The sequence below is a fragment of the Drosophila subobscura genome, chromosome O (assembly GCF_008121235.1).
Source record: "Drosophila subobscura isolate 14011-0131.10 chromosome O, UCBerk_Dsub_1.0, whole genome shotgun sequence".
NCBI lineage: Eukaryota > Metazoa > Arthropoda > Insecta > Diptera > Drosophilidae > Drosophila > Drosophila subobscura.
The window spans coordinates 17,176,328-18,261,998 of NC_048533.1; the positions used below are offsets into that span (position 1 = coordinate 17,176,328).

General features: G+C 45.9%; 165 protein-coding genes, 4 long non-coding RNA genes, 2 other non-coding genes and 1 pseudogene across 285 annotated transcripts in view; 82 read left to right on the top strand and 90 right to left on the bottom strand.

Moving 5' to 3' along the window:
• Positions 1 to 10,700: 10,700 nt before the first annotated feature.
• LOC117896670 (kunitz-type serine protease inhibitor Hg1) lies at positions 10,701 to 11,923 on the bottom strand. The gene is made up of 2 exons (XM_034805117.1): positions 11,537 to 11,923; positions 10,701 to 10,989 (listed from the first exon to the last, which is right to left on the bottom strand). Exons 1-2 carry the CDS (start codon positions 11,664 to 11,666, stop codon positions 10,802 to 10,804), a joined length of 318 nt encoding a protein of 105 aa, XP_034661008.1. The 5' UTR covers positions 11,667 to 11,923; the 3' UTR covers positions 10,701 to 10,801.
• Positions 11,924 to 36,533: 24,610 nt separating this feature from the next.
• Positions 36,534 to 79,557, top strand: LOC117899532 (alpha-2 adrenergic receptor). Of its 2 annotated transcripts, XM_034809602.1 has the most exons (4): positions 36,534 to 37,406; positions 72,757 to 72,915; positions 76,125 to 76,727; positions 76,815 to 77,261. In XM_034809602.1, the coding sequence occupies exons 1-4, from the start codon at positions 36,534 to 36,536 to the stop codon at positions 77,259 to 77,261; spliced, it is 2,082 nt and encodes a 693-aa protein (XP_034665493.1). The 2 variants fall into 2 exon arrangements, with proteins under 2 accessions (XP_034665493.1, XP_034665492.1); XM_034809601.1 differs by having other exon boundaries at positions 76,125 to 79,557.
• Positions 79,558 to 87,663: 8,106 nt separating this feature from the next.
• Positions 87,664 to 121,562, top strand: LOC117899534 (sodium-coupled monocarboxylate transporter 1). 5 transcript variants are annotated; one of them, XM_034809603.1, is made up of 11 exons: positions 87,664 to 87,825; positions 90,010 to 90,080; positions 112,751 to 112,998; positions 113,062 to 113,209; positions 118,852 to 119,026; positions 119,101 to 119,236; positions 119,696 to 119,855; positions 119,920 to 120,138; positions 120,197 to 120,575; positions 120,640 to 120,785; positions 120,851 to 121,562. In XM_034809603.1, the coding sequence occupies exons 3-11, from the start codon at positions 112,788 to 112,790 to the stop codon at positions 121,341 to 121,343; spliced, it is 2,067 nt and encodes a 688-aa protein (XP_034665494.1). In that variant the 5' UTR covers positions 87,664 to 87,825; positions 90,010 to 90,080; positions 112,751 to 112,787; the 3' UTR covers positions 121,344 to 121,562. The 5 variants fall into 5 exon arrangements, with proteins under 5 accessions (XP_034665494.1, XP_034665495.1, XP_034665497.1 ...); XM_034809604.1 differs by having other exon boundaries at positions 112,754 to 112,998; XM_034809606.1 differs by having other exon boundaries at positions 112,757 to 112,998.
• Positions 121,563 to 122,624: 1,062 nt separating this feature from the next.
• Positions 122,625 to 123,439, top strand: LOC117899537. Of its 3 annotated transcripts, none has more exons than XR_004649186.1 (3): positions 122,625 to 122,836; positions 122,958 to 123,290; positions 123,346 to 123,439. It is a non-coding gene; the product is annotated as an uncharacterized LOC117899537 (long non-coding RNA). The 3 variants fall into 3 exon arrangements; XR_004649184.1 differs by having other exon boundaries at positions 122,964 to 123,290; XR_004649185.1 differs by having other exon boundaries at positions 122,625 to 122,831; positions 122,926 to 123,290.
• A 948-nt stretch (positions 123,440 to 124,387) lies between these two features.
• Positions 124,388 to 127,056, bottom strand: LOC117899535 (sodium-coupled monocarboxylate transporter 2). Its single transcript, XM_034809609.1, has 8 exons — positions 126,738 to 127,056; positions 126,273 to 126,432; positions 126,088 to 126,205; positions 125,801 to 126,020; positions 125,597 to 125,737; positions 125,429 to 125,537; positions 124,835 to 125,367; positions 124,388 to 124,776 (listed from the first exon to the last, which is right to left on the bottom strand). Exons 1-8 carry the CDS (start codon positions 126,971 to 126,973, stop codon positions 124,440 to 124,442), a joined length of 1,854 nt encoding a protein of 617 aa, XP_034665500.1. The 5' UTR covers positions 126,974 to 127,056; the 3' UTR covers positions 124,388 to 124,439.
• A 950-nt stretch (positions 127,057 to 128,006) lies between these two features.
• Positions 128,007 to 130,664, bottom strand: LOC117899536 (sodium-coupled monocarboxylate transporter 2-like). 2 transcript variants are annotated; one of them, XM_034809610.1, is made up of 8 exons: positions 130,225 to 130,664; positions 129,888 to 130,047; positions 129,705 to 129,822; positions 129,429 to 129,648; positions 129,233 to 129,373; positions 129,069 to 129,177; positions 128,480 to 129,012; positions 128,010 to 128,415 (listed from the first exon to the last, which is right to left on the bottom strand). In XM_034809610.1, the coding sequence occupies exons 1-8, from the start codon at positions 130,413 to 130,415 to the stop codon at positions 128,055 to 128,057; spliced, it is 1,833 nt and encodes a 610-aa protein (XP_034665501.1). In that variant the 5' UTR covers positions 130,416 to 130,664; the 3' UTR covers positions 128,010 to 128,054. The 2 variants fall into 2 exon arrangements, with proteins under 2 accessions (XP_034665502.1, XP_034665501.1); XM_034809611.1 differs by lacking the exons at positions 129,705 to 129,822; positions 129,888 to 130,047; positions 130,225 to 130,664 and having other exon boundaries at positions 128,007 to 128,415; positions 129,424 to 129,548.
• Positions 130,665 to 131,930: 1,266 nt separating this feature from the next.
• On the bottom strand, positions 131,931 to 134,278 carry LOC117897782 (sodium-coupled monocarboxylate transporter 2). The gene is made up of 6 exons (XM_034806831.1): positions 133,807 to 134,278; positions 133,635 to 133,752; positions 133,505 to 133,572; positions 133,292 to 133,443; positions 132,606 to 133,230; positions 131,931 to 132,547 (listed from the first exon to the last, which is right to left on the bottom strand). The coding sequence occupies exons 1-6, from the start codon at positions 134,194 to 134,196 to the stop codon at positions 132,131 to 132,133; spliced, it is 1,770 nt and encodes a 589-aa protein (XP_034662722.1). The 5' UTR covers positions 134,197 to 134,278; the 3' UTR covers positions 131,931 to 132,130.
• A 2,118-nt stretch (positions 134,279 to 136,396) lies between these two features.
• LOC117897783 (putative glycine-rich cell wall structural protein 1) lies at positions 136,397 to 137,552 on the bottom strand. The gene is made up of 2 exons (XM_034806832.1): positions 137,424 to 137,552; positions 136,397 to 137,330 (listed from the first exon to the last, which is right to left on the bottom strand). The coding sequence occupies exons 1-2, from the start codon at positions 137,439 to 137,441 to the stop codon at positions 136,761 to 136,763; spliced, it is 588 nt and encodes a 195-aa protein (XP_034662723.1). The 5' UTR covers positions 137,442 to 137,552; the 3' UTR covers positions 136,397 to 136,760.
• Positions 137,553 to 141,674: 4,122 nt separating this feature from the next.
• LOC117897121 (cytochrome c oxidase subunit 7A, mitochondrial) lies at positions 141,675 to 142,302 on the bottom strand. Its single transcript, XM_034805774.1, has 2 exons — positions 142,159 to 142,302; positions 141,675 to 142,102 (listed from the first exon to the last, which is right to left on the bottom strand). The coding sequence occupies exons 1-2, from the start codon at positions 142,186 to 142,188 to the stop codon at positions 141,830 to 141,832; spliced, it is 303 nt and encodes a 100-aa protein (XP_034661665.1). The 5' UTR covers positions 142,189 to 142,302; the 3' UTR covers positions 141,675 to 141,829.
• A 111-nt stretch (positions 142,303 to 142,413) lies between these two features.
• LOC117897120 (ADP-ribosylation factor-like protein 2) lies at positions 142,414 to 143,219 on the top strand. Its single transcript, XM_034805773.1, has 3 exons — positions 142,414 to 142,570; positions 142,638 to 142,992; positions 143,052 to 143,219. The coding sequence occupies exons 1-3, from the start codon at positions 142,506 to 142,508 to the stop codon at positions 143,184 to 143,186; spliced, it is 555 nt and encodes a 184-aa protein (XP_034661664.1). The 5' UTR covers positions 142,414 to 142,505; the 3' UTR covers positions 143,187 to 143,219.
• On the bottom strand, positions 143,001 to 144,868 carry LOC117897119 (uncharacterized protein F21D5.5). The gene has a single exon (XM_034805772.1). It carries the CDS (start codon positions 144,777 to 144,779, stop codon positions 143,199 to 143,201), a length of 1,581 nt encoding a protein of 526 aa, XP_034661663.1. The 5' UTR covers positions 144,780 to 144,868; the 3' UTR covers positions 143,001 to 143,198.
• A 619-nt stretch (positions 144,869 to 145,487) lies between these two features.
• On the top strand, positions 145,488 to 146,281 carry LOC117897122 (cytochrome c oxidase subunit 7A, mitochondrial). The gene is made up of 3 exons (XM_034805775.1): positions 145,488 to 145,563; positions 145,713 to 146,082; positions 146,142 to 146,281. Exons 1-2 carry the CDS (start codon positions 145,546 to 145,548, stop codon positions 145,965 to 145,967), a joined length of 273 nt encoding a protein of 90 aa, XP_034661666.1. The 5' UTR covers positions 145,488 to 145,545; the 3' UTR covers positions 145,968 to 146,082; positions 146,142 to 146,281.
• Positions 146,282 to 152,789: 6,508 nt separating this feature from the next.
• On the top strand, positions 152,790 to 165,518 carry LOC117899204 (paired box pox-meso protein). Its single transcript, XM_034809076.1, has 2 exons — positions 152,790 to 153,537; positions 164,008 to 165,518. Exons 1-2 carry the CDS (start codon positions 153,528 to 153,530, stop codon positions 165,111 to 165,113), a joined length of 1,116 nt encoding a protein of 371 aa, XP_034664967.1. The 5' UTR covers positions 152,790 to 153,527; the 3' UTR covers positions 165,114 to 165,518.
• LOC117899213 (oleosin-B6) lies at positions 161,751 to 162,491 on the bottom strand. The gene is made up of 3 exons (XM_034809086.1): positions 162,342 to 162,491; positions 162,207 to 162,285; positions 161,751 to 162,146 (listed from the first exon to the last, which is right to left on the bottom strand). The coding sequence occupies exons 1-3, from the start codon at positions 162,444 to 162,446 to the stop codon at positions 161,860 to 161,862; spliced, it is 471 nt and encodes a 156-aa protein (XP_034664977.1). The 5' UTR covers positions 162,447 to 162,491; the 3' UTR covers positions 161,751 to 161,859.
• A 155-nt stretch (positions 165,519 to 165,673) lies between the features above and the next one.
• LOC117899212 (high affinity copper uptake protein 1) lies at positions 165,674 to 167,021 on the bottom strand. The gene is made up of 2 exons (XM_034809085.1): positions 166,813 to 167,021; positions 165,674 to 166,300 (listed from the first exon to the last, which is right to left on the bottom strand). Exons 1-2 carry the CDS (start codon positions 166,888 to 166,890, stop codon positions 165,848 to 165,850), a joined length of 531 nt encoding a protein of 176 aa, XP_034664976.1. The 5' UTR covers positions 166,891 to 167,021; the 3' UTR covers positions 165,674 to 165,847.
• A 1,703-nt stretch (positions 167,022 to 168,724) lies between these two features.
• On the top strand, positions 168,725 to 170,333 carry LOC117899203 (4-hydroxybenzoate polyprenyltransferase, mitochondrial). The gene is made up of 2 exons (XM_034809075.1): positions 168,725 to 169,752; positions 169,810 to 170,333. The coding sequence occupies exons 1-2, from the start codon at positions 168,772 to 168,774 to the stop codon at positions 170,014 to 170,016; spliced, it is 1,188 nt and encodes a 395-aa protein (XP_034664966.1). The 5' UTR covers positions 168,725 to 168,771; the 3' UTR covers positions 170,017 to 170,333.
• Positions 170,298 to 171,887, bottom strand: LOC117899202 (eukaryotic initiation factor 4A-III). The gene is made up of 3 exons (XM_034809074.1): positions 171,660 to 171,887; positions 171,030 to 171,588; positions 170,298 to 170,967 (listed from the first exon to the last, which is right to left on the bottom strand). The coding sequence occupies exons 1-3, from the start codon at positions 171,790 to 171,792 to the stop codon at positions 170,460 to 170,462; spliced, it is 1,200 nt and encodes a 399-aa protein (XP_034664965.1). The 5' UTR covers positions 171,793 to 171,887; the 3' UTR covers positions 170,298 to 170,459.
• Positions 171,888 to 173,367: 1,480 nt separating this feature from the next.
• LOC117899210 lies at positions 173,368 to 174,285 on the top strand. The gene is made up of 2 exons (XM_034809082.1): positions 173,368 to 173,512; positions 173,576 to 174,285. The coding sequence occupies exons 1-2, from the start codon at positions 173,429 to 173,431 to the stop codon at positions 174,263 to 174,265; spliced, it is 774 nt and encodes a 257-aa protein (XP_034664973.1). The 5' UTR covers positions 173,368 to 173,428; the 3' UTR covers positions 174,266 to 174,285.
• Positions 174,286 to 175,331: 1,046 nt separating this feature from the next.
• Positions 175,332 to 176,366, top strand: LOC117899208. The gene has a single exon (XM_034809080.1). The coding sequence runs from the start codon at positions 175,370 to 175,372 to the stop codon at positions 176,360 to 176,362; it is 993 nt and encodes a 330-aa protein (XP_034664971.1). The 5' UTR covers positions 175,332 to 175,369; the 3' UTR covers positions 176,363 to 176,366.
• Positions 176,367 to 176,844: 478 nt separating this feature from the next.
• On the top strand, positions 176,845 to 178,006 carry LOC117899209 (THO complex subunit 3). The gene is made up of 3 exons (XM_034809081.1): positions 176,845 to 177,006; positions 177,066 to 177,600; positions 177,653 to 178,006. Exons 1-3 carry the CDS (start codon positions 176,917 to 176,919, stop codon positions 178,003 to 178,005), a joined length of 978 nt encoding a protein of 325 aa, XP_034664972.1. The 5' UTR covers positions 176,845 to 176,916; the 3' UTR covers position 178,006.
• A 2,553-nt stretch (positions 178,007 to 180,559) lies between these two features.
• On the top strand, positions 180,560 to 181,174 carry LOC117899211 (protein SGT1 homolog). The gene has a single exon (XM_034809083.1). The coding sequence runs from the start codon at positions 180,626 to 180,628 to the stop codon at positions 181,169 to 181,171; it is 546 nt and encodes a 181-aa protein (XP_034664974.1). The 5' UTR covers positions 180,560 to 180,625; the 3' UTR covers positions 181,172 to 181,174.
• Positions 181,175 to 181,491: 317 nt separating this feature from the next.
• LOC117899207 (GDP-fucose transporter 1) lies at positions 181,492 to 182,820 on the top strand. The gene is made up of 3 exons (XM_034809079.1): positions 181,492 to 181,652; positions 181,722 to 182,445; positions 182,505 to 182,820. Exons 1-3 carry the CDS (start codon positions 181,576 to 181,578, stop codon positions 182,715 to 182,717), a joined length of 1,014 nt encoding a protein of 337 aa, XP_034664970.1. The 5' UTR covers positions 181,492 to 181,575; the 3' UTR covers positions 182,718 to 182,820.
• LOC117899206 (39S ribosomal protein L1, mitochondrial) lies at positions 182,763 to 184,155 on the bottom strand. The gene is made up of 3 exons (XM_034809078.1): positions 183,838 to 184,155; positions 183,471 to 183,780; positions 182,763 to 183,414 (listed from the first exon to the last, which is right to left on the bottom strand). Exons 1-3 carry the CDS (start codon positions 184,026 to 184,028, stop codon positions 182,851 to 182,853), a joined length of 1,065 nt encoding a protein of 354 aa, XP_034664969.1. The 5' UTR covers positions 184,029 to 184,155; the 3' UTR covers positions 182,763 to 182,850.
• Positions 184,156 to 184,426: 271 nt separating this feature from the next.
• LOC117896312 lies at positions 184,427 to 194,793 on the top strand. 4 transcript variants are annotated; one of them, XM_034804541.1, is made up of 15 exons: positions 184,430 to 184,577; positions 185,599 to 186,301; positions 186,360 to 186,620; positions 186,678 to 186,841; positions 186,902 to 187,324; positions 187,386 to 187,562; positions 187,629 to 187,994; positions 188,051 to 188,198; positions 188,265 to 188,497; positions 188,551 to 188,872; positions 188,935 to 189,196; positions 189,251 to 189,371; positions 189,428 to 189,657; positions 194,437 to 194,594; positions 194,652 to 194,793. In XM_034804541.1, exons 2-14 carry the CDS (start codon positions 185,682 to 185,684, stop codon positions 194,551 to 194,553), a joined length of 3,444 nt encoding a protein of 1,147 aa, XP_034660432.1. In that variant the 5' UTR covers positions 184,430 to 184,577; positions 185,599 to 185,681; the 3' UTR covers positions 194,554 to 194,594; positions 194,652 to 194,793. The 4 variants fall into 4 exon arrangements, with proteins under 4 accessions (XP_034660429.1, XP_034660428.1, XP_034660430.1 ...); XM_034804538.1 differs by lacking the exons at positions 194,437 to 194,594; positions 194,652 to 194,793 and having other exon boundaries at positions 184,427 to 184,577; positions 187,386 to 187,436; positions 187,506 to 187,562; positions 189,428 to 191,429; XM_034804537.1 differs by lacking the exons at positions 194,437 to 194,594; positions 194,652 to 194,793 and having other exon boundaries at positions 184,427 to 184,577; positions 189,428 to 191,429.
• On the bottom strand, positions 191,515 to 192,827 carry LOC117896313. Its single transcript, XM_034804542.1, has one exon. It carries the CDS (start codon positions 192,786 to 192,788, stop codon positions 191,622 to 191,624), a length of 1,167 nt encoding a protein of 388 aa, XP_034660433.1. The 5' UTR covers positions 192,789 to 192,827; the 3' UTR covers positions 191,515 to 191,621.
• LOC117896314 lies at positions 193,031 to 193,927 on the bottom strand. The gene is made up of 2 exons (XM_034804543.1): positions 193,776 to 193,927; positions 193,031 to 193,722 (listed from the first exon to the last, which is right to left on the bottom strand). The coding sequence occupies exons 1-2, from the start codon at positions 193,818 to 193,820 to the stop codon at positions 193,060 to 193,062; spliced, it is 708 nt and encodes a 235-aa protein (XP_034660434.1). The 5' UTR covers positions 193,821 to 193,927; the 3' UTR covers positions 193,031 to 193,059.
• LOC117899070 lies at positions 194,553 to 195,457 on the top strand. The gene is made up of 2 exons (XM_034808836.1): positions 194,553 to 194,594; positions 194,652 to 195,457. Exons 1-2 carry the CDS (start codon positions 194,553 to 194,555, stop codon positions 195,336 to 195,338), a joined length of 729 nt encoding a protein of 242 aa, XP_034664727.1. The 3' UTR covers positions 195,339 to 195,457.
• Positions 195,458 to 196,453: 996 nt separating this feature from the next.
• Positions 196,454 to 197,049, bottom strand: LOC117896315 (protein C19orf12 homolog). Its single transcript, XM_034804544.1, has 2 exons — positions 196,800 to 197,049; positions 196,454 to 196,738 (listed from the first exon to the last, which is right to left on the bottom strand). The coding sequence occupies exons 1-2, from the start codon at positions 196,999 to 197,001 to the stop codon at positions 196,518 to 196,520; spliced, it is 423 nt and encodes a 140-aa protein (XP_034660435.1). The 5' UTR covers positions 197,002 to 197,049; the 3' UTR covers positions 196,454 to 196,517.
• Positions 197,050 to 205,099: 8,050 nt separating this feature from the next.
• Positions 205,100 to 206,326, bottom strand: LOC117899569 (protein atonal). Its single transcript, XM_034809682.1, has one exon. The coding sequence runs from the start codon at positions 206,263 to 206,265 to the stop codon at positions 205,276 to 205,278; it is 990 nt and encodes a 329-aa protein (XP_034665573.1). The 5' UTR covers positions 206,266 to 206,326; the 3' UTR covers positions 205,100 to 205,275.
• Positions 206,327 to 216,037: 9,711 nt separating this feature from the next.
• Positions 216,038 to 218,257, top strand: LOC117899567 (phenylalanine--tRNA ligase beta subunit). The gene is made up of 5 exons (XM_034809677.1): positions 216,038 to 216,190; positions 216,261 to 216,316; positions 216,375 to 216,532; positions 216,587 to 217,932; positions 218,007 to 218,257. Exons 1-5 carry the CDS (start codon positions 216,133 to 216,135, stop codon positions 218,156 to 218,158), a joined length of 1,770 nt encoding a protein of 589 aa, XP_034665568.1. The 5' UTR covers positions 216,038 to 216,132; the 3' UTR covers positions 218,159 to 218,257.
• Positions 218,258 to 220,346: 2,089 nt separating this feature from the next.
• On the bottom strand, positions 220,347 to 239,631 carry LOC117899561 (ankyrin repeat and KH domain-containing protein mask). Of its 11 annotated transcripts, none has more exons than XM_034809661.1 (19): positions 239,507 to 239,631; positions 236,953 to 238,430; positions 234,304 to 234,342; positions 233,689 to 233,824; positions 233,377 to 233,620; positions 233,116 to 233,287; positions 232,360 to 232,659; positions 230,140 to 232,147; positions 229,966 to 230,078; positions 229,685 to 229,903; positions 228,209 to 229,619; positions 228,059 to 228,144; positions 227,718 to 227,981; positions 227,058 to 227,654; positions 226,700 to 226,991; positions 222,962 to 226,637; positions 221,353 to 222,883; positions 221,107 to 221,286; positions 220,347 to 221,045 (listed from the first exon to the last, which is right to left on the bottom strand). In XM_034809661.1, the coding sequence occupies exons 2-19, from the start codon at positions 238,369 to 238,371 to the stop codon at positions 221,007 to 221,009; spliced, it is 12,726 nt and encodes a 4,241-aa protein (XP_034665552.1). In that variant the 5' UTR covers positions 238,372 to 238,430; positions 239,507 to 239,631; the 3' UTR covers positions 220,347 to 221,006. The 11 variants fall into 11 exon arrangements, with proteins under 11 accessions (XP_034665552.1, XP_034665554.1, XP_034665551.1 ...); XM_034809663.1 differs by having other exon boundaries at positions 221,353 to 222,084; positions 222,961 to 226,637; XM_034809660.1 differs by having other exon boundaries at positions 221,353 to 221,436; positions 221,482 to 226,637.
• Positions 239,632 to 240,487: 856 nt separating this feature from the next.
• LOC117899570 (signal peptidase complex subunit 3) lies at positions 240,488 to 241,143 on the top strand. Its single transcript, XM_034809683.1, has one exon. The coding sequence runs from the start codon at positions 240,565 to 240,567 to the stop codon at positions 241,102 to 241,104; it is 540 nt and encodes a 179-aa protein (XP_034665574.1). The 5' UTR covers positions 240,488 to 240,564; the 3' UTR covers positions 241,105 to 241,143.
• Positions 241,144 to 241,180: 37 nt separating this feature from the next.
• On the bottom strand, positions 241,181 to 244,095 carry LOC117899565 (mediator of RNA polymerase II transcription subunit 25). Of its 4 annotated transcripts, none has more exons than XM_034809673.1 (2): positions 242,528 to 244,095; positions 241,181 to 242,458 (listed from the first exon to the last, which is right to left on the bottom strand). In XM_034809673.1, exons 1-2 carry the CDS (start codon positions 243,989 to 243,991, stop codon positions 241,337 to 241,339), a joined length of 2,586 nt encoding a protein of 861 aa, XP_034665564.1. In that variant the 5' UTR covers positions 243,992 to 244,095; the 3' UTR covers positions 241,181 to 241,336. The 4 variants fall into 4 exon arrangements, with proteins under 4 accessions (XP_034665564.1, XP_034665563.1, XP_034665562.1 ...); XM_034809672.1 differs by having other exon boundaries at positions 241,182 to 242,434; positions 242,492 to 244,095; XM_034809674.1 differs by having other exon boundaries at positions 241,184 to 242,669; positions 242,820 to 244,095.
• Positions 244,096 to 244,508: 413 nt separating this feature from the next.
• On the top strand, positions 244,509 to 248,300 carry LOC117899563 (transcription factor Sp4). The gene has a single exon (XM_034809668.1). The coding sequence runs from the start codon at positions 244,803 to 244,805 to the stop codon at positions 247,851 to 247,853; it is 3,051 nt and encodes a 1,016-aa protein (XP_034665559.1). The 5' UTR covers positions 244,509 to 244,802; the 3' UTR covers positions 247,854 to 248,300.
• A 3,824-nt stretch (positions 248,301 to 252,124) lies between these two features.
• LOC117899568 (CCR4-NOT transcription complex subunit 6-like) lies at positions 252,125 to 271,163 on the top strand. Of its 4 annotated transcripts, none has more exons than XM_034809678.1 (8): positions 252,125 to 252,272; positions 253,282 to 253,313; positions 253,532 to 253,660; positions 253,745 to 253,931; positions 254,021 to 254,196; positions 269,118 to 269,186; positions 269,400 to 269,712; positions 269,780 to 271,163. In XM_034809678.1, exons 2-8 carry the CDS (start codon positions 253,307 to 253,309, stop codon positions 270,552 to 270,554), a joined length of 1,656 nt encoding a protein of 551 aa, XP_034665569.1. In that variant the 5' UTR covers positions 252,125 to 252,272; positions 253,282 to 253,306; the 3' UTR covers positions 270,555 to 271,163. The 4 variants fall into 4 exon arrangements, with proteins under 4 accessions (XP_034665569.1, XP_034665570.1, XP_034665572.1 ...); XM_034809681.1 differs by lacking the exon at positions 252,125 to 252,272 and adding an exon at positions 252,816 to 252,926; XM_034809679.1 differs by lacking the exon at positions 253,282 to 253,313 and having other exon boundaries at positions 252,156 to 252,272.
• LOC117899566 lies at positions 254,203 to 268,432 on the top strand. Its single transcript, XM_034809675.1, has 2 exons — positions 254,203 to 257,237; positions 268,162 to 268,432. Exons 1-2 carry the CDS (start codon positions 255,424 to 255,426, stop codon positions 268,172 to 268,174), a joined length of 1,827 nt encoding a protein of 608 aa, XP_034665566.1. The 5' UTR covers positions 254,203 to 255,423; the 3' UTR covers positions 268,175 to 268,432.
• Positions 271,164 to 272,147: 984 nt separating the features above from the next.
• On the bottom strand, positions 272,148 to 275,242 carry LOC117899564 (NFX1-type zinc finger-containing protein 1). Of its 2 annotated transcripts, none has more exons than XM_034809670.1 (5): positions 275,042 to 275,242; positions 273,986 to 274,977; positions 273,760 to 273,927; positions 272,542 to 273,705; positions 272,148 to 272,482 (listed from the first exon to the last, which is right to left on the bottom strand). In XM_034809670.1, exons 1-5 carry the CDS (start codon positions 275,172 to 275,174, stop codon positions 272,183 to 272,185), a joined length of 2,757 nt encoding a protein of 918 aa, XP_034665561.1. In that variant the 5' UTR covers positions 275,175 to 275,242; the 3' UTR covers positions 272,148 to 272,182. The 2 variants fall into 2 exon arrangements, with proteins under 2 accessions (XP_034665561.1, XP_034665560.1); XM_034809669.1 differs by having other exon boundaries at positions 273,986 to 274,983.
• A 315-nt stretch (positions 275,243 to 275,557) lies between these two features.
• LOC117896774 (structural maintenance of chromosomes protein 6) lies at positions 275,558 to 279,932 on the top strand. Its single transcript, XM_034805251.1, has 14 exons — positions 275,558 to 275,702; positions 275,773 to 276,002; positions 276,064 to 276,283; positions 276,339 to 276,612; positions 276,666 to 276,792; positions 276,857 to 276,934; positions 277,002 to 277,174; positions 277,236 to 277,633; positions 277,707 to 278,103; positions 278,176 to 278,638; positions 278,697 to 279,308; positions 279,376 to 279,594; positions 279,655 to 279,785; positions 279,844 to 279,932. The coding sequence occupies exons 2-14, from the start codon at positions 275,796 to 275,798 to the stop codon at positions 279,890 to 279,892; spliced, it is 3,348 nt and encodes a 1,115-aa protein (XP_034661142.1). The 5' UTR covers positions 275,558 to 275,702; positions 275,773 to 275,795; the 3' UTR covers positions 279,893 to 279,932.
• A 220-nt stretch (positions 279,933 to 280,152) lies between these two features.
• LOC117896777 (RWD domain-containing protein 1) lies at positions 280,153 to 281,116 on the top strand. The gene is made up of 2 exons (XM_034805253.1): positions 280,153 to 280,310; positions 280,375 to 281,116. The coding sequence occupies exons 1-2, from the start codon at positions 280,235 to 280,237 to the stop codon at positions 281,031 to 281,033; spliced, it is 735 nt and encodes a 244-aa protein (XP_034661144.1). The 5' UTR covers positions 280,153 to 280,234; the 3' UTR covers positions 281,034 to 281,116.
• On the bottom strand, positions 281,052 to 282,472 carry LOC117896775 (cysteine and histidine-rich domain-containing protein). Its single transcript, XM_034805252.1, has 4 exons — positions 282,333 to 282,472; positions 281,688 to 282,265; positions 281,435 to 281,629; positions 281,052 to 281,371 (listed from the first exon to the last, which is right to left on the bottom strand). Exons 1-4 carry the CDS (start codon positions 282,391 to 282,393, stop codon positions 281,108 to 281,110), a joined length of 1,098 nt encoding a protein of 365 aa, XP_034661143.1. The 5' UTR covers positions 282,394 to 282,472; the 3' UTR covers positions 281,052 to 281,107.
• Positions 282,473 to 284,273: 1,801 nt separating this feature from the next.
• Positions 284,274 to 294,684, bottom strand: LOC117897813. Of its 3 annotated transcripts, none has more exons than XM_034806863.1 (5): positions 294,571 to 294,684; positions 294,113 to 294,170; positions 287,497 to 287,662; positions 287,271 to 287,369; positions 284,274 to 284,471 (listed from the first exon to the last, which is right to left on the bottom strand). In XM_034806863.1, the coding sequence occupies exons 2-5, from the start codon at positions 294,119 to 294,121 to the stop codon at positions 284,335 to 284,337; spliced, it is 411 nt and encodes a 136-aa protein (XP_034662754.1). In that variant the 5' UTR covers positions 294,122 to 294,170; positions 294,571 to 294,684; the 3' UTR covers positions 284,274 to 284,334. The 3 variants fall into 3 exon arrangements, with proteins under 3 accessions (XP_034662754.1, XP_034662756.1, XP_034662755.1); XM_034806865.1 differs by lacking the exon at positions 284,274 to 284,471 and adding an exon at positions 286,527 to 286,988 and having other exon boundaries at positions 294,571 to 294,683; XM_034806864.1 differs by lacking the exon at positions 284,274 to 284,471 and adding an exon at positions 286,964 to 287,192 and having other exon boundaries at positions 287,240 to 287,369; positions 294,571 to 294,683.
• Positions 294,685 to 298,233: 3,549 nt separating this feature from the next.
• On the top strand, positions 298,234 to 299,681 carry LOC117896641 (vesicular integral-membrane protein VIP36). The gene is made up of 5 exons (XM_034805087.1): positions 298,234 to 298,437; positions 298,526 to 298,641; positions 298,715 to 298,912; positions 298,982 to 299,311; positions 299,383 to 299,681. Exons 1-5 carry the CDS (start codon positions 298,314 to 298,316, stop codon positions 299,587 to 299,589), a joined length of 975 nt encoding a protein of 324 aa, XP_034660978.1. The 5' UTR covers positions 298,234 to 298,313; the 3' UTR covers positions 299,590 to 299,681.
• A 143-nt stretch (positions 299,682 to 299,824) lies between these two features.
• LOC117896640 (adenomatous polyposis coli protein) lies at positions 299,825 to 303,503 on the bottom strand. The gene is made up of 3 exons (XM_034805086.1): positions 302,673 to 303,503; positions 300,408 to 302,621; positions 299,825 to 300,346 (listed from the first exon to the last, which is right to left on the bottom strand). The coding sequence occupies exons 1-3, from the start codon at positions 303,306 to 303,308 to the stop codon at positions 299,945 to 299,947; spliced, it is 3,252 nt and encodes a 1,083-aa protein (XP_034660977.1). The 5' UTR covers positions 303,309 to 303,503; the 3' UTR covers positions 299,825 to 299,944.
• Positions 303,504 to 303,683: 180 nt separating this feature from the next.
• LOC117897043 (28S ribosomal protein S24, mitochondrial) lies at positions 303,684 to 304,440 on the top strand. The gene is made up of 3 exons (XM_034805626.1): positions 303,684 to 303,782; positions 303,843 to 304,035; positions 304,098 to 304,440. Exons 1-3 carry the CDS (start codon positions 303,765 to 303,767, stop codon positions 304,385 to 304,387), a joined length of 501 nt encoding a protein of 166 aa, XP_034661517.1. The 5' UTR covers positions 303,684 to 303,764; the 3' UTR covers positions 304,388 to 304,440.
• Positions 304,248 to 305,499, bottom strand: LOC117897038 (TBC1 domain family member 7). Of its 2 annotated transcripts, XM_034805620.1 has the most exons (4): positions 304,865 to 305,499; positions 304,580 to 304,811; positions 304,437 to 304,520; positions 304,248 to 304,371 (listed from the first exon to the last, which is right to left on the bottom strand). In XM_034805620.1, exons 1-3 carry the CDS (start codon positions 305,452 to 305,454, stop codon positions 304,437 to 304,439), a joined length of 906 nt encoding a protein of 301 aa, XP_034661511.1. In that variant the 5' UTR covers positions 305,455 to 305,499; the 3' UTR covers positions 304,248 to 304,371. The 2 variants fall into 2 exon arrangements, with proteins under 2 accessions (XP_034661511.1, XP_034661510.1); XM_034805619.1 differs by lacking the exon at positions 304,248 to 304,371 and having other exon boundaries at positions 304,379 to 304,520.
• Positions 305,500 to 305,550: 51 nt separating this feature from the next.
• LOC117897020 (unconventional myosin-Ia) lies at positions 305,551 to 311,806 on the top strand. Of its 5 annotated transcripts, none has more exons than XM_034805593.1 (18): positions 305,554 to 305,628; positions 305,949 to 306,175; positions 306,237 to 306,352; positions 306,406 to 307,531; positions 307,593 to 307,656; positions 307,742 to 307,755; positions 307,838 to 307,922; positions 307,988 to 308,082; positions 308,145 to 308,292; positions 308,359 to 308,681; positions 308,738 to 308,985; positions 309,037 to 309,733; positions 309,816 to 309,875; positions 309,957 to 310,288; positions 310,353 to 310,488; positions 310,551 to 310,703; positions 310,760 to 310,887; positions 310,939 to 311,806. In XM_034805593.1, exons 2-18 carry the CDS (start codon positions 306,071 to 306,073, stop codon positions 311,060 to 311,062), a joined length of 3,954 nt encoding a protein of 1,317 aa, XP_034661484.1. In that variant the 5' UTR covers positions 305,554 to 305,628; positions 305,949 to 306,070; the 3' UTR covers positions 311,063 to 311,806. The 5 variants fall into 5 exon arrangements, 4 of the variants coding, with proteins under 4 accessions (XP_034661484.1, XP_034661486.1, XP_034661485.1 ...); XM_034805594.1 differs by lacking the exon at positions 305,554 to 305,628 and adding an exon at positions 305,636 to 305,754; XM_034805595.1 differs by lacking the exon at positions 309,816 to 309,875.
• Positions 310,580 to 326,326, bottom strand: LOC117897046. Its single transcript, XR_004649064.1, has 3 exons — positions 326,110 to 326,326; positions 314,854 to 314,858; positions 310,580 to 310,592 (listed from the first exon to the last, which is right to left on the bottom strand). It is a non-coding gene; the product is annotated as an uncharacterized LOC117897046 (long non-coding RNA).
• On the bottom strand, positions 312,215 to 314,785 carry LOC117897028 (4-coumarate--CoA ligase 1). 2 transcript variants are annotated; one of them, XM_034805606.1, is made up of 3 exons: positions 314,554 to 314,785; positions 313,428 to 314,103; positions 312,215 to 313,364 (listed from the first exon to the last, which is right to left on the bottom strand). In XM_034805606.1, exons 2-3 carry the CDS (start codon positions 314,096 to 314,098, stop codon positions 312,401 to 312,403), a joined length of 1,635 nt encoding a protein of 544 aa, XP_034661497.1. In that variant the 5' UTR covers positions 314,099 to 314,103; positions 314,554 to 314,785; the 3' UTR covers positions 312,215 to 312,400. The 2 variants fall into 2 exon arrangements, with proteins under 2 accessions (XP_034661497.1, XP_034661496.1); XM_034805605.1 differs by having other exon boundaries at positions 313,428 to 314,099; positions 314,541 to 314,785.
• LOC117897036 (mitogen-activated protein kinase p38a) lies at positions 315,086 to 331,196 on the top strand. Of its 2 annotated transcripts, XM_034805617.1 has the most exons (4): positions 315,086 to 315,242; positions 315,299 to 316,448; positions 330,452 to 330,455; positions 331,185 to 331,196. In XM_034805617.1, the coding sequence occupies exon 2, from the start codon at positions 315,336 to 315,338 to the stop codon at positions 316,434 to 316,436; it is 1,101 nt and encodes a 366-aa protein (XP_034661508.1). In that variant the 5' UTR covers positions 315,086 to 315,242; positions 315,299 to 315,335; the 3' UTR covers positions 316,437 to 316,448; positions 330,452 to 330,455; positions 331,185 to 331,196. The 2 variants fall into 2 exon arrangements, with proteins under 2 accessions (XP_034661508.1, XP_034661507.1); XM_034805616.1 differs by lacking the exons at positions 330,452 to 330,455; positions 331,185 to 331,196 and having other exon boundaries at positions 315,299 to 316,635.
• On the top strand, positions 316,988 to 318,251 carry LOC117897035 (putative mitogen-activated protein kinase 14C). Its single transcript, XM_034805614.1, has one exon. It carries the CDS (start codon positions 317,062 to 317,064, stop codon positions 318,187 to 318,189), a length of 1,128 nt encoding a protein of 375 aa, XP_034661505.1. The 5' UTR covers positions 316,988 to 317,061; the 3' UTR covers positions 318,190 to 318,251.
• LOC117897032 (serine--tRNA synthetase-like protein Slimp) lies at positions 318,540 to 320,091 on the top strand. The gene has a single exon (XM_034805611.1). It carries the CDS (start codon positions 318,583 to 318,585, stop codon positions 319,975 to 319,977), a length of 1,395 nt encoding a protein of 464 aa, XP_034661502.1. The 5' UTR covers positions 318,540 to 318,582; the 3' UTR covers positions 319,978 to 320,091.
• Positions 320,039 to 326,113, bottom strand: LOC117897029 (anosmin-1). Its single transcript, XM_034805608.1, has 7 exons — positions 325,944 to 326,113; positions 321,777 to 322,417; positions 321,593 to 321,711; positions 321,343 to 321,536; positions 320,887 to 321,287; positions 320,678 to 320,744; positions 320,039 to 320,312 (listed from the first exon to the last, which is right to left on the bottom strand). Exons 2-7 carry the CDS (start codon positions 322,394 to 322,396, stop codon positions 320,133 to 320,135), a joined length of 1,581 nt encoding a protein of 526 aa, XP_034661499.1. The 5' UTR covers positions 322,397 to 322,417; positions 325,944 to 326,113; the 3' UTR covers positions 320,039 to 320,132.
• On the bottom strand, positions 327,277 to 329,465 carry LOC117897042 (NPC intracellular cholesterol transporter 2). Its single transcript, XM_034805625.1, has 4 exons — positions 329,321 to 329,465; positions 328,325 to 328,432; positions 327,523 to 327,692; positions 327,277 to 327,456 (listed from the first exon to the last, which is right to left on the bottom strand). The coding sequence occupies exons 1-4, from the start codon at positions 329,463 to 329,465 to the stop codon at positions 327,370 to 327,372; spliced, it is 510 nt and encodes a 169-aa protein (XP_034661516.1). The 3' UTR covers positions 327,277 to 327,369.
• On the bottom strand, positions 329,999 to 332,733 carry LOC117897023 (exocyst complex component 5). The gene is made up of 6 exons (XM_034805600.1): positions 332,632 to 332,733; positions 331,664 to 332,568; positions 331,015 to 331,602; positions 330,758 to 330,947; positions 330,385 to 330,702; positions 329,999 to 330,326 (listed from the first exon to the last, which is right to left on the bottom strand). The coding sequence occupies exons 1-6, from the start codon at positions 332,662 to 332,664 to the stop codon at positions 330,228 to 330,230; spliced, it is 2,133 nt and encodes a 710-aa protein (XP_034661491.1). The 5' UTR covers positions 332,665 to 332,733; the 3' UTR covers positions 329,999 to 330,227.
• Positions 332,734 to 333,043: 310 nt separating this feature from the next.
• Positions 333,044 to 337,203, bottom strand: LOC117897022 (hamartin). Its single transcript, XM_034805598.1, has 7 exons — positions 337,063 to 337,203; positions 336,593 to 336,972; positions 336,282 to 336,538; positions 333,909 to 336,225; positions 333,690 to 333,847; positions 333,502 to 333,631; positions 333,044 to 333,447 (listed from the first exon to the last, which is right to left on the bottom strand). Exons 2-7 carry the CDS (start codon positions 336,684 to 336,686, stop codon positions 333,077 to 333,079), a joined length of 3,327 nt encoding a protein of 1,108 aa, XP_034661489.1. The 5' UTR covers positions 336,687 to 336,972; positions 337,063 to 337,203; the 3' UTR covers positions 333,044 to 333,076.
• Positions 337,204 to 337,471: 268 nt separating this feature from the next.
• LOC117897030 (glutamyl-tRNA(Gln) amidotransferase subunit B, mitochondrial) lies at positions 337,472 to 339,599 on the top strand. The gene is made up of 8 exons (XM_034805609.1): positions 337,472 to 337,569; positions 337,623 to 337,767; positions 337,826 to 337,939; positions 338,002 to 338,317; positions 338,383 to 338,807; positions 338,872 to 339,008; positions 339,066 to 339,189; positions 339,251 to 339,599. Exons 1-8 carry the CDS (start codon positions 337,508 to 337,510, stop codon positions 339,476 to 339,478), a joined length of 1,551 nt encoding a protein of 516 aa, XP_034661500.1. The 5' UTR covers positions 337,472 to 337,507; the 3' UTR covers positions 339,479 to 339,599.
• LOC117897019 (rootletin) lies at positions 339,589 to 355,883 on the bottom strand. The gene is made up of 10 exons (XM_034805592.1): positions 355,522 to 355,883; positions 347,259 to 347,759; positions 345,932 to 347,200; positions 345,084 to 345,235; positions 343,649 to 345,025; positions 342,918 to 343,093; positions 340,860 to 342,850; positions 340,370 to 340,795; positions 340,134 to 340,309; positions 339,589 to 340,060 (listed from the first exon to the last, which is right to left on the bottom strand). Exons 2-10 carry the CDS (start codon positions 347,757 to 347,759, stop codon positions 339,997 to 339,999), a joined length of 6,132 nt encoding a protein of 2,043 aa, XP_034661483.1. The 5' UTR covers positions 355,522 to 355,883; the 3' UTR covers positions 339,589 to 339,996.
• On the top strand, positions 353,161 to 355,105 carry LOC117897027. The gene is given in 2 exon segments (XM_034805604.1): positions 353,161 to 354,984; positions 354,987 to 355,105. Coding segments are annotated over 2 exon segments (1,659 nt in total). The 5' UTR covers positions 353,161 to 353,396; the 3' UTR covers positions 355,058 to 355,105.
• Positions 355,884 to 356,324: 441 nt separating the features above from the next.
• LOC117897024 (E3 ubiquitin-protein ligase RNFT1) lies at positions 356,325 to 358,676 on the top strand. Its single transcript, XM_034805601.1, has 3 exons — positions 356,325 to 357,979; positions 358,039 to 358,254; positions 358,319 to 358,676. Exons 1-3 carry the CDS (start codon positions 356,360 to 356,362, stop codon positions 358,550 to 358,552), a joined length of 2,070 nt encoding a protein of 689 aa, XP_034661492.1. The 5' UTR covers positions 356,325 to 356,359; the 3' UTR covers positions 358,553 to 358,676.
• Positions 358,605 to 359,303, bottom strand: LOC117897045 (ADP-ribosylation factor-like protein 6-interacting protein 4). The gene is made up of 2 exons (XM_034805628.1): positions 359,043 to 359,303; positions 358,605 to 358,959 (listed from the first exon to the last, which is right to left on the bottom strand). The coding sequence occupies exons 1-2, from the start codon at positions 359,239 to 359,241 to the stop codon at positions 358,718 to 358,720; spliced, it is 441 nt and encodes a 146-aa protein (XP_034661519.1). The 5' UTR covers positions 359,242 to 359,303; the 3' UTR covers positions 358,605 to 358,717.
• A 1,058-nt stretch (positions 359,304 to 360,361) lies between these two features.
• LOC117897037 (UV excision repair protein RAD23 homolog A) lies at positions 360,362 to 361,677 on the bottom strand. The gene is made up of 2 exons (XM_034805618.1): positions 360,648 to 361,677; positions 360,362 to 360,384 (listed from the first exon to the last, which is right to left on the bottom strand). The coding sequence occupies exon 1, from the start codon at positions 361,608 to 361,610 to the stop codon at positions 360,657 to 360,659; it is 954 nt and encodes a 317-aa protein (XP_034661509.1). The 5' UTR covers positions 361,611 to 361,677; the 3' UTR covers positions 360,362 to 360,384; positions 360,648 to 360,656.
• LOC117897041 (eukaryotic translation initiation factor 4E type 2) lies at positions 360,364 to 407,447 on the top strand. 2 transcript variants are annotated; one of them, XR_004649063.1, is made up of 4 exons: positions 360,364 to 360,491; positions 361,822 to 362,281; positions 367,282 to 368,025; positions 401,789 to 404,652. XR_004649063.1 is itself a non-coding variant. In XM_034805624.1 (4 exons), the coding sequence occupies exons 1-4, from the start codon at positions 360,454 to 360,456 to the stop codon at positions 406,755 to 406,757; spliced, it is 672 nt and encodes a 223-aa protein (XP_034661515.1). In that variant the 5' UTR covers positions 360,364 to 360,453; the 3' UTR covers positions 406,758 to 407,447. The 2 variants fall into 2 exon arrangements, 1 of the variants encoding a protein (XP_034661515.1); XM_034805624.1 differs by lacking the exons at positions 367,282 to 368,025; positions 401,789 to 404,652 and adding exons at positions 406,315 to 406,463; positions 406,733 to 407,447.
• On the top strand, positions 362,773 to 367,514 carry LOC117897039 (syntaxin-1A). The gene is made up of 2 exons (XM_034805621.1): positions 362,773 to 365,606; positions 367,282 to 367,514. Exons 1-2 carry the CDS (start codon positions 364,735 to 364,737, stop codon positions 367,298 to 367,300), a joined length of 891 nt encoding a protein of 296 aa, XP_034661512.1. The 5' UTR covers positions 362,773 to 364,734; the 3' UTR covers positions 367,301 to 367,514.
• Positions 407,448 to 407,821: 374 nt separating the features above from the next.
• LOC117897021 (structural maintenance of chromosomes protein 1A) lies at positions 407,822 to 412,359 on the bottom strand. Its single transcript, XM_034805597.1, has 11 exons — positions 411,873 to 412,359; positions 411,657 to 411,805; positions 411,425 to 411,593; positions 410,331 to 411,353; positions 409,697 to 410,266; positions 409,378 to 409,633; positions 409,015 to 409,319; positions 408,856 to 408,956; positions 408,283 to 408,786; positions 408,050 to 408,227; positions 407,822 to 407,986 (listed from the first exon to the last, which is right to left on the bottom strand). Exons 1-11 carry the CDS (start codon positions 412,269 to 412,271, stop codon positions 407,924 to 407,926), a joined length of 3,717 nt encoding a protein of 1,238 aa, XP_034661488.1. The 5' UTR covers positions 412,272 to 412,359; the 3' UTR covers positions 407,822 to 407,923.
• An 811-nt stretch (positions 412,360 to 413,170) lies between these two features.
• LOC117897026 (heat shock protein 68) lies at positions 413,171 to 415,428 on the bottom strand. Its single transcript, XM_034805603.1, has one exon. It carries the CDS (start codon positions 415,195 to 415,197, stop codon positions 413,269 to 413,271), a length of 1,929 nt encoding a protein of 642 aa, XP_034661494.1. The 5' UTR covers positions 415,198 to 415,428; the 3' UTR covers positions 413,171 to 413,268.
• Positions 415,429 to 416,752: 1,324 nt separating this feature from the next.
• LOC117897025 (heat shock protein 68-like) lies at positions 416,753 to 419,031 on the top strand. The gene is given in 2 exon segments (XM_034805602.1): positions 416,753 to 417,882; positions 417,885 to 419,031. Coding segments are annotated over 2 exon segments (1,929 nt in total). The 5' UTR covers positions 416,753 to 416,979; the 3' UTR covers positions 418,911 to 419,031.
• LOC117897044 (rhodanese domain-containing protein CG4456) lies at positions 419,017 to 419,586 on the bottom strand. Its single transcript, XM_034805627.1, has one exon. It carries the CDS (start codon positions 419,532 to 419,534, stop codon positions 419,058 to 419,060), a length of 477 nt encoding a protein of 158 aa, XP_034661518.1. The 5' UTR covers positions 419,535 to 419,586; the 3' UTR covers positions 419,017 to 419,057.
• Positions 419,587 to 420,325: 739 nt separating this feature from the next.
• On the bottom strand, positions 420,326 to 422,678 carry LOC117897033 (phosphatidylserine decarboxylase proenzyme, mitochondrial). The gene is made up of 2 exons (XM_034805612.1): positions 422,444 to 422,678; positions 420,326 to 422,363 (listed from the first exon to the last, which is right to left on the bottom strand). Exon 2 carries the CDS (start codon positions 421,950 to 421,952, stop codon positions 420,606 to 420,608), a length of 1,347 nt encoding a protein of 448 aa, XP_034661503.1. The 5' UTR covers positions 421,953 to 422,363; positions 422,444 to 422,678; the 3' UTR covers positions 420,326 to 420,605.
• Positions 422,679 to 422,737: 59 nt separating this feature from the next.
• Positions 422,738 to 424,329, top strand: LOC117897034 (beclin-1-like protein). Its single transcript, XM_034805613.1, has 3 exons — positions 422,738 to 422,963; positions 423,023 to 424,070; positions 424,134 to 424,329. Exons 1-3 carry the CDS (start codon positions 422,849 to 422,851, stop codon positions 424,237 to 424,239), a joined length of 1,269 nt encoding a protein of 422 aa, XP_034661504.1. The 5' UTR covers positions 422,738 to 422,848; the 3' UTR covers positions 424,240 to 424,329.
• Positions 424,249 to 425,233, bottom strand: LOC117897040 (replication stress response regulator SDE2). The gene is made up of 2 exons (XM_034805622.1): positions 425,029 to 425,233; positions 424,249 to 424,951 (listed from the first exon to the last, which is right to left on the bottom strand). Exons 1-2 carry the CDS (start codon positions 425,122 to 425,124, stop codon positions 424,319 to 424,321), a joined length of 729 nt encoding a protein of 242 aa, XP_034661513.1. The 5' UTR covers positions 425,125 to 425,233; the 3' UTR covers positions 424,249 to 424,318.
• Positions 425,234 to 425,402: 169 nt separating this feature from the next.
• On the top strand, positions 425,403 to 430,508 carry LOC117897031 (nucleolysin TIAR). Its single transcript, XM_034805610.1, has 5 exons — positions 425,403 to 425,491; positions 427,008 to 428,156; positions 428,217 to 429,128; positions 429,193 to 429,289; positions 429,360 to 430,508. The coding sequence occupies exons 2-5, from the start codon at positions 427,929 to 427,931 to the stop codon at positions 429,518 to 429,520; spliced, it is 1,398 nt and encodes a 465-aa protein (XP_034661501.1). The 5' UTR covers positions 425,403 to 425,491; positions 427,008 to 427,928; the 3' UTR covers positions 429,521 to 430,508.
• A 1,273-nt stretch (positions 430,509 to 431,781) lies between these two features.
• Positions 431,782 to 436,103, bottom strand: LOC117898469 (spastin). 2 transcript variants are annotated; one of them, XM_034807898.1, is made up of 6 exons: positions 434,957 to 436,102; positions 434,588 to 434,758; positions 434,167 to 434,436; positions 433,772 to 433,938; positions 433,436 to 433,694; positions 431,782 to 433,365 (listed from the first exon to the last, which is right to left on the bottom strand). In XM_034807898.1, the coding sequence occupies exons 1-6, from the start codon at positions 435,741 to 435,743 to the stop codon at positions 432,620 to 432,622; spliced, it is 2,400 nt and encodes a 799-aa protein (XP_034663789.1). In that variant the 5' UTR covers positions 435,744 to 436,102; the 3' UTR covers positions 431,782 to 432,619. The 2 variants fall into 2 exon arrangements, with proteins under 2 accessions (XP_034663789.1, XP_034663790.1); XM_034807899.1 differs by lacking the exon at positions 434,167 to 434,436 and having other exon boundaries at positions 434,957 to 436,103.
• Positions 436,104 to 436,274: 171 nt separating this feature from the next.
• LOC117898470 (mitochondrial Rho GTPase) lies at positions 436,275 to 457,455 on the top strand. 4 transcript variants are annotated; one of them, XR_004649151.1, is made up of 5 exons: positions 436,275 to 437,149; positions 437,207 to 438,408; positions 438,805 to 438,867; positions 439,104 to 439,370; positions 457,445 to 457,455. XR_004649151.1 is itself a non-coding variant. In XM_034807900.1 (4 exons), exons 1-4 carry the CDS (start codon positions 436,538 to 436,540, stop codon positions 439,237 to 439,239), a joined length of 2,013 nt encoding a protein of 670 aa, XP_034663791.1. In that variant the 5' UTR covers positions 436,275 to 436,537; the 3' UTR covers positions 439,240 to 439,387. The 4 variants fall into 4 exon arrangements, 3 of the variants coding, with proteins under 3 accessions (XP_034663791.1, XP_034663792.1, XP_034663793.1); XM_034807900.1 differs by lacking the exon at positions 457,445 to 457,455 and having other exon boundaries at positions 439,104 to 439,387; XM_034807901.1 differs by lacking the exon at positions 457,445 to 457,455 and having other exon boundaries at positions 438,805 to 438,843; positions 439,104 to 439,387.
• LOC117898472 (N6-adenosine-methyltransferase MT-A70-like protein) lies at positions 439,315 to 442,044 on the bottom strand. Its single transcript, XM_034807903.1, has 3 exons — positions 441,837 to 442,044; positions 441,477 to 441,776; positions 439,315 to 441,416 (listed from the first exon to the last, which is right to left on the bottom strand). The coding sequence occupies exons 1-3, from the start codon at positions 441,973 to 441,975 to the stop codon at positions 440,005 to 440,007; spliced, it is 1,851 nt and encodes a 616-aa protein (XP_034663794.1). The 5' UTR covers positions 441,976 to 442,044; the 3' UTR covers positions 439,315 to 440,004.
• On the top strand, positions 444,399 to 476,903 carry LOC117898468 (phosphofurin acidic cluster sorting protein 2). Of its 3 annotated transcripts, XM_034807895.1 has the most exons (12): positions 444,399 to 444,503; positions 444,570 to 444,851; positions 461,676 to 462,005; positions 462,070 to 462,317; positions 468,716 to 469,014; positions 471,208 to 471,550; positions 472,694 to 472,822; positions 474,305 to 474,899; positions 474,965 to 475,448; positions 475,518 to 476,076; positions 476,141 to 476,257; positions 476,324 to 476,903. In XM_034807895.1, the coding sequence occupies exons 2-12, from the start codon at positions 444,574 to 444,576 to the stop codon at positions 476,452 to 476,454; spliced, it is 3,513 nt and encodes a 1,170-aa protein (XP_034663786.1). In that variant the 5' UTR covers positions 444,399 to 444,503; positions 444,570 to 444,573; the 3' UTR covers positions 476,455 to 476,903. The 3 variants fall into 3 exon arrangements, with proteins under 3 accessions (XP_034663786.1, XP_034663787.1, XP_034663788.1); XM_034807896.1 differs by lacking the exon at positions 472,694 to 472,822 and having other exon boundaries at positions 444,400 to 444,503; XM_034807897.1 differs by lacking the exons at positions 444,399 to 444,503; positions 444,570 to 444,851; positions 461,676 to 462,005; positions 462,070 to 462,317 and adding an exon at positions 468,350 to 468,433.
• A 754-nt stretch (positions 476,904 to 477,657) lies between these two features.
• LOC117898473 (UPF0692 protein CG33108) lies at positions 477,658 to 479,690 on the bottom strand. The gene is made up of 5 exons (XM_034807904.1): positions 479,375 to 479,690; positions 479,053 to 479,306; positions 478,138 to 478,234; positions 477,980 to 478,078; positions 477,658 to 477,908 (listed from the first exon to the last, which is right to left on the bottom strand). Exons 1-5 carry the CDS (start codon positions 479,603 to 479,605, stop codon positions 477,786 to 477,788), a joined length of 804 nt encoding a protein of 267 aa, XP_034663795.1. The 5' UTR covers positions 479,606 to 479,690; the 3' UTR covers positions 477,658 to 477,785.
• LOC117898474 (U6 snRNA-associated Sm-like protein LSm3) lies at positions 478,305 to 478,949 on the bottom strand. Its single transcript, XM_034807905.1, has 3 exons — positions 478,794 to 478,949; positions 478,627 to 478,740; positions 478,305 to 478,566 (listed from the first exon to the last, which is right to left on the bottom strand). The coding sequence occupies exons 1-3, from the start codon at positions 478,812 to 478,814 to the stop codon at positions 478,390 to 478,392; spliced, it is 312 nt and encodes a 103-aa protein (XP_034663796.1). The 5' UTR covers positions 478,815 to 478,949; the 3' UTR covers positions 478,305 to 478,389.
• Positions 479,691 to 479,993: 303 nt separating the features above from the next.
• Positions 479,994 to 482,656, bottom strand: LOC117897542 (ras-related protein Rab-7a). The gene is made up of 4 exons (XM_034806468.1): positions 482,504 to 482,656; positions 481,459 to 481,697; positions 481,036 to 481,392; positions 479,994 to 480,976 (listed from the first exon to the last, which is right to left on the bottom strand). The coding sequence occupies exons 2-4, from the start codon at positions 481,636 to 481,638 to the stop codon at positions 480,890 to 480,892; spliced, it is 624 nt and encodes a 207-aa protein (XP_034662359.1). The 5' UTR covers positions 481,639 to 481,697; positions 482,504 to 482,656; the 3' UTR covers positions 479,994 to 480,889.
• A 633-nt stretch (positions 482,657 to 483,289) lies between these two features.
• On the top strand, positions 483,290 to 487,448 carry LOC117898422 (protein UBASH3A homolog). 4 transcript variants are annotated; one of them, XM_034807803.1, is made up of 8 exons: positions 483,290 to 483,516; positions 483,661 to 483,901; positions 483,967 to 484,162; positions 484,348 to 484,449; positions 484,768 to 484,937; positions 485,000 to 485,321; positions 485,445 to 486,323; positions 486,390 to 487,448. In XM_034807803.1, exons 1-8 carry the CDS (start codon positions 483,404 to 483,406, stop codon positions 486,626 to 486,628), a joined length of 2,262 nt encoding a protein of 753 aa, XP_034663694.1. In that variant the 5' UTR covers positions 483,290 to 483,403; the 3' UTR covers positions 486,629 to 487,448. The 4 variants fall into 4 exon arrangements, with proteins under 4 accessions (XP_034663694.1, XP_034663695.1, XP_034663696.1 ...); XM_034807804.1 differs by having other exon boundaries at positions 485,000 to 485,318; positions 485,442 to 486,323; XM_034807805.1 differs by lacking the exon at positions 484,348 to 484,449 and having other exon boundaries at positions 483,291 to 483,516.
• Positions 487,318 to 489,841, bottom strand: LOC117898424 (uncharacterized protein CG5902). 3 transcript variants are annotated; one of them, XM_034807813.1, is made up of 3 exons: positions 489,708 to 489,841; positions 489,069 to 489,343; positions 487,318 to 488,997 (listed from the first exon to the last, which is right to left on the bottom strand). In XM_034807813.1, the coding sequence occupies exon 3, from the start codon at positions 488,784 to 488,786 to the stop codon at positions 488,037 to 488,039; it is 750 nt and encodes a 249-aa protein (XP_034663704.1). In that variant the 5' UTR covers positions 488,787 to 488,997; positions 489,069 to 489,343; positions 489,708 to 489,841; the 3' UTR covers positions 487,318 to 488,036. The 3 variants fall into 3 exon arrangements, with proteins under 3 accessions (XP_034663704.1, XP_034663703.1, XP_034663705.1); XM_034807812.1 differs by lacking the exon at positions 489,708 to 489,841 and adding an exon at positions 489,417 to 489,695; XM_034807814.1 differs by lacking the exon at positions 489,708 to 489,841 and adding an exon at positions 489,417 to 489,695 and having other exon boundaries at positions 487,318 to 489,011.
• A 203-nt stretch (positions 489,842 to 490,044) lies between these two features.
• LOC117898425 (transmembrane protein 179) lies at positions 490,045 to 491,327 on the top strand. The gene is made up of 4 exons (XM_034807815.1): positions 490,045 to 490,243; positions 490,306 to 490,449; positions 490,536 to 490,779; positions 490,843 to 491,327. Exons 1-4 carry the CDS (start codon positions 490,134 to 490,136, stop codon positions 491,044 to 491,046), a joined length of 702 nt encoding a protein of 233 aa, XP_034663706.1. The 5' UTR covers positions 490,045 to 490,133; the 3' UTR covers positions 491,047 to 491,327.
• A 121-nt stretch (positions 491,328 to 491,448) lies between these two features.
• LOC117898423 (predicted GPI-anchored protein 23) lies at positions 491,449 to 493,145 on the bottom strand. Of its 4 annotated transcripts, XM_034807811.1 has the most exons (6): positions 493,028 to 493,145; positions 492,827 to 492,958; positions 492,711 to 492,764; positions 492,594 to 492,641; positions 492,125 to 492,529; positions 491,449 to 492,004 (listed from the first exon to the last, which is right to left on the bottom strand). In XM_034807811.1, exons 1-6 carry the CDS (start codon positions 493,109 to 493,111, stop codon positions 491,555 to 491,557), a joined length of 1,173 nt encoding a protein of 390 aa, XP_034663702.1. In that variant the 5' UTR covers positions 493,112 to 493,145; the 3' UTR covers positions 491,449 to 491,554. The 4 variants fall into 4 exon arrangements, with proteins under 4 accessions (XP_034663702.1, XP_034663700.1, XP_034663701.1 ...); XM_034807809.1 differs by having other exon boundaries at positions 491,449 to 492,529; positions 492,827 to 492,952; XM_034807810.1 differs by having other exon boundaries at positions 491,449 to 492,529; positions 492,603 to 492,641.
• A 4,209-nt stretch (positions 493,146 to 497,354) lies between these two features.
• LOC117898420 (diacylglycerol kinase theta-like) lies at positions 497,355 to 514,164 on the bottom strand. Of its 5 annotated transcripts, none has more exons than XM_034807800.1 (17): positions 513,939 to 514,164; positions 507,290 to 507,369; positions 507,110 to 507,212; positions 506,767 to 506,873; positions 506,619 to 506,703; positions 506,346 to 506,546; positions 504,170 to 505,549; positions 503,329 to 503,676; positions 502,848 to 503,274; positions 502,461 to 502,782; positions 502,159 to 502,388; positions 501,945 to 502,093; positions 501,605 to 501,886; positions 500,704 to 500,989; positions 500,481 to 500,637; positions 500,309 to 500,416; positions 497,355 to 499,119 (listed from the first exon to the last, which is right to left on the bottom strand). In XM_034807800.1, the coding sequence occupies exons 1-17, from the start codon at positions 514,048 to 514,050 to the stop codon at positions 498,844 to 498,846; spliced, it is 4,653 nt and encodes a 1,550-aa protein (XP_034663691.1). In that variant the 5' UTR covers positions 514,051 to 514,164; the 3' UTR covers positions 497,355 to 498,843. The 5 variants fall into 5 exon arrangements, with proteins under 5 accessions (XP_034663691.1, XP_034663690.1, XP_034663689.1 ...); XM_034807799.1 differs by having other exon boundaries at positions 501,707 to 501,886; positions 504,170 to 505,744; XM_034807798.1 differs by having other exon boundaries at positions 504,170 to 505,744.
• LOC117898427 lies at positions 510,630 to 510,921 on the bottom strand. The gene is made up of 2 exons (XR_004649140.1): positions 510,835 to 510,921; positions 510,630 to 510,769 (listed from the first exon to the last, which is right to left on the bottom strand). It is a non-coding gene; the product is annotated as an uncharacterized LOC117898427 (long non-coding RNA).
• Positions 514,165 to 518,264: 4,100 nt separating the features above from the next.
• On the bottom strand, positions 518,265 to 522,417 carry LOC117897340 (AP-1 complex subunit sigma-2). Of its 5 annotated transcripts, XR_004649087.1 has the most exons (6): positions 522,283 to 522,417; positions 521,890 to 522,068; positions 521,723 to 521,831; positions 521,518 to 521,655; positions 520,879 to 521,085; positions 518,265 to 518,661 (listed from the first exon to the last, which is right to left on the bottom strand). XR_004649087.1 is itself a non-coding variant. In XM_034806112.1 (5 exons), the coding sequence occupies exons 1-5, from the start codon at positions 522,283 to 522,285 to the stop codon at positions 518,617 to 518,619; spliced, it is 474 nt and encodes a 157-aa protein (XP_034662003.1). In that variant the 5' UTR covers positions 522,286 to 522,417; the 3' UTR covers positions 518,265 to 518,616. The 5 variants fall into 5 exon arrangements, 4 of the variants coding, with proteins under 4 accessions (XP_034662003.1, XP_034662004.1, XP_034662001.1 ...); XM_034806112.1 differs by lacking the exon at positions 520,879 to 521,085; XM_034806113.1 differs by lacking the exons at positions 518,265 to 518,661; positions 520,879 to 521,085 and adding an exon at positions 519,279 to 519,986.
• Positions 522,418 to 522,696: 279 nt separating this feature from the next.
• Positions 522,697 to 529,114, top strand: LOC117895992 (bifunctional glutamate/proline--tRNA ligase). Its single transcript, XM_034803978.1, is given in 7 exon segments — positions 522,697 to 522,852; positions 523,022 to 523,389; positions 523,392 to 523,956; positions 524,020 to 524,191; positions 524,256 to 525,318; positions 525,974 to 527,815; positions 527,874 to 529,114. Coding segments are annotated over 7 exon segments (5,142 nt in total). The 5' UTR covers positions 522,697 to 522,809; the 3' UTR covers positions 528,963 to 529,114.
• Positions 529,115 to 533,345: 4,231 nt separating this feature from the next.
• LOC117895964 (putative fatty acyl-CoA reductase CG5065) lies at positions 533,346 to 538,427 on the top strand. The gene is made up of 6 exons (XM_034803919.1): positions 533,346 to 533,475; positions 535,237 to 535,493; positions 536,791 to 537,185; positions 537,247 to 537,356; positions 537,422 to 537,881; positions 537,945 to 538,427. The coding sequence occupies exons 2-6, from the start codon at positions 535,272 to 535,274 to the stop codon at positions 538,360 to 538,362; spliced, it is 1,605 nt and encodes a 534-aa protein (XP_034659810.1). The 5' UTR covers positions 533,346 to 533,475; positions 535,237 to 535,271; the 3' UTR covers positions 538,363 to 538,427.
• An 818-nt stretch (positions 538,428 to 539,245) lies between these two features.
• LOC117895963 (glutamate dehydrogenase, mitochondrial) lies at positions 539,246 to 547,016 on the top strand. 2 transcript variants are annotated; one of them, XM_034803917.1, is made up of 6 exons: positions 539,246 to 539,800; positions 544,757 to 545,191; positions 545,260 to 545,579; positions 545,642 to 545,846; positions 546,186 to 546,224; positions 546,608 to 547,016. In XM_034803917.1, exons 1-6 carry the CDS (start codon positions 539,386 to 539,388, stop codon positions 546,877 to 546,879), a joined length of 1,686 nt encoding a protein of 561 aa, XP_034659808.1. In that variant the 5' UTR covers positions 539,246 to 539,385; the 3' UTR covers positions 546,880 to 547,016. The 2 variants fall into 2 exon arrangements, with proteins under 2 accessions (XP_034659808.1, XP_034659809.1); XM_034803918.1 differs by lacking the exon at positions 546,186 to 546,224.
• A 502-nt stretch (positions 547,017 to 547,518) lies between these two features.
• Positions 547,519 to 549,378, bottom strand: LOC117895965. Its single transcript, XM_034803920.1, has 5 exons — positions 549,225 to 549,378; positions 548,951 to 549,124; positions 548,419 to 548,787; positions 548,036 to 548,304; positions 547,519 to 547,979 (listed from the first exon to the last, which is right to left on the bottom strand). Exons 1-5 carry the CDS (start codon positions 549,256 to 549,258, stop codon positions 547,710 to 547,712), a joined length of 1,116 nt encoding a protein of 371 aa, XP_034659811.1. The 5' UTR covers positions 549,259 to 549,378; the 3' UTR covers positions 547,519 to 547,709.
• A 609-nt stretch (positions 549,379 to 549,987) lies between these two features.
• LOC117898033 (40S ribosomal protein S19b) lies at positions 549,988 to 550,583 on the top strand. The gene is given in 3 exon segments (XM_034807172.1): positions 549,988 to 550,062; positions 550,064 to 550,303; positions 550,365 to 550,583. Coding segments are annotated over 3 exon segments (474 nt in total). The 5' UTR covers positions 549,988 to 549,996; the 3' UTR covers positions 550,533 to 550,583.
• Positions 550,566 to 551,619, bottom strand: LOC117898032. Its single transcript, XM_034807171.1, has 2 exons — positions 551,271 to 551,619; positions 550,566 to 551,214 (listed from the first exon to the last, which is right to left on the bottom strand). Exons 1-2 carry the CDS (start codon positions 551,541 to 551,543, stop codon positions 550,633 to 550,635), a joined length of 855 nt encoding a protein of 284 aa, XP_034663062.1. The 5' UTR covers positions 551,544 to 551,619; the 3' UTR covers positions 550,566 to 550,632.
• A 454-nt stretch (positions 551,620 to 552,073) lies between these two features.
• On the top strand, positions 552,074 to 553,723 carry LOC117899030 (26S proteasome regulatory subunit 4). Its single transcript, XM_034808789.1, has 2 exons — positions 552,074 to 552,192; positions 552,255 to 553,723. The coding sequence occupies exons 1-2, from the start codon at positions 552,190 to 552,192 to the stop codon at positions 553,569 to 553,571; spliced, it is 1,320 nt and encodes a 439-aa protein (XP_034664680.1). The 5' UTR covers positions 552,074 to 552,189; the 3' UTR covers positions 553,572 to 553,723.
• Positions 553,597 to 554,305, bottom strand: LOC117899039 (protein YAE1). The gene is made up of 2 exons (XM_034808800.1): positions 554,126 to 554,305; positions 553,597 to 554,014 (listed from the first exon to the last, which is right to left on the bottom strand). Exons 1-2 carry the CDS (start codon positions 554,213 to 554,215, stop codon positions 553,655 to 553,657), a joined length of 450 nt encoding a protein of 149 aa, XP_034664691.1. The 5' UTR covers positions 554,216 to 554,305; the 3' UTR covers positions 553,597 to 553,654.
• LOC117899036 (probable DNA-directed RNA polymerase III subunit RPC6) lies at positions 554,091 to 555,355 on the top strand. Of its 2 annotated transcripts, none has more exons than XM_034808795.1 (3): positions 554,091 to 554,232; positions 554,384 to 554,789; positions 554,852 to 555,355. In XM_034808795.1, the coding sequence occupies exons 2-3, from the start codon at positions 554,397 to 554,399 to the stop codon at positions 555,338 to 555,340; spliced, it is 882 nt and encodes a 293-aa protein (XP_034664686.1). In that variant the 5' UTR covers positions 554,091 to 554,232; positions 554,384 to 554,396; the 3' UTR covers positions 555,341 to 555,355. The 2 variants fall into 2 exon arrangements, with proteins under 2 accessions (XP_034664686.1, XP_034664687.1); XM_034808796.1 differs by having other exon boundaries at positions 554,106 to 554,152.
• Positions 555,356 to 555,384: 29 nt separating this feature from the next.
• Positions 555,385 to 556,677, bottom strand: LOC117899033 (selenide, water dikinase 2). The gene has a single exon (XM_034808791.1). The coding sequence runs from the start codon at positions 556,646 to 556,648 to the stop codon at positions 555,527 to 555,529; it is 1,122 nt and encodes a 373-aa protein (XP_034664682.1). The 5' UTR covers positions 556,649 to 556,677; the 3' UTR covers positions 555,385 to 555,526.
• A 68-nt stretch (positions 556,678 to 556,745) lies between these two features.
• Positions 556,746 to 558,285, top strand: LOC117899035 (zinc finger protein-like 1 homolog). Its single transcript, XM_034808793.1, has 5 exons — positions 556,746 to 557,041; positions 557,114 to 557,225; positions 557,284 to 557,477; positions 557,546 to 557,753; positions 557,824 to 558,285. Exons 1-5 carry the CDS (start codon positions 556,940 to 556,942, stop codon positions 558,114 to 558,116), a joined length of 909 nt encoding a protein of 302 aa, XP_034664684.1. The 5' UTR covers positions 556,746 to 556,939; the 3' UTR covers positions 558,117 to 558,285.
• Positions 558,216 to 559,321, bottom strand: LOC117899034 (transmembrane protein 199). The gene is made up of 2 exons (XM_034808792.1): positions 558,666 to 559,321; positions 558,216 to 558,606 (listed from the first exon to the last, which is right to left on the bottom strand). The coding sequence occupies exons 1-2, from the start codon at positions 559,288 to 559,290 to the stop codon at positions 558,305 to 558,307; spliced, it is 927 nt and encodes a 308-aa protein (XP_034664683.1). The 5' UTR covers positions 559,291 to 559,321; the 3' UTR covers positions 558,216 to 558,304.
• LOC117899038 (biogenesis of lysosome-related organelles complex 1 subunit 5) lies at positions 559,273 to 559,966 on the bottom strand. Its single transcript, XM_034808799.1, has 3 exons — positions 559,876 to 559,966; positions 559,543 to 559,814; positions 559,273 to 559,477 (listed from the first exon to the last, which is right to left on the bottom strand). Exons 1-3 carry the CDS (start codon positions 559,895 to 559,897, stop codon positions 559,307 to 559,309), a joined length of 465 nt encoding a protein of 154 aa, XP_034664690.1. The 5' UTR covers positions 559,898 to 559,966; the 3' UTR covers positions 559,273 to 559,306.
• A 44-nt stretch (positions 559,967 to 560,010) lies between these two features.
• On the top strand, positions 560,011 to 561,667 carry LOC117899031 (bifunctional arginine demethylase and lysyl-hydroxylase PSR). The gene has a single exon (XM_034808790.1). It carries the CDS (start codon positions 560,110 to 560,112, stop codon positions 561,316 to 561,318), a length of 1,209 nt encoding a protein of 402 aa, XP_034664681.1. The 5' UTR covers positions 560,011 to 560,109; the 3' UTR covers positions 561,319 to 561,667.
• A 523-nt stretch (positions 561,668 to 562,190) lies between these two features.
• On the bottom strand, positions 562,191 to 565,495 carry LOC117899037 (GTP-binding protein SAR1b). 2 transcript variants are annotated; one of them, XM_034808798.1, is made up of 6 exons: positions 565,435 to 565,495; positions 564,464 to 564,607; positions 564,041 to 564,160; positions 563,905 to 563,970; positions 562,670 to 562,905; positions 562,191 to 562,608 (listed from the first exon to the last, which is right to left on the bottom strand). In XM_034808798.1, exons 2-6 carry the CDS (start codon positions 564,504 to 564,506, stop codon positions 562,492 to 562,494), a joined length of 582 nt encoding a protein of 193 aa, XP_034664689.1. In that variant the 5' UTR covers positions 564,507 to 564,607; positions 565,435 to 565,495; the 3' UTR covers positions 562,191 to 562,491. The 2 variants fall into 2 exon arrangements, with proteins under 2 accessions (XP_034664689.1, XP_034664688.1); XM_034808797.1 differs by lacking the exon at positions 565,435 to 565,495 and adding an exon at positions 565,368 to 565,391.
• Positions 565,496 to 566,473: 978 nt separating this feature from the next.
• LOC117896821 (phosphoinositide 3-kinase adapter protein 1) lies at positions 566,474 to 597,197 on the bottom strand. Of its 5 annotated transcripts, XM_034805326.1 has the most exons (7): positions 596,842 to 597,197; positions 590,818 to 591,024; positions 581,629 to 581,870; positions 581,306 to 581,487; positions 580,923 to 581,149; positions 569,525 to 569,702; positions 566,474 to 569,455 (listed from the first exon to the last, which is right to left on the bottom strand). In XM_034805326.1, the coding sequence occupies exons 2-7, from the start codon at positions 590,825 to 590,827 to the stop codon at positions 566,548 to 566,550; spliced, it is 3,747 nt and encodes a 1,248-aa protein (XP_034661217.1). In that variant the 5' UTR covers positions 590,828 to 591,024; positions 596,842 to 597,197; the 3' UTR covers positions 566,474 to 566,547. The 5 variants fall into 5 exon arrangements, with proteins under 5 accessions (XP_034661217.1, XP_034661216.1, XP_034661215.1 ...); XM_034805325.1 differs by lacking the exons at positions 590,818 to 591,024; positions 596,842 to 597,197 and adding an exon at positions 581,993 to 582,253 and having other exon boundaries at positions 580,923 to 581,146; XM_034805324.1 differs by lacking the exons at positions 590,818 to 591,024; positions 596,842 to 597,197 and adding an exon at positions 581,993 to 582,253.
• A 582-nt stretch (positions 597,198 to 597,779) lies between these two features.
• Positions 597,780 to 598,131, top strand: LOC117897110. Its single transcript, XM_034805754.1, has one exon. It carries the CDS (start codon positions 597,828 to 597,830, stop codon positions 598,119 to 598,121), a length of 294 nt encoding a protein of 97 aa, XP_034661645.1. The 5' UTR covers positions 597,780 to 597,827; the 3' UTR covers positions 598,122 to 598,131.
• Positions 598,132 to 599,447: 1,316 nt separating this feature from the next.
• LOC117897218 (threonine-rich protein-like) lies at positions 599,448 to 599,975 on the bottom strand. Its single transcript, XM_034805934.1, has one exon. The coding sequence runs from the start codon at positions 599,801 to 599,803 to the stop codon at positions 599,486 to 599,488; it is 318 nt and encodes a 105-aa protein (XP_034661825.1). The 5' UTR covers positions 599,804 to 599,975; the 3' UTR covers positions 599,448 to 599,485.
• Positions 599,976 to 600,837: 862 nt separating this feature from the next.
• On the top strand, positions 600,838 to 606,555 carry LOC117896616. The gene is made up of 6 exons (XM_034805050.1): positions 600,838 to 600,967; positions 601,960 to 602,318; positions 602,373 to 603,108; positions 603,197 to 603,642; positions 603,707 to 604,421; positions 604,493 to 606,555. Exons 2-6 carry the CDS (start codon positions 601,972 to 601,974, stop codon positions 606,107 to 606,109), a joined length of 3,861 nt encoding a protein of 1,286 aa, XP_034660941.1. The 5' UTR covers positions 600,838 to 600,967; positions 601,960 to 601,971; the 3' UTR covers positions 606,110 to 606,555.
• Positions 606,556 to 607,066: 511 nt separating this feature from the next.
• Positions 607,067 to 607,489, top strand: LOC117899071 (cystatin-like protein). Its single transcript, XM_034808837.1, has 2 exons — positions 607,067 to 607,246; positions 607,312 to 607,489. Exons 1-2 carry the CDS (start codon positions 607,077 to 607,079, stop codon positions 607,487 to 607,489), a joined length of 348 nt encoding a protein of 115 aa, XP_034664728.1. The 5' UTR covers positions 607,067 to 607,076.
• A 762-nt stretch (positions 607,490 to 608,251) lies between these two features.
• On the top strand, positions 608,252 to 608,835 carry LOC117897203 (cystatin-like protein). The gene is made up of 2 exons (XM_034805906.1): positions 608,252 to 608,493; positions 608,550 to 608,835. Exons 1-2 carry the CDS (start codon positions 608,306 to 608,308, stop codon positions 608,743 to 608,745), a joined length of 384 nt encoding a protein of 127 aa, XP_034661797.1. The 5' UTR covers positions 608,252 to 608,305; the 3' UTR covers positions 608,746 to 608,835.
• Positions 608,836 to 610,167: 1,332 nt separating this feature from the next.
• LOC117897204 (cystatin-like protein) lies at positions 610,168 to 610,849 on the top strand. Its single transcript, XM_034805907.1, has 3 exons — positions 610,168 to 610,323; positions 610,386 to 610,492; positions 610,550 to 610,849. The coding sequence occupies exons 1-3, from the start codon at positions 610,264 to 610,266 to the stop codon at positions 610,749 to 610,751; spliced, it is 369 nt and encodes a 122-aa protein (XP_034661798.1). The 5' UTR covers positions 610,168 to 610,263; the 3' UTR covers positions 610,752 to 610,849.
• A 618-nt stretch (positions 610,850 to 611,467) lies between these two features.
• Positions 611,468 to 614,462, top strand: LOC117897200. The gene is made up of 2 exons (XM_034805902.1): positions 611,468 to 612,136; positions 612,329 to 614,462. Exons 1-2 carry the CDS (start codon positions 611,590 to 611,592, stop codon positions 614,011 to 614,013), a joined length of 2,232 nt encoding a protein of 743 aa, XP_034661793.1. The 5' UTR covers positions 611,468 to 611,589; the 3' UTR covers positions 614,014 to 614,462.
• Positions 614,463 to 614,999: 537 nt separating this feature from the next.
• LOC117897201 (protein new-glue 3-like) lies at positions 615,000 to 615,578 on the bottom strand. The gene has a single exon (XM_034805903.1). The coding sequence runs from the start codon at positions 615,534 to 615,536 to the stop codon at positions 615,075 to 615,077; it is 462 nt and encodes a 153-aa protein (XP_034661794.1). The 5' UTR covers positions 615,537 to 615,578; the 3' UTR covers positions 615,000 to 615,074.
• A 2,009-nt stretch (positions 615,579 to 617,587) lies between these two features.
• LOC117897202 (repressed By RIM101 protein 1-like) lies at positions 617,588 to 618,171 on the bottom strand. Its single transcript, XM_034805905.1, has one exon. It carries the CDS (start codon positions 618,122 to 618,124, stop codon positions 617,669 to 617,671), a length of 456 nt encoding a protein of 151 aa, XP_034661796.1. The 5' UTR covers positions 618,125 to 618,171; the 3' UTR covers positions 617,588 to 617,668.
• Positions 618,172 to 618,711: 540 nt separating this feature from the next.
• On the bottom strand, positions 618,712 to 619,161 carry LOC117899076 (cystatin-like protein). Its single transcript, XM_034808846.1, has 2 exons — positions 618,974 to 619,161; positions 618,712 to 618,904 (listed from the first exon to the last, which is right to left on the bottom strand). Exons 1-2 carry the CDS (start codon positions 619,159 to 619,161, stop codon positions 618,712 to 618,714), a joined length of 381 nt encoding a protein of 126 aa, XP_034664737.1.
• A 687-nt stretch (positions 619,162 to 619,848) lies between these two features.
• On the top strand, positions 619,849 to 620,327 carry LOC117899077 (cystatin-like protein). The gene is made up of 2 exons (XM_034808847.1): positions 619,849 to 620,067; positions 620,135 to 620,327. Exons 1-2 carry the CDS (start codon positions 619,898 to 619,900, stop codon positions 620,325 to 620,327), a joined length of 363 nt encoding a protein of 120 aa, XP_034664738.1. The 5' UTR covers positions 619,849 to 619,897.
• Positions 620,328 to 622,152: 1,825 nt separating this feature from the next.
• LOC117896715 lies at positions 622,153 to 623,237 on the top strand. Its single transcript, XM_034805175.1, has 4 exons — positions 622,153 to 622,242; positions 622,309 to 622,350; positions 622,412 to 622,500; positions 622,568 to 623,237. The coding sequence occupies exons 1-4, from the start codon at positions 622,183 to 622,185 to the stop codon at positions 622,920 to 622,922; spliced, it is 546 nt and encodes a 181-aa protein (XP_034661066.1). The 5' UTR covers positions 622,153 to 622,182; the 3' UTR covers positions 622,923 to 623,237.
• Positions 623,238 to 623,688: 451 nt separating this feature from the next.
• On the top strand, positions 623,689 to 665,267 carry LOC117896925 (cGMP-specific 3',5'-cyclic phosphodiesterase). Its single transcript, XM_034805465.1, has 14 exons — positions 623,689 to 624,509; positions 626,958 to 626,995; positions 651,589 to 652,834; positions 656,721 to 656,988; positions 658,200 to 658,445; positions 658,512 to 658,777; positions 660,486 to 660,575; positions 660,662 to 660,952; positions 661,016 to 661,259; positions 661,319 to 661,410; positions 661,463 to 661,786; positions 662,541 to 662,694; positions 662,747 to 662,906; positions 662,965 to 665,267. The coding sequence occupies exons 3-14, from the start codon at positions 652,088 to 652,090 to the stop codon at positions 663,596 to 663,598; spliced, it is 3,516 nt and encodes a 1,171-aa protein (XP_034661356.1). The 5' UTR covers positions 623,689 to 624,509; positions 626,958 to 626,995; positions 651,589 to 652,087; the 3' UTR covers positions 663,599 to 665,267.
• On the bottom strand, positions 661,808 to 662,254 carry LOC117896926 (protein new-glue 1). Its single transcript, XM_034805466.1, has one exon. It carries the CDS (start codon positions 662,242 to 662,244, stop codon positions 661,831 to 661,833), a length of 414 nt encoding a protein of 137 aa, XP_034661357.1. The 5' UTR covers positions 662,245 to 662,254; the 3' UTR covers positions 661,808 to 661,830.
• A 247-nt stretch (positions 665,268 to 665,514) lies between the features above and the next one.
• On the bottom strand, positions 665,515 to 665,985 carry LOC117897589 (protein new-glue 1). The gene has a single exon (XM_034806542.1). It carries the CDS (start codon positions 665,968 to 665,970, stop codon positions 665,584 to 665,586), a length of 387 nt encoding a protein of 128 aa, XP_034662433.1. The 5' UTR covers positions 665,971 to 665,985; the 3' UTR covers positions 665,515 to 665,583.
• Positions 665,986 to 667,713: 1,728 nt separating this feature from the next.
• LOC117896750 (protein PDF) lies at positions 667,714 to 668,294 on the top strand. The gene has a single exon (XM_034805215.1). It carries the CDS (start codon positions 667,771 to 667,773, stop codon positions 668,062 to 668,064), a length of 294 nt encoding a protein of 97 aa, XP_034661106.1. The 5' UTR covers positions 667,714 to 667,770; the 3' UTR covers positions 668,065 to 668,294.
• A 564-nt stretch (positions 668,295 to 668,858) lies between these two features.
• On the bottom strand, positions 668,859 to 670,567 carry LOC117898058 (golgin subfamily A member 7). Its single transcript, XM_034807225.1, has 5 exons — positions 670,421 to 670,567; positions 670,065 to 670,230; positions 669,851 to 670,003; positions 669,451 to 669,796; positions 668,859 to 669,388 (listed from the first exon to the last, which is right to left on the bottom strand). Exons 2-4 carry the CDS (start codon positions 670,221 to 670,223, stop codon positions 669,656 to 669,658), a joined length of 453 nt encoding a protein of 150 aa, XP_034663116.1. The 5' UTR covers positions 670,224 to 670,230; positions 670,421 to 670,567; the 3' UTR covers positions 668,859 to 669,388; positions 669,451 to 669,655.
• A 650-nt stretch (positions 670,568 to 671,217) lies between these two features.
• Positions 671,218 to 672,482, top strand: LOC117897584 (chymotrypsin-like elastase family member 2A). Its single transcript, XM_034806538.1, has 6 exons — positions 671,218 to 671,351; positions 671,422 to 671,569; positions 671,634 to 671,738; positions 671,818 to 671,936; positions 671,989 to 672,187; positions 672,239 to 672,482. The coding sequence occupies exons 1-6, from the start codon at positions 671,219 to 671,221 to the stop codon at positions 672,387 to 672,389; spliced, it is 855 nt and encodes a 284-aa protein (XP_034662429.1). The 5' UTR covers position 671,218; the 3' UTR covers positions 672,390 to 672,482.
• On the bottom strand, positions 672,401 to 676,680 carry LOC117897583 (organic cation transporter protein). The gene is made up of 7 exons (XM_034806537.1): positions 675,833 to 676,680; positions 674,088 to 674,534; positions 673,866 to 674,020; positions 673,633 to 673,801; positions 673,428 to 673,572; positions 673,184 to 673,343; positions 672,401 to 673,124 (listed from the first exon to the last, which is right to left on the bottom strand). The coding sequence occupies exons 1-7, from the start codon at positions 675,952 to 675,954 to the stop codon at positions 672,574 to 672,576; spliced, it is 1,749 nt and encodes a 582-aa protein (XP_034662428.1). The 5' UTR covers positions 675,955 to 676,680; the 3' UTR covers positions 672,401 to 672,573.
• Positions 676,681 to 679,230: 2,550 nt separating this feature from the next.
• On the bottom strand, positions 679,231 to 680,919 carry LOC117898946 (putative flavin-containing monoamine oxidase AofH). 2 transcript variants are annotated; one of them, XM_034808668.1, is made up of 3 exons: positions 680,474 to 680,919; positions 680,233 to 680,415; positions 679,231 to 680,161 (listed from the first exon to the last, which is right to left on the bottom strand). In XM_034808668.1, exons 1-3 carry the CDS (start codon positions 680,863 to 680,865, stop codon positions 679,276 to 679,278), a joined length of 1,461 nt encoding a protein of 486 aa, XP_034664559.1. In that variant the 5' UTR covers positions 680,866 to 680,919; the 3' UTR covers positions 679,231 to 679,275. The 2 variants fall into 2 exon arrangements, with proteins under 2 accessions (XP_034664559.1, XP_034664560.1); XM_034808669.1 differs by having other exon boundaries at positions 680,470 to 680,562.
• A 1,219-nt stretch (positions 680,920 to 682,138) lies between these two features.
• LOC117898942 (organic cation transporter protein) lies at positions 682,139 to 684,168 on the bottom strand. The gene has a single exon (XM_034808662.1). It carries the CDS (start codon positions 683,823 to 683,825, stop codon positions 682,155 to 682,157), a length of 1,671 nt encoding a protein of 556 aa, XP_034664553.1. The 5' UTR covers positions 683,826 to 684,168; the 3' UTR covers positions 682,139 to 682,154.
• Positions 684,169 to 685,147: 979 nt separating this feature from the next.
• Positions 685,148 to 687,209, bottom strand: LOC117899079 (organic cation transporter-like protein). The gene has a single exon (XM_034808848.1). The coding sequence runs from the start codon at positions 687,207 to 687,209 to the stop codon at positions 685,500 to 685,502; it is 1,710 nt and encodes a 569-aa protein (XP_034664739.1). The 3' UTR covers positions 685,148 to 685,499.
• A 1,471-nt stretch (positions 687,210 to 688,680) lies between these two features.
• On the bottom strand, positions 688,681 to 690,809 carry LOC117898943 (prolyl 4-hydroxylase subunit alpha-1-like). Its single transcript, XM_034808663.1, has 8 exons — positions 690,601 to 690,809; positions 690,393 to 690,544; positions 690,178 to 690,328; positions 689,900 to 690,102; positions 689,274 to 689,848; positions 689,159 to 689,209; positions 688,932 to 689,097; positions 688,681 to 688,876 (listed from the first exon to the last, which is right to left on the bottom strand). Exons 1-8 carry the CDS (start codon positions 690,783 to 690,785, stop codon positions 688,812 to 688,814), a joined length of 1,548 nt encoding a protein of 515 aa, XP_034664554.1. The 5' UTR covers positions 690,786 to 690,809; the 3' UTR covers positions 688,681 to 688,811.
• A 1,515-nt stretch (positions 690,810 to 692,324) lies between these two features.
• LOC117898935 (myosin heavy chain 95F) lies at positions 692,325 to 711,235 on the top strand. Of its 4 annotated transcripts, none has more exons than XM_034808650.1 (18): positions 692,325 to 692,550; positions 705,054 to 705,248; positions 705,765 to 705,838; positions 705,905 to 706,034; positions 706,106 to 706,267; positions 706,332 to 706,594; positions 706,664 to 707,070; positions 707,128 to 707,872; positions 707,934 to 708,366; positions 708,431 to 708,672; positions 708,738 to 708,958; positions 709,015 to 709,245; positions 709,612 to 709,656; positions 709,831 to 709,875; positions 710,157 to 710,277; positions 710,338 to 710,455; positions 710,515 to 710,616; positions 710,679 to 711,235. In XM_034808650.1, the coding sequence occupies exons 2-18, from the start codon at positions 705,062 to 705,064 to the stop codon at positions 710,963 to 710,965; spliced, it is 3,813 nt and encodes a 1,270-aa protein (XP_034664541.1). In that variant the 5' UTR covers positions 692,325 to 692,550; positions 705,054 to 705,061; the 3' UTR covers positions 710,966 to 711,235. The 4 variants fall into 4 exon arrangements, with proteins under 4 accessions (XP_034664541.1, XP_034664539.1, XP_034664540.1 ...); XM_034808648.1 differs by lacking the exon at positions 692,325 to 692,550 and adding an exon at positions 699,761 to 700,215; XM_034808651.1 differs by lacking the exon at positions 692,325 to 692,550 and adding an exon at positions 704,801 to 704,937.
• On the bottom strand, positions 697,937 to 698,020 carry Trnal-uaa. The gene has a single exon. It is a non-coding gene; the product is annotated as a tRNA-Leu (tRNA).
• Trnal-uaa lies at positions 700,592 to 700,675 on the bottom strand. Its single transcript has one exon. It is a non-coding gene; the product is annotated as a tRNA-Leu (tRNA).
• Positions 711,236 to 711,523: 288 nt separating the features above from the next.
• LOC117898939 (probable ATP-dependent RNA helicase DDX55 homolog) lies at positions 711,524 to 713,446 on the top strand. The gene has a single exon (XM_034808657.1). The coding sequence runs from the start codon at positions 711,545 to 711,547 to the stop codon at positions 713,372 to 713,374; it is 1,830 nt and encodes a 609-aa protein (XP_034664548.1). The 5' UTR covers positions 711,524 to 711,544; the 3' UTR covers positions 713,375 to 713,446.
• LOC117898936 (DNA replication licensing factor Mcm2) lies at positions 713,413 to 716,339 on the bottom strand. Its single transcript, XM_034808652.1, has 2 exons — positions 714,087 to 716,339; positions 713,413 to 714,023 (listed from the first exon to the last, which is right to left on the bottom strand). Exons 1-2 carry the CDS (start codon positions 716,220 to 716,222, stop codon positions 713,499 to 713,501), a joined length of 2,661 nt encoding a protein of 886 aa, XP_034664543.1. The 5' UTR covers positions 716,223 to 716,339; the 3' UTR covers positions 713,413 to 713,498.
• Positions 716,340 to 716,615: 276 nt separating this feature from the next.
• Positions 716,616 to 718,897, top strand: LOC117898940 (replication protein A 70 kDa DNA-binding subunit). Its single transcript, XM_034808658.1, has 4 exons — positions 716,616 to 716,757; positions 716,826 to 717,070; positions 717,129 to 718,353; positions 718,418 to 718,897. The coding sequence occupies exons 1-4, from the start codon at positions 716,722 to 716,724 to the stop codon at positions 718,730 to 718,732; spliced, it is 1,821 nt and encodes a 606-aa protein (XP_034664549.1). The 5' UTR covers positions 716,616 to 716,721; the 3' UTR covers positions 718,733 to 718,897.
• LOC117898941 (putative uncharacterized protein DDB_G0291608) lies at positions 718,863 to 729,165 on the bottom strand. 3 transcript variants are annotated; one of them, XM_034808659.1, is made up of 8 exons: positions 728,931 to 729,165; positions 727,483 to 727,691; positions 721,768 to 721,890; positions 720,815 to 720,948; positions 720,330 to 720,746; positions 719,834 to 720,262; positions 719,618 to 719,773; positions 718,863 to 719,559 (listed from the first exon to the last, which is right to left on the bottom strand). In XM_034808659.1, exons 2-8 carry the CDS (start codon positions 727,523 to 727,525, stop codon positions 719,146 to 719,148), a joined length of 1,716 nt encoding a protein of 571 aa, XP_034664550.1. In that variant the 5' UTR covers positions 727,526 to 727,691; positions 728,931 to 729,165; the 3' UTR covers positions 718,863 to 719,145. The 3 variants fall into 3 exon arrangements, with proteins under 3 accessions (XP_034664550.1, XP_034664551.1, XP_034664552.1); XM_034808660.1 differs by having other exon boundaries at positions 729,085 to 729,144; XM_034808661.1 differs by lacking the exon at positions 721,768 to 721,890.
• Positions 722,263 to 733,090, top strand: LOC117898945 (prolyl 4-hydroxylase subunit alpha-2-like). Of its 2 annotated transcripts, XM_034808667.1 has the most exons (7): positions 722,263 to 722,268; positions 727,219 to 727,222; positions 731,331 to 731,516; positions 731,573 to 731,730; positions 731,782 to 732,683; positions 732,737 to 732,902; positions 732,957 to 733,090. In XM_034808667.1, the coding sequence occupies exons 3-7, from the start codon at positions 731,377 to 731,379 to the stop codon at positions 733,040 to 733,042; spliced, it is 1,452 nt and encodes a 483-aa protein (XP_034664558.1). In that variant the 5' UTR covers positions 722,263 to 722,268; positions 727,219 to 727,222; positions 731,331 to 731,376; the 3' UTR covers positions 733,043 to 733,090. The 2 variants fall into 2 exon arrangements, with proteins under 2 accessions (XP_034664558.1, XP_034664557.1); XM_034808666.1 differs by lacking the exons at positions 722,263 to 722,268; positions 727,219 to 727,222 and having other exon boundaries at positions 731,317 to 731,516.
• On the top strand, positions 729,312 to 731,274 carry LOC117898944 (prolyl 4-hydroxylase subunit alpha-3-like). Its single transcript, XM_034808665.1, has 7 exons — positions 729,312 to 729,538; positions 729,595 to 729,749; positions 729,805 to 729,928; positions 729,985 to 730,732; positions 730,790 to 730,849; positions 730,907 to 731,072; positions 731,124 to 731,274. The coding sequence occupies exons 1-7, from the start codon at positions 729,375 to 729,377 to the stop codon at positions 731,222 to 731,224; spliced, it is 1,518 nt and encodes a 505-aa protein (XP_034664556.1). The 5' UTR covers positions 729,312 to 729,374; the 3' UTR covers positions 731,225 to 731,274.
• LOC117898947 (tether containing UBX domain for GLUT4) lies at positions 733,036 to 734,705 on the bottom strand. The gene is made up of 2 exons (XM_034808670.1): positions 734,604 to 734,705; positions 733,036 to 734,545 (listed from the first exon to the last, which is right to left on the bottom strand). Exon 2 carries the CDS (start codon positions 734,539 to 734,541, stop codon positions 733,120 to 733,122), a length of 1,422 nt encoding a protein of 473 aa, XP_034664561.1. The 5' UTR covers positions 734,542 to 734,545; positions 734,604 to 734,705; the 3' UTR covers positions 733,036 to 733,119.
• A 249-nt stretch (positions 734,706 to 734,954) lies between these two features.
• On the top strand, positions 734,955 to 737,792 carry LOC117898937 (methylcrotonoyl-CoA carboxylase subunit alpha, mitochondrial). The gene is made up of 7 exons (XM_034808653.1): positions 734,955 to 735,110; positions 735,228 to 736,002; positions 736,062 to 736,568; positions 736,634 to 736,925; positions 736,987 to 737,174; positions 737,234 to 737,405; positions 737,469 to 737,792. The coding sequence occupies exons 1-7, from the start codon at positions 735,070 to 735,072 to the stop codon at positions 737,600 to 737,602; spliced, it is 2,109 nt and encodes a 702-aa protein (XP_034664544.1). The 5' UTR covers positions 734,955 to 735,069; the 3' UTR covers positions 737,603 to 737,792.
• Positions 737,793 to 738,473: 681 nt separating this feature from the next.
• LOC117898934 (probable ubiquitin carboxyl-terminal hydrolase FAF) lies at positions 738,474 to 753,068 on the bottom strand. Of its 4 annotated transcripts, none has more exons than XM_034808644.1 (19): positions 752,682 to 753,068; positions 750,734 to 751,623; positions 749,815 to 749,963; positions 748,535 to 749,751; positions 746,564 to 748,465; positions 745,122 to 746,493; positions 744,633 to 745,053; positions 744,261 to 744,576; positions 744,013 to 744,166; positions 743,801 to 743,951; positions 743,432 to 743,740; positions 743,257 to 743,368; positions 743,080 to 743,189; positions 742,662 to 743,013; positions 742,334 to 742,605; positions 741,671 to 742,262; positions 741,118 to 741,597; positions 740,426 to 740,730; positions 739,630 to 739,758 (listed from the first exon to the last, which is right to left on the bottom strand). In XM_034808644.1, the coding sequence occupies exons 2-18, from the start codon at positions 751,141 to 751,143 to the stop codon at positions 740,437 to 740,439; spliced, it is 8,613 nt and encodes a 2,870-aa protein (XP_034664535.1). In that variant the 5' UTR covers positions 751,144 to 751,623; positions 752,682 to 753,068; the 3' UTR covers positions 739,630 to 739,758; positions 740,426 to 740,436. The 4 variants fall into 4 exon arrangements, with proteins under 4 accessions (XP_034664537.1, XP_034664535.1, XP_034664536.1 ...); XM_034808645.1 differs by having other exon boundaries at positions 741,118 to 741,591; positions 745,122 to 746,496; XM_034808643.1 differs by having other exon boundaries at positions 745,122 to 746,496; positions 752,682 to 753,067.
• LOC117898938 (E3 ubiquitin-protein ligase HRD1) lies at positions 740,165 to 758,057 on the bottom strand. 2 transcript variants are annotated; one of them, XM_034808655.1, is made up of 7 exons: positions 757,540 to 758,057; positions 757,417 to 757,473; positions 757,166 to 757,354; positions 756,201 to 757,104; positions 755,919 to 756,136; positions 755,695 to 755,858; positions 740,165 to 740,336 (listed from the first exon to the last, which is right to left on the bottom strand). In XM_034808655.1, the coding sequence occupies exons 1-7, from the start codon at positions 757,663 to 757,665 to the stop codon at positions 740,180 to 740,182; spliced, it is 1,815 nt and encodes a 604-aa protein (XP_034664546.1). In that variant the 5' UTR covers positions 757,666 to 758,057; the 3' UTR covers positions 740,165 to 740,179. The 2 variants fall into 2 exon arrangements, with proteins under 2 accessions (XP_034664546.1, XP_034664545.1); XM_034808654.1 differs by lacking the exon at positions 740,165 to 740,336 and having other exon boundaries at positions 754,939 to 755,858; positions 757,540 to 758,055.
• Positions 753,273 to 754,786, top strand: LOC117898948 (JNK1/MAPK8-associated membrane protein). The gene is made up of 6 exons (XM_034808671.1): positions 753,273 to 753,448; positions 753,516 to 753,649; positions 753,724 to 753,936; positions 754,006 to 754,178; positions 754,236 to 754,370; positions 754,434 to 754,786. The coding sequence occupies exons 1-6, from the start codon at positions 753,347 to 753,349 to the stop codon at positions 754,583 to 754,585; spliced, it is 909 nt and encodes a 302-aa protein (XP_034664562.1). The 5' UTR covers positions 753,273 to 753,346; the 3' UTR covers positions 754,586 to 754,786.
• A 508-nt stretch (positions 758,058 to 758,565) lies between the features above and the next one.
• On the top strand, positions 758,566 to 761,787 carry LOC117896682 (dipeptidyl peptidase 3). 2 transcript variants are annotated; one of them, XM_034805133.1, is made up of 4 exons: positions 758,566 to 758,651; positions 759,380 to 759,686; positions 759,745 to 760,636; positions 760,699 to 761,787. In XM_034805133.1, the coding sequence occupies exons 2-4, from the start codon at positions 759,411 to 759,413 to the stop codon at positions 761,697 to 761,699; spliced, it is 2,169 nt and encodes a 722-aa protein (XP_034661024.1). In that variant the 5' UTR covers positions 758,566 to 758,651; positions 759,380 to 759,410; the 3' UTR covers positions 761,700 to 761,787. The 2 variants fall into 2 exon arrangements, with proteins under 2 accessions (XP_034661024.1, XP_034661023.1); XM_034805132.1 differs by lacking the exon at positions 758,566 to 758,651 and adding an exon at positions 759,070 to 759,305.
• A 276-nt stretch (positions 761,788 to 762,063) lies between these two features.
• LOC117896683 (trichohyalin) lies at positions 762,064 to 763,742 on the top strand. The gene is made up of 2 exons (XM_034805134.1): positions 762,064 to 763,013; positions 763,077 to 763,742. Exons 1-2 carry the CDS (start codon positions 762,126 to 762,128, stop codon positions 763,626 to 763,628), a joined length of 1,440 nt encoding a protein of 479 aa, XP_034661025.1. The 5' UTR covers positions 762,064 to 762,125; the 3' UTR covers positions 763,629 to 763,742.
• Positions 763,743 to 764,039: 297 nt separating this feature from the next.
• On the top strand, positions 764,040 to 765,637 carry LOC117897984 (alpha-2-macroglobulin receptor-associated protein). Its single transcript, XM_034807096.1, has 5 exons — positions 764,040 to 764,329; positions 764,385 to 764,600; positions 764,654 to 764,864; positions 764,924 to 765,288; positions 765,355 to 765,637. Exons 1-5 carry the CDS (start codon positions 764,108 to 764,110, stop codon positions 765,481 to 765,483), a joined length of 1,143 nt encoding a protein of 380 aa, XP_034662987.1. The 5' UTR covers positions 764,040 to 764,107; the 3' UTR covers positions 765,484 to 765,637.
• Positions 765,638 to 766,041: 404 nt separating this feature from the next.
• LOC117896144 (mucin-5AC) lies at positions 766,042 to 770,570 on the top strand. Of its 2 annotated transcripts, XR_004649000.1 has the most exons (9): positions 766,042 to 766,314; positions 766,521 to 766,661; positions 766,721 to 766,851; positions 766,911 to 767,333; positions 767,399 to 767,539; positions 767,601 to 768,211; positions 768,281 to 768,566; positions 768,704 to 768,787; positions 768,900 to 768,984. XR_004649000.1 is itself a non-coding variant. In XM_034804217.1 (8 exons), the coding sequence occupies exons 1-8, from the start codon at positions 766,172 to 766,174 to the stop codon at positions 769,682 to 769,684; spliced, it is 2,661 nt and encodes an 886-aa protein (XP_034660108.1). In that variant the 3' UTR covers positions 769,685 to 770,570. The 2 variants fall into 2 exon arrangements, 1 of the variants encoding a protein (XP_034660108.1); XM_034804217.1 differs by lacking the exon at positions 768,704 to 768,787 and having other exon boundaries at positions 766,172 to 766,314; positions 768,900 to 770,570.
• A 574-nt stretch (positions 770,571 to 771,144) lies between these two features.
• On the bottom strand, positions 771,145 to 773,921 carry LOC117896145 (BTB/POZ domain-containing protein KCTD3). The gene is made up of 2 exons (XM_034804218.1): positions 773,648 to 773,921; positions 771,145 to 773,545 (listed from the first exon to the last, which is right to left on the bottom strand). Exons 1-2 carry the CDS (start codon positions 773,710 to 773,712, stop codon positions 771,343 to 771,345), a joined length of 2,268 nt encoding a protein of 755 aa, XP_034660109.1. The 5' UTR covers positions 773,713 to 773,921; the 3' UTR covers positions 771,145 to 771,342.
• Positions 773,922 to 774,447: 526 nt separating this feature from the next.
• On the top strand, positions 774,448 to 776,477 carry LOC117896128 (L-asparaginase). The gene is made up of 3 exons (XM_034804185.1): positions 774,448 to 774,608; positions 774,666 to 774,892; positions 774,954 to 776,477. The coding sequence occupies exons 1-3, from the start codon at positions 774,509 to 774,511 to the stop codon at positions 776,445 to 776,447; spliced, it is 1,821 nt and encodes a 606-aa protein (XP_034660076.1). The 5' UTR covers positions 774,448 to 774,508; the 3' UTR covers positions 776,448 to 776,477.
• A 1,011-nt stretch (positions 776,478 to 777,488) lies between these two features.
• On the bottom strand, positions 777,489 to 782,448 carry LOC117896127 (F-box only protein 11). Its single transcript, XM_034804184.1, has 4 exons — positions 779,603 to 782,448; positions 779,367 to 779,547; positions 778,225 to 779,299; positions 777,489 to 778,162 (listed from the first exon to the last, which is right to left on the bottom strand). Exons 1-4 carry the CDS (start codon positions 781,748 to 781,750, stop codon positions 778,033 to 778,035), a joined length of 3,534 nt encoding a protein of 1,177 aa, XP_034660075.1. The 5' UTR covers positions 781,751 to 782,448; the 3' UTR covers positions 777,489 to 778,032.
• A 5,842-nt stretch (positions 782,449 to 788,290) lies between these two features.
• LOC117898169 (elongation of very long chain fatty acids protein F-like) lies at positions 788,291 to 789,364 on the bottom strand. Its single transcript, XM_034807377.1, has 2 exons — positions 788,997 to 789,364; positions 788,291 to 788,934 (listed from the first exon to the last, which is right to left on the bottom strand). Exons 1-2 carry the CDS (start codon positions 789,210 to 789,212, stop codon positions 788,362 to 788,364), a joined length of 789 nt encoding a protein of 262 aa, XP_034663268.1. The 5' UTR covers positions 789,213 to 789,364; the 3' UTR covers positions 788,291 to 788,361.
• Positions 789,365 to 789,774: 410 nt separating this feature from the next.
• On the bottom strand, positions 789,775 to 790,729 carry LOC117898249 (elongation of very long chain fatty acids protein F). The gene is made up of 2 exons (XM_034807496.1): positions 790,466 to 790,729; positions 789,775 to 790,395 (listed from the first exon to the last, which is right to left on the bottom strand). Exons 1-2 carry the CDS (start codon positions 790,679 to 790,681, stop codon positions 789,829 to 789,831), a joined length of 783 nt encoding a protein of 260 aa, XP_034663387.1. The 5' UTR covers positions 790,682 to 790,729; the 3' UTR covers positions 789,775 to 789,828.
• Positions 790,730 to 792,206: 1,477 nt separating this feature from the next.
• Positions 792,207 to 793,329, bottom strand: LOC117897298. Its single transcript, XR_004649082.1, has 2 exons — positions 792,891 to 793,329; positions 792,207 to 792,769 (listed from the first exon to the last, which is right to left on the bottom strand). It is a non-coding gene; the product is annotated as an uncharacterized LOC117897298 (long non-coding RNA).
• A 1,540-nt stretch (positions 793,330 to 794,869) lies between these two features.
• LOC117897266 lies at positions 794,870 to 795,439 on the bottom strand. Its single transcript, XM_034805991.1, has one exon. The coding sequence runs from the start codon at positions 795,405 to 795,407 to the stop codon at positions 794,877 to 794,879; it is 531 nt and encodes a 176-aa protein (XP_034661882.1). The 5' UTR covers positions 795,408 to 795,439; the 3' UTR covers positions 794,870 to 794,876.
• Positions 795,440 to 795,659: 220 nt separating this feature from the next.
• LOC117896816 (COP9 signalosome complex subunit 1b-like) lies at positions 795,660 to 797,222 on the top strand. The gene is made up of 2 exons (XM_034805321.1): positions 795,660 to 795,728; positions 795,802 to 797,222. The coding sequence occupies exons 1-2, from the start codon at positions 795,699 to 795,701 to the stop codon at positions 797,176 to 797,178; spliced, it is 1,407 nt and encodes a 468-aa protein (XP_034661212.1). The 5' UTR covers positions 795,660 to 795,698; the 3' UTR covers positions 797,179 to 797,222.
• Positions 797,223 to 800,289: 3,067 nt separating this feature from the next.
• LOC117897175 (protein tipE) lies at positions 800,290 to 829,927 on the bottom strand. The gene is made up of 2 exons (XM_034805874.1): positions 828,610 to 829,927; positions 800,290 to 802,042 (listed from the first exon to the last, which is right to left on the bottom strand). Exons 1-2 carry the CDS (start codon positions 829,377 to 829,379, stop codon positions 801,973 to 801,975), a joined length of 840 nt encoding a protein of 279 aa, XP_034661765.1. The 5' UTR covers positions 829,380 to 829,927; the 3' UTR covers positions 800,290 to 801,972.
• LOC117897177 (E3 ubiquitin-protein ligase RNF4-like) lies at positions 809,691 to 810,616 on the top strand. Its single transcript, XM_034805876.1, has 3 exons — positions 809,691 to 809,843; positions 809,897 to 810,098; positions 810,153 to 810,616. Exons 1-3 carry the CDS (start codon positions 809,829 to 809,831, stop codon positions 810,587 to 810,589), a joined length of 654 nt encoding a protein of 217 aa, XP_034661767.1. The 5' UTR covers positions 809,691 to 809,828; the 3' UTR covers positions 810,590 to 810,616.
• Positions 829,928 to 831,863: 1,936 nt separating the features above from the next.
• Positions 831,864 to 832,493, bottom strand: LOC117897180. The gene has a single exon (XM_034805879.1). The coding sequence runs from the start codon at positions 832,394 to 832,396 to the stop codon at positions 831,929 to 831,931; it is 468 nt and encodes a 155-aa protein (XP_034661770.1). The 5' UTR covers positions 832,397 to 832,493; the 3' UTR covers positions 831,864 to 831,928.
• Positions 832,494 to 833,710: 1,217 nt separating this feature from the next.
• On the top strand, positions 833,711 to 837,566 carry LOC117897167 (prominin-like protein). Of its 2 annotated transcripts, XM_034805838.1 has the most exons (11): positions 833,711 to 833,768; positions 834,006 to 834,349; positions 834,425 to 834,572; positions 834,664 to 834,789; positions 834,858 to 835,045; positions 835,105 to 835,272; positions 835,380 to 835,510; positions 835,603 to 835,932; positions 836,035 to 836,144; positions 836,203 to 837,148; positions 837,209 to 837,566. In XM_034805838.1, the coding sequence occupies exons 2-11, from the start codon at positions 834,025 to 834,027 to the stop codon at positions 837,527 to 837,529; spliced, it is 2,793 nt and encodes a 930-aa protein (XP_034661729.1). In that variant the 5' UTR covers positions 833,711 to 833,768; positions 834,006 to 834,024; the 3' UTR covers positions 837,530 to 837,566. The 2 variants fall into 2 exon arrangements, with proteins under 2 accessions (XP_034661729.1, XP_034661728.1); XM_034805837.1 differs by lacking the exon at positions 833,711 to 833,768 and having other exon boundaries at positions 833,905 to 834,349.
• Positions 834,494 to 852,775, top strand: LOC117897169 (fasciclin-1). 18 transcript variants are annotated; one of them, XM_034805861.1, is made up of 19 exons: positions 838,188 to 838,302; positions 839,264 to 839,571; positions 842,118 to 842,156; positions 844,403 to 844,532; positions 844,597 to 844,766; positions 844,835 to 845,065; positions 845,131 to 845,299; positions 845,373 to 845,533; positions 846,211 to 846,228; positions 847,178 to 847,186; positions 847,963 to 847,971; positions 848,473 to 848,627; positions 848,701 to 848,791; positions 848,857 to 849,077; positions 849,144 to 849,306; positions 849,375 to 849,522; positions 849,723 to 849,758; positions 849,928 to 850,053; positions 851,801 to 852,775. In XM_034805861.1, exons 2-19 carry the CDS (start codon positions 839,458 to 839,460, stop codon positions 851,803 to 851,805), a joined length of 1,995 nt encoding a protein of 664 aa, XP_034661752.1. In that variant the 5' UTR covers positions 838,188 to 838,302; positions 839,264 to 839,457; the 3' UTR covers positions 851,806 to 852,775. The 18 variants fall into 18 exon arrangements, with proteins under 18 accessions (XP_034661739.1, XP_034661752.1, XP_034661756.1 ...); XM_034805848.1 differs by lacking the exons at positions 838,188 to 838,302; positions 851,801 to 852,775 and adding an exon at positions 834,494 to 834,497 and having other exon boundaries at positions 849,928 to 851,367; XM_034805865.1 differs by lacking the exon at positions 849,723 to 849,758.
• Positions 852,776 to 853,747: 972 nt separating this feature from the next.
• LOC117897166 (zinc finger protein 800) lies at positions 853,748 to 857,447 on the top strand. Its single transcript, XM_034805836.1, has 5 exons — positions 853,748 to 854,073; positions 854,207 to 854,353; positions 854,434 to 854,890; positions 854,968 to 855,115; positions 855,232 to 857,447. The coding sequence occupies exons 1-5, from the start codon at positions 853,924 to 853,926 to the stop codon at positions 857,213 to 857,215; spliced, it is 2,886 nt and encodes a 961-aa protein (XP_034661727.1). The 5' UTR covers positions 853,748 to 853,923; the 3' UTR covers positions 857,216 to 857,447.
• A 4,961-nt stretch (positions 857,448 to 862,408) lies between these two features.
• LOC117897173 lies at positions 862,409 to 866,460 on the top strand. The gene is made up of 4 exons (XM_034805870.1): positions 862,409 to 862,545; positions 864,883 to 864,930; positions 865,471 to 865,860; positions 865,951 to 866,460. The coding sequence occupies exons 1-4, from the start codon at positions 862,443 to 862,445 to the stop codon at positions 866,403 to 866,405; spliced, it is 996 nt and encodes a 331-aa protein (XP_034661761.1). The 5' UTR covers positions 862,409 to 862,442; the 3' UTR covers positions 866,406 to 866,460.
• Positions 866,461 to 872,024: 5,564 nt separating this feature from the next.
• LOC117897171 lies at positions 872,025 to 876,241 on the top strand. 4 transcript variants are annotated; one of them, XM_034805868.1, is made up of 5 exons: positions 872,025 to 872,371; positions 873,087 to 873,311; positions 874,925 to 875,482; positions 875,571 to 875,606; positions 875,666 to 876,241. In XM_034805868.1, exons 2-5 carry the CDS (start codon positions 873,258 to 873,260, stop codon positions 876,179 to 876,181), a joined length of 1,164 nt encoding a protein of 387 aa, XP_034661759.1. In that variant the 5' UTR covers positions 872,025 to 872,371; positions 873,087 to 873,257; the 3' UTR covers positions 876,182 to 876,241. The 4 variants fall into 4 exon arrangements, with proteins under 4 accessions (XP_034661759.1, XP_034661758.1, XP_034661757.1 ...); XM_034805867.1 differs by having other exon boundaries at positions 872,025 to 872,368; XM_034805866.1 differs by lacking the exon at positions 872,025 to 872,371 and adding an exon at positions 872,767 to 872,921.
• On the bottom strand, positions 876,187 to 891,624 carry LOC117897168 (calnexin-like). Of its 6 annotated transcripts, XM_034805841.1 has the most exons (12): positions 891,517 to 891,624; positions 891,152 to 891,448; positions 890,498 to 890,830; positions 890,262 to 890,333; positions 890,052 to 890,185; positions 889,264 to 889,852; positions 889,054 to 889,194; positions 888,564 to 888,695; positions 888,289 to 888,492; positions 880,988 to 880,990; positions 877,143 to 877,264; positions 876,187 to 877,083 (listed from the first exon to the last, which is right to left on the bottom strand). In XM_034805841.1, exons 2-12 carry the CDS (start codon positions 891,287 to 891,289, stop codon positions 876,279 to 876,281), a joined length of 2,673 nt encoding a protein of 890 aa, XP_034661732.1. In that variant the 5' UTR covers positions 891,290 to 891,448; positions 891,517 to 891,624; the 3' UTR covers positions 876,187 to 876,278. The 6 variants fall into 6 exon arrangements, with proteins under 6 accessions (XP_034661732.1, XP_034661733.1, XP_034661730.1 ...); XM_034805842.1 differs by lacking the exons at positions 888,564 to 888,695; positions 891,517 to 891,624 and adding an exon at positions 888,821 to 888,946 and having other exon boundaries at positions 891,152 to 891,504; XM_034805839.1 differs by lacking the exon at positions 891,517 to 891,624 and having other exon boundaries at positions 891,152 to 891,502.
• LOC117897181 lies at positions 879,253 to 879,779 on the top strand. Its single transcript, XM_034805880.1, has one exon. It carries the CDS (start codon positions 879,413 to 879,415, stop codon positions 879,680 to 879,682), a length of 270 nt encoding a protein of 89 aa, XP_034661771.1. The 5' UTR covers positions 879,253 to 879,412; the 3' UTR covers positions 879,683 to 879,779.
• Positions 879,695 to 880,717, bottom strand: LOC117897176 (vesicle transport protein SEC20). Its single transcript, XM_034805875.1, has 2 exons — positions 880,566 to 880,717; positions 879,695 to 880,494 (listed from the first exon to the last, which is right to left on the bottom strand). Exons 1-2 carry the CDS (start codon positions 880,644 to 880,646, stop codon positions 879,892 to 879,894), a joined length of 684 nt encoding a protein of 227 aa, XP_034661766.1. The 5' UTR covers positions 880,647 to 880,717; the 3' UTR covers positions 879,695 to 879,891.
• Positions 880,841 to 882,372, top strand: LOC117897174 (E3 ubiquitin-protein ligase RNF4). 2 transcript variants are annotated; one of them, XM_034805872.1, is made up of 4 exons: positions 880,841 to 880,998; positions 881,063 to 881,465; positions 881,520 to 881,621; positions 881,695 to 882,372. In XM_034805872.1, exons 1-4 carry the CDS (start codon positions 880,975 to 880,977, stop codon positions 882,159 to 882,161), a joined length of 996 nt encoding a protein of 331 aa, XP_034661763.1. In that variant the 5' UTR covers positions 880,841 to 880,974; the 3' UTR covers positions 882,162 to 882,372. The 2 variants fall into 2 exon arrangements, with proteins under 2 accessions (XP_034661763.1, XP_034661764.1); XM_034805873.1 differs by having other exon boundaries at positions 880,860 to 880,998; positions 881,060 to 881,465.
• Positions 883,873 to 884,647, bottom strand: LOC117897178 (annotated as a pseudogene).
• LOC117897179 lies at positions 885,178 to 885,957 on the bottom strand. The gene is made up of 3 exons (XM_034805877.1): positions 885,848 to 885,957; positions 885,465 to 885,782; positions 885,178 to 885,397 (listed from the first exon to the last, which is right to left on the bottom strand). Exons 1-3 carry the CDS (start codon positions 885,911 to 885,913, stop codon positions 885,236 to 885,238), a joined length of 546 nt encoding a protein of 181 aa, XP_034661768.1. The 5' UTR covers positions 885,914 to 885,957; the 3' UTR covers positions 885,178 to 885,235.
• Positions 891,625 to 892,125: 501 nt separating the features above from the next.
• On the bottom strand, positions 892,126 to 893,898 carry LOC117896642 (4-coumarate--CoA ligase 1-like). Its single transcript, XM_034805088.1, has 3 exons — positions 893,731 to 893,898; positions 893,165 to 893,679; positions 892,126 to 893,104 (listed from the first exon to the last, which is right to left on the bottom strand). The coding sequence occupies exons 1-3, from the start codon at positions 893,884 to 893,886 to the stop codon at positions 892,144 to 892,146; spliced, it is 1,632 nt and encodes a 543-aa protein (XP_034660979.1). The 5' UTR covers positions 893,887 to 893,898; the 3' UTR covers positions 892,126 to 892,143.
• Positions 893,899 to 958,774: 64,876 nt separating this feature from the next.
• LOC117898154 (tyrosine-protein phosphatase 99A) lies at positions 958,775 to 1,071,614 on the top strand. 7 transcript variants are annotated; one of them, XM_034807357.1, is made up of 19 exons: positions 958,775 to 959,151; positions 965,234 to 965,641; positions 998,495 to 998,664; positions 1,000,926 to 1,001,052; positions 1,001,464 to 1,001,587; positions 1,005,564 to 1,005,745; positions 1,007,942 to 1,008,129; positions 1,011,855 to 1,011,969; positions 1,056,763 to 1,056,966; positions 1,058,500 to 1,058,780; positions 1,060,587 to 1,060,703; positions 1,062,039 to 1,062,178; positions 1,067,681 to 1,067,970; positions 1,068,036 to 1,068,376; positions 1,068,440 to 1,068,606; positions 1,068,675 to 1,069,230; positions 1,069,292 to 1,069,560; positions 1,069,623 to 1,069,897; positions 1,070,630 to 1,071,614. In XM_034807357.1, the coding sequence occupies exons 2-19, from the start codon at positions 965,545 to 965,547 to the stop codon at positions 1,070,665 to 1,070,667; spliced, it is 3,681 nt and encodes a 1,226-aa protein (XP_034663248.1). In that variant the 5' UTR covers positions 958,775 to 959,151; positions 965,234 to 965,544; the 3' UTR covers positions 1,070,668 to 1,071,614. The 7 variants fall into 7 exon arrangements, with proteins under 7 accessions (XP_034663248.1, XP_034663244.1, XP_034663245.1 ...); XM_034807353.1 differs by having other exon boundaries at positions 1,069,623 to 1,070,684; XM_034807354.1 differs by lacking the exon at positions 958,775 to 959,151 and having other exon boundaries at positions 965,235 to 965,641; positions 1,070,156 to 1,070,684.
• Positions 1,071,615 to 1,072,618: 1,004 nt separating this feature from the next.
• On the bottom strand, positions 1,072,619 to 1,075,708 carry LOC117898157. Of its 2 annotated transcripts, XM_034807362.1 has the most exons (5): positions 1,074,762 to 1,075,708; positions 1,074,085 to 1,074,708; positions 1,073,861 to 1,074,022; positions 1,073,542 to 1,073,797; positions 1,072,619 to 1,072,632 (listed from the first exon to the last, which is right to left on the bottom strand). In XM_034807362.1, the coding sequence occupies exons 1-4, from the start codon at positions 1,075,641 to 1,075,643 to the stop codon at positions 1,073,543 to 1,073,545; spliced, it is 1,923 nt and encodes a 640-aa protein (XP_034663253.1). In that variant the 5' UTR covers positions 1,075,644 to 1,075,708; the 3' UTR covers positions 1,072,619 to 1,072,632; position 1,073,542. The 2 variants fall into 2 exon arrangements, with proteins under 2 accessions (XP_034663253.1, XP_034663254.1); XM_034807363.1 differs by lacking the exon at positions 1,072,619 to 1,072,632 and having other exon boundaries at positions 1,073,656 to 1,073,797; positions 1,073,857 to 1,074,022.
• Positions 1,075,709 to 1,075,870: 162 nt separating this feature from the next.
• Positions 1,075,871 to 1,076,941, top strand: LOC117898159 (DTW domain-containing protein 1). Its single transcript, XM_034807367.1, has one exon. It carries the CDS (start codon positions 1,075,909 to 1,075,911, stop codon positions 1,076,878 to 1,076,880), a length of 972 nt encoding a protein of 323 aa, XP_034663258.1. The 5' UTR covers positions 1,075,871 to 1,075,908; the 3' UTR covers positions 1,076,881 to 1,076,941.
• LOC117898161 (signal peptidase complex subunit 1) lies at positions 1,076,876 to 1,077,478 on the bottom strand. Its single transcript, XM_034807369.1, has 3 exons — positions 1,077,340 to 1,077,478; positions 1,077,130 to 1,077,276; positions 1,076,876 to 1,077,067 (listed from the first exon to the last, which is right to left on the bottom strand). Exons 1-3 carry the CDS (start codon positions 1,077,361 to 1,077,363, stop codon positions 1,076,945 to 1,076,947), a joined length of 294 nt encoding a protein of 97 aa, XP_034663260.1. The 5' UTR covers positions 1,077,364 to 1,077,478; the 3' UTR covers positions 1,076,876 to 1,076,944.
• A 549-nt stretch (positions 1,077,479 to 1,078,027) lies between these two features.
• Positions 1,078,028 to 1,079,473, bottom strand: LOC117898160. The gene is made up of 3 exons (XM_034807368.1): positions 1,078,784 to 1,079,473; positions 1,078,513 to 1,078,580; positions 1,078,028 to 1,078,447 (listed from the first exon to the last, which is right to left on the bottom strand). The coding sequence occupies exons 1-3, from the start codon at positions 1,079,107 to 1,079,109 to the stop codon at positions 1,078,086 to 1,078,088; spliced, it is 756 nt and encodes a 251-aa protein (XP_034663259.1). The 5' UTR covers positions 1,079,110 to 1,079,473; the 3' UTR covers positions 1,078,028 to 1,078,085.
• Positions 1,079,474 to 1,079,749: 276 nt separating this feature from the next.
• Positions 1,079,750 to 1,083,591, bottom strand: LOC117899080 (prominin-like protein). The gene is made up of 10 exons (XM_034808849.1): positions 1,083,112 to 1,083,591; positions 1,082,889 to 1,083,036; positions 1,082,691 to 1,082,816; positions 1,082,431 to 1,082,618; positions 1,082,192 to 1,082,371; positions 1,081,829 to 1,081,959; positions 1,081,358 to 1,081,687; positions 1,081,135 to 1,081,244; positions 1,080,131 to 1,081,076; positions 1,079,750 to 1,080,070 (listed from the first exon to the last, which is right to left on the bottom strand). The coding sequence occupies exons 1-10, from the start codon at positions 1,083,500 to 1,083,502 to the stop codon at positions 1,079,750 to 1,079,752; spliced, it is 2,871 nt and encodes a 956-aa protein (XP_034664740.1). The 5' UTR covers positions 1,083,503 to 1,083,591.
• A 763-nt stretch (positions 1,083,592 to 1,084,354) lies between these two features.
• The window catches only part of LOC117898158 (F-box/LRR-repeat protein fbxl-1), a 3,763-nt gene continuing 2,446 nt past the window's right edge, over positions 1,084,355 to 1,085,671 (top strand). Inside the window, exons 1-2 of the mRNA XM_034807365.1 lie at positions 1,084,355 to 1,084,577; positions 1,084,996 to 1,085,238. Of these exons, the coding sequence (XP_034663256.1) occupies positions 1,085,158 to 1,085,238 (81 nt within the window). The 5' untranslated portion in view covers positions 1,084,355 to 1,084,577; positions 1,084,996 to 1,085,157. The remainder of the gene's footprint in view (positions 1,084,578 to 1,084,995; positions 1,085,239 to 1,085,671) is intronic.

Consider the following 1,085,671-nt stretch of genomic DNA (forward strand, 5'->3'; position numbering starts at 1 on the left):
AATGCAACTATCGAAGCCAAATGCCATTTCCCATTTCCCATTGCCCATTCCCCACTTTGCACCCACAAGATTGCGGTTTCTTGGCCTTCATTGTCTTCATTGTCGGGGGGCCATCAAAGAGACTTGCAAATGGCATTTCCAATGACATTTGAGCTCTGACTGTGCCACACATGTTATGCGGCGAGTGCAGAGTGCGGAGGGGATAAAGGATAACGCGCTGGGAGTGTGACTAATGCTGACTTGATGATGATTAAGTTGTTGTCCCCAGACCCATTGCGTGCGTGTTGATTGAGGGCAGATGTGGGCGTGCCTGCGTCATGGCACAACTATTGAGCAAAGAGATGATGGCAATTGAAGTCTCAAGGCGCTCCCAGTCCCCGACGAACGTGATTCAATTAGATGGTAAAAATACTCTGACTCGTAACACACAAAATAAAATGCAATATACTTAAATACTTTCTGCCAATAATCAGTCAGGGGACTGTCACGGCACAGGCACAGGAGCAGTCACGGCACCTTTTAATTATGTTGATAATTAGTTGGCGACGTGACGGCTTTGAACTCGGAGCCCCAAAAACTCTCTCCAGTTCGCAGAGCAGGAGCAGAACGACATCCCAGCTGGCAGCAGCAAGCAGAGAAATTGTCAAGATACGAAACAAGGTTGCATTTTGGACATTCGTTACTGGGATAAGCCCCCCAACCTGAACTGCCAATCATGCTGGAACTGCGACTGCGACTGGTACTGGTACTGGTACTGGGATTCCACTGAAGATAACAAGATGTGCCTGCAGCAGGAAGGAAGGAGCACAGCTGTGGCGCTCCTGCTCGAATGGAGTGACAAACACAAACTGCTGTCAACTGTGGGGATAAATTTAGCTGGGCAACGTTCTCATTCCCATGTCTGACAGCAGCAATTTCAGTTTTGGATTCGTGTTGGCCATGGGATTGCATTGGTAGGACCCAGCTACTCGTTCTCCAGATGCACATCCTGCACCTGCCTGCACCGCATTCTCTGTCTCGTGTGTCAATGCGTCTTCGAATGCTCAATTAAATTTCGGACTGATTCGGTTTAGCCCGTTATCCCATCCAGGCACACAGAAACACAGACACTCCCAGTGGCCGGCCGCACAGACATATTGGATTGTAATTGGGATTTTTGCATTCGCTTTTCGCCACTCGACGAGCAGCAATTCGCGACCCAGTGGCGCCAGAGCAGCGCTCATGAATTATTCACACCGTGCTCCTTCCTGCTCCCATTACGTTTGCTGTTGCAATTTGATTGTTGGCCAGGAGCAGGGACGGACAGTAAATTGATATGTTGAGCACTTGGAGCACTGCATTCAAGCGAAATTATTGCCAAGCCATTTCTATAAGTCATGTTTACAAAACACTTACAGCTCGGGAATGACGAATGAAGTTAATGAAAGTTTATTGGGCGTACTCGTATGTAGCCACTGACGGACTGATGGAGTGTGTGATGGAGTGCCGCGCCTAATGAGTTTTTCCCAGTTGAGCGGAAACGGAAATACACTGTGATTGTGATTGTGTGGGTGTGTTTTCAGCTAAGCAAAGAATGGTGTGGAAGTGGAAGTGAAGGGTTTTCCACGTGCCAATTGGCAGGGTTTCCAATTGGTAATGAAACTCTTTGGCTGCGCTTTACCCTTTTATCGTTTTTTCTTCATCTCCTCTTTTATCTTTGACTCCCATCTGCTGCCGCTCCAACTTTCGTACTCCCCCAACTTAATCATTTGACTTTTGTCTAAAGTTTTCCTTTCTCTTTGTGTGTTTTTTGCTGCTATTTGTATTACATTTGTGATCTTAACAACAAATTTACATGCAAATAACTTTTTCAACTTTGCCACTTCACACACACCAACACATTTAAACGCGCACACACACACACACACACACACACGCGTGTCATCTCAATTGCCACTTATCAGCTCATCGATGAGGTTGGCCAAAGTTTTGTGTATTTTTTTTGTGTCCCGTACTCCGCCCTAAAGGCAAAACTTTTTGCAGTTGTTATTCCATCTGTGTTTGTGTTTCGCTGTTCGGATGATGATTCGTGTTCGCATTCGTTCTCGTATTTTATTGAAATCGTTAAGGATCCGTGAAACAAATCGCACGAATCGACTGGCTGGCTGTCTCCGGGCTGGCATTAATCTGTGATTTTAATGCGGCCACATTAATTCCAGCCTAAGCCGAGTCCTTTAATAGCCGTAAAGTGTTGACGACCCCCAACAAATGTGTCCTCCCAGAGCAATGACGACACCAAACAGTGGAGTGGGGGACTGGGGACTGGGCTCTGGAGGTGCTTATAATCATAAATTACGACCGAGACCACATGCGGTCGCCCTTTTGGAGTCGTAAACGATATTGTGGGTGGGGAGAGCACGAATGAGCGGATGAATGGGGGATCCTTTGATGCACTGCACGGGCTTAACGTGAATTATTTGCATTGCGGTCGGCTGACCAGCCTCAGCGGCAGTATCGCGGCAGCCTCTCCAGTTGCGGAGGAAGCCATGCATTGACCTTTGGCCCGCTGGCACTTGCATCTGCACCTGCACCTGCACCTGCACCTGCATCTGCATCCACAGCTACACCTGCCACGCCACACCTGCCATGCCACACACCCTTCTGCATACAGTTTATAATTGAATTGCTCGGCCGGTCAAATGTACGCACAGCTGCATCTGGCTGTGGCGGTGGGTAATTAAAATGCATTTTGCTGCAGGATTTAATTGTGCATTTTGTCCGGCCCCACGACCCCCATTAGGCGAGGGGCGGTGGTGCATGTGGAGGCAAGCCTGACCGCTCCTTGTGCCATTTAAAATGCATGACATGCTTCAAAATTGCCACTCGCCATTCAAGAGGCGGCTTGCCCGCGGATCGAGGTTGACTAAACAGTCGGGGGTCCGTCAGCCCACACTCCGAATGACACGCTGCGTGGCACAGACGCTCCCTGCGGCGTTGCAGCTGCACTGCCAGGCCATATCCTGATTAAGCGCCAGAGTTAAATTTTCATTTTCGCCGTGGCTTTAAACCGAGGCTTAAGCAATCAACTAACGGACCTCCCCGCATGAGGCCATCCAGCTGGAGCCATTCCACAATTTATTGCCATTCTCCCACGAGTACGAGTTCGAGCACGAGCACGAGTATGCGGTTCAGTTTGTTATTTCTAAGGTTTATTCCACATTTATTTCTATTTCTGTGGCTCATACTTGATCCTGTGGTATTTCCTGCAGTTGTTTCTGAAGAGATGTTCACATATTTGCATCTGTTGTTATTCCCAAAGTTGTTTCTGTTTTGGCTTCTGCAGAGGTCTTTCCATTTGTTGTTCAAGTTATTCCCGTAGTTAGTTAATTTTCGTAATATTTTATGCACTGCATTCTGTGAGTATATATTTTGTACACAAGCTAAATCGGTATGGGACCCCGCCCTCCCTCCGCTTGGATCGAAATTGAATTCGCCAAATGTTGCTCCCTCGCCCCGCCCTCTGTTTGCCAACCAATTTCGCTTTCCCTCTCTCTCTCTCCCATTTTTTTTGCCAAGTAAATATGCGTTTAAGCAAATATTTTAGCTTGTTGAGAGTTTGGCTTGTTGTTGTCTTTACTCCCTCTTTTCCACTTTTGGTTGTTGTCTGTTATGTTTCGTTTTGCAGCTTGGTGTTTGGTTTTTTTTATATTTTCGTGGGTGGCAAAATATTTGCTTTTAATTCCGGTTACTTTCAATCGGCCATTATAAGAGCGATAACAAAATGGCGGAGGGGCCATACCATACTGTTGAAAAAGAAGTGATCGAAGGTGACTCATACAGTCGGAGGAAATCTTCTTTGGCCATCATAAAATATGCATTCGACTATGCTTAGTGGCAAGAGCTCACCATAAGCAAGGAATCTTTAATTAATTATGGAATTTTGTCACTTAAAATATCATTTTTAAAGCGGCTTTAAGCAAAATATTAATTGTAAATAATTGAGCAGATTGTGAGCAGAAATCTGCGGACTGGGCCTCGCCGCATTAATGTGTTGTGACAATTTGACAATGGAATTCTCATTTAAATGTTACTCTCCGTTTCTACCAACATATTCGTAATTGTTGCTTTAATTATTAATGCGATAATATTACAAAACTGCTTCCCAGTGTGTGTATGCAAATGCGGTTCAGTCTGTCTGTCCGTCAGGCAGAGTGCGTGAAAAGCGGAAGTAGCAAACCGGATGCCGCAATGACAGGCAACCTCATGAATTAATGCGGCGTGTCCTGTCGTGTTCGGTCGTGTCTGTCCTGTTGGTTTCTGTTCTGTGTGGATTGGTGATACATTTATTAATATTCAATTTGCGTATTGTTGAAAAGCATCCCTGTATTCCGCTGTATTGGTTTCCGCCTTTTGTAATCCTCTCATGCAATGGATCTACTCCATGATAGTCCTCCTACCTGCCGTCAAGGTAGCAATCATTGACAATTAATAAATAATACAATCGTCAGTGTAATTCTTGTTTTCCCGCTTAACTGATTGGAAAAAGAGCAAACGAATTGTTTAATGCCAGTTTTCGGTTGATTTAAAATTAAAGCAGAGATAATCAGGCAGCGGAATGATGTTCTTCCCACCAGCGTTGTGCTTTACGTGGCTTGTTTTTAAGATTTCACTCTCGGGGTGTCGCTCCACTGTACACAGCCTGCCTGTTGGTTGTTAAATTTCATTAAAATTTGCGCCCATTTGCCATAATTTGTATTATTCAATTCCACCCATCCACATGCCAGCAAAGACCCTGGAGTGCTGCTCCTGTGCCTGGGGCCGCAGATGAGTTTGACAAGCAAATAAGATACGATGGAAGGGGACTGGGAGTGGTAGCAGACATAAATGAACACAAAGGAGATATCTGGCTGAATGGAATACACATGGAGTAACGCGAGAGAGAGGGAGAGCTCCCTGTAGCACCATTTGTTGCAATCAAATGAAATGCCAGGCAGCGTTCGAATTGACAGGCAGCCATACCCGTGCCCCACATCATATCACAAGTTTCATTTGCCATTTTTGGGGGCAGCCGTTTCCAGACTGCCGCTTTTATGAAAAAGCATTTTTAATTTCCATTTCGGTCGTTGATGACTTTGGTCTATTAAGCGGGGATTTGCCTTTACAGGTAAATGCATTTACATGTATTTTTCATCGAGTGAACAACAGCCACGAGCCAGAGCACCGCTGACGTTTGATTTGCTTTGCATGACAAATAAGGAGAACAAAAGCCAATCGTTCAGCGGCAAACAGCAAGGAGACAGAATGGCCCATCATTTATTAATGCTAATGCATTTCGCATTAATCCTCGAGCATGGCAGCCCAAAGAGCCAGCTTAATGGCCGAATGCAAACCAAGGAATGAATATAAATTGCTGAAAATTAGTTAAAACGCATTTGATGCTTTCTAAGTTTTGCTTTTCTCTGCGTGTGCCAGTGCCCACGTGCCAGAAGGGGTTGGGGAACGGGTACTGGCAACATTAATAGTTATACAACAGCTGACATATTGATAAATGAGCGCTGGAGCAGCAGCAGTGGAGGCAGCGGCAGGAGAACTGGAACTATTTCCCTGGCAAATGGCTCAAGGCGAAGTTTTCGGTGAAAAACGGCGAAAAATGGCTACAGCGTGAGAATTTTCCGAGCTTCAACACACACACACACACCCACACGCATTCCCCACACACACACACACGGACAGCAACACCCCCGTCAGGGGTGCAAAACAAATGCTTGAACATATTTCTGCAGCTGTGATTCCTTTTCCAGGAAGCAGCGAGGGGTGATGGAGGGAGCGGAAGGGGGTGGGGAAAGCACAACCATTCGACTTCGAATGCTTTGCAATGAGTCAATTTTTTAACATTTATTTGACAGAATATTTTCATTTATTTTCCGGCTTTTGCCGACTTGCCGGCTGACTGACTGGATGACTCGCTGGCTGCGGAGTAGAAAAATTTAATTAAATTGAAATTAATTTGACAGGATATTGCAGGCGCCACCATAACTATTAATAATGCCCCATGTGGTAAGGGGTAATGGAAACAGCGGTGGGAGTGGGAGTGCATGTGAGTGAGCGTTTCGGGACAAGACAAATGTGAGCCAAATAAATTCTCATGTTGCGCTTTTCCCCCGTCAAAGTTGCACAAAGAGAAGCAAAACGAGCGTAACACAACACACAACACAGAACAGAACAGACAAAATAGCAAAAACCTTCAGCCTCCCCTCCCCGCATTCCAGCACTCACGTCCCTAGGCTCGGGTGGGGCTCAATAAATCATTGCATACAGTGTCGAAGCGATGCCTGAGCAAAATACGCAATTTTCCAGCCAGCGGCACATAATTAATTAAATTTAACTTTTAAGCACTCGCAGCCATGCCCACAAATATCACTCATACGCTGTGTTTGGCGGAATGTCCTTGGCAAGGCGCCACCGACACTCGGCATTGACAGACGCACAAATAAATAGACGCTATAAATTTAATTCCCATTCTCGTGGTCGAACTTGTACGGATTCCCAATCCCATTTCCCCATTGAGCAAACGTGCCCGCCCGAAATATTTTCCCCTTGCAATGCAAAACTTTCGCTTAGAGGTGTGCTGTGAAGGATAATAAATCGCGTGCTCTTTCGGTTTTGGTGCCGCTCGAATGCTGACAGCTCTACCGCTGTAAAGCTGAGCCTTCTCCGTTGTGGGCGTGGCAGTTCACTTTAAGGCTCGCTCAGCGGCAGAAAGAGACGAAGGAGCAGAAAGTGCCACGCAGGAAAACGTGAGAAAGTCAAATAAATAACAAAACATTGGCGGACAGCGAACGAATTTATGGCCGAGACAGAAAAAGTGAAAAATTTTACAAGCAATTGGATTAGGAAAAGGCGAAAGTGTTTGATAGAGTGGAAACAGAGGTCGGTCTTTGGATGTCTCATTCCCATTCCCAGACTGGGTCCAGCAATGAGATTAATGATTTTTTAAATGTCTTGCAAAGCAGCAGCAGCAGCAGCAGCAGCAGTGGAACAATCCGCCCAAACCCTAGTGAGTGGATGAACTGGGGAATCCACTCGAAGTGACTGACAACTGGCAGCGGCAATGCTGGAGCAGACCCAGCAGCAGAGTCGAGTGCCGAGTCCCGTGTGCACATCATTGGGCATTAGGTATGCATGCCGTAGCATGCCTGGGCCTCGCACTCTCGAAGATGTTGAGCAATGCGAGCAGAGACAATGACAACGAATGACGGGAGCAGCAGCAGCAGGAGCAGGAGCTGGGTTCGATAATGAAGTTAAAAATTCCATACATACAAATACAAACAGAGAGAGAGAGAGAGAGAGAGAGGACGCAGGACGAGTGTCTGAAGGCAAAGAGGAAGATAGTGTCAGAGACAAGGATGCAGTTGTTGTTGCTGTTGCTGCTGCTGTGCGGCATTCGGCTTTGGTATTTATGAGTACGTTGTCCTTGATATGCCTGCGGAATTACTAAATGTCCCCACACTTGACACTAAAGCCACACACACACAGGCAGGCAGATCACACACACGCCTCATCAGCCATTCACTCATTCATTCAATCTCTCAGAGCCTGACTCTGACTCTGACTAGGCTCGTTCTGTGGATGCGTATTCGTAGCTGTTGCCTAACACTGTCAGCAATATGTTTGTTGCCACGCCACGCCCCAAAAGTTGCACACGTACGTCGTACACCTTCTCCCTCTCCCTCTCCCCCTCTCTCCCTTGCTCTCACTACTTTTACATATTTTTATCTTTTACGTGCAGCAATGTGCTCCAAGGCGAAATTTAAATAGAAATGGCATGTTGATGTTATTTGGAGTAGGTTCATATTTAATTTAATATGCGACACGCTGCTCTCCTCTTTCATCTCTCTCGCTCGCTCGCTCTCTATGTGTCTGTTATAAATATTTTAATTTATTTTGTCGAGAGCTGCTTGCAAGGATGGATGGCTGTGCACTGCTCTCTTTAATCCAGCGACTGCAGCGAATGCCTCGATTCTGTCTGTGAGCTCTGCCAAGACGAGTGACAATCCCAATGCATTTGGGTTGGGCATGGCCACAGACACAGCCCTTAAGAAAGCTGCAGTTACGCTTCCCGACTGTTTGTTTGCCCTTGTCACACCCACACACAGGGACACATTGATGGTGTGTGAAAACAGAAACTTCACGATTCCGGCTAGATAAATAAAAGTGCGCCTTTGGGGGAGGATGCATGGATGGATGGATGGATGGATGGATGGGGCCACGCCCTTAAGCAGAATCAGAATCAGAAACTCAAGTGGCAACAAGTGTAAGTGGGCTGATCGGCCAAGTGCAGATAACCAGTCAAGTGGCCTGAGAGACCTAGCAGGTGCCACAACGCCCTCGCACGAGTACGAGTATGAGTGTGTGTTTGTGGCACCTGAAGGAACTCGTCTCCAGATTGTGCATGAAATCAAGCAGAATGAGAAACCAATTTGTGTGGAAAATACAAAGGCAACAACAACAACAACAACAGCCACAACAACAATGAAATTAAATTGGCCAAAGGGTTTAAGTTTTTCCGTTTTCCTCCCCTTTGGCAAGTCTCTGAACCGCTTCGCGAATTTTGAAGGTAAAGTCAGTGGAAAACATTTGCTGAAAGCAAAACTTTCCGCAAGTCGCTGCTAAAGTCGATGGCAATAAATATCTTTGGTAACTTTTTCGCTACTCATTCGAGCAGAGAAGGAATTTTAATTCAATGCGAGTCAGAAAAAAAAGCGCCACAAGAAGAGGGTCAGAGAGCCGGAAACATAACCAAGACTTGCCCACAAAGAAGTAAACTCAAAGTCTGAATTACTTGAACAGAAAAATAGTTAAAGCTTAAAGCAGCAGAAAGTCCTCTGTCCTGTGTGTGTATTGGCTGCGAGAGTGTGTGTGTGCCTGGTTAACCGGGTCGTGGTCCAACATTATGGGATCATTTCCCACTACTCTCGCTCTCCCTCCACCATCCAGTACATAAATGAAGCCCCAAAGCTAAAGGGGGAGCCAGTCCTGCTGCGAGTGTTTGTGTGCGCGCGTTGCATGGCCACTGCACGTGGGCCCAGTGTGCGACGCAGTGGAAATGCACTCGAATAAACACGCAAAATTTATATGAACACAGAAAAGACAGATTAGGGCGCGGCGATAGGGGAGGAGAGGGCTGCCTGCTTTGTGTACTTTTTGTGGGAGCAAACAAAAGCAATTTTTGCGTTTTATAAATTCCTTTGGTTCACGGCTTTGGCCTGCTTCCATTTGTGGCACTAGCCGGAGAGAGCTAGAGAGAAAGCAAAACATTTGGCATAGCATACTTTTGAGAGCATTGTCAAAGTTCTCGTCCTGGCCAAAAAGTTTTTTGATCGACCTCGAAGTACGGCGTGTCAGTTTTATGGAGTTGCAGCAGCAAATGCTTTCCGGTCTGTGGCCATAATGGAACACCAACACAGACAGCAGACAGCAGAGACATCAGGCCCATCCTCGTGCCTCCCTTTTGGTCACATAAAACTCAATTGAGTCGTTAAATGTACAAAAATGTGATAAATAATCAAATTACATGCACTTGATGCTGGCCCACAGATTCAGGGCTTCAATATTTTTATGACGTTGACATTTTCGTACATTTTGCCTTATCTACGGCATTTATGGCCAAAAATCGTTGATGATTTGGCTCTGAGCTAATGCCATTTTTCAATTTTAGCTACAAATTGGCCTGGCCCGATCGGATACGGCCCGTCCCGGACATGCCTTTGTCGTGCGTTTTAAATTTCCAATTAGATCCGAAAAGCAAACTAATTTCATGCAAATTGCTAGCGCAAAAACGAAGCAAAAAATGTGCGCCTGCCGGTGGCTCGTTTTGCGAAATTTTCCATTGAGCGGCAAATGCTGTCAAAATTGTGCGTTGATCAGTTGAGTTTTTTGTTGTTGCCTTTCGTTTCACGTTTTCCACTCACTTTTCGCTTGTTTTATTTGACGGCCGTGCCAAAATTGCCCGCATTGAAACCGAAGTTTCAGCACATGGCTCGGATGGGTTTCCGTTGGAGCGCGTTCTTCATGCCCCTCCTGAGTGCTGTCATTTAAGCAGAACAGATTAATGTGCTGCCATCAATGGCACGTCATGTTATGCATTTGATTGGCATTTGTTTTGTGCAGAGCAATCAGGCTCCACTCTCTACTCTCCACTATCCTGGCCACAACACGAGCCTGTCAAAAGCGACATATGCCGGCGAGGGACTGCCATTAATGCCCAGACTGAATCATTCAACAGGTAGATGGCAAAAGGCAAATGTAATTTTCGTGCAGACCATTTTAATTAGCCGTAAGTCGATAGTTGCCGAAAAGAAGGGCAAATGCTGACAGCGCTTTGATGTGCCCGACACTCTCCGGCTGCTCCCTGACACTGTCCAGCAGCATCGGACACGGGAGTACCCGAGTACGTCAGCACCATCACGGACATTAATGGGTGGAATTCAAAGTCTTGGCGACACTGTCAGTGCCATGTCAGGGGGCCATTTGATATGCCTCTGACAGGTAGCACATTTTTGGCTCACCTTCCCTGCTCTTCCCCTGCTCTTTTTATACAGCCCTGACAGTGACCAAAGTGCTGATCCGACGCTGACAGCTTACAACATTTGACTGTCTATTTTTGGGAGCGGCATTTACCCGCGCGTCCGTTTGATCAAAGGTAAAAACACTTAAGCGCATTGCCTGCGATCCGATCTCTATTTGCTCTGAATGCTTAGCCTAAAACATACAAACTTATCAGCTAAGGTGATGTGGGTACTTCGATGGTCAATGTTCCTGATCAATCTTCTCCGCAACGCACGTCGCAGCTCTCCTGGGTGCAGAATCGATTCCGATTGCCGTTGCAGCCTTTGTAGGTGAAGGATCGGCAGATGCCCTTGTCGTAGTACCATCGGGTGACCGACTTAGTTTGATCCTTGCTGTTGCAAAAGTTGCCCTCGTTGCGGCCCACATAGCAGTTGACATTGTCTGAAAGTCGAAGAATGAAATTGTTAATTGATTCCGGGAAATGGTTGCCCATCAAAGTCTCTCGATGCGCTCCAGTGGCACTCGTTCGGCGCCATTAAGTGTCTTTTGTTTATGTGCACAAGGCACAATTTAAATGACGGAATATTTCATAATTCACTGGCTGCAGTCATATGCGAGAAAATAGAACATCTTCATAGACAGAATTGACTGACGTGCAGCGGACAGAACTTGGCAAGAGCCAGCCAGCAGACTGCAACTACTTATTCAGGTGGAAATTATGTACCTATATGTACAAATGTATGAATTTATGTATATATGTACATATGTACATAATCAAGTAACACAATTACGACATCAGTCTTTACTTTATAGAGTTTTTATGCGATGCCTCTACAGATCTTTCGCCGCTGCCACCCGCTGCGCTCTGTCCCCTACGATACCATGTGGCGGCTGACGGCTGACTCATTCGAGCTATTTCGAATTCTTTGTCCAGTGCTCTAATTAAGCAGTTTCACGAGACAGTTTTGTGGCTTGTCCGGGTACTTACTCAGCTCCTTGCATGTCGCATCAGCGCCAGCGCTCGATGCCTCAATTTGCGCGGTCTGTGTCAGTAGAATGATGGACAGGAGGCCGACGAGTGTCGCCCAGAGGAACGTCAAATTGATTTTCAATTTCATGTTTTTCACGCGGCGAACAACAGAAGCGGAATGAAGCGGCAGCAGCTGAGGGACCAGCTATAGAGGTGTTCCCGAGTGTGGATCGACTGAAACTGCCAGAGCAGAGCAGAGCAGGCCAGGCCAGCGGCTGTTCCAATATTTTCGTTTCTGGTATTTTTAAGTAATTTGCGCTACTTTCGAGTGGTCAAAAACCACGAACTGCCGGCTAACGAAGCGAACCAAAGCAAGTCGATACAATACGATCCGATCCGATACGAACCGAAGCAGCCTGCGGGGACTGTCGGGGGCACTCTCCACCTATATACGAAATGCCGGAAATTGTTCGTGCTGTTCGTTCTCGTGCCCAGTCGCCAGACACTTGGGCAGGTTATGCGTCGGCTGGTGCTTCGGGAAATTCGAAAATATTTCGAGCATTGAGCGCTTGACAGTCTGGGCTGTACGCAAAACATTCCAACAATCCCACAATCCATGCATCTGGCCAGCTGGCCATTCGTCCAACGCATGTCCATCAGTGCTAAGTAGGAGAAGATATTTTCGGTCAACGAAATACCCGCGGGCCCATCGTTCTGGTCGCAGGGCCAAATTGCACTTAGTTTTATCTTCGGGCGTTTACTTTTCTCGCTGTGTGCTTTGCTTTGCTTTGCTCGTTTGCATAATTTCCAACTTATTGAATATTTTCCACATAATTAATTTTAATTATTTGTGTTTCTTTCGGGGCGTTTGAATTAATTTAGATAAGAGGCGGGCGGCGGCAGCGCACGGGTTGGGGGCTCGCGAAAAAGGGCCAAAAGGGTCGCCGCACTGCAGTCACAAGGGATCGCCTCCATTGTCTCTAATTACAATGGGCAGGCAGCATTTGTTTTGGGGCATGGCTTTCTTTTTTTGTTGGTCTGTTTTTCTGCTTTATTTCTTTTTTGGTTTCTTGGCAAGTGGCTCTGGCGTCGGCCTCATCTTCCCCCTTTGGCAGCAGTTTTCCCATTTTCCCATTTTATATTTCGCTCACTGTTGTTGCTCCTATTTCAGCGGGAGCAAAGCAAAATCAATCTTCATTTAAAATTCAATTTAATGCGCCGCGTGCATAAAAGAAGTTCCACAGCGTCTTGGAACGTTTTTTGCCCCTTCGCCGGTCATCAAGCGTATTGGGTTCGGCGGGAGAAAATTAGAAAAAAATACACTTTGGACTGGCTGACGCATCAAAGAGAATAATGCTGTCGATGGTGTCGCATGTCCCACAATCAGCCTTAAGCAGCCTCCCTTTGCCATCGCCCAGAGGGAAAGGGGAACGCTGAAGAATTCCCAATTGACAAATGCCAAAAGTCCACGCGGGCGGAGGGACTAATGAATATTTGAGCTACAATTTGAAAGGAACATGTAAATAGTGTGGGAAAACGGCGAACAGTTTTACATATTACACGTGTCTTATGGGTAATGCACAAGGAAACGCATCAATTTGTGCCAAAAAGGAACTCTTCCTTCAGCGAAATTACAGCAAACGGAAGACTAAAAACACAAAGAGGATATTCTGTGAACACAAAACGGAAGTCTTAGTCTCTGAAATCGGTTTCAGGTATACAAAACGCAGCCAAGTGGAAGAGCTGATGGCGGAGAGTGGAGGAGCAGCAGCAGCCACTGGCACTGAATCAGAAGATATGTCGAGGGGCAATCGGGCGTGTACGTGATGTATCTGTGCCACTCAATCAATATCGCAAATCGGGAGCAGCAGCGTCTAATCAATCGGGAACACACACACGCACAATACTCAAATAAAAATGGAACGCCCATCGAGTTCCGCCTCTTGGCCACGTTTTCGGGTGCCTTTGCCCACTTGGGTTGACCAATTTGGCGATTTGGTGATTTGTCGCCTTTAATTCCCGCAACATTTTTGGACGCACTCAGGCAAAAGTTATTTAATGGCTGCACTTGAACGTGCCAAGGAACGGGAGCCGAGCTGAAAGAAATGGAGAGATTACAGAGCGAGATAGCGAGGAGGAGTGAGAGCGAGGGAGTGAGAACGATTTAGTAGTTGAAAATTGAGTGAAAGGCATTGCGGGGGCGCGGTCTCTCGTCCGTCTCGCTTTTTGTGGATATTCTTTGCATATATTTCACCTTTTTGCAGCTGCACCTTCCCCATTCCCACTTCCATTTCCATTTCTTTGCACTGCTGAGGAATGGAATTATTTGTTGAATCCTTTTGCATACGCTTTGAGATTTTTCACCCTCAGTTTCCCTCCTTAAATTGAGGAAATGAAAAATTTCAATGATTTGCTTCCGGTGCTTTTTCTCTCTGTCCAGCAGAGCGTTTCATAAACAGAGAGAGAGAGGAGAGAAAAGAGTTTTGTTTATTACCTTTAAGGCGCTTTTCGCCGCAAGACCCCGATAAATTATTCAAATTGCAGCTTTGATCTGTCCAGCACGGAGCCTCGGACCGGGCATTGCTGAGTCTCCCTCCAGCCATCCATCCATCCATCCATGGGGTAAGTGGCAGATATTATTGATTACAATGGCACGAGAAGCAATTTCTTACACAACATTGCCACAGTGCCACACTGCCACACAGTGACACTGAAAATGTTTTGCTGCCATTTGGCCCCACACAATGAAGAGAAGCGACGACCAGGGCCGAGCGCTGTGTTTTTTAGTTAAAATTTCGCAATTTGCAATAAAAATTCCATTTTTTGGAATTCAGTTTGTGCGCAAGCCCCACACAGCTCCAGTCCCCAGTCCCAGTCCCAGTCCCAGCTCCAGCTTCGTCTTTAGAAGAGCTTCGTCTTGTGGCCTTGCGGATAGGCAAGGCGACGGAGAGCGTCAGCGGAAAGGATACGCAGAGCAACCCACCCAGCAGGGAGGGAAGTCCGGGGCTATCAACCGGCAATTATTATGCGTCCCGAACTGCACGTGCCCCATATAATGTCTGTGTCTGTGTGTGTGGCAGAGTGTGAGTGTGTGTGTGTGTGGTGGCAGCTGGGGCGTGCCGACAATAATTTAATATCAAAACATATTTTACTTGCATGCCGAAGAAGCTGAGGAATGCGCTCAAAAGCTTAAGGGAGTAGAAGCCAGCGGAGCAAGTCGCATAAGAAGGCGATGAAGCGTTCATCGTGTCCTTGCTCCCTCTCCTTCTCCCTCTCCCTTTGTGTATCGTAATTATTTTAAAGCCCCTGGAGGCGCCTCCAAAAAATCCACAGCCTTGGCCACAAAAATGCGTCGCCTTATGTGAAGTTATGGCTGCAGCTCGCAGCTGGGTGGAGGAGCCACGAATGAGGTGCCTGCCAGGCACCAACTTCAACTCCAACTCCATTGTGTATTTTGCTCATTTCCGACTCAAATGGATTTTGATTGTCTGCCTTGGCCTCCGCTACGTGTCTGCCATTTGTCTGCGCTCGTTTTGGGGCAGCTTCTTCTTCGAGGAAGCCAGCTCCGGAGGCAGCCAAATGACTTTCTTTTCTTGGCCATTGCCTCGTTTGGCTGTTGCTTCGGGCCCATTTGGTTTTATTGTAATGATTTCTATTACCACACTGACTGCGTCTTAGACTGGGAGTCTCAGTCCCCACATAGTTTGCTGCAGCTTGCAGTTGACCAGCTCCAAGCTCCCAATGGACTGTTGGCAGTTTACGTGGCCATCGCGCTTAATGAGTAGTTATTTCCGCTTCTATTTCTTGATCAAGTCGTGCAGGGTGCGACGACATTTGTGGTAGTTAAGGCTAATGCCAGCACACGTCCCTCCATTAATTGCCGACTATTTCAGCCGCCATTTCGCTGCCCGGCTGATGGCTTAACTTCATGAACCTGACATCCCGGATGCCGCTTCCCCCTCGGCTCTAATTGAATTTATTTCACACGCTCTGAGCACAGCTTTGATATTTATGAATTTCATTTGCTGCCTGTCACAACAATAGATAAAAAGCGAGTGCAAAAAATACTCTTTTGAAAGAGATGAGCACAAAATGTTAATATTCGCGGCCAGCTCGCTTTTTCGCTGCTGTTGGTGTTGCTGTTGCTGTTGCAATGAATGCGGGAAAAGCATAATTAATTTTAATGCGCTTTTCCGCTGCTTTGTTTCGCCAAAGAGCTATCGCTTCCATCACGGAATAGCTTTAATTATTCAGCTCCAGCCAAGGCGGGCAGCCTTCCCGTGGCACACTCAATTTGTCAGTCAGGAAGAGTCCTGCTCAAAGGAAGCGCTTTCGCATGAATTTGATCCGCTTTTTCGCCATCCCAGCACTCCATTGACATGGACGAACCGAAACCAATCCACATGCTGATGATTATCAATTTGCGAGATTCGTTTTGGTGCTGGAAATTGTTTACCCGGCAGGGCAGGCAGCCCCGAACCACTCAGCCACGCCCCGTGCGGTGTGGGTGGAAATTGAAAATGCAAACAAACAAACAAATTCACATGGAAATTGAAGTCGTTTGTGTGGTGTGGAATCGCTGGCTTCCGTCACGTTTCTCGACTCTCGACTGCCAGGACTTCGACTTCCTTGCAGGATTAATGGCGGTGTAATTTATTGAAGTTTGCCAATAAAAACGGGTGCCACAATTCGAATTAAACTCGCACCCCCCCCTGGCCTTGCTTAATGGCAAGTGCATTTCCCCAGATTTCCCCTAGATTTCCACAGATTTCCGCAAACATTTGTTGCTTGTCAGCCGCAAAGGGATTCATGCTCCCTCCTGCCAGGGGAAATCCTGCACACTCTCTGCTGGCGCTGTCTTGCCTTTCCATAAAGTTGGCAAATGCTATAAAAGTTGCTCAAGTTTTAAATGCAAAACTGTGCGAGTGCCGCAGCAACAGTGGAAAGTTATGCAAATTTGATGCAACAAAGAAGCGTTTTTGCTTTTTGTTGTGGGCTCGTTGTTCCTCGCTCTGCCTGCAAGTGATTTATGTGGCCGAGACCGTGACCGCGCCCATTCACTGAGCATAATGCGCTACTTAATGTCGCTGCACAGTAACAAGCAAATGAATGAATGCAACACAGTGGCAGGCCGCCACAGAAGCGAGTGAAAGTACAAAAATGTGGTGCAGTTTTTATTGTTCTTTGATCATCAGAGGGAGTGTCGTGAATACCCAACAAATTTCAAGTATATTCAGCAGTTGCTAGCACTCGAAACTCCGCGTAGTTCAAGTGCCGTTCGATTAGTATCAGCAGATTCCACCTCTTCCGCTTGCCAAGCGCCACCTTTGCTGGAGCAGCTGGCAGTGAAAGTTTAAATCGAATTGGGCGCCAGAGTGGTGTTAAAGTGCTCTAACAAATGGCCATAAAATGGCCGAGCTTATGCGCATGTCTTGTGCCTTGTTGTGTGTGATGGCGGGACTGCGAGCAGGCCGGAAGCAGCCGCCTCCCCTCCGCTCCTGTTGTTCGATGTGAGATATGCAAATATCCAAAACTTGTTAATATTTGATAGGACACAAGTTTGCCAAACTGCAATAAAAGCAAACACACACAACAGCAGCAGCAGCGAGGGGCGATACAATGGAGCCCCAACAGGAGTGGGGAGTGGAGATGGGGACCCCCTGGAGTGTGAAATATTTGACTAGCTGCTCCGAAATTGAGCTGCTTACGAGAGAGAGTTTCCCCTTTGGGGGCTTCCGCTTGCATATTTTATGATGCAGCAGGGTTGATGCCTGACCGCAGGTTGATTGCCTTGCGGTGGCCCAAAATTAATTAAAATAACTTGAAACATCGATGCAGCAGTGCGTGGTGTGTGCACCCCAAAGAGCGGGTTTGCTGCCTCTCCCCTAAGGATGGATGGATGCGTTAATGTGTTGTCTGGTAATATTGTTTGCATATAATTCGGTTAATGCGGCACAGCGGGAGGGAAACTCACTCACTCACAGAAAATCAATTTCCACAGCAATCCTTGACAGACGCTCGTTCGTTCCTTCGCTCCTTCGCTTCTTCGCTGCTGCATGTCTATGGGTGCAGTCCGGCAGCAACAACAACATTAACACAACACCTCAGTACGAGTGTGTGAGAGCCAAATGAGTGTGCGGGTGCATGGGTGTGAGTGCATGAAAACGATGTTTTTCGCTTAAAAGGGAAAATTCTCATTTTACATGCGCTGCAATTTCTCGCTCACTTCAATTATGCAAATTGTGTGTATGTCGAAACCAATTCGCAATGCCAGCCGACCGTCGACTGCCGACTGCTGACTGCGAGTGTGTGTACGTGTGTGTGCGGGTGTCGACAGTGGGTGCAAAAGAAAAGCGCATCAGCTCGAGCTCCAGCCGAGCTCGGGCATCAGGGTTGTACATGCAATTAACATCATGGCGACAGCTCAACAGACAGATATCCTGATAGACCGACCATCTACGGGCTACGGTAGTGGCATTGGCATTGGGAACGGCACGAAGACCCGTCCGAAAACTTGATGCATGCCAGCCAGCGAGAACTCATTATAATTTTCTTCATTTCAATTTTCCACTCGCCGTTCAATCCAACGGAGCGTAGCGGATGTCCTTCCTGCATCTCTTGTAATTTCATTTACATGCGCTGAGCTACATCAAAATTATCTGACGCAAAAAGTTTTCGGCCATCCCCTCACCACTCCGAGTTTTATTAATTACTAATGTGAAAGTTTCTGGTGTCCCTTTTCAGCGCTCCATCTTCATCTTTAACCCCAGTCCCAGGCCCATCCACAGCCCCACTGGTCGAGCAGTTATGAGTTTACTTTGTAGCTGTCCGATTTCTTGGCTTATGTCCAGACCATTCACGGGACGGAAAGCCCATGGCCACTCTCCCATCCCGAGCAGCGTCCAAGTTGGCAAGCAAAGTACGAGCCAATTTTGCAACTTGGCCAAGAAGTGTTAACTCAATCAATGTGTGCAAATATTGAGGGGCAGGACGGGCTCTGCCATTACAAACTGTGGGCCAAATTAATTTAAGTTTAATTGGACCCTGAACCAAGCCCAAACCAAGGCATGGCATATTTGCTTAGCATTTTGCCAGTCCAGTCAGTCGGCTCGCTCTAATTGGTTTATCCCAGTGTCAGTGCCTGGCCCTGTCTAGTCTTAATCAGGACACACTGTCTGGCAGATGTAGCTGTAGCTTAGCTTTGGTTTAATCAGCTCATTTTTAATGCCAGAGCCAGCCGGAGGAGGAACAGGATTGGCGCAGGAAGCGGATATCTTTGACCGGCCAATTTGGCTGCCACTAAGTGGGTCAGACATGTGATCCGCTCGAGTGCATACAAACTGCACGGCTCGGCTGGCACTAGCCCAGAGCAAACACTCGGTGAGTGGGTGAGGCGGGAGCCGGACCGAGCGTTAAATCTAAACGTGCTCCACATTTTTCGGCTTCAATGGAGCGCACGTACGACTAAACTTAAATGTTGCATTAAAAACTTTTGCAGCGCAGCAGCAGAAAGCCATTCAATTTAATTAGAGTACATTTGGCTGGCCCAAAGTAGCGACAGCGAACGCAAAGCTCCCGAAACTAAGACCCCGTTTTATGTGCCAATTTTATGGACATTCTCTGGCCTTATCCCTATTCGTTGCCCAGTCCATTGGGAATCCACATAGCAGCCGCAGCATATGGCCAACTCATGGCATCTTTGGTTAAAAGAAAATGCGCATCAATGGAAAACTTGCGGCCGAGCCAGGAGCTACTTGAATGGAAATCAGGTTTGGGGCCAGACCAAAAATTGATGGATCACCGCCACTGCCCCTCCCTTCACACACTCACAGCTCTCAGAGCTTTCCATTTCGCAGAATGGAAGAAACCTTTGCCTTGGGGTAATATTTCATATTTCTTATTTCTAAACTGCCAGCTTACATTTCCTTTACGCCCATCCTCCCCCAGCATCGATTTGATGATGGACTCGGCCATGATGATTTTTGTTTTGCCAGCTCATTATTTGTATTTCAATTTGGTGCGTTGCCTTTTCCATATCCCACGCCCACACCCCGTCAAACCTCGAACCTCTCACCTGATATGCCTTTTACTTTGCGTGGATTTTGTGGTTGGGCTGCCACTTTGAATAACAATTCTGTGGAAAACTTTTCTGCGCTGTGGCGTTTCATATATATGTAGATATATGAAGACGCAATAAAAAAGTTACTTTATTCCACGTCTACGTGTGCTCCGCTCTGCTCCGCTCTCTCTGTGTGTTTGTGTGCATCTCTCTTTGCTTTTGGAGAGGGTGAGTGTGGGTTAAGTGCGGCTTGTTGCGGTTGGGAAAATGTAGATTTAGCAGCACTCCACTCCTGCCATTGGCATCGCATCGCATCGAATCTGCCTGTCTCTGCATTGTATGTTGGCCTGACATTGGCAGCAGGTCTACTCGTAAAAGCCACTCACAGGCACAGACACAGACACATCGACCTGCGAATGCAAATAGAAAGCCCCATAGACCCACAATCGTTTATCAGCATCGAGGCCGGGATGCTTGCCCTAAAAGACTGCCAGCGAGCAAAGTGACCAAAAGGAGAGCAGCTTAAAGCCCGGACTAAGCCTGAATGTATCTTTAAGATGCGTCCAAGGAAGAAAAGGGAAAGAAAAGACAAGAGAATGGTACGCCCAGGTGTAATTTTTGCATTTAGCCAACAATTTGCTGCTGTCTTCCAACTGGCATGCTGTATCTGCCAGGACCTGTTGTCCAGCTCCAGCGCCAGCTCCGGGCAGGCCTTGGCATATCCTGGCCGGTTAGCATCTTAAATTTTTATTGCAAGGGAAGCGGAATCTTTAGTAATTGCTCTCTGGGCGCACATAAAAAAATGTGTAGCCAGGTAAGCAGAAGAAGTTGCTCCAGCCGACAGCCGACAGCTCCGCAGCACGCTAAACTATTACAAGCCTGTCTAATGCCTCCTTCCTCTCACACACACAGGGAAACACTGCCTTGCATAGGCAAATAACACGGCTACGTATGCCTTAGTGGGTGTATCTATGCGAGAGCTCTCGTGTGTGTGTGTTGAAGAGGCCCTCGAGAGTTTGTTGCGCACTTGGCTGCTGGCAGGCATTGAGGCAGAGACAGAGCTGGAGCCAGAGCTGAAGCCGGGAAATCTGTTCCATCTCCTTCACTGCCTCCGGTGGCACAGCACGGACATGGGCTCACTCCTTCACACACTGCCGGACGGACACTGCAGGTGTTAACTAGCGGCCAGTGCACGGCAACACGGAGTAGCAGGAGGAGAGAGTAATCTGGCTACAGTTGGTGGAAAAGTTTTGCGCCTAATTGCCAAATGTCTTTGGGTGTGGCAGAAACGAAAACAGCTCTGGGCCCTGGGGGCGGGCAGTTCATAATTCAAGCGCCAACTGTTGGCAACAATTGCAAATTGACAAGCTTATTAATCGCCTAATCGGCCTGCAAAGTTAATGTAAGTCTTTCGCATTAGGCTGCGCTTTGTTTTCAGTCTCGAATGGAGCAGATGGAACCATGGAGCCAGAGCTGAGAGTTGGGCTACAAAAACTTTCTGGGTGTGGGGGTAAAAGTTTGTGATAATTGCGCTCGAATGGTCTCGCTCTGAAAGGGTTGCTGGCTGCCGGGCCGGGCCCATGATTGAACCGCCAGCGACTTGAAAGCAACTCGAAACTTTTTGCCCTCGCTGGCTCGCTGGCAACTGTGCGTATGATTAATATGTACGCAGCGAAATATAGAGAAGTCGCCGCCGCTCTTTGTTTCGACGTGCTCGGTTGTGTTTAGCTTTGGGCTTAGCTTTAATGAGCACTGAGCCCGGCACTGGAGCTCGGCACAAACGCTTAATGACTCGAACATATCACTCTGTCTGTGGGTCTGGCTTATCTGCCCCGGAGGGCCACGCACTAAGCCCAGCCTCAACCCCTGTCGAGCTGCTTCAGTCTCCTCAAAACTTGCCACTCCGCTTTGCATTTCACAATCACATAAATAGGAATAAAACCAACGCTAAATGGCACATTGAATGGGATTGTTCGGGGTCTCTCTGGGCATCCCCATTCCCCAATATCAGTCAGCAGCTTGCATGCTGCAGCCACCCCAGCAAGGCAGAGCATTTTCCATTTTCCTCTTTGTTCTGTGTCCGCGCTGGACCAACTTCTGGCTGTGTAGGTGTGGCCGGAGTCGTTACTGGTTTAGTTTTCACTTAAACTCTCCTTCTTATGGCCACTGTAAACCATAAAACCATAAGAACAAAGAGACTTTCTTAAGAAACTGAAGCAGGAAATACTCTTACGGGGCTGTACCTTCAGTCGATTTATTACAAATATTTCTAAGCACTTTTTGCCATCAAAATGGAGTCCCCGCGCAGTGCAAACTACTCGCAAAAATGTAAACACTTTCTGTCAGTGTACAACCCCTCACAAAACACGAAAAGAATAACAAAACTCAGGTCCAGTTGTTGTTGGGGCGGCATTAAGAATTTATAAGACTGCCGCCGCCCAAGTTGACATTCGTTAGGATGGATTTTTTGGCCAGCTTACGGCGCCTGTACAGGCTGGCCCCGATCGATTCAATTGGAGCACTTGTTGCCAGCCATTCCGAGTACTTTGAGTTATGTAAATCCTTTCGCTGGCACTGTCCCCCAGCCAGCCTGCGACGGCTTACGATTTTCTAATCAAAACTCAATCAAAACTTGGCCCGCCATTCCAAACACGTTTTTCATTTTATTGGTCCTTTGTTCTCTGCCATCGATGGCCATTCTCAACTCGAAGTTCCAGGTCCCCGAGCGTATTTATTAAATTTTGTTTTGTTGTTTTAACATTTTTCTCTAAGCCCCGCTGCTCTGAAAACAATCAAATACGAGGAGCGAGCGTATGCAAGTTACCCGTTTTGTGGGCAACTTTGAAGTTTGCTGCTGCTGTCCACCGCTCGACACACCTAAAATAATTTCGGGGCAAAACTTTTGCCACACACACTCTGTTATGCATTCCATTCGGCACTGGTGTCCAGTCCAGTCCAGTCCAACACCGCTGGAGCGGAGGTAGGGCCTCAGCTGCCGGTTGGCCATTTTTTGTTGTCGAGGTTGGTCCTTGGTCCCTGGCACCGACTTCTGGTGCCACATGCCGGGGGCTGACGAGGTGTCGCTTAGTTTTTAATATTGTTTGCGGAACAACATCCGCTTCCAGCACCCAACCATTCTTGCTGTAAACGTATTTCGCATTTCATTTCGTTGCTGCCAGGAGAGGTTATTGATTTTCTATAGAATTTACAAGTATTTAAATATTTGCAGACTGCTTTAAGTAGCCAAAATGTGTCGCCAGTTAATGCTCTTTTAATACTGTAACCTTTCAGCATAATTCTGTATATATCCGATGAAAGATCTGAAGTTATGTAGATTAGTTTAGATGTAACTGAACAGACCTTAGAAAGTAATCGAGTAATACCTGTAGCTGCTGTTCGTTTCATACCTTTCCTTGGCAAAGCAAACCCCGTTTATTTAATGGACTTCCACGTGGAGCATTTTTTGCTAATCAACTCGATTATCTGGACTGAATGGCTCTGCGTTTTCGATTAGGGGAAATTCGTGCGTGAATATGCTAATAGCCGGGCCAGAAGTGTTCTAAAAGCATATGCACATTCCCGCATACCCTTCACACCCAGGAGCAGGAGCAGGAGCAGGAGCCACAGCCATTGCCGGATGTGTGAACAAATATTTGCTCGGCCACAAAATTATTGTGCAAATATGGAAACTATGGATAAACGGACAGAGGCCTGGGCAAAGAGGGGTCCAGTGCAAATCGAAATTATTCCAGGGTGTACTTCCATTGTACAATTTTGAATGAAAAGTTTGAATTGTAAAAAATGGAAATAATTCCCCCATCCCCTTTGGATAAGCGCCCCACCGTTGAGCCTTTGAGAACCTTTTTGCATAAGCTGTGGAAAACAATATATACAAATGGAAAAATACATAAAAGCGCCACGGAAACAGATGATGAAGGGGCAAGGGCGGGAGTCGGGAAATACCAACAATTACGATTTGCATTTAGACCAGAGCCGACCCCCCACTAACCCACCTGCCACCTGCCAGCCAGCAAAGTGTTCATATTTATATTTACTTTACATATTTGGATTGTTTATTTGTATTGTGTTTTTAAGCCCCAAAACAGAAACAGGGAATTTAGAGTTTAAAATTTCATTTGTTTTCAACCAAACAGCTACTCGTAAGAGGATCATCAGCATTCGATTTATCCATTTTTGGTGGGTTAAATGAGTTCGGAAATGAACAAAAATTATGCTACAGTTCTTGGAAGTGACCCTGGGCCTAAAACATATTCAAATAAGCTGATTTGTATGCGTGGGACTTTAATTAAAAGCCTGTCAACTTCCATTTCCTTGTGGCACAAACCTCAGCCGTTAGTGAGAAATTTGCCTCATTACGCGGGGACACCTTGCTTAAGTGTGATTAATGTGGGACATGCTGTAGGGATTGATACCTGCCACACGTCAGGCGAACTGATTTCCCATCAACCTCTTGGCGGGGGGCTGTATGCCTTAATAGTTTTGTGCACCACCGCAGACCGAAGCAATCAAAAGTCTCAAGTCCTTTTTGGGGACCGAAAAAGGGTTTCAATTTGATTTAATGATGATGCCAGGACAAATTCAACGCCACGCAATCGCGACTCGAGGCGACGCCTCAACCCGACTCCTCTCCACTCCTCGCAGGGACACAAAAGTCAATTCCATCAAGTTCCGGATGCTGCATTGAATATCAACTAGTTTGGCCCAGAATCAGAATCTGAATCCGCTTTGGGTACCAACCGGAGCCTGGGAGCCGGAGTGCCAGAGCCAGAGTGCCGTAGCCAGAGCCGCAGCCCACTTAAACTTCTGAGGTGAACGACTGGAACTGGAACTGGAGATGGGTGTGGGGCGTGGGACGGATGAGTGCGGGGACGGATGTTGCGTTACAGAGGGAACGCCAGTGGCGAGGTTTTCATGTCAGCGTAAATTTCCGTTTCACTGCCACAAGGACAGGCGCGTGTACATATGTACGAGTATGTGTGTGTATCTATGAGTGTGGTGTGTGTCCTGCAGGTGCTAGCCTGTCTATGACTTCATGCATAATAATGAGGCTCTTGTCCTGCTCAATACCCACTCAACCGCCAGCCCAAAAAACCCGAAGCCACACTCCGCACTCTGACGATATCCTGCCCTAAGGCGAGACGATGTTTGATTTTTGCACGAGACAGCCATGGCTCGACTTGAATGGGGCTCTTGGTGTGTATTTTAGTTCTGGATTTATTGTACGATATTGCTTGTTGAACAGAAGGACACTGGGACACTGGGACACAAAGACAAGACTCAAATATTGGCCCAGGCAATTGTCGGAGATGTTCGTGCTGTTTGTTTTGCATTTTGTGGTTCTATTTTTTATATTTTTTTGACATTTTCTTCTGCCACTCTCCACCCGCTCGCAACCCATTCGAGAGTATTTGCTTTAGTTGCAATATTTTGTTTGGACTGTGTGGAAGTTCTGCAAGGTCTGCCATAAACACAATTTATCAAAATAAATGTCACATATTTCACTCGGCTGCTACTATCTATTTCAATTAAAAGTTCCCCCTGTGTGTGTGCGTGTGTCTGTGTGTGTGGCAATCAGATATATATCCAAATAGAATTCCATTATGCATTGTCAATTTCCCAAATAAAATTGTGTATGCCTGGCGGCTAGGCAGGCCCAAGCCACAACTTTTCATACATGAGAACTTGGCTTATTCAATTGAATGCCAACAAAGTCTTTGCTTATGAATGCCCAATTAATACTTGACTTCAATAAATACTCGACGACTTTCGACAGGCACTACCATGGGCTCTGGGCCACGGCAAATTGCCGGACAATTGGAATTAATGAGGACTTTAATCAAATTTTCCACGCAAAAGCACGTTCATTAATTTCGTACGCAATTATTACTGGTCAAAGCCATCCGCCATCCGCCATCGTGCCCATTCCAACCGAATTACTTCCACAAACAAAATACGCACAATCAAGCGAATATAGCGCAAATTACTTTTCATTACAAGTGTAGAGGCAGCAGCAGCAGCAGCAGCACGGCCGGGCTGACCGGCATGGCAAGTGCCAAGAGTCCCCATTCCCCATTCCCCATTGCCCGTGTACCCAAAATCCCAATTCCAAGTGCCAAATGCCACCGCAGCATCCGGATTTGGCTGGCTGGGCATTTAAGGACAACTTCATCATCATTAGTACTACAATGGCATGGCGGGAAAACAACTAAGAAGATTTTGGAGCGGAGAGATCTAGCGACTATTGGGTACCTCCTGTTGGTGACATTTCAACATGCGCAACCGATCACAGAAGGAGAAAACTGATGACAGGAGATTGGAGGTGCTTCCTGAGAGAGGGAAAAAGAGAGAATTTCTTTACACGAGTATACCCCTGGTCATTCAAGAGCAAAGGGTATGTCCACAAGAGTAAAACATGACGGGCGTATAATGCTGATTATGGCATATAAACGCAGACGCACACACACACACGCTACTAATGCACACATATACAATATGCTGGCATTAGTGAGCTACGCTGGAGTCTTCCTGCTGTGCCGTGAAATCATATTGAGTGTGGATTAAATGGCGGCACGTCGACCTCTCCTCTCCTCTCCTGCATAAGAGTCCATTAGAACGAGAAAGAAAGGGATTCGAGCGCCGAAGGAGTTCCCTAACCAACCCCCAATGCTGTGGCTCGACTTGGTTTAGTAATTATCACAGTTGCAAATGCTTCGATAGTCCTGCCCCACCCCCACCCACCAACACCAACTGTGTCAGGAGTGTGTGTGCCTTGTTTGTCTGGAGAGCACTTGGCAAAAACGTTCACGTTTAATTTAGCCTTGACTCCAATACAAACGCCCCGTCGTCCTCACTCCATTCTAGGCGCTATCATGTATGTGTTTAACCCAATTTTTGTTAATTTCCCCCACTAACACACTAACGCAGTGTGAAGATTGTAAGCGGCACTCGGTTATCGCCACTCAGCCAGTTGGGCAAACACACACAGTCGGATTCGACATACTTCAGACTCGTAATTAGAATCTTTTGCAGCGTTACTTGCTGCTCGTACTCGTATTTGGCCTGACAAGTGCTTGAACCGATTTCTTTGGAACACTCGTCTACTATCTTTGTGCGTCTCAAGCGGGCGGGTTTGTGTCTGATTTTGACATTCATTTCTTGGGCAAACAGACAAGAAGGCAACTTCAGGCCATCAAAGGGTTGAGCTCCTCCAGCATGCGCTTCGAGCGATAAGGCTCACACATGTGCATCCCGGGCTGCTCGGGCGGAGGCTCCGTCACAAGTGAAACTTTTGTACAAACTGCAGCCAGCTCGGCCTCGAGCACGGGCCCATGGTGAAGGGTGCAAAGTTCCAACGAGAGAGCACACAATTCGCACTGACGACAAATAACTTTGATAACATTTGTATGAGCTTGCAATAGGGCTTGTCAATTATGTTCTTTTCGCTGTCCCGGCTGTCGCAGACTCTCCGACAGACTGACAAACTGACAGACTGCACTTTTCCCCGGGTCGAGTGTTTTTTTCGTTGTCACAAACTTTTGCCTAGCAAAATCACGAGTCACCTTTGGGAGTGTCGGCAAAAAGTTGCACGACTGACGGCTCCTCGAAGTGCACTTGAATATTTAAGGGATTGAGGGTGGGGACACGCCCCAGCTTGAATGCCACTGTGGACTGGGGATTAGGTTAATGGAGCCCCATTGGCTGATGTGTGCCGTGCTGGGCAGCAATAACTCAAAATCTTAGACTCGTAAGCCAATTTTCGTTGATTTGGTTTATCTCCAGTGCCGCAGCATCATCAATACAAATGCCTCTGCGTCACTGATTCCCATTTGACTACACGCCCAACATTGATTTCATTTGTTGGAGCGACTCCAGAGACTCCAGAGAGCAGTTCCCCAGTGTGGGGCTCCTGCTTGGGCCTTGGCTTTGGTTTCGCTTGCTTCGGTTGGCAGACAATTTGATTTATTGGCACAAATTGCGTTACATTACGTTATCGCTTTGAGTCGGACTATTTGCGTGGATCTGTGGCACTCGTATTGTGTGTGTGTTTTTTGCGAGAGTGTTTGTCCTGGCAGTGGAGTGGTGTTCAGTGCCTCCCTCCTCACTTTCACTTTGTTGGTGCACTTTTCAATTACCTGATGGTCAGATGGTCGCCCCTTTACTTGCAGTCAATCCCATCTAATGGATTTGGCAATTCCATTTCCACTCGCGACCCGAATGGCCCCTGGCGGGCCCTGGCCTGGCTTCAAATTCGAGATGAAAAACTGATAAATGGCAATAAATAAAGTCCAAAAGGTTGGAATAATTGCTGGGATATGTAAAACAGATTTCGGTGTAGTATATCAGGGGAATCGACCTCTGACCCTTGCCCAATCTGATGGCAGAAATTGCGACAGGTGTCAGATTGGCGCTAGATGCGCTTGAGTTGGGTTTCTGCCTCCCCCCCAAAAACGATTCCCCACAGCACTTTATTTTCTATTTTTCCTGTGGAGCGAATTCGTGCGCATTTCTGACCAGATTTAATTGAAATTCAAACTCGGATTCCAAATCGGATTCGCAGTTCAGTTCGAGTGCCGCTAATTAAGTTGTCTATGCATTAATTCGACTGTTTCGCCATGCAATCGCAATGAATTTAATTAAATCTGCAATTTAAATCAAATAAAGGCTGGCTGCTGCAGGTGTCCTCGGGCAGAGAGTGCTGGAAAATATTTGCCCGTGGCCCCAGCAGCAGCAGCACGTGCAACATGCCACAGAGCGGCGGGAGAACATTGCCAGAGAAAGAGAAAATTGGGAAACAGAGAGCCAGGGAATACTTCGTGCGTTTTGGGCACAAAGTGAATTTGTAAGCAATTTGGCGCACTTAAACTGGCAAGAGAGTGAAACTGGCTTTTTGTGGTTGCCACCTGCCACCTGCCACCTGCCACGGCACAGCATAGCCTTTGGGGCAGGCAGGCATGCATTTACCATTCCATTTTCGGTGCCAGAAAATGGCTAAACTTTTGCAGTGCCACACACTTTTGCATAATGGTCTGTTGCGGCAGGGAACCCCCCGTCGACTGTGGCTGCGACTTGTTTACGGCAGACTCCATTGAGCTGGAAAGAAGTCGCTCTGCTCGCTCCCTCCTTCTGTCTCCATTAATTAAATGCGGCTTGCGGCCTGCAGCTGCAGCAGCGTCTGTGGCTTTCAGCGCTGCCATAATGAAGACCAATAAACAGCAAATTCTGTTGCTCCATCGACAACTCCAGGCGGCAGCTCATGAAAGCCCGCCCACCTGACGACCCGTGTCCCAATTAAGTTTCAGCACGTTTCTCCCTGTATGCCAAGGAAAACTTTTTCCGCCGCCAAACGAAGCGAAAGTCAAACTGGGCTCTGGCCAAATCAAACGTCACAACCGATGGGTTTTTCTTCTTCCCTTCAAGAAGGAAAGGTTAAACGACAGCAGGAAGTTCATTAGATCGGGTCTCGTACTGGCACTCTTGCTGCCATTGATAACGATGTGTGGCGGAAATTGTTATTGGATTTGGCCACAAAGTTGCACAAAGATTGATCTCGCTTCGGCGCTGATTGTTGCCCAAAAATGCATTCAAACTGAAACCGAAACTGATACAAACGGCTGCATAGTTGGCCAAAGTTGAGAGCAAATGCAATTAATTTCCACTTTGATTGCATTTTTGTTTGGATTGGATTTGGATTTGGGTCTGGATTTGCCTCTCGTCAAACATTGCAGTTATTTAGAAAATTCAATTTGCGTTGCAGCCACAAAAGGGTTACGAAAGGGGGAGGGGCATGCGCACACATCCGTATACAGCCCACAGCCCACAACAAATAATTTGCAATGTCCGTAATGTGGCGAGGCATTTGTTCAAGTGCAACTGGAAGGCGAAGCAAAAGCAATACCCAGCCAAACTCTAACTGAGAGACAGAGAGAGAGCTGCCGCCTAAAAGCCTTTCCAGCTGATTAAAGTGACCTGAGCCAAATGAGGCTTGAGTGCCCTGAGTGACGAGCCGGAGCCGCCATCAAGGTCAGCGCTGATTGAAAATCAATTGCCAGCAATGACGATGCATCCATCCACTAATCTTCGAGTCAGGCCAGCAATGATGGCCAGCTTTACGAGCGTGTCTAATGGTCATGCCACGCCACAACCATACATTTGCCCCACACCCACTCCACAGAGCGAGAGTGACATCTGAACATGTTGCATTTAATGTTGCCTCGTGTAATTCCACATGTTTTACACTGCGCTCGCACACACACACACGCAGTCACCCAGGGAGCAATGAATTTGGACATTTGTTATGGGGGAAGAGCAAAAAACGAAATGCAAATATTTGGTGGCGGGCGTCCTCGTTTCAGGGCAGCGGCTGGCTGGTCATGCCCAAAAACTCTCACAGATGTCAGTTTATGTAAATGGATTCGAAATTAGTTTCAGTTTGGTTGTTTCAACCGTTGACGATTAAAAAAAGAGAAAGCCAAGTGTCCAGTGTGGCAGCACATGCGGACGCAGAAATTCCCTGAAAGCTGTTGGCGATTTACCTCAGCGTTAAGCGTAGAATTAAAGTCTTCGCAGATTGTAGTCTATGAAATTCTGGACAAGAAGGATACAGCCAGCTGAATGGGAGCTCTCTGTATATGTTGGCTGGGTTTTGTCGATGGCGATCCCTGGATTCGAATGCAATCAATGCACGAAAGCAGAACGCAAAGCAAGAACGACGGAGAGCGAATTCAGGCGCGAGCGAATACAGACGAGAGCGAATTCAGACGCGAGCGAATTCAGACGAGAGCGAAGAGCAGATCGGCGAGAGAGATCCAAAGCGAGTTTCAATCCACCCTCCGGCGTAAAAGCTTGTGTGAGAGAGCAGACGACGAATTCAATTAAATTGCTTGTAGCACTTACTTTATATTTCATCACTTAGCAAACCTTAAACCCCCCACATGCATCCCACTTGCCTGTGGGTTTGAGCCTAATCTTACCTTCCAGATCTTACCTAAGTACAATTATTCTAGGTTGCTTTTCTATGTTGTAGCATAATTATCCGATTCATTTTGTGTAATTTCAGCGATAAGTTGCTACAGCTCAAATGCATTTCGTGTGTCAGCGCTGCGTCAACATTAGTGGCAACACAACATTCTAATTAAGTCATGGGGTTTTGTGTTTCCTACAGCGCCGCGGGCGCTTTGTGTAGCAAATTTTTGTGCAAGCTTCCAAAAATGTGTACATAAAACAAGAGCAAAAATGCCAGAGAGAGGAAGAACTATAAAATGGGCCAAAGGGAAGCGCAGCGCCGCACGGCACAGCAAAACTGTTCATGACTGAGTTGGCTGAGGGCCGAGGGCTGAGGGCTGAGGGGTAGGGGCTGTCAGGCGGCCGAGCCTCGAGGCAAAAGGCATAACTGTAGCAGGAGTCTCTCTCAACCAGTCCTTCATCGTTGCGTCTCCTTTCGTTTCCCGTTTCAACGTTGGCATTATTTGCAAGTCCAAGCGTGTTCATGGCTCGCGGTGCGTTTTCCCCAAACAAAAAGGAAGGCCACCAACCATCAGCCGTCCCCTCGTCAACCCAACACCCACCAGCAGCCGCGCCCCGACTGACTATCGCACCACAACTTTGTTTTTTGTTTCTCGCTTTGCTTTGCACCATTCTGCCGATCTGCTTTTGTTGGCAACTTTTTGTTTTGTTGCTGGCGCAGGAGCTAATTAAAGGAATGTTGAAAAAGTGTAATGTGTAGGCAAATTTCAGTCGAGCCACATAAATAGTCCCGATTATTCTACCTGGGCAAGGCCCCCGCACAAGTTCCATTTGCTACAAAGTTCTAGATGAATATTCAAGCCCTTAAGGTTGCAGGTCTTTCGAATGCCCAGGAATGGGTCATTGGCCGAGGGAAAATATGAAGAGAGTTTTGGGAATGGCAGCCAAATGACCCTGAGTGAAGGCTAGACGTATGAAAATGGCGCAATTAGCTGCACAACTTTGCTGGAAAAAGATTAATGACAGCTTTCCCTTTTTGGCAGGTCCTTTGAGTTGTCGCTGCCTTATTGACTCGAGCTCGAGCGCTCAAACTGAAACTGAATTTCAGGGCCAGACGCGAAGCCAATCGACTGTCGGCAGTCGACTCTCGGCTCTCGTGTCAATAAAACGTTCTCTGTATACATAAAAACAATAAATGATGCCAAGAGTTGGCCAAATGAGCGCACACAAAAAGTGCAAGTAATTAGACACATAAATTTCATGACAACTTGCCTTTAATAAACAGAGAAATTTTGGCCTTGTCGTGCGCCTTCAAACGTGAAAGATCTCAGCTCGTACCGAGTGAATACAATCTCAACCAGCTCTGCACTTCCTGCGCTAATGTTGGCTACAGATTCCCACTATGTTGAACTAACTGAGGCGCATTTAACAAGGTCTGCCATGTCGGAATAGGAACAGGGCTACACTCTTCGTTTGGTAGTCATTGTCGGCACATGTTGGCCGGCTCTTGTTGGCTAATTGCTGGACCCAGCGATGTAATGAAAACTTTAAATTGTTTGGCAATAAATGCGATGGGGGTCGCACGGATGGAATGCCATGTAATAAATTTAATTTTGTAGCCTATTTAACGCGAGCCGATTGCCATTTAATTTAATGCCAAATGCGGATTGATCAAACGCACTTATTTCCGCACTTTTGTAAGTTGTTTGTTGTCCGCTATTGTTGGTAATATTTATGTAATATTCACTGCTCGTGTTGCCAGCTCCGAGTTGGATATAAATAATTGACGCTGACAGCTTGATAAATGTGCTCTCAGCCGGGCTAATGAAACTAAAACACGGCCATCGAGCTGTCTGCCTTCCTGAATGCCGCCTGAATGCCGCCTGACTGCCTCACTGCCTGCCTGTACAATGTTTGATGCCAGCGAGTTTTTAAATTAAGGTAATGCAGCAGACGATTCCACGGTGCGTATGAGTGGCACAATTTCCTGCCTCGCTGCTAGATGCTGCTGCTTCTGCTGCCATTTACCATTCCACCGTCTAAAATCTTTTAGCAACAATTTTGCCAGCTAATGCGAATGATAAGCGCACATAATATATTTGCTGCCATTAGCGAGTTGCATTTGGGAACGTTCCTGAATTACGGGGGCATTATCCGTCCTGCTGCAGGAAGCGCAAACATTTTTTGGGACCGCCCCCTACAGTTGTGGCCATGGCCCATTTCGGTGGAGAGTGCTGAGTGCTCGATTTATGGGTCCTGGATATGCAGCGGCGTGCTTTGCTCTATTTTCCCGCTCACAAACAGCCGCAGCACCCCATTCAGCACTTCCAATTCTCGTGCGCCCCACAAATCCGATTTCATTATGGACAACGTGCGGCGAATTAAAAGTAGATTTAGCATGGCTTGCAACAAAAGAAGGAATGCAGTTCCATGCCATGCCATTCAGAGCTGCCACACCCATTAGCAACGCTGGCTGGAGTGCGTGCTTGGTGCTGCTGCCACCAGCTAGATGCATGCAACAGTCCCTCCCCTTCACTCCACTCTATTCGTGATGCATGTGCATATAATTTAATGTATGCGCATTCGAGATTTGCGTCTTATCTTCGACACCCGGGGCAACCGAGCTGGAGAGCAACGGAAACTATAAGCTGAGTCAGGACTTGTCGCAGATGCTTGGCGACGTCACTTGTGATGGCCGTGATTTGATCACCCCGGGAAAGTTTTTACTTGCTGCATTTTATATTCAATATACGAGTAGTTTTTTATTGGCAAATGAAAACAGGAAAACAATTAAATGTCAGCCATCAAAGCGGATCGTAAAGCCGAGGCAAAGAGCCAGGCGACTCTCATGGAAGAGTGCCACTGTCCGGGTCTATCCATCCCGTTCTCGGAAACTCTCAAAGCTCTTCTCATCTCTGGCAGACCGTGCATACTGCTAGCTGGTCGCAATCTGTCGCACACCTTCGTAGGCAGTTAATATAATCAGAGCCTGACAAGCAATCTTCTCCCATGCATTGACGATGAGTGCCCCGCTGTTTTGTTGCTGCTGTTGCTGCTGCTGTTGCCTGTCGCTGCTGCTGTTCCTGCTACTGCTGTCGCTTGTTGTTTCCGGCATTTGTCACTCCACTGTGCAAGCACATGTGTGTATGTCCGTGTGTGTGCGCGTATCTATATGTCGGGGTCGGTCTTAGCTTGTTTGTCAGGCGACGGCCCTTTCGGATTTATTATGTTGATGCTCTCGCGCGAAGGCTGAACTGATGTGTGCTGCGTGTAATTTGAAATTATGCGAGGCAGCGCCAAGACGTATGCTTAACATAATCAAATAACTCAAGCGCCCATACAACATGTCGGTCCATAAAACAAAAAGGGAGACTGTCATTCCTTTTGCTCTTCTCCTTGTGCTTGGCTTTTTCATTATCATAATTTCTAGCTGATTTCATTGCTCCATCGGCAGAAAGAGCAACAACGGAAGCAACAACCTGTACGATTGATACGCTCAAGTCCGCTTTTCAATTATGTGCCCAACAGACGTGACTATCGCGCATAATATGCCCGATATGTTGGCTGCTGTGTTGGCTCCTTGCCGAGGATGCCGAAGATGCCTGCCCTTTCGTATTCGTGTTCAATGCGCCCGCACACCTTTCGCGGATGGATAGCTTCATTACGCTTTTATTGAGACGGGCCGGGGGGCGGGCACGGGCACGGGCACGGGCCGGGACTTTAACAGGCGTGAGAAGTATTTAAAGGCGAGCATGACCAACATTTACCGTGGAAACAAAGGCCCAGCCCGTATGTGGGTTAAAACGAAAATGTACACAAAAGGTAGCATCGCACCGCACACATGGTCGCAGCAGTCCTCAACAAACATATGAAACGGGCATCAGATGGAGGAAGAGGAGGAGGGCCCTGTACCTCGCCTCCCCTTCCTATTTCACGCAAAGAAACGAAATGAAAAACGTGAAAAGTGCTGCCACAAAAATAAGTTTTGGTTTTTGGTTTAGGGCACTGGGACAGAGGGACAAACAAAGCACAACAGAGCGCAACACTGTGACGGCGGGCGGGCGGAACGAGTGGGAAACGAAACAGAGAGAGAATATTTCCCCGCTGCGAGAGAGAGGGGCGAAAATGTCCCACTTGCCGTGCACTTGTGGAACCTGTCGGCGTAGTGGCAACAAACGAACAGCGGCAGAGCCAATGTGCACTTCGATTTACAAATTGAATCGTCTAATTGAAAGTTAAGAGGAGTCGAATAATGGGATTAGGGAAACGGTGGGTAATAATATTCCAGAAATTAGATAAATGTTAGTCCATTTTAAATAAATTTGCATCTCTCTTTAGCTATCATTAATCAAATCGAATAATAAAACTTTCACCTAATAGTATTTAGTACCAAAAGCTAGAAAAGAAAACTATAGGAGTACATATGGTCGAAAAATAATCTCAATTGGTATTCAATTGCGTTGAAAATTTATAATCCAGAGGAGATTATTATGATTACCTTGGGATATGAGGAATTTGCCAATTTGTAAAGCAAATATTGGTGCACCTTTTGTTGATTAAAGGTCTACTTCGAGAATTTACCCCACACAAGCGATCGGGGGACAACAACTATTACGAGTGCAACACTCACAAATGGGAAACGTAAACAAAGCAACCCATGCCAGAGCAATGCATAAATGAGAATCGCATACACCCAACTGTCTCCACAACAAGAACAAAAGAGAGACACTCTCACTCACTCAGTCGTGCAGTAGGTAGAAAGAGAGAATTTCCCAGCGGAACGATGGAAGCGCTGCGCACGACGACAGCACGCAACGAACGACCGAAGACAGCCCCTTGCTGCCTCCCATGTGGATGCCATTTTTGGTAGCAAGTCCGTCAGTGGCAGCGCCAGCGGATGCCGTTCAGTTAGGATGTGCAGTTCCAGCGGTGCGAACGTGTCCCGGGCGCGCCAATTGGCAAAGTAGCCGATAAAGCCAAGAGCCAACCACAGCAGCCGCCACGGCAACAGTTCTCCATAGCCAGCGCCAGCATCGAGCGGGAAAACACGCCCGACACAGAGAGTGAAATTCGCGGGTCGCGCGTTGTGTGTAAATAAACAGAGAAAACGAGTGAATGAAAAACAGACCGCAAACGGATCATCCATCATCGCCTCATCTATCAGCGATCAGCGATCAGCGATCCGCGCGATTTATTGGCAGTGAGTGCGCCAAAAACATTCGGTCAGAACTTTTTGAATTAAAAATATTGCCTCAGACTATCTGACGGATGACCCGGCAGCCAGCGCAATGTGAGGAGAGCGAAGGGCAGTGGAGCCAGAGCCAGAGCCAGTCAATTGGATCGATGGGATCGTGTCCCGCCAGTGGCAGCAGAAGTCCAGCGAGGATGCCCCCCACTTGTACATAGCCAGTTCTTTTCCTATTCGTCTCTGTCATGTGTCCGTGTCCGTGTCTGTATCTGTGTCCGTTTCCGTGTCCGTAGTCCTAATCGTATTCGTACCCGTATCTGTGTAAACTGTATATACTGTACATGTGCTGTAGACTATAATTGATTAAAGAAACAAAAACAAAAGCCAAGAAAACCATAACTTAAACAAAAAAACAAAAGGCAAAAGAGAAGCGCGCGCGCGTTCTACACGCCACACACGAGTTTCGGTGCAAAACGGGTATTAAAAAATCGAAATAATCGCTAGAAAATATTGCTAATGCTAGGAATTAAATAAATTATTAGGGTTAATTGGGTGTTGGAGCGGAACGAGACAGAGCAGCCGATCACCGACCACCACCACCACCACATGCGAGAATTCTTCAATTGGAATTTCGCGCGTAAGCAAATTTAATTATAAATACGAGCAGCCGAATGGACGGCAGCATGGGACCAATCAGACTATAGAGATTAGCCATAGCTAAACACACACACACACACCTAGAGTTAGGATTATAGCAGATCGCACAGACCAGACCAAAGGCAGCCATGGACTACAGCAGGCTGAATGCCAACATCAACACGGGCAACATCAGCACCGACGACTTTCTGGCCGTGTTCACGACCAGTTCCACAGCAGCCACAGGCGGGCCACCCAACGGCACGCGATACCCGGACACCCTCAATCCCCCGCTCCTGACCGTAGATGGCCAACTGACGGTGCCGGGCCTGCTCGACCAGTCCGCCACGGGATCGGGTGCGGGGTACATCAATGTGAACGACACGATATACCTGCTGAATGGCAGCTTCTACAACAGCACCCTGCAGCTGGCGGGCAGCTACTACAACCAGAGCGGCGGAGCGGGCAACCTGAGTGGGGGCTACGGCCTCATGGGCAACGGCAGCAATGTCACGGAGGTGCATTGGGATGGCCGCTATCCGAGCGGGTACACGCTCACGCACATAGTGATTGCCTCGATCATTGTGACCATTCTAATGATCATCATTGTGGTGGGCAACATGCTGGTGATCATCGCCATTGCGACGGAGAAGTCGCTGAAGAACATACAGAACTGGTTCATCGCCTCGCTGGCGGTGGCCGACTTCTTTCTGGGCCTCATCATAATGCCCTTCTCGCTGGCCAACGAGCTGATGGGCTACTGGATCTTCGGCAGCTGGTGGTGCGACATTCACTCCGCGATGGACGTGCTGCTCTGCACCGCCTCGATCATGAACCTCTGCCTCATCTCGCTCGATCGCTACTGGAGCATCACCAAGGCCGTCGACTATCTGAAGTCGCGGACGCCGGCCCGTGCCGCTGTCATGATTACGGCGGTGTGGATTATGTCGGCACTCATCTGCATCCCACCGCTGCTCGGGTGGAAGGTAAAGATGCCCGAGGGACCGCTGCCCAAGTGCGAGGTAAGTGCAGTCATATTCAATGCAAAATTGACGCCAATTGATGGCAATTGTTGCCCCAACTCGTACTCGAAACGCCTCCATGAACACACTTGTATTTGCAAACAATAAAGCGAACGGGTCTGGGGGTACAGCTCAAATGTAGCCGATGGAACGGCGGATAGAAATATGCAAAGCGCAGAAATTGCGGCCTCTTTCTATGCAAATTTGGAACAATTGTCAGATCGTTCGGTGCCGGGTTTGCCGCTCGTTGGCGCAAGTCACGCAGAGAATAAAGGCTGAGATATTTATGCATACGAGTATGAGTTTGAGCGGGTACATTCCCCGAGAGTATCTAATTCTCCACCCCACCCCCATCCCTAATGGAGTGGGAGCTTGCTCTGGGCCCAAGCCTACCCCAAAAAGTAGGCCATAATCCATAGAAATATGCGCATTATCATGCGGGTCTTCTGCCAGTTGTTGAATTTGAATATGTGGTGGGACATGGCGAAACAACCAAAAAGATACACACATCCATGCTGAGCTTTGGCAGCGTGGCAGGGGCACAGCGTAACAAACTAGCTGGAAAATTCACAAGAGAAATTCCTTGGCAGGGGCCACACAACAAACTTCCCCTCCCCTCTGTGGCTGCCACAAACTGCCGCACGCCTGTCTTGCCAGCATTCGGCTTGGAGCCATTTTGGCGCTGCCTCTGTTTTTCGAAAAATTCTTTAAATTGTGCCACAAATTGAAAACGTCCTTCAAACGAATCGATGCACTCAGTCAGCCAGTCAGTCAGTCAGTCACTGCTGGACAGGGAAACATTCAATCACAGTGACTGACCCTCCGCCCCCCGAGGAATTCCCTCTTAGACCACACCGCACTTTTGACAGCAACATTTCGAGCGTTTAAAGCGTTTAAATTGGGAATTTTGCACCACAAAAAAGTGTGTAAAAAATTAAATAAAATATTTCGCCCTGTCCCGTGGTCAGTGGTGGGTTAAACCACAATATTATTTATTGCAATCATGATATATGCGTAGCACGAAAAAGTAACAGCAAGAGCGAGACAGAGACAGAGACAGAGAGAGTGAGCCAGCAAAATCGAAAATGCAAATAGCCCGTGGCAGACCTCTAGAGTATCCGTATCTGTATCTGAATCTCGCCTGTCTCCAGAATTTTTGATTAATTTTTTGTTTCGCTGTGTGTTACCGCCACACACACACACACTCTCATTGGACACTGGACAATATCCTGTGGAGAAGCAGAAATAATAATAGAGTGTGCGACGGGCGGGCAAAAAATAAAGTATCTTTATATAGAAGAATGCTTACGTAAAGTTTGCCATTCAAATTAACCTTGAGACAATAAAACGACGAGCTGCGGGGCAGTGGGGAGAATGTTGAATGTTTTTATTTACGGCCAGAGACTGGTACTGGTACTGGTGGACTATGGGCATCACAGACCGGACCGGACCGGACCGGCAAATGCTGGCACATTAATCAAGCCTAAGTGGCCCGGATAAAGTTCTATCGGGGGAGTGAGCTGAGGACCAGCTTGTTGGCAGCCTCAGGGCATAATGAACAGCCATGTTTTTGCGAGAACCAAACCAAACCACCAGCCGTATGACAATTTATAATTTCGATGGCCAACTTTGCATATAAACTGAAATTAGTGTGTTTGACCAGCGCCCAAGGGGATGGATTACCTCCAGCCACCTGGAGCCATATTCCCCATTCCCTCCATCACATTCAATCATTTATCTCATTTAGCGTCAGAGGCCCAATTAGCTGGCCACCCTTTTGGCCCAACAAATGTCGGAGGAGGCGAACAAACCGCCAAAACCAATCAGCTAACTAGCCATATCGACACGGATACTCGTAGCCGTCTCCCTGCCCGGCCTCATCGCTCGACCAATCATTAAAAATGTCTCCCGGCCAACAGAGGATGGCAGGCGGTGGATTTCGGGAAAGGAAATGCCTGTCGGCATTGCCCTTGTTCAGGGCTGCCATCAAAAACCTCCAATTTGCAGCCGAATCGAATGGCCTGTTGTCGGGTGTTGTCCCCTGTCCGTGGGGGGCGGTAAGGAGAGGTGCGGTGGCAGAGTGGCATGGCCTGGTGAACATTTTAATTATGACACCATGTTGACATGTTGTAGGTCGCCGTCGTCGTCGTCGCCGCGCGGCGGCGGCACATTGAACCGCAATACAAGCCGCACACCAGCAAAAAAAGGAAGGGGAAAGCGGCCAGAAAGGTCGCAGCAGCAGATACTCTTCCCCGAAATTAGCTGAACTTGGGGAATAAGTTATTACTAACTTCTTGCAGGAAAAGTCATGGGAAGTTTCTCTTTATTTGGATAATTATTATCAGCGATTATTATCTGAAAATTCTTCCCTCTGCACACAATCAAAATACCCAACTGTAAGGGCATAGACAACTTTTTGGTGTCATGTGTGGAGGCAGGAGGCCGTGGGAGGTGGTGGTGCACAGCGATGCGCTGATTTGACACTTGCCTGCTCGATTTAATTAATAAAGGAACATTTTAGAGAGCGATGACGCTGATTTTGCTCAGCCAAGAGGCAGAGTGAGAGAGAGAGGAGACGAGAGGAGAGGCCTCTGCTCTCGACATTGTCTAGCCATTGAACTATTTATGGGGAGGAAGAGGAATGGGAAAGGCCACGCGGGTTGTTGATTTCCATATGTGCGCCTGTGTGTGGGTGTGCAAATATTTTGACAGGCACATTTTAATTGACATCAGCATCAGCTGCCGCCCGCAGGGGAGGGCGGTGAAAGTTTTGCGCTCCCTGATTAATGCGCGGCCTAATGAGGTGTCTCTAATTGTGCGTGGGGACTGGTGGGAGTACGAGTTCTACTGTGAGTGCGTGTTATTTTTGGATTCCTAATAATGCCTGCGGCGAGAGCCCCCGTGGCATGCAAATCAGCCCCCATTGTTCGTCAGCCTCCGAGCGAAATGAGTGCAATTTGGGCATGGAAGTGGCTCGTTTTGGGCCAAGCAATCTACCAAAAAATACACGAATGTGTATAAAAAGAACGCTTAATTCGTGGTAACTACTCGTACATTATGCAATGCCCCATCCGTTCCCATTCACTCACAATGCAAACAGACTCAAGCTGTGCCGAAGCACGTCCCATTGTGCCGCAATGAGGTCTTTTGTGGTCGGCGCCAAAGGGTCGGGACGGGTCGGGTTGGACAGGCGCTGCCACAATGGACCTTGTTATTATAATCCGTAAAGGGGCAAGCACTTTATTGAAATATTAATCGAATATTATGAACCATTTTCCGGCATATAATCGGACAAAAGGCAACTCCCACAATGGAGCAACAATCGGCTTTTGGCTCAAAGAACTTTCATCAAATCCGACGGAGAATGCGAAGGTTTATGCCCAAATCAAAGTAGTTGAAACAAAAACCGAAGATTCTCCGGGGGAGATGGAGCAGCTTTTGTGGCAGTGTCAAGGCAATTAGGGTCTGGCGGCAGTTTCGTTTTCGTCAGCTCAAATTGCCTCTGGCAAAATGTGTAGCCGGGACAACACGGTGGTGCGTATGTGTAATGTAATGCCAGCCACCCGACCGCCCGCACAATGACGACTTAAGTCATTGCCTAAGTAGCTCATTAGCGTCAGTTTTTGCCAGGCACTTTAAAGGAAATTAAGAGAAAAACTGCAGAGTGAAAAGCATCTCGACCCTGTCACACAGTCACCCTTCGACGGTGGTCCTCTGGCATAGTCCTTGCCCTTCCCAGTGCCTATTTTCATCCTCAATGTCCTGGCCAGCGGCATGGCTCGGCTGCCAGAGCTTTAAGTTGACATTGAGGCTCGGGCTCGGTCCAAAGTGTGCGTGAGCCTGGGCACTTTTGATATTTTCTCATTATTTCGTACATGTGCAGGAGCCTCAGAATATCCTCACATATGTGTGACTCAGTGTGTGTGTGTGTGTGTGTGTTTGTGAGACTGTAATTCTCGTTAGGTCTTTGTTACATTTCATACACTTGACTTGCTCTGCTCTGCCCTGCCTTCAGTCTGGTTGTTCTTGTTGCTTCTGTACTTACAGCTGCCATCGTAGCTGTGCATGTTTATGTGCTCTCTGTGTAGCCCTTTACGTTAGCTGAAGTATTTTACATTCTTCTTGTTTTTTGTTGGTAGCATTTTCATGCAAAAGAAGGCAAAGAAATGCCAGAGTCCCAAAGAGTTTCAAAACGAAACGAAGTACGAGGCAGTTGGGCAATCAGACACAATGATACCCAGTAGTGGGGTTTTACTTGGCACTGCAACTCCACAGAAAAGTAAAGAACAAAGCGCAAACTTACACCAAAGTATTCGCAGAGTTTGATGGCTAGAAAAAATTTGTTGCCCTTTGTTTACTGTATAAATTTCCAGGCACACAATATACCCCTTTTGGCTATACGATTAACGGGTAGGAAAAAGGTTCAACAACAGTGAGCTAATGGGCTTAGGCCTTGTAGATGCCTCTGCTTATGTGGGTCTATGTGTGTGTGTGTGTGTTTCTAGTGCCTGTGCATACTTCTACACTACTCGTGTGTGTGTTTGTGTGTGGCTCCACATCGTTTGAAAAGTTCAGCTTCTCTTTTTTCGGCCATTACGGTCTGGGATGGCTCTTAAGATCATAATCAGTGGCATTTTATTTTGAAGCAGCTGGAAGGGGGCTCGAGCAGCTGAAGACGGCAACATTTACGCATTGAACTGCGTTATTACATCCTTGATTTGTTTATAACAGGAAATTATTAAAGAAAATATATGCCAGGCAGCGAGAGAAAATCAACACAAAATCAAATAACAAGCACACGCCCCCGTTTACATTCATTCAATAGGGGTTTGTATTTTTTCCTTCTTGTGTTTGCTACTCGCCTGGCTGCGGCGCTCCTTTGGCTGTGTCTGCGTCTGTGGGCGCTCAAATCGTTTGCTAATTTCCGCTTGCCGCGCACTCATCGCTGCTGAACTTCCAGATAGGATGTGGCAAAAAAAAGCGAAGAGGGTTTGTGCTTCTGGAGCGGGATCTCCCAAACAACTGGCGGCAGAGCACATTCCTTTGAATGTCCGCTTGGCACACAGCATCCCGGCAGTGGCAGTGGCGAGCTGGCATATGCCTTGGCATTTAATGCTTGGCATAGGCAAATATTGACATTCTAGCTTATGGCGCACGCACCACTAACTGGCGCCTGCCCCAGCCACGGATGGACCCCCGTTCTTGCTTAAATTAAATTACAGAGCAATTCTTTCCGGCTGCTCTTTGGGACCGTTGCCTGGCTCCCGTTATTGCGAGTGTTGCACGTATACCATTTGCGGTCCTCCAGTGCGAGGCATATGCAACACAGCCCCTCATTGGCATTTGTCATGCCTCCCCAGCCGAAACTTAAAGTCGGGGGCCCACAACTCTGAACTTCATTTGCAGTCAGACACTTGGACATGCCCATGCCACAGCCAGATGAGGACTTATCCCTCCCTCGCTCATGATTTTGTCGTGACTGTCGCGCGCGTATGCCACGACGAGAGGCAGGAATGGCTTCCTTTCATTCTCTGGCCACAGCCTCAGGGCCGCTTTTGTTCGGGCAACTTTTCGTGCTGCTCGCTCTGTCGGTTTGATTAAAATAAAGCCAAGTTTCTAAGCCCGGATTAGTGTCCGAATTATTATTATTTTTCCTTTCCTCATTCTCTCTTTTTTGGTTGAGCGAAAAGGAACGCGTTCTCAGTCAATTGTTTGGCTTTCATTGGCTGTGCGGCTTCTTAGGCGTAGTCGGTTGGCGTTTATTTATTTATTTTATTTGGTTGTTCCTTGGCTTTGCCCTGCCGTTCATAACTGTTTCTTAAAGACTCGGCGCTCTGCCGCTGGCTTATAGAATTTGCATTGCACACTGGCTGGGGTGCTGTCTGAAAAGTTGTTTATTGCATTCCATAAACTGCAGAGCAGCGCAGATTCCATTCCATTCCCATTCCCATTCCCATGCAAAGTCCCAACCTCACCTCCAAGCATTGCCGCGAGGCAAAGAGCGGGAGAGTGCGAGCGAGACAGCGTCTGGGTGCCGTTACTCACTTTTGTTTTTGTGCTTTCTTATCGCCTAAAGTACTTTGCCCGAAAAAGAAGAAACCCAAAAGTTTCAGCTCCAGATATGAGGCGTACACATGCGTAGGAATGCAACTCTGTGTGAGAGCTGATGTCATCTCGTATGAAATATAATTCCTTTCTGCTAAAGTTTAATATCATTATTTTTGTTGCCGCTGGCACTGGCTCTGGCTCGGTCTCGGGCTCGGGCTCCTGCTCTGGCCTTCTGCTCGTGCGAAAAGCGCTTCAAGATTTCGCACGCGTATTAACTTTCACTTGGCGGGAAACATAAACAAGCTTTAAGCCATGCCAACAAGGCAAGCTCTGGGTCCCGGGCCAATGGAAATTGAAACAGATTTCGTATTTATGAGCCTGCCACAAGCCACAAGGAAACTTACACTCGGCCAAATAAATTGAACAAAAAGTCGAGGGTGGGGTGTGGTCTTTTACAATTGACTGGAGTTCCGCTGATTCTAATTGAATTAAGAGCCATCGCAAAGTAGGCTGCTCCTGCCCCTGCCCCTACCCCTACCCGACGATGTGCTGATGACAACCATTTCCGTTGGCCCGCTGAAAGGGTCAAAGCTAATTTATTGCCAGAGTCTGCTGGAATTGGTGAATGGAATTGACTGAATTCCGCACAAGGCGTGGCGCAAGTCCCGGACTGGACTTTTGTGGACTGTTGGACGAATCGCAAAGTCAAATGGCGCCTAATTGGCAAAACAAGCGGAAAATCGCCAAATTAAAAGAGAATCTTTCCAAAGTCAAAGCTGGAAATAAACTTGTCTTTCATCGCTGCACCCCACTCCACCCTTTGCCCCTTCTATTTGCCTTCGCTTCAAGTCAAATAAAACAAATTGCGCACACGCCCCGCAGCCGCTTTAGTTCTTGTCCTGTGATTTTGCCATTAAAGGAAATGAAACGAAACGAAATGAAATGAAATACGGGCTCCTCTCGCTGCTCTCTTTACTGGCGCCAATGCGGCAGGCGATTCCCTACGTGATTTACTTGGCCAGCTGCCAGAGCTGCCAGGGAGCCCTATCATCAACACCAGCCACCAGTCACCAGTCACCGTTCACAGGGGGTTACCCATAATTAAAGGGTATTGTGGGGACACTGCCGTTAACTTCATGCGCTCCAGCCACAAGCAATCGCCGTTCGATATTATCGTATTTCTTTAGCAAAACTCCGCAAAAAGCGTTCGACATTTATGACAACATTTGCGCGCACACATGAACACCATAAATTAACTTCACGCAAAAACGTTTGCCGGTTCCGGTAAAAGGTTCTGCTCTGGGCGGGTCGGTGATGGTGACAGCACCAGTGCCCGTGGCGGTGCCGGGGTTGACTGTCATAACAATGTCAAAACTTAAATATTGACAATGCCATTGACATCGGGAGGGACATCGGCATCGAGGCTGGCGTGCACTGCTCTGTTTAGCCGCGCTCAGCTTTAATGGCCACGCATAATTTTTCCATATTTTTCGGCTGTGTCAAAGTCACAGATTTGCACCGAGCACAGACAACCCTTTCGCACGGGCTGGGTGCTCGGCTTTTGGCTTTAGCTTTCGGCTTTTATGTGCAAATTGCGCGCAGTAAATAAAAATAAATGAGTATGACAATTTTTTACTCCTATCAGCAGTATTTTTATATTCGACTCGTCGGCACACATGTCGTGTGTGGCGGCCCCTATCCTCTCTCTGTGTGGCACCTCCTCCATAATAATCGTAATGAATGGCTTATCACGCCAGCTGGCGTTGTCACCATCGTCAGGGCCATTGCCATCCACATCCACATCGCCGTCGTCTGGCGCCGCCTCCATTGTTGGTTCGATACACGGCCAGGGACCGGGACTGGGACTGGCACTGGGACAGGGACTGGGTCTGGGCGCCACGCAGGAAATGTTTAATAAACGAAAGAGTTATGCAGTTGACAGAGGAATCTCCGCCAGCTCGAGGACAACAGCAAACACTTGCACGCCTCGACAATAAAATGAAATTTAGCAATTCAATTTAATGCGCTATTTGTCGTAAATTTCCACCGTGCCGGCCATATTGATTTACTTCCACTTAAGTGCAAGGAAAAAACACTGAAAAACACTGGCAGAAGTGAGATAATTGCCAGTCGAGTCAGCAGCACACACATGGGAGCCGAGCCCGTTGGCCGTGTGAAGATTTATGGCCACGACGGAATCAAATACCAATTTTGCCATTCATTAAATGCAACTTTTGAGCGGCCGCTTTAAAGGTTTTTTGTTAAGGCCGTGGCTTTATCGGCGAGAAGCAGGAGCCAGAAGCCAAAAGACAAAAGACAGGAGCGGGATACGGATCGGGTCCTTGGCACTTTGTCGCATAAACATAAACACTTACAAATTCAGCGGCAAAAAAATAACAACACCAGTGCTGAAAATGGTGCTGAATTATTTTCATGTTGTGCTGCTTTTCGGCAAGAAGCGAACAGGCGGCAGGCATAATCCATTTTGAATAAAATTCCGAATGAACAGACACGGCAAAAGAGCCCCGGCGGAGACGGAGACAGAGACTGAGACTGAGAGTCGCAGTCGGAGGGAGTTCAAAATCCCGCAGCATCCTTTGTTCTGCCTTTTTTCCTGCTGCCAGTCTGCTCATCGAAGACGGAGAGACACAAACACACTTAAAACATGAGCACGAAAAACATTTACATAAAATCGTCTTAAAGTATTTGCGCGCCTCATCGTCGTGGCAAAGAAGGACAAAAAAGAGAAGGAAAATGGAGGGAACTCGGATGCGGCCGTAGGCCAAATAAATTACACAAAATGTCGCCGCGCCCTCTCCAGTTTTGTGGGCCATTTTATGCTATTAAACATAAAGTGAAGTGGGCCACAGAGAAAGGTCGGCTCGGTCCAGCAAAGAAATTATAGAAATTGCATTTATTTGCGTATTTGCCCGAAACATGAATAAGTTTTTAATTTGCTTTCCGCTGCAGTGCCCCGCCCCGGCCCGTCCCATAATCGCGCACTAAATGTGAACATAATTACCCCAGAGCTGTGCAGAGCCGGAATAAACTCTCGTTTGTGCAATCCAATTGAATTTGCCAGCTGAAATTGCATTGCGTAAATGAATTTGTAGTTTTAATTTGCTGGCTCTCGCACAGAGGCTGGAACGGGTCCCGGCCTGGAACCGAAGTGCGGCTGCAGCTAGGGGAAAACTTTCAAATCAACTTTTTCGCTCGGCGCACATGTCGTTGGGGAGCAGGATTCGGCCGCCAGAGAAATCAAAAAAGTTTAAAATTAAATGAGACAGTCCGAGGGGGAGACGCAGACTACAGAGCAGCAGGAGCATTGGCAGGACTTTGTTATAATAGTACACGACCCCCGACCATCTCTGGCTGTCTGGCTGCCTGGCTCCTCTGTCGAGTGACTCTCGAGTATCATTGGCTCAATGGGGGGCAAATTTAATTTCGCATACATGAGTTTAATTCTCAGCATTCATAAATCCCGTCCAAAGCCAGGATGATTCATGTACTCCTACGAGCAGACTCTGACTGCTGCTCTTCCCCCCCGCTGCTAATTATGCAAAAGTTTCTGCTGCTGTTTCAGTCTCGTACTTTTTATTGCCGGGGCGGCTACTCCCTTGGGTCAATTTTAATTACGCTCATTTGGAGCCTTTTAATGTAAATGCAAAAAAACAACAACAACGAGGGGGGAATAAGAGAAAACTCAACGAACAGAAGCGAACAGCAGGGAAGAAGGGAACCAAAACATGCATAAATATGCCCAAAAATGGAATTGAAGAAATTTTAAATGAAAAACAACAAGCCGTAAAGCAGGGCGTGTCAAATTTGACAGCGGCAACGAAGTGAAAATTGCCGGAGCATAATTGAGACGGAAGTGAGGAGATGGAAGACGGGAGACAGGAGACAGGAGACGGGAGACGGCAGTGACAGCCGCAAAACCCTTTCCCAATTTCCGTCTTTTGTGCATAATTAAAATTGTGCACATTGACATTTGGGCAGAGGCCATGTTATAAATATTAATTTTCTGGCTTTTTAGCATTTTTAAAAATTCCGTTGCCACTTGTTTTCCTGTGACTCATTCCGGTTAAGCCTTTGAGTTGTGCATCTCATAGCGTCGCATTCTCATTTGGAATGCCACGAGCCAGAAACTCAGTCTTCTGCCATCTAATTTTGCATTCCAAAGGGAAAAAGTCTCCCTGCCTGACTTTTACGTTCACCAGAGTGGAGTGTATAATCGTCAATCATCATAATTCTGGCACTTTGGCGCACACATACGCCCCGCCCCCATGTCGATGGCTCATTTTTACAAATGAAGCGCATTTTACAGTTCACTTTAATGTGGGGCCATAAAAGCACGAGCCAGGCAACCACCATTGCCGTTGCCATTGCTTCTGCCTTTGGCTCTGCCTCTGCCTCTGCCTTTGTCTTTCATTAACACGCAGACGATGAAGACAGATGACAGTGCGAGGCGGGATAAGGAGAACAGAAAGGATGTCTGAAACGAAAAGGAAAACGAAAAATAAAATTGTGTCTGAGACAAAGTTGGAGCTCTGTGTGGAACTGAGGGCTGTGCTCCGTCTTGCACTCATTTGCGCTCTGTGTGCCGGCGGCGCCGAGGCTTTATTGAGTTATTGTTCCCATTGTGGGCCCTGTCTCTGTGTAACCCCATTCCCCCCTTTTTACAGCCGGAAATGGCGTACTCAATGCGGTGCTTTGATTTCCCCTCGACTGCTCGCTGAGGCTTAATGCTGCAGCCGACAAGAGTCTGATTCGGGCCAAAAAAAGAAGAAGGAAAATCCAATGTGCCAATGCCTTTCTGACCACACGTTGAGAGAGCGCGATAAATCCTTTGCAGCTTCTACAAAGTACTCTTCGTCCTTCCTCCTTTGGATCCGCTCCGTTCCACACTGCTGCCATTTTTATTTCATTTGGCATTATGAAATTAGTAAATGCCAGCGAGGATATTGTTGCTGCTCCAAGGAATTTCAGGGCATCGCCCAGAGCAGAGGCTGCTGCTTTGTTGTTGCGGGAATAAGCGTTAAAATATGATTTGATATTATGGCCAGGACATGCCGCATGTAGCACTCCCATTTGTTATCCCTGTTACGGCTGCGAGCGTGTGGCAGGGCTGGGGTCTGCCCAGAAAATTAAGTGCGTCCCATCAATGGAATTTTGATTGCAAATAACAAAACGAGGAACCCTATCTGGCGCCCCCGATCGATGGCAACAAGTGGGCGGATCGTTGACTTCTAATGCCACAGGAAATCGGCTCGGAAATGTGTCTCAGGTTCGCAAAATCTGGCAGCCATCTGCGGCAGCCACTCCCTGATTGCTGTGATTGTATCCGCACTGCCGGCATATGCTGTGCGTCAGGCCCAGGCTGATCATAAACTTGCCACACGCTTACGACACAACCCCGTCACAGAGGCAAATAAATAAGGCAACCGGAGAGAAAAAGGAGGCCCAGTCAACCCAACCCAACCCAACACAATCCTATTTGCAGCACCTACAACCTATGCTTGCCACTCGCTCGAGTCATCCAAGCAGCAGGCAGGAGGCAGCAGGCCAGAGAAGTGGCAGAAGGCACAGCACACATATCATTTGTCTGTCTGTCTGACTGCCTCTCCATGTGTCCCCCTGTGTCCCCCTGTTTCCTTGTGTGTCTTTCTCTCATTGCTGCCGCTCCTGCTCCTTCTCCTGCTGTAGTTGTTGATTGTAGTTTGTTGCCGCCTCCGTTGTCGTGTTTGTGGTTACACTTTGCGTGCTGTGCACTTCCCCACAACCCACACGGCGTATACAGTTTTTTTGCACCCCCCAGACCTTTGCATGCGGTCGACCCTTGTCGTGTCTGCCAGAGCTCCGCTGTGTCTCTCGCTCTCTCTCTCTGTTTCTCTGTGTGCGTTGGCCTATTGTGCTAATAGGCAACACTATCGTATTTTAACAGCTTTTATTTACATGTGCGCTCGCACACAAATAAAGAAAAAGAACAGGAAAAGAACAACAGATGTAAAGCAATTGCTGCGGAGCTGCGGAAGCCGATGCTTTAGATACCCTAGCAGCAGGATCTGTGCTCACATTATTCCGGAATTAATGTGATGTTAGCCAAGGGACTCGTTGAAAGGGGAATATAAATTACATTTATTGTACGGAGGAGTAGCTTTAAGCTGTTGTCCAGCTGCAGTTGCAGTTACCGTCGCCTGTAAGCGGATAAAGTTCACTTTATGAATTATGAGGGACCCACCCGTCTGTCCCCTGTCGTTTGTCGTCTGTCAGCCAGTCAGTCATTCCAGTCACCCACTTATCCACATGTCAGCCGGGCCAGGGCAGGACAGGGCGACTGCTCTTGCTCTGGTCCTGCTCCTGGTCCCTGCATGATTGGCATTTTCGAGCATCGCACGACCCTACCCTCTTCCCCCCGTGTCAGCAGCGTCCTTTGTTAACACATTTCCTTCGTTGTTCGAACCTTATTTTGTACACAACACACTGATAAAAACGGTGAAATGACAGCTTTTATAATTGGCGATAAAATGCCATTAACAAGGGACATTGTAAGTCCCGTCTGCTGATGTCCGGGATGGTCACGTGTGCTGCCCGCCACCTGCACGGCAAGTTTTGAATGGCATCCCGCCATAACACTCGCCTCTCAAAGGATCAAGCCCCATCCACATCAGCTCCAGCAGCTGCTGCTGCTGCTGCTGCTGCTGCTGCCTCTTAAAGCCTTTAAATTTGCCCATTTGTATGACAAGGCCGAATAAAATGTTGAGTAATAAATTCCCTTTTCGGGCTGTTAAGCATGTGAAGTCAATAAAATGTTTAATAGCCGCACGGCACTCGACTGGCAGCTACCCCGTAATGACTGCCAGTGGCAGTAATGCCCGTTTCCGCGCGTGAACGAGTGATTCAACTAGACGGAGAGTTTCCGTTCGATACGGATGGCGGAGGATACATTCGCGTCCCACTCCATGCCGCGCGGAAGTTGCAAGTAACGGAGCTTCCTGCCGACGGGCGCCAGTAAACTGTAATAAACACTAAACAGCAAAAAGGCCGCTGCACAGACTCTCCACCAGCTCCCTCCCTTGACTGACAAATGTGGCCAAGGAAATGGCAAGGAAATTAAAACAAATATAAAATGCTAGCAACTAGGCAGACCCGCTCCCACAACAGCAACTGTGGACTGTGGACAAACTTGCGCGGCAAATGAAAATAAATATGAGGCCAACTTTCTCCCTGCTGGATGGAGGGATGGAGGGAAACTCTGGACTCCGCGGACGCTGCGCTGTTGCGCCAGTCATTTGCCATAAAAGTCAACAACTTTTGCTGGCGCAACGCTGATAAAGGCCAGCCCCCGACTTCCAGGGGCTTCCTCTGCTCCATCCTGCCGCCATTCATTTCGATTGAATTACGCGTAATCGCTGGCAGTGCTTAAAAATTAAATTAAAATTGTATTTACTTGAGCGGGGAGCACCTTAACCTTATCTGAGCCATTCCAGGGGGCATAATGTACCGCAGCAGTGATAAGAAATCGATTTGTCCACGGTACGTGCGGCTCCCAGAGGCCCCCAGCCGCGAGGGCATAAATCACCCAACGACTCACATCCGGGGGGAGACATTCACCTGCTCTTATAGCTGGTTGCATTTAGGTTTATTACAGCTGCTATTCCGTGTGAGTTGCTTCGACTTAAGTCCCCAACAAAATACTCAAAGCCTTTGTTTTAAATGTGCTCCACTCAGCTTCGGTTTCAGTCGAACGACAGCAAAGTAATTGAAACGAGTTTCGACAAGAGGAAGCCCCAGCTCTGGCAAAAGAATTAAGAATGCTCGAGGTTGGGCTCTTCCGACTTTAAGATACCCAATAGACTCTACAAATAAAGAGTATTGCCAGCCATTGTCAGTGCCAAAAATAAGAGCCCACTGATTATGCAGGTGTGTATGCGCCGTTGATTTATTCACAATTTACAAGTAAATCCCCGGCTGAAATATTATTTCCATGTGTTTATTTTGGCACGAATCGAACGGAATCGATTGAGCGATGACAACAGCAGCGAGATCCGTCTTTATTTGGTTCCCGGGAACCCTAAAACCAAACCCAAACCAGCCTCGCGTTTCCTTCCAGCGAAATCCCACTGTCTTTGTGCCACAGCAAAGCAATGATGAATGCTCTGCCTGACTGCCTTTTCGTGTGTATACTTTTCCAGTCGTTGCCGGCTTTCCTCTAGCTTTGTCTGCTGTGCCCTTCCCTCCCCCTGCCACCTCCTTGTGGTCTGGGTCTGGGTCTCTACGGTAATGTTTTCGCTTCAGTTGCAAGTCGAATATTTTCAGCGATTGCCTCAGAAGCCGCAGAGTAAACAAGCGCTTTCACATTAACTTTCACTCACTCTGTCTCTGTGTGTGTGAGAGCACTTTCTCTCTCTCACTCTCTCTCTCTCTCTTGGCTGTGGCACACACACAACTTAAACGCTTCATTTCACTTTATTTCGACTGCGATTTCAATTTAAATTCCATGATTTTCCATTCTCCTTTGGCCTGCTGCTGGCTGCCTTCTGTCTGCTGCTCCTTGAACATCTTTTACTTTTGCTTCGCTGTGGCTTTTCTGATTTTCCACTACCGCTGCTGTTCCGAGACGCTCATGAAAATGAGTGGAATTTGGTGATTTAAATTTTTAATTTGGGATTCCGAGGGCTTGCAATTGATTAGCCCACAAGTTTCGCATCGCATCGCATCGGTTGCTGTGCACCGCCGCTTTTCGTTGATTAAAAATGCAACAGAAAATGGCAGGAAAACCGCCAATTGAAAGGCTTACAGGATGACTTCAAAATTTATGGGAATTATGCTTGGGTGCGGTGACCTTTTCTTTTGCTTTTCCCTTTCCCGCTGGGCGCACGATACTCTACTCGAAGGAGCATGCCAAGAACGAGAAGGTTTTAATTAACTTTTGTTTGCCTTTTGCCTAAAAGTTTCCCAACGAAATATTTTGAATTTTCCCCCACAGAATGTATCCTTAAAGCTGGCGAAAATGCTTTTCTATGTGCAAGACGTGCCGCCACCCTGGAACTGCGACTGGGATCGGGTCTGGGGCGGATGCAGGTTCTGATTTTCGGGTTGCCGTGCATTGTTAAGGGCCTCGCTCTCTCTCTCTCTCTCTCCATCCCGACAGTACGCATTAAAATAGATTGCTGTTTACTTTCAATTTAGTTGGCCGCCATCGCCATCTCCATCACAATCTCCATCTCAATCTGAATCCTTTGCGTAGCTCGTATATGTATCTGCGTCCCTCGACAAATATTTGCCTTTTATTAAAACTTTTTGTGGCACTTCGCGGTGTCAGGCGTAGTGCCGGGATGGGTTCGGCACCACTGCAGTGGCTTGCCTGATGACTCGACTGATGCGATTGCATACCTGTCAACGCCGCGGAGCGACTTGCTTGGCAGGGCGACAACAAAATATTAACTGACATATTTCACTGGCAAGCCCGTCAAATAACTAAAGCTGTCAGTGGGTCTCTCCGGGCCCCCCGGGCTTCGGCCTCCTGCGAAATTCCCCAAAGCTGCACGAGCAAAAAATGCATAAAAAAACGCAGCAAAGCGCATTGTTTCGCCCAGGAGCGTGGGAATGTCAGTCGGGGACCAGCAGCAGCAGCAGCAGCGCCAGGACGATGAGTTCTACTGCCAACTATGCGAGTGGAAGTTTGACATTTTTTTGTGCTTCCTTTCGGTTGGAATTTTTTATTTGGAATTTATTTCATTAGCTTAATGCCCAAAGTGGAATTTCAGAGCTTTGACAAAGTTGTGCCATAGTTAATGAGCAGCATAGAACGCGGCCAAGGCATCATCATCATCATCATCGTCATCATCCTAGTCATCCTCGAAGCGGATGAGTGTCAGGCGGGGGCTTGGGGTTTGACCAGGTGAAAAGTTCACCTCTCTAATGTACTGGCTTGGCTTGGTTTCTGCTCGTTGTACTTTTGTTCTTGTCCTGCTAAAGTCCTGCCTGACTGCCTGCCTGCCTGCACATTCTCGAGCAATCAAATTCATTACGCTGCGGAAATACGCAAAGTTGTCAGCTCCTGAGGGAGGGAGGGAGAGACGGAGAGCAAGAAGTGGAAGCCGTGCCACTATCCTGGGGTATTAGTGGTTGCTCCTGGCGTTGAGAGACCATTATCGCAGCAGCGACGGATGAAACGACAACCCCGTAAAGAGATGCGGCCAGTATGCGACCATAAATGGCTTTTGGTCGTTGCCTGGGTCTGAGGTCTGGGTTCTGGGGTTTCGCTTTGCGTCTCCGTGTGCCTGCAAACAACATGACAGAGAGAGACAAGCTGTTCCAGCTCCTGCAGAAGCTCCTGCTCCAGCCAGCTCCTTCTGTCGGTGCCCCACACTGTGGCAGAGATAAACAAGCCTCTGTTGCTGCTGCTGCTGCTGCTGTTGCTGTCATAACCGCATATACTATCGCTCATAAACGCCGCCATAAAAGTGACACACACAACAAACAAACGAGCAGCAGCAGCGCCCAAACAAATATGTGATAAAGCCGGGCACAGGCAGCAACTACCGCAGTTTAATGGTCTATTGGATTTGACTAAGTAAAAACTTTCGTCACTGGCAAACATACTCGCCAAAAGTCGTAAAAGCAGCGCCAACTCTCCCCTGAATGAAGTGTCGGACATGTTTTATTTATTTGCCCAGGAGACAGCTTGTTTCAAAATCCATTACGAGCAGTTTTTTATGAAGACAAAAAGCAGCAACTGAGTTGGCTGCCTCACGTGTGGCATGCATATTTGTGGGGCACAGTTTGCGGCTGCTTTGGGGCTGGTTGGTCTAATGCTCGGCGCTTCCGCTAATTAAACGCTGCAGAAGCAGCAGGAAAACGGAGCAGATTATTGCATTTGTTGCTCTGCCATCCGTTTGCTCTCTCTTTCCCCGTTGTTGATAAACGTTTAGCGTCATTAAAAAGACAACAACAACGGCAACAGCAAGGACAGCGGAACGGGATCCCCATCAATGTTGGCCCACAGAGCTGGAGACAGCGACAGATAGAAATGGAGATGGAGAAAGAGAAATAGAAATAGAAAGGGAAAGGGAAACAGAAAGAAATGCCGCCAGCACTTCTCGTGCATTTGTCGCTCTTCCTTTTGGGCCCCAGCCAGGGCCAGATGAAAAGAGTCCTGCCGGCCTGCAGCAACTTTCGCCAAGTTGCAAGTTGCCAGTGCCCGTGCCCGTGCCAGTGCCATTCTCCCAGTTCTCACGCAGGAAGCACGCTTTTTGTTCTCGTTATAGCTGTTGTTGTTGCTGCCGCTGCTTCTGGCTACCATTGTTATCGCAGGAGCCGTTGAAGGACCAGCAACAACAGAGAGGAGCAGCCGAAGAAACTAGGCTACGTCGTCGTTGGGTCCTGTTCAAATTAAACTGAAAATCCTGTCCCGCCGGCTCGTCTGCCTGCCATTTGCCTACCCCTGCCCCATTTGGCCTTTCCCTCAGTTGTCAAACAAGGTTTTGAGCCCAAGTGGCGGCACTTTTTTCTAGCACAATCTTCCCCCAAACCACACCTAGCCAGCCCTTGCCATCTTAGCCTCAACCTCAGGCCATGGCTTGCCTGCAAATGTTGTAATTAAACTTAAAGAATTCCGCTGTGGGCAAAGTTTGGTGGCTGTTCCCCAACAAAAATTATTAAAAGACGCACAGGTGCGGAAGCTATAGATACCCTCAAGCAGCAGATCCACGCAACATTCAAAGTTTTAGAGTCTCAAGATCTGCTCATGACTTTAATCAATTTTTGTGAATTTTTGTAGCCTTCTACGATACTTCTAGCATATCCCAAAAGGGTATACAAATACCAGTACTCCCAAACAAAATCCCAGAGCAATAAGATGGGACACGCCGAGCTTCCTGGCCAATCGATAGCTCTTTAACTTTGGCACTGATGGGTTAAGCTGGCGCCTAATGGCCGCCTAAGTTGACTCAGGCAGTCCGCAATAATGGCATCAGATGGGAAAAAATGCCACAAAGATGGTGGCAAAAGTTCCATGTTGATTTATTAAATTAATTGCTACCCCATGCCGCATGCCCAGACAGGGAGGGTGGTGCCGGGCACGTGTGTGGCTCAGCGTTTATTTGTGTTTAATTTAATTTATTCGGAATGCGCTCGAGCAGAGCTCTCTGCCTGCGAGCGGATAAGTAAATCAGAGTCTGTTGAAGCTCTAGAAAAATATTGTTCATACAAAATAAAAATATTAATATACTCGTGTGGAGTTCTATCTTCACATAAACGCTTTTCCATTTCTATCGGGTGACATGCTGGAAAATGAAGATGGAAAATATGATTTATGCACAGACTGCACGCAACGCTGAAAGGATGAGCCAAGAGGAGGTCTGTGGGGATGTGGGGCGAAATGAATAGTAGATCTACGTGTTGCTGTTCCACACAATTTCCGGGGCAACAGCCACAGCCCTGCTTCAGGTGCTGGTGCTCCTGGTGCTCCGTTTTCTCCGGCTGCTCCGCTCCGCTCTCTGACAGCGCACACTTTATCACTCGGGCAGGAGCCGCCAAGAGCATCGCATCACATTTCGCAGACATTTTGCAGTTGATTTAATGCCACCCGCAGGCAAGAGTTCGGCCTAGAACTTTACTCAGCTTTAGCCAGTTTCCTTTTTCCTCTCCCTCTCCCTCTCCCTCACCGATTCGATTTGTTGCGCTTCCCAATTTTCCAGCAGCTAATGGCGTTACAATTTGCCATTGTTATTCGAGGTGTTGTGCGCGGTGATCTCCCCCTTCCCCACGCCGTGTGAGGGTCGAGGAAAAATGACGCCACAAAACCCCACGGTGCAAAATGCTCATTTATTTCCGAAGGGGGAGCCTCTTAACTGCTGCTGATGTTGCTGCCGGAATATGTTGCACGTTAAGCGTTCGCCTCGCAATTTATTGCTGGGCGGCTGCGTGGTTGACTGTCAACCCATAAAAACTTTGCCTCCTTGGATGTCTGGCATGGCAGAGGGGTTGGAGCTTTGGTGTCCTTTGGTTTTTGCCACAAGGAGTTCCTGGAGTGTGGGGCGTTGGGGTTCTAGGGTCTCGTCGTTTATTGCATTTACAGTTACTTAATTCTTTTGCATGAACTTGCCACACAAACAGCACCTGCCCTCCTGCTCTCCCTCTCTCTTCCGGTTGCAGGTGACTGAGTTGCGGAGATTTTTGTTGTGTCACCTGAACAGCCAGCCAGCCAGCCAGCCAGTCAGGTGGTAAAAACATTTTGATCGCTCCAAACTTTCTGAATGACTTTAAATGGCGTTCCCAAATTACAGCTCAGCATATTTTGCCGGCATATTCCTGCTGCTCTTATTGTCGTGGATGCCACCACAGTCGTTGTTGTTGTTGCTGTTGCTGTTGTTGCTGCTGGGCGCATTGATTGTATTTTGAGTGACGGGTACCGCAAAAAAGCTTTTAAGTCATTAATTTCATTTTGAGAGCCAGCCATCCAGCCATCCAGTTCTCAAAGGATTTTCAAGTGTACGAGCACAGTACAGCGTTTTCGGGGGGTGTGGATGATTGAAGGGAGGCACTGACGCTGGCGTTGGTGGTGGCCCATTAGCAGAGCTTACAGTGAGCTAGGAAAGTGTGCGTACCATACAAGAGCACAAATGTTCAGCCATTACTGCGAAATGAAGTTGCTTTGGGGTGCCTGAAAATAAATACACTAATAACAGAGATTTATGCACGGCTCTGGCAGTGGCGCTCAAAATGAAAAGCAAACATTTAAAATGTGGAAAATGCGCTCCACAGTAGTCCACAGATAAGCAGATCTGCGTGGTGGGTGCTGGGTGCGGCAATCACAACACACACAATCTGCATTCAAATGAATCAAATAAATTAGTTTGGCCACTGAGGAGGAGGAATTCTTGCAACACACATACAAAAAGGGGCGGGGGAACCAGGAACTGTTGCTCAAACTTTTCCTCAGCCTTATTTGATTAAAATAATTTCCACTTAACTTCTTACTCGACTCAATCTCTTTTGGGCTCCTGCGGATGTCTTCGTGGTTTTTATCACTGAACCAGCAGCCAGCAGGCAGCAGCCAAAGGACACCAAAAGGCAATGTAATTAAGAGAGAGCCGCACACAGACTTATACATGTGTAGAACTACCCGTCAAATTGGGGGAGGAGTGGAGGCTACAACTTAATAGATACACAAGGAAAAGTCAAAGCCAGAGTCAAAGCCAAAGAAATTCATGAAACTCGATAGCCAGCCACGCAAAGCGAACTATGAAATACCCTTTTGGTATCTACTTCTATTAATAATATGCACACCCAATGCCCTCCTGCTCTGCAAGGGTACAAAAGGTACCAGAAAGGCACACAGCATTGCCCAACTTGAATGACTTTTAGCATAAATTGTTAGCATTGATTGTCTCTGTGTGTGGCTGCGTCGGGTATCTGTGTGTGGGGACCACTATGTGTGTGTGTGTGTGGCTCAAGTGTGCGCGTGAAAAATATGCCAAAGGAGATTCTCCGACATTCGCCCTACACTCCAAATGAAGTGGCCCCAGTGTCGGGGTCTGCTCTGACAGTAAGATTTACAATGTGGCCACGCAGGCACGCATGTGTGCGACAGAGAACGCAACAGTGGGAGCGTGAGGGGGGACATGACTGCTGAGAGAAAGAGATAGACGCAGGGAGAGAGAGGGCAGGTTATAAATGTCTAGGTGGCGCCATTTGGCTGTGAGCTAAGCAAACTGGCAATAGGGTTAGGGCCACCAAAGCCAAGCCAGAGAGTGGAATTCGTTTGGGATGGCTGGGGATTGGTCCGCAGGGGGTGGTGGCGGAGCATGTGAGGAAACGGAAATGGAACAAGGGTTCGCAAATTGTATTGTTTTTGTGTAAATTAGTTCACTTTGTGCGTGTGTGTGTGAGCTGCAGCTAGAGCTCGCAGGACGACGACGTGTTTGGACCTTTTAATTTGCATGTTTTATGTTCACTTCATGAGATTTTAGCTGGGACTCAGGCTCGGAGTCGGAGTAGGGGTTGGGGTCGGTCCTGTGGTTAGGTTTTAGCATAAAATATTCAACCAGCCACATGTGTGTGAGTGTTTCTGCCTCTACATGTGTGTGTGCCATAAAGTTTAGCTGTGATCATAATTTATCGCTGGCCTGCCTGTGTTTGGTAGCTGGAACCAAAGCCAAAACCGAGATTCAATTTGACTTTTGCCTACGGCAAATGCCAACCTCAATTCTCTTAATATTTTCCTTTGCCTTTGCCTTTGCCATTGCCTTTCCCTTTGTTGCTGTGGTTATTTATTCACATGGCTCAGTGAAACCACTCTAATCAGTCCACAGCCGCTCATCTGGCCTGGAAATTAAGTTCTCCCCTCCACCACGCTGATGCCACATAAGCCGGAGCCCGTGCCCGTGCCCGAGCCCAGCCTGCTCCCATTTCCGTGTAAGCCAAATGGCAGCAGTTATAAGCCGGCAACACGCACGCGCCTAATGACGAGCTCCGAGCTCCGAGCTCCGTTGGTCAGTGAGTCGATTTTATTAATGGACACATTTTATGACACTTTCAGCGTGGGCCAATGAGGACTAACGGGGTGCCGGCATGCAAAGTCCCTGGCCAAAGGCTTTAAACACGGACGGGGGCTTATGTTAGGACGAATCAATTAAAAAACCTGCACAGCAGCCACAAACAGCAGAAGGAAGACACATTCCAATTGTACTTATGGCTGAATTGTGTACGTGCTGTCGCATGGAAGAGAATGATGCGTTGTGGCAGGACACGGGCGGAGGAGCACATGTTAAACTCTTTACACGGACATAAACAGCGAGCGGCAATACGTGCGTGGAATCCATACGCCGGACAAGTAATTGAAGCCACAAATACGGACGTAGACGAAGACGAAGACGGAAACAGAGAGGCAGAACAGGACTCTTTCGGGAAATTGATGAAAGCATAAAGAGAGGGATCTGTCGATGTGATGCGTGTCACATATCACCCCCACGACGAGCACATTATGTACCTGCATTGTACGTATGTGTCCCTGGCTTTTGTCCGTGTTTGTCAGCGAGACAGAGCGCGGCTCAGATTCGCCTTCTTCCCCCCATGGATTGTGGCAAGCAATCACACGGAAAATGCAGCAGCATTCCCCACAGCTCCTTGACATGTTGCGCGAGTGCAACTGAAGTTGCAACCAAGCCAACAGCAGAACCTGCCGCAGGAGTTGAAGCACAGCTGGAGCAGCACAAGAGGACATGCTAAAAAAAGGAAAGAATAGAGATAGAGAAGAGGAGCAGCGAAGAGAAAGATGATACCGTCTCTTGGCTGACTCCTGGCTTCCACGACTGTCGTCGGAAATTGCTGTCATTGTGCCAGAGACAGAGCAAGGGAAGGAGACACACGAGTCACACGAGCAGCGACTGGGATGGATGGATGGACACTTCCAATTCCCGCCATAAATCTGGAAATGAAATAAGTGTGCACTGTTGTATATTTGACATTCGGTCACTCACAATCGCCCCGACACTGAACGAGTGTCGGCATCTGTCTGTCTGTCTGTCGCATTTTGGTCTCTGTCTGTCTGTTTGTTTGTTTGTTTGCTTGCGTGCGTGGTCAGCACACACGCACACACGCACACACACACTCACCCCAAGGACATACTCGCATCCTCTCTACTCCATTCTGGCATGTCCAAAGTGCGGGCAGATGTATATGTACGAGTAGGACAGACATGACCAAAATGGGAATAAATGAGATATTACCAATTTGTATTGAATGCCTTAAACGACATAATGGAGTGGCCTTACATGTCACCCCCGCCTGCCCCGTCGTCGTGTGCCAATGTTGGCTGTGCAAACACATTTAGGGACAGGCAGTCGAGCAAATACTCGCCAGTCATTTACCGTGTCAAAGGCGTTGCCAAATGCCAAAGCAATTATCAAGCATACGCCGTGTGGGAATGGAATGCCATCGGCAGCAGCAACCTGCAGGCAAAGCAAACCAAAGCGAAGGCGAAACGAAATACTCGTAATAAAAAACGAGCAACACCCAGCGGATCAGCCAGGGGACACATAAACGGGGCAAAGAAAAGATGTCAAAACAACGTTTTCCATTTCCACATCAGCCCCGAAAGCCTCGAAACCCTGAAACCCCCAATCCCCGAAAGCGGCGCACCGAAAATGGACAAAGCATGTGCAGGCTGCCAGTCAGGTCCTTTATGGCACGAATTAAATGGACTACAAAACAACAAAAGACCGAGGCACAGCAGAAGGAAAAAACAAAGCAACGCGCGGAAAATCGCAACCCAGGGAGCAGGGAGAACACAAATTCGTACACAAATTGTAAAGAAATAAAATTTTAGTATGCGCATATTGATTTTATGATCAGACATAACTACGCATAGGACTAGGACTCAGATCCAGCAGCGGGGCAGGGCAGAGGCAGAACGAATACATTTCTAAAACTGCAAAGCAATCACGAGTGTGCCAGGCACCAGCAACAAAATAAAACCCCAGTCTCAGTCTCAGTCGGCAGCCCACTGTGGGCTGGCCGTAAAGTATCTTCTGGCCATACGTTTCGACATTTGTAATAAATTTCAGTGCTGGAGGAACGCATTTGCTGTCGCTGTTTCTGTCTCTGATTCTACGACTCACTGCCCTTTGTATTTGTGAAATTATGCCGAAACATTTGCCCTGATTTCCCCATCGCTAGTGTCTCTGCAAATATGTTCTATGATTTTTTCTTTGACAATTTTCTGCGTAATGCAAAATTGATTGGAGCCGAAGAAGTCTGTGTGTGTGTACCATAAATATTTATGCTTACGCTTGATGGCATCGCTGAAGTGTCAGTCAGATTCAGGCAGGCTCTTCCGTTCTATCAGCTCGCGGCGTTTGTGCGGCTGGACTTGTCAGTCCATAAGGAGCCGCTGGGGAGCCAGCGAAACTTTTAATCTCATTTGCTCTTTTCTCACATTATACGCTTCATAGGGAATTCTGCTTAAAGCCGCTAAACCTGTTAAACCTTCAGATTCTGCTCGTCTTCGGTCCCGCCAGCCAGCAAAGTTCAGCCAGGGAGAAAGCCAAACAAACGAGCAACAATGAAACAAATACTTCAGACCAGACACACACAAACACACACAGCGGCACCAATAAAAAGAACACCAAATAGCCGTCCCCTGGAACGTAGGCAATGTGTCTGTAACCGAGACCGAAATCGAGATGAGCCGCAGAGCAAAAGATGCCACAGAAGATGCCAATATATAAAGCAAAGGCAGCTCTCTGCTGTTGCCTCTGCGTCTGCCCCTGCATCTGCTGCGTCTGCCCCAAATGTATGCCACAAAATATTGTTTACAAATCTCTTCAGCAACGCCCACAAATTTGTATGCGGGGCATTGTTATCCCTGCTGTTCGTCTGTCATGCGGGTCAGAGGTTGTAGATTTCAATATTTACTCATGGCCCCCTTGCAGAAACTTTCTGCTGAGCCTGTCGCCCGATAGGCGGCTTGAAGTTGCCTTAAAGTTGCCTCATCTCTTGATTAAATTACATGCGACAAGGGGGCGGGCGGGCACCCTCTCTGTCTCTTTCTGGTTATTTTTTCTGCTGACATGCGAGTACAATTAATGAAAACTTTTCTGACCAGCCCACCCCGCACATAAATTGCCGGCACTCAGTCCCCAGTCGTCCCCAGTCGGGGACCTGGACCTGGACTGCCATAAACTAGAGTAGAGAGCAGGCAGGAAGATGACGCCTCGCCTCGGATCCATGGCACTTGTTCAGCAGGGCACTTTGGGGAGGCAGATCCGCTTAAGTCTCAGCTTCCGCATTCGCATCCGCTTGCTCTATAAATCTGTCTGTGTGTGTTTGTGTGTGTGTGCGGGGGTCTAAGAGAGCAATAATTATGTCACATTTTGAGTAAATCGATACGAAGATCCACAGCTGACGCAAATTGTCACAGTAACTTGAACTTTAACTCGACTTTAAATGCGACGCCAGCCGCAGAAGGAGAGGACACACAGGGAAAAAACGAGCGAACTTTTCGCTCGACTTGAGCAGCAACAACGACCGCCATTATTGTCCTTTAAATGACATTTGGCATCGCTGCAGCCGACGTCGACAGATGCCGAACGTTTCCTCTCAGCCCGGACACGGAACGCGAAGGAAAAACAGAGCGAAACACAGAGGAAAAGCTTTGCGGAAAAGTGTCAAATAAGAAACTAAATCGCATGTCGTCTGTTGTCTGCTGTCCGCTGTCCTTTGTCTGCTGTCTGCTCTATCTGCCGTCCGCTCTGGACCCTTTGTCGGTCAAGGCATTGGGAAATTTAAAGCTTTTCCCCTCTATGTAATGTGGGATGGCCCAAAGCGGAAAATGGGCTGAAAAATGGTGTCGGCTGACGACTCCATCGGGGTCGCAGAGCAGAGAGCAGCTGCCTGCCCCAGGGTAGCATTTAATTACGCTCGTGTTGCCCGTAATGAGGCAAATTGCTTTTTGCTGTCAATTAAACTAAAGTTTTCGCCTGGGCCGAATCCTTCGACACCGCCCAACTCCGACGTTGCCCTCGTTTAGGGCCAATCAAATGCGTTGTGATTCGCTTTTACGCCCTTATGGGAGGTTTTAAAACTCACAAAAAAAGTGCTCTTCGACATCAAAAGCTGCAGGCAAATCTGTGTCAAACATCCCTGTGGAGCTGCAAGGGTATATACAATTCGAAACGCCTCTCGCAGGTTTTTTCTTTTGTGGTAATATCTGTTGTAAAATGATGTCTGGAGTGCGGGCTAAATTAGAGGCCATATCTTGCCGCCCTACGTATGCTTATTCCCAGCCCCCGTCTCCCTGCTGGCACACTTCCGTTTCCGCCTCGAAGCGGTTGTTGCTGGCGCGGCATCGTTCTAGTTTTGCCCGTGCAAAAGCAGACAGCGAATGCGTGTAGCCATGTGTCTGTATCAGTGTCAGTGGGGGTGCTCGAGGGGTAGGTGTGTGTGTGTGTGTGCAGTGTCTTAGAGCACGTTTGTAAACATCTTAAATGTGCTTTTAATGGGCAGCTTCCCAGGCGAATGGCAGACGAGGCGGAGGAGTCAAGGCAGGCAGCTGACAGCTGCCATGAAGCTCCTTGCTCCACGCTCCTCACTCTGTGTGTGGCACTACCCTTGTGGCACAGTCATTTCTATTGCTTTACCGCCAATGCTGATGACGTCGTTGCCGTATTTTAATAACGCTAATTAGTGCTCTAATTAGTTGTAGCTTTAGTTCGCCCTCAGAGGTGGTTGTATGTGTGTGAGTGTGTCTCTGTGTGTGTGTGTGTGTGAACAGCGATTTTAACGATTTTAAAACACGCAGAACCGTGTCGGAAAGGCACACCATCAGCAACGTAGATGGAGGCCCCTTGTGCAATCGTTTAATATTAAGTGCCTCTCAGTCAGCCAATGCACTGAATGTGCATCCCCCCGCTTATGCCGCTGCTCCGTGCCGCTGCTCGTGCAAAGGAGCAATGCTTAAAAATTAATGAAAATTAAAACAAAATTATTACCGGAATTTTACACAACAAAACGATGGGGCGGTGGTTCTGGTTCTGGTTCTGGTCTGACTTGTGGCAGCTGCCCCATTTTGGCTTGCGTGCATCGAACACATTTTGTTGCATTACAAAATGGTTGGCAGCGTCAACCGACCAACCGACCGACCGACCACGAAATAAAGTTGCAATTAATTAGCCATTAATGAAATTGCACTCGAACACAGATACGCAGATACAGATCCAGATACGCACAGACAGACACGAGCAGACGTTGCATGCCCCGCGGTTGGATAGTTGGATAATGAAAATGAATGCTGCCAATACTGATGCTGTTAGCGGTCGTAAATGTCGACCAATCTGGACACTCGCTGCACCAGAACCAAATGAAAACAATGAAATCAAGCTTAAGAGAGGAGCATTTAAAAGGGATATTAATCAAGTGGAAGTGCAACGAATACTCTCCAACTCCACTTGAGCTCCTCCACTTTGTTCTTTGGCAGCTGCTTTGATACTTTTGAAATCCACTTGAGCATCTTTTGTGGCTTCCTAAGCTAATGATTAAATGTGTGGCACATGCAGACACAGTTTTAATCTTGGCTTATGATATTTCTAGGCAGGAGCACAGAAGATTTTAATACTATTGTCTTTTTGTCTTCTGTTTCTTTGCAAATTCACAGTTTCTATCCCGTGGGTTCTCCGATTAAATTGATTATTTTCGATCAAGAATTGTGGAACATCCCAGCCATGAATTAAATCGATATTTTAATTCATTTGTTTGCCGCATTTCTGCATGTTGCATGAATATTGAAAGAGGTTAGAAGTTCCTTCACGCATTGTTGGCCCACTGCAATTACGAATATTGAAATGCAATAATGCCTGCAGCACGCACACACGCACATTTTGTTAAGTATTTAAAGCCATAAATAACAACTGTGTAACCTCCCTCCCAACCCATTGAACGGGGCAAAACAAACAACCGAAAGCAGAAGCAGCAACAGCAACAACAACAACAACAACAACACCAACAACAACACGAATGAAAATTGCGTGATATGTGGAAAACTGTTTTGCTTGTTGAGTGCCAGGCGTTCTTGTAGTTTGTGCTTGTTATCGTTCTGGCTGTGCGGCCTGGTCCTGGTCATGGGATGCGGTCGACTCGCACTCCTTCCCTCCTCCCATCGCTCCTCCACTCTGAGGGCACACGGCCAATGTCCCAATGGCGACTTGTCCATGGCTGCTGCAGCAGTTGTTCATTTGTCCGGCTCGGCCAAACGAGTATCATGCTGGTTTTGTCCGAGTCCTGCCCCGGTTCCAGTCCCATCCCTACGAGTGGTTCCACCTTCGCTCCAGCCCCAGCCACAGTCCCAGCCCTTGTCTCTCTTCTCTGTTGGTTTGTTTGTGTGTCAATAACCATTAAGCGTTAAAATTTGTGCAACATTCTTGTTGTAGTTCTGGTTGCTGCCACAAGTGTGTGCGTGCCCATACAATCCACAGACGACAACATTTGCTCGCCAGACAAAACACAGTAATTATTTTTGCCCAAAAGTTCAGGCAGATTGGAAATTGGTTCCACCATTTCAACATAAACACGCCCTAGACGGCATTCGATTGAGGTCTGTGTGAGATATCGAAGCAACACTGAGAAAGTCTTTGAAATATTATATTATCTGGGACTCTAGAGCTTGTTTTAAGTACACAATTTCAGGCTAGGTTCCGGCTATTAGATACTTTTTTAAAGTTTCTTTTGCTGCAATTCTGGGAACCCCTTTTAGTCTTCAGAGTTTTGACTTTTGCTGCTGAAAAGTAAATGCTTTTTTTTGGGTGATATTAAAAATTACGAATAATTTTATAAGCTGGTACTGACCATTAAAATAAATAGTTTTCGGGCTTCCGCAAAGTCTGTCTCTGTCCTGCAGTCTGTTAAATACATCATAAAAAGTAATTCGAAAACTTTGTTCTAGGTTCGTGGGCTTTTCCCTCAGTGATAGCGCTCCTCCATATATCATTTACAATTTCCAATTGGCCTGTCCGGGCATCCCATCCACTCAGCAACATAAACACAGGAACAAGCACACAAATACATACATATTTACATATGTACATATGGATTTACATACATAAATGTATACAGACAGAAGTTATACGGACAGCTATGGCTCTGCCTTTGGCTGGTTAACTGCCTGTTCGGGCTTGGAGCAGGGCTCAGTGGCAGCTTCCGGCCGTTCCTGGTGCTCAGTCCTAGAAGGCATGTATTTAATTTACTGTTAAAATTAACGAGACCGTTGCCACTGTGGGCCAGAGCCTGGTTCTGGTCGTCGTGCCACTTGTGTACAAGTTTGCGGAGTCCCAAACAACCGTTTGGCAACAATTTGTTACAACCGGCAACTGCAAATGATTAACAATGCATGCGACGTTGTGGTTAAAGGCATAATATTAGCATACATTTAGGCCCTGTGCCTGCCCCTGCCACAGACACGCACACGCATACACACGCAGACACATGCCCCTGCCACAGAGAAACCCCTCCTCATCCATATGAAAATTAATTTTCTGCTATTTTACGTTACGATGCGTCCTCTCCATACGAGAGATACCCACTCCAGATCCAGCATGACATCGGCTTATTGTGCTATTTATGTATGTATTTGTGGGCCTGCCATTATTCTCGTAACAAGACAAAAGCCCGTATTAATTACACAACTCATTTGTTCTGCCGAAGACTATAACCAATGACACAAAATCAATAGCTAAACGGGCACGGGACACTACACGCCCAGCACACTCTGCTGGATAGAGTCATCAAAGGGGAGGACTGTGGCTCTGGCCTGGTCCGATCCAGTCCGGCACGACCACACAATGAGCCCGCAACGCAACCGGTAATCAAATAAAACGCAAGTCAAATCGTGTTGCATAATTACAGTCATCTAACGGCAAACATCAATCACAATTTCAGGCGAGCTGCAAAAAAAATCGAGAGAACTTTCGCACGCCGTAGATTGTATACCCTATCTGTGGCTCAACGTATGGAATTTTTATAAATATTCTAAATATCAAAGAACTCTTCAAACAAAGCCCGTTCAAGCTTCCATTCTTATATTTATAATAAAGATTATTCTTATATGATAACATTTATCAGTGTTTTGCATACCAAAACCCATAATCTGCATTAGAATTCCCCCCTTTTAAGGGTATATCAGAGTGGAAAACGACTGAAAATTGACCAAGGCGGCAAACTGAGAAAACAAATTGCCGTGCACCAGGTCAGGTTTGGCCCCCGCACCCATGGACTTCGGACTACTTCAACCCCAACTCCAATCGGTAGGCGGGGGCCCTGTCTGCGTGTCAACAAGTAATTTCCGCAGCCGTGGATTCATAAAAACAACAACGAACCACTACGGCCGCGGCGTGGCGGCCTTTTGCAACAATAGGAACAACCATAGAGCAACAGTTGTTGAGCGCTTTTGTTGCTATTTTATTTTTACGATAATATTAAGCCGAACCGGCTGGGAACGGCTGGCAATCAGCATAAAGTGGTTGCCATTAAAAATATCAGGGCGCATAATAAAATGGTCGTTTCGCAGCGGATATGCCGCGCATAGCCGGGCATCCATCCCGGCAAAGGACCTCCGACTGGGGGGCCTGACCACTGTTATTGTGTCTCCTGCTTCTGTCCTGGCTGAGAATCCACGAAATCAAATAATAAAACCATAAAACTGGCCACAGCAATTAAAAAGCCTCCAGCATAATTCCGTCCACTGTTTTTTCCTTGTACTCGCATTTGCTGCCTATTTTTTTTAGTGGAGCCTTGGACCGATGGCTGCCTGTGCTGCATTTCCAGCGCATGGCTTAGCGCATGGCCGGAGAGCCTGAAAAATTGCAATTTAATGAAGCATGCCGTTAGCCGCAATTAAGCGGCAATAACAAATCAGCCATGCTGCTGGCTTAACAGCCCCGCGAGCTCTGTCCGGGAGACTTTCTGCTATTCAATTTATTAAACAAATTGAAATGGAAATAATTCTTTGGCGCATTTTACACCCAAAGCCACAGCACAAAGCAGATCGCAGAAATTTTCACTTAATTTGGAGTGTACCCACAGCACTGCAACAAAAAGAAAATGGAATACAAGTGGAGAAAAGAATAACAGAAAATACGACCAGAATATTCATTGTAAATACTTATGTATGGTCAAAAAATGTAGAATTTTGTGCAGTGCATTCCGCGACGGCACTTTCTTCAATGTCTCATTGTCTTTCGCTTTTAATTGTTATAAAATTCGCTGTCAGTGGCTCGTGCTGGACATTGTCCCAGGCTAAATGGCGCGAGGAGATGAATGGATGGCTGGTTGGAGCCCGGTATTAGTCCTCATTTGAGTGCTGCGGGCCCTCGAAGAAGAGAAGGAAGAGAAAGCCACTTGATTTACATTTATGGCATGTGCGGGCAAGCGTTAACTTGTGGAAATGCGAAAAGGCAAAGGAAAATAAAGTCAGCGGGCAATGAGTAATAGAAAATAGAAGGAAAAGCAATGGGAAAATGCCAATGCGGAATGCAGTCAATTGAACTACGAGTACCAAGAGGATGCTAAAGTCGGAGTTGAAAGCAAAGGCAAAGGCAAAGGCAACGACAAAAAAAACTGTGCCACAGTGCCACGCAAATTGGCTATGCAAACTGTGCAAAATGGCTGCTGCTGCTTCAGAGGGCAGCGACAAACGAGCACCAGAGAGGCAGTCTGGTGCACCCGACACCCGACCCCCTTCAAGTATTGACAACATTGTCAAAAGGGAACAAAACGAGGGCCAAAAAGGCGTCGTCGCCTGTAGTTGCACTTTAGATTTATTGATTGTCTCAGTGCGTTCTTGTCCTTGGCGTGTCCGAATGGGTCCCGTAGTCCCCGGGGCAGCCCCTTGCCGTTCCCCAGTACTGACTGCAGTCCCTGCAGTCCAACGTCAACGTCTTGGCTTATTGCTGTTGGAAAAACTTGCTGGAGCGGCAACCAACATCCAACCAGGACACCCAACAATGCTGATGATGACAGCATCTCCGCCTCCTTCGGCTCTTTGCGTTCAGGGAGCTACATATTTGTGTGTGTATTTGTACACACTCACATGAACATACATATATGTATATATACTCTATTTGTACGTTTCCGCGCTTGGCTCGACTTTTTGTTCAGCGAAAATTTTATTTCAACATTTTTTGTGCGTAAAAACTTTGTGAAATGCGCCGCGCTATTTGTATTGAAACTCTTTTGTGTTTACAGCGGAATTTCTTCACTATTTTACTTCATTTCGCATTGTTTGCGATGGCTGGCAGCTATTGGTGGCCATAAACTGCACTGGGTGTGGCGGCCAGTTGGTTTACCTTTAGATCTCTCCTCTTTAAGCGTCACTCACACACGGCACGTGGAACGAGCAGCCGAGCGGACTTTAATATTTTTAATTACGCTCATTTCTGCTTGCTTTTCCATGTTTACATTTCAATAAATTTCCACTAGCGGGTCCCGTCAGCCCTTTCATCTCATTCTGTTACTCTCTTTTTTTATTGCACTCTCCCTGTTTTCGCTGGTTTTTCTCCATCATCCTTCTTGGGCACTTGTCATCATCAACACTTGCCTGCCCCTGTTGCCACTCTCCCTCTAACGAATTTGGTGGCGCATAATGAGTTTTTGTTTCCGTCAGCTTAAGTTCCTCGATGCAGGATCCGGGACCCGGGAGCGGCAGCAACAACAATTACCATTGCCATTTAATTAAAAATTGCAGAATAATTATTTTTCTTTTTCGCATCGCTCTTTCTTTCGTTTCTTCACTCTGCTTTGTTCGGTCTTCCTCGGTGTAAGCTTGCAGAAACTTTTCAATAAACAAAAGCGCCCTCTGCAATTTGAAAATCTGCAAATTAGCACAAATGCTGCTCGAGGGGTGGATGGATGGATGAGCGGATGGATTGAGGCACACAAAAACTATATCTTTTCCACCGACAAGCAATTCAAGTCATAAAAGAAAAAGCTAAGAACATTTTTAGACTTTTGCCGAATGCCAGTCGCTACCGTGTAAATGTCGAAATATTTAAAACTCAAATTGTGCTGGTACAATTAAAATTTTGCTAGTTTTTAGCATTTTGTTAGGCATTTGTTATAGCCGGGAAATTCACAAACTACTACAAAGCATCGGTAGAAAACGTATCGTATGAAAGCAGCTCAAGGGGAGGCTGACCAGAAAAACGGGAAACGAAAAACGGAAAACTGGCAACTGCGGCAGGGAAAATGCAGCAGCAGAATGAAGCTTTCAATTACATTAAATCCGCTGCGAGAAAGTTAGCGTCACGCACACAGTTGACAATTTATTTGTTCGCCAGTAGTTTCCGGCCCTAATAGCACGTCCCCCCAACCAGGTGTGCCGCCTCAGGGCCAGTGTCAGGCAGTTTAGTCCGTTTTTTCTGCCTCGTACAAATGTCAGTTTAAGAGCTTTGTTCGAATGCGTTAATAAAATATACGAGCACGAGTATATCCTCCTCCTCCGCCCCTTGGCCAGACATCATTATCAGTGTTGGAAAAGTTATCACGTTGTTGCTACAGGTGTTTCCCCGAGTTATGTACGTGTGTGCGTAACTTTTGGGCCTACACAGAAAGTTTTTGGATAACTTTGGGCACAGCCTCATCTGTGGCTTCAATGCAGCGGAGTCTCAGCTCTGGTTGGAAGCGATTTCAGTTGGTTTTTGCTGACAAATGCTGTCAATATATCAACAGTAAACCGTAAATGATGAGACGATTTATTATGTTGCTGCTGCAACAGCAACAGAAGCAGCAACCGTAGCTGTGGCAACTGCAGCTTCTCGTTTGCCTGTGCGGCAGGCAATAAGTTGAAAACCGAGACGGCCAGGCAGGCAACGTCAGCATTCAAGAATTCTGCTTAAGTAGCTGTTGGTGGCTTCTCCAAGCTCGTCTCAACCTGCCACTTGATGTATATTTCGGCAACATTATACTCAACGCTTAATACTTTATGCTTATTTTGTTGCCGCAACTCGGATTCCCAGCGGAGCAGGAGCAGGAGCAGCAGAAGTAAATTTATTTTCTGCTTTGGCAGCAGGATAAAGTTGTCTCGTGTCCCCCACCGGCCGCCGCCCACTGCTGCAACTTCGTCTGCGGCTTATGATAAACTGGGCTGCACTTAAGCTGCCTCTGGCTCTGGCGCTGGCTCTGCCTCGGGCTCTGCCTGCTTCTGCCACATGCGAGTGCAACTATGTGCTCTTATTTACTGTTGGCTCTGCTGAAATTCAATTTGTGTGTGGAATAGTGTGTATGTGGGGAGTACGAGCACGAGTATCAGTACGAGTATGAGGGTTGTAAGCAGCTTAAAACTTAAATAAATTTCGTATGTGACCAGGACTCCTTTTTTATAAATTGCCTGTCGATTTCTTTTGCCCAGTTGCCTGCCTGCCTGCAACTAAGAGCACGAGCTCAAGTTGTGGCCAGCTGATGCTCGGCACAGGCACAAGCACTGAGCACTCCATAACCCTATACCCTCCATACCACTCAACTCCACTCCACTCTCCACTCCACTCCCAAAACCCATCTGCTGAGGTGGCTTAAACAAAGGAGGGCCCTTCGCCCGAGAGTTATGCGTGGCTTGGGGAAGGATTGAGGGGCATCTGAACTATGTACGAGTATAGCAGCAGCAGCAGCAGCCAGAACACCAGCAACAAAAGCGGGACAAAGGCTTTTCATTATGCACGCCACTCGCCGGCGAACTACACGAACAACAACAACAACAACTGCAAGAGCGGGAGTCTCAAAAGGGCATGCCCTTCTGCTGCTCCCACTCCCGCTCCCGATCCGCCCTTTGGCTGCCATTCGCATCAAGTGCACTTTCTGTACCCTTGCAGAGGGCGCTCTGATTTTGTGCAGGATCATAAAAGATTTTCGGCCATCGCAAATATATTTTCCGAGTTCATAAACGAGCTAAGCGAACTCCGTTTGCAGTGCCCCAATTTCAAGTATATCTTGCTGAAAGTTTTCATGACTTTTAAGCAGCATGTGGCTGGAATCATTTAATCCGAATCGGTTACCAAAAGAGCCACAAATCAACGAGGGTATATAAATCTTCGGTGCCCGAATTTAGCCGTTCCCCCATGTTATTCTATGCCTTTCATCCAAACACTTAATTTGCATAATTTTTGTGAAGAGAGTAACAGGCAGCAGCAGCAGCAACAGCGGCCACTAGAAAGCGATTTAATTCCGCCAGCTTTAAGTAAACGAAATGCAAGTGCCGCAAAATGTGGTACATAATTCGGTCCTAATATTTCCTAACGGCACATTCCTGGGCGTTGCCAGGTGGACGCCATTTCTTTGTATCTGGTTGGATGGTTGGTTGGTTGGTAATTTAATACTCTTACTTCATTTAGCCTTATGAAATTTCATGCACTTTTGCACATTTCACGTAGATGCTCAGGGAAGGGGCAGACAGCAGATAGCAGAGAGCAGACAAAGGAATTTTTCCGGGAAAGGCAAAATGCATTTTCCAGTAAATCAGCCTAATGCACTCAACGACTTCCCGCTATCGGCCCCAAAAAACACACAAAAAATTGCCCAAAGCATATTCAGCTTCTGAATAGGTAAGAGGATAAAAAGTCAGAAAGAATGGCTGGCGGAGGTTGTGCATCAAATTTAATCTGGCAACCGATAGCTATACGAGTAGTTGGGGTAACTTTGTAAAGGTACAAAAGTAGCAGGCAAGCACTGAGCAAAAATTACACTTGAATTATATAAAATCTGTAAAATTCTTAGACCACTTAATAACCTTCTTAAATGTTATCCATTTTCATTCCAGCTGAGCGAGGACATCGGCTATGTGCTGTACTCAGCGCTGGGCTCCTTCTATATACCCAGCTGCATTATGGTCTTTGTGTATATACGAATTTACTTTGCCGCCAAGGCGAGGGCGCGGCGAGGCATCAAAAAGCATCCGCGCAAAACAAACAACGAACAGGTGAGTGTGTCCACATATTCGTCCCTATTCTACATATTCGGAATTCGGTGCAGACTGACCCTTTGTCCTCATTCTTGGTGTCGGTTCTTAATGAACTTTGATGAAAGCACATTCGAGGGAGTGGCACATCTGAGGCATTAATGCAATAGTGTTGGGGATGGAAATTTTTACATTTCACTGAGCAAATGCAATTTCCAGTTATAACCTTTCGGTGGGCCAAATCGCTGTGTGGCATATGTGCGGCGTATGTGCAATATTTGCTCACCTTTCACCTGCTTAAAGTAATTGTGCATTACCAGGGAGCTCCAAATTGGGTGCACACACTCTCTCACACACACACACATGCTTTGCCTCAATTTCCCATCAACAACTTGGGGCATACGTGGGGGATTTACCCTGGCTTGGGTTGGGTTGCGCCAACGTTGCAATTTTGGCGTGGACTGGCCGCTGCAGCTGTTGGCCACGTCTGCAGCAAACAGGGCCATTCCATTGTACGGCTTTTGCTGACTCTTTCTGGCCATGGGTAGTAGCCCTGCCCTCTCCTTATACCTATTTTGGCGTGGCTTTTTTGTTGAAAATTATTGAAACGCCACCTAATCCACTGATGGAGTGAAAAGTCTCTAATGATCGACGTGGACTGCGTCAATTACCTGCAATGGCAGCGGTGCGAGTGCGAGTGCCAGTCCTCCAATTCATACACAATTTGCATTTTCAATTAACTGAACTAACGGACCCGCCACTCACATACACACAGGCAGGCAGACAGAGACACAAAATGTAAAGAGCGAAAATCAGAAGGGGGGGCCGGGACTGGCAATATCAACGACACTTGCCGGCCATTTCAAGCAAACACATGCAGTAGCAGCAGCCCAAACGAGCGATTAACGGTACATGCAGAGACAGAGAGAGAGTGAGAAAGAGAAGGGTAAACACGGAGAGGCAGGGCAGATACACAGTCGCTCACATATGTACAGTTGTGTTCAATGAAATAGTAGTGCCGCACCCCATCACTTTCACAACTACTTTTGAGACCCTTCCAGTCTTTCAAATTAAACAATTTATACCTTTTTGAAAAGATTGGAACGTAAGCATTATAAACCCGATGAAATCTTATTCCATTTGTATTCCATCTTCTTGTTTTACATGAATTTAGAAAAATACCCATGAAAACTGCTGTTCAATAAAATAGTAGTGCTGGGTGCAAGTATTAAAAAAAAATTAAAAAACAAATTAAATCAATTCAAAAGAGTTACCATCAGTAAGCTTAGTTTATATATTGAATATTTTGATGAAAGAAATGTTTGAATATAGCGGTACTTTTGTTTTTGGAGCGTAGAAGTTATCATTGAACGGTCTAATATGGGAGACTTTAGAATTAGACTAAAAACTAAAATCAGGAGGTATAATGGAATTCAAAACTAATTTAAATGTGCTTTTACTGTTATATTTAATAGTTTAAACTAAAAAAAACAGCCTGAAAAATGATTTTTTATGCGAAAAAATTGTCTTTTAGTAGATGGTCGAAGATGGTCGAAGGCAAGGTCAAGGTCTTCAAAATCCTCAAAAATTATGAAAACAATTTTATATCACACTGTAAGTGTTATGACAGCTCGTTGACGAATGACTTCATATTATTTAATTGCAAGAAGTCCCAGAAAGCTACGCGTTTGGCTCTGAGAGTATAGGGGTATACAGCTAAAGTTTGCAAGAAGGCATGTGGCTGAGCTGTGTCGCAGTGACAAAAAAAAACCTTTGACTGATGAGTGTAAAGTTGTATAATATGGTAAGAAATAACAAAAAGAATTGGTTTGGCGTTCACAGACATCAGATTAGTGTTCAAATTCTTGAAAAAAACGGTATTGGGCATGTTGGGCTGATCCTTATGAGCTACAGTCCACATGAAGTGGTACTTCCTAGCCTCCTAGTTGGAGCATTTTACAAAATTGTGTGGGCCAGCATGCTTTTTCATACATTACATTCATATTCCAGTTGAAAAAAACCTTTGAAAAGGAGCTTTCAACAAGATAATGATCCTAAATACTCAAGAAAGCTCGCCAACTGGGTGGGGAAATTGGGTTTCATCTGAAAAGATCGGCGTTTTTCGATGTTTAAATCAGTCCCTGGATCTGAATGTTATCAAAATCTTATGGGGAAATGCCAAATGTATTATAATAAATGCATTTCCGGCATCCAGAGTAAGGTTAGAGCCAGTGGTTGAAAAGGATTGGCTAAAATCCTATTGGAGCTTGGGCAGGACTTTATTAATTCCTTCCAGGCGGGAGTAAGAAAGTAACTAAATCAAAATTATTAAAAAACTAAATATTAAACCTCAAGAAACATGTAGAATATGAAAGATAGGTATTAACTTAAGTTTCGGTTTTTTTTTCGATTTTCAAAAAATTCACTACTATTTCATTGAACAGCAGTTTTTATGGGTATTTTTGTAAAGTCATGTAAATCAAGAAGATGGAATGCAATTGATCCAAAATTCCTTCTGGTTCGTAATGTGTACATTCCAGGCTTTCTAAAAAGGTATCACTTGTTTAATTTGGATGATTGAAAATGTCTTAAAAATAGTTTTGAAAGTGGTGAGGTGCGGCACTACTATTTCATTGAACACAGCTGTACATATGTATGCTGACATCACGCTTTATTCTGTGCATTGTTCTACACGGTACTCGTGGAGTTCGTGGGTATAATGTGCTGCACTCGTATGCTCATTCACATTCCGTACATGTAGATCCCGAAGTAGAGGGTGTCGGCTAGTCGCCCACAGTGGACTCTCGCATTCTCACCCCTTTTATTTTCGTGTTCGTTTGGACACAGAGACCCCGTCTCTGTCTCTGTTAATTGCCCTTCGTAATTGTTGCTGCTTTTCGCGCATTGCATATGCACAGCTTTCCCCTCGCCCTTCCCCCACTGTTTCGGCACACATTCCCCTGACAGACCCCTCCCCTCTCGGAGCAGCTCTCACCCGTGTTTGTGTAATCCGCGCGCTCTGACGCGTCTCTGCTGCCAGTTGGCTTAAGCGGGATTTGCGAAATGGAAAACTGTTGTAGCAAATGTTTGGCCATCTGTAACTGTCCTCCCCCTCTGTAACCTAATTTGCAATGCCTTAACGGGCGGATGCCTTGGACTGCCCTGAGCTACGATTTGTGTGGTGCAATATTTCGCCTAATTATTGGTTCCCTCTCTCGCTCTCTTCGCAGGTAACGAGCTTCACCACCGCCAACAAGAAAGGAACAATACCGATGCCATCCTCCAGCGGCGCCTCCGCGCTGCAGCTGCACCAGCAGCGACAGATAGCCACCATCGAGACACCACCGAACAGTGCCACGCTGCCGATGCAAATACCAACGGTAACCATGGACCTCGCCTCGGACATATCCACCTCCGAGGCGGGCGAGCTGGAGGCTGTGGCCGCCCAGACAGTCCTAGCCTACGCCAATGCCAATGCCAATGCCAGTGCCAATCCCAATGGTGGCGCGAATGCGGTCAGCGTGTCGGGTGGCCTGTGCTCGCCCAGCTCACCGAAGGAGACGCTGCAGGTCAGCACCATAGCCACGGGCCACGTTGGCCTCAATGTGCCCGTGCCACCGTCCATGGGCAGCAACAACTCCATCAACGCCCTCAACAACAACAATGGCAGTGTGGAGGCTGCCAACAGCGTCGCTGGCGGCGGTGGCGGGGTCGGGGCTGGCGGAGCCAGTGGAGCCGCTTTGGGTACCACCGTGACGTCTAGCAACGAGCTGAGAGTGTCGCCGATCGTCGGACGGTGTCGGGCGCTATCCGTGGGCGTTGACACGGACATGGTGAGTGAATTCGATCCTTCCAGCTCGGACTCGGGCGTGGTCAGTCGCTGTGCCGTGGTCAAGCCGCTCAAGTTTCGCCTTTGCCAGCCGATCTTTGGACGCAAATCGAACCAGCAGCGGCGCAACGAGTCCAAGGCAGCCGCCGCGGCCTCAGCCAAGAGTCCGACCCCGGCCGCGGCATCAGCCAAGAACCAGCAGCAGCAGCATGTGGTCAAGGCCGAGCTTGAGCCGGCCATTCCGAAGACGCCGAAGCCGCGGGATCCGGAGAAGGAGAAGCGGCGGATAGCACGCAAGAAGGAGAAGCGGGCCACACTCATCCTGGGCCTGATCATGGGCAGCTTCATTGCCTGCTGGCTGCCCTTCTTCTTCCTGTACATCCTGGTGCCGGCCTGTAGCAGCCACTGCAACATACCGGAGTCGGCGTTCGCCATCGCCTTCTGGCTGGGCTACATGAACTCGGCCCTCAATCCGGCCATCTACACCATCTTCAACAAGGACTTCCGGCGCGCCTTCAGGCGCATCCTGTTCAAGTGATGTTTGGCCTACGTGTGCTGCTACAGGTGCGTTTATGCGAGCATCGAGAAGGCTACCGAACGTGCCATGGGCAGCACACCCATGGGCTATGGACATGGCTCGTATCAGCATTACAGGCGTTAGATTTGCTTCGATTTGGTTTCATACCTCAGTTCCCCTTAGAATCCCATTAAATCCATTTTCCCCCGATGCGTGGGTTTGTTTTTCTTTAAATTTTCAGTTTTAAAAACAAACAAAAAAGTAACGAACATTGTAGCTCATTTAAAAAGCAATGAACGGCTGTGAATTTGATGGAATCTCTCAATTTCAATTTACGCATTTTGGTTTCGTTTCGTTTCTCGAGTACCCTTGAACCCAGCTCCCAGCTCCCAGTTCCCAGCTCCCAGTCCTTGCCTGCGAGACCGAACCCAAACCCAAACACTTTTCACACTCGAAGAGCTCATAGAAATGCATGAGCTGGGCAAACAAGAATTTCAGCTAAGCAAACATCTATTATGCGCCCTCAATGGATGTCGACTGCGGCGTCAATGGCCATTCAACTTGAAATAATTTCGCAAATTTCCATTTGCGGCTGCATTTGGAATGCTGCACAGGTCCCAGCCGTTCGGTTTGGCTTCGGTCTGCCTTCATTCCGGTGCTCCCCTCACCCTGATGGACAGCTCTGCTGTGCAATCTGTAAACGTGCGAACTGGCAGGTAACCCAAATCCAATGGCCTGCAGACCACCATTGTGTTGGCTGCCAATCCTAACTGAGGTCAACAAGCTTAGGTCAAAGGGGTGCTGCTGGTTATACTCATAATGATGATGATGCCGATGGTTGCAACAAATTAATTTGATTTCTATTTAATATTTTGGCAAAGGCTCTCCGCGCGCTCTCTCTCGAAATGCAATTTGAATGCCGCAGTTTGGCTGGTGGCCAGATCAATAATTTCATGTGCACATAAATGGAAAGTGGCAGTACGAGTACGAGTGTGGAATCCTGCGCAGCCAACACACAATTTGATGTAACAAAGTGTGACCCACACACACACACACAGACAAGTACAGAGGCATCGACAACGACAACGACAACGACATTGGTGCGGAGATAGATTCCACAAGGCAGCTGCAGTTTTATTCATTCACTCAAAGATATATTTCAGTTGGAGAAAAATAAACGAAACGAAATATATGAGAACCCCAATGCCTAATGGGCACAGACAAATGCAAATGTAGCTGCCACCACTCACCATTTTCCCCTCCATTTCCCACTTTAGCTCTTGGCCAAGGCATCAGAAAATGCATGTGCCCGTCCGAGTGGAATAGACAGCCCGCCCGTCATCCCGTCATCCAGTCGGACGGATAGGCGGACCCATCGTCAAACGAAACGCTACAATGGCACGGAGACAGAACCAGGCAAAGCGGCAGTCAGTCAGTCGGACAGACAGTCGGACAGACAGACGGACAGACACTGTTTTTGGCATGTGGCCCAAAACGGCTCTCCATTTCGTTTGGCTTCTTTTCGCAGCCAAAGCCAAAGCCAAAGCCAAAAAATGGAATGGAATATGTGCAAAACGAGCCCAAAGATACTTCTCCGCAGACACACATAGAGACAGACAGACAATCCTTGCATACATTTTACGTACAATTTATTTTACTCTCTCTGTGATGTCTCCACTCGTCATATTTCTCGGACACTTTGTGGCAAGGTGCAACTAAATCTTAGTGCCACCTGTAAACTCAAATCTAGCATCTAGCATCGATAACAATCTGCAATCACCGTGTTCTTGGGGCCATCAAATTTATGGCAGCTCTCAGCATACCTCCTCCCTTACTTTGCAGCTTATTGGCCCTCTCAACACATGGCAGATAGATCAAATTTATAGCCTCGGCCATAGGCTGAGTGCTTGCGGTTGCTTCAGGCCTTTTAAAATTGTTTAAGAGTGCATAAATAATGGCTACGACCGAATTCTGTCAGCCAGCTGGAGAACGAGAACGGGAACTAGAACGTACATGTGTTCCATGTGAACAAATGGAAATCGAAGCAAGAAATTTGATGGTGTTGAGAGACAAACAAGTTGAAAGCTCTGGCAGGGGCAGGCACCGAGGTTGGGTCTGGGTGCATGCTTTTTTATGGATAACACTCTTCCTGTCGCACGCTCCTTCTGTAGTTTTTGGCATTGTCAGCACTGTGTGTACAACAACTGCACTCAAATGACAATTTGAACAACGACAGCCAGTGCAACAATACGACTACACACTAGCTACAACAACCAACTAAATGGCTGAACAACAAAACACAAACAAAAAAAAAACAAAACCAGAAGCGTCGTGCACAAGGCGAAATCGAAAACAATTGAAATCGACGGCAAGGCAAACCAGGCAGGACCTGCCACTGGGGGAGGCACATTAAAATGCGCGACACACACATGCACACACTCACTTACAGGGCGTCACACCCACACACATAGCACTTAACTGCACTTAGGTGCGACAGCCAGATGAGTGTCGAGCAGCATTGCACGAAAGGCATTGTTTTGCCCGTCGTACGGAAAGTCATTTTCACTTAAAGTGTACAAATGCATGAGCGATGCCTTTGACTTTGCCGAAATCTAGATACCCTTGCTGCTGCTAAGACTACCCCAAGACAATAATCGCACACACATCTACTTATTTTGTTGGACAGATAAATTTATAATTAAATGGTCTGTGATTCAGTATCCAAAAATTGAATACTTTTCCGCAGCTTTACCAATTTATATCACAGTTTATCCTAAAGTTTTCTACCAAAAACTCACTAAGATAAGAATACCATCTTCAAGGGTATAAATCCTGACGAGCATTTTCTGTTCTGGCCACATGGCGAAAACGCAACGTTTTCAATGTGCTTTGTCTTTGGCTCTACTTTTCGACTGGTTTTTGCGGCCTGCGCTGAATGGACATTTATAAAATGGCAATTAATGTCACAATTAGCAATCACCATCAATTAAATGCTCCACAACCATTTAAAATATTAAATTATTATTATTTTAAAGAAATAAAAAAGAAAACCACATGACAATGACAAAAAACAATGGGTAAAACAGTTTGAATAATGCACAACCATTTCCATTAATGCGCATAATTGAATTATACGATTTGGAATGCAAATTATCCCTCTTCATCATTTTGTTTGTTTGTTTCAACTGGAATTTGCCAATTGTTTTTCGTTTTTTGTTAAGAAAGAGTTGCCCCAATGTCTCTAAATAATGAAAAAAGAAGTGTACAATATTTAAAATAATTATGTAAAAATATTCATGATATATTTTCCTTTTTTTTGGTGAAAATCTAAATTTCTAATGCCAAAAGCCACAAATTGGACGGGGAAAATGAATTTATTATTGCACCGAATGCGTAAATTACAATTTGCATTTTCATTTCTGTCAACATCTATTCCAACTATCCATACGCAATAAGCCAATTTAATGCCTGATTAACTTGCTAAATTGCAGCACCCACTGGGCAGCTGTATTTCCCAGCGATTTTGAGATGTTTAGACAGAGTGGGGAGTGGTGAGTGGGATTTTGGTTTTAAATTGAAATTCGGTTGCGGTGGCGGCAGCGGCAGCGGATAGTTCCAAACATTGAAACAGTTGATAAATATTTAAGAGCGTATTTGTTGGCGTATTCACTTGCGCGAATTTGCAAATAAATGTTTATTTATGCGTAACTTTTAGCCAATGCCCGCCAGTCATAATTAGTGATTTATAAATAGCAATTGAATTGCACTTCAAGTCGAGTGAATTCTCAATCAGAGCAATCGCTTTACGACCCAACCCGCACACACATGATAAACACGTGGGAACTGTAAACAGAGAGCTGCATTTTCCACTTCCGCCCAATGGAAAAATGTTGTTTCGGGTGTGGGGATTTTCAGTGGGGCGTGGGGCATGAGGCGCCGTCTTTTTAGAGGGCCTGTGAAGTATTTGTGGAACGCTCTCTTGAAGCAATTAACGTGGCCATTAGGCTGCAGGCGAATGAATCACAAGAATGCCTCTCGTCGGCCGCCTATTAATTAATAAAGTAAAAAGGCCATAAATGTAAAACTCATAACAACAAATGCTGGCCCATAAATATGCACTTAGGTATTTATGCGCATTGACAGCATGAATATTTATGAGGATGGTGGCAGTTAAAATGCCGGTCCCCTCCCGGCTCCTCCCTCCGTGTTGATTAATTGGAAAAGTTGTGTTGCCGGTTCGGTTCAACGGGTAGGACTATGATGATGATGTTTCCCATTCCCATTCCCATTCCTATTCCTTATATTCCTTCCTGTTCCGCATTCTGTTTTACATGCCTGATTCTGTGGCTAGCATTGCCGCCCAAAACTAAGCAAATCCAAGGCCTGTGCAAAGTGAAATTCAAAGAAATGAAGGAATTTACTTACTACGAGTATTTGCCATTAGATAGATAGACCCAGCGACCATCTATACAAGTTCAAGAAGTTCTTGGGGCTTGTCTCCCAGAACCCAAAAGGATACCAATGACTGAAATGCTTAAATGAAATTATTTCATTATAAAATATAAAAGTAAATCCAAAAGAAATTGCAAGTAAACTTAACGTATTTCAATATTTAATCTTAAACCTAAACTTAAACTTTTTTGCTAAACTAGAAACAAATATTTATAACGAAAATATGATAAAATAAATAAGTAAAAATAAATATATGTATATGGAAGTTGAATTTTGAACTTAGACACAAGTGAAACTATTTAATTAGCATAATTCTCTAGTTACCAATAGTTATAGAACGTTTAATCATTCAACAGCATATGCATAGCAACAATTTTAACTCGTATTCCACCTAGTTGTGCGTAGATCATACCCAATATGAACAAAACACACGCAACAAAAATAACTCAAAATAGCTAAATTTAATGGAGAGTTGTGAGTAGATGATGAGTATATCAAAGCCAGCGGCAAATGAGAATCAAATAGAAAATTCTATAGATACATACGAACATAGTTAAATCAAAGTAAAACATGCCTAAGTAAGTACACTTGTAAATTGTTAAACATACGACATACATTTTAAGCGGAAGTCTTCCACTACAATTACGCTCACTCCATTTTGCGTTCTCAGCGCCCTCTCATTCAGACCGTTACTCCAGTTCTGTTCCGAGGCGGCAGGCTAATTAACTAATTGTATGTATAGCAAGCAGTTCAACAAATATTCAATAAGCGTGTTCTGTGTGTATTTCAAAAGGTTTCTTCCCATAGCAAAATAAAACATAAACTTGGAAAATGCTGCACAAATTCGCATGGTAGTAGTCTTCTTAGGTACATACATATGTAAGTTATGCTAAATAAACTGTAGTTAACAAAGGGTAAAATACACAAGATATATAAATATTTGTGTAAGTAATAAACTACGTTTAGAACATGCCATTGCAGCTGATGCTCGTTCGGTTATTTACATATATACATATTGTACTTGTTCCACATGGCTAACAACGAAGTAACATGGTGCTATGAGTTACGATTCTCCTCGGTTCATTTCCCACTACTTATTCAGGGTGGTCAAAACGTTAAAAACTGAGCCCCTTTTAACGTCTTGGTTGCGCCACATCACTACGTAGAAATTAAATATTTAAGCCTTGTAAATACCTATTAATTATGCCACGTTATGTTATACATAAATAATATTTATAAATATATATCTACAAATATCCATCTGTACGATGATATTATAACGATAAAAAACATGTAAATTGAGCAACCAGAAATTGCAAATTGAAGCCACCAAAGAATTGAATTTTCGCATGTAAGTCAAAACGGGAAAACTAACAAGTATTTAATTATACCAAAGCTAAGACTAAGTGTAAAGAAAACAGCAGACCCACCCACCCATCCGAGACCCCACAAATGTCCAGCAAGAACACATACATACGAGTACATACATACATAAGAACTCTTAGCATTTAGGCAATCATAAGTCATAGTTAAACTAAACAAAACTCAACTAAACAGCAGAAAAAACAGAAGCAGACTCGGAAATTAAAGGAAATTCCTCACAAAACGAATTGCAAACTTCTGAGAAAACCACAAACAACTAAAAACGCATTTAAAAACTTTTAAGTTTTGTTTATTCTGCCCAGTGCATACACCCCGACTAACACCCCAACTAACACACACCAGTTGAGTTTGAGCAAAACGTAACATTTACATACAAGTTGTTTTCCTAAGATCTTCTAGTTTAAGCGGAACTCGAGTTAGGCAGTATGATATACATACACAACTAAAGTAATAACTAAACTATTAGATAAGCAAATACATATGTCCACTAGAAAGGACAATAAAGATTTCATTGAAAATTATATACCATACGAAAACAATTACAAAAAACAAAACAAATACAAAAACAAAAACGTCAGACCGAAGAATATCCCGAGAGGCTTCAACTCAATCTCATCAAAAGATAAGAAAACGAAAAAGAGAAAACAAAACAAAACAGAACAAGATAGCCAAAGCTAACAAAACATAAGTAAATACTATGGAAAAACCTTTTAAAACTTACTCTCGTTAGGCGAATCAGCGAACCAGTGCGTAAACCCAACAAATAATAATAACTGAATAATTAAAACCGAAAGTATTCTTAAATTCTTTAAACTGCATTTGTGTCTTCCTTTCATTCCATTGCGGGCACAGTGGGCCACCCTGCTTTCCATTCTCGATTCAATGCCAAGGTGAATGCCAATGTCGGGGACAAGCAAAAATTCCAGCGGAGGGCGAATGTGTCACGAAAAAGAAGGAACGCAAAAAGACAAACAGACGTCGCAGTAATAAAGGCAAAAATTCCCAATAAATTCAGCAGAATTTCTGGGTGCATGTGAGTGTGTGGTGTGTGCTGGTTCTGGTGAGTGGAGTGTGCGGCGAGGGAGAAGGCGATGCGGCGTATTAAATGGCATTTTAATTTCCTGTATGCGCAGACGCCGCTCCACCATTTGTGCTCCTTTGCTTATTGATTTTGCCAGCAGGGCCGTGCAGCCTTGACTTTGCAGAGTTGTCAACGCAGCGAAAGTTGCTCAACATGTGAGTATTGCCTACTTTTGGGACGATCGATCAAAAGGCAATTTAGTCGAATGAATTAGTACACTTTTAGGCACAATATTTAATCAATGTAAATTACGCAAAGTAGAAATCGACTGGGATATTGGAACCGCTCATTTAAAACTGTTTTAGGAAAGATAGAAAATGAAATAAAGCAACGGCAACCACCAGAGACAAGTCTCAATCAAGCTATTACTCAACGCCGAGTGATTCCCAAAAGCTATTTGATTTGTCAAGATTAAAGGTACAATTTGGATAACCCTTGCTAGAGTTATTATTACTCTGCCAAGAATAATGTAAGTTCCCATCATGCTCTGTCAGCATCTACTGAGTCAATTCATTTTCATATCTCCCTTATAGCGAAAAATATTTGTATTTATTTTGCAGAATTAACATAAAGATAATATTTTAGTTTTACTGAACTTATTATTCGTAAGGATCAAGCATAAGGATAAGCAACCAAAAAAGGGCTAATGTTCCTTTTGTTATACACTTCCCCAACAATTGTTGATGTTCTAACTACCTAGATACAAACAAAATTAAGTCAATTAATTATTTCAATACATAATTTTTACATTCATGATACTGGACACTGTACAAAAAATATATATCCGCGTAATCAATTTTCGTCTATAATTTGCCTCTCACCTGCTCAGCTCACATTAGGCGGCCTTTTTTTCCGTTGAGCGCCATTAAATAATTAGAGCCAAACATGCGCTTTTAATGCCACCAGGCCGCAACAGTCTCATTAATCAGAGGCGACAGAGACAACAGTACATACACACATACATACATGTACATATGTATGTATATGTGTGTGACGTACTCACACAGCGAGCAGTTTAGCAGCCGAGCAAGCGAGCAGCATGCAAAGTTTGTCAAGTCAGTTTGTTTGCCGGTGTGCGAGTCGCGAGTCTGCGAGTCTGCCAGGTGCTAATTACACACGTGACGCCGGGCGACGAGCTGCAAAAACTGGGCTAGGTAAAAGTTGCATGCAACAAATAAGGAAGGAAGAGAGCTGCCTGACTGCTGAGTGAAGGCCGCGAAGAGAACCTGCGGGCCAAATCCAAATGCAAGGCAGTGTGTTAATTGTTTCAGTTGTTGCTGCTGCTGCTGTTGCTGTTGCTATTTCTGTTGTTGCTATTTCTACTGTGGCCCAAAGTTGTGCAACGTTTATCAACCAGGTCAGAGTACCCGAGTCGGAGGCGGGTTAAAAAATTATTAAAAGCGCCCGCGTATAATTGTCATGGAGAATAGAAGCCAAGAGGGGGGGAGAGAAAGAGAGCGCTGCAAGAGTTGTGCAAGTTTTAATTAGTTAATTTAACGCCTGGCGCCGCCAGTAGTCCCGTTGCATGCTGCGTATGAGTAATGAGACTCCTCACATACCCATGACAGCCATATGGGGTGTATTTATAAGCCAGCTTAAGCTCTGCTTACACCCATAGCAATGTGGGGGAAATTTCTTGAAGCTGTCAACATTTTGCCAACGTTTGAACTTTCGTCCCAAACGAGGACTGAGCCAAGGGGAGGCTAGAGAATTTTGCGGTCGGCTGTGCTAAGTAATTTCCCCTTGCGGATGCAACTAATTACTAAACATTTCGCATAAAATTCTCAACTTGACAGCCGCCTCTAACTGCCTCTAGCACCCCCCACAAGATAACTACTTGTAGGCTTCTCTCTGTGTGTGTGAGTGGGTGGCAAGCTTTTAGGGGATGTGTTTGTGTGTGTGTATGTGTGCCAGGATGTTTGGGTGGGGCATGTTATCAACAAATCTAACATGCGGCTTGTGCTAATTCACTCGCAGAACCAAGCCAACCGCCAAACAGTCGACCACCGCCCTGCTTAGCGGTCATAAAGTAAACGCCGAGGACCGGGGAGCCAACAGACATAAGTACAGAAGTGCGGAAAGTGTGGTAAGATAGCTGCGGAGAGAGGGAGCGGAAGGGATGATGAAGGGAGGGAGATGGGCAACACTTCCGCTGATGATGATTATGCGGACAACACCCACTCACACTTACGGCCTCAGAGCAGGCAAAGAGCAGACCAGCCAAGAAAACAGGAAAGAAATACGAAAGTGTTTGGCTTCCAAAACTGTAAATACTCTAACAAATTCTTTAAACCTGTGGCACTTAAATGATATATTTAAAGACATTATGCTATTGATTGAATACCTTTTCCATGCGCCCTTGCACATATCCATAATACTTTCATAAATGCCCTCCGAAAAGGTAGTAATAATCATAGAGCAACTGCAATTATTTAACACTATTTTGCATTTAATGCAGAAACTTTTGCATTACTTGCTGTCTCCCTCCCGTGACTGTCTCCGTCACTTTTGCTCTTTAGCTGCCCTGAAAACTGTTGCCGGAAGTTTGCGAAAGTTGCAAAGTCTGTGCCACATGCAATCCAGCCCAATGTCGACAACTTGAGCGACAAACGAAGCGATTAATAGCAACTATTTGTTGCTGCAGCTCCTTAAGCCTGCCCCGCACACAAACACACACGGACAAAGATGTGCGGAGTGGCATGATGCATCATAGCCTGTTGCCTGTTGCTGAGGGTTAATTACCGCCATGAGTGGCTCTGAGATGTGAGTCAGTTACTGGGCCACTTTTGCACAGGGCCCGCTGGAAATTCCCGGCTCTCAAGTTACATTTTGTTGCCTTGCACATGCCCTGCACTTGACTCTCCACAAGTAATTAGGCAAAGGGCGGCCGACAATTGCTTTGTTGTGTGTTTATCTGGCATGTGTTAATTATATCGCGTTTCGTTGCCAGCTTTTCTTGGCGGTTTTGTGCGAGTTTTATTGAACATTTTCGTTCCGCTGCGAGAGCTGGGGGCAAATGCACTCTGGGGCAGAATCAACGGGTGGCGGCCAGTGGATCGGACCGCACTGGATCTGTGAGGCTGTAAGTATGTAGGCCCGAAAATCAAGAAACCGGCTCTGTGTGGCCGAAGCCGAAGTGCGTAAACAAACCTATAATACGATATTTGCCTTTGCGGGCCAAGAGATGTGCGCTCCGCTCATTTATTGTACAACCAACGCGGTGCGGTGCGATGCGATGAGATGCGATGCCCGGTTCCGATGCCCGACTCAGTGATGGGGACTTCGACTGAGCTGCCAGCGTCTACGACTACGTCCACGTCTCAGTCACAGTCACAGCCTCAGTCTCGGTCTCCGTCAGCGTCGGCGGCACACGAACCTTCCCCGAGGTAGACGTAGACGTAGACGCAGCGGCTGCGGCGAACAAGATCGGGCCAAACAGAAACATGCATACATACATGTGTACGTACATGTACGTATATATGCCGCCCAAGAGGCAGCCGCAGCTGGCGATGAAAACAAACCCGTCGTGGCGCTCGCAGACACAAGACGCAGTTCCCCAATCGATCCGCGCAAGAGTGAAAATTTCAGTCCACCAAAAATCCTTAACGCTAAACTGAAACGCTAAAACGGAAGCAGACCCAAAGTACAACCGAATCACACACACGAAATGTAATTGAAGTTATTATTTGCTGTTCATCTCGAGCCAAACGCCATTAGCGTGCCATAAAATACATTATTATCCCTATAATTCCGCAACAACAAAAAAACGAAATATAAAAAGAAAATAACGCAAATAAAGTGGGTGATAAACCGCAAAATGATTGAACAAGTTCGGCATTATCAGAGCTTTGTAATCACGCGATCTATCCGCCTGAAAGTTCAATCGTATTGAGCAATTTACATAACCCCTTTGGGGGCCCTTCACAAGGTATTCTTGGGTCACTCGGGCGGACGTGACAGAAATGACTGATAACGAAGGTCGCGTGCGCCCCACACCTCCACCCGCACCCATTACAAATGTGGAAAATTTGGTTTCGTAAAATTGTGCGACCGTACTCACAAAATTGGGTGGAAATTTTCCAAAAAACCCCCACCCGTTCCACCGTCTATTTGTAATGGAGTCCCAAAAAAAATCGACAGTTTCGATCTGTTGTGGCTGGTGGTTTTTTTTTGTCATTCTCTGATTTTGATAAATTAATTCAAAATGCTAAATGTTTACGAACTTTTCACATGGCCAGCCATAAATTCTTTCTGGGCCTCATTAGCAATGCAAACGAGTTTCCAAAAATATTTATTCCAAGCGACTTGTAGTCAAACTTTTCAAATATGTCACATAAAGCACGGCTCGTAAATAGTTAACCGAAAAAGAAACAGAACAGGTTTCCAAAAGGCTCACGCTCAACAATTAAATATAGATTGGCTCTGGATATGCATACCTGTATGTAAATCCCTCATAATCGCTGCCCAGATCTGCCCAAGTTTTTCCGGTCTTTACATGCCGTTGCCATTCAGGTGGCATACGTTTTGCTCTGTTCGTGCCTGCACATCTGTTTCATCCCGATGTGCACAACAAAATAATGTAGATACAATACACATATGGAAAATTATTAACAAATAACAATGGGCTGTGGCAGTGGCTGAGGGAGAGAGTGGTATCGGCCCTAGCCGGCTGCAATTACGGCTGGTTACCTGGCCCCCAGTGCTGTGTCACAGCTTCCGCAAATTATTTTAGTCGCTCATAGTCGCCGCTGCTCTCTCTCTCTTTATCTGTTGCTTACCCCCCCACACAATCGCATCAGCATCGGAATCGGCATCGGCATCGCCAGTATTTTCATTTTCAGCCCAGCAGCAGAAAGAGTGAAAATTAATTAGTGCCGTTATAAATAAAGCATAAGCATTCGGAAAGCAAATCATTTGACATTCAGACGCGCCTCAGCCACGGGACAGACAAGTGCGCGAAAGAGTGACGAATACCACCCAAAAAAAAACAAAAACACACACAAAAAACAAAAACAACAAAAACCATACGTACGTAGTAAAAAGAAACAACTGAAAAACAGAAACAAAATATAAAAAAACAGAAAGCGTAAACCGGAATCAAAACAAAAAGTAAAATAAATAAAAAGTAAACCGTGTGTGTAGCCGGTCAAATACTCGAATCATTCGCTAGTCACGTGATCCCCTGATAATCAGTTTCTAATTTTAACTGCCCGAGCTAGTGGGGGGAGGAACATATATCTAATATATTCTATCTCTGCACCCAGAAATAAAAGACAGACTACACGCTCTTTGAACCCTTGCCTAACAAGCAGCCCGCAAGGAGAACAAGTTTTTGGAAGCTGGGGGTCGCAAAAGTCGCATCTTTAGTTCCTCGTGCAGTTCCGTTCTTCAAGTTTCCCTCGATATGGACTGTCATTTCTTATACAACTAACATATGTAGATATGTATGTCTGCAGTCATTGTTCCTTGTTCTCTTTGGGGACTTTGTTTATCGCTGAATGCATTTCGACAAAGGCGGCCAGGGGGGGTGGGAATGTCGATGCGGTCTGGGGACCACAGAGTCGCGTGTGGGGGCCAATGCCACAAGAATTAAATGCTCTGAAAGAGAAAACTGGCAGATAGCCAGCGAAGAAACAAAACAGACAAGCACAAGCACAAATAAATAAAGAATTTAAATTGTAACATTGCCGAAATGATCACGCGTATAATACGTTTAAGGATGATTATTCCGGCTGGGAGAAACCTGCAGAGTGTGGCGTATTTTTGGCCTGCACAAAGTGCTAAAAATATTTGTTTCGGTGTGCTAATCAAACAATCAAACTTCTTTTTTTTCTCCACCGCTTATCCATGAAGATACAACGAGACGTAACGGAATTCACGCTAATCCACCCCAGTGACACTTTCCCATTGGAGATTGATTAAAGGTAAGTGCTAATTGGAGCTTCGCATAAAAATGCTGTGAATCAGGTGAAGTGAATCACTTTTCCGGGGCAACAGGGTGGCCATCTCCTATTGTGGATACAACTATTTATCAGCCATGAGACATCTAATGGTGATGGGGAAGCTGTTGGATGGGTTCAGGGGTGTGGCTGGGTGCTAAACATGCAAACCCCCTTTGGCAACACTTTTTGCCGACGCGTTTGTCATGCAATTTTAATCGCAATTGCATTTTTAATTTTCCTCTTCCACCTGACTATCTCTTAGTCTCTCTCTCTCTCTATTTCTCGCTATCCTCTTGGAAAAGAAATATGTGCGCGGCAGAGGAAAAAAGGAAAAATAAAAGCAAATAAATATTAAATGCAATACACTCAATACCCAGACGGACAGACAGACAGACAGACAGACAACGGGCAGCAAACTGGCAAGCAAACTGAACTGACAGTCGGTAAAAAACAAGGAACGGGGCAGAAGGCCGATGGGGGAGGATGGCAAAGCCATGGGGAGCAACGGAGGAGAAGAACGAACCAACAAACGCCTGGCGGGTTACTAACACATTGGCATACAGGGAATGCGAGACGCGACAGGATGCGAGCTGGCGAGCGAGAGAGCTATGCGTCCCATTTGCATAAATCTACATTTTAACTATTTTTTTGCATACCCAGTACACGCTCGAGCATCTCGAGGGTATACACTGCACTCGCCAGTAGGTCTCATTCTTGGTTGCAGAAAGTTCTTTATCTTCGGATCTAAAGACATATGAAAAAATATATTTAAATGTTCCTTTTCCTATTCCTCTTCCTATGAAATACTTTCCCGTCAAATAGCAGCTCAAAATCGTATGACTTTTGCAATCTGTTCTACTCTGGAAGGTATCCCATAATCGTAATCTCCGGCTCAAGTCTTCGTACTGCTTCTTCTCTTTTTTCATCTTCCTCAATTCTCTCTTTCTGTTGCTGCTTTTTATGCGCTGCCAAAGACGCCGTAGACCCAGAGAAAGATGCGGAAAAGGCAATACAGAGAGAGAGAGAGAGAGACCAGAGAGGACTCGAGACTAGGGTAACTTGATAAATATTCGCGCAATGGTGGCGTGAAATATGCAACGATATTTCTTGTGCAACTACCACCACTGCCACGGCAACGGCAACGGCAACAACATCCACAACTGTCAACCGAGTGTCCGAGGATTGGTGTTTGAGTTCGAAGTGGAATTGGTATTGGAACCGAAATTGGTTTTTATTTTAGTCGCTCCCTTCCCCTCAATTGAAAAGCTCACATGTCAGAATTTGTGACAAACATTGACTAATTATACATGAACCCGCATCTGACACATTGTCAAACTGGCATTAACATTTTCGCCCCAATCTGACAGACCAACCAACAATACACCACGCAAAGTGGAAACCACACCGACCACAACCTGCGACCGCATGGCATGCCAAATAATGAAGTCAAATCCTCTATGCACACACTCGTTATTCATGAATATTTTATCGGGCCGAGAGCCTTGTTGATGGCTATTTAATGCTGATACACGCATTTTTTATTAATATTTTTTTTATTGATACATTCCTGTTGACATCCGACAAGCAATGAATGAAAGTCGCTCTGCGGCATCCACGTCCCAACTCAGCCCCTCGATCTGTCAGCAATTGTGCAGAACAGTCATGTTTCCGAATAGAATAATTTTACAAAGTAGACGATTATCAAGACAACAATAGGAGCAGATTCAAGCTCGTGCCACCACATCGCGTGACAGTACCGGAGGAGTGGCGCTAATATGAAATTGTTGAAATATTATTCAAGTATTTCGCACACGCTAAAGAGCAGCCAACTCCTCGGCATTTAAAGTGCTTCCCCTTAAATCTTTAAGATTTCCTTAAGATATCATTTTTAAGTACACTAAACTAATGAGGGTAAATGTATCTGTGTGTCTGTGCGAGGAAAAACACTTCCCATCCAAAGTCCAACTAAATCCTAAAAGCTGTTATCCACTAGGAAAGCAAAAACAAGCCGATTGCTCCACCACGTGACTGAACGGATACCGGTTACCACTGCACTGCACTCACTTCAGTCGCACAATCTATTCGTAGTCGCAGCATTAAATGATTTCCAGTCTGAAAATAGCATTTCCATTTGCGTGGCAAGTCATGTGACTTTTCTTCAGAGTCATGCGACTCGACCGACCATTGGGGCATAAGTTTTTAGTTACCACACAACAAACAAATCAACAGGTTCTCTGAAGGCACTGCCAAAAGCATTCCCCAAACTGACTCGCAGATCAAGAACAATCAGTGCTCTGCGGTTGGTATTGTGTTAAGGTTTGCAGATCAATATTTACATTGAGTACAGCTGACATTGACACCTTGCGAGCGGCCTGGATATGGGCGATCATCTGTTTGCTCGGTGCAAAAGTGCAGTAGGCAAGCACTTGAGCACACTTAAGCCCCAAAAATGTGACTCATTCGAGACGAGGGATTTGTTTGCTCTGCTGATGGCTGCGACGGCTGACTGTCAGTGTGAGTGGGGCAGCTTTATTTAATTATTATATCATGGCCTCTGCTTAAAGTGAGTCGTAACTTCTGGAGCTGGAGCTGTGGGGCTGGGTCTGCTGATGCCGGAGCTGATTAATTGGCATCATGTGATGCGGGTTTACTATTTTTAAATTGAATTTGGCCGAAAAGCCGTAAGCCATAAGAGGTGTTATAAAAATGCAAAAACTTGTTCCGAGCGCGCGAAAGTCTCCACGACCGATGCTCAATGCTACCCAGTTTTGGATAATCAATACAAATCGATGGAAGAAATTCGCAGACATTTCACAAAAGTTGAATGACTTGTCAAGAGTTCGGTTACCTTTGGGCTGACTGCCTGCCCAACTGATGATTGCATATGACCCAAATTGGTTTTAAGTCGATTAAAAGGAGCACACAAATAGCGGCACAGCCGTACTTACAGCCAGGCATGCAATCGAATCACAATCGAATTGCCATCGAACAAACAACGAAACGAGCAGCAGGAGCGGCAGCAACAGCAGCAGCAGCAGCAGGAACAGCAGCTTGCATGTTGCATGAGGCATTTATCAATGAAATTCAATAAAAAAATATATTTTGCATGGGCTTCCCCCTACCGTTCTGGAGAAATGGGAAAGGGAAGGCGCATTGAACCGGCACACGGCTCTCGGCTCGCGGCACTCGGCAGACGGGACAAAGGACGTCCTCGAAGGCGAATGCAACTTCTTACCTGTTCCATTTCATTTGTCTGGCTGCAGCAATCTGTGAGAATGTCTCGAAACGCGATTTAAAAAAGTCTCACTCCCAGCTCCACTCCCGTAACTTGACCTGCAGCAAGTTCTGCAGCAAGTCATTCCCCCACTCCGAACCAATCCAAGCCAAACCGAACAGCCAGCCATTCAGACAGCCGTGATAAATGTGACAACAACAGGCCAATTGGCGGCATCCAGCTGGGCATCGCACACAACCCATTCCATTCCATTTCATTCCATTCCATTCCAGTTGTGTGAATGCGCGAGTGAGCAACCAAACCCAAATCCCTCCCCATTCCCTGGCTTGTCATTTCAATTCCATTTGGCCAAAGTTGAGATCCAGTCTGGTTCTGCTTAAGTGCAAGCCCAATTCCCGCTCCAGTCCGAACCATCTTCCACACTATTAACGACCAGAGTCAGAGTCGCAGACAGAGCCAGAAAGTCGTGGCTGTTGGGACCGCTTCTCGTATTTCAACTTCTGCCTAATTGTTGTTGGCATGGCGACGCTTTCTGAATATTTTTGCCGGCTAATGCGCTCCAGCTGCGATTATTCCGAGTCGAAACGCAGAGGTCTATGTACATACATATGTACATACGTGCATGAAATCGTGGCGATCTTGCTCTCTAATCATAAAGTGTGGCACTGTTTGCATTTTAATTGCTGGTCGATGCGAGTTAGTTGCATTGCCATTCCATTTGTAGATTGATTTGGTGATTGATACTCATGATGGATGGCCGAGCTGAATCCGGATCCTTTGCAAGGCCGAGTGTGCATATTGAATATGAAATTGCACAAACTTTTGGCACCATTTCGTTAGCTCTGATTGCCTCAATCAGAGGATGGCACATACAGAACCCCAGAGCAACGCAAAAGAAAAACGAGGGAAAATCCATAACAAAGTAATCAATGAAAGTTGGATGGGGCGAGTGGGAATAGTGCTTCAAACGGAAGCCAGCAACAACAGTTGCTTGTGGCTTTCCCCTTTCTGTACTGGGTTCTGGCCAACACGCCAAGCAGACATCTAACCAAGCAAGCAGTCTTGGCCTGGATGGGCCAAGCCAAATCAAACGGGTAGCCCCGGCCACTCCCTTGGAACACAATCCTGCCCCGACATTCGAGCTTCCTTTTCAGCAGCTCAACTCAGCTCTCCCCTTCTTCAGCTGCACTTTACCAACAACAACAACAGCCACTGTGAAGTGGCAGTGTTGCTGATAGTTTTGTGGCAAAGTTTGCTGGCCCCGAGAACCTCCTCCTCCTCTGGTTATCAGACATACATTTGCTGTGCTCTATTTGACTGGGTCCATGATTGCTGCTCTGCCGCTGGCAACTGATCGAATTGCTTGCCACATGCAACGCGAATCCCCCAGAAATACTTAACTACAAGTCGAATGCTGTTTTCAATTTGTTCTATTTTTGGCGACCGCGACAGCGGCGGTCCCATTAAGGGTGGCATAATTTTTATTGTTCGCTGGTTTTCTGGCATACGCGGCGAATGTGGAATTTATATGTCATAGAACTCCCAGTGTGTGTGTGTGCTCGTGCTCTCTCTTCATGATAAAGCAATTTAAATTTTGCCTATGTTCGCATTAAATCACAGGAACACACACACACACACCGAATGCAAAACGTGCAGTCAAGTCGAGTACTTGCTCGGATCTGCTCCCTGTGCGACTGACGTCACGACATTACGGTGCCAGCAGCTACAACAGGAAGGGAGAACAACAACTGTACAAACAACAACAAAAACAGCAGCAAGAGCAGCTCTAGGGAACGCCTTGAAGTATGCTGCATGTACATGGCTCTGCCTTCTTCTGCACGCAACATCCTCATAAAAATTAGAGCCTCGAGTGCTGAAGCTGACGCTGCCGCTGACGCTGAAGCCGAAGCCAAAGCCAGAACTGAGCTAAGCTGAGTTGCTCTTCAAGTTGCATGCAACATCGCTATTTATGAACTCAACAAGAAGGACGTTCTTAGACCCGCCCCGCCGGGTGCAAGGGTCTGCTGAGTGTGTGTAAATGGGATGGGAATGGGAATGTGTATGGGTGCTCTCGACATGAGCCCAAAACATGCTCCATAAATCGCCACAGATACATTTTTATTCTTGTTCTTGTTCCTTTTCCTCTTTTTGATTTTGTTCTGGCCCGTATTGGCCTCAATGTGGCCTGTCGTATCCTGACCTGACCAGCTAACGAAAATATTATTATGTGCCTTTAAATGCGGAGTACAATGAACATATTGTTGGCTTTGGTACTGCCTTTGGGTCTCCTTTTAAAGCATAATTTACTGACTTCAAAAGTTTAAAGTTTAATATTTGAGTGGAGAATGTGGGAAACTATTCCAAAATAATCAAATAAAATTGGCATAGGATGTAGCAACCCCAAATATTAAATGGCAACATATATTTTGCAATTTAAAACAATCATTTATCAGCTTTAAATAGCTCGTAAAGTGTATCAAACTTTCATCTTGCAAAAGTGTTCCCATTTGTCTCTGTTGTAAATGCAGCCGGCTGGCAGGCGGGCTGGAGGGCCAGGCCAAGTCGAAATTGTTTTCATGCTCCTTGACCAAGCAACCGACCGAACAGCCAACCAGGCCATCCAAGCAACTCAGCCCTTCCAGGCCCATTTTATTTATGTCAATCTCTGGCCGCTGCTCCTTGGCCCCAGCCCAGCCCCGGTCTGATCATAAATCTCGGGGCCGAGGCCGGTGCAGGGGCCGTGGCCGGCAGTAGGCGCTGAAAGTGCATATAGCATATAAATAATGAGCGGGCGTGCAAGGGCCACGCCCTGTTCCCGGATCAGAGCTTCCTCTCTCCTTGTGGTGCAGGCATTGTTTCAGATATACACACATACATATACTCGTACATGCATATATGTATGTACATTTAATTATTTATATTATGCTTTGTTGGAAATGCCTTTTGGCCTTTGTAGTTTTATTTTTCTTTTTTCTTTTTTTGTATTCTGGATGCGGTTTTTGCTGTCGCTGTGCATTTTTATTGGTTTTTACTGTAACTATGCATTGAAACGAGCTCAAATTAATTACATTCTTAATGCGGCCATAATCCAGGCCAGTTATGCTCCACTAAAGCCAGCTAAGAGTAATCCGCTTTGCATGCCTAACAATGACATGTGGTCTGGTCTATTGGAGCCACAATCCTACGAGCACATTTCCGCTCGTGAGTCAGCCGCTGACTATACTGATCACGTGTTCGAATGTTTTTTTGCGAACTAAATATTTAATGATCGTGACTGTTAATTAAATATCGAGACAGCTGCGTCTGGGCCGTCGCCTGCGTCTGGTGGATGGTGGCTGCCGGCTGGTGGCTGGGGGAAGAACCGAAAGTGCGTGTGGAGGGAACCAAATAAGTTATTTTTGCAGATACCCAAGATTGCATTGTTTATTGGTTTGGTGAATGGAAAGAACCAATTGAACACACATATTAACATGCAATATTTGCTTAAGCAAATAAAAACATCATTTTCCATTTCAATATTTGCGGCATAAAGAGGAAAAGCGAGAGAACGCCAAGCAATTTAAATTGAAACAGTCTCCCATTGTGGGAGTCATTAAAAATAATTAATAATGCACGGAAAAACCCATACAATTTCATAGACATGGAATGGAAAATTGAAACTGCGCGGTATGAGGGGAGAGTGTGTGAGATACGCTGCCATCCCGAAGGGATGTGCCCAGCTTGAGTCGCAATTAAACTCTGCAGCAATTACCAATTTTTTCCCCGCTGTTCTCTGGCCACATTTGGAACGCATTTTAATTGCTTGTCAGTGGGTTGCAGGGCCCAGCCCGGCCCAGCCCTGCAGCCAGAGATGTTGTGGAAACAGCATTTAATGTGCAGTACACCCTGCGCGTGTCACAATAAAAAAATCATTCAAGTGCAATGCCCCACTCAACTCTACTCTGCACCACATAGCACGCCCACTCATCAGCCATCAACCATCAACCAACACCCATCAAGCAAATGCATCACACGCACACAGGCCTGGCCGCACTTCGTTATCCTCGACAGTGCTTGGGGGTTTGTTTTCTGCGTTTCGGGATCTCGTGGTCAGCCGTGGAAGTACGCACAGAGAGCCAGAACTTGAGCTGCGGAAATGCCAATGACAATGGCCATGGCAATGGCAGCGCTGTCCTGCCCTGATGTCTGTGAATGCTCCAAGTGTGTGCTCTGTGCTCTGTACTCTGCTTGTTTGCCTGTCGGCCAGAAGTGCATATCTGGCCCACGAACACGAGAACTCAATTTGGTGATAAAAATAAAAACAAAAACAAAACACAATATAAAAGAATCAAGTGGAATGCATAGAGAAACTGCAGCACGCTCGTAAAAAAGAATGCAATTGAATTTCGTATTTCGTTAAAGTTTAATTACAGCTAAAGAATAATTAAAAACTTTTTATTCAGTTAAGCTCCATAAAATGAAGAAGAAATCTTCTAGTATTAATTCTAAAACCATTTCAACTACTCAATGTGAATCACAGTGGAAGAACCTTTATTCGAATATAAAAATTAAATGTTCTAGTTCTAGTTCAATAAAGTACTCAGATCATGCAACAATTTCACGGCGTAAATATTTGTATAACTACAATAAGTCGATGATTTAATATCTGTCACTTTGTCTGAATCTATTTACCTTTTAAGTGAATCAAACAGCTTTTTTATATCTGGTTCAGCATTCAGATGATTAAACATCTGTATTGGCGTTTGCTGTGTCTATCTCAACGTGTGTACATACATGTGTGCACATTTTATTATCTAGCCACTTCAGTATTCAATTAAAATAGAATTTGATTGAATGAGATTAGAGCACACGGTTTTCTTGGCCACATAAATAAAATTAGTCACCATCGGGTCGGTGAATGATCATGCAGATAATTGCTGTTTTATATGACCCGCAGAGCGGACATTTTAAATGAAAGATTTATTTAGATTCTCCAGACAACAGCCAACTGAGAATTGACAAACAATTTTCCCATTAGTCATACGAGTACGTAGCGAATCTGAAGATAACAGACGGACGGTTCTTTGATGTCTGTTCACGATAAGAACTTTTTGGGTTTGAATAAGGAAAAAATGGCCGACTACTTAATATTCGTCACGTGTGCAATCGATTCAATTATTTATAGTTGAAACCGCTAATGTCTCTTCAAGATGAGTGTTTTTATTTTCGTTTTTGATAAAGAAAAAGATGGCCGAATAATATTAGTCACGTGTGCAATAAATTCAAATATTTATAAGCGGAACCGCCAATGTTTCTTCAAGATGAGTGTGTTTGTTTCTGATATGGAAAAATATCCCCTAAAAATATTCGTTACGTGTGCAATCACTTCAATTATTTATAGTCGAAACCGCTAATGTCTCTTCAACATAAGTGTTTCTATTTTTTCGTTTTTTTTGATAAAGGAAATATGTCCAACTAATAAGCGTCACGTGTGCAATCACTGCAATCATTAAAGGCAAAACAATAACAATGTTGCTGACAATACAAAGTATCTTTTTGGGTCTGGCTATAATTTAACATTTTCTTTGATCAATTAGTTACAGCACGCAGCGCATTTCCAGTATTTCCACTGCGAGTACTTACAATAGTTGATGTGTGACATTTTACACGGGGAAACACGCAAATGACAGATGATGGCTGAAGGGTGATGGGTGATGGGTGATAGGTGATGGTGGGCCAGATACGAGTAGGACCACTCAGCGTAAATAGTTGATTGCTTATTGTGTTATCGTCGTAGATAGAGGCTGAAGGGCGGTGCAAGTCTGGGCTGGGTATTTTTAGCATCGCAATTGTCAATGTCAGGGTCTGTCGACTATTTATTTGCCGTGAGTTGTTTGTTTAAACTAATTGAAAAGATGCCCGGATGATAAGTGTGTGCTAAACAAATATATTTAATGTGGCCGACATTTTTGATTGCTTTAATTTACTCAGCTGTGCAGCCAATTCTGTTTTTCTGCTTTTTATTTCGCTTCGTAAATAATTCGGAGAACAATTTAGAGTTTGTTGGCACATACGGAAAGCAATCAAAATGTGCAATCAATTGCATTTGAGATTTGTGCTTTTGTGCCAGAATGGACTGCCTGGACTGCACCTAAAGGCATTATTTACGTTCACTACAAATAACTTCATCAATATTTGCCCGCCTCAAGTGTAACTAAATGCACAAATATGCAGTGCATTCTGCAAATATTGGCACTAAACAATATTCATTCAGTGTGCTGCACAGCTAATCGATGGTAATATTGCCAACAATTAGGTGGCAAACAACAAAAGCTGCATGAACGGCGGCTTCTCCTCCAATCCAAGCATCGAGTGGGTCCAACGGTTGGCAGCCACCGCCATTTACTGGAATTTAATTAACGGGTCTACGTAGCACAAAATTAGCATAAATCATTTAATTAAAGGTAAGAGCTGACGAGTGGAAAAGCAGAGCGGAGCCAGAGACGAGGCTGAGCAGTGTCTGAGCGGAGCATCTTGTCTGAGATTCTCCCCCGAATGTGAGGGTGTGAAAAGTGGAGACCGTTGCCTTCGCTTCTGTGTCTGTTGTTCTGAGGCGCTAACCGAATCATGTGTTAATTTTTTAATCACATTTGATAAATATTTCAAGCTGGGCCCGTGGCACAATGATGGTGGGCGGGGTTGGGTTTTTTACACTGAGAAAAATAAATGTTCTTGTATCACGCTTTGTAAAGGTTATCATACATGTCCCATGAATGGGTTCCGCTAACAATTCGATTGTCACATTTATTTTAAGCAGTCGCAAACAACTAAACCGGAAATCCACTCTCAAGATAAGATTTCCATTCTCTATTTCAAGCATCCGACTTTGATTCATCAGCACCTCAAGTGCTCAACAGTTAGAACCAATATTAAAATATTTATTGAGATTATCTAGCTAATTGTAGTTTTTTTGCAGATAATTTCGCTGCTTCCATATTTCAGAGAAACGTTTTTATACACAAGATTTCCATTTTATTTGTATGCTCTTTACCGCAACATTTTGTTTGAAGTTAATAAACGTTTTAGCTCAGCCGTAAGTTTCCAAAGATTAGACTGTTGTTCTTACTTTGCAGAATATGATCTTGATTATTCAGCTGTCTGACGTACATATTTAGTTTCTCCTAGAACCCCTAATTATTCATCTTTGCAGCTAAGCAGATACTTAATTTTGTCTGCTTGGATATTTTTCCATCCATAGATCGATGCAACTAATAATATTTTTTAGGCAACAGTTTTTTCCTCTGTGTAACGTACATTGAGGTAAATCATTTGCGTTTGGCATAGAGATTAGAGAAAGGCGTTTATATGAAAAGCTTTGTTGGCTGCTGCTTTGTCATAATTAAATTGTTTAAGTACTGACTACATTTAATTTAGCATAAAACGCTTTGTGCAAACACTTTCAATTATTATGAGTATGTGTGGGGTATGCAAATGAACAGCATCCTTCCCATTCTTGGCAGGCAAATTGTTTTTAAGCACAATTAGGTGAACCAACAGAAACAATTGCTCTCAGATAAAATTTAAGCGATTCCATCGCTGAACAACTGAGGGAAGAAAAAATAAACGCAACAGCTGCAAAAATTTAACTAAAAAAGGGAACAATGCCTCAGTTGTTATCGTTATTATGGTAAATAAATAAAAGCCGCATCAAAACTATTGTAATAAAAACGTTTTTATTCGCATTTTCACAATGAGCGCAATTGCAAATTGATTTGTGTGGTTCTGGGAAAGTTCTCCCCTCTTGAAAGAGGCGGAAAGAATAAATAATAAACACACAAAAAACGAAAACAAAACACAAACACAGAGGGAAAACAAACTGAAGAAACAACAACAAAAATGTGTGGCTATGCATCGAATATTTTTCCAAAGCTTATGAATTTTTGATAGCGATTTCCCTGCTGAATATTTAAGCCAACAGTTTTCATCAGTGGCACAATACGGGCCTGAAGTTGCTTAAATTAGCTCATATTTAATTCGGAATAAGCGCGATTTACTGTGCGATTCCAGTGACCAAATAAGTTAATATTTGCCACCAACAGTGGCATGGCCCCTGCAAATATTAACACTGTCGGATTACATCAAAGGGTTTTACACGCTCAATGCAGTTTACGGAATATTATGTGGCGAAATTCGCTCAATTTATGCCGTAATTATAACCGATTTATGCTCGTTTAATTATGATTTATGCTCAAGTGGAATGCTCTTTTTTATGTTACAATAAACATTGCGAAAACGTTTGTTTAAATGTTACATTTTTTGTTTGCTCAACGGCAATTAATCATTTTGATTTAATTCCCATAAATTCTAGAGCTTTAGGTATGTACAGCTATCCTCCATTTTAATGGAAAGTTGTTAATCAGCAAATGAAATCCGTTGATTAAAGAGAAGGCTACTGGTGGAATGAGCAGCGGATAGGGGATTATCTCCGTTTGTTCTTTTAGTGCGCTTGAAGCTTTCCTCCTGATTGGTTTTTAATAAACTACCAAAGTCATGGAAACTTTTAAAGACTTATGCTTTATGAATGCAAAAATCGTTTGGCTCAGCGTAAATTTCAATTAGTTGGCAATGCAAAGAGAGGAAACTTTTTTCGCTTGCTTTTGGGTCTTTTGTTTTTTGGGGCAATGCCGTACCCAAGCCGGCGAACCTGTAACAGCATTCGCATAAATTTTGCATATTTATAGGCACATAAACTCCCCACCTACACACCCACGGATATCAGTATATGGACATACGAACACTTGTTGTTGTATACTTGTTGAAAGGGGGTCGGGTCGTCGAGAGCACCTTTGGCAATTGCCAGGCATCGTCCCTGGCTTTGGTGTGAAAAATGAAACATAAATTAAATCTGCCACACCAACAGCCCAACAGCCCAACAGCCCCGAAGTCAACCCACAACTCTGGTCGGGCTTAGGATTCTTTAGCAGGAGGGTTTCGCCCGATCCTTATGCTCCCTTTTTACTTTATTTTATTTTATGATTTTGAGCAAATGAAAATTTATGAAGCAGATGGCACAGCCCGCTGCTGATGCAGATTCAGAGTCAAATCCTAAGCCACTCGCTAAAAATATGAACTTGAAATTTTGTGTGGTCGCAAAGTTTTTTGTGGCACACGAAAATAATGACTCATTACCCTGCCAAGTGGTGGCCATAAATAACGTTTTACATCGCAGCCATATGTATTTGCCACTGCACTGATCCCAGAAAAACGCAGCTTCAGCTCCGCATCAGCATCAATATTTCACTCCAGGGAACATCCATCATGACTGACTGCAGTCTGTCGCAGCTCCAGGGCGGTGCGGTGGCAAAGAAAGAGCTGCCGCCGGCTGCATGTCGAGTACGCAATTAATTCCAGCTACAACTAGTAATTAGTTCGGAGGAACATCCACTGCATTCGCCACAGAAATGATTTACGACTCATCCATATAGATAAGACATCAGGGCGACTGCGTCTCAGTTTTGGGAGAGCACTTCCGATTAGGCAGCAGCCAGCTGGCAGTTGGCAGCTAGCAGCTAGCAGAACTTGGTCTACGTTGAGGGTGGCATCTTCCCACCGACATTGTCGACTTATCACTCCCACTGACGCTATCCCATTATATGATTTTATTGTCTGGCAAACATTTGCGTCTAGCGTGAATTCATTTAACATTTAATACGGTAAACAAATTAGCACGTTCTGCGGAAAAATGTACCTGGCCGACTGGCTGCCTTTCCGCGTAATCTTTACTCCCGTTTGAGATACAGATAAATAAGGGCCCTGCGCCAAGGGCTGCTCACACTTCTTTCGTGAACACAGACATCGTCGGTCATTTGATTGCTGGTCAACCAAACCACTATCAAGAGCACACTAGAAAGTATTTAAAAGAAATCTACGAATACGTACGCACATTCAACATTCACGTGAGTAAAAACACAATGGCAAAACCCGCTGAAAACCATTGCTGATCGTTTAAACAGCTGTCAGTGCCTTTGACGCTGACCTACATACTCGATTCTACACAACAATTTTTGAGTTTTTAAGAATGGTTTAGTGTTTATTGTTGTTGCTGCAACCTGTCCATATTTCAGGCAAATTATTTTGCATTTCTCAGTTATCTTTAAGCTGTCGTCGTGCCAAGTACATACATCTAGCTCCATGTTTAAGCCAGTTGATTATGATTTCCATTCGAGTGTGTCGTTTACCGAGTAAGCTAAACACAACACAACAAAAGTTCGGCAAGTTCATGGGGAAAAACCTTCATTTCCCCTACCCATATTAGTGCAAGTGTTGGTTGGTTCTTCTAGTCCGGAAGAACCATGTTGTTGGCCTTCCTCACAGCACTCGGAAGTTGCCAGACAATGTTCTTAATGAGTTCTTCACAACAAGAGTAACAGCAGCAGCAGCAGCAGCAGCAGCAACTCTATGCAAATTGATTCAGTTTCAAGCAACTTCATTTGAGTTCGTTACGTATGCGGGCAGTTGGCCGACTTAAGGACCCTGCCGAAGTGTAAGCAGGCTAAGTAAGCTGCCTTAGTTATGACAAAGGACGGCATGGCCTTTCGAGAACCACCTCCCACACACAGAAACACACCCAGCAACAGCTAGTACATCTGGCTAATAAATGGTGTGGCCGCCACAGGAGCTGGCACAGGCAGAAACCTCTTGAGGTCTTACCCCACACACACACCACACCGCACCCCAACAGCTAGTCGAACACAACACCCCGAGAACAGATGTTGCTGTTGCTGTTGCTGTCAATCAAGACAAGCAACATTTTTGCGACACTGTTGCTGGACAAGCTGCTGCCAGCAGAGTTGAGTAGACTTTGTCTCTTTATACACGCTGCCTGTGGCTTCAACAAAGGGTATATGATCTTTATGTGTAAAAATGTAGCAGTGGCAAGAGACTGTTGTTGCTGTATATTTGTATTTATGCTCAATAAGCGGTGCAAGCTGAGAGCTGTAAAGAAATGCTTGCAGTCGGAGTCAGTTGATTTTTCCGCTCCTCTCTATTTCTGCGGTATACATTAATAGTTTTTGGAGAATACAAAACACTCGCTATGGATATCGATCTAGGAAACTCTACTCTTTACAGTCTTGTATATTTTTTATATTTTTATATGTAAAGATTGGGTACCCTTGTCCCAGAAAAATGGGCAACCGTTAGTCGAAGCATAATTTTTACTTGTCTGCGTTTTTTGTGTGTTTCTTCCCCTCTTCCTCTGACACTGACTCTGCCTCTTGCTCTCTTTCTCTGTTATTTCTTTGCCTCTGCCTTTGCCCCCTCTCTCTTGGTCGTGTAATTGCTGTTACACTTTGGCCAAGTTATTAAGTGATTGTTATTGTTGCTGCTGCTTGTTGTCGTTGCTGGCTGATGCAACAGCATAATCTAACGATTATGCCGGGCTTGTGGCCCTTTCAACTCTGCTAGCCAAATGTAAATTAACTCGTGTTCGAAAAAATGTTAAACTGTTGGCTCTGGCTCTTTGTTGCCTACTTTTCTGGAGCTCTGGCAAATTAATTTCGATTTTTGGGCACAGAACGAGAGCGAGATAGAGAGAGAGAGAGAGAGTGTGTGTGTTGGCTCCCAGAGCAATTTGCCAAATTGCCAATTGCAGCATGTGCCGCAAACTGTTGCAACTGGGCTAACTAATTGCGTGTAATTATGAATGCAAGCACTCCCCATGCCCCATGCCACACCATGCAATGCCCCAAATGGGCCACAAAAGATACATTTTATGCGCCTGTCTCTGGTGTGTCAGACATGGCGTATGAGTAATGGGTGTCTAGGTAACAATGCATTATCGATTTAAAGTGTCACACGACACGGCAAGTGGCATTCACACTGAAGAGCAGACAATAACTAATTGCACTCCACACGGCCAACCACCCACCCACCCAGACCAGAGCACTTGGAATATTTTCCTGTCAATTAAGCTGATAAAATGCTGCCCCAAAGAGCTGCAGAACTATGTAGAGAGGGGTGGGAGAGGTGACGAGGAGAGCGACCTTTATTTATCTGCAAATATCGTTTACATGTCATTAATTGCATATTGATAGTGTTTGTTCAATTGTTGCCCTTTGTCTCTTTTATTTGGAGTGGCTCGGTTACATGCTCCATTCATTCCTCAATCAATCAATCAGCCAATCAGTGTATCCATAGATCAATCATAAAAAGAGAGACAGCGCTACCTAATTGTTCCTCAGGCGTGTCAACACTTGCGGCCCCGCGAGTTGGCTGCAATTTGCGTCTCATGAATATTTATGCAGGATGTAATTAAATATGCTAATTACAACTGATTGTACGCACAATCATTTGAAATTATAATTCCGCGCGTAGCCAGTTGACTTGCCCCTCTTGGCGCAGCAGCAGCCAACGGCAAGGACAACAGGGACAACCGGGACAATCCAGAAGGATAACACGCACTCTGAAACTGACGATTTAGCATAAATTCAAATGAAATAAACACAAAAAGAGGGGGGACACAAATGAGAATTAAATCGCTGCTACACGGTACGATTTACACCGACGGGTTTTACTCTCGGTTAACTGGCCCTAGCCCCTCGGTATTTATTTTTGTTATTTACATTTTGCGTACCCAAAAAATGTTTATATTTTCCAGTGGGAAGTAACTTTCCAGCACTAAATGCCGCACATTTTTTCCACAAGAAATGTCGGTGGAAAGTGGAGCTTGTAGCAGCAAAATGCTTTAGGGGCAGTGGAACAGCAACTGTTGCCAGTAGAAAATGGCTGTGCAGCGCGATAAAACGGGAGGGGGGATAGAGAGAGAGAGAGGGAGAGGAATTAAATAAATTACATTGTTGCCAGCATAAAGTTGACGCTGCCAGCAAAACAATTTGTGCAAGCAAAATCCCTAAGCCACTCCCCCCAACAAACCAACAACCCACCCACGAATCCTGCTGGCAACATTGTCATTTGGGATAGGGGCATGAACTGACTTGCATGGATGCCACTTGCTCTTGCTAGTCACGCTGTGGAGCAGCTTGATGAGCCAGAACTAATTTTTTTGCATCCACCTAAAGTGAATTAAAGTTTTAATAACTGACATTGGCAGAGGCAGCAGCAGCGGCAGCGGCATCCGGTCACCTTCAAAGATCGACCTGCCGACGACAAGACTTGGTTTATCCAAGTTAATTGAAAATCCAAGGATGACTTTAGTTTTCCCAGTTAATTGAACAAACTTGAGCTAGCAGCTGGGAGCATGAAGCTAGAAGCAGCTCAGAGATTGCCATGGACTTGCCAATGGACTTCTCAATTAAAGCCAGCTCGTACATCAATAATTGAGCAAAATGCTGGCATATATGCTGCTCTTGTTACATAAATACGTAATTAACCAGACTGGACAAGCAACTGCACATGTCCCCGGGCAGACATAAAGGGCTTTCCAATGAGGCCGAGTCACTTAAACGAATCACCAGAACGTGGCCAATAAAGTGGGTGTGTGCCACACACACACACACACACTAGCTGAGAGATAGTAGTGGTGCAGCCATAAATATTCATTTGAGGCAACTCCATGGTGACAAAAATATATCCAAGTCTAATTTATTGTCAACAGCCTTTGTGCCAACAAAGAGCCGCAAACAAGCTTTTTAATTTCCACAATCACAGAGGAAAGAGAAAGAGAGAGACTGCGGAGGAATGTGCTAAAGGGGCAACCTGGACATGGTCGAGGCATTTCATTAGTTCAATTAGCCGGACAGGTGCTGGCTGGGTGTCAAGTGGCTGCTTTTTAAACGATGATTAGTGGCTTTTCGTTGCCCCTCTGTGTCGCACGAAATACAAGACAAATTGTAGTTTGCTTAGCCCCGTGACAGGTCACAGTGGAATGCAAATTTATTTCACTTTTTGGGACACACTCTGCTTGTCTTTGGGGAAATTACAAGAGTTAAATGTGTCAAAATCGAATTTACTTGTTTGTACTGTAAAGTGCACAGAGAAGAAGCATCATCTGATATCTGAGAGCTGGTTTGCATAGCCACAGGTGGGCAGGCAGACAAGCAGGTAATGTGCCACCAAACCGATGCCACTGGATGGGAGGGGGGGTTTGAAGATGGAAACAAGATTAACGGGCTGGGAACTGGCCAACGCTCGATTGTCGCATCCAGGGACTAACTAACCCAATTATTTGTAAAATGCGAACGGAACTCGCTGGGGACAAAGCAGCAGCAGCAGCAAGAAAGAAAAAAACAGAAACCCAAATGAAAAGAAACCGCAGTCCAGTGCTTTTGCCCCCTCCAGCAGGTGCAACACGAGTCACAGAGGAAGTGGCAAGGACACAAAGAGCCAGAAACAGAGAGAGGGATTGGGGGAGGCACATAGAAGTTTGCACAGCACGCATAATGAAAACTTTGTTAGACCACAGAAGGAGCAGAGAGTGAGAGAGAAGGAGAGCCTTCTCCTGGGGAAGCGACAGTGCAGACCGAGTGGTCCTTCATGGTGTCGAGGATGGCGACAACGTGAAATTAGTTGTGCATGCTTGCAACGCGAAACCCGAGCATTAGCCTGGTGGCGCCCCAGATACACCCTGCGGCTGCGAGGTGGGCGGTCAGTTACCATTTACCAGCGCCCGGGGTTGACCACTAAATTGGCAGGATGAAGTCGCCGCTGCAACGGCTCTCTAGCTCCTAGCTGCTGCTTCTGTCCTGCGCTGAAGCTGATCAAATTAACAGCATGTGGCAAGTGGCTGCTGCTACTGCTGCTGGCCAGTTTTAATGCCACTACACCCAACCCATTCTGGGCCGTGGCCACTTCTTCGATCCACCTCGTGGCGGCTATTTTCGTAGCATACTTTTCAGCGTCCCACAAATTGCTTAAGTCCTGGCCCAGAACACTCCGCAGGATGTGGGCAGAAAGCTGCCTAATTGTTTGACAGGACAGAACTTGTAACGCGGAAAACTTCACTTCGCGAGACAGCAACAGCAACAACACAAAAACAAGTTGCAATTGTCACTTTAGGTGGAAACTTTTCGAAAATTTACAAAGCGCGTGGAGGGTACAGTTTTTTCTTTCACTTTTACACAAGTCACGGCGCAAATAAATTATTAAATGTCTGCGGAAAATTATGTTTTCGAAGCGAGCGAAGCGAGACGAGGAAAATGTCAGCAGACTTCCATCCATTGCAATGGAAGGCAGCCACAGGCACAGCCCCGCCCCCTGGACACGTTATAAATGATCGCAATTGAAACTTTAACCCATTCCGAGGTCTAGTTGAAAAATTGACATTATTTTCTGTTGGCAACAACAGTCAACGGACGATAAATAAGAGCCAACTTAAGTCGGAGTATTTATTTTTCGGGCATCGTTTGATAAATGACTTTGAGCCAGAAGGCAGAAAAAGTCGGTGGCAAAGAAAGGCCACCGCACCGAACCGCACCGCACATGGGCGTGGCAGCCCCACCCCGAATGACTTTTCTCATTAAGCCTGACCCAAAGTCAGAGTCAGAGTCAGCGTCAGAGTCAGAGTTAGAGCCAAAGCGAACGTGGTCGAGAAGAAATCAAACTAAACTTTGCTCGGGTCTTGCTGTTGGTCGTCGAGGCAGCCAGAGGAGGTCGAGGGACCGGACCAGAACATGTGTAAAGCGTCGAGCGGTTAAAGCTAAACAAACAATTGCCGAATGCAATCGAGGAGTGGGTGGCCAAGATGGCATCAAAAAACAGTTGATAACAACCGTTGCATGTTGGCCCCATGGGCAGGAGGAAGTTTGCCAACCGCATGCTTCAACTTCAATTTGCTGGAAGCGTTCGAGGGGGGATGGGATAGGGGTTGGCTCCGCTTACAGTTTGACTCGTATTTCATTACTCGAACTGGTATTAAGTGGCAAACTTTTGTATTTAACAACTTTTAGCAGTCGAGCAGCAAAAATGTAGAAGATGAACCGTCCAAAGTTTCCTTGGCGAAAACCCAAACAAAGGGAAGGAAAAAAGAAACGCCCAGGAAACAAAGGGGGAAAGATAGGGGTAAAAGTACGAGTAAGTTGCAGTTTCTTGACTTAACTGCACCGTCAACGGCTGCCAAGGGGCAGTGTTCCATGTAAATGAAAGGAGACAGTTTTGCCCGCTGGTCCAGTTTGGGCCAAACAAAAGCCCAATTGGCCAAAACATACGCCGGAGTGGACAGAGTTGGTACAGCATTTTCCACTTTGCCATCATCCCATTCGAGCTTCGGGGAAGTTCGGGATGTTTCAACCAAAAAATCTGTCAAATAAAACTTTGATTGGCCCGAATCCAGTGGCAGTTCCCACCTCCCAACTGCCTGCCACGGGCCAACACTGACTTTGCCAACGCATTAATTAGCGTTTCATTCGCTGAGCTGGAGCAACTTTTATGCATGCAACTTTGTTGCCCACCGAAAAGTTCCCTGAAGTGCCACATAAATTGAGTTGCCGCAAGTTGCATATGCAACATTGTTCAAGCCCTCAAGCGTGCGGAATGTAATTTACGCTGAATAGGTAGCAGCAGCATTAGCATATCATATTATCCCAGCAAGTAGCAGATCAAATATGAACGCGTACTGCTTTAAGCCCAGTCATGCTGTGAAAAACGTTATTCATATGTCCCGCGTCACTCCACCCTAACGCCACATCCACTTCGGCCAGCAGTTGGACCCCTGCCAAAGGGCGAGGCTGCACTTTGGCCAAATTACATTTTCAATTTGTCAGCTGGCGCTGCAGACAGCAGCCAGTAGACAGACCATTAAATGGCAAATTAAGTTCAGTTTCAGTTCGGCTCCATTTTTGCATTTCCCTTCCACACCACATTTTCCCTCATTTGCCAGCAGTTTTTTTCGTGTGGCCCTCGCGGGCAAATGTGATTCTGATATGTGTTCATCATCGAACGATCTTGGCGCATTATCGTGACAGATTTTCGGGCTCTGGGCATCATCCATGTGGGAATACGTTGAATATTTCATGAGTGAGTGTCATAAAATTCCTTGGGGGGGGTGGAGTCGAGCGTTTTTCCTTCTTAATAACTTTCCGCTGCGGCTGTCAGTTACACACACACCCAGCATCAGGCAGGATTTCGGGACTTCATGTCGTCAACGGCTTGTTGTTGCTCCTTCAAGCTGCTTTATAATTTATGATTCTTGGCATCGAAGGAGGAAAGCTCCACACTCACACTCACACACACACACCGCCAACTTTTGTGTACTTTTGACAAAATAAAAAACTGCATGAATATTAACTGCAAGTGGCAGAATATGGCGGCGGCGTTACCGGAAGCAGCAGCATCATCATCCTGCCCCGCCCTGCCGTGACTCCCATCTTGGCTGGCTCCCACTTTTATTATGTGCGCCATGTGAAACTTTCAAGTGCCAAGCTTCATCTGGGTTGAGAGAGAGGCAGGGCAGGGCAGGACCACGCCCTACTTACTTATGCATACGAGTAGCTTAGGTTCTAGATTCCCTTTTGTTTTTTTTGTTGGCCAGCTTTTTAGGGCATACATTTTTGATGCAAATGTTCGCAAATTGTCGTCGCTGTCGATTGGACATTTTGTGGCCACATCCGCCAGTCTCTCACACATCAAACAATAGAGCTAGAGATGGATATGGAGCTGGCGCTGGAGATGGAGCTGATGCTGGGACATGGTTGATGGGTGATGCTGCAGGTGGCTTACTCGCATGGCTCATGGATAATTTGCTTAAGCCCAGCCCAGCAGAAAATAACATTTTGCACACAAGCTGGCACGCACAATGCCACAGACCCCTGGCAAGGACAGGTCTGGCTTTCGTTCTGGCTCCACCTTTGGCTCTCACTCCAGCTTGGCTTATCACTTGGCCGAAAGCAAAAAGATGAGAAGGTTGCTGCTGCTGTTGCTGCTGCTGCTGGTGATGCTCCTGCGACTGTCATGGGAGTGACACGGCAGCTGTGCTTTAAACAAAGCTCAGCTCGAATAAAAACAACATGACTAATAGTTTTGACAGGGAAAGGCAACACAAAGGCCAGACAGAATGTCAGATAAAAGCCAAAGCGGTGGCAAATGACAGGGAAAAGGGGACAGTGGACAGGGGATGCAGGGCGCCACTGCATGCTAAATGTTGTCAATTAGCTGGACATCTGAACGGACCCAGATGATGACCAGCGTATGACAGGGCAACCTGACACACCCTTCTAATGGGATGCGAGATGCCCAAAGGGCAAGGCAAATCTTCTCGCATAGCTGATCAATTAGTTTTAATCATGTGCGGGAATCCATCTGTGACTCATTGCACATTTATCCACTTGTTATCGAACAAAAAAATCCCATCTAAAGAAATTCCTACAATTTGTAAGAGCTTCAAAAATCAATGGCCAACATTTGTTCCAATTATTCGCAACCTTGTCTTTGAAAACTTTGCCTGACTTGACCTACCCCTGGCAACGTCGTTGGGCCCAAATCTTCTTTACGAGAGCTTCAGGTAAGAGAGCAAATCCTAAGCCGGGTTGTAACTTTGTTCTTTGTGTGTGGATTGGCCCCTGACCCGCTGGCTCAACAGTTTGGCTTTCAGCTATAAAAACACAAAGTCGCTGGCAAAGTCGCACTTAAGCTTGGCTGCTCTCCCTCTCTCTCTCTCCCTGTGACACTCTTAACTTGTGGCACACACACAAAGGTTACATGGGAAGCCCTTCCAGCCCTAGACATGCACACAAATGTCAGCGTGTGTGTTTGTGTGTGTGTGTGTGTGTGGAGGGGGCACAGTCCATAAATTTGTGCAGCGTGCAACATTTGCTTTGCTTTTCTGGGTGTTTGTGTTGTTTTAGCTGTTAAATTTGTATTGTGTTAGCGATACCCTGGATTTAGACACAAAAGACTGTCATAGATAGTCGTTACATTGATTCCACTGAATATACTGCTCAGAAATATATCTGCAACATGCTTACAAAAATTACAATGGAAACTCTTTTCGGTATCACTATTTTAAGTGCATTTGTTGGGGTCTCTCAACGCTAACCTTTCCTTCCTGCTAGTCAAGTTGTTTTGTTGCTCATTTGGTGTGGCTCCATCGCAGAGTGACAAGAGTGAAAGAGAGTGAAATGCATGTGTTATGATGGGCGCAGGCAACCGAAGCCCGCACGCCTGCGGATATGCAACAATGTTGTCAAGTTTCCAACTCGACTGTGGTGCCACGGCGCCACGGAGCCATGGAGCTACGTTGCCAGCTCCAGCTACAGCTACAGCTCTCCCTGGGCATTATGTCCACCGGGCGTGACTAACATGCACATGCTCAACTGTGCTGGAAAACGTTTTACCCAACTCACATCTCACCTACTCGTAAAAGCCCCCACCAGTACTTGCCACCCACCATCCCAGTATCCCAGTAGCCCTCTCTGGGCTTTAAGTTGGAGAGATTGTGTTTGTTTTTATCCAGTGAGCAACTTGAATTTTGATTTGTTTCTTGCAGCACCAGCACCAGCAACAGAAGCAGCAACAGCAGCAATATGGCCAAGGACCTGAGTACTATGGGCTGGGATTATCTGATGTTTGTGCTGTTCATAGCAATCACCGTGCTGGGGCCGCTCTGGACTCGCATCTTCGGCAAGAAAAAGCAGCGCAGCAAGGCCGATTATGTCTTTGCCACGGGCGGTGTATCGCTTTTCGCCGTAATGATATCGATAGCACGCGGCACCCTCGGCGTGCGATCAGTGTTGGGTGAGTGATAAATCGAATTTAGATATCGATTTGTATGAATATAATGTTCAATTTTAATGCCAGGCTATCCCAGTGAATTGTTCTATCGAGGATCGGCCATGTGGGAGATAATCTACGGCATGATGACTGCCTATCCCATTGTCTGCTTCGTATTTGTGCCCGTGTACTTCAACCTGGGCATCACCTCCGTCTATCAGTACATCGATCTCAGGTAAGTGTGTGAGGAGTGTGGAGTGGAGTGGCTGTCCCAGTGGAGTGGGCGCCCCGTCGTTTAATTAGCACGAAGCGAGGCGACAGCAACAGGAAAATTGTTATTTAAACATTCATTTTAATTTCGCAAAATGCGTCGCAACGCTGTCCAGGCCCTCGCCTCCTCCCCTTTATCGCCGAAGCGCACACAATTTTATTCTTCATTAAGAAGGCCAAATGAAACTGAACAGAGACACGGGGCAAGGGCTCAAGCTCAAGCTCAAGCTCAGGCACAGGCCACTGTCACTGGGATTTTGCTCCTGACTAGGGGTTTCTGACTGTCTGACGCTTCTGCTCCAGGCACAAGTTGCTGCGTTGCTAAATAAATTTGAATTACATTTAAAAAAAAAAAGAACAGACGAAAGAAAAAGTAGAAACAGAAACAGAAAGTAGCAACAACAATGAGGAGACAACAAATGGCCAAACAAAAGACGCGGAGGCAGAGAAAATAATCTATAGATTTGTCCGTGGCACGGCTAGAACTTGGAAATTGGACTGAGACTGTGACTGTGACTCTGTCTCGGACACGATGCTATCGCCCAGTTGTCGTCAGTTTGTCGTGCCCAGAGAGCTCTTCTTTCGCCTCCTCCTTCTGTCGCAAGTTGTCGCATCGTGGGCCTAATTGTTTTTTAAGTTCGAAATTAGTTAACAAATTTGTTATCAAATGTTTTGCAGTTTCGACAACAGAATTCAATTAATTGCTAAAACTGACAAGACAAACAGCCACGAGGGCGGAGGCGCGCCCGTTGGTTGAGCATAATTTGATTGAAATTTAATTGGCATGTGCCGCCCCAGCCTCAGCCTCAGTCCCAGTCCCTGCCCCATCCAGGGGAGTGGCCAAAAGCGAAACGGAGCAAAAGCTGTGCAGAATTGACAAATTATTTAAATGTTTGCTTTGGCGATGAAATTGTAATTTGTAAATTAGCATGTCCAGGGCCCAGGCAGGGGCCCAAAATGAATTAATTGGCTACACTCCGGGAAAGAAAAACTACATTTGGAATATAGTTTTTATGAGTGTACTTTTTGCAGGGCAAACAAATAATTTTAAAGCTTAAATCAATGATTTACAACACTCAGAACTAATGGATGGAAGGACCCAACAAAACTGCCAAAGATGTTTCTATACTTCATCAATCTTTGTCAATTTATTCGATGCGAAAAAAAGGGAAAACATGAGGCTCAAAGGGTTGGGTTGGGTTCGGTTGGCCAAATGTTGCCACCGAAAAAGTTGTGCGTACAACATTTTGATGCCTCATTGTCGCTTGTCATCGCAACTGGCGCCCCCTCCGCGACATGTTTATGCATACAACTTCATCAAAATAGGCAGAAATCAGGCCCAGGGAGAGACTGAGACTGAGACTGAGACTGGGACTGAGGCCGATAAGTGAATATGCTACAAATTGGCAAAAGGCACTTGGCCAAACACAAAGCACAAGCAGCAGCAGACACAGAAACAGAAGGCAGAGGAAAGACAAAAGCCTTGACGTTGGCAACACGATGACAATACACAAAAAAAAACACACACACACACAGAGAGAGAAAGGGAAAGAAAAGATGGAAAGGGAAAATGTAAAAAGGAGGAAAATACAAAGCAGGCACTCGGTCGGTCTCTGAGGCTGTTGACAAATTGTATGACAATTCGTTTGTGTCATAATGTTTATAAATAGCGCGTGTTGTTGCCTGTCACTGGCATCAGGCACCAGGCAGCGCTGACAGTTGCCTCCGATCCTATCCGACTGTACTCTGTGCTCCCTCCCCCCCAAAAAACTTGCGAAACAAAAACCAAGACACACACGCACAAGGAGTCATGGATTCTCCTCACGCTTGTCAGTCGCCTGTCGCAAGTGATGTCTGCCACTCGCCAGACACACTCCTCGTGAGTGTGAGCCAGCAGGCAGCCTGGCAGAAGGCATCTCCACGACCCTTGACTCGCACACCCACTCAAGTGGCATTCAGCTCACAGAGATTTGCTATCTGGCCCCCAATCCCAATCGGGTTCAATGGTCAAGTCAAGTTTCTCTTTTGGGATAATTCTTCCTGCTTGGGGGGTGGAGTCCAGTGGCAATTACATACTCGTACATGTTAACCAAATTGATATCGCTGGATCGAACAATCGTTGGCACTTAGCAAATGGAAAAAGTGCATTTGAATTGCGTCCTGGATTATTTACGACTACAAGAGTCGGGCCCCAAAGTGCCGCACCACGGCGAACGGATGCCACGGGTGTTAGCCAAATAAAAACCCCAAAAAAACGGGGGGGAGGCACAGCGACCTCGTTGAGATGGAATGGTTTTGGGATGATGGAACGGAGTGACATGCATGCGCATAAATAAAGACGTTTTCGGTGCTGGCTACAAAGTGAGAGCTTGATTTGCAATTCAAAGACAACAAAGTTGTTTCAGAGCCACACACATCCATTCGCTCACCCTGTCCCCTGTCCCCTTGTATCAAGGAGTATGCTGGAGTAGTTTGGGCATGGCCTACAATCGCTTATCTTGCCCGACCCATCGGAGATTCGCATACCGAATGCTATATGGATTATTATGGAAGATTTCGCAGGGTATCCTTGCTCCCCAACCACGCATGGGGTACACCTTGAGTCGATTATCTGCCTCAGACTCCCTTTGATTCCTTGTTATCTCTTTTTCTCTCCTTTGTGCATGGGAATGGCGGCTGTTAACGCTTTCATGGCACTCAGGACACCCCGAATTTTAGACGGCTGATTATGTTTATTTATGCATGGCATTTAATGCAATCAAAAAGGTGACACCCACACACTCAGGCGGGGCCGTCTTCACACCTATTCAGGCTTTCGGTTTTATTGCCTTTGATTGTAAAATTAACTCGACCCGACCACAGAGTCAGTCCCTTGTGGCACAAACTCTCTCTTTGGCTCTCTAAACGGCGATTATCTGGCCAATGTACCGACCCACTCGTCATATTAAATTTGGCATTAATTTATGCCTTTGTCCCATGGCCAAAAGTGGCTTAGCGGTGGCCCTTCATGATTAATGATGGCAACACGACTGAAGGCGGACTGTGGGGAGAGGTGTGTAGGCTCTTGCTCCTATCGCTGACCTGTGCTGGTCCACCGCTTTTCACACTCCTTTCGTTTATTGTTCTGCTGGCTGGCTGGTCATTGACATTGCCCTGGGTGAGTGTGTGGTAATGGGAAGTGGGAGGTTGGAAGTGCTTTGGAATGAGCGTTCCTTGCTGGTAATTGCTTGCCCGCTGGCATTGCTGCAGCAATTATTGCATACTTTGCGGCACTTACATTTCATTTAAAGTTATTAAGCGACAATCGCCTCGCAGAACGTCTTTAATCAACTCAACAAAGTGGATTATGCTAAGAGAGAGAGATGAGGCAGAGGAGCAGCAGCAAGAGCCAAAGGGAGTTAAATCAATTAAACTAAAACAAAGGCCAGCACCAGGACAACGTTCAATCAACTGGACGGCGGTGACAGCCTCAGGTCATTACTCACACACAGAGACGGAGACAGAGAGAGAGAGGGAGCCATAAAGTACGAGCTGCAGAGGTTCTACAAAAAGAGAACTAAGAACAGAGCTGTAGACCGGGCCGAGCAAGAGCACTTATTGTGATGAACACAATGTTAACAGGCTAAATGAGAAACAAATGCCACAATCAGACAACGTAGAAAAACACTCACCGAAAAGCCCAGAGATGCAGAAGAAGCGCCACAAGCCGAAGCCGAAGCCGGAGCCGGAGCCGGAGTGAAAGGCAGTCGAAAACAATAAATCCCATAAATCATATTAAATTGACATATCAGGCCAAAATTGACCGCAAGCAAAGGCAAAGGCAACACAACACGAACAGAGCGAGACACAGAGAGAGAAGCAATATGTTGGCAGGATATTTGTGTCCTAGAATAATATTTCTTTATCAATTTCCACAACAAGTTCATCCCTAGGAAAAACAAGGAAAAACCAAAGAACACACAGCCCTCTCCCCCCTCTGAGCAGCTGTGAGACAGTGAGGAAAAATGCCTAAATAAATGTTTGGCCAACCAACCAGAAGATGGTTGGGTTCCCCCCAGGCCCCAGAGCCATGCCACGCCTATTCAATCAACACATAAGACCAACGACTGTCAGCCGCTGTGTTGGGCCAAATTGGCCAGCCAGCCAGCCAGCCAGCCAGCCAGCCAGGCTTTTATCATCCATCCATCCCTCTGTGGGATTTTCAGATTGCTTTCCTCTTTGTGTCACAATTAAAATGTATGTGTGGATCGAGCATACGGCGTGCGGCCATGTCATGTAAACCGCTTAAAGTCCGCTCGCAGAAGAGCCTCCATCCGGAGTACACGTAGTACACGGCTGCAGCCCCATTAAGTCAAATGGGTAAATATATGTTAAGCCCGAGTAATGCAAAGGCCAAAGTACACATGTCGATACAATCGATGATTGTTTATTGGAAAAGTGCAACATTATTACGGCAAGCCCTTCGTCGGCCCCTGGGGCAACAACGCTTTACACTAGTCTCAACATTAAGGCGATTAAAGATAAAATCAGTTGAATGTCGCATATCTGCCCCAGGCCATGCAGCCCAAGGAGGTCATTCATCTAAATATGCATTTAGTCCCCATGCCGAACACCTGCGTCGCCAATCGCTCATGTTTAAGCATTCAGTGAGGACAGGGACGGGGCCAGGGCCAGGGATAGGGACGGAGCCCGATGACAGCCCAACACGGCCCAGATCAATATTGGCCAGAGGCAATTAATCATTTAGTGGGCAATCCATATACGAAGCCAAATGCAGAGGCGGTCCAGAGGTTTGAGGGGAAAGTGGATTATGCAGTCAGCTTAGATGTGCGACAAGAAATTACCTGTGATTACCAGCAGCCTAGCTGCAGAGGGGTTTCTGGTGGATTCCAACAGGGATTAAGATCTCAGGGAAATTAAACAATTAAACTAAAATTTGAAAGCTTTTCAATTAAATTGATTGCCGTCTCACACTACAAACTCAAAGTAATATTCGATGGGCATATCTAAACCACTTTAAATAATGTAAAATGTCATGCCGCTCACTTACAAGTTTTTTGAGTAGCTTCAAGTTGAAAGTTGCAATCAAAGGATTATGGGCATGAACCAGTTTAGTTAGTAAAAAGAAAACAAAACCCATTCGCAGTGCGTGTGCAAAGGCACTTGGGACCACATAACGCATACTAAACGATCATTAGGCGGCGGACCCTTGAAGCGGGACCGCCCCATCTTGTCGCACATTTTGCATCAAATTAACACACAAATTTTTACAACCAGGGCCATAAAAGGCGCCCGGCACAACTATAAAAACAATCAAAACGAGTTACAGACCCGCCAATTTTCTTGGCTTCTTTTTGCCCTCCGATGTCGTAAATTTCAGCGAGGCCTTTACCCGATCCAACATAACTTCTTTACAGCTGTAGTAAATCATAAAAAAGAGGAGAGGGCCTGGGGGTGAAACAGAATAAAGGGGGTGTAACGCGAGAAGCCAAAATGTCCCACATTAAATCTTTAATAAAAATAAATAAATGTGCAAGAGGCACCCATCGCGCTTCCTAATTAATGCCTGCACTCACCTTTTCGACTTTTGGCGTTTCCTTTTTGCAGATTCAAGAGCCGCACCGTGCGGTGCCTGGCCTCGGCCACGTATATTGTGCGACAGATCTGCAACCTGGGCATCACCGTGTACACGCCGAGCGTGGCCCTGTCGACGGTCATTGGCATTCCATACTGGGCCAGCATTGTGGGCATGGGCATCATTTGCATATTCTTCACCATTCTGGTAAGTCGGAATGTCCACAATTTAATGATTCAAATATTCAAATTAATCTTCTCTTCCTTGGTCCACCTCATTAGGGAGGCCTGAAGGCGGCCATCAATGCGGATGTCATCCAGACCCTGACCATTCTGGTCGTCACAATGGCCGTCGTTATCCAGGGCACCATCTCCACTGGCGGCCCAAAGAAGGTTTACCAGCTAAATCGCGACAATGGTAAGCCATCAAATGGTGCGGTGCGGTGCGGTGCGGGTTTGCTGCTTCGATTGATCATGGCAGCTTATTAGCCAGGCCTGTCAAATGGCGCTGGATGTGTGTCCCACATTTATGCTGACGAATGATGACTATTAAAATGGCATCTATTCTGGGTTGCTGTTGCTGCTGCTGCTGCTGCTGCGTCGGCTCATTATGCACATAAATGATGATGATAAAAGTGGCATAAAACAGCGGCATGTGTGGCAGGGAGCAGGAAAGTGTGTGGCGGGAAATGGGAGCCTCGCATGACGACAGTAATAAATGTGTGACGCGAGAGCGTTTGTCACTTGAGTTTGAGTTGTTGGCTGTCGTTGTGGCAATCGTCAGGCTCCTGGGAATCCCTCCACATGCTGCTGTATCCTCACGCTCCTCTCCTGCACTTGCAGCAAAGACTTTACGCATTCCTTTCTATATTTCCAGGTCGCCTTAGCTTCTGGAACTTCAACGGCGATATGACGGTGCGCGTGGATACGCTTTCAGCCTGGCTGGGTCAGCTGTTCATGTCCCTCTCGCAGATTGGTTGCCAGCAGAACTTTATGCAGCGATATGTAAGCTTGAAGTCACTCAAGCAAGTGCGCCGGTAAGTCCCAACCTCAACGTCCTCACGTGTTGCACATCTAATAAATCGTTTCTTGCCTACGCAGGGTGATGCTAAGCAATGTTCCGCTGGTGTTCTTCTTTTTCGCACTGTCCTGGGTCTCCGGCATGGTCATCTACTCAACGTACATCAACTGCGATCCGTATGCCGAGGGTTACATCAAGAAACCCGATGAGATTCTGCCCTTCTTCGTCGAGGATCAGTTGGGCTTCCTGCCCGGCTTTGTGGGCATCTTCATGGCCACGCTCTTCAACGGAGCTTTGTGGTAAGTGTTCAACTTTCAAGGCGATTGACTTGATTATGCAAACGTCCTGATCTTTCAGCATGATGGTGTCCAATCTGAATTCACTGGCCACAGTTTGCTGGGAGGACTTTGTGTCGCAGCTGCCACGATTCAAGGGGCTCTCAGACAAGCAGCAGCTGAGGATTCTCAAGATAATTGCCATCATCTGTGGCCTGATCATTATGTGCGTGGCCTTTGGAGTGGGCCTGCTGGCGGGCGTCATCGAGTCATCGCTGCTGGTCTTCTCGGCCACTTCTGGACCACTGCTCGGCTGCTTCCTGCTGGCCATGCTGGTGCCGATAGCCAATTGGAAGGGCACCTCGGCTGGCATGATCTCTGCCTGCGCCTTTGTGCTCTGGATCATTGTCGGTTCCATGACAGTCGACAAAAGCAATCCCATGCTGCCCACCTCCACGGAAGTGAGTCCTGAAACAAAACGACACAGAAATCAGAGTCTGAACAATCTTTTTGTATTCCCCGCAGGGCTGCTCTAACCACAGCTTCTCGCAGTCCATTGCCAAGCCGCTCCTCGAGATGGAACAGATGCCCTGGCTGCTGACACACACGCCCATCGATGGCTACAACCAGACCATGTTGCTGGAGACGCCACCCAGCATTGCGCCCGAACGGTAAGAGCTGCAAGAGAGAAAGAATTTTCATTCGAAATAACGAATTTATTCAAATTCGTTTGCAGCACGCCACTCCAGACGTTCTACTCGATCAGCTTCATGTACTACAGTCTGATTGGAACGGCCCTGACGGTGGTTATTGGTACACTGATCAGCATGCTGACCCAACACCCCGACGACAAGTACGATGGCAAGCTGCTGCATCCCCTCATCTTCCGGTGCTGGGAGCGGTTCTCCGGGCCCAAGCCTTACTATGTCAAGCACGAGGAGGAGTCCGGACTGAATGGACGCAACAACAGCGACTCATCGGCCACCACAACGACGTGCAAGGAGGAGAAGGTCAATCATGCCTACGAGTCGTCGCCGGACGAGACAACCAACCACAGCGAGAATGGAAAGAGCAACCCCATTGCGGTGATCTTCACCAGCTCGGAGAGCGGGCAGGGCGTGGAGCACCAGTCGATCTGTGACACCAGCAAGGTGCAGCTGGACACTGTGCCGCCCGGCGAGACGGGCGTGTACCGGCAGCTCGGCTCTGGTACCAGATCGGCGCTCTGAGATGATTCTGGTGCTCCCTCCCACACCCATCATGTCGTCATCCCATCCCCCCTCCCTTCGTACTTACCGAAAATATAGTCTTTAGTCCGTAAGCTAAGTCTAGACCAATTAATGATAGAAGTGTTTCAAGTCTATAAAGATGCTGTGATTATCGTAGAAGAAAGAGTATGCCGATTGCAATATTGTTGAGCAATATGCAAGATGTGTACATTTGTTGTAGCAACTCGAGTTTTATTTATGTGTACTTATGCATGTATGCATGTGTGGCCGACGAATGTAGCTCAGACGAATACGAAATTGTGTGCAATAAATAAATAAAAGCAAGAACATTAATTTTTCGCGCGCTAAGGCTGCCCAGTGTGACCGCGGAATTATTGATCAAATAAACCGCCTGACCCTAAGAAATATACCAAAATATACCCATTTCATTTTCAAAATATACCGTAAACATACTGCATGTCTTAATTCATTTTCCTCGATTTTGATATTCTGCTTAATATGACCAGCTAGTTGCGATTCTTTGCGCTAAAACTTGATTAGATTAGTGAATCAATTCTGCATACGGTTGGCAAGTTTTCGTTAATTCTTTTTGTTGCATTGCTTGCGAAATAAGGCTTAAACTGAAAGGGTCAACCAAAAAACAAGTTTACGTTCCGTGAGGGGGAATAGAATGGAAATATTTGTCAACTTGTTGCTTGTAAAACGGTAGTATGGTATGTTTTGTGCTTTTTCACCATGTTTCTACTACTTAATATTAAAATTCCGTTTTCCGGCCATAAATTCACTATGGTACATTATTTTCGAAAACGATGAGTGTGAAACCAGGGCTAAGCTGTAAAAAAGTATCGTGTGAAAAATAAGCGATAGTCTTATCTGAAGAGCTGGTGGTTCCTGGTTTTAAGGGTGTGTTTTCCACAATAATTAATTAATGTACCAGACTGGAAACTCCAAGTTTTTCACTCAATCGAAATCATCGATCTATCGCAAACTTAAAAACCATAATATCGAGAGTGCAGTCGATGGGTCACAGAAATAGTGATGGCAAATTCAGCTAGACTAGAGCTAGTTCTGGCTCTTTTTATAGTAGCCAGATATATGGCAGCTTGGCGTTTCTGAAACGGTATGCTCTTAACAGATTCGATGGCATATTCAAAATATTGTTAATAAAAGGAATCAACAATGAAAATAAAAAGTTTGTAGTTAAAAAAAGATGGCTCCTTACTGAATGTTTTCCAACAGAATCTGATCATTTTTTCCGCTAAAAAGTGGCCAACACTGCCGTCAACAATAACAAAGATTTGGTCTACATTTTGCAAATTATTTTCGAGTCATCTTAAGGGGTTATTTTACTACTTGATTTATAACAATTGAAGTCCATGGAGTCTATTTGCATTAACTATTGGATTGGCGCACACCAAAGCGACGCTCTCTGCCCTTTCCCCATAGTTCCGATGCAGTGGAGATGGTGGTTAAGCCGGTCAGACAAAGGTGAGGTTAGTCATCGAATTAATTCTGTCAACAATAGACACGACCTAACAAAACGATTTATTTTGGGCTACTGCCAAAAAAAGATAAAAGATAGGTAAAGAAGGAATAGAAATCAGTTGAAGACAGCTCCAGCCACGACAAGTTCCTCACCGCAAGGGAAAAGGAGTCTGCAGATCAGATGGAAAGGGAACAGAGGCGAGCGAAAGGTAAAAAAAAATCAATGGATCCCAACAGTGAGCCCTGACCAGAGCACATTGAGGTAGATGTTCGATTGACACTAGCAAGCAAGAAGGTCCCAGCAACCGCACTCCCATCGAAATCCAGGAACTGTGTTGTTGATGCAATCGCCATTGAGAACAGTTAGGATGTACTAGCAGATTCCAAGGAAGAAAGGAAGTTCCATCGCGACAGAGGCACAAGCCATCAGTGTGTTCAACAAATCAAATCTTAATGTTAATGGTGAGCAAATGCAACTTGTTCAATGTATTTGGATACTTATTTGTTGATATTGCAGGGGAACCCAAATTCGTTAACAATTCCATCGACGGCGGTGTGCTCTCTATCTGTATTTACATATGTATGTGCGTGCTGTTGATCTGTAAACTTGTAAACCCATTGAAAAACTCCAGTCCTCTCATTCGCATTCGTGTCTCCACATTGAAATTTTGTTTTCAAGAGTCTCGACGCAGGTGTCATGCGATCTCATAAACCAAGTCAAATACATTCGAGCGCCCTCTCACATTCACTTTCCTTAATTTAAAGAGTAAATGCAGTTTCCCATGCGCCTTGAATGCATTTAATCTAACATCTGGCATAAAGCAACTAGAAAAATTAAAGAAAAAACCTATCAAGATATACCGACACAATCTTTATTATTTGTTTTTTCGAACCCCCTTTTGGAGGATGTTGCATACGGTGTTGTAGGCGCCAGCTGGAAACACTTTGCACAGCGGAGGAAATCATATGATTAGTAGGATATCCCAAGGGATCGTTCATCAAAGCACTCACTTTAGGACGCTGCGTCAGCCTAGCCATTATCTGGCCCAAACTGGCACTGTTGTTGAGATCGAGAATTGTCTGGACAATCAGCTCCCCATTCTGATTTAGTGATTCAGTGACGGCACGGGAGTGCAAGGGTCTTTTGACACTCCACGGCAAGACTCGTTATCGTTGTGACGGGCCATCGACACACGCCGTTGCTTCACAGCTTGGGAGGGAGAGCGGGAGCGATAATCGTTGTGGACTGACACTAGGGGTGCCGACAGTGCGCGGCGTTTCGGTTCGCGCGAAGCACGTGCCGAGGTGGCTGACTGTTCCAGATCGGTACTCACGTTGGTAGCGAGGGTTATACGACTTCCCATGGACAACTGAGAACGGGAATAACTGAAAAGCAAAGCTACAAATATTGATAGAGAAATCAACGCTTACTTTGGGGTTTCATTTTGTTATATTTCGTTGTATCTAGGTAGGTCTGCCAAGGAGACTCCCTCCCTCAAGGAAACCAAAGAAATTACTGTAGAATATGCAAGTTTCTCTAGTTATTATTATTAATATTAATATAATATAATACATATATATGTACATTTGTGCATGTGAGTCATGTGTTAGTTAAGCATCTTGGTGAATGCCGTTCTCTTTGGCCTTTGAGTCGGATGACTTCAGTGGCATATCCTCCATTTCTACCACAGGATCGGGCACGTTCAACATGTTGCGTACAAATGGCGAATAGAGCTTTGGATTCTGTTTCTCCTGCTTGTCCGTGGGCCACACATAGCTCATGGGCACGGCCCAGGCGAACACCAGAATGGCACCCAGCACCTTGTACCAATAGAAGGAGATGTCGTAGAGGGAGAAGTCCCGATTGCTGCCAAAGGCAGTGGTCACCTGTTGCGGTGCATCCGGAGAGGGAGCCGGCGTGGTCAACACCCTCGTGATGTTGTTGTTGCTGCAGAAAAGAATTGACTTACTTTAGGGCAACTCAGAGTGATGAATGGTTGTCTTACATGGAGTTCAAGATCACTTGAAAATCGCGAGCCTCGCACTGATCCAGGCCATTCGGCAGAACATCGTACCGGATGAGGCCAGCCTTGAAGTTAAACTGGGCATTGATGATGATCCACAGCATGGCCACCACACTGAAGACTATGCCCGTGACTGCCACCTTGGCACTGCAGCGAGGCACGAACATGCCGAGCAGGAACACCCCCACTACGGCGCCCGTACTGATGCCCGTTATCGTCCAAATGGTCTGGATGATGGAATTAAAGTTCTGCACCATATAGCCGCCCAGGATGCAGTAGGCGCCCATCGCGATGATCACCAGTTTCATGATGCCATTGGCACGGGCATCCGTGTGCCGAATGTGTGGCTTGATGTAGTCAAAGTAGACGACGCCGGCAAAGGAGTTGAGACTGGCAGACAGTGAGCTGAGGGAGGCGCTGAACACACAAGAAATAAATATGCCCGGCATGCCCATTAGATGTCCCATGATGTCCTGAATGAAGAATGGCATCAGTTTGTCCGGTTTGCTCACGAGCTGAGGGATGAAAACAAAAGTTGAAACAGAATTTGCTGTCATCTGGAAAGCATTTCCTTACCCCAGCTTGAATGGGATCGCACCCGTAGTAGTAGGCAAACATGATGATGCCAATGAAGCAGGTGAAGGTCATGATGAACAGAAAGCCAATGCCAGCAATGATCAGGGATCTGCAATACACAACCATTAGTACGAATTGCTGATACACTCTCTGGCGACTGCCACTCACTTCTTTGCATGCGCATACGACGGCAGGGAGACGATGCGCTGGACACAGCTCTGATCGAGGCCCACCTTTCCCGTCCACATCAGCAGACCGCTGAATATTCCACTCCAGAATGTGACACGCAAGCGAGGATCTATCCCGAAGCTGAGAAGTAGAGAAAAGTTACAGTAAACCCCATCGCTGAGTGGAAGGTATTTTCACACTCACTTAAAGTCGAGGCGTCCACCCTCAGAGGCGTTCTCCAGGACATTGCTCAGTCCGCCGGTGTGTGAAGTGCCCAAAATAGCCACCAGCACCACGGAGAGCAGCATCACGCCACCCTGGACGACATCCGTCCACACCACAGCCTTGATCCCGCCCAGCATCGTGTAGAAGACGCACACGGAGGAGACGACTGTGTTGATCAGATGAATGTTGATGCCGGTTACTGTAAATGAAAATCAATTTTTATTTCCCTGTTCCGGTAGACCGATTAAAATCTATTTCCATTATACCTTGGGAGAAGGCCAGCGATGGCACAAACATGTAGACCGGCAGCATCAGAAATTGGTTCATTATGAACGTGATGGTCACCAGTTGGCGGGTGAGTTTGTTGAATCTCATCTCCAGGTACTGCAGGGAAAACAATAAGGATGCTTGTCAGAGGAGTAAGGATATAGGTGGGACACTCCACACTCACCTGGTAGCAGTTCGAGACATTGTTCTCGTAGAACACAGGCACAATGATGTAGATAAGAACTGGCACCGTCAGGATCATGGCCATCACGATGAAGACAATGTTAAAGCCGAAGGTATAAGACTCTGCCGGAATGGACATCATAGCCACGCCGGAAAGTTGACTGTAAAAGCAAGATCATTCCTTAGTCTCGATCTCCCATATTGGCAAAAAGAGGGGCCCGAACGCCACTTGGATTAATTTCACAATATTCCATAGAAAAATGCAATTCATCTAATCTTCCACTTTATGGATGGACTGGGGCGCCATGCGCACTGCAGATAAGATAGATGAATAGATACATAGACAGATCCGTCTATCGTAAACAGATCTTATCTTAATGGGTCCATATAATTGTCGTGTTCCTCAGAACCTTTGGCTGTGACGACATGGAAAATCTTGAGCGGTAAAGTTGATGATGAGACTCACCTGGAGACGAGGGATATGGCCACGGGCCATGTGGGCATCTTCTTGCCGCCTTGCAGGTACTCTTCGGTCGTGTTCTTGGCCTTCGAGAAGAACCCAAAGTACACCCCAATGCCCGCCGATGCACTCAGCATGAGGGTGAACACAATGTAATCGGTGACGCTGAATCGTAGATTCTCTGCGGTGGCTGCTGCCACAGTGGCCACTGTGCTGGCCAACTCAGAAGTACTTGCGGCCATTCTGGAGCCTTGATCTTGATCCTTTGCTAGCACTTAATACTGGGGATAGTGCTGGGGAAGCCGTGACTCTTCTCGTGGAGGCTGCCAACACACTTATGGAGATTATCAGCAACTCCCTTCTTAAGTAGCGATCTCCAGCGAGCGCCTTATCTCGTCACGATAACTGTCCGGTAAGGTAACCGTAAACGTACCAGCGACATCGTAAATCAGGAGTGCTCCTTATCTGCCTTACACGGGATACTGCTCATTGTGTTACCCGAATGAACCGCCCATAACCAACTCGCAGTCCTAACACGTACCGTACCTGCTTGTGGGTTGTAAGTACATTCATTTTCCGCATCCATCAATGGGGATCGAGCACGATGACTAAGTAGCCTGTCTCCCTAAAATATCTAGGATATCTGAGATGATAAGATGAGATACCACCGTCTGTCTTTATGGTTATTCCCAAGCTGATAATCTAATACGTGAACCAGGCGCACCCACTCTGAGGTTGTTGCACGCATTTATTGTGGGTGGAAGAGTGCTCATGCCCAAATATAGCATCTCAGATGTATAATGAAAATTGAAGTTAGACCTTCAGTTGACCTCTAGGATATTTTAGCTGAACAATTATTGTCGACTTTTGGGCACGCTACCTGGAAATGTTGAGGAAATAAGAACGCTGAGGAAGAGCTCTGCCCCGGAACTCGAAGAGATTAGAGATAAATTAGTTTTGGGGTCACGCGCGAAAGGAAATGGTTTCCGATCCTATCAAGGATTCATCATTCTGAATAGTCGAGTCTTTTTAGCCTTGTCTGTCCGTCCGTCTTATTGGTCGCCTAGTTCCCAGTTCTGAGTAGCAGGTACAAAAGTAGAGGCGCGATCGTTGACGCGTTTTAAAAACTGTGGAAGACTAAATTCGAGACCCAAAAGGTAGAAATTTCAAGAAGAAATTGTTTAATTGAAGTTTAATTTATTTCCTACACGATTACATTTAATTTAACATTTTTTACATTTAACTGCTTATGTTTAAAACAAAGTAAATTACATTTAATTGCACTAAATTCACCGAATTTTAAATTAAAATATTTTCCTAAAATCAATATTCAAGGCTAACTTCCTTTTCCTTTTCTTTTGCATCTACTCGAAGTTCGGGAATCTCCTTGACAGTCGTTTTCCTCAGCGGCACCTCCTCCATTTCGTGTTCCGAGTCCGAAAGATTAAGGAACTTTCGCACGAAGGGAGAGTATAGCTTTGGGTTCTGCTTTTCGTGGCGGTCATGTGGCCAGACATAACTCATGGGCACTGCCCAGGCAAAGACAAGCAGCGCACCCACGACCTTGTACCAGTAGAAGGAGATGTCGTAGAGCGAAAAGTCCCGATTGCTCTCAAAGGCAGTTGTGACTGGAGCCGGAGGACCTGAATGTTTGGGTGTGACTAGGCTAATGGCAGTTTGGTTGCTACAAAGGAAAGCGAAGGAAAGTTGAGAGTGAAATGCGGTCAGGGATCACAGAAAACACTTACATGGCATCCAAGATCATGTGGAAGCCTTGCGCCTCGCACTGGTCCAGGGAGTTTGGCAGCACTTGGTACTTGATGAGTCCCGCTTTGAAGTTCATCTGTCCGTTGATGATGATCCACACCATGGCCACCACACTGATCAAAATGCTGGACACTGCCACCTTGCTGTTGCAGCGCGGCACGAACATTCCAAGCAGAAATACGCCCACCACAGCGCCCGTATTGACGCCGGTGATGGTCACAACTGTCTGCAGAATCGAGTTGAAGTTCTGGACAATGAAACCGCCCAGGATGCAGTAGCCGCCCATCGCGATGATCACCAGTTTCATGATGCCATTGGCACGGGCATCCGTGTGCCGGATGTGTGGCTTGATGTAGTCAAAGTAGACGACACCCGCCAGAGAGTTTAGGGTGGCCGAAAGCGAGCTGAGGGCTGCACTGAAGACGCAGGAGATGAACACACCGGGCATTCCGGCCAAATGTCCCATAATGTCCTGCACAAAGAATGGCATCATCTTGTCCGGTTTGCTGACGAGCTGTGGGGGTGCATCGATAAGTATTCATAATGGAATCTATGGAAGAAGGAGCTTACACCAGCCACAATGGGATCACAGCCGTAGTAGCGGGCAAACATGATGATTCCCGCAAAGGTGTTGAACAACATGATAAGGATGAATCCCACGCTCGCAATGATCAGAGATCTACACAGGAATAAACGTTAGAAAGGAGTGGAGAACGGACTCAAGGTGCTCTCACCTTTTGGCATGGGAATACGAGGGCAGGGAGACGATGCGCTGCACACAGCTCTGATTGAAGCCAATGTGGCCGGTCCACATGAATATGCCACCAGTCATGGCACTCCAGAAGGTCAAACGAATGCGAGGATCAAGTCTGAAGCTGTAACCGAAAGTAAGTACAGAAAATTCAGCGAATAATTCAGCCACAACCTTACTCTAAATCCATTCGGCCACCTTCAGTGGCTTTCTCCAGGACAGTGGCTAGGCCACCCGATCGGAGGGTGCCCAGCACACCCACAGTAATCACTGAGAGCAGCATGATGCCGCCCTGCACCACATCCGTCCACACCACCGCCTTGATGCCGCCCAACATAGTGTAGAAGATGCAGATCGAGGAGACCATAATGTTGATCAGATGAATATTCATGCCAGTCACTGCAAAGAAAAGGCTTTAACTTTGGTTTACACCTTTCAGGGCTGCTCCCACTTACCCTGGGAAAAGGCCAGCGATGGAATGAACATGTAGACGGGCAGCATGAGAAAGGAATTCAACACAAAAGCCATGGTGACCAGCTGACGCGTGCGCTTATTGAATCTCATCTCCAGGTACTGAAAATAATTGGAATGGGATTAGTCAAGAAAGAGGTTGATAATGCTGACATGGAAGAGCTCACCTCATAGCAGTTGGAGACATTATTCTCGTAGAACACGGGCACAATTATGTAGATCAGAATGGGAACGACTGGCACCATCGCCAGCACCACGAAGATGTAATTGAAGCCAAACGAGTAGCTCTCGGCGGGAATGGACATGATGGCAATGCCCGATAGCTGACTGGAAACGATATGCAAGCCATTTGATTACTCAATTAAGAAATGGCATTGGGATCTACACATTTCTAGTTCTAGTTCGAGTTGATATCAAGGTAGGGACACGGTTGACGTAAGTCTCTTTTACTGCCGCATCGTAAAGATTAAACGAATGTTCGCCGTTCAGCACCGAGTTACGCACCTGGCCACGAGGGAGATGGCAATGGGGAGGGTCTGCATCTTCTTGCCGCCACGCAGATACTCCTCCGTGGTGTTCTTGGCCTTCGAGAAGAAGCCAAAGTACACACCAATGCCGGCCGAGGCGCTCAGCATGATGGTGAAGACCACAAAGTCTGTGATGCCGAATCGTAGATCTGCTGTGGCGCTCGACATCCTGGCAGTGTGTTCGCTTGGATGCTACGCGCACACTTGAGAGCACCCTGGCCTGATTCGCACTTAAATATGAATCCCCCAGCCGACCGGTTGGACTCCTTATCTGAACTTGGCCACAGCCTCCTCCGTAAATCAAACAGAAGCTTAGTGCCGTTTAGTTATCTGTGCCGGTGCTCTGCTCCACTCTGCTCTGCTCTGCCACTTGCCGTGCAATTGCGTCTCTTGTTGGCTTTTCCACCGCTCCATAAAAATGAGAAAACAATGAAAAACTTGAAAACTAAAAAGAACGCAAACTAAGAGACGATTAAGAGTAGATTTGCATTCGAATATCAAGTGCATCATGATGATGATCTTATTCTCTGGTAATTATCTCTAGCCTCAAATGGAATCTGTTCAACTTGCCCAAACTTCGGCACACAAAAACTTTCCGTTTCAGCTGTGTATTTGTTTATCTTCGTACTTTAATTTCCACAATTTAGACAGAGCTGCGTGGGGGTGGCTGTTTTTGTCCGATGCGACCCCTACAGCTGGCATGTAAAGTGGAGGCTTACGCCGATTCTGTTGGCTTCGGCGGCGGCGTGGAGGCCAAAAATTTACGGCGGCGGAGGCTGCGCCGAGCAATTTGTCGGCGGCGGCGACGTTGTAGACGCCGGTAATTTTTTAAGCGGCGGCGGAGTGTGTAATGTTTTGTAATGTTTATTGGTCTTCCTAGTGCTACAAGCAAGGAGATTATAATTAGATCAATAGTCATTAGGTGTCCAATAGTTTGGTATTAAAAGTAAAGCTATTAGTAAATACAATTAAAAATATTTAAAAATTAAACTTTAAATGTTCAAAAATAATACACTTAAATCAAATTAACAGTCATCCTTCACAGACTTTTTTTACTTACTCCTACATATGGGCTTTTCTCTGACGAGATCCCCCATCACCAAAAAGCAATAAAAACACTTTTTAATAATAATTTATTATTATTTATTATTAATTAATCTCATTGACATACAATTTCATGAACTCTTATGTAAAAACCAATTAAAAGAGGAACAAGTTCACTTGTTTGGTCTTTTTATAGTCGTTTTCTTTTACTTTTATCTACTAAAAGATAGATGGTTCTGATGAAAAATTCTTTCGCGAAGCCTTTCTAAGATAATAAACTAACAAAAAACATATTTCAACATTTGTTTTTTTTTGTCAAATTTGTTTAAAAAGATATGACGCCGCGCCGCGCCCTTATTTACGAGACTCGGCAAAAAGTCTAGTGTAAAGATCTTAACACTCTTGGCCTATTGTGAACTAGATGTTTGCCAGCGATAAGAATTTTAGCAGGCTCCACAATTTACGGCTGTGACTCGGTTCTTCTGTGGATTAATGACAGATATATTTACCTAAAGTATCCATCTCCTGGCATGGTACGATGCTCTGCTCTAATTCCACTCACAGTTGAGGTTTGCGTTTGTTCTGCTTTTATATTTAGAATCTGTCGCTGTCCAAAGATTGTGGCCAGAGAGAGAAGGGCAATAATGATATAGCCTTTTATTCAGATAAGCAATTCTTGATGTTCTTCTGCAGACAGATCCGATCTAGATAGAATGGGATCGCGCTGGAGTCCACTGATCGTGCACAGCACTCGTATCAACCAACTGGCTCCTATCTTAAATACAATATATCTTTACGATGCCTAACCTAAGCATATCTTATGGTTAATGGCCCCCCCATCAGGCCTTCTCGGGCTTCTCGGTCTTCAGCTCGTGCAGCTCGTCCGCCTGCGCCAGTTCGTAGGAGACGAAAGGCTGCACCACCGGCGACAGGAGCTTGGGATCCAGCTTGGCATCGGCCCGCTGCTTTAGGATGTAGCTGAGTGGCACAGCCACCAGCCATGTGATGATGAAGCCCACCACCACGTACCAGTTGAAGGACAGATCCAGGATACTGAAACTCTCTTCGGTTTGGCTGTGGGCTGTCTGGATGAGCGGGGAGACTGTACTTGTTGTGGTGCTGGTGGTTCCATTCAGGGCCACCGCCGGACAGTTGTCGATGCGTGTGGGCAAAGTGTCGTAGTGGTTGCGTCCCCAACTAAAGATCACAATGGTGGCCATGCAGGCAATGCTCGAGAGAACTCCAATGATGGCAGCCTAAAAGGAAGATTCAATTAGTTTTAAGACCAAAGACTTCTCCCTACCCGAAACTCACCCTTCCATGTGCACGTGGCACGAGCATGCCCAGCATAAAGACCGCACACGTGGCACCGAAACTAACGCCACCGATCGAGTAGAGCACTTGGAGTATGGAGTTGAACTTCTCCACAACGACACCACCGAGGACGCAGTAGATGCCGCAGAAGAGCACAAACAGCTTCATGATCACGTTCGCCCGGTGCTCCGTGTGCCGGATGCAAGGCTTAATGTAATCGAAGTAGACGACTCCTCCCAGAGAATTAATGCTGGCCGAGAGTGTGCTGAGAGCGGCACTAAACACACAAGAGATGAACACGCCGGGCATGCCACGCAGATGGCCGACGGTGTCCTGCACGAAGTATGGCACCATTTTGTCCACTTTGGAGACGTGGCCTGATTGGATAGGATCACAGTCGTGGAAGCGGGAGTAGATCACGATGCCCGTGAAGCAATTGAAGAACATGATGACCACAAAGCCAAGGCCAAAGATCCACAGAGACCTGCGGGCGTGCTTCAGCGAGGGCAGGGAGACGATGCGCTGCACGCAGCTCTGGTTGAGACCCACATAGCCAGACCACATGAGTGTGGCCGAGGAGAAGACATTCCAGATGGTGGATCGTGTGGTCAAGTCCAAGTTGAAGCTGCAAAGAGACGAAGGGAATTAGGACTAGTTGTTGGGTAAGCCTTTTGGGCGGAACCTACTTGACATCCAGACGGCCACCCTCGCCGGCAATGCGAAAGACTTCGGCGAAGCCACCCACACGATAGGCGCCCATGGTGCCAACCAACACCACGGAGACCACCATAATGGCCGCTTGAATAACATCCGTCCAGACCACAGCCTTGATGCCACCCTGGGGAAAAAGGAGAAGATGTAAATGGAGATCCAAAAGGAGGTGTCTAATGGCTACTTACAAACATTGTGTAGAAAACGCAGATGCCGCAGACGATGGCATTGATAATGTGCACATTGTAGCCGGTCACTGTGAGGAATTTAACATTATGCGGAGGGCTGTATAAAGTCAATTTTTGATTGGTAACTTACCCTGGGAGAAGGCCAACGAGGGCAGAAATATGAAGATGGGCAGCATGAAGAACATTGTCGAGATGAAGAGGAAGGTCTGCAGCACACGCACCTTCTTGTCGAAACGCAACTCCAGATACTGCGGACACAAATTATTAAAAACTGAGTTTATCCTCCATAGCAGAGCACTCACCTCGTAACAATTGGTGATGTTGTTGTTGTAAAAGACGGGAATGATGACGTAATTAAGCAGCGGCACCACCACCACCATGCAGACGACATTGAAGAACCAATTGATGCCGTAGCCGTACATCTCGCCCGGAATGGTCATTATGGAAATGGCCGAGAGCTGGCTGGCCACCAGGGAAATGGCAATGGGTATGGTCTTCATGCGCTTGCCACCCATCAGATACTCCTCGGTGGTGTCCTCGCCCTTGGCGAAGAATCCAAAGTACACACCAATGGCCGCGGATATGCTCAACATCAGGGAGAAGACCACGTAGTCCGTGGAATTAAACACAAACTGAGAGTCGGCTGCGGCTGCAGCGGCTGCCGGGATCGTGGCATTCAGCAGATTGGACATCTTCAAAGGATATTCTTAGGGATGCACGGACAGGAATCTCGAATAAAATGTAATGCACTTTCCGACTCCGGCGAATATTCGCGTTTGAGCGCATCACGCTTCAGTCCCAATCTTTATATAAACTTTTCGTCCGATGAGGGTTTTATCTCAAAGAATTGCCAGTTCAAAATAAGCATTATCTATTGACGGCTCGGCTCTCTTACGACAACTCTGGGTCTTATCTTAGATTATGGAGATATTCCACGCTGATCTTAGGACCCCCGCTTGTCAATGCTCTCTCTTGCCTATCTGCCGCTCTCTTGGCAAGGCGCGAGGCGAGACCCTGACACGGCAGACTCCGGATTATCTGAGATTATGGCAGCAGCCGCGAGCAGCCAACTCATTCATTGTTTTCACTGTCATCCCAACACTGTCCGAATGTATAGCCAACCCCGGGAGACATTGAAACTGCCAGTCATCTCCAGATTGCCATTTTATAGAGCCACCTATTATTTCCTTCATTCAGATAAGAGTATCTCCTGCTCTTTTTTCCTTTTGTTTATTCATAATAAAGTCGAAAAGTGTCTCCTCCCGGAGCCCAACTTGAGTCCCTTGTGGTAATTGTTACCTCTTTGAAACCTCTCTCTCTTGGCTTTTGGGGTCTCTAATGTTGTTGCTTATCAAGGGTATAAAAGAAGTGGCATAAATTCTTTATTATATCGGATTTTCATCGTCGTAATGTCAATGTTAAATAATAGATACACGTGCTGGCTGCTGATATCTTTGATGATAGCTGTAGCTATCCAATCTTAAGGAAAATAAGCCAAAGCATAAGTGAATGAATAAATCCTGATGTTCTGTGGCGCTAAACAAAACCAGTTTAATTATTATCTATTTATCTATTATATTTATAAACCCACTCGTTAAACTATTGTATAATTTTCTTTATAACAAATTTCTCTGTGGCGCTGCAAACGACATAATCATTTACTTAGACACTCTGTAATTTGTTGCTGCTTGTGTCTGTGTCTGTGCCTCTTATGCCGTAATCTTTGCATTCCACAACAGTCGCACAGTTGGTAGTCGCAGTTGCAGTTGCTAAGCTTAGTTGCAGCTACATAGTTGTGGCATCTGCTGCACACTTCATTTGCTGCTGCTACTCGTCTGCCTGCACTTAACAGAGCCAAGCGGCAAGAGATGGCCATAGATGGAACGGTCTGGCCTGGCCTGGCCTGGCCACCGCGGCACGCATTCAATTGGGAAATGGAAATGTTAATGATGTTGAATGTGGGTAAAGTGGCTGCAGCTTCAGACTCCAACTTTACTTTTGGCTGGTAATAGTTGATGTCCGTCGACGACCCCATCCAATCAACATCCACATTCCCCCATTTCCCGCTGGCTCCCCCCCATGGCTGCATTTTGACCCAGTCTCTCGACTGCATCTGTCGCAATCTTGGCGTAATGAGCGAAGCCCCATCTGAGCCCCATCTACACACGTCGAGCACTTGCACGCTGATGAGCGTGATCCACAAGTGCGGCACGGAGGCGGAGGGTGGCTGTCGAATTGAAAAAGTGAAAGGATTTCTGAAGATGCTTGTTGGTATTTCACGTCACGGCCAGTGACAATTCGATTTGATATTTGGACTCCAATCGATGGCACCACCAAAACAAGTTTAATTGGATTTGGACTACAACGATTACGCGTATACATTTGTAATATTTGATTTGTTATAATGACATCTTCGAGTGTTGGAAAGTTGTAAGTACAATGGAGAATGCAGAAGGCAGAAATATGCAGCTTTAAATATACTTCAATCAGCCCTAAATTTTGTCCTAATATTCCGAATGTTCAGGCTGATTTAAGGAGAACCTCTTGAGTCTTGAAACTTCTCTTTCTTTCTTCAAAGTAAACCCCCCCAAAACAAGTAAAAAGATCATCAAAATTTTAACGGTGACAAAATTTACTATTTTTTTTATTATTTTCATATTTTTTTTTGTTGTTTCTTTGTTTGTTTCATATAAAATAAAAACACTTACGAGCTAATAATGCGTTATAACACTGTCTGGGGTGTTGATGGTGTTTCCATTCATGTGGCCTGTATGTGTGTGGCCTTCGTTTTCATCTCTTTTTTCTTGAGTTTTGTGTGTGTTTTGTTTTTGGGGTGCATGTAGTGAGAAAACTATGTACAAAGGTTCCAAAAAAGAAAGGCGAAAACGAGTCCATTTCGGGTGGGGAAGTGGTTATTCCCCTCCCAATTCGAGTCGAAGTTTCATTTGGGGTTGGGATAGACAGGGCTAGAGAATTACAGTCGCTGAGGTTGGGATCGGGATCGGGATCGGGATCATCCACATCACTAGTCGAACTATGTGTTCCAGGTTCAAGGATATACCCACATGTGTATCCTGCAGATTCCAATTGCTGTTCATGCTGGTGCTGGTGTTTCGTCTCGGGATTGGTTGCGGTTGCTGTTGCGGTTTCCGTTTCGGTATCGTCGTCGTCGTAGTCGGTTGAGTGGCGTCCATTTCGTCGGTGTTCATTTTTGGCAGCGCAATTTGATTTTGGGATGTGAGTCTCGAGTCTGGATCTAGAAGGGCGAGCCGTAGCTGCCGCTGGGCCTCGAGGGAGCGCCGTACGAGCCGGATGGGCCGCTGGGGTAGCCACCGCCGCCGCCGCCACCACCGCCTCCCGCCTGGGTGCTCTGCTGGTTGAACTGAGCAACCTGAATGGCCTGACGGACGCCCTCAAGATCGATGCCGACCACACGGCCACCGCCGCCGCCGCCGCCTCCAATGGGCGCGCCGTAGCTGCTCGAGGGAGGAGCGCCGTACGAGCTTGAGGGGCCGCTGGGGTAGCCACCGCCTCCACCGCCACCGCCGCCGCCGCCACCACCGCCGCCTCCCTGTTTGCCCTCCTCGTTCAGGAGGATCTGACGAATCTGCTCCAACAGCTGGGGATCGACATTCTGGCCCTCGGATGTCTGGAAGCCGCCGCTGACGGCCTGGAAGCCACCGCCGCCACCACCGCCGCCGCCGCCGAACGAGGAGCCGCCACCGCTGTATCCGCCGCCGCCGCCTCCTCCGCCACCACCACGGGGATAGTTGTAGCCCGAGGGGGGCTCCGCAGCGGCCAGGGCAGCCAGGGCGAACACTAAGAACTGCAATGGTAATGGTAATGGTAATGGTAATGATAATCCAATTGATCCGCCTGAGGGGTTTGCCAGTGACTGTCGTCCTTTGTTCCTACTTACCACTGAGAAGGAGTTCATAGCCACGAGTTGTGTGTGTGTGTTGTGGGGGAGAGTAGAGAGTGAAGTAAAATGATAAAGTAAATTTAGTTGCTTTCGAGTGGGAAACCAGCGACTGAATGCATCTCGAATGCCCAGACGGGCCCTCTTTATACCCATCGTCGTGGTCGTCGTCGTGCTCTTCGTTTCGGCTATCTTCGGCAACATCATTATCGCCGACACACACACACACACACAGTCGTGGGGGGTACCTTCATCTTCAACTCGTTTCGGGCAGAAGACGGCGCCAACTCCAACACCAAAACCAACTCCATCCTCATGGTCTTCAGTCTCCAGTGCCCCGATGCATTTGCTTTTCTGCTTCTTTCTCACAATAAAACAAAATTTCCAAATGGCAGACAAACAAAAAAGAAATAACAAAAATAAAACAAAATAAAATGAAATAAAATGTCGCTAACGATTTTGGTATTTGAAATTTTCCTTGGCACTTTTCCTGCGATTCGTTTTGCCCGGCCGACATCTTCGAGACATCGTCGAGACATCGGGTTGCGACTTGCGACACAGCCCCCGGGACCAGGAAGTGATTTTTGTTCCCATCGCGATTGATCTGTAGGGTAAATGGTAAACCTGACAGACAGCAGGACCCAGGCCATCCCATCCCCATAATGGTTAAATTATGAAATTATTTTGCCATTGAAGGACGGCGATTCCCATGACGAAACCACATTTCAGTTTTCAGATTTCCCGTTGCCCAATGGCAAATTCCAATTACAAATTCGATTGTCTTGCAGCTCCCTGAAGATGGGGTTGGGGATGGGGATGTAAAAGTACCATCCACGTGATGCATGTGCATCATACAACAATACATCCACATCAGCGATTACGAAATGGACTGGGAACTACTTACAAAGAAAGAAAGAGAAGATGGCCATAATACACACGAGTATAATCTCCAAGTGGAGCAGAGCAGTAGGGCTCTGGCACGACGCGACGGCACTGGGCATATAATTAATGTTTCCCAAGGAGTTTACACACAAAGTGGAGAGCAGAGGCAGTGTGTGAAGACAAAGCTGCTACAAAAAGAAGTTTAAAGACCTCAAACAAATGCGAATTCACGCTCGAAGCTCGTACGGGGGCAGGGCGCAAATGAGTCAGAGAAGAGAGCGAAGCGAACGATTATGAAACCGAGAGCTGACCTCCAAATGAAACCAGAAATCTGTGAATTCTTGCACTGAAGTGAAAGAAGTTACCATGCAGCTGTGTCCATTATGTCAGCAGATGCACCTGCTTCCACACTCCGACAACCCAACAATTATTAAATGTGACATAAAAATGAAACTGAATCCAACTGGCAGTAAATTCGAGTAAATAAAGAAGATTATCTACCAACGCAGAGCTTTCGCAGAGCTGTGGCTAAGGGCGCGCGTTAGCTCATTGAGGCGAACATTTCATGATCCAAAGTGAAGGACTTTGCAACGTGCCACGGTTGCGTGGCCGGTGAGCGATCTGCAACTTGAGTAGGGGGCAACAACGAGATGAAAGTAAACACTTAACACTCAACAGCAGCAGCAGCAACAGACACAGACATGGCACGGCACAGTCGGTAAATCATTTTCGTGTCTTGGTCTGTTTTGATCAGCTGTGTGGCACTGCGGCTAGCTGCCACTGTCCGGTACTGTCATTCGAGCCGTTCATTTGGTTTATTGTGGTGAAGATGAAGGTCTCTCTTCGCCCTCCTCCCAGCTGATTTCGTAATTCACTTATTTTTTGTCGGTTCATGTAATTGGAGCGACAGTGGTAAGGTCGCAGTCGAAGACAGGTTCAGGGATACTTTCCCATCATTCCTGGGCCACAGATATTCAAACTGAACCATAAGCGGGATTGTGCACACCATTCGATTCGCTTCTGTGTCTATTTTTACTCGCGTTTTTTGCAACTTTAATGAACCTCAACCCCTTTATTGTAGTCGAAGGCATATCTGAACAAAACCATCATTAACACGTCGCCTACTGGGTCAGCCAGCGGCAGACAATGATTTGGCTCTGGCGATGGTTGCTCTTTTCTGTTTTCCCAGCTTTTTGGCTCAAACCGAAACTCATTATGCGTGCGTAATTGTTATGACACTATAATTGGGGCAGGCAAACCAACCAAATCCAAACAAAACCTGGCAGTAGCCTTGTTCCAGGCAGACGCGCACAAAATTTACAAACCAAAATCGAACGATTGCGAATTTGGGCGTCAGATTTGGGCGGTTCGATTTGGCTTGGATTTGGATTTTGTGTGTGGACTATCCTTGGTTTCCATCTCCTCATGACGATGTGTTTAATGGCATGCGTATGCGCAACATTAGAGACGCCTCCAATCAGCCAGCCAGCCAGCCTCATCAGGTGGCACACCGCTGCATCGTTGTCCATTTGAACATGCTAATCGACAGCGAAACCTGTGCGCAGCTGTGCACAAAAAAGAGATTCCCCCTGCACATGATTAATGTTAAAGAGGAGGCCATTTTTCATGGATAGATACGAAGTGCATGCGGAGGAGCTTTGGAAACTGATTATTCAAGCCTATTGATGACAGGGAGAATCCGGCGAGTATGACAAAAGTGTAATTGCTGGCTGCTGATGAAGATGAGTGGACAAAATGTTTGGTAGCCCCCGTACATAGGCTGCCCGCTCTCACACATGCAAGTTACATAAGGCGCCAACGCAGAAGAGTCCACAGCGAGGCAATGGCAGTAGCCAAAGCAATAGCCAAAGCAACAACCTCATCGTCATCCGCAGACACAGTCACAGCCACAGGCCACAGCTGAGCCAAAGCTGATGATCATCAGAGGCAACGTCTCCTATGGGCCACCTCTCCAGCAGCAGCACCAGCAGCAGCATCACCCTCCTCCCTACTCCTCATGGGCCAGGCCAAGTGACGCTTCTGTCGTTTCCTCGAAAAAGACAAAACAAGTTTTGGTGTGTGTCCAACGGCAGCGTGTGCTCCTAGCTTTATGTAAGTCAAGCGCGGAGACCGAGACCGAACAGCCAGCCATCCAGCGGCATGCGGGCAGATGAGTAGACGGTGGCGGCAGTGGCGGCGGCGGTGGCGGTGGCGGAGAAATTGCAATGCATATGCAATGCATTGCGAACCGAAAACTAGGCAAAAACCGAAACGAGACAGACACAAGAAAGATGCAACATGGAAGAAAAGCTGCAATTGAATGGGAAATTGCCGCGACACGTTTTTTTTCTTTGCGCCTGGAGTCTGCCGGAGTCAGTGGAAGCTGGTGACCGGTCGTCGGTCGGTGGTTTGGTTTGGTTGGGTGTCGATGACGCTGCCAGTGTCTGTGTCTGAGTCTGAGTTTGTTTTCCGCCTAAAAAGCGAAACCTGTCCAAACATGGGTGCGGGAATGGCAGGATGGCTGCCGCTGCAGTTCTGCGAGCTGCCAACTTTAGCCTTTCGGCGGGGTGCTAACCAAATGGTTGGCTCAGCTTATGCAAAGCTCCTCAGCTGTTCCATGGCGGATGCCATGCCTTGTGCAACGCCACGCAGCCACTGACCAGCTGTGATTCACGCGCCACTTAGATTCCCCCTTCCCAATCATTCTCAAGGCGCCCAACGAGAGTCGGGCCAAAAGTAAAAGTTCAAATGTGCAGCCAGCGGGGGGACTATCGAAGTCGGTGGCACCACCACTGCGCAGCCCGTGGGGCTTGCTCATTTGGCCACAGTAATTATGCCACGATTTTGCATGGCCAGCCAGGTCTCATCTTCTTTCTGGCCATGGAGCAGCCCCCCCTCCGACTATTGTCCGTTTATTTTTCGAAGTTTCTTCTTTCTCGTTTGCCAAATGCGTAAAGTGGCAAAGCAGAAAAAATAAATGTTTTTACGAGAGGGGGTCTAAATGAGTTAATTAGGTTTTTGCTGTGGAGTAGTGCGGCTGACGAGAGGTCTTAAGAGTCCGCGAGTCGGTTGGCCATGGCACAGCCAATGAAGAGTTGGGGGCAATGGAGCGGAAGGAAGGAAGAGACATAAACAAACATGCATGCACGCTAAAGAAATGGATTTCTAGAGTTTTCCTCACCTGTTAAGGAGTTTTCCTAAAGGTGGGAAAGCCCTCTTAGTTAGTTTTCAAATAAATTTCAGTTTTCCAGAGTAAAAATTACTCAACTGTCAATTCGACATTCTACATGTACGTGCATGCAAGATTACTCAGTGGCGCCACCACAACTATCTGCAAGCCTATCGATAAATTGCTAAGGAGGCAAATAGTTGTAGTCGAAATCAAATATGTTTATTCGCCCCGGGGAAGGTCTCTCAGGAGTTGTGCAGGAAACGTACTTTTGTTTGATTTTGTGTCACATTGGCATTGTTTATGTGTATAAGTGTGCTAATATGCATTTTATCTGTATGTGTATGTGGCTGACTTAATTATATATTATGTAGCCAAGCCACAGCCAGACATCGCCCAGGATGCCAATAATGGCCAGCACCCAAGTCAGTCTATACAGTATAACGTCCATGGGGCCGCCCTTAAGAAACACCGGCTTCCCATTGTTCTCCTGATATTTCCTCTGTAGCTTTGCTATCTTCGGCGACAGCTTGCCGCTTTTCTTCTGAGCCTGCAGCAGCGAAGAAGTTTGGAACAGCCGAGGGGTTGCATACAACGGAGTCAGCACTTGGGAGCACCGGATCAACGGCTGTCAAGAATACAAATATTATCTAAATAGTTTAAATTGTATTTAAATTTACTTACGCGCAAGGAAGTTAACAAATTTCTTTGCATTTTGTTGAACTAATTTTTTTAGACTTGTTCGAATGAGATATTGTTTGCTTCTGAGAGCAAGCTGATACAATTTGGGATCGTCTGTGAAGTATGCAATTATCAGCCTACTTTATCCATGAATTTGATTTTGAAATTTAAATAAAAGCGGCAAAGGCGTTCACAGGGTTAACTTCGACTACATTGTCAAATGCCAGCCCTGGATAGTCGATAATCGATAATTTCAAACAAAACAAAACAAAACACAAATTAAAGCAGCTGCTGATTTTATTGTTAATTTATAGGTTTAAAACCATTAATTATATTTCTCAGGAGTCACCATGGGCTTCCTCACAGTATTAAAAAAGATGCGACAGAAGGAGAAGGAGATGCGCATTCTGCTGCTGTGAGTTTTAATTCACTTTTTCTGCGGCACTTTGTGATTCATTGTTTTTTGTGTTTGCACTTTGCAGCGGCTTGGACAATGCCGGAAAGACAACCATTCTGAAGCGCTTCAATGGCGAGTCCATAGACACAATCTCGCCCACTCTGGGCTTCAACATCAAGACCCTGGAGCACAATGGCTACACCCTGAACATGTGGGATGTGGGCGGTCAGCGCTCGCTGCGCTCCTACTGGCGCAACTACTTTGAGTGCACAGATGGCCTGGTGTGGGTGGTGGACAGTGCGGATAGGATGCGGCTGGACTCGTGCCGGCAGGAGCTGGAGGTGCTGCTCGAGGAGGAGCGCCTGGCCGGAGCCACACTACTGGTGCTGTGCAACAAGCAGGATCTGCCCGGGGCACTCAACTCGAATGAAATCAAAGAGGTGCGAAGTATTACGAGTATTTAACAATATTTATTAACTTTAAGCTGCTTAAATTGTAGATACTTCATTTGGATGACATCACCACCCACCACTGGCTGGTGGTTGGCGTGAGCGCTGTGACTGGGGAGAAGCTGCTTAGCTCCATGGACTGGCTCATTGGGGACATTGCCAAGCGAATATTCACATTGGATTAAAGCGGAATCGTATTACTTTTCCACCAAAAACAACTTGTACAGCCTCTTTTCCTTCTCGTCGGCAAAGTGCGGCACAAAATTCACTCTGTGTATGGTGACGAAACCTTCGTCGAGCGCTGGGTCCTTGTACTTTTTCTTCATCATGTTGAAGACCATGTCGCTGATTTGGGAGTGTGGCGTCTCCAAGAGCTCGCGAAAGGCAATGTTGTGCTTCACCTGAGCCGTGGACACGTTCATCACAAAGCAGCGACAGGGGATCTTCAGTTCGTCAGCTAGGGCCAGGAACTTCTTGCGGGATGCAGCATCCACATTGGTATTGTCCACCACACACGATTTTCCAGAGCTCAGCAGGCGCTTGCAGCTATTAAGGCAGGATTGCGTGCTGCCCAAAGTGTCTGCATTGACAATTTCATAGCCCCGAGTCTTCAGCACCTCGGCACAGAAGTGACTCTTCCCCGAACCGGGCAGGCCGACCATGATGATCATCTCGCACGTGCCCCCGTCGAACTGGACATCGTTTGGCTCAAACTGCGGTAGCTGATCGTGCACACAGGTGGGATCAAAGTCGGGCTTGTTCCACTGCTCCAATCGCTTGCCCAGGAAATGCACTTCCGGGGTGTAGAACGAGAGTCCAATGTTGGAGGCAAAGAGTCGGTCGGCCAGCGAGTGATCCTTGCGCTGCTTGGTCGCTCCCTTGCCCACTTCGGGTCTGCCAGCGGCGTCGCCCACGAAGAAGCTCCGATCCAGCTGTATGGCCACTCCGTCGTTCATTTCGTCCTGCAGATGCTCCCACATGCCGGGCAGCGGCTTGCGGTAGTAGCCGCCGCCCACCGCTATGAATACTTGGATGGGTACAGCCAACTTCTTGACTATTTGCTTTATCTTCACCTTGAAGTCATCCAGCGATACCTTGCCCTTAGCAATGCCGGCCTGGTTGGTGAAGAAACAGATCTTGAAGCCATCCTTGTGCAGGCTCTTCAGTTTCTGTGGCACCTCTGGGAAGATGATCTGCCAGTCGTCAGTGGTCTTGGGGAATACATTGCCCGACTTTGTCTTTATAATGGTTCCATCCATATCGTAGCCGGCAATTTTCGCCGAGGCCACGACTCCAGCGCTGGTGTAGATAACCAATTTTCCCTTGGCCACTGAAGCCCATTTCTCCTCCTCAGTGGCTGCAGATGCGACTGCAACTGGAACGTTCTCCTCTGGCTTCTCCTCCGTAGACTCAACAGGTGGAGGGCTGAATACCACTTCGTAGCCATGCCGGCCGTAGACTATTTCCACCAGATCCCCATGTTTCAGCTCGCATTCCGTGTGCTGCATAACCATCACTCCGTTGATGCCGCACGGGTTCATGCCCAGAACCTTCAAGGTAATGCCACAACTCTTGGGATCCACGTGCAGTCGTAGCTGCTGCTTGGAGCAGCGCGAGTCCCGAATGCCGGTTTCCTTGCTGCGTCCCACGAAATTCTCGCCCGCGGACAAACGGATGGCGCTGTGTTCGGCCTCCCTGGGCCTGAGTGTGCAGGTCCTCGACACAGCCTCTATGCCACTCATCCCAACTGTTCGATTTAGATATTTAGCCACAGACATTATGCAGCTTCTTTGAATTAAACATTATTTTGTTGTGCTGGAGGCAAAGAAAACAAATTCGCAAAAAAACAGCGACGCCAGCAGAGCCACCTTCCGTGATTGCATTCTTTAGCAATATCAATTCCTCGATTTGGATATTCTAAGTCGGTTTTCTAATTTCATGAGCCGATCAGTACTGAGCAATTAATTTACGACTATAAACTAATGCATTTCCTAAAAGATTCGCTAGGTTAAAGTACTCATTTTTAATTGGTTAGTCATAAAATAAGGATTAATCAGAAAAGGTTAATTTAAAAATTAATATTTTACATGGTTACTTCACGCTAACTACACATTTGCTACATGTTAACTACGTTTTTATGAAATTAGCTATAGAGACACCTGACGAGGAAATGCGTATGAAGCCGTAGTGTAAAATACCGGCGCTATCCATTTTGGACATGCCCGCTCATTTAAAAACGTAGATTTTTATGCAAAACGATTCTGATCATTAATTAGTAATCTATGTGGACTAAGAAATGTCTCTAAATGGCATTTCTACACTTTTTCTGCACTGTTGCATTAGACAAGAGGATGACGAAAAATACTCAAAAATACTAACAATACTACAAAAAAATGCAAGGTGTGTGAGCTAGACAGGGTCGTCGAAAAGTGCTCGCAAACGGTCACACTGAATTTCTCCAAAACAGCTGTCATAATTTGTCCGGATTTTCGCCCAAAAAAACTTTTCTCACGTTTAGCTAAAAATATAAAAATATCTAGCAAAATGTTGAACCTGTCAAGAGTGAGTAACATTTAACGACTTAGAACAGCCCACTGACATTGCTGGAGTGTATGGAACACGGTTCTATGGCCGTGGGAAAATATATTTCATGGGGAATTACGTAAGGGCGCTGGAGCTGCAAGAACTAACCGCAAATTTTCCTTCCACAGGCCGTTGTCCGCAGCTTTGCCACCACCACTAGCCGCCGCTCTACCGCTGTGGGAAAGGAGCAGGTCGAGAAGGGCTACTTCGAGATCCGCAAGGTGCAGGAGCACTTCCAGAAGAAGGACGGCAAGCCCGTCTTCCTCAAGGGCTCCGCTGTCGACAGTGTGCTGTACCGCATCACCATGGCCCTGGCCCTGGTTGGCATTGGTGGCATGACCAAGCTCTTCTACGACCTGAGCGTGCCCAAGAAGGACGATTAGAGCGTCTGCAGCATAGTCTAGTTAAGCCAATAACCAACAGCAAACCCGCAATCCAGCCCCCGTACCACATTTGTTTTGCAGTGTAGTTGCCTTATATTTCCCCTCTTTTGATTGTGTGAGTACCGCCTACGTTTTGTCATAGCGAAATCACTAATTTTAGACTTTATCTTGCAGAGTTGAACCCGCAATACCTGGAACTCCAACGCCCCAGATCGTTGTTTTGTGTTAGAATTAACTTAGTTTTGATGTGTAACCGAACATTCGCAAGAGCATTTAAAGCGTGGAAATATAAGAACCTGGCTGTAAAGTAATGATATTGCATGTGTCTTCATGTGGCTGCTGCCTGGATGTTCCCATTCCCGTCAAATAATATTTGCATTGACATTAAGTAAACGAACAGCCGCCTGCTCCAGCGGGCGGGGGGACTCGGGAACGGCCAAGCAGCCTGTTTTATAAATCAAAGGGCGGCAACTCGGCGCGTTGCCATTGGCATGGAAATGCATTTTAAATCGAGCGAATCATGTTGCGCTTTAACACAACACACAAACCCGAGCCGAGTCGGCCCAGCCAGCCCGCTGCATGTTTATTAATACTCACCGCAAGGGAAGGGACACAGAGAGGGAGAGAGAGATGCAGCGGCGGAGTGCAGTTCAGTGCTGCAAAATATGCAATTCAAGGCAGTTTTTTTTCATTAGTTATTTCTCCATAAACACTTAAATAAAAGTAAAGCATTAAAAATTAAGAAAAACATCCGCTGCTTTATGAATTTTCCTTTGCATTTCGCACCCATGTGTACAGTGCGTTGCGAAAATGTTAAGCAAATAATTTATTTGATCATTTCTGGGCTCTGTTCCATAAATCCACAAAATGTACCATAAATCATAGTGATGATCAGTTTTCTTCTCAGCCATTTGCTTTGCACTGCCGAAACGCACTGTCTCTTCATCCGTGGTGGTGAAGCAACAACAACTACACAACACTCTCTCTTCAGTTTTTCCCGTGTTGGTCTGCTATTCTGCCGTTACGGCCCATTTGAATTTCGAGATGTGCGCGCGAAACGAAACGCATAAAATGGGCACCCAGCGAGTTTACCGTTAACACATTCGGAGCTTGCAGACTCCGCGTAGGTGGCTAAGTGGAACTACTGCCTGCATCCACATCTCGTGATCTATTTCCATGGGTTGAGCAAACACTGTAGACAACCCTTTTACCCGGAATCCCCCAAGGAGTAGTTCCAAAAAAAAACAAGATATTTTTGGTGTTTTTTAATTAAAGTTTCGTTTGCCCCGTAGAGAACATTGTGATGATGCACATGTCGCAAACTTATTATATTTCATAGACTGTGAAAAATTTAAATGAACAGAGAATACCAAACGTGGCTCCCTTGGCCCGGGGTCTGGTCGGGTCCGGACTCCGGAGTAACTGCAACTGGGTGCACCGCAATCGTTCCACATGACTGCCCACAGCCAAATTACAATAATAACTCAAAAAGCATAGAAGATGCCAAGCTAAATGCTCTGCTCCTCCTTTGCCAAAAACAATATGGAAAACCAAAACCAAATCGGGTAAGGGAGTCGGTGGCCCTGGGAAGGGCGGGGAGGGGCAGGGCAGGCCGGGAATGAGATGCGGATGCGTGTAGAATTAAGAATCGAAAAATGTGTTTCATTAAATGTTATTTATAGTCGGCAATTTTATGCATTTAAAGCGCGTCTATCAACGGCAGCATCTGAGGAGCCATGCGGAAACGGCAACGACGCCATATTGAAACTTGAATGCGGCTCTCCCGTTTGAAGCGAAGGGTGGTGTGATCAGGGGATAGCTGGAGAACAAGAGAGACAGAGAGAGAGAGAGAGAATCCGTTTATAATCGTATAACTCCATGCAGCCATAGTGATCCCAATAGACCCCAAACTTTCACCTTTTCATTCCTTTGTTTGATGTTTGCCTTTTGCTTTCGCTTTTTGTTTTCACCATTTCCTAGATGAATTTTTAGATGCAGTTCACGTGAAATATGGCCGGGTCCTGGTCCGTGGATGCCACAGTCACAGTGGCAGCATGAGCTGCCGGTCCGTTGCAGCCGCAGCCACAAATCAGAATGCCGTTGAAGCGTTCAAGTGCAACGAGCATGAAGAGAACTCTCTGCCTTCGTCCCCAACTTGCCCCCCCCCAACTTCATCTCCACATACACACAGCCATATCCCCATATCCATCTGCATCTCCGTCTCCGTCTCTGATTGTCGTTGTCGTTGTCGGCAAATCTCGGCAACTTTCAGATGAGCCACCGCTGAGTGAGCATCATCAACGTTTCGTCAGATTGTCGCTGTCTGCGCCCCGCACAGACTCGTATGTACGGGACTCGACAGTAGTCAAACCTTTGGATGATTTTTTTATGATTTTGTTGTTGTATTTTTGTGTGTTTGCCCAACGAAACCCGTTTGGCCTGTTAACACTTCGATTACAGCTCAACTCTTTCCCTCGGTACGCTACTTGGTTGGTGGGGGGACGGGGACGGACGCCTGCTACGGACACGGCCTCCGGTCGCCGGGCACTTTGGGTGGTCCACGATGCCCGTCCGGTCGTACTATTAGTTAAATTTTGATTTATTTGTACTTCAATTAGTCGTTGAACAAATCTGTTTATTTATTTGCTTTTAATTATTGTTAGAAACCACAAAGCCGTGCCACTGCCACTGCCATTGCCACCGACTCGGGTCGGCTCTTTGTGGTGTCTCTTCTTCGTCTCCTGCCTGACCGAAGAAGGTTTTTAATTAGCACCAACAATATAATTCACAAAAAGCCATCATCAAATAGCCGAGGATTTCTTCAAATGTTAATGGAATCTCAAATGATTCAAGTGCAAACAGAGTTTTGTCTTACAAAACAATCGATCGATGGGCAAACAAAATGCATATTTCAGCAGCCATTTTCGCCTTAAAATTTGCAAATCTAAAATATCTACAGAAATGTAGACATCCTCTGATGAAGCATACACTGAAAACAATACAACTAAAAATTCCAATAAATATAATATTTTCATAACAATTTTATTGACGTCTGCAATGCTAATAAAAATGGAAATACCTGAGTATCATCCGCGGTGCAAAACACCGATCGAGTAATCATATTTTGATATACATAGTTCTGCATCCATGGCTGCATTTGGGAGGCCTCCTGGCAGCACAAACAAACAAAAACAGATTGCATGCCTCTCCGGAAAATGCCGGAATATATTCCATTGAAAATTTATAAACCATAACGGACTCGACCCCAGACTCAGTCTCTACCCGTTCCAGTTCCAGCTCCTGGGGAATCAGGCGTGAAAGAGATGCGCCGGCAAACCGAAACCCGAACAGAGCAGAAACACATGTCCAGGTCGAGCACGGAGGATGGGTGATGGGAAGTCTTTGGTCAGCCCCGCGTTCGGCAGCGGATTGGGAACAGCTTCATCTTCGGGGCTCGTTAGCAGTGACCGTGTGCGAGCGAACGTGTGGGATGTGGGATCAGGTGACAGGTTGGCTGCGGTATGTTGCCTCTCAAGTGAGCCGGGTATACGTTTACACCAATAATTCATCGTCAACTGCAGTTGCATCGATCCGTGTTGCGTCCTTCCCCCCGATAGCTCCGACTGCAAAGGACTCAAGTGCTTACATAATCACGTGTTGATGCTGTCCAAGATATACGAGTGTGAGTTTTGAGTGCTCTCCTTTTGGAGTGCCGCTGCCGTAGACAATTTGACGCTTCCGTCCCTTCGAGCTGTCCCCTTTACGGTTCACACCCATCTGGCCGTAACCTTATGCAAGTCGGACGGTGCCTGCCGCTGGATGTGTAAATTTTATAGCGCATTTGCCACTTTATGACATTTGATGCTGCTGTCCTGCTCCTTGAACTGCTCTCTCTCCCACCCCATCTTCGCACCCTAGGCTCTTTTGTTTTCTCAAGTGTCTGGCAGATTCTCCTTCAACCGTTGTTACACAACGCAGAAATTCAACAAGATATACCTGGGGATATATGCATCGCTGCACCGCATATTTATATACCCTTGCGATGGTTTTTATCTCTTAAAAATATGTTCCAAGCTACTATAAGTATTCCATAGTTTAATTTAATTTAAGTTGTTTTGGCTACATAGAATCGAGTGTATTGAAATTGAATTATGATTTCCACAGCTGTATTGTCTGCTCAGAGTTTCCAAACATCTGGTAAAAATCAAAGTACCCTCGGAAAGTGTACCACAAAAAAGAAGCTGACGCGGAGGAGTCAAAGAGAGAGAAAGATATAGAGACAGATACAGAGGAAGAAAGAGAAACAGTCAGACTAAAGCAGAGAGAAAAACGCATAATATTCATTTGTTATGCTTGTCATTTGTCACTGGGCGGCCGGCAACTTCAAAGCCTGTCACCCAATTTGTTAAACGCAGAGACAATTTTGTCATCGTCGTTGCCCCCAACCCTTCTCCACATCGTTCCAAGGGAGACCCCCATGACACTGTTTTGCCATGAAGCTTTAGCCCCAAGGGGTAGAGGAGATCTCTTAGCTTTTCGCATGTGGCCAATTATTTTGTAAGTTGAGAAATGCTCAATATCAATTGCCCGTACTGGAATTTGAGTTGCGATATGGTAGGAATATCTGTACATAGGAAACTATTACAATCTTCTTGTTTCCATTGAAAAATATGATTTGGGGTCTCTTTATTTAAGGACACAAGGGGCTTGTTTTTTATAATCAACAACAAATGTTTACTGTAATATTCGGTTTTCAATAAAAACATGAAAGTAAAAGAAAGAATGTAATGATTTGTAGAAAATCTAAATCTGAAATGTAGATATTTATTTGAAATTAAAAACATATTTGATTTGCATATGAAAAACCTTTATTTTAAATATTAAATCACTTTATTTTCTCAACTTCCACTCTTGGTGGAAATATGTACAGAAAGGTTAGACAGATATTTACATAGTACAAATTCAACATGAATGAATATTTGCAATTGGTGCAAGTAAACTAACAAGTAACTAACTAAACACTTTCATACATCCATGAAAATTTACAAACAATCAGAATGGCGATCGTCAAAATTGAAAATCACTAAAAATCGGCGAGCAAAAAGCAAAGTGAGAGAGAGAGCGAGAGAGAGCGGATGGCAGTGGGAGAGAGAAACGAATCGGATTCGCAACAAAAGGTAGGAGCAGGTAAGCGTAAGGAGGCGTGTCCAAAGAATCCGTGTGTGTCTGCGTACGTGAGACGCAGCCACACAAAGGCAGCGTGCAACACTCTCTCAGAGGCGCTGCAAGTGCATGCGACAGTGCAAAGAGTTGTTGTTGTGGCTGAGCGACCTGCCAGAGACAATTTTAATGAACGAATGACAGGAAAAATTGGCATATATCATTAAATGACGATATTCCGAATTAGTGACAATCAGATGAAGACAACATTTGCCATAATTAACTCTAACCAAGCGCGGCGCAACGCCTCAGCGAGAGCAGCCGGCGGCAGCAGTCTATTGGACTAGACCAGGCCATCCATCGCTCATCACGCATACGCCGCATTGGACACAGAACAGGCAGCAGCAGCAGCTAGCAGGAGAAAGGAGACGCTGCCACATCCGTATGGGGGTTGGTTACCGTCGCTTTATTAGTGATATGACTTTGTTAATGAACCAAAAATAGATGCACAAGATCGAGAACGCCCGAATGAGATTCCCACAGCCCCGCCCCCAGATCTCCATATGTGTGACACTAAAAAGTCATGACATCGCTCGGATACGGATACGCTTACTTGCTTCAGATTGGCCATTCAAGCATTCAGGAATTAACTCCGCCCGGTTGCGTGTGTCCGCAAGAGAGAGAGAGAGAGGGAAGCCAGCCAACCTAACTGACTGACTGACTGCGTACTCGTGCGCAGCCAAGATACTCAGACGATACGATACTGCCAGATACACAGCGAGCACACCCACACACACACACAAACAGATGCCCAGCTGCAGGAGCGGCTGCGGTGCGTGTTTGGGCGCTGTGACGGGGGGAGCATGCTTACAAACAACAAAGTAGGAAACAGCCTAGTCAAGTGGACTCGCCCACTAAATTAAATAGTTAACGTTGCTGTTGATATTTTGTAACTTTTTTCTTTGAGTGCTTGCTGTATTTTTTGATGAAGTATTTAAACGTTACTTACTTGCACATACTCGTAAATAAAATATTAAAATGGAATTTAAAGATAATACATACATACATATATTCATTTGAAATGGAATACACTTGTGTACATTTCCAATATTTAATATTTAAATGAAATACAATCCCTATAAATATAGTTTTAATTTATTAAGTTTAAAGATTCTTATTGTTGCATTTTTGAAACTTTAAATTATTATTTCGTTTATCTTAGTATATAAAAAACTTTTGGCTACAGGGACTTATTGTCCGAATGATTGTACCTATGAAGATCATCGAATAACCGCATTACTAAATACAAATATATTTGGCTACCCATAACTCTTGGGCCCAACCTCGTGGCGGTCCTTGGGTGTGGAGCGACATTCTTCATTTTTCTTATTTTCCCATACACAGATGCACACATACATAGACACACACTCACGCGATCATCGCCATTAAAGCCAACAAATACAAGCCGATCGACCGCCCTCCTCCGTGTGTGTGTGTGAGTGTATGAGAGCATGAGAGGCGGCAGTGGGACAGAGAGCGAGATAAGGAGAGGCAGAGAGAAAGACAGAGAGAGAGAATCTGCGGATGCTGCGTCGACGCCGTGGATGTGGCTGCTACTGCGACTGTGGTTGTGGATGTGGATTGATGGACACACGATCGCTGCTCGTTCGGGCAACAGTGGCAGCCACATTAGTCGCAGCAGACACGGGTGACGACCAACAACACAAGAGTGGCAGAGAGCGCGGCAGAGATTCGCACGGTAAAGAGAGAGACGAGTCGAGACGAGAAGCGCGCGCACGGATCAGTGGATGCGGATTAAACGAATCTGAGCAAATCGCGAGTGTCTATCTCCGTGGAATGATCGATCGATCTGATCGCGCCGGAGGTCCAACAGCCAACAAAGATCAAAGTGTATATCCCCCAGCCCCAACCATTTACGATAAGGTGTGGATAAGTGCGTGATAATTATCAGAAACCCCGATCGTTTGGCCCGAAAATGTGCTAATCAGATCTCAGTTTTGGTTCAACAACTCAGACGCCCCGTCGCGACGTGGCGATCGAAACGCAACCGGGCACCAGTGCTCCAGCACCAACTGGCGCCAATTTGTATACAAATTTCATGCCTTAATTGAAACTAACATTATAGCCAAGTGGCAAGTGCGAAAAGTTAACGACTAGTCAACAGCTCTGCTTGCTCCGCAGCCCCAGCCCCATCTCCAGCTCCAGTCCCAGTCCCAAAACATATATTCCTCCCTCCATTTCGCGCAGTGTGCAAATTGAATCTCCGTCGCGGGGGCAGAGAAAGTTGGCGGAGAAAGAGTCGCTGTAGAAGAGCAAAATCAACAGCCGGTAACCAACGAAGCAATTGTGGAGTTCTTCAGTCAACTAACGCCGCCCGACATGGACCCAGGTAGGTGTCTGCCCCTCCATCCAATATATCCAATATCCACTATCCAGTAGGGCCCTCTCCAATGATCGATCGATCTACATACATATGTGAGGTGCCGACGGCAATGAAGATCTCCCTGGTTAATCCAACACAGCCACTCAAATCGTCAACTCAAGTGTTTTGCCAACAAAGTGATCCGAGTCCCAGGTCCTGATGCAGCTCAACTCAACTCCCTGCCATCGATTGAGGCATTCCACTCACTCCCTTTGCCCTTTTTGGGCCAGGCCAAGAGGGGACAAGTGTTTGCTTATGATTTTGTCGTTTCAAAAGGTTGCCGTCGCTGGCCGCGCATGATCGCCAGCCTCGCGGTAGCTGCGTCTCGTGTTTGCCATCGAAGATGGTCACCCAGGTCCATGCCCCTGCCCATGCCTTCTAATTTAACTAATGATCGTTGTAATGTTTGCGCCTTTTGTCGTGCGGTCTTCACTTTTGGCTCCAAGTGTCCGTGTCTCTGTTTGTCCATGTGCTTTGGGCCAGAAAACAAAACCCCCGAAAACTCCAACCCATTGGCCCGAAAATAAATGAAAAATGTGTGTAAAGATTTGCTTTGAGCTACCCCAAAGATCTATTGACAAAACGGTGTGCAATTGAATAATTTGGCATGCGTTGCTTTCCTTAGGGCTGTAAATATATTAGTTAATAGTGGTTAAACATGGTTAACTTTCGCGAAATTTAAAAGATGGAATCGTCATTGGAATTAGTTGGTCAAGGTAGGAGAAATGGAATGAATGACATAACTTCGTACATTTCCAAGGAGTCCTCTTTCTATCTGACTTGTGGATCGCGTATAAATTTAGGATTATCCAAAATTAATATATTTTGGAAACAAGTCCTACAATTTTATCAGTTGCAACATTCAATTTTACGATCTGTATTCCTATTGGTGACTGTTCTGTGATCTTTAAATCATCCTTCTTTCTTATTCAAAGTTATACTATGTAGCTTTGATTCGCTGCTAATTTTTGAGAGCGATCTTTGGTTCATTGCATTTAGAAATTCGTTCTATTGCTGGTTGCTTTTGGATGTGTCCATAAAGTTAATTAATTTACCAATCTATTGATCGCCATTTCCCCTCTATTTTAATCAAGAATCATATTCCATATATTCAACCCACAAAAGTAGTAACAATTATTGGAAATAATAAAACATGCATCGGGGCAGGAATACAACAAAAAAAGTCGCAAAGTCCCGCACTTTGGTCCATTAATGACTTGCTTTCGATGTTTTGACATTTTGTTTGTACGCGCATGCTGGCCGCTTTGTTTGCACGGCCGCAGACGTCGACGAAGATGCAGAAGGAGAGACGCAGAGGCATAGACGAAGACGGAGAGGCGGAGAGACGGGAGAGTCGCCGTTGCGGTGGCTATGAAGATGCACAAGTGCGTGACTAACGGCCACCGGTAGCCATCTACTTCGGTAGCTAAACATGAAAAGCCCACAAAACACCGACGACCGACGACCGACAGTGCCGATGCGAGATGCTAAAATCACAGAAATGGGCAGTAAAACAAAAGACGTAGACCCCAGGCCAGACCAGACGAAGATGTAGACGCAGCCACAGGCCAGAGTCTCGCACTGGTACTACGATGGTCACAAAATGCAGGCAAACACTTGAGATGCTCGTACGAAAAGAAAAGACGTCGCGTCAATGTGTACACGCCTTAATGGAAGAGTATACATCTGTACTTATTTACGGGTGGCACAGGAGCAGGGACAGAGCGGAGGTAGGGTACGGGAACGGGTACGGGAACGGAGCATTATAAAAGCCCAACCTGCAGCTTCCTCCATCTGATTGCAACTCAAGTTTGGGACAACGCTTCAGTGACCCCGCTTGATTGTGTGGCGTCGCCATTGTCGGTGTCGTTTCCCCCCAGAGTTCCATAATTAAATCACTTCCCCGTCAACTGATGCGAAACTCTTTCATTAAGCGACTTACGACTTGGGATATTATGATCCGCAACTTCGTGACAAATTCAAATGGACTTCTCTGGAGTGCAAAAGTGTTCCTTCCTTTACTTTCTGAAATTTGAAGCAATTTTCAAAGTTTCCCCCACAGAATTTGATGGTTTCTGATCCCTAAGAACTTCACTCAGCTGGAGTTGCATTTCTTTCTCCCCAAGGATCGCTCCTTTGACATTTGACAAGTGTGTGCATTGAGGTTGAGGAGCAAAACCGCTCATTATCATAAATTTAATGAGTTTCTAATCGCTGGTGTTGGTGGGGGCACGTGCTCGAGGGGATAATGAATGGAAGCTCATCAATAAGAACAGCCAACATCTGGATGTGAACCCTAACCCCTTGGTGGCCTGTGTCAATTCCCGCGGGGTTGCAGCCGGAACTGCAGTAGGAGTACCACATAAATACTCATAGACTCCAACTGCACTTCCCATCGTCCAGAGTCTGCAGTCAGAGGCAGTGTCAGAGGAGTCAAGAGTGGGCGAGCTGCGGAACACATGGCTAGATTTATGCATGTTGCCGCTGTCAGCGACGGGCGTTGCACATTGCTCGAATGCCAGCGAACCCGAACCGTACTCGTCCCTGTCCGGGGACCCGGGGGCCATGCCAGGGAGTTGTGTGTGTCGGTGTCGGTTCTAGTACATTGCCAATGATTGGTCGGATCTGTTGGATGGATGTACGAGTTTTCGATTTGTGGCCTCTATCTTCTATCGTACATTTGGGCTATGCGCTCGGCTCGCATTGTCCACATTCTTGGTACGCGTAATTGAAGTCACCGCGGCATGTCTTTGTTGGGTGCCACCCCTTTCTCGACATTCCCTCCGCACTGAGGAGCAGCCGTCATATTTCCTAGACTCCCATTTTGCGATCAGCTCCGGAGAAGGGCTCTGGGCGGTGCGCTGCGCGTATCTTTGTGGTGGCTGCCGTGATTTATGGACTCATTAATTTCTGTTGACAGACAATGCTGTTGACGCCGAAGGAATCTATTTAGCTTTATGTACTTTTGATTCCCACTTGCCGGAGCACGCAGCACAGGGCAGGGCGCCTATTTTATGACTTTCATTTATAATTTGAGGCACTTGCACTTGATCCGCCTGGCATTGTTTAATCAGGAAACGAGGAACACGCATGGCAGATCTCTACAGACGGTGATTTATGTATGTAATATGTATGGGCTATGTACTATGAACCATTGAACATTATCGGGACCCAGAAAATGCTCATCGATATGTGAAGAATAATGACCATATTTTTGAAATGATTTGGAGTCTATCTATTATGGATTTAAGACCAATCAATATAAATTTCAAGTGACTATAAATTAGCAGGGAATTTCCTTCTCTCCGCATCTTTCTTGATGTTCATTTGCATGGGGAAACAGCATCGATCGATGTTGTGTAAACAAATAGCGATCTCTTTTGCATTGATAACACTTGAAATTGAACTTTTGCAGATTAAGATGGAAAATGGCATTGCCTGCGGTTCAAGAGGAGACAGGGGAATACTTATGCTTCCTCTTTCTCCCGGCTGGGCGACTCTGTGAAATTTACTGATAAATAAATGCGATTGTGCGGCAAATTGTGCAACGCTCCGAATGCGAAATTGTCGACAAGTGCTGCTCATAGTTAGTATATAAATGAAAGGAAAAAACAAAACGAAAATAAATAACAAAACTGCAATGAAGACTGCATTTAAAGGGTGCTATTTATATGTCGCAGCAAGAACCCAACAAAGTCTGCAACTATGTATGAATGTTTATAATGCATTTATGTATTTTCATGTCTTATACATAATGCATATGGGGACAGGGGCCACGCGGCGTATACGCAATGCAATTGCCGAGCCTCAGCACAACTCAACTGAGTTGTTAAATTAATTTTTTCTGCAAATGCGAATGCATGTAAATTTCATAAAAAGAAAATCACACAAATTAAACATATATGAAGCGGCATCTCCCCATCGCTCCCCAGACGGCGCTCTGTCAATCAACCTGCATTGCCGCTGGGGCTGCCACTGGGTCTGCCGAAGGAGAAGGAACCGCTTGCCAAGACCCAAAGATTTATGGGAACAGGCCGCACCACATGCACATGTGCATAAACCCAGAAATTGTACAGTATTCAAAAAGGAAATTCAATTTGCCATGCACTTGAATACCCTATCGGGGAGGGTATGGATTATGGGTTGTGGAACTTGTGATGGCATCAAACATCAAGAACTCTTAGAGCATTCGAAATTCGTCTTAAACTGTTTTAAACTTTGTCGCGTTTTTGTAACGTTTTGGGGCGTTCCATCCGCCAACAGAATGGATCAAACACCAAACATACAGCCCGAAAAAATATTGCCCTCAATATCAAAAACATCATTTCATGCCAAATTTATATTCCATTTGGTCCCACAACGAATTAAAGCACACAAACACACACACACAATCCAAATTGGCAGCCATTTTGATATTGTATTGTATTATTTATTTTATTTGTTTCCCTTCAGTTAATGCTGTGAATATGCAGACAATTACTCAGAGCTTTCTACGATTTAATACAATTAAGTGGGCCATTTTCTCAGAACGCATGGCTTGACGTGAAAACGTGTTAATTGACGGGCCGCTTATTAATTTGATTTGAAATGTTTATTTATTGTTGAAACACAACAAAATGCCCGAAAAGTATTGTTGTCATCGTAGGGTTCTTTTTGCCCATGCTATCACTTCAAAATGTGTCTCATAAATCCCACAATGTATTTAAATGATAGCATAAACAAAATTTCTTATCAATTTGAAATGTTTGAATTTGTTAAATTCAATTAGGCAGCAAATAAGTTCATTGCCTCTCGACATTTGACATCAAATTTGTGCTCGCCGGCGAATAATTTCTAAATGAAATAATCTCCGCATCAATCGAATCAAATCAAATTACGAGTACGAGTGTGTACGAGTACATTTATTTCAGTGCACTTTTAGTTGCATCTTATCAACCAGACAAGCAGGAAGAGGACGGTGCAATCTCGTTTATTGCCAGATCATTATTTCGCATCATTCCGAAATGATAAGAAAATGCATTGCTAAAAACAAATTCAGAATAATCAATGTACAGTGAAGACAAGTAAAAGAAAACCAGGATTTTATTTATGTTTCTCTAGCTATTCCCTTCGATAGCTGCTCTTATCGAAAATAAATCATTAAAAAATAGTTTTAAAGTTGAAAAAAATCCCATTGCAGTCCTCACTGTAATCACATGCTCGTAAATATATTTTTTAGCAATTTAGTTTTGTTTTTTCTTTGCCGCTCCGTCCATTTTGTTTAGCAAAATATTATTTTTAATTAGTTCTAGTTAGTTAACATTTGTTAATTGCTCCCGTAATTGGATTTACGCGCATCAGTGGCTTTTGGTGAACACTTTAATGATATTTTAATAATTTATAAAAGGAGTTGAAAAATGGCAATTTACAATTTTAAGTGCCGTCGGCATTCGTTTGTCAAAAAGCGCAAGTGTTGAGAAATTTCCAAGAAAATGAAAGGGAAATGAACGGACAAACATTTCTTTATGGATTGCCTGGTCGTTGGTAGCATTTTGTATGTAATTTGTTTATCGTTTGTGGAGTGGCAGTGGAAACAATGACCGGCCATTGTATTCGGCAATTTCCCAGAATTTATGAATTATAATGTTGCCCTATAGACAATTTTAATTGAGCTTTTTATGGCATGCTCTGCGGGGAGGATGCCGATACGAACCCTTAACCCACCCGCGAAAGACGACGCCGATATCTAGGAGTCGAGCGTGACGACCAGCCTAAGTAAAAGTATAAAATTTCATGGCAAACAGAGCCATTTGTAAGCCATTTGTACCACCAAAAAAGAGAACACACAGATACAGAAGCATCAGAGAGCAGCTACCGAATGCGTTTCGAATTTCCGCTGGCATCCGTAAGGACAACGGAACGGAGACGAAAATCCATGGGCAAATATTGACCGGAATAGGTTCCAGGGCTGTTCGAGGCAAGGGCACGGCCATATGCATCTCCATTTCGTTTCAGAGTTTATGATTTTTTAAGCTGTTTACCAGACCTCTTCACATTTTTGTAGCTGTTTGCCTTTCATTAACAGAAGCGGCTGCTGCTGCTCAGCCTCGACTCGACTCGAGATCGGATTGGATCGTATCGGATCGGATCAGGCAACGACTTTGTAGGCCTGAGTGTTTGCCTTGATTAAGTCGCTGACTAGTGGAAAGTCGGAAAGCCGGAAAGGGTCCTCATTAGATATAAAGTAGTACGCTGCCGCTCCCGGTCTCCTGGCTGCTGCTGCTGCTGTTCTAAATGATCAGCGGCTTAACTCGAAATTAAACAAACAAAATATCTTTTAGTGTTCGAAGGTTCTTCTTCATCGGGAGATGGCGAGCAAACAAGCAAACATCTCAACGGCGACCTGGGATGCACCTGAATCGCCTCTGATCGTGACCGACGCACGAAGATCGTTCAACGTTCAACGACGGTGGCATGTTTGCACCTCTAATAAGACCAACAATCAGTGCCGACGCATCGTCCACCACCACTCCGAAGGGTCAACAAAATGTTGCACTTGCACTTGTGCAACGAATCCCTACCAAAAGGGTTAGTTAGGAAAGGGAACGAGACTGTGGAACTGCAACTGCAACTAGCATCATCGCTCATTAATCAAATATGTTTTGGAGACTGGGCACGGCACGTTGCAAAATGTTTGCCAGCCACTTTTGACTCATCATCAGCATCCAGAGCCCGAGGGGAATGGAATCGATGTGTTGCTCTAATAGGGAATACGTGACTAATTTGCATGTGCGGGAGAGCACATTTTATTCTGGCTCGGAGCAGGCCGGATGTCGATTGGCATTGGCGGTCATAAATCACAGGGGAAGGGGAAATCAACACACAGCACAGCAATGATTGAGGGTGATGTGGTGGCGATTTTCAAACATTTTCACCTAACAAGTCACACAACAACACAACACAACCGATGGTCAATTCCAATTCAAATTTTTCGGTTCTATTCTTATCGTTAGTCGCTCGGAATAACTCAAATATCATAATTAAACTCCAAGTGCTCAACTTTGGCTTCCATTAATCTTCCATAATTGCCCAAAATTGATGTCATGCGTATTTGAAAAGCCATTAAAACCAGCAACGCAGCACCACAATCTCCAGCAATAGATCCAAGCAAAGACACAAAAAACAAGAGGATCCTCCATGTACATCGTTCATTTGGTGGCCCGACAACTAGAAGATATTTGTTGAGACAAATTTATGAACGTTTAGCACAAAAGTCAAGCACTCGGAGATAATGTTCACGAAGAGAACAAACAAATTGCAGCCCTCATTGAACATATTTCGAATACTTTTTGTCGACAACACAGCAGAAGAAAATCGGAAAAAACAGACAGACAATGGAGAACAGAAGTATACAAATGTATGGGATGCTCGGGGGGAGCAGATGTACGGACTAGAGGATATCCATTGACATACATTTTGGTGTCCATAGCTGCGAAAGCAAGTTCTTTGAAGGTTGTAAATGATTAAATATTTTGGCTGCAAGTTCTTTGCTTAAACTTCTCTCTCCTTCAACTGTCTTATATACCCTTTGGCAATGGCTTTTTTAAAGAGCACAAAAAGAGTGCAGCTAATGGGTAAATCTGTGAAGATGCTTCGCATTTGCTGCATCATACTATAGGTAGCGCATTTGTCGTATGTGTGATCTTTGACGTTGCCTCATCCCTTGGTGGCTCTGGCGCTGGATACTACGCTGCAGACTCCAGAGACGAGGAGCAGGAGCCCAGCGAAGACCCTCTATGTTTGTAACTCAATTCGAAAATAATTAACGATCACAAGATTACAAATGTCAAACATAATGTCAAGCTGGGGGCTGCCGCGATATCACATTTTTGCCACCGGCACACTGTCGCTGTCGCTGGGGGAAAATGCCCTGGCTCCTGTCGTCCCGAATGTTCAAAGACCAAACACGAAATAAAACCACCGACTTGGTCCCCGTATGGAAATGGAAGTGGATGTGGGAGAACCCCATCCACTCGCCAGACGCCGCAATGCGTGTGGGTCTGTGGCGAGTGCCAGCCGATTTGTTGTGACTTATGTCACGACAATTGTATCTCAAACTCGTGAGATATGTGCAAGTGCAGGGGAGGAATCCAAGTATCCGAGATTTGTGCACAGATCTGTGGGAGTTCTTTGCATGATTCTGCACCGAGAACAAAAGTTTTATTCATATAATAAGTTAAGTCGTATACCGAATCCCGTGTTCAAACCTAAGGATAGATGAATGCTATGATGATGAACGGATTGGAAAAACTATCCTGAAGGAGCTGCAGTTGTGGCCGCTGCTGCAGGGGCTGCCGCAGGAGCTGCTGTTGAGGCATCTCCAGTGGCTGGCGCAGGAGCTGCTGGAGAAGCAGGTGGAGCAGCAGGGGCAGCAGGTGCAGCAGGTGCAGCCGGAGCAGCCGGAGGAGTAGCGGCAGGTGCAGCTGCAGGTGGAGCGCCAGGGGCAGCAGTTGGGGCTACTGCAGGAGGACCCGCTGGTGCAGCAGTTTGATTCGGATCTTTTTGGCCGACTATAACCGTACAGTTGCGACAAATCACTGAAAGGAAATATAAATAAAGCAAGTAACATCAGTAGATAGAACCCCAAAAGTACTTACGGATCTCCTCCGAGTCGCTGTCGCTGTCATCAAAGTAGTCTGACAAGATGCTGGAAAACCAATCGTACGTTTCGCGTTTCTAAAATGCCAAAATAATTAACTCAAGTGGAATAGGATGTTTCAATAGCTGCTTACCGTTTTGGCAGGACTCTGCTCTGGCTCTGGTCGGGCCTGAGTGCCCAGCACGTTGAGGAGCAGGCAGAGGCCGAGTATTAAAACAAGTTCACTTCTAGTTGACATTCTAACTTTGACTGACGGGCAAATGTAGCTGAGAGACTGGTTTATATAGTGCGATAAATGGCACACAAATGCATGAATGTTGGCTGAGCATCTTAGACCACTATCGAAGGATCACTTCATGGAGATTGCAATAGATTTTTAATTATATTTGCTAGAGATTGAAAAGTTACTTGGATGGCTTTCGATGTTCTTTCTTAGTCGCATGATAATCACATCTATTTAAAGTGTTTACACGGCATCCCATAGTCGAGTAATTCTTTATTTATCTCCCCTAATGCTCTCTCAACATGAACAATCACCTTTTATGTGGGGAGATACCGGCTATTTCGGACTATTTGTTTCGTATTTATGCAGCTGCACGTTCGTCTGGCCCATTTGTCTGGTGGGGTTAGCCCGCAAGTGCAAGTGCCTGGCAATGATCATCGAACTGCAATTGACAAGTGCGCAAATCCATAACCATAAAGTACATGAAATTTGAAACTGTCTGTCGGATCGTTAGTCCAAGTTGTGGGGGTGGTGGCAACAAGTGTCTGCGGGGCTGGCAATTCGGACTGTAATACGATATACCTTCATGCCAATGGACTTGTAAGTCGCGAAATGTACTTTTGCATTCGATTTCTTGAATGAGGGTCGATACTCCAGGGCACTGCCAAGTCCCTTCTTTGTTCGGTTCCTTCCTGTTTTCTTTTGCAACTCGGGAGCGGAGCCCTATTGTGGTCAAGTTTTATGGCGCTGGACCACGAGTACGTGTTGTGCCAGCAAGTAGCTGCTGTGAAACACAATTCGAAATTAGAAGTCGGCGCAGATGTGCAACATTTCCTCCAGTTGCCTCTAATTGTAGTGGAACTCCAGAGCTACACTGGCAGGTGCCATGACTGATGCATTCAAATGATGTGTGTAGCTTTTATTTGCTAGATAAAATTTAACTGAAAACTCTTGTTTTTCTTTTCTGGAGCACTTAAATTGTTTTCTTTCACCTACTTCGTCCTAGGTAGTGATCTGTCCACAGTTTAACCTGCCTCAAAAAGGGGGCAAATCTTTTGCATTTCCGCACGTTCGTTGCATTTGAATGGTGTTTTCCAAGTCCGCAATCTGTGGTACGATTCTCGAAACACCCACATCCGCAGTTCCAAGAAGCAAATGGTAGCAGGCGATTTTTTCAGCCGAAGAAACGAACAAACTCCAATCCATTTCGCTGCTGCTGCTGCTGCCCCGCAAACTCCTCACCGTTCTTATTTGCGGGCGAAACTAATTAGAGGCAAATGTGCTTTTGTTCGGTTGCCATTCGAGGGACTGCTCTTTGTTTATACCCTCAAGATGGGACATGGATATATGCAGATCTAAGGGAATTTCGGAAAAGATTATGATACAATTTGATGATCAATTTTTTTCCTTTTATGCACATGAAATCGATATACAACTTTCAGCAATTAATAATTATTCTCTGACCATTCTGCAAATATCCTAAAGAGCATCCAAGCTTCGACTTGCTCTCTGTAACTTTTATTTTTCCCATGCTAAACTCTCTAACCCTCTCCTTTTGCTCTCCCTCTCGTTGCAGAGTCGCAGTGTCCGCAGTACGGCGAGGTGAACCAACTGGGCGGTGTCTTTGTCAATGGGCGACCATTGCCGAATGCGACGCGCATGCGGATCGTGGAGCTGGCCCGGCTGGGCATCCGGCCCTGTGACATTTCCCGCCAGCTGCGGGTGAGTCATGGCTGTGTGTCCAAGATACTGGCGCGCTACCACGAGACGGGCTCCATACTGCCGGGCGCCATCGGAGGCTCCAAGCCGCGCGTGACCACGCCCAAGGTGGTCAACTACATCCGGGAGCTGAAGCAGCGCGATCCGGGCATCTTTGCCTGGGAGATCCGGGACCGACTGCTCAGTGAGGGAATCTGTGACAAGACGAATGTGCCCAGCGTCAGCTCCATTTCCCGCATCCTGCGCAACAAGCTGGGCAGCATCGGGCACCACCATGCACCGGGCGGATCGACTGGCTCCGGATTGGGCAGTGGAAACAGCAGCAACGGAAACGGCGGAGGCGGCGGCGGTGGCAATGTGGGTGGCAGCGGCAGTCAGATTGGCAGCAATGGCAACGGCATGAATGTGGGAAACACACACCCGGGCGCCCCGCATCACCACCACCATCACCACCAGACGGCAGCCGTGGCAGCGGCCAGCGCCCATCATGTCCACGCCCATGCCCACGCCCACGCCCACCTCTACAATTCCATCTATCAGCCGTACAGTGCCGCCGCCGCGTACAGCATGAAGGCCGTCTCCTGCGGCAGCCCCTCACCACCTCAGGGATCGGGTGGTCAGACGCATCCCCACCAGCTGCGCAGCGTGGCCGCCGCCGCAGCAGCCGCCCACTGGCCATCGTCGCATTCTGTCAGCGATATCCTGGCCCACCATCAGGCTGTCGCCTTGCGTGCCAGCTGCCAGGTGGGCGTTGGCGTTGGCGTGGGCATGGGCAACACAGTGTCGCCGCTGCCAATGACCCCGTCGCCGGTGACCGGTGGAGCCAGTGGGGGCCAGCCGCTGCTCGACTGCGAGGGTGGACAACAGACGCCCTACAACTACTACATGTACTTTCAAAATGGTGGCATGCACCATCATCACCATCACGGCGGTATGATGGCTGCCGGAGCCACGGGCTTATGAGGATGCAGCAGGAAAGCTTCGCCGGAGGCCATTAGTCATAGTTTGAGCTGGGGGGTTGGTTAAGGGTGCGAAACTCAGAGCTCTAGTCGGAGACGGTTCCAGTGAACACTTTCGCCGGCAAAACGTTGCCAATTGCAATGCATACTTTTGGGAGAAGTCTCAAAGTGCCGACAGATGTGTTTTCGGATGCCAATTGAAACCTAGCACGGGACCTACCATACTTCTATACGAATTTTATGTAATTTTGGAGATTTTTCTTTGTGTTTGTTTTTCATTCTTGGATTGTTAGAGTTTCGCGTTGGATTTAGTCAGATGAACTGCAAGTAACTCATTATGTTGAAGTGGAGAGTATTGAGTTCGGATTTGCGGAATGGTTAATGTTAATCGAAATATATTTAGGGATTTGTATGGATGTGTATGTGTTATATAGGTTCTTGTTCTCATAACGTCTATTTGTACAATATGCTCACTAAGTAAACTAGTTGACTAATTTATGGCTACGATTACAGCAACTAAATGTAATTATCGTAATAATAATATTAATAATTAAACCAAGTGTAACTATCGAATAAAATTGTATTTTTAGACAATTTCTGTAATTACTTTGCGGTAATGCCTTGGGGACGGGACGGGGCTAACTGCTGCATATGTACATCTAATCCTAATAACATCAAAGAACACGGATATGATGATCCAATCCTGTCATCCTTCACGGCCACACCGTTGCCCACCGCCTAGGGACAGCACTCGCTCTCGTCGGGTGTCTTCTTGTTCCAGCCAAAGAAGAAGTAGCCAATGCCCAGGCCCAGCACGACAGCGAGGCAGAGCCAGTAGTTGAATGTCATGAAGATCAGCATGAGCAGGTAGGATATAACGATCTGCAGCAGATTCAGCAGCGACTGGATAATGTGCGAGGAGTCCAGCAAGCGTTGCCCGTAGCTCAACTCCCTGGGCTCGGCCAAGGGTGTGTCCGAACCGCTCGGATTGTCGCTCTTCCGACGCTGCTCGTCGGCCAGGCGTTCCGCCTCCTTGCGGGCCACGCGGCGCGCCAGATGCTGGCGGAGGAACTTCAGCGCCTCGTACAGAAAGGAAACAACAAAGATGGCTATGGCGGAGAGCACGAACTCTGTCACCGTCGCAGCCACCCAGCCACGCCATAAAATGCGTTCGCAGTGTCCGGCATGGAACTGTTCAGAGAGAAGAGAGGGAGAGAAAGAGAGCACAGGGTGAGCTTGAGGGTTAGTAAGGTACAACAGGTACAGGTACAGGGTGTGCCAAGCAGCAACGCTGAACAGCAACTTTGTTTGTAATATATTTTGACATGATATCGGGAAATACATATTCCCTATCTATGACCTACTAAACTAATCTAATGGTGTTGACGACCCAATATAACACCCTGTTTAGCGTGTATTTTGTTATGCTTCTTATTGCTTGCAGAGAGTAACTAAATGAGAGCTGGAGAGCAACAAGCGAGAGAGCAAAGCGAGCGGAGAGCACACCGCCATATGTACAGTTTACATACGAAAGTGCGCGAGTGTGAGCGAGAGAGTAAATAGATAATTTAACTTGTCAGATCTCTCCGCTCTCGTCGCTAAATCCCATACGGCGAAACTGGAAATTCCGTCAATTATATTATCACTCTCTCCCTTAATACGTAAACATTTACATATGAAATCAAACAGATTGTGTAACTTACCACCATGATCATGGGGCAGGACTTGGCTGCGCTAGTGGAATCGTCAGTTTCATGGTCGTGATTGTGATCCATATCCATCTTGTTTATTTGGATAATAATAATTAATACAAAGCGCAATGTGGGGGGAAAAGCCGAAAGCTGCTAACGCTGGACAGGTTATAGTGATAACCGCAACACACTTGTTCGTGAGCTGAGAGCGAAGCGGCGACTGTTGCCCCCCGATGGTCGTGAGTTGTTTTTTAAAGAAAAATCGACCCTAATCCCCGTCGAGACGATAGGCAAGTGCGCTTATCACTGAGAAATGGGAAATTTACGTTATCAACGGCTAGCGGGCAGCAGGTTGCAAGCGGAGATATCACCAGCCCACCTAGAGGGTCTTTACACTGAGCAAGAGTAATGGCTAGGTATGTATGTGAGATATGTATGTAAACATAAATAAGAGGTAAAGATATTAAACGCAAAGAAGGATTATAATCTGTGATGCATCTTTGCAAATTTCAACAAGATAAAGTGGGGGGACCTCAAACATTATTACATCTATTAATCTTTGACTAATTGTCATCTTAACAGATCAAGGTCATTCATTTTCCAGTACCTTCTCACCATATAAACCGTGCCAAATAATATGATTTATGGAGCGAGTCCAGTACCAAAGGTTGTGGAATATTCTTAAGTGCAGAATTATTTATTGCAATTAAGATTATCAATTGTTTTGTTGGCTAACAAATTGTTGCTCCAGTTCAATGTGTTTCAACTTTTGGCGTTCTTTTTCTTCTCTTTGAACTTTATGGTGTTTGGCTGATACGTGCACGCACCTACCTACATCTGTACATATTGAACATTGGCAGTAAGCAACTGGCCGGAGCGATAGCAACCGTCGGGCGGCGATTTTGCCGTTTGTCTGCCTTAGGCCCACTTGGCTTTCAAAGAGTTTTATTTCTAACTGGTGTCGAATGCCTCCGGTTGGATCGATGGCCGTGTGCAAATATTCTACGACCGTGCGCAAAAACTACGGACATTCTTGAGGCCGTGTGCTAATTTCGAAAAACTCGTGCCGTGTGCATAAGCTGAAGAAATTAAACGATATTGCAGAGGGGTAAATGGTTCCGTAATTGGTTAAAGTGCCAAGCTTTTCATTACGTTCCATGGATGGGGAAATACTTGTTTTCATAACAGTTAGGAGACTTTACATTTTCCACGGCAAAGATAAATTAAATCCAGTTGATATATGGTTTATAGCTAAATAGAAATCACCTTTTTCTGGGAATAAATCGGAATTTGCACAAATCTAATGCCAACCTTGCATTTAAAATAACTGCCAGCGACAGCCGTGCTACCAGATGCAGAAAAACTAACTTTTTTATTCGATGTGGCAATACTACCATTATCAATGGGTTAAGTTAGTTTATTTTTATTCTGAACCTTAGTTTGTAAGCAATAAAATAAAAGAAAGCCATGAAAACTAGACAATCCTGTGGAGAATAGATTGATGTATTGGATAAAAGTATAGCTGCAAAGGTGAGAGACTTCGCTTGCTAGCAATTCTCAACAGACTATCAAAGTCAAGGAATATGATTTCCGATCAACAAAAACGAACGTTAGCCCATTGTCGACACGAGGGGTTTTAATTGTACCCACCAATTTTATCCAACTGCAAGAATTTTAGCACAGCTCATGTGAAATATATCTTGGCTTTATATTTTTGTAAGTATAAAGAAAGGTTATATCTTTAAGACAAATTAGTAAAAACAGTGTTATTTTCAGCGATTGAACTCAAGCTGTTCACCTGTTTAAATAGAGGGGGGTTCAGTGGGTTAAGTGTATAATATAATTCAATTTTGACTACATTCTTGCCATTTTAGATGTGAGTTTTTGCCTAAACGCCGATGCTTATTGTGTAATTTAATATTGGGATCGTTACAGTAGGATAGCCCGCCGCTCCAAGGACGCTGAATTTCAATGTTTGCGCTACGACATCTGCTGAAGGGCAGAAAGCATTTCCCATATTATGCGGCGACAACAACAAAGAGCATGCTGCCAATGCCAGCTGTGCCGGCGCGTGTTCTGATTGGACTCCACACAGACAGCGATTACCGCAACGGGAGGCTACCGCACGTCCAGGAGCTTTGTTGCCGCAAGATGACCACGCTGCCCTCATCCAAGAAGCCGGCAACGCTGCTTGAAGAGCTGGCTGCAGCTACGAAACCATATGCCCAGCTGATGAGGATTAATCGACCCATCGGCACCTACTTGCTGTTCTGGCCCTGTGCGTGGAGCATAGCGTTGAGCGCAGATGCTGGTTGCTGGCCGGACCTTACCATGCTGGGCTTGTTTGGAACGGGAGCATTGATTATGCGTGGTGCCGGCTGCACCATTAACGATCTCTGGGACAAAGACATCGACGCCAAGGTGGAGCGAACGCGGACACGGCCGCTTGCGTCCGGGCAAATTAGTCAGTTCGATGCCATTGTCTTTCTCTCCGCTCAGCTAAGTCTGGGACTGCTGGTTCTTGTCCAGCTCAACTGGCAGTCAATTCTGCTGGGCGCCAGCTCCCTGGGACTGGTGATCACGTATCCGCTGATGAAGCGGGTGACCTACTGGCCCCAGCTGGTTCTTGGCATGGCCTTCAATTGGGGCGCTCTGCTGGGCTGGTGTGCCACCCAAGGCAGCGTCAACCTGGCCGCATGTCTACCGCTCTACCTGTCTGGTGTGTGCTGGACCATTGTCTACGACACAATCTACGCCCATCAGGATAAGCTTGATGACTTGCAAATCGGCGTCAAGTCCACTGCTCTGCGTTTCGGCGAGAACACCAAAGTTTGGCTGTCCGGTTTCACCGCAGCCATGCTGACGGGTCTCTCGGCCTCCGGCTGGGCCTGCGACCAAACGCTGCCCTACTATGCAGCTGTTGGAGTTGTTGGCGCTCATCTTGTGCAGCAGGTGGGTAGCTCGGAACTCCAATTGGTAGATTTCCACAATAATTTGCTTGTTTTACAGATTTACTCCCTCAACATTGACAATCCCACGGACTGTGCCAAGAAATTCTTATCGAATCATCAGGTGGGACTCATTCTGTTTCTTGGAATCGTTCTTGGAACACTACTGAAAGCGGACGACACTAAAAGGCAGCCGCAACCAGCACTAGCATCGCCAGCAGCCAGCTCCTTTGTTTCGCTAACTCAGAAGCCAGAGATCATAAGCTGAACCAGTCCCAATTGAATGTTTTACGCGCGCTTGCTGTTCGCCTTGGACCAAAGTCTATAGTTAGCTAATTAGTTTTTCTTTTTGTACATAGGCATGTAGGACTTCTTTATTTGTAGTTTAGTTTCTTCGGGAAGATTAGGTTAAGCATAAGCAAATGATTGTAAAATACCTCGCGGCATGGTAATGGCTATGACCATTCATTTTAAGTGCACTCCACCAAGGTAAAGTATCAACTCCCCCTCTCCGCACCACCCCGAACCCATGTCTCAACCACAAACTGGTTTCTGTATTAAATTCTTACGTGTTATTTATTATTATACAGATTTTGGTTGTCTTCAAATCATTCAAGTGTACTCCACTCCATTTGTTGTTAATGCTAAGAAAAGATGCGCTGCGTTTCGTTACATCAAAAAATACATTGACAGAAATGTATCCATTGTGTGTTAGATCAAGTCGGCCACGTTCATGGGCATCTCGTCGATTTGTGTGGAGTAGTATTGCTCAATGTCGCGCAAAATGCGAATATCGTCGGATTTGACAAAGTTAATGGCGACACCCTTGCGTCCAAAGCGACCCGATCGGCCAATGCGATGAATGTACAGCTCACGGTTGTTGGGCAAGTCGTAGTTGATGACCAGGGACACTTGCTGCACGTCAATGCCGCGCGCCCACACATCTGTGGTGATAAGAACACGCGACTGGCCGGCACGGAACTCCTTCATGATCTCATCACGCTCCTTCTGCGGCATGTCGCCGTGCATGGAGCTGACCGTGAAATTAGCCTCGCGCATCTTCTCCGTCAGCCAGTCCACCTTGCGCTTGGTATTGCAGAAGATGACAGCCTGGGTGATGGTTAACGTATCGTACAGATCGCAGAGCGTGTCGAACTTCCACTCCTCCCGCTCGACAGCCACGAAGAACTGTTTGATGCCTTCCAGGGTCAACTCATCGCTGTAATAAAATGCAAAACGAGTTAAAGGTTTGCTGGGTGCATCCAAATGCATTCTGCTTACCGCTTGACCAGTATGCGAATGGGATCTGTCATGAACTTTGACGTCATTTCAAGGATTTCATGGGGCAATGTGGCTGAGATGAGCACCACCTGCGTTGCTGGTGGCAAATACCGGTAAACATCATAGATTTGTTCCTTGAAACCTTTGTTCAGCATCTCATCGGCTTCGTCCAGCACCAGCATCTTGATGGCTCTGGTGCGCAGCACACGCCGCTTGATCATGTCGAACACACGTCCCGGCGTGCCGCTCACAATGTGCTGGCCGTAGTCCAGTTTGCGTATGTCCTCGCCCAGATTTGTACCGCCAATGCACACGTGACACTGCACATTCATCATATCGCCCAGGGCCAGTATCACCTTCTGGATTTGTACAGCCAACTCGCGGGTGGGCGACAGGCACAGCACTTGTGTCTCACGCAAAGTGGTGTCCAGACTCTGCAGAATGGATATGGAGAATGTGGCTGTTTTGCCTGTACCCGACTGAGCCTGGGCAATCACATCGCGTCCCTTCACAATGGGCTTGATGCTACGCTGCTGAATGGCCGATGGCTTCTCAAAACCTACACATTTAATAGTTAAATGTTAATAACTGTATCGGGTACATGACAGCGTGAGTATACACACAACTTACCGTACGCATAGATGCCGCGTAGCAGCTCCTCCTTTAGATTCATGGCATTGAAAGTGGGGATTACCTCCACATCTTCGCTGGTCTCGAACTCAACGTTCGAGAGATCTTCGGCCTGGGCATTCTTGCGCGCCATTCTTGCTCTGTTTTATATATTATTTGCTCACTTTTTCTAAAAAGTTGGTCGTTTTCAATATTTTTCTACTTTCACACAACGCGGTTAGGGATGGTCGATCAAATATACCGCGATATACCGCATACCCTCAAAAATATACCAAAATATACCTTCTCATTTAAAAAATATACTATAAATATACTGTACACTTAATTCATATTCCTCGATTTTGATGTTCTATTTAAAATTACCAGCTTGCAAAGGCTTTTAACACTGAAACAACATTTTTATCCGATTGAAGAATTATTTTTTCTTATAAAAATTCTCTATTTTATTGGATTGTATACCTTATGACCTTATATTTTATTTCATTTAAGTCACCCCTTTGGAAACAAGGGAGCTTGGTTTTCAGTATGTAAATGTCTGTACCATGTAGAGATGTATGTTAACAAATGTATGTAATTTATGTGTTGGTGCGTTTACTTGCTAAATGCGATGGATCGAAAATTTGGTTTGATGTTTTAATTTTGTTTTGGGTGGTGGGGGTTTGTGGCCGGACCCTTGGGGGTTGCAAAACAAATAAATATACAAATAATAACTATTGTTTTAATTGTAAGATTGTATGCAGATTTTATTTCTGTTTTATATGTTTTAAATTGCATGGTTAGTGGCACCAGGCTGCTGGTGCGCCGTTTAAATGGCCCTCATAGAAATCTCCATACAATGCAAGTTATTTATTATTTCCAATTGACCATGCCCAGAGTATCCACCTAACAAAATATAAACATTATTGTTCTTAAAATCAACGCAATAAGATAGTGTTTGTGTTTAGTTTCAGACTGCAGATCTCTCTCAAAGTGTCGAAATGTGTTGTGTGGAGTCCACTCGCTTTTGCGCCTGCTTGGCGGCACAGTTTGCCTTCTTGGCACTGTCCCTGGTACACTTGAGATCAGCCTGCAGCTCATCCAGGTTCTTTTTCAGGTACTCCACTCGTCGCTTGGCAGCTTCTTCAAGTTTCCGCTTCTCCATTACCTCCCGTTTGGCATTTTCTGACACGCTGCGAATTTTCTCACAGCTAACTTGGAACTCCCCATACAGACTTTTCAGATTTGCGACGATTTTCTGGTTTGTGTTTCGCACCCGCTTGACCATCTTTGCGGTGTTGGAGCTGCTGGCAGCCGCCTTCTTCATCTTCTCACGGAACTTCTTGATCTCACTAAAACTGCTCTCGAGAGCGTCCAGCAGCTGCTTATTGCCAGCGAGCAGCGTTTCGGCAGCCTTGGATGGATCCATGGACACGGTCGTATTTCCGGACTTCTGCGTGGCACATCCCGTTGGCTCATCCTTGGCGCCCTTTGCCTTCGCTGTCGTTTTCGGGGCAATCAAGGCTTTCAAGTTTCCGGGCTTGTGGCGCTCATCGCATTGCTTGACTGTCATGGAAGTGGTCGCCACAATGAAGCTCGCCACGAACAACGCAACAAAGACCTTGCAACGCATTGCGAACTAACAAACAAATCTCAACTGGCACAAATATCAACTGACACAAATCTCCAGGTCACATCAACAGAATAACAAAACAGTCAAAAGTGTCAGAAGTTTTAGTTCTAAATTTTCAATCCCCGAATTGAGAATATATTTTATAGAAATAAAATACAAAATGCTGTTCGAGCATATTATTCGAACTTTGTTGGTGTTTGTGGCCATTGCTTGGGCTCTCAGTGATGCCCAGCAGCTGGAAGAGGTACGTATGATGGAGAAAACATTCCCCAAAGTCCAAGATTTACCAAGTTCCTTCCTCCCACAGACTTACAATGATTTTTCCCGCCTGGTGCATGATGATTCCGAGGGAGGTTGTTCGCAGAGCAATTGCCACATCAATATGGCTGGTGGTGGCAAACAGAAGGCCACCAACATAGCCCAGAAGGCCGCAAAGGAGGCCAAAGATGCCTCCGATGCCCAGGTGTCGGCCGCCGAGGCTGCTGCCCGACATGTGAAGCAACAATTGGCCGACAAGGCCTTCGCTGCAGCGAACGCTGCAGAAGCAGCTCTTGCTGGGAAGCTGCAAATCGTCGAGCAGCTGGAATCAGAGGTACGTGAGGGCGAGGTGGTCGTCCAGGAAGAGGCCTCCGGACTGCAGACCACCCAAAGCACAGCAGCGGCTGCCGCCCAGGCCGCAAGCATGGCCGGTACCCAAGTTAAGACAATCACCGATGCCGTCAAGAATGCCCACGCCAATGTGGCCAACTCGGAGCAGGTGTCCAACGGCGCTCAGCAGGAGCTGGCCGAGAAGCAGCAGCTAGTGGAGACGGCCAAGAAGCGCGTGGAGATGCTGCTGAAGCAGCTGGATTGCGCCAAGAAGGACTTCAATAGCACCAAGAAGCTGGCCGAGAAGGCAGCCTGTGCTGCCCAGGAGGCCAGAACACGTGCCTCCCGGGAGCGTCGCCGGGTGGAGATGCTCGACAAGTTAATGCGTCGCTATAGACGCGGTTACTAAGCCCAAGACAATTTGTGTTTATTTTTTAATAAATATTTGTTTGCTTCCGATTCCGAGACTCCACGCTGCTCCGCGAGGAAGCAACACGGGCGGACACGGGCGTCGATCGTCTGCGCCATGCGATTTGCGAGCTTGCTGCCTCGGAGCGGAGCAGACTCGTGGCAATTAGAGGCTCTTCTATAATTACTCATGCGGCAGTGCCTGTTGCAGAGGCTGTGGCTGGGGCTGTAAATTATCCAATCCTCCAGCATGGTAGCATTGACCCAGCCCCATTGTTGGTGTTTAGTGTGGAATCAATTGGCGCTGCCGGGGCCAACTCAAAGAAAACGGACCACCGTCTAACGGGTTTGCACTTTCATCGCGACAGCGGCACACACAGCGAAAAGAGTTTTGTTTATAAATACATGACGCCTGCACAGGTCTGCTGGCAATCGTCGAGAGGTCTCCAACGGATTTACAAAAGACATCGAAGCTCATTGCATTCCCAAAGCCGAAAGTAAAAGCGTTTTGTCCAGCACACCGAACCTGTCCATCGACTTTGCGGGACCGAGACCGAGACCGAGACCTTGTGGTGGGAGCTCTGTCGTCAACTGGCATTAGATACGGTTTGCCCACGCTCCAGTCAGGACGTGTGTTGTCAGCGGTTGATTATCTGTCAAATAGTGAGTGATTCGTGTCCAGTTTTGTGCCAGCAGTGATGCCGATGGTTAGCTGGTCCTGGCCTTAAAAGCAAACTGGTTCTTCTGTGGAACATACGATAAGCGGCCTGAACTGGGTGTGACACACAAACTGTTTGCCGGCCATCATCCTAGACCATAGAAAGTGCACTCCAAACGTTGTTAGCTAACATCAATTGGCAGTCATAGAACCGGTTACATTTGCCTCCATTGAAAATCCCAGTAATAAATTCGAGTATCCGTACCCCTGTGCAGTGATCCCGAGGCTTCCGCTTGGGCAATTTCTTTTTTAGATTGCATAATTTTCAATGATGCCTTCGGCCATGCAGCTGCTGCTCCTGACAATGCTCTTGGGTAAGCGTCGTGCTTCCCTATGCAAATTTCATGTCGCCTGTAAGCATTTCCTTTTCCCAATTAAGCAGCAGCCATGCCAGCACTGGGACTGGGACTGGGACGCAAGGTGAAGCGGAAGGACGCTCACTACCGTCTAAATGTGCCGCCGCCACCTCAGCCGCAGGGCCAGAGTCACGTTCACCAGGGGCAACAGAGCCACCAGAGTCACCAGCAACAGCAAGCCTCTCAGATAGACCACGAAGTGCCGCCTTATTCATTCGAAGCCATTAACCACGACGAGTTTGAGCCAGCCCCAGGTCCGCATCTGAATGGACAGCAGCACTCGCAGCATTACGAAAATTCCGACTACACTGTACACAACCTGCAAGGCGGCGGCGGTGGCGGTGGCGGATATCTGGTGGATAATGGACTGCGCAGCATTGCCAAGGGATCGGCGGATACAGCCAACTCGGCAGTGGCCAGTCAGAATGCGGCCGGGAAGCAGGCATCGTACGTGGCCAAGAGTACTCTGGCCCAGGCAGCGGCACAGGCAGCCGGCACAGCCGTCGCTGTGCTCAAGGGCAAGGAGGTGCTCCTGCACCGACTGGAGGATCAGAGCGTGGAGGCGCACAAGGCATTGGAGAACGAGCTGACGCAGCTGCAGCAGGCCAAGCGATCGGCGAAGGCTGCTCAATATGCGGCCCAGCAGGCCATCAACCATGTGAGCGTCCTCACGGCGGCACTGAACAATGCCCAATCCGCATCGGAGCTCGCCCAAAAGTCCGCGTCCGAGGCAGCCGCTGAATTGGCCTCCCAAATCGATATGGTGGCGCAGGCCAAGACCAAACTGGAGCAAGCCGAGTCGCACGCCTACGCTGCCCGCTTGGACTATGAGGAGACTCGCGATTCGGCGGAGAAGGCCACGCTGTCCGCGCAGGAGGCGCAGATCAATGCCAACGATGCTGCTGTGCACGCCAATGTGGAGCTAAGTGAAGCGGTTTACATTCATGATAAAAGCGATCGCAATGTGGTTGAACCGGCACCGGCATCGGCCCCGTCCCTGGCTCGACGTCGTAGACGACCGTAATACACTTCCATTCCAAATTTGTTTGTTATATATAAGCTTCAAGTTGTACTTATTTATTTCTTTTGCATATATTGATTCTAAGTCTATGTTTTTTTATGTTGTTAATAAATAAAAGTTGTGGGAGCACCTTTGAAAATTAAATTTTAATATTTACCTATGGAAATAGGGTATACAAATACCCATACAAGCAACCACTTGTCAAATACGTAGCAATCCATTCCCACTCACGTAACGTTTTAACCTTATGTTGCAATCAATTAAATAAGAAAATAAATTAAATTCAGCCAATCTTGTGGAGAATTAAATAGTGATTTGAGTAAAACTACAATTTTAAAGCTGGAAGTCCTAACTAGCTGGTAATATTAAACAGAAGATCAAAGTCGAGGAAAATGATTTTAGATTTACGGTATATTTACAGTATATTTTGAAAATTAATGTGTCTGTAGGTATATTTTATCGATAATTTAGCAGTCACCCTGGTGCCGGCATTTATTTACAAATATTTACAAGTAATTTAGAAAAACTGAAAAAAACAATTGAATTAGCTGCAAAATATGAGCCGCCAAGAGCCGACATTTGAGGACCTAAGGTCGTACTTCCGTAGTCACAGTAAAATACGAGAGCAGCGGGCGCATACGTCCAAGGTAAGTGGCCAGTCGGATAATTTAGAGATTTCCACGAAATAGATGTCTGATGGCCACAGGTTCACTCGGTTTGCTGGAATGCTGATGGGCGCCACTTGGCATCGGGCTCCTTTGACAAGACGGTGGCGGTGTACACCTTGGATCGCGATCGCCTCATTAAGGGCAGCATCTACCGGGGTCACACAGCGTCCGTGGATCAGTTGTGTTGGCACAAAACCAATCCGGATCAGTTTGCCACTGCGAGCGGCGACAAGACCGTGCGCGTCTGGGACATACGCGCGGGGAAGTGTGCTTCAGTGACCAACACCAAGGGCGAGAACATAAACATAGCGTGGTCCCCGGACGGCAAGACCATTGCTGTGGGCAACAAGGAAGACCTCATCACATTCATAGACACGCGGACGAACAAGATACGCGTCGAAGAGCCCTTCAGCTGTGAAGTAAATGAGATATCATGGAACAATACAAACGATTTGTTCTTCCTCACCAACGGCATGGGCTGCATCAACGTTCTGAGCTATCCCAGTCTGGAGCACCAACTGACGCTCAAGGGTCATCCGGCCAACTGCATTTGCATCGAATTCGGGCCCACAGGTAGGCGAAAGCCTTGCGTATACCTTGGCATTTTCTAATTCTTTCCTTTTAGGTAAATATTTTGCCACTGGTTCGGCCGATGCCCAGGTCTCGCTTTGGGACGCCAACGAACTGGCCTGCCTGCGTATGATTAGCCGCCTGGAATGGCCGGTGCGCACCATTTCGTTTAGCCACGACGAACGGCTGATAGCCTCTGCCAGCGAGGATCTGCTCATTGACGTTGCCTTCACGGAAACGGGCGAACGTGTCACCGACATTCATGTGGAGGCCTCCACATTCACGGTGGCCTGGCATCCGAAGCAGTACCTCTTGGCCTATGCCTGCGACGAGAAGGATGTCGAGCGTCGTCGCGATGCTGGCAATGTCAAAATATACGGCTTTCCCGAGCAAACCCAGGGCCAGTAAAGAGTTTTGTGTATTATTCAATCATCTAATAGAGAGCCTTCGCTATGCACTCGAAATTATAAACTTTGAACTTCACAAAGTCACGTAGTACCCTGTGGCAGGCAAGTGGATTATCAATTTCGAAGCTCAACTTCCGCACGTGTGTGATTAAATTGAGCTGCATCGGCATCTACTTGCAAGTCAAGTGCTACTTTTTATCATCCCACAGACAGGCTGCCTGCCAGTTCGGTTTTTATTGCATTAAAGGAGCTTCGCTGCACTCCGGACTCCACGCTGATGTAAGCCCGGCTGTCTGCCAGCTTTAAATTGCAGTTCTTGCCAGGCATCAATCATCAAGGGAGAAGAGGAGAAACTCTTACTTTTACTATCAACTTGTAGGAGTACTTGGGCTGGGTTCAGATTATGCACCCTGCCCTTAGAGCTGTTTACGGTTATGGCTTCTTCAATTTTAAGCTATTAATCAGTGGCAACACTTTGGGTCTGCCGTGAGTGCCTGAGAACGAGAATGCAACTGCTTGCAGGACAACTCTTAGTGGGCCAAAAGGTCGATGTCACTCTGCTGCAGTTGTTTGCACAGGCTGGCTTATAAATTGGGCTCCATTAGCCACAAAACTTTAGGGAGAGGCCAGAGACACGAGTGGGGTGATGCAATTGTTATTAGTTTGCTTTCTGTTGCTATTTCTTGTGCTCACTCTTGAACTAAAAGTATCTGCGCGAGATGTACAAGTGGCGCACAAACAGAAGAGGACACCCCACACGTCAATGCCGCGTCGATTACTGAGTACAGTCCCAGTCCCTGATTGTGATTGCATTCTGCCACGCTCCATGCACCACCAAGTGCATCAATATTTGCTCTTCTAAAAGTTTGCGATAAATTTTGGATTGGATTTCCGCTTTCCTGGCACTCTGGGGTCTGCCCTCGATACCCCAAGTACTTAAATCGTTCTTAATTATTATTAATTGACTTTTTTCTATAACAGCGTTCTCATTTAGTAGCAAAATATTGTAGTTCTGGGTCAACGAACGGGTGTGGTTCATTAGATCAACAAATCTTAATATCCTCTCAACATTGGCAGGTGGTTTCGGTTTTGTGGAGCGCCCCTGGTTTGGAGTGGTTCTAACGGTGTTTCTTTCTTAAAGGGTCTTAAGCATGGGAGGTTTTTAGAGGCGGTTTTTTAATAATTTACAACAAAAAATATTATCGTCATCATCCATATCTGATTCGTTAGAGGCGGAGTTGGTCTTGTTTTTCGATAGGGTCTCCCTTTAACGGTTTTTTATAACCCAGCGGGGAAATCTAAATCCTTTGCTTCATGGTTTCACTTGCTCCACCTGGCGACGCGCCTGTCAGTTTACATTAGCAGATTCAGCGTGCCTCTCCTCTAAATAGTCCCCTACCCAACTTCAGCACATAGCAAATGTAACGCCATTCAGCGCTCTTCTAATGTTAGGAAAATATCTCGCATGCGATAATTGTGTCATGCTCGTGCTGTTCCTATGAAAATGGAATGAAATCAATGCTGTTAAGTTTCCCCTCTATGTTATGGCCTAGCCACCAGGAGCGTTTTTACGATTTTTTGGTTGACCTTTTCAGTTTGATCATTTTGTTGTAAGCAATTATACAAAATAACGTAAAAATAAGTAGCCAATCTGCTTGAGAATTAATGTATTAATCATATAAAATTATAGTTTTAGCGCTTAGAATCCTAACTAGCTACAAATATCAAATAGAACATCAAAGTCGAGGAAAGTGATTTAAGATTACGTTATATGTAAGTGTGCACGTATATTTGTTTTGGTATATTTTTGTGGCAAGCAGGTAAAAAAGGACGAACTTTTCAAAGCACCCACCTTTTTCGCACCTGTTTAAAGGATCCTAATAGGGCTTTCGAGAGCGTCTGGCAGGAGAGGATTTCCCTGACCGTTTAGACACAGGAGAGGATTTCCCTGACCGTTTAGTCACAGGAGAGGATTTCCCTGACCGTTTAGACACAGGAGAGGATTTCATTGGAGACTTTCCATCACGGGGATTGAAATCACCGTGTAATTCACCTGGCGCCATTGGAATTTTTGTGACGTATTTACCTGTTGTCGACACCTTAGTTTTTGGTACAAATTCAGCACCATGAAAGCTCTTTTGCTCCGTTAAGGGAATTTGAAAGCTCTTCCATAGATAGCTTTTACACGCACAAAACCTTGTCATCTCTGTCCGCCGAGTTGCTTGCAATTGAAAAGGCCTTGGACCATGCTATTTCGCGCGGGTTTTCTCGTATCGCCATCCTAACGGACAGCATCCTAAGGGGGCTAATACTGGCAAGGAGCAAAGAGCTCTCACCCCTAATATTGTCAGCCTGCTATCGATATTTCGTAACTATCGTGTGGTATGGTCGATTGTCGCAACAGACTGCTTTCATAGGCACACACCTGCCAAAATTCACTTAGTAGCAAAATAACATTTGTGATACTTGCGATACTATCGATAACGCATCGCATTAAACATTTAATAAACAACACAACAAGACAAAACCACCCATCGCTAAGGAAATATAATAATATCTATCAATTCTATCAACAATTTTGGAAACAAAAAAAATAGTTAATTTACGAAAACTTCAACAATATGTCTGTGCGCCACGACTGGTACCAGTCCGAGACCAAGGTGGTCATCACTGTTCTGCTGAAGAACGCCATAGAGAAGAACTACGATGTCAAGATTGAGTCAAAGAAACTGCACATGACCGCAGATGGATACGAGCTGGAGATCCCACTGCTGCATCCCGTTGTCGTGGAGCGTTGCTCCCACAAGGCGTTCCAGACCAAGGTCGAAATAACTCTGGCCAAGGAGACGGGCGTACGCTGGGAGACCCTCGAGGAGAAGGCGGCTCCCGTGGAAGTGGCATTGCCAAAACTGCAGACAAAAAACTGGGACCAATTGGTCAGCGAGGAGGAAAAGATCGAAGAGAAGGAGGCTCAAGGCGAAGCGGCTTTAAACAATCTATTCAAGCGGATTTACAGCACTTCCTCGCCCGAGGTGCAAAAGGCCATGAACAAATCTTTCTCCGAGTCCGGAGGCACTGTGCTTAGCACCAACTGGAACGAGGTGGGCAAGGAGAAGGTGATTGTGCGGCCTCCAAATGGAACCGAATTCCGCGAATGGGAGAAGTAGGCCTTATCAACGGGCTACACACACCAACACCCACACACACATTAATTTATATGAGAATTTAGAGACGCAACTATAAACATTTGTCCCCCAACCAAGGCCAGCATGCGATGGGCCGGAAAAACAAACCATATTAACGATATTAACATAAATTAACAATTGTTTTAAATAAAATTGATGATGCATTGCACTTGGTTTTCGATTGACGGACAGATGGAGGCTTGGCAGAAGAATTTCTGGAAAATTCTCGAAGCAGATCTCGAAAACGAGTAAAAGTACGACCTACCCTCGCATTTATTGCAGTGCGAACAGCTGATTGTTTCTGGTTGCTGGTTCGATACGTGGAAAACAATTTAAGAATTTCGGCACGCACAAAATAGGTTTAAGAAACAGAAACACGCACAAAAATGTATCAAAATCTGGAGGAGCACAACCGGCTGGTGAACAAATACCTCAAGATATTCTTCGTGGTCGCCCTATATTGGTAAGCAAGCAGAAAAGCTGCGAAGCGGCGCATAAACGTGGACTGTTCCTTTGCTTTCCTTTCCCACAGGTGCACCTCCATCTTGACGGTGTTTGTGAACAAACATTTGCTGAGCAGCGACACAGTGAACCTGGGCGCACCGCTGTTTATGTCATGGTTTCAGTGTGTGGTGTCCACGCTGATCTGCTTCACGATGAGCCGCCTCAGCCGCAAGTATCCGAGCGTTTTCACCTTCCCCGAAGGCAATCCCCTGGACATTGACACCTTCCGCAAGATTCTGCCGCTGTCCGTGCTGTACACGCTGATGATTGGAGCCAACAACCTGTCGCTGTCGTACGTCACGGTGGCCTTTTACTACATCGGACGCTCCCTGACCACCGTGTTCAGTGTGGTGCTAACGTATGTGATACTGCGGCAACGCACCAGCTTCAAGTGCTTGATGTGCTGCGCCGTCATAGTGATTGGCTTTTGGCTGGGCGTGGATCAGGAGAGCCTCACAGAGGTGTTCTCCTGGCGGGGCACCATATTCGGGGTGCTCAGCTCCCTGGCCCTGGCCATGTTCTCGATACAGACCAAGAAGTCGCTGACGCACGTCAATCAGGAGGTGTGGCTGCTCAGCTACTACAACAATCTGTACTCCACCCTGCTCTTCCTGCCCCTGATCATCATCAACGGCGAACTGGAGACGATCATAACGTATCAGCACTTGTGGGCTCCATGGTTCTGGGCAGCCATGGCACTCAGCGGAGTTTGCGGCTTTGCTATCGGGTTTGTCACTGCTTTGGAAATACAGGTGAGGGTGCGGGAGGAGGCCAAATCTTTCTTGTAATTGCTTATCTGGCCTGATTCCAGGTTACCTCACCGCTAACGCACAACATCTCGGGCACCGCCAAGGCTTGTGCTCAGACGGTAATTGCCACCCAGTATTATCACGACGTTCGCTCGGCACTTTGGTGGACCTCGAATATAGTTGTGCTTGTAGCCAGTGCAGCCTACACGCGAGTGAAGCAGCTGGAGATGGTCCGGCACCACCAGCAGCGAGCTGCAGCCACGCAGAAGGCCTAACCTGGAAGGCCCCACGATCCCAAAGTAACTTAGACTGGAGAAGACTATATTATAGCAGATGTAAGTTTAAAGAGAAAATATGCACAAACGAAATCATCAACAATGCAAATACAGGGCGCATGTATGTTTATAATTAATTGGCAGCTTGAGCCTCTTGTGTTTCCACTGGCTCCTCCTGCTTCTTAGCCTCTTCCCGCTTCACCTTCGCCGAGCTCTTGTCCCACATTTCGGGCACATACACAAACGGATCGATCTTGAGCTGCTCACTGCTGGGCGGGCTCTTGAGCAGAACTCGAGTGATGAAACGTCCCTCGCGCTTGGGCCGCATTTCGTTGACATCCTGCAGCAGATGATTGAGGTTCTCCTCCAGCTTTTGTGCATCCATGTCCAGGGGTCCCACACTGGCGGTGATTAGGCCGAAGTTCTGCTGGTATTCATCCTTTGTTGCACTGTAGCTAATGCCACTGGAAAACTTAACAATCATCTCGGCCAGATTTGCGCCTAACGTTTCGCTCTTTGGGTTTGGAAATTTGCGCTTCATCAGACCACGCAGTGCGACCAGCTCGGGCAGAATGTTGGGATGTGCAATGATGTACTGGTAGTCGGATAGCAGCAGTTCGCCGCCAGTTATATCTTTGATCAGTTCCACGCCACCGACCAGCGAGGCGCCGGCCTCTCTTGCCTCTAAGATTTCATCCTAAAAAGGGATTCTTCAATTAGTAACCACTTCTGGTGCGCAGACCTATTCCTTACGTTGCCCTTGGTGAAGACTATGATCTTGCGCTCCTCGCCATGCTCAAACTTGTGCGGAATCATGGCCATGCGCTGGAAGTTGTCCACGAACCGAGTCGCCTTCTCGCCCTGCATGTTCAGCTCAATCTCCACATTGAGAGGTGCGTTGGGCACGTTGTACATGCTCGGATGATGTGTCTCCCGATGGCACTGTATGGCCTCGGCCACGCTGTACACCGGCCAGCGGTAATAGCGTCCCACGTAAACATCGTCTTTCGACACTTGCTTCCAGGAGTCGTCCACATGCTTGTCCGCACGTTTCACGTTGATTCTGACATGAGAGTGGATCAATTAATCTCCAATTGGTGTGGATATGGGTCCAACTCACTTTTTGTCGCGTTGATTGTGCGGAATAAATCCCACCTTCTTGACTTCCACTTTAACCTTCTTCTTGCGAGCCTTCTCCCTGGTGCCTTTTCGGGCCGCCTCGCTGATGGCGGTCAGGTGCAGGCGCCGCACGGCATCCCCTGTGGGCTGGCGCAAGGCCAGGGCACGCATTGACGACAATATCGACTGCATTTCTTTCAGAATTAACCAATTTAAAACAATTTAACAGAAATTCTCCTTTTGCATAACCTCGCCGCCCCCGATAGTTGTTAGTTTATGTGTATCGATAAGTATGGCAACAAGTGCGATAGTTTGATCGATGTTTGCAGCGATACTGGCGCACAAAATTCAAAAAGATTTTAACCGTGTAATTGTTGCCAAATGTTCGTTACAAAGCGAATTGAAAGTAGACTAAATATTGAATCAAATATCTAAGTGAATACGTGAAAGAATGTTGCAAAACAACATTGCCGTGCCGCATGCTAAGAGAGAATTTTATTAAACTTTTCGAAAGAGAACGTTTACTACTTTTTTTCTCTCTAAAAATAAATCTCACATTTTCCGATTTTTCCGAAGCGTACAAAAAGCATTTCTCAGAATAGCTTCGACCGACGAGCGGCACGGCACGGATTTCAAAAGTTTTCTCGTCGTGAAAAAGAATCGCGAACAACACCTCAAGACGACAAAAGAAATTTCTGCGGCGGAGGGGGCGGGCGATTGTGTGCATAAGGAAAAGTGCAAGTAATAATTTGTTATTGTTTTTCTTTCAAACAAATACTAGATATAGCAACGTACAACATCGCATGTACAAGTGGGGCGCTGCTATATCTTTAGTGTCCGACCCAAGTAGCGGTCGGTCAGCCAGGAAGGAATACGAAAAATGTGTATTCAGTGTGTGGCAGTGAAAGTAATGGGGAAAGAGTATATACAAACAGACAGACAGATGCGGACTCAGAGATACACATGATCTACGCCATCCATTCCATGCCAGTCGAGTGCGTGCACTTTCGCATTAATTGGAGAAGGAAATATGAATTGTGTGTAACCTAAAATTGAACGAAAAGGAAGTGTGGCGGTGCGTGCGTACTTCGCAGTGTGTGCGAAGATGGGAGGTGGTGGTGGGGGGTGAGGAGTGGTGCTCTGCTCGGACGCGAACGCGATCGCCATGGGGGAGGCAAACAAAAGAGTGTCAGCATTTTAAAAATAGTTTGCGGCAGCGTTTTTTTGTTGTTGTTTCTTTTCTATTTAGCGTGATTTTATTATTTGTTCATCCGTGGAGCAGGCAGCGGGGAGCGGGCAGCGGCAGCCAGCCTGTCGATCGATTTTGGTATCCCATCCCCCAAGCACTTATGTACGTATAACGAAGCACGGCCGGAGTGGAGTGCATTCGAGATTGGTTTACCGTTTGGCCGTTCCGTTCCATTCCGCTTAAGTGACCACACGCGTGAATATTTTTAGAAAATATTCAAAACTTTTGCACATGTGGAGAAACGTGCTGAATTGGATATTTCTTCGTTTCGAAATTATTGTTTACATTTTCGTGGATTTAATTCGTAACACTTTAAGACATTTTCATCACAGCCACATAAACCACCCAAACGATGATCTCTCTCTCTCTCCCTCTCTCTCTCTCTACATGCGTGTTTGTGTGTGTGTGGGGCGGCAGACGTTCTACATTTTGTCTTCCTCTTTTATAAACAATTCTCGCAATTTTGATAATTCTCTCGGCTTTTTCTCTTGTGTGTTGTGTGTGCGTTTTTAGTGGCGTTTCTGGCAGAGTAAACAAACAGATCAGATCCCTTCCGATGCGATCCGATTGATCATTTCCCCAGTACGCGCCGCAGAATGAATCTGAACGAATCGGCAGCGCCAGCAGCAACGCAGCAACCAATGTATCCACAACAACCACCGCCAAAACCACTACGTGCCCGCCATAAAGCAAACGCCCTGCACTATGAATCCTTGCCCACGGCACCGCCGGCCATGTGCGGCCGCACCGAGGAGAATATCTTCCAGTTTCCCGCCGTGGCCTCACGTGCCCGCAATCTCTCCGCCTCGCCCAACTTCGAGCGGCGCGAGGTCAAGGATTTGCCGGTGTGCGAGCATGGAAAACACTCGTGCTTCTTCTGTCAGCCTTTTCGCGCGGATCGCGGCACCATTGAGCCGCTTAAGACTCGCCTAAACTCTGCCATCGAGGCCATGGATGAGCTGACGCGCACGTATGAGCTGCTGGAAGGATTCCTGGAGCAGAAGCTGGCCACCATCGTAGACAACGAGGCGGGGGAGAAGCAGGCGGAGGAGCAAGCAACGACAAGTGCGGCCGCAGCTGCCACGGCCAGGCCAAGGCAGCCGCCAAGGGCCATCACCAACGACACGGAGTTCGAGCTGGAACACTCCCTCACCTGGCTGGAGTCGCTGATGGGCACCGAGGTGGTGCCATCCTTCAAGCAAGGCAAATTCAAGCGGTAAGCGTGGCACATTCGATGCCCAACGAATATCCTAATTGGGATCAATCCTCCACAGCATACGCGAGCGGAGCAAATCCATGATGGACGACGACATCAATATGTTCATGAAAGGCGAGCGAACCATTAAGGCGAACTCATCGCGTCCTTACCTGCTGCGACGCCAGAGCACGTACAGCGACAACAAGTCCAAGGTATCCAAATGGACAAAAGTGAAGGCGGCATTCAAATGGGAGCGAGCCAATGTGCCACCCTCCTCTGGCTCGACAGGAGCACCAGAGACGAGCATCCTTGTGCCGCTGAACAACGAGGTGGAGAGGTAGGTTGGACACGTTTATCTACACAGATCCGATTGAAGTTTCTATTTCCAATGCAGATACCTCAAGGTTCCAATTAGCCAGGCAGGTGGCAGCAGCTCGGCGGACAGCATTATAAGCTCCTCGTCCGGGCACTTTATGAGCGACACGGGAGGCACGCCCGGCACCATAAGCTCGGCCAGTTCCATGGATGATCTCGAGGCTGGCTCACGTCAAAACATTCGTAATTCCCTTGAGCATTATCCCTTAAAGACTGCTCCTAAAAGACTCCCCCCTCTTGCAGGCCGCGACTCATCGAAGAGCGAAGCACGCGGGGACTCGCGGGCCTCCAACTTTGGCGTGGAGCTCCGCAAGTCGTCCACCGATGAGCGCCTGGATAGTATTAAGGCCGCTGCCGCACTGCCCACCAAATCGTCATCCAGCAAGTCGCTGCGTCGCTCCAAGGCATTCTCGGACTTTGAGGTGCTGCCCGAGGATCATGTGGCGGAGATCAAGTCCACCAGCAGTCGACGCCAGAAGTTGCCGCCGAGTCCTCTGAACCTGAATCAGGTGTGCAGCGATCTGCCGCAGCTGCATTCGCCGCTCAAGAGTCCCAAGGATATGGCGAGCAGTCAGACCATGCCACGCATGCGGCGTGTCCACTCGCCGGGCAACTCATCGGTGCCCAGCAGTCCCTCCAGACACTCGGATTTCTTTGGTGAATTTGGTACAAGCAGCTGCGCTGACCTGCTTTAACCTCTAACTAATCCTTGGTGTTTCTTTTGCAGAGAGTGAGGATCTGTCCAGCGGCGACTTCTCAGAGCCGACAACGCCAAATCGTAAGAATTTCCCAGGTACCGAAGACGGGGAGGTATTTCAACATTATCAACTTCTCGTACTCAAACTAGATTCGGATTTTAAGCGAAAGCAACGCGAGTTCGAGCGCTCTAGCGCCAGTAATCGCAGTAGGCTCCCGATCCGCCCACACCCCAAACCAAAGCGGAGACTCATGCGCTTTCCCCCCATTTCAGGTGTCAAGCTGTGCAGTGGCGGTGGCGCTGGCGGCGGCAGTGGCAAGCGGAGCAGCGACGAGCATTCACCCACCCAGCTGTTGCACAGTGATCTCATGTCCACCGAGCAGCTGGAGCAGAATCTAACGCCGCAGTTCAAGAAGAAGCTGCACAAATGGCGGGCCAAGCAGCAGACCTGTGTCAGCCCCTATGCCACCACCACGGAACCCTTGGCAGCCAGTCCCACGGCCAGGAGCCAGAGTGGCGATGTGAAGCCCAAAATCGATTGGAATCTGTGGAGCATGGGCCAGATGAAGCTCGAGGGACAAGGCCTCAGTGCTCTGCCCGACCAAAAGGATTTGCCCGAAAAGTTTCAGAAAAAGTTGGGTGAGTAATCCACCACCGAGCCATCCATTAAATATGTGATATACCTTTCCCCTTAGAGCAATGGAACCGCTTGAAGTGCACTCCTGGTGTTGGCATTAATTCGGACAACGATTCGCTGAAGCGCGGCTCCAAGCACAGCCAGTCCACGTCCACACGTCGCGGATCGGACGACGATCGCTGGTACAAGCAGAAGGACAAGGAGAAGTTCGTTGCAAATCTTTGCGTTACTTTCCCTGCAATGCAAATTTATGTTGAACTCTTAACCCACAGATTGTCGCGCCTCAAGGCCATCGTGGCACCCGATCACGCGTGCAAGAAGATCGAAGTGAAGACCTCCGACGGTGAGGTGATGAAATTTGAGGGCATCTCAAGGAAGTTTACGCGCAAGCTCTACGAATGGGAGAAGGCCAGGGGCATAGGGCCGGAGGCTTCCACTTTTGCCCTGCTGCATCCCGGCTACTGTCCCATTGATGTGCGGCGCATCAACAAGGAGTGTAACAAAGGTTTGCATAGAACACGAATGGGAATGGGAATCTAATCTTGAACCCTTCTTTAGCCACTGCAGAGCACTCGCCCACACTCAGCCGTTCCCTTTCGCTGGACAGTGTATCGCCGAATTGCAACCAAGGGCAGGCCATCTCGCAGCAGGCCTCATCGCTGTCGCTGAATGATGTCAACGAACATATGAAGGAGATCGAGGACAGCACCGATGCCCTCACAGATCACGAGTGCAAGCGTTACGAGGAGCCCGAGGCGGTTATGGTGGAGGTGGAGGAGCACATACACGACACTGCCTCGCCGCTGGTCACGGCCCACACGCTGGTGGAGCAGCAGACTCCGATCTACAAATACGAGGAGGTGCAGTGCAATGACTATGTGTAGGTGGCAGCCAAAAACCTCCAAGTACTCCCATCTCTTAGGGTTTGCTTTTGTCTTTCAGCAACTCTCGACGCGTGCAGAGCTTCGAGTCGCACACGAATCTGGCCCCCCTGCTCGGCGCAGTGAAACGTGCCGACGAGCTGTTTGGCCATCTAAAGAATGCCTCGCCGGACCTGCTGGAGCACAGCTCGGTGCGGGAGTGCCAGGCCGCTTTGCTCAGCATTCGCAGCATTTATCCGTACTACTCCAATAACCTGATGAAGGCCACCGTGCTGAATGCCATATCCGATGTTCAGAGCGAACTGGGACGCCTGGCGGAGCTGGTAAGTGCAGCAGAACTTTCTGTACAGTTTAGCACTTCATATTCGATATTCCAGAGCCAAAAGTCGCCACTGGATGAGGCTTGCTGTCAGGAGACAATGGAGGAGCGGACGCAGGAATACCAGGAGGAGTTGCAGGGGCTGCTCGAGTCCCTGCAGTGCCTCAAGCTGAGCATACGTAGGCCTAAACTTGGATTCATTACTTTCGAGTTAACTTTTGTCCTTGCATTTCAGAGGGCGGCACAAATCGTTATCCTCGGGACATAGTGCCGGACATCAACATCACCAGCGAGGATGGACAGCAGCTGGAGAGCAGCTCCGCGTATGCCACCTGCGACAATTCCAGCCGAGATCAATTGGCCCTCACGGATCACAGTGCGGCCTCGCCCATGGAGCACGAGACTGAGACCAGCACCACAACGGGCACCCTTTGCCGCTCCAACATGGCCACGGCCAGTGCCAGTGTCAGTGCCAATGCCCCCGCCAATGCCACCAAGAAGAAGGTGGTGCGCCTGCGCAAGATGGGTTCACGGCAGAACAGCAAGACGGAGAGCGACAGCAGCGATGCGGATACGCACAGCGTCCTGGAGACACCGCGTCGCTTGCGCCGCAAGAACTTTCGGGTGAAGCAGCGCTCCTTGGACGATGATTTCCGGCTGAGTTCCTTCACGGCAACTGTCCCGAATGAGGCAGATGCCACAGAGGATGTCATCTATGGCTCCCTCAAGGTGAAACCTGGTGAACTTATCGAACAGAGTCAATGCATTGCCCCAGCAACTGCTCCTCCTCCAGTTCCTCCTGCTGCTGCAGTTCCACCCATAAAGCTGGGAGGATTTGTGCCACCTCCGTTGCCGGAGCCCCATGCCCGTACATACAACGCGAATGTCTTTGTGAAGACCAAGCGAAAGATCTTCACGACCATTGCGGAGCCGAGTGCCTCCGAGGGCATTGCACTCATCGAAAAGGAGCTGGACAGCCCCACGCACAGCGTCGAGGAGAAGCCCGAGAAGTCGGAGAGAGTCAAGAACCAGCCACGGCCGCTCAATCTGTACAAATCCATCAGCCTGGAGCGACTGTCGCCACTCCGGCCCAAGGTGGAGCTGCTGCGCAGGTGCCAGAGCAGCGAGGGCGTGCGACAGGCAGCACTCCTGGTCCGTCCACCGCTGGCCAGTGACAGCATCCAGAGGCTGGCGCAGCTGCCGGCCAAGCGGCTGCCTGTGGAGCTGTCCAATCCGCCCGTGCCGCCCCGAAAGGCGCATCTCTACAAGAAGAACTCGCTGCACAAGTCGCACAGCGCCACCGTCAGCAACAACATTGAGCACAAGATCGCCAAGACCAGCTCCGGCTCGACCTTCTCCAAGGTTCATGCGCCACTGACGCTGCCCAACCGGGAGGACAACACGCTGCCTCGCATTCAGCGCAAGCTGGAGGGCAAGACGACCCCTTCGCTGACCCCCACCAAGGCCAAGCACTTCGAGTTCCCGCCACCACAGCTGGTGCTGCCCGAGCGTCCGGCCACGCCACTCTCGGAGCGAGCCATTCGCCTGCAGCTGGCGAAGGCGCAGTTCCTGCAAAGTGCTCCGGTGACGCCACGGCAGGAGCCGCTCACACCCACGGCCAGAGGAGATGCCTCGTCGTCGCTGCACAAGAGCATCAGTGCTGGCAGCATCCGAGGAGGAGCTGAAGCAGCTGCAGGAGCTGTGCAGCAGCAGCAGTACAATCAGGATGTGTCCACCGATCAGGAGAGTGCCGGCAACTCCAGTGCCTACGACAGTCTGCCGCGCTCCGTCAGTCGGAGTGCAAAGATCTCCAGCAAGCTTGGCTTTGCCACACTCACCTCCAAGCTGCGACGTGGCGGCAAGAAGCAGAAGGAGTCTTCTGCCTCACCCTCAACCAGTGGCAGCGTGCTCTCCGCACTCTGTCGCCAGACATTGATGGCCGATGTGATTGCCCTGCCCCTGGCCTACGGGGCGGAGAAACCACCGCCCAGTCCCACCGCCAGGAATGTGCACAAGTCGCAGAGCACACCACAGGCGGCAGTTCCACCGCAGATCAATTTCGATGGGTTGAACAAGTCGCTGAGCGAGCAATATGTGCGCCAGCTCAAGGAGAGCGACGTATAGTCAGAGTCAGTCACGAGTCAGATGTCCAGAAACTACAGAATCTAGTCATAGATTTAAATACTTTGTTGCAGAGGTTGACCACAAATCTAGTCAGCAAGCATAATGCGTGATCTTTGTACCATTAAAGATCGATGATCAGTTACCAAATGAACTTCAAACCACTGCACTGAACCAAGAAGCAATCTGGGACACTCTCGGACATTTGTTCGCACTAAATTTTAATCAAATCGATCGTTGTCGATCGGTTATCAATCTCAAGTTGAATGCCGATTAGCCATAATTGGCTTATCGCCCGAACCTGCCCACTATCTGTGATCCACATAGTCATCCGCATTGTCCACACCTTCATCATCATCGTCATCGTCCGCATCGGCATCGTTCTCGTAGGGAATTTCTGGTGGTTCGCCGCCGATGTTCCAATAGCGGTCCTCCTCCGGCAGGGTAAACTCGTAGCTGGGCTTGCCCGTATCCATGTGTACGATGCAGGTGGTCAGGTTCTGTGTTGTCTCCACCATCTGGGGAATGCTATTGTAAAACTCCACGCCACATTGGGCCGACTTGAGGGCTGCGCCGGGCAGCTCGTTGTTCAGCTTGCCATAGCCCTCGATGCCAACGGCGATGATGTCGTGGACACGACGAATGGCACTCAGAGCGTTGATGGTGGCCGAGAGGATCCTGCCCATGGTCGTCTGCTTGGCGGCCACCTTCTTGTAGATCTTAACCAGGCCACGGATGCTCTCGCGGATATCCTGTACGGAGGCCACCGTCTCGTGCTGAATGCGCAGCACCAGGCCCGTGGTGTAGGTGTAGCAGTCGACGCCATCGTTGAAGGACTGCAGGGCCACCTGGAACTGCGGCACATGCGAGTAGCCGCAGTACGCGGCCATCTCTACCATGCCCCAGTACTTGGACATGAATGAGAGGCCTGCAATAGAAGCCGTGACGACCTTTGGCTTGTTAATGCTCAGCAGAATGTCCTCCAGATCGATGGCGCGCTTCACCAGATCATCAACGCCCTCCTGGGCATCGTCAATCACATCCTGCATAATGTCCCGCAGATCCTCAAACTCCGCTAGCTGCTCTTTGGTCAAGTCCGGACTGGGTTCTCCCATCAGCTCCGCCACCGTGGGCAGTGAGGTGTCGTAGACAGTCCTCGGCTGCTCATCCACATGGGTTGCGAACTGACTGCGAAGCTCATCGAATGCCTGGCGGTAGGTGGCATCCACTTGTGGCTCGGCCAGCGCATCGCTCTGAGCACTGCCATCCCCTTGCTGTAGCTTCAGACTGTACAGATAGTCGTATTGGACTTGGAGTTCGCGGTAGAGCGGACGCAGCGCCTCGAGCTCAGTGCTGGAGAGCTGCAAGTCCTTCTGCTGCTGCGCCAGCAGATTGTCCAGCTCCTGGTGGCCACTCGCGAAGGCACATAGCAGCACGCAGGAGCTCAGCAAGAGCAGCGATACTTTAGGCAACATTTTAACCGGCCAAGCGGTTAAACCCAACTGTGGAGCAGTGGGCACAGCTACTATCGGTGCTACTACGAGTGTTGCTCGTAAACTAACATCAAAGATAGAGCATTGGATTTTCTCAAGTGCTGATTGGAGACCCGCTGCTAATCGCATCTTATCTCGCTCCTTGTGCTATATATAACCCCCTCCATAGGGGCAATGGTTCAGTAAACAAAATGCCCAAAGCTTTTCATGAATGGAGAGCGAAAGAGGGCTCTCTGCTGCACCGTTTATTGTCTCACTCTCGAACACAAGACTTAATACCCGCAAAGATCTCATCGAATTGCATTTTCAGCAGGTAGTAGGCGCTGCAACTGGGACTGGATCCTGCTGTGTTCTGCTCCTCCAGCGACAGCTCCAGCAGAATGTCCCAGCATAGCTCCAGACTGGAGGCCAGGCGCTGATTGATGCCGCCAATGCCGGCCACAGTGCACAGCAGCACCCCAGCATGGTTGAAGTTGGATTGCTTCAGCTGCCACAGCTGACAGCTCTTCGACAGATCCGCGATCTTCTGTGCGGCCACATTCAGGAAGCTGGCCTCCAGCACCACCTCCTGCTCGAAGTGCTCCATGACGCTGTCCAGAGACTGACGGCAGACGCTGTATGTGTCGATCAGCTGCCGATTGAAACGTGCCACCTCTCGCTCGTGTTGCTTGAAGCAGGCACCCCACTCCACCGTGTTCTGGTGGTCGAAGAAGTTCTCCAGCCGCGCGCTCACTTGCTGCTGCTGCGTGTCCAGGGTGTCCTTGGCCTGCTGCAATTGATCGGCGTACGCATAGATCGCCCGGTGCGTGTCATTCCAGAGCTGCTCGGCCCGAAAGCTTTCCCCGGCTATCAGCTGCTTCGTGGACTCGTAGAGCGGTCCCTGCTTGCTCCAAGTTCGTCTGCTCTCAGTCTCTGCCTGTGGGGTTCAATTTTGGATCTATGTTTTATTTTTAGAATTCAAAATATTACCCAAAGAAAGCTGAGCAGCAGCAGTGTCCCCAGTGCAAATTTCATCTTGAAACTGATTCCAGAATGTAGCGAAAAGTTGCGTTGTATCTTTGGGTATCTTTGAAGTGCAGCAGAAGGTCTCTCAACTATGTGAAAGTGAATGTTTTCTGGTCTAGTTCCAGTTATGCGCCAGGAAACACCTTGGGCGGAACAAACACACGTGAAATGATTTATTTAACAAGGAAAACCATCTTTGATTTGTCTTCAAAATGGAGTGCAAAGTGTACAAAATTATTCACTAGCCAAAAAAGACAACGAGATGGCAGCATGTTCATTAAGCTAATGTTCAGTTGTTTGGCCCACGTTATCGCTGCAGATTCCAATGTGAATGTCAAATCAATTTTAGGGCAAAAACATTGATGATGAGTCAGAGTATGGGAATACTGACTATCCACTGCTGGACTGGAAACAATAAGTAAACAAATATAAATCTATGTGTCTGCTTTAAGTTGATAGATATTTTAGCATAGAAGATAGACCGAAGGCCATAGCTTTAATGAATTTACTTTACAATCTTTAGCCCAATGTGAATAGCTATAAATATCCAAAGAAGTATAACATTCTGGCATACAATTATGTTTAGCACCTTACGCGTATGTCTGCCAGCGTATCTTTCCATTAGGCAAATGACAAATGTCATATTATTGGCTGCCTTATCGCTGTCGATGCCAATACGAACGAGTCTATATATACCAAGAAAACCAGAGAGGCCAGAAACAAACGAACGAAAACATCATGATGAATACCATTGGAATACTTTGCCTGCTCCTAAGTTTGTCTGTGAGTAACTGATGAGCCACTGATGAAATTCTCAACATTAAATCACAACTCTTTTAGTCGATCCAAGCAGACACCGTGGTGCACAACGAAACCCACACGGAGAGCGAGACGACAAACTACGGACCCATCACCATGGTGGTGAATAATCTCGCGGAGATTGCCATCAATGTGAGCGACGAGACGACCGGCCAACTGCAGGCCAAAATGGAGCGCACAGTGCAGGATATTACCGGCAATCTGGAGGTACTGACCACCGATGCCATGGCCCAGCTGAGCGATGCCATATACGAGACCAACCAGCTGCTGGTGGCCAATCCCAGCTGCAATCCTGACTGGAATCTGGAAGAGCTCACGGCCAACATCACGGATCAGTTGGGCGCCTGCACATTGGGACTGGGCAGCCTGGTCGACAGCTTCCGGCAGGAGGGACAGCAGTCGCTCACCAATCTGCAAGGATTTGTCCAGCAAATCGCCCAGTTGCCGTCCCTCTGCCAACTGTTGGGGCAATCGACGGAGCTGGCTCCACTCAATCCGCTGGGATTTGCAGGCGGCAACAATTGCTTCATCAACGGCATGGTGCAGATCAACCAGGGAATGGCCCAGTCGCTGCACAACGCATCCCTGCTCCTGGTGCGCACGCGCCAGCTATCGGAGGAGCAAGTGGCGCAGGCGCAGCAGTGCAGCGACTCAGTGGTCCAAGGAATCCGCCAGTTGCTCAGCGATGAGCGGGACAATTGTGAATAGCTCTGAGCACTCCAAAATGCATTCGCATTTTGGGTATAAGCAAATATAGAAGGGGAAATTTATGCACCCACAGGACAACTGGCCATATCCTGCTCACAAATTTGCTTATGCATTCATGACATTTATTTGACAACTTTTTGATTGATTTTACAGCTGCTACTTGAACCCTATACCGAAGCCATTTGCTTGTGGTACTCGCATCTGCATATGCCTCGATGCTTTTGCATTATTTTGGGATAATTTTGCGGCTAGTCGCTGAAGTTAAGTTCACTTTTCAAAGTTGCATGCATACTAATTGGTCATGCCATTGTTGTTCGATTGACCAATTGCCCAATGGACTTGCCAACGACACGTGGCAGCCACACGATGATGATGATACCCCTGCCCAAACGGAGGGACAGGCGGGCAAGCAACCAACAAATCGAGCAACAGCTGGCCATAGAAAGATATCTGTTTGTAGGGATGAAGAGAGGTTGTCGCTCTGAAACTGTCTGCCAGTTCCAGTTTACCCTAGTCCATGTCCCTGTCCCCTGTTTCCGCAGTGAGCCAAATTATTTTGACCTGCCCTTCGCACACTGAGCCGAATTTCCACAGCCAAAGAGTGCGCAGACCCAAGGCACTCACTTCCAGTTGTTTACAGTGCAATGTCTACGACTCTTTTTTGTATTTCGGCTCTTTGGCGCAATTTCCCTAAGAGTCTCTGAATTTTATCTTATTTTTACTGCTTGTAACAGTTGTTGCTGATGATCATGATGGTGATCGCTGCTGCCGCGGCTGCTGCTGTTGCTGCACAAATTCTGTGATACTCCAACATCTGTTGGATCTGCCAGATCGCTGACGAAGCCTTGGCGCGCGACTCTTTTCTATTGGAGACCCCACAGACATAGAAATAAAATGCGAGTGGAAGCCAATCAAATATTTGTTTTCTCTGTAACGCTGAGCTTTTTGTTGATTTATGGTTTCATATTGATTGAACGCAAAAGATATTTGAGACTACTTGAGGGGAGCGAGTGCTAAGATAAGAAAGGGTCAGATGATTCACTGTCTACAGTGCACTTCAGCGAAAAATTAGATAAAGATCAAGGGGGATATCAGTGACTAATGCAAGTGCAATATTACCTTTTAGAAGAACTTGCGCGTAAATGCTTTTATTTGTATGAAAAACATTTGCAGAGCTGCTCAGTTGACGATGGTTAGTCCCAGCTGCTCGGTGGCGAATGATTTAAGCACATTGAATGCCACATCTTGTACACGTCCATTGCTCAAGAGTAGAGCTCCAATATTCAGCACATCCGAATAGCCGATATTGGCCATAGCATTGGTCACATGCTCCTTCAGTTCGATCCGCTGACTCTCCGTCAAATCTTCCAAAATTATTTCACCCAAGGACTTGAATTTTCCTGCACAAATATTCATTACGAAAAAACGCTTCTACAAGTGGTTACATAACTAGTTACTCACCTTCGGTCAAGCCGTAGGCTGCGATGCTACCAATAGCGCCACCCAGGGCAAGGCCGCGTGGGCCACCAAGTAGTCCGCCCATTAATGCGGCAGCTGCACAAATGGCTGCGCCCTTTGCCGACTCTTTGAATGTCACTTGAACGCCGCGACGATCAGCCAATATGGCCAAAGCCTTTATTAACTCTCCCGTGTCGATGGGCATTTCGTTCGTGTTTGCTGCGCAATTACTTTCTGGAAACTAATGCGAAAGAACCTCCAGAACCCCGGAGGGAAACTTGAGCCAGAGATGAGTGTTTCTCGCTGGAGGTGGTCCAGTATCGATTGTCAACCAAACTATCGCAAGGCTCTCGCGAGCTTTTAGCCCGGAACAAATGGAATGGAATGTGAATGTGTGGTCTAGTCTAGAGAATTTATTTTATTTGACAAATGCTGATCTCAATATTTATGCCAGTCAAACAAAGCATTGCATGCTCGAAGCAACTGAGTATTTATGAATCGACAGCAACATTGTATTAATACGAATATAATAACTCTCACCTTGAGACACATTGGCACATTCTGGATGGAATGATTCTATAAAGATGGTGCGCCGGTGTGCCTTTAGTCTTCTTATCACGTGTGTAGATCGCGTTTAAAAATCGCTGCCCGATTGTCTTTAATTTTGATTGATGCAGCTTTAATTGCGTCGTGGGTTCGCTTCCCCAAAAAAAACAACAAAACTGCTACCGAAGAGCAACTTTCGGGTAACTGTAACTAGACGCGGCGGCGGTGCCTTATGTCGGGCCCGTAGGCCACGGGATAGCTACATTCGTATCTAGCAGTTGGATGGCTCTGCCTGCGATCTGCCAACTGGCGCGCCTTTGCGCACACAATAAGGAATTATCATTATTATTATTATTTGCTGTCTTCAGGACGAGAAGGAGAAGCAGAGGCCGCGTGGCGTGCGAGTGAAAGCCAGCGAAAAGACCAGGACAAAATGCAGCGGCCAAAGCGAGATGGATAGATATTCTCTCTACTCTGCCGCACACTCAAGACAAAGTGCAACATATGCTGCTCCTGCTGCTGCTCCTGGTATCCGCTCTGGCTGAGGCTAAGACTCAGAACAAACGTGCGGCGCACGCCGTCATCTGGTGCCACTTTTGACTTCGAAAATTGGATTGCCTACGCTTGGGTCCGCTCCTCCGCTTCCTTTTCCTCTTCCTCCTTCAGGTTGTTGAGTTTATATTTTTTTTGTATAGCTGTTTCTTTTACGGTTGGATTTTTTTTCGTTTGAAGCACCCAGCTCAGGTCCATGCCCGCTGCTGCGCTGCAATGTTACTGTTTGACTTCCGATAAGCACGAGTGCAGGAGCGAAAGAGCAGACACCAGAAACGGCAACAGCAGGATAAACCGCTTAAAGGACATGGCCATGCACAGTCAGTCAGAGCCCCAAAAAACGAACGCTGGAAAGGGTTTACGCCGCTGCAACCTGGGGAAGTGAGGTGTGAGGCCGACAAGGATACACAGCCGGAGCTCGTCTTACAAATCCCAATTGAGCCCCGAAATCGCGCGCATGCCTGCCAAATGAACACGTGTGCCAGCCAACAGCAACAGCGACAGCACCAGATCGGTGTGCGTCAGCTGGCCAGTCCCGAATATCCCCCAGACATAATAATTGCTTGGCCTATGAAGCTGCTAGAAGAATCCTATGATACACCAATGGCCGTTCAAGGGTTGAGATGATATTTTAAACTATAAATACAGAAAAACATTAATATGTTTTGTACTTGAAAATAAGGCTAGATTTTGGGCCACTGTGTGGAATGTTTTTTTGCCCAAAACGAAACCTTATTTGTAGGCCTAGTTTAGTAGATAAATTCGGAATACTTAGAACTTGCAATGGAAGCCTAAAACAGTTTGAACTAATGAACAAATTAATGTGTTTTATGTTATCATTTATTTGCCATTATTCCATACAATATCTATACCTGAAAATATATGAAGCTGAAGCTGAAGTTTTGCAAAATTTTAATGGTTTTGTAAACCAAAACTTTATCCTACAAAATAGTTGATATTTTGTGCACTTTTTATCGCTTTTTTTCAAATTCTATCAAAAATCTAACTTTGATTTCATTTCCAAATTGACACAAAAAGAAGAAGACCAAAATATTATAATAAATCGTTTCGATGAACAAATTATCCACCACAAGGCGTATAAAATTTGTGAAATCGTTCTTCCAATTGCCGTAACCAAAAGCAACGAAAACAAAAAAGTTCATTTACATTAAATTCCAATATCCTTTGGGAAAATGGGTTCCCAAATAAATAAAGCAACTTTTGGTGCTGTGGAGAGACAAATGTAAAATTTTCCAGATCGCGCAATTCAATTAGAGAACCCCGCCGCAAAGTCGTGGAGCACAAAAAAATTAAGCAATAAAATTATTTATGGTTCACGCAAATTCAATGCGCTGACCAGCATCAAAAGGAGCCACAAGGAGATGTGCCGCAAGGACTCGCCGGGAGTCGCAGAAATAGAGCAATAGCCATGAATCAGGAGCACAGCGGAGGCAAAGGTCCATAAAATGGGTAGGAATGGGTTCCAAGGATCTAGGACTGGGGCGATTCGGATCGGTGTGTAGCCCTTCGTTTTTCGGTTTCGTTTTCAGTTTCAGTTTCAGTTTCATTTTCGTGTCATAATGTGTTGTAAGTAGTTGCCTTTGTTTCGTTGGCCAACACACAAAGGACTTGCCATTGTTCTATTGTCTGCTGAAGGACCTGTCCTGCGCCTGGGAACACCCGGTAGGTTCTCAGCCTAAGAATCAGCATTCAGCATCATCGCTGCTGCTGCTGCTGCTGCTGCTGTATCTGTTGCTGCGACCACAATTTGACTCTTCTGACCACCAACATAAAATGTTGACAGGCGGAACACGCCTCTAAAATATTGTGCGAAGCGAGTCCTGTGAGGTCTCCCCCATGCCCCTTACACAGCAAATGCACCTCTACCTATGGGCTTCCTTGAACCGCCTTCGTACTGGGGCTGGACTTGGGCTATTGGGCAAATCAATTGATTGCCTTTTGACAGTTATGAGCTGATCACATTGCTATCTTGATTGCCGCAACTGTGCTGCCAGGAATTTATTGTTATTGACATTTTAGTCGGGTGGAATCACACGGATTATATCTACTAATTGCATGTCGGACAAGCTCCGATGCCTGTGATCCCTTGTGTCGGCTTGCAGCGGCGCTCCTTGATCACAAATATTTTATTAGCAATCACTCAAAGTCTGATGATGTCTTGGTGTGGATTTTCCAAGAAGATTCTGCTGGGAAATTGTGAAACAGCTCTGATTGCAGTGCAAACTTTGTCAGATATTCCCTATTAATCCTTAACAATCTCCCTTCAGCTCGAGCGATTATCGCCCGTGCGAATATTGTGTGCAAGAAGCCCCACTTTCACGATCGTTTAAACACAAATCGGCTGGAAAATCACGGCTTGCTCAACTCAACTCAAGTCAACTCGAAGCCAAGTCAACCCTCGACGAAGGTGATAAAATTTCGCACATTAATACTTAATTACTTGAATAATTGGGGCCAAGGGATTAAGTTCACACTCACTCCAAGTCGCGACGGACAGTCCACAAAAAAGTTCAAGCCAAGTCAATGCAGGTGGCAGCCACAAAACCAAAGCAACAGCTCAAACCCAAAAGCAGAAAAAAAGAACGAGCCCGAAAGACGTTTCAGGACGATGCCTTGGGCAGTGGGCAAAAGTTGAAGTGATGCCAACGCCACCGACGTCGTTGACATTAAATTGGATGGATGCTCGTCTGTCCAGCTCCATTCCTTTGCTCTCCTGTTGTTTTGTGTACCCTCCAGTTGTCCATGTTGCTGTCTGCTGAGCCGGGCTTAAGCACAAAATACGAGGGCACCCTGGTCGCATTTTTCACACGAAATCCTGCTTAATAAATATATAAGTTCCAAAATATTACTGATAATTTGAAAAGTCGTCAACCTGAGCGTAAATTTGGCAGAGAAAGGTGGAGAGAGAGAGGGAGGGAGGCATCTCATGTGGAGTCTGTGTGCGAGACAAGGCTCCGGTGCCCAATTACAAGCAAATGAGCTGGAAAACTGTATCAAATGACCCAATGTCAATACAAAATTACAGACAACGGGCAGGAGGCAGGCACAGGAGTGAAGAATGAATCTTTTGTTCAGAAATCGCAGTCCAGTCCAAAAATATTCAGACTGTGCTCCTCTCTGCTCCTCCTTCTCTCGTATGTGGCAGAGCGAAGGAGCCTGAGCTCCGCATCTTAACGTGACAAAGCGATGGGCGATGGCTTGCGTGTGGCAATTTCAGTTAAAATATTTAGCCAAAAAAGGATTTTTGGGTGATCTCAAAAGATGAATACTCTATAAAAAAAGATGCTGCATAAAGATCCTCCAACAGCTAAGCTTCTCCAGTATTAAATGAAAGATAAACTGGATAAAAACACACTAAATATCTTGGGTTTCCTTTTATAAATATAGCAAAAACATTCACTGGCAGTGCATACAAAATTCGTTTGAGAATCAACTGCTTAAGGGACTTTTTTTGTAGCTCTCTTATCTTTTTGGTAGCATCTTAACGTTTTTGTTGTGTGTTAATTTGATGCCTCGCCAAAAAATTGTCAAGAACAACCGCAAAGACTTTGATTTTTGATGCACTTTCACTGGCCGCCGGCGAGCTGTCCTCTTCTGTCCTGTCCATCTCCGATGATTTGCTGGCTGCAGCGTGAGATACTCAGAACTTTTGGTATGCTTTGGGTTTGGGTTCTGAGTTAACTCGGCTCTTGGAGGTGGCCCACCTACTTGGCAGAGGCTCTTGCTGAGGCAGCGGCAGAGGCAGCGGCAGAGAGGGCCGAAAAACCGAAAGTCACTCAACTGTGCCGATGATGCGTCGTCTCTGTGTGGCTAATTGAGTTACCCAGAGAGATCTCGAGCAGAGCCCGTTGTACCGTTGGCCGTGCGAATTATTTGTCAAACGGGTAACGGTGAAATCTGTTAGTGCTCCCGACGATGAGGATGATGATGATCGGTAAACGGTAATCGGATCCTGCACCGTCGCACTGATTGATGGGCGATGGATGGATGGATGGATGGATGGATGGTTGGGAGATGCATAGCAAATCGTTTGACTAATTGCCGCTACGCTCTGTTTTTGCTTCCACTTTGGGCCAAAACTTCCCTAAACAAACTTCCCAAAATAAACCTTTAATAGAGAGAGTCCTTCCGCTACTTTCACTCCCTCTCTCCAGTCAGGTAATTTCTACTCTCTTCTGAGGACCGCACACAATGCCTGGCAGTGGGACTGCGACTGTGCGTGGGCGTGGCTGGCGTGATTTGGTGTCGCTAATTACAGACTTTAGGCATTTGTACGCTGTTCGTTTTATGACTTAATAATTGCGCTCATTTGGCCTGGACTTTGAGTTTGCCCAAAACCAAGCAATACCGAGATCCACACACGCGACTTGTGCTGGGGGAGAACGACTCAGCTCAGGTTATCCCAGGGACTTGAGACCAGAACTCGCATCAATCACCCAACCTCGGATATAATTTTTTGGGCTGCTGGAGTCTTGCGCAACAATTAAAGGATCAGCGCAAAATGTTCACACAACAATGCCAAAACACACATCGGCGGAAGCGGAAACTGCACTTGAAGTCGAAGGCGCAATCAAAATAGCCAGAAAAGATACAAAAATAAAATACTTGTGGTTTTGGTCCTTTCAAAATTGATAGAAAATGTGCCCAAAAAGGCATGAGAAAATCTTTTTGTATCCAAAAGGAAATGGCATAAAAAAAGGAAAGAAAAATACAAATAATTTTAAATCGATGGCAAAACCGCAATTAAAAATTGTTTAAAGGTTGAGGGAGGACAATGCATTGGCTGGGACTACCTGTAGAACATTTTTTTGTGATGTAAGGTAAGAGCTACAACTAGATTATAAGCTACAGTTTAAAATGGTATCATTGGCCAATAAAAACTTTATATAAATGCCGAACATCTTCAGCTCAAAATCTGCACTTAACAAGTCCATTTCGCAAGTACCACAAAGCGAGGCCCAAGCTGTCGTTTTTGTATCACTGAAACTCCGATCCTGCCCCATGGCGACACTAACAAGAAGTGACAAATTGATGGTGTTAAAGCTCATTAACTTATTTAACGCAGATACATATGGAGATGGAGATGGAGATACACTTACGAGCACTACTTATGCTTTATGCTTCCACGGAGAGTTATACAAAATGTACAAAATGCGACCTCAAGAACCTCAAAATAAAGCTCGCCAATTATCGACATGACAAATTTTGTGACCATTCATACGTGCCGTGCCGCAGTCCGTTGCCGACAAGTCGATGTCCATGTCGATGTGGATGTGGATGTGGATCCTCCACAGAATGCGCACCCCAAAGCCGAAGCGAACCACAAGCGAAACGAAACGGACATCGAATGCATAATAATACGTGTTAATAATGCTCAGGCAAGCTGTCTATAAATTGACAAAGACATGCAAGGCAACTTGACTTTGCTTTGTGACTTTTGCTCCCACCACTCCACTCCTGCTGTTCCTGCTCCTGCTCTCCTGCTCTCCTGCACCTTCTCCTGCTCCTGCAAGTGTCTGGTCCTGCTGCGGTTGTTGGCGGCGGCATTGCCAAAAGCTGAGCTGGGGTCGAGATCCCATTCATGAATTCTAACTAATTGTATTGGCAGGCAGTTGCATTTTGGAAGCTGGATCCGAATCTGTGCAGCTGCATGCAGGTGGCAGTCTCAGTGGCACTGTCAGTGGCAGTGGCAGGGAGATATTCACGTAGCTCGGTTGCACAAAGCTCCGAACGGCAGGAAGAGTCGAATTCGAGTCGCATCTTTTGTTGTGTGTCGAGTCGGCTCTGGTCGGGGGCATGGGACCCAAACAATTTGTGTAATTGACAAATTGACGGCAACGCTTTGTGCGGAAGCGTTCGACGCCGTAAATTGTCGCTAACAAGAGGCGAGCGAGTCTTAGCAGGGATCGAGGCAGCGAGGCAGCAAGGCAGCGAGGGATCGCGGCAGGATATCGAGGGTATCCGCATACAAATAGTTATAATTGCCGTGGACCCTGGGGAGACGCCCGCACCTCGCGACCACTAAATTAAGTCATTAACAATTTAACGAAGCCGAATCCCTGTCGAAGACGGCGGTGCCGCTGCCGCTGCCGTTGCCGCTAACTAATTATGTGAATTTCATTTTGATTATGAGGTCCGAAGTCCCTAAATCCCCGGTAAACCCAATATCCCCAAAGCTTTGCGGGCGACGCCCGAAAATGATTTTATAAAACAAACAGAAACAACCCACGAAATCCGGTCACTGCCCATACCCAACTCCATCCCCTGCCCTGACCTGCCTTGCCCACTGGCCTGACCCTTGTCTGCCGCCTACAAGCGCTCCAATTCCCATAGTACGAGATGATCCTGGGGGAGCGGAAGGTAGTCGATCGTCAGCAGTCGCGCTATCAACAAATTGGTTTTGGATCTTCCGAATGATTGACTGACTAACTGACTGACTGACTGACTAGCTGGCTGTCGAATCGGCTGCTGCTCTGCTTTCTGCTGAATGAATCCCCTTGCCGGTTGGCTTAAGACTTGGATTGGCTTAGTCGTCCCCTCTCCCTCTGTTGGCTTGACTTATCCGCCAGCAACGATCATCGATCGAAGAGTTCGCTTTAAACGATTTGTGAGTGGCGGCGCTTGATTTTCGGGAGAGCATTGCATGCGACCTGCGACTCCTGCGACTGCTGAAAGGAGATCATCCCAACACTTAACTTAATTTGGCAGCTACACTCTGGCGCGCCGTGCCGTGTAATTATTTGGCACAATACTGTTCTGGGGACCGCTGACGGTTGGGATGAGGATCGTTCTCGTATTTGTTTTGGGCAGGCCCTAATTTTGTCGAACTGTCTACAAATTGATCGCGAAGCGCCAAATCGATCACCTTACCCCATATAATAAAGTTTAATTCAATAGCCAGCGACTGTGTGAGAATTGATGCCCCCGGGCAGATAAGCGTGGAGGAGGATGAAGTCTGTAGAGGAGCAAAACAAATGCTGGAAAGTGGAAAAGCAGATCGAATATGATCGAATGGTGGATTACTCTGTAGAGTTATGTATATACAAAGTATAACCACTGGGATATGGATTTACCTGATCGATTAGCATAAATGTCTTGTAAAATATTATTCCCTTTCCTTCCCAGAATCTCCCATAAATTTAGTACACCAACAAATTAAATGTATTACTTGTTGTTTTTTATTTTTGTGTGTTTGTCTTAATCATTGTCTTCCATTTAAACTAATTAACTAAACTATAAACAAGCGATAATTTACCACTACTGGGGGGGGGCTATTTACAGGTGTTATAGGTACAACATTTGGCAAGGCTCCAACCAACTGGATAACTAACATAACTTTGGTGTCCTGCTGTCAGCGCACTTAGCGGAGCAGATCACCCAGCGCTGAGATGTAGGTTTGGGCCATTTGCAGGGTCTCGTGCTTGGACAACTGACGATCGTTGCCCAGACAGGGCAGATACTGGCGGAGACGATCGAAGGCCTGGTTGAGGTTCTGCATGCGACGACGCTCCCGGGCATTGGCTGCCAGGCGACGCTTACGCTTGACCACCGGTGAGACTTTCTTGTTGCGACGCTTCTTGCCGGGTGTGGATCCAGAGGCATCTTCACTGTCGCCATCGGCCATATCGAAGGAGCCATCGTTGCCGTCAAAGTCCTCGCCGCCGCTGCCGAACAACATTAGATCGTCGTCATCCTCCACGCTGTCATCGAACAGAGCGGAGTTGTCAAAGTCAAAGCTCTGGAAGTCATCAGCGTAGAGATTAGCTGGAGCTGCGGCCGTGGAGCTGGAGGCACTGCTGGTGGATGCGGAGGTGGCTGTGGCTGTGGCTGTCGCGGAGGCTGTCTGCTGGTTCTTCTTCGTGTAACTGCGCTTGGGCTTGACGGCGGCAGGCGCTGGCACTGTCTTGCAAGTGCCCACATTGGAGGAGCCCATGACCTCCGCTGTAGCTACGGGAGCTAACGGTACTTCTGCAATGGACGCTGCTGTGGCTGTTGCTGCTGCTTGTGGCTGCTCCAGGCTCAATCCGTACTGCTGCGCCTGGTGTTGACCCATGTGGCAGCCATTGTTGTAGATGGTATTGAGATCCACGTACTCGGGACTCTCGGAGCGATGACTGGCCGGCGACGAAGTGATCCAGCCATCGGAGCTGGCCTGCTCAAAGCTGATGAAGCCGTTGCCCGCCAAGTAGCTGCTGGAGTTGGCCAAGGCATTGCCATTGAACTGGTAGTGAGTCATGCCCGGACTGTAGGCGGCCATCGGATTGAAGTAGGGCTCCGTGGCTGCAGTCTTGAAGCCCTGCAAGTCCTCGGATGTCTTGTAGTAGTAACGATAAATCTCACTGGACGACATGGTTGATGTGGATGTGGATTAATTTATGTGCACAAAATATGATGAACCGTTCGCTGCGGATGCTGGCTGACGAGTTTCTGACTGGCCTCACATCCTGGCGGTCGTATTTATACTCTGAGAACGAACGAACCCACCACCACGCCACTCCGCAGGTAAGGGACAGGTAACAAAAACGAGTTGCCTGCCTGCAGACTTCGTTCGTGCGACGAGACCCGAAGCCGGTCAGAACCTTGTTGTGGACTGGGGGCAGCACGTGCCCGTAATCGTACACAAAACATATTAAAATACAATACATATTAATAGCTGGAGTACACAGAATTATAATGTTTTATCAAAATTATTTATTAGAGAATCTTTCCAAGAGAATGCACGAAAAATAGGAGAGCAAAAGCAACATTTAGTCGAGAAAAAAAAGCAAAGCATTGCACTGAAAAGCTTAAAATGTACAACAACAAAAAGCCATGCAAGCACCAAGCGAAGCTGCAACTGTATTTGTCGTGCATTAAGTTTGTTCGTGTTGTTCTCTTTTATTCTCTTTTACTTGCTCTTTGTTCGGTTGCTTGATTTTGATTGGCTAAAAATGTTTTCTCTGTTTTCATTGGTTCAAATGCGGCTAACATTTAGAAAGTATTTAAGAGACAGACAGAAACCATACACAATATGCGCGAGCAATTCAAACACAAAGTATTTATTCTTTGTCATACATTATTAATTGTTTTCAGAAGATAAAGACAATGAAGCTTCACTTTGATGTGAAATAACCTGTTAATTCAGTTGAAGAAGGAAGATGGAGTTAGGTCATAATTTATGCAATTTTCATTGTTCGGTTTATTAATACAGTCATCCTATAACACTTACATATAAAGCTCATTGAAGCTGCCTTCGTTCGTTTCCATGTCCTGCAGCAGACACCCACCACATTGTGATGGCCACGGGCTCTGGATCTTCTTTGGTTCCCATCAGCACTGTGACTAGCAGAAGTTTTATAGTGGCGACGTTATCAAATTTGTTTCCGCCAAGAACAGGATCTATGTATGTACATCTTTTATTATATATTTAATTGTTGTTGTCCGTTCATAGGATGCGGCTGTAAAATGGCGACCATGAAATAGAAAAAAAGTCGCTATCAATTGGTGTATCTAAAGCCGCTAACAAGATGATTATAGGGTTTTGGTCGCCGCTTGCCGCTTGCCAACCCGGAACAGGAATGGGCGGAAATGCAAACAGAACTTAAAGACAAACAATCCCCAAAACAGGATTAGGGCCGACCGCAAAGTGATGCCAAAATTTGCCAAAAATCCCATTGGATTGACCATCGTCAATGATTTGTCAGCACCAAATGGCAGAGCGAGCCGAGAGAGCCTTATGAGTATTATTATCTTATCTAAATCGGCTAGAGGGCAGGACCTAACCCAACTACCTGTGCAGGTACGATTGCCTCGGGATAAACCTTTACAAATTCACCGCCGAGAGGCGATTCGGCATGCCGACTAAAGATCGTACGAGGCCGTGGCAAATATCGCAATGAAAAATCTTGTTTATTACAACTTGGCAAATTTTCCAATTGATACGCCTGTTCCAAGGACTTGCCACAAGGGTCAAGGCGCCGTCGGCGCTAGCTTGTTAGAGCAGCGCCAAGGACACGCTTGGATGGACACGAAAACCATCGCTAATAAGCGTGCCCGACACAAACTAGGAGTTAGGTTAACATTTTAGCGCCTCGCAATTAATACTTACTCCTGCGATCGGTGGGCTACCTTCGATGATGATGAAAAGGGAATTTAGTTGTAGTCCCCGGGAATGACACAGCGAAAAAGGACTCGCATGGTGGTCCTTCAATTCGATGCCAGCGAAAGACCCGCCCACGGGTCCTTAATGATTCGCTGGAAATCATAATGCAATCCATAATACGTATTACATTTGCTGCATTGCGACTGACTCCCGCGCAATCTTTGAAGTCCCGCGCCCACCCTTGCGACTAGTAGCACGCCCCAAGGAGCGCCGAGTTCCTTTGGTGGTTCAGCGCTATCCCATCTGCACATCGGCAGGCAACAGGCAGGCAGAACAGGCAATAAAAACGCTGTCAATTAGATAAAAATGTCACACAACAAACCGCAACCCAAGCGCTGAGCGTTGAATTTATTGGACGAACAGGTAAACCTGTCGTCCTGCCTGCCATCGATGACTCCGAGATGCCCCTAACCAACCATGAATGTCCAACGATGTCCTGTGCAATTTACGAGCCTGTTGCGGCCACGACAGTTGTGCAAGTGACGCCCTCGGTTACACCTGCAATGTACGAGTACGAGTCACAGGAATCGATCGCATCTCTCTCTCCTCTCTCTGGCTAGTTGTAAACTTAATGCTTATCGGCATTAGCTGATGTCCGGGCATCCGACAGTTGACTAAACTCTTGCATATCGATTTGAAATTTACATTTACATTGCCTCAACCACCAGTACACGTGCTGGTCACCCTCCACTCCAGTTTAGTGGGCAGAGAATACAAAGAGTTTACGCAGTTTTTTTTTTTATTTCTTTAGTCGGTTTGTATGGGCGCCTTTGCGTGCCTGTCAGTTATCGATGCCTCCTCGTAGCTGCTTGATATGCGCCGTGCAGGACCCATATACTGCCAGACGAAATCGAAGCATTCCCAGCCTCACATCATTGGCATCATTATCATGATAACGGGCCGTTCCTTTCATGTCAATGTACATAAATGCAACTTGTGCAAGGCAACAGAGCTGGGAGTGAGGCTGGGGCTGCTGCTGCTGATGTGGAGCAGCTTCCAGTAAGCGCATGACAAAAGCAATTGAAGCCAACGACTGCTGTAATATGGAAGCATAAATGCCCTAACCCAGATTTCAACATTTAAATCGAATAATAACTGCAACTTAGGTTCAGCTTATATATTTTCCCCTATTAATATCTGCCAATTAAGTTGCTACTTTTCTCTCTTAGCTTTTTCCCTTTGCCAAACATAATGGCTCATGGATTCCTGCTGCATTTTGTTACCCTTTTTCCAGAGTCCTCTCCTCTGGCATGCGGAACGGAACGTGTAGGCGCTGAAGAAGCAACCAAGAAGAAAAGTAGGCGCACGTCAACGACTCCCATTAGCAAGTCGCTCTGGGCCGTGAAAGTGTTCAGCTTCAGCTTCAGCTCCAACTGCTTCTGCGGCCCAGTTCCTTTTTGTTTTCTGCTTTTTTTTGTTGACTGAAATTGAAAAATTTGTATGTTACTTATTTTATTAGCATTTAACACTCCGTCCTGCGTCCCACAAGTAAGAAAGCAAAAGCGAAAGGGGTTGCGCTTGGCACTTGGACATGCAACGGCGCTGCATGGCGTGCAGATCCTCAGCAGAACTCCAGCTCCAGCTCCAGCTCCTCATCCAGATCTGCTCTCTGTCAATGTGGGTGGCCCCAAAACGGGATTCGTGTGCGGCATTTTGGCAATTGTCAAATTGAAAATTCATTAAAGGCAAATTAAATATGTAAATGCCAGAGCCCAAGTCGAGGCAGGCGACAAGCGACAGCCGGGGTCCACGTTCATGACCATTGTTCGCCCATCGAGCCAACTCGCTGGCTCGGCTCAGCCCCCAACTGTTTGACTTGGCTCTGCAAATATTGACCACACATGCGCCCCAGGGGCAGGAGCATTCTATGGGCGCTGAAGCAATTGAAAAAAATGCAAAAATATCATATGTACATTCGCTCGAGCGGCAGCGATAAAAAGTCAAGTGGAAATCAAAGCAAATACGAAGGCTTCAAATGGAAGCAAATACCGGGGGATACGTAGCATGGGATGGGGGCAGGAGTGATGCATTCATGTCCATCCATCAATCCCTCGCACAGGACACTGGGCACAGGACCTGTTCGAAAAATTGTTAAACAAATATCGCATAAATTGCACATTGTTCGAACGAGTGGCGGCAAATTGCTGTTGGCATGGGTTAATTCCCATGAAAATTAAAACTAGATTATACACACGTTGATGCCCATGCCCATGGACATGTCCTCTTCGGTGCAGGACCCTTGCAGCGCCCACTGTGTCATTGTTTGGGCACGCCCAAGGGCCAATTCAGCCGCCTGTTGTGCCCGGCGCTTTGTTATAGATTGCACATACTGATGGTTATCAGCTAGAGCTCAAGGTTCAGCGCAGATCTGTTTAGATTTGGATCGCTCTCGGAGCATGGCTGGGCAATTTTTGTCGCACGGCAAACCGACTTTGATGCCGCAATCGGTTTCGGTGCGCCAGGGTCTTGTTTTGCCAACACTCGAACCGATCACAATCTGAGGTGATCTTTGGCAACTGCCTGGCGCCAGTCCTGATGTCTATGACTGTTCAGATCATTCAAAATTTGACTAATATGATGGCATTAATCTTGCAATCAAGAATTAATTTCATGCCATGGAATGGAGCTTATTGGTTCGTTCCACCCTCGTTTCGTTTCGTTTCCGAGTCGAGTCGGAAGTGAGAGTCATAATCGATCGACAAATTGTGATGGCCATTGTGTGAGACAGGGAAGAGACAAGGGGTTTAGGGTTTAGGGTCCCACGTTAATTCAAATTTGAAACACTGCGTTGGAGTTGGAACAAAGGAAAACAGATGAAAACTACGCAATCACTTGAGAAAAATCAAAAAGGCTCTCGAAAGGACTTCTCTCTCCTGGTCTTGGCCATAACCATAACAGGTGGCACGGAAGCCGCACAAAATAAAAATGATTAAAGCAATAAAAAAAAAAAATAAAAAGAAACGAAAAACGAAAATGAAACCACGCAAGACGCACACACAAAAGACGGAAAAAAGGCCACGGCCATGCAAGAAATAACAACAATTTTTAATAAGATTTTGAAAATTTTGAAACAACATTGAGCAAGAGAGGGAGGGAGGGAGAGTGAGATGCTGCTGCTGCTCCCGCTCCTTCCCTGCTGTTGCTCAACTTCCGATTTCGATTGCCGATCCCGAGCAGCGATCCTTGGGCGTCTACCAGCAGAACGGAGCGCGGCATAGAGCGTCTACCAAGTGTGAGAACATTTTGCGGAAGGATGTGGCTAGAATGAAAAATGATTGTGAATGCAAAGGGGGAAGGGTTCAGCCCGGTACCACGTGGTCAAGATTCACTTTCGAGTGACTCACTCCCTGGCCATGGCTATGGAAACTCTTGAATGGCATTGAAATTACACAGGAATTCTCGTAGCAGCGTAATTGAGCATCTAATTTGCGGCGGCAGGCGGCAGGCAGCTCTGGCAACAATTGCTGGAATGGAACCCCTCGCTCGCTATAAACTGAGATGCAGCGATCCAGCGATCACGATCCCTTTAGAATGCACTTCATGAATGAACAACAATGTCTGGGGTTTTATTGGGCCTGGAAAGTGTTTTACCCGGAACCCTGAAGTGTGCCCCAACTCCCATAGGCAAGCCCAATGCCCATTCACTTGGCCACTCGAGCGCGAAACAATTAACAAGTTTTCGGTCTTTTGATAGCAGTAAAGTACAACAATTGCCATATTGTTGCACTTAAGATTGGTGCAAAAGAGAGAGAGAGAGAGAGAGAGAGAGAGAGAGTGCTGCTCTGCAAATTCCTTTGAACTCACCCTCTGAGAATGCAAGTGACCTTAGCAGGAGCAGGAGCAGGAGCAGCAGCCACAGAGATTGCTGAAAGAAAACGAAAATGTATAATAATGAGAACGGATCGCATATAAAATGTAAACTAAAGATACTATTTATATGCATTATTTCGGCTGAAAAGGAAGTAAGAAATTACATTTAATTAGGCTAAACAACAAAATTCGCGTACCGTACGCGAGCGAGAGATCTGATCGAAGAAGCGGTGTGGTGTGGTGTGGTGTCTGTCTGGCAATGGAGACGCAGTCAAAGTTGGAGTTGGATGATCATCGGGAGCGGTAGCGGGAGCGGGTGCATCTTCAGTCAGAAGTCAGACCGATTACCACCGAAAACGAAAACTGTACGGTGTCCCTGTCCCTGTCCCTGTTCGTTCGGTTCGGGAGTCTGCAGCCGCAGCCTCTGGGTGAAATTCGCACGTTTAACCTTTAGGCAAACAAAAATGAACAGCAGGAGAGGGAAGAGAGGCAACTGGCAACGGGCACAAGCATCCAACGCAACGATCAGCAATCGAAAACTGCGAACCTGTTGAACCCAAATGCAACCCAATTTTCATATCACTTTGATTGCTGCCCGGGATGACACGCGTGCGCCGGCTAGAGAGAGATGAGATAAGCTGCCGATGATCAGTGCCCTGGACAGACCCCAGAGCCCAGAGACCAGAGCCCAGACCCCAGAATGAAGATGAGCCAAAATTAGGGTAACAACCGCGACGCTTAACCCAAAGGGAATCCAGCCACAAAAGCGAAACTTTCAAACGGTTTCAAGGATTTCGTTGAATGTCTGGACTGGACTGGACGGGACTGTTGTTTCTTCCATCGTTCATCTGGGTTTTGGTTCTCTTTTTTTTGGTGTTGAGGTCAGTTTATTATAATTCCCATTTCCCATAGGTGCCATTGGCACTTTTGGCACCTCTCAACCGTCCTCTGTCTGGTGTGTCTGTCTTTCTGTCTGTCTGTCTGTCTGTCTGTCTGGCGGGGTACTGGCACTTGGCCTGAAGTCAAGTAGCACACATAGCACTTGCCTCCTGTCTCTGGGGTCAGACGAGGGACAAAAGAAATCGAAATGAAATACAAACAAATGCCAAACGGTCAGTGTGAGAAATTACTTTCTAGGAAGGATGCGATGCTCCAGCTACCAGGAGCCACAGCAGCAGCAGCAGCAACACTGTCGACTGTCAACGTGGCCGATCGTTAGTAATTGATATGTTTTTTATTTTGCCTTCGTATAGGAAAAAGTGAAATGTAAATCGTAACTGATATCGATGTGCCTCTGGCCTTTTGGGCAATGTAATTTCTCAACATCAGTTCATGAAATTGAAAAATTGCCGATCTGATAAGTGGCCATGTTAGAACACGGCTACCACGGGACAGTGGGAGGGAGGGATGTGGGAAATGTTTTTTTGTAAATTTCTAATTTGAAAATCAAATTGCTGACAGTTTTTTTGATCGTGGAGGGAGGTCTCTTCGCTCGATGCCAAGGTGACAATTTCATTATATGAAAATTGATATTTTCCACCGCAAGAGTGTCAATTGTTTCGCTCGAATCTGAGACTGGAATGACCACACAGAAGCTGGCCAGAGCAGGTAGCCATTGGCTTAGTTGGTGCCGTTGCAGTTGCAGTTGCAGTGTTCCCAGCAAATTAACGCAATGATCAATGATCTTGGCTCGGCAGGATTTGCAATTTGCAGCCGGAAAAGGTGTGCCGGATAATTGGAACTAGGCCAAAATGTGTGAAAAAAATCAAGTACTTGGCAATTACGAGTAAGCAGTGCAATGTTTTCTCTTTCACAGGTTCCTTCCTCGTTCCTTTCGGTGGGAACAAAGGCTCAAACTGCCACTAGACAGTCGATAAATGATGTGCCACCAAAAAGCAGAAAGAACGAAATCAAACTCATAATTAGCATAATTACAAACCAATAAGCCGACGCCAGGACAAATACAAAAATGGAGAAAGGTCTCTGAATCTCTGCGTCTGATGATAATCGCTCTATTTCGATTTCCAGGAATTTCCACGAATTATTTGATAAATCGACCAGAAACTCGTGTCTGACTTAACGCCCTCGCAGCAGCAGCCAGAACAGAAGAGAGTAGAGCAGGGCAGAAGGGGTTAATTGACCTGCGGGGGAAAGGATAGCAGGATAATTTCTCTCTGGCCCCTGGACCCTGTTCTATCACGTGTCTATTCAGTTGTGAGTCGTCGAGCGTACAACTTTAATTGCCCCAATTCACAAGGGGAATGGATGCGTTGGCGTTGGCTTTGGCTCTCGCTCTCGACCGCAATCCTTCGCTTGTTTGCACTGCATTCACATATAGAAATCATATATGTACACCGATTGGATGCCGGGGCACACAAATATAAACAATAATCAATCTCTTCGAGGGTTGGGCAAACAAAAAATCAAACACACAAAGAGCCAAGGCACAAGGCGATGGGCAAGGACATGCTGATGAGAAATTCTAGAGCGAGCGAGGGGATTAGAAGGCGTTCTTGAATTGATTATTCCTTTGGGCTTAGGGGCCACAATAGAATTGAAATATGGAAAGGGAGCTCTCTAATTTAATACATATTTATGAGGAAAATAGATCAATGCCATCACGATGATCAATGTATGGAGGAGTAGGAGTAGGAGTAGCGCTTCCCCTCCATTCCGCTGCTGCTGTCCCCTCTCTTATCCACTCTCCTTAACTGTTTTGTTGTCCACTTGACCACAAGTTAATTTTTAAACGCTTCATTAACTTTTGGCCACACGCGTACCAAACTTTTTTTGTTTTTCCAGTTTTCGTTCCTTTTTTTTGGGTCGGGACTCGGGCCGGGCTCGTCTGACTCGCGTCTGCCATGGAGGTCGTCGTATGGATTATGGCTTGTTGTTGGCTCGTCACGTTAGCTGCTTAATTGCTCGACTTGCGGACCTTGGTCTAAACACCTCACCCGCTCCGATGGCCAGGGGATGGAGCAGCAGCAGCAGCAGCTCCAGCACCACCAAGCTAAAAGTGGCGAACGCTTTTTACTTCCGATTTTTTTTCTCTCTCGGTTTGCATCAATATTTTTTGGAAATGCAGTGTCAGGCGACAGCTGGCACACGCTTTTTTCGGATGATTTGGAATCCATACAAGACAAGCAGCAAGACAACACGCAGCGTGTGTGGGCATGTTTTTTGAGGACAAGACAACGTGGGTGTAGCAAATAGAAATGCGAGTGAAAGTCCTGACAGATGGTGCTGGCAGTGATGCAACAGCAAGTGTCAAGGCAGAGCTAATTATTATGACATATTATTATGATAAATACATTTAAATAACAATTAGAAGTTGTGCAATCAAATGTTGAACCCACAGGCATACAGTAGCATAACCAAATATGTTTCATCACATGAAGACACGGAAACCAAGATTCAAATTTTGATAATTTACATGATTTTTCTGTATGTGACTAGGCTGCAATAAATGATAAGATCTTGATCTTGATCTTGCACATAAGAATGTATGCATGTTATTTAGATTACAGTCGAAAACACTTAATGCATTGTAACCTTGTTGATTGGAATTTGGCTTTTACTGATTTTCGAATTCTAACGGCGAGCCAAACTCCAATCGAAACTGCGCCGATAGTAGCCAACAAATAGTGCCTGGCAGGGCTGCCAAACCACACATTCTTCGCTGAAACGATATATGTATGTACATATCGACTGCAAAAAAGAATTAATAGTATATAAATTGCGAGAACTATTTTGAAGTAACAATGTTGGGTAAAAATCTGCTAGTTTAATCTACTAAATAGGTTAGACGAACATTTGTGATTAAGTAAGTTTAAATGTCGTTGTCTGTTGCTCATGTCCGATAGTGGAATCACCTCGTTGTGCTAATACAGCGACGTAGATGTGTATTTACGTTGTGTTGAAATGAATCTTTTGTAGACGTTTCTTGTTGAACCATATTTTTCAAACAATCAATTGAAAAGCAGCAATAACCTTGCAATCTTGTTGAAAACATATTAAATAATGGAATAAAATTATAGATTTACTGGAGAAAGTCCTAACAAGCTGTTAATATTAAAGAGAAGATCAAAGTCGAGGAAAACGATTTAGCATTCGATATATTTACGGTATATTTTGAAACTAGAGTATTTTCGAGTATTTTATCGATAATTCCGCGGTCACACTGATTTGCGGCCTTTTTGCAAAATCTTATTTATTAATTTTATCTGAATTAAAGGACCTGTTGGACCACTAAGTTAGCTTGACAGCATGCCAACCATTGGGGTAAAACGTGATCTGCTCTTCGAGGCGCTCGGCAAGAAGTACAGTGAGTTGAACAGTCCACGTGTAATCACGTTTTCCATTGGCGATCTAATAATGTTTACCCCTTTCCGCAGCCGATGATGAATTTCAGGAGCTGTGCTTTGCCTTCGGCCTGGAGCTGGATGAAGTGGTAAGTAGGAGTAACAGTAGTGCCGAAAAGTATCTAACCAATTGCATCATCCAATTAGACCACGGAGAAGCAAATGCTGACCAAAGAGCAGGGCGATGTGGCGGCAGCGGCGGATGCCAGCGAGGAAATCATCTACAGAATAGATATTCCTGCCAATCGTTACGATTTGCTGTGTCTGGAGGGTCTAGTCACGGGTCTCTTGGTATTCCAGGGCAAGTAAGTAAAAGCCTCAGAACCGTGGGGTATACGAAATAATCCATTCAATTTCAGAGTCAAGCCACCAAAGTTTGAGTTTGTGACTCCGGCACAGCGCCAGGTGCTGAAGATTGATCCCTCAACGGCACAGATTAGGCCGCATGCTGTGGCCGCGGTGCTGCGCAACGTAACCTTCACGCAAGAGTCCTACACCAGCTTCATTGATCTGCAGGACAAGCTGCACCAAAACATATGCCGCAAGCGAACCCTAGTGGCCATCGGCACTCACGATCTGGACACGATCAAGGGACCCTTCAGCTATGAAGCCCGGGCGCCGGAACAAATCAAATTTGTGCCCCTCAACCAAACGCAGGAGCTGAATGGAGTTCAGCTGATGGACTTCTATGCGACGCATGCCCAACTCAAGCAGTATCTGCCCATCATTCGCGATTCGCCAGTTTATCCGGTGATCTATGATGCCAATGGCGTGGTGCTCTCACTGCCGCCCATCATCAATGGCGATCATTCCAAGATCTCGCTGAAGACCAAGAATGTGTTCATCGAATGCACAGCCACGGATCTGACCAAGGCCAAGGTGGTGCTGGACACCATTGTCTGCCTCTTTTCCGAGCATTGTGCCAAGAAATTCACGGTAGAGCCATGCGATGTGGTGCAGCCCGACGGCAGCGTTGTCTCCTACCCTGAGCTTGCCGTGCGAGAGGAGCGGATATCGGTGAAGCGTGCCAATGCCTACATTGGCATTGATGAGCCCGCCTCGAAGTTGGCGGATATGCTGACCCGAATGTACTTGGAGGCACGAGTCGATGGAGATTCGCTTGTTGTCAAGATACCACCCACTCGACACGATGTTATACATGCCTGCGACGTCTATGAGGACATTGCGATTGCCTTTGGCTACAACAACATCAAGAAATCACTGCCAGCCTTCATGCAGATAGCCAAACAGTTTCCACTCAACAAGCTCACCGAACAACTGCGCGAACAGGTGGCCCAGGCTGGATTTACCGAGGCCTTGACTTTTACACTCTGCTCTCGAGACGACATTGCACGCAAGCTAAACAAGACGATTGAATCCCTACCAGCCGTGCACATTGGCAATCCCAAGACCCTGGAGTTTCAGGTTGTGCGAACCACCCTGCTGCCAGGTCTGCTCAAGACTTTGGTGGCCAATCGCAAGATGCCGCTGCCCCTGAAGCTCTTCGAGATAAGCGACGCTGTTGTGGCCGATGAGAAGACGGAGGTTGGTGCTCGCAACGAGCGTAGATTGTGTGCCGTGAATTGCAACAAGACCGCCGGCTTCGAGGTGGTCCACGGTCTCTTGGATCGTGTCATGCAACTGCTCTCTGTGCCCTGGAAGACGGCCAATGTCGACAAGGGCTACTATCTGGAGTCTACGGAGGGTGAGTGAACTACATATAGCAAATCCCACAAGAGGAAGCATATTTACGATTCGTGTTTGTTGCCCTTTTCACAGATGCCAGCTATTTTCCTGGTCGTTGTGCCAATATTATGTACGACAATGTGGTCATTGGCAAGATTGGAGTCCTCCATCCCACAGTGCTGCAGGCTTTCGAGCTAACGACACCCTGTTCGGTTGTCGAATTTACAATTGAACCATTCGTTTGAGTGTCGTCAAAACTATTTCCCTTAATGGAGTGCCGTGTATGAAATGTTTACCTCTTTGTAAAAGTTCACAAATAAATTATCACAAATAAAACTATGAAAGAATTCATTTAACAATAAACTGGGAAAATCTTATATGGAAACGGATGTATGATGAATCTATAAAATGAAAACACATGGCTTATGTTTTTATTTTTTATTTATGCTGTTTAATGTTCTCTTTTATATTTTTCCTTCAATACAATAATAATAATTATAAGAGTAATAATAATAATCCGTAGTATACTCATATAGTATGGGTGTATTTAATATATGTATGTGGGGTTTTCATTCATTTTGTTTTTTTGTTTCCTTCAGTGTTCTTTTTTTTCTGTTTTGTTTTGCATACTCCTCTCATATTTGAAGTATATTTATATTATTTTTTAAATTAATAAATCTATGTGAATTCAATTTCTTTCGCTTGAAAAAAATTCTACATTTATTTTTTACTTGTATTATCTCGCATTGTTTTTTTTTCTCAAATTGAGGATGCATCATAATCATCATCTGATGATATTTTAACGGCTGCATGCATAAGGTGCTCCTTCAGCTATTTTATTTTCTCTTATATTTTGTGTGTTGAATCCTGCTGGTTTTCTGGGCATATATATGTGGTGTATGTTTTATATATATATTGTATAGCATTTGCGGCTATTTATTCCTCGTGTTCTCGGTTGTATCAAATAACTTAAACGAACGATCTCCATTCTCATTACATTATTTTGCTTGCAGCTAAAACATTGTTTGAAACAAACAAACAAAAAATACGACAAAAAAGGTAGTTTCATGCTCACTTATATTATTCCTTTTTTATTTCTCATTAAATTTTTACCATCATTAAATTTATATATCGGTTCAGTATGTATTTTGTTTTTGTGTGTATATATCTGGGGGTTATCCATGCGTGGAGGGATTGTTCATATAACGATCCTCTTCTAAGCATTTGCATTGCGGCCTCCTTTTTCTAGAAGAATTTTACAATGAAATTTCCTACCCGCCCACACATTTTGCCCGTGGATAATCCCATCCAGGATCATCCAGCGTTGGGAGGAAAGTAAAATGATCTTCATCAAGTGTTTTTACATAATTTTTCTTCAGTTTCTCTTTTAGCTTTCTTTGAAATAAAAATTTGTTTTGTTTTGTGTATTTCGTATGCTATTCGCTAGTATATATATATGTATGTATATATAGTATGTACGTCTATGAGCAGTGTTGGAAAAGCATCAAAGATGGCAAGCAAGCGCCGTTACATCGTTTTATCTCGTTTTTTTCGTAAATGGAATATTAAATGTTTTGCTTTCTTTTAATTTTCGTTTTGTGTTCTTTTACTTAAGTTATTTAAGCAAGTTCAATTTCTACTAGCTACATTTTTATGTGTGTGTGTGTTTGTATTGTTTCGGGATGGTAGTGGTAGTGGGTCGTTGGTGTTTGTGGTATCTCGAACTCAAAACCCTATCAAAACCAAATAACAGAACAGAACAGAAAAGTGATAAATCCTAACCACTAACCCGATTTTCTGGTTGCTTTTTTTTGGAATACTACGAGGAGAGAACACTCCACTCCACTCCGGTACACTCATCACTCTATTTATCAGCATTTATGCATCATTTTTTCATTCAAATATAGTATCTGTATATCTGTAACTGTTAGTTAGCGTGTAGATAATGGTATGTATATGTGGTAAGTAGAAAGTTAAGTAATTTCTTGACGGTTTCCATCATTCGTTTTCTTTTCAATGCTGTTTGTTGTTTTCATGTTCCGTTCTGTAGTTTCAGTTTCCGTTTCCGCTGCGTTTCATTTGCTTCATTGAAATGGATTGGGGGTTTTATGTGTGGAGGGGGAGGTGGAGAGAGAGATAGAAAAGTGCGCTCCTAAAATGTACAATTTCGGCATTCATTTTGTTGCTTTTATTAATGTTATTAAATATGTATAGATAGATGTATTTATGTATAAGTGTAATATATGTTGTGTGTGTAGGGTGTGTGTGTGCTTTAGCTGGAGCTAAAAAAAATTCACGTTAATCTTTCCATTCATAAGACCGACTTCTACTAATTTAGGCTTAAAATTAAATTGTTGTTTTGTATGTTTTGGATGTGTGTTTGTGTTGATGTTTTGAAGCTCTCCAAATTGCTTTCTGGGTTTTTCTTTTGCATTTGTGTGTGTTCTCATCCTACACAATGATTTAGCCATGGGCTGGGGTTCTGCCAAGTTTTTGCTAACTTCATGCTTTGTTTTCAAAAATTAACAAAAATTACTCATACAATTTTAAAATAAATAAAGTATACTGCACCCAAAAGGTACCATCCATTTTGGGTGTCATTTTTATCGAATAGTATTTTCCTTTCTTTCTTTTCACTTATGCGCAACAGTTTGCTTTTCTATCTTTCTTTTTCTCTGCCTGCAAGTTTAATTACTGGCCGGAAACTGCAAAAAAAAAAAACAATTTAAAATCGAAAAAAAAACCAAGAATTAACAAAGCCAAATTCAGATCCCTAGTCTCTGTTGGAGTTCTTGTGGTGGTTGTTGTTTGATTGAATTAGGACGTGGCACGATTGATCCGTTGAATGTTGAATGAATGTGTGTTTGAAGCAGTGGATCCGCATGTGGAAAACGTTGGAAATTCAATAAATATTATCTTGCTTTGCTTTGCATTTTGTTTGAAATATCAGGTAGATGTTGCCGCTACTCTGTTGCTGTTTCTGCTGTTGTTTCATCCTTTCATTGTTAGGATATTTCTCACTCATAGCTGTTCGTTTCACTTGGTTGAACGACAGATATCGAAGAGATCCTCCTGCTGAAGATCCCCCAGACATCAGTTCGACCAATTGGTAGTGTAGTTAGTCCAGGGCATCTGTAGTGCAAGTTTTTGTTAAGTACGAGATTTTTCTTTCAGAGACTAGTCTTAAACTTACATGTTTATCGTGGTGATCCCACACTTCCATCTTGTCTGGCATATGTGCCGCAATATCAGCAGCTCCAGGGGCCCCAGCGAAATGCTGGAAGCCATAGGATTGCATCAAGTTCATATGGTGCTGTTGCTGCTGTTGACCCATATTCGGTGGCGCCTGCATGTTGTGGTAGTCCATTGGCATCTAAAATAAAGTAATCAACTGGCATTAGGGCAATCCTTGCATTAAAGTTTTAATCCAAAAACTTACATTCATCTGCTCGTGCTGCTGCTGCGGATATGGTCCGTTGTTGTAGGGCCTGTACTGCTGTGGTTGCTGCTGCTGCTGCTGCTGTTGTTGTTGTTGCTGCTGCTGCTGTTGCTTCAACCAATTGGGCGGCTGCTGCTGCTGTGTCTGCGGTGGCGGCGGCTGTTGTAGGCCCGGCGGCTGAGCCTTGGGCTCGTGCGCCCACGGCGGCAGTACATCGTCCATGCTCAGTGCAGATGCGGCCACATTGAAGTTGTTGAACTTCCAGGAGGCGGCCCGCTCGGTGCCGATTGGTCGCGGCATCTTGCGTATGTCATCGTGGTTTGGTGACATGGCAGAGGGCGAGCCCAGTCCAGCCATGGCTCCTCCGTTCTCCAGATGCAGCATGTCACGTCCCGAATACGGTGGATACTCCAGAGCTCCACCATACCAGCGCTGTGGCGCAGCGGTGGCTGACGGACCGCCGGGCTGGCGTGCCGAACCCGGTGGTTGACGGATCTGATTGCCAAACATATTTGACTGTTGACCGGCACCTTGATTGATTGGCTGCTGATTCATACCGCCACCACCGACACTGGGTGCGACCTGCTGCGGCTTGTTGGCCTGCGGGAAGACGGATGTGCGCGGCAGACGCAGCATATTGTTGCTGTCCACAATGTAGTGTGAGGCTGAGGGATCCATGGGATAGTTGAGCGGCTGCTGCTGTTGTTGTTGCTGCTGCTGTTGCTGTTGCTGCTGCTGCTGCTGGGAGGCGCCCACCTTGTCGTAGATCAGTCTCTGCAGATTCTGCTGTTGTCGATCAATCATGGCTGCAACTGCGGCAGCCGCAGCATTCGAGCCAATGGCACCGAAAGAGAGTCCACCCGCAGCGGGCGGAGCTTCCGTGGCAGAGATCTGCATGGGGACATGTCTCTGGATTGGAACAGTGCCCGGCGGCGGCTTGATCACTCCCGGTGAGTGCGCGGCACTGGCTGCCGCCTCGCCATTAATCGCAGGTCCAACGCTCGAGGGATTTCCCTCGCCGGCTGCCACCAACGGCGACCTAGCTGGCGCTGTGGATGGCGCTCCACTGGTTATTATGTTCAATGCCTGCTGCACGCTCTGCTGCTGCTGCTGCTGTTGTTGCTGTCCCTGTCCCTGTCCGGGCTGCGGCTGCTGTTGCTGGTTCTGCTGAATCACATTGCCCACCGGTGGCGAGGTCGAATGATTCGACGAGGCCTTTGAGCTGCCAACGGGAGAGCTCAGTATATTCCTGTTGTAGCCAGGCGCCTTGGAGGCATCGGCTTGTGGCAGTCCATCCCCCACAGCCCCACCGGCTGTCCCTTGATCCAGTTTACCCCACTGAGAGGTCTGATAGTCACTGAACAGCGAGTAGGCACTCGAGAGCTTGGCAGCCAGCTGTGCACTGAAGCTATCGCTTGCTGTGTTGGCGGCCATCAGATCGGCCATCAGCATGTTGGTGTTGATTATCAGATTCTGTTGGGATGCTGTCCCCTGTTGCTGCTGTTGTTGCTGTGGCGATTGCTGCTGCTGTGGGTGTGGCTGCTGCGGTCCAGGAACTGCTGATGGTTTTGAAACAGTTGCCTGGGGTTGCGGCTGTGGCTGCTGTTGTTGCTGCTGCTGCTGCTGTGTGGGTGAGCCGATCCTCTTATTGGGCGGGCCAATGGGTTTCACATTGCTGCTGCTTCCGCTGCTGCTGCTACTATTGTTGCTGCTGTTGCTACTGTTGCTGTTATTGTTATTGTTGACTGTGGTTCCAACCGTTCCAGCGGCCGCCACTGCAGCGGCGGCATTCACGGCCGCCACATCTGCCACGTTGAAGGTGCCAATTGGTCCAGCCAATATGTTGCTAGCTGCGGCGCTTCCCAGCTGCGAAACGTTTGCTCCGGTGGCCCCAGTCACGGGTTTTCCACGACCGAAGGGAGCCACCACACCACTGCTGCGCCCGCCAGTGGATGTAATCACCGATCCAGTACCCGCCGTTGTCGCTCCAGTGTCCACCTTCTTGGGTGATGATTGGGCGGCAATAGCCGCTGCCTTGGCAAAGTTTTGGGCCGTCAAAGTAGATGAAGGCTTTGCTGCAGCAGCTGTGCCAGCAGCGGCAGCAGCGACGGCAGCAGAGGAGCTGCTGCTGTTCTTCTGTGTGCCTGCTGGCAGAGCTGATTTGGCCGAGGAACTCTCCTTGCTGCTCTTGGAGAGCACACCATTGGAGGATGAACCACCTCCACCACGGCTAGATGGCGCCTGCTGTCCGGCATATCCGCCTCGGCCGTTCTGTCCGCGTGAGCCAGAGCTGGAGGTCGAGAGCGAGGAGGAAGTCTTGCTTCCACCGCCATTCGCTTTGGCGGATGAAGAGACGCGTCCACTCTGCACCTTCGATGGCGGCTGCTGCTGCTTGTGTGCACTGCTGTAGGCGGCGCCCGTCGCTGTGGTGGAGCTGGCCGATGAGCTGGACGACGTGGATGTGGTGGATGCCGCTGAGGAGAAGGTACTGGCCGAAACACCGGCAGCCGTACGATTATCCCAAGTGCCGACAGTCATGGGGGCTGCTGCAGCCCCTGCTGCTGTTCCTGCTGTGGCGGCTGCCTTGATGCTGCTATTAATGCGTGGCAACATTTGCAGGATGTCCACGTCGGGATCCTTGATCAGGGCCAGGATGAGCATGTGCGCCTGCTTGGTGGCATCCGTCAGTCCCTTGATCGTAATGCAACGCTCCGACTGGTTCTTGCCCTGCTTCTCCACCTCGATATGGGCACCGGTGGTGGCGCGTATGGCATTGATGTTGCTTCCACCGCGGCCAATCACACGGGAAATGGCATTCACCGGCACCTGAACCTTCTTGCAGGTCATCTCGGGGGCTATCGATGTCGTTATGGTTGTCAGGGAGCCAACGCTTGTCGAGCTGTTGGCCACGTGCACATGATGGGCACCGCCATGAAGGCTGGTGGCCGAACTGGCAACCGCCACTGTCACTGGTGCACCGCCTGCCACCTGCTGTGCGCTGCTCTTGCGGACAACTTCCTTCCAGCCGTCCACTTCGCTGCGCTTCACAGGATTCAGGCTGGCACTCGCTCCGCTTGTGGCGGATATCAATGGCTTTGTGGCAACCTCTTTGCGGTTGCTGCTGGCTATATTGGTGGATGATTCGCTACTCTGCAGCTTGGATGCAGCACCGCTGCTTGTGGATTGATTTTGCTGTTGCTTTGTTGCCGTCTGCTGTTGGCTCGTTGACTCCTTGGGTGCGAGATTCTCCTTCTCGCGTTTGTTGTTGGCGGCGGAGCTGCTAATGCTGTTGGTCTCCTTCTTCTTCAGTGGCGCCTCCTCCTTCTTGGCAACCTCCACCTGACGCTTCACGGGAGCTGCTTGGACTGGCGTTGCCTGAGCCTGAGCCTGCACCGGTGTAGCCGGCAGCCTAACACTCTCTGTAATAGGGTTTTTCTTCATCAAGAGGCTGCTCTTGTATACGGTTGCGGGTGCTGACGCTGCTGGCGTGGGTGCAGCTGTGGCAGAAGGAAGTGCTGCGGGTGTTAAAGTGGGAGCTGCTGCTGTGCTAGGCGATGATGAGTCAACAGAAGAAGTTGCTGCGGTGCTCTTACTCTTTGGCTGCTTCTTGCTTTTCTTCATCTGTTGGCTGTTGCCGGCTTCGGCCGTAGATGAAGCTGTTGTGGCAGCTGCTGCTGTTCTGTTGGCCGTGGTTTTGGTGTCACCACTGGAGCAGGAGCCCTGATCAATGCCAGAGTCACCCTCTTCACGTGCCCCTGAGCCACCACCGGCCCTTGCACCAGGTCCAACCTCTTCATCGTCTTCATCCTTGTCGGAATCATCGTCCTTGTCACTGGCATCATCGTCATCGCCCTGCTGGTCACCACCACCACCACGGCCACCCTGCTGCTGTCTGCGCTTCTCCTCCTTCTTCTCCATCTTCTTTTTCTTCTTGCGCTCGCGACGCCTGGCGGCTGCGGCCTTGCGGCTCTCCTCGCGTGTGCGCTCCAAATCGAGCTCTTCGAGCAGAATGGAGGCGTTCTTGTTGGCCTTGACGGCCTGCGCCTCCTTCGCACTGCGCAGGATCTTCATGCAGTCGTAGCACTTGTCGATCAGCTCCTTGTCACTGATGGTGCCAATGAAGCGTATCATCTCCTGGTCCGAGGGGAACTGAGACACATACTGCACCATCCACTTGACAATCTTGGTGTGGCCCTTGCGGAAGGCGGCCATCAAGCAGGACACACGCCGATTATCCTGGGAATCAATGTCCGCATTATGATCGTACAAAAGCTCGACAACACTCAAGTGCCCCCCGTGGGCCGCCAGCCAGAGGGGGGAGTTACCCTTCTTGTTCTTTACCTCAACACTGGCCCCACGCGACAACAGCAACTCCACAAACTTCTGATGTCCCTTGTCGGCGGCAATGGTCAGTGCCGTATCCCTGGACGTGGGCACGGGCGCTGCATTCACATCCGCTCCCTTGTCGAGCAGCACGCGCCCCACCTCAATGTATCCCCCAGATGCGGCCTCCATTAGCGGCGTTAAGCCGGTCTTTGCTCGATGCTCCACATTGGCACGTCGATCGAGCAGCAGGCTGACGACCTCATGCCGGCCCTGGAAACAGGCCAGCGTTAGGGCCGTATTGCGATTCGTCTCGATTTGAGCATTGATATCGGAGCCCTGATCCAGCAGCAGCTTCACCGCCGCCGTGTGGCCATTCATGGCGGCCAGCATGAGCGGGGAGATGCCCAGCTTGCTGCCGGTGCGCGAGTTGATCTCTGCCCCATGATTGAGTAGCAGCTTGATGATATTCACATATCCCCCGCTGGCTGCCAGGCTGAGCGGCGTGTAGTCGGACACATTGCGATGCTCCTTGTTGGCTCCGACACTCAGCAGCAGTTCGACGACCTCGTACCTGCCGCCCGAGCAAGCGAGCGACAGCGGTGTGTCCTTGGTGCGCTCAGACTGTGCCTCCAGCTCGGCGCTATGCTTCAGCAATATGTCCACGACCTTCTCGTGGCCAGCCGTGGCGGCCAGAATGAGCGGTGTAAATCCCTTCTTGTCCCGATGCTCGATATTTGCATTACGATTGATCAGCAGTTCGACCAACTCCTCATGGCCGCCGGCACAGGCAAGTGTGAGCGCTGTGTCATGGTTGGACTCTGTCTCGGAATCAATCTCGATAGTTTTATCCACGCTCGCAGTGGCTGCAGCAGCCACAGCCAACTGATTCTGCAGCTGTGCCTGCTGTTGGGCAGCCGCGGCCGCTGCTGCTGCTGGCTGTTGATGCTGATTGGTATTCACTGTGCAGGGGAGGAAATAGATTAAGTTAAAGTTGCGACAAATATCCGCTGAACAAACGCACCTTGACTGCCTGCTGGCGTTTGACGGAAGGTGGAGCATCGTCGATCCTTGCGCGATTGCTTGTCAATTGCCTTCTTGGCAATGCCTCCCGGCATTGACTTGCCTCCTCCAGTGCTTGGTGTCGGTGTAGGTGTGGCCATGGGCCAAATGGATAGCTCATTCTGTGCTTGTCCGGGCTGCAGTTGTTGCTGCTGCTGCTGTTGCTGCTGAGGCGGTTGCAGGGCAAACTGCGTATACTGTCCGACGGCGGCTTGGGGTACCATCACCGAGGCAGGATGCGTCTGCGTACCCACCTTCAAGACACGCACATAAATTAATAAGTAAATGGGTTCTCGCTGGGATCTATAGCAAGTGCTTACCTGATGCTGGACACATGTGGGCGCCTGCATGTTCGATGGCTGATGCAGATGCACCTGTTCTTGCAGATTAAAGTGCTTTTGCTTGAGTGGCAATGTTTGCTGCTGCTGCTGGACACCACTTGGAGTTGCTGTCTGTCGCTGCAGCAACAGTTCCTGGGCCACCTGCTCCAGTTCACTCTGTGTGGGTGGACGCTGTCCGGCTGCCCGATGCTGCTGCTGCTGTTGCTGCTGGAAGAGATGCGCCTGCTGCTCGACAAGCAACTGATGATCGCCGGCTTGCTCGCCGCCCACTCCCTGAGACATGTTTGGTGGCAGCTGGAAGAGCAGTTGCACGGGCGGTACATTCTTGTCCCCGCTCTCCACATTGTAGACAAAGTTCGTGGCCGGCTGCTGTTGCTGCTGGCCAGCGACTGTCTTGATGATGCGCGCATTCGAGTATTGCTGCATCTGCTGCTTCAGTTCGGGATCGGCCTCAAGGGCGAGCTGTTGCTGCTGGTGGAACTCGGCGGCAGCGGCTGGATGTAGCTGCTGCTGCTGCTGCTGTTGCTGATCATCCGCGGCAAATGGCAGCAGCGACAAAGGTGTTTGCTGGTGTTGCTAAGAATATACAAAATTAATATCCCTTCTTTGCTGATATTTATAGGGATAAGGAATGCTCACCTGCATATGCATATGCTCTTCGGCCTCCAGTATATTCTGCTGCATCGGATAATCCAATACAACAAGATTCCCCTGGCGCTGTGCAGCTGCAGCATCCTGCGGCATCCCATCCCCAGTGCGTACCACACCCACAAGCTGTCCATCCTGTCCCGTTGTCCACTTGCCCGACGACTGTGCCGCCCATTGGCCCGCAAATCTGCCCTTGCACATCTGATTCAGGCTGAATTCGGCCAACTCTGGGTAGTTCAAGCTGCTGGCCAGCTCCTGTTCCGATTGAAAAATAGACTAAATCAAGAGGATTTTCAGTTGAAGAAGAGCTGCACCAGAACTGGAATAATTACCTGGAATATGTCCTCCATTTCACCATCGTTGGCAAACTGCTCCAATCCCGTGTACAGATCACTGGATCCAGCGCATCCTTCGTCATCTGTAAATCAATTTAGAATTCTCATAAAAACGAAATCTTACATTTTGCATCTCTTTTTCCATACCGCAATGCTGTTCGCCATCTGCTCCATGGTGATGCTGGTGGTGCAGCTGCTGCTGTTGCTGTTGCTTTTGATGCTGATGTTGATGCTGGTGGGCTGCTGCTGCCTTGGCCTGTGCCGCGGCTGTGGCTGCTGCCAGTTGCTGGTGCAGAACACTGTTCAATGCCGCATTGTTGGCAGCGGCCGCCTTGAGATTGCTGATCTGTGGCAGGACATGGACCAGATCCGAGTTGGTCATATCCTGACGAAAATCGCACAGCGTCTGCTGGAAGATCTCTGGTTTGGTTAAAATCAGATTCTCCAATCGAGTGGCCATTTTTCGTTGCTTTAGTGGCAATGAACCGCATCCGGCAGCACTACCAACGCTGCTGCTGCCTCCGCCGCTCTTCGAATTGTTGTTGTTATTATTGTTGTTGTTATTATTGATATTTGCAGTGTTTTCATTAACGGGCACATCCAGAAAGAACTCATCATCGTCCTCGTCTTCGTCCTCCTCGTCGGCAGGGCCCTCGTCATCATCAATGTAATCCACTTCTCCATCTCCATCTGGATCCATATCCGCATCATCATCCTCCTCATCATCTTCTTCATCTTCGTCGTCGTCCTCCTCGTAGGTTAACTTCTCAATCTCCCCGCTATTGCTGTCCTCGGGCTCATCCTCTTCCTCCTCCTCCTCATCGGCCTCCACCAATATAATGCCATCCTCGCGGAGTGCTTCAGCCAAATCCATTGGCTCTGGCGGCATTGTATTCTCATCGCCCATGGCATCATCCTCATCACTGTCCATCTCCGAACTGATTGAGTCACCCTGATTCTTGTGGGCTGCTGCCACAGCGGCGGCAGCTGCTGCTGCCGAGCAGAGCGTGGCCAGATTCTTCATTTCGGGACGCGGCGGCTCCTCCTGGTGTTGCTGTTGTTGCTGCTGCTGGTGGTGCTGCTCCGATGATGATGATTGCGGCGGCGACATGGTCGTCTCCTCCATCTCGGGCGGCGTTTCGGTGGGAGACTTTGGCTGATCGCCAAAGAAATTGTGCACTCCCACCATGTGCCAGCCATCCTTGAAGAAGTTCAACGGTGGCGCTGTCATGGCCAATTCATTCCTGCCCCTCGATCCATTCACAGCTGTCTCCAGCAGACCACGAAAGTCCTCCATGGCTGTCTTTCGCTGCATGGCTGCATCCATGCTTGCTCCTCCGCCTGGATGCTGCTGCTGCTGCTGCTGTTGCGTTGCCTGTTGCTCGGGATAGTTGCCGGCACCTCCTGTGGGCGAGGCCAGCGGTGAGGCCGGGGAATTGGTATACAGATTTGGATTATTTGCCACGGCTGCTGCTGCAGCGGCGGCATTGTCCAAAGCCACACGCTGATGATGCAACTGCAGATGCTGCTGCAATTGAAGATGCGTCTGCTGCATTTGCTGCAAGACAAACGACAATTAATTGATGATTCCTCAGTTTAGTTTCTCATTTAAAGCAAACTCACCAAGTTGTTGTAGATGGACACCATTTGATTCTGCTGGAGATTGGGTAGCGCATGCTGGGCGGCCACTGCTGCGGCGGCGGCTGCTGCTGCTGCGGCTGCTGCTGCCGCGGCGGCTGCCTGCTTTCGGTTGTTCTTGTTGGTGGCCTTTACCTTTGGCCTATCGCTGATGGCTGTGCTCTGGAGAACATCGGAAATCTGAGTAATGGGACCACCAGGTCGCTGTTTGGATTAAGAAATTTTTAATCTTTGATCCTGGAATTATGTTATCATGTTACCCTTACCGGTGGATATATGGGATGCGAACAGGATCCAGCAACACCACTGTTGTCCATTGATGCTGTCATCGTAGTCGTCGTCTGTGCGGGCTGCTGCTGTTGATTGTTTTCGCCTCCTCCTTTGAAAATGGACAATTGTCAGAAATCCACATAACAACTTTTGTTGTTGCTGTGACATACCTTTCATGGGCTGCTGCTCGTTGGTGTCACTTCCGCCATCACTTGGCGGCAGATCTCCCTTCTTGAGGTCCGGCATAAAGCCCCGACGCCGCTGCAAGCGTGGATCCTCACCAGTGCATGAGAACTGCGGCTGCTGGGATTTGCCACCATCTTCGCCCAACGGCTGGGATCGCACCTGTTCGTTCAAATGATCCAGCGGACACTCGATGATGCCCAACACTTCGCTCTTGAGCGGACGGTTCCTGGGCAGTGTGCCTCCCTTTAGCTTTGACTGGGCATGGAGTTGTAGCTGGTGCTGCTGCTGTTGCTGCAGTTCCCCGTGTTGCTGCTGCATATGCAGCACGGGCTGTTGGCAAATCGTATGGAACAGCACGGGCGGCGCTGGCGGTGCCTTCTGTGGCGGCTGCAGCGAATTTATGTGCTCCATATCCAAATCGAAATGCTTGCACGGCACAAGCTGCTGATTCTGCCCTGCCGCTGGCTGCTGCTGCTGCTGTTGATGCTGCTGCTGCTGTTGCTCAAAGCCTGGCTGCAGATGAAACAGTCGCGACTTGGCAATGAGTCCCTCCTGTTGCTGGGCTCCCAGGGTGGTCAGATCGATGCCACCGACGCCACCAGCGACGCTACCGTATTCCTCGGCCCCTGCCTCGCTGCCAGTGGCACTGGCAGCTGCAGCTGCTGCCGTCAGTTGCAGTTCGCCAGCATCCAAGAAGTCGCCGGTGCCAAGGGCAACAATGTTCGAACCATTACCGGCGGTATTGAACTGCTGCTGGTGGAATAGCTGCTGGTTAGAGGCGCGAGCCGCTTCGGACAGCTCGGGGAGACCGGGCGGTGCATTCAGCTGCTGTAACTGGTGATGCAACTGCTGCTGGAGGATCTTCTGCTGCTGCAATCGCATCTGATTGGTGCCCGCAGCTGCGGCTGCGGCGGCGGCAGCGGCTGCAGCAGCCTGTGCCTGGCCCGCGCTTGAGGCCGCCGCCAGCTCTGTGGGCGAGATGTTGGGATAGCGGAAGAGCAACTCGACGACACGCGTATGGCCACCTTTGGAGGCCTCGATCAGCATGGTGCTGTTGTCCTTCAGCTTGTGGAAGGGATCGGCATTGTTCTTGAGCAACAGCTCCACCACCGACTGATGGCCGCCGGCACAGGCCAGCGAGAGCGGTGTGTGATCATTGCTGGTCGTCTGTTTGTTGACATTGGCGCCCTTCTGGATGAGGAACTTCACGGTGCACAAATGACCCGCACGGCAGGCCTTCATCAGGGGTGTGCGACCGCCCTCAGACTCGTGCTCCAGCTCGGCGCCATACGAAAGGAGCACACCGGCCGCATCGGTGTGTCCATTCTCGCAGGCATGAGTGAGCGCCGTGTCGCCGGTCTGAGTCTCGGCATGCACATTGGCCTTGTTCTTCAGCAGGAACCGCACCAGATCCGTGTGACCCTCCTGTGAGGCCTCCATCAGGGGCGTTGAGGCGCCCAGCTCTAGATTGGCGCCCTCCTTGATGAGGAATGCAGCGACCTCGCTGAAGCCACCGCAACAGGCCAGAGTTAGGGCCGTTTCCTGGGTCTCCTCGGTGGTGGCATTGATATTTGCGCCCTTGCTAAGCAGCAGAGCGACCATTTCCTCATGCCCCTCCCGTGCAGCCTCCATCAGCGGTGTGTAGCCCTCATCGTTGACCTCCTCAATGTTAGCCCCACGCTCAATCAACAGCGTGGCCAACTCCACGTGACCGCCACAGGCGGCCAGTGTTAGGGGCGACTCAAACGAATCGGTTGGCATATTCACCTGGGCCCCCGAGTCGAGTAGCAGGCGCGCCACCTCAACATGGCCGTCCATCGATGCCTCCATCAGAGCTGTATGCATTTCATCGGTTTTATGCTCCTGATCGGCACCGGCTTGCAACAGGAAACGCACCATATCCAGGTGGCCCTTGTAGCAGGCCAGGGTGAGGGCACTCTCCTTGAACTCGTTCGAGTGGGTGTTAATGCCGGCTCCATGGTCCAGTAGCACCTAAAGGAAGGATGAAGTGATTTTCCATTAGCGCATGCACAAACACGTGTCAATTGTTGCCACACTTTAGGGCCACTTGCATTGCATCAGATAAGATCAAAATAAATCACAGAGGTGACAAATCAGTAACTCGATTAATGTCTTTCCCTCTCAAATCTCGGATTATAATCATTTTGTACGTAAAATACTCGAAGTACTCGATGGGGACTCACCTTTGCTACTTCCACGTGGCCCGCTGATGCCGCTTCCATGAGCGGCGTATGTCCGTTTTCGTTCTGCTCCTCCACATTTGCGCCATGCTTCAAGAGTACCCTGACAACCTCCACCTGACCGCCTGCGCATGCAAACATCAGTGGTGTATTGCCGGTGGCGCAGTGGGCGTTCACATCGGCGTTGTGACTGAGCAGCAGGTTGACAATGTCCAAGTGACCGGCTGATGCGGCTTCCATTAGTGGTGTTGAGTCCTTTTGGCCTTTGTCCTCCACTTGCGCCGCGGACATGGCCAGAAGTACCTACAGGACACATACACACATACACATCATATACATGTTTGTTTCAATTGAACCGGGAATGAGGAGATTGATGTTTAACCTTTATCAATCAGCTAAATCTATTTACGCGTTTCACCTAATTTGTGGCACAATTCGCCGAGTGTAAAGATCTTGGCACAGCCTCTAAATTACGAGTTTTTTTTTTGTAAATGTTCAGCACAATTTTTGTTGCGTGCTCGCTTCTTCTTCACGTAGTTATCGATAGGACAATACCAATCGAATCGAGACGCGTGCCAGTGAAGTGTTGCCACACCAGCGAAAAGAGACGCGAAGGCGGACATTTTTCAATGCACACACACAGCTGAGACGATCAGCTGATTAGAAAATTTAATTTCACGTGCAGAAAATTCGAAATTCCCAAAATCTCATTTTCCATGGCTTAAAGTGAAATTTTTTTGTTTTTGTTTTTTTACATACCTGTGCCAATTCATAATAGCCCGCCGAGCAGGCCATCGAAAGCAGGGACTCGCCATCGTCGGTGGAGGCGGCGGCATCGTTAAGATTCACATTGCCCTTGCAAAGCAATCGCTTCACCGTGTTCACGTCATTGTCCGTGCAGGCGGCTACAAGGGAGCGGGAGAAACCACTGCTGCAACAACGAATATGGCGAGGATTTAGTATATTGGAAAAGGCATTCAACAGTCAAACAGTAAGACGAGGATTAATTAATTTACTTACTTCTTGTCGCGTGGACTGTTGGCACAACGCATCTTGGTCAGCGCCTGCTTGGTCTCATCGATGGCGTATGTGGCGTGTCGCAGGACGGGCGCTTTCTCATTGGCCGCAGCCTCGAGCAGGGCGGTGATTTTACTCGAACGCTTGTTGTTCGCGTCCAGCAGGAAGGGACTTACTTCTGGCGCATCCTCCTCCTCGTCTTCGTCATCGATTTCCTCATCATCTGCATCGTTGTCCTGAAGGACATCTACAGCATCAACGGGAAAAATGTAAGTAAAAGAGAAGCCTAAAGTTTTAGTGATAATAACTACTTACCAATCTCTTCCTCGTCCTCCTCATCGTCACCATCGGACTCCTCGGAATCCTCCGACTCTTCCTCCGTCTCATCCTCATCCTCGCGCACCTCACCTTCGTGGGGGCAACTGTCCGGATCAGACTCGGGTATATCGTCCTAAAAGCAAACGAGAAACATTTTTTTGGTTAATTCAATTCGCTCAACGGGCAGGAATCGAACAGGATTATTAAAGGGTTATTGAAGAGTCTTGAACTGGGGTAGAGGGGGTGTTACATTTATATATACATAGATACGCTAAAAGTTGTATATATATTAATTAAGCTTTTTATTTCATCAGTAGAGCGCACATTCTTGTTGTCTAAGGCCAGCAACAAAGTGGTGTTGGATTTATCTATGAGTGGAGGTGTTACGGGGGGGTTAAGTACCGATTAAGATTAATGTTTTAAAAGAACCAATCGTTGGATTAGTATGAGAGATCGGATTTGAAACTTTAGAGACTATGGTAATTGTTTAGAATTATTGTTTTTAGGCTCTGTCTGCGCGGAGGATCGGGCTGGAGAGCGGGATCAGATCACGATCATGAGCGGGAGCGGGTGCGGGTTGTGGCAATTGTATAACGCGAAACTAAAACTTACCAGGAGATCTGGCCTTAAACACAAGAATGCCAATAGGATCTACAAATAAAGAGAAACGAAAGAAACGTACATAAATAATAAAAATTAACACGGTCTAGGAGGAGAAGAGGCAGAGCAAAGTAGAAGACGAGACGTGAAGCTCGGCTCTGCTGAAATCATGCAGGGGAATTTTTACGTGAATAATATATTGCAAAAGAAAGTCCATTGTTGTTCCTGCGCTGTCAATATCAAGGAAGTCTTGCCATCAAACAGGGCTTGGTTGTCGGATGCAAAATGCAAATGGATGGAGCAAAAGTTAAGTAAACTTTTTTGAATTTTATTAAGCCGATTGTAACGAATGTGACAACAAATTCCTGGAGTAGCTGTAGGGGAAAAACTATCGCAGCAATGTTGCCAGACCGCAGTGGACAGCATGTGCATGCCAACGAAATATCGATAGCCAGCAATGCGAAATGTAGCAGCAAGCAACAACAACAACCATTCCTTTATAGCCGTCTCTTTCTTACCAATTCTTGATATTCTCATTTAGCACTTAACTCAAAAAAAGTGTTTCCCCAGCTGGCCTCCCGCCGACCCTACTGCTAACTATCAAATAACATATTCCACATAGTTTTGCTTTGGAATTTAAAAAGATTGGCATGAGTCAGCAGCGCCAGTGCAGCTTTAACATCGATTTAAATATTGCACGCACTCTCGCGCACACACACACACACACGACAAGGAGTGAGAGCCACGTATGGTCTGCAAGTGTGTGTGAGTGTGTTACGCCCACGCCTTAAACTATTGTACCAAAAAAAAGAAGGAAATGCCAAATTCAAGAATTTCCTAAAATATGCATGTACAATTTCCACTTGCGTCCAAGTTCTAGGCTGTGCTTAACCTTTCATGAATGAAGAGTAGATAAAATAACATAACATAACCAAGTAGCGCAGCAGCGACGGAGCGAAGAGAAAGACGAAACAGCAAAGAACATACAACAAAAATTCAACATCATGAACGAGTTCAACAGCAGCCAGGCCAGCCCGCAGACCGTTCGTTTGTTCTCGTTACACGGGCGTGTGTGTTGTGCGCCGTACATTGGTGTATGTACGTGTGTGCGAGTGTGTGTGGGAAAAAGAAAATGAACCATCAAAATGTTTGCACGCCACACAAAATAATCAACGAATCGAAAAAAAAAAAGAAGCGGAATATAACTCGTCTCCCAAAATGCCATTAACAAAGTATTTCAAAAATTCGCAAAAGTTCATTACACTCTCTCCCTCTCTATCTCAGTGTCGACATACGTTTTCTACCTTCATTATTATTATTTCTTTTATTTATTATTGTTATTTTTGAGTATTTGTCTCTTCGCATTTTTGCACATTTTCTCTTCACACACGATTTCACCTCCGTTGCAACAACAAAAAACAGCAGCTAGCAGAGGATGGCTACGCTGAACCGCCCGGTGTTGCCGGACCTTCTGTGGATATCTTTGTCACGCTGCTGCGGCTGCTGCCCAGAGAATTCGCGAAGGCAACCGAAAAAAAAGTATATGCATAAGTATGCGTGTACCAAGCTATGTATTGCATGTATATTTTTTGAGCAATTGATTCGTGAATGAGGCAAGGGAGTGGGAAGGTCTTGAACCGTTGGGTCAATTATGTTGGATGGTGGATTATGGAACGAAATGTGACGTGGGCGGTACTGATCTGATCTGGCTAATGACCTTTGATTTATCGTATGAAATGGCAAACATGAAAGCGTTTTTAACGAGAAACGAAAAACAGGCTGCTAGACAAAGAAGTACGTGTGCAGTCATTCACACATACAGTCGCCCAGCGAGCAAACAGCTGATAAATCATTCACCAACACCAAGGCGAGAGAGCGAAAGGGCTTGCTGGCGCACTCATACACGCACACAAATGAGATATTCTCAACGTGTTTTTTTATGATCATTGCATATGGAAATAATTACGCGAATTTATGTCTATGGGTGTGTGTGTGCAATCAATTCGATGGAAGGTATTTTTCTCCACGTCGCTGCAATGCTGCTGCAAGCCTGATAAAACAGACTGACCGCACAACGGCGCACACCCACACTAAGAGAACACAAATACATGTGTACAGTGAAATTATATGGAAAACATTTGTGCCACTGATTTTTTCAATGATACGCAACTGTTTTTTTTTTGTTCGAGCAACTGTGATAACGCTTTTAATGTGTGGTATAGATGCGTCAGGTAGGAAAGTTGATAGCCCTATATAAAGCATGCAGTCGCTTGAATTGTTCGCAGGGTTTCATTCATTTTCACATTTCTTCTTTTCGTATGCGGGGTACTAATCTAGTGTGACCTTAGACCTTCGAATGGCAACATGTACAGTTATAGACACTCATCCCGACTAATTGATGATTTTTCTATGAAATAGTTCTACAATTGCTACAATTGATTGGGAAATCGGCATACAGCTCGAATTTCCACGTTGTCCTACAACATTCAGCAGGAAATCTATTCATTAGAAATCTTGAAAAATCCCGACAGTTACACAAAAAATAGTTGGGGGAAAAGTTTTCGATTTTTAAGGCATTTTATGATTTAATCAACAGCGTTGGAAACTACCAAAGAGAAGCACTAAAAATCCAGGGTATACAAGGTCCAAAGGGGCGCTCACCTCTGATACAGACTCCTCCTCGGACTCGGATAGATCTGTGGTGACGGGCTGGTGATAAAGCTCGGTATCGGTGTCCGTATCGGGTGTCATGATAGTCTGCAACGCCGATGAAATGGCGTTTACGATTCCCACCGATGAGGAGAGCGACGAGGCGTTCGAGGACGAGGCAGATCGGTTTGAGGCGGACGCAGACGCTGAGGCAGCTGCGGCGGCATCCTTTAGCTTCTGCTTCAGCACCGCGGCCGCATTGGCCACATCGACGGCAGGATTAAGGGCCATGCTCATTGCCCCGGCGGCGGTAGCAGCGCCAGCGTTGCTATCGACGGCAGCGGCGGCGGCTCCCATCAGCAAAGAGGTTGCGGCGAATTTTAAATGCGCTGAATCCTTGCTTCCGGGCAGTCCGACGGCATTGTTGTTGGCGGGCGAGGCTGCGCTCTGCTGCTGTTGCATGGCCACCTGTCGCTTCAGAGCGGCGACCGCAGCTCGAGTCTTCTTCGAGCTGGTGCTGCTGCTGGACGTGGGTGCGTTGGCATTGGCATTGGATGTTGCTGCGGCAGCGGGCGATGTTCCGGGCGCTGAGGCAACGGCAGCACGAAACTTTGCTGCACTACCGGCGGCAGTTACGGATACGGGATGGTTCGCAATGACCGTACTACTGCTGGCGGCATTCCCGTTCCCGCTGCCGCTGCTGCTTGTGGCACAGCTGCCGGCATTCGTTGTTGTTGTGGTTGTTGAGGTGGCCGTCGCCGATGCGGGCGAGGGCGTGGGAGTGCTGCTGCTGCTTGTTGTACCGGACATTGTTTTGCCGTTGTTGTTAGTATTGGCAGTGGCTGAATTGTTGTTAACTTTAAGTCTGCCTGCTGTTGAGGCACTGACTGAGGCGGCACCACCGGTTTTGGCTGTGGCAGCGGCTGATGTCTTCTTCTTCAGTTGACTCAGCTCTGCCACAAAACTGGAGGAGGGAGCCTTAGAGTTGGAATTGAAGGTGGTGGTGGTGCTGGTTGTAGCTGGTATGGGTTTTAATCCTTCTGCCGACAGATTCTCATGCTTTGCTATCTTCCTGGCACTGCCACTGCCGACGCCCTTGTTGCTGGCGAGTATTGCAGCGGCTATGGAGTTCCTTGCCGTCGAGATGCGTGGCAAGTTATGGGTAAACTGTCTACTCGGCTTCTGGTTATTTTTGTTGCTTGTAGCTGTTGTTGTTGGGGTAGTTTTGCTGGTTACAGGAGATGCAGATGCAGCTGTATCTGTGGCGACTGTTAAAGTGCTCCTGTTGTTGTTGTTGTTGCTGCTGGTCACTGCTGTTGCTTTTGCTGCTGCTGCAGCTGCAGCTGTATTTGTAGTTGATTTTTTGTTCAAATACGCCGATGAGCGCACATTCAAGTCATCGCAATCATAATTTTTTGCATCATTATTCATTTTACTCTTTCGTGGAAGTTGGGTCTATCTCTCTTATGCTTATGCTTAATTCGTGCGTCCTTTTTTAGTTTGGTTTGGGGATTATTGAAAAATAATTTATTTATTATTCTTGAAGTTTTGTTGTTTCGTGAAAATTTAAATGTATCCAAACAAATTTGATATTTTGTTTCAGTGTTTCCCAAAGGCCGCCGGTGGGAACCGGTTCGGGTCGAAAAACATATCCTGGCCAATGCGCTTCATATGGAAACACTGTAACAAAACGCAAGCATGTTGACTGGGTCCTGGAAATTTTTACAGTTTTATTGATTTTTTTATATTGTTAGGAATTGGAGGATATATATATACGTGTGTATACAATGGAAGGGGCACACACACACACAAGCACAAGACTCATCCGCGCACATACACACACGGCACGGGGGTCGTCTGTAGCGGTATGGCAACGCTACGCATTCTTTCACTTCTTTGCCATTGCACACTCATTCGTATATTCAATCGTATTTTAATTCTCCCAATTCCCCATCCCCACTGATTCACAGTTTTTTACATTAAAAATCGCCCGAGATCGGAGAACAGAATATGAATGATGCCCGCACGGCGAATTGAGAAAGGAAATCACTTGTATTTTCTTTGCACATCGTTTTCTTTATTTGCGGAGGCAATCGATGCGCAATTAGGACTTGGAAGACGAGCGAGGCAACGTGCTCCACTATTTATATAATCGCTTTGGGGGCACAACAAAACGGCCAATCGATTGCTGCATTTTGGTCGATTATTTATTTGTTGTGCATTGGAAGCTGCAGCATTTTATTTATAAAACTTTTCGAGCAGTTTCGACTTCGCCCGAACGAACGGAGGAAAAAATCACTTTTCGACTTTGGCGTATGCGTTTCGCTTGGTCGATATCCTCGTCTCGCTTGCGCGCACGAAATGCCTTGACGCGGCCACTCGGACCGATGTTGTTATCTCGCTTCGACGCGCAGACGAGGGCAGAATGTAGAGACTAAGGGAAAATTTTTCTTGTCCCACTATTCCACTCATTTTCACTAGTTATATGCAGTCCCAGCGTTTAAAAGCCATCACATTATGTCAATCACTTGTTCGCCACCACTTTAACAGTATTCGCGCGTATTACCGTCTCAAATTAATAGCGTATGAATCAATTTTCCAGCAGTGTTAAATTCTCTGTCTATCATCAGAGTTGTTTCGGATCGCCATATTATTCCCGGATATTAGGTTGCCACTTGGTGTTAGGAGTAGATAGCAGTGTGACCGCGGAATTATCGATAAAATATACCGTGAGGGCCTCAAAAACACCGAAATACACTTTTTCATTTTCAAAATATACCGTAAAATATACCGTGAATCTAAAATCATTTTCCTCGATTTTGATGTTCAATTTAATATTAGCAGCAGGTTAGGACTCTGAGCTTTAAAAATGTAATTTTACTCAAATCATCTTTCAGTTCTCCGCAGGATTTGCTGATTTTATGATACATCTTTGTTTAATTGATTGCATAATAAGGTTAAAACTAAAAAGGTCAACCAAAAAAATATGTTTGCTTTACTTAATAATATAAATCCATTTAATCAACTGCTTTCAATAATTAACAATGACATTGTCTGACTGATTAGACTGACATGCTTTTAACCCTTTCTTATGTTTTGTATGTACTATATACCGATCTGTATACATTCTCGGTCTCTATAATCTGCATTTTGTAAAGTAATTCATTGAGATTGTGACTGTTTCGAAGGATACCACTCCTCCAACATCAGCGATCTTTTCTTTCCGTCCGAATTTCTGTCTCTAAAACAATTATTTGTTTGCAACGCTCTTGATCTCGTATCGTAAGCAATTGCACTTGTTCTAGCAAATTTTTTATGAGAAGAACATAAATTGCAATCAATATTCTGAGATTTATTGGAATGGATCTAAAGCTAATCTTGTGAAGAGTAACATTCGGCACTCCTTCAAGCTCCTTGAATGCCGGTCTCAATGGCTTTCAAATTCAAAACATTGAAAGCAGCGATATTTCCGATATTTTTCCACCTCTAGACCCATCGATGTACAGCAAATACATATGGTGTGCCCGTGTGTTGAATCTAGAAAAAAGTGCGACCGTCTGATTTTCTCCGAGCCCGACTAACAAACACTACGTGTCATTTGCCGAATTTCAGGACGAATTAACGATGCATACGGTTTTAACCAGAGGAAATGCCACCGTGGCGTACTCCCTGAGCGTCCTGGCCTGCCTCACCTTCAGCTGCTTCCTCTCCACCGTTTTCCTCGACTACAGAACCGATGCCAACATCAACACCGTCCGAGTGCTGGTGAAAAACGTTCCCGACTACGGCGCCTCCCGTGAGAAGCATGATCTGGGCTTTGTCACCTTCGACCTGGAAACGAACCTCACCAGCGTCTTCAACTGGAACGTGAAACAGCTGTTCCTCTACATGACCGCCGAATACAAGACGCCCTCAAACACACTCAACCAGGTGGTGCTCTGGGACAAGATCATTCTGCGCGGCGAGAACCCCGTGTTGGATTTCAAGAAAATGAACACCAAATACTACTTCTGGGACGATGGCAATGGCCTGCGCGACAATCGCAATGTCTCGCTATATCTCTCATGGAACATAATTCCGAACGCCGGCCTTCTGCCCTCCGTGCAAGCCACCGGCAAGCATGTCTTCAAATTCCCCTCAGAATACGCCACCTCGTCCATTTAGAAACAGATTTTCATAGATTAAAAAAATGATACAGCTGCACTCTATTTTAGGGATTCTGTTCTGTCTGCAACGTGTGTAGAGTGTATCGAAAATAAAATAAAAACTAATAAATTAAAATCTCAATTAAGATTTTTCGAATGTTGCGACAAAATTGCTTAAAACGAAACAGGAAGAGATGGTTCTTGGACACGACACAATAAAATAAGATAGAGAGGGGGAGAGTGGAGAGTTTCTACATGAATTCGTAGCTGCCATCGTCAAAGTTGCGATTACTGACCATGGGACCGCCGGCGCCGCCCATTTGGTTTGGATTTTGAACACCGCCGCCCATCTGCGGACGGAATTGATTGCCAGGCGTCGTCTGGTGTTGGAGTAGCTGCCGCAATCCGGGATTGTTGTTGCTCATCATGGGCCGCACCATGCGCTGCTGCTGCTGCTGCGCCGCCTGCTGTTGCATCGCCGCCACATTGGGTGCCACTTGCTGTTGCAATTGCTGCTGCAAATTCGGATTGGGCACGCCGCCGGGCACACCCACACCCAGGGGCATTCTCTGCTGCTGCTGCTGTTGCTGCTGCTGCTGCATCATGTTCATTTGCATTTGATTCTGTTGCATGGGCATGCCAACGCCCCCGGGTCCAGGGCCGCCGCCGCCACCAGGACCGGGTCCACCGCCGCCCTGCATTTGCATATTCAATTGATATTGATTGTAGTGCTGCTGCTGCTGTTGGGAGTTGTCCTGCTGCTGCATCTGCTGCTGCTGCTGCTGTTGTTGCTGCTGCTGCTGTTGCTGTTGCAGCTCCATGGGTGACTTGCCCTGCTGCTGTAGCATTTGCTGCTGTTGCTGCTGCTGCTGCATGTTGCCATGCTGCTTCTGTTGTATGACCTTCCTCAGTCGCTCCACAAACATCGCCTGATTGTTGGGTATGAAGCCCAAGAAGGCATTTCGATCCGGCGTATAGAGCAGTATGAGAACCTTGAGCTCACAGGCGGGCGCATTCGGCATGGAGGAGAAGTGCACGCAGCCGGCATAGCCGGAGGTCATCATCTTGGCCAGCGAATCGAGCGCCTCGCCAGGCGTCGGCCGGAACACAACCATCTTGGAGTCCTTCAGAAACTGCCCACCAATGTTGCCCACCAAATGTTTGGGCATCAGTTGCATCAGCAGCTTCGGTGGCCAGTTCTCTGCCTTGATTTCTGGCTCCCCATCCTTGATGTTCGTGCAGACAGTGCACTGAAGCGTGTGCGGTATCTTCTGTTGATCATTTTTCGGTTTCTCCGACCACTCCAACAGACCTGTCCAGATTTTCTCCCTCAAGGAGGCCTGCTCCTGCTGTGGATTCGATTGTTGTTGCTGCTGTTGCTGCTGCTGTTGGGCCTGAACTTGTGCCTGCTGTTGGGGATTCTGTTGGGCCTGTTGTGCCACTTGTTGCTGCTGCTGCTGCTGTGGGTTGGGCATATTTCCCGCATTGGATACTGCCGGCATCATGTTGCTGGCATTGGGATTCCCTTGCTGCTGCTGTCCTTGCTGCTGCTGCTGCTGTTGTTGCTGCTGCTGCTGTTGTACCAATTGCTGTTGCATTTGCTGATTATATTGCTGCTGATTGAGCATCTGCAATCTTTGCTGCTGCAACGAGTTCACCGTCTGATTTGGCGGTGCGTTTATCCTAGAGATGAGCGCAGAATTGGCATTCTGCTGCTGTTGCTGCTGCTGCAGCTGCTGTTGCATGTTGCCGCCACCACCTCCGGCACCCTGCTGCATGAATGGCGGACGCACCTGTCCCTGCTGATTCGGGTACATCCAACGATTCTGTCCAGGCACAACATTTTGCTGAAAGTTTGGATTCTGCATCTGGTTTTGGGGCACAAATTGATTCTGCTGCTGCTGCTGCATCAATTGCTGCTGCTGTTGGGGATTCAGCAGACCCGCCTGGGGATTGGGACCCGGTTGCTGCTGCTGCTGCTGTTGCATTGGATTCATGTTCATCACCTGCTGCTGCTGCTGCTGTGGCGGACCTCCCTGTTGCTGCTGCTGCTGCTGTTGTGCTGGTGTGGTGTCCATGGGCATACCCTGCCCCGCTTGCTGTTGTCCGCCTGGATTCTGTTGCTGCTGTTGTTGCTGCTGCTGCTGCTGCTGTTGTTGTTGCTGCTGCTGTTGGACCGCAGCCTGAGCTGTGCTTGGGGCTGCCATTTGAGCAGCCATGCTATTGGGACTGGCGGCACGCTCCTTCAGGCTGTAGCCCTTCAGCAGCACCAAATGACGAATATTTTTGGCATAGTTCTTGCTGGTAATCGGCTGATCCCCGTCCGCCTTCATGAACAACTTGAAGAGAATCGGCATCTTGCGTGGCGCAATGATCGACAGATTGATCTTACGCTCGTTGAACAGACCCGCCAGCTGCTCGCACGATTTGCCGAGATATTTCCACGACTCTGTCACGGGCATCTGATACGGCGGACTGTTGCAGATGAGAATGCAGTGGCGCTGGACATTGGTCTGGTCGAGCATTTGGCGGCGCTCGCTGATGTCCTCAAAGCAGCCATGGGCGGCGGCAAAGCCCTCGGCCATGTGTGCACTCGACTCCATGCCACCGCCAACCAATGGCAGGCGCTCGATCGTCTCCATCACCTTCTGGGGCTGCAGAAAGGGTCCGTAGGTGGCGCACACCGGCTCCAGCAGATTGGAGGCTGTGCGGTATACGACAATGCCATAGAGCGTGGCAAATCTCTCCGCTATCAGATACTCTCGCTCGTCAATGGAGCCCGTGGTGAAGTGCTCCAGCGTGGGCAGAATGTAATTCGTTTTCAGCTCGTTGATGTACGCACCGTTGATGGCGCTGCCCTCGATGACAAAGACCACATCGGCCAGGGACAGCTGGTCCACCTCCATGACCAGGCAGTGCAGTAAAATTCGAGTCTTGAAGTCTTGTTTTATGTTTTATTGCAACAACAATAACTATTTAGTGCATTTTCCCAGTGCATCAGTGTGACCGCATCTTGTGACCCTACATATACCGATATACGTATTAGATTTTTGCATCAATAATTGCCTTCTATATCGATAGTTCCATTTATACATCAATTGTTTCATTTAAAATTACGTTTTGATAATTGCATTTGTCGTCATTATGTAAAATGTATGTTTGCCTACAAAAAAAGAGTGTCGTAGCTAATATTTGTAATGAAGATCTAATTTTTACCAATAAGGCAATCTATTTTCTATTAAACGTGATAATTTTTTAAGTGCATAGTTATTTTTAAATATTTTTAAAAGCAATAAGCAATAAAGGTCGAAATATTCGACCAAACCGTACCAATGTTAGTAGTTGCCATGTAAACGGCGGCGGCGCCACTGGCAAGTTGCAGCCCTGCGATTGGCAAAAAGGAGCAACCCTGCTTCTCACTCTTACTTCTTCTTCTGCGTTTGTGTTTGTCAAAACAAAATTAAAAATTAAAATTAATTAGGCTCTAGTTTTGATCATTTAAGAGATTGCCCGAATTAAAAACACGCATATGATTAAATGTACCGCGCACTACAACATAAAGGTCCGTGTGCTCCAGTCAAATCGCTGCTAGCGTCTTCGAATTCAATCGCAAAGTTGCGCGTCTGGAAAGAAAAAAAATTGAAATGTTTACTTTAAGTCCCTTGCAAGTGGAAAAGCGCAATTAAACAATTGGAAAGGCAGTCGCAAGTAGCCAGTATGCTGCAATATAAGAATGCCACGGCTGCCAATAGTGCGCCAGCAGCCACGCCCGCTGCCAGCGTTTCCGGGAAGGCGCCACAAGGGAATGCAAACACAAACCCTGCTGCTGCAGCCGCAGCGGCAGCCCCCGCCATGCAACAGATCATCAATATCCACCAGATGCCCGCACAGTTCGGGGGCGGCACCGTCTCCGGCGGCCAGCCCCAAGGCCTGCCCCAGAACATGTTCCAGATTGTCCAGCCGATGCACGCGATGCAGACGGTGAATATCGATGGCCAGGAGGCGATCTTCATACCCAACCTGAACGCACAGCTGGCGACGGCACAGGCCGTGAATATCAACGGCCAGCAGGCGTTCATCACGCCCAATGGCCAGATCCTGCGTGCTCCGCAGTCGCACGCCGGCCAGGCCGGTGGACAGGCCATTCAGCTGCAGCAGGCAACGCCCGCCCAGATCATCAATGGCCTGGGGCAAGAGCAGACGCAGCTGTTCACCATTCCTGGCACAAGCATTCAGATACCAGTGACCAATCTCATCCAGCAGCAGCAGCATCAGGGCGCAGTCCACGTGCAGCAGCAGCAGCAATCCCAGCAGGCAGCGACGGCTGGCGGACAGGCTGGAGGCTCCCAGGGTGGAGCAGGCGGCGCAGGCACGGGTAACGGCGGACTACAGGCCACACAGCTGCCGAGCACCATCACCATACCAGGAACGAATATTCAGATACCCACATCGGTGGCCGCGGCCAATGGGCTGCTGGGTAACCTCACGAATCTGCTGGGTGGAGGCGGTGGTACGTCCACGCTCAAGCTGGAGAATGGGCAGCTGCAGCTGCGGCCACAGCTGGTGCAGTTCCCGCAGCCCGTGCAACAGCAAACGGTGGCCGTGCAGATACCCGTGCAGACGGCCGGAGGACAGACCATCTACCAGACGGTGCATGTGCCCGTGCAGGCAGCATCCAATCTGATGCAGGCGCAGTCAATGGCCATGCCCGCTGCAGCGGCTGCCTCGCAGATGCACCAGATGATGCCGCAGTTTGCGCAAATCGCGCAAATTGTGACGCCCAACGGGCAGATACAGCAGGTGCAGCTGGCGCCGATGCCGTACAGCCAGCTGCCGGCGAATGCGAACATAATACATATCCAGAATCCCCACCAGCAACAGCAGCAGCAGGTGCAGGTGCAGCAGCAGTTGCAACAGCAACAGGTGCAGCAGCAGCAGCAGCAACAACAGTTGCAACAGCAACAGGTACAGCAGCAGCACCAGCAGCTCCTGCAGGCCATTCAGGAGGCCTCCGCGAGTGGCCAGATACCCGCCAATCAGCCCATCACCATAACGAATGCCCAGGGGCAGCAGCTGACGGTGATACCCGCCCAACTCAGGCAGAATCCACAGCCCACAGCAACGCCAGCGCCGCAAGCAGCCACTGCCATGCATCTGCCCGCCGGACTCCAGGCTCTGCCCATACAGAACATCCCGGGATTGGGGCAGGTGCAGATCATTCAGGCGAATCAGTTGCCCGCCAATCTGCCGGCCAATTTCCAGCAGGTGCTGCATCAACTGCCACAGATGACACAAGTGCAGGCGCAGGTGCAGGCGCAGGCACAAACGACTAATGCAACATCATCAGCGTCAACTTCATCCATTACGGTGATGCCCAAACAGGAGCCACAGAGTCCCACGCAGATGATTACGAACATCAAGCAGGAGCCGCCGGATACATTTGTGGCTGCTGCTTCCACGGCTAATCCTCCGCCAACGTCCCAGCCACAGCAGCAGACACAGACACAGCCACAGCCGCAGACACAGCAAATCAAATTCATTGTGCCGCAGGCGCCGCCAGCCACGCAAACGGAGGCGGCCACTCAGAATACTCATTCGAATACGAATCCTTTGTCCAATGTAACAATCCCAGCGTCCATACAAATTACAGCATTGCCGCAGACGCAGCCGCAGCCACAGACACAGGCTTCCAATGCTGCCACATCCTTGCCACCGCCTCGAACGCCGCCAGTTTCGATTGCCACCATTGCCAGGAGTGGCAGTGGCCCCATAAAGGCCACCACACTCGTAAACACCTCCAGCGCACAGATAACAATTGCACCCACGGGCGGGCAGCATGTGGTGCGAACGACAACAGCGAGCAGCGGCAACAGGAGCAACACCAGCAGCGTCAGCAGCGTCACCACAACGCCAGCGGCCCAGACGAGCGTGAGCATGGATACCAGTGGTGCGGGTCCTGGAGCGGCTGCAGATGTTAAGCCCAGACTCAAGCGTGTGGCCTGCACGTGCCCCAATTGCACCGATGGCGAGAAGCATTCGGATAAGAAGCGCCAGCACATCTGCCATATACCCGGCTGCCAGAAGGTCTACGGCAAGACCTCCCATCTGCGCGCCCATCTCCGTTGGCACACGGGCGAGCGGCCGTTTGTCTGTTCGTGGGTCTTTTGCGGCAAGCGATTCACGCGCTCCGATGAACTGCAGCGACATCGACGCACACACACGGGCGAGAAGCGGTTTCAGTGTCGCGAATGCGGAAAGAAATTCATGCGCAGCGATCATCTGTCGAAGCACATCAAAACGCACTACAAGAGCCGCTCCGGTGTGGAGCTGATGGAGCTGAACATCAAGCAGGAGCAGAAGAACAGCAGCGTGAAGAGCATCAGCACGATGAGTGGCATTGTGACGATCGAGATACCTGGCGGCGGTGGACAGGTGATGGGCGGTGGTGCCTCCAGTGTGGCGGCAACGGTTGCGGGCTCAACTGTTACATCAGCACCGGGCGGGGCGACTATTGTCCAGCTGCCCGCTCCAGTTGTGGGTATGGGCAGCTATGCCGATGACGAGGACGAAGAGGAGATGACAGAAGAGGATGACGAGGAGGACGATGACGAAGAGTTGGAGCTGGATGAAGACGATGTGGATGATGAGGAGGACGAGGAAGAGGAGGAGCAGGACCCGGAAGCGGACGCAGACCAAGAAAGTGGCGAGGATGAGGAGAAGGTAATGACCATTTCGGCGAGCGAAATGGGTGAGACATCGTCCAACTAGCATACGGAGTCGCTGTTCATGGAGCAGTTCATGTTTGATCATTTCCCATAGCACTGGCAGCAGCCGCCACCGCCGCAAATCCTTCTCCTTTAGGAGCGAGACTCATTTGTAAATAGTGTTAATAATATTCCTAAGCATTTCAAATGTTACTTTTATGTTTTGTGTAAACTTGTACATAGAAAAAAATCAATCGAGGTGATCGGGAGTCGCAGGAGGATCGAGAGAGTATATCGACACAATTGTATTGTTAGTTAAGGTTTTTTAATATTTGTACTCAAATTAATTAACTAGAACGTAGATTTTAATCGATATGTGTTTTTTAATGCAGTTTTTTTATACAACCCACACCACACACACAGAGCAACAACAAATATATTCTATAACATCCAAACAAAACAATAAAATCGCCATTACATTACTGGATGCATGGAACTTCGAGCTGCAAAGGTAACTGTTTGTCCAGTGTTATTCTGATAGTATTTTAATTAGCATAATTCAATTTTCTCAATGCTTTTTCCGCTCACTCGATAGATAATCTTATCGAAATGCAACCGCACCAACACCAACTGCAGCACTGTTCCCCAACATATAATATCCTTGGAGGGATGGGTATCCTCGAATTGCGGAAATCTCTGGCTCTAATTAATACAAAACCAAGTCAACCTGTGTTGGTGAGCCGTCTCCACGAAATGATGCAGATTATAGATACCGAAGATGTATCTGGATCGGTATATAGTACACATATACACATAGAAAACATGAAAAGGTTAAAAGCATGTCAGTCTAAGACAAAGTCATTGTTTATGTATGTATTAAAGGAGCTGGTAAAATGGTACACAAGTGACCATACTATGCTATACATCGGTTGGCTAGGAACAAATTGTCAAATAACGTAACATTCCATTTCCAACCATGTAAGTTGTTGCTGTTTTTTTTGGTAGACGTTTTTAGTTTTAAGCTTAATTTGGACATTTTACAATAAAAGGAAGTCGTATAAACTAGGCAATATTGTGGAGAATTAATTGATACATCGAATAAAATTATAGTTTTAGCGCTGAAACTTCTAACTAGCTGGAAATATCAAATAGAACATCAAAGTCGACGAAAATGATTAAAGATTTACGACGTTATATGTAAGTGTGAACGTATTTTTGTTTTGGTGTATTTCTGTGGGATTTCTGTGCTCATATTGAGAACCTTGAGAACCTATAAGATATAAAATATATTAATATTGGGCCATAGCCAATATATAGCAAAATAGAAATAAAACGAGAAGGGACGTGTGAGACGCTTCTTACGCGTCACAACTTTTATACCCGGCACTCAGTACTACATCTGCACTGTAGCGGTTATTTGTCAAATTTTACATTTTTTCTTCATCTGTCATCTACATCAACAACACTGCTCACGCCAACACGCTCCTTTAGCTCGCCACCCTCCCCTATAGACACACACTGCAGACTCACGGCAGAGGCAGAGCCAGCGGCAGAGGCAGAGCCAGTGGCAGAGGCAGAGCCAGCGGCAGAGGCAGAGCCAGCGGCAGACGGCCAGTGTTTTGCTATAAGCTGCGGAACAGGGTGGGTTTGGCCACTGAAAATTAATTTCTTCATTGTGGCTATAATAATGATCCAATCGGATCCCAATTTGGTGATCTGATAGATATGGTCATTCCCTACGGAATGGCGATTTTGGTTTTCTGCTATCTTCAAAATTGTAGATTTGGGAGGTTTTCGCCCTTTTGCGAAGGCGGAAGGGGGCGTGGCTCTTTTTTGAAATACACTTGTAACAGAGTGAGCACACAGAAGTATGGATGCAAAATTTGGTGGCTCTAGCTTTTATGGTCTCTGAGATCCAGGCGCTCAACAAGACGGACGGACAGACGGACAGACGGACGGACAGACAGACATGGCTCAATCGACTCGGCTATTGATGCTGATCAAGAATATATATACTTTATGGGGTCGGAGACGTTTCCTTCTGTGCGTTACATACATTCACTTTGTGCACAAATACAATATACCCTATTTACTCTTCGAGTACCGGGTATAAAAAATCAAAGAAATCGGTGACTAGTTAAAAGATAATGATGATTTTTTCAACACTATCCGGTGTTCCTTAGCTAAAGATAGGAGTAATTATAATGTATAAGCCGGAGTCTAGCCCCAATTATGTTGTAAATATAGAAGAACTGCCTCCCAAACCACTCCGAGCTTATTAAATTATTTTCTTATGTTTCCTTTGTGCAATTTTCATGAAAACAATATAATTTCTTTTCTTCCTTTGTTGCGCGCGCTATCTTTCAACATTTTCAATGATATTTACATTTACATACTGAACACTAAGCTCCATTGCTTCCAGGAGGGGGGATTTGGATTAAAAAATTTAAATACAAATTTTGTAAAATATAAGGTCGTAAAGTATACAATCCAATAAAAAGTCGTATTTATAATAAGCCAAATTGATTCTTCAATCGGATTAAAATGTTGTTTCAGTGTTAAAAGGCAGATTATAGATACCGAAGATGTATCTGGATCGGTATACAGTACACATATACACATAGAAAACATGAAAAGGTTAAAAGCATGTCAGTCTAAGACAAAGTCATTGTTTATGTATGTATTAAAGGAGCTGGTAAAATAGACTTTTAAAATTAATTATAGCAAATAGGGTACACAAGTGACCATACTATGCTATACATCGGTTGGCTAGGAACAAATTGTCAAATAACGTAACATTCCATTCCCAACCATGTAAGTTGTTGCTGTTTTTTTTGGTAGACGTTTTTAGTTTTAAGCTTAATTTGGACATTTTACAATAAAAGGAAGTCGTATAAACTAGGCAATATTGTGGAGAATTAATTGATACATCGAATAAAATTATAGTTTTAGGGCTGAAACTTCTAACTAGCTGGAAATATCAAATAGAACATCAAAGTCGACGAAAATGATTAAAGATTTACGACGTTATATGTAAGTGTGAACGTATTTTTGTATGGTGTATTTCTGTGGGATTTCTGTGCTCATATTGAGAACCTTGAGAACCTATAAGATATAAAATATATTAATATTGGGCCATAGCCAATATATAGCAATATAGAAATAAAATCAAAGAAATCGGTGACTAGTTAAAAGATAATGATGATTTTTTCAACACTATCCGGTGTTCCTTAGCTAAAGATAGGAGTAATTATAATGTATAAGCCGGAGTCTAGCCCCAATTATGTTGTAAATATAGAAGAACTGCCTCCCAAACCACTTCGAGCTTATTAAATTATTTTCTTATGTTTCCTTTGTGCAATTTTCATGAAAACAATATAATTTCTTTTCTTCCTTTGTTGCGCGCGCTATCTTTCAACATTTTCAATGATATTTACATTTACATACTGAACACTAAGCTCCATTGCTTCCAGGAGGGGGGATTTGGATTAAAAAATTTAAATACAAATTTTGTAAAATATAAGGTCGTAAAGTATACAATCCAATAAAAAGTCGTATTTATAATAAGCCAAATTGATTCTTCAATCGGATTAAAATGTTGTTTCAGTGTTAAAAGGCATTGCAAGCTGTTAATATCAAAAAGAATATCAAAATCGAGGAACATGATTTAAGAGTACGGTATATTTTTAAAATGAAAAGGTATTTTTTTATATACTTTATCGATAGTTCCGCTGAAAACTTGGGCTGGGAAAACATCGCTAGGGGCCACCGTCAATGGTGAAATAGTGTAGGTATAACTAAGATAGCTTTTTTTACACAATAACAAAGCCAGAAACAAACATCTGCGAAATTTGCAACATTCTCGACAATGCGGAACACGAAATCTTAGCCTCCCAACGACATGCATCGTTTCAAGGAACTTAAGGAGTTATTGCTCACAAAATAGCTTATTTTTATTTAGAGAATTGGCCAAATTTATTAATGAGGAAAATTTGGAGTGTTGAATCGAAACACACTGGATTAATTCAGGTTGGGTTAACTCGCCGCCATCGAAAGTCATCTTGAGGAGCAACCTTCTGTTGTTACTACTTTATGGGGCAGCCTTCTGTTGCCTTTGTACTTACACATCAATCCATGAAATAACATCGCACTACATTATATAATTGTTAAACTCTTACACACGACCACACTTTCTAACATCATATTGTTTAAATTATAAAAACATTTCCAATGCAACACCGAAGATACCCTTTTTAAGAAAATATCGACATCCCCATCATCGAACTGAAGTACCTGGTCAATGCGGATTTATCGTCGTGCAACCACCCCATCCAATTCTCTGTAGCGATTAAATACCAAAAAATAAAATCAAATCAAATCAAATAACATAAAATCAAACTATAATTAAACATAACTCGCCAACACCTACAGTTAAAGCCAAATAAAAAGAACCCAGCAAGTGGCTAGTCTAGTTAAGCAAATAGTACGGAATCTCTACGTGTTTTTATTTCATTCCTGTACCTGAGTGTGCGTGCGTGTGTGTGTTTGTGTGTCTGCTTGCGTGCTTGGATGCGATGCGTGTGTATGACTGTGTGGGAGAAGAGCATAGCAGACCGCTTGTTTTGTTTTGACTAAAAACCCAGTTTTGTTTGTGCATTGAAATGGCTGTCAAAATGGAGGAGAGTTTCTAAATTTTGGTTGTTCTTTTGACGCGTATTGTATTGGATTCCATTCCCCCCGGAAGCATCAGCCAGTGGCAAAACTTAGCGCTCCAAGCCACCATGTATACAAAAACAAGAAACGACGACGAAAACGAAACGCGCAATAAATAAAGGGAAAGCAAACGCGCAGATAAAGAAATGAAAGAGAGTCAATAAAGTAGTTTCCATTTGAGTTGAGAATCAAACATGACTGAGAGCCAAGAAAACGAAAAATATTAAATTTGTGGTGCATTTCAAATTTGTTTGTTGAAGAAATACTGACAGCTACAGTTACATTTGCAAAATTATTGAGTAATAGCGGCGACGAGACCACACCGCACAAGGGAAGCGGCAGAGGCGGCGCGTGTGTGCAAAGAGGCGGGACAATTGTCACTGGAAAGGTGCAAAAAGTTGAGCCACAGGAAACTCACATGCAGGTGAACAGCCCCGGACCAGGAACCCGGAATCTCATCTAGCTGCTTCGTCTCTTTTCGTCCAATTTCCGTGTATTCGCCCACGCCATTGAAAAGCTTGCTCTCTAACTGTAACGCTGCATTTCCCTGGTTTTAAACGCGTCAGTTTGCATATGTGCATATGTGTGTGGTGTGTCTATTGTATGCCTGTGTGTGTGTGCTTGCACTTTGCGCGCGCTTGCAAAAGTCCTTTCTTGTTTGCATTTAATTTTTATTTTAGACCCCAACCAACCACCACACCCACCCTCTCCCCTATCGAGTCTATCTTTGTTTACTAATACAAAATAATAATTCAAACCAATTTATTAATATTTTGCAGAGACGCTTATCATCAGGCGGTTATTATGAAAGGTTATGATTTGTTTCCAACTATCCTAAAAAAACAACAAAAATACGTACTTACAAAAAAAAATTCCATTTGTGTTGCTAAGCGAGGTTTTGTCTCCTCTCCTAACATGAGCGAGCCCTAACTTCCTTCAAAGAGAGCTGAGCTTGCACCGCAGCCCGTGAATATTCAACGCTTCTCTAACTGTTCTCCTCTCCTGCTCTATCTCGTCCATCTCTCACAGGCAACCATTATAAGATGTCTCGTAACAAAGACAAATACGACAGCGCCAATCGAAGGCAGCAGATCTTTCTCTCCCAAGAGGACATTGCCGCTGGCAAAAAGACAAACTGGAGCGGCCTCGAAATAACTGGTGAGTGATTGCACCCCACCCGAAATAACTGTTGATTTCTCTTTCCCATCCACTCATGGCTCTCATAATTACCGTTTCGTACAGGCTGCGTGCGGAACATCAGCCCCTCGCTGTGGGAGTTCGAGCATTTGACCGCCCTCTACCTGAACGACAACCAGCTGCTGCGCCTCCCCGCCGACGTGGGCATGCTGACCAGCCTCCGCACCCTGGATCTCTCCAGCAATAAGCTGCGAAGCCTGCCCGCCGAGCTGGGCGAGTTAATACAGCTGAGGTGGGTTGCGCTGCCCGTTACGACGCAGCATGCATGTCACATGGAATGGAAACCACATCTTTCACTCACAATTGTGGACTCCTTTTTAGGGAACTGCTGCTGAACAACAACTTTCTGCGCGTGCTGCCGTACGAGATTGGCAAGCTCTTCCATCTGGTCATACTCGGCCTGATGGGCAATCCGCTGCAAAAGGAGTTTATGAACATCTACAACGAGCCGAATGGCACGTCCAAACTGCTCACCTACATGCTGGACAACTTGTCATGTGAGTGTCTACGTCTCGTTTTTGTTTTGTGTTTTGTTTTTGAGTATGAGTATGCTGTGCCGCTCCTGTTCATGGAGCGGATCTGTGTGCGTGTGTGATTGTGTGGGGGTAAAAAGGAAAGCACATAAGCATGGCAAAAAAAAAGGCTTCCGAAAAGAGAAAGTTTTCTCTGTGCCAGCAAGGGTATTTTGACTTTGTGGGGAGATTTGATTTTGTACGGATGATTTCTTTTCATATTTAATTATTTATACTATGATCGGGATTCCTCTGTCTTTTGTGTACATTATTGATTGATGGAACCTAGGTCAATACATGTTGAATTTTTTGGTGTGGTTAACAGCTTAGTCTAAGACATGGCTTGTTAACGATTTTCGTAATTTGTACGTGTACCAGGATCAGTCAAGTAACCAGTTAGGCAGCAGCTGTAATTAAAGTTCAAACTCATGGTTTCTCATTAATGCCCAAAAACATAATGCACAGCCAACAATTATAAGTTGGTTTTTTGTTTTAATTGAATGCAACAATTACAACAATTGGCAGCGGCTGCGAACAAAAAAAGAACTGCACGACCTCGACATGCAAAAAGCCGCGCTCTGGACGTTGGCCCCAAGAGCAGCGTGCAGCTTCCATCGTGCATGATCAAGCCGGCAGGCAATGTTTGTGGATCGCAATTGTGGAACCCAAGAGAATCAAAAGCGGCAGAGCGCTCGAGAGAGCCAATTCGAGAGCGCGCTCCAACTGGGTATAACGGCTTTTACTGTTAACCCATGTGGGGGCCGGCGCGCACAAGCTTGAATTGAATTTTCAGCTGACTTCAGTCTGCCGCACGCCAGGCTACGAAGCGGTCGCTCTCTGCTCTTGCTATTGGCCACACATAGAAACCCGTTCGCGACCGTCGCACCCGATTCGTCTCGAGCTCCGTACCCTTACCCGTGTTTCGGTTGGCAGCCGCGCATGCGCAAAGTGTTTCGTAATTGACAGCCAGCGAACAGCAGCAGCAGCGGCTTGTCCCAGTTTCCAGTTCGCTTTTCATTTCGTTGTAGACAGATTTTTGTAGATTTTTTCGGTAATGCCCACGGGCTGCGCAAATGCATCATTGAGTGTTGGGGGCATAGTATATTGAAAGCGGCCAAGTGATGTGCAATCGACTACGTACCAAGACCAGACGACAAGCAACAGAGGACGCCACCACTCACAGAGATCAGGAGCAAGGAGAGCGGCAGGATTATGAGATCGCATGTGGCCGTCTATCGCGCGCCAGACAACGGGAATATCCACGCTGGACCCTTTGCTAGATATCATCAGTCTCAGCACTTGCATTGGGCCTCAACGCAGCCGGTTCCTCCACCCACTTCAGCCGCTGCCGCTGCCGCCGCCGCCTGCTACAATCAGCTCCAGCGTCAGCGCCTGCATCATGGACCACACGTTCCCTGGACACCTGCTCATGCCCAGGGGCAGACTCCACTAGCTCCGTCCCCACAGGCAGCCAGCTATGGCATTGGGTTGTCCCTACCGCCTGTGGTTAATCAGCAGCGCATCAACGAGTGCGCCGGAATCCCACTAATCTCGAACGCCTCCAGCCACCTGTCCCCGGGTCAACGTCAGCGTCTGCTAAGGAAGACAGCTCCAAAGACGCCACCATGGCCACCGACGGGTGTGCACTCCATGTCCCAGCTGGCGGCCCACACCCAGGGTATGCCACTCCTCCAGCAGAACGGCAAGCAGCATCTGCCACAGCATCACCAGGCGCAGCCGCACCATCATCCACCGTCGTGGAGTGCCTACCAGCCGATGACCCAAGCCAGCCAGAACTACAAGCTGGCGGATAAATCCCGAGCCCTACGCTACCAGAACTCTGCTCCGCCCATGCTCCAAAGCCAGGAAAAACAAACGCTGACCGGTACTGCTACTGGCTGCCAGGATGCCACACCGCCGCCGGAGAGCTGCCTGCCTCGGATCATTAAGCCGCGCAAGCGCCGCAAAAAGGATCGGAAGCCCGGAAACGGGGTACTGCTCAAAATGGAAACGGATCTGCAGATGAAGTCGTCCGTCCAGGGAGAGGATCATCCATACCATCATCTGCTGCCTCTGGCCGGAGGTGGTGGACTCTTGCAGCACGATCACACGCACGGCGTTTGCTTCTGCCGGGACTGCGATCCGCTGCGATCCCTGTGGGACTACCAGACACAAACACTGCGTCGATCGCTCTCCGATGCCTCCTCCAGCGAGCCGGGCGATGGCAGCCGAGAGTCCTCCTCCTCCACCTCGTCTACGCACTCGTCGGACAGCTCCTGCGATAGCTCCATCTGCTCCCAGAGTCTGCCGCCGACCAGCAACTGTGCGCCCACTGGGCAGGAGGAGACCGTCGAGGAGTTTGCACCCATAACCGGGGACAGCAGTCGGGCGGACATTGTGGGCGTCATTGGATCGCAGCGGAGCCACCAAGTGGGTCATGCCCATGAGGGCGTCATCGCGACGCCCTCACAGTGCAGCCTCAGCGATGACTCGGGCTATGGCGACATCTTAAGTGGGATTAACATAGCCAACGATCTCTTTGGCAACATTGGCTTCAAAGGCAGGGCCTCATCGGAGTCATCTTACTCGTCCGCCTGCGCCGCCCAGGCGGAGACGCTGCTTGACGAGAGCATCAGCGAGATATCGAGGAAGCTCATTGAGACGTGCAGCAGCGGTGCATCGTCGTCATCGTCGTCGTCGTCGTCAGGCGGAGATCGACACGGTTCGGCTTTGGGGTCGGGAGCCAGCGACAGTGGCTTGGATAGTGCTGGCAGCTACAGTCGCGACTCTGGCCTCGTCTTTAGCTTTGAGCATTTGAATCTAAATCTGAATCTGACGGATGCGACGCCCACATCTTTGGATTTTCTTGTGGATTGCAACAACAATAGCAGCAGCATAAGCAGCAGCGACAGAAACGACAGAAAGAGCAACAATGGCATCAGCATGGGCAGCGACAAGGGAGGAGCAACCTCACAGCAATTTTATAACAATTGCTTTGGCCTGTTGTGGCAGCAGCAACAGCAGCAGTATCAGGGTGGAGGTAGAGGTGGTGGTGGAGGCGGACACGATGACAGCCAAGTGGCAGCTGCCAAACCAAACCAAAACCAAAACCAAGACCGAGACAACCGCCGCGACACACCCACAAGCAGGCGACTGATACTGGGAACGTTGCACGGCAAATTGAAGCCAGCATTTTCCACCATCTCGTGACAACGACAATGAAAAACTAATCAAAAATCCAAAGCGACAATCCCCCTGGAATATTATAACTGGAGGAAGGGAGGAGTCGTCGCGTCACCGGCGTGCCCTTAAAAGGCAAGCGTTCGAAAGTCGTACATTTGGAGCGCCCCAGATGGATTGATTCGCGCAGACGCAGCTGTTTTGGGGGCTGACGATGCGTGGGCGCAATCGGGAGAAAATGTATATTCAAGAAATTTCCAATTTCCACCTAAACATCAATTGCATAACCAACGATAACCATCCAACGAGAAAGAGGAAAGAAAGAAGAAAAGCCATTAAATTTGTTGAAGGCATACAAACATATGTGAAGATGATCATCATCACGATCATCACGATCATCAGGCGACGATAAAGAAAGCAAAAACAAAAGGCCAACAAGTTTTACAAATACTCCAAGCCCCGATGGAAATTGTACGAAACGGAACAGAAAGACAGGCGGCCGACGCCGCCGGGACTTGGGAGACTGGATGGGAAACCTTGTACATACATTCATACAACACTTTAGCTTGAAAACTTTCACTTTCACTGCCGATGCGATGCGACTATGCGGCGTTTCGTATTTTTAAGACAGTGTTTCTTTTTCTTTTTGCCAAAGACCACCACAAAATGATGACGGGGTAGCGGATTCGTGTAGCGGGTGTTGCGGGTGGAGGGGAAACAACGTGAGAGAAATAAAGAGAGAGACTTGGGTGCGCGAGAGAGACGCTTATGCAGATTTTGTGGAGCAAAAAGAAGAAGAAACTTTGTAGAAATCGAATAGAGAGCATAAATGATACATCAAAATACGACTAACCAGATCTACCGAGTATATTTAACTGTATCTGTAACAGATCCACTACATCTAACCATACTTAGAGATACATTTTCTGTAGATGTATCTTCTTTACCATATTTATACCTATCTACTTTTAATTGTTGTTATTTGTGCATTAACGTTAAGCCCCTGAGTTTTGCATAGTTTTGTACGGGTTGTTTTTTTATGGGTTACTTTTATCAGTTAGCTGTTGGACATTATAGAGCTTAAGCCAACGTTCCTACATAATAATATTGTGTTTTCCAGCGACTCTTTGGGTTCTATTTAATCATAACTTTAGGATTTAATCGTGCCGAAGCGCTACTACGTGAACTTTTCTTAGTTTTGTAAGACCTTAAGTTATCCTTAGACACAAAAAGAAGGATCTCTGTGAGGGTTATAGGAGTTTATTGATTAGTAAAATAATTATTTCGAAATATTCGGGCACTTGTTGTCCTCTAATTTGAATGGAAAGTACATATAAAGTGGTATTAGGGTTTTTAATCGACGATTTCAGTGTCTTGTGTAGCTGCCGAGTGGGGATTGGGGTTTTGCTTTTATTCAAAGTAATTTCAGTAATCTATTTTCCTTCGTTTAGTTAGGGGTTTCCTTTAGTTCTATAAAAATTATATAACAATTTTATGCTTACAACTTAATTCAAGTTTTCATTTGACTATAAAGCTTAAATGAAAAGCACTCGGTACGAAATTGAAAACAATTAGCTATCAATTCATTAATATCGTCACATCTTCAAATTAAGATTTATAATTCTTTAAAATGTATACAATTTGATGTGTTGTAGCCCAAAGATCTCCCGCCGTGGCAGTGGAGATCTGGTGCAACAATTAATTCCGATTGTAAAGATCGCCAAAGCATAAAATCTAAATCTGAAAATCGAGAGCAGCCCTAGTTACCTGCTTTGTTTGTTGGCGAGTAAAAGTTTTCGCCTGCTATTTTTTTTTTTTTTCTTTCTTTTTAATTAAAAGAAACTCACGAACGCGGGCGCACCAAGCGCAAGCGCACTGAAATTGCTTGGAAGTTTTCCGCTCTACTCGATGCTGAAGCTGACTTTAGACTCCGGCTTGGAGTCTTCGTCTCAGCTTCAGCATCAGCATCAGCAACAGAGCTGTTGGAAAATGTCACAGATTTTCCATTGGCAAGTTCCGGCAGCACAGGCAGACAGGCAGGACAGACAGAGACTCGTGTTACCATTCCCCAGATAGAAATTATCACTCAAAGCTAATTTATTTAATTATTATTTTCACTAGTTTGTATTGTATTGTATTGTATTATCTCGTATTGTAGTGTTTGTTTGTACGTAAGCATCGTTTTTGCACAAATAACAATGTAGTTTACACAATACTCTCCCCCTCTATAATAACCACAACATTTGTAGCCCCCACCTCATACAGAAACAAATTGAAACTTTATTTATTTTGATTAAGAACGAACTCGAGAACTCAATAAAAAGTGTAAACAGAAAAGTGTCAAACAAAAAAGAACTTGATTGCTGTTTTGATAGCCTCGAAAAATTCGTTGGAAAGAAAAGAAAACCCCAAAAACTTCATCTTCTAATGAGGCACGTACGAGAGATGGGAAAACAAACAGAACCGTAGGCCTACACACACACACACCATTTTCGGAGCGAAATGCACTTGAAAATGAACTTTCCCAACACATTAGCTCTTGTTGACTGAAGACTTTTCTCATTGCACAGAGACAGATCTCCAGTGGCGGAGGCAGCTGGAATCCCAGTATGGATGGACGGATACTTAGATGAATTGGTTGTTGCGGCCCAGGGTCCCACCTTTCACCTTTTTGCGAAAAAGATTAACCGCTGCAATAACCGTAACTGGCAAATTAATTTTTAAGCATTTTGTGCCCGTCATTAGGCTAATTAATGTCTCCATTTTAGGATTGTATCTATCTCGTCATCCAGCTTGTTCTCTTCTGTTCTGTATTCTGTCGGTTGTCTATTCTTTTAAATGTTGTTAAAGACGCCTATTTCCCATTTGCAACTATCATCAGGGCTTTCACAACGAGGTCTGAACCTCCAGAGGTCCGGACCCGGACCGGACCGGGCCGGACCAGACCAGACCGTCGAGCGTTGAGTGGGTCAGTGGATAATTGGGTCATTTGCAACACTGTTTGCGCCATCAGTTTCAGTCAGCATCGGGTACGGTACGAGCCACTGAGTGGCAGTGGCAGTGGCGGCAGCACCGGTGGCTAATGTGTTTTGGCTACGTCAATAAATGCGTCGCGTTGCTGTTGTTCTTCTCTCCAACGAAGCGGGACCAGGCCAGGCCAAGCCATCCCTCTCTCTCCCTCTTGGCAGACCATCCACCATGCTGCTCGGCTTCGCTCTCTCCCTCCTTCTGGCCACTCAAAATTTAATTGTTTTTTCTCACCTTCCCTAACCGGGCAGGGGGGTATGCGCGGTTTGTCGTTCTGTGTGCAATAAACCGAAAAAGAGGCAACCAATTAGTTTCTTTCAGTTGGGACATGATTTAAGAAACTTCTAGATCTTGGTTCAGATTTCAGAGCATTGAATAAAGAAAGAATCTGTGACATTTAACCCTATAATGCTTGCGTGTTTCTTCCAATGCCAAAAAGTTGCAATCTGCATGCGATAAGTAAATAAGTAAAAGCATTAAGCCTGTTTCGTAAGTTTTGTTGTCGTTTCACATAACTTAATTGATTCTTACCATGTGGTTTGCTTTCCATTGTTTGTTGATGCAATAACGAGACTGCTGTATTGCCTGTACAGAAAAGGTAGTTAAAATGTATCATCAGTCACTTAGCGACTAAAGGTCAAGTCCTTAAAATAATACAATTACATATATTGCTCCTTGTAGCATGCATAGCTTCTGGAAAGCGTATTCCAATCGTCACATGGCTTTCCACTCGAACATTGTTCTTGCCTGTTGCTTCTTCTAATGACATTTTTCACTGTCTTGCAATTTTTGGTTGTTGCTTTTTCATACTTCCTCTTGTGTGCCCCTCCCATGTCGTTCTGCCACTTTTCCATTAAGTTGACTTTTCTTTTGGATGGGAAATTAGCATTTCGCCATGAAATTGAAAGTTTCAGTTTCCAATTAACTTGGCCAGTTCAGTGGGCCAGACGGCAAAAAAAGTTCCTCATCACGGCGGCATGGCATAGCATGGCTTGGGCAATGGGGGATTGCTCAAGTTCCACTCCAAACAAACTTCCTCCTCCTCTGTTCGTAAGAAAGAGAGAGAGAGAAGCAACAAACACAATGAAAAAATATGCTGTTAATCCGAATAAAGGCCAAATGTCTACGAAAAAGGTTACGCAAAATGTCAAACAGTTAAGAATCCCAACTCCTAACGGCCACAAATGTCATTATTACATTTATTTTCCCCCATTTTTAATGTCGTCTGCGAACGCTCGCTCGTTGCTTGGCTCCCCCAGTCAGTCGTTCATGTGGTTTACTCGTGGTGATTCTTATATGTAAGTAGTTCTGCTTGGTATTATTTCAGTTCTTAGACAATGTTCTGTTGGTTTCTTTGTCTGTCAAAGCAGAGTTTGATCGCTCACTCATTCCCGCTCTCTTTTGCACAGAAGACGGATGGTAGGAAGGGCTTGGGTTCCACACAGCTTAATGTGGATTATATGTGTGTAATTGGATTCTATTAAAGTATATTGGTATGTGTGCAAGTACTGTACTTATTGTGTGTGTGTGGAAATGCGGTTGAGAAATTTTGAAGATTTGAAAGACATTTACAAGTACAAAACATAAGGGTGTAGAAATATGGACAAAACCCTGAATGATCACACCTTTTTGGCTGCATTTTTCCAGTCAACTTTTCAAGTTCTAAGCTTCAAAAGACACTGCACTTTTCAGCCTTCCAGCATAACCGTGTTATTTAAGAGTTTCATAATCAAAAGCTAATTAGGTTGTCCATTTCTTTAGAAGATTATTTAACCAGATTAGGTCACAAGCTAAGATTGCAATCAGTGGATGGGAGAGGGGGATGGTCATTAGAACAACTAATAACCGATTGAGAGCCCATCAACGCATCTGACCACTCATCCATCTCATTGTCATTACTGCAGCAAACCGCAAAAGATCTTTCTTGAAGATCTCGCAATGCTGCAGCATCAAATGATGAAATCATTCGAGGCCTAATGTCGCGCCTCTGACGTAAACCCCCATTTGACAGTAGAAAGAAGAAAAACATAAAAAGAGAAAGATGCACACAGTCAAAGGGCCGGGCCGGCTGTGCGGGGCCGGATCCCCACCTGACCGGAGATCGTGGACCGGAGCTACTATGAATGATGTTGCTGGTTGATGGTTGGATGGACTCTCTATAGAGACACTCTTGGTGTTAACTCTTTCTGCCATTTGTGGCTGCTGCTGGCTGCTATTGTTGTAACATATTCTTTTGCTTTTTTGTGCGCTCGCTCACGAAATGAGCACAACATGAATTAATTTTTTATGCTTTTAATACCCTTTAATTGTAGGGTTATACTATGTCCATTAATGGTTGTGGTTTCCTTACCCTAAAGATTTTACACCCTTGAGATCATACAGAATGTGTGTACTGCTGTGTACTTTATTTATACTTATGGATGTATCTGGAGAATATTCTTTAACGTGTAGCGAGGGTATACTTGTAGTCGAAACCCTAGGGTATTCTACCTAATTTTTTGTGGCCTGTTGCGTCTCTCTGTCTATCTCTTTCTGTTGCTGTTGCCATCGTCTGTACAAATTTTGCCCCCCTAGTATGTAGGTTTACGAGCATCACTTGGCCTGGCCCGTCGTCTGGGCTTTATTATTATTGCTGCTGCTTCTGCCGCTGCTGCTGTTTGATGACGATGTTTTTCAGCGCTCATTGCATGCACTGCCACTGCCTCCGACTGCTGCGTGTTGCTGTTATTGTTGTAACTGTTACCTAATCGTTTAATTGGCTTAAGTTTGTAGAGTTTTTTTTCCAGCGCTTCGTTCCCCCTCGTGCTTTTATTGCTCGTTTTTTGGCTTTTATTTAATTTAATTTTTATGACAACTTTGTGCTTTGTAATGCATTTTAAACGCATCGCGGCATCATCGATTCCCACATTGTTAGCCGATTTAGTGGAGCATGTTAAAAAACCAAAAGGGAAGAGGAAATGGATACACATACAAACATACACACTGGGGAGATCATCAAACAGCAGTGTACCCTGTATTTAATGGCCAACTTGCGTTTGTTTTTTATATGACCATTTCGCTTTCGTTTATCCCGGAAAAGGCAGAAATCAGAGCTCAGTCCAACGTATGCATAAACAAAGTACATGTGAGCCTGATGAAACACATTGATGCTCTCGAAAAGGATTGCATTGAGTTGGTTAAGGGATTGAATTTGAGCACCCTGTCCAATATACCCTTTGAGCTCCATTTCTGTGTCTTCCTGGGTATGGGTAGCAAAGAGTTGAAATAGTTTATTTATACGCGTACACTCGAAACCGGTATTTATAACTGCAATTGGGTGAGAAAGAAGCGACGTGACAGAAGCAGACACCATCAAATGATGATGATGATATTAGTGCCAAAAATTATAATAGTAACGCGCAACAACTACAACAGCGGGAGCAGCATACACAAAAGAAAAAACAGCTGTTCATTTGGGGCCATCACGTACCCAAACCATCGCACCACCGCCGTGCCCCCTCCCTCTGTTGGCTTTTGTGAATGTTAACGGTTATTTCGGTTACGAAATGTAAACTTTTTTTCTCTTCTGTTTTTTTGTTGGACGAGAGTAGTATTTTGTGCTTGGTCATGACAAAGCTTTTTCCGTTTCTCGTTTTAGTTTTTTTGGAGTCTCTTTTTTCGAGCGATTCGCATAATTGGCCCATATTTCGTATAAATATGCAACAGCAATCGGAAATGTCTTCTGCCTCGTCTCGCGTCCCCGCCTTTTTTGTTTGTTATTGTTTTAAATGCGGAAGTGAAGCTTACAGTCAGCCAGCCAGCCAGCCAGCCAGCCTGTTTTCATTTCATTTGGTTTCTTTTCGTTTTCATTTCATTATATTGCAGCCCGTACCCTTAAAAGCTGTGGGTATTATAATATTTACCTGCTGTTTGCCATGCAAAAAAGTACGCCATAAGTTTGATTGAATTATGTTGATGATCTTTCTGATAAATAAAATATAAAATGGTGGTCAATTAGGCGGAAAGATAATAAATGGATTGCAGGAAGATATTTACAAGAAATAAGATTTTAACTGTAAGAGTATCTAAAGCTTCGACCGCTGTAGATAGCCTGACTTTGTTGCTTGGTTTTTTGGTATGGGGGCTTATCAAGGTTGTTGTTGCGTAAAAGGAAGTGCAAATGGTTAGAAAGTTTTATGGGTAGACGGAAAGATGGTAAGATGGAATGACAGGCCAGGGAATGGGCTACTGCGTGTGGTGTGTGTGTGTCTGCCCCTTCGATGGCTCCGCTACAGGCTGTGTCAATGTCAGCGGCGCCTCCCTCTGCCCATCTCTGTCTCCAGGCAGCAGGCATCAGGCCGCTTTCCAACTGCGGGAGAGAAAGTGCGAGTCCGTCGAGCGAGTGCGCTCGCGCAAAAGTTTCAAAAGTGGATCAGCGAAAGAAAAATAAACGTAACCAGGCGGCGTGCAACAGCAGCAGCAGCAGCAGCATTGTTGGAAGATCGCGTGAGCAACGCTGCCTCCTACGAAGATGCTGCTGCATTGGGTGGAAAGAAAGCCCCCATACCCAACCTCCCATTCGCTCTGTGCATAATCATTGTGTGTGCGCGCGCACATTTCCAATTGATTTTCCATGTGACGCAGCACAATTGGTGTTTCAGTTGCAGTCTTTTGAATATGGCGCTCACGGATCAGTCACGATCGTCCAAAGACCCAAAGAGTCTCCACCAGCCAGCGGGCAACAGGCAAGAGGCAACAGCCACAGCCATTGCCACTGCAATGCTGTCCAACTGGTTTCCCACACGCATACGATACGTGTGTTTGCCGAGTGTGTGGAGTGGAGTGGAGTATGGAGTGCCTGAAGTGCACCTTAAATTGTGTTTCATTATTATGATTTTAATGCCAGATTGTCTTAAGTGGAAGCATCGAATCGACAGTTCAGTTCACAGCCGTACAGTCGTACTTCTGTAACTGGAACTAGAGACTTGAAGATACAGATAGTTGTAAGAATTACTCATTGTTTTTCAGTGAAATGACAACATGCTCAACCTCCCGATAGAAACTTTTATATAAAAAAAGCACGGAACACTCTACCAAGGTGGCAATCTAATGATATGATATGTTTGCCGGGCATAAAACCATTATATAACACTTGAAATTGTGTTTAATTGTTGGGGAAGTTTCATGTTGAGGAAGTTATCTGTTTGAGTTATGGGGAAATGTAAAGGCCATTACAAATACAAAATAATGTATCCCCGGTATTGCTGTTATTATTTTGCTTCCAAATAAATTGAAGAAAAGTGTGCCCACCCTTGATCTGTAGGTTCCACTGTATGTAAACCCCCAACTGAAGCCAAGAGTAGCCGGAGAACGCCATTGAACATTGGCAGTCATTTGCTGGGAGCCCGTCGTCGCCTTCGATGTCGATGCCGATGTCGATCTCGATGCCGCATTGGGAAAGAAAAAACTGGTGCAAATGAAACAAGTTATCTAATTGCAGTGCTTCGAAGTGTGGCAAGTGGCGAGTTGACTTTTGTTTTCTATTCGGAGCAGGCCTCCAATCTGCTGTTGCTACTCCTCCATCTCCACCACCTCCTTCTCCGATGTGGCTGCAACATGTTGTGCATACGAAATTGCTTGGCTAACCCAACACCACACAGACAGACAGATACAAATACAGATACAGACACTCTCGAGACTGGTGTGTGGAACAGGCTCTTGCCGCATTGGCCTCTTGGCGTTTTTAATCGCACCAAATTTCAATTTGAATTTCACTTTCTTTTTCGATACGCTCACTTGGGTTTTTGCCTTTCGAACTTTTGTCTTTCTTGTGTTCGTTTCTGTTTCTTAAGTTTTGTGGCTTTTGTGTATTTCATTTCTTTTTGTTTTCGAATGCAGAGCCAAAGCAACGACCATGAAAAATTATGTGAGATAGAAAGGGCTTTCTTGAGAAGCAGCAGGGAGAAGGCACTTCCAAACACGACATGGCGTGACATCAGGCTCTCTCGGCAACGAACCGCATATTGAACCATTATTTGAGAAGCTCCACTTCGTTTGAGTCTGAATCCTACTCCACTCCTCTAATCTCTGTAACCGTGTCAAGAGAGAGTAAATATAATTGATACGCGACCATTAGGCAATAAATAATATCGATTGGGGTCGCACAAAAGAGCGGTCAAAGGATGCCAAAGAGTCATACTTCCATTCTAACTAAATCAAACAGGAGGTTAATAGCACGAAAGGGTAAAAGCCACAGATTAAGATCAAGAAATATAGAGAAAGGTCTTCCGACAGAATAGAATAAGATACAAAAGAGAAAAGTGCCTAGCAAGCACGGTGGGAAAGAAGGAAATGTTTGATCTGATTGCAGTTAAAGATCTATCCGATATATGCATACAAATTCTCTTAAAAATCTCCAATATCTTAATATTCGTTTGCAGTCTTGAGGAGTCTAATTGTTATAAATACATTTAAAAAATAAACGATTAAAATGTTTGTTTTGCGGCGGATCTTTCAGTCATAGTTTGTTGGGTTTCTATAAGATTTTCATCTTTATTAAAGAGTGATTAGTTAAATACTCTACTTAGGTAATCCGACTCTATTTAATATTTCTACTACACGGAACTGATACATTGAATGTCGTCTTTTGTCTATAAAACATATGTCTGTCTCTCAGTGGATACTTTAACTTTCCTCAAATTTGTAATATTGTTCATGGCACGCTTGGCTGGATGAGCAAATTTGTTTTAAAATTTCGTCCGAAAGTGTTTCAGTCCCCTCTCTTTGTGCTGCCTGCGCTGCTTTCCATATGTGTCGCGTATGTGTATGTGTGTGTGTTTCGTGTCGTGTCATGTGGGGCAATCAGTCATAAATTTGGTGAAATTATTTACCCATTCATCCCCCACCCACACCTGTTGGGCGCCGTTTAGGTGCCATCTCTAGGCTCGAAGCGAATGCGCGGGCGCACGCGTCAAGTAAAAGTTCCATAATTTACCATACCCCCCGCCTGCACACACCATATACCTTACTAATATATCCACCACTCACTCTTTTCCAATCCCAACAAAAATAACAACAACAACAGGAACTTTAGTGGCACTGGGGGGATACTCGGGTTTGTGCATCACAAAATAGTTGGCATTGAGATTTGAGTTCTCAAAGTGTGTGATTGTGATTCTCGAATATTCTGTCGATAAATCAAAAATCAGTTTCCGCTTGCAATCCAACCAAACAGTGAACACACACATACAATCAAGACTCCAAAACAACACTCACCTCCACAGAGGATAGAGAAGAGGGACACCATTACCGCTGCTTCTCTCCTCGGAAATATCCTGTTTTTCTATTCGCATTTTTTCGGGTGACGCATTTGCGTGTGCTGCGTAGTTTCTGTTGTGTTTTGTTTGCAATTTCAATTTCCATTTAAAATTATATTTAAATTAAATAACGTTTTTGCATTATTAGTGTTGCAATTAAAATGCCATCAAAATTATGTTAATGTAGTCATTAAAGGGACGACAGCCAACAAGAAACCTGAAAACAAAACAAACCCGAGAACCCCAAACAGTAAATAAATGCTGAAAACAGCAAGCGGCAACACACACAATATTATAAACAAACAAAAAAATCACAAAATTTATTAAAAAGTGAAAGTTTTTAGTCGTTGGTTGCTGTAGTTGTGCACAAACAAAATTATCCGAGAGGGAAAAAGAAATGCAAAAACAATCATCGACTCTTGGAAACAAACCAAAAACAACAACAGCTAAAGCAGCAGTAGCCGCGGCAGCAACAGAAGCAGCGCAGCAACAAGCGCCAGCCAGCCAGGTCGTGAGAGGAAGAGTCCAAGAGAGTTTGTGCAAAGCAGCAGAGGCCAGGTCGTGAGAGGAGCCCAGAGAGTGCAAGCAGCCGAGTCGCGCGGGAGAGAGGGCCCGCGGTTAGCAACTGAGCGAACGCGTTCCACACATAACGGAGCCCAACTGGTCTGGTCATAATAGAATCCCCAAACAGCAGCAGCAGCAAGCAACAGTAACGACAACAAAAAAAAAGCAATATTTCTGCGACGAACCCCTCTTTTGAAAATGCTGTAAGAAGGAATAGACGCCACGGATAATAACAGAAGAAATGGGGGCGGTGTGGCGCGAAGATCTTTCGCGCCCCCGCAACCACGCCAGGTCCTCTACCATCCGATGGCCCAGGCATCCCATGTTACCGCCAATTGGAGAAATCCAGGTAACACCTGTAAGTGCACTCTCTCTCTCGGTCACTCTCTCGCTCACCTTGTATAAATATGCAAAAAGGCCAAAGTGAAGCAAAGGCGGAAGCAATTTGATTGCTTGTGCATGTCACTTTCACCGTTTGTAATCTCAAAGTGTGTGGTGCGGTGTGTGTGTGTATGGGGGGAGAAAAGAATGAAGATCAAGGTAGATCAATACAAGGTGAGGCATTCCTAGAAGACGCCCGGCAGTTAGGCAACTCGTGAGAGCGCTAATAAGTCACCTGTGGGAATGTCTCACCTGCTGTTACTGCACCCTGCTTGAAGTGGGTCATCCAGGGAGAGGTGTAGGCGTAGCTGCATGTACTTGTATGCAAGTATGTGTGCGTGCGGGATGCATGGCATACATTCAAATGAATGTATGCTTGGGTGTTAATTTCCTAATCGAACGACTCTCTTTGCATATCACTCACCAACTAACAATACATTCATCTCTGTCTCTTTACAGTTACCGTGAATCCACCACCCCAGAGGCCATGGCTGCCCCTGGCCAAGCCGAACAAAACGCGTCCAGCCTGTAAGTGTTGTAGTCCTAAGCCTTTGCAGCAAATATACAGGTATTTAGTATGACCTAGATATATTTGTATATATAATTGCCTGGATCTTCCAATTGGCGGTTGTTGGGGACCAGAAACCTTTGCTAACCATGGATCAGCCTCAACCATTTAATACAGATTTATGGACTTATTTACAATATATTAATTGAGTTTTTTCCTCTTTCTGTTTCCAGGCATTTTTACGGTCATGTGCTACAATGTGCTCTGCGATAAATATGCGACACGGCAAATGTACGGCTACTGCCCATCGTGGGCCCTGTGCTGGGAATACAGGAAAAAGTCAATCATCGACGAGATACGTCACTATTCGGCGGACATCATAAGCCTGCAGGAGATCGAAACGGAGCAGTTCTATCACTTCTTTCTGCCAGAGCTCAAGAACGATGGCTACGAGGGCATATTCTCGCCCAAGTCGCGTGCCAAGACAATGTCCGAGGTGGAGCGGAAATATGTCGATGGGTGTGCAATCTTCTTCAGGGCCTCAAAGTGAGTATTGGCTATATAGAATGGAAGGATGATTTTAGAAGATGCTAATGTATGATTCACCTTGCAGATTCACCTTGATCAAAGAGCACTTGATCGAATTTAATCAGCTGGCGATGGCCAATGCCGAGGGATCGGACAACATGCTGAACCGTGTGATGCCCAAGGACAACATTGGTCTGGCCGCTTTGCTTAAGGTGAAGGAGAATGCCTGGGAGCCGATGTCCGAGGTGACACAGATCTCACAGCCGCTGCTCGTGTGCACGGCGCACATCCACTGGGATCCGGAATTCTGCGATGTCAAGCTCATCCAGACGATGATGCTTAGCAACGAGTTGAAGACGATAATTGACGAGGCCTCGCACAGCTTCAGGCCGGGACACAAGAACGACTCAAACAGCGTTCAGCTGCTGCTCTGCGGTGACTTTAATTCGCTACCCGACTCCGGAGTGGTTGAGTACTTGGGCAAGGGAAAAGTCTCCATGGACCATCTGGACTTTAAGGACATGGGCTACAAGTCGTGCCTGCAGCGCCTGCTCTCGAACGACACCAACGAGTTCACGCATTCCTTCAAACTGGCCTCCGCTTACAGCGAAGACATAATGCCGCACACCAACTACACGTTCGATTTCAAGGGCATCATCGACTACATATTCTACACGAAAACGGGCATGGTGCCGTTGGGTCTGCTCGGACCGGTCTCAAATGATTGGCTGCGCGAGAACAAGGTGGTCGGATGTCCCCATCCTCACATACCCTCCGATCATTTTCCGCTGCTCGTTGAACTGGAGTTGATGCACACGGCCAGCCAGGCGCCTCCCAATGGGCTGATCAACCGACGGTAGCAATAGAATAGACGCGGCAGACCCACCACAACCACCATGATGACAACGACAACTACACGGACAGCAGCCACAATCGGAGGAGGAGCAAGTGTGAGCAGTGGTAGTGGTGTTGGTGGTGGTGGTGGTGTCGCCGGCGTCGCCATCAACAGCAACAGCAGCAGCAGTAGCGGTGGGGTAAATAATATCCACGGCAGCAGTTACAGGGGACGCAGCAACAGTGGTAGTGGCAGTGGAAGCGGCAGTCACAGCCACAGCCATCGCATGGTGACACAGAGAAAAATCAATCCTGTAGCAGGAGCAGCAGCAGCAGCAGCGGCACCACCAACAACAGACAAGCAGCCACCACCACCGCCATGAAGAGAGTTATCCAATCCACGACCACATGCCGCACACACACAGACAAACAACTGACGTGGCGCTCTGTCCGCATCGAAGATTCAGTTTTAGTTATGTATGTTATAAAGATTTGATCCCTCAACCACACCCCATACCCAACCACCCAACCGATCATCCTCAAAAAATCCCAATAAGTTATAAGTTGACGACGTTGTTGAGGCATCGCTCCTTTGTGCGCTGGTTCGCAAAGCGCGTTACCAATGCAAAACAAAAAACAAAATTATGATCGTAGCTTTTAAATGGAGGAAATTAACTTACTTGCAGATCTGTCCCTCGCCCTCACTTCACATTTGTTTGGTTTATCCTCACACACAAACACACACCACACACACACACTCAACACATGTTTTCCCCATCGAATAAACTATAATTAAAGATACGATCGATCTATGTACATTGTTTAGTTCTTGTAACAACCGAAAAACGAACGTAAATGTAAGCCAAATGTTTCATTTAACAGTCGTAGATCGTAAGAGAGTCAGAGAAAGAGAGATCAAGAGAGAGATGAGAAAATAGCAAAAAGAAAACCTAAACTATAAGTAAAAGGTAACGAAATAAACCTAAAATATTGTAAAAAATTAAACAAGATGGGAAAAATATGCCGAATTAATTGATGAACAAAAATGGTTTTAACCAAACAGAAGAATAATCAAAATGGGGGAAAGTGGACATTGTAAACCCAACTATATAGAGATACTCGGTACAAGATATGCAAATTTATGTGTATAGATATATAGCCAGCCCACAAACCAATCAAACCCTCAATGTGTATTGAATGTAGAAACAAAACAGCAAAGCAAGACCCGAACCCTAACCCGTGCAACCTCTACCTTTTCGTGGTGTTGTCTGCTTAAACGTCCACATATTGTAGACCTAAAGAGCTGCGCTGACTACTTTTAAGTAGATACATGTACATACAATACTATATCCGTTAATGCATAAGTGTCGTGTGTGGTATGGGATAAATGTCTAGCAATAGAATCAGTCGACAAAGCCAAGCACCATCTCTCCATATTCAAATGTAAAATTCAAGCATGCAACAGCAATTCAATATGAAAGTTTCAACAAATAATAATACTAAATGTAAACCTGATTGATCCGTGGCGCACAGGGCAGGGCCATCTTCATTCAGAGAAGCTCCAATACCCCCCTCATGCATACATACAAAAATACATACGAATAAAAACAAGAATCAAATGTATAACAAAAGTTGTGTTCTTTTTAATTGGAGATCAAACAACTAGTGGAAATGCCTCGCCTATGGCATTGGACTCCTTCAAACGTTCGGCAATGGCTGACCACAGCTCGGAGTTGCCCTGCTGCAGTGTCTCCATATTGCCAATAATGTAGAGAGCCCAGCGTGCTCGGGAAAGGGCCACACAAGCCCGATTCGGCTTAGCCAGAAACCCTATATTGCCGGACGGATTGCTGCGCACCAGCGAGAGCAGCACAATGTTCGCCTCCAGGCCCTGGAAACGATCAACGCTTGACACCTGAACACTATTTGGATCCGTTCTATATTTCATCGGCAGCTGCAGAATAATGAGAGAGATTAGCATTTGAAAGTCGAGGCGGAAATCTGTTTACGAACCGTTTTCTTGATGCGTTCCACTTGGGCATTGTAGGGTGAGAGTATGACGATATCACTGGCCTCGTATTTGCCTGTTTCCAGCAGGAATTCCGTCAGCTTAGCCAGCTCTATGGCCTCGTGAATATTCTCAAAGGACATATCTAGCTGCGCTTTCTCCGGTTGATTGTGCGACACAAAGAACAAGTTCTTGTGCATATTGCGGACGTCCTCGTAGGCATTCACAGAGTCCGAGCAGAGCAGCTCCCCATAGATACTGGGCACCAGAAGCTCCGAAATGCAGGGACGCATTCGGTACTGCACATTCAGCAGAGAGTAGGGCAGGCCCTTGTCGATGAGGCGCTCAAAAAGCGAGACTTGCGGCAGCTGGCTGCAGCCAGTGAATGGCTGTAGCTGCTTGTGATCGCCCACGAGGATCACGTGCTCCGTATGGGGTGTGAGGCAGGCGAGTATGTGTGCCTCCTGAATCTCAGCTGCCTCCTCGAAGATAAAACATTTCGATTTCAGCAGACGAAATAGAAAGTTCAAACGAGCCGCGCACGTGGTGGTCATGGCCAACAGATCCTTGTTCCTAGCCAAATAATACTGGAAGATGATGCGCACAGTGTCCACTCGCTCGGCCACCTGCCGCAGCTGTTCCTGTGCGATTAGGGTCTCCTGGTAGCTCGCCTCGCTGCCATCAAAGTTGGCGTACAGCGCTTGAAGTCGCTGGAACTGCTCCTTGTATTCGGTGTTTACCAGCCACCACACGCGCTTCAGGCTTGGCGGCACCAGCTCCGGATCAAGCATTGAATTTGCATTGAATTTTGCTATTAGTGGATCGCGCGTCTGGCAACCGAATCGAATAATTTCCTTTGTGTACTTCGATGCCTTCACCAGAAACTTGTCCAGAGAGTCGTTCGTGTAGGTCAGCACAATGATGGGTCCGGTGCCCAGCACTTTAGCGTTCTGTATCAGACTGTTGACCAGCTCCACAGAGACATGCGTTTTGCCTGTGCCAGGCGGGCCCTGTATAATGCAGAACTCATTGGTGTAGGCTGCCTTGAATGCCTCTCTCTGGCTGTCATTTAATGGCAAGTCCTGAGGTGGCAGTGCCGCCCTAAACGGTTTCCGATTGTACATGAGCTGAGCGTCAGATTTAATGTACGCTGGCGGCCTTATTTCAATCTGCGAAAGTATAACTTTAAATTGAGAATATTCATGGCTCTGTATGCCACTTGCCTGCCCATCCACGATGTAGCGACGCATTGGGAACTGATCTGCGCTGCATGTGCTCAAATAATTATGCACCCGAACATACGGCTCAAAGAACACGGGCGTCTGGAACATGATCAGCGGTCGATCGTAGATGTTGCCAATGTTGTGTTGCCTCACAACCTCCACACTTAGCTGGGGATTACACAAATTATTAAATTTAATATGAGAATAAAATTCTGTTATCACTTACAAGTCCTTCTTTTAGTTTGTCAGGCTCTGTGTAGCCAACGGTGCACAAAATGAGATTCTCAAAGTTCAGGCCAGTGGTCAGGCATAGCAGAGCGCCGGTTTTGAAACTGTCCAACAATTTTCTATTAATCTTCGTCTTTGAGTCATCGGAAGCAAATAGATTAATGAAAACCAAACTGTGCCGTTGCGCCTCCACGAATTCTGGATTCAGACTTAGCTGTGTGCCGCGCCACAGGAGTCCCCGTTCCTCCAGAGTATCGAGATTGCATCCAGCTCGTAGAAACTGAACGAATTCAAGTAAAGGCAGGAAGAAATCCTGCTGCAGTAAGTGGCGCTGTGTGTTTAGATAGTCTGCCACCTGGTTGGACTCAGCTGGTGCTGGTGGCTTCGGTGGCTCCACGTTGTCCAACATCAGCCTGTCGATCGTTGGGTAGATTTCACCCTTAACATTGACCAAGGCTGGCAGTGTGTCTGCAAACGCCTCCAACTCTTGGCTCAAGTCAAAGGCTAGTAGCTGCGGTAGCTTGCCTTCTGAGATCAGCTTCTTGCAGATGCCAGCCAATTCGTAGCCCTGCTGGCCAAGAACTCCGATCTTATTGGCTCGTGCCATCAGCCAAATCATGTTCTTCAAAATCTGCTCAGATTCTGCATCGCATTTGCCCATCAAAGCGTTTGCCGCGATTGCCAGGGCAAAACGCCGGAACGAATTGAAGATTACCGTCTGCTTGGAGAAGGCGGCCAAGAACTGATCATCGAAACCGCCCAGCTCCAGCTGACAGATCGACTTCAGAGCTTCCAAAAGTATGGATAGTCGCTTCAGGCTGTCATTGCCGGCAAGTTGAGCCCCAAACAAGTCGCGTTCTTCCGACATGAAATAGAGAAACATATCCACGGGCGACATTTTTAGCGCCTTCGAGAGTTCTATGGTTGCAAAACGACCCGGAGCCTTGGTTTCACCAGCGCTGTTCTCGAAGTCAAGTTGCTTCAGACAGTCTGCCACTGAAATAACACATTGTAGAGCTAGGGAATTTCCCCTTAAGGGGAATCAAATACATACACATGGCATCACGGCACAATATTTGCTCGTCCTCCTCCTTCTGCTCATCCTGGTGCTTCACCTGATCCTGAAAGCTCTGCTCAATCGCCTCTTCATCCTGATTAAACCAGTCATCATCTTGGGAAACAGACATAATGGCTTCAAAATAATAATCTGTTGCAGAAATTAGAAATAAGCGAAAATAGTGAAGGTCAAGTCGGATTTGGAAAACAATGGAGATGATAGCAATGAACGATGTTTTGCAATGTGCAGATATCGCCTGCACACCAACTATCCCGTATTGGTCGCATTCCACGGAGTTTGAGACCAGCAATTATACACGGTATATGAACAGGGTCTGGTGGCGATTTTCTTATCAAATTCATCCAAAGCTGTAGTGGAATGCGGAATAAATACTTATGTATGTGGCCACTTTGGCGCCAGCTGAAACATCGAAATCTTCAGTAAAACATCGTACATCATTGGCCGATTAATGTATATTTCTGTGGGTCAGACGGTATATCTTATCGATAAATCCGCGGTCACAACAAGCGTTGTTGCGGAATTTGTTAGCAAACATTTTTTTCGTAATTCTTGAAAAATCTGCACTTTGCATGAGCATTTCGTGTGCCAAACCGACGCTTATTCAGTCTTCTTTCGAGATAGAATAGCAAACATCCAAGTAAGTGCTGATTACACATGTCATTTCGCCTAGGGCTTATGTTCAGTTCGCCCGCGCTTTTTGTTTACAGAGATACATAAACAGTACATCCGCATGCCAAATCCAATGGAAAACAAACGTAAAATGCGTCGAAAACAACCGTCGGAATCGGATGGGGATAGTTCTTCCGCAGAGCCGACAAATAAAAAGAGTAAGAGTGCCGAGCTAGACATGAGCAGTACTCTGGTACCAGCCAACTGCAGTCGACAGTCAACAGAGTCACGCAGGTCCCAGCGATCATATTCATCGTTCAATCTTTCAGTGAGTTCAGTTCAGATTTAGTTAGCATCTATATCTAACAGTGTGTTTCATGTCTTTTCAGTGCGAACCACAGCTTCCAAATGAATTTAATCGCTGCGGCAAGGTCATATCCATACACCTGGAGAACTTCATGTGCCATGAGAGTTTCACCGTGGATTTTGGTCCAAATACCAACTTCCTTGTGGGCAAAAATGGCAGTGGCAAGAGTGCCGTGATCACGGCGCTTTCCCTGGGACTGGCGGGCAATGCGCGCGCCACAAGCCGTGCGGCCAGCATAAAGAGTAAGTCCTTGCAGGCAAAACAAATGAAATTTTAAGCTGATTTATGTGTTTCCAGAGCTAATTAAAAACGGTGAAACGTCGGCCAAAATCGAAATTACCTTGTGTAACGTGGGAATGTGCCCCTTCGATGCAGAGCACATGGGGCCGCATCTAACGGTAGTGCGACACATACGCCAATCGTCCTCAACGTACGAGCTGAAGGATGCACGCGGTAAAATTGTCTCAAGGAAGTTAGACGATGTTAAACGCTTGCTGCGCCGCTTTAGCATTCACGTCGAGAATCCCATATTTGTGCTAAACCAGGACTCGGCGCGTGAATTTCTGAAAAAGTAAGTTTCCCCCGAATGGATAAATGTTGACAAATAGCTAAATACACTTGCAGACTGGAGCCATCGTCGAATTTCACGCTGCTGATGAAGGCAACACAGATGGATACTTGTGCCAGTGCACTGTCCGAATGCCTTACTCTACGCCAAAAGCAGGTCAGATCTCTGGAACATTTTAAAATGGTAATTCTAAATCGAATCGAAATATATATGTGGAGATGTTGACTTTGTTTCCCATTAAACACAGAGAATGACAGTTGCGGAAGGACTGGTGATGGCAGAGGAGGATAAGCTAGCAGCACTCAGGGATAAGGAAGCAGTCAAGGCAAGTGGTTGCTGTTCTGTCCACTGAATGTTATATTTTGATTAACAATTTGCCGGCGCACTTGCAGTTAAAGTTAGCCGAGGCCAACACCAAGCTGGCTTGGCTGTCGGTCGCCCAAAAGGAGAAGGAGCTGGCCAGCTGTGACCACTCGATTCAACTGGTTGAAGTTAAGAAGGCCAAGCTGGTGGCAGCCACAACACAGAAGGACTCCACACAAGTCACACTCACGCAACAGTTGAGGTCAGTTGAGGGCACTGCAAATGCCAAACCATTTTCATGTTTTCTGCTCTTTCTTTTGTAGCAACTTTGAGGAAAAGAAGAGGCACAACCAAGATGTTCACAGATCGCACGAGACAAGGATGCGTGAGGCTACGCGCATATTGCAGGATCAATACTTGAAAGCCTGCAATATCCGAACACAAATGAAAAATGCCGAGAAGCGCCTCAACGAGGATGAGCACGAGTACGAAGCTTGCGAGAAGCACATCAGCAATTACCATGCGGACTATGCCAGAATCAAGCAGGAGCGAGAGGAGCTCGCCACCAGAGCGGTGGAGCTGAAGCAGCTGATCGCCGAAAGGGAGGCACTTGTAAAGCAGGCCCGACAGGAGCAACTGGAGCAAAAGGAGCGCTATAATGCCTTCCGCGAACAGGTGGACGCTCAACGATTCGAAAGAAACAAATTGAACCATACCAAGCGTGAGATTCAGCTTCATTTTCAGCTTAAGCTTAAGCTTTGATCTTACCTTTTCTCTGCTTTCTTCTCCTGCAGAAAACATTCAAACGGAAATGGAGACGCTTAGACGCAACAAAAGCAACAAACTGTCGATTTACGGCGAGCAGGCAATCAACGTGGATGGTGCCCTGCGCTCTCAGTATACCGGTCCCAATCAGCATCGAATGCCGCGCGGTCCACTTGGGCAGTACATAACCGCAGTGAATCCCAAGTACAGGGATCTGGTCGAGAATCAGCTGTCCTCTTGCCTACGCTCCTACATCGTGAGCTCTGACAAGGAGCGTCAAGCGTTGAGAGCGTTGCTTCAGAGGTTCCATGGCAACAATATGCCCACCATCATTACCAGTGCGTTCACAAATAACATCTACAATGTGTCCAAATTCAAAGTACAAGCCACAACACCCAACACAACGGTGCTGATCGATGAAATCAGGTGAGGCCTAAGACTTGTACATGCCCCATTTATCCTTCTAAATGAGCTCTCTCTTCCCCCTCGAATTTATAGCTGCGATGATCCGGTTGTTATGAACTACCTAATAGATTCGTTGCGCATTGAGACGGTGCTGGTGACCGAGTCCAAAGAGACAGCCGAATTTCTCACTTCCGACACGGAGAATGTGCCCCCGAATTTGACGCGTGTGCTGGTGCCAGGCCTGGGGCTGGAGTACATACCATCGCCCAACTATGCCGTCTATTCGGCTCGCATAAGCCCCGGACGTTACATGCAGGTGAATGTGGACGATCGCATACGGCAGCTGCAGGATGCGCAGCGTAGTCTGCAGGAGCGAGCGGCATCCATAAATGCAGATTTTCAGACACTGAGGGAAAAGCTGGAGCGCGCCGGTCAGGAGGTTGCCCAAAAGACAACCGAAATATCTCAGTGTATTGCTGAAGTGCAGAAGGCGTCGCAAGAGATTATTGAAATTGAAAGCACCGAGCACCGTGATCTGCCAGAATATGATCGCCTGGTAAGTGCGTTAAATACCCACTCGAAGTTCAACACGTTCAAACGTTTTGTTGTCACAGAAAACCCATTTGGCCGACTGCGCGGAAAGGATTGAGAAATGTAAAGAGGAACGCCGGGAGCTGCAGCTGAAACTCGAAGCAATCGATGAGCGCAAGGCCCAATATGAAGCTATGAAATCCGACGAGTTGAAGGCCCTCCAGGAGCTTGGCAAACAAATGGAGAGCATCGATACGGAGGCCCACGAGGTCACAAATCGAATACGTACCTTGGACAGCGAATACTCGCAAAATAGTCGCCATCTCCAGACCATGGTGGAGCTTGTCGAAAATCAGCAAAGAATTAAACAGGAACTTCTCAGCGAATTGGAGAAGATGCGCCACGCGGCTAAACTGATGGGAGAATGTATTGAGACAAAAGAGACGGAAGAGGAACTTCAAGACTTAATAAGTCGACACAAATCGAGAATTCGACAAGTGGAGCAACTAAACTACGATCCCGAAGAATTGGAGAAGGGCTTAGTTGTCCTCCGAAATAGACTTGCTGAGGATACGAATCGTTTTGAAAGAACGGACAGTGTCATTCGCGAGCTGCGCACATCGTACCACGACCATGCGCAAAATTTTCAAAGATCTCGCAGCCATTACCTAACCATGGTTGAGTATAGTTTTCAAGTAAGTGTAGCCGCCGCCCCTCTTCTGTTCCTTAATTGAAGTTTCCACCTTTTAAAATGCTCCACAGAATTCCCTATCACTGCGTCATTTTAACGCGACCTGTGAAAGTAATATAAGAGCCAAGACATGGAGCATAAATGTCTTTCCGGCCAGTGGCAACAAAACCTCAAACGCTAAAAGTCTGTCCGGTGGCGAGCGCTCATTCACGACAGTTTCGCTGCTGAAAGGACTTTGGACAACTTCCGATCATCCATTTTACTTTTTGGACGAGTACGACGTTTTTACCGTAAGTCGGGAGTCGGGATTTGGGAGATTCGGACTGTGGCTTAACTTTCGTTTCTTGCAGGATGAAGTCAACCGAAAGTTTATTACTGAAATGCTAATTAAAGAGGGTGAAGACTTGAGACACCGACAATATTGCTTTCTGACACCCCTGGACACGGCTGTGACAGAAAGTCCATACATAAGAATACTCAAGTATTACTCACTCCACGATTACGTTAGAACAATTTTTTAAATGTTGCTTCTATTCCAGATTGTCTTCACCCGATGAAGATAATACCAACGAGCACTCTCAGGCTTAATCTTTGGACCCACAAAGGCGGTTGCAGGACGACGACAAAGTAGCCACCAAATGAAATCCTCAGGAAGCACACTACGTATTATTAGGCACAAAGTGTATTATTCTTTGATTGGAATAATCCTCATTTCGTATGATTTAAGAGTTGACCAATTAAATATTATTCGTATTAAATATCTCTTAGCGCGGTAAACATCTCACTGGTCGATGGTTTGGTGCGATACTCGTACGAACCATCGATTACAATTTAGCCAAACGATAGTTGAACCATATTAAAAGTAACCTCAAAGCGGCGGCGACGAGTTTCGCCTGTTTATTTATTTTTTATATTGTTAAACCTTGCACAATGAGCCGAAACTACAAGGAAGATCAGAGCAGTGAGGTGGAAGCTCTGGATTCCATTTACTGCGGCGAAATGGAAAGTATGTATAGAGGAATCTACAGAAAATCTTCAACTGCATTGCTCTCTCTCTTCTCTCCACTAAGTTCTCGCGACGGAACCTTTTCACAAATTCCAAATCCCAATTGCGACGGAGGAGTACAATGCAGAGGAAAATGAAAATGGATTGTCTTGCAAGTTGGTCTTCACATACACAGCCACCTATCCGGATGCGGCGCCACTGGTGGAAATTGAGGAAGCTGAAAACTTTGAAGACACATTCGAGACACGTCTGCTGGAGCATTTGCGGCTGACCATTGAGGAAAATCTAGGCATGGAGATGATATTCTCTCTGGTGAGCAGTGCACAGGAGTGGCTGAATCAGCGTTGGGATGAACACACAACCCAGGCGGAGGAGACGCGTGTGCAGAAGCTGCGGGAGGTCGAAGAAGAGGAACGCAAGAAGTTCGAGGGTACGCGCGTGTCGGTCGAGACCTTCATGAAGTGGAAGCTTGACTTTGAGGAGAGCACGGGCATCGCAGCGAAAAGGGAGAAGATCAATGACTGCAAGAAGCAGACTGGACGCGAGCTCTTCATGTGCGACAACACGCTAAATGATTCCGACATTAAATTCTTGCTGGAGGCGGGCGAAAACCTTGAAAACGTCAAGATCGACGAGACTCTGTTTCAAGATATTGGCGAGCTGGATTTGGACGACGACGACGATGAGGACTGGGTGCCTGGTGCCGATGACGACGATGATTGAGCGAACTGAAACAAATGGTTATTCGAAGGCATATTCTGTGTATTCTGTGCAACATTAAATGCGAACTTTTTTTGTTAATCTAAGTTGTTTGGGTTCTGCAAACTCATATCGGATAATTTCAGGCCGTGAGTGTACACTGGTTCGATGTCGTCCAAGTCAAAGAACTCTTCGTCGCTCTCGTCGTTCTTTGGCGCTTCGGTGGCATTCGTTTTCTTGGTCGCTGGCATTGTGGCACGTTTGAAATTCAATTTTGACCAGGAGCCGGGCTCCAGCTTGGGCAATGTGATCTCAACCTTGGTGCCGTACATGTGCGCACTCGCCTTCTCCACATTGACGATCTGCAAAAAAGAGTTTCATCTTGTTAACATTCTGGTTTGGGAATGGACAAATCAAAGTCTTACGCCTCCAAGCTCCAGATCAATGTCAAATGCGGCATTTTCCTGCTCTGGGAAGATGAGTTTGACATGCAGCCGTATGGGGTTTATTTCTATCACACTCTGGGCGTAGTGATACTTCTTGGCGTAAATGGCCACCACCACATTTGTGGCCGTCTGATGCCAATCGTAGCGGCACTGCACAACCTTCTTGTCCTCGTTCTGCGAATAAACAATTGATTAGTCTTTGATCTGTGCTGTTGTCGGCAGGAGATCTCACCTCTTTGACCCACTTGTGCTGGCCATTCACACAGCCCTTTTGGGCCATGAATTGGGCAAAATCTGAAGTACGCTTTTGGCAGCATGACCAGAACTTCATACCCTCATGAAAAATGGGCACTCCTGGATGGTGGGCGCACTGGATGTGGTCGCTGTCCGTGCCAGTGAATGAAAAGGAGCATCCATTGTTTTTGCAACTTGTGCCCACAGCGATCGCATCGCTAGCCTCTCCGAATGGCGTTGCTGCTGCTGCTGGAGCACTGCTAACCTTCAGGTTATCTATCGTCTCTTTTAGGGCAGCGGCAACTGTTGGCTGCAGCACAGTGAACGGAGTTTCTATGGGCGGCCTGCGCATAGCTTCTCTTATGGGTGCGCGCACTTCGATGACCTCGTCCTTGTCCCCATTGTCGTCTTTGGTTGGTTTCTCTGGCTCCGGGGGCTTAACATTCGAATGTTTCGCCAGCGTACAGCCCTTGATGTTCAGGAACTCGGTGAAGTCCACCGACTTTTTGTTGCAGCACGACCAGCCCTTATAGGCATCATGAAAGAACGGCTCCCCGGGATGGTGCCGGCATGATTCTGTGCAAGCAAATCAAAAGTTCTGATTGTACATGTGCCTTGAGGTGCCATGAGTCTTCCCGCTTACCTTCGTTATTGGCAGCTTCATCGAAAAGCTGGCCACAGCCTCTGTTGTAGCATTGCAGCATTTTGAGTGGTTTGTTTTGTTATTTTGATAAAAATTTAATAATCCAGAAGTTTCTTGAGCAGTAGACGGTGTGACAGTGTGATAAAATATACCGACAGACCCTCGGAAATATACTGAAATATACCTTGCATTTTCAAAATATACTGTAAATGTACCGTAGTCTTAGAACATATTCCTCGATTTTGATGTTCTTTTTGATATTACCAGCTATTTAGAACTCTCAGCTCTAAAACTATAGTTTTACTAGAATCATCATTCAATTCTCTATAAGATTGGTTTGATTTTTATTTTTTATGATTTTTATGATTTATCTTTATTGTATTCATTGCCAAATAAGTTGAAAACTAAAGAGGTCAACCATAAAGTATATCATAAACCTGAGGGGGAACACAGCTTGACGTAGTTATATGTAGGATGTAGAATGTCATGTACTGCAATTATATGTAGATGTAGAAGAGTAGTAAATCTCGATAAGCGATATAACAATTTATCGGTGGTAGTTTTCAAATAAATCAAATAGATGGGCTATAATAAGAAACAGATCTGAATATGTAAATATCTAAGTGAATATCGCTCATGGCTGATACGTTTTTGGAAAGGCCAACAAACCCGAGAGCAGCAACCGCAAAAACAATTAAAAGTGATAGTAAATTCCGAATTATGCTAATTACTGCCACTGTTTCAGAGATTTGTAGAATTAGCTAATTGCCAGATGGAATTCGAACCACAAAACGATTTTGCGAAAAGAGCTGAAGGTCAGGCGATAAACGGTCTACGTGATTTCTGCAAAGGACTGACAAAAATCCGACAAATTGTGAGGCCAAACAGAGAGACAAACACTCAAAAATCAGTTGAGTGAGCGAAGAGGGAATAAGAGGGAGAGAAACAGGAGCGTGTTCTGGTTTCTATTTATATTTCTATGCCGCCTTTGCCTGATTGTTGATTTGTCACATTCATGGTTTCGTTTTCATTTATTACCTGCGGCGGTGTCACAGCATAAATTTGAACTTGCAGTCGGCCCACAAATTGCCTTTTCGTTGGAAATTCTTGTGGTGTGGTCAAACAAGGTTATCAACACGATTCGATTGGCCGTTTCTGGGTTGCACTTTAAACGAAATTATGACAAACTCCTCCGCCCACTCCCACTCCCACACCCCTATCCAATCCTGCTCCATCCAGGGAGCTTTACGAGTGCCAGGCACATAAAGTTTTTTATTGTGGTGCTGCGGCTGATGCTGCTGCTGCTGCTGCTGCTGCCTGTGAATCATGCCATTTGCTAATGATCCCGCTGCCACAGTTGTGGCCTGCCCCATTGTTGTGAAACCGCTCGAGAATTGTTGCTTGTTGTTGCTTTATTTTCATATTGCGCGAGTACGAGTGGCGGCCTGGCGTTGCTCTGCCACTTTTGACAATTGCAAATACAAATAAATAAATAAATATAACGCGCTGTGGACACACTTTGGTCGCAACATCGCCAGTGTCAATGGAAATTAACACCGCCCAGCACGGTGCGGCATGGCCCCACTCGGCACGGCTTCAACTTCAGCCTGGGCCTCGGCTTTGTCTTTGGTTTTTGGCCGCCTTGGCGTATACGTAACTTAGCATACAATGGACGCGGCATCGGCAGACATGCAATTGTGGAGCGGCGCGGAGCTGCTGTGCTGTGCGCTGTCATGTCATGTCTATTTGCCTGCCAGGGCACAGATTTGCAGCAATGCAATGCAATGCCCCTTTGCGCATGCGCAGCATTCCAAGAACGATGACGATGAACCTATCGTTCCCCCATAGCCAAAACTCTTAACATAAAGGTAACACATTTATTTACAAAAGAATTGCATCTAGTCTCCTCCTGCTCTCCTGCTTCCAGTTCTCTTCAGTTCCTTCGGCTACTGACTACACAACATGACTCGACATGGTTCATCTCACATCCGCATCCACATCCTCAGAAGTATCTAAATCGTGTGGTGTACGGATTACTGAAGTAGTTATAAGTCGCATACGCGGTGTCGGGTGTCTGGAAGCTGGTGCCAAAGAACGTTGGATCCGCCGCTGCAGCTGCTGCTGCCGCTGCTGCCACTACTGTCATGGAACAGAAGCACAAACAAAAGCATTTTAATTGGGTTTTTTCTTTTCTTTGTTGTTGTCTCGATTAATAATACGAATGAGTATTGGGCCAGGCCAGTGCACTTGCGGTGTGGAGGGATTAGTGGTGTGGTGTTTGGTTTGGTGCTGCTGCCAAGTGGGTAAATTCCAAGTGTGGGCGTCACCCCCGTGCCTGAAGGTTAAGCTTCAAGCAATCACACTCTCACACACACACACACACACACACGAACGCCGTCAATCACAGAGTCGACGTCACAGTCATTGGGTTGTCGTTTGATGTGTCCAGTGCGTCCATGGGTCTGTGGGTCCAACAACGACAACGCCCTGCCCCGCCACATTGATTAGAATGTCGGACACATTATGCCCCAATGTGATTGTGGTGGGTGGCGGTGCGACTGGCAATTGCCCAACGCTGAAAACTATTCCAATTGCCGTTCGAATTCATGGCTGGAGCTTGAGTGCGGAGCGGCGTACCGCCGTTCGACCATTAATCTACGCCAGTCTTGGGCAATTGTTACGCTGCGGCTTCAGTTATAGATTTGCTGCTGGGTCTCCTAGCCGCAGGCAGTCCCAGTACCCCAGTTCCCAGTTCCCATTCCCAAGTCCTCATCAGGAAGCCCAGCCGCGTCCAGCTGCGTAATCAACCATTTCTGGCAAGAGAGAGAGAGAACTTTTGCTATGCAAAATTAATTACACAATGGCCATTTGGTGACCAGGTCCTTGTCGTGGAGTTAGAGTCCGCTCCCAGGCTCCCGCAGCAATCGTGCATAAATTGTCAAATTGTAAAAATTATCTCAACTTAGCGTCGTTTGCTCGATCGCTTTTTTTCACCCGGTCTCTGAGTCTGTTTCTGTTTCTGTTTTGGTTTCTTGTTGCTCTTTTTTTTGTCCGCTTGCAGTTCATTGTGAAATGTCTTTCCATTCATTTGTACTCGTGCAATGGGTCCAAGCCAAGTCCTCCTCCAGTACACACAGAAAAAGTTGCTCCATTTCTGTTTCTATCGATATGCAAAAAATAGCAGAGCAAAACTCTGCGCTCGGCACGTAGAGAAAAAAGCAAGATCGAAAATAAACTGCAAACATATTTTGCATGCGGTAAAAGCAAAGCAAAAGTCGCATTAGTCGCGCATATCATTGACTCCGTCTGGGTCCCAGGTCTGTCTCCGAGTCTCTGTGTCTCCCAGGTGCAAGTGTGTGCTGCTCATTGGCTCATTGGGTCTGTGGCAGACTCCGCTGAGACTCTGGCACGGGCACAAGAGTGCCATTTGTGGTCTGACTGTTGATTGTTGTACCAGCACCTGCTTCTGCCTTGTCCGCTTGTCAGCCTGCCTCTGCCTGGCTTCGGATCGTTAAAGAAACTCTTTAAAAGTATTCTCTTCTTCAGCTGAAGGTATTGCAGTTGCTGTTAGCTCTTGGCATAGCTTCCGCCTCGATCTGCGGATGGAACTGCACACGCCGTGAAGTAACAAATTGTTTAACACAATCGTTGAAGCATTTTCATTTGCATCTACATGTGGTTGTGGCTGCGCTCCTCTCATGTGTGAAGAGCATCCCCAGGTCGACCCGGTCACAGTCGATGAATCTCGCTGCTTCCGTCCGTCTGCCCCGACACCCGTCGTCTCCCACACGACTGTTTCAATTTGTGCAGCCGCCGCACTTCAAAGCCGAATCGGATCGGACTGGATCGGATCGGAGCTGTTAATTAGGCGCTAGTTTTATGTGCGCTTAAAATAATTGCTATAAAAGTGATCACAGAGCAGATATAGCTCAAAAAGTGGTGCACTGACAAACGGAAAATGCGCAAAAATCAAAACAAAACCAACAAAAAATAAATTGTATGCAAAACGAATTGGAAAATGCAAAGAATTTGTTTGGCAAACATTAAAATACTTTTGCCAGGGATTCGTGATACGATTTGTTTTGTTTTCTTTTTATTTATAATTAAAATTTTGCTCTTTTTTTGGGTTACAAATAAAATAAAAGTAAAAGTAAAATAAAATCAAAAAAATTATAATACAATTCCAATTTGAAATATAAATTAAAAAATCAAGCAGAAATCATAAGTCAAAGTATAAAAAACGAAACAATTAAAAAATATGCAGTTAACTTTTAGTTTTTTTTTTTCAAGCTAATTAAACTAACTAAAGTTAGGTGGTGCTGGGAGAGGGTGGGGGGAAGGGAGTAGGTGTAGGATGGGGGTAATTAATGTGGAGTTGTGGGTGGTTAAGTGTTTGGTTGGGTTTGTATTCATTTGTTTCTTTGTTTGTTTGCAATTAGCTAAAAAAGAGGGACGCATTTCCGTTTCCGGTGCTGGTGTTGCGAGTGCAGGTGCGGGTGCGGGTGCGGGTGCTGGTGCATGTGCATCTGTGTGCGTGTGCGTTGAAGGTTGCTTGTACGCGCATGTGTGTGTGTGTGTGTGTAGGAGTGTGGTGTATGAAGCTTTTGTATTAATTACACATTTACGATTCGTGTTACGTTTAACCAGTGACTCTTCCTGCGAATAAGACATTTGTTTTGTATAGTGGATGGCAAATTAGTTAGTTACTCGACAAATTCAACAACAAAATTAAATAACAACAAGAAAATAACACATGTTTAAAATAATATAACTGATATTCTGCCCTGCTCGCTGCTAAACTATTGCACTAATAAAGCTTTTCTCTTCTCTTCTCTGTGTGTTGGTGTGTGTGTGTGTGCTAAGTATGAGATGTATCTATGTGTGTGTTTTGTTTCCCTGTATGTACTCAGACAGTGCGCTTAAATATATTCGCATTACTTTGCTGGGGCGGCACAAATCCGTAGCCGGAGGCACCCACAACCACGCCGCTGGACTCGTCGACTGCATCTGGCGGGGATGGGGGGAACACGACGGGGCCTGCAACAAGTTTGATCAAAGTGAATGGAAGACAAGAAAGATTGCAAAAAGAAACAAAAAACGAAAAAAAACATTGATTAGATAAAGAAATGAAAGCAGAAATCCTTGTTGGCCGCATCGATCGTACCTCTGTTCTGTCGGGGATCCCGAACTTGTTGCGTCGCTGATGAGGCCGGGGCCAGGGACAGGGGGTCGAATCCAAAGCGTGCACGGGAGCTCGGGAACTGTCCCAAAAAGTATTGCTGGCCCGCAACGTACGCCAGGCACAGGCAGAGGGTGGCAATGGTGACTAACTGCAAGTGCAAGGAGACAAATGCGATTTGTTTATTAATATTAATATGCGAATAAATCTACTTATGGATATGAACAAATCAAACACACACACAACACGCGGGTTGGCCAAAGCAATTAAGCGCTGCCAATGTATGCCAATGCCATAAAATAACTATTAAATATCAAACGAAAGACGCAGTGGCCACCACCAAGTAGAATGCCACCGCCAAAGCCATGCCGTTGGCTTGCCACCGTTGCCACCGGTCAAGTGCAGTCGCCTTGGGCACGAGCCAGTAGTTTCTGTTTCAGTTCCAGTTTCAATTTCAGTTTCGTTTTCAGTTTTCAGTTCTGGTCTCTCGTGCAATTAGCCACGTCAATTGCTATAGCTATTGGCCCCAAATCGAATGTATGACAAATATTGTACTTTAATGTGCGCCAAATGGAGAAAAAGATCTGGTCACATATCTTCCATATCTACCCTCCTGCGATTGGCTCGGCTTATCGATATATGAAATCTATTTACATCCCTGCCTCTCGCTCTGTTGTTATCGCTCGTCACAACAAAACAACTTTTTCACAACTTTAGTGGTTCGAGGAGACTTGCAGTCCCAAACCATAGTAAAATATCCGTTTGGAGTTCATGCATGTCACGTTGATCATCCGCTGAGCTGCCACCAATGCGGCAGAGTGTGATAAATTTTGGTGAATAGCATAGCAATTGTGATCGTTTCGTTCTCCCAATCACCCCATTCCACCAGGTAACTAGGCAACCGAGCCACCAGGGGATGCAGTTGGCGTGGGAGTATGGGGGGGCAGGCGCACACGCTGTGCAAATTGTTTGCCCGACGGGTTCATAAATTCACTTGAAGCTGTCCGCAAGGCGCTTTGCATTTGTGTCGAATGTCTTAGTTAAGGCCGTCACGCAATTGGCAGACTGACTTTAATCATAGGGCAGATTTGACTTAATAGAACGGGTTTTTGGCCAATCGATCGGACACAACACACTGGACTGGCTCTTGCACATACGAGTACTTATGGAGCAGTGCACTGTGTGGCTCAGGCTAATGTTGCAAAAGGTTTTGTGCTTCATTAATTGTTTAATGGGCCGCGCCTGCGCAACATTCGACGGCGGTCCACCAACTGGAAAAAGGATACAAATAAACGCAAAACCCTATGGGGCCAAGCGCTAGTTAGCCATAATGCTAATTAGTATTAAGTAAAATATGCACAAAACAAACCAAAACAACAACAACGACAGTCTTTAAACAAAATAATCAAAAAAGTATGCAAACAAGGCGGCGCGGCATGGCTCGGCCGTTAACTTGCCAACAAGACCAGCGGAGACCCAGCGAGACTTTTAGTGACTTTGGTAACTTGTGAAAAATACTTTTAATTAATTCTTGTTTGTTGTGGCTGCCCCAGAGAGCCGCTGCGAGCTGCGAGACTGAAATTCAGAGTCTATTGCCACATCAATGAGGGGGCAACAGTGGAGCAGGAATTGATTTCCACTCTAAAGAGTTCTCAAAGCAAACAGATCGTTAAGGGAAATAAAATATTATGCACAAGTGTGTACTGTGCCAGCTGCTCAAACATGATCCTCCTAAAATCTGTTCAACCTAATGAGACTTCGTGCCGTGTAATTCTTCCTGTGTTGCAATTCATCTGGCTCTCCCCTTTGGTCATGCCACTGCCGAGTCAACGCTCAACGTACTCCAGTTTCGCCTGCAACTGGGGCATGTAAAGCACATGTAAGCCGTCACAATGTCGTCAGCTGCTCGTTTGCATCTGGAATTCCGCGCATACTTGACATGCAACTGCTTAGATCTCGATTTGAAAGTAATTGGTTAGGTTAATTCGGTAATTTTTTAATTGAACTACATAATTTGCTGGTGGGATTGAGAACAATGCTTGCGGTGACGGCTAACTCCTTAGCCCAAAACAAATCACACACCCTCTCCCCGCCAGAGCAGACTGCCGACGTAACGAAAAATTAGCCGAACAAATGACCTTAGATATGATTTCGTAATTGGCAGGGAGACTTGGCGACTTGCAGCGGGTGGTGGTGGATGTTGGCGTGGCGCTAGCTACAGATACCAAACATCAGACACAGTCGAACACCAAACAACACAACAAACACAACACAACACAGATATCGAGGCAGCTACAATACTTTTTTTGGCTCCTCTGGCTGCTGCTGCTGTTGGCCAACGGCGGCTCATGTGAAAATCCACCCACCCAAAAACAATGATTAAGTGCAGCAACATGTGAGCGTGCCAGTGCCCAGTGCATACGAGCTTAAAGTTAATAAAATAAAAAAAAAACAACAACTATCCACAACAGCAACTGCGGAGCACTAGGCGCGGATGGGGGAGGGTACAAGTGCGACAGGCCAACATTGTCTCGTTAGCATGAAAATGTAGATAGCCTTTGCAGTTGTGGGGTATAATAGCATTGCCATGCTCTTGATAACTGCCCCAGGAGCAGTGGAATGGGCAGACATTTATGACAATAAATAAAAAGTGATTCAAGCTTGATACGTTTGTCTGGCTACCCCTAATGGGTTTGCATCCTGCTGCTATCGATTGGCAGCGCTGGGATATATCGAACACTTAACAAGGGTATTCGGTAATCAGCATTGCAGCAATTAGCTTTTCGCTGCCTTCTTATATTCAATTTGATTTTTCATTTTTTGCGCTGTGGCATTTATTGGCGTTTAGATTTTGATTGGCTGCAAATGTGCGGTAAAAAATAAATTATATTTATTGCTTTACCAGTCTAAGCAACCAACCAAGCAACAGAGAGTGCAGGGGAGTGAACTGAGCTGAACACGGACTTTGAATGAGGTTGGGTTGATCCAGAAGTGCCTCTGCTCTGCTCTGGTTTGGAATGAGTCAGAGGGAAACCCGGACTGAGCTGATGGATACCCAGGTGGCAGGCAGACATGCGCAGGCAGCTGCTAATTAATCTTGTTTAGGTTTAAACGATTTGTCATTTACCGGATCAGGCATAATTAATTTTTGCGTGAAAACTACGTGGCTGGAAAAGTGAATGTGGTTGAAGGGGAGGAAAGGTAGACAGGCAGGCAGCCAGGCAGACAGACAATTGAAATCTCGCCGTTCAAAAGTTATTATTTTTGTTATCTTTTTGTTAATGATAGCAAACGCCCAGTGGTACTCATTTTTTATTTTGTTCGGGTGTTTTGGGGGGGTTCAATGCTCGATTGAGCAACAATTTGGCTGACTTTCAACACGGAAGCTGGGCCCCAAGTCGGTGACTGGAGACTGGAAGAGAGAGAGAGGGAGAGAGAGGGGGAGAGAGAGAGGGACTCTCGGACGCCTTTTAGCAAGTTGGCAAAATTCAAATAACGCTGGAACGGTCGAAGCGCTGGAACGGACGAAGCGCTGGAAGCGCTAAGCTGAATCAGGGTAAAGTGTTGCATGAAGTAGGTGCAACAGCCAAGGAAAAACATCAACAGCAACAGCAAAATCAAAGGAAAAACATCAACATCAACGGCACGGCCTGAACAGCAACAGCAACAACTACGGACTGCCGCTTCAAATTACTTTGAATTGTGTTTAATAGGTGGGAAACGAAACGAAAACTAAAGCTAAAACGAAGTCAGGCCGCGAATCTAACGACTGGGGGGCCAGCTGCCCCGCTGATTGCGCTCGCCAGGCCAGGCCAGTCCAGGCCAGTCCAGTGCCGTCCGTTTGGCTGTCTGTCCGAGAGGCTGTTGCTCAATCTATTGTCAATTGTAATTGAATTATTAAACATCAATTTGGCTAGGAAGTGCAAATTGCGAGTGTGCGCTCGTGCAGCGTGAGAATCAGCCAATGACGTTGATCTGGCCGTTGGTTTTCCTTTTTCCTGCCCCGCAGAATGAGTTCAAGTTCAAACTGGTTTCCAGACGGACAGCCGCAGAGCAAATTTGTAGCATTTAAAGTCTGACAAAATGCCAAACACAGCACCAAACGCACATGCCTTATAAATATGGTAATGGAGCCATGCGAGTACCCGCTCCATGGCCCCCTATCGATCTGCAGCGATAAATCTAACATAAATATTTTTCGCAACTAGCCGAGCTGAGCCGAGCAGTGGGCAGTACATTTTTGGAGCTCTGATGCTGAGGCTGAGGCTGTGCTGGACATGTGTATGCGCCATGCACTTGCCATGCATTGACTGACTGCCTGACTGACTGACACACTGCATGACTGACTACAGCATACAGCCAAAGATCCAACTTCAAATCCAACTCCTGGCCCACTCTCTGCTCTGTCTGACTGTCGATGCGATTGCAACAGCTGCGAGGCAAAACGCAAAACTCCAACGCTAATCGCTGTCAAGGCGGCCTAAGCGACAGAAAATTGTCATAAAAATTGTCTGTGCTGTGCGCCAGCTCTGCTCTCCGATGGAACGATATCAAATGACATGGCATGGAGTCCTGTTTCCCAGTCGGACGGGGCTTATGCGCACAGCCGTCAATCGTTGTCTCCAATGACCCAAATGAATCCTCTGGGAATGTACTAGCTGCACTCACATATTGGTAGGAGATTTACGATTGGAAGGATCCAACTTAAAGCTGTCATCATGCAACGTCTGCCCGCTCTTGCCAGATGTTTTGACCGGGCCAACCGCTAACTATTCGCTACCATCATTATGCATGGACATGTCGGTCTCCAGTCTCCAGTCTCCAGTACGTGGGTATACATGGGGCCATGGGGCAATCGGCACTTTCCGGCGCGACATCTTCATTAGAGAGAAGCCAAGCGAAACGCAAGGCGAAACCAAAGCAAAGCAAAAGCAAAACCAAAGCAAAGCAAACACAAAATACAACCGTGCGAGTACTCGCTCGTCTATGTTTGGGCAATTAATTTGAATTTCAACACGCAAAGCGTGTAAAAGGCAGAGTAACATTGGACAACATTGGACAGCGCAGGGGGAAAGAGCAACCCGACTGACTTGGCCAAAAGTTGACGGCGACAACGATTAACCCAGCAGGCCAGACCAGACCAGATCTAGAGGTAATGGGAACGGTAATGGGAAATGGGAACCGCACGATGGTTGAGAGCAATTAATAAATCTCTTACGAGTGCATGGGCCAAAAATCCTAATCGAGAGCGACGTTGATTTCGGTTTCCCAGGGTGCCCAAAGCCACCAAAGCCTCCACTTGGCCCACCGATGAAACGATGCCGACACAGAGACAGCGACCCCCCCAGTACCCCCCCTGCAGTTCACCCCGTCATCGCGAGTTGCATAATTTTGTTGTTGTTATTTTCTAATGCATTGCACGCTTGCATTTTTTATAATTTTTAAATGTGAATTTTTCACGCACTGCACACAACGCAGCATCGATTCATTCATTCATTCATGATTGGAGGCTAACGCGGCTGGGAGCCGCACTCGACTCGGGGCACAGCACGCAATTGGACACAAGAAGCTGGCCGGTCGGGCGGTCAGCCAGTCGGTCGGTCAGTTGGTCACTCAGATCGGGCCTGGCTTGGAGGCATGGTCTTGGCTTTGGCATTTCTTGGCTCTCGGACTCTTGACTCGTGGCTTTTGGCTTGGCGCGTGTGTATCGCACTTTTCAATTAAACTGTTACAAAACGCATGCCCCTGCACGTTTATGGCTTGTTTTTCATGCTGCTGTCTAATCTGTCTGCTGGCCGTCTCGTGTCTCGCGCTCTCAGAGCATTGCGTGGCGGTGGCCTTCAACATGAACTTGAACAATTTTTTTGCTCGGCCTGGGGTTGGAGCATTTTGCGTGCGTTTTTCCATGTACTCGTAACTGAAGGCCATTCTCGGGGCGGAAACTCCTAAAACTTCTAATTAAATCAAGTTAAATTTGTATAATTTCCAACCTTTTGGAAGACATACAATTAGAAATTTATATGAAATATACTCAAGCCAATGAAGGTCAGGGATTTCCATTAATTTAGGGCACATATTGATGGAATTATGCATGAAAATCTTTTGTCATAATGCAACCCACTAATATGCATAATTTGCCACGACTAATAGGCTTGCATTCCAACATTTTCATCACTCGGATGGATGGCCAAAAGTAATGCAAGGCCAGGCAGGCCTTGCCATAAAGGAACGAGCATCTGGCACTACTTAGGCACTGAATTGGATCGTTCGTTTGTCTGTGTATGCAGATATAGACATATCGAGGCGGTGACTTTTGCCTTCATGGCCTGCTGACACACACGACTGTTGTGGGCCATAAATTAGAGTGCCACGGTCTACCCAATAAAAATTCTTGCAGAACGAAACAAAGGCCCACAGCAGTCATTTGACAACTGTCAAAGGCAAAAACTAGCGAACTTCATTTGCGGTTCAAATGTGGCCCGAACGTGTTAACAATTATATTGCATTAGCAGCCAAATGTGGTGACAATTGCCACGAAAACCGAAAGAAAACCTCAAAAGACAACAAAAGACTTGGGCAACAAACATAAAAATATACTTACAAATTTCATATTGATGGTTGATTGAGCTTCTGCTGCTGCTGCTGATGTGTGTGTGAAGCTGCAATTAGTTAACAAATATTTCAAATATTATGTTTATGTTTTAAACACTTTTGCACTTGTTTTTCTTTCTCATTTGCATGACACGAAAACGTTTTGGCTTTGAATTTCATTAACCAAAAACTGATGATTAATTTGTAATTGTTGTTTTATGTGCGATATTTCAGTTGCAGTTTCGCAAAAACAAATGCAGCAATGCGTTAAGTTAATGTATATTTTTGGAAGTATTTGTTGTTTGTTTATTGTATTTTTTTATTTGAACAGCACGACGAAGACGACGACGAGCACGCGAAGCCAAAGGAAAAACTGAATTCAAATGCTGTGAACCGCCCGCCGACTGCCAACTGCCGACTGCCAACTGCCGGACTCTTAGTGGCGGACCGAACCACCGACTGACTTACACGAAAGATTTGTGTGCGACGGAGCTCTCGGGATCTGCTCTAACTGCTGTACGGGGTACGTCGTCTCGTACGTCGCTCGGGTTGTGCAGTAAAACGTTTAATGAATTCCAACAGAAATGCTCAGTTGATTTTATATGAAGCATGGGACCCCGGCGCACCAGCCGCCCGCTTTGTTTCGTGCGTTAGTTTTTCGAGTGGGTCTCCCTCTGCCCAGCTTTTGAGTGAGTTTTTCGAGTGAGTTTGCTCTTGCTTCGGTTGCTGCTGCTGCTGCTGCTGTTGGCCCGCTGCTGCTTCTGGTGCCTACGTGCAATGTTTGCCTTTGCCGCTGGCCACGTGATGTGTACGAGTATGTGTGTTCTTTTCAAGCAGGGGGGTGCTCTGTCGGCTGCAGTGCCAATTCAACTTTCTAGCAAATTAATATTCATCTGGTTTATTGGTTCCGGTAACCAGTTTTGGGGTCTCCAAACTAGTCAATCAGCTGCTGCTGCCGGCGCTGCCACTGCCACTATCGCTGCTCTTGCTGATGCTGCAGTGGCTTATGCAAATCCGCCACTATCCAATGTCTAGCATATGTAATTGGAAAGCAGGCAACACCTTGACTTGAGTACAGGTGAAAATAACAGAAAACAGCTTTGGCGCACGTTGCTCTGGCAATTTCTTCCGGCTCTGCTTGACCGTGAAATGTGTTTATTTTTTGCCTGGCTGTCAACACTGTTTTGCATTGTCTTTAGTTAAGACCGCACCTCACCCCGCTAAAGTTATGCTCGCATCAATGATTAAGAATAGATACAACACACTCGAATATGCATAATCATGTCATATACGACTACTGTCATAATCATAATGATAACGCGTTAAATGTCTGCCGGAAGCGGATCAGCACATGGCAACGGTAGCAGCAGCGGCAGCGGCAGCGGCACATTCCATAGAACCAAAGCGGCTTCTTTTTTAAGTGTTCAAGCTCAAGTGTCGCATCGTTTAACGATTGACATTTATTGTATGTCACTATGTCTATAGTATAAATGTATAATCTGCTCAGCATGTGCATTTATAAGTGTCTGTCTCTGGCCCTTAGGTATGGGAAGGTGGCAGGGAATGCTTGTCATGTTTGATTGGCTTTAATTTAATACGATTTGCACACTTGCTTGCTGCTATGCGAGAAATGTGTTCTGTTCGAGTTATTATACTCTGGCAATGGGTACTATGATTTGTTCAAGCGCAAGAACAAAAACTCCACATAGTGCCAGTGTATTAGAAGCTGCGACCTCCGAGGTTGGCCTTTCTTTCTGGTTTATTCACTTTTTGCCCGTCCTATGTGCCAAGCAGTCAATCAGCCATGAAGTTCACGGTGGGGTGGCTAGTGACAGCGGGAAAGAGAGAGAGAGAGCAAGTTCAAGTTCAATACACAGCAGGGCCCCCCGTAGCCGCAGAAACTCCTTGGCTGCGGGTGCAACCGCCAAAGTCAGTTTGATTGATGGATACCCTCGCCCAGGAAGGGTCAGACCGAAGCTAGTCATGCCCGGAGGTGGCTTTGCTTGAATGGCATTTGCATTACTGCCAATTGGCCAGAGTGTAGTGTATGCTTCGGTGATCAGGGGGCGGCTGCTGGATGCTGGCCTTCCGTTCTGTTCTTTTCGCTTTTTGCATTGTCTTCACTTCACTTCACTTCACTCCAATCCGGCGAGAGGGTCAAGTTCAGTTTCAATTGTTGTAAGCGAGGCAATTACTCGTTTAGCGGCTAATTGTTGACTGCCATTGATTTATGTTGAATCAATAAGCCGCAAACCAAAGCCAAAATAAACGAATTGCGCGCACTTTTGCTTTCTTTGCTTTTGCTTTTGCTTCTCTGCCTTGCCTGCAAAGTTATCAATCATTTGGGAACCGTTTACTGGTATCTAGCAATGAAATTTCAGCGGCCTCAGCTGTGCCCTGTCTTGGCCCCAGCCCCAGGTTATTGCCACTTTGAGGAATTGAAATTGAAAAGTCCGTCTGCTTGTGTGTTTTGTGTGTTTATTGGGCCTGAACTTGTCTGCACATGACAGCCGTCGGCTATGGCTAACAAATGAGCTTTTAAGCGTACAACTAATTGCCCAACAAATTCTAACTGGCTATTAATAAATGCTGATCCGATCATCCAACTATGCTAATTGGCCACATCTCCATACCCATTCCCGCTGCTGTGGGAAACTCTGTGGCTCTCCTTCGCTCAATTAATCAACTTTCGGGAAGCGCACGTTCCGCGTGTGTACTTTCATTTCGTACCCAAAAATAACCCCAAGCTGCAATATAATAATTTTTCATTCGTGCATGAGGAAGGAAGTCGAGTGGCGATGAGTCGTCAAATCGGATCGAAATTGAGCAAGAACAAACACAAAATAAAAGCTCAACGGAAACGGGATTGCAGGTGCTTCTGGACGGGGTGAAAAGTGAAATGATTTCATAAATGACTGATATAATTAGGCACGTTATATGCCAATTAGCGGCGTGTTGAGGAAGCAACCTCTGTGCATCTCCTCCGCCGACTTTCACAGTTGACAAATGCATGCACACATACACACACATGTACATGCTGCACCGTTAGCCGCTGCTTCTAATTAACTAATTGTGCCCAAACTGCACTCCAAGTCCAAGTGCATGCCATAGTTCCTGTCCGATTTGCATTATTTAGTATTTCTCTGCCATATATTCTCACGATCTGACCTTGGCAATGCCCCCCAAAAAGCGCAACTCTGCCAACGCTCGAAACGCACGGCGAGGAAGAAAACTCTGTGGGGCAAACTGGTTTCTCCTTCTCGTTTTCCATTAGGCGTGTGCCACAGTCAGCGAATGCGCGAAGGCGCGAATGTGCGTGTGCAATAGGCCGTTAAACCTAAACTGCCTCCGCCACAGTTGACGGCATGCTCTGCACCCCCTGCCCTGCCCCGTCATTCCTTTGACAATCTGACAGAGAGTTGTTGTTGGCGTCGTGTGTTGTATGCCAATCCGATTAATATTCATGCAAACAGGTTGAACAAACACCCATGGTATGTGCATATGCACGCATTATTGTAGTGTCCGACAATTTTTAAATGGTGGAAATTGTTTATGGCCACAATTTGCGTAGGCATTCATCAGTTTAGTAGTTTCAGCTGCACTTCCGTGACATATTTTACCACAAAGTCAATTTGTCCCACATTTTTTCGAGGAAATTAGCATTTTATTACAGCAAATTTATGCATTTATACAATTTAAACTAATATTTTTAAATTAAGCGGCTTGGAGTACCGTTACTTTTTAAAAATATGTTGCATGCTAGAAATTTGCATATGTAAGTTCTGCAGCAATGTTTTCTAAATGTTGCGGCAACACTGCAACGTTTCCACGTGAATGTCCCTGTAGCCGATGTATCGGCTAAAAATATATCGTTAAAGCTCTACAGGGTGACCTTGGTTAATTAATTCAACATTCTGTTGTACTCACACTTACACCTACACATCAATCCATGAAATTACATCGCACTACATTATAAAATTTTATATTGTTTAAATTATAAGAACATTTCCAATGCAACACCTTGCATGCCCACCACAACAAACATCGACAGCAACACCGAAAATACCCTTTTCAAGAAAATATCGATAGCCCCATCATCGAACTGAAGTACCGGTCAATGCATATCGCTGTAGCGACAAAAAAAAATAAAAAATTGTAATTTTTCGAATAAAACCCGAAGGGAAGGAAACTAGAGGCCCACGAATGCAGAAATGACCCAGATCATCAACACAAATTGTCTCCTGGCGCTCTTTGTCGTCTTTTTGGCTTCGGATACATTTGGCAACGATGGAGACTACATGAAGCGGGACCACAGTCTGGTGCGTCCATTTCAAGGTATTGTATTAATTGTGATGCGGGTTTACGTGTACCTCGAACGTGGCTGCAACTGCAACTGAATCTACATTGAATCATTCACTTCAAGGTGTTGGCGTCATCCTGCCCCACTGGGACTTCATGGGCAACACAATGGTGACCAGCAACTACATAAGACTGACGCCGGACTTGCAGTCAAAGAGCGGCGCACTTTGGAACTACAATGTAGGTGTACCTGCGATGTTATCAGACGATTCCTTACCATAATTTAATCTTATCTATCTTGCCCTTTCTTAAGCCCATCATGTCGCGCAACTGGGAAATACATGTGGGCTTCAAGGTGCACGGCAAAGGCACTGAACTCTTTGGCGATGGCTTTGCTGTTTGGTATACAAAGGAGCGAATGCAAACGGGCCCCGTCTTTGGCAGCAAGGACTACTTCAACGGGTTGGCCATCATATTGGACACCTACAGCAATCACAACGGTCCCCACAATGTACGCAAAGAAAACCTTAACAATTGTACATACTCCATTTGCCGTGACTCACCCCTTCTTTGTTTTTAGCACCAACATCCGTACTTGAGTGCAATGGTGAATAATGGCAGCTGGAGCTACGACCACGATCGCGATGGCACTCACACGCAGCTGTCAGGCTGTGAGGTGCGATTCCGCAACGTGGATTACGAGACGCTCATCAGCATACGCTACGAGAACGACATCCTATCCGTATCGACGGACTTGGAGAATCGTAACGAGTGGAAGAGCTGCTTTGTGGTGGCCAACGTGGAGCTGCCCACGGGCTACTACTTGGGCTTGTCGGCCACCACAGGCGACTTGTCCGACAACCACGACATTCACAGCTTTAAGTTTTACGACATCGATGACAACGTTTCGGTATGTGCCGCATGCTGCAACTATTATCAACATAATTTTTCAACTGTTTGTTTATTTATGACTGCCCACAGCATGACGAAATTATGCGACGCACCAATATCATACCAAATGCGAAAAGCTTCGAGCCACCACGTGAGCACAAAGACGATCCCAAGCCGGGCATGTCGAATGCCAAAATATTCTTCATACTGCTGTTGGTTGTGGTGGTGGCGGCTTTAGTGGCCATCTTCGCCATCTCCTACTTCAAGGATCGCAATGCGCGCAAGCGTTTCTATTGAGGAATGAGATGCCGCCTCAAAGCTAGTCGTATCTGTCATCAAGGCATCATGTTACGAGAATTGAGTCTCACATCCACGCGAGACTCCAGACTCAGACTACAAACAAAACCCAACTTTATTTATACCGACTGTATCACGCATACTTATTCCTTAGGTTTTCCCCATTTCATCCTCCCTGTCCACACGTTTTCCTCGGGTGGTTAGAGTATATATATTACACGTGTTGAAGAGCGTATAAAGTTAAGTGCAAATTTTTAATCTGAACTATAGGAAAATTGAGACCGTGTTACAGCATAGACAAAAGATTAAAAGCCACCAGAAAACCATATCCGTGTGCGTGTGTGTGTGTCTCAATCTACACTCGATGCTCCTGCTGGCGAATGCTGGCAGTGGGTGGAGTTGGTCGTCCTCCGGCCAGCATGGACTCGATCTGCCTCACCTGATTGCTGACAAAACGATCGCGTGCGCTGCCCTCTTGTGCCTGCCCCAATGATGCCGGTTCGCCCTCGGACTCCAAGGCATCGCTGGACTTGTGCATGCCGCTGAGAATGCATTGCTCGAACAGCGACTTGGACTGAGCATCGTCATCGTCCAAGGAATCGTCCGAGCTATAGTTGAGCTTGCTGCCATCATCCATGGTCTGTCTCCGCTGGCCATTTGCCTTGGACAGCGTGCTGGTACTGGTGTTGGCATGACTGGAGCTGGTACTGGCACTGGCACCGCTTGGCTGTGGTCTGCAGCTACCAGCGGCTATTGCCTAAGAAACAGTAGAAGAGATGACTTAGTCTCCAGTGGCTGCTTAAAATGAATGTCCTTACCTGGCTCAGCAGATTGCAGTCGTCATCCGAGTCCATCGACAGAGAGCTGAGCGAGTCGCTTCTCTTTGGCGGCAGACGCGGCTCCACTTCCACCTGCGAGCTGGCATTACGTCTGGGTGGAAGCTTGGGAGCCTCCTCGGACCGGTGCATTGGCAGCTGAGAGACTGGACCTGCCCGAGCGGAGCCCACAGTCAGATGGGATAGTCCCGAAATCACCGAGAAGGTGCAAGGGCTGTCCTCCACATAGTATTTGCTCATCTCGTCGGAGACTGGCAGATAGCTGGGCAGCGAGCTGCCGCCACAACGCATCTTGTCGATGGCATCCTCTGTGGATGCGGCAGCCATAACGGGTACGCGCGGTGGCGGTAGTTGCTCCTCGTTGCCATTCAAGTCGTTGGGTATGGACAGAATGGACAGGTTGCTGTTGCTGGGCGCCTTGGAGAGCAGGGCAGGTGTGTCCTCGGTGCAGTAGCTGCGTGGAGCGTCTCCATTCCCATTGATATCGTTTCCATGCGCTTCCCGATTGCCATTGGCGTTCGAATCATCCAGAATGCTCAGGTTACTCAGGCTGGTGGCACACGAGAAGACAGCGGGCGTGTGCTCTATGTGGAATCTGTTCAGCTTGTCCTCGAACACATTGCCTGGGGCTTTCCTAGGCGTCATCGTCGTTGGCGTTGTTTCATTTTGATGCTGTCCATTCGGCAGACTGGGCATTTTCCGATCGCGTCTCGGCGACTGTGGCATACTCTGGGTGGGGGAATCGGGCAGCTCTGAGGGCGAGATAACACCGCTCTGCATGCGGCTGTATTCGCTGATGACGGAACCATTGTCCTCGCAGGCAATCGTCTCATCGTCTCCACCCACCAGCGAGTCCATCGAGCTGCGTCGCGAGAACATCAAAGGTGTCTCCAGCGCCGAGTCGATGTTTTGCGGCGTATTGCTGTGGAGAGTCAGAGCTCCAGGCGGCGGCTGTGCTGGCTTTGTGGGCGTTTTAAGTGCCATTGGGTCTGTCGATTTGTCAGTCTTCTCGGTCAGACTGTTGAGGGAATCAAAGCGACTGAAACTGCCCGGTGTTCCCTCCTCGCAGTAGTTGATCGGTTGCTCTCCCGCCTCCCGTTTCGTTACGGAAACAGGAAGTAGCGCCGAGGCGGAATCTGATTTGACCAACGGCAATGCATCGCTGGTTATCTCATTTGCCTCCGTTTTTATCTTCGGCTGAGCGGTGCTGGCTGTTGTTATGGATCGTCGCTCCTTGTAGCGCGCACTAAAGTCCGTGGGCTGATCTAAATCGATCTCGAAGGCCTTGGTGTCGGGCTTATGCTCCATGTACTTCATGGAGTAGTCAATGGGTTGCTCCTCCGTGGGCGTTACAATCTCAAAGGGGTTCTTTGCGACGCCCTCGGACTTGCTTGAGTATTTTGTGGAATCGGATTTGGCCGAATAAATGGACTCGCGACTGCCGCCGCATTTTCTGGTCAAAAATTCAGACTTTCCGACTGTCGCTGGTCGAACTTTCTTCAGGGATCCGGTGGGATTGGAGCTTAGCCGCAATGAGCTATACCGTCGGGGCAGGGTGCCCGCATGTCCCGCATCATTCTCGAGAGGTAGGGAATCCCCGTTGGGCAGCAGCTCTAGGGCCGCCCTGAAGTTCACAAGATTCTTTAGGGCCGAGGCACTGCCCTCGGCAATCATGGAATTCTTGGAGGCGATCAGGGCACGCAGCAGCGGTATGGCATTGTGATCGATTAGGAACTGCTGGTCCTCGGGACAGCGGGCTGAGAGGTTCCACAGTGTACCACAGGAGTTGCTCACCACGGTCAGGCTCTCCGACTTCAGCTGCTGCAGCAGGATGGACAGTCCGTTGTGACGGCGTAGAATCTCACGATACGATTCACACACCGCAATGTGGCTGGAGACGTTGCGCAGTATACCGCCAGCATTCTCGATTATCTTGAGCGTCTTGCTCGGTCCCTCGTAGCTGAGCATGCTCACCAGAAAGGCCAGTGCCCCGTCGACAGCACAGAACTCGGCCTTGTTCGTGCTGCAGTGGGCGGAGAGATTCCACAAAGCGGACAGCACGGCCTTCAGTGTGTTTTCGCTCTTGTTCTGCATGGCTGCACGGGCCAGAGCCGTCACTGTGCCCAGCTCATTGAATATGGTTTTCATGTGCTTGTCGGCGCGCCACGAAAGATTGCGCAGAACTCCAGCCAGGACCTGCACCATCGAATGGGTTAAAATGGTGCGGGAAATTAATTGAATTCTTACCTGAAGCAGATCATCGGGTGCAGTGTTTAATTGGGCAATCACTACCTCCATAAACTGACGCTGGCCGCATAGGTACGACTTGTTGTGGACATTTTCATCCCCGAATGTGAGATTTGTCAGAGCCATCAGTCCGTAGCTCCTCAGAGCGTTGCACTGCTCGCGCCCTGCTGCCGGCCCGTGCACAGCGTGATCGAGATGCACGAGATTGGGAATCGCCTTCAGGGCTCCAAGCTCGCACATGGTCGCACGATGCTCCTCATCAAAGCTGGCCTTCATCAGCAGCTTCATCGCAGCTAGGGGGTGGCGATCCTCGTCGTCGGCTATGGCCTCGCCACCGCTCTGCAGCTGCGTGCGCAGAAAGTTGCAGTAGTCGAGGATCTGGTCGAGCAGCCGCAGCATCTTGACCTCCCGCTGGCGCTCCTTTTCCTCCGGATTGCTGTGCACAATGTTGTGCAGCGCTTGGCTGGCATATTTTCGGGCTGTGGCCAGGCCCTCGTCATTGGCGTGCAAGATCTGCACCAGAATTTGAATGCAGTCGGAGCTGCGCAGATCGGTGCAGGTCTCCACATTGCGGGACAGCTCCAAAAAGTTGCGCGTCAGTTCCAGTCGCGTAGCGTCACTCTCGTTCAGCGTCATGGCTTTAAATAGCTATCCTGACTTTAAAAGGCACTCTCACTGGCGGGCATGTGCATGTGCCTAGCGCATTCTTATTCCAGGAAGATCCTTATTTTATTGTCGCACCTGCAGGTAGAGATCACCAGCACCAGTTGATCCTTATTTTGTGTCCTTCCTTTCTAGCCATTTTCTAAGCGCACGATCGAATTAAACTATCGATAGTTTTCATCATCGATCGATTGCCATCGGCTTAAAGTTCTTCTCCAGCCTTGGTTTTAAAACATTTAAATTATGAACTTAAATAGGATGAATTCTTGGTTCGAATTTGAATTAATTTAACTAATTTTAGATCTAGAATTTATTGTCTCGTTTTTACTGTAAATTCCAGCACTGGAACATCGAACGCGCATCGACCATCTCTAGCCAGCTGTTACGTCACGCCAAACAGCTGTTGGACACAGATTTTACGGAAAAATAATGAACTTCCTAAAAAAGGTGAGTAAAACAATTAAAAAAAGTGGTTTTAAATAGAAGTAAACTCTGTTCCTGATGCAGTTAGCGCCGCACATGGCGCTGGCCGAGTCGCAGATCTACAAATCAGCTGAACTGCACACCAGTGCAGTGTGCTGTCGCGTGCAGTCGGGCCGCTACCGCATAACCACGAAGCGGAACAGGCCGCTCACCTACGAGATGGCCAATCCACCGCATTTCATTGCACACCGAAAGTCCTGGAACTCGTGGAACACATGTAAGTTCGAGTGCAGTTTATTGTCGCTATTTTATTTACAAAAATTGCCCCCGATTCACCAGCCACCCTGCTGGATTCGCAGCGTCCGGCGCAAACGGCCGTTGAGGATTTGTTCATAAGGAAGTTCATCACCGGCACCTGGCACGCACTAACCTGCTCTGAGATCATTATCAAGCGCCAGCACAACACAATACGCATCGCTTCGATCATCCGCCAGGCCATCAGTCCACGCAAAATGTATTTTCTTATTGGCTACACGGAGGAGCTGCTCTCCTACTGGATGCAATGCCCCGTCACGCTGGAGCTGCAAACGGTGGCCGACAAGAAGGACGTGGTCTTCAAATACATTTAGTTGCTTGCGCTCTTTACTTGTTTCCCAAATAAACACTTTGTAGAATTACCTAATGCGTGTAGTCGACTTCGCTGTTGTTTATCTGCAGCGACTTGATGGCCTTGTTGACTATGACACCATCGGGATCCTCCACCTGAAAGGGAACTCCACATTGAGTTGCGAGCGATTTGGCAGCGGAATGCTTCGCCTTACCGTTTCTATCAGCCTTTTGACCTCTGCCAGGGAACTTTGCTTGAGAATCAGGTACCTTATATCCTTGACCAGCTCCACGAAGAGGAACACGACAATCTTCCGCGAACCACCGCACACCTTGTCCCAGATTTTGACCAGCACCGTCTCGCAAATGACGCCAGCAAAGCAGGTGATGTACCAGTTGTCCAGCAGCACCGAAGAGCTCTCAAATAGACCCAGCTGCTCCAAGCGGCTAAAAAGGAAGTGAAAATGCACAAAAGAAAGAAATTTGATGACTGAACATACTTGAACAGTGCGAGATCCTCGCGCTTGAGCAGGATTTGTGTCTGCTCCTTTAATTTGGGGCATTCCTTTTTCAGCTCGCGGGTGTAGTTGTAGAATCCCTTTGCTATCCAATAGGTTTCCACGTCGTTGGTGAAAATTTGCAGCAGAGCTCGCACGATTTCAATGAAATGGGTGTCATCCGCCTGGAGAGTGGCATTCGCATTGCCTTGCCACAATCGATTCGTCTCCAGCAGCCACATTGTGTGCATTGTGTGCTCCACCAGCTCCTTTTTTGTGTGCTCCACCAACTCCTTTTTCTGGACACACCGCAGCACGGACACAGCCCGCAGCAGATCCTCGTAGACCTCGCGCCGTTGGTCCCGTATGTAGTCGGTGGAGGACTTGTGAAGTGGTAGAATGCCCATGACCAGCGACCAAAGATAATTTCTGTGCACATTCGGGACAGTGTAGTTCATGCAGAATTGCTTCAGTTTGTTCAGGTTGCGTATGTCATCCTCCAGCAGCTTGTTCAGCGATTTGTTCTCCTCGACACTGTTTATCAGACATTTCTCATAATAACTAGATCGAAAATTTCGCTCGTCGGCATTCATAATTTGTTTGTTTTGTTTATTTTCAATTCTATTGATGAAACAAATGCAATTTTTGTATGGGTGCGTGTGTGTCCTATCGATAGGCAACTGGAAAATGGTCCAATCGATGGTCCGTAGTCTGCCACCACTAGTACATACTGGATCTATCAGCAAAATGCCTCAATATCTGAAAAGGTAAACAAAATGTGCAATTCGGGCAAAAGAAAATTCAATTTGTGTTGATGCGGAGGCTGGAGAGTGCAACTGGAAGGTGTTGGATCCACTGAAGTCGTGCGGGGGCCGCCAAGTGCAAAGATAACTGTATGTGTACTCCGTGGCGAGGCTGTTGCACGACGACGCGAGCCAGAAACTGAAAATCAATAATTCAATCAGAAAATCAAAACACGGATTTGCCCAGATGCAAGCACACGTTCGCGATAAATTATGCAATTGTTGCAGCCATTAACCCTTCTTCTTTCACGCCTTTCACACCTCACGCGCCACCCCACCCGCAGTTGATATATTCAAATGTTGGGCTCGTTTTCTGCTGCTGCTGCTGTTGCTGTTGCTGCTGCTGCTGCCACTACTGTTGCTGCCGTGCACGACGACGACGACGTTGTTGTAATTGGGTGTCGCAATGGAACAGGAAATCGGCACCTGGGACTCGGTGCTGCTCGAGAATCTGTCCGAGGATAGTTTCATAAACAACATCCATCAGCGCTACAAGCGCGATCATATATATGTAAGGGAAAATCTAAACAATTTGTGGCCAGCAGCTACTCTATCTACTCTCTCTCGCACAGACCTACATTGGAACTTCTGTTGTGGCTCTGAATCCATATCATCACATATCCGAGCACACGCTGGACAATGTCCGTAACTATGGCGACAAGGGCATCTTCCAGCTGCCACCACACATGTGAGTAGTGCAGTGGATTGTACAGCCCATTCTCTTACAATTCCCCTTTTTAGTTACGGCCTCACCAACCTGGCCTACCAATCCCTCAAGGATCACAGCGAGGACCAGTGCGTGCTGCTCACGGGGGAGAGTGGAGCGGGAAAGACGGAGACATTTAAAATGATTGTCAACTTTCTGACACACATACAGGATCGCTCGCTCTGCCACACTCCGAATGTCTTGCGCAAGCAATCGTCCACCAGCTCGGCCAGCGGTGTTCCCGTGCACGCCCACAGGCGTGCCTCGAGCAGCTGCTCCGGCACTGCCAACTTTATTATATGCAAAAACAGAGCGGAGAACACACCATCGGCCATTGCACGTCGCCAGTCACCGTCGCCCGGACCATCGCAGCGCTCGAGGACGCGTGCCGAGAGCATTGAACGCCAGAGCAGGCGGAATATGCGTGAGAAAATTGTGGACTTTGATTTCTCACACCACAAGAGCAGCGAGAACATCAGCACACTGATCGAAGCGCAAGCCGCCGCCGCCTCCTCACATCACTTGCATCCAACCAAGTCGTGCTTCAAGCACCAGCAGACTCAAGCTCAAGCTCAAGCCTGCACTGCCACTGCCGCACTGCCCCAGAAGGGGGCAGGCAACAACACATCGCCCAAGTATGCCATGCTGTCGTACGCTGGCTGTCGCCAGTGCGGCCACAGCAAATGCGTACGTGCCCAGAGCCTAGAGAAGGAGGAATGCGGCGGCGCCGAGTCGCCGATGCTGCTGCTGCGCGGCAGCAACAGTCGCCTATCATCCAACACCGCCGCCGGCGCTCACCAAAGCAATCTGAGTCGCGGTAGCTGCTCGAATCTGGTGCGCCAGCACTCCACGGAGAGTCAGCCAGAAAGGGAAAGGGATCGGGATCGGCACTCTCTGATGGGATCAACGCAACGTATTTCGCTGTACGATGCACACAAGCTAAGCAAAGTGCTGGGCGAGCTGCCGCCGCCGCCACCACAGTCGCATCATCCTAGCTCGGTATCGGTCTCGGTGTCGCCCACGCCCTCGGCCAGCTCCTCACTACATCGACGCCACAAATCGCCCACACAGCGGCTGCGTGAGTGCGTCACCTGTGCGGATGTCTTTCTCGAGGCCATGGGCAATGCCTGTACGCTGAAAAACAACAACTCCAGCCGATATGTAAGTCATAAGTCATCTATGTGTCATAAAATCTTTAATTAACGAATGTCTCGCTTTGCAGGGAAAACTATTTGATATTGAAATTGATTTTAGGGGCGATCCAATGGGAGTGCACATTACCCACTGTAAGTAGAACCCAGACCGAAAGAATCCCTCCATATATAAATCCTTAAACAATTTCGTTATTTATCTTCATGCTTGCCCAAAAAGATATGCTGGAAAAGGTTTGCTCTTAGCCAAACATTTGTTGATGTTCTTTTCAGTTTTTTCTTCTTGCTAACTTTTTACTTTCCATTCCTTCCACAGACGCGCATTACGGACACCGTCATTGGCGAGCGAAACTTTCACATATTCTACCAATTACTATTGGGTGCTGATCTCCAGTTGCTGAGTAAGTGATTACCCCAGTCTTGTGCCTACTAATCCTTACATATGTATTCTCCCAATTGCTTTTAGAATCGCTCAAGCTGTACCGAAATGTGGAAAAATATGAGCTGCTGCGCAACACAACTGCCATGGAGGAGGATCGCTTAAACTTTCATTACACCAAGGTCCGTCCTCAGTTCCTAGGCTTTGAATTTAGTTAAACCCTTCTATGGTCTATCATTTGTAGCGTTCTTTGGATGTGCTGGGTCTTAGCTGTGATGAGACTAGCTCCATTTTTCGTGTCATTGCTGTCGTTCTGAAGCTGGGCAACTTTATCTTTGTGCCCGTGACCAATATCGATGGCACCGAGGGCTGTCAGGTGTCCAATGTGTATGGTAAGCTCTGGAGCATGAGTTATCAAATAATTTATAATAATTTTCATTAACTTTTACCCCTTACAGAGGTGCAAGAAACGGCTCAGCTGCTGAATCTGGAGGCTCAAGTTTTAATCAATTGCCTGACGCGTGCCAACAGCTCGAACAGCAGTCAGGAGGATGTGGGCTCCGAAATGGATGCCCGTCAGGCGGCCACCAATCGAAATACCCTGTGCCGCACACTCTATAGTCGCCTGTTCACGTGGCTGGTGAACAAAATCAATGACACACTGAAATCGACGCAGCGCGAAAAGAATCTGGCCCTGCTCGACTTCTATGGCTTCGAAGTGCTCGATCACAATTCGTTTGAGCAGTTTGCCATCAACTACAGTGCCGAAAAGATCCATCAGGCAAGTGTCAAGTCAATTATCAAAAAGGTTTCTCTTGTTCTAATTCTTTTCGGCAGAACTTTGTGTTCCATTTACTGCGCTCCGAGCAAGAGCTGTACATACGGGAGGGATTGGAATGGTCGCGTATTGACTACTTCGACAACGAGTCCATTTGTGAGCTGATCGACAAGCCGAGCTATGGCATCCTCAGCCTGATCAATGAGTCCCATTTGAGCAGCAATGAGGCGCTGCTGTTGCGTGTCCAACAATGCTGCGCAGGGCATCCAAATTTCATGACCAGCGGCAGCAATTCCATGTGTTTTCAGTGAGTATTTCCCTTCCATCCAATGAGTTTGTATTAATTTGCATCTTGCAGGATTCGTCACTTTGCCAACGTTGTTAACTACTCGATACATCGCTTCCTGGAGAAAAACTCCGACATGCTGCCAAAGTATATAAGTGCCGCCTGCTATCAGAGCAAGTTGTCGCTGGTGCAGAGCCTGTTCCCCGAGGGCAATCCCCGCCGGCAGACGAGCAAAAAGCCCAGCACTCTCAGCTCGAACATACGCACCCAGCTGCAAACGTTGCTGGCAATTGTGAAGCATCGTCGCTCCCATTATGTGTTCTGCATCAAGCCCAACGAGTGCAAGCAGCCGCATCAGTTCGATCTGGCTCTGGTGCAGCATCAGGTGCGCTACATGTCGCTGATGCCGCTGGTCCATCTGTGTCGCACGGGCCATTGCTACCACCTGCTGCACGTGAAGTTCTTTCATCGCTACAAGCTACTCAATAGCCTCACATGGCCGCATTACCATGGCGGCAGCCAGGTGGAGGGCATTGCCCTGATCATCCGCAATCTGCCGCTGCCATCGGCAGAGTTCACCATCGGCACCAAGAATGTGTTTGTGCGGAGTCCGCGTACCGTCTACGAGCTGGAGCAGTTCCGACGCCTGCGCATCAGCGAGCTGGCGGTGCTCATCCAGAAGATGTTTCGCATGTATCATGCCAGGAAGCGCTACCAACGCATGCGACACAGCCAGATGGTTATATCGAGTGCCTGGCGCACATGGCGCGTAAGTAGTGGCAGCTTCAGTTTCAGTTTCTATCTTAATTTTTTGTTGATGGTTTTCTGCATGTTCTTTCGTTTGTTTGTAGGAGTGCCGCTTTGGCATTCCCTTCACGGGTCGTAGGCACTTGTGGAGTTTATATCGTATTGTAAGCATTGCATGTTGTTTCCACTCTTTACCACTCCAAAAATTGATGATCTTTGGCTGATATTTGTTTTACATTCTGCAGGCACGTGAAGAGTATCGATCGCTCAAGTACAAACGCCAAGTGAAATGGGCCATCGAGGTGATAGCTCGCTACTACCGCCAGTGGAAGATACGCCAGTTCCTGCTGACCATACCGCTGCGCCTGCCACCGAACACACTGAGTCCGCTCTCCACCGAGTGGCCGGCAGCGCCTGTCTTTCTGGCAGACGCCTCTCGGCATTTGCGCTCCATATATCATCGCTGGAAGTGCTACATTTATCGCAACTCTTTCGATCAAACGGCGCGCAATCGTATGCGAGAGAAGGTGACGGCCAGCATCATATTTAAGGATCGCAAAGCCTCCTATGCACGAAGGTATGTAGAGGTCCTTTCAGCATTTATTCGCTCTACTAACTTATATGCGTCTTGGTCTTGGCAGTGTGGGTCATCCGTTTGTGGGCGATTATGTGCGTTTGCGTCACAATCAGCAGTGGAAGAAGATGTGCGCCGAGACAAACGATCAATATGTTGTCTTTGCGGACATAATCAATAAGATAGCACGCTCCAGCGGCAAGGTAAGCAGCAGCCTGTAGATAACAACTGAGCTGAAAGATAAATATTTATTGCACGCTTGCAGTTTGTGCCCATTCTGCTGGTGCTATCCACTTCATCGCTGCTGCTGTTGGACCAGCGAACGCTGCAGATCAAGTACAGAGTGCCTGCCTCGGAGATATATCGGATGTCACTGAGCCCCTACCTGGATGACATTGCTGTGTTCCATGTGAAAGCGGTGAGTGTTGTCTATAGCAGGCCATAGAGAGTTGACTGAATCGTTTCTTTTTGCAGTCTGAATTTGGACGTAAGAAGGGAGATTTTGTGTTCCAAACGGGTCATGTCATTGAGATAGTGACCAAAATGTTTCTAGTCATACAAAATGCCACAGGCAAACCGCCAGAGATACACATAAGCACAGAGTAAGTACACCTGATGTTGGAAAATGTGTTTCTAATTCTTTATGCTTGCAGATTTGAAGCGAATTTTGGCCAACAGACTGTCATCTTCTCGTTCAAATACGGCGGCATGTCGGACTTAGCACAAGGCCCGCCAAAGGTCACGCGCAAGGCGAACCGCATGGAGATAATTGTGTGATCCGCAACAGAATCTAATCATGGCTACGAGCCATCACCTTAGTGCAGCAGGGATCGAAGTCGTGGTCCGTATTCATAATTTATACGTACATCATTTTACCAGTCATCATGCCTCTGCCTCATCGTCGTCGTTGTCGTCTTTTATAATGTGGTCCCAGGGATCAAAATACAATTTTAGCAATAACTTAAACACACACACAGACAAACATTAATTTACAGCGAAAGGAAGAGGTTTAGTGTTGTTCACAAGCGACAATCAGTGAGAGATTCAACCACAATTTGTTGTCATTTGTTGTGCCAAAAAGTGAGAGGGTAAAAGGGAAAACTAGTATGGAGCTGGAGAACTAATTTTAGAATGCACTCGTACTTTATTTATGCAAACAAAAAAAGAAAACCAAAGAAACGTAACTAACGAAGTGAACAACTGAATTTATTCATATAATTTTTTGTGTTCGAGGATCGAGCGATTTTAGGTTTAAGTGTAAGTTTATATTTCATGCACCAAGTCGATTAGAATTGCAACAATAAGTACGTACTGGCTGCTGGGATACTGAGCAATGTGGCAGTGGAGAACGTTAGAGATTTTACACAAACTATTGATATATACATGAATATATATGTATGTATTTCCGTTATAGAAACCAAGGCATTTCTCTTACATTTTAAGGTTTCATACACAATAATTAGTGAACTAATAATGCTAGAGAACAGAACAGAACAGAACACAGTCATATATAAACATAAACATGAACCTCTTTATATGCCACAAATGAATTCCCCAGAACAGAAGAAATCTTTCCTATCCCCCCACATACAAACCAAACAAAAAATGTTAAGCAACTATTTACAAAAACAGAGCAGAAGTGTAGCTAAATATTTCAAATAAATTATATACACATAAATATATACATATACATGATATATAAATGGATGAGTCTATATACTCGCGTAACAATATGGGTAACAGGATAAAAGGAGTTTGTTTGAGAGATTGAAAATGTAGTGTAAGCTGTGTAGTTGTTGGATAAACATACATACATATATGTGTGGTATGTATAACTCTTGTTATTGTTAGTTACGGACATCAAATGTATGTATGTGGCATGTGTAAAGCAAAAGGCCCAATTTTGTGTCCGCGAGTTAAGAATTTTCATTTTTTATTTAAGTTTTCAAAGAATACGAGCCAAAAAATACGTGAAAAGAAAGCGAAACAAACAAACAAAAAAAACACCCAACCAGTTGGTAGTTTATAAAACAAAGTTTAGCAATAATAAAAACGATACATATTAGTAAACTCTTTGTACAACAGATGGATGGGGGGGACTTTGGCTTGCTTCGTTTACAATTTGGACTTTTGCTTCTTGAGCATCTCGCGGAGAATGCGGCGCAGGATCTTGCCACTCGGATTCTTTGGAATTTCATCGACGAAAATAACGCCACCCCTCAGCCGCTTGGCGGGCGAGGCATGCTCGTTGACAAACTGAATCACATCGTTCTCTGTCAGCTGCACATTGGCCTGCTTGACCACAAATGCCAGTGGCAGCTCGCCGGCGGCCTCGTCGGGCTTGCCAATGACAGCCGCATCCTTGATCTTCTCGTGGGTAAGCAGCAGCGCCTCTATCTCTGCCGGTGGCACCTGGAAGCCCTTGTACTTGATCAATTCCTTGATGCGGTCCACAATGAAGAACTCAAAGTCATCGTCGTAGTAGCCAATGTCTCCGGTGTGCAGCCAGCCATCCTTGATGGCCGTCTGCGTGGACTTGGTGTCACCAATGTATCCCTTCATGATGCCATCGCCCTTGAAGCAAAGCTCGCCGCGCTCATTGGCTCCCAGCAGCTTGCCCGTGTCGGGATCAATCACCTTGGCGTAAATGCCGACTTTGAGGACTCCAACGCTGCCTGGCTTGCAGAAGTCATCGTTCTGGACGAGCACACTCAGCGTGGACTCGCTCAGACCATAGCCCTGTCGAATGAATGGCACTCCAATGCGCTCCTTGATCTGATCTTCTGTCTCGCGGGAGAGCGGTGCGGCTCCGCACAGCAAGACCATCAGGGACGACAGGTCGTACTTCTCCACAATCGGATGCTTGGCCAGGAAAACCATCAGTGGAGGCACCATGAAGGCCATCATCACGCGATACTTCTCGATGGCCGAGAGGAAGAGGTTCTCCTCGAATTTGGGCAAATACACAAGACGTGCGCCCATGCAGGCGGTGGTGATGAGTGTCAGGCAGCCAAAGGCATGAAACCAGGGAATGACCGTGAGCAGCGTTATCTCCGACATGGGAATCATCGTGGGTTGACTGTGCAAGGACAAAGAATGATGTTGAATGATTAAGTTGAATAATATCGATTTGGTCACTTACATTTGCGAGTCGAGGGTGGCCAGCAGATTCATCTGGGTTAGCTGCACACCCTTGGGCAGTCCTGTGGTGCCCGATGAGCAGACAATCAGCGCAACATCCTCATTTTTGTTCGACACGGGCGACAAGAACTCCGGCTTTGTCTTGTACTTGTCGTTGTCCATCATCTCGTTGAGGGCATAGATGGTCTTAAAGTTCTTGGAGCTGCCGCTGAGCGCAATGATGCCCTTTACAAACTTATTCTTGCTGGCCACCTTGGCGATTCGATCGATGGTTATTTTGGAAGCGAATATGATCTTTGGCTTGGACAGATTAAGGGCATGGTCCACCTCGCGTTCCGAGTAGGTGACATTGAGGGGTGCCACCGTGGCGCCAACAGCAAAGCCGGCAAACATGGCCAATGCGAAATTGACGCTGTTTTCGCTTGACAGACCGATGACGTCGTTTTGCTTGACCCCTAGCTTCTGGAGTATGTGTGCCAGTCGCACAATCGACTTGTGCATGAAACTGGCCGTGTACTCGGCACCGCTGACAGCATCGACCAGCACCGTCTGGTCGCCGAAGCCCTTGTATTTGTCCAACACGAACTGGCCCAAGGATCTGTAGTCCTGGGCCTCGCGTTCGATTATGGGTCCGCCATAGACAATATTACCAGGCAGCAGAGTCGAAGTCATTGCGGCTGCAAGAGATGAGAAACAATTTCAGTGGGTGTGGCAATTGGGGGTGGTTTCTATGCAGCAACAACCCTTGAACAGCAGTTGCTTCTTCGGTTGTACCCGGCACCCAACCAAAGTAACATCAACAGTCTTTGAACCCACGCAGCTAATCTAATCGCTGTCCATTAACAGATATATTTCTGTAGCTTAAGTCCCATGTTAACGTTGCTGTTGCTGCTGCTGCTATCACAGAGATTTGATTAAACAGAATATGCATGTTTAAAAGTCCACGTTCCAAAGGTCGCAGTTCATGGCGCGGAGGTGGTGAAAACGAGACGAAATTTCGCATCCCAATCCAGCTGGCAGTCGTTTAAGGCCGATAGATACATGTGTATAACAATACCCAACAATCTTTATAAACTTTACAGATGGGAAACATTGAAACATGCCATCTTTTTTATTTACTAACTTACAGTCACTTTTTTTCTGGGTCACAACGGTTGTTGGGCGAAACGGACGCGAGCGGCTTCGACGAGAAACTAAAAGTTCTGATGGCCGGCGCGAATTGTCAACCAGCAGTGTGTTTATGGCACGATTAGATTAACGTATTTGATAGTGTTTAGGCCAGCAGTGCGCACGCGCGTGTAGGTCCCAATGACTTCATTCAGTGAAAAATAAATATTGTGAGAAAAACAAATCGCGCCCAGTGTCTGCAATTCCATGTAATTGTGCGGAGAGAGCGAGAGGAAAAGAGCGAGGCACTCAAAAACAACAACAGCTGATCGAAATCGAATCTGACTGTCTGGCAACACTATATATTTATTTTTATTTAAATGCGGTACAATTGAAAACTTAAAGCATATTAGTTTACCACAAAAATTGATATGAATGTGAAATACATCTTAATTATATTGTATATCAAATGGTCCATATGTTATGATAGCAACTGGCCATGGTTTTGTTTCAATTATGTTGTGGTGCAGCGCACACGAAATTCGTTGCTGGCCGAGCACATTCTCTGATTCACGTCCCCCTAACACGCATCACAACGGAGCGTGGAGTAATAGAACAAATAAATATGCCTTCGAACTTTTCTTGGCATTCCTGTTGTTAGACTTGGGCGTGCAGTGTGCCCGTGGAACTGGAACTGCTCAAGATAAACGTAATCAGCCATTTTTGTTTTGTTCGTATTGCTGTTTAATATCTCTACTTTGATAGGTGCCAATAGTTCAAGGCAGCGGCAACGAGCAACACCATGTCAGCGTCAAAGACCCAAAAGTTCTACAAATTGGACATAAACCGCACAGAATGGGAGATTCCTGACATCTACCAGAACCTGCAGCCCGTGGGCTCTGGGGCCTACGGCCAGGTCTCGAAGGCTCTGGTGCGGGGCACCAACATGCATGTGGCCATAAAAAAGCTGGCACGCCCTTTTCAGTCGTCCGTGCATGCGAAGCGTACGTATCGCGAGCTGCGACTGCTGAAGCACATGGACCATGACAATGTGATCGGGCTGCTGGACATATTCCATCCTCATCCGGCGAACGCGTCGCTGGAGAGCTTTCAACAGGTGTACCTGGTCACCCACTTGATGGACGCGGACCTAAACAATATCATTCGGATGCAGCACCTGTCAGACGATCACGTACAATTTCTGGTCTACCAGATACTCAGGGGTCTAAAGTACATTCACAGCGCTGGAGTTATCCATCGCGACCTGAAGCCGTCCAACATTGCAGTCAACGAGGACTGCGAGCTGCGCATTCTGGATTTCGGGCTGGCTCGGCCGACCGAGAACGAGATGACTGGCTATGTGGCCACACGCTGGTATCGGGCCCCGGAGATTATGCTCAACTGGCAGCACTACAACCAGACGGTGGACATCTGGTCGGTGGGCTGCATTATGGCAGAGCTGATCACGCGACGAACTCTCTTTCCGGGCACGGATCACATTCATCAGCTCAACCTGATCATGGAGATGCTGGGCACGCCGCCGGACGACTTCATGAAGAAGATCTCCTCGGAGAGTGCTCGCAACTACATTTTGTCACTGCCGCCCATGAAGAGACGCAGCTTTAAGAAGGTGTTTGAAAACGCCAATCCGCTGGCCATCGATTTGGTGGAGAAGATGCTGGAGCTGGATGCTGAAAAGCGCATCACGGCCGAAGAAGCCCTCGCCCATCCGTACTTGGAGAAGTACTCGGAGCCCAGCGACGAGCATACCTCACCGCTTTACGATCAAAGCTTCGAGGACATGGATCTGCCAGTGGACAAGTGGAAGGAGCTCATCTACAAAGAGGTCACCAACTTTAAGCCGCCACCGTCTTTTACTCAGGTTCTACAGGAAATGAAATGATGATCGAGCCACCCAGCAAGCTCTTTAAGTATTATTCAGGAGAGAATTTCTACTTTTTATACCCCCACGCAACAAAGTTGTTTTAACTGATGCCTTTTGTACTCAAAATGTACCAAAATCTTAATGTTGACTAATATTTGTTTTGTATTGTATATTTACAAATTTGTTATTGCTTGCCACTAATCTTTGTATTGTATATTAAAGGCGTATTTTTTCTTGTAAAAGTTGAATCATTTCAAATCGTCACGAAATCCAATCGAATCCAAACTATAGAGGGAGCCACTTGGCCAACGATCTGGCAGCACCGGTAGTGCAGAAACACTTTAAATACTCAAAATTGGCTATTTCACATTTACCTGAAACATATACATATATTTTGATAATGCCCATCAGAACAAAGGTTTGTCTTGTTTTTTTCTGGCAAACTGTTTTATCGTTTCCTGCCCTCCCCAATTCCGGTCATAAACCAGGAGTGAATAACCAACTGATTAGGCTCCACTCATCGCTTGATAAGGGAATGTATTGAGGAAAGTGGGAAAGCAACGTTTAAAATCAGTTGAATTTACTTCGCCACAGGTAAAGCTACGTTTTGTGGGCAGCAGCCAAAGGAATAAATATAAATAAAATGTCAAAATTCACCAAATTGGTAATGGATGAGAAAGAATGGGAGATCCCCGAGGTATATGAGGTTGTGCGGCTCCTCGGCGCCGGTTCCTTTGGCCAGGTGTCAAAAGTGAAGTTGCGTGGAAGCGAGGTGAATGTGGCCATCAAGAAACTGCTGCAGCCATTCGAAACGGCGGAGCATGCCAAACGAGTCTATCGCGAGATACGTCTGCTGAAGCACATGGATCACCCGAATGTGATCAGTTTGTTGGACATATTCCATCCGCCATCGCCTTCGTCCAACCCCACTCCCACTTTGGAGAACTTTCAGCAGGTGTATTTAGTGACTCATCTCATGGATGCAGACCTTCATAATGTCATACGGTCGCAAAAGCTGTCGCACAGTCAGATTAAGGTGATACTCTATCAGATTCTGAGGGGCTTAAAGTATATTCACAGTGCTGGTGTCCTCCATCGGGACCTGAAGCCTGGCAACATTGCTGTGAACAAAGACTGCGAGCTGCGTATTCTCGATTTTGGCATGGCACGATTGACCAGCAAAGATATGACAACTTATGTGACGACACGATGGTATCGCGCCCCCGAGATTCTCTTCTGCTGGACGAACTATACCAATGCAATTGATATGTGGTCTGTGGGCTGTATATTTGCCGAACTGATTACGGGTCGTCCCCTCTTTCCCGGACGGGACTATCTGAATCAACTTGAGTGCATCATCGATAAAATGGGCACACCATCGGCCGAGTTCAAAAGAAATATTGACTTTGAAGGTGCTCGCAAATACATTGAATCTCTGCCCACAAAGAGCCAGTGCGATTTTGCGGAACTCTTCGGACTTGCCGGCAATTCTCAGGCCGTGGACTTAATACAGAAAATGCTAGTACTGGATCCGGACAATCGCATAACAGCCGATGAAGCATTGAGACATCCATTCCTGAAAGACTTGGTGAAGCCTCACCACAACGACGAGGACACTGCTCCACTCTATGATCAAAATTTTGAGAACATGGATTGGCTTTCTGTAAAGTGCTGGAAGGAGCTTGTGCTGAATGAAATCAGGAATTTCAGACCTCCTCCCTCATACGAGGAAGCTCTGAAGTGTGCAATGTGTCAGGTGGATCAAAAGTGATGTTAATATAAATAATAAATAAAATATTTTCGTTCTTTTCAAATAAAGCCAGTCGTACTCTGTGGGAAATTTGTATATTATTCATATTTAGTCTTGACTTCGTTGGAGCGGGAGAGCGGCGCGAATGAGTTCCAGAAGTAGATACTGCGTGAAGTCGTTCATTTCTGTATTTGCAGCAAACAGGAGGTACAATAGGGTTTAGCTCTCTAGCTCGTATAGTCACATACCGAGGCGGACAGGCGGATATTCTTTTAATTCAAATATTACTGAAAATTGAATGACAGTTGAATGGAGCAGTACCCACAATGGAGTCCACTCTCGATCTGGCAACACTGCCAACAGCTGATTGATTTGTTTTGTTGTGAAAGTTACTTGCTTGCGGTTACTAAAATAATGTTAGGCCTTAGAGTCGTATTAAGAAACTGCCGTGCAGCTCAAAAGGGGTGCATCAGAAAGATATCCGCTCTTTACATAACCGGTGACAAGGCGAACGAAAACTATGCGACACTGCACCCGTATTTGGACTTTGCCGGAACCTTCGACGAGCGCGCCTCCTTGGAACAGAGCATCGCCAGCCGCGGCTTGGACATCAGTCTGGACAGTGTGCTACGGAAGTACCAAAAGTACCAGACACACCATGAACAACTCCAGCGGGTGGTGGGGGAACGGGAGGTCGTCACACAAAACCTGAAAGACCTAACCAAAAAGGGTGGCAGCGAGCAGCAGATTGAAGAGCTCAAAGAGCGCGGAAAGACGTTGCGCAACGAATTGAAAGTGCTCAAACAGGCACTTTATCCCATCGAGGATGAGTTTATACATGATTTCCTGCATTTACCCAATCGCCTACATACACAGTGTCCTACTGGAGACGAGGAGGAGCGGCTGCTCTATCGTCATGGCATGCCGAGTGGCACCAGAGACGTACCATCCCACTTGGAGCGGCAAGATCTCATACACTTTGTGGATAACAATCGCTACTACATGATGGGGCAGGCAGCGCACTTTGATGTCAATGCCATGCAGTCGTTGGCCCGATATTTCGTCACCCAGGGCGACTTTGTTCAAACCGCCAATCCGGACTTTGTGCGTTGTGTCCTGCTGGAGGCCAATGCCACGCCTTTGGGAGACTACCATATGGTCAAAGAGGAACAGCTGCAGAACAAGATAAATACCGCTTACCTGACTGGCGGAGCCGCCTTCGAGAGCTATCTGGGTGCCATGACCAAGCTGTGCGTCTATCCCTCTGTGCTGCCCCTGCGCTATGTCTGCTGTGGACGCAGCTACAACCGCGCCGATGCCCAGAAATATGGACCCACTCCCAGCCTCTATACGGCCACACAAACGAATGCAGTGCAAAGCTTTGTGGCCACCCAAACGGCTGACCAGGCGAACGCTCAGCTGGAACACACACTGAGCCTGGCCATCGACTTTTACAAGGCCCTGGACGTGCCCTTCCGCATTGTGTATGCGCCAGCAGCGGCGCTGACTCCGTCTGAAAGTTTGCGTGCGGTCATCGAGGTGTATGCCCCGTCGCTAAAACGCTACGTCTGTGTGGGACGAATCAGTAATTACGGCGACTTTGTGTCCAAACGCATTCTGTTTAGCACGCGGCGGGAAAAGCAATACGAATTCCTGCACTTAGTTGGCGGACCCGTGCTGTATACAACGCGACTGATAGCGGCGCTGCTGGAGCACAACAAACGCCTGGAGGATTGCACATTGTTGGGGGCCAGTCGGAAACCCACAATGGAGCAGGATGTGCAGCAGTTCAAGGACCTCTTCAAATAGAAAGAGAGAGAGGTGTTGGACCTCTGTTCAGATTTCTGTATGTGGGTTTGTGGTGGCTCTTACGTCTAACAATAAGTAAAAAGTTAAGTTTTACATACAATTATTTACAATCTAGTATAATCTCATGGTCTGTGGGGCGAGCTCTCTCCCACCGCTTACTCGCCGCCGCACTTCATCTGCAGCTTGGGAAAACTCTTGCGGAAGTTCTCACATTTGGGCGTTGTGAAGGTGAAGACATTTCTCGTTTCATCCAGCACAGAGTTTGGACTGGATCGCAGGGCCTTCAGCACGTACGTCGTGTTGTACTTGAGCTTGCTGAACTCCAGCGAATCTTTCTGCAAGTGCCAATGGGGAAAAATAAGTTTATTTGGATTATTTTCTGTGGGAATCCTTGATCCACCTAGACCTTTAGGATCGCATTTCGGAACAACAATTAAACCACGTACGTGGCGCTGTAAAAACGTGTCCAGCGCCAACAAACATGAATTGTGCCATGTAAGCCAAATCCAATTGGTCAATTAAATACTTGTAAGCTAATCATTTGGCCATCGATGGCATGGGAGCCGGGGGGCGTAACACTGTACGATTGGCACGAACCCGGCTAGCGGTGGCTTGCTGTGGCTTGCTGTGGCTCGTGGCAGCCGTCAGCATGACTTGTGTTGTGGTTGGAGGGCACAAGGGTACGGGATCCGATACTTACTTTGGCTCGAATCGCACTGAACTCGCGCTGCTCGCAGTTGGTTTCCTGGGGACACAGTTCATAGACCCTGTAATCGAATGCGGCATCAGAAAAGTGTTGTTTGGCTTTCTTTTTTTCGGGTTAGAAATTGTTTACAAATATAATTGCATAACATGTGTTCGGCGGAGAGGCACGAGCACACGGTCACACAGCATGAGGGCATCGCTTACTTCTCCTTGTGTGGCTGAAATCCAAAAATCTGCACAATCATGCCAAATTTCCGGTTCAGCCGGAAACGCACATCATACGAGGTGGTGGTGGAGGCGGTGGCTGCGGCGCTGCCTACGGCTGTGGTTCGATTCACGACGGGTGCAACTTCATTGATGTTGACCGGCGTGGAAGTTCTGTCCGTGCTGCTGGTACTGATGCTGCTGATGTGATGATATTTGCTCCTAAAGCTGTGCCCGGAGCACTTGAGCGGGGCATACGGCTCCAGGGACTGCAGCGTGGTGTTGAAAAGCAGCGACTTCTTGTCGGATTTCAGGCGTCGTGAGCCGCTATAGGAAATGGCCTGCACCTGAATGTAGTACGAGGAGTTGGGCAGCAGTTTCCTGATCTCGAACTGATGCGACTGCAAGGAAACGAATTTATTGAAACCACAACAGAGTTGATCAACCTGAACTAACATCCTTGACATAAGTGTCCTGGGTGATCATCGAGGCTTCCGCACTGTTCACATACAGCGACCAAATGATTTTGTACTTTTCCACGGGCAGATTCGACTTGGAGGGGCACCACACCAGCTTGGCGTTCATGAATCGCCCATCGTACTGCTTTGATATAATCTTAGAATCGTTGGGCGCTTTGGGTGGCTTCGGATCTGTGTGGGATGATTGCATTAGCAGGGGACTTGATGGGATTATGGCGCACACTTACTGCCAGCCGAGGAGAAGGGCCGCGTGGGCTGGGAGTAGCCGCGGAAGCCAAACGCATTAACGGCCGCCACTCGCACCTGGTACCAGCGACCCGGTCGCATATTGAAGAAGACATCCGTGCTGTGGATTGGAAATAGGTAAGGGAATGGAATCATCGATTGGTGTTGGGGGGGGCTGGGACCTACAGTTTGCTCCGTCCACTGTTCGTCTCCATAATCTTCTCCACCTTCTGCCACTGCCAGAGGCCGAGTTTGCGGGGCGCAAAGAATCGTCCGATGTGGTAGCGCACCTCCACATGGAAGTAGTAGACGAGCAGCGACGACTCGATGCGCAGCTCCACCTTGTGGCCGCGTGACATCTTGAAGTACTGGATCCGGGGTATCGGCGGCAGTTCCGTGTCATTCCGCAGCCCCACCGGATCCACGCACACCGGCCCGCAGGAGGACACACAGCACTTCTGCACATCGGCACAGTCGTGATCGTAGACACAGTTGTCCAGGCAGGAGAGTCGCGGCCGTGTCTGCCTGCCCAGCGGGGGACAGCTGCCGGCGCGCGGTGCCCGCAGCAGCTCGAGGATGCACTGGTCCAGGCAACGCTCTCGCTCCGCCCTGCTGCTGGTGGTGCTACCGCAACGCGCCAGGCACTGCAGCTCGATGATCTTGTCCTTGATGTCGATGCTGTCGCGCAGCCAAGACGCTCGCTGCCGTTGCACCTGGTGGCTGGCGTTGCCCGAGGAGGAGCGATGCCCCAGCAGCAACAGCAAAAGAAACGCCAGCAGGGCCGACCTCAGGGAGTGGACTTCCATGATGATGATGATGATTGCAATCTGTAAATGATTCGCCAGGTAAGATCTCATCTCATCTCATCTCGTCCGAGTTGTGGGACATTCCGTGCGTTTATAATTTGTGTGCCGTGCCCGGGTGCCGATCATCAGCAGCATGCCACATGCTGCATGTTGATTATGCTGAAAGGATCGGTCGCTGTGCTGTGCTATGCGCTCCGAACCGGTTTCACCCATTTTGCATGACCAACTAACTAATCATTCTTCGCATTTGTGCGCAGCCGCACACACTCCGGCCCTGCCACCCTCCTCCATCGAAGTCCAAGCAATGAAAATGCAAAAAATACATAAATGTATCTCAAGTGCTTGACAGGACTTCAAAGCGCGCATCATAGTGCGTGCCACGAGAGAGGTATCGGACGGACGGACAACCAACAGACACAGACAGAGACAGAGAGGCTGCGGCTATAGATGCATACGACCATACGATTACCCTACACTCAGAGGAAAGTGATGTGGCAACAAGAATCAAGAATTTTTAATCACAAAAATTGTGAAATTAAATAATTTACTTGGATTATAACTTAAATTTTAATACCGAACATAATTAAGTAAAAATTCACACAAAAAAAAACTTTTCAACGTGGAAATATGTTCTGGTAATACATACACAGATTTATACTCTTGATTAGAGTGATTAGTCAGTTTCCCAATCTTTAGCTTATTGATGACCAAAACACTGCCAACAATCGATATGCCTGGCTGGCTTCCACCCCAAGTGTAGGGTATTTAGCACGCAAATGGGAAACTAATGTTTTATGGGTATGGTCCGATGGCTGATGGCTGATGGTCGGTTGGTCGGTCGGTCCTCAGTTTATGTGGCGGCTTGGCTGTTGTTTCTGTTGCTGTTTTCTGGCTGATGCGTGTGAATGTGCAAGCCAAAGAAAATACGACTACGACGAATGTGCGAGTGCTGTGCTGTGCTGCAAGTGGATGTCACCACATCCCCATCCACAGAAAGAAGCAGCACCAAGCAGCAGCATCATCAGATCACATCACAGAAGCCTAGCCAGCAGATGCCGCACATACCAAGGCGATACAGACACTCTGGGAGCAGAACCGCACCGAACAGAATGTGGGGCTAAGGGAGCTGCAGCAGGAACAGGAGCAGGAGAGGTGTATGGGGTACGGCACAGTGGTTGCTTGGAGGAGAGTGGAGTGCCTGAGATGCCACCGACTCTGACACACAGATGCCAGCAGCCTGGGGCTGCGGCTGGGGCGGCCTAACTGAGGGACATTAAGCGACAAATGAATGTGCGCGCAACGATCATCGGATCGACGAAAGACGACAGAAGACCGGGGACAGAAGACAGACAGAGGAGAGACCGACCGACCGACCGACCAACCGACGGACCGACACCGACCAAGACCGTCTGTCCAAGAGGAGACGAGATGAAATGCACCACAAGTTCCGCGGAACGAAAAATTTGCAACAAAATTGGGCAGTACACTCGTAAAGCTATGGCGACCAATGCCGCCTGTCATATGAATGGGGGCCTCTGGCTCTCTGGATGTGTGAGCAGAGTGTGTGAAGAGTGGAGAGTGGATTGGATGGATGGAGTGATGCCTGGGTAGGATGGAGGAGGGGGCTGGTCTGAATGCCTAGTGATGCTGATGAGACAGTTGCAGTCTGATGCATGCCTCGCCATTCTGGCTGCCGTTGCGTAGTGGCAATTAATTGCTTTTAACGATTCAAAAATTCAAAATTACATTTTATGCCTCACGCACACAACAAAGACGCACATACATACAGGGGGAAAAGGAGAACACACATACATACATACATATGTACATCATTCTACTTGTATTCAGGGTGATGTCGGTAGGTGGGGGCTCTAAGATCCGGATCGATTTCGTTGACGTCGTTGCTGTGATAAATCGCTCTGCTCGGAGAGAGCTGTTCCTCCTGCTCTGCCTCGTTCCTCATGCGAAGCTTAGCACAATAGCAATAGCACGAGGCTCGACGGCTCGACGGCTCGAAGCTCTCGACTCTGGCGACAATGGCCAGGCAATACACCACAAACAGACTCACAGACCCAGACCCAGACCCAGGAGCAACACTAACAGCAGCAGCAGCAGCAGAAGCAGCAGCAACTGTGTGTAATACGATGCAAATCGTTTAACACTTTGACCAACGACAGCAGCAACAACAACAACAGCAGCACTAAAAATGGTAGATTAGCTGTGGGTAACCGAAACATTTGATACCCTCGCAGATCTTATGGCTGATGTACTCGTATAACACACCACAAGGAGTTTTTTGAGCATATTCGTTGAATGATGCCAATGGTGTTGACTCGTTTAACAAATTTCCCTCAAGGGAACGGCTGTGAGGGACCGACACCAAAGACAGCGTCGGAATAAAGATGCCTAGCATTTGCTTGCATTATTTTCTACCATATATTACGATATAGCAAAAGCAATCTTACCGATTTGATCTTCAAAGTGTTATTCAAATATGATTTAAAAAGAGGATAAATATATCTACCATAAGATGTACCAAATTGTTCTGTTGCATAGAAATCCAGTCGAAGGTTTTCTCATGTCTGACATCTACTTATACTTCCCTATAGTACCCTCTGTTAGAGTATTCCCTTAACAACGAGCAACGTCATCGTATTGTGGTTCTGCTGAAGTGCATCGGTAGTTCCAGAAAAAACGCTTTACGTCCGAGCCCTGAGGGATGGCAGGGTGGCAGAACGTACCCCACGGCATCGAGGGGAAAAGAAGAAACAGAGAAAAAGCCCTGCCCTTGGGGAAAGAGAAGGATGTGAGTTTAAGAGTAACAAAACACCCCAAAGGGCGGGGGAAAGCCGGTCATGGGCTTGAGGCGGAACAATCGTCAATTTCGGCGCTAAGATGACTCCGAGCCAAGGGGAGGATCTCACATTGAAAATAAAAAGTCTTCAATGGCAACAGCATCGGTTTCACCAAACAATTGTGAATCACAGTAGATATGAAACGATTGCTTATTATGAAATATAATCAGAAAAAACATTCAGTGGGATAGCCCAGAAGCGAAGAGCGAAGAGTCAAAGAGGAGGCTTTGGAAATAAAACCTATTAGCGGAAGTGGAAGTATCCTATAACATATAAAATGCGACACATGAGTAATGGAAGTAGAACACTTCAGCTTCATTCACTCCCATAACTCATTCATTCACTCAGAGCTATTTGAGATGTGAAATTTCCCGCACGCCTTTAGTACTGCGATCCTGATCAGTGAAAAGTAAACGGAGGAGCAAGTGGTTGCTTAGCTTCAGGGTTCTGTTATTTGTAGAGAAACATATGATGCGATGCGTAGGGTATGGCCACTGAGACTCTGCCCTGCCGATTGTCAACAAGAAAAGCATCCCCCACCTCTGTCTGCACTGCCCCCAACCGTCTGTCCTCTAGTCCGCCACGATTGCCGCAATTAGCACGCAGGCAATCTCATTTTACGCCGACCAAAAATTGCGAAAAAGGCATTCGAACGAGAGCCGACGGCCGCCGATACATTTTTAGGTACTTACAATAATGGAAAACGCTTTCGGGGAACTTCAGAGGCACTTCCCAGAGCAGAGGCTCCACCCACACCGAATCCAGTCCCCGTTCCGATCCTATACGATCCGTTGATATACTAAGCAACCGCTTCAGATTAAGGAGGATTAACTTCAACTTGGAGTTCTTTGATCGCACACAACGCGACACCTCTCTTCTCTTATTATTTAATTTACGCCCGATATTTGCCCGCCACTGTTCCGTTTTTCGATTTGCACTGTCCCGTTGCCCGTCCGTTCTGCTCCTTGTGGAGCACTGGGTGGTGATGTGATGTTTCTGGGGCTTGGTTCGGGTCGACCGTCGCGTTGCAACCGCAAAGACTGACTGACACACTGAACGGACACACACCGGGGCCATGCCAGCCGCCGCACCGGGCCATGATGAAACTATACAAGGTGGTTTCGTCGGTCGGTGTTCGGGTCTATTTGTTGTCAGTGTGTGCTCGCTTGTTGGCGGTTGTGTGCGGACGTAGTTGTTCCACATATTTACCCTTATGAGCAGAGAATTTGACTTTTACATTTTTTCAGCAAGAAAATTCGATTTTTTTTACGAAATACATAAGAGTAACTTAATTAAAATAAATAACGAACTCTGCCATCTAAGGGCTAATCATCACACTCTACTGTTCGCTCACACCTACCAAGCAGAACCCTTACACTCGCACTTATTAACAGCATAGCTAGTCGATTTTTTTTTGGTGACGAGACCACCTTGTATACTTTTATCATGGGCCCCAAACGCAATTGCAGTGCTCCACTTGTAGCGCTGCTCTCTCATCCGCTCTCGGTGGGATGTCGCTCTCCTCTCTCTCTGTCTCTCGCTCCACTCTCTTTCGGTGGGTCAGTGTGCGAGTATGCGCGTGCGTACGATTCTCAGCAGGAGCAGCAGGCAGCCGAAGCAAAGATCTCGGGATTGTTATACACTTGCCTGATGTCGGTATATCTTCTATAACAGATCAGCATCAGAAATCAAGGTCGCATAACTGCCATACGAATGATATCTCTAATAAAATTATATCTAGAAATTCTTTTTGTATGTCTCCATTCACTGCAATTTAATCTGTAACTCGATAAATCATTCAAATCTAATATAAAGCTGAACGATTTTCAGAAACAATGAGTATTATATTCGTTGGTGCTCGCATCTATTCTTCTTTCTTATTTTTTTTCCGGCATACGTTACGCTCTCGTGGAATCTTGCTCTTCCCGCTGCCTGTCGCTCTCTCTCTTCGGCATGAGTTTCATTCAAAATTTCATTAAAGGATGCACACAGACACAGCCACAGAGGGTCGCGCACATTTCGCCGTTGTTTTGCATGCACCAATTACTTTATTTTCGTTATATGTATGTGTATAGTATGTACATGTGTATGCACCGTACGGTACGATGTACGGTGCATTCACAATGTGATCAACACTGGGACCTCAAAGCAAATGAGGTTCTGGTTGCACTCATCCTTCGACTCCCACAGCATGCTGCCCCGCATCTGAAATGAACCAATAACCTTAATGTTCCGTGTGAGTCTTAAGATTGGATTGTGATGTTTACTTACCACCGGCAATGATTCGTTCACGAAGATATTGGCCCAGTAGGTCTTGCCATCGGAGGCACTCATGATACAGCCGTGATCGCCATCGCATGGATCCGGTGATATGGCCGCCTGGGTCTTGACATAATTGAACACCCAGCGCACTTCGTGCTTCAGGAAGGTGACGCCATTGCCTGGAAAATATATTCGATTAGTCAAAGATCCAAATACTTGAATGGAACACTCTAATTGGAAGGGTATACCACATTAAGAGTTATAATTTTTGCCAATCTTTGCTTAAAGTTTAAACCCAATCCTCTACACACACAAACACACACTCAAATCCATCCGATCTGAAACTTGCTGAGATCTATTCATCTACATATGTATGTAGATAGCAAGATACTCGAACTGTTTTATGCTGACTAATCAAAATATCATTAAGCACAAATTAGTTTATTTATGAATCGATACCTCTGCCTTCGCCTTCGCCTTTGAGGGCGCTACAGCAAAGTAGTCATATAATGCTAAATTGCTCAAATTATTTGTGTGATTTACAATCTTGGATCAATTACTTTTATGGCATCGACGAATTATTATCGCCTGGTTCACACACTACCGTATCCGTATCCCGTTTGCGTTGCTTCCCTGACTACAATAAGACCGATTCGCCCGCGCTGATCTATTTTTGTTTCCGAGTGCCAGTCCTCTACCACTCGCACGTACATTTCATCAGAAGTAGTACATGTGTATGTATGTATGTATATACATTTGAATGGGATGCATAGGATCGATCGTGTGTTATCAGTGGAGGTTTTAGTCTTACCGTTATCATCGAAGAGCACCGTCACCTTAATAATCGCATTCCGTGCCATGGAGCAAGGTAATGTTGAGCAGCTTTCAATCTCCAGGTAGTTGACTTTGTACAAAGAGCCTGCGAAATATAAACGTTTAGAATAAAGGAAAGTACGAACTTTAAGAGCTTAAAGTATTTTGCAGTTTGTTAATATAGTAGCAGGTTCTTTGGGTATTCCCAATACTAGTCTCTGCGTCTGGGGTTGGCTTATCTCTGCAATAAGTACATTGTATATATTCGACAATCTGTTGACCAACTGCACTTTCCAAGGCCTTCGAAACAATATCGAATGATAGATAATCTTTCCAATTTAGCAGCAGAAGCAGCTCAATGTAATCTGTTCATTCATTTGCGTTTATTTCAGTCCTGTTGGGTGGGGGTCTCACAATCGAAACTGCACGGTAATCCCCCTTAAGAGGATACGTATAGTATTCGGACTTACTATTGTTTATAATTCCGTTCAGCGCAGAGCATAAATCATTGATTTTGTATGTCAGTCAATAAATAATCCACTTAATCAAATACACTGTGAAAACCAGAATTCAATTAAACGTTATCTCTCTGATACGTCTGATACTTCTTTGGGGATTTCCATTGATAGATAGAGTGTATAAAATATATTTTTAATTTGTGTAATCGGATGCTGTACACGACTTTATCATATTGAATATACGATTCTTGCTTAAATTTCAAACTACTTTCATTTATTTGACCATTCGTCATTGGTTTTTCCAATGAAGCACACTTATTATTCGTTCAATTATTTCGTTTCATTATTAAAAATTTTGCACACCGATTAGATATTTTCATTGATTGATGATGGTATTGTAATAATCCAAGAGTAATTATCATTTTACGCCTCTCTAATTTCATTGTGACACTATCAGAAATATTATTCATTGAGAAAGTAGTTCGAGTACGTGCCGAGATTGATCCCTGTTCACACATCCTTCGTGTTCTACTCACCGCAATCTTCGAATGGCAGCGACTTGAGTGACAGATACTTCTTGTAGGCGGCATCAGTGGTATTCCTGATGAGGCCGCCGGCCATTTCGTGGATCATACAAATGGCCAAGAGTATCTTGAGGTAGTAAACAGTAGCGCCTCGCATGGCTTAATCAACTCAATGGACTCGGATCGCAACGATTAGAGTAAGTGGGGCGTTAAACCTTTCGATTACTTATTAGCGTAGGAGTGCAGAATTTTCGTTTCCCAAAATAATTTTAATAACAATAACAAAGAATTTCGATAATGCGGATCACGAACGAACGATCGATCGGTCGGGTGTCGGTCAACGGTTTTCTTTGGTCGCAGATACGGGCTGCCTCACGGAATGCTAACAGGTAACTGACACCAGTGGCACCGCCTAATAGTGGCCAAAACGCTTGGCCACTCCGACTGCTGCTGGTATCTCTCTGCCGTGGGAGCGAGCACTCTCCGGAGCAGCCATAAACTTTGATTTATTAACTGGGAGCCTGGCTCTGCCTCTTACTCCTACTCTGACTGATAATACAGCGATCGAATCGACGCAAAGCTGTAGATAGAGATGTAGCCGGTGACGTCGCCAAGGGTTTGTTTTGGATCCGGTGACTGGCAATTGGTGGACACGCGCAGACACCCACACGGGAAAGAAAAATAAATTAAGTGGCTTTGTCGATGATGTGTACGATGTGCAGATAAAAGTAAAGAACCAGCAGCCAGCCACTCGAGTTTAATTGAAAGTTAAAGAACCAAAAGAGTACTATAATTAAATATTATTAGATAATGAATGTTCTCCGCCTTCCCCAATCAATATATCAATCCAGAAGCACCGCTCTAGGTGGAAAATTTCGGAATGTGACTCATCGGCGGGGTCTCGCTCTGCTCTGCTCTCTCACTCAATGATACCCTTCAGATAGTTGGTGTTCTTGATGATCCGAAAATCAGTGCGCAGCTGAATGAATTGCCTCACCACAGACTTGTCCAGATAGTTCTACATTGATGAAACGTTAGACACGCCGCAGACAGGGCGTAACTCAATGGCCACTCACCAAAGTATCGCCGGTGCAGACCTCTTGAAGGTTCTGTGGCTTCACCAGCAGCAGATTGCACAGGGCATGGAGTATGTCGAAAAGCTGCGTCACCAGAGCGCTGTCCAGCTCCCGAATGCACTTCCGATACTCGTTCACATCGCAAATGGCGCACATGGCCCCGGCCGTATTGAATTGCATCGTCTGCAGATGATCGTAGATAACCCGATGCAGCCGAGTGCCAAATTCTGTGAGAACATTCTGCAAGTTCTCACCGTCCACACACTTTTTGATTTGCACAATTACGGGCTGAAGGCTTTGCACCACTTGCAGACAGGCCTAGAGAAAAGAATAGTTATTTATGGATATAGTCATGGATGCAGACAGATCTTACAGCTGAGGATATGGTATCCACATCAGTCTCTGGCTTGTAGTCAGTTTTCTTTTGCTCGTACTGCAGGTAGACCTTGACCCAGCCAATGACAGCGCTAATAGAACGATCCAGGCCTTGGTCTAGCTTCGTCTCGATCTGCTCCATCAGTATGCGCTTCTTGAACACGTAGTCCGAGTACTTGGCCGTGTTGCTGCGATTGCCAAAAGACAGTTTAAATTGGCATTCAATTATATGGCCTGATGCTGATGCTCGCTTACCTCACACAGGGTATCACTGAGGTGTGGCACAACTTGTCCAGCAGATGGACAATTATGTTTGTCTTTTGCACCACATCAAAGAAATAGAGCTGCGGGAATACCTTGCCCTCGGCCAGCGGCACTGCCTGCAGGCCCAGCTCCAGGGCATAATCCACATGCTCGTGCATCAGAAAGCGCAACAGGATGTCATTCAGTTTGACGGCATTGGCGGGCAGCTCGGCCTCGCTGGAGAGCAGGCGACAGCGCTTCAGGGCGGCCTTGGCCTCCTGCAGCATATTGATGGCCAGCTCCTCGGACAGGAACGTCTCGCCGCCGTAGTCCTCGATGGCTGCTATATTGATGTTCGCCCGCGTGGCTATCAGCACCTCCATGTTGCGACGAAAACCCTTGGTGGTCTGCGTCTTCTGATGCTTCTTGCTGGCATAGAACTTCTCCAGCTCCGACGAGCATTTGGCCGTCAGGCACTTGGTTTCCATTTCGGCATAGCCGGCCAGGTGCTTCATGAAAATCTGTTGCGTTAGCTTCTGCAGAAGGTCATCATCGATGGTGGACATGTAGATTTGCAAATCGGTGGAGAGTTTCAAAGTGCTGCAAGGGAAAATATCAGACTAAGATAACTGACAGCTTCAATTGTTTCAAGATATTTTACCGTGAATACAGTTCGTAGAGGGTGCGCAGGTACTTCTCCTCGTCCTTTTTGTCCTCCAGCTTGGTCATGGCATACTGATGCAGCTTCAGCTGATAGATGTTCAGTATGAACTTGGACATGACCTGCTGTGGGTTGGCAAACACCTTCTTGATGATCTCATAGTGGTGCTTGCACAGCGGCACAATCCCAATGAATATATCCTTGCCACTGTACGGCTGCATCTGGCTCTGTTCGATGTACGCGTCCACGCACTGTGCATAGCCCTTGAATTGGGAGAGTATCTGCGCCAGTGCCTTCATGCGCTCAATATCCTCACTCTTCTGGGCAGTGGCAAACTCCTCGATCAGCCGCCGTTCTACCTCGTCGTATTTCTTTTCAATCTTCCGCTTGGATTCGGCAAATTTGCCCGGCGGCAGATCCTGCGAGATGGCATACAGCTTCTGTATCACATCCGCCGCCTCGCTCAGCCGTGCTGCATCCGTAAAGATATCATTGACAATCACAGGGCCGGCGGCCAGAAATTCGGCCATAAAGTTGAGCAACTTTTGCGCCTCCACGGAGCGACTACGTGGTGTGTTTACATTCTCCAGCTGCTCACCAAGATGCATGATCTTGCCGGCCACCGAGTTGATTTTCTCATCCAGCTGGCCAAACCAATCGATGGCCGTTTGATGTCGCTCCTGCAACTTGGAGATTTTCTTTGCATGCGACTCCTTCTCCTGGCGCAGTGACTCCTCGAGCCTCTCGCACTTGGCCTGCTGCTTCTCCTGCAGGATTTTCAGATCCTTGATCGTCTGTATGAACGTGTCGTGCAGGGCCACTGGGCTGAAGTCTTCGCTGTTCTGCAGCTCATTGTTGGTGCGCCAGGTCAGTCGTTCAATGAATTCGCCCACCTCAAAGGGCTCCTGAATAGCGGATGGGGGGCATCGTGGTAAACATAACTTTGCTTAATATTCAACTGAACTCACCTGCTCAAACTCTTCCATGTATTGGGACAGCATACTTATGATAAATTGTTTATTTTGTTTAACAAATTGTAGGCGTTTTTATGTTGTTTTTGTGACCGCGGACTTATCGATCAAATATACCGACAGACTCTCGGAAATATACCGACAATGTAGTTATCGATGTAAAATGTAATTAACAGCTGTTGAGGGCTTGGCCACTCCGCTGGCTTTTTGGCGTACTGGCAATATCAGAATTTAAATTTTGAATCCGTTATATAACTTGGATTCAAATTGAAATAATTTATGTATTTAGGGCCCACCCCGCCCCAGAGTCGGACCTGCGTGGAGTCTGCATTTTATTTAACTTTAGTTACAGTTTTGAACTGAAATATGAAAATTTGAAAAACCTAGAACATATTTTTTTTCCTTTTTGTTTTTTTGTTAGCAAGAAGTTGGAGTTTCTTTCTTACAAACGCATTTGTGGCTGCGGATCTTGGCTGTGCAATGGCTGATGTTGCTGCTGCTCCAGTTGCTGTTGCTGCAGATGCAGATGTGGATGTGGGTGGCTCGTCTGCTGGCTATTGGCCGATGTTGAGGGCAGCTCCTGGGCATGCGGCACTATCGTCGCACCGCTGGTGATATTGATGGCATTGGCGGTGCTGGCCGAGGAGGCCAGCTCATACAGAGCGCTGCTCGGCACATCCGCTATCGAGGGTGTTGTCTCCACCAGTTGTTGTAGATTTTTAAGCTCCGTTGAGCGCAGACTTGCGGACAAACTCTCACTCGATGCCAATGATGTGGACAGGGGCGAGTTGCGTTCTATGGATGAGGCAATGTCTGAGGAGGGGTTTGTTTAATTTCTGGTTAGTTAATGCTCTGCGTAACACTCACCAGTTCTGTCTGTGTCCGGGGAGCAGGTGTTGTGTCCCACAGCTCCCTGCTGCTGTTGCATCATCATTATCAGCTTCTCCTCCATCTGCATGATGATCTTCTTTTGCACATCATATTTCTTGTTCACCGCCTGCAAGAGCACACACTTAAAGGTTCTGTGGCCACAACTCGTATTCGGTTTTCCTTACCTTAAACTTTTCCTCGTACTCATCCTTGACAGTGCTCAGGAGTCGCTTCTGCTCGGTCATGGCCTTCTCGCTGTTGGTCAACTGCGCCTGCAAATCGATAATCCTGTGCTTCATGCTGTCCAGCTGTGATGTCTTCTCATCCAGGCTGTGCCTCAGATCTGATAAATGTTGAAAAAGTCATTAAAGAAAAGAACTTCAAACGGGAGGCAATCTGTTTACCCTTTTGCTCCAGGTGGCTGCTGTCTTGGAGCATTTGCAGCTCCTCGTCGCGCGCTCGATAGTTGTCAATCTCGGCCAGACGATCGCGACACCGCACTTGCACCTCGCCCATGATGATAAACTCGGCCTCGAGGCGTGCCAGCTCCTGCTTGCATTGCTGGCCGAGATCCGCTTGCAGCTGGGCATGCTGCAGCTCTGTGCTGAGGCTGAACACCTGGCCACGCAGCGACTCCAGCTCGTACTTCATCTCCTTCTGCTGGGCCATCTCCGTGGTGAGGCGTGTCTGCAGATCATCGTTGGCCTGCCGCAGGCACTTCTTCTCCTCCAGCTCGTGCTGGTACTTGGCCTTCATGTCGGTCAGCTCCTCTTGGTGGCTCTTCTGTCGCTCGTTGTTCAATCGCATAGCGTTGTCCATCTTGCTGGCGAGGTCCTTGTTCTTGCCATCGAAGTTCTTGAGCTGCTCGAGCAGGCGATCCCGCTCCATCTCCAGACTGCGCTTGTCCCTGCTGCGTCCCATGAGGCGGCGGTTCCTCTCCGCATGGATGGAGCGTCGATAGCTCTCGTACTCCAGCTGCAGGCACATCAGCTTGCACTGCTCCGCGTCGAAGGACTCATTGGCTCTGATGCCCTGCTTTATGTACTCCGCCAGTATGTCCTGGGGATAGAGCAGATCCCGCTCGTAATTGTTGCGCTGCTTCTTGCACTCGAACAGCAGCTCAATCATCCAGTTCTCGTATTGAGACGGCAGCACACCCTCCAGCGTCTGGGTGGACGCGTGTGCGCAGGTTCGGGGAGGCTGCTGCTCCTTGGGTGCCACCATTGCCATTGCCAATATTCGGCCGCTGCGTTGCAAGCGGCTGCCAGTCTTTTGCGTCGTTCCATTCTCCCGCCGTTGTCCGCCCGTCGGACAATCGGCCTCATCATCGTTCGCCTCCTGCTGTTGCTGCAGCAGTCCCGCCAGTGCCGAACAAGACTTGGCCCTGCGTATCGGGTTATCCGCCTCGACGCTGAACGATGCCTTCTTGGGCGCCGTGCTTCTGCCGTCGGAGCAGGCTTCGTTGCCGCTGTAGCTGAACATTCGATTCCGCCGCTTCCTCTGCTGCAGCATGGTTTGCATGGACCGGCTGGTGGGCATGTGGAGGCCGCCGTCGCTGCACATGTTGCGATCCGTTTCGTTGCACTCGCCACAGAGGGCTGCCACCTCCTGCGAGGAGTTGCCACCCCCAGCTGCAGTTAGTTCCGAGTTGAGGCTCATTTCCGGCAGCACACCGGAAAGGGATCTCTGCTCTTGCTGGGCATTCGAGCTGTGCCTGTCCTGGATGACCTGCTGCAGGCGACGCTCGTATTGGGTTGGCCCTCGCGTAACCTCCTCGGCCTCGCGGCTGATGTCCGGGAAGTTGAACTGATTCTGAAGATCTTTGCGCATCGGCGACGAGGGTTGGCTGGATGGAAAAATGGCTCGCACGGCGCTGGAATTGGCCATGGCCAGGCCATGCTGCTGCTGCTTCAGCTCCCTCAGGTCCTTCAGTGGCGTTGTCTCTGGCGTGGCCTCGACAGCAGCCTCTGGCGGCGAGGAGCCCGTCATGCCAATCATCAACTGGGAGTTCATCGATGGCTGCAGCGGCAATATGAACGATGTGGTGGGCGTCAGAGGGATGGCACTGCTGGTGGCGGGAATTTCATTCTGTGGACTCCAAATGGGCCCCAGCTCCCCCGAAGCCGACGAGTCGAAGCGCGTGATGGAATTCCGGCTGTGCTGAAACTCTCTACCCAGTTGGTAGACAAATCCCTCGGTATTCGAGGTGTTCGAGGTCATCCGGCTGTAGCCCGGAGTCATGGGATAGGCGTAGCTGTTGTCATCGTTGCTCGACTCGGGCTGGAGGACGGGCAGCGACAGATTGGCGCACTCCATGACCACGTCGTGGGGCTCCATTTCCTTCCATCGCGTATTATTCACCTCAGTCTCGGGTGTGTCGGTCAGCAGCATGGGATGCACACGGACCGTGTCCAGCAGTGGCTTAATCGTATGCTGAAAGACGCCACCGCCGTTCCCCTTCTTGATGAACTCCGCCAGGAAGGCCATGAAGGTGTTCGGGTACATGCCGTACAGCCGATGGAAGAGCATCTGCAGGCCCAACTGCAGATGGACGAGCTTCTCGTCGGGCAGACTCTTGCTATTCTGCAGCTTCCACGAGGCCAGATGGCCAAACACATCGAACAGGTAATTGAAGAAATTCGGCATCGAATTTGGTATGATCGGCAGCAGTGTAATGATGCACAACAGGGCGCTCATCAAGGGCACAATCTCCTTCTCGTGCTGCGAAACAGATTGACGTTACCCACAATTTCAGCAAGTCAAAGGAATTCACTCACCGTGAGCAGATTGAAGACTGTTTTGATAAGCCGATGACTCTCTATTTTGTACAGCCAGGTTGGATGGTGTCGGACGATGAAGCAGAAGACTTGCAGGCCCTGCACTCGCTGCTGCGGCTTGTTGAGGCACATGTCCAGGCGATCGAAGATGTAGCTATCGTGCGGCTTCTGGGCCTTGACCAGCACGTCCAGGATGCGCCGAGATCCAGTTTTGAAGAAATAGTCCAGCATAAAGTTCACAGCCCACGTTTCCTTGTCTAAGTGGCGAGTAAATGGTGAATATATTCATATGAATGAAAGCTAGAACTTACTCTGCGTGAAGAGCTCCACAAGTTTCTTTTTGGCCTCCTCATTTTCGAGCGTCTGATTCGATTCCAGGTCGTGAAATATCTTTTCAAAGTCCATGGTGGAGTATTCGGTGCGGTGCCACTTCCCACTGCGCTCGTGTTTTGTTTTTTAGTTTTGTAATTGATTTTTTTCGGCCTGCCCCACTGCTCCGCTCCGCTCCAGCGTGCTCCAGCCCGTGCTTCCGCTAATAGTACTCCCGCTGCTGCTTGTGCTCCACTGGCTGGATGATGGGCTCTTCACTGGCTCGTCCACTCACTCCAAGAAACCTATTGTCGTCGTCGTCGTCGTCGTGGTTGTCGTTTTCAGAGCTGCGTGTGCTTTTTCTCTTCTTCGTCGCTGTCAACTGATTAACAAGCATTTGCATGTATTCTTTTGCACAGTTTGATGCACCACACACTGCTGGTGGCCTTGGTCGATCGCTGGATTCACTTACCTCTGCTAGTCTCATTTTCTTTACATGTTTGTCTTTAAAAAAGAAAAGGTAATTTCGCGTTTTTCTATTATTTGGCCAATCGGGGTTCTATCCAGTGCTGCCAGAATTTCAGAGTCAATACAAGCTAGCTACAAAAATATGCCAAAACAAGTCGAAAATAAATTAGCTAAAAATTAAACTAATCCAATTATGCAGCATTAAAAAAAAACTATGGATATGCTGATTTTATTATTACAGCGATGACTGAAGAATATCCTAAATTTAATAGTTGAATATATATTTGAAATACTCTAAGCAGATTGCATCAGCTGTTCGCCATGCCACTTGTGCAAATGCAAGATCTAGCCTGTAACAAGCTAAAAGACCAGCACTGGTTGTTGCACCCATCGATATCGAACTACCAGCTGTTTCCGTTCGATGTATTATCGAATTCAGTGTTTACAAAATGAATTATTTAATAGTGCGGCGACTATCCACACAGCTGAAATTAGCCCAGATTCCCAATCGGTATGAACGAAAGTAACCATAACTATAGCTAACTATAACTTTGCTTGCCACAGCAAATGGAAGAGCGTTGTGGGCTTGGAGGTGCACGCACAAATTTCGAGCGCCTCAAAATTGTTCTCTGGCAGCGGCACATCTTTCGGAGCGGCCCTAAACACATCTGTGGCCTACTTCGATGCATCCATACCAGGCACACTGCCGGTGAGATCAACTATATACCCCTAAGTGAAAATATATACTAATATAAACCCCTCTCCAGGTGCTCAATCGAAAGTGCGTGGAGTCTGGCATAAAAACCGCCTTGGCGCTGGGCTGTCAGGTGAATGAAGTATCCATGTTTGATCGCAAGCATTATTTCTATGCTGACTTGCCAGTAAGTAGAAAGATTTCGTCTTCAGTTTTCGCTACATATAACCTCTTTGAGGGTGCTTCCAGAATGGCTATCAAATCACACAGCAGCGCGCGGCTTTGGCAAACAATGGGAAAATGTCTTTTCCTGTGATAACACCTGGCAAGAAGGTCTACTACAAGTCTGTTCAATTACTGCAACTCCAATTGGAGCAGGACAGTGGCAAATCGCTGCACGATGAGCACCTCAAGAGAAGCTTAGTCGATCTGAATCGAGCTGGGCTGCCACTGATGGAGCTGGTGTTCGCCCCCGATCTAGAGACGGGCGAGGAGGCAGCCTCGTTGGTCAAAGAACTGATGCTAGTACTCAGGCGTCTCCAAACATGCAGCTGCAAAATGGAAGGTAATCTACGGAAGGTTCTACTCCACCCATTAAAATGGTTTCATGATTTTTGTAACATTTTTTAGAGGGCGCTCTGCGTGTGGATGCGAACATATCCATTCACCAGGAGGGCGATCCACTGGGTGTACGCACCGAAGTCAAGAACATTGGCTCAGTGCGTAGCATTTCGCAGGCCATTACATACGAAATACACAGACAGCTCGACACAGTGGCCGAGGGCGGTCTCATAACGAATGAGACACGCTCCTGGGATGCGGAAAACAGACGCACTGTGGCCATGCGTGACAAGGAAGTGCTGCAGGACTATCGCTTCATGCCAGAGCCCAATCTGCCGCCGTTGCATCTAAACCTCAAGCCTGGCTCCAAGTCCACCGAGGAGCTCGTGTCTGTGGCAGCTCTAAGCGAAGAAATTCCCGAGTTGCCAGAAGATACGCGCCAGCGTTTGGTCGAACAGTACCAGCTGAATGCGGAGACGGCTATTATATTGGTGGTGAGTGAGTCAAAAACCTCGAAGATTGCCAGGAAAAGCTTAAATAGATATTGTCTCTCTCCAGAACGAGCCCATTCTACTGGAATATTTTGTGAATATAACGCGGGACCTCAGTGCGGTGCCCACAAAAGTCACCTCAAACTTTCTCATCAACGATCTGCTGACTTATTGCCATAAATCCAATTTGAATGTCGAGGATTGGTGGGTTTAAATGCGGTCGAGGAAATTGCATATAAATCATTTACATTGTTTTCTTAGCTCTATAACAGCCAACGATCTGAAGAGCATTGTCAAGGGCCTGCACACTGAGCAGATTAATCTTCAAGCAGCCCGCCAGCTCATTCAACTGCTGCACACAAGTCCCACAGCAAAAGTGAAAGAGGTGAGTTCCAGCTACCGTGAATGGCAAACCTAATCTCTGTTCCGTTTCTCGGCTCCCCCAGTTGATTGAGCAGCACAGTCTGGAGCAGATTTGCGATCTGGAAACCATTGAAGCCTATTGCCAGCAGGCCATAGCCAATCAGCCCAAGGCAGTGCAGCAATACCACAAGGGCAAGGCCAAGGCACTGTTTGCCATCGTCGGGGAGGTGGCCAAGATCTCGGGCCAAAAGGCAAACATGAAGAGCGTGGTCGCGTGCCTGGAGAGGATGTTGAAAGCCACAAAGAAGTGATTGGATTTGTGTTCAATATTTGTGTATTTCTCTTGTATATAGTTTATAAAACATGCAGTCCGCACTGTATATATGTAGTTTTAGATATGTACTAAAGATTATAATAGATTTTTGCCTTGTATTAGGTGCTGACTAGTTTCGGTGTTTGATAGAATGATGCGCGAATGATGTAAATTATCGTGAGATATTGTATCGGTTCGGTGTTCTCCCTGGCTCCTGGGAGAATCGGAACATGTGACCCAGTGGAATGCATAAAGAGATACGAGTTGGATTGGGCCCAAAATGCTATTTGGTTGTTAGTGGAACGCACTATATTCGATTGTCTATCGGGGCAGACAAATCAATAGCTGGAATTGTACTAAATGCGGTTTTATGAGATTGTTCAACACTGTCGGTTTGCTGCTCTCCTAGGAAGCGTCTCTAAAATAAATGCAATTGCAAATGCAAATGGCAGTGGGGCATTACAGTGGACCACCCTTGGCGGGATCAAGTTTAACCCTGAAGTTGGAACTGCTCTCCTAATCGCGATCGTAATCCCGACAGCTCGATGGCGGCAGACTCATCGAAACAGCTGAATCGAGGCTGTAAACGCAAAGAGAAGAGAGAAGCATAAAAGAAACGTTTGAGCAAAAGGGAATAACAGCTTGATCCTCACCGTCGGCTCTCGCTTTCCAGCAAATGTGCATCCACAGGATGTTGAGAGACATTCCGCAGCGAGTCACCAAGTGTTGTGCGCAGATGCTGCATCTCGCGGTTCGCCTTTGAGCTGCGCAGCACATACTGCTGCCGCCGCTTGGCCTCCTGTGCCAGCTGCTCGCGCAGCATGGAGATCTGTGGACAGGGAGAAGTTGTTAACTAGAGCACAGATTGATGAGCCATTTGGGCACCCACCTGATTCTCCAGTCGCAGCACTTGCTGCCTGTGCGATTGCTCGCGCACATCCAGCACCTTCTCGGCGTGCATTTGGGCGCTGCGATAGCGTTCCGTGTCCATGCCGTCCAGACACTTGGCGCTGTCGTTCATGCGCGCCTTCACACGTGCCAACTCGGACTCCTTCTCGGCCAGCAGTGTCTCCAGGCGCCGCACCTTGAGACGCAGATCGCGCGTCTCCTGCTCGATGACACTGTGATCCAGGCCACAACTGTAGGCGCCGCCAGCGTTGCCGTTGCCTCCCGCATCGTAGCGGTTCGAATCGAATTCCCCGGAATCGGCAGCCGCACCACCACCATAGTAGGCATTCGATTTCTCTGCACGATCGTAGGCACTGCCGCCAGAGAATTTGCTCTTCCGTTCGCACTCCAATTGCTTGACTTTGTCCTGGAATGGAAAGTGGAAAAGCTAAAGAACGTTGCAGGATATGCAGGTGCCATGGAAAACCCACCTGAAGTGTCTGCAGTTTGCTGCGAAGCTCGGACTTTTCACGCTGCGATGATTTCAGCTGCCTGCTGAGCTCTTCCTCGCCGCCAGCGCCGTTGCCGTTGCCATTGCCGAGCGCCTTGTCGCCGCCGCTCTCCTGATTCCACTTGGCAATGCGCAGCTGCGACTCGAGCGCCGATCGCTGCACCTCCAGATCGGTGACCTGATCCTGCAGCCGCTGGTTGCCGTCCAGCTGCGCCTGCTGGCTGCGTCGCAGCTCGTTGAGATTCGTCTGGGAGCTGTCCAGGCGTTCGGTGAGGATGCGCTTCTCGTTCTCGGCGGTCTGCAGCGATTTCTGGAGCAGCTTCAGCTTGTCCTCGTTGGCCTGCGAGCAGTGTCCCTGCTCGGAGAGTTCCTTCTGCAGCGTCTTGATCTCGCCCCGGAGTTGGGTCTCGCTGACGGCGGACTTCTGGAGGCGCTCCTTCAGCTGATCGACGGTGGACTTGAGGGAGGTGCAGCGATCCTCCAGCTGGGTGAGAGCACGATTCTGGTTCTCCAGTCGCTCGCTCACCTGCCGAATGCTGCAGTCCTTCTCCTGCAGGGCCATTTGGAGTCGCGTCAGATCCCCCTCCATGGCCACGCGCTGCAGATCCAGCTTGCTGGCGCGTCCCTCCACCTTGGCCAGTTCCTCCTGCAGCTGGCGCTTCTCGTTGTCCAGCTTGGCGCACTGCTGGCGGCACTTGTCCAGCCGCTCCTCGTTCTGGCCATTCTCCTCGGCTGTGGCCGCCAGCTGCATCTCCGTTTGGGCCAAGCGCTCGCGCAGCATCTGGCACTCGTCGCTGCGCTGCTTGAGCTTCTCCTCCAGGGCGTGGATGGCGGAGACCTTCATCTTGCGCTCCGTCTCCAGGTTGCTCTTCTCCTCCTGCAGATTCCGGAGCATGGCCTGCAGCTTACTGAGCTTCGCGTCGCAGCGTAGCTGCTGGTCGGCCGCATCCTGGAGCTGCTTCTTGGCAGCGCCCAGCTGCGACTTGTAGTCATCCTTCTCCCGCTCCAGCTGGGCCACCTGATGCATGAGATTCCGCACACCCTTGCGCACCAGATCCGGATCCACATCGATCGGTGCATCCGGGCACTGGGAGGAGCTCCTGGCATCGTAGTCGCCCACACTGCGCGACGGACTGAAGCGCCTCGAGGGACTGAGCAGACGATGCGACAGATTCACGCTGCCATCCACTTGGATGCCGGCAATACGCCGCAGAGTGTGCACCACGGATGAGAGCTTCTGCTCGGTGTCCCGCTTGTGCAGCTCCACGCAGGACAGCTGCTCGTCCAGAGCCCGAATACGACCCTCGGCACCGCCCAGGCGAGCCTTCAGCTCCTGGATCTGCTGCGTGGCATCGGCCAGACACACCTCCAGATTGTGCTTCTGATCCTCGAGACGCTTCTCGCGGCCACGGGCCTCCTCCATGCGCTGCGCCAACTCCTGTTCGCGCGCATGGAAGCGATGCTCCTCCTGGTTGTTGTGGCACCGGGCACGTCCCAGCTCCTGGCGCGTGGCACACAGGTTCGCCTCCAGGTCGGAGAGCTGCTTCTTGATCTGGCACAGCTCCTGCTGGGCGCGCTCCTTCAGCTCCACCTCGGCCACCAGCTTGGACTGCAGCTCCTTGCCACCCTCGTCCTTCTGGGCAAACTCCACCTGGGCCTTCTGCAGCGACGCCTTCGTGGCATTCAGCTCCTGCGTGGTCTTGGTGAAGTGATTCTCCGTCTCCTTCAGGATGGTGCTCAAGCGAGTGCGCTCGTTCTCCAACGAGTTCTTGGAATCCTCCAGACTGCTGATCTTCTGCAGAGCCTCCTCAATGGCGCGTGCCTGCTCCCGCTTGGCGCTCTCCACACGCTTCACATGATCGCGCAGCTCCTTGTTGCTGTTGGAGTACTTGTCCCGCTCAATGTTGCTGTCCGCCAGTTGCCGGCGACTGTCCGTCAGTTCCTTTCGCATGCTGTCAATGAAGCCCTCAGCTGCAGCACAAAATAATTGTTGATATGAGTACGTTGGATCTTCCGCAGCTCACAATTAAATATTTACCTTCTTTGGTCTTGCGCAGTGCATCCTGCAGCTCGTTGTTGGTGCCCTCCATCTTGTCCTCCTTCAGCCGGATCTCCATCTTCAGCTCCTCGCTCATGCGACAGTGGGTATCCCGCTCCTCCCGAATGCTGCACAACTGCAGCTCCTGCTTGCGAATGCATTCTTCCAGTTTGATTCTAAGGCAAGGTATTTATTTCATTATTTGAATACTTAAGAGATGTTCAGAAAGAAAGATAATTTTGGGAGGTTTTTGAAATAATCCAGCAATAATTATATTTTAAGGACTTAGATTTTTGTTTATGGTTAATATTTTGTTCCAATTTGAACAGAAAGATATAATTTGTATACATAGATAAATACTGTCCGTTCGTCTGTCCGTCTATCTTGTTTAACGCTTATTTCCCAGAGACTATAAGAGCTAGTCACCAAATGTTTGCGTGAAGACTCATGTGATGTCACACTGAATCAAGTTTACTACAAAATTTAGCAAGAATTTCCGCACCCAAAAAGAAAATCTGTAATTTCCACAATTTTGAAGATAGGAGAAAACTAAAAGCGCAGTTCCTTAGAGAATGGCCGTATCTATCAGATCCCCGAAATTGGATCCAAATTTGATCAAAACTAAAAGCCTAAAAGCTGCACGCTCTCTGCCTTAGTTCTTAGCTCTAATCGTTATCCTAATAATCTCTTTTCTTTATCAACATAATCTCCTACTGCTGGTCTGTACTCACTTGTGCTCCTCATCCCTGGTGCGCATGTGCACCATTTCGTCCTTGAGTTGGGCAATGGCCGCCCGTTGCTTCTCGTCGCGGGCATTGGCCTCGCGTTTGCTGCGATCCAGGGACTCCTGTTCGTTCTTCAGATCCCGCGAGACGCACTCTAGGCGCTCGGCCACCGCCTGCTTGTCGCGATGGGCAATGAGCAGGGCCTGCTGCTTCTCGCTCTCGGCACGGATCAGGGCCTCCTCGTGCTGCTGGACGAGGCTCTCGATGTGGGCCTGGAGCGTGGCCAGGCGCTCCTGCAGCTTCTCGATCTCATCATCCTTGGCGGTCTGTAGGGCCTGCAGAGCCTGTTGCATGCGCTTTTCGAGTGCATTGCGCAGCTGCAGCACCTCGTCGCCATGCCGCTTGGAGGCATCTTCGCCGGCTGCCTGGAGATTGGCGATCTTCTGGTTGAAATCGCTCTCGGCAGCGCGGGCAGCATTGAGCAGCTGCGTCTTGGTCTCCTGGGCCTTGCGCTGGCACATCTCCAGGTCCTTCTGCAGGCGGGCCACATGGTTCTTCAGCGACTCCTCGCGGACCAGGGCCTCCTGCAGATCACGCTCCAGCTGGCTGCGCTTCTCCTCGGTGGCCTCCAGCGAGGTGTTCGTGTCGAAGAGCACCGACTCGAGGGACTCCTTCTCGGAGCGAATTGCGGCCAGCAGTTCGTTCAGGCGATGCGTGTCCTTCTCGTGCAGATCAATCACCACCTGCTTCTCCTCCACATCCTTGACCATCTCCTCGAGGTTGCGATTGAGGCGACTGTTCGTCTCCGTTGTCTGCTCGAGGCGCTGCCGAGTGCGCATCAGCTCCTCGTTGAGGGCCTCCTTCTTGCGGCACATGGCCGTCAGCTGGTTGTGAATGTCCCCACGATCCCTTGTGACGCAGGCCAAATCCTGCAGGATCTTCTCCTTCTCCAGCTGCAGACACTTGAGCTTCTCGCTGTAGGAGAGATTGTCCGTCTCCAGCTCCAGCCGCGCCTTGTCCAGCACGGCCAACTCCTTCTTGAGTTCCCCGATCTCGTTCGACTGATCGCCGGACTGCAGGCGCAGCTTCTTGCGCTCCTCCTGGGCCTCCAGCAGGCAGTTCTGCACGGACTTCAGCTCGTCGCTGGTGGAGCAGCTGTTGCTGGACAGCTTCTCGTGCTTCTCCTGCAGGTCGCACTTCTCCAGCAGCAACTTGTCCAGATCATACTCCAGATCCGACTTCTGTTTCTCCAGCAAACAAATCAGATTATCCGACTCGATTCGCTGCTGCTCCAAAAGATCCCGATTGAGACTCACGCGATTCAGTTCCTCGCGCAGCGAAATGGTCTCCTCCCTCAAGCGACTGCTGCGATCCTCCTCGGATCTGTTGCATCAATTTCAATCAGTTAGTAGCCCGATTATGCTCCTTGTTTAAGACCTACCTTAGATTCAGTTCGGTGATATTCTTGTCCTTTAGTATGCGCTGTATCTCCAGCTCCACGGCCTTCTTGTCCTCATCCATCGAGTCGAGGCGCTTCTGTAGCTTTCCATAGTTCAGCTGCAGCTTCTCGTACTCCCCGCTAAGACTGTCAAACTAAAGGAAATTATTTATTTATTATTATAAAATTCAATTACCTTTTGTTGTGTTTATTTTTAGGCTAAAGTTCGATCGGTTTTTGTGCTGTGTTTGCAGCTTTACCTTCACAGCCAGACAGATCCATTAAATAATATTTGAATATATATTTCTATATATTTCAATAGCTATCTGTTGAGTCTTCGTTGAAGTCTATCAATTCATCTCTCAATGTACAGTCAGTCGAGTACAGATCGATGTCCGTCTCGACTAACCAGATCTATCAGGTAGCACCCAAAATACTTATATTATTTCTTTTTAATCTATTTCTAATTTAATCTAGGGCTGAGCACACATATTGTCTGCTGCGTTTATTTTTGAACTATTTGTAGATATTTTTATAAATATTTCTACATTTCCATCTACCATTATTCAGCTTCCATCTCTCTACTCTCCCATCCCTTGGCTAGCATCCAAATTCATTTAAAATCTCTCCCCTCGTGGAATTCTCTACCTTTTCCCCAGCGCATGTGACCTCATCCCGGACCTTAAAATGTAATTTGTAAGTGCAACGCCGACATCCAGCGAACAGAAACATTTCACTTGGAAACATTTCTTTTAATCTATGGGTTGATCTGAGATCAGACTTTTCGAGTTATCGCCCAGCCGACTGTGACTATCTCTGACTCTCTGGCTATCTCTGACACCCACACTTACCGCATTATTGAGATCGGCTCGTCCCAGCTCCGATTGCTGTTTCTGGGTGCGCACCTCGTCGAGGCTCTTCTGCAGGCTCTCGCGCTCCTGCAGCAGCTCGGAGAGCTTGGAGTTGCTGGAGTCGAGCTTTTCGGTGAGCTGCTGCATCTTGGTGGTGAGCAGCTGCTTGGTGCCCTCGCTGGTGTCCAGCTGGGTCTTGGTGGAGCGCAGCGTCTCGCTGGTGTGCTGGAACTTCACCTGGATGTCGTGCAGGGCCAGCTGGTACTTGTGCAGGGCAGCCTGGACGGCGGAGATGGTGCCCTCGGCGAAGGCCTGGGAGGCGCGTGTCGAATTGCGACGCGGAGATTTGCCAGCACCACCAGAAGCAGCAGCACCAGCACCAGCACCAGCACCGCCGGACGTGGAGGCGGCATCACGCGTCAGATGCATGTGCTGCATGGCCCCGCCGCTGACCTCGGCGTCTGCCTCTCGATCCGCATTCTCGGCATCTTGAACGACGGCTTGCGCAATCTCCCGCATGGAATTGTTCAGCCGCTCGATCTCGTCGCTGTAGCGGCTGGCCAGCGCGGCCTGGGACTCGGCCTGGCCGCAGCGATCCTCCAGCTTCTTCAGCTGATTCATCAGCTCGAGCAGCCGCTGATCTCGCTCCATGATCTCGTGGCGCGCACTCTCGTACTGCACCTTGAGCGTGGCCAGCTGGTGCTGCAGCTCGTCCCCTTGGCGCTGCGATTGCTTCAGCTCCTCGTCGGCCGCCCGCTTGGCCTGCTGCTGCGCAAAGGCCACCGAGGCCGTGCAGCCGCTGATGTCCTTGCCCACGCAGCCCAGCTCCTGGCCCATCTTGGCCACCTCCTGCTTCATGGCCGCCTGCATTTCCCTGAAGGAACGCTTCACGGCCACCACCTCGCGCCACATCTTCAGCAGGCGATTGTGCTCGCTGTTGTAGTAGTCCTTGAAGGCCTGCTCCTCCTCCTTGAACTCATCCTCCTTGATCAGCAGCTCATCCCTCAAGCCCGACCAGTCATTCGTCAGCTTCTGCAGATCATTCGTCAGCGCCTCGTTCGTCCGATTGGACTCCTCCAGCTGCTGCCGCAGTGCATTGTTCTGGGCCAGTATCTGCTCGCAGCGTAGATGCTCCTCCTCCAGCTTGCGGCAGAGTTCGCTGGTGCCATCCTCGTGGCCATAGTCGCGACTGCAGCTGGGCGGTGGCGAGTCCAAAGAGGAGCTGCATGGCAGACTGCTCTGTCCGCCCAGCGTCAAGGATGTGGAGCACTGTCAGGGCATAGAAATTAGTTCAGATTCCCTTTCCTTTCCCTTTGGGAATACTCACCAAAACCTGACTGGTGGTGGGTCCTGTCGTCAGCTTGGGTCCTGCTGTCAGCGTCGGCTTGATGGTCTCGTGCATGCGATCCTCCAGATCGCTGCACCGCTGCCTGTACTGCTGGATCTTCGACTGCAGGCGACTCACGAGGTTCGCCTGATTGTGCTGCGCCTGCTTGTAGGTGTCCAAGCGCCGTCGGTAGCTGTGCGACTCGTCTGCCAGCCGCTGGCGCAGCTCCTGGTTCTGGCGCAGCAGCGCGGTGGAGGCCTCTGGGCCGCCTGCTGGCGGCTGTGGCCCGGGGCTCATCATTCTGGGTGTCAGTATGCCCGAACCACTCACCGACGGGTCTCGGTCACGCCCACGCTGGTGGCGCGAGAACGGCAGGCGCGTGGAGGCGTTCGAGGACGGGGGATGTGGGGCCAGGGGCAGGGCCGAGGACGACGGCGGCGCCTGATGGTCGACGGCCGATGGGCAGGGCGTTTGCTTGAAGTTATCGCGATACGCCTGCATCTGCGAAAATGTTTCAAAAACTGGAGTTTATTTCTGGGTTTCGTTTCCGTTTTCCGCTTAGAAACTGTTTGCCTTTGCGGTTTGCACGTTGCGTGTGCCCCAGGGGGAAGGACGAACAACTTTGGCGCCTCAATAAGTTTGTTCAAATTGATTTATTAACTTGTTCCGGGTAGTCACACACACATTGCCATGTTCCCAGACCCACTCCCCGGGCTAAAGGGGTCGCCATGACAGCCCCCCAGCAAAAGTAGGAGCTGGAGTTGGACTTCTCGCAAATAAACAAGTTCCGGGTAGGCAGTCGCCAGTCACCCCTCCATGATGATGGAATGACGATCCCCAAATGATATTTCTGACATCCACTTGAGGACACGCATTGTACCGTCTGTCACCAGGACAGCAGCGAGTGTTTACTGTCGCCCCCCACCAACCCAAGGACTCCCCTGCTTTCTCATCATAATTCCTTGTCCTCGTATTTGTTTTAATAAACAATATTCCCCATCGCTGTTGAAACTTCTTTTGACACGAACGCGTCTTCTCATTTTGAGCTTCTTATGCTGCACCCACCCATCCACCCACTGGCATTTATGCAAACAATAAAAGCAAAATAAAAATAATAATAATAGCATTTGCACTCAGATTTGGCATGCAATCGCGGAAGCGGATTCTTTCCATTTCTATTTTGATTCCACTCGAAGATGTGTGCAGTGCTGGGGCACGAGTACGAATTGATGTCTCATTACGAGTAAAATGGAAATATTTTAATGGAGGTCACGAATCGAGGCGCATAAATCGTAGGCACCAAAGACAGGGATTACAATAGAGAAAAAAGCTCGATAAAGATATCAAAAATCAAAAGATTGTTTAGATAAATCAAATTGTGGTATTAAATACGAAAAAACGTTCCATCGATAATGCTTGATTTACGCTTCCATTATGCTTAAGCCTATCTTTATGTTCTTTTTCATTTCAGATTGCTGATTTTATCTTCGACAAATATAGTAGTTTGGGCTTGTACAATCTTAATGGGAATTCGCCTTTAACCAAGGGTTTTTGTTTAGTTTTATAATTTTAAGAGACATGGATATGTCATGGAATTTCTGGCTTGGCTATTAAGAGTTCCTCTGGCAGGCACATCGAGGCTTAATCCACAGCGATCAAGAGGTAGATAGATGTATTCAATGCTAATGGCAGCTCTATAAGCTCTTCGTTACGTTTTTCTTACATTAAATATTGCAAATAATATTGTGTCTGAAAGTATGGGTACCAATTCGAATGTCAGTTCAGTTCAGCGTGATTAACTTAGTCAAAAGTAAGGAAAAGCAAAAGTCGAATAGAATTATACATTAGAATTATTAAAGGTACACTCGTAGTCGTTTTGTACTCGTATAATTCATTTGCAATTCGTATCATTATTGCACTAAACTCGTACTCGTTCTATTCCGAGCTGTCAGTTATATAAACTTGTAGTTTTTATTAAATTGAATTGATCCTGTCATGGAATTGACACCGCCTTATCAAAATGTGTATAACTAACTATATTATTGAATAGAATAAGTCAATTATTAAATACCATAATCTGAGAAAACTGAACTGAGACTTTTTGGAATTACAAATCAATTATTAAGATTGGGCAAGAACTTTTTGTGTTACATTTTAAAGTCACTTCTTTATGGTTCGAAACTTACTGCTCACTGGATTTATGGTATGTGGATTCCACCTATTAATATAATTATTTATTACACTTTTAAACGTTTTTCTTGCTTTCGAAACACTTTATTTTGTCTCCAAGAAGGTTGGGAAATCCAGTTGAAACGTTTTTGTCGAGGCACACGTGCCTTTTTGTTGCCAATCCGCGCACTACAAAAATGCTGTTAACTGATTGAGCGCCAATTGAGTACTCATCAAGCTATCACGAGCGATTCCAAGGAGTCGCCTCGTACCTCTGAGGCACCGCTGGGAGGAAAGTTCCACCTCCTGCTCCTGCCGCGATGGCAATTGACACAAATTCCGCTAAAGGCGGAAATACGCAACTAATGCGCCTTCGGAGGGAAAGTTAATCAGAGCCTAACGATGCGGCCAAGTGGATGGGATTCGCCCACGGAACTGTCTGGCTTCAAGGAACTAAACCAACTGAGCGCCAACCCAACTCGCTACAGTCCCAGCTCAAACTTACATAAAGAGGCAGAAGGCAGGAAGGTTGGATGGATGGATGTTCCGTTCCGTCTCGAAACTGCAGTTTTGCATAGCTGCCAGGGTTTGATTTGGCTTTCGGAGGGTGGAGGGTAGGTAGAATAAACATTGAATTAACAAATTCCTGGTTACCCACAGCAACCGCGATTGATTCCCCACCAGGCGACAGGGTTGGCCCCCGATGGTTCCAACTCACAATTATGCTTTTGGCGTGCCAGCGAGCAACAAATGCAAATCGCGTCTCCCGTAGCATATTCTCCCGAAGCGTTTAGATCCTGGTTATGGTATGGGGCATACGAGTGTTGGTTCCTATGTTGGTTCATGCCCAACCGCGCTTAATAAGTCAATGAGCAGGGCAATAAATTGAACCAGTACTGGAGGCGCTCTGTCAATGCACTTAACCCTTTTTCATTTGATTTATTTCCTTTGAATAACTACGAGAAATAACCCCAGGACAGGGGACTATTATGCTAATCGTTGGGCTGTCCAAACATGAAACATTAAATGGGGAGGAAAAGTAAAAGGAGCTAAAATTGGAGGCAATTACAAAATAGAACTTCAGAAATGTTTCAGACATCAAATAGTATTTCTTAGTCAAGTTTACTAGACCCAGACATGATTGGCGAAGACTTTTGATATTCTTTTTACACCATTTTATCGCAGCCAACTTCGTGCAGCTTGGACTTCGTGCAGCGTTTTCAGTGTTGGTAAACTGGAAAGTGTCAAGAAAGTATTTGAAAGAAAATGGACATATGTATGTACATATACATATCTTTACATTTACATTTAATACATCAATTGCAACTATTTCCCCATTTCATTTCAATATCACTGTTGAAATTCCATGAATGCACATTTTCATTGCATCACTCATATTCCCACTTATCTTGCTGCCTTATCTTATCCATTTATAATCCTATATTTAGATAATTCAATTGCACAATTATTACCATATCAGCTAATAATGAATGCAATAAAGATATAATTTATGTTTTTCTTTGTAAATCATCTGGGCAATGACTCTACCGATTCCCTATGACATCCCAACTTTATGTGACTTTCTCTGCTAATATTTCCTAAGAATTCAAATTAACAGATGTGCAACCTGTACGAATAAATGTATAATCTCCCCACCACGTAATCCTCAAACCGTAATGAAACGTTTCATGAGATTTTCTTTTTTTGCCATCTCATAGAGGCAAATGTCAAAATGTTTCCTGGCACAGGTTGCCATTGAATGCTATTGCGATGGAGCCCAGCCCAGCCCAGTCCAGAACAGAGTCTGATGGCCTGGGCATGCGGGAGGTTATCGCCATCGTATGCCCGTATCAGAGAACTGCATACACATGCATCTGTACAAAGATTCGAAGCACCGAAGCACCATCTTCTCATCTGCTATTTCTATATGGCAACCAACAGTCAAAAATCAAATGGAACCCAAAGACCAAAGCAGCAACCAAAAAAAAAAAAAAAACCCTGAGAGAAATATTAAAGATGAAAATAATAAATTCAAAATTCGAAAATTGAAATTCATCTCATTATCAGCTGTGTGTGTTGGCTTTAACCTGAGGAGGCGACCTTGAGGAGATACTACCAACAAATAAGGTACACAGGTATACATATATTCTATATAGAATTTATAGATATAGAAATTCAGAAATTCAATAACATCCACTAAATGTACATGTACTTAGTAGACTCTCAAAGTCCACTTTGTGTGTTGGTTATGCATTTCTAAGCTATAATTAAGGTGTTTTGTTTGCCTTCACTTTCAGTTTTTAATCTACAGTCCAAAGCGACGACTTCGAATACTATGTGTAGGTGTGAGATTATTTTTTCGAAGCATAAGTTGCTGCTCCTCCATTGCTCCCCTTGTTGCTGGTTTAATGAGTGTGTTGGTTGGGTTCATAGTCAGACTCTTATCAGTCGGCGACGGCGGCGGCGGCAAGTCGGCGAAAGCCAAGTGCCGTAAAGACTGTAAATGGGAATTGAGCGGCAGCACTCGTTCGTACCTTATATGTACAGTATGTGGTAGGTATTGCGAGAGACGAGACGGAACAAAGTTCATGTTTGTGCCACTAATCTGATTCGCTGAGGATGTGCATCGGGCAGGCTCCATCGATGGGTAGATCGATCGCCCTCCGATGGCGCTGCTGCTGGGGCGAACCTTCTATTTGCAATCTACAAATGCTGCGCCCCACGGCAACGGGATGATTTATACATCAGCGAACATCAAAGATCACAGACAAATGGATGGCTGGGTGTCTGAGGAGGGGAGGGGACGGGCAGTGCCCACGGTGGCTGGCGACAATAGCTTGAATACAACGGTAAAAATATCATCATCACCGTCCACACAAGCACCAAACAGAATCCACACACATGCGGAGCATTGTCCGATGTGTGTGTGTGTGTGTGTGTCTGTGCTGCTGTGCGAGTATGTGGTAGCTAATTAGTACACTGAGAGAAGTCACTGAAGCGTACGAATTAAATATAAACGAAGAATTGCTGTTAAATATTGATCAGTTATGCATTTGAGATCGTGGTATTGAGCAGATGGTAAATGGAAGGTACGAAGCTTATACAAATTATTGACAAATTCATTTGTTACCTTTTCAGAATGCCAACCGCACTTTAAAAAGTCTTTAAACCTGTCAGAAAAACATTAGAGATCTGCAAAAAAAACCTCCTAACCATTACGATAATTATCTTTATTCAATCGAACAATTTTAAAGCTTTAAATCTATTAGAAATAGATGGTTGGCTTTATTAATGCGTGGACTTTTGTATAAATCAATCTACTAGCGATTTATCTGCAGGCCTTAACGTACTTAAAAGGGCATTCTAAAAACACAGTTCAATAAAGTCATTGATAAGATTTTTCCATACATTCTATATACAGACACTTCTGCGCCATAGAAATAACCTAAGAAACTATGTATTTAGCAACAGATTTAGTAATCGCTGGAACTGCAATAAACTAATCAGACCCACCGATAAAGAGCAACTAAAGATAATCAATCAGTGATACATCAAATGAGTTTGGGTCTGAGTTTCAGTTTGTAAATTTTCTGCCAGTGCATAGGTACGAGAACAGCAAATGCCGAATGTCCGACGGGGGACGGACGTGTGTCTCTCCCCGCCGTTGTCGGGGGATGGAATGGATGGATTTGGTTATCATTATTAATACGATGCGATGCGATGCCGTGCATCTTAGCTTTTGCCTTTAAAGTATAGCTCCTATTTAAAACGCGCTTTAGTCACAATTCGAATTTCGCCAGCAACACAGTAAACAGCAGGAGAGAAGCGCGACACAGATTGAACAATTGAATACGCCTTGCAGATTACACACGGAACCTGTCCGTGAGTCAGTGTCAGAGTGTCAGAAGAGTTTTCTTCCGAAGTGCGAGAAGTGCGTGAAGTCCGAGGCGGTGAAGTGTTACACAGAGAATGTCCCAGACCCTGGACGATCTGCTCTTGCGGCAGGAGCATGCCCGACAATTGCGTCAGGTGAATCGCTCCAAATTTCGTCGCATCAATTCCCTGGACCTCATACCGGAGCATCCCAGTCAAGACGAATCGGAGAATGAGGATGGTGGTGCTGCCGCTGCTGCTGCACCGCACAAACATTTTGTGGCACTGCGTCGCCAGCGCACCGCCGATGGCAGTCTGCTGCGCAGCCACTCCCAGTCCCAGTTGCCCTCCCAGGAGCGTCCGCTGGGCACTCGCATGCTGCTCTTTGGACCCCAGCTGCTGATGCGCTGCCTGCTGACGCTGCTCCGCTACATCCTCTACATTCCACTGTCCATAGCGGCGCCCAGTTTCTGGCTGTCGGCGCTGCTCTGGATCTTCTGGAAGCTGCTGCGAGTGCCCATTGGCATGGTCAAGTGGCTGCTCAGCGGCGACGAGGACGTGGCCACGCCGCAGCGCCAACGGACGATACTCCTCAGCTGTGGCAGCACCATTCAGACCCTCCACTTGGCCCGCAACTTCTACGGCTCTGGGGCACGCGTTGTGGTCTTCGAGTTCGAGGGACTCTTCGGCCTGGCCCGCTTCTCCACGGCCGTGGACAAGTTCTATGTGGTGCCACGGCCCACCAGCAGCAACGCGGACCAGTACATTGCCGCCTTGTGCCACATTGTGAAGAAGGAGCGTCCGGCCGTGTATGTGCCGGTGTGTGCCACGAGTCCCGCCTACTACGATGCCCTGGCCAAGCCCCACCTGGAGGTGCTCGGCTGTGCCAGCTTTGTGCCCAGCGTGCAGGAGACTCAACAGCTGGACGACTGTCTGCAGCTGTTCCAGCGCTGCGAGTCGCAGCAGATGCCACTGCCCGCCCATGTGGTGCTCACGGCACCGCGCCAGCTGCAGCAGATCTACGAGAGCGGATTCGTGGGCAGCTACCGCAACATCCTGATGGCCGCCGGCATGCAGGGAGTGCTGGAGCGGCACAAGTACATTCTGCCCAATCGCAGGGCGGAGCTAAAGTTCAGCCAGCACGAGATAAGCGAGCGGCAGCCCTGGCTGGTGGTCAGAGATCAGCCCGGCTATCACCACTACGTGACCTGCACCACCGTCAAGGACTCCCGCGTGGTGGCCAATGTCAGTTGCCGGGTGGAGCATCACACCAAGAACCTGGTGCCCTGCCGCCGCGACGACGAGGCCCAGATCGAGCTCTGGCTGCGCTCCTTCTTCGCCAAGGTGCGCTTCCAGCGCAGCATCAATGGCCACATCAGCTTTCGGCTGGTCAAGTCGCCCGCCCATGGCGGACAGTTTGTGCCGCTGGGCACGAGGCTGGGCGTGGCCCTGCCCTACATCTGCCACAATCGCTCGCACGCGCAGCTGCTGTGCCGCGCGATGAAGTGCATCCATAGGCGGGGCCTGCCCGAGGACGAGCTGACCAACTGGAGCTGGTCCTCGCTGGAGCGCAGCACCTCGACCACGGCGCTGGACAAGCGCGAGGCATTGTTTGCCTACTGGGATCCTCTGCCATATTGCGCCTACTATCACTTCCAGCTACCGCTGGAGTCCGTCAAGCTGTTTTGCAGCGCCGGAATCGCGATCGCGCCACAACCAAAAGTTTATCGCCCCGCATCACGGTGCCGGTTCATTGAACGATCGGTCCACGGGCGGACAACACATCGGGCGGAGACGGGGGGGACACTCGGGGGGGATGGGCCACCTCACTGCAGCCGGATGCGGTTTGGTGGGCAGGGAACGGGGGGCGAGAGCCACAGCCAGAGCGAGAGAGAGAGATAACACAGACTGATCAATAATACAAAAAAATATATGTAAAAATATATGTATATTTTTTTTTTGCATTTTTGTTTTACTTTTTTGTTTACTTGAAACGGACGCGCGCGCACGCATCGAATGGGGTTCAACATCCATCAAATGAAGATTAGGCTTAGGATTTAATACTCGTAAAGTTGCAAGCAACAAAAAAATAACAAAAACAACAACAAAAACATTGTACCCGCATATACACATAAGAAATACATGCATATATGTACATATATAATAACTAATAGTTCGTTAGCTTTGTAAACATAATAAATAATATTTATATTTTAATTACCCATTTGACTTATTTATTCATTTGCTTTCTGCTTTGCCAGTGCAACATTTTTCTTTGCTTTGCTTTGCCCCTCAACGCCACGCTACGCCACGCACTTTACTTCTTTGTTTCACTGAATAACGCACAGAACTGACCGCTTCCCAAGGATAATGTACGGCTGGATGGGGATGTCCTTGGTGTTGGTGGTGGGTTTTGGCCACGTTTTTTGTTGATGTTTTGGCCTTCTTGTTTTCGGTTGCCTGGCAACGGCTTTAGGTCAGTTTTGGTTGTGGTTAAGTTGGTAACAGAGTCATTTGCATCCCAATCAAAAAAGGGGGTGAAATTACGGTAAATTTGCATAATAATTATGCACGCTTTTGCTTACTCATGCGGGGAAATGATAGCTCCAGCAAAATGATTATTGATCAAAGGCTAATTTTACGTTCATTTTTAAAATCATATTTAAAATGTAACCGCCGAATTCCATGTTATCAGCATACTGATAATATTCTATATTCTAGATAATTCTCGAAAATTTCCACCCACTAAAGTGTCATCGCTAAGTGTGACCAGGACACTATAACAATCGTTTGAATTCTTTTAGTTTCACGGCTAAGAACATTAGCTTTCAAGTAATGGAATAAAGGGACTACAGTATTCCCCAAGGTTTATATCAAATTGTTAAATTATTTAAATAGAGCGGGGTGAAGTGCGCTAAGCTCATTTTTTCCTTGTTATATTTATGGTATATTTGAAAATTATAAGTTATATTTCGGTATATTTGAAGAGGTCAGGAGGTATATTTAATCGATTAATCCGCGGTCACTCTGAACAACAATAAAAATCTACACGTAAAACAATGAAAAACGGCCCCAAGGACCCGTCAGGAGGCGGTGGCGCTGGTTATCGTCCTTCCCTGACGGACAACAATCTGTCCAACGTGTCCATACACATTGAAAGCGACGACAATGACTCAACGACAGCGGAGCACGAGTATCTGCTGCCAGCAGCAGCACCATTGATGACCTCTACGGCGACGGGCGGCAGTGGGACGGGTGGTATGGGCTCTGTTACCCACAACACCAGCATTAATCTGGACTCCATTGGCGGCCACAGTGTGCCAACGGGTCGCAGCAGCAGCCTCAGCGGTGGCCCGCGACACGGCAACATTCTCTCCTCATTCCTGGCCCGCCAGCGCTCCTACACACCGGCCGCCAGCTCACCCGTCCGTGTGGCCACACAAATGAACCGTCGCCTGCAGCAGTCCCGCAGCATGGGTGCCAACAGCAGCCTGGAGGAGCCACTGCCCAGCCCTGGCGTCGGCGCACCGCCAGGACCTACGCCCGTGCGACAACTTGGTTTCTGGCGTGTCAATCTGAATGATGTCTTCTCCCTGTCCACGGCCCCATCGACTGAGGCGCTGCGCTCCTTTATCACACATTCCAACTTTCGCTACCAGCCAGCGGCATCGGCAGCAGCTGCAGCAGCAGCAGCAACCGGAAATCAGCTACCAGCGTCGTCACCCGTGGATAATTCGCACATTCTGCTGCAGCCAAATGCCGAAGCTGTGGGCACTTCGCCTCTGAGGATCGGCCGCGTAGCGCACGGTCTGAATGCCACAAGCGGTGTCGGCGCCGGTGCCAGTGCTAGTGCCATGATGGGGCGCAGCATCTCGTTACGCGAGGGTGAAATGCGACACAGTCTGGCGGGTGTGCGGCACAATGCCAGCGTCATGGAGCTGCACAGCAATCCGTCAGCCTACGAGGAGAGCGAGGATGAGCACAATGCGAATCTGGATCTGGGCGATGGCAATCTGACCGGCGCAGCATTGCCTGGAGCTGGCGATGCGGCTGCAGGCGGCAATGCCATCGCCAATGGCCAGGCCGAGCCGCCCGAGCACCAGGGCGAGGATGAGCAGCTCATATCGGACGACATGGTCGTGCAGATACTCAGCCACTTCGTGCGCTACATGCCCCTCATCTTTATACTCCTCATCAAGTTCATCCACGATCACCTGCTCGGCATTGTCGACCTGCTGGTGCTGCAGACTGTCATGTACAATGTCAATCGATCGGTGCGGAATCAGGTCTCCCGCCTGGCCCAAAAGAACTACGCTTCGATGCTGCGCGATGGCTGCCTCATTGGCATTGTGGTCGCAGTGCGTCTGTTTCTGGCCACAGCTCCGCCGGATCCGTTTGGCCTGATTGTGCCGCCGCCAAGGAAATATTTCAGCGTTGAGACCTCCGCTCTGCCGTACAAAACGGAGCAAACGAGCAGTAAAATTGGTTCAACGACCTCATCCTCGGACACGCTGAAGACGGTGATCACCACGGACACGTATGATGCCGCAAAGGTCATACCACTGGGCATGCTGCTCTACTACATAGCAGTCAGTGATCTCATCATCAAGCTGCTCACGATGCTCATCAAGCTGGCCATTACCATGCTGCCCAATCATGTGATGCGCTTCAAAGTGAGGGTAAGCGCGGTGCCCATGCCCATGGATTTCCCCTTTCTCTATTTTGCTTCCTGTTGCAGGCTCGTCTCTATGTCCTGGTGGAATACATATCGCAGTTCTATCGGGCTCTGACGCCCATCACGCAGTGGTTCATGTTCCTCTACGAGTCCTATTCGGGCCTGGAGGTGGTCTCGGGCGGCCTGTTCTCCGCCTTGTACCTGGGCGCCAAGATCTTTGAGCTGGTGGAGCGTGCCAAGTCGTTGCACAAAGCGGTGGTAACCTTCAGGCGGAATATTGTGAGTGTTATGCCATGGCAGATAAAGGTTTTCCCATTATCTAATCATTGCTTGTTCTTTGTAGGATTCTGAGCGTCCGCCGACCAAAGAGGAACTGGATGCCGCGGGCTCAGTGTGTCCCATTTGCCATGATACTTTCAATACGCCCATTATCCTCGAGTGTGGACATATTTTCTGTGATGAGTGCGTTCAGACGTGGTTCAAACGCGAGCAAACGTGCCCCATGTGCCGGGCCAAGGTTAGCGACGATCCCGCCTGGCAGGACGGCAGCACCACCTTCTTCCATCAGCTGTACTAGGCCCCCCTCCCTCTGTGCAGGGCCAACCCCCCCAAAGAAATGTTTCTGCATATTTCACGTGTATATAAATAGTCTCCGAGCTAGCATTTGTTTATTAAACGGACAGTTATTAATTAATACTAATCATTTAAGGGTTTTGTTTTTTCTGCGTGTTTCACTTTGGTTTCATTTTTTGCGGCGTGCCGCGTCGAGAGATCGGGACTCGTAGTACTCGCCATCGCCACGCGTGGCCTTCTTGTTGATGTCCGTGTGGCGCTCTCTACTCACGATTTCCTCCAGCACCTCGCTGTCGCCCTTGATGAGGCGTATGCGTCCAGTCACGGGATCCACCTCGCGACGTATCTGGCTCTGACGGCGCTGATACTCCTCCGGTGTCTCGGGCGCATGGGATTTGCTATTCATCAGTGCTTAAATGTTTTTGGTGGGGGTATTCAAACAAGACACACACATAATATACAACAATCACGACGTTACGATGGGGAATACGGACCTATTGGTATTGCAAAATCTTCATCGCTGCTCATGTCCGGCGGCGCAGGTTGCTCTTGCGGCGCCGCTTGTATCGGCAGCGGCGGAGTTGCGTCCTTTTGCTTGGTGTGCTTTTTAGATTTCTTGGACTTGTGCTTCTCCTTGTGAGGCTTGCGCTTCTCCTTGTGCTTTTTCTTTGACTTTTTTTCGCTTTTCCCCATTTTAAAACGTAAACAAAAGCTAATTCCCAGTGTAACCGCGGATTTGTCGATCAAATATACAGCCTGACCCTCAGAAATATACCAAAATATTCCATTTAATTTGTAAATTATACCATAAATATACCGTATATCCCATATAATTTTCACGAAATCCCGAAATATCCCGTATATCGATACCCTGCCAATGATCACGTGCACTAACAAAAACCATGAACCGTATCCCCTTTTTTATTTTTTCCCGCTAGATCTAGCTTTTTTCAATTGGCAAATGCGGAATAAAACGAGTTTTATGTATGTAAGTCTCTGTTTTATATTTGTTGAAATGGACTACTCCGGAAGGTAAAATTCTGTCATTAATTACCATTAGTAATTAGTCATTAGTCAGCAGTGTGCCTAAAAAATTTAGGGACCAATTGAACTTAGATCATAAGAAAATATGTTTGACGAAATGTAAAAGGCCGTTTCAATACTCTGGCGTTTATTTTTAGCCTGCATTAACATTTTCGGGCTATTTCTAGCTTTTTTTCAAAGGCTTGTTAGCTTTTTTACGGCCAAAGTGTTGGCAACACTGACTAGCACAAAATTTTGACAGCGCCGCGTGGAAGGTGGACCGCAAGTGGAACCCAATTGGACGCATGTTGTGTACAAAAAGAAACGTCAAAACCGCAGCGCTATAAAGCAAAACGAATCAGATAGAAAACAAGGAATATCCATGAAATTCTCGATTGGCCGCCAAACACATTTGCAATTGTTTACAACGGAATAGTGACCAGATAGCAGCGCCTTTCCCCACTCAAAGCGGCGGCCCCCCCCAGGCACCCAGGCGACAGACCATAGACGTATTTTTGTGGTGTGTGGAAGGTAGAATCATCCATCTCATACGCACACACACGGCACACACACAAACAAACACTGCTCGCTCAACTATTTCAGCAGCAAAGGAGCTACAATTTTGAAAGAAGAATCCGTCAAGTACAACAAAAGGCCAAACACCGTCATCGCAGCCAGCAGAGGAGGCAGAGGGCCAACACACAAAATAGAAGTAGAAGCAGCAGCGGCAGCAGCATCATCATTATCGAAATCCAAGCAACAGCCACCGCTCCGGCAGCCAGCAGTCGGAAGATCCACAGACACCAGAGCCAGGAGGAAGACCAAACACTACGCAGCAGTAGACAAGTGCCAGTAGCCGCAGAACCCAGCAAAGCATCAAAGATGAGCATGGAAAAGGTTGCAACCAAACAATACGAATCGTAAGTGGCATCTCCCACAAAATTAGGCCAACAGCACACACGCACATCTCCCTCTCTCTCTGTCTATCAGTTTAGGCCCATTGGCCGATGCGTTTGTTAGGTTATGTTCTTATGCACCACTATAGCCCCCAGGTCTGTTTATTGGTCAATGGTCAGAGCGGAGGCTTACTGATCCTCCTCGGACTGGCGGAAGAGCACATCGGCGGCCAGCTCTTCGTTCTTGTTGCAGGCCAGGTAGACCTGCACGGCCAGTTCGCGCTGGAAGCCCAATGCCATCAAACGCTCCACGGCAGCCGTCTCCTCGGCTGTTAAATCTGCCTGCTGCCCGCCCTCCGCCAGCTGTGGGAACTCTGCGGCGTCGTTTTGGTCGCGGTTCATCATCTCGATGAATTCCTCCTGGTTGTTGCGTATGGCCTCGAAGACATCAGGATTTAAGGTGCGGATCTGAGCGAGAACCGCCTCCAGCATTTCGGGATTCTGGCGTATCATTTCGCGCACCAGCAAAAAGCGCGGATCGGACATCAGAGGTGCCAGATTTAGGGCCGCTTCGGCCACCGATGGACTAACGCTGACCGACGCTGATGATGCACCGCTGCCGCCCTGTGACGCTGTGGCCTGTGTTGGCATGCCCGAGACCAGATACTCGATGGCACGCTCCGGATGATTGAAGCTGGCACGGAGAGCGGCACGCACTGACTCCTCCTCGTAGCCCATGCTCATCAGATGCTGGACCGTCTCAGCGTTTGGTGACAGCGAGGGCGGTGGATTCCCAGAGCTGCCAGCAGCTGTAGCGGCAGCAACGCCAGCAGGCGCCATTCTTGGCACCGTTCCCGTCTGTTCTGGCTTCTGCGACTTCTTCTCTTGTGGTGCCTGTGGCGGTACTTGTTGTACCCGCTGCTTGCCCATCAGCACCAGAAACTTGTTCTCCTCAATCTTGTACTCGCTGAGGGGCAAGCCATCCTCCAAGATGCGGCCCGAGTAGATCAATTGTAGATTCTCGACGGGCTGGGAGACCTCCGGCATGCTGACCAGCCTCTCCTTCAGCGCCAGCACATTCTGCCGCTCGTCCATCTCAAGGCTGAGGACACGCTGGTCGAGTGTGCGAATCGATAGCTTCATTTTAGCTTCTAGAAAAATTACTTTGTTGTGACGATTTTGGAATTGTTCCGATGGGGAAAAACTGACTGGTCTGATTGCCGACTAACTGTAGAATGAATGTTTCGGGTGGCCAGAGAAGAGAAGAGTTGTTGGAAAGCAAAAGCACAGCCTGCATGCCTGACACTTGAATCAAAAATATTATAAAATATTATTAATTCCTTTTGCATTGCAGGAAAGTCTGGCCGGACATCGTGGACAGTGATGACAGCGATGTGGAGAATGAAATAGATGTGGACAAATTACCGCCGCTGGAGGTGGGGCCCAACGAGAATCGCCTGCAGCACACATACTGCCTTTGGTTCTCGCGGAAGGGGACGCAGCGGGCAGCGACGGACTATAGCAAATCGCTGCACGTGGTCGGACGATGTGCGAGTGTCCAGCAGTGGTGGTCCCTCTACTCGCATCTGATCAGGCCGACGTCTCTGAAGCCGTACCGGGAGCTGTCCCTGTTCAAACAGGGCATCAAACCGATGTGGGAGGATCCGGCGAATAGTAAAGGCGGCCAATGGGTGATAAGATTGCGTAAAAACAAAATCGAACGTGCCTGGGAGAATGTCTGCATGGCGATGCTGGGTGAGCAATTTCTGGTGGGTGACGAGATATGCGGCATAGTCCTGCAGACAAAGTATCCGGTAAGTGAGCAACAATTGTATTTCGTTTATATTTGTTTTTGCAACCTGGAAACCGTGCAAGCGAGCGAGATTCGCAATATTTTGAATTACGCCTGGTGGGCGCCCTTTTATCATCAGTGCTGTATAACATACCACTGATCGAGCGGGCATCCCTGCCCGCACAACATCTTTATTTTTCTTTACACTTTAGTCCCAATACTATTCCCAATTAGCGAGTTCCTTTTCAGCTTGAAATTCGTTTAAACAAAAGTGCGATTCATTCATAAAAATCCCTGCGCATGCCGATTCTCCTGCCCGGCCGCGGTCGCGAATGGATTCCACAAACAAACCAGTGCTGCTGCGAATTGTTGTTGTTGTAGTGGTGCTGACGTACTACAGCCACACTGTGGTCATTTTTAGTGCATTTTGTTAGGCGGTATTCGGTATTTTCTTAGTAAGCTGCAGTAAAAGTGAAAACAAGAAAATGCCGAGCAAAGAGAAAACAAAAACACTTGAAAATATTAAAAAATTTTGCCAGCGCGCATGCAATTAAATGTTACGGTAACAAACAATTAACCCAAAAAAGTGAATGCGTCTAAAACTACGAAAGCATAACGGTGCGAAAGTGCAATAAAGTCATTTCGCATTTGCCGGCGTGAACCAATAAAATACCGATATACGCAGAGGCGAAATACAAGCACACAAGGCAGTTGTAAAATATAGCAGGACCAGAGCACCCAAAAGTCCGTGGGATCCGCCGCCGCCACCAGCAAGAGAAGAAAAGCAACAAAGAGCAAACCCGTATTAGATTCGGCGCACTCTTAACACCATCCACATACACACAGATACAAAACAAGAGAGGGAGCATTGTTGGGGCTGTTGGGGACGGTCTTGGCTGCGCCGGATGGCGACGCATGTTTCAGATTGCCGAGAGCCAGCAAACGCGTCGAGTGTGCTTTTTAGCGATGTGCGGGTAAAACAATAGAGGCGACAACAACACATACAACAGCAAAAAGTAACCCAAGACATCATCAAGAGAGGGAGAGAGAGAGAGAGCGAGAGGAGGTCGTCTCATATCATACGCTGCCGCCGCCGCCGCCGCCGCCCACCCAACCGACCGACCGACCGACTGCGGCGACGAGAATTCGTACGCAACAAACGAAAATAAAACAAGCTAAGCAAAAGAGAAAGAACAAATAACGCCCACCGTATCGCCGCCCGCCCTTCACCTCTCGCAGCGTGCTTGTTGGAAGAAGCAGAACGAGAAGAGGAGGAAGAAGATAGCAGAGAATTGGAGCTTTGCGCAGAAATCGATTTTTTTGCCCATTTTAAGAGATTTTTTGTGTTTGGAAGCCGGAGCTGGAGTCGAGCCTCTCCCTGTCCTGTCCTGTCCACCCAAGGCAGCACGCGTCGCGTTGTCGGTATTTTTTTGGACACCCGAAATATACTGCAGACCGAGACACTCACACCAGCGCGAAACGTGTTCCACATGCAAATGCTGCACTGCCGCTGCTGCTGCATTTCGTGAATAAAATAAAAACAAGAGGAGGAGGAGTCCTTGCAAGAGTGACGACACGATCAACAGCGCCCCACCCCTTACCATTGCAAAACAACCGTAAGCCGCGTGCGTGTTCGTGTGCGTGAAGCGTAACAAACAAAAAAAAGGGTACTTAATCTTCTGTGATTCTTAAACGGAAAGTAGCAACAAAATAAACGCGATATCTACTCCCCGTGTGCCGTGCCGTCGTGAGTCACAATAATTGAGCAGCATTTGTTGTTGCTACTGTGAATAGCTTTTTAGCTGCTGCCTGGCATTGAAGAGGTGCTTGCGAGCGAGCGCGAAAGCCAACGTGAGAGAGGGAGAAGAAGACAAACAGCCAAGAAATAATAATATTAAATAATAAAACCAGCAAAAGAGTGCCAGTGAAGTATATAACCAACAAGAGTTTATACAAAACCAAAAGCAAACGCAAGAGATAGTTTGTGGCAAAAGAAAATCGGTTGTTGCGGCCACGAAAATCAACGGAAAATCAATAAAAGGTCTACCCCTCCCTTCCGTCGTAGACAGTGGAAAAACGTGCAAACAAGTTGAGCCACACAGAAAGAAAAAAAAAACGCTGCAAAAAATATATATAAAGAGAAGCAAAAAGTAAAACTCCGCGCGCGTGTGTATGTTTGCGCGTATGTGTGTGACCGTGTGTGAGCTTGTGTTCACGTGTGCATGTGCCTGTGTGTGTGCGTTAACGTCTAACTGCTAATCGTAGTCGTTGACGCCGCGTAACGAAAAGCTTACGTAAAGCTCTAAAAAAAACAAAAAAAATTAAGCACTAACTGCAACAGTTTTTTTGACACACAAAACAACGAAGAAAACGCAACAAAAAACAACAATATCAACAACAAAATAAGCAGCAAAGTGAAACAAGAAAGAAGAAGAGGAAGAAGATAAACAGCGTAAACGGAAAAGCAAAAGCAAAATGACAAAAGATAGATTAGCAGCCCTCCACGCCGCCCAATCGGACGATGAGGAATCGGAAGATGTGGCAGTCAATGTGGATGGACATGACTCCTATATGGATGATTTCTTCTCACAAGTGGAGGAGATACGTGGCATGATTGACAAGGTGCAGGACAATGTCGAGGAGGTGAAGAAGAAGCATTCGGCCATACTGTCGGCCCCACAAACCGACGAGAAGACCAAACAGGAGCTCGAGGACCTGATGGCCGACATCAAGAAGAATGCAAATCGCGTCAGAGGAAAACTCAAGGGCATCGAACAGAATATCGAACAGGAGGAGCAACAGAATAAATCAACGGCAGATTTGCGTATACGCAAGACCCAACATTCGACGCTCTCACGGAAATTTGTGGAGGTCATGACGGAATACAATCGCACCCAGACCGACTATCGGGAGCGTTGCAAGGGGAGAATACAGCGTCAGCTGGAGATCACCGGTCGTCCCACCAACGACGATGAGCTGGAGAAGATGCTGGAGGAGGGCAACTCATCGGTGTTCACACAGGGCATCATTATGGAGACGCAGCAGGCGAAACAGACGCTGGCGGATATCGAGGCACGGCACCAGGACATCATGAAGCTGGAGACATCCATCAAGGAGCTGCACGACATGTTCATGGATATGGCCATGCTGGTGGAGTCGCAGGGCGAGATGATAGATCGCATTGAGTACCATGTGGAGCATGCTATGGACTACGTGCAGACGGCAACTCAGGATACCAAGAAGGCGCTCAAATACCAAAGTAAAGCGCGACGAAAGAAGATCATGATACTGATATGCCTCACTGTATTGGGCATCTTAGCGGCCTCATATGTTAGCAGTTATTTCATGTAAATGTTTTTTTCTAATTCTTTAAAAATATGCAATTACTTAACGAACAAAAAGAACAACAAAAACACACACACATCCCCAAACTGCATTCATTCATTCATACATAGATACACTTATTCATTTTGATTCGATCGATGTCCCACCCAGAAAAATGACGAAAGTAAACGAAAGAAATATATAAAATGTAAACCAGTGAGAAAATAGCAAAAGAGAACCCAATTTAGGACTCGAATTATAAAAATTAAATAGCTAATACAACAAATACATATTACATGTGTAAATCTGTATAATTAGTTCCGACTTTCATTCAAGTTCTAAGCAAATGAAAAGCGAAAACAAAGAGAGTCTCAAGAGCCACAGAAACACACACAAACACACACGAATACACTCAAAAGATAAAAGATATAGCCACCACTCAATATCTATAGTATATAAACGATTATAAAGATACAAATCTTAAAAAGTAATTGCTAAAAAACGAAAATAACAACAACATGAAATTTAATTGATTATTGTTATAATGCGAAGCAAAAACAAAACATGAAAGATAAATGAATCTCGGTTTGATTTCTTTTTTTTTTTTTTCTTTTCATTTCTTCTTCCATGAACTATAAATGCATTTAGTTTTTTTTTAGTCTTTAGTTACACAAAAGTAGAAACATTCACTCAAAGTCACACCCATTCATGCACTCGACACACACAGCCATTGATTCACTTGCAACAAAAACAACAACAACAAAATCTCTAGTTAACTTCTTGAATATTTATTCTAAACACACAAAAACTCACACAGAGCAAAAATTGTTTATTATGCGATGAGATAATAACTATATTGACTATTTACGATTGCTATACTGCTATTTACTTAACACCTTGTTCATATATTTATTGAATGAAAATATTAAGTATATACGAATATATACGTACATACAAATATGCTATACTTAAAAGATAAATAGCCCGCCCCGAAAATTCTCAAGAAAATATGAAAAAAAACAATTAAAACTCTCTTAAAAAATTGAGAGAAACTTAAGAGATCAGATCTGCAAACATATGTATATGGAATGCCTTGCTAAAATTAACAAAACTCACACGAAAAGCTCTCTCTCCCTCTCTCTCTCTCTCTCTGTTAACACATAGACTCAAATTAAACAGTAAACACTCTTAAATCTATAGTTGATCTTTCAGCTTGATTTTTTATAGCTCAAACAATTGAACAAGTTTTTTGTTCACTTCCCTTTAAACGAGTTATTTTCCTCCATTTAACAACGTTTCCGTTTTGTATTTATTTTCCTGTTAAACCTGTTTGAACACCGCAAATTCATTTAATTTTTGACAGTGCATTTTTTCTTGAAAATACAAATCAATTTAGTAGAAAACTTTGCCACATTTTAAAATATAATTTCATATGATTCATTGCATTAACACCCACTCAAACACTCTTTCGAACACACAAAATACATTTTATGCTTTCTTTTGGTTTGTATTAACACAATTTTAATTTGTATCTCTTTCCTTCCTTCCCTCCCAACCAAAACCACCTCCGTAACATCAACAACTAACAATTGGAATGCTTTTACCTCATCCAACACTATTCTCCTCCTCTGCGGCATGCGGCATTCTTCAAAAACTGATTTCAAAAACCACAAAAAACAATCACCAATTCACAAACAGTATCCAAGCAAGCAAATAGAGCGGCATGCAAAATCCTGCATACTATATCCATGTATTCTATTACTGTAGAAACCAATGCAAACTACAACAAAAAACCAAACTACTGCTATTGTACACATATATTTAATTGCCATTTGTAATGTGAGTTATGTGATGAATGATCTAGGTTAACACACGAAAAAAAGAGAAATGTTTTCGCTTTAAGTAGGAAATATAAATTCAATGCACCAGAGGAAAGTAATTAGCCGACAAATTCACCAGATAGAAAAAGACCCCCACCAAAAGAAAAGTCACACGAAAATGTGGAAAATGGTCATAATGCTTGCACGTTTTTTTTTTGTTACGCTTTCAACTTTTGCCAAACGAAACTTAGAGAATGTAACAGCAACAACAGCACCTGCTACCAACAACAACAGCAACAAACAGCACAAAAAAAAAATTAATTTAAACACCAAATCGCGTTACAGTGGAAAAAAAACAAAGAACCAATAAATTTATTAATCGTATTATGTCAATCAATCAAACTGCCATTCAAAATGCAATCAACAAAAGAAAAAGCCCCTGATAAACGCGACTCCGCCCGTCAAAAAGCCGCACAGAGCCGTCACCGCCAGTGTTTTCAACATCCCAGCAGCCATCGACCAACCAGCTTCCAGTTTCCAGTCACGAGTTCTTGATCCTAGCCTTCCAGTTAAAAAACAAAAAAAAACAAACAGCTGCATTGCTTCATTTCCCAGAGTTGAGGTGAGTAGACCGAACCGCATTAATTATTCCAATATTTAACATATATTTTATATGGCAATTTTTGCAAAATTACTCTCGTCTGTGTATGCTCTCTACGCTTAATTTATTCCCAGAGGAAATTCAGCATTGAGTAATTGTCGAAGGTCGTGTTTGATGTAACCTTTGGGGCCTGCATTCGTCTCATCGAATGAATGAATGCTCGCCCTTTGTTCTGTCTGACATTTGGGGATTGAAAGTGTATATTTCGACTGAGGGATATCCTATATTTAGATATCCATATTATATTTGCAACTGAAAGGTCAACGCTAAAAGTTAACGAATCATGATGATTTTAACTGTTTCAACTTAATTTCTCCTTTCAGTCTGCTGTTTTACCCTTGACATTTTGCCACAATATAAAAATAGTTCTTCTTTAGAGTTCCGGGAAAATACTTAAATAGAACCGAATAAATTCTGCAATAAGAAAAGAATGCCTTTAAATGCCGTTTATTTCAGGCCAAATGATAATGAAAATTTATAGTTTCAATAATTAGGAATAACTCTATAGAAAATGTTCTCAGTAAGTCACATTTTCCGCCCTCATAATAATCTCAATTGCATTATTAGTGCGCTTTTAATGGGATTTATATTGGGTGATTGTACATGAATTGCTCATCAGATGAATTCCCCAGTTGGATGCCTCATTCGACCGACTGAGTGACTTTTTTCACACAATATTTGTAGAAAAATAAAAAAGTACATTTAAAGTCAAAATACAAAGCCTCTTTTTGTGCCGATGATCTCATGACAAGAGAGATTCGCAAACGCAAACACTTGAGATCAGAGATCCAAGTGTGTTTAAGTTTTATTTATAGATTTTGGATGCTTTTAAAACGGTTCAGAGCTAATCATTTAATATAAGAGTCATTGAATATATTGATTGGAAATCCATAATTGAACATTTATTCATCTTTTTAGAGTTAATCTTTTATGTATTCCATACGTGATGGAATGCTTTTGCCATCACTGACCTCTTCGAAAACAGCGCCTCTCCAGAGTGCCTCTTGCGTGTTTAATTTCCAAGCATTTCCGAACATTATCTATGATAGTTTTTGGGTTCATTTAACATGCATCATTGCCCCACTCTCACACACACACACACACACTTCCTGTCAGCGGCGGCAACGCTCCCTGTAATGTGACTTGAACATGCCAATGGATTCCCGGCTACGGAATGGAACTCTAGAATTGAGTCATCGGTCGGACATTGTATCAGACACCCTCCCACGCGCGAATGGGGGTTCTTGTCGGGGTTGATGGAAAAATGTATTTACATTCGGCTTCAATTGGCTATATTAAATGATAATAAATTGTGGTTGCATTTCAGGTGGGGAATAATCAAACCACCAAAGGGAATACAAATCAGTTGTGCAAATTCAGCAAATGAATGAATCATCAGCATTATCATTATAGATAAGAGATATCATTCATATATCACCTGTAAATGATAACACAAACGATGACCAGTTCGTGCCCCTGCCTGTCATGCAAGGGGATCCAAAGCAAAAGAGTGTGAGAAAGAGAGAGAGACGCTAGCAAAGAGAATTTGCCCCTAGAAATGCAATTAAAAGTTTCAGGTTCCGTTCTCTCTCTCTCTCTCTCTCTCTCTCTCTGCCTCTTGAATGACATCTGTCTGCCTGCCGGCCTGACTGCTGCTCGTTACGTACTCGTCGTGTAACATTTTTTTTCAATGTCTTTGCCCTTATGTGCGGGTTGTTGTCTATCACATGGCATTGTGTTTGCTTTTGTTGTGTTTTTTCCCAGGCTACCCCCCGCTCACCCCCCATATGGCTGAAATGCCCACAGCAGCATTGAGTGTGCGGGGTATGGAAGGTGTGCAAAGGTGGTTTGGACTTTGGGAAGCAGTAGGCTACATGCATGTAATGTTCGCAGCGCTATCAGAGACCCTTGAATCAATTTGCTCACTTTTTTCTCTCTCTTTTGTTTTGTGCTCTCCGTTGTCAGGCTGTTTGGTTCACTGCTTCATTAGACATTGTCTGACAGAATGCTTGCACTTCTTGCATTACAGTTTTTACACACTGCTTTATCATTTCTCATTAGAGTTGGATGAAAGTAATCCACTGCTTAAGCTATTTCCATCAAATTTTGACTGCAGTGCCAAGCCTCCCAGAAATCAAATTATTCTGCAGAGTCATCAAATCAATTGATGTGCCGATTTATCTGTATTTTCTTTATATTTATGCATTACTCATTGTATCCATTTCTCTCTCTTATTATTTTGATTTCTTTCCAAATCCCAGAAGCAAGAAACTTATTTTTCCTCCCTGATTCCGTTTTGCCTGATTACAGGGGACTCCTATCGCCTTTTGTCGCCGTTTGTGCCAAGTTATCTGCTTCTTTTATTTAATTTTTGTTTGTTTGGTGACTCACAAATTTGTTGCCAGATTTTTATTGTAGGAGTAGGTTGACTATCTGTCTGCCTGCGAACTTGATTTATTGATGTAGCACTTTGGAGGCGGGTTCAACATGCATATATGTATGTAGATGGAACATCTGTATTATACGAGTATTTCCTTGACATGAAGTCATCTCTCAATTTCAGTTTTGAGCAAAAACAAAAAAAAATCACAAAAGTTTCGTGAGAAAGTTCTTGTCATCCCAAGATTCACTTACAATTCTGTCTCTCTATCTCTGGAAAACTTTGCCATCCGTTTGCCGCCGCTGCTGGTGCTTTGGGGAGGGGGAAAGTTTTCTCTCCTTTCTTTGACCGAGTCAGGAATTTTTCATGCATAAAGGAAATGGAAGTAGAGGCGGCAGAGGAGGAGGCATGCATCCTGCATCCCGTTTCCTGAATTTTTCATGCAACATTCCATAAAATTCCTTTGACTTTTGGATTTTCTTTTTGCACTCCTTTAAATTCTGGGCGTGGTCGTGCTGTGGTTTCTCGTACGCCTAAACCACAAAATTAGAAAGGCATTAAGGGGTAGGGTGGCTTAGAGAAGGTAGATGGAAAGCCAGTCGTCGTTACTTATCGATTTTCCCTCTTCGTTTCGAAACAATTTGTTAATTGAAAGCAAATTTCATGGAACGACAGATGTGACGGCGGAGCGCCGGAGGTGTGTGATGGACAATAGACGATGGGCCATGGGCTATGGGAACCCAAGGGCGCTATCATAACTGGACAATGTCCCGTTATACATACACACATTATACCTACTATGTAAACATACATCCTTGCGGGTGGATGTGTTGCCATTTTGTTGAATCTGCAAAATTGTGTTCCACAGCAACATTTTAATGAGTTTTAAAATGTTTTTGTTTGAGCTTAAAATCTAATTTAATCTTTTGGATGAATAAACTCAACAAACCATAAAATCAGATTATCTGCTTATTTTAGATTAATTTTATGCACACATTGATGACAGTGTTAATGTTAGTGGAATAGCTTTGATTTTGTAGATAGTTGTAGGAAAGTTTTTGAAATATTTCTCAAAAAACTAGCTTAAATTTAGAATAAAAGTCCAAGGTTCTAATGAAAGAAAGCCAAGCTAAATAGAAGAATATCAAGCAGTAACTACTTAATAAAGAACGACTAGCAAGCAGTAAAATTCAAGCATGACAAAGCATTATTGCAGATATAGGATTGGTATGACAATAAAAAGTATAAGAAAGATTGGGGTTTTAATTTCTTACAACATTCTCTATGTCTCAGCCTTTACTGTATGTACGCATTTTAAAAGGCAGTTCCCTTGGCTTGACCCTTTTTTCGTATGTCTCGCCCTTCCGTTTTTCGGATAAAGTTCATTCGCCTACTTTTATGTACTCCCACAAAACACGGCTCCTGTCGCTCCCGTTTTTTTTTGTTTTTGCCAAATTATATGTGTACTTAATGCTGCTGCAGCATACAAAAAAGAACAACCGGAAAAAAAAGGAAAAACCGAATGAAATGAGTTCTGTTTGAGGCTCGTGGCGAGCGGTGCGGGCAGGACCTGACCCACTAAAAGCTGGACACAGAACTACAGTGGAGCTCGAAATGGATGGGGGTCCGAAAGGGTTTGTGTGCTGTCGAGGCTTTTGGCGAAATTTTCATATTTCTTTTTTTGTTCAGGCGAAAAACGAGGAAAATTCTCACATTTAAATTCCATTCGCTTGGCTTCATCTTCAATTTCCTTTTTTGCAGTTTTTCCAGCCACATATAAAAGAGCAGATGAAATTACCGTTAACCAAGCGTGAGAGAGCGAAAGAGCGGTGAAGAAAGAGGGGAGGAGTGGAGCAGAAAGAAAGTGTGTAAAGAAAAAGTCTCAAACTCTGCATTTTAATGGTTATTTCGATTCTCTTTTTGTATCTTTTGTTTTAATGAAATATATTTTTCTACGAAATAAAACCTGAAAATGCTTGGAAAACTGAAGGAAAGTTTCTGCCGTAACGGTAAACTGGTTTTTACGTAATTTGATTTGGCCGTTGATTGGCACCTTTTACCGCCACCTTTGCTTCCGTCTCAGTCTACACTGTCTCTGTCTTTCACCTTTCCCCTTGCTGCCTCTTTCCTTTAATTAAGTTGTTCGTGAAAATTTTCTTTCAAACTGTACAAATTTGCATCTTCAGGTGAGAAGCGAAAGAGAGAGATAGAGAGACAGGCAGAGTGTCGCAATCAGAGTTGTCAAAGAGATGCATACAGTCACAAAGACAGAGAGAGAAAGAGGGATGCAACGGTGATATCTGCCAGAGTATTTGCCAGCCCAACAGGCCTCCCACAAACGGCGAATTCTGCCAGGGTTGCATTCTGTTTCGTAGATTTTCAGCTTTAAATTTGATTTAAAGTTCGACTTCAGCCACAAGGAGCCTGAGAGAGAGGGAGAGCGAGGTAGGTGACTTCATTCAAATGCAAGAACCCTAGAAATTATCGTTGCATACTCCAAGGCGTGTACATAATGTCATTTGACATAATTTCATCTTTTGCACTTTACTCACTCCACTTCCACTTGTGCAACTGACTTGACTGTCTGTCTGTCTATCCTCGCTGCTCTCCCATCACTTGCTCTCTGCCATGCTGCTCTTTGCACAGCGGGCAATAAACAGCAGAAGCAGCAGGAGAGATGACGCCACTGACAGAGACAGAGACAGACAACAAAAGTGACAGCAACAGCAGAGGCAAAGCAACAGCCAAGAGGAACAACATTAACTAAACCGCATAACGGCAATCAGAACGGGAAGAGAAGTAGAGCGAAGAGGGTGAGGAGAGTAACAGAGAGGCAGGGGAAAGCGCATTTCTTATGGTCCTTTTGGCCTGATTCAATTGCTGACATAACCTACTCCTACTCCTCCTTCGCTTAAGCTTCTCGCCCACGTCCCAGATCTCTCTCTCTCTTTCTCTGATGGAATCCCCATTCCTTCTCTTTCTGGAATCCACAGTATTTCTTTCTCGCCACGGCTTTACTCCCACTCCCCATTACAGCTCTGTTCTTCTTTCTTCTGAGTTGAATACTGGGGGATACGTCGTTCCATTCATTAAATGGGGTTGAAAACTGCATCGCAGCGAAGTTCCCTCTTCTGAGGAGTGCGCTGTTTTGTGGATCGTTTAAACTCGTGCTACACTCTATGTGAAAATACACAAAATAAATCCATAGTATATTATGAACTTCCCAAAATTTTCCATTAGTTCATGTTCCCAGGGTATTCCAGAGTCGCTTTCCGTACTCCTGTTCACCCTTATTTGCGCTTTACATCGTTTGATTGCCCCACAAAAAGCTCATCAGCACCCCACGAAACACTCTGTGGGCTGGGGATCGTGGTACCATTTCTTTGTGCCACAATATCTGCCTGAGAATGAGAAATCCTCTGGGGGGATTGAGTGGGAGCTGGAGTCTATTTAAAGACCCGGGGACCCTGCAATGGGATTGCATAATAAAGTGACATTGCGGATTGCATTTCCTTTCATGCCACGGGTGTTAATGTCTGCCATTGTTGTCGTCGTCCTCGCCAACAGGCTTCCCAACCCCCCAGCCATTACCTCCTTGCCAAGTTCCAACACACAATTAAACCTGTGGTTGCCGCGGCTTTGGGAATGTCATTGAAACGTCTTAGGGTTGGGGTGGCCCTCACGGAGAGGTATAATTGTATGCATTTAAAAATAAAATTGTTGCATCTAAGGATCCATTATTAAAGGCAACTATTAATTTAGCATCTGGTGTTGTTCCCTCTCGAAAGAGAAATTAAACCGCCTTCAACCTTGTGATTCCTTCAGCGGAACAGCAGGAGGGGGAGGATTATTACGAGCTGTGTGTCCGGACTGACCATGGAATGCTTTTATGCGACCCCACCCCGCCATGTATCCGTAGTTATTAAAGTGCGGTTTTAAAGGGTGCCCAAGTGGGTCAACAAATGTAATCTGCTTCCTTCCTTAGTCAGCAGTCTGAACCGCACTGTGCTACTCTCCTTTTAAATCCCATTTCATCTTGCAATGCGTACACGCCTCATTATCCCCATGAGCGCAAGAGATACTCTCGGGGGGCGTCGGGGGAAAAGTAACATACATTTTCAACAACAGCAATATTTTCTTGGTTTTCTTTTTTTGTGTATAATTTTTAATGTTGGAAGTTGTACTCATTTTCAGTTTCTCTTCCTTTTTCTGTGTGTGGATGGGGAGTGTTGGGAGGGGATTTTATCTGTCGCTTACTTGACTTGGGGCACAATTTGTCGAATGCGTTTCCTTCCTGTGAAGGCTGTAGGGGCGTAGCTGCAGGGGCCGTCATGCCCCTGTGTCAACTTCCTTCCTGTCCTGCCTGTCGTTTTCCCCTGGCTTTGTGCGTCGAATATAATAAGAGGTGGTGGAGAGGTTGCGGCAAAGAGGGAGTGTGTGGTGTGGCAGCATGGATGTTGGTCAACATGATGTGGCATGTGGCAGCTTGTTTTGGAGTCATATAACATACGATGGCGGAGTAGGAGCAGTAGGGAGTAGCTGTACTTTTGTTTGTGTGGCTTACGTCATATTTTATTATGTTGCTCTTCGATGGCGCGCGGCCTTAAAGGATTTCGCATTTTTAGTGGCCAAGAGAGAGTGGGCTAGCAACAGCAGTCGGTCACAATGTCAAAACGAACAAACGAGGGCGAGAAAAACAACAACAAATCAAGGAATTGCTCACCATAACTTTTGATACCCTTGCTGGGATATGGCTTCTCATAGTTGATACATCCGAAATAATTTTGCATATAGTTTCAAGTTTTCTATTTGAAATGTTTGAAATTAAATATTCCCATAAAATATTTGCGTTAGAAACTTCTACCCAATATACCCTCTTCGAGGGTATTAAATGTGTGTAACAAAGCAACAGCAACAACAACCGCAGAGAATACTCATAGATGAGTAACGCAAAGCAAAAATGGTAAAAACAAATCACACACACACGAGACGACATGCGCCTACTCTCGGCCTACACTTTGCTTTGCTTTACTGCTTGGCCTGGCCTGGCTTGCCTTTCTTTCATTACTTTACTGCTATTTCTTGTGTGCCGTTTTGCCGTTATTCGTTTCCTTTTCGCCCCGTCTTCCTTCCTTTCTTCGGTGCTGCTCTTCTGCTGAGGGGAACTAATCCATTTCGCTTGCTATTTTTAACAGGCGACGCGACGACAGGCAGTGAGGAGCGACCTGCCTCCCTCCCAAGGGTCCACAAGTCGCGCATATACACACACGCACATGTGCTCTCACGCACTCCTACACACACACACTCGCTCATGTGCGGCTCAGTGCCTTTAATATTTTTGGAGCTCGCCTGCGCAAGGGCTTAAGCTCTCTCTATCTTTGTCTCTCTCTCTTTCTCTCCTCTCTCTTGCTGTTTGCGTTTTGTTGCTGGTTTGCGTATTTTATGTGTCAGTGTGTTAATTTCTGCACACACACAAACAAGCATACACTTGACATGGAACCGCCGAACCGCAGACACAAAAAAATAAGCAAAAAGATGGAACACGCAAAATAACTTTGTCATAAGCCCAGGTTCCCCACCCCCCGCCTTCACCTTACAAAGCCACACCACACGCCCGTCTTTGAATGCCGCCTCTCAGGTCTGCTCTCCTTTCCTTTAATTCTTCCGCTGCTCTGCTCTCCTCCTCTTATCTTTCATTCTTATCCCCCCCTTTTCAGGCCGCAAGGGCAGAACCACAAACATCAGTCGCTCGTTGCTCTCCCTTTGGCCTTTGTCCACATCCTGCCAGCCCCTTGCGTGTGTTTGCATTTTGGTTACAGTTGCTTTTTTCTCTTCAGTTTTTTTTTTTTGCTGTTGCTGCTTTTTCCTTTACTGTGTTTTTCCTATCCCCAATCGCTTTTTCTTTTCTGCTGTCTTTTGTTTTTGTTTTAGCAAGCCGCGCCGGATAGGGTGGTGGAACCTAATTGGTGTGCTCGAAAAAGTTTTAGGAACGTAAAAAGGAGAAGAAGAGAAAACAGTTGCCACGTGGAGGACTGTATTGTGAGGAGCTTTGAGAGGGATTTATATTTTCTGAGGTGCTTTATTTTAAGATTAAATATTTTTAGAATGCTTTGCAGGCAGGCTCTATCGGTGTACTGAATGTAGTTAAAAAATCTAACACAGTTGCATGGAAATAATTGAAATATTGAACATACATAAGTATGTACGACAAGTAAAGGGAAATAAATTGGTAATGAACCAAGTCACAAACTAATGAGCTCAGTAATTACTTCATCATTTGATTTCGTGGAAAATTGAGTTATTTTAGCGACATTTAAAAATAGAATAGCTCAACGAGTATCCCATTTCTCTTGGTATAAGAACCAGAACAGAGTTACCGAAACAACTGGTAACTCAATACTCCCCCAAAGGACTCCCTAATTGGGGGTGTGCTGGGTGTGGGGTGTGTCCTAGTAGGGAGTTCAACAAACCCCTCTTTTGGCAGCAGGTCAATAATCCTTTGGGCCACTCCCACATACACATTCAGCCAGTCTACGAGTATATACTCCTATCCAACCATCCATCAATCAATGATAGGGGGGGGCTGCAGTTATACATTTGACATGCAATCCTCAATGCGGCAGCTGCTCCCACTTGGTAATCTATTGCTCCACCCGCTCCTATGCTGCTCTCCAACGCTCCTCCTCTCAGTTGCACATTCGGGGAATTTGCCTGCATTGTGGCATAAAAACAGCATGGCGTCGTTTGATTAATTTCAGCGACACCGCGCCACTTGCCAGCCCCAAAGGCAAATACAAAAAAAAAGCATAGAGGAAAATAAATTTAGTGCCAAAAGTAATTGCGCCCAAAGGACACAAAAACTGGCAGCAGGAGCAGCAACAAAAGCGCACAGGCAACAAACAAAACGAAACGCAAGCGCAGCAAAAATAATTACAAGTCATGAACACAGATAGCAAAAATGACGCCACGACAAAAGGCTACAACAAGTTTTCACCCACCCACACTGTTCGAGAAAGCGAGAGAAAAGAGGATAGCAAAAGAAAGGAAACGCTAGAGATGGGTCTTAGAAAATCACGGACACGTTGAAATCTGTTTAAGCACGCTTGAATAAAGTGTATCATGTATCAGCTGCATGACAGTCACGAGTGTGCTTCAAAATAAATATTCAAAATATATCTAACAACTCCAATGGGCAAATGCCTCTTCCACAGGTTATTCAGGAGTGTGGACCTTCCACTTCTGTCACGAAGTAAATCACAGCCCAAGCCCCATCCATCTCTAGCACACAGACCCAGCCATACCTATCTCTTTCGCACTTGATTTGCACAGAGAAAAGTTGTCAAGTGTGTGTTTGTCTGTGTGCGTGTGTGTGTGTGTGTTGGGGGCGGAAAGTTGTATCTATCCTTAGGCCCTTTGGCAGGCAGAGGCTATGCCACATCATAGCCATAGCCATCCCATCGGGTATAAGCCTGTTTTGGGGGAAAACTAATTAATAGCGCATTTTATTTTGTGCCATGCCTCCAAATGGCAAAAACACCAATTCTAACGCCACAGTGAGGGCAAGCAGCCGGTGGCACAGCATATGACAAATAATGTTGAAATTAAATGATATGCCGGCGGCGATAAGCAAGGAGTGTCGTTGGGTTCTATCTGCTTTTATGGGGATAATGCCGAAGCCGCATTAGTGCATGGCCAGAGGAGAGATAGAGATAGAGAAAAAGTCCGTGGCAATTCCATGGCTTTGGTCTCACATCGATTTAGATGATGCCCCTTTAATGCGATTGTGGACATCCCAAAGCAGAGGGAAAATACAGCGGGAAAGCAAGCAAACACCCATACTTACTGGCACCGTTAAGCTGGCAAATCAAATAAATTGACAAAACTTAATTGCGTAAAGGATAGGGAAATGCTTATGTAGAGGTAAAAAAAAAGTAACTAAATTAACTAATAGTACCAATTCTGAATTGAAACAAATCAGGGAACTAGTTTTCAATGGAATCGGAAGCTAAGCTTGAATAACTTGAATATGATGTACCTCCAGCGCTGTGTCGAAAATGTGATTATATTTTTCGAGTTTTCAGTTTGTTGAACTCTACCCAACCCAAAAATGTAGGAAGTTTAACTGCCGACTGACCGACCCAAGGCCCTCCCCACTATTTGTCCTCACATGTTTGCCGAGCACCTGGCCCCACGGTTCACGGTTTACGGTTCATTTGTCCGCCAACCTGTCCTCGGATTCACTCATTATATAATGGCGTTTCTGTTGAAAGTGGAACTTAAAATTTTGGGTGGGCCATTGTCGTTGTTGTAGCGCCGTTATCTACACTGAGCGACTTTTGTTGTTCTTCTTAATTTGCATTTCATTTCAGGTCGAGAAAACACGGCAGTAGCCCCGCGAGCGAAAGCAGAAGAGCGCCGGTGGTAACCTGTCGAAAAGTTTCGCATTCGTACCCCGCCCCTCTCACACCACGCACTCCTCGCTCTTCACTGTTTTGCTGTTTCTCTTTGCTTTGTGTTCATTATTATTATATTTTGTTCAAGCTTACTCTTCAAGGCCAAAGCATATCAAATTGTTTAACGACTTTTTCTTTATTGTCTGTCACCTAAGACTCGGTTTCTTCTGTTTGTTTTTTCTTTTTCTTTACTTTTGTTTGTTTTTGACTCCGTTTCTGATTATGTGAGGCGCGCGATGACGACATTGAATTGTCGTTGTCTTTGTTTTCCCCCTCCCCTTCCCACCACAGTGACTTCTTTTATGAGCGAGCAGCTTTCTACGAAACTCCCTCTCTTGTTGGATATTGGCACCATCTCTCGCTCTCTTGCTGGATACTCTCGCGCTCGCTCTCGCTCTCTCTGGCAAATGACTTTCAGTTGTCAGCAAATGTAAATTTACAAATGGAAGGCCATCTCTCCTTTCCCACCAGGCGAATTCCAACATGAAATGGCCTCCAAGGGTTTCGTTTTTCGGAGCTCAACTCGTATCGCACTTTTTGTTCCGTTATAAATGATTCACATACGGAATACTCAGCGCGCCAAATCACTTGATATACGAGTGAGTATAAATCCCGGAATCTGATTCACTCTCTTCTCTCAGATGTGTGGATGTTGGATGCCTCTCATTTTGTGTAGAGTATTTTTCCCTGCCCAAACACATACTCTCTTACACCATTTTGTTGGAAAACTTCATCATTCTAGCATTATTAAATTAAGTATAAGCCAACAGATCGCTTGAGATAAGAACCAGTGAAAAAGTAAAGATAATCCCACTCCAAATCAAAAACCTTTCAAGATCCTCCTTTGGCTCAATCCCTTACTGGCTTAACCTCATCCGTTCCACTGTCAAGGGCTTGAGCTCCAAACTAATGGATTTCGCTTATTTAATATTTTTTTGCAGCATTTCTAGCTCTCTCTCTTTTGGTTGACTTTGTGCCTGTCAACAGAGAGGCTTGCAGCAACTTTGCCGCTGCTGCTCCTAATGGAATTGTTAATGTTAATTTCATTTCTGGTTCTTTCAGTTGCACTAGAATACAAAAATAAGCTTGGCTTTAGGTCTCTTGTTAGTTTTTAGTTTCGTTGTTCGTTTGTTTGCTGAAAATGTATTCTAAAAGTTAATTTGCTGCAAGCATTTCTATGCCGAATGGAATTTACCTCTGCCATAAACTTGCCTTCAAGTTGCAGCACGGCAGCAAGGCGTGGAGTGTGGATGGGCCAAGAGTGGGCGATGGGGATGTGCCAGCAAGTCTTTGAACGTAAAGCTGATGCTGATGATGATGGTTATGGCGTCGTCCATTCGCTCAAAGCGCCTCTTGTGCATCATTAACAATAAATGTCGACGAGGCCTTCGACGCGGGACCGCATCATTAAAAGCACAATTTCTGGCTTACTTCTTATATCTTTCAGAAATTCAAGAGGTTCAAGCGAGAGCACTTTGCAGCGTGAATTCAAGACAGGATAATTGTGAAAAGATTAGTTAAATTTTGGTTACGTTTAAGAGATGCATATTCATGCATAAGTTTGGCATCCAAGGCATCTTAAAGATCCTTCAGCAGAACTGAGAGAGGGTTTTGGCATTGCACTATGAAAGGACAGAGACTTATCTTTTTCTGCATAAACCCACCCCAAGCAGTTTAATCCAAGCCTCAGACAGCTAAAAGAATATTCCAAAAATACATATATTATGCCACCATAAAAGGAGAAACTCCAGCCAGCCCCCTCGGCACATAAAGCAGCAAAAATGGCATGCAAAGAGATTCATAATTCAATGTCGCTACATTCCCCTGTCTCCTGCTTTTCTCTCTGCCTCCCTCTCCCTCCGCCGATTATTTCCTTATCTATTTATTCAGAGTTTCTTTCTCCCATTACCCCCCATAGCCCATTGTTTTCTGTTGTTGCTCTTGCCCTAAGCTAAATTAATAAATTAAATTGACGTGCAAACAATTTGCTGGAACTCTCGACGCGTTTATTGCATTTGAATTCGTTAGGCAAAAAATGTTCCCTGTCTTCTGGAGGGTCTGGTGGGGGGACCTTGTTACCATGTCAATCATGATTATCGTGGGTAAACATTCCGTCTCTTTTTTTTCCACCTAGCGACTTTGACTTTGGCAATTTGTTTTAATTTAAAGAAAGTACAAGGAAATGCCGACAAATGTTGTTGGAGATTCCAAGCAAAAAAAAAAGAGAAAAATTATAAAAATGAGAGCCCGTAGATCAGCATTTCTTTTGCTTTTCCAGATTTTGTCTGGTATTAGTCTTCCCCTTTTCCCTTTATGTTCTGGTATATGGGATTATTTTCTATTCCAGCCTCGATTTGAGTTTGGGTTTCATTTACGATTTTTCTTATCTGGCTCACGTTTTGTTTGTTTGCCTTTTCTTTTGCTCCTTCTCAAAGTTTATTCCCAACTTGCGCTCCCTTTCTGCTGCCAGCTTTCGTTTCTCCTCTAGCTCCTCTGGCTCTTCTTTTCTAACGTTTCAAGTGGCTGCCATTGCTGTAATTTGGTTTTTGGGACCCCGAACGACGGAGCACAGAGAGCACACCAGACCTCTGCTCTCCTCTGCTGACTGTGCCACTTTCTGAGCTGGCGATGGGGGCTATAAAAATGGTTTTTCCTTTTCTGCCACACTCTCTCACACGCAGCATTTCTCCTTAACAATTATCGCATTGGGTTTTTCCAACAGCTTCTTGCTGCTGGAGTGGGAGGGGGAGGGCCACGCACAAAAGTCATAGCTAATAATAAATACACATTTTGTTTGTTGGGTGGAGGAGGGAGTTGAATTTTCTTAAGGCGCCCAAGCATTTGTTGGTTTTCTTTTCATTTTTTTTGCCATTGCTGACGTGTGCCTGACCATAAAAATCCACTAAAGTCGGGACGACCTTGTGCCCTGGCAACAGCAACACAAGCAGAGCAGGAGGGGGGATGGGTTTTCAGGCAGAGAGTGCGATTTCTGAGAAGATATTCTGACTAGAGACAGAGAGAATATCGCCTGAAGGTTCCGCGGCCACAACAACACGAATGGGAACTCAATTTGCATTACATTTACTTTGTTCGCATAATATTTTATAGGATGTGTCTAAACATATACACAAGCACATACATACATACATATGTACATACATATGTATGTGTGAGTATATGGGAGCAGGAGTTGTGGAATACATTTGGCAGCTGGCAGGGGGAAGCCAAAAGGAAAGCAACTTCGAAGAAACGTTTGGGAGTGGAGTGGGACGGGATGGCAGGGTCAATGGGTGGCAAAGTCACTGGTTGAATGAGTCATGGCCTTCCTTTCCCCGGCAAAGGGGTTTGTTTGCTCAATTTAAAGTTTAATTGAATGGTTTCTCCTCCCATTTGATTGTGACTCTTTTCTTGTTTAACTGAAAACGGTTTGAGTTTTGTAACAATTTTAGTTGCTTTTGATTATTTAATTATTGGGGAACTATTTCTTTGCAATACCAGGGTAGCAAGTTATACACAATACAGTCCATTGTGCAAAGAAACCTATTAAATTATTTATGTCTTATTTCGCCCATGAAAGATCCAGTGCGCCTCTGCCTGCAGCTTCAACCTCTACTTGTGGTTCTCCTCCCTCCACCTCCTGCTCTAGTTATTTTTTGGAAAAGGCTTTTTGCCCTACGACAACGACGACCATGATGATGATGTCTGACATCTTTTATTGGGCCATATATAAAATTTGATTAGCTGCCAGCCTGCCTGCCTGCCTGCCTGCCATTGTCGGGGGGCTCTCTCGTATGGCGCCAGTTTAATGAAGCAGTTGTATCCCAGTCGATTCGTGCCTTCTCGAACCTTTGTTTCCACTCACTGATTGGGCCAAAGGGAGTTGAGGGAACAACGCCAGAATTTCGCTTTCTTTTTTTTTGGGTTAAGGAAAACAATAAAACTCCAAAAGTGACCCGTCGTAAATCTCGCTGCGGGAGATTGAACCGAAAAGAGAGATGCGTATCCCTCATACTGCCATTTCTACATCCTGCCACGCCCCAGCTTACTGGTGCGCCTCCTGACTCCCCGTCTCCGCCTCATCGAATGAAAGAGCAAAGGTGCCCAGGAAAAAGCATTGCCTACAGTTTTGGGGCTCGCTTAAAAACAAAAAAAGAAAGAAGCGAAAAAAAAACGAAAGCAAAGGAAAAGGAAAACAGAAGCCTGACCTTTGACTCAAGCATTGTTTTAGCCACCGTTTCTGTTTCTGTTGAGGTGACGCTGCTCCCAAAAAGTAAAGCAGAGAAAAACTCAAAAGTTCAGGCAACGCTCGGGGCGCACTTGTAACTTTCCACATAAATTAACTGTCAAAAAAAGGACACAGCATCCGGTAGCAGGGGGATAACACTGCTATCCAGGAATTTCCTTGTAAATTTGTCTTGTAATTACTTTCCCCCAGCCACACCCACACCCATCCCCTGGCTGTTTTTTTCTTGCTTTTCCTGCTCCTCCATCGCTTTAATTATAATCTTAATTAATCAAAATAGTACAAGAATAAAAATGTGGTCTTAATGGAATTTATTTAATTCATTTTATGAAATATTTATTGTGTATTGCTCATACGACGCGCGCACACAATTATTATAAAACAAAGCCAAATAATATGACCAATCGATGGGCACTAATGCGATTATGCAAGTTAATCGCTTAAATAAAGAACACTCGATATGGGAACGTGGAAGGAAAAACCACAGATAAAGGGATTTACATGTAAATTGCATATTTCCCTTTATTCCTCAATTTTTTGATATTTTTTTTAATCAAAAAAGATCACCGCATAACAGAAAGCAAGAACTCAATTCTCCAACCATTTACATGAACAATTTGCCTGCCATTTTTGTTGAAAACAATTATATATTTCATGCAACCAATAAAACCAAATAAAATCTGACAGCGAATAAACACACACAGAAAATAAATGAAATACGCAGAGGAGGGTATAATTTATACATGTCGTTTGTATGTTAATATATGCTAAAACACGTACATATATGCATACTCCTACCTCTCCACTGTATCTGTGTATATCTATTACGAGTAGACCCTGACTGAACCTTAAATCTATTTGCGTTTCATATTGTTTCTTTTTTGGTTCGTTTTCGCTTTGTTTGTTGATGCATAAATAAATCTTCAAATTAGTCAAGTCGAATGGGAAATTTGTCAAGTCTTCTGTTTGGATGGGATGAGGATGGGAAGTTTCCGTACCTTCCGCTTGTGTCCTGCTCAGGAATATCCCTAATGTGAGTCCTCACTCTGCTTGTCCCTCCCTCTTGTGTCTTGCTCGGGAATATCCCTAATGTGTGCCAAGATAGTCGCAGTTTTTCTTTGTTTTTTCTGCCGTTTTGATTTATTTGGGAGCTCCTCCGACAGGGCAACAGTTCAGCGCGTGTGTGTGTGTGTTTGTGTCCTTGTGCACACACACAGATACACACTAATACTCGTACGTATACTATATAAATATCATCCATCTGCAAAGGTAGATTTGGGACAGCTTGCCAGGAGTCTCCTGCCTCACGGACGCATTGGATGTTTAGACAACTTTGACCTCGCCTTCAATCGCCTTTCGACTGTGCAATTAGTGGGTGTGGCTTGTGGGCGTGTGGCTGGCTCCTAATATAACGGGGGGGATGTTCTTGTGCTGAAATTGTTTGCATATCTTTCAAGTTGTGTTTGCCTAATTAGCAACAATTTACGTCTCACACAACATTCATAATGGCAAATGGAAGCCCAAGGAGGTTGGAAGTTCATTCATTAGAGAGAGACTCCGAAAGCGGTGGCGGGGGGAAGCCACCTAATGAATAGCCATAAATTTGTACAAGTTTTTCCTTCCCTTCACAATTTTTTACTTGTTTTCCTTTTCTTTTGTGAGGAGGACGCAGGCGTTTGGCCTAATGTTTGGTCAATTTATTGGCAATTTCTTTAGCACCCAGGCACCTGATACCCTGAATGCCGCTCCCAAGATAATAAATATCTCGTACTCTTATTTATTATCTATATAAATATATTTTGTTGTAGATGTCTCTGTGACTTTTGCCTAAATGCTGAAATTTGTCATATCAGCATCAGGCCCCAATTTTGTTGGTCCCCTAACATTGATTTATGTCTTCTTTTTATTGTTGTTCCATCAAAACTCCGACACAGACACACAGATGGACAGATTCAGTTATCTGGCAATTGAAAAAAATTAGACATTTCTTTTTGTTCTTTTCAGCCTGATAAGATTTCCAGCTTTATGAACTTGAAACGAAGAATGAGAATCCGTAGAGGAAATACTTCAGCCATGACTAAGTTTTTGGTCCCCTTTCGAGTTGTGAATGAACTTGGACTAACAATTTGTGTGAAATAATATTGGCCAAAGGCAAAGAAAGCCAAGAGAATAATCACTGAAAGTGTGTGCAAGTATCAAGATTATATAAAGATTAGATTAGATAAGATTAGAGACCATTTTGGAAAGAACTATCAAACATTGTTTTAATGAATTTTGAATAAATGTCGTGGGGGAAAGGGTAGAGAAAGAGTTGGTAATTTGTTTGCATTTTTAGGCATTCCCTTTTGCACTTTACGCAGAATAAATCTCGGAGCAGCTCCCTTTCCTATCCATCTCCGCCGGTCATTTTTCTTTGTCTTTTCCACTACATTGTTCACCTTATGACAGAGTGGGGGAAACACCTCTTGGCAATACATCATACACACACAAATCGATGAAAATGTATAAGTAATGATGTGCAGACTCCCATGCCCAGGAACAAAAATAAACCGTTTTTGTTTTATTTTGGGCGTGTCCATAGCAGCATCGATTTGCATTCAGCTCTGAGTACTATTCAGTATTCTATGCACAAAAAACACAACGAGTGGGAGAGCACGAACGCAACAAAAAGGCAGAGGGAACATCCGCCCAAGAGGATTACCACATCTCCAGAGCCACCAACAACACGTGCCTCTTCCGCTCAAACAAACAGAAAGAAAAGGATAAAAAATTACATTCTACAGCATGCGAAAACTGGGAAAAGTTTTGCTGGTTTTGCGCAGAGAAGATGAGATGCAAAAATTGCATTTCGCTACAGATGTCAGTGGCAGCATCTAGCAGGGGGAGGAAGAGAGGGTGCAGCAGGATCGTGGGGCCAGCCTCCTCTCATATTTTTGGCCGCAAAAAGTTTGGCATTGTGGTAGTCTGTGGCACCCGTTCCTCATTCCGGGCAGTGGCATGTGAAAGCAATTTATGAATTTTCAATATTAAAAGCCATCTCTCTGGAACGCCTGCCTCGTCACGCCCACTGCCGCACTTCCAGACAGCCGCACACTTCGGTCGTTTGTCAGTGATTAATTTTGTAAGTGGTTTCCCATTAATTTTAGATCATCTTTTGGAAGGAGCAGGAGCAAAAGCTTGAAAATCAATTAATATTCGTTTTGTTTTCGACACAAAATGAATTGTCATTGCATGCAACATGTGACGATGGAGCATGACGCAACACGAGACAGATGATTGGCCACTTTAGGTGATGCAGATTTGTCTCTCTCATTGATGGTTGCATTTTCCAATTCACATTGTGGCTTTGATTATGCTTCAATTTGGGACTGTTAGATAAACAAAGCTGGAAACAATTCAGAGAACAATTTATAGAGACTTGACAGGCAGCAATAAAAGCTGTTTTTGGAGTTGTTAAGGAGCAAAAACTGTGGATAGATTTCTTGTCAATATTCTCTTGCCAAATTCATGTTGGGAAATAGTAAAAAACTCCAAGTCTTACCTTGAAAATATTTCAAAAAGTAAGTTAATGCCGGGCAACACCCAGCCAAAGTTTATCTTTTGGCCATGGGGAATTTTCAGTTTTTGCCACTGCTCTGTCAGTGGGTGCCACCAGAATTTCCGAGTTCCCTCCCCTCTATTTCTCCTCTAAGTATGTGCATCTCTGGGTTTTCCGCTCCCATTTGGAAGTGTGTATCTTGTTTGTGTGTCTGTTGCATCCTGTGCGAGCTGCACACTCTCCTCTGGCGCAATGCCATTCGATATGTTGTCCCTGCCACTTGCTGTTGCATTGTGGCTGTGGTTGGATGGCAACTGCCTTAAAAATCACTTGGCAGCTGCCAAAATGTAATGCAAGCTTAATCAATTTCCCATCCCCATTCAACGAAAGGAAGTTGCCACCGAAATATATGGCAGGAAAGATTGTTTGAGCACTGGAAATCAATGAATCGTTGAGTTTTTCCATTTTTCTGCTTGTCTGGCCATCAGTTTTCATGCCCTTTTGCGTTTCGTTGAGCACCAAAGATGGTCCCGTCTGTTGTGATCTCTTGGCTCGACAACTGACTTGATGGCCCTGCTGCATCGTTCGTTGACAGTGCGCAGAGCATTGCGAATCCCTTTAGCCTTCAGTCCTTTGTCAATGCTGTCCTTGTCTTTTAGAAGCCTTTCCCTTTTGGGAGTGTGTGTGCCGAAATTTGCATAGTTTTCAATTAATTTACACGCCTCCTGGGAGTCACAGTTGAACTGCAATGCAGTTGTGGTGCTGCGTGTGTTGTGTGGCAGGAAGGCCATGGCAATAGAATGCAGTCTAGAAGGGGTGTTGCAGGATTTGGAACACTACACATGAAATGGAATGCTGTTGCTTTTAGGCGTTCGAAGTGTAGGAATGGAGTCAAGCTCAATATTTAAGCTCAAACTGTAACCTTGCTACTCCCAAAAGCTATTTTATTTCTCGGCACACACAATTTGTCATCGTTTCAAACTCTTAACGGATTAAACACGAACCAAATTCCATTCCCACTTGTGTCATTTGTTCAATAGTGGCCAAACTCCTAGTGGCCTAACTCCAAATAAACTATTGATCAACTTTCTATAACATTTTGAAACAGGTTAAAAAAAGATTTAAAGTTCGATTTTCAACTGAATTTTTGTGTTGCAAAAGTTAGTCAAATATTTGAGGGCTTAGAAGCAAATAAAATGAGAGATATTCGTGCTTTGTTTGTAGAATTAAATAATAGATACAATTGCAAAATAGTTTTAAATAAAAGGAAAAAAGCGAACATATATTTTCATCATCATTATTAATGCAGTATTTCGCTATCAGAGCGTGAGCAGACACGCGTACCATGTGACTTCCTCCGTGGAATGTAAAATTCATTAAATAAATAACATTCGCTAATTTGTGTAATTATTTATATTTGATATTTATGCGACAGCTGCAAATTTCCGCACGTTTCAGGGGGCTACATCCTGTCTGTTGCTCTGCTGGCACTGCCACTGCCACAGACACGACACGCACACCAAGAGGAGAGCATACGAGCGAGCACACCCACGTGCAATTCCATGCCCCCATTCTCACACCCACATCCCCGTTCACGTGTGTTTGTGTATGTGTTGAAGGTTGCAAATTAAATGGGCGAGCGCCCTCATAAGCAGGCAACACATTTTCACATTTTTTCAATGATTTTCGGTGACTGACTTTGCTTTTGCTCTCTCTCTCTCTCCCTGATCCCGGCTGCCTACCCCCTTCCCCTGATCTAACTTTTCCATTTTCTTTTCGCCATTTTCTCTCACTCTCTCTTTGAAAATGTCTGCCATTTACTTTCCGTTTCCGTTACATTCTGTGCACGGACCGACTTTGGTTGATAAGATATTACGGATATCATTTGAGGGGTGGGACGGCCGGGCAGAGAGCGAGCTTTGTGTCTGCCTTTCGCGCTCATGTAATTTGATTCGCTTTTAGTGCAAATATGGGTTAATGCGATTTTTATGTCACTTATTTGACGCTCTTTTTATTATGGCTAGAATGGCTGCTGTCCGTCTCTCTCTCTCTCTCTCTCTCTCTCTCTCTTTGGCTTTTCCATGCTCTCCCACAGCAAATGGAAATGGAAATGTGATGTTGCGCTACAAAGTGAATGTGGCTTTTTCATTGTCGTATCTATGGCATAGCGCAGCTGAATCGATAAACCCATAGCAATCCTTCGGATCCATTGTCGGAACCATCTGAAAATATGCCAACGAAAAGAGAGGTCTCTCCGGTGCAGACTGGCACACCACTGCGTATGTGTGAAATAAATTATCAATGGCAGCCTCAATCTAGCTCCAACTGTTGACAGTTGCATTTCATCTGCATGGCAGCCACGTTGGCCACAACCAAATGTTGCAAGTCCACAAATTGAAACGGAAAGCATGCCTGATGCTCGTGATGATAATGCAGCCTGGCACTGCCGGTGGCGGTGTCTCTGCATTAGGAAGTGCACTCAGAGCTGCCTACAGATATCACGTAGAACCCATCAATATATTATCTTAATTGAAATGAGATACGTACATACATAATCTAGATATGGACAGGGAGAGCCGACAAAAAAAATCAATGATAAACCATTTAAGCCATAAACAACAACGACAACTGCCAGAGCCAGTGGCAATGCAAATGCAGTCTGCACTGGCTGCCCCATGCACTGCATTCTGCAACGCTTATTTAGGGCACACGCACACATATTAGTAGATATAACAGTAGATAGTAGATATAATAGCAAACTTACACTCAGAGAAAATTGCGAACGCACATCGCAAATATATTTATTTGAAGTATTTTAATGATAAAACGAAAACACTTTCTCTTTGCAATATCCACTCTTGGAGCAAGGCCATTGAAGCCAATATATGATGAAATCCAAATGTAAATATGGCAACTTCAAGCCTTATTTCTCTAGGCTTGATGATTGTCAAGCGCGTCTCTCTGTGAATGTGCATGTCGAATGTGCGTGATGATGGCAGAGCAGCAAACCAGCCAAACGTGACCTCATCCATATTATACAGGCTTCAGGCACCCACTCCGACTCCCACTCCCACTCCGACTCTGACTCCCCATTGCTGCCATGTGGCATGTGGCAGGCAGGGTGCGGTGCGGAGGTTCTCGTGAAATGTTTGTGTTTAACAATTGCTAAACATTTGGAACGCATCGTGCGAGCAAATATACAAGAACCCATATACACTTTCATAAGTAAACAGAACACCACTCCCAGGAGATTCCCCATTCAACACTGACCTACAAGAGGTCCAAGAGCGGGGTGTGTGTTTGTGACCCAGAAGCTAATATGAAGTCCATGTTTGATTAACATTTTAGAATTTATCGACTGAGTTTACAGTCTCTATGCACTTATTGAATTCAGGGGTTATTTCCGACTGGTTTAAAGTCTTAAATGGATTAGAAAACTCTTTCAAAAGGCTCATATTTACATATTTATATTCAAATTGGTATAAATTCCCTGTTCCAATTCCATTCTGCATCTCCTGCCAATGACAGGCTGTCATCGCGTAGAAACTATAATGTTTTAGCTTAAAGTGAGGATTATCTGCAGGAAAAATGTGAATTATTTCATCAGTGTTTGCATTTAATTATATAACAAAAATACATAACTGTTTGCCAGTGCTGCTGCTGCCGTTTCTGCAGTTTATCGATTGCTGGCTGCTGCTGCATCTGCTGTTAAAAACTGTTTAAAGATTTATGAGAATTTGTTTGGGTTTCGGCTTTACGAGTAAAAATGCAGCGATGCTGCGCTATGCCGGGGATCACAATGATGATGAAGAGGTGATAGCTGATTGTTGTTTGGCTTGCTCTCGGAACAGCAGGTTGTTTATTCCCGCGAGCTATACCCTATTTGAACATTCGTTTGACTCATCTATTGACTCTTTAAAATATTCACACATTTTTTGCTGTGTTAATTGTTGCCTTCCGGTGATTCATTCTGGCACTCGCACGCTCGTTCTCAAACCTTTGTGACCCACGGCAATTGACTTTGTGTCTCGTGTCACTGCAATTTGTACACCCGGCAGCCGGTACTCGGTGGAGGCAATTGGAATGGGTTGGGTGTATTGGGTAGATAATAATTAAGAGACTAAATATACATAAAGGTTCATTGTAGACTACACAAATTCACTCTGATTTAAAATTGAGCTGATTTAAAGGGTATTCCAGATGCTAAAGATGCGTTCTTGGTTGCATGTCACGCAATGTGGAATGTAATTGCTGGGTTTTAATGATGCCATCGATTGCCGAGTTGCGATTGAAATACAAATATGCAAATCAATGCAATTGCAGGGCAATTGATTTGTGGCTTTGTGTGCGTTTGGTATTCCCCTCTATCATAATACTTTACATTTAATTAGAGTGGAAAACATTTAAGCTAGAAACATGTCATTTCAATTTCAATTAAAATCATTTTAAGCTCCTTAATCAATTGTGAATCGTTGTCGTTTCACATTGCTGTGTTCCTTTCACCCAATGCCAGTTGTTCTGACACAACTTGACTTATTGCTTTCCACGTTTTCTCATTAGAAATCATTATATCATATTGCGTTACTCCTTTCTCACAAATGATTTTGCTTTCGCCGTTTCTCCAAGTCTTCTTAGAGTCTCGGTGTGTAATCTTCCCTCCTTCTCACTCTCTTCAAATCCCCGGCAGCTGTCTCTGACTCACTTGCGTATTTTCACTGTACGGACAATTGGTCGTTCGTTGATTGCAATTTGCGGTATTTTCTGCCACCTCCCTCTCTCCCTCTCTCGCTTTTTTGTTGTTTTCTGTTTAAACTGACTTCTCATGGCTTTGGTTTTTGTTTTGTGCAATTTCACGCCAACGCGAGCATTTGTTGTCTCATTTTAATAATCTCCTCTGCCGACAGCGCTGCTGGCCTCAACTCTTCTCCTTCTCCTTCTCTCTCTGGCTCTTGCTCTTTGGGCAAACAATGAGCGAGCAAAGCATTTGCCATGAAATATTTACGCCGCTCATTGGTATGTATGTATGCTGTGTGGCTGTGTGTGTGTGTTAGTGCGTGCAAATAAACGCTGCATAAATGAGGGCGTGCGCGTGATATATTCATGAATGATGACAGCGCAGCAGCAGCAGCAGCAGCCACCGTTGACCTTCTAATTATTTCACAGTATTTCACCTTTTTCTTGGTCTTCGTTTCGACATCATGTACACCTGCGCTTACAACAGTTACTTATGTAGTATGTACATATGTATGTTTGTAGGGATGCCTCTGCTGTTACGGTTTATTTATTCTCTCTGTTTCTCCGACTTTCGCCAGAGCACTGCACTGTCGCATGCGGCCTTTTAGCACTGCTTTACCTGCCTTACTCCTTATCTTTAGCATGTTGTCCTTTTCTACCTCTGCGAACATTCTAATAGGCGCTCCACTCTGCGCTCTTGCGGCGCTTATCTCACTGATGTTGCTGCAGCGCTGCTAAAGGTTTTGCAACTCTCAATGTCTCTGCACTGCACTGGCAGTGATTTTTCGCCCAATTGTTTTGTCTTCGCACACCGTCATGCGAGAGCGACTGCGAGTCAATTAAAGTGGAGTGCAAACACTGAACACTCAATCCCGTTACGTGCAGTTGGGTTTCGGGATGCCCAATGGCTGTTGTTTGCGTGTGTTTATCTTGCTCTCTCAGCCAGATTTGTACTGTTTTAATGCCGTCTATGCCGACGAAAAGTGTTAAATGGTTTTATCCATTTATTTGTGGTATTTATACACTTTTTTTCACTTAATTTAACATTTCCCAAAGAGAATCCGTCATGGACACATAGAATTTTTAAAAGTGTTTTCAGGCACGTAATTTTATTGATTTAATAAATTCATAGAGAAGTTCGGACAGTATCCTTATAGGGTCTTATTGTATAAATAAAACCACTGGTACTTTTCCTTGTCGATAAACACGTTTTATTTTAATGTTCTAATGAAATCCATCAACATTGAATTGATAATCTAAATGCCGAACTATTTCCAAATTGCATTTTCGCTATATTTGAATGGAAACACGTAAAAATTTGCATAGTTTCGCCCATTTTTCGTGGACATCCGGCCATCTGCTAATTGGCAAATGTTGGGCATCGTTTTGAATGCTGTCAAACCATATGCAAAAACCACCATCAACTGGCTGGAACTCCAACGTGTGTATATCTGGCATAGCCAACGTTTATTCCCCCAATCCCACGCCCATTTCCACGACAATTTTGAATAGTTTGAATTTCAATTTGTTTGCGGTTGCTGTGAGGCAAAAAAACTTGTGGCCTGCGTGAAAAGCCATCGATTTTTGCGGTTGTTGTTGTTTGTCCATTTTCTGGCCACGCCCACTTGATTGCATTAGCCCTGATCGCTCGGTTGCATGCAAAGTGGCGGCGCCTTGGAGGAGGGCCAAGAGGCCGGGCAACTCCCATTTGGTTCTTTCTCTCTCGGGTGGCACAATTTATTTTGCAACGTCTCGTTACAGAGATTCTTTCATTTGTTCCTGTGCCTCCAAGGGAATTCGAGCACCGGGCAAAAGGGTATGTGCCCTCCTATTACGTGATGTTAAAGCAACAGAAGCAGCAACAGCTTTGCCTGAAATAAAAGCAGCAGCAGCAGCAAAAAATATAAATGTTGTAAGTACGTGCGGCTAAACATGTGTACTTGACTTGTTGGCCGTACAAGGCGGCAGCAACACCAGGCAATAATGGGTGCTGCTTCCCCCCTAATTTGGGGGTAGCACAGATTGTGTTTTTTGCGTACACATCGTAAAAATCGACTGAAAAATCGACTGTCAAACTGTGTGACAAAGCAGACTTATTTTGTGTGTAGAAATTTGGGGGAACCCCGAAGAGATTTCGATTTATTTTGTATGCCATATTTTACGCTTAAAGAACAGAGAAAAAAAATGGAAAATGCAAACGGTAAAGGTTATAATCTTTCCAAATTTATGCTCATTGTCGTCTTGTGGGGCAATTGGTCTGCATTTCAACCATGTAATCTCCAAAGCGGCGTTACTGCATTCAGGCCAAACAATTAGGCCCCTGGATTCACGTGTACTTGTAGTGCGGTGTTGTCGGATTGTCGGGTTACAATGGAGCAGCTGCCCCCCCCACAACTGCCTCCCCCAAAGCGCCATTGTAGGGCAAAGGGCTGACTGTGTTTTGCCTCAACAAAAGGGACAATGAACTCACATCAAACGCGGAAAATTACGAGTCCTAAGTGGTTGTAGGCGGCGACTAGGACTATACATAGTTGTTAGTTATCCGATAATTTTGCGAGGTGATTTACTACACAGAAATTAGCTTTATGATTTACTGAAAAAGAAAATCTTAAAACTGTAACAGAGTGAGAGGTGTATGCGCATTGTTATCGATTTGAATAGTTTATCGGTTTAATCGAGCAAATTGCAATCACAGAACCAAGTGGCAACACTTTCTGCTGCATATCGATAACGATACTTTAACCGATGAAACACGATTAGTGGAACGATAGCTAATTAGAAAGCAAATAAGACCATTTCCAATCCCGCTCTTTGTTGCAGCAAGCGGATTGCGTAATTAGAGCTGATTCCATTACAGATTCCGCTTTATCCTTGTTTATTTTTTGGGTGGGGGGCCACTTAAATTTTCTGATTTACGATCTTGCTTTATTTGGCTCCTCTTAAGCTTTGATTACGTCAATTCCCTCCACCCACACACTCTTTCTCTGCGTGTGTTTTTTTTGTGTTTCCTCCCACTCTGCAGCGTTGGTTTGTGGCTGGATTTCCACCATAAAAGTTTCAACTTATCTGAGTGTCTAACGAAAGTTGTTGCCACACACACACACACACACAAAGTCGTGCCACAGCAGCAGTGGGGAAAGTTTTTCCCGATTAACGTTCTCCATTCCATGTTTTCTCATTTTCAGAGTTCGATTAGTGAATGGATGGTTGGTGGGGATGTTTCTCCCTTTCCCGAAATATGTATTTTTGTTGCCCGTTTCTCAATTTCTCGATTGCCCTTTTTATATTTTTTTGTTGGAGGTTATCGAAAACTTGCATTTCACACGCAACACTTGACAACCCTGGAGCGGAAGAGAGAGAGAGGATGCATGAGAAAGAGAGCACCAGAGCGAGACGTGCTAAATTTGGAAATGGAAATTAAGTTAGCGCCAAAGCAAAGGCAGTGGAGCAACAGCAGGAACAGCAGCAGCAGCAGGAGCAGAGGCAAAAGTTGAGTCAGGCTTCTGCCTGCCTCCCGCCCCCTCAAATATGGCGTCAGTTGGTGGCCCAGCTGCCAGGGCTGGGTGCTGGAGCGGGCGCTGTTCTGTGTTGTGTGTGTTCCAGGGCTGAACATAAATTAAACTCCACTTGACAACAAGGAGAGCTTCGCTTCGTTACTCTGCGTGGCCTCCCTCCCTCCCTACACGCTCCTGCTCTTTTTGGTAGTGCCCCTGTGGTTGGTCTGTGGCGCTTTTGTTGTTTCTGCTCATTTGCCACCCACGCTTACCCTCTCGCCTCTCTCCTACTCGTACTCGTACTCGTACTTGTACTCGTACTCGTACTCGTTGTTGTTGTACTCGTTCTCGCTGTTGTTGTTGTTCTAGCTCTCGTTGTTGTTGTTGTTTATTGTCGCTTGCTAAACAAACAAACACTTGACTACACGCACGTACATATTCGTACATCCTCCTCCCCAACCTCACTCCCTCCCCTCCCCTCCCATCACCTGCTGTGTGCTAATGCGCACCAAAAGCAAATTTACATTTAGTGATGCACACGTTTTGGGGTCTCGACTCCCTCCCCATCCTTAATGAAAAAATATTCCCCAAATCGATTTTTAGAGGCTCCCAAAAACCACAAACTAAAACTTCGAATTAAATTCGATTAATGTCTGGAAAATATTTGGGAATACTCGCATAAAGCGGAATTTTGCATGAAAAACTCTGAATTTTCGTTTAAATTTGTTGGGCAGATATTTTCTAAAAACAAAATAAATCATGAAATGTGCGAAGATAAATTAAATGTTGAACAATATTTTAGTGAAAATTTTATTATATTTTGCTAGAGTCTCTGTGGCAATTTTTAAACAGAAACACGAACTTAAATGTTGTTTATAATTATAGAAAATTGTTGGTTATATTTATAGAAAATTGTTTGCGCCCAAAAGTTTCAAGAATTTTGCAATTAAAATTGCAGAGGAGAATGAAATTTGTTGGAGTCTCTGCTGCTGTTTGCTGCTCCTCCCAAGGAGCTCTATCCACCCTGTCTGTCTGCCTGTCAATACCCTCCTGCCCACGCTCATACTTTAAAGCAAAAGCACAGCGAAAGGGGAGGCTTAAATCAAATCGCCTAAGTCGGCAGCTTTTAATGAAGGAACGGAACACACGCACAGAATGAGGAGGAGCCGCAGCGGGCAAGGATGAGCTCGGGCTTTGGCTATGCCGCTGACTCCTTTCCTCCTTCGCCTTTTCTTCTCCACTTCATCAGGCATTCAAAATCCTTAACTTTAGCCGGAGAGTTAAGTCCTCAGCCAGTTTAATCCCAAGTGCCACCGTCACCAAGTCTCCTAGCTTCAGCCACCACCACGTTTCATCTTCATTCCACATTTTCCATCCATCCTCCCTCGCCCGTGTCTCGCTCTGTCGTTCGTTCTCCTTGAGTTGATGAAACGAGTCCCTCCTGTTCCCAGGACCTAAGTCCATGTATTTATGTGTGCCGTAGGTTCTTTGGGGATCTCTGAAATGTGGTGGTTCGGGGGGCTGCAACTTTTCAGCCTTTGGATTCCATTTAGCATAGACTTGAGGCTGGGTGGGTGTGTGGTGGCTTCCAGGGAAGAGAGCATTCCAACCCAAAAATGGTTGTCTATTTTTAAAGGCCAACTTTTGGCTGTTGCAGAGCTGCGGAGGGGAACACACACACACAACCTCTAGCTCATAAATTGGGGCACAGTGGCAGCATAACAATAAGTCACAAACACACAATGGGATACAGTTTGCTCTCTCTTCGCTCGCAGTTCTCTCTCTCTCTCTCTGTGGGTCTCTCCCTTTCGTGCATAAATTGATGCGAAACCGGAAAGAGTGGGAGGCGGAAACGCTTGACTTGGTAACAAGTCTGTGGCTCCAAGGTCCAGCCAGGCTGCCTCGCTGTTCGCCGCAATGTTTGGGAGGAGTGGAGTGTCGCCGCCATTTGGGCAAACATAAAAGCATTGTAAACAAACATGGCCAATGCTTATGGCCAACAACACACACACACGCACACAGCCACCCTACAATGAGACTGGACCAGGGACCCTCATATGCGTATAAGCTGTAAGTTAAACCGTTAAAATTGGTTTACACAGACGTGGGGCATTCCAGCATTCAGGATAGGAGCCGGCCGCCGGATAGGTAGGTGCAGATGGAGAACTGCAGGAGTTGCCTCACTAAACTGAATGGAAATGTGAGAGCCGAAGGGATAGCGGAGCGAGAGAGAGAGAGGTAAATATGTAGATTGGGTGGCTAGAGGGACAGAGAGGGATTGGGAGCAAAGGATGGGGATGGGGAGGAATATGGATTGTGAGCAAAGGATCTATCCTTGGCAGAGAGCCATGAGGGGTGTACGAGAGGAATGTGCCACTGACAGGAGGAGGCACCAACCAACCATTGTTGTCTGCTGATAGTTTCCCCCATCTTATCTGCTACGAGATGTTGGGGCTCCTCTGTCAACGATGCGATGCGATGTGATGTCGCCGCTGCCACTTTGCCAACGGGCAAACAAGAACTCGGCCAAGTACCCCCAGCATTTGCAGCGTTTTACTACACTGCCAGTGTAGTACAGTGGCAACTCGACTAAAATGAAGCACACAAAAGTTACTTTGCAAATAGTAAAAGTTGAGCATTTGGCTATTATTTAACACTCTTGAGCTATAAAATGGAAATTTATGCATATTTTACATTTTTCGTAGTCTTATGCTAGCATTTCTCATAGCCAAGCTGCACTGTGGCAGAGGCTCTAATGGTTTTGCCTGTACTCTTGGCAGTTGTTTGTCTGCCGCCCACTCCCTGCCACGCTCTCTCCTCGTCCTGCAGCTGCTGCTCACCCTTTGCTGCTGCTTCCCTTGCTGCGTTGCGTTCCCTTCCTGTTCCTGTTCCTCCTCTGTTCCGTTCCGTTCCCTTCCTGTCCTTTGCTGTCACTTAACCGCACGCGCCTATAAGCAGGCAATATATTTTAACAGCCCAAAAGCCAGAGAGGAGAGCGGAGCGGAAGAGTGTTGGGAGTGGTATAAGCACAGAGATGATAGAACACTGAAGCCCATTATGTGATTGTCCTGGAATGGAAAATGGAAAAAAAAAAGAAAATCCTCGTGCAGTCAGACATGTGTCATATCCGTTGTACTTATCCCACACCATTCAGTGATTCTCTTTAATAATTCCGATGATTGCAATAATGATGATCATCATGATGTAAGTGTGGATGTCCCAACTGATTTGCATTTACGAGTGGGAGCCAGAATGCATCAATCTGCTGCAGGTTGTGTTGGAGGAGGTTCAGCCAGTGCAGAGGGGGCCAGCGGTCTGTGTGGGGTGCCACGTGTCGGACACAATTTGCAATGCGAGCAAATGTCCTTGATGGTTCAATTTGATGCCAGTCAGGCCCCTGTCTCTCTTTCTCTCTCTCTATCTCTATGCATATGTATATCCTATCCGCAATGGGGGTGGAGTCGGTGTCTGGCTGGATGTGGATGTGGGTGTGGGTGTGGGTGTGGCCGCCCACTGATTGGGGTTACAAGCTGAATTAGCCACGCATCCTGGCTCTGCCTGGCTGCCCCCAAGTGCAGTCTCTGTCGCAGAAACCCACATAAATTGCGATGTGTGATGGAATGTGCCTGCCCGCCTGCCATTCACCCACCCAGCCAGCTGGGGCTGGGGCTGACGAGTGGGTCCGAACCACAAATCCCCAGCATGCAAAGGAGTCGTCGTCCAGGGTTCTCTGTTGGTGTGTTGTGTGGCAAGGAGTGGGCTGCCACGTGTCCATTCTGGCCAAGCGGCTTACAAACACCGCACCCTGTCTCTCTCCTGTCTCAACTTGCTGTGCTGTGGTTTCTGTCCTGTCCTGCCACTGTCTGCCTTTTCTGGTTATGGCTTAGCTCCTGCTTCTCCCACTCCTCTACTCCCACTCCTACTCTCATATTCGCTCGCCCTCTCTCACACACACAGTTTGGTTCAGGTGATGCCTAGGAGAATCGTTTCGGGCGACTCAATCTACGCCAACTCCTCCTCTTATTGTGTTCATCATTCGATTTGCCTGACTAACTGACTGCTGTTCGACCATTAACGCTTTGTTGCCAGCTCCTGCTGCTCTCCACCTCTATTTGTTTCAGTTTGCACAATACAAATTCAAGTTGGGTTTCGGCCAAGGATTGGCTTTGGCACGGACATAGATGATTTGAAATTGTGGCAGATGGTAAAGGGTAAAGGAATCGTTCGATCTCTTGATGTTGTGGCTTCTTTGGGTATCAAATTAGAGATGAACTGGCCGTTGATCGATACATTTCCGTGTATATCGATATTATTTTAGAGCAGAAGTAGCGCTTGAGCGATTATAATCGATACATTCATTATTTTAGCTTCCGCTTTAGTCCAAAAATTAGATGCTCTTCCGCTCTGCTGGTCCTCTGGTCATCTGATTGCTACCCTCAACGAAATCATAAATTTAAAATTAAGTCAAGGTCTCGGGAGTGCCCTCCCCGCCGCCCTTTCTCCCCACCACCAAAATGAGCCGCTGGAAAAGGGCAAGCCGTTACGCTCGACTCCACTCGATGTCTCCCAGGGAGACGGAACTAATTTGCATATTTTTTGAGTGTTCTCCTCTCTCTATCTCTTGCTCTGTTTGAGTTGGGGGATGGGTCTGTGGGGAACCTTGGTTGTCCCTCAATTAAACTGTCATGTCAAAGTCTCGGTGCTCGTCAATGGCGGCCATGGAGATTGGCGATGGCTATCGCTCGGGCTATCATGGGATCTGCCGTTGTTCGTGGCTCCTTCCTTCCCCTTTCTTTCAGACATGGAGCGTGTTTCGCTCTCTCTCTCTCTCTGTGTCTCCGTCTCTGTCTATTTGTGAATATCTATGTCCCTATCTATTTTCCCCTACGCATATCTGCTGTCCCTACATTTTCGCTGGCTTGGCTTTTACGGCCCCGGCACGTCGCTGGGATTTTAAGTGCCAGCCTCACACAATGGGAAAGGGTAGCCGTAGCCCCTTCTATCTTCTCCCTCTACTGGCGGGCTGTACGCCTCCGTTTTGGCCTCATTTCGATTCAATTTTCTCCTCCCGGCTGCTCCTCGTGCTGTTGCTACTTCAGGCCCGGACTCAAAATGGCAGCCACAGCAGCACACAGCGAACATCATCCATTCGCAGGCATCAGGCATCAACAGCAGCAGCCGTTGCCATTTGACATTTCAAATTGATTCTCTGCGATTTATGTACAACATTTGCGCACCCACACAACACAGATAAACGCAGATACACCCACACAAACACACACACCCACACACACACGAGGCAGAATCTCCTTCCTGCTCTGCAAACAATGTCGAATTATAAGTTATTCGATTAATTTATTGAATGTACTTCCAGTCTGTGTGCATAGAATATATCTGACCAGAAGCTGTTCCATTCCATGACAGTTCTTGTGTGTGGAGTGTGGCTTTGGGATGTCCTAGACAATAAAGATGATCTATCTGAAAGGAAGACAAATAGTTAAAAGTGTTCCAAGAACTTGTAAGATTAGCATTCATATTTCCCCCCACGAACATCTTTTGTTTCCTTTAACGAAATTTATCATTTTCAAGCACACAATTTCCTTTCTTTTCCTTTCCTTCTCCAACTGGTTACCATTTTCGCTTGAATTTGCAATCTGAAAATAGTTCTTCCCTCGAACTTTAGTAATGGTTTTACCAAATGTTTTACGAGCAAAAGTTTAACAATTTGCAGATTTCATTGGGTGCAGCCAGCGAGCGAGTACGTGGGCGCTGGAGAGCCCAGAGCAAGTCCCAGAGCAATAAAAATAGTTGAATGCTTAACCCAATTTTGTGTGGGTGGAAAGCAGTACCTGAGTTGTGGCAGCTGCTGCCACCTGCCACCGTGGGGGATACGCAGACACGACATGGGAGGTGACTCGTAGCAGGCTGAGACTTCTGGCCATTCCAATGGCTGGCTGCTTCTAGTCGGAGAAGGTCCTGCCTTTCGCTTATTAAGATGCGACTTTTTTTAAACATTTTGCTGCTGTCCGCCAGCGAATGTCGCGACGGGCAACTGCAGTGACGCAAATAACGCGACATCGAGCAATCAACGCGGATGGCTGTGTGGCTGGGTGACGTTTCGTGGCATGAGTTGACAGTGGGTTGATGATGATGATGGCTGGCTAGCGCCCGCGATTCTAGCTGATGTCATCAGACAAGGACAAGGACCTGCCCCATCCACCGTCACGGACTTCGTTGTGGTGTTGCCCCAAAGCCAAATTAAATAAATAGAAAATGTTTTTTTGTGTGTGTGGGGTGGGCCATCGGTCTAATGAAATTCGAACACGCGCAACACATTTCCAAGTAGGCGGATGGATAGATTCGATGGCACAAGAACAGCAAAAGCGACAAAATGTCCGTTGATGGCCGAGGCAGGGCATCATCTGGTGGGTTCGCTTCGTAATGAGCCACGCATGCAAAAAGCATTCGAGGTCAGGCATCGAGTCCTCTGCTGTGACCTTCGCCAGAGACAGAGACAGAGACAATGCCAAGGCAGCCAAGGCACAACCCATGCGGAGGAGCGAGGTCTTGCCTAGGCATGAGTCTGTGTGTGTGCAACTGAGCTTTCATATCCTTTAGCCAGCACCATTCGATAATCTCGTTTCCGTTTTGCATGGCCTGTTGCCACAGGAAGTTGCATGCAACGTCCTTTAGAACGCATTAAGAAGAGATGAACACAGATGAATATTTTATAGAATATTTGATCCCAAAAGTTGTACAGGGTATGCCCGCTAATCGTAGAGAGAGACACAGAAAACGAGAAAGTAAACTTGCAAAAATTCCCGACTGTTTGCTTGATAATCATTTAACACTTTTCCACATCTTTTCTCCTTCTTCCCGCAGATACAAGTTAAAAGGAAAAAAAAAGAAAATGCCACAGCAAAAAGCAGCAGCCGCCACAATGCATACAAATGAACGGAGGAGCAGGGCCAGAACCAGAACGAGGAGTCACGTAGCGTGGAGGCAGAATGGATAGTCAGAGGAGGTTCTAATTAAGCCAAGACCGAGGCGGGGCCTTGGGTGCTCGGCCAGAATTAATGGAGCCAGCTAGCCTAGAGAGAGAAAGAGGCAGAGCGGCTCACCAGCGAGCGCAAGTTGGAGCAAGTATTTTGGGTGTTCACACAAATTAAATTTCATCAAGTTTATTTGCTGTAAATGAGGCAACATCCAGCAGTGGAGGAGGCGCAACAGACGCTGCCGCAAACCCCCGATCCCAGATGTCTCATAATTTAATTTGTGCCCCCAGCCCCAGCCCCACCAAAACCCCTTCCTTATTTGCCTGAGCTGAGCGCCAGCACGTGTTGCCATGTTACACTTTAAATGTTTGCAAGAGAAAGAGAGAGCTCACACTCACACAGACACATTGAGAGAACACAGATACTATTTACGAGCTAGATTTGTTCCATGTAAATAGTCACTATAATTATTATTATACACATAATTATGATTTCTGTTCTGCGGAAAAAGAGGAAACTAAACACTAAACGCCCCTTAACGAAAATATCTACAAATATTTATTACAAAAATTTCATATTTGTGCAACAAACAAAAAAAGAAGGGGGTGAGACGAAGCGAAAGAAGCGGAGAAGCTGCTAAAGGAAAATCTATTAATTAGTAATTATTATAATGTGATGTTATATATAAAAAATCAATCGCTAATGCAAATTAAACAAAGAAATGAAAAATGCAACAAAAATATGGAACGAAGAAGCAAGCGGTCAAGCGGTATAAAACAATTGTTAACCAACATAACAAAACTTTCATTAAGTAGATTTTTCGAATTACATTTAAAATATATTAAATTAATTAACAAATAGAAGGAAACGATCGAACGAACGAGACGGAAAGGAACCGAAAGGGAAGGGAACACACAATCCACATAAATTCGCTGTAAACACGAAAATAAAATGCGTTTTTCTACTCAACATGAACAAAACGAAACAAAAACCAACAAAAAATGGATATGTAAAATGATTTTTCCAAAATTTAGAGATTAACCCCCCTATAATCGTAACTAAATATATAGTAAACCAATTTATATATATACATACGTATATTCTATGTAAATGTCGGAGATACTTCAGTTATTTGTGTGTGTGCTACATCTTCTATATACCTCTTTCTATATCTATATCTATATAAATATAAGTGGAGGAGAGAACGCGCTTGGCTTACCGTCTAGCAAACAAACCCAAGCCGAGGCCTTGTTCTTCTCCAGCCCCAAGCATTGTTCAGATATTCTATACACAAAAGGAGAGGGAGGAGAGCTACATATTATCCCTTATCCCCTACAATTTATTGTATTTATTCTCTATATATCTCTCTCTCTCCCTCTCTCTCTTCATCGATGTGTTCGTTTCCAATAAAACAAAAAACAAAACAAAATCTTGTATAAAATCGGGCTCTCCTCTCTACGCACTTGAGACACGACAAAATCTTTGTAAAATATTATACGAAAATAATGAATTGTACAATTGATAAGTGCAACAGAGCGAGAGATGGAGCAAAGGAGGTTTTAGTTTTTCTACTTGAATCGCATTTCTTCCACTTATCATCCAAGAATCAGAATTTGAGTCTTCTTTAGACCTCAAGCTCAAAAAGAAACACTGATCGAGAAAATCCCACAACCAATTGAAACGAAATTTGGTAGGTTCTATTCTATTATTTAGTTGTCTTGTTATTTATACTTACGTATGATTAAATCTAGTTTTGTGTCTAATTTACGTTTAAGTTTTGGCTCTGCAATAAATACAAGAAAGTGAAAATACATTCATACGACGACTATATATTTGTTTCTATAATTTATTTACCTTTTGTTTTATTATTTTCGAACGATGGAATAAAGAAACTAAAACCAAAACATTTATAAAACCAAACATAAACATAAATTGCTAAAATTAAGCGCAAAGTTCAATTAATACAAATTAGAATTTTAATATCAACATCATTTGGAATATTTATATATACACAAAATATATACAACTCGATATATGAATAATTAGTAAAACAAACAAAAAACAAAACAAAAATCAAATCAATTTCCATAAAAAAGATGAGAATATTCTTAGTAACGAGTGCAGCAACAGACACTCGTGCAATTGTACTTTAAAATTGAATAAAATTCAAAAAAACCCTAAGGAAAAAATATAAAAAAAACTACAGAGAAGGAAGCGAAAGAAAGCAAGAGAATAGCATAAATGAAACAGAAGGAGTGGAGTGGATAGCAGGAGCAGCACCTCCTAAAGCCCGAGGGCTACGTGGCACAGGGCTGCCTTCATAGCCTTTAAGAGTGCCACAGCCACAGACAGACAGACACACACAAGACACACAAGCAGACACACGCAGATAAAACAACACCACACGCGAGCAGAGTTCGTCTTGGCCCAAAAAAGAGTACAGAGTGAGTTGATTGTTAGCCAGATCCTAATAGCAAAATAAAAGAAGAATACAGATGAAGCGAAAGGAAAAGAGCGAGTACTGAAGCCCAATCAGTTGAGTGTCAGCGAGAGATGATTAAAGAGCGAGAGGAACATAAAGAACGAGTGCCTAGACAGAGCCTAGAGAGCCGAGGCTAGAACGGGATAAAGAAAAAGCGTAAAGCAAGTGCATGATTGATTGGCGGCTGTGTCGTGCATTGGGAGCAGCAATTGCAACAATAATTCCAGGCATATCGAAGCATTTTTACAAACAAACTAAAAACGAAAACACTCGGACGACAGCAATCAGTGAATCGGCACACAAAACTGACGGCAATAACAAGTTAAAGTTTAGTACTTAAAAACTAATAACAAACAAAAAGAAACCCACACAAATACAAAGAAACAACCAACTTTAACAGCAACAGATGATGTGAACTTAAATAAAAATGGAACCAGAAGAGAGCGAAGACAAACACGAAGGAAGAGAGCCCACAGAGAACACGGAACACTAGAGCCACACAAGCCACGAAGACACCAGGAAACACAAAGAAACACACACGAGACACGAAGAATAATTACTTAACGCGGGATTCACATATGTATATTCAAGAAGCAATAATGAAGATATATTTCCAAATAGAACTATGATAAAAACTAAAACTAAAACTAAAACAAAAACAAAAACATGAAAACGCCCCAAAGGAAATTCGAAAAAACTAACATGAATATAATATTTATACATAATATATTTTAATTATAGTTACAAATTAGCATATACATAAATATATATATAAATATACATGCATAAAACCGATATATATATACATATATGAATATATATATATATATAGTCCAAACAAATTAGCAAAACAAAAAGAAACCGGAAAAAACGAAATAAAAGTTTAATATTTACAAAATATTAAAATATCGATGTGCAATTTAAAAAGCGTTTAAAACAAAACAGACACTCACACACAACTAATACACCTATATATACACAGACACACACACACACATATAGAAGGATATAAACATTATATAGATATACATATATAACAGATCTATACATTTATATAAACCAAAAAACAAAAACAAAACGAAGAACAAAACTTAGTGGCGACAACAATTTACATAGCACACAGAATCCACAGCAAAAACCTACACAAAAAAAAAATCAAAAATTAATAAAAATAAACAAGAAAATAAAACACGAAGCAAAACCAAAAAAAAAACAGACCGTGTTAAATGCTATAACAAAAAAACAACACACGGTTCAAGTCAAGTTTTTGAGCAAATACTCATAATTGTTAAAAATGTTTAAATAAAGTAATAATAATAATGATAACAACAACAGAAAGGGGAAGAATGGAAGATAAATCCATAACAAATTGCATATTACATATATTTTTTCTCTTCTTAGAAAATTTAGTTAAAAAAAAGAATTACAATTAAGTGTTAGTCTTATATATAAAAAATAAATCTATATAAAAAATTGAAAGACAACAAAAGTATGAAAATCATGGAATGTGCCGCCGACGAATGACGTGTGTGTGTGCAAAGTAAAAGAAGCAAAGCAAAACACAAACATGAAAATGCATAGAACAATTCCGCAAACACCATGAACGAAAAAAAAAACTTAAATTAAGAACTTAGATTTGCCTTTGTGTTTAATATCAAGTGTTTTCTCTTATTATCATCATTATGGCATATAATTTCAGTTCATTTTCAATTGGTCAGACATGAAATGATTTACTTACGTATTGATTGAGAAATAAAAATTATTAAACAAAAAGAACAACAACCATGAAAGTTTGTTTTAATCTGTGTAAGTATTGCGTGTGGGTTGGGTGCGGGGGGTTCTCGTCTTGCGTATGGTTTCCAAGGTTCCAATATCCAATATTTGTTTGTAAATAATCCCATTAATCATCCGTCACATGTTTCGCTTTGCAGGAGGATAGCTTATCAGTATGGAACCGGACTGCCACTGATATGACCAGTACAACGCGTATCCGCGATACGTTACGCAGGATATTAAATATACCTATAACAACTACAATGGAGTATAAGATACACTGTGATAGCCTTAAATATGTTTCAGTGTAAGTATTCAACAACCACCTGAAAGGCGAGAGAGAGCTAAAGAAACCCATTTTGAATGATCTTTGATTTTTCGAAATTAATCTAATATCCGATAATACCCACCTGTACCTTCCTCAGGCAGAATCTTTCAAATCGAAGGCCTCAATATCTTTCTACAAATTCATTTCATACATTCTGGAAGTCGCTATTCTCAAGATACATAAACATATTAGCAAAAAAAACGAATTTACTAACGCCTCAAAACCATATTTATGTTCTTATATTGCAGTAATAAAGGCCCATTGAAGAGCTGAAATTCAATGAATAACTATAAACCACAAAAGAGAAACAAAAACAATAATTTTTCAAACAGATAATACAAGTCACTAGTAAACAAATCAGCAACAGCATCAAAAAAACTACAAATACACCACACCACACCCTACCACACCGCCTCTACAGTCAGTGAATGATCAGGAGGATGATCATCTGGATACACTTTGGAGCTCCTTCAGAACCACCACCACCACCACAACCTGGAATCCCCATGAACAGCAGGACAAAGTAATATTTAAGCGCTAATAAGACGAATCTTTGTGTCGTGAAATGATCGTCTACAAAGTGTGTGTATATATGAAACGCAATGAATATTTTAGTTTGTATGTATAAAGTTTTGTATTAGGCATTCATTTCTATATTCTATATTAAGTTCAAAGATTTCTTTATTTGGAACCCCCACCCAACACAACCAAGCCTTGTATTGTAGCCTTAAATCGATTGTAGTAGCTTCATAGCCACATTTAGCCATCAGAATCCTTGCCTTCCCACAGAGACACACACAGACACTCTCAACACCCAGAAGCACACCCACTAGCTGATACTGTATTCATCTGTTTGCAATGATTATTTTACAATTACTGATAAACACCGAAACTGAATAATCAAATTGTTTGTTTTTGTTCTTGAAGAAATACACAAGAAAGTTTTTTACATGAAGAAAATGATGCGAAAAGAAATGAAAACTTAAAAGAAAAAAAATCCCCAGTTGTTTTACATATACTTTTACCCACAGACTCATCCCGAGACACAATCCAGCTCAAGACCATCCCAATAAAGCAAACTATTAAAGTTGCAGACATTATTTTGGTATTCATCTAAAACGGTTTCTTCTGATTGGTTTGAGTATTTTGATGTGCGATTTGTGTTGCATTTAAATCACAATCATTAAGGATCTGATGATGATACCTTCAAGCTATGCACCTTGTCTCTGATATATGTATCCTGATGTGCTGTGGATGCTCTTCCATCAGCGAGAACTCAGCTCTTTGAGGCCTGATTATTAAATTGGAATGATCCGTTTTAATTTGTTTTATGACAATTTAATTACATGTTTACTGGCTTTATTATTGGAAATTCGCGACCGGTACTACACCTATAAGTAATATCTTAAAATGTTAAATGTTCGCCAAAAGCGTGTTCGCTAATTGTCCTCGTAGATGGTCAAATCCATTATGTAGACATTTGATATAAGACAGTCTCCCTCCTGGAAAGGAAGCAAAATAGTAAATCATAAGGGGAAGCAAGTGTTGAAGGTATTTATGCTCACCGCTGGCGTAATGCCCACAAGGGCATCCGCATGGCCATAGAACTCTTCCTTGAGGGAAATGACAATGGTCTGCAGATTCGTGGTGTGATCCCTTATGTACGAGGCAACCTTGCCAATATTTGTGTTGTCCAAGGCTGCATCTATCTCGTCGAGCACAAAGAAAGGCGCTGGTTGGTAGCTAATAAGAGGAGATTTATCATCAATTAAATTCAGATAAAATCTTTCCGACTTACCTGTGCGTGGAGAAGAGCAGTGCCAAAGCAGCAATGGTTTTTTCACCGCCACTCAAGTTGCTCATCGGCTGGAAGCGTTTTCCGGGCGCCACGCAATTGTAGTTGATGCCATCCAGATAGGGCTCTTCGGGATTATCGGGTCCGATGTAGGCCTGGGCCGCTTCATTGCGTGCCAGTTTCTTGTAGATGCCATCGATGGCATCGGAGATGTGCTGACAGCATTGCACAAACCGAGAGGAGCGCTCGTTCTTCACCTTCTCAAAGTTTGCCTTGGCCTTTTTGGCCTTTCGTCGGGCATTCTCGAACTCCTCGTTGGTAGATTGTACTTTCTCCGTGACGGCATCGAGTTTCTGCATTGCCTTCATATTTGGTGTCTGTATGCGCTCCAGAACATCCAGCTTACCCTGCAGATCCTTCTGCAGCTGTTCATTGGCCTTCTTGAAGGCGGAATCATCCTTGAGCTTGGTGAACTCGCGAGGCAGCGAACGATAGTCGACCTCAATGCTGAAACGACAAAGGCACAGCACACGTTCCAATCAATATTGCCGGCAAAGCGAGAACAGATCCACTTACATATTGTCCATTGTCATGGACATGGTGCTGTTGTCCGCGTCGCTGCCGCGCACTGCATCGTCCAATGAGCCACGCAACAATGGCACCACAATACAATCGGTCTGTGGCAGAGGAATACGAAATATAATTGATAATTTTTGCAACCATTTTGGCACTCACCTTGGCCTGCAGCAGTATGTTCTGGCGCTCGTTCTTCTTGGCCTCAATCTTCGACTCGACGGAGGACATTTGGCTGCCAACATTGTGAATTTCTTTGGCCAAATTGGCAACGTCTCGGCGTGCCTTGGAGATGTCCTCTTCCATATCGTCGACCGCCTGCTTCTTGGACTGCTTATCCTGCTTGAATTTTTCCATCTTGTCCTTGTCCTCATCAATTTCTTTGAGATAGCGTGCCTCTGCCGTTTTCAGACCCTCCAAGGCATCCTCCTCGTCCTGAACGCTGCGCTCCCAACGCTCAACGTTCTCTGTGGACCAAAAACAATTAGATGGGCAAATTCTTGATAGCTAGTGGGAAGTACATGCTTCGCGTATCCTTTTGCTTCTCAAAGTCCAGCTGTGAGTTAATCGCGTCGACCTGCTGCTCGAATTCGGCTCGCTTGCGTGCCCTTTCCTGCTGCATGACCAGCTCGCGCTCCTCGTACTGGCGAATGTTCTTCACACCCAAGCGGCGGCAGAAGGCGGCAAATACTTTGTCCTCCACATTGTTCATGTTCTCCTTGATCTCCTGGATGTGCTCCTCGCGATTCTGCATACGACGCTCGATTTCACTGATTTTTGGCTACAAAAGAAGACGAACCTTTAGAGGATTGGCTGGGAATTGTGTGGGGGGGCATCAACTTACACCAAAATCATCCAGCTGGCTTTGCACTTGGGCCAGTTGATTGTCGTATTGGCCAATTGACTTCTTGGACGACTCCAAGTCGACCATGCTGTACTTGAGGCGGTTCTCCAGGCCCTTGATCTGCGACTCCACAGTCGCCAGTTCGCTCTGCTTGCGTGACTTTTTAACGAGCTCCTTGAGCTCCTCGTTGAGTCGCTCCTTCTGCATCTTCAGCTGGGCCATGTGCTTCTCATCCCAACGCTTCGCCTTGCGCGCCAGATCGTGGCTGCCTCCGGAGATGAGGCCAGACTTTTGATAGAATGTTCCATCCAAGGCGAGGGCATCGAAGCGCGAACGATCGATCTCGTAGGCCACCTTCATGGCATCCTCGGGCGTCTCGCAGACCAAAGCATTGCCTGTGGCAAACAGCACTGCACGCTCGATCTCCTGCGGCTCGAACTTCAGCACATCGAAGACCAGACGCACGTTGCGCGGCTCGCTGATGTTGCGCAGGCGCTCCTTCAATGGCTTCACTTGTAGGTAATCAAGCGGCAGAAAGGTCTCCACCTCCAGCATTTGTTCTTTTAAGATCTGCAAAGGATATTCAATTGATTTCAGTATTTGGGGAGTGAGGGGAGTTTCAATGTGAGCCAACCTGAATGCAATGGCGTGCCGTCTTCTCCGAGTCCACAATGATGGCTTCCATGAACTTGCCCAGAACTTTGGTGACGGCCACATTGTAGCGCTTGTGGGTGGGCTGACACATGTTGATCATGCGATCATAGACGCCCGGCACCTGCTTCTTGAACAGCTCAACGACCTCTTGCTTCTTCTTGCGGCGCGCATCCTCGTGCTTGTCGCCCTTGGCGTCGCCCAGTTGTTCCCGCACATTCTCCAGCTCGCGCTGCTTTTCGGCAATCTTCTCCTTGGAGCTGCCCACATCTCGGCGCAGCTCATCCTTGATGCGGTTCTGTTCTTCGAGTGCCGCCTGCGAGGATTTGATGTGATCCATGAGCTTGTCGCGCCGCTTGACGGCCTCCTCGCGCTGCAATGTCAGCTTCTTGAACGACTCCTCGACGGAGGCTCTGCGATTTGTTTCGCCGTCGAGTGTGTCCTGCTCGGACTTCTGCTCACGGTTCACCGAATCCAACTCTGAGCGATACTGTGTGGCCGTGGCCTCGGCCTCCTGCTTCAGCCGGTCGTACTCCTGCACGAGACCCTCCTCCATGTTCACACTCTTTCCGCGCCGCTGCGACTCGTTCTCGATCTCGTCCTCAAAGCGCTTCTTCAGCTCCTCAATATCCGCCAGTTGCTTCTCCAGCTTTCGTATGTCCTGCTGGTGGGCGTTGTCCGCCTCGCGAGCCGTCTCCAGCGTCTTTTGCAATGAAATTAGCTTTTTCTTGCAATGGGAAACCTTCTCCTTGGCCTTGATGTACAGCGGCCGGCGTTTGTTCATTTGCGTCTCAAATTCGCGAATCTCTTGATCGATTTTAGCCAAATCGCGTGTTATCTTGCCAGCGTCTTTCTTCTTCTCGCGCAGCACCTCGTCGGCTGCTTCCTTGCGCTGCTCGACGGCCTTCACCTCCAGTTGCTTCACCTCCATGTCGGCTATATACTTTTGGATATCCTTCTCCACATGGAACAGCCGAAACAGTTGATACTCCACTTGTTTATCATTCTGAAAGAATAAAGATGCAAGTTAGAGATCAGAGGATAAGTTTGGTGATGGCATGGCCAATGGATGCGCACATATTCATTCTGTAGACGCGTATAGCGCTCGGCTTCCATTTTCTCGTGTTTGGCCTCCTTTCGCTCGGCTGCTATGCCCTTCTTCTTTTGGTAGGTAAACTGTGTCTCCTCCTCGGCCACAATCATTTCCTGCTTCAAGCGATTGTAGTCATCTTTGAGCAGGCCAGAGCTAGCAAAAGAAAACAAAATTAGATTTACAACATTCCAGATCCCAGAGTGGCCAGGCACCTACCCGCTAATTTCCTCAAACAATGCGGTGCGCTCTTTTGGTGTCTTCATGGCAATGTTCTCGACAGCACCCTGGAACACGAGAAAGTTCTTTGCCTTCACATTAATACCAATCTTTTCCAGCTTGTTCAGGTAGGTGCTGCTCGAGACGCTCTGAAATTGCAATGAGATTAGCCATTAGCCATGCAAACAAGTGCTGAGGGGGATTGTTTTCAGTTACCTCTCCATTGATGCGGTATTCGGAGGAGCCACTGATGACGGCGCGCTGAAAGTCCATATGCTTCTCCTCGTTCAATATAAACTTTGCTGTCACATAGCAGCTGCGTGACACTGGCTTGCCAATTGAGGAGCCGTGTATCAGATCGTTCAGGCGCTTCACACGAAGGCTGGAGGTCTTCTCACCCATCACAAAACTGATGGCGTCCATGAAGTTGGACTTGCCGGAGCCATTAGGGCCAATAACGGCATTAAACTGCTTCAGAGGACCCACAACAATGTGGCCGCGGTAGGACTTGAAGTTTTCCATCTCAATTGACTCCAGGAATGCAGTCTCGTCATCTGGCTTACGCACCGGAGGCGCCGCCACTCTGTGTGTAACTTCGTCGTCCTCGTCGGCCATTTTAGCAATTAGCCAATATGAAAACCCCGAAAAATAACAATATTCGCGCGAAATATATTTTTTTTTCTCAACAAATGCTGCAGTGTGACCTCGAGTTCAGCTTTAAAATATACCGTTTGACCCATATAAATATACCGAAACATACCTTCTCATTTAAAAAAATACCGTAAATATACCGAAGAAAAACGACCTTAGCTTAATTGACTGACCAATGTCTGCACTTCCCTGAGCACTAACTTCAGGAGAAATATTTATTTTGAAGCAATACTCCTTCCACCGGTGGCTATAGAGTCAGTAACTATCTTTGGTAGTATATATACCATAAACGGTCACCCTGCAGTACAGTATGCTATTTTGGGTTCGCTGTGAATGGCAAAATTCGATAAGCCATAATCAAACGATTGCCCATTTTGTGATTGTCAAAATGTCATCGATGTCAGCTGCTTTTGTTTACACCCAAATGCAATTTCGAAACGCGATAAGAAAAAGCTGGAAAAGTCACTACTCCACAATTGGCACTGTAGATTACACATTGGTGCAACAGATTGCAGGAAATCCGCAACAGATTCTCATTGATGTCAGAGCGCCAAAAGAAATATGTGAAACGGGACAGATCCACGGCAGCATCAACATTCCCTTGGACGCAATAACACTTTTGCTTGGACCCACCACAAGCGTCGCTCAGTTCTATGACAAATTTGGAATCCAGAAACCCTCATTTCATACTCAAATCATTTTCTCATGTCGCTCTGGCAAGAGAGCCCGGGAGTCTGCTCTTCAAGCCACCGCCATGGGCTATGCCAACGTCAAGATCTACGAAGGCTCCTTCAATGATTGGCAGAAGCACCAGCAATCATCTATCTAGCAAAGAGTAACAACAAACAATCTCCATTTTCAGAAGGAATAAATCAACTATTTATTGAATAACTTATAATTTAATTTAATATTTGGCTAAGAGTCTTCTAATACTGATTAATATCTGCAGACTGTGACTAGATTAGTCGACCTCCTCGACTGTGGGCCCCTGGTAGCCACCGTTGGCGAAGCCTCCGGCCTGCTGGCCACAGCTTGGCCCCTGCGGACCATCGCCAGCGCCCTGCTGCTGGTGCATCTTCGTCATGATGGGGCTGCAGAACTGGGTGAGCTCCTTGAGCTTGTACTCGTACTCCTCCTTGTCGGCGGTGGTGTTGCCGTCGAGCCACTTGATGGTCTCGCCGCACTTCTCGAGGACACTGCTCTTGTCCGACTGGCTGATCCTGTCGCCCCCATTGTCGGCGGCCTCCTTCACGCCGAACACGTAGCTCTCCAGCTGGTTGCGGGCAGCGATCCTCTGGCGGTGCTTCTCGTCCTCCTCGGCGTACTGCTCGGCCTCGCTGAGCATGCGGTCGATGTCGGCCTGCGAGAGGCGACCCTTGTCGTTCTTGATCGTGATGTTCTTCGCATTGCCAGAGCCCAGTTCCTTGGCCGTGACGTTCAGGATGCCGTTGGCGTCCAGGTCGAAGGTGACCTCTATCTTGGGCACGCCCCGGGGTGCCGGGGGAATGCCCGTGAGGTTGAAGGTTCCCAGCACATTGTTGTCCTTCGTCATGGCGCGCTCGCCCTCAAACACCTGCACGGTCACGGCGGGCTGGTTGTCCGCGTAGGTGGTGAAGGTCTTCGACTGCTTGCACGGGATGCGGCTGTTGCGCTCGATCAGCTTGGTCATCACTCCGCCAGCGGTCTCGATGCCCAGCGAGAGCGGCGACACGTCCACGAGCAGCACGTCCTTGATCTGGCTGCTCTGGTCGCCGGAGAGGATGGCCGCCTGGATGGCGGCGCCGTAGGCCACAGCCTCGTCTGGGTTGATGGACAGGTTGAGGCTCTTGCCGTTGAAGAAGCTCTGCAGAAGGTTCTGCACCTTGGGAATGCGAGTTGATCCGCCCACCAGGACGATGTCCTGAATCTTGCTCTTGTCCATCTTGGCGTCGTTCAGGGCCTTCTCCACGGGCTGCAGGGTGTTGCGGAAGAGGTCCCCGCACAGCTCTTCGAAGCGGGCACGACTGACCTTCGTGTAGAAGTCGTGTCCCTCGAACAGGGCATCCACCTCGATGGATGCCTCTGTGCTGGAAGACAGCGTTCGCTTGGCCCGCTCGGCTGCGGTGCGCAGACGCCGCAGGGCACGAGGATTGGAGCGCAGATCCTTCTTGAACTTGCGCTTGAACTCCTCCGCCAGGTGGTTCACCAGCCTGTTGTCAAAGTCCTCGCCACCCAAGTGGGTGTCTCCGGCAGTGGCGCGCACCTCGAACAGCGATCCCTCGTCGATGGTCAGAATAGAGACATCGAAGGTGCCGCCACCCAGATCGAAGATCAGCACATTGCGCTCCCCCTTGAGATTCTTGTCCAGGCCATAGGCCAGAGCAGCCGCCGTCGGCTCGTTGATGATGCGCAGCACGTTGAGGCCGGCGATGGCTCCGGCATCTTTGGTGGCCTGCCGCTGCGAGTCGTTGAAGTACGCTGGCACTGTGATGACCGCGTCCCGCACTGAGGTGCCGAGATACGCCTCGGCGGTCTCCTTCATCTTGGTGAGGACCATCGAGCTGATCTCCTCCGGGGCAAAGCGCTTCTCCTCGCCCTTGAACTCGACGCTCATCTTCGGCTTGCCGCAGTCGTTGACCACCTTGAAGGGCCAGTGCTTCATGTCCTCCTGGATCTTGGAGTCGTCGAACTTGCGCCCAATCAGGCGCTTGGCGTCGAACACGCTGTTCTTCGGATTCATCGCCACCTGGTTCTTGGCGGCGTCTCCGATCAGCCGCTCCGAGTCTGTGAATGCCACATAGCTGGGCGTCGTGCGGTTGCCCTGGTCGTTGGCGATGATCTCCACCTTTCCGTGCTGGAAGACACCGACGCACGAGTACGTGGTGCCCAAGTCAATGCCAATGGCCGGCATTTTGTGTGTTTCTGTGAGTTTCTTTCTGTTGTTTCTTTAACAAAGAATTGGTTTAACTGGCTTCCGCTCTCTCGTTGCGAGTGTACTTTTTGTTTCCTTTTTCAATACTTTGATTTAATTTCTTGTTTCACTTTTACTTGTGTAGGTTGAATTTTCAGTTGTAACTGTCACTTTGGTTGCTTTTCTGCTTTTCGCTTGTGTTTTGCTTGCCGTTGCTTGCGTTGAAATGTGAAGGGGTAGCAAACTGCACCGCTATTTATACTCCCGGCCAGTGAGTGGAGAAAGCTCGCGACGTTTCGCGAGAGTGCGAGAGAGATGTGGATAGAGTCAAAGAGGAGATGACTGTATAGAGGGTAAGAACGATTGCAATGCTTCTCGAGGGTGCGAGAGAGATAACAAGAGCGTGTGTCAGGGGAAGTATGGTGAATCGTGGGGTGTGTTTGGAAAATTCAAGAATATTGAAGGGGAACGTACTGATGCATTGACGTAGGTCAGCTCCTCGCCGCACCAAATCAAAGCGCTGGATATTTTTAAAAATACTTTCCCTTTATTTATAGATTAAATTTTCAATATTCGCTCATTTTCTAAAATTGTTCTTAAATATCATTCTGGTGTCTAAGCTGATAAGAAATAAAATTAAACAAAATCCGGGAGCCTCGGGAGCTACATATGTACATATGTATGTATGTCCACATAATTGAATCACGCCGCCGTCTGCATATTGGCAATGGCACACTCCTTGCGATCCTTCGAGAGCAGCCAGCGGGCGGATTACGGAAAGAACCAAAAGAAGCACATGAAGATGATTCCTGGCAGCAGCCAGACGCGATTTAACAGGGCGAAGATCAGCGTCAGTTGGACGCCCAAGAATAAGATGCCTGTATAGAGGCGCTTGGCAGGACCACCACTTATCAGCTTAGACACCAGACTGATATTTAAAGAAAGTGAGAGAAGAATGACCGACTACACTGCAAGAAATAGTACGGCTCTGACCTCTCTACGCACAATAGATACTACAACTTGACACCTCTCTAAGAGCAAAGTGCACTTGATGGAATTACAAGATGACGCTCCATGAGGGCATCTATTTGAATGTTTTTTTACTTTTTTGTGGTCAAATTATATATACCACCTGTAAACATACTACATTTATTTGTTTATGAATGTGTGTATAGAAAAAGCTTATTTATTTACACTGAATGGACAATTTTAGAATATGAGCGAATATTGAAGATTTAATCTATAAATAAATGGAAAGTATTTTTAAAAACATGAAGAGGCGAGGAGCTGACCTACGTCAATGCATCGGGCGTTCCCCTTAATAATTCTTGAATTTTCCAAACCTTTCACCATACTTCCCCTGACACACGCTCTTGTTATCTCTCTCGCACCCTCGAGAAGCATTGCAATCGTTCTTACCCTCTATACAGTCATCTCCTCTTTGACTCTATCCACATCTCTCTCGCACTCTCGCGAAACGTCGAGAAACGTCGCGAGCTTTCTCCACTCACTGGCCGGGAGTATAAATAGCGGTGCAGTTTGCTACCCCTTCACATTTCAACGCAAGCAACGGCAAGCAAAACACAAGCGAAAAGCAGAAAAGCAACCAAAGTGACAGTTACAACTGAAAATTCAACCTACACAAGTAAAAGTGAAACAAGAAATTAAATCAAAGTATTGAAAAAGGAAACAAAAAGTACACTCGCAACGAGAGAGCGGAAGCCAGTTAAACCAATTCTTTGTTAAAGAAACAACAGAAAGAAACTCACAGAAACACACAAAATGCCGGCCATTGGCATTGACTTGGGCACCACGTACTCGTGCGTCGGTGTCTTCCAGCACGGAAAGGTGGAGATCATCGCCAACGACCAGGGCAACCGCACGACGCCCAGCTATGTGGCATTCACAGACTCGGAGCGGCTGATCGGAGACGCCGCCAAGAACCAGGTGGCGATGAATCCGAAGAACAGCGTGTTCGACGCCAAGCGCCTGATTGGGCGCAAGTTCGACGACTCCAAGATCCAGGAGGACATGAAGCACTGGCCCTTCAAGGTGGTCAACGACTGCGGCAAGCCGAAGATGAGCGTCGAGTTCAAGGGCGAGGAGAAGCGCTTTGCCCCGGAGGAGATCAGCTCGATGGTCCTCACCAAGATGAAGGAGACCGCCGAGGCGTATCTCGGCACCTCAGTGCGGGACGCGGTCATCACAGTGCCAGCGTACTTCAACGACTCGCAGCGGCAGGCCACCAAAGATGCCGGAGCCATCGCCGGCCTCAACGTGCTGCGCATCATCAACGAGCCGACGGCGGCTGCTCTGGCCTATGGCCTGGACAAGAATCTCAAGGGGGAGCGCAATGTGCTGATCTTCGATCTGGGTGGCGGCACCTTCGATGTCTCTATTCTGACCATCGACGAGGGATCGCTGTTCGAGGTGCGCGCCACTGCCGGAGACACCCACTTGGGTGGCGAGGACTTTGACAACAGGCTGGTGAACCACCTGGCGGAGGAGTTCAAGCGCAAGTTCAAGAAGGATCTGCGCTCCAATCCTCGTGCCCTGCGGCGTCTGCGCACCGCAGCCGAGCGGGCCAAGCGAACGCTGTCTTCCAGCACAGAGGCATCCATCGAGGTGGATGCCCTGTTCGAGGGACACGACTTCTACACGAAGGTCAGTCGTGCCCGCTTCGAAGAGAGCTGTGCGGGGACCTCTTCCGCAACACCCTGCAGCCCGTGGAGAAGGCCCTGAACGACGCCAAGATGGACAAGAGCAAGATTCAGGACATCGTCCTGGTGGGCGGATCAACTCGCATTCCCAAGGTGCAGAACCTTCTGCAGAGCTTCTTCAACGGCAAGAGCCTCAACCTGTCCATCAACCCAGACGAGGCTGTGGCCTACGGCGCCGCCATCCAGGCGGCCATCCTCTCCGGCGACCAGAGCAGCCAGATCAAGGACGTGCTGCTCGTGGACGTGTCGCCGCTCTCGCTGGGCATCGAGACCGCCGGCGGAGTGATGACCAAGCTGATCGAGCGCAACAGCCGCATCCCGTGCAAGCAGTCGAAGACCTTCACCACCTACGCGGACAACCAGCCCGCCGTGACCGTGCAGGTGTTTGAGGGCGAGCGCGCCATGACGAAGGACAACAATGTGCTGGGAACCTTCAACCTCACGGGCATTCCCCCGGCACCCCGGGGCGTGCCCAAGATAGAGGTCACCTTCGACCTGGACGCCAACGGCATCCTGAACGTCACGGCCAAGGAACTGGGCTCTGGCAATGCGAAGAACATCACGATCAAGAACGACAAGGGTCGCCTCTCGCAGGCCGACATCGACCGCATGCTCAGCGAGGCCGAGCAGTACGCCGAGGAGGACGAGAAGCACCGCCAGAGGATCGCTGCCCGCAACCAGCTGGAGAGCTACGTGTTCGGCGTGAAGGAGGCCGCCGACAATGGGGGCGACAGGATCAGCCAGTCGGACAAGAGCAGTGTCCTCGAGAAGTGCGGCGAGACCATCAAGTGGCTCGACGGCAACACCACCGCCGACAAGGAGGAGTACGAGTACAAGCTCAAGGAGCTCACCCAGTTCTGCAGCCCCATCATGACGAAGATGCACCAGCAGCAGGGCGCTGGCGATGGTCCGCAGGGGCCAAGCTGTGGCCAGCAAGCCGGAGGCTTCGCCAACGGTGGCTACCAGGGGCCCACCGTCGAGGAGGTCGACTAAACACAAATTGAATTCCATTTTCCCGATCTCAAAGATCTCAACGAACAGCCAAAAATCTCTAGAATATGAATAGTTTAGTTTAGTTTAGTTCAATAAAAGAATATAATTAATTAAATTGAAATTTTATTGCATTTGTTATTCGAACTTCTACTTGGGCAATCCTTCGCGCTTGGCCCAGTCCGTCCAGGAGCCCTCGTAGTTTTTCAGATTCTTGAAGCCTAGGGCGGCGGCTGCTTCGGCAGCCTTCAGGCTCCGCTTGCCAATCATGCAGTGGAATATAATCTCAGTGCTGGCTTGTGGCTTCTCGCGGCCATACTTTGACTTGAAGAGTTCGGGGCTGGCGGACAGCTCCTGGCTGACTATGCCCAAGGGTATGTTGATGCTGGAGGGGATTTGGCCAGTCTTTGTAAGCTCGTCTGGTTCCCGGACGTCTATGAGCAGCTTCTGTGGTTCCCGGGCCAGCTTCTTCACCACATCGTAGTCCACAATTCCAATTGCCGGCACGCTGCTATAAAATCGCTGCGTCGCGACCAGGGAACTGCCGGCAGGCAGATTTGTAGCAGTTTGAAGGGAGAACGCGGTCCTTGTGCCTCTTAAGGCCAGCAGGCAATGTCTCAGCAGCATTTTTAGCTCTTCCACTTGGCGAAAAACAACAAAATTTGACCAAAAACAGCAACTATTACGTAAACAACAAACAAGTCAAAGCCCAGCTGTTTCTGGCATAGGGTTGCTATCGATAACTCACACTATCAAAAAATGCACTTGGCGCACAAATTTGAAAGAACATTTGTTTTGGATGAAAGTGATTTGCTCTGACGCTATTGTATCTGTTCCGAATCGAATCCAAACTGTTGCCAGGTCGGGGTGCCATCGCCATCACTCGCCAACTACGTGGTGGGAGTATGTGTGAGTGTTTGTGTGTGTGTGTCCAGGCTCTCTCTGGGTCCCAATCAAATTCTCATCGTGTGATAAGTTCAACGAACAAGTAAGCAAGCGCTTTGGCTGGAAATCGGCTGGTTGATTGTTTCAATTAGATGAAAAGGCGATCCCGGATTCAATTCACAAAAACAGACCATACTGTCGCGCACATATGTACATATGGGTGTCTGCCTTTTAGTTCATATTAATTCCCTTCTGCCATTCTGCTGATGGTTGAGGTTCGTGGGGAGATGGGGTGATTCGTGTTGATGTTCGTAGACGTATAACATCCGGGATATGTATTATTAGAGATCGTCTTCTTTGCCATTCATATACCGATAAGCCACAGCCGAGTTCTTTCCTTTTTGGGTTCAACGACTGAGAAAGTTTTACTCGGTTTTTCCCTTATCAAATCGAAAAGATAACGAATAACGAACCAGCCGGCAGCAGCAGTTCCCACCTCAACAACTACAATTAGTTGGCGCGTGCCCTGCGTATTGTATTCAACGATATTTCGACATTTATTATATAAAGACATATAAAATATTTGCTTAAAACTATAGAAATGGCAACAGCAACAGCAGGGAGCATAGCAGGATGTTCACATCAAAATACGCTAGGGAAGAGGAGCTCCTACAGTAATACAAAATGTGATAAAATCTATCAACTAGCCGGAGGCTGGCCAGGTTTTGCTTTGAACTGATTCTTGGATAGGCATCACAATTGGCTTCCATCCGTGGGATGAGCACGTGGGACGTGGACACATGGATCCTTCCATCACTTACGCTCCACAATGTGTCCTAGGGACTCGCCCACGCGGATCTTCTGTCCGGCCACAATGTCAAACTTAAAGTTCTTTGGCGCCTCGAACAGAAGGACAATGGTGCTGCCCATGTTGAACTGTCCAACCAGATCGCCCTTGCCCAGCTCCTTTGGCTTCGGCTCGGCGTTCAGGGCGACTTCGTCGTACTCGTAGGTGCTCGGAGGATGCTTACCCACATTGAGACCCGTCCAGCGATTGGTTTTGAGCTCAGCATCCATGTAGATCTCCACGGAGCCCACATTGGTGGCGCCCACAGCCGTGTAACTGAAGAAGCCGTGCTGCCACTGTCCCATGTAGAGGACGCGCTCGTTCAGGCAGAACAGACCCGGCAGCCAGCCGGCCACCTTGGGGCTCACCGAGAGCAGTTCGCCGGAGAAGTGACGACGCACCGTCGGCTGCCAGGCGGTGGGCGAGTGGAAGCGATGATAGTCTCCGGGCGCCAGGTATATAACGCACTGATATAGCTCGGTGGTGCCGTCGCGTTGCCGCTTCAGGGCCTGCGCATAGCTAACGCCCGACTTGGCCTCCTCCAGCGTCTGCAGGGGCCCCAGGAAGTCCTCGATGCTGTAATTCACGCCCTTCACCTGCTCGATGAGCGAGTCGGAGGCGCTGCCAAAGTGCAGAACCTTGCCATCGGCAGGCGAGACGAGCGGTGCCTGGGCATCGATGGTGCGTGCGCCCTCCTTCAGGGGCCGCGTGAAGAACTCCGCGAGGCTGTTGTAGTGCTCGTACTCCGGATACTGGGCCTCGCTCAGGTTCACATTGAAAGCGCTCGAGTACCAGCCATAGACGTAGGGCCGCAGTGTCGTGGGCATGTAGCAGGCGGCCAGCCAGCCCCAGCAGCGGCTGATGATGCGCAGCGGAAGCGAGCAGTAGACGCGCGACTGGAACTCCGAGGCGGTGCGTGGCGAGCCGTCACGTTCGCAGCGTTTCTTATGTAGCTGCCATTCGATGGCGCCGAACACGCATATGCCCATGGGGGCCCAGCGCAGTAGGAAGCCGGTCCAGCGGGAGAGCACATTGCGACGCACCTGGGCGAGGTTCTGGTTCGGATTAAGCTGCTGCCTGTGCGGCTGAGGTTGCGGCTGCGCCTTGAGGCGATGCAGCGGCGCATTCCCCGAGGAGGAGGAGTTCGAGGAGAACTGCCGGAAATGCCGGGCCACAGGCCAGCTTCCATTTTGTTGCTGCGCAGGCTTGGATGCTTGTAGTTGTAGTTGCTGTGGCTGCTGAGGCTGGACCACTTTTCTCAGGTTGCCGGCCTTCAGCAGGACGCGACCGCGAGGTACAAAGTAGGAAACCATTTTAATTGTAGTTTTAATTGTTGTAGTTGTTGTTGTTATAGTTCTTATGGCGACACAGCCACCCGGCCACCGAACTGATGATTACGTATTCTTTTAGATATGGAAAATGGCACGATGTAGAGAGCGCGCGCGTCTGTTTTGGAGGTTTGTTCAGTTTAATCTTTTTTTTGGAGCACGAATCGAGTGAGCGAGTGAGTGTGGTGTGCCCTTAAATCCAACAATGGCCTATTAATAGTGACAAAACATGCGCATTCAATCCAGACCTAAGTCAGAAACAATACCACACCGTGGAGGCGGGGGCGGAGGCGGGTATAACGAGAGTGTAATGAAATAATGAATTTGCCAATCAAGTCGAATGTATGCCTGATGTTGGGGTCCGTTTGTGTGTCTCTTCCGTACCGTACCGTGGGGCTGTTGTGGGCGAAATGAAATGAAACTTTTCCACAACCAAAGAGGCGCGCCAACTGCGTCTCATGTGCTTTTTTTCTCACCAAAACAAACGGAACGGAATTGAATGCCTCTCCGCGCTCCGCTCTTATCAAACCAAACACACAAAAAAACCACAATGGTGGTCAAGGCTGCCTTCTGTGTGCGTGAGTGTGTGCGGGAGGGGGGCCTGGAGTCAGCAGTCTCGTCTCTGCTGTGGAGCTCGCTCTTGGTCGATTCAATGTTTTTGTTTTAAAACTGGTTTTAATTCTTATTTTTCCAGAGTCCGTCAATTGTTTTTTGTTTTGTGCGGGCGGTACTGCGCCTCAATTTTGCGCTGAGTTTGAAGACAGATGGCAACCCTGGCAGCAGCTGCAAACAGCTGATCAATTATTTGTGTTTTTCTCATAAAAATAATTCATTTGTTATATGCAGAAAATTGCAGAAGGGAAATTGAAATATCCGCGACCATGAGCGAGGCGGAGAAACAGGCCGTGTCCTTTGCCTGCCAGCGCTGTCTTCAGCCCATAGTGCTGGACGAGCAGCTGGAGAAGATTAGCGTCCATGCCATGGCGGAACTGTCGTGTAGGCAAAGGTATACCACGATTCGCAGAAACGTATATAATCAGGTCTTCCTTTTACAGTGCCCATCTACAGGGACAATGGCAACACCCTGGACACACAGGGTGCCAGCAGCTTTGACCACTTTGTGCCGCCGTACAGGCTGACGGACTCCATCAATGGAACTGGCTTCATGCTGGTCTCGGATGGCCGCGACAACAAGAAGATGAGTGCTGCCTTCAATCTGAAGGCAGAGCTGTTCGACTGCTTGTCCTCCAACTCGGAGATTGACCATCCGCTGTGCGAGGAGTGCGCGGACTCCATGCTGGAGATTATGGATCGGGAGCTGCGCATCGCCGAGGACGAGTGGGATGTGTACAAAACGTATCTGGATGAGCTGGAGCAGCAACGGCAGGCACCCAATGTGGATGCCCTCGACAAGGAGTTGGACGAACTGAAGAAGAGTGAACAGCAGCTGCTGTCGGAGCTCGGCAAGCTCAAAGAGGAGGAACAGTCCCTGAACGATGCGATAGCGCAAGAGGAACTGGAGAAGGAGAAGCTGCACGACCAGGAGGAGAGCTACTGGCGCGAGTACACCAAACACAGGCGTGAGCTGATGCTCACCGAGGACGACAAACGGAGCCTGGAGAGCCAGATCAGCTACTCGAAGCAGCAGCTGGACAAGCTGCGCGACACAAACATCTTCAACATCACCTTCCACATCTGGCACGCGGGCCACTTTGGCACCATCAATAACTTTCGCTTGGGTCGCCTGCCCTCCGTCTCCGTCGACTGGTCGGAGATAAATGCCGCCTGGGGGCAGACAGTGCTGCTCCTCTCCGCTCTGGCGCGCAAGATTGGCCTCACCTTTGAGCGATATCGTGTGGTGCCGTTCGGCAATCACTCGTATGTGGAGGTGCTGGGCGAGAACCGCGAACTGCCGCTCTACGGCAGCGGGGGATTCAAGTTCTTTTGGGACACCAAATTCGATGCTGCCATGGTGGCCTTCCTAGACTGCCTTACCCAGTTCCAAAAGGAGGTGGAGAAGCGCGACACTGAATTCCTGCTGCCCTACAAAATGGAAAAGGGCAAAATCATTGACCCATCCACGGGGAACTCCTACTCCATAAAGTAAGTCCAAGGAAAGATAGTTTCTACCAAAATACTGATTCCATTTTGGTTTTTTGCTTTCAGGATACAGTTCAACTCGGAGGAACAGTGGACGAAGGCCCTAAAGTTCATGCTTACGAATCTGAAGTGGGGTCTCGCCTGGGTCTCCTCGCAATTCGTGTCGCAGTGATGTCTTTCGTATGTGTCCCTCAATCATCGTTTATTTATGCTCTTATTCCTCCTAGTGCTTAATATTAAAACTAAATCTTTCAACTTTTAATTGCTACTTTTTTCTTTGTCTCTGGCTGCTCCTCGCCGCTGGAGCTGTCGCTGTCGTCTGTGTCGGTGCCCGAGATATCATCACCAATCCAGAGTGTTCCCTTTTTATTCTTTTTGGCCTTTGTCTTGTCGTTGGCTGGGGCTTTCCGCTTGACGCCACTGACGGATGGCTGTTCGGTGGCTGCTGCCTGCTTCTCTTTGATTTCCTCGGCCTGCTTGAGACCCTCCTCGAAGGCGTCGCTCACCTTGTCCGTCAGATTGGCCCTGGCCTCCTCGTACTTTTCGTCTTTGAAGTCGTGCTTGGGCACGGCCAGAAGTTTCTCAATCTTTCGCTTCTTCCGCTCCTCCCGCTCGCGCTCCCGCTCCGCCTGCTTTCCCAGCCAGGCGCGGACGCGCTTCTCCTCGTTGATGTCGCGCAGGCGACGCCCACTCAGATCTCGGCAGGCCTCGCGGTTTGTGGTCTTCTCGATCTGGGCCCCAATCGCACGCAGCATGGAGCCGAAACCACCCTTGCCGCCCACCTGGCGGAGCATGCAGTGGATGCTCTCATGTTGAGTTGAGGTTGAGTCGCCAGTCAAGCGTTTGCCATTGCTCACGAGGTAGTAATCGTCGCGTTGCAAGTGCTGTAAAATGGAAAATATTTATTGCAATTACTTGTGCACGTGAATTTCACAATATACATATTTATGTGCACACTCACTGTGGACTCCTCGATTTTCGTGCATATATCATTATAGTTGATTCCATTGTCGAAAACAATTAACTGTTTATTGTTTAGAAGAATATTAATCACCATTTCTCTGCCTTTCCCTTTTGGTTGTGTTGTACTTTTGCGCTTCCCTTTTGTGCTGCTGCATCTGCCTGCCAGGGTGTGTGTTAGAAAGAGAAAGCGTTTATCGGCGCAAATAGAGTTGCCACTTTATCTGATTTATTTGTAAACCGACTTAAATATGTTTAAAACTACTTGATTTCAATTGAAAAACTTCTAGTAAATCGAGCTATATTTTAATCTATTGCTAGTCAACAAGGAACTGCTGATTTGTGATAGTTTTTGATCAATTTATGACCTTGCCGCCATTGCGTTTTTCGTTTGCAACGAGTTGGCAGCACTCTCTCTCACACACAAAGTGCTCATTAATTAGTTCGCATTTTAGACGACGAAGGTAAAATTTTAGCGACGCGTTTATCGTACAATTTCATCAGTTTAACATAGCGAAAGTTGTGAAAAATTAATAAAAACCGGTAGCGGCTAATATTGTCTGTTGTGTGTTGTGTGTTTGAATAGCGCAGAGCTAGTAAAATGCGGTAAATTTACAACCGCAGCCACGTCACAGAGAGCATATAAAAATATGAGAGAGTGCGGATTTTGAAAACGAATCCCAAATTCTAGGCAGCGTCGAACAATGGGTAGGACAGGCCAGCGGTGGCGGCGGCGGTGGTGGATGTAGTTGTGTTAATGTTAATCCTAGCTTTCGGCATCGTCGAAGGGGAGGGGAACGGGAACGCTAGCATAAAAAGATGGCAGCACGGAATTGAACAAGATATGTACATTGCATGTGTGTTTGTGTGTGTGTGCATACACACATAAGTATAGATGGAAGCGGCAAGCAGAAAAAGCAAAGAAAAATCCCCATATTCGAGCTGCATTGGTATTGGTATTAGTTTAAATGTTCAATAACCAAAACCGAAAAAAAGAAGAAAAGTGGCAACTCATGTGAGCAAAAGGCAAACAAAAAGACTAGCGCAAGACGCCTTTTTGTGTGTGTGGTGTGCGAAAAAACGACGAAACGAGGAAAATAAGCGAGTATAAATGAGCAACAAAAATCAACCTACTCCCACCCGCCCTCTGCAAGGCCCTGGTGTGACTTTGACTGACATTTTATAGAGCCGCCTGAAGAAATCAGATCAAAATCTAGTTTAGTGCCATGCAAATTTAAATTTTATTTCGAACTCGACTTGATTCGCCGAAATCTATTTCGGCGCTGCTGCCGAACTGCCGCCGCTGCCCTGGCCGGTTTCGGTTTCGCCAATTTCCCACCTCTTTCTCCATGTTTTCCATTATGTATTTTGTTATCGACGGTCATTCATCCTCTCCTCTAGTTGATTTTCATTTTGTCTTTCGCCGTGTTTCTGTGTGCGTGTGCGCCAGTGTTCTACATTGCGTTTGCTCCCGGAAAAAGAATAGTTCCTACCGATGCCGCTCTCGTTATGGTGTACAATAGTTTATGCATTAAATATCAAATAAAATGTTTTGCTTACACTGCAATTTTGTGACATTTGCTTTGTTAAATTTGCGAGGAAACGGATCTTGGGCCCGTCCCTCTCTCTCTTTAGTTCATTCGGTGCGTGTGTGTGTGTGTGTGAGAGAGAGGGTGCGCACGTGTGTGCGTGCCCCTGCACTGCTTTGCCGCCAGGCCAGCAGCTAGTCGGCTCTTTGTTCCCTACAGAGAGACAGAGAAGACCGATAGACAGACCAGACAGACAGACATAGGGCGGACGGAGCGAGCGAGCGACCACTTATCCATATCATTTGCCTACCTAATTCCAAATGTAACATTTGCCGATCATGTGCCACTATGGGACCACCGCACTGTAGACCTTGTCCTATATAAACTATAACTATAACTAATGTTTTAACTATATACTTCTTTTCTTCTCTATATGTTTTCTTCCTTGCAGCAGCGATTCCAGTGTTCAGCTTCGAAACCCAACATAAACACTCTTAACCTGCGAGAACTTTCATAGCAAACTAATTTTTGTACCAGAAACCCCCTGATCCGATCCCGAATCCAAAATCCCAAACTCCCTAATTTTCTACATTAACGTAAATAGTATTCCATATACATTTATACAATTCGTGTATATTGAAGGGACAACAGCAGCAGTAGCCACAACAACAAAAACAATTTATAATGCCAATCCTATAGATTGAGAGACAAGTGAAAGAGAGAGAATTCAAGTTAACGGGAATCCCGACACAACATCCACATCATCTCCCTCCCTTCCAAAGAGAAGAAGAGCAAAAGAGAGGAGATACAACAACAACAACAAAAATTTGTATATTCCAAAACACTCCATTAGCGAATAGTTAGGACAGATATATTTATATATATACAACAACCACAACAAAATAGAAGTTTAAAACAATTTTTGCAAATTAGGCCACAAGATTTAAGGGAAAAGTAAAGAAAAGAAAAGCAATAAACGAGGAACCTCAGCGTTAAATCATAAAGATCTACTATTATCATAAATCTCTACATACGATATATAATTAGATACTACAAAAACGAAGCCAATCGGGCCAAAACGGGTCATAATCGTAATAATCGAAGTATTCAGAATTGTAGCAAAGTTTTCGTAGTCCTTTAGCAGCCTCCCCCCATCCTCCCACATATATAGAATATATATAAAGTTCGTGTGCGGAGAAACGAGCGTAGATAGGGATCTTCTGAATCAAGTAAATTATTTTTGATATCGATTTTTGTAATTGATTTGATGCGCATCATCGCATAGAGAGAGAGTGTTAGAGTATATAATATATAGCATTATCGCGCATATCGATCCGCATACGCATCCGCAAACAGCCATCCACGACGAGCCATGGACGAGTCACAGCCGAAAACGTTGTATGTGGGAAACCTCGATAGCTCGGTCTCCGAGGAGCTGCTCGTCGCATTGTTCGGCACAATGGGTGCCGTGAAGGGCTGTAAAATAATAAGGGAACCGGGCAACGATCCCTATGCCTTTATCGAATATTCCAACTATCAGGCAGCCTCCACAGCCCTGACCGCCATGAACAAACGCCTGTTTCTGGACAAGGAAATCAAGGTACGTCCGGATCGGATCGCTCATCCTCCCCATCACTCACTAAACTCTCTATTCCTGCAGGTAAACTGGGCCACTAGTCCCGGGAATCAGCCCAAGACAGATATTAGCTCCCATCACCACATATTCGTTGGAGATCTGAGTCCCGAAATCGAAACGGAGACGCTGCGCGAAGCCTTTGCACCATTCGGGGAGATATCAAACTGTCGCATTGTCCGCGATCCACAGACCATGAAGTCCAAGGGCTATGCTTTCGTTTCGTTTGTGAAGAAGGCCGAAGCCGAGAATGCAATACAAGCAATGAATGGCCAGTGGATTGGCTCGCGTTCGATACGCACCAATTGGTCCACGCGCAAGCTCCCACCACCGCGAGAATCGTCCAAGGGTGGCGGTCTGGGCGGCGGCATGGGTGGCGGGCCCGGGAATGGAGGCGGCATTAAGAGCAACCAGCGGCACACCTTCGAGGAGGTGTACAATCAGTCGAGCCCCACCAACACCACAGTCTACTGTGGCGGCTTTCCGCCGAACGTCATCAGCGACGATCTGATGCACAAACACTTTGGCCAGTTCGGTCAAATTCAGGATGTGCGTGTCTTCAAGGACAAGGGCTTTGCGTTCATCAAATTCATGACCAAGGACTCGGCGGCGCACGCCATCGAGCATACGCACAACACCGAGGTCCATGGCAATCTCGTCAAGTGCTTCTGGGGCAAGGAGAATGGCGGCGATAACTCGATGAACAACATGAATGCCGCTGCAGCGGCAGCTGCCTCTGCCAATGTGGCCGCCGTGGCAGCCGCCAATGCGGCGGTTAGTGCCTCATTGCCAGGCCAAATGATGACCCAGCAACAGTTAGCGGCGGCCACTGGTGCCGCGTTACCTGGCCAAATGATGACGCCCCAACAGCTGGCAGCTGCCACAGCGGCGCAGTATCCATACGCCTATCAGCAAATGGGCTACTGGTATCCTCCGGCAGTAAGTTGGCTAATCTCTAACTGAAGCTCTAAATGATTTTAACCGTACTTCTCCCCCACGACAGCAGGCTTATCCAACCACCCAAATGCAGACGCAGTATATGCAGCAGGGCTATTATCCTTACGCTTACACGACCAGTGCCCAGCAGGCGGGAGGAGTCCGTACGTAGAGCCGCATTCTTTATGCAGCCTCCAGTTTTGTGTGTTAATTCGTTTTGTATGATCTTTCCAGCTGCCGGGTATCGCATGGTGCCACCGAATGTGGCATGGGGTGTGCCTGGCACCGTGGTCCCTGGCATGTCGGCGGCCTCGTCTGCGGCCGCAGCAGCAAACGGTTCACTTGCCCCCCAGATGATGTACAGTGCCGCGATGCCACAATATCAGACCCAATGAACTGAGTTGTGACGCCCGCTTCGACGCCGTCTGCAACATCCGTGGAGCCGCTGCATCCAAGAACGTCTGCCGCCAGCAGCAGTGCAGTCACAATCGCAGTCGCAATCACAGCTGCAGCTGTTAGCGCATTACGCACCCTTAGCTTACTTAGAATACCAGGTCCTTGCCAAAACCGAGCAGCAGCAGCAGCAGCATCCGTCGTATCATCCTCTGCCAGTCCCTAGCGACGAGAGCAACAACAACATCAGCCTCTCAACGAGTCTCTTTTTTGCGGCAGCAGGGGATTAGGGACATTTCTGGATTTTTGCGGTATTTTCAGTTGCGGTTCTAGGCTACGGCTACGTTTTTCTTTTTTGCGACGAGTGCGTCATTGTGGCGGTCGAACGGGCGTTACGTTCGTGGAGGACACTTTCATCGTACTCCCACAGTACTGCCGAACCGAAGTGAAGCGTGGAACTAAAAGTTGAACTACGCGCAGCGGCAGGCGAGCAGACAGGCAGGCAGATAGACAGACACAGACAGAAAGACAGACAGACAGATGGACAGACAACAACTGAAGCTCTGGGCGATTTCGGGGGGTAGCTGTAACAATCTAATCCAATCTAAGTACGTGTTAAAATAATTTAATGATTTGTAATTTAAGGCAGATATAGGCGTATAAACGAAAGCGGAAGCAAAAATAAACAAATGAGAAATACCACAAAAACAGAGAAAAGAAAGAAAAACAAAAACCAACCAATAGGCAACAAACAAATTGGGATTGGTTCGAGTAAACAAACCACAAAACATATATACAATCGAAACGGAATAAAGTGACAAAGCAAATTGTAATTGTAACTAAATTGTAGATCATATGATGTGTCAACGAAGGATTTCGAAGGAAAGCAAAGCAAAGGAGGAGTAGTAGTCGGATGTATGTAGGTCAGTGGTAAGTGGATCAGCGAGGAGTAGCCACACACCCACACCCACACATCGCTGGAGTCGAAAAGTAAAGCAAAAACAAATTTAGACTTTTAAGAGAATGTAAATTCGAGCAAAAAAAACAACCACACACACACACACATATTGTAATTGTATATTTCCAATGTGGAAAAACGAAATGCGATATAAATATGTAATGTAATTGTAAAATAAAGAAACAAAAAAATATATAAAACGAAGTGAGAAAAACCACAGAGAACGACGAGTGTGTCTCCTAAATCGAAACTGAAACTTTTGGGTAACGAAACTTCTACCATTTAACAGATTATTAAACTATAAAAGTTTGTCCATGCGAGGGTCTATGGATAGGACAAGTTCCTACAGCCAACCATGATTATACCAAAGGGAGAAGGCGGGAAGCGTGCTACTATACATGTACATTGGTAAATGTTCATAAATAATGATCTACTCGATCTAATTTCCACTCTCGTTCTATATGCAATGAGACAGTTTATGGATGGATTTCTAAATGAATTGGCGGATTTCGTAAGGTGATTTTCGATCCATAGTCACAACTAATGGATACGGTTAAGGGAGGGAGAAATTATGTTCAAATTGTACGGGTTTAGGGTTTTATGTCTGGTACTTTTTGGTACTCCCTGTACCACATGATATCTACTTCTATATAATTCCCTACTTTTGGTTGGTTGAATTATAATTTGTATACATGCTTAGCTCTTTCTAGTTCTAATTTAGAACATTAAACTAACGTATTATGCACGCTCACGCGTCATGCAGCAACGCCCCTTGGTAGGTTGGTTCTACTGAGATACTTGTTGTGCAGACATAGGAAGCTGATACTCAATCCATATAGAAGAGACTCCTCTCTCCTCTCCGCAGAATCAGGTGAGGATCTATCGAAGATGCATTTGACAACGAATTTCCAGAAACATGAAAACTACCATTAGATATGAACTAGGGTGCTAGCTAGAATTGAGTTTGAATTTCTTATGTGGTTCCAGAATTGTTTAGAGTATTGAATAAATCGTCTGATGATGTCTGTTGAAATCGATTTTATTTAGCGTATTCTATATATACTTACATGTCCATATGTATATATAGAGTATGTATTTATATGCATGTATTTTTGTTGGATCTGTGTGTTGTTCAGTAAACTACTTATTAAACTGAAATTCTGTTGGCTGCATAAAAGCTAATTCAAATTACCGCGTAAAGCATCCGATTGTACAATATATATATGTAAATAGTAGGGGTGTGTGTGTGGAGGAGCAACTTCTAAGTATAACAAACATTGGGATTAATCTATAGATGGTTTGTTCGGAGACACGATTGTATTTATGACTGCTGCAGTAGGTAGGTACATACATTGATTGATTGAAAACAGAGGAACTAAAACTAAAACTAAGCACCATTCATCCATCCATCCATCTATCGATAGAGGTAGACAGAGAGTAGTGTTTGTGATGATGTTGATGTGTGATTTAAAACTTAAATCTGATCCTTGCTTTAGTGTTGTGATTCATCTTAAGGCTATGCTTATGTCTAGATTACGTGTAGCGTATGTTTTCGATTGGACTGTATGATGTACAACAAAAATAGTAGATAGGTTTTGGTTCTATTGATTGGAAGAAACTCGTGACACAGAAATCAATTCAAAATACATTTACTTAGAACTAAATTAAATGTTAGAAGAAGCCATACCGTACATGAACGAACATCGCTGCTGTCTTGGCATTGAAAATATTGGAAACAAATGCTAATATAATGATTATACTTAGACGTACATTAGCTTGTAAACGATTATAACTTGAATGGGCGTAGTGGGTTTCGCTTTAAAAACATTGGAAAATACAATATAAATCTTAGGCCTAAAAACACACAGACACAGTGGCATGGTAGAACGAGAAATTAATTAATAATTCATTGATTAAATACAAGTAACAAAGTTTTGTGAAACAAAATGTAAGCCTACAAAAACAAATGGTTGAATGGAACGTGTAAAACTTGGAAGATCAATGGAATGATCATCGAATCTAATGCAACAGCAAAAGGGAGAGAAATTTCTGTCACTCACATCACAGCGTGGAGCAGGGCAGGCTCGGGGCAGGGCAGGATTCTGGTGACAAGGCAGACAATCAGCGCAGCTCTCCGCTGAATTTAAATGGTTATATCCCCATAGTCCTGCGACCATTTCTCATACGAATTGAGGCTCTGCGGTGCCACAGAGCGACGAATACGCTTGAGAGAGTTGTGAAAATCCTTTTCGGTGATGTGACGCATGGCGCTTATGTCCAGACACTTGACCTGCTCCACATTCAGCTCTCGTATGGGCTCCAGAGCGGCATCCTTGGCCAGGGCCGTCAAATCGGAGCCAGAATAACCGTCGGTGATCTTGGCCAAACGCCGCAGAGCATCCGTATCCAGCGGCGAGCCCTGCTTCTGCAGCAAACGATTCAAGAGCAGCTCGCGCGTCTGCTCGTCGGGCAGTGAGACATAGACGCGTTTGGTGAAGCGTCGCAAGGCGGCCTCGTCCAGCTCTTGGGGCCTATTGGTGGCGGCCAGCACCACAATCCGGTCGCCTTCGGGATTCCCGGGCAGACCGTCAAACTCGACTAGGAATTCGGTCTTCAGGCGCCGCGATGCCTCGTGCTCGCCGCTGCTACGCTCCGAGAGCAGCGAGTCGACCTCATCGATGAATATGATTGAGGGCTGCAAGTGGCGGGCCACGGCAAACAAAGCACGCACCAATTTCTCCCCATCGCCGACGTATTTGCTGGTCAACGAGGCAGCCGAGATGTTCAGAAAGGTGGCGCTGCATTCGGTGGCGACGGCACGGGCCAGCAATGTCTTGCCATTGCCCGGTGGACCGAACAGCAGCAGACCCTTGGCCGGGGCACGCAAACCTACACTCGAAAAGAGGGAAGCACGCAATGATTTATGTACTGGGAATGGCTCAATCTATCATGCACTTACCTGTAAAGAGTTCTGGACGAACGGAGGGCAGTATGACCATCTCTTGTAGCGCCTGCTTGGCCACCTCCTGGCCGGCAATGTCTGTCCACTCCACCTTGGCACCGCCCTCGACAATCTCATCGAGTATCAGCTGCACCAGCTTCTGTTCCACACCCTTGACGGTCACCACGGGTGTGCTGGCGCCGCTGCCACTGCCGCTGGCCCCATTGTTGTTGATGGGCGTGCGTGAACGCTGTGGCGGTGTATTGCGACCGGAAGACTACGGAAGACAAAGTGGAATAATGATAGAGAGATCATCAGTCAGGCAATGCGAAATTCCATCCTTGAGCCACTTACAAATTGTCGACGCACGGCTGGGGGTGTGGCTGCCGTCTTGCCTGGCTGCCGGACAGCACCCACGGAGGTCTTTGAGCCGAGATTTCGTGGCAAAGTTTGTGACTTGTTGGTGGCCACGGCCAGGTTGCCAGGTCGCTTCGTGCCGATTGTCAGCTTGCGGCCAGAGGCTAGGGAAAAGATGGTAAACGATCAGAAGTGCACATGGGGAAGGATCTTTTCCTGTTTAAGCTACAATTTGGGCTCAAGCGTAAATGAATATTGAAACGAAAACAAAGTGCAAGGTGAGAGGGTGATTGGTAGATAGATAAATAGCTCGAACTGTTGTCGCTGTGGTGTCGCTGGTTCTGGGCGTTGGTGCTGGGCTCTTTTTAGGCCTTGACTGCAACAGAACTTACCCGATGACGACGATGACGATGGAGTTGTGGCTGTGACAGTGACTCTGGGCGTACTAAGGCCGTTCTTTGGGCCATAGCCGCTGCTGCGTGTCTTCAGCTTTACGGGATCATTGGTGAGATTCGTCAGCATTGGCTGATTAGCTGCCGCTTCTCTGGCCTTCTGTGGCCTTTGGGGCTGCTGCTGATGCTGCTCCTGGCTATGATTGAGTTTCGGTTTCTGTTTCTCCTTTAGCGAGAGACGATGCATTTGGAAATCTTCCTCGCGCAGCGCTGTGGCAGCGACAATTTGATGGACAAACGCAAAAGGAAATGCGAGGACAAACAACAAAGTGCAAATAAAAAAAAAATCAACAGAAAAATACAAAATAAAAATCATTCCTGTTGGGTTTTACGGATGCACCGGTTGGGGGCAACGACTTACCGAGAAAGTGAAGGCGATCCCGGGCCATCGAAAGATTTGTTTGCATTTTATCGTGCAGCCTTTGGGCACGGTCCCAGACATCGCCGCGACCGCTCCAGCAATCGACGGCAATGCCATCCTCCAGCTCCTTGATACCCTTGCGATATAGCTCAATGGCCAGCTCTTTGTGACCTGCAGACGGGAGGAAAAGGAAACGGATTGTCAGAACATCTCACTCTCAGCGCTTTGTGATTATTGATTCGCACTCGGTAGACAACAAAAGATACACACACACATGCGGAACAGCCGCCAGCCAGCTAGTGGGGCGATGACTCATAGAGAGCACTCGAAAGCACCCCCAATGCTCAACGCTCAACGCTCAGCACTCACCTTCATTCTCCTCGTCTATCTTGAGCGCCTTGGAGATGTACTCGAACGCCCGGCGATGGTGATGCTTCTGCTTGGCCAACAAAGGATCTCCGGGACCGGGCGAGTAGCCTGCAGCAGATCGATTGGCCCCAGCCATTTCCAGGGGCTGAAGTGCGCGATAGCGCTGCTGTGGCAGAGGTTGCTGCACTTGCTGCTCGGACGACGCTGTCGCGCCGCTGGTCACCTCCAGGGGATAGTTGAGGGACTGACTCGTCGTTAGTTGTGGGTGCTGCTGATCCTTGTTGTTCGAGTTGTTTTGGACAACAATCTCGATGTTGCAGTCGCGTCTGTGGGGACGGTAAATAACCTTTGTGCTCGCGCCGTACAAGTAGCGAAAAATGCAGAACAGCTGATAAATCAGCGAGCGCAGAACGTTGAATAGGAATATAATGGGAAATGAAACAACGTAGAGGTTCTGCTTGTGCACGGAGGAGGAGCCACCGCGATGGCTGCTTCTTGGCGCGCTCGTTGATGTTGGGGTCAGATCATCGGTGGTGGTGGTGTCGTCGTCGCCGTCTCCGTCCGGCGAGCTGCCCGGAGTTGCGCGTCGGTTCGAGGAGGACGACACGTTCGCGACAGACTTGCGGTCATCGATCGATGTTCGGTGCGCCGACGACGACCTGCTCAAGTTATGTCCGCCTGCTGTTCCTGCGGCTGCTGATCCGCCGCCGCCGCCGTGTGATTTGATTGGAGATTTGTGGCTGCTGCTGGCGCTGGACGAGGATGACTGGTTTTTGGTGCGTACCATCGATATCGATTCCGCGCCGCAGCACGCTAACTAGCTTTGACCCCCACTCACTCACTCCGTTGGCTCTGCTCTCCACTCTCCACCCCCCTACGACGTACGTGCAAATTTATGCGAAGGAGAGACGTTCCGTTTCCTTTCCTATTGGCGCACACGCACACACACTCAGCCGCGACACTGGCACGCTTTCAAATTATGACATAAAAGCAAATAAACAATTTTTTAAACACAACACTGAACGCGCTCTACTACTAGTTGTTGTTGTGCATTCTGCTGCTATTTTGAGAGCTCTTGCTCTTTTTTCAAACCTTATTTTTCTCAGCACTATTTTCAGGTTCCCCCGCTCCCGACAACAACTGCTGACGTACTTGCCAGACTGTTTGACTACTTCGATTTTTTTTGTTTACCACCTAAAAACAAAAAGTAAGCCATAGCAGACTGCTTACACTTCTAGAAAGCAGCATTTGCCTTTATTAGTACACTTTTGGAATTTGTAGGTAAGTCATTTTATTTTATCCATTCATTCCACACCTAATTCGCTTGATCTGGCCGCCGTGTACTTTGTAGGGTTGTCTTCTACCCTGCTTTCGATAACATATCGATTGGTTAAAACAGCTGCGCTGCACTGCATCTCCAATTTTGCATAACAAATTCGAAGAAACTAAAGTAATATATTGACTAGCAAGAATCGGGACAGCACGGGATAAGTAGGATTAGCAGCCGGCAACGTTTCGGGTTAAGACAAGCGTAGCACACACATTGAGAGAAGCGCAGAAAGTCGTGTTTTGATTATAGGCATGGGCCAGTACACAGTGTCAACGCGAAAGAATGTACGAATATTGTTGGTCGGCGATGCCGGGGTGGGCAAAACGTCCCTAATATTGTCGCTGGTGAGCGAGGAGTATCCGGAGGAGGTGCCGCCGCGTGCCGAGGAGATCACAATACCGGCCAATGTCACGCCGGAGCAGGTACCCACCAGCATTGTGGACTTTTCGAGCGTCGAGCAGACGGAGGAGACCCTCGGCCTGGAGATAAACAAAGCACACGTGGTGTGCATTGTGTATGCAGTGGATGACGATGATTCACTCGATCGCATCACCTCGCACTGGCTGCCATTCATACGCTCCAAATGCAATGCGTCACTGGAGGGCGATGCCGAGACTGAGCCCGAGACGGAGGCTGCCGGCGAGTGTCTGCGCAAGCCAATTGTTCTGGTGGGCAACAAGGTCGACTTGATCGATTACTCCACCATGGACAGTGTGCTGGCCATCATGGAGGACTTTCCAGAGATCGAGAGCTGTGTCGAGTGCTCGGCAAAGACGCTGCACAACATTTCCGAAATGTTCTACTACGCACAAAAGGCGGTGCTGCATCCCACATCGCCCCTATACATGATGGAGGACCAAGAGGTGAGTTCTTAGTTCAAAGAGCAACAACACACATCACTTTCCCCTTTGCCCCTGCAGCTGACGCCTGCCTGCAAGAAGTCGCTGGTGCGAATTTTCAAGATATGCGATATCGATGGCGACAATCTGCTGAACGATTACGAGCTGAACCTGTTCCAGCGCCGCTGCTTCAACACCCCGCTGCAGCCGCAGATACTCGACGAGGTGAAGGCCGTCATACAGAAGAATGTGCCCGATGGCATCTACAACGATGCCGTGACGCTCAAGGGCTTCCTGTTCCTCCACTGTCTGTTCATTCAGCGCGGCCGCAACGAGACCACCTGGGCGGTGCTGCGACGCTTCGGCTACAACGATCAATTGGAGATGTGCCAGGAGTATTTGCGTCCGCCGCTGAAGATTCCACCTGGCAGCAGCACAGAGCTGTCGCACCGGGGCCAGCAGTTTCTGATTGCCGTCTTTGAGCGCTACGATCGCGATGGAGATGGCGCTCTGTCGCCCGAGGAGCACAAGATGCTGTTCAGCGTGTGTCCCGCCTCGCCCTGGTCGTACTCCACGGACATACGCAAGTCGTGTCCCATCAATGACAATGGCTGGGTCACGCTGCATGGCTGGCTGTGCCGCTGGACTCTGATGACGCTCATCGATGTGGTGAAGACGATGGAATATCTCGCCTATCTGGGCTTCAATGTCCACGAGAATGACAGCCAGCTGGCGGCCATCCATGTGACCCGCGAGCGTCGCATCGATCTGGCCAAGCGGCAGAGCAGCCGCTCCGTCTACAAGTGCCACGTCATCGGCCCCAATGGCTCTGGAAAGACGGGCCTGTGTCGCGGCTTTCTCGTCGAGGAGATGCAGAAGCTGATTGGCAAGGAGTTCAAAACGAATGTCGTGCACTGCATAAACTCGGTGCAGGTGTATGGCCAGGAGAAGCACTTGATATTGCGCGACATCGATGTGCGGCACGCGCTCGATCCGCTGCAGCCGCAGGAGGTGAACTGTGATGTGGCCTGCCTCGTCTACGACTCATCCAATCCCCGCTCCTTCGAGTATGTGGCCCGCATCTACATCAAGTACTATGCGGAGAGCAAGATACCCGTGATGATTGTCGGCACCAAGTGCGACATGGATGAGCGCCGGCAGGACTACCTAATGCAGCCCGCCGAATTCTGTGACAAATACAAACTCCTGCCGCCGCATCTGTTCAGCCTGAAGACCAACAAAAAGGAACTATACACAAAGCTGGCCACCATGGCTGCTTTTCCGTGAGTATTTTTGTTTTTTGTGGGGTAACTGAGGTGCAGGGTAACACACACAAGACTAACCCAAGCCCCGAGAGGGTGTGTGGCTCTTAAAAATGCATGAAAACTGAAAGGTTATCTCTGCTGCGAGTCCTTTCGCTTAGGGGAGTAATCTCTCACTCCCTCGGGGCAACGCATTGTAACACATTTTGGGCTCACATTTTGGATTAATTGGCTAATGGTTTTTAAATATATTTTTATCTTCTCTTCCACTCCCCGCCCACACCCCACCATTGTGTATATTTATCTATTTTTGGTTATGTTTCACTGTTGTTCTCGTATTATTGTTCGATGTTTGTCTTCTTGGATGTGCAATTCTGCGTGGCTTCGTGGCGGCGTTGGCTTTGGTGGCGTCTGCAGGCGATTCCAAGCCGCCTGGATACTGTTCTACAAGCACAGGTTGGTACAGCTTTGGGAATCGGCGTAAGTGTTTACCTTTCAACTTGAATTTGTTACTAATGTGTGTCCTTTTGTATTGTCGTTGTTTCCATGGTGCCACTCAAAATCGAGATCCACACTCATCCCATACTCAATGCTTACCTAAAACGTGGTGTTTGCGGCTCTACTTTAATATCTGTTTTGCTTTTCTTTGCCTAATTCTTCGCTGTTTTTATTCAACTAATCTAAAGCACTTTCCCTTTCTCCCATACGGCAAACAGCCACTTGCGGCAATTTGGACTCATCGCGGAGGAGCACAAGCTGTTTTGGAGGGCCGGTCTGGGTGTGGCAGCTGCCACAATGATCGGTTTCATTGTGCTGAAGACCCTCAATATTAGCGGCTCGCATTCGCGCTAGAACACACACACACACATCAAGAAATTGCGCAAAAACACACACACAGACACAACAAAAAAGGAGTTCAATGTTTAATCAAATTTATGTTAAATCTAAATTTATTGTTACGAAGCAATGAAACAAAAAAAAGAGTTCTTAGACGATGAAAGGTCTTTGGTTTCCTGACATGTAAATACACTTTTGCCAGGAGCCAGGAGGCGCCTCCTCTAGAGCAGAACCAGCAGCCAGCTCCAGCGCAGAGTTACCCAGCAGCAGACACTTAAGGCCAGCATTTCTTTATAACTATAAAAACAGTAACCTAAACCCATGTACTACTCTCTGCAGCTCTACTGATTTAAGTCTTATAAGTTCAACACACACACATACTGTGCAGCGTATGTGCAGAGATAATTATTAGTCTTAACAATTAGTTCTTTATTGGTTCTACTATATATACGCACATATATATAGATATTTATCGCACTATTGTATATACGCGCAAAGAAAAAAGAGCAATAAATGTATTCAAAGCAAAGACTATACAAATATCAGAAACAGGAACAGGAATTCCATTACAACTTTCGCTGTGATTCGGGCAATTCCTAGGGCAGCTGAGTCGCTATGTTTCGGTTTCCCAAATCCATAAATCAGAATCAGCCGAATCGCAGCAAAAACATATAAAAATGAGAGATTTAAATCTACATTTATTAGCTCATCCTCGTCCAAGTTTACTTTCCTGCCTTAGCTTTTGTTTATCTTAATGTAAGTTTATCCCAATCTTTAACTTTAGTTTTGAATGCCATTGATGCTGGCAGCTGCATTGGCCGCCGCCGCTGGGGACATGCAATTGCCATCGGGATAGCGCTTCTGGAACTGCGTGATCAGCTCGGGGTCGACGAGGCGTATGCCATCCAATTGATTGCCCAGAGTTATCCAATTCGGTTGAATGTTGTGCGGGCGGCCGAAGAGTTCGATTTTGCGAGTGCCCGGACTGAGGCGCTCGATGATGCCGTAGATCTCGTCCGGCTTGTGGGAGGTGGCGCGCACTTCGGCCACGATCACATCGCAGTCGAGGCCGCGATTCAGATTGGTCGGATTGCCCTTCATGCCCACCAGACAGTGCTCCTTGCCGTGATTCAGCCAGTGGCCGGTGCGTCCAGTGCGTATGATGCGCTGCAGCTGGTTCGTCTTCACCCAAATGAGTTCGTCCACCCGCTCGTAGCCCCAGAGCTTGAGGCAATCGCGGCCCAGCTCCATGGCACGACCAGTTACCCAGAGAAAGATCAGGCCATCGTCCTGGAGCGCGGGCACACCCAGGGCACGCATCTCGTCGTCGGACATGGTGCCATATGGCAGCTCCATGTGTATGTCCCAGGGTGGATCGGCCATGACCACCGCAAACTTCCCCAGCACGGTCATGTCGAGGAACCGCAAATCGCATTGGATCCACTGGGGCGGGTACAGGGTGCAGCTGGGGTCGATGCTGCGCTTCAGGCTGAGCTTCGTCTTCACGTCGGTGGGCTTGTTCGTGTTGATGTGCGGCAGCGTGTCCACCTCGTAGTGCACATACTTGCAGGTGGCCATGTGGAAGCAGGTGTTCAGGAAGCTGCAGTCCCCCAGGGACTCGTCCGTGTGCGCCTGAATGATCTTCTTGAAGTGGAGCTTGGTGCACTTGTCGCGCGTCTCGCCGGAGGCATCGCTGCCATCGGTGGACTCTTGGGACTCGCCCTCGCAATTGGTCAGCGTTTCGGATATAACTTCGCCATCCTCCGATGTGGTTTCCAGTGGAGTTCCGGCCTTTGGTGGCTTTGTGCTGCTGCTGCTGCCGCCGCCGTTGCCCGCATCCTCTCCTCTCAGTGCCTGCTCGTCCAGGCGCTCCTGTTTCTTCTTGGCCGCCATCTCTGCGGTGGCCTGCTGTGCCTTGAGGCACTCCACCTTGGTGCCGTGGGAGCAGAACTCCATGACCTGTGCCCCGCCATGCGACTTGAATTTCTCTGCCACGGAGCGCTCTTTGGCGGTGGGTTTGGTCAGCAGCTCTAGGATCTCCTCGCCCACCTGTTTGCTCTGCTTCTCGCGGGTCGAGGGCATCGACAGCAGCATCATTATGTCATTGGGCGCATCCTTGCGGGAGGAACAATCCATCTTCATCGTTTTTTCCAGAGGCTGGACATCCTCTTCGGCTTCCACAAGCTCTGCCACTGGAAATGGAAAGGATTATAGATCGACTGATGGGTCTAAGGCTGGACGGACGGACTCACACTTTCGCTTTGCCTCCTCCTCCTTCTGCAGACAAGTGTCGTTGATGTCCTCCAGAATCTCCTTTAGCTCCTTGGGCTGCACCGAAATGATTTCACAGCCCGCCTCCGTGCCAATGGTCACATTTCGAATCGAAATGGCACCCTGGTTAGCCAGTTTCCCCAGAATAAAGTTGACCATTTCGAGGCTGCTGCCGGCAGCGGCAATCTTTTCCATCACCTGCGTCGAAACGATGGGCAGGGCCAGGGAGCAGGCACTCAATGCCTGCAGCACCTCCTTCTGCACCTCCAGGTCAGCCTCAACTGCAAAAAGATGCAGAAAATTAATCATATTTGTTGCCTTTCTATATGCAAATTTCCTACCGAGTTCTTTTTTGGGATTCGTTTGATCCTCCTGTATATCGGACAGTATCTCGATGCGCTCCTTTTTCCGCTTCTCCAGCTTCTCGCGGAGTGTGTTCCGCTTCGTCTTAAGCGTTTTTATGTCCCACGCATCGGCCATTGTTTAGTAATTTAACTTTTGCGGCAGAGCAGATCGATGTAAACAAAAGTTAAATGTTTTTTTGTTGGAGAGACAAACATTGAAACGAAATGCTCACGCGACCATCTCTAACCAGTGTTGTAGAGTGTAGTTACCGGAGAACGCGAGAGTGTATATTTTCTGAAACACTACTTGTTTTTCATGTTTGGGGTCCAAGGAATCGTTTGCCTAGGAACAAATTGCCAACCACGTAAGTTGTTGCTGTTTTTTTTGGTAGACGTTTTTAGTTTTAAGCTTAATTTGGAAATTTTACAATAAAAGGAAGTCGTATAAACTAGCCAATATTGTGGAGAATTTATTGATACATCGAATAAAATTATAGTTTTAGCGCTGAGATTTCTAACTAGCTGGAAATATCAAATAGAACATCAAAGTCTAGGAAAATGATTAAAGATTTACGTTATATGTAAGTGTGAACGTATTTTTGTTTTGGTATATTTCTGTGAGATTTTTGTGCTCATATTGAAAACTGCTGACCTAATCCTCTCTTTGGCATGGGACCAAAAGGTATGGCAAAGGACGAACTTTTCGAAGCTCCCACCTTGTTCGCACCTGTTGAAAGGATCCCTAATAGTGCATGCGAGAGTTTCTGGCAAGAGAGGATTTCCCTGACCGTTTAGACGCAGGAGAGAACTTCCCTGGGAGAACTTCCCACGTACGATTAAAATCGCCGGTGTAATTTACCTGGCGACGATGGAATTTTTGTAACGTATTTATAAACGTATATGTATAAACCGGAGTCTAGCCCCAATTATGTTGTAAAGATAGAAGAACTGCCTCCCAAACCATTCCGAGCTTATTATAATATTAACTTATGTTTCCTTTGTGCAATTTTCAGGAAAAAAATATAATTTCTTTTCCTCCTTTATCAGTTAACATACATGTGTATCTACATGTTACATACATTTACATACTGAACCCTAAGCTCCCTTACTTCCAGAAGGGGTGATTTGGATGAAAAATTTAAATACAAATTTGTAAAATATAAGGTCATAAAGTATACAATCCAATAGAAAGTCGTATTTATAACAAGCCACATTTATTCTTCAATCGGATTAGAATGTTGTTTCAGTGTTAAAAGTCGTTGCAAGCTGGTAATATCAAAAAGATCATCAAAATCGAGAAATATGATTTAAGACTACGGTATATTCTTAAAATGACAACGTATGTTTCGGTATATTTTTGTGAGTGGTGCGATATGTTTTATGTTTGCGTCCGCGGTCACATTGCTCTGCTGTTGCTTTTTAATTTCAGGAGAGGATTTCCCTGACCGTTTAGTAACAGGAGAGGATTTCCCTGACCGTTTAGTCACAGGAGAGGATTTCCTTGACAAGAAAGTCTCAAACCCGAACAAGCGTGTGTAAGTCAACAATCTAACACTAACAACTCTTTTTGAGTTTAAAATTCAGTAACTTTTTATAATATTCACACAAAACTGAAGTACCTGTTACCTGGTCAATGCGGACTCATTTCTGCGACCAACCAATTTCGCTGTAGCGATTAAATATCAAAAAAAAAAAAAATATTTAATTTAAATGAAACAAACCGCGTTGCCAATTGTATGTATATAATAGTGAATGAGTGAACGGGAGAGTGAGAGAGAGTCGAGTTGTTGTTCAGTGTATCTTGTTGTTCTTGGCGTTTTTTTTTGTTTATGCGCGTGCAAGAGAGCATAAAATGCGCGAATAGGTACACACACACCTCCACTCGCAGCATGCATATATACGAAAATTTGCAAAAATAGGTTAGTGTGTGTGTGTGGCTGTCTGTATGTGGGGGCGCGCGCATAGCATTCATCCATTTGTTATTGTTGGAGCTCTCTTTAGATTTGTGCGAGCGAATGTGTGTGTGAAGTGTTGGGGCCCGACTATGAGCTTTATAACGCGACATTTGCAACGCCACTTTGGAGCATGACGGTCGTCTCCCGCGCGCAGCAGCTCCAAAAACACCCGCACAAACGCGAACTACGTGACGCCTGGCTGCAGCAGCAGCAGCGCAGCAGCAGTCCCGAAACCGTTTCCGAATCCGATTCGGTTCCCGTTTCCGAGGAGCAGTGTAATCCGCAACAGATTCCCGTGTGTATTGATTCTGTGCAAGAGTGAGTGCAGCAGCAGTCGCAGCATCGGCAGCATATCGCAGCCCCAACATATACTCCCACACTCTCTCTATAGCTGCCTCTCTCTCTCGCTGTGTTCGCGTTTCGTCTCGTGATATTCTGTACAACAAAATACAAATTTTTGCTTCATAAAGGCGGCCCAGGCAGCGGCACGCCCTTTCATTGTGTGCGCGCAAGTGCTTGAGTGTGTGTGCATGGCCAACAGCAGCTGCGGCAGCACTAGAAAAAGGAGATGCAGCAGGAGCAGCAGCATCCACTCCAATTGGAAATATATTTAAACCAGAAAATATTAACTTGACTTTGGAAAACAGTGTCAACAAACAAAAAACAGTTATAATGTGCGATAGAAATTAACAGAAAAACACTCTCAAACATAGCAACAAAGAAAGCGGAAGAGAGAGAGAGAGAACAACAACAACAAAGCCGCAAGTGGAAACACCAACATGAAGATGGTCGATAAATCATCGAAGCTGGTCGATAAATTTGCCGTTATCAGTGGAGCAGGCGGAGGAGGAGTCAGCGGTGTCGGCGGCCTACCCATCATGCCAGGCAGTGGATTGCCCCCATCGGGTGCCACCCCTGGCCACCCAGCAGCTGCCTTGTCGGGCATCGGTGGATCGGGCGGCGGGATCAGCAGCGGCTCGAATGGTCAGAAGCCGGTGCCCATGAAGCTGTTTGCCGCCTGGGAGGTGGATCGAACACCTCCCAATTGCATACCCAGGTGAGAGAACAACAAAGTCCCAGTGCAGTTCGCGAGAGTGCACATAAAATTTTACATAAGAGCAGAAGAGAGCGAGAGCAGGACAGCGGCAGCTACAGCGACAGCGAAATCGTTTGTTTTCGTCTTTGTCTTTGTTGTTTTTGCTGCTGTTTTTGCCAATTTCTTTTCACTTTTGCTTCCGTTCGATTTCGGTGTCTTTGGTTGTTGTTGTTTCCTATTTTTAGACCAAAAAGCGGTAACTGTTATTCAACAAAGTTGACTTTTATTTATTACCTTTCTACCAGTGAAAACATTACGCGGCACTGTGGTGGGAGGGTAAACCTGAAAAGAAAGAATAAACAAGCAAAGAAAAAGTAACCAAAAATGAATAAAAGCTATCAAAACAAATGGCTGAAGAAAAGGGGGGGGGGGGGGGTGGCACGAAAAGACAGTTACAGTAATGTATGCATGAACACACGTGCAGAAATTCATTTCGAATATATTATACATCAATTGTTCTGTAAACTGTTATACACACACATTCTACATGTTATATAAACTGTTAGAAAACTTTTTTCCATAGGCCATGTCCCTGATCCCCGCGATTGAGATAGGAATGATCGATCCATTGCGCTACAACAGTGTCAAACTTAGGCCTCACTTTAACAAGGCGACACAACAGCGTAAACCTTATACAGATTAGCTAATCAATAGGCCAAGCTGGGTTAAGATTTCAGTTACAGATCTGTCGTATTTATTTGTTTCAAATATCTGCGTCTTATTGCGATTTATCAACTATTCAGACTCTTATAATTTTTTATATGGATCCACAAATAGTCTTTTTCGAGCAGAGATCTGCTTCTTTCATTCAAGAATTCTTGAAATTCTCGAACCCAATCGTTAATTCATTCAGAAACCTATATTATCTAGTGTTTCCCAGTTAAACTCAACTTTTGCGCAAAAAAAAAACGAGTTTTGTCTTGCTGTTTGTATTTCTTCTATCTTTTGTTGTTTTCCTCTTTCACTCGTCGTATCCGTATCTCCGCTCCGTGTCTTTGTCCCAGTGACCCCGAAAATCTCTGACTAATGTCAAATGTTTTGTTGTTCTTCTAGATTTTCTCTCCGATATTCTTCTCTTTACATTTCTTCTACTTTCTGCCATGCCTTTTCTTTTTTTCGTTTATTATTTGATAAGAATTTGCGGGCTATTTGCATATGAAATGAATCACCCCGTGTGCGAGCTGTCCCCTTATATTCTACCATTGCGTTGCAGTATTTTAGATATTCGAAAAGGTTAAGAGTAACTTCCTTTCTTGGGAAGACATTTATCAAGATTTATTTTGGGTCGGATGACCTTTTCAAATGTCATTTACACGATGAGAAAGTACAAAGATTATAGTCTTTAATATTTGTTGAAGTTCTCGCTTTTCTTTCGCTGTATAATTATGCGTTTGCATGGCTTGTAATTATAATTGGAAAAATTAGAAACTGAAGAAAACTTTGAACTTTTTCCCCCTTACCAAAAAGCAACGCGGAGAAAAAAACGGGGGAAACTTCCCCTCATAGAGTGGCTTCCCGTTTTAGTTGCTAATTAAACTTTTCTTATGTCTATTAACTGCAGCTCCCTTCCAGACATCGTCCCTTCCTCTGAGGAAAGTCTTCTTTCATGACCATTCATTCCATTCATTTGTCGTCGTCGTCACAGTTTGTCAAGCTGCCAGTGTGTGTTGCTTCCTCCATGTGCCAGCCATCATGCCACATGTGTAGCATGCCCCTTCAATCTCCTTATGCTTATATGTTGATTTTATCTACGCCTCAATGCGTCACGTAGTGCCATATCCCAGACTTTGATTAGGGCCTCAGATCGGGCGTAAGGGAGTTTTCCTTGTGGTTTTATTTTTCTTCTTTTTTTGGACATTTGCTCGACATTCGTACGTGACGTCTGACCCCAAAATGATGACCAACGCGGGGTCGGGGGCTCATATAGTCGTTAGAGAGCATTCAAATTCGAATCAAATCAGTGGGGAGCTCTAACCCCAAACAGAAGGAGGAAATATACATAGAATGCATTCAAGTTTGAAGCGCACAAAATTATTATTATGGCAAAAGTTGAAAGAGCAATGAAATGGAACTCCTTAGCAGTGGAAGTTTTCCCCTCTTTAAGGTCCACAGATTTCAGGGTTTTTATATGAGAATAATTATATGAGAACAAGGAACTGGAAGTTAGATACAAATCTCTACAATGGGAATATGTACATGGGAAAAAGTGCAGCAAACTGGAAATGATGGATTATTTTCCTCAGTCATTTCATGGCCAAAGCAGAAGAACCCACACTCCAAGTGGAACCCAGCCCACACTCTACAGTTTATACTCTCTCTCTCTTTCTGCCAGTCCACTCTAGAGACCAGATTCAAGGGGCCACCTTCGTGTCCGTGTCTTCGTCTCCGTCTTTGACCAAAGCCTAGACAACGACAAAAACGACGACGACGACGACGTACTTTGTATGCTAATAAATTGCACTTTTATGAACAGCTTTCGATGGGAGTGGATGCACTATCTTTCGAGGTGGGTGGGGTGGTGCATGCAGCAGATCCCAAGCGTGTGGCAGGGAGCAGGGTTTTTCCAACGATTTATGCACCTCTCCGACATCCGTAGCTCGTTTCGGACGTCTGCCTCTTGCCTGGCAATGGCTTTGGCGGAAGTTTTCACCAACTTTGTTGCTGGTTGTTCGCCTTGCCGTTGTTGCTGCACTCCACTTTCGGTGGCAGGTTGGCGGACAAGTCAACAAACTTGACGTTGACATGACTCTCGGACTACGATGTTGTTGGTTTTGGTGGCTCCGCTGCCGCCTTTGCCTTGGACTTGTGTGCAAACAAAATAGAAAATCCAAGCACTGGCTGCACCACTGGATGAGTCAATGCTCTGGACAGTAGCTACTCCTGCCACAGGAGGTGCAGCCCAGACAGACGATAGCAAAGTCTTTGTTGTCGCGGAAATGGTTCTTTGCTTTTGTTTTGGCCAGCGACTGATTGGAGTTTCCAGAGAGACATAAACGAGTTACTTTAAAATGGGAATGGAAGCTCTGAAGATCTTTAAACTATCAGGAATACATTTCCTTTTTCAGAAGGAATGTTAGAAGCAAACTTTAAACAGGAGACACTGTTTGCTTGTGCGATATCAAAGTCTTGTTTTTTATAGCCTCAAATAGTTACCAACTGAAATCCAACCAAAATCTGACGTGAGGCTTATCCCCTCTTTCCATTTCACCGCCTTTAATTGACTTTCCTGCTGCACTTTCCTACAATCCTACAATCGTACACTCCTCCAATCCCCACTCCCAAGACGACCCTAATGACCAAGAGATTTGCCAGATGCTCGGGTGTACAGCATTAACACCCCAACAGCTGCGGGAGATCGCGGCTAATGCGCTTAAAAGGCGGTAACCCGCTCCACTCCTCAAAAATTCCACTGGCGTGGCTGCTTCTGGTTACAGAAGCGGAGAGTGGAAGCAGAAAATTTGGGTCAGGCGGCAAATGCAACAGGAAATCGATTCTCCTATTTAAGGTTTCGGTTTCGGTTTGAGGTTTTGGGTTACAGCTTTTGGGCTAAGACATTTGACCGCTGACTTGACCACACTTTCCCTTCTATTTTGTTTTGGTTTTCCACATTACAATGCTGGCCCGGGAGGGGGTTTTCCTCTGTGGACAGCAGGCCCGGCCATGAATCAACATCATGGCCTCGGGGCTCTTTCGGAGCCGTCTCTGCCGTCGGTCATGGCCAAAAAGGCGTCGTCCATTGGCAATTTCAAATGATGCAGACTGCAGATGGGTTGGAGCCATTGCAGAAATAAAGTAAAATCCCATTAAAAACTGATTGGCAACATACCATTTGGAGTACCCTGCACAGGAAATACTTTGAGTGACTCGAGCGACATGTAACACATTTCGAAATCGATTCAGAATTAATTCATGGCATATTTTGGAGGATTTATAGATCAAGAAACGTTTCATTTCTGATTCATAAACATTTAAAAGCCCATTGACATTTTATAGAACAAATTCCCTTACAATTTACACGTACAAACGCACACTTCTACGGGGTATCATTTATTCTTTACACTTTACTCGCTGCTGGAAAATCTCTGCATCGGCTGTGGAGTGAAAACTTAAATGAACAACGAAATAAAAATTCAATTATTGCACTTCAATGCTGAAAAATACGTGCAAAATGCTGAAAAAAGGAAACAGAAAAGGGAATTCAATTTGTCACATGCCAAAAAAACTGAAACAGAGACAGCTACAAAATACATCGACTGAAAGATACATACCCAAATAGTGAAAAAGATACAGATAGATAGGGAAACGATACAGCATGTGATGCTGATGCTGCTGAAGAAGCTGCCTAGATGTTGTTTTGTGGGGATTCAAACTACAAACCGAACCGAAAAAAGTTCAAGGCTAACATTTGGTGTGGCAACAAAGTACACACGCGCCTAGACAAGTCAACAGAAAACAAGAAAAGAAAACTCATTTGCGAGTCGATTGTATTGATACCCTTTTGAGATGTATATTTGACATTAGAATATTTGCAGGCATATATTCGAAAACGTTTGAACATATTCAAGATTAAAAAACATTGTCTATGAAATCTTAATACCCAAACAGAGAGAAGGTAAAAAGAAAGCATCAGTAGCTGCCATTTTTCGCGCTATAAATTCTACTTGTAGATAGCTACAGATACAGATAGATCCCTCGTTCTGAAAGCCGCACCCAACCCCTTAGACACACTAATCGCCAACAGCTGTGCCGATCCGCAGATACAAATAAATAAATACATTATACTCGTACATATGTCACCGTCAATTCTTTCTAATTTTTCTCGTGCGCTGTTTTCCGCTTCTCTTCTGTTTTTGTTTTGGCTTTAGCTTTGAATTAAATGATCTAGTAAAAACATTTATTTGCGGCAGTTTATAAATTACACAAAAATATGTTGTTTTCTTTTCACTATAAATACCAGAAATAGGAAGCAGAAAAATAGCTCTATATAATGGTATCCCTAGGGAAAGAATCGACCTACATAAATGTCCAATCACTCGTATATTGAGAGGCCATAACGCCAGTCGAGCTATCAATCAATCACACAACCTGTGTTACTTCTTCGTGGCGAGTGAAGGTCTGGAAATAAACAACAAAATCTCTTTTTTCGTGTAGTAAAAATAAATCGAGGCGCACCGCAAAACGAATGAACATCGGAACCTATCCCAAGTGCATTTTTATTGCGTTCGCTCGCTGGCCGTAAAAACATTAATTGTACGCGAGTAAATGGACAGAAAATGCAATTCAATTTTCAGGTAACCACAAAATTTAACAACTGCGCAAACATCGAGGGAAAAACAAGAGTAAAAACAGCAAGGGGGGTACCAGTGGTACCAGCTAACCGATGGCACGACGGATACCAGGTGCATTTTTTATAGAACGAGAATTCTAGGGCCGACATTTATGATTTGTTTGTCGAAAGTGCATTTGCCAGCCAAAGATAAACTAAACAAATTGTTTGCCAAATGCTTTTCAAATGGAAAAAAGAAAAACAGAGATCCAACTAAAGGGTATAACAATATGATACCAGAATCAGGTACAGCACTCGTAGATACTTGTAAAATTTCTTCCAGGGAGAGAGAGGTGTGCGCTGCGTTTTCCACAGCAACAGAATAAGGTTATGTCCCACGAATATTTCATTCAAACTATGAGATAATAAAAATCAAGATAATATAATCTAATGTTACACATGAAAGACAATTGATTGCCCTGCGATAGCGTAATCGATGAGATAGAGGCCATCATTATTTAATAATTGAACAAAAATAGGAGAGCCTCTTCTCATCACACACTCGTAAGGATTCGTACAAAGATTCGTAAATTGTAGCTAAAATAGCAATTTAAAGACAAAATGCCTTAATACCAATCAAATTACGTTCGATAACATTTCGATAATATCAGATATTTTACCCCTTCTGCTTTATATAGAATTGTTAAAATCGATTTATCACAATCTTTATCGATTTTAATGGCCTCTTCTTCCAGTTTTAAATCTTTATGTTGGCCATATAATTTCAAACTCGATTTCATTATCAATTATGGCTTTGAAAAATAAGACAGAAAATAATTCCTTCTATTCTGGGCCATAAAATGTTTATCTAAAATGAGTAAAGACAATAAATGAATCAATAAATTATTAAAAATTAATAGAAAAAATGAGATAATATCTAAAATTACTGATTTAATGATGGACTCATTAAGTTATCGTTTAGATTAGCATTGATCTGTTCAGGGCATTTATTTCCAAGTGAATTTCCAAATACAAACGATGTACTGAATTAAGTAGCTTTTCCGTTTTGGGAATACAATTAGGCAGATTCATTGATTGATTCAACATTTCATTGAATAACCAACAACATGCAAATGCAAATGAAAAATGCAAAACATATTGATTAAGACAAAAGTGTAAATTGATCAGATTGATGCCCGATAATCGTATCGTTCCGAGCGTGTGCGGCGCTCCTCCACTTCCGCGGCTTGTGAGTCATTTCAAAGCCACTTATCGAAGAAAGCCACAAAAACCATTTGAAAGTGAAAGGTTTTTCGCTGTTGGCCCCCAAAAACGTAAACGCTTTGCTGCCAGAAATGGAAGAAATGTTTGGCCCGACAATTATGGAATTGGAGCGAATGGCCCAACTCTTTGGTGTAGGGGTTCAGCGGCTCAGCGGTTGAGTGTTTGAGCGGTTGCCCCACAAATCCACAGAGCCGCTCACTGAAAGAAAGAGTCGCCCCCGATGCTAGATGGATTTTCATTAATAAATAAAAAAAAAGTAGACGAGTACAAATAGTTTTTAGTTGTGCAGAACTTTGGCTTAGAAGGAGTAGGAGAAAAGCGGTTCAGAGCGCGAAGGTTGCCCTGCCTCTGCCTCCCACTTGACACAGTTTTTGCGGTTGAGGGAGAGAGAGAGAGAGAGAAGAAGGAGTAGGCTTTGTGGTTCGTCTGTAGATGTAGCTGTGGATGCTGTGGCATGCAGCAACTCTAAAGGCTTGTGGCGGCATTACTCAGGGGCACTCGATTCCATCGCAACTGGCATTTAAACTGGATTTGCGTAATCTTCTTTAGAACTTTTGTGTAATTAAAAGTCAAAAGAATCCTTTGGATTTTCTTTTTGGAATGTTTTCCAAAGATTGAGTGAAGTATTTCAGCTGGGAATGTTCCTTGCATATTCAAAAGTTTAATCAAATAGTTGAACCATGAAGCATGCCTCTGAAATCAGTGATGGCAATTGAAAAACTAACAATAAGTGATAAATGTCTGTAGCCTTTCGCTTAGGGGAAATCTCTACATTTGATGAATGTTCTCGTAGCTTCAGGCAGCACATTTCTTGTTTCGATTCTCAATAAATCATTTCAAAATGATTCAATTGATTGCTTCATGGTGAAATATACGTTGGTATTACGATTATCATCATGATATTGCAGAGCCCTACCCCAGAAAGAGAATTTCCAGATAAGAATGGGATCCCCGCGTATCAACTGCAAGTTGAAAGTCCAATTGTGAGTCAATCCACCTTTCATTGGGCCACCAAACACTTTCCATCTTTCGTTGGTTCAATGTGAAATCAAATGGAATTCTATTTTCGTTTTGCACCATTTAGAATGGAAAATATTTGAGGAATTCTTGTCGGTTTTGTGTGGCGGCTGCAAGAATATAAACAAAAGGCTTTCATTGTTTATTCTTCATGCATACACATGCCCCTCTTACGATATGTACATATACATATGTCTGTGGTATCTATATCTTTGCTTGTATGGATATATTTGTATCTGTGTACCACACACAGCAGTATAAACAATAGCAATGCTATTCATAAAGTCCAAGCACGACGCCCTAACAGATCATAATTTTTGGTTTTATGGCCATAAAATACAGTCCGTGTGTTTTCTGTGGAACACAGAGAATCCATTAACGCTGTTCAGAGAATCAATGAAAATTTGTTTGGAAAAATGTTCTTGCAGGTTGTGGAATCGAATGAGTTATCGAAGTGGCACAGAAAGATCGATAGATTATAATGTTTTTCATTATTTGTTTTAGTGTTTTAATTTCTAGATGATCATTTTAATTTTTTTAAACTCTAATTTTAAATGAGAGAAAAATTGTAAATTGTAAGATTTAATGACTACAATCTAAATCGATTTCCAATGGTGAAATCTGCCTCCCACTTACTCGCTGCTTCTACTTCTTCTATTTGCCAACAGAAAAGTGCAATTAAAATGTGAGAAATGTGCGGCCAAGAAGAGGTGTTTGGGAGGCCATTCATCCTGCTGTGATGCCAATGGGGGGACCACACGCAGTGCCTCCAAACGATATATGGGATCGAAAGAGGAAGTGGAAGTGGGAGCCAAAACCAGAAAAGTGTCAGTCCGATTGTTAATTTTATGGCATTGCCTTACACTTCTCTGTGTCTACTGTCCAGCACTCCAGCTGCGAACACTTTAAGATTCTCTGTCGTTTCTGGGGGTTTGGGGTGCGGTTCAAGCCATTAACTCAACATGGTGCCCGCCCCACCATCATCGTTCGCTCTCTTTGTTTTCTTCTGTGGCTGTTGCCAGTGCGGAGAAACTGTCGCCTTAAACCTTAAACCGTCTAAGAGCCACGCCCTTACTTGTGTTTACCTTTTTCCTTTTACGCATTGTAAATTTTCCTTTTTCCTTATTCCTTTTTGGATTTAAGTCAGTTTTTGCTTGATACAAGAGGAGTATTGATTCTTGGATTAATAGCTTGTACACGGGGAAGGGGTACAGAAAATATATTTTCCACATTTGATATGGCCACCAGTTCCACATACATATATACAAATATATTTGGATATATCTTAGTTAATTTTTGATGATTCAAAGGCAGGAGAGAATATTTTAAGCATAATTTTGAAGAAATGACTGCCATATATTCCCTTACGAAAGAATTCCAAGAATTGTACAATTTCCCCTCCTTATATCAATGGCTGTTTGCAACTCAGAGGATGAGACATCGACATACCCACCCACTGATTTGCTATTGCTGGAACGAACGCTTCAATCGGCTTATGGCATCAATACTTTTTATGCAATCAATCGAATGGCATTCACACAAATTGCTTTTCTAAGCCATGAAATGGAAGTCAGCGAAGGCAGAGAGCCGCAGAGACAGAAGCCGCATCAGTGCCTTGAAGTTGTGTGGGCGGATCGTATCGTATCGTAGCTGGGAGGGTCGTGCCATATGATATATGGGTCATTAACGAATTGTTCAGCGACTTGGAATACGAAAAAAACGAATGCGAAAATATAATAATAAATACTAAACATAACGAAAATATTAAAACAAAATAAAAAGAGACATGAAAGAAGAGGGATTGGAATACACACATACACATGTACATACATATGTATATGTATCCATTGGATTATTCATTCAAATAGTCGCAGAAACCGCACAAGATCACTCAATTGAAACGAAATATATTTCATTAAATATTGAAATACTCGTAAATGTTTGTGAATCATCGGAAGAGTGAGAGTGGGAAGTGAGAGCGATTAACCCACACTTGTGTACACTTTTATGGATGGATGGTGCTACATGTTGCAGCTAATTATACAGTACCACCTCCACCATAAAGGCCACGTGTCATATAAACTTGACTCTACTTCAATTAAGGAAGAGGCATCTCTAATTCTTATTCATGTAATGAATTATTTAGAAAAGATTCCGCGTATATTTAGAGTTCTGTTGAATTGCAAATTAGCTCCATCTCCAAAGCTCTATATCTGTTTCTTAGTTAGTATTTTCTGACATTTGATGAATGAATTTAATTTGATCTACAAATAAAGTACTTCTCGAACAATGACCCTTGGTCCTACATCAATTATATATCCATTGCGCGCACTCTCACATTTGTATTTCTCCTCTTCTCCATGTCTCTTTCTGGCACTCGAGTACGCTCCATCTGCATTCCACTTTTTCCATTTCCCATTGACTCATGAAAGATTCAAGTGCACAAAGTGGAAAAACGCGGCAAAGGTGTGAAAATAATTAGAAAACTGCATTCCCTTTCACCCTTCGCCACTTAATTGATGTTTTTTCAATATTTATAAAAAAAGAAACAACAAATATGCATCCAATGAATGTGTGATGCGGATTGTGGTGGAGAAGGTTTCCTTGGGGCAAATATGTATCTCTCTTTGAATAATTGATGGAGTGTTCTGCATTCAAACGATATTCCATGGGTGAATACGTTTTGCTGGTAAAGTGAATGAACCGCAGTAACCTTTCGCAGAGGAAGGAGGTGGTGACCAGCAACGGCAACAGCAACAGTGGCAGTGGCAAAACACTCGTAAAAATACATACAAATATGGTTAATGGGGAATAGTGGGGAGTAGTGGGTGTGGGTTCTATGGCAGACCACACCACACCTTTCGCTTGCAACGTTTTTCCCCCTGCTGCTGTTGTTGTTGTTGTTATTTTGCTTGCTACTTGGTAGAAGGTATCCGTAAAGTGCAATTTAGTTTGTTAATTGTTGCAAATTACCAACCGCTAGTTACATCGATTTTTTACATACCCCTTACAGAATTTTAGGGTTACTGAACTCCATGAACCGCTTCACCACCGTGCGGAAATGGAGAACTTTTCGCTTCCAAAATAGTGTTAATTTTTAAGGAAATTTGTGCATTTTCAGGGCTAAAATATTACAGATTGAGCTGCTATTCCCTGAGAGCAGTAGACCTCAAATAGCACCAAAAATAGGCGGTGAGCAAAATAGCAGGAGATTAATGGTGGTTCGGTGTGACTCGACAAAAACTTTACAATTATTTTTCTGTCCACAAAAAACTAGAAAAATACTACCAGAATTTGTATACCCTTGAATGGTGGCTATTATTTTATGATTTTCACCATAATAACTCGTAAATAAATGCACAGCAGACGCTTATAGCCGTTCGCTTAGGGAACATTTGTTTCCAGCACATATCACTAGTATCAAAATAGTCTCTACAACGCCTTTGAATATCCGAATTGAATGCTTATTTATTTGAATTTGAATGGATAAGCAGCGTTTAGGTCTAGGCTGGGAAGGCGGAGGCAGAACTGTGGCACATTCTGTGAGTTTGGGTGCTGGCTGTGTTATTGTCCCCGAACACACATTCCCATTTTCCATTTCGAATTCATTTCCATTCTCCATTCACGCTGCCTTCAGTGGCAATAATTCCCCATTGTTCGGCCACCGTCCGTTTCCGGGCATTGTCTCTGTCCCTCAGTCTCTCTGTCCCTCTGTGCTGTCTGTTTGTCTGTCAGAGTACATGCGTAATTCTTGCATAAATTAACTATGTTTTTGTACAGAGAGAAAGAGAGAGAGAGGATAGTTACTAGGTTTACTCGTAAATAAGTAAATGCATTCTCAAATGCTTTCAATAATGCAGTGAGAGAGGGATCCCCGAGGGTAGGCCCTGCCGCCATGGCTTAAAAAGTAGTGCCTAGAGTTTCCCCACTAATTAAACGCCCACAAGGCCTCGCACACTCCCGATACTGCCACTCTGCCGCCACTCCGGAACCTGTTTTCGTGCTTTTAATTCATTTAAGCCAAAGAGTTGTAGAGTGAGAGCTTCTGGTTTTTGGCTTCTGGTTTGCCATGACTCATACATGGCTGGGGACCAGGAATGGAATCCTTTGCTTAGGCGAACATAGAAAACCGTAAACCCCCTTGTAAAATGGGAATAATAAAAGGGGGAGACCCAGCGCGCGAATACAACCAACTTAAATGAAACCGTAAAAGTTGCCCATAAGTCGCGACAGAATGACATAAACTTGCTTCGATGTTGATTACGCGAGCGTGGGGTTCATTGAAAATACCCTGTAAATTATAGGATAGACCATAGTCAAGGCTCAACCAAGATGGAATATTCATTGCTTAAACTCTAGGAACTGTTGTCAATATTCTCTTTAAAGCAGTTGGTTCAGTGCTTTGATTTCTTGCTATTTACAGAATAAAATATCTTTATTATTTCCTGGTTGCAAGGGTTTTCTTTTGTTGCTTATCTGCATACAATATTATTATCCTTCTGTTCTTTTTCTGTCACTATCTTTGAACCAATGCCTGTACAGTGTGCACCCCCTGAATCACTCTTTGCTTGAATGAGTCAGTGGGCATCAGGCATTCGAGCAGGCCCTTTAGTCATACTGTTGTTTGCCCACTCGTGCATGTAGATACAGGAATTATCGGATTCGCACTGTTTGTACGAGCAGTATGACAGCGATTTGGTTTGTCATCTGGCGACATCTGAACCATGAGCTGTCCTTGGCAATGCCAGCAGCAGCAGCAGAAATTCTCTTTGTTGTCTAGAGAACAGAAAGACAGAAACAGATGGAAAACAGTCCACTTGTCATTGCTACAGGAAATGCAATATGCAATTTACATACAGAAAGAGAGAGAGAGAGCCCCCGCTGAGGTGGCTAAACACATAATTTCATTCCACAGTTAGGTATAAAAATGTGGAATAGATGGATGGGATGGATGGGATGGAGCAGCACGCGAGGGTCCAGAGTTAAGAGTGGCAGTTAATTTGCAAATTAACATGTTAGCAAAACAGCCAGCTATTGCCATCCATTCATCTGTGTTTGCCCATCTACTTGTCTCTGGGGTGTTAACAGGCGAATCAACGGGAAACGGGAAAGCACTTGTCAAAGTTGTGCGGCAGCGGGCAAGATCACGCAACAATGGGGGGCAACATGAGAGGCAGTGTTCATTCTCGTTTTATTGTTATTATTTATTGTTGCTTCTGTAATTGAAGTTAAAGGTGATCCCCATGTATAGGGAAATGTTATCTCTGGGGTAGAGAGTTATTTTTTAATATTTAACCAGGAAAATGTACCCACAAAATCAAGACCCCATTCATCAAGAGCACTTGTCAGGCAAAATATTTAAGACTTAACGATGCTCTGACCGCGAGAGCAAGCGAAAGATTGCCCCAATCCGCCAAACCCAAAGCGAGGGGCTGCGTCCGGCTTCGAGTCTGGGAGCTGGGGTCCCGGGGTCTCGATCTGTCTGGGGATCGCATTCTTGTGTACGTTCTCGGGTGTGTGTGCTCTGTGCGGGCAATGCGCCAGTGACACAGTTTTTGCTTCCTCTTTTCCATTGCTGATTGCTGCTGATAGAGCAGAGCGTCAGCGTAGTGTTCGCTCTCTCTCTCTCTCTCTCTTTCAATCGCTATAGTTCTCACTCATTCTCTTCTGCATGCTCTCTCCCTGTCTTCTGTTCCTCTCCTCATCACGTTCTGTTTCCTTTTTCTTTGCGATATTTCAATTGGTTTTTGTGCTGCATTTTTATTAAAATGTTGCTTATTAAATGAAAACGAAACATGATCTATATTTTTCTGATATTTTCTATATGTAAAATCAAATTTTGCCAGTGGATTATTTTAGAACTATTCGTTATCCGTATTACGCCTTTAATTTCCCTTTCAATCTGCTGCTAGTAGTGTTGTGTTGGGAGAGAGAGCGAGAGGGAAACACTGTTTTTGTGGGTCTCATTAACCGGACTTGTTTTTATTATGAAGCTTATCAAGTGCACTCTTCTCCAGCGATAGGGAAGCGCGACTATTTATAGTAGTTGTTGATTAAGTAATTAATACCCCGCGGGCATTTGCCAGATCTGTCGAGTGCTTAGGTGCCAGGTAATTGCTATGATTTCCAATTAACGAAGCTTATTAATTCGCCAGATGAGGTAACGGGGTAATGGGAGGCGTGTTTAAGCTTTAAAGGTGTGGAAAGAAAAGCGAAATGATTGAAGTTTCTATAGGATATTTGAGATTATCCTTTGGGCAGCAGTTAATCAATTGGATTTCATATATGAAGCTCCCCAATGATCGTTCGCCATTCTCTTTTCTCTCTCCATTGTTCAATACCTCAATTGGTCATTTATTAAAGCCGCTCCACAACAAAGAAATACATTGTTCCCGGAGGCTTGACGGGAGTCCATTGAACTGTCGTCCAAAGGTGATGGCAGCAGAAGAGGGCAGGGTAAGAGGAATGTGGGCGGAAAGGCCATCGAGCGCGAGGAGATAAAGAAAGACGCGAAAATAAAGGCATAAGAAAATGCTTTCCGGCAGCCTTCGACGTGTGTCATTCACAAATGCTCAACAACAAAAAAATAAAGAAATACGAACTGAAGAAATAAGCAATAAAATCATCAAAAAAAGACTGATAGGAAGCAAGAGGAGCAAGAGTTCGGAGCTGTTTGAAGATACCCTTGAAGATCCATCTAAAATTATTTGATCCATATCTTTGCATACCTCAAGGGTATAGATACCAAAAAGGCAAAACAGAACCATTTAAAGCCACAACCAAATGTCCAAAACAAAACTCAAACAAAAATCAAAGTTTTATTTGTTGTCTCTCTTTTGGGCCAGTCAATGACACTCCGGGGTCCCAGACGAATCCCAAAGACCCAAGCGAAAACAGAAATCAAAGCAAGTAATGCTAAAGAAATAAAATAAAATAAATAATAAATGCGAATACGCATACGAATACAAACGCGAGTACGAGAGTACGATTACAATTGTGAGTACAACAAACCGAAACGCGCCCCTTGTTTACTCTTCTGTGCTTATTTGTGTTTGTTTTTTGTACTCGCTTTTATATAAACATTTAAAAATAAACCCCCCCCAAAGCAATAATCAAACAACAATAAAATGTCAGCGTATTTTTAACAAACAATTCAAAACGAATGAAAGAAAAACATGCAATGGGCAGATGTCAAGTGCATGCCATGGCATGCCACTAGCGAAAAAGAGTTGAAAACTAAATGTGAGTAAATGTTGAGACGTCGTGCAGGGTGGGTGTGGTACGCTGCTAGAGATGGGAGTGAGACAGGAGGGGTGTGTTATCGATAATTGCAGGGAGACGGAGAAGCGAGTTTTTCATTGAATTTACAGAACCAAAAGTTATCCCAAAAGTGTTCACATTCACGAATTTGTAAACGATTTTGTAGTGAGGTTCCCTTTTTGAAAAGACCTCCACCCATTGTGGAGCTGTTGTCGAGTGGTGCGTGTCCGCCTGGTGCCATAATTAGTTGTGATTTGTGAATGGGGAGACCAGCCTTGAAAGCGACTACTTTAATGGATAAACTGTCTGGCCAGAGGCCGGACAACCGAAAGCCATATATAAATGTATATGATGCGAGTACTCGGAAAATACTACATACAGATATACATATTTATATAGAGCCTTGTCCTCGTCTTGTCACCCAAACAGCCCACACCTCCCCCTCTCTGTCCTCATTGTGTTTGCGCCTCATTTCGCCACTGGCTTCCAGTGGTCATACAATTTGCATGGAGAAACGAGACGAATGCTTTGAATTATTAATTAACAAATTAATTGAGCGACGATGTCAATGAATCCGAGAACGAGAACTTGTTCACCCACCAGAACAGCTCAACAGCATTCCAGGCCATGCGATTCCATCGGGATGATGTCTGGGCTTGGGTGGCAGATCCAATTAGTGAGTGGCATTGTTGGAGTGTCTGCTCCCCAGTCCGAGTGGAAGTCCATACCCTGCCTGAATCCCAGTCATTGTTACATTTCCCTTGCCTCACTCCTCTGGCTGGTTATCCGCTTTGTTAGGGTCCATTTGCATACTCGTATATGTATCTCTCGGATATGGTTATTGGACGCACCTCCATGATGAGCCATCCCTTTACACCATGTACTCCATAATACGAGTGCCTTCCTGCTACGAGTATGACTGATTTGACCAGATGAGTGCGCATTAAGTTCTTTCCACACAAAAAGCTTTCCAAATGCGTAATCTCATTGCATTGCGAGGCAGAAATTAATCAGGAAATAAAGTATATTGTATTATATATTGCACAACTAACAACAAGACTTGCAACATTATTTTTTGAGTGAAAAAAGGGAAGAAAATAAGAAAGGAAAGATAATAAATAAAAGAAAGAAACATTTTTGCTTTTTGAGTTGGGTTTTGGGTCTCATTTTTGACCATTTGCTGCTATGACAGTGCAAAAAACTTGAAACTAATTTCCTTTAAGGCTTAATTATAAAAGATTTTAATGGATATTACGGCTGGCTAGAGAGAGAGAGAGAGAGAGAGAGAGACATATTACATTGGAAAATCGCCAAGTCAAGCAGGAGAAAACTTTAATTTTACGAGTACGAGTAATGTCTCTCCCCTCCCCCCCCACAAAATGTATTCCTCTCTTTGGCAGCGTTTGATTTTCATTTCGTTTTTCACATTTGGCATGCATGTCTTCCTCTGCCTCTGCCTCTCCTTCTATGTCTTCATTTCCTTTTGTTTTCGTTTTCCATTATTCAGCTTTTATTTTCAGCCTGATTGCATTTTACTTTTGATTTTTTTCCGTGCTTTGTGGCCTTTTCGCTGTTGCATTTGTGCAGTTTGGGAAATCTCTTGGCGTTAAATTGTTTTCTCGCCATCATTTCGATGATCGATTGCGCTCCGGTGCATTGGAAATGGGTTTTAACGAGTTTTCTTGTTATTTTCTTTTCCACACCTCCCTTCCTCCCCTCGCCCCTCGAAAAATTCAACGACGCCTTGTGTTGCGGATGAATGATTGATGCGAGGAACTCAGTAATTTTCGTACAAAGTGGAAGCGGAGTACTAGCTTGATTTTAGCATTGGTTTTTAGACTCAATTTTGCATCGTTTATCGATTGAGTAGACTGTTATCGATTGAGCACACTGTTATCGATTGATTATACATTTAAAGATTGAAGATTGATCCAAAATTCTCGTTTCTTGTTTTGCAGACTCTGCTCGCTGACAATAACGCGTCTCTCCATTTTGACACCGCTGCCGGGGGACACCACATCCCTCTCGCTGGCCGTAAAGATGCAGAGCTCGAAGCGGACACTCCGCAGCCATGAGATTCCCATTAACGGGAGTGCTTTGACGGCCTTGCAGCAGGGAAACTCCCCGATGGCTGGCGGTACAGCTGCGGCTGTGGGTGGATCATCGCCTGGGAATATGGGCGGGAATGTGGGCACCGGACTGGGCGTCGCTGTGCCCCTGACAGAGACCGAGCTGGACTTGCACTTCAGTCTACAGTATCCGCACTTTATCAAGAGAGATGGCAATAGGTAAGGGGAATTATTCAATAAATAAATAAACATTCTTTACCTGAATGAAATCACATCTCCACAGACTGGTTATTCTTTTGCAACGCCGCAAGAAATACAAATCGCGCACCATTCTGGGCTACAAGACGCTCGCCGAGGGCATCATTCGCATGGACGCAGTGCTGCAGAAGTCAATGGACATGGTCATCGAGTTGACCGCCTCCGGGAAGAATGGAAGGCCGGGCACTGTTGTCGCCTGTCTGCGGGCCGAGCGTGTCTCCTCCATTCCAGTGGATCATGACAATAAGAACAACAACAGCGTCCTGCTGGCAGGTGAGTGCGAGTACACAAGTCCCTTAAAGTCGCCAAAAAAGCATGGTATTTTCTAGGTTTAAACTGCCATCGAAGCGGTAGACAAGAAGCCACAAAGTAGAGCACTTTTTAAGTTTCAAAATCTATCTAAGAATCGCGTGCCAATTAGTCATCCCATTGGGGTTCCGTTGCCATCCAAACCACTCCCATGAGCATCGCTCTCTCGAGGCATCGCTAAAGAATTTATTGCCAAATCCATAAAGCGGCAATAAATAGAGCCACGAGGCACGAGACATGTGCTATGAGCCATGAGCCATGCCAGTGCCCCAGAGGCATGGTCCAAGATTAGTGAAGTGTTAATGACGCACAACTGTGCAATTAATGCCCCAAGTGGGGGAATGGAGGATGCAGAAGGGAAGCTTCTGCTGCTCCACCATCAGCTGCTTCACATCATGACGGATGTGTTGTTGTTCTTGTTCTTGTTGTGGCTCAGATGATGCTCCCAATTTGAGTTGATGTTTATGGTAATTGCTTGTGAAACAATACCCAAAAGAGGCTGCCCTGCCGGCAAGTACATCAACACACAACGAAAGTAGTGACGTCAACAGCAGCAGGGGCAGCGGCAGTGGCAGCGGCAACATTTTGTATTTATGCCATGAAATTTCCTCATGATTACAGAAAAAGAGAGAGGAAGAGAACCGCCGCCGCCACTTGGCAACAGAAAAAGCTACGGCGTGGGGCAGCCGTCGCTACTCGTAGATGATGGCAATCTAATTGAAAATATTTTCAGCTATTTTTATATGACACAAAAGATTCTGCTGGGGCGTGATGGGTAGGGAAATTCCATTATGAAAATAGCACAAAACCCATGGGCCAGGCTCGCTTGGGGATTTGCAATGGCAACACTTTAAGTGTTGAACTTTTCAAGCAGACAAAAAGAGGTTTAAGTTTGCAGTCACCTGTTCAGGGCCAAGGTAAAGGTCAAACTCTCTTCCCAATCCAATCTCCTCTCATTGCAATCTCTTCTGCACTGGCTCCTCGTTGTTCTGCCTCTCCTTTCGTTGGCCATAAAATATGCATGACATGGAAAATGGCATTTGGCCGAGTTGTTTCCTCGAACATTCCTGCAGTTTCTAATGGCAGACAGATCACAGGGACCAGGAGAGTCCCCAAACGAAGTGATGAAACAACACCAGCGGCAATGTCACGAATTAAATAAATATTTTACCATGGATTATGGGATGTGATACTTTTGAGCAGAAAGCAAATTCAGCCTAATCAATTCTGAAACGCTTGCCCGTTTGATAGTGAAATTCCCAATGAATTATATCTACGAAGATGGGCATCTTATAGTCTCAACAAAAGATATTTGTTTGAGCATAAAAGAACACCCCTTTGTTCTCACTTCACCTACTCTGTTGTGGCAGTCAGCACTGGGTTGGGTTGACCATCAGAAGTTCATTTGTCGCGCACTTGGCGAGCGGCCAAGGAACGTGGATTTTGGCCTGCAATGCAATCCATTTGGGAGCAACCATCAGCCATCAGCCCAGAACAAGCAAATGGCCAACAAAAGCACACACAAAACACATTGGAGGTCAGCACTTGAACCCGGGAATCGGACGGCAGACAGACAGCTCGCTGAAATTACTTTGGGGTCTCGCTTTCTAATTTGCAAAAATGGAATTCAGAAAAACATAGAAAACCAGAATGAGAAATTGCGGTGGGAGCGAGGGGGAAAACCTTTTTACCTCAACCTCATTTTGGTTTATTGATTTTTTTACTCTCTTCTAACATGCTGGTGTCCGGCCTCCAAAAAGCTGCTGCTGCTGCTGCTGCTGTTGATAGCGGTCTTCAGGGGATGGTCATGGAAAGTTGGATGGGTGGGTGTGTGTGGCAGGATGCCCGATTGCCGCAGGGGCCTATTGCTTGTTGAATACGAACATGCTCCACCATTCTCGCCCCACTCTTTGCAGGTGCCAGGCCGAGTCAGGCACTGGAACCGCTCCTTCATTGGAGCCAAGGGCGTGGCGGCTTGTTTTTGTGGGTGGATTTCTCAAAAGTGGGTTCGTTCATCGTTCATCGTTGGGTGAATTTTACATGGAATTGCATGGGTTCCATGGCCACGCGTGGGTTGTGTCTCCTAATCAACTTGTTTCTGCACTGCCCTTCTCGGAAGGAACAAGTTCTGTAAACTCTATAAGCATCAATCAATAACCACTCGCAATTGCAGTCGCTTCCTGGAAACTGCAATCAAAGAGTCGAATGAATTCCGTTGAAGACTTTGCAACACAGAAATGGAGAATCCCTAGAAAGTGCCACTTGGATGTCGATTATGTTCCTAGAATTTGAATTCCATTAAAACGCAATCCTTATTAGAGTACGTTATGGGAAAAACATTGAAAACGAATTTAAATGAAAGGAATTGAGCTTTAGGAGCATTCTTCCAAGATAAACTGATTGGCAATTTGGCAGTCACATGTCAACGTTGATGCCCCCACTAGTACGAAACCGCATCCTTCTGCTCCTTTTTCTGCTGCTTTATATTCATCTACTTTGCGTGCTGCTGCTTCAACGTTCTCTTCATGTGCCTTCTTCTCATCTTCATCGTCTGCTCCTTCTCTTTCCATTCTTTTGCTCACAGGCTGCAGCCGACAACTTTGTGTGTGTTGTATTGCGTTGTATAGTGTGCGACAACGACAGGAATTAAGTCATTTGTCCTTGAGTGCCAGAGATAAGCGTTGTGCAGAAAACGACACAGAATTATAGAGAGAGAGAGAGATAGTTAGCAAGGACCGCAAAAGAATGAGAGAGCGGAAAAGGGAGATGGCCATAAAGCAAAGTGGAGACTGCTCTGATGCTGTTTCTCTACCTAATGACCAGTGTTCTCTCTGCATCTCTTTCTCTCTCTCTCACTGGGCTGTTCTCCCCTCCTGCTCCTCCTCCTTTCCCTTCAGCGTTTGAGTGGTTAATGGCAAAATGCGTAAATTATGTCGAGAGTATCCTCCATTACATTGTTCATTTTTCATGATGTTGTAAGTCCATCTCCCCCGTTTCCAACCTCTGCCTGTCCGACCGTTCGTCATTTAATGACAAGATTCGTGTGTGCTGCCCAAGGTCAAACCAATGTACCCCTCCTCCACCCCACTGTTCCAGTTTTCCCTTCTCCCTTGGTTCGCTTCTCGTTTTTGGATGCTGTGTTTTTCGATGCGTTGTTGTTTTCCATGTTATACCCTTGGAAGAGGATATTATTCTAATTCTGTGTAGATATATTTGGAGGGCAGTAAAAGATGAAGCATGTCCGACCTTGTAAAGTAAATACACACGAGTATAGGATTTATTCCAGGTCAGGATGAACGTACATACACAGGTACAGATATAGAACTGATGGAGATTAAAGGGTATCAAATCTTCGACACTTTTCTTTATATTTGTTTGCGGTTTATCTCAGCGGCCTCCCGCATGGTTGCCGGGGGCACAAGCCACTAAATCAATGTCGTTCGTCGCTTTTCCATGCGCTTTTCATTACTCATACGCAGCGGTGGCACACGAGCGGCGGAGCGTGGGCTGAATGTTCCGCGTGTGGAAATGAGATTATGGTGAGGTGAGAATAAATGTGGTGGGGGGCTGGCATTGGACGAGGAGGGCCTTACCCATGAAACACACATCTTCTTTGTGTGTTTGTGTGTGTGGCTGCTGGCTGTCTGCTGTTTGTTTGTCTCCCATGTGGGAGGCACTCTCTTCGCGGAAAAGTCTCCTCCCGCGGGAAAGCAGCTTGCAGTTTTATTTACTTTTCTTCCTGGAAACACACACGCACACACACACATCCATTTTTCCCACTGTGCGAATGCTCTTTCTCGTTGGACAGAGGTCCGTCGGTCAATTAGTGGGCTTAAAAATTGCATGCAATCATGAGGGGGGCACAGATGAAGCCGGGGAGAGATCATTAGGCTGTCTGCGTGGAAAATTGTATCAGAGAAGAAAAGAAGACTAACAAAATAATTGCAGACAAGTAGGGAAACTTTTTGTTTGCTCTCTACTCTTTGCTCCACAGGGAGGAGGGTAGATAGACAAATAATACTCGATAAGAAGGAATGCAACTCTTGCTTTGGCCTCAATTAATCATCGCTCTTACTCTATCTCTCATTCTCTCTTGCGTTGTAGTTTTTCACGGTTTAATCTGCTGTTACACGATACGTTTTCCAATGATGCTATTTAATTGTCATTAAAAGCATTGTTGAACCCAATCTTATGGCATTCCCAGACGGAAATGCATCAGGTTTACAGGTGCTTTGATTTTAAATACTGTTTGTTGATGTTACTTGAATGGGAAGTATTATATTTTATGGGGGGTTTGTTCAGATGGTAGAAAATATCAATATATTTTACTAAAAACTGTAGGTGTAAAGTGTCTTCGGTCACCTCAATGCCGTCCTCCTCACGCTTCTCCCTCCTGCTGACTATTTTTTAGCTCCTTTTTCTTAGTTTCCTCTTTAATCAGTCTTGTACTTGTCACTTAACGGCTTCGTTGCTGTCAAAAGTTACACTTATCCGGAGTTTACTCTGCACCCACACTCCCGCACACAAACACTAGCATGGATGGCCCCGCCATGAGCATGTCTAAACACGCAAGAGAAGCTAGAGAGAGGGAGAGCGGCAGAAAGAATGAGAGCTATTCCCACACTCACTCCCGCAGCAGACAACAGAAACCGGCCGGTAGAAGAGAGAGAGAGAGAGAGTATAAGCTTTGGCTTTGGCCAAATGATAACGGCACCAAAACATGCCAGCGAATAAACAAACAAAAGAAACAGATGAGAAACTGACTGAAAACAGAATTTAAGTGGGAGTGGGAAAGCGTGAACAGGGAGGACTTGGGGCTGAGGGGAGGCATACACGCGCTGCAGTGCAACAAGTAACAATCGAAAGGAGGCACCGACGACACAAATCTTATCGCAAAAACATTTCCTGAAGAGGAACTACTACAATGTACATAATAATGTTAGCAGTTTGTAATTGTTGGAATCTCTTCTCAGAACCAGTTCACACGATCAACAGGAACCAAAAGCTCTTCAATAAACCAGAATGAACTATTGAAGCAGCTAGCCAGACCCCCACAATCGAAATTCCAGAATGCACTGCGCACACACGCACTCACTCAGGTCTGATTGTAATCAATAAAACAAACACCTAACGTGAGCGGAGGGTGCCCATAGGTACATTCCACTTATAAGTACTCAGTTCTCCCCCTTGGTTCTACCCCAAACCGCAGTGACTAGGGTCTTCCTCAATTGCCTGAATCGAAGCGTAAAAATAGCTTTAATGAGCATTTCCCATATGCCAGTGAGTGAGCTTTTGACACTTGCTTCAGTAATATCGAAACACTCATTCATACATACATACGTATGTATGTATGTACAAATGTACATATGTATGTACGTACGATAGATAAACTGTATATCCGAATCGAGTATTTGTTGGGTCGACAATTTCTCATATTGATTTGAGTAATTTCGCTCAGTGCGCAAGCAGCTCATTGCCACCCATCGCTGCTCACTCTTTGCGGCGCTCCCTCTTTCGGCTGCTCTTCACACTTACAGGTGTGTGTACCCTGGAGCTCGTGGAAAGCACAGAGCGTATTTATTTGTGAAAGCACTTGCTCACTTCACTGGTACACTTCGATCTTGGAGATGATTAAGAGAATCAGATCTCGACTTCAACACTTTGGCATGGTTTTGTACACACAAAATCAAACAAATCTATAGTAGCTCTCTCCCAGAGAGACTAAGCAGATAAGCATGGATTTTTTATATGCGTCACTCAATAAGGCAAAAGCTAATTTTAGAAGCTGTGCATCCGAGTACCAGGTATCTCATTGTCGATGCACCTAGCCATATAAGTCTCTCTCTCTCTTTCTCTGGTGCTCTTTAATGTGACGGTGCCCCCAGCCCACTCTCTTCTCCCATGGGCCCACTCTTTCGCCCGTAAACACTCACGTCAAGTACACAAAACGTGCGGAGCCGCGCGGCGGCCCATTCATTTCACTGACAAGCGCTCGACGAGGCAGACGACTAAACGTGCACCAGTAGTACCAGTGCTCGCGAAAAGAGGTGGAAGAGAAGAAAAGAAACAAAGAAAGCAAAGTAATAATAAGCGAGATGCACAGATAAATCAGACACAACAACAAAAACAACAACAGTTACTATCAGTGATTAATTTGTACAAAGCAACCAACGAAAAAAAAGCAGTGCGTGTTGTTTTTTAGTTTATGAAAAAACGCAGTTAAATATTAAGCAAACTCCCATTAAACCGAGCGACATTTAACGGGGCATAAAAAGTATCTCAGGCACGTCCCAAAAACCTCCTCCCGAAACGCTGCCTCGTAACTCATTCAAAAACAACCAAATCTTATCATTATGCCACAGATCGCGTTGCGGAATACTCGGACGAGGACGAGGAGGCCGAATTCAGTTCGGGAGAATTCAACGACGAGGCCACAGAACTGGGAATCATCCGTGGCTACGACCAGAAGGGCGACTACAATCCGTCATCCAAGCATGATATGCGCAAGTATCGCAACAAGCTGCAAAGATCAGGCATCGAGGATATAGGAGGCGGCGTCCACGGTCATCACACCGGACAGCATCATCCGGGAGTCGGAGGCGATAGCGACAGCGAGTTTGAAATGAAGGACAAAAGCTCATCACGGGCCAAGTTTAGCCGGGTGAGTCATTTATAATCGTGTAATCCTAAGCAGCTGTTTGCCTCCAAGGCTACCAAAAATGTATCTATTTTCAATTTTATAATTACTATTCGATATAATTGCGTGACATCAACGAAATTCATTGGAAATTTTCAAATATTTCCTTATGCTAAGTGAATGTACATATGTATAAAAATATATATTCACTTAGTAGCTATCTATAAAGATTACACACCACACCGTACGCATATCTACATATGAGGTCTCCCCACCCAATTCATTAAAATACGAGTATCCGCTGAAACGCTGAAAAAACGGAAATATTTCTGTGTTTTGTGATTCACATTTGAAGCAGAATTGTGTGAGGTCGAAAATCAGAGGGTCAATTGTGTAAATTTATGCAGAAACCACATATGTATGTACATCCTATGTACGTTTATATATGGTAAATGTATTTGACTCATAACACCTACATAAGTAGTATAGATGATCCACATCATCAGATATAAACTCTTAAATTTCTTTCATTTGAGTCGTTCCCTTACTAACCTCATTAAGAAATTACTTCCTATCATCATTTAGCTATCATAATACCTTCAGAAAAGTCTGATCAGTTTTGAGATTAGATGGTTTAAATATATGTCAACATTTTCCTTATCAAGATGAGCCATGTTATTTTGGCAGACAGCTCCAATGGGCGGTAAAGTGTTATACTTACACACCCATCCGTGAACCAATTCTTGTAGGTCAATATCTCCCCTGGGCGTACAAAAAAACATGAACCATGGAGCGTTTTCCCTGCCCAAATGGGAGCTCTTATTGTTAATGAAATTTTGCTAGAATTACTACAATTATCAGATCATTTTGACCCACATTCTTTTACAGCAACAAAGCAACATAGTGTTTCCTGGGGGTCTTTTTGCGTCCTTTAGATTATTGCGAAATGTTGTCAGGTGCTACTCAGATCCGCATACCGAATGCCGACACAGCACAGCACTCAAATCAAATCAAAATATGTCTCTATTATGTTTTGTTTATTGTGCAGAAATGGCATAGATATGTACTATAGTATTATAGGGTGGATTGGGGTGGCAAAGAATTTCTGTGGCAAATAGTTGACAATTGTTGGGGCGGGCGGCCTTGGCGTGTCGTTTACTTGACTCAATTCCCATTGATTTGGTTTTGCTTGGCCTGAAACTGTTGGCACACTTTCGATGCCTTCAGGGCTATCTGTAGCTATACTGTAGCGCATCGCACCACGTTTTGGATAATAAGGAAGGAAGCAATGTTGGGTTTTTCCCAGGGCTTAGAAGTAAGCCACACTTTTCCCAAAAAGTAATTAACTGAAATAGATATGCAGTCGATTACCCCCGGCTCCAACTCTTGTTGACTGACTGGCGGTCGAAGGGCACATCAAAAATGCTCTCTTGTTTGCTTTCACTAATCCACAATATAATTAGAAAATCAATGTTTTATTTATGTGCGTTTATTTTCACAGTAATGCCACTGTACATAGACAAAAGAACCAGAGACAATTTTCCTAAGCTGTCCGCTTAAATATTTCAACAGCTTTCTCAGGCTTTTAGCTTTGTTTAGGCCAATTATGGAATGGCCTTTTCTCTGTCTCTCTCTCACTCTCTTTTTTGCCTTGCACCTGGCCACATCCGTCGCACAGGTGTAAAATTGGCCTGCGGCTTTTATTGTCATGGCTTTTTATCGCAGGATCATTTTGAATGTCTGCCGTAGATAAAAACATGGCTAATGACAGCCACCAGAACACCAGAAAAGTACAGGATGAAACAGAACAGAACAGAGGCGAACAGATAGAAGCAGCAATTAAAAGAGAACGAGGCATAACATTTTAACAGCCGAGTTGTCGTCGCCGTCCTCGTCGCCCCTCCAGGCAGTCCTTGAGATTTTGTTTAATGGCCAATAAGCAAGTTTAGATTAAACTTCTGGCAATTAAGAGAAGTGGAGGGGAATAAAAGATGCAGTTAATCACATGAGATGGGGAATAGTAGCAGTGAAATCTGGGAACCTGTATCCTCTTGTAAGCTATCTGACATTTCTTAAGACTTGAAAATCCCCTGTAACACTTGGCCCCAGTTGTATCTTTATTTATTCATCTCTGCTAAATCTCCAATCTAATTTCTCTCTCCTCCCGTAAACTCTACTAACTCTTTCTTTCCCTTTATATCTCTCTCTGCTCCACAGACTATTTCGCTGCAGCAACGAAACTTTAAGCAAAAGATTGTGGCCCTGCTGAAGCGCTTCAAGGTCAGCGAGGAGTTGGAGGGCGAGTCCGGACACCGGAGCACGGCTGCGCTGCGTGGGGAGCGTGATTTGGATGCACTCTTCCAGGAGCTGGAGTCGCTGTCGTGCTGCGAGGGCGATGACTCCGGCCCGGACATGGACAGCATCTCGATCGGCTCTACGCCAAAGCCCTCGTTGCGTCCGTTCTTTACCAACTCGCGGATTATGCTGCACGATGCCGGCAACGGTTGCCCGATGCTCTTGGCAGGCGGCGGAGGCGCCAGTCTCGTTATTGGAACTATGGGTGAGTACTTAGTGTGTGCAATGTGCAACGTGTGTGTGTGAGTGTGGAATAGATGGATGGATGGAAGATGAGTGTTGTTAATTAAGCGACTTTTGCTCTGTCTATAACTTTGATTCATTTCATGTTTTGGCTCTTCCGTAATGCGTTGAGTATGAGTTTGCGTTCTATTACGTTGCGTTGTTGCGTTACATTACATTGCATATCACACAACAAAAATCAAACACACAGCCGAAACCGTTATAGCGTTTGGGGGTGTTGGGTATTGTTCCGTTTCCCCTGCGAGAGAGACTCGTCTATTTTTGTTTACACTCTTCTCTCTGTCTGTCTGTCTGTTGCGCTGCTGCTGCCATTGTCGGCAGAGTTTGGGTCAAGGCTGCAGAGGAAGTAAGAAAACAAGAAACGGAAGGCCAGTTGCGGACTTTGGAAATTTTGACACCCTAGCGGAAATAATTGTTGCCAAAGTCAATGATATGATTGACTGATGATATGTACTTGATTTGAGTCTGATATTTTCCAATATGCCATAATGGATTACATACAAAGAAGAGTAAATGGACTGCCGCTTTTGGGGGTGTTTCCTCAGCATTGTCAACTGTTTGCAGGCGGAATCATACCCACTTTTCTCTCTCTCTCTTTGCAAGGGTATGCAAATTTTGCGAAAAACAATGTCACACTCACGCACACGCATACGCGCAGCGCATCCACACGCGCATACACGTAAACACACGGCCGCACACAGCGAAGCAGCAACAGGACAAATTGTTTTGCTTGGAAAGAGTGGGAGTAGGCTGTGGGGCGGACCTGCGGGAGCTACAGAGACAGCTAGCGAAATATTCTCTTGACCATTGTCCAAGGGACGAGCGTAGCTACAGGCTTGGCCTTCGACACTCTCACACTTTCCAATCAAAAACAAGTTCTGCGAAAAAAAAACACACGAAATTTAAGTCGAGCCTCTCTGCTTTCTGTACCATAAATATTATTTCTTTAATGTTTAGTTTGTGCGTAGCGTAACGTTATGTTGGAAACATTTTGATATACTTTGGATATTACATATAACATAAAAGATACATTAAATACAACAGAAGATACAATACAACAACATTTTGCATGGCTTGAACAAACAAACAAAAATCTCTCTTGCAGGCAACTCTGAGCGCCGATCATCGGATAAAAGCGACCAATTGACAAATTCATCTTACAATCTTGAAAATAACAAACAAAACCAAAAATGCATTCATTTAACAAACAATAATAATTCGGCAACAACACCAGGTCTGTGTATATTACAGCAAAATCTCTCTTTTATCACTCTTTATTCTCCTTCAAAACAAAAAAACAAAACTACCACATATAAAATCAAAATTGTAGAGAAAGAAAACACCAAAAATTGCAATGAAATTCGAGTATGCTTCCCCACAACGCAGTTTTCGTTGTCCAGTCCAAAAGCTCACCTGCAACACCACTCACCCCGATCCATCCAGACTGTACATACATAAGTTAACGGTTATCCTCCAGAGCAGAGCAGAGCTTTTCCCATGCTCCTCCTTCTACTACTTAATCCTATGCTATGCCGCACACTCACGCACCACCCACGCATAGACACACAGCAACTCACACACACACCCACAAACACTGCCACGCCACATGTACATATATGTCTGTATGTATGTTTTGTATGCTGTATGTACTTTTAGTCGTTGCACAACACTTTTTTGCATGATTACTGTCACTAGGGAGGTTGGAAATGGAATGGGGAAGAGTGGGAATGGGAAGCTTAATTCCTATGATTAGTGCGTCAACTTCATTGATTGCTTATTTTGTGTTTAGTTGGATATATACCATAAACATATACATATATACAACCTATCTCTCAGGTGCATGCATGTCGTGTGGTTCCTAAAATAAACACCTGAGGAAGGCAACGCACACCACATACAAGTGTACATAAGGGATTGTGCGTGTCTCTCTAGTATTTAGTCTACTCGTATATTGTGACAATTGAAGCGACAGACGCACTTGAATCAGTTTTCCAATTAAAACATGTGTACATAGTACGTCAAGAATGACCCACCTCACACCCCACAAGAATGTACTCAATCACACAGCCTTGTTGGAGCTGTACGTGTCCATCCATTACCCCCATTCTTGGATTTGTTTTTCTCCCTCGATTTTGTTTCCCTGCATTTTCATGTCGTGCGTCTTTTGATTAATTTGGAAAAACATACGAGGGCTCCTTGTAGCGTGTGCCGCTGGCTACAGAAAGTAAGAAATTTTCGACCTAAAAAATATGGCTACTCCGCCTCCATCCACACCTCGCACACCCCGGACACCCCGCACACCCTTCACCATGCCACGGGCATGACGGCAATAAAATAAAGAAAGCTTTAATTATATTTTCGGGCCAGCGTTTTGATTATTATTTATTTACGCGACGACGACGACGTACTGCGGGGGAAACTCTTTCTTCATGGGTTCTATTTTTGGGCGGCGAGCGGCTATTTTTATGTCCGACAACGCCACCATGTCTCACGGGGTTTGTGTGTTGTGTTGATCTTCATGTCATGTGTGTACTTTGGGTCTCTTCTGCACTGCATGTCTACCAATCAGTCCACCTATTCAGCGCACTCCCCACCCACCAGCCACCAGTGCCCAGCCTTCTCCGTTTCTCTATCTCTCTCTCTCTGTTTTCCCTCTGTTTATTTGAGATTAAAGATACACTCGAGTGACCCTTGCTACCCTTATCTTATCACACAGATCGCGGTGGGAATGATAGCTCCGGGAATGAGGGAAATGCCGGATATACCGATGGCCAGAACTCGGATCCACAGAACAGTCCACCGCGAGACAAGGACTACATGCGGATGCAGCAACAGCTGACGCCCGTGAGCTCGGTGGCCACCAGCATGGGCAGTGCCGCCGGAATGGTGACGCCCGTCCAGACCGAGAAGCGTTCGCGGCTGTTTCGCACATCCAGCAACACGCCAGGAACAGCGGGAGCTGTAGGAAGCAGCGGTGGCCCTCCCAGCAGTGCGCAGAGTGGCGGCAAGCGGAAGCACACTTTGAGTTTGAGTGCGGAGCCCAGGTCCGTGCTGGAGACATGCCTGTCGCCCACCAATGTGGAGCCGCGGAAGCTGCTGCTCGACCAGTTGAGCCGCGTATTCGCAGGCGAGGACAATGCCATACCCGAGGTGGTGACCATCATCAGTCCCCCCGAGGCCCTAGGGGGTAGCAGTCTGTTGGCCAAGTTGGTGACGCTCTTTGCCAACTCGTTCAAGCCGGCCTTTGTGCCGCAGAACACCGCCGAGGTGAAGGCCGTCTTGCAGGCGCTCATGGCCAAAATCCAGAAGTAGTAAGTAAAAAGTGAAGAAGCCACAAAAGCAGAGGAGGATAATCATAATCTCTTTTCTTTTGCAGTTGCAACTCGAACGCCAAGCCGCCGCACACGGTCAAGGTGCTGCTCATTGGCGGAGACTGGCTGCAGGGCGCCACACTGCGGCATTATGTGGAGCTGATGGGCGTACGTCCGCCCGACTGGCTCAACCATTTGCGCTTCTATCTGGTGCCCATTGGCGGCAGCTGCGGCAGCGTGGCCCGCCACCTCAGCCAGATGGATCAGGCATACGCAGCGATGTTCGGCTCCGAGAACTGGATGCAGTTGTGCGAGAGGGCGGCGGCCACAGCTGCGGCTGTGAGTGCGGTGACCACCGTGAATGCCACCGCTCTGACAGCCAATCTGGCGGATGCGGCCGGTGTGGCCAAGTCGGACATTGCCGAGCTGGTGCAGCGCATTCAAAGATATTTGCATGCGGCCGGACCGTGCACCCAGATACCCATTGCTGAGGCCATGGTCAACTACAAGGACGAGGACTCTTGCCAGATCTTTGTGCCGTTCGTTAGTGTAAGCTCAAAGCATGGAAACCTTTGTTCCCAATCCGAGGTTTATGTATAATTTCGTTTCATGTTGCAGGACGTACGCATTGGATATTTGGATGCTCAGGCCTCGCTGGATCTCGAAGAGAATGCCGCTGGCTCGAATGCGGCGCTCTCAGCGCTGAACTCTTCATCCGCCAGCAGTTCGGCCATACCCATTGGCAGCCAGAGCTCGCCCAATGTACACGGCGCCGTGTCGGGATCGCCGCCGCAGCAGCAGAACATGGGACGCATCTCACCGCCACTGCAAACGCCACCGTCTTCGGCCTCGTCGCATCGGGATCGCAACACCAGCGATTCGCTGAGCACACCCTCATCGTTGCAGCAGCAGTCATTCAGCGGTGCTTTAGCCGCCGTGGAGGCAGTGGAACTGCAGGTGGACTATTGGCCGCTGGTGCGGCCGGGCGAGACGCACACGAAGGAATCGAAGGGCAGCACATCGAAGGGCAGCGATGCCGGCGGTGGCAAGAATAGCATTAAGAGTACGTTTAGGAATCTGCAGGTGTGGCGTCTGCCACAGCATGCACAGCAATTGGGTGATATGTTCCATGGACTGACTGTTAGTTTCGCCACCAAGGAGAAGAAGCAGAAGCAAAGTGAGCAAATCCTAGCATTGATTTTGTTTCCCATTCATTTTACCTATTCCCATTCCCCTCTCAGTTATGCGTTTGGGCAAGAAGAAGGACAAGGAACGTGATCTCGAGAAGGAACAGTGCGTCGAGGGCGTGGCACGCCTGATTTGCTCGCCCAAGCAATCGCATCCAGTGCCACTGCGTGGTAAGTGGATCCCTCCGGATGTCAGAGTATAATAATTTCATTTGAATTCCGTTCTGTATTCCGTAGTTTACATCGATGGCACCGAGTGGACTGGCGTCAAGTTCTTCCAGGTCTCGTCACAGTGGCAGACGCACGTCAAGAACTTCCCCATAGCACTCATCGGGTGCACGCCCATGTCCTGTGCTGAATTATCCTAGTCATTTTAATCCTCATGCGCGCTCACATGGGATCACACACCCCGTGAACCACAGAGACACTAAAACACACAGACACACACTGATCCCCGAACCCCACATCCCTCGTGCATGGCTAGCACTTGCGCGGCAATAATTATTATCTATTATATGTACACTGAAGAAGAATGATAATTTATTTTATAATTAGAATTTGTAAATTTTTAGTTAATAAAACCATTTAGAATGTAAAATCTTCTTTAAGTTCATTTCCGCGTACAAATTGTGAATTCAAGCGATCCCAAACCAACCTCCCCCCACAGCCACACATCACACAACACAGAAGCAGACAGACAGATGGACATCCCCCCCAGACACTCAATTTATTAACTAAATGACAAGCTTCAAATGGCTTAATTATAGAGAAAAGAACAACGCGTATCAAAATATCCTGTACAAGAACTAAAAGAAAAAACAAAACAACAAAACTAAAGAAAAAACTCTTCAAAACTTAACTTTGTAGTTGGCGTTTCAAGAACTTCTATGAACCCTCGTGTTGCTCTTGCCCGTTTGGCATGTTATAGCAGATAGCCTACTCGACCCCGACCCCCAGTCAATCGCAAACATAAACCGCAGGTTGGGTAACCGTAACCCCTTTGGGAGATCTCACAATCTTTGAACCCGAAGGCGGCTCTAAGAAAAAAAAAGTATCTACATGTTATGCAGCCTACCAACTACTTGACATATTTAACCAAGCCCGTCGTCTATATACTACCTAAATCAGAAATATCTGTGTGTGAAATTATATACAATAATAACATATATACGAGTATACCTATAGTATACCTATCTAATCAAGCATATACAAAACCATGTGTGTACTACTCTTATTGTTGTGATTTTTTGAAATTTCAAATTGTATTAGCGCAAGTGAAACAAAACACTAAATTTATGATGTGTATGTGCGAAGAGTATACAGCGGAGATACATCAGGCGCGATAGGAGACAGTGAATGTTGGATATCATATATGTATATTATAGTATATTCTATGTACTCCCCTCTCCAACATCCCCATCCCCAGTAATCGCATTCGCATACCCTTCCCCTTGTGTAGTAGTTGCAAAGAAACAATTCGTCTACGTGTTTTTCCCCCCAAAGCCCCAGAACCTGTTTGAACTGAATGCTAGGAATCGCTTGCGATTGCGTTGAACAGAGTGCAGAATGCGTTTGCGAAGTGAAAATATTGTAAGGCGTGTAATTTATAAATGTACTATTAAATATATGTATGTATTAAAGTTAAATACAACACGAACTCGAGTCTTTATTTAAAGGGATGGTAATCGGTCAAACATTATCATCGCACATGTAGACTCTGCTGTGGCAGACCGTTGATTAGGATGGCGCGCTTCTTGAGACCCAGTGCGCCGCCCAGGCCGCCTGGTGGCTGTAGGAACTCGAGGTCCGGATAACCCTTGGGCTACAAATAACAGAGAAAATCACAGAGAAATTTATAAAAGTATTGGATTCCCCCTTTATGGAGTTACATACTTGGGCAAACTCCCGCAGATTGGCGTTGCTTTCGCTCAGGTCGTCCAGTGACCAGACAGCCAAATTACGAGTCTTTCCATGACGTGCCAATACATAAAACTGTAAAATAAAAACAGATTATGAGTTATTGGATACCAGAGAGGGTTCCATCCACTCACCTTGTCGTGTGCATCCACTAGGTAGCCCACAATGAGTGCCCAATGGGCGCGGTGTCCAGTCTTTAAGCAAGGCGCATGATTGACATCAGCATCGTAACTTTCAATCAAAAATGTATACAAGATTTAAGGATAAAACCAACAAAATATGTATTTAAGAAGAAACCTCATTGAACGCACAATCTCAAGTGATTTTTATTATTAAATACAATTCGTATAAAATTCAGGGGATCTAAATTAACATAATAGAACGCGCTAGCCAACCCTCATGGGTGGCGATACCAGTATAACGCCATCTCCTCGCACAAACAGCATGGGAATGGTGCGTTTTGTAGTCTTGTAAACCTCCTCGTACGTTTCTTCATCGATCTCCACAGTGGTGACGGTCTCCTCTGCATCGCCCAGCACCATGTTCAGATGCTGATCAAAAGCCTAACCAACAGAAGATAAAATTGAGCTTATGGTTATGGTTGTTAGAGTGTGGAAACTTACATGTAGACGCCCTCGCAGCTCCCGCTCATTGCGCATCTTCACGTACACCTTTTCGTCCAAGCTCAGGCGAATCAGATCTAGCGGCTCCTTCACCGGCAAAATTACCTGACTGAGCTGAAAGTACGCGAATTAGAGATAATACATTTTAATTTGTTCCCGCTACATACCTGCTCCTCTTCGGTTGCCATTTTAATAAACAAATAACACTTCTTTGTTAATAAATCAAGGTACAGGAGAATATTTAGCAAAAATTGCTGTTTGCTGTTTACGATATTTTAGCACTAAAAAACACCACAAAGCATGTGCGCAGGCTGGCAGCACTGGGGCTGTTAGCGCAACAGCGCTGTTAACGCTGTTGCGCTGTTAACTTCGCGAAATAAACCGAACCGACTTAAAACTAAGAGTTTCTGTTATAAAAAAGGATACGGCACTAGCAAGCAGCCACCAGCTTGAAGAAGCTCTTTGACCTTGCTGCAGCAGAGGCGACCCTCGTGCAATTGACAGGCACCAGGTCCGTGTCCGTCGAGATGTTTGCGCGTCAGTTCGCATAAATATTGAGCACTGAACATTTCACCATTGAATGTGTACTCCTGTTCAACGGCATCTTCCAGGATCTCTGCTGCGCTTGGGCTTCCATTGAGCAGCATACTCAAGGCAGTCAAGCCACATGTGGGTCCTACCTGAAAGGCATGAAGGATATGCAATTGTACATGCAAATGTAGTCCTCCATGGTCGCCATTTGACTTACTTGTAGTATACTGGGCACGGAATAGTATTGGCACTGCTTTGGTGGGGTATATTGGCAGACACGGTTGAGGTAGCATCCTTTCTGCAGCTCTGGATATTCCCAGGCCCAGCCACATTCGTCCCCTGATATATTAATCACAGCCGGGGGATCCTTGGTGGCCGCCACAGGTGCAGCAGGGTTAATACCTGATGGTAGTGGGGGCGGTGGCGGCGGGGCAGAGGTATGAGGCATTGAAACGAAACAAATAAAATGCTACTACTGGTCAAAAGCGTAACAGCATTTTGACAGTTCTATGTTATCACAACAGCTGTTTTTATAAATGGTGATGGCAAAAATAAATAATTTCATCAATATTCGATATATCAATATCGGTTACTTATCCGATCTTATCCAAATTAAAATTAACTATCTTTATTGTTCTGCTGTTGTTTATTTAAATATCCTAATATCAAAGTTGATTGCCTACAAAATCTTACTCCTCTAGCTCTTATAGTATCTGAGAAGTAGACTTCCTTCTGGCTGTTGTACCCCTAAACTCTTTGATTTCCAAGTATAAAGAGTGAAACAATTACATTTTAGCTTATTGGTGTACTTGTTTATTAATGATTTTTCATTTTTAATTGTGTAAAGTAAACCGAAAAAGAAACGCATAAAAACTGATTAATTAGTGGAATAAAGTACATACCAAATACACGCCATTTAGCATTACGAATATGTATTATGAAAAAACAAGGAGCAATTTACATAGAAACTATATATTGTACGAGTAGGATATATACCAGTAACAAAATTAACTAATCGAAAATAACGCTCGATTCGTATGCAAGTGTGGGTGATAGTTTTTGGTGGAACTGAGCAGATTCGTATCGTTGCCAAATCGATGAGAAAATGCAGGAAAAGGGCAATAACTTTATGGGTTAATTTACATACAAAAAAAAGGGTTTCGTTTTATTAAATTTACAATCACAAGATTTTGTTGTTTGCTTCGAAGATACTTTTGTTATTGTATTCTCAATGGTGCGGTGCCGCCTGCCTGCCGTTTTGCAAAGCCCAGCAGCTGCTGCGTGCATTAAAATTTGACTAATTAAATGGCAAAAATAGTACTAGGAGAGGCGGACACATGCATATGAATATGTTGTTATGTTATGTAGTTATGAGTACACAGAGCATACTTATTTATTGAACGTTTACTTAGAGTGTAGGTAGTAGAGACGGGCTGTTTTAGGTAGTTGGAAGTGCGGGTGGGGGGAGGGGCCATTGCCAGGGGCCCTTAAAACAAGTCTGCTGATGCTGATCTGTACTTCTGAACTTGTTGTCGTCCTAACAAATAATTAATTACTATGCTGTTTTGCTGAAATTGTTTTACTTAATCATAGAACACTTTCTGTCGTCTCGTTCTCCTCTTGTGTGTGTGTTTGTTTTGCTTTTCATGTTCATAAATTTGTTGCAAATATTATTTTATAATATAGATTGTGTAATTATCCACGTTGCGTTGTTGTTGTTGCTGTTAATACATTAGCACTGACAGTTGTCTGGGTTTCCTGGGCGATTATTTTGAGAATTCAAGATGATCTGATCGGGAAAATCGTTGATAACCTCAGCCTGAAATTATACAATTGGTTAACAGTTGACAATTAACAGCATGCAGTGTGTGCACCCACCTCTGCCTCCTGCTCCAGCGCATTCTTGGCAATGGTCTGAAACGCCATCTCCACATTGATGCCCTCCTTGGCTGACGTTTCATAGTAGGGTATATCGTTTTTGGACTGACACCATTGCTGTGCCCGACGCGTGGACACTTGGCGGTTATCCAAGTCCACCTTGTTGCCCAGCACAACGAAGGGGAAATGCTCGGGATCGCGTGGACTGGCCTGTATTAAGAATTCGTCACGCCAGGAGTCGAGATTCTTGAATGAGTTGGGCGCCGTCACATCGTAGACGAGCACACAGCAGTCAGCGCCGCGATAAAAGGCCACGCCGAGCGATTGGAAGCGTTCCTGGCCAGCAGTATCCCAAATCTGCAAATATGAATCGCATGAATTTCATTCCAAATGGAGAATGCTTCTCTCTATCAGCTTGCTTACCTGCATTGTGACCACACGGTCGTTGACAACCACCTCTTTCGTACAGAAGTCGGCGCCGATCGTTGCTTTGTATTGGTTGGAGAAGCGTTTGTTCACATACTGATTCATGAGCGAGGTCTTGCCCACACTGCTGTCGCCCAGTATGATGACTTTCAGCAACGATTTCTTACGAGTGGCCATTTCGGTGTATTCTCTGTTGGCGGTTCGCTTCCACTGGCTCTCTTAAGCTTTGGCAATCGCTGCAAAATAAACAAGTCCAGAATATCGATTGGACGTTAAAAATAAACAATGGATTTCTTATAATTCGATTACGAGCGGGCGGAAGGAGTGTTTTAGCTCTCAGCCCAGCAACAGCTGGGTTGGCGTCCCATCAATGGACCTGTTCAGCAACGCAGACAACATGACAAACCACTGATAGGAACAATGGAGCGTTGGGAGCGTGTTGATAAACCAAAGGCCAATGGATGACTCACATCACTTGCTGGTCATGCAACATGAGCGATCGTTCGGATGTGATACTGCGCGTTTTAGGACAAGGGGGATAAGCGGGCACCCGCATCGGAGCGTACAAATTTGATCTGGTTTATTAGCTGGTAATAGTGCACATCGGAGAAAGTGTGACGCCAGCGCAAACAAAGAGCAGCCATGACGCGACCACTGCGTATTCACAGCAGCCGTGGGTAATAGAAGGAACTTTATTCCCGAGAAGGGAAAACGCCCATTCCGAGTAAGTCAGGAGGGGGAGTAACTATTAAGCAATCGAAAAATAATACAAATGGATTCATTTCGGTCAGTGTCAGTGGAGATACCAAATACCACCCCATACCGCCCGATGGACCCCACGAATTACTTGTTTTTGTCTACCACTACAATAGCAATTGCAACTGCCGTTGTGTGCCTATGTGTGTGCCTTTGTGTGTACATTCGTGTGTATGTTTGATTGGGGGGCTCCAATGGCATTTTCCATGCATTTTTTGCCTGCTGCGTAACACCATTTTACACATGTTTTCGCCTTGCGTTTAATGTTTTTCGCACTTTAACTTACATTGAACACAGTTACGTTACGTTGCACAGTCCGGGAGTAATGTTTTTTGCTGTGGTTTGGCTTGAATTTTGTAAAATATTTAATTAATTACGCAGCGCAGTGAATTTTGTTGTTGTCGTTGGTATGCAGTGTGACCGTGGATTTATCGATAAAATATACCGAATTTTGTGTTAAACCTATGTATAATACCAAAAAGTGTACCCAAGTGCTTGTACCAGAGTATAATTAGTTTTGTTCAACACTGGCACCTCTATCGAAAAGCCATCATTGCTAGATATTTTTGTTATCGATAAGCGGTAATTGTCCAACCAAGGTGTTGAGTTTGAGTTTAATTTCTATAGATATATGGATAGATTTAATATCAATAATGCTTAAAAGTAGCTTGGAAAAAATAATTTTACCAATAATAAATGGAATTAGAGTGTCCCAAGGCCCTTGCTGTACTAACGGTTGACAAGCAACAAGTAGTCAAATACGTAACAGCCTTACGTGTTATGCCGATTTATTTATAATTTTCCTTCTCAGCTTGGACTTTAATTTGTATTGAAAGGAAGTCATAAAAACTTGCCAATCTTATGAAGACTTGATTCATCAATCCGATAAAATTATAGTTTTAGCGCTGAGGATCCAAATAACTTGGTAATATTAAATGGAATTTCAAATTGTATCAATTTTCTTATTAGATTCGGTATATAAACGTATATGTAAAAAATTAGAAGTTATATTTCGGTATTCTTAGGGTCACGCGGTATATTTTATCGATAAATCCGCGGTCTCACTGTGTCCAACAAACCCACTGAATTTTATTAAAATTATAACTGAAAAACTTAAAAAAGAAACGGCCAAGTCGTGCCAACCACGGTCTTTCCTCTTGCGACAATACTGGGCAAAACAATAAAGATGGCAACGCTACCGCCCCGTAAGAGTCAGACGCCAACACGGATATGCATCTCCAAGCAGCATTTGACGCCGCTTCAAACATTGCTCCAAATGGGCTTTCCACGGCACAGAGCGTAGGTTTAGCTATAGCTATCCAGTAGTGACAGCAAACACCCCGGTCTTCCAACGGAGGCTGTGCAGCTGTGACTGGGATGAGAGCCGCAAACAACAACGGCAAGCGGAGGGTCGTGTATTGATTTTTTTATTTACACCCACAGGGAGAAAGCTTTGGCGTCGACCGGGAACCGAGGTGTGCAAATCGCCTCGGACTGGCTGTTGGCTCATGTGAACGACGCCTCTTTGGATGAGTGCGCCCCACGCGAATACATCATATATGCATGTCCCACGGGACCATTCCTGCAGCAGTTGGAGGAGTTCTGGTCAAAATCACGTCAAATGTGCGGCTGGAACGGTGCCCACAACTACGTGCCCCACATCACACTTGTGTCTTTCTTTAAGGTGACAGCTTATGGGAATTTGTACTCTCATCAGATATAATTAATCCGTTGTTCCTCCACCAACAGGCTCCGGACGAATGCTCGCTGCAGCTTTCCAAGGCTCTGAAGCAAGTGGTCGACATGACGGGTGCACTGTTGGATCGCCCACTCAAGCTGGAGCCGTATATGAGCCAGAACTTTATGGGCTTCTTCGTGGCCGAAGAGGATGCCAACTATCTAAAGCGTTTGGCTCTGCAATACGTCAAGGAGGTGTCCAACTCAAGTATGCCCATGTGGTTATGTTGGTTGCAGTTGCACTCTCTTTGGGTTGTTTTTGTTTTGGCTATCCTTTTGCGTTCCTTTGGTTCGGTTCCGTTGACTCTCCTCCTTCCAAGTTTCGGAGTGGCTTAAGGTTATGTTCTTCTCTTTTCCTGCCTACCCACTAATCGTTGGCAATGGATGGCACAGTCATTAGCGATACGTATGAGCAGCTGGACGCCATTGTGGCCTGCTTCCCCTGGTGCGGAGCGGTCTCCTCGGGCACCCGCTGCATACCACGCAGCAGTCGATGTAAGCTCTAATAGTATTAGTATCTAAAATGCTTTCCCTATCACCATGGAAAGACCCACACACACTCCCTCACACACACATACACATAGCTCCATATCGGTCGATGCATGGCTCTCACACACTCACCCGTAGACCGTAGAGATAGCTTACTAATCTATATAGACTCTGATGACGGGCGGTGTTCGATGCAAACCTCGTCATGACTTGTCAAATGGGCATTTATGTATATATAAGCAGCACTGCATTAGTTGATATTTAGTTATTGATTGTCTTTCGTAGCGTTCGGTCACGACACTAATTGCCTCTGATTCCCCGTAGCCATCTCACTCGAGCCCCACGTAAAGAGCCTGCACCTGACGCTCGCCTACCAGTTCCCGCAGGCACAATTCAATGCACTGAAAGCACTCGTGGAAACACTAGACGCCGGCTGTGCCTCCAATTGGGAACTGCGCCTGTACTCCCGCGATCCACGGCTCGCCACCAAACAAGTTAGCGCGCACCTACAGCCGCCCGCCCAGTAGACTTAAATGCCCAAATTGTTTGATTGCAGGTCCAGAAAGTCGTCTATCCGCACAATCCACACGAGACGGATGAGCTGGAGCTGCGCATTGGCGACTACATCTACTTGAACAGCGACGTTGTCGACAGCTCCAGTGACGGCTGGGCCGAGGGAATCTCCTGGCTCACTGGCAGCACGGGTCACCTGCCCGTCAACTACACCGAACGCACTGCCGAATCAGACGCCTGGACCCTGCATCGCGTTGTCCAGCTGTCCAAGAGTGTGGCCTCCTCGCTGACTTCAGCCGAAGATCTGGACATTGTGGACGGCCGCAGCATATCCACAGAGCCAGAGGAACGTCGGCGGCAGAGTATGTATTCGAGCCACAAAGTGATAAGAGACAGACCCTCCAGTTTATTGACACGCTCTAATCACACTTTCTCAGTTAAAACTTTACTTATGTGTCACTTTTTTATTGTGTTATTCTCGCTAGGCGCTTTACATCCCGAGATAATTGAGGGATCGTCGTTTGAGGAGTCCGAGCAGAGCGTGGAGAAATACTTGCGACAGACGCTGAAACCCTGCCTGGAACTGCCATCGGTGCAATTGCTGAACAGCCACAACTTGAGCCATCAGCACAATCCGCACACACCTACGATTGAGATTACGACCAATATGTCTTCCTGCTCCACATCGATGTCCAAGCAGGTGGTGGACGAGATTCTTGTGGAGCCACCGGCAGCGCAGCCGCCACGTCCCGACGACACGCTCAGCGTCCACTCGGATCACTCTATGCATCCGTGCTCGCTGGATGCCTCGCAGACGAAGAACCGCAAGGTGTACATCATGCGTCATGGGGAGCGAGTGGACTTTACGTTCGGCACCTGGATACCCTACTGCTTCGATGAGTTTGGCAATTACATGAGGAAGGACCTCAATATGCCCAAGACCCTGCCACGTCGCAAGAACAGCCCCGAGGGCTGGCAGAACGATTCGCCGCTGACCAATGTGGGTGTCTTCCAGGCCAACCTCATAGGCCAGGCTCTGCTTGAGGCTAACGTTCAGGTCGATCATGTCTACTGCTCGCCCTCGTATCGCTGCATTCAGACGTGCACCAGTGCCCTGGAGGGCCTGCAGCAGGGCGGACAGCACAAGATCAAGCTGGAGCCGGGCCTGTTTGAGTGGATGGCCTGGTACCCCAGCGGTATTCCCGACTGGCTGACCAAGAGTGAATTGATTGAGGCCAAGTACAACATCGATTTGGAGTATGAGCCCGTACAGCCCTCGGGGGAGCTGACCGCCAGCCTCAAGGAGTCCACAGAGCAGTTTTATACCCGCAATCACGACGTTCTGCTGCAGCTGCTGGAGCGTACAAGTGTGTACACAAATATTTTTTATATTTTTCTCTTTTAAATTAAATTATTTTCAAATTTTCTTGCAGCTGGCAATATTCTTGTGGTGGCCCATGCAACGACACTGGACACTTGCTCACGCCAGTTGACGGGTGGAGCTCCGCGGAGCACCAACGAGCTGCGACAGGTCATACACAAGATTCCCTACTGCAGTCTGGCCACTGTGGAGCAGGTGGATGGCGTCTGGAAGCTGGTGGAGCCCGAGTGCCTGCCGGTGACGCACTCGAAGAACCCGCGATTCGAGTGGAATGCCTTGGCGACCACCTAGTGCCAGTGCTTGGAGCAGTTTCTATGCAAGCACTGAGACTGATCGAGCCTATCGGGAAAGAGTTTTAGCTCGCTTTTGTCTGCTTTTGTCCGCTCGAACATTGAAGGTGCAAGAAGAATTGTTTTGTGACTGCCATATACATAAAAACAAATAAGGAAAGATACTGAAAGCTATGTAGATATGGAATTCAGTTTTGTTGCGATACAATAATGCATATTAAACATAGGGAATCGAATCAAGAGAGGCGAGACCCAGTACTTTATTGCAATCAATACGCAAACCAATATATATTTACGCAGAGTATGAATACCACTATATCCCAGTACTTCTTCGAGCAGTTGCTCAACGCTTTAGAAACATGCAAAACATATAGTTTAGCTTGCCCTGTTACTAGTTTAGTTAGATCACTCGTTTAGCCTTTGCTGCGTAGCGCCGTGTTTGTTTAGCAACCTAATAAATGCCAAGAGGCAGAGTTCTTACCAACACAAATGTTGAGATTATATCCATACGTAAATCCCCCTATAGCCTATACATATATAGCCTTTATATATCGATCGTATCGATTAGTTTTAGAAGTATCTACAACATAATGGAACAATAAACTATACAATAATACATTTGTAATGCCAAATTTTCCACCCACCCATCCAACTCCACATAAGTAGAACAGAAATCCACGTGAATATTGATCGCAGTGTCTTGCACGACTCTGAAGGGGTCGATTCTTTATTTATTGCGCATAGAATTAGATTAGTAATGTAATTTGTTTTAGTTTTTAAATCTATTAATATAATTGCTGAACGTTTTGTTTTTACTTGAATTACATATCATCTGCGTTTTGTATTCATTCCGGTATTCGGTAATATATATCCCAATATATATATATATATATATTTGTTGTGTGTGTGTCTGTATCTGATCTGATTGGAAAGAGAAAAGCAATAAGAGCAAAGGCCTCAGGCGGGGCGGGAAGGGGTCACAACATTAATGAACGTTAACTTTAAACTTAAACGAACTGCGATTACAAAGATCTTAAAGAATACGAAAATATGCAAAACATTGAATTTTTACTTTAACGTTTAAACATTTCTAATGGATCCGCACCGCTCGTGGGCAGGCGACTGTTAAGTATATAAAGCATTTAATTGTAATATGTAATTAAAAAAGGGCGACGAAGTAGAAGCTACTTGAAATCTTTTGTAACTGTGTGTGTGGGGGGGATAAAAAGTTTCTTTATCGAAATAAAGAGCTAAGAACTCTGGAGAAGCGAGCGGGCGCCCAGCTGCTGTGTGAGCGGAACTCCAATGGCACCCTGGCTCAATTCGAAGGCCAGCAGCAGCAGCAGCACAACAATCACTACGCCCGCCCTCAGCCAGGATCATTGCCTCGCCGCCGGCCTGTTTAATTGTTAGCACTGCACCTTGCCAAACTGTCCGCTGCGACGCTCCAAGTGCTCGCGGTACTCCTTGTAGTGCATCTGGATCTCTTGCGAGCGATAGCGAGTGAGCTTGATGGACTTGCGCATCTCCTGGGTGATGGCTGCGCGATAGCCTCCCTTGCGCAGCAGCGAGTCAATGGTCTGCAGCTGATCCCAGCCCTGTTCGGTGGCCACCTGCGGTAGGTAGGTGGCAGTGCGCTTGCAGCCGCGCTCCGTGAGAAACTCGATGCGAATGCCGTGGACGCCGAGCTGCCAGTCCAAATGGCCCTGGGCTTCCTCGAAGTTCTGCAGAATAGACACGGAGACCGTCAGCCTGGAGAACTCATCTCGCGAGATGGGGGCAAAGCGAGAGTCCTTGAAGGCGCTGGTCAGAGCGTACTCACGCAGGCCGTTGTGCAGCTCCATGGCGCTGAAGGTGCCGATGCAGCCACGCAGTCGCTTGTCGCGCCCGATCTTCCAGGTGACAAACAACGGATAGGCATCGTTGCTGAACATCGGCACCCCCGGCCCATCGATGTTGTTCAGCTCGCAGTCGAGCACCTCGAAGCAGAAGAGGCACATGTCCGGCACAGCGACGCTCTTCATGCCATGGCCGTTCGAGTAACGCTGCTGATGCGGCTGATGGACCATCTGCTGGTGCTGGTACTCGTCCCCATTGCTGCTGGAATGGTGCGGCTGCTGCTGCTGCTGGTAGTTGTTGTAGTGGTTGGAGTTGGACATTTCCTACTTGCTTACTTTTGTTACGTTTAAATCTACTAGTTACGTTAATATATATCGTATATATTTAGGTATACAGCTAATGGCAGTGCACGTTGATGATCTAAGTTCAATTAACATAAGAGAACAGCCGAAACGATCTTCATTCACTTAACAGACAAACCAAAACGCCAGCCAAGCGTGCCTCTCTCGTTCACTTTGTCGCGGGATCGCCCTGAAAGATAAGCCCTATCTCATAAGTTTCAGCTTACACGATTGACACTGCCGCTGCTGCCAATGGCTTACCTTCTTCTGCCGTCTAAATTAGGTCACCTTCCACCCACGTGAATGCAGTTGCAGTTGCCTTTTCCCTTCGCCTTTGCCGTGGCCGTTGCAATTGCCCCCAATCAAGTTCCTTTTAGCTATCTGCTACGTGTCGCTGTGGGCTGCGCGTCCAGATCCAGACATCGGCCTGTCCCCCGCGTGTTCCTTGGCTGCCGTTTTGACTGCTAGCTCATAAGCACAACATCGAATTGCAGTCGCCTCAGATGCGTCAGCGTGTCTGCCGTCTGACTCTGCTTCTGCGAACGACGGACGAGAGGAAAAACAAAATTGGTTTTCAATCAATTTCCCATTCACTTATGCGATCTTCACCTTTCGTTTCACAATAGACTATTGCCGTCTCATTGCCCCGCTAGCTGAGAGTAAAGGCGGGTGTGTGGGGGAGAGAAAGCAAAGCAGCAGTGCTGCAGTTATTCCGATTCTTCTCCGTTACCCCCTCTATCTTTTTAATTGCTCTTTGTTCACATTGCAGCACATTGCCATGGCCGTCACCCCACCCCTCGTTTTGGCGCAGCAAGCTCACACCCACATGCACACACAAGGGCTCTCGATCTGTGGGCTTTGGATTTGCACTACAAGTGCTTTTTAAATACTCTCTTTTACCTTTTTTTAATGTAAACAAATTCTTTTACAATTTTTTACGAGTTCAGTGCGAACTAGAGATGGGGGTCCGAAAACCAGGGCCTCCTCTAACTACATATGACAGTGCTGGAAAACAAATCTTGTTCTTGAATTTCACATCTGTTCGATAGCATAGGGCTGCAAACAAATTCCGTTCCAGAGAGTATTAAAATCGAAACAGTGAAACAGTTTTGTGTTTCTCGTGTTGTTCTTTATGTATTTGTTGTTCATTTAACTTACTATTATCACTTCCGGGCAAGGGGAACTATTCAGCCCTGGGATCAAAGGTGGAGGAAAAACTATGCTGTCGATACTATCGATAGCGCCATCTATAGTTCTGCAGCCCTAGGGAACAATAACAAAGTTTTCGTGTGTAATTGTTGAATATTTGTTTGTTAAAAGGCCAAAATGGCCTTGGCAAACGTTCTCCTGCTCAGTCAGATCGCTGGCCATGTCATCCTGTTCATACTGTCGCTGTGCATTGTGGTGCCGCTGTTTATTAATCTTGATCAATTCTGGTATAAAAAGGCGTAGTATATCCCTCATAAATGATTAACAACTTCCCTTTGTCCACCCACAGTGGGCACTGTCTTCTCTTCACGACGGGCAAATGGCGCGAGGAGGATGGCATGTTCGATGTGAATTGGGCATCGAATGGCTTCTGCAACTTCCCACTGATTACAGGCTTCTTCCTGCTCATCATATCAGTGGTGCAAATATATCGGTATGTACATAAGTACCTACATACCTACTACCTTTCCAACTGTCATGGAAAACTTCACCGTCTGATTCATTGCTTTTGTCAATCAGATATGCACGCATGAAGGAGGAGGCATCGTTTATTGCACTGTTCATTGATGTCGTTTTGGGAATTTGGATGCTGGCTATGTCAATTCTGTCCGCCATATTCATTACCCTGGGCTTCATTGTCTGGTGCGACGGCATGACCGAACGCTTTCCGTCCTGCGAGATCTCGGCTGGTCAGAATATTATACGCGGCGACACGGAGAAGATTAATACCTCGGGTTTCTACATTGAAATGGGCACCACACAGGTGAAAACTTTTGATACTATAATCCAACAAACTTCCCTTATAACTTTACGTTGTCTTTTGTAGTTTGGCGCCTGGGGCTCATTTGCCATTTGTGTGGGCATTGGCGTCATCGCTTTGCTGAAACTCATCGACAACCACCAAGTGCGCAACATCAAGGTTTCCATGTACCTGGAGCGACAGCGCCTGGTCAATCAGCAGCAATTCGATGGACGATCCACGCCGCCCATTGTCTCGAACGCCTCCTCCGATTCGGATAACAACAAATAGTTGGCACTGGAGACGAGCCAGCAGTTTGTAATTCTCTATGTATTTCTCATCATGTGCGTTATAATCATAGTGTGTCACTTAGTCCTCGTTCTTATCATAGAGGTGGACACCAAGCAGCGGCACACCTTTTCTCCGATTTGCATGTAGTGTTGTGCCCAGTACTAACTAGAGATATAAAATCTATTGTTTAAGCCACTTACGTGATATGTATTGTATATATTTATATGTATTTAATCGAATATTCAATATAGCAAAATAAATTGAGTAATTTTAACAAATCACAGCGAAGCCTAGAATGAGGTATCAGTAAGGTCCCTCCGAGATTGTCTCAGACTCTTTCCACCGAATGTCTGCATAAAATATAAGGTAGTCAAAACAAAGTCTACAACGCGACTATTTGAAGAGCAAGTACTTGAATATATTTTGAATCGCAAGGGAATTAATAACGCTCATAACGATTTTTGATTAAATAGATCAAAAATGGATGACAATTTCATTATTGTGCTATCTAAAAAAGACTAGCAATCGAGTGCGCAAAGTTGGATGCATTATTGGCAATTGTGTCTGCAGCATCTGCGGCATTATTGGCAATTGTATCTGCAGCATTTGCGGCATTATTGGCAATTGTTCCTGCAGCATTTGCGGCATTAATGGCAATTGTATCTGCACCATTTACGGCATCTTTGGCAATTGTATCTGCACCATTTGCGGCATTATTAGCAATTGTTCCTGCAGCATTTGCGGCATTATTGGCAATTGTATCTGCACCATTTACGGCATCTTTGGCAATTGTATCTGCACCATTTACGGCATCTTTGGCAATTGTATCTGCACCATTTGCGGCATCTTTGGCTATTGTGCCTGCAGCATTGCTAGCATTATTGGCAATCGTATCTGCACCATTTGTGGCATCCTTGGCAACTGATTTGGCACCGCCAGTGGCATCCTTGGCAACAGACTTGGCAGCTCCAGTGGCATCCTTTGCAACAGACTTGGCATCTCCAGTGGCATCCTTGGCTACTGACTTGGCAGCACCAGTGGCATCCTTGGCAGCAGACTTGGCATCTCCAGTGGCATCCTTGGCAGCGCCAGTGGCATCCTTGGCAACAGACTTGGCAGCACCAGTGGCATCCTTGGCAACTGACTTGGCAGCACCAGTGGCATCCTTGGCAACAGACTTGGCATCTCCAGTGGCATCCTTGGCAGCGCCAGTGGCATCCTTGGCTACTGACTTGGCAGCACCAGTGGCATCCTTGGCAACAGACTTGGCATCTCCAGTGGCATCCTTGGCAGCGCCAGTGGCATCCTTGGCAACTGACTTGGCAGCAGCAGAGGCGTCCTTAGCAACAGACTTGGCAGCGCCAGAGGCATCCTTTCCAGAGTTATCTACGCTGTCGACGCAGGTGCAGGTTGTAGTCTTACTGCTGCTAACCTTATTGGTGGACTGGTCAGTACTGACAACGACCTTATCAGTTGCGGAATTCTAAAGAACAGTTAGGAGATCTGATCGTAAATAATACTTTAAGGAGGAAAAAATATTTACTAACCGTGGATGAAGGGGAATCAGCTGAAGAGGAAGAAGAGCTAGAGGAAGACTAAAATGAAACAGAACATTAGACCAGCATTCCGCAGGATATATTTTATTTCTCTACCAGTAAACTCACAGAGGACTGGGCCTGCTTTTCCAGAGAACCAATTTCAGCACTGCCAACTTGTTCCTAGCAAAGGAGAGATAATCTTGTGTTTTATAATTCCCATGTATAACATTCCGTGGACCTACCGCTTCCTGGGATACTTGGTGCCCAAAGTTAATGGCGCTGTTGGAGGCCTCGTGTCCGAACTGGGTTCCCTCGTCTCCCAATTCATGGCCAAACTCTGAGGCAGCCTGACCTAACTCATTGTCGAACTGGTGCTAGTGAAACAATGTACAGGCGTAGCATAATTTCCGATGAATCTAATATTCCATAGATAGATAACCTACCAGAGAACTGGACACGCTCTTGGCGTTGGTCTGCTGTTGACCCACCAGTGCCACCACAAACACCATGCATACTATGAACTTCATGTTTGAATATTGGTTTTGTTTTTTAAACTAAAGATATTCTCGAGCTTTGCACCCTTTATATACCGAAGAAAGAAATTGATATAAACTCCGATATGAATATCTATACATTTGGGCCATGGGCAACGGGCCACGGGCAGGTCGGGCCATGACTTTCCCGTCTGGTCAAAGTTCTTATCTAAGGCGCCGGAGTGATGGATCCGTTTTAGAACCAACAACAGAACTGTGTCCTAACATTTGTTGTTTATTCGAAAACAACTACAAATTTAGCAAAGATAAAACTGTGGTGTTTCCCCTTCCGTCTGGTCGGTTATCGGAAGAGCCTCTTTAGGTTCATCGGATAAACTTCTTTCAGGATAGAGATCAAGTATATACCCTTGCTTGTGGACTCAGGGAAAGCGTTGCAGTAGCCGATTTCTAATTATAACTACGTATGAGTAGCATGTCATGCAAATTCTTTATAATTGAGTAGCTCACAGTTCGGAATAATATAATATTTGGGTTTTTTGTTGTTGCGTGAATGTATAATCGACTTATCAAATATTTTCTTATCAGTGAGTAATTATTTTTGTTTTTAAACAAGAATAATAGTCACTGCTAGATATCGTAGCTTTTAAGTGAAAAATAAAATAAAATAATCTCTATTCCCGCAGCGTCTTTGACCGCTGATCCACAGGTGGCTTGGAGTTTCGTTTAAGAAACTTTTGTTTACTCACTGGCATTCCCACAATATTTTTGAATAAATGAACACAATTTTGTTATTTCAGTTACATTTATTTTGCAGTTATTTTCCGTTCGTGTGTGTTGTGTGTTTGGTTGATGTCTCTATAGAATCTGTCATAATGGCAAACGGAATTGTGGGGGTTTCTTTGGATTTCTTATAGACTTTAAAGCGACGCTATTGTACATTTTACATTAAATTCCGTATTTGCTTGCGTAGTCTGTTACAATTCAATTAACAATTTTATCAGGATTCTGCTGTTGCACATCTGGAGATCTCGCTCCTGCAAATCTTCTCCCTACCATCCCTTAAATCTTTGCTTGCATCGAGAGTTTAATGTGGAGCAAAAATGGTGGAGTGGAGGATTGATTTTTGGTTTTTACTTTGGTTTGGTAGAAGAAAAATAGTTTACTTGTACATTTATGGTATTTGTTTTCTTGTTGTTACTCGTATGTATATATGGTATCTGTATGTATGTATATATGTATCGGCGCTCTGCTTTTAGGTCTTTGGTTTTCTGGCATCCATGAACAAATTCTTTACTTCACTTTCTTTTCTTGGCGGCTCTCTTCAAATATTGGGTTCTCTTTGAAATATAATCATTTTTGTTTTTTTCTTTCTTCTTAATTCTAACACTACATCAATGTATGCACTATAATTAGTATTTTTAGTTGTTGTTTTTGTTTTTTTTTTGTTTTTTCTTTTCTTCTTGTTTTGTGGTTTGTAGAGTTTTGGATTTCTTTGAATAGCATATTATAGTAATTTCTCTTAAACTTAGCCTAGACTTTTGTTTTTTCTTTGTTTTTTGTTTTTGTTTTGGTTTTTCTTTTTTAAATATATTTAAAAAACATAATATTTTGTGTTGTTTGTGTAATAACATAACTAAACGTTGTGTGTTGGCTTGTGTATTCTTGTTTCTGTGTTTCCTTGTGCGAAATGAGAAAAAATATCAAATCTCCTGCGGGCTGCGATTCAAATTGCCGGGGGCTAATCGATCCAAGTCGATCCAAGATGAGCCCGAACCTTGAATAGTTGACGGGGAGGCACGTCGCGGCGCCTACGGCGCAGAGGGTCATGCAATATCGGCTGAATAGTAGAGTAGGGTCCGAATTCGTAATGGTGAAACTTAAGACAAAATAATAAGTCAATTGCGCTGGCGTAGGGGCGCATTTTAGTCAATCCATTGCATGGCCCACTGCTGGGGCAAGCCGCGGCGTGGCCCCCGCTCGGAGAGTGTACGGAAATCGGTGTGTGTCTTCTGATTAACCCCAGGCACTGAGCCCCTTAATCGCAGCCGGTCAGAGGTGATTTGCCGAACGCAAAACGTGTGTCTGGTGATAGGTCGAATTTGTTGGGTGTGCATCCCGATCTCCAGCGCGCAGTCCGCAGCCTGGCCTGGATATCGGTATGCCGCTTCTATGCAATTTTGATGTCCACTGTTATGCGATTTCCGTGCTGTCATAACGGTGCGTGTGACGGTGAGACGCTTCTCGAAAAAAACTCAGTATTCTTTTGGTTGTGTGGCGTGTGATTGTGGTCTTTGGTCGGGGGCCGCCAAGTGCATTCCGCCGCTATTCTTCCGATATTTAACAAAAAAAAACGGAACCGGATATTCATGCACCCTGCGACCCCCCACGCGTGTGGTGTGGTAGGGATGAGCTGAGTGCGCGGCCGAATACCCGCTTGGGCGGAGACCGAGTACTCGACCCATCCCTACGCGATGGGGGTCTTCTTGTTTTCTTGCACATACTCGTACCCGTACTCGTAATCGTACGTACGAGACGTAAACGTAAAAATTAGTATATAAAATTCTCAAAAATTGTTTTCTTTATAAGCGTTTTAAAGTTGAAATTGTAGTTTTCGGATTTCCATTCCATTTCTTTCCATCATCTTTCTGCTCCTTCCATCTACTTTCGCTACCTAGCTTCGCGCTCTTTTTGTTTGTTTTCTCTGACATCCAAAAAGTTTTCTTTCTTTACTTTTTGAGACAAATGCACGTGAAATACTAACGCGCCGCCCAGTGGACTGTCGGACAGACAAACGGTCCGACTGATATGACAGCAAGACCGATCTGCCTGACAGTTTGTATGCGGGCAAGACGCCATTTCAATACACTTGAAAATGCATTCGTTTTCTTTAATTTTGTTGTGTGTGGTGTGTGTTTACTTTTAGTTGGCGCACAGCAGTGGAGAAAATTTATACCAATTGCACAATCCAGACAGAATTTGCACTAAGCATTTTGACCTATGCGTTTTTTTGTTGTTGCTGTGTTCCAATCGCGACATGTGCTATGCACTATGCCGTACGTAGTATCCAATTTTTTCCAATGTTTGCGTCCCAATTAGTAGTTAAACAAACTATGCAATTTTCAGCTTTTTCCATTCTTTGTACGCGAATTCGAATAGCGAATCGCATACGGAAATCAAAAGTTTCGTATAAATTTTCTCGCATCTGCTGTACGTTTGTGTCTTTGTCCTGGCCGGTGAATATATTTTTTGTATCTTCTTTGTGTCCATGCAGAGTCCCGAGAGACCTTTGGCACATGACACAGTATTAATTTACCTAATCGGGTTTCTCTTTTCTTGTCAATATTTTGTGATTTTTCCACTCTCTTCACATTTATCTTTGGTTTTTTTTGTTTTCATTTTCATTTAGTTATAACAAACAATTTTCAACAATTTTGTACTTTTTGTTTTTTTTTTGGTTTTTCATTACATTTTCCCTGGTTCATCATAATTTCATCTTTTTCTTTAATCATCAGACATGAATCTTCTTAATTCATCATTCATCTTACGTCATTCCTCTCACGGCTTGCGGTTTTCTCTGTTTAACGGTATCACTAATCTGTTTCTGCTGTTTCTTACATAGGAACAAAACGAGAAGGAACATAATATTGAACTTGAATTTGATACAACTTTCGCAGGACTATTGCGCTGAGTTTGTGAACAAAACCTTTCTACTCTTCCCTCTAACATCTAACATCGGATTTGTGTTACTTTACTGGTTACTCTGACTGGTTCTGGACTGTATCTATTTCATACATAGGTTAACTTTCGTAGAGTTGCTGCACTGTGAGGTACAGTTGTGTGTTTGTGCTTCGATTCGAGCTGTTTGAGTTTAACGTACTTCTTTCAGACACATGCGGGAATGCGAAATGCGAAAGGAAATGCGCTAGCGGTTGCGGGTCTGCTGAACTTTTGAACTTTTGGCATGACTTGGGATTCTTTATACATAGTGGAGTTTCTTGTAGTAGATTGTAGATTGATTATAAGAAGTGTGTTGTAAGAAGTAATTTTGATTACAGCTTTTGATTTGATTTGATTCGACTTTGAGCTTGGACTCCGGCTGTATGGACTTTTTGCTGTTTGCTGTTCCTGGTACTGGTTCTTTTGGGTGGGTTCTGGGTTCTCCTGATCCTGCTTTTGCTGCTGCTGCTGCTGCTACTTTTGCTTCTGCCTCTGCGGTTTGGCGGTTGGTGAGGTGGGTGCTCAAGATGCATTTTGTGCGGCTGTGGGTTTTGTTTGTGGGTTGGCTGCCTGGAATTAGCACGTTAAATCAGACGCTCGCTATACCATATTCAGAAATCCGTATTGTTGCCCGTTCCGCCATCGCCCACGGCCCCATCGACCGCCTCGTCCACGCTGGGCGGCAGGGCCAGCGACAATTGGGGCGTCGCCGAGGAGCCGGCAACGAGCATGGTGGGTTCCGTGTTCCTGCGTTTCATTTTCAGCTTGTTCTTTTTCAACATCGTGGCCTACGTTAACGGTAGTTTATTTATTTTTTGGTTTATTTCGATATTTGAATCGTTTTTTTGTGGGTGCATATTCAATCACATTTCCATGAATGTTGGAATGCAATTTGTTTAGAAATATTGATTTGTTTCCATCATATTTGGATTTGATTTAAGAGTTAGGATTACAATACAGATATCGTGTGTAAATCGGAGCGCATAGATCGGATAAGAAGAGAGTATATAGAGTAGAGTATGTAGAGAAGTAGGTGTTGTTGTTGTTGTTGTTATTGTGTATTGTATTTTTTGGAGAGAAAAGAGAGAGTAAGAAAATATAGAGAGTTAACGTAAAGGAAATCATGTTTCGATCCTAGGATTATAGTTGTTCCAAAAAAAGCTAGATCGCAATTAGACTGGCTGAGAAATCAGGCAAAATGCAACATAACTCAATAAACTAAATGTTTTTCATGTGATTCGATATTAATCGTTTGTATTATGATGGAAAGAAAAATGCTTGCAAGATCAAGAAAGAATATAAATGGCATTTGCATACAAATGTTTTCTTCTTCTGGTACGTACATAGTATATGTTCTCTCCTATAAACAAAAGGAAAAATCAAAAGCATGGAGAGTGTGGTGGGTGTGGTGGGTGTGTATTTGTGGTGTGTGTTTTTAGTTTCTAATTCAAGTTCAAAAGCGGTGGTCACTGTTCTTTTTTTGTGCAGAGTGGTGGTGGTTGGGTGGGCGGTTGTACTGGGTGTGTACTGTGTGGAATTTTGGTGGATTGTTCTCATTTAGAGCTTTGACGACAGCCACTCAAGGGTCTCTCTCTCTCTCTCGCTCTCTATGTTTTTCTGGCCTCTCAAATATTGGCACCAATTGATTATTTACAATCCCTTCGCTATGTGTTAGCTTCAACCTTTTTGGGTGTACATATTTATATTTTTTTGTTTACTTGTGGCTTTACTTTTGTTTTTGTTTTCGTTTCTCGTTTAATGCTAGACGTTACTGTTGATTCTCTTTGAATGGAAGATTAAGTTTTAGTTTGCTTTCGCAATTGGAGTTTTGCTCTTGTTTTTGTAAACTTTCATATGATTACAAGATGATGCTCGCTGTGCTATGGATGTGGATATGGAACGCCACGCCACGCCTCTGTTTCCCTGTCACTCGTTTTTGTGTGTGAATTAAGTTTACTGTTGCGTTTCGTTTCGTTTCATTACTTTGACTATGGGAAAAAACAGGAAAACCAATATCTCAGGCCCGAGGCATAGGCGGAGGGTAAGCTCTAGGTGCTGCCAAAGCTAGGGGGCAGCACCATTGATGATGCCCCCGCCGCCTCCTTATTGCCGTTCTCTGGCAGCTGTTGCTGCTGCTGCTGCTGCTGCTGCTGCGATTGTTGCTGCTGTTGCAGTTGCTGTAGTTGCTGCTGCTGCTGTTGCTGCTGCTGCTGCTGCTGTGCCTGCGCCTGCTGCGACTGTGCCACAGAGAGACTCAGGACCGCTGGCGAGATATGCGGCTCCGTGAGGCGGCGCTTACTCTTCGTTTTCTTCAGCATGGTGGCCTGAATGTAGCATATAAAACACACACATGGGTCAAAACCAACATACACATACGCTCACACACGCACACACAAACACACATTTAACAGAGAGAATTCTACAAAGATTTTGATTTTTTTTGCGTTTCTCAAATATTATTAGTTTCAGCTTTAGCTTCTTGCTCTTGTCTTCAACAATCAATCCAATAAATTAAAGATGCACAAAAAACGTTGCTCGGTTATGTGGCTATATTTTACATTGATTTTGTTTTACTTTTTGGGGGATGTGATTAAGGGTTGGGTTGGGTGGGGCAGGGCAGTGGCATGGATGTGCTCTATTTAATTACAACAAAGATCGGGCGGGCGGTACCAACTGGACAAATTACATATGGAAACATACAGGAACACGCATTTCGAACACACACACAGAACAAAGTACTTCTAAACCTAAATGACAATCGGTTTGGTTTGGATCTTTCTAAAATATTTCAGCACTGTCAATTAATCAATATTTAATTTATCAAAGTTCAATCGATCGATTCTATTATTAGCAAAGGAGATCTTGTAACAAACGTACAGCTTTCAGCTTAATCGGCTATCATTTCAGTCAGGGTAATGGATTGCGGAATATTACTAAATTCTGAGCCAACTACGGACTTTATTTAAGCAAAAAACAAATTCTTTAAATGGAAAAAAATCATTAATTACCTGAAATAACTATAAAATGTTTAAATTTAATAATTTCCAGTGGCATATCCAGATCAAACTAACCAATTGTCATTTTGCATATAATTTTAAATAAATTTCATATCGGACTTCAATTGTGGGAGGCTTTAACATCATCTTTTCCTATATTTTCTTAAGCTAATCCTGTATGTAATTTATTCTCTAATTTGAACTGTCACTTATGCTCTTAGATTCTGTTTTTCTTGTACTAAAGGGTGTAACAATCAAATGCAGAGAAATTGTGTGTGAAGGGGCAACATAAAAATGTGTGGCAGTGGAACGAACGGGTACGATGTCGCTCGTGGCTCTGATCTGAGTATCGTTTGTATGAATCAAGGAATTTATATGTAAGTTTGTTCGAATATGTTTATGTACACAACAGAAAATGTGGTAAATTGTAAGAAGCGGGCATGCCATAGAATTTTGGAACAAAGGAACAAAGGCTGGAGGACATGCAAGGCAGAACAAGGAGAACAAGGATAAATACCTTGAGAGCCGACTTGAGAACCACAACGTCGCCGGGACTCTGGATCCAGGGCTCGCCATCAACCTGAACGGGCATGTCCGTGTTCAGATGTATTTTAATGTGGCCACCCTAAAGGAGACAGAGCATAGATCTAGAATGGATCTCTGTATAAATGTGTAGAGTCCCAACGAACCTGTGCTATGCGCATGGCCGTGCGAATGCCCGACTGGATCTGGCCCAAATGGACAACGCCAGTGACGCCCACCACCTCCAGCATGCCATCGTAGTGGTTCGGTGTGGAGAACTGATCATCCTTGTCGGGACCCCAGGGATTAGCGCCGCTGCCCCAGCTAAAAGATTACACAGAAAGAGAGTTAGAACGGGTTTGAAGGGTAGAACATGAATGAACGACGCACCTCAATATATTCAAAATGATGATGCCATCAACTGGCGGCAGTTCCACAATCTTGCCATCGACCTCAAGGCGCAGCTCCTTGTGCAGATCCTTGACCGCCTTGCGTCCGACAATCTTCCGGAGACCCATCTTGACGTAGTAGCCCTTGTTGCGGAGCCGCGAGTTGAACTGATTCGGATTCTCCTCTCGAGCATTGTGGAAGTCCAGGCACAGGTCGGCATCGATCCCAATGCCAAAGTAGTTGTTCATCACAAAGATCTGTGAGTTGTCCTCGTTCTGGGCGCCACCTGTATGATGCGGATCGAGAGGAAGCGTTTAATTCTGGGGCCAAAAGGGAGAAGTTCTCAGACTAGACACCGAACATACAATAGACACAACATAGAGATGGAAATATCCATAAATGTGGAGGTGGGAGACTGTACAAATTACCCAACATATCCTGGATCCTCTGGGAAAGACTTGTCTATGAAATACTTTACCTTTCGGGGGATTAGGAGAACAGAGAGAGAGGGAGAGCTAGTGTGTGGGGCATGCAGATCGTCTGTACACATCGAAACTAAACAGCATTTATCATCATCAGATACCAAACATCTATCTGAAAGGTGGGGGGTTGTCGGTGATGGAGGGTGGAGCGTGATTTGGCAGGCTACAATATATGGATGTATGTTGCAGCCGGAATGTCTGATGTTGGAAGGAGCAAAGCACAGATGTACGCTGGGAATGGTTTGTTATTTAGGGTTCATGATGGGTTCGATCAGTAGGTTTTTGATTAAGACACTATAGACATCAATGTGGTTGGTGGATTGGTTTGGATTTGGGTGAAGTTTTGGTGGTGGAAGATTGTAGGTTTGTAGATTAAACAACGAACGAACGAACGGATTGTTTTGTAAGCACCAAATGACCTGATATATCACTCGATGTCAGAGCCGGTAATTGATGATGCTGATTGGTTTGTTGCGATTGCGATTGCGATAGATGTGCTTGGTGTGCCTTCTTCTTCTTACCGGTTGTTTGGGACGGCGCCTTCATGGCCGGCTCTTCGGGCTTATCCTCCGGATGGAAGACCACGGTCCAGCGATCCAGCCGTATCTCCTCGGCCTCGATCACATCCCGCAGCAAATTCAGCGGATCCTCGCCGCCGGTATAGCCAGAGCCCCAGCACAGGACCCGAGCCAAATCATTGCCTAAACGACACAGTGGAATGTTGTTGAGAAAATAACATCCAAATTCGAGTTTAGTTACCCGTTCCGAGTGGAACAATGGCGCACGGTGGGCTAGAGCATTCCGAGTCCTGGCCAACATTGTCCAGACACTGCAGCACCCATCCGATGGTGCCGTCGCCGCCACAAACCAGAATCTTGTAGTTCGTTATCTGCCGGAAAACATACAGACTGAAAGGAGGAGAAGAACATTTAAATATTATAGTCTGTGGGGAATGCCTTTGAGCTGGACGCACCCTGGCAGAGGACCTCCATTGTCCAGATCGAACACCTGATAGGGATTCAGCAATTTCCTGAAGCTGGAGATCAGCTCCAGGCCCTGGCAGCCACCAGACTTGACGTTGACAAAGACCAGCAGCGGCCGCACATCGGAGGGCACCATGCTGGGCTCAATGTTCGGCAAGAGCAGCACCAGCAGCTTCTTGTCCTCGATGATCGTCTCGCGGAGATTATAGAAGGCTCGAACCTGAATTGAAACAGAAAGGGAATTTCCTTAGAGGGATATCTGTTGGGTATCCATGGGTATGCCGAGACCTACCGCCTTCTGGGCATCCTCAAAGGTCAGGACCACAGAGCCATACTCGTAGTAGATGGGTCCAATGCTGATGAACTTGTTCTCATCGGTGACGTACTTGTTGAGGATCTGCTCGTAGTTGCGCTGCGAGAGTCCTGTGGGCAGATTGCCCACAAAGAGGGCAATGTTGGGTCCATGCGGATCCTGCTTGTGCTGCATGTAGAAGCGCATCAGCTCCATTTGGCGTATGGAGTCCTTGCCCAGCTGCTTCGTAATATCCCAAGGTCTCTCGTTCCACGAGAGGATGCGTTCGGTCACGCCACGATCGAGCAGCACCTCCGAGCATCTAAAAAATGAACAGCAATCGGGATTCAGAGGATGTATTGGAATAGTGGGAATAGATTCCCGCACCTGTAATCCTGTATCTGGTTATCCTGCAGCCCGAACTTGTCCAGAGCATCGCGTATCAAATCCTTGATGACTGTGTTATTATCCACAGGAACACTGACATACGGATCCTCCATGGCACACTGCAGCTTCCCAGGATACACGCGGACATGGCCCTTCTCCTTGTCGTGAAACCGAAGATATATCGCCGGTCGCTTGCCCTCCAAGTGCACCAGACTCAGCACAGGAGTGGGGTCCAGCATTGGGGTGTCCTCCATGCCAGCGGGTGCATACAGATCGGTCAGATAGAAGGCCTTCGGATCGCGCGTGATGTGGAAGGCCCGCAGTGCGGTGGTCAGCAGCTGCTCCAGCGTGTACGTTCGCTGCACAATGATCACGCGGTACTGTTGTCGGCGGAATGAGTTGTTGCCATCGAATACCTTGATCATCTCTGTTAAAGGAGTGGCATTAACATGAGTCCTTGGGGTTCTCTCTGGTATCTTACCTATGTCCTTCTCCTCGCGCTCCTTTTCCTTCTTCTCGCGGTCTCGCTCCATTTTGGCATCGGACTTGGCATCCGACTTGTGGCTAGCGGAATCTGGCCTACTATAGTGGCCGGAGCCACCTCCACCTCCACCACCGCCGCCACCGCCCGACGGTGCCGCAGATCCGCCAGCAGTGCTGGAGCCTCCTCCTCCTCCTCCGCCTCCACCACCACTGCCACTGGCACCACCGCCTCCCCTTTCGCCACCACCACTGCTGGGTCCATGGCCCGATTCGGTTTTGCTGGCGGACTCTTCATCCTTGAAGCGGGGCGTATCGCCGCTGCTGAACTCCTCGGATATGCTGCGTGCTGTTCGAGGATAGAGATAGAGCTTTAGTCACTGTGGATCTGGAGGATGGGCACTGACTTTAGTAGCAAACAAAAGCGAATCAATTCGCTTGAATGATCCTCGTGTTAGAGACATTTCGTGCATGCGAGTGAGTGTTAGGGGTTAGTGGGTGATGCGAATGCGAATGCGAATGCAAATGCGAATGTAGATGGTGCAAACGATGGTTAGATGGTTAGTGATTCGAATGATTTGAATGGTTTTGAATGGTTAGATGGTTAGTGATTCGAATGGCTCGAGTGGGTTAGTGATTGGCTTGGCTCAAAATGAAACAAATAACAAAAACCAAAACCAAAACAAGTTTTTTTGTTAGCGCAAAACTAGAGAACGGAACCAAGACTGCAAAACGAAACTCGAGCGGATCGCCGGCACCTGTCGCCAGGGACAGAGACAAACAGAGGCACAGACAGAAAGAAAGTGAGAGAGAGAGTGAGAGAAAGTGAGAGCTGGGTTCACCTCTGCGCTTCTGGTAGCGCGGCTTGCGCCAGCCGACGGAGAGGCCCCGCACATGCCGCAGGAGTCGCCCCAGGACATGGCCATCGCTGGCATCGCTGGCACGCGATCGACTGCTGGCACCGCCATCGCTGATGTCGCCGGCAAATGCCGCAAGGTCGTCGCTCTGTCCGCCGGGCCGATCGTCCAGGTAGAGATCATCGAAGCACACATCATCATCCACATCGGTGGCGTCGTGGCCAGCAGTGCGGCGCGCCAGCATGTGGTAGTTGTCGTCATACGGCCGGTAGTTACCATCCTCGTCCTGGATGGTGATCTCTATGTTCTGCGACAGTCTGTCCAGGCTGTAGTTGCTCTTCACACCGCTGCCGGCACCCGCCACTCCACCGCCAGCCGTGTTCTTCGGCGATCGCTTGGATCGCCGTCGGAACAGACCGCGTCCGTACTTCTTGTAGCGGGACACACTGACGCCTGGCTCCTGGAAGGACTTGCTCCGTCCCACGGGCGAGAGCTGGAGCAGTGTGTGTGTGAGGGAGCCGCTCGCCATCGCTGAGGGCGAGGCCGAGGAGCAGTCGCTGGAGTTGGGCGAACTCAGGGATCCGCCCTTTCCCGCCACCTTGTGCTTGTGCTTCGAGACACTGAGTATGGTCTTGGGCTTGGGCTTGGCCGCCGGAGCGGCCCCAGTCTTTGGATTTGGATTTTTACCACTCGCACTCGCAGTCGCAGTCGCTGTGGCAATGGCAGTGGCAGCTGCGGTGCCTGTGGCAGCAGCAGCAGCTGTGGGTGGGTGGGCAGCTCTCGAGGCATGGGAGGTGTTACTATTACTACTATTATAGCTAAGGTTGCTGATCAGATTCATGCTGGAGTCGAGCTCATCCGTGTTCGTCAGATCGCCGCCGGTGTCCGAGGTCTCGTAGCAGCTCTCCCGGGGCGCCGTCTCCATCTCTGCGTCGCCGTGGTAGTCCGTCTCGCTGACTTCTCGCGGCTGCCGGCGTGCGGCTCTTTCACGCCGGCGCAGGGCCACGTCACAGTGGTCGTAGTCGTCGCTGATGTCGCCACCGCTTATATCACAGACACCGCCATCCACCTCGTCTTCGTCCTCCTCCTCCTCCTCCTCATCGTCTTCCTCGCTCTGGGAGATCCCGCCGCCGCGCTTCCGTCGCCTCCTGCCGTGTCCCAGCTTCCTGAAGATGCTCGTGTAGAGCAGATGCAGCGATGAGTTGGTCGACGGCGACTTTTGCAGCGGTCCCAGAACGTTCGAGGTGGATGTCGTCAGCTGCAGGGCGCTGTCCGCCTCCGTGGCAACGTAGTCCTCGTCTTCATCCTCCTCTTGGTCGTCGTGGCGCTCCTGGTCCGGTTCCAGCTCGGTGCTCGTCTCTCCCACTGTCAGCGAGGGTGTGGGCGAGTGGCAGAGCGAGATGGAGCCGCAGGATGTGGGCGTGGGCGGTGATGAAAGGAGAAAATGTTGTTTCGATTGCTCAAGACGCTGCCGATGGAGCTCGAGCAGCTCTCTGAGGCACACCACGCCTGGCACCGTTCCAGAACCCGGTCCCGAACCAGCACTCAGATCCGGACTGGCTGCCAGACGCACCCACACACACATATTCACATTATTCAACCGAAAAGAGAGACATTAACGCAAGAGAGAGAGGAGAGAGAGAGAGAAAGAAAAAAAAGAACAAACAAATAAATCAAAAATCAAAAAAGTAAAAACAAATCAAAGGAAACAAAACCTAACAGAATCTATTGGTGGAGTTGAATTGATTTTTGATTTGTTTTTTTTTTTTGGAGGGAGAGAGTGGATTCTGTTCTGCAGATGATCTGAGAGATGAGGGCGTGGATGAGCTTGAGGGAGGCGATGTGAGATTCTGAGTTCTGAGTGTGAACACAACATCGAGAGCTGCTGCTTGTGGGTTTTTGTAGTGGGTGAGTGGAAGATCTTGTAGATCTTGTGGTATGTCCCCCATAAATAAACATTTGCTTAATTTCAGAACTTTTCGATGTGAAAGTAATCAGAAAATGCTCTCATCTTGCAGCCATTTATTGTGTATTAACAGATGAAGAAAGTGTGTCTGAAAATGGGAAGCCTGTTTTCTGATTACCAGTGCGAACAAATAAATTCGAAAATTCAGCAAATATTCACAGAATGAATCCCCACCATATTTCGGTTGATACTTACGACACGAATAGTCGCGCACGAGCGTCGTTTTCGACTTGACCTGAACGCCGATGATCGCCTCGATGGGCACCTCGGTGCGTGGTATCGAGACTGAATGCGGAGGTAAGTAGATAGGTTGTAGAATACCAAAATTACATTCGGTTGGCAGGTACATGCGACATCCGGCATGGGTGGTCATGCCACACCACTCGCAGCGATAGCCTGAGCGAAAAGAACATTGAAATACAATCAATAATCAAGATCCAATAATCGTAGTGGTGCTGATCCACTCACCAGTGAGACATTCCGAGGACCAGCAGGTCTTCTTGCAGTATGCGCATTTGGACGTTGATGGAAGATTGCCCTCTCGCCAATGGTGCTGTTGTGGAGGATGCAACATTGTACGATCGATGGGGGCGGGCTCGAATATATTTATACTCACTTGATGCTTCACATTAAGCAGCTCCTTGCCGGGCACATAGGTGGCATTCTCTGTGCAATCGGGCACGGCAAAATCTTGGCACTCAATATGCGCGAAATATTCGCAAACTGTAAACAAATAAATCATAAGATTAGGATGGTTTCAGAGGCAAGACATTCCCATAAGCCACCCGATACATTCATGCAGCAAACATTCGAGAATTTAATGAAGAAACTGTAACAGTTCTTGCTTCACAAACATTGCTCGTATTGATCGCTTTTCAACAATGGATCATCCTTCAATATAGAGACTGACATGATGCTTGACACTGATGGTGGGGTATTGGGCGGTGACTGTCACTTACCTAGACAATGCACCGCTGGCGTTTCATCCAATCGCTTACGGCAAACTGTGCAGAATTTCCTCTTGTGATGCGTTGGCTCGGACCAACAATGGGCAACGGGATTCTGTACGCAACGACACGATGACAGTCGACACAGTTATATTATCTGAGTGGCAAGTAAAGTGTGTTGGATGTACGTACCTTTATAATGCATGGAGCGATGCCGGAACAGGGTGTTACCACATTCGTGACACATCGTTCGTGTATGATAAAGTTGCAAACTGCAAGCGAGAAAGAGAGATATAGAAAGTCATGTCAGTGGAAGTTCCTTCATTTCACGGCAATCACAATTGTTCACGTTTACCTACCTAAATGGAACAGACCTAAAACAAGAACATAAAAAAAACAGACCTATCTCTTCTTCCTTTTATGCGCCCGACTAAATTGGTATTTAAAATTCCTAAACAAGTTCCTTAGTCCCGCAAAACAGCCACCGCAAAGTCACCGCGTCATTGCCAGCAGCCTGCCCTGTGTGTCCCATTCATGCGAGTAGTTGCCGTTGCCCCGAGTTCATGGACAAAGACACATTCATTGAAGTTTCCCAAGCACCCACATACCCCACACCACTGGCCTAGAGCCCATAGGCCCACAAAGGAATGCCAGTGCACGGCCAACCACCGAAGCAAAAGCGAAAGTAAGGTAAGAGTGAGAGAACTGCAGGCAAAAAAGTTCTTCTCTCACTTGGGTTACGGCACTTGCTCTCATTTGGGTACTGGCGAAACGAGGTAGCGACTAATTCGCATGCAACTTATGGATGTTTAATTCCTGAAGTAAAACTTGGTATGTATTTATGCATATTCCAATAATTGTTTGTACTTGATCTGGTCAAAATCCTGAATCTACAAGAATCTCCACTGAAGGTGTTGTCCAGTTTAGGCAGGGCTTAAACTGTCGCTCTCTTTCTCTGCGGACCATGCACTTGAAGGGAAGCAAAGCACAGAAGATCAAAAACAAAAAAGCAAAACCAAATCTAGGAAAAAGTGCAGTACATAACACTGATGCATGTACACACATACATATGTATGTATGTGTTTTTTTTGGTTGCCAGCTATGGCTGAACATAGATATCATAGTTCTATTTTTAGCATTGCGTAAAAGTTGTGGTAATGTGTGTGTGTGTATATATGTAACTGCATAATTATCTTTGTGAGCAGCACCAGCAGCAGCTGGGGGGCGGGCGAGGAGGAAGAAGCAGAAAACTAGGCCGCTGACCTGAGGCGCATCTCTGACGTCACAACTGAACTCATGAATGCCGCCGATGCCAGCCAACTTTTAGTTTTTTACATACACACATATATGTATATGTACATATGTATTTATGTACATACAAATAAAGCAAGCAGTGCACGACGGAGGACAAACGTGACGCGCGCCATGGACTCAATGCAGTTGCATGCAGAAAGAGAAAAAACAACGAAATATGTGGAACTGTAAGTTGATAGCGTGTCCTCTCTCTCTCCCTCTCTTGGGTTTGTTCCTGTTTGCTTGAGCTTTTGGCAAACATTAGTATACCCTTGCGGATAGGGTATGGAGTTTTGGAAAAGAGACAGGGAACCCGTCTAGTAAGTCCTTTAGTTTTGAAAGCTATTTGCTGGAAACTTTATTAAACTGCATTCAGGAGAGATAAAAACTAGGTAGTTTTTTGTCTGCATTCACACAACTCAGCATTAGATGACTTTATCATAAATGGAACGGAACGAAAAAAACCTTCGCCCCTTGAAGCTACATATGTTGTATGCTTCATTGTCTTGTTTTGAGTTGCATGTGCATAAATAAAAGTAGGGTGTGTTGGGTGCTGGCTAAAAAGTAGAATGGCTACTGGTACGGGCGGACTCCCTTGCAAAAGCAACAGCTGAGTCAACTCTGCCGCCGCGTATACACGCCCCTGTGGGGGTCAGAGCCTAACGGTGCTTTTTATACTCGTTTGCCCATCTTTCCCTTCATTTCTCTCTGTTGCATACACTTGCATTATGTATACCAAAAAATTGGTGTGTACTTCTCTCACTCACTTTCTCTCGCTCTCTCCCTCTCTCTCTGCCTCTCACACGCTCTCTCTCTTTCTTTGTCACTCTCTTGTAGATAAGAATAAGCAGACAAATAGGCAGAGAGGAAGAGAGTCGAGAAGCAGCGACGCCAACGCATGGGGAAATTTTCGAAATGGTTTTCTTTGCCTTTTGTATTCCCGTGTTGTTGTTGCTGTGGTTGTTGGTGCGTGCGTGCGTCTGTGGGGAAATTTCTGTCTGTGGAAACTCAACACACTTTTACTTTTACAGTTTCCTTTCCTTTCTTTTGTTTCGTTTCTTTTGAGGCAATAAAGCCAAGAAATAACAAAAGGGAAAGCAGAATAACAAGAAGAAGTACTAGAGGCAGCACAAAGCCAAATTTAAGGCACACACACATGCCACGCTCTCTCTTTGCTATGCTAGGAGATGTGTCAGAGCGGGGGGAGGTGGAAAGGCCGCAGCCACAAGGAGAGGGAGTTTTTGGAGGTTAGGGACAATTGAATATACGCACAAGTTGACATGCGTAGTCCATGAAGAAGAAGAACAATTAAAATGGATATGTATATGTACGAGTATTCGCCCCAACTGGAGGGAGAGTTATACAATTCAATTGTGGAAGAAGCAGCAGCAGCAGAAGAAGAAGAGAAGAAAGAACTCTCCTCCAGAACTTAAAAATAGAAGTTCATAAGCATACATACATACATATATGTACATGTGTACATATGTAAGTACATGTACGCGCGTACATATATACATACATACATATGTATGTAAATATGTAGATGAGGTGACGCATGACGGAGAGCATACATGGCTCTATTTGTCCCACTCCGACGCCCACACTTAGTGCTGCTGCTGCTGCAACTTCCATGACAACCAAACTCAATTTCGTTTGAATCTGAATTCCACTTTTGATTGAAGCATTCATCATCCCACAGATTGCAGCACAAATGGTACATACATATGTACATTTGAATGTTAGTATGTACATATGTATGTATTTACATATGTACATCCGACGAGAACATCGAAATGCAATTTGGGACGCTGCTCCTGTTGCTTATGCTACAGCATGCAAATTGCGGTTTATTTTTAGACCCCTCTCGAAATAGCAACACAAAAAGATATCTTGTAAAGATATGTAAAAATGTATGTATGTATGTTTTGTACATAAATATGTACATAAACAGTTATGCATACATATGTACATATGTATGTATGTATGTATGTACATATGCAAATTGTAGGTCTAATTATAAATGAGCCAGCACTTCAGCCCACACACATGCACTGCACTCGCTGGGAAAGGATGCAGCGTGACGTGACGTGACGTTGATACCGTTAGCATCCTATCCTACCCTCTATCCACTGCTTCACACTGCACTGCTCTCCTCTAGCAATGCTTGGGACTGCTTTCCACTTTCTATGCTTGACACTGCTTGACTGACATACAATGGGAATTTGGTTTTTTTTTTCCTCTTTTGTTTGGGAGGCAGGACCAGGCCAGGCCAGGCTCACCTACGCTGCCAGTTAAACTCTTCAGACTCTCGAGTGCTTGTCGGTTGTCGGTCGCTTGCACCGTCAGCAGTGCTTTTCATTTCCCAGTCGTTCACTCTGCCTCTTACCTTTCCCCATTTCTCCATCTACTGCCTCGCAACCCCTTTCCATATATCCATCTTCTACCTCTCACCCTCTTCCTGCCGTCCATCTTCTGCTGTTCGCTGTCGAAGTGCCAGCCAAACTGACGGCCGACATTACCCCGAAAAATCTGTTCATATAGATAATATGCTCTTTCTGTCAAAGAAAACTTGAGAATTGTTTACAGAAGAATTAGGTAGATTCCGAGAGTATTCGAAGGGATACTGTAGAGGATATTTTTTGAGATTCCATGAATCTTTAATGCTTGTGCATCAAAGTACTCCCCTCAACAATAGCTCTCCTTACACTATGCAATCCTTCTTATCCCTCTTCTGAAGAATATTCCATCCCTACGGACAAATCTCTATAAAAACCCATCGATAGTGTATATTAGCTTCGAATCTATAAGTTTCCTCCACTTTCCTTGCTCTCGTTTTTCCATTCAGTTGGGTTATGAATGAACAGCGTCGAGAACGAGGCAATTAACAAGGCAAAACCCCCCGTCCAACCCCAGCCGCACGGCCCCAACCTCCATTCCCCTCCGCATTCAACCTCAACCTCAGGCACGACCGCCCGTTTGGTTTTTGGTTCCGCTGTCGCCGTCATTTGCCATGGCGGCCATTGATGACGCACTTTTAGCCCTTCGCTGCTATCGGTGGCAGCACTCTCTCGCTGTGGGAGGTGGGGCGGTTGGTTGGAGGGGGGTGGTGTGTTGGTTCAGGGGCATTCGAAGCGGTTGGAGGTGGTAGTGGTGATGCGGTGGGTGCTTAGCCGGCTTGCAACTAGTCCACAGCCCACATGCATCCACAATTGGATTTCGGTGCGCACCTGCTGCTGTTGCTTCACTGAGAGGCCGCCTCTCCTGGAAAACCAATTGAAATGTTGCCTGCGGCTCCTACTGCATTTGTGTGTATGTGTGTTCGTGTGCATCTCTATCTGTGCACTTCGCATTTGACCTACTTTCGCGTAAGCCTCTGCCTGGGTCCGAGCCCGGATCCGGGCCCTAAGTCTCGTCGTCGTCCTGGTCGGTCCTGGACCACAGTGAGCTGTAGCCTCGGATTCGTGTTCCTGCTGCCGGTGGGGCTCTTTACGTTTCGTTTTGTCCAATTAAATGTGCAACTCAATTATCCTCCTCCATACCAGCGCCTCCGTGTCTGCTCCACTTCCAATTCCAATTTTCATTTACATTCGTACAACGCTACGTATGCGTGATGATGATTTCCCGGTCACCAGAGAGACGCCCCCAGCGGTATGCAACACGAATTCAGCTCACAAATATCTATAATTTCTATGGGGAACTTTCTACATGCAATGCTAAGTGTAGATAACTCTTTATTTGCATTTGCAATCATAAATGGAAACACTATTTTTTTCAATTCACAGAAATTATGATCCAGTTATATGGAAGGAATGTATCTATAAGTTCTTCTGAATATATATCTTGAACAGTGAACAGAGAATTCTCTATAGTATTGTTGATTAAACAAGATAGTTTAGCTCATGTTATAATATATATAATAAACAGGTCTTCTATGTCCTGCTTTTTCCAGGATGAGTGTAAAATAAAAGATATGTTCTATCATTCCAGATTCGCCAGCTTCGAATACAAAATCTACTAATCTTGAGACTGACATTAACAAGTTTGGGGATCTGTTTAGTAAGTTGTTAGCAGCTAAACAGGGTCGGGTCGTGTCTGACTTGTGGTAAATGGCAGCTAATTGAGTGGTATACGTACAGTGTACACGGTTTGGTCAAGGGGCAAGAGCATTGAGATGAAGATGGGGCGCGCGCTCGCTGAAACTATAAACATTTACACGCTGCCACATAAAATGAGAAGCGCGATTCGCAAATCGCGATAATTATAATAATAGCAGCAACACAAATCGCCTGCAAAAATAAACGAAATGAAAATAGAAAGGGGTGGGGTGGGGTGGGGAGGCAGGGCAACCGGGGCACAATTTTCAGTTTGAGGCAAGGCGAGGCACCCAACACGCTTCCAATTGGGAGAGTCAAATAATCCACTGACTGGCCTCCACGTCCAGTTCGTTCGATACTCTGTTCTCTGTTCGGTTTTATAGCGATTTCCATGGCAATGGTACATCAATATATACCGAGTATTTTCACATACATTTGTATATTTATATGTGTGTATATTGTATACGGAGAGTCGAAGCTGTCTATGACGTCGTTGGGGCTCTGTGCTCACGTCATGGCACGACACGGCCAACAGCCGCACAATTTGGAAAAGTTCAAACGCGCACACTTCTCGGCCACAAATAGACCGATGATGCTGCCTGCCTGACTGCCAGCCTCTTTATTGTAGATATATTGTACGTAGATATTCCACTGCTCATTCTGATGCTGATGCTAGATGCTAGAAGCTCTCCTGAAGTTTTGTCGGTATTCCCATTCCCTCTCTCTCGAAAGATGACCAACCGCCCCAATGACGTTGATTGCTTTACAGACCGAAAGTCTTTGTTTTTGCAACAGCCCCACCTCTTCCATTCATCCATCTGCCCATCCGCATTTACATTTCCAAGTTTATGGCAATTTAAAAATTATTTTCAAAACTAGACGAAATGTATTTTTACATCTGCCGTTTGCCACCGAAGATGCTCCTCCGCCGTTGATGATGATTTCTCGCTTTTTCGTTGTGTTTAGTGATCGTTAATTACAACTTATCTATGGTTATTGATCGATGGTGCACGTGCGTCTTTCAAGAGATTAAGAAAATTATTCTTGGTGTAAAAAGAAATTGAACTCTCCTCTTTTACAAATCAAATATAATTTTCCTTGAACCCTTATCGAGATTATCATTTGAGGCAAAAGCAAGAAGGAACAAGAAGCAATAATTGTTCACATGGGATCCCTGTGATCATAATTTACGGACCAATTTACGGAGTGCTGCTGCATGACATCCGATGACGCCCGATACTCTGACTAGCAATCAGTTCCCATTCTCTGTATTTATGTGTTACTACAATAATAGATTCTACCTTTCATATGCCATAATCCTATCCTACCCTTTATGAATTATGAAATCTTTCTAAGAACACGTTCAAAACATTTTCCCATGGGAAGCATTCTCTATAGAAAGTCGTCGCCCTCCTTAAGCTGAAAATATCAGAATTCTTTGTCTGAATACTCACCCTCGCATATGTAGCCCTGCTGGATGAGGCCCCAGAGCAGATCCGAGCAGTGATGACAGTAAGTTGGCTTATGAAATGTCTTCTTCACGAATGAATGCCCACCATCCGCCATTTTGTTTGTCGAAATACCGCTGCGGCTGCTCAATTCGGTGCCTCCTGTCCTCTACCTTTCCTTTAGTTTCGGATGTGGCTCTGCAACTGTTCCTTCTATATCTATTGTTTTGTGTTTCTGCTGCGGCTGCTTTCTCCTCTTTTCCTTTTGTGGCTGCTTCTTCCCTTTCTTCAGTGTATATAACGGTAGTGTTGTCTGGCGCCCTCTAAAGGATGCCGGCGCAACTTAGGCGGCCACTGCAGCTTCTGCTGAGCGTCTGCTGCAGGCAAACAACGCCAGCTGAGGCAGCGCTGTCGCAGGGATCAGCGCGTGGGTGAAGGCTAGCAGATCCCGTTTCTCCGCCTGATCTGCTCTTCTGCTGCTGCTGCTTCTCCTGGATTGCTGCTGCTGCTGCTCTGCCTGCTCTGAATGCTGCTGCTGCTGTTGCTGCTGCTGACGACAAAAGCTCTGACAAATGGAGGACAACGACGACGACGACAAAAGTGACGACGACGACGGCTGCATTTTCATCCATTGGTCCTCCAGGTGGCGTTTCCTTTATCCAGACATCTGCTAGCCGGAAATTCGATTTTCTTTTCTTTTGTTTTTATTTTGTTGTTGCTGTTATTTTTGATTTTATGTTAATTTTGTTGCGTTTAGAAGGCTATATATCTATATACACATATTATAAGCATGTCAGAGTGTATAATATTTATGTGGTTTAATGGCATTTCCTATATGTATTCGGTTTGGTTTTATTTTCTATTCTGTTTTGGTGGAGTTTGGTTTTTGGTTACTTATTTACAATTTCTGCCAAAGATTTCTGCACTGAAGAAAAATATAAAAATGCACTATAATTCATGTTTTTGTTTGTTTGAATTTCACTTTTTTTCATACGCGAGGCGAGGCGCACTTATTTTTCTTTCACTTTTTGTCACATTTTCGACTGAATGCAGCAGCAGCGAAACGGTGTTTTCCTTCGGACTCCTCTCCTTTGCGCCTGTTCTCCTATTGCTTCAGCTAGCTCTTCTGATTCCTCTTTTTTGCTGCCTGCCTTGCTGCTGTGCTGCTACGTGGGCGCCATTCCACCGTACCCCCCTTCAACAGCAAAAACCGTTTCCAGATAATAAAATCCACACAAACGGGAGAGACAGAGAAAGAGAGCGAGAGAGAGCGGAGCACAAGCTAGGAGAAGAGAGAGAGCGAGTGAGTGCGAAAGGAGGTGTTGCTGTGTGAGAGCACTGCGCAAGAGAGGGAGAGGTAGAGAGCCGCAGAGAGTGCGTCGCGCGTCATGCGTGGTGAGTTTTCGGCCGAAAGTTCCCGTTATTCAAAGCACCATAAAGAAAGCAGTAGACCGTCCATATAATAATAGAAGTGGCAAAAATATGATATCAACAGCCTGTCCCTATACAATGAGAGAGAGATAGCAACAGACTGCAAGAGCGAAAGAGATAGATCCACTGCACTTTTGTTTTTTTGCGTTTCGGTTTTCTTGTTTTTCACCAACGTTTTTCCTTTTCTCACTGGCGTGCGCCCTCAAGTATGCAACATGTTTTCCCACTGCGAGCAGCACCACTCCTACAGCCGCCCGCCACACACCCACTGCCCCCTTGTGAAGGGGAAGGAATCGCTCTGCCCCAAGGACAAACCAGTCAAATATTATATCATCCAGCGCCTAATAATAGACGAGCAGAACGTTAATGGCACTTGAAATTATTCAACTCGATGACATTAACCGACAGGCTAAGCGGATAGCCCCCCAAAGAGACTTTCGAGATGCTCTTATAATATATCTACTAATGCCAGCAGCCTGACGACGTGGAATGTGTCCATATCCAAGTGGCAAGCAAGTCCGTGTCCATGTCTTAGCTGCTGCTGCTGGGTTCTCAAGGAGCGCGTCATGCGCACAATGGAACTCACCTCCACCCCAAAATCCACCACAGAGGCACAGCAGCGGGTCCTCGGTGCTCAAGTTTAAGGACAAAGTGTATTTCTACAAGGTGAGGAGCATTCCACATTCCAAACTTGCTTGTTTTCTGAGCCACTCTCTCCTGCTCTGTGGTAAAAAGTATGCTCTGATTGTGAGAGGGAAAACACATTGGCAAAATGCCTTGCCAAACTTTCTGGTCAAAGGATAAATCACATTTTTGTTGCAAACTTTGTTTTATCTGCTGATCCGCTGAAACAGCAGCTAATGTCAAGGAGGAAATTATTGATGCTGGCCTTTTCTTTTGGGAAGATCCGAGAGAAGAGATGCAGAGAGATTGAAGGCACTTCGGGTGCTTGCGGCTGCTGCTGTGTGCTCGTGTGTAGGAGCTACACAAACACGCATCACGGTTGTACATGCAGATGTGAGTGTATGTGTATCTATAGACAAAAGCAGGCGGCAGTGGCAGTACTTCGCACCCACTGCGGGCCATGGCGCCCATTCGAATAGCACCCCCTCTACACCTCCCTCATAACAGTACTCCCTCTCGCCCACCCTTGCTCTCTCTCTCTTTCCTTGGCGCAATGCTGCGCGCTTCGCTCTTTTCGGGTCGCATGAGCAAATCGCAATAGATAGAGAATTTTTTTCTTCCTCCTTCTTTGGTGGCGCGGCCTGCTGCTCCTGGTTTATTCCTTGCCCCCACACACACACACACACGAATACACGAACACGCACACATTCACTCTGGATGGCCTTGTCTTTGATGTGTTTAATTTTTTTCAGGGCTAATCACTTGAAGAAGAGGTTAAAAGCAGGCAACACGATGGCAAGACTCGGATATAACTTTTAGGGCTAGATCTTGGGCCCTCCCTCTTGGCGACCACTGCCTGGAATTTTTTTTCTTTCAGCCTATGCTCCCGCACTTTGCACATATGACAACGTAATTTTCACACAAACAAGCACACAACACACACTCCCCCTCCCAGTGGGAGAGAGTGAGAGGGAGAGCGTGAGCGAAAGAGAGGAGAGTCGGGAATTTTATGTACCATATATTTTCCACGGGACTTCGGGGGCCAGACAACGGTCGCCACTGAAGCTGCAAAATTTTTTTGCACACACAATTTTCACATTTTCATAATTTTCACATTTTTGCTGCTGCTGCAAAGATTTTCCACTGGGGTTTCCACCCGTTTCGTTTTCTCGATAGGCGTTCCGCACTTTACAGTTGCCCCGTTTTTTCGTTAAGCTTTTTCTTTTTTTTTTCTTTGCTGCTGGATTACATTTCTTGTGCGATCGACGGTTGTTGCCACTTATGCCACTGCCACTACCACTGGGGGTGTTCTTTTATTTGTACGTGGAAAATTTTCACCGATTCGAGCAGAGTTTCCTTCTTTTCTTGTACATTTTTCTTTGCTTTGTGTGTGGTGTGTGAAAATTTTCTTCTTCTCTCCTGTGCGCTGCCGCTGCTGCTTTTCTGTGCTGTGTGTGGCAGTGCCCCGTAAACCGAAACTGCTGGCTGGCTGGCGGTGGCCTCTCGCGATGCAGGAAAAATGGGAAAACTGTTTGTTCGGCTCGGACCATGAAAGAGCGCGCATGCGTCTGATAGGTCTATAATTCGCACATTTCTTATCACCGAAGCTGTCAAACTGACGGAATTCAAGGCGCACAGTGGCGCCCTTTCCCGATTCAAATTGGGAATTTTAATGTTCATTCGTTGCCATCATTTTAGCTTTTGTTTTGGGTTTCTATGAGGATTAAAACTTAAAACTAGAATGATGTCGTTTGGAAATCATTTCTTTCTCCATTGAAAATGATTCAAGTTCCCAAAACGATGAAAAAGTGCTGCCTAGATGTACCCAATGCTGAGCTTAAAACATAGTTATATTCAGAAAAATCGTGAATCTGCATACTAAATCCATTTAGTTGAATATCTTAACAAATTTTGTTCAAACAGTTTTGGATATTTTATGTTTACCTTAACCATAATGTACCCTGCGATTGGAATCACCTCTACCGTAACCATTTCAATTTAAATTGTCTCTCACGCTCCCGTAGCGCTCTCCGGCTCGATTCGTGTGCTGAGAGAGAGAGAGAAGCACACCCCATCACTCTCTCCCGAATGAAAATGAAATCAACAATTTGTTGGCTGCTGCCGGAGCTGCCAACTTGTGGGGGCTCACAGCCCCAGCCACCCATCCCACCCACAATAGTGTGACCAGGTTGCCGCGAAGGGACAAAACACTCGATACACTCGATCCGATTTTTATTATATTTAGGAATTGGATATAAAATGCAGTAGTTGCAGTAATTTTGTTTGATTAGTTACGTTGGGATATATATTGGATATTGTATATTTTGCATGGGGTGTCTTTTCATCAGATTTATCTTATATCTCTAAAGTTGAGCACACCGTCGATTATTCCTTTCGTTTCGCTTTGCCTTGCCTTGCTTATTCTCTAAGTTATCCTTTAAAAGTATGAATGTGTGTGGGATTTTTTGAGGGGATGTGGGGACTGTTGCAAATTGCATTTGCCGGGCTCCATATATGGAGCTTATTCTATAATAAAACTGATGCATTTTTAAGGTTAGATTTGAATACATATACACGCATACATTTTAAGGCAAAATAAGTACTGTTATATTTTGATGGGCCTGCCAACTTATCCCAGGCCATGATCATCGAAGAAACTCTGCGGGGTCTCATCCTGTAAAAGGGAGAAGGCTTTACTTCAGTTTTGGCTTTGCTTTGGTTCGGTTTTTACTGAAGCAGAGAGCTGTATACTTATAAAACAAATCATAAAGCATCGGTACTCTTGGCTAACCCAAAATAAATATACTATAAAAGAAAGGTTTAAAACAACAGGACACCAAAAGGGTGCACTAAGCCTAGACACAGAGAGAATTAAATATATATAGAGAGAGAGAAAGAGAAACGAAGTGGAGAGTCAAGGTCAGAGAGCAGTCAGTGTAAGACACAACAACAAGAACATCAATTCAATCATAAGAAAAACTCAAAAAAAGGACATACGATACATATTTAATACAATGCTAGGGACTCTGGATCGGCAGCTCTAAGTTCTTACCATTATCCATACATCATAATAGACATAGTGGCGTACGAGTACTTTTATCTTTTTCAAAAATACTTTTGATTTTTATTTTAGGTTTTACAAAACACACAGAAAATTTGGCTAAAACGTACAACACACAGACATAAACAGTTACCATGTAGATATATATTTATATTGTATATAGACTATAGTTTATTCAGTTACCACTAAAGGAATATTAATACATTATTCTTTTTTTTTTTATGATTGTTTTTTTTTCAATTATATATTTTTCATGTTCCACATTAAAGCTTACGTTTTTCTATGGTAAAAATAGTATTGCATAAATCCCCTCTCTAAAATTTAATTATTGCCCATTTTGACGACTGATTTGGAATGATCTTTCATGAAGAGATATTGTAAAAGAGGAAAATTAATTCAAATGCTGGATTTGGTTTAATGATCTATCGTGACCCCTGGGATGGTTCTACGTGAGTTTCAGATGTTTTGCATGAACTTTTCCCTGTCTGTTGGATCTACATATGTTATGTGTGTGTGTGTATGTGTGTATATATGTATTCTTATTGGTATAATTAAACAAAATATGTGTAGGAACCGTGTGCCAATATTTATGCTGTTTTGAATGGATGCTCGGCCATGGGAATATCATTTATACTTTGTTTTGTTTTTCTCTGTGGGCTTTATTTCTTTGGAGCCTCCCTTGCTTCCTCTTCGTCAGCTTCAAGGATTCAGTGCTGTACAACAGCCCCCACTCACACACACCCACACGCATTCAGTTTTTAGGTGTTGGCAAGTGTCAAAAGAGTGCGGTGTGCAAGTGTCTGTGCGCAGAGGATTGCTGTTCTTGTGGGTTGTGTGTTTGTTTGTGTGTGTGTAAATATCAACTAATATGGGTTCTACGGAATTTGTCTTTTTTAGAGGAGTCCAATATCTCTTAAAGTGCCTTCAACGGCTTCGTCCTGGAGTACACAGAATAGAGAGAACAATAAGAACGAGAAGAGTAGATGGAAGAAATAGTAGTAGCAATAGAATGTATGTAGTTTCAGTGGTAGTATCAGATGTGTGCTGTGATTGTGGTAAGTAGTTTATGTTTAGATTTTTCCGATTTGCACGGCACATTTGTGATTGAGCGAATGGTGAGTGGGCGATGCAAGAGAACACGAAACATCACAGCGCAGAGAGGGGAAAGAAGCGTTTCATACGTGGCAAACATTTATGTACAGCTCGACTGATCTGACCTAGACACTCCACTATACAACCCTTTTGTGGGGCAGGTGCTCTACATCGTAGTATATTTTACATAGAGATTTACACTTTGTTTTTGGGTATGGTATGGTATGGTATGGGATTCTCTTCTAGTTCAGATACTCATTGAAGTCCTGCGATTGTTGTTGGTTTGTTGGTTGGTTGGTTGGTTGTTGGTGGTGGTGTTACATCGATTTATGCAGTGGCGGGTAGGGAAAGCGTTAATAATAACAAGAGAAAGGGTATAATGGTTACACACTTATATGGCTTATATGTATACAAGAATTATTGAATGTCGGTATGTCGGTATGTCTAGTTAGTATAGGAAAACAAACCATCAAACTACTAAAGGTCATGCAAAACAATCCAAACTACTACGTTAGAGTTATGATATTCTTATGGCTAACAAAACACACAAAATTTGACTATGGATCAATCCGGACTACCGGTAATCCGTTTATCGGTAGGTAGGTAGGTTGGTTGGTAGGGTAAATGGCAATCAATTGTGGACGGAACTACGTTGGCATTTTAGGTTTTACGTACAATAGTTTAGCAATATCTATGGCAAGTTCAATACTGTATAATTAACTCTTGAAATATTCTCACAATTCGTTTCTTTTTCGGCGGAGGGCAAGTTGCTGTGGCATGCAATCAATTTTCGAGGCGTTTACAACGTGTGTGTGTTTGTTTGTGTGTGTGTGCTTTACAATATCTTCAATATTTAGAATTAGGCAATTAAACAAAAAATGAACAACACACACAAACAGAATCGTATCTTAGGATCTATTGCAGTGAGTAGAAGAACTCTTCTTGCTTCGATTGTTGGTTAGATTTGGTTTTGGTGTACAGTAGGTGTTTAAAGATATTAGTTTCGATCGCACAAATTAGAGAAACAAAAGAACAAAAGTAAGTAATAGTACATAAAAAGACAGATAGAGAGATTGTAGATTGAGAGAACCATGATATGCATTTATGAGGTAATATAATGACTCGGTTCGGGGTTGCAACAGGCTTTTAGGAAATGAATGGCATATAAAGGCATACATAATAAATATAGATAGATGGGAACAAACACTAACAAGTTAACGAAACTAAAAACCAGCGATTCGAATAAATATGTAAAACAATTAACAATATCCGTCATATATATAGGTAGATATATATATATCTGCATATATAGATATTCATATACAGATTCGACACAACCGCTAGGCATTACAGATCATATGTCTCGGGTGTACTGACCTCTTGTAGCAGATCCTGTGAAGCAATCGCTTTAAGTACATTCTTCTTTGAAGTCTCCTGGATCTCGCCGCCAATTAGCAGCTCATCCAGGATGAAGTACGCCTTCTCGAAATTGAATATGATGTCCAGCTCGCAAACCTATGAGAAACCCAATTAAATTTGAATGCTCCCTTCGATGGCAGCGCTCTTGAAATGGTTCACTTACGCTGCCAAAGTACTTATCCAATAGCTCCACATAGCGATGGATGATCTCTAGGGTCAGCAACTCATTGTCGTTCTGCTCAATGGCGCAACAGAAGTACAAGCTGGCATATCTGCAAAACAATAAAAAGGATCAGTCAGAGATACGTGACAGAATTGCAATGGACGCACCTCTTGTATACGATTTTGCAGTCCTTCCACTCCAGAAACGAGCACATCTTGGGCTTGCGGGCCAGTATCGTGGTCACTAGCTCCCTGGTGATCTTCTTTTTCACCTTATCCGGATAGGCCATGTACCACTTCTGCAGCCGTAGCTTGCCCTGCCGACTGAACAGCAGCATGAAAAGCATCTACAGCGTAAGAGAGGACAATTATCATCGATTTTTTACAAAACTAATTAATTTTTCATAATCTTTAAGCCACAATTTTTCCCACTGACACAGTCATCAGGCCGACACACACACACTTGAGTACAAATGAGCCAACATCAACACCAGAAACAAAACGGAACACGAAAAACCCTATTGTTTCTCTTTAGAACTAACTTAACTTTGTGAACCTTACCATTCTTTGGGGCTAGGCCTTTGTGTGTTTATAATTGGCGGCCTCGTTTTGTTAAAATATAAAAATTAAATTTTTTCATGCACAGCAAATATTGTGCAGCTGCTATTCGCAGCGAACTTGTTAACGTGGGATAGTGAATGGCAAATTATATTACAGAGATGGACAGAAATAGCTCACATTTATTTGTACATCGTATTCAACCACCTCAACTGCAGACTGTGAGACATTTGTAATTTTATATTTGCCAGCTCAGCAATAAAGAAACTGTTCTGGTATCATATGAAATGTATTTAAGGTTAGTAATTTCAGATATTATTTGAAGAATATATACAATATCTTTAACAAGTGGTTGCTGGCGAGTTGTCCGCCCTTGCGATATTTACCACTCACAGCGATGTAGCTGTTAGTGCAAACCTGCCGATTGTCCATCCCTACTGTGTAGACGTTAGCAGCTGGCCGTACTCGTGCCGTCTTTAAGCCGTGGAATTTCATCAATCGAATTTAATTTGCAAGCGAAGGCAGCGAAAATGTCAATAAAGCTCAAAGCGAACATCAATAATCCGCCTATAAGTAAGTGTACCTCCTATCGTTAGACGAGTATCACATTCAACTTCAGTGCACGTTGTGAGGTTATATCGGAACGCACCGCAAGTCTATTTATGTACAAAATTAATTACCGATTCGTGGGCTTATTGCATCAGTTTTTTATGGTTTGATATTAATTGACGACATTACGCAGGTGGACTGGCGACGGCTCATCTTATCAACGGAACGGTGCCCGTGGAGATAGTCTGGAGCAAGGAGGAGACCTCGCTGGAGTTCCCGGACAACCGCCTGCTGGTGTGCCACTCGAATAACGATGTGCTGCGCGCCCTGGCCCGCGCCGCTCCCGACTACAAGCTGTACGGCGAGACGGCCATCGAGCGGACACAGATCGACCATTGGCTGTCCTTCTCGCTGACTTGCGAGGACGACATCTCGTGGGCCATGTCCTTCCTGGACAAGTCGATTGCGCCGGTCACCTATCTGGTGGCCAACAAGCTGACCATTGCCGACTTTGCCTTGTTCAACGAGATGCATTCGCGCTATGAGTTCCTCGTCGCCAAGGGGGCATCCCCCAGCATGTCCAGCGCTGGTATGACCTGATCACTGCCCAGCCGCTGATCCAGAAGGTGCTGCAATCGCTGCCGGAGGAGGCCCGTTCCTCGGCGAAGCGCGTGAAGCGCAGTCCTAATGACTCCAAGGAGCAGACGCCTGCCAAGACCGGAGAGCGCAAGCAGGAGGGCAAATTTGTGGATCTTCCCGGCGCTGAGATGGGCAAGGTTATTGTCCGTTTCCCCCCAGAGGCTTCGGGCTACCTGCACATCGGACACGCCAAGGCGGCGCTGCTCAATCAGTACTACGCCCTGGCCTTCCAGGGCACACTTATCATGCGCTTCGACGACACCAATCCGGCCAAGGAAACGGTCGAGTTCGAAAATGTCATTCTCGGCGACCTCGAGCTGCTGCAAATCAAGCCGGATGTCTTCACGCACACCTCAAACTACTTTGATCTGATGCTGGACTACTGCGTCCAGCTTCTGAAGGAGAGCAAGGCCTATGTGGATGACACACCACCCGAGCAGATGAAGCTAGAGCGCGAGCAGCGCGTGGAATCGGCCAATCGATCCAACTGTAAGTCGAGAACTCCACTATCCCTTCAAGCAATTAATAACCCTTTGTATACCCACCGAGCAGCAGTGGAGAAGAATCTGTCGCTGTGGCAGGAGATGATCAAGGGCTCGGAGGCTGGACAAAAGTGCTGTGTGCGTGCCAAGATTGACATGTCCTCGCCGAATGGATGCATGCGCGATCCCACCATCTATCGCTGTAAGAACGAGCCGCATCCCCGCACAGGCACCAAATACAAGTGGGTATCATCGTTAAAATTGCCACCAAGAACCCCTAAAGAACCGGAACCCTCTCCCTTGCAGGGTCTATCCAACATATGACTTTGCCTGCCCCATTGTCGATGCCATCGAGAATGTTACCCACACACTGCGCACCATGGAGTATCACGATCGGGACGACCAGTTCTATTGGTTCATCGATGCCCTGAAGCTGCGCAAGCCGTACATCTGGGAATACAGTCGCCTGAACATGACCAACACGGTGTTGTCCAAGCGCAAGCTCACGTGGTTCGTAGACTCTGGCCTTGTGGATGGCTGGGATGATCCTCGCTTCCCCACTGTGCGTGGAATCCTGCGGCGCGGCATGACCGTTGAGGGCCTCAGGGAGTTCATCATTGCCCAGGGCAGCAGCAAGTCTGTGGTGTTCATGAACTGGGACAAGATCTGGGCGTTCAATAAGAAGGTGATCGATCCCATTGCTCCCCGTTACACGGCCCTCGAGCAGGAGAAGCGTGTGATTGTGAATGTGGCGGGGGCCAAGCTCGAGCACATCCAAGTGGCGGTCCATCCCAAGGATGAAGCGCTGGGCAAGAAGACCGTCACCCTGGGACCACGCGTCTACATCGATTACGCGGATGCCGAGGCCCTCAAGGAGGGCGAGAATGCCACCTTCATCAACTGGGGAAACCTGCTGATCAAGAAAGTCAACAAGGATGGCTCCGGCAGCATCACTTCCGTCGATGCTGCTCTCAATTTGGATAACAAGGACTTCAAGAAGACCCTCAAGCTGACGTGGCTGGCCGTGGAATCGGATCCCGCTGCCTATCCACCCACCTTCTGCGTCTATTTCGACAACATCATCAGCAAGGCTGTCCTTGGTAAGGATGAGGACTTCAAGCAGTTCATTGGCCACAAGACGCGCGACGAGGTCGCCATGCTGGGTGATCCCGAGCTGAAAAAGTGCAAAAAGGGCGACATCATCCAGCTGCAGCGTCGCGGCTTCTTCAAGGTGGACAATGCCTATGCTCCGCCCAGTCCCTACTCAGGTGTCCCCTCGCCAATCATTCTGTTCTCCATTCCCGATGGCCATACCAAGGATGTGCCCACCTCTGGCCTCAAGATCAATGCAGCGGATGCCAAGACAACGGTGAGTACTATATAAATGTGTGTGTCTATGGGGAAAATAATAGATATCTCTAGGGAGAATTTTTTAGTTTTTAATGAGGAAGTGGAATTTATATTCTGCGAACTACGAACTCCATGAATTCATAAGTGTTTCATATGTACTATAAGTAACTGTTATGTAACAGTATTATAATGTCCGTTCTCCAGTCTGACTTTCGTCCATTCAGGTCTCAACGATCTATGCTATTATTATATTCCAAACCTATTTATTATTTTAAATGATTTTTTCTAAAGAAATTCGGAAGCTTAAATGCTCCTTTCACTTTCCAAAAGAAACAACCATTTCAGTTTCTCTTCAGTTTTAAATGTTTACCATATGCCATTCTCATCAATTACTTTTGTTAGAGTATTCAAAGTGCGATCTGCATGTCACTCCACTTCTGCCGGTCGTGTTCTCCCTCTCTCTCTCTGTGAATTCTCCACCTGTGTGCCGCCCTCTGCTGGAGTAAGCAGGTACTCTGTGCGATCGCTTGTCTCTCTTTCGATAGCCCTTGCCACGAAAGAAGCAGAGCAAAGAGCTTCATTAATGCATTCCATTCCATTCCCACTTGCTGACGTACCCAAAAATAAACAAACTTGTGAAAGTGGAAACCTATAGAAATTTCTTTGCCTTGCAGAAAAAGTCATCCTCGCCGGCAACCACAACTGCACCTGCTGGAGCCTCGAACGACAAGGCTGCAGAATTGGACAAACTGATTGGCCAGCAAGGCGATTTGGTGCGTGAACTCAAGACCAAGAAGGCGCCCAAGGAGAAAGTCAATGTTGAGGTGAAGAAGCTGCTCGGCCTGAAGGCGGACTACAAGGCTGCAACTGGCAAGGACTGGAAACCAGGACAAACACCAGCCCCAGCTGCCGCTGCCAACGTCGCGGGATCGGTCAATGCCAGCATAGTCAAGCAGGGAGAACTGGTGCGCGACCTCAAGAGCAAGAAGGCGGCCAAGCCAGAGATTGACGCTGCTGTCAAGGTGCTTCTAGAGCTGAAAGCCCAGTACAAATCCATCACCGGACAGGATTGGAAACCCGGCACTGTAGCACCCGCTCCAGCATCAGCACCAGCTGCAGCTGCTCCAAATGCCAACGATTCGGTGGGCAAGATCCTGGTCCAGATAACGGCCCAGGGCGACAAAGTTCGAGACCTGAAAACGGCCAAAGCCGACAAGGCCACCATCGACGCTGCCGTGAAGACGCTGCTCGGCCTGAAAGCGGACTACAAGGCAGCCACTGGCACCGACTGGAAGCCAGGCACCGGAGCCCCAGTTCCATCCCCGACGGCAGTCAAAGTCAAGCAGGAAAAGTCTCCGGAGCCAGCTCCCCAGGCAGCCGTAAATACGTTGCTGACGAAGATCGCACAACAGGGCGATAAGATCCGCGATCTGAAGGCAGCCAAGTCGGAGAAATCCCTGGTGGATCCAGAAGTCAAGCTGCTGCTAGCCCTCAAGACCGACTACAAGTCGCTGACGGGCCAGGAGTGGAAGCCAGGCACTGTGGCGCCCAAACCCGTGGCTACTGTTGACCTGACGGCAGGCGACTCAGACAACGATATTTCCTCCGTTTTGACAAAGATCCAGGCCCAGGGCGACAAGATACGACAACTAAAGTCGGCGAAGGCAGCAAAGGCCTCCATTGATCCCGAAGTGAAGACTCTGCTGGCCCTCAAGGGTGAATATAAGACGCTGAGCGGCAAGGATTGGACACCAGACGCCAAAGCAGAGCCCGCAGTCGTGAAAAAGGAAGCCAGTCCCGTGGAGATGGCATCCCCAGCCAAGGATCAGCTGACCCTGGAAATCAACGCCCAGGGGGAGAAGGTGAGGGCGGTGAAGGGTGGCAAGGCAGCCAAGGAGGTGGTGGATGCGGAAGTTGCCAAGCTGCTGGCCCTGAAGGCTAAATACAAGGAAGTCACCGGCACAGACTTCCCCGTGGCCGGACGTGGAGGCGGTGGAGCTACGAAAAAGGCCCCCAAGGAGCCGCAACCGAAGCCGGCCAAGCCTGTCAAGAAGGAGCCAGCGGCGGATGCATCGGCGGGCGGTGCCAAAAAGCAGACGCGCTTGGGCCTGGAGGCCACCAAGGAGGAAAATCTGCCCGACTGGTACTCCCAGGTGATCACCAAGGGCGAGATGATCGAGTACTACGATGTGTCCGGTTGCTACATCCTGCGCCACTGGTCCTTTGCCATCTGGAAGTTCATCAAGCAGTGGTTCGATGCCGAGATCACGCGCATGGGCGTCAAGGAGTGCTACTTCCCCATCTTCGTCTCCAAGGCGGTGCTCGAGAAGGAGAAGACGCACATCGCGGACTTTGCCCCCGAAGTGGCATGGGTCACGAAATCGGGCGACTCCGAGCTGGCTGAACCCATTGCTGTGCGTCCCACATCCGAGACTGTGATGTATCCCGCCTATGCCAAGTGGATACAGTCCTACAGAGATCTGCCCATCCGCCTTAATCAGTGGAACAATGTTGTGGTAAGTGGGATGAAACCTTTCTGCACCAGATCACTCCCTAATCCTCAGTCTCTTTTAGCGCTGGGAGTTCAAGCATCCGCAACCGTTCTTGCGCACCCGCGAGTTCCTCTGGCAGGAGGGCCACACGGCCTTCGCCGGCAAGGAGGAGGCCGACAAAGAGGTGCTCGACATCCTCGATCTGTATGCTCTGGTCTACACGCATCTGCTGGCCATACCCGTGGTGAAGGGCCGCAAGACCGAGAAGGAGAAGTTTGCGGGCGGCGATTACACCACCACCGTGGAGGCCTTCATCTCTGCTTCGGGCCGTGCCATCCAGGGCGCCACCAGCCATCATCTGGGGCAGAACTTCTCCAAGATGTTTGAGATCGTGTACGAGGACCCGGAGACGCAGCAGAAGCAGTATGTCTTCCAGAACTCGTGGGGCATCACCACGCGCACGATCGGTGTGATGGTCATGGTGCATGCCGACAACCAGGGCCTTGTGCTGCCGCCCAATGTGGCCTGCATCCAGGCGATCGTTGTGCCCTGTGGAATCACCGTGAACACCAAGGACGATGAGCGTGCCCAGCTGTTGGATGCCTGCAAGAAGCTGGAACAGCGACTGGTTGGTGCCGGCGTGCGCTGCGAGGGCGACTATCGCGACAATTACTCGCCCGGCTGGAAGTTCAATCACTGGGAGCTGAAGGGAGTGCCGCTGCGACTCGAGGTGGGTCCCAAGGACCTGAAGGCCCAGCAGCTGGTGGCCGTGCGACGCGACACCGGCGAGAAGATCACCCTGCCCCTGGCCGATGTGGAGAAGAAGATTCCCGCTCTGCTCGAGACCATCCACGGGAGCATGCTGGCCAAGGCACAGGCGGATATGACCAGCCACACAAAGACCGTCAAGAGTTGGTCGGACTTCTGCAGCTTCCTCGAGCAGAAGAACATCTTGCTGGCGCCCTTCTGCGGCGAGACACCCTGCGAGGACAAGATCAAGGCGGACAGTGCCCGCGACGAGGAGGCCGAGCCCGGTGCTCCCTCCATGGGTGCCAAGTCCCTGTGCATACCCTTCGACCAGCCAGCGGCCATTACGGCCAGCGACAAGTGCATCCACCCCGGCTGCACCAACAAGCCCAAGTTCTACACGCTCTTCGGCCGCAGCTACTAAGCAGCACAGCACCGATTGAAGCCGAAGCCTGGCTTCTCCCTCCCATACTCTATAATTCTATAACTAAATTCGATATCCCCGCGATCGATTAATCAACCGATAGACCGATATGTACTCTTATTTTGCAATGACCTTTAAAATCCAATAATCGATTAAATATTTAAAACAATTTTACTTTTAAAGAGAAGGTTTTTTAGAATTTTTAAAGGTAACTTTAGGGAATTTGGGTGAGATTTGAATGTACCAATTTCAGGGCGAAAAGTAACCAGCTGACTGAGAGGCGCTGCTGTATGACGCAGTTGCAGGGGGAATACCTACACAAAAAATAGTTATCTAAAGCTAAAGTCCACTCCCAGTATATCTTTCACTCTATTCCATATAATTTAGTAAGTATTTCTGTCCAGTTTTATCTTTTCTTTACTTACATAACCCTGAACTCCTGGCACACATGTAGCCACAAGTATTCCCATCCCATCGAATGAATGCGGCGCACCTAATGTTAATTGGCTGTTTTTTATAGAGTTTGTCAAACTATTTAGCTGAGAACGACCCCAGATGAACCTGCTTTGGGTTTGGCTGGGAAGTGCTTAATACGCTAACACCACTAACTGGAAACCCAAATTAAATGTCACTTATCCCCCGGTATACCATGTGGGATTCCATCTATACTCGTGTAAGCATAAATTATTTAGTGAACGGAACACTTGGCTGAAATAGTTTGCGTTTTAAAAAGGTATCAATCACGTCGAAAGCCAATTAAAGTATATATTTATTTTAATAGTTTCGTATCGAGTGTACCCTGTAAATATACAATTGGATGGGGTATATTGGGTAGATCCCATATCAATTTTAGTTTATATTTAAATAAGATTTAGAGACCCTATGAGATCTTGCCCTATCTACCATGTTGAGGCAACTAAAACAAAGGGTATGCGACCACCAATTAACAACTTAAAGAGTCGATCGAAAGGCTGCCCCGTTCTATGCAGCTGCATATAAATAAACTGAAAATCTTTCATCGACAGCTAATCATCAGATGCCTTTTCCCACCACATACTCGTATTTAAAACCTTTCATAAGAATTGTTGGATAGAGGAGGTACACGGGCGGTGCTTTCAATCAACCAAGAATCGCTCTCCATCTCTCTATCTCTTCTACAATTATAGTTTGACATTGTCATTAATGATAAATAAAATAATTGTGACACTTGCAGCTGGAGCAGGGCCAGAGCAGAGAGGGTGATGCCAGTGGGCATCCAGAAGGGATAAAGGGGGGATCACATCGAGAAGCGGTTTAGGAATTGCCTGCCTGGAGCTGCTGCAGCTAATTAAATGCATATTTTGCTGAGACTTGTTGTACGTCAGTAGACAAAGCTGTTGACTTGTTTTCAATGGAAAATATAGGGGAAAACAATATGGAATGGAGTGGAATTCTACATACAAATGTACATCTACGGCTATCTACGGCCGAGCCCACGCTACGGACCGGTCTCCGGATCAGAACCTCCCACAGACAGAGAGACAGTCAGATACACAGACACAACCACAGACACGACCTGGACAATATTGCGTGCTGATATGCGTAAACATCAACAACAACAGAACAAATGGAAACTGCGAAAAGCAAACACATAGAGACAGTGCGTTTCGCAATTGCATCATTTGGTGTTCAGGCTGATCCTTTAATGAGTTGTCTGAAGCGTTTTAGTATCTAATTTGATAAGAAACCCTGTTAAAGAGCTGTGAGGGCAGTTTCTGTGTAATGTACAGCTAAATCAGCCAATAGAATGTACAGAGATGCACAGCCTTACGGCATCGATCCGCTCTGTATGTGCGAGTACAATTCAAAAGAGTTCTGCTGTTGACTCGGGTCAAACCTTAATGTGTTCTACTTAGCTGTTAATCGATTGGCGAATAAATAATAAATATTTACCGCCCCGCCACATAAGCTAGAAGAATTTTTGCAATTATGTTTGATTTATGGCGTTATTCACTTGATCCCGATTTAGCTTAGGGGTTTCTGTTTTTTAGAGACTGGAACTCCAACTTTAGCTTTCAATTCCAGCCTCCAGTTACAAGAAATCAATTGCAGAGAATATTGCATAATATAATGAAAGACAACCCGTTTATAATTGCATGATTATTCATCGGTTAATGGTCAGAGGAGGAGTGTCAGTGGAAGAGTTAAAGAGCCAACATTTGGTGGGATGGAGTTGTTTCCGTCTCATTACAATCCAAGAAACATAATCTGAAGGGGAACTTGCAGCAGCAGCAGCACTGAGCCGCTTCACATCAAGTCTGAGCCATTGACAGCGACTCAAACAGCTGGAGACAAACAAAAACCTCAGCCACAAACACAGAAAATTCGGTAACATTTTAGACTTAATTTTATGTCACTCGAAAGAATCCCTAATTAAAGGAATATGAAACCTCTGACGTACACAGGGAACACCCTGAAGAACAGTGACTTGAAGCTCAAACCTAACACTTTATGTGGAATCTTTTGGGACACCTTGGCAAGGGGTCGTTGCTCGAAATTCTACCTTTTCCGCATCATAAGAGCAGAGCCCCACCCCAAAATAGAACATGGGTGGAAGTTCCCTTTCAGCAGCAATTTGCAGGGCAGTGCCAAGTAATAGTTTCCTCCCGTCTGACGTCTACAGAATCAATTAGAGTGGAGCCACGAATTGGGGTAGTCCACAGAGCAGAGAGCCAAAGAGTTGTTGTTTGCTTTTGTGGTGGAGCTGCCAAAACAAATTATGTCATCAAAAGGAAGCGAAAGGGAAATGAAATTGAAAATGAAACTGGCACTGTGGTTGTGCCTGGGCTGGACTGGGAAGCTGCTGCTCTTGTTTTTGGCTGTTGTTGATTATGATGATGATGATGTTGATGAGTCGGAGAAGCTGTTATTAACCGCAGTGCCCTTAGAGCCACAATCGAAAAGGAAAACGTAACGGACACGTTGCTGAATCAGCAGATTCTTCAAGGTCGTCACCGCGTGACCATTACCTGTGCTGGGGATACGCTGGAATCTTTTTTGCTTTGCTTGTGTGTGTGGTCGATCGGGTCGGGGAGTGGCATTTTGAATATTGTGAAATACCCTGGCCGATCCTGCGCACTGATTGCATGCGACAGCCAGAGACAGAGCCAGAGCCACAGCCTGCCTGCCATCTCCCGTGCATTACCACAGCTGTAGCTCTGCCGCTTGCACCCCTCATTCCGGGTGAGTAACTAACCAACCAGACGGGTCAGCTTTTTGCCTGGCTATTATAGACTTGCAGCCCGTCGAATCAGGTTCCCAAAGCAAATATGTAGGAGCATTCTACAGCAGTATTACGACTTAGAGATGCCCTCTTGAGGGGGGTTTCTGATTGAATAAATATTTTAAGACGACAAGAGGAACGATTTTCTTGGGGCAACAGTTTGATTTTGAGTCATATATATTTTCCATGACTTTTGCTATGTTTTTGTAGGTAAATTAAAGTTACTCTGGAATGGTAGCAATCTTTTTTAAACAACAGAGATATTTATTTCAATTTTCAATTAATGAAATTGAATTAATTATGCAATAACTTCTCTTTCTTACCTCTGCATAAATGAACCTTACTTTCTGTTTCATTAATAACAACTAAATGATATTATAGACATTCGTCTGCTTGTGTGTAGTATACCCGAAATGTTCCCCATGTCAAGGGTATGCATATCTTTTCTGCAGCCAAAAATTGCATGATTGCATCCAAATCTGTGTGTGCACGTATGTGTGTGTGACTCTATATACTATACATATGTATTATAATATGCAACTGTTTCGCTTCCATGGATGACATGCAGTTTTTTAGGGCCATGCCACCGCATAAAAGAGACTCTCCATCAAGTGGCTGGCCTTGGTTTGGTCCAACTTCGTCTCTTGAATCTGTCCTTTTTTTATGCCAACATCTGCCTGGTGGGACGTGAGCGGGGGTGGGGGTTTTGGGGAATTTTTGTTTTGGTTATTGCTCGGACATAGGGTTGCCAGGCTGCCATTAGCACTGCCCTTGCCAAGAGCGCGACACCGCGACGGGCTTTAAGTTGTTTTAAAGTGCCGTTTAATTGGTTTCAATTTTAGTGTAATAATCGTAGTGCAAACTCGTAGCACTGCCCGAGTTTATGGGCCTCTGGTGGAGGGGGGCAAGACCATCTTACGGTGTTTTCGGCACACTCTACCCGGAAAGACCCAGACCCAGACACCTGCCTGGCCTATACCGAGGAGCTCCACTGCTGCTGCTGCTGCTGGCATTCGTATCTGTGTTAACTGTTAAAGCTATCAGCTGTATGTGTGTGTGAATATGTTGGCGTTGGCTGAGACGCTGACAGAGCGCGAGCGGCTTGGTCGCGAGTAGTTTCCTTTGGGCCGAGTATAACTTCAAGCCAATTGCCCGCTTCCCATTCAGTTGCCGCTGAGTGTTCAACAGATTCAATTCGCGATACGGAAACCCACTCTACAGAATTCCTCAACGAACTTCGAACCCTTGGAAGTGAGTTCTCGTAAGGGCGCTAATCGCTACTGCCAATCCTCCTCCATCCAGTGCCTATCTGTGTTTGACTTTACAATTTGCAAACAACAAAGCAAACAAAAAATGCATAAAACAATTCAAAGAAACAAAACTGTGCAATGAATGTCTCAATTTGCGTGCCACACATGAGTGGCAGTGGCAGTTACGTGAACACAAAATCCATTTCGGGAGGCGGCGTGTGACATGAACATTGTCTCCACAATCGTACTATCGTGTGTGTGTGTGTTTGTGTGTTGCAACTTTAAACAATAGCAAAATTGATGGCAAAATGCCCCCAAAATGGAGGAGGAGGAGTCAGGAACCAAAGTGACCGAATGCAAAGTTTGTGTCTCAAGTCTTTTGTTTGATGTGCAAAAAGCAAGGGGAAAAATGTTTCTGTGTGCTAGAAATGTCAAAGGAAATCCATGAACATTGCGGAATAATGCCTAATACAATACACAGTATATTTATTCTAATCCAGCAACTGATTTATCTTTCTATGTACATTGAAATTTCAAAATATGAACGCTCATTTTTCGATCGGTTTTCTGTGGATTTTCCTTTAAAGGTTTACGTGGGTTTGTGTTTCGGTGAAGGGAACATTTTTGGTCAAGCGTTTTAGGAATAGATCAGAGAAACCCGAGAGAAAATTGAGCTCCAAAATAGTTGTGAAATTTATAAAACAAATTCCTGATGCTAATAACATAAAAAATATTTCAAAATATAATATAAGACTTATAAAAAAATATCTATTACATCTCGATTGCAATATTCGTTGCCCCAATAATAGGAAAAACAGGAAATATATTTATTGATAAATAACAAGAATCCCATGGAGTTTCCTTCCGCTCTAGCAAGACAAATCACATTCTAAAGTTATATCGAAAGACGGGAAATATGTGTATAAAGATTCCCATGGAGTTGCCTTACTTTAAATCGAGTCACAAAAAACCTCCCTTTGACATAAACCGAAACTCCCCATGGAGCTGCCAACTCATGGGATTGCCACCAATTAAAGAAATAATTGGTACATTAGTTTATTCGAGATTTTTATACACTTCCTGCATAAACAAAAACCCTAACTGGCAGTCTCATAAAACGAGAGTGAAATGCTGCAACATTTAATGCATTTTAAGCGCAGAGAAGAGTGTAAACTTTGACCCGAGTGGCCAACTGCTGGGACTGGCACCCCCACACGGATTGCTTAAGATCTTAATGCACACTTAACAGAAGTAAACAAACAGACATAAGGCAAACACACTCGACACTTTCCAAAAAAAACCAACACAAAAAGAAGTATTATTATTATTATAATTGTTGGCAAACAAACAAGCAGTGGCGGGCACAGACGAACAGCCAACAGGCCTTTAAACTTACGGCTGTTCCGAGTGTGTTTACCAACAGCCCAAAACAGATGATCCAAGAGGTGCAAGGGGCAGCCACACTTGCGAGTATTTGTGAGGGGGCAAACAGAGACTACGAACCCAAACCCGGGGGCTAGTGCAAAGATCCCAACTGGCCACGCCAATTACATTCGGCTGGTCAACAAGTGTACGTGGCTGCTGGCCATGTTTCTGCCACTGCCCATCGATCCGCTGGGATTTCGTCAGAGTCTCTGACATTGAAATAGAATATGTCGCCGAAGTGGGTTAGACAAACAGAAACGGACAACCACTCGGGCGGGGGAATGCCGATCTTGGAAACTTGTAATGTCAACTCATGGCGAATTTCTTTCGCTGGCAGATCATCCGAAGATCATCCGTAGAGATCACGTAGCCATGGAAATACTGCGAAGCGATGCCGGTAGCGGCGAGTCGGAGATTGCCAAGTTCTATGCCAACAAAACGATCCTCATCACTGGAGCCACGGGCTTTATGGGCAAAGTGCTGGTGGAGAAGCTGCTGCGTAGCTGTGGAGATCTCAATGTCATCTATCTGCTGATACGCACCAAGAAGGGTCTGGATCCCATCGTGCGAAAGGAGCAATACTTCAAGTGTGTGGTAAGTCCGCTAACCTGCTACTCCCCTAATCACCATCGTATCCCCACTATGTATTAAGTGCTGCTAATTGTGTGATTTACGGCTCGTAAATAGTCGACAATCAATGGCACTCTCCTATTAGCGGCTACCAGGGGGCTGCCTTGTTGTTCTCAAGGGAACCACGTGGCGTCTGACTAATTCCTCTTCTGCCTGAGTGATTCCAACTACTCGAATGTGTCATACACGTGCATGCAACATGTAATTCCCGCTAATAAGGAACTATAAAAATATAATTCAGTGGGCGGCATTCCTTCCTACATCGATGCGGCGGCTAACCGCAAGACAAGAATTTTAGTCATATTCCGGTGGAGATTTTCAGCTCATTAATTGTCCAATAATTGCAGGTATCACGATTCAAATTTAACGAAGCAAAAACAAACACACAAAATGCTAAAATATACCTTTAACTCTTTGTGTAAATGGTGTAATTAACTATGGTGTGGAAATTACATGATAGACTCAAGATCAAGGCGCTTAAATTCTTTAAAAGTGATTACAGCACTTCTTTGAAATGTGATACGTTTATGGATAATATTTAAGCCTGTGCAATCCCATTGTTACAATTATCATCTAAATGGTTGCCACTTCAGCTTGATACTTCCATTATTATAGATCAAACATAATGATACGAATCCCAAAGCTTATCCCATTCATCAATCGACCTTGTGCCATCATTTCCTCTCTCAGTTGCTTTACGTGCTCGCATAATGGTCTTTAGGCGCTGCAAAAGCAGTTAAGAGAAGGAAATTGTTACATGAAGTTGTAAAATATAAATTCTATATAATTATATGCCCTATCTGGAGCCACAGCAGCTGAACTAATATTTCGTTTGCCCTCCATTTGGGGGAAAACTATGACGAAAACCCCCGCCGACTCTTCCAAAGTGTTATTACCGAATTAACGCAGCACTCAAAGACACAAAGCGACCCACTCATAGACATTTAAAAGGTACAGCGACACAGACATAGTCATAGCCACACCATCCATGGCGTTTATAAGTCAAGGTGATCATTATTGCTTGAAAAAATTTGAAATTACAATGACTTTTAGTTGCTGCTATGCCGGTCCATGGACCATTAGGCCAGGCGATTCTGAGCAGTGTCGGACAGTAGCCCGAAAAGCAAGAGATCCAACTGCAAACTCCAAACTCCAACTCCAAATTGCAATTCCAACGCCATGACACTTAATTAATGTGTGTCTGAGGGTGTCTGCCTCCCCTGTGCCCTGTACATTCGTCTGTGTCTTTTATTTATTGCAGAGTTTCAGCAAGCTGCTGGAGAAGAATCCCGACATTGTGGACAAGGTGCGAGTGGTAAAGGGCGACCTGTTGGAGCCGGACCTTGGCCTGAGCGCCAATGACATCAACACACTCGCCTCCAATGTGGAGATTGTGTTCCACTGTGCGGCCAATGTGCGCTTCGACCAGCCGCTGCGGCCCATGGTGCTGATGAATGTCGTCGGCACCCTGAAGGTGTTGCGCCTGGCCGAGAAGATGAGCAATCTGCAGACCCTGGTGCACGTCTCCACCTCGTACTGTCAGTGCAACGAGAGTGTGCTGGAGGAGCGCGGCTATCCAGCGCCACAGAATCCCTTCTGCATCATCGAAATGGTGGACACAATGGACGATGCTGCCCTCGCGGAAATAACACCCAAGTGAGCAGCAGCTCTGCTTTCAAATATTTGCCAACTTTTATAACCCAAATTGTTTTTGCAGATTATTAAATGGATTGCCCAACACGTACGCTTACAGCAAGGCACTGTCCGAAGATCTAATTTGCAGATACAACACAAAGCTGCCCATTATCATTACACGGCCCTCGATTGGTATGTTTCCATAGCACCAGGTTGCTGGTTAATTGCTTCATTAACTGGTGCATGCCACGTTGCAGTAACGGCGGCCATTAGCGAACCGCTGCCAGGATGGATCGAGGGCGTCACCGGACCCACTGGCCTGATGATTGGCGCCGCCCGAGGCGTGATACGGTCGATGCACTGCAATCCGGACTACTCCTCCACAGTGATACCTGTCGACAAGGCCATCAATGGGTTGATTTTGTGCGGCTATCAGCGGGCCAAGGCCAGCAGCCAGGAGGAGAAGGCGCCCAGCAAACAGAACGAGGTGCAATTCTGTAATCTGTGCATCTCCAAGAAGGCCCTGACCTCGTGGGGCGACAGTATTGAGACGGGACGTCGCTTCTTCTACGAGACACCGCTGAGCTTCGCCCTGTGGTACCCCGGTGGATCCATCAAGAAGAACTACTACCATCACCTGTTCTGCGTCATAGTCTTCCACTATCTTCCTGCCTACTTCATTGACTTCCTGATGCTGATCTCTGGCCAGAAGCCCTTGTAAGCCCTGTGTGTTGACCCTACAACTCCCCAATCATTCCAAGTTTGATCCCCTTTTTGTAGCTTGGTGAATGTGCAGCGCAAGGTGTCGATGGGTCTGAAGCTGCTGCAGTACTACACAACGAAAGACTGGGAGTTCCGGAACGAGCGATTCCAGCAGATGAGCAGCCAGCTGAATGCGATTGATGAGGAAATGTTCGACACCTCTGTGGGCCAGCTCAACTGGGAGACGTACATCAGCACCTACATCATGGGCATGCGCACCTACATTATAAGAGAGAGCCCCTCCACGCTGCCGTATGCCCGCAAAGTGTTGCGTCGCCTCTACATCCTGGACTGGGTCAGCAAGGTGCTGTTCTTCACCCTCACCTTCTGGTTCTTGTGGACACACCTGGACGGGTTCGTGGAGAGCGGCGATGCCTTCATTCGATCATCTCTTAGCAGTATCTACCATGAGCGGAACAACACCATACATGCATAAGGTCTTTTCTAATGTGTAATGTAAATCAAATATAGGCCCCAAGATTTTCCTCTTTTTTAAGTGTACATCAAAAATGTTTTCTTATTCGAATTTGAATTTGAATATTAGCTGGGAACGATCTAGTTATTTTGCGAACTAGTTCTTTTAAAAGCTCGCTCTCTTAGAGAGACAGGCAGGGCTGCATTTTGACTAAAATACCCAAGTATTCTAGAGCTTATGGTATGAAAAGCGCGCGTGCTTATTCTTTTAAGCTTTTTCGTTACATGAGCAAAAGAAAAAGTTCAGCTAACAGAAAAATGTAAATGACAAATTCATTTTAGTTTCTTAATATATGCCAAGTCTATGGCAAACTAAAAACCATGAAAACCCCGATTTGTGTTTTTGCACTTTTAATGATTTACAAATAAACAAAACAAAACAAAGCTGCCGGCAGAATAGAGCCGGGATAAAATCGAACCAAACATCGACTTGATCGATTCTTTGGCTTTGGTGTAAACATCGATTTTTTTTTTTGGAGTCGATGTTTTTGGTACCAATTGAAAGACATTTCATCACGCGCCAAGCTTTCTGTCCACTATCGCTGGTGGAAAGCCGGGATAGTATCGATACTATTGAAAAATTTACTACTTCAGTAAAAGAGCCATAATAGCAAGGCTCCTGGCAGTCATTTGAATCTTACTGACAACATCTTAAAGTGCATAATTTATATAATGAGTTTTTGCCGGTCCATACAAGATTCTCAAGCAATTTTTCAAGCATCGATAGTCCCCATGGCTCTATCGATTTTTCTCCCAGCCCTAGAGTAGAGGCGGTTTTTGACGTTATTGCGCCTATAGATATAGTCCAACAGCCAGTCAGCGGAGCAGAGTAGTGCGGTTTTTGACGAGAGTGAACGTTGTTGTGCATATAGTCCAACAGCAGACATCAGTCAGCAGAGCAGAGGAGGCGAGTAGAGCAGCAGCAGCAGCAGCAGAGAAGTCTAACCCAGAATCGAGTGCGGTGTTTTGTGTGTGTGTTTTTGCCATGTATCACCTGAAGAGTTTGGCCCGTCAGGGCGCCCTGCGCCAGCAGGAGCTGACCACCCTGGTCAAGGCCCTGCCCACGGCAGCGCTGCAGGCACGCGGCTATGCCACCGAGCACCAGATTCCCGACCGCCTTAAGGATGTGCCCACTGCCAAGGATCCCCGGTTCTTCGACATGGTCGAGTACTTCTTCCACCGCGGCTGCCAGATCGCGGAGGAGAGCCTCATCGATGACATGAAGGGCAAGCTGACCCGCGACGAGAAGAAGCAGAAGGTAAAGGGTATTCTCATGCTTATGCAACCCTGTGACCACATCATCGAGATTGCATTCCCCCTGCGTCGTGATGCTGGAAATTACGAGATGATTACCGGCTACCGTGCCCAGCACAGCACCCACAAGACACCCACCAAGGGCGGTAAGTACACGCAACACAAAAATCTGAAAGTTCTCCTCTTGCCCTGCCAACTGTTGTTGGTTGCAAAATCGATTTTTCCTCGGCATTTCCTGCGATTATGTCTTTGCCTTTTCCTCGAAATTATGTAACTCCGCGCGCGCACACTCCCCGGCTCTCGTTTCTGCCTTGTTTACGTTGGCCCTCCCCAAATCATATCGGAAATACTTACTCTCGTATGCTTACACGTTACACGTGTTGCCATTTGATTTCCAAACCCTTCAAGTGTTCCATGCAGAATCACCAGATGTCTTTTCTATATGACGATGTCATAGAAGGTGGGGAGGTGCTGCTCCTCCTCCTTCTCTTTCTCTTGTTATTTTTCACACAGTTTATTATTTTCGAGCTTGGCGAATTCTGTGCGGTACGTCTTATTTCCCATGTTTTTGCTGTTTTTGCTGTTTTTGCTGTTTGTTTCTCTCCTTTGGCTGGGTTCTATTTTTAATGATTTTTCGCTGTTGCTTTTTGTTTTGCTTTCTAATTGAAATGGGAGCACCAACCAGCAGACAAGCCAGCCCCATCGTGGGAACAGTGGGGCGAGTGTTGGACAAAAAACGCCCCCAAAATTAGGTTCGATGTGTCGTCAAGCAAAAACCTTTATTTTGGGTCTCACGTAGTCGTAAAAAAATTATGGAATCACTTCGTAAGCATTTTAGTGCTTATCAATTGTTAGCTTGCTGCCAAAAATATCAAGAAAAATACTTGACGGGAATCTTATCTGACCTTGTGCAGCCGCGCGACTGGTAAAAATCTATATGTACATATGTATATTTCATTTATGTACATACATACATTTAATATGTACATATGAAAACGAAAACAAGCCGAAACGAGAAGGGACGTGTGAGACGCTTCTTACGCGTCACAACTTTTATACCCGGCACTCAGTACTACATCTGCAACTTAGCGGTTATTTGTCCAATTTTACATTTTTTCTTCATCTGTCATCTACATCAACAACACTACTCACGCCAACACGCTCCTTTAGCTCGCCACCCTCCCCTATAGACACACACTGCAGAGTCGCGGCAGAGTCAGCGGCAGAGGCAGCGGCAGAGGCAGAGGCAGAGGCAGTGACGTGTCAGGGGCCAGGCCATAAACAGCGCGAAGCAGAGTGTGAATGCTGCGGGACGGGGTGGGTTTGGCTACTGCAAATTAATTTCTTCATTGTGGCTATAATAATAATCCAATCGTATCCCAATTTGGTGATCTGATAGATATGGTCGTTTCCTACGGAATGGCGTTTTTAGTTTTCTGCTATCTTCAAAATTGTAGATTTGGGAGGTTTTCGCCTTTTTGCGGAGGCGGAAGGGGGCGTGGCTCATTTTTGAAATACACTTGTAACAGTGTGAGCATACAGAAGTCTGGATGCAAAATTTGGTGGCTCTAGCTCTTATAGTCTCTGAGAACTAGCCGACAAACAAGACGGACGGACGGACGGACGGACGGACGGACGGACGGACGGACGGACGGACAGACAGACATGGCTCAATAGACTCGGCTATTGATGCTGATCAAGAATATATATACTTTATGGGGTCGGAAACGTTTCCTTCTGTGCGTTACATACAACCGTTATTCGCACAAATACAATATACCCTATTTACTCTTCGAGTACCGGGTATAAAAAAGAATTCTTTTCACCGAGGTTGTATTTGTTGGTTGTTTATGATTATTGCCACGATTCTTTTCATTTAATGCCAGCATAATAGAAGTTCCCGTTTCGTTTCGTTCCGTTCCGTTTATGATCTTGTTTTCGATTTGCCGGAATCGATCATGTGGTCTGCTGTAAACGCAGTGTTTCTGTGTGGACTTTTGCCGAGGTCTCGTTAATGATTCACTTAAATATGGCATCGATACTCGCATGTATTTTAGTTGCAGCTGGGGAGGTGCTAAAAGTTGTCTGTTTTTATTTGGTTAGTATCAAATGGGAATAGAATTTTAGTATGTATGTATGTCCGCTCTAATTAATGTTAATTTGCCTTTGCTGCCTTTCCATTTAACTCTTAATTGTTTAATACATTCTGCACACATTTCGGGTTTCAATTTGCTTTTAAATGCCGCTCCGCTCCACGCTGTGTCTGTATTTCGTTTCATTTCGCGAGCATTCCATGCCCCCCTCTCTGCCGTCTACCGTCGAAAAACAGGTTTGAGTTTGGCTCTTTAGGGTCTGTCTGGAGGAGGGGGGAGATCTCTGGGTGCTGCTGCTCACGTGATGGTCACGTTGTGCCAAAAACCAGCAGTGAGAGAGATGCGATGATGGATGAATGAGTCACATGCCGTACATATCCAATGTACACACTGGAGACTGGTAGGAACTGATTCGATCTGGTCTCCCTCCGGCACTTTTCATGTCGTTGAACCACCATGAATAGACACTTGATGAGCAACTGGACCAGCCAGCGGCTTTCATTTGATTGCTTTCATTACTTGTAATTGTCTGGGCCTTCATATCGATGGGGGAGGGCTGCTGCTTTCCAGCTCTCACTGAGCTAATCTCAGAAAATACTTGGCCTTACACGGGACACAGGGGACAGGGCAAATCTACTGATAGTCGTGTATGTAGTAATGTGTCCAAGTTGTGTTTGCCCTCTCGCCTGTAGAGTATGTATGTCACATGTACTTCGTAATGCCCCATGTAAATAGCATTTCGCTTGACTATTTAGCAGTTATCTTATTGACAAACACGCTCTCCTCTCTACTACTGTTTACTACCTACCCTTGAGAGTGTTGCTCTCAAGTTTGTATTCAAATTTGTGTCAAAACGTGTACAACACAAGTGGACTTCACACAGATGCATTTGTACAGTAGATATTCCTCGCGAAGTTATTTTTCAATTGAGAAATTAACTTGTCACGAAATCGAATGTCTGGTTCCACCCAAAAAATAACTTTGCTGGGGGTACAGCCGGCACCTCTGATAAGCATTTATTTATGCGTCATTTCCTGCCCCTATCACCGACCGACGCGTATCTTATCCAACCCAATGCTCGGGCAGATCTTGGCAGTTGTCGAGGCCGCAAACAGAAGATTTCGTAGAGGCAGCAACAGCACCACAGCCCACGCCAGCAAATGTTTTGCACTCAACAATCTCAACATCATATGGCGCAAAATTCTGGTCAGCTGACCAGGCGTGGACCGGTTTGGTCTATCAGAAACTGTTGCCAATGGGGGGGCTTGATGGGACTACTGCTTATAGACGTGGCTACACACGATCGAGCCCCCAAATAAGTTATCGCACTGATTGTATAAGCACGAGCATGCATACATATACATACAGTTAATAGCTATAGAGAGCTATAACATTAATAGATTCCTATGGCGTGGTCTACAATGATATGTCAGCTTTAGTTTTTTGGCAATCAACAAAAAAATGAACAGAAAAACAAGTTGACCGATGCGGCTCGCCCTGTTGGTGTTTGCCTGATAAAGCCGGTTGCCGAGCATATTCCATATTTCTGCTGCTGCTTCTGCTGCTGTTGTTTTCGACTCTGTTTCGTGGTTTTGTTTCGTTTGGTAAACAACAACAGAACCTGAGCGAAAAGAAAGGCCCCGAACCATGGGGCGAGGTGAGGCGGGGCGGGGCTAAGGTAAATAGAGTTTTGGCTTCGCCAATCTTTTTCGCTGCTGTCGTCAAGCGCGAGCCGCGGGTACAGTCAGCACAATTCTGCCGCCGGCGACGCCACCGCAGCAGCGATCACCGCAAGACGATTCGGGGATCGGAGATCGGGGCCCAGCTTAGCGCTCACTCAGCATAAAGTCAAAGAGGAGAGGAAGATAACAATTAGGAAAAGGGTGCCCGTATAGACCTTGAGTTACCTGCTATTCAGGGCCAACGCGTGTAATTTAATTTTAGATATTTGATTATCTTTTCTGAGTTATTAAATATTAAATATCTAAATTATGAATTTAACTCAATAATATGATGGAACTAGCACTTAATAACTCCATAACTCCTAAATCCAATGAGAGCAGTTTACTGTTTTCTAACTCCCCATAGAAATCATATGCCCCAAGTACCCTTTAAATGAAACAATAGAAGAACACAATGTATGAAATTTGTAGAAGCTAAGGGCGCAACAGAATTGGCAAATTTGCATTCCCTTTGTATTTTTTGTTGTTTATAGAATTCAGTTTTCAGTTCCTCTTCTACAGCTGATAGCGCAATGATCTCATTGGAATACTTGTAGTGGCTTCGATTGTGGTTCTACAGCTCATAAAAGATCACCCGCATGGCAACCGCAAATGAGGCGGCGATTCGGAAATCATTTGTGCTAATTTTAGTTTTTATAGTTTTGTTTTTTTTTTATTTGGGGGCTCGTCCGACGTGTTGTTGAAGGAGGAAATCTATAAACTAAAGCCAATCGATGGAACTTGCACTGTGCGGGACTTTTTATCGATCCATAAAGGGGGACAATAAGTTTTTACAATGGATACTTTAAGGCTGGTTCAATTCGAATTGCAGCCATGAAAAAACAAAACACAAAGATAGCCTTTGGGGTGTCATTATCTAATCGGCAACTTTCTCGAAAGATATCAGAGTTTTAAGTGTGGCGAACAAACAAAGATAAGGTCTATTTGGTTTTATGGGGTCTCCTTTTTGGGACTGTTGTTGCGACATACAGAGAAGGTTTCCCCCATGCTGCAATTTCTGGGGCACGTGACGCGCGTTGGTAGCCAAGAAAGAATTCTTGCCTCAGAGTCAACGAAACTTTTGCTTTCGGCCAAGAATTCTTGTAGTCTGGTTTGATATTTTTAGCACATGTCTATTGGATTTAGGCCAAAAATGAAAGCGCAGCAACACCCCCCAGGGCAGGGGGTTGTACTTTCAAGGTTTCTCTAAGAAACAACTAAACCAACACCTGTCGTGTACACGTAATATGCTCATCTGTTGTTATGCAACCTTTCTGTTTCCCTTCAGGTATCCGATTCTCGTTGGATGTCTCACGCGATGAGGTGAAAGCCCTGTCTGCCCTGATGACCTTCAAGTGCGCCTGTGTGGATGTGCCATTCGGCGGTGCCAAGGCTGGCCTGAAGATCAACCCCAAGGAGTACTCCGAGCACGAGCTGGAGAAGATCACTCGTCGCTTCACCCTTGAGTTGGCCAAGAAGGGCTTCATTGGACCCGGCGTCGATGTGCCCGCCCCCGATATGGGCACTGGCGAGCGCGAAATGTCGTGGATTGCCGACACTTATGCCAAGACCATCGGACATCTGGATATCAATGCTCATGCCTGTGTCACTGGCAAGCCCATCAACCAGGGCGGCATCCACGGACGCGTCTCGGCCACCGGTCGCGGCGTCTTCCACGGTCTGGAGAACTTCATCAACGAGGCCAGCTACATGAGCCAGATTGGTGAGTATTTATTGATTGGTGATCTTCCAAAACGGAATGAGTATTTCAATTATTTCTTTAACCATTAGGCACCACTCCCGGCTGGGGCGGCAAGACCTTCATCGTGCAGGGCTTCGGTAATGTCGGCCTTCACACCACCCGCTACCTCACTCGTGCCGGTGCCACCTGCATCGGTGTGATTGAGCACGACGGAACTCTGTACAACCCAGAGGGCATTGACCCCAAGCTCCTTGAGGACTACAAGAACGAGCACGGCACCATTGTGGGCTACCAGAACGCCAAGCCCTACGAGGGTGAGAATCTGATGTTCGAGAAGTGCGACATCTTCATTCCAGCTGCCGTTGAGAAGGTCATCAACAGCGAGAATGCCAGCAGAATCCAAGCTAAGGTATGGAACGGCTTTTTCGCATATGTAAAATTCAATCCTAATCCACCTGAAATCCCCTGTAGATCATTGCCGAGGCTGCCAACGGCCCAACCACTCCCGCTGCCGACAAGATCCTCATTGATCGCAACATTTTGGTCATTCCCGATCTGTACATCAATGCCGGTGGTGTCACCGTCTCGTTCTTCGAGTGGCTCAAGAACCTCAACCATGTCTCGTACGGTCGCCTGACCTTCAAGTATGAGCGCGAGTCCAACTACCATTTGCTCGGTAAGTCTGCTGTTCTACAATCCATAGATAATCCATCTATTGATCAGCTATTCATTTGCCATTCTGCTCGTCATCTATCTATAATTTATCATCGATCGGTTTATGGTTTCTTATGCTAAAACCTTTACAGAATAGCCACTGCTCTATAAGCATTTGCTCTTCCCAGTTTGGTTACCATTTGGTTTATCTTTTCTTTCCAAAATGATCTCTTATTCCACCACCACCACCACTACCACCCACCCGTCAAACTCTAAGATTCTAGCTTAATTTTGAAATATCATCTAAGTAATTCGTTGTTTATCTATTTCTTCTTTTTCCGTTTCTCTATCACCAATGTAGCCTCAGTCCAACAGTCAATTGAAAGAATCATTAATGACGGTACATTATTATTATTATTAATAATTCTTTTCGCTTACCCCACCCATCCCTCTGTAAAGTTTCTTAAACACTCTGTACCCCCGTATCTGTATTCTGTAGTTTAATCCTTTGATCTTTGGTATACATTTTGTTACTTTCGTGTATCGTTTTCGATTTTGTTGTTATTGCATTTATCCTCATGCCCCCGCAAGAATATTTATATTTGTGATACCATACTAAGATCCATTAAATCTTCTGCTTTAATCCTGCTTCCATCCCATCTTCTTCCTAACCAATTCTTTGTAGTTTTATCCCTTGAACAATTACCCACCTGGCATGTTGCAATCTTAACTAATGACTGTTCTCCCTCTCTCCACTTCTCCATGTGTCTGTGCATATTGCAGAATCCGTGCAGGAGTCCCTTGAGCGTCGCTTCGGACGTGTGGGCGGACGTATTCCCGTCACCCCATCGGAGTCGTTCCAGAAGCGCATCTCTGGCGCATCCGAGAAGGACATCGTGCACTCTGGCCTGGACTACACCATGGAGCGTTCGGCTCGTGCCATCATGAAGACGGCCATGAAGTACAACCTGGGACTGGACCTGAGAACCGCTGCCTATGTCAACTCCATCGAGAAGATCTTCACCACATACCGTGATGCCGGTCTGGCCTTCTAAGCGCCAGCGGAAGCCACGAGCCCCGCAGACTCTTAATTAGTTAATAAAGCATTCGAACTCAAGAGCAACACTTAATGCTATTGCTCCATGCACCGCCGTTTTTAGATGAAACAACAAACAAAAAATGTCACAAACTATGCAAAACAAAAACAAAATGTAATTTATATGCGAGGAACGAGGACGGAAGTCGTTTTAAATCAAAGCAAAAACAAAACTTTGCCAGTGCTCTCGTGTTTTGTATTAAGTTGAACAAGTTGCGAGCTTATTATTGTTGATTTTTGATTTTTATTCTGTAATTTTTAAGTTTTATGAGCGTCCAACTGAAGCAATTGCATTTTCAAATTATGTATCGTCGTATCGTAATGTCGCGCGCGTATCGTACGATCCGTTGCTCCGTTGCCGTAACATTTAAAAAAGTAATCAAATATACACTAAAATCTAAACTCTAAAAAAAACCAATGCGAACATTATTTAATTGTCAATTGGATTTGTTTGCGAATCACAATGCAATAGAAATTGTTAGTCTCATCTTTGATATATTTTTATATATACGAAAGTATATTCCTTTATACTTTTGATTGGAATGTATCAAAATGGTTGGTTCTATAATACTATAAGTACACTTTTGTGGGCAAATAATTGGAGTAGGGGGAATCGTATACATACATTCGATGAGCATCAGTATCGTATACAAATTGGAAGATCTATTACAAATTTCAATTGTAAAAACTTTTGGGCTTACTCGCTAAAGGATAAGGCTGTAAATGTAAATGTAAATGTCTTTTGTGCATATCAACGTGGTGCTACCAAATGGTTGAAGAGAAGAGGAGTCAAAGCGTCAGTGACTTGGGGAACAGCTGCTGCTTCGCATAGTCATCAATCATCTCCATGAGTAGGTCCCGCGTGAGACGCGGCTGCTGCAGCACATAGCCAAAGTCTTTCAGTTTCGTGTTATCCAAGTAGAGATGCTTGTGATGGAGCTGCTCCTCGTCGAGGTAAGGCGTTAGCGGCGTATTCTCAATGCCGTTGCGTTGACAAATCTCTGCCCAGGGTGCCATGTGCTTGTCGTTGATCTCCCCCACCGTGTCCGTGGGGTAAAGCTGAGCAAAACGAGGCGATTGATTAGGTTAAGCAGCGCTTGGGTTCGAGCACTTACCTTGGTCAAGCTCGACATGACAATGCCAAAGTAGTCCACATTGATGTTGAAAATATCCACCAGCAGGTTGCTGATGCTCCCCTGCGTTGATGCTGAATCATCCACAATGTTGTACACCTGGCCGTTGGTTTTGGGACTCTGCGACAGTTGCCAAATCGCAGCACACACATCCGATACGTGCACCGTATTCAGGCGCATGGCATCGTTCCAAAGCAGTTTCATTGTCTCGTTGAGGTATTTGTAAATGGCAGCGATTATAATGCGCGGCACTGTGAATGTAGAGCAGAGTGGAATGGCGGAATGGGTGGGCAAGTGGGTAAGTTTCTCTGTTGGTTTGCAAATTGAACAAAATAATTATCGGCTATCAATGCGATGCGACTCACTTAAGTAGCGCTTATCGCCAATGCCATAGACAATGGGCAGGCGTACCACTGTGTAGCTGAGATCGTTGATGCCCGACAGCTCCTTTTCGACCTTCAGCTTCTGCTTGGCCACACCCGTCCAGGGCTCCAGCTTGCAGTCTTCCTTCAGCGGCGCCTTGTCGCTGCTGTTCACGCAGCCAGAGCTGAGCTCCACGTAGCGCTTGACCCGCTGTGTGGCCGCCTCATTGGCACAGTTGAGGCTCAGCTTGAGAATGCCCTCCTTGTAGACGCTATCATCTTGATTGGAACGCGTCTCGGCCGCACAGTTGATGACCACATCCCAGGCACGGCCCGTCGTTGGGTGTGGTGCAAACGCCAGCCTGACTGAGGCTGTAAAACACACAAAAGGGATCCAAAACCAGTTTAAGTCGCGTACGTGTGCGTGACAGCCATGGGTCTGGGGGCTGTGACTGCTACAGCGACTGCAACTGCAGCGGAAGTAAAAGCAATACAACGCTGCAGTTGCAGTTGCAGTTGCTGCAGTATTACATACCGGCATTTATTAAGTTGGCGCTGCAAAACTCAACTTTATCACTCTCGAAGGCCCTGGTCTGCTCCTCGTTCAGCCAGGCCATTTGTGGCGGCGTCTTATCAGCTATGCGTATTTCCTGCGTCAGTTCATTGTCCAGCAGATAAGTGAGCAAGTTGCGACCAATGAATCCGCAGCCTGCGAGCAGTACCATGAAGAAAATTAGCATTTCCAGTGCAGCGTTAGTCAGTGATAAGCGGAAGGGAAGCATAGCGTAGGCGTTGGGAGGGTCACTTACCACCCAAAATCAAAACAGTAGGTTTCTCAGACATGCTACACACTTCACACAGTCCACCAGAATGAGTCAATCGAATATCGTATATGGAAGATATATATATATTTAGCTGTGGTAGTGCTGTGCGCCCGTCCAGTTATTATTTATTTATTTTTGTTGTGGACGACCGCGTACTTATCGATAACATATACCGAAAAATACCTTATCAATTTTAAAATATACCTTACAAATACCGATGAAAATCATGTTATTCCATTTTGATTTTCTTTTTAATATTACTAGCAAGGTAAGAGTTTCTGCTCAGAAACTATGATTTTATGCGATTGACGAATTCATAGATTAGCTTTTGGAAACTAAATAAAATCAACTACCATGAAAAAGGGTGTTAAGACAATCGAAGAACGCAAATATCGGTGGCTATATCGCACAGAGCGGAACTTTTCTACGAACTTTATAGGTTTTAATTACTATGTTTACTGAAAATGTATGAATTGGCCGTCCCCTTAACAGTGTACCAACCCGATATTATACCCTTCCGCTTCAAAATGTAGTGTCAATATATAGTTACGACTGTTTCGTGTGACCAAGTGCAGAAGATTTGGCCTGGTCACACGTTTGTCTTGAAATCCCGCGGCCATCATTGCGAAACGGCCATTTTGCGAAAAGCTGTAGGCGAAGCACACATTTTTTTTACCACAGAGAAAAGTAAGTAAACTTTAATCACGAAATTCTGTGCCCATCATTGTAAATAATCTTACAGAAAATATTCTGCACGATGCCGGGCGTTACTGTCAAAGATGTGGACCAACACGTTCTGACCAAAGTGCTGTCTGACTTCCTAAAAAAAATCGGGAAAGATTACCGTACCCGAGCAGGCTGATTACATTAAGACGGCTAAGTTTAAGGAAACGGCGCCGACTGACCGCGACTGGTTCTATACTCGCTGCGCCTCCATAATGCGCCATCTGTACTTTCGTAGTCCGGCTGGTGTGGCCGCCCTCACCAAGGTGTACAGTGGACGCAAGCGCAATGGGGTGATGCCAGCAAAGTATTGCCGCTCATCGGACGGCTGCATCCGCATGGTAATTGGGTGTGTAGCTGCCTAAAAAACTGTATTTCATTGGACAATTGGTTTGCTTGCAGGCTTTTCATGCACTCGAAGCGGCGCGCATGATTGAGAAGCATCCCGAGGGTGGCCGCAAGCTTACGCCCACTGGACAGCGCGACATGGACCGCTTGGCCAACCGCATTGTGGCAAATCAACGTAAAGTCGACGACAAGCCTCTCGTCCTCTCCATTGCAGACGATTAGAGCCAAATGAGGCCAGACACAAATCCGCACAAATACAGGAATATAAAATGATTTGCGACTTTATTCTTAACATGCAAAATGGCGGACGTTACAGAAAATGTTAGCTGCTCCATAAATCGCACGTCTTTTGGTTGGGTGGTGCCTTGAAGCCACGCACTATGACGTCCGACTGCCACCAGCCGCTGCTCTCCTCGGTCGTTTCGACGCATTCCAGCTGCTTGCTGTCGTCCTCGTCGCCGGTGTCGAGCTGCATTAGACCCAGATCTCGGTATATGGCCAACTCCTGGCAGCAACGGAGCTCGGCCGGTGCATTATCGCTGGCGTGCAGAAGGTGCAAGTGAACATTTTTGCAGCTGCGCGGCAATTGACTCGCGACGGCTTTTGGGACGAGACTTGTGTGCGGTCCAGGCTCGTTGGCTGTGAGTAGTTCCAGCTCTAGAAACACATTCGTGGCGTTTAGCTGTGTGGAGAAGATGGCGTAGAGCTCCTCGCAGGTCAGCAGACGGAGCAGAGCCTGCCTTATGCTGTCCTCGGACAGGGCATGGTTCTCGTAGTGATGGTCCCGGGTTACGGCTGCGTGGGGGATGTGCAGCGTGTAGGCCTCCGTGGGCAAGAAGGTATTCGAACCAAATAGAAATCGAAGGCTCTTCACTTTGGCGGACTTGAACGCTTGCCGTATGATCTGAAAGGAGCAGAGCCTTGAAAAGGGAATTTCTCGAGCGGAAATATCAGCCTCACCTCTCGCATGTCACTGATGGATTGCCTTGTGGCCCTGGCCTTGGTGCGCTGCTGGTTCACCTGATAGTTGGCAAATGATTCCTGCTGGTTTGTATCCTCCTCATCCTCCCACTTGTCGATGCAGTGTTTATACATTTTGTACACAAAGGGAATCTGGCTCCGTTGGTAGAGCAAAAAGTCTAGAATGCCATTCACGAACTCCGCCGCGGTGCCCGTTGTGAGGACAGCTACATTATCGAGCCTGAGATCGATGTTCTTGACATTTTGGTCCATTAAAATGCGGATATTACGGAAATTTAAAATAAAAACTAAAATGCGCGGCAGAAACCAAACAAAACAAATTGTGCGGGTTGCCAGACGCCAGACAGTTGCAGCATTGAGGTCGTGACTTGTCACGGGTTGTCACTGAAATTCTGCAACTACTTTAGGTCTAAATATGTAGTTACAAGTGAAAATATATTTATATCAATCAAATCAGCATATTCAAGGATTTATCGTTGAGAAATGATTGCAATTGTATATTTTATTATACGGAATCGTGCTACCGGATAGTTTTATTTTATGAAGTGCGCCACACTGATTTCGCAGCCGCTCTTTTTCGTTCATTATATTCCCTCTTATGTTTTTTACCATTGAACCGCATTAAATTATAGTTGCAGTGCTGAGAGATATATTAGTAATATTAAATAGAACATCAAAATCGAGGAATTTGATTTTCGATGGTGGACAAAGCGGTATATTTACGGTATATTTTGAAAATTACAAGGTATATTTCGGTATATTTCTGAGGGACAGACGGTATATTTTATTAACGAATCCGCGGTCACACTGGATATGACTGGTAAAAATCTGTTTGTGACAAAATAAAAGAAAAAAGTGTATTAAAAGTCAAAGCCCACCCAAAAACAAGTTACTCAAAATGGTAATGTGCAACATAAATGCCGACTAATCAGTTAGATAATTGGTTCTGCTTGTGCATTTCAGGGACAAAACCAATCGGCCCAAGGGGGCTCCAGCGACAAGAAGGATGACAAAGACAAAAAGAAGAAGTACGAGCCACCAATTCCGACTCGCGTTGGCAAGAAGAAGCGCCGCGCAAAGGGACCCGATGCGGCCATGAAGCTGCCCCTGGTGACTCCGCATACGCGTTGCCGCTTGAAGCTGCTCAAGCTGGAGCGCATCAAGGATTACCTGATGATGGAAGATGAGTTCATCCGCAACCAGGAGCGCCTGAAGCCGCAAGACGAGAAGAACGAGGAGGAGCGCTCCAAGGTGGACGACCTGCGCGGCACACCAATGTCCGTGGGCAATCTGGAGGAGATTATCGACGATAATCACGCGATTGTGTCCACCTCGGTGGGCTCCGAGCACTACGTTAGCATTCTGTCGTTTGTGGACAAGGATCAGCTGGAGCCTGGCTGCTCGGTGCTGCTGAATCACAAAGTCCACGCCGTTGTGGGTGTCCTCAGCGACGACACCGATCCCATGGTTACCGTCATGAAGCTGGAGAAGGCCCCGCAGGAAACCTACGCAGATATTGGTGGCCTGGACACTCAGATTCAGGAAATCAAAGAGTCTGTCGAGCTGCCGCTAACGCATCCCGAATACTACGAGGAAATGGGCATCAAGCCACCAAAGGGCGTCATTCTCTATGGCCCACCAGGCACAGGCAAGACCCTGCTGGCCAAGGCCGTGGCCAATCAAACCTCCGCCACGTTTCTGCGCGTCGTGGGTTCGGAGCTGATTCAAAAGTATCTCGGCGATGGCCCCAAGCTGGTGCGCGAACTGTTCCGTGTGGCCGAGGAGCATGCACCCTCCATTGTGTTTATCGACGAAATCGATGCCGTCGGCACCAAGCGCTACGACTCGAACTCTGGCGGAGAGCGCGAGATCCAGAGAACTATGTTGGAGCTGCTCAATCAGTTGGATGGCTTCGATTCGCGTGGAGATGTCAAGGTAATCATGGCCACGAATCGCATTGAGACGCTCGACCCGGCGCTCATTCGTCCGGGACGTATCGATCGTAAGATCGAGTTCCCACTGCCCGACGAGAAGACAAAGCGACGCATTTTCACCATCCACACGTCTCGCATGACCCTGGCCGAGGATGTGAACCTCAGCGAGCTGATCATGGCCAAGGATGATCTCTCTGGCGCCGACATCAAGGCTATCTGCACAGAGGCTGGTCTCATGGCACTGCGCGAGCGCCGCATGAAGGTGACCAACGAGGACTTTAAGAAATCCAAGGAGAGCGTCCTGTACCGCAAGAAGGAAGGCACGCCCGAGGGATTGTATTTATAAGTTACACACACACACACAGAAATAATATGTTCAGTTAATTTTGATAATTCCCAATCATTTGTATACATTAAACCGGATCAACACTAGGATGAATCCCTGGAAATGAATAAATTCGCAGTCGTTGGCAGTGATGCGGCACATTTACCCAATAAGTCGTCCGTGTAGATGCCCTGCTTCTCCGACACAACGTTAAGGGGCTCGTTCTGATGATCCAAGTACTTAAAGTGCTGTTTATCTGTCGCTTTCGGGAGATTCAACTCCTTGTACGCCTTTTGTTCCTTTAATAGATTTTCATCCTTTGTGCCCGCTGCTGCAAGTGTGTCGAAAAAGGAACGGAATTTGGCCAATTCCAGGCCAACGTTTAGTCCATCCGCATAGCCCTGATCGAAGCTTGTTTGAAAGACTTGCTCCCGTCCATCGGCAATGCCATCAGCATAGCTTATCTGTAGGAAAGAGTATCTTTTTAATTCGTATATAAATTCATTTGGAGACCACAGCTGACTATCATCATTCCAGGTGGCAACGCCATTTCTGTCTGCACGCTTTTCACGTACCTTTCCAACTTTATCCCGAACGCGCTGGTAATTTGTAGAGCTGACGACCTGAAAGTCGGTTTCCTCATCGGAACTCGCTGCTTGTGACATTATAGGACAGCCAAAAGGTGTGCAAGAACTCAGTTATCACTTTAAAAAGTTCGATGAACATTTCGCCACACGAATGTTTGTCTTCTTCTTAGTACCGCAACCATTCGCCCCGAACCGTTTGTTTTGTTTTTACGCCAAATTTCAATTGATTTGAATTTGCATTTAAAGATCTGACCTCATCATGGCCGCTGAGGTCGCCAACCTGTTGCTGTCGGTTATCCAGGGTATACCCGCTGGCGCCACCAACGATGATCTCACCAAGGCCCTATCCGATGTGCCGGCGGCCACTCGAGTAGAGGGCCTGAATATACTGCTGCAACAAGGCGGCATCGAGATCCTAAAGAAAGGCGAGAAGCTGGTCTATCGTGCCAAGGATCCGGAGAAGAAGAGCGCTCTGCCCAAGGATGCCGACAATGAGGAAAAAATCGTCTACGGGATTGTGGAGGAGGGCGTCAACAAGGGCATCTGGATACGAGACATACGCATGAAGTCGAACCTGAATATGACACAGCTGAATAAAATTCTCAAGAATCTGGAAACAAAGAAGCTAATCAAAGCGGTTAAATCTGTGAATGTTAGTATACATTGTATTCCACACTCTAGCTTATAAAGTATAACCAAATTCATATGTTTTAGGCCAGCAAAAAGAAAGTTTATATGCTGTACAACTTGGAGCCAGATCGATCCATTACAGGCGGTGCCTGGTACCAGGACCAAGACTTTGAAGTTGAGTTTGTCGATGTGCTCAACCAGCAGTGCTTGCGTTTCCTACAAATGAAGCGCGAGAATGCGGAAAAGAAGCGTGACGGCCCGCTGGCCCTCAAGCAACTGTCGTGCTGCACCGTCAACGATGTCCACAAATTCATTTCGGACTTGGGCATCAGCAAGGTGACCCTAGACGAGGATGATCTGGAAACCATACTCAAGACGGTTGTCTACGATGGCAATGCGGAGCGCATAATGCAGCAGGATGGCTCCTATGTGTACAGGGCCGTCAATTTACCCCTACCCCCGACTGGTTTGGTCCAAATGCCCTGCGGCATATGTCCCGTCATCAAGAATTGCTCCAACTGTGGCGATGTCACAGCCATTAAATGTCAATATATGAAGGAGTGGCTGGAGTAGAAGAATTTCAAGACATGTTCGTGTTTTATTTCCATCGTTAAAGAAGAGTCCAAGCATACATTAAATTAATCATCAGAAATACACACTCAAAATGTGTAAAGTTCCAAATATCTCCCAGCTTTAAGCCTTTATGAAACATTCGTCATAGGTTGAACAATCAATTAATTGCATTACTTTTCCTCCAGCTTAAAGACTGACTTCGATGTACTCTACATTATCTGCGAGCACTGCATCGGACTCACTTGCCGCTTCGGCGTAACCAATTTTAAATGCCTGCTGTTCGCCCTTTGTAATCTCATTGAATTCGGAACAAAATTGGTCTGCAGCCTCGGCCGGCAGGGCAATCAATAGACCGCCAGATGTTTCTACCGCTTTGCCAGCAAGTAATTTTGTGCTTTGGTCCATTAGAGTGCTAAATTTCACAACATTTTTGATAATTGGCAGTTTGTTGATCTTGAACAAGACCTTGTCCGTTTGGTATTGTGCAAGGTTTACTGCATGACCCAGTAAACCAAATCCTGTCACATCTGTGGCACAGTGCGCCTGATATTTGTGCATTAAGTGGGCGGCGTTTTTATTCAAATACGACATCGACTTCAGGGCCATTTCAAAGGTCTCGAGTATCTCGTTATCAGTGAACTGTGTTAGGAGGACTTTGTACTTATCAGTTTTGTTTGTTTGCCAAATATGGGCATTTGTCGCCAGCTGGGTTCCCAGTGGCTTTGTAAGTACCAGAGCATCTCCCGCTCGGCCATTGGTTGGAAATACGATTTCGTCCTTCACGCAGACAGAAGTCGCTACGCCGCCAATGATGCACCAAGGATTCAGCTTCAATTGCCTCAGCTTCAAGTTGATTCGGCTGTAGCCGTTTCTGGCCAATGCTTTTCGGAACCCTTGTAGGATTAGTGACGTAACAATGTCGCGCTGCTTGTCCGTAAATTCCGTTGAAACACTTATTATCATTTCCAGCGAGTCAATTTCGGTCACGCCAACGGCATATAAATCACTCAAGACATTGGCCAGCGTTATGCCACCCAACACCTCTGGATCATTTACCAGTGGATAAAAGAAGTCGACAGTTTGTGCCAGCAGATATTCTCCTCCTCCATGCCGCATGAGTGGCACAACGGCACAATCCATTCCAGCGCCAATGTGGTGTTCGTCATTTTGGTTGGATTGAACTATCTCGGTTCCCCTTAGGTACTTTGTGAGTACATCCTGGGGGATTTTGCAGCCTCATCCCCGTAGGGTGGAGAAATTAGTGAGTTGAAAATCGGGCTCAAGTCCATGTTCTTCTGGTCTAAACATTTTGGTTGTTGATAGTAGCAGGAAAGGAAACGGTGTGGTGTCGGTGTAGTGGTTACTTTGCCATTCGCCACGCAACTCGGTAACAAATACGTGGCTGTTGATTCTGTGACTGGCAAAACGAAAATTCCGACAAAAGCTGACAAACGAAACTAAAATCAATTGAAAACGTATTGAGAATGCGATAATTGTTTGTTTCTCGTCCACCCTAGCTTTACACAAGTGTGCCGGCACAATAAACCCCCCAGGTGCAATAAATCTCTGCGAAATAAGAACTCTGCCGACCTCCCAGAAATGGGCCTTTGCAAATGTCCCAAACGATTGGTCACCAACCAATTCTGCTACGAGCATAAACTCAATGTCTGCGAGCACTGTATGGTGCAGTTGCATCCAAAGGTATATATATTTGCTTATTCCACACAACACACCTCACAATATAATGTATTTTGTGTGTGTATTTCCGCATAGTGCATAGTGCAATCCTATTTGCAATGGCTTCGGGATAGCGACTACATTTCCAACTGCAATCTGTGTAGCACTTCGCTGGATCAGGGCGAGTGTGTGCGACTGGTTTGCTACCGTAAGTGGTGTCCGTGGTCGAATCGAACTCTATTGACACTCGATCCTTCTATTTGTAGACGTCTTTCATTGGGACTGCCTGAATGCTCGCCAAGCCGCTCTGCCTGCCAACACGGCACCGCGCGGCCACAAGTGCCCCAGCTGTGATGTGGAGATATTCCCCAACACCAATCTTGTCTCGCCCGTGGCGGATGCCCTGAAGAACTACCTGGCTCAAGTCAACTGGGGCCGCAATGGCCTGGGCCTGGCTCTGGTAAGCGGCTTAACGAGATATTCGCCGACTCTGTCTGTGCGTGTGCTAATTAGAATGCTCTCCAAAAGCTCTCGGAGGACCAGAGTAGCAGCTTGAAGGCCATCAAGGCTAAGGCGGATGCCAATCAGGCGGCTGTCAGCAATATGACCAAAGTGCATCACATTCATTCCGGTGGAGAGCGAGAGCGTGCGAAGCCGAATGGCGGTGATTCCTCCACTCCACATTCCGTGCTCCTCATGGACGCATTTAATCCACCCAGCTCGGGCGACTTTAATGGTTCGTAACACAATCATACTCTTTGATGTTTTGCGTTTAATATTATTCTGTTGTTGATTTGTTCCCGCAGCTAGCAGTAGGCGACCATTGCTGCCACGTCAGTCGCCCATTGGTGGAACGGATCGCGATGACAATAAGTACCAGCGCCGCACGCCGGCTGAGCTGTTCTCGCGCTGGACGCGACGCTTCTATGCACCATCGTCGCGGCCACCGTGGCGACGCACCTGGTTCCTGGTGCTCAGCGGCATTCTGGCCTTTGTCATGTTCATCTATCTGTTGGCATGGATGGGACGCAGCGGCTCCAACGACGGCCTGGACGAGAGCTGGAACAATCCCAATCCGCAACCGAATCACTACGAGTAAATTAATATTTCGAGGAATGTTTTCTCCGCCCACGCGCATACGTAGTCCTCATATCCAAAGCCTAGAATCCCCTCCCCTCCCCTCCCAAAAGAATAAAACTTTTACAGATATTTATATAATCTAAAATTGCAACATAATACACACATATTTATGTATATATAAAAGAAAAGAAAAAACTAATACAGTGTTTAGTCAGCGTGAGGCTTGAGGGCTTGCACTCCGCTCTGCGCCTCTCTGTGTGGCTTTGGAGCCGTCTGCTGCATGCGCTTGGGCGCGTCCAGGACCTCGTCGTATTCGTGCAGCTTCTTGGCCAGGAAGTACATCTCGGCCAGGGCAATGATGAGGGCCACAATGACGCCCAGCAGGATGCGAAAGCCAAAGGGCAGGGGGCCAACCATCAAATTGACGCCAAAGAAACCAAAAGTGAAGCCAGCAGCCACAGAGAAGACGAACTGCAACACGGCAATGATTTGCTTGTTCAGACTTTTAACTACAAGAAAAGAGAAGCTTTAGGAATTGTTCAATTCGAGGATCTCGATCTGTACACACTTTGATAGGCAATGGTGTCCTCTGGATAATGCTTCAGTCCTGCATCCACATTCTTGGTCATCTTGTGGTACTCGCGATTGTGCTGCTCCGCTCTGAGACGTTCGCAGCGTGCCTCCAGCTCCGGGTTACGTGGCTTCATCTCATTTTCCGGCAACACCAGATCCGATGATTCGATCAACTCAAAGAGAAAGAGATTGCAAATTCCATCTTTGCGCATTTGGATCAGAGTATCGTTTAGCCAGTGCATGTCAGTCAGGTATAAGACATTCTTGTATTGCTTGGGTGGTTCTGCATCTTCATTTACCTCCTCGGATGATGACTGCTTGCCTTTGGCTGCCTTCTTGTTCTTCTTGCCAGAGGACTTGGCTGCTGGTTCTGCTTCCACGTGCACATCGGCACAGAGTCTACGCAGCAGTGATTGATCAATATTGGGGCGTTTAATGCTCAGGTCTTGCTCCTTGACGATTTGTGTACTCAAAGGTAAAGTGTAGCCTTCGTTCTTCATCAGTTTGGCGACATTTTCGGGCACCTTTTCGAAGTGTTCCTTTTGGGCATCGAGGAACTCCAAAAGCGTCACCGATGGCACAAGGCGCACCCGGGTGTCGATGATTGTTGACTTGAGCATTTTGGGGCGGCGGCTTCTATTTCGCAATGCTCAGCTTTAATTGCAGGTCGGAGTAGAGTTCGGCGATTTCTTCCTCCTTTTCTTCAAACGAATTCTCTATGCGGGCGTAGTCGTGCTGCAGATTGGTCAGAAATTCAGCTCGGCGCTGCTCACGTGACTGTCGTGCCTCCTGCAACTGAGCGCTGGCCTATAAATACAAAATGCAGTCAGTCATATTTGATAAGCTGGCGCCTCGATTATGGTCCCAATTACCGTCCGTTCTACTTTGGCTTTTTCCAACAGGTCGTTGACCCCGCACAGAAGATGGTTCACTTCGGTGCCCAAAGCGGTGAGGTTTTGCTGGCCCAATGCAATGAAACGCTCTGAAAGATCGTACTTGAGCGATCCTACGGTTTCGGTGACCTGGAAAAGTTTCTCCACTTCGCTGTCGTTGCGCCGCACCTCGAAATTGTCCAGGAAAGCTTCGATCTCGCCGTTAACAAATACGCGATGATCTAGAACGCGAAGCGGCACTTTGTACAACTCTGCAGCAGGATAGAATATTCCATTACAGGCGATTATACAGCAGTTTTTTCAAAACATTACCTCGTCCAACCTGGCTTATCATTATTTTTCAACCACCACAGCTGTCACATGAGCAGAAATAAAGGGCGTTTTCCAGCACTGCAGTATATTTACGGTGTATTTGGGTATATACTTTTGAGAGTAGTGCGGTATATTTTAGGCCATAAGTTGCTGCCACACTGGGCTCACGTTCTCCACTTCTGCCATAAAAATTAGGAAAGGAAAAAATTGGTAAAATCTCGAGCAACTAACAGGATGAGCGAGGAATTCAAACTGCCGAAGCGGTCCAGGAAGCGCACCCGCGACGTTAAGCGCAAGGCCAGGCCAGAGCTGGACGGAGATAACGCGTGGGTGGCGATGCGGTACTATGAGAACTTCGAGCCATTCTGGGACTTTGCAGATAATCTGGAACGTATCGACGATGCGGCGGTGTCGTGCGACGAATTTATAGAACGCTTCGAGCGGCCCTACAAGCCGGTGGTGATACAGGGCTGCACTGATGGCTGGATGGCTCTGGAGAAGTGGACCATGTCGCGGCTGGCCAAGAAGTACCGGAACCAGAAGTTCAAGTGCGGCGAGGACAACGAGGGCTACAGCGTGAAAATGAAGATGAAGTACTACGTGGAGTACATGCAGGGGACGCGCGACGACAGTCCGCTGTACATCTTCGACAGCAGCTTTGGGGAGCACCACCGCAGGAAGAAGCTGCTGGACGATTACGTGGTGCCAAAGTACTTTAGGGACGATCTGTTCCAGTACTGCGGCGAGAATCGCAGGCCGCCCTACCGCTGGTTTGTGATGGGCCCCTCCCGCTCCGGCACTGGCATCCACATCGATCCGCTGGGCACCAGCGCCTGGAATACGCTCATTCGCGGCCACAAGCGATGGTGCCTGTTCCCCACGCAAACGCCCAAGGACTTGCTCAAGGTGACCAGCGCCATGGGCGGCAAGCAGCGTGACGAGGCCATCACCTGGTTCAGCACCATCTACCCGCGCACCAAGCTACCCTCCTGGCCGGAGCAATACAAGCCCATCGAGGTGCTGCAGGGCGAGGGCGACACTGTGTTCGTGCCGGGCGGCTGGTGGCATGTGGTCCTCAACCTGGACGACACCATTGCGATCACCCAGAACTTCAGCTCGAAGACCAACTTCCCGTGTGTCTGGCACAAGACAGTTCGGGGGCGGCCCAAGCTGTCGCGCAAGTGGCTGCGGGTGCTGCGCGAACAGCGCCCAGAGCTGGCGCAAGTCGCCGAAAGTATTAACATAAACGAGAGCACCGGCTTCGCCTCGGACAGCTCTAGTAATTCAAGCTCCTCCTCGTCATCGTCATCCTCATCGTCGTCGGAGAGCGACGCGGACGCCGACTCCAATACGGACAGCGGTCAGGAGAGTCTCACCGCCAAAAAGAAGAAGAAGCGACGCATGGGAGGCGGCGGCTCCTCCATGGGCTCCACGCGCTCCTGATGCACGGAGCGGGCCAAGCGCAAAGGCTTGCTCATGCGCCTCTTTCATCGGCAGCTGATGCTCTGCCGGCGACGTCCCTGCTGCCGTCGCAGCTAGCACTAGACGATCATCCGACGATCCCCCCCCCAACACTTGAATGTTTTATTATATTTTTCTACATAGACAAAACGAACACGAAGGACGGTGTGGAGCCCGCAGCCAGTGACATCTGTGCTTGTGCGTGGGCCTTCCACCGCCTTCCTCTTGATTTAAATATTGTGTGTGTGTGTAATGCTATTAACTGACTCATTAGCCTAAAAGCATCCTTAAATGTGGAACGAAATAAACTCGATAATATATTTGTAAAATACATTCTGTCCTTTTAAATAATAACTTCAAATGTGTTTATTATTTTTACAAAATTACTTTTCTCCGTTTTATTTAGAATTCTCTTTTTTTTGCGATGTATAAAAAAAGAAACAAAATTACATCGATGGACATGCAAACGTACAAGATTTTGTTTTTAGCTAAATTATAGAAGGGGAGGCTGTGAGTATGTATGTGTGGTATGTATAATGTTTTCGCGTAAACTAAATAATGGAATTTAAAAATTTGTGTTTGAAATAATAGTTAGATGACAGCTAAATTTGTATTTATGGAACAGCACAGCGTTGCTGCAAGCACTTGCTCTTAAATAAATCACCTTTAATTTGCTACAATTTGTTTTATTCATAATTATTATTTAAAGTTGGTTTTCTTCCCCTTGCGCGCACTCTCTTCTCCTCTCATCACTCTCTGGATGTTGTTTTCTTTTCGCTGAATGATGTTCTCGATGGAAAAGTCATTTGAACTTTGATGTTGTTGAACATTTTGTGTTGGTTGTTGTTGTTTTTAGAGTGTTCTTGTTTTCTAATTACAGATGTACAGATTTTTGAGTTTTCCTTTTATTTTTATTTATGTATGAATTATTTGTTGTAATTGTGTATAAATTAGAAATTGCGCACGCAGCTTCGTTTTGCTTAAGGTCCGTTTTGTGGTTGGAGTTTGGAGTTTGGGTTCGGGGTTCCCTTCTGTTCTGTTCGGTTTTCGGTTCTGTTCTATCGTCGGGTATTTGAATTTTGTAGCCAAGTTATCCTCTCAGTTTATGTGTGTGTGTGTTTTATTATGGTTCTTGTTGGTTGTTTTATTGTTAACTTAATCGATATACTGCGCTAGCCAACGGAAACCCTCGCCGTAGCCCTGTCGCTTCAGCACGGAGCACATGAACAATTCCAATGGACGGCCAGGCAGATCGGCCCGTGCAACTTTGCCCTGAAATCCAAACAAGAATGTTAGTAAACAATAAGGGCAGAGGGAGGACAGATAGTCATACCTTGCCGGTTGTTAACTGATACAGTCCAAACACATTTCTCAGCTCATCCTCGCTGGCCGCACCGGGCTTATCGATTTTGTTGCCCAATATGAGCACGGGGCAGTTGGACAGCGCCTCATCCGTGAGCAGCGAATCCAGCTCGTTTTTGCTCTCCTGGAAGCGGCCGCGATCCCAGGCGTCTATTAAGAACACAATGGCGTCGACAGCGGGGAAATAGTCCTTCCAGACGCGACGTGCTGCAAAGGGTACAATTTAAGTTTAATTTTAAGCCTTAACTTTGGGTGGGTGTGTGTGTCGGTGCTCCTAAACCTTCATTGTAATCTTTATAAATTTACATAACATCCGCAAACACGTTCATTGATATGATATCTTTCCAAAAAGCAAGAGACGCTGCCTGCTGCCATCTTTTGTTCGTGCATGATTAGAGCTTGTTCCACAGCGAAGCGAAACCGATCGTCACGATGACATGCTCCACTAATATATGTACATTAAATACGTACTACTGTGTGTTCCGTATTTGTGTTGGTTTATCAACTTATCAATTGAGAAAGTGCGACCCGGCCCGCATTTCATGCTTCATGCTGACTATTGCCAGCAGCTACCAACTCCACTCTTTTGTGTCTGATTAGCTTATTTCGGTGCACATTCCGCGTGCACTCTCTAAATAGTTAATAAACAAGTTTTTGATTCTTGTTGATCTTGGGCACTTTGTTGTTGTTTGTTTAGCGTTATCTTTGCGTGCTTGTAAATTATTCACACAAATGTAGGTGCACAGTGGTGCAAGAAACCTTCAACGGGAAGCATAACCTGAGTCAGAAACATCTAAGGGAAGGTGCAACTGCGCGTCATTGACTGCTTATAGCATGCAGTTTTATGTTTATAATTTAAAATCTTTCTACAACTTTTAAGTAGCCAAAAGTTCACATAGATGAAAGGTCGCTCGAGGTTTGCTAGATCTTTGACCACTGTAATGGCATTTCTAGCAACGCTCGAGTGCCTGAGGCTGATTGAACGCAACAAATGTGCAAAAGTACAACAAGTTGTGGGTCTCTGTATGAGTGACCCGCTGTGCTATATTTCACGCTGATTGTTGCTGAATCTCTCTGGCTCTTTTGCATGTGTCGCCGCCCCGTGTGTTATATGCAGCCGTGTGGCTATATTTAGAGTAAGGGCACACACGTTCGGAAAAGCTCAAAAATAATTTATGAGTGCTCCTGGTCGAACGCTAAACTTACCTTGAGTGTGGCCACCCAAGTCGAATGTGGTGAAGCGCATATTGCCGATGGACAGCTCCTCGGACGCTGCATGGGAACAGATCAAAGGGGGATTTCATTAGAAAGGAGAAACGAGCCACTGGCGACTACTACTCACTGGGATGCAGGGTGGGTACATGCTGCGCCAGCTTATCATCTTTGAGCATGTGCAGTAGCGTGGTCTTGCCAGCATTATCCAAGCCAAGGAACAACAATTTGCCAGACTTTTTCCACAGACCTGCAAGTAGGAAATACAAGTTGAAATAATGCAACCAAACCATACGAAAAACATGCGGGAAGGTCAAATGATTCGACTAAATCGTCATCAATTAAAACACGCCGCTAAACCAATACCAAAACGACAGCCAGCTGTGTACACGGCAGCAGCAGACACAGACATCGAAACGCATACATTAGTCAAATTTTTTGGTGTTTCTTTTGTCTGCGTTCCAACGTTTGGTCTGGTCTGGCCTGGGCTGGCGTTGCTTTGTTGGCAATCGCTCAAGAAAAGCGACCGTCCCGTACCGTTCCGCGCGCTTACCTAAGTATCCTAGGACTCCGGTGAACCAATCCCAGATGAACATCTTGGCTTGTGGTGTTGTTTGGGGTCAGATAATGGCCGAACCTCGAGTGTGAGAGTGTTGTAGGGGGGAAGAAGAGTGCTGGCTGCTGCTGCTCCGCTAAACTACAAACGGGGAGAGATAGAGAGCTGTATTACAGGCGGGCATTACACGGTCGTTGAGTCGCAATTCGCTACAAGTTCAATGTCCAGTCCAAAGCAACAACAACCATTTGTATAGGAAATCAATTTCCACATCTAGCAAGTGTTCTTGAGCATCGCTGCTTCCGGACTGAACAGCCGATGGGGGCCAGTGGCGGAGGGGGCCTTGACACAAATTAATTTCTGGGACATACGCGGGTACTTTTCTTTGTTTTTATACACTATATGCACTTGACATGGCAATTCATATATGAATTTTTTAGCAATTATAATTAGGTTAAAAACCTGTTCTTTGTCAACACTTTCTTTCTTTCTTTTACATTTCATGGCGCTCTCTCTGTGTGTGCGTGTGCGACAGTATGGGTGCGCTGCTGCGAGTGTGTCTGTGTGCTTCTGCTGCTGTCACTGCTTCTGTGTGTGTGTGTATGTGGGAACTACGTGGTAACACGCATTATACTTTATAATATCACTAAAGTTTTGCACAATTTCGTAATCACACTTTGGAACCAGGCACAGATCGAGCAGCCCCACGGCATCGGGGGCAAGAACGCCGCACCGCACCCTTAGGCGGCGCTGCACACAGCACTCCACCTCCTTATAGGACGTATAAAAACAGCAGACATTATTTTGCACTACGTGGACAGTGTCGCTCGGAAGGAATTTTATGTTTGCAGTTTGCCGTTTGCTCGGTTGGTTTCCCATACGGCTGGTGGTTGCTTGTTACCCGACATTGTACAGGTGCTTTGAGGGCCCTTGGTTTTGATTAATAATCAATTAATTTACTTTTTTACCTCACGTTTCACGTTTTTATTATTGGAGTCCAGTGTGACCGCGGAATTAGCGATACAATATACTGCACAACCCTCAAAAATATACCAAAATATACCTTCTCATTTTATAAACATACCGTAAATATACCGAAGTCTTAAATCATTATACTGGATTTGATATAACCATCTTGCAAAATCTTTCAACACTGAAACAATAACAACACCCGACACGATTTTATCCGCTGCGATTCAAATATGAGAACATAAATACGCGCCTTTATTTGAAATAATAATTTTAATACTATATACAATACCATGTTGTAGATCCACAATTTTCTCACCCATTTTTTTCTCTTATATTTTACATAATATATAATATATTGGATCCATTATCCCCATTCCAGGACTAGTTTTTGTATACCGTATGCCGTAGGTGATACATGTCAACATACACATACATGTAATTAGCAACAGAGACACCTGACGGGGAAATGTGTGTGTCAGCCCTCTGCACCTTAAAGTAATTATCAATATCGATATAAAAAATAATTATCGGCGTGGATTTCAAATATAAGATTTAGCTTTGCTCATGCCCACGACAAATAAAACCCAAGTCTATATTTTCTTAAATATTTAAAATTTATTGCATTTAACTGTATATAGCTGATGATTAATGACATAACGAGTTTTTCATGCTAAGCGGCATGCCAAAGGGGGGATCGGTGCAGGATCTTAGAAATAATTCTTAGAGCGTGCAATACCTAGAGTTACGATAGAAGATGAATAATTGCTGATATGTTAGCTGCTTGGTTCGACTTAGTGGCTAGACTTAGGCGCTAACGATATGCTTTGATTTGGTTGCTTGCAAACGTCTCACAAATGTACAATTCGACTCTGAAACCCGAAGACTAAGAGATAATGTAGATAATACAGGCTTAGATAATACAGACTACTAATTAGAATATGCTTTTGCTCGATAACTAGTTCGTACTCATTTCCCTCCACTGATTCTTACAGACTAAACAAGAATACTCGACTCCAAAGAAGCTTTCGATTTCGATTTGGTTTTGGTTTTTGTCGATTTTGCATGGCAGTGAAGTAACCGCCTCGCCCCGCCCCGCCCCATGACCCCTCCTAGCAGTTCATGTAGTTGGGCGCCTCCGTCTCTGGTGTGGGTTCCACTTTGGCAGCGGCCTCTGGCGCATCGCCACCCACATTCTGATAGACCTCGGCCTGGATCTCGATGCTGCCCACCTGCGGACAGGGCACCTGCTTGGGCTTGAAGCTGCTGCAGCTGGAGGCGGAGGACGAGGAGTGGCTCTTGGTCAGCTTGCCGTAGATGATGTTTGAGCGCTCGTTCAGCTTGATGGGCTGCAGGGTGACGCCGTTCTGGTAGTGCTGCTGGGTGTCGGCGTGCTCCTTCGCCTCCATGATGGTGTTCAGGTAGTTGCTGCTCTGGGAGGAGGCCAGCGGCTGGCTGCCGTACACGGGTATGTTCGAGGGGAACATCTGGTAGTGCTCGGACGTGGAGCCGGTGGGGCTGGTGGGCGTGTGCAGGCGCTGGCAGCTGGACATGGGCGAGGGGAAGACAATCTGGTGGCGCTCATCGCCAGGCGTGGAGCTGGGCGTGAACACGGGACGTGGTGGCGGCGGCACCAGATAATTGTCCATCAGCGATCCATGGGCACCCAGGCGGCAGTTGTAGCGCCGATCCTCGTGGTCCGAGTGGGTGCCAGAGTCGCCCAGGGAGGCGCCGCTGCAGTTGCTGCCCGTGCTGAGGCGGCCCGAGGAGGAGCTGCTGCTCGACACGCTCTGCAGGCTGAGCGAGCTGATGGGCCGTGCGCCCGACTTGAAGCTGCAGCTGGTGGCAATCGAGCTCTTGGTCTCGTCCAACAAGCTGTCCGCACAGCTGCCCGGCTGCTTCTCGCCCGGCGACAACTTGGGCCGCGAGAAGAACTTCTTGAAGCGCTCGAAGGGTGTCTCCCGCTTCAAATGGGATCGCACCTGCTCCTGGATGCGCTCGTACTCCCGCCGCAGCTGGTCGATCTGGTCCTGCTTCTCCCGGAAGCTCTGCTGGACATCGTTGCGGTGCTTCCAGCGCTCCACCAGCAGCTCCACATCCCGTATGGACAGCACATTGTTCTTGAAGTCGTGCATGATCTCGGCCAGCTCATCGTCGGCGTTCGATCGATTGTGGCTGGAGGCAGAGGCATCGCTGGCACTGCGCTTGAGGGTTCCATAGCCCGGCTGTTGGTTGTAGCTGTGGCTCGTCGGTCCAATGGCCAGTCGTGTTGTCGAGCGGCTCATCCGCAGATGCTCCTCCACGGGGCGGTTCGAGGGCTGGAACAAGTAGTTTCCATCATCCGGGGGGCAGCTGCTGGCTGTGGGAGTATTCACGGGCACATTCGAGGGCTGCAGCACGTAGTCATTGCCGGCCATGGCCTGGTTCTCCAGCAGCTGGGAGCACTCCTGGCTGAACTTGTCCGTTTGATAGAGCGGAGCCACAGGTGCATCCACCACGTCCTGGGACTTGTTCTGCTCCTTGGACTGGTAGTAGGGCGGCTCGTTGATGCGCAGCTCGTTGGTGGTTTGCTCGGGTCCGGGTCCTGGCGAGGCGGCAGCCTCAGGCCTTGGCTCCGGCAGCTCCTTCTTCGAGTCTATGTTCTTCTCCGCCGCCGAGCCCTGCAGATTCTCGTCCTCCGTCTCCACGCTGATGTAGTTGAGATTCGAGATGGCCAGCGTCTCCGTTTTGGGTCGCACCTCTGGCGTGTTCTCCCGCTCCGAGCCGCTGGACATTTCCATGTACTCGGCGGTGGGCAGCTGCTTCGGCGGCTTGCCAGAGGAGGAGGACTTGGTCTTGCCGGGCACCGCCTCAATGACCACCGGCTTGGGGCTGCTCTCGCTCGAAGCGGCGGCCGTGGGGGAGACGCCCTTGAAGTAGTGGTACATCGTCGTGAGCTCGTGGAACTCCGAGAAGCTGACAATGTTCTGGGCCAGCTTGTGGTGGCCCTCCTGCTCGGCCAGCTCAAAGGGGGTGCGGCCGGCACAGTTGCGCACGCCACAGGCGGTGTCGCCGCCGGGGCACTCCATCAGCTGGATGCACAGGCGGTTGAGGCCCCAGCGAGCGGCAAAGTGCAGCAGGGTGGGGTACTCCTCGGGACTGGACTCGAGGCGTGTGAAGAAGTGGGGCTGCTTCTCGCAGGGGCCGTTCAGCAGGTGGAAATTGGGTGGCATGTTCCGCTGGAAGCACTGCAGCAGATGCTGATCGAGGGCGTCCCGCTCCACGGGCCCCGTGCCCAGGGCATGGCACATGAACTCAATGGGCGAGTCCTCCACGCGGAGCAGCTGCTCCAGCTCCCTGAGGCGACTCTCGCACTTGATGGGCCGAGCGCCCAGGCTCTTGTTGTTCTTCTCGATGCGGATCTCAATCATGGTGGAGATCTCCATGCAGGACTCTGGTATGGAGAACTGCAGGGTGTAGGGATTGCGGCACTTGAAGTTGCGCAGCTCGATCAGCTCCCCGGACTTCTCCACCAGCAGCTTGAGGGTGTCGTTCTTCTCCAGCGGCTCGGCCAGCATGGCCACCACCTTGTTCTGGCCGAGTTTCACCTTCTTCGGCAGCACTGTGAATCCCTCCGAGCAGCTGGAGAAGCTGCGCGAGAGGCCGCCGCTGTTGCCGCTGCCGCTGCCGCTGTCCTGACAGGGCGGCCGCTGGCACAGCGCTCGTCCCAGGATGTCCGTGGCAATGCCCAGGATGTTGCTGATCTGCACCTGATCGTTGTCCCGCACCACACAGCGGCGCCACTTGTAGTAGCTCGGCAGCGCCGCCTTGTGCATCTCCTTGACCTTCTCCTCGGCCACATCCAGCAGTATGGCCAGCACCTTCTCCACCCGTATGATGGCCGAGAGCTGGGCCATCAGGAAGCTGTGGGGCAGGGCCAGCAGCGCAGGACACAGAATGACAATCTGCAGCGCTGTGTTCTGGTACTTTTGGGCGATCTCCTCGCTGAAGGGACCATCGTCAATTTTGATGTGCAGAAAACTACGGAAAAAGTAAAGGAAGGAGATTCTAGATCCTGTGCAGCTTTGCGTCGTATCATTCTGCACTCACTTGAATGGCTTCCGTCCGCGCTGTTTGGTGATCTTGTCGAAATGGTTCTTCAGGAAAGTGGCCCGCAAGTAGGCGCGTTCGCTGTGCTTTGCCGTGATGATCAGGATGTCGTCCATGTTGTAGCCACTGTAGCCGCTGGCATTCGCTCCACTTGCGTTGTTCGCGTTGCCACAGTTGTCTGCAAAATGAATGGAAAAGATCGAAGAGGAAAAGCGATGAGTAAAAAGAACTGCGACTGCGACTGGGAATTGGAATTGGAATTTTGCTGATAAGCAGCGGCCCACAGCGACCCCAAAAATAAGTAATCTACACAAGAATTTGTGCAAGTCTCCTCTGTGTTGTGTATCTGTGATAAATAATGTGTTTACTTAGGACTTGACTTGCGTGATTTGTGACCTCTTCAAATAGAACTTCCCTGTTTGACTTTCGGCTAAGAATGGGAAAGGACTTTGCCAGATTGGATGCACACGTATACATATTTGTGGCACTGTGTCATTGCTTATCGGCTATGCAGTTGCAAGTGGCCTCCACTCCACTCAGATACCATGGAAAATAGGTCTAACACGAGCAGATTTACCTGCAGCTTGTTATGTTTAAAATTAATAATTTCCCACAGTTAAACAAGGGGAATATCTTCGTAAACTTATGAAGAAAGAGTTCTTAAATATTTCAACATTTATGCGCATATTTTGGAGTATTTTTCGTTCACATTCCACAACGACAGATCCCAGGCGACTGTCGGATTTGGATGCTTTTAGCCAGATGGATGCTGGGATTTGGTTTTTAGTGCAAGGAAAACAAAAAACATTTAAACGAAATAAAACAACATAAATTATTTCAGTGGTAGACAAACATTTCGTCAGTGTGGCGGGGGAATTGTGTCCCGTTTTAGCCACTGAATAGACTAATCAGTTGTTGCATGCCCCAAGAGTAGGAGCTACCGTTTGGCCCATAAATTCAGTCACGTTTAGCGCATTTAAATAAATCTCCACGAAGAGGAGACACAAACGCACACACAGGCACACACACACACACATACGATGGAGATGAAGACGTTGAAGACTGCCAGCGATGTTATCTCTTGGCCAAACCGAAATTTACTGTTGCATCTGCCTCCATCTGAACTGCTTGACACCCACAAATGGCGGGCAGCAGCAGCAGCGGCAGCATCCCGTGGCATCCATCCGCGGCGACTGCGACACAGCAACGCGGCATCGCCATCTCCCTTGTGTCTCTTCCTGTTGCCTGTTGCGCTTTTCTCGTCTTCTTCCTTTTTTTTTTTGCCTCCTTCGCTTTCTCTGCTCTTTCGCTTTTGCTTCCTCTGCCCTACTCTGCGCCTCCCTGCTGCAGCTGCTCCTCATTATGGGCCACAGAGGCAGCAGGCAGGCAGCAAGGAGCTCGCTCTGCTTTTTCCCCCTTGATTTTTATGGCATGGAAGTGAAGTGTAAAAATAAAAGAGAACCCGGTGACGATACCCTATAGAGAGGGTATACTTTCTACCAGAAGTTAAGCATAAACAAGTCTCCAGTCATAACAGAGTAAATGGCTTATGGAATTGGTCTAAGATTACTCTTTGGTATAACTTAATCAAAACTTCCCATTGAGAATTTTGTTATACCTATTGGCAGTCTCTTGCTTCTAACTCACTGAATGGTAAATTCAAACTTCCAGCCTCTATGCACATTTCACATGCAAAATATTTTGTCACATTTTATTTGTTATATTCCAAAGAAAGAAAATAAAAGACGACAACATAATTAAGTGGAACTTTTGGCAGTTTGTGAATGTTACGCTCTACCCTTTGCCGTGATTAATGACTTTTGAATCCTGCCTGGTGTGGTGCCTGCCTATCTTTTGTACCAAAAACTGTGCATCCTCCCACTCTTTTGGTTTTGTTTTTTTTGTGGAAACTTTGATTTTGTGATGGAGGCTGACATTGTCTGGATGTTGGATTGAAATTTATTTCTCAATTACATGGCAGACGACAGTTTTGTCGACGAGGCCGTTGAAAATTGCAAACAGAATGCAAAGTGCAGATCCCGATGCGATCCCCCGTCTCAGCATTGGAGTCGTGTCGCATCCCTGAACCGAACCGAGAGTGTGGACCATATATTTAAGCATCTGAGTGCTGTGCTGCTGGAACATCTGGTAATTGTTAAATCGCGCACAAAAATGCCTCCCTTTGTTCATAATCTTTGTGCTTCTGGTGTTCGTTTTGCAATTTGCAAATTTCTGTACGAGCCTGCACTTGGCTTTGGGGCTGTGATCGATCACATTTTAATGGATCCAGCTGCATCCCAATCTGCCTAATGGGAGCCACTCACTCATCTCCATGTCCACATAGTCCATCGCCTCAGCCTCATCCTCATCCTCCTCATGTCGCTGGGCCTGGACACAGCCAAAGAGGCGACAACTGCCCTTCGCAGGCATATTTCACTTTGATTTCTTGTTTCAATTATCTTTCAAAATATAATCCGCACAAGTATGATCAGTGAAACAGAAAAATTTAAATTTTACGCGCCACAAACCGCCTCGAACATTGCGCTAATTGTCGTCGCTGCAGCCACATTTCGAATGGAACTGTCCGCACAGAGCCAGCGAGCACAATCAGAGATGGCCTAGGATTATGCCATTAATTAATTGATTAAAATAAGCGCCACTGTTTTTGCCTCTGTGTGTGTTTGTGTGGGAAATATCTGGTTTAATTTAGTTTTGGCTTTAGCTTGGGATGGTGTCATGAAGAATATTCTTGAGGCCTATTCTGATTTCTGCAGACACATAAAAAGAGATTTATTTAATTGAGTAATCCAAAAGCTAAAGATAAAATCATCTAAGCGAATCCTCGAGGAATCTTCGGCATTATGTGGACCCTCCACAAATATTCCCACCATTCCGCGAATCCTCGTTTTATTGCTGCATGTTCCAAGTGGATGGCAGCCCCCATACATCCATCCATAGACTCGTATTCCTAAATAATTCATCAAAAATGTTCTTCTAAGTGAATTTGACTTATGCGCGCATGATTTTTATGATGATATGTGAAGCTCAAGGGAAGCGGGGGATGTCGCCTCTTCAGATGGGAAGGGGGACACAATTTGAATAAATGCCAGCCGCCAGCCGCCAAGCGATGGGTGACACTTTACTTCTTTTTAGCAACAGACATAAATCAACGAAAAGCGAAACAAAAACAGAGAAATACGAGTATAAATGCGGGATTAAATGGACTGCGGAACGTTGTCGGGGAGTCGGGTAGGGGAGTGCTATACAGGAGGGTAAGAAGAGGGTGCTATGGGGCAACCGGACGACACACAAATTAACCCTCCCCCTTTTTTTTCGGGGACAACAAATAACTCAAACAAAAATATATTGTGTGTGCATATGCCCGTAGAGAAAACATGTGTAGAGGAGACCAGTCCAGACCCCAGCATAATACCATTCGCCTCATTGGAACCCCATCTACCAGAGAAACACACACAAACACTTGTGTATGCATGTGTGTGTGTGTGTGTCTGTGTGTGCATTCACATAACAATTATCATTTAATTATGTCAACTGTAACTTAATTATGCGCATACAATATCTTTTAATTTGAGGCCAGTTCTTCCTTTGGGTTTTGGTTAATTGTCCACTTCCTCTTGAGATTGCAGCATTCCTCTCCTCATTCGTTCACGCATTCCCCCCAATTATTCACTCAATTGGTCATAACATTTGCTTGAACCCGAGCTAAATCCTTTCTCAAGAGAAGATTGTTCTTAACTGAAGTTAAATCTGGATCTTGGCAGATATTAAAATTCTAATGGAGACATTTACTTATATTTCTCATATTTAGATATTTGCCATAAGTCTGCGCCTGATCTCACGCATCAACTCTTTGCTTGAAGCTGCCCGGCTCTGTTCTAAATCTAATTTTTCACATCAAGATTTGTATTAATTTAGATTTAGTTCACACTAGGCATTACTCATAAATGGTTTAAATTGTTTTTAGTTCTAGTTTCGTGGCCCCTGGGCATGAATCTGGCAGTTCCACTGTCCCACAGTTCTCCATCCACCGCTGATGTTCGTTAAATGGAAATTGTTGTTCTCATTGTCTCCGAAAGGGATCGCTCTCTCTGTCTCTGGCTGTGTGTGAGAATATTTGACAGCTGGACATTGGTCATGGGTCGAATGGGGGAGGGAGAGCGAGAGCGAGAGATGGGGGTATACTTATGGGGATGGATGGATGGTCAGTCAGTCACAACGATTATAAATGACATTGTATCTGTCTCTCGCTCACTGAATGGACCTGCATCTCCGAATTCTGGTGGCAATCTGTGCTCGGGATTTGGGTTCGCGGGAGGTCACAGATTTGGAACGAATTCTGTAATAATTGCAGTGCCCTGAAGGAGAAGGAAAGTGATTGAAGTGCTCTACACGAAAGTTTTCAAAGAACTTCTTCCGAAAGTTCTCCCCCACTGAAATCTCTGAAATCTCCTTCGCTGTTGACCCAGTAAATGGTGGAATTTATGTACTCATTGAAACGTCTAATAATGCAAACATTTAAAAACACATCATAAAATGTTGCATCCACATAATGGTTCTTTCCACCCAAGGAATTTCCAGCTAAAAGCAAACATAAACAAGAATTTTGAAATTCACTTTTCGGCCCTAAAAACAGCAAAAGAGCCAAATCTACAAGCTACAAGCCACTACAGAAATGAGGCATCGAACAGTTTTCCAAGCCATAAACATAACGAAAACAAATGCCAGGGAGTAGGAGTTGGTTGGGAGGTGGGGCACAGCATTTTCACGCTGCGTGCCGCGTCACGGATGGAGGGGAGAATGCGAGAGTACGTATCATGGAGAATTCCAGGCAGAGTTATAAACTTTATAGAGACTGAAATCGAAGCGAAGGAACAAGTGAAGTGAAGTGAACTCTGTCTGAATGGAAGTCGAGTGAAGGGAAGTTCATAAAATGCAAAAACAATTCCCGGCATTTAGTTGCATGAATAGTTAGATGGTGGCGTCTTCCCCCAAGCTCTGAATAATGCATAATGCATTTAAATGCAGTTCTGATACAACTGGGAGGTCCCCACCAGCAGGAGTGGGAGGAAAGTTTCTCTTCTCTGATGTTATTTTTGACGTTTTTGACATTAATGTTTTGTTATTCCCCGCGCTGTCGCTGTCATAAAAGGGCTTGTGGCAGAGACACAGACATGCGACTCTCACACACATGTTTTCGTGTGTAATTCTCGTACAAAAACAATGCTCCTCCCGACAACTCTTTTTACCCATCTATAAATATAGCTCCCAGATACATGTGGGCATATGTAAATGTGTGTGTATGTATGGGGGGATCTGGGAAAATTCGAGGTATTAGGGCATTGAATAATTGTGCAGCAGGTGTCAAATGTCTTGGCTCATCCGTCAAGCTGAACCCGATTCCTGGTGGACTAAATGCTTTCTTTTTTCTAGAAAATTGTAATTTTTCAACACAAAATATTAAAAATGCCATAAACAGAGAGCTCAAATTCGTGTTAAACTCAACATTTGTGGTCTTATCAAAGGGGGGAACACTCACTCACTCATCCACCAACACTCCCCTCTGCATGCCCCCTCAGATGTTGATTAATGATCGCCCCAGTTGGAAAAGCGACAACTTTGTCAAACACTTCATCGGAGGCATTCCAAATGTTTCGCTCTCTCCAAGGTACCTTCTGAGGTATAGCTGAGGTGTGTGGGAGCACCTATTTTTTAGAGGGGGATGGAAGCAGCTATTTATGTCACTTCGCCAGCCATTTCACTGATCTATGCATTCTGTGTGCCAATAAATGTCTTCATAAATTCCAACCCCCTCCCTCAGCTGGTGCCACACACCCATCAAGAGGAGGCGTCTCCTAATATAGTCATAAATATTTGGTTGGACGATTCCGGAACAATACTCTCACATCATTTGATGACTGTTTTTAATGGGATTTACTAGACATTTTCGGGAGGGTCTTTTATAAAAGAAAAGTGTAATTAAGGAAGTAATTTAAGGGTTCATTTTGTGCCTAGAAATATAATGAGATTTCTGGTCAGCTTTTTAAAGGAAAAATTAATTTATACGCATGACTTTCATTGGGGATTTCAACTTCTCTTAAACAACTAAATTACTCCAAAGTAATGGAAGCTTCAAGGTTAATTGACGTGAGTAAAATGCCCAAAAAACATAGTAAAAGCACTTGCCCGCATTTTGCTGAAGAGTGTAACGAGAGCACTTCTTCTTTTTCGTTTTTTTATTTGACGGAAAACGTAAAAAATCAAGCAACAGAAACAACAGAGACAACAATAATAACTTGACAATAATCGAGTCAAATTTTACGTTTCCGTTTATTAAACGAGTGTAAGGGAGTAAGAGAGAGAGAGCGTCAGAAATGTAAATACGTGTGTATGTGAGAGAGGGTGCGTGAGAGCGAGCGAGAGAGAAAGAGCACGCGCTGTATGCACATGTGTGTGTGCGTGTGTGTTGTTGTTTGTTTCCTGCATGCAATTTATGCTGCAAGCTTCGCTTTAAACAGTCTTCTATGAGGGATTTCCGGTGCGTGCGTCGCGAACACAAAACAAAACGAAAATGCGTGAAGAGCAGCGGCAAAGATTATGGCGGCAAATAATGATTATTTATGCATGGTGCGCAAAGATTATCGGAAAAATAAGTGAAGAAATAAATTACTTTTTATTTAAATATAAATTAAATTAATTTCTTTGCACATCATTGAACGTTATCTTGAAACAATTTTGTTTCTATGTTGTGAATATGAGACAAATATTCCTTCTGCTGCTGCTTCCTTCCATTCTTCTGCTTCTGCCGGGGGCACAATCAAAATGCAAATATTTATGCTGCTTGCCTGCGGCACCTGCTGTTGCATGTGGATCTCTGGGGGAACAAAGGGGAGGCTCTCTGTGTCTCCCCTCCTGTTCTTGCATTACCATCACGCACAGCCCTTTCAGTTCAATTCAATTTATAATTGCTGTTTGCTTTTTTTTTTGCTATTTTTATACGCAACCACAACAGAAAGGCTGAAGAAACCGAGGAAACACACGAGTAATATGAATACTTTTTGAAGCCTAGTCGTAGGGCACGCGCTATGGGTCCGTCCATCCGTCCGTCCGTCCCCTTCTTCTGGATGCACATCTGTGTTTTCAGGGGCAGCAGTGGCAGCTGCCTCGCCCACTCCCTCTCGGTTGCAGCTCCCCCTTAATTCACGGCTTGGGCCCCTACTTTTTATGTCTGGCTTTTCTTTTTCCGCTCTTTTCCGTTTCCCTGTCCATCTCTTTTTGTTAATAATTAGAAAAGAATGGGGGAGAAAACCCGAGTCTAGACTGTTTTAAACGGAAATTCAATCTGTGCTCTATTTTTGAAGCCGTGTCCCTCATCTGAGCGGAACACGTGCTGCAGCCAGGAGTCCGTGCCCCCCAGCCGAGAGAGTTTTATTCCAAAATTCAGACACGTTCGGGGAGCAACTCCATTGCATTATTCAAAAATCCTTTGATCACCATGCAAAAGGGATAACATTTAATTGACGAAACCCCCACTTGAGGAATCCCTTTATCCCTCTGCCCATGGAGAGTGCACTTCTACTTGAAGAACCTCTAAACGAGGTTGCATTGTCTGCATTTTAAGTGCGCGTTTGAACATTCCGCTCAAATCAGTTTACCATTTGCATGCCTTGGGTTTCTAATTGGTTTTTAGTGTTCCAAGAGGAGGCCAGAGCGTTCCGTAAGTATCGATAAAATATCTTCTTTGCCTGCTACTTACCGCAACAGAACGTTTCCATCTCAATGTTTTCCACTTGTAGCAGCATTTTGTTTTTATTTCACAGCACCAGTCACCAAGCACACAAATCAAATCATTATCAATGATCACAGAAATATTATTTCAAACTGTTCTGAGGAGTTCTTTAGTTTTCCAATGCGCATGCGCAACGCTCCAAACGTCAAGCTGCCACAGTCCTTCAATTTCGACTGGCAAAAGCTTGAGTCTTGGCTTGGCTTTGGGCCTTCCTAGCCATTCGAAATGCCAAGAATATCAATGAGCTCTCTCTCTCCCCATTGCTTCTCTCTTTCTGTCTTTTGCACACTCTCTGTGCACCTCTCTTTCGTGGATAAACAATGCAGTGGAAGATTATAAAATAATAAAAGTCAACGCTGTTTCTGTTGTTGTACGTGCCCGTGACGTTTAATCAACGCATTGTCCATTTTTAATAAGGAGCCCGTACCCCTCCTCCTCATCCAGTGCCGGGCCATAAACGGAATTATGGCATTTTAAGCGATCAACAGAGATCTGTGATTGCTTTTTGTCGCTAGCTATCCCCAACAACAGCCGTACATAAATCCCCAACAACCCCTTCGAGCCATATGTGGCGTTGCCCAACAGTTAGGAACGCAAAAAATTAACAATAAATAATAACTATAATTTTTATAGCCATTTAAATGGCAACAACATAAACTCCAGAAAAGGAAAACAGCACAAAAAATATACCAAATAAAATTGATAATAATTATAAATGGGCCAAATAAATGTGATATTGTTTCTTGTAAGAGAAGAAAGGCTTAGAAAGGATTAGAATTGACTTGGGCAAACTATTTCCCAAGAAGTTTCTACAGAGGAAGCAGCTTATTTGTGAGGAATTGAGTTCTAAGAAGCAGAATTTCTGCAGAATTATTAATAGAGAATAATCCATAAAATATGTATACTCCAAAGCAACCAGGATATTCCATCTACCGGAGTGTCCATCTCTTAAATAGTCACAGACAGCCACACGCCCCAACAAGAAGCAAAAGGAAACTTCCCAAAACTGAAACGTGAGCAAAATTCAAGTTGTTTTAGGTACTTATTATCCTACCAAAAATTATGTTAATTAACTTGTCGTTTGCTGAAAAACTTTGGTTAGTATTTATGAATGCAACAGGTGTGGAGGCAGACATTTTGGTCCCTCAATAGGATACTTCGGGCTGTTTGATATGCGCAGAGGCAGCAGACAACAGACCCCAAGCGAGAGGGGTCTAGGGAAGTGTATTGAACCCCCGAATGGATGGCTACGAGTATGAGGCGTACAGGAGCCCCTGTGTAATCGGATGAGCAGATGTTCCAAGAATTGAAAACAGAAGCCAGACACAGCAAGCAGATGATTGGGGGAGCAAGATGCATAAACAAGTGCAACGAGAAGCAGAACCGCCATAAGAGGAAAATGTAGTAGAATTTTCCGCTTCTGTTGCTGCTACTCTTTCTGACGTTTCTGACCTCAAATCACCTGCCACATTCCACAGCCACTGGGAGCAATTAAAACTGTGTAAAAAATTGATAAATGGCATATTGCCACGAGGGGGGGCTGGTATCTCCATATACTCGTACCTCGTTTTATAAACTGAAGTACGAGTAAACTTATGGGGAAACGGCACACACACAAAATAAAGAAAAGAGCAGAACCATGGCCAAAGTAAACAGCAAAGTTGTGGAGGAGCTGCTGCTGCTGCTGCTGCTTCTTTGATGTATTCACTGTTTGTGCTGCCAATTTGTGAATACAAAGAGGGAGGGGATGGAGAAGGAGGAGTACCAAATTTGGCCAAACGCTTGACTGGCACGCGCCATATGCTAAACAGTTGGACTCCACTGTCCCCCAGTGGGTGGGTGATGGCTCGCTACTCCACCTTCCCTTCCTTTTATGCTTCCGTGCCATTAACACGTTTGAGAAGCGAGACCACAAAGCCAAAGACCCGATGTCTGTGCCATCAATTATGCAAAGTTCCGTTTCATATTGGATGTGCAGTTTTTCCAATTCCAATTCCAAATGCCACACCCCACATCGAGTGTCCCCACTCCAATTGGTTTATTGACTTCTGAATGGAGGAGACTCCCTTTTCCGTTTGCTTCAGCATTTGTTGCCAGCATAAAATAATATTGCTGCAATTTCCATTGTTGCCATATTGAAAAGCAGGCGGAAATGTATGTCTTTCCTCATTAACATACGACCACTGCTGCAGCAAGCATTTTGCCCGGGGGGGAAGTGCATTGGAACACCCACAAATATGGCAAAGTTTTCGTTTGTTTTTCCTCGTCCATCATTTAAGGTGTTACAACGGAATTGCATGTGGGTGTTGTGGGTTAATTGCCCCGAGGCCCCAAGTGCTTGGCTCTGATTGAATGGAATTGTTCAGATTTCCATATAAGGAGCAGCACAAAATAGATTGCCATAGCGCAAAAGGAGGTCAAATCAAATGGGGATTAATGGGAATAAATAAATGATAATTTAGTTGATTAATAAGGCAAGGGAAATACGCTATGCTCAGGTGCGATTTGGCTTTCAAGGAAGTACAAGTATCCATTAAAGTAGCTGAATAAACATCAGAAATGGAGTAGAGTGTATCAAGTGCTGCTTAATATTCTCTTCGGGACCCCAAAAAAAAAACCACTCAAACACTCACCTAGAAGCCATTTCAAGTGGCTCTCTTGGAGATAATCTTTCTGGGATTATCAGTCACTCCAAAAGTCTTAAATCATATCAAGAGTATTATCCATCACACATATCTCAATGTCAAGAAAAGGGAAACCTTGAAAACGTTTTGATGAATACAAAATGATCGTGCCAAGAAGAAGTCCAGTCCTGACTGGATCATAAACCATAAACTGGCGACGATAACTGGGGAGGATACCTACTATATACCCGTACGATACATTGTATGCATTTGTGTATGTGGGATGGAGGCAGATGTTGCCGCGTGTATTCCCATATTCTACTGGAATCTGGCATGCAGCGGCCCGCCTCAGTGGCATACATCATGGCGTGGAGGACTGTCAATGTCAGGCCAGTCACAAATGTCAGTCAGCGTCGCCTCATTACGATCCCCAGCGCAAAAACCAACAGAAACAGAAAGAGAAGCCCCGAGGTGGAGGCGAAAGCGGAGGTGGAGTCGGCGTCTCTCTGGCGACTCTCTGGCGACAATCGATCCACCAACAAAACCCCCGATTACAATTATCACTTGGTTAAACATTGCAATGTTGTTAAATGCAGCAAGTGAGGCTTGGAAGCGGCCCAGGGGCGAGTGCGAGAGTTCAGATCGATGGCGCCTGCCGGGCAGCAGGCAAACAGAGGAGCAAACGAGTCGCTTAATATGCAAACGTGATGCAAAGCTTCGAGGTAGAGGCTGTTCGGGAGGGTAGCTCTGGACTGACAGCCGCCAAAGTGCAAAAATGCGAACGCGAATCGAGGGCAGGGAACACAATTTGCCAAACACTTTGTCTTTGTCTCTGTCAATGCCAGGGCAAAGCGGTAGAGAGCAGAGAATATTTGAGCGGGTATATTAGGCTACAGGGAAAGCAGTTGACTATCCAATTTCTGCTTGTTTAATTTCTAACATGAATAAAAATATTGTGACGACTTACCTCTTCGTCGGTGCGAGGTGCCGCGGAATTTGTTGGGCGAATGGACGGGCGGCCGTGGAGCCATCATGCTGGGCACCTCATCCGGTGAGCCCAGGCCCATCGATGTGCCTGTGTTCTGGCGCTGACGATCGCCCTGATGCTGCGACCAATTCCCAAAGGAATGGCGTCGGGCTCCTCCTCCTCCGCCGCCGCCACTTGGCAGCGTGTGATGGCGATGGGACTTGCTGCTAAAATAAGTAATGGAATGGAATGGCGAGGCGGTATGGCAACGATTAGCATGGAGTCAAACTGTCAACAGCTGCACGGCAAAAACACATCCTGTCACCGGCAGGCACCCTAACCCCATCCCCAACCCCATTCCTATCCAGATCTTGATCACTCACCTTGTTGGCGATGTCAGCGGATTGAAGACCTCGTCGTGGTCGTTGCCTCCCGCTCCGGGGCACTGGGAGCTGTGCGTCTCATTGCAGGAGCCGAGGCGTTCGCGGAACTCCCGCGACTCCGAGTGTGAATTGGACGATCGCTGGCGGTACATCTGCTGCATCGGCTGCAGTTCAAACGATTGCTAATGGGAAAGCGGAAGAGGGCGGAACGTTAGACAAACACTCGACAGGAAGTGGCAGTGGAAGATATTTGTATGTACTATGTTGCAGATTCTCCAGATAAACCAGAAATCAACTCCAACTCCCATCCGATCTACACTTACTTGCGAGAAGCCGCCCAGGGAGTTGAAGCTGCCGCGCGGACTGCCAAAGGCCATGGTGGCCGTTGTGTCGAGATTGGCGGATGTGATCAGACGCATCTGTTCCGGATTGGACACCACCATGGGCCGAGGGCTGCTGCTGCCCTTCGAATTGCGCCGCTTGAACAGCGAGAAGCCCCTGCTGGACGACTGCGAGTCGGGTGTCCGAGGGGATTTGGTGTCATTGCAGAAATAATACGGATTATCTGTGGGTTAGAGAGTTGGTTTTTGGGGGGTTTACATTAAAAAATTATATATATTAGATTGCTCCTTCCTAGCACATAATCATACTAATATTATTTCTTATACATATGACCCAAAATTGTACCTGAGAAAAAAGTGTTTGTGTTATCCACAGTGACAAACATCTTGAGATCCTGTGTGCAGTGTGCACTGCCTTGAAGTTTGGTCTATTTGGTACTCCCTACAATGTCTCTTCCACAATTTACTGCCTTGCTGTGTGAGGCATCGGTTACTTTCACTACTGCGCATGCGCACGCGCCAAAAGTCGCACAAAAGACGCGCAAAAGTCGCGTAAAAGTTCCAAACAAAAACGAATGATGAGTGCCAAAAATGGCAAAACTCCCGTGAATTTCACTGTGTCCGTTTGACTGATTGATTGATTGATAAACGCGGCAAACTCAAGTATCGTAAATTTCAATTCAAAATTGATGTTATATCAAATTTGTGTTTGTTTTCCGATTTGGGACTGGACTTGCTCGCTATTTGAGAAGTTTCAGTGGAGGCGCAACGCGTGCTTCTTCATTGACATCCCGAAACTGAATAAATTCTAAAACTTCAACGAGAACAAAACACTGCGCTGCCGCCTTCCTCTGTCCGCTGCCTCTGGACTGCTCTTCCACTGCTTTCCTCTGCTCTGCCACTGCTTTTCGGTTTTGGTTTTTATTTTCCATGCACTGCTTCTACTTCAATTCCATCAACGCGCGCCATGCCACGCACAGTGGAGCCATTTGCGCTATTTTGTGGTAAAAATTGAAAGAGATCTTGCCGCTCTACTCTACTTATAAAGCCATTGGATTGTAGAGATGGAGTTTGCTATTATTTTGCACATGAATTTAGAATTATATTCAAATTTTTATTAATCATCTGCGCAAACAAAAATCACAAACTATGCACTAGCATAAGTTCAAATCACTTATTGTTTCAACTTTTGACATTACTTCCCTACATTCATAACAAGTTTTTTATGCAAACGTCCCACTGTACGCCGCAACGCAGTCGAAGAAGCAGCGCAGTAGTACCAGCAGCAGCAGCAGCAGCAGCATAAAAACAATCAGCCCTCTCGCTCGCACACTTACGCACATAAATACCCACACACACACACACACACACACACGCATACGAGATCAGTGTTTTAATATGGTTGCCACATTGCCTTACGTTGCGCCTTGCACCCACTCACAACACAGCGTCGATTCGTGTCCTCTGCCACCGGGCTCGCTCTGCCTGTCGCAGGGGAAAACTCCATAGAGAAGGGAAAAACAAAACTCTATGGCGAAGGGAAACTCACTTTTCCTGACACACACACTGTTCCTCCTGTTGTTGTTGTACCTGCGCATGTTTTTCATTTGCGTGCGTTTTTCGCATGATCAAATTATCATCGCCCTCGTCTTCGTCTCCGCCATCGCCTTTGTATGTTTTCATGATTTGGATTCCCATTCCCCTCCTGCCGCTGCAACTATCCCATGCCTCAATGTACCGTCATGAATTTTTGATGAGTTCCGATAGGTAAAGTATCAGAAATAGAAGTCCCAGCGAACTCCACTCCCCGTTTAGTATTCCCCACGTCTTATCAGTGTCAAAGTTTGAATTTCTATGCCGCGTGTTGTCTGTGGTTGGGTTCTCTTTCTAGTTCTCGGTCTCGGTCTCTTGGTCTCATGATTCGATGATGTTTTCTGTCATTTGTTGAAGGAAACATTTATGATTTTGTTTCGGTTGGTTTTTTAGAATATTCCCAAGACCATGAGAACTGGTAGGGAATAGTGTGAGAAAGCGAGTTGGAGAATAAAATAAAATAGAAATGGAAGAAGAGCACGTTATATGGTTAAACTATCTCTCTTCTTGCATTCATATTTTCAGTTCAAAAACAAATGTCGCCGAATTTTTTGCCTACAGTCTCCCCGCTTAATGCACATGGAAATTGTCATCATTGATGGGTGCAGAGACCAGAGACCAGCGCCGAAAATAGAAGACCATAATAAAAGGCGACATATTCCCGGCACATTAAGGGGAAGCACAGGAACTGCAACTCGAGAGTGAGAGCATCAAAGGCCAACACGAACACCCATTAAAGAGTGCAGCAATTGTACTAAGGGAACGAACACATTTTCACTTTTGCCCAAAGGAAAACTGAAGTGGCAAAATGTGATCCGACTCCATGTGGTCTGTCTATGGAATTCCTAAGTGGACTCTGGGCCTCTCTGCACAGGGACTGGGCCAACAAACCCCGTCCAACAGCAGACAGATGCACTGCACATTGGGACCAATGGAAAACTCGTAAAAAGTAAAAAGAAATTGCACATTTCGTAGTCCATAAAGGCGAGAGGAGGGTTGCTCTTCGAGTGCCACTCCATGCGATGGGAGCAAGTGACACTGTATCTATGTGTCTCTGCTCTTTGTATCTGTGTGTGTGTGGCTGGTGGATGCAAATGATCTTGAACCGCATCTCGCCCTCGGGTACTTGCAGTCGATTGTTGTACTTGTGGAAATGCATTTGCCTGCACATAAATGTCAAATAGTTGTCTTCGCCAGCACGCTTCACGTGGCAGGGCACTCCTCTGGGACTGCTGCAGTCTGCAGTCTGATCGGGGAAGTGGGTTCTCTCTAGACGAGTCGTAAATCTGTAGTCGCTACTACTAGCTGTAACCTCTCTCCTTTGTCTAGTTAGAGCTCAAAGTGGAGCAGAGCAGCCTTGCTTGCCTCTGCTTTCCTTTCGGGCGCCATTTGTGGCACTCTCGCTGATTGTTCTATGGCGCTGACAGGTTAATTACTCTTTCTACCATTCCGTACAAGTATGTACATATGTACATATCCCTGAGGCATTGTTGTTCTCTAGGGTCAGTTTTGGCGTACTTTTATTGGTTGGGGCAAGAAGAGATTGAAATAGTTGGGTTGGGGTCATCAAATATCTTACGTGTGTCTTGACAAGAATATTCTGATTAAATTGTTTAAAAAAGTTTTACTCAAGAAAAGTAAGGATAAATATGATGTTTAAGCAAATATTTGGAAAACATATAAATACGTTTTTGAAGTTTCCATGAAAATATTTGAAATGCCAAAAATTTCCCATTTTAGATTTCTCAGTAGAGCGAAAATGTTCTCATAAATCTTGAAATATTTCATGCATGCTTTTAGATTATATTTCAATAGATTCTCTCACCAATGCATTGGTTCAACTATTACTGATACATTGTTGTACTTTTTCGGGCCGAACACGTAATTATAATTTAATTATAATCTGTGCTAATTATGCGCTTTATATCAACATATTAAGGCAATCTCAAACAAGTCATTATTTAGCCATAAAACCAATGGGTTTGATGGCTTTAAATGGCCCGAACAAATAATCAAACTTATAATAGTTGCAATCGAGTGGAAAGCCCGTGTAAGGAAAGTCTTTGGCCAAACAGGAAGCAGCCCAAAAGAGGGACTGGCAAAAGGGGAAAAGTGCGTAATTGTGAATTTTTGATTTGTTACATTGTTGTCGTAAATTGTGCTGCCATCGGCCTGACAAGACCTTCCTCAGTGGCACTCCCTATATTGCGTAGTTCAAATGTAAGAGGCAGGGGTTTGCTTGCACCATTCGGTTGCCACTTGCCACGAGGCGGAGGAATACTGCAGGAATATTGTTTGCAATGTTTTTATACACTTTCAGAGGGTTGGCATTACGATTTTGCAAGTACTTTGTGTGCATGACTATCCGAGATCGATTCGATCGTTCGGCTAGAGTATTCAACTCTTCGGATCTGGAAGATAACATTTCACTTTTGCTTATTATTTTTTTGAATCTAAATATTTCTCTCGTAGCATGCTCCTATTTACTCAGCCTTTTTTCATACGAATTCTGGGATAGTCATGTATTCATACGAATGCGTACCACCCGCTTCAGCATCTATTTTCCCGTCGATGGAATAGCATTTTTGAGTCATTTTATGTGCACTACGAGTTTTCCTTCACGTTCAATTGAAATGTTTTGTTTATTATTTTCCAGTTTTTATGATTTAACCCCAAAGAAGGGGCACACGCAGGCACACGGCGAACAAAAGCAACACGAGGGCACAAGAGACGTGGCGAGGGGAATGCGCTGCATGTCTGCCCGGAAGTTTGGCAACATGGCGCGACGTTGAATACAATCAGGAATACCGGGACCCCCACGATTCTTATTGTTATTATTATTAAAATTATTCATTCCCGTTTGTTGCAGGTGCACATGAGGGGTTCCACAGAAATCCATTTCCCCAAAAGATTTATCAAATTTAAATAATATTTTTATAGAATCAATAATGCGCTTGGGTTATAAAAAGTGCTGGAAATAAGCTAAACTAAGGCTCAAAGTAGAATTGAGACTCGTATCCTACACATATGTCAAATATGTTGTGTCAAACATCATTAATTTGTCGTTTGCTCAGTTTTCTTGAGTTATATTTATAAGCGATCATAAAAAGGGCTCTCGTGCAAGTCTTTGGATTTAAAAACCCATAAAATGCAGATCCAAAAGTGTTATTTTAGTTTCCCGAAAAGAAAAACAAAAGTCCATAAAATAGTTGTGAAGAGTTCCGCCCTCGGATTCAGATCTAAGAGCAGCGGAAGTAAAGTGCCCTGAAAATTGAGACGGGAACCCGAAAGGGACCACTCGACAAATTGAGGAAAAACAACTTGCGAAAAGGAGGATGCGACCAAGGATTTAGTAATTAAAAATTCCAAAACCGAAAACCAAATTTCGATAGTCCGCCCGATCGCGGCAAGGCACGGCACGTGTACTCCATGTTAATGCAGCGGCCACTCGAGAAAAATCCACAACGGAAATGCCAAAGAACAAGGAGATACGAGCATAGCCACATAAGAAAGGGATGTGTTTAGGAAGTGAAAGCAGGGGACAGCAGGGGAAGAAAGTGTGCGGGTGTGAGGTGAGAATCTCTCTACCTGGCATACACATTTGACGAGAAAAAGAGTGTGGGCGAGTGGATGGCTACTGGAAAAAGGTGTCGCAGATGCAATCAGAAATCAAATAAACACTTTTATGATCTTTGGTTTTATGGCATTTGAGTGTTGTATTTGTCGCTGCTTTGTGGTTGACATCCATGGAGCAGAGTAGTGGTGGGGGATACCTATGTTAACCCATTGTTGCCAATACTAAATGTTATTTATAAGAACTACCATGCCGAAAAGGTGTTTGGAAATGCATAAACGTCGCTCCACGTTCATAAATCCACGGGCCAGAGCCGCCACGGCAGCCGCCCAGACATCTGTTCAACAGATTTCAATTCCTCCGTCCGTCAGTCCGTCCGTTTGTTCGTCAGTGTCTTCTCCTCCTACGGACAGCTCTCTGGGCTTCGGGCAACAAAACAAATGTTTAATTATTTTCTTAATGGAAACTCGCACCGAGCACATGACAAGATTCCCTTCCGTGAAAAACGAAGAAAAAAACTTTAAAAAAAATAACTGCTGTAAACTCCATTACAATCCCTCGTGCCATGTCCATATACCACATCTGCATATATCCATATCCATGTCCATGTCCCTGTTTCCATCAGCATTCCCTGCTCCCCTGTGGAGCACGTGTCTTTTCTTTTTTTTAACAGCGAAACTCCCTAGAAGGAAAGCATGTACTAGGAAATCTTTGTGCGCAGTTGCTCGACGGCATCGGGATTCCATCCCCCAGTCTTGCAGATGACATAACTTTAGGGATGGATCCATTGTGGTTGCATTGAAGTTGAAGCCCGACCACAGGTTGATGTTAAATGTCAATTGGCATACCCTGGAGGATCAGTCGTGCATTAATTACACCATCGCCATCGCCTTCGCAACTTCACTCTCGATCTTCCCCCGTCGCAGTTCCATTTTCCACATTTTCTAGCTCCGCTGACGTTTATAATGATGCTGTTGATCTTGTAACGCTTTGCACTTAGGCTCGTCGTTTCTTTCAGTTTTTTTCTGTACGAACATCTATCTTGAGGCACACACGATCCCAGTACCAAATTTTGATTTATTTGGCTGTGACTGCACTTGTAATACGAGATCTTCGGAGGGGAGTACGGCCTAGGACGCGCAATTGAAGATGTTTCGGAGGCGCAAAGAATATTTTGGAGATCATTGAGTTTTTTTGGGTGGAGATTTGTATATTTGCATGCCAAATGTTAAGCTACGATAGGGAGAGAGATCTTTCAATATAGAATTCTTTTTAAATCTTTTAAATCTCAACAAATATTTATTTTCCCTCCGTGAACTCTGTGCTAATGGTTTATGATCTCCTACTCAAAATGCTGTGGGCATTTCCTCATATGTAGCTGTCGACATAAATTTTCATTGTTCCCACTTGCTTGACTTTGGAATTAGGAAAATGTTGCAGATCTGAATCTGGGGCCAGGCCACCATTCAGTCTGTCCCAACCCACACACTTTCCACTCCATCCATTTGGCTGCAAAGTCTCTCGAAACGCATCGTTGGATTTTCCTTTATAGAAATGTTGATCAACATTCCACCGAGGACTCTGTGTCTGGGGCTGCGGCAGCCCTAGACAGCTTCCCTGTTCCCTATTTGGTACACCCCATCCACCACTCCCACTCAGCACTCTGCGCTCCTGTTTTGCTATGATTATGAGGTGTGTAATTATAATTTTTACGCTCTTGTCGCTGGCCATGTAATTCAATTATGAAGAATCATTTGTAGCAGATGAATGTCTGGCGACATCTAATGTCTTTTGTGGTATTTTTAGCAAAGGGAAAGACTCTTGTCTGGGCGAAGGAGCCACAGGATGGCCGCACAAATGATTCGTTAAAGAAATTGAGACATGAAATAATCAACGACCGATACACCAGAGATATTCATCCGCTTAGGATGACATGAGAATTTGCGTAAATGGTGGCCGAGTGCCCACATGTCTGTGACGACAATCGAGACCGACCTCGAGGAGCAGCAACCAATTGGGGTCTGTGGTCCACTTTTACCCGATGTCTGACGGCTGCCTTAATAGATTTCTTTATCTTCTGCCGACTGCCAGGGCGAGGGGAGGCATGGAATGTTGGCGAAACAAAAGGCCCCGACCATTCCTTAAGCCTCAACAAGTGAAAATTAATTTGCGTAAATATTTACAGAGCGTATTTAATTATTATTTTAGGTGTGCCCTCGACTTAACAATGCATAAACGTATTGATCATCCATTCGATGACGTGCAAAGTGACTCAGAATTATTCAAAATTGTTGCAGTGTGGATTGTGTACGAATTTGGAATTAATTGCATCAAGAAATTATACGTATGTTGCACCATTAACCAGACATTTGCACATACATATGTACTTATTCGTCATATGTGCATATGGTCTATAATTGTTTTCCTTTACATGAATTCCTCCTCTAATCAGCCTTCGATGTTGCAAATATTTTCTAGGGATCTTTTCTGTGTAAGCCTTTTGTTTCAATCATTCTAAAATGGTTCTCTTAGCACCTTTTCTGTTACCTAGATTCGCTTACAAATGTGTCAATGAACTGAGGGAATCATAGCATCAGAAAACACTCCATCACAAAGCCTAACTACCAAGCATGGTGAATGAATGAATCGAGGAATTGAATGAATGTCCATAAAGCGAATAGCTCCCAAGCGAATATAAACAGAGAGTGCAATGAGTGCAATTAAAAAGCGCAAACAAACGACCGAGTGAATGAACGAATGAATGAACGAAATTCAATGCAGATTTAATGAATGATTTACATAGAGAGCGGCGACAAAAACTATTTATAAGAATGTTTCGTAGATGCGGGCAATGGACCACGACCAGGGGAGGGACTCCCATCCACTGTGCCATCACTCCTCTGCCCCTTCGGAGAGCCTCTCCCCCTCCCGGCCGTTGCTCCAGAGACAGAGACTTTCGAGTTTTTGTATTTTAATTGCGCCATTTCCCATATCAGCTGCCCGATTATTTGTTCTAGTCAGCGGACATACATAAATAAAAATAATAATAACAAAAAAACAAGAAGAAAATGCTGCAGTGCAGAGATACAGATACATGCCACAAATCTGACTAATTAGAAGCTGCCCTGTATGGATTTTGATTTGTTATTTATTATTATTCTTTGTACGTGTAGTACTCACGATTATTATCTCTATTATGATTGCTCCAAACACACACAAATTGATGGATGACCTGTCTGGTCTTCCCTGCTCCCTGCTCCCCTGTCTCTGTGAGTGGCAGCGACTCGTGGAAAGTATCTAATGGATACACTTATGTATGCAAGTATGGAAAATTCTTTCTTTCCCTGGGAAAATATCGCACTTTGCCGTTTTTAGGTGGGCCTCCGTCTCTAACTAGAGCCTAGCCCCCGATCTACACGATCTTGGCCCCGCCCCCGGGAGCTTCCCTTCGATTCGGAGACAATCTTAAGTGGATTGCTCCAGTTCGCCTCGGCCCCCGGACGACTAATCGTTCGAGTTTGTTTGTCGCAAGATAAATGCGTTGGCGTTCTGGGAAATTGCCAATGCAATGTGTGTACTCGTGTACTCTCTCATACCGCATTCAGTCCACTTTCACAGTAGTTTTCGTGGGCCGATCATGATCATTAGGAATGCCATGAAGGAGGATACACAATACTTACAATGCGATGTATCCCTGTACCCCAGTACCTCTGTGTGATTTGGTGTCAAGTGAGCCTCGGGGCGTGAACGAGTTTGTCATGTTTATGCCATGTTCTGGACATGCAACAACGCTTGGTGGAGAACCCTAAGAGATGTCTATAGAACATGTTTGTACAAGGGTTGTGGATACGTGAGGGAATAAACCTGTGTCTTAAAGCAGATCTTTAGAAGATTCTCTGATTTACAGCCATCAATCTTTCCTCAATATATATTTATTAACTAAATCCTTATACCATAAAGAAAAGGCTCCTCAAACCCTTTCCCAAATAGTTTTTTATACTCACCCACAGACATCTTTACGGCCTATGATAATTTCGTGTGTCTCTCTGACAACTGAAGTTTCGTTAGACCACTCTCTATGGCAGTCGCTTCCTTTAAGTTGGGGAGTCTCCTTCCACCTGTTCGGGGGCTTTGCACTTGTTCTGGCCCGTTAAGGTGCTTCCGGCGGATACGAACAGTCAAAGTTTTGGTCGCATATATGGGAAAGAGACCTGCGAAACATGGAAAATAGAGGGGGAAGCATAACAATTAATACTAAACAAAGTTTCTCAATTAATTATGCGCATGGCAAAGCAGCAACAGCCACGATAAATATGGCTGGGAAGAGAGGAATTAAAACTAAAGTATCAAGTGGAAAGCCAAAGGTTTCATCGAAGCCAGCGAAGGGTCTAACGGTTTGAGTGGGAAAATTATGAAAATTTCCAGCGGAAGCAACAAGTTTTCCCCCCCAAAAAAACAACACAAAATCACGCCCGGAAATGCAGCAACGTGCAGCCATCAAACCACCCAAAACTCCCCCAACCCCATTATGAATAATTATTTCGGAGATGCATTCGGAAAGTTTGTTTAGTTTTAGTTTTTGTTTTATCTATTTTACAACTTCCTCTCAGACGAGTTTAAATTGTGACACCCATCGCAGTGACCGCAGACGAAAGACCACAGAGCACAGACCGCAATTAGTGCCACAAATTATTAAGTACAGGGCCCATAAAATATACACGACCAACCGCATATGTACTCGTATTTGTGGCCCTAGTTGAGGAGTCTGAAATGCCACAAATATTTTTTATTGGCATATTTCTCATTTATAAGTCTATTCATATTCACAACGCATATTGATTTCAATTCTGATTTGGTGCGAACAAACAGTTCTCCAATGAACTTCGCAATCGTTGGCATCGATACATCAACACTTGACCATTTTACTCGTACTTCGGTTGGGCTATGGGAGGGGAGACTCGAATTGGGGCCTTCTCCATATATTGTTTTTGTAATTACAAATTCCCTCGTACTCTCGACATGAATTTGTGTCGAAACCTTGATGGAAAAGTTTTGATTTAAAGAATTTTTTCGTGTTTTTCGATTGATTTTTATATTGGTTTGCATTTCGATTTCATAAACATAGATCTAAGGCTGGCGAGTTGATTTATTTGTTTCAACATAGTGCATAAACTGAAGGGTTCTGTGTTGTATCTACATGTTTATGATGATATGAAGTTTGCGGCTGAGAATTTAAGTTTCCTTTGTTCCAAGGAATTGATGTTATTGCAATGGTATTTCCGGCAAAATTCAGTTCTGTTTATTATGATTCATATTTTGATATTTTTGAAGCAAAGCAAGCGAGTGCTTGGATATACAGAATAACCTATTTTATGATGATTTTTGTAATCCTTTGAACGGCACTTATAAATCATGGTAGTTCCTATCTTAGTTTTACAATATTACTATTGAGATATCTTGTGATCTTCTCTCAGTCCTCGCAGTCCAACGCAAAAGCTGTTTTTACTATTTTTAACCGAAATTATATTGTTTACATCAATGTAACCCAATTCGAATACTTGAAAGTGTTTATCGAGCCACAAACTACTTGCAGTACTCTTTGTTTTTTTCCACATTTTAAATGTTTACCCAGAAATATCTAAATTTAGTGGCGAAAAGCGGGAATAACTCGTGCGGAAGAGATGACATTGAAAATTGTTTGAGTATTCCGTGGAACATATTAGAGATGGTTGGTTTTTTATATGCCATAAAGGAATGAAATTATTATAGTAAATAAGTCATAAAAGATGAGAACTAAGAGAGAAGAAAAGCAATTAAAGCGTACGAATCTGAACGATTGGTGCAGGGTTTTGAGATTGGAATTGAAATTGGGACTGAGACTGTGACTGTGGTATGAGGATTGGGGTTTGGGGACAGCTGCTGTTCTGCCTTCGTTTAAGACGATTATTTCATTTAAGATGGTGACATTCATTTGCATATCAATGTGAGCGTGTACGTACTATATTCCCCTCTCTTTTGCTCTCTATGCCTTGTGTTTCTGTGTGTGTTTTTGGCTTGATTGCTACGATTTTCATTACGTTTTACCGGATATTCCAATTTAGGTAAATGCGACGTTGCCCGGGGCACCAGTAGCGACAGCAGCCACAGCAGCAGCCGCAGCAGCAACAACACCGACGACAACAGTCCGTGCATGAAGCATGGAAGCGGGATTAATGTGCCCCTGGCGACATCCATCAGCATCCAGCTCCAGCTCCAGCCCCAAAAAGCACACACACAAGATCAAGTGGAGCATGGAGCATGAAGACAGCTGTCATGGGGATTGCCCTGCCATATATTCTGCTGCTCGTTCGTACAACTCGTATTCCCTCTGTCCCTGGCACCTGTCTGCGAATTCACCTGAAATTTCTATTGTGCGTATTTAGTGGCTAATCAATTTAACTTGATTCCGATATAAACAAATCGTTAAATATCTACTTTTAGCCAGAAAAAGAATTCTGCAAATGCCTATAAATAGTCGATTTTATTTATAAATAAATGATGAGGATGAGTCTCAAGCACTTTTAAATTTCGAAAGTGATCTTTGAGAAAGGTTATTCTATTCGTCATCATTTCATTAAGTAAGTCAGGTAAATGCAATTCAATTCCTTGCTTAGAGCCCTTTTATAATTGTTGAAACTACATCAATATTCCATTCCAATTTTAACTATGAGTATGCCTTTCTAGATATGTAGTTTATGCACTTGAGCAATGGGTGGTCCACTCCTTAAAGGCACAGCTTTATGACATATATTTACGATGGATTTATCACAGTTTTATATATTCCGAATTTCGGCACGTAAAATTGCACTTACACAAAGGAAGAACCCGAAGAGAGAGAGGCGAAATGGGGTAAGGAAAAGCCCGACAATAGGCGATTCAGAAGATTGACGATATGCGAGAACAATTTACAAGATCGTTTATTCCGCGTATACCCCCAGAGTTTAGCAATTGAGCGCCGCACGAGACGGAATAAAATCGAATAAATCAATTGAGGCGTTCTTCGGCAGCGTTTTGGCTTTTCGAATTTGTCAAACGGCCAATAAAGAAACGAAAAAATTAAGTTATTCAAAAGCGACGGTCGGAGCAATGCCAATAACATTTATAATAAATATTCACAATCGACAAGAAATACGTCAGAGCGGGAGAGTGGGAGCCAATTTATTTGCGCAACAACAACAAGAACGTTTGTAAACAATTAAAATAATTGGCTGGATGAACAAAACAGAATATTCAACAATATTTATACGGAAAGAGACGTGCCATAAGAGAGAACCTTTGAAAGGGTAAAACTAGAAAGAGAGCAAAGAGAGCCACCTCAACAAAAAGAGAGGAAAGCTTGCAGCTCTGTTGCTAATTTATTTATACAAAAACGAAAAATTCTTCAAATGAATTTTTTACTCTATTTGAATATCTATTTAGGAAAACTGGAGCACATTTGAGGGGAAGAGCAGCTGTGGCGAAAATGTAGCACAACAAACAGCTGATGCAGAGAGTGACAGATAGAGAGGTAGAGCATATGGAAAACACGCATACGCATTGTTGTACCACGAAAACATTTTCATTCCACCCACACATTCGCCCATTGCATTTTTTAACAAGAAATTTATAAAAAAAATATGTGTTGTCGCTTTCATTTTGCGGCTGCTTTAAACAACTGATTTCGCATAAAATTTGATTAATCATACCAGCTATGTACAGTGCGTTTCAGGCTTATAATATCTTGAAGCGAAGATGGGTATTCCTTTTGCACTTGCAAAGAAGTCGCAATGTTTGCGTAAATCGGACACATCTCTACACTGTCTTATGTTTCCGATACGCACTGTATCCTCGCACATATGTACATAAGTAAATATTTCTCAGGAATCTTGCCTGCTGTCTGCATTTCTGATGGACTTCACTCTGACATTTCTTGTGTTCGCAATGTTCGATGCGCTGCCTCGTCTTCTTTTTTGACATTTGTGTCAAGTCTTTTATTTTATTCGATTTTCCGCTTATCGCGATCAGCCAAGCTAACGAACTTGTGCCAAAAAAATACATTGTAAAATGTGGGTGCACCATCGACGAAGCAACAGCGAGTGTACCACCATCAAAAGCAGCGACAGAGTGGCGCTGCCTCTGCCTGCCACTGCCACTGCCACGCACGTTTTACGAGCTTCGGTTTTTGGTTACATACAGCACGAGTACTCGTGCATAAATACAAAGTTGTTTGACAAGCGCATAAAGACCTCGATGAGATCGTTAAATTGATGAATTTTTATAGGCCCTACAACCATAACCACAACTACAACAATATTTCAACAATGAATATGGCCAACAATTAAAATTGAGTTCAATTGTTTGTCGTTTGTCAAATGTCTGTCGTCGCCCCATCGCTAGCAACCTGTTGCATTTGCATTTTCATTTGCATTTGCATTTTAGTGGAATTTCTTTTGGGAATGCCCCACTATTTGTGTTGCATCTCTGCACTTCTGCCACACATGAAACATCTGTCTGGTGGTGCTGCTGATTGTGGTTTTTGGCATGTGTTCTTCAGGTGTTAGCGAATTGGCAAATTAATGGAATTTTCTCGGTTGCAGTTCCCCAACCAATGGTGATGAAGAAAATTATTTGAGAATAATAAATTGTTGAAGAAAGAATAAATTTCTTAATGGTTCATTGGTTGGTGAGTTGAGTGACAGATTGGTTGATTGGTTTGGATGGATATCCTTCAATAGATTCAATGATAAATTGTTTAGAGGTTTTCTTAATTGATAGAAACAACTATCTGGGTACTGTTCCCTCCTTTTATTTCAAGGCAATCTTTCAACACTTTCAGCTAATAAAAGCCTATAGACACACGACTGTAATAAATTCACATATTCGCATTCTTAAATTTCCAGTCACATAGAAGCAGTAAAAATTCTTTTTGATTTTGCATAAATTCCATCTAAAAATACTTTAGATTTATTCACGAACCGAATCTTACAGCGAGAGATGATGGACTACGATGACTCCAGACCTGAAGTAGAGGTAGCGTCTCGATAGATGGAGGATCCAATATCAAATTTGATCCTGGAGAGTAATGTAAGCGTGTGCCCAGCGACAATTAACCAATAACACCCGCGATCGATGCCAAACACACAAAATGACAAATGGAAAATGAAATAAAATCTGTGCAACAACAATTACGGATAGATCGGAGCAACAAAAAGCACATTGTTCATGGTATTCCATGTGTGTTTCTGGGGGAGTGTGTGGAATATTAATTAAATTTTTGCTTTAACTTTGATTTCTTCCCCCACAAAACGCACAAACAGATAGATAGAGAGAGAGAGAGATAGAGAGCGCGCGCGGATTCGCGTTTAACAAGTGTTTTGCGTTGTAAAAACAAGCGAATCAGAGAGGAACAAACAGAAGAAGAAGGAGAATACCAAGGAGAGGAACCAGAAGAGTAGAAAATAAAACGATGAAATTCAAATTCGAATTAAACGCATTCCAGAAAAGAGCAACAGGCATGGCACGGGATGGGGAACGGGAAGGCATGCAAAACTCAGAGATCATCGTTGAGATTAAGCGCGGCAAAAAGGAAGGCACAAGCGGGAAGAGGGACAAGATTGCATAAATGGCAGGCATATGTGTATTTGTGTGTGTATCTGTGTGTGCAGCAGTCGACCCTCTTAGCAGTTGAGACACGCATCTTGCATATTTTCGCCTTGATGTTGATCGACAGTTTGACATTTTATGTCGTCGCCGCCTGTCAAAAGGATGGCGGTTACTTTTTCTTTATTTTTTTCCTTGTACCCTGTAGGGTAAAAGCTTTTTGATCAAATGTTTGCAACGTTTGGAAAACTGTTTTTTTATCTAAGCATATTCCAATGAAATAGTGCTGTAGCTTTTTCCAAAACTTATAAATGTTAGTGGACTATTTCTTGTAATTGCTTCGCAGGGGTAACAAATGTTTCGAACCTTCTCCAAAGGAATTCCGAATTTTGCTTATCTGTCCTACTTACCCACTCTGGCCGCTAGATGGCGCACTATTATCACTTAATACCCTTTGTCGATATTCATTTTTAGCCAAAAATGTTGATTGTTGTCTGGTTAGGCGGCACGGCGCGGCACTGTTTTGGCTCCCAATGTTGATTGCTTTCTTTCGGCCCCAACAATGAAGAAGAAGAGCAACAAAACACAAACACACACATACAAACGTGAATACGGGCACACACGCACACAGTAAAGCCGCAAAGGCAACGGTAAATAAATATAAAAATTCAGTCACGAACGCTTTTACTCGACTTTTCCGCGCTCGGTACGTACGGTACCAGTATATCGGGACGTTGGACCGTTCCCGCTCCACGACAAAACGAAAATTAAATAGTGGCTCGCTCACTCTGCCCCGATCGCTGTGGCTGCCCACAGTGCACAGAGCACAAAGCAGAGCGGAACAGAGCACAGCAAAGCAGAGCGCAGAGCAATAAAAATAAAAGCAGAGCAAAAGCGAAAAGCGCTGCTCCCCAGCGGGTGGAAAAAAGTTTGGCTTTGGAGCTCGTTTGCATTTATTTGCTCTTTCATTCGAACTGTAAAGAGAGTAGAGCGAGCGCCAAACAAAAGAGCAAACGGAGAGAGAGAGAGAGGAGGCAAAAGAAAGGCTAGCTTTGGGGCCTGAAGCTTTTTGGTGCTCTTGGAGATCGTTAGTATCCATGGGAAACATATTAACGAACCAATTCTGTGACGATGCTTATGTACAAATATCCATAAAAGCCTTTTTTGACAGATCCTTACTGTGGATTTACAGCAAATAGTACTCATCAATCCATACAAAATGGTCATTTATAGGGTTTGATGGAAATATTAATACATATTTTCCCTTCTAAACAAAATAAACGATTCGACATGCGGATTCTTCACGCTAGACAGCTGAACAAACTTTCACATGTGCGGGTATTTGGTCTGGCTCGTGTCTTGCCGCAGTCACAATCTTCCAATCCGTATAGAGTGAATGACCAATATGGTTTCTCTGAAGTTCATGGTACTCTTTCTGGCCACCCTGGTTTACTTCCTGGATGACGTTTCAGCAGTCACGTGCTATGCGGCACCCCAGGATCCTAATTGCATTGATTGCAGCCAATATCCCTCACATGTACATTGCCTGGTTGGGATATCAACCACAGTACCTCCAACTCATATGATAAAAAGGCAATGCCTTGTTCCCAGAATTTGCAACGTTTTTGAGTTCGTCAGAGCTGTTGTACTGCGATTTAGGGATCTTCGAAGACCTCGTAGAATATATTAAATGTTCTGTTCGTTTTTGGGGTTTTATTGGAGGAATTTGAAACTTGGATCAGCCAGACAATGCTCTCAGGAAGTTCCTTTTTCGGTTGAGTATTAAATTCAGTTTGTTGACAATGAGCTGCTTCTTCGGACTCAATGCTCTCCTTGTGGTTATCGTCGGAGCCACTGCGGTTGTTGTGGTTACCGCCTCAGTGGTTGTTGTGGTTATCGTGATGGGGCATTCTGCGTTTTCGGGATCGGCGTCACAATCAACGCAGTTAGGATCGTCGGGAACATCATCACAGAGGACAGCCATGGTTCCCGTAAAGCAATAGAAAACGGCGAATATCAGAATAAGATACTTTGTCAGCTGCATTTTGGTGGTTTTTAGTTAAACTTCTTTATCGAACTGGCTATTTTGCAATATCATTCCAACTTAAATGTCGCTGTATTTATACGGTATTATTATGAGCGTCCTTGGGGCACTCTAAAAACTCTATTGGTTTTTTTTGTTTGCAAAAGAAAATTCGATCAATTGTTGATACCAAACTTTGGGATGTTTGATTAGCCAAAACTTGTGTGTATAAGACAAATAGACTATACAAAGTTGAAGACAAATGTTGATGGAATTAAAATAAACAAACATACAAACAACTGTTGAATGAGAAATTCAAAATAATTTGTATGGTTTTTCCCTGCACAACTTTTTGGTGTGTAGTACTTTCGTTTTATTTTAATTTTATTATTTTTAAATGAATGAACTGTCTCTAACTCAACTTTTTACAGCTATGCCGCTTGGGCATTACATGAAGTTTGATTCCGTTCTAATTGCCAATAGAATACACTTTAAGCATTGTTTCCTTTAGAGATAAGTTGTAAAATTATCATTCGAAAATATGTATAATGTAACATTGTTACATTGTGTTATCTCAATAGTACTGCTTATTCTATTCCGTCTACAAACACGTAAGAAAGACCACTTGTGGATCGGATTCAGAAGGTATCCGTATCCTTTAAATTGAAATACTGTTTCGCAATGTTTAGCTATTTTAGTCGGTGATTTTAGCTTCTATGCATTACACTTCCCCGATTCCGGTTCCGATCTGCGGATAAATATTAGAGCTACGTAAATAGCTTTCTGCACAAGCTCTGGGATATACCGTGAAATAAAGAGGATACATTTGTTGTCCTTAATTCGAATCTTCATTCATTCAGTTCGAATTTTGATGCAGATCGGGAACATACATATTATGTTTGTAGTTTATATTATGCATGCCTATTCGTATTAATTTTCAATTGTTACTAAAATATGATAAAGCGCAAAGATATATTGTTTTTGAATGGTTTTATTTGTAAATTTATTTAATTTTTCGAATGAACTTCCGTTCAGCCAGAGTTATTGACCTTGATCTTCCGTGTGACTTTGTACTTTAGATTCTTAATGGTGACCTTCTTCACGTTTCCCGCTTTCTTGGTGGTTTGTGGGGCGGCTGTTGGGGCAACCGTTGTCACAGGTGCCACTGTGGTTGTCGTGGTTGTGGTCGTTGTCGTTGTCGTGGTGGTGACACATTCTGCGTTAGTGGGATCGTTGGTGCAGTTAATGCAGGCGGTATCCGTGGGATCCTCATCGCAGGTCACAGCCACAGCGCCACCCAGGCAGTACAGGAAGGCGGCAATCAGGAAAAGATACTTTGTAGCCTGCATTTTGGTAATTGAACTATTCGATTCAGTTGCTTAATTCGCAATATTATGTTCTGCCATCATCAGTCGTATTTATACAGATCTAGACCTGGCGAAAATTTGGTTTGTTTTATCAGTTGGATTTTTGCGCGTATGGAATTGGCAATAGACGTCTATCGAATTGTTGACTGACTGTATGAATGCAATGTTTAACTAGCAAATAATTCAGATTAATAGGCAAACACAACACGAACAGATGTGCTGAAAAATATTGCTAACGTAGTTAAAACTAATAGAAATATTAAAAAAAAAAATCATATGAATCATGGTATTTCGTGGAAGGGACTTTCGTTTACCATCAGTGTGTTTCATTATTTTTGTTGTAACTGTTAATCTATGATCTAATCTCTTTCATTTATAGATTGATTCGTCTGGGCATGTATTGTCCGAATTAAATGTTCTCTTAAGTGACTTGAACAAAAAGAAACATTATAATTAGATTAACGAACACAAATGTATCCAATATATTATGTATTAGACAAAATCTAAGAATTAAAAATGACTGTGAATGTTGTGAACCTGAAAAAGATTTGCTTTTCCAAAAGAATCCAAAAGAAATTTAAAGTGTGGTTGTAAAGGAAAGTAATGTTTTATGATATAAAGAGAAGAAAGAAAAGAAATTATTTCAAATAAAGGCGCGTATTTTTGTGCTCGTTCAATATATCGATATTTTTCTAAGATCGTCAGAGCGTTGACAGAGAATTTCCCAGATCGTTAAATGAAAAATTAAAATACAAATTTGTAAAATATACGGTCATAAGGTATACAATCCCATAAAAAGGAGTATTGATAATAATCCAAATTGATTCTTCAATCGGATTAAATTATTTCTTCAGTGTTAAAAGTTTTTGCAAACTAGTAATATCAAATAGAACATTAACATTGAAGAATGTGATCTAAGACTACGGTATATTTCAGTATATTTTTAAAATGAGATGGTATATTTAGGTATATTTCTGAGGGTCTGACGGTGTTTTTATCGATAATGTGCGGTCACACTGAGTGGAAGAACAAAAATGGCAATTCCTCTTTCTCCGGTCGTTCGTGGGCATTTTGCGAGAAAACTTTTCGCCGCATTTAAAAACGGCCTCATTGAATTATGCGAACTGCGTGAAACTCCGATAAAAGGTAAACAATTGGATCTCCGGTGGCTGGTGGACCTGACATAGCTTTAACCTCAAAAAGACACGGACAACCTTAACCAAAAACAGAAAATTAAAAATTATTGAGTGCCCGAGTGTGGAAGAATTTCGGGCGTGACTGTGATGTAACCGCGACGGGGCCATCTATGGCGAAAGATAGTGGTCGGTTTTTTTGATGGCAACGAGAAATTGCACTCCACACAAGTGTTTGTTTATGTTTACGCCGAGCTTGAGGTTATGTGCAACAGTCTGGAATATAAATAAAACGCCGACTTAACCTCATTTATGTCCAAATTGGATTATAAGTTGGAATATTTCTTATGTGGGCCGTGGATCAAAACGGGCCAGGTCTGCTGACGCCATGTGTGTGAGCGGGATGACTAGTGTGCGCGTTGGTTGGAAGTCAGTGCTGCGAACTAAGGCCATAAAAAGGCTAGATTATTCCAATGATATATTTTATTTAAAATTGAATGAAAAATGTGGAAAAGTTCTTCAACCTTATAAGCTTAAAATATATTAATCAGTTAGACTTGCATATTACAAGTGAAGTAGCCCAGTAAATGAAATTAGCTTGAGTTCGTTTGTGCAAGCCAGATCTAGCTTGGCTGGGACGGGAATAGTCAGCACTGCTGGAAACTGTGAGGCGTTGCCGATAGACTGCGCAGACCACAACAAATTAAACCATATACATTAAATTGCTAAAGGCTTCGTAATTTTGTGCAAAAAGTAATACATCGGACATTTGTTTAAGTTTATGTTACTCGTAGTTATCAAGTTGGTTTGTGTTCGCTCTATTTTTGTCAGTCTTAATGGCCATCAACTGTCTGGCAACGCCCGTTTTTTGCTCTCTCCGTCTCCCACGGTCTTCTTCTTGAGCACATGTGCCAGCCAATTGTTGCTCCCTCCCCGAATTTTGTGAACAAATTTTCGTCTGCTTTTGTTTACGTGCGTGAAAATTAGCAACAAATTGTCTTGCAGGGCAACTGAGTAATGAACCACCAGAACTATGGCGGCATCCAATGGATACAGCAACACCCCTCCGCAGCCGACTCTGGGGTGGATATACTGGTGGGAGACGGTGATGACGGCGAGACGCCGGACGGGTATCTCGTGACCGATGGAACGACGGGCGAGGATCTTGACCATATGGCGGCCGAAAATCTCATATTCATGGCCCGCGACGGTCAGCTGAGTGAAATCATAACTGGCGGTAACGCAGTGATAGTCACTGCCGATGGCCACACCGTGGCCTACGCCGAGTCCTTTGACGATGACGCCCAGGTGGTCACCGAGGAGGTCATCACGGACGACTGGGTGCAGCATCAGGGAGCCGAGCGGTGAGTCTAGCACATTTGCGCCAACGTATCGAATTAAATCAATCATTTTTTCAGTGTGGAAATCGCCGCGGAGCAAATAGCTGGAAATGGCAGCTCGCAGGAGCTGCTTGACATGGAGCAGGACGAGTATACGGCCCTGCGACCGTACCCCTGTGACTTTTGCAGTCGTCGGTTTAAGAAAAAGTCAAGCCTCAACACCCACATGCTGGCCCACCAAAACGATCGTCCTCATCTCTGCAAGCTGTGCGGGTCACGCTTCTCTCGCCGTGCCGAGCTCATCAGTCATTTCAAGGCTCACGCCGAGGCTCAGGATGCTGCGGATGCCGAGGCAGCGGCGGCCACATCTATTAAATTCGAGCACCGGCCAATGGAGGATCATTACTATGATCCCGAATGGCCTTTATACCAGGGGGAGCAGGTTGCCGAGCATCAGCAGCAGCTGGTATCCAGCAGCGAAGCTCAACTGGTGCACCAAGATAGCTACAACGTTGCCGCAGTTACTGTCGATGCTCCCATGCCGACGCGAGGAAGAATCAGTCGCCTGAAGCCAAAGGAGGAGGCCACACAGTACATTGTGATTTCCGACAAGACGGAAGCGCCCGAGTTGCAGGATTATTTGCAAAGCGAGCCCATGCAGACGGTGGTCACAACCTCGACCCCGATCGAACCCCAGCCCAGAACTGATCTTCCGCAGCCGAACTATCCTGTGCTGGACGACAGCAAGCCGTTCGTGTGTCAGCAATGCGGCTTGGCCTTTGCCAGGGAGAAGGCCCTCTTCTCTCACACAAAGGTAAGCGTAAAGGTTGCGCTACCTACATACCTGAGACGGTTCCCAAGAAACCAGTTTGATCTTCCCCTATTATTGTACCAACCACCAGAACCATCGCGTGGACTCGCCCTTCGAGTGTAACCAGTGCCAGGAGATGTTCTGGGACAATGGCAGTCTGCTGGAGCATCAGAAGACGCATCAGTTTGAGGAGAGCAACTCTGAGTACGATCCAGCCTCGGGGGACGACAGTGCCAGCGAGTCGGAAACGGAACAGCTCTATGGCGACTTTCACTGCCCCGAATGCGGCATTTCATTTCACAGGCAGGACCTGCTGCGACGACACACGAAATGCCATTACCCGCAGCCAGAGGCAAGTAACGCAGACCAAAAGCTCCATGTGGGAGAGGTAGGAGTCAACGATGATGCGATGGCTGGTGATGCCGAAAATGCCAAAGACGATACTGCCCACCGATGTCAGACGTGCGGCAAGTGTTTTCCCAATGCCGTTGCGTTAAATGCCCATGCCGAAATTCACGCCCGTTTCCCGCCCTTCAAGTGAGTACAATCGATGGTAGATACCCACACAAATGTATTCTATCGTTTTGTTACTTGTTTTTAGGTGCGTCTTGTGCGGCGTCAGCTTCTATGAAGAGCAGGCCATCAAGCGGCACCTGCACACGCGACATCCGCACGAGCTGAAGGCCAACTCGTGTGTGCTGTGTGGAAAGGAGTGCCGGGATCGTAAGGCTCTCATCAAGCATGCCTGGGACCACTCGCGTGAGAAGTGTCACTCGTGCTCCAAGTGCGGCAAGAACTTCCACAATAAGGCGCGTCTGAAGCGGCACATGGCCTCGCATAGGGACAAGTCAGTGGTGTGTGAGGTCTGCCAGGAGGAGTTCCCCGACGGACGGACGCTATCCAATCATCGCCACTCCCACAGCACCACCTCGCCGGGCAAACTCTTCCCGTGTCATGAGTGTGGCAAGACCTTCGGCTCGCGCAGCTCCCAGCAGATTCACGTACGCATCCACACGGGCGAGCGTCCGTACGGTTGTCGTTACTGCTGGAAGGCCTTTGCCGACGGCGGCACTCTCCGCAAGCACGAGCGCATCCACACGGGCGAAAAGCCCTACGCCTGCTCCGTATGTCCGCGTGCCTTTAACCAGCGAGTGGTGCTCCGCGAGCACATACGCTCCCATCACTCCGGCATGGATGTAACGCTGGGCACCTACCACTGCGAAGTTTGCTCCGAGGATCTGTCCTCGTCCAATGAGCTCATCCAGCATCTTATCAAGCACAGCGACACGAACACCGCCAAACAGCGTCAGCCAGTCGTGAGTTCACCTTGTCCTCAAGGGGATCTTCTTTAGTCTCTTTTAAAACCTCTTTTATTTTTATTTTTTAGACTGGACCAAGGAAGTACAAGCGCAGGCGCAAGCTGCAGCCGCATGAGATTGCCCACATGCGAGCCACAAAGGAAGATGAGATCTTGCAGGCCGACGAGTATACCAGTGACCTAGACATCTGCGACTTTGATGTGGAGAACGTGAACCAAATCTTTGAAATGGCCGAATCCACGAAAAAGGAGAAGCGCAAAAAGGGCGGCACTGGCAAGGAACCGAAAGCAGCTGCCAATGGAACGGCCAAGGCTATCGACGATAAGTCGAAAATGCGTTATGATTCCACCAGCAGTCAGTCGGATCGCATGTGGGAGGAAAAGTTCCTGAACGACAGCCAAGTGTCGTTGTTTCAAATCGACTCGTTATCGACTATAAATCAACAACAATCACCGCTGCCAGCCAGCAACGCCAGTTCCTCGAGCGTGCCGAAGACGCGACGCAGTGCCAAGCAGCCGGCAGCCCAAGTGCAGGCCAAGACGGCGACACCAGTGGAGGTAAAACTGAACCCCAGTGCTTCATCGTCCTCTACAACTGCGAGTTCGAGCAGCCGCAGCCGAAAGAAGGCGGGAACAAGCAAGGCGGCCACTGGCAAGGCGGCTGCTGCCGGCAGTTCGCGACCGCGAATGATCCATACCGAAAAGGCCAAGGTGCCCAAGGCTGCAGAAAGTTCAGGCACTGCATCCGGATCCAGCAAGAAGACGCGTGGCAAGAGCTACATCACCCGGACAGAGACCAGCAATCTGGATCTGCTTTCAAGCAGCGGCAGCTCAAAGTCGAGAGCCACTGCCTCCAATATTGTCGACGACTATGAGATCATTTCGCCAGCCACGCATCCACCCAACCAGATCAGCTCCAGTCCGCTGCACATTAAGCAGGAGCAAGAGCAGCAGCGTGTTCCGATGATGTACGACGACAATCTGCTCATCGATGCCGCCCTGCTGCGCGAGAAGACATACGAGCGGTTCAATCCCAGTATAGTCAACGATCTGGAGGAGATTCTGCGTTCCCCGCTTAAGAGTGAGCGCAATTCTCGACTGCGTTTCACTAGCGAGTCATCGACAACGCCGCAGTTTCTGCCCAGTGAGGAGCAGAACCTCATCAAGATCGAGCCAACATCTCCCGATCTGAGGGAAATGGTTGAGAGTCAGCAACGCGTCACGGCTACCACTGGCAACACGCCCTCATCCTCGTCGTCGTCGGCCCGAACCTCGCGTCACCTGCGCCAGATCACTGCCAACAGTCCGCGCGTCGGGAGTAAACGTTCCAGCAGCAGCCGGACGAACCCTGCCTCCGGTGTGGCAGCCAAGAAGCCCGCCACATCCTCCTCCTCGGTGGCGGCTGGGAGCAAGACAAGGAGCTCTGAACACTCGTACCTCAGCTACGGCGTGGGCGTGGACTCCTACAATGTGAATGTACCTGCCAGCGCCAGCACTGCCGATGTGAGCTCTGCATTCTTTTCCATTTCCGAAGTGGTCTCCGCCGCAGACGCAGCCGATGCTGCAGCCAAGGCAGCCGCTGCCAGCAAGCCGGACCGCAAGAAGCGCAGCTTCGAATGCGAGATGTGCTCGGCCATCTTCTACGATCGCGCACAGCTGCTGGACCACGTCCACATCCACATATAGGTCTCCGAACTACTAACCTGCCTCTCCCCAAAATGAGCTTCTCTTTTCGCTTTACTTAACTTCTTTTCCCTGGGACAATCAGCGGGAACACTCGGATGGCTTTTGAAATTATTATTATGACATATTGTGACTTGTAATCCATTTATTTGATCTATATCTTTGACTTGTCCCCACTTTTCCCAGAGGGAAGCCCTTTGTATTCTTTGAAATCGATTTTCCAAAATAATGGTTTCTATGAATGCTATCTGGATGGTTACTTCAGATCGTTGTACCATCGAGAAACGACCGACAATTCGAAAGATCGTTGACTTGTGCGTTATTTAAACAGAACATTTCTCTAGTTTAGAGAGCCCTTAGACCGTAAGACTTTTAAGTTTGTACCTCAGCCTTTGCTTTGAAGAATTGGTATGCTGGAATCAATAAAATTGGCTTTTTATTTGCCTAAAGTGTTTGTTGTTTTGTGTTTTCGGGAAATCGTTCGATCGCGTAGCTTCTTTCCCAGAAATCGATTCATTATTCATGTTTTGTAAGAGTAGAACTCTGGACGCTTGTAAAATTTCATGATAACATTTTCCTAAGTAAACAGCAATATGAGGGGCATAGATTTTTCCTGGAAACGTTCCCATGTCGTAATTCTTACATTTAGGAAATGAGAATACCTACAATTGTGCGTACGTATTCAATCCCTTGGATAAAATCATAGGTCGGCTCCTACTTAATACATATGTACATACATAAATCGGACAACTCTTCTACACAATTGATTCCCAGACTATGGATGCTTTCCCCTTAAGTCAAATAGATTTTGATCAATAATATTGAAACAGTACATACACATTATTCAAATTTCCTGCTAATTTAATCAGGCAAATATTTAGTTGCATATTGATAAGCTCGTGCTATAAAATGGGGTATGATTGGTACTAACTCATCAGTTTTCACATAGTTTTAGCTTTTTCCATCTATCATGAACGGCATCCAATTCCTCTGTTTGTTGGGCCTGATGATCGTGAGCTCTGCTGCTTTCCCCACGGATGCTGATGATAATAGGAATTATTCAGGGGTTCCTGAGACGGCCATTGAAGTTTTAAACGCAGGTCTGGACCATCTGGCAAACAGAGGTAGTCCCAGATACAAGTGAGTTGATTCAGACGGAGAGTTCCCAGTGGAGTTCTATTACCATGCGTATTTACTCCTTTTAGAGTTGTAAATGTTTCGCATGTGCAGAAGGAAATTGTGCTTTTAACTCGCTACACGTACAAGACAGAATTGGAGAGCGAATCGGATAAGAAGGAGTGCACTGTCCAAATCGAGACAACTCCATGGATCATCCTGAACATCGATAGACGTTGCAACAATGATAATGTGGACATTCGATAGTCATTTATTTATTTTGCATTCGCATAATGGCTTTTTATTATCAGTAATATAAATATATTGATCTCTCGACCTGATATAAGAGCTGTTAAGCTGAAAATTTCGCTGTAAATATTTAGGTACTAGGATTTTCGCAGCCATTTTTGATTACCACAAATGATGTCTAGGTACTTACTTGATTTTCCTTCAGACAGATGTTTTATGGCTGTTTTGTGTTTATGATGCAGTTACCTGAAATTCGGTTCATTCTGGACTAATATTCGCCAATCCTCGAAGAGTATTGAATTGATGTGGAGACTTTCCTCAGCTTGATTTTTAGAGACATAATGAGTACTTCCCCTACTATCATTGGCTAATCAGTTATTTGTTTGTTTACAAGAAACAACAAACCATTATCTGTTGGATTTACTTCATCAGAAACCCCACTCTCCGTATTGATATTGATAACTGAGCACATAAATATCTAAATATGTACATAGAAATACAAGAGATATGGTCGGGCATCTGGTGTACTCTGGTGTATACAAAAACTGTACTCAGTTACAGAACAAAAAATAAACAGAGAATAAATAAAGTGTGGGAGCAATCAATTACGTAGAAATAATACTATGAGAGATCTCTGATACTTCAGAGCCCACTAGGCGACACTTTACACAACCAATGTTCTGTATTTCTCTATACGCAATATTTTTCCATTGTGCCCTCCCACAGGTAATACAAATGTAGCCCTCCCTCGTATAAAATGGGCCACGCTTGCCGACAGAACGATCAGTTTTCTCTCACCCGTCGAGCCGTACACATCGTAACGACATCTGAAATATGAACGGACTGAAAATGCTTACTCTATTGGGCCTGATGGTCGTGGGTTCGGGTGCCCTGGGTTCAGCCGATGAGGTACCCGTTGTTGGCGGCGTCACACAATTGAGCGGAGAGAGGAAAGAGCAGGCCCTTACACTGCTGGACACCACCTTGTCGCAGCTCGCAACTGGAGATGGACCCACCTACAAGTGAGATTAATGTATTTTAATTGAATTCAATAGCTGGAATATTTGTCCACTTTCAGAGCTGTTAATGTGACCTCTGTGTCGAGCCAAGTTGTGGCTGGTACTCTCTATACGTACCAGGTGGAGCTGGACAATGGAACTGATAAGAAGGACTGCTCCGTCAAGATCTGGACACAGCCGTGGCTCAAGGAGAACGGCACCAACATTAAGATCAAGTGCGAGGGCGATGATGGTGAGCTGGATCGCACTTGGTAGATCAAAAGTGTATTTCCTCCAGTCTTTACCTTTACCAGTACCTGAGACTGGATAATTACTAAAAATAAACAGAGGTATTCCAAACCAATTCCTTTATTGTGGTGTTTTTTAAAGTGGAAGCTACCCATCTTTGACCTGAATCAGGGGCACGTCTATCTATCTTGTCTATCTATCTATATATTTGCTCATCATCCATAGTTCTCAGTGAATTCATTATAGAGTAACCAGTTCGAATTGAAAACCAGTTTGCTTCTACATATACATATGTCCGTATTCCATGGCAGATCTCTCGCGCTATTTTTGACGTTTCTTCTCTCAGCTTTTGATTATAATACTTTCAAGCTGACGCCCTCCCTGCATCATCACAATCACAAGTTACAATATGGTGTTGCTCTCTCCAGGGTGATATCATTTACTGTGTTGATCGCACTTGTGTTTGCAATTATTTATGTTTGGATGCATAGTCTTTTTCCATCCATTACAGTTAGATATTGTAATTTATTAATAGTGCTTCATATTGATAAGAGCAGACATGGGGACTACATTAATGATAAGCGATAAATATCTCGCACATACTTATGTACATACATATTTACATTCCGAGATATCGGATGTACGCGGATGGGGAAGTACGCCTACGCACAATCAGTCGTATTTTTTATTTAAATTATGCATTTATTCATTTCAGTAGCAAAAAGAAGTTGAATTTAATTATCTAAAGTTTCCTTATCAAAAATGAATGTCAGAGCCCAAGCACAACCCCTGGTTGATAATGATTTGCCAGAGGTTGGTTGTCGTTATATAAATATGTACATATGTACATTTCAGTTGATAATATTTGTACATAAACAATATGTAATATATAATGATCCATGTGAAACAAAAGCATCTGCGATTGAAGATGTTTCTAGAGCACAATGAAAGAATGAACCTTCAAGCCATGATTATGAGTAGCTAAACTTTAAATAGCAATAATTGTTTGGCAATTAGCACTAGAAAGTTTCCAGGCATTGAGCAAACTTCTCATTCTGCGGCTCCTCTCGCTATATATAAACTCATTTGCATATATGTATGTACATAAGAGTGTGTAAATGTTCTTTGTTCGCCTCGAATGACTCTGTTTTGTTGACACAAAGACACATTTAAATAAAGATTTCTGTCTGCCATCGGTCAGGCTGTTGATGAATCGATTCTCCGCCAGAACTCCTGACCTGGGCAAACAAATCAAAATCAAACAATCAAATAACACAAGCCATGCCAAAGTAGCTGAGTAAATTAATTCGAGTATTAAATAAAGTTATTCAAAAGTGCACATCTCTCTATCTCTCTCTCTACCTCTGGCTTTTATATTTATTTGGTTGATCATCAATATTCCAAATGCTGTTTGTCGCTAGAAAATAAAGAATCATTCTAGTTCTGTTCGCTGACGGCATAACGTGTCGGCTCTCTGTCTCTATAAAAGCAACCTCTCGCTGCTCGGCGGATTCATTATGGAGCTGCTGTCTGAGACTTACGAATATGCAAGCCATGAAAGTGATCTTTGTGCTGGGCCTTGCCCTGGCTGTTGCCTCCGCAAGCGTAAGTTTGGGAATAGATCTTCCTTCTAAAAAGATTGCTTCATTGATTTGTTTTGTCCGCAGCTTGTCGGTGCACCGAGGCCCCTCGAGGGCGATGATCTCAAGGAGGCCGAGCAGCAATTGAGCACTGCGCTGTCCAAGCTGGCCACCGGCGATGGACCCAGCTACGAGTGAGTGCTGACCACGTTTAGAATGATAACTTTTACCATGTGATTTGTCCATTTTAGAGTGGTTAATCTGATATCGGTGACCTCTCAAGTGGTTGCTGGCACTTTGCGCACCTTTAAGGTGGAACTCTCCGATGGAGCGGACAAGAAGCAGTGCACCGTCAAGATCTGGTCGCAGCCATGGCTCGAGGAGAAGGGCACCGGCACCAACATCAAGGTTCAGTGTGAGGGCGACGAAGCCGAGCTGGATCGCACCTGGTAGACAGATCTATCGATCATCCCATAGATATCTGGTTTTTATGAGTGTTTTATATTGGAAACTTGTTCTTCCAATAAATTAATGTTCATAGTACGAGTATGGATACAAAAAAATATCTATAAAGATCTCTGCTTGAGACTTTAGACTCTCAATTGGTTTCCCTGATTCCATCTGATCCATATAGACATGGTGTTGCAACAGTTGCGGTCACTCCGGAAGGTGGTGACACCAGTGGAGGCTGCTGTCGTGGTCGTGGCACCAGTTGGGGCGGATGTAGCAGCGCTCTGCCTTGCGAGGTAAACGACCAGGAGGAGTGCAGTGTGCGGCCTCTGCCTCTGCCGCGTCTCTGCCTCTGCCGTGACTCTGCAGTGTGTGGCTCTAGTGGAGGGTGGCGAGCAAAAAGAGTGGGTCGGCGTGAGAAGTGTTGTAGATGTAAATGACAGATGAAGAAAAAATTAAAAATTTGACAAAAAACCGCTAAGGTACAGATGTAGTACTGAGTACCGGGTATAAAAGTTGTGACGCGTACGAAGCGTCTCACACGTCCCTTCTCGTTTAATTTCTTACTTGTATATTATATTTAAAGAGAATGCAGTATTGTTTGTTGTTGTTTTTGATTGTAATCAGCTGTCGCTTGACTAGCTCTCTCACGCTAAAGCTTTTGGTTCTCTTTAATCGCAGTTGCATTTCATCAGGGTGCGGCTGCAGTTTAGTGAAGCTCCAACGAACGATAGACACATTTAACAGACTATAAAATATTGACTATTAAATAATAAATAATAATAACCATATTTCTTCCAAAAGGAACGTTTCTATTGGCATAAGATTTGATTAAATTAAAATGCGCGAAACGGGCATATTTGATTTGCCAAACGAGTGCTTCTATGAAATATTTAAGTGCGTGAAAAACAACTGCGAGAGAGAGAAACCATTTGCAAATGACCAAATCAAGTATGCCGATTTTATTAGTTTGGCCGCTTGCAGCAAGCTCCTTGGGAATCTGATCTATGAATGGAACATGGATCTATTTTTCGGGCTTCCAGATTTTTGTCGCCTAGGGATGAAGAAAAATGACATCGACATTTCCCGTATGATTACCGGATTAAAGAACAAGTCAGCAATTGACAAGAAAGCCTTTTCCTCTAGTTTTGATGACGCCATCGACCTTGAAAATATATGCATCGCTTTGAAGAACACGCCAGCAAGGGACAAGGAAGCCTACTGGATCTCCTTCAGTCCCCTCCTCAAGGATTGGCCAAATTTGACTGAAGTCGCATTGCGTTATGCTCCAGAATCATTCCACAGTGATCTCATGGAAGTATTTCGCACTGTGATGGATCTACTCCAAAACAAGCCAAATCTGAAAGAGTTGGACATTGATGTAACGGGTGAGCATTGCGAATATAAATATGTACACACACACACATACATATGTCAGCGGACAGTCATATGCAAAGTCGAAAACGTTTCTTGCTTCTCTGCCGGTGCGGCCGAAGCCACACGAAGCTTTTACACTGCGCTGCCCGAGATTTGGCCCTAGACTCTACGCTTATTCTCAAGGAACATTTGTTTATTTTCAGGCTACACCCTAGAGGGTCTAGGAAGCATTACAACCCTCGAGAAACTTTGTTTGAATGTTCGGATGGATATTGATGATTTGGTTGAAATCTGCCGCCTGAACAAAAACTTGCGCGTTCTGGTGTACATGAATAATGAAACGGGAGGAAAGAGGCTGGCCGCGATCGCTCCGCACTGCGAACAGTTGGAATATCTCAACTTCAGAATGAGACCCGAATGCGATGCAAGCGAGTATAGGCCTCTGGCTAAGCTTCCCCGACTGAGGCAATTACAAATCGAAGGCGTTCACGAGAAGGGCACTCTACAGCCTCTGTTGCACGGATTCGCCTGCAATGAGAGCAAAGCCCTCGAAATGTTATTCATAGAGGATTCACCGATGGACCAAGGAGAAATGCAGGCACTGTCTCAGATCGACACATTAGCTTATGTGAAGTGTAGACTGGACGATCCCCGGGACATTGGGCTTTTGTCCCAGCTGCCCAATCTTCAGTTCTTGGGGATACCGTCAGAATTCGACTTTGGGACAATTTCGGAGAAAGTTCTGAGCATTCTTATTCAGTCCAAGGAGGAAATGTTAATTGATCTAGTCAATTCGAGAATATTATTCATATCACAGCCAACTTTCAATTCACTTTCAATTTATTTGAAAGAGGAGAGTGCGAGTTCCTCGGACTACAGTAGACTTTCGACTCTGCCAGGTTTGTCTTCGCTTAAAATTGAGGGATTGTTCACAGATTGTTCCTTGGCACCGATTCTCAATGGATTCATTGAATCGAACTTGACGGATTTATCGTTGATAAATATCAAGGCTGAGGAAGTGGCAGCAGTGTCTCAAATCGTTTCGCAGCTACCCGTTCTCGAAGGATTGACTATTTCATCTGTTCCAACTTTCCAAGGATCCCTCCAGTGCCTCCTGGCTGCTCTGGCCTCGAGGCCGTCGCAGACGCTTCAAAAGCTTTGCTTATTGGAAGGTAGGATTGATACCGAGGAGGCAAACGAACTCATCCGTATAAGATCTTTGCGAACTTTGGAATGCCAGTTTGCATATCCTCAGGACATTCAGCTCCTGTCTGGACTAACCGAACTCGAAGACCTGTCTCTGAATGCGAATGAAATGCTTGGCAAGATATCGCCTGGGATCCTTACAACTATAAAGTCCTGCAGGAAGTTAGCCAGAATTGATATAGATACTAAACACAACCAGATGAGTTCCGTTCCTGTGGACATGACATCCTCTGAGATCTTTGATCTTTTAAAGGCTTGTCAGGGGAGAATTTGTGTACGCATCAACTACGGGACAATAGCCTTCGATCGGGACGAAAAGATATTATGCTTTTCAATGGAGATCTTTACAGATAATACCATTGCGATAGAACGTTTAGCCCACCTTGAACCTGTACATCATATCAAAATATATCACGATGAACCTGGATCATTGAGAGAATACTTTGCCGCCCTAGCGAGGAGAACTCATCACACTCTGAGAAGTCTGTCCATACTCTCCGACTGCCTGGTCGACTTTAGTGAAGCCACGGAATTGGAGAAGATTACTTCATTGAGGGCCTTCCATGGCAAACTCTCTGATGAACGACGTTTCCAGCATTTACTGGATTTAAATGATTTCCAAGAATGCCTCACCACTTTCAAAAATATACCTTATTGGAAAAAGTGGAAACGTACACATTAGAAACCAGAAGGAATGCTGGAACATTTGCATTCCATCTTCATATTTTTCCTGATTTTCCACACATACCCATGAATCTAAAAAAAACACGAAACTTAAATTGAAACCTATATTAAGTGATATAAATGTTTGTTGAGGTTTATTATTTAGTTTTTAATCAATTTTCTTTTCATTACGACCTTACTATTTTTTAACTGGAATATGAATGTAATGTATGAAAAAGTGTGCTGGTATCCACACGATTTTGTGAAATGCTCCAACTAGGAGGCTAGGAAGTACCACTTCATATGGACTGGAACTCATAGGGATCAACCCAACATTCCCAATACTGCAGCCTAGTAGAAGTGTTGCTCTCAAGTTGCGGCTCAAGTCATTTTTCTTGGATAATGGTCCAGGGTATTGTGGTCCCCTCTATGGCTATTTCTATTTTTGTTTATAGTTTTCTATTTCTATTATATCCCTTCACCACGGCATACACCTGTGCCAACATGATAAATTATGAAATTTTCCATACCAAGTAAAAGTATTGTCCCACTCTGCACTTCTTAACAAGCTAAGTATAGTTTTGGAATAACCCTCTTAAAATTTAAATATTGTGAAACATAGCTTTAGGCGCCGTTTGCATGTAACATTCATGTAAAAGTCACGTAGAATGGAGTTAGGGTGCTAGCTACTACATATGTGCATTTTTTCGGAATAAAGTAGAACGAATTTGACTATTTATAAATGGCGGAACACTCCCTCAATTGAGATTGAAAGAACTTGGATAGATTCAAATAAATTATATAAATTGAAGTGGTCGTTCTAGATGGACTAGGATGAAGGCCAAAGAGTATGCCATTTGTTGTATTGACCGGACTATTCACAGATGTATATCTTCCATCTTGCATCTAAACGTTTGGCTGTACAACTCCTTCAATGTTTTGAAGGTTTATATGAATATATTATGAAGATGCTAAACGCTCCAGCGAATAGATTTAAAGATTGTGATAATTATTTTTGAACTTTGAACCATTTTATTGCCTTTGTTATTATCTGAATGTAGTTAAATAGATGGATCTTGTCTAGCCGACAATCACACGGACATTACCGTTGCGACGCCTGTTCCTCACGTTGGCGCGTCTTCGGTTGCGATTGCGGTTGGTAACGCGGTTGGTGGTGCGGAGGGTGGTGCCACTCCTATTGACCCGGATGCGACGAACTGCGGTGTAACGCAGATTGCTGACCCTGACGATCTTGCGCCTGCCGCCCGTGCTAGTGGTGGTTGCCGCCGTAGTCGTCGTTGTTGTGGAGGTCGTGTCAGTCGCCACTGTAGTCGCGGCCGAGGCTACCGTTGTTGCCGGAGCCACAGTGGTGGTGGCAGTAGCAGCTGCTTCTGCCACGCACTCGGCATCGGTGGGACTGGTGGCACAGTCAATGCATCCAGCTACAGTGGGGTCTGCGGTACAAGTGACTGCCTCACTGCTCCTCGGCAGACAGACAAACAGGACGATGGCCCAGGCGAAGAGGTTGGCGTTGACTTTCATAGTGCGGTGGTGATTGTTGGATATGTCGGATGTTACCAGGGTATGCCTTATATAGTCGTTCGATTCTATAGCTTCGCATATCCAAAGATTATTGGCAAATTTACGCAGCTGTTTCTAACAAATTTTTGGTTTTTTCTCCAATTATTTGCAAAGAATTCGCCAACGATTGGCAGACACAAACAAGCATCTACCATTATTACGGGAATGTGCGTGTAGTTGAAAAGAGATGTGGATGATGATATTGAATCTGTTAAGAGAGAGATATAGAGAGAGAGATAGAGAGAGAGAGTGGATTTTTTGTTTGGTGTCACCTTGACAATATTTCAATATGACTTGCCGATCGTCCAGATGTTCATCAATAAGTCGAAAAAGGCCAAAAGACTGTGAAGGCTGTATATGGTTCCTATTTGCTCAAGTATAATTGATAGGCAGTGATAAATATTCCATTGTTTAAGGCATAATATCACATTTTGAAAAGAGTCCTGAGAAACGTACAATTTGAGTGAGTGCCCAAAAATCCTTAAATAATTAGACAACCTAGACAAAGTCAGTCACTAAGAATCTTTAACAACGAGTGTTCAGTTTTTGTGTTCGAGCCAATTGATCGTCAAATCGTCAAATATTAATTCCATAAAGTAAGTAAGATTAAGTAAGTACGATAAGCTTGAGCCATTACTCAAATAAAACATATAATTCGTAACCCTACGTAGTACATACTCGTATGTACATACATAAGTACATATGTATGTATATGGTAGGGCAAATAACTAACAGATTTTAAAATGGGACTTAAACTGCTTCAGAATAAAAGGCTCCCTTCTGTAGTTTATTTTTTTAATATCCGGACTAGTCCCATCTCCAATTAAAAGGATACAAAACTCAAATTTATTCACAGATTTTGTATGTACATATGTAAGAGGAAATATAAAGATGTTAACATCGTTAACATCATTCATCGTTAACATCATAAGAGGTTTTATCTTTACTACTTTCTACAATACACGAGGCAATGTTGTTTGTTTTAAATATTGTGTGATTTTGATATGAACTTTACTAAATTTAGTGGTAGCCTCTTACAGAATACGTTGCTCCAACATCTCCGCTTTTTACTTACTCAGACTTCCTGCAAAAATATCCATAAAAATAAATGTAGATCGCGACATATTAATCCCTCTGCAATACTTATGGCCATAGAAGAATACTCCAGACACAAATACTAAGGTTCCATTAGTTCTCTTTCTCCCGTTTGCTTAGATTTTTACCGTCTACATATGAATGTATGTAAATATGTAAAATAAATATTTAGAAAAAAAAAAATGCAGACTGTCAGTTATAATTATAACTATAGCTTAACTTATTTAATTTCCTGTAACTTGTATGAAAAATGAACAATAAAGTTGAAAGCGTATTTCTGCCAACCCATTGATGGCTTAAAGTCGGAAAAGGTCTGCTCGGTATCGGATTAGGTGTGGTAGTGGCGCCCGCGTTTGTTTCTGCGCAGCGCTAGGCATCAGTCGGACTGGCGGCACAGTCAATGCAATGCAATGGGGTCCGCGGTGCAGTTCACTGCCTCACTTCTCCTCAGCAGACAAGCGAACAGAACGTTGGGGAAGAACTGACTCTGATCGTGCGTATGAGGTTTTTATGTATTTAAGATCTTCCCAAAGATTACCTTTTATAGTCGTTCGATTTGCACAACTGTTTCTAACCTAATTCGGCTTTTTATGAATTTGTCAACGGTATAGAGACACAGACATAGGTATACACAAAAGTGCGATACTTCGAATGTGTTAAAGACATTTTAGTTCATTTGTTTTAAGAGAGAATTTGTGAATAACAAAGCTCTATGGCTGTGGGTTATGCATCAATTTCAGACACATACATATACGATAATAATGAGTTCAAGCAAAGTGTATCTGGTGTCAGGCATAATAGAATATCTCAACTGGTTGTTCGAAGGAAGGTATTTGCCTTGGAAATCAGTAGTTTGTTTCAGCCGTGAAGCGATTGTATCAATGTTAAATGTTAATGTTAAAAGAAACTCTTTGTTGGGTATGCAATGTGTCGGTTTATTCAAGCTGTATCCTGGGACAAGGGTATCTGAAGTTTAGAAGGAGATAAATATCTCTCGCTTAACCTCTCCTGTTGTTTCTCCTGGCTGCGCGCCTCCTGGCTGCCCTCCTCCTCCTTGCCCTCTGGCGACGACGACGACGTGCAGCAATCCTCCTCCTCCTCCGGGCGGCGGCGGCAGCGCTGTTGGTGCTGCTGCTGCTGGTGGTGGCGCTGCTGCTGCTGCTCTCTGTGGTAGCGGTCGCGGTGCCACCGGTAGCTGCGGTGGTCTCAGCACCTCCGGCAGTGGCAGCAGTTGTGGCGCCCCCAGGAGCGACAGTTGTGGCAACTGGGGTAGCCACAGTGGTTGTGCCGCCAGCAGCTGCTTCTGCCACGCACTCGGCATCGGTGGGACTGGTGGAACAGTCAGTGCACCCAGCTACTGTGGGGTCCGCGGTACAGGTGACTGCCTCACTGCTCCTCAGCAGACAGGCCAACAGGACGATGGCCCAGGCGAAGATGGTTGTCTTGATCCTCATTGTACCAAGTCAATTGTACGATTGATGTCTATGCCACAAGATGGAATACCTTTTATAGTGATTCGAATTGAAACTAGATCGCATATCCAAAGATTATTGGTAAATATGCTCAGCTGCTTCTACCGAATTTTACTTTTATCGATTATTTGCGAAGAATTCACCAAATATTGGCAGATCAAAACATGTGTACAAGTTTTTAGAAGTACTTTTATTAAATGAATATTGTCCAAAGAGAATCGCCTCTATTTCACACTACACATTAAGAGAGCTTTTCTGGATATGCTTCTGCGAAAAAGCTGCTTTATGGGCCAGATGTTCAACTCAAACAACCTTCTCGTGCGATGAGGGACGATGATTTGTATTTGGTACTTAAAAAACTAATAACAATGCTGCAAAAGCTCTGACAGTCAATGACAATCTTTATGGTAACTTGTTTTCTAGAGGATCAGGTTGGTTAGCCAAGAGTTTTAGAAAATAGAACGATTCAAATGGGGTCCAAGCTTCGACTTCTCCAATAAAAAGATAAAGAGATAGGCGAGAAAGTACTTTGTTTATTGAAAAAACTACGAGAGAGAATAGAGTAACGACTAGCGAATTAGTTCATCAATAACATTATCCCCTTCGCACTGAATGTTGATGTTATCGTTCACGTCGGGCCATGGCTGGAACACGATATGGACAGTGCACTCCTTCTTTTCCGATCCGACCTCCAATTCCACTTTGTACGTACAGATAAATTCATTAAAATTTTGGCTCGTCACCTGCGTAACATTCACAGCTCTAAAATAGGCAAATAAAATACAATAGTTTTAGAGCTCCACTAGGGCTCCTCCATCTCAATTAACTTACTTGTAGTTAGGACCTGTGGTCAGTTTGGCCAGACTCTCGTCTAAAACTCTTATGGCCATCCTCCTCGATTCTCCAATCAATAGCCGAGGAGCCCCGGGAAGATATCTTCCATCACCAGCACCCCTGGGTACATCAGCACAGCTCACGACCATCAGGCACAACAGACAGAAGAATTGGATGCAGTTCATGTTAGATGAGAAAAGCTCACAGTGTGGGTTGAGCCCAAAGTGATGAAATAGTACCACTAATCGCCCTTTATATAGCACTTATGGCAGGTGGACTCCCTTATCAGAATATAAATAATCTTAGATTTTTCTGAGGAAATTGTGATACTGAGTAGGAACTGTTTCATTATAATTATAGTTTAACCTCTGGCTTATAGGTCATCGTAGGTCACCCTTATCGGGTGATTTCAGAGAATATGAAAACTGGATCAACCAAGTGGTGTATCCAGACTCCTGTGATAACAAGTTTATTTTAATACAGATTTTTAAAATTTGCTTAAACTCACTTGCTGACTGATTATGGGAGAAGACTGGAATGGGGTTCAAAAGGTTCTCGCGCGTTTGTTTATGTTTTGTTAAATCGTTTGATAAGATTCACAAATATAAATTGCATTTTTCTAGAGAATACTTCAGAGTTAACACAGAGGTCGTTTGCCGTTCTTGGAATTCCTTCTTTGTTGAAAGCAATAAATATTCTGATTAAAAATGAATAGGACTAACAATTTTAACTCGGCAAATAGTAGTTTCTTTTTGATTTTGTTTTATACTTATTAAACACTTAAATAAGGCCAACAAAAGTATATATGTATCTTTGCATATATTTTCTTATTGATAAGAAAATTGTATTGGCTATAAAAAGGGATATGGTCGGGACTGTTCAATCAGTTTTCTCGCATACTTTGAGCTTTTCCCATTTAAAATGAACGGAATCATATTTTTGAGCCTGGCCATGTGCTGTGCTGCTTTGGCTTCGCCCGAGCCCGCTGTCGGGTCCCCAAAGACATTGACCGGTGATGCCAGGCAGGTGGCCATTGCGCTGTTAGAGACAACTCTAGCCCAATTGGACACTGGAGATGGTCCCAGTTACAAGTCAGATAGAGCCAGATACTGGAAAGATTTATATAGCTAATAAAATGTTTTATTTTTCTATATTAAGGTCCATTTCCGTGGGATTAGTGACGCGACAGATTGTGTCTGGGGATCTCTTTACCTACAATGATGTGGAACTGGACACCGGAACGAAAAAGAAGACTTGCACTATCAAGGTCTGGACCCAACCGTGGGTTGAGGAGAACAGCACAAACGTCGAGATCCATTGCCAATTCGGGGATGGCAATGGATTTTTTTAAATAGAAACTATTTGATTTGGGACTCTACTCGTGCTTTCTGTGGGTTCTGATATTTTATTAATGTTCAGAAAATTGTCGCTATCGACTATATAGTTGGCGCCAAGCGAACATTTGGTGTTGTTGCTGCCGATGGTCCACGACAGTTGCACTCCCGCATCCAAATCGTTCCCAGTACGCATTAAGGGCAACGTTCACGGCTGTGTGCAGAACGAAGTCAACGTTGCTGTAGCCAAGGACAAAGTGATTGGTGGTTAATTTGGCCGCCAGACCGCTGGATCCCAGCACGGCAGAGGCGTTGATCAAGGGACCAATCAGATTAATACTGATATCAGATGGTAAAGTGGCGCTGGAACCATCTACTGTTGAATAAGTGTCAACTAGAGTGGGAACCACTGGAAGATTGGCAGCATTGCCTATGGAGACCATGGCACAATATACCAAAACGATCCAACTCGACATGGTTACGGCTCTCATGGGGACTTCTTATAAAGACCAAGACTTGATCTGATCAAAAATATGATAGATGCATTGCCTTTATAGTCGTATCATTCTGTATCTTTCACTGAAGCTTCCCAAAATGTTTGGGGCACTTTTTCTTTGACACTAAACAGCCCAGACCTACTTGTCCGTGTTTATCATTAGAGTTGAATTTACTCTTGATTTTGAAATGATTCAGCGTAGTACGAGAATTACAATGGAAGTTGTAAAGAACTGGAAGTTGTCCCATCCTTGTCAACGGATGCGATGCAAATGGGAAAATAAATAGCTTTGATAACTCGATGTTCAAACTGTTTTTGTATGCAATGTGGAACTTTATTGAACGTTCACCAAAAATCAAAAATCGGAAAGTATGCCCAAAGATCACTGGTATTGTCGCCGGCGTTTCCTCCATATAGCGGCCCTTTTTCTAGCGGCCCTCCTTCTAATGGCCCTCCATTTGGCAGCCCTCCTTTTGGCCGCTGCCTTCTTTTTGGCTGCATTTCTGCTGGTGTTGCTACTGGACGCTGCGGAGGAGTCGACACTGCTACTGGAGCTGCTACTTGATGCTGCTGGAGCGGAGACACTTGCTGAGGTTTTCGTTGTAGACGATGGGCTCGGGATGGCGGCTGAAGTGGTGCTACTGGAACTGATGGCGGTTGAAGAGGTGGAACTAGAGCTTGTCCCAGTTGAACTGGTAGAGCTGGAAGAAGTCCCGGTTGCAGCACTGACCAGGGTGGCTATGCCACAAATAGCCAAAAGGGTCCAACTGCACAGCGTTAGTGCTCTCATGTTGGCCATCTGATCTGAACAATAATTCCCACTGCCAGAGGCGACACTTTTATAGCCCCGAAACAAGCTGTTTGCACTGGATTTTCGCTAATTAGGCACAGAATTTGGGCAGCTTGTGTTTTGTTTCCAAACATACATGTGTATGAACATAATCGAATAAATATGAATGCAATTTCGCTGTGGTCTTATTTGCAATGAAATTTGTGTAGACCGAATGCAAATAAATTGAGTGTTTATGGGCTGTGTTTATTTCTAGAGTTAAATATACTCGTCGCACTCGTGCGAGTATCGCTTGTAGCTTGAAGCGAGTTACAGAAACCCATTTGAATGGTGTACGAAAATTGAAAGGGAATTTACAGCTTTGCGTGAGAGTTTTTTTTTTGCCATGCCATGAACATATTTGTTTAGTATTCGAATTGCTTTTTGAATAATTATCATGACGTCACATCTTACTCTGAAGCGGAGCGAGAACAATGGACCGACCTAATGAATAATATGTGGGGAGCTTCATATTTTTAAAGCTTTGCCTGCTTCAACCTGCTGACCAGCTGCGTTTAGTCGTTGCTGATCAGCGAACGGATTAGCCATGGAATTGTGGAGCTGCCTGCTGCTCTGCCTGGGGATTGCATTGATGTCTGATCTGGTGGTAAGTAGATTACATTTTATAATCAGATTAGTTTAAAGACTTTCATATTATTTAAACCCATGACAGATGTCACTATGCGTTCCGCCAATGGACCACTGCATTGAAGATGTAAGTACAGTGGACCACAACTATTTCTTGTTCACTTAAATCTACCTTAAGTCCCCCACAGATGGAGCTGGCTGATGCCAAAGAACGCTTCGATTATGTCCTTGCCAAATATGAGGAGCTGGAAATGAAAATTCCCGGCGAACCAGTTGGGTGAGACACCAATTTGCACGATTTTCGCATTCCGATTCGCTAATTGCGGCTTTTCCCCTGCGTTCAGGTTGCACGGCAAAGTGGTAACGCGCGGAGAAATCGAGGAGCATCACATTGTGTTCCGGTATATGGACAATACTCCACATGACATCATCCAGACCTGTGCGTTTGTGGTCACCAATGCGCCCGGTCAGTGCGAGACCATTGGGACGTTCTGTTCGGCCTTTCTGCCCCGCCTGCCGCGTCCGCTGCTGGCGCGCAAGTCTCTGAATGTCTGCGAGGATGGCGTACATATAGTGGAGCACGAACCGGAACCGGAAGAGGAGGCCGATCCCGAGGAGGAGGATGACCAGCAGAACGATGAAGGGGAGACTGAGGCAGCCACATCGACAGAGGCCACCAAAGTGAATGAGTTTCTATGATTTCAATAATCGACAATTTCTATCATGCTCTCCCACACTATCGTTTTCCAAGCATCTAAAAAGTATTCTACGATTACTCCTATTCAGTCCTAGCATTTCTCTTTGGCTGTTCGTTGTCATGGCTTTGCCAAGATTCAGTTAGAGCTCCGCTCCGTACCGACAGCAGCAACAACTATGCGGCTTTATAGTTCGTCATCCGAACCAGGCTCCTTAAATGGCGCCTGCGCCTTAACGGAGGAACTGTACAGTGGTACCTTAACTGTTGGGAAATATGTGTCTAATTTGTATCTTAAATTAAAAGAAAATTGTTTCAAAGTGTGCAATTTATTCAAACAATGTTGACTTTTATAATATTATGAAACAAACCAATGACAACGTATTTTTGAAGCCATTTCTCCACTCACCATCAACAAGAACCAAATCAATTTTGAAGCACTGTAAGCCGCTCTGAAATGCGGGAGAGGAGCCATGGAAAAGCGTTCTCCAGCAGAAGAAAGAGAGAAAAAGCAGAAAGCTTGCACCAAATAACAGTAAACAAAGCCGCATGTCAGCTGCTGCTGCTGCTGCTTTCGCTGCTGCTAACTAAGCGCCAACCAAGGCAGCAGCGTTTCAGTTGTTGTCGGTCGCCAAAGCGAACTGGAGCAGCGAAAAAGAAGCGCTGAAAGCAGCAGCAGCAGAAGCAGCCGCCAAAGCGCGTTCAAAGCTCCACAATACGCGCTGCAGACAGACAGACAGATAGCGACTGAGAGAGAGGAGAGAAAGAGAGAAAGAAAGGTAGGGTGAGAGCGCGCCTGCCAGCTTTTTGGCGACAGTGTCCCGCACAGAATTATTCTCTCAGTGCTAAAGTTGTCGTCGCGCTGTGCAAAGCTCGAAGCTCGTGGGTTGTGTTGCGTCGGAAATCGGGCCAGTTACACAGCGCCCGCTCACCGCCCACCGCACACCGCCCTCGTCCCGTGCCACGCCACGCAACGCTACGCCTCTCGCCTCCCGCCTGACAAGACGGTGCTTGCGTGCGTGCGTGCGCGTGTTGTCGCCGGTTGTAAAACCCAAAGGAACCCAAAGAAACACAGCCAGTGAAAAAAGTGAATCAAACTGTTTTTGCATAATACTCATACTCAAACCAATCAAAATCCAAATCGAACTGAGAAATCCATCCCAAAATCTGAGCCGCCTAATCAATGTGAGAATCAAATCGTATCAGATGCAAATGGAAAAACTAAATATTCCAACTGGCGCGTAAATAGAATTGCGAGTTTAGTATATTCTTGGTACATAATATTATATTAACGTAGTTGTTGTGTTGTCAAGTGCAGTGCAAAGTAATTTGCCTCCGTTGTCGCCACTAATACGAGTTCCTGCCTCCACCAGCCGCCGGCCCGCCCGCACTGACAGTCAGTGCCCTCCTGCCACCACCGGCTGTAGCGCCAGCCAGCGATTGTTGATAACACAGCCCACCAAAGCAACAACGAAACGCGACAAAAACACAGAACTCGGAAAAACAACAAGAGAAGAAACACAGTCAGAGTGAATGTGAATGCATTTGAACTCAGCGTAAAAGCTCAATGTGAGTGCAAGTGTGAGTGCGAGGTGAGTATTCATGTAAATACGGGTGTGTGTGGGTTTTAGGGGGCATAAGCATGAGTGTGTCTGAGTGTTGTGCCTCTGGGCTCTCAGCTGAGTGCTGGGTAAACAATTCAACCAAAAACCAAACACAAATACCCATGCACAGACAACACACAACAAAGAACACAACACACACACACACACAGATTCACCCACAGACACACAAATTAGTATCTCGAATGCAAAGCAAAGCGCGGACCGGACCCAAATCCCCACCCAAATGTGCGAATTATAAAATATTTTACCCTTGAATGTCATACGAATACGAATACGAGTGTTACTCGCGGGTAGGGAGGGTGAAGTGTAGCGATAGCAGTATTAGCATTCGCGGGGCAGCGGGGAACCTCACTTTTTAGCAACTTTTTGTTGTTGTTGCCTACCTCTGGGGAACACACACAGTACAATATAGCAACAGCATCCCATCCCCTTCAACAACAAGTAAAAAATATCCCCTAAACTTTTCTGTGACGTGCAATAGCTAACGCAAATTACTTGGAGTGCTGCCGCCTGCTTTCACGCATTTTCCCGCTTTTCACGCGCGCAATTTTCCTTGGATTGCCCTTTTTCTTGGAGTCCCGCCAGACGGCCTGCCAAAGTGTCTGTGAAATCCATTAGGTTTCTGTTTTTCTTTCTCCTGTTTTGTCAGCATTGACTTTGTCAACGGTTCATTCGCATCCAGGGGAGAATGGAACCCACCTACATCCCGCCTACACTTAACCCAAACGACCACTGTCAGAGCAAGTCTTTTACTTCATTTTAATGGCATCACTTCTGCCACTCACCCGTAGATCCCATCCCATCTCATCGCACAACGTCTTTCCCTTTGAGGATTTTACAAAAAATGTTGTCAAATTTATTGACCTATTTGTGTTATTGTTGCTCTCTCGCCATTGTATTATCTGGCTTTATCATTCTGTTGTTTTTTTGGGTATTCTTATACTTCTTCACAAGCGAATGAGATTGTGCTGCTGTGTTTGAGGATTGAAAAAAGCAATTCGGTAAAGTAGTTTGGGTAGAACCTAAAGGGCAGTAAATACAACTTTTGACAAGTTTTGATAACTCCAATTAGGTTAATTATCGAGTTTGTATAATAATATGGGATCATTGCTCTTTGCACAACTTGTGTGACTTCAAATTTAAGGTCTACTACGAATATTATGAACTTAATTTACAACTCGATTGTAGTATGAGTAGATTACGGATTAAAGACAGTCTCATCCTCTACTCCAGCCCTATTCAAAGTCATACTTTAGCTAATAAAGAAGCAAATTCTCTTTAACCGAAAAACTGTATTAGCTAAGTGAACAAGGATTTGAATGGTAGAAGGAGCTGGAGCCTTCAGCCGCCTAAAAGCTTTTAAAGTGCGCCCCACCGTACCTGTCTGTAGCCGCACACCCAACCAACCAACCAACCAACCAACATTTCGGATCTCGTGGGAATCCCCTCGTTTGTATTTTTTTTTGTAATGCGGGGAAGGTTAAGGTCGCACGGATTTATATGGGATATGGAGTCCCGATTTCGGTAAGGCCGCCGCTTACAAATAGTCCTCGCCGCGACCGATTACCCCTCCGCCATGCGGCATGCACTTCCAGCAATGCGGCCGTTTTGTTTGCTCTCTCGCTTCACACTGTTTTCGTGGCACGTGCCCGTGCCTCTCTGGCTTTACCCTCGTCCGTGCGGCGTCTGCCACTGACTGACGTTCATTGGCTTTTGTGCCAAGATATACGAGTACGAGTACGAGTATGTATGTGTATTTGCTTTTGTTATTGTTCCTTCATTCTCGGCGTAGGCCCTACGTCCGGCGGTGTCCTCCATCCTACAGTGTCCCCCATCATTGGCCATAAAATGGTGTCTCTGCGCACATTTCGCTGTTCGCTGGCTGTCTGTGTCTTGTTCCCCGGTTTAACCTTGTCCCAATGCTCTGTCCCTCTCTCATTCTCATTCTCATTCCTTGTCTATGATTCTCTCATTGTCTTAACGAAATCCCCACAACCTTTGGCCCATTTTTACAAGTTTATTTTGTTCCACAAATTCTTGGGCATTCTTTGAATTTCATTTCGATGTTTGTTAGCATTTCCCACTCCTTCATACGTCATGCCGCCTGTCCAGCCTGTCCTGCCTTCCGTCTTTGTTCTGTCATTCCGCATGTCCTGGCTTTCCGTCTTTGTCCAACTTCATTTAATCAGCAATTCATTTATTTAAACGCCCCGTTGTCGTAGCCCTGGAGACCATTCCATTTGTGCTTATTGATTCAGTAAGAAATGCAGACATAAGAGAGGTTAAGATGGAAATTAAATTATAGATTAAACTGACACTAATTCGATCTGGTGCGTTCATAAATACATTCCCACTTTTCTGCAATAATAGATTTTAAATTTCGGACTTAAATTTATTTCCATTTTTCATTTGCAGACGATACACAAAACAAATCGAAGGCAAAAATAGAATTGGTAAGTCAAGTTACGTATATTCAGAGTAGTCATGACAAATATTTAATGGAATGAATAGAGAGAGAGAGAGAGAGGGCGTTTTGGAAGAAGATTTATTAATAGAATAGTTGTAAACTTTGGCTATCGAAAACGAATGACATGTCCAGAAAACAACCTGTGCGCCATGTCCTGGTGGCTGGTTGCGCTGCAGCTGTCGAGCTCGAGTTTAAGATACACGGGAAAACAACCGACAAGATATTGGAAGAAAGTGCCGAGTAGAAGCACGGGGAAAAGTTCATCGGTTGCCGTTTTGTGCGGCGCTTATCCGTCTTAGCCACTTTGAGTCGCGATTTCGCAAAGTTTTGGCCACGTTTACTTGGCTTTCCTCTCCCCCTGAGACTCACCATCGTCTCACCTTCTTTCGTGCGGCTTTGGGCGGAAACAACAAACGAAAAAAGGAAAAAAAGATAAAGGGGATAGCATAAAACGTGGCCCGATTCGTTTTGGCTTTCGGTTTTGGTCTGGCTTTCGTCCTAAATTTGTTTTTTGCTCGACTCCCACGGCGAAAATTATTGTCTGAGGTTGTGTCGCTTTCCCAGCAAACGCATAAATTTTCCTCTGCCACATATCCTCTTATTTCCCCTGGTTTCTCTGCCTTCCTGCTATGCCATTTCCCTATATCTCCATCTTTTTGTCACAGCTCACATGCGAGTATCCTGTTACCACTTTTCCTAGTTTTTCGTTCTTTTTTATGTTTTTATTCTATTCTATTGTGTTTGCCTTTTCCTTTTTAGGGTTTTCAACATTTTCTTTTGCTATTTTTAGACCGTACAATTTTATTTTGGTTTTTGTTTTGTGACTCCTTCTGTGGCAGCTCTGAGGTTCCGACCGAAAACCGAATTATTTACCGATTCGAAATTCAATTAAAGGCTTTTGGCTTTGCTTTGCCCTCAATGTGTATTGATTATATAATAATACACCAAAATACCTACCACAGACTGGTGTTGCCTTGTGCCTCGTGCCATGTTGCCACGTAAATAATTGTATTTGCAGGGAGGGAACACACTCGAACACTCTGCTGGCCACTCGAAACCCCTTACGTTACGAGCCGACGGCAATTAGAAATAAATTTAATAACTCACATTACGCATACGCCGCGAGTAACACTCGAAAGAGGAGGCCATACGCGTATAAATGGGTCCGAGCTCCCCATGCCTAATAGCTCAGGGAATTGTCCGATTAGGATTCAGAAATTACTAGTTACATATATTGATATTTAATTAACATTCATGAGGATTTCATGTGACAACTAAATTGTTCCCCAATACCATGTCTTTGGGTGCTGGGTACTTGTACAAATTATATCTGTCCCAACGACAAACGGGAATGTTTTCCTATAATATTTTTCAATATAAATAAAGTATTATTTTACCCCAGGATAATCAAATAGACAATGTATGTCAAATTCGTTAAAGAATATGAAAGTGAAATGGGATTAGAACAACAAATACAATTGTAAGCTGGCATGGAAAATGTGGAAATGTATACATATTTATTAGGCTTACAATTCAACAAAATAACAAAGAGAAGTGACTTTCATTTTGTACTCTTTTACGAGATGAAATATTTCTTTGATGAATCATTGCAGATCTCAGTGGTTATTCCATCCATTCCCCTGCAGGTGTGGTGTAAGCGGGAGATCAGGTTTTCAGTTATCTTAAAAACCGTAAACACATACACAGCTGTTTTCCGCCCACACACGAGTCCTGGCTTAGTCCTTTTTGGTCTCCGTTGACTCTTAGAGCGGAATGGGCATAATTAAATTATTCCACTACTCCTGCTGCTACTGGTGGTGGTGGTGGAACAGGAGTCGCGCCCATTGAGTTAATTTGCGACAAGTAGAAAAGGTGGCAATGTAGACATTTTACTTTCGAGCCAACTTTCAAGTATTTGGTTGCCCTTTAAGCCGCTGCCCAGCTGCGTCCTGCGTTGTGCGCTGAACTTTTCGCTGGAAAAGGATTAATTAGGATTAAAAGCGTGTCGAGTGGTTGACAAAAGCCCCGAACGGTTAACCAGCAACTACAAAGAGGCCAAAAGATGAACACGCCAACGGGCAGCCATCAAAAGGGAGTAAATTTCGAATGGGTAAAAATGAACTAAAGGTGCCTCTGACTCCTGTGGCTTAATCGAGCGGCATAAATAAGTCAACCAGTTGGCCAAGCTCTGCTTGCCGGCTGCTCCCTGCTCTTTGGTGACGGGAATATCTCTCGTTTTGTGCATTGCTCATTTAATTAACATAATTCGATGCGATACTCGTTTAATTCTTGTAGAATAACTCATTTAAATGAATTCAATATAAACAACAATTTGTTTAAACACTTTTGCTGTTCTCATGTTCTGTTCTGCTGCCGATTGATCTTGCCCCCGAGCCACATTTAATTGGATAACAATTTCTGAATTGACTTAACACACTCGATTGACTCGTTCCAGTACAGTCACAGTCACAGTCACAGTCCAAGTCCCACCTTAAGCCCAATAGCTCTACAAACTTGAATTAAACCTAACTACGTTTGCGGATGGATTTCAATAAAATCAGTTTTGATATTCTGTCAAAGGTTTTAGCGTGTGTTGATCCCTTCTACATCGTTGCTAGTGATTTATGCCAATCAATAAATCAGTTTCATATCCCACGCAGCTTAGTCTCTAAGGGAAATACATATGTATATATGGATCCTATCGAGTGCGCTTTAAATTGAATTTTCCACACTCCCGTAGCTGAAATTTCACCCCCAAACTATGCCTCACTAATCTAATGAAATCATTTCCATTTCCATTTTGCTGACATTTAAGTTTTTAAGGCTCTTAAATGGGGCAAACGGCACCAGCAATGCCAACGGCAACGACAACGACAACCCTTTTTGTCGGACCCTTGTGGATGGATTCTGTCACTGGAAACTGTCGGTGATATTAGTTAATGTTATATTGCGGTCGTCCTCCATGCGGAATAGTTATTATGTAAATGGCCTATTCATTCCAGCTCCCCTGGCGGCGAAATCTCTCTTTAAAGGGTAGAGTGGCGGGTGTATTTGTTTTCCAGGATTTAAAAACTATTTTCTGTTTTAAATCTGATGTGCAAGACCCACTCATATTTATAAGTAATTAAAGGGGTACCCAAAAAAACTCCAAATGCTTGGGAAAGCGTTTAATGCTTTTGGATAAAAAAGAGGGTATTTTGTGCAAGCCGTTGAGCCGTTGATGGAAAAGTGGGCGCTTCTGTGTTTTTTTCAAGCCCAACTGCAGAACGTGGAACTCTGAACGCATTTGTTTGGCCAACAAACCGAGTGGAAAAAACTTTTAACTAAAATTCAAAAGGGAACCAAAAGCACACACACACAGGCATAAAAAACATGAAAACTATAGAAAGTGGAAATTCTGCTTGGAAATGGGTGTAGACCGTGGTAGACTTTGCTCTGGAAAATGTTGAATTGTGCTCGAGAGTAAGTTGAAAATTGTGAAATGTAAGCAAATTGTGAAGACCAGAGCCCGAGATGTGAGGAGATAAATGCGCATAGATGAAGAGCAGAATAGGCTACCCAAGCCACATAAAATCCACAGACAGACACACACAAACACACACACACAGATACAAACATACATACATACATATATGAGATGGCAGAGTGGCACCCTGCAGGTTGATGGGGATATGTTGGCATGGTGGCATCCGGTTTACCAGTCATGGGGCTTGGTGCGCAACAGTGAGCGGCAAAAGTACTCGCTGCTAAGCAAATGTATGAATATTTTATTTTGCAAATGTAACTAAATACATAGGCAACGCCGCAGGACAAGCTTTCATCTTCATTCGTGCCACACTCCGCCACTCACTCCGCCATCAAATCTGCAAAAGGACATGTGTAAAAGTGTCAATGGGTGGGTGTGGGCCATGTGCCTTGTGCCATGTGTGAGTGTTTGTCTGTTTCTGCGGTTTTGCAATTGAAGATCCACACAGTCCTGTCTTGAGTTGACTTGAGAGTCGAGAGTCGGTTTCTGTTGCTGTCGCTGTTGTGGCACATTTAAGTGCCACCAGAGTTCGTCTCTCCGTAAGCGATTCTGTTGCTTTTGCTGCTGTTTATGCTTAAAATCTATGCCACATTGGTTCGTTAGCTTCAACAGTCATGTGTTGGTTGTCATTCGCTTTTTGTTTTAAGGGTCATGTTCATGCCGCTGTTTTGTTGCGCTTTTGTTTTAGCTCCATGTATGCCTGGGCTTTTGTGTGGCAGTGAAGAGCGCTTGAGGTTGCAAATAAGCGAACAGGAAGCGATGCAGACAGACAGGCAGACAGACTTGCCGAGGACTGAGCCGCTCAGTTACAGCTAGAGCCCCCAGCTTGCTCGGCAGCAAGGCCGCTCCGCCCAGCTCTCCATGCAAATGGGACAAAAGAGCATCAGCATAAGCGGCCACAAACATATTTCCAGGAGAGTACAACAGGCAACAATGTTCATGTAATTATGCAGCCTACAGTCTACAGGCTCAGGTTGATGTTTAACTCCACTCAGGTTTATAGCTGTTCTGGCTGTGAAGGCCCTGCAGCTGACTTATTATCCCCTATCCCCTTTCCACTGCCTCATGTGTCGGAGCTGTGTGTGGGTGTTAGAACCAAACACCTGAGGCAGATGCCTCAGCCATGTCAGAGCAGAGCATAGGAAACTTTGTGCTAATTAATAACCCTAATTAAGTTGACTTAATCTGAATTGCCTTTTTTCCGGTTTTTGTGTGGATGAACTGTGCCACAAAACTTGTATTTATGTGGCATATACTTGTACTCGTACTCGTGGTCATTATTTATTTGGAACGTACTTAACAGGTCTTAAAAACAAACTCAAAGAGAGCTGCTTCAAATGCAAATGAAGTCGTTTGAATACCTGACGACGGAGGTGGAGGAGGACAAGGCAGAGAGACAGAGTAAGAGTAATGCTCTAAGGCCCCATAAATATCCGATAAGTATTCAAAGCATTCTCAAACGGGAAATCACGAGTTTCGTTGCAAAAGCGGATGATGCTCTCGAGATTGTTCGGGAGGAGAGAGACTCACTGCTGCTGCTGCTGCACACACACGTTGCGTATGACAGCAATTAAACGAGAAACCTACCCACGTCACGTATACGCCATGTGACACTAGTTTTCGTGTTTAATTACCGTTTTTATGGGCACCAATGGGCACGAAAAACGATTCGCGGGCGCTTTCGAGGGCCGGCTACAGGGACACGGCAGAAGATGACTAACGGCCAACAGCGTGGACTTCAAGGACTCGAAGGACAAGAAAAGGCGAATGCAATAAAAAGGAAATTAATTGCTTTTATGCCCGGACCAAAGGGTGGGTTGCAAATGGCCCAAATGTAAGCTTTAACAATTGGAGAAACTTTAATCGAAACAATTTGACAAGTTCAAGGTGCACGCAGGTTCAAAGTTTAAGAAATATTAGCTCTCCAAAGGCATACAGCACTTACTTGCAAACCCACTCGTACACACACAGAGAGCGCACACAAAGAACACACACAACAATAAACGTGTGCATAAATTTTCGTGCACGCAATGTGCGTTGGTGGCGGGTTGGGAGGGAACTAAAAAAAGGAATGGCGTCAGTCAAACATTTGAATAGCACGCACACACGCATATGTCTCGCACAGCGAGGACTCCTGCATAAATAACTGTGGCTTGAAGTCGAAATTATCTGTGCCTTCAAGCCAGTGATGACTGTAGCAGTACAATAGTTGTGTATATTCTGTGACGTGCTGTTGCTGCTGCTGTTTGCTTTTCCATTTCACTTTGCGCTTGTTATCGTCACTTCTCGATTCAATCAATCTTCCGTCTGTGGCAAACAACTCGTGCACGCACCGGCAGCACCCACTACGAGTGCCACTCTCAGTCAGATATATGTATATACACCCCCGGAAAAGAGTGTTGAGCCACGTGGCGTATGCGTAATGTATTGACATACGATATACATCTTGTCACTTTAAAGGAAATAGCGTTGGCGATAATTTCGGGCATTTTCTATTTGTGTGGCAGGCAAACAACGCACACAAAATATTAATCTATTAGCTGCTAATCGTTGTATGTAAATTTACCAACCTTTGGCCCGACCATCATCATCATCATCTTTGACTACAAATATTGAACATGTGTCCTTTTGCGTAGGTAGATGTAAGTCTCTGCTTGCCAAAGGACTTACTCAGGTTTCTTACAGTCTTTCACACCCAACCCCACTCCCACTGCCAGTCCCACTCTGTCTCCAAGGCAACACGAGATTTCATAGTTAGCCTGGTGGCAGAATATGTGGGAAATTCCTTTCTGCCATGTTGCTAGCCAGTTAAGAGTTCTCCTTTCTATGTAGATGGCTGGCAATCAATCTGTACAAACCGCCACAACATTAGGGCCTGGCGAATGGAACGTAAGTCATAGGAGCAGCTCACACAAACACACACGACTAAGGGGAACAGGCACTGATTTTCAACGCTGAAATAGTACGAGTAGTTTCCTTATGCTTATCCTGCCAGACCGCAATGCTTCACGCCACGCGAGCAGCCAGAGAGCTGCTTCGACTTACAAATGAGGGGAATTTAATATTCACTATTATTTTTTTGTGGCATGCCACAAAGGCGGAAGTCAGCCTTGATGTATGCTTTGAATTGTGTTGCGCTTCTGGAGCGTAACAATTGAAATTCATTTCCATATCCCTAACCCCATGCCATGCATACAACTATACTTTTAGTTGATAATATGTACCATCGCTGTGCTAGTGAACCACATAAATAGTTGACGTTGCGGTCGAATGGGCATCGGCCCGGCCAGCAGGGCGTATGAATAATATGAAGTTGCTCCACCCCTCCCCATTTGTGACCAGAATCTGACTGTGCATTCAAGCTTGTAAGTAAAACGAAAAATGTAAAGTCTATTTTGGGGCCACTGCTGACCTCAGCTCAGCTCTCTGCTCTCTGCTCACTTCAGCTCAGAATATTCAAGATGGCGCCAGTATCCAGACAGTAGCAGATGGAAAGATTTCGTTTCGGAAAAGTCATGCAAGTGAAAATGGCATCCACAACATTATTGCCTCTGCAACAGGGAGCATCGATGGAAGGGCGAAATTGTTGCCCGAGGAAATGCAAACAACTGCCAGCAGATTGTTTGTTAGTTACATTGTCGGCATCGAATGATAATATTTTCAAAGTGCATTTCACAGCAGAGCGATTCAAAGGAGCGACAGGAAGAGGGCGAGGCGAATTCAATTTATGCCACAATCAATTCAGAATACATTTAACATTGTATTCATTCTGTCTGTGCATTCTGTACAAGTATTCAACTGATTTGCGACATGTCGAGCATTTTAATTGAGTTTTTCTATCGAGGGAACGCGACTAAAATTTTCAACATGACTGAATCGGTGGGTAGTAGGGTGGCTGGCGATTGGAGCCGGAAAAGGTGGTATGCATACAATATAAAATGGCATCCATTGAAAATGTCACAGCAGCAGGAGCAAGTGGAAATGGAAATAGAAATAGAAATAGGAAACGGAATCGGAAAAACGTAAAGTAAATATGCAAAACGCGAACGTTTCATATTTTTCCAACTGCAGATGGAACGCAGGACAGCAAGCCAAAAGCTGGGACAGGGACAGGGACAACAGCCTGACAGGGATTCTCACACTCACGCCGTGTGGCACAGTGTGACAGAAGAGTGACAGCATTGTGGCATCTGATTGATATGCAGATGGTGCGTGTGCGTTTGCGTTTGCGTGTTCCCCTTTGAATATGTATGTTCAGGCCGTGGGGGGACAAAAATGAAAGCGTCCACCAGCGGACAAGTGGAAGGACAAAACTAACATAAACGCTTGACATGACAGCGTTTAACGATAGTGAGACGGATGCCACCACACAGCAGCACCACACCGATTCAGCAACTTAGCAGCACATCAAAACGACAGCTCCTTGATGTCCTCTGATGGGGAAATTCATGTCAAGCGTCGACTCGATTAATGCAAAATTATGTAATGAACCAGAAGAGAAGAGAGAGACTAGAGAGAGTCTTAATTAGAAGCCTCTTCATTTGGCTCTAAAGATTTTAATTGAAGCTTGTCACGAACCAACCAGCCAGCAGCTGCGTGCAAAGAGGGAGGGGCGTGCGTCAATCCGCTAAATGCAAATGTGATTTGTAAATACTTGAGACTGAAATTAGCGACCATTTAGCGGGGCAACACCACACTCGAGTCCAGTTTCTCGCACCTCATCTGATCACCATAAAAAATGCGAGCAAACACCGCTCACTCCCCCTTACATAATCGAGGGAATGAAAAGGGGGGAAATTATTGATTCACTTTAGAGGCAAGCTGAAGTAAGCGTTGGGCCTTTGGGGTCAGAGTTGTGCAACAAATTGCATTGCATAATGCAGTAGATACAAAAATTTTACACAAGTTCCATAGATTCTTGTAACTTTTATAAAAAGTATCTAGAAACTTTGTGCAGATCCCAATTACGGGAAGAGTTAGTTAGCAAAAGTGCAACGTGAGCTGGTAAATAGCCTTCTGCTTACGGAATTCTTCACTTAATCATCTCCTACACAGTCAGCACGGTTGGTGTGACTTTGTCAGACACCTACACAGCTCAATCTTTGCTTTCCACCTCCTTCAGACACAAATGGCCGACTGCCACCACACAGCTATTGTTGCAGCTTGCCCGTAAAAGCTTGAGCAGGAGCCAACGTTGCAAGGAATGAAATATTCGTGTTTTTTATTCCGCTGACATTTGGCAAATTTATTTGGCAAACTTTGTTCACGCTCGGGGCCCAAATTGCTCAGATGTTTTGGCAATTCGTCAAACAATTTTGGCGCAGCCCAGAGCCCGCAAGCGTGTGGCCCGCTGACATTGTTTGCACCCCAAAGGGAAGCCTGTTAGGTGTGGTGCAGCCTGCGGGGGGAGGGCATTAACACATCAGTGTTAAAATTTAACGACCTTTCCTTACACTTGAGGCCACGACAGATGCACGGCTAAAGGTCGGGCGGAGGAGGGGCGCCGAGACGCTGGGCGGCCGGAAGTTGTAAAATATCCGCCATGTGCGGAGGAGGAAGCGGAAAGACGACAGCATTTGTATGGAAAGGAAAGAGGAAACGGCTTCGAAGTACGAGAATTGTTTGTCTGTGGCTCCCAGAGCACACAGCACACAGCACAGAGCACGGAGCCCATAGCCACAGTGGCCGACGGCCGATGGCCTTATAAAAGTTATATGTCCGGACAACAAACATTTTTATCTCCCTTCGGTTTCTGACTCAAAGACATATACATACGAGATGTGTAATGAAAACGTTCCAAGGATGTTCCTTGGCTTAGCTGCAGTTTATTTCGTTTTGGATACACGTACATCATGATCTTCATCGTCATCATCATCTAAGGTTATCCACAACGAGGATGTTGGTGGGAGGTAACTGCCTCTCCATAGATTCCACTTGCCTGCTCACATTTGGTTCTGTGTATTTTTGGCCATTTTGCAACATTTTTGCAAGTTGCATACAGAATGCTGTAAGTCGAAGGCACCTGGGGCCCATGTGTCGGACAGACATTGAGTTTTATTGGGTGACATCTGGAGAGGTGCACAAAACAGCAATGTAAGTAGAAGACCAACAAGATGTGACAATCATTTGAAGGTGGAAAATATGCTACCTCGAATACCTGACTCTTGTTTGATTCATGTTCTCATAAATTCGAATGAATTACCCTGCACTTGACACTCGCTCGCATGCAAACAAAATGCATAAACATGACCATCCATAGCAAGTACTTCTACTCCTTCTCGTGCTCGTATATGGAGGTTCCAAATTCATGAACTCGCTAAAATCTGCTGGAAAAGTTGCCCGGATAGCAATAATAATTTATGCTGTAGAAAGAACTTTCCTGTGTCAGGGCGTAGGGGAGAAATACCTTCGCCACTTTGTAGCAGAAAGTAACATACTTTTGCATAAATGTGCACTAATGGAGAACAGTGTCTGTCGCGGGGAATCTCTGTGTGCATTCCTCAAATATTCATAAGGCAAACATCAAGTAATAAGATGGAAGCTTGAAGGTATTTCCAACGGCTTTCCACCTTGATGAGCTTGTCAGTGGCGCAGTTGCTGGATGGTTGCACGTTGCCTGGGGAACCACAAAATACGAGTATCCATCAACATCAACAAGTGAAGCTGTACGGAAGGAATGTAGTTTCACTTTATTAAATTTCTTACCTCTAGTTTCGTGTAACTGTCCGTGCACAATCCCCGTGCAGCTGCAACCTGCCACTAGACAAACGAAACGAAACGAAATGAAAGCGGAGACTCATACGCCCCGTGGTCCATTGTCCATGACTGTTATTTTTACCCCCTGTGCCCGTGGCTTACACGGCTCCAGCTTGTTCCTACTGCTGTTCCTGTTCATGTTCATGTAGCTGTAGCCCGTAACCAGCAGCTGGTGTTCTGCCTGTTCCTATTCCTGTCTATAGCCACACCCTTGCCCGCACGTCCCTGATTCGTTTCGCTTCCGGATTGCCATTGTAAAAGTTTTGCGCCAGTTGTGCAATACATAAGTTGTGCCATTTTAAAGCGAAGGTTGTTACAACTTGTACACGGAGTGTTTTGTAATGGATATGACAGAGGGGCACGGCCTGAAAGAATTATGAGACACGATAGGTTCCAGGACGGTAGCTGCAAGTCCCATAAAGTGGATCATGAAAGAGTTTCGTGATAGTTTCCATAAAAAGTTAAATTGATTCCATACTTAATTTCATGCCATTACAAGTTATTCTCCTTCTTTACTGCCTTTTACTTGATCGAATTGCGATGGCTTTTTATTATGCCTCTTCGAGGCATATCGAGTGGTATCCCCTGCTTAGAGCCTGGCGATAATGTTTCACATATCGAAGTTTGTGACGCGAAATAAATACATATATCTTTAATGGCTGTCAATGCTGGCGGCCCACTTCCACTGCCGCCTTCCGGCCGAGTCACGTCTGCTTCGGCCTGCGCTTACGCTTCCAGGCAATTGAGTCAGTGTCGGCACGCAGGCAGCAGGCAGCAGGCAGCTTTGGTTAATCTGCAGCCATCAAAGTGGCAAGTGTTTCTGGGAGTACGAGTGCAGGGGGTAGCAGGGGTGCCCCCAAAATTGACTGCAATTAAAAGAGCTGGACCCAGAGAATCGTCAACCTCAATTAGCCCGCATCAAGTGCGAATGAAAGTCAGTTTGCGGTGTGGTGTCCGTCCAGCTAAATGGTTTGCCTTTTTGGCCTTAAATAAAATTAATTTTCCAACGCAAGTTCCGGCCCACTGGGAAAGCGCTTTCCCAGCGCAACTCCTGTCAGGAGGGAGCGTTGTTAATGTACATTTATTTGGATTTTCACTTTTGAAAAGTTTTCTCTTGATAAATGACCGCCTGCGGCGATCTCCTGCCGACATCATAAACTATTCCTTTGATGGAAAAGGAGAAAAGGAGAGCACTCTGCTCTGCATGCCATCGGCATGCAACAGGAAATTCGCAGAAACTTTTCACTTTGGCCGAACTTTGCTTCAAAAATGTTTTCACTGCAGATTTGCCTCGCTCGCTTTTTAATTTATTTATTTAAAATATGTTTTATGTAATTTGCCCGAAAGCCAGCAGTTGAGTTTTCGTTATCCAATTGCTGGCTTTTGTTTTGCCAGCTGCAAACCACGAATATGCGAATCTCTGACCGATGATGAATAAGTTTAAAGCGAGGCAGTCTAGAGCGAGTCAAGTAGAGGCCGGGAAGCGCAGCGCACAGTTGAATTAAAGCAAACTGAATCCATTGTCACGCACATCGGACAACAAATTCTAATTCACAATTAATGCTAATAAGCAGCCGCGACTGACGGACCCATTAAAACGTGGTCAAGAGGAGGACGTGTCCGTTGTTGCCACGACTCTCGCTGCTGTTGACCCACTTAGATGCGCGCTGCCCGATAAGGGACCCCACTTTGCCACACTTAGAGAGAAAGGGAGAGAGTGCGAAACAGGCACACAGCGAGGCGATAATGACAGTGAGAGAAGTGTAGGCGATGGGGGGCAGGCCATGAAAACTTAAACAAGAATGCAAATCCACTTGACTTGATTGAAATCATAAAAACGAAAGCAGCAGCAAAAATTGCAAATGTCTGCCAACAAGTTCGCTCTTGGGGCGGAGCAGGATACAGCAGGAGGGTGGAGTGATGCCAGAAAGACAGGAAGGAAGGAAGGATGGAACGGGGATAGGGATGGGGATGGGGAACTCAAACACATGCATCAATCATGAATGTCACACACGACACAGAGCAGACACACACACGCAGAGAGAGAGGGGCAAAACTTCATAGTTGACACATTGCTCATACGCACTGTTTGCCGCCGCTGGAGTACATGTCTGGAGCATACTTTTCGGCTGCTATAAGCACACATCTCTGTGTGTAGTTGCGCCAAAGTTGGTGCAAATGATTTTCATAAATAAAATTTATGTATGCCAAAAAGAAAAGGGCACAAAGTAGCTCCGGTTAATAGTCTGCCAGGGACTGGGATCTAGGGGCCAAGACTGGGATTGGGACTGGGACTGGGGCCACACCCTCTGGGAAATGTGGGTTGGATGACAAACGTAAGTTTGTTGCATGATAAATAGCTGGCCAGAGCTGGGCAAACAAACTAACCCAGTGGCCAGCAGCCAGCTGACAGCTAAGGACAAACGTAGTTCATTGGGTTGTGGCGGTGGCGGTGTGCCAGTGGCAGTGGCAGGGGCGGTGCGGTCAGGTTCCAGTGGGAGATCCAAGTGACACACTGACTCCTGGACAAGCACACATTCGGGCTGTCTCCCCGTTGGACACATAAATTTCAAATGGCAATTGGTCAGGCCATGGCAGCCAGGCAGCACCAGATCCAATATGAAATTACACAATTGTTTACTCAGTCCCACTGAGTCACTGCCAATTTATGGGGCAGTTCTATTTGTTTGCTGATTTATGCTAATGATCCCCCGCAACAATTAACTGGCCTGCAAATCATTTTGCTCGAATGAAATTGCATTATCTTGAGGCTCCAGGTCCCACAGCGATTGCCCGCTAACAAGAAATAAACTTAACACCGAAATTTGGCTGTTTCTTTGGGACTCCTTTCCATTACTCTCCCCTCATTGGGGAATGGCTGCCAGTCGGCCATAATAATCTTTAGCATTTATTTGGCTATTAATCTCAATCAAATTTAATGTTAAGCAAAAGCCCCACCGCTCGCAGGATGTTTGTTTGTGCATTTGTTGCTTCTTGTTTGCTTTCTGGCATCTTTGCGGTTTCTTATGTTCATCTGTTCGCCTGTTCTCTCTGTTCTCTCTGTTCTGCTGTGCATTTGCTCTTTGTTTTGCGGCTAATCTGTGGCTCTTTAGTTTTATTGGCAACGCTTCAGCTTTACTTTATCAGGTCAGGCGATATGGCCAATTAATATAAAGGTTTACCCTCTTGATGACGCCTTAAAGCCGAGTGCTCCAACTGCCTCTGCTTAAAGCCAATGTTCGAGTGAGAAAATCGGGGCTGTTGGACAGTTGCCACTCGCCACAGTTGTGCCGCCCCAAGAATCATTCGCCATTCATGCAAATTTTCCTTTTCAGCTTTTTTTGAACACACACACACACACTCAGACAGCCACACAGATACACGTGCCCGGACTACAGGAAATTCTCTGCCCTACAGTTGGCCATGAAGATTGGCTTGGGGGTGGAGGGGCGTCGGGGACTTTCTTGTGCTTTGACGGTTAACATTCTTTTGGCAGAAATTGTTGCCCCGGGGCCTTGTCGACCATTAAATGAACCTTGACTTGGTATCGTCCTTGTTTTATTCCTTGTTTCTTGTTTCTTTTTGGATGTTCCTTGTCCCGGAGCTTGTCGTGGCCATGGACACCTTTTCAGTTGATTCATTCGATGGCCTCCTCCATTCTGTTGAATGTCCAATTAACGTGTTAACATGCATAAATCACGACTGTCAATTAGATTTGGGTTTCGTGTCCATCCGTTATACATACTGGCATTTATCTATATAAAAACCCAAACAGGAGCCGCCCGGAGGGAGGATCATCGTTAATGTGTCGCTCCACTCGAACACGAAACTTGGCCAACGATTAATTAATTAATTCGCTTGTTATTTCATCGTACGTGCTGCAGGGACAACTTTTTTACCCATTTCATGCAGATGGTGTCCCACATAAAGAGCCAAAATGTATCTCTATCTCCCGTATGGATTTCTTGGCAACATGCGACACTTTTTACAGATGCCATAAATTCAACACTTGCTCGGAAAAAAATCATACAAAAAAGGAATTGAGCTCCACTGCAATGGTCGTATTTTCAACTGTTTTTCCCATTTCCCACACACTTGCACGGAAATCTGGCTGCAGAATTGTCGCACTTTTTGCGACTTTTCTGGGTCTAGTTTGGGTGTCGTTTTCGCCCTGCCTTTTGGGATAATACAAAGTTACATCGAGCGAGCGAATTTAATGGGATTCTGTAACTTGGTCTCTTGGTTAAAATGGCAAACATATTTCCTTTTGGTGGAGACACAACCGATTTTCCAATTTGTGTTTCTCCTTTCGTGTGGCATGCATCAGTGAATTGTCGTAATATGGACTCGACTTTTGTATTTTCTCCTATTTCAAAATGGAAATACATATTCTACAGAGCTCGAGAATATTCTGATTCAGCATTCTAATTGACTGACTGACAGAGAAAATGTCTCTTTGCCTGATGGCTCTGCAGATTCAGCTTAAATGTGATTTTTCCTTTTGCTTAAATGGAAATTGAAATTTTTTGGGGAAATCTCATTTTAATTTTTCATTTTAAAATGATATTTGCAGAATAATATAAGGAAACCATTGCATAGAGTGGCTTTTAGTATCATTGAAATGAGTAAAATTGCTCAAACAATATTTAGCAGAGTTTTCAATTTGTTTAAAGTGCTTTCTCCAGAGCCGTATTTATATTTCTGAAATTATGCTCAAATGGAAATCAGCACTTAATCTGGCTTAAAGTGAATACAATTATTCTTTAGTTGAAGATACAGCAATCGAACTTTCATATGTATGAACACAGATACATATTTATTAATGTTTATCCATCAGATATTCCCATTCATTTATTTGAACAAGGCGCTAAAAGCTTTTACTGGTTCTTTGAGTGCTCTCCATAATGATTATATCCAATGCATTTGTGATGTACATAACCAGCCCATTACATTACCAGGACATTCGAATATACTCGAACAATTTCGTTGCTGATGAACTCTGCTGCAGTTTCGCAGTCGAAATCGCATTAAGATCGACTGGCAGAGGGTAATTTAAATACATGGCTCAGTGGAGTGTCAGGAAGTAATAAAAAAGTTTCATTAAATGAGGAGCTTATCTCGCTCCGGCCTGGAAGTGAATGAATCAATGTGTGGTATGAGTATAAGGATGAGTGGGATGAGTGTGGGAAAAGCAATTTACATTTACATCATGAACATTATAAACATTTTAGCGACAATTCAGAGCCATTATTGGTATAAAAATAGCCGGGAATAAGCGCCCAGCCAAATGGTAAATCGATAAGCGGAGCAGCCAACCAGTCAGAACCAAAAACCCCAAAGTAAGACCCGAAATCAACAATTCAATTTACACTTGGCGTCCACCATAAGTGCCCCCCCACCTCCTCGCGGAGGTGGCCCTGTCCCGAAACAGAGTGCAACACTACGTAATCCGATGAAGAGGCAGCAGCCGAAGCAAACAGCGAAGCGAGCAGCGAGTGGCAGCCAGCAAAAGCAAAATGTCAGTTCCGAGTGGGTGGTTGGTGTGGTGGCCCAAGTGTTTAATTAATGAAAAACTACAGCCACTTGCCACTTAGGGGCCTGCCGCACCACCAAGGCTCCCTCGTGAGAGGCAGTAAGCCCAAAGTTTTGTGGCATAAGCTAAAACAGCATTTAGCGGCCGAAAGTTCAGGGGGCACAAGAGCGAATGAACAAAAAAAACTTTCCAATTTGAACTGCGACGAACAATGGAAGAGGAGAAAGAGAAAGCATTTCATTATGCTGGCATAAAATTAAGTATTTATGAGGCACGAGTGTGCTCGCATCCCAACCATCCCAATTGCCAAACCCAAACGCAAACCCCGTGCCACGCGCCGTATGAGTAATGCCACAAATCGGCAAAAGAAAAATGTTTTATTCAAATGTTCTGGAAAAAGGGAGAAAGTGGTTTAGGGGGGGCAGAGGAGGAGACTTTAATTAGTTTGCAACACTGCGGTCAAGTTGGGGCACACAACAATTCGTTGCGGTTCTGCCGCCGTGTCCTGCGCTGTGTCCTTTTCCCGCTTTGACCGCAGTTGTTGCGGTTCCCAGGAACAGGTTCACTCATAGATGGCCCCTTGGCTGACACGCTAATGGCATTTCAATGTCCATAGCCCAGGGGTTGAATCACTGCGGCATTGATTGAATGAATATGAATACATACGAGAATATGTTTTGGTCGTACATATGTGGAGTTGCATGAGAACAACGCTCATGATTGCTCTCCAATTTGAAAGATCTTTCCGATGAAAGCACCTTTTGTTTTGCTCACTTAATTGCTCACTTGATTCTGGCCAGTGGCCATCCATTCATCGCTCGTTGGCCAGAGACAATGGCCAGGAATTAGGGTCAAGTCAGCCGTAAAACTGCAGCTGCCACAACAAGATTATCGTCAGGGGCTCATCCACCAGGTAGCAGCCACACACTCGGTTGGACACACACATTCAGGTCATCCTTGCTCTGGCTCTCTCTCTGTCTCTCTCTCTCGAATCAGTTTAAATTTAATTTGAGCTTTGATTGCATTCAGTGACTGCAAGCAGGAGCGAACGAACGATTTAGTTTTCATTTTGGAAGGGATTTGGTTAGCAGAAAGGTTAGCCATGAGCTGAGGTCGTGACGGCAGCATTTGGTCATTCATGAAAATCACAGCAGGGCGCCTCTCTTTTTTCCCATTGTTTCTGCTGAGTCAGGACTCGAATAAAAGATCAAAGTTTTGCAACGGAGTGGGGCACATATCGTACGTCCAAGGATAAATTTGCTTCATGTGAAAAATGACAACCGTTGACTGCCTTTGATTTGGTTTACATCCATGTCCTTGCCCTGCCGCAGTGTCGATGTCTTTGTCCGACTCGGAGTCCTATCCCAATTGTGTGGGCTGAATATTAATGCGAATCGACAGCCAGAGAGAATGACTTTCTTTCTTTTGTTTGATGTCAAGCAATTAATATGCTTTATGTCCTGTCATATTTTCTGCGACAGATTGTTTTTTGTGAAGCCTCTTTCTCTGTGTTCTGTATTCCATTTAAGTGAAGCCTGTTCATTCCAGTTTGTATTTGAACATTGACATTGGCGTGGATATCCTTTGGAAGATTGCCTCTGAAAGTTTCGCCTAATCAAATTGATGGCAAATTTACAATTTGCCGCAACTCCTTTGGTGGGGATAAACTTTTAACTGCTGCATAAAACAATTTATTATTCAATATTTGTGTTGGCCAAAGTTTTAATTAGAAAGTTGGCTAGTCCGTTAGCCAGCCGCTAAATTGGTATCCCTGACTAGAATTGAAATTCATCTCAGCCTCGCCACAAGCACAAGCTAATTAAAGTTGAAAATTATTATAATGACGGGGCGCAGGAGCAGGCCCGGGATCTGATCGGGGCACAAGTGTGTGCTTAATCAATCAATGCAATCAAGCATAAATTGTCTTAAAACAAAGCCCCGGACACGGAACCGGGACAGAGACCGAGACCGAGACCGGGCAAAATATTGTGATGCCATTAAGAACAACTGTCAATAGACTGGGGGAGGCTGCCATGGGGGTGGCTGTTGGGGGTTCTGAGGTGTGGAGTGTACCGTGGGGCAAGTAGAGCGAACGGAAACGGAAGCAGCTGCACCGCCCACCCGCCAACACACAAAAGCCAAAGCCAATGCCACTTAAGCTTGAGCAAACACAAATGCCAGAGTGTTGGCATGCCACTCTCCCTGCACCTCTCCCACTTCTACCTCTGGGGCAGACTTCTCCATGTGACAGTCTCGAGGCCATCAAACGATAGGAACGTTAGAGGAGCATCATCCAGCATCTTCATTCCGCTCTCCCACGCACTCATCCTTGTGTTCTGTCCTGTCCTGTCCTAACCTATCCTGTCGTGTCGTGTGTTATCAAATTATGCAGGAACGTTATTATTATTGCGGCTTGTTTCGTGTTTCGTTGGCATTTTCCATGAAGGCAAGATGAAGCAACAAACAACATGAGGAGCCCAGCCAGCCCAACACCGGGGGGCAGCAGACAAAGTGGCATTAAATTGCCTCTTCAAGCCGAGAGCCCGAAAACCTCAACGCAAAATGTCGTCTGCGTGTGTCACTCGATCCACACGAGAATTAAATCAAATTCACACCAATCTCTGCTATAAAATGTTCAAAATCTTATTTAAACTGTTGGAAACGGTTCGACAGATGATCTGTGTTTATTTTCTCAGTAGATTCCATCTTATTGTGCTCTTGGTTACTTTCTTATCCTAAAGGATACCCCACTCTGCTGGATAAACCAGTCTCTCCCTCTGTTCCCTGTCCGTTCCCTTTTTAGTTATAAGAAAGGAAGCAATTCCTTGAATCTACAAATCCAACAAGCCTCTCCTGCCCACAACTTACTTTGCCACTCGAGGTGGCAAGTCGTCCACAAAGACCGCTGGTCCTGCCACAGGACACAGTGAACCAAGTGGCGGCCATGTCACTTTACTCTCCTCTGGCTGCACGGACACGGGCCTGAGCCGCTGCTGCATTATTCTGTCAGAGGACTACTATTTTCAGTCAACATTCTTGACATTTATGCGCCTTGCCCTGTTGCAGAAGCAGGACAGTCGAGAGGTCCTGTCAGAAGGGACTTACTCTCACTCTCGGAGCGCCTGGTATTTCATCTCGGAAGTGCGCTCGTCTAGCTCTAGGAGAATGCTGCAAGTTAAGTGGTAAATTGGTTATTGTGTAGCATTAATGGACGGACGCTGCAAGAGACCACAAGCCTCTGGCTCTGGCTCTGGCTCTGTATCCGACTCTGCCTCTGGCTCTGGCTCTTGCTTTGGCTTCCCTTTCCAGCTCTGCTCGTGATCGTGGTAATTGTTCTGGTTCTTGTTATGGTTATGGTCCATGCTCTGGCATCCTCTGTTGAATGTCTTTTAATTAAAGGCAGATGCCCCACAGCATCATCTCTGACTTGACTCGACGCCACTTTACTCTCGGCAATTGTCTCCGGGCGCCAAAAGTTTTTCAATTATTTTGCTTTGACAAGATTACTGCTGCACCATGGAACAAAAAAACTGTGCAAATTCCTCTTACCGGCGACAAATATTAATGATGTTTTTGTGGGTGTTGAATCGACTTGCATTCCGTGGCTGCTGCTGCTGCTGCTGTTGACACTTTTCTGAGACTTTTTCCATGGCTAACCGCTGAAATTTCCATTTCAATTTCCATCCAGGAATGTTCGGTTGAGTGTCGGCTGTGGCCAGTCATCGAATCGAATTTAAATTGAATTTTATGGTTCTTTTACATACGGCCAGCAAAAGTGTTAGACGCTTGAGGGTTTCAGAGGATTATAAGGATTTAAATTGAACTTTCAACTGAATAAATATTGCCTTAACTGGGCTTATGAATATTGAACGCAGCAAACAAATGTGTGCGTGAAACTCATATTTAAGTAAATATTTGATTTCAATTGAAATAAACATAAGCGAAGCCAATCAGAGCAAATCAACATGAAGGGACTTTTTGGTCTGGATTGAGGATTATTTCTTTTGTCGTATTTGTAGCCCGTGTAAAGCTGAAACTGCATCGTCCTTCTATTGGCTTGCTGCAGTCTACCAATCTGTCAGGACAAACACACACACAGATCCTTTACATTAGCCTTGATTGAGTTTCGAACTAGAGTTTGATGGGAATTTGCAATTGGAAAATGCCTGACGATGGCCAGGCCATGAAAAATACTTCCCCCATTTGCATGGATACCCGTAGAGAAAACATTTCAGACGAAAATGTTGCCACAGAGGAGATTTTCAGACAGACAGACAGAGAGAGAGAGAGAGAGAGAGAGTGGCGTGGCAGCCATTGAGTGCACATTGTCATGGCATTCACATTCCCATTTCTCCCCCTTTGCGGCCTGGCAGGTAAACCTTTTAGCTAAAACCGAATACGACTTGCACGAGTCCCCGCATTCGTACGCATACAAGAATGAAGATACAATTGCAATTCTAGGATTACATGCCGAAGTCCTCTCCCATATCAGACTCAGCCTGCAGACGGCTGTCAGGATTGGGCGTGTCCTTCGGTGCGTTTTGTGTTACAGGGCTTAAGGCCACAATCTTCATCTTGGCCCTGGCTGCAATTATGCCCCGAAATTTGTGCAATTATTATGCAACAAGTACAAAGTATTGTCTCGGGAAATGTTCAGCAGGCTGTGCGAAGGAAGGGCGTGTCGGGGCATGTCATGTTCTTGGGGGAAATGTAAAATTTGAATTACCGCAGAAGCGGAGGAAAGGACTTGATGTCAGCAGCAGGCCACACACTGCAAGCTCCCTCTCTCTATCTCTCTCTCTCTCTCTCTCTCTCTCTTTCTCCTTGAACACATTTTCCACTTTGAAGCCAAAAAGGCAAAACGTCTTTTGGGAGCCGACGCCACACCACCGTCAGCAGCAGGCAGGCGGCAAGGCAGTTAGGCAGCAGGCAGGCGTCGTTGAAAGCTTATAAAGTGCAACAGCATTGCGGTAGAGGCTGCTTCTGCCTGCTACGTGACTGCCCTGCCAATGCACAACAGAAGCGGGAGGTGCCAGAGGAAGGTGGCGTGGTGTGCGGTGGTGTGTGGTGTGGTGCCAACCGCTAAGCGCTGCTGATGAAGTCGCGTCCAAAATGCAGCGTTGCAGTTTGCCAAATTGAAAACATGAAACTAAAGGTGCTGACACGGCCAGCTCAGCGACAAAGCAACAAAGCTATGAACTAGCCGCAAAGTTAATTTACCCGAGCAGAAGGAGGTGTTCCGTGTCCCCAACCGTCCTCCCCTCTCTGGTTGCCATCGTTGCACGCACATCATGTAATCGACACTTCCGCTTGCAAAATGGCGCGCACACACTCGGCACACACACAATGTGTGGGTGGGATGGGGCGCCCCGAGGCGACGCGTCGGCCACTAATTCTGTAATTTCAAACGTGCCGCCCAAGTGCACAACTACAAAGTCCATAGCCCCCGACGTCTATTTATGGTCAGCATGGGGTGGGGCAGTGGGAGTGGCTGTGGCAGGTGTTGCAACCGCAGGCTCTGTGCCTTCGTCATTTGCATGTCCCTGAGTGAACGGCTAATGACGTGGCGACTTCATCTCTCCTGCCACGGACACGAACACGAACACAAACACAAACACAAACACGCTTGTGGTGCACTTTAATTAAAAATAACTACAACTGCAGAAGTACACACACAATTTTTAATTAAGAGAAATATGAGTAGAGCTCTCGCCTCTCTCTCTCTCTCTCTCCCTTTGATTGCGCGATTCGCAGGTTGCAATTTTAAATAAATATTTTAGCATTACATTTGGGTGTCGGAAACTCTGTCGCTAATTAGTTTGTTGTGCGTGGTGCCTGGTGCGTGGGATGCTGCTGGTGCTGCTGCTGCCGTGATTGCTGTTACACTTTATCCTTAATGAAATCCTCTACTGGATAGCCCCCCACTCGAGCGACCATTCAACCCTCATCTCTCATCCATAAATATGGAGGGGCAATCCCGCATGAGGCTAGCGGCTTTCCTCCATTTTGTATGCCCATGATGGACGCGATTTCCGCTGCTCATTTCCGTTTTGATGTGCGTGACCTGCTGCACGGAACAGGGAACACGGAACAGCATACATGCTGTAAGCACCCCACCACTCGAACAGCATTTGCCCCGCACACTAATTACTGCTGTCTGTATTAGGGAACCGTCTATCTACTCGGCTCTTCTGGCTCCCACCCCCCTCTATGGAAATTATGCAAATGTTGACTTGCCTGACGGACAGGCATTGTCCCGACCCCGCAGAGAGAAGGGAACGGGAGGTGGATGCAAATGGTTGGTGGGAGCTCATTGAGCCGCTTTGCGGCAGCTAAACGCTTTGGCAAATGCATCATTTGCATGGCTTTAATTGCATCTAATTGTTTGCGTTTTAGCCAGAGGCAGAGAGTTATTTGCATTGTGCATGAAGTTGTGGGAAATTCCCACATGGCACGGCATCCACACTCATCCCCTACCTTTCACATCCCCGCGATTACTCACTCGTAAATGGTATGTTGGAGTCATGTACTGTCGTGACTCTCGTACTCGTACTCGTATTCGTGCAATTTCCGGCCAAGTTGGTCATGAATTATACATGAAATCGCAGTCTACTTTGTTGATGAAAGAAATGTAAGCTGTTTTTTCTGACGGTGTGCCTTGTTAATAGAATTTTAATGATGCTTTGATGTTCATTAAGAATGCTTCTGATTCAATCAGAGTCTTTTGATTGATTGTGTAAGCAAGAACAATGCATTAGAGTGCTCCGAGTTACATTTGCAATTGATTGAAGTACTTTGAGGCAGTGCGAATCCTGATTCAAGGAACACATTTCAAATACACTTACATCCCGATTCACTGGCAGTCTCGAATTCACTTGTAAATTCCATTTGCCGCAACATTTTATCTAGTTAATTCCACTGCATAATTCCCCTGTGGCCCTGTCCGCTCATTTAAGCTGAAAATCTCAGTTGTTTCGAGTTTCCAACTTAATTTTCGATTTATGGCAGCCAAAAGTGCAGCCTTCCCCTTCGACTACGGGCTACAAAAACAAACAAAAAATTTGTTAACCAAAGTGCGCATTAAACTCTTAATCTTTAGTGTTGACATTAAATTTACAATAGCAACTAAGCGAAGTTGCGAGAGAGATCCATGACCCAGGCACCAGGGCCACACCCACACAGACGCCCGCAAAAAGCTGGCGCGAACAAAGTAATTTCCACACACACACACGCACACACAGAGAGAGAGAGAGAGAGTGGAGTTCAGGAATTTATTACCCAATTTGAAATTGCAAACGAGTGCGTGATAAAGTCCTGGGATGTAGCTGCTAGGGTGCTGCCTCTTGCCTTTTGCCTTTTGCCGTCATGGTTGTTGCTCTTAGTCTTGTGTTTTATTCAAAACGCCATTGTTTATGCTCGGCAGGGAGCAGGAGGCGGGGGAGGGGCAGAGCTGAGTAGAGCAGAGCAAACAAGTGCAGGTTGCATGCAACGTCAGTGGCGGTCAAGGTGCCCAACTGCAAACAAAGGACAATGGCAGGACACCATCGGAATATCCAAGCCAAGACACACACACAAAAGAATGATAGAGTCTCAGTCTCAGTCTCGACAATAATATACCCAGTTGCACAGTGGAGAAAGAGTTCTCTCGAAGAGTTAAGAGTCGTTTTGGGATGCAATGAGGCGAAAGGGAACATTTTCATTGCCACACTCAGGAGCTGCAGTAGCTGACTGTGTTGCCCAAATGAGCACACACGCAGCATACCCTACAGTTAGGTGGTATAATAGCCAGTGACTGGCAGGTTAAAAGTCAAAAGTGTTGGCACACTTTGGAGCTGGCTTATGACTAGCGGATCTGGGATGGGATTGGATACTGTGGATACTGGGGCATGGCATTCTTAATGGTTTGACGCTTGTGCCAGTCAATGCTGATGTAGGTGCGAGTGCGGGTGGATGCTGCAGCGTGCGGCACGTGGCAAATGCCGAAAGTGATTCCATGCAAATGTCGAGGGCCATTTCAATGCAAATTCGCATGAATGGCAACGTTGTTTCACTCTCCGCGATACCGCACCGCACCTCACCGCATTTTCATTTTAAATATTTTGCGCTCCACTCTGCTCGGAAAATGCAGTCGTGGCTCTCGATTCCCATTTGCATTTGACGTCAGCATGGAATCCTCATCCTCACCTTTGCCACAGGCTTTCCTTTCACCCGCCCATTGGGGTCATAAATTTGTGTCCCATTCAAAGATTTAAATATATATTTCCATTCCGCATTTTGGGTCGAGATTTTCAAGAGATTCAGCGAATTTATTGCCCCGCAAATAAATTCCATTCGAAAGAGTTTTGCGAATTGAAAGAGCATCTTAAATCTATAGAAAATTTGTGAAAGGAAGGCTCTCGGATTGAAATGGGATTGAGCAATGAATGTTTATTGCTTGCATATCCGAGAGTCTTCTGAAAGGCTCCCAAAAATTGTCATCATTTCATTAGTAATCCCATCAGGAAAACCCCTGGAAAACTTTCAAGCAAGACATTAATTTTTAAGCAGCTGATAGGAGAGTCCTCGCTGGTCGCCACCCTCAGCTAATGGCTGAGGGTTGAAGGCCGTCTAGAATTTCGAAGCGATTCCCCTAATAGCAGCCGGCCATTAGACTCAAGTGGCAATGTGGCAAAGTTGCGTCTAAACTTTCCATTTTGTTCCATTTGACTAGCAACTAATCCGCCATCAAATACTAACTTTTTCTCTTGTTCCTTCTTCGTTGCAGGCTGGAAGCCGTAGACACTGGAGGCAGTCTCTGGACAAGGAGCGAGGATTAACTTCTACACTAGGAGAAGGAGGAGAAGGAGAGGAGCGTGTATTTTTTAAGGCCATCAAAATACAAACAAAAGGGCCACGCCACGCCACGCCACACCCAAAGAGGACAAAAGGCTGGGGCAAACGTGCGTGAAGTGAAATCTGGAGGCTAACCAGGCGATGAGACTGAGGCTGGTCCATCAATTACCCCCAGCCAGCACTCACCTGCCCTCCCGAGTTGTCCATTAAAACTAAAGTGGAGGATTGGAGCAGGCAACAACAGGTTGCCTTGGGGGTCGTCACATAAATCCCGCCACTGAATCGGACCCCGTGCCCACATAAGTGGGCGCCGACGAGTACGTGACTCAATCAGCCCACGCAGCAGGAGCAGCCAGGAGCAGCTGAGGCCACAGGAGCCCTCGCGGCTCATCGCTAACGAGGCGACATCCTGGCCATTTCGCAATGATTTCATGCACGAGCTCGGCCACCGACGAACACCACTGAGCAGCAGCAGCAGCAGCAGCAGCATCAGCATCCGCAGCAGCAACATGACAGATGTGTCAGCGGCAGCTGGCGGCGCCACAGCTCCGGCGGAGACCGCCACCGCCGCCGCCACGTCGTCGTCAGCATCCAAACCGCTGACCAATGGCGCCAATAAGACGTCAACGGCCATGGCAACGCCAACGGCAACGCCAACAGCAGCTGCCGCAGCAGCAGGAACGGCAGAGGCAGGAGCAGCAGCAGCAGCTATCGCCTCGGTGGCCAGCACAAGCAATCAGGTCAAGTTGGAGCACCACCACCACCGGCAGAGCCATAACAATCGGCCAGTGGCACCGTACCCGCCTGTGCCCGCCGCCAAACCCTCTCCCGAAAGCAAATCCAAGTCTAGACCTCGCGAAATGGAGGCCGCCTCGAGGCCAACACCTGTGAAGAGTTCCATCATCAGTCCCGGCATCAGCATTCACACCCAAACGATACCGCAGGAGAAGAGCAGCGTCAAGCCGGGCACGTCCTCCGCCCAGCAGGATGTCGATGAGGTGGCGCGTCTCTTCGAGGAGAAGCCGGAGGCCTTTGAGAAGTGGCTGACGGAGCGGGCGCCACCAGAGGCACTCAGCCGATTGCAGGAGTTCATCGAGAGCCGGAAACCGCTGAAGCGGCCTTCGGTTACCTCGGATCTCTTCCAGCAATGGATGTCCTCCTCGCCCACAGTGCAGCAGGTGAGTCAAGCCAGAAAAGCTGCTGACTAGAGAGTCCTGAAGTTTCTTTGTGTGTATGTAATGAAAGTCTACAATGGTTTAATGCAAACTTTTGGCCAAGACTTAGTTCCGATTCACGCAACACAGTGGCCGGCAGCGGATGCCCAAAAAACTTGAATGAAAGTTGTCTTAGCACTTGTTCCATTGCAAATTAGTTTTCGTGGCAAGAACGCATCGGATTGCTCTGCCACTCCACCTTCTCCTCTCTTCGCTCACAGCCATCTCATTCATTCATTCGAGCCATCAGACCCATCTCCGTCTCTTCTGTGAACCAAAATGTTGGCAAGTGCAAATGCAGAGCCAAGTGGCAATGGAAATGGCAATGGCAATTGCACAGTCCGTCCGCCCAGGCACTCAACTATCTCCCAGACACACACACACACACACACACACACTGTGGTGATGTCTGTTGCTGCTGCTTTATGTGGCTGTGTGGGTGCATGTCTGTGTAAGGTTGTTTTATTTGCCAGGATTCCTACTCTGCCTCTGCCTCTGCCTCTTCCTCGCTCTCACTCTCGCTCTCGCTCTGTCTCTGCCACTGTTTATATTTGTATTTGTTTTGTTGTACTTTTGGCACTGGATTTCCGCTTTTATTTAACTTTCGTTCGCTTTTTGCAGAGCGAATTAACTAAATTGATATTTTCACAAATTTCTCTTTGGCTTCTGCTTGTCTTGTCTGTGTCTGTGTCTCTCCCTCTCTCCCCCTCTCTGTGGCTGCGTGTGAAAAGCGCTAATTGGAAAAACTCACTCGCACACATCGCTCGTACCCATAAGGAGGCACTGATTGGGGCAGGACTTTCCACTTTGTTGCTTTTTATGGCTTTCTGCTTTTATTTAATTCAACATTAAACATTAAATTGCACATACGCCACTCGCTGGCCTCGTCCTCATGCATGCTCCGCCAAAGCCCCCCACACAAACCCAAAATAAAAGCGACAGTTAAAAAGCATTCGAAATATTTTTATGGTTTATATATTGACAGCATCCCAGCCGTCCCACAGGTTTTCCGAAAGCGGGCGCATGGCCGTCAAGTATTTTTCAATTAAATTTTATTCGATATATTGCCAAACTGCCGCTGCCAAAAAATAAATAAAGCAAGGTATTCGGTTGAAAATATGAGCATTCGCAATGTACCGAAAGGGTTTCACATTTTGTGGAGGCAATAAATGTTGTTGGCAGTGGGAAAGTATCTGCTTTTGGAGCATTTTCTTGGTGCAAAGGAAAACTACATTCATTTAGCTTGTCTTAAGCTAACTAAGCATTAATTATGTGTAAAACATACTCGAATTCATAACAAATTGAATCAACCAACGTTGTTGTAGGAGCAATATACTATTGTTCTTTGAGCAATAAACTTTCCTTTCCACACTCTTCAGATTTACATTATTACCATAATTACCTGGACAAATAGGTGTACATCAGGAGTCAATCACTCTCGTTTACTTGTTTGCGTATTTGATTGCTCGTGTTAATGGCCATCAGAGACACAAGTGCTTGAACTCGAACTCGAGCACACAATTGAACCCCTTTGACCCATGCCAACTGCCATTGAGCCGCCACTCGTGCTTTGCGTATGACCTGCGTCGATTCACAACTCGAGTCCTATGAGTCCCTTTTCAATGCTCATTTTTCTGGAACATCGAACAAAATTATGAGCGAAGCGATCCCTTGCTTACTAGTATGTCTTGCCTATGACATCAAGTGCTGTGCTCTTGACTGCAGTTGGCTGAACAGAAACAAAAATCAACAGAAGCTCAAGAAGAGCGCTTCAGCACTCACCTGCCACTTGTGAAATCAAAACTAAAAGGTACTCGGTGCCATGACTAAGTTTTCTAATACATATTTACATACATATGTATGTACACATGTGTGGGTGTGTGTTGTTGTTTGTTTTTGTGTCGTGAAGGGGAAAACTAGGCCAAGCCAAAGTCAACTGCCAAGTGTCCCGCGTCCCGTGTCCTGTGCAACAAAGCCCACCTTTGAGCTCTTTCAGCGATTGTCGGTGCAATTTTCATTCCATCTTTCCCTCAATCCGACCCTTGTTAGCAGGTGAACACCAGGTAGCCGCTCCGTTTTTATCGATATTGTCAATTTATTTAAGTGCTTGTTACGCAACGCAAACTGCAATCCCATGCCAGGATATGGATATTGGCAGGCTCTGGCCGACAGCTGTAGCCCTCGTTGCAATCCATGCAGAAACGGAATCCCCCATTAAAATTCATTCCATTTTAATGCTTTTGCATCTCCTTCCCTGGCCAAAAACAAAAGGAAGAGCAGAGCGAACATTTTTCCCATTTCATTGTCCGCTCTGGGAATACCCAAAATGAATACGAGTACTACTCACATTCATTGCCATTGGCAGAATTTCAAATGTACTTAAGGCTCTGTCTTGCTTTTATTTGACTTTGGGTTTAATTTTTCTGCATTTCATTCAACGAATTTGCATTGTTTTTCTTCTGTGTGTTTTCAACTTTCAATTCCATGCAAACAAAGTGAAGATTATTAAAGGCTTTTCGCTTGGTTTTCCTTTTCTCTGGATTTTTTCTTTCTCTTCTGGGCAAAGGCGAGTCGCCTGCTTCAGACACTTTAGCAAGACGAGTTTTAATCGCATTTAAACGCTTATCTACTTACTCAGGGATTTTTTACTTAATTTTTTACTCAAGTGGTTATTCCGGGCTTAAGAAAATTCTAGGTGCACTCCCTAAGCGGTGGAACTAGGGAAAGTGTGAAGAAGACATGCGAAAAGGAAAGCAATTGCAAACAGAATATTTGATGTATATTTAGTTTATATTAATCTATTTTGGCAGCTAAAGTAAACTCAAACTCTTGACCAGATAATACTTAAAAGTCACAACTACTTTCCATGTGCCAAACTTTCACTGAATGGAAACAGAATTGGTTCTCATGCTTTGGAATGGAAAACCCCAGACACTTCAGGGTCAAACCCACAAACACTTGAGTAAATATTCCGCCTACAAATGAGAAGTATTTTCATGGTCATGCCACAAGTCACAAGAAATTTATAACAACATTAAATGAACCAAAAAACTATAAATAAAACATTCAAATTCATAGACAAAGAGTCAAAATGTAGACAGCACTTACATACGTGAAGGAGTATTTGTGTTTTTAAACGTACAATTATCGATATTCTGTTGGAAATGTTGATGGAAGGAAGCAAATTGCCTTAGTTTTCAGTACATATAAGGAAGTGGCGGGCTATAGCCGGTATACAGAGGGATTGTGGAATGGGCAGTGGCCTGTTTCAGGACGGGGATTGGTGCACGGCACGCAACGTTCTCAGTTCTTGGTTAATTGGCCGCACGCACGCAGGTCCCAGGCCGAAGTTGGAGCCCTTTTTGGGTATTCAATTACCAGGTTGTTGGGGCCGAGGGTCCCACTGGCAGAAACTGCCAACTGCTGCTAATAGACACCCTTTGAACCGGACAAAGTTAATTTCGAGAAAGCGCTGGAGCAGCTCCCTGGGTTAAATTGCCAGCAATCGAATTGCAAAAGAAAATATAGGAAAAGGAACAGTAACAGTAACAGTAGCTCTGGAATGCTCGTATAATTAAATATTTAAAGCGGCTTCTGTCTGGCCGAATAATGCGAGTAATAATGCCAGCTGATAAAGCTATTTATAAGAGGCAGCTAATTAAATAGCGAAATTATACCACTTCCGCCCGGCAGAACAGCAGAACGGCAAAACGGCAGAGCGGCAGCCAAGCAAAATTCAATTATTTCCGAGGCACGTTTCATGCCGTGCCCCGCCGTTACGATTGTACCGAATGTCCTCTGTGTTTCCTGGTCTAAGCCTTTCATTAATGTTTATTGTCTGTCCTCACAGAAATCGCCGAGGAGCCTCTCAAATTCATCGGCCTCGTCCTCGCTGCCGGAATGCCGGCGCCATTTGATGGACCTGGATGAGGGCGAGCTGTTCATGGAGCTGATTCGCGACGTGGCCAATGAGCTGGACATCGATGTGCTCTGCCACAAGATATTGGTGAATGTGGGGCTGCTCACCCATGCGGATCGCGGCTCCCTCTTCCTGGCCAAGGGCACGCCCCACAACAAGTACCTGGTGGCCAAGCTCTTCGATGTAACACAAAAGACAGGTGAGTGATTCGTTCACTCGTCCATCTCTGAATTGGAAATGCGATGCCATTTCCAATTGCCAATTCCCTTGTCTCCTGTCTGTTGTCTGTTGTCTAGTGCTGGGTGTGGACACAGGTAATCCCGCTTTAATTAAGCTCAACAATGCACAATGGAAGCGACGGCAGAATGGGAAATATAATCCGAGCCGAGTGCACCGAATGAATGCCACCCGGATGGCAGTCACTCAAAACTAATCAAAATGGAATGAATCTTGTTGCATTTACCAACTCAATCTGTTTAAATTTTCATTCCATTTTCACTTGGTTTCACTTCGGAAATTAAGGAACTTTTGCAAGAGGCCAACCCATTGGGATGATTATAAATTGTCACTCATTAGCGGCCGGTCCGAATAATTTGTGGGCCAATGGCGAACGCATTAGCAAAATGAAGGCCCAAACGGAAGAGCATTAAAAGTTTTTGGCATAACTCGGGCCATAAAACTGAAAAGGTCGCCCATCAAATGAGAAATAGATGCTGCCACGCACAACCACAAACACACACAGAGAGACACACAGATACACTCGCACTCACACTAAGTCATATAAAAATGCGTTACATTCGTAATGAATCTTTGGCACAGTGCCGCGAGGGAAAGTCACCGCTTCCGCTACATAATTCAGTGTGGCAAAAGCGAAAAAGATTAGACCTGGCAGCAGCACCCACACGAGCAGCAGATACGAATCCACAAGGTTATCCACCAGATAAAAAAAGATACTTTCATGCGAGTGTATCTACTGTAAGTGTATCCTCCGCATGTGGTGGCTTCTACGTGTGGGGCACCGAGATTATGATTTGGGGAGCCCGTTCAGTTCATGCAAATTCGCATTTGACTTTTTGGCCCCAGGATTTCAGTGCTCAGATTTCTGGGGAAGAAGAAGCGCCTGCCTGGCATTTATTTATTTATTATTTTCCCGTTCTCCGTATCTCCGTGCATGGCAGAGTGAATATTTTGCCTATAAATTTAATATTTATTTAGATGCTTTCCGCAGCTTTATCGGGCCCTAAATACGGTTTGCCCGAAATGAACTCATTGTTGGCTTTGCCTCTCAGTTTCAATATTAACAGTGGTATAATGCTCGTATCTATAAAATATTAAGTGTATCCAGAGCTTTGCTCTGGCGCTCGCTTTTCCCCATTGATTTGGCTTCATTTGAATCCCATTTGATTGCAGCACTCAAGGATGCCGTGAAGCGGGCCAGTGCCGAGGAGATTATCATTCCCTTTGGCATTGGCATTGCCGGCATGGTGGCCCAGACAAAGCAGATGATTAACATCAAGGAGGCGTACAAGGATGCCCGATTCAATTGCGAAATCGATCTCAAGACCGGCTACAAAACGAACGCCATCCTCTGCATGCCCATCTGCAATTATGAGGGCGACATCATAGGCGTTGCCCAAATTATCAACAAAACGAATGGTAAGCTCCATCGCCCACTGACTGTGAATCATTGTTGGGACTCTACTCTCGATATCTTTTCCCCAGGATGCATGGAATTCGACGAGCATGATGTGGAAATCTTTCGCCGGTATCTGACTTTCTGCGGCATTGGCATACAGAATGCCCAGCTCTTCGAGATGTCCGTCCAGGAGTACAGGCGCAACCAAATCCTCCTCAATCTGGCCCGCAGCATCTTCGAGGAGCAGAACAATCTCGAGTGCCTGGTGACCAAAATCATGACAGAGGCCCGCGAACTCCTCAACTGCGAACGCTGCTCCGTGTTCCTCGTGGACCTGGACTGCTGCGAGGCGGTGAGTCGTGGTGTGGGATGGAAAGGGGATTCGGGATTCGATTTGCATGGATTCTGGCGGAATTTGAATTCATTTACTGGCATTTTTCATCCGCCCACGTATAATTGAGGACGTCTTTGCGTGGCAGCGTGGTTGTGGTGCCTGTGGTCATTCCACATCCGCATCACAGTGTCCGCCGCGTGTCCGTGTCCGTTTCGGTGTCCGTGTCGCGCTGTCAGTTTCATTAAAATTGCTTAAACGCCACCGCGTCGGCCATTTTGTTTGTATTTGTCAACTTTTCGCTGGTGGGCGTCAGTGGCAATCGGGAGTGGGAGTGGCTCTGGCTGTGGCTGTTTCTGTGGACACGTCAGGGCACCCCAAGGAAATTAAAATGTGCAATTTACATTATGTTACTTGGGGACACGACACTGTCTATACAGGGGTGGGATGGGCAATGAACAAGTGTCAGGCATTACGTGGAATTGTGACAGCTCCTGCGGAGCAGAACAAACGCAGAGATGGAGAATTTTCCTCGAGTCAGGGCAATTTTCATTACGGTGAAAATTCTCCTTGATTGCCTGTCATTATTTGCTGCTGTCTTTCCACAGTCGTGTTAAATTGTAAATAAATCAACCAAATCATAGGAATAGAAGACAGAGCCAGAGACAGAGCAAGTCTTTAAATTAGTTTAAAGCTAAGAAATAAATTAAATTATTCAGCCGGAAAAGCAAAACAGATCCAAATCCCACAATCGAATAGCAACTTTTGTGGAATTTTGCATGTTTTGACTTGGGAAAAGTATTCAAAATATGTTTCTGTGGTTGCTGAAACTAACCAAAAGCTATTTTTGTAGAGCCCTCATGAATATTTCATTTAGGGCAATGAGTAGATATTTGCATATGGAAAACCATGAACAAATAAATCTTTCAGCATTTGTTTGTCGAAATGAACAAATTTGCATTTGATTATTTTGTGCAACATTGCCTGGAATTCCCATGAATGTCGCTTTTGGATAGAATTTCATTAATAAACAATAATTGGCTTGCTGTCGAACATCTTCTTCCCACTGGTGGGCCGTGTGTAATGTCAATATCAAAGGATACTTTTAAATTAAATTGTCCTTATGGACAGTCAGTGCTCCGGGCGGAATGAGAGTTTACTTTCCAAATTTAATGAATGAATGAATATCATTCAAATTGGATTTCTGTCAGGGCGCATTCTGCCACATTAATTTAATTCATGACCTGACAGCGATGTAAATGGTGAATTGTTTGACCTTTTCGTAAGCTAAACAAAGGCCACACATTTCACCTGGAAATCGTTATTAATTTAATCAGAATCAGCCAAATGAAATGCCAATGACTGCAATAATTGTTTCATTTTTGGGGTAAATGCCAACGCAAAATTAGCCATTATCTGCCGTCGCCTGATAACGAAAATGCATAATGGTCAATTTATTAGGCCATAAGGCCAAACGTGGCCCAAGGGGGGCAGAGCGAAGGGCCCTGCATAAGCTGCCACTGAAAAGTTTGCTGACATGCCCGTCATGTGCAACATGTCTGCTTAATTATGCGCACTCTTGAGGGATCCGGAGAGAGAGGGGGAGAGGGAAGGCACTCTGGTTGGTTGGGGAAATGCAATTTATCAAGCAGCTTGGGGGAGAACGTTACGCGCTCCATTAGTGGCAGCCACTTAATGTCCACGCCCTGTCCTTGCTGTCCCGTTGCAGAGCCATTTGGAGAAGATAATTGAGAAGCCCAATCAGCCGGAGCAACGACCCACACGGGCCATCATGCCCGGCGACAGCTTCGACGAAAAGGTAAGCCTCACTTCTGACTGCTGACTTCGATGGCATTCATCTGATTCTGATTCCGATTGGAACCCCCTGTGGAATCTCTTTTGCAGCAAAAAATGCGCAACCGCTTCACGGTGCTCTTCGAGCTCGGCGGGGACTATCAGGCGGCCAGTGTGTCCCGCCCCTCAAGTACCGAGCTGAGCACCTCGACCCTGGCACAGATTGCACAGTTTGTGGCGACCACCGGGCAAACGGTCAACATATGCGATGTCCACGAGTGGGTGCGGGACCACAACCAGATACGGGCGGAGAGCGAGATCGATAGCACCCAGGCCATACTCTGCATGCCGATTGTGAATGCCCAGAAAGTTGTGATTGGAGTGGCACAATTGATTAATAAGGTAAAAGGAAGAGCCCACCCCCGGAGTGAATGATTGAAAACAGAACTAATTTCCATCTCCCAGGCCAATGGCGTACCCTTTACCGAATCGGATGCATCCATTTTCGAGGCCTTTGCCATCTTCTGCGGATTGGGCATCCACAATACACAGATGTACGAGAACGCCTGCAAGCTGATGGCCAAACAGAAGGTGGCCCTGGAGTGCTTGAGCTACCATGCCACAGCCAGCCAGGATCAGACGGAGAAGCTCACCCAAGATGCCATTGCCGAGGCAGAGTCCTACAATCTGTACAGTTTCACATTTACGGGTAAGCTGAAACCAGTCCAAGCTCGACTGTGAGATGCCTGTAAACCATTTCCATTTCAGACTTTGAGCTGGTGGACGATGACACCTGTCGGGCCGTGTTGCGGATGTTTATGCAATGCAATCTGGTCTCCCAGTTCCAAATACCCTACGATGTAAGTAGGGTCTAAGATCTAAGCAAAAGCGAAGATTAATGAACGTTTTTAGGTGCTCTGTCGTTGGGTGCTGAGTGTACGCAAGAACTATCGTCCTGTAAAGTATCACAATTGGCGGCACGCCCTCAATGTGGCTCAGACCATGTTCGCCATGCTTAAGACTGGCAAAATGGAGCGCTTCATGACGGATCTGGAAATACTGGGCCTGCTGGTGGCCTGCCTGTGCCACGACCTCGACCATCGCGGCACCAACAACGCCTTCCAGACCAAGACCGAGTCCCCGCTAGCCATTCTCTACACGACCAGCACGATGGAGCACCATCACTTCGATCAGTGTGTGATGATCCTCAACTCCGAGGGCAACAACATATTCCAGGTGAGTTTTCAGCAGAGTTTAATAGAGAATTTTCGTATCACTGCTTAGCCACGGAGAACGCGAACCTTCTTGTTTTTGGCACGAAGATTCCTGCGCTTCGACTGCGCTTTTCGGGCATTGACGCGAGCCTTGCGAGCCTTGGTGCGGGCACTCCTGCTGCTGGTGGATGAACTGGTGCTGCCAGATCCGACTTTTATCTTCCTCTTGGCCGTGTACCTGAGATTGCTGACACGGACTATCTTCTTGCCGCTGCCCGAAGAGGACGAGGAGGAGGATGTGGTCGTGGACTCTGTTGTGCTGGTAGTCGCATCCGTGGTGGTGCTGGTGGTCGTCGTGGTTGCCGCATCCGTGGTGCTTGAGGCAGAACTCGATGTCGAGGTGGAGGTGTCTGCAGCGTTCGCTTGGGACACACAGAGAGACACCACAGCCAGGCCGAATAGAGCTAGAGACAACTTCATCTTGGATGTTTCAACTATCAAATGATATACCCACTGCTCCGATAATGTTCCTTTTATACTATCCCTAAGACTCGAATGAGCCTTCGCATCAGCAAACAGAGCAGAGAGAAAAACCTTACATATGGCCAAAGAATAAAGTTCACCTTGATCCAAATGGTCTGAACTTTTAGTGGCTTTTAGCCACACGCGAGTCTGTAGAATGTCGTCACTGCTCCAAGTGTTTTGCAATCTAATTTAAGAACAAAGCACTTCGTAGTAGCTATTTCTGTCTCTAACTTTCACTTACTATTTGGCAGGCCTTGTCCCCGGAAGACTATCGCTCCGTTATGAAGACTGTGGAGAGCGCCATCCTGTCTACCGACCTGGCAATGTACTTCAAGAAGCGCAATGCCTTTCTGGAGCTGGTCGAGAATGGGGAATTTGATTGGCAGGGCGAGGAGAAGAAGGATTGTAAGTGAAAGTAATCCCACCCAAAATGGATAATGAGAATCTCTTTTTTCAGTGTTGTGCGGCATGATGATGACTGCCTGCGATGTCAGTGCCATAGCCAAGCCGTGGGAGGTGCAGCACAAGGTGGCCAAACTGGTGGCCGATGAGTTCTTCGATCAGGGTGATCTCGAGAAGCTGCAACTAAATACTCAGCCAGTGGCCATGATGGACAGGTGAGTGGCCGATGCCTGATAGATGGCCAACAGATAATAATAATCTGATTTGCCATAGGGAGCGCAAGGACGAACTGCCCAAGATGCAGGTGGGCTTCATTGATGTCATCTGTCTGCCCCTGTACCGCGTGCTCTGCGACACCTTTCCCTGGATCACGCCGCTGTACGAGGGCACGCTGGAGAACCGTCGCAACTGGCAGGATCTGGCCGAGAAGGTGGAAATGGGCTTGACCTGGATCGACCACGACACCATTGACAAGCCCGTGGAGGAGTTTGCCGGCTGTGCGGATGAGGAGATCAAGGACATTGAGTTCACGGTGACCACGCTCAACTGCAATCAGCAGGCGCAGCAGCATGTGGCAGGTGCAGGCGGCGACGACAGCCACACCCCGGAGCATCAGCGCAGCGGCTCTCGGCTGAGCATGAAGAAGACCGGGGCCCTGGGCAAGGCCGTCCGCTCGAAGCTCTCGAAGACGTTGTACAACAGCATGGACGGCTCCAAGCCGAAGACCTCGCTGAAGCTGCTCGAGTCGCATGTGAGCGAGGACATGGACGACAAGAGTCCGACGAGTCCCTCACAGCCGCAGGCAGGCGGCAGCGTGGGACGCATGTCCGCCTCGTCCTCCACCTCATCCGCCGGCACTGTGGTGGACAAGTCCAAGAAGCGCTCCAAGCTGTGCTCGCTCTTATGACGAAAGCCCTCCAATTAGAATATGGCGACCCCCTCCAGCACCTCTGGCAGTGAGACTGACAAGTGCGGAGGGGGGCTGACAGAGTTCTAATTGGAGATCGGAGATGGGAGTGTACTCTGGGAGGGTGTACCCTCTATCCACCCTCTACCCTGTGTGTAGCTCCTACTATTTGTATGTCTATAGGTGGAAAACTATCCACAAAATATCCCCCAAAACCACATACCACAAGATGAGCAGGAGGATGAGATGGATGCGGAGGTGTAGGAGGAAGCAAATGCAGTTGCAATATTAAAATAAGTGAATGTCAAAATATGTGATCTATTTAAGGTCCAGAAGGTGCGAAGGTGCGAAGCTCACGCGTTGAACCTTACCTTTTGGTGGTTACAGTTACACACTCTATCTCTCTCTCTCTCACACACACACACTCTGAACTGTAGTTATCCCCCTGTAAGCTCCCCAGTACCCAAGTAGATGGATCAGTTTAAGTAATGTATCTCGGTGTGTATGTATGTATGTATGTAGTTCCAATAACCAAATCGTGCTAGTCAAACGTATGAAATACTATACCTAACCTACTATATGCATAACCTAATCTAACCTAAATAAATTTAAGTAGAAATCTGTAATTGTTTAAGCTGCAATTCGTGAGGCTATGCGAGATCAGGCATCGATGTATCCCTAATACATATGTACAATGTATGTAACTATATGTAACTATGAATATGCACAGACTGTGCTGTGTGAAAAACTATAGCAATATTATATGATATTTCCCCCACCCCACACACAACACCCAACCAAAAGAAAACCAAACAAATTAAACTCTAATGTGAGCACAGCACAAATATTGAGAGTATCAATACGAAATGGAAACTTAGACACAAACAAAAGGTGTACGCAAATTGTTCTTAATATTCATCCACAAACCGCAATCCGTTTAATTGTATAAATAGATAAACATAAAGATAAACATAAATATAAATACATATAGACGCCAGTCAATTTTTGAACTCGAAACTCAAGCTAAAATACGATACACTTGGCATACTTGGCATACATTTATGACTGTAGGCGCACTCGGTAAATAAATAATAAATATGTGTGTATGTTTATGAGTAATATCCGATCGGTTCCACACACACACACACCTCTTCTACATATTGTAGTTGTTGCAAAGAAGTTTACTTTACCTCCGTGTGTACGTCTGTGTACAAAGCAAACTAAGGTACATATGTGAACGAACTATGATTGCAAATATTTATACAAGATGCAACTATTAATGATGTGTAACTACAACTGAATTGCTTGGAGCCGCAATGTTTAGGAGCCGCCACCGCCATCTCATTGTTTTTTGTCATTTTTCTGCGTGTGCTGAGATGGCTTTCTCAAGATCAAATTCGAAATGTAATCTTAAATCAATATGTATACAATAAAAATGTATATTTTTCTAGTTAATCTGCCGACGCTCGCTTCAAAATCAAAATCCAGACAACTTTACGAATAGCGAATCCTTTTGTTTTTGTAACAAATTAATTGTGTATATTTCATAATCATTTCGTTGTTGATTGTTTCTGTTCCTAAGAATTATTCACCTTTATTTACAATACCTAAATATGTAAGACTTGCAATTGAATCAAAAATAAATCACACAATTGGGAATTACTCTGAACATCGACTATAAACTTATTTGTCTTGTGGATGTCATAGGAAAGCTATTTGATTCTGTTGTTCCTGTATCTATTTCTGTGGAACTATTAAACTGTGGGTCCTTCGCTTTATTTCCCGAAATATATCTCAAATTTTGTGTCTGTTCGAATCTTTAATATCGCTAAAATCCTATTCCTTTAATTCGTTTAGCCCGAATACCCAGAAATACTCGAATGAGCAGAGAAAACCCGTTCCGTATTGCATTATATTTGGTTTTTAATTGCTTTTGAATATGGATTCATAGATATTTATACATTTATGTAGATATCCCAGGAGGATTATCCCTGATTGCGGCGCTGGTTCAAGATCCGCGACAACACGCGGTTACCACTGCGAGCCCTCACGAGCCGTCTGCCCAAACGACTCCTGCTGCGAAGGCTACTCACAGTGCTGCTCCGGTAAACCCTGATCCTCCGACTGGACGAAAATTTCAGGTTGCTTATACGGATTTTCTTGCGACGCACCGTAGATGTAGCAGCGGTTGTCGCCGCCGTTGTTGTAGTTGTTGTTGCTGCAGCAGTCGTAGTCGTGGTCGCCGCCGCTGTTGTAGTGGCCGCTACAGTTGTGGTCGTGGCAGCACTCGTTGTCGAGCTGCCGGTTGCGTTCGCCATCCAAATACAAAGGCTCACAGCCAGGAGTCCCAATGCCAGTTTTACCGTGGTCATGATGCTGCTTGCTTCTCTTCTCGAATGTCATGCCCCTTGGCCGTGAGCCTTTTTATATTCCTCGAAGACAATCGGAGTTGCTTGCCAAATATTTGAGTTATGTTTTCGCCAATTACGTACTTTGGACATGTACTTTGCCTATGTACCTTAACAATGTACTTTGAGTATATACTTTAACTATGTACGGGAATTTCTGCGCGAACATTTTTGGCATGTTTGCGCAGTCTGGAAGTTACACAAAAGAATTTTGCAAAACGAGTGATATAAAATTAGATGCTAAATGCTGGAGTCTGTCTATAAATAAACCTTCGCCGCACTAGAGTGGAATCATAGCAGGCGGGATAAGGTCTAGAAGGTGGCGATGGCACTGAATATACAGAAGAAAGCGCTTCGGACACCATAAAGTATGGTTGTAGTTCGATATAGCCATGGCCTAGACTTTGTGTGCGGACCCACAGTCTTTCGCTATCCACATATTAAAGCAAAAGTGCTCATCAAATCGCGCAGGAACCCGAAAATCGTTGCCATCAAATTATTATTACAACCAGTTTTTGCCTCAGCAAAAGTCTCAGACTAAATTTCGTGTAAATTCAAACGATTTTTATGGCTTTCGAAGATGAATACATAGATATGTTTTGTGAATTGCTTAGCCCCGATTACGCCGCCTGTTTGTGATCCTCGGCAGCACCCGTGCACGAATTCGATTCCGTACCCTCGCCAGTGCCCTGCTTCTGAGCAAACGGTTTCTGCTGATGGTGCTTCTAACTGTTGTGCGCCTGTAGGCCCGGACTCTCCGGTTCGATCCGAATCTCAGGTTGCGCACACGGATCCTCTTGCGTCGAACCGTAGATGCCGTTGTGCTTGTGGTTGTTGTTGTTGTGGTCGCCTCCGTCGTTGTAGTTGTCGCAGCTTCGGTTGTGGTCGTGGCGGAGCTCGATGTTGTTGTTGTGGATGCAGGAGCGCTGGTTGTCGCAGTCGTCAGCCAAATACACAGACACCCAGCCAGCAGTCCCACGGCCATTTGTTCCGTCCTCATGGTGACGCTTCTTTCTCTTCTAATCTAATGTCTATCCCCATGGCCGTGAGCCGTTTTATATTGGAATTCAAAGACAATTGGATGAATTGCTTAGTAAATATTAGAGTTATGTTTTCGCCAATTATGTGCCTCGACTATGCGCTGATATTTGAACGAGTAAATATTTTCTGGCCACACATATTGCCATCGTATTTGCGCAGTCTGCTGGAATAAGCGGGAATTTCTGAAGTTGCTGCAGAGCGGCAAAAGCTATTAAATTAGATATTAAATGATGCGCCCTATTTTTACGACGCTCGGTCTAAAATTAATCAGTCGGACGAGTCAAGAGTGTCGCCAGCAGACGTTAACCCGGCTGCCGGCTCCCTGCTCCTCCTGGGCAAACATCCATCCGCGGATACCAGCGTCGACCTCGTGCTCTGTTGCACGTTGTCACATAAAACACTGCATAATCAAATATTTGCCCAGGTCCAACTCTCACTCGACTCTGCTCTGACTCGCTTATTTGCCTGCGCCTGACATATTGGCCATGGGATTGGGACTGGAGCTGGAACTGGGAATGACTGACAACTGATGCTGACGCCGATACCTTACGCTTTTGGATTGCGTGGTTACGGTCTCCCGCTGAGGTTTACCTAAGCTGTTGCCCCAGTACTGGCTGGCCTATATAAGTCGAGGACTTCCTCCGAATTGCTCATTCGAAAGTTGCAGCTCTCCCGTACGCTGCTTCAGTTCTGTTCCGGTTCCTGTTCCTCATTGCCCTGGCAATGGCTCGATACGCTTTGACCCTGGCACTGCTCATCGTGACAGTTTGCTCCCGCTGCGAGCTTTCCCGGAGCATGGCCCTGCCGGACGAGGAGCGTTACGTGCGCAAGGAGTACAATCGGGATCTCATGGACTGGTTCAACACTGTCGGACAGCTGGCGCCCAACCAGGCTGTCCCTCTCTGCAGATACCCATACATCGTGGACAACTCCCTGTCCATTCCCACCAGGAAGAGAAACTCGGAGATCATCAACTCGCTCCTCAGTCTCCCCAAGAACATGAACGAAGCGGGATAGTACGAGTTGCAGTGTGGGCTTGACGCAATGACTGGATAAACGGATACACAAACACACGCTGGCACCCACGGACAACTCTAATCGATCTACTTAGTGTGTAAGATGTTTGAGTAGTTTTGCTGTTTGTGCTTGTATTTTTAGGGGCAGCGTTTTAAGGACCTTTCATACATACTTATAAGCGATGTATATTTAGAAATTTGTTGCTTGCTTTGATCGATGCGGAACTGAGGAGTAACGTATATACGAATATACTCGTACTTAAATGTGTAGAAAATATAATAATCGTAGAGCAAATATATCTAGCTAAAATCGTAGGTGAACAAGAATCGACATATCTTTATTATTATTTCATAGTCACTCTCCGGATTAAGTTGAGATTACGATTATATTCCCATTGTTGCGTCTCCTGTGGACAGTCTTAACCTGCTTGCTGTTCACATGTTTTGTCACATGCTTTGTACGCACAATTGTCGGACTGGCTGTGGTTGTGGTTGTTGTTGTTGTGGTTGTCGTGTCCTGAGCAGAAGAGGACTGAAGCAGGCAGAGACCGGCCAGCAGGAATACTCCCAGCAGATAGATATTGAACTTCATCTTTGCGACTCGAAACACCAGATGTCTGGAGTCCGATTGGAGTCTGTCCTTATATACCCGTACTTTCCGTGAACTTGACAATAAAACCTTTGATGATAAGCAAACAAGTACGAAAATGTGCACCAAATTTCGCACATTTCTTGTGTCAACATGCATATTTGTCTAATAAATAGCTAACTAGAGATAAAGAGAAACAGATTGTCTTCGTTTAAATGACGGCAATATATGTTTTAATATATTTCCTTATAGGCTAGACAACTATGTTAATCAATGTTGCGGAGTTGTATGTTAATCGAACAATTCTTCGCTTGTCGATGGTTAAGTTCATTTGGCGCTGTCTGAAATCGTTTAGTTTAGTCGTAATGATCCTACATATAACTATTTTCGCATGCTCTGCGGTTGTAACGCACTTGTTCAAAGATGGGACAAGCGAAGGGTTAGAAGATACTACAGTTATGCTACATTTATATATTTAATTAAAAAACAAACAATCTGTTAGACAATGCTGCAACTATCCCTTGGGCTCAAAATGCAATTCAGTAGCTTTTCACTTACATAACTAATGCCTGCTAATGCGTAAATACTATCTAACCTTGGCTAACCATTAACTTTTGTTATTTTAAGGTATATCGTATGGTATGTGGCTGCAACAGGGACGGCTCGTCCGCGTCCCCAGCACACTCATGACTAAGTCGCATGCCCCAAAACACGAACCGAACGCCGTGCTGCCAATCTGCGGGGATAAGATATCGTTCAATGGGGTTCAACAAATTGATAGGAAATGGCCATACTCACACATATGTTGATATAATATAAAGCTTTAGCTGATTCCACAGCTTTTGGATATTTGGAAACACACACACATACACACACACGTACAATGGCATTGACTTTTTGCTTGCTAATTCCCGAAACGGATCCTCCTCTCTTCTCCACGCTGATGCGTTGCTGTTGGTTGTTCTCACATGAAAAACTCATTGGCTGAATGGGAAAGCGGAAGTCACGTTCGCCCAGGACGATCGAATATTGTAATCTCTATGACGCGGAGACCCCGAAAGGTGGGATCAATCAGCTGCAGTCCCTTCTGATGGTAAATGCGCTCATTCTGGGAAGCCACAAATTTGGATATCTTGCGAAGGGTCTAAGGGAGATTCAAACATTAATTGGGAACTTGCAAAGGCATTCGAATATAAACCTTCTCGTAGTGCGTTTCGGAGCACATGTAGATCAAGTATGCTGTGATGCAGCCTATACAGCCTTCACAGTAGGTGCCGCAGGAGCCCTCCTCCGCCTCGGCATAAAATTCGTTTAGCCTATTGATGGTAGACTCGAAGACGTGTCGTTCAATCTGCAGATCATAGGGGGAAAATGTATTTCTATGCAGCATTATTAATTGCAGTTATACGTACAATACCCTCCAGTTCTGTGGGAAGCCTCGTGTGAAATTTGACGGAGGTGCCGACGCTGTAGTCGCGCTGTATAAAGACCTTGCTGAAGACCACGCCCCCGCCAGTTGCCTGTAGTGCGGCCGCGTTGCTGCCCGCTGGTGTGCCACCGCCCTGCGACATGGTGCCTCTGAAATTCGTAACGATTGCATAAATCAACTCCTTCTGCAGAGCGCGGTACATCTGATTGAGCGCAATCATTTTGCCACAACTTCAGACAACGAAATCCCATCACGATCACAGCTGCCTTGCTTTTTCCAGCAGGCACACTCGAACCTGTCCTGGATCTTGGCATTTCGCAGGGCCTGCTTGTGTCTCACCTGAGTATTGAGTGGAAGGAAGGCGTTGAGTGCTCCTAGCAGTTTATTCAGCTGCCGTTTTTTAGCTTAAAATTGTAAAAAAGCTAAAGTTTGCAAATTGCTAATTCTTGCAGTGGAAATCAGTGTGACCGCGGAATTATCGATAAAATATACCACCTGACCCCCGGAAATATACCGAAATATACCATTTTATTTTCAAAACATACCGTATATATACCGAATCATATATTACTCGACTTGGATATTTAATAATACATTTTTGCATTGAGAGATTGGCCTGAGATTGACAGGCTTTGAGGTTTTGTTTCAAATTAGCAACCTTTTTAACCAGCGATAAAACTAGCTACGGTCAAAAAAATACCGTGGTATATAAATTAAAAATTAAATGTACTAGATTATATACCGATTGTTGATCGATACAATTGTGGAGCTGCCAACTCGGTAATGTTTTGGCAAAGCTGGCGGCAGATTTCAAATAAGTTCATTCGAAATAAATAATAGTTGATATTGGTCTTAAGGGCCAGAAAACAAGCAACTTACCATATCAAAGGGTATGGTCTATAAAATAATACTTCTTACGGGGGTCTACGTGATCTACTGATTGCTGACGCTGAAGCGTAGAGATTTCAAAACAATTAACCAACGCATTGGAGCTGGAAATATTTGCACAGCTTGATCGCTCATTTCATTGGGTTGTGAATGCTGCTACTTTGTAGATTCTATTTATCTACAGAAACTGTTTTCTCTATTTTTAAAAATGCTGACGGCCATAAATTAGTATCTCTTCAACGATCAACCATGAAGGCTGCCAGCACGGGGACCCCCCGAAGGGACCTTCTGCTCTTTAGTGTCGTCATCAATGCGCTCTCCCTCGGACTGAGGTCCTGCCACGCTGTGCCCATTGTCGGCGGACGGATTGTGTCAACCGTGGGCAGTACCTGGAAGCCGATTCTGCTTGGAAGACTAACTGATTCTCTCTCAAAATTCTCCTCCACCCAAAGGTGACGCCAGCCAGTATCCGTTTATGGTCTCGTTGCAAGATGTGATTGTGGGGAATGCCACTGTGGCCACTACCTATCGCCACTTTTGCGGTGGCAGCCTCATAAGTGATCGCTGGATCCTGTCGGCCGCCCACTGTGTCTGGAGAAAGTAAGTGCGAATATAATAACTCTCCTCCATCACGGCTATTCATGGCAGTCTCTTTCTGTGATAGGAACATAAATACCATTTCTGCCTTCATTGGCTACGAGAGCATTGAGAATGTTGATCTGCTGGAAGCATATGGTCTGGAAAGCGCCGAATACATCTACTTTCAGCCGTGAGTAAACAGTTCAGAGTCAAGTTGAACAGCCTCTCAATGTCAAGCCATCACTTGATGACAAATTCCTTTCCATTAGTTCCAACTTTAGGAATGATATTGCTCTGCTCTACATGAGGCGTCGCTACAGAAGTGCTTTGGGCCAGGACTTGCAGTTTGCACAGCTGCCGCCTCAGGGCATGACACCGGACAGGAATGGTAGATATTGGCCCCCTGATTTTGGATGAGTTGTTGCAATTTTTACTCCCAGAATCGTGTCGAATTATTGGTTATGGCGCCACCCAGCATGCGGGCCCGTGCCAGACGCAATTGTTTGAGGCCGAAGTTCGGGTGATTGGCAACAAGGAGTGTCGAGACATCATAGGACACATCTGGGCACCACAGAATGGAGCAAACACTGTCTGTGCCATGGGCACTGGGCATCAGGACTCGTGCCAGGGCGACTCTGGGTAAGTGAAACCTAAATCGGGCTTCCAATCGCTAAAGCAATTGTTTTTTAGGGGTCCTCTCATCTGCCCATATGGCGGCAGGGACTACATCTACGGACTCGTTTCACATGGTCTCACCTGTGGCATCAAGGGCATGCCCAGCGTGTACACGGTGACCCGACCCTACCACGACTGGGTGCAGCTGCTGCTGAGTCAGTCGTAGACCTCTGGATGTGACGTGTATAAGCGCTTTATTATACGATATCAAACAGAAAACAATTACGAATATACGCTAAAAGAATGCAAGGACTAACAGCGAACTTAGTGGCTAGAGTACTGCAGTTAACGATACTTTTACTCCTAAATATTGTACACTAAACGAGACGTAGGACTAACTAAGCTAAGGCTCACTTCTTCTCCGGCTGTGCTGCATCGGTGGCAGCCACAGCAGGAGCACCAGCAGCTGCAGCTCCATCGATCTTGTCGGAGAGCTTGTCGGTGCCCGTTTCGGGCAGAGTGAGGGTCAGCAGGCCAGCTACTAGAACGCAGCAGCCGCAGATAGTCGTTGGAATGTACCAGCCGAAGGCACCCAGGACATCGACCACATACGGTGCCGAAATGGATCCAACATGGGCGAACGTGGAGCAGGTGCCCAGTGCAGAGTTACGGATCTGGGTGGGATACAGCTCCGCCGTGTAGAGCGTGACCACGGAGTAGGTGGCACTGATGCCGAAGCGGCCCAGCATGGCGAAGGCCACGATCCAGGTGGTGCTGCCCGTGGGCACGGCGAGCACCAGCAGCAGCGAGACGCCCGTCCACAGGAACAGGAAACTGGTTGTGATGCGGCGACCCGTGAATCGCAGCATGATGACCGGCACCAAGTACGAGGGGATGTCCACGAGCCCAGTGGCCACGATGTACAGATACCGACTCACCGACAGGTTGGCCGCATTCAGAGCTACAGCAAAAGGGAACTCAATTAGCACTCGATTCTCGGTTGGACAGCAGAATGCTCACCCGTCACGTAGTAACTCAGCGATGTCACGCAGAACATGAAGTAGGAGGTGAAGATCAGCTTGCGTACACTGGGATTGGCAAAGAGCTCGATGATGGACTTGAGTGGGCCACTCTTCAGTTTGTCCAGCAGCGAGACGGAGGAGCCGCCTTCTGGTTCCAGCTGCAACGAAAGAAGAACAAAAGATGTTTGGCTTAGCAACCTGAGACCATGAATATTGATGTGTTCTCGGAACTTTGCACTCACCGACTTCTTATCGGTGACGAGGTCCGCGGAGGGGGCGGCCAGCGCTGGCTGAATCTCGTAGTGGCTGGGCTGCTTGAAGAGGATCTTGTACACACGATCGTAGCGCTGGTTCGTTATGAGCCAACGAGGTGATTCATTCATCAGACTAAAGGTGGATCAAAGTGAGTTAAGTGATCAGAGACAGAATGTTTCCGATGTAACCTACTAGCAGTTGAGGATGAGCAGAAGCGAGGGTATGGTCAGGGCTAGTTGCAGGTGCCGCCAGGGCTGTATGAGGTAGCCGATAATGGCCAAGATGATCATGCCAATGGGATAGGAGGCGGAGAAGGCAATCGACATCCAGGAGCGATGCTTTAGGCACACATTTTCCACAACTAACAGGAAAGAAAATGCACAAAATGAAGCAGTTACTTTGCAGATTACAGCCCAAGGACTTACTCATGGTAAAGGCTGGGTAGAAGAGTCCCGAGGAGGCAGCACCAAGGGCAAAGCGACCCGCCAGGAAGAGACTGTACCAGGGGGAGAAGGTGCAGAAGAAGCTGCCCACAACGAAGAAGGCGGCACCCAGGGTAAAGGAAGTCTTGCGACCAAATCTGCAAAAGGAATACCAAAAGCATGAGCAACCTTCGGAAAAAAGATTTCTCCCCGTCATCAACTCACTTGTCTGCCAGGATGCCAAAGGAGAAGGAGCCACAGAACTTGCCCAGCGACAGGGAGACCTGTGCTGAGGTGCGCTGAATACTCCTCTCGCAGGTCAGATCCCAGTCGGAGACGAAGGTGCTCTCCGGATCGGCGTACTCGTAGCTGCCCTTCACCTTGCACGACACCTCCGCGGGCCTGCTGATCTCCGACATGTGGCTGGTGTAGTTGAGGGCCGCCTCGTAGGACATTTGGCCGAGACGCTTGTAGTTCCAGTCCCACACCGTGCAGCCGCCCGAGTTGAGGCCGCCCTCGGCTATGTGCCGCCTCTGGGCCAGCGTCCAGTTGGTGGCATCCAGATCGGGCAGGCCGCACCACTGATCCTCCGGCAGGTGTCCCAGCAGTGTGTAGGAGGACACATGGAATCCGTTCAGTATGTTGGGGGTGACGCACAGGAAGAAAATGGCCCTAAAAGTGGAAAGGGAATGATTACTCTCTCTCTCTCCACTGATGCTAATTGGGATTACAAATTGTTTACAGCACGCAACTTCAATCTTTCGCACATTGACACCACATGGCAGTAACACTTGGTTGTAATGCAAATAGTGCTCGTAATACCCGATAGCCACAACATTAACTTAAACAGTTAATGCCGCAAAAACAAATGCTCTGAAGGTTACCACCACCCCGCATGACACACTCGAATCTTTTTGTTTTGTTTTACGGATAGTATGCGGCTCGCATAATTTTTTGGCAGCGTCATTAATCATTAACAAAATCGGGCAAGCGGAACGCAGTGCGCAATATTTACATATCCGATTGGCGGATTCACGTGCCTCCACCCACACCCACATCACAGCCCATGGAAGTGGGCTTAAGTTCCGGGAAGACGATCAGCAGCCACCGATCGAGCGACGAAGGTTGAATTTTGGTTGAATGACTTTGAGGCGCAGTGCAGTTGTCGTCCTCTTATCTGGACAGCTGGATTGTGTGCCTAGGATCACAGTTACATGGCCCGATCTCGATCTACATAGTTAATGGAACCGGTACTCGAGTCGTACATATATGTAGCTATACGGCAGGGCAGCAATACTGAGATTACACTCACGATCCGTTGTCGCCAGAGCTCGGGTTTCGATTCGATTCGATTCATGAGTGTTGCTTATCAATTCCGATTCCGATTTCGAGCTTCATGCGAATATAATACGAATAAAATGATGTCTATGTATTGTACGTGCTGATATACTCTCGGAATTGGTTCTATATTTAAATTTTAAACACTGTTGTGAGCGATCACATGACCATTGCCCTCCGATTGTGCAGCAACACCACCCCCTACGTCCCACTACTCCCACTTTGATTGAGTGATTTCTGACCTGCGCCTATACATGATGTCCAGGAAGCGCCAGGGCAGATTATCTTCCGATTTCCATCTGAAACGTGCTGGAATACTCTCATTGAATCTTTCCATCCGAAACGTGTTCTATCAGAATCAGAATCAGAAACAAAATGCCAATTGTTTCTGGGGTTTTCACTGGTTTTTGCGAGAGCATTTGCTGACCAGTCAGGCGGAGAGATCATTTAATTGAATCACAATCACAGCGTAGACAAGTGCACCACCCTGACTAATGTCAACATTTTCTCTACGAACTCAACCTTTAAAAGCCACCGCAATGCAACAATTAGGAAGTGGGTCAAGTGGAACGCGTCTCTCGAATATGAATGCAAAGTGCAGTGATGATTAGATGATGATGATGATTCCTTACCAGACGTATGCCCCGCCACTGCCAACGATTTCCAGCTGCTTGGTGAGCAGATCCTTCATGCTCTCCTCGCTGATGTGCTCGCGCGTCTTTTCCGGATTGTCATTTGCCTTTGATTTGGTCATGGCCAAAGTATCACAGTTCGGATTGATTGGGGGATTTGTTTACTTCTTTGCAGTCCGTTTTTGAGCTGGGACTTCTTCAATGCTCGATCGTTCACTTGGGTTTCAGCTGGATCGATCTCTGTCGCTCTGTCTGCGAGTGCGTTCACTTTGAGCCTCTGACACCGAATGCGCAGATAAGGCTGTGCCGTTCCTTCGCCCCGTCAGAAGATCCGATCGATATTCACTTTCACTCAACGCTGCGCTGCGCTCCCTCGCAATGCAATGCCTCGATGCCTCGATGCCTCGGTCTGTTTTTCTGTGCTATTTATCTATGTCTCACGGGTTGTGTTTGCGTTCTATTTTCCCATTTGTCTTTATGCTTGGATCGGCTCGGATCGGATCGGATCGCTGTTTATGTTGCAGCGGCGCACATGGGAATGAATGAAAATGAATGCCACTTATGACATACCAAAAAGGCGACACGTTCTCAGTTCAATGCAGTTTTCTGCTTCACTGATATTTACAATGAAAATTGTACAATTTAATTTCGGGATTTTCCTTTAGATATTTGTTCAGGTCTTTCTTCTTTTTTTTGTCCGCTTCTTTGACTGTTGGGCTGTGCAACGTTTTCTAATTTTGAATGGATCCCCGAACGCGTGCATTCGCCTTTCTCCTGCCGCTGTCCGCCGGTGTCGCTATCAACTACTACTTGTCGCTTCGAAAGCGTCTCACAAACTAAGCCCACGGGAGGTCGATCGCAATGTTTTTGTACTCCCGTCCGTCCCACCAGACACCACCACACAACACAACACACCAGGCCAGAGCAGAGCAGCGCAGAGCAGAGCAAAGCAGAGAGATCAGATGGATGAGGCCCAGGCAGAGGAGCTACGCGTACTAACACTCGCAATCGAGCGGCCTGGCTGGGACTCTCTTCGGCTCTCTTCCCGATCCATATACGCGATCTACTATATACACATAGTATGTTCGCTTTCTTCGGATTTCATTGCAAGCATTAAAAACAAGAAAGGAAGAGAGCGACAGCCGACTTAGCTGATACCCTAACTAGTAGGTTTGATAATGATAAAGTGTGGGTAAATAATGGAGAAACATATTAAGCGATTGTAACTTAAATTTCAATTGAATTATCCCATTAATTGTGTTAATTATTTCTCTAAAAGGTATGAAGGTAATTCAGTGATTTTCTCCTGGCGGCTTTAGCTGCTTTCTGCAAAGAGAAAGTTCAGATTTAAGCAAGTAAAAGAGGAAACAAAAAATATTGCTAAATTATGATTTTAATGTATAATTCCTTTATTGTTGAAATTCGAACAATAAGTTATTGCAAGTACTTATGTACATTTATTTACTGCGTATTTGGCAGTTATTTAATTCAAACACCAATTGGTTTCACCAATCGTTAGTCAAAATTAGAATACCCTTGGGTGAGGGGTAGACAAAAAATTAAATACAATTATTGAGCGTTTAAACGAATGTCAAAATGCGCACTCACAAATAAACAAATTTATTTCTGGATGCTACTTACTTATATGATTAGGTTCAATGCTTTTCTGTGATTTATTGTAGAGCAAACTCAGTTGAATCATTTCAATTACTAGATTACTAGATGATTGACTAATCTTTTCATTCCTTAATGATAGATCCCAAAGATAATAGGAGAGCAATTCATAGGTGAGAGTATTTCATATTTTGAAATTATTTTGTCTACTTCGTCTACCCTACACTCGCACACTCTCCCTCCACTTAATTCTTCTATTGCTCTTTGCTCAGGATTCTCATTACGAATGCGACAAACGGAACATTAGAGATTGCACGCTCTCTCTCTCTCCACCTCCTCCCCCGTACCGAACCTACCACTTGAGAGCCATATGTTCGGTTCTTCTCCTTACATATTCCTGCATTCCATTACATTCGCTTTGTTGTGTTGTTCGAGGAAGAGGAGGAGGAGGAGGAGGCAACCCGAAACCCATGTAATTTACATACATGAACAGAATTACAGTTTAATTCGTTTGTCTCTGCATATCATTACATTGTTGTTCTTTCCGTTTGTTTTCGTATTGTTTACATTTTTCTTTTTGGTTTTATTTTCCAAATTCCGAATATGTACTGCCGATGAGCGTACACAAAGAGTACCGAAAGAGTGAATGAATGTGACTGCCAATGTGCACTCTCTGCACATTTTGAATGAAATTTTGTGCCTATTCTATGTGCAATATGGAAAGATTTGAATCTCACTGAAAGCAAAATCGTTCCACAACTAGAACCAGAAACAGAACCAGAACCCGAACCAGATTTCTACGCAGTGACCTTAGCGGGTGATTCGATTTGAGTTAACCTCCATTATCATCCAAGAGTCCTCAACTCTGGTCTCAATTGAACTCAATGAATCAATCAAGCGACCGACCATCAATCCCCTGCTATCGTAAGCTATAACCCTGCCGGAGAAAGACACTGATTGGCATTGGATGAGGCCAATCCAGATAGGTATTCATAGATACATTCTAATCATGGTTCTCCCACTCTGTTTCGATACTACCACTAATTGCTGTTCATTTGTTCCGTTCTCAGGCATGCAATAATCATCCTGTCTGTCCGTTCCTATTCTATTCATCTGTGAAATTCGCACTACCTACACAGTCTCTACTTACTCGTACTAACGGTGGAAACTGCGGGGCATTGCAGCGGTTGAGTGGCCGTAATTAGAGCTTTTTATGCTGATAGCTCGTTCGCATGTGGGGATGCCACATTCGATTGTCTGGCTGGCTGGGGTTTACCTTCGAACTTGTATTTGGAATGCATTGTTTTTCGCAGGTGGGATGGATGCACGTGCTGTACCTAATAGACAATCAAATAAACACCCAATCGAGTGGTAATCTCATCAGATTAGATCTTTGACTTATTCCTACAGAAAGTCTTCGCTTTGGTACCTTTGCAATAATAATAATAAATAAATCTACTCAAATTGCTCAAGTAGATAATTTACTTGAAGAATTCAAATACCTTCCACTCCCACAGAGGGGCAATCATTCATATTTATATTGTAATAATAATAAAGAGAGAGCAGAGCGTTGGCGAAGCTTAAGTGAAAGATTGCCCAAGAAGGGGAATTGTGCATATTAAATTCGTGCAAGTACGAGTAAGAATAAGAGTAAGAGCAGATACTCATTTGTGTGTGTAAGTCTAGGCGTTGCTTAACGACTAAATTCAATGAGCACATTGAGCAGAGGAGACTCTCCTCGGGCTCAGACTTTAAGCCTCTTGGGCACACACTTTGGACACACATTCACATTCCCATCACCTGGCAGTTTGGATACTTTAATTTCACATCTAGGAGGAAGAGTGCGTACGAATGGCGTGACAGTAGCCTATTTTGAGCAGCCAGAGGAGGCCCAGAATGAAGAAGCTGTAGAAGGTGACATTGTAGAGGTTGAGGCGACTGAGCAGGCTGCTGAGACGGTCGGGCGGGCGGCACCTTTCGTAGGGATTCGTTTCACGCACTTCGAGCATATCCACCCAGCTAACGAGCTGAGGTCGCACCACAAACAGCGCACTGACAGCAGCCCGAACACCACTCTGGACGGCACCACCCATGAGGCTGCGATAGTTGGTGGCCACCGCCGAGGAGCTGGACCAGATGACCCGATGCCAGGGCGTCACCTGTGGCTTGTGCCGCGCCATGCTCAGCTCTGTGGTGCTCTGCTGATACTTCAGGGGTTCCCGCATCTCATCACCGTAGTGCGAGGCGAGAAGATCCAGGACTGTCTGCCGCACACTGTCCGACTCCTGCGCAGAGTGCACCATGTAGCCGCAGTACGTGGCCTGGCGGCATTCGTGGCCACACACCAGAGGCTTCGAGCTGAGAAAGTTGCCCGAGTAGCCAGCCTCCGCCCAGTGGCACTTGCTGTAGCTCAGGGAGAACTGGGTGATCAGGCGGCCAGGCTTGAGCTTCGCTTTGGGCGGTGGACAGAAATCCTTGGGGATCGGAGGCTCGAACTGAATCCGCTCCACTTTGTTCCAGGGAATGGCCAGAATGAGCGCCTGCGCGGTGTACTTCTCCCCCAGGGCATCTGTCAGCTCCACATAGTCCTTGAAGTGCTGCACCCTGACAACCCGAACGTTCTGGGTGATCGTTATGTACTGAATCTTCTCCAGAATGCTCTCAATCAGCTTCTGGGTGGAGAGCTCCAAGAAGGTGTTCGGAAAGTTAAAGTAGCTGCAAGGGGGAAAGGGAAAAAGTTAGTTCTTTGGTGGATTGAACAGTTTGGATTCTGTTTCCCCTCTCACAAGTCTAGGAGTACGGCCAGACCGCCGCAAGAGCTGCACACGGACATGAAGGTGTCGTAATCCACTGCTCTGGCATGTACACCGCAGACCAGCTCCACGAAATTCCTCATAAAGCTGCGCGACTTGCTGAAGAACAAGTTGCTAGTTATATGCCGCTCCATGCTGGGCACACGCTCCCGCAGGCTGTAAGGAACAGGGCAATAACTGAGGGATTCAATTCAAGCACGAACTTTGAACCCACATAAACTTCTTCGAGCGAAACCTGCCCATCCGTAGGTTCAGCATTTGGATGTAGCGACACAGCTCGAACTTCGCAGGCTGCGCTGTTGGTCCCCGATCCAGTGACCAGCAACGTTGCAGCTCCGCATTTGCACAGCGCCTGTTCCGGGGCAGCACCTGCATGTCGTTCATAAAGGCCAGCATATCGTGCTGCTCCTCATCGACGTATCGGAATCCACTTCCAGTCTGTCCCAGCTGGCCGCCGGGATGGCTGTTCTCGTCGAGGATCCGTATGTTCAATGTGGTCTCCTTGGCCAGCAGCTTCACGGCCGATGTGAGGCCCGACAGGCCCGCCCCGACAATGACTACATCTAGTTCTGGTTGCTCGGTGCCAAAGGGTAGATGTTGATCCATTGCACCCACGTTCCTAGTCCCTAAACCAGCCTCAAGGCATGCTTTTTGTCACATTTGTTTGTGTGCTGAATGAAAACTTTATCGTGGATTGCTAGATCGGGGTTTTCCAGCTATCAGAAAATGCTACTAAAATCTATTCTCTTTCTTTTAAATTATTTCTGCTGATGTTCGCTTACAGTTTTAATAGAACTGGAGAGTTGAAAAGAATAAATTCAGTTGCCCACTTTTGGGCGGGTATTTTTATGGTATCTTTTAAAGAGAAAATTTGTTAAAGCAGCTGCTGGGAGCAGGAACTTCTGGATTCATACCACATCAATCGAAAGCCACCAACCAAGCTACCATTGATATTGTTTATCCATGAATATTTCTTAATAGTTAGATTCCTATTCGATGAATTATTGACCACTAATTGCGTTACTTTCTTCGATGCGAATAAAACTGAATGGATTTTAATGACATTCGTTGATCTGACCCAATTTTATTTAGCTCCACCCTAAAAATTGGAGTTTTGTTGATAAAAGGAACATCATTTAAATAGTTTAAAAAGAAACTTGGCCCCATTTAGCGTGTTCTCCATATCATAATCTCACTTTATCACGCCACGAATGCAAATTCCAAGTTAAACAAAAGTTTGAGGAACAGTAGTTGGTTCAAGTTCAAGTTCATTCAACTTGCAAACACCTGGATAAACAATAGAAAATGAAACTGCCAGACGCACACCAGACCCAGACCAGACCAGAACCTGTTGCTATAGGACTTTGCGACTGTTGGCTTATCAATGGCACAGTTGATAGCAAGTGAAGCGATTTATCTACGCAAATGATATATGAGTGAAAGGAATTATTATTATAAAATATATATAAAAGATAATCTATGTTGATATGAGAGGGATACCTCCCTCCCCCACCTACTCTTACCATACTCTAAATGCAATCGGAGCTTTGCAGTGGGATGCGATTGTCTGTTATCAGTGGATGGCGACGACCGTTTAGACATACTTTTATGTACGTGCTGCACTTATCGCGCCGAGAAGTGATTCTTCAATAAACAAAGTTCGCCATAAAGTTCGTTGATTCGCGGCGAACCTTCAGCGCGAGTCGCAGTTAATATTATTTTTAAAACCCAGAGAATAACGTTGTGCACCTACTCGTACAATGTTGCAAATATATTTGTATTTACTCTGCTGAAATGTGATGTGTTGCATGATTTTTTAAGAATACTTTCCAATGGAATGAACAAAGCGAAGAATGCATAAATTCGTTGAATGCTTGGACTGTGACAAGTGGCAGCTAGCTTTGATTGAGCATCTCCTTGAGCTCTTGATTGCTGCCACCCTCTGCACTGAGTGACGGATCCTGATTCTTGCCAAAGTTCTCGCCATCTTCGATGGTCTCCGGCATGGGCTTGTTCAGCGTCTCGGGCAGCAGCAGCGAGAGTAGTCCAGCCGTCAGCGAGAGTGCCCCACAGATGATCAATGGCAATGGCTGCCAGATCTCTCCGAGTAGCTTCAGATACGGCGCCAGTATGCCGCCCACTCGGGCCACCATGGAGGAGGCGCCCAGACCCACATTCCGCACAACTGTCGGGAACTGCTCCGCCGAAAAGATGTAGATGGTGCCATAGGAGGCCGTGATGGCCAGCTTACCAACCATTGCACAGGCCACAATCATCCAGGTCTTGCCGCTGGGCACGGCGATGGTGAGGAGAAGCGACACTCCAGCGATCAGCATGGTGCCGCAGAGGATCGATCGCCTGCCCCAGCGATTCAGAGTGAAGAGGAGCAGCACGTAGGCGGGAATCTCGACGGCGCCAGAGATCATAAAGTTGAGCAGCTGATTGCCACCCAGATTGTTGGTGTTCCACGACAGGCCGTAGTAGACGCCGCTGTTGACGAACCAATCGAAGAAGATGAGCAGCGTCTTCCGGCGCAGATTCGGATGCCGCAGAAGGTCGAACACTGTGGCCGCCGGCTGGTCGGCCGCTAGTTCGTCCTGTTTCTTCTTTTCGGCCACCTCCTCCACCAGCTGCTCGTAGATCTCGCTGGGTATGCGCACCCCGTTCTCCTTGGCAGCCTTCTCGATGATCACAAAGGCCTCGTCCTTGCGCCCCTTGAGCAGCAGCCAGCGCGCAGACTCCGGAATGATCCAGTAGTAGCAGACGAAGAGCAGTCCTGGCAGCGTGAGGGCGATCTGCAGCCAGCGCCAGTCGTGGATGAAGTAGGCAAAGGCCGCCGTCAGCATGAAGCCCACGGAGAAGAACATCTGCATGGCGACGCCGGCAAAGAGTCGATACGAGGATCCAACCATCTCCAGGGCGATCACGTAGGCCACCAGGAAGACGCCCGATGTGGTGGCGCCCACGATCATGCGGGAGATCGTGTAGCTGAAGTACTCGGGCGCCACGGCAGCCAGCACGCCGAAGATCAGCTGCAGGATCAGCGAGGCGAAGAAGGTGGGCTTGCGCCCCAGCTTGTCCGACATCTGGCCGAAGATGAAGCTGCCCAGCAGCACGCCCAGCATGAAGAGGGAATCACTGGTGGCTGCCATGAAGCCACGTCCGCAGACGAGATTCCACTCGGTGACGGCGCTGTTGAGGTACTTGCTCTGGTCGTAGAGGAAGCCCGTGGAGCAGGCCACTGTTCCGTTCTGTGTGTAGGGCTCGCTGCCATTGAGGTAGTCCGCGCTGTAGGCCACATCGTAGTACTCGCAGGTCTGGGCCTTGCCGGTCACACTGTCCAGGGGATAGGCCAGGGGCCACTTGTCCAGCGGCAGCGAGGCGAACTTCGCTGTGGCCGCATCCTCGTGTGGCAGCTGGCAGCGTGTGTCGGGCGTGGCCAAGAGGAAGACACCGGCGAGCTTGTGGAAGGCACAGACAATGGCCGGCAGACAGAGCAGATAGTAGATTCGCTTCTGGTAGCGACCGAATTCGCCCAGGTGGGTGATGACGTCGTCGTATCCCATGCTGCTGATTGGCTCTGGGCCACGTTAGTGCCTATGAAGTGCTTGAGTGTCGTATGATTTGTGGCGCGGATCAATGGTCGCGCCATCCAATGCGACGCCGTGACGTATGCGCAACTTTCAGCTAGCTTTGCGTTGCGTATACGGCAAGTGCGCCCGCTTGAACCCGTTTTGATTGTGCAACAATCTAGCTGAATACTTGACACACAAATGAGGCCAAGCTCTGGCTGCAGTTACAGCACCTCCAGCCTCCCCGTACACAACACACTCTGAAACCGATGTCAACCGATGCCAGCCGATGCTGATTTGTTGATTTTTCTGATGTGGAAAGCGCTCGATCAACCGCTCGCCAGCTGCTTCAGTCAGAGACTAAACACAAAGAGCTGCTAAAGGTTCTGAAGCACCCAAAATATCTACTCTACGCCTATCAGTGCACGGGTCTGTGAGAGAGTGCGTAAGAGTGTCGTGTCGCGGCTGGCGACTCTCGCGCTCAGCAAGCACCAACCCTGTGAGAAATTCGATTGATCAGCGATCAACGGCAAAGAAATTGAAAATTCAACTGAGATTGCAGCAGAGGGGGCTGGTGGTAATGCAACGAGGGAAGAGGCAGCTGCATTCCCAGTATCGTACGATGTTTACTGGGCAATTAAAGGAGATCCAAAAAAGAAAGAGACAGACAGCATGAAAATGGCCTGATTCAAAATTCCAAACATTCTGTTGGCAAACACAACAACAACATTCTCCTGCTCATTCACATGGATATGTATTGTATATCTAATATTGTATTTATATGTTTGTTATCTCCAGTTTTAAATGCTCTTCTTAGTTCTCTTAGTTTCACTCTTTCGTTTGCCTTCTCTTCGATTTCCGTTTGACTTTGGGTGTGGAGGGGAGAGAGTTATAGCCGTCGAACTGCAATTTTGCACTGTGACAGACCGGCCATAAATAGACGGAACGACCCACATACCCCTATAGAGCGTCATCTTGTAATTAGATCAAGTGCAAAGCACTCAGAGAGATGTACAATTGTGTAGTTTCTATTGTCTGCTGCGTCGAGGTCAGAGCCATGGCATTTCTCGCTGTGTAGTCGGGCACGGCACTCTCGTGATTAAATATTCTATTCGGGTCTATTTCTTTTCTTTAAATATCAGTCTCGTGTCTCGTGTCCGCTGATAAGAAACCTGCTTCGAAAATAAACACAGCGGAAACACGTGTCATACCATAATTTAAGTGGCCAACCGAATCGAGTTGTTCTGCCCGTCCGGGTTTACTGGGGTCAAAAGTGTTCAAGAAATACGATGGAATGGCATGTATGTAGGTTGATATTGCTATAGGAAAACGTGCAACAGTTTTATTTCAAAATCAAATTCATGGAATACATGGAAATGTATGTACTTATGTTTATATTTTAGCTATAAATTACACAGCGGGCATGGGAGGAGGTGAGGTCACTGTAGGTAGATATCTGCTAAGCCATCCCTTAATCCATGGAAACCAAACACTCCCTTCCCATGCCGCTGCTCCCTGGTTAAATGCCAGCATAGAAATTTATCTATTTGGTCCTTTCATTTCCTTTCATTCGTATTTTGCTTTCTGTTTTCTGTTTCTGTTTTGGTCTGCTTGTGAGATTTCTGAAATGATATAATACTTGCTCTATTCTTTTGCGAGTTCTGACTCCTAGACCTCGTGACCGTTGGCCTTGTGGCCCTTCTCCGGGGATCCCTTGAGAGGCTGCGCTTCCAGCGTCTCTCGCAGCTCGCGGCCCGTCTCCAAGTACTGCCCGCCCTTGGTCTTCTTGCCGAAACGCTCGCCGTCGGCAATCGTCTCCAGCATCGGCTTGTTGTGGGTCTCGGGCAGCAGCAGGGAGAGCAATCCGGCTGTCAGAGAGAGCACGCCGCAGATGAGCATCGGCAGGGGTCGCCAGATGCCGGCCAGTGGGGCGAGGAAGGGAGTCAGCATTCCGCCAATCCGGGCAACCATCGAGGCGGCGCCCAACGCCACGTTCCGCACCACCGTGGGGAACTGCTCTGCAGAGAAGATGTACACAGTGCCGTAGGAGGCGGTGATGGCCAGCTTGCCCAGCATTGCGCATGTGACAATGAGGACATGCATGTGCTGGGGAATGACGCCGGTGAGCGACAGGCTGATGCCAGCCACCACCAGGCTGCCGCAGAGGATGGAGCGCCTGCCCCACCTGTTGAGCGTGAGCAACAGGAAGATGTAGGCTGGGATCTCGACGGCGCCAGAGATGGCATAGTTCAGCAGGACATTGCCGCCAAGGGTGTTCGTGTTCCACGAGAGGCCATAGTAGACGCTGCTGGTCACCAGCCAGTCGAGGAAGATGAGCAGCGTCTTGCGGCGCAGATTGGGATAGCAGAACAGATCCCACACGGACGGCAGTGGCTCCTTCTCCTTCGCCGGATCCAGCTCCACCTGTTTGTCCGCCGAACTTTCGCCTTCGTCCAGGAGCTCACTGAGAACCTCGGGCGTGATGTCCACACGATTGAATCGCGCCGCCTTCTGCATATTGGCAATCGCGCACTCCTTGCGGCCCTTCGAGAGCAGCCAGCGGGCGGATTCCGGAATGATCCAATAGTAGCACATAAAGATGAGTCCTGGCAGCGAGAGGGAAATCTGCAGCCAGCGCCAGTCGTGCACGAAGTAGACAAAGGCCGCCGTCAGCATGTAGCCCAAGGAGAAGAATACCATCACAAAGATGCCTGCGTAGAGGCGCTTGGCTGGACCCACCATCTCCATGGCAATCACATAGGCCACCAGGAACACGCCCGATGTGGTGGCACCCACAACCAGCCGGGACAGGGTGTAGGTGAAGTAATCGGGCGCCAGTCCGGCCAGGACTCCAAAGACCACCTGGATAACCAGCGAGGCAAAGAAGATCGGCTTGCGTCCGTACTTGTCGCTCAGCTGACCAAAGATTATGCTGCCCAGCAGCACACCGAACATGAAGAGAGAGTCACTGGCGGACGCCAGTAATCCACGTCCGCAGACGAGATTCCACTCGGTCACGGCGCTGTTAAGGTACGTGCTCTGGTCGTACACATACCGGTCGCAGCTCAGGGTGTTGTTCGTGGTTCTCGGCAGGCTGCCGTTTAGGTACTCCTCGCTGTAACTCACATCGTAGTACTCGCACGCTTCTGCAGGGGGATATGAGATTTCCCACAGCCGCTGCGGCAGCTCGTACTGGGATCCATTACCCGATGCATCCTCGAAGGGCAGCACGCAGCGGAAGTTTGGTCTGGCCAGAAGAAAGACGCCGGCCAGCTTATGGAAGGCCACCGGTATGGACGTGAGGCAGATGAGGAAGTAGATGATCTTCTGGTAGCGCCCAAAGTCGCCCAACTTGAGGATAGCTTCGTCGTATCCCATGGCGGTTTAGCTGATTCTCGGATTGTATGCGTTGCGGTGCGTTACGGTACGTAGCAGCTGTTGTCTTCCGCTCGCGGGGCTATGATTCACACTGATGGGGCCGCTAGGTTTCGGGCTCGCTTTTTGGCGTTCTGTCTCGTGATGTGTTTTTTGGCGCTCAGCAGAGGCCGACGCTGCTATGACGGTGACGTGTACTTTGCTCCGTCGGCGTCTCGGACTTTTGGAGAGCGTTGACAACGACCGGCAGAATAGCGCAGAATTCTCTTTAAAAGCAATTATTGCTTACCCAACACGTGTTCCTAAAACAAGACGAGAAACAGCCGGCAACGGTGGAGCGCAAAGAGGAAGCCGAAACGGAACCGCAAAACCAAAAGGAAACCGAACAGCGTAGAACGAACAGCAAGAGAATCAACCGTCGCGCAATATCTAACTCCTATATACCTTCAAACAAACGCCGCGACCGGGTGCGTCACCTTTGGCAAATGGAACACAAATGAACTGCGAGTCCGGGGCTGCAACTGCAGAGACTTCGGAGAGAAATATGGGCCGACTATATGGCGATATATACAGAGAGCCATGGCCAACAAACACCAGTCCGTTCTATGTACACAGAGCTCTCTGGCCCTCAGATATGTTTATGCTGACAACAACAGAAAAAAAAGAAACATAACTAATGGCTGTTCCGGGAGACGAAGATGTTCATACCCTTCCCTGCAGATTGTTGCTGATTTCAATACATTTTCAGTTATTTTACTTTAAATGAAAACTAAAAAATGTTATAGCTATATTTAGCTAAATAATCGGAACATAACTTTATGAGTTCATAGACGCTAACTGCTGTGCGCAACAAACACTTGCCCAAATCCATGGAGCTGTCTTTTCTAGGGTATACAAACACTAACAAAATTTGATGAATGTTGCCGGCTGCACACTCTCAATCGCTCTCTCCGCTTTGCGCAAACTCTCGACTTTGTTTTCTGCTCTCTTCTGACCCTCTTGCCGGTTGCCTTGCCTTGTTTCACGCTTGGAGCAAGGGAGAGGGCAGAGGCTTGGCCAGCCCCTAATGGTACGATGTGTGTGTTTGTTGTTTGTTGGTAGTGTAATATTACAGCTAAGGGACATGCGATACCCTACCGATCCCTGCCACCACATTTCAATGTAAATGTGAATTTAAACAGCCGCAGCTGAGAACATAAGCCAGGTAATGGAAATTCGAATAGATTTTTGTGTTTGAGAGTGGACTTTCATCAATCAGGCGATCGTAAGTGTCTTGTCTCTCTCTCTCTCTCTCTCTCTATTTTTCTCTGTGTCGCCGCTCAATTGATGCGGGCTGCTGCTGGTGGAGGCAATTAAGCCGGTCGTACGATTTCATGGTGCCAGCAGCAGAGAACTTCTCTCAATTAGACTCAATTAATAAGCGCAAAGCAAACCCATTCCCAAGATATTCTTAAATCAAAGGAGGGGAAAATCGTACGATAGAGTGTTGAACCTTCCCTTTCTTCTTTTATTTGTGATTTGTGATCAGAAATCAGTAAGGAAAAGCTTGCTTTGGGTTGCAACGTGTTGGATACCCTATGACTGCGCTCCATACCCCCATTAGACCTACTTCGGCTTCACACATTTCCATTGGAACATTTGCTCGGCCCCGTAGATCCATTTTGTGGCAGCTGTGGGGAAAAGTGAAAACCACAAAAGTCAATAATTATTTGTTCAAATACGCACCCCATTTGGAGCCCACCAGCACCGGGCAGCCACCATGCGTGGATCTCATTTCGCCTTGATAAGTGCTGTTCATGTTGTGAAAGACCACAGCACTACCCTTTTTGGGGGTGCAGGAAATCCCTAGATCAGGAAAGACAGTGTTACCTCCCTGCTCGACATCGTTCAACTGCAGAACATTCGGGGCTGGCTATACAGATATTCAGTAATTTGTATGGCAATATACTCACATAGAAGAGAGTTGTGGCTATCCTGTCGCCACGTTCAATGTAATGATTGTACTGCAAATCATCACAATTATTTTAGCTCCAACAGCCTCCAAACACATAATAAATAAATGCTTACTGTGGGTCCAAAGAAGTCCCGATGTGGCATGTACTGTGCGCCAGGAACGTAGTTGATAACCAGCAAATCATCCGAGGATCCACCTCGAAGCACTTCGAAGCCGGTCATGTACATCACACGCCGATTGACGGCGATCACTGCCCTGCTTTGGTCATAGTCCTGGAAGGCGCTCGTTGAGGTGCGACCATGGTCGGGGACTTCCCCTCTGGACAAATCGAGGACTTTGCTGCGCTTCAAGTCTGGCATAGCATCGCGCTTGAGTTCCTCAATCTCGCTTTCGTAGATCACATCGTGATACATGGCTATGTACGGCTCCCGGTGGAGGGGCTCCACTTTCAAGGGCGCCAGTCGCAGCAGGGGGTGGGTGTGGAAATCGTAGTGGCAGCTGAGACCTTTGGGCGGATCGAAGAGCCCGCGGCAGCCTTCTGCATAGTTAACAACTTGTCCTTCCCTTTCCAATTTCATCGGCACTAGGTCGCCTCTCTCCATAAACTTCAACTGGCGAAGGATTCTGTGGTTATCGGTGCCCAGGCTCAAAGCCTTCTGAAGCACTTCCAATGCGAGCTCCTTCTTGCCTGCAAAGACGTCGTCAGTGGCTGGATGACAGATCGATGCCGAGTCCTTACCCAAGTTATAAAGGTTCCTGGCATAGAGCTGCAGCACATGAGCCCAATCGTAGCCCATCACCCAATCGTAGCCCATCACCCGATGGAGCTCATCTTGATCTGCTCTGATGGCCTCAAACCAAGCTTCTGCCAGGTCAAAGTATTGCTGCTCAAAGCCATGTCGGGCCAGGGCAAAGCAGTCCATTAAGTCAAAGCTTTTCGATCTGAAATGCAGAACGAATATCGTCAACGAATCAGTCGAAACCGATTCGGAGAGGAGGTGGCTTATGTGTATTCACGTGTATTGCTTTCCATTGATCAGGCCACGGGAAAAGTCTTCGACAGACAACCCATAGACATCGATCAGAATGTATATAACTTGGCAGGCCTCGTCAAAGTCGTCTTTAGTGGGTAAATACGGTCGTATCTCTTGAGCGTGGATCTGCCACGCTGAAATATCAAGAAACGAGTATTATTACAGCATTTTGCGAATCGTAATCCATCCCATTCCAACCTGAGGCCACCTTTTGGCGCATAAACTGCAGCCACTGCGGCCAGTCCGAGTACAGATGTCGCAGAAGGGCAAACTGCCTGATGGCGTTGAATTCTCCCCCCTTGTGGTGCTCCTCCAGCTGCTGCACTATTTTCTCAATCTGTGTTACGCCGCTGAAAAGCTCCATGCTTAGCCGAAACCAATTTAGCTTAGTCCATTTTTCACTCACAGTTCGACTGCGTAGAGATTTTGTTGCAGCTCCCTTGCATACACGCTCAGATCTTCCACGAGGTATTTCTTCAAGTCCAACAAAGAAACCTTTTGGGCTATGGAATATGCATAGTCTTTGTTTGCTTCACATCTCTCCTTTATAGCAATAGAAAATACGAACAAAATGAGTCGAAAACTTCTCATTTTTTTACATGCACTTGCCGCGAATGTGAATTTGCAAATGTTTTTTTGGCTTGCGATTCTGAGTTTTCTTAGCCATGACTGTAGCCAATGGATTTTATTGTGCATTATGTGAATCAGCTGTAAAAATTGGTTTTCATGTCACTTCTGTATGCCCTATCCATTTCTACATATCAATGTATAAGTTAAATGAACTTTTCAATTCAAATTAAAGTTGTTTGCGCGCCTACTGACAAGTTTTCTGCGGCTATGTTTGCTCCTATGTAGCAAAGGCGTAGTTACCGTGTCGTTGCAATGTGTAATAAAAGGGTATTTTTGGTACCTTCTGTTAACCTTTATAGTAATTACAATGAACTAAATTGTAGAGAATTTATTCATCATCAGGGCTCAGAGTCCTAATTAACTTTTAATATCGATTCGAATATTGAATATCAAATTCCATTTTTCAAAAAACACCGACATGTGGGGTATTTTACTCATAATTTCGTTCTATATTAGAGCATGGCACGAAATACTTCTGAGGCATACTAAAAATTCACAAAATAGCCAGATTGCGATGGTGATGATATTGTAAGCATTCCAACAAAAGGATGTCGTGAAAACCAGACAATCCTGTGGAAAATTAATTGATTCATCGGATAAAATTATAGTTTAAGCGCTGAGTCTCCAAACTAGCTAGTAATTTTAAATATAGGATCAAAGTCGAGGAATAGTGCTTCTATATGTAAGTGTGAACGTATATTATTATTGGTTTATTTCTGTGGGATTTCTTTTGGCATGTGACCGCAAGGTATGGTAAGTAGGTAAAAAAGGACGAACTTTTCCAAGCTCCCACCTTTTTCGCACCTGTTGAAAGGATCTCTAATAGTGCTTGCGAGAGCTTCTGGCAGGAGAGCATTTCCATGACCGTTTTGTCGCAGGAGAGAACTTCCCTGTAGAATTTCCATCACGTATCCGTGTAATGGCCGTGTAATTTACCTAGCGCACATGCATTTTTTTGTGACGTATTTACCTGTTGTCGGCACCTTACTTTCTCTCACCAATTCTCCCTCCAACAAAAAAAAGTCGTGAAAACTAGCCAATCTTGTGGAGAATTGATTGATGAATCGAATAAAATTATAGTTTGAGCGCTGAGACTCCAAACTAGCTAGTAATTTTAAGTAGAACATCAAAATCGAGGAATCTGGTTTAAGACTACGGTACATTTACGGTATATTTTGAAGATGCAATGGTATATTTTGGTATATTTCCGAGGCCCTTACGATATATTTATCGATAATTTCGCGGTCACTCTGTCCACATTGAAACCGCAGCCGCGAACGTAAACAACGAATTTTGTAATGGAAAACCAGAAAAACTCATACAGTTCCGTTGATAATATCGCTATCGTTATAATAGCGCGATTCATGTCTTGACGTTGTTTATTTTCTTGTTAAATTTTCGCGCGCCGTTTACGATCGTACGGGCGGCGGGCTGTAGTTGTCGAATCCAAAATAGTGAAAAAACAAAAGTAAACAACCGTTTCGGTTAAAACACTTCAAATTTGTGAATAAAAAATCATTTTCGGCCAACAACCTTTTGGAAATTGAAATTTTAAAACTGTGTTTTAGTTGTTTTTTGGATTTTACGGGCCGGGCCTAAATTTAGAGAAGAGATCAACGCAATTTGTTGCTCTTCCTACCGCTCGGCGGCTCTCAATGTGTGCGTGCGGCGGTGGACCCGACTAAGATTCTTTGATACCCGTTCCAGCCTCTGGAAGAAATCAAATGTAAGTACCCCAAGCAGGTATAGGCATCACCTGTGTCTCTCTTCTTGTTTGCCTTCATCGGCGTTTCTGTTGACTTGCATTTATCGCGGATTTGCTGTCCATAAAATGGGTTGACTAAACGTAGGTGCAACCAGGGAATCGATAAGCAAAGACGGAAGTCGCACGGGGACCGTGGACGTGACCATGAATCCAATTGCACGAGTGAAGAGGGGCGCGCAGTCGCAACTGCACCCCCTCAAAGCAAACCACCACCATTTCCCTCAGCTGCCCCGCACCCAACACAGGCACAGAGCGCAATGGTTCTATTTATAGAAAGAGCCGAGGGCATGTCAACGTTTGCTTGTCTTCAGAAGCAAACCCCAAGATAGATTTGTGTCCCGACCATTTTAATTGAGTGCGGAAATGAGCAAACGTTTTCTTCCAGCGGAGCGGAGGAGGCAACACAAGTGTCATTCTCCCCCAGCACTAACCATTCCCTTCCAGACACATTTCTTTTATTTATGTTCCTTGGAAATCATCAAAAAGTCGTCATGGCGTCGTCGTCGCTCCTTTAGGCTGCGGCGCATGCGTTTCCATGTCCTCTCGCCTCTTAGTCGAAACGTGCCCATCCGATTCTGGGCATTTTAAAGCCAATTAAACGGGTTCGAGTATGCCTCTTCGCGCTTGGAAGGGTATATTACATTAAAGAGAAGGCATAGCCTTTGGACAGACACTCTAATCCAGGGTCAAGAAAATAATAAGGAAAATACAAATAAATAGGCATTGTCTCATGTAATTAAGAGCGCCCTCATTGCACCCCCAGTCGAAGTTAATCCACTCTCTTGGCTATTATACAGGGTATTCATGGTTCGCCTTTTGCCCGTATTCTGTGTATCGTTCCCTTTCTATATACCAGCGCAAAGGTTGCATTTGCTTTGTTGTTGTCGCCATTGTTGCTGTCACTCAAACCCCGACCAAACCCCTCCCCACTGTTCCGACCACCCGCCCTCGTTGCCGAAACAAGACTCAACACGCGCCACAACGCACCACACAGCTGACAGGAACTTCAGATCACGATCCTCTGATCAGCCCTCCGCTCCCGTTGTCCATTGTGTCACCGTGGACAGCTGCTCCCTTCGAAGTTTGCACAGGCAGCCCCTGGAACAAAAGAGTTGGTCGACGAAATCCCTTCGCGAAATGTGTAGGCCCACTTTGAAGAGGAGGCCACTCCACACACTACGCACCCAGCGAGATCTGAAATGAAATGCTCGAAACTGCGGCATTAGAGCCATTTGCATATAATGCCAAAAGTGAAACACTGAAACATACGACTGTCCATTGTTGCCGCTTGTTGGGTGAAAGTCAGAGTGGTGGAAGTCGGAGTCGGAGTCGGAGACCCGGAGTGTGTGTGGTTTAATTGCAGCTTTTGTTTTGATTGACGATTAGCATAATTTAAGATGTATTTTACACCAGCTCGGTTTCCCTGATTGTTTCTTTATGCGTGTTTCTTCTGTTTGATCTTTCTCCAAATGCAAATGCAAATGCAACATGTGCTTCACTAAATTTCCATTAAATGGGTGGGCTAACGTTTCAGTTTCCTGTTTCCATAAACATATCATGATAAGACTTATGTCACGAACTGCAACGGTGATTCAAGCTGAAGCATTGCGTCATCGCAGAAGGGTCTAGACCTTGATAAGCAACCCCTAAACCATGAAATACTGAATTAGTCTCTTGAAATATACATAGATAATATGGGAACCGTTTCTTTTGCTTTTAAGGGAACTGTCAGCCCATCATGGTTAGTTAAGGCTGGTACTCTCTGACCCTGAAATATTTTCAAACAGCCTCTACAGGCTGAAATTAGTCAAACTCTAGTCCCAGTCGCAGTTCGAGTCCACAGTCCCATTACCATTGCCATTCCCCCAGACCAGACGTTGATGGATTTGCGTGAAGGGGGGCATCATAACTCATTTCCTCAAGCACATGTTCACAGATTTTCCATATGTTTTAACGGCTGCAAGTCATTACAATGCACTTGGCGGGCATCTGTAGGCACTAACCCATTTGGGGGGAAAAGAATATGGGAAAATATGGTTGCCTTTCATTCTGTTTATTTTGGGTCAACGCTTTGGGGGCTTTGGTCTTTAGTACCAAAAACCGACTCTGTTCTCTCTTTTGTCTGTCGCTGTGTATTCGGGCAGTGTGTTATCATTTTTCCCATTTGATATTTAATCTTATCTTTCGTCCCAGTACAATTATTTGTTTGTCGCGGGGCCTCCAACAAAAAAAACGACTGGACGACTACGAGGAGTATATTTCGTTGTCAACGTTCTGTGTACTCATGTAATGGTAGAGTAGTGTATATTTATTGGGCCAAAAAGAAAGCATATTTGCTGTATTCCAAGACAAAGAAAGTTGAACAGCATTCTTCCATCATCAGAAAATCTATTTTGGGTTAAACTTAAATTTTAACGACAAAAATCAAAAATCATTAATCAAACGAAAGCGAGAGCTTGGCTATCTAGTCATCTAATATTTGATTGACGGACAGGAAGTGATAAATTCGATACAAATGACATGAATAGAGATTTGTTATACAAATTTCACACGAGCGAGCGAAACAAAGACCATTCGGGCCGAGTGTTTCGGGTATTCTGTCCCTTAGAACAAAGTGAAATTTGCATTTAAATTTCTTTAACATCTCTCCTGTAACTGTATACGAGAGATCCCGTCCCGGAAATGCTGTAGCAAATTGCCGAGCGTTAATTACATCGCTTTTCAATTGTTATTTTGGTAATTTTCCCGCAATTTCAGTTTTCAGGTTTCCGTTTTCTTTTGGTTTTGGTTGAGTATTTGCTTGGCTGTCTGCTGCATTAATTTGTTCCACTTGCGCGACGTTTAACCATCGACAATCTTTGGTATTTACCTCTTATTTCTTCCCTCTTTGCTCTACGCTCTTCGATTCGATTCGTGCGGAGTCGTTGAACTCCGGGGCGATGGGGGGCGATCTGATGTTGCATTGTGTGTAGTTAACTCTGCATTTCTGGGGCATTACAGTATGAAAATTATCTATACAAAAACCGAAATAAGCCAAAAAGATTGAAACAACAAAACGCTCCGACAAAAAAAAACTTGTTTCGGGCTGTGACTTTTGCGCATGCTCAGCGTTTTGCTTTGCCAACGCTTTACGGTACAGTGAACTCTGGCCCCCTCCTTCTCTCATTCTCTCTCTCTCTTGCTGAACTGAACTGAAAACCATTTTCCTGTGACGTTTGGGCCATAAACTTTACAGCTGCTGCTGCTGCTGCAGCTTCTACTTCTATGGTTGCAAGTGTAATTGCCTCTTCGACCATTTCCCCTCTCTCTATGTGCTTTCTCTATAGCGCTGCTCTTTTCCGAGGGCTAGTTGTACCAAAAAATGACTCATCATTGTGTGCTCCCATTTGATGGCCAATGGCAGCTGCAAAATCTGCTACCAAAACAAGTAGAACTGGTTGCCTGGCCCGCTGCGCTGCCACAGCCTTGTAAATCCATGCAACATCCGAATCGAATCCGAGTGTGTGGTGCAATGCGATGCGATGTGATGTGAGCCCCCGCGCGTTGCAAAATCGCGAACTAACCTGAACCTGTCGCACCGTTAGTGCCGCGTCCCTGCTGCTCCTCGGACTACTGGTTGAACTTGATATTGAAACGTTCTCCGCAAATCGAATAAGTACTCGGGTATGGTCAAAGAACTGCAGAGTCGCCAGATAAAAAACGTAACTGGTTTCGGATACCCAGAGATGGGGCTTTTGTCGCGCTCTCTTTTTGGCACGATCCAAACCATTCCAAGCGCCTTTTGTCCACAGCAATGTTAATCAAATTCCAATGAAATGCTAAGAAACATTTCTTAGCTAACGGTTCGCCCGTGGAGTCGTGGACTTCTTTCCCAGGTATTACCGGTGCTCCATCACTCCATCGCTTGGCTTCTTCATGTCAAGTAACCCCACGAAAAGTGTCGCAATTATTACACAATTTTCATGGTTTTATTACCGAGGTATTGCTTCGTCTTACGGTTTCGGTTTTTGGCTGTGCTTCATTTTCCGAGCAATTCAAATTATTGTCTTTTTTTTCCACAGTTGGTAGAATGGCATACGAGGCGACAACTTGACTTGGTTATGAAATTATGGCAATTGTTTCGCTGTCTTCATTTCCTTCTCTTTGTTTTGGCCCTGTTTTGTATACAGGGAAGTGCCACAAAAATATGTGCGACCCACAGGCCCCAAGATGTGGGTCAAAATGCGGGAAAGACAGTGCAAACAGTGGGTTTAAAATTACAAAAGATGGGCTTTGGGCTATGGGAAATCAATTTTTGTAAGGCAAATTGTAATAAATATCCCATAAAATCAAAACATCATCTGCGCTTTGCTTTTGTAAGCCCACACAAAATATTATCTACTTAAAATTTATATCAATTACTTCTTAATGTTTTTTAAATTTCACATTGAAACCCGAATTGATTTTGAAAAGGACCCTTATCATTTGAGAGACCATCTCTAACGAATTCGAACCGCAAACAAATCGATTGTGGTTGATTGATTAATTTTTTCACATTTTCCTTCCACTTTTAAATCCAAAAGCTACAGCCCCCTAGGCACCGGCCCCTGCCCTTAACTGTTGTGTGCATTTCTTTAACTGTTTTTCATTTTGTGTTGCACAATGCAACAGAATGCATAAGAAAGCTGTGGCCCAAAACAATAGGCCCATAACGAACAACATGATTATTAATTATTCAGAAAAAACACCACAACAGCACCTGTCGGCCCCTGGCCCCTGGCCCCTTGTTGGTGTTGGTTATCATTTGGGGTACGAGGTGCTTTTGGCCAGACGACGACCGGAAGGTGAACCTCGGTTACTCGCAACGGTAGAACAGTTTTCCATTACAAAGGGATACATACATGCATATGTGAATATGTACATACAACATGCATTTGATATATGTATGTACATACATATGTATGTATGTACATACATATGTACATATTGACCTCTTTTGGCAGCAGTTGATTGCAGTCAAAATCCATACCTAGTTAGAAATATAATAGAATAATGCAAATCTTTTTGTGAAGATATTTACATATGGTATGATATTTTTGTGATTGTTCTTTCTTTGTATCCATTTTTCTATGGCATTGATATGAGCCGATCTAATTCACGTATTCAAATGTACATACATACATATGTACATATGTATTTACATATGTGTATTCTAGATGCCACCTAAAGCAAATAATAAACAGCACTGCTATAGCCAGAAAGCTTTAAAACTGAGGAACTCTTTTAATGGACAGAAATTGATATCGGCTATGCTTTCCTCTGTAAGGATATGAAAAAAAAGAAAAAAAGATAAAACATAATCATCTCTTGTCAGGTGTGGGGTTCGAACCCACGCTCTCTCTCGAGAACCAGAGCTTAAATCTGGCGCCTTAGACCGCTCGGCCAACCTGACTTGTCGGACGACGTTGTCTAAACGAGCTATATGAGCGACGGCTGGGCTGCCGCCCAAGTTGGCTATGCTTTCGGGGTGTTTTTGCTTCTGTGTGTGTCCGTTCTGTATGTATTTCTGTTTGCATTTAGGATGAAAATACATTTTTCTGTGCTTTTCACTGTAAAAATGTATTCTAACTTTGCTTGTACTAACTGTTTGGACTCCTTTTTTCTTCAGCTGTGAAGTCGAAGGTAAAAAAGATTAATAATTGGTGGAAAAATACAAATGTGCCGAATAACTCCATGTCCTGCCCAGCATTTGAACCAAGGCATCCTCGTTTGCCAAGTGTTTTATGCTAATTTTGATGCCAGATTTTTACAATAACACAAGCGTACCTATGTATGTATGTATGTACTAACATATGCATTTATTTATAGCACACTGCTGCATCCGCCTGCCAGAAGAGAAAGATATGGCCGATTTTGCAAATTTTCTCTCGTTTTCGTATTCCGTTTCGTTCCGTACCGTTGTATTGATCAAGAGATTACGGTTGCTGGACAGACAGCTGATGGGCAGACAATGGGTACGATTTCCTCCCCTCAGACACAACCATGGACATACGCAAATGGCGCTGTTAGTACGTCACAGTTCAGCGAGCTGCTCTTTCTCTCTCTGACTCACCTTCTCCGCCTACGAATCACCCACTGTCTCTGCAAATGCCACCCTCTCTTTCCCAGGAAAGCTTTCGTGATGATGCCGCTATCAATTGCATCTGCCTGTAGAGAACTCGCTAATCCCTTGTTGTTCTCATTCAAATCTCTTTGTTTTGTACACCCAAAAGCTTTAAGCTTATCAGAAGCGAACCCCATGTACAGTGGATAGGGGTGGCCCACCACCCTTGTAGAATGCATGTCAAGCAGCTGTTGCTTCCATGAAGTATGAATAACTCAATTTGCCAATTGAAGTGAAACAAACAAAACCTTTGCAAGCTCTGTGAGCTATCCCGGAAGTTGTTATGCGATCCGATCCCCTGCAAAGGAAGCTTCACTGTGCGTGAGGACGCTTCCTGGTGACTCGGTGGCACACACTTGAAGCAAGTGGTTGGTGTCCATTGTTTGGTTACACCAAGTGCTGGGCCCACAACTGGAAGTATTACTGTGGCACCCACACAATGATACCGGCATAGAGAGGTGATGACTCGGAAATTGTGGATTCGGCGCAGTAAGCAAAGCTGCAACCCCGTTTAGAGAGACAGTCAGGGCAGGATGACGATGACTGCCGCCCGTCCAGAATCCGCAAGCCGAATCAGTGCATGTCGCGCGTTCACTGCAGTCACCACGCCACGTGTCGCTATCGCTAGGGGCATCTTCTTCAACATCACTACACTTCGGCTACCATTTTTCGGGGCGGGGTGCCCCGAAACAGAGAACTCGGTTACTGGGTGAAAACTGCACGGCAACAGCATCGACATCAACAAAGACAACGACAACAACCACTACCACAATAATAGAAACATCGAGAGCTGCAACTACGGACAAAAGTCAAAAGTTCAGCATCGCATCAGATTTCCTAGATATACGCGAGTGCACGTAAAGACAGGCGCCAGACTTTAGCTCCATATTGGTTGCTCATCTCGCAGTCAGCGCTCATCTGCTTTCCATCTTTCAGTGCATTTAGACCGTAATGTAGGTCAGAAATAGCCATAAACTTAGCAACTCGCTTTTCCAAGCACTACAGCTGCAGCTACGGCCAGTGTGAAATTTGATTAGTGCTCGGAAAATTGAATTAAAAGTGAAACGCATTTGGTGTCTTGGATAATCGCAGTGGAATTATCCAACAGATGCGAGGCCAGAGGTGTCCAAAGCGGAACGGTGACGCGGTGCATGTGGAAAGTGTTTAATCGATAGTGAAAACGGCGCAAAAAACAAGTGAAAATCAATTCTCCCGGCAAGAGCATTGTTATTGTCAGGCCTACCGGGTGGGGTGGAGTACTAACAACAGCTACAGCAAAGATTCAGACCATCCCAAACATTGGGACGCAACCCTCTTGAGGGTAGCTTCACACCCTAGTGTTCACTCCTCAGGGAAGCAGCCTTCAGAGTCTTCAGAGTTCAGTGCATTGCCCTGCAATTAACCTATTGAGAGGCGCGACTGCAGTTGAACCCACAAAATGGATTTCTACACCAACAAGAAAGAACTGCACAACCCCTGCACTGGTATGTAGGTTAAATTAACTTGGCTTAATTGTCGTCGCACTCATTAAAAACCAATAATAATCTTATCTCAAGACTCCATAAAGGAGGTGGCAATGGTTTGGGCTATTTTTATTCTTTCACACATTAATTAGGTTTGTCTGGAAAAGATAATTATTTAACGAAAGTCGTTAGGGTGAAAATGCAGCTAAATTACGGCAAATTATTAAGACAACCCTTTCTTGGTGGCTGTGTGAATAGAATCCTAAAATAATTATCGTTTTCCCACTGAACAGTGGGCACTCCAGGATATATTTTTTATGTGCTAACAGAGAGCAATATAATTTAAAGTTGGTGTACAAATTAAAACATAAATAATAAAAAAAGTTCACACAAATAATGTCAGATGTGGGGTTCGAACCCACGCTCTCTCTCGAGAACCAGAGCTTAAATCTGGCGCCTTAGACCGCTCGGCCAACCTGACGGGTTGGGCCTCGCCATCCAAACTGCGATATAGAGCAAAGGATGTAAATAGATTTCCTTGGGATAAATTTAAATTAATTTTTTTGCAAATACAAATAAAAGGAAACGTACGTTTTTGCTGAAAGGTCCAGCGAAGAAAGTGCAGAAAAGTATAAAACTTGGCAGCATTTGAGGTACATATGTATGTCCTTGGATCCCAGTCTACAGTCTATCTACAAGTTATCTCTTTTAATCATGGACATAACACCAATTGAAACAAATATACCTACGCATTTTGCAATACAAATACCTCCGTTGTAATTTTACTTCTTCTATTTATGTATAAGCAATTTCGGTTTCGGTTGATTTTATGGTTCATTCTTTATTCCTTTGTGCAAACACAAAGAATCTTGTTTTATATACATACAAGAATATAATTTCGACTTCGATATTTACTCCTGCATATCGGTCACAAGTTGATGTCGTATTCAGAATTCAGATAGCAGAGCGTGAAAGTGCATCAAAGGTTCAGTGCCTTTGGAAAATTTTTTTGATGGTGGCAATGGAAAAAAATTTTCCACTTGGCACGGAAGTTCCACTAATAAATCGCAAGCACGCAACACTGTTTGGTCGGAAAAGGGCGAACCTGCAAACAGTTTAAACGATGATATCAGCCCTCACTTTGCACCATACCACCTCTGTCCTACACTCCGTACATAAAAGTAAACACTGTCTATTCTCCCTACAAGAAAATCACGAAGAGGCGTCTGCTTTTCCGGGCTTAGCTTTTGGCTAATTGCTGTACGTATCGTGGGTCAGTGGATGGGTCGGAGTGCGGTCGGTGTCAGTGCATGTGCTCGGATTACGTATACGCACTGTGGGGCCAATAAGCCTGTTAGTCTTTCTCCCATTTGTCTGCTTTGTAGAGGTTCCATTCTCGACTTTATCATTTACTGGGCCCACAAAAGGTTCGCTTCGCGTTGAGGCTTCACATTTCATAAGCTCTTGGCCATGTCTTAAACATGTCTTGGGCCACCTCCCTATTCGTATACAACAACCATATTTAGAGGTCTCTGTCTGTGTCTCTCTCTGTCTTGATTTTCTACACCTTCACCTTCTGCTTCTGCTTTGACTCTGACTGTGGGGCCCTTGTCCATTGTCAATGTCGTCGCCTTCCAGCATTTCATTTCCTTCGCCATCAAGTCATTTAGGCCTGCTGCCGCTGCTGCTTCTGCCACACTTGGATGCCTATCTTGTAAAAAAAAGGTTGGGAACTGGGGGGACAGGGGCAGTGTCAGAGAATTGCATTTCCATGCTATGCAATCAGCAAGAATGCTGCCAGGCAACTTTTTCTTCTCCACATAAACGGCCATCAAAAGTTGCCTTCTTTGCGTTCTTCTGCCTTCTTTTTCTGTTCCTAGGCAACTTTACTTTTTTACACAATTTGTAATTTATGCCGCCGTCTCTTGGCCAGGAGTAGGAGAAGAGCCTCAAGAGCTGCCCAGACAAATTGCGAAGCGACAGAGGCGACAACGTTGCCGTGATTGTGTTGCAGTCTTGCTGTTGCATACAAAAGAACTCCATACACAAGACTCTCCCTCAGTCTATCTGCATCTCTCAATCATTACTTTTTTCGCTCTCTGCATAATCAAGATTATGTTAAATTGCCTGGGTAAGTGTTGTTAATTTACCATGAGCACATTATAAAGCTATTGCAGCCATATGTTGAGGTTAAGCTCCACTTTCTTGCCGACAAACTGGGCTAATTATGATGGATACATTACAGGCCATACTTCGATAAATGCCAAAGCAATTTCTCTATATCAGCATGAGATCTATTCTACATCAAATTGAGATCTTCCCCTCAGCATTTGGCTCGAAGCTAGAACCCTCCAGAAAATGTGACTCATTCGAATTGGGCACAGACAAAGTGCCCAAAGAGCAACCCGTTTTAGTTGATAAGACTCGACTTAGTTTGTGGCTCAAATAGGTTAATTTTGAGATTGAGTAAGGATTAAAGAGCTACACATGCACATGACTCATCTGTTAGATGGATTTTTCCAACATTCTTCTTATGAAAGCAATACCACAGTTCTGTGAACTCATCCTCTCATTTTAGTTAGCTTATGTTTGGGAAACCCAATAATGGATTGAGCCCTGCTATCTTATCCGTCTGCTGTTGGCACATCAGTTCAATATAACAACCATATACAGTAGAAGCTCTTTTAAGTACTAAATATGTACATATTTCTTTTGGTTAAGGCGGAATACTCCCCCTAATGTCTCTCTTACTGAGAGAATCTCTATTCTTTCGGCATTTTGTGTTTCTGCCATGAATTAGAGAATAAATAAGAGTACATAAAAATTAATACATGAAAATCTTATTGAAACAATTGCAACAATTACCTTTTTTTGTCAAAATGTACATTATAGTTAATGCAAAATGTTTATCTTTTCAAATGTATGTAAATATAATGAATACATTGCTGACAATGTTTTCAACAAATCCCGAGTCGATAAACGATTTTACAACACAATCTCATCAATTATAAGTGCTGCACCCACAATACAAATTACAAATTGAAAGCCTAACCCCGGATGCCGAAGATTTTTATACTCTTTCAGTACAATTACATATGTTCAAAAAATATTTGCAAAGATCTCAACTGAATCATACCACCCTACACATTTACAGGGTATAAGCGTACACCCAACTGTTTTAAAAGCTAAATACACCCTCGCATAGACTCCCAGAGCATCGTTCTCAGAACCAAATGATTCGAAATCAGTCGACACTACAGTGTCTTTCTCTCACGCGTCAAAGCAAACCCAAACAAACAAACCCCCACAAAACAGAGCCCGAACTGACGGACGACGACTCATTTGGCGAAACACATAATATAATGAATGCCTAACAATCATTTAATAATTTAGCACTTTGAAGCAAATTTATCTTGATGAATGCGGGAGAGAATTGCGGAATAGAGAGATCCAACAGTAAAGCTATTGTTCTCTCGCTCTTCTCCCCCAAACAAACGTCTCCAAAACTGTCGCAGTGACTGCGTCCCACACAAACGAACACACACACATTCAGATGAAGTGCAGCTCAAAGAGGAAATAGAGAAGAGCGGAAAAGGGATGCAGATAGAGGGCAGAGGCGCCCCGAACCCTGCTCTGGTGCACCATTAACCCAGCGAGAGCGAAATAAAGGAATTTCACCTTGAAGCTGCTGCTAAAACAATTTCCAACGTCATCGTCTCGCTTTCCGAAATCAGATAACCCATAGACAGAGAGAGATATGCATACATGTATTCATATATGTATGTACATATGTATGTACATACAGTGCATGTACAAGCGGACAAAAGATAGGGGGACAATGAGAGCTTGCGGTTTTCTATCCATATATCCGACTGTTTGTACAGATTGATGCGAGCGCTAGGCCCAGAGGTTTAGCAGAGGTGTTTAGCAAATCCCATAACAAGGCCGCTGCTTTGTTGTAGAGTGTGAGAGAGAGAGAGTGAGAGACTCCTACACGCAGCTCCGCCGGTTATCAACTCCACTGCAGAACGACACAACTACGCCCATGAGTCAGAGGCAGTGCATGACCAAGAAAGGTAACCAGCGAAGTAGACACGAAGCGAAAGGCAAAAGAAGCAGACCAAAAACAGACAAAACATGAGAGAATGATTTGGGCATGGATGTCGACAATGGGATACCTTGTACTTAATTCTTAGTGGATGCCATTGCGGATATCTGTGGATCTTAAAAATTACAAATGTCGCCATTGGTATTCGCTAGAGATTCAGTTGTGGAATCGGTAGATTTCCACTACTAAAGCATACCCTTGTAATCTATAAGTACAGGGTATAAATACTGCCACAGCGACAGCCCACCAGAACAATAGGCAGGTGAGAGAGCCGCCGGAAAAGAGAGCAAATAAAAGAGCGAGAGAGGGCAAAGCACAGGTAGAGTTAATAGCTGAGAAATGTTCACTGTTCACCCAAAACGTACCCATAAAACACCGGTCCCCTACTATCCCCCTGCTGGCAGCAGAGCGGCAAAGCGGGCCTTAATGACTGTTCCAGAGAGAGCGGCGGTGGAAGCAGCAGAAGCAGCAGCGCCGGCAACGGTGATCGGTGATCGCTACAGCTGAGTGCGCTCCACAGTTGCCATTCGGAATTCAGGAACTCTAGATCACAGCAAACGTTATTTGGTTGTTCCTAGGTTTAGTTCCTCTCTCTCTCTCTCTTTGTGTTGGTAATACTCGAAGCAGCGGACGAGGTAGATAAGATTTTCGCATTGATACTGCTCCGCGTCATACACACCTTTCAGCGATCAATTTCCAGTTATAAATAATTGTATTATTAACCTTTATGTTTCTCTTGTTTCTTCTTTAGTACGCAAAATGCTGGAGGACACCCAACTCGTGTGGGCGAGGGATCCCGCCGAGGGGTACATACAAGGTCGCATTACGGAGATCGGTACCAAGGAGTTTGAGGTCACGCCAATCGATCGCAAATATCCAAAGCGCACCTGCAGCTATGATGACATTCACTCCTCCTGCGATGGGCCACAGGATCATGATGATAACTGTAAGTAAACCTCAGTCATATCTCCCATGGGAAATGAAAACCCCCTCACTGTTTAGGGGGGCTTTTATCTACCCTTGAAAATGTTACATAAATGTGAAAAGAAAGTGAAAGAACAAACATTCGAGTGGAGCAAGCAAATATCGCTTATTGATATTATTCCTACAGAATCCGGGAATCTTATCTACCCACGTAGATAGCACCGCTCTAGCGTAGAATATTCCAAGTATTTCCAGTCTCTTAGTTGATCTTTCCGACTACGTGAGAGATGAAATCTCTGGATCTTTATTGTTTTGCAAAGTGCTCCATTTCTTGCCCGTATTTCACTACGATCCGATGGCACTGTTCCTTCACGTAAGCAACGCAGCCATTAGCCACGCTTGCTGCTTGCATGACCCCCAACCCTGTAGGTTGCCTTCCCAGACGACAGGGGGAAAGTGGTCTTGGGCCATAAAGTCTCGCATCAGGCCCCAGACGTTTTACTAACCTACTTGATTGTGCCTTTACTTGAATTTCCAGGCGAACTCATGTTGCTCAACGAGGCCACATTTCTGGACAATCTGAAGACACGCTACTACAAAGACAAGATCTACGTGAGTACTTAAACGAAACTGGAATTAATTTAAACTAAAAATGTACATATATGTGATTTACCGTAGACCTATGTGGCAAATATACTGATCGCCGTGAACCCGTACCGTGAGATCAAGGAGATCTATGCACCCGATACCATCAAGAAGTACAATGGCCGTTCGCTGGGCGAGCTGCCGCCGCATGTCTTTGCCATTGGTGAGTCCCCCTTGATGCGACACCATAGATGGAACGACTATGTATAACCTTATCTGTACTTCCCACCACAGCGGATAAGGCGATACGGGATATGCGTGTCTATAAACTCTCGCAGTCCATCATTGTGTCCGGGGAGTCGGGTGCCGGCAAGACGGAGTCCACCAAATACCTGCTCAAATTCCTGTGCTACTCGCACGACAGTGCCGGCCCCATAGAAACCAAGATCCTAGATGGTAAGCAAATCATTTATACCCCAAATATTCTGTGTGACTGATCAGAGAACCATCCAATCCTTAGCCAATCCTGTGCTGGAAGCTTTTGGCAATGCAAAAACCACTCGAAATAATAACTCCTCGCGCTTTGGAAAGTTCATAGAGGTGCACTACGATGCCAAGTGCCAGGTGGTGGGCGGCTACATCTCCCACTATCTGCTAGAGAAGAGTCGCATCTGCACGCAGAGTGCCGAGGAGCGTAACTACCATGTGTTCTACATGCTCCTGGCCGGAGCACCGCAACAATTGCGCGACAAACTCAATTTGGGAAAGCCAGATGACTATAGGGTTCGTATGAGAGAGATAACTGCCGCATTTTAATCCATACTCACACCTCGTATGTCTTTCGTTCTTTAGTATCTCTCTGGCTGCACGCAGTACTTTGCCAATGCCAAGACGGAGCAACTAATTCCCGGCTCACAAAAGTCGAAGAATCACCAGCAGAAGGGCCCCCTCAAGGATCCCATTATCGATGACTATCAGCACTTTCACAATCTGGACAAGGCCTTGGGTCGATTGGGTCTTTCGGACGTTGAGAAGCTGGGCATCTACTCGCTGGTGGCGGCCGTTCTGCACTTGGGCAACATTGCCTTTGAGGAGATACCCGATGATGTGCGCGGTGGCTGCCAGGTGTCGGAAGCCTCGGAGCACTCGCTGACCATCACCAGCGGCCTCTTGGGCGTGGATCAAACGGAGCTGCGTACGGCCTTAGTGTCTCGGGTGATGCAGAGCAAAGGAGGCGGCTTCAAGGGCACGGTTATCATGTAAGTGCAAGACGCATTCCATCTTGATCGATCTAATCGATCCACTCGTTTGTGCAGGGTTCCATTGAAGATCTACGAGGCGAGCAATGCTCGCGATGCGCTGGCCAAGGCCATTTACAGTCGCCTCTTCGATCGGATTGTGGGTCTCATCAATCAGAGCATACCCTTCCAGGCCTCCAACTTCTACATTGGAGTCCTCGACATTGCGGGCTTCGAGTACTTCACCGTCAACTCGTTCGAGCAGTTCTGCATCAACTACTGCAACGAGAAGCTGCAAAAGTTCTTCAACGACAACATCCTGAAGAACGAGCAGGAGCTGTACAAGCGCGAGGGTCTAAATGTGCCCGAGATCACGTTCACCGACAACCAGGACATCATCGAGCTGATCGAAGCCAAGTCCAATGGCATTTTCACGCTGCTCGACGAGGAGTCCAAGCTGCCGAAGCCTTCGCCCTCTCACTTCACTGCCGAAGTCCACAAGTCCTGGTCGAATCACTATCGCCTGGGTCTGCCGCGATCCTCACGCCTCAAGGCACACCGCACGCTGCGCGACGAGGAAGGTTTCCTGGTGCGCCACTTTGCCGGCGCCGTCTGCTACAACACTGAGCAGTTTATCGAGAAGAACAACGATGCCCTGCACGCCTCGCTGGAGGGTCTGATGCAGGAGTGCGAGAATCCCCTGCTTAGGACACTCTTCCCCTCGGGCAGCAGCACTTCCATTCGTGGCAAGCTGAACTTCATCTCCGTGGGCTCCAAATTCAAGACGCAGTTGGGGGAATTGATGGAGAAACTAGAGCAGAATGTGAGTAAACAAATCCTAGACTTTGCTTCTCTTTGACTAATGATTTTGTTCCTTCCCTCAGGGCACCAACTTTATTCGCTGCATCAAGCCCAACAGCAAGATGATTGATCGCCAGTTCGAGGGCAGCCTGGCTCTGGCTCAGCTGAAGTGCTCGGGCACCATCTCGGTGCTGGAGCTCATGGAGCATGGCTACCCATCGCGTGTCCTCTTCGCCGATCTGTACAACATGTACAAGTCTGTGCTGCCCCCGGAACTGGTCTCGCTGCCTGCTCGCACCTTCTGCGAGGCCATGTTCCAGTCGCTCAATCTAAGTGCAAAGGACTTTAAGTTTGGCATCACCAAGGTCTTCTTCCGGCCCGGCAAATTTGTGGAGTTTGATCGCATCATGCGCTCCGATCCCGAGAACATGCTGGCCATTGTGGCCAAGGTAAAGAAGTGGCTGGTTCGCTCGCGTTGGGTCAAGTCCGCACTGGGAGCTTTGTGCGTCATCAAGCGTAAGTTATCCTTAGATCTGTTCGGAATATGTTCTCTTGATTTTAACGAAACGTTCTCCCCCAGTGCGCAATCGCATCATCTACCGCAACAAGTGCGTGCTGATGGCCCAGCGCATTGCTCGCGGATTTCTGGCCAGGAAGCAGCATCGACCACGCTACCAAGGCATTGGCAAGATCAACAAGATCCGAACGAACACACTCAAGACAATCGAAATCGCCAACGGACTGAAGATGGGACGCGACGAAATCGTTGGCGGTGTCAATGATATCTACAGGCAGATCGATGATGCCATTAAAACTATCAAGGTATGTCCTGAGATTTCTTCTCTCCTGTTTTGGACCTGTCCCTCTAACCTGGTTATTTCTTGCAGTTGACTCCCCGCATTACCCAACGCGAAATCGACTCCATGTACACTGTGGTGATGGCCAATATGAACAAGCTGACTGTTGATCTGAACACCAAGCTGAAGGAGCAACAGCAGGCCGATGAGCAGGAACGACTGCGCAAGATTCAAGAGGCCCTGGAGGCCGAACGGGCAGCCAAGGAGGCAGAGGAGCACCGTCAGCGCGAGGAAGCCGAAAACAAGCGACTGTTTGTAGAGCAAAATTAGCATTTAACGAACCCCAACTGAGTGTTTGTTTCCACAGAAAAGTCGAGATGGAGACACGCCGCAAGCATGCAGAAGCGCAACGATTGCGCCAGGAAGAGGAGGATCGTCGCGCTGCTCTGGCACTACAGGAACAGCTCCAAAAGGAGGCCAAGGACGATGCCAAATATCGCCAGCAGCTAGAGCAGGAAAGACGCGATCATGAATTGGCTCTGCGTCTTGCCAGCGAGTCCAATGGCCAGGTGGAAGACAGTCCTCCAGTTATACGCAAGTATGTTTAATGGTTTCCAAATAATAACATTTGGGGGTAACACATAAGTTGACGACGGGGTGTCAGGTGTGGGCAACTAAATCCTCAATTATTGGGGATTACATTTTACAGTAGATATATTTTTGGGGCGATAAGATAATAGTTCTACGAATTATATTCGAATCGGGGGAGACAGCAATTGTATGTGTACAGATAGTTATGTATGTTATGACTTGGTTTATAAGAATTTATTATTTATTGTTTTTAATTATTCCTCAAAAAACTCACCAACTTTTTCCCTTTTCCTTCCCCCCAATCCACACGCAATCTACTCTCCACACCATTCACACAAACCACACAAAAATCACAAAACAAAACAAAACACAGTGGTATCAATGACGCCTCTCCCATGGGTTCCAACAAATTGATCAGGTATAGCACGCTTTATAATCTCTATAAATATACATATGTACAATACGAATTCTTGTAAATTTTGTCAATCTCTTCTTGCTTTCACCAATTGGATAAACGATCTTTGTTCCTTACTTTCTTATATGCTTTAACTTTCTGTATTATTCTTTTAAAACAAAAAACAAAAACCAAAAGTTTTTCACAAGTTGTGTCAAACATTGCTTCGCGGTACTTGAATAAGTGAGTTGGTGCTGGTTTTGAAAACATTCTCATATCTAAAATTAATACTACTAACACCCACCTAAAGTAAAGATCTATCTCATGGCCACTAATCAAAATCATCCATAACAAAGTATCAACTAGTAATTGGCTTTAGTCTCTCTTTTTCTTGCAATTGTGTTGCCCATAAATTCCTCCCATTGTAATGCCATCACATGACTCACTTTTTTGCTTGCGCTTTAACCTGCAATTCATTTTGTGAAATTTGTATACTAATCCATTATTTTCCTATGCAACCATAGATCGGATAATGTTCGGGCACAGCAGCAGGCCCTGGGCAAGCAGAAGTATGACTTGTCCAAATGGAAGTACTCGGAGCTGCGCGATGCTATCAACACTTCCTGTGATATTGAGCTGCTGGAGGTAGGGCAAACTAATCTACATGTCTCTCTGCTGGATAAATTTCAAGTACCATTTTTGTAGGCCTGTCGTCAGGAGTTCCATCGCCGCTTGAAGGTGTATCATGCCTGGAAGGCAAAGAACCGCAAACGCACCACCATGGATGAGAATGAGCGTGCACCACGCAGCGTTATGGAAGCGGGTAAGTTAAATGAGTGCCAGATAAGTCCTCAATCGCTATAAGTCCACCCACCTTGACAGCCTTCAAGCAGCCACCGACTGTGCAGCCCATCCAGCAGATTGTGACGGCCCAACATCGCTACTTCCGCATACCCTTCATGCGAGCCAATGCACCGGACAACAGTGGGTGTTCATCAGTGTCCCTTTGGAGTATAAAATAATAATTGAGTCTTGTTGTTTTGCAGCCAAGCGTGGCTTGTGGTATGCCCACTTTGATGGCCAGTGGATCGCCCGTCAGATGGAACTGCATGCGGACAAGCCGCCGATTCTGTTGGTTGCCGGCACGGACGACATGCAAATGTGTGAGCTGAGCCTGGAGGAGACGGGCCTCACGCGGAAACGTGGCGCCGAGATTCTGGAGCATGAATTCAATCGGGAGTGGGAGCGTAATGGCGGAAAGGCCTACAAGAATCTGGGTGTTAGGCCAAACGGACCACATCCAGCCGCCGCGGGCATGCAGAAACAACAATAAACCAAGAGCCCCGCCCTCCCCCAATCGGAAACAAATCAAATGAAAGCCGTTTCAGTGGTCCAGAGGTTGAAATTTTAAGTTTTACAAACAATTTCTGAAATTTTACCCTTTGGTAAAAAGTGACCACGTCCATAAAATTGAGTAAATACAATTAATAATCATATGTGTTTACCTACAACATTTACTTCACTCGCTCATCCAGCGCCCAGACTGTTTTGTGGGGGCCTTACATAGCTATTTAAATATACAATAAACACATAAATATATCTTTAATTAAGTGAAATCTTACGATGTAAAAGGAAACGGCAAAGTTGTATTTAGTGTCTAACTATATTGATTGTGTATTTAGTTCACTGCGATGTATTTACATAATTGAATATATATATTTTACAGTATTTTAAAAGTAAATATTTGAAATAAATGCGCATTTATTTAACCCGTGTTTGCAAGCTTGAATTTAAGCGCGCACCTACGACTCGCTGTGAATGGCAAACGTACAATTTTCAACGTAGTGGCAACTCTGTGCTTGTTTTTGCAGCCAGGTGGCAACTGGGCTGCACGTGTGTTTTGTTTACAAAAATGTCGCGCAAGAAATGGACTTCTCTGGACAAACCGCGCATCTCGGACGCCGTGCTGGAGGTTATTCAAAGCTTTGGCTTTCGGGATATGACGCCAGTGCAGACGGCGACCATTCCCCTGCTGCTGGCTCTCAAAGACGTCTCCGCGGAGGCCGTCACGGGCAGCGGCAAGACACTGGCGTTTTTGGTTCCATTGCTGGAGATTCTGCAGAGACGACACAGGGAGCGACCGTGGGGCCCTAAGGAGATCGGTGCACTGATCATCTCACCCACACGAGAGTTGGCGCGACAGATATCCGAGGTGCTGGCACAGTTCCTGGCCCACGAGGAGCTGGAGCACTTGAACCAGCAGCTGATTGTCGGCGGCAACAGCATTGAGGAGGATATTGCGACACTGAGAAAGGAGACACCCTGCATACTGGTGTGCACACCGGGCCGCCTGGAGGATTTGTTTCAGCGCAAAGGCGATGACCTCAATCTGGCATTGCGCGTCAAGAGTCTGGAGTTCTTGGTGCTGGACGAGGCGGATCGCTTGCTGGACCTGGGCTTCAAGACGAGCGTCAACAACATACTGGGCTACCTGCCCAGGCAGCGACGAACGGGCCTCTTCTCGGCCACCCAGACCACCGAGGTGACAGACCTCATCCGTGCTGGCCTGCGCAATCCCGTGCTGGTCTCTGTGAAGGAGAAGGCTTCAGTGAACACGCCAGCCAGGCTGCAGAACTTCTACAGGATCGTCGAGCCTGAGCAAAAGTTCGTGGCGCTGCTGCAGTTCCTCTCCTCGCCGGCCACACGCACGGGCAAGGTAATGGTCTTCTTTCCCACCTGTGCCTGCGTGGAGTACTGGGCGGAGGCCTTGCCCCCACTGCTGCCCAAGCGCAGTGTCCTGGGCATTCACGGCAAGATGAAGAACAAGCGAGCCATCGTCGTGGAGAAGTTCCGCAACGAGCCGGAGTCCGTGCTGCTCTGCACAGATGTGCTGGCCCGCGGCTTGGACGTGCCCGAGATCGAGTGGGTGGTGCAGTGGGATCCGCCCTCGAATGCGTCCAGCTTTGTGCATCGCGTGGGACGCACTGCTCGCCAGGGCAACGATGGCAACGCCCTGGTCTTTCTGCTGCCCAGCGAGGATGCGTACATCCACTTCCTGAAGATCAACCAAAAGGTGGAACTCAACGAGCTGCCCAACGACGAGGCTGGCCCCACGGACACGCAACTTCCGAGCGTTCTGGAGCAGCTGCATCGACAGCAGAGGGCGGACAAGGGTGTCTACGACAAGGGAATGCGCGCCTTTGTCTCCCATGTCCGGGCCTACACCAAGCACGAGTGCAGCGCCATTCTGCGACTGAAAGATCTGGATCTGGGCAAGATGGCCACCGCCTACGGACTGCTGCAACTGCCGCGCATGCCGGAGCTAAAGAACTACAGCGGAGACGGCTTCGTAGCGCCCAGCGCAGAGGTGGATCTCACCAAGCTCACCTACAAGAATGCACAGAAGGAGCAGGTGCGCCAGCAGAAGCAACAGACGTACGAGCAGACGGGCAGCTGGCCGGGCCAGAAGCTGCACAAGAAGCGCACCGAGTCCTGGGATAACACAAAGAAAGCCAAACTGGATGCCAAGTCGAAGAAGGAGCTGCGCAAGGCGAAGAAGCAACGCAAGCGGGAGGCGGAGTTGGCCGAGGGAGCGCCAGGACAGCGCAAAAGGAAGCAGCAATACAGCCAGGAAGACCTCGACGAGCTGGCCAGTGATATTCGGCTCTTCAAGAGGCTGAAAAAGAACAAAATCAGCGAAGAGGAATACGACGAGGCGATGGGCATTGAAAAGGACGATTAATTGTTAGGAAAATATATTTAAATATAAATATATAAAAATATAAATCTTTATTTGTGGCAACAGAACGTAAAACTAGATGAGATGATAAATTATGTATGGGACGACGGGTGATCTGGACCTTCGCTTACGCCGTATTTCCATCCACAACAATCTGCAGGATGATGCGTCGCTTGGGATCATACGAGAAGCCATTTGTGCGGAACAGATCGGAGTCGTAGAACGGCTTCAAGTTGCTGATGTCCAGCTGCTTGGCACGCTCGATCAGATCGCGTTCCATGATCTCCACATGCGTGGCACCGGGTCCATCCTTGCAGCGGATGTAGGCCAATTGGTCGAGCGTCAGCTGGCGCAGGATGAAGAACAGCAGCTCGGAGTGATCCTTCTGGAAGGACAGGTACTTCTGGAATGTGTTGCGCATCTTCTTCATCACACTGAACTTCTGCGCCTCAATGAAGCTCTCCAGCATCATGCGTATGGCCATGCTGACGTCCGCCTCCATCACATTCTCGCGCAGATGCATGCGGCAGTGGGCCTCCGACATGCGAATGACGCTCTCAATGTGCCGCACCGTGATGGGCAGGGAGCCAGTGGCAAACGATTCCTGTCGCAGCTGCGCATACATCTTGGCGATCTTATCCTCATCGATGTTCTAGAGGGGGGAGAATCTGTTATAAAATCTGATGATGATGAAGAGAGTTTTAGTTGTACAAACCGTAAGCTTGGGTCGAATATTCTCTTTGGCATAAACGATGTACTGTCGCAGTAGATCCTGGGGTATCTCCTCCACCGACTTTTGTATGGGTTCCTCCATCTCTGGCTGCTCCTCCTCGCTGGGATGATGCTTCATGTGCGAGTGCACCACAAACTTGGCCAGCTGCTGGTCCTGCATGGGATCGAACTCGTCCTTGACCACGCACAGAATGTCGAAACGCGACAGAATGGGCTCCGAGAGATTCACGTTCTCGGAGAAGGTCATCGAGGGATCGTAGCGGCCGCCAATGGGATTGGAGGCGGCTATCACCGTGCAGCGTGCCTGCAGCGAGGTGACAATGCCCGCCTTGGAAATGGATATGGACTGCTGTTCCATGGCCTCGTGAATGGAGGTGCGATCCTGGTCGTTCATCTTGTCGAACTCATCAATCAGGCACACACCCTGATCGGCCAGCACCAAGGCGCCCGCCTCGAGGGTCCACTCCCGCGACACGGGATTGCGCCGCACGTAGGCCGTGAGACCCACAGCGCTGGCGCCCTGGCCCGTGGTGAAGACAGCGCGCGGGGCCACCTTCTCCGTGTACTTGAGGAACTGCGACTTGGCTGTGCCGGGATCGCCGCAGATCAGCAGATTGATGTCTCCGCGCACCTTGTGCTTCTCGCCGGGGTTCTTGGACTCGCCACCGAAGAGGGCCAGGGCCAGGGCACGCTTGATGTAGTCGTGGCCGTAGATCGAGGGCGCCATTGAGGCCACCAGGCGCTCGACAATGCGCGGATCCTTGCTCAGCTTTTGAATGGTGGCTATGTCCTCGTCCGTCAACGATTGCACCATCTGCTTGGAGTCCTTGACGACCATATGATTGGCAATGATGACCGTGGCAAACACGGGAAAGCCCTGATCCGTGTTGAGCGATCCATCGTAGTTGTTGGTGTAGATGCCAGTCACCTCCAGCTCGTCCCCGGGCTTGCACTGATCGCACAGATCGGACAGCAGGATGACGTCTTTGCTGCGCGGTATGCGACCGGCGGGAATGCGGCCGGGCGACTCCTGCAGGGTGACCTTCTGGTAGTTGCGGTACAGCGTCTGCTCCATGTTGATGGAGAACGGGCCGTAGCTCTGGCACTCTGGGCACGAGCCCGGCTTCACCTCTGTGTTTTGGGACTGCACAAAGGGGCCCAGGACATAGCCGCACTTGACGCAGTCGTACTTGATCACCGACAGCTGGGGCAGGACACCCGTGGTGGCTGTGACCACGCCCAGGGTGCGCACCAGCTGGTTCAGATGCAGCTTCCGGAACGTGCGCAGCTCCTCGATCAGGGGCAGCTCTGAAATGCGCACATGGATCTCGGTAGTGACACGCTCGTAGGTGGGAAAGATGGACAGGACCATGTCCTTGGCCACCTTGTCGAAGATCTCGAGCATCTGGAAGGGAGCCTCCGGCAGGAAGTAGGCCAGCACATGCTCCTTGTTGGCCAGATCCGTGTAGGAGACCACAAACGAGGATTTGTTCTGCTCGCACATGCGACGAATGCGATCCCGATATGTGTAGGCGCCCCGCTCGTCCACGAATGTGCGCAGAAAGGACTGAAAGCGATTGGCGATCTCTGTGCGCGGCCCCAGCATGCTCACCCACTCCTTGGTGGAATGGCCCTTGGTGTCCTCAAGGTTCTCAATGGACTCGATCATCTCCGTGTCTTCCACCTCTCCGACGGCGGCCTTTTCTCCTGCACGGCGCTTGGCCCTCGGTCCCACATCGTCTTCATCGTCGGACTGGCCAAAGCCCAGCTCGCGATCATCGCGATGGATACCAGCTGCACGGTCGCGGTTCCTCATCTCCGACTCGGCCGCAAAGCGGTCTCCCTGGGACATCTCCGAGAAGTCCTCCTCATCGTCCAGCATCGCCGGATCGTAGTGATCCAGCTCTGGCATGGGACGATAGTCGTTCTCCATGTTGTCCCCAAACAACTCCTCGCCATCCTCTTCCTCCTCGTGGCGCACTGTCTGATCCCCGAGAATCTCATCTTCGTTCTCAAACGGCTCAAAGTCGCCCACTGGCGATGTCATTGCTGCGCGCAGATCACGACGCTCAGCGGCATCACTGGGCGTGTTTGGTGGCGGAGAGCTGGCATTATCCATTTCCAATGTGTTATTCGGTCTTTAAATGTGGCTTTAAATGTTTTAAATTGAATTGTTTAATCGCTGCCGATCGCGAATTGTTTTGTTGTGTGACGCGTGCGAAAATGCGCGGGAAAGAGTGCTGCACAACACACAATAAACAGTGCTAATAATTGCGAAATATTAGTGTTGCAAATTGGCAATATTTTAAATTATTTTAAACTGACTAATTAATGTTTAAAATATGTTTCCCACTGATGCGATATTGCTTAATTATTTCTATAGTTCTGCTAAATATTAATTCCTTTTTAATTACATTATTTTATTACATTGGCGCTATGTATCAGATTCGGTATATTTCGGAATATTTTAGAGGGTCATGAGTTATATTTGATCGATAATTCGGCGGTCACACTTAACTCCCAGCTCTTCCCGCCTCTTCTGGCTTCATCAGTTTCCATCCCTCGTCGTACAGATTTTGTTGTGAAATTATTTGCAAATTATTATAAACAATTCCAAAATGGGCTTTGCATCTTTGTCCTCGGGCGTTATTGCTGTAAGTACAACTGTCCCAAGTAGTGGGTTTCATGTATTGAGCGTAATCATTTGGATTGTCTGGCACAGCGCATTATGAATGGCGACGATGTGACGAAGCCGGTGCTACAGATCTTGGCCATTAAGAAAATCAACAGCAATGCAGATGCGGAGCGTTATCGCATATTGATTTCCGATGGCAAGTACTTCAATAGCTACGCCATGTTGGCCAGCCAGCTGAACGAGATGCAGCACCGGGGACAGCTGGACGAGTTCACGATTGTGCAGCTGGACAAGTACGTGACGTCGATGGTGGGCAAGGAGGGAGCTGGCAAGTAAGTGGAGAAACTCCAGAACTTGACCTCTGCGTAACTAACTAAACGTACGTTTCAGGCGCGTCCTAATTATATCAGAGTTAACCGTGCTCAATGCGGGCGCCGAGGTGAAGGAGAAAATTGGTGAGCCTGTCACATATGAAACTGCCGCCAAACAGGACTTGGTGGCCAAAGCGGCACCGCCTGTTGTGGCCAAAAAGGAGCCGACTCAGAGCAAAACCAACAACAACAATAACAATAACAACATTACATTGAATGCCTCGATTAACGCGGGAATGACGCATCCCATCTCCAGCCTGAGTCCCTACCAGAACAAGTGGGTGATCAAGGCGCGTGTGACCTCCAAGACAGCCATACGCACTTGGAGCAATCCGAGGGGTGAGGGCAAGCTGTTCAGCATGGATCTGATGGATGAGTCGGGTGAGATTCGTGCCACGGCCTTCAAGGAGCAATGCGACAAGTTCTACGACATGATACAAGTGGACAGCGTTTACTTCTTCTCCAAGTGTCAACTGAAGCCGGCCAACAAGCAGTACTCGCAGCTGGATAATGCCTACGAGATGACCTTTACGGGCGAAACAGCTGTCCAGCTGTGCGAAGATGCGGACGATGGCGGCATTCCCGATATTAAATACAATTTGGTGCCCATTTCCGAGGTCTCTGGCATGGAGAACAAGGCGGCTGTCGACACAATTGGCATCTGCAAGGAGGTCGGTGAACTGCAGGCCTTCACCTCGCGCACCACCAACAAGGAGTTCAAGAAGCGCGACCTCACCCTGGTGGACATGAGCAACTCGGCCATCAGTCTGACCCTGTGGGGCGATGATGCCGTCAACTTTGATGGCCATGTTCAGCCAGTTATCCTGGTGAAGGGCACACGCATCAATGAGTTCAACGGCGGCAAGAGCCTGAGTCTGGGCGGTGGCTCCATCATGAAGATAAATCCGGACATTCCCGAGGCGCACAAGCTGCGCGGTTGGTTCGACAATGGCGGCGGTGACAACATTGCCAACATGGTGTCGGCCCGCACTGGCGGCGGCAGCTTCTCCACTGAATGGATGACATTCAAGGATGCGCGGGCACGCAACCTTGGCGCTGGCGACAAGCCCGACTACTTTCAGTGCAAGGCAGTGGTGCATATTGTTAAGCAGGAGAATGCCTTCTATCGCGCCTGCCCCCAGTCTGACTGCAACAAGAAGGTGGTCGATGAGGGCAACGATCAGTATCGCTGCGAGCGCTGCAATGCGCTTTACCCCAACTTTAAGTATCGTCTGCTTGTCAATGTGAGTATCCCCTAGAACATGGAAATCCTTTTTGCTGATCATAAATTGACATATGTCTTCACAGATGAGCGTGGGCGACTGGACCTCCAATCGTTGGGTCACCTGCTTCAATGAAACCGGCGAGCAGCTGCTCAAGCACACATCCCAGGAGGTTGGCGAGGCTCTCGAGAATGATCCAGCCAAGGCTGAGGAAATATTTTCAGCTCTTAACTTCACTTCGCACATCTTCAAGCTGCGCTGCAAGAACGAGGTGTACGGCGACATGACCCGCAACAAGCTCACCGTTCAGTCTGTGGTGCCCCTCAACTACAAGGAGTACAATCGCCATCTGCTCAAGGAGCTGCAGGAGTTGACTGGCATCGGCAGCAGCAGCAACTGAATATCCACTCCTAAGATTATTGTTTAACATTATTTAAGATTCATACCATAATAATTTCGATTGGCATTTAAGCTGCACGATGCTGGAGCATCGCATCCCCTCCCACATTTATTAACAAAAAAGAAACGAGTCGAAAGGGAACATTTATAAATTGAAACAAACAGAGTTTTGTGTTGTAATTGTTGGGTAAATACATACAATAAATAAATAGTAATAACACTAGAGATTACCGACTTACGAGGCTAGCAAGGACTATGTCTAAGGAGGGTACTAAACAGGAGCTGCCTGCTCCTCCTGTACGAAATGTTGGGACAGACTAAACAGAAAACCAGTGGAAGATTTGACTATGACGCTCGATCGTTAACTCTTAACCTAGATCTCAGATAGCATTAGGGTTGGAGAGACTCTTAATTCTAGTTGGACAGCTGCTGCTCCCCCTCCTCGGGCACCACATGCTCGTGGTCAGCCTTCGGCCGCTCCTCCTGCTTCTCCCGCTCTAGCTCTGCCTTTTTGGCCAGCTCCTGGCGGCGGGATACACCCTCCATGGACTCCCGCAGTGAGTCTATGTCCAGGGCATTCTCATCCTTGTCACCCTCCTGCTCCTTGCTGCGCTGATTGTTGAACTTGGAGAAGTACGTGAGGGACTTCATCAGCTGGTAGCTCTTCGATATGGGTATGTTCGAGTCGTAGATGCTGGTGCTGGAGCTGCAGTCGACATAGAACCACCAGTTGCACTTGAGTATGGTCTGGTCGAAGAGCGTGTTCTCCGGACAGAGGAAGGACTTGCGCACCAAGCCATCATCGGTGAGTGCGCACACATGAAAGACCTGCCAATAAAGTGATTCGTTTCAGTTTCGATTCTTCAGCTGAAATTATCATCCTCACCATGCAGCCCAGATCTGTGTCGGCATAGAGGCCCGGAAAGTGCTTCTGCTTGGCGCAGGAGAAGCTCGTGGGCGGCAGGTCCACCTTGGCCTTGAAATTGTCATCAAAGTTCTTGTCGTAGCCCACAGGATAATATTCCTTGGGTGCATTCATGACCTGCAACACACACACAAATATCAATATCTGCTGGTATAAACTCTCCATTACCGCCCCCACCTTGGACACCTTGTGCTCTGCCATGGACTTCTGTGGCCGCGGAGTGCTCGGTGTCGTTGTCGTCGTCGTTGTGGTGGTCCTCACCGTGGAGGTGCGCATGAATTCCTCCCGCAGTTTGGCCGCCAGCTGTGCCCTGTGCTCCGCTTTGAGCTGCTGCTCCCGCACATAGATCGCGTGCTTGATGGTCTCCACCGTGACATTGGCCGCCGAGGCCAGCTCCTCTACAGTCACGTCCTTGAGGTCGAATTTGGGCTCCTCAAACTGCAGATAGTTGGGATAACTAGGCTGAGGCGGTGGCGGCGGTGCCTGGCGATGCTCCTTGGCCGCATTCGTTATGCGGGCAATGGACTCGGGCATGGCCTGGAACACAGGCACTGCCACGGGCTGGGAGACCACTGGATTGTCCGCATGGAAGGTGCGATTCGAGTGCTGATGTAAGAAGAGTTTCGAGTGATTAGGGGAGCACCATTTAGAGGGGAAGAGACTATGCACTCACTGGCTTATCCACGGCATGGATCAGCTTATTGTTTACACTGACTCGCGGCTCCGTTGTATCCACTGCCACGCGGCGATCTGCTGTTGTCGGAGCTGGATTCAAGTCCTGCTGTTGCTGTTGCTGCTGCTGCTTCTGGGGTATCGGACGGAAGGCGGGCACGCCCAGCGGCAGCGGACGGGCTTCGGTCATAAGCTGCGACTGCTGTTGCTGCAGCTGTAGCTGCTGCTGCTGATGTTGCAGCAATTGCTGTTGCAGTTGCTTCATCTTCTGCTGCTGCTGCTGTTGCTGCTGCTGGGCCTTGGCCGCTGCAAGGGCGCTCTGCTGGAGCTGCTGCAGCTGCAGGTTGTAGGGCACGGGTCCGGTGGAGCGTGAACTGATGCGTTTGTCTGGCAGCGATTGCTGTGCATTTGGAGTGGCCTAAGGGCATAAAAAGGATTCATCAGCAGGGAGACCTTCAGAATTCCATTAATTTTTCTATTGCTCACCTGTTGCTGTGCCCCTGAAAGCACTCCCACACTCTCGGGCGGTGCTCCATTCTTGTAGCTGATGGCACGCCGACGCACGCTCTCCACATTTCCCAGCGACTCCGGAAAGCCCAGCTCATCGCCGACACTGAAGCCTGCAAGAAATCACATCAAAGGGTTAGGGCGGTGTCCGTGACGGAGCCAATTCCCCCACCCATCAATCACAGCAGTTGGGGGTTTGGGAATTTGGGCAATAATGTGTTAATTAATGGCTTTTATTTCCCCATTTGATCCGACAGAAGGTTTTCGTATCTAAATCTTAAATCTACTCTGGTTTTATGTACATAGAGGCCAAGTGGCGGGTTTGGATTTGATAATACAGAGGCGTGCATAGAGGGGGAGGGATCGAAATGGGGGAGTGTGACTCTAAAACTATAAGGATTAACTAAAGAAATCGGGATTAAGGATTTGGGACATATACTGGTGGATAAGGGTAATTTTTGGCACCCTTTTTAAGCGTTTCACTTTCTGAGTTCATTTTCTTTTTGAATTCTTCAGCTAATCTATGGCTATTCGTAGCCCTAACCACAATAGCAGCAACCCTACTCCATGGCACGCCTCTGTCTCTGCCTGAGCCTCTGTTAACAACAGTTCACTCTTGTTATCGGTCTCGGTCTTGGTCTTGGTCTTCGTCTCGGTCTCCACCATCAACTGCTCCACTTTGGCCATCAATTTGAGGCTGCCGCCGCTACTAGTGCCACTGACATTGGCATTAATGCATTAATGACTTACTTAATCGCTATTCGCGACTCGTTTGAACAAACCAAACACACATCGATTACTTGACCAATTAATTGCACTTGAATTGTTAACCTCTAAGAGAACTCTACGTATGGTACACCTTCTATGGACATTTGTATATACAGGGTGTGTAAGGGGTATAGGGAATGGGGTTTGATAGAATAGAGATTTACCTAAACCGAAATGGGCCTTAAGGCCACCCAAATTTCGTACACGAAACAGTCCAGACTTTTTGAAGTTACAATCGAGTATGAAACCAAAATCGGACGCTAAAACGCACGTCCCGCAAGCCAATCCTATAAATAAAAAATAGAAGAAAAAACAAAGCAAACACAGAATAGTAGGAGATAGTCTCTCGTTCATATAATACATAAGAAGTAATTGTTAGTTTTGGGGTTTAGTGCACTGGAAGATGGAGATGCCGTGTTTGGTTTCATGATTTTTGGATGGGATCAGGCCGATGGATACGTTTCTGTGTTGTTTCTTTTCTCTATTTAACGTACAAACCGCAACCAATAATTAACTTACAAAAATAATAAAAATAACTAAACCATAGCCAATAACCAATAAAAGACAAATAAATTCCATTAGCAACAGATTCATGGATGTGCGGATGAGATGTTCATTGGTTCCACTGGAAAGAATTTCCTGTACAAATTACATTAAGTTTACCAGTGGCAACTGGGTGAAACATGCAAAGAGTTGCCTTCTGAGTTACTGGAGGAGGTTGCTGAACCTCAGATATTTTGTTAAACAATTTTGTGGGACGAGAGAAAGAATGTTGACTGCCAAAGAAGCCAAACGCAGAAGGTGATTGTGCTTATTTAAAAGCATCCGATCGCCAGCCACGAGGAGTGCTCCAAGCAGTGAAGCGGAAAGATAAATGTACAGAAAGGCCATGATGACATAATGTACATAAGTGTTTGCATTCGCTCAAAGCGCTCTCTTTACGGGGCACTAAAGGAAGCGAATACTCCGCCTAGTACATATAATTTTAAAAATCTGGATCCGTTCGGCTATGGTAATTTGTGCCGTGAATCAGTATGCCAGAGTGTAACCAAGGTGTTGGATGATTAAATATAAGGTGGAGTCACCATTCAGACTAGACCCCCATGTGCCGCCTCTGTGTGTGTGCAAAGTGTTTGGCATGCATGAATTTTAAATTTGATCACAAATTTTTTAAATGAAAATCAGCTAAAAACAGAGTCTCTTTGACTTATCCCGCATCGAATCGAATGGCGTGGCTCTGATGTTTTGATTGATGGGTCGGGGGAGCACAGCAAGCAGAAGAGAGACCGCCTAAGCTGTATATATTTCACACAAATCTGATGACGGTGGAAGAAGCCAAGGCATGTGCGTACCCATCTGCCACACGATGTAGGTGTGACCACAGAATGACCCAAATCCCCAATGATGACCCAATCCCAATCACAAGCGAACCGCAAGACAATAAACCCAGACCAGACTCATCTCTTCGGCTTCATTCGCATTCTGAAATGTAATCTTTTGGCATAATCGATTAACGATGGATGCCGTGACTGAAGCCCATTATTATGCCACAAGACTCCAAGCCATAACTACGCTTAAAGCCCGCCACTTAGATTGGTAATACTTCCTTATGGCAAGAGCAGTTACAAAAGCACTTACGTGGGGCGGGGGGTTAACTAAAGCACTTTGGTGACCTGAACAGAGCAGAGCAGAGACAGCGAGTGGAAGAAGCAACCTCAATTCGAGCAGCGTCGCTGTCGTTGGGGTTCAAATTAAATTGTTAGCATGTCAAGTGGGACATGTAATACGTGTTTCAAATGTGTTTCAATTCTTTCAAAATGTGTAGCCCACTTTGATAGACTTTGATTGTCTGTCGTTTCATCCATATGCATAAAGATGGAGTTTGGACCGTTGAAAGTCTGAAACTGATTCTAAGACTAATGGATAATGGTAGCAGGCCATTAAGTGCGCTGGCCAATTGTGGCAATCGCTCGAGTCTATAGCTGTGGCTTTTGGGTTCAAGGAAAACCCGACAGGCCGCCTAATGGAGTGTCAGACGCATGGACAAGGAGAGATCAAAGTGTTAAAACTCTCAGATATACATATATATGTACATATGTACATGCAATGTCTGTCCGTCTGTCTGTGGTGTGTGATTACTTCCTCATCATCATCATCATTTATTTGGGAGTTGCGATCTCTCTCGCTGTCTTTCTCTCTCTTCTCTCGGCGAACCGCAATTGAATATTCATGCCGAATGTATCATAATTGATACTTTTACTCAAATCATCAATCAATTTGCATTGCGCATACGCACACGACACATGTGGGCGCTGCGAGTAGTTATTTTAATTATTTTTTGCCCACAAATGTACGTAGAAATGGTAAAGGGAAACTTTTGCACTTGACACCAAGGGAAAAATGTAATGTAGAAATTTTGTTTAAATATATGTTTTTGCAGCCGGGATATACGACAGCCGCTTAGTCAGTCGCATTTTGCAGTTAGTCAGAGGAGGCAAAGCATCGACCGGCGACCGCTTTCACTCAATTTCATCTTCTGTCGTGCGTTTGGGAGGGGGGATCGGTCCGAGCCGAATGTTGTATGTATGAAATTTATGACTGCCTGGTAACCATAGCCATTGGTTGTCCAAGTAGACAAATAGAAATTTAAACTAAACAAATAATGAGGCATAAATATGCAGTCCAGACATAGCCGCAGCCCCAGCCGCAGTGGCAGCCATTGACCGCTGCTCTCCATCAAATATTTAGTTACTTTTCCCCAAGAGGCGGCCGGCCTCCTCCTGCTCCCTGGATGGCGTCTAGTTAGCACCTTACTCCCCTCCTGCCTCTCTCTCTCTCTCTCTCTGAGACGCGAAAAGTGGGTCACAAAACATTGATATTAATTGTTCGCTCAGAGGCGGAGGCTGAAACAGAAACTGAAACTGAAACTGGCTCTGACTCTCATATCTCTGTCTCTGGGGCGGCATTCAGCGTTAATTCAATTTGATGAACAAATGCAAATATCGTGTATAAATTATCACAGATCTACGAATATCATCTGCTGATGCTGCTGCTGATGCTGCTGCTGCTGCCTAGGAGGCCGAATATTCCATTCCATTCCATTGTCGGCCAAACCTTAACCCAGAGCAAACCTTTCAAGTGGTTTTGGTTTCCCTTTTTTTATTATTATTAAAGAAGCGACTTTAACATTCCATTGTTCCATTGGCAAAACGTTTTACGGTCAATGTTTTTTTTATACATTTATTTTTGCAGAGGTTGTGCCGAAGGAGAGGCCGGCCCGGCCCTACAGGTGCCTTTCCCTTTTCTTGAAACTTTCCATTTCCATGGCTGTCGATCTTTGGACACTCATCTCAAAGAACTATAGCATTTCGAAAGAACTTTAATGGTATTTTGTGGATTTTATGGGCCTCAATGTGAACCTGACCTTGCTTGGAATCTTTTAATAGTCGTAAGGCGTAAGCCAATCCAAATGAAACCATTTTCATCGCACTGCCAGAGCTTCGGGGGAGATTGTATTCGATTGTGCGACTGTGTAGACCCAACAAGTATCTCAGCTTCAAGAGGGCGAAGGGGCGCACGTTAATTCCCCTTGTCAGTTAATTATGTTAATTGAACGATGGTCTTGACAGTGAGCGATAGACACACCGGGCATCGGACAGCGGACACCCAACAAAAGACGGCTACAGCTGACAAAACTTTTGACAAAAGGCCACTTCAAGACATCGAATTAAATTGCAATTTGAGAGCCCCGACACACACACACACACACACTCACACACGAAGCACAGTCTAACGTGTGGGCTAAAACAATAAGCCAACAAAAGGTGTGTAAATGGGATGCAGTGCAGGCAGGCCATCTCGAAGGGAGCCCCTGAAGGTCTTACGTGAGCGTACAACAGCGTGTGTTGCGTGCCCCAAAGTGTAGCCCAAGAGATACACATGTGAAGATGTAAGCACCCCAAGAGCAACAACAATAGTAACATTAATAATGCTTTAATTTATTCCTAATTGCAAACAAAACGCAGCTGGCATTTGGGCACAAAAGGGAAAGGAAAGGATAGCATCTCTCAGCCTTCTTCTGTGGGAATACCAGCCGGAAGCGGTTGCTTGGTTGGTTGGTTGGTTCCTCCTGCCTGCATTTCTGCATGACTCTGCCTTTCACTTTCTGCCGCTGGCAGACTCCGCCTTTGGGGGGAGCCTTTTACTTATTGACCACTGCAATCATGTGACAATGCAATTTCTTTCCTTTTTTTAGAGGTTTTTTTTGCATGTACCTTTGGACCTGGACCTGGGACCTGCAACTGGGCTCCACAGGTGTTCACAACGCCCAAAAAAAAAAACACAAACAAATAAAAACAGTTGGCTAATTGCTGTGGCAAGTGCAAAAGCAAAAGCATTTGGCAATAGTCGTATTTCATATTTGTTTGCCACACGTAGGCAAGGGACATTCCACCTCCCAGAAGTATTGCATAAAGGCCCTCTGCCTCCGCCCCAGCCAACTCAAATATTTGGGTTATATAAAAATATAAATACAGAAACAGAAGACACACTGAAGATGCTTTCAAACTGCTGCGTCATTGACCAACAAAAGCCCACCTAAAAATACAACAAAAAGTGAGACAGAAACCGAGACCACAAAAGAGAGAAACATCTCTTTCCGATCTCAGATCTCAATGGCTGTTTTACGGTATGGCATGGGGTGTATGGTAAATGGGGTATTGATGAATCATGCCTAGCGATTGACCGACTCGCTCGTTGCCTTTTATGAAGCCATCAAGACAGATACGATTTGGGCTGGGCACGGACACGGACACTGTCGATAAATATTTAGCTGGGAGAGTCATCACAGCTTCAGTTCCTGTCCCTGTCTGCATGGTTCACTTCTTTGGCAGGCAAAAGGTCAGCAAAGCATAAAGTTTATGCAAATTAGGCAATGAAAATTGCCGAAATTAACACCAAAAAACCATGCCTTTACGCGGTCTGGTTGGTCCGAGATATCTGAACTTGACCGATATTCTGACATGCCAAAAACCACCAGTCCCATGTCGATGGTATCGTTCATCAAATCCCAAACGGAAGCGAAGGTTAAGCGAGCGTTATTTATGTTTAACAGATTTGAAGCAAATTGATTAATGGGCCAAGCAGCAACAATTTACATATTGGAGGCCGCCAGAAGGGGAGTGTACTCTGTACATTGCGATTATGTTGCGTTCTTAATGAGTTGCACAGATATTACTTCAGGTCAAGAATACTCCATACTTTGTGACTAACCAAAAACCAATCCGGTTTTATTTGGCGTATCATTTGCAAGGTTTTGCATTGAGCTGCACAGAAGCGAAAAGACAAAAGAAGAAACCGAAGCCAAAAGCGATGCCGAATGCGAACACATGTAAAAAGCGGCGCTAATAAACTGCAACAAAGACGCGTTTATTTTATACACAAACAGAGGCAAAAGTGTAGACCATCTATCAAATATATCTTCGACTCTTTGTTGGCTATATCTTTGGTGGTTTTTTGCATAGGGGGGAATGTCTTATCCCAATTAAAAATGCGGCCAACAACCTGTTCCACAGCATTCGTTGGAATCAACTGTGATCTATGATTACAGCATACAGTCATGTGCCACACATGCCACAAGCGGTTAACTGAAGACTTAAGACACAAACTTGATTGAAGCCCGAAAAAAGAAATGAGTCTGTCACTTAAGTCATTTGTTCCACTCGAATCAAATTAAAGCCCAAAGAGACACCTGAGAAAAGCAATTAAACTTCCACCGAAATGAAAAAGCAAAACCAAAACCCCAACGGAAAAACAGCAATTAATAACAAAAAGCAAGTGAACAGAGGGGGAAAATGGGAAAAACACTGCACTTTACTCACTTGCCGCCTGCATGATCAGAAAGCCAATCACAAAGAAATTCATCTTTGCAGCTCGTTCAATGCCGGAATTTTGCTGGCGATTTTCGTTGAGGAGAGATGATTTGTTTATATTTTATGTGTATGTACTTCGGATGTGTAGAGGCGTGTAATTTTTCTTTTTATTTTCTTTATGCTCACACACACACACACATGCACGTGCACACTGTGATCTGTTGGTTAGTGGAAAACGTAATAAACGTTTATGTATTACTATAATTACTGTTGAGAGGTTGGTTTATTGTTGTTGCTGCTGCTGTCGGGTTGGCGACCCGTGCCGCAGATCGGAAATGCATAGTTGATTTAATTAAATATAATGAACTTATTGTTATTATCAATTATTTTTACAGGCACGCGCGCGCGCGCATAAACGAAAGCAAAAGCCCGAAGAAAAAGCACAAATACACGTATAAACCGGTAAAGAAAAAGACGCACGCAAATGAGCGGGTTGGGTAGGTAAACACTCTCTCTTTCCGTTTGCCGAAGAAGTAAAAGTGAAGAGGAACTAGGCGGTGCCGGGAGGCGGAACGAGACGACACGAGGCGGGCTGAGATGATGAGATGCGCCGATAAGAGCCGCGCGCTCCTATGCGTAGGCAGGAGAGCCAAGGTGTATGAGCAATAAGGTGAGGCAATGCTCTGGCTATTTTATGGCAGTTGCACTTGGGTCGAGAGTATGCCTCACCCTATAAGAATTACACGTTGCGCCTGCACAGTGGCGCATAGCAAAAATAATTCTACAGTTCCATTTATGGATTAATGGTTGCCTGGGAGTGTGTCAGGCGACACAGAATAGGATATCCAACATGAATTAAACTTATAGCATTTAGCACATGCTCCGATATTATCGTGGCGGACAGTGGTCTGGTATTCGGACTGACTCCTTCATTGCTTCGCTCTCTTGAGCATAACAACAACTTTCCAATTGCTATCACTCGACGACGCTCGCTTGCCTCGACCGACTCCGCATCGGATTGGATCGGTTTGGCTTGGTTTGTTGGTCACCGCTCCATAATTTTCTCGACTGTCTCTTGTTTGCTGGCTGCTGCTGCTGTCTTAAAGTATTGTCACTGTCGCACATGCCAACTGCCAGCCACGCCTCCAAAAAATAAAACACTCTAACAATCCCCAACAGCAGCGAAAACGTTGGCACGTCCAACACGGCTGCGGCGCAACGAATGGCGGCGGGCGGCTGTTCTGCGTTTTGAAACCCGTAACGTAGAAAAACATAAAGAAACAACAAAAACGCATTGGTAAAAGTTGTTTTCGATATGCTTTAATTTCGTTAACTCGGCGGCCTGTGTTAATTTTTCGACCCGAAATTAGCGCAGTTTGAAATTCCCGCAAACACTTAGCACTGATTGAATTGAGTTTAATCAATGCCAATCAAATTATTCACTTTGATTGATTCACTTTTAATAATTATGGAACTGCCAGGAATTCTTTGCTGACTGCAAGAGTTAAAGCGCTCTCATTGCCTTGGCTTGGCAAGTTGTTTTAAATAAAATCTAGATTGTATTGGTTGCCAAAGCGAAACGATACGATACGAAACGAACTTGCAACGTACAATACGTACAACAGACGATCCACGATCAACGAACCACGATCTACGCGAGCTGCAAAACTTGTTGCTTCAGCCGTACTTTTCGAATAAGCCAAGTTAACACCAAATAAGCAGAACAACAACACGCGGCTCAATTTCGCGTTGCAGTGATGAGCAAGTCAAGAAACTGCCTGCACTTTGCAGCACTGTCCGATCGTTATAACTGTAAAATAAATTGTAAACATCAGGGCATGGCGAATCGTAAGTTTCGCATGGCTCATTGAGGGATTTGTGGAGGCATTTTGTATTGCCTAATGAGTGGATTCGGTCTCAAGATTGTGGTCTTTCTGTTGGCCCAAGCGGTGTCCCTTGGCTTGGTGTGGAATCAGCTGGAACTGGAAGAAACGGAGGCGCTGCTTATTGAAAATTTGAAGCACCATGTGTTGCAGCTAAGGCAGAGGCATCAATTGATCAGAAAGTTAGTGGAGCTAATATATCTTCCAATTTTATACAGATGCCCTATAATTCTTACAGATCACTTGTTCAATTGCGTGCGGAAAGCGTCAGCGTTCATCAAGACTTTGAGGTGCACTTGTCGGTTCCACACCGGGCATTGGCGCTAATACGACGTCTTCATGACGACTGGCCCAAGTGGATGGTGTATCTCAATGCCACAAAAGCAGGAGCAGGTGAGCCAGACTGAAATATTGAAAATATTTATAGAGAGCCACTATTATCTTTTAGGCCAAATCAGAGTTGCCAAAGAACTGCGTCAAAGATTACCCAAAAGAGAAGATCTCATAAAAGCAGCTGGGGATGTTCATGGACTGCAAATAATTCACAATCTTGTGCCACAAGATCCATATTTGTAAGTAATGTTACAATAGATTGTACAAAAGCCCTGTCTACATTTGCTCCCCACAGCCGCCCATTAAATTCAAGGGACTGTCTGACCCTGGGAAAATATCTGGCACATCTGAAAAATCACCAATATGCAGAGGACTGGCTGAAGCTATCCCTGAAGCTGTACAGAGCTTCTGGTGAATCGAATAAGTACAGATCTATTTACAAGGACTCGCAACACGGGAATCTACTGTATCATTTAGGAGCCGCCAAGTACGCTCAAAACCCTTCGGATGGCGATGCCGTCAAGTTGATGGCCAAGGCATATGAGCTGACACCTCACGATGAACCCATTTTAGCTCACGCAGAGTCTGTGCTGGAACAACGGTCCTATTTCGATGGTTGCCGTGGTGCATTCCCGATAAAGTCCCACCATCCTAGTATCCACTGTCGGTACCAAAACGAGCAGTCTGCCTTCTCTAGGCTGGCAACACTGAAACTGGAAATATTAAGCCACGATCCCTATGTGGTGATATATCATGATGTTCTATACGACTCGGAAATGCAGGGTCTGATCGATTCGACACACCGCAGAATGAGCCGATCCATGGTGCAGTACGAAGCCCGTCAGATTGAAATATCAGAGCAGCGCACCTCAAATGAAGCTCCCTTCACTGAGAAGAATGATCCACAGCTGTTGAAGCGTATCAGCGATCGGATCAAAGATATGACCGGCTCTGATATGATGAGGTCTGAGCTCCTTAGTGTGGTACTCTACGATCTGGGCGGGCATCATGATCTCCATGTGGATTATCATGATTTGTATTGGGTATGAACTGCATCTGTTTTCATCTCTTGATCGTTCTTATTTCTGTTACTTTTGTAGAATCCGCTAGAGTACATGGATCAGACTTTTGGAGATCGAGAAGCATCTGTCATATTCTATGTGAGTAGATTCAAATTATATGCTGTATTTCCCTTCAAAAACGTCTCCCATATTTAGCTTAACGATGTGGCAGATGGAGGCGCAACAGTTTTCCCCAAACTACAATTGGTAATGCAGCCAAAGAAAGGATCTGCCTTGATGTGGCATAATTTAAGAGCATGGGGCGAAGGCGATCCTCGTACGCAACATGCCGCTTGTCCAATTCTGCAGGGATACAAATGGGGTAAGACTCTTCATACTTCGTTCTTCGTTTTTAAAATTTGTCCCCGTTTAGTGGCCGTTCAGTGGATACTGCAGGGAGCTCGCAACACAATATCCCCCAAAGATGCTCTGGGGTCACGCTCCGCTGCAGTCGACCGTGAAAAACTGTTTTGAGACACCATAAATGTTCCATATAATGAATTAAATACTATTTCTCCCTCAAACTGAAGAATATCCATGACTCTAGGCTGGATTACGTTCGTGAAATGTGTACTTTAAGTGTATCCATAACCCTGTTCGCATTTTGTTTGATCTGTGGAAATGCAATGGCAAATAGGCTTCAGGACAAGTCATACGCCTGCTCGACAGTGGCACTGATGAAGCTGCTGAGGGTAGAGGATGAACTAGTGCGGAACATAAGGAGCTACGTTGCCAAGCTGAAGAACAAGCACCAGCTAGTGCACCAGTCAGTGAGGCAAATTATGTGGTGTGAATCCAAATTGAAACTGCAACTCTTTCCAGAGCGTTGAGCAGCATGAGAGCGAAAGAGAGACACATGAAAACGGACTACGAGGCGTACCTGGGTAATCCCCTGAACAGCTTTCGGCTTATACATCGCCTACATCGAGATTGGGAGCAATTAGTGCGCTACACATCAGAGGCGCAGCAAAATGAAAGAGGTATGAAGAACACAGCAAAATCTACAAAAGATAAAAAAAAAACTCTTTTAGGACACATTGAGCATGCACATCGTCTGCGAATGCTTCTACCTAGTGCCTTAGACTTGGAAGAGGCCAATCGTGGCATCGATAGCCTAGTGGACATCTACGAACTGCAGCCGGAAGACTTAGCCGCAGGCACTCTAGTCCCAAGAGACACGCAGCCCGCTGCAGCCTTGTCCCCACTGGACTGCTTGGCATTGGGCAATTATTGTAAAAAAGAACGGAATGATAGACGTGCCGAGGCTTGGTTCAATGCCTCATTAGAAAGGTACGATGAGGATAGGCTAGAGTATGTCGTCTTTGGCTTAAGTCGGAAAAGCATTCACAACTCTTGGGGCATGCTGCTCATGAAGAGTCAGCAGGAAACTGCCGGCATGTCACATCTGAACACTGAAGGGGAAGAGAATAGCTTCTCCAAGGATATTAGAAAACACTATGACAGCCAAATGATGTATAAGCGGGCCTGCAGTGCTGTCTTCAGAGCTCCAGCCCATCTGCACTGTCGCTACAACAGCTCCACGACAGCCTTTGCGCGAATTGCCCCACTGAAGATGGAGGAGCTGAGCCACGATCCGTACATGGTGCTCTTTCACGATGTTGTCTACGAGAGCGAAATGGATTGGCTGCTGAATGCCAAACAGCTGAAGGCATCTCTGGTGGGTCATTATCAGTACTCCGCTTTTCGAACCTCAAAGGAACAGCATTTCCATGAGTATTACAATGAAGCAGTGGTCAAGAGTATCCACAGGCGGCTGACAGACATGACCGGCTTGAGTTTGATTGAAAGCGATGCTTTAACGCTCATCAACTATGGCATGGGCGGGCACTATGACCTACACCACGATAGCCACAACTACAGTGAACCGAACCAAATTCTCATTGGCGACCGCATAGCCACTGTTCTCCTTTATGTGAGTTCACGTTGAGTGCTGACCTCTGGACTAACATAATATTTTTATTATAGGTGGGCGAAGTGGACTCTGGTGGTGCCACAATATTTCCCTACATCAATGTGTCTGTCAGGCCCACGAAGGGATCTGCTGTCTTATGGTACAACTTGGACAACACCGGCGAAATTAATGCCAAGGCAATGCACGCGGGATGCCCAGTGGTAGTTGGCTCCAAATACGGTAGGACACAGCCCTTAAAGATTGCATCTCAACTGACCGTCTCTCCTCTTTCAGTGCTTACCAAATGGATCAACGAAATGCGGCAGTTGTTCCTCACTCCCTGCATACGGAACAAAATATCCAATCCAAAATCTAGATAGAAATAAAGCGGATTCATTTAATATCACGCAGAATGTTTGCTTAAAGCATTTTGTATCGGTTGTTAACGTTACTTGAACTATGAACTAGCGCTGACCGTGGACCGTGTGAAGCGGTACTTCTGCACGGCATAGTGTGCCCCTTCCTCGGAGGTCAGTTGATCCACAAATTTCTCCAGCACAAAGCGATGATTCTCCGTATTCAGGTCGTCCTTGAGGAAGGCAAAGTGCAAAACAGCATTCGGCACACAATTGAGCTCCAGCAGCGTCTCGTCTGTCGGCAGCACCTTCTTCGGTGGTATGGTAAAGAGATTAAACTCCTCGCTGGGATGGACCAGGAACTCTCGCACAAAGTCCTTCACCTTGGCCAGCGTTTCGTGGGGTTTAAACATGCCCTGGAGCACGAAGCGATCAGGGAACTGAATGCGCAGCACACACTCCTTGTATTGATTCAGTTTAGCCAACATTGTCTTCTGGCGCTCCAGCTCGCGTAGCTTGGCTGTCAAGAGAGGAGCGTCCTCGTCGCCGGCGGAGGTGCGCTTCAGGTCGCGCAGCACCATCTTGAGGTCGTTCACTGTCAAGTCAAAAAACGAGTCAGGCAGCTCATCGTATTGCTTCTGGGTGGCATCCAGGGAGAAGAGCACAGCCTGGCGAGGTCCAATCACGTTTACCACTGGCGGAGCGCTTCCTGGACTATCATCAGCATCATTATCCATCTGCATTGGTGTTGTGGCAGCGTTATGTAGCGAGTAACCAGATCCACTTCCCCAATCATGTTTTGGAGCCTCTGGCTGTTCGTCCTTTTCGCTGGGCATTTCTTTGTGATTCTCTGCATCTGCATTTACCTCTGGAGCCGAGCGCTTCAGAGACTTGATCAAGTTGTTGGTCAGGGCAAAGCCGCCACCACCTGCCCCACTAGCTGCCGAGCGCGAGGTGCTGGGCTGCTCGTCGTCGCCCTTCGGCTTGGGCTGTATCTCCGGAGGTTTGTACACATTGGCCTGAGTCTTCAGTTCCTCTGGCTTCTTGTCAATCAACCGCATCATGGCGCGTCCCTCCAGTATGCCCAACGACTTTAGCGTCGTCTGCTCCATATTTTGCTGCCCAATCACCTCGCTACGCATATAGATGATGATGGGACTCTCAAAAGTCGAAACTTTGCTTCCACATAGCTTCTGGACCACCTGCCAGACAGTGTCGTTAGGGGCGAACTCGCCCTGCTCACGGGATCCGTCGCTCAGTTGAATACAGACCACAACGTTGCTGACGATGCGACGCTTCTTCGTCGGCTCCATTTCTAGCACGCAATTGTTGGGCAATCCGCTGAAACGGAACTGCTGCGTGAGGCACACGTCCTTGTTGTGGAACTTCAAGCAGTGCTCCTCACTGTCGAAGCCGTGTTTCGTGCAGGCCGTCTCCAGGATCTCTAGCAGCGTCATGTTCGCCGTCACGCTCACATTCTGGCGCCTGCCGTTGGGCAGCAGGATTGTGACGCGCTTCTCCATATGCCTACGACAATTCGTATTAATGTAAATGTTATTAATTGTATCTGTAACTAATGTTTTACTTGACGTTTTTTAAACTAAATCCTTAAAACTGCAATATAATGCCGGCCGGGGCGGGGATGTGACACTGGATTCCGATGAGATTGTTATCGATTGTTGTTTGGGTTGCCCTGGAATGCGTGACGTGACTATTTTGTAGTAGAGATGCGCACGTGAGGTCAGCTAGAGACACGAAAGACGGAGCTAGCACGAGAGGCACAACAATAAATATGTGTTACTGTTGGTTATACCTGTTACCTTTTCTCTTCAAGATATATATGTTTCTAACACACTGCATGTTTTTCTACACGGTGATTTTGTGTCTGGTCTCATTAGAAGATTAGTGGAACACGACCATCGACCACTTTGCTGAGGAGAATGAAAGTCGTGACACGTACACATCTCTAAAGTGATAACAAGATCGCGGTCGTGGAGCCGCATTTAATTTAAAGAATTTAAACAGATATATTGCATTTAAGGACAGAAACAATGTATTCGAGACTTTTGCGCAGCGTTGGCGCAAATGCAAGGTATACTCTAAGAATTTCCGTACCTGCAGATTCTTTGAAGTCAACAGCTGGAATGCCCAGCCCCCTTTCTGATTACATAAACATTGATCTGATTGATATTTGTTGTTGTTCTTGCAGGTGCTTTGCCACAGAGGCCGCCACCGCCGCCCCGAAAATACGACAAATCAACAAGATTCTGATATCCAATCGGGGCGAGATCGCCTGCCGTGTGATTCGCACTGCTCGAAAGCTGGGAGTTCGCACTGTGGCTGTATTTTCCGATCCGGATGAGAAGAGTTTGCACACCCAACTGGCGGATGAGGCGTATCGCGTAGGCGAGGCAGCGTCGTCCGCATCGTACCTGCGCGGCGAGCACATCCTAGAGATTGCGAAGCGATCAGGCGCTCAGGCAATTCATCCGGGCTATGGTTTCCTCTCCGAATCAGTGGAGTTTGCAGAGCAATGCCAGCGCGAGGGAGTCATCTTCATGGGTCCCCCAAGCTCTGCCATTCGTGACATGGGCATCAAGAGCACCAGCAAGGCGATAATGGCCGCCGCCGGAGTGCCCATCATCAATGGCTACCACGGCGAGGATCAGTCCGATGAATGCCTACAGGCAGAGGCCAAAATTATTGGCTTCCCGCTGATGATCAAGGCGGTTCGCGGCGGTGGCGGCAAGGGCATGAGAATTGCCGAGAAGCCAGAGGACTTTCTGACGGCCCTCAACTCGGCCCGCAACGAGTCACAAAAGGCCTTTGGCGACAGTTCTGTGCTCCTTGAGCGCTATGTCCGTTCGCCCCGCCATGTGGAGGTTCAGGTGTTTGCCGATCAGTACGGCGATGCTGTGTACCTCTGGGAGCGCGACTGCTCCGTGCAGCGACGCCATCAGAAGATCATCGAAGAGGCACCAGCGGTAAGTCAGTCGAGGCGTATTCACTATGATCAATAAATAATTTCGTTAATGTCTTGCAGCCCGGCCTATCGGAGGAACTGCGTCGCGAGCTGGGCGAGGCCGCTGTGCGTGCTGCCAAGGCTGTGGGATATGTAGGTGCCGGAACTGTTGAATTTATTCTGGACAAGGAAGACCTTTCCTTCCACTTTATGGAGATGAACACCCGTCTGCAGGTGGAACATCCCATTTCCGAGATGATCACAGGAACAGATCTCGTCGAGTGGCAGATTCGCATTGCCGCCGGCGAGCCCTTGCCACTGAAGCAGTCGCAGATCACACGCACCGGACACGCTTTCGAGGCCCGCATCTATGCTGAGAATCCACGCGGTGGTTTTCTGCCAGGTGCCGGACCACTACGCTACCTGTCCACGCCACAGCCCAGTGCCGACGTGCGTGTCGAAACAGGTGTCCGAGAAGGCGATGAGGTGTCCGTGCACTATGATCCCATGATTGCCAAGCTGGTCGTCTGGGGCGAAAACCGCTCGCAGGCTCTGAATTCGCTGATTGCCCGACTGGGAGAGTACCATGTGAGTGGAACCAAGAAAGGAGAGTGCCCATTGATTGATTTTTAAATTCCTTTTACATCCTCAAGATCTCTGGTCTGGATACGAACATCAACTTCCTGATCGATCTGGCCTCTCATCCCGAGTTCCAGCTGGCCAACGTCCACACGGGCTTCATCGAAGAGCATTTTGACACGCTCTTCCCAGCAATTTCCATCAGCCAGCAGCAAGTGAGCCAAGCAGCGGTTGCTTTGGTGTTCAATGAGCTTCAGGCATCCAGCAGCAATAGCAGCGGCAGCCAGGATCCATTCGCGGCCACACCGAATGCCCGTCTCAACTATGCCTTGGTCCGAAACTATAATCTAAAAGCCAATGACAAAGGTAGTGAAAATTTATGTGAGAATTCTTTAGCAAGATAATATTCTGAATTCCTCATCTGCAGTCTTCTCGGTTGATGTCAAGTATGATGGAGAGGAGCTGCAGATACGCGTGGACAATGGCACTTGGCAGGAGATCAAGGCTGAGAGAGTGCTGGATGTGGGACGTCTAAAGATCCGTGCCAATATTGATAGCAACATCTCCACTTATAATGCGAACATTGATGGTTCAAGTGTGAGCCTGTTTCTCGAGGTAGGCTGCACAAAACGCAACCCCAGAAAGGCTCATTAAATTGTTATTTGTATTTATAGAGTGGAAAACTCGACTTTGAGCTGGTGCAGCCAAAGTTTTTGAGTGCTCAGGTTGATCAGTTAGGTGCCGGAGGCTCTAGAGTGGTGGCGCCTATGCCCGGAGTTCTGGAGAAGGTGCTGGTTAAACCAGGCGATCAAGTCAAGAAAGGCGACAGCCTAGCTGTGCTTATAGGTGAGTGTCCAATCTCTCATAAATTCTTCACATGTTGTCTAATTATTGCTTTGTTTCTGTTAGCCATGAAAATGGAGCACATCTTGAAGGCTCCAAAGGATGCAACCATCAAATCAATTGGCGGCGCCGAAGGCGACAATGTGGCCAAGGGAGCGGCTGTGATTACCTTCGTGGATGAAGAAGTTGCCGCCAAGTAGTGGTATTCCTCCACTAACGTACCAGGGATTCCGTTGCATTTATCTACAAATTGTTTATATCTTCTGTGTTCTATTGCGTGCATTTATTAGTGTTAAGCCATAATCCATTTAATGGACTCTTGTTGTATGTTGTGTCTAATGGCATTTTAAATGTTGTAATTAAATAATGAACTACCAATCGTAAAACTAATGCAGCAGGGCAGCAGCAGGGCTTACCTCAATGGTCATGCAAACGACATGTATCTTGTTTTGTACTGTTCACTGGAATGCGACTTCTCCGAGCATTAATGTGGAAGTGATGGCCCCAATGCTGTTTTAGGTAATGAACCAAGACTTTGGGATTATTTTAAAAAATTGTTTTATTTGTTTTGTCAATTTTGTTGTTTGCTGAAGTTAAATGGGTTTGGATGTATAAGGTTTTATTTTTATTCAGTTTTCTCGAACACACACACATTTCTTAAATGTGCTTTTAGCATACTTTTTGTTTGTTTATGAATACATAATTTAAAATTGAGTTCCGTACATCATTTTGCGACTTATGTTGGGGGTTGGGTAAACGAATATGAATACGATTACGATAAACAAATTACACGATGACGAGAACTGAGAAAATGCGATGTGAGTCTGCTTACATTTCGCTTTTATTTTTTGCAACTTAAAACATAATAATTTAATAAATGTTTAACAAATTTCACTTAACTTAATACAAAACACTAATCAATTAAAAATATATATATATTATACTTAGTATAAACAGAATCAAGTTGTTTTCTTTTTGTTTTGTTTCTTTACGCTCGTTTCGCTTTAGTTTTTTAGTCCATTTTGCTCTTGAGTTTATACTGATTTTTTGTTTTGTTTTGTTTTTTCTTTAATTTTTGATTTATATTACGAGTAGCATCCCATTTTACTTGAGTTACGCGATTGAAATATGATTATGGAAACAGAGTTTCAGTGTTCAGTTTCAGTTTTCAGGCGAGAGTGAGAGTATGATAGAGTACGATGGATGCAATTTGGTTTCTTGCCCTAATTCTTCTTACAATCAGCCGATTTCGTGGTGTTTTATTTTGTTTTTTGTTTTCCCCTAGATTGTATTGTAATTTAATTATTATTATTATTATATATGTATTCATTATTATATGGTTTTTGATTTTTCTTTTCTTTTGTTTTGTTTTCGATTAGTATTAAGGTTAGGGGTTGCCTCGGCTTCAATACGTAATACATCATTTTATATACTATATAAATACAATTATATGGTACTGTAAACGTGCAACTTAACGCATCTTAGTATTTATGAGTGTGTTGTGGGGTGTTTTGTTTGTTTGTTTGTTTATTTCTTTCTTTGTTTTATGTTGTCTCGCGTGTGTTTTTGTGTGTGTTCAAGATGTGTGTCTGTCTGTATCATTTCTGCAGTATCTCTGTAGTATCTATATCTGTTGTGTAGCTCTTGTGGTGAAAGGTAATTATAAAGTTCGATAACTAGTAAACACCTTCCTTCCGCGCTGCGTGTCTGGACTCTCGCATCGCTCACACGAGAACGAGTAATATTTGCACTGCTTCTGCAGCCCTTTATCTGTTTTGTTCTGTTAATATCTACGCATTTCGCTCTATAATTGTGTGTGTTTGTGTGTGTGTGTGTGTATGGTGTAATCGTATGTATGTTAACCCCACTTAAGTCTCGTTTTCAACGGCGGGAGCTCCACACTAATATAACACACCCGCACCGTTTGAATTGTCAGGCTGTTTTTGGTTCACTTAACGCTACGGATGCTCCTTCCTCCTAAGTTAATGCTCTCCTTTCTGCTCTCTTTTTATAACTGCGATTACATGTGTTTTATTGTAAAGAACTCTTCGGTTTTCTTGGGTTTCAATTCTTTCATATCCTATCGTTTTTAAATCTCTGTTTTTCAAATATAGTTTTTCTCTATCGCCGTTCCAGCATCTGACTGCTGACCGCTGCTCGAGGGAGCTGTTATCGCTATTGTGGGCGTGCTGCTGCTGATGTTGGTTGAGGCTGCCGTGTCCGCTTCAGCCTTGGGTTTTGTGACCTCTGCAGTTGGGGGTACTGGCACTGCTGTTGTCTCAGGCGCCGACGACTCCTCTGCCGTTTCATAATTATTTTCCTCTGGCTTTCTTCTCCTTTCTTTCCTGCGATATTTCTGTGGAAATCAAAGAGGAATGAAGTTATTAGCAATGCATTTTAATCAGAGTGTGCGGCATTCACTACTTTCTACAGGGTGCTACGTGTCATCAGCGTGTCTGCGCGTGTGCCAAGTAAGCAAATATAACTGCACTTCACTTCACTCTAAAGTGTGTTAGCGAAACAAGTAATTGTATTACGCATACAGCATTAGTTTTGCATCAAAAATTATAGAACACATGGAACGAGACCCATCTCCTAATCTAACGAATGACCCGGTGCAGCCATAGAGCTGAATTTTGAATTTTTTGCTTAACTATTTGGAGATTTACGTACTTATTTTTGGACATTTAAGTTGCTGAAGTCTGGTACTGAATTTGTGCGTTGTTCATGCATCATGCATCCGGCATCCCTGTGTGGTCTATAATCTTTGAAATCATCTATATATTGGACCTATTTGAGTGTAGTATCTGTGTGTTTTGTGGCGGTGTTGTGTGTGGGTGTGTATTTGTGGGAGGTGAGTTGAGGAAGCTTGCAGTTGCAGAACATAAAAGGAAAGCACATGGTGGGGGGCACGGGACACCATCTGCAGCAGAACTCTAAACATAAAATGTGTGTGGGGTTGTGGGTCGATTCGGGTGGGGGTTTTCGATTAAACACAAACTAACGAACGATTCTAAACTAACTTGGCGGCAAATTAAATTAAGCGGCTGGAGGAATTCTTGCTAATATCACCACGTAGTTGTTGTTGCTGTTGTTGTTGTTGTAGTTGTTGTTGTTGCAATAGTTGTTGTTGTTGTTTGGGTTGTAGCTGTAGTTGGAGTTGTGGTTGTTGTTGTTGTTGATGTGACTGTAGTTTCAGTTTCTGTTGTTGCTGTTGCTGTTGTTGTGGCAGCTCCGCGCTCGTCACCTGCTGATGATGATGATGATGTGGGAAAATCACCGGCGGCAGCTTTCCCCCCTTCGTGGCTGTGGTGCGATTGCGTAAGCCCTACAGTTACCGGACGCGGATTTTTTTTTTTTGTTTTGAAGGGGCGAAAGGTAACAACCACAAATCAAACAACGAAACACCGCAAATGGGTGGCAAGAATATATAGAGAAGAATTAGAAGACAGTTACCATGTGTGAGTGGAAAAACATAGAGAAACAGAGGTAGAGATAGAGAGAGAGAGAAAGGAGGGGAGATAGTCAGAGAGATACAGGAGGAGCTGCTGCTGGGGTAGAGTGTATCCTTTGTGTCCTGTTTATGTTTTGGTGTTTCTGTTTATGGTGTTTATGGTGGGGCTGCTGTCTGGCAGAGAACCAATCCATTGGAATGGGGCAGGTGGGACACACTACTTGGCTACCTCTGGCCATCCTCCACGCCAGCTACTCGTACCTTCTTCACAGATGATATCTCCATGTGATCAAGGCTGTTGGTCAACCCGTTTATGTTCGCTGTGTTCTCCACTGTGGTCGTCTCCTGGGCACTGCTCTCAGTCTCGCTGTTCGCCCCGCTGCCAGTCGTCGTGCCGCCCACAGTGGTGCCGCCGCCAGTAGTTCCTCCCGTGCTGGTGGTAGCTGCAGCATTGATGGCAGTGGGGGCCACCGTTCCGAAGGGACTGCTGCCGCCCGTCGATGTGTAGGCCCCAAAGAGCTGGCGCGACAGACGCGGAATGGGATTGGTCTCGATGCGAGTCGGCCACGTAGACTGGTCACTGTTGATTATGGCATTCGGTTTGTTCTCTGGCGTCGGCTCAGTGCCGGACGTACCGGCCTCTGTCTGCACAGTAGTGGGCTGCGGCTGCTGCTGACCCGCCTCCTGCTTGTTCTCCTCCAGATTAGAGTCCAAGTCGGATTCGTTATTCTCATCCTGATCCTGTCAAAGAGCGAACTCGTTAGCAAAAATGTCAAATTTATGTCGGCATACAATTTCATGGAGTAATAATCACCGTCTTCTCGCTAACCTCCTCCGGGCAGAGCTCGTAGGCCATGTTCCAGGTGTTCTTCGCCGACTGCGATCGCTCTAGCATGTAGCCATTGGTGTTGTCGTTGCTCTGTGCTGGCGGCGACCACGAATACGAGTTGTACTGGCACCCGATGCCCCGCTGCCGCTCCAGCTCGTCCTGGAGCCACTCCACTGCGACGCTCCAGTGGCGCGTGATGGTCGGATTTGTGTTCAGCATTTGCAGGGCAATCGGTGACTTGTGGAAGAGCTGCGTCAGACATTTGATGATTTGATACGCGCGCTTCTGGTAGTGCGTCTTGGCCCGATGTATCGTGTCCAGCAGACCCTCCCGCTCTTCGGCCACACCATTCAGGGCATTGTGGATGCGATGGTGCTGCCACGAGTCATCGATAAGCAGGATGTTCAGCAGCAGATCCGTGTGGTGGCGCATATCGTGGCAGTAGGCGAATCCGCACTGCCACAACAGTTCGGTGAGGACGGCCCGCGAGAAGTGCGGATTCTCCCAACTGCAGTACTGAAGCAGCTTGAGGCCCTCTTCGCCAACGTTTGTGTCCTCAATGACCTTCTTGATGTACCTGAAATATCGAAACGGAGAACAAGGCGATTGCAATTGTGGGTTCGTGCTGTCAAAGATGTTTGAGCTTACCCAGTTCTGTTGAATAGAAGGTCCATGCACTCGCTGGACAGAGGTGTTAGCTCTTCGTGGGCCACACTGGAGTCCTTGAAGGGATTGGGCAGGGGAGTGGCCTGAGGACTGCCCGTCTGATTGGAGCTCTGGCACTTGTCGCTCACATCGCTGCAACGCACCAGATGCGACACCACTTGATGGAGCTTGCTGAACTCCGGATGCTGGTACTTGATGGACGGACCAGGCCCATCGTCCAATGCCACCAGCATGAACTGCAGCGGCACATTAAGCTGCAAGCGAAACCATTTAAGAATGATAATCGTTAAAGTGTGCAATTCCTACGTACCTTCAGTAGCTGCTGCTTCTCGCGCGTACCCAGGCCCACGTACATGCTGAACAGACTGAAATAGTGGGGCAAGTGCTTGCCATAGTCGGCAGCCTCGGACTTGAGCAGCCGCAGCACACTGATGAGCACTTGTTCGCACAGATTGCTGCCCTCGTAGCCAATCAGTGGTTCATCGTTAATGGCGAAATGGCAGAAGAACACAACCAACTTGACAAACACGGCGCGCACCTCCGGCGATGGAGCCATTAGTATGTATTCCCCGAGACGCGACGGCGGCGACAGCAGGGCATGATTGGCAAACCATTTGCGCACCAGCGCCGAGGAACGTATGTGATGTGAAAGCGTATCGTACCTGTGAGACACACAAAATTATGCATTTAAAGAGCAAACCACAACTCCTTTGCCTTAGTTCACTCACCATTCAATGACTGGGCCGCGTAGCGACTTCTTCGTGCGAAAACCAGTGTGGAACAGAAACTGTGATGCCAATTGGACGCCCAAAAGAGACAGCTCCTCAGCAGCGGGTGTCTAGAGAGGAAGGAACAGAGTTAGTTCAGGGGAAATGAAATCGATTTCGAATGTTTAGAATACTCACAATCTTATCGCTCCTCGCTGAGGGTATACTACAGCTGACAAGCTTTTTGATAAAATTGAAAAACTCCACGGAGAAAATGCTACGTGAATGCAGAAACCGTATGTTTTGGTGTCTGCAAAAAGGATTAGATGAAAGATCAGCATTTGCATGTACATATATAGCGTAGAAAACTAACCTAACGCTCCTCTCGATGGGCTTGGGCAGTGGCAGTACCATATTCCGGCTTTCAGTGAGCGACAATTGCTCGACGCTTGGCTCGAACGGCACCGGTGTCTGATCGCAGCGAGTGTAGAACAGCATGTAGGCATTCCACCAGCGCTTCTGACGTCTATATTGCATACGCTTTAGATTGTTGTCATAGATCTCGCCCATGTAGTCGCCGCCAAAGCATTGAGCCTTCATTTCCTCATCCTCGTGCATTTTGCATTCGGTTACCTCGCCATCGTCAAACTTGTACCATTGGCATTTGCCATTCGCTGGGTTTCTGTAAAACAAGTGGAGTAGAAGTATAAAGAATACAGAATTGACAAGGATGGTTACTCACTTGGAGAGTATGTAGCTGAAGTAATGACCGCCGGATGCCTGGCCGCTGTGCACCACAATGCCCGTCAGTTCGTATTTTGTTGTTTCAACATTTGTTTGACAATTATCACCCACCTCCACCACTTCGCCCTCGAGCTTAGCTAGGCCAGAAACTAAACGAAAAATGCAATAGATGAGAGTCTTGGTTCGATGCGATATGGAGAATGCACTCACCTGTGTAGGGCTCCATATCCAGGATACGAGGAAATTCAAAATAATCATTAAACTTAATCGCACAGACGCGCTCGTAGTCGTATTCAAAGCGCTTCAATTGTATGGCTAACACGGGTGGCAGCTTCTTCACACATAGCCGCTTAACGGTAACTACCTATACACACAAATACAAAGAGATAAAGAGAAAAATAATTAGTAAGTGTGAGAGAACACAGGGATAGCGCACTGGACTCATCGGTTTTGTTTACTTTTTTATCACATTTATCACAATGGTATGCATCGGCTCCCTCGAGCAGCTCCCCCTTGACGTACTGCTCCAGAGATTCGGTTAATGAGCTATGATTCCTAATATCGACACTAAATACACTAAATGGTTCCTCTTTGGAGTAGCGATGCGGGCACTCTTGACATATCTTCTGATCGCTGAACGATCCACCCAGCGTGGCATTCATCAGCTGCGGCTGTCCCAAAGCCTTCAGTCCCTCGTCGAGGCTCTCGAACAGTGACATAAAGAACTCCACGGCATCCTGCTGCTCGCGCAGATTCACTGGCTCGCCTTGCAACCTACAAAACGAAAAAGGTTCAGTTTGCATTCTTGTCATATTCTTTCTTATTCCCACTTGAAATGCGTCCAGAGACCGCGTGGCACATAGAACTGCAGCGCACTGTGGCCGAGATGGGCGAATATGGCCTGGACATGCTTCAGGATTACCACATGGTAATTCTTGCGCATGGACGTCGACTCATCATCACCGGCGAGTGCGGCCGAAAACGAGACAATCGCCGCTGAGGGCCCCGAAAAAAGGGCCGCACCCAGACTGGCGCTTGTCATCTCGGAATCACCGCTGAAATCCTCGCCATCGTTGGTGGCCGCTCCATGGGCCTTCAGTATACCCACACGCACGGCCGGCACCATATACAGCTGCTGCAGCACCGAGTTCATGTAGCAGGTGGCTCCAGCGTTCTTCAGACCACAGAAACCTTTGATGGGCCTGGCGCCCACCGGCGGCAGATAGTCCCATTCCCTCAGCGGATCGGTGTCTGCCACAAAGAAACAGAAATAAATGGTAAATGGTCATGCATGGAGGGAATTGAATTGATAAACTCACCCGTGCAGACGAAATCAATGAGTGTATTGGTGAGTAGCTTCATATTAGGAACACAGAGCTGGCACAAGGCTATGAGGAGATCGCATGCGGCGGCTATTGTGTGTGGACTACGACAGACGGGCGGTGGTACGGTGTCCTGCCTGAGGGTGCCGTGTCGTCGTAAATGCAGATATTCACGCGATGCCGTAAATAGAAAGTCATCGATCAGCTCGTGTATCAGTTCGTTGAGCTGGGCCTTCGAATCGGGCACCAGGAAGAACATCAGCTCCTTGGCCAAACACAGATGTCCCTCCAGCAGCTCCTCGTGCACCTGTGTGTCCCCCGTTGCCTTTACATTCTCTCGTATCTTCTGCAGCCACTTGATCTCGTCCCCCAGCAGATCCTCGCCAATCTGCAGGGGCCAATTGTAGATGCAACCGTAGGACAAAGTGCGACACAGAACTGAAAAGAACTCCGCGCAAGTGGCCTCGTACTGGGGCACCAGCGTCTTCAGGGCTCTCACCAGCAGATTCACCATGTAGATGAACGGACGTCGGTCGCCGGCGCAGTAGGTGGAGGCGAGGAATAGCTGCTCGGAGGCCACCTGTCGCACGTGTCGCAGGGGATTCTTCAGCACAATGGAGGTGATGAATTTCGCCCAGTTGGCATCGCCGCTGAGCGCCTCATTGGCGCTCGGATTGAGAATGAACGAGATAGTGAGCACCTCGAGGGCTTCCTTGCACATGCTAAAGTCCTGGCTGTCCGGCACGATCACCTCATCCTCAAAGTCACAGCCGTTACTGTTGCTGCCCAAAGCCTGTAAGTTGCCGCATGAGGAGGCCCATGCCAGCTGCACCACCGCCTTGATGGTGGAGATGTCCGGACAGGACCACTGCAGCGTGGAGCTGAAGAGCGCCCGACAGCGTTCGCCCTCCTGGCTGGCGGAGAGCATCTCGCGGGCCAGCATTACCGCCAGCTTGGCCGAAATGGCTCGAAGCGTGCCCTGCGAACTGTTCGGGGTGGTCGAAAAATTCTGCTTGAGTATGTCCACCTGTGAGCGGGCACCGTTATCATAGTCGCAGATCATCGGCTCGTCGCCGACGCGAGACAACACGCTCCCGACAATGTAGAGGAACAGTTTGGCCAGCCGCAGCACACACTGGAAAGACGCGCGCTTCGTGTGCATATCGGCGTTGGGCAGAAAGTTATTCTTGGTCAGCAGCTCCAGCACGAAGTGGGCGCATCCCGAGTGCATCCAGGCGGATTGTATCTGCAGCGCCGACTCTCCCAGCGGCTCCAGGGCGGGTATCAGCAAGCCATGCAGCACACTGAGATTGTACAGCACCTGGGCGGGCGTCGGATGCAGAAACATTTGTTCCGGCGTGCAGCTCTCCTGCTGGAAAGAGTAGAAATTGAAAATATAGTGGAAAAGGGAGAGTAAATATCAATCTTTGAGCACTTACCACACCATCAGTCTCGCCTGCCTTCTCATCATCTGCCGCATCCCCATCCTTAGGGACTGGCGCCTTCTCTGGCACACCCTTGGGCACTCGACACATCAGCTGTAGCTGCCGCATGGTCTGTCTGTCGCAGGGTAGCAAATGCAGCAACACCTTGGCACTGTCCCGAAGGCGACCGTGCTCCAGTTCGCTGCCCAGCTGGTAGAGCTTCAGAAAGAACTCCGTGTACTGGTAGTTCTGCGAGATAATCACACCCGGAAGGGTGCTCTCGGACTCTACGCGCTGCATATCGGGGCAGGGCCGTGGGGGTGAGCCGGTGCTCGAGTCGCTGGAGGAGTCCGGGCTGCTGGCCAAGAGGCCAGTGCCCACTTGCGTGAGTTTGGCGGTGAGGATCATCTTGTCGCGTATTGTGTACTGGTAGAGGGGATTTATCTCGTCGGAGACCTCGATCATCTCCCCGTTGGTGTAGAAAAGATCCACCTTGTAATTGGTGGTGGATGTGCCCTTGATGCGCTTCAGTAGATTCCGCTTGAAGGCCGCCACTGTCTCGTTGCTGTGCGTCACAATTTCCTGGTCATCGATGGGTCGCCCGGTATACTGGAACCGGATGTACAGACTGGTGTTCTTGCCACGCGTCACACGGCTGAGTGGCAGATGGACGCGGTCGCCGCTGAACGAGCGATCGCACTCCTTGATATACTCCTGCAGCACCTTGATGATTCGGCACATCTTCTCGGCTTCGATGAACCGCATCTTTGTGTCCTTCGAGTCGTTCGAATTATCCGTCTGGTGGTTGGGATCGTTCTCCTCTGCCTCCTGCAGCTGCGTGTTGCCCAGAATCACAATGTTGCCGTAGTGAGTGCGCAGTCGGGAGCAGCACTCGCCGATGAACATCTCATGGAACTCGGAAATGTTCTCCAACAAGCGGGGACCCAGTGCGGTGGACACTTCCTTCAGGAGATCGATGGCTTTGCTGGCAATTTCCTCACCGCCGGTGGTTATCACACGCCATAGATAGTCCTTGCCAATGAGATCCTCGTTGTCCAGTATATAGCCCCGATGGATGGCCTTCAGCTTGTCCTCCTTCGAGTTGACGGCCTTGAAGAACCGCTCGAAGCACTTGATGCCGCTCTCGGTGAGCAGATGCGGATCCAGCTGCAGGATATTGTTCTCGAAGAAGTCCTTGTTGATGCCTGGATCTAGATCCGGCTCTTCGCCCATCAGTTTGCCGAACCAACGGAAACACTCCTCACGATCCGACGGAAACACCGCGCTCACCGCCAGACAGTGCCAGATCTGTTTCGCCTGATCGGCGCACAGCCACAGCTGCCCGTCCTTCAGCAGGAACTTGAGGAACTCGAGGCGCTCCGAGATTTGCGCCTGATGGGGAAACCGATTGTCAATCAGTATCGCAGCGGGCTCCAGGCCAGGCGTCTCGGCCACCAGCTGGCGCACCTTCTCCATGTACGCGGTGAGGCTGTTGGTGACCAGAATGACCAGCGAGTAGTCGTTCTGCAGTCGTTCGATCACCTGCTGTCGATTGGTGGACGTCTGCGTGCGCGGCGCATGACTGGGCGTCGTGTCGTACAAACAGCAGATGTCACGGATCAGCCGGAGCGCAGGCAGCACCCACGAATCGCCAGCCTTTAGCTCGCCTACGCACTTGTCCAGCCAAATAGTTTTCTGGGCATCGCGCTCCTGAGAGCAGCTATAGTCAAGGATCTTGACATGCGCTCCCAAGGCCTGGTCGAGCACCTCTGGCGGCACCTCCTGGCTGTGGGCCAGCGTCCAGAACAGCTTCAGCACCTTCTGGGCCATAACACCGTTCTTATCGTCCTCGGCCAAGCGACGGATAAGCTCCAGCAGACGCTCTCGCTGCCGCTTGTTGGCCGTCGTCATACTGGCCTGCAATGCAAAGACAAACAAAAACATAATCAAATATCTTAATGGGAATATGTTTCGCTTGAGACTCACCTGAAACGCCTCAAAGAGATGATCCAACTGCTCGGGCGTGAAATCCCAGGCAAGTTTGGCCAACAGATCGTGCACATTCTTAACGATGGCCTCATGCTTGCCCGCCTGGGCACGCCACACGGCATCGAGATCGTCCAGCGTTAGGGCCTGCTCTTTGATCAGGAAGCGTATGATTTTCTCTAGCTTTTCCACGTACTGCGGCTGATGCAGCGAGTCTTTGAGTACTATGCCCAGGACATCGGATGCCTTGATCCACTGGGCCATGCGCTCCGCCGTCAGCCAGTCCATCTCATCCTCGGGCAGGGAGTGTGGCAGTGGTTGAGAGCGATGTGAGTAGTAGGCCACCGAGGAGAGAACCTTATTGATCTCGTTCAGAGCATTCATTTTGCCATTGAAACTGGACACCTGCAGCAGGCGCAGAATCATCTTGAGGCGGAACATCTCCAGGTCGCGTATCAGCTCCTCCTGGCCGGACAGGCGACTGGCCAGGAAACGTGCGGACTTTACAATCCCATTGATATAGTCGTTGCGCCCCTCGGGCTTCACCTCGCGCTTCAGCTCTTCATCGGTGAAGCTGTCCAGCAGATCGAGGACCACATTCCAAGTTGGCATAAAGTACTTGGCAATGGTGGCGGGTGTCAGGAGCTCGTGGCACTGGCCAAATGGCCGCAAAAGGCTGTGTATCAATGCCAGAGTTAAGCGATTGTCCTGCCCGCCATCCTCGCCGCTGCCACCCTCGCTTCCACTCTTGATGGTCGGCACCTTGTTTTGGTTACGCTTCAGCAGCTCCAGGCCCTTGTTGAATCGCTCGAGCAGATTGTCGAAGCCACCCAGCTGGCCGAAGCGATTTATGAGATCCACGAGCCAACCGCGTGCACTCTTCGGCTCTGGCGGTGGCCTCGCGTACATCTTGTTGCTGTCCAGCTGTCCCCAGATGCAGTCGGGCGTCGCAAAGCATTCCGGCTGGCGGGCCGCATTGAATGCATTGAACTTGTTCTCCGGATCGAACACAATGGCCAGCAGATCGAGCAGGTAGGGATTGTCACGCTGCATGTGTATGGCAATGAGATGCAACAGCTTGCCGCAGGACACCAGGATGCAATGATGGATGTTGTACTTCCACGAGTTGACAGCCTCATCGGTTAGGATCTTCGCAAACGAAGTGCTCAGTCCATTCCGATAGAACTCCACACACGGCTCGCAGTCATGATCCACACCTGCATCGAAAATCGGCAATTAAATTGTTGATTAAATCCTCCTCGCACGGTTTCGTGACTTACCGGCCAAGGTCAGCTCGATAGCTGCATTCAGGAGCACCTCTAGTTCCTGCTCGGGCAGTACGGGCACCACCCATCGCGGATTCGATATCTTTTGGGTCAGCGATCGCAGTTTGGTTGTGGGAAACGATGATATCAGCTTCTCTGGTGGCCTGGAGACGAGAAAACCGACCAAACAACAAATTATGTGTGACGCTCGTGGCTTTCATTTTATCAACAACAAAAAAACAGCTGATAAGATTGAGTATCTCTCGCTCGCTCTCTCTCGCTCTCTCAAAAGAAACGAACGATTGGGCGAACAAATTTATAAATAGTTTTCTGACTATCTCGTAATAGAAAATGAAAGAGAGGCTTTTCTTTTGCACAAACGTAATTATTGTGTTTCTTTGCTCGGCCCTTTGTTTATGATTCGTGATACCAGTTTATGGATGTATTCGCGCACACAACGACACGAGTGCTGGCTCGAACGGAAATATTTGTTTGCCTTTAGAAGCTGTTTGCTCAGATCGGACAACGGACAAGCAGACAGGTGTGTGTGCAGTATTACAATGCGTTTATTAGCATTTATCTATTAATTGACTCGAGAGAGAGCATATTTTAATGAAATTATTAATCGCAGAGTTTGTGGAGTGAGCCCAACCCTAGACAAATAGCGAATGCACACGGGTATGGGGATGGGAATGCTGCGCAAAAGTAAACAGAGAACGGAGGCCTTAAGTTAGGCCAGGCGAAGGGCAGGGGTGAATGGAATACGCGAAAAACAAAAAGCACTTTTACTGCTACTTCTGCTTCTACTTCTGCTTCTACTTCTGCTCTAATTAAGTGCAATAAACTACGCACTAAACCTCTACTCGTTCGCTCCTTCCTTTTTTCCGCTAATTGGGAGCAATCATGCAAAGCTCCTCCGGACACGCCCACTTACACTATTGTGACAATGCTTTCCACACTGCTGACCGACGACGATCCGACTACATTGTCAGCGTCTGCACTTGTGCTGGCTGGCGTTTGCTCCTGATTGTTGCCTCCGCCTCCGCCGCCGCTGCTGCTGCTGCTGGTGGTGTCCATGCCACCTCCGGCAGAGCTACCACCTCCGGCGCTGCTTCCCGCACTGCTCGGCACGCTCGATGTCGTGACTGGGACAGTGCCTGAGCCAGTGACAGTTCCCGTTCCCGTACCAGCTCCTCCAGTTGTCCCCATTCCCGTCATGGTACTCTGAGCTGGACTCGTAGTGGTGGTGGCTGTTGTAGTTGTGGTGCCAGTGCTGGTGGTGGAGGTGCTGCTGCTGCTGCTGGTCGGCTGTCCAGTGGTTTGCCTGCGCGTATCGAACGTCATTGTGGTTGTTCTTGTTGCGCTGTGGCTGCCTTAGCAGCGTCTTCGTTGTCGTCGTCGTGGGTGGGGCGTAGACGTGAAACGGGGCTGAGCAAGGGGTGGGGAACTGGGAACTCTAGTCCTAGTGGTGATTGGAATCCTACTGCAGTCTGCACTGGGCGGCTATTTGGCTTTTGGTTGGCTATGGCAGTCCTGGGTTTAGTTTCCGTTTCCGTTTCTGTGTTGCCTGTCGTCTGGTTAGCTATTTGAGGCACTGCTGGTCGAGACAATTCGGGGGGCGGCTCCCGGGATGGGTCCCGGCTGCGGGCCGCGAGCTGCGGGCGGATGGGCGGCTTGTCTCTTTTCTTATTGTCCTGCTTCAATCAGAGCTATAGCCCCGTGCGCGCTCGTGTGTATGTGTGATTGCACTGCTTTTCGCGGCGCGTTGCGTTTAGTTTACATATTCCTTCACAGCAGCGGTCACAATTTGCAAAAATCTATAAACTGCAACGAAGTAAAAAGAAGAAAGAAGCAAATAAATACAGGCGCACAAGGGAGACCGAAAAAGCACACACGAACACGCACACACACATACAAGTAACACTCGCGCACGCACCAGCGTGTATGTGTATATTTTCATTTGACTGTGTATGAGTGTGCATGAGTGCAGTGTGTATGTATGGGTATAGCGACTTGGCACGAGAGCCTTTTGGGTTGGAATATGAAAAATCAATATTATTTAATAGACGGGAGCGTGGAGCGAGCAGCAAGCGCCAAATAATGCTCCAAAAGCACACAAATATTGCTCTCCCTCTCCATAGCTCGCTCGCTCGCTTGGTCGGGTCGGTGTCGGTCGCTCACCGCTCACTCACACACACACTCACGCACCGCCGAATCAGCCGCTGCGGAAATGTGTACGGGTGTGTGAGTGAATTTAATTTAATGTTGTTTTTGTTTTACGCTGCTCTCTTCCTCACTATCTCTCCCTCTCTGGTTCTTATTTATTTATTGTTTTTTTGTGTGTTTTTAGGCAAACAAAGAACATTTTTTCTCCCGAAAATTACATCACGTCGCTGTCCTATTCCACACTCCCTACCCTCACACACCACCCCCCCTTGCCAACACACTACGCTCACCCGGCTACATTCACATCCTTATTCGGAATGTCGGTCGGTGGGTGGGGGGTGGTGAAAATAACTACGCACAAAGATTTCAAATTTTAAATGCCCCTCCGCCCCACCATTTGTTCGTTCTCGACTCCCCACGACAACTGTGCAAAGATACAAAATAAAATTAATATGTTCTACTGCCCATCGGGCCAACGATGGTGGGGGGCTGCTGGTGGCAGAACTTTGCTGGGGCGGAGGCGAGGCACCAACATGCATGTAATCGCAATAAGTATATCATTATTTCACTTTTGGGTTCCAGGACACACTTTCGGAGATCACTTTCCATTGTTTTTCAGACGTTTTTCCGTTTTTCACATTCACAAAATATATACACATACACAGGCCACACATATTTATTTGCGAATCGAGCGAGCGCACAGTCACACAACTCACCCATTTTTTCCTATTCACTTTGCGTCCCAATTGTTACCCCTCTTGCACTATTTGGGCGTATATATCTAACACTTAAATTTGGGTCTTAGAATTTTATAGTTGCACACTCGAAATGTTTAGAAACTACTTTTTGCGAATTTTTTTCTGGCCCCCTAAGCTCACAAATCAGCCGGCCAATAGACAAAATGGCGTCTGCTTTGGTGTCGTTTTATTCGAGAGTACTTGCCAGTGCTCTGGATGTGTTTAGCGTTAGTTGATGGGCTCTGCTCCTCCCACAACTAGTTTAATTGCATTGCAAGTGCAATATTTCGTTAGATTAGTGTATTTTATTTATTTTCTTTGCTAGAGTTGTGCAGTTCAGGTCTGAACTAGTGTGAACTGAGCTAGTTCAATAAGTGCTTTTCTGCAGTGTTGGCAACCGCGTCGCAGCAAATTATCATCGTCAAGTGTTGTATGCCGTTAAATGACATCTACATTTTACACAAGATCTGCAACGCGAAGAATGATTGTGGTATTTAGTACAGGGCAATGCGGGCATATTGAGGTATATTTAGTTGATATTTTCACGGTCCCACTGAATCCACACACACATACACTCGAATGTGGCACACGCATAGGCAAGTGGCTTTGTTTATTTTTTGTGCGAACCTGGTGGTTCTATAAAAATGTACGACGCTTTGGAACGATGCCCGGGCGCCTACTGTGGACGATCGCTGCTTGCCAATGACACTTGGAGCCAGTGCGGTGTCTGTCCCCGAGGATCACGGGTGTGTGACCAATGTCGTAGACCTGCAGGGACTGCAGTTGTATATTTTTATACGGCCCATTTTGCAGGTGAACGAGAGCTATGCCTGTTCGCCATGTCGCGACGAATTGAGCACATATTCGTGGCTATATCTGGGCTTTATGACGATGCTGCCGCTCATGATGCACTGCTTCTTCATTGACATGGATGCCAAGGACCGCAAGTGAGCAAACGCCTCTACGGATGGAATGCGATGGGATGGGTCTTTGCAGCAGCTATAATCTGTGGCAATTTCAGGTTTTCCCGGAAGCAGCTGATCCTAACAGCCAGCGCGTTTGTGGAAGTAGCCCTGTCTGCCATTTTGGCCACCCTGTTCATGGAGCCGGTGTGGGAGTTCCGATTGTATGCGTGCGAGGTGCGCAAGCTCACCGACTGGTACACGTTGTTCTACAATCCCAGTCCCAACTATGAGGCGCGCGTCTACTGCACCCAAGAGGCTGTCTATCCGCTGTATGTACACGAACTCTAAAAGCTCTTTTTAATACCATAAACTATATACGTTTCTGTTTCATCGTGTAGGCAAACTATTGTGCTGGTCTTTTACTTTCTGTGTTTGGTCAACATGTTTCTCATGCGCCCCGTCGTCTGCAAACTGTTGGATGTGCGTGGCAAAAGCAAAGCGCCCATTTACTCGGCCCTCTACTTCCTGCCGTTGCTCACCTTTGTCCATGCCCTGGGTTGTGGCTTGATTTGTGAGTGTAGCTATCTCAAACGAACAAAAAACCAGGATAAACATCATTGCTTTACAGATTACTCGTTTCCGTATCTGAGTGTGGCCATTTCTATGGTGGCCAATGCCATACACTATTCCCTTAAACTGGATCAAACCCTGAAGGCACTCGTCTGTTCCTCAGTGTGGGAGTTGAAGAATGTGGTCATCATTTGTAAGTAGAATCTTCCTTTGAGTTTAACTATTGAAATATTCAATTTGTTGCTTGTTCTTGCAGCTGTGCATTGGCTTTTGTTGGCTTACGGGATATCCTCGCTCAACTATCACTATGCCTTCCTATGTCTTGTGCCGTTTCCAACACTGTTCTACATACTGACCGTTCGCTTCACCGACCCTGGCGAGTTCCGGGAGCTGGAGTCGCGAATTTGATGCGGCAATGTGCAAATGCAAATCTTTCATACCCGCGGGGCCAGACGGTCGACTGTTGTTATCTATGTGTAGCGTGTAGTATACTGTAGTGCCGTGCCTGTGCGTGTGCGTGTCATTTAATTTATTTTTGCACTTAGTTTGTACGTAAATAATAGTTAGAGTTTAAATATATTTATCGGTAATTGTAACGCCCATTATCAATTCACGTTTCGTTTTTTTAATTATATTTCACATTAATTATACACATATAGTAATATTAAATACAAATCATCAGTTTTCCCATCTCTAAAATAGTTTTTACACAATATATAGTATTGCTACATATTGAATTTTGGATGCCGCACAGCGCTGCAATAAGATCTCGTTCCATCCATCCTTCTCCTTCCACATGTGCATGCGTGAGGTGGGGTTGGGGTGAGGGAAGAGGTGTTTGTGTGTGTGGGAGGGTGGGGTGTGTGTTGTGGCATCGTAGTCGTCGTAGTCATTATATTTATATTTCCAAATCGCAAGCCATACAAAAGTAACAGAGTCGAGAAACAGGAGGTTCCAAGGAAGAAGAGCACACAGAAATGGGCAGAGCGTATGAAAAGAACAAAATCAATATACATATATCCCATCCGTTTGAATATAAAATTTGTTTCGTTTTTGGTGGATGGCATTGGAGGCAGACTGGAGGTGCTATGTTCATCAGATCTGCATGTTGTCGCTGCGGCTTCTGTCGCTGCCGTTGCTGCTGCTGCTGCTACTGCTGTTCGTTTTGAGTTCAGTTCCCCTGGGAATCGCTCTAATCAGTTGTCGTCTTTTCGCTGCCATTTGCCGCTTTGTTGTTATCCTGCAAGAACTTCAAGCGCCGCTCTCGCAGCTCATTCAATTTGGAGGAGTTCTCATCGGCCTCCGCCTCGGCATTGCCTAGGCTCACAGTTTTTGTGGCCGTGCTGGGTACATCATCCTCGTCAGCGCCCAGATCCTCAATAGTCACTTTCTCTACACCATTGCCAGCTGCGACCACGGCCACACCAGCAGTAGTCTTAAGCTGGCGAGCCTCTTCCTGCTGGTTCCTAGCTGCCGCCGAGGTACTGGGCATGTCATACACCGATGACGATGAAGACTCAGCTGCAGCTGCAGGACTTTCTGTTGCGTCACCTGTCGCTGGAGGTGCAGCTGGAGTGGCTGTTGAGGGCCCTGCAGCTAGCTGCAAGCGTGCCGTCAGTGTCTGGTACTGGTTCATCATGATCCCCACCGAGTCCAGCATTAGATTTATGTTTCCCAGCAACTAAAGAGCAACGAAAGTGCGTTAGACCCAATGGAAGTTAGCCACAGAGACAGAGCTTACCTTGAGGCGCTGCTCGATATGCTTGCGCTGGTCTCCCTCCATGGCGCGCAGCTCATCATCGCTGAGTGTGGATAGATCCTGGGGCATGGGCGGTGGCGGCAGGGGTGGTGGGGTGAAGTAGGCAAATTGCGGCGGCATCATGAATGGCGATAGCATGGGCATGGGTGGAATCGGCGGTCGAGGTATGGCAAGGTTGGGCAATCCATTCGGCAAGCGATCTAAGGGAAACGTTTTTTGTAGCGAATCTAACTTGGTGGAGGGCAGAGCAACTCAAAAACTCACTGGCTTCGGCGAAGAGTTCCGTGAAACTAGCTGGCACGTTGACTCCACCTGGCCGCCTGGCTCGTCCCAGATTCCCATCGAGGTCCAGGCCAGCTGCCGCTGCAGCCACAGCAGCCGCCACAGCATTGGGATCCTCGGTTCCTGCCGGCGGCGCGCCGCCAGCACCTGCGGCAGCATTAGCCACAGCTGCACCACCAGCACCTCCAGCAGCAGCAGCAGCAGCTGCAGCAGCATCGTCGGCTGCTCGGGGCATGGCCACAGAGTTGATTGCCGGAGTGCGCAAAATGTTGAGGCGACATGTGGGACAGGTCTGCTGGCGCTGGAACCACGAGCGCAGGCAGGTGGTGTGGAAAATGTGGCCACAGGGCAGCTTCTTGGAGTGATTGACCATATCCTCGCGACAGATGATGCAAATGTTGTCGGACAGGCGCAGCTCCTCGGGCGTGGCATCCGGATACAGTGTGTTCATGTTGCGTATGGCCCGTCGGGACATGATGACGTCGTTGAGAGCCTTCCGGAAATTGCGTATGGTGAAGAACATGGGCCGGAACACGAACATCGGCAGGGCATAGATCTTGGCCATGATAACCACGAACAGCAGATAGAGCACCACTTTGATCAGGCCAATCACCAGTTCGGTGTACAGCAGAAACACTGCCTTGTTCTCCCAGGGCGTGTCCGTGCGCATCTCCGCCGCATGCAGCACATATTTAATGGTCGTGCTGGCGATGACCGTCAGCAGGATCGCATACTCAAAGCCAAAGACCAACTGCACTGTAGGTCCTCGCACCAAAGTCGAATTGTAGGCGTGTATGAGCAGCAGATAGTCGAGAATACCCAGCATGGTCAACAGGCTGCCGACGCGTATGTGAAACAGCCAGCCGAGTACTGGCGAGCGCTCCATCTGAAAGAGAGAAACGAAATTAGTGGGTGCAATGTAGGGGCGTCCGAATCCTCTGCCTTACATAGTCCACGCGCTCTTCGGCCAGCCAATGGAATGATTTGAGAAACAGCAGCACCGTAAACAGGGCCACAAAGCGTGGATTGAAGTCATCTCGGAACACGGTGAAGGCCAAACAGGTCTCGGTGAGTGCATACCAGAAGCGTTCCAGCAAATGCTCAAACTCAGCCGCACGCAGCGTTCCCAGAAATATCTGAAAAATAAATTGGCATCACTGATGGTCCGATCATTCCGGCATTAAAGTAGAGCACCCACCTTGCGCAGCAGTTTACCGAACATGAAAACAATCACAAAGAACTGGATGTAAATCACCTGAAATGGATGGATGGGAGACTTAAGAATCGGAGAAGTGGTGACTCCAGGGTAGGTTTTACTTACTGCCATGGATGCATTGGATTTGGTGATGTAGACGACAGCGGGATAGAACTGCTGCTTCTGGAAATATGCATTGCCAATAACGGCGCTGGTCAGCGCCATGCAGACCGATGATATTAGCAGCTGCATGTTCTCGCTGTTGGTCGCAAAGGCAGCCAGCTGGCTGATTGTTTCGAGGAAGATATTAATTTTGGCTGCCGTTGGTTACTGCTGTTCGGTGTTGTTTTTGTTTTATTTCCTATTGTAAATATATGTGGAGCAGCTCCGCTCTTCCCTCCAGCAGTGTCTTGCGAGGGGCTGACTGTGTTTCAGGCTGGTCACAGAGACCCGACTCGGTCACAGGCACGGCACTATTGAAAAGGTCGCCGTCTCTCTATTTGAAGCTGGAATTTAGTTGGGTTTGTTAGCCGAACGAACTGGGTTGCTTTGCCATCTAATTTTTCTATCCTGGAATTGTGAGTGGTTGTGCTTTAGTAGCGTATTTATATTTTTATTTTTAACTACCGATAATTACACGTAGTACGTACCTAACAGTGTGACCGCGGATTTTCGATCAAATATACCGCAAGACCCTCAAAAATATACCAACATATAGCTCTCATTTGCAAAATATACCGTAAATCTTGAATAATTTTCCTCGATTTAATATTAGCTAGGATTCACGGCGCTAAAAGAATCATTTTTATTATTTCCATTAAATAATATTCAACTTTCGTTTTGAAAGCTCCTTTTAAATATTAATATGACTTTATGTTAGAATGAAATGCTCTTACCTATTCATTTACCATGTTTATATATATTGATCTAGAGACATTCTAGGTATCTATAATCTACAAATTTCGTTGAGATAGCTCTCCAACACAAATGGACTTGTTTGGAGACTGCGATTTCGTGATTTTAGGATATATCATAGAAAATAGGGTATCTCTCTAGTGGATTTTTTCTTTTCCGTCTAGAATTTTATTTTTTACAGTATATTTTCAGTATTTAAAGAAAAGTGGTATATATTTTTGAGGGTCAATCGGCATGATAAAACCGCGGTCACCCTGTTTATTGTACAACTTGCACTTGTTTTAATTTAATTTTTTTGCAATTCTTCTGCAATTTTTTACAAGGTTAGTACGCACGCTAATTACTTTATTTTGTTGTTTTTTTTGTTCCCCTTTGTTGGCGGAAGGCCTCAGTTCTGCTTTACAAAACACTAACCAAGTAGTTTCGGCATAGAATGGCCTCCATTGCATCCTCATTTTTCCAGCTGGAGCCCCATTTGCTCCACAAGTTTTCGGGCTCAATTTGTGGCAATTTTCGCTATATATTTGTGTATATACAGTTAATATATTCATGTGTATCGGGTTCCCGCATAAATGCCAACAATGCAGATGTGTGGGACACCCGCAAGAGCCCCAGAAAAAAGTGCACAATCATCAAGTTTCCATGTTCTTTGTATTTGGCTTAATTTCGAAATTAAAGTAGAATTTTACATCTTACAGCAGTAGGCCAAGCACATGCCACGTCCTGTAAACACATAGGTTCCGCCCTCCACTCGACCGAACTTGCATAAAGTTCTAAAAAATAAAAGTCATGTTCTTGCTACAAAGAATTCAGAGGTCGCGGCAACAACTGAACAGGCTTTGCCACATACGTACCCGTGCCGGCAGCAGTCTCAGCCTTACGCTAAACGCCCCCAGCGTCGTCACGCCCTGTCCGCTTAGAGCCAGAGGTGCCCCCACAAACATTGTTAGGCTCGCGACACAGTTGATTCGCCACAGGTATTCCGCAGGTTTAAACTTATATTATCGGACGTAGATACATAAATGTGATTGTGGTTTTGCTATCTTTACAGTTCGAGTGCAAATCTTCCACAACCCGCTGAAATGCCAAGCAAAACGTCGCACTTTGTGCTGCCAAATACGCAGCCCATTGCCGATTTGGAGTGCAAGAATGCCTTTGAGAATCTGACGGACAAGGAGAAGCTCTATGCCCATTACTTTAGCAAGGCGTCGTGGGATGGCGGACTCATTGCTCTCATCCAATCCAGTCCCGAGGCACCATTGATCTTCTCCCTGCTGCATCGCATCTTTGTGGCCGAGAAGCCGGAACAACTGAAGGTCAAGGCCTTGGCAGCTGGCGTCACTGAGGAGGAGTTCACGGTGAGGAAATCAAAGAAAACATCCTCAATATTATTCCTTAATGTATTCCTCACTTTAGGGCTTTGTGGTGTACGCTTGTGGCGTGTTCGCCAATGCCGGCAACTACAAGGGCATGGGCGATAGCAAGATCTTGCCGAATCTGTCCCCAGAGAAGTTCGAGGCAATTGTGCGCGCCTCGGGTGCCTTTGAGGCCAATCATCGTGTGGCCAAGATCTACGAGAAGGTCAAGAATCTGATTTATGCGCTGGAATCGCGTAACGAGATCTTGGGCTTCGCCCCTAATGGCGTTACGACCTACTGGTCGGACAACTGCACCAAGGAGGACTCGGAAATAGTCAACTCCTGGCTGACATCGAAGCGCATCGAGCCGTACATGTGCCGCACCTTCAAGATCGAGGAGGAGGGCAAGACCATCTACGACATCAAGCTTGGATCGGTGGCCGAATCCCTTAAGGATGGCATTACGCTGCCGCTCGAGGAGTACAAGGGCAACAATTTCCGTGTTACACGCGGCGACTACCGCAAGCTGTTGCAGCGCGTTAACAAGAATCTGCTGGAGGCCCAGAAGTATGCGGCCAACGAGAATGAGGCCAAGATGATCGAGCACTACATCAAATCCTTTGAGGAAGGTTCCCTTGATGAGCATAAGGACGGTTCTCGTTGGTGGATCAAGGACAAGGGACCCGTCATTGAGACCTACATTGGCTTCATTGAGACGTACAGGGACCCGGCCGGTGGTCGTGCTGAGTTCGAGGGTTTCGTCGCCATGGTCAATAAGGAGAGCTCGGCAAAATTCACTGAGCTGGTCGATCGCGCCGAGCAGCTGTTGGAGTATCTGCCCTGGACGGAGCCATACGAGAAGGACTCGTATCTGAAGCCCGACTTTACCTCCCTCGATGTGCTCACCTTTGCTGGCAGCGGAGTGCCCGCTGGCATCAACATACCAAACTGTAAGGATTCCAAAAACATCCCATCCCTTCCCCCAAAACACTGACGTTTCCTCTCTCAATAGATGACGAGATCCGCCAGGATGAGGGATTCAAGAATGTCTCCTTGGGCAATGTGCTGGCCAACATCAATCGCAAGGATCCCATTCCATTCCTCACCGAGGACGACCAAGCGCTGATGAAGGAGTACAAAGTGAAGGCCTTCGAAGTGCAAGTGGGCCTCCACGAGCTGCTGGGCCATGGCAGTGGCAAGCTGTTCCGTATCGATGAGAACGGTGTCTACAACTTCGACAAGGAGAGCACCAAGAATCTCATCACGGGCGAAGCCATCGACAAGTGGTATCTGCCCGGTGAAACATATGACACGAAGTTCGGTGCCATCGGTTCCTCCTACGAGGAGTGTCGTGCTGAGGCTGTGGGCCTCTATCTGTCCCTGCAGCGGGACATCTTGGAGATATTCGGCATTAAGGATGCCGTCGAGCAGGACAACATTATCTACATCAACTGGCTGAGTCTCATCTGGAATGGCATGGGTGTGGCTCTCGAGATGTACAATCCCAAGTCGAAGCAGTGGCAGCAGGCCCATTCGCGTGCCCGATTTGTCATCATGAAGGTGCTGCTGGAGGCGGGCGAGGGTCTGGTCACTGTCGAAGAGACGGAAAAGGGCAAGGATCTGTTGCTCACGCTGGACCGCAGCAAGATCGAAACCGTCGGCAAGAAGGCCCTCGGGGATTTCCTCACCAAACTGCAGGTGTACAAGTCCACGGCCGACATCGAAGCGGCCACCAAAATGTACGAACACTACTCGGAGGTGAGCGACAGCGGTTCGCATCCATGGGCACAGTGGCGTGACATCTGTCTAGCCCACAAGAAGCCGCGCATGATACTCGTCCAAGCCAACACGGAGGTCAAGGACAAGAAGGTGGAGCTGAAGACGTACGAGGCCAGCCACGAGGGCTACATTCAGTCCTGGGTCGAGCGTTACCCCACCACGGACGTTGACGATCTGTTGGACCAAATTGTTGAGCAGGACAAACAATACTTTCCAACTGCATTTTCTAAATAGGTTTTGATCGCCGTTAATATTATAAATTCATCATCTTTGATTACTTTGGAAGAAACCAATTAAATTTTAAGTTATTTGATGACTGAAATTTGTTTACTGTATTTTTCCACTGGGCAATGTTCGAAACTCGATCGGGATCTATGTATATCGAAGTGGTATATCGATACACTGATCGAAATCTGCCATTCACCCTGAGGCGCAAACAAGGAATATCATTATTTAAATAATAATAAACAAAGCGTGTGAATTCTGTAATGAAACCTTTGTCTGCCTGCACCTGAGACTATTTGCAACTTCGCTCAAAATCTGAGTAAGCGATCGTTGATGAAAGCTTGCCTGACGCCTTCATTTATATTTTTTGTATTTAGAATTAATTATTGATTTTTTTTCTCTTTCCTGCGTTTGTTATTATTGTTACTGTGAACCATGACGACCGGCACAGGAGACGGTGCCCAACAACGGACTTGGGGCAGGAACGCGTTGCCAGCCATTTTCATAAGCGGAAAACCTAAATTTATTGTTCCAAGCGACGTACCGCAGGATCTCGACTTTCAGAGCAGAGTCTATTCACGCAACTTGATGGCCGATCTGGGGACATTGCAGAGAAGCGACGAGCTGTCCAAGGAGAATCCGATGCACCGCGAGAACTTCGAAAAGGCGGCCATATCCCACGAGCTAATGGAAATCAAGCGGGCCGAGTTTTTGGAGAAGAAGCGGCGCCAGCAGCTCCGCAACGATTGCGAAGGGCTGCGCACGCTTGAGGAACAGCTGCGATCGGCTGCGATTGCCAAGGATTTGTCAGAGCGTATGGCGCAGAAGTGCCAGGCCCGCAGTCTGGCAGTGAGAGCCAGAGCCCTGGGCCAGGAGAGAGCCGCCTTGGAGCTGCTGGAGCTGGCCCAGGAGGACGACAAACTATTGGCCCAGAAGGAGGAGCAGCGGAAGCTTCGTGAGTCACTCGCTCTTCAAATAGAAGAAAACCGACTACGCCGCCAGCAGAAGGCCGCAGAGAAATTCTCACAGCGGGAGCTCATCAATGCCAGGCAGAAGCAAATCGAGGAGGAGGACAGAGCGGAGCAGGAGGAGAGGATTCGACAGAAGGCTGTGGATCGCCTGAACACTCTTCAGTTTATGCAAGAAAAAAGGGAGTTCCAAGAAATGGAAAAGGCCCGGGCAAGGGAAGAACTGCGAAAGCTGCTCGAGACGCAGTCCGAGGTTGAGGACAGAAAGAACCAGCTCGAAGAGGAGAGAGTGCAACTGATGCGCAAACAGGAGGAGATTAGTACACGCATTGGCCAGCAGCTATTCCAAGTGGAGGTGAGTTCACAGAGTCTTCGCTTTAGCTTCTTCCACTCATTAAGATCACTTTCTGTCTCGTAGAACTCAAAACGAATCAGAGACCGTCAGCTAATGGATCTACTGGAGGCCGAGTACAAGGCCAGGGCGGACATGCGTTTTCGCCAAGAGGTACAGGAGAAGGCAGTGTCGCGGGAGCGTACGAAACAGGAAATGGATTTGTACCACTTGGAAATACAGCAACGGAAACTGGACGAGCTGCAGGTGAAGCGGGACGAACTAACCGCCCGGCAAGAGGAACTTGCTAGCAATACTGAAGAGATCGAAAGAGAGGAGCAACTGAAGGCGTACCGACAGCGAAAGGCGCATGGTGCCACGCTCCTCTCGATGATTGAGGACAACCACGTGAGGCGCGCCGAGGCCACGGCCGAACATCTCCAATACTCCATGATGAAAAAGAAGTCGGAAGACGAACAGCATGCCCTTGAGGAGAGCGAGCGTCTACGCATGCTGTCCGCCGTGCCCAAAACGGTTCTTCCCTATCTGCCCAAAAATGCCTTGTCCAAGGCAGAGCACGAGTATTTCGGCCTCTCGCAGGAGCAGCAGCAGCTCCGCCTGGGAAGTGGAGACTGCTAGCAGTATTATTGCTGCCCAACTGTTGGCAGTGACAAAACTTATTATCTCAATAGGCACTTTTCAGGCTAGAAATTATAGATTTGCTTACTCTTTATTATTAAATAACTAATTTAAAAACAATAGCCCACACGGTTTTGAAAACAAAAAGTAAGGAAAACGATAAGTAATCGCACAAAAGCATCGTGTGTTTTTGCATCGATGAGTAGAATCAATTGTGTTATTTATGATTTAGCGACTCTAGGCAATGAAAAAATAGTGTAAACTGGCCTGGGACTAATTTTCTAGTTGATGTTTCCTCATTAGGATATTGGCTTTTATTAACTTTTTTATTATGATTTTGTGGACTTCAAAGTCTTACGATGGTCGATGAGTACCATCGATACCATATATAGTGCCATCGATGGTTTTAGAATAACTGTTTGGCCAGGTCAGCAGCTAAAAAAATTGCATGTGCATTTTTCAGGGCCAAAAAGTTAAAAATGCAGAAAATTGTGCAGATGTTTTTGGTGCTTGCACTGACCTTACTTATAAGCAGCCAATGCGTGGATGCCGATAAGAAGCAGAGCAAGAAGTACAGCCGGGAGGCCAATGACCCGCATTTCCAGCAAGTTGCGGAAGAGAAGTACGACCCGGACTTTAAGAAAATACAGCGTCCATTCCGCATGGCCAAATTGAATCTCGTGTGGTCGAAGGCTCAGAATGTAAGTGAGAAATGATAACATAGGTAATGGCAATACAATTGTGTGTGGTTCGTAGCGTTTAACGGAGCCTAAGCTAAAGTCGTTGTATATGGAGCTGAAGATCCACGACAAAGAGGAGATCGCTTGGAAGCAGCTCAACTCCCAGCACAAGGACAAGGATGGTTTGAAGGAGAACGAACTGCGCCGAAAGCTTATTGGCATAATGAGCAGCTACGACCTGTTGGAGCACTTTGAAGAGACTGAAGATGCGGAGAAAATCAAGCCCTTCAAAGTACGTGTCCCATTGAATTCAACAGGTTGATTAATTGCTCTTACCCGTCACAGAAATTCCACGACCCCGAGGAACGGCATAAAAATAAAAGTCTCTTCAAGGATAAGAAACTTAACAGGCTGTGGGAGAAAGCCGAAGTGTCCGGTTTCACGTCTGAGGAATTAAAGTCCCTCAAGCAAGAGTTTGAGCATCATCAGGATAAGGTAGATGTTTACTACAGCTTGCTGGAAAACATTGGCTCTGTGGACACCGATAAACACGAGAGTATGTTTTAACAAAACACATTAAAACAACGAGTGTTCATATTTGTTTTCTTCATGTAGATGCCATTAATACCGAAGACCTTGACACGTACAATCTGATTTCGAATAATGATGCCAACGAGAACGAGATAAAGACGCATGATCAGAATGTAAAGAAATTTGAGAACGATCTGAATACTCTACGTGGCCATCATGTTGGAATCAAGGATCACTACGACAGGTTGGAGCGCCTGGTGTCGTCTGGACCGCACAGCCAGGACTTTATCGAGCCCAAGGTTCAGGGCTTGTGGCGCGTTGCTCAGGCAAGCAATTTCACGGTCAAGGAACTGGCTTCCATCAAAACCGAACTGAATCATTTCGAGAGTCGCTTGCTGAAGTTGCGACACCTGCACGCAGAGCATGCGCTCCACAAGGAGAAGTACAAGGTATGAGAACCAGGATTGTTATAAAACTAATGGATATTTTATATATGTATATTGTTCCTATTGTAGGATGAGAAGCACAAGGACAAGAGCAACCGCTTTGAAGACATGGAGGACCAGCTGAAAAAACAAGCTCGCAAAGTGGAAAAACTGCAGGAGAACATTGAAAAAACAATCTTCAAGCATCCAGAGCTATGATCCGAAATGATCATTAAACGTGCCAAGCGAATAAACTAGATTTAAGCACAAACTGCTGTGTCAAGCACAATTGTTAAGCTGTTGCTTAGCATACAATAAGTATAGTTTTGAGACCAAATATTTTGTATGAAATTAAAACTAATGAACATATGTATTTTCCATGTTTTTCAATGCCATTTCCCAGTGTATTTTACAGTTGCAAGTGCGAGTCTCCACTCTCGAAATCGGATCCAATTAGATGGAAATTTGATCAGTTCAGAAATAATAATTACCATCAAATGAAAAAATCAAATACAAATATGTAAAATTTAAGGTCGTAAGGTATACAATTCAATAAAAAGGAGTATTTATAATAAGCCAAATTGATTCTTCAATCGGATTAAATTATTGTTTCAGTGTTAAAAGTCTTTGCAAGCTAGTAATATTAAATAGAACATCAAAGTCGAGGAATATGATTTAAGACTACGGTATATTTGCAGTATATTTAAGTGTGAACGTATATTATTTTTGGTAAATTTCTATGGGTCTGACGGTATATTTTAGCGATACCTCCGCGGTCACACTGGCCCTAGTAGAAATGTTAAACAACAAACTGATAAGTATAAGTGGAAAATTAGTATAGGAATAAGTGGAAAAGTGTTTAATGGATACATAGTGCATATGTATAGATATAGACATAGGTATAAGCATGGGCATGGTCGAGACGGCAACGTCGGAGTATCGCTTGGAAGCCAACACCTCCTACACGTACCTCCTGGTGACGCTCAACTTGACGCTGACTCTCATTGTAATGTTAGGCGCGTGTCTGTGCTGCAAAAAGAAAATACCAAAGTAAGTCAGTCTCACCGTGCAACGGTGTGCAGGAGTGGAGCCCCCAAATGTTCAGAGAGCTCGAGGTTCGCTCCCATGATGGCACCGCGAGAGAGTGAAAGTCGATCTTTCTCTGCCGCCCAGTTACAGTTGGATGCACTCATGCCACTAATTACACCTTCGTCCCCCCCTACTCTCCCACTCTCTTTTCTACTCCACACTCTCAGAAATGATTTGCTTGGACTCGAGGGCATGGTCAAGCTGAAGAATCCGGATGAAGTTATTGTGGTTACCAGCCTGGTGGGCAACAGTGAGTCCCAGGCAGAGCTGAATGCCTCGACTGTCTCGAATGCTGACTCGGAGAAGCGGTAAGTCCCGCATATTATTTATTTACCACAAGGAAAATGAATCATGAACGCAATTTCAGATCAAGTACGGCGGCGCATCGTAGTTTGCCTGACATTCCTGTGGCCGAGAGCAACGATAATGGCTCCGAATTGTACGAGACTGTGGCGGATAAACAGCTGGTAGATGCACGCAATGCTCGTAGTCAAAGTCGTATGTGGAAACTCGCTCAGATTCGATTGAATGTCTAACCTTTGTCACCGTTTCCACAGCCCAGCCAAGCCTTAAGAAGCAGACAAGCGTTTCGCAGCACAGCTCGATAAGCCAGGCGGATGATGTCAGCTCGCCGTATTCGCGTGTCAAGGGATTACCGCATGATTATGCCAAAGTTCGAGCCACTGAGCATCCCTATGCCCAGCTAAATGCACCGTCCACATCCCACTCGGCCCAAGGAGCTGCTGCTGCTGCAGCGGCTGCGGTCGTAGTCGGCACATCCAGTGAGGGTGCCGATCACCTGCATCGCAGCTCTCAGCATAGCGACGGCTCGAGAGACCACAATGACGCTGCGCCAGCGCAAGCGGAAATTCCAGCAGCTTCGGCCATTGCGGGCATGATATCTGCAAGCCAAGATCTGCCCTACATGACGCCGCCCATTGCAAACCAGCACTTTAGTGGTGACTCGCAGGACTCATCAAGTGAGTGTGCACCCCGACCCCAAAGGAGTACATAATTACTAAAATGTTTTAAACCCTTTCCACAGAGGGCTACACAAGCATTAGCGTGCGAGAGCCGCTGGCCAATATACTGGCACAGCAGCCGCCGGGCAAGCCCACGAACAGGAATGCCTCCCTGGCACGCGATGTGAATGACTCTCACTATGCCACCGTATCCGATGATTCAGGTGCGTAATCTTTGTATAATAATGTGTGGATGGAAGTAACAACAATCTCTGGATACTCTAGATGAGACGTATGCCGCCATTGAGGATCCCAACAATCGTCACCCAACGAATGCCGCCGACATTTATACCAGCGGCTCGGAAACGTACGCACAAATCCAGCCCATGCAGAACAACCCTATAGTGGTGGCCGTTGAAATCAACAACAGCAGCAGCTTGCCAGCCACAAACTCCGCTCTTAGTGGGGTCAGTGGTGGCATTAATAGCTCAGCTCTGAGGCCAACTAACAGCAACATCGGATCAACTGATCACGCCGGGCCCGTTCCACCGCCTGTGGATAGTTTGCGAGCCCAGATGCACTCACGGCAAGCATCGTCCTCGTCGAATATTAGCACTTCTGTGTGTAATCTGGGCTCTCCCAAGCCGGAGAAGCGGCAGGCAAACTCGCCGCTGCCACCAACGCCAAAGTCCAGTGTCCATCTGCATGCGAGCAGCATTAGCAACCTCGCCTCTGGCCGTAACTCGGTTATTTCGGTAATTGAAGCTGGCGGCGATGGTCACGACGTAGAGGCGTCTGGCGAGGCATCTCCACAGCGTAAAAACAGCAAAAGTCTCAGTCCCTCAAAGGATGGCGTCGCCGAAGGCAATAAAAACATCGAGGGCATGTATGCCAAGGTAATGTCCATTGAAGCTTCAGGCTGTACTTGACTCTAAACTCGACAATTTGCACTTCACCCTGCATAGGTTATGAAGAAACACAAATTCTCACGAAACTCTCCAACGTCGCAAAACAGCTCGCCCATTCTCACCCGCAAGCAACAGCAGGATACGTTGGGAGTGAGCCCGTTGGACAGTGCGGCAGCTTTGCTTGTGGACCCTCAGAAGGGGGGTCGCGTGCGCAGTAACAGCTATTCGGCAAAGGATCACGGCTACGAGACGATCCCAGCAGATGGCCAGCTTATGCACGAGAATCGCAAGTCGGATTGCTATGCAGCCAATATGCTGCAGAAGGAGCGCCAGCACGAAGGAGGTAAGGCTGAGGCTACCTGAATCCTGACCCTGTTCTTTATCCTTGCCTAATCTGTAACCTGCGGCTAATCTCATCTCTGCCCAATGCCTAATATGCCTATCTATCTATCTGTCTCTCCTTGTGCCTTCCCCACTTAGTCGAATTGCCAAAATGAGAAATTTTCGTATTTGTTCAGTTGAAACGACGAAAATTTCACGAGTTTTTATTTGGAAGTAGCCGTGGTTAGTATCGCATCCAGGATACCCATCAATTAATCCACAAAAGACATATTCATGCATTCAATTCGACTAAAAACTGTCCACTTATTGTTGTCTTTTCCCGCCACCATTTCAGCGATTGCCCAGCCTGTGACGAAAGCGACAGCGATTGGGAACAGCGCCAGCACAAAGCATTATGAGACTATTAGCCAGCCACCGCCACCGCCGCCGCCTCCGTCAAACAGCAACAATGATCCAGGCTACGAGCAACTGCAGCTGCATCCCGTTCCCAGTGAAGATGATGCCAAGAAGTCCGACTATGATCCAAACTATGAGGTGCTCAAGAGTCGCGCCCACTCGGACGATGGATATGCCAAGGTGCTGGAGAAAAAACGGCCGCCCACTGGCGGGGATGCTGGAGGCTACAGCACTATTCCAGGTGCCGATGCCAATCACAACTATGCTAGCATTCTGGAAACAAAAACCGCGGAAACGGACCACTATGCGAGAATAGCCGAGAATGTAGCTGCCAGCACCCCGGGCAGCACTTCGAACAGCAGCCGCCTAACTCTTACATCGCCCACATCGACGTCCACTTCCCTGTCCCTCAACTCGTCAACGGTGGCAACCAGCACGCCGATATCCTCCCAGTACGAGTCTCTAACAGGAACGGGCAGCGAAACGGATCCCAACTATGAGTCGGTGTGCTATCTAACCACAGGAGCCACAGCAACGACCACAACGACTACCAGCACGAGTAGTGGGGGTTTCGCAGAGCCTGCCTATGAGCCACTTCAAGCGGATTTGGATTTGGAGTCGGACACGCAGGCGAGCAGTCCATTGAGCGGAGCCACAGCCAACTCCACCTCCACATCCACGCCCAGCGAGCAGTTGCTAGTAGATGACTACTTCCACGTATAGCACATAGTAGCCCAGTAGCCAGTGAGCTGGATCTCCGTCTCCCCATCATCATCAGATGTTTTTTTTGCTTAGCAATCTCTCACGCACATATCATTCATTTGATGCACACTCATAAAGAAACGCATAAATCGTAGATACATACATACAGCGCTCGCTCAGCGACAGTCTTAGATTAGGCTGCAGGTCCATTGACCCATGGTACGTGGACTTGCAGACCAAGTAGTAACCAAGTACTAAGTGTCTATCCAATATGGCACACACAGCTTCATATCGGTTTGCTCTTTAGTACATATATAGAAGATAGCCCCCTAGACCTAAGTTAACTTTGTGTACAAACTATTTGTATGTATGTCCCCCGGCTCGACAAATAATTGTGCTACTTCCACCAGTCGAGAGGGTATAACGCTGCTGCTCCCTATACATATACTCCAATATCTACAATATGAATATTCTATCTAAGTACCAGTGCGTCCTATCTTAGGTAAATTGAATGCGAATTGCAAGCAGAACAAAGAACAAAGAGCTGCGCGCCACTTGACGCGACATCTGTTTAAATTGATAAGCACAAGCGTCGGGTTGGATTGGGTTGGGTTGCTTGTTATTTAAGGCAATGATATTTAGACGGATATAGAGAGCGGAAGAGTACACCTACTACCTACTAATACATATATATAGTTTATATATATGTAGATATATATTTTTATATGTTTTGGCGTTTTTGCTGCTTTTTACTTTACTGAAACTTACACGAGAACGGACAGGACATAAGAGCCAAGTATTTGTATTTGTATTGATAAATGTTACAGAAAAAAAAACACTTCCAAGTATTCAAGCAACAAGAAACTACGATAAAATGTTCAATAAATTATTGATGACTCACAAAATAGGATTGACGTTTGTTATTATTATAATATGTAATGTTTATTCGGTATTTCATATGTATATGGTAATAGGATGTGGTTTAAGGATTACAACAGGACCGGATCTCTCCTGCACCGCAGATCAATATTATATTCTATGCATATGAGGCGGATCAAGTGCATGCATACCTAACCCGAACCCACAATTAGAGAGTGCATTCGTCGGTGCCAAGATAAGGAAACGCCACTTGCCAAAATTAAAACAAATCACAAATTATAATCTAGAAAATAGATTGCCAAAACAGTGCGGTGTCGAGACAATGGGTAGAACAAAGAAACAATTCTATATTATATACTGAATCCCCTTCGTTCCAATGTGCACCTTTGATTTTGGATAGCTGTTGGAGTTTATAGATCGCTTGCAGAAGTCTTATGCTCTGAATTTATATTGTTTAACTATAGGGGTAGGGAAACTTTAACTAATTCGAATAATTTTAACTAGAACAAAGGGCTTTTACGATTTTCTTAGTGTACTTATGATCCACAGGTTCTCTGGACATTGCAACATCGACACATCGAGCACAGATCAAATAGAGATTATTTGTTTCAAAAGTTAAATGCCGAATGCCGTCAATTTCTGGTTGTGGCCTGCATGAGTCGCGTCACCCACATGTAGATGAGGGCGCAGAGTATTAACTGCAGGAATACAAATTGAAAGTCGAAGAGCATGCTACACCTATGAAATGTGAATGATGAAACGCGCCCGACAAGCGCCGAACAAGCAGCCGCTTCCACGTTTCATTCATTGTTGGCATCGGGCATCGGAAGTATCACTGGCTCAGGTGCAGCTGCACCAGGACCAGCGCCACCAGCAGCAGCTACTGCCACTGCGGCTCCTCCTGCGGGCACGGGTGGCAGCTGCGGCATGGCTTGCACTTGTGGCGATGGAGGCGGTGCGACGATCGGCTCCCGATTTAACAATGCAATATTGCTGGCCTTCATGCGAGCTATAGAGGAGGCCATTCCAGTGCCGTTGCCCACAACTGATAGACACGGTGACATACAAGGTGTTGAGCATGATGAATTGCTGATTTCACACTGGTCAAGTAGGCGGAGAAGCTCGTTGGTGTCGGGTCCGCCGTTGGTTTTCTGCCGGGGCTCATCCTTGGAGATCAGCGTCAGTGCGGTGGTCAGATCCCACATCTGAATGGCGCCGTTGCAGTGGCCAGTGAGTATAAATCTTGATCCCATGCGCGACGAGACTTCGCACTCGTGCACACAAAATGCTGATATGGTAGAGCTGTCCACGGACCGGATGACACAGACGCGATCCCCATTCGAGGCCAAACGCACGTACAGCTGATCTGTCTCGGGCACGACCTTCTGGACAAAGATCATGTCGTCATAGTCGCCGTAGGGACCAAAATCATTGCCAGCCGCATAGCTGTAGTTCGAGTCGGTGGCCTCCAGTGAGACAATTTTGAAAGAGGCCTCCGGAGTGGAGCCCGGCTGAGTGGAGAGCATTCCCCGGAATCGGGTCAGACCCCAGGTGCGCACATGATGGTATTCGCTGCACACCGACACCAGATACTTCTCCGAGAGCATCACTTTGGTGACGGGGCTCTGGTGGACAAAGAATGTCTCGAAGAGATGTGGTCCATGCCCAGCTGTCTCCGGATGTTGGACGATAATGCGCACCGCTCCCGACTTGGTGCCGTAGGCGATCTCGATCCAATTACCACTGATGCTTGACGTCTTCGGAGTTAGATACACGGAAATGGCGGTAATGGGGTCCAGCGTCACATCCTTGTACAGTTCTGTGACCAACAGATCGTTATCCTTCATGCGGAGTGGAAACTTCTGCATGTCTATGTAGTAGATGGATCCGTTGTTGCATCCCAGCAACAGGAACGAGCCCGCAGAGTCAAACGAGAGAACGGGAACCAAGTCCTGGATTTGCCAGTGCTGGGTCATGGCATGCCACACGCCAATCTTGCCGGAGGAGGACAGGGCCACCAGTTGGCTGCCAATGAAGAACAAATACTCCACTCTCACATTGAGATTAAAGGTGCCCACGTCCGTCTTCTGGCCACCATCCTGTATGCTCCACAGTCTTATCTGGCTGCCATACGAAATGGCCACCATCTTGCTCGGTATGGGCTCTGCCGTCGATGTGTTTACCTTTGAGTTGATCGCTATACGCTCAATGGTGGCATCAATGTGTGGCGATGTGAACACCTGCTGCCAGCCGCTGGAGTCTTTTACACGGTAGCAGGTCACAAAGTGGGCGTAGGCCACGGCTATCCAGTTCTGATGAGCCTTGATGATCTGCACTCTTAGTGGATCCACCCAATGAGAACTTTGGGTGGGGCTGAACACCATGCCAACCTCGTTCTTAAACGCCTTGTTTAGATCCGCCGACGAGTTGCGCGAGTGTCGCATGAAGTCTAGGGAAGGATTCCGAGAGTGTAGCATGGGAGCTGGGGGATTGGAGCTTCCGCTGGAGTTGCCGTTTCCGCTACCCGTTCGTCCCAGGCGCAGATCCCACGAAGAGTTTCGCGAGTGTGTGGCCCGTGACGGCTCTGGCACCCGCACCATGGATCCAGGTCGCCCCACCCCATTTCCCGATGTGGAAGGCAATGTGTCGACGTCGACGGCTGCCTGCACCGCCTCGTTAGAGGGCATCTGCGGAGCCACCAGGAATCCGTAGAAGATCACATCGCCACAGGATGAGTGATTCAGATCCTCGCAGAGAGCCAGACGCTTGGTCAGGGGTGTTATCCCATAGTATTCGGCCTCATGTCGCAGGGCGCGTATTTCGCAATTCTTGATATCGATGTCCTTGGTCCTCAAGTAGTTGAGAATGATGGAAAATAGGGTCGGGTCGCGGTCAATAAAAATGGCATTGTGCTCGTCTCTCAGGCTGGAGATGCGCCCACTGAGAAGAGCCGTGAAGAAAGTATCTGGTATCCACGTAAGCGTTTGCCGTGACGTAGAGAATCTACGGGAAACGGAACGGAACGTTAAATATTGCATGCGTCATCAGCATCATTCGCATATTGCATCGAGAATCGTAATCTGTGTAGTTTCTGTTTGTGCTTACCGTTGACCACCCACATTGAGATTGACCAAGTCGCTGATAGCAGTGGTATGCATAAAGTAGGACATCCCCTAGTCCCAAGCTGCCGCAGCAGCGGATAAGTGTTTTTAATTTGCTTCTATTTGTGTGGCTTCCCTCTCAGCGTTGGCCCGCAACTGCAACTGAACGAACAGGGCAGCCACAAAGAGCGACAAAGATAACGACAAGACGGGATTTCAGTGCCACTTGAAGCGCTGCTGGGGTGCAATTTAATTTAATTTATTTATTTATTTATACTCTGCACAGTGTGACCGCAGAATAAATCCGCAATATAACATATCGATATCTCCTGATACTCACAGATATACTGAAACATACCTTCGTTTTCCAAACATGGCCACCCTGTATTTAAAAAGGTGAACACCTTGAGAAAATCGCGGTAAAGAACACTGTTTTGTAAACTTTTCTGGAAGATCCAAAATTCCTCTGTATTTAAAAACCACAAACCAACACGTTATCTTTCATCTGAACTGCTGCGTTTCATTTTATGTTTTTAAGTAATATACTTCCACTACACCCAAAGATCAGTATAAAACATTACGGAAAATAATATAACTTTTGTTTCATGCTACCTATTTCTTTCAGACTGTTTATATGGCACAGTGGAGTACGACCATTGCTCATTCGTAGTGTAAACAAAAGAAACGTGCTAGCGCTTCATGCTTTGAAAATACTGCACACGTATCTACCAAATGCACTTTTAGTACTTCGGTCTGACTGTGGCGGCAAAATAAAATTGAAAAAACTCTAAAATGTTCGAATCACACTTATTTAAACGTCAACAACACAACATTCAAAATTGCCCAAAAGCAGAGATCCCTGAAAATGCCGGCCAAGAATTGCGAGTGCCGCAAGAAGAAGGAAGTGCGCGTACATGTCATCTACGTGGGCGGGACAATCGGAATGATGCGGAATGCATCGGGAGGTATGAAATTAGGAGCATAACCAATAGAAACTCTATTCGTTACAACTTCTTTGACAGTGCTGGCACCTGCTCCCAAGGAATTGACAGCACGGCTACGCGAATATCCCAACTGTCACGATAAAGAATACAAGTCCGCCCAGGCAGAGAATGCATCCTTTATGGTTCTGCCCGTGGTAGAGGGTACACAATGTCGGGTTCTTTATGATCTGGTGGAGTACTGTCCCCTATTGGATTCCAGTTGCATGGGCTGCGATGAGTGGAAGAAGATTGCCAAGGACGTGGGCGTAAGTTCAAGGTGTATTTTTGAGCATGTTTCACTTTTCAGAAAATATTTCTGCCTCGTAGAATGCTTACAAGTCCTATGATGGCTTTGTTATACTTCATGGCACGGACACGTTGGCATATACGGCCTCAGCTCTTGCTTTCATGCTGGAGAATCTGAACAAACCTGTTGTGGTGACGGGGGCACAGATTCCGATATTTGAGGCCCGCACCGATGGCCGAGACAATTTTCTGGGCTCTCTGCTTCTGGCGGGCATCTACAACATTCCGGAAGTCCTTGTTTTCTTTGGCAACAAGATCCTGCGCGGCTGTCGCACATCGAAGATCAACGCCAACTCCTTCCACGCCTTCGATTCACCGAATCAGCCGCCGCTGGGCCAGACGGGCATTAAAATTGAGATCAACAACCGGCAAATATTCCGTCCCTGCAGCATTGGAGACTTTTCGGTGCACTGCTGCTTGGAGAGGAATGTGGGCATATTGCGCTTCTATCCGGGCATAACTCCAGCCGTGATCTGTGCTTTCCTCAGGGAGCCCATGAAGGGCGTGGTCCTGCAGAGCTTCGGATCCGGCAACATTCCAGCGAATCAGGAGGAAATCCTGGATGTGCTGCGAGAAGCTGTCGGCAGGGGTGTACTAGTGGTAAACACCTCGCAATGTTCCACCGGCCTCGTTTCCCCCATATACGAGTGCGGCCATATTCTCACCGAAATAGGTGTGATTCCTGGCTACGACTTGACGCCAGAGGCTGCCCTCACCAAGCTGGCCTACGTGCTGGGCAAATGCGAGTGGGATTTGGCGAACAAGAAGAAGGTAATGCTGCTGAGTCTACGCGGAGAGTTGACCACCAAGAAGCTGGCCAAGATCAACGATATCGACTTGATTGAGGGCGTGGCACGCACTCTGCACATGTCCTCCTCGGTCGAGCGGGAGCAGATGTGTTCCATCTTCTATCCCGCACTGGTGTCCGCTGCCGTCATGAGCGGAGATGTGGAAAAGCTAGGGGATCTCAAGCAGTATGGGGCTAACCTCTGTGACGAAAACTGTGACGGACGCACCGCCCTGCACTTGGCCTGCTATCTGGGCAAACTGAACTGCGTGAGCTTTCTGCTGGCAGTCGGCTGTAATGTGAATGTCCACGATCGGTTTAACCGCACGCCGCTGCACGAGGCCGTCGACACGGATAACCATGCTGTGATAAAGGCTCTGCTCTGCAAAGGTGCTGTCCTCAGCGACCCGCCCGAGGTGCAGGCGGAACTGCTGCGCGCCCTGACAGAGCGCGGAAAGACCAAACGCATGGAGTCTTGGCGGCTGGCCGGAGCGGATCTATCACTGGCTGATCGCACGGGACGCACGGCACTGCATTATGCCTGCCAGTTGGGCAACCACGAAGTGGTCGACTATCTTTTGCCCTTCTACAAGAATCCCTATGTTAAGGACGAACTGGACATGACACCCATAGATTACGCGAAGGCCGCCCATCACGATCACATTGTGACGCTGCTGCGCTTCAGGGAGAAGAACGACCAGAAGGATCCATGTGCCTGTATAGAATAGAAATCTCAATTAAAGATAGATTTTACACACGTTTTGCTTTTGTTTTTTTGTCAAATTTCAAATATTATTAGCTTATACCTTGTGTATATATATATATTTATATATATATGTATATGTATAATTAGTGGTTTGTCCAAGTCAAGGGCGACGACGATGACGATATTAGCTGCATAGGTAACACATTAAAATAAATCTCTACTTCTTATGTGTATATAGTATAAGTATGTATGTTTATGCATGTATGGATAGAATGTACGTATGCACGTTTAAATGTTCCAATAAGAACTCAAATTAAAACCAAAGTACAAGAACAAACTAGCAAACAATAAATGAAAGGGAGGAAGGGAGGGAGGCTATGCGATAAAAACAAAAATACTTAATACGACACGCTGGTTAATGGTTAAAGGTTAATGGTAAACGGGAGCGGTACTCTCCTCTGCATAATTGTATGTAGTTGCTGTCACTTAGGCTACAGACTTAAATAATAAGTGATTTGCATAATTCGAATACTCGGAACTTACTTGGCTAAATGACACATGGCTTTTGTTTTTTCTTTTCTTTCTTGTTTCTTGTTTCTGTTGTATGTTTTTTGTTATGCTTTGCGCTACGAATTTGTTCTACAACATTTAGACATGAAATATTGCTTGGTATTTTACGCACGGTAAAGGCTTTCTTTTGATTTGTATCTTTTTCTGAGTGCTAGTTTAGTTTTTCAGATAGATTCATATGTGTGTAATACGAGTATACTATATATATTGTGTGTGTGAGTGTGTGTTTGTGTGTGTCTATATGTAGAGGGTAGATTTGTGGGGGTTTACTATAATATACTCGTACGATATATATAAGTTAGTTTTCTGCTGAAGCATTGCCTGCCGCTAATCTAGTTTGTTGTTAATACTTAGAATTGCTTTCTTCGAATTGTTGTTAATCAGTGGCCACCGATTAGCTCCACCCATGTATCTCGCTCTCTCTCTCTCTATCGTCTATGGCTTAAAATATAGAATTTATTTTAGTTTTAGTTGTTTTTTTTTGTTATTTTGTTTTGTTTTTGTAAATTTAAAATCTCTACTAATCTACATTACAAAAATTGTTCTTCACTGGGTTCAAACGGGGCTCTATCGTTCGGGTTCGTCGTCTGCCTCCCCTTCTACGTTTACAACATTTTCCGTCGTACAAAACAAATGCATATATTGTGTGGTAAAAATGTTTCCTTTGCTCCTCTTTGCCTTACTTCGTTGTGACATTGATAGAAAAATTCAAATTTTCTTTACTAATTGTTTCGAATTGTCGATTGTTTTTGTTTTCTTTTCAATTAAAACGTTATAAACTTTGCGTGTGAGTTATTCTTGTGAGTGTGTTAAACTAAATTGCACATTGAGGTTAAATTTTGAATGAAAAAATAATTAATTATTATTTACATACAACAAGAATTGTATAATTGGGAGGGGGCTTGGGCTTGGGCTCGGCTTTTGTTTGAATATTTACAGCAGCACTTGTGAGATGTGCGAGAGAATTGAGAGCATGTTGGGGCTTAACGACTTAGGAGATACACTAGCTTAGGATGATACACTGACTGCTCGCCCCCCTAGTTAACCATAAGCGTGTGCGACTCCATTGGCGCCGCCGAGTCGTACAGCGTATCCGTGTCCTGCGTGGGTTCACCCTGCAGCTGACACTGATTAGACAGGGTGCCAGCACCACAGTCGCAGAAGAAGCTGTGGAGAAGAGTATAATAATGCACTCCACTGTAAGATCATCCTATATGTAATATACTCACCGATCGTGTCGTATAAACTCAACATCATGGCCTGCATGACAATTCTTGATGCAGTTAACACAGATGGCATTCCGGTCGGTGGTGTTGCAAGTCTGACAGCGATAGAAGTCGTGCATGGGAAAGGATGTGTAGCTGCTGATTTTGTAGAGGCACTGGCCACTGGAGACAGCCTTCTCCACCTCGTCCTCGTTGTTGAAGATGTTATTGCCGCGTGTGATGGGCTGAACGCCGCTGGCTAGGCACAGCCCACCGAACTTGTTCTTGAATATCTGATTGTGCTCTAGCGTTGCCGTGGCATTGTTGGTGATCTCCACACCAGCCGCCTGTCCATCGTAGATCCGATTGCGTCGCAGTATTGGATGCGATTGCGTTGAGATCAGCACTCCGGCCTGTGTGTTCCGGAAAATGTCGTTCTCCTCAAGGATCCCCTTGCCGCCATTGAATATACAAATGCCACCATCTCTGCCATCGTAGATCTTGTTCCGCTTGAGGGTGGGATTCGAGTCGGTTTTGATCCAAACACCGGCCATGGCATTGTCGAAGATCTCGTTCTGCTCCAACAGTCCCAGTCCGCCGTTGTAAACCAGGACACCGCCGTTCTGGCCCCCCCAGATCTTATTTCCGCGTATCACTGGATTGCTGCCCGTTCGGATCTGCACGCCCGAGTACAGATGATTGAAGATGTCGTTGTCCTCCAGCTTGCCATGACCGTTGTCATAGAAGTAAACGCCCACCTGCTTGCCCGAGTGGATTCGATTGCGCCGCAGGACAGGTGTGCTGCCAGTGGTTATCCAGACACCGGCCAGCGTATTCGAGTACACCTCGTTCTCCTCTATCAGGCCCTGGCCCTTCTCGTGCACATAGATCCCCCCATGCTGGCCATGATGGATCTTGTTGTGGCGCACAATCGGATCGCTATTGGTGCGTATTTGGATGCCGGCCAGGGCATTGCCATAAATATTGTTGTGCTCGATGAGGCCACGGCCCTCTCCAAAGATATACACACCGCCCTGATGGCCATTGTAGATCTCGTTCTTGCGTATGGTGGGATTGCTATTGGAGGTTATCCAGACGCCTTTAAAGAGAGATGGAAAGTCAGTTACAGTCCCTCTCGGTCATTGGTCATTGGCTTCTCTACTTACCTGCAAAGTTATTCGAGTGAATGCGATTCTCTATGAACTGCCCCAGGCCGTTCTCGTGCACATAAATGCCCCCTGTCTGGCCATGATGAATCTCGCACTTGACAACGGTGGGATTGGCACCAGCCTTCACCTCGAAGCCGGCAATGCGATTGTTGTGTATATCATTCTTCTCAAAGTACCCCTGAAAAAGACATTCGTTTAGAGATTGTTATAGAAGAGCAGATACTGGGACTTACCATGCCATTTTCAAAGGTGAATATGCCCACATCCCGTCCATGGTGAATGTGATTCTCACGCATAATGGGACTGGCAAAGTTCTTTACCCAAATGCCGGCCAAGGCATTCCTACTGATCTCGTTGTGCTCGTACGTGCCCTGGGCATAGTCGGTGACATAGAGGCCCACGTTCTCACAGTCGCTTATGTCACAGTTGCGTATTACGGGATTGGCATTGACGCCGCCCACGCAGACGGCTGCACCCACCACAGAGGTGGAGCGGATGATGCAGTTGTCCACGGTGGGAGAGCAGTTCTCGCCAATATCGAGACAATAGTGCTTGTGGTGGGAAACAGTCGATGTGACCTCCGGCGAGAACTTGAGTGTGAGATATCCCACGTAGGCGTACTTGGCTCCCTCCACGAACATCACAGTGGAGCCGGCCTCCCGTTCCAGGATAACAGATTCGGCCACATTGCCGGGTGCAGCGCCCACAAGTGCCACGTCGGAGTCAATGAACAGATACTCGGCCTTGTAGTGGCCAGCATGAAGGAATATCAGTGGTCCGGGATGCTCCGTCGGTGCCACTTGCTCCTCGTAAATGTTGACCAGAGCATTGACACTTGCACCGCCACCAGCGGCACTGGTATTGGACAGGCCAGCAGTGACGACATTACCAGCGCCAGCGCCGGACACGAACACTCCTCCCGCAGCGGCCCGCTCCTCGGGATAGTCGAGTGCTGCCTGGATGGTGTTGAAGAACACAATACTGCGGCCAGAGCAGCGCTTCTCCTGGTAGCCGGGACGCACATGCACACCACGGTACAGCTGGTGAAAGCTCTCCTTCCAGGGATTCGCATACTCCGACTCCTCCGGCTTCTCAAACACGAACTTGCACAGCTCCGGATTGAAAAGGGGCAAGTCGTACTCGAAGACAGACTGGTAGAGTCGCTTCCACAGCTCGCTGTCGTTGGCGATGGTGTTGAAACGCTTGCACACCAAGGCCAAGCGGCACAGGTCCTGCTCCATCAGATAGGAGAAGATGGCCAGAAGAACTTCATCGGCTAACTCGTACTGCAGATACTGGGCAGCCGTGGGGGATCCACTGCCTCCTGCAGTGGCTGTGCCCCCGCCAGTTACCTCCGTGGAGGGCGCTGGACCCGCATCGCCGCTTTGGGTATACAGGCGACGCGAACGTTTTCTGGCCGGCAGCATGTAGTTGTTGTCCTCGATGGCGGCGCCAACTGGCAGGGCACCGCAATGCTGCTGCGGCACGGAACTGTGCACATTGGGTGGCTGGGCGAGAGTGGCTCCGGTGGTGGGGGCGTTGTTCACCGGGAATGTGGCGCTCGTGGAGGGCGCCTGCACGATGGCCGAGGATGAGGAGGACGAAGAAGTGGATGATGACGAAGACGACGATGTGGAAGATGACGATGACGAGCTTGATGGCGAAGAGCTGGGATTCACCAGGGGCGGTGAACTGCTTGATGGGCCGACGAGTATGGCGGAGGAGGAGGGTCCACTGGAGCACCATTGCTCGTGGCTGCTGGCAGAGATCTTGCGACGCAAGTCATACGGCGACTGATGACTGGAGGCGGCAGCCGCCGCAGCAGCGGTGGCGGACGTTGAGGCTGAAGACCCCGTGGACCCCGACGTTGATGTGGCGCAGGTGGACTTCGATAAGGATCCCCCAGCTGCTGATGCTGCAGCTGCTGCCGCCGGTGATGAGCTAGTGGATGTAGAGGCGGCTGCACCGCCACCGCCAGCGCCACTGGAGCCGGCGCCCGAACTTTCCGTGGTGTCCATCATCTGCAGGGCGTTGTAAAAGTTGCCAGAGAACCCAGAGCCACTGGCTCCACCTCCGCCTCCTCCAGCCGACCCGCTTGAGCCTTGTCCGCTGTCAAAGTACTCGACTGACCCCGAAGTAGATGCTGCACCAGCAGCAGCAGAGGCAGTAGCTGCTCCGCCAACTGCACCTGCACCTGCATTGGTGCTGTTGGAGGAGCTGGCGGCGGCCGATGATGATGGTGATCCACTGGCAACGTTCTGCTGCAGCATGGGATCCATGATGTTGCCCGTGGGACGGTTGGGCATGGCGATGCGGTTGGCACCTTTCCGTCGCGAGCGGCGCACGTAGGTGCGCGACGAGGTAAACGAGGCGCTCGGCATTTTCTTTACCTGCTGCGGCTGCTGCTAGAAAAGATCTCGATGAGTGGTCTGGACCAAGTCTTTTGCGTTTATCACTTCCGTATTCGTCGAGTTTTCACAGTTTTCCAACCCCATATGCATACGCACTCACACTTGCATACACACCGAAACACACACACAGGCACACATTTATAATTCAGCGAAGAATTTTTCCATTCACTCTTTTTGCGACGGCGGCGGATACCTATCGACACTGGATCTACATATAACTTATTTATGGATTGATTTAATTCCGGCCAAGGGATTCCATGCTTGGTGTAATTTATCTGTCGCTCTGCTTCATCATCATCTGTCTGCTTCTTCTTATTGTAAATGAGAGAGTGTGTGTTTGTGTGTGCTTGTGGAGTTTTTCGGGGTTTCTATCCTTTGTTTCTCCTTTGTTTTGTTTTATTTGGTTAGAAGAGCTACACTAGCGAACGCACTGGCTACTGCTATCTCGCTCGCGCATTGTTACTTTTGTTTCCTCTTTGCTTCGTATTCGTATTGCTTCCCGTTCAGCTTTCTTTGTAAGATTTTCCAGAGTATCACTTTCACTAACTTGAACTGCACTGAGCAATAATTGATTGTTGAGCACTACCAGCACTACTCTACGCAATATTATTTATTTTATTTAATTCTTTTATGGCAAATGGCAAAATTAAAATTAATTCGAGAGCGGACCTTTTAGGGTTGTCAAATATTTAAAAGCTATCGTATCGGTTATCGGTTCTTCAAAATGTATTAATTGTATACATGTATAGATATATTTTGGTTGTTTATACGTAGTTGTTTTAATTTAATTCCGCTGGCTGTTCCTAACAGTTCCCTGCGATCCCTCTATTCTCAGCAAGTGTAATGTTTTAAAGAACATCATAACCGTTGTTAAAAAATATAAAACTATTAACAACAACTATGCATTATGCGAATATATTTTTATTTTAAAAGAATATCGATAAATTGCTTTTATCTGATAACTCTGTCAACCCTATGCAAGGTAAATTGACCAGCGAGATGACCAGCGATGGTAGTGACCATCGGAATACTCGATAAGATATACCTCAAAACCCTCAAAAATATACCAAAATCTACCTTCACATTTTCAAAATATACCGTAAATATACCGTAAATATACCGTAATCTTAAATCATATTCAACGATTTTGATGTTCTGTTTGATATTACCAGCTAGCTAGAAGTTTCAGGGCTAAACCTACAATTTCACCCGATTTATCAATCAATTCTCCACAAGATTGGCTAGTTCTCATGACTTTCTTTTTTGAAATGATTACAAATTAAGTATAAAACTTAATAACTTAACAACTTAACTATAACTAAACTTAATAAAAGTATTTAGCAAAAAACCAACAAAAATTGCATAAAACGTTAGGTAACGATGGTACCTGCTCAGTGCAGTTCAAGTTAGTGAAAGTGATACTCTGGAAAATCTTACAAAGAAAGCTACGTATTTGACAATTTGCTTATTCAAATCAATGAACTCGTAGTCAAAATACAAAAGCAAAACGATACGAATCTTCAAGTGTCATAATATCCGTCCATAAATTGAAATATCCACTGGTCAACAATGGGTTAAGTGTTTTCTGCCCATGATCTTTAATCAAATTCCTTGATTTTGAAATTCGCCTTAAAATTACAAGGTAGCTAGTGTCCTCGGCCCTACGAATTAAATTTTCTCCGATTTATGAATCAATTGTTCACAAGATTGGCTTACTCCGATGACTTCTCTTGATTTGATTTTTTGAAAAATACAGTTTAATCGGAAAGTGTCAACAAAATATATAGATACAAATTGCTGCTCACCACACAAAGAACGGTAGGGAACGTAATCGGAAATGGAATATAACGAATGGCAAGGTAGGAGGCAACGGGAAAGGAGTCCCGATGTTGCGAGAGGATATTCCACCACACAAAAGAGAGAAAAGTTCTTCGATTTTCTAGTATCGTTGCGGTAATTGGAACTATCGCATGTCTTACAGAAGCCAGCTAATAGTTACACACCACTCATACATCTATAGCAGCCAGCTATGAAAATGTAATAGTTTAAAATTGCAGCTCTATATTTCCTATTTGCATTGATATTTACATTTGCTTTACTCGAGTAAGGAAATAAATAAATATGTATTTCAAAATACTTTAATTCTGTCCTAGTCTCCAATGTAACTAAAAAGTGTTTATAATCCCAAATTTAATAAGTTTTACATTAAAGTCCACATAGAGCTTAAGCCATCCAGTTTCAGGTATACTATCAAATTTGACCCCCAAAATATTTAGCAAAAGGTCTGAGCCTGAGACTGCTGCAGGCCGAGGTCTTTAGTTGGCTGTAAAGCAACAATTTAAGGTCGAACAAGTCGACAAGTCAGCAATGTGGAGCTGATGGTGAGTGGGTGGTGGCGGTAGCTCTGCATGGCGTTTTGTCATTGTCATTGTACGAAATGTTTTGACGGCTTTATTCAATTTTCAGCATTGAACTTTCAGCACGCGATCTCTAAGGCTTCAAATTCCAGCTGACCGTCAAACTGAACTCAATTCAAAACGAGCTCCATCCGATATTCTGACATTTCCGTGAACTTCCCAAAACTACATATACTCACATGCAAATTCATTTCTTAGCTTTAAATTATTTTACGCCAAATTCGTTGCCCTCTGTACATCCATGTGTATTTATGTACTTATTAGGTACTCCCCTACCTTCTCTTGGGGTTCCAGTGACAGCTGTTCAAACATTCACCCACTGACCCACACCCACATGACTAAGGGCCCGCATCTATCATGGTAATAATGGGGAAAATGTGCTCCAAAATGCCCTTCGTAGCTAAAATTTGTTATATTATTTAATAATATTTAATATTATTGTATGTAGTACATATTTTCATCATTGGCTTCTTTGCTGTCCTGACACCTCTCTTGTTACAGACCCCCTTTTTAGACTCTTGGTAAGGACATTTGATATTCGGCGTGTCCTACGATAACGTTGTTTTATTTTTTCTGCTTTGAGCCCGCTTTGCTGTGTACTATTTTGCTGTGTGCGCTTTGTGCTCTCCGTTTAGTGGGCATTGTGCTGTGTCTGCTTCCTTTTTTATCGCTCTGCCGGCAATGATAATGGCAGACGCATCCCTTTGACACGCCACTCGTAGAACTAGGAGATGGGCAAAGAAGAAGAGCATCAGCAGCAGAAGCAGCAAAGAGCACTAGCGCTAGCCGTGGCCATATGTTCTCTATGGGCTACCCCGAATACCAAGGCGGCCCCCCTTGCCGTGACCTCAATAATAATTTCGTCTAATTGCTTCGTAATTATGCCGCGCACATGGTTTTCTTGATTCGCCCGCTGTCGGTAATTCACTTCGCCCCTCGCCACCACAAAGCCACCATCACTAGCTTCCTTTTACATTCCCTTTCCCTATCTCTCCGGTCGTGCGTGCTCTGCTTAGTTGGCTGGGGAGGATGTGCTTGCTGTTGCCTGGGCGGTGCAAGTGTTGGTGTTGCCCAGAGTCCGGGCTCCCGGCCGACCCGAGGCGGCCATTTTGGCATGCTATTATTTGTCTCTTTTGTTTTGCGCAATTTTTCGTCATTTGCTTCATTTTCTGTCATTAGAAGCATTTAACTTTTTGCTGTTTTGCCTCTTTCCGATTTGCTTTCATTATTCATGCGGCGTTGGCTACGACTACTGCCACGGCAACGCTTTCAGGCAGTCAGGTCTATTACCGACATGGCCGACTCACGTTTATGGTTATTGCAGTCATGTCTGAATCTCTCTGAAAGTTTTCAAAGTTTAAACATTTAATGTGTACAGCAAAAATAGTAGCCAAAAGCTTAAAGCATGCAACTGCAATTCAAGACTCCGACTCGCTGTATTTAGGAATCTTTCATTCGACAGTAATTGAATTATTTCCAATTCTCTGTCTTTTTCGCTCTCCGAACTACTGCCTGTCACGTTCATTAAAGGTCTGCTTTCCATCTTTAGTGGGGCCTCAGCTGGCGTACATCCAGAGTTAAGCAGCGTATCAATGTGTGTCAATGGGTTGTTGGCTTCAATTGAATTCTCTTGCCTGCTTGCAACCCGGGCCAAGGACCGCGGTCTGTGTCTACTTTTATCCCATTCAGGTGTGCAGCACATGTCAAGTCATTTAGTTCGTATCACTCACATTTTTAATGACAACTAAATGCGAATGTCATTTGGAGTGGGGCGGGACCTTCCTGTCCCGCTACACAGCATCATTCTGCCGATTCACATACAAATGTCAGAATGTATACCACTGATGGAGTGGGGTCGGTGTCAACTGCGTGTCTCGCTCTTTGGGCACAAGTACGTCTAATGCGAAAAACTTTTAATTGAGTTTAAAATTGTATGAAGAAAGCAAAAGGACGAACAGCAGGACCTTTGGAAATCGGCAACCGTAATTATGCTCCAGTGTGTGCCGTATACATACGAGCATGAACATAAATATGTACGCAGTTTTTGAAGTGTGTCGGTTTCAATCTCGGTAAATTGCCCATGAAATATTAACTTTACCATAATGAGACGCCATTTTTATGCCTCCCAATTTGGCTAACAAAATGTGGCAGGGATGCGAGTGTGTGCCGCCGCCCTCCGCCTCTCCCACCCCTTTTCCGGGCCTTATAAATTGTCGGTTTTATGTCCTTAGCCTTTAGCTGGATAACATTAATGCACCTGTCCCTACATAATCCAATAAAAAACAAAAAAGAAAGAGAGAGAAAAAGTGGCATAATCCTTCTTATTCAGCGGTCAAGCACCGTACATAAAGGACCAATTCTTTGACCCAATTATGGCCACGGAATTGTGACACATTGAGGCCTTCTGTTTCTTCCGTCCGCTCCTTTGCCCTTTCCCCTCTCCCCTTTCCCGATTTTATCTGGCTCCGAATGAAAAATGACTCAATTTGCAATGGCCGACGCCCACTGGCCCTCCCACCCAAACACTTGCTCGTTGGCGCCGTCGTTTCTTTTGCAACGGTAAAACTCCCACCTTTAATAAGAAATAATTTCTTTGCCCTGCGATAGTTAGTGGAACATGACTTGGCTTAAAGGTCCTATATAGCACAATTTCTTTTAATTCAGCACGGACAATGGCTTTTGGTAAATGTAACTTGCCACAATGGGCCACGGCAAAAGAATAACCAGAAAGAAGTAGGCACAGGAAGAAAATAAATAGACCTATAGTCGGGAATTGCTTACTTTTAGAACGAACATAATCTAATATAAATTTGATGGAAAAATATATACCAATTTGAATCAGAATAAACTATGAGTGAAGATGCAACTTTGTATTCATATAGACTCGAGATTTGCTTTGAAAATTGCTGTTTTAGGTTTCTCTTCATGACTCTCAGATAATTGACACAGCTGTAAAAATATGTGTTTGGGATGATCGAAGTCGTTCAACCTTCGTGGTATAAATATTTTAGTTATTTTAGGTCACATTGTTGTCATTGTGTAAAAGACATCACTAAAGTTCCACAAAAGGCACACTGAACAGGAGATATAACTATTCGATATTCCTGCAATTCTTCAGGGCTCTTTGAAAATGAAATCACTTGCAAATACTCTTATGTAAGTTCTCGGACAGATGGACTTTTGTGTAATCGACAGAGTATAGTAAAAGCCTTTATGTAACCAGCAATTGGTTATCAAAAGAGAATAACAAATTGTGAGCTGCAGTCCCGTCTTGGGGAAAACCAAATTAAAGGCAAATAAATGTATCTTGAGATCATAGAACAACAGCAACAATCCACTGGTAACTTCACACAGATGGCTCTCTTCCATATAGCAATTTAAATAAATAATGATAACTATTTTGAGATTTATTTTAGGGTCGTGGTCGCCCTTTCTCAACATGCAAGGGGTGTGCATAAAAATAGCAAAATGTGAAAAGCAGCAGGAAAGGATGAAATAAACTGGCCAGGGTGACGGTGTGTCCTGGGTCCTTCTTAGGTCCTAACAGAACTACACAATGCACGTTTAATGTCATTTAAAACGGCAATTACTCAGCACGCTCTCCAGCTACGGCTCTGTCTGCGGTACCGCAACAGAATATTAGGAACCGAGTGAGGCCCAATGCCCAGGCACACAGCGGACCTAGAGCGAGGCGCTTGGCGTTGCACTTGACTGTGCCTTCGGCTTCGCTTTAATGTCACTGCATGGCCGCAATTATTCAGCAAGCACTTCGCCTCTGATTCGCCGCATGCGATTCTCATGCAAATGGAGGCAGGCAGAGCCAGGCAGGCGACCCTTCCGGTGCCATAAATCGACGGGTCTGGCCTGCCGTGGCCCGGCCCAGTCTTATATTCTAATTAAAAGGCACATGGAAATGCAGAGAGAGAGAATCCAAATCCAAACACGTACTGGGGAAATGCAGATCACGTGCGGCCCACAAGTAGGTTATCCTCCGGGTGGACTGCATAAACAGAATTATGAGCGGCTGAGCTGAGATATAACCCTGGGGATGTGCACCTGGAGTGACATTTAAGAAAGCTTTCGCTTGGTTTTCCAATGTATTTTCCGAGCACATTTAATTACAGCTTTAATTCGTTTAGGGAATATGCAAATTTGCGTTTGGAATCAATGCGCTTTACCCTTGGGCCTGACCTTCTTCTGACGAATGTACGTGTTTATGTAGAATTTGGTGAACATCACAAACATGAACGCAGACATGGTGCAGATCAAGTAGATGACGCCGCGAGATGCGTTGCAGTTGGGCTGGAAGTAGGTGTAGGCGCAGTGCAGGAACATCATCATGAACTGCAGCAGCTGTGTGAGGGTCAGGTACTTTTTCCACCAGAGACTCTCCTGAACATTGCGGCTCTGGGATGAGGCATAGTAGTAGCCATACATCACGATATGCACCAGAACATTGAACATGCAGATGAAGTAGACATGGCCGCCATGTCCGTAGAATCGGATCAAAAAGTGCGTTGTGACCGCCATGAACACGTGATGGAAGACGTGCAGGAAGGTGATCTGCCTCTGCTTCTTACGCAGCACAAAGAACACAGTGTCCATCAGATCGAGCAACTTGTTGAGGTGGTACAGATACGACAGGGTACGCTCCGACGTCTTCAGTGGGTGATCCTGCGGCAGCGATGTCATACAGCTCAAGTTGTATGGCCTGTCCACGAATATCAGATGAATGCCCTAGGCGGTGCAAGAAGAACTTCAGTTACTAAGCAATGGCTTCTTGGCCAGCTTACGCTTACCCATATTAGCATGAACGTGTTGTACAGGACCTGGCCGATGTTGTACACCTTGAGAACCCCTCGCAGCTGAAGTGCCTCATACTTTGACATGAACTGACCCCCAAGCTTCAACACAAACAGAAGATAGAGAGCGATAATGGTCGCGATGGGCCAGGCACTGTTAATCAGCGGCAGCGGGACAGGATCCGCATATGGTTTATCGAAGACCTCGAACATTTCCGTGCCGTGCTTAAGGGGCTCCGCCAGAGACTAGTCGTGGAAATGTACCTTTTGCTTTATAGTGTTTGGAATTGATGAGTTTCTCATTGGCAAGTGCATGCAAATTGTGTGCTAATGGGCAGTATGGAAATTCGATTGCCTTCCAGTGTTGCAGCAATGCAAACCGAATGGAAATGGACTTCAAAGCCTCGGAAACTAACGTTAAATCAACATATTATGTAGCTAGTATACATATGTATTTTATGATCGAGGTCAATCAAGATTTATCGGGAGATTATATTATATGTGCATATATCATTATGAGGCGTGAATTGATTTGCATTGGAAAACTGAAAAGAAATAATGTCCATGTCAAGTGTATACAATCTGCAATCATTACGGCAAATTGTCTTGTAACCATACTAATAATTCTCAATTATTATGAATTTTGACAGCATTGTTGAGTCCATTTATTAAAGATAAATAGAAGAAACATTTATACAATCATTTCTGCAAATATCTAAATTATATTTCAAATCGGTTTTAAAAGATTTCTTATTGAATTGTGTAATTTATTGAATTTAATTCGCTTAACAAATATTTGACTAATACATCTGAAGGCTAGCTCCAGCAATCATTTCATTTTTCGCTCGGACGCCTTCTTCTTGGGCATTATGTAGGCCTTTATGTAGAAATTAAGGAACAGAATGATGAATGTTAATGCGACGAGGCCGCCATAAACTGGTACCGTACGGGATGCATTGCAGTTGGGCTGGCGCAGGGTGTAGATGCAGTGAACGAGTATGATGAAAAACTGGGTGAGCTGAACGATGGTGATGTACTTCTTGAACCAGATATTAGCTTGGGCATCCTTGCGTACGGATGATATGTAGTAGTAGGTGTACATTACAACGTGCACGGCGACGTTGAAGAAGCAGAGGAAGAAGCCATGGCCACCGTGTCCATGTAAACGGATGTACAGCAAGCAGAAGTACGGCATGAAGGCGTGATGGAAGATGTGCAGGAATGTTAAGTGCCCATGCTTCTTGCGCAGCACGAAGAATATGGTGTCCAGCAGATCCAGTAGCTTGTTCATGAAGTACGAGTAGGTCAGCCATCGCTCTGTGTTCTTCCACTCGTGATCCAGTGGCAGGTTGGTAATGCATTTGAGGTCGTAGGCGTTCAGCATAAAATGCAGGCTCTGTGGGCACACACAAAAACATTATTGCCTGGAGTACATGGAGTCTGTGTAACTAGTCTAGATCACTCACGCCCACAAGCATTATGCCGTTGTACAGTATTTGCACAAGGTTGTAGACTTTGATGATGCCGCGCAGATCGAATGGCTCTCGATTCTCCATCAGCTTCCTGCCCACCTTCAGCACAAAGAGCAGGTAGACGGCAAGTATGGTCAGGGTGGGCCAGTGGCAGTCCAACAGTGGCGCCCGAAAGGGATCAACCGGTGGAGCGTTCAAGATATCAAACATTGCGATTTTTGGTGCACCTTGGGTGTCGGTGCTTTGGCGACTAGTCAAAACTCGGCCACACAATGCTCGACAATGCGTCTATAATTTACATGTTGAATTAAAGCATTTTCACATTTGGGTTCGACTCGGTGCACTAGTCTGTCATTGGTATTAACACAGCGTAATCGAATACGGCAGCTCAATCTATTACGTCTTAAAGGTAAGCACTTATTCCGAAGGCCTCCACGTGGGGTAAGCATGCCAGTATGATGGGATGATGTGTTGGTGTGCCGGATTCCCAGTAAATGCTCCAGGCATCGCCATATTTGTGGCAGTGTTCTCCCTTTAATCAATACATACCAATAGAGCGCGACTTTCCGGGTCCTTCGTAACTTTAAACACGATTATGGGAATTCCATTAAAAGTTTTATACGGGCCTGGGCTGTGAAAATGTTTGAAAATCACGCACACGCAAAAATGTAGAGTGGGTGGTGTGGGAGGAGTGCGGGCACGAGTACGAGCTGTTGGTACACAAATAGCGCTGCAGCGGTTCCAGTAAAAACGGATGCGGAAATGGGATGTAAATAAGCACCGCCATTGCACGCACATCCTGCACAACAAACTGCAAAGGCCAGCAAATTCAGTACTAACCATTTTGTTGCACACAGAATTATGTGTGTACATTGTACACGTACATATCTATAACACTGTGTCCGCAAGCTAACATTGCATAATTGAACAAATGAACCAATGTGAGTGTATACCCGTATATACATACATATGTGCATATGTATGCCAAGATCAGCTTAAAAGGATGTAAGGGTGCGAGTAATTTAGTACTCGGTAATGTAATGCCTTTTAGAGAGCCACAGCACTTTTTACGGAGGCGACTGTGCAGCTTGCCTACTGGCCACAGCTATGCCCATGTTGGTGGACGCTACTGTAAAGCTCTGATCGTCAGCAAGCACAACTTGAACGTGCATGCGTGCATTTCGCAAACAAAGCTTTTTCTCCACATACAATTCCAAGATCAGAGCTTCATGGAAAGCAATAAAATACAATGTAAACAGGAATTAGGTAAAGCCAAAATGTGCTGCGGATTCTTCACATGCTTTCAATGAAATTCTGTTCATACCCAATGCCGTGCATGTGCTTCCATTAGTAGTCGTTGCCAAATTGCTCAACTTTTTAAGTGCTTTGATTTGCATTGAGAGTTTTTCTGAGGCAAGTGAGGTAGGGTCTCGGCCTGCCCATTAAACAGGGCTTGGCAAGTGCATCTCTGTCCCTATCTCCATCTCCATCTGTAGCTGTATCTGTGGCTGTACATTCAGCTGCAGCTCTGTGGAAGCGACCTTTGGTGTTGGGGCTGGTTTGTCGCTGGTTTAGTCCCGACTCGTCTTCGCATTAACGCCATTAGGCCAATTTGGCACTGTGCCCTGACCCCGAAAGGCGCACGGAGAACTTTCCCAAACAAAGGTAACAAACTATGGCCACGATGCCGATGCTGGCATAGTTTTTTCCCATCCCAGCTGCACATCCGTTCCATTCCATTCCCCTCCACGCCACGCTAGGCCACGCCACTCGCATGCCAATGCACGTGTAAATAAAAGTCAAGTGAGAAAAACAAATAAATTAGAGTCGCATCCTCTTCTTGTTGGTCGCCGCTGGCTGGCAACGAACATTCCTCTTCGTTATTGCGCGACTGGCTTTAATTACGACACCAGGCAGGGGGCGCGGGAATGGTGCATCTGCGTCCCAAGCCAAGGACCCGACTGTTGCCTCCGCTGGCTCAGCATGTTCAATTTATGTTTATTTGAAAACTGTTGCACTTGACTAATGTTCTGTATCCGTCGGCCGACGCTTCATGCCGGGACATCCTCTCGCAGCTCTGGCGCTGACCTCCCCATGGTCTTTCGCCTGTTGCTTGATCAAAAGCCATTCTAAAGGAGGGATTACCGCTTAACAAGTGACTTCAGCTTAACTTTAGAGCAAAGTACCCAAGGAATATGTCCTGTTTCTGCGCCTTCAACTCTGGGGATGAGTCAATCGATAGGGAAATCGATCCATAGAACACCCGTCCAGCCTTGGTCATTTGGAGCACCATCCAAACTAAATTTGATTGTAATGGACGGCGCATTTGATTTATTAGTTTTCTCATTAAACAAATTGTCGAACAATACAACACAAGAACAATGCAGCACACACGTGTGTGTGTGCTCACTATACTTACGCTTATTTATGTAGATTGATGGTCATTTCATTCGTGTAAACACATCCATTGACGCAAATTTGAATAAACATTTTCATTAGCAAAATGTCCATGAGTCCCTGGAGACTGCCTGATGGTCGATGTCCGGATAGCCATCCAGGCCTGGCCCATAAAATGATGAGCCATGGCAATCACTTGGCTTCAATTGGTTTTTGACTTGAATTGGCCGCTGAGCTCGTCTGGACACATGGATTCTGGCCTTGCTTATTTACGATACAGTCCTGAATTTCCTAGCCAGGCACAAGTGGTAGGTAATTGGCCATAATCATTCGATAATGATCAGGTGGCGTTTCCAATGGCTGTGCTTTATTAGAAGTGAAGTGGCTAAAGGGCACTGGCGCATTGACCTTTGGGGACGCTCAAATTAGTTGAAGAATATTTCTACGAACACTAGGAAATGATTATTGCTAACTATTTCGCTGAGATCGGTAAGATAATGTTAGATACCATTTTCGATACCAAACAACACATAGAGGCGTAAATTCGACTATAAACTGGCTGCATAAAATGTATGGGCGATTGGCTCCCAGGGGCTCTCATTGCATTTTTATCGGTATAAAAATAAGTAATTGTTGTCAGCTTTGCTACACATGCAAATTTAAAATTTTATTTATTTATTTATTTTTTTTTTTATTTAATCGCTACAGCGAAATTGGTTGGTCGCAGAGATGAGTCCGCATTGACCAGATACTTCAGTTTAGTGTTAAATATTATAAAAAAGTTACTGAAAATTTTGAACTCAAAAAAGAGTTGTTTGCCGAACGAACACTAGAAATAGAATGAAGTTTTATTTATTTATTTATTTTTTTTGATATTTAATCGCTACAGCGAAATCGGTTGGTCGCAGAGATGAGTCCGCATTGACCAGATACTTCAGTTTTGTGTTGAATATTATAAAAAAGTTACTGAACATTTTGAACTCAAAAAAAGAGTTGTTTGCCGAACGAACACTAGCCATTCGGCCAAATTCTTTTCGGCTGAGGCCCCACTGTGCCCCGACAGTGCTTTTGGACATTTTACAACACTAAAGCACATCGAACATTGTTGACAAAAATACAACACAACGCACAACTGTTTGTCCCCGAGACACCGATTAAAACGGTAATTATACGCTGAGGAATTTTGAATTCAAGGGGATCATGGTGTCGGCGGCGAAAAGTCACAGCATTCTCGCTTTTTGTGGTTGTGGGTGAGTGGTTGGATTTTGACGTTTTACAATACTGGCGACCAAGTCACCGACAACAACAAAACGCAAAGCTTAAATTTAAAAATTTAAATGCGCTTTTATCAGATCTTGTGTTTAACCTGGGCTTTCTGAGCTTGGGCAGCCGTTCGTTATGTGCGCCATCAGCCATCTATTCGCTGGAGCTTTTAAATTCTATAGGTAATAGTGCTGTAACCAGTTGCCACGTGTTTATCTGTTTTATTATGTATGTTGCAGGCTGTTCGCAGATACGAGAAGGGAAACGAAGCACACACTCTCAACGGCAAACTAACTTGGTGCAGCCTCATGCTGGGAAGGAGCGCATCTCTACACCAAGCTAGCTTGGCTCACCGCCGGGCGATCTGCAACCTCGGAATTGCTGTGTGTGCGGCTAGGCATCTGGACACCGCGCGGCGCAATGGACTTGCCTGAATGGCACACGAGCTGGACACCTAAGTTCATGCATCGTTGGTCATCGAGTATGCCGCTAATATCTCAATTTAAAACACGCTTCCATTATAGCTACTAGAGGCCGTGGATTTAGCTGCAACGGATCAGATCACGGAAACATGGATCAAGAATCGGTCGGCAGCTGTGTTTGCAAGTGCCACTTTCTGCCTGTGAAAATGAACCATACCCGCAAATATTGAGACCATTAGAATAAGCAAAACTTTGAAACGTGTTCTGTTGTATAATGTTTGTTTTAATGCTAAGTAATACTTGTATGGTAGAAAAAAGCGTAATTAAATATTCTTTGGAATATTTGGTGTGACCCGGGCACATGAAGAATCTTCCGTGTCTTGGTCCGTGATGTCTTCGTCAGTAGGCGAACGGCTTCTGTCTGGCACCATGTCAGCCAGCAGATCGACATTGCGTTGAAATTTCCTTAAGTCTTTATCCATAACTTCGGGAATATACCAATAGTTGTCCTCCGTCTTACAGGGTACTGCCATTTTTGAGTCTTCGTCGACGGTGAGTACGGTGCCGGCGAACTGGCCACGAATCTTTTGAAAGAGCGCGTTCTTCTGAGCCTTTTTCATCTTGGCGTTCGTCATGGCCGCCTGAAAGGTGGGATCCATGGTGGCATCTGTCTCTAAACTGGCGACGATGGCTGCCTTTATGCGATTGTTGCTGATCGGCACCATGTGCTCCAGCCTCTTGGTGGTCCACATTTTCTCACAGCGACTGCAGAGCCCAACTACAAAATTAGTGACTGGATTGATGCACATCTCGCACCTAATCACAGCAAAAAAAGGATCCTTATATTCATCCATTTCACTCCTGTCGTTGGGCTGAATGTTAGATGTTTTCCAAGTGACAAACGGTGCAACTGAAACTCCACGTGCTTTGCAGAAGATATGCGGCAGCGGCAACGGCAGCGGTATAAAAAAAACTTTTGAAATTCGCTAAAGCGTTTGCGAACACTGCTGCTAGTGCTGCCACTATGCTCAAAAGCGACAACGACAGCGGCAAGTGGTCAGCATTGTGTCCGAGTTGGCAGTACAGTTTCTTACATTTGCACGTTTTGTGTCTTTGCGAATAAATCTTGATCAAAAAGTAGAACCATGCTGCCTTTGTCGCCACAACTGATGCAGGTAAGCTCCATGATGATTACTACAACATTCGCACACTTTCGTGACGCTTAAATTATCGTTTGCATACAAAAAGAACGATCCCGAGCCGCTGGAAGTAGATGCGCCACCGAACGAGCAGAATGCGAACAACGAGGTGCAGCATATTGTGGTGGAGAACCCCAGCATTGATCTGGAAGTGTATGCACATCAATACAATGGCTTTGCACGACTCCACCGGCTGAAGTATGTGGCCGAAGTTTGCCCCAGCCTGGCCGTGGAGGCGCTCAAAATGGCCATTCCATATGTACTGACCACGTACAACGTCAGTCTGTACCAGTTGCTGCAAAAGCGTTTGAGCGACTTAAGCCATGGTGCTCCTGCTTCTGCGGATTCGTTTGCGTATGATGCCTATTGGGTCAACACCATTGTGCAGAAGTCTGACCGCAGGCTGCATGTGCTTGACGTACAACTGAGATCCTACAAGTCGACCTCGTTCAAGGAGTCCATTCGGCGCGGCCACGAGGACTTGGCCGAACATTATCTGAGCTGCGGGGATCTGACCAATGCCCTGCAATTCTACTCACGCGACCGTGACTACTGCACCAGCGGCGAGCATGAGTTGAAGATGTGTTTAAATATGATCAAGGTCTTCATTTATATGCAGAACTGGGGCCAAATCATGACCAACATTACGAAGGTGGAGAGCTCTTCGTATCTTGGCAAGGAGGCCAACGCCCAGCTCCGCACACACCTAAGCTGCGCCGCCGGCCTGGCCGAGATGCAGCTGAAAAAATACAAGGCGGCTGCCGAGCATTTCCTGAACGCCAACTTTGACCATTTCGAGCTGCCCGAAATGATATCCACCAACAATGTGGCTGTCTATGGCGGCCTCTGCGCTTTGGCCACCTTTGACAGGCCGGAGCTAAGGCGCCTGCTGTCCTCTCAATCGTTTAAGCATTTCCTCGAGATGGAGCCGCAGCTGCGCGACATTGTTGTCCTGTTCCACGAGAGCAAGTACGCCTCGTGCCTGACGCTGCTCGATGAGATTCGTGACAATCTGCTGATTGACATCTACATGGCACCCCATGTGGGCACGCTCTACACCCAAATTCGCAAACGAGCCATGATCCAGTACTTCAGTCCCTACATGTCGGCCGACATGCACAAAATGGCAGTGGACTTCAAAACCTCGGTGGGTGATCTGGAGAACGAGGTGATGCAGCTGATTCTAGATGACCAGATTCAGGCCCGCATCGACTCGCACAACAAGATCCTCTACGCCAAGGAGTCCGATCAGCGGAATATCACTATGGAGCGTGCCCTGGCTCTTGGCAAGAGCTATCAGCGAAACACTCGCATGCTCATCCTACGTGCGGCTATGCGTAAAAGTGGCATCCAAGTGAAGAGCGATGGAAGCGAGGATGGAAGCAAGCATAACGCCAGGTCGGCCCTGCTGAAATACACTCAATAGTCCATAAACTCTGTGAAATATACTCGATGAAAATTGTATTTTGCCATGAAATGTAACTCCACACTTATAGCACCACAAATCTTACAATGTAGAGAACCAATAAATCATCTACTTAGCCATCTACTTTCCATAGATCGGATTGGTCTTTTCAGTGTAGAGCGAAATTCGTATAATTTCTTAAATTGAAATTATGGTAATTTCCTGCAGTCATGCAAGCCTTTCCATTCCTTTCGTGTTTCGCCCGGAACCCATACCGGCGGCAGGCAGCCGCCTACTCGGGTAGTAGAGGTGGGCTGTTAGCTAACTTGACTAGATTCAAGTTCATAAATTTAAAGCAAACAAATCTGGGTCGCGGGGAGCGTGCGGTGGTCTGTCCATAGTGGGTGTCCGCACTCACCGCTGCAACGGCTGGCCGTAGAGGTTATATCTCGGAGGTGGGGAAATGTTTTCCAATTTGAAGGTTGGCACCAGCAGCTAATCGATAGCTCTCCATGGAAATGGGGCGAGTGTTGATTTATGGCATTCCAGGCGCAATTATGCCCGCCGCGGCCGCGGGACCTGCCAGAAGTCCCACATTAATGTGTTCAATTGAAGTGCCAACTACCACACCACCAGACAGTGACAAAAGGCGTCAGAATGGGGGGGATAAATGGAGCACGAGTGGATATCGTGAAGCGCCCACGGCGCATTGGCAACTTGTTAAGCTCGTTGTTCTCCCAATTGCTCCTCCAAGTGAAGCGTTTCATTGGACTACACTCACGACCCTTTCTCTCCGCACTCTCCCTCCCTCTACTCGTACACTGCTCATCAATCGCATTTGAGGGGGCGTTGAGTTACCTGTTGAGAGATGCGTGGCCTGAGGGTCTGTGTCCTTGTTCCGATTTGAGCTCGCACAAAGCTGTCTGGATGCTGGGGACGGTTTTCCGGTATGGGAGGCCAGCTTCCTGCTCAACTAATCGATCCAGGATCAACTTGGCCTTATGGTTATGACATCGTTGGGCCCATCCCACACCCATATGCACACCCACATTCATTCCCATTTGACTGGCTTCCGCACTAGCCAACGTCGGTCCACATTTATCCACACTCTCTGGGGTGCACATATCTGCCGCACATAGTGCGACCGCAGAGCCAAGCCAACTCTGGTTTGGGATGTGCCTGGCAAACAGCTTGGATCGCAAGCCAAGGCTTCTACTTCTCACTAAAACCACGACGATTTCTTGTGGGTATTCGAGTTGGTGGCCAGGGCCAGCACACAGCACACACAACAAACGCACCAACTGGGAGGAAGCTTTGCCATGTAGATTGTGTTTGCCTATGTTGCAGCTCAAGTGTAAACATCATCTGGGCGCAAGTATGTGCCTGGCTTGTGGCAGGACACACAGCGAGAAGTTTGCCAACATATGATCGGGCTTGTGACTTACCTTATCGAGACTCCTAGAAATACCAAAACTAACCGATGAAGATGGAGTACGAGTATCTTCTCCTAAATGAAAGATAACTGCTTGGTTTTTCTGACAGTGTAAGTCACTATCTCCCATGCTATGTCGTCTCCACTGTGCCTGGTTCTAGTTTTCAGAGTATGTGTGTGTGTGTCTGTATGTGTCCATGCGTTAGCTTTGGCTGCCGCCATCAGCGCGAAGGATGCCTTTGATTTCATTTCACTTCATTTCATTTTGTTGTCGGTGGGGAGGCAAACTCGCGACTGCGTCGATACATAACGCCCCCGCTTCAGCTGCACAGCCCCGTGGGTCGGGCAACCTCTTACCTTTAGCAGCGGCCGCAACCTGCCACAAGCCGCATTTTCCCTACTCATGCCACGGACCACGGACCAAACCCAGCGGCCTGGAATGACGGACGATGGTTCGAGATAATTTTTGCTGTTCGGCTTCCTGATGGGAATGGCAAAAATGCTGGGATTTGTGTAATTTACTTCATCGAATATTAAACAAGGCAAATGGCGACAGAAACGCAGGTCTGACTGAACCACTTCAAGGGGAACCACTTGGGGAAGGTTCCATTTTCCAGGCTACTCACTTGATGGGGCCATCATTTTCATTCCATGATGGGCAGAATATTTTCCCCTGATTTGCCAACGAAATCGAACTCTTCTTTCTTTTTTGGGTTTGTTCTTTGTTTAATTTCCTTCAATAATATGTATGTCTCGTTTATTATTCAATATGCGTTCTAGTTCTATTATTTTCGATTATTTCTCTCGTCATTATATTCTCGTATGTATAAATAAATGTTCATTGTTCAATGCGGGTTTCGTACGCTCTGAATGTTGGACATGCTCTCAGCTGGATCGAATATACGAGTATAAAACGAATTTCGCCTCCATTTCGCGTACCAAGCCAATTTGTGGTGTATACAAAATCAGTGTGCAAATTTCAAATTCAAATTTTGCTCATAACAATCATAATGCATAATACATATAATAACAATAATAGAAGGAATTATTCGAATGTTATTGCATTATTTTATTTTGTAATAACAAAACCAATCAACGAGCCAGTGTGTGTGTGGGGGTAATGGATGTGTGTAAAAAATGGAAATATAATTTTCTCGCGGCCATACTTCAGTTGGTTTCCTGCTTTGGTTTTCTTAGTTAAGTTTAGTTTATGTTTTGTTGCTGGTGTCTTAAAAAATGTATTAAAATTAGCTTAACTATCAAAATTATATGCACTCTGTTGTAGCTTCATTTGTTTCATTGAGTTTTCCCCTTGAAAAGTTTCCATTACCAATCACTAGTCAGCTTATATACATTTATTTACTCTTATTATTCATGTCGTTCCGTTTTGTATTTCTGGTTGGTTTGTTGCTTAAGTTGCCTTAACTATGAACAGTTTGATATTACAAATATAATGCAATTATCCTTGATGCCATCGTTATCGTTAGCCATAACCCTTGCCTTAAGTTTAGTGAGTGGCATTTACATGTATCTACATGAATATCAAAAAACTATGCAGGTTCCTCTAATTCCAACAATGTTCTGCAGCTTATACTTGTATAAATAAATGTTAACATTCAATATCTCCTGCCTCGTACTTCTGCCTCGTACTCCTGCTCATCCAAAGCCTCTGTGTCGCAATGTGGAACAGAATAAGCGGTTTTTATGTAGTTACAAATTGGGCGCAGCGATTCGTAGTGATGGAGTGATTGAGATTGCAAGGTCAAATCGAAAGTTTCTCTTTCTTTTCCTTTTAGAAATTAAATATTGTCAAGCACAAATTTGTGTGAGTGTGCGATCAGCCTCGAAACCAAAGATAACAATAATAATAAACCGGATACACAATTCTATGTATGTGTTTCTAATAATTGTGATTACCGTGATAGAACTACCTACATTATGCATAGATTCTGATGCGGAAACGTGGAAATCTCTTGCGTTGTGTGGTCTGGCGTGCTAGCTTACTGATTGATTGATTGATTGATGGATGATTGAATCAAGAGTGAGAAGTAAATTGCTTTTCAAAATTTTGGTTGCCCTCAACAACACACAATAATATCATATCTCTTTACATATCATTTAAATGATCACAGTCAAAAAACTTGCATTATTCAATTAATCGCTAAACATTTTCGCTTCCTTTCACAAACATGGGACTCCAAATAATTCCTTTGTATTTTAATAATAACGAACTGAATAACAATTTGACCAAATTCTCTCAACTTGGGGCACTTTGTGAAGGACATTCGTCTAAGACGAACCTAATTCAAAATTCTACAACAAAGATCCCTAAAACGCTGAATGTGTTAATTTGTGGGCGGATCTCCTAAATATATGTATAACTGAGGCATGGCGTGTCTATTTCTGTGTGGAGCATTTAACCGAAGCGTAAACTGTTTGCCGCTGGCAGAATTTCCTTGCCAATTTTCCATCTGAATTTCCAATTACATTTTGTTTGTTTTTCTCGCTTTGCATTTATAGTGAATTTTGGTTGCTTTTCCCGTGACAAGCTGAACATTTTGTTGTATTTTTTGTATTTATTATTACTAATGCAATACAAACTTATTCATTACCTATGCAAAATTGTACACTTATATTAATAATCTGGTTTTCGTTTTTGTTTTGTTTCTCATTCAGCGGTACAAAAATTATTCATTGCATTTGGTTTTTGTTTAGGTCTGGTTTCCTCTGTTTGCCATTGTTTTATATCCATAATGATTTCGGTTTTAACTAAATTTACACATTGCCTAATTCGCATCTTTCAATTCGTACACACAATACAAATACTCGTACATATATGTATGTATGTCTGTCTGTCTGTATGCCACTCATGCCCATGGCTTACCAATAGGTTTTCTGTTTTATTTCCGATACCGATACATACGACCATAACCACTTGGTTGCCACTTGGTTTGGTTTGCTTTGGTTTGGTTTCTCTCTCTCCCCGTTTTGTCGGCTTGGTTTAAAAATCATTTACTCGTATGCTAAAAAGTAACTAAATTTAATCAATCTTAGGAATTATTCAGTTGGATCAATTATGAATTTCTGTGTGTGTTTCGCGTTCATCTGATTCATTTATGTTCTCCTAGTTGCACTAAAAACCTCTGATAGTTTCGGGCCAGGCGCCGTGGCTCTCTAGTGCTGTTGTTCCTTTGGCCGCCATCTACTCCACTCCACTCCACTCCACTCTTTTCTGTTCGGATTTCGATTGGGATTGACACTATGTTGGAAGAACAAAGGGATTATCCGTAGCTGGTTCCGCAGGTGTTCTGTATTAGGTTCTGCTAGAAGTCGCTACTCGTTGATGGATTCCCTAAATTGCTCTCCACAGTGTCGTCCTTATGTCAGAGCGGCGGCTTGTAGACTTCAATAGCAGGCGTGAGCATGTCCACTCGCGTAGATATCGAAGTGTCACTGTAAGCAAGGCAAAAATATTGATGAGAAACTAAATTTACTTGTAAAAATACCATTCATTTGGCAAAAAGTCCTACAAGTTTAAGAAAAAACAAGCTTTGCCCCAAACTAAATGTAAAATAAACCCATCAAAGGGGAAACAGGATTGAAAATAACGCCAGCAAAGAGGAGAGAAAAACAAGGAAAACGGAGGTACAGAAAAGCTGCAAGTCTTATCGCACCAACTGCAGGGCACATTCCATCAGACGAGCTGTGCAGCAGTCAACAGCTGCCAGCAATATTTTACATTCATATGGACATACATTCAGCTTGTCGCACAGCAAAGCTGTGTTGTCAAAAGTGCTTAAATATGCGCATACAAACATGCAAATGTTTGTACTTGAAACGAAAACAAAATAGAAATGCCCACAAATGCATATGTGAGTGTATACTTTTGAATGGCTAATCCACTACCCAAAACAATGATAAGTTTCATACAATTTTCCTTCTCATTGAAAGTGGGTTTCCTTCGACTATACTATCTGCAATTCCATCTATCCATCCATTAAATTATACATCCGCATATAAATATGTACTTTTCCATTTATATTCCATTTAATTCTATTGTCCAATCCCTCCCAATAGTTAAGATATTCTTGTGTGCACCTGATCCACCCGCTACAATGCTGCAATGCGTTTTCCTCAAAGAAAGAGACTTTCATAGTCCTGGTTTCATTTATTTGGTTCAATTGTTACATTTATTTATTATACACACATATTTTCCTTTCATTGTTCGACCAACCTACGACCCACAACAACTTTCTTGTACTCCTGTTTTTTCTTTCCACCCCCCAATCCAAAGTCTCTTTTGATGAAACTCCTGTTCCTTTATCACAGTCACCCACCGAATTGGAGCTGCTTTTCCTTTGTTTGCTTGTTGCGGATTCGGTTTCGGATTCGTATTGTAAATGAAATGGAATTAAATGAAATGTGAAATTTATTGTATTTAGGGGATTTCCATGCCACAAGCACTGCGGGCGGGATAGAGACAACGACAAGCGAAACGAAACAAAGCAAAGGAATCGCATTTTCGTTTACTATTTCAAATGTAATTTATACGCGTACTTATGGCCCCCACTGTGTTCACTGGATGTTCACTTTATTGGCATTCTACTTTAGTTTTATGTGTGTTTACTCTCTGCTCTCCTCTACGATCCCATTTGACACTGTAAATAACACGAGTATGTACTCGCCGTTTGATGCACTTAGCCTCGAATATTGAATTAAATAAAAGTCTCATTTTGTTTCACGGAAGCTCCTCCCTCCTGCCTGCTCTGCCCCCGTTATATACTTATTTGCAACACATAGTAGATTGCTTTTAATAAATCCCCAGCCTTACATACTTAACTAGTTCATAGAGAGAGCGAGAGAGAGAGAGTGTGGAGGAGGATGAAAAGAGTTCGAGATAGTTTTCAGGGAATTTGCTTCGGTGCAGATACAAACAAACAGGCCAAAGCTAAAGATATTCCTGAAAACTTTCGAGAGCTGGCAACCACTCGAAATGCGCTTAACTGAAATAATTAAAACGAGAAGCATTCGAAAAATGTTACAAAAAGTTATCCGGCTCATCGATGCATGAGTGCTCTTTAGACATAAATAGTTGATTCAATTATTTTTGATATTCATCATCCTGTGAATTATACAAAATCCATTTAACATACACATAAAATATTTTAGTTGTATTTTTTAAAGGTTATTATGCATGAGTATGGTAAAGGAATCTCGTTGGTGCTCCCAACGTACGAGTATTTCGAAATTCAGAGAAGTAAACTAAATGCACAACAATTTTCATGGATTTAAGACACGGAAATCCTTGGGAAAACAAATGACTCCACATCTGGCAGCTAAAAATCCACTTTTACTATTGCCCCATTGTGGCAGTGCGCACTCTGGAGTAAATCCCATTATTGGGAATGACCACAGCTTTATGTCCGCCCGCCCCTCTGCTGCACCGTGTGCTACAGCTTTAAGGTGAGGCAACAACACGAAGAAGGAAAACATCTGGCGCTGGCCATTCATCAGCATCAGGAAGTTGGGGGAAGCAGAGGGGAGAACGGAATAGCATTAGTGGGACATCAAATGGCAGGACAGAACAGGATGCAAGGACACTGAAAAGTGTGCAAATTGTTGGCGAGCTGCTGAAACCATGTTCCAATTAAAAATGCAACAAATTCTTGTAAAAAACTGAAGCTCTGTGTTCAGAACAGCAGCAACAGCAACAGCTGCAGCTGCAGCATCAATTGAAACTATTGTACGAGTATGAGTACTGTGTGCATGTACTCGTACATGTAGGATGGCAATGCAATTAAAAAGCTTTTTCAATTGCATTTAACATGAAATTAGTTTCAAGAGTCATAAAAAGCGTGGCAAGTGCCTGCGGTTATCTGTCGGTTTCTTTTTGCCACTTTGTTGCAAATCTGTACACTGTGTGGACTCTGTGTGTGTGCAATTTCCCATTGAAATTGATTATTAAAATCAATGTTGTATGTGGCAGGAAAAAAGGAAAATATGCAATGCAGTTCTAGCGGATCTTTTCCCCAGGGACCCAAGCTGTGTTCTTCAATATTAATAACTAGTTCGTCAAAGTTCTTGACGGGGAGACCTGAACAGAAACTCATCTCGAACATTTCGCAAAGTTGTTCGAGCAAGTGCATGTCTCCGTAAACTAAATCTACTAAAACTGACTTTGACAACAACTTTATGCAATTAACTGCCCCGCTCTGGGTCGGACCGGGCCGGACCGGACCGGGCCACACCCCATCCCATCGCGGCACTGGGGTGGCAGCCAGCTTATTATAAGCGACAACAAGCAATGTAAATGCCAACTGGCAGTGAGAAATGGCCAAAGGCGACAGACGGCAGGCGGCAGTCGCCAGGAGGAAGCGAATCCAGGTCAAACAGGTGTGTGAGAGTACGGGCTGGCAGGGCAGGGATGCGGAGTGCAGAGCACAAAACTTGCCAATGTATTTAATTTGAAAATGCGACACCGACACTGCGGCGTTGAATGCTTCGTGTAAATTAAATTACCAGCGTCCAGCCACGCCTTTGAAGCTGTGCGGGGTGTAGGCCGTGCCGTCCAACCCGAAACATGTTACATTAAATTTTCATTTGGCCAAAAGTCCCACAAACTTTGGAAACAAGTCGCAGTCGCACTCGCACTCTGAGTCGCAACAAGGACAGTAGCCCCAGGCAGCAGAAGCAGCAGCAGCAGATACAAATAAAGATACAGATAGAGCCGCCAGAGAGCGAGGAGAGTGAGGCCTTTTAGAGGTCAGCATGCTGCGGGCCCAGAGCAGGAATCAGGGCTTAGGAGTCAGCCTCCCCATCACCACAAGCGACGGCATCGTCACCTGGGTATGGTCCTGGTACTGGTACTGAATCTCCATCGCCATCCCATCCAAAATCCACGTCCTGCAGGCGACAAGTAAACACAAACACCAACACTAACACCAAGATAAACAGCAGCCAGCAGCCAGCACCCAGCACCCAAACACCTACAGGGACCCCGACAAGTGTCGGGCGGGAGAAAGGCACGACAGAAGCTCAAAATCTCATTAGTTACATTTTTGAGAGGACGGAGGCCGTGCTTGGGTTAAAGTTTCGGGCGCATTAAGCGGATGCGACAATACAGTTGGGCCAACAGTTTCCAGATTCGCTTCACCACCGAAGAATTCATTATGAAAATGAGCAGGAATCCATGGAAAACAAACAATTTAAGCCTGACAAAACTTTCATTACATTATTTTCCAAGTGAAGCAAATGTAGTTGTATAAGCTTTAATCTAGTTTTGAATTTCAATTCAATATTTCTTTTTCCGTTACAAAGAGCTATGCAAAGAGCATATACCCGTGTACGGTTCGAATACCGCGCATTAAAAACTTTGCCACCCAAACTGAACTTAAAAAGTACATTGAAAAATATTTTGCGCATTTATTAAGAATTTTTGAACAGTTCCTACTATGTATATGCCTCGGCACGTTCGTGTATGAATTGTTTGATAAGAGAATGGTTTGGGATGGAATGTTGAATGAGATGGAAGTGTGCCACGCCCCAGGGGCTGGGAATATATCGGTGTTGTCTTTGCCGCTTCTGGTGCTTGTGCGGGTGCGGGTGCTGGTGCTGCTGTTGTTCATGTTTTTGTTGGCCATATGGCAGCACTTTAAATGCAAATGAAAGCACTGAGCTGAGCGTTTGTCCTCGGCGTCTGCGTTGACGGCAATGTTGTGCGTCGAGGTCGCCTACCATTTGAGAAGTGTCCTCCGTTCTGTCCTGCCTGAGTGGGAGATTGTGGGCTGTGTGTGTGTGTGAGTGTGTTAAAGGAATTTGCATAAAGCTCTAAACTAGCATGAATATTCGGTTAGGCTTTTTTGCTTGCGGTGCTGGTGGTGGCAGCACACGTGACTGGCTCATGGATTGCAAAAGTTTTTGTATGTCAAGGCACTGCAACTGCAGATACATTCTGCACACACAGATACTTGTTGAGCCTGTCCTTGTCGCCATCCAAGGAGTGAGACATGCCCGCACGCGCCCACCTTGAACCACCACTTTTCCACTGACGGTCTCCTGTAGGTCACCGCTGGCTGACATTTCCAATCAATGCCCGCCATTGCCATCGCCATCGCCATCCAACTCAAACAAAAAGTTGAATTTTTAAGCATTTGTCGTCGAGCCAAACAATTGGGGCGGGGCAGCACCACCGGGCAGCAGCGGTGGTTCCAGAAAGTGCTCGGAAACTTTTGTTTTGTCATTTGCGTGGGCGTTGGCCAATTCAATTGCCAACTTGCATTCGAACTGAAACACAAACTGAAACTCAAATTCCAACTCAAATAAGGGGCAAGGGATGTGCAGGGGCGAGGCGAGCCAAGGCGAGTCGCCTGTCTTGGCCAAGTCAACAAGGGCATTGATATTAAGTAGCCCCGGCCCGGAGAATGGACGATTCATCATCTGTCCTCCCTCTGGTACGGCTTCTGCTTTTACTTCTGCTTCTGGCTGCTTCTGTGCTGGAAACTTTGGCAAATGTACTGCAAAAGTTTGTCGGATTTCGCTTTGGTCATTTCGGAGGAGGCGGTGCTGCTGGGACAAGATGTAGCCACCGCCTGGTGGCCATTAATCAAACCAGGCAGCCATCCCGCTACGTGATGTCTAGTCCGCTGCCCATAAATAACCCCAACTGCCATGTGGAGGGGAAAATCTAAAACTGGCCAAAAGGATTTATGTAAATAAATACTTTGTATGGGCTGCCAATCGGCAGCCTCGTGGCAATCGATGCGGCAGGAAATCGGAAAACCTGTGCGGGAAAGCCAAGTGGGTAGCGCAGCCAGGGAAGACCTTGGCAACTCTGAAATTTAGTTTCCGTTGATTAATTTCCGCTCACAGCTCAATCATCACGTCGACAATTTTTCGCATATTTCTCCACCCTTCGGATATCATTTACGAGTACAGCTGACAGCTGAATGTCGAACCGGGTTCGACAGCGTAGTGGGGTGGGAATGGTTGGGTGCCAGGCTGAAGGCTATCAGTGCAGCTAGTGACGGTTCGGGGCCAGAATTTAATTTCGGGCCAGGTTCGTTAAAAGGCCGGTCACATGATTTATTTGCCCTGCCCGCATTGATTTCCAGTTCGATTTCGAGTGATTTCTGGTTTCTGGTTTCGCTGCTCTCGCCACTTGCTTAATGAAATCATTCCGTGGCACACACAAACTGCCACTCTAAATATAATATATATGTATTTACATATGTATGTATGTATTTGGTGCTCCTGTCCCATCGATTCCGCTTAATTGTTAAATCGAATCCGCTGTTTGGGCTGTGAGCGACAGCAATCCGTATGCGTAATGCGATTATTGATATGTGTTGATTGGAATCGAGTTTGCATTTAAAGTGGATTGCCATTGTCCCACACGCAGAACAATGACAGGGAATGGATTAAATATTGACCAGAGAGAGAGAGGGGAGACCTCTACCAATCACAGCTAGCTTCAGCTCATCATTTGGCTGAATAGGAACGGAACTGATTTGAGATAATTGTGTGATATGTCGTGGTGTGGTGTGGAATGCGTTGCATAACTCTACTCTCAAAATGTATCCCTGGGAAAAGGTTTGTGTGCATATTCTGCTCAAATGTATCCCAGGGATACGGCGTGTGTGTGTGTGTGTGTGCATTTTCACATATCCTTTAAGCTGGCGGCGGCTCTTGTGGGTCTTTTGGGGCCGGGTTGGTGCTCCCGGGCAAATATGAAATATTTCCAAAACGAATGTGCCATAACAGTTGAGTGAATAAAACATTAACAAATATTTATTTCCATAACTGCTGCCGCTTGCCGTTGCCCTCCCCAGCCACCTCCCGGGGGTCTGCTTTTATTTTATTATATTTATTTTCTCGCTTTTTCCTCTTTTATTTTCCCTTTACTGCAATCGAGCTTGTCCTTGCTGTTGTTTCGGCTCTCCCCAGCTACGTTTCAGTTACTACTGCGATTACACCAAGCGGCAAATAAATAAAATAACAACAGGCAAAGCAATAGCAAAAGCAAAACGCGAAACCCGTGCGCCGCGCAACACACACTCACAACCGTTTCCACCTCCCTAGCCTCGGGGTCAAAGAGCACACCAAGGCGGCTGCTCTTTTTGGATTTGGACTCTTTTTTTTGTTGGGTGGCAACATTCCGCTGTACGAGTAGACCCACCTCACCTAAGCACCGTCGGACTGGTGCTAATGCAGCATTTAAGGCAAACTCTCGCCACAACTCGTTGGCTTTTTCTCTCTTTTGACGGGTAAACCACACAACAGAAATGGCAGAAAGCCAAGGCGCTGCCACGCCACTCCACTCCCCCGTGGTAGACTCTATTCCCCGGTTGCCACTCCCATTTTCCCAGCATTGCTGGCCACGTAAATTGCGTAAAATCCCCGCAGCTGAAGCGCGAATCCAACGCGTACTCCTCACTAATTGCACATTTTTATCTCAATTATTGCGGCTTACTTACTCGTACTTCTTTTGAGTCTTCCTCGGCGCAATTCGTTGCACATGGGGGTCGCGCTACGCCATCCACTAGGGGATTATGGATGGAGTGGACCATGCCTTGTTGCATATACCGCACCACTCGAGTAGTTAAAGTGCATTTCATTTTGTCTTTGAAAGCCAACAACTTGGACTAAGTGTATGAGTCGAGAGAGTATTCATAATCTACGAATATCACCAAAGTTTTGCGGCAGACGAAGCCACGTGTTGTGTTATTTGTGGGTCTGGAATTTCATCAACGCGCTGTCTTCAGTTCGTTTTTGGCACATATTAATTTACCCAAAAGTAGGTAAAATATTAGCCGGTATTGCACTAAACTTCACGAAAAGACAAAATACTTTTTAACAAATTCTATTTTGTAAACAAACACATGACCTTTGCCCACTTTGGTCACACTGAGCACAGAGCGGGCAGTGTATACGGCCATTAATACTGAAACTAACCATCAGGCTGGCCAGACCAGAAGTATAAACCTTATGGTTTATACATATACATATGTCACTTTGTCAGTCAGTATTTTGTCTAAACCAAGCTGGTATTTTACTGTCTCGACTACGGATAATCTTTTAGTCATCGATTGTTATTTTTATTCAACGCTGTGCCGGCTACATCAAATTTTTCCGATTTGGGAAGCTTAATTGAAAAACTTAACCAGCTCACTTTTATGTCGTCCTAGTAGACCATATTGGTTGCACCAAAATTCCGATTTCATTTTGTGCTTTAAAGTTAGAGATGTCAGACCCTATGGTAAGAGACTTCTAGTTTGTGCGCGCTTTTTGTTAATAATTATTGGTATTTAGATGAATCGCCTAAACAATATAGATTTGATAGATGTATCAGATATCGATGACTCCGTCTCACTAAATGCTAACGCAAGCGACAGCAGCGATTCCAGCGACAGCTCCATCTCAATAAGCGACTTATATTCTAGACCTGCTGCCAATTTCGGGGAGGATAGCGATACGGACAGCGATCCGGACTATATCGATATGTTAATTGCTCGTATGTTTAAGCCATCCTAGCCGCATGCATGAGACTAATTGTTCTGACTTTCAGGCAGAGTACATAGCGGAAGTGCAGTGAATCGTGTACCAGAAGCGGTGATCGACTTGACTTCTCTGGAATCACCAAGCAACCAAATCGAAACGATTGATTTTGATCTCTCCGATTTCGTCCCCACTAATCGGCGTCGTAGCCATGCTAGCTCCGAAACTCCCACTGCAGCTCGTGCTACATTGGATATCGACGAGAGCGCTCCGTCGGCTCCGAAGCGCAAGCGCAAAGACCAAGACCAAGACCAAGATTTGAATCCGGATGATGTCTACAAGTGCCCCGTTTGTCTGGAAATTGCACGCCACCGCGAACCACTTTCGACCAAATGTGGGCACGTTTTTTGTCGCCAATGCATCGAGAAAGCCATAATCACTTTCCAAAAGTGTCCACTGTGTCAAAAGAAATGTACCCTAGCAATGACAAGGCGTATTTTTTTGTGAGCCTAAATTTCGAGTCATCATGTTGGTTCTAGTTGCGTTTATTTTTGATGTTATTGACGTATGTTATGTTAACTTTGAAGTTCCTTGTGTTCGATAATAAAGTAGAAATACTTAAGAACAGTACATTTTCCTAAACTTTGCAGATCTAAGCCGCCCTGGGTATGCATCTGTTATCTGTCAGTGCAAGACAATATTTCCAGCTCAGTTGGTGGCAAAGCTTCACACAACGAAGTAGTCACAAATTTTCGTGCTGTGAAATATTCGTAATTAAAATGAGTGACAATCAACAAACTCCAGACATCAGAGCTGGTTTGCAATCCGCAGAAGCTGAGGAGGAGGACGAAATTGCCCCTGTTCTGGCTGGAATTGTTGAAGGCAATATAATTGCAGGTAGTGCATCTCGCTCTGTTTCAGCTTCAGCAGGAAGTAATGGACGTGGCGGCCTTGCCGATCCTTCGATTTTAGCCTATGTAATACCTGGTTCCGGGAACGTGTCCACCGAAGGTGCCCCGGGATCAGGGTCGCCCCCAGATAAGTAATTTTACCATTTCACTCTACTACTAGCTCTGATTCAGTTGTCGTGAAAAACCATCAGACTACCCCGGCTTCCCGTTCGCCGAATCTGACTGCCAATTCCGAGTGACAGTACGAACTAGACAGTCTAAGTGCACCCCCTTGTGGCCACATGTGTTGCGGCTCGTGTCTGACAGAGGCCCTGGCATCGTCCCTGTTGCCCCTTTTGTGGCACTCATGGGGATTTCAGCAAGTCCATACGTCTGCTCTTCTAAGACGGGAGAAAGACACTTTTTAGCCCTGTTTATAAGATACTGAAGTGAAAAGTTCATCATTCATTTTTCCTTTCTTGGCACTAATCGTGAGTGTATCTACTGAGCGTTGGATGTCTGTCAGCTATACTTTCAGTCGATACAGGTCTTCCTGGAGCGGGTTGCCTTCAGTACTTTAAGGCCAGCTGACTAGCCGGGTGGCGTTTGCCAATTAAGTAGAGTCAGAGTCAACAAGCTCCTTCAGCAGTGTGGGCCCCAAACAGCGTCGTACAGGCATTATCATCATCATTGAGGACAAGTATGGAACTTCCTAGCCGCATCAGCACAGCTCTGTGTCTCTCATGTGAATGGGCGCAAGTGAGTTACTTGTAATTACCACAAAATTCAATATATACACTCGTTGCTGCGGCTCCACATCCACTTCCACATCCACCTAGCCACCCCACGGACAGACAGCTGCCTTCATAGTCAAACATTATTTGGCATAGTCTCGGGCTCGTACTGGAACTCGTTTTGCCTAACGACCCAACCATCGACTTGCGTCATATCCCTTCCAAGTTGTCGAAGATGCGACGACCGCACGCACAGATGCCTCCGCGTTGGTCCACAGCTGTAGGAGCTGGAGCAGGGTGAAGGAACAGTTCGAGTGGGTGGGAGCGCTCCTGCCTACACTCCAAATGGCAGCTGTAAAAAATCACAGCATCAGCATAAAAGTGCTTAAAAGCAGCCGCCGTGTCCTGAGAGCGGGGCATGTTTTTGCTTTTTGCGCTTCACTTTGCACTGAAATTTCCAGATTCTACTCACACCCACCAGCCATCAGACATCAGCCATTCCATTCCCCCGCCCATCGGTGGCTGTAAAAGTTTCGAGCAGTTTTTCTTTTACAGATTCCTATCTACAAAATTTACGTTTCTTGACAGCCTGAACAGGACGATACTCTCCCATTGTGGCGAGAAAACTCATTTCATCATCAGGCGCTCGTTTGGTTATTCTCATTTTAAAGGAATGATTTGGAAAAATAAATTATGAAGCATTTTAATTGCCACAAAACAGATTCCCAGCCACCAGCCACCACCACCTCCAACCACTAACAGCAGCTCCGATGGGCATCTTCAGTTAGAGCTCGTTAATGCGGCAACCTAATTCAATTTTGCATCTTAATCCAATCAGCAAATTGAAGAATAATTGCCACACAGACAGAGGGCCAGACATAATATTACATTTTGCATTTTAATTGGGATTTACTAATTAAAAAGTTTTTCTGGTTACACTTTGCATTTGGTCGCAAGGAAAACAATGAGCTTTGGCTGTGGTTGGGTCCAGAACTGGGGCTGGAGCTGGGTCTGGTTGGGTTAGGAACCAGCAGACCTTTGTCAAATTCTGGCTGGACTGTTGGCGGATTATATATCAGATAACTGACCCATAAGCCTTTCAATATTAATTAATACAGTAGCCTTAGGAAATTCTATAATCTCTGAAAGTTTTCATTTGCATTACCTCCCTCTCAAGGGAGTCATTGCGAAAGTTTGTCAGATTTCCCATTTAAATCGATTTTAAAGGAAACTTCGCGTTAAGGCAAAAATGAATAACTGAAGGCTATGGTCGAATGCTTCGCTACACAGTTCTGAGATATCTGATCACCAGAATGTCTACAGAGACAATTTCTTTGAACTTCTGTTAGCAGCTGATGTGCGGATTTAATTTTAATACATTATTACTGAGAGGCTAGCAGACACATATGTATGTACATACGTATAGATCCAAAGACAATTCTCGGGAGAGACACCCAATGCTATAGCCACTCTATACTCAGCATTGGAAGTGCACAGAGATCGGCACGCACCATTAAATTCGTCAATGCAATTTGCACACAGCAATTGACGTAATAATAAAAAAAAGACAAATTGAATGGCAGAGAGAAAAAAGGGGGCTGAAGAGACAAATAAATCGAGAATATTGCGCATAAATGTATTTAAAATTACGCATTTCTCATACGCAGCGTATGGCAATATTTCCGCTCGACGGCGCCTTTTGTGTGCATGTGTGTTGGAGACGTGTCCGTTGAGCCGGAGCTGGAGCTGGAGCCGAAGCCGGTCCGGGCCGTCCACTTAGTATTCCGTACACTGACAAAACGACTGACACGTCGTTGCCTAACGGCAAGGAGCAACATCAATATCGCATAGCAACAGTGACAGAAGCAGTGGCAGCGGTGAGCAGGAGGCATTGGCGAGAAGGTTCCGAAGGAGCCTAGGGGCTACGCAGGCCAATTTGCAATAATATTGATTTTTCATTTTTCGTTTGGGTTTGGGTTTTGGTTTTATATTTTCAGTTTCATTGCCAGGAAAAACTAAAGCCAACACAACATGGCCAAAGCACAGAGAACAAAAAGTTGGCTAAAGCACGCTTCTGGCCTGGCCTGCTCTGGCCTGTCCTGGTCATGCCCAATGTCGTGCAAACGCCAGCGATGAGCCAACAATCGCAAACACACACACACATCACTGTACAGTGTACACCCACCCATTGGCATGTCGCGTCCCAGGGCCAGTTAAATAGTCAAAGGACAGCAACGCTGGCGTCAACGAAGGCGTCTCTGGAGCTCTACACTCCGCGCCGCACCGCTCGGTTCACGTTCTTCAGCGTCGGCCAAACATAAAGTTTTGCAGTCCAACTAGGATACGACTATTAAATACCTGATACTGGCAGGCCACTAAAAGTAATTATGGTCGCACATATCCCCTTTTTGTGGAGACAGATTTTAGTTTCGTGATGCAAATTTTGATGTCTCTGGAGGCTAGGACTTTGCAATTGCAACAGATATATGGCCACTGCGTTTTGACACTGAAAACTGCCTCAGATTGGTACCCTAGCAGCGTGAAGACCTCCATACATGGGCGGTATATGGTTATGTCTGTTTTTGTGGGCGACGCGACGCGACTTTTGCCGAGTGGGTTGCCAAAAACAAAAGCAATGGCAACAGCAACATGGCAAAAAGAAAGAACACAAGCGAAAAGTAAAAGCAAAAGCAAGCAAAACAAAATTAGTTTCATAAGTTTTTTATGAGTTCATCGCTTTTTTGTGTATGGCCAGCAAACACAACACACAAACACAAGAACACACAAAGATACGTACACATACACACACGCAGACTGTTACCAATACCAACGTACGAGTATAAGCACAAAAGTCGCCTGGCTGACTAACCAGCTTTTGTGCCAAGGGTCGAGCGTTGGGGCGTTCGTCGCGCGGGTGGACGCCTCTCTCTGACGCCTCCTCCTCGATACCCAGCACAATTCCCCCTCTCTCACGTAGCTGCTGCTGCTGTTGCTGTTCTGGCACTTCCGCTGTTCCTCTCACTTCCTCACACACACACACACACACACACACACACACTTTGAGGAACTTTTAGGCAGGCAAATAATTCACAAAAATACAGAAATACATACAATCATACTCGTATATAGCAGGAAGCCAAGTAATATATATTGCGAGTAAGTTTCTTTTGTTGTTCGGCTAGACGTTTAGTCGCAGTCGGAGAGGACGAGCGAGAGGCACTGCTTGTGCTTGTGTGTGTGTGTGTACGGTAGATGTGAGTGAAAGAGAACAAAATGAAAGCAATGGCGACAATTTGTTAAATTGTTATTGTTATTTCTATGTTAAATGCTCGCCTGCCCTCACAATGGCCCTCCCCCAACAACTTATACCCGCACACCAAAGACCACCACCCCATGACCACCTTATAGCCCGCTCCAGGACACACCGACGGCTGCTGCACGTAACGTCGATCTGCATAAATTATGTGAAATTTATAAGGACAACACAAAGGGAACAGAACCAACAGCAGAGGCAATGCCAGTCGCCCTAGCCTCTGGCTTCTAGCAAAACTTATTACGTAAAACAAATATTTTACAACAGTTTTTATTTTTGTATTGTTCAGTTGTTTGCCATTTTCGGACAATTCCTCACAAGGAACATGGAGAGGGAAAACAGAACATGATGCGATGTATGCAAAGGGAGTATTGTTAGCGGGTTGGGGGATTTAATTTAATTTCGACTAATTATGCAGATGCAGGAAAGGGTATAAAATAAACAAAAATGGTAAGGAATGTTCGTTTGTGAATACATAGTTAAACTCCCGAGACCTATCAGACTACATTCTGAAGAGGAGCACAAGATTAATAAAAGATAAAATGCGGAGACTCAACATTAAGGAATATATTAAAAACAGTCCTGGAAATAAAAACAGCAGTAATCAAAATAAATGCGTTATACATATGATGGATTCGGTAATGAATTTTAATTGGATTTATTAAAAGTGCTGATCCATTCAAAATGGACTTGTGCCTGTTGTTCCTTTAAATATATTTCGCAACCAGACCTATAATGAATTCTTCCATTAAAACAACATCGAAGGCGTTTTGTTTGCATGGTCAATGTGCAAAATGAAAACCAAACAAATACACAAGCACAAAAAAAACCGACTGCAATCAAATTCACATTCGCAGCGCTTTGCCAATTACAGTAAAGAGCGCATAAATTCGGAGGCGCGCCAGCCCTGGCAGCGAGTCATTTCATATGTCAGAGAGTTGGGCACGCCATACAAGTATGACTGACCATTTCCGCTCGCTGATGTTCCGCCATGTCCACAGGCGCTAGCCAAACACTAGCCCATTGTGTGCGACTTATGCATGTGATGGCAACGAAATTGAGTTCACGTGAACTGCCAGCCACAATGACGGGCAGTCCTGGCTTCACCTGAGCCTTGAGATTCATTAAAACAGCAACAAGAGAAACAGAAACAACAAGAGCCCCAATTACAGTAACAGGAACAGCAAATGCCAAGAACAAAAGCAACAGCAACAGCAGCAGCAACAGCAAACAATGTTCATAAACAGAGCAAAAGGCAATTCCAATTCATGTGAAGCTCTGCGAGTTACGGGCTTAAGTAGCCAGGCCCACAGTCAACGCCCAACAAAGTGACCAAAACAAATAGGAACTTCATAAAGCTCCACTTTATATGCCTCTCTCTCTCTCTCTCTCTTTCTGTCTCTGTCTTTCTAGGTGGCATACGGCACAGTCGTACAAATTGATTTTCTCACACCTAGAGTACACTTCCACGACAAGTTGATTTCTACTACGCTTTTATTCTATTTTATTTGGTCTCGTTTCGTTACGATTCATGTATATGTATGTACATAAAAATATATGTACGTTTATGTGAGTGTATGGAGTAAAAGTCAGATAATAAAACAAAATCATCCAAGCAGTTGGAATTTCTGTTTCTGTTTCGATTTGGGCTGTTGCTCTACGTATCCAGCAGTTCCAATCTGCCGGATAAGGTGCTTAGGCTTAGGGCTTAGGCACATGTCAATTATGTGAGCAGGTCCTCGTGGCTGATGGCCTGACAGCAGCCAGTCCAGTTGGACAGGCAGGCAGCAACAAATCAATTAGGCAGAAAGGGATAGAGCAGAACTCTCACATGAGGAGTACAGAAATTGGTGTTACTCCACAAAGAAGGCAGACTTCACTTTCTTCAACTGTCCAGTTTATCTGTGTGACTTTAATTCATATTTTCCGATTCTGATTTTACCTACTCGTACCATTTTTTTTGACTAAAAGGTTTTCGGCCAAGTCCAATTGTTGTAGCATACTTTTATGGGCATTCTATTTTAGGCAAATACATTTTCAATTGGCCAATGACTGCTGAATGCAGGCACTCATGGTAGCAATAACATAATTCATCTGTGCACAGAAACTTTGATTTATCTATTCTGACTACAATATTTGTATACTTTCAATAAAAACAACATGCTCACAGCCCAAGAAAAGTCATATTTAAGTCTCTAAAATTGCAGAGCCACTTTCTCTTGAGAACAGACATGGGCATGGGCTCGGAAGGGCTCCCTTTTTTTCTCGTTCAATACAATAAACGGATATATCGGAGTCGTTGGCAAACACCATAACTTTTCAATTTATTTTTGACGTGAAATGGCCGCAGCCCCGTGGTCCCTTGGTTAATTATAACAAAGTATTGATGTAATAAAGCAAAAACAATATCCACAACGCACATAAATGAAAGTCAATCTCAATTTAACACACATGCACAGCACAAACATAAACACAGATACAGATACACATAAACAAATACACGTTCAACACACACACAGAGGTCGCTGACAAGTTTCAGTTGTCATGTGCAATTTTCCATGAGAGGGCGGGCGGGCGGTCCAGTGGATCGATGGGACTTCTTAATTGCTGGCCAGTGCCAGGAAGTTGTGCCAACAGGAGTGTTCGCATTGATCCATTAATTATTGACACTTGTCCGAGCTTAAAAATTAATCAGTCGCAAACAACAATTTCGACATCGATTTCCCGTTTTCAATCTGCGCATTCATCATTTCTTTTTTCCGACGGCAACGGTCCCTTTTCTGCTGATCAATTATTTAGGCCCTGGTTCCGGATCGTGGGCGGTAAGATTGGGAGGGCTGCCTTTACAGGAAAACCTACTTAGCGGCTTAGCAATGGACCAAGAACAGCCTCAACGACTCTCAACCCAGGGTGTCGACAAATGGGCATTGTGAATTCATGCTGGTGACACGTGCACGTGCCAGCATGGCGGGAAGGTCAAGATACTAAGAGATGGGAGCCTAGGAGCCCAGAAGCCTCTTGGAGCAGCACTTGCCAAGTGCGATGGCTCTCAGCTGGTGCATGCTAATCTAGCCCCAATGGGTTATGGACACGTCCGGAATGCACTCAACGCCACACCCAAAAGCACTCCGGACCCTAATCTCTGGTGCATTCAAATCGAGTTTGCTCTGCGTGTCTCAGCTTAATTGACTCAATTGAAAGTAATCCATGATTAAACTTCAAGCAACCGTCAACGGCATTGCTCTGTGGTTGAGCTTTAATCAGGGTTTTCTGCTTTATAATTCCATCCCACTCTATTAACTCGTTGGTTTGTTGCTGCCGAGCTCCTCGCTCCTACCATCCGATTCTGTACGATTTCATTGTTGTTTGATTAAGCTTAATTAGTGCGAGTCCTGCCCCCGGAGCATTGTCCGATGCAAGCTGATTGGGTTTCAATTAAATGACAAGGCATCATAATTGATGTTCTGCCTGCGCTCCGCTCCCATGGCTCAGATGGCTCACATGCATTCGGCACTGGGCAAAAGTGGAATCAAATTGAGTCATGGCCACGTTTCGAGGAAGTCTTTCTGCCATTTACTCTTATTCCACTAAATTGCTTTCTGATGAACTTTGCCTTTATTGTAAAGAGAGGGTAAGGCTATTAAGCTTTAAAAGAAATTCGTTCCTGCGTTAATTAGTTCAAAGGAATTCAAAGGGGGTAGAATCACGATTAACCCACGAAATTTGAGTATGTTTACAAGTAACACACGGGATTCCATCACAGTCTTGTCGGTTCGTTCTCTTTCTGTTTGCTGGTCGTCATAATACTTAAAAATACAAACATAAATTTAAATCAATGGCTCAATAAGAATGATTTAATTGTGTTTCCATTTGGCGATGGGCAGGGCGAAGCCGTCTGTCTGGCGAGCTGCTAAAATTCAAATTAAAAGCCAGAACGTGACCAAAAAAGGGAGAGTGATGCGAGGAGGGAATTTCTTGGGCTTAATAGGCAATTTGCAGTCGTAATCCCCAATGCAAGCAGCTGCCAAAAGTCACGCACAGCCTAAGGGTAAGGACAGCAATAACAGCGTCTCCTCCTCGGCCACACAGGACACTGAAATTATTTTACACATTCAAGGCGATCAACTCGACCCTAAACAAATGCAACTGGGTTGAAATATTAGAGGCAAATGCCAGGCACTTAATGGCCAATAAATCGATTTGCTTTCGGCAGCTAAAGCGACGCAGTGCAGCCGCAGCCTTGGCTGGATTACCAATTGTTGGTCCCCACACATATCTACAATATGTACAACACAATACATAAGTACATATTATGTATACATATACTACGTGGGTATGTATGTACGTGTATATGGGGGAGAGCAGCTCAGTTGGGGGCTTGGAGGGGCCAACGCTTATCGGCACGCATGCACGCAGCTGGCGGCAATTTGGATACGAAGATAAAACATTTATTGGCCACATAAAACGGGTGAAATTACCAAGAGCCCCACAGTGGCCACATCCTGTTCTGGCCACTGCTTCCCCTGCGACGGGATGTAGGTCCCGATTCAGTTTTGCCTCTGCAATTTCCCTTGGCTGTCGCACGCCCATTGAACTCGAAAAGCAAATCAATTTTGGACCGCACTTTCCAGTATTTAAGGGGCCCAGGAATTAGACAAATGGCACAAGACATTTGTCATAATCCGGCATACAGGAACTGCCATTGTCCCAGTTGTCCCGGGGTGTCAGCCCACATCTGCTTCTCCCTTACGCCTCCGGACATTGTCCTTTCTAGAGGCGGATGCCGAAGTATTCTACAACTGAGAAAGCAATGGCCTCTGGGCGACATGGAAAATATTCGAAACTTTGCTCTTAATTGAGTCTTGCATTCAATTTCAATAACTTTTTCTTGGAGTTTTGCCCATAAACACATTTACTCAGTTGTAATATTTTATGTTGGAGCCGTTGAAAATGCCTTAGTGATCCAATATAAGTTTAGTCATAAGAGAACCAATCCGTGTAAGGATTTTTGTCTCATTTTTAATTTTCTGGTGCTCGATCTTTGTCATCGAGTGTTCCTGTGCATTTCTTATCAAGGGACTTCAAAAGCGCCCGGTGGAAACTTTTGTCTTATGCTGGGGCATGGGATGGGGTAAAAAGCAGCGAAAAAGTTTAATTAAATAAATTACAAAATGCTTTGCCAGCGACAACAATTCATTAAAAGAATTAAAGACAAAGGGAAGCCGTCCCGGCCCGGCCCGGCCCGGCCGAAAATAAACAAAAAGTTGAGGCATCCTGCCAAAAGCAGTGCCCCGGACAGACACCCAGGCACGGGCAGAGGCCCAGACGAGGATACGTTTGCATGGATTCAAGATTCGCTGGCAAATTAAAAGCCAACTGTGAAGGCTTCCATAAATCACGGCTAGCAGGTGAGTGGGCGGCGGTTCTGGTTGGGGCAGATGGCCCTAGACAAAGCGGCTAAGCAAAAAGCGGGCAGCCACAATAACTTTTAAGAAATTATTATGTTTTTTTGTTTTTCCGTTTGTGCGCTTCCCTTTGCAGATTGCCGTAGCCAGTAGACTTTGTCGGAGAGGCAGGGGACAGAGAACTAGGAGCAGCATAGACACGGAACGATGTCGACTTATTTGCATGTTTGTCAGAGGTTTTTTCTGTGTTTTTTGTGTATTTGTTTGTTGTTGTTGTTGTTTCTGGCGCTGGTGGGTGCTTTTAGTTTCCAGTGCGTTGCACTTGGAACGAGGTCTGACAAAGTTGCCGCAGAGACAAACAATGTAAAATTTTAAAGGGGAATAGAAGGGGAAAGGGAGAGGGAAAGGGTCTTCTTTCAAATTGCGTTGAAAGCTCCCGAATGTCCCATTTTTCCGTGGTTGTAGCTGCTATTGCTATTGCCATTGTGGAAACCGGTGCGAGTAAAAGGCCAACAGAAGTTACAGGAAAGAGAGGAGCAAATGGCGAATACAAAAAAATACGGAGAGTAGGGCAAAACGGAAAGCACAAAAAATATGTGACACGAACAACGGCAAGCGACAACGTTCCGGAACAGAGGCGGAAATTGTGAAATATACAAATGTTCGTCTTGTTTAGGTGAACTACATGCAAAGTGGGCCTGATCCAGATCCAGGTCCCATCCTAATTCTCATTCTCAGCCCTCTTGGCATTCCAATCCCTCCCGGCTGTGCCATGGACAATGGTAAGGAGCATTCCGTAATAAAAATATATGGATCCAGGCTTGGACAACGGCAAAATGTCACATTGTTAAAAAAAAGTACAAGCCAAAAGGAAAACAGACGAAACGGAGCAATCCCAGCAATTTGTAGCCAAGCGCTAAACGCTCGTATATCCCGTAAAACACGCCTTTTAAAACGGCTGCCTTCAGGCCGATTCACACACCACTATGCCCGGAGGAATAACAAATTGGACAGGCAGCAAAAAACACAGAGAACATTACAAAAATGGTCATGTAATGAATGTAAAGAGATTTAAAGGCAGTACAAGCGCATCATTTTTGTGCTCAATTTATACAAAAGTTTTCAAATAAAGTAGTAAAATGGCAAAATATACCGCATCACAATTGAGTTTGTCACTTTCTTGTGTCCTTCGCTTGCCTAGGGGAATGGAAAGCTTCTTATAAAAAAGTGACGGAGAGTCTTCTGACTTCACGGTCACAAATTATATGTTTTATTGATGAAAACTGAACTCCCTTCTTCTTAGATTTGCAGCGACTGAGTGTAACAAGAGGAGAGACAGAGAGTGTTTTCGGGGATGCAGCTCTGTGGCTTTAGCTTATGTCTGTCACCTATCCTTAGCCGTTTGTTAGGTAACTCTTGGCTGAAACATATTTAAGTAGTCTCAATTCGTCCATTAGTAAATCCAAGCAGTGCGGCATTATTGAGCTTTGACTCCATATAATAAGTAACCTTAAAGTTTTCACAAATGTCCCAAAGGCGACCAGAGAATAATAAATATTCCCCAGACATCAATGTCACTGTGGTGAATGCTAAACTAATCAATCGATTTCCTCTATAGCCTTGAGGGGGCAAAAATCTTTGCTGACCAAAATATGTCATTTTCGTATAATTGCTTGTCACTGGCAACCAACGAAGAATTTTGTAATTAGTTTTGAGCTGCTATTATTTTTTTATACGTACACTATGTACTCGAAATATAGTTTTTAATTAAATCAAATTTCCTTGAAGCTCTGATAATTGGCAGGGGCCGACCGCAAGAGCTGTCAGAAATCATTGCAAAATATTGGCAAGCAGAACAAGAGTGGGGTATGGAATGCAAGCCGAATGCCTCTTGGCAGTTGGCCAGGACCCATGGAGAGAAAGGATTTGTAATTACGAAATTAAAACTGCGACAGATGGGCCCAAAAAAGCATGATGGACTGTCTAAAATAAATTAATGAATGGGTGGCTGGCTGGCTGGGTGTAGTGTCTGGAAGGACGGACGGATGGATGGATTGGCAGAAGGACTGATGGATTGACAGGCAAACAATATGGGCTGGCGTGCGGCTGGAGATCAGCCTTGGGCTGTGGCTCATCTACAATATCCGTGAGGCCCACTTGAGATGTGGGCTCTCCGAGACTGAGCAGCCGTCGAGCCACAGCTCGTACCGGCATGTCGTGCCAGTGATGGATCCGGATGCATCAGTACCAGCATCAGTACCAGCACCAGAAGAGAAGCATTCCACAGAAACACGAGCAACGTGTCCTGACCGAGGCCACACCCCAGGCATTTCATTGGGCTTTCGAGTGGGCTGGGCTGGGCTGGGCTGGGATGGATGGGCGAAACGGTAGCAGCGGCAGCGGCGGCGGCAGGCAGGTGGTCCTCATTGAAATTTGTTGCATTATGCTCGGCTCGACCCCCACCCTTGCAAGCCCCGACTGAAACATTTTGTTCAGGATGCTGACAAAATGTCCTTGCACGATACTCACTGCTGCACTTGATTGTCAACAAAAATCGTTTTGCAGTGTGTCCTTGTTGTTCCCATGCCACTGCCACTGCCACTGGGACTGGCCAAGTCGGGGTCTGGGCCTGGGACTGGGTCTGGGAGCCGCAGCACTTCGGTTTGAAGTGACTGCAATGGCAAGCGGGGTTGGCAGCCAAAAGGACATTCAGCAGTAATTAAATTTGTTCATCTGAGCTACAAAAAGAAGGGGACGAACACGAAGAGCTCCCTGCCACGAATTAAATTCTCTCCTACATGGTTGTTTTTGCCCAAATTAGAGTCAGACAGTCGGACACATTGTTGACAATTTAAACCTAAATAAACACACGTGCTGGTGCCACGCCCGTCCATACATTCACACACACGTACACACTCACACAGAGGCACGCAATTACACACACGTATGTATGTTTGTAGTCCCGACTACACTTGAAGACGGCCATAAAGATAAATGTTTTATATACGTGGATTGCTTTGAATAAAAGCTTGGTTTGACTTGTTTCATGTGCACAAACAAACATAGAAGCAAACAAAGTAACTAACATATGAGCAGGGACTGAGAGATCTTTCCCATAGCTCTGGTTTAAAATTTCACCAAATTAACATTTGGATTATGTACATCTAAAGTTTAATTGCACTGTGATTCCCAAGAGATAATTCATTAATCTGCATTAAGAAGTAAATGTGGGGGCTAGTACAAAATGTTGCATGAAGTTAAAGTTTCTTTCTAGCAACTCTTTAAGAATTGATCAGAAATCCTGTGGATACTTCGTGTGCCCCGTGTAGCTTCTTTGTAAGTATACTGCTTGTAATAAACATCCCATAAATTCTAACTATTTTTGCACTATTTACTGATTTGTATATCTGCAGAATTGAGAATCAAATTTGATTTTATGAAATGACATTTCCTTGGCTTTATAAATATTTGCTCTTTTATTCCTTTGTCTTAAGGCATCTACAATCTCGTATGTATCTCCTTGAATTTCTTTAGCATTTAGGTCGGCAGATACATACAATATGTATATGTACGCGTATGTACATACATATTTTTTTATATACGTATGATGTTCCAATTGCGATATTAAACCAAATGTCTGACCATTAAAAATGGCACGCGCTTCCCCAGATAGATGTATGTACATATGTGTGTACATGCGTGTATGCCTGTGTTAGCTCTCGTTCGTATAATTTATTATGAGATGCTTCATCTTAAGGAGGCCGCAAAAGTAAGAGGCAAAAAAAAGGGAAGAAGCTGGCTAGGGCAATAAATTCGTTTTAGTAACATATTCAAATTTAGATAATATCCGTCTCTAGTGCAATATTAATGCCTGCATCCCCTTTCTATCTTTTTGTTTTATGATTATTTTATGGTACGTACATATGTATGTATGTACATACATATATTGTGGATAGAGGATTTGTGCAATGCCAGTCGCTTGAAAGCTCATCAGAGTTATGTGAACAGCTAAATTATCCAGGCGACAGACCTAAGAAAAACACATTCGCCAAGGAATTCCAGTCCTTTCAACATTACCTTTTCGGCTAGAAAGCAGACAAGGCGGACTCCCCTTATCATCTGCTTATCTTTATGTTTGTAGCAGCTCAGAGCTTCGGATTCATAGTTCGGACTGGAACTTCTTCTATGCTTTTACATAAGAATCTTCATGAATATGTATTCCTTGGGGACCTGGTCCCCCTCTCTCTGTCTGTGTGTACGTACTCATGTTATTAATGAAGCATTTGCTGCGGCTCCACTGACTTAGCGGATTTTTTCATTGGAACTGGAAATGGTTGCGGGGAAGCAATAGGGATTTTGTGGGGATTTACATGAATTGAGTGACGACTGCCTTTGCGTTTGCAGCTTGCTCTTTTTCTTGGCACTGCTGCTGCTCTTGCTCCATCTTCTTTTTTGATTTCCACAGCCAACGTATGCATGACCACGCCCACAGGCCAGGCATCGACATCTATCCAGCCAGCCAGTCAGTCAGTCAGCCATTCAGCCAGCTAGCGATTTGCCTTCCTACATACATATGTACATATCTCCAATTGCCGCTTTCAATGCCCAGAACTGAGCAAGAAATGGAAATTTATTGAACAGCATTCATATGCTGCGTATTATTAATATCGATTAGGGGGCGGACCTACAACGCCTTCTCAGCGTGACGGGCGCATCTTGAAAATGTTTTTTTTCTATCGGTTCTGCATGTGTGTGTGTGTGTGTAGAAAAGGTTTCCATGGCCATCGCCAGCACCACATCCGAGATTGAGATACAACCAGAGACAACCATGCAGTTCTCTAGTTCCCTTCGACACTGATAAAAACACCGAGAACACATCTTCTGCCATTTTATTTATTATTTTCCTATTCCACACCATAGATAAAAGAGAACCGTTTTTTTGTTTGTGACAGCTTTGTTGCCAGCATTGATAAAAGTATTTATACATACATACAATATGTACATATGTATGTATGTATGTACATATGTACTTACATATATGAATGTGTGACAGGCGCGACCAGCGACGTGGCCGGGGCCGGGCAACATCTGTCTGCAACTAAATGGCATTTCAGCAATAATCAGAAGCCTTTTGTTGTTGTCATTAGACGGGAGCGGACTGAACTGAACCCGAATTGAACCCAAATTACAAACATACATAAACATATGTATATACATGTGTATGTACAGCCTCATGCATATTCATGTGACATTATGGGCAAAAACCTGTTAAAAATAGTGAGAAACCCTATCGCCATGGAGTTGGATGTTTTTTAAAGGTCAGACATACATTAAATTAATTTTTTCTTGGCTGAAAACATGTATTTCTGCCTCGAGTGACCTGATCATCGACTAGTTCAAGAAATTTTCAGAAATAACACACTTTTCATATATACGAAACGAAGGACAATTCGTAAAGAATCATTTAGGAAATGAAATGAAAAACGTGACTTCGTTGCATTCTCAGCTTCTTGGGATGTTCATAAAAGAGAATAAATTGATTTTTCTATAAAAAAAAAAATAGAAGAAACAAAAAATGGAGCATAAGCAGAAAGTAGCACATCCGCACATACAAGCACAACCACACACACCCATACACACACACACACAAACAGAGAAACGCTTCCAGGCAGCCGCAAAAAGTGAAACAGAAGTAGGCCACACTAGCACACCCACCACAACAGCTACCACCGCCACCCCCCTTCTAAGCCAACAAACTCCTGTTTGGGCTGCACTTGAAGGCGGTCCTGAAGTTGCCTATATAGACGAGACTGGGGAGCCACCCATAAACACTGCACAGCTAGTTTTGGGATACCAGAATGAGATTTAGCACAGTTTTACTTGTACGCTATTGGTATTCCATTCGCAGCTTCACGGAAAGCTTCAGTTCAATGTTCAGTTCAATGTCTCTCGATACTCCCTCGATCATCAGCAAACAAGTAAGGTGAGACGCTGCAGGCCTCTCCTTCTCGCCCAACGTGACCATTGCCCTTGCCAGGGATCTTAACCTCGTTGCAACTTAGGCCACTTTAGCGGGCTGTCTAGGCTCTGGCGCTTGCCTGCCACTCTTACGAGCAGCTAAAAAAGCAATGGCTTTCTTATTGGCATCGATTTGGCTGCGTTAGGGGCAGATGATTGAGTGTCCTGAGAGTGCCTCTAATGCAGAGCGTGCTGAAGCATGACACTCGACAATTGCGATTGCAATGGCAGACACGTGAGCAAGTTGCACAATTGTTGCAGAGCTCTGGCGCAGCTTTAAGATCATAAGTCAAGGGGCGGCGCTGCAATGGCGCTTTGATATCATAGCCTTACACTACCCCCATCATTTCCCTCTGCTGCTCTACTGCGTGAATATTTTGAGCGAACTTTCAATCGACTGCCATGTGAGTGATATCCGGCAAATCCGCTAAAAGCAGCAGCAGCAGCAACAGCGAGCAGCTGTAACTGGAACTGAAACAAAGTTTGAAGTAAGCGACAAGGGGATGCATCAGCGAAAGGTAAGCTGATTAAGTAGCACACACACACACACACACATATGCTAAAAGAGAGAGAGAGAGGAAATGTGTGCGTGTGTGTGTGCTTGTGAATAGCAGATAGCATTAACAAACGGCACACACTGAAGCCATTTTGTTTCACAACTTTTCAACAGCTCTTTTCCAACGGGTTTTTATTGGTGGTTTCCGTGAAAACAAGCTGCTGGCGCCACCTGATATTGGAAATCCAAAAATGTGACCTTATGTGGGAGAATTGATTAAAAATGCAGCTGCAGCTGCTTCCAAGAACCTCTCATGAATGCAGTATGCATAGAACGTTAGACTGGCCATCGACAAGACTGTAATTGGGTCACTTTTGATTTTAGCTTTAATTATAGAAAACTCGTGCGAGAGTATTTGGTCCTTGCCATTGCAAAGAAATGATTGCAAGACGAACACAAGGGTAGAAGCATGACAAAGCTTGGAATGGGACTAAAATTTGCACACACATTGCGGGCATGTGAGAGCCAACACTATTACTTGATGTGGACTGACTGGGAGCCCTGTCTGCGCACCATGACATTTGAATAATGCACGGACCGAGTAAAGTAGAAGCAGGAGTACAAGCTGCAGGGGCAGGCGATAGACAACCAATTCATTATCGATTGAATCGATGTGCACTGAGAATGGAAAGCTGATGGAAATTTCCTCGAAATCGAAAAAGGGGAAAGCAAAACAATGGGGGAGATTTGATGATGCCACAAGTCAGAGGGGATTCAATAAAAACATTTGAGAAAACGTATTAAAATCACTTTCTTTAAAGAGGGAAATGAAAAGAGAGAGAGAGAAAAGAGAGAGAGTATTAAGTACCAGTTGGATGGCACCATAAAAAGAGATTTTCTTGGCGTTTGAGGCCTTTTGTTTTGTATTTACTCGATGGAGGAATGTAATTGTCAGATTGCCACATTTCCATCCCACTGCCACGCACTATCTACGCCACCCGTCCCATTAGGAGTCAATGCCAGAAAGAACCCCAAGCCCCCCAAACCGCTCTGTCAACAGCTCAACATATCAATCATACGCAATGTGCTGCGTGTTTGGTGCGTGCCCTAATGCCTCCGTTGGGGTGCAGAGGGTGCAGTGGGTACAGTGGGTACAGAGGGTACCGAGGGGATCTCTGTGTGCTGTCGAGAGGGGGTACACACATGCGACGCCTGGTCTTATAAATAATTTAGACCGCATATTACTCCCGAATAACAACAAACCAGCACCTCCGACTGCTTTTGACACATTCCCGTTTCCCCCAACACACACAAACATTCACACAGGCACGAAAAAAAACCTGTCATTAGTAAATTATTTAAATTACATTGACGCCATGAAAGCAAATATCGAAAGGGACATACATTGCCGTAATGGAAAAAGAAGATACCGTTCTTCAATCAGGTTCACTTTCAAAATATGTACGAGTATGAATGTCTTTTCCCCTGATTTATCTCGGCAAGAAACGGAGGGAAGCTAAGATCTTAAGCCAGGAATCGAAGCTCTGTACTTTGTCTACATTTGGCCTAGATCGATTTGAAAAGCAAGCCTTAAGTTTTTCTTACTCTGGGAACTACGCAAATATGTATAGCTCTTCCATAGAGACCGAAAGACAGAGTCGATTCACTCACCTGAGATTCTCAATGCGCGGCCTTCGGCACTGCGGACGATTGCGTCGATGGCTGCGATCCTTTTTGCAGCGGCAGTCGCAGTGCATGATGCACAGGGCGATGGATGAGACGACCGTTATCACAAAGGGCACCGCAAAAAAATTGATAATCATGGCCACCTGATCGTCGTGACTGTAGGACGTGAGCACTACGGTCTTGTTCTTCCGCGAGTAGAAGCACGGATAGATGGCGCCGTCGGCGCCGTAGTAGTCGTTGAACGTTTTGCACGTGACCGTGGGCGGGTAGCCGCAGCCCTTGATGTTCACTAGCAGAGTGGCCTCCCCGGACTGCTCCCAGTCGGCCGTGTAGTTGCTAAAGTCGGTCATGTTCTCCGGAATGGTTATGTTCTGCTCTATGAACGTCACGTAGATATGCACGCAGCGGTAGAGGTCAGAGGTGCAGCCCTCGCGACAGGAGCTCCAGGAGCAGTTGAAGATGCCCACCAGATCCTCGCGGCGCGTGGTCGTGCAGAGCGTGGGATTCTCGATGAAGTCGTGGCTCAGCGTGGAGATGGCCGGGTCCACGTAGAGCGGCACCAGGAAGAGCAGCGAGGCACCGGCGGTCACCGAGAAGAAGGCCAGAGTCGAGGTGCCGTAGAAACGCGCACGTTCCCGCCACGAGCGAAAGCGCCGATTGCCATTTTTCTTTTTTGGAGCCAGTTCTCGGATTTTACGTAACCGTAGCTCTTGTTGTTGCTGCTCGAGTAGTAATTCCGAACTGCCACTCCTCATATTATTGTCCGTGCACACAGGGCGCTGATGTTGCTGATTGTTGCTGCTGCTGCTATCGTCCTTGGCGTCGGCGTTGGCGTTCGCGTCGCAGCAGCAGCTGCTGCAACGGCATCAACGAGTACGTCGTGCTTCTGCTTCTGCTTCTGCCTCGGATGGTCCTGGTTCTGGTTCTGGTTCTCGTTCTCTTCTGGTTCTGGTTCCTCGCGTTGCACTTCAACAGTGTTTATGTGGGTGTTGTGTTGGGTGTGCGACAGAGAGGGGCAGATTGCAGCCAGCGTTGACAGCGGCAGCGTCGTCCTCTGCCTACCTACCGCAACATAGAGAGAAGCAGCGCAGTAAGGATATTGAGGTTATGTACACTCGCTTCGGCGCAGAGAGCCAGGCGACATAGAGAGGGTGCACATGAGAGAGATGACAGGCTAGCTAGCTAGCTAGGTAGGGACGAAACAGCTGTTTCGCAGGCAGAAAATAGTAAGAGAGAAGCGCCGCTCTGGCTTTCATTGGTTTTTAAATATTGTTCACTCCACTTCCTGGCTGGTTTCCCTCACACAATTGTTGTCATCACTGAACGGAATAAAGCAACAATGTTAGCAATAAAATCACACAGTTCAGATTCGTTATCTTTTCGTGGGTGGGGTGGTGTGGGTTGGTGGCTGACTCTCCCAACAACAGCTGTTGATGTAGGTTAGTTAAGAAGCAAGACCGAGAGCGAACGCAAACGTGAGCGAGAGCGTGAGTGTAGAGCGCGCGTTGGAAATCGCGAGAGCATCGCTGTCGACGCCACTGTCACTGCCAACGTCAAAGCTGGCGTAGGCGTCAGCGCTGTCGCCCCAGTGACTGTGTAACCTTTTTGCTTGTGTGTTGTGGGTGGAATTATTTATGCCACACATTTTAATTTTATTATGGTTAAATGTTTATTTGAATTTCTTCAATCTATTTGCATTTTACCACTACACACAACACAGATATGTATACATTTTGAATGTCTTTAATTTCTAACAGATCTCGCGCTATTCGAATTCTGATCTAACAAACTCTCCCCTAGATGGAACTTCTGCTATTGCCTGCCATGACATCCGTTCACCTTGATGTTCTATTCGGTGTTGTTGGCACTTCGCGTGACTCTGGACGTGGGTCAATTCGGACATTAGCAGCAGTCCCACAGCCCTCTACCTTTGTTTTCCCCATTTTATGGCCGGTGGTCCGTTTCATTTCATTTCATTTCATTCGCTTTTGTCCTGGCACGCATTTCACAATTTTCATCATAGACACAAACACAAACACAGGCACAGACACAGACACACTGGCTTAACTGTTATTGCGGGCCAACTGTTATAGTTGGTATGATTTTATTCTCATAAGCTGTATCTACGCGTATGTGGGGCTGGCCTGGCCCACGCGGCGTATGAGTAATACACTGATCAGAAGTAAATACATTCATACATATGTATCACAGTATGTACATACTATGTGCTCCAGGAAGTGTGACATTTAAACGGTACAAAAGGTAGCAGCCCTTCCACCCACGATACATTAATCAGCTCGAAAACACAATAGCCCTTCCACCTCCTACATTTACCAGTAATCAAGAGCAAAGGCTGTGTCTGGATACTACATAGAGACACATCGGCAACTTCTTGGGCGCCTGCCATTTCTATAAAAATGAAGTCTCAAGCAAAACCCAGCCGCCCACGCCACGCCTTTTGGCTTGCCACGGACAGGACGGACAGGTCCCGGTTCGGAGAAACTGAATGGAGAAGAGAGATGGAGAGCTAAGGCCCAGAATGAGAATAGAAAACGAAATAGAAATGAAAATAAAACCTTCAGCTCGAGAGTCGAACTAACTTTTGAGAGCTGAAATGGCTGCTGCTGCCCTGCAGCCCACGCAGTTTGTTGATTTTGTTGCTAACGTTGTTGCTGCTGCTGCATGCGGGAGGCACTTTCACTTAATTTTTTTTAAGTAAGTAAGAAAAAAAACTTTCACTTTTTGGAGAAGAGAATGCTTCTGGGACTTTCGTATTTTGCACGATGCTACGCCGATTACGGCACGATATTTGCCACAGAATTAGAAAATGCCAACAGTGCCATTGGCTCTGGCGCTGGATTTTCCGCACGCACGCACACACACACACAAGCACACACAGAGACAGGCAGACGGAATCGACACGAGAAGCGCGCGCGCTTGGCCCTGACGTGCCTCTCGGAGTGTCCAAAACTAATGCCAACAACGACGGCAGAGCCACCACAACAGTCGAGTCTACGAGTCAACGGCGCAACGCCAGCGACGCCAGCGACTGCGACGCCAGCGTTTTGGGGAGCTGCGCAGCCAAGGCACAAACCCCTCCTTATGTCTCTTAACATGGTCGAATTTTTCATAAGGTATGGCTAACTCAGCCATTCGGAAACATGAAAGTATATAAATATTGTATCCTTGAGAATCACTTCCGAAAAAACCATTAACATACAATTTGAAATGTTGTTAAAGTGTTGAATGTGTAGTTCTATTGAGTTGGAATTAAATCAAACACTTCATCTTAAGATACTCTTCATTAGAGGTCTTTGGTAATGTTTTCAAACAAACGACAACTCCACCAGGATTCCAGGTCGAAGGGCTTGAGGTCTTCCAGCTCTGGGCTACGGGGCTCTATCCAAACAGTCGGCGATGAGGAGGCGAAGATGCTTTCTTCAGGACTATTTGCATTGCTGTCTTTTGTGCTCGAATCACTTGGATTTTCTGCCACTAACATGTTCCAAGAATCATTTATATAGTTTATGATAACATCGTTCTGCGGTGATATCACCCCAGTCTCCTTCTGCTTGGTGGATGTAACCCGTTTTGAGGGACGCCGTTGAAAGACCGGACGCGGGATATTGTTGTTCCCCGTTGGCGGGTTAAGATCGATGCTCCCCTTTGGCTCGCTGCTCGCCGTGATCCCTGTGCATTTTTCATTGTTATGTGGCAGACCGCCACGCGCTTTAGCAACGAGCTTGCGGACCTCCTCATGGATTTTGTACATGGTTTGTTATTAGCACGTTACGATCGGCTTGGCTTCTGAACTAATTTTTTGTTTTTAGATACATGTTTGCTCGCAATGAATTTTGTAACGAAGTTAGTCATTTGGGAATGCTGTGTTTTCTCCATGTATTCACAACATGTCAATACTCTTGTCAATGATCACAAACTGGAAGTTGTGAACGAAGTTTTGGGAGGGTGCCACGGACCTTTCCTAGTGAGTTGGAAAATAAATCTGTGGCACCTCCTTGATTGAATACCTAGTCGTGTTTTGGGACGATCTTGACGTAATGGGTTAATGGGTTTACAGATCTTTCACAGCTTATCTACGGACAGTCGTAAACTGTCTATTTTATATACTTTCATCACTTAAATTTAGAATTAATTAAGAAGCGTCTTACACGTCCCTTCTCGTTTGAGGTGTGTTAAAATTTTTGTGTAGGAACCTTATGAGAAACCGCTCACGGAATGAAGATATGTACATACATATGTTCTTATGTATGTATATTAAGGAGGGGGCAGGCCCCCTTGACGTGATCTATTGAATAAAAGCTAAGTAGTTTTGACTTAACTGTTATTTTACGTTTTGATTTAAATAAACCTGAACTTGAACCTCATTTGTTATTAAAAACTTTTGAAAATTTTAAATACTATTTCGAAATTTGTTGTAAACTCACAGTGTGTGAAAATTAAATGTTAATTGCATCCAAGGATGCTAGGTCTATAAACTGGGTGAGTGTTCGGTTCTAGCATGAACCTTTTCTTTGGGATAAATATAAATAAATGAATATAAAATCTTTCAAATAAAAAAAAACGCCTAGTTCTCAGAGACCATAAGAGATAGGGCAGAGAGCTAGAGCTAGAGATCATTATTATTAATGTACAAATATATGTACATTTGTATTTATAGCCATTTTTGTATTGTATGTATGTACATAGGCTCATCAGGAATTCTTTATCGTTATCATCTTCATATTTATACCCGGTACTCGAAGAGTAAATAGGGTATATTGTATTTGATCGAATAACGGTTGTATGTAACGCACAGAAGGAAACGTTTCCGACCCCATAAAGTATATATATTCTTGATCAGCATCAATAGCCGAGTCTATGTCTGTCTGGTTACCATCTACGTGATAGCGATTTGATTGAGTGATCCGATCTTGTCTCTAATATAGATTCGACAAATGAGAAAAAGCTGACATATTCTGTTAAAGACTTTTGGTATCTCAGTAGTTTCTGGCCTAAATGTAATATGAAGTGTTGATTTAAATAAACCTGAAAATTTTCAATATCAGTTCGAAATTTGTGGTAAATTCACAGTGTGTGAAAATGAAATATTAATTGTATCCAAGGATGCTCTGTCTATAAGTTTGGTGAGTGTTGCGTACGAGCATGAAGAAGTCATTTGAAGGTTTTCCCACGGATAATTAGCGATTAGTTGTCATTTAGTATAAATATGTACACAAGTTTGCTATTTTGGTATTCGCTCAATGAAAGAAAGAAATTGGAGGTCGGCAGTATATAAAGACAATAACCCAAGACAAAATTTCAGATTGTAAAATTATGGAATCTAAAGACTCAGTGACTAAAAATATGGCGAATTGTTCCAGGAAGCGAAAACAGCCAAATATGGAGACGACACTGGCAATCGGAAGACTCTGTGCGGCTATACTTCTGATTGTGCTGGTGACCAGGGTTGACGGAAGTACCCCCAGTCCAAGCCCACCAGACGATCCCCCTCCCCCATATTGGCGCAAAGGCTATTCGGGTGACGGCACCACTCACGAGCAGATGGGGGCGCTTCATTTTGCCGAAGTTGAATACTCAAAGTACGAGCCTTCGACCAACTACTCCCAGAGAGAGAATATCACTAAAATGTGGGTGGATGTTGTTTTTAAGGTTTCGCGAACCTTTTTTGACAAAGTATTTCCACTCGACCCGACCATACCAAGAGGTAAGTGAGGAACGATGGCCGTCTCTGGTTTGGTGATTTAGGTTTAATAGTGAACTACTCAATTATTTTGTCCAGGTTACATAACGGACTTGGCTAAGGATAACATGAGATTGGGGCCAAAAGTTATACGGGACGATTGGGCAGATTGGTTGAACGCATTCTGGCTTATGTGGATATGGATACTTTTTCTGGTTGCTCTCATTGTCCTGTCCCCTTTTGCAGGGTGAGTACATCATGGTGTATTATGCGATTACAAAATATATTATTATATTACAAACCATCAACGATAATTTACTTTTTTGTGCCTGGAACAGTGTCATGTATTTCTGCTTCTGTTGCCATCGCTGTAAGCTGGGATGTCCAGCCTGCCATTCGGGCGAAAATAAGAGAAAGACCCTTCTTTGGAGCACCTGCTTGATTCTGTTCCTTCCATTAATCGCGTAGGTTGTGGCTAGCTTTTCTCACGACTGCCAATGCATTCCTTCTTTCTTTCTTTTTGTGTTCACAGTGGTAGTATGGGCCTGGCTTTCCTTTCAAATGGTATGCTCGAACGCGGCCTGGCCAACTCTAAGAGGACCCTTGAAATGGGCAGCGTGGACACTTGTAACTTCCTTAAGGATGTCAGCGACCATGTTCATCATTTGTTTGTGAATAATTTTGAGGAGCTGGAGACACATCTGGTCTCTACCATCAAGGGTAAAATCTCATTAAATGTACCTATCCTCTAGTCGAATGTTTTATCTCACACACTACAGATGCACCTAAGCATATGTTCAAGGACATGAACGATGTCGCGGAGGGTAATGCTGTCGCTGAACTTACTAGGATTTTGGCGAACTTACCCAACACTCACACGCAGGGGATTGGATGGATCACCAAATTAATGGGGTCTATAAGCAAAACGTACAATAAACTAAGAATTGGTAAGAGACATATGTATGTATGTATGTATATAGTACTTCCTGACTTTCGGGTATTGTATGCTCCGATTCGTTTTGGTATGTTAACTCTCACGGCATTTCGTTTTCAGCTCTTCGGGGATTGAAGCGGGACGTTAACCATGCGGCGGTGGTGCTCTGCGGCAATTATGATTGCCTGAAATTTCTGCAGACCTCAGATATTGAGTTTACTGACACTTCAAGGTGCCTTCACATGGACGAGGTAATTCGTAATCCATTATATGTACATATATACATACACATAATAATATACGTACATATCAACATCATGGAATCTTTGCAATTACTCTCTAGCTCCCGAATACGCATTGGATGTATTGGGATATAGAATATTTGGGTCAACAGACTAACAGACGTCTTAAATGGTTACCTCGTCTCCGTAATATTAGTAAAAAGATAATGGACGAGATGGAACGAGTCTCACCACCGATAATTCGAGACATACGTAAAGCAAGGATACTCTTTGCTAAGGAGTCGAGGAGAATCCAAGAAATAATTGATGTGGTCATCAGTGACATTCACCTCGGCACTATACGAGCGAGCAGGGCGTTCGAGGATCTCTATGACAAATTTAATGAAACGCGTTACTTTGTCGTTCTATATATCGCTGCAGCCGTGATTGGGGTGAGTTTGTATTGCATTCATTCATACATATGTATGTACATATCCATATGTAAGGGGAATATCTTCACATGGTCCTCCAATCCTCACGAAATTCTTTATTAGATACTGTGTTTACTGGTAACGGCTTTGATTGTCGGCTGTTTGGCAAGACGTCCCACCGGAGCGAGTAATGAATATTTCACCACGAGAATCGCGTCGTACTTGCTGATACTGTGAGTGCTCCGAGATTATAAATAAGCATCCTTAACTAAGAACACATGGTCCGAGCAGGTCCATTATTTTGATATTTTGTGCGCTATCTGTCATGCTGATAGTGGTGCTGTTTAATTTTGTAATTGGTGGTGTTGCGTACAAAGGCGCATGTGCACCGCTAAGGGAAGAGCAGGGAAGTGCGCTTCTCAAACAGCTAGACTCGGCGATCGATCTGCGGACGATTTTTTCTCTCCGCAATGTGGGTATACCAGCTGCCAATGTATCAGCACCGCCAATCAGAGTATCGAATGTGATCAAGGCGTGTGAGGGCGACGACTATTTGTTTAAGTTTCTGCACGACAACAGGATCTTTGACATTGACGATTTTCTTCGACTGAAATTAATAACCAAAGCAGAAAGAAGTTTCGATAAAAATCTCGATCTGTCTAAGGATTTTATACTGACCGAGGATGATAAGCGTTGGTTATCCATAATGGACCCTCTTGATTCGGGGACTTATCACGGCAGCCAGTTTACCGGACAGATTTGCAATGGCCTCCAATCATTAAATTTAGATAGCCTGGGGAAAGGCCTCAGTGACTTATCAAAGTCGCTAGAATGGAGATATTATGATGCTGCCGTGGTCGCGTTTGAGAACGCGCATGTTACTCTCAAGGCAATTAAGACCGCCTACTATCCTACTCTACACAAGGAATTTCGGGATATGCATCGTGCTACCCGGTGGGTGGATCAGCGAATTTTATACCAGAACTACAACTTCAGGGATTCCTTTAAGGTTTTGAGAGAAAAAATTGGGGAGATGGAAAACTTTGTACGGACCAAAGGAACGGCCTACATATCTACGCTTGGCCTAAACTTAAGTTCGGTGATCGAAGAACACATGAATGGATATCTGAGCATGATAGTTCGTGAAGCCCACATAAAGATCGGTCGCTGCAAGCCTCTGACCTACATATACGAACGCGGCCTGGACTTGGTTTGCAAACGCATGGTTGACCCCATAGTACGTAACACTCTCGTTGCTTTCGGTTTCATTCTTCTATACCATTGTAACTCTTTGCAGAACGGCTATTGGATAGGTGTGCTAGTGTCGGCGATCCTTCTGATCCCCGTGGCCTGCATAGCTCATCGTCTGCAGTGCGTGTTTAAGCAACATAGGGTGATTCCGATAAGGGCCGTCAGAGCACGAGCTGTGCGAACAGTTCAGGTTGATGTTGACGAAGACCCATGTCCCTTCTGCAGTGCAAGACCAAAGAGGACGCCAGGTGGACATGTTGTCCGCATCGATCAGGACGGTGCAGAAACTCCAATTTCGTGTGCGCTTTCCTCAAGCCAAGAAACAGTGAATATCAACGACGCATACAGCAAGAATAAATTAGATTAGAGCTGGAATAATAAACAAGAAATCGGATACGTATCAAGCAACAGACTTTCCATAGTTCCCCCTTCTGTTCTGACCAAAAAGTTGATCCTAATGTTAATGAGTGTGCTGAATTGTTGTATGCCTTATTTTGCAAACAATCAGAAAAAAGTAAGTCTGGAAAACAAGAGAACCTTGTGGAGCATTGAATCATCTATCGGATAAATTTATAGTTGTAGTGCTGCGAGTCCTAAATAGCTGGTAATATCAAACGGAATATCAGATTCAAGTAATATGATTTTCATTGGCTTGGTGAAATAATGTTTACGTTGTCACATAGTAACTACAACAGAACCACACATTTGAAACTTATTAACTACATACGTATGTTATCAGCAAGAGCGACACCTGGCGAGGATTTCCATTGCTGGTGGAAGTTGCTGTGTAAACAACTTATGTATGTTAGTGCGAACGTATATTTTTTTGTTATATTTCTGTGCAATTTATCTGCTCAAATTGAGACGCAAAAATGAGCAGAGAGTATCTTGCTCTCTCTGCTGACCAAATCCTCTCTTTAAAATTCTTTAAGCCTACGGTATATTTACGGTATATTTTTTAAATGAGAGGGATATTTTGGTATATTTTTGAGGGTCTAATGGAGTATTTCATCCATTCTTCCGCGGTAACACTGCCAAGATTCAAAAAACAAGTTTTAACAAAAAAAAAAATTCTTTACGCTAAACGGACGTCGACCGCGGAATGGAAACAACGACTAGGTCGAATTTTGATCGAAACTGGTAAAACTGCGCGCGTCGTCTAATAAAATAACTAATTGTAAGATACCTAATATCTGAACGCAGAAGAAGGCGGCTCTGCTAGGTGCTCTGTGCATGTACGATTGTACCCCTCTGTCCTCCCACTGTCCTCAAAACATTGCAAAAGGTGTGAGCAAACTCCTCTTTTCTTTATTGATTTCCCCACCGCGGTGCTCTTTTTTGATCCAGTGAACTCTTACCGTGGTCTCGTTGCATAATTTTGTTGCTGCTGCGTCTTCAGTAGCGCGTTTTCGGTCGCGGTCGTTAATTCTCTTAAAGATTGGTGTGACTTTCCAAGAACCTTTCAATGAATATTAGATAGAAAATATGTAAACGTGCCAAACGCTCGGAAAAAGTGATGCGGCAGCCTCATACATGTGTATATAATATGCATATGAGTCAGTTGAGTCGGAATGTACATAATAATTGAGCACAGCGAATGGAGAAAAAATAATACTCAATAAGCGCAGCTTGGCTTCTGCTATAGTTTTCTGATTCTTCGATCTGTGGGTGTGGGTGGTCCGTATACACTGGTTACTATACTATGTGACATAACGGTATTATTGTGGCAAACAGAAAGAACAACCTTCGAAGCAAAGAGTGTTGGGAAGGGGAAGAAGGACAGGAAGCAGCGCCGCAGTTTCGCTGTTTTTTCTTGTTCGTTTTCTTTTCCTTCTTTTGCTCTGCTGCTGCTTTTATTTGCTGTTAATGTTTGTATACCCTTCCTTCCGTACGGTATAATTACTACAGTGTCGGTTACTGCGCTTTTTATGATCAAAATCGTTGTGGATCAATATTTTTGGCACTGTTTCTCCGGCATTGGGTCGGTAGAGTAGAGGATGGCGACTTGTGGGTGTAGTGACATGGGACGGGCGGGTAGCTTTTTTGTTGCTGAGCTTGCTTAATTTATGTGTGTTCCTGTGTGTTTGTGTTTAAATTGCAGATCTTAATCGTAGAACAGCCGCACACAGATACGCCAACGGACTAATACGTTAACATTAACATATACTGCCACCACCCTCGTTTTCGTTGTTGTTTTTGCTGCTGCCTTCGTCGCTGCAGCAGAGCAGAGCCAAGTGAGAAGTGAGAGAACAGTGCGCCGCCATCCCCCCGCGCGTTATTTTTTATTGCTTAAACATGACGTCGCCTGGTTGCCGTGGACTAACCGCGGCGCTGCTGCTGCTCTGCGCCACGACTGCAGCTTTCGCAGAACTGTCGGACAAATTGCGCGATGATTCGGAGCTTTCTCAGGTGAGTCGGAGTCGGAAAAGAACAGTCTTCATACAGTTACAGTTACCGTAAAACGTACATAAATACATACATACATATGTTTGTATGTACATAAATAGTACATGCTTTTCGAAAAACTAGTAGGTGAGTAGCAGGTTGGTTCCACTGTCCCCTATTCATCATCACCGAACTCCAGAACAGCAGTCCGTTGTGTTACTCATGGTTACGTTACTAGTTCTTGGGCACACAAGAGCTGACACTTTTCGGCCATCTATGCTCAGCGGCTGCCCTTGAACGGAAAAACCTTGACAGCCACCGAGCGAGAGAAGGAGTGAGAAGGAGAGAGAGAGAGAGCTCGAGAGCGGGCAAGCAGGTCGCAATGAAAAAGAGCCTGCGCAAGAGGGAGATTGCATTACAGCCGCCTGCACAGGTAGAAGCAGCAGCAGCAGCCCCAGCCTCAGCATTCCATTCCTAATCTCGTCCTTGACCTTTTCCATTTTCACTTGTGTTTTTGTTGGGCTTCCTGCTGCTGTGGAAAATCGATGCTCCTAGCAAACAAAACTTCTGGCGGAGAGTCTAGTAGGAGTTCAAAATCCATCCTCAGCCGCAGCTCCATTTGTACATGGCGTACATCGTTGGTACATATTTTATATGTATGGCGTAGCTTTCTATTATGTAAACGAGGAAAACTACATAAATTAATGTAAAACCAACCGAGTCAGACCGACCAGCAGACAAATGCCAACCGTTGACGTCGACTGAGCATAACAGTTTTATATTTAGTTTGCCTTTTTACACCTTCACACGCCAACACACACACACTGATGCATGGGCAAATAACAAAAAATTCAGAAGCCAACAAAAGTAAAATGCGGGATTCAGCAGTGGCGGTGGAGTGGGGTGTGGATCCTGGTCAGCAGGGGTGAGCACCTGTAATCTTCCCAATGGCCAAGATCTGTGGCTGGAAATTCATTCGACAACATATTGCCCTTGAAAGAGCCGTTCTACTCTGCTAAGCATTTAATGGCCGAATATACTTGCTTCTCGAGAGGAAAACCATTTTCAACTGAAGAGAAAGCGTGTGACGGAAAGAGAGGGACAGACAGGCATTGTAGGTGTTGTTGCAATTGTCTCTTCTGTGCCTAGATGTCTGGGAAGTACGGATACGTCTTGAACCCTCCCCATTCAACTCCATTCCAGAAGCTAGAGGCGAAACAGAGCGTCCCATGGTTTGCTCATTATGCTGGAAATTCTCATTACATGGCTTAGCCTAGCTAGCTGATGGCTTAGATAATTATATGTATGTACATACAATGTATGTATGTACATATGTACATTGCATTGTATGTATGTATGTACATATGTATGTGGGTTAGTTTTCTTTTTTTGCGGCCTATGGTTTTGTTAGTTTTGTTGGTTTTGCTTGGTAGATCACAGGAATTGGCGGATGGCCATCGGGATCCACATGGAAATCCCCAATAATTTACTCATTCCGAAGCCTCAATCAGTCGACTGGTCCCTGCAAATTCAAGTTAAATTTCCAATGAAATTAATTTACATGCTTCTGAAGATTCCCCGCTGGCGACTATGTGCGGGCGGGGTGACCTCCTGCATTGACCCCACACTTCCTGTCGTGCGTTTGTTTCTGTTTTCATCATCAGCGTCATCGTCATCATCATTATTATCATCATCCTCATCATCATCGTCTTCGTTTTATTAATAATAATTTTTAACCTTTGACTGATGCGCTGCAACTGGAATTGCATTGGACACGAGAATGGGCGAGTGGGGGAGGCCGAATGGGTTGACAACTGCAGACTGCCGGCTGAACCCTGTCTAGGCAGAGGCGGGAATGCAGCATCGGGGATTCAATTAAATTTAATTTAAGATTCAAAGGCGCGCGTGGGGCCGCCACTTGCGGCCCAACATACGATATACGATATGCGATATGCCTCCATTACATCTGAGGCGATGAATGAGAGCCGTGGCTGACCTTAATGGATCCAAAGTAGAGAAAAACACATGCTCGATTCGTACAGACTGGTTCATTTGAGTGATCCGTAAACGGCCTCGGAGTGATGCCTCCACCCTCCCACAACGATTCCAATTAAAAGAGAAATGTGCCTTGGCTCGGGGGTTGAGGCTGCTTTCGCTTTTGCTTGTGTGCTCCTGCAACTATACCAAAAACTTAACCAAACAAAAAGCAGACATATGCATTTATAATTTGTACCAATTAAAATTATTTATACCACATGCACTCCCACTCCCCTACATCTTCTCGGATTTCTGTCCCTTTTTGAAAAACCAAAAACTCTGCCTCTCTCTCTCTCCGTTTCTCTCTGCTGCTCATTAAATTGTATAGCTCCATTAGATGATTAAAGTTGAATTTCCTCAAGTGCCACGCCCCCACTACACCATACACTACACACGCTCCACAGTTGTAGTTGTAGTTGTTTTATTGGATTAGGAAACAATTAGTAATATTTTGGCTAAAAGTGAAAGAAAACAAACAAGTTTGAACTGCCAGCGGTTCTCTCTCTCTCTTCCTTTCTTTCTCTCTCTTTCAGAGCACTGCCAAATCCTTCAGGCGTCTTATGCCAGTTAGGGTAAGCTGCAATTACCAAAAAAAAAACAAAAAAACTCACAAAACACAACTTTTTACTTTGTAACTAAAGGAAACATCATTTGCAACATTCACATGTTTTAAATTTTGTTAATAAATATTCAGACAGGGGGTAGTACTCCCCTTTTATCGCAGGAGGGGAGTGGGAGTGGGCCATTGGCCACATTGGCTACTTTATTTGCCCCGCCGTCTGGCCATGTCTCTGTCTCGTGCTGTGACTCATGCCCTTGACTCTCAGAGAGATTGGGGGGTGCGTCTCTGTCTGTGTGCTCCGGGGGTCATTGGCACCCGTGGAAATAAAAATGCGATTTCCAAATCACCCCTTCGCAGCTTTTGGAGCGGTTAGGAAACAAGTTTTTCTTTTGCTCGTGTTTGCATCGTAAATGAGATGTCCTCACAGACCAGAGGGGCGCTTATCGCTGACAGGATAATACCCTAACAATTGAAGCAAATTTCGGGCTTACGAAAATAGTCCCCAGAGATATCGTCGTCTGCCATCTGGCTCGACAGCCACCGCCACCCGGACCGACCGGCGGACCGTAACCTTATCGCGATGGTGTGCCAAAAGGGCCGGAAACTCATCAACATTAATTTTCCCTTCATCAAATGCAAAACATTCGAAAAGGAAAATTTATGAATGTAATTGCATCTAATTGACAAATGCTTCCATGATCCATCCCCTGGGGGTTGCTCGCTTTCGGCAAGTGAGATGTGATGCCGTCAGATGGATGCTGACAGATGGAGAAATAGCTGCCGATATGATCTGTCCGCCCAGAGGAAGAGCCTCTTCATCTCTGTTGATACTGTTGAGTAAACAATATCACTTTTATAATTTCTCTCCATGATATCTCTCTCAGTAGGTAGGGTCCCATTTCAGCGTTGACATATGCGACAGCCAATCCCTGATACCCTTACTACTTACACTCATTCAGCAGAGCACTCTCTCTCGTTTAGATAAGCGAAAACATTTTGAAAGCGAAATAGAGACCTGGCCAGAACCTGCTTGCAGGAACAAAGCTAGCAGCGACTCGAATGACCGTCCAGGAACAGGACAACGGCCCGCTCTAACGTGAACTGGCGACAACTGAGCGAGGGTCTGGTATCGAATTACCAAAACGAGAATAATGTACATACATACATATGTACATACATACCATTATGGAACGAATATATTGTGTTTGCGTGTGTTCTGTCGATGCCATACCATAGATAGGTACATCCATACATATGTATGTGCATCGGGGTATAGAAACAGCGGCAGAAAGGGAAAGGGCACAGAGAAAACAAAAAACGTAAAAGGGACAGAATCGGGGACGGACTCTTAAAGGCAAATTGCCATGACTCATGCTGTGCATAGGACCAGAGCGAGGACCTGGACACAAACACGAAATTCACACGACCAAGCGAGCCATTTTAAAAAAGGTGCTGTCCTCGACAGGACACGCACCCACACGGTCAAACAGTCAACACACAACAAACACACAGACACACACTAATGGAGCAATATGAATTTACTCGGTACCATAAAACTGGCTGAGAATGTGCAGCGGGGCGTGGCGGGAGGTGGTGGTGGTGCTATCTGGGAAGCCGCAAAGTGTGCGGTTGCATGTTGTTGCCGCTGCCCAAGCCGATGACGTTGCCCCTGTTGCCAGGCCGGGGCAGGTGGCCAGACTGGGCCTGGGCGTGGGCCTGGTTTAGCCTAGGGTCAGTGGCTGGTATTTGGGGTAGCTGGAAAATGCATTTTCATGTCCCGCTCCTCTGAGAGATAGCGACTCTCTTAATAATATGACACACACAATCCACTTATCCAATGAACCGGCAGCCGATTGGGGTGTACTACAGATATAGAGCAACCCCTTGGCATACAGCTATCCTGGTGGCCATTCTGCTGCTTACGTAATTGGTTCAATAAACCTTTTTGCGTCTGCACAACTTGGCCATGCATAATGTTTCTTTTTCTTTTTATTAGTTTGTTTGACGTTGCCATAGAAATTGCCCTAGCATTGAGTCTCAGTCGCCGTTTTGCCAAAAGTTTTGCCTCCCAGCAACCAACCAACCAGCCAACCACCACCCAACAATCCACCCTCCCATCTACCAACCCACACCAATACCCCACCCAGCAACCATCTCCTGCCACATTTGGTTCGAAATACTCGTAATACCATCCGTCATCCATCCTAGAGAGAGAAAGTGTAACGAATCGCTCCCCAATTTCCCTTCTCTTTGCAGTTCTACAGCCAAGTGGAGCAGAATCCCATTGCCAATGCAACGCTAACGCTGCGCAGCTGCACCATCTTTGTGCCCACCAATGAAGCCTTCCAGCGCTACAAAGGGAACATCCATGTGCTCTACCACATCTGTAAGTGTGGATAAATCATAAATAATGCGAATGTCAGTTCATTGCGTCCATCCCATTATTGCAGCTACGTCGGCATTCAGCAAAGAGCAACTGCCAAAATCTGTGTCATCCGACATGGGTGGCAATCCGCCGCTGTATATCACAAAGAATCGCAATGGTGACATCTACGTGAACAATGCACGGATCATTCCCTCGCTCAGCGTGGAGATGACCAATCGAGAGGGCAAGCGACAGGTCAGTGGACTGGACCCCCTTTTTATCAGCGATCAGCAATGAATTCTATCCCTTACATTCGCTCGCAGGTCATGCACATCATTGATGAGGTGCTGCAGCCCCTCTCCGTCCAGAAGAATGCTCAGGACAACATCAACAATCCGGACGCGATGCAATTCCTGCAGATGGCCGAACAGCTCGACCTGAACGACTTCCACTTGCGCACCTATCGCTCCCAAGTGACGTTAGCGAAGAAGGAGTCCGTCTACCAGTCGCCTGGAGCGCACACCTTCCTCATTCCAATCGACGAGAGCTTCAAGGTGACGTCCATCTGCGGCTAATTGAAATTTGCATACAATTTAATGGGCAATTTATCTCATTGCAGCTCTCGGCACGGAGTGGCCTAGTGGATGCCAAGGTCATTGATGGCCATGTGATACCTAACACTGTCATTTTCACTGCCGCCTCGCAGCACGATGATCCCAAGACATCAGCTGCATTCGAGGATCTGCTCAAGGTTACCGTCAGCTTCTTCAAGCAAAAGGATGGAAAGAGTGAGAGCACCACCCAAAACGACCACAGCTATCGATCTGCCGCTAATTCATCTCCATGTTCTTCCTATTGCAGTGTACGTTAAGTCCAACACCATTGTTGGAGACGCCAAGCATCATGAGGGCGTGGTTCTGGCCGAAATTGTCAAGGCCAACATTCCAGTGCAGAACGGAGTCGTCCATTTGATCCACCGACCGCTGATGATCATCGACACGACCGTCACCGATTTCCTAAAGGTAGCACAAAAGCACACACACACACAACTCAAAACTCTAGCCAAACACTGCCAACACAAAGATACACAGATACTAAGATACAGAACAAACACATATACCGATACCTTCACTGATAGTGCCTGCGGCTTGTGATAAGGCTTGGCATTTTGATTGGCTCGGCACGCTGGGGGCGGCAAAGAAGATACCAATTAAGTTGCTCGCCACCTGCGCCCCAGCCATTGCTTAATACCTAAACATACCCACACACACACACACACATACACCACTACATGTCTACTAAGTAATCCATTTTACTTTGCACTTCGCCGAGTGGCTGCAGACAAGGCATTCGCCAATGGAAGTATTTCCAGGGGCCAACATTTCCACAGCGCTCTGCTGAATGCAAAGTCAAACCAAAATCGAACTGCACCCGAAATCCTGACACACATACAGAGAATAGAATAGTCGATACAGACCCCTAGATCCCTATAGCAAAACAATTAGCTAAAAAAAAACAACAACAAAAAACCCAAAGTCTGATTTTACCTAGAACTGAATTTCGGCATATGATCGTTGATCGATGATCCGCTCCGAAAAGAGTTTTGCTCTAAAATGTTATTGTTCAGTTCGGTTCCATGTAAAATCAAAAGCAAAATTTTATTTTAAAATAATTTTTTAAAATATAAATTTTATTTTAAAACAATTTTGGGTGTAATGTAAGTATTGCCAAAATCGAAAATCGAAAAACCAAAAAATTATTAGACCTTAACTTAATGTTTTTCACGTGAACTTCTCACTGATATCAAAAATTCATATCAGAATTCCTTTTCCTCGCAGTTTCCTTCAGTCTCATAAGGCAGACGCCAGGCAAGGCGTCCGAATTGGACACAAAATTGTTTACCTTTTAAATTGGCTTACACGGAAATGTATTTATAAAACATTGCGCCTTGCTTAGTCTGACTGGAATCGCAAAAACTTCATTCAGAAAAGATCCCATTACTTCCCATTTATATGGAATGTATCTATTCATATATTGGACATACATATCGTGTACTCGTGCTCCCCTCGCTTTCAGTCGCCGTCCATAAGATCACTGATCACCGACGACCGTTCGCTCGCTCAGCCGGCATGCTTTAGCTGTACTCGTAATTGTTTCTTATACGCATAACCTTGCTCCTCATCCGACGTATGAAAGAGCCATCATAGACATCCACATTACAAATAAATGTACAGTGCGTTTTAAAACTGTTACTCTTAAATGGCTCTTGGTACTCTTGGTATGGCCAGGATGTAAATCAAAGTCAGTGTGTGCGATGCTGTGAAGATAGTTAAGGAGCGAATGTTTCGGCCTGGCCTATCGTTTTGAAACGGACTGTACATTTTTGTGTCACTTAAATGGATCAATTAGCGTAGGCATCACCTCTTTATCGTTTTGAAAATTTCCTTTCCATGGTTCTGTTGCAATTACTCGTAATGTTTCTCTTTTCCCAAATCTATTTACTGATCCCAAATCTATCTGACGAATCTATCTTTTGTTTCTTGCAACATGCTGACTCGACACACTATATATAAAAATACATACATCACATTTCAACCACACATCGCTCAAATATCGAACTGATACTCCGAATATTTCACCAAAAACCTATCCGATAACGAACTCAGTCGTTCAAGGTAAAAATTATAACCAAATTCCGTTTAAATCTTGAGTTTACGAGTATTGCTTTGCTTTGATTTGCAATTTGAGTTGTTGCCCTGCTAAACGAATATTCCATTGCATGACTTTCACCCCAGAATGTTATTTTAAGCAATTTGGGCATGTGAATAACTAAAGTCCACCACTTGTGTTGGGGTCTTTGAGAAAAGCAATAGCAAATCCTACAATGTAAATGCAATTTGGGCCTTACCAGTTGTTTTCCACACCGCACTGTACATATTTGTAAGGAATTAAGTTCGCACTTAGAGTGGCTATACAAAAATGAAAGAGTTCCTTAAATATTCGTATCCAGAAGTTTTTCTTTTGACTTGGGGGGCACACCTACTGTATAGACGGATGGACATGGAATGTGGGCCTTTGAGGTGTATTGAAATGTATTTTATTAGAAAGCTTTGTATGAACTTAAGTGCCTTCCCCATCTACATTTAAGTGTTATATTCGTTGTAAATGTTGAAAAGTGCACACCAGAAATCGTTAAATCGAAAGCGTTAGAAATGTATGTAAATAATGGATCATGCTGATGCTTGCAAACTGCAATATGATGTAGCAACAAGAGAATAAAATCTATGTATTTCCATTGTGCTTCCTTTCAAACGTTCTCCCGTGGCGGAACAACTCTGGCACTCGGCGTGGAACACAATATTTCAAATGTTCAATTTAATTCGAATCTTAAATCAATCAATCAAAACCAAATATCTTTTCTACCACAACTCCGTTCTGTAAACCGATTTAGTTCTTGAACGTAAGTAACTGTGTAACACACACACATTTCACACGCCGCGCTATAGCACCCACACACACCAACAACAGCGACAACAGTCGTCAGTGCAGCATCTGTACATTGCTATCAAATTGCCATCCAAATCCAACTCAATCACCGCACAGTCAAGTCCACAGTCCCACTAAACTTTTTACAAATTATAAAATCAGTTAAAAATAGAGTCCGATTTACTCTCTATCTCGATATATTTATAATCATTTGGCATTAACCTCATTGTAAGACCATTTCACCTGAATTATTCCCTGATTGTTGTCTACTTTTACAAATTGATCCAAATTGATGTTTATATGTACATATGTTCATGTACATCCCCAAAAAAGTACCCAAATTAGCTTGAGCATACTCCAACCCAACCATCCATACAGCAGTTAATTTTGTTTTTATGTTTAATTTAGTGTTTCGTGCACTTTGCATCGTTCATAATTTGAATCAAACTGAATTATATCGTTTTATCTTTTGAAGGAGAACGGCGAGAACGGAGCTCTGAGGAAATTCTACGAGGTTATTATGGACAATGGCGGCGAAGTGCTGGACGATATCACCAATCTTTCTGAGGTCACAATTTTGGCACCCAGCAATGATGCCTGGAATGCATCCTTAATTGAAAATCTTCTAAGGCAAGCAATTGAAACTGAAACGCGGAGCCCGGCTCGAAGGGAGTGAATTTTAATTGTTTTGTTTGACTCTCAGGAACCGCAAGAAGATGAGGGAAATCCTGAACATGCACATCATTAGGGACCGCCTAAATGTGGATAAGATCAGGCAGAAGAATGCCAACATGGTAAGTGGGCGCTGTGGCTGAGAATCAAAGACAGTTTTAGCTTAGCTCATCGTATCCACCGACAGATTGCCCAAGTGCCCACCGTCAACAACAGCACGTTCCTGTACTTCAACGTAAAGGGCGAGGGTGCCGATGCCGTGATCACCGTCGAGGGCGGTGGTGTCAATGCCACTATTGTACAGGCTGACGTTGCTCAGACCAATGGCTATGTGCACATTATCGATCGTGTCCTGGGCGTTCCACACACCACAGTTCTGGGCAAGCTGGAAACCGATCCCATGATGAGGTATGTCAGGCTTGATTTTCACATCTGAAAAATGTTCGTGACAGAGTATTGTCTCCCCACTCACAGTGACACCTACAAGATGGGCCAGTTCTCGCACTTCAACGATCAGCTAAACAACACTCAGCGCCGCTTCACCTACTTTGTGCCCAGGGACAAGGGCTGGCAGAAGACCGAGTTGGATTACCCATCGGCCCACAAGAAGCTCTTCATGCCCGACTTTTCCTACCACGTACGCTGCCCATTTTACTGGCAAGGAAGAAAGGCTTTACCTAATATTAATATGTGTTACATTTACAGTCAAAGTCTATTTTGGAACGCCATCTGGCCATTGCGGATCATGTGTTCACCATGAAGGATCTCGTTCAGTACTCGCAGCAGGCCGGCAACGTTGTTCTGCCCACATTCCGGGACTCGCTCCAAATCAGAGTTGAGGAGGAAGCTGGACGTAAGTTATTTGCCAAACCAATGGTAGCCTGGGCAAAACGCTCTGAATGCTTCTCTTTCGATTCATTTCAATCAATACTTGATTTATTCTATTGGTCCTCCTCTCATGCTGTATTACTAACTGAACCTGTTTTTCTATAACTCTCGACCCAAAATTTCTTGCTTGTACTTAACAAAATCTAACCGTTGTCCAAACAAAAGACCTACATGATGAGAATGCTAGTCACGAATGGACTGGTGAGTGATGCAGTTTGTCAAACCCACATCGCACAGCCCACAAATCTGTCCTGGCCAGAACCATGTACATGCCCACATTAGAAACCCATCGAAAACTACATAGCAACATACATAATGCATTCGAGTTTGAGAGAGAAATGATTCTAAGTGCGATGTATTTATTTTGCAGGCTATGTGATAATCTGGAACTACAAGAAGATCAATGTCTATCGGCCCGATGTGGAGTGCACCAATGGAATCATCCATGTCATTGACTATCCGCTTCTGGAGGAGAGGGACGTGGTTGTGAGCGGAGGTAGCTATCTGACAGAATCAAGCATTTGCATCCTTTTGGCCAACCTCATAATGATAACAGTAGCAAAGATCTTGAACTAAACCCATTCAATATGTAAAAATCAAATCAAAAGCAAAAGCAAATGCGAATCAAACAGCAACCGCAACACATACCAACCACCACAGCCACCACAGTCGTCTACCAACATCAACCGATCAAACTCGAACCAACATTCAAAATCAGATTAATACGAAATATACATGGATATGTGTATAACCAGGCACTGCATACATACATGCATATCCATAAGTTACTCGAATTGGAAACAAGCAAATGAAAATTGTATCTGTATTATTTGCGTCACAAGGAACATCACAAGCCTTCCACCATGCCTCATTGCCCCCATATACAAAACTCAGACACACACGCATGCAGAGTACTACCTGCTAGATTTAAATTTGACAGCTTTCCTCTGAAGATGAACATGAGATCATGTGAATGAAGCTGAAGATCTCGAATAGAGACGATGAAGCCTTTACTTTTAAGCACTAAACTGGATCCCCTTCTAAAGCCTTATGTATTATATGAAATATATAACCCATTGTGTAACATTTTAATTTTATGTTCGACATATACTGATAGCTTACGTTCATATCGCTCTACATTCATCAGCTCACTAAGTTTTATGTTTAACCTACACACATACATATGTGTACATATGTGTATGTATGTATATCTCTACGTATTGATATGAATCATTGAATCTGATTGTGTTTATGATTTTAAGTGTACATTTTTTTGTGAATTGCTTGTTTTAGTTAATGGTCTAATTTATGATTTAAAAAGTGAGTTATCCTAAGTAGAATGCGAGAATCCCATTTATGTATGTACAAGACATATGTAAATATGTTAAAGCAGAAGCAATAAGCACATCACACACTCTCATATTCGTAAACATACACACACACAACCATACAAACATACACTTACACTTAATACGAAAACATTGTAAAATTGGATAAAGTGTGAAAGATGTTTTATAATAAACTGAAAGTTTCTTCATTTGAACATTCGATGGTACTCGTACGAAATGAAATTTTAAGTTGTAAGCCCAGCAGCATATCCTTGTCTCTAAATCGAATTGAAATGTGCGAGGCATCCAAACAAACTATAACCGAACGAACAACAAATTCAATTGAATGAAATGCCATCATGCACTTAGTTGTTAGTCCTGCTATGCATGTAAACCCCACAACAGAACACACGCCACACCCCACAGACAGACACCGACTTCCGATGCAGAAGTGGAGCAAAGATAGCAACTGTAATTTAGGGCAATCGAATGCGAACATGCTTCTAAACTGCTGTCAACTACGAAATACTACAATACATACTCCAACACACAATATCCTGTATCCTCCGCGATACACATGCAACAGAACACGACATCTACTCACTGAATGGATTTTTATATAAATTTTAACCAAAATACAATTTGTATGTATGTATGTACAATATACATACAAAAAACACTATGTATTTGACAATGATGTGAACATAAAACAGAAACTAAATTCTCCTCCTCCCTGCTGCAGCTGCAGTTGCATTTTAACCTTTGTATGTAGCTGTCATGTAAAATTTAAAAAAGAAAAACAAAAGAAAAACAAAAACTTAGTTTATAGTCTGATTTAGAACAACCCGATGCTAACTATACAAACTCTCTTTCTATTTCTCTCTGTCTCTCCCCGATAATGCCATGTATTTATAGGTTAGACATTGTAACTAGCGTGTGTGTCCTAACCTACCAAACTACCCAAAATGAGCGCTAAACATTGAACTGTACTACTCCTCCTTCTATGTAAACCCCCAAGAGAAAAACGCATTAACTATCAGCCTACCTACCAGTACACACACTCCACTCCTACTATCAACAAGAAAAACCACACAGAACCACCCACAAACCTATGTACGATCGATACTGTAGCGAAACTCTCAACTTAAGTTGTCGCAGTTGCTATGAGTAGTTGCTAATTCCCGATCTGATCGGATACCCCAGTTCCAGAAAAATTTATCTTTAGTAGGCGGCGGGGTCGTCGCTGCAAAATTGCAATGTTGCTTGTATTGTAAGCAGATTAGATTGGTTTTGGCCAGTACTGCACTGGCTGTAGCAGCTAACCGAAATGTATGTAGTGAAAATGATGAATACGCTAATTGAAAGTATGTACACGTAAGCTTTAAAGAGTGGTGCAGATGGGAGCAAAGGACGGATTTGTGAGGGGAAACGCATTGCAATTGCAATTAGTGTGTCGTAGTCAGTAGTTACACGTTGGCCAGCGCCCTAACGTGTGACTAGTGCCTTACTAAAGATAAACGCATTACCTTAACCTTTATACAAATTTACTCGAATTAAATGTATGAAATTAAATGAATTATTACTTCTAACAACTAACGAAGAGTGCAAAATGGCGAACAACAAGAGCGAAGCTGCATTGAATTGCGAGCTACACACAATACAATAAATACAACACACAATACAACCACGGGCCACTTGTAAAAGTTAAAGGCAAATGCATTATATGAAACATATGGAAGTGTACGAGATTATGTTTAAGTTCTGCTTCAACATACAGACATACACACGTATACGTACAACATAAAATATATGCATACATACTACAGAAATGATATTCAGCCACGCCACACTACACGCTATTTACACCATATAAAAACAATACAGATCAAGAAAATCATATTTTTCATATATTTGTCAGAATAATACTATAACGTAAATGTAGTTTATCACGATTGGGTGGTAAATCTCCAAGGAAACCTAAATCCATGTATCAATGTATATTTAGCAATTGAGTTTTGAATCAAGCGTTAGCCACGAGAATATATCAGAGTACGAGTATATATATATACATATATATATATATATAGATACGTATATAAAAATCAAGCTTAAAAACTATGAAAAACCGCAGTGCAAAAGAATATTATTCCATTTTATTTTATGACAAACGCTTTTTACAAATAAACCAAAACCATTCCAATCGTAAAGGAACAAGATTATATCTAGCATTAGTTAAACTAATTAATACATGTATTAGTAAACAGAATGTCAACCTCTACAGCATGCTTGAGCGAATAATAAAATTATAAAAATACATATATGAACAAACCCACAAACTTTGTTTAATTAAAATAATTTGATTTTTAAATTCAAACCTCTGTTTGAAATGGTATACGGGCACACTCCCGCCAATGGTGGTGTTTCTTAGTGCATAAAGTAGTTCTTGGGAACTAGTTCGCAGCTGAACCTTCTGGAAATGGAAACGACAACTCTTGTGAGATGGTATTAATAAATCTTGCAGAACCTAATTTAGTTTCAACTGAATTACAACTCTTACAATGATGGCTATTTTCAATATATGGGTATTTTAGCTCCGATATTCGTTCCTCTTATCGCACAGAAATACTTATATCTTACTAACTTGGGTATCGATACCTTACACAAACAGAAAAATAGTGTCGATATGCTCAGAATTCAGAAATTGTATTCCGTTAATGATATGTATGTAAACATAATGTACCTTACAATGTATATAAAGACCTATTATTTTAAAATATTCGTCAGTACAAAACTGTGCCACCTGCAAAATTAATATCAACAAATAATATATATCGATATTTTTATATCAACATCCCTAATAGAAACAAAAAATGCAAGATGCAGGCAATCTAATTGGAAAAAAACACCTAAAATACAAGTTAAACACCATATAGGACATATTACGTGGATAAACAAATATACGCCGTGGTATTTGTTGCGGTTGATGTCGGTTGTTCGCTGATTCCGGGTGTTGACAAGGTTTTTACCTTAACAGCGCTATGAAGAAGCGGAGCTCACGTTGCAATTCGGAGGCGTTCAAGGAGCAGCAAATGGACAGTGACGACATCAGCCTGCTCCAGCGACCATTACGCACGGCCCACACAGGCTTCGAGGAGGCGCGTCGAGCCTACGAGGATGGAACCAACGAGGTAAGCATCGCTTACGCATAAGGCTGACTACGTGACTCAGCCTAGGGCAGCAATGGCGAGCCGCAAACATTCCTTTGCATCGAATTCCGTGTGTTTATATTATGTATCTGATATTGGTATTGGATATCTGCAGGTGCGCCAGCTGCTCAGCCTGGAGTGCAGTCTCATATACGAGTGCAAAGTGTGCCGAAACATGTTCCGAAGTCTTGCGAATTTCATCAGCCACAAGCGGGTCTTCTGCTGTGTGAGTGCCCGCACAGCCCAGCAGAATGGATACACAGTGAGTGCGCAGTAAAGACAATATCGAATTACCATATTTCTGGGTGCAATCGTTTGAATCAACATTGAATTCGCTTGTAGGACCAGAACTCCACTATGATCATACAAACGGGCAACGGACCGTCGCCTCAGGATATTGAGCATATGTTGCGCAGTCGTAGCACTGGCTGCTCGCCAGTTCCTCGCGAGGTTCGTCCCATTCGTGGCAGTATACGGGACCTGAGTGGCGTTATCGAGCGTCTGCGACGTGAGAAGGCGCCCTCATCCATGCAAAACGCTCCCACGGTGCTGAAGCTGGAGTCGGTGCCGACCTCCAGTCAGGCCGTGTATCAAACTATTAAAATCGACCAGGATGACAGCATGCGAACCGAATTAAACGAAGTACACCATATGCTGAATCCCGCCAACACCGTTGTTGGCCCAGATGGCAAGGCAATGACTAAAATCAAATTTGAGCGACGAGGCGGCAGTGACTCGGGCGAAACGGCCGAGCAATCCATCAGCGATGACACGGAAGCGAACATATTTTGCGAGACATGTAAGGCAATTCATCCTTAGCTCTGAGTGTGCTGTGGAACTAATTTTCGGCTTGTGTTTTACATGTTTTTATGGCAGGCAACCTAACATTTCAAACTCACAAAACACTGCACCTGCACATACAAAAGAATCATTCGTCGTCGACGTTTGTGTTTCAGTGTCCAGCCTGCTCGGAAACCTTTCTACAGGCCGCAGCAGTAATACGTCATTTGTCCAAAGAACACAAGTAAGTTCAGGGGAGTGAAGGGGGATAAACAAACAAATAAGTCAGTCAATGTCAGACGAGTGCAATTTATATTCTGTAAGAGTCAATTTTAATTTGTTTTTATATTTACTTCGCAGGAAACCAAGGCCACGCATTCGAATGATGCGTAGCACCATCCTCAAGCGTCGCATCAAACAAGGAGATATTCAGCCCAAGGGGCCCTCACGCGAGTTGAAGCGCCTGCAGATGTCCGATGATGTGGTAGGCTATCCTTCAGAGCCAGTAGATGCGAATGGTGAGCAGCGTAAAATTATGTCACTGTGCTATTACTGCGAGAAGTCATTCGAGCGACGCGCCGCCTTGTCCACTCACCTGCTCAACTGTCGGGCCAAGCAGGAGGCGCTGGCGAAGCCGGCTCCTGGAGCCAAGAAGCTGAAAACCAAGGAAAGTGTGAGCAATGCCTCCAGTGTTGATGGAGCTGATGCAGAGGATCCACCGGCTGGCGATGTAGATCTGTCGAGCCTCGACCGCACCATTAAGCAGGAACCTGACGCCGACTCGACTGCTCTGAACGAAATGTTTGCCGACCTGGCGGAAAAGAATGAATCTTTCGTAAGTGGGCTGCACACAGTCTCACTGGACAAGCTCCAGCTGCGGCACGAAACCGACTCGGCCAGCGTCGCTTCTAGCAATACCAACAACAGTGAGGAGTCGCTCGCCCAAGAGTCCAATCCCGATGAGAGCAAGACCAAGGTGAAGAAGAAACGCAGTGTGCCTATTGAGAAGCAACTGCGTTGCCGCTGCAAGCTGTGCAACAAGGAGTTCAATGCCCTGGGCAACCTGCGTCGACATATTTCAATGTTCCATTACCGGAAGTCACGCTTCGGCTGCAACGTGTGCAACTATCGAGCCTTTCGTCGCTACGACATTGTCAACCACCTGGGTTTCGTGCACAAGATTGAAGGCGATCGCGATCAGCTAACCGAGCAGTACGTGTCGACTCAACCCTGTGAGTACTCGCGCGAAGATGTGGATGCAGACATCATTTTGGTGGATGAGGTGGAGGAAGCCAGCCAAAGCCAGCCAATTAAGGAATTGGAGATCAAGCCACCGATCAAGACATACGAGAAACGCATGAAGCGTGCTAAGACGACTGAGCCAGTGGCGGAGGCAAATGTCATATTAGCTCCGACTGCGATCAAAAAGGAACCCGACCTGGAAGTGGCCGAGCCCGTGCCAAGCAAGAAGCACCGCAAATCGCGCATTCAGTTATCGCCAGAGTCTGGCGAGCAGAATACGGAGAAGCGTCCCACACGCAAGCGTGTCAAGGCGGTCAACAAAGACTTTGTGTACGATATGGTACGTTCTAAGCAAGATGGCTCCGCCACACACACGGCGCCAGCACCCTTGGCCATGGAGTCCATGCGCGCCAAGCTGCGTCGCCATGTGGGCAACGACGAGAACAAACCCAAGCAATGGGAGGCCTACATAACTGAGGCCAAGAAGCCACTGGTTCAAGGTATCACTCGTCGCATAATGCTGGAGCTTGTCAGCCAAGGACGCGCCGTGTCTGCCACGCTCCCAGAGCTGCCATCCGAGCGGCCGCAGATACGACCGCGTCTTATTTCTCACACACGCAGCGAAAGCCAGCAGCAGCAGCTTGTGGTGGAGCCCGAGAGTTTTATCGAGAAGATTGCAAAGCGAACGGCAGCCGCTGGCAAGGATACCGCCGTCATAAGTAACCTGTGGAACAAGGTCAACACAGCGATGGCCCAGCAGCAAGGGTTGCCCCTGCCCAAGAAAGAGGAATCTGAAGAGAGTCCACTGGAGATGACGCCGCCCAATAGCAAATTGAGTGCGTTGGTGTCACCGCCGTCGCCACCTCGCAAGTGCCAGGAAACCGTTGACTCAGTGGAGACACCCACACAGCCTACACCGACATCAATGCCCCGGCCACCGCCATTTCAGTCATCCGCTGGAATGGAGTGCCTGAGCAGCAACGGCAGTCAAGCGGCCAAATTTCCGGCATTACCCAAGCCGCCATCCGTTCTGCAGGCAGCTGCCAATGGCACCATCCAGCTCACATTGGATAGTCTCCTTCGCGCTGCCCTGCAGAACTAAACGAAATAAGAAATGGAAGAACAACCGGAAATGAAAACCGCTCTCGTTGTTTTCCACTGCTCCACTGTTCCACTGTATTTCCCTTCTCTCATTCTGTACGATTCTTACATCTTTCCATTTTTCCCAATGTCCCAATGTCTCATTTAACGTTTAAATACATACATGTAATCCACTGGTGTCCTTATTATATAGAAGCAAGTAAGCATGTAAGAAAGTAAGAAACAAAAAAAAAGTATCCCTAGATGGTAGATCGCTTAGAGAGTATTATGCTATGGAACGACCAAAACATATGGAAAATTATAGTATAATTTTGCAGATATTAGAGAATGTTTGTTGTTTGTCTGTATGGCAAGAGTACAGAATTTGTAAAATGTTATAGTTAATACCTTATATGTATGTACCTAATTTTATAGACAACTGCAAGACCCCTTAAAGTAAGGGACCACAATTTTATATATAATGTGTGTGTACTGTACATATGTATGTGTGTTTGTTTTGTATGTACAACAGGCTGCCTGCCCGGCTGCACATTAATTGTACGATATATACCGTATGCTAAAACCAAAATTCACTGTGTATACATCCTATGAGGATACGCGGGGAGGCTGGGTAGGAGCAACATCTTGCCATCTATCATACGAATCCATCTCGGCTCGTAACCAAATTAGCATTAATATCTGTATCCAAGAACATCACCCTGAGTCGGAGGTGCCGGCATGACGTCTCTTCATTCTGATGCTGCATAAATTTGTTACTCAAATTGTTAATTACAAACTAAGCGAAAGTTAAAGAAAACGTTGTTTGAGGCAATCTGTTGTTCATCTACGTATAAAACTCTTTTTTATACAGTCAAACTTCTTTGACACGAACCCAACCGTCACGTCCCCAAACTTGCATGCCATTTCCGAAGCGAAAAGCTCAAACAAATCCATTAATTATACTGTATATATCGGTTATATGATAAATTTACAACATTCTATGACACTGTGCTGTCTTCATATGCAAGTCCCAGTTTCAATTTGCATTTTTCATACAAGCAATTCTTAATTAAAGTCCGCATCATTGATTTATGTATACTTAAAACTATTGCAATAATTACACTGCGAGCATATTATTTGCAGTTTTCACCAGTCAAATAAGATTTTACATTTGTAGGCATTTTTTAGGACAAATAGAAACAATATTGTGCACTCGCCTTTGGCTAAACCCACAGAGAGACGACCTTGGTGCCATTAAGTCAATTTCACTTGCAAGCTGAAATCGCACTAACTAAACCCCAGCCACACCAAGCCAAGCAATTAAGTTTAAATAAATATGTTCGAGGTCGAAAGATCCGACCGTAAGTGTAATTTTGATTTGGCAATTCTTCGTTTATCTTAAGCACACAAAAACACACACATTCAAGCAACCGAATCCCTGATCTACGTACAATAAAATATATGTGTACGAGTAGTTCTATGTATTTATGTATCATGGTACGAGTATCGTACTAGGTAGAGCCTTAAATCAAATCACCAAATGATAATAAATTCTATGATAATCACCAAACTCGAAATATGTTCTTGTAAATAAGCAAAGGGGCGGGCCAACAGGTGTCCAATTTCCAGGTCCTAGTTACTTGCCCCGGGACTAAGCCACAGTATTGGGAAAATAGAGCAGGTCGCAGTTGTGTACCAGGAGAAAATCCAGGGCATTACTGCTGCTGCTGCTGCTGTTGCTGTTACTGCGGTGGATGCTGCTGCTCAACAATGGAAATTGTGTCACGGCCAGGAGTATGGGCGTGGACGTGGGAATGGCTGGGTGGCAACCAGAGCAAAACCGTAACCAGGCCACACTTTACAGCTAAGCGAGTGCGTTCCCAGTCGCACTATGTGCGTGTATGTGTGTCTCCCATAGAGCTTCAGCTTCAGCTTCAGTTCAGCGTGAAGGGAAGATGAATATCCTGAGAACTGGCGAACGTGAAACGCAACTGTGTGTAATTGGAGACCGAAAGTGAAAACGCCCAGGCCTTGAAAGACTCTCCTGGCGCTGCAAGCGCTGTGGCTGCGACACATTCTTAGAAAGAAAAATGAACTTAAAATTGATTTATTATTGCAGCAGGGCAGAGCAGAGCAAGGCATGCCAGGCCAGGGCAGGGCAGCAAGCCTCGGTCCCAGCATCAAATTAATGCCACTTACAAAAGCATTACGTTCGAATAGAGCTAGAAGCCCCAAGCACCGGGCTGGGTGCTGGTGTTGGCCTGATGATGGTGCCCGTGCCCGTGTCCGTGTTGTCGGTTGTGGAGCCCCTCTGTTGAGCGGAAACCAAAACCCACATCGCCATCACAAATTTGTGCTGCATAAACTGATTAAGTGATTTCAGGTTCAGGTTCACGTTCAGACTTTACATGTAGAGGGGCATAAACATCAAACAAACAGCCACCACAATGCGCCACTGGGAACTGGGAACTGCAAACTGCCAGCTGACATTGAAAGACGACAATGACTTTGGCGAGGATGTGATTGAGCGACAAAAGTGATGGAAAAGAATTTCCCTCTGGTTATGGCCATGCTGTGTCGCAAATGCGAAAATGTTTCTCCATTCCCACACAGAGCTAAAGGAATTGCAACTGGAACGGCAACAAAAAGTATGTCAACTGAGAGTATACTGGCAGCCAAGGCATAAAAGGTTCTTAAGAACTTATGACTGTGCCTCACGGTCAATAGAGGAACATTGCAACATACATAACAGTGGACAGCAAGCAGCACAGTTGCAGCTTACTGCGCCACAGGAGTTGACTTGATTTCTGTGGACTTGGAAGTCGATTCCGCTGACCAGTAAACACAAGAGACATACTCGTAGTGCTCTTGACAATTTAATTAAAAATTAATTAAAAGCTACAATGTAACGTTCTGCAGACGAGAATCGATCGGTGTATTCCATTTCACATTGATGTACTCATTTTTGCCAATACTCGCACAAGTATTTTATAATTATTCATGCAAGGATCCATTCTGCATAGAAAAGGGGAAAACTATAGAAGCTTGTTCGCAAATCAATAAGCTACTCGCTTGCCATCTATGCATGCACATAATTTCCACTTAAATGTCTCTAACTAGAGCATCACTGGAGCCCATTCCACATACGCCATGTGGCCCTGTGAGAGTCACTTAAAATCAAATTAGGATAATTAAATCGCTTTCGTGCAGTGGGGATATCTTTCAATTTGGGTCACCCATACACTGGCATGGGAAAGTTCCCCCCTCGTGGCCCACCACTATCTATCCGAAGCAGCCCAAGGGACCGAGAGGGGCTGTCGGTGTTCCAGCTGGATCCAGCAGCTGCGTCAAGTGCCTTCCACCGAATCGGGGAGGCTCCTCAGGGCACGGCACCCAGCGCCCCAGAAAGTGCTCCCACAGTACTAAGTACTGTTTATTTACTTGCCGCCCATTTGAATAGTGGCTCAGCGCATTATTACCGATTATCAGGGAGTGGAGCAGATGCTGCCAGTGGCACCCCTGCCACAAACATTTAGAGGAGTGACGGGAGCAAAAATGAAATACAGCCAGAAAGTGCTTCTGCTCTGGGTCGACGACAACTTTTGGGATGTGTTTTGGAGTGCTAGCCTGGCCCTAACCTACTGACACATAGAGGGAGATGGGAGAAAACGTGTCAGCGAGAGAGAGAGAGAGAGCAGGGCCACAAAAAAGTGCTGGAGAGAAAGCATAGAAGATGAGTGAAAGCAGCGTCTCTGCCTGTCATCTGTTGGCGCTGGCGTCGACGCTGGCGCTGGCGTTGGCGGGTTCGTTTGCCGCCATTGGAAACTGAACGCGACGTGTTGTTGCCGTAGGACGTTGAAGGACACCAGAAGCAGCAGAATCAGCATCCGCGGCAGCAGGAGAGGTGCAGGAGCGTGAGCCGAAACGACACGACGCTACCCGACCCGACCGCCTCCGTCTGCTGGTGTTGTCCTAGTCCTGGCCGAAAGCTCTCGGCTGTGGCTCGTAGTGGGTCTCGGTCTCGTCCCCGAGCTTCGGGGGCTCGATGCTCGACGGCACTCGCTAGCCGTCATCAGTCGAGTTTCGGCCGTCTTACTCAGCATAGGTGTGCAGCGGACAATCCACCCATCCACACAGCAGGCAGTCAGAGCAGTAGCAGCACATCCAGCAGCAGCAGCAGCAGCAGCGGCAGCAGACAGAGCTGACAGGAGAGTTCAGACGAATCATACAACAAAAAATAATTAAATTCACACTGAAACGCATACAGATACCAGACACAAACACCCGCACGCCACTCTGCCACCGCCGCCTCTGTCACCATAACTTCTACTTCAAGTGAATCTGTATCCGTATCCGTATCTGTGTCTGCAACTGCACCTGCATCGCATAGCATCACATCGCATCGAATCGCATCGCATCGCAATGTGCAACTGCTGGTGACTGTGACTGGGCCTGGCACGGACCAACAATTCAACTGATTGACTCGCTGAGTGACAGGAGACCATCCGTATCCATTACATGCCCATCCAGTTTCGGTTGCACTCCGTGTTTGCTGTCAGTTCGCCGGACACGGATGTGGAGGCCCATTACCATCATCATCAGCAGTCAAAGCAGCCAAAACAGCACGAAGGCAGGCAACAACCGAGTGGCCAAAAAAGCACACAAATTGGAAATCTAATTAGCAATGTCAATGTCAGATCTGTGCTAATTCATTAATTTCGAACGATCAACCAGAGGCATTGTCTGATTATATATAGAAAAAGGCGTTTCTCCTCGTTTCTTCGCTCCACTACAAAATCCAACCAGCAACAGCAACAAAAACGAAAAAAATAAACGGCAAAAATTGGAGAGCGAACCCAACAAAAATTGCGACCAAAAGGAAAGCGAAAGCAGCAAACACTTTTGTTTCTGTATGCCCGTGACTGTCGGTGGCTTTTTATCTGTATATGTGCCTGTGACTCTGTGTGTGCCTGTGTGCCTGTGTGCCTGTGTGCCCGTGCCTGTGTGCCAGTGAATTCTGATAACGCGCGCCTGGTGCTGACATCACTTTCGCTACTACGACTCCATTGAACCAATATCCGACCCCATCATCCCCATTATCATACCCCGACCCGAGAAGCTGCCAATCGAAAGACCACAAAATCAATTAAACTACAACAAAGCTGCCAAGAGCCAATTATACGGAACGGGGAAACGGAAACGAAACAGAGCGAAAGGAAAGTGAAGTAAAGGAAAGGAAAGAATCAAAGATGTTCTCCATGTGCACAAAGGTGAAGTCGGAGAGCGTGGAGCCGGACTGCTCGTTCATGCAGCATCCCCAGCAGATGCAGCTGCAACAGCCTCAGGCGATGGGTAAGTACACACATGGCTGCAGGATACAGGTGAAATGGGTGGATATTGGGTTAGGGTGTAAGGTGTTGCTGCTGGGAGAAAGTGAAACTGAAAATGAAATTGAAACCGAAACCTAAACCGATGCTGGGATTCTGGATGCCACAGCCCCAAAAAAGCAGCAGTCGCTGTGGCCTCATTTGGCGGAAAGCCCTGAACTCGTTTTTCCTGGCTGCTGCTTTGGCTGCTGCCCTGGCTGCCTGCTGCTTATTTTTCTCAATGAATTTCGCACACAGGCGCAGCTGCGAGGCGAGTCTGTCTGCCTCTGCCACAGTCTCTCTCACTCTTACTTGTATTCCCTACCAGCTCACTCTCTCTTTCTCCGTCTCTCTCTCTCTCTCTCTCTGTGCTTGCAATAGTGGCCTCTCCCATACCCTTCGGACCCATTGTTGACCTGCTCGTTATGGGGCACATACACACACATGTGCATGTGTACACACACAAACCAGGCCACCGCTCCACATATCAAGGCGAATCCGGAATGCGGTTTCATTATGTTGCAATTGTAGACTGTGCCACGCCCATTGGCCAGTACGTGTGTGTGCACTGCATTAAATCATTAAGTATACACCATGGCAACACCACCACAACCACCACCACCGCCACACAGCATCCAGTACACTGATGTTTGTGTGTATCTGGGAGTGTGCCTGAAATTCCAGCAACGATGACAGCTTGCTTCAGGCTGCAGTTTGCAACGGGCCACATGCATAAATCATGCAACTACTATAGCCGCATAGAGCAGCCCTTCCACACTTTAGCCCCAGCCCTAGACCCATCCAAGAACCCCTCCAACCTCTAGCCCACAATTATGTGTGTGTGTCTGCCTGTACAGTGTACACGTTCGCCTTCGTTGTCGTCTGACTCTTCGTTTCAGCAGTGAACGTTGTCTGTTGCAGCCACTTGCAATTCTAGCTGATTTGTCATATGGATGTGGATGTGCCATGTGCATGTGCATGTGCAATGTGGGCGTGATTGTGGCTGTGTGCGCGCACTCAAGTGGCACACATGATGTCCGTTGGCTTCTTATACAAGCGGCACAGTGTCCTTCGGCATGCTTGTTCTCTCGCCCCATCATCACCATCAGTCGACACCACGACTCTATAATCTATCGCTGTCGTCTGCATTTCGGTTCGTTGCTAACTTCGGCGGGCACTGGACTGGGGGGGAGGAGCAGCAGCGAGGGTCCGCTGTGAGGGTCAGCCATGCCAGCGAAGCCCTCGTTTTTTCCCAATGCTGTGTCAGCTCAATCGTAACACCATTCCCAGCCAAAGCGAATTGTCGCCAAGCCACTCGGCTCATAATCAGTTTGCTGCTGAATCAACTTTCTCTAGGGTGTGCGGCCTCAAGTGGTCCAGAGAGCAACCGATTCACTGCCAAGCAATTTTCAAGAGGTTCTTCAAGAGCATTCTTACGTTTCGCTGTAGCAAACTGATTGAATTCCAATATAATTTCAGACAATGCCCCCCCCAATTTGCTCTGAAATGTTTCCTGCCCAACGTTTCCGTTGCGTTTGAGGTTGGGTAAAATATAATAATAATCGTAGTTCAGTTTGCCAATGGTCTGCCTTCAATGCTTTGGTTCCGACTGAGTTTCATTACATGTAATGGATGGATCGGACACATGCGATTGAATCTGTAATGTGATTTCAGAGTAACCTTTACCATTTTTATTAAAATAATTAATTCAGTCCACCGCAAGTGTCATGTTGTGCCACACACTGCCGAGAATACTTTTGCATATGCATATGTATATGTTCTTGCACTTGTCCAAATAAATGGGATGCCAGTGGTAATGAATTTGAAATGCGAGACCCGACTGGCCAGTCTCAGCGACAGTCTCAGTGCAACTGCAACTGGGGGGAGGGCTGACCTGCCACACCTGGCCGTCTGATTGAGTTGATTCCTGGGGAATTGCTAAATGAAATTTCGTGTTACGTTTCGTTTCACTTTTCTTGCTCAATCTCTGCTCGCTCTGCCCACCATCTGGTTCCTGTTACAGCTGAAATTTTCAGCACCAGTGGCCAAGGGGTAGGGTTCGACCCCTTGTTTCTCTGTTGTCGGTGTGTGGGCGACATAATCTCAGCTTTCAGCTGAAAGTCGAACGAATGGGAAATGGATTCCAGCTTCCGTTGCAGGGGCAGCCTCCTGTTCAATTAGGCGCAACCCATGACAGAACACTGGGCAACGGATGTGGACCAGATGAGCTTCGCTTTGCGTGGCTGCATGCATATCCTATCCTGGCTATACACATGGCATTTATTTCCTTTTTGTGTCTCTCTTTCTCTGTATTTTTGTGCAGGAACTGGCGGGAAACAGATCAAGGGCGGCTATCTACTGCGCTACAAAAGTAAGTACAACCGAAAAATAATACCAGGGGGAGTTACCTGCTTGGCTGTGGCCTGTGGGCTGTGGCTAGGGCATTGCAGTGCCGCACAATGCAACAACATGACCCTGAATGGACCATTTCATGCAAAGATGATCCGGGTCTCAGACGACCGACCGACCTATTAGCACAGTCAGCAGCCCTAGCCCCAGCCCCAGCCCAGACCCGAGCTTAGGTCTCAACAGCTCGGTCGACAATCTGTCAACTCAGCACAAACGTTCGCCCGAAAGCTCGACTCGGAGTGACGCAGCATCCGCCCGGGCCCATAGCCAGATAGATGCCTACAGCCGACACAGAGTATGTGTGGGTGAATGTGGTTGTGGGCATAATCTTTTCGGGGCCACATTCAAGTGTAATTACTCATGATTTGGCAGGGCTGAGGATGCGTCATTGTCAGGCTCGTTAGGGGCAGCATTGAGTATCACGGCTGGAGCAATTTGTGCTGAGCTTGGGATACAGATTTGAGGATGATCCGCACTCACGCTAGTTCTCCTGCATTGACAGAGCAAATGTTCTGGAATCGCTGGTCCGAGGAGTGGGTCGTTCTCTACGATGACTCAACCATGGCCTGGTTCACGGAGCCGGGACGTACCTCGCCCTCGGGCAAGATCCTAGTGAAAGAAGCGCCCGAGATGCTGGCCATTGCGCACTGGACAGGACAGATACCGCGTCGACCGCCACTGCCAGATGGTGTCAACGTGTCCCAGTTGATTGCCCTGGGATCGCAGCGGAAACGGTCCAAGGTCTACTGGATGCTGGCCAAGTCCGAGCAGGAGGTGAGCGACTGGATAGATGCGATTACAAAGACCCTGCCGCCGCCGCCACAAATCGAGCTGGTGGTGGACAAGCCGCACCTGATGAACGTGCTGCGCCGTCCATTGGTGCGCATTAGACGTGAGTATATATGACTAATCCATTCATAATTCCGTGCGAATCCTCTACCCATACCTGCTGCCACACTGCCCTGTCCTGTCCCGTCCACAGCTGCCACCCAATCGGAGGTGAAGCATCGCAAGGCCGCGGCCCATAGCAGCAGCAGCAGCAAGCACCATCGGTGCACCTCGTCGGCGATGACCACCAGGCTGTACAAACAGATCCAGAATCCACTGGTCAAGAGTGACGCGGCCGTCGCCATTCTCAGCAAGAAGCCGGACTCGAAGGCCTCGCTGGCCTGCGCCCTGCCCTGGGGCCATGGCTGGGGCTGGGCCACGCTGCCAAACGGCGTCTGGAGCGGCGGCCTGACATGGTCGCAGTGCGAGGACACCTTCACTCTGCACGCCTTGCCCACCACCCACTGCACCAATCTCATCGACACCTCATGCAGCGGCGCCGTCTACCACACCGACATTGGTGGCTTTGACTTCCACTCCGGCGGAGTGGACGACATTGGCGGCGAGGACTTTGACTATGCCATGGACTGTGGCGATTTCATATTTTAAACTTCCCACACGCGACCCAAAATCACACCCTACCCTCCACACATACTCGTATATTGCGTATACGTAATCGTGTACTCGTATTTCCAAACATCAGAACTTTGCCACTGGAACACTCGCAACTGGTAATCGCTTCGGTAGTAATATGTATGTGTGCGTACTCTTTGTGTCTTAGATGTTGCTACATAATAGGAATACACAGGCACAGACAGGATACGAAGCCGAATGGGTATCCGGCGGTGTTACGTATACGCCTCGTTTGCTGGCCAGTCCGTTACTGTAACTGTGCGCCCCTGTATGTTAGTTGTTCTATGTCCTGTGTCAGTGTGCTAATCGCGTTAAGCAGCTAAACATATACCGAGAGTAATGCGAACGTAATGCATTTCCCAAACATAACAAATTCTGCGGAATTTCCCCATTTCATTTGTGGTATAGCGATACAAATATGTGTGTGTGAGTGCATTTTCCATGTGTCAGACTACTGGATAAAGACATATAAATATGTGCTTATGCACATACATACATACATATATGTATTTATAACCACCAACTGCACTTTCGCCCTACCCAACCCAACCCACACTCGGCAATCGCAATCGCAATCGCAACCGCAAAAGCATTTGAAATGCGAAAATATTTTTGCATCGCGCATATACTCGTACTCGTATTGTATGTAAGTAGGCTACAAAATATTTTTGCACTCGAGGGGCAAACAAATTACAATAAATAATAAATAATGCATGTAAGGGGAGACAACAAGGAGAGGCAGGCAGGGCAAACAGGATGCAAATGAAAACGAAACTCACACACGAAATACTTTTGGGTATTTGGAAAACTTTTGAAATTTATATTGATGCAATTTGTATGGAAACACTTTTTCAAATTGTTTTGCCATGATTTTCTAGAATTTTTGTAATCAATAGTATTAAACCGCAACGCAGATACAGATTTACCCACTACCCCAAACCGAACCGAACCGAACCCAACCCAATCCTACATTCGCCATCAGCAGCCAAACCACCCACCAATTCCCCAGGGCAAAAACCATTTGTTGTGTGCAAATTTTTGACAAATTTATACAGTTACTCGTAACGTACGCCGCAAGTACATAATTCGATAAAAACTTAATGGAAAACCAAACAGACAAAATAGGTAGACAGACATTTTTATATACATATGTATATGTACATATGTATGTATATGTACATAAATACATACATAGTACGTACATACATATAGGATGTTAAATGAAATTCCATACAGTAAACAGGAAAACCAGGTAACTAAAATGTAATTAAATATAACGGGACAAAAGCCGCTCTAGATTTAAGCACTCACACACAGTCTCACACCGAACACATCCCTACCACACTGAAAACCCCTGTACCCTGTCCCCTGTAGGACTTAAGATGGAATGGCATACGAATCGAATACGAATGTCAGTTAAGTTTACAAAACTAACTCACACACAGAAGAAATCGACATACCCACCCGTACTGATGTAAAGTTTATAAAACAAAACGAAACAACAAGAGACAAGTTAGCAACCCAGGTAAATCACAATGTATTAAGATACCAAAGATGAAGATGCATACGAGAATGTATGGTACGTAATCTGCGTAAGTAGTTAAGGACAAATCACGGAAACTATCATTGTCATTTATTGCGGAAAACCAAACACCAATCTACATGCTACATGCGAGATGCAGATGCAGATACAGATATGTTTAAGGCACTCTCGACACACCACCACATCCACTGTAATTCGCATTCTCAACACAATTCACGTTCTCATTCTATGTTGATTCAAGTTTGAATTTTGATTTTGAAGAACTTTAAGAACAATTTTGTGCGCCCATGCGCCAGAATGTGACAAAGAGAAACGCCGCTACGGACACCTTGAATTAACTGTACGTTAGGTATATAGAATGTTAGGTTAAGTTGGATGTTTGTTAAGATTGTTAAGATGCAAACATGTCTACTATATACATACATATACAATATGAATGTGTGTCTATTGTAAGTTGATGCAGATTTTGAAAATATTGCATGCCGCGAACATGCACAAGGATACAATACGCAGTAGAGAAAATTAATTTGTAAATTAAATTACGGGTAAGAGGACAAATGACAATGATTGTCCTCTGCGCATCTGTTGCATGTCCTTTGTATGTGCATACATACATACGTTCATATTGATAGCTATATATTTTTATGTACAACAATAACCAAGAGCAAAGCTACATGCAGCGGAAACGGAAACCTTTAAACCTGAGCCTACTACAGCCTTAGCCTTAACAGAACACAGCCCACACATACATATGTACTCGTACACACGCCTAATCGTTGTTATATGTATACATAGATCCGCGCACGTAAGCGTTTGTTTGTATGTTTGTGTATGTGTACAATACCTATAGCTATAGTCGTCGGGAAAACCAACAAAACACAAAACAACACAACAGAACCGTTCGTTTGGAGTTTAATACGGGCAAAATGAGAGATAACCCACGCAACGCAGCGTAACTTAAGAGTATAAGTAAATGTAGACTAAAAGACTTAAGCAATTGTCGTTTAGACGTTAAATTAGAGCGCATTGAATGTTGGCTTATAGTTCTAGATAAAGAAACGAAGCGATTCGAGAGCGATGTGCGGAGCATATGCATACACACACGCATACACACATATATACATATATACAGATGAATATATTCACAAGAATGTTTTAGTCTGAAGCCTAGTCCGAATAAAATACAAATTGTTAGTGAATGTGAGGTAATACATTTGTAGGTCTGCATACATACATAAATACATAAATGATTACATACATACATCAATAAGGTTTATTGCATTGGAATGGAATAGAATGAAAGGTTTGAAGCGGACACAAAAAACTAAAACTTAATGAAACAAAATGTAAAACAAAAATAGAAGTAAAATCAACCTTGGACAATCACGCATACGCATGTAGGAAAACTGGATTAAATAATGTATGTAAATTGTTAAAGCTTCGACGATGTGTATGTAAATATATAACTCGAAGGAGGACTGGCCAAAGGCATCCATCGCCGTTTGGCCTGGCGGCCTGCTGGCCTGTGGGTAATAAATAGTCTTAGCACGTCCAGAAATGGAGTTGACTCCAGACTCCATGAACTCAACTCTTATCTCGTATACGTACGAATATACTATAAATAATTCGATTGAAGGGCTTGAGCTAGGTCAAGCTTCAATTAAGTGTCAATCCCCCACGCTCAGTTCAGTTATACTACCAAGAAGTATTTTTATAAAGTTTATTGTAAACGATGAAAAACCCAACAACATGTGTGTGTATTTTAAACATCAACTGAAATGAAACGCCAAACACGAGTATACTTTAGATGCAAATTTTTGTAGAATAATTGTACACGTAAAATGCATTTCCGATGTTAGCTGAACGAACAGTACATACATATATGCATACCTATATACATACATACACATATATACATACATACATATATTTGTTAATGTAAGCCAAGAGAAATATGCATGTGTACTGTAGCCATTTTTATTGTGCTGCGCATTTAGGCAGCCAGCAAAGAGAAGAAGTGGAGAGTACGAACCGAAATAATAGAAAGTTTAAAACTGTAGAAAAACCAATCCAAGCATTGATCGCAAGTCGTTGTGAATGATCCGTGAGAAATGAGGATGGAGGAAAACATTTAGAAAGAGAGCGCAAGGGGCGGCGGGTTTGTCCCCGGCCCACATATACCCGTAACTTACAATTAGGCTAGTAAGTTCGTCGTTTGTTGCCAATTGTCAGTTGTCAGTGTCGTTGATGTTGATGTTGAAGTTGATGTTGATGTTGCCGTGTCATTGTTAAATGTATTCCCATTTGTAATCCGCACTGGAGCTTGCTCGCAGTCTGCGGTAATTGCTGTTTGTCGTCAGAGAATAGAAGAGTAAAGCCAACGGGAAGGTTCTTAGTGACTTAAGCAGCAGCCGACTATACAAATTATACAAGAGAGCATACATATGTACATGCATATACATATACATTAAATAGGTGTGCATATTATATACATTTTCACCAATACACAAATCTGCATTGGCGTAGAGAAAATAATCAACAGAAATTGAACCCAAACCGAAAGCAACCCAGTCGAAATAAGAAAAAGAGAGAAATCCGCACTATGAATGTAACAAATGTTAAAGTTTTAGGCGTAGGCCGAAAGACCTGCCAAAGGCTCCTGCAAAGCCCCCACCCAGGCGTCAAATCTCCTTCTTCCTGCCCTCTTTCCAATCATGTCCCAGCCTTCTCCCGAACTTTGGCAAAGGTCGCTCTCGAAACGTAATTAGAGAAGTAAATGTGTAATTCTATTGATGTGTATCGTATGTATATGTGTCTATAAATATTTGGTAGACGTTCACGTTCACGTTCACTCGCATGACGCCGCAAAAAGCTCAACCCAAAAGAACAAAAGAAAACACTTCAGCCAGGGAAAGATCTGCTCGAAACGAGCCCCCTCTCCCATTCCTCTGTTTGGTGCAGGTTCACCACATTCCAGCAATCTAACCCAACCCAATCCAACCGAAGAGCAAGTGCAGCAGAAAACTTTTGGCAGACAAACACAAAAAGAGAGAGGCTGGCAGTTGAAGAGAAGAAGAGCGCGAGCGTGGGCCCGAAAGTCGGTTAACAAAAATCTCAAACGACAAAGAAGAAGAAACGAACGCTCTTATATGGTTTCAAGACCGCACAGCAAAACGAAAATGTATAAACATTTATGATTGTACTATTACGAAAACAATGAGCAAATAGACGCTAAGAAAAGCAGCAACAGAAGTCATCCACTGAATCAAGCCCGAGGCGATTGCCGAATCTGGAATACCCTCACAAGCAAACAGAATAAAAACCGTATTGTCCATAAGTATTTTCCAAATGAAATGTTTCCAAATTGTCACAAGCCCATCGCAAAACTTTGTAAGAATTTTGTACCAATTCATTTTCTAGCCAAATGCAAAAATCTCTGATGGCTTTGATTAATAATGGTTTCGGCAATCGCTTGAAAACAGAGACCACAAAGAGGTCTATAAATACACCTTACGATGGGGTTTTGATTCGATGACTTCAGGCAGGCAGGCAGGCAAATGAGTAAATAAAGAAGAGCTTGATGGAGAGATGGAGTGGCGGATAACATCTGCGAAGCGAAGCGTCAGCGTTGATAAATGTAAAACGAAAACAACAAAAGCAAATAAAGATTAGCAACAACATCTGAGAGAACGAAACAACAGCAATTGAGCGAAAATACATGTTTCTCTTCGTGTGTGCCGTGCTGCGAATCACGCACACACACGTACACACACGTACATGCATGTGTTTGTTGGTCTTATTGGGGGGACTGGGCAGTAGGAGTGTGCGGTATGCGGATTGGAGCTGGGGGCTGGGGGAAGTTAGCGCCGACACGCCACGACATCATCGCTGTATAGATCAGTTGGCGTTGCAACGCTCCCCTCGATGTCGCCAACTTCGCAACTTGTTCGGGCCGGGCCTGCCTGTCTGGCCATCGGAATTGGAATCGGATTCGGATTCGGAATCTTGTCTCAGTTAGCGCGCAAACTTCTAAGCAAACAGTCGAGTCGAGTCGAGCCGAGCCAAGCCGGTGCCCGAGCAAGGCACCTCTTTAAAATTCAAATTGACGTGAGTGGGCCAACGAGGCGGCGTACGCGTAATTACTGTCAGCAGCTGGCCATTTACCCCAGCCACTGTTCGTCCTATCCTACCCTAGGCTGTCCAGTCCTGTCGCCGGTGACCCACTTCTCGAGGTCTGGCTCTAAAGTTTATTTGTCGCTAGAAGGCCCCCTGCCCATCGCTGGTGTGTCAACAAACTCGCGTGCCTTCTGTCGAAGCCAACAGGAGGACAGGACTGTCCAACCAGTGGCCAAGAGAGTGCAGGCAAATCTCTCAGTCCCTCGCACTCTTACGGCTGGTGGTAAGTAAGCATTTCGTCTATAACTGGAAGAGTGTATGCAAATCGCAGCTCCGAACACACAGGCAGAGCAAACAGAGCCGAGAGTTGAAATTAGTCAGCGAGAGACGACGTGTGCCAAAAAGCAGAAATATACATAAATTAATTGTCAGCGAAGTGGTAGAGGGGAACAGCATACAAATGTATGCATGTGGGAGGCAATGGTGACGGGCATTATACCCTGAAATGAGATGCAAAGCATTCACAGTTCAATCTTTAAATATCACTTGTGGTTCCATTCCATATTGTTTAGGAGCCCCACCTAGCTGGCTTTTCTCGACATGTTTTGGATTTAAATATTATCATTAAATAATTATAGAAAGATATTTTGTGCTAAATTTCAAATGTTAAAGCTATCTTCTTTCAGTGGTTTTTGGTCGAATCTTTAGAATTAGTTTTCATCATTCATTAGAGCTTACTCGTTGTTGGTGCGCATTTCGCTTCGATTTCAATTCGATTCAATTGGAGTGTTCATTGGACGAGCCATATTCGGTGTGGCCATCGGCCCACAATTGTGAGTCTGAGCTGGGTCTGGGTCTGGAACTGGGACTGGGTCCGGTCGCCCACGCAGTGCAATATCAACGATCTGTGCGACTGTTTGCACCCTGTTTCCATTCACGCCTCCTGCCGACTTTTACTGCCGATCATAATTTTCCAATATTGTTTTTTGTTTTTGCAGGCAGAGCGACGACATCGCATGACTCACCGGACTGAGCGGTCTAAGCCGGGTCTACGTTCAAGCGGCTTACTCTCGTCATCGCCTTGTCTGCTGCCCACTCACCACCGGTCGAGTCGCATCGAATCCATCTCGTAGACTCCGTCACCCGACTGATCCCGACTATATTTGGCTATGTCGTCAAACGGTTCCGGAGACGTTCGACCCTCAAAGCTGGGCGATATGCGGGTAAGAGTTAATGATAGACAAACCTCGTCACAGGAAGTGTGACCCCACCGTGGCCAGTTCTGAACAGGTCATTTGCTGCCAGAGTTAGCTGACCATTTGGTAATGATCACGATTGTGCCACCGTCGGTCACATCAGCAGCCAGATCTTTCCGTTCAATTTCCGTGACGACTCCGAAATTGGTGCGAGCTGTGTGTTTGGTGGATGTATGTTTTCTTCTCTTCGCTCGCCGAAGTTTCCCAGCAAAAAGCCAGCCAATTAATTTAGTGCTTTCCCATATTTGGGAATGGGTGCTCTTGCCACGACACAAAAGGCTCGCGTTCAATGCCATCTGTTGATGACATCCATGGGGGGGCGTGGGCGACATTCGAAAATCCGAGGAGAGGATTTCCTCCTCAAGCCCTTCAATAACCATAAAGGGTTGACATTAAACACACTCAGCCACATAAACAGCATGGGACAAACAAACCATCAATCAATCAAATAATTTACCTTGGAAAATTGGTGGCGCGCGATTTTAATCGCTGATTGGAATGGTGCCCCCTGGGAGGGAAAGTCCTTTGTCACCTTAGCTGAGCTGAGCGCTTCCTTTGTTGCATTCAACAAATGTCGAGCTAGCATGCTTTCTCTCGCTCTCCCATTTAATGTATGTATGTATGTGTGTGTACCTGTGTGTGCCCCGTGCCCGTGTCTGCCACATGAGCCATGGCAACGTCTGGTGGCCGTTGCAGCCATTGATTTTTTGTTGTTGCTATTGGCATGCAGCAACACCATGCACAACAACAGCGAGGAGGAGAACTGGAGGCGCAAGCTAAACAAAAGGACATCAGGCTAGGATTTCTCAAGTGTCCGATACACAAAAGACTCTCTCTATTATTCGCCGACGACGATACCTTTGACGATTGGCAGCAGCGGCGGATGGCCATGGTCGGACTCGAAGGCCACCACAACCAGGAAACAAGAGGAGCACAGCAACAGCTTTAGCTTGAGGGAAATACGAGTAGGCGACGGAGGAGGAGAGCATGCACCCCACCACAACCCCCAGCGCTGGCAACTATTCTGGCGCACCAGCGACGGATAAAGTTACCTTTGCCCAGGCGGGTCGTGTGGCAAGGGGTTTTATGTACTGGCGGCACGTAAGTGGGCACGGATTTGTTCCAAGTGGGAAGTGGGAAGGAGTGGTGACCGCGCAATAGACAGGCAAACAACCCACACAAGACACAAACACACACCCACACCCACACCCACAAGCTTACACATGTGCAACTAATGACTCCACTCGGGGGAAACGGACGTGCTAATGTCCACCTCAGTTGACACGCGCCCGTTGGCCGAGCATGTTGCAAGCGGCGGAAGACGAAGATATATCCCTCTTCGGCAGCGGAATTGAGTTGGAGTCGGAGTACTTGCAGGATCATATATTGCCGCTCAAGCTCAATGAATCTTGGGCGGCCCGGCGATTAATGGAGGCGCTGAGTCATCTGCCACCCAGCGATGGCAATGGCAGTGGCAACAGCGATTCGGTACCCGTAAGACCACCACCAAAGGGCGCATCCAATGAAACGATAATAGCTCCAGCCCACAACTGAACCTCTCTTCTGAATTCTCCTTCCAGATGCGCTTTCAGAAGGCAGAGGAGGAGCGTCGTCGAAACCTATTGACGGGTAGGACTGGTGGCCCTGGCACTGGTCTAGCTGCTGGTGCTCCAAGCGCCGTTTCGTCCAGGCTCGTGGGCAACGGCAAAGTACGCCAAATGTTCGATGAGCGGCGTCGCGGAGCTGGAATCGATCGAAGTAATCCACTTAAGCCCATTGGTGGTGCCACCACACCGCCGGCACAGCCCGCGCGTCAGCAGCAGCCAGTTCAAAGGCTCATCAAAGATGTCTCCGCCATGAGCCTAAAGGACAAGGCAGTCTTCAACAGACGCTTGACCAGTGATAGCAACAACAACAAATACAGTCCGGCGGGCACTGTGAATCGCTTAAAGCCTGTGATTACGAGAAAAACACCACCGCGTGAAGGGGAGGCAGCCAGTCGTGCCATTGCTCCCGATCCGCGGAGTCCCTTGCCAAAAGCAGCGACTAGAGCCAAGGCCCCGACAAGTCGTGGGGCAGCAACTGGCGGTCCAACTCCAGCCGCAAGTAGTCGCTTGTCGCCGCCACTGAACCGAAAGGTGAGTATCATCATCCCACATAGCCTTTATTTTCCCAACAAAAAAATATTCATGTTGTTCAACTTGATTCCATGTTAATCCGGTTCAGGTCGAAGCAAAATCTCCAGTCCCCAAAAAAACAATGGTGAGTCGTGGCGCCAGTTGATGCAATGGTCGTATGCTAATCCCACTATTCTTTGACAGAGTCAGCCGCCTCCTGAGGGTACGTCCGCCTGCCGATACTGCGGTCGGTACTTCAACACGGATCGATTGGGCAAGCACGAGGATGTTTGCCAGCGCACCATGACCACCAAGCGCAAGATTTTCGATGCCTCCAAGCAGCGTGTGGGTGGCACAGAGGCGGAGAAGTTCGTCGGCAAGAAGGGCAATAAGGCAGCGCGCTCACAGGCGTCGTACAGCAGTGCCGCCCAAGTCAAGGGCCTCGTCACGGGCGTAAAGAAAAGCAACTGGCGCAAGAAGCACGAGGAGTTCATACAGACGATCAGATCTGCGAAGCAGGCCCAGGCGCATGTGGCTCGCGGCGGCAAACTGAGCGACCTGCCTCCGCCGCCACCATCGGAGAATCCCGACTATATTCAGTGTCCTCACTGCGGCAGACGCTTCAACCAAACGGCTGCGGAGCGGCATATACCGAAATGTGCCACCATGATACACAACAAACCGCGTCAGAACGCACCCAATCCCTTGAAGAAGCGCTGACCCAGTGGTGTGTTCGAACATACGTTTACTTGTGATAAAGCAATTTTTGATGAATGAAACGATGATAGACTCAACTTTAAGCGAGCTGCGGGTGGGCCTAGTCGGATAACACTTCGACATCGTTGTCATCTTCGAGCTGCGGCTGCCCAACAGTGACAGTCGATGCGGAAGAGCCAGATGACTTTTCACGTTCGATAATGGCCTTTACGGCATCGGCTGCCTGGTTCATCTCCAGGCCCTCAAGCATGTAGGCCCAGTTTTCCAGCGTGGCGTCGTCATCCTCTGAGATCCAAGTGCACAGCATTTTCGAGCAGGCAACACTGGCGGTGGGATGCTCCATTTGATAGAAGAGCAGTTCGTCATTGGAAAATCCAATCTTTTTGCCCACCTTCATCCAGGGCTCTCCGATCAGCGGTGCTACCTCATCGATGTGCTTGGCGGTCACCATCAATGACTTCTCATGGCCTGGGTCCTCTTCCACTTCCTCTACAACGGGATCTGTGTCTTCCACCTCGAGATCCTGCTCTGGCTCTGCTTCCTGCAGCGCCATAGCCGCCTCCTGCTCACTCTCCGCGGGTGTACTCTTCGCTGCCAGACCGTTGTTCTGCTCTGATGCATTGCTGGATACCGTGGTGGTTGGCTTGGGCTCCCTATCGCGTATGAGGCGCTTGCGCACTTGCTCCAAATAGTCGGAAATCTTGCTAGACGGCTGCGAGGGCGATGTGAAGAAATGGGGAGTTTGCCGGGCAAGCAAACGCAGGGCACGCCACTCGAAGGCTGGATCGATCTTGTCGTGGGGCGATTCCAAATACGTTTCTAGCAGGGGCAAGAAGTTGCGCTGCTCACTTTTGCAAGCCTGTAAGTTGTCCGGCGAGTAGTTCCACAAGCGTGTCAGGTTTTCGCTAAGGAAGAAATTCTCAGATTACAATTCCGGAGACGCAATGAAGCGGGATGTACGTACTTTCCAAGGAAAAACTTGCCATTACGAGCAGCGTCGCGCAGGGAGTCGCCGAGTGGACGCTTTGGCCGTTTGGCGGGAGGGGGTTTGTTTTCCTCCTCATTCGAGGGAAGGTCCTCCGGCTTCTTGAACTCTTTGCAGCCCTCGTTCTTCCAGTTGTTCCACATCTCCTCGCGTTGCAGCATATGGCAAACCGTGCGGGAAAAGCGCTTGCCATATGGTGGGGTCTCTTCCAGAAGTTTGCGCACACGAATCTCTGTGTCCTTTATGAAATCAGCCTGTTCGGCTGTTAGAGTGTACGCGTCGCTGCAACAAGATACTCAAATTAGTCCTGTTTCTTTCTGTTTCGCTGAAGCCTCTCACTTACGTTTTAAACTTGACGCTAACTTGAAGATACTGAAATAGTATGAGGAACTGCACCAGTACGGCACGCCGGAAGTTCGAATCGGAGAGCTGGAGTGCCAGCAGCTTGGGATTGGTTAGAAATTTGGCAAAAAAGTGATTTGCCTTGCTCACGGTAGATGCCACTGCGGCATCAACAACAGCATCGTCTACATCCATCGCCTGATCCGCTTCGCTGCCGTTTTCGTTGCTGCTCGGACGCACGTCCTCCAGCTTGAAGCTCGCAAAAGACTGAAGTATGTTCTCCGCGTGCTGCAAAGGATAATCATAAGTGTAAGAGCCATTCGAACCATCAGATTCTATCAGTCCTACCATGTGAAACATCTTCCACTGCGCCTTGCCGTAGCACTGATTTGGATTGCGAAAAAAGTCCTGAAGGGACCAAAACTTGCAATACAGATCATAATCAATCTTGAGGGGAATATCCTCGGCAGTGTCCTCAAGCTCTTTGTTGTCAGTGTCATCGTGATCCTTACTATCCAGTCCATACTCTGTCAAATTGTCCAAATTGAACTCGGAAACAATGTTCAGGCCAGACCGCTCGGAGAACGGAAAGAACTTTGACAGGAAGAGCAAAATGCGACCGCAGAAGACTGTGTTCTGTGTACGGGACAGGCGGCGCAGCAGATCGTTGCACATTCGCAATATGTTATTTTTGCAAGAGGCAAAGAATATCTCTTCCTTCCAAACATCCACCAGCTCCTCCACAAACTTAAAGATCTCCTGACATCTGTCCAGAGTGACCACATCGAATGTGTCGATGAGGAGCACTACGGGAATGGTGTTGGACACGATTTCGGACCGAGTTGCTTCCACGGAGAGACGCACAAGATCACCGATTTGCTTGACGTCGTTGTTCAGACGCTTCATGAGGAGCACTCGAAATGCATGGTCCATCGGCAGACGCTTGTCGTGCTCGGAGTTGGCTGTGTAGCTGTTGTACTCCTTGACCAGCATCTCCACGCTGCTTTCCTCGATGGCCTTTTCCAAGGCATTCTGTAAATATTTGCGATTTGTATATTGCCGGTGTCGCTGTTTGGCATCTTTTTCGATCCCTCACCTCGAACGCTGTTTGGAGCGCAAAGTAATTTGCTGATTTCGCCGGAGGCTTGACGGGCACTTCTGTCGTCGTGCTCATTTTTTGTTTCCAATAAATTACAATTCAGAAAGAAAATAAAAATTATTCACAATAATAATTACGATTTACATCCAGTGTGACAGCGCATTTATCGATTAAATATACCGCTCGACCCTCACAAATATACCGAAATATAACTTTCATTTTCAAAATATACCGTACAAATTAAATAATTTTCCTCGATTTTGATTTTCTATCTAATATTACTAGCTAGCTAGGATTCTCAGCCCTAAAACTATAGTTTTATCCGATTCGTCAATCATTTATCCACAAGATTTGCTAGTTTTCATGACTTATTTGTTTAGGATTGTTTGCGAAATAGGGTTCAAACAAAAAATCTCAACCAAACAAAAATGTTCAATATTTCGTTGAGATGAATCTTAAATAATTTTAAGAAACAATTTATTCGTTCAGCCAGCCAGCCCAATGATCCTAAAAGGAATAATGCCTGGGCTACAAGATGGCGCTGATTGGCTGCAAGACGAAACTGTCCTTACCGCCAGCAACGTTGAATTGCTTATGCCATGGCCGTGAATGGCTTCCTGTTGGTCGCACCGCGCTCTTTCTGTTATCAGTATCATTGGCAATGAAAACTGTCCGTGGCACTCGCTCGTAATTTTCCATTTAGAGCAAGGTTGCAGAATTCTCATAAGTAGGGCAAACATTTATTGATCCCCAATGTTATTCAGACTCAAACTTAATCTCAAGCCGTGTAGCCGCACATACGAAAACCATGCGCAGTTCTGGTTATATCAGTGTTATTCTGTTGTGGTTTGCTTTGGGCACTGCTTACGAAGGAACAGTTTTCGGCCAGTTATATGAAGGTGGCGGCTACTACTATACATCCTCCCAGCTGCCTTATCCTGGTTACCGTGGTGCCAACTATAGGCAAACGCAAGGACAAAGGCCGCAGCATCATCAGCGGTCTTATAAGGATATCTGCCGGTTGGTCAATACAAATGGATTCACAAATCCAGGCGGAGTGCCTAGGTGTCCGTACTAGCATACGAGTGGATTTATAAAAAGGAATTTACATTTTCGATTGCAAATTGTACTAAGATAAATAAAGTAAGAGCAAATAGCGCTTAACTAGGTTCCTACAATTTGGGTTCATAGCTTTAGTGGCGCCATGCCCTGCCTGTCCTGCTGTTTATATGAACTATTTCCTAAACGACAAAGCGATATTCTTAAGCTACACACCGAATAGTAATCCTAAAACAGACGCTTCTGTACAATGTAAAAGACACAAACAAGGAACAAACAAAATGCAAAGAATACGAGCATCTTGTCAGTGCACTCGCGTCTACCGTACTTTTTCAACAGCTTTCCGGACATTTTGATGCTGCCGGCTGTGTGCTGCAGCTCGTCACTTGTTGCCTCCACATTCTGGGACGACGCCACCAGGGTCTCTAGCGTGACGGCACTCTTCTGTGTCGTCTCCGACAGATGCCGCGAAATGGCCAGCATTTTCTCGGTTACATCGTTCTCCTGCGACACCAGACTGCCCTGGTTGTGGCGTGCTCTCGCTGTGGTGCGTTGTCGCAACTCACTCTCGCCAGTGATGGCCATCAGCTCCTCTCGGTTGGCTTTCTCGATCTCCAGCATAGTCGCCACATTCGCTTTGCGGAATGCCTGCAAGGTTTTCGAGAATTGGTCCCTGTGTGTGTCCACCTCCTTTGCCAAGGAAGTGTCGGCCATGTCCCGTGCCCAATCATCCAAGCGCTCGATGTTCTTGCGAATAGCCGACAGCTTTGCCCGTCCAGCTTCATTCAGCTCCTCTAGCTCGGCAATAGTTGTTCTACTGTTCACTATGTCCTATAATATTTAGTTTGGATGTTAGACTTTCCGGGCGGTTTCTCTGGTCAGTGTTTTCATTCACTACTGACCTGTATAATTGCCTTGGCTTGCAAATTGTTGTCGATGAGGTCTTGCCGAATGGACTGCAGCGTGAATTTATCCTTGTCCATTGCATCGGCTCAAGCAATTTTAATTTATAATTTGTATATTTATTTTGCTATGGTGACGTGCCGCCGTCAGAAACTTTGGGTGTAATCCAGCACTAGTTCTGTGGCGGGAGTCGGTATTTTGTGTTGAGTGTGTGAATTTTTCGTAGTATTTTGAAAATGATAAGCTTGATTCCGGTGTATATTTAAGGGTCGACTTATCGATAAATCGGCGGTCACACCGCATAAAAGTAAATTGCTAAAATTAAAAAAACTTCAAAAGCAATCTGCAAACATCAATTTCCCGTGCTTTTCTGTTCTGAAAACGCGAATGCATTGCCTTTTTTAAGTCATGGCCTCTTCACGGTCTTTTTCGGTAAGATATTATCCTTGTTTTTCCACATTACACCCTTTATAAGCATATTCTGTGTGTTCAGTAGAATTTCTCAAATCGTTGCCTTACGATTGACTTGTCATTAGACGGATCCGGCTCAATCGAAATAAACTCGTCCTTCAACGGGGGCCATTCTAATGATAGCGAGAGCTCCTCAACAAGCTTCAGTTCCTTTTCTAGCGTCAGCAACAGCAACAGTTCCAGCTCTACCTCAACAACCGGGTTTTCTAGCTCCGTGTCTAGCATTAACACCACTTTTAATATCTCGGAGGACTCCGATATGAGCAGTATGGGTAATAGTGCGAGCATCGATGATGACGAATCTGGCCGCGATGCCGGCCTTTCGCTCGACGACCCCAGCCGAGATGCTGCGGGCCTTTCGCTCGACGACTCCAGACTGAACTCACCATCCATCGATATCTCCCAGGTGGAAGCCGAAATAGATCGCAGTATGTTTAAGCCATATTGGCCTCATTGCAAGGGACTAATCTTTCTGCTTTCAGTAAATCGCTACTGTGAGCAAATAAGCGCCAACAGCGGCAATGAGACCAGTGTCTCAAACACCTCGACACCGACTGTGGTCCGCCGTGTTTTTCGTGTAAACTGTAAGCCAATCATTCTGCTCACTATGGTCCTGTGACGGGCTGCAATTATAATATTTATGTCTTTCCTTAACAGCGCCAGTGGAGGTAATAGATTTACTGGACAATTCACGTCCCAGAGCTGCCATTGGACGATCCATCAATCGTGTACCAGAAGCGGTGATTGACTTGTGTACTCCGGACAGATCAATCGTACCAACAGCTACCATTGATTTGGATGACTCCGATTATGTGCCCACTAATCGGCGTCGTAACCATGCTAGCTCGAGCACTCCCACCACAGCTCGTGCTACGTTGCACATCGACGACAGCGCTCCGTCGAGTCCGAAACGCAAGCGCAACGAAAAAAACGTGTCCTCGAATGAAGATGTCTACAAGTGTCCCGTTTGTTTGGATAGCGTGCGCCACCGCGAGCCTTTGTCGACTAAATGTGGCCACGTTTTTTGTCGCCCGTGCATCGAAACAGCCATACGCACCACCCACAAGTGCCCAATGTGTAACAAAAAACTATCCATACGGCAGACAACGCGTATTTACTTGTAGGACTATTTTTATTATTTATTTTCTCGATATGCCAACAATGCTCTGCGAGCCATCTGAACTGGGCATTTTCCTTACTTTGTATTGTTTAGTTTAAGCACCGAAAGCTTTTATGTTATGTTACAGCCACAAAATGTCCGCTGTTGTAATTTTCTCATGCGCGATTTAAAGTTCTTTTGTATTCCATAATAATTAGAGTTACTCCTGAATATTCCAAATTTGCTGCGTTGTAACTCATTTGAGCTTCCCGCCTTTCCGCCTTAGAGATGACAAAAGTACGAATGACATTCTGGCAAAGACTCGCCGCCATTTATTGTTTATTCGCCAAAAGCGGCGAGCTTTTGTCATAGTAAGCTTTAGCTAGTTCTTCTTTTCAGCTCTAGGTGGCGCCGTTCACCTTAATACCAAGGACAGTGAAATAAAGAGTGAAAGCTGGAGATAGAAGACAGAGGACCGAAGAAAATATAATTAACATATTTGTATATACATACAACACTATGCATCCGTCTATCCGACAAGATCGTGACGACAAGCACATTTGAATGGGATCGGATTGTTGGTTCTTTGAATTCCTCAGTAACTTAGACCCAAAAAACCCATTACAGACGGGCTTCTGTTGAATGAAATACGACTAACAAACTAATTTGCATCAAATAAACGCAAGTTAATTGATTTAAACTCAAGTATATGCAAAAAGAATTTTACCATTTCCAATGGGACTCAAGACTGATTTGTGAAGCTTTTTGCTTCATTTTTTGGGTGCGTTGAATTGAAAAATGGTTATTGCTTTGAGGTCATAAGACGATTATCGCCGCATCAAATCAATAAAAGCAATATCGAAATCAAATAAATCTCCAATAGCCAGTAAAAGTGTCGGGAGGCTGGGAATTTAAGGGCGCTGCACGAATTCAAAACCAATTTTATGAATTTGTATCTCTGGCACGTAATCTTTATGATGAAATCGAGCTTGCAATGCTCTGAAATTAAATCTTACTTTGGCTCGAGGGGGACTAACATGCCACGGGACAACTCGCAAAGATTTGATCAGATAATGGCCGACTTAATTGCACGGAACTTGCCGAAATAACGGGTAATGTGGGGACTGGTACTGTACCTCACCACAAAAATTTTACCATAAGCCAACATCCAACCCCTAGAGCAACCCCAAGATAATATCTCTGGTTCTTTGGGGGTTGTGGGGTCTGTTTCTGCAATAAAATTACATATGAGGGCATAGTAATTTTGCTTACGCATCGATTGGCTGGGCATCTAACTTCAATAAGGCTACCCACGATTATGGAGCATTCCCCAACCATCAATCGCCTTTCAAAAATATCAACTAATTCCGGCGCACTTAAAAGCCTCGGACTCTGACCCTTATGTCGCCATGCTTATTGTCTGTATGAGGGTTCAAAGTTGTTGCCTTTGGCAAACTCAAAAAACATATATTATTTTTATTAAAAATATAATGCTTACTCAGGACTGGGCAACCGGTTGGGTTGCGGTTTTCTCTTTGGGGTGTTCCTGGACCAGCCGGTGCAGTTGCATGTGTTTCAAAGGGACACACATGTTCAACCCTTGACGTCTTTACCCATCTATGAGGTTTGGCGAATCTCCAACACACATAACCCAGTCCAACATTTTGCACTTGAAGTTGGACTTTAGGAATATTCCGATGAGAACATTGACATTCAGTTGGAAATGCGTTTTTAATTTGTTCCACTAATTATATAACAATTTTCGCTTAAAGGCATCAAACCACACAATTATTAGGTTGCTTTATTAGCTTCATGTTCTAAAGATAATCCATGGGAAAGTCCTTATGGGCTCTTCAGGAGATCCTCTATGAACGAAAAACTTACATTTGTATCCGTGGTGGGGCTCGCGCTCATGCCAAGGTACCACCTTAAAGCCAGCATGTAATCGCCCGTTGGAAAGGGTAGATTCAAGATCTCATGCCTCAGATAAAACCCCTTCACTATTTGGGATCCCTGGGAAGGAGTTATGCAGGATGAAGTTGTGTATCAGATTTAAAGTTTCAGGAACATACCACATAGGGACATGAATGATTAACGTTGGTAAAATCTTTAAAGAGTCCATAGATTATTCTCATAATTGGGTCGTACTGGGACTTTATAAAACGACAGGCGTCAATATTCCTGTCCATCAGCCAAGGCTTAAACCCGTTTGCTTTTTTGAAAAGCTTAATATGAATTTTTACACTATTAGCCGGTTAGAAGACAGAAGCATTCATGTTGAGGATTACTTTACTTCGGCTGACTGCCTTCAGGCGACAGTTCTGCCATATTACCCAGGATTTATTGTGGCTCTCGCAGACGACGTTCGTGAACCTAAAGACGATTGCGTTCTGAAAACTTGTTCTATTAATCTGCACTTGATTTTAAATATATATATATTTACGTTAACGTTTTGGTTCAGTATCATGAATATTCCGATACAAGCGCCGAGCATTTGTTGGGACCGCATCCTGCTCTTGATTGAAAATCAACATGGGAAATATATCAAATTATATATACAAATTATTTCCGTATGGAGCACTCATTAAATTCTGTCATTATATTCATATTATATTACACTTGGCATGGCATTTTGCTAATTATTTTATTTGTGCACAAACCTCTGCGTATTTGTTTTACGAATTTTCAATTTAGATTTTCTTAAATTGTCAAACTTGTTTAATTAATCTTAATTTAATTACATCCATATGTAGAAACTACGAAAAAATAGGTAACAATTTCAACATTTATAAGTCATCTGATTAATTCGAGGGTGTAAACAATTTACTTATTTTATATTATAAATACATTATAAATAATGCGATTAAAGTATGACTGATTAGTACATAGTTCGTGCTCAAATCTATTTCCACATGAAGGAGTCATTAAATTGACATGAACAGATGTACAGTGTAAAGTTTGCAAACATTTATTTCTGTACATGCATTTGTAAATTTGATTTTGGATATACATATTGGAATTTTAGTTGATCGAATACAAACAAAATACATTAATTTGAAAAGGTTGAAATCCAGGGACACGCAGGAATACTCGAATCTATTATTTGCTCGTCAGGAGGTCTTCTACAAAGGAAAAACTCACATTTGTATCTATGGCATTTTTTCCAAACATCCAATGCAGAGCCAGCAGGTAATCGCCCGTTGGCAGGAGGAGACCCAGGAGTTCAGGTCTCAGATAAAAGTCCTTTACAATTTGATGTCCCTTGAAAATAATTATACAAAATAGAGAGTGTACGAATATATAATGAACAATAGTTTTAGAAACTTACCACATACGGACATGTATGATTTACGTTGGAGAAATCATGAAAGAGGCCATAGACTATTTTGAAATATGGATCATAGCCGGTTCGCATAAAGCGACAGATATCCAATTTTCTGTCAACTGTCCAGGGTCTATAGCCGCTTGCCTTCTTGAACAGCCTGCAATGAATCGTAATTCTGTCGGCTGAGTGCAATATAGTCGCATTCATATTGAGGATCACTTTATTTCGATTGACCGCCTTCAGGCGACAGTAATTAAACACTAGAAAGGACTTGTTGTAGCTCTCACAGACAAAGTTCGTGAACCGAAAGACGATTGCATCCTGAAAATGTGGCCTATTAAGATTTCCTATTCGTTTGAAAATAATTTATCAAATCAAATACTTACGCTAGCGTTTAGGTTCACTAATAGAACAAATCCGATAAAAGCACAGAACATAGATATGCACCGCATTGTTTCCGCTCTTGTTTGGGAATAACTTTTAGAAGAGTCGAACGTGATCCCTTATGCCAAACATATTTCCGCATGGACGAGCTATTTAATTGCTAACTACATATTAATGTACTTTCATTAAACAGAAAGCACAAATCACTGCCAAATTAGTTTTACGCAGAATAGCCAGATATTCGAGTTTTAGCCCAATCTTTTTTTTGTAATATAAATCGATAGTTATAATAAAAAATGAAAGCATTTGAGAAAGGCAGCAACTGGGTTAATTTTATATTAGCTATTCCAGAGGTCCTCTACGAATGGAAAACTGGTATTCCCTTCAACCATTTGAAGTCCCTGCAATGTAATTATTCAGAATAAAGACTATTCGTACTTATTGTGGAACACAGCTACAGATTGAAGGTACAATAATTATAGCTAAAGTTTAAATATGACTAGAAAGTATTGAAGACCATGGGTAAGGCGTGTATGTACACGGTATTTAGGAAACAGGTAAAGGCGAACGCAGCTCAAAGTAAGGGGTTGAATTGTATTTATCTGTTTGGGGGGTTCTGTTGGTACAAGTGCATGTCTGTGTGGGGAGCAAAGGGAGTACTCAGCAGCCCTTGTAGTCCCTTGCATGAATTATGGAAAATACCCTAACTCAGAATTTAACCATATTACTTTAATAGCAGCGCCCTTGGTGCAGAGCACAAAATGTTAATCCTTTTAAGTGAGACCAGCGATGGGCTTCATCGTGGTGGGGACATCGCAGACATTGGCGAATCATTTAATCTTTTTATTGAATTGATTCCCATCTCGGTTTTTTGACAATCGAAGGGATTTCTGGAGACGTACTCGCATCTGTTTGGCGGACATTGTACATATAATTTTCAATGGCCTTTGTGTGCGCATGCAAATAGACATGGGCTGTGGGCCTGTCATAACAATTCCATTAACAAGTTAAGTCTGTCTGCCTGTCTGTCTGGACTGTGGCATATTTATGAGCTTAGGAAATTGAATTGAATTATTCAGAGAGCGACAAAAAAGGAGACGAGACCCAAATGCACATGGCGATTGTATCAGTGTCAGCGCTGGAGCATCAGTGAAATGGATTGGCAAGAGAGTTTCCTTCCATTTCTATTTAAAATGCCCCCGAACAGATACTCTGTGCCTCCTCCATCCTTTTGGAGCACAAATTGAAGTTAAATGGATTTTATCTGATTCTTTTGGGCGGCTGGGGAGATCAACTAAACCAATCAACTAAATAATGGAAAACATTTTGTAAAATGCCTGAAAACCACACAAATGTAGCGGCTGTGGTGCGACTGTCTGGTTTGGTTGACGCCACACGCACCATGAAGCATAATAAATCCAATTCGTAACTAGACTAGATCCCTAAACGAATTTACAAGGGGTTGATATATTTAAATTAACACCCAGGGGCATCGGTGGTGGGACGCAGGAATGCTAAACCTATGGCATTTCGGTGGTTGAATGAAGTCCGGCAGGAGCATTCCTGTCGCCTTTAGTCCTGTGGCGCTGTTGCTGCACATCGGTTGTGGCTGTGGGAAGCATTTCTTGCTGGTAGCTTTTGACATTTAGTTTTATTTTATTTATTCTTTTCGCTGTAGATTTTCATCCGATACAAATGAAAATGGAAACTTGAGTATAACTATCATACTATTACATTTTCTTTTGTTTTAAATTACATAATATTAAACTAGATGTTTGCCAAAGATGTTCTTCTTTTCCTGTTTCCTTCATTTAGTTCTTTCTTTGCCTGCTGGACTACTTTCGCCTGTCCTGTCTGTCTACCCCTCAATTGTCTAGTTTTGTGGCTTATGCGCTCAACATGTGAATAAAAGCGTTTCAATGGGATGCAGAGCTTTGAACCAAAAATGAAATTAGCAAGTGTTCCAGGAGCGGGATGGAGAGAGGGAGAGAACGAACACCTTGAAAATGCAACGATAGTGCGGCAAGTACATACGTACGTATAAAGATTCACTAAACCGAACCACACATAAATTATAGTATTAAATTAGGGGACTGCACCTGCAGCTGCGTTGCAACGATTATATGTACGGGGTGCGTGTGTATTTGTGTGGGGTGTGGGGGAGAAATGTGCTGCATTGTGGTGAACATCGAAAAATTGAAATTAATATTGTTTGTTTGCTGTTTGCTTTGTGGAAATGGGTTGAGTTTTAGTTGAAGTTGTTCTTGATTTCTGTTCTGTTTTGCTGTAGATCCGCTTTACTCCTTGCGCACTGCACGCTTGCGTGTAGATTTTGTGGTAGGTTCCTGTGGAAAAAAAAGGTGCAACTAATTTCCAGTTCAATTTATTTTACTGCATGTAGAAGACCCACCTCAGTCTGTGCGGGCTCATCAGAACCCTCCGCCTCCTCCGGCTTGGTCTCAACATTATCCTCTAAATCAGACTTTTTATTCTTCTTGGGACTAGCGGACAGCGGCGTGCTTTCCTTACTGGAATCGCCAGCAGCTCTCTCAGACGAAGGATCGCTCTCCTCCTCCTCTTCGGGTGCATCATCGGGCTGTGGTGCATCGGTTTTCTTTGCCTGAGCATCAGCGCGCTTGGCAGCGTCCTTTAAACACAAAGATTAGTATTAGAAATCAATAAGTAAAGAAAATAAATAACAAAAACAAGCAACTTTACCTCTTTTTTAGCGGCACCAAATCTACACCAAATGGTGATGAATACGAATAGTACGACAAAGACTACCATGATAAGGCCCGCGACCACGGGATTTGTCTTGGCAAGATCGACTACCTTATTCACGAATGAGTCCTACAAAATCGAAATGGCAAATAGCAATAGCAATAGCAATAATCGTGCAAGTGTGCAGAGGCAATGAATGAATGTGTTTTAAGTAGCTTTTGGCGTGTGAGTCTGAGTAAAGACGCAGCGCCAACCTCTTTGGCGCGACGGTACAGATAGAAGATATAGCAGCTGGCCGGAATCAGCAGGTACAGGAAGTACAGGGCCCACCATCCAGGCTTGTAGTTCATGCGACGCATCAGGCGATGCCACAGGGTTTTCTTTCCGTTTGCGAATGGAGGCACTCGATTAGAAAATCATTCGATTTCTCTGTGTGTGTGTGTTGTTTGCGTGTGTATGGGTGGAGAAGGCGTGGCAGTTAACTTACCGATTCACGATCAATATAGCGACGCTTGACATCAAAGCTCATGGCAGCAAAGTCACGGGCCACCGCCACATCATCGGTGACGATCAGATTGTCGAAAAGAATATCACTAGACATGGACCACAGCTCCAGACCAACAGCGCTCTACGACGGTACGGGAAAAGTAATCGTGTGATTAAATTGGTTGAGGCAGAGATAATCCAAGCCACTTACAATCGGAGTCATGCGGAAGGGCTTCAGATCTTCAAAGAAGTCGGGATTGGCAATCTTGCGTGGAGACCATTTGCCCTGGTAGTTGGGATTGTCAATGCTCGGTGCACGCCACTTGCCCTTGTAGTTGGGATTTTGGATCAGCGGAGCCTTCCACTTGCCACAGCCAACGGCCTTCTCACAGACGGGATTGTCCACCAGCGGTGCCTCCCACTCGCCATCGATTTCGGCATCCCAATCTTCGGGCTTGCTGGCTGTGGGATCGAATATCATGTCGGGCTCATCCTCCAGCCAGTCCTCGGGCATGACAGCGTCGGGATCGGGCAGCTGGGGTGGTGCATCCTCATCCCAATCACTGGGCTTCGATGCTGTCGGATCTGGTATCTTCTCGCGCTCATCCCACGACTCTGGCTTGTGGTCGTTCGGGTCATCGATCTGTGCTGGTGGATTAACGGGCGGCTTAAAGTCAGTCAGAAGGGAGCCCTCGTTGACGATTTTGTGATCCACACGAATCTCGAAGCTGTTGTCGGGATGCACGACCAGCTGGTACAAATGGGGGAGCTTGTCCTTGAAGAGATCGTCCAGGCGGTTCCTGCAAGCGCAGAGAAAGTAAAAGTGAATGACCGATTGACCGAGCGACCGAATGATGCCAGCAGCTGTTCCGCATGCCGTGGGGGTAAAAATAGACAGTAAGACCCCAGTGCCGCCGCGCCGGCTTATCTCCCAGCAGCAGCAGCAGCAGCAACTGAACCCCCAGCAAACACACACACACACATGGGACTTGGACTTACTTTGGTTTGTTGCAATGCTTCTCGGTGATGGTGCCGTTAATTGGATTAACGTGACGGAATATGAAATGCAGTTTCACATCGTTCCCGCACTTGTCCGGCCCGAACATGATGGTGTAGGGTGTCTTGTCATTGAACTACAGAGCAAATAGCACAGAAAATATGACGCATTTTCGGGGGTTGCCCGCGCACGTGGGTGGGGCGTTCACTTACCGCTTTGAGATCTTCCGTTTCTTTGCCAGCGGACAGAAGCTTGATGTACGAGCCGCCACAATCTTGACCCTCCTGCAAAAGCGAAACCGAGAAATTGGGTCAAAGAATGGGATTTGAGGTTTGGGGGAGGAGCAGCAGTAACAAGTATTAATTGGATTTGTCCAGCCTTCGGCTTACTCGGCTGATGCAATCCGAACATAGACATTGCATAAATCTAGACTCTAGAATGGACGCACCTGCAGCGTGACCTCATATTGCACCACCAGTGGTTTTTCTGTCTTGAAATCGAACTGCTTTCGGAGGCGCGCCGAAATGGCAGCGTGCTTTGCCTTCGATTTCAGCACCAGTCCCTTATCCTTTGCCCAGACAATGCGCTGCGGCGACTCCCAGCTCCAGATGCCATCGTATTTGGAGATCTCCTCGGCAATGTCGTCCTTCTTGGCCTGCGAGTGTACCCACAGCTTGCTCGACTCATCAACATTATCGAAATGGTCGGCGAAGTGGAACTTCTTGGGCTCGATCACAGGGCTCTCGTAGACCAGCTCCTCATCGGCGCCGACAGCCTCCTCCTGCATGAAAAGACACGTTGGTGTTAGATAAGTGAAGTTGCGATAAAAAAACATACGACCACGCGGTCTCGTAAATGTTGACACACTTCCCAGCGACAGATAATGGGAGAGGCAGGGTGGGTTTGCATAAGTTGTGCGTGAGGTTTTCCTCTGGCGCTTTGGGAAAATGGCAGATGAATGTTAATTGAAGGGCCATAAACAGCGGGTGGACGGGCCAGCCCCCCCTCTTTAAACATTCTAGACGCTTCGGTCACTGACGTGTACTTTTCTCACCGGCTACCCCCGCCGGTCCACACATTTGTGCGATATCCACGCTCTCACCTGAACATCTTCGACTTGGCCATCCTCAAAGTCGTCGGCATCGACACCGAACTCCACATCGGCTGTCACGGACAGCAGTATGTTGCAGGCCAGCAGCAACGCCAGCGCTGCGCTGCTCCCCCCGAGTTTCCACTGCATTTTCCTTCCCGATTAGCGGCTGCTGCTGTTGGTTTTCTGTTTCAACCACCTCCCCGGCAAGGCACTCGTTTGTGGGAACGGAAAAACAATTACTCTGCTGTTTTTCGTTGTGCTGTGCTGCTTGCGTTGCTTTTCACCAATTTCTTCAAACTGCGGGCGCTGTGGAAAAACGAGAATCGAAATCTAGCACGACGAACTAATTGAAATTAAGCTAAATTAAATTATACTTTTGCTTCTTTCTCGCCTACTTGGACCGCTTTATCGATAAAATATACCGCCTGCCCTCACAAATATACCGAAATATACCGAAGAAAAAAAACAACTTAACCCTCTAAATCCCCCTCTGTTTAAGCACATGACCAACTTTAAATAAACTGCTGAAAATAGTACTTTCTACAAGTCCTTCTACCAAATCCGCCCCTTTTATTTAATTAGAAAATTAAAAAGCCTTCAATGCCTTACACCTGAACTGGGCTACAATTCCTCACCCCTTATATTGTACGTGGGAGTTCTTAAATAACCCCTGGCCGACGAAGGGCTAACGTTATTTTCTGTTGGTGAGAATTGATATTACTCGTTTTTGATATTCAATTTGATATTACTAGCTTGCTTTCTTTACCAACTCTTCACATATAATTTTTTCCATTAAATGAATACATTTTCTAGAATGCTGACTCAATTTGAGGACTCCGGTGTATTGGTTTTCTTAGAAAATAAGATTTAAGCAAAATACCTTGAGTCCAATTTAAATATCAGTGTACCGGAAAGCAAGGCACAAAGTTCCATTGAGAGAATGGTCACCAATACAATTATTAAAACCAATATTATTTCAACCATTTAGCTACAAAATGCAATCATTTAGACTCCTTAATATTCTGAACTTTCATAAAGTGTTCCTTGTTGGCGCGTCGATTTGTCTTGCCATTGCCACTACGCTTTAGATCATCCACAATGAGGACTCCAGCGTTCAACTGCCTATACTTGGCCGTAATATGTTGGTTTACAAAGTCCACAACATCCTGGGGGACCAGTTTGGTGCCATGCCTCTTCACCACACAGGCAGCGGCCTCATCACCATTGATCGTATCCCAAATGCCAAACACACAGACCTCGGCCACATTAGGCATGCGGGCGATGACTGTCTCTATCTCGTTGGGATAGTACATGAGATTTTGACACTTGAGCATGTCCTTCTTGCGATCTTCTATAAATAGGAAGCCATCTTCATCCATGTAGCCCAAATCTCCGGTGTGAAACCACATCTCAGAGTCGAGAATCTTCCGCGTCTCTTCTGGATTGCCATAATAGCCAGACCAATGCCGACCATTGAATAGGCATACTTCCCCAACTTCACTCGGGCCCAGAGCCACGCCCTGTTCATTAATTATCTTGACCTTGGTGCCGGGGGCTGGGCGTCCAGAAGAGTTGGGTTTCTCATCAAAGTGAAGGTTCATGGTGCCCGCGCTGCTCAGCTCTGTTATGGTATAGGTAAAGATCAGGGCTCCCTTGATTTGGCGACGGACACGTTTCTGAACTTCCAGGGAGCAGTGGGAGCCTCCAAAAACGAGAAGCTCTATGCTCGACAGGTCAGCGTCTTCGAACCCTGGATAGTTCGCCAGAATCGCCAGGTGGGATGAACATTCGCTTACAACCCCAATCTTGTACTCTTTTATCATGCGACACATGAAGCCTGGATCGAATTCATTGTCAGCGATAATACTTGTTTTGTTGAACGCTCCAGCGTGGATGATGGACATGAGACCCGAGTTCCAGTCCAGGGTGCTGTATGCGTGTTGCACATTGGAGGACATTCGACTGTGAAACAATGCAATGTTTAAGAATCATCTCTTACAAAGATGGTTCAGTTCAACTTACAAGGCTGGCGATAGAACCTGTTGACTATTTGCAATCGTGACTGCTTTGGGTATGCCCGTCGTTCCGGAGGAGCAGAGAATGGCCAAAGTCTGCTTCGGCTCCAGGCTGGAGGGCTGGAAGTTCTCCTCTATAGGTGTGGTCAAGACATCCTGAATCCGCACGGATCTAGCCAATGGGTGATTCCGCATGGTAATAATTGTGGTATCTAGTTTAAGTTTTTCGGTAGCGGCCAGAACTCTCTCGAACTCATCCCCATCGCAGACGATTAGACGTGGTCTGGTGATGCCGAACAGCGTTTCAATAGTTTCCTGCTCATAGGCTATGTTGAGAGAGTGGAACGGTATGCCATTGAAGAAACAAGCGTATGCCACGGCCACCATGTGTGTGGTGTTTCTGGCTATGATGCCCACAATATCCGTTTTCTTCAGGCCAAGTTTTCGCATATAGCTCGCCACTCGCATGGCGTTGAAACGCATCTCCTGCCGGGTCAGCACCGTCTTTTCAGTGGCTGAGATCTAGATTATCTTCCTGAGATTATAACTTTCGTGTAATGAGTTTTAGCTTACTTGGGCAATCAGATTCGGGTGGCTTTCCATCTCCCTGTAGATGATCTCTCCAATGGAGAGGTGCGATGGGAAGAAGTCTGACCTTTCGCCTCCACTCCAGACCCTGAGAGTGTCGTCGTAGTGGATTTCAGGCCTGTACTGCATTGTGCGATCCATCAGTGCTTGAATGTTTCATTAACTGCAGGTTATTCGTGGCTGTTGTCTTCCTTTTATAGGAGCGAGCCCACTGACATTCCTTTGGCGCATACCAACGATAAGCGCGGCAACAAACGATAAGCATAAACAGCGTTGATATCTTCAAACAATAATAAGACTCTGGAAATAAAGCCATTAAAATGTATACCTATATTTTTAGGTTTATAACTTTTCTTTATTATATGTATTACCTGAAGTCGGTGTGACGAGGGTAATGACTTTAAGACGTCATAAATGTCTGTCCCGCAAAGTTTCGGGTCAATCTATACTTACATATGTACATACATTGTTCATATCTGTAAGTATTGTCGTTCAATACGAATCCGATATCGGTCACAAAGTCTTACAACAGTTTTACAATCGATGGAAACATACTGTGTGTTTGTATATATGTACATATGTATGTATGTATGTTTTCATGTACTTTCTAATGTGTTAAATGCTTTTTCGGTTTTTGTATAAGTTGTATGAATTTATTAGCCTTGATTATAACATGCAAACGTTTCTAGGGTTCGTAGAGATCCGACCACCATGGAAAATTGAATTAATGAATATAAATGGACACATGAATTAGAATTAAACAACTATAAGAAGTAGTCAAAGAACTGAACTTCTATTTAGTAGTTGTAAAACTCGTCAATGAAATCGATCTATTTATTTAGTAGTAAGTAGTACAACTTCCAGAAGTTCTCACATCCCTCGTGGATCTCTGCAATGATGCGCTTATGTCATTGATAGAATGAATTCTTTTCCTCCCCTCATTAGTGAACCAATAAATTGCAGCACATCAGATTTAAATAAAATAAAAACTTACTACCACCCGCATAAAAAGCGTACTTGCATGTTGGCAATTATTTTAAAAGCTCGCCGACTCAATTAATGCTCTGTCATGGATGTTGCTAAGCCCCGCAATAAACTTGATGGCAAGCGAGCGGCCAGGAAGGGTTGGGTTCGGTTCGGTTAGCAAAAGTTTACCATCACAATAAAGTGGTATGCATTTGAGCATAAAATTATAATAAAAAGTCCAGGCTTATTGAGTGCGTCTGTGTGTGAGTGTGAGGGGGGGAGGCAGATCGCAGGGACCCCCTGGGATGCTCCGCCCATTGGCGGCTGCCTTTAACTGTGGCAACTTATCTGCGGCACGCGCATCTATACCATACCATCGGTGCCACAACTGACAGTTTCTGTTGTTCTTACAACAAACATTTGTTTGCAACTGCATACAAAAAGCTTTCTGTTTAATGGAATATTTAACACAATTTAAAAAGTTATTTTCTTTTTTTCTAAAGACAAACACAGACTCGGAAGCACACACACGCATGTCAAGAGGGCTGAGCGAGTGGGTTGGTTGCAGAAGCCCGAGAAGAGAGAACTTTTGTGGAGCCTTGGACGTGCCGCAGCGCTGAAGAGAAAACTAAACTACTGCACAACACACAAACACACACATTTCTTTTTTGTATGGAAATTATGTAATGACAGTTAATGAGGCTACTACATAAACAGGCTCGAAAACACCATACCCCCACGCCCAGTCTCCAACCCGTACCACACCACCGTTCTGCACCTGTGCATAATCATCTGGCTGGGGCTGTGGGGCCCAGTGTTGTCAAGTGTTCTATTAGCTCAAGTAACAACAACGAGGGCAGCTTACCAACACTTGTGCTGAATTTTTGTGCTGATGCTGTTTGCGATGCACCAGGAAAGGAACCAGCAAAAATTAAGCTAACTAAAGGATACGCCAGGTAGCAAAAGTTAGCTTCGCAAGTCGAAGATACACATACCCTTGTACATTAATCGTTCTATCCCAACTGATTTTGAATTATATATATATAGAGTGTGATTGTGCGTAAAAAGATAAAGCTGCAGAAACGTTTGCTCTCACAGAATCGCTACAGGTCTGTAGAATGATCAAGTAGCAAGATCACTCATCCCTGCAGCTACATTGGACATAGATCGGCATGAATGCTACATCCCCTTGCATCCCCCACAATTACCAGGTGTCAACCAAATACTCAACCTATAAAGAAAGTATGCGCCAAAGAGTACGTCTCCCATGCTGCTCCTCTTGTCTACATGAATTGCTCAAAAAACATACTTAACACTAGGAACACACGCACACACACACACACACACACACAGTACATGTAAAGTCTCGCCCATTAATGGTGGGGTATGTGAAGGGTACAGGTGTACGGGTGACGGGACATCAATGTTGATGGCATACCAAAAAAGTTTTGTTCTAAGCTTTTGGACAGCACCGGCAGAATCTCAAACATTTTCACCAGCAAGCGAATAGCGGAAGGAAGAAATGGGAGGGGACTAGGAGGAGGACGAGTAGGAGGCGCAGAAGGAAGAGGCAAGGTAAGCACCAACAGAGGAGGAGATGTATCCATGTGTGATAGAGAAAGAGAGAGAGAGAGAGAGTATCAAAACATATGAAGGAAGCGCCGCTACAAGCGCACGAGTTCAACTTAGTGTGTACTTAACTTCCGTTACATGGCCGCTCACTCACACTTGCACAACACAAGCACATGCATGTACCCTTTCACACGCATGGACACACTCACTCACACACAGACACACTTTCGCTTGCATATGTATATGTTTGTTTGTTTATGCCAAAAGTGTTGTAAAGTGCGGCGCTTTGTCGGCAGGAAACGCTGAAAATTTATTACCGGACAATTTTGCCAGGGGATAAAAAAGAGCCGACTGCGGGTGGGGTAGGAGGCTATAAGCCCAGCAATGGGCGGGGTGAGGGGAGCTAGTGGTATACCCACATACTCAAGCACACACTCGCACACATGCATATGCATAGTTTGCCGGCCGTAAGTGTATGCAAACATGCCTAAAAAAGAGAATGTGGAACAGGGGCAGTGTAGCGTCGGCGGAGAAGGGGCTGGGAGAATGGTTCTATGTGAGCAGGCGGGGCTATTTTCCATTAAAAATTCAAAATGCCCGACGCCCGGCAATGGCCGAGGAGACGCCAGCCTGCCATTAACACCCCCATCCCCGACGGTGTCTGTCCCTGTGTCCCACTGTGTGTGTTGCGGTGGTGGCAGGGGGTTCCTCTTCAGAGTCTCTTTTCTCTCTTTTGGCCTTTCAACACCTCATTTTCTCACCTTTCAAAGGTGTGCTCTGTGTTCTCTATGTGCCCCGTCTCTGTGCTCTGTGTGCCATGCCCAAGAATTTGCTCTTGCGCGCCGTTAAAACTGAATTGATTTGTTATTCATGTTTTCTGACTTATGGCCAACACTTCTGGCTCCGCGCCTACCATTCAATTGACGTGGCCCTGGCGCCCGTCTTTATTATACCCGGTACTCGAAGAGTAAATAGGGTATATTGTATTTGTGCACATAACGGTTGTATGTAACGCACAGAAGGAAACGTCTCCGACCCCATAAAGTATATATATTCTTGATCAGCATCAATAGCCGAGTCGATTGAGCCATGTCTGTCTGTCCGTCTGTCCGTCCGTCTTGTTGAGCGCCTGGATCTCAGAGACCATAAAAGCTAGAGCCACCAAATTTTGCATCCAGACTTCTGTATGCTCACACTGTTACAAGTGTATTTCAAAAATGAGCCACGCCCTCTTCCGCCCCCGCAAAAGGGCGAAAACCTCCCAAATCTACAATTTTAAAGATAAAAGAAAACTAAAAACGCCATTTCGTAGGGAATGACCATATCTATCTGATCACCAAATTGGGATCCGATTGGATCATTATTATGGCCACAATGAAGAAATTCAGTTGCAGTGGCTAAACCCACCCTGTCCAGCAGCTTTTGTTGCTTTTACACATTCTCTCATTCACACTCTGCTTCGCGCAGTGGCAGAGGCCTCTTCCCCTGACACGTCTCTGACTCATCCTCTGCCACGACTCTGCCGCTGCCTCTGCCCTGACTCTGCAGTGTGTGTCTCTAGGGGAGGGTGGCGAGCTAAAGGAACGTGTTGGCGTAAGTAGTGTTGTTGATGTAGATGACAGATGAAGAGAAAATGTAAAATTTGACAAATAACCGCTAAGGTGCAGATGTAGTACTGAGTACCGGGTATAAGAGTTGTGACGCGGCTTAAGACGCGTCTCACAACGTTCCTCCTCGTTTTATTTATGTGTGTGTGTGGGTGTGGATATGTGGGGGAAATGTGTGTGTTTTTTTCTTCTTCTGAAAATAGTGAAAATTTAATGCAGGCAGTGCGCGCTTCAATTCAGGAACGGTTCTGCGAAATCAGAAACAGGGCCACAAAAAATGGAAAGCAAAGTTTTGTCAGTCACGCGCTGAAGACGCTAAACGGTGCGTTTAGATTTAATCTGTGGATACACTGTATTAATAACTAGATATCCGAGAGTATTTGTGAACCATTCCTCTACCCTTTCCATAGAGAACCGCTCCTGATTTTACCTGTAATGGCAATGTAAGGACGCGGGCGTTCTGGTTTTACTCAAGCTGCTGGCGTGGCTTTTATATTTATTAAATTGCCGCAAGGGGAGCATTTAGTGCATGTTTTAAAATACAAAAAAAAACCGAAACATAAAGGAAAGAAAGCATTGCAGGCATGGATACAACAAATCTTTGTATACCCTATGCAAAAAGAGAGTTGCTGATGTTTCACATGGAGTCGATATAAATTTATCACGAGCTAACGATGCATTCCTTTTCCATTCTACATCCAGAATGTGGTGCGACTTCGCTCATTGAAGGGTATATGAGATGCATGCGCGGCAAGGGGAGAAGGTGCTACGTTCACAAGTGGCCAATGGGGCAGGTAATGAGAACGAGGGCTTTGCTCGAATGAATTAACATTTTAAATTTATTTATTTTCCTTTTGGTTGGGGGGGAGAAAAAAAACAATTTTAATTAAGCAGCGGTTGGAGATGTGCATAAGAATACAAGTGTATAATTGCAGTTTAAATGCAATAAGCAAAAAGCTGTTCAAATTATGGGATTCATTCAGGGACTCGAAAAGGAATTCTCGTAAATTGGAGTGGTCGTTCAGCTAATTCGGAATGTATTCAGACTTCAGGCCATCAAGTACCATTCATAATCATTTGAACATTGAACTTTTCAGTGAATTAAAGCCGCATTCTTTCGGTTAAATGTTTCATTTACTTTTGGGAGACTTTTACCCAAAACAAACAAACTAATTTGCATTCTATATACTCGTAGTACCTGTACCTGTCCCGTTTCACTTTTTGCGGGTTGACAATTCTTTTCCTGAGTTGGGGCCACAAAAATCCCTAAATTTTAATCACCTCAGTTGACAAGTCAAGACAAATAAAAGCGGTTCGCATCACTCCCTTTGTGTGGATCTCTCGGGCGTGAAACGACCCACCAGCTACTCGAGAACAGGGTCCATAGCCCCTGGGCTTCATTGTTGTTTTATTGTGTGGGGCAGGGTGGATTGGTGCAAAAGAATAAATCAAGGCATAGGCGAAAATATTTAAATTTAAATGTTTCAAAGAGTACGCTAAAGGGGAGCAGGGGTGGTGGAGCTTTTCTGGCGGGTGGCAGTCACTTTTATTATTGCAAATATAAATCACTTTCATTTGCCAGGAAAACAAAAACGAACAGAAACCCACAAATACCCCTTTGAGGTGCACTCAAAAAAATATATACTTATAAATGTAGGTAAATCCTTTTAATGTTTCAAATATCCAATGATATTCCAAATTTGTATTAAATAATATGAATTATCTTAGGGGCTTTTAATATTCTTTTGATATCCAAAATAAAACAAAGTCCCAAATCATTGAACCTTTCCATTTTTCATTTTTCAACTTCTAAAATGAAATTGATTTGTGGATGATTTCTCTCGCTCGTTGCGGTGTAAGTTAGCTTAAGAGCCAGTTGTTTGTTCCTCTTTCTTCGGCATTGTTTTTGTTCTCTCCTTCTCCTTGCTTTCAGCTCTTCGTCCCATTCTCTGTTCATTTCCCTTCCACCGCTTCTTCTGCGGCTGTACTGCGGTGAGGTGCGCGATAAAAACAAACAAATTCATAGCTAATAAAATTGCTAATAAATAAACGAGAATGGCGTAAGCGCAAAAAAGGGACACGAAGCGAAAACAAAGCAGCCGCAAACAAAATCTCCCAAAAAAGGGTACCAGAAAAAAATCAGCTCACACAGATACACATACATATGTACACACAAAGTAAATCCCACACATACATACGTAAGGCGAGGGAGAAATATAATATGAAGCTATAGCGACGACCGACCTGCTGGCCGGCCGCATTGACCAACAGCCAGCGGCCATTTTTTGGTGGGTTCTGGCAATTGATGGGTGGCCGCGTGGGTGGCAGGACGTTGCATTAAACAGGTAATAGGTGTGGGAGAGCGCCGCTGCCAGAAATTCACAACGTGTTGGTAATTTCACTCTTACATTCTGCACACTCTTGCAAAGAGAGGGAAGAGTTTCCTGTTCAAAAAGGTGTACATGTAACACGAATGTACAAATATGTAATGCTAGTAGAAACTCACAGTGGAGTCGATTTAGTAGTCAAATCCGTGTCCTGCTTTTTATCTGTTTTAATTTCGAAACCATTTAGAGTGTGTTTCAATTCGATTACCAAATCCTAGCCGTTTTCTGATTTTTGTTTGTTCTTCTTTTGTTCTTGTTGGTTTTAAGAATGTATTACAGAAAACGGTGCATGTTTTTAATGAAAACTCCGCTGGCTGCTGCCTATGCCACACAAATCCAATTACCTTTTGATAAAAATGCTGCTTAGCCAATGGCCACATTTGTTCTTATGCAAAGCAGGCCAAGTTTATTAGCCCTTTATGGGGACTTTCTTCCATTGGCGGATGATGGCCGATGAGATGCCTTTTTGTGGTTTTTTCGCCGCTTGACCGCAGGTGGTGGAGCATAAAAAGTGTCCAGGCTGCAAAATGAGCGTGAAAAGCAGATCAGGACATCAGCAAACGAGGGTTGGGTCATCATTCCCTGTCTCAGCTCATAAATCTCTGGGATAAAAATCCGCTGAGGGCAGCGAAAGTTTCCAGTCACTTTCCTTCCAGTTGGCGACCCACTTACCAGAAAGAGCGACAGCGACTGACAGGCAGACAAAAAGAGGAGACGGACTGCGGGACTGCCTCATAGAGGTCATAATTCTCATGCAATTTCAGTTTTGGCTTTTGTTACGTTTAATGACAGGGCAGCAGGAAGTGGCTCCCATTCCCGTTTCCCCAGCAATTTGCATTTTTATGGAATTGAGACATTTGACGAGCGCAAAAGATGAACCGAAAATTAATGTGCAATATAAAGATGGCCCGCTTCAGATTGTAGATCAACTTTGGGTGGCACTGGCACGGCTACACGTTGGCCATAACAAATTTCCTTGTCTACTTCAACTTAAAAACGACTCATGTGAACTGTAAATATTCGCATGGAAGAGGGGCAACAGCGCAAACCCCCTGCAAAAGTAGGACCATGCCAACGCAACGTTCGCTTTAATGCGAAATTAATAAACCAAAATCAGCTGCTAAGCAATAAACTAAACTAACAGAAGCGGCTTTGGCGCCGGGCTCCCAGGACCCGATGCTAACCCGAAAAAGGCGACCTAAATAAACACACACACACACACACACACACATCCACATATACTATATATCCAAGGTCGTGCTTAGGCGCGCAAATAAACCCTCGCGGGAGGAGTCGGGCCATGGCTAGAGAAAACCACAAGAGCAGAACGGCAAACGAAATGTGAAGGAGCCGACAAAACAAACCAAAGACAAAACAAAACACAGAGTCAAAGGAATAAACCAAGCAAATAATCCTTTAGCTTAAAAAAACCAAAGAGACAGGGTTCCTGAACCAAAAAAAACCGTGCTCGACTGACAAGAAAAGCCGGGGCCAGCTATCGAGAGACACAGAGAAAAATAGAGAGGATAGATAGAGGGACAGAATAGCAGAAAGGGAGAGTGGGAGAGTCATCTCTATTTTGTTTGCTTTTGTTATGCCAGCCGCCTCCTTTAGGTATTTATTTCGTTTACATTTATTTTTTTAGCCCCTCTTTCTATCGTTTTTTAAAGTAGACGCGCCATCAAAATATGAAGGAAATGTGTCCCGGAATTGGAATATCCGTTTCCCATTGTGGATTTAAATAAATGTTCACATTTTTAATGTTTTGTCATTTATATGAAAATATTTAATTTGAATTGGAATCAAATGAAACAAGAATTTTCCTAATAATGTGAAAATGTACGTAAAAATGATCTTAATTTAATGTTGAATTTTTGAATCGAAGAGGAAATATTTGTGTAGGTCTTTTCCGTGGGTGAACTTTACGTTTAGAGAGCATACCCTTCTACTTTATGGGTAAGGGGTATTGGAAACGACGAAAGAGAAGACAAATCTACACGGCCGCATTATCCTTTGCTTATCGCGATGTTCTCGCGGGGCTGCTTGAGGGCGGTGATAAACGATGAGGCGTGGTCTTGGTCTTAGAGCACAGTCTCAGGGACAGCCTCGACGGCGTCACAGCCGCTTTGAACTGTGTCTTTTGATTTCGATTTTGATTTGGCCCGGTCTACGCTCCATCCCCATGCCAGGCCATGCCATGCCATGTTGTGTGCTCTGTACATATTTTAAGCATTAATTTGGCTAAGTGTTGTCGTCCTTGCTGGCAGCAGAGGGTTAAGATTTCTGCTGACGATAAGCGAGCTAATTTTCTGTAATGAAATAAATTAAAAGTCCGTAATAAACACAAACTGTTGGCAATGACAAGGCGATGTCATAGCCCCGGACAAATGGAGCGTAAGCTGGCGACAAGCGAGCGAAAGAGAGAGTTATAGAGGTGGACGTGGAGAGACACAACTAGAAAGGGGAATGGGAATGGCCAGGCAAATTGGCTTGTTAATGAATCATTATGCATACGTCACGTTGTGCATGACAAATGACAAAATGCCAGCACGGAGAGGGGTAATAAAAGAGAACTCAATCGTTGATAATGAAAAAAATGGAATGAATGGGAATGACTTGCCAAAGGGTATTTTGGTTCTACCCTATGAACAGCCTTACAGACATGTATGCATTAAACGTAGTTAGAAGATTAAAGATTTCAACCTGAAAGATTGCAGACTGAAGCATTTCCGACGGGGTGTGGGCTGGGTAAACTTTGGATCAGCTTAAAGTTTCAAGCAGAGCAAGGATTGAGTGGAAAATTGAGCTTGGAAGCAGGCAGCAGGCTCAGGCGGAAGGCGGCAAAGATAAACACCAACTCCACTGCAATCTCTTTCCCACTCTCTCTCTCTCCTTCCTGCTATCCTTCCCTATTTCTCTCTCGCTCTTTTCACACATCTGCATGAGCGCTTTTGTGCACACAATTTGTTCAAATTGGCTTCGGTTCGTTTCGGGCCTTTGCCTGTCGAATGTTTGGCCGGCGAAAAGAAATGGCCGCCATCTGCGTTTCTAACTCACATCCGCTTCCCCTCTCGCACACACACTCAAAGACACAAACACACACATATGCTAATTCAAAGCCAAACTATAAATTTGCTAGCTGGCCGCATATTAAAACGTTTAATTCAATATGGAAGGCGGCGTTTTGCTGTTCAAACTTTGGCCATCTCTCTGGCTCGTGTGAAGTCTCGGCCGCCGACTCCGTCCTTTGGTTTATCTGTCTATGTTTGTTTAGGCAAAAGCTTAGTGAGGGCATATGTTTAGCCAAACTAGGCTACAGTCTGGGCTGAAAGTATCTGGACAGCTGTCGTTGCTGCTCTTATAAACCATGGCTCAAGTTTAAATTTCTGATACTTCATACGGCACGGGCCTGCAGTTTAGCTTCTATCAGAATCTAGTGGGTCTTGAATTGGTTGGCGTTGGCATACTAATTCCCAGTACTGTCTGGCCAAGTGGCATCCTCTTGATGTCTGCCCTTGGGCGCTGGCATCCTGGGTACGTGCTGCTGCTGCTGCTGCTGCTGCGGCCCTCGCCTTGCCCGCTTATAATCTCATCTGTGACACTCGTTGAACTTGTCGCCATTTAGTTAAATCAACAAAAATAATTTTGTCCAAAAGAGGGATCCCTCAGTCCCTCTGCCCCTCAACCTCTCTGCTGGCCGTCGCACTTCAACTATCTGGCACACAGTGAGGCACACACACACACACACATGCACACATATGGCTTTTGCAGGCTCACATAGTCAGTTCGGACGGAAAGAGGAAGTCGTGTCTAGTATCTTGTGGCCCTGAGCCGTAGCCCTCCTCATTTAACGTGACTTTTGCAGCGCCCAGTTTTATCAGCATAATTTAGTTTTTGTGCCGGACCCCGTTCAGCTGCGGCCTGCGGTCCAGTGCATTAGTTAGAGAGTCCTTTGTGCAAATATACTCGAAAGGAACTTCGGCAAATGGCAGGGAGAATCGGCTTTAATTAAGCTGCTGCCCAGGCGGCAGCTTCTGCCTGTCACATATGAATTATTAAAGTATTGCACGCCACAAAATACAAAAAAATAACAACATTCTTTACATGCGAAATTGTGTAATTCAGTTCCGGCGAGAGGGAGTATTCGATTGCCGCGAGGCGACCTCCTGCAGCGGGACGCCGTAGAGTGCGCAGACCAGAAATCAGGAACCGGGAACACGGACCCAGGAAGCAGAAGCCGGTAACCAGTAGCCAGGAGGCAGGCAATCAACGACTGGTTGCGTAACTTTGTATTTTTGAGGTAGTTAATAAGTTCCCCCTGGATGGTGGAAAAAGGAACTGCCAACAGCCATAAACGCGCTGGGCAAAAGTGCAAAAAGAGAACCGAACCTCGAACCTCTTTTGCTAAATATTCCAAGTTATGAACTCAATTGTTGCGGTTGCAACTTTCTGTGGGCCCCTCTCTTTCTTGACCGCGCTGAGAGTGCCGCAAAACTTGGTTAATAAAATCAGAGTGGAGTGTTGATAGTGTGGCTGCTGGAAGATTGTATTTGCCTCGAGAAAATCTAAAGATATGAACAATGAGAGGGTGGCAAGTGGCAAGTGACAACTATTCCAATTCATTGCATTCTCATTCTCGGGCCCAGCAATTAAGTTATGCCTGTATCTGTGTCCAGCAGTTGGAATTTTCTCATAAAGGCAAGCCCAGGGCATGCCATCTTCCTGCAGTGCCTAAGCCTGTCAATTCTTCAATCATTGTCTCAGTCAGTCCTTCAGCTCTTCAGTCCTTCACTCTTTAAGTCATTCAGTGCTTCAGTACTGCACTTGGCAGGGGCTGACCTCATAACGGCCTCAATCTTGCGCCTGCCCCTGGGCTGTGCTTATTAAACGTTTGTCCTGCGGCCAAAATCTTTGCAACTCGCTGGCTACGCCCACAAGTCATCCCGCTGCTGCAGCTGCTAGTGCTGGTGCCCGCAACATGTTGAGCATGATGCAAAAGCCAAAACTGTTGCGGATCGGATCGGCTTTCGCGTAATTAAAAATTGCGGCTAGCGTTGGCCAGCCGACCGTGCAATGGCTCCCTGGTACACCCACGAGAGGACGGCTCCTGCTCCTCCTGCGGTGGGTGCTTTTCTGCTGATGCTGCCCTTAAATGCGCTTTTGAGTTTAGACCAACGTAAGAGGTTTTAGCCCTCCCAGCACAACCACTTCTCCCTAACCCCCCTCATCAGCACATCCCGGCCACGTTGAATAATTTGCTTGCCCACAGCAAATGCAAAAAAAGAGAGCACGGGAAAAAAAGAATATTTCAAATTAATTAACGCTAATGAAAATGTTTAAAACTTGAGAGTTGCAGTCAGTTGTGAGAGAGGGGGGGATGTGTAGGGCGAAAGAGGTAGGGACAGAGGTGGGGCAGAGGAGGAGAGGAAACCTGGCCAAGGGGTAAGTCCTTAGACTGCAACTAACTTGCGCTGTTTGTTTGGGCCTTAGACAACTCGGCGAAAACTCGGCACAGAAAACAAGTTTCCGCTTCCGCTGATTTTCCCCACTTCTGTTTCCATTGCAAAGGAATAGTTTTCATTGGTGGCACGGGCACGGAGCGGGTATCTGGGTTTCTCGTGGGATAGGGCGGTAGGAAAAACAAACAAAGCTCCTGGCCAACTTATTTGTTCTACACAAAAAAAAGCAAGACTAGTCTGCAGAAGACACAACTGCGGCACAACTGTTGCACAATCGAACACAAAGCAATTTTAATAAATTGTATGGCACATTTATTTGCATGCCACCTGAGTCCGTGGCAGAGTTCTTCCTCCCTCGCTCCGCCCCACCACAGGTAGGGAAAATTATTTTTGTGGAGTACATTCCACATTGCCGTTTCTTTTATTAGAAAATACAATAATATTTCTTGGACAAGTTGGGTTATTTCAGCCATTGTTTTGCAGTGGAAAACAAAAGAAGCTTTGCGCGAAAAGTTTTCCACTTTGGCAGTGCCAGGAAAAAGGGTTGACACTGGACAAGAGGTATACAAATCATACATGTACTAGATACGTAGTACGAACCTTCTACATACAGTAGAATTCTACAATTCCTCTACAATTTTCACATTTATCTAAGCATTTCCCGATCGAGTTCTCGTGACAGAAAACTTTTCCGGGACAGCACTCCAGCAGCGCATCTTCTTTATCTCCCCCCTTTTTACAGACAATTAGTCAAATGTGAATGGAGCGAACATTTTAGATCTATAGATTTCAAAGCGCATGGAGAATGTACCAAAAATGTGAAACCCTACACTACACGGAATTCCAGAGACGAACGTATAGTCAAAGTGCTCGACACAATAAATGTGCATTCGATTTGCAAGTAGGAGAGAGAGTCAAAAGCCACCAACAACTAGAATCCAACTGTCTTTCCAATTCACTCACACAAAAAAAGAAGAACGAGAGAGCCCAGTCTTGTGTTGTTTTTACAGTTACTTTGCTCTCTCACTCTCAAACGAAAGTCAGAACCAAAAAAAGAAACGGCGCATTATGATGGTTTCTGGATAATAAATAATACATTTATTTTCTTTTGCAATTTCCGAACTTTTCGAAGCATTTTCCGATCGAGATCAAGTGAAGGAAATCTTTTCCGAGACGATTTATTTAATTTTGATTCAAGCCAGCACTCCAGCAGCGCATCTTCTTCTTCTCTCCCCTTTTTACTGACAATTAGTCAAAAGCAAAGAGAGTTTCGGCTTGCACCAAATTCCAGAGACTGAAGGTCAAACTGCTCTATACAATAAATGTGCATTCGATTTGCAAGTAGGAGAGCGAGTCAAAAAAACCAACAACAAGAATCCAATTGTCTTTCCAATTACCTCACACAAAAAAAGAAGAACGAGAGAGCCCAGTCTTGTGTTGTTTTTACAGTTACTTTGCTCTCTCACTATTAAACGAAAGCCAGAACCAAAAAAAGAAACGGCGCATTATGATGGAATCTGGATAATAAATATTAAATTTATTTTCCTTTGCAATTTCCGAACTTTTCGAAGCATTTTCCGATCGAGATCAAGTGAAGGAAATCTTTTTCGAGACGATTTATTTAATTTTGATTCAAGCCAGCAGCGCATCTTCTTCTTCTCTCCCCTTTTTACTGACAATTAGTCAAAAGCAAAGAGAGTTTCGGCTTGCACCAAATTCCAGAGACTGAAGGTCAAACTGCTCTATACAATAAATGTGCATTCGATTTGCAAGTAGGAGAGCGAGTCAAAAGCCACCAACAACAAGAATCCAATTGTCTTTCCAATTACCTCACACAAAAAAAGAAGAACGAGAGAGCCCAGTCTTGTGTTGTTTTTACAGTTACTTTGCTCTCTCACTCTCAAACGAAAGTCAGAACCAAAAAAAGAAACGGCGCATTATGATGGTTTCTGGATAATAAATATTACATTTATTTTCCTTTGCAATTTCCGAACTTTTCTAAGCATTTTCCGATCGAGATCACGTGAAAGAAATCTTTTCCGGGATTATTTATTTCATTTTATTCAAGCCTGCACTCCAGCAGCGCATCTTCTTCTTCTCTCTCCTTTTTACTGACAATTAGTCAAAAGCAAAGAGAGTTTCGATTTGCACAAAATTCCAGAGACGGAAGGTCAAACTGCTCTATACAATAAATGTGCATTCGATTTGCGAGTAGGAGATAGAGTCATAATCCACCAACACCAAGAATCCAATTGTCTTTCCTATTCACTCACACAAAAAAAGAAGAACGAGAGAGCCCAGTCTTGTGTTGTTTTTACAGTTACTTTGCTCTCTCGTTCTCACAAGAAAACCAGAGAGAACCATAAAGAAAAATAAAAAATAAAAAAAACGGCGCATATTGATAGTTTATTTAAAATAAATCATAATTTTAACTCCCTTTATATTTTGCAATCGATTTACTTATTACTTTGATTTGTATTCATGCCAGCACTCCAGCAGCTCAATATTTTCTTATTCTTTCTCCTCTTCACTTCCTCATTAGCTAAATGTAAAGAGAGCGCAAATCCCATGTAAATTGCTCCAAAAACGTACATATATTCACCCTACACTGATCTGGTCTGGTCGGCTAGCTCAAAATCCCAGAGAGCAGTAGGCCCAAGTGCACGTCACAATATATGTGCATATGTGATTTGAGAGTAGGGGAGCGCGGCCTAAGCCACCAACACCTACGCAGTTTACTTCTTTTGCAGCTTCCTCATCCCCACTCAGTAGTTAAAAATTTGTCAGCGCGTTCGGTCCGGTACGGATTCGGTCCGCGAAAAATCGAAAAAATCGGGTTAAATCGGGAAAATACGGGAAATTCGGTAAACTAAACGGGAAAAAGTATCGTGAAGTATGTGCAGTGTACAACAACAAGTGTGTGTTAGTGAAGTGCAGTGAAATCAATAAAAAATCAAGATCATTTGCGGAGGAGCACAGCGAGGCTAGAAGCAGATCGTCGTTGGAAATATGCGGCAATATGTGAAAGTGAAGTGTGTGTTAGTGAAGTGAAATAAAATGTGGCGCAATGGTTGAACATTTTGTGGACAAAAAATGCGAGATCATATGCAAAATATCCGACAATATGTGAAAGTGAAGTGTGTGTTAGTGAAGTGCAGTGAAATATGGTGAAATGGTTGAACATTTTGTGGACAAAAAATGCGAGATCAATTGTGAAATATGTGAAAGTGAAGTGTGTGTTAGTGAAATTTGGTGAAATGGTTGAGCATTTAATGGGCAAAAAATGCGAGATCAATTGCGGAGGAGCACAACAAGGCTAAAAGCAGATCGGCGTTGGAAATATGCGGCAATATGTGAAAGTGAAGTGTTAAAAGTTTTTTTTTTTTTTCGTACAAATGTATGTACATAGAGCTAAAATGTTCTAAATTTGCACCAAGGGCTTGCAATGTGTGTGTGTGAAAATGTGCCAAAAAAGGCGCGAAGTTGTCCCCTCCCTTTACCCAGCAATCATATAAAAGCGCAAGAAAAAAGAAGAGGCGCAAGAAAAAAGAAGAGGCGCAAAAAGCAAAGAGAAGAGCGAGTGTCAGCGCTCTCAATTCAAGTGTCCCCTAATAGGGTGAGGTAACCCAATTCGTGCTCTCTCTCGTAGAGTGTGTGCGTACGAACTTCCGTCGCAATGCCTCACCCTAAATTAATGTGCCCAATATCTGTGCTCTTATTAGAATCTCTCGCTCGATCCCGTTACATTTATTTCGTTTCGTTCGTTTCGTCGTATCGTCGCGCGGGTTACGTATGCATGTGTATGAAGAGGACAATAAGTGCTTCACGGCACATGCGAAAAGAAGAAGCGCAATCACGAAAAGAAGAATGTAAAAGGCAAGTGAAAATTTATGTTTTATGTTTGCTTTACAGTTCATTCTTTTTTTTTCGCAAATGCTCGTATGTACTTATATTTTTCTCAGTTTCCTTTAGTTATTTTGTTTTTGCTTATTACCGTACCCTATGGCTTTACACTCTCGAAATTAACCACAAAACAATTCTCGTTACACTTGCGCCTCTCGATAAGTGAGCGTGGGTGCGCGCAAAGGCAGTTTTTAATTAACGTGATTAAATTGGCTTTCATCCTCCCATTCCATGGCTCTCTTTGCATCATTTTTATACCCGGTACTCAAATAGAAAATAGGGTACATTGTATTTGTGCATTTTGAGTCTAAAAAAATGTTTTACTGCTTAAAGACAGCAAACAAAACGCCTGTATGACATCCTCAAAACAAACATGAATATTTAATATTGGTTTTTTATATGCCTACCATTGTACATACATATGTATCTCGTAGCATGAGAGTGGAAAGTGTATAAAATTATTATGATATTTATAGATTCAATAATTTAAATAAATAAATTTAAAATTTAATTGAACGTAATATTTCATATTTATATGAAATATATTTCCTACAAATTATATGTATGTACATATGCCATTTATCTTATTGTGTCTTATGCTTACTTTAGATATCTCTGCTAAAACAGTTTATTTGGTTTTCATTTAATTGTGGGCAGTCTACTGAACAATAGCTACAAAACAAAAGCTTATTTACATAAGAAAATATTTAGATTCTCTTACACGATATAGTGCCTCTTTTATGTACTCGTACTTTCTGCTTCGAAAGGAAAAGTTTGTTCAATTCTTCATCTAACCAGTGCGAAGGCAACAACTTATTACCATGCAATGTTTCACAGCGTGTGACATATAGTTACAGATCATATATCAACTCTTGAAGACGGAACATAATAATAAATCCGGTACAAGTGTAAGCCGGACAACAAAAAGCTACACCCTCAGCCAAAAATCCCTCAACCAGCTAAGAAATAGGGACATGCCGCCTGCCCTCTCATGCGCTGTCAAGTGTGAGTGTGTATCCGAGTGGGGCACCGCCAACTGCAGTCTCTTTGCATACGCTGGCTGTAGTTGTAGCTGTAGCTGTTGCTGGTTTTGGCTGATGTTTTAGCTGATGTTTCTGGTGGTGACAGTTAAAGTGGCTTTGCATCGCAGGAAACACCCAGGGCAGTGGCTACATCGGGCAACCAAATAAATGCCCGCTGCAGCTGCAAGGACTCGCCGCGTGGGAGCTGCAACATGTTGCCCTCCCGCAGGCTACATCCTCTTGTCGCTTTAGTCAAACAATGCACTTTACCCGGGGCTAATGGGCTTGTCACTGTCAACTGGTGTGTATTCGGACTCGTATTTTGTTTGAGGCAAATTCATATGCCACATAATCAGGCAATTGTTGCGAGTGCACCTGCCACGCCACGGACAAGGCGAATATTGCGCAAATACCGCGGGCCACTAGGAATACTCAGGACACGGGCAGCTAAGCTTTATTTCTTGCTCTCTGGTCCTTTGGTTGATTTAATGCCAGCCCGCTTAAACGCGGGAGCGGGTGGCTCGACAATTGCGAACGTCGCAACCGCTGACACTTAACTGTGAAAAATTGTGAATTATTATGGCAGCTCAGCCTCCTCCACGTCCTGCCCGCTTATCCTTCCCAGCTCTCTGCTGGGTGTGTGTGTGTTCTTGGCCATTGCCTTTGCCTGTTTATGGCTGCGATTTGTTACGCACAATGGTGCGTGTTGGCCACAACAATGACGGGGGGGCTAAGACCAACTGTGGGTGCAGCAGCCTTCTCCAGAATGGTGACTGGCAGGTAGCAGGCAGGCGGGAGGGAGTCCGGCAAGGTAAACAAATAATTCAAAGTCATTTGTACCATGACTTGGAGTCCTGGTCCAAGTCCAAGCCACCTGCTCCTCTTTACTCCTACAGCGAGGTAGCCCACTCCTTTCCTGATCCGCATGGGGCCTGGCTCTGGCCAAGTGTGGAAAAAAGTGTCAACGCTTCTTGCCTTTCATGTTGCGGGTGATTATGACACTAAAGAGGGGCTCTGATCTCTGAGCTGGCCCTGGCCCCGACACCGGCCAACAGAAGGTGACACACACACAACTTGGAACTAAGCAATTGCTCGGCAGAGCCATGGCTGAGTGTTTTGTTAGCTTGTTGTTTGTGGTTCTGCTAAAAGATAAACGGATTTGTACGGCCACTGTGGGATATATGGCCAGCACTGCGGCTGATTGGAGAGCTTAGGAGGCGCATTAGAGTGCGGCTCCTTGGATGAATCTATCTATCAGTATCAGGTTTCGGTGGATAACCAAGCATGTCCTTAGATGGAAGACGCCTGCTTCGGTGGCAGCATTCTTTTGAAATTTCTCTCTGTGCGACCTCGTTCTCGGTGCCCTCGGTGCACTGCACACTCTTTGCCACCGTTTTTTAACACATAAACCGTGTTTACCTTAAAAAAATGGTTCCGGCCGCACTAAAGCAGCACCTTCGTCTACCCCACTCCATCTTCCCTACGTTCTGCCCCTTTTCTGCTTCTCAATCTGCTGCTTTCTGGCACTTCTGCCCTTCTGGCCAACGTCATTTCTACGACTTTCCTTCTTCCGCTTTTTCATCCCACTTTTCGTTTTTCTAGGCGCCTTCGCATGCTGTTGGCTTGGGCAAACAAAAAATCTCATTAATCCATTAAGTATACACTAAGAAAAAGTTCAAAGCGTCTGCTCTCCCACACACACATTCGCGCAAGGACACTCCTTACAGGAGGGGGTGGAGGAAGGAAGGAAGGAAACCTGTCGAGCGTGTGTGTGTATGAGAGTGAGTGTAAGTTTGTGTGCGACACTGTAAAAGAAAGCCTTTTGGGAGCACTAATGAGTTTGACATTGTTTCCTCCTAACAAGCAGCAAAGTTAGGCCAAAAGCAGCGACGAGACGCTGCCAGTCCTTCTGACTGGGTGGCTGGTGGAGGGAAGGGAATGGAAATCAGTAGCAGCAGCAATGGCCGGGTGTGCGACTGCACCGCCAGACATTTTACCTTGGCACCTTTTTTGGGCATTTCTATTACGATTTCGCCGGGGCCAAGACGATGTGGAGGACTGAAAAACGGGGACTGCGGACTGGAGGCAGCCCCGGAAGAAGCCCCTAAATGAATTTCATTCCATTTGCCACATCTTTTTTTCCCAGCATCTTCTTTATTATTTTTCACTAATTAAAACTGTGTTGATAGCAGTTTTCAATTTGGCCACCGGATGAGCTTTAAGAGCATTGGATTCTAGGGCAGAGCACTTCATTGATTTGGCGAGCATTTCAGTTCAGTTCGGTTCAGCTCTTCTTGGCATGAGTAATGTTTCCCTTTTGACTCATTTGGTTACACAAGCACACACCCACACACAAGCACACACATACACCAATTCATGCATGCATAAATATTCTTCCAGGAAAGGAGAAAGAGAGACATTCTACAGCACTGAAACTACACCTCTGTCTGTACCGAGTCGCTGGGTCTTTCTCGCTCTCTATCTCTGCTCTGCCTTTTTATCCTGTCTCAGTATCTGGGATTGCCTCTTTCCCGGTCTCAGTCTTTGCCTCCTTCTCTGACTTTTGTGCGCATATTTTGACTCTGACAGCGCGTCGATTGTAAATTACGCCCTAATGTGCCCATTTGTATGCTGCAAAAATTGCCGCTTATTGAATATTTAGCGAGCTCCGCTCGCCGAAACTGAAAATGCCTGCAAGAAAACAGAACACTTCCACACATGCCCGTACGACTGTATACACCTGTCCCCATTTCCGCCAGCATTTTCTTAATGAACTCATTTGGGATTTCGCATGCGTGTTTTTGCGACTGCAACGGGAAAGAAAGCACCAAGGAAACCAAAACTTTTCGCATTTTAAATAATTAAACAACAAAAGCAAAAGCTTTGACACGCCTCCCGCTGTTAGAGGATTGGTTGCCACGAACTGATAGGCCAGATCTCAATGAAGAGTGACTGACAGACAGAAAAAGAGACACACGGAGGCCAAAGGCCACACGGCCCGGGGGCCAGAGATCCGATAAGCGCTAAACAAGCAAATAAAGCCCGTAATGTACCCAAAGTAAAAGCCAGTACGAGCAGCAGCAGGGGAAAGAGAAACAAATTAATGTCAAGGAATTTGATAAGTTTCAAGTAATTTTACCGGGAAGCCGCTTCCAACTGGAATATGGACAGAGCGTAACCCATTCCCACTCTTTGCGCTTTGCCTCTGACATAATTAGAAGGAAACTTTTGCTAGAGATCCTGGGCCATCTTTTGCGGCCTAGTCCATTGTGTCTTTCCACTGAAATGTCATTTAAAAATATCTCTCACCCACACACAGGGGACTTCAGCTTTCCAAGGAAATGGCTTACGGTGCTGGTGAGAGCGGGAGGTGGAGAGCCAAGCTGGCAATCGATACTTCATTAAGATATCGTGTTCTCTCTGCGCTAGACGCTCGCTTTCCGTTTACGTTTCCTTGATTACTTTGCATAGTTCCTCCTCTGCCTGGGTGGCCCTGCCTGGTCTTATCTGCATGGTGGAAGCAAAGTTCAGGGCTTGCTGGAACCCAGCCGTGGCTGGGCTCTTTGTCTTTCAACATGCTTGGCAAATAAATCGTACAAAATCGTATTAGAGACACCCCCCAAAAAATTATTTGCCACCGGATGTGAGTGTGTGTGGGCCCCATCGTCCCATCGTCGGCGGAAGTCTCCCACGGCCTACCGGAGCTCATTTATACTCTGCCGAGCGGAGATCCAGGGACCAACAGAGCAAGAGAGCAAGAGCAAGGGTCGAGTCCTGCTTATCACATGAACACAATCAAATTAGCGCACATCGAGTGCAAATAACCGAAGATAGGCTAACCATAGCCCCGTCACCAGATGGTACGAGCACCCGAGACCAGACCGCCAATCCAATCTGACAGGACTGGAGCTTCCACGCTTTCGGTGCCAACTTGGCTAAGTGGCCAGGGCTAACTCATTTGGCAAGTTTGTTGGCTGTTGGCTGTTGGCAAGGCGAACATCTTCCTTCCCGTGACCCCTGGTCCCAGTGCGGCACACGTACTGAGGTACGCCGCCTGGGGTGCGTGTTCTCAGAAGACGCTGTCTTTTGTGGTCTGCCTCTGCCCCAATGAACTTCGACGGCACTGCGGGGACCTCTGCAACTGTCTCACTTTGTATCCTTACTTCTTGTGATGCTGCTGCTGCTGCTGGTGCTGCCACACAGTGTCAGGACTTTTGTTGTGTGCTGTCAACGGGACTGCATGCAACTTTGCTCAGTTGCAGTCACATGACAGCTCGACAGAAAATATGAGAGCCCCGGCAAAGGGCTTTGGCTCTACCCATGGGGGGATGTTGCATGTGTCGCTGTCACATTGTTGTCAGGAATGGGAGGCTGACTGCATGTGAGCGGGCGGGCCTTACTGCCTGCCCCATCCTCGGGTGCAGCCTTCGTTTAATCAACATTACTTGTGCTTAAATCAATTAAAAACTAATTACGTTTCATGCCCTGTTGAGCGCAACTTTGTGGTTTGCAGCAATGCCGATGCGTTGCGATGCAATGGAGAATTTCCAAAGTAATGCCCACAGAAGAGACACAATCCTTTGAGTCTGGCAGGAAAAGCGTTAATAGAATTTGCCAGGGCGCACCTGGCCGAGCTGCAGTATCTCTTCTGGCACTCGCACTGGCACTGGCAGCAGCCCCAGCACCGTCATAGCCATAGCCGTAGCCATAGTCATGGTCATGCACCTGTATGCCGTAAGCTTGGCAAAGCCAAAAGCCGTGGTGCCACTGCGTCATTCGCTGCACATTTTGCAGCTTTGACTCATTTGGGGAATTGCAGTTGGCTGGCTCTAGGACAAAAATTAGATGACAAAAGTGTGTAGCATCTCAGTCGAGGCTTGGGCCATGCTTTGGTGGGTGCGTAAAAGTGGAAATTGCTCAGCTTTCCAGCTGGAAAATTACTTAGCATAGCCATGGCCCGTGCCATCCACACATAAAAGATTCACTAAAGAATACTAATTACGAATAGTTACTGTGTGTGTGTGGGTGTGTATATTGCGGTTCCATGTTGCAGGTCCTGCAATTTAGCCTGTCATTTCCCGTGGCACGCCCTCGCCACGTAATAATAGTCTTTCGGCTAAGTTCCCCTCCCTCCACGGACCAACATACAATCTATCTAAACTGCACCTAATCACAAGTCCACTGTGGAATGGCGAGTGGCTGGGCACTGGCCACTGGGCGATGGGCGCTGGGCGCCTGAGTAGCTCATAAATATGCATTTACACTTTTGTCCCCAGGACTTGACGTATTAATTTTTAATATGCCAAAAGGGGGACTAGGCCTGACTGCTTACCGCTGCGCCCTCGCAGCCCCTGCCTTCTGTTGCTCGGAGGGGACAAAAAGCTCTGGCTAATTAGCCAGTTCGCTCAATGGCCAATTGCCACGCAAAATCAGCGAAGGATAGCGACAGCCACTACAACGACAACGGCAACGGCAACGACAACGACAACGACAAGGGCCCGGACTAAACACAGCGTTTAAAGCCAAAAAATAAACAACAATTTAGTGCAGATTAGCGCTACACACACACACTACGGAGGATACTCGCAGAACAGAGCAGGTGGAGGATAGAGCAGGTTGGAAGAGCAGGAGAGAGAGAGAGAGAGAGAGAGAGAGAGTAGACTAGCCGCTACTGGTCTTTGTTTATATTGTTGTACGTGTGTCGGCGTGTGGCCATTGTTTCCACCGTTTGCTCGATGAGGTTTCAGGACAAGCACGGCCAGGAGGCCAGTACGGGACGATTCCGGCCAGGGTTTGGTTGGTTGACACTAGGCTCAGGCTTGAATGGAACGAACGCTTTGCTTGCCAACATGCATTGACTGGAACCGGAGTTGGGACAGGGCCACGAGAGGGGGCCGAGCATGGCAGAGGCTTTAGTTTGGCTAATTGCTTAAAGAGCACACAACAATGGCGAATGGCGAATGGCGATGGCAAACTTCCGTTTCCGCTGTGTGACGCTGCTCTCTGCAGCTGCGTTAAGCTGGCAAACTAATTAGATTCGTGTGCCTCATTGGGCCACTTTTGATTTGTGTTTCAAGGAAAGTTTCTTGCACAAATGCTGCTGCTGCTTATCTGCGCAGCTGTCTCAGCACGCCTCAGACAGAAGACAAGGGACACAAGAGCAATTGCATAACTGCATATTTGGTTCAAGTTCGTGGCAGCGATTTTTCATCAAGTGGGAAACTGCACAAGAAAACTGCGCCAAAACAACAAATAAAAGCAAATGCGACATGTGGCTGGCAGGGTAGCAAAAATACAAAAAAAACTTAAAAACGAAAATGGAAAAACCAAGCGAAAAGAAAGTTTCGTTCCAGCCAAGCCGCAAAAACAGAAAACTTTTACCCCAGTGGAACAAAAAAAATTATGCGAAATTTAATTTGACTTTTGTTGTTCTTGTTCGGTTCGGTTCGGTTTGGTTGGCTTTGGTTCGCTTTGGTTTTGTTGTTGGCAGCTACTTTAGCCGCTTTCCTTTTTAGTTTTCCTGCGGTGTGCGGGCCACACTTGCTGCCAGCTGGCAAATGCAGTCAGAACACCCCTCGAAGGGCTCGTAGCCATAATTTGCCGGGCCGGCTTGTACACACTTGCTCGTAGTTTGTATTATTTAGTTGCTGGCACGACTGGGAAGGCTGGGAAGGAGACAGCATGTGGGGAAGAAATATGATTATCTTATGCATGCACTGCACTGCAGTGGATGGGGTGGAAAGGAGAGGAGAGGAGCGGAGAGAACATAATAAGCCAGCAAGGGGCCAAAGGACGTGGCCATAAAACGATTTGGTTTGCCCATTAGTTGTACTTGGCCATAACTCGATATTGGCCAACCACGGCGAGGAGGGTTCTATTGATGCTCCTTCTGTTTAATGCTATGAAATGCACAAGGGTTTTATAGTCTTACAGCCAAAAAAACCAACTGTTGGGTCATCAAGTGGTATTTTAGTTCCTCAGAAAAAAGTAGCAGCCTTAGGGTATAAAATATTCGCTCTCTCTTTGATTTATATTTAAGTTTCAGTGCAAGCAAAGTGGTTTTACATGTTTCCCCCGTAAATAGGAAATGCATATGCCAAGTTTGGTTACTTTCTGGTGTGATTGGCAGTGGAAATTTCCAGCGTTTTCCCCTGATTTATATTGACGTACAGCGTCGACTTGAATTGCATCCAGTTGTAAGTCTTTTTAGTGATTTCCCCCTGTAGTCGTTTCCCCTCCACATCGTTTCCCCAGCTACTGTTCATGGGGAAATGGGTCTTCCTTTTGTTGCGAGTAGCAATCTGTGGGGGTCAATTAATAATTTATGGAGTAGGGTAGATGGAGTGTGGGTGTATGCAATATGCATAATGTGTGCCCTTTGATTTTCTGCTTTGGCATGCACATTTATTTATATTTCATTTTTGGCGTCCTGTCCCTTTTGCTTTTCTTTTGCTGCTTAGCATTTTCTATTTATGTCGAGGACCCTGTCCCCCGGTCGCCCTGCCACCCTGCCTGGCCGATGGGCCGGCGGGTTGTCCGATGTTGGCAGTGGCAGTGGGTTGGGGTTAGTTGTGGTCCACAGAAAGAGAGAGAGGGTGGATACCGTGTATTATGTATGTAAGTGTTCCTCGATGTAGTTGCTGTTGTTGTTTGTTGGAGAGACCAGAGCGAGTAAAAACTAAAAACAAGCAGCGTCAGCATCAACGTTTTATATTAAAAACAACAACCGCAACAACAAGGATGTCAGAAGAGAAACAAGTGGAAAAGGCACAGAAGAAAGGCTCCTAAAAGACTACGAGATACCCGTTATTCACGATATGTAATCTAAAGAAACTTTCTTCAATGCTATCAAAAGTGTATGATCGGTTAATACCTGCATTTATAATAGAGAAAAGGCGGATTTCTGACTTTGACCTGGATCAAAGATGGGATCACAGATGGATGGACAAAGACTGCCACTACCTGTCATGGTTTTTGAGATCCAGATACAGATAAAACAATTATTTATCGATCAGGAAGGAGTATACCTAATGGGCATACAATATACCCAACCTAATGGTACTCGTATGAATACCGGCTACACAAAATAAAGTATTTACACTCGCTTTTAGTGGGTACAATGTAGCGGGTAGACACCCCTGCCTCAAGCTGCTGCTCCCTCTGTTCCCTTCCTGTCCCCCGGTGTGGGCCCCATTTGTGGGCCATGTTTTCTAATTTTTGTGCACACTCTTTCTGTTTTTGGGGGCTGGCTGGCTGGCATAATGTTGTTGCATTTTATTTTTATTTCGTACTCATACGCTTTTGACTTTTAAACTTCTCCTGTTTTAAGTGTATTTAACATTTTTCTCTAATGATACTCCAGCCAAGTGGCTTTCGTTTTTCTCTCTTTGTCTGTCTCTGTTTTCTCTCTCCCTCTCTCTCTCTCTCTCTCTCTGTTTGTCTCTGTGTACCCTCTCCTGTTTAAGCTCCTCGTCGGCTGCCTGGTAAGTGGTAAAGCTGCCACAGTTAGCTGCGGTTCGGTTGCCAGTTGTCAAAGTGACCTCAAAGAACGGAAAAGACGGAATCACATGTGAGCTCATCTGTAAGTGTGTCTGTCTCTCTCACACTTTATCCCCCTACCCACAGCTCTCTTTTTCTTTCTGTTTATGTTTGTGTGCTGCTGCTTTTTGCTAAAGAGCTTTTCTTATTTCAGCCTCCAAACACATGCACACCCATACTCACACGGGCATGTTCTTGCACACAGTGCACAGGTGTGAGCGTTGCTTTCTCTCGCTTTCCCCGGGGAAATGCATTCGCTGGTATCTGTGTCTGTTTGTATTTGTGTATTCGCGCGCTTTAATGAGACGAGCCCAGCCCAAGGCCAGATTGCGTTTGACATTTTGCAAAATGTACAAAATGATCTTTTAAGTTCTACCTTTTACCCCCTCTTTACCACCCTCGCCTCTATGTATTTTAATTTTCTTATTAAGCAAGACTAATTCAATTTGGATATTATTTGTTAGTGGCAGTGCGCTGTCCTATTTTGTGTATGGGATACTTAAAGAGTCTTTACTCTTACCATTCACCAAAAGAAATCGAGCAATCACCAATGGAAATATCGTTAATTTCCACTGAGGTTCGGTGCCAGGCAACAGAAGCAGTCGGGTGGGACATGAAGAACGTTCGAATGGGCATGTGAACGTTTTTTTGGGGAGATACGGAAATGGGCCGAAAGGCACAAGGCTACGGAACTGCAACTGCAAGGATCTGGTCCCGTGTCCCTTTCGCGAGCTGCTGAAGTACGCACTTGCAGAGCACTCGGAATGGCAACTCATTTGATTTACTTTTCATTTCCGGCTGCCTTGCAACAAGCTCCACCTGTACCCCGCTCGATCCCCTACACAGCGACACAGCAACAACACAATACCCATGTGTCATTCAGTGTGTCGTGCACTTACACTCACTCACTTACACGGGACGCGCTGGAGTACCCAGTGCACAGTAACCGTCCTCGTCCTGGCTGCCGCTGGTGGTCCTCCATGCTGAGCGTTATGCAATTATAACTTTTGTCATTAGCAACTTAAAATGCAAATTGCTGCAATGAAGCGTTGTCAACGTCAACCGTAGTCATGGTCGTACTCGTTCGTTTTTCGGCACTACCCTGTGCGACGGATAGAGGCTTTCTTTCTGGCGGTGGTGCAGCGAGGGACTGCTGGTTCTTGCCGTTATTTAAAGTGTTATGACTTAAGTTGGCTGTCGTTGGCTTTTAAACGTTATCAAAGTAGCTCTGCCGGCACCATATCAGCCATGTCAGCCATGTCGGCCATATCAGCCATATGGCGGTGACAGTGGCATGTCTCAGGTCCAAAAGTCAACTGCCATTTTACACACTGAGCTCGCAGGTCCTTCCACTCGGAGGGGGATTCCATTCCCAATTAGCCCCGCCATCGTCGTCTCTAGTTAATTTGAAAGAGTTGCACTTTTTGTCGACTGTCTTAAAGCAACCATTTTTTGGTTTCTGCTTTTTGCCAGGGTGGAGCGCTCTTTTGGGTGCTGCCCTGGCAACATTCGATGGCAACCCGATGGCAACAACATTGTTGCACCCAGGCAAAAAGGCAGGAAGCCAGGGAAAGAGTGTGCACAAGAAGTAACCATAAAACAGGAGAGTGTACCGCTGCCTCAGGTAACGTTGAGTGAAAGTTTCACACTACTTGCCCCCGCTGCTGGTCCCCTACGTCCACACTTGGCCAAAGTCACGTCAAAGAAATTAAATAGTAAAGCGAGGATTTTATGCAATTTCCACATCTGGTTTGGGTTTGCGTTTGCGTTTGTGCTTGGGTCTGGGACTCTCGTCTCCCACATGGGACGAGGGCGAGGTGTATCGGTCGTAGCGCTAGTTAAATCATTAAGAAGTACCCCCCGGAAGAGCATGTGCGGATGCAGTATCCGGGTATTCGGAGGGGTCTACAGCAGAGAGGAGAAGCTCTTATAAATAATTCGGTGTGTTGGTCATAAAATGGGGCCAAGAAAAATGCTTTACGAGCCATTTAAATGCCACAAAATGTTTGTCTAGAAATGTGAGGACATTTGTGTTACAGGGGGGTCATTTGGGGTCACATTCCCACGAGACTATGATTCATAATTGACTGACAATCTGCCATTCTTCAAAGATCATCGACAGCTCAAGCACATAATTCGCTTTCCCCACATTTCTGTCATTCACTTCATTGAGTTTCAGCTCGATTTTGGGTCCATTGTGCGAATTGAATGTCGATTTTTTGTCGGAGTCAGACGGCAGCAACTAGTTTTGTCCTCACTCCAAAGACCTGTTGTTGTGGAGTTGATTAAATTGGTGTTAAAAAGTTTAAGTGGCTGTTGGTACAATGTAGAGCACTAAAATTTCATAGCCTACTTTGCAACGCTTCCCTGCCGCATCCTCCGGCCCACCATGTCCTCCATGTCCTCCATGTCCGGGCCATAAAAGTGCGCCGCTAACGTGTGTAGTTCAAGTGCGCACTTTTGGCCCACTTACAGGAACACGGCTTCTTCCTGGCCCGCTAACAGACTGTCTGAGGCAGGGAGTGAGGTCAAAGCTATTCCTTGGCTTTGTCTACCCTTACAGATTACCTCCTCCTGCCACTTCTAGCGAGTTAACGGTTAACGGTTAACGGCTAACGGTTGTAAGCTCACGGATATCCTCAATCGTCAGGGTCCCTTGAACTCTCACAGATAAATTACACTGTCGAACAAAGGCAGGACTCTTTCTTGGGCGTTACTTTGTTTGCAGTGTTTCCGGGCGGAATGTGTAAAATCTGAATAAAATCCAGGCCAAGTGAATATTGAATGTATACACTTATTGATGGAATAAAAGTACTATAGTCTCACATGAGTTTCAATTGTTTTTGTTGTAGATACTAATACGTGCTCCATGTTAGAATACAGATTTACTCCAGGTGGCAGCAGCATTACTGTAACTCCCGAAACTCCTGCTGAATAGTGCAGGACTAAGTCCGTGGCGTATATGTACGCATACGACACGTGTCGGGGCTGTCTAATTGGCAAAACGAATGAATCTATTTGGCAAGAACGAATACAGCAGCTGACCACTGATACTCCCCTTGCGCTCCCCTTCCACAACTCTCTTCCATAGTGGCCCTGAGCCCCTGTACAGCGCGCTCCCAGCCGAACGTCGAGCATTTTCAATTAGAGGGCGAGCGCTTTCGATTTGCGTATTATTTATGGCGTCCGCAAATCGTGCACATTATTCATAAGCTGAGAGGCAGCTTAATGGCCACGCAGCCAGCGGCAGATGGGGAGGGATGTGCCACAAGCCGGGGGGTGGTGGGCGGCTAAGCTACCCTTCATTGTCGACAGCAACATAATCTTGAAGCGCGCGAAATGTTTGCCCTCTTTCCACTGCAGCTGGGGGTTGCAGGGGTTGCATTCGTTAGTCCCCTCTGGTTGTGCCCCAAAATGCATCCATCGCCCTTCTCACACGAGACGCCTGCCTCCATTCAAATTAAGCGACTTTAATCTGACGTGTGTACCTTGCGGTTGACTGCAACTCAGACTCGGAGAAATTCCAGACCAGGTGCAGGACGTTTATCTCTGCCACAGACACAGACGCAAACCAAACAGAGACCCGACCTGATATATGAAGTTGGAGCGGTATTTCAGTGTCCCAAGCATTCGAATGTTCAGCATTAGAGATGTGCGTGTAATGACATCGAAAAAGTGTTGCGATTACAGTTGAAGGTTTGAACTTCTAGGCTGCCGAATTATGCTCGTATTCCCAACGAGAAGCAGAATGTTACTTCCTAATAAGCCAAGGCCTTTTGGCATCTACCATCTCTAGATCCACACACCCAACAGGTTGACAACTACGGATACATGTAGCCACTGCTGTCGGCTGTGGCTGTTGCTGGTGCTACTGCTGCTGCTGCTGCTTGCCACTCGCATGCCAGTCGTGGACATGGCAGTTGGAGTTGTTCCTCCTATAGTACTCAACTGTAAACCGTCCCAGCACTTAAGGCGACCGCATAACCAAACCAAACCCAATGTCAGCATACAAATCCGCCTTAGTCCCACAGAGTCAAGGCAGAGGAGGCAAGCCTGCGAAGCGGAGGATTCGTTGTCAGTGGCGACGGCAACTGCAGTTAGCTGTCTCGCGGTGCTTTTCTGTGTGTTTCTGGTGCTTAACCGATCTGATCCTTTCCAACTTGGAACCCACAGCAAATAATGGGAGGTAGGGACAGTAAGCTTCCTTTGCTGAAAAATAACTGATTGTACTTTTGGTTTCTCATTAAACAAAGTACCTATATATTTGTGTTGGAATTAAGTTTGAAATCGAGATGCCTCAACAGAGAGCTGTTCCAATGCCAAACCATTCCTCTGTTAATGTTAGCCCCACAAGCTCTGCAGTTGCGCAGTTGGGAGCAGTCGCGCTCTTAAATGTTACGCCCTCTGTTAACCAACTGAACGTTTCTCCCACTTCCACAGTGTTCCGCCAATAAGTAGTGCAGTAGTTCAACACCTTGCCCCTAATATCATGCCCGTTCACGTAGTGCACTAGGTAATGGTTCGCATGCCAAGTTCACATTTCATGCCCGTCCCTGCCCCTGCCCCTGTCACTGTCCCTCGGAGAGGAGATAAAATATGTGTTTGTCACGGCGCCTCGAATGGGCCTTTAACACCGCCGCTGCTGCTACCGTCTTTTCTTCTGGCATCTGGCATCGGATCGGGCTGGCTGGCTGGCTGACTGGTTGCGTGTCCGGCCACAGTTTGCGAAGGAACAGTACAGTTCGAAAAGTTCCAAATATATGGCCAGGCACTTGATAAAACCTGTTGAAAGGGCCCCCGTGTGCGACGAGTGGAGCAGTGCTGTTGATTTATTGGTTCTGGGGAGTCAGGGGCGCTCGACAATATTTTAATTAAAACTCTTTCAAATTTCGATGAAGTTTTTCCTGATTGCAATGAAGCTTAGCAATTTTTCTGTGCATTTTTGGCCTTATCTTACCCTGGATGCCCTCGATGTGCTCCCTGAAGTAATTTTGGGTGCAAAAGCAGACGCATATCGGCAGAAGATGCAGACACCTAATAAAACTTTTGCGACAAGTGGGGGTTTTGAGTGTTACGAAAACAGAAAAACAAATAAAACAATAATTTTTGAGTTTATTTTATTCCTGAAAAAAGGGATGGAGATGGAGCTCAAGCTGGACTCTCCACAAGCCTCAAGGACTACCCCTCGGCAGTGGTCTGTCTCGCTCCCTCGTCCTCAGTCTGTCACTGGGACATTTTCAGTTTTCTATTTGCCATCTCTGGGTGTTGTTGTTGTTGCTGCTGCTTCAGCTGTTGGGAAAACTATTTGCCATCTCGACAATTTCCTGCACGTGCAAAGCATCGCAAAAACGAAGTTTTTCGATTGCAACATCAGATGGTAGATGGTAGATGGGCATGTGGATGGAAACGAGAACTGTCCTGTGGTACTATGCGGGCAGCAGGTACAATATTTCAATAAAATATATTTACGTGAAAGTAAGAAAAGAAAACTTTCAATGATTTCATATTTTTCCAGCCATTGAAAGCAAATTGTCTGGCCCTACCATTGAAGCCCTTCAAGTCGATTTGGCTTCTGCTCTTTATTTCTACATTGCAGGAGAATTGACAATTAATAACAATTAGAGCCGGCGCCGCCAGCCTCGCCTAATTGTGGATAATATATAACTCTGTTCCCTCTATATAACTCTCTCCTTCCCTGCGATTATCTCAATGGCTGTGTGTGGTGTGTGTGTGTAGGAGAACTATTTCTCCTACTTTGTGCAATAATTTATGCCAAAAGCGTAATTAAATTAATTAGGATTAACTTTGGCTGTGCACGCATTAAACTGGCTTTGATTAGCTTATGTTCCTGCATACATTTGACAACTTAGACATGCAGATAGTACAAATGTATCCACGGAGCACTCGTGTACTCTGCTCTGCGCCTGTATCTGTATCTGTATGTGCGTCTGTCCCAGTGAATCTCCCTGCGTGTGTGTGTGTCGCACATGTCTCTGGCTGTTTAATCTAAATGTTGGCTTTGGGTCGCTTCGGTAATCATAAAGATGGAATAAGCGATGAGCTGTCTGCAACTGCCAATTTGGTTTAGTTATGCTCTTCTCCAGCTTTTGTTGTTCTGGCGGTTGTTGTTTACCCGCTAGAAACATGGCTGCTTGGTAACTTTAATTCCATTTTGTCCAGTTTTTCACGCTAAAGTTATTTTATTTATTTTTCATTTTCTCTATCAGTTTTTGTCTGTCTGTTTGCCTGTGAGTGCATCCAAAAATTAACCGACACAAACTCTAAAATATGTGCATTTTAAAAACTATTAAAATAAATATATTCCTGAAGCACTGAAATCACAAAGTGACTTTCAGTTAAGAAATCTTCCGTCAGCAGAAAGTGGATTAGGTGTGTGTGTGTGTGTGTCGGTGTGCCTACTGGTTGTGGCTTTTAAGAGTTTTATTTAAACTTGATGAATATTTATCACATTTGGGGCAAGTAATGGTCATCTTTTTTACCCAGAATACATTTCTTATTTATGTGGTCAAGTCTTCGGATTGTCATAATTCTTTTAGCAGTTCGTATTCTTATTAGTGAATAACTAACTCTCATTTGAATTTCAGCAAGCTTTGGCATTGTGTGGGTGTGTGTCCTTGTTGGGCAGTTGGTCAAATGGTTTCTTTTCTCTTCGTTGTGGTCGTTTCGTCTGCTTTAATTTATGTCACGAATAAATGTGTCGCAAATCATTACGCGGGAGATTTTTCTTGTTTTTGTTTTCGCCATGTGATTGTTGGGAGTGTCGGGGCGCTTTATTTAATGGCTTGGAAATGGAAAAAATAAACAAACAAACCCAAACAAGAGCAGCGATGACGAGAGGCATTCGAGTTGGGAGGACATAGGACGAACGAGCCACCTAAATATAGACACAAATCACAAAAACTCGGCGAGCAAAAACAAAGGCAAGCAAAGAGAATGGGCTAGGCTTTGGGTGCCGAAGCATTTCATACCCTTTTAAATCGAGCTTAGTAACTTTTACAAGTTACACTCTCATGCTATACATTTTTAAGCCGCCTGGTAGAAGTATGTACATTTATGTACGTGCATATGTATAGCGAGTCAGCTGTTCATAATTTGTACATACTCCAGCTCTGCGCTGCAATTGATCAAAAATTGAATACCCTCTCAGAGGGTATGAGATACGAGGCAAATGCTGTTGTTGTGGATGGGTGGTGGGGCTCCTGCTGCTGCTCCTTGCTGTTGGTAGGGAATGAGCACATTAAATCAAAAGTGGTGCATAAAGCAGAGACAGGAGCAGCAGCATAGTCAGCTGAGAGGAATGGGACACGACGTAGATGTGGAATGAAGCGGCTTACATAGAGCAAAGAGCATCGAGTTGAAAACACAAGGATTAAAGGCGGCAAAGGACGACGAAAACGACGCAAACGTTTAACGCCTGCAGGATATTTATGATCATGAATTTTCTTATTGTGCTGCTGCTGCTGCTGGCCTTGTACCATGTCCCTGGCCCCGGTCCTGTCTTTGCCCCCAGAACTCTAAGCGATTTATTAAAATGTGCAGTATCAGAGGGAGGAGCAACAGCACCAGCACCAGCAGCAGCAGCAGCAGCAGCAGGAGCATGATAGAAACAGAGAGGAACCCAATGGACAGCTGTCTGTGGCATGAACCGAAAGGAGCTGCCCGTCGCCTGCCCCACTGCTTGAGTGGCCTCGACCTGCTTCGATTGCTTATACATATGTACATGGATATGTATGTACATATATACACACACACACAAGCCCGTAAATACGTATTTGTTTTTGTATGCAACGATGGTAATGCCGCGCCCACCAATCGACAAAAATGAGTTATAAAACTTGAATAATCTGAACAAAATATTTATTCATGTTTAGCACGAAGACGAGTCGGAACGCGGTCTGGCTGTGGGGGCGTGGTATCCACAGAGGGCGAGAGAGAGAGCCTTGGAGCAGCCATTACTTTATTTACATCATATCCTGCAGGATGTGTTCGGCACACCGTGCGACTGTGGCGCACTTACAGCGAATCAATAACAAAATAAATCGCTTTACAACCGCAGGACATTGTATTGTGTTACACAAAAGATTGCCAGCGCCAGGCCAGGCCACCCCAAAGGGACGGGATGGCATGGCATGAGTGCCTGCTGCCAGTGAAGGAATGAAGCAGGAGCGGGGCCAATGAAAGCGAAATAAACGTATCGAAACGAAACGAAAGGAAAGGAAAGGAATACGTACAGCAACAAGAAACAATGCCAGGCACTTGGCAGAGAAAACAAGCAATGAAGGGATATTATAGTAAAAGTATTTATACAGCAAAAGGGACAAAGACGAGCACCGAGCACCGAACACCGAAAACCGAACAGAGAGCAGTGGGTCCGTCGAGTACGTAGATGCACTCGCACTTGCAGGACGATAAAGTGAAAGGAAGTAGAAAGTATAAATCGTTGCAATCAATTTTCGCTATGTGCTACGAATTGATAAACTGCTCCTGGCCAGGACTCGTACCAGCACCAGCACCAGCTCCTGCTCTATCCCGCACAGCATGCCGCTTGTCGAGCGTTAGACGATACTCCAGGTTCAGTTCGGTTAGCCTGTCTCAGGTGAAAGGCTTTATTTAGGTTACCTACATACTCGCAGCACCACTGAAAAGTGAGAACTTATGGCTCCCACTGGTCTCTCTGGGGATACCAAACAAAGTCTAAGCAGAGCGAGACAAATTCGAGCTTTGATAGTAATAAATGCCATTCTGGCTGCGTGGGTTATGACAATGCAAATCGATTTCCTCTTCGATAAGCGAACTTTATACACATGTGAGTAAAGGCGATAAAATTCATTAATTATTATAGGATTCACTTTGAGGTCCCACATAGAGAAAGTTGTCTACGCCATGCTTCAGCCGGAAATTCAGAATTGGGTCGCCTTCGATGCACCCGTAAAGGCAGCTGCATCCACGCGGATTGCACTTGCCCACTCCGCACCAGGCGCCATACACATTCATGCCATCACCACATATCCTCGCTCTGCAGGAGTAGTTGAAGTCCTCACTGCCTCCAAACATTTCGCAATTAGTTGGATATTCCTTTTTCGCTAGGTGGAATGTTATGGTGAGGGGCCTGCAGCAGTCGGCGAAAGTCTTCAGCGGCAGACAGAGTAGCCAAATGACCAGGACAGAGTGTAGGATCAACATCTTTGCTGATCCCTTGCTAACGAATAGATTGGGGTTTAGTTTTCAACTAAAAACAAATTGCTGCAGCAAACCCATTTAAAGGCCTCAATATGCGGGAACAATCAATGCAAATAAATCTGTTTCTGAGCCATAAAAATCGCGAATACGATAGATCTGTTTCTTTATTTGACAAATTGCAAAGCTGTTTCCTAAGCGACACATAAAACATCTGTTTTCAATGGGGAATGCGATAATGCAGTTTTCAATATCACTAAACACAATTTTCTGTTACTAATACATTTGAGTTGTGATTTAAGACTTTATTATTTGACTATTGCGGGGGTCCTTCGCACAAAGACAAACTTGGAGTATCCATTCTTCTCCAGGAAACTTTTAACAGCCACCGATCGAGGCTGAATGCATCCGTTCTGGCAGCGACAACCAACTGAATTGCACTTGCCTATGCCGCACCACTGATCTAGCACAGTTTGGCCATCATTACAGATCTTTGCATTGCAGGCCTTTTTTCTTTTATCCTGCACCCCACCGTAGGTGCTGCAAGTGCCTTGTTCTATGCTGGGCTTCACCTCGAAGCGTATCCTTGTGGGCCTGCAGCACACCGCCATGGTCAGCGATGGCAGCGAGAGAAGCCAAATGCAGCTAATGGTAGCAGTTAAGGCAATCAAAAATCTCATTTTTAGCGGCCAAACAGATGCAGAAGCAGTATTAAACTGAATGGAGGAGTCTTGGGGTTCTGCTTTTTAAAGTCTGTCGATCGCAGATCCCAAAGCCGCAAAAGCTGTCTTGAAGACAAAGCTGTTTATTTTGCGATACATAAAATATTATTAGGTGTCTGCGAACAGACTGAAAGTTGGCTAATTAAATAAGTAACAGATTATAATTAGGTGTCTTCACCTGTCTCTGCAAACAATGTACTTCCAAAAGTACGATTAAGAAAAGGACACTATAAGCTAGAAACTATTGTTTATTTTCTTCAACTTCGCCAAATATTGATGAAATTGTAAAAACCATATTTTTCACTGAAACTAACAATGGGATCGTAGTGCTGCTTGGTGCATCGGCGTGTGCACCCACATCCATTTGAGTCACACTCGCCACGGCTGCACACTTTGCCACGAGGAGGTTTTCCATCATTACAGATGGACGCTGAGCAGGTGGCTTCATTATTCTTAGTGCCGCCAAAGGATTCGCAGGTTTCTCCCTCGTCAGGCGCTGCCAGCACGAAGGAAATTTGTGTTGGCTTGCAGCAGAACGACGTTGTCTGCAATGCCAGACACAATACCCAAATGGCTAGGATACTCGTAAGATGATGTGTAAACATTAATCCCATCCCAGACTGCAGAATAGCTGTGCAATAATTGTACAACTGAAACACTGACTGGCTCAGAAAATCTATTTAAAGAGTGTCCGTGCCTGTCAATTCCGCGTTATCAATTCTTTGCATGTGGCTCAGGCAAGCTGTTTGGGTCAAAGCTGTTTCTGTCACATTCAAAAGCAATGACAAGTTTTAATAATACTTTTATTTACAACCGTTGGCCCAACTTGTGTAGAAACAAAAATATGGTCGCACTTCTATCGATTAGCATGCAGAAAAGCTTTTTGCATGGCCTCAGTGTAACTTAAAAAGTTGTTTGAATATTTCTTATTTCTTTAATTATGTCCGACATAGACAAAATTGAAGAACCCATGCTTCTCCCGGAAACTGTCAATGGGATTCGAGCCGCTGCCGAGACATCCGTGCTTGCAGTGACATCCGCTTGGATTGCACTTGCCTTTGCCGCACCACGTGCCCCACACATTGTCGCCATTATTGCAGATCTTTGCCGTGCAGATGTAGTTCTTGCCTGACTTCCCACCGAAGGTCTCGCAGGTGTGGCTCCTATTGTTCCCCGCCAGCTCGAAGCGTATCTTTGTGGGCTTGCAGCAGTCGGCCCTGGCCGTTGAGTATAGGCAGAAGAGCCAAGTGGCCAGGATAAGCGGCAGGACAATGAAAAATCTCATGTTTCACAATTCTCGTGCAACAGATGCGCAAACGCCGAACGACTGAAGAATTGAGTGGCCGATCAGAGCATTTTAAAGAGTTTCGATCCCCCAGATCTTCAATGCAAACGCAAAGCAATTTATTTCGACACACTCGATAAGGGGAGATAGCTCAAAAAGCCGGATGCGCCAGCTTGTATTAAGATACGTTGATACCAGAAAGTACACTCGGAGAAAAATGTCATAGTGGAAATGTTCGAAAATTCATTTTGTTATTGTTCTTCTTATGTGTTTGTTGTTAGTGCCCAGTTAAACTGTAATTAAAAATTACTAAACATGCACTTGCATGTAAATTTGCATGCAAAATTCGGGTTGGACAAAAAATAAAATAAAATAAATAATGAGCAACAGACTATGACAAAAACTCTGATATGGTGGTACCGGCAACCATACACAGCAGTTTCTTTCTCCGTTTTGTCAACGAAAATGTACATATTTTTCCATCAAGTGTAAGCATTCGAATCTCATAACTTTTTATCTGGGTGCAAAAGTTAATAACACTTAACAGCGATTTGGCAGGGTGTTCTAAAAGTCATTGACGTCTTGTAGTACAACCTATCAACTAGCAATTGGATCAATTAATTGATGTTAGACTCCAAATTAAGGGATTTAAAATAGGAAATGAAATACAAAGAGTTGTCTCTTGTCTACCAAGGAGCCTTAAGGAAAGCTCTTAGTTTTACCCTGGAAAGCGACACGGAGGAGAGTTGCATCAGAAAGCGCGTGAGAAGTAGACTTTGACACTTGCCGCCAAAAAATTGTATACACGCAGCGTAGGACGCACAATAAAAGATAAATTTATATACAGTAGCGGCAGCGTTGACAACGGCTGCGAAATAAATATTTTATAATTTAATCAACATAAAAGCAACAAAGCAAAGACAAAGGGCGCGACTGCTCTTGGCTGCCGCCTCTGCGGTTAAAGGAGACAATAAAAGCCGGGGCACAAATACGTCGCGTCCCGCGATAATGCTTAATGATAAGAGCGAAGGAGAGTCAGTCGGCTTGAAATACTGGCGGCAATAGGCAAAGATGTTTATCATGCGAGTGAGACAATAAAAACGGGAACAGACGTCAGGCCCGGCCCCATTCCCATTTGCAGGCCCATTCTCTGGGAGGTCGCCGACTGGCGCTGACAAATGGACAATGTCTGACAGACGACAGGCCCGTGAGCGCCTCAAGTTGGACAAGTTTATATTTGCATTTATTTCTATTAGGCGCACATTTGTCAAAAGCTGTTTGCGAGTATGTGCGCTCCCAAGACGGAGTCTCACTCATCCAATTCAACCTACTTTCTCCCCAGCCAGACATCTTTAACTTTTCGAGGCGTAGAATGAAACGCTTTAAGTTGCTGCATCGGAAAACGAGTCGAGTTGTTTCTTTTCCTTTGTTTTTAGACAAACGGACTCATCAAAGTAATAAAATATTTATTCGGTATTGTTGTGCACTTTTATTTGACATCATAAACAAAACCCACAAAAGTGTAAACACAAGTTGCCACAGCTCTCGCTCTCAGCAACGTGAGGCAGAGTTGTTTGCCCCGCCGACTGCTGCCTCGTTGCCCTGCGCTGCCCCGCCTGATCCTTGTTCTGGGGGCACTGGCACGCTGCTGCTGGAGCTCCTCCTGTTGTTGACTTATTTAAGACATAAAGTGCTCACGCACACACACATATCCGCATTGGCGGAACCGAGCTGAGTATTGACACGGCTACGTGTGGGCGTACCTAAATTTAACGCCTTTGTACGAGCCCCAAATACGAGACAAAAAAAAACAAAACGGAAAACCCAAAACCCTGGAATAACAACAACAGGCAGGAGAAAACAAAACAAGTTACTTGAAATATCATCGAAGACCGAAGACCGAAGACCGAAGGCTAAGCTACCCTTAGAAATAACCTTTGATGAAATGAAAAGAAAATTTTAAAAATGCAATCAGTTGGAAAACTAAAAGATACTAGAAATAGGAGGAAAGTATTCACTATTAGGTACACTATTAGGTATCCACTCTTAGGCTTTAAGTTTTGCATAGCTAACATCTAAGAACTAATAGCAATACCCTCTCTCTAGGTATAACACGAAACACAAAGTCAAAAGCGAATAAATTTTGTGCTCGCCAACCTGCTGAGAAATCGTTCTTGACATTGTTTAGGGGAAACTGGGCTAGGATATGCCTGTGCTTTTGCTACGACAGAATCTAGAAATCCAATGACCTTCAAGTCCATATTTGGAATCGTCTGTTTGCTTTTACAAAAATTTAAATTGCTTTTGCTAATTCCCATATACTGTTTGCCTATGTTTACACTCGTGTGTATAGCAGATCGGCGTAGACTGCTCAATTAATGGAAAAAGCTTTTATAGAGCCCGCTGCCCTGCTTTCTATGCTAATCTGTGGCACTCGTCGCGGCGCTGCTTGGCATATCATTACGTTGCCGCGTCATCGGCTGGGCCACAGGGCTCTGCCCGTGAGTCGCAACCACAACAACAATTTGTAGCATAGTTACGTATGCGTATCCGTATGCGCTCTATTGTCTTTTCGCCCCCAGACCCTACCTCTTGTGCATCTTATTCCGCTGCTAAGCCCCACTCGCACATATGGAGCCACAGGCTGGGGCCCTGAGACGCATTTTTTGTATACCTCTGCCAGCCTCTGCTTGTGCCTCTGATCCTGCCTCGTCGTTGTCGTCGTCGTGGTGGGGACAGGGCAGGGCGGGCCGGGCCACCTTGCTGCTTGCTGCCGGGCGCTTACGTGCCACGCATATAAATTATTGTATCTCGAGCGTATTAAAAATGTACGAGTGCTCATCTTGTTATCCTGTTGTGTAAGCGGATTATGTCAGGCATAAATGTCATGCGTTGTGCCAGCACCACCCGGCCCCCGGACTGACTGCATTTACCTCGTCATTTGCTCTCTTTGCGGCATTCTCTTTTGTTTTGCTTCCCGTTTGCGTTTGCCTTTCCTTTTTTTTTGCACACTCTCTTTTGATCCAACGATTTGTTCAACAGTGTTGTTCAGCCATTTTGTATTACACATTACACACTGAGCCACAGGGCAACCGTGTCCCCATGCCCACACCCATTCGCATCACCATTCCCTGCCCATTGAGCAGCACTATTTGTGCCCATTTGGAATTCACTTTTATTGAAATTTAAAACCGCCGCCAATCGATGCACGATGGGCCATAACTTGCGCTTAAAAACTGTAAGCCGTTCGTTCATTTGGCTTTGGGGGAGGGGCGAGCAGACTCTACCTCTGCTTCCTGGATGAGGCAGGGCCATTTGCTGCTACGAATTTCTGCAATTTTCGGTCAATAAAGTGTGGAGGCAAAAAACCTATGCAAATATATGTATATACATACATATATGTATGCAATGGTAAAGGGCACACGGTTTCATGTCTGTGTGTGTTTGCATTAGCTCAATTTTTATTGTGTGGCCAAACTGCGAACGTGGCAGAGTGTGGCTGGCAGCGGCAATGGCCGTGTTGCATGTGGCATTTAGCAGTGTTGCGGCAGCTTATCGCGGCAGTGTTCAGGCGCCACTATAACTGGCAGGCGCAGCTAGATACTAGAGGATTTGTGAGTCTTGAAAACAGCAATGAACACATACATATTTCGCTGTACTTTAGCATCGATCTTTAATTTGATTTACCTGAGGATCAGGTCATGGAAAAACCAATCATCGAAATTCAATAATTAAGAAGTGGATGACAAGAGTTTCCTTCCAAAAAGATCAATAATTGAAACCAAAATATGGCAGGAAAATAATGAGTCAAGCATCGCTGCTGCCTATCCCGCATTCATCGACTCATCAGGACAATGACAGCCGCGCGTTTCGCCGAGTGCTCGTATATGTATGAAAGTTCTTATCAACAGCAGTGGCCACTCCAAAAGCCACACAGATACATGGGATATGCCATACCATAAAGCCCTAACTCGCACACGGAGACACAGAGACAGACCCACTTGGTGGCCAATGTTTTGTTGCTTTGGAATTGGCGCTATCGTCGACTCGCACACATAGACACAAGCGCAGACACACACGCACACACAAATTATTTGCAGCTTATCAGCGCGTTGGCCGTTGTCCATTTTTATGGGCATTTGTTTGTTGTATTCGTTTGTTTTAGTTACTTAACTGGGAGTCGGGAGTCAGGAGCTAGGAAACGACAAACATCTGATGGAGGAAAGGGAGCAGGCATAAACAGAAGCAGTCCCAGGCGAAACGAAGTTCGAGTGGTTGGGCCAGGAGACCGAAAGGAACCAGAGCCTGCTGGACGATGACGCGTGTGGCAGATTTGTGTCACCCAACACTGGCAGACCACAAAACCCTCACACACACACGCACACACACACAGAAAGAGGGTGGAGTAGCAGCAGCCCACTTATCGCGTCCAGCAGGACATCACTTGAAAATTGCCTAAGTAGTTTTCTCTTTCAGTTTTTGGTTTCTTTTCTGCTGCTGCTGCTGCTGACCTCTATTTCCATTACCCCTGCAGTCCAACACATGGGAAGTGGTGTGTGTGTGTGTGTGTGGATGTGTGCGCCTTTGTTTTACGATCTGTGCGGGGTAATCGAAATTGATTGTACAATACTACTACGTAGCACTCGTAGTACATGTCATGTCTCGGGCAAACTTTGGCCACAGAAAACTATCAGCAGTTGACCGCAAATATGTTTACCCAGAATGCCTTCGCATACCACTTGCCATATGTAGATTGATAAATTCCCTCCTTAACATCCTTGCTCGTCCGATGTAAGATTTACGATTACTTTTGTCCTTGATTACTCGATATGCTCGACATGGCAATGTTTGTTGCACAAACATGGGCTTCGAGTGACTGAATCTGAATCTGCGGTTGCGGTGTCGTTGATTGAAATCCCTAGTTGACCCAAAGAGGTCAATACGGCGTGAGGTTCATCAATAAATTGTACACTGATTGCCGCCTCCCTCGAACGTCCTGAGTGCCCTGTACGGCACTCAGTCCGCAGACTGCTTATGGCCTCCGGCCTCTCCAATAAAGCGTTATTAAGTGTGACCGCAGGGTTGGGCAATTGCCGGAATGGTCCTCGGCGGCAATGGCAATTAATACGACGTTCGATCATCATTCTCCAGGTCCTGACCTGCGTATGCGCGATGGGTGCCTGCCTTGCCAAGAGGGAGCCGGGGGCGGGAATTAATTAAATGAGTTAAGTATGAATGCAAATGCAATAGCATCTCATTATGCAGCACTTTAAGTTCTTAACTTTTTAATAATCTCAGCGTATATGTAATCTGCTTAATGTTGTCACGGCTCAGCGCGGAATAAAATGAAATGCAATACAAAAAACATACAAAAAATGTACGGCAACGACGACGGACAAGTGGCAAATAAGTTAAAAAGCATTTAATGCAGCGCCAGCATTAAAAAAAAATAAAAAATATGAAAAACCCAGCACAGCTGTTGGCTGAGAAAGAGTTGCTGGTCGGTGGAAAGCTCGATGGTGGAGGGTGGAGTGGAGAGAGCTATGGAGTCAGAGGAGAGACAGCAGGCATTCATAAATTATTTGTATTTAAATGAGGCTGCCACTAGGCTGTGGCAGCGTCTGCGGGTTTGTCATCGCACCGGTCCCGAACTGTCCTCAACGCTGTCTGCGACAGCTTTAATTAAATAAAATAAAATAAAATACAGAACAATCAGAACAAGGCAGCTCCAAGAAGCGGATCCGTCCGCAAACTATCCGAGGACATTAAGAGCCGATTTACGATCTGCCTGCAAGCTCTTTAACTGCCGCAACGTGCGTGGCAGCCACGGAGAGCGATTACCCAAGTCCTCGAGTTATCTTCTAGTAATACTAAGTGCAAACAACTCGTGCCTGCCACCCTCTCGAAAAAGGTGGGTGCGGGGGAGTGGGCCAAGTTTTGATTTTTCATTTACATATGTTAATTAACCCGGAGACGCTTGTTGGCCGGGGCAACCACCGCACGGAGATGCGCCACGGATACGAGATACAGAGCAGCTTACAAATATTACATTAATTAAGTGCAAGAAACATTCTTTGCCGAGATCAGACGCAGCCAGACAAGGTAAACACACGGAGAATATGGGCAGGGCGTGGCAGGGGAGAGGAATGAAATGGGGGAACACCTCTTGGAATCCTAACCACTTCCTTGTGGTTACCCATAGATAAAGAAGGATCCAACGAAGGGTTGGATTCCTTTCAGGATTTCCTGAGGTTACAGCGCATCACTTTCGAAAATGTATTTACACAGAGCCAAAGCTAATTATAATTCGGTTTTATGAAGGACAAATGCTAACGCATAATATGACTCACTGAGGGGTTACTGTTTCAGTTTTCGTGCCACTTTGTTCGACATAATCTGCTGAATCCCATTTTGGCACTAACAAGTTGTCAACCTCACTTCCAAAGTATCCTTCAAAACAGAGGGCCAGCTCTGTACCCTTAATCCTACACATGCCGACTGCAATTAAAGTGAAGGAAAAATCACTTCAAAGTTCTGGTTGGTGTTTCCATTGAAATCAACAGCTTTTTTTTTTTTTTGCCGCCCATCAATTTTTAAATACTAATAATTTGGTTGCGCCAGAGATTTCTGGTTGGAAAAAACATGGACAGGAAAAAAACCACTACAGCCGGGCGACAACAGCAAAGTTAACAATTTGCAACAATTTGTTTTTATTTAACACTTTCACGGGCGGGGCAGGCCCTTTTTTTTGCACAACCATTTAAATGTATTTCAATCGGTTAAAGGGAGGCGAGTCCACATTAAAGTATCAACTGCTGATATCAACTGCTGCAACTGAATCCTGAAAGATTATACAATATTGAGTATTTCTTTGGAAAACTTTTGTGGCCGAACAAACAGAAACAATTGAGAAAGTTTCAAGGCTCGAGTGGTAAATAATACAATAAATAACTTCCCCAAATGAATTAGATGCGGCCTTGCCTGGCCGCCAGTCCGGGCCAGCTGGAAGATGGTGACTCGATTCGGTGAGCCTTCGGCTTCGGTGGGGCTCGGTTTGTACGTGCCCAGGAGAGAGTCCAGCTCGGAGAAGTTCATAAATTTCGTATTTTACTTTAAAGAGTGACATTTGCCCAATTGCTTTCACTGCCTTGGCCCGGCCGAGTTATTTTTTTCCCCCTTTTTCATGAAATTCATTGACCGCAAAATGATTTTATGGCCCTTCCAGCAACACTTCGGTTGAGGAGGAGCAGCAGCAGGAACAGGAGGAGTCTGCGGATGCCATAAATTGAGCATTTTCAGGTGAGGTGATGCCGCCTCCGGACGAGTCCAACAGTCTTGTTTATTTGTGGCAAGGGCAATTAAATTCTGCATTCAATGCTAATGCATCCTGTTTTTCAGGAAACAACCTGCCTGTGTGTGTATCCCGACTGTAGTTGGACCCAAGTTTTGGGCCTGGCATGATCCTCTGATCACAGAAAGAAAAGCTTTCTTTTTCTTGGGCAAACGAAAACTTTTGCTCACAACTGGAAAATTGTTTAGCCCTGCTGTCTGCCAGGGTAACTTTGGCCAACAAATCTGGACAGTTGTTGAACCAGTTTGACAATCAAATTCTAGGCAAAACAACTTTCGCAAGGTGCAGAGGCAGAGTAGAGCCCGACCATCTCTGTTTATTTCTTCTGTAGAGAAAATTACAGGCACAAAAAGACAAACTTCTTGTCTGTTGCCAGCCATTTTTATCACATACTCGTACATTCAGAATGCAGTTATTGTTGCAACTTGTAGCCCTGCAGATGCAAAACTTAATGTGGAATAAATTGGATCCAAAATATGTTTGTGGAACAAACAGAACACGGAGGGAAAGGGAACGAGTACTCGTACCAGCTACATGTATCATTTAAAAATGAATTTCAAAGAAGCTTGGGATTCAATTTCGTATATTAAGAGCAAACTGCACTCGGCTGAGGTCCTGAAGCCTTCGTGAGTTTCGTTTTAGCTTAATTAATATTTGTTTTCCATCCTAGGCTTCTGTATGAGGGCATGTCCTGCCCTTGGGCAGTATCTCTGGCACTGCAACATGAATTTGTAACAATTCATTAACATTCAGGAAGACCCCGCACAGCTGTATGTATGTACACAGCACAGAAAATGCAGCAACAAATATGGTTACAAGGAACATATAGAATACAAGTATTTCCTGGCCCCGAAACCCTTTCGGCATGGAATGGCTCCTGCTCGGGGGCTATAAATAAGCCCAGACATTTTCAAGGACATTTTCCCTGCCCATCTGGACCGTGCCGCTTTTGGTATTCCTTTCGGTTTTTTCTTCCTTCTGCTTCTTCTGGCCGTTGCTGTTGTTTTAGCTGCGAAAATTTATACGACTTGCTAAAATTGCACATAAATTAAATTTATGTTTTATGAGCGTTGTCCTTGTGCTCCTTGCTTCTATTCCGTTGTGTTCTATTTTGTCCACCCATGTTTTGTTTTGTTTTCTTTTAGTTTTCCGTTTTTGTTTGTTTTCGTTTCGCTTTGAGCCTAGTCCTGACAATGTCCCGGGCAATGTCCCAGGCATTCACGTGCCGGAAAATCGCATTTATTTAATACGCACAGTAAATTTTCAGCACTTGGAACTAAATAGACGCACATTTAGTGCCATCCCGATGGGCAGGCCAAACACCAGACTATTCGGGATATAGTATAGACCGTCTGAGCCCCTTCCAAATCGCCCCTACATGACATTAATAATTCACTTTGCGCAGTCAATTTGGTCAAATCGCCTCGCCTTGGCCTGGCCATTCAGGCCTGGCCTGGCTCTGTGCTGTCCTGTCCTGTCCCGCTCGTTGCTGTTGTCAGTTGCTGTTCATTATTTTTAAACGTCGCTGACAGTTGTAAATCTGTCAGACTTATTAACCGTTAAATGTCACTTAAGTGCCATTCGTCGGTTAATGTGGCAACAACAAAGATGTCGGAGAAATGCGATCAAAGTCCAAGCCAAATAAAGTCCGGCCAAAATATGTGCATAATTCTGGAATAAAAATTGTTTTTCACTGCACAAAAAGAAGTCAAAGTCAAGGAAGCCACGTCCCGACAACATAAAGCATTGAAAGCAGCGCCATTTCCACAACTGTAATTATTTTCCCGCGTCTTTATTACATTTAAATGCCAATTTATTGCCTTCGATTAAATTATGCCTTGGCCTCCCCTTTCCCCTATCCAGCGGCTGCTCCCCAGTTGTAGCAAAATTGAGCCTTGTATTCATGGAAATGATTTATGACCCATCGGGGACTTTTATAGGATTAAGCAGGGATAAACCAAATGCCTGATGCCATGGGGCGTGGAGTGTTTGTGGGTTTCGGAGTTCGAATAGAAATTGGACATGCCCAATAGATGCAAGTTCCGCATTAATGAATGAGCTGGAAATGGGTATTTTCCCTGACCCAATGGCTTTGAAAAAAGCAATATGTGCTTAAAACGTTTCAGTGCTGTCAGGAGCAGGACTTTTGTAGGCCCTTTTACCATATGCCATGGATTATTTTATTAAGACCAAAACAAATATTCTGCAAGGCACTATCCAAGAGATATCAGCTGGCTTTCAGCAAATCCAAACTGCACTCCAGTGCGGCAGGCAACAATTAGAGTCATGCAACAGTCTGAGGCAAAGAGCAGACTCAGAAGAAGGCGGCGACGGGGACGGATACGGAGGAGAGTGGAGAACAAATGCAGAAACAAATACATTTTCATAAATCTGGCAGCACTTTAATAATTTCCGTTTATCTCTTGTACTTGCAACGGCTGTGCCACAATGTACAATGCCTCTGCGTCTGAGATTGTGTTGTTTTTATGGCTGGTTACTGATGTTGCTGCTGCAGCTTGGCATTTTATAAATCGCTTGACACAGCAACGAACAGCGGGGCAGAGGCAGGGGCAGGAGCTGAAGCTGAAGCAGAGCCAGGCAGGGCCAGAGCCAAGACCAAGGGCAGGATACGGGTCGGCAGCAGCTGAAGCGGGGAAAAGTATAAACCTAAACAATGCAGGCTGAGTCCGAATCAGAGACGGAGTCAGTGTCGGAGGCCACTTTGTAGCCATGTCTATGGCTACAAGAAAAAACGACGTATACGTATTCTACGAATATGAAACATGGCAATAAATATTGTGCAGGCATTAAACGTTTGCCTTATTTCACTTGCAGCAGCAGCAGCAGCAGGACTCTAAAGGAGCCGAGTAGGCAGCAGCATTGAACTTGTGCAAGTGTTTGAGTACTGGTAGCGGCAGCTTTTCTTCGTAAAGCATTTCCACACCATTAAATTGACAATGCAATAAAATAGCTGTTGGCCAGCTGCTGCTGCTGCTTCTGCTACATCCTTCCATCTCCGCCTTCGCACTGATCATTCACTCAATGGGAAATGTGTTGCATACTCTCAGGCAGCGACATTAATAACATAAACAAACATCCATCTCGTAGGGCGGATACGCCCACTCCGACCGACCACCGGAGTGCTTTATACGCCAAATTAAGTAAACTAAATGGTTACAAATAGTTAAAGGTCCCTCGTCTCCTCGCCGTAAGTCTCTGTAGTACAAGTTGCCATATAAGTTAGTTATATGTGCATATACCGCCTCTGTGCAATTATCTACACGTCCTTCGTGCGAAAAGATGAAATTTCGGATCTATGCAATTAAACCAAATTGTTTTTTGACACTGAAATGAACACACCCAAATTTAAATGAGGTATTCCAATTTGATACACCAAAATGGGGAAATATTCATAATATTTAATATTAATAATATTCAAAGTGAAAATGTTAAATTGGACTATGAAAATAACAAATATTTGTATCCTTTTTGCAATTGTCTCCCTCGGAGAAAATCCATTGACTCGCATTCATGACTAACATTAAATTTGTCAAGTAATTCTGTTCCACAATTTATGGTCCTTAGAGTATCGAAAATGCAATCTTCTGCATATTTGAGAGAACTTTATATCTTTTTATTCAAAATGTAACAGTTAGACAGAGAATGGCTAAACTCATTGCCAGAAATCTCTTAATTCGTAAGTGAAATAAAGTTAACTCAAAGGGTTTCGGGGTAGACTGTTTAAATATTTCAGCACACGAAACGAAACAAGCAAATCGTTTAGTGCGCTCAACTTCCGTTTGGTGAAAGGCAACGGAAGCGCTGCCAGCCACACACACACACACACACTCGGCTACACCCAGACGTGGTTAGATAGGAAGCAGCGCATGCAATCACGGCACAAGAGTCTCCCATAGATGTGTAGCTCCCCACGTTTGTGTGTGTGTGTGTGTGTGTGTGTGTGTGTGTTGCACATAATCGCAGCTCACTGCCCATTCAGGCACTGGCAATATGTCAGGACATAGGACTGGCTGGCCAAGATACCCGTACGATTGTAGGACGCTCTCATGTTCATGGGCCTTGGCAGCGGCCATCGGCCATCGGCCATCGACCAAACGGACAGCGGCCAACGTCCGTTGGCCCAGCACTTTCGACGGCTTTTGTCGGCCTGACCGGCAACGGCAAAAACAACAACAACAACAACAACAACAACAACAACGACAACAACTACATCAAATACAAAAGGCGAAAGGCAAGATGAAGCCAAGCAACTTAACATGCAGGTCCAAGAGGTGTTGAAAGCAATTGGCGTTAGAAAAATGTATGCAAACAGGACCACACACTACCTCACACCCACGCTGCATGCCGCATGCCACATGCCACCCGATAAACGCATCGAGGCGGCACGAGGCGATGACATAGACAAGTCTTGGGGGCAGAAGAGCTGAGCCTGAGCCCCCAACGAAAGGAAGAGAGGCTGGCCAAACGTGCCTAAAAATGTTGAAATTTTCTAGCTTGCAAAGCGTGAAAAGACAGTTTGCCATCAGCACTAAAGACCACTCCTCGGACCCCTCCGTACTCCCGTACTCGTGTTTCCATTCCCATCTAAGTCCCACCTCCTTTCGCCTGCCTGCTCTGCTTGGGGGCGTGTCCTGGTAACGCGAAAAAGGTAATTTCTCTTTGAAGAGCTGAGGCTCGGCGAAAGGCAAAAATGAATTGCCAGAGGCTTGGGGGCACTGAAGGAGCCGCCTGCTCGCCCCACTGACTTTGTGCATGTGCCTGTGTGTGTGGGTGTGTGTGTGTGTGTATAATGATTTTCCATATACAATTTGTGTGGCTCCAATATGCAAAATAGTAGACCATAAAAGTCAGCCATCTCCCAGAGGTGTTAATTTAAAGCAAAAGTCAGGACTAGACCAGACCATAGCCTTCTCTGGAGCGGGTTGCCTGGTTGACAATTCCTGGTATTGGGGGACTTTCAATGAGTGCAGATGAGGGAAAACTTGTCTAGGGGGAAAGGACTTATGCTGATATGGCAGCTTGTCCCCAGTCATTTCGGCATTTCGGGGAAGACTATTGATTGGAGGGGATTTCCGGAGAGATGGTTGTGCTGGGATTGATTATTTCTTAGGGCCATTTAAATGGCAGCCAAACAATGGCCCAATGTATCCATCATTTCTGTCAAACAAATAGGAAATTGCTCCCCAAACAACGCTTGGCCAAAGAAGTTAACTATTCTCATCATCGAAATGGCTGAAAACATATTTCGCTTTTCTATTTCGAGGCCTAGCCCAGAGCATGCCCCCAGGTATCGTTTTCAAAAATAACAACTTCAAGTCAACAAACTGCCAACAAAAAAATAGATGAGCATCAGCCAGGAGAGAAGGAGCCACTGGAAGGGGAACAGGAAGGGCAGCCCTTGGAAGGAGCGCTTCGGAGTAAATTACAAATTAAATCATAAAACGGAAGTGACAGGGCACAGAGCACAGAGCAGCGCAGAGCACAGATTTGGATTTATTACGTGACCAGAAACATTAAACGTTTCGCCATTAACACACGCGTTTGGGCCAGAACAAACTGGCAGGAAGTAGGGAGTGGAGAGAAAAGCCAGGATATGGCATGGCATGTACATATGAACGTATTAATGTATGTGTATGTGCACATACATATATGTATGTATGAGTATATCTAAGCTGACCATGCAAACGAGCGCTTACTTTCCCCCTCGTCCTCTTAGTCACTCAGCTAATTGTTTGGGCAGCGTGTGAAGTGCAAATATTGTGATGGATTTTTGCAAATTGCTTAGATTCATTTAACCGACAATTGTAAAGCGTTTCGATGTCTATAATTTAATTTGTCATTCGGCCAAACTTTATTCTAATTTATGTGGTTGCCAGTGACAACATCCGTTTGTGTGGGAAGCCAATTATTTTTGGCTTCTTTATAGGGGTTTTGAGTTCAGGCAAAGGCGTTGCTCATTATTCAGTTCATGCATCAGTTAATTCCGGCCATTATACACATTTATAAAGGTACAAATATTTGTGTTGCTATTGCCGTTGCCGTTGCCGTTGCCGTTGCCATTGCCATTGCCGTATACAATACGCGTATCTGTGTGATTTGTCAAGCACGAAAGAGAGCAGTGGCCGAGGTATAAAGTAATTTCCATTTAATTGACATAATTGCGCACACTTCACATATTTAATCAATTGTCAAAGCAACGCAGACACAAGCATGTACGAGTACACTACTCACACAGATACTCAAAACACACACACACACACACACACACACACATGCGAGCGATGCGGTGCGGTGCGTAGACAATCGTCTGTTGCTCACTTTGCCGTTAAGCTGACAATGACAGCAATGGCAATTTTATTGGCAGGCTCTGGCTAAATGGCCAATGGCATAGATAAATATTTGTTGGCTTGCCAAAGCGCGCGTTCTCTTCATACACTAACTCATACACAGACACACACACACACACACACACACACACATACACACACACATTCACATACATACATACATATAAGGGTATTCAAACACGTTCTCCAATGCTGAGCCAAAGCTTTCACTCAAATGTCACTTATCGCCTCACCGACACCACACAGCAGACAAGAGACACACACACTAACACAAACACACCACGTCCAGGCACTCGAACTTCCAACATCTGTTTACCATATAGATCCATATGGCATATCTATCCGAGTATGGCTGTGCGTGTGCGTGTGTGTGTGTTTGTGCTGGTTTGTTTTTAGCCTCTGTGTGCTGTGGCATGGCCTGTCCTGTCCAAAATCCCCATCACCGACGCTCCAGGGGCAGAGGGAGCCGAGGCGCTGCCAACTGTACAAATATGTTTAATGAGGGTCACTGATTATGCCGATTCAAGTTAATGTGTATATAGAACAATATTATATATTGTTAATTGGCAAATATATAATAAATATGCCTTAAACCGAAGGGATCGACGGACCGGGCAGAAGTGGTCTGAGTCCGAGTCTGGGCTGCCACTGCCTGTAATCCCCCCATTGTTTGGACTGGCCTTAAGCAGTACATTTAAATGGCCAAGAGTGGCTGGCTATAATTATGCATTACGGTTCATTATCGCTACGAATGCGGCCACAAAAGGCGCTGCGGCAATTTGAGACTCAATAAGGGCCTGGCCACAACAAAAGCGAAGGTCCACGGTAAGCGGTCCATGGTCCGCGGTCCTCAATGCAACTCCAGCCACAACAATCGAAGAAAGAAAATTATTTTAATTATACTTAATTAATGGCTCTTTAAACGGCTCCAATGCAACGTAAGTCGCTGCAATTTATTTTGGCATAATGAGAGACGCAAAGGTCTGCTCAATGTCCACGTATCCTTCTTCTGCCTGAAGGAATTTCAGTCCTGTCATTGGCAGTGTTGAGTGGCACTTGGCATATGCACAAAAACAAAAAAACCAAAAAACCTTCCAAAGCGGCTGAGGCAGCCAGCACCGTTGACCCTTTGAAGGGCCGAAACTAACCGAAAACTAAATTTCAAGGCTCATTGCGTGCAAATAATGTGGCCAAATCTGAGGGTCGGTCTCCTCAAGACCCTGACGCAGAACCCAGCTTCCGTAGCCCCGCTGTGATGGCGATGGTGTGCAGTGAACCTCACTAATGGTGCGGTCACACACACTCGCAGGAACCCTGGGTCCCGAGCCCACTGCCAAAAGTTTGACTTTGTTTGGACGGACGTCTGATGTCTGTGGGGTCCTTCAAAAGGAGTAAAAGTAGGAGCAGGAGTAGGATCCGCATCCGAGGCAGGACTAGGCGAATTTGCATATGAAATACAAAAACGTTAATGATGCGTAAAATGATTCTGTTAGCTTGTAAAATTCCATCCATCGTTTCATGAAAAGTCAAGCCATAAATGAATGAACATCCAAAATAAGTATGGGGCCGTGTCACTCCCATTTGCATATACTCGTACTACCACCAGTCTGAGCTCCCTCCACGTTCCCTCGCAGATTCGACAAAGACATCTGGTTGCGGGCAAAGTTACTTGTTAACCTGTTGATAAATTTATGTCCCAGCATGTCGTTGAGGCGAATTTCACACACATTTGATTATCGATTTCGTCGGGAGAAAGCAAGCCTGGCCTGGAAATAAAGCACAAAAATAAGCGAATATTAAAAACAAACTCAAATCACATGCAAAATTATGAAAAACGAGCACCAGACAAGAGGTCCCAGAGGCATCGAGGCATGGTTCGCCTGGCAGGTGCGCCTGGCAAAACGAGTATGAGTGTGAGAGAGTCTGAATGCGAATGAGTCTGGCGGGAGGCATAAATCATTCAAATGCGAAAATCAGTTAAAACATAATGCCCCTGTCTGGTGTGTACGGCGTTTGTTGGTTTATGCTCAAGCTTCCCTCCGAGCAAAAACAATCATGTAAACCCTGACTGGGATTTGTTATGCATGCCCCAAAACTTTCAAGTAATGAAAATTTAAAGAAAATTCGCTTCGCCTTTGTGTCGCGTCCATCGATGATTGGGGGATTCTCGGAAATGTTTACAACTTGTTTGGCTCCTATAATTACCCAAGGACTTAATCGCTTTTACTGCTGCTGCCCCGCATGCAATAGAGATAATTTATGGATCAAGCATTCTGCTTCGCCCAGTTGATTTGTCTGCTAATTGGCTGCATGTGGCTGGAATAGCAGGAGCTGCTGCTGCTGCTGCTGCTGCTGCTGCTGCTGCTGCATGAATAATTTAAGTGAAAGTTACAACTTTTGACAACAAATCTACTGACTAATTAAAGCAAACGTCGGATTTATGTGTCAAGCGTTTGTCAAGCCAAGCAGCCAGCCAGCCAGCCAGCCAGGCACAGAGCCAGGAGTGACTGTCAGGGCTGGCAGCCAAAAAAGTTGCCACCAACTTTTCCCCAAAACTCTTTCTCCTCTTGCAGACCCTTCCCCCGTGCTACTGAAATGCAGCTGTGCGATTAAATTAATAACTGCAAAGGATTAAAAAACTAACAGCCATGGCAAGGACAAGCCGGCTGGCCTCCTCCCCCTTACAAAAAAAGGGTAACTTTCGCTGCAGCTTGGAAGGCAGAGCTAACCGACTTGCCCCTTGTTGTTAACCCACTGGCAGGATGGCAGTAAGGCAGAATTGCAGGACGGGGTCCCTGGGTGGGTCCCCAAGCTCTCATTTGCATAATATTTACTTATGAGCCGCCTCGAGATACCTTTCCCTCCTCCAGGCAGCAGCAGCAGTAGCAGCAGCAGCAGCATGGAAGAAAATAATTTGCTAAATTATGTCTTAAATAGTTAACAAAGTTTGCACGAAAATGTGCGGCACTATTCTTGGCCATCAGATTTTCCAGTCAGCGATGGAGGTGGCCCCAACAAAGTGTGTTTCAGTCTCAGTCTCCGTCTGAGTTTTAGTCGCAGTTTTAGTTGTTGTTGAAGCTAAGCCGCTTGTTAATTTACTCCTGTTGTAGCCCTCTCCCAAAGATACTTCTGGAGGACAAACAGAGAGCTTTTATGGAGCAGCCGTTCTGTCCAATGCAAACAAAGATCGAAACTGTAAACGATGTGACAGACAGTGGGTAGCCCCCTTAGCCAACAGGAGCATCATCGCAGCAACTACAACTAATTCACTTAAAGGAAGAAATTCAGTTTGCTCCTGGGGCAGAGTCCACCTTTTCAACTCGGCCCCATCCTCGTTGCTTATCTTCACATGACGCCGGTTCAGGGGAGACGGAGACCCCATATCGTAAATTTCACCCCAAAACTTTCCATTAAGAAGCTCAAAAACAGATACGCAAAGTTCCGAGTGCTCATCTTCTCTCCACTCTACGTGCAGTGGCCGCGGGGGCGCGACATTGGCTGGGCAACAAATCACGCGCCGCACAAACGCAGCCAGGCAGGCAGTCGACCGGGTCATAATGGAAATCCCGGCTGGCCCGAAACTCTCCAACCCCAGCCGCTGGACAGCACAGGATGCGGGCTCCCCAGAAATAAAGAAGGAAAAATAGACATTGCGGGAAGTGCACGCAGTCTGTTAGTCCGGAAACGAATATCATAATTTACTTTGTCACCCGCTGCGAATTAGCGTGCTATCCATGTGTGCATGTGTGTGTGTGGCCCAGCCACGCCTCCCCTTTGCCAGAGCAGACGGCCGACTCAGCATGGCGCTTAAAAAGCCGGAACATTTTCAACAAAACTGAAGGCTCTCGAACTCCAACTCCAACTCCAGCTCAAACTCCAGCGCCAGCGCCAGCGCCACCGCCAACTCTCCAAAAAACTTTCAGCAAAACCACTTAAAAATTTTCTGTGCGCTGACTTTAACATACGATAAAGAGTCTAAAGGGGGAACGGAAGAGCAGAGGAGAGGGACGGAAGACGACCAGCCATTTTGGCAGCACGGCCAGACAAATAAGCGACGCGTTGCAGGCTCAGATTGCAGTCGCTAAAAGAGAGATGGCGGCTGCTCAGCTTCCGCCCACCAGCTTCAGTTTGTGTGAGCGTGAGTGTGTGCTTGTGTGTGTTTGCGCTTGTGTGCGAGTGTTGGCCACAATGCAAATTAATAAAAAAGCATTTGAGGCTGAACATTTTTACCAGCTTGGCTAATAAATAACGCGACGGCGACAGCTTCATTTGTTTAAGTGCCTGACAGAGTAGAACCGAACCGCAAAAAAGCACAAGAGAAAAGAAAAAGTAACGAAAGTGGAAAGAGACGTACACGCAGAACGTTTTAATCGCTCCATCAACCCAACGCTCATACATATTCATATATGTACTTTCAACTCTTTAATTTTTGTAGATATCCACCGAAAAAGTGAACTACTTTAAGCCTACTCATCCTCTTGGCCTTTCAGTGAGTCCGGGATCCCGCCCCCGGCAATTGTCAATGCTATTTGGCCAAGCCATAATTAATGGACACACTTCAATCAATGATCCCTCCAATGGTGGGGCAGAGTGAGGCCGAGAAAATTGCCAAGGAGGCCAGCCAGTGGCTGTGTCCGGGGCGATATTAGCAGCAAACAAATTATCTCTTATCGAATCGAGCTGCCGCCTAATGCGAATAAAGCATTCAATACTTTTCATGTTGTTGCCTGTGGATATGATTACGCTACACACAATCCGAATGCCATTTGCAAAGTCATCACGTATACGCCACCGTCACCCTTGGCCTTACTGAGAAGACGGGGACACAGATGTGGAGAGGTGGAGATGAGGAGACCCGGCGGCTCACTCGCATGCATTTAGATTGGTTCGCTGGATGCCTGGATGGCTAGAAGGCCGAGACTGGGACCATTATTTCCGTTGTTATTTGCCATTATGACAATTCAGTTAGTAAAATGCCGTTACAGAGCTTCAAACTAATTTGAGATTAAGTTCTGAGATTCCCCAATGGGTCCGCGCCGTCTGATGGGGGAATTCTGCAAGTATTTTTGTGCATCAGCAGACACAGCCATGCGAAAAGAGGCAGGAAAAGAACAGAACCGAGACAGAGGACTTGGGACAGAGGCAGAGGAATACCGAAAATGTAATAAGTGATTTACATGACTCGAAGGAATTCCACCGCAGGGCACATGAAATCGAGAAATAGTCGATTCCAGAAATCGATACTTCATTAAGATACCATACCAAACCATACCATACCATACCAAACCATCCCATACCACATACCCATAGCAGAAGCAGAAGCAATCGCAGTCCCAGCAACAATCGCAATCTCGTCTCTTTTCCTCGGCTGCTCGTTTCGTCAATGCCTAACGACTACGCATCGCTGGCTCCTTGGCCTATCTTAACGGTTAGATGACTGATATGAGAGACGGAATCATGCCATTTCATTTTCATTGACTCCTTCCCCAGGCGGGACAGGACCCTTCCTCGGGCTTACAGTTACAGCCGCCCGATGTGCATTAAAGTCGAGGCGAAACCAAAAATATTTTCGAGCTATTTTATTGACCCTCAACGTGACAGGCCTAATGAATGCCGCTGACAGGAGGGATGGCTTTGGTGGCCATAATTCACATAGGAAATGGCACAATATCAGGGATTTAGCCAACTGAATTTTTCATGCGGCAAATGTTCGGCCCCTGCCAGCGCACAGCGTGTCGAAATGCAAAATTGAAATTATTATAATTTTCCAGTCATACATTTATTATGAAAATTTTGCACTAATGCTGGTCTTTTCGCTCAGATCGGGTTGACAGCAACTAAATTAGAATGTTAATGGGCGCTGACCTTAAAACCTTGCCCATCGCCAGAGCCCGCAACTTTTGTCAACGCAAAAATGCGCTCATATCTAATTTTAATTATTTAAGCTGACAAAATGGAAATAATATCAGAAAGATGAGAGCGCCGAGGTTCGAGGTTCAGTAATAATTGCAGCGGAAATTGAAATTATGTTTTGCTCGGCCTCGGCCTCATTTTGCATTTGGTTTGGGTTTTGGGTATTGGGTTTTGCATTTTGCGTTTTACGTTTGCATTTGCGCTCGGTTGCACGCAAATGAATTGTGGAGCCCGTTCCCCTCTCCCAAGATCTCAGTTTTGTTTGTGGACAACATACAAATTTGTTTCGCATTCAAATTACATTACAGGACATTCCTGTTGCATGCGACTCATTAGGTAAAAGCCGATTAGGCATGGGAATGGCTGGAATGAACGCAACGGGACTGCCACAAGACCTCCCCTTCATTATCTACAGGGTTGGACAGCTCAAGATGTCTGAATTAATATTCAGTTTGGCAAATTGCTTGGCATTATTGGGGTCTGGTATGGCCAGCTCTGCCATCCGTTCTCTATTAATGCTCCATGAATAACACACTCTCTTCTCTGTGTATGAATTTTGATATTCTTTTGAATGCATTTGGATAATGAGCATAATTCCAACAAGCTTCTGGATGACACTTACTGCTGCCTGTCCTTTGATTCACCATTAGACATAGAACTACTGAGGTGCTCCCCAAAGGTGTCCTCACATCGAAACGTAATTATGTAAGGACCGCTGTCATGGACCAAAAACAGTATGCAAATATTGTTGCACCCTTAAAACTCTAAAAGTGTTCGCTTAAGGTTCATAGCTCCATTGTGCAAAAGTCAATTAAAACCATTTCCCTCCCCAGTTGAGCTGGATGAAATCAAATTTCTCAACTCCAGCAGCGTTAATTGGAGATTCCTCAATCAAAAAAAGAGTGTGAGAAGGGCAAAGGGTGTGACAGGGAAAAGTCAGCTCGTTAACCCATTAAACCAGCGCGAGTCGCATGTTTAATCCGTTTTGAAAACTTGTTAAAAAAAAGTCCTGCATACCGTCTACAAAGAGAGGGCGAAAAGAATGCTCAGCGGGGGTGAGGCTAAAGCAAAAGCAGAAAAAAAGCTTAAGAAGGAGGCAGGCCTCGCACAGCCACAGCCACAGCGAAAAGCTATTAAGACATAAAACATTTGTAACACCTTCGAGGAACGCCCCTCTTGAGAGGACAGGACAGGGACAGTGGCCGTCGGGGGGGGTGGGTGGTCGAAGACACGCACTCGGAGGCAGACGACTGCTCTGGACGAAGACACGCACTCACAGCAGCAAATAGGAAGTAAAAACGAAACGAAATGAAATGAAATGTTTCTAATTCAACGAAACGCATTTCAACGTAATGAAAATGGAGAAAAGCAACGACATAGACACGCCCACTGTGCTGCCGTTGACACTTTTTCGAAGCGTTTGCCTCGGCCTGACTGGCAGTGGGAGGAAGGGGAGCACACAGTGCACAGGAGGGCAAAAGAGGGCACCAACACTCGCAGGACATGCGTCGCTGGGTGTGTAGCTTCCTTCGCCGTCATTGCCCTGCTCTTGCTCGGCAACACTTTCCGCTTTTATTTTATAATATGAACAATTTCCTCCTCGACTGCCCCCCGTGCATCTGCTCCTCCTCCTCCTTCTACTCCTCGATGCTTCCTGCTTTCCTTTCGAATCGCTCGAACTGTACAATGAATGAGTGCTGCCACTTTCATGAAAAATGCACTTCAAAAACTTTTCAATTTGCGAGAGGAGAGTCTCAGATTCAACGCTATGTCGCTCTCTTGTCGCTAATGACAATACACTTGTGCCCTGCCCTCTCCAGGGGGGAGGTCTGCAGCAGGTCCTGGTCGTGTATGTATCTGGAAGGAATGCGTTTGTGTGTGTGTGTGCGTTTATCTATTTATCTGTATGGGTGTGTATGTGTGCGCATTTGCGCTTCTTACTTATTTGATTTACGTTTCATTTCCGGCTGCCATATGCTGCCTCGCATACGAATTCAGCGAAGGAAGCAGCGAACAGAGAGGCATTTTAGTTGCAACTAAGTCTGTGTATATGCACGTATCTGTATGCGTATCAGTGTGAATACTAAGAGCCACTCTCCTCTCCTGTGTCTTTGTGTGTGTGTGTGTGTGTACACCCACACACGTTATGCAATTATAACTTTTGTCGTTAGCAACTTTAAGCAACTTTAAACGTAAATTGCCGCCATGAAGTAGCTTTTGGCGCACGCTCTCAAGCACCGCCATTCGCTCATACAGACGCCCACACAAACGCACACTAGGAAGAGACCACGCACACAGAAACACATACATAAACACACATACACACACAGGTATAGACATTGCAGCGTTATAGTTTGTTGTCGGCTTTGGCGCAAAGTGTGTGAAAGGTGTTTTATTGAATTAAGTGGGTTTAACGGGATTTCTATAATGCCAGCGCCGTTGCCGACAGTCGACAGTCCTGCATATGTATTTATTGTAACTACAGTTGCTAGTTTTACCCTCCCCCTCCACTCAGAATCAATGTGCCAGGGAGTGTGTGTGTGTGTGTCCTCACACTTGTGGCAGGAGCTCCATTGGAATGAGCTTTTTTTCACCAGCAACAACAACGAGCAGCAGCAGCGGCAGCGGCAGCAGTGTGGCACTTTTGGTTAAACTTTTTCAACGTAATGCATATTTTATTTAATTTTTTAAGAGTTTGCCAAACCAAAAAATGTGCAAATGATGATGGGGCGGAGAGGAGGAGAGGAGAATGGCAGAGCCGAGCTCCAGAGAAAGTTGTAAATTGTTTGGCAACAGTCAAGTGGCAGGGAATTATTATGCAAATGAAAATGGCAAACGAAAATCAAGGTGTTGCCTGATCTGTCAGTGTTGGGCATTGGACAATGGAAGTTGGAAGTACTCATTCCATTATGAAATTCATTCATTTCATGTAATATCAGAGAACTGCAGTTGCTCAAATCACTTAGCTGTGGTTACTATTTCATTGTTACTTGCACTGCCTATACCATTAGCCGACTCTGGTAGGTAGTGATGTGATATTTAGTATAAGGATATGTCTTATCGAGTTAGTTCTCATTGCTGTAATGCTGTAGCCTGACCAAAAGCACACTTCCGACCATAAATGCAACGAAATACCCTCCGCATGCACTGCGCGGTCATAATTAATGGGAAAGTCAGTCTCCAAGGCACTCCGCTCTGACCATTCATTCCCCCCGATCCCAATGGACGTAGCGCGTGCTGCATGCAAAACTAATTTCGTCTGAAGCCTGCCCCACTGCAGTTATTCCTCGTGTTTCTACCAGCTTTACTTCACTTTGATTCCCCTTCTGTTTTTCGTCTGGTCATGCAAAGGTCTCATGTCCATTAAAATGGACTCCACGCCGAATTAGGCAAATGAGTTGCTTTCCCCCTCCTCTCCTACATTCGCATTCCGTGTTCGAATTTTTGTGTTTCCTTGGCTCCCGTTTTAAATATCTTTTAAATATTAATAAGCCATTTAACTGCCACAACACGTTGATGCATGGGGGTCAATTAGGCTGCAAATAGCTTCAAATTGTTTGCTTAATAAACGTCATTCATCAAATCGACACGTTTTTTGCTTTTTCGTCATCGACAACATCGGGCAAACACGCAAAGTTCATGTTGCCTTAACCCCATGGCTTGTTGTGGTACGTACCCGAACCCACAGCAAATACAGGTCAAACGAGGGGGCGTGGCAAGGCCAAGTAACAAAAAATATATGAATTTTGTCAACGACTTAAGTGAATTTTTTGTTGTTTTTAACATAAATTTAATTATAATTTTGCTCTCCTGAGGCATGCTTGTGCATCAAAGGAAACCTAATTTGCCACATGCGGCGGCTCCCTCGTGGCAACATTTGCATTCAATCTGGCCTTTGTTTGCTGTGGCACTTAGCGCCGCAATTGACGCAGTGCACCCCTTGCCGGGATACTGATAAAAAACAATATAAATATTAATGCTATTTGCTGAACAATTCAATTCGGTCGCAGAGAGAGAGAGAGCAGCGTACGGAGGAACACTTGGCCGATTCACACGCCAAGCCAACGGGGTGTCGCATATTAATCAGAGCTGCCACTGCCACTGGATCTCTCTGCCCTGTTACTGGCCTAGGTAGAAATATCTGTAGATACATACATACACAGTATATAAGTATATTCATGATAAAGTGCGTCTGTTGACTCTGAAACATCCAGATGGGTGCTGGGCCTGGAGTGCAACACTCTGGGCGGGCCCTGATCGAGGGGTTGCACTCATTTTAGGTTGTAAGCCGATGGAAATACTTTAATCCACTTCACAGTGACACTGAAATTAAAACATTCAAACACAGATGCAGACACAAACAACCCCCGAAAATGTTGCATCAGAGGGTATGCGAATCGCAAGGGTAAACGAGTGAATGGGCAAGGGTATGGGATACGGGAACGGGAACGACTATTCAAATTGGCTGCTATCGCAATTATTCATACGGCGGCATTCATAAAATGTCGCGCAAGTGCCGGGCGATTCAGGCTTTCCTGTTAAGCCACTCACACAGACACACATTGAAGCATACACACACACACACACACCTACACGTATAGCACAAATACAGTCACAGATATACATAGCAAAGCATTTGGGATGGCCACAGAAGTGGCCCTGGACTGACGTCAGTTTGACAGTTGAAACACAAATGCAATTATCACTTTATTTTAAACGATTTATGTGCAACACGGCAACAGCAAGGAAAACAGGACACGGGACACGGGACAGTGGATGTAGGACACAGGACCCAGGACACACGCAGGACACGGGACACGGGACACGCAGGACAAGTAGACATGACAACGACGACAGCGGCAAACGGAAGCGGAAATGGCAACAAGCGCAGCCACCAAACGAACGGCCCGAAAGTCCGCCAGGGGAATGCGGTCAGCAAAGGTGTGTTCGTCCACGACGCCAGCCTGTGATAAAAATACAACAAAATATTGCAGTTTTTAGCAGACCGATCGATTGGGATGGAATGAGATGGAATGGGCTGGGCTTCTCTTTCATTTTGTCTGTAGGTTTCATTTTCCCTGCTTCTGCTTGAATTGCCCCAATTTTACACATAATTTCCACTGAATTTTCCATTCTTATAATAACTCTCAGAGAGACCTCTTAGCATTTCCCTTGGGGTTCGACATACATGTCCGGGATGTCAGACCGAAATTTAGCTGTCTCTCCGCTTGGTCAGTGGGCTTCGGCGCTTATCAATGTTGTATTAGATGTTGAGCGCAGGTTTTATCTGGACTCATCCGTCTGTCTGTTTCTTTCTGCCCTAATGTGCCTTTGGTTCTGCAGCAATTGCAGCAGATTTCCATGAATGGTTTTTTTTGTGCAGCTGACTTATTGAAATTGACAGAAGGTTAATGGCGTTGAATGACGCTGAAATAGAGGCAGGAACAGGCACAGGCAGCAATTTAACACCCCGCTGGGCAGGGTCAGGGCCAGGACCAGGCCCTCACCACATGACAGCGATTCGAAGCAGCCGCTTAGTTTTGATATAAGAAGAGACCGAGAGAGATTTGCGATAAAAAATGATTGCACATGTGAGCGTTCCGGGCTCAAAATTGCAGCATTTGCGGCATGGAAAATATTTCACAGGCCAAAGGAAACTCAACAAATTCGTAACAAAGAGTGCCATTGCATCAATGTGCTCGGGGAGGGTTGGACAATCAGGGCAATGGGGTGGGTGGCGGTGGCATGGATTTGCACTTGCCAAGCAAGCTTTGGCGGGTTATCAGTGGCCCCGGCCATAAATCACTGTCAAGTGTCATTCGCTCTCGAAGTGGCGGAGTAGCAACAGCAGCACTAGCAGCATCAGGAACGTACTCTATCCCAGCTCATTCGACAGCAACTTTTTCACACACATAGATCCAGAGCGAGAGACACGGAGCGGCATCAACTTACCACGAACATGTGCCCCGCAGGCAAAAAGGTGCAATGCCAGAAGGCAGCGCAGACACTCAACGACCCCGACGACACACAAGAAATAAAATAAAATAGAATCGAAAAAGTTGCTAATTAAAGTTTGTATTTTCCAGGGGCCCTGAACTTGGCCCCCCGAAGGCATGGGGCGCAGGGCAGAGAGGGCATGGTCATGGTGCTTCTGTTCGCAGCGAAAGTGTTATCCCCAATGTCATATCCAATTCCTGGTCCTTTGTCCTCCTTCTCAGGCAGACGCCGTTGGCGTTCGTCATGCATTGGTTAACATTTCGTTACGCTGTCAATGGCATAACCGCTCCGGATCCTCCCCTCTGCCATGGCTAATTTCCGCTATTGTTCATAATTTTTATTGCGCTTGTTGCGAATTAGTTTCGGTTTCGCCTGATGACTACTCTCCCGGACCCTGCCCCTGCTCCCTTATCACTATTGCAATTTCTTGCAATTTAAAATTGGTTATAAATCGTCGCTGGTTGCGTTTAGGGGTGGCTTGTGTTGTCCTTCCTCCGTTGAGGCGTTGACAGCGGCAGCAACATGAAGAGCCTGCGATTAACAGGACTGCGAACACGATTGCAGTCCTGACTTCCGGGGGGTGACTTCTGATCGACTTTCGCCCAGGATGCGGTTGCGGCGGGTTGCGGATGCGCCCTTCGATTGCCCTGTTGGTGGGTGTGTGATCAAATACATTTGGCATTGCATTTATTCCGCCGTTTATTGCGATTAAATTGTGGGCAGTTGTCTTGGGGGCGTGGCCATTGGCTTTGGGGCAGGTGCCTTCCATAAAATTCGATAATTGTGGGAGTTTCAGGCCGATCAATGTCGGGTAATAGTGGATTGGTAGAGGAAGGGCAAAGCGTTGTATTGTTTTAGCAGCGTGAATGTAACAGCGCCGTTAGTTCGTTACAGCTGTAATTTTCTCTTTGTAATATCACATCTAAAACGTAGTGATGAATGTTATGTTATTTTTCCTTTATAACCGTAGAGCAATTATGTTACTACTGGCCTTATTACAGCTGGCTATTACAGCTACAAACCCAATTTATTTCAACATAAAATCTTTAAACCTGTTAACATGCTGAAAAAATTCTTCAGGCTGTTATTTTAGCAGAATATTTGAGTTGTGCTCTGTAAAAAATGTTACATGGCGTATGTTATGTTAAAAAGGGTAACAGCGAGTATAACATAACAGAGCTGCGTTAACATATTTGTTAAAATCAAAGAAATGTAAAAGTACATATCCACAAGCATTCCTAGAATAATTCTTTGTTTCGTTTTCGTTTAGCCACCCTCATGTTAGTAATTATGACGCCTTAACGCTAACACATAACATTGCGATGTTCTTGGTTGAACTTTAACATGTTACCACAATGTTAGTAGTTACATTCGCAGGAGCTCGAAACTCGAACTTCGAAGATGTTTCCCTTCCCCGCGATTCTAAATGTTAACACTGGAACATTTTCTAAGAACTTTTCATAACGTACGACTGTACACTTGGGGTTGGCTGTGTAGGGGTGGTTAGACTTGTTTGTAACAGAACTTCGAAACGAACATACTGCTCTGCCATCAACAGTACCTTGAAAACCCCCATTAACATGATTTCTAAAACATGTCAGTGTGCCTGTGAGGGGGTTAGTCTAGTTTGTAACAGAACTTCGAATCGGACTTACTGCTCTTAGTCCTCTTCGAGAACACCCAATAACATTATTTCGAAAACATGTCAGAGTTCCTGTGAGGGGTTTGCAACAGAACTTCGAAACGAACTTACTGCTCTGTCATCAACAGTGCCTCGAAAACACCCATTAACATGATTTCGAAACATTCTTCCCCTGAATCCTGTATGAATCCCTGTAGCATGTGAAATGCTAAAACCAGTGACTCCTTAACAGCTGCAAGACTTGGACAGACAATCGCTTCCCCTAGTTGTTTCGCAATCTTAACATGCTTTCGAATATTCTGATGTTATTTAACACAGAATTGCTTCTGTTACAGTTCAAGAAAACATAAACAATTTACCCTTGTCGTTTCTGCACCGTAACATGATTTGACCTGCTGTAAGCAGAGCAGAGCGTTGTATTAAACCCGATTTAATGTTAAGCAATGCAACCACAAGGTTTTCATTGAACAGGCTAAGGTGTTTAGTTGACAATTCACATACAATTTTCCAGTTACACTTTAGCTGAGTAAACATTTTTAAGTAATTATAATAAGCGTCATAAGTGTCGCACTTCTACGCAGCCTTCTCACAGTCTTTTACTAGCATAACAAATACTAACTCTGGGACCTATTTCGTTTCCCAAACGACCCACAAAAGTGCTCTTCTCTTCTCACCTGAGCGCGTTGTGTAGGTCGTGCGCTCTGCTCTTATCATTCGCTGGCAACGTGATAAGACCCGCTCCATTCGGAACTGAGGTGAGTTTCGGAGTTCAAAGTGACACCGGAGAGCGAAAGGGAATCCAAGCTCTCTGCTCTCTTGCTTTTTGCGTCTCTGTGTGCCTTCGGGCAGGACGAACGAATGAAACGAAACGTCCACCCGCGCTCAAATCTATGCAATGGAATCGAGAGACGAAGGCAGACGCTGCTACCCGAATGCGAGGCACGATGGAAGCGAGCAGCTAACGGTCTGGCCTTCCGCTGTTGCCACTGCCACACAGCCGCGCTGTCGCTATCTGCCACTGCCACGACGAGCTGAGAATTTATTTGTGCAAAAAACGAACGCGCTTCAGTTTCGTTTTTGTTGTGCGCCCGTAAGGATGTGTCTACTGCCGCTGCCGGGCTTCGTGCGTTCGCGTCGCGTGTGTGGGCATCCAGGACGCTGAAGCGTTCAGCCATTAAATCCGTGTGGCCCAAAGCCGGGAAAACTGGCTGTGCCAAGTGCCGAAGCCATCCAGCAAAGGCCCTCGGGCCAAGTGTCCAATGTGAATGATACCATTATTGTATCCGTACTGCCGCGTATAAGAAATCAACCTACAAGGAAATTAAATTTTGAAATGATGAAGAAGCATTCAGTGAAGTTCGTGTTTAGTTTTTGTTTGTGTTGTGTGCGAACATCGTCCATGGAATCATTAGCCGCTTTCTCATCGTTATCTGCACGGCTCTCGAGGAACGAGCAGAAGTAAACAGACAGCAAAAGGTGCCTATCCCAGATGGAAATGGTGGGGTATTTCTTATTGACCCACAAGCATGCTCCTCTCCGGTACAGCGGTCAGAGCATGCCACATTTAACGGGGCGCTCGCAGCCTGCATGCAAATTGGGGAGCTTCCAGCTCATTCCCAGCTCAGCCACGTTCAGGATGAAATTTGCTCCAGTTCTCGCTCATGCTATCCCTGCTCCTAAATGCTTAATAATCGTGTGCTGGCTGTGGTCGGAGCTGTGAAATAAAATTCTGAGCTCGTACTGTCTGCACTCTGCTTCTGCTCGACCACCGAAAATGCGTTTGGCAGGCATCAGCGCCCAGCCCCAGTCCCGGCCCAGCCCAGCCCAACGCTGTAGCATATTTTGCATTTTAGGATCCCGATTTGGATTCTGCTTATGCCAAAGGGGGAGCGGCGGAACTTCTCCTTTCCGCTTCGTCTGACCCACTTTGGGAAGAAGCATTTTCGTTTTCAATTTGTGTCTGAGCGGTCGGGAAGGGTATGATACCAGGATGGTTAGGAGCAAGGCAAGAATATGGCGAAGACATCTACTGTGCGCACAGAACTTATCCCTTTTGCCATCTTGGTTAATTAGTTTAATTAGTGAGTGTCGGTTGGCGGTTGGTTTGTCGGCTTTTTGGCAGGCCAGAAATTGGTTTGGCATTTCGGCTCGAAGGGATCCTTGAAAAAGTTTTCCAAATTGCTGACCCCCGGATTGGGTCATGCCCTGCCGCTAATAGCCAACATTATTGTTAAGCACACAAATAGACAGAGTGGGAGAGACGTTGGCCAACAAAAGGGTTGTCGATCGACTGCATGTGCCATTTAACAAACACTAAGCTCTGGACCCTTTTGCGCCATTTTTCTTAATTTCACTCTCGATTCTTTTCGCTAGAGGACTCTCCTCTGGTACATACACACACACATACATACATAGTCGCACTCGTATTGCCAGCTGCCATTTGTTGGGGCAACGGCAATAAAAGCCAGCCAGCGACTTAAGACATTTCGTCGGGGCTATTTCGGGGCACCAAATGGAGGCCAGCAACAATGGCAGCGGCAATCAAAGGGCAAGGCAGCGGCAGAGGGAAAACTAAAATAAATTTATTTACTTTGCCACTAAATTTGCGCTGATTCCAGTTGCTGTTGCTGTTGCTGCTTCTGCTGAAAGTGAGCGTGAAGGGGGGGGTTTAACTTTATTGTATTTTTCCTAAAGAGTATTTTACGTGGCATTATGCTTGCCCTACTCAAAAATGTTTGTCAACAAACGCAGCGAAGCGGAAAAATGGTTCAAAAAGGCAGCCTTGCCCCCAACCCCCACCGAGTGCCCCTCTACTTAGACTTGTATGTGCGAATTTGTGAGTGAGTGTGCAAGTGCGAGTGTGTATGTGTGTAAGTGTTTGTTTGCTCAACCTTTGGCAGCATTCCGGCTCTGGTCTCCAGAGTGTGTGCCACGTCCGGTGTTGGCTTGCAGAACTATTTGAAAATTTGCGGCACGTGCCCAAATTGCAAACATCAGCAAATAATAAAATAAATTCATTGTAAGCGGTGCACAGTGACTCCACACACGCTCCTTCCCTGCCCTTAAAAACAGACCAAATTAGTTGGTTGTTCCAAAATGATTAGGCGTCCGTGGGCGGGTGTGCATGTGCGGCGTGTATGGCGTGTATGGCATGCCACATAAATCGCTCCAAAGAAAAGTGTGTAATATTTTCATACATTCAATTGTGCTTTCATGGCACTAGTCATGCCACTTGACGCTGTTGCAGTTGCAGTTGCGACAAAGCCATTGTTGGCGCTCAGCGCTCTCTCCACAGCTCTCGAGTGTTGGTGCCACACACACACTGCTCGCTGCGACTGCAGTTGCACTTAAGTTGTTGCAGCAGGAGCCCGTTGTTATTTCAGTGTTTGTTATTTCGCTTCTTTGTGCACCGTCTGGCATTATAATCTCCATCCATAGTTGCCACCGAGTGGCGTGGAGACAGCCCGACAAATATAGAGACATGCACTCACTTGACACGTGGTTCCTTTTTTTTTAAACAGGATTCCGTTTGTTTCTGTAGTGTGTATGCCGGTGACAGGCTGCTGACAGCCCAGGAACTGGAGTATTTTCTGTGAAATTTAAAAGTTAATAAAGTGTTCCAGTTCCAGTTCAAAAAGAGTTGATTAGATCGGAGAAAACTTAGCAGCAGTCTCCAGCTAATAATAAATCTCACTCAGGGACCCGGACCAGCAAGGACATTCCAACACCTTTGGCTCTGCTAATTATCCAAGCTGAAAGTCGAGGCTTCTATTTGACTGCATTTCTTTCATGTCAAAGCATTTAATTATAATTCCACATTTACGAACTTGTCCGCTCCACTCTTTCTCTGTTTTTCTGTTAGACCTTTGCGTTATTTATTTATGCATTTACCTGTACCTTTGCCTTTGCCTTTGCCGTGCCAGCAGATGCGGGTGGAAAACCCTTACTGTGGGACAGGCCTTGCGGGGGCAGCTGTCATGGCTGCTGGTTCGTTGTCTTAATTCATTTTTTATTTCTAAGTAAATAAGTTGTAAATTACAACTTCTGTTCCTGCTGTTCCCGTGCTTCTGCTCTGTTTTGCTGTTCTGCTATGCTGTTGCTACTGCTGTCCTTTGCATATTTTGTGTGATTCCCGTGCTGCTTGGTTCTCTTTATGCCTCATGGAAAATGCAGTGCCATATTTGTATACCCTTGCAGCGGTTATTCTGATTTTGATCAGATGCTTGCATCTCAGAGGGATGCTTGCACTAACAAACGTAAAGTAATTTATGATCATTTTGTCAGTATTTTGCGAAGGATCAATTGAATCTGCTAGAGTATCTATAGCTACGGTACAGGAAGCTGCCCTCTCTTTCCTCACTCTAAAGTTACGTGTATTCCCCTCAGCTCTCGCTGGCACTGTTTAATTTAAAGTTTTACCCCCGACCGGGAGCGTGTAACTGCACTTTGGGGCGACGACAACTGTGGGTGTTGTCATAACTGCAAATCGGCTACTGACATTTAGCTACTTAACGTTCGCTGCCATGGCCCGTGCCGAGCATTCGGGCATAAAAGCGGCTCGTAACTGTCTATGAACGACTAATGGAAGTGGCCGGAACATGGAAGAGCAGCGAAAAACAGAAAACAGAAAAGAACCGGCCACGCCAATGGAGAATGGAGAATGGATGGGTGAAGCGCAGTCGGAATTATGTGAAAAATTGAGAAAATGTTACTGCTCTGCGAAGGCACTTTAATTGCCCACGACACTCGCCGCCCCTTTGCACTGGACAACTGGTCATTAAGGGCCGTGCCGTGACGTGCAGTGCCGTAGTACTGGCGCGAGTTGGGGAACTTGTTGAGTGGTCGTGATGACGGACCGGTACCGGTGCTTGTGGCGGTGTTGGATGGGGAAAAGAAGCCAGAACATGGTGGCAATTGTCGTTAAGGTGCTTAGAGTAAGGCGTTGGCTATTTGAGGTCGTCTAGCTGCGGCTATTTACGGGCTTCGCTCGCCAATGTCTTCATTTGGATTGGAACTGCAAAGTACTAGTGGTGCTTCAAAGTAGGGTCGAATGCCGGTTCTACCGGCTACCCGTTCATCAAAAACTATCAGATTTAGGTGAATTAGTGAAGCATTTTCTTCCTCTTAAAAGTAGTACACCCAAAGGATCAACATTTTCCTGCCGAAATACCGAAATTAAACTTTTAGAATATTCTCTAGATATTTGTTTTTGCTTTCTCTTTGTCTTTTTTGTTGTTTACTGTGAAAATGTTGTTTCCTGGGCAGGAGCGAAACCAGACAACAGCCACATTCTCTGCGAAAACTTATTTACACAAACTCAGTTTTTGTGCTTCTGCCAACACAGAGATGCACACCCATACACCCACACAAGCATACAGGCACACAGGCACACATGGCTGGCCAGAGTGTGTCGACAGGGAAAAAGTCAACGTGTTTTTGCACACGTAAAATCCAAGGGTTTGTAATATGGAAAATAACTTCAATTACCAGCAGCAGTCATAATATTTTGCTTGTTTTTCTTTATTCATTTTTTTGCTTGCCAAAAGTCCGAAACAGTCAGAAAGAGAAGAGAAACAGAGAGAGAGAGAGAGAGAGAGAGAGTAAGAGTAAAAGTTGCATTAAAACTGCTTGTTAAAATACACAATGCAATAATATCACAAAAGACAATGTATGCACTGGCTGTTTCAGGTGTCTGCCTGACCAGATGCTTTTATTAAACGGGAAATAAAATCCCAGAAAAGGAACTGGTAGAGAAAATGTGAGCAAAAGAGATTAAAAGTATAAATGGGAGGAAAATATTAAAGTCACGCGCTCAAAACCAATGGGAGAGCTGCTTGTGCGGAGTGTTTTGTCTAAAACAAATTTCCCAGTTCAGATTTATTAATGATTTAGGCAATATTTATGCAAAATGGCATTGTGGGAGCAGGAGTGAGCTACCTAAGCAATTCCCCATTTTATCTACGTATTTTTGTGGTTCTGGAACAATGTTTGAGCTCAGTTTATTTTATAATAAAGAAGAGGCATGTATTCTTCAGAGAGACATATGTACAAATACAGAGATATGGAGGACTCTTCTGCTTTTAAATATGAACTGAAAAGACTGTAATCTCTGGAGAGGAAGACGGACAAATGAAACATTGGCAGTAGTCCTGTGTGCCGTGTGTGCCTAAGGACCAAACGATTTGCTGTCTGCAACATTTTTGTTTTCATTGCAATTTCCAGTGGAAGTTACAAATTTGAACTTTAAATTTTAACGTCAACACAATGACAGGAGGAGCGAAAGAACGGGGCACGAGCTGGGATACGGCAGTGGCGCAGGGGCTTTGCAGAGGTGGGTGGGACAGCAAGAAAAAATAAACTTGCAGCCTGCAGCAAACACATTAAAACAAAGTTTTTAAAAGCAACCACAACATTTACGTCATGTGCAATGTGCGGCGGGTTTCGTTGTTGCCAAAGTTGAAGCCACCTCCAGGTCCCAACCCACAGATGGATCCCCGGGTGTACACATGTGTATGGATTGGTAGGGCAACTTTAAGGCGTGCTCCGGCTCTCGTTGCTTCACCAGCTCCAGCTCCAACTCCAACTACAACTACACTGGCAGTTTTTATAGTCAAAAGCCAAGTTGTTTGGCCAACAACAATCGCCATTTGCTGCCACATGTTGTAACTGTTGCCGCATTAAATGTGCACCAAAGCGCCAGCCCACCCCCACTCTCTGCCGGGCGACTGCTGCGGTTCATTCTGCCGTTGCATTTCACTTTTATACCCCACTTTTATGCCCCAGCCCCACCATGCAACCCGATGCACCCTTTGGCCACATTAGTTGACTCTGCACAGTGCACCACCAGCAGAGCAGAGATTTCACTCCATTTTATGTTGTCAGACTTCCGAGTGTGTGCCCGCCCTGCCGCCGCTGTGTTGTTATAAAAATGCCAAATTCATTCTCAGCATATAAACTTTAACCCTTACATGGGTGTGCATGTGCATCTCTCTCTCTCTCTCTCTCTCTCTCTCTCTCTCTCTCTGTGTGCGCATCTGTGTGTGGTGTTTATGCTTCCCCGCTGGTCGGGACTGACATCTTTAGTTAATTTCGCAGCCGCAGAACTGAAAGGAAAGGGAACCAAAGTGAAACTTTAGTAGATAATAAAAGGGATTTAAAAAAAGATATCATACCGTATATCATAGATATGCTGACAAAATGGATCTAATCTTAGAAGAAAGGAACTTATTTAGTATTCTGTCTGGCAATAACTAACAAAAATATATTATTTAATGTATGTGATTCTTATTAAAACAAACAGTAGCCTAAATCATATCAAATTCAATTCCAAAGATTCATTCAAGGATTACAGTAGACTAAAAATCGAATATCATACAAATTTATTTGTAAAAGGAAGTACATATTTTTTGTTAAAGCAATAAGTTTAGGGATAAAGAGGAAAACTATTTTGATTATAACTAAAAGCTAACCTCACAAAGTCAAATGCAATATATTTTGCAGCATTCCCTTCTGCAATAATTAAAATTCAATATAAATAAATGTTCATTAATATTTTCAGCTCGTTTACGATGATTACCCAAAGGCAAAATCTGCTGAAACAACGTCAAAAACTAAACAGAATAAAAAGCAACAGCTTATAACACAAACATAGCTTAATTGGCATCAAAAAACAAAACACACCAACAAGTGAAATCATATTTTAATAGCCGGAGGGGCGAGAAACAAATCAGAGAAAACAAAAATCTATAACAAATAACAACACAAAACGTAACGCAAACCACCGCAGATATCGACTTAGATCATAAATAAATACAACAAAATATAAATACCAAACACCAAAGGGCAAAAACCACAAATAAAGATAACAAAATGACGCTGAGCATACTGGCCAAATCCAAGCATCAGCTCATCATCTATGTCTTTGTGGTGCTCCTGACGACGGCCACCCGGGCAGGACGGATCTTTGGTAAGTTTGAGTTAAGCATAATTCAAGTGAAATGAAAATAAACCCTCCCCGAGAAAGGGTACGCTTTGGGGGGCCTTTTAGAGAAAATCAAATTATCTCTTCGTGGTTTTGCGGGACTAATTAACGCGGACAGTTTGCAGCTAATGGAATTTTTAATGCCACAAAGACGCAATTTGTAAGCTGTTCTCGAAAGGACTCCCACTCGCTGAGCTTTCTTGTATTGGTTTCGGGTCAAATGGGGCAGATTGACAGTGGAAATTGTGTGGGAGTACGGGTATACACTCGTATGTATGTTTGTGTGGGGCTCATGTTCTTTTCGTATTAATTATAATTACAGAAGGTCGCCTTTTTATGCCCCGTCGACGTCGTTTACATTAATGAGGGACGTCAATGTCAAAAATAAACAAAGGAAAATCACATACATACCTCCCTCTCCTTTCTCCCACCTATTGTTGTCCCGTTCTATTGGAAATGCCGACGCTGTGGTTTTGGCTGCCATGTTTTCTCCTCTCTTTTTACGTTTGGTGCTTTTTTTTCTTGCATTGTTGTTACTCTGGTGTACATTTATATCTGGTGTGTTGTTGATGTAATGAAAATAATTACATTTCTTGTACGTGGTTTGTAGTGCACACTGAGCAGGAAAAGTCCCGGAAAAAACAGACAGCAAACAGTGTTTTAGGATGGGGCAGTAAGGCGTGTACAGGCAGTGAATAGAACACAGGCACACACACACACACACACTGAAAGTGAGATAGAGAGAGCGAGAGCCGAGCCTGAACTAATTAACTGACAAATAAATAAGTAAACATGAAAACAGTTTTGTGCACATGGCGATAATTTACATTTAATTATGGCAGCATAACTAGTTCCACACGATTCCGAATTTCAAGTGAGCGAGCAAACCATGCAGTGAAAGGGTTGCTCCACAACAACCTCCACTCGAGTCGAGTCGACTCTCTAATTGCAGTCAGGCTTGTCGGTGTTGGGTCTCGGTCCCCGCAGAACCATTAGATTCGGCCAGAGCGCAGCATGAGCATCGGGCACTAGAGCAGTGAGAGCAGAAACATTTTCAAAACGAAACTTTTGTTGACACACATTTTTTCATGACCATCTCCCCTCATTCCGGAATTTCCGTTTCCATCGAGGTCCCGAAAAGTAAGCTACAAAAATGTGCACGCAAATGAGTTCGCAGTTCGCTCGTCATCAAGAGCCGCAATAAAAAAGCGGACGGAAAACAAAAACCAGAAATCAAAGTTCACTTTCGATGACGACTCTTTAGATACTCTAGCAGATCAGCCCAATTTTGATATTTTTCATTGATTTATTTAGAAATATAGGAGCTAATTAGTGACGATGGGAAAATACCCTTTCTTTGTTTTCAATTGCAATAATCTAATCAAAACCAGAGTATCTTCCGTAAGGGTATGAAAAAGAGAGAGAGAGAGGGAGAGCCGTGAACATAAAAAGCTGTGAACAAACCAGCACACATGCAAACAATGGCGATTACCGATATCTTTCTGGATGTGTGATTGTTTGTCTGCATTGGCATTAGGCTGCCAGTTGGCGGTGCTTTTTGTCGGCCATTTTAATGTGTGTCTGCAGCCCGCGCATCAGCAGCCCACAGTCGCCGCAGCATCAACAACAGCAACAACAGCAATAAAACTACAAGCAACAAACACACGCAGAGCCAACAGACAGATAGAGACGCACTCGGTGGCACACAGTTCAATACGTGCATATAAAAAAAGACATACATACACTCGACCATGAAAGCGAAAAGTTTACGCGCTTGTTTGCTATAATTTCGATTGTTTTCACTGCAACAGAAGCAGAAGCAGAAGCAGCAGCAGCAGCCACCGCCCAGCCACGCCCCCTCGCAGAGAGTCGAACGGCTTGCAGTTCTTGCGACAACTGTGCGCCATTTGGCAGCAATTTTCGTTTTATTGATGGGCGATGCAGCACAGCAGCGATGCTGCTGCTGTTGCTATCACAGCGAAAGTTTGATTGTGCTGCTGCTGCTGCTGCTGTGAGTGCAACAAAAGCAACACCAACAGTCGTCACAAAAATAAGTAGCATAAGTAGCACACACACACACACACACATTGAGACTTTTACTTGAAACTTTTGTTTGCGTTATGTAGTTGCGGTTAAGTGCGAGAAATTTATGAAAAACTTTTGAAAATGTTTTCGTAATTAAAGTTCTGGCACAATGCGACGCACACAAACAAAACAAGACCGGCAACAAAGCATTGACAAAACCGAGCGGCACTTGGTCTACTTTCGCCTTCTTACGTTTCCACAGCCCGGACTTAAGTGGGCATGTAACTGCAGCTAGTCGGAGCTAATTGTTGCCTTAAATGATGCCGCACTGTGCGGCACGCAGATTGTGCGAGATGCATAAAGCGGAGACAAAGGAGCTCCCAGTTGAAAGTTGTTTTCCAAGTCGAGAGCTTCATCCTCCACAGAAGTATGGCCGCCACAATGGAGCTCTGGCTTAATGTGGATCCAATAAAAGCAATGGCTATGGCTTGGTGTAGCGGCCCCCATGAATAAGTCAGTAGTCCTGCCAGAACAACTGCAGAAAATACCATGTTGAATAGGCAATTTTTGCCATCAAGGCATATTTATTGAACCTGCAGCAAGTGGCACGTGTGCTCCCCATCCACACTCTAGGGAGTCACCCCACGTCACCTGTCTCTTACCATCTCGAAATAGTCCAGCATTAAGCGAAGATTGGCAAAGTGAATGCTTGAATGCCAGCATGGCGTGTGGCCCCCTCCTTTGTATCCAGCTATTAGCTCGACTTAAATGTCCCTTTTCCGGTTTCACACATCCACATCTGCAATTACAGTCACAGCCACACCCACACCCACAGCCAACCACAGTTGACGAAGCTTATGAGAGGGCACAACACCCCACCGCACCACACCACACCTAACCGCACTTGCCAAAGTGTATTAGAAGTCGTTCGGGTGTCGCACGTCGCAAATCGTTTCGCTTTTGTTTTTAAATTATTCATGTTATGTCTAAGAGCAAACAGCGATTTAGGACTCCCTCGATACGATAGCCCGGTTCGTGCCTCCACACGCACTTTATATTCAGCTCATTACAACAATGCCGAACCGAAGCATTGGCGACATCGCAGCAACAACCACGACAACAACGACAGGCAGGAAGGGAAAAAATGTCTGAGATTTTGTTTAGTGTAGGCGACGTCCTTGGTGGCTATCCTGTCTGAAGTAATTTCTTTATTAGATTGCAAATTTTCACTTGCCCCGGGCTACAGCAAAGCCAAAGGCACGGAGCGGCGGTTGAGCTACAGCAGCTAAAAACAATTTTCCAAATTAGTTTTTGCCTTCGTTCCACCCGAGGACACCTTAAAAGCAAAAGCAAAAAATTGCTTAAGAATTACATTGAATTGCAGGGTTAAGAGCAAGTCTAGCAACAATTTTACAGCATTCTTATGCAGCTTTAATTTAAACTGCTTTTCGAGAAATTTATGAGTTTGGTTGAATGAAAACAGAAAAATCATTTACTCTCCGAGTGTCGGGTATAAAAACGAGTTTCACAGCTGGAATGTGCTGAGGATTCCCTATATTTCCACCGGAATTAAATTACTTCCACGAGTAAATAGTGCATTAGAAAATTGTTTCCAAATATCGTTCGGCTATCAAACAAAAGTAGCAAGTCCAACCGCATTTACCAACTGAAAGGGCAAATAGGAACTGCTTTGACATTTGTTTGGTTTTCCAGAGCCATCCACACGAGTACTCGTTCAGTGGTAAATAGTGCGGAATATTTGATGATGCAACAACAGTAGCACCAAAAAAAAAAAAGAGAAAAACCAAAAATACTGAGCCCAGAGCGGGAAATAGAAAATTGTTTTTCCAACACTACAACACAATGCAACTGCAACTGCAATGGCAATGGCAATGTCATCGAAATGGGCCAGCAAACGTGGTCTTTTCATAATTTATGCGGATGGCAAATTTAGACAGGGCGCCCACAAATAATACAATGCATGCGGCAGAATGCCAGAACGGGTGGGCGCTTGAACAGCGGAATGTAGATGGATGAGGACGAGGACGAGGAGGAGGCTGCCGCCGGGGGCACACAATATGGCTGGCTGGCAATTTGATGGTTCATTGTTCTGCTGGCTGTGCTATTGGCATTTTCAATTAATGGAAAAATGTCGGCAGGCCAACAACAGCAGCAGCAGCAGCACGAGCAGTAGCTATAGCAGTCGGAGTCCTATACCTAATGGGGTGGGCCTGCAACTGAGACTGAAACTCTGGAAAAAACGATACATGCATATCAATTAGCAGGTTCGAGGTGCAGTTCGAGGCCCAGGGAATAAAATTTGATTATTTTTTATGAGTCAGTGGCAGTGCAGTTTCTAAAACTCAAAACTGTGCCCAATCAAGCGTGAAGAGTGCTAGAAATCAGAAATCATAAATCCGATATTGAATATGCCTCTCCTATTACCGAGTGGATTCGCCGAATGGTTTCAAATTCTGCTTGTTTGCCTCCGCAGTTGACTCTCCCTACGGTCGGATGGCATGGCAAAAAATTCAATTAAAAATCAAACTGCCAAAGTCAGTTCTCGTTATTCATATAGTATGTATGTGTACATATATAATATATGTATATATGTATGTATATATTATGTGCAACTGGACTGCCTGAGAGCCAAAATCACAGAAACCGAAAATTGTGTACGTGAATGTGAAAAATATTGGCAAATAATAATGCCATAAAAACCAACGAAAACTATTCCAGAAATGTTCAAATGAAAATCTCCTTTGTAAAAAAAAACCAAATTGTTGTCATAGGGCTGCGGATGAGGACGTGGGGGCCACTTTCTTGTTTTTTGTTTGAGTTGTGCTTCACACAGTTTTCACAGTTTTGCCAGGCAACAATTTGCAAATAATATTTTACGCTTTTTACACAAATTTTCTACTACGCTGGCTACCAACTATGCTGCGTTGGCTTTAGCTTCTTCTTTTGTTCTGGATGATGATGCTGCTGCTGCTGCTGCTGCTGCTGTTGCTGTCGTCCTCATCGCCAGCTCCGTCGTCGTGGCTTGCTTTGCATATCGAAATAATTTTGTTACAAGTTTAATTAAATTTTAGCAGCTACAGAGCCAGTCAACAACACAATATATTCAGCTGGGCCGAAAGTACAGGCGATGTTTTTCGATGACTATCTCCATCCGAAAAATAATGAACAATAAAAACTGACGAAGGCATCATATGGACCACAACCTAAATGGCAGATCAGCTTAAGAAAACTCAACTTAGACTTACTTTTAAGGCAATGGGATAAATGGAAATTCAATTTTCATTACAATTGTCTTGGGAGCAACAGCGATGGCTGCTGCTCGGTCAGCCGAAAATAGTCAATTAATCCATTGGGAAGCCACACAATTTATGCAGGTCGTAAATCTCTTACAATGCTTCCGATGCCCTCGATGCTCGACAAATATGAATCATTCGCTAAATGTGAGTCATTTAACAATTTAATTGCATTCAATGTTTATTTATCAATCTTTTTTTACTGACTTTCCATCGGTTTGGATAAACAACAATAATTGATTAGACAATTACCAGAGCAAATATTGATGGTTAAAACTGCACTCCCAGGGGATGGATAGTTGTGAATATTCAATCGAACAAATGCTTTGCTTTTTACTTTATTCAGTGCATTTTGAATAAGCTTTAAGCCGCCGCAAAAGGAAAAGCAACCGCAATGGAGGACGGACTTACTTTACCCATCTTTGCGCACCTCCCCCCACCTCACCTTGCCCACCTGCTCTGGTATTCCCTGTGCCATCATGCGCCTATTATAATCCTGGCTAAGCTGCAGCGATTATTGTCTAAAAAATTCATGTATTTCATTATTAGCCTGTGCGCCAGCGGCTCTTCAGTTCCGGCCCGGGCCAGTCCCGTCCAGGCTGGGCAGGGTAGGACCATACTGGACTTGAGCTGCTGCTGCTGCCGCTGCTTCCCCACCCGAGGCTGTTCATTTGCTGTCATAATTTAATTTTTGCCACCAGTCGAGGGGCCAGAGCTCACACAGATAGTCTCACAGAGAGAGATGGAGAGTGAGGCAGGTGGGAGAGGCACATCCTGCTCGGTCAGGGCTTGTCCTTTTGCTTCGGCTCCTGCAGCATTGTCTGCAGAAAGTCAACATAATCCACAGAGTCCTGGCCCGACTCGGCCCGGCCGGTGCTGGCCCTCGCTCCGGCATCAAGCTTAAAAAATCCCAATGTGGTCGCCGCTGTGGCTCATTAATCCATGCAGTTGAATGGCAGACGCAGACCCTCCACATGGCCTGTTTTTGCTTTGGTTTCTGGTCTCTACATCTATCCATCTACGTTGTGCCATGCTGTGTTCTGTTGTGTTGTGGGAGCCGAGACACATAAATCAGACGCCTGCGGGCAGTTCATCATCATCACCATCCTCGTCGTGGTCGTGGCCAAATGAGCCCCTCCCTCCTCCTCTCCATTCCCAGGCCCAGCCAAAGCCCCAGCTGGACTCACAAATTAGTTGCGTAGCGCGCATGAATGTCACCATTTCTTTCGCTCAATTTGCTACGCAAATTATAAACACCGAATGGAAATTGTAATCCAAAAAAAATAAGCCTGCAGAATGCTGTGACGTTTCCAGACGCTTAGCTACCCTTCAGCACTGTGGACATTGGACAGGGATATCCTGCCTCAAGGCCATTCGAATGTACTCCCAGCAAAGGGTATACGGTTGGGAAAACTTCAACTTTGTTGAAATTGAAACGCCTCGGGATTATTTAAGCATTTATTTCGGCGGGGCGGAAAGTCAATAATGATACAATTTCCCCAGACAGCCGCAGCCGCCGCAGTCGCTGCCTCAGCCTCAGCCACAGTCGCAGCCGCAGCTTTAAGCAGCCTCGAGGACAGAGCGTGAGCTCTCTCTCCGCAGCCAAATATAATAAAATTCGCATAAAAATCATTTCGCAACAGCTTCAGCTCTTCAGCTGCTTTCTCCGAAACGCGGGGGGCTATGGTTTGAGCCAAGCTGCTTAAAATGTTGACCGACCTTGGGGTGAGAAGAAGGCAATGGTACGGAAAACTAAAGGAATTTAATAGCTGCATATACTTATAACAGATGAATTCCAGCAAAGTCGCATTCTTACACTGTGCACCCACTGTGCAGGAAGGCAGGAGGGGATATCATCCACTGTCCACCCACCAACCGGCCTGCAGTTGTCTGGCAAGCAGCCCAGAAGTTGGTTTCTGCAGTCCGCAGTCGGATGGAGTTGGCTCTGCTAAATGGCCAACGGACTTGCTGGATGGTTGGCTGGCTGGTTGGCTGGCTGACCAGTCCGTGATGTCGCGCCTATCACAACCAATTTACTAACGAAGCAGATAAATCCAATTTCTGGCCGACAGCAGCTAAGCTGCTTGAAAAAATACTGAAAAAAAAGGACACTGGCAACACTTCCTGCCTGGAGACAATTTCCGCTTCCGCTTGGCTTGACCGGCGCCTGGAATTGACTCTGCCCTCCGATGCGGGGGCGAATCTTGGTTTATTAAGCTGATCATCGGGTTTATTAACGCTTAGCACTGGGCCAAGGCCCTCCTCAGCAGTGGCCACAAATAAGGGGCGTGGTCGTGCGACTTCTTTGATGTCTTTGTGTGTGTGTGAAAACTTTCGATTCGACGTTAAATTAATTAGATGAAATAATTACACAGGTTCCGGATGGGGGGGACTCTCAAAGGAAGCACTCAGGCAGATTGGAAAGCGATTGCTCAGCTGAATTCTTGCTCAACTTCAGTAACACCTTTGTCAGAACTCGGCAGAACTCTCCACTCAATACCCAGTGCACCACAAAGGCGAACTGCACTCTTTCAACACAGCCACAGCCACAGCCGCTGGGGGCAACAGCAGCAGGATGGATACTCCGGTTAAGATGAATGTCCTCATGCCCCTCATTTGTGAGACATTTCAGAGCATTTTAATCAAATGCAGCAGCCACAGAGGCTTCTCCCAAGACATCTGCTTGGTCAGTAAAGACATTTTAATTTGTGTTTCAGTCATTCAGTAGGGTTTAGTCTTTCATTTGGATTTTCTGTGAGTTATTATGCCAGTTGCTCAACACAATTTGAGACACACCGAGTGAAAACGGAGAAGACTGCACATGGCCTGGACCTGGCGAGGACGAGCAGAACTTTTAAATTAAATTCTAGTTACTACTGTGCGTAAGGGAGCAACCAGACCTGAGCGATGCACCAGCTGCACCAGTCTGACCCAAATACCAGGCCAACTTCACTTTTCTGTCAGTGCAGGGAGGGAGCTGGTACCGTACGAAAGCACCCTCGATGCGACTGTGAAGCCATTGAATCCCTGCCAACTCAATGTTTTTTCCGTTGCCGGCTGCAAAGCCGATTCGAAATCGCTTTTGGACAGCAGTACTTGCACTCGTTCAGTTGTCCTGTTCCATCATAATACAATTTTTATAATTTAATCAAGCTGAGAGCTGTCCGGAGTCCTGGCTGGCTTTCTCCCTGTCTCTCTCTGTGAGTGTGTTTGTGTGTGGCATCATCACTTGATGTGCAAATAAAAATAAGTGCGACAATAAAACAAAAGCCAAACAGAAGCAGAGCCGTGAGTGGAGATTAACAATGGAGGCGTCTCGCAGCTTTTACGACCGATGTGATGCGATGTGATGGCACTGCTACAGTCACTGGCTACATGGCCATGGCATTGCCCCATTCCCCAATCCCCATTCCCCATTCCCCATTCCCCATGCCACTGGCACGCATTTGTCATACACTTTTCGGGGCAATAAAAAGGGTCCCGTGACGGGTTCCCCAATGGCGTCGTCTGTTTGCCTTTGTTTGGCTTTTATTGCCGTCGCTTGTCAAAAATGGAAAGCCTTGCAGCAATCTCTCCCTCGCTCTCTCTCTCTCTCTCTCTCTCTCAGCGCTTTTTAAAGCGCACTCTGAGGATTGACTTGGCTTTAATGCCTGCAGAGAATGATGATGGTCATAAATCTATTAATTTTCATTACGCAATTACCAGCAGCAGCAGCAGTAGCAGCAGCAGTGGCAACAGCAGCATGTCAGAAGGTCAACGTGTGCGTGTGCTAATTACAGGACACGGTTCACACATGTACATAGATGGAGCGAAACCAGAGACGGGGATAGAGACAGTGCCAAAAGCCACAGAATGCGTGTATGATCAATCAAAACCCCGACACGTATCTGGGTTACGGCTGCGATGTGTGATGCGTGAATGCGTGATGCCAATACGAGTGCGATGGCCCTGCTGCAGGGCCTCATGAATGCTTTGATTAATTGCCCATAGACATATACAAATTTATCGTATAAATATTAAAATGGATTCAACGATTTTTCAACATTTCAAAGCGAGTTGGGGGCGTGCACACAGCCACATAGAAATCCAGACAGGAAACCAATTCGACAGTTAGTCGGCTTAGGGCCTACTGTGTATGCTCGCACATGAAATCCCTCCATTGATGTATCGCTCCGATTTGGGCTGGGCTCTATCAAACATTTGATACTCATGAATATTTGAAGAGCGCTTGCGAAGCAGCAACAACTGCGGAAATAAATGCAATACATTTGAATAAACAGGCTTACACATACTTAAACAACTGCACATGTCACAGATACAAGTGAATCGTGTGTATCTGTTTGTGTGGGAGTGTGTGTGTGTGTGGGGGGGGGGCATGTAAACCACTTGTTATACGGACAGGATGATAGGGTCGCTCCTGGTGCTGTTCTGTGAACAATTTATATCCGATTTTAATATTGAATTTCTGCCAAGTCAAAGCCAAATGAACTTTGTTGTTCTGTTGTTGAGTTGAGTGGAATCGGGCTTGGATTTTTGGGCTGGGGATTGTTTTGAGGATTGGGTCTGTTTCCAGGCAACTGGCGCAGAGATTATCTCGTCCTCGTGTATGCACTCCTCCTCCCCGTTCGATAGATTTTGTCATGCATCGGTGACTGCCGGTTGGAAACAGCAATCGGATATTATTTATGAAAAATTCATCTACAGCGAACACAATGCCCTAACAAGCTCAATGATTGTGCCTATTAGCGAGGAGATCGGAATCAAGCCGATGCCGATGCCGATACCATTCACATGTTCAACAAAAGTTGGCCCCAAAAGCCAAAGCAGTCGCGTTGCCAACGAAATTGTGTCTAATTAAAGCGAAATATGAATAAGCAGTAGGAATAGTAGGCCAGACCCGCCACAAAGGAGCAAGCAATGTGCTCACGTAATTGCCGGAGAAATCTAATCAGACTTTCTGGTGTGGTTGCCACAACCGGAGTCATGTGTGTGGCACGGTATGGGGGGTAGGCTCAAGGTCCCACGCACAAATGGAAATGCATAAATCAAATTGCTGGAGTTTGGTAACCAAGCAGAGATAAACGCGTATTATTATGCCGTCAGATTGGGATTGGTGGCGCTGGTGGCGGGGGTGGCGAGGTTGCTGGCGGGGTAGGTGGTGTGGGTGTGGGAAAGCTGATTCATGTTTCTTATCATCCATCAATCAATCGGCAGGGCGAGGATGTGGCCATTATTAATAGTCCTGCCTTGGCAGGATACTATTTAAGCAGCACCCAGCCTAGGGACTGATTTACATTTGGTTGTAGCTGCTGCTGCTGCTTCTCCCCTTTGTTGTTCCTGCTGCTGCTCGAAACTTGCGAAACAATTTATCGAGCGGAACACACAAACACACACACGCACAAGTGTGTACACAAAAACAGAGAAAACACACAAGTGCATGCACACACACACACAATCTGATGCAAATGAATGTCGACAGGCAGCCCCGAAAGGCTGTAAAAACTTTTCCCAGCTACAAAATGGAGAGTGCAAGACTCCGATTGGAACTCAGACACGAAAGGGGAGACAGAGGCGAGCCGACAGAGAGGACCAACCAAGTATTGTTGTGGCCGGGCCACTTGGCGCATTCCAGACAAGTGAAAACTTGACAAACTGGGTCAACGTCAGCCCACAGAGGGGGCTACTCTCTCTCTCCTTTGGCACTGAACCCCTGCTTTGGCATGAAAATCAATCTAAATGCAGGCCACAGAGCTGTTCCCGGCCTGGCTTTTGGCATTCAATTAATGCATTAAAGGCTTACCGCTCACAAAGATAAGAGACACAGAATCCATTAGTTGTGTTTAATTGAGAAATGTGTGTCGCGGATCGCAGCCCGTGTCTTCGAGGCAAGGACAGCCTCCAGCGATTAGGTAGTGTAAGGGCCCCATTTTGTGATGTTATCTGCCCGCTGCTCTATTGGGGCATGCATCTACATTGAATTTGGGGACAATCTCAAGTAGTTTCAAGTCATGTAAATGAGCATGGGGCAAATGCAAACCAAAATATAATAGAATTTGCACATGGACCGCAATGTACTCGGCTTCTCTCAGTTTTTGGGGGGTCCTGGGGATGGGTAGGGGATGGGAGGAGGGCTCTGTGGGTGGCCAAGTCAAAGGCAAAACAGCTGGTGGCCCGCAGTAAACGTTGACCGCATGATTTGTATCACAAATGGGCCACAAATGGCCACAATGCACACTCTCCACCAACACACGCACACACACCCATGCATAGAGGCTGAGAGAGAGAGGGGGGAGGGGAGAGCTCATAGAGTGCCCACTGCAAACATTTATTGCTAATTGCCGAAAGGACATTTGCATAAACTTAACAAAACCCAAAGTTTTCCATGTAGGCAAACAAACAGACGACAACTTGACCACACACAAACGAGGCAACGAACAAACGAACGTCTTGGGGTGTGTGTGTGTGGCATGGTGGGGGGGGACTGGGTGTGGCAATTTGCTGACCATTTGGGGCACCTATCCAAAGATCTGAACATGGTATAATTTTAGGCCCACTTCCCCATGGGCAGGTCAGCCAATTAACAGTTCATAATTGATTGCTCTTGCAGTTGGATCGACACATTTTGGAGAAGTTTTAAGCCCGTTTTAAATGTGTTCAAAGAGGAGACACCTCCTCAGAAAATGTATCTGGCACCTCTCCCTCTCTCTCTCTTTTGAATTTGTGTCTAATTAGAGCGAGTGCAGGCGACATCTGTGCACTTTATTGGCTTTAATTGCCGCCGTCACATGCGGCGTATGAGTAATGGCGGTTTAGACACGGCGCGAGACACACGAATGCATGCAACACATTGGCAACTCAAACTATTTGTTATGCAAGAAACGACTGGCCCATTTAAGTGCTTATGGAGAAAGGGGATTCGGAGTGGGAGTTACACGAGAAAGACCAACGCGTGCCTGTCCATTTGTCCTTTTATCGCACACGCACATAAATTGACCAAATTAATGCGAAAACGGAACACGCGCAGGGAATGGATTGGAAGGATGGTAGGTCTGGTCTGGTCCGGTCCGGTCTGTGTGGGTATTTTAATGAAGTGCTCGACGCAGGCCTTTTATTCAGACTTTTCTTTGACTTTGACTTTTCCCCTAACGATGACATCAATGAGAAGTCTCTCACCAGCACCAGCACCGTCTACGTCTCCGGCTCGACAGAAGATTTGGCTAAGTGCCCTTATCAAAGTGACAACAGGCACAACATTTTCCCGTCTCTCGTTTTGTGCCACATGCTTTCCATTTGTGTGTGTGTGTGTGTGTGTGTGTGTGTGTGTGTGTGTGTATGGCATGCCCCTGTCATCAGTTGCCTTTTGTTATGCCTTAAAGTGGAGACTGACTTCCTTTTATGTCATTTTCCAAAGCTCCCTCTTTCTCTCAATCTAAATCTCTGTTTCTCTCTCTCTTCGTATCTGTATCTCCATCTATGAATGCCGAATGCCTGCCTGAAACGGTCAACAGATCCGCATTGCAATGCGATGTCATCTCTTGAATCCCAACACGCACAACATTTTGATCTGAGTGCAATTATGAATGAATCGATGGGGATGTGCAGAGACACGCTCCCCAGCGGCTATCCGGCCAGGCAAAAAATTTGTTTATGTGGCAATAGGCCAACCGAGAAGCGGAAAACAAGAAAACTATTAGCATACAGAACCAAAGCCCACTGTTGAAATCAGTACCAAATGCAGACAGAGCCAGGACGAGAAGGAGCAGCAGAGCCACAGCCTGACGGAAGAGAAGTCGGTTGGTGAGGAAACGACGCTATATGGCAATGTCTATGGCAGAGTCGTGTCTGCGCCTCTGTCTGTCTGTGTGTTGCTCCACATAAAGCACAGGAAATTGTATTTTTATGGCTCTCCTCGAAAATGGGAGCTACGAGTGAGACAGACAGATGGATAGATATACAGATAGACAGAGATAAAGATGGGGAGAGCGAGAGCGAGAGCGTTAGAGAGAGGGAAATAAAAATCTGTTTATGAAGTCATTGTGCCACCAATGGCGCTATCAAAGCCACCGCCAACTGCTCCTGGTTCCTTCTGCTGCACTTGCTGTTGCAGCCGGAAGATTCCCTCCTCGGCTACGGGTGGGGGTCCCCGCGTCTGGGGCGTACTGGCATCTGTGTGCGGCTTTTATTTTTGAATTTCGTTGCACTGCTTTGCTGACTCTTGGCGGACGCTTTCGGGCCATGCCGTATTTGCCATTTAAATGGAAAATTTCGAGTGGCATTTGCAAACAAAACGTGGCCGAAACTCGGCGAAAAGTGGGTGAAAATAAGCCACGACAGCAGTGGCGCCTGGTGGTGGGGGAGGAGCGGAAATGTGCAAATGTCTACGAAAAATAGCGGGGAAAATTACAAAGAGGGACGCGTCGGGAAGCTCTGGAGCTCTGCAATTTTTGCAATTACAAGCCGGCAATTTTCATTGTTATGGCCGTAATGAAAATGGCTGCAACCATTTTTGGCTTAGCCCAAGCATTTTATATTAATTAATATTAAACATAAGCCGACGCAGAGGGCAGCGGGAAGGGTAGGGTGGAGGGATGAAATTAAATTTGCATTTTGACGCTGCAATTTGATTGATGAAAAATGTAATTAGTTGCAGGACAGAGTGGAGCAGAGCAGGCAAAAGCATGCCATGCCCACGATGGCGAATATTCGCAGCATAACTGATGCTTAAAGTCGGGAGCTGCCGCCAGAGCTGTGGCTCCGCTCCGTCTTAAATTTGGAACAGAAGCAGCAAGAAATTAATGACAAACCCGCCGCCATTTGGTTGAGTGAACTGTCGGCATTTGTCTTGGCCAGAAGTTGCCGGAATTCATTACCAAAACGAAAGTTGCACAGCTGCGGCCCCATGGCCAACCGACCACAGCAACTTGTCCGCCGAACTGACAGTCCAACTCGATTCGGGCACTTAAGAGCATCTCCCTTGTATTGACATGGAGTCCATGGGCACCAGCTAAAAGGCAGGGCAAATAAAACTAGAGCTTTTTTGTGGTCATTTCATTATCGAGCTGCTGCTGCTGCTGCTGCTGTTGCAGCTGCATCTGTAGTAGCTGTAGCAGCGGTTGATGTTGCAAATGTTGCAAACAATCAAACTGAATGCAACAAAATATTTTAACACTCCTTCAGCACCCACCCGCAATCCCTCGCAGACAGCGAAAGACACACAGCGCCAGCCGAGTGGCTCTAAATGAATTGCAATGCAGGGGACAATGCCACTCGGCTTGGCATTGTCCTGCTTAATGTTGTTAGCAGTGTTGCACGCAGGGGGGTGCTGCTCTTGCTGCTGCTGCTGTCTGCTGCCTGCGAAGAGAGTTGCAGCATTTGTTTGCCTCAATTTCATTCAAGTTGACAGCGGGGGCGGTGCGGGACCCAGCCAGCCAGCCAGCCAATCAGTTGACTTGGCTTCCACTCTTCTGGTGAATAAACAAGCAGAAATCACAAAAAAGACGAGAAAAAACCAGAAGAGTCTAGAATGCTTAATGGGAGTTCGAAGCTTGAGATACCCTTTCGAGGGAAATATCTATAATTATATTGCTGATCTGATTGATTAGGAAGAAACTTCCCGAAGAAACAAGACAACATTTTTACTTACCAAGAGTATATTTAGTACTTGATCTAGATCCTCTGTGCCTTGTCAGAGTATCCCAAAATAAATGGAAACACGAATTAAGATGAAGGACGAGAGCGACGACAGACGCAGAATAATTTTGTACTGCAAACTTTTTCACTTTTCGCTTCGCTTCGTTTTGGGTTTTATTTTTGTTTATTTTCCATTTGATTTTCTCTATTTTTCTGTTCTTTCCTTTTGTTGTTGCTGTTGTTGTTGTTGTTGTTGTGTTTTTTCTCATTTCCCATTTTGATAAATTGCGCTGTGCGTCATGGCAACGCCCCCGGGCCGTACTGTTGCCCGTGTCGAGTGGGCGTGTCGGCCAAATACCAGGCCATTAAGCGCCGCTGCCCCACTAACCCCACTCGGATGCAGCTGCTGACCCAAAATGATGTTGGTTCGAGCCGTTTCTGGTGGACCTGAAGGAGGCACCAGAACCAGTCGATTCAATTTAATTACTGTTTATGCATAATGATCGTTAGTTTTGCCTAATTAAGCACCACTCCCACCACTGCCAATGGTATCAAATATTTTCGAAACTATTTTCGGGCCAGGACGATAGATGCACTGCGATGCGATGCGATGCGATGGCTCTGCTGTTAGGGTTAGCGGGTTGTCAGGTTGGAGGTGGCAACACCTCAAATTGAAATGGAATTGCATTGGGTGTACAATAAATTATGCAAATCAAGCAATTACCAGGCTGGCCTGGTTTGGCCCAGTTTCTGGGTGGGAGTCGGACTCTCCTCCATTGGTTCGACTTTGTCACCTGTCAGGCCATTGGGCAATGCAAAAACATTTACCAATTTACATAAAATTTGTATGCTCATTTGCTAAATTCACAAATTAATTGCCGACCCACGCACACGTACCGCCAGAAGGAAACCGCGTGGGCTGCCAATAAATTTACTACAGCTTAAATGGGACAGGTACCAAGGCAGCCCAGCCGCCCCTAATGATGGGTTTCTAATAGCACTGCAATGTATGTACCTGCTCAGGATCTATCTCTAGATCGTATTGATATGCTGATGAGCGTGGAGACTCCATTGCGAGAGCTCGCATCTAATGTAATACCCAACTAATCTTGCAGCAAATATACAAGGCTAAAGGTAGCAATTACTTAAGGCAGCGATGATTTTAAGCTGCTTGCCAGCACCTGCTGTGCCCCAGCCTCAAAATTGTAATTTCCTGCAATGCAGTTTTGAATACACAATTCCCCCATTCAGTGGGGAGACTATACAGCAGACGACGACGACGTGCTTATTGGTGTATGGAATGGGGCGGAGGGGACAACTTTGAATGCTCGAGTGGACAGGTGATGGAAGCTGTCAGAAACTGCGACATCAACGCTGTCATTCGTTGGGCTACGTTTCTTTTTTGTTCAAGCTGCCTCGAAAAAAAAACACACAGAAAAAAGCGGAAAAGAAAATGTTGAAATGCGTGAAAGGAAGGAAAATGTATTCACCCGAGCCGCATCGCATGCAAATTTATTCACTTGGACGCAAATAATACAATTTCAATGGCATTAATAAAAACAATTTTCATAAATGAATGAAACCAACAAAGGGAGCAGACATCTCCCTCATCCAGTGAGGCGCATCAAATGTTTTTGTATGCCAAAGTAGCTTAAAAAACTTAAGTGGCAGACTCTTTGCCGATTCCATTTCCATTTCCATTTGCACTTGCAGCTTGATTTTATTTGGTTGGCACTCGTAATTGATGGTCCAAATGGTGTGGGCGAAAGTTATATGCTTGAAGTTTTTATTCGAAGTGGTGTTCGACACGGCGGCAAAGTTTGCAGACGAATATTGAACTCGAGCACGGATTAGAATCGCTCTACGGTCAGTGGGAGCCAACTGCAGCTCGTTTGGGGGGCCGTTTATGACCGCTTTTCCGTAATTTCTATTATTTTCCATGGCTCTGGCTCTACTACACTCGAAAAGCAAACAATTAAATGTCCAGACTGCGCCCGTGGGCATGCTGTGAACAGAACAAATTGAGGTCAGGCCGAGAACGGGTGAAACGGCAGCAGCAACAGCAAAAGCAGCAGCAGCAGCAGCAGCAGCAATGAGGGAAAACCCAAACAACAGTTAAAAGAAAATTGGCTGCTACAAGCGACCACAAAATGAAGTCGGCTGGGAGTAGAAGCAGCGTCCAGACCAGGAGACCTCAAGGCTGAGGCAGATCTCGAAACGGAAGCAGGGATGCTGGTCGCTGGTAGCTGGAAACCTGACCATGGCCACACGCCAGACACTTGTATTTTTTGGGGTCATAAAAGCAAGAGAAAATTGTGCTAATTAACCCTAAAAGAACGGGTCTCTGTGTGGGTGGGATTTGTTCCCTAGATTCTGCTGTCCTGCCCTGCTGTTAGGCTTCCACACTTTCAGTCTCTCTGCCACTCTCCGAGGGAGTGTGTCCGAGTGCATTTAAAATTATTATGCACATTATTGCTGCTCATTGTTTTAATAACCCAATTATTATACAACAAGCAGGCGAGTCAAGCCGCATTCGACAGGATGCCGCAATAGACCCAAATCTGTTTGCTGACTGTTTGCTACTTAATGTTGTGGCAAATGCAAAAATAGTTTTTATTATGCTCGCTGTCAAGTGGCCATAACACGCATGCGACACGTTGCCTCCAGCCCTCAGCCCACAGCCCCCACAAATATGAGTAATTAGCCGTAAAAATACAAACAATATAATATTTAGCATGTGATTACAGGTTGCTCTAGTGCCACTACTACTGCTAGTAGGAGTAGTGGTAGTATCGTTATGATAGCCAGCTAGCGTCGCCTGTTGTGCCACAAACAATGAATCACAAACGATTTCCCAGCAACTTTTAATGTGTGTTGGCAGGCAGCAAAATGGAAAACGGGCAAAACAAACACAAACACTCTCACACCCGCCTCAAAGAAAAACCCGGTCAAACCAAAGTCAGGCCATGCCGCCCGGGCTTGGGTTTCGTGTGTGTGTGTGTGGGGCAAACGAAATTTGGGAAGGAACGCAAGACCAGAGAGAAAGCAAGGCGAATGCCCAGAAACACCTAAACAAACAGCACGTAGAAAGTCCCTGGATGCCCCTGATTCTTACTTTCGAGCGATAGGGCCCGCCCGGAACGCTGTTAGTCTTTAATAAATTTGTGGATAACTAATGGCGGGAACGGGTGCGGGAGCGGGTGCAGGCTGGGTGCGGGGAGATAGTAAGAAAATATGTATAAAAGTGCTTATGAGGAGAATTACTATCAAAATGGCATTAGGCTGCCGCCGTATGCGGCAGCGATAAAAGATTGCTTGCTGCCTGTAACTAAATTTAAATTTAAGCGGTTGCCAGGAACAACGAAAGCAAACAGGAAGGCGGAGGGACTTGCTTTGTGTGTGGCATGGTGTAGTATGGGGAGATACGGATACATATGCACATACCGTAGGTAAGACACATGTACTCACAGCGGATGTGCGTGTTTCCAGGCTGACTAGCTGCCGCAAAGTCATTTGGTGGCTTATGTCCCACCTGTCAAGCGCCGCCCCAACCCGACGGGGAAGTAGCTAACCAACCAACAAACAAAAGAGTATTGAGTTAAGGTGAAAAATATGCAAAAGGCAAACAGTGCCGAAAACAAAACCCCAAACCTGGTGGTGCCACACGCACACGGACACGAACATGCACACGCAGAAAGGCAAACAAGTTGCCGCTGATCATTTATAATGCGTTTGCGTTAACGGTGCGTATGAGTAACATACATACATGCCTTTCCACTACCATCCAGGACTTCTGTTGGCTGCTCTGCTATGTTGCTGTTGGTAATGCTTCGTGTGTCTGTCACTGCTGCGTGTGCCTTTGCCATTAGCATTACTTTGCTTAACGCCTGGATAGACTGCTCTGGTCTGGTCTGGTCTCCTAGACAGTTGAATGCCCGATGCCCTAGACCACAGGGTAGCCCAGAATCTGATTAACTGTCCTCGAATAACTGCTCGAAAGATTCACAGCACAAATCAAGGCATTCAAGGAGTATGAACCTTCCAAATAATATTGCTAATAACATTTCTGAGAAAGTGTATGCGCTGCTCGACTTTCCAGTTGAAGGATCTTCGACTTGATTTCTTTTCCTTTGACTTTTTCTGAAGAGCGCATAAATAGACTTGCCTGTCGCCCACCCCGCCATTTCTAGGTCCCCTCCATACACGCTTTTCCTCGTCACTGCTCTGACGCTCCGAGACGATGATAAATTAATTGGTTTTTTATTTATGACGCCATGCCCGTGCCTGGGTGCCAGTGCGAGGGTATTCACATTGGCATGGTGTCGGCTTCTGAGTATTTTGGCAAATTGTCGCCAACAAAAGTCTGCTCTGCTGGTGCTACTGCTGCTGTCTGTACTGTGCTGTGCTCCTCCAGCCTTCACAGACTGCTCCTGCTCCTGCTTCTGGTGCTGATGTGTGAAATGGTCTTTTTGTTCGTTGGCTTGTTTCATTGGCTACTAATTGATTTACGCCCAGACGCTGGCTGTCATCGATTGATTGAGAGCAATAAACTGTTGACCTGGCCCGGCCTGGTCTGTCCCATCCCACTGGTCTAGTCTCCTCAGGGACATCTTAAAGGGCCAAAAGACTGATTGGGTATGCGGGCAGGGTGTCTTGGCCATTGCCCATTGGCCCTGACAATTTATTAGCAAATGTAATGAGCAAAGTTTATTAGACGGCGGCTGGATCGTGTGTGCATCTAATTGAAATTTACATGCACACAGGAAGCTCGAGCATATCCTGTCCCCTCCCCCACTCCCCCAGTCCGACCACACTCTCTCGCTCCATCTCTCTCCGTTTGTTTGTAGAGGTAATGCAAACAATTGTCATCATTAAAATAACGACAAGGACACACACAGATGTCAGGAGGCAGGACGGCAGCCGTTCGTGTGCATCTGTGGGACAATAAATAAAGACAATTTGCAGCTGCAATTATTATGAGAACTGATAAGTTCTAGCCATACGAAGCATATGGGGAACGTGGGAAAGCTCTGGAATACAAACAGGAGTGCCATGGCAAATGTAGGTCACAAGCTGACCAAAATGTCAGCCTGCTTCTTAAATGGTTTGCCATGCGTCCGCTCTGAATTCGAATGCCAACGATGAGCACTACTCTGGCCGCACTTGATGAAATTCCATCGGCCTTAAATTGTCACCCATTGGCAGCTCATACGATTCAAAGACGGAGGCGCTCAAACAGCATTTAATGCGTCTGCCACTGCTGCATTCAGCTTGAAAGTGCCTCGAATTAGTGTGCACAAGCGCACTATTATTTAAGGCTCTACAACGACTGGCACTGGGACAGGGACTGGGGGAAATGTTAAGTGCTCTGTGGTCCGGAGTGGTGTAGTGGCAGAGTGCATAAAGCAGCCTGTCTTGCTTGGCCTGACACAGAACTTGTGGCCATTGCCTGTGGCCTGGCAATTTCGGAAACCAATTTGGCCAAAACCATCGAAATGCCTTTGAAAACATTCGAATAGGAATAGAGACAGAAAGAGAGGAGCAACTTCGATCTGCATATGAACATTTAGAGTCATTAGTAGGAGCTTAGACGGGAGCCAAGACAGAGACAGAGACAGAGACAGGGAGAGAGAGAAAGAGAGACAGGCACACCCACCCACCCAGTGGCAGTCAGTCAGACAATCAATGGCAAAAATTAGACTAATGAAAACAAATGGATATCTGGATTAATCCAATACTGTCGCCTTATTTATAGACACAAAGTGGAAATAGAACCACAAAAAGACAGCGTCATTGTGACCCACTTCATGGGGCTTTGGGATGGGATGGTAGGGAAGTACGGAGTAGGGGCCTTCCACGGCAAACCACTTCATTAGCAGAGCCACAAAAAAGTGCACATCATTATGGGGCAGGCAGCCCAATCGATACGGCAGAGAGGGAGCGCAGTCGAGTGTCATTAGTATGGGGTTTATGGTATGTGGTATGGTATCCTTTTTATTCAGTTCCATCACGCAAACAGACAGACAGATAGCAGACGGGGAATGCGAGTGCTTCACAATAAAATGATAAACTGCCGCTGCCGCTGCTGCCACTTCTAGTTCTTCTGCTGGTTGCAGCTAAGCTTATAAACAAATAATCATCACGCATTTTAATGAGCAAACCAAGCGCTTAATAGCCCTTAATGGTTAATGTTGTAAGGGAGAACAGAACCTTCTATGCTGCTGACGCTGACGCAGACGCAAACGCAAACGCAGCCTCATCCGTCTGACAGCTGCCACAGCACGCGCCAGCAAAAATTGTTTTCGGAATGAGCGGGAGAGAAGCCCCAGACAAGAGCCATTTGCATCAGAGGCATTCAAGTTTTGCATGCTTTGTAATTAAAATAATAAACACGCGCAAAATGCATTAGAAAATTTATCCAAGAGCTTAGCGAGCAGGGAGAGCACATAAAGCGCGGGGGGCTGGGGGGGTGGCTGCCACATTTACGCTTACATACATACATGTCGCCTGGCAATCAAGTGGGGCAACAACAGGCAGGCGGCAGCAACTTTGCCTTGTGGCTGAAAAGCTAGACAACGGCTCACGTTGCGTATACGCAACGCTTGACGTTTGTTTGCTCTGCCAAAACGACGAATCTGGCTGGCTCGACCCCCGCCGCATGTCTTTTGCCCTGTCCCAGCTCCTGTCTCGCTGTATCTGTTTATTTGTGTGGCAGCGTGCGCCAGTATTTGTGTTGGTTGTTTCACTTAGAGCACTCCTAGCCTGGCCTCAGGTGTGTGCGGTGGTAGAACGGTGCGGCATGCCACCACCAGAGCCACAATACGATGCCAGGATGCTGTGACCCATTGTTGTGGCATGCGCCCACACACTTGACCTGCAAAAACGGTTACAATGGCAGCCAGCGGGCCGGGGGGGCCAGTAGGTGGGAAATGCAAGAACATCCAGCTGGAGATGTGGCCAGAGGAGAGGCGTTTGATTTCTTTTGCTTTTCCACTCAATCAGTGGAAAATTCAATTCCAATGAGTGCAACCAACCAAGCAGCAGTGGGGTGAGTGAGTGAGAGTGAAAGTTGTGCCCCCAACTGACTTGCGCTGTCATGCTCAGACCCATTACGATTCACAATTCAGCATTTAAATGTTTCCAAGTACTTGGCCAAAATGACGCTGCCAGAAGCAAGCCGAGGGCCAAACAATGAGACACTTTTGCATTTCCGTCAGTGGCACACAGCAAAATGGTTCTGCTAAACACTGCAGCAGCAACAGCAACAGCAACATCAGCAGCAAAGTCAAAGGCAACGGCAACAACTGCAATGAAACAAAATGTAAAAATTACAAAACGCCACGAGTGGTGCAACAGAGTGTGGTAGGGTGGGGCGGGGTGATGCCCGAGGTTGACTGAGTGGTTAGCTGACTGCCCCTGCCCCATACCCCATGCCTCGTGGCATTACAGCTGTAGACGTCAACTGTGTCAGCAGCGACGGCTGTAGATGCTGTGGCTGCTCTGGCGTTGAGTGCGTCTGTCGACGCTCGAGTGTATCAAACACAACGCAACATCAGCTGCTCTGCATACTTTCAGCACCCACTGTTCGTACGTATGAGTGTGTGCTTGTGCGGGTGCACTTAAGAGTCACTGTGTCAGTAAACAACTGACCCACTTTGTGATGAACATGCCGCACCACGAGGCACCACCACCCGCTGCAGTTGCTGCTGCCGTGGGTGCTGCACACTCTATTTATCATATTGCGCGCCGCACAGCCCACAAAAGCGTAGAGTACTTTTTGGGGAGCACCAACAGCACACCCACACCAACAGAGAATGGGAGACAGATAGAGATGGATGGCTGGAGATACAATGGAGTGAGATAGACTGACTGACGAAATGCGACGGCAAGCGGGCGGGGCAGAGCGAAATATGCGGCATTTAAATAGCGCACAAATATCTATGAAAATATTGTTGCTGGCCAGCAGACGTCTCCCGTTCCACTTGCATGTGTGCATTGTTTTCATTATTTTCGTTGGTGGCAAAATAAATACGTTTTCCATTATTTTTCCGCTTTCTATTTGTACGTTTGCGTGTGCTTGTGGGGCTATCAACATTTTTGGAAATTTTGTTTTTGTCAAATGCCAAAGAGCTTCCACCCCGCCGACACACGAACAACTGCAGAGAGGAGCCCCCGCCTGAGCCTGAACGAGAGCGAACAGTTTCATTTTTGGCATTTTGGCAATTTGTCAGAGCTAATTTCACGTTGATTATCTTATTTTCACAAAACCCGAATATCTCTATACACAAGAAGTGTGTACATGTTATGTATGTATGTATGTACAGTGTGTACAGTTGTGTTCAATGAAATAGTAGTGCCACACCCCATCACTTTCACAACTATTTTTGAGACCCTTCCAGTCTTTCAAAATAAACAATTTATACCTTTTTGAAAAGATTGGAACGTAAGCATTATAAACCCGATGAAATCTTATTTCATTTGTATTCCATCTTCTTGTTTTACATGAATTTAGAAAAATACCCATGAAAACTGCTGTTCAATAAAATAGTAGTGCTGGGTGCAAGTATTAAAAAAAAATTAAAAAACAAATTAAATCAATTCAAAAGAGTTACCATCAGTAAGCTTAGTTTATATATTGAATATTTTGATGAAAGAAATTTTTGAATATAGCGGTACTTTTGTTTTTGGAGCGTAGAAGTAATCATTGAACGGTCCAATATGGGAGACTTTAGAATTAGACTAAAAACTAAAATCAGGAGGAATAATGGAATTCAAAACTAATTTGAATGTGCTTTTACTGTTATATTTAATAGTTTAAACTAAAAAAAGCACCCTGAAAAATGATTTTTTATGCGAAAAAATTGTCGTTTGGTAGATGGTCGAAGATGGTCGAAGGCAAGGTCAAGGTCTTCAATATCCTCAAAAATTATGAAAACAATTTTATATCACTCTGTAAGTGTTATGACAGCTCGTTGACGAATGACTTCATATTATTTAATTGCAAGAAGTCCCAGAAAGCTACGCGTTTGTCTCTGAGAGTATAGGGGTATACAGCTTAAGTTTGCAAGAACGCATGTGGCTGAGCTGTGTCGCAGTGACAAAAAAATTCTTTTGACTGATGAGTGTAAAGTTGTACAATATGGTAAGAAATAACAAAAAGAATAGGTTTGGCGTTCACAGACATCAGATTAGTGTTCAAATTCTTCAAAAAAACGGTATTGGGCATGTTGGGCTGATCCTTATGAGCTCCAGTCCACATGAAGTGGTACTTCCTAGCCTCCTAGTTGGAGCCTTTTACAAAATTGTGTGGGCCAGCATGCTTTTTCATACATTACATTCATATTCCAGTTGAAAAAAACCTTTGAAAAGGAGCTTTCAACAAGATAATGATCCTAAATACTCAAGAAAGCTCGCCAACTGGGTGGGGAAATTGGGTTTCATCTGAAAAGATCGGCGTTTTTCGATGTTCAAATCAGTCCCTGGATCTGAATGTTATCAAAATCTTATGGGGAAATGCCAAATGCATTATAATAAATGCAATTCCGGCATCCAGAGTAAGGTTAGAGCCAGTGGTTGAAAAAGGATTGGCTAAAATCCTATTGGAGCTTGGGCAGGACCTTATTAATTCCTTCCAGGCGGGAGTAAGGAAGTAACTAAATCGAAATTATTAAAAAACTAAATATTAAACCTCAAGAAACATGTAGAATATGAAAGATAGGTATTAACTCAAGTTTCGGTTTTTTTTTCGATTTTCAAAAAATTTACACTATTTCATTGAACAGCAGTTTTCATGGGTATTTTTGTAAAGTCATGTAAATCAAGAAGATGGAATGCAATTAATCCAAAATTCCTTCTGGTTCGTAATGTGTACATTCCAGGCTTTCTAAAAAGGTATCACTTGTTTAATTTGGATGATTGAAAATGTCTTAAAAATAGTTTTGAAAGTGGTGAGGTGCGGCACTACTATTTCATTGAACACAGCTGTACATATTATGTAATCATGACTGGCTCCACTTTTGGACGTTGTCTTTGGTTTTGCTTTGCCCAGCATTTTGGCGCTGACAATTAAATGAAAGTAAGATAAATTGTCGCCTTTGTTTGCAGTTCAACTTGTCGTTTGTGTTTAATTTAAGTGGAATTGTCTGGGTGTCTTGCCTCGTGGGTTGGCAAGGGTTGGGCCAATCGAGGAGATATTGTAGGCCAGCTGCCAGTTAGATTGTTTAATTTATTAGCCAAGCCAAGTTCGCGGCATTCGCCTTGCCACAAATATTTGGGCACAAGATAAATTCCCCAATGTCGTGCCATTTCCTGGGGCAGTGGGCGTTCCCCTCTATGTGTGCGTGTGTGTGTGGGCGTAGATAGCTGTCCAAGTTTTCGATATGTTTGCCTAATGAGGAGACGCGCTATCCTTGGGCCGCATTCCGAAAGCTCTGTTAATAATCAAAAGATTGCGGACGTCTCTGTGGCATGCTTCACTGCCACGCCCGCATTGCCTCCATTGAAATGCATGCGGGTGCCCATTAGCATACACTTTAAAGTGTATTTCCCTTCCCCCACCCCCCCACCACCACCACCACCCGCGGAAACACAGCGAATAACAACAACATGAGCGTGGCAATTTTAATGTCCTGCGGCAGACTCTCGCGCGTGCAACAGGAGCCACATCAGCTCATGGCCGTACAGATGGCGACAGTTGCATGTGGAGTGCTTCCCAGGCGTAAGAGCCGTGCCGCCGTGGGCCAAGTTCTTTAATGATGGCATGGCGAGAGTTAAGTAATTTTCCTTGTACGACAGACACGGGTCGCACGCCACTTCCAGATCCGGAACCGCTGGCTTAATGCGCTTGTACCTGTCGCAGCTGCCCCACAATTGCCAATGGCCACCGGTGTCATTTGACTCGCAATTAGGGTGGCAGCCACTCCACCTGCACAACCAAACCTCCATCCAAGACCCTTCCCAGGCGAGTGTCACCTCTAAGTAGCCCACTCCACTCCAATCCACTTCACTCCGGTCCCGGGCCGCTTCTTCGTTTTCTACTTGAGCACAATGTAAATTTGATTATCGCACAAGCAAATATTTGTCAGCCAGCCACTCTCTCTTCCCCCCTCTCTCTCTCTGTGTGTGTGCGCTGATGGGTTGGATTTCCTATAGGGGGTGACATATTTATCTAGACGTTTGTCGCTGGCATTTTTCGTCGCTGTTGTTTACTGGCCGAGCAGCATTTGCCTTTCAACTAGCAAACTCGGCTTTTGTTTGGCTCCTCATGATTAATTAAAACTTGGCAAACCCCACAATACGCTCTCTCTCCTTGCGATGTGGGTATACCCTTTCGAAGAGTATGGTGCATAGTTTCTTCTTTTTATTTCACTGAGAAGTTTAGTGTTTGGTTTGAAACAGAATCGTTAATGTTCAGGTACTTTTCTTTTAGTTGTATTATTGTGGGCAGCGTTTCTTCTATTAGTCGCGCATTGTTGTTGCCATTGGCGATTCCATTACTGTTAAGCATAGCGTATTGGTGTTGCTGTTGTTTGCTGACTACTCGCCCGTTCAGTCCAGCCCGAACATGTTTCTTTTTTACCACGACGCTTTTCAACAAATGACACTCTGGCCTCCTCTGTACTACTACTACCTCTCCGCCCTTGATTGTCAACAACGTTTTAGGTGTGGGGGGAGGGCTGGGACTGGGGCTTAGTCCGGGTAGCACACGGGGGCAGGGAGGAACGGAATTTTGCGGGCAACGGATTTGGACTCATTAGGCCCGTTCGCTTTCCTCCACAATCGCTGCTGCTGCTGCTGCTTTCGTTGTCGTTGTCGTTGTCGTTGCCGTTGTCACTGCTGGTGTGAAAATTGCGCAAATATGTATAGCTGTGTGTGTGTGTGTGTGTGTGTGTGTGTGGGCGGGTGTCTATGTGTAAACACAACGCTTAATGAGAAAAGAACTTACTCTGGTATTTGAGTTTCACGTCCCTTCTATGTGTGTACGAGTATGTGTGTGCTTTTCCTTTCATTTTCGCTGTATTTTCCCTGGCCAGGGGCAGGGGCGGGATGTCGGCGGGTTTTATTTAGTTAACACTGCTCGGAGGTGTGAGGTGGGATGGCTAGGGTGGGGTGGGGTGTGGGCATGCCAGGTGACGGACATGCAAACACAGAACATTGTAATTTCTTTTCGATTTCCCTTTCCCCCCTTTGGTGTTGGGCTGTGTGCGGTTTCAAATTAAAAACCAATATATTTGCACAGCAAATAAAGAAGCAAAGATAATGGCAAAAGAAACGAATCCGATCCTGCAAGCAATTTATGGAAATTCCGCACTGAGAAAGCAATCAAGAAAAAACTTACCGCCGGAGCAGCACGAAAAAATATATAAAGAAATTAAACCGATTTATATTAATTACCATGTGCAGCCACTCGACCATAAATCAGAGGATTTTAATTGCAAGCGATAAAAATAGAAGCAAAACGCCCGACATTATTTTAGTTAGTTAAACAAATTGAATGGAAGAATCTATCCGGTGCAGTCAAGGCTGCTGAACAAAGATTATTGGGTCAAATCATGAAATAAATTATGCACTTGGTTTATTGTTACTTTTCTATGCCTCCATCCTGCCATAGATCAAAGTTAATGAATGAACGATGGCTGAGCAGTTGCTATACGGTCGGACAGGGCGTGGAGCAGGGCGGAGTGGCGCCACAGCACAGCACAGACAGACTCTCAGTGGCAGTGGCAACAACATCGCTAATTACTTTCTCATTATGCAGGCTATTTAGCTTTAATTACGCTAAGCTGCAAGCCGCGACAAGGGCGAAAACGACACACCGACTCGTACACACACAAAGATACCCCACAGATGAGTACCTACCAGTACACAGATCCACTGACACAGGGAGGATGCCCAGGACACACACACAGGGCAAACATGCACCGACACATTGAGCACACTCGAAGCGTTTCTAAACTAGCAAAAAAAAAACAGCGCTCAAATGCTCAAATTTTGCCCGGAAAAGTGGCAACGGCATTTGAGCCTTTCACTTTTCACCTGACGCTGCCGCTCCTGCTCCTGGACCATCCCTGCTGCCTTCCGGCTGCTGGCTCCTGGCTCCTGGCCCCTGGCCCGCGGCTTCCCTGTCGGCAATTCCAATTTACATCGCAAAATGTGCAGAATTTTCCATTTGAATTTTAGTCGAGGCAAGAGAAGGATATGAAAGGGGATACCTGCCTCCACCAGTGCCCATGCCTCAGCCCAGCCCCAGCTCCAGCTGCAGCCCTAGCTCTTGTGTTCACACAGCGTGCCACTGCATCGCCAATTTGCTGGCCCACTGATGGGACGCGAAGGATGTGCATCAAGGGCCTGTACACTGAGTGCCGCAAGTCTGCAGACACCGGCCATAATGAGGCTACAAAGCGTGTGCATTGTCCATGATCATTTTTGTGATATCAAACCAGCTTCGGCTCGGTTAATTATATTAATTTAACAAGGATAAATGGCAGGCAGGGGATATTGTGGTGCCAAGCACCTGTCCGTGCCAGACTCTAGCAGACAAAATAAATATATTTACATGTTTCGGTATATGTTGTGGATGTATCTCCCTCGTATCCCCCTGGTTTATTTGCATTTTAATATGCCTCATATTTTATAGGGCTTTCACATTGTTGTAGGTATTATTATATATTTTCTCTTTAAGCCGCATTTGTGTAATGAAACGGAAGGGATTACCACTGGCCGCCGCCGACTGTCGGTTGCCCCGGAACCCAACCCCGGCCCGTGTGTGTGCTACCCTTTGGCCACACGCCACATCCCGGCTGCTGCCCGGGTGCCATCCCATCCCCTGTCTGTGCTCACTGTCTGTGCAAAAGTTGAAGTTGAACGAAATTGAAACACATTTGCCTGACAGTTGCCATCAGCTTGGCTTCAATTTGATGTCAGCATTATTGACTGATCCTTTGGGGCCGCTCGTGGCGCGGCCAAGGCCTCTGTCCGCCATCCGCCATCCGCTATCCGCCGGCTGGCTATATGTTTACCCAAAGTGAAACACTTCAAGTGCCAGTGGCAGGGCCATTGCCATTGTCAAGTGGGTATGCCATGAAGCGCCTAGTTAAAGTAAAGTGTCTCGAGGGCGTGGCTCTGCTCGGGCTCTGGCTCTGGCTCGGGCTCGGGCTCGGGGCATGTGGCATATGAAAAGCTCAATCATATTTCACATTCGCCACTTGTCAGCTTTTATCTCGTGTTCGGCACACGCCCCGAACCTGCCTCGAACCTGCTCCATCCACAACTCCTGCGGCTTGTCATAATTTCATTATTTGCTGCGCTCAGGCATAAAAAAAGGGATATTGTCTGTCTCTCTGAGAGAGAAAGAGCGTAAGTATGTGTGTGTGTATGTGTGGTGTGTATCTGTGTTGGGTTGTCATGAGCACGATGCTCCCTTGTCCTGGCCATCGATGTCTGCTCACGCATCTACTTTCCCTTTAAACCTGACTGAATGTCTATACAAACAGAAGCCTGACAGACGGCAGGACTACAGACAGCCAGATAGACAGGCAGGCAGTCATTCACACAGACACACACGCGCACACACACACACATTCATGCGTGCCGCATCCTTTTCAAGCACTTGACTGACGCGCTTGCCACGTGCCTCAAGTTATGGCCTGGCTGCGCAGCCCGACCACCAGCATTAAGGGCTACCCGCGACATCAGCCCAGTGTCCACCGCTCAACCAGAAGCTTGAGTTTTAATTGGATAATTACTCATCCAATCCAGAATTGAATCCGAGCTGAAACGGATGCACCGCAGGAGTGGGTGGGCCTGGGCCTTGGCCGTGGCCTGCAGATCGGTTAATATAAGCCAAAGCGGAGAGAGTTGCTGAGTGCTGTCCCTCCTCTCTCTCTATCTCTCTGTCTCTCTCTCAAGTGGCTTAACAGTTTTCAGCGATTTTCCCCACGCTTTGAGATCCGCTGTGGATGGCATTGCTGCAGGGAAAATTGCATCAAAATGGTTGCCAAATAGATGCACTGCAAACTGCACGCTCCACTCGCTCCAAGGGCCATAAAACGTTGCAACTTGTTGGTGGTGGCACGCACAAAGCCACAGCTCGTCCATTCAAACTCTACTTCAATGCAACAGGAAGGTACAGGACTCTGCAGCGGCGACGGGAGTGGGGAGTGTGCAGCAATTGAAAGGCAAATACGGCCAAAGGGTTAACAGCATGACAACACGACTCAAAGGGGGAATCCGAACCCCCATTGAAGCAGCCAATGGCTGTCTCTGCTATGGGTCTTAAGCGGTCTAAGCATCGAATGTGGATGAATGCAAATGATCATTCCTCAACAGCAACAGAGGACCCCCAATATTATGTCAGGCACTGCTCTGCTTTGTCCTCCTCCACTTTGGGATGTCGTCGAAACTTTGGCGAGTGGCATGGCAACGGATCGGAGGCGGAGAGCAGAAGCTCACAAAATTCTAAAACAAACAATCAGACGCATCTAAGTGCTGTAATATTTGTAATGCTTTTGACTCTCAGCGGACGAGGGTGAGGCTGGTTGGGGCAGGGGCAGGGCCGCTGACGCACTGGCGCATGAATTCAATATTTTTCATCTTTTATACGCTCAGACGGGTTCCTGCTGCCAGGGTTTCAAAGGGAGCCGAACAGACAATTTGCCATGGCAGCCGACTCCCGGTCTTGGACGGCACGGCGGCCCTTCGCTGATTAGAATCAACATAAATAAAATTAATTGTTGCCGGGTGAGTCGGTCGGTCGTTCGGTCGTTCGGTGGGTCTCCAATCGGGGGTTGCATTCAATTTGATTATTAGCCAAAGTCAGCGAAGCGGACCACCCATAGTGGCACAGCCTTTGGCTGTCTGCCTTGACGAGGGGTTGTCCCGTTTGTCCCCAGTGCGCTGCTTGATTACTTATTTTGGATTTTGTCGTTTGGCTAATTTTCCTGTGGCCAGACCGGCCATTCATTCCCCTGGGCCCTCGTCTGAATTGCACAACATAATTATAATTTATTTTGCAGCGCCTGTCTGTCGCTCTGTTTGCTTCTTAATTGCCAGATTCTACTCGCATGTGGTCAATGTGTTGCATTCTTCGAAGACCCTCTCTTCCATTCGTAAACTGCTGCCATTGTTTCCCAATCCCAGGGGCGCTTCTAGGCGGGAGACCATTGGCGTTTTGCATCAGGAAATTAAAATTCCATTCCCCAACTCTCGGCCAGCCATGGTTGGGTCTATGCTCATCAGTATGGGCTTCGCATAATATGCAAAAATGCCACGAACGCCCACCCACACCTTAGGCCTTTGGGGCGCGCTCTGTATTCGGCGACAAAAGACATAAATTACACAAAAATTGACCAGCAGGAGCAGGTCCAGGACCTGCACTTGTATGTGGGTGAATATCCCCAGGGCAGGCCGAGGCATTATGCAAAATTTGGTACAAAGTTCGGGGCGCCACTCAGCGATGCTGTGGCAGAAACAAAGCATTGAATCGATAGTTTATCAATACTGCCATCAACGTTCCTCTAAAGTTTCTGCCATTTCGAAATAATCACCAGAGCCCGAAATCAGAGTCAAAAACCCAAATGGCCAAAAAACCAAGTTGCGTTGAGCTCCAGGAATTGCAATGCGAAGGCACACAGATGCGAGTACGAGGGGCAGTCGATGGGGCAACCAGTTGAGTTTCAACTGCCACCGCCTGAGTACCACAGTGTCACTGGCATTGCCACTGGCCATGGCTATTGGCCAGGCTAATGGGCGGGTTTCGTGAGGGTCTGGTGAGGGTTTCTCTTTGGCGTTGGCATTGGCCACGACAGCCAGTTGCTGTTGTTTCCACTATTGCCGGGTTTTCAGCATGATTTCTCAATTGATTGCAAGTGGCGGGCCACAGTCACAGCCATAGTAGTAGTCGTAGCAGACCATTCCATGGCCATTCTAGCTATTGGAGTCATGTCATGCCTAATGCTTATTACCAACACTCGAACGCTTGGCAATTTATGCCAAGAGCCGAGCCCAAACTAGCAACTGCAGTTGGTGCTGCAGCCGCAGCTGCCAAAGCTGCTTACGTTGAGACCCTGTCCCTGTCCCTGTCCCCGGCCCTGGACCAGGCCCTTTCCCTGCAATCGATTTGTTGTTTCTATAATTTTAATTGGAGCCCTGGCCACACAGACCGAGTCAGAGTCGGAGTTGTAGTCGTAGTCGGAGACTTTGCTCTGTTCAGTTTCAGTCTCGAAATTGGAATGCATTTTTGGCAATTTCAAAAACAAATATTGCTCCAAAGGATCCGGTAGGTAAGCTTCTCCTCCTCAGGAGGAGCACCTCCTGATGCTCCCCTTGCTGCTGTCGCTGCTTGCACTCTCAGACATTGAGACACGTTCAGGACTGGGTCACCTGTGGAGGTGGCCAACTGGCATCGACTGTCGGACGCCAGTGCAAATAGTTTAGTGCATGAAATTGCTTGCAGCCAGGCACCTCAGACCTCAGACTGGTATCAGTACAGGATCGTACACAAGTACAGGTACAGGTACAGGTACAGCCTTCCGTTTGGGTGCCTGGGGATGGAGCTGTCTGTGCACCGTAAACATGTTATGTAATTAAAATGCCTTGCAGATATTTTAACAAAACATTTTGGGGCTGCTTTACGCCTTTGTGTGCCAGGAATATTCCATTCAAAATAACTTGAGCTCTTCTTTGGGGCGGGCCCCGAGCTGCCCTTTGGAATGGGTTACCAGAGGCTTCTCTCCGCTTGAGCCTCAGCTTTTTGAATGGAATGCCCTACATTTGGGACGGCTACCAGCCAGCTGTAAGCCCACTTGCTGCCATCATCCTCTTATATAAAGTACTAATACTCAGTCCACACTCTTTGCTTCTCTCCTTGCAGACGTCACAAATCTGGACTACGTTAAGGTGAACGCCGAGGCTGGCAAGAACGTGACCATACCCTGTCCGGGCGTCAACGAGCACTCGCTGGTGGACACGCTCGTGTGGAAGACGGCATCGACGACAATCGCGCAGTTCGCCAACAGAATACCCCTGCTGCACAGTCCCAGGGTAAGTGGAATATCCGTGGCAGTGGCAGAAAGGGCCCCAAAGTGGGCCGCGTTCATGTCATATTAGAATTCATTTCAACACCTAACGATGCTCCCCAGACAGGGGCCCCAGAGTGAGAGTGGATAGTGGATGGGAGGGATATTATGTGGGGCCAACCAGCTAGCCAGTTCGTGAGGGCGCAAGAACGAAGCTGTTCAAATAATTGATGGCCGCTTGCTGGGCGGCTGTTTGAACTTTGCCAGCCGCCATCCAACAAAGGCGATGACTGCAAGAAAGTGCAGCCCAAGTCGAGAGAACTAAGTGGCCATCAGTGGGAGACAAAGGGCAGGAGGAGGAGGTGGAAAAGGAGTGGCAGGAGCATCGTCAGAGGGCAGGACAGGGCCTCGCCAGACGGCGCGGCTAATATATTTTAAATGTTTGATAGTTGCACTAAAATAAAAGCGACATGGCGCAAACAAATGTTCAAGTGGCTGCCATCTGGCAGGGGAACTCAAGGAAAAGGCAGGCCAACGAATGATTACTCTCCGCCTGCTCCAGCTTTAAACGCACTCGTGGGGCCATTGCGGCAGGCAACGGAATGATGAAGCTGCCCCCAGCCCCGAACAAGATGATGGAGAACTCGTGCAGCGGAGACTGTGAGCAGCGAGGCGAGCGAGCGAGCGAACCTTCCTGGGTTGCAGCTAGAGCCCAACTATGTGTTAAATGGCAGACTGGGACACTTGAGCTGCAGCTAAAGTTGGTCCCAATCCGTGTCCGGGTCTGGCTCCAGGTCCAACTCCGGCTTCCACACCGAGCTCGCATTTCTTTACTCTGCTCTGCCTGAAGTTTGCTCCACGCCAAGTGCTCGACTTCTTCAGAGCCACCGCCTTGTGCCGGCCCGGCTATTATGTGTATTAAAAGTTTTTCACCTTGGCACAGTAGCTGCTTCATTTTATTACATCTGACACATAACCCCTCCCCGCCCAGCCACGGCACACACACACTCCGCCGCCCTCGCCAGCTGGCTATTAACTTTTGTTTTATGACCGAGACTACAAATGATTCATGTTTGTGTTCGCAAGGAGATCCACTCGCCCGAAGGACCAGAGATTTGCCTTTAATTCCTTGTTGTGCTGCCACCCAATTCGCCAAAAGAGTTTGAATTTACTCGAGAATCGGATAGAAAATTAAAAAAATTCCATTTGGAAAATGTTTAGGAAAATATTTAGATATTCTTAGATGCAGTTTGTAGCAGAATGCAATCAGGCTGCCAGTTTCCCACACATAATCTTGCATGTAACTAAACATCGTTCCGTTCCACTGATTCTGATGCCGATGTGGCAGCGTGTGCTGCAGCTGGTGATGATGGTGATGATGGCCCTTGTGGTTGAGTAATTTGTAATTTGAGGCCATGCATGCAGCAAAAGATTTAAAAGTGCATAACAGGCTCAGGCATGCGGTGGTAAGCCCAAGTACATATGCTTCAAACCTGGGAGCGGCTGAGGCTAAGATGGATAGCATTCACTCTGTACGAACGCATATTTCCCTCTCAATTTCGAGGCTTCATTTCGGCCATAAATTCACCAGAAACACACAATTACTGTATCGCAGTAATCTCTGATGAGAAACCCTTTCAAATTTTGGCCAAAAGCGTTCAACGAGCAACCACTTTGTGGCCCTAAATCTACCTTCAGGTGGATGCATAGACAAACAAATATATGTACATATGTATGTACATATATGTATATACATACATGTATGCGTAGATATAAAGTATTTTCAATTTCATGCAATTATGAAATTTGCTGCAAATCAGAACAGAAAAAGCAAACAAATCCGAGATACTCGTCTCGTACAGGCAGTGCTCTCGGCTTGCCTTGCCTTGCTGCCTTCGTTTCAAGTCTATTCAATTTTCGGGGAAAGCACATTTTGGGTCAAATAACCCAGAAAGTAGATTATGTACTATGTATACAAATTTGGCATGTCCAGGGAAAAGTTCAAGCCGAGTCGAGTGCTGGAAATGATGAAAACTATTTCTGCCCTGCAGTTGGTCATCCGGCCATTTGAGGCTGTCAGAGGCTCTTTGATGGGACTGGGCTGGGCTGGACTGCTGTGTGATAGCTGGGCTGGGTAGACATATATTTGTACATTCTATTTAAAAGTTTGTTTTTCCCTAAGTGGAAACTCTTGTCGGCTGCCCTGTAGTTTTGTCAGGGCCTATCAACGTCTCAGTTTTAGTTTGGGCCACAAAATTCTAATTAAATTCATTCACTTTGTTGCAGATACAACTTCTATCGGATAATTTCGGGCTGCAGTTCTCGCCGTCGCTGGCCAGCGATACATCCGAGTACATTTGCCTGGTCAACGATCGTCACATACCGGAGGCGATTGTCGATCTGCTGGTGCAGGGTGAGTTTTATTTGACATTCCCTGACATCCCCCTGATTGAATATTACATGCTGCAGCTTCATTTAAATTATCTCTCATTTTGCGTTTGCCCGTTGGCCCTTTATTTGTTTTCGTAATGAAACGCATAACTACTGTAATGATTTTTCCGGTTTACTTTGCTGATTTCCCGTCGCCCTTCGCCTTTGCTGATTTCATTTTCAGATACGTTCTCGTTTCTGTTTATTTTTCACCTTCTCTCTTTTTTTTCGATTTCTCACTTGTGTTTTCATTGTTGCTGCATTCGCCTTGGCATGATTTCCATTTGCATATCCCAGATATCTGGCAGTTTTCCACTGCCTTCTCTGCACTCGAATTATCCGCTGACTCTCGCTCACTCTCTGTATTTCTTTTCTTTTCTCTTCTTAAATGCAGATGTGCCTGATCCACCGGAGCGACCATTGTTGATAAGTTTCACATCGCGCTCGGTGAACCTATCCTGGGCGCACTCGCAACACCCGCGGAATGCACCCGTCACGCATTTTATTATTGAAACGCGGTAAGTGTTGATGTTGGGGCAAAAACTGTGCGGGGAGGTGGACGTGGAGGTGGAGGCGAAAGGCATGGGCCATGGGAAATGGAGAGATGCCATGGGTTGTTTTAAGCTGATGAAGTGGTGTCTGCGGTGAGGAGGGTGGGGTGGCGACGGCTGTTGCAACAGCCATGATGGACGCTTCCATGATTGACACATGCAAAGCGCCTTTTGCTTGGCCAGAGGGATGGATGCCACTGCGGCTGACCCCATTCGGCTAATGAAAGAGCGCAGGGGTGTCCTCCAAAGCGCAGGCATCGCTGGCTGCACACAGTCTTCATCATCATAATCATGATTATTACCAATCTCATCACGGCCCTAAGCCCCAAGTGGCACACGGGCGACAGCTGGCTACGCTTATGACTTGGACCCGCGTTTGATTATCCCTGCCCCAAGGGCAGCGCCTTTCATCCATCCCATCCATCCATCCATCTATCCAATACACGGACCGGGTGCATTCAATGGGATTCGAGTAAGGCTCGGGGAGGTGCCAATCCCATTCCATTCCATTCCATCCATCTGTGCCTGTGCCTGAGCCCTGCACGCGTGCGAGTCCAGCGGTGCTTTAATTAATATGTAAAAGGATGACGACGATATGGACGAGTACCATGGATACGCACTTCACTTGTGCTCCATTTAAATAGAAAAGAAAACATCCACACTCGCAAAGCCATCGGCATGGGGCACGGGTTAAGCACGGGCTATGCTCGGATGGGGCTGCGGCACGGGCTATTTTCCGAATAACTTGAACTCAATGCGGGGCCTTAAAAAATAAAAGCGAACGCAGCGCCAGAGCCAGTACAAAGGCTAAAAGGAAAATGTGGAAAAAAGAATACCAAAAAGCGAAACTTTTTCAATAAATTTCCATCAACTGCAGCAGCATGCGGATGGAGAAGGTTGGCTGCAGGGGAGGGGGGCTGAGGATCAGGCTGAGGCGTGTCCTCGACAAGACACTGGCTCTGGCTCTCGCCATGGCTATGGCACAATCGATGACAGCCAACTGGAAAGCAGAGCCTGCGGTGCATTTATGCAAAATAAGAAATAACTGCAGCATGCAGGCAAACACCAGCGGAAATGTGAACACGCGCGAGCGCCTGCCAAGTGTGTGTCCTGTCCCGTCAGTGTTTGTCAGTGTATTTGTGTGCATGTATGCACATATGTACATATGTACATACATATGTATATGTAGCGTACATTTTTTGGGCTTCGCGTACACAAAGTGAAGCTGGCCCGGACCTCTCGCGACTCTGCCTTCTCCCAAAAGCTCTGAAGCAGCTGCTGCAGCTGAAGCGAAGCTTCACTTGCCTCCGACTGCATTTTATGTAAATTCCCATCGATATGGAAGCGAGTCGAGTTGCTTGCCCCCTGCTACTGCCGCTGCTGTTGATGCAACGCCTCTTATTCACATTTTCGCTTGATTCGGTTTATTTGCACATATGCATGCAAGTGAGGCATAAGTGGGATGGAGAATCCCATATTCACATGAGCTCTTTGCAAAATTGAAAGACGTCAACACAACAGCAACAACTACAACAACATAGATGGGGATGGTGACATGCTTATGCTGGATTTGGTCTTGCCAATGCAATTGAAAATGGGATTGAGGTCTCAGTTCGAAGCGTCAAGTCGCTTCAGAAATTGCACAGACCCTCAACTGTTGCACATCCACAGCTTGTATGCATTGATATGATGAGCATGCCACATATTTACGCCAGATAACTTTCGGTCAACCGAAAAACTGTGCCAAACTCTGCCGCTTCCGGCGGCACCCGCTCGGCCAGCACCACTGACATGTTTATCAACTGATGATGTTGATACTTTTTCCATTCCTGTTTTCATTCTGTGTGCACACGGAATGAAGTGCCAGCAAAGCTAAACACTTGGTCCATGCGAAAAAGTTACGAAAAATATTAAAAACTGTCCACTGCTGATGACATACTCGTTCTGACACAATTTCATTAATTCATACTATTGTTGTTTGCCTTTGCTTCATAGTTACAAACGCAATTTATATGCAATAAATAGCGGCTAACATTTGTGCTGAAATTGTTTAAAGTATGTTTGCCATATCACTGCGTACTCGGCGTCTGTGTGCCACTAAGTGGCTGGCCCTGGCTCTTATCTGGGTGCTGCCCCTGCCAGTATGTGCACATTACGAGTACGAGTACGAGTGTATGCAAGGGCCGGGAGCCGCAAGTAGATTTCCCTGTTTCAACAACTCGTGCGTGAACTTTGAACGCATAACCACATCACAAAGAGAGATACCATGCCCAGCAAAGTGAACTCAAACCCAAACCCAAACACACAAATGCATAAATAATACACATTCATTTGTTTAAAAAGAACAAAAAAAGTAAGAAACAATTTTAAAGCAGCTTACGAATGGAAAAAGCTGAACAACAACAGCACTGGCAGCATCCAATACATGTCCGTGGAAAGGCCGCAAATTTATTTGCCATTGTGGTTACTTTGCTGCCGCTGCTGCTGCCGCGCGTTCTGGCCAAGATTCCAGCCGCTTTTTGCATGGGATACACTACATTTTTCATATGTTTTTCATACATTCGAACTGGGTGGGGGAGGGATGGGGCATGGCAGGGCAGGGCTGGCTCCGTTGCATGCTTCATAAAGTCGCCAAACAATTTTTTTTTTTTTACCAAACTGAATACATATTGCGTGTCCTTCGGATGCAACGTGCCTGCTCGGCCGGCGAGCGGGTCAGGTCAGTGTTGGGATGGACGGGAGCACACACGATATATTCCCACTAAATGCCCATTGCCAGGGCAAACAGATGTGCCCCACTCAGCGCGGAAGCTGCTCGCACGCATTTATTAATTTTAATCAATTTTTTTCTCGCCAACACCACTCCTTTTTGCCTTTGCTGGCCATTCCGTCATTCATAAAAATGTTGCACCATTTTTCATCGGGTTCGTATTTAAAGCAATTTTTAATCACGCCGTAAAAGCCGCGTGAGCTGGGTCAGTGGGTCTACCAAAGCGGTAGGACGGCCCGCCGTTCGAATCGGTAATCGCAATTAAAATCCAACTTTTGGGACAAAGCGAAATTTATGCGGGGCGCACAAGAACTTAAATGCGCCAAAAAGTGTGAGTACTTCGTGTATGCCAAAATTATGCGAGTTTAAACCAAAATTTACTACACTTTGAAATGTGCCATGCAAAATGTTCATTGTGCGGGCTTCTGCGAGTAATTTATATGCATCGCCCGCACCACCTACCGCACCACCGCCACCAGCGTCGGCACCACAGCAACAAAAGAAGGAAAAGCAAATATTTTTTTGTTGCCATATGTGTAGGTATTGGTGTGTATCTATGTGGTAAAAAGGCGCATAAATATTTTAGTGCCTATGGGCGGGAGCACACACACATTTCATGCCCCGTCCCAGTCCCAGTCACAGTCCCAGTCGGCTGGCTCCCAAAAGAGGTCAACCACCCACCCACCAGGAACCCACAAACAAGGACCCACAGCCATATCCCCTCCCTCAAGTGTCATGCAAATCCGCATCCGTTTTATATATATTTTCATAATGCATTTTATGCCCATGGTTTATGTACGAGCGTGTATGTATGTATGTACGAATGTAGATTGGGTTCCGCTGGCACATTGCAGACGTAAAATGGCAATATTTGTGGGAAGATATAGATACCCCAACTGTTCATACGGGTAGTTGTGTGCGGCAATTGAACTAGTAATTGCAATATAAATGCACAATAATAATATGACACGTTCAAATAATTTGGCTCAATCAAAATGTTTGCCGTCCACCCACTTATTTTACTCGATTAATTGCTCAATGAATTTTCCATGCCAACACATACATACATGCCGCGATTATATGTATGTAAATATGTACACATGTACAAGTGCATATCATAAATTATCAAATTAAATTATTTTTTGTTTGTTCTTCTACGGAATGTTTTTACAGAGAGGGCGAAGATGGCATCTGGGATCAGCTGGCTCGCATTTATACGAAAACGAATGCAACATCATATCAGGTGACCGGCCTCACGCCCTTCACCGTCTACAGCTTTCGCCTGTTGGCCGTCAATAAGCTGGGAATGAGTCCCCCGTCCAAGGAGTCGTACTACATTGTGACGCTACGGGAAGGTAAGTTTTTATACACAAAACCTTGAAATAAATGTTATTTATAGCAGACAGAGGAGCAAAAACTAAACGTTACGAACTGACATTTGATGGAATTTCTAGATGCTCTGATAAGTGTCATTGGATCTGCTGGGATATCTAATAAAACAAGCCTTTATGGCTTGCTCTCCTTGAAACCACACGTTTTATTGCTGGCAGATCATAAACTATTCGCATAGGCTTGCCACACATTGCCACACTCCCATAGAGAGACAGAAAGGGAGTGAGTGAGAGTGAGGGAAAAAGTTACGAGACACATGACATAACAATTTTTACAATCACATTAATTTTTCATTTCAATTTGGTTGAAGGCAACGACTTGGCCTGACTTTTAAGTGCCGTCAATGAAAAGTTGTCACAGGTTCTTCGGCCTACTCCTGTAGTGCCTATGGGGGGCTCCCTCTCTCTGCCTGTCTCCTTCTCTGTCAGCCAGCTGGCTGCAATTACGGCCTCATAAAGCCAGAATCTCCTCCCCACGTTGTATACGTTTAATTATTTTTCCGCTGACGGTAGGCCAGTACCAGCGCAGGTGTGTCGTCATTTTATGTTGCGTCTTCTCCTGCTTGTTCGCCTTCCTCCTGTTTGCCTCCTCTGGAAATTACATTAACTGCGTCCGCCAACAGAAAAACTACAGAGGATTGCGAGTATATGCGGCACAATTAAATTTTAGAGGCAACTTTCATTTCGTTAACATGCGAGGACAAAGACGACAACTTCATTTGGCAGAAAGTTTAACGAAATTGTTGGGCAATAGCCAATGGCATCTTACGGGTGCATTCGCCTGTTAGCTCCGGTTCCATTTCCCCGCTGTCCATGCCTTGTGGTTGACATTTCACCTGCTGCTGTTAGTGGCTGCTGCTATGGATGTAGCTGCCACAGACAATGATTAATCGTGGCCTATACTTGTGCGTGTGCCGTGGCCCACATACATACAATATATAAATGGACTCCAAAAAGTCACACAACTTTCCATAGGCTTTAAGAGCGCGAGACACATTAATCAAAGCAAAAGCAGGAACAGCAACACCAACAGAAACAGAAACAGCAGCAGCAGCGGGGGTAACCCTCACTCCCCTTGGGCAACAGCGACAAGCTATTAGCAACACATTTGTCTTATGAACATTGGAAATGACTTTGCCAACGGCTAGCGAGGGCCAGGGCCAGGGACATCTCGACATTTTGGTGTGAAATACCATTTATGCCACAGCATAGCCGGCACACACGCACCGTGGAATGCGACCCAGGCCAGGCCAGGATGCCACGGCTCCTGCCACTACGAGTGCCAATGCCAGTGCCACTGCATGCGGTTACAAATTAGTCAAAATAGTGTGTGTCTCAGATCCTGAGCTCATTAAGGTCTTCGTCATGGGCCGAGGACGGGCGCCGAGGCTTTTGCGGTCGTTGCCGAGTTGCCAATTTGTATAAATTAAGCTTGCGGCATGCATAAATTAACCAAATGACAGAAGCACTTCCTCCGAACGGGGGAACAGCCACTCCAGCTCCAGCTTCAGCTTCTGCTAAGGGCCTAGGAATTGAGTAGATCCATAATCCCAGGGAGAGTAAATCCGAAAACTTTTCAATTTGCAGTGTAAACTTTTGGCCTGGTATCAATGTCAACCCAAAGATACAAAATATCTTTTAATTTATTTATACATTCGCTGAAGTATTCAGAGCATCCTCTCCCTCCCTTCACTCTGCTCTGCTGGAAAACTGCCAGATCACCTTGGCAGCATCCTTAGCTCCGGCTCCGCTCTGCCCCACTTTGGCACCACTCACCTGAGCGTGGCGCGACACACGCATCATTTAACTTGCGAGTAATTCGCATAGGCAAGGCTCTTGGCCAGGAGGGGGGCCCATGGGCCAACCATAGGCCCGCATCGAGATCCAGAGCCGGTCCGGGGCACTCGCAACTTATGTTGCGTGACAGTGACAACTTGACAATGCCACAGACAACGTTCCGGCTTACATGACAGGTCAGAGTTGCGCACCGCCGCGGCATGGTGGCGCGGAATAGGGGCTGGGACAGAGGGTTGAGGAAGGGTATGCAAAACTTTTACGCGACGTTTTTAATTTGGAAATTTTTGAGTTTCGACTAAACTTTTGCCAGTCAAAGTTTTTGTGCTAGTCTAACCCATCTCTCTCTCTCGGCATCTCTTGCAGCGCCCACGGGCAAGCCCATACCGACAACGGCCCACAACACGTCCTCGACGTCGGTGTACATCTCATGGAAGCCACCGCCACCGGATACCATTCTCGGCGAATTTCTCGGCTATCGCATCACATATCGGCCACGCGATCGCGATCCAAATGACACCAAGGAAATCTATATAAGGGATAACACTGTGGAGGTATGTAAAGGGGGATCCTAGAATATAATTTCATTGATGTCAATATGGGGGAAATGGCAGACATCCATTCAGGATTCTATTTGTTGTAATAGATTTGTGTAGTGTAATAAATTATCGGTTTGAGAACCGATATCGTTCGCCTCTCCTTTGCTGCCGACTCAAAAAACTCTCCTATTTAGTTGTACAGGCCAAAGATAATTGAATTTCATGATTTCTGACACTTTGCCATATTGGAAATGCAGCGGAACCATTTGGGGCTCGAGGGCGGCCCCTTCGGCTTTCGTGTTGAATGGATGGATACCTGCAGCGTCATTCAATTTCGTTTCGGTTTGGTCTCGTTTCGGTTCTTGTTCGTGTCTGTCTGCCCTGCGACGTGCATATCATTTAATCTATCCCATCCGTACAATACGTATGGCAGATATGCTTGCCACCATTTCCCATTGCCCTGGCCCGGCTTAAAGTTTGTCTAGGAATGTATTTTCGTCTTGTCATTCGCTGGCTTAAAGTCACATCAGCGGCGTATTAAAAAGTAATTTACACCTGGCAACAGGGAAAACATTTCCCACACCCACAGAACCCCAACGCACACGTGGGGCACGGTTACAAGTGTTTTTCGCTTGGCGGCCTGTCAAGGTGTTACCAGGGGGCATTTACCATATCTCGTTGGGGGCCACCACGCTATCACTGGCAATTTGTTAACGATTAGTTCTCTCACAGCTGGGGCCAGTCTTGTCTAGTGGGTGGGTATCTGTGTGTGTGTCTTGTGTGTGTGCGTGTGGGATAGTTCAACACGCAAGTGGGCTAATCGAATACAGGGGAAGTGTGTAGCAAATAGTCCATTGAAATTGAAACAAATCTACGAACATTTCGCTGGGGAATACTCGTTCTCGAACACTCTCATGGGTAGGAACATCTACCGAAAGGAAATCGAATAATTAATCAATCGGATTGAAAATTATGGAATGTATTTCTGACTACTGGCTAATTGGTTTTATGTTCTTCTGTGAACAAGTTTCAGCTCTGATACGAGTATCGAACCAGCTTTAAAGCCTCATTTCTAGCCATTCGTCTTCAGCCTTACTTAATTCAACCTTTTGATTTCCTTAATGCATATCTATGGCTGTACTCTGCCTATATTTTGGCCATTTCAACTGCCATCCATCGTCTTAAAGCCATCCACAATGCTTGGAAAATCAAACCGCTGGACATTCGGGGAGATAGTGCAGCCAAATAGTAAGCCCGCACGGGGCATGCATTTTGCGAATGGAGCGTGGAGCTTGGGGCCGGATGCGAATGAAGAGGATTTTGGAGGACAAGCCGGGCCGTGCAGAGCTTAAAATATGCAAAAATTATTAGCGATAATGCTCACGTACGACACTCGGCGCGACGGAGTGCCCAAAAAATGGCAAGTGCAGGCGGATTTGTAGGATGGGTAAGCACTAGGGGAGGAGGATGACGCCTGATTGCCACAAGCATGGCACGCTTTTGTGCTCGAGTGCATATTTTTCTCTTATCTGGAAGCTGCCCCCCCCCCCCCCTCGCTCCTGCCACTGTGCCGCACTCCTCGCCTGCCCAGAGCTCCACTATTTTTCTCTCTTTTGCATGTCAGTGGCATGCTGAAATATTATCCTTGCAGGCAGAAACGTGCGACTTTAGTTATTCCTGCTATTTTTTCCTTTTCTTTTTTTTGTCCCCCGCTCAAGTCATTTGGCGGAGTCCAGGACATGGCTTTCTGTTATTCCCATATCGCAGCATCAGCGTTCAGTGGCCTCGAACCTCCCCTCTCCCGTTGGCCAGTGGCATCTACATTGAGCTGTCACGTGTGAGGCAACTGCGAGGCTGCTTCGCGGGTGTCCTGCAGGGCTAAATTTGCCAATTTTCTAATTAAAATTTCTGCGCCGTAAAGCATAAATTTCGCAACTTTCCCACTGATAAAAGCCGTCGAGTCAGACGCAATGGGGGAGAGGAGAGAGACAGAACTTTGAGCCAGGCGATACCTCAAAGGCTGCTGGCCCAAAAGGAAGCTTAGTTACCGGCAAACAACAACAACAAAAAAGCTCAGAAAAAGCATTGCCCCGACAGTGATATCGTTGAGCATGAAGGATGTCTAGAAATCACACAAAAAATACTCCCCTACTCGTGAAAAAGAATTGTTCAGTGCGAAAAATGGTGGCAAAGTGATGAGTTTTTTTTTTTGGCGACCAGGCATTGGGATTTGTTTTGCAGTTGAATGTGCAACTGCTGCTGTTTCTTTTTGAGAGTGAATGAGAGTGTGTGTGTGTGTGTGTGTGTGTGGGTGGGTATCTGCCTGTGGGGCATGCAAGTTGAGCCATCCACCGCGAGCACTAATTAACGCAAAAGGGAAACAAAGACAGCGGATGGGAGGGCAAGTGAAGTGGTTTTTTCTGCTTCACACTTTCCTTTCTCCGCAGTTATGCAATATGCTGGAAACTCTCTCCAGCTCTGTCCCTCTATCCGCCTAGCAGTCGGCACGAGCAACTTTATCAATTACATTATATCAATTAAGTGTCCCGGCCTCGGGCAGTTCCAACTTCTTTGCTGTCCATAAAAATAAAAGCAGTTGTAAATTTTCGGCCTCATTTACTGGCGACTAAATAAAATGAAATTATATGGGGCCGCAAAAGCAACTAAAACCGAGCAGCACCCACACCCACAATCACATCCACACAGACACACACACAACGAACATACTTATGTATGTATGTAGAGAGAAAGACCATAAGATATAACGCTTTTGGTAAAAATAACTGCGATAGTAGCTGGCGCCGTCTGAAAAGCCGAGAGCTCAGGGCACCGAGCAGCCACTTAAGCTGTTGGCATGGCAGTCAATCCGGCTCTAAGCACAGCCTAGGATTCGCACAGTCAAACCCGTTGGTTTGTGGCCTAACCGCAGACACACACACACACTTACACTTGTACATGCATGGAGTCCGAGAAGCGAGAGCGCCACATATACAGTGGCCCTAATATACGCTACATAATTTGTGCCTGCTGTAGGCAGCAGCCACATCTGACCATTTGCGTTTGTGTGTATCTGCATCTCCCTCTATGAGTGTGTGAGTGTGTTCTGAACCACTCTAAGTCTGCGGCTTGTTTTATGGTTTGGCACTGCTTTTGACCTTTGCTTACACTTTAATCAGCCGCACACCACTCGCGAAATTCATGGACAAAGGCCAGAAAGTGAGGCCGAATCCTTAACGACTCTCACATGTGCATGGCTGGAGATGGGCGCATGGGTGCATGGGTGTGTGGCTCGGCAATTAAGCCAAGGACTGCTGCCTGCCCAAGCAACTCAATTTCCTTTTGGCCCCCGCCACCACCAGTGCACCATTGCACTGCAAATCAATTTTAAGTGCTGCAATTTTCATATTTGCCAGCGACGCCGACGGCAACGCACAAAAGTATGCAGCGCGCAATTTCCGCTCCAAGCATGGTGGGGGGAGGTGCGGGGGAGTGTGGCGAGGGGTGTGCTGAGGGATCCTAGTGGGTGGTAGCTCCTTCAAAGAAGCACTTGCTGGAAAGTGCTCCACTTTATTTTGTTATAAGACCAACAAATGAAAAGTCTTTGGTATGCCATTGCGGGTGTTTGTACATACATATACATAGATACATATGTATGTATGTACATATGTATGTTTACATACATATTAAAGAAGCAATTTTAATATTTCTCACAAAATGTTTCCTTCCTTTTCGAATTGCAGAGCCATGAAATACAGAATCTGCAGACATACACGCAGTACAAGGTGACCGTGCAAGTATTCAACCCGGAAGGTCTGGGACCGGAGACAACCATCCTGGTGATGACCGACGAAGGAGGTGAGTGTCACATTCCCCACTCTTTCCCCCACACATTAAAAATGCAGAATGCAGAAGGCAGAATGCAATGTGAATGTGCAGCTCATTCCTGGCCCATCAAGCATCCAAGGCATTGGCCACAAGTCAATAAGTCACGCAGCCAAACTATTTTACGGAGTATTTTGCACATGCTCGTACATATCTGAGAACCACAAAAATGGCAAATAGGATGGCTTATTGACATGCCAGACAAGTGACCAAGTCACGCTGCGATACGAAAGTTCGACGGGTATAAATGTACATAGTCCTGATAGCCCCCCGATAGACATCCTTCAGGGGGGACTGGGGCCCCCTGGCAGATGCATCGTCAAAAACAAATTTGCCTTTGTGTGCAGTTTTAGTGTTTTCCCCGTCCCCGTCCCCGTTCCCTCTCTCTCTCTCTCTCTCTACCTCTTTCAATCTTTCTCTTAGCTTCTAAAAATGTTCCGGGCAAAGCAACTTTGAGACCCGCTCAACCACAAAATGCCTCGACCATGCAATGAAGCAAACAAATAAAACTTTCGCCCCCAGACAGAGTCGAGGAAAATATGTTGCAATTTTTCATATTTTCCACTTCTGCCACCCCTCTGCTCTGCCCCCTCTGCTCTGCTGAAATCCGCTCCAGACTGCGGTCTATGTGAGAACTGTATTGAAATGGAAAAACACAAATAAATGGAAACCAGAAAATACAAAATAAATATTGCTTACTTAAACTTTTGCCATATGCTGCTCCGTCAGCAACAAAATCTACCCGGGCACGGGCATGGGCATGGGCATGGGCATGTCCTTTCTTTTTAGGGTTTCCAGCTTTCTCCACGGCCATTGTTGTTTCGCCTTTCAATGGCTACGATTTCTGCTCCGTTACGTGGATTTCCGCTACCAGCGTCTCAGTTGATATCACAGACGGCGTCGCCGTCTCTCGCGGAAGTGTTGATGCCATAGACGCCGGCCGGCTCACCGGCTCACCGGCTCTCCGCCTCTACGGTTCCCCGTCTCTGGCATCTGTGGAACGTAAATTATAAGCATTTGGCCATAAATAAACTGCGCGGATACAAATACAACAACAAAATGCTCTCAACGTGTGCGAATATTTTGCCTGGAATTTAATTTCCTGCAGTCAGCGCAAATCTGTTTGCATAAGAACGCGCAAAGATGTCTTGGGCAAACACTCTGCCCGCCGACTGATGCCTTGCCTCGAAGTTTTTATAAGCGCGCTAAGACCCCCGAAACTCTTTTGAAAGTTCCCAAGCTTAGCGGCATAATTAGCATAAAATTCAGCGGAAAATCCTTTGCCAGAGATTGAATCGAGTTGAGAGGATCCGAGTGTTGAGCGCTGGCTGGCTGGAGCAAAAGCAAACAAAATCAAATTCGATAAAGGCAAATAAGACTCGCATATAGAGACACTTTCATATAGATATGTTATATATTTTCCCTCTCTCTCTATCTTCTCTCTCTTTCTTGCTAAGCTTCTTTGGACTGCTCTGGAATTAAACAGAGATAGGGAGAGAGAGGAAGCGAGAGATCTGTGGATATTTTTGCGACAGCTGGCATAATTCTGTAATTTCCGAATTCTTTTTTGCCGGCTGCCCCATTTTTGTTTTGCAAGTTACCTGGCAGGTGTGGACAGGCAAAGCTTTCAGGGGATTTGCAGCGGCTTAGGCAGCAACTTTAACCAAGGCCAGCACCAGGCACAGGCCCCAGCTGTTGCCTAATAGATTTTTGTGCCAATGTGTGGGCTGAGATGTGCGCGTGGCAGTTGATTAATTACCATCGAATATTTGCCAAATATGCGAATATATGTGCATACACAGCCACTAGCACAAAAAGAAATACGCGTAGTAGAAGCTGGCCCCCGCATTCCTGTGGCAAATTCAATTTTCAAGTCGAGAGCGTAACCAAAGACGTGCCTCCCGCTGCGAGTCGGGGTAACTGCCGCAACACGACCACATGCGGTGGAAATTATGAAGCCTTGCAGTGCAGCTTAGCCACAGCGGGTCACAGGGAGAGCGTAAAAGACGCAGACAGAGAACCAAAGACGCAGATACAGAGAGAGAGAGAGAGAGACTGAAGGAGATAATGTCCTCTGACACAACTGAAGTGAAGTTCATGGAGTGATAATGCCCCTGCATGGGGGGTGGCGGGACACGTGCACCAGGCAATTGCAAAACAATTCTAAGGCTTCACATGTTTTCCTTTCGACTTTCCAGAGTCCCAGTGGTAAGCCCTGCCTGAATGCCAGGCCATGCCATGCCCTGCACTCGCAGTGACCCGACATGAGCCGCCTCGACAGGCCGTCTTTGATTAGAAATTTCCCACTTTCTTTTGCACTGTCGCAGTGTCGAGCCTTTGTTATTGCGTTTTAACTTCTGACATTGGCCCCGGCTTAGAGACCCACCGAATCGCCTTCTTCGTCGTCAAGTACTTTCTCGGCACGCACTACGATTTCAGTTGTGGGGCCCCTTTTCCGGCTGAGCTGGACGGTCCTTCGGCCCTAGATTGGCCCCGGTCTGGCCTGGGACTTTGTGGCTGAGTTGATTTCCTTTTTTTTGCTGGTCGATTTTTGTCGTTTACCAGAGCTCCAGCTCCGGCCCTGGCCCTGGCACCACCCAACACCGAAACACTTGCCAGAGACTAGAGCCGGACGGAGAGACAAACGTAATAGCCTTGTGCCTTGTTTCTTGATAACTTCGTTTCGTTTTCATTCACTTCTACTTGTCTGTCCGGATCCGGATCCTTGCAAAAGTAACACTTGATAGCCTTTGTTGTTGTGTTTTGCTTGTTGCTTCTGCTGCTCCCGGTGCTCCCAGTGCTCCTGGTGCTTCTGGCAGTCACAACTTTTGACTTTAACGCGTCTTGTTTCCCAGTGACATGGCCTTTACACCTCGGGCTGTTTGGTCTTATCTGTGCCGCAGGTCACAGTTCTGACTGCAAGGCAAGTCAAATGAAAGGAGATGGCTCAGACACTGCAGTACACGATGGATGAGTCCGACAGGCTGCAATGCAATTTGTCTCTTACTTCGGGGCACGCTGTTGCTTGCTGTTTAAAATCAAATTTATAATTCAAACAACCTGCAGCACATTCAGACATCCGTGTACATTGCCTCCAGCATGCTACTGTGTACATATTTACCTATCTCTCTCTTACTCTTTTATGCAGCCACACCTGCTGCTACCCCCCCTGTAAATGCAAAATCAACGCAGCCAACACAAACGCTCCATTAGACCCGTTGTTAAAGGCTGCTGAAGCAGAACGCTTCTGCCCCAATGCCCGTTCTAGTCCCTGTTCCGACTCTGCCCCACAGCAATTTATCAGAGCCCGTGCGCTGTGTGGCGCGTTTGTCAACGCCCAACGAGGCGTGGCCACATGGCTGCATCCAAGAAAATTAATAGACACACGCACTGGTCTGCCAAGAAGAGCGGGCCACCCCGCCACAGCCAGAGCCAGAGCCAAAGCCACGTAAAAAATTTGTATTTGAGGAAATGTTGCCACTCATTGCGAGTGGCAACTAAAGTAAATGGAAAATGGAAAATGGAAAATCCATTTGCACGCTGCGGACTGTCAAAAGCTTGTGGCGGCGGCCTCCGCAGAAGTGGAGAGAAGGAGCAAGTAAGTTTTCCGTGGTGCTCTGCCGCACTGTGCACCTCAACTTGCAACTACAAAATTAATTACCTTTGGCTACTTGCAACTTGCTGCGGTGCAGTTCCAGCTGGGCACCAGCCTCTGCTCCCGGGGCAAGTTAGGTGTGTAGGCGTGGTCGCAGTTTGCATGCCCCACACACAAAAAAGATGCTTCGGTTCGGTTCGGTTCGGCGTATCCGCTGACTGCTTTTAAAGCGCCAGCCACAGAACGAACAGAAAAAATAAAATAAAAAGAGAGTCGGAGTACGAGTACGAGTACGAGTAGAACCCAAAACTCTGGGCACAAGTTTCCTTCATGGAAAACTGCGGGCGGCTAGCGGAAGTGACAAGCAGCTGCAGGAGCTGCGGCAGGACCAACAGAATCAGTAAAAGCGACAACAACAACCAGAGTAGATAAAACACGAGCAAAGTACGCAGTCCCAAACAGCAACGAATCATTCATACACTTTCGAGACGAACGACAAACTCAGTCAATTAATTAGTCAATTAATTAATGTCTAGAATGGGACACCGAAACAATTGGTGCACTGATTGATGGCCATACTATTCATATTTATGGGAAAGGAATTTCTTCCACGATCAATGCTTCAGCCATTACGCGATCGATGGTTGTTCCCTTGTAAATCTGCTCATCTGCTAACTCTCTTGATCAGCTGATCAACTCTGCATACCCATTCTCTGGGCAAGATAGAGTATTGTGCAAGATGCCTGCGGGCAACAGCGGCAAGACAGTCGAGAGTATCACAAGAGGCAGCGCAGAGGAAGGTGGAAGAGCAGCTCTGGAGCGGATGAGGTACAACGTGAAAAGTATGTTTTAATAAAAGCGGAAATGAAGCAGCGTTACCGTTATTTCCTGTTTGCGCGCAGTTTTGTTGGAGGCGGCAAAATAGACAGAGACCCAAAGAGAGAGAGAGAGAGAGAGCGGGTGAGAGCGTTAAGGGCAGCTGCATTTTCATTCCCTGAAAACCAAAAATGATAAACCGCAAACCACTTAAAAAAGTTGCCAGCACCGGCGACGGAGGCGGCAGCAAAAACTTTTCCTAAATAGACGAAATTAATGAGCGGCAACGAACGAGTGGGAGCTCCCAGTAGTTTGCTCCCAGGCACGGATCGGGTTAAGGATGAGCACAGGGATAAGGCCAAGAAACTTGAGTGCGAGATTCATTGATTCCGCTCGGGCAGCTTATTAAATTTTAAAGCGATCGCATCGACCCACAGCTGGATTCAGCCAAATGAGAATTATGCGGGATAAGACCTCACATGGGGATTGGTTTTCATTTCCCAATCCCATTTCACCTTTATTGAGAGACTGTGTGGGAGTGGGTCTTATCCTGCTCCAAATCTGCTGCCATCCACATGCTGGGAGAGTGAATTTCCCTTTCTGAAAATCAGGCTAATAAAACATTTGCAAGCAATCAGAAGTTTCAGCGCTCGGCGCTCCACTTCGATGGTTGTCATTGCATGTCTGCGCCTTGGCTCAGAGTCGCAGTCGGGCAGACGGGGGGGTCCGGGTCGCAGTCTCAGTCTCAGTCTCAGTCTCTGGCCCAGTTGCTTCTTGGCTGGCAACAGTACGAGTAATGTAAAATGAAGGGGAAGAAGACTCTGCCCTCCCACTGTCTGGTGCTGCTCTGTCTTTCGTGCCACTCGAAGCCGGGAAAGTCGCCTGCCAAAATGAAAACGAAATGAAATGTTCGAAAAGTTGTTGAAAATAGCATTCGGCGTTGACAAATAATTTCATATCATGTCTGCGCTTTTTTTTCCTTTCCGTTTTTGGTCTTTTGGCAAAGGACCAGCTCCATCTCCAGACCGGAGCCTTTGATTTCTTTTCATTTCGGCATTTTTGTCTGAAGGGGTGGATCAATTTCATTTGATTTTGAGCACCCTTTGCGGGACATGAGACTATGCCGAGGCACGGCAGCCCACACTTTCCCATTCACCTGAGCATGGCGAGAGCATGCCTGTCCGTCCGCCTTTGCGAGGCTTCCCCCCCTCTGTCTGTCCTCCATTGAGCAGGCTTCAAATCTATTCAGAAGAATCATCCCATAGAGATTTTTTGACAAATTCTCTGCTCTCGCTCAATCACTTTGGCCAACGGCGGATTTTAAAGTCTTTAACTTTTCTTTTGACTTTTTGTATTTTGATCCGGGAGGGAAGGGGAGCGGGGCCAAAAACTCGTTCTTCTTCACGTCTCGTTTTCCTTTTATTTTTGTGAGTTTGGAAAAAAGAAGTTCATGGCTCAAAAGGATTGCAACAGCAACAAGAACAGCGAACGGGGGGAGGAGGAGAACAAACAGGCAGCCAGCAATCTTTTGATGGCACCTCAGCTCGCTGCCTGCCATCTCATTCCAGTGGATGCCACGAGAACCACTGTGTGTGTCGTTTTGTGTGTGGTGTGTGTGTGAGTGTGTGGGTGGCAGCACTCAGGCGTGCGTGTCTGTCACCGTTCGTGTGTGTGTGCCATGTGGGTGCTTTGGCCTAGGGGCTTTTCCCGCTTTTCCCGCTTTTGGCTTCGGCAAAAGTGCAGAAAATTTGTGCAAGTTACGTGCTTGATTACATTTTTCCAAACTTTTTTTGCCCTCACCAATTTCCCATTCGATTTCGGCTGCCGCATTGACGGGTGTCTGAGAGAGTGCTCGATAAGGTTAAGGTTGCGCATTGTTTGAGCCATCGCACCCCATCCAAAAAGATGTTTGGACAACACCCCAACGCACGCCGTTGTGGTGCATCGATTAATGGATAATATACGAGACCTGACCTGACCTGAACTAAACTGACACCTGTGTCCAGCTGTAAGCGCAAGCACTAAAAGCTTTTAACAAATTGTGGTCGCCTGTAATCGGCTTAAATTAAACAAATCTAAGCAATTAAGTGGACGGCCTGCGCCAGCCTTAAGTCCCTGAAAACAAATCTCCAATCAAATGGCAAACAAAGCAATCAACCCCTTGCTCTGGATTGTCATGACATTTTCCCAGAGCGTAAGCTGTAAGCTCACAGGAAAACTCGAATGCCAGAAAAGCCAGAAGCAGAAGCAGAGACACACAGAGACAGCGACAGAAATGCAATCTGAATTTTTAAGCTCTTTGTTTGTCAGATCGGAGCAGACAAGTTTTGCCTAATTGAGGGTTCACTTATGATTAACTGACTGATGCACAGGTTCGATGTTCGATTGGTTAATCACTGAAGGCGGAAATGACTTGGCAAGCAAACAAAAGCTGAACCAGACACGAGACAGGAGAGAGTCTGCCCCACACATGGTTTATGATGGATTTCCCTTGCATCATGTCCCATGCACAGGACACATCCAACATGTTGCAAGTCCTCGTCTGGCTGTGTGTCCTGTCTGCCACTGTTGTTGTTGCTGCTGCTGTTCACTCTGTAAAATTAGTTTTGCACTTTGTACATTGTCAGTGGCATTCTTTACATTTCTTGTCTGTCCTGCCCTCTCTTCAGGGCCACTCCACATCTGGCTGCAGCTCCTGTTCCGACTCCGTCTGCAGGTCGAAAGTTTCGGCAGTTGTGTCCCCAGCTTTGGCTCTAACTCGGTTAAGGTTCGGCCACCCCACAGCTGACACTGGCAGAGGCGTGTTCCCAGTCCCAGTCCCAGTCCCCATTCGTCTCCAATGTTTCTGGTCTAGCTCTGGCTCTGGGTGCTTCAGCCTGTCATGTTGCACATCTGCTGCTGTGTGGCTTCGTCTCTGTTTCAGCCCCCTGTCTGCTGTGTATTAGTTACCAAAGCGACTTTCACGTGGTTAGTTTCCTGCCGCAGACAAAACTATGCACATTTAACGCTAAACGGGTTGTCCGTCGCTCCCCCCACCACCCGCTCATCCACTTTTCTCAGGCTCCGCATCCTTTTCCTTGGGCGTTCGTAAATCAGCTCTGGCCAAAGCTTTGAAATTTATTTAAATGCCCAAAAGCTCGTAATAAAAGAGCCCGAGACAGACGTAGATTTATGCAGCCATATGCCAAGTGGCATGTGGCATGCGGCATGCGGCACGTGAAGTGGGCAACACATTTTGGTCCAGGCCTAAGCCCCATCTGTACTTGGCACTGATTGCTAGACACACACACACAAACACACACATACACATGTGTATGTATGTATGTAGATGTGCATTCAGTTTCATTTGCAGCTTACAGCGACAATGCCGCCGCACCGCACCGCGCCGCACCCCACGCACTTAGCCAAATTGCACTCGGCTTGGCCAATGTCTTCGCGCAGTCGCCGTTGCCGTCGTAAAGCGTTAAAACCGCATTTGCAAACTAACACCATCACACACACACACACACACACACACACATCACCCCCCCTCCCTCTCTCTGCCGTTACCCACCCATACACTCCCGTCCCTTGATGCTGCTGCTGCTGCTGCAGCTTTTGGTGCGTTTTTAAAATGTAAATCCCAGAAATTTTATGCACATTGTGCAAGAGACCCCAGTGCGCCCCTCTCCATCTCCATCTGCTCCCCGCTCCGTCTGTTGCTGTTGCTACCACTTTCTCTGTCCCCGTGCCTGTCTCTCTGTGACTTTGCCATGGCTTATATAAAATTTTGTAAAATTGCATTTACACCACAAACACATTTGCATTTGAAATGCGCTGCCAGTTGTTGTTGTTGCTGTTGTTGATGTTGGTGTTGCTGCTGCTGGTAATACAACTACAAGAGTCCCGGATCGCATGCCTCGCCGGCGAACAACCCAATCGGACATGTCCATCGTACAGTGGGGCTAAACCAGCACGCCACTAGCAGTATTTAACAGTTCAATTAAGCCTTAAATGCACATATTCGTGGCTTTAAAATTTCCATATATGTTGTATTCATCTTTTCTCTGTTTAAATTTAAAAATTAATGTTTACCAAGATGTTATTTTGCTTGCATTTATTTGTCATTTAATATCCAAATCATTTGATGGCAATAGGTTTTTGGTAACAGTCGATAGTAAAGCATTTTTGAAGCTAGTTTTCTCCCGAAACCTTAAGCATACCAAACCCTGTTCAATGTTCAAATACAACTAAATTGAAACATATTCAACATGTTAGCCACATCTCGGGAGGCAAAGTAAATCAGACATCTGCTTCTGTGTTCGTTCCACGGTTCATCTGTTGAAAGTCTAGTCGAGTCCGTTGGTTCTTGCATTTGTTTAGCTTGCTGCATTTTGTGGCACACAACATGTCAGGCTCCAGCACATGGCCAGCACTTGTGCCTCTTGGCGAGCTTTAAGCTGGCAGAACTCCGTTTGTGAATGGCGCATTAATTCAATCGAAATGTCCATTGCTGAGCAAATTATATTGCGGCTTTTGATGTGTCAAAGGAGAGCAGTGGGAGAGACGTGATTACGTCTTTGACACCCTCTCAAAGAGAAAGGCTGCCATAGAGCTCGCCCTCGAGCGCCTGGCAACGCAGGACTCGGGACAGTGATTACAGCTTGAGACGCAATTTAATTATAAATAGCGCCAATTAATCAGACCTTTCTGCCTTAGTCCGCCGCCTCCGAGCCATGCAATGCTCAAACACAATGACACCCTGCGACTGTCCAAGAAGCCAACCATTGTCTTCGGCCACCTCTCTTTCCCGATCCTCCGCCTGGCCTGATTTGCCCCCATTGTGGGGCGCTGGAACGATGCAGCCAGGACCACGCCACGCCCAACGTTTTGCATAACTTAAGCTTTTGCCAACGGGTTGTCGCTGTTCAAGTTACTGGTGTTGTTGTTCGTGTCGTTGTCGTTGTCCCTTCCTGCGTTAATTTGATTTAAGCATTTATGGCATGCTGTCCCGCTTAGTCGCTGCCATCTGGAAGATGGGTCCGTGGCATGAGGTCAGCGTTAAAGCCAACAGCCACCACACCATGTCAATGGAGCCCCCACTTCCTGCAAAGTGTTTGGTTTTTGCAGTCTCATTCGCCTGCAGTCCAAATCTGCTCAATACTCGCACTTTAAGAACCACCAGAAAGTTTGCTCTCAATTTTGATGCCGCCATCAAAACGTGTTTAATCTTTGAACTCTGCGCGGTGTCTCGGCGCACAACAATTGTCTGCAGCTTGTTATGCATTTAACCCACAAAACTGAAACCGCTGTCAACTCAGCAGAGAGGTTGAAAAACAAAGCAAAATGGAAACATCAAACGACCTTCGCACATATTTCATGCCCGAAAAGCAGGAATCCTGGCCTGGGACTGTCGTCCTCGTCGACTGTTTTTCCGCCTGCCAATATTTTATATGTGAAAAGTTTTCCTTTTGCCCTGTACGGGCTTTCTATGCGGTGCCACCTACATCAGCCGCAGTCGTAGAACGCAGCAGCCGGAGCAGCGGCAGCGGCAGCGGCATCATCAGAAGCCACAGCCGCAGCAGCAGCACCGAGTCGCGTAGAGCGCATAAATTTTATTCAATTTCTGTCATTTCACGGAAATTTCACAAAATGTATAAACACATCACTCCGTGGCTGTTCCTCTGAACCTCCCCCAACAGCCGCATACCACACCTGAGCCGCAGCGAACCAAATCCCAGAGCAGGACCAGAACCAGAACTAGGCCCAACCCAGACCCAGATCCAGGCCCAGACCCAGGCCCGTGCCTCTCTGCCTGCATTGTACATTTGTGGTTGTTCGGGCTTTTTTCGGTATTCTAACTGAATGTGCCTGTACTCGTGAGTGTGAGTGTATCTGTGTGTGTGTGTGTGTTGGTTCGGATGGGTATTTGTGCATGTGTGCGAGCGCTTAACCTGGGCGATACGTATACGCCGCATGTGCCACATGGCCAAAAAGCACGCGCGCCAAATATTATTTTCAGTTTTGCCACACACACACACACACACACACACACGCACACACTCGAGCGGCGGAAAAGTATTTTGCGCTTAAAGAAGCGCCAGGAAACGACAACGGATGTGGCACAAGGAATGCAAATAAAGCAGAGGCAGTGTCAGAAATAGAAGCAAAAGACCGCCACAGAAGCCTTGAGCATGAAAGGGGCACAGCAAAAGACGCCCCATAAGAAGCTGCCTGTCGAAGCCACAGGAGAGGGGAAAACGGGGTGAGAAGAGGACAGAGAAAAGTGGGAAAGGGAATGGAGAACTGTGTGGCGCGGGGCAAGCAGCCGAGCTAAGTAAATTTTCAAAACATTTTGCTCGTCGTTGCGCTTTTGTCGCATTAGCGTACGTGATAACGTCATGGAAGAGCGTTCCCAACAATAGCAAAGCACACAAAAACAAGAACAAAAACAACTAGCAAAGCTAACCCATATGTACGGATATGCCAGGATCTAGTACACGACCCTGCCATACACGGAGAATACGTACGAGCACGAGGGCGAGTATCTATGTGTTTGCATCTACTTATTTTGCAGAGTCTGCTCGAATTTTTGCTCTCTACGCTGTGCGTATTGAATTTATTTTGTCCCCGCTCAGTATCTATTACGCCTCGCAGCCTGCCCCTTGCCGCTTGATGGCCCAGAACAGGATATGAATAACAAGAGCAAAAGAAAAACTAAGGACTACGAAAAACCAGATCTTATCGACACAAACATAAACTAGAAAAAGTTTAAGAAAGTTTTAAAGTTTCAGCGAAAAAGAATCTATGTATATGCATCGTCTGATGCCTTCAAGGGAAATTTTTACACAAATTTCAGCAAAAAATTTCCCCATAATTGATGGCTTTGGTTAAGCTGAAAACCCATCGATGCCCCACTTAGAGGCACTTGACTGAAGCATTAGACGAAAGTTTTCCAAGCAAATACATATAGTACATACGTATGCATATGTATGTGGAGCGCTGTCTGGGGGCTGCCGGAGTCGACGCTCCGCCACAAATCAATGTAAATGGCATGCATACATTACTCATACGCAGTGTGGCACAGTCTGCCTTTTGGGGGGAGTAAGGGATAGAAAGCGCTGGCAGGGATTCGAAAACTTGCAGCTAATGATGCTTCAATTGCTGCTTCTTATGAGTTGCAAAACGTTGAATGAATGAGCGCCATTGCATTCAATGGGCCACAAGAGTGTGTTGGCTCAGACGAGGGGGCGTGCATGCAAGACCTTCAAGTGCAGCAGCAGAAGGAGCTGAGCTCGACTTGCTGCCACTCCTGGCATGGCTGCCACAACCACTGCCACTGCCCCTGCTGTTGCTCCAAGTAAGTGTCAGGAGACGTTGCTGCCACACAGAATGTGGACGTAGATGTTGATGTGGATGTGGATGCAGATGATGATGATGATGACAACAACGACGATGTTGATAATGATGCATGCTGCAAATCAATTTTGTTGTATTATGCCAAAAGTGTGCACACTCCAGAGCCCTGGGGAAAGTGCAACAGCCACCAAGGGAAGGCCACGAAGGGACAGAACGAGAGAGTGAGAGTGAGAGTGGGGGAGAGGGATCAGCTAACATTAGCAGCTCACAGGTTCCACCCAGACGCTCAGACGCTTTTATGTGTGGCCCTGCTCGTTGAATGATTTTCAGCTATTTCTATATATATTTTTTGAGTTTTCGCTTTGCTCCTCTTTTGCTGGTTTGCTTTTTGTACGCCACGCCCCCGCAGCAATGCCGGGCGGTATTACTTTTGCCATTTTTATGTCGTAATACTTTACAGCCATGTGGCATGTTGCAACATCCCTCTTCTCCTTATCCTCTCCCCTCCTCTCCTCTCCTCGCCGGCGACGCCTCTTCCAGGGATCTGCTCTATTGGCAATGTAACAAATGTTGCACTTTCCCATTTTGCTCCTGCTGCTGCTCCACATTTTTTCTTTGCTTAGGAATTAGTGCCATAGCCTTGGGATATATATATGTACATATGTATCCAGTGTCTATTGTATCCCTCCATGTTCTGCTCGAATCTGTTATGGTATTTTCATCAGAAACAATTCACATTGAAACGCCAATCCCACGCATTGATGTACATAACATTCCTCATTGGCCCTCTGTTTGGGTCATACTCGATCCTCAATTATTTTCAATTAAAGGCTCTAATTGTTGCACAGCTTCCGACTGATATTGATGGTGATTTTTCTCATCTTGAGAAATATTACATATTCGATGCAATTATTTTACAACAGCAACTTCTTTGAGCACTTTAATGAACATTCTGTTCAAACAATGCAAACGCAATTAAACGCAATTCGCAGCCACAAAACTCTTTCTGTTTACAAACCAAAACAAAAAAAAAAGCATTGAAAATGTACGGACAGAGCTACAAAAATGCAAATAAATTGATAATCCTCGTTTAATTGCAATATAAACTATTTGTATGCTCAAAAAACAAATGGAATTGTTTAATGGCACAGATAAAAAATTATATGAAATTCATCATGAAGTTCTGTAAATGAAATTGAATTGATTTTGGTTGTGGGTTTTCAAAGTTTCATGACCCTAAAACGATTTTATAATCGAAAATCAAAGCGAGTTTGATGGATAAAAAGCAAAATGAAAAGGAAGAGATGGAAACTGACAGACGCAGAGAGAGAGAGATAGAGAGAGGCAGAGTAAAAGACAGATAGAGTGAGAAAAGAATAAAGCACAACTTGGCCTTCTTCTTTTTTCTGTGTCCGATGTGGACATTGCCAAACTGATACAACATTTTCATTTTAATCTTATTAAAATGTTACACGCTGCACCCCGCTCCATCTCGCTCTGCCCACACTCTCTCTCCCTCCCTCTCTCGCTCTCTCCCTCCCTCTCTCGCTCTCTCTCTTTCTCTCTCTCTCTGCCCGGGTACAATTTGATATTGAAAAAAGTTTTTAAATTAATTTTTTGTTAGCCAAAGTTGGGCAAACTGAACTGAATGGTGCGCTGCCTGCTCTGGGCTCTCGATATTTCCTTCACTTCAGTTCACTTCACTTTTTTTTTTGTTGTGCGGAAAGATGCTGCCAGGCGAAATGGGCGTGTGAATGGACCAATTGTGCTCCATATTGATTGAATCGACAACGACAATGATGGAGAGAGTGAGAGTGAGAGTGAGAGCAGTGTGTATGAACAGCAATTGTTAGCTATTTGTTGCTGCAAAATTGGAAAACTTTTCCCGCTGGCCTGGCTGGCCTGTCGCTGATTGACAGAAGTGTAACAAAAATCGTAATTAAAACATAATTGTCGACTGCCTAAAGTAAACGTCTATACCTAAGATTGAAACTCAGCTTGAAGTTGAAAGACAATAGAGAAGAAAAGTAAGGAATAAAATAGAATACGATATGCAGTCGTCTCCTATTAAAACGCAAAGATCCCACTGCAGAATAAATCTTTTCAAAATACCATGAATGCAGGTCAAATTATAAGTATAAAGATTTTACCACAAAGACTTATTTGCACAGATATTTGCTATACAATAGAGTTAGGATAGAACTTCCATTGATGTTGATGAGTATACAGAAATCCTTCTCTTGCAGGCTTCTGTACAAAATTAAATGGGCACCCCAAAGTGTATAAAAAATGCCTGCCCGCCACAACATTTCCCAGTGCCACAATTGCGTGTTTATTTATGAAAATACTTGTAATGTGCCCCCAGCCGCCACTTGAAGTGCAGCAGTGACTACCCCCAAAACTTGCTCGTCAGTTTTTGCCAAGCAGCCATGTCTGCCCCACAACCAGAACCAGCAGCAGTGGCAGTACCAGTAGCAGTCCCTATCTCTATACCAGTTTCCATTCCCCACCAGCAATGGCAGTTTGTCTGTTTGAATTTCGTGTGCATTTCATTTGCCACATTGTTGAAACGCTTTTCACATGCAGCTACATGGTGCACCCTCTGCACTAGTGCATAAATCACATAAAACAACGTTCTCTGATTTTTCGCATATGATATTTGTGATTTCCGCCGGGTGAAAGAAAAGAAGTGGATGGAACAACCATGCAATGGAGCTCCCCGGAAAAGCCAACAAACACACACTGGCACACTCGTACAAAGATAAAGATACAAAGCCAAACCAAACAGAAGCGAAACAAACCGTGCCCCGACACTGCGCTGTGATGAGCAATAAAAATCAGAATACAATGAGAGGAGACGACTGAATTATTACATGGCATTTCGGGCCATGATTTGTTATGATTCCTCCCGTAATGTTTGATTGCGACTCCTGCAACAATGAAATGAATTTAATGCTGCCATTAAAGTTTCCCTCCGTCTGACTGCATTTTTTCTGTGCGAATATGCACTGTGCACTTGCTGTTCCTTGTTTTACTAGCTGCATTTTGATGTTCCTGCTGATAAAGCTGCGAGCAAAATAATTTAGAAAACACACACAAGTTATTCTCGTGTAATCCAGGAGCTCATTGCTTATATCTCTCTGGCCATTTGCCATTTTTATTTCATTTACCACACTTTTGCCTCCCACACACAGCCAACGACATTTTTCAATTTACTTGGGGACACAGACTCCAACACAGATCTCGACCCAACAAAAAAACAAAAAAAAAGAGCACGTTAGACCCTAACTTCTGAGCTCGCTTCGGCGTAAATTTACACATTTTTCTGCCACATTAAGCGGCACCAAGCCGAGCCCGGCTGCCTTGGTCTGGCCCTGGGATTGGGTTGCGCTGGGTCGGGTCACGGGGCTGGAACATTCCCTAAAGTGCAATAAACATGCGCGCTACAGTCGCACACATACGCATATGGACACTTTCCATGGCCCACTTAAATTTATCAAGAGAAGCAAATGGGAGAAGTCTGAGGGAGACATTAGGAGATGTAAGAGGATATATACACTGGGACATAAATATTGATTTTTGGATTACGAAATTGAGGGATTTATTCAATATTTCATCTAAAGCTCAAGCTCAATTTTTACTAACTGAACGATCCTTTTGTATATTTAAGTACGAAAGTATGGGCTACTTTCTGCCATAATCATCAACCTCTTTGCCACGGTAGCAGCAACAGCAACAACTTTTCCCAGCTCCTAGTATTATATATGTATGAGAAGACTCACACAGAAATGAAATAAACTTCAAATAAGCGGGCAAACCATTTTCAAAATGGCTTACTGTCTGTCTGTACAATATCTTATATTTTCCACCATTTCGGTGGACAGTTTTTGAGGGGTTTTGCTTCAGCAGAGCTGTGGCACTTTAAAGGGGACTAAACTAAAGTGTCGTGGCCCCAATGTTGGAGCGAAAGTTCTCTGTTTGTCCTTGTCTCTTCCCATGTTCTTGTATGTATGCTGGACTTGTATAAATATATGTGTATGTACATATATTGGTGTGTACATTTGTAGCTTTCTCCTTGTTAAACACTCAACGGTTAAGGACTGCACAAATATTTATTGTGTCATTGATTTTGCCGCTAAGCCGTGTCTCGTGTCCCGTCTTCAGCTCCTTTTTCCGTATTTGCCGAGAGTACTGCTGCAGCTGCTGCTGCTGTGTAGGACAGTGTTGCTACTACTTCTGAACAGCAGAGGAAAAGTGCCGAAGCAAATATTAAATATCAGCCAGAGAGGAGCCAGAGAGGACTCGAAGGGAGGTCAAGTCCGATTGCATATACAATTAAATGTCACGCAGTGTATTCATTTAATTGGTTTCCAGCTCCAGAAATCAGCTCAGGAAACGGATTCGTTTTTATAAATTATCTGATTCAAATCAGATGTAAAGTCGATTGAGCTACTCTTTTGAAGGCACAAGCTAAATTTGATTAAATATTAATTCAATACCAACAAGTTCCACGATGTTAATTAATTACAATTTGCACTCTCTTTTCCCTCTTTCCAGGTAAGTCGATGGGCAGCTGGATGCAATTTATGTCCGGGTATGTCAATATATCAGCCAATAATTTGCGTATGACTTGTCAGTGGTTTAATTAAAATGAACTGCACCATAAAGAGCAAACACATCGGGCAACGCATAGTGATGCACAGAGATACAGATACAGAAACAGAAACGAATATCGCAGAAGCGGTTGGTGGGAGCGGAGGGAGGTAGAGATGCGCCGGACACCCTATGGCGTGTAAATAAAACTAATCCCGGGCTGAGCGACCGCATAAATCAAACACAATCCGGACGGGAGATTCAGTCCCGGGCCCAGTCCTGGACTCTGTCCGGCAGTTGATCAGCCAGGCGAATGTAATTATAAATCATCGGGTACTCGGCCACACAAATGCAATATAAAAATCACCTGCAGGCCTAATTGGCTCGGCATGAGTGGGAATGCACAATATGCATCAATAATTCATGAAATTAAATAGCTTCCTTGGCAGCCACAAAGGGGTGGAAATGAGCGGGTAAAGGGCATCAGGAGTGGGTTATCACGACGCAGAGACAGGGAGGATGAGCACTTGATAGACTCAGCTTGTCTGACATGCTCATATCATGTCATTCATACGCGCCGCACTGCACCTGTCACATAAAAACCAGACACATGGGAGCTCCCACACACACACACACACACACACACACACACACAGAGTATGAGTATATGTATGAGCATAATTGTGTTTATGTATAGATAGACAGAAGCCAAATGAGATGACAGCTTCATAATAATAAATTAAAATATTAGCGCTTAATTAAAATTATCAATTCACTCAAACCACCAGCGATTTGTCACTGAAGTGAAGGTCCCGTCAGCACTCGCTCCACCCACACACTACCCCACCTTTCGGGCACACCCTCTCTCCTCTCGGGCACACATAAATCATAAACCACACAGATATACGCCCACTTTCTGCCTTTGGCTCAACATTTTGTCCGTGTTCGCGGCTGAAAAAAGATACATATGCATAGATAGATACACACTCGTGTGTTTGTGTATATTTTTTAGCTAAATCCATATTTATTTAATGCCATTTTGGTGCCACACAATAACAATTAATTAAGTGACGGGGCATTATTGTTTATTTAACGCTTTGCTGCCCGACCAGCCCGCGGAGCTATCTCTCATGCGATTTACGAAATCGACCGAATAATGACATGGGATTGTTGTGCGATAATATTTTAGTGAAATGGTCCAAATTCGGATTGACCCAAATTGTTAAAGATATTAAAGTTTTCAAGTGTAGCTTGCAATAGCTGCAATTTATTTGCTATTTGGTGGATAATTTTTTGAAAAATAGACATAGAAAGAGCTGTAAATATATATTCCACTGCGCTTGACCAAAACACCAACTCGAACCTTTAACAAAGATAAAGCAGATTTAAAGAAATCTTTAAAAATGTATATTTATTTTATTTTATTTAGTAAATTGAATCCAGGATAAATCCTAAATTAAATATAATGTTAAGAGCCAGAGCAACAAGGCCAGCAGACTGTTATCTAAAGTCTTTAAAATATTTTAAATATTAAAGTTAAACTTTGAATTTAATAAGGAATTGAGAAATAAATTATACGGCAATAATATCAATCAATGTTCGAACAAGAAAACGAAACTAATTCCTAGTCAAACCCAAGGCAAAGCCCAAGCCCAAACCAAACTCTGTACTAACGAACTTCCCTGCACATTTCCCAGCTCATTTTTCACCTCAGTTAACTGACTTCGAACAGGATTCAATTGCACTACCGTTTGCATATGTAGTATCCATAAATCAATCAAGCTCAGGTCGCGCCACCTCCAGCCATACCATACCCCAGAGGACTAATCAGAATCCTGGTCAGGTGGAGTAGAAGGAGCATCCTTGCTGGTTCTCCTGTGCAAGTGTCGTTGTAATGAGTAAACGGCATCGATTTCCGTTCGCAATAACTCAACTTCAACATACGAAATTCAATCTATTCCGAATGCAGTCAGTCCACATCCCAATCCTCCCATAAGCATGAGCTGTGGGGTGGCCAGAAGTTCTACGTTTGCATACCTTTACAAGTGTTTACAGTTATTAATCTGATTATATTTAACGCGCAGCGCCAGGGGGAGAGATGTCTATCCCCTGAAACATGGCCAGATGGAGACACAGAAAAAGCTACAGATACAGTTACAACAAGAACGGAAACGGAAACGCAGCTACTCTTACTAAAGGAATTTTCACGTTATCTGCTCCAGCTACTGCTGCTGCTACTGCTGCTGCTGCTCCTCCATTTCACTCGAAACTTTTCAAGTGCCCATATAAGTAATGACATATCAGTCTGACGACGACAACGACAACGACGACTGTTCTTACTCGCATATGGAAGTGGGAGTGTCGCTGGGATCGGGATGGTGCTGGAAGCGTGGGAAGAGTGCTCCTGAAGCTGGCTTCTTGTCAGTCGTTTTGCCAATTGACAGCATGACAAGTGAGCAGCATGAGAATTCAACTCGTACATCCAGAAATATGTAAAGTAAAAACAAAAAGCACAAAAACCAAAAAGAGAAAAACCCGCCCAGCAAAAAAGAGCCAAAAAATGTTTGCCATGAAAAGTTTTCTGCTGCGACAACTTTTACTTAACTTTTGCCTGCAAATGTGCAACTCTCAGTCGCTCTTTATGTGCATATACGAGTGTTCTCATAAAGTACATAGATATATGGAATAAATGTACATAATGTACATTTATCAAATCTGTGAACTGCGAGCGAGTGTGTCCTGCTCAATCTTTCCCAAAAGATTTAATTAATCAATTAAAGCGATAACAAAGTTTTTTGCACAGCTGGGAATATGACCAAAAAAAAAGTAACAAGTAAGAAGATTAAAGTCGAATATAACGACTATGGGATACCTACTGCTATTTTTCGGAGCAGTGCTGTGAAAATAATATAACTGGAAATTTCTGTATTGTTTTCAGCATCCTAATCATTTATTTTATGCATATGCAGGATACACATACATATGTTTGTATTTGGCACTCGCTCTTATATGCAGTTTCGGTTAAACATTTGAACAAACTGAAAGAACTGAATGTTAAATCAGAAATAAATACACCCACTGATACGAAAAAGAAGGAAACCACAGATAAATCCAAAATGTCACAAGCTGTTTAACAATTTAACAAAAGCATTGGGCATAAAATAAATGCATTTGTTGCACACTTTTTGGGACGTGGAATTTGCATATTGAATTGCCCGTTCCGTTCCGTCCCGTCCCATCCCGTGCCGTGCCGGACACGGACACGGACTTAGTCGGGTGAAATGCCATAAATATGCACATGACATTATTTATGTGACAGATTTGATTCTTTTCGTACTTCCCTCGAATACACTTGGGCGGCATAAATTCCAATTAGAATTTGGTGTGCTTTCTGTGGGTGTTTTTGCCACTCAAAGAGGTGATGTTTAATGCAATACTCCAATAAATATTAAGTGCATTGTGGCCGAGGACTTATGCTTATGTCGTTACCTCGAGCCATGCAGCTGCACAGATCACAAAGGATTTCAAGTGGATTTTGGTTTTCCATTTAGTTTGTCAATCTTGGACCCGAAATCTCTGTGAAATTAATTGAAAAATAGTTTCAGCTCAACAAAACTTGATATGAAACCTCAAAACTATTGAGAGTCTTATTGATACACATCTGTCACTTCCTTTGGGCAGAACTGCGCTGCCCTTTTCACTCTCTCTTTGTGTCAGCAAAGCATCTGTTTTCCTTAGTTCTTTGGGGCAGGAATGCAGACTCCATGCTCTGTCTTTTGTGGTAAGAGCATGCATAAAATATGCCAATGTTCTGTTCCCAGAGGCACCGACAACGCATTCATCACCATTTGCTTAAAGTGACGACTCCACACGCATCCACAGAGACAAATCTAGTGAATCAGAGAGAGAAAGAAAGCCATATAGAGAGAGAGAGAGGCGAGGGGTGAGTGTGTGAGAGAGAGAATCACACGCAAAGCCCCAATGCAACTTCAATTCATCCGGAGTGAACACTTTTTATCACTCGCACTCATACCCTCTGCCGTCACAGCACAAGAAACTTTGCCATGCAACTCTCTCTCTTCTCTCTTCTCACTTTTCTCCCATTCACCACTCTCTTCCGGACAGCTCTCTTGTTTTCTCCCAATATTTTGTCATATTCCCCCATTGTTGTTGCTGCTGTTGTCTTTTAAGGTTCATCAAAGCTTCAACATTGTTTGGTCACAGTTGTTGGCCATCTCCCTGCCACCCAATCTGTACCCTGTCCCAGCCTCTGCTGCGGCATCATCGTTCGTCATACTTCCGTAGCTGTCTTGTGAAATTTTTCCTGTGGGAGTTAAAATATGCACAAACTGATGCCACCATCCTCGCTGGCACTGTCCCTCTCTGTATCTGAACACGCCCCAGCTGCAGGGTTGACTTTTCGCTTCGGTCGGGACCAGAGTTTCCAGGCACGGGAATGGCATGGCAAGGCATGGAATGGCATGGCATGGCAGGCCAGGACAGAGCAGAGCAGAGCAGAGGAGAGTCTGTGCAACCGAGTAGTTATGCTCCAGTGCATGTGCAACTTGTCTGTTGTTTATGACGCCCTCTTCTGCCTCAGCCTGTGCATCCAGACCCTGTAGGTGTTGTGGGTGCATCTCTGTGTCTGTGGTTGTTCATGTGTGTGGATGCGTATGTCGTCGGCATCATCATCATCATCATCATCAACATCATCATACGTCTCGGTTTCATACTGGAATCGCAAGCATATCATCTACAACACACACACCCAAATACTCTGAAAATAGTGGGTGAAGAGGGGTGTAAAGAGAACGGACATGTTGGAGGGGAAGGAAGCGGATGGGATAGAGAAATGGAGGAGGATCTCAACACTTTGTCTGAGCATCAAATGGAAACCACTTTGACTACTGCTATTAGAGCCCCAACCCCTCCTTTGGGAGGGGGCACTTTTTAGAATTTATCCTTTAATTTGGGTCTAAGTTTTCTCCCTTTTATATGAAGGCGTTTATTCGCTGTAGAAATTTCCCATAAGCGAACAGACTCATACCTTGAATGAACATGCAATGAAAACTTTCCAGGAACAACTTAATTTTTTACTTGAAGGTTGAAGGTTCTCTTTTCAGACTTAACCTTTTTCTGTATGCCTTTTCCCCTTTCGTTTTCATACTTGCCACCGCTTTGCTTTAATGAGGTAACTATTTTTTTGACTTTCGTTTTATAGGCCAACACCTCAATCAGAACTCCGCTTCCCTTTTTTCTGCGGTTAAAATTAAATATGTTTTTATATTCACGAAGTGATGGCTGACTTCCAAGGGTTAAAGGCAAGGTGTGAAGCGCTGCTGCCAGAACCAAACAAATTGTAATTTTTAATTAAATGCATGTACGAGTAATTCTCAACCCTAGCTCAGGATATTCCCCACACCGCACTTACCATCTATGTATCTCTCTATGCTCATTTCGTTCATTTCCAGCAGCAGAGCAGTCCAATAAGAGCAAATATTTTGCAATAAAATTGCATTTTTCTATGGAATTTATTGAAGCTGCACCAAATGGTAGCAGCGTCGTGGGTAAGAGTATGTGGCATCCGACATGGGGCTGGTGGCAGGGGGGTGCATTTCGTTGAGATTGTTTGCTGTGAGTAATGGGCCAGACAAATGGCAACCAACTCAGCAGCTTGCCTATCCACAATCGCTTCCATCTCTGGCGGCTGTGCCTCTGAGCCTTAAACCCTTTCCGCTAAGACCCACATCTCCATTCCCTATTCCACAATAGTCCTGCAGAACGAGTTATTCCCTTGTGAGGACGTTGGCATGCAGATCATGGCAGCGACAGAAATATTATTATGCCAGCATTATGCTCACAATGTTGTCTGCCATTAAGTCAACGGCAACCACTGCCATGAACGGCAACATTTGCAGCAGGAACAATCGCACCACAAAGGACCAGAGTTCGTCATGTGCCCCGGGTGCCGAGAAGTCAGCTTGCACAATGGAAATCATAAATTTGACGGCCTGTCTAGCCATGCTGGGATGTCGAATGCAATTAATATACTCCTATCTCTTGATCGTGTGACTTCTAAAAGACACAACCTCCTCTATCAGGATCCCTCTCTATATGATTGTAGGACTTAAACCTACTCCCATTCAACAATATTTACTTGTAGCCAAGAGAATTATTCGACTGAAAACCTTCCTCAATGACTATTTTCCTACTCCATCTACCATCCAATGAATGGTTCCCATTCAGAAAAATGCAATACAAAAATATAATAAATCATTTCATTGCAACTGGCTTTTCGCCCAAGCTTTGACACCGTAGAAATTCAATAAAATTCACTTATTTCGCTTGCACTGCGGCCATAATTTCCTGCCGCTTTGTGAGAACAATCGACCAGCAAACAACCCACAGCAAGCAAATGTCAGCAAGTGGCGGGAAGTGGAGTGTGTGTGAGCATGAAATTAAATTCCATGCAAACAACAATAACCCTTTGAGGGTGCCTCCAAAAACCAGCTAGAAACGGAGCCACTGCAAATAAAACGAACATAGAGAGCCGGGTCAGAGCGCCAGAACGCGCGATGTCCCAGTCGCTGCAGGGCAAAAGGGTTTCGGTTGGTTCGGCAGCCAAATAAAGTGAATCGAATTTAATGTCAAAAGTGCAGCATATAATTGGCTTAATGCTGCGGGAGGATCATGCTTCTGTCGGTGGCTGATGGGTTCCGGCCCCGACACGCAATACCATAAACTGCAGCAGCCACACGACGCCCGTGGCCCAAAGAAGAGTTGCCCTCACACCTGACGACCCGAACTCCTCCTCTCCTCTTGCCGGCGATTGCCTTTGTGCGTTCAGCGTTAAAAGCGCAAAATTCAATTTCGTTTTATTGTTCGTTAGTTAAAAGTGAGTAGGGGAATGGATGCTGGGCGGGGTAATTGCATTTCGCAGCAGGCCACCTGTGAGGCGGGAGGACACCACAATAAAAACTACACCCAAAAGATACCACCGCGAGTGAAAAATGTTTTTGTATAGCCAGCTGTAGCTCAACACTCGGAATTTGTTCATAACATATATGTATGTATGTGTGCGAGGGAATATGTATGACAAATAAATCTTAACCCAATGTCAGGCCAAAGCCAAGCCAAATCGTGGCCAAGCCAACATCGAATTTCCAATGAAATGACAGTTTCCAGGCCAGGACAAATGCCAAATGCTATGTCCAAATGGCAGTTAACCAATCGAAGACATAACTTGGCCCCAGGTTCATCCTTTGCCCTTGCACTACCTTCCTTCCTTAACTTCGACTGTGACCATGTAGCCAGCCAAATGCAGCATAATTGACCCACTTAGCTTCAGGGGAAATGTTGTCCATTTGCCTGCCTTTGAGGTAATGCGTGTGTGCCATGTCACCACTTGACTTTGATATGAACTAACCAGAGCCGAAACGTCAACAGAAACTCGGACTCTGGCATCAATATTGGATGATTGGAACATCGTTTAGGGTTGGGATTGGAATAGTGCACCTTTGATGTTCATCTGGATATAAGTACACATAAATATGTTAATATTCGCATTGTGGAAGAGGAAATCCATCGGTTTTCTACATTCCTTTTTAATTTCCAATTGAACATTAGATCCATCATCAAACCCACTTGTTTTATTCTCACTTTGCCGAAGTTCGATGAAATATATATATGGCTAAATATAAATAGCAAAAACCCCTCAGAGGCAACTTTTTTATCCGTCTGCCACTTACCGCAAGATTATCACTGACAATGATGAACAAGCAAGCAGCCGATGCGGCAGCCAGACGCCTCTCCATTCAGCATTTATCACATTTTGGGTAGAATTTCTTATTCATATGCTAAAGGACAATGCTCACCTTCACTGTGAGCGCTTTGCACATGAATTTGCCAGCGTTTTTGTCACAATTTCTTATCTCATAAGCATAAAATTAACAACCAACCAAAATGGCGTCAAAATCAACGTAAGCCCAGAATGGGAGCGCTCCATAGATGGGGAGGGTACAGAACATTATTTAAAATCGACGCCTGCGGCGCAGCTATAAAAATTTGTGCGCGATAAAACGGAATTATGAACACAACGAAGAAAGAAGCCCCACAACGGCAACGACAACGCAATGGCAACGACATCGGCATCGACAACCAAGGAGAAGATGAAGATGAAGACCCTGATGTGGGTGCGAGACAACAGGCCAAGGCCGTGGCAGGAGGACAAGGACACGTGTTCTTATTAATTTTAATGCATATTAAAAATCGCATCCCGAGGGCGCCTAAAACTCCGTTAGAGTTCCATATTCCACAGGAGTCTGTTGCTGTAGCTGCAGCTGCCACCACACACAAAAATGTACCAAAACATTATGAAGCGCAGGACTCGTAAAATATCCAGAAGCCACACACAGACACCACATATAATCGTATGTGTGTATGATGGAGGAGGAGCGCGGCAGACTTATGTTTATTAGATTTTATGGCGCTCATCTGAGCTAAGCTCGATGGTCTCGTGGTTTTTCGTTCCACATGCTTGTTGCTCTCTTAAAATATCTTAATAGAAAAGAGATAAGTCATAAAATATTAACCAATATTTAAACACGTATTCTGAAACTGACACTAGCATAGAGTCCACGGTTTGGGGTGCTAAGAGCAGGAAAAAGTGCCGATGGCAATATCTGTTCTCCATACTACCTCTGTCTGCATTCTTTTCGTGTTAAATGATAATAATTTAAGTGGGAGTTAAGGGAAAGCTTCTGCATATACAGATGACACACCTGGAATCCTGGATTATCCGATGTAATTCTTTTCCAATCCCAAATTGTGTCTGAAATATCATGCTAAAAGGCTACAGATCTTATCTAAAAATCTTCCTTCGAGGAAATACTAAATTTTTTCCTTGTTGCTGCCATCATCTTGTACGAGTAGATGTCAGATCATTTCTTAGTCGACTTCTCTCAGGCCAAGGAACTCCATTTGCTGGTTCTCACTGCTGCTCACACCTTGCAGATAAATAATGCACAAAAGTTGTTCATTTAACTTGGCTTGTTTGTTTCATTTCATTTGGCCTGTTGGTCCTGTCTTGTGTTCTGCTAGGGATTTGGATTTGCTACGCCATGTGCCACATATAAATCTTAAGAGAGAGGCAGAGCGCGTGATTGGTGTGGAGAGGAGGGGAGGAAAAAGAAAAGTTAAGAAAACTCATTCACATAATTTTCCAGTTTATTGTAAGCCGCATGTTGGCGCCGCTGCTGCTTCTGGCGGTTCTGTTGCGGACTGATATACACCTGGCTAAAAGAGAGTGCGGCATAAACCGACTCTAATTACCAGGCCCCCAAAAAAGGAAAATCCGGAGCAAAAAAACCATAAAATATAAATAAAAATCATTCATTTTCCGCACGTTGCTTGCCGCAGGGCAGGCCTCTGTTTAGGTCCTGGCTGTTGGCTCCTGCTCCTGCTCCTGCTCCTCTGGATGTTGCGATGTTGCTGGTTCCCGGTGGCTCCTTCTGTGCGTTAAATTTTTATAGCCTACACTTGGGCGCCCGGCCAAGTTACTGCCACTTAATGAATTAACATTATTTTGATGGGTTTTATGCTTTTTTCATACTTTAGCAGCCCCATGCACCCGGCCCCACTCTATGCTTCGCTGCGGTTGCACGAGTATCGGTCATGCCAGGCAACACCTCGCTCGCCTTTTAACTTTTTAATAAGCCACAAATATTATAACCTGAATAACGAACAAGAAAATGAACAGAATACGATATGCCAGCATAAGCATAATTCAAATCATTTCATTAACATTTTTTAGGGGCCACATCCCTTTTTTAGGGGCGTAGTCCAAAGCTGGGAGAAATTACTTTTTAAGTACCCAACTTCAATGCATTCGGGAAAACTTTTCCCGATGCAGGAAATATAAAGTAAAACAGCTGAGCTTTTCATTGCCGAAGTTTGACATACCCTATGTAAAGCCTCTATTCTTATACCAGATGCGATGATACAATATTAACCTCGAATTTATATCGACTACGCTGATAATGCTAATCATTTCTTAGTCTGCGTCGCAAACATCTCATCACAATCATAGATGCCTCTCTTTAAGAGTATTGCAAAAATGAAGTGCGAGCACCGAAGTGAAAGTTTTTATGAAATGCATAAAACGAGTCAAAGGCGGGCCCTTTTCGTACACACATTTTTCTGTGTGTGTATTCTTGAGTCAGTCTGTATGCGAGTGGGTGTGTCGTGCTTGTGTGTGTAGGGCCCATAAATCTAAGTGCTTTAACGCCTTTGGGCCGACTGTGCAACGCCTACTTTTGTGGCTGATGTAACTGCCAGTTAGAGCAGGTCGGAGTATGTATAGGTGCTGTGTGTGTGCGTGCGCGTATTGGTGAGCCATACTGGTATAATGAGTTTTCAAGTGGTTCGCCTGCACAGGCACAGGCAGGTAATATCATTCTAATGCCTAATGATGTATCTCCTGTGGGTGGAAACCCATACAATTCAAACGCTATGAAGAGGAGAGGGTGCGCTCTTTCGGCATAATATGGTTACTAACAAGTTATAGTATTTATAATGACGCAAATGACGTTAGTCACAGTCAGAAAATGTTATCGTTGTGCCCACGCCAAGGGCAGATCCATGTGCTACACACTAATTATAAACTATATGTGCCATAAATTGCATTGATACCACAATTAATGAGAAATAAAAAGTACTTATCATGCCCCATGGCTGATAGCAAATTCATTACCGATAAGCTGATATTTCAATTAACGCTTTTCGCTTTGCCAATATCGAGCTAAACGATAAGTGGGAACATATCTAGGTTTTCAAATTGCGCGCCACGAAAATACCCACATAATTTGAAATTTCCATGGCTCGCTCTCAACTTTGGTTGCATTTTAGTGAGAGCCAAAATGTCCCTCTCTCTTCTATTTTTTTGTGTCTCCGGCACCGTGTAAAATTCTTGAATTGAGAATGCATTTGGGATTTGCCAATAATGCATACCATTCGCCAAATGTCCGTTATTGCCAAAAGATCACAAATAAATAAATAAAATATAATAAAAAAATATAAATATAATATAATAATACTCATCAACCGAAAAGGCAACGAAAAATTCGTGGTTCAGTTTTCTTTATATGCAATTTGGCAGGAATTTTTGTTTTTCAAGGTGATGGAAGTATTTACGTTGAATTCCGTCCCCACTTACGTTTTTTACCGTTGGCAACATAATTTGTATGTACCAGCAACATGCTGCGAATAGTGAGCAGCATTGTTCCCCAACATTTTTCACGGAGTAGGCATCATTTAGTACCCTTGGGGGAAAGGATGTCCTCAAGTTGAGAAAATGCAGGAAATCTCTGGCTTTAACCAATCTGTGTTGGAGATTTATCCCAACGAAATTTGTAGATATCAAGAATGCATCTAGATCAATGTATACATATGAATAAACATAGAAACGCATAAAAAGGTTAAAACATGTCAGTCTGACGTAAAGTCCATAAAATTGTTGGAGAGCAGCTTTAAAAATGAAATTTTTATATTACTCTATGGAAACAGGGTATACAAATGTCCATACTACACCATCCCTACCGGTTGACAAGCAACAAACTGTTAAATACGTAGCAACCAATTCCCACAAACGTAACGTTTTTGCTGTTTTTGTTGGTTGGCTCTTTTAGTTCTAAATTTTATTGGTAAGCATTAAAAGAGAAGGAAGGTAGCCAATCTTAGGGAGAATTAATTGATAAATCGGATAAAATTATAGTTTTAGCACGGAGACTCGTAACTAGCTAGTAATATCAAATAGAACATCAAAATCGTGGAATATGAATTAAGACTACGGTATATTTACAGTATACTTTGAAAACGCAAAGGTATATTTCGGTATATTTCCGAGCGTGTGTCATTATATTTTATCGATAACTATTCCGCGGTCACACTGATGCAAAAAGAGGCAAATATTTAACAAAATAACCATTAAACATAAAATAACCAATGAAAAGAACATCAAGTAATCACATATGCTGACTGAAACAAGTGTTGTAGTGGAAAACTGTGTAAAACCTAGTGAAAAACGTCAAAACTGTTTGTGTTCTGAGTGTGCGTGTGCCTCCCATGAAAAGAAAAACGAATTCCTTGCGCAGCAGCCGCCTTTTTTCCGCACTACGAAACCATCCCATAAGTACAGAGCGAGGTGGATGGGTTTTCCAGCAAATAAGCAAACCAAATCTAAACTGTATGAACCATATTCTCAGAAAGATACGAATAATTTAAAGTGCTTGTGATGTGAATACAATTGGAAAGACTTTCGTGTGGAAAGATGGAACATATGCGTTGATAAATCATTAATATAAAAGACCCTCAAACCATCAATTGTGTAAAATGGTCTAAAGAACTTCTATTAACTGAGGAGTCCGATATAATCTCCTATGAATATGCATTGTGATTGTATTTCTAGCAACAAAAAACAAAAAATCGTGGAATAGTGCTCCTCTTCGCGCTCTTCTTCATCTTTCTACCACTCTTTGCTGTTGTCTTTGTTCGGCGCATTGTTGTTGTTGTTGCTATTCCGCATTTTGTGTACCCTTCAAGAAATCAATAAAAAGAAAAAACAGCCCAAAGATAAATTCGCTCAAAACGAGTCGGTGAGAGAGACAGAGAATACCAGAGAGAGCACGCGAGAGAGTCGAGTCTGAGTCGCTCTCTCTCTCTCGCTGTGTGTTTGTTGACATTTAACCGCGTTCTATGAGATACTGTGCACAAGAGTGGCGAGAGAGGGAGAAACAGCAAGCAAGGCGAATATAAACGAACATGAAATCGGGGCTTAAAAATTAATTTACAACTTAAATGATGTCAGTAATTTAGCATATTTTGAACAGAAATGGGGATCCATATGCCCCACAGATGAACCACCGGATGACGTGGAAACAAATAGTACAGATGAAAAAACCACAAACAAAATCATGAGCTGCGCAATTCGCCGACAGTTAAGTGACACAATTCCCGGCCCGGTCGCAAATTTGGGGCTGGGTCTCGGCTCGGATTTTCTGCAGCGAATTGAGCTGTCAGCTCCCTTCTATCCGCCCCGTGGTTACGGCAGATTGTAGTATCCGTACCACGTGCACTGGGGCCGGCCTTATTGATTTTTCGCAGGGATCCTAGGTCCTGGTCCTCCCGGTTTTGCGGTGCATGCGCATCTAGCATAACGTATGCCAGAGTCCCAGTGCACTGACCTTAGCCATGACTGTCATTATTTTCGGGCACTGTTCCGCTCTGTTCGCCAGCCGCTGCTGCATTAGGTGCCTCTTCTACTCGTATCTGCCTTACAAATTAACGGCACTCCAAGTGTTGGCCGAATAAACAAACAAGTGATTTTATTTCACGCCGCACAATGTGGGCCATTCATAAGAGCCGATTGGGGGCCCTGTCGGATAAACAAACCAAGTGGCGAACGCCCTCTCGGATGTGGGTTATCAGAGAATCTCACGCTCATTATAGAAAGGGAGGGGGTGTAGGGGCTCGGTGTTTGTTTAGACAGCGGCGCAGGCAGGTGGCGTGTGCTATGCTGCACGAGAGGAGTTCCAGGAAGCTATAAAATTCCCTAGAGCAGGGCAATTATATGTTCATATGGGAGAGGTATCTGAAAATAAGCAGCGAATGCTCTGGCTGCCATACTATTAACAAACAATCCCTTTCCTTTTCAATATACATTTTATATTATAAACTTTTTCAAATATGTGTATCAATCTGGGTTCCCAGCGAAAAATTACATATGAAATATCTTTTTGAATACCTATTGAGCCAACCAACAACCGTTCTAAGCCCTACTTCCGTTGTCAGATAAAAGACCCACGCAGCTCTTCCGGTAACCCAACAATATATTCTTTTATTGACAGCTACCTTCACTCCACTCAGACCTCAGACATTTTCACTCTTTATCAGTGGCACAGACAAATCGTCTTTTAAGCCCATACTCATTTCTCTTTTAGGGCACTGAATAAGTAAGATTATCCCAGGTTTGGGCCAGATGTTGTCACGAGTCACTCCAGCGTCTAGACTCTAGATTGTAATGGTTATATTTAATGGTAAATTATGTGGACTAAAAATGTGGACGTTCATTAGGAGTTCGACACATTCTTTTCTGCGAGTGTATGTGCACAATCCACCATACCGCACAAACAATATCTGAGTAGGCCGGCCGTCTCCCATTGCTTTTTGGTCTGCAGTTGTCAGGCAATTTGCCTTCTTCCAATTGATTTCTGCTTTGGAGCTCTTCTTTTCCGTCTTTTGCCTAGGATTCTTTTCTATGTACATATTTTTGTGATTTTCAATTATCTGTCAGTTCATTTTAATAGCCGCAGGGGGTTTGGTGGAGGGAGGTCAGCGGCGTGTGCTAATCAGAGCTGTCCATTCGACAGAGCCACTGACCCGTTTACCGCTATTAAGTACTTACGACCACAAATGGCCAACAATTGTCGCTTGATTGGCCAATTTGCACAGACCCCCACACAGTGAACCCGTTTTCCGATTTCGTTTTATAGAGCTGTTCGTCCATCTCACTTCTTTCACTATCTTTGTGACTCCATTTTTCTGTCTTTCTTTTCGAATTTAATAATATTTGTATACCCTTGCAGAGGGTATATTTATGATGACCAAATGTTGCCTGTGCAGAATAGGAAATACTCTTTATGGACTGGTACGGTATGGTATCAAAAGAATCGGCTCTACCCAAAGCATTCCTTTTGGTGATTGCTCTTCCCCCGTCCCTTCGTCTAATACAGTTTTTATTTTTAACACCCAAGACAAGTCTCTCTTTTACTCTCTTTAGCCTCCGCTCTTTGGCTCACTTTATGCACGCGGTCAATTTGATGAGCTGCTAATTAGCCCCCGCTGCCGCTGATGCAACGCCGACTGTGACTGCGGTTGCGGTTTTGCCGGGCCAAACAAGAGTAGCGCAGCACTTAACACTCTCCGAGTGAGAGAAAGAGAGATGGAGAGAGAGAGCATAGCGTGCCGAGGCTAATTCTGAATGAATCAGCACGAGCTCCCTGTAATTTGCACTTTGTCCAGTTCCTTTCCTGCCTCTCCTCTGCCTCACACTCTCCCATTCTTGTTCATTTCCATTGTGCACTGCAATTGTTTGAGGTGTGTGTGCGTGCGACAGAGCGAGATGGATAACAAGGCGAGAACAAAGAGTAATCAAAAAGAACTGCTGTTGGAATGTTTCACTGATCCGGTGCTGCTGTCTAGAATCTAGATCCAGGTATTTGGAACGTACAGAGATTGGGATCGATCAAGCGTTACCTACTGGGTTTCTACAGTTCTTCTCAGAGACCTGTTAATCTATAGACGAAACCAGATAAATAGAATGTTACTATGCATGACCATGAGATAATTACCATGTGGTTTTACATATTTAAATCTGAAATCTTTCATTACTCGAAACAGCAATAGTGTTTTTTTCCTCTCGCACTGTCACGTAAATCCGAAGTACAAGCCTTTGGGTTGCTTTTAGATCGGAATCGCTAAATTTGATCAGAGTCCCGTCCCCGTTTATATTTAGCACTCAACATTTTTTCTCTATAGCGCATTCAGTTGATCGCCTCTGGCCTAATCTTTACGCCCAATCATTTATTATACGTGATTTTTTGTTCGCTGCCCCTCCCAGCCGGAGCCCCATGCCCAACCGTAGCTCTAGCCCCATCCCATTCCAGGCTGCAGCTGGCGCACACATGTCGTCGGCCAGCCGTTCGTTTGTGGGCATTGCCAATTTGTTGGCGAGCTCTCTTCATATTGTATATGGCAAAGATTTACTTATTTTTATATGTATGCTTCTCTGTGTGACAGCATGTCTGTGGGTAGGAGGGGTACACATACTTATGCTCGCGAGTGTATTTTTAATGCGGCTGCATCTTCTGCAAGCGCCCCTCTCTCAGTCTCTCTCCATATGTCTGACTTGCTCGCTCTCCCTTACTGCCTGCGGATGAACCCCGTTGAACTCGTTTGATGGTTCCGTTTGAAAGAGGAGAGAGAGGAAGGGCCATACAAAAACCATAAAGCGCAGAAAAGTGTGAGAAAATGCGATAAACAAAAGCGGCAAAAGAACACACAAAAAGAGAAATAAACGAGAACAGGGCACGAGAAACAATGGAGCGAAACAGAAGAAGAGTGGATATTGAAAAAATGCAATAAATTATCATACATAATAAAAATAAAATAAATAACACAAAAGAAAAAGTAAGCCCGCGAGCCGAAGCTTTTAATACCCTAACAGCTGCAGTGCCCATAAGGTTGCCATATAATAAAGTAATTTGTTTCATTTGATTTGACTTTGTTGAGCTCTGTATGAGGTAACAGAAGAATCTGCAGAAGTTTAAGAGAATTTACAACTCTCTTTATAATTCTCTTTACACTTTCTCCCTGCGTGACAAACGCCTACGCAGAGTCGTTATAGTCGCTTTTTGAAGAGGGTGCTGGATAAGATTCCGATTCCGGTTGAGGTCGAAGGTATTTTTTTAAGGTTTGGCAGATTTGAAAAATGTTTTGCAGCAAGCAGCAATTATTATTACATTAAGGGGCGAGGCGCAACAACAACAACCGCCAGCGAATCATCGACAAAAGCAACAAAAAGAACAGATAAGCTTCGCTTCTCTGCCTCGTCCAGATTTGTAATTAAAACTAGTAATTTTTGTAGTGCCAAAATGGAAATCATTTAAATATAGTACTTTGAGTGATTCTCGATCATAAAATGAAGTAAAAAAGCACAAAATACAGACTGAAAACAACGCACAAAATGTTGTAAGCAAACCGAGAGACATCGAAAAGACTTTCAGTCCTACTGTACAGTGGGACGAGAACGCAAAAAACACGCACAAAGTGAATCTAATCCGAGTGAGAACCAAGAGTGAAAAAACCATAAGAAATCATCTTTAACTTCGACTTCCAACAACGAACCACCATGCCACGCCCACAGCACGCCATGCTGCGAGCCCTACTGAAGATAATGCTCTTTGCCAGCATTGCGGAGCACTGTGCCACGGCGCTGCCCACCACCTCCTCGCCGGCGCCCTTCAGTGCGCCAACGCCCATGGCCAACAATAGCAGCAGCTCCTCCAGCAGCCCGAGTCTGGGCGATCTAGTCAATGCTGAGGCCGAAACCGGCTCCGGATGGGAAACTCTTGAGACTGAATTCAACCTGGCATCTACCGGCAGCAGCATCAGCAGCAGCGCCGCCCACAGCACCACATCCCAGTTCCATCCCGAAGAGCAGCAGCAACCCACAGCTCCCACCTCCATTGAACAACAGGATCAGCCCCCAGAGGTGCCGGCCACCACTTTGTCATTTGCCAATGCCGTGCCCGGGCCTGCTCCTGTGGCTGGGGAAATGGGCAATGGTTCCGGGTTTGGCTTTAACGATGCCACACCCCCCTATGCTGCAGTCGATGAAAGTTATGGTAAATAGTAAATTTTGATGTACAATAATTTCGGTTGAGCTGCAATCTAGAAGCAGTTTATCCTCAAAAGTGGACTCATTATATTTTCCATTAAGTAGTTACATTTTAGGCTCTCTATCTATAGCAACCCTGTACTGTCGTTTAAATTATTGAAGAACTTGACGAAGTACGCCTTGGGGCTCACCCCCTGGTTGTCCATTACAAATACAACAACAAATAAAGTTCGATAGGCATTGACAGGACTTGCCAATTATTCTACCAACGTGGTTCATTGACACCACGGGAGACGGGACAACCCTTAACTAGGCCCCAACACAGACAGTTGCTCAGTTATTATCTGCCGAACAACAATAAAGCAAAGTATATAGATTAGTCCAACAACAGGCAGGACGAGCAGGACGAAGCCGACGATTGCCTGCATACTTCAGGGCAATTAAGAGGGGTTTCATTTCCGGTTTAGCACGCAGCCCCCATGTCGGGCGCCGCGGGTCGTAGCCGTCACCCTCCTACGTATAATATGGCGAAATTCTCACGCAAAACTTTCAGCATTCGACAAATGAATTATTTAACATTGTTTTGGCCGGGCCCAAAAGCAGTTTTAGTTGTGCTTCTTGTGCTATTTTTTTTTGTTTTTTCGCCCGCTCCATGAAATATGGCCGGGCATTGACAAGCGGCCGTCTGCTCGTTAAAACTTGGCCAGCGGGTGCCAACAACAAGAGCAACAGCCATTCATTTGGAAGCGAACCCATCTTTCTTCCTGTTGCCACTCCGTGCCACCACCCCCGCTCTCTCTCTCACTCTGTGGAAATGTTTGTCTACAAACAGGACACGCGATGTGGCCCCGTAGCCAGGCCTGAATTGTGGCTGAAACAATTAACAACTTAACTTTTATGGCCCGCAATTATTTGGTATTATTGTTAAGCTGCTGCAACTATTTTTATGGTCGAGACATTAAATTCAAGTCGATGACAACATCTCATCCCCCTGGCAACCGCCTCTCTCCCCAGAATAGAGTTGAGAAATTTGGTCTTTGATCAATTAGCATTACGCTCAAAGCCCCTTGCGTGCCCTTTTATGTACTGACAGACAGCTGGCAAATTGCATGGAAAATTTCTTGACCCTTGTTGGCTGATTTTCCGGACACGCAAAAGCAGTATTAGGTTGCATTTTGTTAGTTGGCCAAGTTTTTGCTTGCTGCTGGCCGAGCCCTCGCATTAATAAGAGAAATTATGGCCCTGAAAGAGTGGGCGTAATCAGGCCAAAAGGGTGGGGCAATGTTATGGGGTGTGTGCTCCGAGTAGCTCAAGGTCTCTGCTCCATTGAACACTCAAATGGCATGCCTCGGACCCACAGATCAGCTCGAAACGAAAATTAAATAAATAAATAAAAATGTATACAAATTGCCGTCTGACAGCGCCGTCATTTGAGCAAACTGCTTCTCGTGCCAGTAATTAGTATTTCAGTCTCAGAAAATTCTATAGATAGGGCAATCTATATGAAAGTCATGCATAAGTAAATATATTGCCAGTATATACAAGTGTGCATATATCTAATATTTTGTACATTTGTTTCTACTAAGTGATAAGTCAGAATTACAAAAAGAATATAATTTGTTGTTTTCAACCACATTGAACGCTTAGCAAAAATGTACATAATTTGTAACAAGAATTTAAACTGCATGCATGAACTAATATAAATCAATGATACGGAAAATGAAATGATAAATGTTAGCTCTTAAGCCACAATTTGAGGAGAGCTCCAAAAAAGAAGTATGGATGAAGATTTCTTTAAATGATGTTATTTAAACGAAAGTAGGATTGCGAATCGAACTATTCTCTAAAATATCAAATCAATAATGAAAATGATATAGGAAATGCAACTTAATTTCAATGAAAAGTTTAATGAGCATTTCTTAAATGTAATGGAAACTTTTGGCAAACTCATCCTTGTGGCATCTGTCGAACAGCAAAACACTTTAATTAATAAACCCGGTAAAATGAAGTTTTTTTGTACCCAATCATTTGGGTGCAGAAATCCACCGAGTCATTAGTTTAATTAATGGTTTTTGCCTTAAAATGTTGTGCAAAAGCAAGTGCCACGAGCAGTCCCCTGCTGCCTCATTCAGTTGGTGTTGAGTTAATTTTTTGTAAATTCATTTCCAAGACGCAGCTGTGCTGTCACAATTCGGTAACACTTTCTCAAGCATCATGGCCCGAGATGAGATGAAAAGTGCAGTTCATCAAGTCAACAGCTTGCCACCACCACGTCACACAAATCCTCAATTTCATGGCGCTAATTTCATGTGGAGTGTGCCAAGTGGAAGTGGTTCTTTAGCATTTTCAAGTGGCATAAAATTGAAATCAGACTCGGAGGCAGTGGAGGCAAAAGTACCCCAATTTACACTCAACCAACTGCGAGAAGTATCTGTCAGATATGCAGCGCATCTTCCAAACTTTCGAACATTATGACAAACAGCAGTTGACAAACAACTTTGACAGCTGGAAACTGCCACACAAGAATCGGAATTAATGGCCAACAGACAGAGTAAATGGTCGAATGAATTGAAGATGCCATGTCGTGATGAAACTGCACAATTTTTATCTACAGTGCGTGACATCTCCAAAATAATCTTTGAGATCGGTGCAGAATCTTAGAGCAGTGGTAATCTCAACAATTACGCTAGTTTGTAGGTCTTCCACTTGAATGCACTCTATAGAAACTAACTAATAGTATCAGTGTATTTGATAACTTATCAAGGATTCGATGGCAGTAATGATTCGATTTCTAACTTAATTTTTAGTAAGCTCCGTTTTGAATCCATCGTTGGGTGAAGCTCAAAAGAGACTTATAGATTCGTTACGCACTGTACACCATCGCCACTCGAATGCAAACACTTTGAAGATAAATATTCCACTCGCAACCTGAACTTTGGCGAAGAGCTCAGCGCTCTCTTACAGAATAAAGTGCCCCTGCCATTCCGTGAATCTTGGGGTCAGAGTAGGTGGTCGGTCCATTGGCCATAGTCCGTGTCCGGCCCGGTCGCAGGCCCAGGCCTGGCCCCGAACGAAGTTTCTAATACAAATTGGCACAACTTTTGGCTTGTCAACGGCAAACAACCATCCAGAAGTAGAAGCAGCAGCAGCAGTAGCATCAGCAGCTCTGTGCGAGTATTTTGACAAATGATTTGCGTCTCTGCGCACGAAATAGACCGAAAAAACAAAAACTCTTGCCCCAAAAAATAGCAACTACTAAAAACCGAGCAACGAAAACTTTGATTTTGAACTTTATCCAGTGGAAACTTTCAAGGCTTCCCCATCCATCCCATACCCACCCTCATTCTAGCTCCTGGAATATGATGGAACTCGTATTTTACAGGACACTGAGTTATGAACATGACTTGTCAAGAAATACATTAAAGTGCAAAGTAGTGAGAGCAAAGAAGAGATCACCAGGAGCCTTCAGGAGTCTCCAAGGGGGAGAGGGAAAACAATCATTTAGCCAACAACAAATTCTGGAAAATCATAAATCATTGAACTTTTAACAGTTGTTGTGCGATGTGCTGTGCGATGAAAAACAGCCATCAATCATTGGTTGTGGGGCTTTGCTGCTGTCTTGATTTTAATTTGCAACATGGCTTGCACACACACACACGCAAGCACTCCCTCACACACAGATACTCGTACTCTGTTGGGAAAGGCGCGTGCCCAAGGCGCGTCTCCCGGCTGACAATGATAAGCCACCAAAGAACCTTTGCAGACATCGCATATAACACTTGACACTGCAAAGAGAATGAAACTCACTTTGAGCTGCGCTTTTCCACAGCCCCCTTCCCCCTTCCACCTTCCCTGGAACGCCAAGCTCCTTATGTGCACACTCAAATGTGTTTGCTACTTATCTGCCGCACTGTGCTGCGGCTAATTTATGAACTCCCTTCAAAAAAAAACAACCTGGCAAAAAAAGAACATTTTGATAGATGGCCTACGTCATGGCAACATATAACACGACACACACACACACACACACATATGTACATATAACCGAAATCAAAATCAAGAACACAGATAAGCCCTTTTTTATGCTGCAGACGGATGGGGGAAGGAGGTATGGGAACATTCTTCATGCTCCGCTCCTTTTTGTTATCGCATATCCACGTGCCGACCCGCATTTAGTTACGCCCTGAAGCCTCACTTCTTCTTTTTGTTGAGGGGGGAAGGGGGTTGAGTTCCACTGATAGAAAAATGTTGCCTCGGCGACAACTTCCGCCTAACTGCACTTCAACATGTCAATTTTTCTTGTGGCAGTGGAATGTGGGATGGGATTTGGCTTGGAATTGGGGATAGGAGAGACCAAGACAAACCCTTTGGCGAAACGCCTACGTAAAATGGCATTCGAGAGCCAGCATGCCTGCACATGCCCTCTCCCCATGTGTATGTGTGTTGGCATTTTTTGCACTTCAAGTCACATGTCATGGATGCCTTTTGTCTGCCAGGTCTCCCAGCTCCCCGCTCCCACTTCCTGATGTCCTTTGGGGGCGGCTGGTGTGAGCCGCCGCTTTAAATCATAAACACCTTGTTAGTGCAACAACTCGACACTTTGAACGTGACATTGATGCCTGTTTTTGTGTGGTTCTTCGGACGAGGGCCAGGACTCTAGCACTGCTACTGGGACCACCACCCGATCCTAAAACAGTTTCCGTGTCTCAAGCATCGAAAAACAAGCGAACCCGAGGGCGGATGGCTGGCATAGCCCGTTGGTCTGGTGCTGGCACGACGATGATGACGATGCTTCCATGTGCAACTTCCTGCCGATAACCGTGGCACAAAGCCGTCGGCGGCGGCCATGGTGTGGGCCTTATCGCCATGCTCTTGGCCACGAAGGCAGGAAAATGCAACCATCCGCAGTCTGGCGCAGACAGGCGGGGTCTGTTAATTAGTTACAATCCCAGACAAAGCCAACTTAAAGCTAGTCCAAGAGCGGACCGCTTTTGAAGCTGTTGGGCCTGTTTGAACCCCAACACCCACTATCAAAATCCGACACATGTCAAAGGTTCTGAAAGTTTAGGCAAATTACTGAATAAAAATCACATTCGAAAGGGTCGCCTACATTTAAACACTGACAACCTGAGTAACAAAGGCACTTTGAAGCTTCCATTTGTCTTTTGTCCTTGTTCGTGTATCTATGTATGTATCTAAACGTATCCGTACCTGTGTCTGAAAAGTGCCAGTTGTGTTGCCGTTGCCACTTAATTGTGCATTTGACAGAGCTTTGTGACCAAACAAGGCTGGCGGCCATTTGGTTAAAGCCAATGCTATAATTTTGCCATTATATAAATGGCAAAACATTCATCAAAATATTTGAGCCATTAATGCAAATGGACTGAAGTTCAACGGTCTGTGGAAAACTAAGCTTTCAATGCGTGAAGTAACTATCCTCAATGAGGATTACAAGTGATTCCTGGCCGGGCCATAGGTGAAATAATTAAATTTCTTTAAAACGGATTAAAACTACTTTAAGTTATGACATGTTTCCATTCGATTCTTGAGAGCTTAATATCCTTTTGATTGAATGTATATTGTGTAGATTCCTTAATCTGTTTGTAGTTGTGACTTATTTATGTACCTCGAAATATGTAAATTAATCTTTGTCACAACGGTTTTGATTCTATAATCATACAGATTGAGTGCCATTTGGCGTTGCCTGAATTGTAGATGTATCCTTCATTTATTTACCAAATATAATTTAATATATAAATACATTTAATTAATATTCACATTTATATGCTTTGAGAACTTAATAATTTGCTCATTCGCTATTTAATTCGATTTGATGGCATGCTAATAACTCAATAATTATATTCTGGTATTATACTCGTAAATATTGCATAATCGACGCCATGCCCGATAAAAGAACTCATTTCATTCAATGAATTCATTAATCAGAGGCGTTCAATTAATACAATAGCTAAATGCAATACCAATTGGCCTATAACCACCTTATTATTATGGCAATAAACCAGTAGCTTTATAGCGCACGCAGTGAAGATAAGAACTTCGTCCCATTATTTCAATCTGAAATATCTGAATATTATCAGATGAAATATCAGAAATTTTTTCGGACGGCTTGGTGTCGCTCGAATCGCGACTTGAATCAACATCACTTGTCCAACAACGTGCATAAAGCTTTGCCATCATTTGCTTGAATGTTTTGGCCAGAAAAACAACACATATTTTCATAATTATTTTGGAGCAGAGAACCGCTTTAAAAGTCACCTTCAAGCTGTCTGCAATCAAAGTTCAAAAAGGTGCGCACACACACATACTGGCTCACATACGCTAACACTAACACACTCATACATATGTGCATTCAAAATGGCTGCCGCGTTACTTCCGCTAAGTGCTGGCACGCTCTGTGGAGCCTTTTGGACCATTCAGGGTTTGCTCTTGGCCATCAAAGCTGTTGGCGGGTGGAGCTGCTGCTTCTGTTGTTGGAATGTTGTTTTATTTCTCTTTTTTTTCAGTTTTTTTTTTGACTTTATTTCGCATAATTTTTGCGCCTTTGTGAGAAGGAGGCGGCAGAACTGGAGCCTTTGACGCCTTTCAAAGGCAGGCATCCGAGGCGTCCTTTACGAGTAGATGTGACCGTGTATTTTTGTGCCCAACTCCTTCTAATTGTTTGTTTGTCTCTCTCTCTTGTATGTGTGTGTGTGTGTGTTCCTGTCTCTCCAACCTGTTTCGTGTGTCCTTTTCTGCACCCACCGCACTATGGGGCATTTGACCACTTTTTGTGGCATTAATTAATAACTTCCAAACGAAACATTATTTTTTGATTTAGTTTTTTGATATGAGTTTATAATAGTGAAAGGAAGGTATGTTGAAAAAATGGGCGTGGCACCGCCTTTTCTTCAGGGTAAAATCGAATTTTTATTTTATTTTTAAATTGAATTAAACAAATAATGATGGGAATATGTAAAGCAATGCCATATTAAACTAAAAAAGTTGTGCCCGGATTTTTAAAAATTTTAAAGTAGAAGATAATCGGATTTTTACATTGACTTCCTTGTATACGGCAAGCAGCTTCTTTTCTTTAATTTGTTGAATGTTGGACACAATAGCACTGCACGTCAGTGCAGATATACTGGAAATGTCTCAACGTTATTATAATTGCACGATTGAGCACGAATTGATCCAATCTGCACAGTTTTTTACGATTTGTTTCAATTTTTCCGTGGAATTGTTCAATTTAATCGACAAACCGTGAAAAAAAGTTCTTCAAAGGGTCTACAAATATCCCTTATCGGTCTCAAAGCTAGTGACAGGTATTACCACTTAAATGCAATGCAAATCGACATCTTCTTCCACAACTTTCTTCTTCACTGAGTTTAACATTGCAAACAACTCCGAATTTCCAAACTTTAGGTTATGTAACGAAAACTTAAATATCTCCGAAGACGCAGAAAAGCGCAAGAAAAAGTAACATAAATTGGATTAAGAATTGAAAACTCTACAATATCTATGCAGTTTATTGCTTCCGGCGGGAACCGAACACTTTGTAAGTCTATTCAAAGACAAATTTTCGTCATAAATATGGACTTGTTAAAAAACTAGCCATTAAACATATTATGAGGTTAATTTTTAATTTCAAACTCACAAACAACTTTTTAATACCTGTCTGAATCAAGAATGTTGTAAAAAATTTACTTAAATTGGTAAATTTAGCAATTTTTGCACTTTAAACTTCATAAAAAAAATCAGTTTTCCGATAACTTTATATTGTTCGTAGCAAACAGCTGACTTTAACAGCTGTTATCTTAACAGTGGTGCGCACTGTTAATTTTCTGGGTATGTAACATTACGGACTGATGTTATCCCTATGAGTATCCGTTAAAAAAATATTACTTTTTTGACTTTTGACAAATGAGTTTCGGCCAGGAAAAGTGGTCAAATGCCCCATAGTGCACCGCCCTCTGTGCATGTGAACGTGTGTGTGTTTACTCTCTGCGCATCGGCTTTTGTTTAGTTTTTACGTCTGGCCAAATCCGTAAAGCAGCTCGTAAAGTTAGGCAACAACAATAAAGCTCCAAGAGCAACAACTAAATAAGGCATATGCCCCACGACAATGGGACGAAGTCCTCAGCCAACCCTACAACTTGTAGTTGTGCCCTTGTAAAGGGTATACAGACTATTCTCAAATGTTTGCAGCTGTTTCAAAATAAAAAAGGAAGATTTAGTGTCCCTATAAACAGACAAGATCTCTTTAGGAGTTTTTTTCTTCCTATGTATATATTTTCATAGGAAGTAAATAGATTAAATGGATCACCATATAGAATATGTTTTAATATAACTTGCAATTATTCAAGGGTATCCCAGGTTCCGGTGCCTCGAAAAGAAGATTTCAACATTTTTCTTTCTTCATTTTCAAGCGAAGTTTTTTCCCCCTCAAGCCGTTGTCGTTGTTGTTATACGTTTTTTTTTTTGAGCCTCAGACAACTTAATGCTATTTGCTTTACACACACATACACATACACCTTGGTGTATCCTTACCAACGCCCTGCCCCTTGTCGCGATTGCTCTGAAGCTGCCTCTGTGTTTGGAGTTTTTAACAACTTAAGCACGTCGTCCGTATTGGTTTTTCCAGGCGCGCTCCTTAGTTTTCTCCTTGACTTTCTTTCGCTAGTTTTTGTTGTTGCTTTCATTTTAACTTCCTGCCTTTGCCTTTGTGAAAATAATCACGCGCGCTTTGAGGATGTATGTATGTGTGGAGCCTGTTCTATGGAGGGTTTTCTTTAGCTTTTTCACACTTGGTTACTTCCGGCGCCTGCCCCGGCACTACAAACGCATCTATTGTTTTCTTTTAATTTGCCAAGGCTTTTCTCATGTTGTGATAACTGGGCGGAAAAGAGTCTTCTGCAGCCACTGAGATAGTTCATTGCCTCATTGATTTCTTCGCTAGATGATTCTCTGAGCTGCCCGCTCAATTATTCATGTTATATTTGCCAAAAACAAAAACCAATCACAAGCACTTAGTGCTCCTGCCAAAGGGGTAAGGGGTAAGGTGGTGCCCCACCTGTCAGCTGTCTCTGGCAACTGGCAAACCTATTAACTTTGCTGTGAACCCTGCCACCTTGAGGACCCTTTGCTATTTCTCTCTCCATCTAGCGAGGACATTTGTCGTTGGAGCCTCTGTGTATGCAGCACTTTGTTGCTTAATTGATTTTAATACAGCCCTCGCACTCTCCGGACAGAAAGGGAGTCCTTCGCTTTTGAGTTCCGAGTCTATAAATTGGCTTTTTCCTTTCCCTTTTTGCAGATGCAGCAGATGCCTGCCTGACTCCTACTCCTACTCATGCTCCTACTTCTGTTCGCGTTCTGTCCATTTCTCCATTTCCTTTTCCGTTTGCAATTGCAAAAGAGAAAGATGAAAAGGGAAATGGAATGGAGCGGAGCGGAGTGGAAGCAGAAGAAGTACAGCCAAAGAAATGCCATTTATTGAATTGTATAAATTTCTATACATTGACAGCGAATGTTTATTCTGCCCAGCCATAGCCAAGTGCCCATGTGTCCTGGTCCCGCGAGAGCCCTACTCCCACATGTGGGAGCAGGAGAAGTAGAAGAGAGAGACAGAGTAAAAGGGGCAAAATGGGAGTGAGAATGTGGTGTTTTGTTAAGCTTTATCGCATTTGCATGGAAAAAGTCTTATGGCCCCACTGTGTTGGGTCAAGTGGCTGGCTGGGGCCCCGCCCTCGGGTCACTCATTTGTTCTTTTGATTGCAAAACGTTTTTGCTCTGGCTGCTGCTGCTGTTGCTGCCTCTCCTCTCCCTTCTGGCAGGGCTTTTGTTGTATTAGTAAAATAAATTACCATTTAGTGCTTTTTGCCACTTGCACACCCACACACACACATGGACACCGACAAAAGCACACAGATACACGCATACAAAGAGAGCAACCCCTTTGGCTGTCACACATGGTCGAGTGTTGTCCTTTGGCTTGCAAATGAAATTATTGCTAGAGAGCTCTTGCATCCGTTTGGTTTCCTTGGATTATAAGCCACCATTTGCATATGTGTGTGTGCCTGTGTGTATCTGTATCGTATATGTTTGCGTGTGTCTGTGAGGGTTGCCCTAGTGGAAAGTGCAGGCCATAATAAATTGCCAGCAATCGCATTTCCGTTTCTTTATGCGCTTCGATTACGTTGCGCTTTACTTGCGCCAATTCTTTTGCTCCTCCGCCATCCACCCCGCTCTCCCCCTGCTCTCGTAATTGAATATATAATTTTTTGTTTCCCTGCAGCAGTCTACCCTCCCCTCACACACATGTCCCTGCCTGCCATTTGAATATAAATTGTTTTATCTGCTTCTGAAAAATATTCATTTCAATTTATTTTACTTTCTTTCGTTCGCTGCGATTACTTCTCCTCCTACTCTTCCGCTTGATTCCGCTTCTATTTGATTCTCTTTTTTCTCTCTCTCTTTTTCTGTTTTGTTATTTAATAAATTATTTATGCATTGTCATTTGGCGTCATCCGGCGTGGCGTTTCCTACCAATCTGTGTGTTCGTGTGTGTGCCTGCCCCGCTAAGTATTCAAACCAATTCATGATTACTCTGCGGCTACAATTTGAGTGCACAATTTCGGCAGTGTAGCCTTTGATGACTCAAAAGCTTTGCAAACATCTTCTTACGCACTCAAAGCATATGACTAAAGGGATGTCTGTCTGGTAGACAAGACAAATCAAAGGAAAAAGCAGAGCTTACACGTGTAAATAACATTTCATCAAAGGGTATCCTCTAGTCGATACTCTTTCCTGCCCTACCCTGCCCCTTCTTATTGGATTGTTTGCTTAACTTTTGTGGCTCTGAGCCGAAAAGTATGCAACCCGAACATGTCCTAAGAACTTGAGCAAATTTAACTTTTTCCTGTTTGATACTCATCCTCATGCCAACCTCTCTTCTGTTGCCTTCTCTTTGCAGTGCCAAGCAAACCCCAGAATCTCACCGTACTGGATGTGTCCGCGAACAGCATCACGATGTCATGGCACCCGCCAAAGAACCAGAACGGTGCCATAGCCGGCTACCATGTCTTCCACATACACGACAACCAGACAGGCGTGGAGATTGTGAAGAACTCGCGGAATTCGGTGGAAACCCTCATACACTTTGAGCTGCAGAATTTGCGTAAGTTTCACTTTAGAATATTCTATAGCTAACCGGAAAAGTACAGTCACGGCCAAAGAAGTCTTTTGTTGTTTCTGGCCATCATCGTCATCATCATCATCATCATCCACCTCGCACATCGCCCATGGCCCATCTCCATAGCCATCAAACTGTCAAGCAGCAGTCAATGGCGGAACGCGAGGCACTTGAAAGTTGGAACGCCTGCAGGCCGGAACAACGGCCGCCTACACCTCCATCAAAAAAACCCCTTGAACCTTCCACTTCCTGGGAATACCAATGGAGCACCTCGCTGGGAGGCCACCTCCCACTGCGTGGAGGCCAAAGCTATTATTACCTCTAATTGAAGCCCGAGTCAAATTGTTTGCCAGCCGCTTTGTAATTAAATAGTTTCAAGTGCTTGCTGCCACTCGCTTGCCACTTTTTGTTTGTTAACAACTTTTGACGCTTATAATTGTACACCCGCACAGCACCGCACCGTGCCCCCCGCGCCAGCTCCAATCCCCAATCCCCACGTCGACGCCCAACGGCTGTAAAGGAGCATCAGCATGCCTAAGATACGGCTCTAAAATGTTTGGTGGCATACTCGAAGAAGCGCAGAGGTACCGCGGTATTAGCAGCTACTTAGGGGAGCGTGGGATCGGGGCACTGCGAGCGATGCAATTAACTTGCAACAAAGTTATGCCCCGCATCGGAATGGAGCGGCAGCTGCAGCTGTGAAGCCCCAGCCCCCATTTGTTTAATTTAATTATACGCGAGTCAGGTGCTGCAGGTCTTGTAGCTGCCGCACCTGCTGCAACATCTGCCACAAAGTTTCGCACACACTCTGACATACACCCAACATTTTCCAAGACTTCTTTTTTTTTGTGCGTTGGGCCAATGCAATGTTTATGGCATGCAGGCATGCAGGTTTTGGGCTGCCTGGCAACATTTAATTATTTCCAAATTTAAGCCAAGTAGATGTCAGCAGTTCTTGCTGTTAATTAAATCCAATTTAAGCTGACACCTCAGCGCCAGATCAGCGCCAGGCCGCTTTTAATTCGTTCTTTTATTCCGTCACTGCATGAAAAATCGCTCCATTGTTGCCACTCTCCTGTCCCTAGTATTCCTTTTTTTGGTTGGATAAAATTTAATTATAAAGCCGAACAGCAACCGCCGCCAATGGAGCCGTCGTGTCACCGTTGTGTTCTCTGCTCCCTGACATGCGGTGACGTGTCTCATAATGAGCCCTGAAAAGGTGCACGCACATCTCTCTGGAGGATGCATACTCGTACATATTTATAGTTGCACATGCCATGTGCTCCTACGATATAATTTACTCGGTATGAATGCAGTTGACATTGCGTTGTCGAAGCATTTACGAGTATAAAATCCTTAACTGCCGCTTCTGAACGAACCCAACTGCAAATGAGGCAAATCAACGGCCACCCCTTGCCCTCCCTGCCCACAGAAACCACTAAACGGCTTCATAAATCTGAAATCACATACACTCATATATTAATGCAAATAAATAAACATTATTTGTATATCTTACAGGACCGTATACCGACTACCGTGTGATTGTTAAGGCATTTACCACCAAGAACGAGGGCGAACCCTCCGACCAGATTGCCCAGCGCACCGATGTCGGTGGTCCCAGTGCGCCGGCGATTGTGAATTTGACATGCCACTCCCAGGAATCCATAACGATACGCTGGCGAAGACCTTACGAGTTCTACAACACGATCGATTTCTATGTCATTAAAACGCGCCTGGCGGGACAGGATTCGCATCGGGATATACGGATCAATGCCTCGGCCAAGGAACTGGAAACGGCGGTAAGTACAGAGAATGAATGATGGGAGTCTGGATCCCATAAATCATCTCTAGCGTGGGCAGACAACTCTGCCAGCATTTTGTGTCATTGTTAGCAGCATTTTCATTGCTTTTGCCAAGTTAGGGCAGTTTGATGTTGCCACTTTTTTTTAGCCTTATTCGCTGCCATGCCTTGATATATGTCAATCGTGCTGGCTTATCGCGGCCATTTGGACGGGGACCCTCTTAAAAAACGAGAACTTCTATGATAAACTGCCTAATACAAACAGATATGCATAGTCCGCCTGCCCCGCACACAACACTCGATAAAAGAGTCGACTATAAAATGCTGGCAATAATAATTGCATTTTTATGCAACAAACAGCATACAGAAAAGACAGCCACGCGGATGTATTCGTGGGTTGGCAGGGAAAAGTGTGACGGTAAAGCCGGGTATACAGAACTGCTGGAACTACAAATTCCTGTGAAACTCCATCTAAAAAAAAACACCTTTGTCGAGTATTTAGCAACCTGAACGAAATCCACATATTCTTATCGATGGTTCGATGTGGACCGAGAGAACAGTTAATACACAGATCAGGATTTGTGGTTGACAATTACTTCTCGAGTTCTAGAGACATGCCTTTATGGAGCAATTGTCAACCAAATATTCCTGAGCTGTATATTAGCTGTTCTCTCTGTCCAATCACGCTCTCGATATTGATCTTCCGCAGTGCATGATACCCGGCTTTACTGTAAAAACTTCGAACAATTTCCATGTCGAAAAAATGCATTCACTCGCGTCCATTGGGGCTTTTGCTGGGGCCAAAAACTGTAGCTAGCCATTGCCCAGCACACGGCCACACCTCTACACCAGACAGCACGCAAAAGGGAATATTGGTACTGGTACCAACCACGGTAATACACGTGTATGCGTCTGCAGCTCAGCTGCAGATCCTTTTCCCATGCACAATAGATAGGGCCGTTCCGTGCCTAGCACTACACACATGCACAGAAAATAAATTAAATTTATGTTGTTATTCCTGCACAAAACAAAGAAATGAAATAAAAACGCCTTTGTGCCGGGTCTTTCCTTTTTATTTAGCGCGGTGGGAAAAGTTAAAAAATGTAAAAGTTTGTCGCGGGGAATGTGACAGAGCAAACAAATTTCGCAACAATAAAATTTTATCATACACTGCCCACGACTCCTTTCCCACATCTAAAACAGTAAAGTTCCCCTTCCCGTTTCTCTCTCTCCCTCTTCCGTTAACTATGTATTTTCCCACTCTATCTTTTATCTGGTATCTGTAACTCGTATGCATTTTTTTTCGGTCAGTTGCAAATATTTTTGTAATTGAAATATTTTGTAGCGGCAAACAAGCTTTTGTTGAGGAACTAAACAACAGGAGTGGAAATCATTTTTATTGTATATCCATCCATTGTATTTGTGTGTTACTTACAGATATGAATGTGCACGATACTTGTAAACATATGTACATATTTTAATGCCAATACATCTTTCCATATTATGCGGGCTGAATGGTATCGTGCTCTGAATAAGTCAAGTATTTGAGCATAGAATTTCATGTATCTTAGAAATTTCTTTTATTTATTTTAAAATATGGAAAAAACAATAAATGCAATCTGAGTTTGGCTTTTGGATATCTAGCATTCTAACAAGAAAAAACTAGTTTAAATAATGGCTGTTGTTACAACAAGAAATACACACAGAATACACAGGTTTCACTTAATATTTATTATAATCAATTATTCCTTAAATGCACTGCAATTCTAACTCCATTTCTGTTTTCTCTTATTTCTCACCACAGATGATTCTGCAGAATCTAACAACCAATTCGTACTACGAGGTCAAAGTGGCAGCGGCAACATTCAGTGTCATAAATCCAAAGAAAATAGTCTTGGGCAAATTCTCAGAATCAAGGATTGTAAGTAGCGTATAAAGATAAAGATATCAAAACACCACACCAGCAAGCGCACTTACATATGTACATAGATATGTATGAATGTGTATGTGCAACCTACACCTGACACATGACTGTGAAAAAGTTGGTATTTTCTTTTGAAATTGGCCAAAAATGCAGCATGGAGATAGCGGCACAGGCGTGGCATGCCATAAAGTTGGCAACGCGTCGGCGTTGTCAGTTTCCATATCAGATTACATGTCCAAAAGAGTAGCAGGCTGTTTTACTTCTAGTTTTTCCTTGGCTTCTCCTTGAACTCACTTGAATATTCTCTTCCTGTCTAAGGGAAAATATGGCAATATATATGCATAAATAACTGACAAAGTTCTGCCGGGAGGCTATCTCTCTCCTATTATTCCGCCCATGCATTATTGAGACATGTTCGGTGGTGGTTAGGTGGTTAGGTACGCCCCCGTGGCTTATGCGTAATGAGTGGCTTATGCTCATTTAATGACGTACAACAATGGCCACGCCCACTCATTTGTGGCTAGCTGCGATCCGCTTACAAAAGCAACAGCACAGCAACTCTTTCAGCCTGTCATAACAACATCCTTAATGACATTTCACCCGGAACAAACAATGGGGAGAGGGGAGCACCCTCCATAAACTTTCTTGTATGCATAAAATATAATCTGAAGTTGTGGCAAAAATATAGCAATTTAGTTGACCTCAACCCGTAGATGGGTGAGTACACACAGAAAAATAGGACATGCTTTGATGAACCTTTAAATCTATGGCACAGCCCTAGCAGTCGTCTAATATTTATTGGTATCATACATTGCATTTTTGGATAATGAAAAAACTAAGCTTTCGCTATTGTGCCGAAATGTCTCCTATTTTTCTCAGTGTATTTTATGGCAGAGGAACAGTAAACCGCAGCGACACGCCCTCATAAGTATGCAGCAATATTTTTGTGGCCCCTCTCGCCCCAACCTGCCCCTCCACCACTCATTCATAATTCATTGTTCATTGTTGTTCCTGTTGCTGTTGGTGGATTTCTTTGTTGTTGTTGCCTGAATTTCAAGTGGCCCTGCACCTTTTGGCCGCATTTACATGGTCCGCTTCCGCTTTCCGTACCAGAGCACACCACCAGAGCTCTGCAAATGGCGCTCATTTAAATACTTTTTCTTCGCCGAAAAAAAAATACCACTAAAAAAACGACAGGACAGAAAGAAACAGAGGGAAAAAAATAAACAATGTGGGAGGGAAAGGACAATAAAAATAAGGCCTGACAATAGAGAGGAAGTGGCACACACGCACGCAGTAATATCACCTATTTTTTCTTATATCTTTATTCAGATCCAACTCCAGCCGAACTGCGAAAAGCTCCAGCCACTGCTTCGTCAATCCCATAATGATTACAACCTGGCCGTCTTGGTGGGCATTATCTTCAGCTGCTTCGGCATCATACTCATCATCATGGCCTTCTTCTTGTGGAGGTAAGTTGCGTTCTATGCTCTCCCCTTCGATATTCCTCATACATATATAAACGAACTCAATGGGAAACAAGTGCAGGAGTGGCAACAGCAGCCGTTCTCCTTCAGACAGTCACATAAAGTTCCATAAATAAAGTCGGAGAATTGTGTGTTGTCAAAGTGCTGCTGCTCCTCCACCATTCTGATTGAGTTATAAAAATAACCCAAGGCAAGAAATCAAGTCAACTCCGTCTGGCGATAATAGCATTTCTCTGACGAGACCAAAAAGGCCAAAAAATTAAGTATAAAAAGAAAACATTTCCATGGAATTCTGTAGCTACCTTCCATATTGGCATATAATTTCATTTACTTTAATGTGCAAACCAATTCATTTAATTAAATAGGCCCTGAAAAAAGCTTAAAAAAATAACAGTTTTTAAAACTTAAAAAAATAGTTCTGCCGTAAAAAAATACGAATGAACAGAAAGACGAAAAAAATAGAAAGGAGTGTAAAATTCTTTTCCAGTGTCCTCTCACTGTGATCCATAATTAAGGAAATAACTGGCGTATCCTTCCTCAAAGGGGAAGCGAAAAGCAACCAGATACCGCAGGCTTGTCAGGGGATTTTGTTTGTCCACGAGTGTACCCTGGCACATTCACTGGAAATGTTAATTAAAATTCAAATCGCAAAAACAAGAAGCCAAGAAGAAACGATGCCAGAGACAAAGACAAGCAAAACAATTTTAAGTTACTTAAAATCTTTATTAAATGTAAAAGTGGTTAACCCATTGCCGGGTGCCTAGCACAGGACAGGCAGATCCACACCCAAGCCGGGTCCAGGTCTTGGTCGTATCCGCATCCGGATCCGACCGTAGCCACAGGCAACACCCCTATACCACCCCGGCCCGGCCACTCTTTGAGACGACAAATTGTGCAAAGAAAGTGAAAAGCGCTTTTCCCAACATCAATGGCAGAGATTTTTACATATTTTCTGTCGAAGCGGTTTTGTATGCTGCGCGAATATGCGAAAGGAAAGTTCCCCAACCCGATCCGAACCACTCCGCCCCACAATTTGCCCCTTTTCGAGTTGCTCGACAAATTAATGCCATTTTATTTATTTTTTACAAATAAACGTACTCTCTGTGGGAAGGAGAATGTGGGGTGGAGCAGGAGCATGGGGCCATCCGAAGAGTGGTGGCATCCCATTCTTCAAGTTTCCCAAGTTCTAGAGCGGAAAAAATTATATTTTATTAAGCAAACAAAAGCGAATTTCTACAATTTCCTTTTCAATGCAAACAAATTAAAAATTCAGAGCAAAGTGGAACCCAAAGGAAAGAGCAAAAGCCAGGCGGGCAAAAAATGAAGCAAAACCATGGAAAAGGGTTAAATTTTGTTTTGTTTTATGTTCGGGCGAGAAAAATGTGTGCATAGCTGGATGCGCGGCTCTTAGAGAAATAATTTACATATTCAGTGCACTAATCAACGTTTTTAGAAGCCACTAGCGGGAGAATGGGTACTGGGAGGAGTAATTAGCAGAAACCCACTTGGTGGCCGAGGATTTATTTCAATAACTGTTCCACAGTGTGAGAAGTTAACTAAATCGGTTGAAGTCCATCTTCCAGTTTATAGTCACATGGAATCCTGGCGGGGTTTCCAGTAAGTGCAAATTCAGTAGGAATTTTTTATTACAACAATTTGCTGCTAGCAACGATACGCATCTTCCATACCCTGACCCTAACGCTGGAATGGTTACTGCTTACAATAAAATTTCTTTGGAGTTTAAGTAAACGCTTGATAGGCACCCAATTCGATTTACAAAAGTTCTGCTCGAACATTTTTTAATTTCTGTCTAGACGCTTTGTAAGCAGAATATAATTACAAGTATAAATCATAAGGAATAATTAAGTATTTAAAAAAAAGAAAAAGAATGGTGCTACTTACGAGTATCTTTATACACAGAGTATTACTATGTCAAACTTTTGGATACTAATTCATTCAACAACATCAGAGAAAAGGGAAAGCTTTTCCCTCTGTTTCTGTGGCTCATCGCTTGGGGACTCGTGTGTGTTAGTTTTCCGTATTTTATGCAGTTTGGGAACATAGTTCTTGTGTCGACGGCTTTATTTGCCCAACCCGTCGTGGTGTGTATGGTTTCTCCTCTAGAACTTTTCCCTATGCCAAAAATAGACTAGCCGTGGCTGACATGAAATTGTTTTCGGCATCGTACTGGCATCTTTTGCCAAAAAGTTTCATTTCATGACAGCGATGGAAATATTCGAAGTGGTGCGGAGGCGGGGTAGGTGGCTGGCAAGGAAAAAAGCTGAGTGGGCTGTGGCTGAAGTTTCCTCCCCACCCGACAATGACTTATCAAGAGTATCGGTGACTAAAACAGATAAATGCTTTGCGGTATCAACTGGCTTTGGGAAATACTGTAGTGACTTTCCATCAATTACAAAATGAACACACATTCATTTCAATTCTTTATATGGCAACAAGTATTTTTCCATGCGTTCCTCAATTCGTTAATTGATGAGAGATGTCTAAGGCAACAACAGCAAAAGTTGTACAATTAAGCAAGCTTTCCTGTAAACAACAAATCGATTCGTGGAGACGGTAGAAATATGGAGATTGTTGAAAAGAACGTGTTAATTATAATTAATTTGTATTATCAATGCAAGTGCGAAGGTTAATTCAAAGTCACATACGAGCTGGAAGGGAGATAAGATACGGGAATTTATCAGACTGCAACTGGAATAAGCTACGAAAAATTGAAATCAATTGAATTTAAACGAAGTCCGACTAGAACGTGCATATGTTGTTATCAGAACAGCTGATTCGCTCTCAGAACAGCAATCTCTCTGAAAGCTCAACCTTATTCAATGTGCGCTCGCTCTCGCACGCGTCGTTCGCTCTTGCTCTGCCGTCTCTTTTTCTCGCCTAGGGCAAAAGATCAGCGGCAGCTGAAAAAAAGCTTTGGCACTGCGCCGATCTCTTATTGACATGATTTTCATTTGTCACAAACACGCGCCTCTGAACTGAACAAACTGGTTTCGCTTGCGCTTCGAGCTTGGCCAAAAGGAAAAACCCTTCTAGTACCTTATCAATACGCAAACATACTAAAAAGCCATACAGCGAGTTTGTGTTTTTCCGCCGTGTTGGATTTTTTGTGGCGTCATAACGAAAGCCTCAATAGGCAGCGTGGTGTGTGTGTGTTGTGTGTGTTTTTGCGTCGTTTTCGCGTACGAGTCTCGTAATTTTGCAAGTGCCCCGGCGGCACACAGGCCTGCATTGCGGAGTATGACGTAATTTGTGTGTAAATATGTAAGCACTGCCATGCAATTGTAGAGAAGAGACACACACACACAAACGCACTGCAACTCAGTGCACTGCTCACCTCACCCCAGCTGACCATGTCAGGTGGCGCGGAAAAGCTCAGTCGAAGCGGCAGCGGCGGCGGTTGCGGCAACGCCACCAGCCCAATGCTGCTGACTCCAACAACATCGTCGCCAAGCCTGCTGCGGCGTAAATCGCAACGTGGAAATTGGTTTACGTAAGTCTGTGGGTCATTTAGCGTCGTTCTCACGTGTGTGCTAAAACCATACGAAAAAAAACCAGAAGCTGGAGATTGAGATAGCTGCAGAGGTGGGGCAGAAGGAGAGGCATCTCGAGAGAAGTCAAAGACAGATGCATAAATTAAATGGGTAGAAACCGAAACGGAAGTAGGCAAAATAAATAAATTGCGGTGCGTAATAGAGCCGCAAGAATAACAAAAGTCGTTGATAAACAACAACAGGAATCGGAGATAGATATTCTAGTGTAAAAATAAGAGGGGAGACGGAGTTCGAACTTGGAAGCAAGAAAAACATATGTAAATAGATTCCATAAAATGTGGTTTTTTACACTTTTTTTTTTGGACACGGCCTAATAAACAATAAGCTGAATTCTTATTCGCTGCTTTGGGCAGTGCTCTGTGCTTTTGATAAGAATAATTGGTAACTTTATGAATGTTGTCGATGATTCCCTTCCCAGTAAAACGCTCAACTTTTGTTTATGCTCCAAAACTTCTTTGTGTAAACAATGGCATATTGTGGGAGCTATGGGGAATTCTGGGGAACTGCTTAGAGTGACAGATCTGTGTCAGCCCGGTTCTAAGAGGGACACCGACCAAATATTGAGGGAGACACACAAATTGTATAAAACAAAAAATGTGCTATCAGCACTTGGCATTAGAACCACAATACAAACACAAATACAAATAGATAAGCATAGTCATCGTCTTCTGATCGAGACAGCTTGGCAACCAATGCATTAAGGGTAATCGGCCAACTGTTTTTAGCAAGATTCACTTACATTTATTTATTTATTCCGTAATCTGACAGAATTAGCTGGGTAGGTAATTCCGTTTGGCGCCCATCCGATCAATTGTCAATTTCAAAATTAAAAGCGATTCAAAACTCGTTTTCAGAATATCATATCAGCGGAGCAAATTCTTAGAACTGTAACCGCATTTTATAAAATGCAACGAACCACTGCAAACACTGTAATGGGGAAAACCCAGTGAAAAGTTTCTATGGCTTGGGCCACTCAATTCCCATTATGGCTGGCACTTTCACCCAAGTCTAGAATCCAGCTGCAGAATATTCACCAGCAAGAAGAACAAACAACATCAACAACTGCATGCAACTGCAAGCTGAAAAGTTTCGGAAAACTTGGCAAGTTCTATGCAAGCTTTCCGATTTCTCCGCTCTTTGCACTCTCTATCTCTTTCTCTCTATCACTTACGCTCTCAATCTGGAGTGTAGTACGATAGCCTGGAGAAAAAGTTTTGCTCTCCTTGTAATCGCTTAAGCCAATTACAAAACTTAACCTAAATTTTTGTGTCCTGGGGATGGTGCTTAAGATGGGGGTGGATGGGGTTTAGTTAATCTCGTATTGAAATTGAACAAGGAGCAATAATAATGCTCACCTGGGCCACCTTTTGCCTTTGTGTCACTCATTTAAAGCAGATTTGCACAAAACTTGTACAATTTTGCCAAAAGGATGACGATGATGATGATGACATTCAAGGAGCGCCACCATAGACCATGGAATGAATATTTCTGTCATAGAATTACTCCTTTATGCCTGGCTGCAGCTGAATGCCATTAGTGCGCTGACCAGGCACCCGTATTCAACCCACCCCTCTTACCCTACTCTCGCTTGTCTGCTTATTTATGCATTTTGATTTTGTTAAGAGCATGCCACGCAGCCACGCCCACCTGACACCTTTTGCTGATGACTCTGGCATAACTGATTGCAGCTGTTTTTTATAGCATTAAAAAGTTTTGCAAAGAAAATGTCCCTCTTTGAAATAGAATTTACAAAGTAGCTCCGTCATTTGAATAGAAAAGAATCTAGGGACAGTCCTTTGGTGCCTGGTCAGTGTGAATTCTGACACAGTTGCTGCTGTTCCAATAAGATTACGACAGAAATGAGAGCCCCTAACAATCTTGATTAACACTTGAATTTTTTACCATCAACTTTCAGCAGAAAGTGCTTCCATGCCGCCTACTACTATCTGGACGATCCGCCACACCATCCAAATGCCCCGCAAGTGGACTGGGAGGTGCCCGTAAAGATTGGCGATGAGATCCGTGCCGCCGTGCCCGTGAATGAGTTTTCCAAGCATGTGGCCTCGCTGCACGCGGATGGGGACATTGGCTTCAGCCGGGAGTACGAGGCCATTCAGAACGAGTGCATCAGCGAAGACCTGCCCTGCGAGCACTCCCAGCACCCGGAGAACAAGCGCAAAAATCGCTATCTGAACATCACAGCCTGTAAGTGAATCGATTGGCAAAGCATGAGCACCATCTTAGTACATTTTTCCATCGGTCCCACACAGACGACCACAGTCGCGTCCATCTGCATCCCACGCCAGGACAGAAGAAGAACCTGGACTACATCAACGCCAACTTCATTGACGGCTACCAGAAGGCACATGCCTTCATTGGCACCCAGGGCCCCCTGCCCGACACTTTCGACTGCTTCTGGCGCATGATCTGGGAGCAGCGGGTGGCCATCATTGTGATGATCACGAATCTGGTGGAGCGCGGCCGACGCAAGTGCGACATGTACTGGCCCAAGGATGGCGTCGAGACCTATGGTGTCATTCAGGTGAAGCTTATCGAGGAGGAGGTAATGTCCACGTACACGGTTCGTACGCTGCAGATCAAGCATCTGAAGGTGAGTGTTCTCCTCACGCCTATTGGTGTTTCATATAACTAATTGATGTGATTTCCCCCTCAGTTGAAGAAAAAGAAGCAGTGCAATACGGAGAAGCTTGTCTACCAATATCACTATACGAATTGGCCAGACCATGGCACACCGGATCATCCGTTGCCCGTGCTGAATTTCGTAAAGAAATCCTCGGCTGCCAATCCCGCCGAGGCTGGTCCTATTGTTGTGCACTGCAGGTGAGTCCATACACGCCACATTTTGAAGCCCCAATTTAACCCTAACTTTTTTTCTCGTCTTCTATTAGCGCTGGCGTTGGTCGCACTGGCACCTACATCGTCCTGGACGCCATGCTCAAGCAGATCCAACAGAAATCGATTGTGAATGTGTTTGGTTTTCTGCGTCACATTCGTGCTCAGCGGAATTTCCTTGTCCAGACCGAGGAGCAGTATATATTCCTGCACGACGCACTCGTGGAGGCCATTGCTTCGGGCGAAACCAATTTGGCGAGCGATCAGGTCGAGGAGCTGAGGAACTGCACTCCGTATCTGGAGCAGCAGTACAAGAACATTATTCAGTTCCAGCCCAAGGACATACACATTGCGTCGGCCATGAAGCAGGTCAACTCGATCAAGAATCGCGGTGCCATCTTCCCCATCGAGGGCAGTCGGGTGCATCTCACCCCCAAGCCGGGTGAGGATGGCAGCGACTACATCAACGCTTCGTGGCTGCACGGCTTCCGGCGGCTTCGGGACTTCATTGTCACACAGCATCCAATGGCCCACACGATAAAAGATTTCTGGCAAATGGTCTGGGATCACAATGCACAGACAGTCGTGCTGCTCTCCTCTCTCGATGATATAGTAAGTCAATCGAATAATCGAATAATTTCTCTACGATTTTAAAACCATTTTTTACCCACAGAACTTTTCCCAGTTCTGGCCGGATGAGGCCACGCCCATCGAGAGCGATCACTATCGCGTGAAATATCTGAACAAGACGAACAAGAGCGACTATGTGACTCGGGACTTTGTCATTCAGTCGATACAGGATGACTATGAGCTGACGGTGAAGATGCTGCACTGTCCCAGCTGGCCTGAGATGTCCAATCCGAACAGTATATACGACTTCATTGTGGATGTCCATGAGCGCTGCAATGACTATCGCAATGGACCAATTGTTATAGTAGACAGGTAAACACATTGCCCTCTATTTCTGACATCAGTTTCTGCATTATTGTGTTTATTTATTTTAGGTACGGTGGGGCGCAGGCGTGCACGTTCTGTGCCATCTCATCGCTGGCCATTGAGATGGAATACTGCAGCACAGCGAATGTATATCAGTATGCCAAGCTGTATCACAATAAGCGGCCCGGGGTGTGGACATCCAGCGAGGACATACGCGTTATCTACAATATACTTTCATTTTTGCCTGGCAATTTGAATCTGCTGAAGCGCACGGCGCTACGCACTGAATTCGAGGATGTGACAACGGCCACGCCGGATCTCTATAGCAAAATATGCAGCAATGGTAATGTTCCACAGCATATCATACTCCAGCAGCAGCAGCTGCTGCAGCAACAGCAATACCTACAACATCAGCAACAACAACAACATTTGCAGCTACAGCTGCAACAGCAGCCTCTAGCACTCGCACAAGCACAGCCACAACCACAACCACAAAATCAGACCACTCGTAGTCATAGTGAACTGAATGAGACAGCATCCAATTCATCCACCAATACTAATCCCAGCCTCTTACCCATCTCAACGTTGTTACCGCCCACAGTTGTTCCAACATCCATTACATCCACACCACCACCAATATCTCCATCACCATCACCACCCACAGTCCAACTCCAGTCACCACCGTCACCACCATCACAGCGAGATATGCCCAGTCCAAGTGGCACTGCAACAACAGGCACTGCATCACCAACATCAACACCAATACCAACCATACTCACTGCATCCCCAACAAATCTAACCCATACTAATGCCAATTTCCATACTGTTACTAATAATGCTGCTCATATGGTGAACACTGAACTGACGCCGATGCTCGATGAACTCGATCTGAACTTTGAACAACATCGGCAACAACAAATGCTGGCACTGATGCAACAACAAACGCAACTGCAACAACAATACAACATGCATCCTCATCTCAACTCCAATTCGGTTGGTGAACTGATGAATCCAACAACGCCTGACTCTACAACTACAAACGCAACAACGATGAACAACAATGTCACAAATGCAGCAGCGACAGATGCTCAAAACTTAGATATTGTAGGCTAAACTAAAGATACAATTTAAAATATTTACAATTAACAGACTCTACAATTACGTATGTATGTATGTATGCATAGGAATGTATTTATTAACATTTAGGTCGTCGAAAGCAAGGCGTTTAGCGCATTGTCCAAAAATTATTCATTCGCCTACTAAGCTCATGTTTTATTAATTTTATTTATTTGTGTTTTAGTTGTCACACTTTCCAAATGTATACTCTACAAACTATTTAAATTATTTACCCTCTTTATAATTTGTGTACACCAGATTTACAGGCGGATTTTACGATAAATATTTTATATATGTATACATTAAGTCACAAGAACAAAAAAATCCAAAAGAAGTCGACAAAAAAAGTAAAGCAAATAGTTTCAAACAGAGAGATAAAAAAACAAAAAAAAAGAGTAATTGCAATGCGATATTAAGAAACGTAGAAAAATGCACAAAGTGAACGGAGTAGAACTATAGTAAAACAAATAATTGTCTCATCGTTTACGAGTTTATATACTTTAGGCATAGATACAGGTACATGCGAGGATATATAATTAATTGATAGTAGTTCATTAATGCAGGTTAATGCTGCACACACACTTGTGCCATGATTTATTAAGCTCCCCATTAGAGCTTCTATTAAAGTACTAACTATTTGTTAATGTCCGAGATGATGAAGCACTTTTTGCATTTCAAATTGATTCAGTGTCCGTCCTAGTATATTTTAACAAACAACTTTTTCTGTTTTCTCTCCATACAAATTTGTTCGAACCTGTTTTTCCATACACATAGAAATAACAAACCAACTCAAGCAAAACCCTAGCTAAAAATGAATTGCGAATTTAGTAGGCAAGAAAACGAATTATTGTCATAGAGTATACAGATTTATCAAGCGCACCTTTGCACGGATCACATCACCCCACAGCCGCAACAACACCCACACATCACTGTAAATCCCAACATCCCAATCTCACTTTCTACGAAAGGCACCAAGCACAAGAAGAGCGTCATGTTAAGATTGTAAATAAAACTTTGGCAAAGAACTGCTGCAAGAAATCAACTAGTTGTAAGCCTCCTTAAGCTATAAATATTGTAAAAACGAATGCAAATCGAGATAAACTAAGTGTAAAACTAAAAAATAAACGCAAGCAAAGTATTATTAAAATATACGACTTATGTGAACAACACGAATGCCACAATTGAAAGAAAAATTCACAAGGAAATATTGTTTCGTTATTTCATTTAATGCATTTAAGGAGTAACCCTATTGATAGGCCCACACAAAGATTTGGCTCACAGCGTAATATTATTCTGTACAGTTCTTAAAAGTTAGCCTCGGATATAATACGGATAAATGTAGTCCTATCTCTAAAGTATGCACTCTGAATTGCCATAAGTATGCTGTGGTGTGTGTGTGTGTGTGTGATGTGGAACTGAGCGATACTTTTGTATCTGATCTTATAGATGGAAGAGTTCTTTAGTCCCTCTGTCACCATACACACCCCCACAGCACGTAAAGAGCAAAGAAAATTAGGATATATTTTTACATTTTAGTGTAAAATATTGATCAGAAAAAAGGAAGAGAAGGGAAAAAATGTTTTAAAGACTGGTTTTTTGTACACTTTAACTTGAATAAGCATGTATACTTACTGATTATGTAAATGAATGGAGTCAATGGTATTTCAGTTTTCCTCTAGAATTATCCATGTGTCCGCCCCTCTCGAACGTATGTAGTTAGACTACTGGATGAGTGAGGCTTTTGAATGAGGCCAGGAGGTTGGGGAGGGGACAATTCAACGTTTCTAATTTTCAAACAGGATCTTATCGAAGCGAGATCAGGGCCACCTCAATCATTTGTCACCCTGACACAGTGTAGATCGCTCTACATATTAACCAAATAATGACCAATTTTTGTGAGATTCTGTTCCGAAGGCAAACCAATTAAGATTAAGGTAAATTCTCATACAACAAATGCTTCATCTGTATTATAACAAAAGAATCATAATATTCCGATACCAACACTTGAGGAACTACGCATTTTAACTGTTAAACACAAGATTAGTAGTACGTAAACTATAAACTATATGAAACTATAAATATTTATATATGTATGAATATGTAAATTTATGGTACGAGTATATGGATTGTGTACATATTGATGTATGCGTTATGCACATGACAGCCAAAGGAAAAGCTTCGTCTGCAGCATTGTGAAGAAGCAAAAGATTAAAAAGACATCACAAAAACAAAACTGAACGAAACTGCACACACTTTTCGAGCAAATGGAAACCTTTCCACGACTAAACTACCTTCACAAAAACAAAACTAAGCAAATTACAAATGAAAACTAATTGAAAAACTACAACAGATTATCTAATTGACGGTGTTATGCAATTTATAAATGTGATGAATGTCAAAGTTAAGCGTAACAAAATTAAAAAAAAAAAAACAAAAAAAAATACAACAAATCGAAAAGATTCGTGAGAAAAAGCTGAATGTAGCGAGAACTTAAGGAAGCATGCCCACGATCTTATAGCTAAGCGTATAGATGATGAATACTCCCCCTTATCCAAAGGAAGACCATAGATTTTAAGGTTATGCCCATGACCCCCCCACACACAGTAAGAGCCATAGAAGATGGGATGACATCTTTCCCAAAGCTTGTAGTGGCGCATTAAGATGGATAAACGGAAATCGCATTGAGGCATTGTCGGTTTATACATATGTATGTCTTGCGATATATATATATATATATGTATATGTACACTTAAGATAATCGTAAGTTAATGCAAAGTTGAAATGGATGCAAGCGGAAGATTATAGAGCTACTGATAAAAGATACAGAATATGATAAAGCGTAAAAATAAAGAACATCAAATTGCAACTAACATTAGCTGGGTGAACGTGTTTCCACCGTAAATTCCACAGTCATGAGGCCGAAGTGGCTTCGAGGCAACACATCCGGGGTCCAGGATAACAGAAGGCCGGATTCCAACACAATTTTAGCCACCCACAGATTCAGCCTGGTATAAATTTGACGCTTTTTGGGCTGGCCCTGGACCAGTTGCTCGATGGGTGGCCGCACATAAGGCAAAAAGTAACCATCCTCATGACGCTCAAAGCAGCTCGAAAGCTGAATTTTAATCTATGGAAGGCAAATATCCACATTAGAGCACCGAAGATAGCATTAAGTTTGTTCTTTACCGACGTTAGAGGTGCTGAAGATGCGCGTAACCGTGTGACCAGCTGTGAAATGCCAAACGTATTTGGGCAAGCCCTTGTATTTTCCCGAGGCAATCTTAGCAACCTCGTGGACGGGACGCCTCTTTATGCCAGCACTGAAGCTTTTGCAAAAGTGCGAGAAGGTCTCCTAAAATTTCGACAAAAGACGAGCAGCATTAGAATTAGATTGATTTTAGCAATCCAGCTTACCTTGTGCACATGAAAGCTCTGTTGTATGGAGCGTGTCGAGAGCCCTGGCTCGGTGGTGCACACTGGCTCCAGGCAATCATTGAGTAGCTCTATCACATGGTCCAGCCAAGCCGAATAGGCCAACGCTGGCTGCACGTCAGCATCCACACACAGACTTTTGCTGGCCGGCGATGACGGTCTATTGACAATCAAATCACGTTTGGCAGGAAGAGGAGGTTGCTTGCGGCTTTTAACCTCGTCTACGATTTCAGTTGCCTTGATGGCCTTCTTGACCACCGCTATCGTAGGCAGCTCAAGCGACGGCAGTTGTTCGGCGACAACGGCTGGCGTCGTCTCCGAAAAAATGGAAGGAGCGGTAAGTCGGTTGTAGGGCTCACTTGGCAGCTCGATGTCAAGATCAATCTGATTCGTGGGCTGATACTGATCCATTAGCTCGATATTGCAGTCCGTTAGCTGGATGTGCTGCTCCTCTGGCTCGGCGAACAAATCGCAGTTCGATAGGAGCTGCGAATCATTGGCATAGTGGATGAGGGCACTGCTACTGTTGCTGGTGCTGTGGTTGCTTGTGGCTGCCTGCATGCTGTCCAAGTTGAACGCGCCATCGGACAGGTCTGGCAGGGGCAGCTGCAAGATGGAACATTAGCTACGGTATTCTTTATGGCTGCACATGTACTCACATCAAGATGATCGCCAAACACAAGTATATCCACCTGTGGATCAAACTCATCGACCATGCTCAGGCTGAGACGTAAATCCTCCTGTGTGCCCTCGCCCAGCGGCGTCTCCAGCCTGGATGGCATCCAAAAGGTCTTTAGGCTGTTGGTGAAGTTGCCATAGACTCGTTTGCCCTGCGGCGAGCTGAGTATACCAGCTAGCACCAACAGCAAGTGATCGCAGATCTCGTCCTGCATGACCAGCGAGTTGTCTGGCTCCACAATTATCTTCAGCTTGCGACAGGCACAGGCATTGGTACCCTTCTTGGGGGATACGCCGTTGGCCAGGGCCGTCACATGCAGCCTAGCAGTCGGAAACGAATCCGAGCGCTCGCATTTTACCGCAAAGGTTGTTGCATTCAGACGCTGCACTGCCGGCAGCTGTTCCTGCTCCTCGGCAAACTTGTACTGCTGCCAGAGTTGCTGCTTCTGCTCCTGTCCGATATTTAAATTCCATAGTACCTCCCGCGAAACCTTGTACACCTGAGCCATGGGTATAGCCGATCCAAGCTGTCGGCAAGCCTTCACATGCTGGCAATCGATGGCGCTGGCGTTCCTGCAGGTCTCCACATAGCAGATGGCCTTGCTAAACACCACAGCAGCATTCGGCTGCAGCGATAGAGTAACATCCTGGATCACCACGAAATTTCTAGGTGTCTCTCGCACCTTAGTGCGCAACGAACAGATGGTTGACCCGGCGCTGAGTGACACCAGAGAAACCACATCGAGCACATTCTTGTTTTGTGGACAGGCGGCGTTGTTGCAGAGCTGCGCACGATTGCCGTTGATGGCTCCACAGCTGTTGCACTCGCGGACTCCACGCAAGGAGCGAGGGTTTACTTTCATATTACGGGGAGTTGCTCACTTTACGGATTCATTGAATAAATAGAAAATATCAGGGGTGCTCGCTTGCAATTGCTTTTTGCGTAAACTGCAGCCCTGGTTGAAAACAGCTGATTCTCGCAACACAGATGCTGGTTTGTCTTGAAAAAAGCAAACGAATAAATGAACAGCTGTTAGAAACAGCCTTTTTCCTAATGAAAAGTTGGCAGCACTGAAGCCATCATTTGTGTATTAATTGTTATACTTTTTAATGCGAAAATCATAGACCATGGCGCACCCCGCTGATGCCCAGACTCGGCAACGAAAATATCCTTTTATCCACATGCGGATCGCGGACCACACTGTGCTGGACTCCATCGAGGGACGGCACACGTGCCGGCGCTGCAGCCGCTCGCGGAAATTCTTTTGCTACAGCTGCCATATACCAGTGGGGGAGCTTGAGAAGGTGCTGCCCCGCCTAGGGCTCCCATTGCAGATTGACATCATCAAGCACAAGAAGGAGATCGATGGAAAGAGCACGGCCATACATGCTGCCGTCCTGTCGCCGGAACACGTGCGAATTCACACGTTTCCGGATATTCCCGACTACCGCCTGGAGGAGGACGTGGTGCTTATCTTCCCCAGTGCCAAGAGTCTCACGGTGCCTCAGCTATTCCAGCGAAATGTCCAGCTGAAGATCGACGATAACTATGGCCTGCCCAAAGGACATCACATGGGCACAATGCTACGCCGTCGCATGGACGAGATTGAGGTTTTGGAGACGCAACCAGAGGTCATGTCTAAGCGTAGCTATACGTATGGAAACCTGCCCGTTCGGCGAGCCGTCTTTATTGACAGCACCTGGAATCAGAGTCGCGGCATCTATGCGGATGAACGGGTCAGGGGCCTGCGCACGGTCGTCCTCCAGAACCGTTTGTCGCAGTTCTGGCGTTATCAGCGTGGCAGCCCGCGTTGGTACCTGGCCACCATCGAGGCCATTCATCAGTTTGTGCTAGAAGTCCACGTTAATGCTTGGGGCCTCAATTCCGCCTACCGAGGACTAGACAACCTAGAGATAACCGAGGGCTTCCACCAACTGGCGGCGCCGCTGACAAGAGATGCCCCGCCGGAGGATGTTCAGCGAGAGTCGCCATACAACGGACAGTACGACAATCTCTTGTATTTCTTTGCCAATATGTATGATCTCATTCACAAGTACTATGACCACAACGATCTGATATCCTATCGACGTCCGATTTAGTATGAGAAGAGAGTGTTTATTATGCGGGAGAAATACAGGTTAAACTTATGTTAGCTTGGAATCGTTATTTCTTTTTCTTTTTGCCCTCATCACTCGATTCGCCACTCTGTGGCTTGGGCTCCGTGATGACCGGCTTCTGCCATTTCAGCGGATTGTTGCGATAGAAGGGCCATGGCGGAATGGTGATCTGATTGGGTTTCATTTTTGATTAGTACGCAATTAATAAGCTATTGTGAGCCAATGGCTTACCAGTGAGGACAACAGAAAACCCAAGCCCAGGACATAGACCGTCTGTGAGAACTGCTGCACAATCGCTCCGTAGATCAGGCCCACAACGCCGAATAATGTGATGATGAGACGTGACCAGCGCTCAGCCTTGCCTTGGCCCACAAAGTCCTGCGCAGGGCGGAGATAGTTTAGTAAAAACTAGGATAAAAACTCTCTGACCATTACACCTACCATATGCGTTGGTATTTCCAGCATGTTTTATTAGGTTTTCTCCTTTGAACTTAATATTTTTCACGTAAACAAATTCGGTGAGGCACGTCAGCAGCAGTGGTTTTATCGATATACCGAAATAAAAAAAATATACCATGTACTTTTTAAAATATACCGAAAAAAAACCCACTTAGTCCACTTAACCCCACCCTATTTAAACAAATTTTCATACAAAAAAACGAATGCTGGTAAGTAAAAATAGGAGCTAATGCCACTCGTTAGTGCAGGCGCCAAATCAAAGACGGAACCAGCATCCGGAACCAGACTCAGTTATAGCACTGTTTTGCGATAATTGCTATCCCTGTTTAATATTTCAAAAATAAAATTATTCTTAATCCACAGTGTAATCCACATCTGGTAGATCGGGAAGAGAGATTCACTTATTTGTCCATTTGGACCCTTTGTCAACATAAACCAATTAAGAAGCAATCTTAAATAGTCGATTCAGGTTACTTTAAAATATATTTTAGTATTTAGTATAAACTTGTTGTTCATACAATTATTTGTACAATGTGTTTATGGCGGCTTAAGCCGTGGACGTTGCAGTATGTTTCGAACTAATAAATAAGTGGCGTTTGGATAAAACTATGTTTAAATATGTTTAATGGTGCGAATGTGCGTTGGGAATGGCTCCGTTTTTGATTTGTTATGCGTCATGTTGATCGCTGTTGATACTTCTTATCAGCTCTTTAGATGTGCTCCTCTCCTCAAACCCTGGCAGCCCTAGTGCGTCGCAGGTTGACAATGTTGATCACACAAATGGACAGCCAGGCGAAGAGGGCCAGCCAGGAAAAGATCAATGTGAAGTACAGACAGGCAGCGGTGTTGATGCGTCCATAGCGACGCCGCTCATACGAGATGCTTTCCACTAGGAAGTCCATGAAATCGAATATGGCTGCGCACGACAGACGCGACTTGAGCACGGGCACAATGTTTCCCACCCCCTGGATCTCCTTCAGCAAGGACTCGCGGTACTGCTTGCATGTCACCTCGAATCCATCCGTAAATACTGAGGCGTAGACCAGCTGATAGATGGCCATGATCACCGAAATGACGGTGGCAGGAAGCCCTGAAAAAAAGGACAAATCTAGTGGATATATTCGTTTTTGGATCCGTTGTTGGCAAAGCACTCACAGTAGTAGGGGGACAGACCATCGGGAGTTAGATCGGATTCAGTGGTGACCACAATCATGTCGCCGGATCTATACAGGGGGTTGGGCGGCACAGAACGAAACGAAATTTAAAGAAACTAATTGAAATGGTTGAAAAGCGTTAGTTATTCGCCTGGCAGAAACGTATACGGCATCTTCCATTAGCATAAGACCTAATTAGTGGAGTGTGGGGCGAGCTATTGCTGCCGATTAACCCACTTGACCCCCAGACACACTCGAATTAGAATACTCACCGCTGCCGAATGGTGCTGGTGCCCACTTTGCGCTGACCCTTCCCAATGCACATCCGATAGCCATGGTAGATACCCAACACCACTGCGAAGATCAGGGGCAGCAGCAGTCCGTAGGTGGCATAGTGGCAGTAGGCGATGTTCCCGCCCTCAAAGCTGTTGTAGGTGCTTCGGCTATGCAGCACGCAGCCGCAGTTTGTGTCAGGACAGGCGTTCAGTACGTAACGCCAATGTGACCATGCCACAGCCGAGGTGATGCAGCAGATCACAGAGGACACGATCGCAAAAGGATAAAGATAGGAGAGCGAACGCTCCGCTGAGTACGACATCTTGGGTCTGGGCCTGATCGTGAATTAAGCTAATTTAAGTTGCTTCAAGAACTCTTGCTGTAATTCAAATTTGTTTATGTGGAATGCAAAGCATCGCCCGCACACATACACAAGTCTCTCTCTCACGCTCTCTTGGGCGTCGCACGAACGCACACAACACACACAATGACTCAAACGCGCACTGCACCCAAATATAAACATAAAATCAATTATGTTTGGATTATTATGCCCGATGCGAGATGAGTGTTTTTAATGGATTAAATAGCTTGATATTCCGGCATTAAAATTGTGTGTTTCAATGGCTTTTTGATTCCGACTTCTCTTGTAACTATGGTACAAAACGTTGCGTTTCTGGCTTACAGTGTGACCCTCACAAAAATACTGGAATAGACGCGCTCATGTTCAAAATATACCGTAAGTATACCGATGAAAATAAAATTCCTAATTTTTGATTTTCCAATCAAGATTAGGAGCTAGATAGGACTCTCAGCGCTAAAACTATAATTTTATTTGACTCATTAATCACGTCTCAACAAATTATTTTATTTAGATGACGGCTCTCTATTGGATAGTAAATGAGAAAGGTGAGACAAACCGGGTTGTTAAAAATATCTCGGATTTCTTGTTTATTTTTTCAGCACTAGTCTAATTTATTCTTGCTGTCTACATCGATACTTTTCAATATTTCTTGGCTTGTGATTGCCGTACACAAAATCGAAGTTTCTGCACCGTCCTGATCAATGCGGACGACATGTCCACCTGGCAGCCTCTTTGGTCCTGCACTGCAGAAGGGACATGGGTCTTCGTCAACATCAACATGAACTGTTCGCACAGCTCGTGCTCTGACGACCCTTATCGGAATCACCCTATGTTGCTTAAACACGCACTGCAGACGATGAGCTATACAGGCCACGGGGATCAGAAGGATCGCCGACACTAGCACACCTATCCAATAGCCGTTCTGTAAAGACTTACAATGGTATAGAAGAATGAAACCGAAATCAACGAAAGTATTACGTACTATGGGGTCAACCATGCGTTTGCAAACCAAGTCCAGGCCGCGTTCGTATATGTAGGTCAGAGGCTTGCAGCGACCGATCTTTATGTGGGCTTCACGAACTATCATTCTCAGATATCCATTCATGTGTTCCTCAACCACTGAAGTTAGGTTTTGGCCAAGAGTAGATACGTAGACCGTTCCTTTAGTCCGTATAAAATTTTCAGTCTTCTCAATTTTTTCTCGCAAAACTCTAACGGAATCGCCAAAGTTATAGTTCTGATATAAAAGTATTTTATCCGTATATTTGGCGTTATTAATTATATCCCTAAAATATTTTTCTACACGAGGATAGTAGGCGGACTTAATTGCCTTGAGAGTAACATGCGCGTTCTCAAACGCGACCACGGCAGCATCATAAGATCTCCATTCCAGCGACTTTGATAAGTCACTGAGGCCTTTCCCCAGGCTATCTAAATTTAATGATTTGAGGCCATTGCAAACCAATCCGGTAAACAAGCTGCTGTGATAATTCGCCGCTTCCATTATGTCCACTTCCTTTAGATAGGTCTTATCTTCCTCCGACAGTATAAATTCCTTCGATAGATCGAGATTTTTATCGAAACTCCTTTCTGCTTTGGTTATTAATTTCAATCGAAGAAAATCGTCAATGTCAAAGATCCTGTTATCGTGCAGAAACTTAAACAAATAGTCGTCGCCCTCACACGCCTTGATCACATTTGATACTCTGATTGGCGGTGCTGATACATTGGCAGCTGGTATACCCACATTGCGGAGAGAAAAGATCGTCCGCAGATCGATCGCCGAGTCTAGCTGTTTGAGAAGCGCACTTCCCTGCTCTTCCCGTAGCGGTGCACATGCGCCTTTGTACGCAACACCACCAATTACAAAATAAAACAGCACCACTATCAGCATGACAGATAGCGCACAGAATATTAAAATAATGGACCTGCACGGACAATGTGTTCTCAGTTAAGGATGCTTATTTATAATCTCGGAGCACTCACAGTATCAGCAAGTACGACGCGATTCTCGTGGTGAAATATTCATTACTCGCTCCGGTGGGACGTCTTGCCAAACAGCCGACAATCAAAGCCGTTACCAGTAAACACAGTATCTAATAAAGAATTTCGGAGAATTAATTAATTAATTGAAGAATTAATTGGAGGGCCATGTGAAGATATTCCCTTTCCATATGGATATGTATGAATGAATGCAATACAAACTCACCCCAATCACGGCTGCAGCGATATATAGAACGACAAAGTAACGTGTTTCATTAAATTTGTCATAGAGATCCTCGAACGCCCTGCTCGCTCGTATAGTGCCGAGGTGAATGTCACTGATGACCACATCAATTATTTCTTGTATTCTCCTTGACTCCTTGGCAAACAGTATCCTTGCTTTGCGTATGTCTCGAATTACCGGTGGTGAGACTCGTTCCATCGCGTCCATAATCTTTTTACTAATATTACGAAGGCGTGGTATCCACTTAAGCCGTTTATCCGCCTTATTTTGATAGCGGTCAATTTCGTAAAACATGTGGACCGTTTCCGGGATCTAAAGGGTAATTGGCAAGATTCCGTGATGTAAGTATGTATTGAGATATGTACATATGTATGTACATGTGTATGTATATTGATATATATGTACATATATGTATGTATATGTATATTTAGATATTTGTGTTTGTATGTTCACCTCGTCCAAGTGAAGGCATCTGGAAGTGTCAGCAAACTCAATATTTGAGGTTTGCAAAAATTTCAGGCAATCATAATTGCCGCAAAGCACCACCGCAGCATGGTTAACGTCGCGCTTCAATCCCCGAAGAGCTGAAAGCGAAATGCAGCGGGTGTAGCGAGATGTAGCGTACAATACCCGGTACTCAGGAAGTATACATACATATGTATGTATGTACATATATGTATACATATGTATGTATGTACATATATGTATACATATGTATGTATGTACATATGTACATATGCAAATGCACTATCTGTTCATACATACATACATATGTTTTCCCCATAATCCTTGGGAACCGGGAAATTTGTCTCTTACCATTTCTTAGGTTATGGGCCAAAATTTTTACGTACAATACTGCAAAGTATATTCTAGATATCCCACCCTTCTCGGGATATTTCGCTACATTTGGAAAGCTTGCAAAAATCCTGGTTAATTCCGCGACAGCATTACCTTCCGCTACATCGTTCAAGTCCTGGAACATATGCTTAGGTGCATCTGTAGTGAGTGAGATAAAACCTTAGAGTAGAGGATAGGTACATTTAACTAGATTATACCCATGATGGTAGAGACCAGATGTGTCTCCAGCTCCTCAAAATTATTCACAAACAAATGATGAACATGATCGCTGACATCCTTCAGGAAGTTGCAAGTGTCCACGCTACCCATTTCAAGGGTCTTCTTGGTGTTGGCTAGGCCGCGTTCTAGCATACCATTTGAGAGGAAAGCCAGGCCCATACTGCCACTATGAACACAGAAAGAAGGAATACATTAGCATTCGTACTCGCATTCGTGAGAAAACATTGCGATAACCTACGCGATTAATGGAAGGAACAGAATCAAGCAGGTGCTCCAAAGAAGGGTCTTCCTCATATTTTCACCCGAATGGCAAGCTGGACATCCCAGCTTACAGCGATGGCAACAGAAGCAGAAATATATGACACTGTTCCATGCACAAAAAAGTTTATCGTTGTTTTTTTTTGTAATGAGATGCGATACACCATGATGTACTCACCCTGCAAAGGGTGACAGGACAATGAAAGCAACCAGGAAGATTATCCATAGCCACATACTCCAGAATGCGTTCAACCAATCTGCCCAATCGTCCCGTATAACTTTTGGCCCCAATCTCATGTTATCCTTAGCCAAGTCCGTTATGTAACCTGGATAAAATAATTGAGTAGTTCACTATTAAACCTAAATCACCTAACCAGAGACGGCCATCGTTCCTCACTTACCTCTTGGTATGGTCGGGTCAAGTGGAAACATTTTGTCAAAAAAGGTTCGCGAAAGTTTAAAAACAACATCCACCCACATTTCAGTGAAGTTCTCTCTCTGGGAGTAGTTGGTCGAAGGCTCGTACTCTGAGTATTCAACTTCGGGAAAATGAAGCGTCCCCATCTGCTCGTGAGTGGTGCCGTCACCCGAATAGCCTTTGCGCCAAAATGGGGGAGGGGGATCATCTGGTGGGGTTGGACTGGGGGTACTTCCGTCAACACTCGTCACCAGCACAATCAGAAGTATAGCCGCACAGAGTCTTCCGATTGCCAGTGTCCTCCCCATATTTGGCTGTTTTCGCTTTCTGGAGCTGTTCGCCATATTTTCAGTCACTGAATCTTTAGATTCCATAATTTTACAATCTGATATTATGTCTTGGGTTATTTTCTTTTTATACTGGCGACCTCCAATTTCTTTCTTTCATTCAGCGAATACCAAAATAGCAAACTTATGTGCATATTTATACTAAAGGACGACTAATAGCTAATTATCCGTGGGAAAACCATCAAATGACTTCTTCATGCTCATTCGCAACACTCACCAAACTTATTGACAGAGCATCCTTGTATGCAATGAACATTTAATTTTCACACACTGTGAATTTGCAACAAATTTCGAACTGATATTGAAATTTTTCAAAAGTTCTTAATAACAAATGAGGTTCAAGTTCAGGTTTATTTATATCAAAACTTAGTATAACAGTTAAGTGAAAAACTACTTAGCCCTTCTTCATAGATCACGCACCCTAATATACATATGTACATATGTACATACGTCCATATGAATGTATGTATGTATCTTCATTCCGTAGTAACCCACCATTGTCCATTACTGTTCTTACGTCTTTCCTTACGTGGTTTCAGCTCGCGCGCTAAATTCAAATTTGACATCACCCAAACGCTACAATTCAAACTAATGTTCTCTCCGCCGTGCACCATCGCCGGATTGCTATCAAAGAAGTGTGTGTGTGTGTGTGTGCCACCACTCGAAACTGCATGGCCGTGGGCCAAGCATCAACAAAAACATTTCAGAATCGGCCGGCTGTAACAAATGATGCTTGCAGTCGCCGTGCTCTATGATCAGACCGTTCCTCCATCTCCTCCATTCCCCCATTCCGACCAGGTTGATTTTGGCAAAACCATTTTCCGCGGACGCCTGCATTTTCTCAGTTACCAGAGAGTTGTGGAGCAGTCCACTACGCGGAACACGCCTCAATGTAAATACGGATCCCTGCAGCAGCCACATTGCCAGTAATTTTCTGTCAAAGTCAATTCAACAAAAGTGAAAACACAATTGCAAATTGCCAAGTAATTCCCTCCCACATTGTGGCGGAGGTTACGAAATTACGGTGATTGCTGAACTGCAGACGCGCCGATTCATCTGCAGAGCCAACAAAACCTTCTATAAATAGACCACTGCCCAAAGGGTACAACAAATTGCATGTGTATTTTCAACAAGAACGAGAAATTTGCATAATTTGCCATAGTTGAGTGCAGCGCAGTGGGAAAATGTTTTAATTTGATAACTGAAAATTGCGGTAAAAAGTAATTAATTAATGAAAGCGTGCTGCACTTTTGCTAAATGTTCGTTTATTTATAAAGTACCTAACAACTTTGTTTAATCATTTAACATCATGGGTAACTATATGTCTTATGTTTCTAAGAGAAAATCATATTCTCTGTATTGTACAGTACTTTCAAAGCTAACACTGCCTGACGTAACTCTTTAAAAGCGTTTCCTCAAAATACATAGTATGTGCAAACATACATATATGTGCATATACACATACATATGTATGAATATTTTTGCTTAATTAATTAATATTTGGCCTACTCTACTTATAGACGCATATAAGACCACCGACATAAACCTTCCACGGCTTTATATAGAGCTTCGTTGTAGAACAAGACATAGGAAATAGAACCGGAAACAGAAATACATAAAACCACACTCAGACACTTTCCCAGCTGATCCATCCTAGCTATAGCTGAAGTTAAGTTAACTCGATGGATAATTGGAATGTTTTGGCAGCGCAAACAACAGCACAAGCCATTGGACGCGATGATACGGTAGTGAAGACGCGGCTGGTAAGTGGCGGGGGCTGGCAGTAAACAAAACAAACCGATCGATTGTACATACATATGTATGTACATATGTACTGTAGAGTAGAGTAGATCGTTTATATATGTATGTACATATGTATGTATAGAGAAAAGTTAGCAGGCCCCAAACAAACGCATTCCTATGTACTCGTCTGCAGCCAGATCTATGTAGGTGTTGGTGTATGAGTGCGTAAATGAGCACCTGGGTGTTGTCTGGGGGGCATCCTCGCTAGAGCTGTTTCGCCTCAGCCAATTTCTCCTCTCTCTTCCTCGCTGTCTTTCTCTCTCTGTGGCTCTGTTGCGATCGTTACTAGCACTCATCTATAGACTATTAATAGGAACATGCTGGTGGTGGTGGCTGCGGTTCTCTTGAGCCGATTGCCTGGCGGGTCTTTTGGAGATTTCGATTCTTGTTCCT

Coding starts and splice junctions, on each gene's coding strand:
- LOC117896670 (XM_034805117.1), bottom strand. CDS start 11,666: ATGAAATTGAAAATCAATTTGACGTTCCTCTGGGCGACACTCGTCGGC. Junction 10,990..11,536: donor TGCGACATGCAAGGAGCTGA/GTAAGTACCCGG, acceptor TTCGACTTTCAG/ACAATGTCAACTGCTATGTG.
- LOC117899532 (XM_034809601.1), top strand. CDS start 36,534: ATGGACTACAGCAGGCTGAATGCCAACATCAACACGGGCAACATCAGC. Junction 37,407..72,756: donor GACCGCTGCCCAAGTGCGAG/GTAAGTGCAGTC, acceptor TTTTCATTCCAG/CTGAGCGAGGACATCGGCTA. Junction 72,916..76,124: donor GCAAAACAAACAACGAACAG/GTGAGTGTGTCC, acceptor CTCTCTTCGCAG/GTAACGAGCTTCACCACCGC.
- LOC117899534 (XM_034809603.1), top strand. CDS start 112,788: ATGGCCAAGGACCTGAGTACTATGGGCTGGGATTATCTGATGTTTGTG. Junction 119,027..119,100: donor GCATATTCTTCACCATTCTG/GTAAGTCGGAAT, acceptor CCACCTCATTAG/GGAGGCCTGAAGGCGGCCAT. Junction 119,237..119,695: donor CCAGCTAAATCGCGACAATG/GTAAGCCATCAA, acceptor CTATATTTCCAG/GTCGCCTTAGCTTCTGGAAC.
- LOC117899535 (XM_034809609.1), bottom strand. CDS start 126,973: ATGGCCGCAAGTACTTCTGAGTTGGCCAGCACAGTGGCCACTGTGGCA. Junction 126,433..126,737: donor GCCATATCCCTCGTCTCCAG/GTGAGTCTCATC, acceptor TTGCTTTTACAG/TCAACTTTCCGGCGTGGCTA. Junction 124,777..124,834: donor CAAGTGATCTTGAACTCCAT/GTAAGACAACCA, acceptor TCTTTTCTGCAG/CAACAACAACATCACGAGGG.
- LOC117899536 (XM_034809610.1), bottom strand. CDS start 130,415: ATGTCGAGCGCCACAGCAGATCTACGATTCGGCATCACAGACTTTGTG. Junction 129,649..129,704: donor ATCGCTGGCCTTTTCCCAGG/GTAAGTGGGAGC, acceptor TTTTCTTTGCAG/TGACTGGCATGAATATTCAT. Junction 129,178..129,232: donor TCGTATTCCCATGCCAAAAG/GTGAGAGCACCT, acceptor ATTCCTGTGTAG/ATCTCTGATCATTGCGAGCG.
- LOC117897782 (XM_034806831.1), bottom strand. CDS start 134,196: ATGTCCAATCTGCTGAATGCCACGATCCCGGCAGCCGCTGCAGCCGCA. Junction 133,753..133,806: donor ACATCACCAATTGTTACGAG/GTGAGTGCTCTG, acceptor TTGTGTCCGCAG/TATCTGGAGTTGCGTTTCGA. Junction 133,573..133,634: donor CTCGTTGGCCTTCTCCCAGG/GTAAGTTACCAA, acceptor AATTCCTCACAG/TGACCGGCTACAATGTGCAC.
- LOC117897121 (XM_034805774.1), bottom strand. CDS start 142,188: ATGCAAAGAAATTTGTTAACTTCCTTGCGC. Junction 142,103..142,158: donor ATTTGTTAACTTCCTTGCGC/GTAAGTAAATTT, acceptor TATTCTTGACAG/CCGTTGATCCGGTGCTCCCA.
- LOC117897120 (XM_034805773.1), top strand. CDS start 142,506: ATGGGCTTCCTCACAGTATTAAAAAAGATGCGACAGAAGGAGAAGGAG. Junction 142,571..142,637: donor GAGATGCGCATTCTGCTGCT/GTGAGTTTTAAT, acceptor TGCACTTTGCAG/CGGCTTGGACAATGCCGGAA. Junction 142,993..143,051: donor ACTCGAATGAAATCAAAGAG/GTGCGAAGTATT, acceptor CTTAAATTGTAG/ATACTTCATTTGGATGACAT.
- LOC117897119 (XM_034805772.1), bottom strand. CDS start 144,779: ATGTCTGTGGCTAAATATCTAAATCGAACAGTTGGGATGAGTGGCATA.
- LOC117899213 (XM_034809086.1), bottom strand. CDS start 162,446: ATGTCAACTAGAAGTGAACTTGTTTTAATACTCGGCCTCTGCCTGCTC. Junction 162,286..162,341: donor AGCAGAGTCCTGCCAAAACG/GTAAGCAGCTAT, acceptor TTGGCATTTTAG/AAACGCGAAACGTACGATTG. Junction 162,147..162,206: donor CAGCGACTCGGAGGAGATCC/GTAAGTACTTTT, acceptor ATTTCCTTTCAG/TGATTTGTCGCAACTGTACG.
- LOC117899212 (XM_034809085.1), bottom strand. CDS start 166,890: ATGGATATGGATCACAATCACGACCATGAAACTGACGATTCCACTAGC. Junction 166,301..166,812: donor CCTGCCCCATGATCATGGTG/GTAAGTTACACA, acceptor CTCTCTGAACAG/TTCCATGCCGGACACTGCGA.
- LOC117899203 (XM_034809075.1), top strand. CDS start 168,772: ATGTTTGCGCTACGACATCTGCTGAAGGGCAGAAAGCATTTCCCATAT. Junction 169,753..169,809: donor GCGCTCATCTTGTGCAGCAG/GTGGGTAGCTCG, acceptor CTTGTTTTACAG/ATTTACTCCCTCAACATTGA.
- LOC117899202 (XM_034809074.1), bottom strand. CDS start 171,792: ATGGCGCGCAAGAATGCCCAGGCCGAAGATCTCTCGAACGTTGAGTTC. Junction 171,589..171,659: donor ACGCGGCATCTATGCGTACG/GTAAGTTGTGTG, acceptor TTAAATGTGTAG/GTTTTGAGAAGCCATCGGCC. Junction 170,968..171,029: donor ATTCGCATACTGGTCAAGCG/GTAAGCAGAATG, acceptor ATTTTATTACAG/CGATGAGTTGACCCTGGAAG.
- LOC117899210 (XM_034809082.1), top strand. CDS start 173,429: ATGCTGTTCGAGCATATTATTCGAACTTTGTTGGTGTTTGTGGCCATT. Junction 173,513..173,575: donor ATGCCCAGCAGCTGGAAGAG/GTACGTATGATG, acceptor TTCCTCCCACAG/ACTTACAATGATTTTTCCCG.
- LOC117899208 (XM_034809080.1), top strand. CDS start 175,370: ATGCCAGCACTGGGACTGGGACTGGGACGCAAGGTGAAGCGGAAGGAC.
- LOC117899209 (XM_034809081.1), top strand. CDS start 176,917: ATGAGCCGCCAAGAGCCGACATTTGAGGACCTAAGGTCGTACTTCCGT. Junction 177,007..177,065: donor AGCGGGCGCATACGTCCAAG/GTAAGTGGCCAG, acceptor TGATGGCCACAG/GTTCACTCGGTTTGCTGGAA. Junction 177,601..177,652: donor CATCGAATTCGGGCCCACAG/GTAGGCGAAAGC, acceptor CTTTCCTTTTAG/GTAAATATTTTGCCACTGGT.
- LOC117899211 (XM_034809083.1), top strand. CDS start 180,626: ATGTCTGTGCGCCACGACTGGTACCAGTCCGAGACCAAGGTGGTCATC.
- LOC117899207 (XM_034809079.1), top strand. CDS start 181,576: ATGTATCAAAATCTGGAGGAGCACAACCGGCTGGTGAACAAATACCTC. Junction 181,653..181,721: donor TTCGTGGTCGCCCTATATTG/GTAAGCAAGCAG, acceptor CCTTTCCCACAG/GTGCACCTCCATCTTGACGG. Junction 182,446..182,504: donor TCACTGCTTTGGAAATACAG/GTGAGGGTGCGG, acceptor GCCTGATTCCAG/GTTACCTCACCGCTAACGCA.
- LOC117899206 (XM_034809078.1), bottom strand. CDS start 184,028: ATGCAGTCGATATTGTCGTCAATGCGTGCCCTGGCCTTGCGCCAGCCC. Junction 183,781..183,837: donor CACAATCAACGCGACAAAAA/GTGAGTTGGACC, acceptor CTCTCATGTCAG/AATCAACGTGAAACGTGCGG. Junction 183,415..183,470: donor TAGTCTTCACCAAGGGCAAC/GTAAGGAATAGG, acceptor ATCCCTTTTTAG/GATGAAATCTTAGAGGCAAG.
- LOC117896312 (XM_034804537.1), top strand. CDS start 185,682: ATGAATCTGAACGAATCGGCAGCGCCAGCAGCAACGCAGCAACCAATG. Junction 187,325..187,385: donor GGATTTCTTTGGTGAATTTG/GTACAAGCAGCT, acceptor TTTCTTTTGCAG/AGAGTGAGGATCTGTCCAGC. Junction 189,197..189,250: donor TGGGACGCCTGGCGGAGCTG/GTAAGTGCAGCA, acceptor TCGATATTCCAG/AGCCAAAAGTCGCCACTGGA.
- LOC117896313 (XM_034804542.1), bottom strand. CDS start 192,788: ATGTTGCCTAAAGTATCGCTGCTCTTGCTGAGCTCCTGCGTGCTGCTA.
- LOC117896314 (XM_034804543.1), bottom strand. CDS start 193,820: ATGAAATTTGCACTGGGGACACTGCTGCTGCTCAGCTTTCTTTGG. Junction 193,723..193,775: donor TGCTGCTCAGCTTTCTTTGG/GTAATATTTTGA, acceptor TGAACCCCACAG/GCAGAGACTGAGAGCAGACG.
- LOC117899070 (XM_034808836.1), top strand. CDS start 194,553: ATGAATACCATTGGAATACTTTGCCTGCTCCTAAGTTTGTCT. Junction 194,595..194,651: donor GCCTGCTCCTAAGTTTGTCT/GTGAGTAACTGA, acceptor CAACTCTTTTAG/TCGATCCAAGCAGACACCGT.
- LOC117896315 (XM_034804544.1), bottom strand. CDS start 197,001: ATGCCCATCGACACGGGAGAGTTAATAAAGGCTTTGGCCATATTGGCT. Junction 196,739..196,799: donor AGCCTACGGCTTGACCGAAG/GTGAGTAACTAG, acceptor ATATTTGTGCAG/GAAAATTCAAGTCCTTGGGT.
- LOC117899569 (XM_034809682.1), bottom strand. CDS start 206,265: ATGTCGTCCAGTGAGATTTATCGTTACTACTACAAGACATCCGAGGAC.
- LOC117899567 (XM_034809677.1), top strand. CDS start 216,133: ATGCCAACCATTGGGGTAAAACGTGATCTGCTCTTCGAGGCGCTCGGC. Junction 216,317..216,374: donor GCCTGGAGCTGGATGAAGTG/GTAAGTAGGAGT, acceptor TCATCCAATTAG/ACCACGGAGAAGCAAATGCT. Junction 217,933..218,006: donor CTATCTGGAGTCTACGGAGG/GTGAGTGAACTA, acceptor CCCTTTTCACAG/ATGCCAGCTATTTTCCTGGT.
- LOC117899561 (XM_034809655.1), bottom strand. CDS start 238,371: ATGAATAATGATGCAAAAAATTATGATTGCGATGACTTGAATGTGCGC. Junction 233,288..233,376: donor AACAGTCCACGCGACAAGAA/GTAAGTAAATTA, acceptor TCGTTGTTGCAG/CAGTGGTTTCTCCCGCTCCC. Junction 226,992..227,057: donor CCACATGTGTCCAGCATCAG/GTAAGCACTTGC, acceptor CGTGTCTTGAAG/GTGGGTACGCAGACGCATCC.
- LOC117899570 (XM_034809683.1), top strand. CDS start 240,565: ATGCATACGGTTTTAACCAGAGGAAATGCCACCGTGGCGTACTCCCTG.
- LOC117899565 (XM_034809671.1), bottom strand. CDS start 243,991: ATGGAGGTGGACCAGCTGTCCCTGGCCGATGTGGTCTTTGTCATCGAG.
- LOC117899563 (XM_034809668.1), top strand. CDS start 244,803: ATGCTGCAATATAAGAATGCCACGGCTGCCAATAGTGCGCCAGCAGCC.
- LOC117899568 (XM_034809678.1), top strand. Junction 269,187..269,399: donor GAACAAAACGCGTCCAGCCT/GTAAGTGTTGTA, acceptor TTCTGTTTCCAG/GCATTTTTACGGTCATGTGC. Junction 269,713..269,779: donor ATCTTCTTCAGGGCCTCAAA/GTGAGTATTGGC, acceptor TTCACCTTGCAG/ATTCACCTTGATCAAAGAGC.
- LOC117899566 (XM_034809675.1), top strand. CDS start 255,424: ATGAGATCGCATGTGGCCGTCTATCGCGCGCCAGACAACGGGAATATC.
- LOC117899564 (XM_034809669.1), bottom strand. CDS start 275,174: ATGTCTGTTTCCCAAGATGATGACTGGTTTAATCAGGATGAAGAGGCG. Junction 273,928..273,985: donor ACAAACTAAAAGAAGGACTT/GTAAGTGATAAC, acceptor TGTAATCCCCAG/CTAAGTGTGGAGGTTGTGAG. Junction 273,706..273,759: donor GCTACATCGTGGATGGGCAG/GCAAGTGGCATA, acceptor ATACTTTCGCAG/ATTGAAATAAGGCCGCCAGC.
- LOC117896774 (XM_034805251.1), top strand. CDS start 275,796: ATGCCAAATCCAATGGAAAACAAACGTAAAATGCGTCGAAAACAACCG. Junction 276,284..276,338: donor CCGTGCGGCCAGCATAAAGA/GTAAGTCCTTGC, acceptor ATGTGTTTCCAG/AGCTAATTAAAAACGGTGAA. Junction 276,613..276,665: donor GCGCGTGAATTTCTGAAAAA/GTAAGTTTCCCC, acceptor ATACACTTGCAG/ACTGGAGCCATCGTCGAATT.
- LOC117896777 (XM_034805253.1), top strand. CDS start 280,235: ATGAGCCGAAACTACAAGGAAGATCAGAGCAGTGAGGTGGAAGCTCTG. Junction 280,311..280,374: donor TTACTGCGGCGAAATGGAAA/GTATGTATAGAG, acceptor CTCTCCACTAAG/TTCTCGCGACGGAACCTTTT.
- LOC117896775 (XM_034805252.1), bottom strand. CDS start 282,393: ATGCTGCAATGCTACAACAGAGGCTGTGGCCAGCTTTTCGATGAAGCT. Junction 281,630..281,687: donor AGCACAAGTGGGTCAAAGAG/GTGAGATCTCCT, acceptor GTTTATTCGCAG/AACGAGGACAAGAAGGTTGT. Junction 281,372..281,434: donor TTGATCTGGAGCTTGGAGGC/GTAAGACTTTGA, acceptor TCTTTTTTGCAG/ATCGTCAATGTGGAGAAGGC.
- LOC117897813 (XM_034806863.1), bottom strand. Junction 287,370..287,496: donor GGATCCCCGACAGAACAGAG/GTACGATCGATG, acceptor AACTTGTTGCAG/GCCCCGTCGTGTTCCCCCCA. Junction 284,472..287,270: donor ATTTGTGCCGCCCCAGCAAA/GTAATGCGAATA, acceptor GTTCCATGACAG/TAGTGGCAGCAGCGGCAGCA.
- LOC117896641 (XM_034805087.1), top strand. CDS start 298,314: ATGACCCAGATCATCAACACAAATTGTCTCCTGGCGCTCTTTGTCGTC. Junction 298,438..298,525: donor TCTGGTGCGTCCATTTCAAG/GTATTGTATTAA, acceptor ATTCACTTCAAG/GTGTTGGCGTCATCCTGCCC. Junction 298,913..298,981: donor ATCACAACGGTCCCCACAAT/GTACGCAAAGAA, acceptor CTTTGTTTTTAG/CACCAACATCCGTACTTGAG.
- LOC117896640 (XM_034805086.1), bottom strand. CDS start 303,308: ATGACGCTGAACGAGAGTGACGCTACGCGACTGGAACTGACGCGCAAC. Junction 302,622..302,672: donor CACCCGATGATCTGCTTCAG/GTAAGAATTCAA, acceptor TCGATGGTGCAG/GTCCTGGCTGGAGTTCTGCG. Junction 300,347..300,407: donor ACTGCAATCTGCTGAGCCAG/GTAAGGACATTC, acceptor ACTGTTTCTTAG/GCAATAGCCGCTGGTAGCTG.
- LOC117897043 (XM_034805626.1), top strand. Junction 304,036..304,097: donor CTGGAACTCGTGGAACACAT/GTAAGTTCGAGT, acceptor CCGATTCACCAG/CCACCCTGCTGGATTCGCAG.
- LOC117897038 (XM_034805620.1), bottom strand. CDS start 305,454: ATGAATGCCGACGAGCGAAATTTTCGATCTAGTTATTATGAGAAATGT. Junction 304,812..304,864: donor GAGGATCTCGCACTGTTCAA/GTATGTTCAGTC, acceptor CTTCCTTTTTAG/CCGCTTGGAGCAGCTGGGTC. Junction 304,521..304,579: donor TCAAAAGGCTGATAGAAACG/GTAAGGCGAAGC, acceptor GTTCCCTTTCAG/GTGGAGGATCCCGATGGTGT.
- LOC117897020 (XM_034805593.1), top strand. CDS start 306,071: ATGGAACAGGAAATCGGCACCTGGGACTCGGTGCTGCTCGAGAATCTG. Junction 306,353..306,405: donor TTCCAGCTGCCACCACACAT/GTGAGTAGTGCA, acceptor TCCCCTTTTTAG/TTACGGCCTCACCAACCTGG. Junction 310,289..310,352: donor AAAGCCTCCTATGCACGAAG/GTATGTAGAGGT, acceptor TGGTCTTGGCAG/TGTGGGTCATCCGTTTGTGG.
- LOC117897028 (XM_034805606.1), bottom strand. CDS start 314,098: ATGACTTCGACTCTGCTGCCTGGTAATATTGTCTATGGCGGACCCATA. Junction 313,365..313,427: donor GCCACCCTCGACTCGCAAAT/GTAAGTGACCAA, acceptor GTCCTTGCACAG/TCAACCCACGATGATTCCCA.
- LOC117897036 (XM_034805617.1), top strand. CDS start 315,336: ATGTCAGCGTCAAAGACCCAAAAGTTCTACAAATTGGACATAAACCGC.
- LOC117897035 (XM_034805614.1), top strand. CDS start 317,062: ATGTCAAAATTCACCAAATTGGTAATGGATGAGAAAGAATGGGAGATC.
- LOC117897032 (XM_034805611.1), top strand. CDS start 318,583: ATGTTAGGCCTTAGAGTCGTATTAAGAAACTGCCGTGCAGCTCAAAAG.
- LOC117897029 (XM_034805608.1), bottom strand. CDS start 322,396: ATGGAAGTCCACTCCCTGAGGTCGGCCCTGCTGGCGTTTCTTTTGCTG. Junction 321,288..321,342: donor AGGACACTTATGTCAAGGAT/GTTAGTTCAGGT, acceptor GTTTCCTTGCAG/TCGCATCAGTTCGAGATCAG. Junction 320,745..320,886: donor TTTCAGCCACACAAGGAGAA/GTAAGCGATGCC, acceptor ATTCGATTACAG/GGTCTATGAACTGTGTCCCC.
- LOC117897042 (XM_034805625.1), bottom strand. CDS start 329,465: ATGCGAGGCGCTACTGTTTACTACCTCAAGATACTCTTGGCCATTTGT. Junction 328,433..329,320: donor GCTGCCATTCGAAGATTGCG/GTGAGTAGAACA, acceptor TATATTTCGCAG/GCTCTTTGTACAAAGTCAAC. Junction 327,693..328,324: donor GGTGCTCTTCGATGATAACG/GTAAGACTAAAA, acceptor TATATTTTCCAG/GCAATGGCGTCACCTTCCTG.
- LOC117897023 (XM_034805600.1), bottom strand. CDS start 332,664: ATGCTGTCCCAATACATGGAAGAGTTTGAGCAG. Junction 332,569..332,631: donor ACATGGAAGAGTTTGAGCAG/GTGAGTTCAGTT, acceptor TCCGCTATTCAG/GAGCCCTTTGAGGTGGGCGA. Junction 331,603..331,663: donor CTCTACGAACTGTATTCACG/GTAAAATATCTT, acceptor TTTCCCTTGCAG/CACTTTGAAACTCTCCACCG.
- LOC117897022 (XM_034805598.1), bottom strand. CDS start 336,686: ATGGACTTTGAAAAGATATTTCACGACCTGGAATCGAATCAGACGCTC. Junction 336,539..336,592: donor TGTGGAGCTCTTCACGCAGA/GTAAGTTCTAGC, acceptor CTCGCCACTTAG/ACAAGGAAACGTGGGCTGTG. Junction 336,226..336,281: donor CAGTCTTCAATCTGCTCACG/GTGAGTGAATTC, acceptor TCTGTTTCGCAG/CACGAGAAGGAGATTGTGCC.
- LOC117897030 (XM_034805609.1), top strand. CDS start 337,508: ATGAATTATTTAATAGTGCGGCGACTATCCACACAGCTGAAATTAGCC. Junction 337,768..337,825: donor CCATACCAGGCACACTGCCG/GTGAGATCAACT, acceptor ACCCCTCTCCAG/GTGCTCAATCGAAAGTGCGT. Junction 339,190..339,250: donor CCACAGCAAAAGTGAAAGAG/GTGAGTTCCAGC, acceptor CGGCTCCCCCAG/TTGATTGAGCAGCACAGTCT.
- LOC117897019 (XM_034805592.1), bottom strand. CDS start 347,759: ATGCAGGCGTATCGCGATAACTTCAAGCAAACGCCCTGCCCATCGGCC. Junction 347,201..347,258: donor CCACCACCAGTCAGGTTTTG/GTGAGTATTCCC, acceptor ATGCCCTGACAG/TGCTCCACATCCTTGACGCT. Junction 343,094..343,648: donor ACCAGGGATGAGGAGCACAA/GTGAGTACAGAC, acceptor ACCTTGCCTTAG/AATCAAACTGGAAGAATGCA.
- LOC117897024 (XM_034805601.1), top strand. CDS start 356,360: ATGAAAAACGGCCCCAAGGACCCGTCAGGAGGCGGTGGCGCTGGTTAT. Junction 357,980..358,038: donor TGATGCGCTTCAAAGTGAGG/GTAAGCGCGGTG, acceptor TTCCTGTTGCAG/GCTCGTCTCTATGTCCTGGT. Junction 358,255..358,318: donor TAACCTTCAGGCGGAATATT/GTGAGTGTTATG, acceptor TGTTCTTTGTAG/GATTCTGAGCGTCCGCCGAC.
- LOC117897045 (XM_034805628.1), bottom strand. CDS start 359,241: ATGGGGAAAAGCGAAAAAAAGTCAAAGAAAAAGCACAAGGAGAAGCGC. Junction 358,960..359,042: donor AGATTTTGCAATACCAATAG/GTCCGTATTCCC, acceptor AAAACATTTAAG/CACTGATGAATAGCAAATCC.
- LOC117897041 (XM_034805624.1), top strand. CDS start 360,454: ATGAGCATGGAAAAGGTTGCAACCAAACAATACGAATC. Junction 360,492..361,821: donor GCAACCAAACAATACGAATC/GTAAGTGGCATC, acceptor TTTGCATTGCAG/GAAAGTCTGGCCGGACATCG. Junction 406,464..406,732: donor AGCCTTAAATATGTTTCAGT/GTAAGTATTCAA, acceptor CTTATATTGCAG/TAATAAAGGCCCATTGAAGA.
- LOC117897037 (XM_034805618.1), bottom strand. CDS start 361,610: ATGAAGCTATCGATTCGCACACTCGACCAGCGTGTCCTCAGCCTTGAG.
- LOC117897039 (XM_034805621.1), top strand. CDS start 364,735: ATGACAAAAGATAGATTAGCAGCCCTCCACGCCGCCCAATCGGACGAT.
- LOC117897021 (XM_034805597.1), bottom strand. CDS start 412,271: ATGGCCGACGAGGACGACGAAGTTACACACAGAGTGGCGGCGCCTCCG. Junction 410,267..410,330: donor CGGCACGCCATTGCATTCAG/GTTGGCTCACAT, acceptor TATCCTTTGCAG/ATCTTAAAAGAACAAATGCT. Junction 409,320..409,377: donor GAAGCAAAAGGATACGCGAA/GCATGTACTTCC, acceptor TTTGGTCCACAG/AGAACGTTGAGCGTTGGGAG.
- LOC117897026 (XM_034805603.1), bottom strand. CDS start 415,197: ATGCCGGCCATTGGCATTGACTTGGGCACCACGTACTCGTGCGTCGGT.
- LOC117897044 (XM_034805627.1), bottom strand. CDS start 419,534: ATGCTGCTGAGACATTGCCTGCTGGCCTTAAGAGGCACAAGGACCGCG.
- LOC117897033 (XM_034805612.1), bottom strand. CDS start 421,952: ATGGTTTCCTACTTTGTACCTCGCGGTCGCGTCCTGCTGAAGGCCGGC.
- LOC117897034 (XM_034805613.1), top strand. CDS start 422,849: ATGAGCGAGGCGGAGAAACAGGCCGTGTCCTTTGCCTGCCAGCGCTGT. Junction 422,964..423,022: donor TGCCATGGCGGAACTGTCGT/GTAGGCAAAGGT, acceptor TTCCTTTTACAG/TGCCCATCTACAGGGACAAT. Junction 424,071..424,133: donor GGGAACTCCTACTCCATAAA/GTAAGTCCAAGG, acceptor TTTTGCTTTCAG/GATACAGTTCAACTCGGAGG.
- LOC117897040 (XM_034805622.1), bottom strand. CDS start 425,124: ATGGTGATTAATATTCTTCTAAACAATAAACAGTTAATTGTTTTCGAC. Junction 424,952..425,028: donor CGAAAATCGAGGAGTCCACA/GTGAGTGTGCAC, acceptor TCCATTTTACAG/CACTTGCAACGCGACGATTA.
- LOC117897031 (XM_034805610.1), top strand. CDS start 427,929: ATGGACGAGTCACAGCCGAAAACGTTGTATGTGGGAAACCTCGATAGC. Junction 429,129..429,192: donor GCTACTGGTATCCTCCGGCA/GTAAGTTGGCTA, acceptor CCCCCACGACAG/CAGGCTTATCCAACCACCCA. Junction 429,290..429,359: donor CCAGCAGGCGGGAGGAGTCC/GTACGTAGAGCC, acceptor TGATCTTTCCAG/CTGCCGGGTATCGCATGGTG.
- LOC117898469 (XM_034807898.1), bottom strand. CDS start 435,743: ATGGTACGCACCAAAAACCAGTCATCCTCGTCCAGCGCCAGCAGCAGC. Junction 434,759..434,956: donor GATAGACGAGGAGAATGAAG/GTGAGTGCTGAG, acceptor TCCCGTCTGCAG/GTCACAAAGAGCTGGCCATT. Junction 433,939..434,166: donor ATCGTCATCGTCGTCATCGG/GTAAGTTCTGTT, acceptor TCTTTTCCCTAG/CCTCTGGCCGCAAGCTGACA.
- LOC117898470 (XM_034807900.1), top strand. CDS start 436,538: ATGGGCCAGTACACAGTGTCAACGCGAAAGAATGTACGAATATTGTTG. Junction 438,409..438,804: donor GCCACCATGGCTGCTTTTCC/GTGAGTATTTTT, acceptor TGGCGTCTGCAG/GCGATTCCAAGCCGCCTGGA. Junction 438,868..439,103: donor GTACAGCTTTGGGAATCGGC/GTAAGTGTTTAC, acceptor TACGGCAAACAG/CCACTTGCGGCAATTTGGAC.
- LOC117898472 (XM_034807903.1), bottom strand. CDS start 441,975: ATGGCCGATGCGTGGGACATAAAAACGCTTAAGACGAAGCGGAACACA. Junction 441,777..441,836: donor GAATCCCAAAAAAGAACTCG/GTAGGAAATTTG, acceptor ATCTTTTTGCAG/TTGAGGCTGACCTGGAGGTG. Junction 441,417..441,476: donor GGAGGAGGCAAAGCGAAAGT/GTGAGTCCGTCC, acceptor TTCCATTTCCAG/TGGCAGAGCTTGTGGAAGCC.
- LOC117898468 (XM_034807895.1), top strand. CDS start 444,574: ATGAAGATGGTCGATAAATCATCGAAGCTGGTCGATAAATTTGCCGTT. Junction 444,852..461,675: donor CCTCCCAATTGCATACCCAG/GTGAGAGAACAA, acceptor CTTGTTTTGCAG/ACTCTGCTCGCTGACAATAA. Junction 476,077..476,140: donor GGAGAAGAAGCAGAAGCAAA/GTGAGCAAATCC, acceptor TTCCCCTCTCAG/TTATGCGTTTGGGCAAGAAG.
- LOC117898474 (XM_034807905.1), bottom strand. CDS start 478,814: ATGGCAACCGAAGAGGAGCAG. Junction 478,741..478,793: donor TGGCAACCGAAGAGGAGCAG/GTATGTAGCGGG, acceptor GCGTACTTTCAG/CTCAGTCAGGTAATTTTGCC. Junction 478,567..478,626: donor AGCTGCGAGGGCGTCTACAT/GTAAGTTTCCAC, acceptor TCTGTTGGTTAG/GCTTTTGATCAGCATCTGAA.
- LOC117898473 (XM_034807904.1), bottom strand. CDS start 479,605: ATGCCTCATACCTCTGCCCCGCCGCCACCGCCCCCACTACCATCAGGT. Junction 479,307..479,374: donor CCGTGCCCAGTATACTACAA/GTAAGTCAAATG, acceptor CATGCCTTTCAG/GTAGGACCCACATGTGGCTT. Junction 478,235..479,052: donor GGTGGCTGCTTGCTAGTGCC/GTATCCTTTTTT, acceptor TTTGATTGAAAG/TTACGATGCTGATGTCAATC.
- LOC117897542 (XM_034806468.1), bottom strand. CDS start 481,638: ATGGCCACTCGTAAGAAATCGTTGCTGAAAGTCATCATACTGGGCGAC. Junction 481,393..481,458: donor ACCGTGTGGTCACAATGCAG/GTAAGCAAGCTG, acceptor TCATATTTGCAG/ATTTGGGATACTGCTGGCCA. Junction 480,977..481,035: donor CGCTGGAGCAGGAGGCAGAG/GTGGGTGCACAC, acceptor GTATAATTTCAG/GCTGAGGTTATCAACGATTT.
- LOC117898422 (XM_034807803.1), top strand. CDS start 483,404: ATGGCAACGCTACCGCCCCGTAAGAGTCAGACGCCAACACGGATATGC. Junction 484,163..484,347: donor CAAGGAGGTGTCCAACTCAA/GTATGCCCATGT, acceptor TGGATGGCACAG/TCATTAGCGATACGTATGAG. Junction 484,450..484,767: donor CATACCACGCAGCAGTCGAT/GTAAGCTCTAAT, acceptor GATTCCCCGTAG/CCATCTCACTCGAGCCCCAC.
- LOC117898424 (XM_034807813.1), bottom strand. CDS start 488,786: ATGTCCAACTCCAACCACTACAACAACTACCAGCAGCAGCAGCAGCCG.
- LOC117898425 (XM_034807815.1), top strand. CDS start 490,134: ATGGCCTTGGCAAACGTTCTCCTGCTCAGTCAGATCGCTGGCCATGTC. Junction 490,450..490,535: donor TCAGTGGTGCAAATATATCG/GTATGTACATAA, acceptor TTTGTCAATCAG/ATATGCACGCATGAAGGAGG. Junction 490,780..490,842: donor TTGAAATGGGCACCACACAG/GTGAAAACTTTT, acceptor TGTCTTTTGTAG/TTTGGCGCCTGGGGCTCATT.
- LOC117898423 (XM_034807808.1), bottom strand. CDS start 493,111: ATGAAGTTCATAGTATGCATGGTGTTTGTGGTGGCACTGGTGGGTCAA. Junction 492,959..493,027: donor AGAGCGTGTCCAGTTCTCTG/GTAGGTTATCTA, acceptor TTGTTTCACTAG/CACCAGTTCGACAATGAGTT. Junction 492,765..492,826: donor ACCAAGTATCCCAGGAAGCG/GTAGGTCCACGG, acceptor CTCCTTTGCTAG/GAACAAGTTGGCAGTGCTGA.
- LOC117898420 (XM_034807798.1), bottom strand. CDS start 514,050: ATGGCGGATGGTGGGCATTCATTCGTGAAGAAGACATTTCATAAGCCA. Junction 501,887..501,944: donor CATTGTTCCACTCGGAACGG/GTAACTAAACTC, acceptor TGTGTCGTTTAG/GCAATGATTTGGCTCGGGTC. Junction 500,990..501,604: donor GACATCGAGTGATATATCAG/GTCATTTGGTGC, acceptor CGCATCATACAG/GTGGCGCCCAGAACGAGGAC.
- LOC117897340 (XM_034806110.1), bottom strand. Junction 521,656..521,722: donor TGGATAAGTACTTTGGCAGC/GTAAGTGAACCA, acceptor GGTTTCTCATAG/GTTTGCGAGCTGGACATCAT. Junction 520,093..521,517: donor CACAGGATCTGCTACAAGAG/GTCAGTACACCC, acceptor CCACAATCACAG/CACACATCTGATACTACCAC.
- LOC117895964 (XM_034803919.1), top strand. CDS start 535,272: ATGGAAATACTGCGAAGCGATGCCGGTAGCGGCGAGTCGGAGATTGCC. Junction 535,494..536,790: donor AGCAATACTTCAAGTGTGTG/GTAAGTCCGCTA, acceptor TATTTATTGCAG/AGTTTCAGCAAGCTGCTGGA. Junction 537,357..537,421: donor CATTACACGGCCCTCGATTG/GTATGTTTCCAT, acceptor GCCACGTTGCAG/TAACGGCGGCCATTAGCGAA.
- LOC117895963 (XM_034803917.1), top strand. CDS start 539,386: ATGTATCACCTGAAGAGTTTGGCCCGTCAGGGCGCCCTGCGCCAGCAG. Junction 545,847..546,185: donor GTCCAACTACCATTTGCTCG/GTAAGTCTGCTG, acceptor TCACCAATGTAG/CCTCAGTCCAACAGTCAATT. Junction 546,225..546,607: donor TGAAAGAATCATTAATGACG/GTACATTATTAT, acceptor TGCATATTGCAG/AATCCGTGCAGGAGTCCCTT.
- LOC117895965 (XM_034803920.1), bottom strand. CDS start 549,258: ATGTCTGAGAAACCTACTGTTTTGATTTTGGGTG. Junction 548,305..548,418: donor TGGCGATAAGCGCTACTTAA/GTGAGTCGCATC, acceptor CTACATTCACAG/TGCCGCGCATTATAATCGCT. Junction 547,980..548,035: donor TCATGTCGAGCTTGACCAAG/GTAAGTGCTCGA, acceptor CGTTTTGCTCAG/CTTTACCCCACGGACACGGT.
- LOC117898032 (XM_034807171.1), bottom strand. CDS start 551,543: ATGGACCAAAATGTCAAGAACATCGATCTCAGGCTCGATAATGTAGCT. Junction 551,215..551,270: donor CCATCAGTGACATGCGAGAG/GTGAGGCTGATA, acceptor TGCTCCTTTCAG/ATCATACGGCAAGCGTTCAA.
- LOC117899039 (XM_034808800.1), bottom strand. CDS start 554,215: ATGTCACAAGCAGCGAGTTCCGATGAGGAAACCGACTTTCAGGTCGTC. Junction 554,015..554,125: donor TTCGGGATAAAGTTGGAAAG/GTACGTGAAAAG, acceptor TCTTTCCTACAG/ATAAGCTATGCTGATGGCAT.
- LOC117899036 (XM_034808795.1), top strand. CDS start 554,397: ATGGCCGCTGAGGTCGCCAACCTGTTGCTGTCGGTTATCCAGGGTATA. Junction 554,790..554,851: donor AAGCGGTTAAATCTGTGAAT/GTTAGTATACAT, acceptor CATATGTTTTAG/GCCAGCAAAAAGAAAGTTTA.
- LOC117899035 (XM_034808793.1), top strand. CDS start 556,940: ATGGGCCTTTGCAAATGTCCCAAACGATTGGTCACCAACCAATTCTGC. Junction 557,226..557,283: donor TGTGCGACTGGTTTGCTACC/GTAAGTGGTGTC, acceptor TTCTATTTGTAG/ACGTCTTTCATTGGGACTGC. Junction 557,478..557,545: donor ATGGCCTGGGCCTGGCTCTG/GTAAGCGGCTTA, acceptor GCTCTCCAAAAG/CTCTCGGAGGACCAGAGTAG.
- LOC117899034 (XM_034808792.1), bottom strand. CDS start 559,290: ATGCTCAAGTCAACAATCATCGACACCCGGGTGCGCCTTGTGCCATCG. Junction 558,607..558,665: donor GGACACCATTGCCTATCAAA/GTGTGTACAGAT, acceptor CTTTTCTTGTAG/TTAAAAGTCTGAACAAGCAA.
- LOC117899038 (XM_034808799.1), bottom strand. CDS start 559,897: ATGATAAGCCAGGTTGGACGAG. Junction 559,815..559,875: donor GATAAGCCAGGTTGGACGAG/GTAATGTTTTGA, acceptor ATCCTGCTGCAG/AGTTGTACAAAGTGCCGCTT. Junction 559,478..559,542: donor AAGCCAAAGTAGAACGGACG/GTAATTGGGACC, acceptor TTGTATTTATAG/GCCAGCGCTCAGTTGCAGGA.
- LOC117899031 (XM_034808790.1), top strand. CDS start 560,110: ATGAGCGAGGAATTCAAACTGCCGAAGCGGTCCAGGAAGCGCACCCGC.
- LOC117899037 (XM_034808798.1), bottom strand. CDS start 564,506: ATGTTCATCTGGGATTGGTTCACCGGAGTCCTAGGATACTTAG. Junction 564,161..564,463: donor CGGAGTCCTAGGATACTTAG/GTAAGCGCGCGG, acceptor TCCTACTTGCAG/GTCTGTGGAAAAAGTCTGGC. Junction 563,971..564,040: donor TGTACCCACCCTGCATCCCA/GTGAGTAGTAGT, acceptor GTTCCCATGCAG/CGTCCGAGGAGCTGTCCATC.
- LOC117896821 (XM_034805324.1), bottom strand. CDS start 582,032: ATGTTTGTCACTGTGGATAACACAAACACTTTTTTCTCAG. Junction 581,488..581,628: donor CCCTGGGCGGCTTCTCGCAA/GTAAGTGTAGAT, acceptor CTTTCCCATTAG/CAATCGTTTGAACTGCAGCC. Junction 569,456..569,524: donor CGCGGACGGAAGCCATTCAA/GTGAGTGCAGAA, acceptor CTTTTTCCGTAG/TTTTCTGCACATCAAAATTG.
- LOC117897110 (XM_034805754.1), top strand. CDS start 597,828: ATGACCAATATGGTTTCTCTGAAGTTCATGGTACTCTTTCTGGCCACC.
- LOC117897218 (XM_034805934.1), bottom strand. CDS start 599,803: ATGCAGGCTACAAAGTATCTTTTCCTGATTGCCGCCTTCCTGTACTGC.
- LOC117896616 (XM_034805050.1), top strand. CDS start 601,972: ATGAACCACCAGAACTATGGCGGCATCCAATGGATACAGCAACACCCC. Junction 603,643..603,706: donor GCCCGTTTCCCGCCCTTCAA/GTGAGTACAATC, acceptor ACTTGTTTTTAG/GTGCGTCTTGTGCGGCGTCA. Junction 604,422..604,492: donor CCAAACAGCGTCAGCCAGTC/GTGAGTTCACCT, acceptor TTTATTTTTTAG/ACTGGACCAAGGAAGTACAA.
- LOC117899071 (XM_034808837.1), top strand. CDS start 607,077: ATGAACGGCATCCAATTCCTCTGTTTGTTGGGCCTGATGATCGTGAGC. Junction 607,247..607,311: donor AGAGGTAGTCCCAGATACAA/GTGAGTTGATTC, acceptor TACTCCTTTTAG/AGTTGTAAATGTTTCGCATG.
- LOC117897203 (XM_034805906.1), top strand. CDS start 608,306: ATGAACGGACTGAAAATGCTTACTCTATTGGGCCTGATGGTCGTGGGT. Junction 608,494..608,549: donor GGAGATGGACCCACCTACAA/GTGAGATTAATG, acceptor GTCCACTTTCAG/AGCTGTTAATGTGACCTCTG.
- LOC117897204 (XM_034805907.1), top strand. CDS start 610,264: ATGCAAGCCATGAAAGTGATCTTTGTGCTGGGCCTTGCCCTGGCTGTT. Junction 610,324..610,385: donor TGGCTGTTGCCTCCGCAAGC/GTAAGTTTGGGA, acceptor TTTTGTCCGCAG/CTTGTCGGTGCACCGAGGCC. Junction 610,493..610,549: donor GGCGATGGACCCAGCTACGA/GTGAGTGCTGAC, acceptor TGTCCATTTTAG/AGTGGTTAATCTGATATCGG.
- LOC117897200 (XM_034805902.1), top strand. CDS start 611,590: ATGCGCGAAACGGGCATATTTGATTTGCCAAACGAGTGCTTCTATGAA. Junction 612,137..612,328: donor GTTGGACATTGATGTAACGG/GTGAGCATTGCG, acceptor GTTTATTTTCAG/GCTACACCCTAGAGGGTCTA.
- LOC117897201 (XM_034805903.1), bottom strand. CDS start 615,536: ATGAAAGTCAACGCCAACCTCTTCGCCTGGGCCATCGTCCTGTTTGTC.
- LOC117897202 (XM_034805905.1), bottom strand. CDS start 618,124: ATGAGGATCAAGACAACCATCTTCGCCTGGGCCATCGTCCTGTTGGCC.
- LOC117899076 (XM_034808846.1), bottom strand. CDS start 619,161: ATGAACTGCATCCAATTCTTCTGTCTGTTGTGCCTGATGGTCGTGAGC. Junction 618,905..618,973: donor ACCACAGGTCCTAACTACAA/GTAAGTTAATTG, acceptor TGCCTATTTTAG/AGCTGTGAATGTTACGCAGG.
- LOC117899077 (XM_034808847.1), top strand. CDS start 619,898: ATGAACGGAATCATATTTTTGAGCCTGGCCATGTGCTGTGCTGCTTTG. Junction 620,068..620,134: donor GGAGATGGTCCCAGTTACAA/GTCAGATAGAGC, acceptor TTCTATATTAAG/GTCCATTTCCGTGGGATTAG.
- LOC117896715 (XM_034805175.1), top strand. CDS start 622,183: ATGGAATTGTGGAGCTGCCTGCTGCTCTGCCTGGGGATTGCATTGATG. Junction 622,243..622,308: donor CATTGATGTCTGATCTGGTG/GTAAGTAGATTA, acceptor AACCCATGACAG/ATGTCACTATGCGTTCCGCC. Junction 622,351..622,411: donor TGGACCACTGCATTGAAGAT/GTAAGTACAGTG, acceptor AGTCCCCCACAG/ATGGAGCTGGCTGATGCCAA.
- LOC117896925 (XM_034805465.1), top strand. CDS start 652,088: ATGCACGAGCTCGGCCACCGACGAACACCACTGAGCAGCAGCAGCAGC. Junction 660,953..661,015: donor TGGCACAATTGATTAATAAG/GTAAAAGGAAGA, acceptor TCCATCTCCCAG/GCCAATGGCGTACCCTTTAC. Junction 662,695..662,746: donor GGGCGAGGAGAAGAAGGATT/GTAAGTGAAAGT, acceptor CTCTTTTTTCAG/TGTTGTGCGGCATGATGATG.
- LOC117896926 (XM_034805466.1), bottom strand. CDS start 662,244: ATGAAGTTGTCTCTAGCTCTATTCGGCCTGGCTGTGGTGTCTCTCTGT.
- LOC117897589 (XM_034806542.1), bottom strand. CDS start 665,970: ATGACCACGGTAAAACTGGCATTGGGACTCCTGGCTGTGAGCCTTTGT.
- LOC117896750 (XM_034805215.1), top strand. CDS start 667,771: ATGGCTCGATACGCTTTGACCCTGGCACTGCTCATCGTGACAGTTTGC.
- LOC117898058 (XM_034807225.1), bottom strand. CDS start 670,223: ATGTCGCAGGGCGGTGGCACACCAGCGGGCAGCAACGCGGCCGCACTA. Junction 670,004..670,064: donor CCACAGAACTGGAGGGTATT/GTACGTATAACT, acceptor TATGATCTGCAG/ATTGAACGACACGTCTTCGA. Junction 669,797..669,850: donor CCGAAACGCACTACGAGAAG/GTTTATATTCGA, acceptor AATCTCCCTTAG/ACCCTTCGCAAGATATCCAA.
- LOC117897584 (XM_034806538.1), top strand. CDS start 671,219: ATGAAGGCTGCCAGCACGGGGACCCCCCGAAGGGACCTTCTGCTCTTT. Junction 671,352..671,421: donor ACGGATTGTGTCAACCGTGG/GCAGTACCTGGA, acceptor CTCCACCCAAAG/GTGACGCCAGCCAGTATCCG. Junction 672,188..672,238: donor TCGTGCCAGGGCGACTCTGG/GTAAGTGAAACC, acceptor ATTGTTTTTTAG/GGGTCCTCTCATCTGCCCAT.
- LOC117897583 (XM_034806537.1), bottom strand. CDS start 675,954: ATGACCAAATCAAAGGCAAATGACAATCCGGAAAAGACGCGCGAGCAC. Junction 673,573..673,632: donor CTGCTCATCCTCAACTGCTA/GTAGGTTACATC, acceptor ATCCACCTTTAG/TCTGATGAATGAATCACCTC. Junction 673,344..673,427: donor TCGTCACCGATAAGAAGTCG/GTGAGTGCAAAG, acceptor CTTTCGTTGCAG/CTGGAACCAGAAGGCGGCTC.
- LOC117898946 (XM_034808668.1), bottom strand. CDS start 680,865: ATGGATCAACATCTACCCTTTGGCACCGAGCAACCAGAACTAGATGTA. Junction 680,416..680,473: donor TTTCGCTCGAAGAAGTTTAT/GTGGGTTCAAAG, acceptor TGTTCCTTACAG/CCTGCGGGAGCGTGTGCCCA. Junction 680,162..680,232: donor CTGGCCGTACTCCTAGACTT/GTGAGAGGGGAA, acceptor TCCCCCTTGCAG/CTACTTTAACTTTCCGAACA.
- LOC117898942 (XM_034808662.1), bottom strand. CDS start 683,825: ATGGGATACGACGACGTCATCACCCACCTGGGCGAATTCGGTCGCTAC.
- LOC117899079 (XM_034808848.1), bottom strand. CDS start 687,209: ATGGGATACGACGAAGCTATCCTCAAGTTGGGCGACTTTGGGCGCTAC.
- LOC117898943 (XM_034808663.1), bottom strand. CDS start 690,785: ATGAGAAGTTTTCGACTCATTTTGTTCGTATTTTCTATTGCTATAAAG. Junction 690,329..690,392: donor GCGCCAAAAGGTGGCCTCAG/GTTGGAATGGGA, acceptor TTGATATTTCAG/CGTGGCAGATCCACGCTCAA. Junction 688,877..688,931: donor GCTGGTGGGCTCCAAATGGG/GTGCGTATTTGA, acceptor TTTTCCCCACAG/CTGCCACAAAATGGATCTAC.
- LOC117898935 (XM_034808648.1), top strand. CDS start 700,170: ATGGATTTCTACACCAACAAGAAAGAACTGCACAACCCCTGCACTG. Junction 705,839..705,904: donor ACTACAAAGACAAGATCTAC/GTGAGTACTTAA, acceptor GATTTACCGTAG/ACCTATGTGGCAAATATACT. Junction 707,873..707,933: donor TGGAGAAACTAGAGCAGAAT/GTGAGTAAACAA, acceptor TCCTTCCCTCAG/GGCACCAACTTTATTCGCTG.
- LOC117898939 (XM_034808657.1), top strand. CDS start 711,545: ATGTCGCGCAAGAAATGGACTTCTCTGGACAAACCGCGCATCTCGGAC.
- LOC117898936 (XM_034808652.1), bottom strand. CDS start 716,222: ATGGATAATGCCAGCTCTCCGCCACCAAACACGCCCAGTGATGCCGCT. Junction 714,024..714,086: donor ATATTCGACCCAAGCTTACG/GTTTGTACAACT, acceptor TCCCCCCTCTAG/AACATCGATGAGGATAAGAT.
- LOC117898940 (XM_034808658.1), top strand. CDS start 716,722: ATGGGCTTTGCATCTTTGTCCTCGGGCGTTATTGCT. Junction 716,758..716,825: donor TGTCCTCGGGCGTTATTGCT/GTAAGTACAACT, acceptor TGTCTGGCACAG/CGCATTATGAATGGCGACGA. Junction 718,354..718,417: donor AGTATCGTCTGCTTGTCAAT/GTGAGTATCCCC, acceptor ATGTCTTCACAG/ATGAGCGTGGGCGACTGGAC.
- LOC117898941 (XM_034808659.1), bottom strand. CDS start 727,525: ATGAATTTCTTTGTGATTGGCTTTCTGATCATGCAGGCGGCAA. Junction 720,747..720,814: donor TTTCAGGGGCACAGCAACAG/GTGAGCAATAGA, acceptor TTATGCCCTTAG/GCCACTCCAAATGCACAGCA. Junction 719,774..719,833: donor CAGAGCACAAGGTGTCCAAG/GTGGGGGCGGTA, acceptor TGTGTGTTGCAG/GTCATGAATGCACCCAAGGA.
- LOC117898944 (XM_034808665.1), top strand. CDS start 729,375: ATGAGTGGATTCGGTCTCAAGATTGTGGTCTTTCTGTTGGCCCAAGCG. Junction 729,929..729,984: donor GTGCCACAAGATCCATATTT/GTAAGTAATGTT, acceptor TGCTCCCCACAG/CCGCCCATTAAATTCAAGGG. Junction 731,073..731,123: donor TCTGCAGGGATACAAATGGG/GTAAGACTCTTC, acceptor GTCCCCGTTTAG/TGGCCGTTCAGTGGATACTG.
- LOC117898945 (XM_034808666.1), top strand. CDS start 731,317: ATGTGTACTTTAAGTGTATCCATAACCCTGTTCGCATTTTGTTTGATC. Junction 731,517..731,572: donor AAGCACCAGCTAGTGCACCA/GTCAGTGAGGCA, acceptor AACTCTTTCCAG/AGCGTTGAGCAGCATGAGAG. Junction 732,684..732,736: donor TAGCCACTGTTCTCCTTTAT/GTGAGTTCACGT, acceptor TTTTTATTATAG/GTGGGCGAAGTGGACTCTGG.
- LOC117898947 (XM_034808670.1), bottom strand. CDS start 734,541: ATGGAGAAGCGCGTCACAATCCTGCTGCCCAACGGCAGGCGCCAGAAT.
- LOC117898937 (XM_034808653.1), top strand. CDS start 735,070: ATGTATTCGAGACTTTTGCGCAGCGTTGGCGCAAATGCAAG. Junction 736,569..736,633: donor CCCGACTGGGAGAGTACCAT/GTGAGTGGAACC, acceptor TACATCCTCAAG/ATCTCTGGTCTGGATACGAA. Junction 737,406..737,468: donor CAGCCTAGCTGTGCTTATAG/GTGAGTGTCCAA, acceptor TGTTTCTGTTAG/CCATGAAAATGGAGCACATC.
- LOC117898934 (XM_034808643.1), bottom strand. CDS start 751,143: ATGACGTTCGATACGCGCAGGCAAACCACTGGACAGCCGACCAGCAGC. Junction 744,167..744,260: donor GTGATAAATGTGATAAAAAA/GTAAACAAAACC, acceptor TTGTGTGTATAG/GTAGTTACCGTTAAGCGGCT. Junction 741,598..741,670: donor AGGAGGTTAGCGAGAAGACG/GTGATTATTACT, acceptor GCTCTTTGACAG/GATCAGGATGAGAATAACGA.
- LOC117898948 (XM_034808671.1), top strand. CDS start 753,347: ATGTACGACGCTTTGGAACGATGCCCGGGCGCCTACTGTGGACGATCG. Junction 753,650..753,723: donor ATGGATGCCAAGGACCGCAA/GTGAGCAAACGC, acceptor TGGCAATTTCAG/GTTTTCCCGGAAGCAGCTGA. Junction 753,937..754,005: donor CAAGAGGCTGTCTATCCGCT/GTATGTACACGA, acceptor TTCATCGTGTAG/GCAAACTATTGTGCTGGTCT.
- LOC117898938 (XM_034808654.1), bottom strand. CDS start 757,665: ATGCAGCTGCTAATATCATCGGTCTGCATGGCGCTGACCAGCGCCGTT. Junction 757,355..757,416: donor TCGGTAAACTGCTGCGCAAG/GTGGGTGCTCTA, acceptor TTTATTTTTCAG/ATATTTCTGGGAACGCTGCG. Junction 756,137..756,200: donor GGAACTCTTCGCCGAAGCCA/GTGAGTTTTTGA, acceptor CGTTTCCCTTAG/ATCGCTTGCCGAATGGATTG.
- LOC117896682 (XM_034805132.1), top strand. CDS start 759,118: ATGTTCTTGCTACAAAGAATTCAGAGGTCGCGGCAACAACTGAACAGG. Junction 759,687..759,744: donor TCACTGAGGAGGAGTTCACG/GTGAGGAAATCA, acceptor TCCTCACTTTAG/GGCTTTGTGGTGTACGCTTG. Junction 760,637..760,698: donor TGGCATCAACATACCAAACT/GTAAGGATTCCA, acceptor CTCTCTCAATAG/ATGACGAGATCCGCCAGGAT.
- LOC117896683 (XM_034805134.1), top strand. CDS start 762,126: ATGACGACCGGCACAGGAGACGGTGCCCAACAACGGACTTGGGGCAGG. Junction 763,014..763,076: donor AGCAGCTATTCCAAGTGGAG/GTGAGTTCACAG, acceptor TCTGTCTCGTAG/AACTCAAAACGAATCAGAGA.
- LOC117897984 (XM_034807096.1), top strand. CDS start 764,108: ATGCAGAAAATTGTGCAGATGTTTTTGGTGCTTGCACTGACCTTACTT. Junction 764,330..764,384: donor TGTGGTCGAAGGCTCAGAAT/GTAAGTGAGAAA, acceptor TGTGGTTCGTAG/CGTTTAACGGAGCCTAAGCT. Junction 764,601..764,653: donor AGAAAATCAAGCCCTTCAAA/GTACGTGTCCCA, acceptor TACCCGTCACAG/AAATTCCACGACCCCGAGGA.
- LOC117896144 (XM_034804217.1), top strand. CDS start 766,172: ATGGGCATGGTCGAGACGGCAACGTCGGAGTATCGCTTGGAAGCCAAC. Junction 767,334..767,398: donor TGACTCGCAGGACTCATCAA/GTGAGTGTGCAC, acceptor CCCTTTCCACAG/AGGGCTACACAAGCATTAGC. Junction 768,567..768,899: donor GGAGCGCCAGCACGAAGGAG/GTAAGGCTGAGG, acceptor CCACCATTTCAG/CGATTGCCCAGCCTGTGACG.
- LOC117896145 (XM_034804218.1), bottom strand. CDS start 773,712: ATGTCCTACTTTATGCATACCACTGCTATCAGCGACTTGGTCAATCTC. Junction 773,546..773,647: donor CTCAATGTGGGTGGTCAACG/GTAAGCACAAAC, acceptor CGTTTCCCGTAG/ATTCTCTACGTCACGGCAAA.
- LOC117896128 (XM_034804185.1), top strand. CDS start 774,509: ATGCCGGCCAAGAATTGCGAGTGCCGCAAGAAGAAGGAAGTGCGCGTA. Junction 774,609..774,665: donor GATGCGGAATGCATCGGGAG/GTATGAAATTAG, acceptor CTTCTTTGACAG/TGCTGGCACCTGCTCCCAAG. Junction 774,893..774,953: donor AGATTGCCAAGGACGTGGGC/GTAAGTTCAAGG, acceptor TCTGCCTCGTAG/AATGCTTACAAGTCCTATGA.
- LOC117896127 (XM_034804184.1), bottom strand. CDS start 781,750: ATGCCGAGCGCCTCGTTTACCTCGTCGCGCACCTACGTGCGCCGCTCG. Junction 779,300..779,366: donor TCACTCGAATAACTTTGCAG/GTAAGTAGAGAA, acceptor CTCTCTTTAAAG/GCGTCTGGATAACCTCCAAT. Junction 778,163..778,224: donor GAGTTTATACGACACGATCG/GTGAGTATATTA, acceptor TCTTCTCCACAG/CTTCTTCTGCGACTGTGGTG.
- LOC117898169 (XM_034807377.1), bottom strand. CDS start 789,212: ATGTTCGAGGTCTTCGATAAACCATATGCGGATCCTGTCCCGCTGCCG. Junction 788,935..788,996: donor ACACGTTCATGCTAATATGG/GTAAGCGTAAGC, acceptor TGCACCGCCTAG/GGCATTCATCTGATATTCGT.
- LOC117898249 (XM_034807496.1), bottom strand. CDS start 790,681: ATGTTTGATATCTTGAACGCTCCACCGGTTGATCCCTTTCGGGCGCCA. Junction 790,396..790,465: donor ACGGCATAATGCTTGTGGGC/GTGAGTGATCTA, acceptor GTGTGCCCACAG/AGCCTGCATTTTATGCTGAA.
- LOC117897266 (XM_034805991.1), bottom strand. CDS start 795,407: ATGGATGAATATAAGGATCCTTTTTTTGCTGTGATTAGGTGCGAGATG.
- LOC117896816 (XM_034805321.1), top strand. CDS start 795,699: ATGCTGCCTTTGTCGCCACAACTGATGCAG. Junction 795,729..795,801: donor TGTCGCCACAACTGATGCAG/GTAAGCTCCATG, acceptor GCATACAAAAAG/AACGATCCCGAGCCGCTGGA.
- LOC117897177 (XM_034805876.1), top strand. Junction 810,099..810,152: donor TATCGATATGTTAATTGCTC/GTATGTTTAAGC, acceptor TCTGACTTTCAG/GCAGAGTACATAGCGGAAGT.
- LOC117897175 (XM_034805874.1), bottom strand. CDS start 829,379: ATGAGGAGTGGCAGTTCGGAATTACTACTCGAGCAGCAACAACAAGAG. Junction 802,043..828,609: donor CCGCGCATTGAGAATCTCAG/GTGAGTGAATCG, acceptor CCTTGCTTACAG/TGACACTTCGATATCTACGC.
- LOC117897180 (XM_034805879.1), bottom strand. CDS start 832,396: ATGTACAAAATCCATGAGGAGGTCCGCAAGCTCGTTGCTAAAGCGCGT.
- LOC117897167 (XM_034805837.1), top strand. CDS start 833,959: ATGGAATCTAAAGACTCAGTGACTAAAAATATGGCGAATTGTTCCAGG. Junction 834,350..834,424: donor CGACCCGACCATACCAAGAG/GTAAGTGAGGAA, acceptor TATTTTGTCCAG/GTTACATAACGGACTTGGCT. Junction 834,573..834,663: donor GTCCTGTCCCCTTTTGCAGG/GTGAGTACATCA, acceptor TGCCTGGAACAG/TGTCATGTATTTCTGCTTCT.
- LOC117897169 (XM_034805848.1), top strand. CDS start 839,458: ATGACGTCGCCTGGTTGCCGTGGACTAACCGCGGCGCTGCTGCTGCTC. Junction 844,767..844,834: donor ATCGAGAGGGCAAGCGACAG/GTCAGTGGACTG, acceptor ATTCGCTCGCAG/GTCATGCACATCATTGATGA. Junction 848,792..848,856: donor GGCAGAAGAATGCCAACATG/GTAAGTGGGCGC, acceptor ATCCACCGACAG/ATTGCCCAAGTGCCCACCGT.
- LOC117897166 (XM_034805836.1), top strand. CDS start 853,924: ATGAAGAAGCGGAGCTCACGTTGCAATTCGGAGGCGTTCAAGGAGCAG. Junction 854,074..854,206: donor ACGAGGATGGAACCAACGAG/GTAAGCATCGCT, acceptor GGATATCTGCAG/GTGCGCCAGCTGCTCAGCCT. Junction 854,354..854,433: donor CCCAGCAGAATGGATACACA/GTGAGTGCGCAG, acceptor ATTCGCTTGTAG/GACCAGAACTCCACTATGAT.
- LOC117897173 (XM_034805870.1), top strand. CDS start 862,443: ATGTTCTCCATGTGCACAAAGGTGAAGTCGGAGAGCGTGGAGCCGGAC. Junction 862,546..864,882: donor GCAACAGCCTCAGGCGATGG/GTAAGTACACAC, acceptor ATTTTTGTGCAG/GAACTGGCGGGAAACAGATC. Junction 865,861..865,950: donor TCCATTGGTGCGCATTAGAC/GTGAGTATATAT, acceptor TCCCGTCCACAG/CTGCCACCCAATCGGAGGTG.
- LOC117897171 (XM_034805869.1), top strand. CDS start 874,647: ATGTTGCAAGCGGCGGAAGACGAAGATATATCCCTCTTCGGCAGCGGA. Junction 875,483..875,570: donor CGCCGCCACTGAACCGAAAG/GTGAGTATCATC, acceptor AATCCGGTTCAG/GTCGAAGCAAAATCTCCAGT. Junction 875,607..875,665: donor CAGTCCCCAAAAAAACAATG/GTGAGTCGTGGC, acceptor ATTCTTTGACAG/AGTCAGCCGCCTCCTGAGGG.
- LOC117897181 (XM_034805880.1), top strand. CDS start 879,413: ATGCGCAGTTCTGGTTATATCAGTGTTATTCTGTTGTGGTTTGCTTTG.
- LOC117897176 (XM_034805875.1), bottom strand. CDS start 880,646: ATGGACAAGGATAAATTCACGCTGCAGTCCATTCGGCAAGACCTCATC. Junction 880,495..880,565: donor AAGCCAAGGCAATTATACAG/GTCAGTAGTGAA, acceptor TAAATATTATAG/GACATAGTGAACAGTAGAAC.
- LOC117897174 (XM_034805872.1), top strand. CDS start 880,975: ATGGCCTCTTCACGGTCTTTTTCG. Junction 881,466..881,519: donor GGAAGCCGAAATAGATCGCA/GTATGTTTAAGC, acceptor TTCTGCTTTCAG/TAAATCGCTACTGTGAGCAA. Junction 881,622..881,694: donor CCGTGTTTTTCGTGTAAACT/GTAAGCCAATCA, acceptor TTTCCTTAACAG/CGCCAGTGGAGGTAATAGAT.
- LOC117897179 (XM_034805877.1), bottom strand. CDS start 885,913: ATGCGGTGCATATCTATGTTCTGTGCTTTTATCGGATTTGTTCTATTA. Junction 885,783..885,847: donor TAGTGAACCTAAACGCTAGC/GTAAGTATTTGA, acceptor CCACATTTTCAG/GATGCAATCGTCTTTCGGTT. Junction 885,398..885,464: donor ATCATACATGTCCGTATGTG/GTAAGTTTCTAA, acceptor ATTATTTTCAAG/GGACATCAAATTGTAAAGGA.
- LOC117897168 (XM_034805841.1), bottom strand. CDS start 891,289: ATGCAGTGGAAACTCGGGGGGAGCAGCGCAGCGCTGGCGTTGCTGCTG. Junction 890,334..890,497: donor AATATGAGGTCACGCTGCAG/GTGCGTCCATTC, acceptor TCGCTTTTGCAG/GAGGGTCAAGATTGTGGCGG. Junction 889,853..890,051: donor AAGCATTGCAACAAACCAAA/GTAAGTCCAAGT, acceptor CTGCGCTTGCAG/GAACCGCCTGGACGATCTCT.
- LOC117896642 (XM_034805088.1), bottom strand. CDS start 893,886: ATGGATCGCACAATGCAGTACAGGCCTGAAATCCACTACGACGACACT. Junction 893,680..893,730: donor ACCCGAATCTGATTGCCCAA/GTAAGCTAAAAC, acceptor AAGATAATCTAG/ATCTCAGCCACTGAAAAGAC. Junction 893,105..893,164: donor CAGGTTCTATCGCCAGCCTT/GTAAGTTGAACT, acceptor ATTGTTTCACAG/TCGAATGTCCTCCAATGTGC.
- LOC117898154 (XM_034807353.1), top strand. CDS start 965,545: ATGACGCTGAGCATACTGGCCAAATCCAAGCATCAGCTCATCATCTAT. Junction 1,001,588..1,005,563: donor CATTTTATTATTGAAACGCG/GTAAGTGTTGAT, acceptor ATGTTTTTACAG/AGAGGGCGAAGATGGCATCT. Junction 1,058,781..1,060,586: donor CCAAGGAACTGGAAACGGCG/GTAAGTACAGAG, acceptor TTCTCACCACAG/ATGATTCTGCAGAATCTAAC.
- LOC117898157 (XM_034807362.1), bottom strand. CDS start 1,075,643: ATGAAAGTAAACCCTCGCTCCTTGCGTGGAGTCCGCGAGTGCAACAGC. Junction 1,074,023..1,074,084: donor AGAGCTTTCATGTGCACAAG/GTAAGCTGGATT, acceptor TCGAAATTTTAG/GAGACCTTCTCGCACTTTTG. Junction 1,073,798..1,073,860: donor GCATCTTCAGCACCTCTAAC/GTCGGTAAAGAA, acceptor TGCCTTCCATAG/ATTAAAATTCAGCTTTCGAG.
- LOC117898159 (XM_034807367.1), top strand. CDS start 1,075,909: ATGGCGCACCCCGCTGATGCCCAGACTCGGCAACGAAAATATCCTTTT.
- LOC117898161 (XM_034807369.1), bottom strand. CDS start 1,077,363: ATGCTGGAAATACCAACGCATATG. Junction 1,077,277..1,077,339: donor TGGAAATACCAACGCATATG/GTAGGTGTAATG, acceptor CGCCCTGCGCAG/GACTTTGTGGGCCAAGGCAA. Junction 1,077,068..1,077,129: donor GTTTTCTGTTGTCCTCACTG/GTAAGCCATTGG, acceptor AAACCCAATCAG/ATCACCATTCCGCCATGGCC.
- LOC117898160 (XM_034807368.1), bottom strand. CDS start 1,079,109: ATGTCGTACTCAGCGGAGCGTTCGCTCTCCTATCTTTATCCTTTTGCG. Junction 1,078,581..1,078,783: donor ACCAGCACCATTCGGCAGCG/GTGAGTATTCTA, acceptor CCCCCTGTATAG/ATCCGGCGACATGATTGTGG. Junction 1,078,448..1,078,512: donor TGGTCTGTCCCCCTACTACT/GTGAGTGCTTTG, acceptor CCTTTTTTTCAG/GGCTTCCTGCCACCGTCATT.
- LOC117899080 (XM_034808849.1), bottom strand. CDS start 1,083,502: ATGGAATCTAAAGATTCAGTGACTGAAAATATGGCGAACAGCTCCAGA. Junction 1,081,960..1,082,191: donor GGCCCATAACCTAAGAAATG/GTAAGAGACAAA, acceptor TTTCGCTTTCAG/CTCTTCGGGGATTGAAGCGC. Junction 1,081,077..1,081,134: donor GCGTCGTACTTGCTGATACT/GTGAGTGCTCCG, acceptor TTGTCCGTGCAG/GTCCATTATTTTAATATTCT.